At 36.6% G+C, this 1107828-nt stretch overlaps 37 protein-coding genes, 4 long non-coding RNA genes and 3 other non-coding genes across 119 annotated transcripts in view; 14 read left to right on the top strand and 30 right to left on the bottom strand.

The window, feature by feature from the left end:
- LOC110830763 (uncharacterized) overlaps window positions 1-13496 on the top strand; it is a 19422-nt gene extending 5926 nt beyond the window's left edge. The window contains exons 1-4 of one of the 3 annotated variants that reach the window (XM_022066036.2): window positions 6035-6203; window positions 9904-10279; window positions 11987-12119; window positions 12503-13496. In XM_022066036.2, the coding sequence (XP_021921728.2) occupies window positions 9904-10279; window positions 11987-12119; window positions 12503-12902 (909 nt within the window). In that variant the 5' untranslated portion in view covers window positions 6035-6203 and the 3' untranslated portion in view covers window positions 12903-13496. Of the gene's footprint in view, window positions 1-6034; window positions 6204-8072; window positions 8247-9903; window positions 10280-11986; window positions 12120-12502 lie in introns of those variants that run through there. The other 2 variants (XM_087349617.1, XM_087349618.1) reach the window with 2 other exon arrangements.
- A 1864-nt stretch (window positions 13497-15360) lies between these two features.
- On the bottom strand, window positions 15361-15657 carry LOC147873736 (signal recognition particle RNA). Its single transcript, XR_015535409.1, has one exon.
- A 4616-nt stretch (window positions 15658-20273) lies between these two features.
- Window positions 20274-21771, bottom strand: LOC110828663 (cuticle protein 19). The gene is made up of 3 exons (XM_022061586.2): window positions 21674-21771; window positions 21126-21242; window positions 20274-20609 (listed from the first exon to the last, which is right to left on the bottom strand). The coding sequence occupies exons 1-3, from the start codon at window positions 21686-21688 to the stop codon at window positions 20364-20366; spliced, it is 378 nt and encodes a 125-aa protein (XP_021917278.1). The 5' UTR covers window positions 21689-21771; the 3' UTR covers window positions 20274-20363.
- Window positions 21772-27319: 5548 nt separating this feature from the next.
- LOC110828678 (cuticle protein 19) lies at window positions 27320-31775 on the bottom strand. Of its 2 annotated transcripts, none has more exons than XM_087349620.1 (3): window positions 31622-31775; window positions 29913-30083; window positions 27320-27808 (listed from the first exon to the last, which is right to left on the bottom strand). In XM_087349620.1, exons 1-3 carry the CDS (start codon window positions 31634-31636, stop codon window positions 27587-27589), a joined length of 408 nt encoding a protein of 135 aa, XP_087205746.1. In that variant the 5' UTR covers window positions 31637-31775; the 3' UTR covers window positions 27320-27586. The 2 variants fall into 2 exon arrangements, with proteins under 2 accessions (XP_087205746.1, XP_021917300.1); XM_022061608.2 differs by having other exon boundaries at window positions 27320-27811; window positions 31622-31767.
- A 3546-nt stretch (window positions 31776-35321) lies between these two features.
- Window positions 35322-42300, bottom strand: LOC110828672 (cuticle protein 7). The gene is made up of 4 exons (XM_022061598.2): window positions 42163-42300; window positions 38805-38888; window positions 37797-38085; window positions 35322-36428 (listed from the first exon to the last, which is right to left on the bottom strand). The coding sequence occupies exons 1-4, from the start codon at window positions 42175-42177 to the stop codon at window positions 36277-36279; spliced, it is 540 nt and encodes a 179-aa protein (XP_021917290.1). The 5' UTR covers window positions 42178-42300; the 3' UTR covers window positions 35322-36276.
- A 5613-nt stretch (window positions 42301-47913) lies between these two features.
- LOC147873735 (larval cuticle protein A3A-like) lies at window positions 47914-50865 on the bottom strand. Its single transcript, XM_022061599.2, has 3 exons — window positions 50730-50865; window positions 48574-48810; window positions 47914-48342 (listed from the first exon to the last, which is right to left on the bottom strand). Exons 1-3 carry the CDS (start codon window positions 50742-50744, stop codon window positions 48094-48096), a joined length of 501 nt encoding a protein of 166 aa, XP_021917291.1. The 5' UTR covers window positions 50745-50865; the 3' UTR covers window positions 47914-48093.
- A 12348-nt stretch (window positions 50866-63213) lies between these two features.
- LOC110828677 (uncharacterized) lies at window positions 63214-68463 on the bottom strand. Of its 2 annotated transcripts, none has more exons than XM_022061606.2 (4): window positions 68364-68463; window positions 65915-66118; window positions 65093-65342; window positions 63214-63992 (listed from the first exon to the last, which is right to left on the bottom strand). In XM_022061606.2, the coding sequence occupies exons 1-3, from the start codon at window positions 68376-68378 to the stop codon at window positions 65106-65108; spliced, it is 456 nt and encodes a 151-aa protein (XP_021917298.1). In that variant the 5' UTR covers window positions 68379-68463; the 3' UTR covers window positions 63214-63992; window positions 65093-65105. The 2 variants fall into 2 exon arrangements, with proteins under 2 accessions (XP_021917298.1, XP_021917299.1); XM_022061607.2 differs by having other exon boundaries at window positions 65100-65342.
- An 8330-nt stretch (window positions 68464-76793) lies between these two features.
- Window positions 76794-87698, bottom strand: LOC110828673 (larval cuticle protein 16/17). The gene is made up of 4 exons (XM_022061602.2): window positions 87627-87698; window positions 82880-82981; window positions 81423-81595; window positions 76794-77059 (listed from the first exon to the last, which is right to left on the bottom strand). The coding sequence occupies exons 1-4, from the start codon at window positions 87645-87647 to the stop codon at window positions 76855-76857; spliced, it is 501 nt and encodes a 166-aa protein (XP_021917294.1). The 5' UTR covers window positions 87648-87698; the 3' UTR covers window positions 76794-76854.
- A 2823-nt stretch (window positions 87699-90521) lies between these two features.
- LOC147873734 (uncharacterized) lies at window positions 90522-150630 on the top strand. Its single transcript, XR_015535312.1, has 3 exons — window positions 90522-90606; window positions 123082-123185; window positions 149756-150630. It is a non-coding gene; the product is annotated as an uncharacterized LOC147873734 (long non-coding RNA).
- On the bottom strand, window positions 115471-124445 carry LOC110828675 (cuticle protein 19-like). Its single transcript, XM_022061604.2, has 3 exons — window positions 124353-124445; window positions 119682-119828; window positions 115471-115950 (listed from the first exon to the last, which is right to left on the bottom strand). The coding sequence occupies exons 1-3, from the start codon at window positions 124365-124367 to the stop codon at window positions 115618-115620; spliced, it is 495 nt and encodes a 164-aa protein (XP_021917296.2). The 5' UTR covers window positions 124368-124445; the 3' UTR covers window positions 115471-115617.
- LOC110828669 (uncharacterized) lies at window positions 141242-144141 on the bottom strand. The gene is made up of 3 exons (XM_022061594.2): window positions 144048-144141; window positions 143253-143456; window positions 141242-142207 (listed from the first exon to the last, which is right to left on the bottom strand). Exons 1-3 carry the CDS (start codon window positions 144060-144062, stop codon window positions 141797-141799), a joined length of 630 nt encoding a protein of 209 aa, XP_021917286.2. The 5' UTR covers window positions 144063-144141; the 3' UTR covers window positions 141242-141796.
- An 11731-nt stretch (window positions 150631-162361) lies between the features above and the next one.
- LOC110828674 (cuticle protein 19) lies at window positions 162362-168592 on the bottom strand. Its single transcript, XM_022061603.2, has 3 exons — window positions 168499-168592; window positions 163966-164136; window positions 162362-163106 (listed from the first exon to the last, which is right to left on the bottom strand). Exons 1-3 carry the CDS (start codon window positions 168511-168513, stop codon window positions 162795-162797), a joined length of 498 nt encoding a protein of 165 aa, XP_021917295.2. The 5' UTR covers window positions 168514-168592; the 3' UTR covers window positions 162362-162794.
- Window positions 168593-172142: 3550 nt separating this feature from the next.
- LOC110828668 (uncharacterized) lies at window positions 172143-175999 on the bottom strand. The gene is made up of 3 exons (XM_022061592.2): window positions 175896-175999; window positions 174206-174442; window positions 172143-173182 (listed from the first exon to the last, which is right to left on the bottom strand). The coding sequence occupies exons 1-3, from the start codon at window positions 175908-175910 to the stop codon at window positions 172778-172780; spliced, it is 657 nt and encodes a 218-aa protein (XP_021917284.1). The 5' UTR covers window positions 175911-175999; the 3' UTR covers window positions 172143-172777.
- A 10748-nt stretch (window positions 176000-186747) lies between these two features.
- LOC110828676 (cuticle protein 7) lies at window positions 186748-198286 on the bottom strand. Its single transcript, XM_022061605.2, has 3 exons — window positions 198189-198286; window positions 190362-190502; window positions 186748-188881 (listed from the first exon to the last, which is right to left on the bottom strand). Exons 1-3 carry the CDS (start codon window positions 198201-198203, stop codon window positions 188546-188548), a joined length of 492 nt encoding a protein of 163 aa, XP_021917297.1. The 5' UTR covers window positions 198204-198286; the 3' UTR covers window positions 186748-188545.
- Window positions 198287-224101: 25815 nt separating this feature from the next.
- Window positions 224102-230187, bottom strand: LOC147873733 (ribosomal protein S6 kinase alpha-3-like). The gene is made up of 6 exons (XM_087349796.1): window positions 230130-230187; window positions 228443-228583; window positions 228037-228152; window positions 226297-226374; window positions 224883-224983; window positions 224102-224231 (listed from the first exon to the last, which is right to left on the bottom strand). Exons 1-6 carry the CDS (start codon window positions 230185-230187, stop codon window positions 224102-224104), a joined length of 624 nt encoding a protein of 207 aa, XP_087205922.1.
- Window positions 230188-234064: 3877 nt separating this feature from the next.
- Window positions 234065-239351, bottom strand: LOC110828670 (uncharacterized). The gene is made up of 3 exons (XM_022061596.2): window positions 239271-239351; window positions 236321-236407; window positions 234065-235230 (listed from the first exon to the last, which is right to left on the bottom strand). The coding sequence occupies exons 1-3, from the start codon at window positions 239283-239285 to the stop codon at window positions 234772-234774; spliced, it is 561 nt and encodes a 186-aa protein (XP_021917288.1). The 5' UTR covers window positions 239286-239351; the 3' UTR covers window positions 234065-234771.
- A 9572-nt stretch (window positions 239352-248923) lies between these two features.
- LOC110828664 (uncharacterized) lies at window positions 248924-258424 on the bottom strand. 2 transcript variants are annotated; one of them, XM_022061587.1, is made up of 5 exons: window positions 258280-258424; window positions 252882-253771; window positions 252644-252752; window positions 250417-250506; window positions 248924-249709 (listed from the first exon to the last, which is right to left on the bottom strand). In XM_022061587.1, the coding sequence occupies exons 1-5, from the start codon at window positions 258301-258303 to the stop codon at window positions 249572-249574; spliced, it is 1251 nt and encodes a 416-aa protein (XP_021917279.1). In that variant the 5' UTR covers window positions 258304-258424; the 3' UTR covers window positions 248924-249571. The 2 variants fall into 2 exon arrangements, with proteins under 2 accessions (XP_021917279.1, XP_021917280.1); XM_022061588.2 differs by having other exon boundaries at window positions 252882-253641; window positions 258280-258417.
- Window positions 258425-261999: 3575 nt separating this feature from the next.
- Window positions 262000-267316, bottom strand: LOC110828666 (uncharacterized). The gene is made up of 3 exons (XM_022061589.2): window positions 267253-267316; window positions 264954-265040; window positions 262000-264498 (listed from the first exon to the last, which is right to left on the bottom strand). Exons 1-3 carry the CDS (start codon window positions 267265-267267, stop codon window positions 263557-263559), a joined length of 1044 nt encoding a protein of 347 aa, XP_021917281.1. The 5' UTR covers window positions 267268-267316; the 3' UTR covers window positions 262000-263556.
- A 1882-nt stretch (window positions 267317-269198) lies between these two features.
- On the bottom strand, window positions 269199-274754 carry LOC110828679 (cuticle protein 19-like). The gene is made up of 3 exons (XM_022061610.2): window positions 274708-274754; window positions 272580-272702; window positions 269199-271026 (listed from the first exon to the last, which is right to left on the bottom strand). The coding sequence occupies exons 1-3, from the start codon at window positions 274720-274722 to the stop codon at window positions 270799-270801; spliced, it is 366 nt and encodes a 121-aa protein (XP_021917302.1). The 5' UTR covers window positions 274723-274754; the 3' UTR covers window positions 269199-270798.
- A 3177-nt stretch (window positions 274755-277931) lies between these two features.
- LOC110828671 (larval cuticle protein A2B) lies at window positions 277932-285600 on the bottom strand. Its single transcript, XM_022061597.2, has 3 exons — window positions 285503-285600; window positions 282386-282568; window positions 277932-279323 (listed from the first exon to the last, which is right to left on the bottom strand). Exons 1-3 carry the CDS (start codon window positions 285515-285517, stop codon window positions 278967-278969), a joined length of 555 nt encoding a protein of 184 aa, XP_021917289.1. The 5' UTR covers window positions 285518-285600; the 3' UTR covers window positions 277932-278966.
- An 8864-nt stretch (window positions 285601-294464) lies between these two features.
- On the top strand, window positions 294465-304014 carry LOC110828662 (NAD(P)H oxidoreductase RTN4IP1, mitochondrial). 6 transcript variants are annotated; one of them, XR_015535380.1, is made up of 7 exons: window positions 294496-294901; window positions 295718-295944; window positions 297218-297415; window positions 299282-299394; window positions 300039-300327; window positions 300916-303016; window positions 303319-304014. XR_015535380.1 is itself a non-coding variant. In XM_022061584.2 (7 exons), exons 1-7 carry the CDS (start codon window positions 294634-294636, stop codon window positions 301983-301985), a joined length of 1119 nt encoding a protein of 372 aa, XP_021917276.1. In that variant the 5' UTR covers window positions 294496-294633; the 3' UTR covers window positions 301986-303237. The 6 variants fall into 6 exon arrangements, 3 of the variants coding, with proteins under 3 accessions (XP_021917277.1, XP_021917276.1, XP_021917274.1); XR_015535379.1 differs by lacking the exon at window positions 303319-304014 and having other exon boundaries at window positions 300916-301116; window positions 301983-303237; XR_002542743.2 differs by lacking the exon at window positions 303319-304014 and having other exon boundaries at window positions 300916-302171; window positions 302822-303237.
- Window positions 304015-305867: 1853 nt separating this feature from the next.
- TrpRS-m (Tryptophanyl-tRNA synthetase, mitochondrial) lies at window positions 305868-317225 on the top strand. Of its 4 annotated transcripts, none has more exons than XM_087349882.1 (7): window positions 305868-306262; window positions 306596-306757; window positions 308448-308546; window positions 309055-309218; window positions 310112-310233; window positions 313274-313393; window positions 314639-317225. In XM_087349882.1, exons 1-7 carry the CDS (start codon window positions 306170-306172, stop codon window positions 314728-314730), a joined length of 852 nt encoding a protein of 283 aa, XP_087206008.1. In that variant the 5' UTR covers window positions 305868-306169; the 3' UTR covers window positions 314731-317225. The 4 variants fall into 4 exon arrangements, with proteins under 4 accessions (XP_087206008.1, XP_021917232.1, XP_021917231.1 ...); XM_022061540.2 differs by having other exon boundaries at window positions 305874-305979; window positions 313274-313544; XM_022061539.2 differs by having other exon boundaries at window positions 305874-306262; window positions 313274-313544.
- Window positions 317226-317699: 474 nt separating this feature from the next.
- On the bottom strand, window positions 317700-319668 carry ATPsyndelta (ATP synthase, delta subunit). Of its 2 annotated transcripts, none has more exons than XM_022061545.2 (3): window positions 319537-319668; window positions 319182-319312; window positions 317700-318183 (listed from the first exon to the last, which is right to left on the bottom strand). In XM_022061545.2, the coding sequence occupies exons 2-3, from the start codon at window positions 319302-319304 to the stop codon at window positions 317818-317820; spliced, it is 489 nt and encodes a 162-aa protein (XP_021917237.2). In that variant the 5' UTR covers window positions 319305-319312; window positions 319537-319668; the 3' UTR covers window positions 317700-317817. The 2 variants fall into 2 exon arrangements, with proteins under 2 accessions (XP_021917237.2, XP_087206021.1); XM_087349895.1 differs by having other exon boundaries at window positions 319526-319636.
- A 161-nt stretch (window positions 319669-319829) lies between these two features.
- Window positions 319830-364261, top strand: LOC110828661 (uncharacterized). 3 transcript variants are annotated; one of them, XR_002542741.2, is made up of 5 exons: window positions 319830-319969; window positions 333155-337720; window positions 354022-354158; window positions 359960-360074; window positions 364122-364261. It is a non-coding gene; the product is annotated as an uncharacterized LOC110828661 (long non-coding RNA). The 3 variants fall into 3 exon arrangements; XR_002542742.2 differs by having other exon boundaries at window positions 359960-360067; window positions 364122-364260; XR_015535382.1 differs by lacking the exon at window positions 359960-360074 and having other exon boundaries at window positions 364122-364257.
- Zasp67 (Z band alternatively spliced PDZ-motif protein 67) lies at window positions 320667-333275 on the bottom strand. 2 transcript variants are annotated; one of them, XM_022061537.2, is made up of 10 exons: window positions 333138-333275; window positions 332257-332408; window positions 332085-332118; window positions 330351-330606; window positions 328285-328477; window positions 326522-327102; window positions 325362-325633; window positions 323534-323712; window positions 322805-322958; window positions 320667-322704 (listed from the first exon to the last, which is right to left on the bottom strand). In XM_022061537.2, exons 1-10 carry the CDS (start codon window positions 333255-333257, stop codon window positions 322690-322692), a joined length of 1956 nt encoding a protein of 651 aa, XP_021917229.1. In that variant the 5' UTR covers window positions 333258-333275; the 3' UTR covers window positions 320667-322689. The 2 variants fall into 2 exon arrangements, with proteins under 2 accessions (XP_021917229.1, XP_021917230.1); XM_022061538.2 differs by having other exon boundaries at window positions 323534-323706.
- Window positions 340789-349451, bottom strand: LOC110828655 (A disintegrin and metalloproteinase with thrombospondin motifs 12). 5 transcript variants are annotated; one of them, XM_022061548.2, is made up of 3 exons: window positions 349260-349451; window positions 346036-346204; window positions 340789-344023 (listed from the first exon to the last, which is right to left on the bottom strand). In XM_022061548.2, the coding sequence occupies exon 3, from the start codon at window positions 343928-343930 to the stop codon at window positions 341084-341086; it is 2847 nt and encodes a 948-aa protein (XP_021917240.1). In that variant the 5' UTR covers window positions 343931-344023; window positions 346036-346204; window positions 349260-349451; the 3' UTR covers window positions 340789-341083. The 5 variants fall into 5 exon arrangements, with proteins under 5 accessions (XP_021917240.1, XP_021917244.1, XP_021917239.1 ...); XM_022061552.2 differs by lacking the exon at window positions 346036-346204; XM_022061547.2 differs by lacking the exons at window positions 346036-346204; window positions 349260-349451 and adding an exon at window positions 344744-344826.
- LOC110828658 (vesicular glutamate transporter 2) lies at window positions 350717-365348 on the bottom strand. 2 transcript variants are annotated; one of them, XM_022061577.2, is made up of 10 exons: window positions 365214-365348; window positions 364099-364255; window positions 363759-363992; window positions 362993-363167; window positions 361336-361472; window positions 359332-359455; window positions 357970-358103; window positions 356980-357122; window positions 354659-354779; window positions 350717-354206 (listed from the first exon to the last, which is right to left on the bottom strand). In XM_022061577.2, the coding sequence occupies exons 1-10, from the start codon at window positions 365312-365314 to the stop codon at window positions 354012-354014; spliced, it is 1521 nt and encodes a 506-aa protein (XP_021917269.1). In that variant the 5' UTR covers window positions 365315-365348; the 3' UTR covers window positions 350717-354011. The 2 variants fall into 2 exon arrangements, with proteins under 2 accessions (XP_021917269.1, XP_021917270.1); XM_022061578.2 differs by having other exon boundaries at window positions 361339-361472.
- Window positions 365349-369052: 3704 nt separating this feature from the next.
- Zasp52 (Z band alternatively spliced PDZ-motif protein 52) lies at window positions 369053-482336 on the top strand. 22 transcript variants are annotated; one of them, XM_022061561.2, is made up of 16 exons: window positions 369053-369193; window positions 411563-411714; window positions 432993-433167; window positions 437333-437469; window positions 439037-439137; window positions 446387-446570; window positions 449420-449608; window positions 451205-451397; window positions 455414-455461; window positions 458177-458255; window positions 461719-461757; window positions 468516-468666; window positions 473731-473917; window positions 475135-475255; window positions 476429-476544; window positions 480206-482336. In XM_022061561.2, the coding sequence occupies exons 1-16, from the start codon at window positions 369089-369091 to the stop codon at window positions 480281-480283; spliced, it is 2055 nt and encodes a 684-aa protein (XP_021917253.1). In that variant the 5' UTR covers window positions 369053-369088; the 3' UTR covers window positions 480284-482336. The 22 variants fall into 22 exon arrangements, with proteins under 22 accessions (XP_021917253.1, XP_021917252.1, XP_087205994.1 ...); XM_022061560.2 differs by having other exon boundaries at window positions 468504-468666; XM_087349868.1 differs by having other exon boundaries at window positions 465552-468666.
- LOC110828660 (uncharacterized) lies at window positions 369061-393246 on the top strand. 5 transcript variants are annotated; one of them, XM_022061580.2, is made up of 3 exons: window positions 387329-387713; window positions 388733-388757; window positions 390112-393246. In XM_022061580.2, the coding sequence occupies exon 3, from the start codon at window positions 390565-390567 to the stop codon at window positions 392272-392274; it is 1710 nt and encodes a 569-aa protein (XP_021917272.2). In that variant the 5' UTR covers window positions 387329-387713; window positions 388733-388757; window positions 390112-390564; the 3' UTR covers window positions 392275-393246. The 5 variants fall into 5 exon arrangements, with proteins under 5 accessions (XP_087206004.1, XP_087206005.1, XP_087206006.1 ...); XM_087349878.1 differs by lacking the exons at window positions 387329-387713; window positions 388733-388757 and adding an exon at window positions 369061-369193; XM_087349879.1 differs by lacking the exons at window positions 387329-387713; window positions 388733-388757 and adding an exon at window positions 380020-380931.
- LOC147873732 (uncharacterized) lies at window positions 474026-480208 on the bottom strand. Its single transcript, XR_015535383.1, has 2 exons — window positions 479845-480208; window positions 474026-476768 (listed from the first exon to the last, which is right to left on the bottom strand). It is a non-coding gene; the product is annotated as an uncharacterized LOC147873732 (long non-coding RNA).
- A 728-nt stretch (window positions 482337-483064) lies between the features above and the next one.
- On the top strand, window positions 483065-990952 carry Atg10 (Autophagy-related 10). 20 transcript variants are annotated; one of them, XM_087349890.1, is made up of 9 exons: window positions 483065-483886; window positions 495507-496743; window positions 586819-586945; window positions 644733-644798; window positions 728454-728506; window positions 826785-826861; window positions 882798-882833; window positions 967934-968134; window positions 968309-968885. In XM_087349890.1, the coding sequence occupies exons 6-9, from the start codon at window positions 826834-826836 to the stop codon at window positions 968455-968457; spliced, it is 414 nt and encodes a 137-aa protein (XP_087206016.1). In that variant the 5' UTR covers window positions 483065-483886; window positions 495507-496743; window positions 586819-586945; window positions 644733-644798; window positions 728454-728506; window positions 826785-826833; the 3' UTR covers window positions 968458-968885. The 20 variants fall into 20 exon arrangements, with proteins under 20 accessions (XP_087206016.1, XP_087206015.1, XP_087206018.1 ...); XM_087349889.1 differs by lacking the exon at window positions 826785-826861 and adding an exon at window positions 681436-681541; XM_087349892.1 differs by lacking the exon at window positions 967934-968134.
- On the bottom strand, window positions 485330-498770 carry GC (gamma-glutamyl carboxylase). 2 transcript variants are annotated; one of them, XM_022061612.2, is made up of 11 exons: window positions 498620-498770; window positions 495252-495524; window positions 494676-494831; window positions 494033-494198; window positions 493446-493631; window positions 492750-492913; window positions 491332-491493; window positions 490709-490845; window positions 489476-489607; window positions 487761-488112; window positions 485330-487544 (listed from the first exon to the last, which is right to left on the bottom strand). In XM_022061612.2, exons 2-11 carry the CDS (start codon window positions 495508-495510, stop codon window positions 487108-487110), a joined length of 2151 nt encoding a protein of 716 aa, XP_021917304.1. In that variant the 5' UTR covers window positions 495511-495524; window positions 498620-498770; the 3' UTR covers window positions 485330-487107. The 2 variants fall into 2 exon arrangements, with proteins under 2 accessions (XP_021917304.1, XP_021917303.1); XM_022061611.2 differs by lacking the exon at window positions 498620-498770 and adding an exon at window positions 496689-496752.
- On the bottom strand, window positions 512012-721427 carry vn (membrane-bound neuregulin protein vein). 8 transcript variants are annotated; one of them, XM_022061615.2, is made up of 8 exons: window positions 719812-721426; window positions 572570-572732; window positions 559277-559416; window positions 549882-549987; window positions 542412-542470; window positions 536998-537080; window positions 528796-528978; window positions 520818-520895 (listed from the first exon to the last, which is right to left on the bottom strand). In XM_022061615.2, the coding sequence occupies exons 1-6, from the start codon at window positions 720416-720418 to the stop codon at window positions 537022-537024; spliced, it is 1134 nt and encodes a 377-aa protein (XP_021917307.1). In that variant the 5' UTR covers window positions 720419-721426; the 3' UTR covers window positions 520818-520895; window positions 528796-528978; window positions 536998-537021. The 8 variants fall into 8 exon arrangements, with proteins under 8 accessions (XP_021917305.1, XP_021917309.1, XP_021917308.1 ...); XM_022061613.2 differs by lacking the exons at window positions 528796-528978; window positions 536998-537080 and adding an exon at window positions 512012-519351 and having other exon boundaries at window positions 520678-520895; window positions 719812-721427; XM_022061617.2 differs by lacking the exon at window positions 528796-528978 and having other exon boundaries at window positions 520753-520895.
- Window positions 685369-689638, top strand: LOC147873731 (uncharacterized). Its single transcript, XR_015535384.1, has 3 exons — window positions 685369-685838; window positions 686909-687139; window positions 688861-689638. It is a non-coding gene; the product is annotated as an uncharacterized LOC147873731 (long non-coding RNA).
- Window positions 825710-825791, top strand: TRNAS-UGA (transfer RNA serine (anticodon UGA)). Its single transcript has one exon. It is a non-coding gene; the product is annotated as a tRNA-Ser (tRNA).
- LOC110828720 (uncharacterized) lies at window positions 884795-908985 on the bottom strand. The gene is made up of 4 exons (XM_022061692.2): window positions 908845-908985; window positions 887977-888125; window positions 887343-887456; window positions 884795-886086 (listed from the first exon to the last, which is right to left on the bottom strand). The coding sequence occupies exons 1-4, from the start codon at window positions 908932-908934 to the stop codon at window positions 886032-886034; spliced, it is 408 nt and encodes a 135-aa protein (XP_021917384.1). The 5' UTR covers window positions 908935-908985; the 3' UTR covers window positions 884795-886031.
- LOC110828721 (uncharacterized) lies at window positions 922833-934723 on the bottom strand. The gene is made up of 2 exons (XM_022061694.2): window positions 934450-934723; window positions 922833-927461 (listed from the first exon to the last, which is right to left on the bottom strand). The coding sequence occupies exon 2, from the start codon at window positions 927440-927442 to the stop codon at window positions 925535-925537; it is 1908 nt and encodes a 635-aa protein (XP_021917386.2). The 5' UTR covers window positions 927443-927461; window positions 934450-934723; the 3' UTR covers window positions 922833-925534.
- On the bottom strand, window positions 987110-994118 carry LOC110828727 (SH3 domain binding glutamate rich protein Sh3beta). Its single transcript, XM_022061703.2, has 5 exons — window positions 993851-994118; window positions 992377-992559; window positions 991127-991288; window positions 990946-991025; window positions 987110-990566 (listed from the first exon to the last, which is right to left on the bottom strand). The coding sequence occupies exons 1-4, from the start codon at window positions 993893-993895 to the stop codon at window positions 990951-990953; spliced, it is 465 nt and encodes a 154-aa protein (XP_021917395.1). The 5' UTR covers window positions 993896-994118; the 3' UTR covers window positions 987110-990566; window positions 990946-990950.
- A 260-nt stretch (window positions 994119-994378) lies between these two features.
- Rrp1 (Recombination repair protein 1) lies at window positions 994379-1005359 on the top strand. The gene is made up of 7 exons (XM_022061698.2): window positions 994379-994622; window positions 994815-995372; window positions 997649-997775; window positions 1000250-1000393; window positions 1001614-1001757; window positions 1002038-1002218; window positions 1003275-1005359. The coding sequence occupies exons 1-7, from the start codon at window positions 994584-994586 to the stop codon at window positions 1003390-1003392; spliced, it is 1311 nt and encodes a 436-aa protein (XP_021917390.1). The 5' UTR covers window positions 994379-994583; the 3' UTR covers window positions 1003393-1005359.
- A 1155-nt stretch (window positions 1005360-1006514) lies between these two features.
- Bet3 (blocked early in transport 3) lies at window positions 1006515-1008846 on the bottom strand. Its single transcript, XM_022061701.2, has 4 exons — window positions 1008638-1008846; window positions 1007728-1007922; window positions 1007103-1007285; window positions 1006515-1006720 (listed from the first exon to the last, which is right to left on the bottom strand). Exons 1-4 carry the CDS (start codon window positions 1008674-1008676, stop codon window positions 1006601-1006603), a joined length of 537 nt encoding a protein of 178 aa, XP_021917393.1. The 5' UTR covers window positions 1008677-1008846; the 3' UTR covers window positions 1006515-1006600.
- Window positions 1008847-1008904: 58 nt separating this feature from the next.
- Window positions 1008905-1010959, top strand: Uba4 (Ubiquitin-like activating enzyme 4). Its single transcript, XM_022061700.2, has one exon. The coding sequence runs from the start codon at window positions 1009204-1009206 to the stop codon at window positions 1010518-1010520; it is 1317 nt and encodes a 438-aa protein (XP_021917392.1). The 5' UTR covers window positions 1008905-1009203; the 3' UTR covers window positions 1010521-1010959.
- Window positions 1010960-1018929: 7970 nt separating this feature from the next.
- LOC110828722 (uncharacterized) lies at window positions 1018930-1039876 on the bottom strand. Of its 2 annotated transcripts, XM_022061695.2 has the most exons (11): window positions 1039616-1039876; window positions 1033897-1034196; window positions 1026500-1026650; window positions 1025591-1025662; window positions 1024826-1024897; window positions 1024095-1024166; window positions 1023117-1023310; window positions 1021840-1022033; window positions 1020578-1020837; window positions 1019964-1020089; window positions 1018930-1019157 (listed from the first exon to the last, which is right to left on the bottom strand). In XM_022061695.2, the coding sequence occupies exons 2-11, from the start codon at window positions 1034180-1034182 to the stop codon at window positions 1018995-1018997; spliced, it is 1590 nt and encodes a 529-aa protein (XP_021917387.1). In that variant the 5' UTR covers window positions 1034183-1034196; window positions 1039616-1039876; the 3' UTR covers window positions 1018930-1018994. The 2 variants fall into 2 exon arrangements, with proteins under 2 accessions (XP_021917387.1, XP_021917389.1); XM_022061697.2 differs by lacking the exons at window positions 1033897-1034196; window positions 1039616-1039876 and adding an exon at window positions 1026997-1027030.
- Window positions 1030538-1030627, top strand: TRNAI-UAU (transfer RNA isoleucine (anticodon UAU)). Its single transcript is given in 2 exon segments — window positions 1030538-1030575; window positions 1030592-1030627. It is a non-coding gene; the product is annotated as a tRNA-Ile (tRNA).
- A 10172-nt stretch (window positions 1039877-1050048) lies between the features above and the next one.
- LOC110828724 (neuropeptide SIFamide receptor) lies at window positions 1050049-1099072 on the top strand. The gene is made up of 5 exons (XM_022061699.2): window positions 1050049-1050701; window positions 1050932-1051112; window positions 1074776-1075101; window positions 1090631-1090884; window positions 1091703-1099072. The coding sequence occupies exons 2-5, from the start codon at window positions 1051096-1051098 to the stop codon at window positions 1092486-1092488; spliced, it is 1383 nt and encodes a 460-aa protein (XP_021917391.1). The 5' UTR covers window positions 1050049-1050701; window positions 1050932-1051095; the 3' UTR covers window positions 1092489-1099072.
- Window positions 1099073-1107828: the final 8756 nt, after the last annotated feature.

Here is a 1107828-nt window from a genome sequence, read left to right as displayed (position 1 = left end):
CTGGGACCTTAGGACTTGAGGAAATTTGTGTTTTAATATGTACCAGAGGAAAAACTAAATGTTGACACCTGTACAGATATAATCACGTTTAAAATGTTTTTAGATCGGTTTCAGTGAAGTAACCTAGCATATACCGTGTAGTAACTTGTAGTTTTTCATTCCCTGGGGTGATATCGTGCAAGCCTAAAATTTGACCGGTTTTAATGGTGTATTTTTCAGTGGATTGTATGAACTGTAATTTTAATACGCATTACTTTTTATGGCTGATTTGTTATAAAATAAAACGACTTATAAAATGCACAAATTTTGTACCCCTTAAATAGGATATATCCGATCACGTATACATTTTAATGAACAATAAATATCCTTATCAGTTGGGATGAGTACTGACTGATATTGGGATGGATTACGAGCTTCCCAAGTGTGTTGCTTACTTCACGATTAATGTCACTTAAAACATAATTTAAACCTTTTTATTCGTTATCTGCCCCAAATCAAGATTACATTCCATTTTGTATGTGTATAAATAAGTAAAAAGTAGTTTATTTTGAAAATATTTAAGTAGACATATGAGGTAGGCTAACTAAGAACATACTGAAACTTTCTTGCCAAAAGTATTTTCCTTTGTTGAGGGACATTTTTATGAAACAGGGGTCAGGGGAGGTATTAGGCACTGTTACCAATATTTTGCCTACCTATGTGTCGATGGTGCCCATTAAGAAACATCAAATATGTAATAGAGTGTTCCGCTCGTGAGCTGATAAACTCAAATTTAGAAAACACGACGTGTCTGATCTCATTAACATCTTCAGAAAAATTAAGGTTTATTTTTCTGTACGTAAAGCTTCACGCTTTTATCCACTTATTCAGATTTCACTGTCCTATTTAAACATAGAATATTTTAAAACGTTATAGTAATGGAACTGATGGTAGGGGTATTACATTAATTAGCCAATTTTTTCTGTAGAATGTCGATCACATGCTTAATTTCCATGTTGGCAGCACAGATCAGTTATAGTCAATGGCCAAAATTTTGGGGCCGTGGTTGTCCTCCCGGAGTAAAAAATGATATTATGCTTCCGAAGCTAACGAAATGCATAACATGAATCACATTGCACCGTTTTGCAAATGATCACAATAAACAGCAACATTGTGTCATCGGCTTATGTGTCACAGGGTCAGTAGCTAAGCAATTTTCCAATTAATATTTGTCTTAACTTTATTTCGTTTAGAATGTGTGGATCACGGTTTGCCTAATGCGTCGTATGTTGATTGTTTATTATTGTCTTTTTTGTACAAATTAGCCGATTTACATTAAATTAATTATGATTGTAACGCCATTTGTCCATAAGATCTTTGCATGAAATATAAGAAATTAATGAAACGTATAAAAGTACTCCCTGAATTTCAATAAAACTTGATATTTGCAACTTTACTTGACGTGCTGGACGAGTACCGTATCTGCATTCTACACTTACATTTCATACTACTGGCGACACTAGGGACACGTGAAGATGGCAAATTATAAAATTTATGATTATGAAATTTTCTCTATTCCTCTATTCAAAAATAAAATGGTCCTACTTCGTATTCAGGAGATTCCTGGTTGAAATTATCTGCCCAGAGACGGGCTGTTCTCATTAATTTCTTGTGGGTTTTTTAACTCTCTGATTGCAAATGCTGGGATAGTACCTTAAATTAGGCCACGAATGCATCCTTCTACGGTCTTTTAATTTTATTGTTCATTAATAATCTCATCATTCAACGCTATATATAATCTAGGATATTTATAGGAAGTTAAATAACCGATAAATAAATAAAAGTCTCTGTTTTCTCTTTAGATCACTGTTCTTCTCAGCACTTATTTCAAACACAATCTTTACCTCAAGTTTCATTTTACTTATAGAATACTTTTTCGAATTGTTTTCCTGACAAGTGTAACGCTCGCCAAATCTTCGGACACGTGTAAATAAGCAGCGTGGATCAAGCCAGGTAATAAATATGTTATTTACCTTCGTATTCGCATTCAGAAGGAACGTTCCCAAATCTCTTAGGGGAAATCTGAAGAAATAGTTTAAAATTCATCATAGTCACTGACAAAACATGATTCATAATCATTCTGTCATTCTCTTCAAACGATTCGTAATACCGACACGTGACGTGGTACCTTATCGAACACGGAGTGCCAAGGATGGGTGCAGCTCTAACGTCAATTACAGCTTTTTCCTTAAGTCGAAAATAATTCTACGTAGCTCTACAACCTAGCGCGGGGTTCGGCAAGTGTCGATAGGAGATTCTAATGTTGCCTGCACTGTTTACTGTTGCGTTTTATTCTGGTGATTTAAGATATGAAGTTAATAAGAATTTCCATTTTCAGTATCTTAAAAACAGACATGTATAGTCATTAGGTATTCCTAGTGGTTCCATCTGAATTGGCTCTGGTACAAACCATATTTTTACCAAAGTCTGGTTCCAGAACATTTCGCTCTGCTCAGAAAACTGTACAATGGACGATGGACAATGTCCAGAAATCCACTCATACACATCGTAATGTGAATGTTATGTCTTCTGGTGTTGATTAGATGTTTAAAGACGTGGTTATTAGTCTCATTTCAAATAGTGACACGCACCAAACCCAGCTCACTGTTGGAGCGATAATTCGGAAGGAATTTGGTTCGAATCTATGCCGTGTTAGCTGCTGTACCCACTGAGATTTTTTTATGATATTTATTTCTGTCCCGGCGAATGCTCAAACGTATTGGACTACCACGTACCTTCAAATACATACCCACTGTACCTCCTTATTCGATCTAACTTCACGACCGAGTGGTTGGCATTCTTACTTCGTACATTATTCGGGACATATCTTACTCAAATCTCTCGCCGGAGACCTGCTACCCTGACTGGGGTTTACGTGTCTTTCCTTAGTCCTTCCAGGCAATTTATGGGTTAATAGACCTGCCCGTACTTTAAAGAATGACACTACAACTTCATTCCACATCCTTCCCAATTCGTTACTCATTAATCGCCTGACAACTTCTTTAAATAATCTAACTAGATGGCTTACCAAACCCGAAGGTTCATCGCCGAACTAACCAAAGCCCTCCACCGGACCCTGTCCTGGGCCAACAACGTTAAATAAACTACAAATAAATAATCAAGCAGTAGGATTTGAGGTTTTCACTGCGGTGAGTCTGAAGATGGCTGTCTTCTGGGTTGATGCACCGACCTTGCTGCCTCGATCATCAGGGCGATCAGTAAACTTCTACCAGACTACACGGCGCAACAACCCAGAAGACAGCCATCTTCAAATAATCAAACAAATCATCATTCGGCACTACTTATAGTCCCCATAGTTGATATATCATTATTGAATATTCAAAACATGCAGTGGGATACTAAGTGTTTATAAATGAACTTCCGTATTGTTTTTGCAAACGAATTTGCGCAGTAGCAATTTATCCTGCACGAAATCCTACTCGATAGCGAGCTACAGTTAATGAGACAAATTTGATACCCGTTAGTCGAGTTAACAGTAATTTGCAGGATGTATGTAATGCTGATATTGGATACTTACACTTACGAGAACAATGCCTTTTTCTTAGAGCCCACTACCCCACTCCAATTTTCTAAGAACTCATGCCAAGAAATTGTAACCAACACCATGCAGCAGAGTCCTTGAAAAGTACGGAAAAGATAATGTGATGGATTTTCTTTTTTCTGCCGTAGATGCAAAAGAAGTATAGACATATAGATTAAAACGAAAAATCTATTGTCTATATTTATTTATAAATTCAGCCAGGAATACAAAGAAACCACAGCACTTCACCATCACAAAATCCAGCTGTCAATCCTGTTTAAAGAAATAATCGCTATTTACTTTGAGAATCACACGAAACCCATAACTAGGCTATGTAATATGGTCAGAATGATAATTTGTTGATTATTAAAATTGGTTGTGGTACTACATTTAATTATTACTGAGCTTTTACGTGTTGATATTGAAGCTTGTTTGCTTCAATATAGGCTGTAGATGTACTTCTGTTTTTATTCGGTATCATATTGCTACAATAACTCTCAAAATTAAATTTCAATCTAAAGCTTTCACGGCGACTAACTGCTATCCCCAGAAGATTTTATTAATGAAGGTACTTCTGTTTTTAAAAGACTCGCAGCTTACATCTGGAAGTATTTTTTTAAGGTGTTACGGATGTAAGGAAATGCACTCAATTTCTTGTATCGCTGCTTGCGAACGTTCTAATATGTAGTAGTACAATGGATGGATCTATAACTTCCTGATGTAGGCTAGTTCAACTGAAATTCCAATGCCCGTGGCATCACTTCCAGGATTTTCTGTTGGAATGAAACGCGAGGCAGTTCAAACCAGTTAAACCTAACATAATTTCAGTTATTCTTGTCATTTTATAGCCTATATTTCATTGTCTTCCAAGTTTACGTTTCTATTAATTAACCCTAACGAAATGTAGGCTATTTATTTCGTATTTTATCATTATGTAAAATTTCCTAGTGTACGAGGTGCGATCGGAAAGTCTCCAGACTGCGCCTATAAAAACCCGTACACTTATCTCAGGTATCAAATTCATCCATCACCCTCGAAGTAGTTCCCCTGGGAGTGAACACAACGATCCCAGCGCCGCTGCCAAGCCTGGAAGCATCCCTGGAAATCTTTCTTTGTCAGCCTGTCAAGCACCATCTGCGATTCTGCCAGAATCTCTTCTATCGTCTCAAATCTCCTTCCCTTTAGCTGAATATTCATCTTTGGGAAGAGGAAGAAGTCACACGGAGCTAAATCCGGCGATCCGGCAAGATCTTTGAGCTCCTGACAAACGAGAAGTCGATTCTGCTTCTGGTCCTCAGACAGGAGCCTTGGCACAAACTTGGCTGCGATGCGTCGCATGTGGAGTTCTTCCTTTAGAATCAGCTGGCAGGTCCTATAGCCTATCCCAACAATGTCGCACAAGTCGTTGATGGTACGACGTCGATCTTCGTGAATGGTCTGCCGAATCTTCGTAAGATGGTCGTCCAGAACGCTCGTCATCATCGACAGAGGTTCGGCCATTTTTAAAACGTGAATGCCACACAAAAGTTTGTGCACGACCCATTGCGGACTCCCCAAATGTTTGTTTTAGCATTTAATAGGTTTCCGTAGCCCTTTTAGCGAGTCTTTGGCAAAATTTGATGCACACGCCATTCCGAAATCGCAGGAGGGTCGGTGTAATGCACTACCAAAACGCCCGTAACTAAGAAAGAAATGCTAATTCGATGATGCCGGCTGGCACATTGATTCACTATGAATGTAGGCCGCACCTCCTAGCGGCAGAAGCTCGTACTACATCCGGTTCGCCCTCTATTGACACAGTCTTAAAACTTTCCGATCGCACCTCGTATCTTGGTCTTTCAATCACCAGTAATTATACACTTTTTTTCTTTTCCCCCAGTTTATTTGTCGTAGGACTAAATACTCGCTCCAGCATTCTCTTCAAACGTCCTTCCTGCTACGGAGAATTAAGTTTCAATTAATAATGGACTGTACCATTTATGTCAACAGCATTGTTGGTTTGTGAATCTGAGTGAAAAATATTTTTTAGTTAATGTTTCAAGAAACAAATTTAAATTTTAGATATGTCTGCGCCACGTATTTGAAGTTTCACACATCTTCAAACAAGTTATTGTATTTTCTGCCTTTAATAAATGAACAGGTGGTCCGAACAACCGGGGTTTGATTCCCATGAGGTCAGTTTCTGTTCCTCAACATCAAGACCATTCCATGACAACCTAATTTAAGATCTATTTCAACATTATCCTCCCAAATGTATTATACGTAGATATTCCATTTAATTAAATTAATATATCGATAACTATTTAGGACTCAGCACCTATCCGGGTCTTTGAGTTATGTTTGAGAGAAATATTCAGGAACAGACTGTGTGGAAAATAAAACGTAGGTCAGGTGGCTGTGTGCTGTGTGTGTCCTGGGACTAATACTACCCTCCCCATGCCTCCCGCCACGTCCTAGACTTTTCTGTAATCCACCGCGAGGTCTGCTACACATCAGTTTCCATCTCGTCACCATCTAATGAAGCATCGAAACAATTAATTAGGCCAACATACGATGATGATGTTCTACGAAACTTCGTTTCGCATTTCACGGAATAAGTTCTAACAATAGACCGTCACTACAGGTAAGCTTTAACATTAATGATTGCCATAAATTTCAGATTTAAAACAGTAAATGAAAGTCTTCGTGTGCAAATTTTCAGTTGCATTATAATACTGATTAGAGGCATGTGTTACGTTGCAGATAATAGATGCCTGTTTAATTGTCATAAAGTTAATTTAATTTATTTTCATGTTGCAACGATTTCAAAACTGGAGAATTCGGGTTTTTTTTATAAATTTGTAACAACGAAACGAAAAATTTTGTTTTACTGATCATCGTCATCGTTGATGTAGACTCATTTCACAGTATGTGATTCATAAAAAATAAATGTAAGCTTATAGTTTGTTATTTTGAACGAAAATTAAGATAGTAGTAGAATATAGAAATGTGTGAGCGCTCGTGGGATGATATAGTGCGTCTTTTGACTAGGTGTTTGGCTGCCTTCCTAAAATTAAGAGGTATTAATTTTATATATAATTAACTTAATATTAATGTTAGAGATATCTGAAGCATGGGGTATAACAGTACTATGCCCCAACAGTACTTTAATAACGTAATGGTGAAGTCGCCCAACCAGTTTAGCTTCGCGTTGTTTTTAATTAATAAGTCATGAGACATTTTAGAAGTTATAACAAAATATTAAACAGTACACGCTACACAAAATATACTGTGAGTTCAATAAAATTATTCATATTCTCGTTGTCAAAATTGTGGATAAAAAAGGCTCAGAAATTTTGTATGTACTTATATATTGGTAAAGTAATTAACTGTTTTGGTGCCCCTCTTTCATACAAAATATATGCCTCCGTATCTAATGAGTCTTTGTAATTTCAAAACTGAGCTCACAATTATGACAGTTTATCATTCTAGTAAGATTTTGTTTATTTATTTGTGTCAAATGGCAGGTAAATAAAATTTCATCTTTGACCGTTTTTTGCCAAGTTTGTAGACCATTTTGCCGTCAGAGACGTTGCCCAGGGTGCACCACAAGGAGGTAGGTCTACTTTGCACCCATGATGTTCGAAAATTCTCAGTTCTCCTAATTTTCACCAATAATCAGCAGCTTTCTTTTTATTGATCGAAGTAACAGAAATTAAAGTCACCGTTTTCGTGTCACATATTAACATTTGTACCTATAATGAAGTTTTAATTTTGTTATATTTTGGAAGAATTCAAGATTATTATTTAATATTTAGCCTACATTTCGTTTTAAACATATGACAAGGAGGTTTAGGTCAAAAATGTCTGCCTTCTGCCATGATCTTCCTGAAGGTGAAGGCGGTAAGCAAATCAGAATTGTCGACCTGTTTCGATTAAACTGGGCAACATCCCAGAAGACAGTCATAGTCGCCGCCGAAAGAATCTAAAATCTCACCACGTACCCTGCATCTAGATAAATAAACACATTTAAATTACCTTCATGCAGAATATTTGATTAGTTCGTCGCCATTAATACCACAGCTCACTATATAATACGATCATGAATCAGTTTCGTCTAGCATTCTCACAACCGACTTTCCTATTTATTTATTAATATTTGTGAGAAGTGGTCGTGATCTAATTTAGGTTAAGCCTATCTTGTTTAAAACATAAAACGTTGTATATTTGGTTGTTTGGTTTTGAACTTTGGATTCCTTCAATGGGCCTTCTAGCGAACTGTATGACTAACATAACTAAAATGCGATCTCAAATATAGCACTAAAGTAGGAACTGTGTTGGTAATAAAATCTTGTCCTTTTCATAACAATAATGTATAGTCAGAAACTGAGTATCTCAGTGTTGAAAAATTCCGTTGTAATACTACTCAAACGTACAACCCAAGTTATGTAGGTTAATTCTTCGAATGTTGGTAATCCCTTTTGTGTTTCATACTATTGTCGTGCACAAGTCAGTCCAGTACAGGATTTAGGTTTGTGAGGTTCAGTTCTATTGTCTAAGCATTATAATTCATCGTATACTTCGCATTATTTTATAGTTAAGCCACATGTCTAATATAGGCTTATTATCAATCACCAAGGAAGAACTTGCAGTTTTGCTTGATGAATTGTTTAGCCGTCAGTATCTGGTAAGATAATACTGTGTTTAAATATAGACTACTCAAGAAATTCTTCAAGCTTTGTTTATTTTAATGTACTTAGCTAATAATTCTTTTTCCAATGCATATTGAGTCAAATGAGAATGAAAAATAAGCACGAAGCGGATGTGACTATATCGAATTCACCTGAAGAAACAAGGAAAACTACGAAAATTTTAGTCATCGTAGTCGGTGATTCGACCAGATTAAAACCGGGTGCTTCCGCATTCAAATCCAGGATGCTGTCTTTACTGGAATCTGCTCGGTATTTATAAATACGTAAAGTAAAAGAAGGAGACTTCACAGCAATGGAGACGAAGGGGATGGGCGACAGCCCAGGGTCTCGCGTCTCTGACACCTTTACTGTCAAGTAACGAAATTGCATTTTCTCGTTATATTGTTGCCATAGTTTGCCATGTGTACGTACTTCTATCTGAGACCGACAGCAATGGAGAAGGAATTGAGAAAGTTTTCAATAAAAACGTGTGGAGAGTAAACCACAATTTGTAAATGTCTTCCATAAAATGCCATTGTTGACGGTAGATTGATCACATACTGTGTGTTCACATTACCACTCTTTATCTTAATGGTCCTGAGCATTGTTGGCAACATACTTCTCAGTGTGTAACCGATGACGATAAAGATCTACCTCCGAACAACAATGACACAGGAGCGACTGACAGGATTGGTCATTCTATCAATAAAGATTGATGTAGCTTCAGTGCTGAATTATTAAAAAATATTGGTTTCATTCAATTACAGAAACGTATAGAAATATATTTTTAGAGTAAATAACTATCAATATATTATTTCTCAAAAATAGGTCGTTATAAACGCAATTAGTTCATAAAATACTACACTTCTGCCCGAATTAGTCTACAATTTTATAAAAAAATACCAGTATGTTTTAATTCACATTTAAATTAAATAAAGGTCATAAATATTTATGTGATCTCTGCCCAGATATGCTCGTGCTATTTTCAGGCGTGTTCAGAGGCAATAAAGTACAGAAGATGTGGTGTAGCCTGTGTTATGTCACGCGTCACCTCTCGTTGTTAGGCCTACAAGGAATTCATGCCATTGTCAGGAGGTTGAGATATCGTTTGTAGTATCTGGGCTGTGACAATTCGTCGTCATCAGGTTTAATGACTACTGATTCGATACAATTTCCCTACCAACATACCACTGAACCTTTCTTGTAGGAGGCAATGCACCAATCGTGGTTGATTTGTATTAGGCGATTTGTTATTTTTATTAAGTATTCGTTCCAGATTAAATATTTAATTCAGGCGGTTACCAGTTGTCATCATGCAGGATGTTAATGTATATTTATGACACGCTTGCCGCGAAAATACATAGGCTGACCGCATGTCGCCCACGAATTGAAAACCCCTAAGCCGCGTGATTAGCGCCTAACAAGCACGGTTGCCTACGTGTAAGGAATAGCCCTCACCTATTTTGTCTATCAGCTAGTTTATTTGCATTCGCCTGGAAGTATTTTGGAAAACCAAAAAGAAATATCATGTCTGCTTTAAAGCACCATTTTGATGTCATTCTCAAACCGCGCTTTTACTTCCAGATGTGCAGAACAGGTTTGTTTAGTTAGGTGTTCGACAGTGTGATATCGTTTGCAAACGCCTGTCTTCAGATGGACGTGATAGGATTGTCGGGTGATGATCACCAGTCAAGTCTCCAAGAAATCGCGGCAGACGCCGTAGGAGATGCCAGCAACGAGTCCCCACCTTCCGCTGACAGCAGCGTCTTTGTAATGCGTCGAGAGGCTTCTACCCGTCTCCAAGCGGCCATCGAGTTCTCTGCGTCCTGCAGCGACGCAAGCAATGGTTATGAGTTTCAGCCTCTGCAAGCAGTCAGAGGCCGAAACGACGGAGCCGAACGAATCATAGTTCCGCAAGAAGTGAGAGCGGTGACGACGGAACGCAACGCATCTCTGGAGAGCCATCTGGTCACCATTCAGACGTTACCCAATACCGCGTGGAGAATGGCTTCTACTCAACTTGAACGAGGTTGTGTTCTTCTCAAATTGGTTTTAACCGGTGGCAAAATGGGATATTTTTCAAAAGTGATGGCCAAATCCCTAAGGGGGAGGGGGGAAATCCGTGATGCACAAGTCACAACATGTCACACAAGTGCAACAAATGCAACGCAGTTAATATCAAAAGTCAGCACACATGCAACTGTTAACATCCCAAGACTGGCTAACGCGAAAGCTTGGAATGTTATGCAGTCCCTCCTTCCCTCAAGTCTAGTGTAGGGCGTCTCTTCCTGCGCAAACATTCGACGAGTTGAAGCCTCAACTACCTGACAAACAATACATTTCATCTTATCGGTTTTGCTGTATTCAAGTGTGTGAAGTATCACGAAAGCAAGACATTATTTTTCGTTTTTCAAAGTGTTTGCTCGATTAACAGGCAGGATTTGAGGTTTTCACAACGGCGAGTACGAAGATGACTGTCTTCTGGTTTGTAGCGTCTGGTAGAAGACCAACAAGGTTAACATGAATATTTCGTCCCCGGCTTTAACGTGATTTACGTTTTGGCGAAGAACTTGATTAACCATGATAATGATAAGCAATTTAGGCGTTCTTTACTTGAAGTAACCAACAAGTTGGTGTAGAGAAACGTTCTGGAAGGTAACCGACTACGATTAAACTATCGGCCGGTTTTTCGGTTACCTGCGTGTTTTTCTTCTTGTATGTCAGTGTTTCTTTCGGCGAATGAGGATTAATAGGTAGATCTACAATAAGGGTGGCTGGCTCCTTCCAAATCCTTAACTCAAGTTATTATAAACTCGTGTAAGATTTGAGGTTTTCACAGCGGTGAGTATGAAGATTCCTGTCTTCTGGGTTGTTGCGTCGTGTAGTCTGGTCGATGTTAACCAACGTTTCAGAGGTCATACTGCCTCCGTCATCAGGGCGATGAAGATTTCTGTCTTCTGGGTTGTTGCGCTGTGTAGTCTGGTCGATGTTAACCAACGTTTCAGAGGTCATAATGATAAACTCGTGTTTATGTCTTCGTATCAAGACTGGTTGCTGGCCCATCCACTTAGCTTCCTATTCTATAGATAGCGGGTGCCTCTCCATGGGGGTAAAGGGGCGAGGGAGTGAAGCTAACCAGTCGCCTCTGTCTAGTGACGAGGTCAAAGAAGAGTGGAGTTACACCTCCTATATCCTCTTGGTCTACGTCTTCATTACATAGTGCTTAATATGAATCAGGGGCGACATAATCGACTCATACTGGAAAATCTGTAGAGCTTAAAGTTGAGTTTATATAACCTGGGAGTTAACCAGATTTACGTGTCGCGGCGTAATGCGTTAGTTAGACATTCTGTGTGCATTTTGAATAAGTAAAATTAATTGCGGGTGCACAATAGGCCTATTTATTTTTTTTCGCTTGTTTTGATCCTTGGACCGTTTATCACATACTGCTAATTTTATGTACCTATAGGAAATACTAAGCAGGAATAGTAAATATGCCACAAATACTTTTGATCATTTTAATATTGTTCTCACATGCCCTAGGTTTTTCCAGTGATTGTATTCCACGAGATTCCAAAGTTTTGTATGTTACGCATTTATTGCATTCCAGTCCTAGCTAATAAGCATTATAGTTTTATGGCATTTTATTGCAACAAGATTTGATTAATAATTTTCAGGACTCTCGTTATAAAATAAAATATCATAATCATGTTTAGACGTGTGTTCGTATCCGCAGACTACAAGAAATCTGCGTGCGATCGCGAGCGAACGAGAATGCGAGACATGAATCGAGCATTCGACCAACTGAGAGAGAAATTGCCATTATGCAAGCCTCCGGGGAAGAAACTGTCAAAGATCGAGTCCCTTAGGTGAGGAAATATTAAATCCAGAAAAGTAGGTGATTGCAAGAACAGCACAAGTTTACATGAGCAATTCATAATTTATTTTACATGGCAACATAACGATTACAATGTTTGTGTTAGAGGGTAACTAGAACTGTGATTAATTATAATCTATTTGAAATAAATGTTATGCATCATCAAGACTTTCAGTTTTATTTTAATGACATCTAATCCAGAGGTGTCACTGTCTTATTGCAGGGGGCAAATCTCAATTTTAAACCATCCGTTAATTCGTTACATTTAAAGTATTTCTAATTTCATCTAAGTATGTTTACGCCTACGATAAATCATAAAACTGCACTAAGCAAGACCACCGCTCCATTGTGGAATTCAATTTTGTTTATCTGCAGACTGGCTATCCGGTACATCCGTCATTTACAGACCCTGCTGGAGATAGGTCCCGACCTGACTGTAGATACATGCAGTACCCGATTCTCCGCCCAACAGCACAGTGTAATCACATGGCCAGATATGACTCGGGACCCGTATTACTACCCTAATCACATCGAGTCTCTGCCCTCAACGTACCAGCTGCAGGGCAGTGTCGTGTACCCAGGATCCAGTGATTACAGCATCATGCCCACGACATCTCCGCATCCACAGTACGGCTTGACGGTAGTTGATAATCAACAGGAAGACCTGACAGCTTCAGGGTTCAAGGAAGAACTACCAGCAATGTACTGGCATGCAGACTCTTCGGAAGCAATATATTCTCCTTGCATGACACCAGAGTACCAGCTGCAATATTAATTAACATTGCAGATTTTTGTCGTACGTTAGAATAATTCACAGATGTATTTTCAAATTTAATCTTGTACCAAAGATAACGTGATCACAGTTTGCTTGGTATTGTAAGTGTCCATTGGCATAATTCTGGTAGCTGTTTACCTAACAGGACATTAAAGGCCTAAGCCTCTCCAATCGACGTTAATGTAACGTCATATTGGTATAGTAGTTACATCTTTAATGCCTGTGTAATTATCTTTGAATCACGTTGTAGTAGAGAGATGTTTCGGGCTCCTTTTATCAATAAAGATGACTCAGGAACGTTCTTTCAAACTTAATTGAAATATTTTTTGCATTTAAGCAAGTCCTTTGAAAACCTGCGATGTTAAATATATGGTGATAATGTACGTTCAAAGACCAACAATATAATTGACGGCATGCACATAGTTTAGACTACGTCGTTAAACATTAGATAGATTGCAGAAATGTTTTATCCAAAAGTAGTAGATTTACTCTGTTACTTTATTTGAATAACCCAGATGAATAGTTAGAATAAACATGAAATTTGCCTAAAGTGTAAAAAAAAAGTTTTAATAAACCTGCAATCATTTAAAAACTGCTGCTGTAGTTTTTATTCATGTTTGATATGGACAACGTAAATTATATTAATAGGCCTAATATTAGATTTCATAGATGACAGTCATGTGAAGGTGGTCCATTTATAGATCATTAATTTAGCAGAAGTTTACTTTGTGATTAACAATGGATTGCCGTCTCATTGGCAGCGCGGTCACTGGGACCGTGGGTTTGAAACCCACTCAAGCCATGGATGTTTGTCCGCGTGTCCTGTGTACAGGTAGAGGCCTTGCGACGGGCCGATCCCCCGTCCAAGGAGTCCTACCGAATGTCTATAGACCAAGGCAACGAAAAGTTGGGACCCGCAGTGCTTAGGCACTTGAAGAACGGGTCGTCAAAGTAAGTAAGTAACACTGGATTATGAAAGTAATTTTGCGAAAGATTTAGGGAAGTTTTTCGCCAGTCATTCTTTCTGTCCATGTCAATATAAATGACAGATTTGCATTAAATTAAGCCTGAAACAAAAATTCTTTAGTCAAAAATAGGCGTAGGGTCTATTTTGATTCAGATAACGGCCACTGCGGACCCCTTGTACTGTACCAGTTTCCAGTTATTAATACTGAATTTTTACTCGTCATATCCGGTTAAAGCCTAACAGCTTGATTCAAGTTACGTCACAAAGCAGCAAGAATAAAATTGAACACCAAATTTCATACCCATGAAAAGTAAATACACTTACAGCGTTGTGCATTGTAATCTTTACTTTTATAGTAAGAGATGGGAAGTACTTGCCATAAACTATTTTCTGTCATTAACTGAAGAATCAAATAGCAGATTTTTGTCAAGTTGCTGTTTCCTTTGCTTAAAATCAGGTAAAGTGTTGAATAGATATCTTAATCGCTCCCGGTTAACTATTTGGCACAATAGGCGGTCTACTAGGGCTGCACAATTGGAGGTCGACAAAAACTAGATGAAAAAAAGAAAGAAATGACGTAAATAGAATATAATTAGTGTCTCAAAACATAATTACGTGTGTGTTTACGTTCACAGCTTTGGAATATGCCTCCAACAGTACTTCGTGTCGTATACAAATGATCGATGTGTGTGTGCGTGTAGTGACGTCTACAATGTGGCCATTCGTGGTGGGGCTGTAGGGAGGTCCGGCAAGACTGGAGATCCCCTTGCGTCCCGATTGTGTGTCTTCTTCAGGGTTGCGCAACCTGTGTGCTACGAGTATGTTCACACGTTATAGACAGACAAAAGGCTATATCGTATCCTTGGAAACTGGAGTTCGTAATACACCACACACACACTGGTTCATCATAAATACTTTAATTCAGCATGTGATGTTTTTTCATGACTGCACTTTTACAGGCAAGGATTCATATGTTGATGTATATTCAGGACATGTACTTTCATACCCTATCATCATGACGAGAAATTTTATGCTGTGCCGTCATGTGCCTTTGACAAATTAGGATGCCGCAGATGAGAAAAGGTTGCGGAACTCTGGTAAACTTGAATATTTTGTTCTAAGAGGGATGAAGTGACAGGAAGCCGGAGTTAGTTTCAATATTAGGGCGATAAAATAAGGAAGATGAGGTGGACGGGGCATGCAGAGAGCGTGGGTGAAGTGAGAAATGCGTCCTTCTCATTCTAAATATGTCTTGACTAGCTCTCAGCTACTAGCTTCTAAAGAAGGAATCTACTGCATGGAGTTGAATTCTAGTGCGAAGAGCATATACAAAAATTTTGGTTGTGTTTTTGTTTTTTTAGAAAAAAACTGATATTCCTCTCATCACGTGTGGTCTGATCGAATCGTAGAATATGAGGTTAAATAAGAGTTGTGTTGCATTATGTAACACAACTTTGCATCTTGGGGGAAAAAAAAGATAAATAAGCGAAAAAAGATGTGGTCTGACTTTATTGGTCGGGCTACTACACAGCTCCCACTCCCAGGCGCGATCCCACTACTGCTCCACACGGGGACTTCTGGCTGCTGAGTTTCCCCTCTGGCCCGGTCCGCCCCTCCTTAGCCAACCTGGCCACCCCAAGCTCCCCCAGAGTGCCCATATTGATGCCCAGCTTAGTGCGGACGCCTAGTCAACGTGGGACACAGTGCACCAGAACTCCCGACCTCAAATCATCCTCAACACCTAGCCTCCAAGTAGCTGGATTACAGGAGTACGCCACCACTCCCAGCGACAAAACAACGATTTAAATCTATATGTTATGATGTTCACGCGCGAAGTTTGTGACGGTGCCTAAGAGATGGCGCTGGCTGCTGCTTCCCAATATTCACAGTTCGGTACGCCTACACGCATTGTAGAAGTGGCCAGAGCTCGAATTGATTTGACGAATTCAATGTAAGTCCACATGGTGTCACAAACCAAAAACACAATGACACTCTTTTGCAATAATAACAAAAATAATAACACTTAAATGATTTCCTACTAACCTCATGTTGATGGCCAATAAACCTTCTTTCTGTCACAAGACTAGGAGTTCTCACATCACAATGTAAGATAATTCCATCATGACTTCCTGATGACAGAATATCACTGTTCCAAGCAAGTGCCAACTGCTAACAGATTTCCCTACAAATGCAAAACACCAGGTCATTATTGTGACCAATAATTAAAGCAAGTCCTAAATTATATCAGAGGTGATGATGGGTTATCTGTTCGGTTAACATTTCCTGGTCAGCATATGCATATCCTTACATTTTATCTACAACTGTTGCAAAATATGGCCACAATATTTCATTTATACAAAATCATGACACTCCAAATGATTCCTCAGTAACATGACGTGAAGTGCTGTACGTCCATCACAATTTTGTGAATTCATATCATATCCCATACTTATAAGAGTTTCTATTGCTTCTTTTGAGCATGACCAGTGGAGAGGTATGCCACCAAATTTCATATTCTGAAAAATGTGGGTATAAATATTACTTTAAATCTGATGAGCCTTACAGGCTTCCACCTCATTAAATATTAACCATATTGAAAAATATTCCAAATAAATTATAAACCTACACTGCATTTTATGTCATGCAAATTTTTTTTAGATGACCCAATTTTGAGTAGTCTGCTGACAAACTTTGATTTGACCTTCAACATACAGTTCTCTTCAAACCTCTGTACCTTTACTAATTTGTCCCCACCCTCCCATCAAACAACCCAATCAGTTAACTGATCTTTTCCAAAGTTCAAAAATCTGGCAAAACAGCAGCATCACAGTAAATGTAACTTGTAAACCATCCCATAATTGTGAATCAGTTTGACTTGTAATTGAAAACTACAAAGTCTGAGGTTTTCATACCTGTGAGAATACTGCTGTTCTTCCAAGATGTGTCACTGTATAATCCTTGAGAGAAAGGACGATCACAATTAAGTGGACATTCAGAAAATTAAAAAAGAAGTTTTGGCACTGTCACAACATGAACAATTTGCTATATATATACAGAATGCTAACAGATGTTATTATGATTTATTGAAACAATTTTAAATCATGACTCGTCACAAGTGAAACAAAAATTAGACTATATACAACACTGGCAAAACCAATCCTGACGCATGGAAGTGAGACGTGGGTAGTAACACAATCCGATATATCCTGACTGTGTGCATTTGAAAAAAAAAATAGGAAATATATGGCCCAGTAAAAGAGGAAGGAGAGTGGCGATGATGAACATATAATATAGAATTGTACCAGCTCTACAGATCACCTGATATCATTGCAACAATTAAAACATGTCCAAAGGATGAACGCTGATGAAAGTCTTAAAAGAATTATGGACTGTAAACCTGAAGGAAAAAGGAATGTTGGATGACCCAATCTAAGATGGATGGACGAGGTGCTAGAAGATGTAAAGAAAACAGGAGTTAAGAATCGGTGGACAGTAGCCAAAAACAGGTATGCTTGGAAGAAAGTTCTTTGGGAAGCCGAGGCCCGCGTCGGGCTATAGAGCTGCTGCTAATGATATTGAAAAGAGAAGATGCATTTGTTTGTGTGAACAGAATATGCAGACCAGTAATGTTTTGTTAACAAACAAAGAAGTAATAATCAGAGAGCAAGGCAGACAGGTTTCCTGTTGTTGCTTGATTGCATCTTTGTCGCATATCAAGGAAGGTGTACCATCGCAGATTCAGTTTATGTTGCAAATCTCATTCTGGCCTTTAGCAAGAGTAACATCATGTCACGCTTCTAGAAGGATGTTAAAGGATGTTGGGTAGATTATCGTGTTTCTTCTATTAAGGGGCAGTGTTGTAATTTTGATATTGCGGGAAATGAATGAGTTATGTTGAAACAAAATTGTCAGATTTTAGAATAGAATATTGCAAGTTAAACGGGCAGGCACCGCTTCTCCTTTACACCAATTTATTTTCCAGACATGCCAAGGCGATTACCTCTTTGTGATGTTGCTGGAGGCACTGCTGTTAAGTATTGGTTACACTACACACTAGTGGCACTGGCATGGCTTGGAGCTGTGCCACTTACAGCATGCTGGATTTACAGATGTCTTTTACAGGCTCTATTGACTCGGTAGGTACCATATACTTCATAGTGTGGTGACTACACATTTCGGCTACTTTAGCACATAACTGCATGAAGTAGGATTAGAGGTTTTCACAGCTGCAAGTCTGAAGATGTCTGTCTTCAACTGCATGTTTTACAGCGTCAAGAGTGTCACAGACCTACCATAAACTAACATAGAGCCACTTACTACATTCCTGCATGTTGTCTTCTAATGCCAAATACAAAATTCATGATTGCAGAGGAAGCACAAACACATCATCTTGTAAATTAAATTAAAATAACTAACCTTTCACAAATCTACCTGTCAATAAATTTTTATTTGTCATAGAACTATAAAAATATCCATTTATGACAACTTTAAATGGAGACGTGTTATTTCGTTTTTTTATTTACAAATGCTTTGTGGACCATTATGGTATCTGACACAAATATTAAGTTGGTTATAAATAGCAGATTCAGCATAATGACCTATTTTAATGAGATTTTATGTGTTTGTTTTTTATCATGGTAATTCCCCTCTGTGCATAAGATTTATTTGAAAGTAATTGCTATTTTGAATTTCTGAATGGCTTTAGAAATACATTTTTATGTATTTTTAAATACAAAATATTGGCAGTTAAATTTTAATCATTTATTTAGTGTTACTGATAAATTTCATAAATAAAATATTTGCATAGTAAAGTGCAAATTGTAAAAAAGTTGACAATATTGTAATCCAGTTATATGTCTGTATGTTCTTCTTCTACTATGGCTCTCCGGTCCGTATTCGGTCCATGGCCTCCTCAATTCTCCTCTTCCATTCGGTCCTCTGTTAGGTCCGTCTGTCCGAGGTTTAGGTTTCGAAACATCTTTCTTTTTACGGTGCAAGGTTGTTAGCCTTGCGACCAACCCCCAACCTGTAGAATCTGAAATTCAGTTTAACACAACTTCGACATGTGTGTGATGTCCTTAGAATGTTCTTTATGACTTCTGCAGGGTTTTATAGAAACAGTTGTGGTTGCTAGAAGAAACAGATGGAAAAATATGGTGATATTCATGTGTAGGCTGTTCCCACAAATTCTAAATGTTAATCGCTATAAGTTTTACCTTGTCACATGTTATTAAATAAAGTCAGTTCATCATTTTAATAAACTTTCAGCTTGAAAAGGCCTAACTTGAAATGGCGCCACAGTTAAGAACAAAGTTAAAGTGTAGATCATAACTGCATATTAATAATACACATTAAAATACATATTTCTGTGATTAAAGCATTGTATCACAATGTTTATAAGTTATTTGAGGCCTTAATTTTCATTACAAATTCTTATAAGAGATGAAAGTTGTAAATTACATATAAACAATTACTTTTACTGTTTTCATTTTATTTTATGGAATTTCTGAGTCAGGACACTCCATGCGTAACCGATAATGATGTTGGAAACAGTCACGTTTGTATGTAAGATGCTTTACCACCTTATGGCAATCTCTACGGGGACTTCGACAAAAAAGAATACGTGATGATCAGTTCAGCGCTTTTATAACCAAACTTTGCAACAATACACCAATTACCTTCATCATGTCCGTCCTTCTGCTAGCAAGTTACAGTTCAAGAATCTCTGAATAAATTTCATGAAATTTGATATTGGGTTTTATTAAAATTTGTCGATACATTTTAATTCAGTTATGGTCAGAAACAGGGACTGCAAATTTACAAATATGTGAGGAATTTCCTCCTTTGGGAAACACCAGGTCACCCTGATGCTTGTGGTTGCAGTGGGGAATCCGCACGGAGAAAACTGCAGCCAGCTACAGAGTCACGTAGGCACCCTCCGTGATGACGCCATCACCCAGCCAGACGGCCCGTTGATGAAAAGGTTATTGACCTCAGTACAACATATCAGTTACTGGTGTCATCAGCAAAATTCAAGGCCAGATTATTGCTAAGACGCCAGAATTTTTAAACTGTGCATAGGCCTACATTTCTCAATTTGTGTTATCTTATAACCAGCCATTTGAACTGAAACTGCGTGCTCTTTCATTGACTACCGAATCGGAAAGAGAAGTCAGTTGCAGGCCTGCTTGGTTCAAGGCGTTTGATAAACAAATTTAGTCAAGATACCATTTGGGAAATTTAAGTGTGAAAGGATTAGGGCGTGGACTGGAGTATTCTAGCTCAGGTTAGGGACTTGTGGTTGGTTCTTACGAAGACCGTAATGAATCTTCTAATTCCACAAACGAAAAGGATGTTTTTATCAACTGAGAAACTATTAGTTTCTCAAGAAGGAGTCGACAATATTGAGTTACTTCGTCTTTATTTAACCAAAAAGTATGTATAAATATTAATAAATAATATGTAAAGTGGAATTGGTCTGACTGTCAAGTGGATCAGTACGGAGCTTTGGCACCATGGTAGGTTATCTCGGGCTTGGTGTGACCTCCGGCCTTCTTGACCACCGCGATAAAGCCGTTGAGCTTGTCGGCAGTGTATTCTACGACGCGGGTGGAACCGTCAGATTCCTTGAGGCTGTATGACCCCTTCACCGCGTCACCGTCTCTTGTTTCCCATTGGTTCTTTACATCGCCGCTATGAGGATCATAGACGCTGTACTCGAACTTGTACTGGGGGTAGGCCTGTAACAGACACGTGCGTCGCATGAGAAGACACTGGTTCGTATCCATGACATCGTCGTAACATCATAGGACTTTCAACTTGCTCATAATGTTCATGTCTAGGGTATCTTGCTAGAAAGGCGTATCAGCGTTAAAGCACGGCCGGGGCGTGATGCTGACCACCTACCCCATCTAGTTCCGATGTTAAGAATGAGTAGCAGTTATACCACCTCTTCCGTCAAGCGTATGTATGGCGTATAGTGGGACAGTTTTACTTTACTAACAAAGTTCATCTCATAACACCTCAAAAGTAAGTTCCTATCTCAAAATACAACGCTTATAAATGAGATCAGTTGGTTAATGCAGTTTAAGGAAATAATCACTGAGTAAAACGCAGAGTTCCTGGGTGTTAAAGTAGATGGTATTTTTGTTGTTTTTAAAGAGCCGTAAGGTATTTCAGTAACAAATTAAAAAAATAGGAAAATTATTATTCACATAACAAAAATATTCTTAAACTGTTATATTGTCATCACTTACGTTCTTATCATCCTCCTTTTCACCTGCAGATAGATGTTCGTATTCTTCATGCCCGTAATATCCAGGGTATGCATTGACAGTAGCGACGAAGGCTACGATGATGCATACAACAACAATCTGCAACAGTGCAGAACTCATTCACAGTCTGCTTCTTTGTATCTCACTTTCTGAATTTCTTAGTTTCACTGTCTGTCTGCAGACACGTTTCCATTGACAAATTTTTGACTTAGTATTGTACAGAAAAGACGTCGAAGCCGAGCTAAATGAAACTCTTGTATGAGTAGTCGATGTAGCCTACGTACGAAAGTTTACAGACGTTTCAGAGCTGCATGCTGCCTCCATCAACAGAACGATAAGGCTTCAAGCATATCTGAAACTTCTGTAACCGCCATGTTTCTACACATAGTGGGGCTGCGTTTATAAATATATAATTTTTTTCCAAAATTTAGATTTGTACTCCTGAAGTTATCATGTGGACACTTGAATAAATGGAAACTGTTGTTAACTAAGTATGTCGAGCGATGTATACAATTATTTCAAGAACATACCTGAAGGCCTTGCATTGTTAGATGAGTTGGTTTTGTGTTGGAGACGCTGAGGACCGAATGATATTGTTTACACAGATACACCTCCTTTTATACACTGAACTAATTTTAATTGTGGCGATACACCGTGACGATGGAGCTTGGCACAGATATTTGTGAAAACACCAGCGTACCCCACAACGCCCAGTATCTTCCCTGACGAGCCATAGTCACGCAGAACAGGAAACCATATAGGAATTCAGGAAACAGGATACTGTAGACAGAAATGTTTGATCTAATGGTCAGTACTGTGTGCTTACCGGAGCGCGATTGTAATTAAAAGTGTTATTACGTAACTGTATAGTAATAATAGGTAACATTATGTAACTAAGTAACCCCTTGAAGCATATTCTGTCTTGAGAATCTTACAGTCAGTCAGCTGGTCAAGGAATTCCGAGCTCTTATGGAACCCGATTCATTACCGTGACAAGAAAGCCCGACACCCCGTTACTGTTATGAATCACACGAAACCAGCCTACATTCTCCAACGCAGTTAGCATAACTATTTTAATATTATACTCCCATCTACTCCTAGATCATCGTAGTGACTTCTTTCATGAAGGAATTTCAATCAATACTTTATACTCGCTTCTCAACACACCTGTTCACTGCATGTCCCATCCACCCATCATCCTTCATATTATCATTCCGATTTATAGTGAAGAGTGCAAATTATGAATCTCTTCATTGTGCAGTTTTCTGTGGCCTTTTGTTATTTATCTGTCTTTCGTACAAATACACACTTGAACAAAACAAAAACCTGTATAAAAGCTTTAATACTAAGTTTATACCGACATCAAGGGATGACTATAAGTCATGTTGTGTATACATATTTTTGGGCCCATCAGTATTCTTCTCAGCACTCTTCCCTTATCTTGAGATTTAAGTTTACATCCATACAAAAATATGCAGGTAAAATACTGATTTCCTATATTTTAATATTTAAGTTGTTAGATGACAGAAGACATAAGGTTCCGAACTGCATTCCCACAATTAAACCCTTTCTTAATATATATCCAGTTTTCTCTGTGTTTACTTCTAGACCAGTTCCTTTACTAGCATATAATATAGCTTCTTTATGATATATATGTATTCGCTCAAAAAGTACCATTAGCACAGACCAGAAGCTGATGTGTCCCATTCATTACACCCCTTCTTTGTTTCTTGGATATTCTTTTTGGTTTAGTCTAAAGCGAAGTTGAAAACCAATGATGATAAATCATCTGCTTGTTTGAGGAAATTCTGAGTAGGCAATGCATTGGACAAATGCTTCATTAAGTTAATCGGTTTTCATAAAACTGCATTTCCTTTCACTTTTTAACATTTCTGACAATGGGATGCGTCTAACATTTAATGGTGTCTAAGATCGATATAGCGTCGTTTCTCGTGACAACCTGTTTCTAAATCAAGATGCGTCTTGCAGTCGATGGCGTCTTAAAATTCGAAACGATATTTTTGTTCCTACTGCACGATAATTAACTTTGTCCTACAGATATCCCATGCTTTTGTTTCTAAATGTTTTATTCGTGTGGCGTGTTACAATTTCGATGTTATCTCCATAATTTGGTTTGGACTCTTTCACGACACGATGTTTTCCAGGAACGCAACTACTGCGTCATAGGAGAAACGGCTGTATACTTAATTGTCTTGTGTCTATCAAGACTTGGTCTACCTGTTTTTGTGTCTTTTCATCACGCTTAGTCATGTAGCTATTTTCCAACGTTTCGGAGGAACCGCTTGCTTCTACCTTCAACGCATCTACTCTAAAAATGGAGACAGTATGTTCATCCGAAACGTCAGTATCCACCTACAACATTACAGTGTGTTGTTTTCTAAAAGATCGTAATCGATTTCTCAGTTACTGTTCTGAGCAAGTTTCTTTTTTATAAGTTCACTTCTACAGAACGTTCAGAAAGTTGAGAACACAGTTTCTAAAAACATGTTAGAACTAAAACGTGTTTACATTTAGGCACAACACCATTTTGCATTTAACGTAATGTCAACAATGACCAACTATATCGTATATATGCGCTACCAACGTAGACAAAAAATAACCACGCTGCCAGTCTCCGTGTATTGTAGTCTTACAACTATGTATTTACTGTTTTGTAACTTTTTGAACACTCTGTATAGATAGAACATAAACGTAGATTTGAAGCAGTTCTTGAGGTACGTAGTTGCATTGAGAAATATTTTTCATCCATGACATTAGAATCCCTGAATATAATGGATTCACCTTCAGGTACACATAGATCTGGATTATTGTGATCTGTAATATGTGAGACTTGCTGTAGCTGTGGTCAAAGAAAACATCCGAAAGGAAGAGTAAATTTTACAGCCGACAGGAGGACCCCTACCATGACATTACCGCGGTTTTCTTCAGTGTTTGCGTGTAAATTCCGTGTTACTATTTTAGAAAGAAATTATAGATGTACGAAGAATGTAAGACTCCTCATTTTTAAATCTGCCTCTCGAGGCCAGCGTGAACATTACGTTAGAAATTGCGTTATGTACTGATACGATTCTGTGCATTATTTACTTTAGTAGATTATGACAGGTTTAAATTTGTCAGGTGTAACTACAAGGTTTTACAAACAATAACCATGATTTTAATTGCTGTAAACATTATTTCATATAGAATTTTTATTACAGATCAAAACTCACAGTTGTAAAGCTAGTCACACTAACATAGAACATAGGCCTACACCTATAAATTATTCATTCTTGTATTTCGTTAAAAAAATTCTTCATTTTAGAAACGTTTCAAATACAAGTTATAGAATATGTTGTGATATTCTTTACGTTTGATTATCCGGTATTGACAGAGTTTGTTTTAACTTCATGTAAACCAGAGGTCATACTGGACCTCCAAAACCCACAGCATAGTTACGTGGACAACTGATTTAGGTTCGGTGACAGCAATTTTAAGATCAGGCGGGTATAGCCTTCCCATTATGTGTTTATTTTATTCACTTTCTGCTTAGGGTAACTAAAAGAATAATATTTTCCAATTTTCATAATTTAAGTAACCTAACGCAGTTAACAACCTTTGTGATGTACTCTATTTCAAACTGAATATTAATGACTTCCTAGCGAGACCGCAACATTCATCAGCGCTTTATCATTTTAAATACCACACGTTCATGCGTTTGCTGTTTGCGTTATTTTGTGCACAGTACGAACTTACAGACCGTGGCTCAGATCTGTCGTGGGGAACGTAGCTTAGATATTCAAGTGTCATAAATTATGTTCATGAGATAGTTTCAGATAATGATAGAAGAATGTTGCTGCCTTCCCCCCAAATATTTTACGTTTAACAGACTGTTATAATGTTTACTATTATTTAGGGATGAAGATTTAAAGAGAATTAAATAATTTAAACACATATTTAACCAAATTTCAGGTGCATAATGATAACGTTCGATAATAATAATTAAACTCTTGCCCATTGGTGTTTAGCGTTTAGTTAAATTAACTCCATTAAGAACAAATTAGGGACAGTCTAATACTATTTTCTTCTGAATACAGTATTTCATGCAATTAATTTATTTTATTGTCTTTGTTTTGTCTTTTCCCATCAATCTATAAATGTAAATATTAAAACTTACGTAAATACAATCTCCTTCTTGCATGTGGTATTGCATGGCTGTGAAACAGTCAATCATCTGTAAGGGAATAATCTCATTAATTAATGTTTCTCGACTATTTTTATACAGCCATCATCTTTAATATCCGTGTTCAATGCCCAACTCATTTTATTCCTTATCTGATCACTGTATTGTCAGTGTGATCACATTTTTTGATTTGATGAAGAGTATAAATTATGAAAATCTTTACTACGCATCGCAATTTCTTTCTTCTAACTTTCTTCCGACAACAATAGAAGTAGAATATTGTTATTAGTTACGCACTGCAAGAATTCTCACCCGTTTGCACGCAGTGCCTATTGTCTATTGCGTATGGCGGAGTCTGCCTTTGGCGGGAATCTGTAGTTAGGTTGTCGGTTTTGCAACGGTGCGCTTGGAAAGAATCTTGCTTTAGTCGACATGAAGAAGTTTTCACATTTAATTTATAAAGTTTGTACTCTAAATGCCATTTGCAAAGACAAGACTGCAGTAAATTGTATTACTGTTCAACAAAAGAAAACCACTCTTTTCAACTATTACGGGTCATACTATGCGAATATATTAGTATTAACCCAATTCTTTCTGAGATGCTGGTCAGGACTTGGACTTTTTTAGCAGTAATTTTGAATACAACGCAAAGATAAAACTGTATTTTAGATAGAAGTGAAGCCAGTGTTATTAAAAGGTTGAATATTTCTGTCTGCTGATAAAGAGTGCGTACTCCTGTATACGACATGTAAGAATATGCACATATATTTTTACTGTTATTTATTTAAAACAATTATTTTTTAGCGAAGATGAGTAACTTCTGGGTTGTCGCGCCGTGTAATCTGGTAGATCACCAAAGTTTCAGAGGTCCTTGCTGCCTCTATCAACATCGCCCTGATAATGGAGGCAGCATGGACCACTGAAATGTTGGCAAACTTCTGTCAGGCTACAAACCGCTACAACCCAAGAAACAACTGTTTACGTACTCATCGCCGTGAAAACCTTAAATCCTACTAGGGCTTCTTCAATTTTGACAGACTGTGCCGTAGCTCAGGCGGCTAGACGCTGTCTTCTCACTGGTGACATCCGGGTTCAGTCTCGGGCAACTGCAGGTGAGGTTTAGGGTGGAGAAGATATTCTCGAAGTCCTTCAGTTCCTACTGTAATCACCATTCCTCCATTGTTCCATATTCAGACGTCGCCGACGTGTGATAACCCTGACCAAGCAGCATATTCCCACACCCTCGGTCATAATTTAGGGGCTTCATTTGGCTGGTGTCTGAGTAAAGTTAATTACTTTTAATAGTAAAATCCGTTTTTAACCAGTCAGGATTTTGTTAAGTGAAATCCGCATTAATGTAGCCTGTTTGGTCTAGCGGTCAGAACACTAGCCTTGTAAGCCTGGGGTCTCGGGTTCGATTCCCGGCGGTGCTCGAATTTATAACTTGTGTTGGGCAAGGCCGTGGTCTAGGCAACACGGAGTTTTCCTCCGGGGGCTTCCCCGATTTCTCCGTGGCATCCCAAAAATTACTCCACTCACACACAGAAGAAGGCAATGGCAAACCACTTCTGATCATCTGCCAAGAATGTATATATGTATGAGCAGGTCCCTGACAACCTGAAGAGGATGGGAGGATCCTGTTCATAATATATGGACCTGTCGTCAGACAGAACACTAATAATAAAAGTTTAATATTATCCTTCAGCTTTTGATTACATGCGTAACTCACCATAAACCATTGTGTTTACCACGATAGTAATATGTGAAATGTTTACATGTTTGGAAATATTTTTTGATTTCAAATTCTTTGGGGTTAGGTAAAATATACGCGAAATGAATTTGTTATTGTTTTAAAATTTTATATCACAAGTTTAGGGTATTTTATAACAACGCGTGTAAGTTTAATGCATACAATATTTTTAACTAACTTATAAAAAAACAATAATATTCACACTCACGCAACATCAACCACCAAATGCTTAACTGAAATTACAAATGAACTCTAACAATAAAATGTTTAATTGCAATGATGTGTACAGGATGGAGACGAAACATTCTTTAAACACAACAAAAACAATTAACAGCTTAACGTATAAGAATGAAACACACGTAAGTTGAGTGGAACATAACTAATATTTGTAAAAAAAATATGTATTTGTTTCTGATTTAAATCTGTCTATTCTTTCATTTCTGCTACTGTTTTAACGTCAATTTTCCGCCATCTGGTATTTCGACTAGAGGCAGGGATTGACGGCTTCCTAGTTCATGTCTTCTGCGGATGTCTAGCATGACCTGTCCTCTTCACCACAGCGTTAAAGCCGCTGTGTTTGTCAGCTGTGTAGTCCACTGTGCGGACAGAGCCATCTGCTTCCAACAAACTGTACGATCCCTTCACTACGTCGCCATCTCTCGTCTCCCATTGGTTCTTGACATCACCTGTGTGTGGGTCGTGGACTGCGTAATTGAAATTGTACTTTGGATGAGCCTGCTGTAAGCACAACAGAACACGTGTTACATGTAGTTATTTTCAGAGGAAATACAAGTGTTGAGTGAGGAATTTGTTGTTCAACGCTGCAATGAAGATAAAAGAATTGGTGTTGTATTGGAGGAATGTGAATTGAGTGGTTATATAGTAACGTTGGAAGAAGTGCATTTGCTTTATGCAACAAAACTAAGCACGCAGAAGTTCCCGATTAAGATCTAAATTTGACATTTGCTTGTCTGTACAGGAAATTCTTATGTAATCGTAATTATTAGGGTGGAGAGAAACGGAACAGTTCAAGAGACGGTGCTTAAAATTCAGGAAAGATAAATCCAAATTATAACATCAGTTTAGAGAAGGCGTAAGATGTTTGAGCAATAAGAAGAATACTTGGACCTGCTATGAAATAATTAATACGATGTTAAAAGTTGTGCATTACGTAATTTTGTAATTTGTTCTTGTTACCAAATGTAGATAGCTGTCTTTTGGATTTTAGCGCCGTGTAGATTCACTAAATTTTACCAACGTTGATAAACTTGTGCCAGTCTACACGGTGCTGTGAACACCTCAAATCCTGCTTTATCACTGAGTCAAGGATCATGAGATGGCCGGGGCATGTAGGACGCTTAGGATAAATTATAAATTCATACAGAATTTTTGTCGGAAATACAGACAGAATTGATTATGTGGTATCTACAACTGAGCGTAGATGGGATAATAATATTAAAAAGCATCTTCAATAAATAGCGTGTGAATGTCTGGTCTGTATTCATGGGGTTCAGGATAGGGAAAAGTTGGCAGGCTTTTGTGAACACCGTGAAGAACATGGAAATGGGAGGTTCTTGACTAGCTCAACAACCATTAGCTTCTGAAGAAAGACGATGATTTTATCCAATGCATACGGACTGTATGCGCTGTCATTTACAATAAAATACGCATTTAATTTATGATCCGCATGAAAAAATCTGCGCATGGAGGATTCCAGTCAACGAAGCATCGTTTTTAACATAAAATCAAGCTGATTTACAATGTATAGAGAGCTCATTGTTTTATTAATACACCACCGTCATAGACCTTCAGATTTAGTTTAATAAATACACAACTAATTTTGAGTGCTGTTTTGTTCCTTAATTCTTCGTGATCCGTTGGAATTATGAAAACCTTCTTAATATTATTTGACACACTGCATCAGTTATGTGGGCGTTGGCGAGACTAGCCTAAAATGACACACCTGTGCTGTTGATTGATTTTAAACCTTGAGTCTTTAGGTTGATCATGTTGGTACTTTCCTGTAGTCAAAGATGGCGTGTTTATAGTGAGCGGCTTTGAAGCTTTGTGTGAGAAAGTATGTTTTGTGGCTTTTCTCTGATGGTTTTACAGTCACAGTTTATTAACAGTGTCAGCCTAAGATCTATAATAAGGTTAAGGACAAAGATATCCAGTGAAGATTTTGAAAGTAAGTAATTATTAGATATAATTTTTGGATCTTGTTTCTTGTGTTTGTAGAATGTGTTTGGAAACGAACTGTAGCCAACTTAGGTTCAAATAAGTTTATGTGTGAACTCTGTACACAGACCTAATAGCAGAGATTACTTTACTTTGTTAGTCGTTATATTTACCTGCTAATGCTCGAAATATATTTTTAAGCATTGTTATAATGAAGTTAAATTTAATATATTTTAAACTTGAGTATTTGAATGTGGTTTTATTTTGTAATTAATAGGACGATGCTGCTTTTACTGTGTTACAGTATTCTGTTTTTTGTTTAGCCCCTTTGTGCTTATTATGTTATAAATAACGACAAAATCACATTTGTTATCTTTCTTGGTAAACAATAATAGATCATGAGAAGAATGTAATTTTATCCACGGAATTGGTGAAAAATGTCAAATTGTGGGCAGTTGAAAATATCTATTTATTAAATGCCCACAGGAAAACTAGTTGCACAATACAAATATTTCTTCAAAACTCCAGAAATCACAGAAAACTTTCATTTATTTAGAATTCAATGCCAATGTGCTAAACCGGTGTACATTTATAGTATTTCACTTAAGGCCATCTCTTCAAATCACACCCAAAAAGGACTATATTGCCTCAGAAAACTCACGTGATGGTCGACTACTTGTCTGAGAAGTTTATGTTCATGGTTGTCAACATGGCCACCACCAGCACCACCGTAGCCACCATTGTCTCCCCCATAACCACCATAATCGCTAAGAAATGGATAGGGCTGGACTCTGGCAAGAACTGCAGCCAACATTGCAAAGACAGCTGCACCCTGCAGCAAGAAATATGGTGATAAGAAATTTTAATACTAAAGGCTGAACTTGACAATCAGAGAAATGTACATGGAATTTAAAATTAAATTCAAGGATTGAGGTATATATCCCGGTTAGTAATTATGACAATATATAACATTATAAAACATAGTTTATTGAAATCACCACAAAAACTTGTAAAAACAGTTAAATAAACCTATCCTGGCATATCTGTCTGTCTTTACAACAATATAAGTTTTAGAATACCATTGAAAAATCTTAATTAAATATAATTTTTAACTAGAAAACAGTATGGAAGGCGTTACGATGAAGTATAGTTTCTTAACAACTACCCACTTACTATAAAAGTTATAATTCCAGTTACATGAAATGTTATAAACCCCTTATATGGAGGAACTATGTTTCTTCGAAGGCTTAAAACATAAAAATAAGCTACTGGACTGGGCAACAGACAATTTTATCTCTGTTTTATACACGTATAAAATAATTTAAAGAATTTTAACGTAGGCTGTAGCAACTATTTATAAATGTAACAATAGTTCTGTTCTAACATCGGGTCTGTGATGATAAACGTATAAGTTGTAAACATTTTGGGTATAGTCAATGAGATGAAATTTTGTAAATTGTTTTGTGGCGGGTGTTAACAAAGATTTGATATTTTCTCTTAGTTTCAACACATATCTGTCCGCAAGTTACAGCGCCCAAACTACGTGACCGATTTAGTTGAAATTTGGTACGGCAGAACTGTGTTCATTCTCGTTGATACATGTTGTTCTAAATTCAGTTAAGTTTAATTTATTGGATTGAAGGAATCTTAGGTGTAACGAACTCCGCATATTTTACAACTGTTCTAGAAAATTTCTAATTAAGTCGATAAAATCTAAAGTAGTAGCCAAGTTCAAAACACACATTTATTGAAAAGTATAACAAAGCAGCATTCAGAAATGAAAATTGAGCAATGTCATATAATGAACAGATAAATATATTCACATGTTTATTAATTAAAAATGCGATTTAAAGTAGTGCGATTTTAAATATGATCTTTTATCGAGGTTATAATAACTGTGTTGCGTTCCACTGAAGTACATATAGACCAACATAGTAGGCCATGACAGAAGTACGTGTACAAAGTAGGCCATGAAAGAATGATCATCAACCAACATTTGCATATTATATAGCCAGATCTATGTATCGAAGTTACGAACTCTTTACATTATGAGTTATTATTTGTACCGCGATACACGAGATTTATATTGCACAATAGTCATGTATATGTGGCATTAATTTTAATTCAATTTAATGATACTTTTAATTAATGATCCACGTTTATAAATATAATCCTTGCATAGGTTGTGGTGAAACTTTATAGTCATTGCATCCGAATGCTTTGTGTGAGTGCAGACATCTGCAAACTTCGCTTTGAAGATGGATACAGCAAACTATGGAAATATAGCCTAATTTACGAAGTGTTATTACCCAGAAACTGGATCCATAATAATATATTTTGGTTTCTGCACCTCTTCGTATGCACACTTACCTGTAATTTAAACATAATTTCCTTGTGTGAGACGAGTCTGCACGGTGTCGTGTGTTATATGTTGCCTTTGCTGGTTCTAATGATGGTGCTTTAGACACACGGGTATCTTATATACTGCAACTTATCTGCAGTTACGCGCATTGCCATCTGCACGCAACGAAATAAAGTGCACTACAGTTACGCTACGAAACAGAGGATATTCACACTTCTCCAAGCATCACTGCATACGTTTAGAGAAAAGTTCTCTTAATATTTCATACATTCAGCAGGGTATCAGCTGCTAGAGCTATGGCGTCTTACCGTGGGGACCCGGATTTAATCCCAGGATACTTCAAGTAATATTTGTAGTTGACGATGTGGAACTGGACCAGATTTTTTCCTGGTTCTTTAGTTTATCTTGCTAATCATCATTAAATCATTGCTCCATTGTCATCTGTCTTTGCCCCACGAGGTGTGTGATAGACCTGACCAGTCCTAAGGGCTACATCTCTGATTCGACACTTTGATATGAATATCGTTCTTTGTAAGTCTAACAGCCCATGAACGCATGGCTTGTCGAAGCCTTTAAATTCCAGTGGCATTCACACTGACATGCAGATTAGGCATATAGCCAACCAAAGGGTAAATTTACATATTACGTGTATTAATTTCACATATACTTGCCGGTTTTTGTGGCCAGTTCTACTTTATATTAACTTCATGCCAGTAATATCTATTTACAGAATATTACGTATGCGTTTCTACATGCGTTGTGCGTAAATACCTATCCACTTCTTCGGAGTATGCTTATGTTAGGAACGCATACGTATGCAGTGTTACGTTTCAAACCGTTAAACAGTAGTATAGGATAATTTACATCACAGTTACTTTTATAAACGTGAAAAAGTTAGAATCTTCTTTCACCAAGAGCTCGTGTAGCGACAGACTTTCATGGTATTCTTCAGAACCTTCTAGCGAACGTCTTCAAATAATTTCCACGATATCCTTTTCTGCATAGTTTCCGACTCTGTACTCACGATTTTATTGTAATTAATCAATTTGTACAGAAACCTTAAACAAAGAGGCCTTTTGGAATAGGTAGTTTCAGACGGGAGGATGACGTTAAAATGTCTTTTAAAGAGATAGTGTAGTAGTATGTTGGATGGATTCATCTGCCTCGGAATAGGGACCAGTGGCGAAATCTGACTGAAACTTTGGGTTTCATAAAAGGAATTTCTTGACTAGGTGAGCACCTATTAACTTCTCTAGAAAGATCCTGTTTCAGGAACTTAATTCTGAATGTTAATATAGCGTCTTTAAGTAACCCTAGAACAAGTAAGTATATTATATGAATAGATTTAGTTTAATTTGCCGAATTTGCGCTCATTCGTTTGTTTACTTTACGATGCTTTTAAACTGAAACGTTTTCAGAAATGTCAAAAGTAAAATAAAATAATCATTGTCACAGAGTTTTAGTCATTGCTTGTGTAATTAACGAAAAGTATTTAAATAACTGTACGAATCGACAGTAATAACCGGTCTGAAGGTCTACGTTTTGGATCTTAAGAAGACAGATAACATAACACTATTATATTTATGTGAGATTTCAGTATCCGGCTGCGACGAATATGAAGATGACTGTCTTTTGGGCAAGCACCTCTGAAACATTCGGCCAGTTTATACAAAACTACAAGGCGCAACACTACAGAAGGCAGTTACCTTCAAAATTATTTTATTTTGGGTTTCTTTTCTTAGTATCAAACATAGGTCAAGCATTGTAAACAAGTTACAGGCAACTCTCGGTTTACGAACGAATCCCGTTCCAAGACGTTGTTCGTTACGATCATCTTGCATTCCTGAGCTTTTACGATACGTATCGTAACGTTAGAAGAAATTTTAAAGCATTAAAACCATGTACTAAACATCGAATGGTCTATACAATACGTTTTATTATAATGTTATGCGAGAAAACAATCTACGCGGCGTGGCATGTAAACCAACGGTTTTTACTGGCTAGATTCGTTTTATTAACCAAGAAGAGTTCAGTATAATTATCATACAATAATTTTCTGATAATTATTGTAATAAATACATTTTAAAAAAGTTTATTTATTTATATCTTCAATTATGTTCACTACACGTTTGGCATTTCGTTTTTTAAGGAACTCTATCTATTGGGGACTTTACGAAATTTTAAAAATCGAACGTTCGTAAACCGAGAGTTGCCTGGGTTGAATTTCGTTTTATGAACGGCTTCTGCGGTAGTCACAAGATCAACTCCATGAGCATTTTAGAACGAAAAATGGAAACAAAATCATATAAAGCGCTTTATGTTCGCTCTTAACACTCGGTGGATTCGTACGAAAACTCGACCATATTACGAGAAAGTTAAATTGTTGTTCCATGAAAACGTATTTAACTTTGTGGCTTCACTGCTCGTTGTAAAGTGTAACATTAGTTTAGAAAGTGTTACAAGGGTAGAAGGACTTTCTCCATAACCGGCCGGCCGTCTGCTGCTTGGTAGGCTTCACTTGTTTCCGTTGTTATAATCTTATGCAAAATTTATTCCATTAGTACAGGTAAAAACTCGGTGGATCAGAGACCTTCCGGAGATGCTGATGGTCTCTTAGCTGGTAAAAGACTTTCCATCTTTTATGGAGTCCGAATGTCATTACTGCGCTTAAAAGATCCCACCATTACTAGAAAATTCCCGCATCATTTCATTCAATTAATAAATTGTCAGCTTGGCGCCATTAATTTGCAGGCTACCTGCTTTGTGTTTATGTATGTATGTATGTATGTATGTATGTATGTATGTATGTATGTATGTATGTATGTATGTATGTATGTATGTATGTATGTATGTATGTATGTATGTATGTATGTATGTATGTATGTATGTATGTATGTATGTATGTATGTATGTATGTATGTATGTATGTATGTATGTATGTACGTATGTATGTATGTATGTACGTATGTACGTATGTATGTATGTATGTATGTATGTATGTATGTATATATATATATATATATGTGTGTGTGTGTGTGTGTGTGTATGTATGTATGTATATATATATATATATATATATACGCACTTTTAATTTCGCAGGTCAGCAAGACGTATGCTACAAAGCTGATGAAACATCTAGTGATTTCTTTCAAGCAAGCTCGCCTACTTCGATAGACTCATATTCTAGCGAGAAATTCAAATTTATTACTCTGACTCAACCACCACAAACCAAAACTTTTAACTAACTACCCATGTGGTGTAATTTCTTTTTTGAACAATTCATATTTAATCTACGAGGAAAATTACAAATAAACATTATATTGTAGAATCGGAGTCACATCGCGTATGAAGCCCGAGCTGTTTTATGATTAAGGAATTCACTTAATTTCAATCGACTTTCAGTAATTATTCGAAATTAATTATAGAGCTGAGAGACTTTACTGAGAATAAAGCTGACCGATTTGGTTCCAAATTGTGTTGGCTTCAAGGAAGGTAAGGTATTCAGATACTTTATTTCATGGACATGAAGATTATGTATTATCTTGATTTTTGTTAAACCACGACGTTTCGGAGATTGTAAACTCAGATAATAACCTATTCTTTTAAACCCAATTTATAGAGTTAGTCTCTATCTCCAGGGAAAAATCGATACGAATGGATAATGTCCAGGAATTTCGTTGTCTTAACAACAAAAAATCGTCACAAAACTCCAGATTTTATTTACTTTATTTATGCTTAATAAATTACCAGGCCATGTCAAAAAATTGATTTATGCACTCTGACAAATTGCCTAATTTTATTAACGTCAATCATAAAATTTGTTCTTATGTTTAATACCAGAAAGCAGTGAACTTCTGGTTGTTAAACATAGAACAATTTTAATTTCGAGATATTTAGCAGTTTATTGATGAAACTATAATTACGTTTCAGATTGATCTTTTATGAAGTCCTATAAATGAATGATTAATGATTTTAATAATAATTATACATTAATATTTTGCTCATATTAAGTTTTCTTTGTCCGTCCGTCTGTTCGTCTTATAAAACTTTATAGTGGCTGAAGAGATTTTCGTGAAACTTATTATGCATTTTTGTCATTGGAGGCTTGCCCAAACTCGTAATTTTTAATTTAGTCCATTGGATAATAACAAATCTGACGTATTTTCGAAGTCGTGAGATGAGAGGACAATTCTCCTCGATGACGTCATGGTATGGTTGCTGTAATTACGTTGATTACTATTGTTACCTTTGTTACTATGGTTTCAATGTTTACCAAGGTTACCAAATGAAGGGAAAATAAAGCAAACAGCGTAAGAAATTTACAGTGCTGTAGTCTTTCTGTTTCTGTGATGAGCAATGCTCTTACAGTCTTTTGTTGGCAAAGTCAGACCGCTGCCATTGGGCCATTTGTAGTCACTCTATTCCTGCACTTTGCTGATTAGTTTGCAATGCGATAAATAACTATAGTCCGTGTCTTTAGTTGCAGTTTGTTAACAGCGATCGCCCAGAATCGTTTGGCTAATTTTATTTAATTCAGATCACACTTTACTCTTAGATTTTATGGTCTCTTCTTTAGACATGCTGAACTACAATCATATTAACAGTATGAGAGATTGTGGACTTCAAATCGTTTGAGTGCGTGACTGTGGAACGTGTGTGTGTATCAGTAATATCCGTAGTTGGAATAATGTCCGCTATGCGCACCACCGACAGAGTCCACATACCCCGTGTCATATGCATCGTAGTCAGGGACGAGGTGTGCCGCGGTGTGAGTTGGGTACGTCTCGTACTGAGCATAGTGCTGCTTCGTCACGGCTGAAACAAAAACCCACAACAGTCACACTCGTAATTCAGTAGGCTGTATACAGAGTTGTCCCAAAAAGATGTTTCACAAGTTCAATGAATGAAATAAACACATTTTGAAAATCCAAACCATTAGATACGACAGTATTGGCATTTGGTGAATTAGCGAAGTTAAAGGTGGTCATTTTGAACACCTACAGTGTAGGCAGAGGTGACAGCGATGGGCAACTGACTGACAAGGTTAATATTCCGTATTATAATGTGTATATGTAATTTTGGGGCAGTACTTGTAAAATGTATCGGGCTGTAACGAGGAGCCACTGTTGCAAGCAGAAATAATATAGAAATTAATTAATTTAGTGAGAGTCTACTTATCATTGCTCGCCCAGTTCAAACACTGCCATTGCACATTATTGAGTATGAAACATGTATAGGCTAATTAAAATATATTGGATTTAAATATATCAATTTTCGAGAAAAAATTTAAATAGACCTTAATTGTTGGTATTGAATGAAGGATCAATCTGCAGTGCCTTTTTCATGTCTGGTGGGATTGATACAAATTTTTCTGGTATAAAAAACGCGAATTTTGTTAAACCGTCGTAGGAAATTTGATGACGAACTCCCGCGTCAGACATGCTGTTACTTTAGGTTCAAATACCAAAGCAAGTCAGTCAGTTTCTGAAGGGGAAATTGTGTCCCTCTAAAAGTACAGCAAAAGCAAATATTGAGAATAAATATCAGACTCCTCACTGAATATACAGGGTGATTAAATAAAGGTGGACGAGATCAGCAGGGCATGTAGTACGCATGGGGTATCAGAAATACAAGTTTTTCGTCGACATTATGAAAGGAAGGAACAAATTCCAAAAAGACATCGCAGATGAGAGGTAAATATTGAAACGGATGTTGAAGATACTGGTTGTTAGATTCTGCAATGAACTGAACGGGGTTTCATAAAAGTCGAGGGATTTCTCGGACGGCTGAGCGTCTATCAGCTTCTCAACAAGGACTGTGCTTCGTGTAGTGAGAGTGTAAACAACATTAAACTATAATGTATTCTTCTCGGGTGGTTTAATGGAGGAAACACAAATGTTTCGAGAACCACACTTGTTCGTATCCTCAGGGTACTGACGTTGTAGAAGATCCCGTCAGAGCATGGACGATATCTCCTACAATTTTAGTACCCTGAGGACGAGAAGGAAGATTGTTCTCGAAACGTTGGTGTTTTCTCCATTAAACCCCCTTACACTGCTGGTAGTCAGAATTAGTTATACTTAGTCGCCGTGTAAGCTTTAATTTTGCTATGACGTAGCCGAAGAACGAATATATCGCCACCTGAAACCAAAAGACGCAGCTGAACCGTAAATTCCAACTCACCGATGGGAGCTGCGATCGGTGCTGGGGCGTACGCTACTTGTGCAACTACTGGCACTGCTACTGGCTTCACAACGGGTGCGGCATGAACTCCAGGCCCGCTCTTGCTTACCACAGCATTGAAGCCGTTCACCGGGTCCGCGGTATAGTCCACTGTACGGATGCTGCCATCTGGCTCCACCAGGCTATACTGTCCCTTGACTACATCTCCTTCTCGTTGCTCAGATTGCTGCTTGATGTCGCCTGTGTGCTGGTCGTTTACTCCGTAGTTGAACGCGTAACGCGGAGACGACTGCAATCGGGAATTAGTTAGTGTCGAGTTGGTGCACTCGTATGTCAATGACGTAATAAATGCAGTGGTAACTTGTGTACTACCAGTTTCGTAGAATTAGTTGGAACTTTACTAGTAGAATTCATTTCTCATGCACTTCGTTATTGGAACAATTTCAGATTGCCTTACTGAACGAAATTTACCAAAATGATTTTCGTAACCAAGTTAAATGTGTTTCTGTGGAGGTAGGAACCGAATATTTAAATATTTGAATATGTTCGTGTTATCAGCAAACATAACTGAGGTGCTGAGGCCTGTCAAATCACCATTGGATTTCTTCGATTATCGTGCAACACCTATTTCAAAATCGCTTCATTTCTACAGAGACCTTCAAATTACTTAAATTTCCAAATAATTTCCACAATCAATTATAGATTCGATTCAGTTTTATAATGTACACATGTAGGCAAAATTAATCAATCTGAATTTTTCACTACTGCAGTCGTTCAGTATAGACACTTCAGTTACGTTGTCATTCAGTAAAGGACCAAAAGTAAACTCAGCAATAAATTGTGAACAGATTTAAATACCGAGAATGTTTGGTAGTATAGTATGATTTTCAATAATCCGCATTTTAAATCAAAGTCCCTTGTTAAAATACGAACGACTTGTAATAGGTCCCACTTGTTTATAATAGATCCGTGGTTCTCAACTGAGTGTGGGGCTTGTAAGATACTTACATAGTAATCGATAGCATGTGCTGGAACATATCCTGGCGTCACAAGAACCATCCTAGAAATGATGGATGCAGCCAGAAGAACTGTCTGCAAAACAATCAAGTATTTGACTGTAATCCACACGTTAAAGAAGGAAATTTTCCCAAACGTCTGTAAGTAACTTACACTACGCCATCGACATATATGAATGAGTGTAATAACTTGGTCGGTGACTCACGTAAGAACAGTAATTGTACACGTGTATTTTTAATTTTCCTAAATGTTCTTCTTTAATGAATCTCTTACAGCCTAATTGTAACTATGCCTATGTTCCGCCTGCATAAAAGACTTGTAACTCTCCATTTTGCCCACATATCTCATTCACGGGTTTCGTACTGTTCTCAGAATAATCGTAAATTATTTCCTTAAGCGGCATGGAGACGTATTTTCTAGGCGGTACGGACTGAATTCTCTGAATATTATTTGTATGAAATTCGGCGTCAACGGTTTATACGACGGCAATTAAATTAAATTAAGAGTGGCTTCACCACCTTGATATAAATAGACTCTCCCAAAGTCCTCCGTGATAGTCGAGTTAAGCTATCCTGGTTGATAGGCCGCCGCTCACGCGAGTTGCGCAGAAGCTGCACATAGAACGTGTCTTCATTTCAGAACACTGCTTCGGATCGAAATCGTTGCCTTCTGTTCGTGAAAGTAAGACAATAGTACACCAAATGATATAAAAGTTTTGGAATACGAGAGTGTTTGCGTGTTAATGCAGCGTTTTCAATGGAACACGTTGTATTTCTCACACCATTTCACTCTTCTCACGCATTACGCAACGTCTATAAACTTCTCAGCGACATGTAATACCCCGTGGGAATAGTATTCATTACCCTGGATAGGCTTATTTTATAAGGTTGTATTTATTTTGAAATATAATAAAATTATACTTAACTATGAATGACAAAATTTCAATACGTGGACATTGGAGAGAGGATTTAGAGTTTGTAAAAATGGAATGACTACAATGTGTCTCTTGTGTCTGTTATTAATGTGTTACAAAGGTTTCGGACTACGTTATATACCAGATTGTAATTGATTTGTGTTTGGAAAAGGGCTTACACAACAAAGAAATCGGGTATCTTAGTCAAAGGCTGTTATATTAAGTATTCGTAATTAGTTTGTGGGAAACTTCTTCCGTCTGTGTCAGTAGCGGTCTTGTATCTTGTGACGCCTTGTGGATTTGTAGGTGGATGCTAACGTATCGGAGAAATACACTAACTCCTTCAGCCCTGAAAGTGGAAATAGTATCCTCCTCCGAAACGTTGGTACCCACGTACAAGTCCACAAGGCGCTACAACTGGGAACACCATTAACATCTTTACCTCCGTGAAAAACCAGACTCATCCCGTTTGTTTCTAAATGCATTGGACCCTAAGGAATCCATGTTTACTTTTAAAAAAGTCTGCAGCGCGAAAAAATGTTACCCTTCTAATTTTGATGTTTATGTATATAACAGATATGAAGCCAAAAGCATGAAAGGAATTATTTTGCTTATTGTTTTAATTTTTGTGGAACTTTTCTTTCTGTAAGCAGGCTTGCAAAGAGTTCCAGCTCTTTTCGAATGAAAAACTAATTTCAGGATTATTTCCCTGTAAAGAAAGGCATACTACTTGAATACTCCAAGCGTTTTATCCATTTCCAACTGTTCTTCATTGTCCTAGTAACGAAGTCTAATGAAAACATCTTTTCAAAATCGAGAAGCTTCGAGACATACAAAATATTAACAAATTACATGCCTACATTGACATTCTATCATTCCCTTTATATTCTTAGCCCTTGATCAATTACTTTAGGCCCGAGACGTTTTTGTGTAGAACGGGGCATTATTTCAGAAGAAAAATACTACCAACGAACCAACAAAAAATTGTAACCGAGGGCGTATTTCTGCCCAAGCGCAAGACATCGTCCGTTGCTAGGTTGCACTATACCTGCATACGAAACTCATTACTGAAAATGGTAAACAGAGCCTTAAATTAAAACGGGGGTGTGCTTACACTAACGAGAATTTTGTCGTGGCGGAAGGCCTTGACTATTCTTAAAAGGGGCTGTACCCCATGAGACAATTTGTCCTTTGTGAGAAGGATTTTAATCGGATGGCTTTCTGGTATTTACGCCCAGAAGTGGTAGGATCGCTGTAGCAGAAGGTCTCCATGATTAAGGAAAGCGGACCGTGCCCCTTTTGACTTATACCCTGGCATTTGCCTTACAACTGAGAAAAACACGGGACACCTCAGCCAGAAGTTAGACCACTCGTTGCGTGGACTTGGACGTCTTTTTAAACAGCCTCGGCTTGCCTGCCCCTCGGTTGCCCGTGGGTAACCTCAGTCGGTCCTAGGTCGCCCAAATGCCTTCTTAGCCGCTGAGCTAAGGAGGTTTCCCGCAACAGCTAACTTTGAAAAAACGCGGAAGAAAATACTTTGTCGTTGCTTCTGTATTTATGGGCTATTTCATTGTTTCTGTGTGGTTTCACTTCACCTTCACTCCAAGACTAGCCAAATACCGGGTCACAGATGAAGCCCCTGACTTAGTATCCAAGGTTTAATAATGTGCTACGTTATCAGAGATATAACACACATTCATTTCACGCACGTAGTTACCAGAAAATGACTTTTCTTAATTTCAAAGTAAAGCCGATGATACTCCTGTTAGGGCAATGCATCCAAAGATTCTTAAAACACATGCAAACGTAAATAAACTCAGTAAGTTTATTCTTGCGCCTTAGTCGTGTTATATTCAACAGTTGTGTACATTTTAAAATGTCTCATATAACATTTTTGACACTAAAAGCTGTATAATATAGGCCTATATGTGCTGAATCTATTTAGGTACCAAATTTTGTCATATTAATTTTCAATAAAACTGCTTCATTTAATTTATTTATATTTAAGAATGGCATTTGTTGACTGTTTAAACCGGTCTTAATGACTTGGTCAATAAATAATGCAGATAGTGGTGTATTATGACAGCACAAGGTGAATAATTCAACGTAGTTTTTATTACAATTCCCGCAGTAGACGACACGGATTTCCCTACAAGTAAATTTCATGTTCTAACCAAAAGGCCAAAAATTAATCACAAAATGGCTTTATTTTGTATCTGCATTACATTAGTAAATCCTTTACATTCTGTCATGGTTTCGTATCTAATTTTAATTATAAGATGAGTTTCTCTTATATTTTATGACACCAGTTGTTATCATTATAATATGTGTTCTGATTGTCGTGTTACAATCCGAATTTTCCACAACGTAGTTTTCAGTACAAAAGGCTCTTAGCCAGCGATATCACTTAACACTGAATTCACCACACTCCCTTACCTGTAGAATATACATGATCACTTTACACTGTCTCTTGGTATCCTCAAGCACGCTTTGGTAATAATGCGAATAATTAGCATCCTTACTACGTATTTATACGTCCTAGTAGCGAAATGTGAGAAGAATGAGTTCTTCCGTTCTCTGACTGAAACCAAGGTTAAGTGAGGTTAGGCTAAGATTGCATTGTTCTCTGCGAAAGATTACACGTACGTAGCAGATGTAGGCCTTATACGTTTTTTATTCTTGCTACTTCTTTCATTTCTTTTAATTCTGTCTCTCCCATCGACCGCCGCAGGGGTGTCCATCCAGAGAAACTCTGGTCGTATAGCCAGTAAAAGGCGTTCTTGAATGTGTCCATGTAAATGGTATCAACAGTTTAAGGACTTTGGTTATTTACAAGAATTGCCCATGTAACTTCCGAAAGTTTTAATTTTCTGATGAGGTAATATTTTTTCCTAAAGTACAGAAAAATACATCGTTAATCTGCGTAGTCACATGGAGTTAACAGGGATGGAATGTTCCGTGTAGCACGCACAGGAAACAAAGCAAATGTATGAAACTTTAGTTTGTAAACTTTAAAGGAAGAGACCACTTAGAAAATTTAGGAGTAGATTGAAGGATAATATTAAAATGGTCTTGAAATATAGTGTGGGGTTATGTAGATTATATTCAGCAGACTTAGAATTGGACTTACTCAGTTACGGGCTGCTGTGAACACGGAAATAAACCAATTGATTAGATGAACGCGTACTGTCAGATTATCAAGGAGCATTCTGCTCCATGATGAAGGCCTTTATCTTTGATTTTACGCAGTTTGATTTGAGATACATGCTTATGACGTGCGTTCAACTTTAACGGTACCTGTTTTAAGATTCTTATTTATTTTGTTTTACCCCATTCTGGCGTCTTGGAAATGTTTTTGACTCATTTTCTTATAGCTTTGTATATACTGGTCCTCGAAACTATAACATTTTGAATCATATCTAAGTGTAAATAACAGATTACAGACTACAATAACTTCCAGTGTGATTTTCTCCTTTTTGAGTACCAAAATTTTCTCGTCGTCATATTTTGGTTACTCCTTGTCTGTCGCAACACTTTATATTTCTTATACTTCAGTGTCTTCACTTTACCTGTTTCATTATAGAATTTTTTTATCGCACTATGTACTAACACACTTGGCCTATTCTTCATCCACTCTTTGGCTTTCGTCTTTATTCTGGTCACCTTGTTTTACTATCCTAGCCCGCGGCCGACACAGTTCTCAGTATGCGTAATAAAACAAAACAATGTCGGATTGCGTATCTAAAATTTTCGCAGAACAGAAATGTGTTTCGACACTTAAGAAATATTATGTGTAACCATAACTGATTACGTATTTGAGTTTCCATGGGCTTCGTATCTGAATGCTATGGATATTAAATTTTTATATTCACTGTGTACCAATAATTTTCTTGTAAGAATATGCTGAAAACATTGTAAGGAGAGTTGCGATTATGGTTGACAATTTCCGAAAATGTAAAAATGGTCTCGATATTTCTATTCTGCTTCGCCGAAATTTTGGCACACAAAGAAACCGAAAAGATCAACATCTACATTAACATAGCCGCGAAAACCTTACATTCTTTTGTAAAGTGTATTTTTCTCTATGATGTTCATAAGTGCATTCTTAAACAGATTAAAACGTTCTGTATTTGCCGTTTGACGAAAAGTAACGTATTTAGTTTTAAAAAGATCCTAAAATAACTAAAGAACTAGTCACATCGGTATATAATCCTCTGTTACAATTTGTAAGCCTACATTATATACTTGCAACAACATTGTTTGCGTTCGAAATTAATCGATTTTGACTTAAATTTAGATTACAAATTCGTTAGATACAGATTAACAGGAAGGTTTATCATATCGAAAGTCTGTACAGCAACATTAAACTCGTAGTATTTGAGGTTTCCATGGCGGTGAGTCGGGGTTGTTAAGCCGTGTAGTCTGGTAGGAGTTTACCGATGTTTCAAAGGTCCTTGCTGCCTCCATCATCAGGGCGCCCTGATGATGGAGGCAGCAAGGAGTTCTGAAAAGTTGGTAAATTTCTACCAGACTACACGGCGCAGCAACCCAGATGACAGCCATCTTGAGCACTAAACTCGACTCGATATAACATTATGTAATTCCTCCTTGAGAAGTTGATAGTTGTTCTCACCCAGTAAAGAAATTTCCCACCTTCTACAGAACCATGAGTTTTATTAATCTTTTCAAAAGAATCCGCTTCTGGTTTTATCATATGTTCACATCCTGTTTCTTCTTAATACATTTTAATATTATCGTCATATCTAAGATTATATATCACAAGTAATAAGTTTCGTTCTCCTTTTTTTGACAAACATTTATTCGCTTTTCCGATCTCTCCCATGCATTATGCCTCTGTGATTGCTTTTCCAAGTAAACCAGAAACTTGTAAGCTATCTTATGTTTCTAGTTTTACACTAGCTAGCTGATAGCCAAACCAGCAGGTTTTATACAATGCATGTTAATGCCATAGATCCTATTCAAGGCAATAGTTATTGTTACATAATTTAATTACGCTGTTTCAACTGCAGAAATTACTTGAGAATGAGTTCGGAAGTTGATGATCGGCGAATATATTTGGAGATCTTAGACTTCGTGCTAAATAAGCAATGAAGTCTTCTCGGGAGATCAGAATGGAGTTGTGATCCAACGTTTGGGCACTGTTTCCTCCTCCATCATCAGTGTTGGTACAAATACGCGTACATCTGTGTAATCATAAAATCAACCCTATTGCTGGACGAGAGGCAAAAACCCTCTTACAGACGAATGAGATAGTGAGAAGACATAAAAGCTTTCATTCTCCGTGAAATCTTGCAATCTTACACGAGGATACAACACCGCTAAAAGAGAATGAAGAAATTGACGGAAATTCCCTGCCAGGATTTCGAATAGGATAGATAAATTTAATAGTACCTGCTATATGTAGGGATGTGTTATCGCTCAGAAGACATGCTCTCCTTATCGGATTTTACTTAATTGTTCAACTTCAGCTCTAACACTGCAAGTAATGATGTAGAGTTTGGTACAGCCGTTCGAAAATTAAGTGACTGCTATTATAGTTAATTGGTCAGCATTCCTGTCTCTTGTAATGGTTGGTCATGGGCCCTGAAACCGGCTATCTTGTTGAGTTTTTTCATGAATTATCTCAGTTCTGTTTGCAAATACCAGGGCAATATGCTTGTAATATTTCACGCAAAAGCGACATGAGTCCTGGACACATGTTATTTTACTACTGGGTTTTAATTAGGTTTTGACCATGAAGGACCCACTGAAGCCCACGGCAAGTTATGTGTGCCACTGCATACGTGGATAAGACATGTTACCATAAAAGTCATTCATCTTTCTTCAGTATTCTGAGGGTGCTTTTAAATAGCATAATTCCAATAGTAAGTGTAGCTTATTACACGAAACGCAAAAGATGTTGGTAAGAAACAAATACATCAATGAATTAGATACTTGCACAAATATTCTTGGAAATTAATAAATCAAGGATTTTTTTAAAGTTTCGTTGGAAGTGATTTTCGTGGATTTGAGTAATTTTGTGAACTTAATGATTAAGTTGAAAGTGTCTTTGAATACGCCAAAATTATGCCAATAAAATTTAACCACTGCTATGTTTTCAAAGTAAACCTAAACATATTCCCTCTTACGACATTTCAGTTACAACCAGTGTTATTTTTCCCATGATGATTTTCTCACGACTTCCCCGTTCACGAATTATTATATAGAACGTGATAAAATTCTCAAATTCTTTGTATGTGTGTTCATACGAACGGAAATAACAACATCCCGAGTCACATACGTACCACAACGTATGTAATTCGAGTTGCTTGTGTTGGGAAGGCATTGAGACAATGCACGTTTTGACAGGATTCATTAAAGTTATGTTAAGTTCTCAGATTGCGCGAGTGACATCCACCAACACTGTGTGAACTCATCAATGTATGTAATTCCCAGAAAAATTAATCATCCCCCCACCGCATGAAATTAGCTCTGTGCATGCGTAAAAAATTGAATCCAACAGAGAAGTCGACTTAAAAATAAACAAATGTGTGCCGGACATGTAAGTCTACAGATCTAAATTTAAATAATTTATTAAAGCGATGTTCCATGCCAAGGTTTTGTGGTATGAAGAAATTTAAAAAAAAAATCCGTTCTGTAAATTATACAACATTATTTTATAACAAAAGTTAAATAAAATAAAAGATGGGTGAAGCATATAACACACATGGCAGATATATTAAAACCAAACAAAATTTAAACTTAAAGGCTGATAAGAGATTTATTCGATTTATATGAGAGGATATTATTAAATTTGGTGTAGAAACAGATCTTTATTTTGACTAAATTCAATTAGCACAAGATTTGACTATTCTCGGGTTGTTGTGAGCCACGATAATAAACATTCAGAGGAAAGACAGAGACCATGAAATGTGGGGAACCAGCTGGCAGACCAAGATATTAGAATTCCACGAGGGTTAAGAAATTTGGTTGGGATTATGAAGGAGGTAAAATTTGGCAAAACCACCGGAAGTCGTGAAATACGAATTACTTCTTACAAACATTAATTATCGTACATTCACTTATAATATCAGGTTGTGCCTTTTTTAACACAAAGGCAAACGCTACATAAATGTCAAGGTAGTAACCAAACGCGTCATTAACTGCTGTTTTTTGTAGTTTTGTAGGCTTACGTTTCATCACCTTACAACATAAGTAACCCCGTAAACATTTTAAAGTTCTATTTTTGTATTATACGTTTATTGCGTCACGTGTAAAAAGTCTTGAGCCACTTCCAGGATAGCGAATTGTATTCTGTCTCACGTGTACTTAATTCAATCAACTTTTATGAATTATACGTAATAAGTCGTAAGTAACAGGCAACTGGAAACTCTCTCAAGTGAATCGTAGACCTCTGTTGCGTTATAATACTACTTTCACTGAGGGGACATTGTATATGTGTGATCTTGTGTCTGAAGGAAGTGACATAACATAATTCAAAAACGTCACCCCACACTTCTCGTTGACCGTTCCAAAGCAAGTTAATGTTTTACGTGAACCAATCTCTGCTTCTTCATCTAGGTCTACCCGATGTGTATTTCTTATTCATTGTTATGGTGAGAGTGATTCTACGTCTCCAAGGAACTGCTGCGGCTAACGGGCCCAAAGTAATCATAGTAACGAATTTCGCAGCCTTGTCACGTAACAATCAAGTTTGTTGCGTTGTTGTATTTCTACAAGCTGTTATAAATAAGGAATATACAGAGTGTCCCATAAGTGCTAAAACAACCTCCATCACTATGAATATGCATTGTATGCCAGTTATCGGAACAGGTCACAAGTTTAGTGCTGTCCAAATAAGTTTACTTGGCATCTACAGTCCACAGTAGTAATTTCGGTTCGTCACGGATTGGTTTATGCAACGGGAAGGCAAATCAGGTAGTCGCCGTTCATAACATCTTCTGCGCGGAAGTGCTGAGTCCACTGTTATACTTAAACACTGCTCATATTGTGCACGCATCAGAGAAACGTTTTGCCGGTAGTACTACACAGAGAATGCGTAGATCGTACCGCACTAAGCATCTTTCATCTCCATTCTGTGAGACGCTAAGACAAATGAGTGTCTAATTAGCTTTGAAATGGAATAGCGTTGCTGGTGTAAATGTCTCAAGAAATGAGAGATAGTCATTAATAAAAAACGATTTTTATTGCATAAAATATTGCACTATACAGGATATTTAAATTATGATAATAATATATAATAAGTTTGCGATGATTTCAAGATTGGTTGTTATAAAGCGATAGTGGGCATGTTATGTTGGGCGCGTTGCTGTCATAAATGCGGTGGTTGCTTGTCATGTGACCCGCTTATTTGCCATGGTAGCCGAGGTGAGCCACTGCAGGGGATGGGTGGATGGCATGACCATGCTTGGAGACAACGGCGTTGAAACCATTGACTGCGTCAGCGGTGTAGTCCACAACGCGCAGAGTGCCGTCGGGTTCCACCAGGCTGTATTGTCCCTTAACGAGGTCTCCGTCACGATGCTCGGCCTGGGACTTGACATCACCGGTCAAACCGTCGGCAACTCCGTAGTTGTATGAGTATTTGGGGTAAGCCTGAAAGAATCCATATGGATTATTATTGACATCTGACCATCTAACTTCTGAGATTGGAACAGTCATGAAGTAAATTCCGCTACTTGTATTTGTAAGAATGGTGGCATTCAGAGCCAAACAGTTGACTGCGTATTGAACCGAATTCCCTGGAATCATAACGGACGCAAGATATTGCCCCGTCTTCTGCGCATAATCTGTTGCGCAGGGGCCAGCCCTCTGTGCTACACTTACATAATAGTCCACAGCGGCATGAGGAGCTGCAACTGCTACGGCGTGAGGAGCGGCGATAGCGGGGGCCACAGCTGCCACGGGGGCGACACCGTAGCCCAGTCCCGCATGACCCAGTCCCAAACCCGCATGACCCAGTCCAAGAGCATCATGACCCAGTCCAGCAATGCCGTAACCGCCGTATCCGGCGATCACACTGGCTTCAGCTACGGCAAAAGCCACGCACACGACGGCGACAATCTGTAACATAACCGTGGAACTCAAATATGGGACGATAACTTAAAAATGGATGTGGGGATGTGGAATGCATTCACATGGATTAGTATTGGGTCTGGTGGCTAGGTCTTTTGACACAGTAATTAACTTTCGGATTCCATTAGGGTATGAAGATTTCTGTCTTCTGGGTTGTTGCGCCGTGTAGTATGGTAGATCTAAACATCTACCATACTACACGGCGCTGTGAAAACCTCAAATCATCCATTTGGATAATTTCTTCAACCGAATTAATACGTGAGAGTTCTCCCAGTCCTCAGTATTAATCGAAGTAAATTCTCAGCTGCTTTACATTTGCGGGCCTGCTTAATTCATAGGTGCTGTAAAGTATAGCAGCAAAGGTGTGAGTAGGAAGATAGTATAAATGCACAATCAAACCTCAGTATATGGAATTAAAAGTAAGTGGGTCCTCGAGAATAAAAGGTAGGAGTGGAGACAGTAGCCGAAGTGAGTTATTTCAAGAAATATTAAAGACGTTATGAAAGTGAATGAAACAAGTATGAAAATACTAAGTTGGAATTAAATGTAAATGCATCGAATAGGCAAACAGAGTACGTACTATTAAATGCATTGAAAAGGGTTCCAGAAAGATTTAGCTATAAGAGCATTTCCTAACTACGACTATGAAAGAAATTTCGAGACATGTTTGCGAATTATGTATCGAGTATCTGACTTCATTTATGAGGAATATGAAGTGATAGTTTCAGATTTTAACTTCCCAGACTTTACCCCTAAGATTTCTGAAATTATTGTTGCATTAGTTCGTAATGAACGTTGAAACGCATAGAAGGACTTCAACAGAACAACGGACCCCGACAGTGGATTGAGCCACGAATTTCATATGAACAGACCATACGTCTAGAAAATTTATGGCTTTTGTAAGAAATAGTCAATGAATTCTTGCGGAGTTAAATTTAAAATATCCTGATGGTTACAGAACATTGCTTTCAGCGTTATCATTTAATTATGTCACTCTACAATCAGTAATTAATCTACATCCTTCATACAATGTTGTACAATTTTTTATCTGTAAGAGATTTTCACATATATCAGTGTGTACATATTAGTTATGTTGCCCTCATGGTGTTCTCTGCGGTTAGCCGTTCAAAATCCACGTTTGACAAATGACAGTAACAATTTCGGCGTGATTTTGAACATCGTTAATCATTTCGCATTTTACCTCATCCAACCCCCGCTCTCGTTATCCACTTTTAAACAAAATATTGGATAGATGACGTGTTTCGTGATACTATTTAAAATAAAGGGAACACAAAAGAAATCTCTACTTTTAATTATTGTTGGTTTAAATAGGTTTCCAGTTGCAATGATGGGATGTGAATGTCTTCTGTTACTCCATCCCTCTTATAACCAAACATTTGTTTTAGCGCCCTTTTCTTGATGGGGTAAAAATAAGTAGTATGGATGGGAGAGTCACGAAGAAATCTGATCCGCAAATTTGATATTTATGTACTTCGTTTTGAATCCTAACCGTAATAGCAATTGCCTGCATTTTGCAATAAAATTATAACTGCTTAAATTAACGGTCGGACCGAGTAGTTCAGGACTCAGAATTGTGGAAGTTTATCCCAGCTCCCCTATGGCGTGATGCTTAGACGCAAACATAATTTTGAATTTATATCTAGTACAATTAGCAACGAAAATTATAATATTGACTTTAAGTCTTGTAAGTATAAATGTGGATAGCAAGATATAGTAGGCAAAGGCTTCCTGATCACGTATTTTCTATCGCATTTTGATAAGGTCTTATCGAGATTATAACTCGATGTTATGATTGAGTTAAACCGTACCAGGCATTTCTACAAAAATGAATTTTTTTCTTCTCTGAATTATTTATAATTTAAACCTGTTAATTGACTGAAGCTTACCTGACTGAAAGCCATTGTTTCTTGGTTTGTGGGTGCTTGTTACAGGTGCTGTGATCTGCTGTGGACTGATGCTGAAATGCAAAACGGTCCACGCCTTTTATATACCTCTACACACCCCACCGTAAAGTTTTCAAGGTCTAGATCTGACCTTAACTTATGATCCAATAATACCTAAGCCGATTGAATATAATTCCTTCCTTAGCAATGGCGGAAAAATGTTTCTGAAGTTGAAAACCAGAACAATGTGCCTGAAGGTATCCAAAAAGTCGATGTAAAAAACTAAGAGGAAATCATAATACAAAAAAAGTATGCCCAGAATCTTGACTTTCATTCCTGTGTGTTACAAGGATAATAGTAAGTGACCACAGTCAGATACAATAATAAGACAAATATTACCGTCGCTGTAATGTAAAAGTGAACTATAAGAAAATCACTTTCACTAAGGAAGACTATAAAATGGTGTTACCTTGAAAACAAGGCGTGTTACACCGTTTGCAGCGCGGGTTAAAACATACTTCCCCGTACAGTAAGAACTTCATGGTTGACTCTACGAATCGTGTCAATGCGTAACATGTACTGTTCATTCAGCTCTATGAATTATGAGAGACCTTGAAACCGCAACCAGGCACACGGATCTGCTGTGACACTCCGTTACTGCGCCCATCACAGGGAGTTCTGTGGAGCTGGATATTTTGAAACTGGCGGTCGTAAAAGTATCCAAGAAATTCCGCTACTTATATGGAACATAAAAGTTTATTATCGTGTTTGGAAGAACCCGCTACTGGACCCTGCCCCGTGTTAGAAAAAATTATTTCTACCCTCTAAAACTAAATCCCTGTAAAATTATTTTATAATATTACCTTTCCATCTACACCTAGGTCTTCTATGTTGCCTCTTCTGTTTGAAGTTAAACAACAATAATTTTGTACAGCTTTCTCATCTGCTATTCGCTCTACATGCACCAAACGCATATTTATCTTTGATTTGGTCGCCATGATGATAATTGTTATAAGGGGTAGACATGACGCAATAATAAAGACCTTAAACGGCTGAATTAAGCAGTAAGAAACTCTCATTGTTTCACTGAAGTATCCTCAGGTCATGAAACTGCGACCAGGTCGTAAATTTCCTGCGGTGTGCCTAAGTTAGCTTGAGGACAGCTTAAAGTTCTCGGTCACAACCGTGTTGCTATGCTTAACTTTATTTCGCCACTGAACACTGTCGTAAATCGTATCTTTTGTGAATAAGTTGCTTTGAAGTGCTAAGGATTTAATAAATTATATAATATTTAGGGATAAATATAGATTCGTCTCGTTACATATCGAAATACTGTAACATTCTTTGCACAGTATTTATTTTAAGACATTAAATTTGTTTTAACAGTTATATCAAGATTAAACAACCAAGGAGTTAGTAATAGGATTATGTAACGATATGTAATGTAGAGTTGTTTTCATCACGAAATATTGTAATTTTAGAGTAATCAACATGCATGTGGGACGTGAGAAATGTGTACAAAGTTATAGTCGGGAAAATATTACTTATGAGATCTAGATATAGATGGGAGTGTAATATTAAAATATTTATTAAAACAAGGCAGGAGGATGTTAACTACATTCAACGGTTAAGTTGCATTAGCGGGCATCTGTAAAAATTAAAGTTTGATTAACTAAATGTCTATGTGCTCTGAAAAGGTTTCTGACCCGTTATGTTAGTTATTATAATTATAAGTTCGGAATTTTGCTGTTAACTTGTTTACTTGTGTTAAAGTGAGTTTCTATGTGCATTTAAATCCCTGTAGAGTGTCTTGAAATCGCTGATTACGTTTGTCTGTCTGTGCATGAAACAAATCGGATATGTCTGTATGAATTTTTATGAAGTTTTTTTGTGTTGGAGAGTTTTAGTACAATTTGTCAACAATAACGGGTACTTAACATGATTATCTACTTTGCATATTTGCTGTAGTGGTTGAGTCTAGAATCTCCGCGTGTTTTAGTTACCACGGCATGACCAAGACCGCGAGTTATGGCATTAAGAGTTTCCTTGAGCTTTAAACATACAATATAATTTCTTCGACATCGATTATTTGACGCCATTATATGTAAGACGCATTCCGATTTCAGAAAATTTGAAATTTGAAAAAGTTCGTCTTAAAATTAATACTCTATTATATAACTTGTTATTAGTAATTGTCACAAAGTGTAGGCCTATGTATTGAAAGAATTAAATTGGTCCTCATTTGATATCCGGCTCGCTGACTCTGAAATGTTCAAAGAAAAATGTCATGCCTCAGCAATGTTTAATTTCTCAGTTTACCTTGAATGGTTTTCATTCCAATCACAAAACTCACATATGCAATACCAATTACATATCACGGACATGCCTTCACGTATGGAACTGTGACAACAGCTTTCAAGGGAACACATTTTCTGTCGAGACATACGAAGTTCTTGAACTCTTATGACGTTAGCACCGAGTAACACAGTGGACTTCCGCTTAACGGCAGAAATGATTGTCGGGCGGTAACTAAAAAGGTGATTAATCTGGAGTTACATTATTCGCTTGGAGAAAGCATCTAAATAAAATGTAGTGAACGATGTCCGTCACGCCTGTGTGTGTTATTATAGCAATTACCATGGTAACGATGCTAAATGGTTTTAGATCTTATGAGATGTTGATTATAGGACGATATGTGTCTGTTTTACCGTAATCCTCTTAAGATATTATAAGCCTTTTGATTTTAATCACTGGACGTTTATAAGTTCATTCAGAGACTAGAACGGAAATGTACAGATATTCAAGCTTTTTGCATTTTATTGTTAATATTGTTATAAAGAAGTTGTGTTTTTGATTTTCATTATGAGAATATTAATAATTTGCATTTTGAAGGATAAGTAACTTTAATTTCTCTTATGTCAAGAGTAATCCTTAAAGATGGTAAATATAACTTTTAAACTTACTCTTATAAATGTCTCTATCGCGTGAATATGTAATTACTTTTTTAAGTTTGCCGTTATATAATACATTTCAAAATTTAACAAATTTAGGGTTTAGCTAAACTCAGGATGAAGATTATTTATATTAATGCAGAAGGAATGGGAAAAATACTGACGAATATCTTTGAAACTAATTCCTGTTTACGATACCGTAAAGACAAATACTCCTAAGTTTAGGGATATTCAACGATACATATTTGATGATGTACAATAACATTTCGGGTAAGCAACAGTTGTAAGAAATGTAAGCATTTGTCGAACTTCCCCTGCGGGCACTCTGCTTGTTCTGAAATATTACTATTTAGACAAGCCTCGCTTTCAAGGGGTTAATAAGATCTAAATTCTTCCATGTTGACTCTAACTTTTTGTACCTTTCCGTATTTTATAGAATTTGAGGTTCTCACAGCGAGGAGTTTGAAGATGACTGTCTTCTGGGTTGTAGCGCATTGTAGTCTGGTAGAAGGACGATGTCCTGACGATGGATGCGGCAAGGACCTCTGAATCATCAGTAAACTTCTACCTGACTACACGGCGCAACAACCCAGAAGACAGCCATCTTATTTCCCGTGTTTTATCTGATTCACTAGCTCTCAAAATGTTCTGATTAATAGAGTGGGACATCATTATATTTTTTCCGAATGAACAATATAATTATAAATAATGCACGAATGCAAACATTATCTGAGGTAGTTGATTAAACTGATCTGTCTCAGGAAAGAGGCTGGTGGCGGGGCCTATTGAACGCTGTAATGAACGTTTGTATTCCATGAAAGGTGGTTAATATCTTGACTAACTGAGTGTCATGTTATCTTTTCAAGAAGGGCTCTACTCATTAGAATAGAAGCATTTTTAAATGAACGAAATGCGAACAATAGGTTTCGATGTTAATACAATACTCCAGGAACATGATTGTTACCTTCACCTCTTAGGAGCCGGTGATGTATGGCTCTCCACTCGAGAGAGCAAGCCAGATAGCTGGAAGCAATTACGTTCGATATAGAAGCTTGAGGTTGGACGCACACCGGGTGGTTGAAACAAGACACGCTCAGACCATAGTCACAAAAGAACACTAATTAGTCAGTCGCGAACAAGATATCTCAGGAGGATGTTAGTGTTACCGTGCACTTATGATTTGATGGTGGTTTTGTGAACAAGACACCGTTAGTGGAAGTGTTTTATTGGTTAATCCTTTCTTTTAGGGTAGGAACGATAAAGTACCACAGAAAATGTAATTATTTGATTGCATGAACTTCGGTAGTTTCATTCGAATGTTACCGGATATTTTTGAAAGGGCAAATGCTAGGTCGAGTGACCCCAAAGACTTTTAAGTATACAGAAAAATAAGCTTGTCTTTTAAAAAGCGATTAAAAGAAGAAAAAAGTACAATTCATAAAAGCAAACAATTGCTCTGTAATTATTACTATTTGATAACAAGGGATTCAATCGGATTGCATTAAAACGTGACGTCACATTAAAAAATTGGTTTTGATAGGAAATCATTAATGAATTCTTGGGATGATTATAGTAAACTCTGGTGGCCAATAAATTTTCAGATTTTTATAAAACCCGAAGTTTCATTAGCGTGTCACCGCCCCCCATTACAAGTTGGATGAATCAAACTCCGGATTTTCTAATAAGAGTTTAATACTTCACCTTTTACGCCAATGTCTTTCAAGTGGGCATTTCCTTCTGACTTTTGAATAAAAATATTACATGCCTTTATCGTCTCTCAATTCGCCACGTGTCCCGTCCCTTTCATGTTTCTTGATATGTTCATCCTAAATATATTTTGTAAGGTTTAAAAATTATGGAGCTCGTCATTATGAAGTTTCCTCCAGTCTGCTCAGAACCCAATTCTCAACACGCCCAAACTTGACAAAAAACTTCTCCTGTCTAACCTCTGATTTTTACCCTGTAAACGATAATGTAACCTAAAGTGACTGAAAGTGTCTAAGGCTTTCTTGTCTTGACTGAGCGGTGTGCGTCCAGTCTAAGGAAAGTGAAACGGTACAATGCACATGTGACCTCCAAGCGTTACGACAATCATGAAGCAAGCGAATTATCCAGAACAAACAGTTGCGCAATGCAGCCAGTGATCATGACTGTCATGAATTTCTGACCGCAGAAGTTACCATATGTTGGTCGCACTTACCAGAGTGTACTTAAGATGGAATATAATCAAGGGGATTTAATATCGATACAAACATTTGTGTTTAGAAAATATGAATTTGTGGTGAAATTGTTTCTCAGGTCGTTTATAAATGACGTTCCGTTTGCTGAGATGTGGCGCTGGTGTGACAGAAAGCAACGTATAGTCACCCTGTCAAAGTGACCGTCCGCCATAGCGGAAGTCTTGGGCGGTCACTTGTATAGGCAGAGGTCTCCCTGTGGAGCGCCCAAAACATTTTGAAGTGAAACAGGCCAGCGGGCCTAATCTTTTTACAGAAATATAATAAGGTTTGAGTTTCCTTACTAAGAAGGAGCTCAAATATCCAAGATGAACGCAAACAAAATCTAAGGCACCATAACATTAAATCTGACTTGTTTTTCAGATTAATAATAATTTTGTCGTACAAAAATTATTCCTTCATTGGGCCCATTTTAAGAAAATGGCCTTGCAGTGACTCATAAATGTTAAATAAATTCAATACATTATTTTCGTTAGGCCTATATATCATAAACGATCAGAAGATGTCGTGTTTATTTTGACCGTTACCATTTAGAATAAGACGCCATGACTACTTCTGAAGATGGAAGACACATATTCCTTCGAAACGCTTATAACTTCGTAATCGTAATTGTCAATAGTAAGTTATTATTTATGATATTAATGACAAGCATGTCAGTGTTTACCGATTATTTCTACACGCAGCTGTGATTAATATCGTTTTGTATAGGAAGTGTGTTAATTTACCGACTGAGGTATGTAAGTCACGAACTCAAAGATCTGTCGCTCTCGTACTGTCTGTTGGAGAGAGTTGTGTAAAAATGTCGTCCTTCTGCCCTAAGAACAAAGGGTCAGAGCTCCCGGGTCTGTACGCATGGCTGGTTGACTTGCCAAGGCTGAGACATGCCGCTTCCAGGACGGAAACATCACCTGGATTTGAAGCTGTGACCTTCGAGATATCCGCTAGGTGAAAAGCAAAGTTGTAACCTGCTCGGAGGCGACAGTTTGCAAACTATTGTGCTGTACATTAGTAATAAGTGTGTACTTAATTATTTATCTATTTATATTATTTTTGTTTATTTAACGACGCTATCAGTAGCTTAGTGTATATGGCATAGGAAGATATATAGCTTACAAAATATTTTGGAACATCTATGTTGGTTGATGATCATTTTCACTATTTGCTTTGCATTTATTTTTGTACTTTGTTAAATTTAGCAACTATAAGGGATGACTGTAATTTTTATATACTTCTTTGTTGCATTTTTAATATATTTGTGTTTTAAGTACTGCCTTAGATTTTTCCTTCATTCTTTATGGGTAATTTTCTAGTTATTGGAATACTACGCGTTAAAGGTGTTTGAAAATAGGATTCCGAGGAGAAAATTTGGACGAAAGGGAGATAAATATGTTGAAGGTAAGAGACTTATTGGAAGACCTAAGGACAGATGGAATAATAATATTAAAACAGATTTTGTAGAAGTAATAGGCTATATAAAGTGTGGATTGGATTTTTGGACACCGCGTGGGGTCCGTTGACGGTATAATAAGAACACAGATAACATAAGAAGCGGAAATTTCTAGCTGAACGATTATTAGCTTTTATAGTAGTACCTGTTTGATGGAGAAAAAAGTCAGGTACTTATTAAATGTTAACAGGTTGAGTGTGTTATTTAATTCAAGACATTAAATTTAATAGAGTGGAATTTCTTTGACCCGTGTTTCTGTCATGTTTATACTGTCAAAGAAAATACGCTTCTTAACTTTCTCTTTCATTATGTTAAAAGAATTTTTATTGTTTATTATAACGTTTGACCTTAGTATATTACAAAAAAATGTCATTCTCATATTGTTAAGTATCATTGATCTACGATTATTTTCCAGTTCTCTGGTAACACCTACTGACTCTATTAAATATATAAGAATATTTATTGACTATTGGGTTCCTCGAGCATGTTGACTACGTGTTTTCACAGCGTATAAAGTTGTTGGATCTTGTTCGCACTTTAACCTTTTCATTCTTTTGGAATTCTATTACGACTACTGACGCCAACAAACTGGAACGTATCCAGCAGAAATTTGTATCCCTTTGCTATAATCGTTTTATCCCCGTGAAAATGTTAACGATTTACAGTTGTTAAAACCAAAAACCTTATATACAAGAGGAGGTATTGCATTGATGGTCTGTCCCTTGTCCAAGCTTACCGTGGTTTTAAATACTGGCCTTCCCTTCTGGAAGCTGCTGGTCTTCGAATTCCTACTCGGTATTTGAGAGACTTCTCTATGTTCAGTTACAGTCAATCAAATCAAAACAATCCACTTCCTAGATGCGCATTAGCTGCTAACGTTGTCTGCAGGGACTTTAATATATTTGAAACAAAATTCGTTTTCCTTAATCACATATTGCATTAACTGTGTTGATATCCATGTGTTAGATATTAATTACATTCAGTACAAAATTATATAAAATGTTTTCCTTTCTCTTCTCCTCTATTCACCTTGTTATAATTCTAATTATATAAATTCTCTGATTCATTACCTTGTTTGTTTGATTTTTTCTCCTTGTATCCTAATTGATTTCATTTAATTTAACCACTATTATGCAGATATAGATAGCAAGTTGTCTATGTATACTAATTTTCTCTTCATTCATATAGTATCGCGATAAACTGTTGTTATTCTCTCGTGCTTCATTTGTAGTTGGCCTTCTGGTTGCTATGCCCGTAATAAGAATTTGAATTGAATAACCCAGTTACAGCAATGCCAATAGTTGCAAGGAAACTAGGGACATCTGCGTGTCCCTGATGGTCTGGACACAGTCGGTTGATATGCATTCACTGCTTTGAAATTCCTCGAAAAGAAATTCAAGCTCTGAACAAGTAGCCCTGTCACATATTTCAAACACAATTCCTATCATTAGTGAAAGCAGCATGGAAGGAATTCTGTTCCACTTTCTTGTTTCTTCATTTGACTGCGTAAATTGCGTAAGATAAGTCAAATTATCTCAGAGTAATTTTGACGACGAATGTTAAATCAGAATAGTATTAAAGGAAGATGTAATGGCATATTTTAAAGTTAATATTCAGGTATCCTAAAAGAAACTAGATATGTATGTGAATAAATAATGAAATCGTGTATCTCCCGAATAAGAAGAAGTTTATGAACTTCTCAACTGTTTTTCGTCTGTTACTTTAAGTACACATATTTTTGTTTTATTCACATTTATTTAGGACTTATAGTCTTATCTATATTTGATTGGCATTTCAAAGCTCTAAACTATAAGATTTCACCAGAATTTTAAAGTTTATTGCAGAGTTTTGACACTAACCGCCAGGATTTAATAAAATCTATTTGTCTATTTCTAAATATGGCGCGTTGCATTCAATATTAATGTTTCTCTGGACTTTATCATCCAGAGACTAAGATCTGCCCCTTATATTGGACCCAACATAATAGGTTGTTTCACCTGAGGACGAGAGCAGATTCAACTACCGAAACGTAGTGGCTTTGTTTTTAGAATATTGAACAAAGTAAAAAAAGCAGTAATACCGAATTTAGTATCGAAATTAATACATCCCATGAAATATACGCCTACTTCTGCAAGTAAGGAAATTGTCTCCCCTAGTAAAGTTTGAAGTGAATAAGTTAATGCAGTAGAACTTTGTTCGTGACACACGCTGTCCTTAGATTAGTCGTAGCATCGGCCTTAATGACGTTAGATTTGTCGCAGATCGTCTGTATCTACAGGCAGACGCCCGAAAATATCTTTGGTACTGGCCACAAACGTTTATTTTTCATTATAATCTCCTCCATGTATATTAATTTTATCTTAACATTTGACCATAAACGATCTCTGCAGTTGACAAAACGTTGCTTAATAGCCTACGAAACAAATTTCTAGTATTACATCCACTGTTATGGAATAAAATGTTCTTGACTTTAGATGCGTGACTGGATTTTTGCCGCAGATGCATGTCTAACACATTTTTTTAGCTTCTGTAGCTGTGGTGAGATTTCGATGCATCTTCTTTAATGTTACGCGGTGTAGTCCTTGTAGTCCAGTAGAATATTGCCGACGTTTTAGATGAGTTTGTGCCTCCGTAATCAGGGCATTAATGATGGAGGGAACAAGGACGTCGGTAACTTCTAGCAGACTACACGGCGCAACATTCCAAAAGACAATTATCTTTTGTAATTGTGGTTGATGCTTCTGCCCTACGCACAGCTGTAGTTCAAATTAAACCGTTGTTAACCTACCATACCCCATGCTGCAAGCAGAGACGTGAAATTGTATTAAGTTCTGTAAATTCGGTAAAAAGTGCATGCAGTTGCTCGTTAAAACATAGCTTCATAAATTCATGTTTATAACACGCATTTCAGCTTGTATGATAATTGTCTATTAAATACCTCATTCTATTGAAAAAAGACGTTAAGAAAATATTTGCCTTTTAAGGAAGTCTAATCGTCTTCAGTATTTTCAAGAGACCGCCACTGTATCCCAGATAAAGCCAGTCCACATCTTCAAAACGTATTGTTTCAGACACATTTTAATATAATTATACCATCTTCTCCTGTATATTAAAATGTTCAAGGTTTACTAGACTTTGTATACTCGTATCACCTCTCCTATGCTTACTATATGCTCTGCCCATCTCATCCTCTTTGATTTGAAACTGAATTTAAGAAATGGGATTCAGTTGCAATTTCGTTTTCTGAATGCAAGTAAACAAACTTTGCGGTCGTTTTAACATCACGAAAATGACGTTTTGTTCCCATTTATTTATCCGAATCTTGTGTAAAACGCTACATTATTACCGCAAAGAGTGTCGAAATAAACACAAAACAATGATGGTGCAAAATCAAGAACTAAACATTATATTCCTGAAGTAGAATAATTATAATTAACGTGATAAGGAGTCATAATAGCAATAGAATTGTTGGGACAGAAAGAGAGCAAGATTTCTCTCACACATGTTGGTGTTTTGAAATAGTGAAATCTCACATCAGATGAAAACAATGGACCTTCTGCATAGTTACATACAAAGTTTTAACAGAGAAAGCCGAACTATTGACCGAAGTTCCTGGGAAACACGCTTCCGGTAGAAATAATTCTTTTCATTCCACTTTCCCTTTTCGTATCGACGTCAAAATAGCATGTCATAATTAGTCGGCGCGTTGTCATTATTAAAACAATTATCACAACTTTACTGCTTTCTCAGGAGAATCATCTTGAGCCGATGGTCACGCACGCAGTTGATGTTCTTTAGACGCACTCAGAATGGGAAATGCCGAACGAAAGACTCCAATTGTGAGGGACAGCCCTAAATGGAAAAATAATATTCGGAAATTTGATCTTAAAGAAACGACCGGGTTCGGGGGTAAGGATTCGATTGGGTCAGGATGCAGTCCAGTGGTGAGATGTTGTACACACAGTAATGAATCCTTGATTTCCGTAAAGGTGTAGCTAAGCGACTGTCAGCTTAAAAGTAGAACTATTCAGGTTATTTTTAAGATCTTATAAATCTATTGTTTTACAGGATTAATCTTATTTTTCTAGCTGATCGGAAACTGCCGTGGGTTTTATATACTGTTCTCCTGTTCCATATTTTACATTTTACAATCCTTTATTTCAACAGTTGCATGAGAAAACTTAAACCACTGTTGTCTTATAGAATGTAAATATGAATATAATCTCAGGAAAAATATTCGCAATTTTACTTGTGGATATGACAATTCTTCTGCCCTGGGTAGGTCTAGAAGTGGGGTTCTCAACCCGCGGCCCACAGTTTTGATTCGTGTGCCCCGAGCATACTTATTGTAACATTGTGTGGCTGTTTAGGATAAAAATAGTTACATGATATCAGAAAGCGCGCTTTGTTAACGTCGGTATTTGACAAAACCTATCGCTGTGAGCATCTGTTCAGTTTAATGAAGAAGTCAAATCAAGAACTAAGATACGTTTTACGAGCGAAAACTTGGATTGACGAAACGCAACGGGTCAGTATGACCTAACTCCTTGACTGTTTGATGATGATGATGAAATAGCAACAACAGAAATTAAATCTGATAATAGAAGATTAATTATTCAAAAACAGTGTGTCAAATATCTAACTAATGACGTAGTTTGTAAAGAAAATTGTTGCGTAATATGTGAACTATTTAGAGTATGTATAAGTCAACAGCTTTTTTAATAAACTGTAGCGGTGTTTGTAAGAGTTCCCGTTTATGAATTCTCGGCCAGCGAATCGCTAACTTACGGTGAACATGGCCATAGGTCTGGGACATTTTGATCTTAGAATTTTAAGCGACGCTTTAATGAGTGAAACTGCACGTACAGCCATACTTATTTTACGACATTTATTTCTTTCTCGTGACTTATTTTTATCATTACTGCCCGAAAAGTAAAAAAAAAAGTCATTTTATTTTCAGGAAATTATGACTGCTAATTTTCCAAAAGAAATATGTCAAGTAGGCTGTGAGAGTCGTAACATGTAAATCTAACTTGTAATACGCTGTTTTAAGAATCTGATATTACTGATACTGTCCGTGACTAACCCATTTGACACATATCGATGATGATGATGGTGGTGATTATGGTCATATATCTCGACATTTTTCGATTTTCTTTTAATAGGCAGTTTTACAAAATAAAGTTATTGCTTTTAAAACGATATTAGGAAGAAAAAAGTTATGAAATGAGTTATTTAATCGCACTCCAGGCCAAAATAAGGGTTTACGAGAACACAAGTAGTGGTGACAATAAAGACATTGAAGATTTCTGATTGCTGTTTGTCAAATTTTCATATACAGAGCATTTATTATTGTGGTGTTTTGAATTGTAACGTCGTGTATTCTTGTAGGTTGTTATAAAAGTTTCGGAGTAAACGTATCTAGAAACCCTAATATATAAGTTAAACATTATCCCTTAAAACTTTCAGTATTTTAAGTGCAGCTGAAACACGTAGGTATATGAAGTACCACTCGTATTGAAGTTAAAAACGGAAGGCACACATATGAATATGTTCTGCAATTCTGAGGTGATAATGATGACAGGTAACATTTAGGAAGTGAATGTGTACCAGGCTCGCAGAATAAAGTTCGTTAGACGTTATTGCATCTTATGAAAACGTTGCAAAAAGCAAAATATAACAAAGATAGTTTATTAGTTGTTTTCACATATGTGAATATTCGTTTGGAATCACATGAAGACAAAACTTAAAACATTTAATTTTATAAATATACTTATTTTAGTAAACAAAGAAGATAAATTGAGAAGTGGATTAATAATAAACAGACCTACACAATTCAGTAACAATGCAAAGTTGATAAACATTATTTATTAACGTTATTAAATACATTTGATTTATTTAAGACTAGAGAAATGCGAAATATAAAACATTACAAATAACAATTATGAACTAAAGTCATAAATTCATTAGTACATTTCAGCCATCTTAATTATTTTCTTGCGAAATTAAAGAATACTTTTGCTTTTATTTATTTTCGATAAGTTTGAAATCTTCCTTGAATGTATATAAAATGGCTAAAGTGGTTATATAATTGGGACAATCAAGTTCCAAAAGCGTTAATATTAGAAGAGTTTGGTGTTTGTAAGTTGGGTATCTTGAGACATTTACACATCAAATTCTGAAATAAATAATACGAATATTAGAAGGGCTAGTTGTTTGTTTGTTTGTTAGTGACACAGCTCGCTCACGGAATCGGTAGCGATACTTTGGGTTTAAAAGTTACGAAAATTGTGGACGGTACTCAAAATTAAGGCCAGTATGAAACAAGCCATTGCTACACGTTTATACTTACAAGATGTCAAATTTACATAAATCCATGTTACGGTTATTACCAGCCTCGTACCCTTAGAAAGATGTTTAATTTATGTATCTTCACGGTTGTCGCTACTTCACCAGAGAAAATTTTTACAGAGTGTCAAATATTCAACTAAATTCAGTTGTTGTTACGTCATCTCGTACTTTAGGATGTCGCTAACTCATTTGTTTGCCAAACCCGGAACTGAATCAACGAAACGGTGCATCTTCTCCTGAGTGATCCCTGACCGTCACCTGTGCCACCAGTCCAAATATTCTGCGAATGGAAATTTCAGGATATTATTTAGAATAATAATTGTATCATACTGTGCAAGGCAAAAGTTTCCATGTGAACTGTTTATAAATAAATGAGACTTCTGTGAATTAAATTATTTACGGCAATAAACGTCCGAAGTGACATCTTCTTTGTTGTGACATTTTGTATATTTAAATATGCATGAATTGTTCAATTCTTGAACACCTTAAACAAAGCAACTAAGTGCAACTTAGTTTTTTTCCAGAAGCTTGTAATTGCTCATTTAGTCAAGAAGTATCCTCCCGCGCCCTTTATTGAATCCGAAATTTAATTTCAAACTTTACAAGAGCCTGAGGCAGTTGAATCCAGTTAACAGTCTCGCACACTGTTTTATATAGATTTTATTATTACACTTCAAAATATGTAAGTTACCCAGTGTTTGATTTCCTTTAGATTATCCGACTTAAATTTTATATGTATTTCCTCACCTGTCTCATGCGTCCTACATGTCTTTATACACATGATTTTATTTCCTGAATAATGTCGAGCAATAGAAGTTATGAATATTTTCTCCACTTTTTCAGCATTTATATGCAGGCCTTATGATCTGTTCTAATTCAGAATGACTTTCAAAATTATCTATCCTTTTAGATATTTGTACGAATTCTTATACAGCGCAACACTGAAAGACACTGACGGGATTAGAAACCACGGTCTGAGTGTACAAACGGTCATACCTTAGACTTACGGGCATTGTTACTAGTATGAAATTTATCATTATACATTATTCCCAGTCGTCCTGTTACTTCCACCATCTTTGATAAAATACTCTCAGCACCGTGATCTCAAATATGTACTTCCCTTACGACAGAGACCAAATAAGAGGTAAAATTATAATTTTGTGCATTTTATATATCAGACGAAACGACAATGCATTCTGAACTAGTACTATCCGAGTATGGTTAGTATGATCTCAAAAACTCCGCGGATGTAACTTTGATTTATTACAGTATATAGAGTTTTAAGTCACACAAATTTTTTTCTAGAATTTATTTGTATTCATATTATAATTTTGATTCACATGAAGTTTTAACAAATACAAATCTTCGTTTAAAACTTACTCATTACTTTGCTTTAGAAATGTCCGTATCCGTGTCCGCCAGTATGTACGCTGTGGCCAGACTTCGTGACCACAGCGTTGAAGCCATTGTGTTTATCTGCGGTGTAGTCCACTGTGCGGACAGAGCCATCTGGTTCGACGAGACTGTACTGTCCCTTGACGACGTCTCCGTCGCGCTCCTCTTGTTGACTTTTGATGTCCCCAGTGTGGTAGTCGTTAACAGAGTACTTGAAACTATACTTCGGGTGATCCTACCACACAAAAGGCATTTACAGAAACTTAACAACCATTAACACGTTGAGTGTCATCACAGCGTGATACGTCTTCAGGTTGTGGCTGGAGGAGACGGTCTCTAATTGTGGAGGGTAGCTGCTAATTTACTGAAGAAGCACTCGCGGACAGTCGACATTAGGCGTCGCCCAGATTTGGACATGGGCGAGATACTTTATACATTACAGGGTTAACTAGGATGTTACGAAATAGAACATAGGTTCTCCTCAGACATGGATGGCTTTCTTGGAACAAATCAAAATTTTTAAGCTTATCATTATAACTTTTCCCCAACCTCGTGTTACTTTCTAACTTTTATGTTAAAATAATATCTTTATCATTCTATTTCTTCCTTTATTGTAAAGTGCAAATGTTCTCGCATCAGTAATTACAAAACTCTACTTAATTGTGAACTGTTAATTTCTTGAAGGAAACTTCTTGTAAACTGTTACTTTACCTGTTGATTTAGAGGACGTCTGGCTCGTTCCTATAAACTTTCCCACATGTACAGATAATGATTCATCTCGAAATAAAATAAAATCAATAAACTTACGTAATATTCGACGTCATGTTCCGTTTCGCCTCCGTGTCCGCTGTAGTCGACAACTGCGTGACCTTCAAGGCCACCTGCCCCTTCCAGCGCCAGTCCATGGCCTTCCAATGACAGTCCGTGACCTTCTATGACCCCCTCCTCGTAACCTGGATACGGGTAGGCGCAAACTGCCGCCAGACCCACCAGGAGAACGACGCAGGCTGTCTGCAAGGGCGGAAAAGCAATCAAACACGGCACCAAAACTGAAAGTTTGTCTGCTTTGATAAATGTGGAAAAACAGTTGGTAGAACTGAGGCAGGGCCATTAAGTGTCATAACGGGATGTAATGAAGGTTAATTAAAACCTGTTCAAGTTTTACGGTTAATACACAGAATTCATACCCTCTGGTTGGACACCATGATAGTTTATTTAGTGTTACATGTTAAGTGACGTTGGTCCTGGGGGTCGAACAGTTGTGTTAGCTGTATTCGCTCGGCTAATACTTTAAAAAGCGAAAAATTAAACAAGTTGTAAGTGTCGCAGTGGTACTCCATATATTAGAACACAGCGTAACCGATCAGAAAATTTTCTTTCCGCCACTTCTAATCAGTCAGGCTTTGTTAAGTGACTAGCTGAAGCTCTCTCTCTCCTCGAATAAGACGTAAGATTTTCTTTTATTTTTCGAAGTGTTAGCTGCGCTAATACAATTAACATGGACGCTTAACACCTGGGTTGATGCAGTTCCAAACAGGGATCACAAATTAGAAGAGAGAGAACTTCGTTCACCAGCACCTATCGTAAAAACCTGATTGTCCCATAGTTGGACAAGAAATCATTTATCTTATAAGGAACTCAATGCTTCATTACCGTGTTCACAAAATCCCTTAACTGGATACTGTTTTGAGCCACATAGTTCCTGTCCACATAAATACATTTTAATATTATCCTCCTATCAATTCTCCGTTTCAGAAGTGGTCTCTTTCCATCAGATTCTCTGACTAAACTGTTCTGTGCATTTTCAATCTGTCGAATGCTGCAAGTCCCGCCAGTTTCATCCACATTTGCAGGATTTTTCCCCGAAACGAGTGATTATAATACACCGTAGTTTTCATGCCATTTGTTCATCTTTAATTATAGTTCGATATTTTACAATATAATTTTTATCTTGGAAGAGTACATTTCTTCATCTGAAAGCCCAAAAAGGGCAGACGAGCGCTTCAAGTAAAGTTCGTCGTCAAAGTCGGAAAGGCACACAATTTCAAAACTTGTTAAGAAATTTGGCAGGATTAAATAAGTTTTGGACGATTACTCTCGAAGTGGCAGGTCTTTAACAACAATATTTGTAAACTTTGTAATATAAATTGCTTGAGATGCTGATTTTAATGAGATTTTTATGCCTAATCATTTAAATGAAAAAGCATTAAAATCGGTAAATTGGACAATTGGACCATTCTGTATGTGATCATCGCATTACTGTTTGTTGAAGACTAAATTAACCCGTCTCCTCATTATATAATTTTGTCTATTCCCCGTCAATTATTCGCTCTTATTATACTCAGCACTTCCGTTGGCATGATAAAACCGAGTTTTACGCCAATACGAAACAACAGAATAAGTTCTACGCTTTAGATATGAAGCCGAAAGATAAAAGAAAGCGACTAAAGGGAATGATGGGTAGCATTCCCAGCGCAAACAGAAGGGATCGTTTTTGGAAGATTTGTGCACACCGTGGCATGATTTAATTTGTTTTCACATATAAAAATCTGTATGCAGCTATTTGTTTAAATTTTATAAACATATCTTATAAAATCTGGGAGTACAAAATTCCTTTATGCTTTGTCAACAACATAACGATAATTTCCATTATTTAACTTGTACTGCTACTTGTTTTTGGGATGCCGGTGTGCAGAAATGTCATTAAAATACGAAATCAGATAAATTACATAAATTTATTTGATACCACAAACCAGTAAAATATATTGAAACTAATTGTCGAAATTATTCACTTTATAAGCTTTGGAGATACGAATCGATATGAAGTTGTGTATCGATTCTGAGTCCATAAATAGTTTTATCTGAGATTTTTAATTACTAACATCAAAATTAAAGCCAGACTTATATAATATTATTGCCCTTACTTGGATTATATATTTTTTACTAAAATATTTATAACATTGCACGCTGTACTATTAATTAAAACTCTTAGTTTAAAATAATTCACTCCTAACCAGTGCTTACTACGCTTATTTGCATTACACAACTGTCACGTTTAACATACAATTCTGTATTTTTAATTAACAAGTGAATCGTCTATATTTTTACACTCCTTTAACGAACGAAATTATTTTTTCTTTCTTTTAGAATAGAATCTAAATTTTGTTCTTTCGACGTTATGCGATATACAAATATTCTTAACCATGGATGTTAACTATAATTCTGACAATTTAAAAATCTCTGTAAGAGGACTTACCTTCAGATGAGTCATTTCTTGATTCGTAAAGTGTCCTGCTTCGATATCAGAAATAAAAGCAAGCGAACTGATATTTCGGTCCGTTCTACTTTCTTTATATATACTAGGCCGAGTAATATGGACAAGGAAGGGGGGGAGGGTCTCTGATGTTCTGTTGGTCTTCTTCTCGCCGTTTCCAACGGAAGCGTATCAATTGTTAGTGAGAGTGGATTCTTTGTGTTAGAAAGTGGCCATAATATGTGTTTTGTCACGTTTCAGGAAAGAACAGCCAGAAATATTACAATAATATTACAAAATATTATTTAAACACAAATTATCATTACAAAACATATATCCAATGCGTTCATTACAAAAACTTTGACGATTTATTTCAGATTGATTGTGTGTTCTTATTATTCCAGTATGATATATTGGTAAAAGTACGAACTTGGGGCTTTACGTTTTGAGAATAATACGAGCCAGTTTATATCTGCATTCAACCATTAATCTGTAAAAATATCATAATTTAAATCTATTTGTTCGTACCAAAATAAAATTAATTTTGTTTCCTATTTTATTCGTTGTCATGGAAATATAATGCGGCATGAAGCTGTTTGTTAAAAAGGTTCGATAAAAATTCGCAACAACGATTTCGACGAGAGCCTATTCAACGGGAAACTTTATCTCGCAAGGCAATTAGTCCATAGATAAAACAATGGCGTGGAGAATGGTCTGTGACAAATAAGAAACCACCTGGCCGTCCTCGGTCTGTTCTTAAGCCTAAGAACATTCCTTGAATGTTGGAATCTTTGCAACACATCCATTTTATATCTTTAGGAATGTCTGACAGAAGTGTAACTTGAACTTGCAACATTACAAGTGTCAGATTGTGCAACAGCTCAATGCAGGTGACAAGGAAATTAGTTTACAATGTTGTCATCAACACATGGAATTTTTAACTGGCAATCCAAACCTACTTCTGTTAATGACTGATGAGGAACATTTAAACTTCAATGGAACTGTTAATCAACAAAATTTTAGACACTGCTGTGCTCATAACCCTCATGGACTTCATTACTTCACTACTTAAAAGTGGCAATGTTATGTAGGATATCAGCTGTAGGAATCATTGGATCTTATATCTTTAAAAATCATTATGGATAAACTGTAACATTTACGCTACAAAAACATTTATTACACCACGCTTAGAAATGTTACAAGGGCATGAACATGTGTAGTTTCAGCAAGTTGGTGTTACCGCTCACACAGCAAGAATTTCAATGGCTGTACTTTGTTTATTGTTTCCGCAACGACTGATTTATCGTTATGGTGATGTGCTCTGGCCTTCTCGCTCGTCAGACCTCTCTATTTTTTTCTCCTTTGGCGATACGAAAGAGGCAATGTGCTCGGCAGCCCACCAGAGAACTTGAATGAGCTTAAAACAATAATCCGAGATGAAATGGATAACATACGATTTAGAAAGTGTCAAGTAGCTTCTCCGTGTACACTAACATATTCAACGTAATGGTTCTCACTCAAGACTTAATTTTCTAAAAGTGAAACAGTGAAATAAAATGTCATTAACATATGAGAAAGGAATGTTGTTGTTTTGTTAAATAATGTAATTTGTTCGTTTTAAAAAAAACGTTGTCACTTTGAAATAGATTAATTATTTCTGCCGTAAATTGTATTATTCATTTAGGTCTATATTAACTAAAAATTCATAACAACGATTATTCAAATTACATGTAACAGACTAATTAGGATATTTAAGGGTGGATGTTGTATTATTTGGTGAAGCTTAATAATTATGAAGGTACTCATTAAGAATCAATTGAATAAAAATTTTCTTGGATATTATCCATCGTCTAGTAAATATAAAACGTAAAACGACGTTTCGGAGATGGGACTCTATCTCCGTCTTCAGGTTCCGGAAATAGGGATTAGCTCTATCTAGTGGGCCCAACTGTGTAGGAACCTGAAGACGGAGATAGAGTCCCATCTCCGAAACGTCGTTTTACGTTTTATATTTACTAGACGATGGATAATATCCAAGAAAATTTTTATTCAATTGGCTCTTCACCATCGTCAAGAAGTTTTAGATTTGATATACTCATTAAGAAGTTTTCTTCAGCATTTTCTTGGAATCTCCCTCATTAATTTAAATATTCCTGGCTCTTTTCTCTCGAAAATCCTTAGCCTCTACTCTTCCCTTAATATGGCACATTTTTTCACTCATACAAAGTAAAAACTAAAATTAATTTATTTGTTTATTTCAGCAGGATTTGGGGTTCTCATGTCATTGATTGTGATGATGGATGTCTTGTTGGTTGCTGTGCCGAGTAATCTTGTAGAAGTTTACCGGATTTTCAGAGTTACTTGCTGCCCTCAGCATTAGTGTGATTGCCCATGATGGTTATTTACTGCCCTGATGATTGAGGCAGCAAATACCACTGAAATGCCAGTAAACTTTTATCTTATTACAAGGCGATACAATCCTGAAGTCATAATATTATTTTAATATTTCCTTTCGCAGGTAGCAGGCAGTGAGACAGAAGATTCTTATCTGAATGAATCGTTCCCCGAATTTTATGTCAGCTTCTTCTTAAACGTAAATTTATTTGTATTATACTGTCCTACAGTAATACTAGACATAAATTATATTATTATTAATGTTTTTCGTATTGTTATAAATAATTGGATTGTTTTCGTATTTGCTACGTCCTAAGTTATTTGATATTGCTAAGAATACTTTGACGGATGAAAGAGATTTAGGAGGAACTGTTTGTAGCCCATCTTAACTGCCGAATTTATTATGTCGAATTGGTCAGCTGTACTTTCTTTCGCTAATTCCGCTGAGTCATATTCATCAGTGAGCTCCCTCACTGAGGCACAAATTATACGACCGCAAAGAGCTGTTATTTTAATGAAACAGTTTAATTGAATCTCGTCTTCAACCTCACGTGTAAGAAATGATTTATGTGAAGTAAAGAATAACATTCTTTGCCATATCAGTGTAGCAGTGAACAATGAGAAAAAAATAACATCTCACACATCACATTTGTTCTTTCGCTTGTGTGGGGGATTCAGTTCGTTGGTTTAGCACTTCACGAGCAAAAGCTAACACTACATTGTTTTCGTTCGAGGCACATGTGATTTTATCTTCAGGTTTAGCTACTCATTACGTTAGGTTTCTTTATCTAAACACTTGAAATACGCAAGTGAAAATTTAGTTGCTAACGTCCTTTGCGGATATAAAATAGTCTCGAAGCTGCGTGCTCAGTTCCTTCGCTGTCTTCACTTCCATCCTCAACGTGCTTGGCCAGGAAGTAACGATACTGACCCGGCGCAATTTGAAGTAGTTCTCAACATCACATGAACACTAGATCATGGCTTACAGGATCGTTTGCGTGAAACATGCAACAGAAGTTGAAATTTGAGGTTAGAGTGATGGGGTATAAGAGTGCTGATCGCAACACGAACGATGGTGGCTGTTTTGAACGTTTCTATGAATCTATTATCACGTGATCTCGTGATCCAATCAGCTTCAGTCACTTCCTGTACGTCTCCTCGGGTAGTAGTGTTGTTTGTTGTTTTGTGTTTACTTAAGGAAAACTCAGTGGAATTAGGCATTAAATACGGCGATTTAACTCGTGAAGATTAACTTCGCATGCACCAGATTCGACACAGGCAGGACAGAAAGCTGGTATAGTGTACGATACAAGCATTGAAATTGTGCGAAAAACTAATAAGAGAAAAAATACTAATTTATAGCAAAAAATTAAGGATAAATATTCCATACAGCCATCTCACCATCACTTTGCAGTTACTCTGTGTTAATAATACGGACTATGTCTAATCCTATCGAACCTAACCTAACCTCATTTATCCTAACTTAACTTAAACTGATCATTGTTTCGAACAGAAAATGTTACTAAGAACAGGCCCAGACTTGTTAAGCCTGCTTTAAAACCATTGTCGGCATTGTATGCAATGCGTAAGAAAACTCTGAAACATAAAATTTCCATACTTACCTTTCGGTTTTTTGGCATTATTCCAAGGAATTTTGTACAGTACCGGATTTGGTACCTTCTCTGACACATATAAAACATGTTACATTATTTAAGAAATATTTCACATTCTGTCCATATGGTTCTATTCCATTACACTCACTTTTATTTGACTTCCAATGAGAGGTCTTCAGACTTTGGTCGGGGATTTCAATGTAAATGGGATAAATGGAAAGTTGACGGAGAATAAAGAAACACCTGTCTCACCTTTCCGATTTCTGTTCCTTATTCAGCCTATAAGTTTGGCTCGCATGAGGTGTAATATTACCAACTACACGTCAGAGCGAGCCGCAGGGCCTGAAATTCCATGGTGTTCTAGTCTGACGCAGATTGGACTTCCATACACTTTGTCGGCCTAGTACTGACAGCTGTCCTCTAAACCAGTGGTATTCAAAAAGGCGATTAAATCCACGATAATGACCCACGTTTTAAATACAAGGTGTACACATGAAATGTGCACCATTTTAGTGCAAAATTTGTCATAAACCGAAGGGCAGAAGAATTAAACCAAATCACATTTGAGTTGATATTCCGATAAAGTTTATAATTAATGCGACTCAAGTTTCCACCTGAAGCGCTACACTCACAGTCGTTAAAATGACGTCGTAAGTAGAATAACTCATGTATGTTTTTGAATAAGAGGGCCCTGACGAAATATTGTTCCGACACAGAGCGCACCCATATTTTGACAACGAAGTGACGGACTTCATAAATCACACTTTTACAGAGTAACGAATTAACAGGGCTTATCACCTGACCGCCTTGTTCGCCTGACCTTATTTCCCTGATTTTTCTTTTGGGGGTACATCAAAAATGCTCTATGTACGTGCCACCATTAAACGTGTGTAAAATATAGGTCACAAAACGTAATTGTCACTCCCTCAGACGTGTTTAGTTTCTGTTAATATGCGTTTTAGTTCATGAACAGTATTACAATAAAATGGTACACATTTCACATGTACGTTCTTTGTTTCATGACGCGAAGTTGGTATAGTCAACTATGAAAATGCGCAAATAACACGTTTTTACATTGCCTTGAGATACTCATGCTTTACTTCACAGGCACCCCAAAAGGGGTATGTGACCCCAGGGCGAGGCAGTCCATGCGGGGTCCCTCCTTTAAATGTGTAGGCGAACAAGGTACTTGCTTCTTCCGTCATCATCGCCCTGAAGTCCCGAAACATCGTGTGTATCATTTATGTCTCTGATAGAAGGCAGTTCCAAACATAATACAGGCGTGATGTATCAATCATTGTCACATAAGCTTAGAGAACTGTGTGTAAATATTATTGCAATTAACAAAATGCAGTAGCGTTCATTAATATTTAGAAACGAAACGTGAACTGTCCCGCCCTTTGGAACTTTCTATGCGTCTCTCGTTTTGTTTGGAGACTGTGGCCTTTTGGCTGTGGTAACCTTGGAAACATTACCACTTGATACAAGAAAAAACACACTCGACCAGCGACTGGTTGGTTTACGTAGGATTTCACAAACTAACAAGGAACTATGAGCTTGACTTATTTTTACTAAAGGATCATTAGGAAATTTTTTCTTCCGAGTTTAGTTTATTACAGTAGTCAATTTAATTTGACTTCGTTTTCAGTAAGTTGATACTGAGAACCATAAAGAAAGGTTTGATCCTTGAAGTCAGTCACACGTGTTACTAACATTCAGCTCATTCTTGTAACTTTATTTCTACAGTTGTACTTATCAAAGGTGATTGGTTTTAAATGGTTATGGCAGGTAATTGAGAATAACCAGTTAAATAACTCCATGGCACATTTTCCTGAGAAATTTATAGTTATCAAGAAGCTGAACATATTCTCCACCTTTTATATAACTTACTTGACAACGTCATGTCCTGATTCTTTAATTTTATTCGAATTAATTATGTTACACTTCGTGTTGACACTAAGCACATGTCAAGTATTAACTACGAAACAGCAAAAAACTACTGAAACAAGATCTGAAGTTTGTACCTTCGTAGGAAGTTAGACGTATCCATTATGCATTGAACCGATTCATTGAATGAAATGTAGCATTAGTTTTGTTAAGACCGATGAGTCCGTTATCAATAATTTTTTTTTAATTTCTTTCCCATTTGAAACGCGAATTTGGTTCGGAAACAAAGTTTTAGTTACTCATAAGTTTTATGTGGATAAACATTTGACCCGCTTGAAGACGTGTTTTTTTATAACAAATAATACATATATGAAACTATATGTTTCCATATATAATCAAGGCCGTGGTTTAGACAACACGGAGTTTTCCTCCGGGGGCTTCCCCGGTTTCTCCGTGGCATCCCAACAATTACTCCATTCACACACAGAAGAAGGCAATGGCAAACCACTTCTGGATCATCTGCCAAGAACGTATATGAACAGGTCCCAATCCGAGAAAAGGATGGAAGGATCCTGTTCATATGGACCTGTCGTCAGACAGAACACTACAAATAAAATAAAAAAATATAATCAGTGTGTCCGTATCTAATAAGCAGAAATTAGTGAGAATTTTCCGGTTTGCCGTTTCGTATCTAACGAAGCTAGACAATTGAGGTTCTACCGTAAAGTATTGGTTTACTCATCGGTGACTTCAAATCAGATTCGTGATAAACTAAGTGACACTGAAGTAGGTTTCTTTTTTTGAAAATTCTGGTTTTACGCTACTAATCATCACTCCATTAGTCCATACTCATCTATCACCACCCTATGAGACGTGCGATAGCCCTGATTAAGCAGCACAGCGTTCATTGCGTGTCATTCGTAAAATATTGCCTACACATTAGATTTCGGTGAGGAAAATTTCGAGGGATGAAGACTATCACTTCAGGCTTGAAGATAGAGACAACTTGTTTCTCCGAAACGTTGGCATCTGGATGTATTATTTGAATGGTTTATAAATTATATTGTGTTATATATTCCTAATACACAATAATAAATATGATATTAAAAATAAATTAATATAAATATATAATTTTCTTATAACAAATGTAACTGCAGTGTTAAAAGTATATATTATTACAGCATCTTGCAATGAATCGAATAAAAAATAACAGCTTTTAGGCTGAAGAGATTGCGATAATTTATTTGTAATTTTTATCATAAATTACGTAGAATAAGACATTTCATGACATACTGAAGTATGGCTTAAGGAGGAAAAGTCTGGCAAATGTTTCAGTTTAAAATATCCATATTGTATGGAAGTATATTAAAATAAATTTAAATTTTAAATAAAAGCTACTCTTCGCTCATACTTTACGAATGTTTTAAATATAGCGGAACCCGGGGTACACATTTTAATGTAAGAAACGCGAGTACACGGAGGACATTTTAAAAATAAAATGAGGGAATTTCAATGTTTGGTTTGCTTCAACACATGGTAAAGCAACAGGCAAAGTTTTCAGTAAGCAGATTTTTTATAACTGAAATTAAATACGTTTTGTTGGTAGGATTAACGGATAATTAATAATAGGCACTGACTGTTGAGAGTAAGGTTTTTAAAAATGAACAAATGAACTACATTCGGCTTTAGGTTTGCGTTCCGCCGGGCAGTAAGTGGTTTTATGGCTCATCGACTCTTTGATTTATTCGTGTCTGCCATCTGTAAAACTTCAAAATATACAAGGCGTGTGTCACAATATAAACCTAAAATGTGGTAAAATTATAATTTCTTTCCACAGGAAATACGGATTTTTATAGAATTCCTTTTAGAAGTTTTTATAGAAACCTTGTAATGAATAATTATAGTTAGCAGTGATGAAATTTTCCTTTTAAAGTGCCTTTCACTTCTTTATTACCTTCGAAACTTGTTTTAGACCTTATAGGAAATTGGAAGTCTTTTTTTTATTTTAGTTTTTCAAAACGGCTTGACGCTGGAAGATGTGAAGAAACAAAAGTTAAACAACGTGAAATTGTTAACTTATTTCTGCGTAAGGCAAACTTTTACTGTCACTTTGTACATTTACATACTGGGTTTTCGGATCACTGACGAATTATCTGACATTGCGATTTCATATAAATATCGTGATTATTACGGTTATCATATCAAAGAAAATAATATAGGCTAGGCATGTAGCGCGCATATATGAGGTTGAGAACTACATAGATCATTGTATTCTTAAAACCCGGAAAAAAGAGTGCTTTCGGGACTTCCATTCGTAGCTGCAAAGGTGATACTAAAATTGATCTTAAATAGTGTATGATACTGAAGACTGGATTCATGTTGCTCAAGATATAAGGAAACGGGTTATTGTGGATACAGTGAGAAAACTTTTGGATCTATAGAAGACTGTATTCTGAGTTAGTTGAGTAAGTGTTAGCCTTTGAAGAGTAAATCTCCTTCATTGAGTTAGCATGAAGATAACAAAAAATACTCCACAAAGTGAATAATGGCAAACAAATAATTTATTACTTGAATATTCCTGAATAAGTTGAGAGACAGTGCTAATTTTTATAAATATAGTTCTGATTATTTGTTAGAAAATAAAATTTTGAATTTGGTTTGTCTTTTACTGCAACATATGGCGTCTCCAATACTTGTCCTCTTGGCACGGAGTTATAGGAATGTGGGTAAGTAATTTTCGCCTGTGATCTACTGCCCACAGTACCAGCAGATCCAAACCGCTTCTTGGTAGTCTGCATTGTGGCCCTGTTAACACAAGATTAAACCGTATTAAAATTGCCGTAAATAACAATAAAAATATACTAGAATGTACACAGTGAGGTGAGTATCCAAAACTTAGACAGGCACCTTTATAGATAAATACAATGTGCATATAGTTCAACAAGCATATAAAACCATAGGCATACCATTAATTTCGAAGGCACCACGTATGGTTACAATAGAGGTAAAAAATTTCGTCTTTACTGAATTTATAGGTAAATTTTAATGGATTTCTACTTTGTCCAATAAATACAGTTTCTGGCCACCACTGTTGTAAAACTATAAAGTGCAATGTGGGATTAAGAATTTCTTGACGTGGCTTCGAAGTTCACGCTTTGTTTGTTTGTTGTCCGGTGTTGCAGTCGTTATAAAGAAAATGCCATCTCCTGAGCAAAGCGTGCAGATTATTTTGTCGTAGGCGGAAACAAAGTCATTTTGCTATGCAAAGGAACTATCGAAGAATTTACGGACGCGTTGCGCCAGATACAAAAGAAAACCATCAAGATCAGTTTTGACAAGATTTTGGCGACAGGGAATGTTGACAAACAATATGGAAGTGCACGTGAGTGCGTCCGACGAGAAAGTCGAACTAGTCCACCATGCGTTCCAGAGAAGCTCGTCTAAATCCATCCGCCAAGCGTCCAAGGAAGTCCAGGTACCAAGTACGACGTTGTACAGAGTTTTGTGCAATAGGCTACAACTGTTTGGTTACAACGTGCAGATTGTCCAGGAACTGAAACCAGATGATATGCTACATCGACGGAACTTTACTACTGATATATCGATATGAGTCCTGGCTTCCTTCCAATGAGGCTACGATTTACATGTCAGGAGAACCCAGTCAGCCAAACGCATGCATATTGGGTTTGAAAAATCCTAATGTCTACCGAGAGTTGTTACGAGGTAGTCCTACAGACAAGGTTTGGTGTGGTGTAATAAACGACCATTTGTCTTCGCTGAGGCCTGCAATAATCGGCGACGTTATTCTGTAAACCTCAAACAATTCGTGTTCAGCAAGAATCGGACTCAGAGCAGAATGTCATGACCGCTATTGCGTTCGCCGAGTGTTTAATGTCACTCCTGTGGATTTCTTTTTATGGGTATACCTCAAGGAGCTATTGCATGCCAGCCATGTCCGTGACCTCCAGCGTTACGAACCCGTATCAGTGATGTGATTGCCACAGTCACTCGGGATGTGTTTGTTAAAACATTACAATAAATGGAGTACAAACTTTGCATCTATTAAACTGTTTCGCCTGTCTTTGTCTTAAACAAAAATATATCTTTTTAGTTTTTTTTTCTAATGTCATAAAATTTTGGTTTTTCAACTGCTGTAATTTGCTTTGATCTGAAATGATGGTAGATTGGTAGGGAAATTTTGTTTTACAAACGTAATGAAGATAAAAGTACACGAGTAATTGTTATTAACCCCTCTTGTTAAAAAGAGGGGCTTCACCCTTCCACTGAGGGTCTCCGATCTTCAACAGATTGTAACACTCACAAGAGTATATATACAAACTGCCCTGAAAAATACGGTCGTTCATTCAATTGGGCGATTTCACTTTGAGAGCTGGCGAGAAGGAACTCACATTAGCCATTATTTAACAGAATATATTTATTTTCATTATTTTTAATTGGGAATAGCATACTCTTAAAAAGTACTTCTTTTAAAATTATTGTTGTCTGCAGGCTAAAATCTGTTATAGTACAGTTGGTTAAAAAGTTATGCGATAACTCTTTATGTATCGTCACAAGGCCATTTCTTAAACGTTTTGTGATCATGAGCGATATTTCAGTTTGTCGAGTAGAACATCAAACAACGAACTAGCTGTGGCTTGGAGAGCGGGTATCTATTCCAGGCAAAGGCAGAAATCATTCTCTTAGCCACCGTATCCAGGCCAGCTTTAGAGTTCACCCGTTATCCCATACATGGGTTTGTGTGCTGTTTTCTCGGGGTAAAGCAACCCGAGCGTGAAACAACTCGTTTCCATATACGTTTTAAGGTTAAGAATACGCAGACCTATACCGTCACTCCGCTATAAGACTGTACTTAATTAAAAAACTTACAACCTTAGCTTTGTATCTTATATGAGTCTATTTATAGAGAAATTGCCTGTATTATTGAGTTTTAAAATCTGTACTGAAGTTACGATTGAGGTTCAAAAATATGTGACTAATGTTGGCTTTGTAATTCACGTGTAGAACTTTCATTGTGAAGAAAAATTTGCTACAGATCTGTCTTCGTATCAGAATCCGTAGTGGAAATAATTTGCGTAAGGGTCACGTTGCATGTGGAAGTAATGTTACACAGTTACATTCGTCGCTTTCTAAACAGTCATCTGGAACATTTCCCGAACTCTCCTCGTCATGAACGTTCCAAATAACAGCTTTTGTATCTCTTGATCAAAAGAAACTTATTTTCTTGATATGTATTTAATATGTCTATCCTATGTAAACATCATGTTCTGGATCTCAATTTTCTTTTTAGGTTGAGTCAGCAAATAACAAAGCAACTTATATCAGTAAATTTGCTCAATATTTGTTACTTTTATATAATACTAATTAGCCATCATATAAAAATGGCAACAACAATGTTACAAAGTTATTGACACAAACATTTGTTGTTTGTTCTTTTGAACCTAGGTGGGGAGCTTATCCACGTTTGGCCCTTGTAAATTGTGTTTAATTAATTTCAGACTGTCTGTATGCGTGCGGTTAAAGTGAATATCGCTTCTTGATGATGTTATTTGTGTTCGAATTTTGGTGAATCCATCTTGTCTCCGACCGCTTATCCATCAAGTTGCTTAGTCACTTAATCTATTGTCGCATTTTGGCTGTATGTAAGGAAACACTGATAATAATATGGGGTATTAGGCGATAATATATTTATTTTGTACCATCTGGTCGGAGCCGAGCCCTGGTAACATTATGAACAAGTTGCCTCTGATAGGGACCTGTTCCTTGTTTCCTAGGCAAATGATTCATAAGTGGTTTGCCGTTGCCTTCTTCTGTGTGCTTAGGCGATAATATACAGAAATCTTAGGTAAAGATGTTTAAAGAGAGGGAATTAGATTTAACTAGCCTGGGATCGTATCACATGATAGATTTTTGTATTACTCGTCTTAAATCTTCGCGTTGTGCTACTGGAGAGGAGAATTAAGTTGAAGATTTCTGTCTTCTAGGTTGTTGCGCTGTGTAGTCTAGTCGATGATAACCAACGTTTCAGAGGTCATACTGCCTCCGTCATCAGGACGATGAATTCATCACCCTGATGATGGAGGCAGTATGGCCTCTGAAACGTTGGTTATCATCGACCATACTACACAGCGCAACAACCTAGAAGACAGAAATCTTCATACTCACCGCTGTGAAAACCTCAAATCTTACGAGAATTAAGTTGTTAGTGATATGATAATAGGCTGTACGGAAAAAATATTACTGTCTGAACATAGGCTATATTGGATAATTTAGACTAAATTTCGTGCAAGCCGATTAACTAGTAAGTGCGTTATTCCAGTGTTCATAAGTTTCTAGGTTCTATCCTAATCATTTATTGCCTAGTGGTACATATATGTACCACCTTCTTCAACAGTCGGTAACTTTTCACTTCATATTAACGAGTTGCATGTTTCTATGATTATTTCCTTAAACAATATTAATCAATTAGGCTTTGTAACGGAGAAGTGTTGTGTTATCTTTCAGGTATGGTCTGAATTCTTACATTTTTATTTAGACGAACTTCAGCTTCAAGGGGTTAAGAAAAATCCACCCATGTCGCTCTAAAACGGAAGTAAAACCAACTAGTGGAATTCTGTGTATGTTAAATGTATCCCGGAGTAATAAGCAAATGCACAACATAAAACTAGTTTCTTGTATCACGAACCATACATTGCCACAAGCCTTCGGGGAATCAAAGACTGTGGCGTTAATTAAAGCTGAAACAAATGTAGATTCGAGATATTAAATTTTAGACGTTTCGAAAGTTATTTAAGAATATGTACAAATTGCATAGGTTAATTAAGACAGAATGAGGACTGGCATTGATGGTGGTTGCCCATTTAAGATTAGGCCTAATTATTTCTCATTGGTTTGGATGAGCTGACCAGAATTAACAGTTCTAAGATAGCTGCCTTGTGAGTTGTAGGGCCGCGCAGTCTACACGGCGCTACAACCCAGAAGACATCCATCTCCGTATTCACCGTCGTGAAAACCTCAAATCCTACCACGAAAATTCTGCCAGTATTTCCATTGTGCTGGACAATATTTGAACCAGATACCTCTCAAAAACAAGTGAGACGTGTATGAGCTTCCTTGCAAACTCTGTCTTCAATCAGACACTCATACCAACCTGTAACCCATACTGTCGGCAATGTAGCGCACTATCCTCACGTTACCATCCGGCTCAATTACACCATAGCTTCCGGTCACTGTACCATTGGGGTGGCGCTCTTCCTGACGGAACTGTGTGTTTCCGCTGGCAGGGTCTTCCACGTCATACCCAAAAGCGTACGTGCCAGGTCCCTAAGAGAAAAATTGAGAATCAGAATGCTTCGTTGTTTTGTATTTGTACGTCATGGTATTACAAACTGTAGAGTGGATTACATAAACCTACGAGTGATAACTGACAGAATACATTACGAGAAGCTTTGTGTTGTATTGATAGTGCGGTTTACCACGTGAAGGCAGCCAGAAGACAGTCCAAACAATTTTTAAAACATTCAATCTGAACTTCAAAGTAAACTAAACACGTTTCTTTGAGATTTCAGGTCGTATATCTTCACAACGCGTCTCCATTACAGAGATCAAGTTGTTAATGTGTTGTATGGATATAATCCCTATTTACAGTGTGAATCATACGAAGCACATAAATACAGAGGTTCTTAAATATTCTAGCAGGGAGTATATACAGTGACCAACCAAAACATTATAAAATCTCACTATTAATACAAATTTTAATTTAATATCCAGCAATATTGATTATATATTAGCTTCTTAACTAACGATGTGGTTGACTATAAAATCGTATTCTTGCACATATCAGCTTGTGACTTTCCACCACAGAATTTTGCCTCTTGTTTTTTGGGTTCCAAAAACTTAGTTTCTGGCCCTAAAGGAAGGACATAGGTTATATTTGAAAATTGAACTGCTGAGGAGAATGTTTAGACCTAAAAGAACGGAAGTAATACTGCGTTGCTCAAAAGCTGATCTATGAGAAGATTTACAGTTTAAAATCTTCAAAAAATACTCAGGATATTTAATAAATGAAGATAGGCAGAACACGTAGCAGGAATTGATCAGATGAGAAACGCGCACATAATTTTAGTATTAGAAACCGAACTTAAGAGGAGACACGGGAAGGTAAGAATAAGAATAAAATAGGATATGAACGTGGGTAAAAGATTACATTAAAATGTAACTAAAAATAAGTTGACAGTTTCGACTGAATTTATTTCGCTCAGGGTAAATATTTGGTTCTTTTGAACACTATAATAGACTTTGTGTCCCATAAAAAGCGTGAAATGTTTTGAGTGACTATTACCTTTTCAAGTTTCATGGATCCAACGTTCAGTGAAGGGGTTTCTCTAATGCCGATGACTTTTTCCACAGCTACGTATTTTTGTGGAGTCTTGAATTTTTAATCATTCGTCAAGAATTATTTCTAATCAGCTGTAAAGAGTTGGTTACTGAATATGATTATTGATACCAACCAAAGTCATTGTTAAACATATAATATCTTTATAATTTTGTTTAAAAGTGGAAGTCACACCAAATTCAATTAAATTTTATTTTTTACAAAGCCCTTACTTGGTGATTCGTTTCATGATAACTCTCCCATTCCGCTTCAGAAAGTCTGCCGATAGATGGCGCACTCTCAGTAGTTGCCAACACCAACAGCACTGCTGACATCTGGTAGAGAAATCATAAACATCCAAGTTTAACTCAACACGAATGGCTTATAATGTTGAAGATATTACCAGAACTAATTCAATTTTATTTTTGGTTTATTTATATTTTTGTGTAAAGTATCAAATAACAGGAATATTAATGAAGTTGAATATTTATGTAAAGAAACTATTATGATCTGATTTGCGTAGAGGTACTCTGGAATACAACGTAAAACCTCAATCAGAACAGCTGGACTCAAGGCAAAATTTGAACCAGAGTCCTGTCGAATACGAAGCAGGAGAGCCCTAGTATTTTAAAACCAACAATAAATTCGATGAATTACGTTGGCTTTCTGTTTAGTTTCATAAAATTCATTTTGATAGTGTATGAAATGTGGTCTCCATGTCAACAAATTCGAGTATGCTAAATACTGACGGTTTTAGTTAACTGTGAAACTGTGTAACAGATGACATCCACGAGCACTTACATTCCTTCTACTAATAAAAGAAACTGTAAGTTTCTATGCGTCACACAGCTACAGCGTCCGACTTAAAGAACACAACACATTTTCAACTTTTGCGCACTCAAGGTCATGCGACTTCTTACAGTGATAACGCTGTATCAGTTAGTGTCGAATTTAATTATGTTAATCAACTTCTTTAGGTTATACCCGAAACTAGTGGATCGGAAATTTAGTGTATATAGCGTGTAAGTTTTGGAATATGTCAGTCATAATTTCACATCAAAATTAATTAAAATTGCCAGGTACAGCACATACAAAAGTTACTGTGAAAGACAAATGGTTTCGTGTGATTTGAGGTATTCACAGCGGTGAGTATGAAGATTTCTGTCTTCTGGGTTGTTGCGCCGTGTAGTGTGGTAGATGTTAACCAACGTTTCAGAGGTCATACTGCCTCCGTCATCAGGGCGATGATCTTCACAAATAGTTTCACTGACATAAAAACAGCAGTCATTACTTGAAAAGGCTTTTATTCTTTATGTACAGGAGCTTATGAAAAGAAATAAGAAGGATGATTGTATTAATATAATTTTCTGGGCCACTGCACTCAGAAAAGAAACATTATCCACAATACGACTATGATTGTATGACTACAATGGTTCATCTGCAGAGAAAGGCAATGAAGGTCAGAGTAGCCATCCATCCTAAATTTTCTTAAGGTTTCTTCGTCTTTTTAATGGCCCGCAATCTGTTCACAAACTTGTGTCGTTGAAAAAAGACAAAGTAAGATATCTTACATAAACACCTTTGTGCAAGAACGATCTAAGAGTTTATTTAATCTATTCACTTTTGGAAGATCTGTTCAGAAATACACTTTTGCCTGTGATTTATTTATTTGTACGGCACTTTCAATAGTACAGATTATATAGAGTAGAATAATGGGACGATTAGTGAATAAACGATGTAGAATAAAGCTGTTCTGGAATAATTTAAAGTGCCATTACGGTATTTAAGTTTATGGACTGAGGAAAATTACAGGAACATACGAGTCTCCCGTCCACACAATACGAAACAGGAGTGTTAAAGTCAGGGGACAGAGTCCGTCTTGGGAATCTAACAGTCGCTTACGTATTCAAGAAATCCTCCTATTCCTTTAAGCCAATATGTTAATTACTGGTACTGCATTTACAAGTGCGCGCCATTGACCCATATCATGAACCAGATGAATCCAATTAGCATCCTACCATGATGTTCCCTGAAGTATAGAGCTGGTACAGGGACTAATAATAGTATTTTTAATTCATTAAAATTTTTTCTCTGCGCAATATATTCTTGCGACACAATATATCACAAACATAAAATTAAGTTCCAAATTCTCTCCGTGGACATTTGAACTTCTAGCAGTAGAAAACAATTAATTTTATTTATGTAATTTATGAATTTGCATCTGTTAAACAAAATAAAATAAGAAACATAAAACTTGAAATTGTTTGCGAAAAAACTCTAATTAGTTGTATTTTTGGTTCTGCCTTTAAAAATTAAATAAACACAAGTTTTGGGCGAGAGACCAAATACAAACATATGAAGTGTTTTTGCTACATATCCATCCTTAAAAGACAGCGTAGAAACTATTTAGGTGTATATAAACATACTTTCCTCAGACTAAACAGTTTGTGAATAGCGAATTAAGTTGTGTCGTTTCATTTATTTTTATTATTTATATTAAATATATATCTGATCGTCCAAATTCAAGTACCTGGGAAAGGATGATTTTCAGGTTACTGAGTGAAAGTCTATGCTGGTATAAGCCAGTCACAGTATTCTAATGCAGCTAGTAATTCTTTCTTAAAGGTGGAAATTCAGTACATATTACCTTGGCGCACATCCAACATGAGCAGGGCCTGGAAGATGGTCGTAAAGACACGTGTAAGTATGAGACACTTAAGAAAACTGAGTCGACCTCGCCTGTTATTTGCAAGTACAAGTATTGACAGTAAAACTGACAAACTCCATGAAACGGAGATCTTCTTGAGAAGCTAATACTCGATCAACTGTGTGATCTAAAGCTTTCACGGCGATTAAATATAATAAATTATTATCCGGCTACCTGGGTACATCGTCCTCAGGTTACCAGGATTTTCTAACCAGAATTTTGTATGAATTGTCTTTCAGGCTGTCCATGCGTGTTACATAAAACCCATCTCATCCTACTTAATTTTATCTCGTGTAAAATAGCGAAATTTCTTTTAATACTACACAACTATTTTTCAGCAACGTACGTGAACAAATAGTACCCAATGGGGGTATTGACACAAAGTTGAGAGTTTCTCTGAAATGTTTCCTGACATTTAAACAAGCTCCTATGGCATTGGACAACATAATACTGAAACCTACTGTGACTAATCGGTTTATATTTAGCTTCCATCGTATTATCAGTTTACACACAATAAATAACCTTAATCTATTTCATGTCAGTTATTTAGTTGTCAATTATATGATCAATATTAGCAACTCTGATGATGTCACAAGACTGTGAGAAATGTACATGTAGAAAATCAAACTTTAGTCACGAAAGTAGATCATAAGAATTGTATCTGAAATGAAATGTAACGCCCGTAGCTTGACATAGGAAAATATTGGCTTGAAATAAGTAACATATGACGGTTATTTGTTCTTATTGTTGTGTGTACACTAAGAATAATATAGAATGTAAGATTTGAGGTTTTGACAGCGGTGAGTATGAAGATTTCCGTCTTCTGGGTTGTTGCACTGTGTAGTCTGGTCGATGTTAACCAACGTTTCAGAGGTCATACTGCCTCCGTCATCAGGACGATGAATACCCATCGTCCTGATGACGGAGGCAGTATGACCTCTGAAACGTTGGTTAACATCAACCACACTACACAGCGCAACAACCCAGAAGAGAGAAATCTACAATAATATAGAAGCTTAATTTAATCCACAACTTGACCCTGAAGTACAAATTTGACATTCTATATTTTAGTTATTTCTTTATAGATGGATTACGTACTGATATAAATGAATTGCGAACAAATTATAGGTTACTTCGAAGTTTATGCAACATACTATAGTATCATCCAGCAACTTATAAAATATTGGGATATATTCGATAAGATTTCCTGTACAGACATCTTGTTACAAGAGTTATACGTGTTCAGATTGCTCCCAGAGGGCACCAGTTATTCCAGTTCTGGTAATAGCTACTTTAATTAGCCACAGGCCCTAAACCATTTTCCTCTTAACTGTCTTAGTCCTGTATAATTGCTATTTACACCTCACGGGCATTCATCTACGATGTTCAGGTTTTGTACCAGCTTATGAAAAACGATATTATTAAGTGTACTTCTGGAAGGAGCAACTTAGGGCCTAAGGGAAATACATCTTGTATCTTCTTAAATGAAACAAAGAAAATCTTTGCACAGAATATTTTAAAATCCAGGTTCGAACTCTGACGCTTAGTAATAAGTATCAGGTATTGTAGGTTATGCAAATCAACACTTTGTCGAAACGTTATAAAACTGTACACTAGTAAAGTTAACCAGAAAGCCGTTTAATCAGACAAGTCTTGTAATTTGGCGGCAGAGAGGAACTACGAATGCATGAAATCATAAATCGAGTATGTAAAATCTAGCAAGTGAATTAATTCAATTCTGTTCCAACATTTAATAAAAATATTAATATAATATAATTTCCAAAATTTTGGTCTTGTAAAGATTCTTTTAACGTTGTTAATTTTACAGTTATTTTTTAAATATTTAGTTCAAGTTTAAGTGTACAGATTAATATTTATAGTGCGGGATTTTATAATTGTAATATTTACATTTCTCTGACGAACATATGTTTTCAATGACGTGATAATAAGGAGAATACCGAATTTTTTAATATTTTAAAAAGCTTTTTAGTACATAAAATGGTATGGATTTTAAATTTTTCATAACCATTGGCGTAAAATATTAACTAAGACATTTTTCCCTCTAATATCGACAAGGATTTCTAAAACGATGTAAAATTGTACGTTATTCGCTTGGTCTAATATTAATAAATCGCTTTGAATGTTTCCATTTCGTTATGTACGTGTTGAACATACAGTCTTCGTTCATATATCCTTATAACGTTTTTACAGAATTTCTGGAATTCTTAATGGAATTCATTATTAACAATCACACAGAACATAAACAATGTTACCTGCAGAAGCCTGCGTGCCATCGTGACGTCAACAATGTGTTGCAGTGCAGTAGTAGAACTGTTTGTTGGATCGACCGCTCGCACACGATAGTTATATACAGGCCATGGGCTCCTCCTCCCACATGGGCTGGATGCGGGCTCTGAGAGGGGCCTGTCCCATCGGAATATAGTGGCAATCATCCTAACCTGGAAACTCGTCTTAACGATTGGGAATAGTTATATTTTTATTTTGACGCTGTGTGGTAGCGTAAAGTGTCAGTAACTTTTCAAAGGAATATCAAACCTTGTTTAGGATGAAAATTAATCTAAAACGTTGGTAACCATCTCAAAGAGCACAAGGCTTTACAACGTAGACTATTACATTCGATGTGCAAACACGAAATCTAACCTGACATTATAAATTTTGCACGTACGAGGAGTGACAAACCTATTTCTAACACAATTTTTGTATATTTACAAATACCGCTTGGTGTGGAGATAGCAAGATTGTATCTTCTAAAGGAAAATGAGTTGTTCGTCTTTTCTGGATAATATGTCTGTCAACGAACTTTTTATCGTTTTCTCCAGAGCAAATTCTGTCGTATTTTTCTTTATTTTTTGTGATCGTTTACGTATTTATGATTAAGCCTGATTGACTTTTGCATAAAACATAAACATATCATCATTTTCAGCAATATTAGCAAAAAGAATCATGAAGACTTGGCTTAAATTTCCTGATTAATACCTTCTATCAGAATACACGGCGCAACAACGCAGAAAACAGCCTTCTACACAGTCGTCGCTGCGAAAATCTCAAACCTCACTTAACACTATCACTTATAAGAATTTTTCATTAAGAATTTATCAATCAATTATATATAATGATATAAATAATATTTACTAAATTAAAATCCTTGATGAATAAACAACTTTGAGATATTGCGTTTCGGTATAAATTGTGTTGAGGCTTACAGTATTGTATACAACAGAAATTCGTTCTCAGATTACGCACAACATGGCTGTACAGACTAACAAATGAATAGATGTGTAACATAGTATTGTCGCTTCGGGACGGAGTGTGACGGTTAAAATACGGGGCCATCTGTAGCTGACGTTCTCATAGTCGAGTGAAACACGCTCAGTGTGAGGAGGGAAGGCAGAGTACTTCAGCCTGGCGGTGTTTTCCTGTGTTCAGCTACGCCCCTTACGTTGAAGGATCTTCCAACGCAGCGGTCAGCCACGTTTAGGACCGTGAGATTAATTCGCAAACCTGCACGCTTAAATACGACAGTGCTTGTGTATATTCTTTGTATCACAAACTTAATAATGCCTGCGTGTCCATGGTACGTCACAATGTCCTCTCAACTATCACCATTGATAGAATCTTGGTTATTAGTAGCAGCAGGGTCAGACGTTTTAGTAGTTAGAGATTAGAGGGTCGTCAGCACTACATAACTAACTAACTAGATGGCTTACGGAACCCGAAGGTTCATCACCGAATTAACCAAAGCCCTCCACCGGACCCTGTCCTGGGCCAAAAAAATCCAGTCTCCTTCGACTCCTATCTCCCATAGATCCCGCCTGACATTAACCTCCCATCTACGTCTAGGTCTCCCCAGCGGTCTCTTCCCCTCAGGCTTCCCAACCAATATCTGGTGCACACCTCTTGTCCCATCCATGCGCGCTACATGCCCCGCCAATCTCATTCTTCTCCACTTAATCACCCTGACAATACTGGGCGAGGAAACAGATTTTTAAGATCATCATTATGCAGTTTTCTCCATGTCCCATCGTCTTCCCTCTTAGGCCCAAATATCCTCCTCAACACCCTATTCTCAAACACCTGCAATCTGTGTTTCTCCCTCTGAGTGAGAGACCATGTTTCGCTCCCGTACAAAACAACAGGTAAAATCATTGTTAATGTTTCAAGTGTATTTTAGCATCATGATGTGTTTCGTCTCAAGGTCATCACGAGGTAGTGCGACACGTATGAAATGGCATTCTTGCTTTTGAACTATTATAAGCTCTTAAACAAAACCATTAGCATTCATCCAGTTCAGTACTGGTATCATAATGATGACATTCAGTTATGAACATATGGATCAGTTAAAATATTATTATTGCTAAAATTAAAATTCGTCTTGATTACGGAGGCAGTAAGCAAGTCTGAAACGTCGGTAAATTTCTACCAGACTAAATGGGTTAACATCCCAGAAGTCAGTAATGTTCATATTCACAAACGAGTGAACTTGGAATCACACCAAGATTTAAACTACCATTTGTTTGACAAAGGTGCACGATCTTCAGGGATTTCTAAATTACATTTTTGTATAATTCATATTTGTCAAACATGTCTTGTATCTTGAAATTAATTTTAAGTAATTAATAATATTAATACAGAAGACTGAATTGGTTTGAGTCGTGGAGAACTGAAAATTAAAGTTCTTAATAACGGAGCTTATAGTTAAGATGCGTCATGTTTGTGTTTACAATTCATATATATATTTATTCTTCAAGTCTATACACACACCATTTTAAATATTGATGTTAAAAATTAAAATTGATATAATTGATAATTGAGGAAACGATGAATAGCGCAGAATATTTATATCAATTTTAATTTTTAACATCAATATTTAAAATGGTTTGTGTATAGACTTGAAGAATAAATATATATATGAACGGAGCTTATATAAACTTATAATTTCAGTGTCTAATATTATTTTGCACATGATAAGCTGACAGCCCCTTAATATGACGGATGGAACAGTCTATTTGACTCTTAAAAGCTAGACGTACTGCGGACAGGTGTAGCCTATAGACTCACCCTCACACAGCCATTTCCCCCTCCAGAGCCAACCCTCGCTACCTTATCATATCAAGCAGAAGCTTGTAACTGATTAGTTCAGAGGATACATTCGAAGTAGCGTGACGTGTTCTTTGTTTTTCTTTATCTTTGGAACTAAAGTGTTGTAATCATGAAGGGGACCCTTTAACGTTGGTACGTAATGTTGAAACAGTAATATTAAATGCTAACACATGTGTTTAAGCTGTATAAATTATGATACATCTTCAGATAACCCGACACCTAACCTCGATATATTAGGCTACAATTTATGCGATTCTGCTCTGACGGATAAACAGCGTTTCAATGCGTCTTTGAACAAACTGTGCTTCATTTTCTCAGTAATGAAGCACTAACATTTTATAAGACTCGCTTAACACTTCACAACATATTAATAATATATGCTACTTCCGGGGTAGATATTTCATCGACAGGGCTCCATTTTGAAGTCGGGCTTGGCGTATGTTTTGCACAAAGTGGAACATGTAGGAATTTACAGAGATTTGGCTGAAAGTTTTGTTTTAACAGCTTCAACTTTTGTTAGTTTTGTAAAACTTAGCCGAATTGAAGAACTTTATATTTATTGTATTAATTATAAGTAGTTTTATTCCAGAAAATATTATTTTACAACAGTTAGATTGTAGGCTACACTTCCACAGGTTTCCTTGCATTACGTTACGTTAATGTTTTGCATGCATTATTCTGCCTTTACATTAATCATATTTGCAATAGAATTTAAGTTCTCTGTGTTTCTAACAGCGGCAAAGCGACATTGCACTTTACGAAAATAATAAGGGATGATTAAACTAGAGATTAAAATTTAAAAAAAAACTACGATGCTGTCTTCTCTTTTGTATGCGAGTGATGACATAGATTAAGAGTTTGGAAACAGGATGCTGAGGGAAATATTTGGACCTAAACGAGAGAGACAAAATAACAGGAGGATGGAAATAGCTGCATAATGAAGTCATTCATAATTTGTAACGTTCACCATCTGTTATTAATGTGCAGTAGCGAATACACCGGGCTGGCTGGTTAAGTGGTGCCCTGTCAGAACACTAAAATTGGAGGAGTATGAAAGAATTATTTACTATACTATTCAACAGCGACATAAAAGTAGTAATAAGTTCCCACAATAGGGTGTTTGTCAACGGCAAAAAACCTATGGCAGGCAAAAACAAATAATTTAATTAAATTAAATTCTTTACTTTAATGTGCCGACTCAACAACTACAAGAATCATATTTACAGAGTCAGAATAAATAATAATAATAACAACATTAGAAATTTTTGTTGTTGTTGGGTGGGGATTAATAATATTAAATTTCCGCAAAACCCGGATTTACATTTTCTGTACATTTTACAGGATATCAAGTGGTTTCTGAAGGAACATTAGACAAAATAAAGTGCTTGGAACTTCTACACGTGAGAACCGAAATAATTATCAACGAAAGACGTGGGCATGTTTAATTATAATTATCATTTTTAATTGTCTTACGTCTAAGAATTTAAATCGGTGTATGTAGTTGCATCTATGTGTCATTCATGCCCCATTTGATTTGACTGTCGTGGTATTGCTTCCGACTGGCTATCTGTGTGTATCCATCCGCGGTTCTGAGCTCGTGTGACGGAGCTTCTATTCTGTGTCAGTGCCAATGACATTGAAGTACGTCTTTTCCTCGCAGTAAAAAATAAAATGCGGTAACTTACTCATATACCAGTTAAATCGAACCACCGTGATTTTCCAACGTAGAGTAATACGTTTTAACTGAAAGCTATTCGTTATCGGGAACATATTTCTCAACGTGACAGAACTAGAGCATCGTAATCGGGAATTCCGGATTTTAAGTTTAGGTCCAGAGACCGTCTATCTTGACTGAGGTTTCTCGATGTTTCCTTGAGTTTCCTCCAGGCAGATACTGGGACAGTGCCTCAAATTCGAACAGGACAGCTTCGTTCCTTTTCAATTCACTATTAATTCACTAGTAAATAATTAGTTTTTAAACGAGGGGAAATCTAAAGTAGTACTTAAAAATAGAAATATATTTGCATTGATAAACCTAACACAGAAGCAATTAAAATTGAAATCATTACATATCTCTCTTTATTAAATAATACCATATTATCTAATACAGCGCAAATAGTGATTTTAAAAAATGAACATTAACGAACTGGTGTGTGTGTATCTTATAAAACGAAACTATATATTTTGTGCTATTGACAGCGTCGTCAAACACGTATAAATTGGCTTAAATTAAATACGCCAGAATTTGACGAAAATCCCTTATTAACTATATTGGAAAAACTAAACTTTTACAAAGATTTGTACCATTATATTTAAGTTGTAATCTTCTCCCATTCATTTTGCGCGTTTTCAACTTTGTTTTGGTAAATTGATTTCAGCTGACCATGGTATGTGTGCTTGTGGAAATGGGAAAGAAACGAAATTTCTTGCAACAGTGTCACGCAGTTAAAATTCTGTTTTATGTGGTGGCAGGTGCCCCAGTGGGCAGAAACTGGTCATTCGACCCACACTGGGGAAGCATGCCTGCAGAAGTTACGAAACAGGGTAAATGTAAATGAACTCAAGTCATAAAATAATCCTACGAGTTAACTTTTATAGGCCCATGTTCCGCAAATTTCTGCATTCGAAAAGAAAATATTAGCGCCTGCTTTTAACTTTTATAAGATGATTCAGGAGTATATGGATCGTCATGGATAAATGTATCAAGTTATTTTTTATAAACGTATTCTACAGGTGTTAACAAAGTTTCTGTACAGTAGAAAACACTGTTTCTGTTGACTGGAAAAAAACTATGTTTTAAACACAACACTATTTTGAATTTTTACTGTCAACAGCAAACAACTGTCATAAAGCCAGTCTACGAACCCAGGAAAATAATAACACATCTTTTATATATATATTTATATAAAATTGAATTAGTTTAGTAACATCGACATTAGTTAAATTGTTGGTACGTCATTGTAATAAATTGTACACTATTGGATAGGGCCCACTAGAATATTTTGCATCAAAGCCCGTAACTGCCAAATTTCTCATCTGAGGTTGTCAGTGGAAACCAATGTTTCTTTGAACTGATATAAGTTCCATATTTCCTCAAGAATGATAGTTTATGAATTCTGAGACACGAGTTTGTGTTTTACTTCTCTCAAAATTTCGAGGCCCGAAGTCCTTCTTAAGACGGAATGTTTAATACTTTGTTTCTTTGCGTCATTTAATTATGGTCGGTCCATCGAATGGCGCATTCAGCATCGTATACCTTGTACTGATGCATAGGATTAGCGTGTTCACTATAAAGCGAAGGATAACAATTTTAAGGACTAGAATATCTTTAAAGACTTTACAGAATACAACAAAAAACAACCTATAATCACCTTGACCGCGCCAGATCAAGGAGGTGTTCACAATTCCTGTTTTGATCAATCCGCCTTGGGCTTTCTTTACTGTGGGTGTAAAATTACAAGGTTTGAAGTGTTTTTTTTAAAGTGGGTGGGTCTTTATAGTTTCTTGGTCGAGTTTATTCTGTTTTAGTATACGACGTTTTCAAACACGGATCAGTTTATATTTTGATCTCAAATTGTAGGATTAACAGGAATTCATAAAGATGGTTTTTAATGTAATGTCAGACAAAAGGCAATGAACTGATGGTTTTCAGCTTTACAGCGTCTGTTTCACAGTAATCTGTTTTTATAGTGAATGGCGACTAATAAATATATTCAGAACCAGGTTACATTCTTGCTACATGCCCCGCCCCTGTCATCCTCTTCGGTTTAATTGCCCCGATAACATCCGGTGAGTACAATTACGAAGCTAGTCATTATGTAGTTTTTCAAGCACGTGTAAGTCCTGTGTCAAAAGTAAAATGTTTTCTTCAACACCCCGGTGTCCATTATTCGTAAATTAAGACGAAAGAAAATAATTAAAAATTTCGTGTTTATAAGAGTGAATAATAATTCAACAATGCTTTGCTAGAAGAGGTGTTATATCGACCTTCTAGAAAAAGCAAGTATCGTGTCATGACTCCTTATAACACTATTGCACTCCATAATTTTTAATTCCTGGAATTTTCATTACAGTGCATGGCAACGACGCTAGAAATGATTGAAGAGTTGATAATTTTTTTGGAATTGCACATTATTGCAAAAAATATATCATAAAAATGTTGTATTCATAATAAAATTAACAACAGAATTTAAGAAATACCCTCGGGTTACAAGTCGTGTCAGGTGGTTGAACGGTGAACAAACCATGTCTTCTGCCAACTTCATACATTACAATTTAAGAAGTTTACTGGTTATTTACATTGCAAAATTTTACATCTTTTCAGCTTCTCTCAAAGTAATTCTTAGGTTTGTTTTGTTTGAGTTCGATGCCGTCTCATTTCGTTTCATTGACATGAAAATCTTTCTTTAATATGGTGTTCAATGATTGCCCTGTACGACGGAAATAATAACATAAAACTTTTTTAATACAACAATTAATTTATACAGTTCCGGTCACAGTGGCCGCGTGGTCTGAGGCGTGGGCCTTGTACCGCTTCGTCACTGGGACCGTGGGTTCGAATCCCACTCAAGCCATGGATGTTTTTCTGTGTTGTGCTGTCCTGTGTACAGGTAGAGGCCTCGCGTCGGGCCGATCCCTCGTCCAAGGAGTCCTACCGAATGTCTATAGATCACGGAACCTCCAAAAAGAGAACAAGAAGCAGACCCTGCCAAAGCGGGACAAATGCTAAAGGAAAGGAAGAAAGAAGAATTCAGTTACACAATGACAAAAATTCTGTTCATTATATATAAATATAATTCTGGCGGATACATCGGGGGAAAATCCACTAGGGAGACATCATGGTCAATGGGAGAACAATATTAAAAATGATTTTAAAAATATCATCGAATGTTTAGAGTAGATTCATATATTTTTGTGTAGGCATTTTTGAACAGCTTTTGTGAAATGTGTAATGAGCATTGGGTTCGTAAAATTCGAGAATTTTCGTGACTAACTTGGTGAGTATTAGTTTGTTGCTGTTCCATGCCGTGTCACAAAATCTTCTGAGATCCCAACAGCAAAACACAAGCGCAGTTCTATTAAAATTACTTCGCTGATTCTCAACACGTTTCGACCTTTTCCACACGGCTGTTGGATTACGCCCAGTATTTAATGAGCAGGTATTTTCTTCAGATGTAGGCAATCGCTTTAAAACAATTCCATTGTTCTGTATTGTTTTAATTTGCTTATGAAGCAATGTTGTTTCATTAAAATACTTAATCTTTTATAGTTCAACTAATCTGTCTGTAATCAAGTTTAATTTCCGGTATGTAATAAACTATGAAAGAACAAGTAAGTTTAGGGGCATTTTGACATTAATGTTCATTACACTTTGTATCGATAATCATCACCAGAGTTTTTCTTTCAAAGAGGCCGGACGTGGAATAGTGTGTTTTTCGAGGTATTGATGTTTCAAATTATCACTGTGGCGAGTATGAAGATGGCTGTATTTTGGGTTATTGTGCAGTGTAGTCTGGTAGAAGCTGCCTCTATTATCGCTCTGATGATGGCGGCACTAAGCACCTTCAAGCAACAAACCAACCATAAAGCTAACAAAAGGTGGAGTCCTGCACAAACGCAAGACTTCGTCCCATGCTAGGTTACACCATTCCTGCGTAAGAAAGGCCTTGCTGCAAATGGTAAACAGAGCCTTACAACTAAAATTGGGTTTTGCTTACGTTAACGGGGGTTTTGTCGTGGCGGAAAGCCTTTGACTTTTCAAACTATGGGCTATTACTGCTGGTGGTAGGTTATCCTGCCAGGCGACTTGTCCTTGAAGAAACGACAAGCACCTCTGAGACATCGGTAAACATGTACCAAATAAAACCTCGGCCATCTCAAATTCTTCGCTAGAATTTTCTGGCTCAGGGTAGGGCACAATGGCAGAAATTTATGAAACTGTAATGGTATTTCGAATTCTGTTAAAATGCGGAGAATGTACACAGCAGTTGAGTGACAAGGCTACTTCATCTTCTTGTTACTTGCGGTTTATTTAACTATGCTGTCAATAGCTAACACTATACTGTCTAATGAGAAATAATTAATGTGGATACTGTTGAAGGATGCGGTCACTCGTGATTCAAGGTATTATCGTCTAATTTGTCAAGAGGACTCAGATTTAACCCAGGACCACCGGAATACGAAGAATTGATGCTAGACGCTCAACCACGTTCTTCAGCCTGTCAGTAATCCAAAGGTAGAGTTCAAATAACAAGACGTTAAACTTTACGCTTAGGGTAACAATTCTGGAGCTCTTGTAAGGCTTTGACCCTTGGGTTTTATGGATGTCCCCGTGACATCAGATTTTTCTGAGGTCAATAACATGTGCGTGGGAGGCATGCCTCGCTTGGTGACGTAATCACTGTGATTTCCGTATCCTTAGGTAACCATTAAAACCAAGCAAAATATGTAAAGGTGTCGTTGAAAATGACCTGTATAAATCAAAATTAAAATAATTCAGTAGTTTTTTTTTCGAAAATTTTCCAGTATAAAATTTTAATCACGATTATTTCATACGTACGAGCAGACGGAAGGCGGGATTTTAAATAGTTTAGTGGATGGTTAAGAACGCGGCTAGAGTGACGAACAACACGTTTCACCGACCAAACGGTTCTGAACCTTTTGGTGCTCGTGGTAAACTAGAATTAGAATAGAGAACTAAAACTTTTAATAATAGACTTATATTGGCAAGTAAAATCATTTATTGTATAAAAACATAAAATTATCGCAAAACAAAACAATGACAAAGTTACTAAAAGATACTCAATTACAGATAATATGATTTTTAGAATAATTTGAATTTTTAATCTGTGTAATGAATTTTATACTTTTCTTCTATTTTAAGCCTCACGACGCACTTGTAAAAAGCTCGCGGCACACCGGTTAAGAACCGTTGCTCTAACCTTAGCTGAACATTGTCTTTTTATCCACGTGCCAGCTGGTTTCACAAATTCTCTCTTACCCCAACCACGAATTATATTTGTGTGCACTTGTGATCGGGGCAGACAGAAGTTTTAGTGGTTTTGCTCAGCGACTCTAAGAAAAAGACGATAGGTTCCCGATAAGTCCCCAATATGGATCGTCGTTGTGGTAGTGAACTGTTTGGTTCGGGTTTGTCACAGTATCACTTTTTCATGTGCATTGTTGTTTATATGTCCGTTCCTTTAGTAAAATATCGTCTTTGTATGTGTGTGTGTGTGCACATATTTACATACTTGTTTATGTATTTCCTGTATGCATAAGGAAGTGGTAGAAGGCTAGTGTATTGAATTATGAGGAAAATTATAATTTGTACTTCCCAATTAATATTATAACGGCAAGAAAATCAAAGTGGGTGTCATAGGCGAGGCTTGCTGCACGGGTGGTAGGGTGAGAAATGCTTACAAAACATAGTCGACATTGCCACCACCATCATCGCCCTAATGATGGAGGCAGCAAGGTCCGCTGAAACGTCGGTAAACTTCTACCAGACTACACGGCGCAACAACCCAGAAGACAGTAATCTTCAGAGAAATATAACCCAAATTTGTTATAAATTGTATGTTTTGAGTTAAATATTCTAGTATGCTATACGCATGCATCGGTTCACTCTTGGGTTGTTTAAACTAAATTTTGCTTCTGTTTGATGTTTCCTCTTTCTTCCATGTTTTCTGCTTTATTCTAATGCACGTAATAGCTGAAATATTCAGCTTGATACGAGAAGAATGTTCGTGCATGACTGAGTACGATGAACTTGAGGTCACTAGCGCAGTGTAATGGATAACTACACTACAAAAACAATAATTTCATAAATACTGAAAGTTTTACAAAACTGTGGAAACATATTGCAATTAATCATACTTGTGCAGTTTTCGTAAGAGATGTTTTCTCAGATTGCAAAATAATTGTAGTTTACCTTTGAAGTAGGTCCAACTAAGCATTTATTAGTGATTATATCGTGCATTTGAGACAGTGTCAGTGGCATGTGGCACGTATGGATGGGACAAGAGGTGTGTACCGGGTACTGGTTGGGAAACCTGAAGGGAAGAGACCCCTGGGGAGACCTAGACGTAGATGGGAGGATAATGTCAGGCGGGATCTATGGGAGATAGGAGTTGAAGGCGACTGGTTTTTGTTGGCCGAGGACAGGATCCGGTGGAGGGCTTTGGTTAATTCGGTGATGAACCTTCGGGTTCGGTAAGCCATCTAGTCAGTTAGTCAGTTAGTTAGCTAGTCAGTCACGAAATGTATACAGTAACCACTTCAAATAAGTTTACTATGATTCCATTAAGCACGACCACCTTTCATGAATCATTGTCGATAACCATTGTTTTAACATAACAACGGTGGTTAAATAAACATTTTTAAATGCGAAATTTGATAATTTCACAGCAATGACTGTTATTTTCTGAATTTTGATCTGCTACCCTGAAAATCAAGGCGTTGTTTTCTTCCGAAATATTTGCATCCACCTACAGGAATACGGCACGTCATAACAAGATAATCCTCGTTTCTTATCCAAAAATCTGTGGTACTAATGCATAACGGGCTTTATTTCATTAAAATGGCGTTTGATTTATTCCCTTCTTGCCGAGTATGAAAAATAATTTGTGAAACGTAACACGGAGTAGCGTTTATTTCGTGGTTTGGTTATTTATGTTGTGGTCTTGGTAGGCGGCAGCACTTGCTACTAACGAGGGTGATGGCGGTTTTGAGGAGGCGGGCTGAAATAGAATTGAATCGTGTAACATCTTAACTGAATGTTTCCTCCTCCGTGCGCTCATCTTGTCCGTTGTAAAATTCTACAGAAAATTGTTCCAGTCGCCATTCTAAGATAAATAACAGTGTGACTACGACTTCATTAATGAGAATTCTTATCTGATAGATATATACTACTGCTACTCTAATAAATTGTGTACTCACACAGTGAAATTGTTTCAAAATGCTTAACATATTTATCCATAATAAGGCAGATTATTTTCCGACTGAGAACACATTTTATAAATTCGTTCTTTTCACGTTTTGATAAACCATAAAGCTTTGTGGTTAGTTTGTTTCAGATAAGAATCCGTTCTTGTGAATCTAGTCACACCAAAAAAATTACATTTCACAAAATACAGATTTATTTTCCATTCTTATCTTGAGACTTGCTCCATAAATAGTTCAGAGTTAGTATTCTGTTTAGGAAACGTACTGTTATTTTGAAAACTGACCATTCCCTTCGTGTTATAGAGTCTCTCTTTTGATACCTACTTTAACTAGTTCAGTCTACTTCATTCCTTCACATCCGAGTTCAGTCAGATTCATTTCTTTCTCCCGAATGGTCTAATGCTTGAGGTTCTGAGACCGAAATATTGCATGCGTCCTCATGACGTAGGACGTCTTTTCACTTGAGCTTATTAAAACTATAGAGGAGTAGCGTGAAACAGAATATTTCCACCTTCCAAACAGAGACGCAATTATGGGTCCAACGTGAATCTCATCTGCCAACCGCATGTCTCGTCTGCAAAGACAGCTATCATATTCTGCATTATTACAGCTGATGTTTGTACAACATTATATATCCGATGTTATTTATTTTAATAATATATGTGTTATTGTCTTTAGTAATATGAACCATAAATTTGATATTTTATTGATCTGACATAAATAAATCCCTGTTTTTACGCTTCAAGGCTATAGACCAAGACTGTGTTTTGCAAACTGTCTTTATTCTAAAAATCTGCTCTGTTGTACATTAAATCTGGTCTCTGGACCAAATTCAAGAACATAGACTGAGGATGCTAAGGTGAATATATAGAAATATGAGAGGTAAATAAGGAGATTAGTGGAATTTACATGAAGAGCAGCTTCATACAATGTGGATCAGTTGTTTATTAGATATTAATAGGGTGATTATTGAGAATGTAATTAAATAGATGGGCACTCACTATGCATTGGAAGTCGATTGTCGGTCACCTAGGCAAAAGTATCCCGCGTTTTATAGAACCCGAGAGCTCACTAAAGACCACAATCCTAAGCCACACGGTTCTATTGTTTTCCCCTAAAATCGATTCTAACACTATTCTCCCATCTATCTTTTGGTTTTCTCAGTGATCTCTTCCCTTCAGGCTTTATCACTAAGCTTTGGTACCCATTATTCTTTGTTTTATGCCGCCGATCTCATTATCCTCGATTTGTTTATCTTAATAAGATCTTGTGAATTACATAAATTATGAGGCCTCTCATTATGCAGTTCTTTTACTCAAATTATACAATGGACAAGACAGAGATATAGAAAGGATAAAAATGTTTGAGATTTGCGTGACAAATTTATAAATGCGTGTGACACGTAGTGACTGTGTTTTTATTTACAACGAAGTGTTAGTTTTAAAGGAAATCTATTTAAATTTGAAAACTTTCAAATCTTTTAAGACTACTTTAAAGGCGTGTACAGGAGACCCTCGATACACCTTGTGGTTAAGTACCAGGAAAGTCTAACTTATATCGAAACGACGAATATGTGGAGTTATTTCTCTTGGAGAGATACGGGACTTAAGATAATCCGAACTATGTAACACTTTATTTAAACCTATTTAATTGACATATCTAAGCATTATTTTTTAAATAAAGCATATATTACACATTTTTAATAGAAAGACACGCAGTTGTTGTATTTTTAAAACACTTTACCGTAACTAGGGTTTATACAAAAACCGACTTTTGAAAAAGCCGGTTTTTAAGCCCGGTTTTTAAAAACCGACAAACCCTAACCCTAACTCTACAATTGAGGCACTTCACTTCATCTTAATGCCACGAAGCCCTGGTGAGTTATGTGGGATGCTTGGGTTCATTTTTAAAGAAATAGAATGTAGTCACCTGTCTCGATCAGATTCTTAAGTCTTTCCGGATGCGTGCGTATTGCCTTTTTCTCGACACTGGATGTCTGTTTCTACACTCACGCGTTTTTAAAACACGCATTTTGTCAGGAGTCGGTGAAGGCGTTCATGGGTAATCTTGATTGTTTTCTCTTTCTCACCTCCTTCAGGTCCTAGTGCCTAAGTGCTGGTCGGCATGTTATGTCACGAAGGGACTCTATCAGCGAAGTAGCAACCATTCCATTTGTTACAGGATTTAAGGTTCTGTTGACGGTGAATATGAAGATGGCTGTCGTTTGGGTTGTAGTGCTGTGTAATCTGGTAGAAGTTTACTAATGTTTCTGAGGTCCTTTCTTCCTCTATCATTAGGACGATTCTTCGCCCTGATGATGGACTACATGCCGCTACAACCAAACGTTAGCCATCTTTATCCCATTTCTTGTTTTTTTCTTGTATCACTTATTTATGGTGTATTTTTTACTTCAGAATATTTAAAACGTACTTATTTTAAATGTGTCCAGTGTTCTTAAAGATCGCTGGAGTTTAGTCCCAAACAAAGTTCAATATCAACATCCCATTAACATTTCAAAACACGTTCTAACACATCCAGTTTAAATTCTATAGTAATATTATTGCGCTCCATTTTATGTTAACCTCCTGCACTGATCTCATTGTCGAAAGGTTACACAAAGGATCTCTACAACAATACTAACACAGCTTACGTCTGGGACAGAGAATAATCAGATAGGATGCTGCGAAGAGATGTTAAGATGACCCAAAACCAAATTACAAATCTTCCATTTTCTAATCCAAAATAAAATAATTCGAAACCAACGCAAAGTAAATTTTTGCGTTTGGTTTCGCACGAATATCCTTTCTTTATAACTTAGACCCTTTTTACTGGGAATCAAACAACACATGTTTTTTATGATGAAGCCATGTCGTGATCAAAGAAGAGCCAGTGGAGTGCGTGTTGGTCTGAAGGGACAATACAGACAGCTTTTTACTCGACCGGTGTAGTTACACCCAGTGACCTGACTTCTTCTTTCATGATGACCTTAGAAGCAAGTCCGTTGCTACGTAGGAGTGTTGAGAGGCAATTCTTTTTACACCTTTCATGTTATCTGGTTAGCCTACGCGCTTTGGAACTTCAGCTGTTGACACATTTGTTAAGATCCATTTTAATTTTGTTACTCTGTTCATAGTACGCCTAGGTCTTGCAAGCTGGTATCTTTCATTCAGTGTCTCTATTAAAAATGTTGCATAGATTGTTCATATCTCATGCGTGATAGACACATTTTCGTCTTTGATTTAATTAGGTATACTAATAACATTTGGTGGAGTAACATTTATGAAACTTTCCTCCTTTATTTTTTTTCAACCTGCTGTTACTTCCTTCTTCTAGACACAAATATTCTCCTCGTCTTCCTGTTCTCAAACATCATCATTCTATTTTCTTAACAGATCGTGTTCTATAACCATACAAAGCAACAGATATTTTTTTCGTAAATTTTAACCTTTACGTTTCTACAAAGCGGATATAAAGACAGAGGATTCAAAATTATATGATACCAGTCATTATTCGAATTTGATTTGCACCTTTTCCAAATACTTAAACTCTACTTTTGGATAATCCTATTTGTTATATACAGAATTCTGTGACATCAGATTACTGATTATATTTCTTGTTGTCTGTGTACTGGGACGTATAATAATTGCCTATACAGTACTGTTTCAGCATTTAATTTTGAATATTTCTGTCCTTAAATAATTATTTTATAATGGGGCCATATTCCAGTATATTTTCTATCCCTAAAGTTGGTTCTTGTTGAATATTACAGGTTTCCTGGAATTTTCCAGAGTAATCTGTGAATTAAACTAATGCTACTGTCCCCCGAGTTTTTCTCACAAATTCAATTCCATTTAAATTGAAAACATTTCCGAAGTTCCATTATAATTAAGTACAAGAGCTTGTATCATTCGTAATTAAGGCTTGTAACACTCGTGTTGTTAAAGAATTTTCGTACAAGTGCACTGAATTTTCTGAATCTAACGTAATAGTTTTATTTATATCTGCTAAAATTTCATGTTCTTATTGCCTTGTCGCATTTTGCGCTGTGTAGTGTAATACTGACCGACGTTTCAGATAGCTTACTATTTACATTGCCCTGATGATGGAGGCAGCAAGATCCCTGAAACATCGGTAAGGAATGGGGCCACATTTCACGAGACAGCCATATTTATTGATACAAATTTCTTATAAATTTCGTCTGTGGAATGTTTGTGCTAGGCGATTGAAAAGTCACACAAGACATATTAAAATATTTATCGGTAGATGAAATTCAGTACAATTCGATTAGGTTAATAAAAACAATATTTATGTGAGTGTATTAAAGAGCCCGCGTAGTTCACGTTATGTGGTAACTTGCTAGCAGCAACACACCAGTTTTATTCAAATAGTCGAAGTGCAAGGAAAATATCCGACATCTCGTTCTTATTTCGCATGCCAGAACGAGTTCGGGGGTGCTTTCCTCGATTCTCCTGTGCCATATGAATCGACAGTATCTCGTCCAATGAATCGTTTCCGTGACACAGGAACTCACATCGAGTTGCATTAGACATGAGGAAAAATAATGGATGTTTATATCACTGAATGCTGTTCGCATATAAATACGTAATATAACAGTCTTTTTATTTCAGTTTGTGTGAACACTGGAGGATTCTGTAGAATTATTTATGCCTTACTTTTGAATGTATTTCATTTAGTTTGCCCAACAGTGTATAGAATGCAGCACTGTACATTCACTGTCAGCCAAGCCAGGATTTTGTTTAAGCCTTTGAGGTAGGTTTTTAAACCTACACATTTGTGTTGTTGGTCGACTAATTGTAAGGTGTTGCTGAGAATGCAGCTTCCTGCAGTTCCACATGGTCCAGAGGACTACCATGGTAATCTTTTTATACATACACTCCTCAAAGTCTATCTTTGAGCAGGGTACATTTTTACAGAAGAAGAGCAACTGATGTATGAACGGAAGCTATCACAGCAAATATAGAAATTATTTTCGGGCTCTCAGTCGTGCAAGCCAGTGGTATTCAACCTTTTTTGTTTGCGTACCCCCAGATATAATTTCTCTTCAACTTTGTACCCCCAAAGTTGTTGGTGTATAATTCAAGTTATACATAGTATATAATCTATATCTAAAATAAATTAAATAAATTACATTACTGATTATTCAGTGTTTATCATAAAATAATATATTTTTTTTAAATTTCACGTACCCCCTAAGTTGTCTTCGCTTACCCCCGGGGATACGCGTACCCCAGGTTGAATACCACTGGTGTAAAGTACCAATATTAAGCCAACTTACACGGCTGGTAGCCCGGGAAGAATTTATTATAATAGCAGCTCAGTTATTCAACATATATCCCGCCGTTTTTAAGACTCTAATATTCATTACATCGTACAGCACAACTTTAGTCCCTGTTCTAAGCCAGATTAATCCAGTCATTATCGTCACATTATTTGTGTATGTATGATACATTTTAATGTTTTTCATACATTCATGTTTGTCTCTGATCTCTTCCGTTCAGGATTTCCGATTGAAATTCTGTACTTAGCTCTTATTTATCTCAGGTGTACTATATCCCTAATATTATTTGCTGAAAAGTACAAATTTTGGTCACCGTTGAATACATTTCTCCAGCCATTTATGGCTTCATCCCATTAGGTCCAAACATTCTCTCAGACAGTCTCAACCATAGTGAGTTTACAGGTTCTCACGGAGGCAAGTATAACAATGAAATTTTAGGTTCTGGCAGCTACGAGTTTGAAAAGGATAGCCTTCTGGTACACTTCACCCTGATAATGGAAACCTTGAAATTTTGCGGGTTTACACGGCGAGATATCTTCGAGAATTAAGATGACTGTTTTTTGTTGGATGCGCGGTCCTGTAGTCTCGTAAAAACTGACTTGACATTACAAAGGTAGGAACTGCCTCCATCATCAGACTGGTAGGCAAAGCACCTCCGAAACGTCCGTCAATTTATACCACAAGACAATCGAGAAAAGTCACTTCACTCTATCAGTGAACTTTCCAGAAATTGAGAAACTGAGTTTTACACCCATACACTTCCAAGGACGGCTTCTTTCGCCCCCAGGTTGAAAATGGAGGGAAAGGCCTCCAGGTACATTGTTTGGGAATATATTTAATGAGCAGTCGCGCACAGCCGACAGTGGGCGGATCTCCACTTGAACGTAATTATGAAGTCGGTGGTGTTAATACGTGTTTTTAAATGCAGGATGCAACCAACAACACGGCTTTTACTAGGCGTTTGAAGAGTGTCGCATGCAATTAGTGTTGGAAACTCTGGGACAGCAGAGCAGTTAATCATTATCTCCGTCCGTAAATAACTTTCACGTTTATGTAGTGTAATGATTTATCCTGTCAATGTGTGTTATTAAACTGTGATTTATGATTGCCATCAAGTTTCTCATATTTGATACGGCAAGACACGTATGTTTATTTCCAGTAATAAGAAGAAAGTGGCTTATGTCTGTCCGTGTTTAACAACTTGAGATCCGCTAAATAGATTTCTGTAAAATTTGATATTGAGGACTTTCACTAAGTTTGTAGATACATTACATTGTTATTTAAAATAGGACTAGAATGACAGACCCTTAACATGAAGACCTAAATGAGTTTCTGCTCTTTAATATTTACTGGAACAAAACATGATCCGAACAAAAGTGTAGAGAGAAATTAAACACATAATTTATGCCCAGTACAGTTTTCTTTGGGATTAATTTTAGAGTTTTAGATCGAAACACATGGAATTTTAATGCTCTGTCATCTGATGGACTCATTCTAAGCTTCCTGTAAGAGAGTGTCCACGAACTGAAAATAAGGAGTCTATTTTAGAGTGAATGCGCAGAAATTTTACGTAGTGCGTACAATTAAAACCTGCTTATTTAAAGATTAACAGTGTCAATAGGGAACGGTTTAATATGGCCATCATCAAATTGCAGCATGTAAGAAGGACCCTAACTTTAAAACTAAGGACTTGCGGAAGAATAATAAACTTTTATCAATTGTAAACAGTTTAATGAAACTTCTGGTTTGTGACAGGCAGCTCGTTTCTTTCACATCTGTGCATTGTTAGCTTCTCAAGAACTATTCTGTTCACTGAATTTGGCTTAGTTACTATTGGTTGTTGAGTTGGGATGTTGAAATAAAGAACTGAATTGTCAATAATAAATCAACCTTATTATTATAATTTATAGCCCGTGAAAATGTTTACCTAGACTGATTTTCTTTTCTGGACTTTGTTTCCGGATTATGTTTATTTTATACTCCAGTAGAATATATTTGGTTTAGAACTATATACAGAGATCTGTGGCCGCCTAACACCAGGTTTTCACGGCCACAGTCCTTACATACGTAGCACTATTCGCACTACTGCTTACTACAACTTTTCCCAAATGCTACTCTACATGACTATTCTTTAATCCCTAATACTATTTACATAACTCTTTCTTATTGCTCTCGTGCCTTCTATCCCAGTGGCAGTTCTAAATTCCTAATTTTGACCTGCCTTTTACATCTTACTTTGTACAGAAATTTCCCTACATTCCTGACCTCCGTGTCATTCGTAGTGCTTAAAATTTTCTTGAAGGCCAACTCTTCACCAACGGTGAACCACTTGTTCCTCAGGAGCCGTTCCCTCCACCTCCCGGTTTCCGTACACTTTAATAGTATGTGAATCTCGCTTTCTGTCGCCCCACATAAAGGGCATATTTTCCCTCTCAGCTTCCAAATACCAGCTCTGAACCATGCCCATCCCTCCCTCTCCGCCCTTGTACAGCAACCAATGTAACCCTGTCTACCCCACCCCGATTTCATCTCCCCGTACAACGCCAATGATCTCTTTTCTCTAATTTTAGCAAAAACGTTCTGTCGTTCTATGGCGTTGCACCTCTCCTTTAAAATTTCACACGTCCTGCCCACACTTCTTCCTTGCGGATCCTGCCAAATATACCCCAACCCTAATTTATCTAATTCCTCTTTTAATTATTTGTAGATGTACAACTCACAACTGAAGTTTGTTCGTCTAATATGGAATCACCTTGTATACAGAACTGTAGACTGTACTGCATCATGACTTATAGTAACATTAGTTGCATGTAGAATGAAGTGAAACTGAGGAAATTACATAATGTGGAACTTGTACAGTCCTGCAAGCATTTTATGAGTGTTTATCTAAGAAGTTAATATAACCTATGTGTGTAGTAGTTCCAGACCCGGAGGAGAAATCATAAACTTAAACAAAAATTTCCTAGGAAAATGTTTTGGAAAGACGGATAAGTTTGTTGAAATATAGTCTGCAGATGTTGATTAGAATAAACCGATTCAAAATATTTCTTGGGCGGATTTGTGTATTGATACGTTAACATGCAATTTATAACACTAGAGTTAGTTGCTCGGACTTTTAGTTTAGTGGTAACTACACATACCACCTGCTTTAATAATCGGTACCTCTGATTTTTTTATTTATGGATTTCGTGTGATTCTCAGTGTAAACAGGGACTATTTCTTAAACCTCAGAAATCAGTTGATTTTTGTAATGGTGAAGTGCTGTGTTTATTTCGCGTTTGGACAGAATTTTTAAAAATTATTTGGACGTATTTCGGCTTCAAATATATATAACGCGTGGTGATGGAATGTAATATTATGAGATGGTGAGAAATGTGGGCCAATGCAGTCGTCATATTTTTCATTGTTATTTTTGAGTACATATTTAGGTTAAAATCCACAAAGGAACTTAAGCAAGATGTATGCTGCCCGTGGTAACATACAAACCAGGGACATTCCGAATGCAGGACTGCTGGTAACATTGCCGTCACGTGTAGGGGCACAACGCATAATTGCATTTTTTGTGTCAGCTGTACGTGGTAGCTGTTATTAATATAAACACGCGAAAGCTAGTCACGTGATTTGCAACTGGTAGTGTAGACTTTATGTAATGTCAACTATAATTGGTGAAAAGTACACGGGTCGAGATCTAAGCACTGTAAAGCTTGAACCTCTTACCTGAAACTTATATCAGTCACTGTAACTTGCAGCCATTTATTCTTATCGTGATTGAACATCTGTACTTTCATTTATTTCTGAGTCCAGGGAGCTACACAGCATGCAGGAGTTTGTGGGGAGAGTGATAGCTCCTACGTGTTCTTTACCTCGATACTAGTTGGGGGTTAATGGTCAGCGTTATCGCCCGGCACTCGCTTTACCCGCGAGGATAGGACTCTGGCCCCCAGAGTCGGGGGACGGAGATTATTTTCTTCTGGCAGGACTCCAACTCCTGTTATCCAGTCCATATATTCAGACATTACACTGATTGAGTTACGTTGGCTCATATGGAGCAAAGTCCTTCAAAATTTAATAATCGTTTAGACAGTCAGTAAATTCTCCGTATTTTAAGACACCCGCATCTTTATCACCGTTTATACGAGAACCCGCCACTGAACTATTTTCTGAGTCAGATGAATCCAGCCCAAAACTTTGCCACCATATTTTAATGATCCATTTTAAAATTATCCTTCCACCTTCGCCTAGACTTTTCGAGCTATTTTCCTTTCAGTCCCTTGCTACAGTTTTTACAAAATGATATTCTAAGTTCCAAATCACATGTACGAGGTGCGATCGGAAAGTTTAAAGACTGTGTCAATAGAGGGCGAACAGGATGTAGTACGAGATTCTGCCGCTAGGGGGTGCGGCCTACATTCATAGTGAATCAGTGTGCCAGCCGGCATCATCGAATTAGCATTTGTTTCTTAGTTACGGGCGTTTTGGTAGTGCATTACACCGACCCTCCTGAGATTTCGAAATGGCGGATTTTCATGAACAAAGAGTGTGCATCAAATTTTGCCAAAACGGCTACGGAAACCTATGAAATGCTAAAGCAAGCATTTGGGGAGTCCGCAATGGGTCGTGCACAAACTTTTGTGTGGCATTCACGTTTTAAAAATGGCCGAACTTCTGTCGATGATGACGAGCGTTCTGGACGACCATCTTCGAGCACAACGCCCGAAAATGTTACGAAGATTCGGCAGGCCATTCACGAAGATCGACGTCGTACCATCAACGACTTGTGCGACATTGTTGGAATAGGCTATGGGACCTGTCAGCTGATTCTAAAGGAAGAACTCCACATGCGACGCATCATGACAACGCGCCAGCGCACACCGCCCTAAAAGTTCGGCAGTTTTTGGCCTCAAACACCATGGCCGTCATCCCGCACCCTCCTTAGCTCCGTGTGACTTTTTCCTCTTCCCAAAGATAAAAATTCAGCTAAAGGGAAGGAGATTTGAGACGATAGAAGAGATTCAGGCAGAATCGCAGAAGGTGCTTGACAGGCTGACAAAGAAAGATTTCCAGGGATGCTTCCAGGCTTGGGAGCGGCGCTGGGATCGTTGTGTTCACTCCCAGGGGAACTACTTCGAGGGTGATGGATGAATTTAATACCTGAGATAAGTGTACGGATTTTTATACGCGCAGTCTAGAAACCTTTCGATCGCACCTCGTACTCCTTCAGTTGACCAATAATTGCTAATTTTATTCAAAGTGTCACTGTACTGGTTAGAATATTTAGTTTGTATTATGATAGTCAGAAGTTTGAATTCAATTTTTAATAGTCTACTTACTTGCATTTGCAGTATTTGAATTATGGGATTTAGATTATGTTCGTTATACAAATTTAAATTCTTCCTGCGGTTTGTTTCCCATAACAGAAAATTATTTCCAAATTCATAATATACAATAAAATTCGTATGATGTATTTTTCACTTTGAGTTTAATTATTCTGGTCGAATTTTTCCACCATCGTGGAATCTTGAACACAAGCCTCATTTAAAGCAGACTAGCGTTTGACGTGAGCTATTTGCTACCTCTAATTCTGATTCAAACTAGTCACTACAAGGAACGTGCTGCCCTCTTTATTGCAACGTCACAAAACATTCCAGCTACATTCCATCCAAGGTGAGTGGTTATGTAGCTGGAAGTTGAACTATTCATATAACAGAACGTGTTGGTATCCGACCGCGTTATTCAGTTTACAGTGAGAGTCATTAGCGCCCTCACAGGCTAGACAACCAATGGTCTTTGTCGGAATATCTGACTAATTACGTAACTAATTCCACAGAACAGCATTCTTCTCGAGCAGCTAACAGTACCCTCAGCTTGTCAGGATAATCTCCAATGTTTACTCAACCAAAAGTTTTGTTACCATCTACACAAGAGCCCGCCATCGGTCCTTGTCGTCAGCCAGATAAATTCCATCTACAACCTTCAACTTTTATTAACATTTTTTTCCCATCTGTATCGATACTTCCAAACCTCTTTGTTATTCACAGTGGTATTTATTCATCAGGCTATCAAACTGTAATTTTATATAAATTTATGATGTCCCCCGTGCGTGCTAAATAAATCACCCATCTATTTTACTAGGTTTAAGATTAATAATCCTAATACAATTTGGCGAAGAACACAGTTTGTGAAGATCCTTATAATGTAATCCTTTTTTAAACCTCCTGTAATTTCCTCACTCTTAGGCCCAAGTATTCTCCTAAGCTCAGTCTGGCATTCCTTTAATAATGAGAGACAAAGTTTTAAACCCCGCACAGAGAAGTAAATACGAAAAACTTAAATTGTATATCATTTATATATCTAGGATATTTTTAATATTTTAATTTAGTTCTATTGTATATTATTTATAAATTATCTCAGTAAGCTGTATTAAGTTTATAGGAGAAAGTGTGGAAAACAAGATTACTTTTAAGGAACATAAAAAGAAGTTCTTTAAGTTTAGCCGTGTTGCAATTAATTTTCATACACTAATTATGTATTTAATAATAATTTTACTTTATTTTGTAATTTATTTATAGTTACTTAACTACACTTTCGGTACCTTAGACTATGCTATTATACCATTGAACGAGCAATAAATTAGTAATTAGTTGCAAGTATGAGTGACTCGTGACAGGCCATGTAGTGAAATTGTGTTAGTAGTCCGTTGAGAAACAGAAGACAATGTCACAACACGATTATTTGTTCTGCATTCCTTTCTTTAATGAGAATTAACTGCAGACTGCGGTGTACCCTACTTTTCTCAAGTCACACACCATGCATTTGTAATACAGAGGACTTGACTTACTAATACAATGCGCGAAGTTACCATTCTGAAATTATATAAGAGAAATAAAGCCAGAAAGTGAAAATAACAACCGTTTAACAGAGGAAGAGAGTAAAAATACAGGGTGAGTCATTATTGCCCTTTATAATTTTAACGACAGAAATAAAAAATGCAAATATACTTTTGTCCGATAATGTCTCATTTTCGAGATAATCCACTTTAAATTTATGAGTAGCACGTACTTAGAGATTCTCGGATTGAGATATCTTGGTCGATATCAATATGGTATTTGTCTTTGTTGATAGTGTTGTAATCAACTGTAGTTTGTTATGATTTTGGAAATGCTGAGAGGTTACTCAGCTACGAGGAAAGAAGGAAATACGTAGGATCCGATGTAATTTGTGCCTTAGTTTGGATATGGAAGTGAGGGAACGTGGTTCCATCTGACAGCGTACAAAACGATCTATTCAGACGATGAATATGCAAATTTTTATTTTATATTTGGCAAAGAGCGGAAATTCAGATGTGGCACAAGGGTTGTGTGCTAATACGTTCCCAACCACCATTTTGAACATTTACTCTGAAGTAGTTCATTTGCACTTATTTAGATTCATTTAACAAATAAATAATATATCGCTTCATTTCTTACCAGTGTTGTTAAAATGTCAAAGGCCTCTGCTACAAAATAGAAATGTTACATTGGTACACGGCTCAAGAACAGAGTTATACTTCTGTAGAAGTAATTAAAACTAATTCAGTTTACAGAGACACAACGGTGGTTATGTCGGAATAAGTTTGTTCGTACAAGTGATTGCCTCTTTAATAACCTTGTTTACGGAACAAATCTACATGAAGGGTGGACATGTTTACGAAATATTGGCGATCTGTACGGTTCAAGGAATGTCAAAAACGTAATCAAATTTAAATGGCTGCAATTAAAATATAGACGTTTCCTGACAAACATTTGTACTTGTTTATGGGGATATAACATAACCTGGAATGGAAGACAATAATTGTATTACTCTGTTTATATCCCGATTAATTTGTAAAACTGAGGATGCAATACCGTCCACGTGACAAATATCTCTTTTTGTTTCTTCACATTATGACTAATTTTAAGTAAGAAAACATAAAGTTAATATTCGTCAAGATAGACGAAAAATTTTCCGTGTTTTATTAAACCCTACGGTTAATTATTGTGATCAGAACAGCCAGACACTAGTCCATGTGCTCAGAAATTCACCTTACGTCACAACCTCTCAGAGAACGTCTTCACGATGCATTTTAATATTATTCTTCTCTCATCTGAGCAAGGTCTTCCAATTCAAAATTTCTCAACCTATGGTACGCGTACCACTGGTGGTACGCGAGCCAATGTTGAGTGGTATGTGAACTAAGTAAGAAAATCAAAAGTTAATATTAACATAAATAACAGTTTTCCCTGAACACATTTGGTCAGTGGTACATTTAATGTGTTAGATTAAAATTAATGGTACGCCAGCGAAAATGGTTGAGAACCCCTGTTAAAAGTGATATCTTCACATTCTCTGACTAATTTTTATTATACATTTATCATTTCTACATGCCTTCCCTTCTATTTCTTGTTGATTTAATCGCGGTAATGATATCTGATGTGTAAAAATTACTCATTATGGATCTTTCTGTGGTTGTCTGTTATTTTTTCCTTCCTAATTCTAATTATTGTAAGTTTATGGATCAGAAATTAACATAGACACTGCCGTAATTTTTTGCTTACTAATGACCAAGTATTTATCTCAAATTCAGAAAAAGATTTACGAATAACAGGTCATGAGCTGAATAACTTAATAAATAAATACGGGATGATGATCTCGATAGAAAAGACTAAGACAATGGCATTCTGTGGCCGAAAACCAACAAGAAGTAAATTGGCAATAGATAACAAAATTATTGAACAAATACATACTTTTCTTACCTGAGTTGTTCCTTAACATATGAAGCAGAAAAATACATAGATATTAAATCTTCATAATTTATAGAAGTTACTGGCCTTATCAACATGTGTTTTAAACCATCAAAAGTCCAAAAGCAAACTATAATAAAAAGTTATAATACTTTGGCACTACCAACAATTTTATATGGAAGTGAAAACTGGACATTTACAAATAAGGACACAAAAAATTACAGCTGCCGAGATGAAATTTATGAGACGCACTACAAAGTACACTTGGATGGACTATAAAAGAAATCACGACCTTAAGAGTTAAAAACGAAACCCGTTTTAGACAAAGTTTTGAAATATAAACACAGTTGGCTTCAACATGTTAGCATAATGCAGAGAGACAGACTTCCTACATTATTAAAAAAATACACACCACGTGGACGTAGAAAACCTGGAAGACAGCAGAAGAGACTTTTTAGGCTACGAGTGGATCAATATGACCTAACGCCTTGACTGTTTGATGATGATGATGATGATGATGAAAGCGTGGTATGGTATTTTGTGTACACATTGTTACAAGTGTGTGTGTGTGTGTGTGTGTGTGTGTGTGTGTAAAATAGTGATTGACCAAGTTCTCAGTAATGGCGCTAGATGGCAGAATGTTCTATTTTAGGAATACTAACACCATTTGGTAAAATTTTAGACGCACTTCTAAAATTCTAAAGGACAAAATGAACTAGCGGGTAAATATTTTTTAAAAAGTAAACAAGGAATGAAGATATGAAATAAATTATTACCCGTTACATTTCAACCACTATTTTAAATTGTTTAGATTGCATTTATACGAGTTATAAGATAAGACGAGAAGAATGAGATGGGCGAGGCATGTGGCACGTATGGATGGGACAAGAGGTGTGCACCGGGTATTGGTTGGGAAGCCTGAGGGGAAGAGACCGCTGGGGAGACCTAGATGTAGATGGGAGGATAATGTCAGGCGGGCTCTATGGGAGATAGGAGTTGAAGGAGACAGGGTCCGGTGGAGGGCTTTGGTTAATTCGGTGATGAACCTTCGGGTTTGGTAAGCCATCTAGTTAGTTAGTTAGTTAGTTGGTTTACAAGTCATGAGATAAAAGAGATTAAGCTAGATTCAGTGCTTTCACGGCTATAAGTATGAAGATGCCTATCTTCTGGGACGTACTACCTTCTAGTCTGGTATGTACTTACAGATGTTTTGGAGGAACGTAACTAGTTTCAATATCAGGGGCATTAACCTTCTCTATAACGTCGGTCAGTATCTGCCAGACTACCCGCTGCTATATTTCAGAAGACATCAACTTCACGATAATAAAGTTGCCAGCTGTGACTAAGCTTGTACACTGCATTCATCTGTTAATTATAGTACGAGATATCGATAATGCGCCGTTTTTTATTTTTAATTATCGATTAACATGCCTCAAAATCTAACTCTATAATATTCTTGGTATTCGTTATAGCCTGTTTTAATTGTAATAACACTTATTTCCATGCTGAAGGTCCAGAGTTACAGTTAATTGCTACCGTCGGTTAATTAACTGTCATAGTTTTATGGCTAGTATAATTAAAAACATGTAAATTATACAGTGTTGTATAATTCTGAAGATCGCTTGTGTATACACTATGTTTATTTAGCTGGTTGTTGTGTTGGTATTTGTTCACTTTTACGTAGTATATGAATAATTGTCAAATTTTGATTAGATTGATTATTTGGGCTCCTCTTAGAGGAATACAGATGATGAGTGATTTGAGGTTTTCACAGCGGTGAGTATTCGATTTCTGTCTTCTGGGTTGTTGCGCTATATAGTCTGGTCGATGAATTCATCGCCCTGATGACGGAGGCAGCATGACCTCTGAAACGTTGGTAAACCTCTACCAGACTACACAGCGCAACAACGCAGAAGACAGAAATCGAATACAGATGAATTTGCGTGAATGGGAGAGGATATTAGCCCTCAGTGGATAAATAAATTGAAATAGTTCACTCAAACGAAGCATTTATTTACAACAGATACAATACAAAACAAGCAGCTCTATCAAGAGGATAAACATAAAATGAAACTTGATGGGTATTTACTAGTGAAGGTGCTTTGAGCTAAACACTGACCTAACAAGGTAAAGCAGGAACTAGTGGTAGCTGTATCTAGGAACTGAGTGGGTGTATAGGGGGGCCGCGTGGGAGTACGTGATAACTGGGGCTGCCGCCACGACCTTTTTGACGGGGACAACGACTTTCTTCAAGATTGGCGCTGGATGAGTGGCATGTCCAGACTTCTCGACGATGGCGTTGAACCCGGTGTGTTTGTCAGCTGTGTAGTGAACTGTGCGGATTGTGCCGTCAGGTTCAACCAACTTGTAGTAACCTTCGACTCTGTCGCCGTTTCGCTTCTCAGCCTGCTCTTTGATGTCACCAGTGTGTTCATCCTTGACTCCGTACTTGAACTCGTACTGGGCAGGAGCCTGAAATATATCAAATGAAAATTATGGTGAAGAAAAAGGTTTATTACTACAGATGAAAAATGCGTACAGAAATTTTGGGCGGAAGCCTGAAGAACGTTGGTCAGTTGGATAGTCTAGGGGTAACGAGAGAAAATAGAGTAGAGGAATTTGGACTGAATTCAGCTGACTCAGGACAGGGACAAGTGGTGAGATTTTGTGTAAGACAGTAATGAATATTCGTGTTTCGTAATACGAGAGAATTATCTTGATTGCTTGTGGACTCTCAAGATGGACTCTTGACCACGTGCTTACTTATATGAATGTTGTGTGTATATTTTATTTACATTTTAAGTTGTGGATTCTAAAATTGTTACTTGGATTCTGAAATGTATAAGCATGTAATATTGCCAGTAACAAAATATTTGATGTGTTATTTACTTCAGTCGACTAGGTTTGACTGTAACATGTGCGTATATGAATCACTAACAAATTACTAATCTCTTGGTGTCATTTGTTTACTAACACTGTCTTATTACATGTGTTATGTATGTATATTCTGTGATATTTATGTTGCAGGAAAATTCTAGCATTATTAATACCAACGATTTTTTTACGGATTTTTTATATTACCTCCTATGGTATTTGTTACGATGATTACACTAATACAGTCATTCTATCAGTTAACATGACTACCTAACAAACATGAAGACGTCCCTGGGGCAACGCCCAGCTTCACCTACCATTGACGACCCAGTTCTCCAATAATTCATCCAATTAGTTGGCTTAAGTTACTTCTACCTCTGTTCGTAGTTTAGATTTTATAATTTTGAATTTACATGTTACCTAAATTACAAATATTAGTCCGTCCTTGAACATATTTTAATGTTATCATTTCAGCTTTATCTCCGTACTTACAGCGGTAGTTAACCAAGAGGTTTCCCACCAAAAATTTGCGAGTTTCTCGATTTCATTAATCCGAGTTGTGTGTATCCTTCTAGCACTGAATTGAGAACTGGTTAAGAAAATGTTAAACTTCCAACAAATATTGTAGACACCATGGACGCCTATCACTACCCAACACGTGCACAGAGTAATACAACATACACAAAAGGCTAACACCCCATCTCTCGAGCAGGATTCGAACACACAACCGTATTGTTCCATCGTTTCGAAATCGTACTTGCGTTAGATGTGTAATCCCTGAAATCCGAACAGAACTAAAGTGATATTAGTTAATTAATCGGGAAATATTAACTGAATATTGTAATTGGATGAAGTTCGTTGCTTCGTTTATGTCCATTAATAATATAATTTAATCGGCTTCCATTGGTAAGGGGAAAATGCAAGCTTGTAAAATCTTTGAGCTGTATCTGTGAAACAAGTTGCTGTTTATAATTCGACAATTACAAACAATGCTTTCGAAACTTTGAGGTTGAGTCCCATACATTTATCTGTACTTCAGTAGTAATGTTTCCCCCAAAATAAAATAACGATACTGCTGTTTATGCCTGTAACAATATACGAATAATAATAATAATAAATTTTCTAAATATTTTCTGCTTGGCCAACATCCCGGCCGAGCACAACATCAGGTATCTTCAGAAAACTGCCATTTTATCATTTTCATACATCATTCCAAAGACACTGTCGTAAAATATACAGTCATCCCTCACAATAAAACTATACAGGGTGTTTCAAAAGGTTAGGGCCAAACTGAAGGAGCGTATAGAGAGAACAACTTTCGAATAGGAATCCATGTCCTCCGAAATTATCCTGAGCCAGTCGAGGCCATTGAAGGTAGGGAAGTCTGATAACATACCGCTAAAATAATTTGGTTTGTAAGATTGCTAATGTAATCCTTGTGCATTAATAAAAAACAAAATCAGGCTAGTAGGACAATAGGAAAGTACGATTATTTCAGCGGTATGTTATCAAACTTCCCTACCCTCAATGGCCTCGACTGACTCAGGATAACTTCGGAGGACATGGATTCCTATTCGAAAGTTGTTCTCTCTGAGTCCCTCTATACGCTCCTCCAGTTTGGCCCTAACCTTTTGAATCACTCTGTATAATACATGTAAGACATATTAAAAACAAAATGTATTTCGGAAATAGCTGCTGCACTATGTACCTCAGGGGCAAGATTTGTCTCGGGTGCATAGAAGTAAATACCCTATAAAGTGGTGAATAGATGGGATAAAAATAGTAATAATATCTCACAAATAAACAATCTCAAGGAATAAAAAAATATTCACTAGTTTCCGATCATTTACACGTGAGCCTCGCAACCCAACCCATGAGCTAAATTACTTGTTATTGTAAAATAAAGATAAACTTCACGTTCCGGCTGACTTACTCTCTGTAATCGATCTACTAGTGCTCGTTGGATTTGAGGCTATGTGGGCCCCAGGTCCGGTCTGGATGCTGTGGTGACGAAAAAATCCATGTCTTTGCCGGAATTAAACCCCGTTCTTCCATCCCTAGTCACGTACTGAGTCAATTCGGGTACGCAGAATTTATTTCTTGAGCCCGTTCAATAAAAAGTGCGTAGATTAATTTCTCTATGACAACATGAAAATTGCTTCCAAACCTTTAGTTCGGTCTTTCTGCTCTGGTATTTAATTCGTTTGACAAAAACTTATTGTTTAGAGGATCCTAACACAGTTTTAGATAATGTTAATTGACTTTGTGTTTATTCTATGTATATGAAACTGTTTACTGTGTGAAATACGTAAAATATATTTTGACGTTACTCAACCTGTGAATTTTAGAGGAACGTATTCATGAAAGAAAAGTTACATTTCACTAATTAAACCAAGTATTTAATTTTAAAAATTATAAATTATGTGTCCATAATGACGTAAAATTCTTGGGTAAACTATATAGAGAGATGTAGGATTTGAGGTTTTCACAGCGGTGAGTATGAAGATTTCCGTCTTCTGGGTTGTTGCACTGTGTAGTCTGGTCGATGTTAACCAACGTTTCAGAGGTTATACTGCCTCCGTCATCAGGACGATGAATACCCATCGTCCTGATGACGGAGGCAGTATGACCTCTGAAACGTTGGTTAACATCGACCAGACTACACAGTGCAACAACCCAGAAGACGGGAATCTTTATATAGAGAGATGCTACTTGGCTCATGGGCCAAGTGTGTTTGGCTTGTGCGGAGTTGTTAATTTGATCAAACGCTCGTTGTTTGGAATTTTGTATTGATTGTAGTTTTTAATATGTTGCAACTTATTATCGTGGTGATTAGTACGATCTCTTGTCTGTGCTCGGGAATAAATTGTTACTTAACTTAAGTTGAGATCTTTTGTAAGTTAAATTTGTTACACATAACAAGAAATTCCCACCGTCACAACGTCCCTAATTGTTGAGTTATGAACTATTTCCTACTGTCTTCAAATCTAACCTACATACACGTTTCATGCAACCGTAATTTTCTTTACGTTCTACATAAAAATGTACCTTAAGAAGCTGCAGTTTACATCATTTCCCGATTCTCTATCAAGTGGCGCTAGTTTCGTTTCCACCTCACAAGTTTGTACGTCCCTCGTGTTGTTATTACCGACCGTAGGTAATTAAAAAGTTTAAATTTGGAGTTGTTGTCAATGGCATAATTCTCACCCCAAATTTTGTCTTTAGTGGCTCACGAATTAAAATAGGCTCGGTGTCTGCCAATATTCGCATTCATTAATGCAAATCTTGCGAGAACGTACAGTTGTTGCATGTCGAACTGGAGCACTTACATAGTGTTCGATCTCGACGGCTCCATGGTGAGCGATGGCCAATGCGGGTGCAGGAGCTACCGCCACCTTAACCGGTGCGTAGTGGTCGTATATTGAGATTGGTGTGGCAAGCGTAGAGGCCGTCAGGGTTGCCAACAAAGTAACGATCTGGAAAAAAATATCGGTTAGCTTACTCACACTGCGATAAACTTATTTTAATGCAAACACTACCCACGTTGCAACATTGAAACACTGCCTTTGATTTGGAGGAGATAAAATAACACGTTTATGTGTTTCTTCTAATCCATTTAGCGCGTAAATCAAGAAAAAATGAAGTGAACGGTGTTCATGACTTTCACACAAAAGCAATGTTCCCAGCAATGGCCAACTCTTTTTTGCGGCCCTCAGAAAACAAAGAGTCTGATATTTGACGCACTGTATAGACTGTAACACAGGCGTTGTATAATTTGAGTAGAACACAAGAATTTCTAAAGCCTCTTGTTATTCTTCTGCAAGCAGTTATTTTAATTAAATTAATATCAAAGCTTGTACGATATTAGTGAGTTTAGAAATATTCGTTTCAAATGAGTGATTCTAATTCCCCTTGACAGTCTCCCGCTCTCACGAAACGAGTATACGAACCAGAGGAACAATGATTGCTACCTTCAGACTGTTTTTAAGGCATCGAACAGAATACATTCCGGTTTTATTAACAATTCATAACCTTCTTTGAACAAAATTTACTCCAAGGAGCGGAGTTATTATTGAAAAGCTAGTAGTCATAACAGTAAATAAATCTCCTATTTGTAAAATTTACTGTGACCTCCTGTTACTTCTAATATGTTAGGTCCAAATATCCTTATAACCAATTATTCTTAAGCATTTTCAGTATATCTTGTTTCTTCGGAGTTTAAACCCCATACAAAGAAAAATGTTAATTTTGAACATGACGCTGAATAAGATAGGTAGGTAACTGATATACTCCTACATCTGAACAACTTATGAAAGGCTAATATCTTACCAATGGATCAATGTCAGTAATTAATTTAGTACGACCGTGTATTAATTGTTCATTCCAATTAATTTTACTGGTATAATAACCCACATTATGATGATAGCTGTCTTCTGGGTTGTTGTGCTGTGTAGTCTGGTAGAAGTTTACCGACGTCGGTAAACTTCTACCAGACTACACAGCACAACAAGCCGTCTTCAGACTCACCGCCGTGAAAACACCAAGTCAAACCCACATTATGTCCCTCACAAATTAACAGGTAATGGACCGAGCAACTTCGTGTAGCGTATTCTCTTGAATTGTACTTTGGAACTCCACGATTCGAATTGCCTTGTTGGTTTTTGAAAGGGATCACTGGTCCAGGGTGTTTTGGACGAACACATAATAGTATTTTTACGCATTTCAAGACCGACTCCTTCAAAATCGTTACTTACCGGTTTTGATCATCTTACCTTTTCATTCAATCTTTAAATAGGAATAAGTAATTCCACAAATAGATTCAATTCAAAGGATTAACAAGCACTCTGCCTGACTGAAACATATGTACTGTTGTACCTTTGCTTATTTGTGCACGATAACCGAGCAGATTAGCTGGAAGATAACATGTCTGAATTCTATCTCCAGTAAAGTATCTCACATCAAAATTAATTTATGAATGATAAATTAGTTCGGTTTCTAAAAACCAAATATTTCAATTACTCCTCAGGTAACACGTTAACAAAATAAATACTATTGATTTTTAATTTATATATACATTTATAACTACAAAATTATTTATATAATTTTACTAACTTGTATTTTAGTTAGTTAAACACGAAATAAATAGAAATATACGACCAATTGAATAATATTATTATTCACTTTTTTAAATGACTTGCTTTATCAACTCATTAAACTATTTGTTTCGGTTTATATATGTCTAGATATAATCCGATAGGTCTGAAACACTGTGTGATAAATGATGCTAATTTAGCAAAATTTAAATACCAAATCATAAACAGTAAAAGTATATTTTGAAATGCAATTTTCTATAAATTCTGCTTTCATTAGTCACGTGTTATTTTAAATATTCTCGTAAGAGGGCAGTGGCCGTCAGATGCGAAGGAAAACCAGCTTCGGTCTTGTGGTCGTGAACCTGCATTACTAATGAGGTTCCGCGTTGCTACGAGGCTGCTTTCAATGTATATACTTATCAAGAAGCAATAATTATAATTATTATGGTTTTACTCTTTAATAGCTTGTCTAAGTATGTACTATTACAGACCATTATTTTTAGAAAACATGCCGTTATTTCTCACACATTTATTGTGCATTTATTTCAGTATTTATTTTAAATTCTTTTGTGATCAAAGGCGTATGTTTACGGCATCCAAGAGATGAAACCACAATCATGTGCTGTAAATTGCAATAACTTGGTACTGTCATTACGTACTTCAGAATTTTATCCTGGAATTTGGCTGGAGGGACTGAGGAAATACATATATAATTTGAACTAAAACGAGCTGGTCTTCCAAACCGATATTCGAACTTCATAGCTTCCTGTTTGAAGTCGATAGCTTTGCTTTTGATTCACAGTAGCTTACTCTTATGTTCTTTTTTAATTTCTCTGATTTTAACTACATTGTTGTTATGGAGACTGTCTGTTGAAGAATTATATGCATTGTGTACTCTGTTGCTGCTGAAAACCGAAATACTGCTTACAGAGTTTTAATTTGTTTATTTATTAATAGGTTTGAATATTTTTACACATACATTGTAGATACAATTTAGGTGTAACGTAACTGAACATAATCTTATTAAATTTAGTTTATCTCTCCGTTTTAACAGAAATATATCTCACAAAATTTTACAAAACGTTATCAGATTATTTTTATATTCTTTCGGAAATAAATATCTGCCATGAATGAATTTATAAAAAAATTCTTTTTTGGACGCAGTTTGTAGTTCATGGTGATCATGAATATAAAAATATAAAATATTTTGGCTTGTAAGACTTTTTGCGCTTTTATTTATCTGATCATTGAATATTGATGTTGAGATTTAATGATTTGCATGTCTTTTAAGTGTCTTCGGCGTGTAACTTTTGCTACCTTCTCGTTGTAATTTCTAATCTAAGTTACTTTATTTAGAATACTTGAAATCCGAAAATAGTTGAATTTCCTAATTTGCTGTGCGAATATTTTCGTCTCAAAAAGGACTTTAAATATCAGAAATTTTATTTTCACTCATTTGTAACGTTAAAAATCGCAACGATTATCTCTCCCTGAAATCAGACTTACGTGAAGGGAAAAATCTTGCCTAACTTCCAAATATTAATTACATTCAGTTTCTTAAAATCATTTTCTCTACATTAATCGTTACAGTGAACAATAGCATGATAGAAATATTTTTGTGTTTACGATTTTTTAGACAAGAAACGTCAGCTGCTGTGGAGAATCTGAAGTAGTTACTCCATCATATTCCGAAAGAAGAAAGAAAAAGCATGTAAACGCCCAGGTCTTCGAGACTACAAGGTAGGATAATGGTTGCACGATAATAAGTATTGCTGTAGAAGTAGTTAGAAATTAATTGAAGGAATTCAGAAGATTTATGGTCTTAGCAAGTGGCTACACGTCGAGAACAGAATTTATATTTTCCAACGTTACAAATATTTCTATCGCTTTGAAGGGCGAATGTAGAATTAAATTTCATGTTATTTAAATTTTGCTTCTCTTGTGTCTACAAATTGGTAAGCCGAAGTGTATTAAATGGAGCCTCAATGAGTCCACCAATTGCAGTCGTATTTGAGCCACAAATTATGGAAATTAATAGAGTGGAATATCTTACTAAAATGCATTTCTATTCATAAAATACGTGCACTAGCTTCTGGCCATAGGAATTTTACTGACATCATGAATTTTGCAGTATTTGTGCGGTATGAAGTTAGGTCAATGCATGGCTAAAATACTTACTTCGTGTATATTTTATATTTTTTGGTTTAGTGTATTTATTAAATAAAATCGATCAGGGTTGATTGAATGTTGCTGTTTTATTTAGGAAATTCTATCCGGAATGTTATGTACAGAAAAATCAGATATGAAATATTTGTCATAATGTAAATGTATTTTTCGAACTGACTAATAAAATTATTATTATCTGCCTTCATACAAGAATTCAGTACTACAAGGTTTGATATTTCGTTACAAATCTGTCCTTATTTTACTAGCGTCCGACGTCGATTGTTTACGCAACAAAACCTGTAATTATCATGTGTTGTGTGATATTGATTGTATTTAAATCATAACATGACGCTCCAATGTAATCTGATGTATTTACGGACATTTAATTTGTTTACGAAGTTGAAGATTTCTAACGATGGAATGAAAGGTGCTGTAATTTCTTTGCTGTATCTATAATTTAGGTGTTTAAAGAAAACAAGAATTTTCGGAAGTTGCTTGATCAGGAACCCCAGTAGATTAGGCTTTTGTATCCCTGTTACCTGAAGATGGAAGTATAAATAACTTCCGAAACGTTGTGCTTTTCAAAACACCGAAATATACGAAATTATATATTTTTATTTAAAAATTTACTATTTTTAATTTAGATCAGTAAATAAATTTTCATTTCTGGTCCATTGAACCTCCATCCTCGTGTTACTTATGGGTGTAATAAGTTAAATTGCTTGTTAAATATGCACTTACTGTGAAAGTAAACATTTTCTCTGTTGTCAGCTGAAGACAAGTCTTGACCACTCTGTTACTCAGTTGTGAATGCTCTGTTGAAGGGACCCGATTTATATATATATACTGTGACTCTTATCGGCTAGTAAAAGGTTGACCAAATGAAACCCCTCACCTCTCTTGTGTGACACTGCTTTATTTTATTCGCAGTTTTTTCTCGTACAAATCAATACTTTGGTTACATAAATCCACTTAACGACATGTCCCCACCTTATTACGCTAGGTTAATCCATAGACAAGTGCGTACAGTAAATAAAACATTAAGTCTTAATGGATAAAATAGGAGAAAGACGGATTTCAATATTATAGGTCAGTTAAATGTAATATATTTTCTTCAGGCCTGACTTTTACTTTATGCCATTAACTGTTGTTGGGGTGATAGTGTTTCATGTAAAATGGTTGTATGTATTACTATGAGGAACGTAGTGGGGCGAGAGCTATCACAGTATTTAAAATGTGGGGCTCTGTTAATCGTAATGTGGCATTGATTTTTATTATTCAAATGCAGGTCTATAGACTTTCCCTTTCTCTTTCGACGCTTACGAGACATGAATTCAGCCACACGTCGCCCTCAGGGTATATTTGTGGCAAATTAGTTTGTGTTCTCACAGATGTCGCCCCTTGTAGACAGAAAAAAATAGAAGAATCACTTCAATTCGCTGCTGATTGGCTGAATGGTACTTGGTGTGGAATCTATATCACATTTTTGGTCACGTTTTTGAATTGACATATAAATAAACTTACTTATAAATTATGTAAGGATATAAGGAATACCTCAGCTTGAACATGCTATTCGGTGTTTATGTTATATAAGTAAATTACATTAACGTAGTTTAACTTTACCTATCTTTGCCCTACCTTGAAATATGTGAACTTGTGTTGCAATAATTGGTTAAAACTTCAGTACGCCTGTCAATGATACATTATAATAACGTTTTATAAATTTTGTTAGAAACTTAGCCAGTCACATGTTTTTTAAATTTTCGGACGCTATCGAATTACGTTCACATACACGTAATTAACAAGCCACGGTGGTCTAGCGGTTAGAACGCTGGCCTTGTAATCCTGGGGTCTCGGGTTCGATTCCCGGCGGTGCCCGAATTTATAACTTGTGTTGGGCAAGGCCGTGGTCTAGGCAACACGGAGTTTTCCTCCGGGGGCTTCCCTGGTTTCTCCGTGGCATCCCAACAATTACTCCATTCACACACAGAAGAAGGCATCTGCCAAGAACGTATATGAACAGGTCCCAGTCCGAGAAAAGGATGGAAGGATCCTGTTCATATGGACCTGTCGCCAGACAGAACACTAAAAAAAAAAACAAAAAAAAAACACGTAATTATATTTGTCAATCTACAAATATTTTTATTTTAGAAAAAGCAGTGTATAAAACCAAGAATGGAAACTATTGTGCAATTTGTGTTGAAGGTGTACACGGAAACACGTGCCCTAAGAGAGTCCACATAAAGTACCAGTTGGAGGGAAGCACCATTTTAAAGTGGTGCTATTGTGTACATGAAAATTGGTACAGTTACCTAACGAGGTTGCAAGAAGGTTGGCATTGGACAATAGAAGCAGGAATGTGGAAAGAAAATTACATGGCAAGGAACCACACTGCCTAGGACTTGGGTGAATATTTGACGAGAAATGTCCTGCGAAAAAAAAGAAAAAAAGAAATTGTCATTGTCGATTTTATGCTGTCGTGACTTCAGAATTTAACAGACCCTGAGGAAATCTAGATTTACGAATTCCACGAAACAGAAGACTCGAACAGTTTGTGCAACGTAGGAAGGGTTTAATAAGCTTAAACGTTGAAAAGAAGAAGACTCCTATTTTAACACTCGCATTTTGAATGATAAGAGGCAGGAATCCTCGGCGTGCAGAGGGGAGATGAATGTCTTGATTCATGATTTTCGAAAAACCTGCGCATATTTTGAATGCCTGTGTCCAACTGTTTAATTAAGCGTTTTTAACCAACTCCTATTCAGGTGTTTTGAACTCTGACAGTTACATTTTTGTTTGACGTCGAAAATTTTACAAGCCTTTATTGGAATTCGAAAAAAAAGCTTCTATAAAGAAATTTATATTGTGTGTGTGTGCGCGCTCGTTCTTCTGAGAATTAAGTGTAAGTTGTTAAATTGTGTTCACGGAAAAAGGATCTATCTCACAGATACTGAAAATACATGATTATGTTGCCCCTCCGGGTTATGATGGCATGTGGACACCGACATAACGGATAAAATAATATGTGTACTGTATATACAGCACCCAGAAGGAAAACATCGTCTTTACCGCCGTGAGAAAATCTCGTACTATGCATCACGCTTTCATACAAAATTAAGTCGCGACTCTGATCTAAGGAAGGATTCTTCTCAATACGACAGAGGTGCAGTGATGATTTATTTCAATAAGTTCTTCAGTAACATGTCATTGGATGATCGTATTTTACCCCTTTCGATGCTGGTAGGAGATAATGTAACTAGGAATGTTTACATTATCCCCTAAAAAAAATATTGCACTCCACTTCATGTGGTAGTTATTCAAAAATTACTGCTTTTTCAGTAGTTAAAATTGTAAAGTTAATTTCACCCATTTAATTTCACTGACAATTTGCATTTTTCTCCCCTTGTTATGACACCGTTAAAACACTCGTGCAGAGATTATTCGTCTCGGTTCAAACAACTTTCAGTTCTTTTCAGTAGTGAAGTTACTAAGGCATTGGAATTAAAACCATTTCGATAGTTTTTTTTTTTTTACATTCTCCGAATGTCTTGTTAGATAATAAGCAAACATCAGACAACATATTTTTGAAACACGTTCCGGTAATCAATAGCCAATTAGAAAATTAACGTCCGTGTTAATTTAAACACGACCAGAAACAAATATTATAGCGTGCAATAGACCGTAACGAAGAACAATTCCAGCAAGAATGATTACTGAATGAAAATGAATGGTGGATGTGAGTATTATTAATACACATTTTATTGCTGTGTTACGTACGTGAAGAACAAAAGGTTATGAAATTATAAATCAGTTGTATTCTATAACACAGACATTATAAAATAATTGTATTTCACTCATAAGCCGGTATAAATAGACATGCACGTTGGTATTCTGTAAAGGAGCTTATTTGAGCTTTCCATTTACACAGTAATTAATTCAATTGTTTATTTTAATTACGTAAATTACTGAAGCAGATAGACCATTTTGGAGAGTAGACTAGACCCGCCAACATTGACGTAAATGGAACTCCTTGATGCAATTTATTAAGTATTATGATTCCAAATTTCATTGAAAGTCAAAATTTATTATATATTTTTTTCTATAAAACACCAATCAATAAGAATCTAGAATTTTAGTACCCAGAAAAACCTATAATGATGTGATCTACGTCACTCTGATAATTCCAGCCTCTGCTGACTGATTACACAAGAACAATAAATATAAATTAGGGTGCAACAAGGAAATTTCATTCTGCCTTCGAAGTTACTTACGTTCTAATATTTTACCCAACTTCTTATGAAATAGCCGAAACAACTTATCTTCTCTCTTCCATTTAATAATATTTCTAACCAGAAAACAGCTTGTTTCTACTCTAGGTCAAACTTCTTATGCGTCCAGGTACGTACCCATTATACCAACACTTGTAAAGAAATCTCAAGGATCCAACCGAATGTTATTTGAATCAAACATGTTTAAATGTAGCCTTCGTATCTATTAGTTTGATCACTTAAAGAGAACTACCTGACGATGATTTTATAAAGTCTAAACACAATGGATTTTAATAAACATTGAAAATACAACCTCAAAACGTGTGTAGATGGACTGTCAACCTAGCGCTTATGAAAGAATACATTAGTTACATCTGTTTACTACGCGTGCACACGCCTTCAGCTGTCAGTTATCAGTCAGTAGTTTAAAAACTCCAAACATTTTTTTGTAAATATTACGTTTATAAAGGTCGTAACAGTTTATTGGAGGACTCCATACCCTGCGGATTTAATTTTCCTTTAATCGACGGACTTAAAATATTTGGCGTAAATTACAAATTATGGAACTTCTTAACACTTTTTATTCATTGTCGATTGTGGTCTCCTTGGTTGTGACACTGTTTATTTTTGTAGATGATTACCAAAATTCCGGAGGAATTAACAGTCTTTTGTCCATCTTTTATTCTCTTCAGCACCCAGGCCTCTTGACATCACTATATAAAATCACATATACAAACTTTTACACTTTAAAACAACGATATCGTACCAGATGCGTTTCAACCTCGTGAGGTCATCATCAGTGGTATATTAAAATCAGTCCATTAAATTCATATAATTCAGGGGTTCTCAACCTTTTTCGCTGGCGTACCACTAATTCTAATTTAACACATTAAATGTACCACTAATCAAATGCGTTCAGGCAAAACTTATTTATGTTAATATTATCTTTTGATTTTCTTACTTAGTTCACGTACCACTCAACATTGGCTCCCGTACCACCAGTGGTACGCATACCATAGGTTGAGAAATGCTGATATAGTTCATACGACAACGTGTTGTTACAAAGCACTGTGTTCCTTTATGTCAGGTTTTTAAACCACACTTTAAGTATTACCAACGAACATGTAATGATCCACGACGGTCCGGGTTCAGACGGCGCACGGTGGACAACAACGTAAGTCAGCGTGATCCAACTGGCGGCCTGCGGGCCGGATCCGGTCCGCGAAAGTATTATGGATTTGTTACTAGTTAGAACAAACACATTTTCTTCGAAGTTGATAAAAGAACATTCTGCTCAGTGTTCTCACTAAAACCATTGACATTAAAAGCATAATATGTACGTACTACTGGTACAAATTAATATTGTATCAAATACAAGCTGTTAAAGTAGCGGAGATCAAATAATTTGTGTAAGTTTTCAAGGTAAATATTATGAGAGATAAGAGCTGTTGTAAGAACAAATTTAAAATAATATACACCTCTAAATAAGTTTTGTGCACGTTTAAATAAAATTTATATTTCAGCATATGCAATGGTAATTTGTCATTTCTGAATAAGTATTATTGAAGATAACGACAATGCAAAAATAGTGACAGTAGGGTTTCTTGGCCCTTGGGTCCAACAGGAAAAATATTCTGGCCCGGGCGAGGAAAAAAGTTGGACCACTCTGTCGTAAGACACAAGAGAGACTTCGGTCATTGGACATAGAGCTCCAACACAAGAACACATCCACCTCGAATAGAACGACTCGACCCAGCACATGTGGGTGACTCAATTGGGCAATACACCAGTTTGTGTGCAGCATAAACCATAAAATGTGATATTACAAAAGTGTGGGTCTATAAATATGACAGTGTCACAGTGTCATTTTGACAACACTTTGTTATATAAGCTATATGAATTTAATTTAATATGTTAATGGACTGATTTTAATATGCCACTGATGATGACCTCGTAAGGTTAAAACGCGTCTGGCATGATATAGTTGTGTTTAAAGTGTAAAAGGTTTGTTTATATATGTGATTTTGTGTAGTGATTCGATACTAAACGTTATGCAAGGTTTTAAAATCTCTTGGCATTGTCACTTTATATATGACTTTTTTTGCTGAGACTAAATGTGTTAAATTTTTCTCGGTCGGCCACGGCATCAATTCAGAGCAGTAGTCTAATCTCTCAGGGAATGGTGACGTCATAAGCATTGGACGTTTAACTTTTGATCCGAGCTGGCGCCTCTGGCCGCTGAAGAATTGCTTCGCCCCCAGTTTATATTCTTGTAAGGTAGGTAGCCACGGTGGTCTAGCGGTTAGAACTCTGGCCTTGTAATCCTGGGTTCGATTCCCGGCGGTGCCCGAATTTATAACTTGTGTTGGGCAAGGCCGTGGTCTAGGCAACACGGAGTTTTCCTCCGGGGGCTTCCCCGGTTTCTCCGTGGCATCCCAACAATTACTCCATTCACACACACAGAAGAAGGCAATGGCAAACCACTTCTGGATCATCTGGCAAGAACGTATATGAACAGGTCCCAGTCCGAGAAAAGGATGGAAGAATCCTGTTCATATGGACCTGTCGTCAGACAGAACACTAAATAAATAAATGAAAAGGTAGGAGGACAAGGTCCAACACTGTTGAATATAACAGGTTGAATTAAATTACAATTTTTGTTTTTTTATAATAGAACTGAACACGTGTAGGGTACGGAATATGTTTCTAAATGTAATAAGGATATAGTTTAAAAGTAAAGAACTCACAAATAGATTAAATTAACAGGATGCATGCTCGTAAGAAGCGGTTTAATGGGCAAGTAGCGGAAAAAATTACTTTCTGATTTTCGGTACCCTCCTTTCAATTAGCTTTTATTTCTTCCTATTTATGCCTTCAGGAAAGCTGATTTCGGGTGCCGTAGCACATATTTTTTCGTACAGTTACTTTGGTGCTGTCATGACGTAATTGTGACATGTGGATCTACTTGTCAGACATTTTTCATCATTCAATAGCTTCATTACTGGGGAAAGCCTTAAATTCGTTGCGTAACTGGTTCATTTGCTTTGATGCCGTGTATTTAGATGAAGCAGTGCGGCGCCGTTCATTTAGCGAACACACTTGTACGAACACATGTATTTCTGTCACGTTTCACGTCCATCCACGTGAGGAGCATAATATTTAATTTCTTGTGATACTTCACGAAATTATTTTTCTTTTAGTGTAATTGTTAGAAGTGTTTTCGCAGTGCGCATTATTCAAAATTATATATATATATATACATATATATATATATATATATATATATATATATATATATATATATATGCATTACAGACTAATTAATGAATGTTTTTGCAACTGATGATGACCTCTTAAGGTCGAAACGCGTTTGGCACAATGTGTTATTTAATGTGTAAACAGTTTTGTTTGCATGCATGATTTTTATACATCAATACACTGCACGGTATGAAAAGTTATAAGATAAGGCAGGTCGGTCAAAGAAGGTTAGTCTTTGTTCCTGGGAAGTGGTCGTGTACTGAGACAGAGTCAGCCTGAGAGATGTTGTATGTATGTCTTCATATCATGATTTGAGACCTTTAGGGATCTCTCATTAAGAAAATTGACACTTCGACTGAAACTCAAAATTTTTCCCTTCCTAGTAAGAGACAAATTCGTTTGTGTTATAACTTCTTGTTTATTCAGTAACATTAAACGAACATTTGACTGTCGTTTTAGCTCAATTCGTAATATTTTTTCTATAAAATATATGGCATTTCAAATACTTCTGAGGCTGTTAATTATACTTTGAAGCATACATTTATTCATAAAAATATACAAATTTGAAGAAATACAGATTTTTTTTTCATATTCTAATTACTACTGAGGAATCTGATACATAAGTTCCCTAAAAAATCTAGGATTATAAAGTATGAAAATACAACGTTATACATAAAAAATATGGTTGTTTCTGATATTCAGTTTACGTGGCAGTGAACCTCCATAGCCATGTCCTGGAGCGTCGCTGTAGTCTGCGGCAAGAGGCCCGTAGGCTTCGGTGGGTGACCCTGCATAATAATCAGATAAGCTTGTAGCAGTCGCGTACGAACTCCTTGGAGTAATTCTTCGAGGGTAAGAAGGAGCGTAGTTGGGGTGGTCGGAGCGTGGGAAAGCGGGTGCCATTTGGGGGTATCCGGGAAGACTCTGGGCCTGAGTGATAGTGAGTGGATGTCTGGCGTCTCCTGACCAAGTGACTACAGCGTTAAATCCGTTCAGATCATCAGCGGTATACTCCACTGTCCGGGTGGTGCCGTCAGGTTCAACCACACTGTAGTGTCCGTCAACTCTGTCGCCATTTCGTCTTTCAGCTTGTTCTTTGATGTCGTTGGTTTGTGCATCATTAACATCGTAATTAAACTCGTAGTTAGGTGAAACCTGAAAATCATAATACATATTTATTGAAATAAAATACCCTTAACTTGAAAAAACAGTGCTAATTTAGCAATTCTTGTTGTTCTTCTATAAATTTCAAGGGAGACAGTGGCTTACAGAATACTTATGCTTCTTGGAATTTATAAGTAGGCGTAGAGCCAGAAAGCAATTTAAGAGACAGACTGCTATTTGATAAATTTAGAGAAATTATTCTGTTGAATATGTCGAGAACGCACCTGAATTGAAAATCTCCATAATCAAAATTTTGAATTGATTGTGTGTTTATGCAAGACATTACAAGAAAATAAAAGCATGTGATTTAATATAAACAGAATTTCCCAAAAAATGCATATATATTATAATGCTGAATATTGTGTGTATACATCTTTTTTGGGACAATTTTATGTTCTTCGTTTATGCAGAAAGGAAAGATACAATAAAATATCTTGGTATCTAATGCAATCACAGTTAGTTTTTCATTAATTCTGTGTTATTTTGGAATTATGTTTTAATATTAGAGCTCTTTTCTTCTGTACATTACCCTTTCCTTGCAGCACTGGACTTAAAATCACTTTGCAATTTTATAATTGCAATGTGTTGAAGAAAAAATTATTTCACTTAAATGTTTTCTCGTACACCTAAAGTTTGTGGACTCTGTATTATAAGGATATGAACTTAATTTTTTCCTCCATCATGAGTCTTTGGTGGTTTTATGATCGTAAGCTGTCTTTATTTCAGAGTTGTCCACGGAAATATGTTTTCAGAATAGCACGTTGTTAACTTGATGTCATACAAAAGGTTTGGTATCTGAGGCTAAATAATACAACTTTTTCTTACTCACATAATTATCAGTAGTTTCATAGCGATGACGTTCAGACCCATGACTGTAACCCACATGTGGAGGATGAGTGTAGTCGAGGTTTGTTGCATCGTCAGGAGCATATTCCATATTCGAAGGACGAGGATAGCCTAGACTTGGCGTAAGAGCGTAATCAAGATTTTGGGCGTGAAGTACACGTCCTTGAACAGAGTTTCCGTATGAGGACATGTAGCGAGGTACTGCTGCTGTACTCGCCACCAGGACTGCCAACACCATGACCTAAGGACACAACGTTAACTGTTTATACTTATAAATACACAACCACTAATGTTTCTACCATTTAAAAGGCAACTCAATTTTGATTCACTAATATTGAAACAAAACATTTTCTACGGTCTTGCATAATTTTTAGTAACGCTAGTGTCGAGAAGAATGAGATGGGCGTGACGTGTAGCGCGCATGGACGGGACAAGAGGTGTGCACCAGGTATTGGTTGGGAAGCCTGAGAGGAAGAGACCGCTGGGGAGACCTAGACGTAGATGGGAGGATAATCTCAGGCGAGATCTATGGGAGATAGGAATCGAAGGAGACTGGATTTTGTTGGTCCAGCACAGGGTCCGGTGGAGGGCTTTGGTTAATTCGGTGATGAATATTCGGGTTCGGTAAACCATCTACCTAGTTAGTTAGTTAGTTAGTTAGCGCTAGTGTCACTCTCACAAGTTCGAGCGTCGGCCATGTTGCTGTTCCCCACAGTAGGAAATTTAAAAAAGTGTTGTGTTAGGCTGGCTTCCAGTGTGGCATTACCTTTTCAATACGTTGCTTAAAAATTCGTAGGCTAGCTCAGAGAATGACTTACAGATATGATGATATCGTAAATCTACTTTATCTCCTTAATAAGGGAAAGTAAGCTGAGCGTGTTACTCTGATATGTGCTCTAACATTGTGGTTGCCGTGTGTTTCAAGTTGACTTGATTCGTAAGTGCTTGCTTTATATAATTTGTGGAAGTGTTTGTGTGACGCGGATTACTATGTGATTTATTAAGGGGGATTGTGGGTTGTAATACTGAGAAATAAAATAGTTTACTAAAAAAGATGTGTACACAATTCTAACGTAATGTGTGTGTGTAAAGCTTTTTGGGGCAGACTGTAGCATTTTATTTGTGGTGAAGCAACAGGCAATATTGAATAAGGATATTTATTACAAAAGCAAAACACTTCCTTCATGTGGGATGAAAGTGATAGTTTAAAACGTTTACAAAAAAATTAAAGTTTTCTAAACTTAATTTTTGGATATGAAATTGTAACGAAAATATTAACGTTATTATACATTACTGTTATATTGAGTAAAATAGACGTTTCTTTCTAGGATTTTACATTCTTGCACTGTATTAGATTTTGTTAACGTTAACAGTTAAATATGGACCAGTGTGATGTACATATTGCCTTGTTCTCACAGTCCTCCTGTGAGAAACTTTGAATTCCACCTTAAGATAGATCACCAATAAAAAGTATACGTGATTATAATGAAATTGCCCTTTTTTTGAAATCTCTAACATCAGAGTGTTGAGAAACAGAACCGTATGTACATGTCATTGTGTGTGTGTTGGGTTTGTATATCCACCAGAGTTTTTTTACAGTAAGTTCGTATCTTATTACGATAATTGTTCCATAGAAATGTTTTTAAATCCTTTTTCTCAAAGTCAGAAAACGTGTTCAAGTAGGATTTGAGGTTTTCACGCCGGTGAGTATGAAGATGTTTGTCTTCTGGGTTATAGCGACGTGTAGTCTGGTAGAAGTTTCGCAACATTTTAGAAATCCCTGCTGCCTCCATTATCGCGGATCTTCCTGATGATGGAGGCAGCAAGGACCTCTGAAACGTCAGTAAATTTCTACTTGACTACAAGGCGTAGCAATCCAGAAGACAGCCATCTTAAAACGTGTTTGCTGGATCAAAGTCTCTAACCTTTATATGAACCATTGTTCCTTACTGAATCGAAGAGCTTGTTTCACAGTGCTGGTTTCTTTGTGATGATGGACCAGTCTTCCTTTCCTTATATATACAACTAATCTCTCGAGTTTATCTGCAAAACTTACACCACACCTTGTTTCTTGTTGGCATGATAGGCATTAATTCTACATTCCAATTCTCATGCACTTTCTGATAATAGGGAAGCGAAACCATCTGAGCACAAACAAATATGTGATTAACAGCAGTTTTATCTCCCACGACATCACAGTTATGATGCAATTCAAAGTAGTGTGATAAGGAACTGAAAGGAATGTTAGGACACCTTCAAATTTGGTTGAAGAAAATATGAGAGAGACAAAATAAGGAAAATAACACGATCTTTCATGTGGAAAACAATAATCAGGAGTAAAGTAGACGGTATGGAAGTTAGATTGCATAATTCGCAGAAGGACGATGGAACACTTTCGTGTAGAAGCTCGAATTATAAAAAGGCTAAATTGGGGTAAAACAACTTTCCTGGCTAAACATTTATATTTTTGACTTATTAATTGAGTTTAAATGACCCTCTTATAATTGTCGTTATAGTTTACCATTCTTAGAATATAGTTTATTGTTTACTGCAAGTAACAGTTTAGCGGCTAGGCTTTCTGGGAAACAACCGGGGTTCGATTCCCGAGAGGATCAAAGATTTTTATCTTCGTCGCCGCGTCTTTAGTGGCTCTGGGACCCACCCAGCTTCCTGTCCCTGTGGGTAAAGTGGCCGAAACATGAACCTGACCACTCACCTACATATAATGGTGAGGTTAATAATGCATGGATATTTACCTATGCCATCACAAACTCGTGTTAATTAAGCACAATGGCATCTTTGCCTTCAGAAATAACATAAATTCGAGTTCACTAATCTCTTGAATACGTAGATTTAAATGGAAACAACTTTGAATTAGAAGGTTATTTCATCATTTTTTTTGGTAGATTAAGACTCACAGAGTATGGAAAAAGTGCTTTTGAATGTTATTCAATACAGTTCTAGACGATTTAATTACAAAACTGAAAACACATAAGAGAGCCATGGCATTAAATTTGTAAGCTCTTGACCACTGGGATCATAGGTTCGAATGTTGTTTAAGGCATGGATTTATGCACGCGTCTTTTTTTCTGTATTGTGCAGATTGAGGCCTTGCGACGGGCCGACGTCCGAGTCCTATTAACTTTTTAAATAGTTTCAAGCAGCACAGTAGTTTTTTAGAATCTGATAGTCGCTCAGCTAGTCTAGATACTTTTTGGCTTCTATTTAAACCTAAGGTTCATTGCCAAGAGTAGCCACCGGTCCCTATCGCGAGCCGTATTAATCCAGTCCACACCTTCTCATCCTATTATCCTTCCATCTATGCCTTGGTCTTCTGAGTAGTTTTTCTCTTTAGGCAATGCAACCAAAATTGTGTACACATATTTATCTCCCCCATTCTCCCCCATTCTCCTCCATTTTCATCTTTATTGATTTCTTCGTGTTCATATTTAGCTAAAATTACATGTTATAAAATTCCTCAATATTTGTTTTCTGTCTCTTATCTTGGGACCAAATCTCCTCAACGCTTTTTTCTCTGACATCTTTATAATTCGAGAATTAATTAACAATCCAATCTAAACCGTAAATCCCAACAGAGAATATGAGTCCGATTGTCTTGCAATTTTACATCAAATATTTTCACGTAATTCCCCGCCTATATTTATACATTCCATTAAGTAGTTGATATTCTTTGTTGTATTGAGGATATGTGGGGCCGAAGGATTTCAGGTACGACACCTAAGGTTCTGCCATCAGCGTAAGTTAGTACAAGAATAGATAATCAACGAAATGTGGGAGTAAGAACAAATTAAAGCTAAAACGTCCAAAACACTCTATTTGAAAATGATTGGCTTCAACAAATACGGGCTGCAAAATGAATAGGAAACTAAGCCAAATTCTGCTTTGTTTATTATAGTGATGGTGGTGATGACATTACGAATCTGCTTGCGAAGTAGTTTAAACAAAGAAAACAGTTCTAATTTATTTTTATAATTGAAATATCTCCAGATGGTGACAAAGTTAACAATGATGTAAGTAATATTATTTTAAACTTACGTCAGTCGCAAGAAAATAAGCATGGAAATCCGTGAGCTAAGTGATCAAGCATTGAATTTTTATTAATTTACACTTCGTAAACCGTTTGGTCCTACGGAAACTTTTACCTAATCAGAAACATTGTTGTTTTCGCTTATGGAGACGAAGATTATGCAAATAGCAGCATGAGATTTCAGGTTCTTACAGCGGCGAATATGAAGATTACTTGTGAATTGTTGCGCCGTTTAGTCTGGTAAAAGTTTCAGAGTTGCTTGCCACTTCCATCAACATCCATTGCCATGACGGAGGCAGCTTGCTCCTATTCAGTGTCTACCAGAATACACGACACAGTGACCCCGAAGACAGCCATCTCCCTTTTAGCAGTAATCCGGAATCACGAAAAATACCGCAATAGAAAACCTATAATATTTACGATGAAACGACGAGCCGATAAATGAAATAAGTTACACCGGTAGGTGTTATATATGAGTTTTGTTAGTGATTGACTGATGTATCGCTCAGTATAGATACTATAATACGGGCTGGATGACCGCGGTTCGATTCCCGGCAAGGTTAAGATACTTTGGTCTGATCTATCGCGTTCAGACCGGCTCTGGGACCCACCCAGCCTCCTTTTAAATTTCTAACGGAGCTGTTTCCCTGGGGGTAGAGCGAACAAGACGGGGATCTGGTGACTCACTTTCAACCTGTATTAATGTGAAAAATGTGTACAACTACACTCTCATTCCCCCCATACAGACATACATAATGTGATGCCTAACCCTTTAAAACTTGGAGTTAACTTTTGTACCCCCTCCAAGATCATTGACTCTACATTTTGCCCCAAAATTTCCTTCATAGGTTTATTATGATTATCTGAATAACGGCCATTATTTCCCTAAGAAGGATCAATCAGCTGGTGTTTGTGGGGACGCATTTTACTTGAGGTAGGAATTAAATTTTTAAGTAATATTTCATTAGGTTTTAGATTGAAATTTTTAATAAGTGCCAGGGACTACTTCAGATGTAATATATGTTGTGTATTTTAACTTTGGTATAGTTATCTCCATATGGGAAAGCGACAAAGATTTGCAAGGTTTGACGTTTTCACAGCGGTGAGTATGAAGATTTCTGCCTAAACATTCATAAAAGAATTGTATATGTTAAGCCAACAAGGCAGTGGAGTAGTGGCGTTTTGGTTTATAAAACTCCGTCTTTCAGAGCTGTCGATTTTTGTCTGACAGGCGACCGCTTACTGTACGCAAGACCTCTGCGTGACCAGGTGTCTTGCGTTGCTGCTACGAACAGGAAGTGGCACGAACGTACCCTGTTCGTTACGTGACGTTACGTAATTGTGCTAATTGTAATTTACAATCGTCAGAAACCTTTAGAAATTATCTGTGTAGGGGTTTTATAACTAACCTAGTTCGCCACCACCTTCTATCCCTCTATAGAAACTTCTCGCATAGGTTCGCATTAAGCTTCACGTAATTTGTCGATACTGCGTACGTTACGGTAATTTTCTCAGTAACTCTATGGATTGGAGTCTTTCTTCAGGAAGTGATAGCCACTCGTCTAGTCAATAAATTCCTCCAAATTCGTTGGATGTTCTTCACACTCTAGTGTGAGCGACGGTCATCTTATGAGCCTCCCATATTTGTCTACCTTGTTTTCCTACGAGGTAGGCAACTCGAATGGCCATTGTGTTTTTTTTATTATTTCTATTCCTATTGTTATCGTAATTCCATTCCTGTCATTGTTATTGCTTACTCCCCTTAGATCCCCCCCCCCTCCGGGACCAAGCCCTTGCCGAGGTGTACACCTCTTTAATTCTATCATCTTACGTTCATTCGTTCAGATGTCAGTAGGACCTAGACTGCTCCCGAGGGGCTTCACCACCCACGGTGCTAGGCCATTTCCGGGGATTTCACCGCCTGGGGACACACCCCAAGTTATGCCTCCACGTCTAGTTCAGTCCTGGATGTTTTATTTAACCATTGAGGCTTTACCATCCAAGCCCTTCTCGAAGATACTTACTTCGTTAGGGCCTAACCAACAGGGTTTTTGTATCTAGTCAACCAGGACTTTAGAAATTCATTTTGTGTTCTTGCAGGCCTTCGTCACTTTGGTGCTTTGCCCTCAGAAGGCATTACGCCTTAGTCTCTTTAAGCTCTGAAGAAGGAAAATGAAACCCTGGTTCTTACGTACAAATTCATATGACGTTACTACTGAGAATACCAAAGATCGACATTTTCCACTGTCATGAGAACCTCAGATTTCACGCATGGTGATAATTCAGAAGACAATCTTCATGATCGTTGCCATGAGAATATAAAATCTCACGTACCCAATTTCTAATTACTACCTTGTATTTAATTCCAAACAAATGATTTTCTCAGGTACTTCAGTGGTTTAGTAGTTCAGTTTATTTCAGTAGCTGGTCATCTACGTTAAGAATAATTTACGCACTTTTCTTGATTGATAACGGTGAATATCTTCAGAAAACTTACTTAGCTACACGCAGACACAGTACACACGTCTTGTAGATTGTAGTCACTTCATAGCTTCTCAGTATCCATCCATCTTGTGCTACGTCACGATAGTGTTCGACCCCTCCACGCTTTTGTATCAAGATCTCGAACAGTGTAGCATCTGTTTCTTTCTGTGTTTGCCTAGCATCTACGTCTCCCAGAAAGGATAAGTGATACTGAAAATGAAATTGGAATCGTAAAAGTTCTGAAGAGATTTAATAATATTACAATAATAATACTCGTAGAATTATTTATCAAACTTTAGGTCCTTATTCGCTGTTAACCTCGGAAGGCATTCACCGTATACAGAACACATGTCTCTGTTCCGGTGTTAAAACAGGATCGCATTAATGCAAAGAGTTTCGGATATATGTGAGTCATCGAAAGGATACATATTTCTTGTTACGTATTAGTTTTCCAAAAAATAATTCGATTGACTATATCGGAAATCTGAAAGGTACTGCCAATTGTTAAGTTTAGAAATAACACACCCTTTTAATGTTAATTTAAAATTCCAAGTAATTACTGAATATAATCAAACTGTTTCCTGTTTATCTTGATAGTTACTTGAATTAGGTTGATAGTCATGCATTTGTTTACGTTCTGTAACTATGTTCTACTTATCCAGATTGCACTTTCACTGAAATTGAATGAATTCAACTCCATATTGCAATGTACCGTTATAATTTTTTAAGTGTTATTTTAACATAAAATAAATAAGCAATCATTTTATTCCTGCTATAATAAAGTACATTAAAGAAATATAAATTAGAAAATTTGTCAGAGTAAGACGGAATGTATGCGTTAAGAGAGCTATAATAATTTTAAAAAAATCATCCTTTCCATTTTGGTCCTAAACAGTTGAATAAACCAAGACCTCAAAAGATAATTAACCATGAGACTTATTGGCATTATTTATTTATAAGATTTTATGTGTCACTGGTTTTTATTATGCGTAGAGTTCACCAGTATTGTCAGGGTGATTAAGTCGAGAAGAATGAGATGGGCGGGGAATGTAGCTCACATGGATGGAACAAGAACTTGGGAAGCCTGAGGGGAAGAGACCGCTGGGGAGACCTAGACGTAGATGGAAGGATAATCTCAGGCGGGATCTATGGGGGATAGGAGTTGAAGGAGACTGGATTTTGTTGCCCCAGGACAGGGTCCGGTGGAGGGCTTTGGTTAATTCGGTGATGAACCTTTGGGTTCGGTAAGCCATCTAGTTAGTTAGAGTTACTTTGTAAATGATGAGTAGAAAGCTTTAGTTGTGACATTTTTATGGACTTTATTGGGACTTCGTTGAGGAAAGAGGTGAGAACAGTGCGGATTTCTGTTGCAGTAATCGATCAAAATAAGCATTTCGTTGAGTATCAGGTGATTACGAACCAGTCAGTAGCTGTAGCTTCTACGCACCAGAACTGATCCGAGAAGTGCTTCATTAGTCAGTGAATCGTGTTTCTGTAAATCTGTGATCAGGTCTAAGGAACAAAGTTTCTCGATCAAGTGCTGTGATTTCAACCCACACAGATCATTGTCCCTGATGACTTGTATTTAATGCTTTATTACAAAATTCGGCACTGGCTTCTTCAGTGTAGGAATCGAAATAAGTTACACTGAAATACTGAAAAAAGTTTAAACATTTTTACTTTGTGAACAGCTTTAGCAGGTATAAGAAAAGCCGACAAGAACACTAAACTTCTAAGTAAAGAGTGCCTTAATATGTAGGCTGACTTCAAAAGATAAATGTTAAAGTGACACTACAGTAATGTGTTAGAAGTCGTGGCCGAGTTAATTAAAGTAATTTGGTGTTATGAGTACATGAATAGTTACAGTATTTTTTTGAAACATTTATTAACATATAGGCAAATGTTTACATCAAAAATAGTGTATCAACAATAGCATACACATAAATAACATTAATAACATGACAGATAAAATATATATGATATATTACAAAATGCAAATGACACAGAGCAGTGAAGTGGAAAGCAGTACAAAATTAATGTAAGATGATGTAGCCGGCTAAGGCAGTGCTGATCGTTAAAAATGCAGATGGTTCTGTAAATATGGCCAGGGTGTTCACCTAGTGGTAGCTTCCAGATTCTTGACCCAAACTGCCACTAATACTGCTGTAGCTGGTAGCAGAACCTACTACGGAGTGGCTGGGAGCTAGAGATGCTAGGGGAGAATGTGAGTATGAGATTACAGGGGCCGAATGGGCGTAGGAGATGAGTGGAGCCGATACCACCTTATGCACAGGCAAGGCTACTTTGACGGGAGCGGTTGGGTGAGACGCGTGTCCGGACTTGGTGACTACAGCGTTGAACCCGGTGTGTTTGTCAGCTGTGTAGTGGACCGTGCGAGTGGTGCCATCAGGTTCAACGAGGCTGTAGTATCCCTCAACTTTGTCTCCAACTCGCTTCTCGGCCTGTTCCTTGATGTCGTGCGTGTGTTCGTCTTTAACACCATATTTAAATTCGTAGTTGGCTGGAGCCTGCAGATAAATACAAAATTTGATTGATGGTTTGTTCAAAGTCAGTGACATGCGTGCATTTATTAACTTTAATAAATTTATGAGAACAATTTATTTGGTAAAACGAAAAAAAGTAAAATATTCATGTACCTGACACCAGAAATAAAAAAACATCTTTCTGTGTTTCGTTCAACGTATTGCCTCAAAACGTGTGTGCTTAATTATATCTTGTTAATTTATTGTTTTAAGAAAAGTTTTGTGACATTAATGGGACATATAACGCAGTGATGAAAATATAATTATGGATGGCGAATTAGAAAGAACGTAAAAGGACGATATCTGGCCTATTATGTGGTACTGTATCGATATTTTCTCGGAGAGACTTGAAGGAACTCGTAAGGATCTTCAGCCAAATCTGCATGGGAGATAAGTTTCATAAGCTGCTGTTTATCTTTCGTGTGCGAAACAGACGTACTAACTACGATATAGCGACATTCATTCCTCAGTTTTAAAAATATATTTTACATTCCGTGATCATTTTCTTGCATGTAATTATCGCCTGCATTTATAAATATTATTTCTTGGTACTTTGCTTATTGTTTAACAACGCTGTTGCATGTTACAAAGTTGTGTAAAATGGAAAGGAAGTTGTAATTACATATCGATCAGAGATTTTGAACCGATAATATTTGTGGTACGGGTTGAAGGTACCGACTATAAATTGACAAAATTCTTTCAGAAAAGCTGTGTGGATGTGACTTGGCTGTCCCATTCAGCGTCGAACAGGATTCTTTCAGAATCCGAAAGACGATCATTCTACAAATAACTGTTTAGTAGAAACTGTTATTGTTATTATTTAAAGTAATACTCGTTCTTACGAAGAGAAATCCTTAACGTAGACCTTATTTATATTTCGTGAATGCACTATTGTGTTTGTTTAAACGTGATATATTTTATTCGAACTGAAGGTGAAATTTACGGAATTATTTCACTCCGGCTTTAAAATAAGTGAGTGTTTGAGGAATGGCGGTGGAACAGTGTGTCACTATACACTTTATACACTCACATAATGCTCGACTTCGGGAACGCTGTGAAGTTGAACAGGTGCGTGAGAGATGGCTACTGGTGCGTGAGCGATGGCTATTGGAGCGTGTGCTAAAGATAAAGAACCGTGAGATTCCAAGGGCCCAGATAAATATGTTGAGTAAGACTGTGACTCGCCCACCGGCGCGGCGAACGTGGCCGTAGCTAGGATGGCGAACACCGCTACCTGCAATGCATAGGCAACAATAATATTATTTGTAGTAACAAAATATTTTACTTCACAGTAGTATCGCACATATATAGTATAATAAGCATATTTGAAATCTTTGAGTTGTGAACATATACTGGAAGAAAGTCTGCAACGATTATACACGTAATTTGTATTTATTTTTATATACCCACTGACTTGGGTCGAACATTCATCATGTAATTGGATACTATTACGAACTACGGATTGAAGTGAAACTGATTTGTGATTTTCGTTTTTATAACTGGCCTAACATTTATACAAATTGATATACTGATCATCTTAAATAATTATAGAAACATAATATGATATACGTATGATTTTGTGTAAAGCACTTTTTCATCATACGCCATTTTCAGTTGTGCTATAAAGTATAACTTTTTTACAAATACCTATGTTGTAATAAAACAGTAATTTGTAAAAAATAAGAGCAAGTAAAGTAGTTAAATTTCACATCACAAAATAGACGAAGAATAATTTATAAATTATTTTTCCGGTGGATGCTTGAAGAATGTTTTCTTTTATAGAAACCCACAAAAATGTTATCAGGTTCAAGCTGTTAATTCATACCTTAATAAGAACCATGATTTTGTTGTGATGTCGTGTGGTCTGTTTGATGTAATGCTTAAACGTAGCACGCGTTCCCTTTTATATGCTTCTCAGTGGGAGGATCCATCAGTAACTGGACACACCTTTCAGTCACTCCGAAACACAGTCCTCCTTTCACCTACCGAAATACTACAGCGACATGAGAGCCAAGTTTCGTTTCAGTGTCCCTAACGATGTAGTTTTGTTGTTACATTTCACTATCATAAGAAGTAGCCTACTATCTTTTCTTATGTCATGTAGCCATTAGAAGTAGCACATGTAAGAAATTAGAATGGCCAGGTGTCCTGTAGGACGGAGACTTTGGCTGATCTTTTTGTTACGTTTATGTAAATTATTATTGCGTGAATAACTGATATATTAGTGCCCTAGAATTTTGTCTCCAAAGCTAATATCCACAATCACGAACAGTTACATACTTTCAATTTATTTTGTCTCTCCTCTTTTGTATTTTACTTTATTGTGTGAGTACATTGTTTAGTATTTAAACACTCTTTTCAGACCTCTTTTTTCATCGTTATTTTAACATTGCATCCTTCGTCCACTCTTGCTCACCTCATGTCTCTTCTTCGACATTTCCATCTCCTCCTTCCTCTTCTTGTACGAGTATTTACTCAGATCGTTTATGTGTATAATTTGATTGAAATAGTTACATGAATTTCTCTTGACTCGAGTGTGATATTAAATTCCATGATGATGGATTCCAACTAGTGTATCTTCAATATCATAGGAAGAAAATATTACTCCTAATCCCAAAATTTTTACCTGTACTCGAAACCATAACAGTTCCTGGGTTTGTAACCTTTACTCCTGTCACTCCCCGACGAAACAGACAATCTTTTTCTATGTTCCCTTCTTCTATCGTGCTCAGTTACTGGGCTATAATAATTGTATTTACCGGGACTGGAATCCAGGACAGAACTATTGCGGTCATGACTTTCGTACCATAATATCCTCTTTGAAGAATAACAACATTGGTTTTGGTGTCGTGCTCAGTTTCCGAGCTATAGGAACAGCCTTCATCGGATCTCTAACTCAGGCACGGTTTCCCGTAGTTTTGAGCTTTTATCATTTATTCCTGGTCTCAAGAAATAAACGTACGAAGTTTGGTGCATGTCGGAATATCCGTTCCCGAATTGGAATTGTACTTATTTACATACATACATACATACATACATACATACATACATACATACATACATACATACATACATACATACATACATACATACATACATACATACATACATACATACATACATACATACATACATACATACATACATACATACATACATACATACATACATACATACATACATACATACATACATACATACATACATACATACATACATACATACATACATACATACATACATACATACATACATACATACATACATACATACATACATACATACATACATACATACATACATACATACATACATACATACATACATACATACATACATACATACATACATACATACATACATACATACATACATACATACATACATACATACATACATACATACATACATACATACATACATACATACATACATACATACATACATACATACATACATACATACATACATACATACATACATACATACATACATACATACATACATACATACATACATACATACATACATACATACATACATACATACATACATACATACATACATACATACATACATACATACATACATACATACATACATACATACATACATGCATGCATGCATACATACATACATACATGCATACATACATGCATGCATGCATGCATGCACGCACACGCGCTTATGTGCATAGCTAGAAATACACAATTTCACTTTTCTGGCAGATATAAAAGCATTGAATTAGTCTTATACAATTAAAAATTCCAACTCTTGCTCAACAGCTTAACTCATCTTGCTTGACTCAACAACTAAATCAGTGTTTAGAATTTTGAGACGCATCCAGTGCAGTGCGAGGCATTTACCTGCAAATGTAATAAAGAATTTAGATAAAAAAAATTGTAAAATTATAATGGCACTTAACTGATGTCTGCATAACTGTAATTACGTATCAGGCAGTCCGTATTGCTTTAACGGCGTCAAATTAAATACTAAATAAATTATGTTATATATTTAACTAAAAGGCATTGTCGCTACCACGCTTTATTTCCTATGATCTTTATTAATACTGTTAATTTCGAAGCAGACTCTTATGCATATTTCAGTTTATTGTCATTTACATGGTTCAGTATATGTGCTATTATTGTGAAGAATACAAACTACAGACTTCTTATTATCTAGTCGCTAACAATTTTAATATTATCATATCACACCCTATACTGCTTATTTACCAGCGTGTTAGTATCCACCTCCGTGGCGACCTAAACTTCCTCATTCCACCTCCTTCGAAGTGGCCGAGTAACATCCCGAATTAAATACGTCTTTCACAATGATACTAAAAAGAAGAGAAAATTAACCAGAACAGAACAAGAACCTTGCAATTCTCTGAAATTCTCTAACGGGTTAGGACGGTCTCAAACACAACACGACAACTAATCAGACGTATGTTAACCAATACTTACTTTCATTACGACAACAGTCTAATTACTTTCCTATTATATACTACATTATCGGCTCCGTGTTCACCTATCTATTCATTCTTCAATGGTAATTTCCTGTTAGCATAAGTGAGCATCTGTTTAATTTAATCATTTTCATTATCATCCTCTTTATTTCATCGTGCAAATTATATATTCAGCATTTTTTCTTTATTTAATATTTGTTGTGTTATTTTATAATTTACCTGATGAAACTTGGCAGATTTATACCAACTTAAATAAGGACACTATTATTTTATGTTTATTATTTTATAGCCCTGTATTATCTGTTATTACTATTAATTTGGAGTAGCTTAGCATAATATGTACATGGATATCTATAAGGTAGTTCAAATTTCGAATACATTGAACCGTCTTGAGGGGTGTTCTACCCCTCATTTAAGAGCCAACTCCGTTCTACTATGTGTTTTGCCATCTGACTTATGAAAACTGTGAAATTACGCTATCTAATATATCATTTACGGGAGTTAACTATTACAAATCTGTTTTTCTCTTTAAATTAAAGTATATTGTTCAGTAAACCCCGAAGAAGCGAACGGACTGTTGTTATGTTTTAGCGTCTAGAGCACACTGAATTTATCCTGATGTATATGTGATATTTGTCCCAAAGGTTAAGTTAGCTACTTTAAAGTAACGTTATATAATCCACAATGGAAATTTTATGAGTCCAAGGGTGGAAAATTAGTGTCTGCAGATACTGAATTGGAACAAGGACTGTATACAAAATGAGAAAACTTCAATAGAATTTGAACAATATATCTGTTGCCCGTTCTAAAGTCTAAAAATAGCTTTTTTGACGTCGTAAGTTATAAGAACTTTACAGGGAAACTGGGTAATTTGGTTTTTGGGATTAAATAATCTGAAGGTCGCGTAAAAAATAAATACCGCTAAAAGAGTTAATTTGACAAACAGGCCTTTTATAACAGCTAAAAATTACAATCAGTGAAAAGGTATAATTTCCTGTATATCCCAACAAAAAATATACAGCCCTTTCTCATGGAAAGAAAATAAAACATTACACATTCTTTATCTACATCAACTGCCAAAATTTATAAAATTTTAACAAGTTTACCTGAATAGTAGCTTAAGCTTTATTGATAAATATGGGTGAGTAATCACCAGTGACCTGTCTCGAAGTTCCATATGGAATATTCTTTTAGAAGTACCGAATAAATGCGAAATCTTGTCAGACTAACCGGTTCCTGCCGGAATCAACAAAAAGTTTGTTCTTAGCACAAGCGTCTAACTCTCGAATATACCGACTGGTATTTCTCAATCTCTTCTTGCTGAGTCATGAAATTGATGTTATTGTATAGTTCTTGCCATTTATATTTAGTATGCGTAAAGGCTTCACGTATTGCTAATGCTTTCCAACCATTCAGAATAAATGTTCGTACGTCATACCAAACAATTAAACGGTACAGAGTATAGAAATGTAACTTATATATCTTAGTTGTGCTATAGGCCTCCCTTAATATACTTCATCATTGCTAATTTGTATAAGATAAGAAATAATATTATTGAAGAATGAAACTTATATGCTTGTGTGCTGATAAAACTGGGTGATCAAAAGATCCATTTGAAAGCACTTGTAAAATATTTATTTGCATTTCTTTCTCAATGTATGAGTAATATACAGTCTAGTGACTTTAAACAGACATAAGAACGTTTATTAACAGAATATGTTGATGAACTATAAATTAATTATATTACATGCGACCAAAAATATTAATATGGGTGAAGAAATTTTCGGAGACAAGTGTGAAATCAGTGTTATAATTCCATGAAGATTAATATGGCGACTGGATATGACCCAAACTTCGACTATGGCTGAAATACTGCAGCAGGCATTTCAGTTATTGATAACCATTAGAGGCAAGTCCTAAACTGCTGCTGAGGATATTTTAGCTCGTGACAGAACAATCATGGGATGAGATCGGAACGTAAGAATATGTCTTCTGAGGCGCTACCGTCGCGTGGGAGGTGACGGCAGTGTCCACGGCCTTGACGGAAGGAGCAGAATGTGCCGAGTGTCCGGATCTGGTCACCTGAGCCTGGAACCCGGTGTGTTTGTCAGCGCTGTAGTGGACTGTACGAGGGGTGCCGTCTGGTTCCAACAGGGTGTAGTAGACGGTACGAGGGGTGCCGTCTGGTTCCAACAGGGTATAGGGGACGGTACGAGGGGTGCCGTCTGGTTCCAACAGGGTGTAGTATCCGGTGACTTTATCGCCTTCACGTTTCTCAGCCTGTTCCTTGATGTCGTGTGTGTGTTCGTCCTTCACTCCGTATTTGAACTCGTAACGGGCAGAAGCCTACAAGAATTGGAATGATTATTTCTTGAGATCAGAAAAATCTAGTAAGGTCAGAACTCGGAAAATTTGTTCTGCGTTCGAGTCCCAGTGAGTGTGGAAACTGAAGAAGGTAGATTACTAGTAGATAATCTCTCACTCAAATTTACCCCCTAAGGTGAAGATAGCATGGGGTTATGGCTCCACTTCACCGTACCTCATCACGTGGTAATTAATTAAGCAGAGAAGTAGTTAATATTAATGAGTCTGCATTCGGTATAAGCACAGTGCCATTAGCAGTAACACCAAATTAATACATTTTAACATTTATCTTCAACAATCTTCATACGTATCTGATACGGACATTTAATCTTTGATTTATAGTAGCGACTCACAACGTGAAGTACTGAAAACGTGTACAGCATGTTTACTTACATATTCTCTATTTATGAAGTCTCGTGTAGTGCGAAACAAGTGTTGGTGTATGAGAAATGGTCAAAGGCGCATTTGACAGAGTTAGAGGTGCCGGTGAATGTGATAGCCCAGACAAGAATGAAGAGTACGACTGAGCTTGTGGCAACGTCGAAGCGTGGACAGAAGTGGCCACGAAGGAGACCACTATTATCTGTATGAAAAAAATCACACACTGTATTTAATATTAAGGATGTAAGTGGAATTTTCAAGATGATAGATGTATTCTCGGTTGTTGATCCACATAATCTGGTAGAAATATACTGGTGTTTCAGAGATGTTGTCTGCCTTCATCATAAGAGCGATGTGGAGGAATCAAGTACTTCTGTAACGTCGGTAAACCACTAGACTACAATGCTCAACAACCCGGAAGACAAGTTTTCCTTCTACTGGCCGCTGCGAAAACCTGAAATATCTCTTAGTTGAACTGACGGTTGATTTATTATTATTTGAAACACAAATTAATTGTCGGTCGTATACTTAAAATGGAAAGCAGTACCTAATGTAAAGTTATAATCTGCGACGGCTATTCTGACGATACGTTGTGATCTTTCCATTATGCGTATTCATTGCGTCATGCGTCATTTACCTTGCTTCCTAGTCTTAGCGGTGTACTCGTCAAATAGCTCCACACTGAACTGGCGGGAAGTTTACGTAATACTACGTAAACCTTAAGCTCATCTTGGCAACTGTTGGTGCTAGAGCTGCACTGATGTAAGGAATCACACGACCTTATGTGCTACACTACCATAAGTTTACCTGTATAACAGCTAAGTCCGTATCTCAGCTCTCGTATTTAGTTACACGTTATAAAATATTCCTGATGACTTATTTATGAAAGATTCAATTTTATCGCGGTGGTGAGGATGATTTGGTGGGGGGGGGGGGGGGTTAACGCCTTGTAGACTCGTCGGTAGATGCCAGAGTATAGAAGAAATACTGCCTCCAATTTTACCCCTACTTTTTTTCCGAAACTTTGGCATGTACCGATAAGTCTACACGGTGCCAAAACCGTACTACCCCCCAAACAAACAATATAATTATTGCTGAGAGTTCGCCTTAAAATAGTGAATTAGCGAATGAGAAGTGACAACTGTATTATGTAATAAAATGAAAAAGAAATATATCATATGAAATGTTTAAACTAGAATTTTTAATCGGTGTGTTTGGATGTATAAAACGAGCCGATAAAATTTTCTACACTAAAAAGTGGAAATACATAACTTATAAATTTAGAGCAATAATCACGTGAATTAGTCTAACGAATTTATTGTTTGTAGAAAGATTTTGTATTCCAAGATTAATAAATTAATGGCACAGGGTTATTAGTCTTAGCAGTTGAGCGACTGAAGAAAATAATCATCAAAAAGTTAGTCGTTTATTTATCTTATAGAGTAATCGATTCTGACAACTCTTCCTTATGCTGATTAGATGTAAATTATATTAATTACTCTTATTTCAGCAATATCTCATCACAATTTTTATGGTTTATGCTTTAGAATACTTCGTACTCTTGTGATAATGTTGAAACAATTGAATATCATTTTATTTAAACATGGTGGTTTATAATTAACTTAAAACATTTTTAGTCATAATTTTGAAGTATTTTAAGTGCCGTTCTTAAAATACAGGCATTGCATGGAGACTCCAAAACACTCCAAAGTGTGCTCAACATTAATACATGATTTGATGCTTTCGGAGCGTGAGCAAATTGGTCTAATTTTCTAGATATTTCGTTCCAGACGCCACAGATAATATTAACATTGACATCAAACATAATTACACAGTGTTCCGGTATGAAGTAACATATAACGTCAACAAACATGCAAAGTTCCGAAACGTCATGTATAACATATATCTAAGACTGGACATTGTTGAACGTTGCGTTGTTATAAATATAACAGTATGAAATATTAGTTTCTCAGTTATGAATTTCTTCTGTAATTTAATTAAAATAAGATGTTTAACTTCGGGCACACATCACAGAATATTTCGACACAGACGATACCTGTAGGATGTTCCATGCAGAAATCGGCAACCTACTTAATTCTAGAAATTAGTTGCTATAACCTCCACTACGACAATTCTTGGCTAAGACATCTGATCAAACCCATGCCTTCAGAAACTCCTTGTTGCCTTCTCTGAGGTTTGTGTATTGAAGGCTGAATTGTGTCTAATGATTAGCCATTCCCGTTGTTTCTTTGTATACGAGTTTCATAGTCAGAGGCGGACAAATCCATTTTAAGGATCAGGATATATTTCGTGTTCCTTTCACATGTAACGAAACAAGGAATAAATTTTTCGTCATTCTACTGTGATGTAACACAAGTGTATTTAGTGTTTTATAAATCATGCGTAGGTTTCAGCGGAACAGAGATATTTCGACTTTCTTTATAATCTTTAGTCGGTCTCGATATGTGAACACTTCCTCGTTTTAGGTCATTGAGTTAGAACACGTGCTTGTCACAGTATGACTGATGAGGAAGTGAAGTTAACTATAAGTTATTCGCGCAAATACTTAAGCTATACAGCATCACAACTATTGCCACGATACACTTACGGGTCATATATATATATATATATATATATATATTTGTGATTCTTCCCTTCTGTTTCTGTGATAATTTTTTTTCTGTTTCCTTGTCTCCTGGAATTATCTTAGGTTATTTACGTACATCACCTTGCTTCTTCTTCTTTAATTTTGTTTACAATTATTTTTCCTCCCCCATATTCACATTCTTTCCAATTTTTCCACCGTAATTAATTATTCCCTAAACCTTATATTCATAGTGCTATTTCAGGTCCTCACGGATAAGAGTATGATGTATTTAGGGTTGTAGCACTGTGTAGTCTGGTAGAAGCATAATGGTACCAAACATTCTCGGAATTTAATCGTAATTATTTCTTGAGTTCTACTTTGACATTTTACTGACATTCTTAACAATTATGTTAACTTTTCAAAAAAAAAAAGCTAATATAAGAACAGTTGTTTTTACCCTAAATGTACTATAGGATACGAATACAGAAACATGCTGTTGGTTCTGTTATTTTAGTGAGTGTCTGCTACGATAAATGGACCTGAATAGCCAATTAATTACATAAACGATCCGGTCAGACGACATGCCAAAATGGAGAACCACACCTCGAACTGGTTCAGAGATTTTTCTGTATAGATGTCCTTTCACACCGGACGATTTGTCTCGCATTGATGTTACCATGTTAATGAATAGTATAGATTTATACAGAACGTGCAGAAAATATTCCTTGAAGGCTGTACTAATCAGATAAATAAATACAATATATATACTTTAAGGAGTGCTAGATACACTAGATGCATAACAGATATTCCACGTCATATACTCGTATTCACATTTGTATTATATCAGAAACATAATTTATGTTATCATAATATGTAATTTTATTAACCTGTTTCTTCTTATCCGCGTTAAACTTTGGCTCTCGGGTAAAGTGAAGAAAATGCCGTAAACGTGTCTGCGGACAGGTTGTTGAGAATATTTGTCTCTAAGATGCTGATGCTAATTCTAAGAAAATCAAATGGGTGATGCATGTAGTACGTGTGGGAGATATTAGGAATGAATACACAAGTTTGTTTCAAAACTCAGATGGTGAATGACCATGGCCAGGGTTTATTTGATCAGGACGTGGACCAATGCTTAGCTCTTGTGCAGACGGTACTAAACTTAGGTTTTATAACGGGAGGGTGGTGTTATATTTCTTGATTACCTGAGCGACTGTTAGATTTTCAGCGACGAATTTACTCCATAGAGACTATTCGAATTATTGGGTTCACTACTACAGTTTGAATATGTTAATCTTATTGCCCGAAACTATATTTCTGATCGTGCATAATGTACCTTTAAAAGATTTCAAACTTTATGCCGATAAGAAAAATGGTAACTTTGACTTTAACTTTCTGTCAGTTCTCGTCAATTTATGCCATGATCCATGTATCTGTCTGTAAGCAATTCGTTTAATACTGAGTATTAAATTAATAGTCCCTGAAGATTGATTTTGTATTTATGAAATGATTTTATTTAGAAAAGAACAGATTAATTTCTTGTCTAGTTTTTTGAATATTAACGTTTAACCGTTGTGGTTGTGTATATATCCAGGGGCAGCTAGAATGGTGGTCAGAAGTGTGGCGAATGCATATTGCCTTTCCAAAAAATAGTCAATAAATCACAGGACCCTCGGAATATGCAGATTAGGATGTAGTGGTGGATGGATCTAGCTGATCTTGTGTTTATATAATACTTTTTGATGCTGAAATCACTAGGAAGGAGAAACTAACTCCATGGAGGAGATTCCTTATTGAAACGCTTACTGTCACACTGTTTATCATGATATTTTCCTTCTATAATTGATCCCGAAATTTCAGTAACTTCTTCACAAGATTCAGGCACTGAACTCACTTCTGAGTCGCATAAATACATTCCACACCCTCAAATTACATTCCTGTAAGATCTGATATAATATTATCATCTCATCTGCGCAATTGTCTTCCAAGTTACGTATTCCATTCAAGAATTTCAGCTAAAATTGTAGCCCGTACGTACCTCACATGCATGCTACATGCCTCGCCTGTCTCATTCTACACACTTAACTTTCCTTAAAAGTTGTTGATTAAGATTATACATTATGGATTTCCTCATTATTTGTTTTTTCCCTTTATTAGTGTAAAATGTTGCCATAAAGTATATCAGAACAAATAATTCTGATTTCGTTGTACAAAATGCGCAAAATAAACTGTTAAACTTTAAATTGACATGGTAGTAATTAAGGAAGTATAACATTCCCCCATTTTAGAGATAAATTATGAACAGGAGTCTCCTTTTAATAACTACCTTCATATTAAATTACTCGCATAGACTGTTTAAAATTCATCTCACTCTAATAGTTGATATTATTTAAAGCATGAAGTACCTTCTTCTGTAAAAATATGTCCACAGATTTGTTTCGGATTATATAAATTATGTTATCCTGGACTTATAAACTTATAAATTTAAAAGTTAATTTATTTTACGCAGAAATATTGTATTCCCGTTGCTTCTTTCATCCTTGGTGGTTATAATATTCAAATATGGGTAAAGTATCGAATGTTCTGTGTGTAAGCCAATTGGTTAGATGTTGAACACGCCTAGTTTTAACCAATTCCAGTTAAAGAACACATCCTGCTCTGCAGCCTCTTACTTGCCCATTAAGCACCACAGTTGAATTATTGGTGGTAGTAAGGACAAACACCGCAGTCACACGCCACTGGCTGTGTCGCTGAATCAATGTCGGGAAAGGAAAGGCCTTCAACATCTTTCTAAGTGGCATGTTAACTTCAAGTTTACGTTCATTACATAACATTGCCAGTAACCGAAGTAGAATCTTGTGCTACTTTCACAGAACTTTAGGCCTAATGAAAGAGTTTTATCCTGTCCAAGCTTTGAGCTTTCAATGGAATGTAGACTGTTTCTGCACTGTAATGGGTTATTGTTATGGACATAAATGGTGTAGACTATGAAGTGCTTAACACTGTATTGTATAAGACTTTTTTTAAATTGCTAGTAATACTTTAACCTATGAAGCTAGTAAACTAATGGAACATTTCTAGCCTTTTATGGAATCCCAAAGGTTTATTACCGTGCAATTAGAGCTTGATACTGGATTACAAAGCCACCTAAATCCATTTTACATCCTCACACCCTATTTGTTTAAATTAAAATTTAATACAATACTCCGAACATTCTCCAAGTTTCCCAAATATTTTCTTACCTTCAGTTTTTTATACTTTTGTACATATTTCTCAGCCTCCCCATGCGTGATGCATGGCCTACCCGTCCTTTCCTCCTTAAGCATATCACCCTTATATTATTTGGTGAGGAGATAGGCAGTGTGTAGTATTCTACAACCTCCTCTTCTTGCCATGGAAGAATAACGTGTTTTAGTGAACTCTTCATTCAACGTTAGTTCCAGTTAGGAAATATGTTGGAAAGTACTGGAACGTGTAGGACCCAACTTAGTAGAGCTACGTTTGTTGTTTTGGAAATATGACCATAAATCTCGCTGTTATTATATTCATGCCATAAATGCTCATCAAGTAGACATGTTTATCATATTTTGTAGTTTTTGTCAGTTGTTTCCGAAAAAAATTAAAGTTTGATTAAACTGGGGATTGCTAAGGGTCCAGTGTTAACAAACTAGCGTTTTCTGTTTTTGTATTGTGAAGTCGTTTTGTTTACAGCGGCGTTATATTTCCAAATACGAATAATGGAACCTTAACAAAAACATTTACCAAAGAAAGTTTGCGTTTAGCAAGTATATTGGCCGAAGGACGTTTCTGTGTCCTGATAATGGCGCATTTACGTTAAAACTTGTTGTGAATACGATCACATTTATGTATTTATAGGATATAATGTGTTGATGGAAAATATAGCATAGTTAACATTCTCTATATCTCATATATTCTTATAAAATCAGAATTTGTAGTTGGTGTAATGGTAACAAATTTGTTAGTTGTGTTGGAAAGAAAATCATTCTCTGCCCTGAGGAAAATAATATATAATTGAGTATATGTTTATCTGATATTTTACATGGTTGGCATTTGCTTCGAATCACGAATGGCAGTTGTAATTCCTTAGAAATACTTCTCAGTACAAATGATAGATATTTCCGTGCAAACACGTATAATTTCGATATGTTCTTCAGTCTTACATTTTGAAACACAACTTCAGCCAACAGGCATTATCAGTAACCTCCAGATGTGTTTTGTGTAATTCTAATACGTCAGTTATTATTTACGCTTTATCCACTCAATTCTGGTGTCAGAATCAGGCTATTCCTTAACTCTCCGGTTCCTACAACCCTAGCGCTTTCAACTCGTACGGCTTATTCATCGCTCTGATAATAGAGGCAGCAAGACCTCTGAATCGTCGGTAAACTTCTACCAGACTACACTGCGCAACGATCCACAAGATAGCTATCTTAAAATTTATTAGTTATTTGCAAATTTTGTGACAGTGCTAGATTTATTATTCGAATAATATGTTGTACATTGTTCGTTATAACATACACAGTGATTCGAAAGTTGGCTGTACATCCATCTTCATCCGATTGATTTTTATGATACATTAGCAGATTTTCAATTTGTTATTAGTGGCTAGTAAGGCAACCAAAATTGTTTTTATAATTTCCCAGGTTTGAGGGCGTGATTGATGATGCTCCGAAATCCACAAGATTACCTCAGTATAAACTAACTAACTAACTAACTAGATGGCTTACCGAACCCGAAGGTTCATCACCGAATTAACCAAAGCCCTCTACCGGACCCTGTCCTGGGCCAACAAAATCCAGTCTCCTTCAACTCCTATCTCCCATAGATTCCGCCTAACATTAACGTGTAACTATTCACAAGTTAATGTTTGATCCGTTAACATTTACCAGTATGTACTTAATTATACAAGTATATCTCTCGTCTTTAAAGTTAAACCATAATAAGAAGGATTTCAGGTTATGATAAGGGACTCATTGTGTGAATTAAACTCAGTCCAAAACGCTAACCTAGCGATAACACGCAAACTCGACAATAATGCGTTAACTCACTAACAGCACGTTAACTTAGGGATTCGTAGTTATACGAGGTACGATCGGAAAGTTTCTAGACTGTGTCAATAGAGGGCGAACCGGATGTAGTACAAGCTTCTGCCGCTAGGGGGTGCGGCCTATATTCATAGTGAAACAGTGTGCCAGCCGGCATCATCGAATTAACATTTGTTTCTTAGTTACGGGCGTTTTGGTAGTGCATTACACCGACCCTCCTGCGATTTCGGAATGGCGTGTGCATCAAATTTTGCCAAAGACTCGCCAAAACGGCTACGGAAACCTATGAAATGCTAAAGCAAGCATTTGGGGAGTCCGCAATGGGTCGTGCACAAACTTTTGTGTGGCATTCACGTTTTAAAAATGGCCGAACCTCTGTCGATGATGACGAGCGTTCTGGACGACCATCTTCGAACACAACGCCCGAAAATGTTACGAAGATTCGGCAGGCCATTCACGAAGATCGACGTCGTACCATCAACGACTTGTGCGACATTGTTGGGATAGGCTATGGGACCTGTCAGCTGATTCTAAAGGAAGAACTCCACATGCGACGCATCATGATAACGCGCCAGCGCACACCGCCCTCAAAGTTCGGCAGTTTTTGGCCTCAAACACCATGGCCGTCATCCCGCACCCTCCTTAGCTCCGTGTGACTTCTTCCTCTTCCCAAAGATGAAAATTCAGCTAAAGGGAAGGAGATTTGAGACGATAGAAGAGGTTCAGGCAGAATCGCAGATGGTGCTTGACAGGCTGACAAATAAAGATTTCCAGGGATGCTTCCAGGCTTGGCAGCAGCACTGGGATCGTTGTGTTCACTCCCAGGGGAACTACTTCGAGGGTGATGGATGAATTTAATACCTGAGATTAGTGTACGGGTTTTTATAGGCGCAGTCTAGAAACTTTCCGATCGCACCTCGTAACTAGTCAGATTTATTTTTACGAGGTTAGCCATTCGAATCCATGGCAAAACTACTACAGTACATATCCTTTATGATTACGATCTGAGGTTATCACGGCGCCAAATACGAAAAATTGTGTTTTGGGGTTGTAGTGCCGCGTAGTCTTTTAGAAGTTCTATTAGACCACATGGCACTGAAATCCAGAAAACATCCTTCTTCAGAATTGTTAATGATTTTCTACATTTCGTCGGACTACCGTCACTTCTACTTGTTTGCCCTTAAGGTTCTTAAAGATATTGTGTATTTTATGTGACTGAAATCTTTAAAGGAGATACTGAATTATTCAGTAACCTTGAAATCACTTGAGTTCTGTGTTTGTTTGAACGCAGTTACATTTCCAAACAAATTGCACAACTCCAGCAAAATGACACTTCTCGGAATGAATTACACACGTGATGGGTTTCTTAAGGGAGAAGCTAATAATCCGTTACTAGGAATAATAACTGAGATTACAATCTTTAAATGTGCATAATCGTTGGCTATTATTTGTAATCTTCAGATGATAGTTATATGTATTTGCAGATTATTATAAGTAATAGTCAATCCCAATTTTTCTATAACACATATTTCAAAACACTAACGTAATCCCCCTCTCAAAAAATCAAACAATATTACTACAAAACCTGGCATATATACAGATTATATTTATTCTGGTATAATTTATATGAAAGTTTGAATATATCACACATTAAGACAAACACATGTACTTTTGAATATTAAAACACCCGACGAATAAATACTTGCCTTGAGAAATTCCATTGCCGTGTTTGATATAGACCGTTGGATTGGTTGTAATTACCCAATAATTAAGTTCATATTTATATGTTTTTAAACACCTATTTTCACCTGTACATTAACTATCTTTTTGGATAGATGGAGTACTAGAACTATCTAGAATATCTTTGATCAATATAACTCTGTAGAATATTTAATCTACTGCGTAAAAAAATGAGAAAAGCATGTAACGAAAGTAGACCAGAACTCTCTTTTCGCGTTTGGTCTGGTCCAAGTTCAAATATGTGATATAACACACATTAAAGAGAAAGGAGCTGTTTTTAACGCCTACATATCACGATCAGCGTCATATTCATCATGCATCTGTCTGAATGTTTTTCCTGTTTGTGGAACGACTAATCGATAACATTTGTGTTGTTGTGTGTTCAGTAGGCTAAATCCTGGCAGTAATCTGTTCGCGCTGATAGAATATTAGCCCATGCCAGGTTTTGTGGCCTTATTAATTCTTTAAAACAAAACAAAACATTCACGCAACATTCCATAACTCATAACAATGCTTACTCATTTTGTCCCCAAAAGCACTCGTTCAATTTTACGTACACTGTACAATATTATCGATCCTTGAGATCGACTTCAAATAGGCGCCATATTATAATGGTAACTGTCTATTGACGGTTGATGTTAAAAGAAGACTACGGAAATAAAACTGCAGATCAGGCAGTGATTAATGAACCGTTTCCTTTATTGGTATTTTCTAATTTCTTGCTCATAAAACTAACTCTATGGAACGGACTTCTTATTAATAAGTTTATCGTCGCTCAGATGGTCAAGAAATTTCTGGTCATATAATAAATCTGAAGGTTCATTATTGCGTTCGCAACAGAATGCTAGTGTTTTATCTTGAATCACATTAATTCAGTAGTGTTCACATAACGTTAAGATCCATTTTAATATTATCCCCCACACGTATCTTTGTCTTTCAATGAGTCTCTTTCCATCAGGTTTTGAGTAATATTTTTCAGTAATGTTTCACATCGTTCGTTCATGCTAATTTCTCCGTCCATCCAGACCTTTTTAATTTAATGACCACAGCGAAAATGGTGATGTGTAAAAATTATGAATTATCTCATAATGCAGTTTTCTTCCTTTCTTATTTCCAAGTATACACTTCAGAAAGTTACCTTTTATTGAAAATGTACAATATTCAAACAGAAGGAAGGCATGTTACCTGTCATATGCACCATCTCCTACTCATGTTCTGTAATCTTTGGAGAATGATTTATTTCTTTATCTCTCAAGAATATTTGTTTTCCTGCTTAGTTATATAATTTGATTTTCACTTTTGCTATGTCCGGAGATAGAGATTTTTCTATCGATTGGGTCCAACAGAGTAGGTTTTACCTGAAGACGGAGATAGACTCCAATCTTCGAAACGTTGTGATTTATTGGTTTTGTTTAGTCTTGGACTATGTATAATGTCCACAAAACAGTTTGCTTCAACAAAGCTCGTTAAAAATAAGACTTTTTTACCTAAAAATTTCTCTCTGCTTCCTAGTCAACAGTTGTTTTAATAATATATGTAGAGCATCTCTTAATTTATATCAGTAATTGTAGTTTATTTCTGTGTATCCACTATTTTATATTGTAAGTAGCTAATTTATTTCGAATGTTGATGTGAGTCACTAAAATAGCGGATCGTAGATTGTTGAAGTAGTGTTCTAGTCATGAAACATAATATAATGTAGATTTGAGTTTCTTTTATTTTTACCTAAAAACTTGATTCCCAGATGCACTTTTGGGTGTGTGAAGATTATTCTTAATGCAGCGCTCCATAACAGAATTTATCGAAATGGTTAGGGAACGTAGTACTAATGGCGGATGAGAAATTCGTAAGAAGTCTTTGGTTAGAAGTCTTGAAGGAAACAAACTACTCAGATTACTTAGGTGTCAATAGGAGCATAATATTAAAATGGATCTTAAAAATATAGGGTTGGACTGCATATTGTGTTCTTCATGTTCAGGTTTTGGTGTGAGGTGGGCTGTTGTGAACATGGCAATGGACTTTCTGGTTTTACAAAAGGCGAGAACATTTTTGAAGGACTGTTCTACGTGGAGGTATTTAGTTTGGTGGTCTATAGTAAAGTCTGTAAGAAATGCTCTTGTTTTACGTTCCAAGAAACATTTTGAAAATCTCCAAAAATTCTATGCTATCATGTTAATTTTTAGTTTTATAGCCTCAGCGTTACATTAAAAGTTTTCCATAGGTTTATCAGTAAAACAGACACTTTGTATTTCTCAGTAGTTTCTACGCCCAGTCGATGCCATTAGCACTCTACATCCTTCGTCAGGGTAGACTAGTTTTGTCGTTATAATCCATTATAATAGTATGTCACACTATTTTGTTGTAAAATGAAATATGGTTTGTGATTAACTAAGTGAGTATTATGCGTGACTAACCATGTTCTCTGTAGCAGGTGTTCTATTTTCCAAGTTCTACTACCATTAGAAAGCTTTCAGAAATGTTAAAGGATGAAAAGGTATAGTTAGTTAAAGGAAAGGCATAAAGGTTTAAAATGCGAATGAAATTGTTCTCCGTTTAATTTAAATTCGTCTTTTGTACTAGTAACACTATTAAATCGTTAAACCGCAGATGGTGGAGGCAGCAAGGATCTTTGTAGCATTGGTAAACTTCAACTAGACTACACGGCGCTACAACCTAGATGACAGCCATCTTCGGACTTTCTGCCGTGAAAATCTTAAAATCTTACAAAGTAAGGTAGCTTTGAGATTTCCCACCTAATAATTAATTTAGCCGTCACAGTGGCCGCGTGGTCCGAGGCGTGGTCCTTCTGCCGCTTGGTCACTGAGACCGTGGGTTCGAATCCAACTCAAACCATGTATGTTTATCCGCGTTTTTGTGTGTTGTGCTCTCCTGTGTACAGGTAGAGGCCTTGCGACGGGCCGATCCCTCGTCCAAGGAGTCCTACCGGTCAAGCCAACGAAAAGTTGAGACCCGCAGTGCTCAGGAACTTGAAGAACGGGTCGTATAAAATAGAATAAATAAATAAATAATTTAGCAGGTTAAACGTGTGCTCTTCCTCATTTAAAGTACCCTCACTTTTTATCCGATTTTGACTACGAGTGTGTCAACAAATTTTAGTAAACCTTGGTATCAGGTTTAGTAAAATTCCGTACTCGCCTTATTTGTGAAGTATAAAACAATATGGAGGAACACTTATTCTTAAGCTTGATTTATAACGACTATTGGGGACTGTTAAATTTAATAAAAATTAGGATATTGATTTTTATCCGAGTTTACATTCCAGCGTAGCACCTTATAAAACAGTTATATCTGTTCGCCTATCTATACGAACGAAACAAATTGTTTTAAAATGTAATATAATTATGTTGAAGTGCTATTATATTTCATAATTTAATTAACAACTTCATTAAAATACTCGTAGCTTATACAATATTAATATGAAACCTATGAAATAATTTACTTCTCTACTGTAGAAGTGGATCTGATTTTATTAAATTAAATGCAGTAGGTAATAATAAATGACAAAGTAATTAATATAAAGTGGATATCAATATATTTACTGACAATAAAATTGGTACAGTAGTATTATAAATAATAACTTATAGCTACTCATATTTTTATGAAAATATTCTGTGCACATAATTCAAATCAATCTATTAAAACTGTTTCCGTTGAAGACAGTTTCTCTTTCCATCCACTAGATTGTACTGTACTCGTGAATGTACAAAATGCAGAGAATGGGTGATGAAAGTCAGAAGGCATTATTCCAGCTTAATATTTGTTAACAGACATAAATAGATGACATGAGCATGGCCAGGTACGTTTTTTTTTTCTAACAGTAGAAACAATCTGGAAATACAAATTTTTGCGATCGATCGTACATTAACTAAAATATATCACATTTGCGAACACACATAGTCCTATTTCTAGAGCTTGACCAGCAGTCGAACCTTAAATATGACGCGGATCTTAATGGTAGGCCCCCAGCCCACTACTGTAGCTCAGAGTAGGTGCTGAGTGGGTGTATGTGAGGATAGGAGCAGCTACCACTTTCTGGATTGGTGCAGGTGGTGGATGAGCAGCGTGACCGGACTTCACGACTTGCGCGTTGAACCCGGTGTGTTTGTCAGCGGCGTAGTGGACGGTACGAGTGGTGCCGTCAGCTTCAAGTAACTTGTAGTAACCTTCAACTTTGTCCCCAATACGTCTCTCGGCCTGCTCCTTGATGTCATGAGTGTGTTCGTCATTGACACCATATTTGAATTCGTACTGAGGGGGAGCCTGAAAAAGTAAGAAACTTACGAAGATGTGATATTTTCTAATTGGGAAAAGGTACAGTGAAGTGCTTCTGTGCAATGAAGTGTCATGTGCGGAATATAAATAAGCCTCAGTGTGTATTCTTAGGTATCAGCAGTATGAGATTGTAAGTACTTCGACAAAGTGACTAATGTTGATAATAGTCGTTGAATAGGAGCCATTGCATGCTCCTTCTGGATTAAATAAAAGTGAAAGTACCATGACCCGTCTGGTGTCTGTACGTGGTTCTGATTACGAATAACATTTTTTTAAATTTCAGTTCACCTTTTTGTTCAAAGAATCGGATGTGAGGTGTGATAATTTTTAGGCGAAATTTGTATAATTATATTTAAGATTTGTAAATAAATACAAAATTTTAGTAGGAGAACTTGAAAGAAAGAGAATTCTTAGGATGCCAAGGTATAGATAGGAATCTAATGTTAAAATCAGGTGCCATTTTGAGCTGTGTTAAAGCGACTTAGGATAAGGTCCATTGACAGGCTGTTTTTAACACGGTATCGAATATTCAAATTACATAAAGGCTGGAGGTTTATTGATGAGCTGATCGATTATCACAACCTTGAGAAGGTCTTTGATGGAGTTAGGTAATACTAACATGGTACTTTATATATGACTGTAATATGGTTTTTGAAGCTAAGGTGTGAGAATATGGACCGAGTTCATCTGGTTCGAAATGAGGAAAGATGGCGGGCTCTTGTGAGCATGGTAATGAAATTTGGGTTCTGTGAAAATAGGTAATTTTTTGAGTGATTAACTGACTATTAGTATCACAATAAGGATTCCATGAAATTAGATTTCTCTTAGAACTTTTCGATTTACGTACGTAATGTTCGGCTTCTATTGGAGCATGGGCGTAAGTGATCACAGGTTCTTGTGCGTAGGTCAGTATAGGTGCATGAGAGATCGCATGCCCAGAACTGGATTGGATGTACGACTGACTCTCGTAGACTGGGGAAGCCAGCGTGGTCACCGCCAGAGCTACGATAACTGCGATCTGCAACAAAAATAGAGACCTGACATTAGCAGTGTTCTTCCTTCCACTGGGTATGGTCGTCATTTTAAATCCATTTTCTTGCTTAAGATGGCTGTCGATTGTGTTGTTCCGCCGTGTAATCTGGTATAAGTTTACAGACAATTCAGAGGTGTTTGCTGCTACGAAAAATCGCCCTGTCGATGGAGGTAGCAAGCACATCAGAAACGTAGGTTATCTACTACTAGACTATTCGGTCCAACGACCTAGAAGACAGTCAGATCTAAATAGTCGCCGCCCTGAGAAATTGATGTCTTACTACAGGTTCTTGTTCATTTATCGAAATTTTTACCAACTTCAGGATGAACAGCTATATCACTACACATCCATTCGCCTGTTAATGTATGTCATAAATAGTTAAACTAACTGTGATAGTTGTGTAACGAAGAGAATATGCAGAGCATAGATCGACATTTTCAGCTTTCTATAAAGGATAATAATAAAGTGAAAAAAATGAAGAACAAACAAATAAACTTTATTTAAAAAAATATATAATTTTATTATAGATACGGCCTGTTAACCCTTCAAGCCGCAGTGATAGTTGTATGTACTATTCAGTTTAACATTCACCAATTCAGTTTTGCCCACAGAATTTTATTTATGGATTTTGTATGATTCTCAGAAGAAACAATTATAATCGTTTTAAAAGAATGAACCAATTAACGAGCACTTTTATCTATTTATAAAATGTATTTTAAATATTATCTAGATTAAAATTTGTGTTTCAGACGCTTATTTTTTATTTATGTATTCTGGGTTCATGGAACGATCATTTCACCATACGTCATATCAATTAGCGTCGGAATAGAGGGTAATTAGTGAATTATAAATGTGAAGAAAGTGACTTATCTAATGCCCCGATAGTTTCTTAGAGGAAACCATGAAAACCATTAAGATCATAAGTCAGAGCAGCCGATCACGTGGCTTGAACCACGACATCTGCTGTTGCACTCGTCCGCGATATCCTATCTCATAAAGTATCACATTATTAGTTATGATTCATTCACACGATATTCATAAAGTGAGCGCATTTAGGGATGATCATGTCTGCCGTTTTCGTCTATCTGCCCACATGATTCAACTCGGGATCCACTGAACAGATACGGATAAAATTTAGTGTGGACATTATGCCATTGGGGACTAACCTGAAATCGAATTTTCCAATTTTCTACAATCGATAATACAAACATGGTTGGCGAACGAATTTGTGAGGTGGGATTGACACTAGTGCCACTTGCAATAGGGCTATACATTTGTGTATGGTTATAGATATTCGGGTGCGGTCACTGTGGCCGCGTGGTCACTAAGACCGTGTGTTCTAATCCCACTCAAGGCATTGATGTTTGTCCGCGTCTTTCTGTGTTGTGCTGTCCTGTGTACAGATAGAGGCCTTGCGACGGGCTGATCACTCGTCCAAAGCTTCCTACCAACTGTCTAATAGATCAAAGCCAACGAAAGTTGGGACCCGCAGATTCTCAAGGCACTTAAAAACTCGTCGTCTAAGTATCCAAAGTAAGTAAGCAAGTATAGATATTCGGAAAATACTAACCTTATTTGTAAAAAATTGTTGTATAATGTGGAATAACAACATAACTGCTGCATGAAAAAAAAAGTATTTCACTTTATCAAGATTAAATTCTATCACCCCCTGCTTGCGAATCTAGAGTGTTACGAGAGAGATTGAGGGAATTATGACGTTTTTATCGATTTGCGGTTCTTAAAGAAGACTTTTAAGAATAAGTAATCTACACAGTTTGAAACTAAAATTGTCTAAGTAATATTTTATTACAAATTCAGAAGTTGCAAAGAACGCGTTTATGTATTCCATACATGCACCTTTGAGGACTTGACGACTTGCTCAGTATTTATGGCGCAGAAGGCGCTGATAAACGACTGGAGAAATATAACACAAACTGGCTCAGTTTTCATTTGTACAGAAAATGTCAGGGAACTTTGAAGTAAACGGATGAAACAGCTTTCGATTAAGGTATTGTCTGCACTAGTGGAACTATAATCGAAGTTGAAGCTGTACTGTAATAAGACTATAAATCTTATGGACGTGTTCGGTTTTCATAAGAGATAAAAGTGTCGTGTAAAGTTGATAAATGTTGCAATTAGTATTGTAGACAGCAACAACTATAGTTGATTTATGGTAAAACTTGTCTTCAGTATTTGTTGGTGAATAAATTAAGTTAAAGACGTACCGGCAAGTAACATTGACAGCAGAACTGTCTCATTTTGTAAATCGCTCAACCAAACAAACATTTTTGGTTTGGTAATTCTGTATGTAACCTGTATTGAACACTGAACGTTCCGACGTAGGATGCAGAATTTTTGCTTCCTACTTTGGAATACCGTGTTTGAATATTAGTCCTGAGACTAACTATATTTTCATATTTCCTAGCCTTAAAATAGACCACGGTCGCTTACCGAACTTACCAATTGATGATGGCTATCTTCTGGGTTGTTACTTTGTGTAGTCTGTTAGAAGTTAACCGACGTTTCCCTGATGATGGAATCAGCAAGGACCTCATAAATGTTGGTAAATTTCTACCAGACTACGCAAAGCAACAACACATTAGACAGCCATCCACGGACTCAGCGCCGTGAAAAACTCAGTTCTACTTACCTACTTGTCTATTACAATTATTGTTGTATTATATTATTCATGAAGATAACAAAGCATCTTTAAATTAACGGTGTAAATAATTACATGTAAGTCTATGAGAGAACATAGCAGTTGTATAAAATTGGTGGATGTCACTTAAAAAACTATTCTGTCCGGACAATAAATAATATATCTTATTCTGAAGCTAATCATAACATGAGATTTCAATTTACATAAATGATAAAGGAAGAGAAATTTTAACCAATTTGTAGGTTTTCTCTCGTACCTATTAGAAACTCGAATCTAATCTAAGTGAATTATATCACATGGCCCAAAGAGACGTCGCTTAAAAGCGCTCGTGGAAATAGATTAAGTCCTGTTTATTTTGCGATTTCGTACAGCCGCATTTTAAGGGAATCCCCAGTTCTCGTTCCTATAAATAATATGATAATCTAATTTCATTACCCCATTGTTTTGTATCTATGTGAATATTTATTATAAGTTATATCCCTATTAGTTGTAGGTACGTAATTGTTACAATACGATCGGAATGGAAAAATCAAGTACTGGAAATGTGCTTTATTTTGTAGGTACTCTTGTCTAAATGTGTTCTGTGTGTTATATAAATCGAGTGGTTTACAGCTCAAACACGGGAATTTAAAAAAATATGTTAAATGGCGCACAATCAAAGATTCTGTCATCCTAGTGATTTTGGCGAAATTACTTGCTTTTGTAAAAACATTGCTTGTGAAATGTTATGTATTTTTATACGACCCATTCTTCAGCGCCCTGAGCATCTGCAGGTCCCAATTTTTCGTTAGCTTTGAACTATTAGACAGTTAGTAGGACTCCTTGGACGAGTGATCAGCTCGTCATAGGGCCTCTACCTGTACACAGGACAGCATAACACAGAAAGACGTGGACAAACATCCATGCCTTGAGTGGGATTCGAACCCACGGTCCCAGTGACCAAGCGGAACAAGACTCACGCCTCAGACTACGTGGCCTCTGTGACGGCGATAATAAGTTATGTATATTATGAATCAGACCAAACACCGCAGCCTAACTTCTAGTATATACCTGCTTCGTGTTCGGAAGGTCCGGGGTTCAGGTCGCCTAGCCTAGGATGTGTTGTAATCCCCCCCCCCTCCCCCGACACTGCAGGTAAAACCTTGTGCAGTACCCTATATTCCACTTCGTTATTCATTAATCGTTGAAATTGCATAGTTTCATATACTGATAACGCCAATAAATAAATTAGAAATAAATAAATGCACTGTTGAAATATAACAACGTTTATTGACGGAATTTCATTCAGGTGAATATTTCACGAATCCGCTGTCCCAAAAATAGACTCGTAAATAAAAAAGGCCTTAAAATGAGACAATCTAAATAAAAATAAAAACGAAGTTAGCCTAACTAGAATGTAGGGCCGAGTAGTGTGGTACAAGTATACCGACGTTTCAGAAGTGCTTACAAATACCTTTATCAAGGCGATTAGACTAAAAGGCTCAATAATTATTTAGGGGTAGGCAGGCGAACGGACAGACGGACGTAAAAGTAATTAATAAGTATTCGCTCTTCCCATAAGATATTTAAAGTGAACTGCTGATAGATGCATTCTCTTTCTCGAATCAGACTACATTCAAAAAACGGCGTATATGCACTTCAAAATTATGTCTCTGAAATATTTCTTCTCGAACAACACTGATACTTGCCTTTACACACATCATTGCTCTCTCCACTGCAAACGTCAGAAGCTGTTGCGGTTTTAATACTGTATTGAAATAATGCAGTATTTATATATTATTGGAAATGCTGTTATTTAATTATGAACAGACAGCCACGCCCCCTGCGCCATGTCCCGTTCAGCTGTTTTCTTGGTTGCCCTATGAGATTAATTATTTAAGTTTGTTAACCGACCAATAATGTTGGTTGTTTCCTCAAACCAACTAAGCGGTAGTGCACTTAAAACCGGATTATTGGCCCTGGAGACATAAAATGTTGTCAGACAACTTGAAGTACAAGCAACGCACGTAGCAAACCGACTGTTAGAACATAACATGTTAGTTGATTTGCATGGTTGATTATTATGGACTCTTTAATCACATTAAAGAGCAGTAAATTAATATTAAAATGTTGTTTTTAATTTTAAGATATTACGTTTCTTTGATTATATGTTTATTTGCATATTTTGATTCAGTTAACTATATAAAATTGTAAATTGTTTCGAATATTTTTTTTTTGTATTCATGGGTGTTATTCTATATTAATTTCACTTTGCAGTTATTCAAGTAAGAACGTATGAGTACAATCAGTCAAGGTATTTAAGCGGTAACGCTGTAGACTGATATTGTTTAATTGGCTATTTTTAAAAGCTTTTCCGTTGTTCTTATAGTTTCTCCAAATTTGCAAGACCCCGTTTTCAAATCATTACTAATTTACCTTTAACGATCGTTTGTGGCTATACGCTTAAAATATCATCTTTAAATAACAGAAATCAATCATGTACTAACGCATGCTGGTAATAGAGGTGTTATTTGTTATACACGCTTTAGATATTCGCGTTCTCGCATATCCACTATCCATTATCATAGGGAGCATTAATATCCTATCCACGGCAAAATGTTAGTATGTTATGTGCATTAAACTTTCTCCAGCCTTCTCGGGGAATGTAATGCAGATTATGAGTTTAATAATATAAAAGCATCGTTAAATAAATTACAAATAAAATTCTCCATTATTTATTTCCAACCCCTTTCATAGCTCAGTGCCGTTGACACTTAACACCCTTCCTTTCCATCGAAGCCCTCGTCATTTTACATGCAACATGTTATTGTAAAATAGGTATTGAATTTCAGTTCTCATCATAAAAAAATTGTTGCATTGATAATATTGTGATCTCTATCTTACCGAAGTTCGTGATACCACGGAATTTAATTACAAATTACGTTTTCTTTTTTGTCCTTGTAGAAAACTACCGCCATCTGGCCTCATTAATGAGAAATGTGTATCAGCCGTGTCATATGTTGAGTTATTGGCCGAAGAGTTTTCTGCGAGGTCCGAGCCGATTTCGTGTATGAGAACAAGAAAACATTCCCTGAATGCTTTTCGTTCTTTTCCTGTAATTTTAAGCAAATAGTATGATTATTATCAAGTTCCTGCTGCACGATTCTTATGCAGCTTCCCCTATTTAAATTTAACAGAATTACCCATTTACTGTGGAAGCTAAAGGATTACTTATCGTTTAAAATTATCATTTGATCATACAGTAATAAAAAATTCAAAATTCCGCCTTTTGTCTCAAGTCTGTACTCCTTACCACCTCAACGTCTTTACTTTTTTACCCTTATCAGAAAGACGAGCGGGCAAAGTCTGAGAACCTTCTGACAAAATAATTCTATTTTAATCTCTCTCACTTCTCTTCCATAATTTTCTCTTTACTCCTTCTCTTCTATTATACTTTCTATCTCTTTTACTCTGTCTCTCTTCATTGAAGGCATCGAAGCAAATGTGCATACTGCAGATGTAACACCCACTTCAGCAAATTAAAAGCATTTAATTATTTTCATAGAATAGAGCCCCTTTTTAGAAGTTAATACAATCAGCATTTTATGAAGCATGAATTTTCATTACTATGTTCACAAAAGCTCGCCCGTGTGGGCGTGGGGCTAAAAAATCTCTACCATAAAAATAACTTATTACGAAGTGGTACATAGGGCCTCGGATTGGGATGGATTTTTTGTGCACAGGATAGGGACCAGTAGCGGGCTTTTGAGAACACGGTAATGAAACCTTTGGTTCCAAAAAATGTTGGGACTTTCTTAAGTGGCTGAGCGACTCAGGAAGGACTCGGGTCCATAGAGTAAATAAGTAAGTATGCGTGATTAAGTAGGTTGGTGGACTTTGAATTTTCTTATTTTCTCGTTCGTTTGGTTTGTTTTCAGAGAATCTCACATAACAGAGACACCAAACATTTTATATTCCAAATCTCAATTCATTTTCCATTGCGTGCGTCCTTTGGAATATCCAACGATGTGCTGAGGCCCTGTGTAACATTTCGTGATACGCGGTTTTATTACGGTGAAGAGTTGCTTGTAGGATCACCCCTTTTCGACTGTTCACGACTGCTTATTTATTACATTTCCAACTGTCTTCCACATCTGGAAGCCTTACACCCGCCGTGACAAAGAATTCTCTAAAAAAAGGACCAGAAATGGGACTTGAAGCTCTACTGTGCGGACTTGCAATTAGATACCAACGTTTCCGAAGAACGTACTACCATTATCTCTAGGGCTCAAAATGTAGGTAATATATTAAACCGACGTCTTGGTATATATTTAAAAGGAATTCGGATATTAATATCGACAAGTCAAAATTGCATTTACGAAGAAATAAGAGCAGATTTAATTCTGGGCATACTCGCTACGATATAGCTCAGGACCTTTGTGTCCTCCCGTCTGCTGTCAGAACAATAAAAATTAAAGAGACCTGTAATTTTACCTGTTATTTTGTAAGCTTGTCTGTCACGTTAGGAACGAACGCAGATTGAGGACGTTTCTAAATAGAGTGTTGAGAATATTTGGACGTAAGAGGCATTAAGTGATAGAAGACTGAAGAAAGTTGCACAATGAAGAGATCCATAATTTTTACTCTATATACACATATGCATGTGTATATAATTAGGATGATAACATCAAAAGAGAGTAGATTGGTTGGGCTTGTAGTACGTATGAGGAAGATGATAAATTGGAGAACTTAAAGGGCTCGGACTCGAAGACATGACTTAAATGATGAGATAATATTAAAATGTAACTTAGAGAAATAGATGGTTTTATTCTGCTTGAGGATAAGGACTGGTGGTTTTATCTTTTTTTAAACAAGAAAATGATTCTTAGGTTATAAAGCGGGGAATTTCTTAAACGTCCTGCTTCTCAAAGATTCTGCTTCATGGAATTATTTAGTTCAAGTATTTGTTGTTTAGGAATGTATTAACTTAAACAGTTAATTTTAAAACAGACATCTCAGTTCAGTATCTCATGATGAATTATAGTTTTATATCGAAGTTGCTGGTTGTTCCCGGGCGTTTGTGCTTATAATAGGTTTTACACACTGACACACACAACTTCGTCCCTGACTCGCATATTATATGTCTAAATTTAAGCATGTCTTGTATATTGTTTCAGTATATCATTAGATAACGCGAGGCATATACAGAATGTCACAAAAAATACACTTGTTAAAATACGGTATATTAACTTTGTGTACACAACTTTTCGAGACTCCTGTATGAACACATCTTATATGTTTCAGTATTTTAGTTGGATTGTGGTCTCATTTGGGTGAAAATGACCTAAGACGATCTGGTAATATTATTTTATTTATAACACCATCAATATAACAGTGGCATAAGTAACAAAACTGCAAGTTTATATGAAAAATACATTACTCATGCTATTAACTATTTTTCACAAATCATGATGTGTTATAAAATTTAACATGCACGTGGAAAATTAAAGGTTTTGTGAAATCAGGATGCATTCAAGGGATTGTATGTAACATGTGTGGGAATTTTAAGTGTATAAAGAGAAAGTTGAGCTGTGTATTTCATATTAAGTTGAAGCGTTTGAATGAATACAGTCAGAGTGGTGATGTTTAATTAAGACCCATGCTATGAAGTTCCGAGGAGTAGAGATTAAGTTCCACTCATTAACCTCGGCAGTGGATGAAGATCTTCCCCCCACCCCGAAAGAATCCAGTACCAAGTAGACAGGAAACTGCAACCTACAACCAATATGGATTCGGTGCCGAAGAGAAGAGTATATTCTTGCTTCTGCCGAGAATTGATCCCCGCTTATCCAGCCCATAGCCAGTGACACGTAGAAATTTCCAGGATTATAGAATAATAATTTGTCATTGAAATACGTATGTATATGAAATTCAAAATGCTTGTGAAATTATTTCCGATGCAGTTATCATGACCTGATAATGTTGAAGTTAATGATACCCGCCATAACCGTGTCCCAGACTGGGTCCATGTCCTAGTCCGCCTGCAGAATATCCGTGTCCCAGTGCGTTACTGTAGCTCACCGCGGGAGCTACGTGGGAGTAGCTGGGGACCGCAGGATACGTGACGAGAGGGGTTGCTTTTGGGTAGCTGAGACCAACTGCTGCTGCGTTCACTGCCGTGGCTGGATGAACTTCGTGTCCGGACTTGCTGACAACAGCGTTGAATCCGTTGTGATCGTCAGCGGTGTAGTGTACAGTTCGGGTGGTGCCATCAGGTTCAACAAGGCTGTAGTAACCATCAACTTTGTCTCCAACTCGCTTCTCGGCCTGTTCCTTAATGTCGTGGGTATGGCCATCTTTAACTCCGTAACTGAACTCGTAATTAGCCGGAGCCTGGATAAAATATTCACAACTTAATATTTGTAGCCATTTTCCCTTCATGAGAAAGAGAGGTTTGTAGGATCGTTTGTCATGATCATTTTACATGAAATGTTTTGTTCATTAATTGAATGTTTTGTGGAATATGTGGTCGTTATTTTACCTCTTTGATATCAGAAGTTTTAAACTGAAGTGACGATTTGTTAAAAAGCTTCGTGAAACTGCATGTGTATGAGTAATCATTAACATTTTTGAAATCTTTTAATAACAATGTTCTTTAAGTTTTTGATCTTATATGTAAGTGATGAACACCGGATAAGATGACAAATTCATGCGATAGTTTTAAGTTAATCCGTATAATAAGTTTACCTTCAACCATTTTATTCTTTACACTAAGCTGGAAAAGTTGTAAGATACATATGCATTATAACTTTTTCAATTAAAGCACAAACAATTTTGTGTTTTATCATATGAAAATATCTAAACTTTTGAGAAGGATTTATCACACATACATACACACATATATTTCTAATTATTATTTTAAAAATTTCCACAATTCCTTCTAATTATTGGGGTCAGAATAATCAGTTTAGACGATATACTGGAGATTTTACTTCATCTGTAATTGGTGTTTGTTTAGCTGGGACGTTTTATTAAGATAGATCATTTGATGCATGTTCTAAAGGTTAGTATTGTCTTTATAAGAAATAGATTTATACGTGTTTTCCTGGAAGGAAATTCATACTGCGTTCTTCCTTAAAGTGTTTATATTTTTACTTTATTATATATTTACCAAATAATGGTAGCAGACATCACTAATAGAAATAATGTTGATACATTTGTAACTTCATATATCACGTAATATTCTGAATACGTGAAGTAAAAATTTTAACCAGTATGATGACAGTGGGGACAACATTAATACTAGTTATCACCTATTTTAAATTTGATGCACTTTTATGACAATTCTAGACCTCCCTTATGCATCAAAACAGCAATTTAATGGCTACCTGAGAACCGTTCGTTAAAGCAACTCACGTGATGTTCCAGTTCCACGGGAGCATGTGCAATTGCAGGGGCATGAGAATAGCTCAACGTAGGGGCATGAGAATAGCTCAACGTAGGGGCATGAGAATAGCTCACTGTAGGGGCATGAGAATAGCTCACTGTAGGGGCATGAGCTATTGCAGCCACAGGACCATAGTGACCATAGGAATTAATCTCGTAGCCAGGAGCTGCATAGCTGACTGCTAGCAGAGCGATGAATATCACAACCTGAAACGATAGCACGTTCGATTAATGAGAAAATTTATATGAATTTGTAGAAATGGTGTTTGGTAACTGGAAGCTTATGTTGTGTAATGCTGGTAAAGTTGATGTCTCGCCGCCGTCAGAACCTAAAATCTCGCCATATATGTTCTGTCATAAATATGTAGTAGCCTCCTACATCGTGCTATAAGAAACTAATGACGAAATAATGTGTGAAATAAAGTATATGAGTTTTATTGCGGTTAAATCAGTGTAATAATTTATTGTGTCCGTTAGTTCAACGGAGATAGATATTTTGGATTTAAACTCGAAATTCGACGAAAATTTTATTACAAACAAGGGGGAATAGTTGTGTATAAATGTAGATTTCAGATTTTTTCAAAGGCATTCTGTGTTAAAGTAACAGTAAACGTTTTTTATACAACAGGTAATGGCCGTTCTTTTTAGCGTATATAATTTTATAGACGTGAATAGACTTACATATTTCTTGTTTATAATTTTAAATTAGGCCGCGTATCAAAAAATTTATGAATACCCATTTATTGCAAAATGGCTGATTGCAAGTTTCCTTTATTTGTTTAAAGTAGCATTAACTAACTCCATGGAACAGAGTTCTTCTTGAGAAGCTAATAGTACATTAAGCTAGTCAAGAAATTCCACTAATTTTATGGATCCCGATTGTTTATTACCGTGTTCAGAAAAGCCCTCATTCGATTCATATAACGGGCGAGATGAATCGTATCTACTCCCTCCAACCACATTTACCCAAGATCCATCTTAATATTATCCTCCGCTTACACCTATTTCTTCCAAATTGTCTCTTCCATTCAGGATTTGTAGCCAAAATGTTGTATTCATATTACGTCTTCCCATGCGTGCTACATGCCACCCTCGTACAAATTATGGAACTTCTGAAAATAGTCATTAGTAAATAATGTTCTATACACTTACGTATAATTTCAGATTTATCTTATTACACTGAAAAGTCAATGCCAAATTGCAACAGAACAATTTAAGATCTTCCTACATTTCTTTTAAGTAATTTAAATTAAGCTGCCAATAAGTTAGCTTTACGTACTCGTAATACTTCTGCCTCTTTCTGTTTTAGACATGGTAAGAGCAAATATAATTTTATGACACGAACATAAATTATTTTAACAAAGACTCTGCCTTAAATTGGATCATTTCTTATAAAATTTAAACGTGTTAAAAATGTTGCTTTTTGTATCGGTTAATTTAATAGTACATATAATCGTACGAAACTCCCATTTATTTAAATATAGAAAACATATTTAATTTATGTAATTTAAGTATGGATTTGTAATATAAATAGCTTGGTATAAACTTTTATATGAGCTCCTAAACAAATATATTTATGCTACATGTGGACTCGAAATGCAATATAAATAAAGTAGACTTGTTCTCTACAATTGTAATCCTATTTGTTTTGCTGCTGTACCTTCATGAATGCCATCTGGTGGAGATGTAAACTGTAACGAGCACTGCTGTTCAATGATGTCTACTGCAGTTGTGATGTCTTTTATATGGACTGAATCAATGTGAATTATAGGTAAGAGGTGGTCACGCCCTGCCTTTTATTTGCATGTATCTCGTTCGTACCCTCACCCCCCCGCCCTCGGACTGTTGGATTTTCGTGAAACGGGATATATAACCTTATACGCTGTGAAACACGCGATCATTCGAGCGAAACAATGTTACTATTGTGTAGTAGCTTGATTGAGACAGACATTTCACTTGTCTCTGTAAACTACAATGAAAGAATGAATGAATTATAAAAGTTATCCTGAAAGTTAAAAATTAATACAAATCAGTGGGGAAACGTTTATCGAAATAAAAGATCATTGTTTCTCCCTCCCCCTTTCGTCATATCCGTTTGATGTGACCAATACAGTAATGCATAAAGCTGGCCGTTTAGCCACTATTATTTCGTAAGCGAGATGACGTATATTTTACCTGTTTTTAAAATATGAATTTAATTTAAAAATAAGAATTCAGAAATGTATCTTGCAGTGCATTAATTTCATGGGTCACTTTAAGAGATTTAAATGCGCTGTTTACATTGTATATGGGTTTTTCAAAGTTTTGTTTTGTAGATTAATATACGCGTTGTTACAGTTATTAAATAGGAGTTTTATTAAAGATGCCTGATATAAGACATAAGAAGTTTAATTAAATACATTTATTTTAAGAAAACCTTGGTCGATAAACCGGCAATTGGCTAGTAAAAGAGTTCTGTTCCTTAACTAAGCACCATGCCGGTGAGGTTTCACTTTCTCATGACGGCGAAACTTCTGAGTTGTTGCGACCTGACTATGGAAGCATTAAATTCCTCTGTAACGTCGGTATGCTTCTACCAGATTACACGGCGCAACTACCCAGAAGACAGCCATCATTAAGCACCGTACCATGCATGCTTATGAAGTGCTGGCCGTTTTACTCCTAACGAAAATACCCCGGAGCGCATTGGATAGGAGGCTGTGTTTCCCCCAGATCTGATTCGGTCTGAAGGAAGTACCTGATAGCATATAAAAAGTTTAAATTATTCAGTCTAAATTTATGTTGATTTGTCGATGTGCTACACAGCTGTTACTCTGAACATTGTGGGTTGTGTGATATATTCTCTGATTTGGCTCCATTCCCGCATCAGGTGACACATTAACAGACCGCTTCGCACTCAGTAATACCCGTTGAACACAACGCCCGGGCATGTTTATCACGCAAGCCCTAGAAAGTTTTAATCAGGGCTGTGCAGTCGGTACTAAAATCTCCGACTCCGACCCCGACTCATTCATAAAAGTTCAATATGTATTAATAAGGGTAAACCTACTAAAATGGTAAATGGTACCACAAGATATTTCATCACCACCACGTTAATCATCAGCCTACTGTTTAGACTTATAACCTATATTTAAATACACGTCTCATGGTTATTGCAGAAATCGGTTGATTTGTAGACAGTTTGTGTTCTTAAGGTACGGAAGCCAAAGTTACAAGACATTATTCCCACATCATGTGGCTCAACGCGTCGTTGAATCTCCCTGAGCGTGAGGCTGACAGCGGCTCACACGGTATAGAAATTGTTCTTAGGATTTTATATCGAGGCCGGAGACGGTACATTTTTACAGACTCCGACTCCACAGCCCTGGTTTTAATGTTTACTTTCCTTGTCGAGAACAACGCTGTTTACTTGTATTCCCCACACGTCATTCTTCCGGCAGACATAATGCGAGTTACTTTTTATCAGTGTTTCGTGTAGGTGATTTAGTTTACTTCCATTTCGTTGGGTTTGGTTTGGTTTAGTTGCGTTCCTTTTAGTTGGATTGGATTCAGTTAGGTTTAGCTCGGTTCCATTTAATGTGGTTAGTAACCAATATCAAATAATTCCCCAGTGTTGTCAGATAATTACGATGAGACTTGTCGGTTCAAGTAAATTATATTTTATAAAACATTTTTGTTAGTTTATTTATATTTGATATTTGACATACAGTCGTCACAGTGGCCGAGCGGTCTGAGGCGTGGCCCTTGTGTCGCTTGGTCACTAGAAACGTGGGTTTGAATTTCACTAAAGGCATAGATGTTTGTCAGCGTCTCTCTGTGTTGTGCTGTCCTGTGTACAGGTAGAAGCCTTGCGACGGGCTGGTCACTCGTCCAAGGAGTCCTATCAACTGTCTAATAGATCAAAGCCAACGAAAAGTTGGGACCCGCAGATACTCAAGGCACTGAAGAACGGGTCGTATAAAATAAGAATAAAAAATAATTTGACATACGAATATGAATCATTGACACGCAAATAGTTTTTTAACAAATTACAAGACGTAATGGAAATATAAAAGTACATTGTAACTGTTCAATTTTCTGTAACTTGTGTTCTATTTACATAAGTAGATGTATTTCCATGTATCAAGCACACAGCTCCAGTTCCATTTATTGATTTTATCTTCATACACATAACCGAGTAACTGCAAAGTTAAGAGTTCAAAATTCAGTCATAACACCGATACATACAAATAGGAAGTCAGAATCCTTAGTTAATTATTCTGTTAATTAATTCCTTTTTTTACTACGTAACACGTATGGAATGCAATGATAGGAACATATATGAATTATGAATTAAAATTGCTTTTGAAAGAACTCGTAGATTTATATAGTGATGTTCACCAAAGAAAACCTGTATCCAAGCCAAGATTCGTACTCCGGACCTCGGACCTCCGGAGTACCAATCAAAGCACATCTAAGATCGCTGGCTTCAAGGTTATAGAGCCATGTAGTCTGGTACGCGTTTGCCTACGTTTCAGAAATCCTTACTGCCTCCATCATCAGGGAGATGTGTCACACATCGTCCTGACTTCTGAAACATCGGTGAACTTCTACCAGACTACATGGCGCTACAACCCAGAAGACAACCATCTTCGGAATGACAACCGTGAAAACTTCAAATCCTACGAAACATGCCAGTTAGATATTCGACCACAAGTTTCGGTAAAAGTTTGGTTGTATATTTTCTATGATTTCGGAAAACGCCATTGAAAGACAAGGAACAGCTGTTTGGCCCTTTTAATATATTTCAGACACAATATTTGACTTACTGTATCAATTGAAGAACCACTAGCTTATACACACTTGAAGGGAAAGTTTCGCTTTAGATATTCGGCCCTAAACGGCACGTTAATATCGCAATGAACTCTAAATAAGTTGTCAAGTAGTGGACGGAATTTGTCTGGCCAGAATAGGGTCTATTGGCATACTTTTATGAACACGGTAATGAACCTTCGGGTCGCATAAATAGCGGAGAATTTCTTAAAAAGTTGAGCGACTGTCGACTTCTCTAAAAGTATTCTATTACATGAAGTTAGAAAGTGTATTTGTTGGTTGTTACTGCAACAGACTTGTCGTGTGGAATAACTTCAACTAGCTGTTGGTAAAAACTGGCAAAAAATAAATAGAAGTAAGTACGCTAATTAAACAAACCATGGAGAAAAAGATTGTTTCAGTTAGTTGAATCAAATTTTTCACAAAGTTTCTTATGAAATCCCTCCTCCTGTATCCAAATCCTGTTAGGCCTGTAGGTTGTTCAATTCCGTACAGTTTGTATACTCGATAACAAAAGACATTTTCTCTTATATAACAAGGGTGCGGTCGGTCGAGTCATGTCGGTTGCAGTGTCCGACATAAAAAATCATTATTAAACAGTCAGTAAATGCTCTTTCACAAAAATGAGTTTGTACTTTTGACGAAGCACCCAGCTGGCTTGTGAATTACATTTTATCCCTTGTATACCCAGAGATTAATGCAGCAGGCCTAATAAAGTTAATAGCACAAACGGTGAAGAGTCTGGTTTTAGATGCTTCTGCGCATGTGACATAAAGTGTCCTCGAGAGCCAGTTAGTTTCACAGGGTCGGTGTATAAAGTATTCCGCTACTTCAAGAGCTACTCTCCTTCGTCCTGTGGCTAGCACATAGATCACAAAATGAACATCGATACTTCCCGTTCTAGTAAACCTTCCTATACAGAAGACCGAGGTTCCAGTTTTTTTGCTGGAAGACGAGCTGTTTTTTATTGCCCCAGGAAAATGCGTTGTTCCAGGATAATGTCTGATTATTCTATTCCAAGAAGCAACGGTCTCTCACCTCCTGTCATACTCTTAAATCGACAATTTATTTACTACTGGAACATGACAATTAACAGCGTGTCATCAAATAAGCCAGAAGTTAAGAAGTTATTTGAGCAAAACCGTTGGATTTTAGATTCTGAAGCCGGCGAGTTTGAAAAGGGCGGTTGTCTGGGATGTTGTTCCGTGTAGTCTGGTAGAAGTTACCGACGTTTCAGGGATGCTTACTGCCTCCAACACTACACACTGCAGCGTCACAAATGCACAGTCAACTTCTCTTTAAACTGATATTTTTCCTCACCAATTTCTAAACCACTTAGTTGAAATCTATACAAACCAATAATTTATCCAGTGTTTTGCATGGATGTGAAAAGTGGTTACTTACTTTTTGGGAACAAATTATATAAAAATAAAATTTAAGCTAGATTGAAAAATGTACTCAAGGGAATATTTTGACCTAAGAAAAATAAAATAAATTATGAATTATAAATGTAATCTTAAAACCTTGGATACCGTGTAGTGTATTAGAATATAAAACATGCATACAAATAAAAACTGTTTACACTTTGAAGGAAACTAACGCCAAACCCGTTTTGACCTCAAGAGATCATCATCAGTCGAAAAAACAAGTTACTTCAAATAATACCAATCAAAAGTTTATGATTTTTAACAGAGCATAAAAGTATGTACTTTACTAAACCATATTTATGTAACACCTCAATGGACGCTGATTACACATGAGTTGTTGTGTGTCGAGGAACTTCATAATTTATACAGATGACCTTGATTTGTTACGATACGGTATTTAAATCTGATAAGCTGAGATAAAAGACACAAGAATATCATAGAAAGTTTTGGTGGTTCTAGAATTGCTACTTTGATGTACAAGATGGAGACAGGATAAAAGTAAGGTGAGCGGACGTAATTCAGAATTCGTGTCCTACTAGGAATGTCAGTAATGATAGTAAATTATTTAAATGTTTACTTGGTTAATTTTTACCTAAGATTAGTGGCTGCATTTACCCTTATATATTTTTAAATAAATCAAAGATGTGAAACCATGTAATTATATTTAATCCAAATTATGAAATAGAGGAACAAAAGATAAATTTGTATAAGCACACTTAACGATTGGACGAAAATATACTTTTACATTTTTTACGTATTTTTACATTGCAAACCAGAAGGACAGACAATACGAGATTGAAAGATATATTTAGTTGAATACTGAACAGTACAGATGGCTTAATCTTTTATAAAGAAAAATAAGAATGTAATTTATCTATAATTAAAATACTCTTTTTATCTCCAGTCAGAATTATAAACAGTCAGACAACAATCTTTCGTGTCGTTTCCATATTAATGACAGATGCGTTCACTCAGTAAAGTAAAAACTGAACAGCCTACTTTAAAGATCACAGTCACCGAAGGAAGGAGGTCACTGGACCACTCAGTACTGCATCATTTGCTTTAACGGTACCATTCAATTTCCACCTCACCTCAATAAGTCTGTCTCGTCAGATCAGTGTTAAATAACAAGTAGTTTGTGTGTGTGTGTACATTCTGAAGCAGTAGAAAGAGAAAGTATACTTCCTTTTTTTCTTGTTTATAAAAAGAGAATTTGAGTACATGCTATTAACTTCCAGATCCTAGCTACTTACTACACGGTCGCATTCTTTCCAAGCCACGTTTTAAAAGACTGACAGCCTATCACATAACGCAAATAGACTTACTGACCACACGCTGTTATCTTAATCCTTTGAATCATGAAGTTAGTTTATATAGTACTTAAGAATCGAGTTCCTGCCTCAAAGAAAACTATGCGTTTCCATTTAAAATATGAGTTGGTTAATGTGGTTTAGGGAAAATGCTATTTACTTTAAGAATCATACGAATCACGTAAATAAATTCTTTGGGGATAATACAGAGTTACTGAATATTGAAATAGGTGGTAAATATAGTTACAGCTGGGCTTTAAAGTATTATTGTTGATAAATCAGAGTGAAAGGCAACAAATTTTTAATCAGTTAAATGATTACATAATTTAAAATCAACGCACATTAACACATTTTATTCCCGCAGTTATCAAACCTAACGATGATATAATATTATCATGTTTTAAGAGCTGACATTTTCCATGGATACAATAAAATTTTGTTTTTCTTTTAATTTAACAGTCATCTAATCATTTGTTGGTAATGATGCCGCACTAAGTACAGCGACATGGCCATATACCCACACACTAAGTACCTGTCTGTTTAATGGAGGAAAGCAACGGTCGTTCAGGTAGTCAAGAATTTTCCCATTTTTAATGAGACCCGAAGGTCAATAAATGTGTTTAGTGAAGCACACCACTGAATTTCTGCATCCCACAGACAAACACCATTTTTCATATTCATTTTAATATTATCCTTTGGTACCAATATTCTATGCAGTGCCCTGTTTTAAATATCCGTGGTGTTTTTTTTTCTTTTCTGTGTGTAAGACATTAAATTTTACAAACATACAACATAACCTCTGAAAGTATGGCCATTGTCTTTAAGAATCGTATGGAAACTTCAGAAGATGTTATGTATGCTATTCGCTCTAGAACCGATAACCTTCCTCCTAGCACAACCGGTCCCATTAGTGTGAATTACAAGGTCAGCCAAGTACACAAGACTGGTAAACCTGTCAAGCATCCGTTTCTGTACATCCGCTAGATCTAGTTTTAAAGAAATCAACTTGTCTGTTACAGTCAGTAGGCCCACGTAGTCGGAAATTATTGTGATTTTTATTGAGTAATCGAAACCGGACGCTGAAACTGGACTTATAGCCGCAGAGTAGAATCTGCTTGAGAAGCTGATCGTCTCCCAGTTAGACAGTGAATTTCTCTGACGTTGATGGAAACTGATAATCCATTGCCTTATTTACAGGAAGCCGCCCCCTGAACTTGGAGAATTGTACTCCGCACCAAGTTACTATTATATAATATTATTAAGGTTATCAGACAAACGAACTCAGATATGGAAGAAATTGGAAATTCATGCAATTTTTAGTAGGAGAACCTAACAAGAAGACATTAAATAGGAATATAATATTCAATTCAATTCAATTCAATTAATTTATTTACGTGTTTGCCAACAGCAAGAAACCAATAACAGGCAAACACTGATAATACATACAATAATAATGAAATAATAATGAAAAATAGTACACAAACAGATTAACTAAATTTATACATGTACAGTATTAAATATAACAGCCAAATACAGGCAAGCCCAAAATAGAAACAATATTAACACAAAGCAAAATAAATGAAATATAAATAAAAACAAATAATCCACCTAGGGAACACTAATATAATTGTAAAACGTTAAAGAAATATAAAAAACAGATAACGAAGCTAGATCATCTACCAAGACAACCTATCTAGATCATTTCCCTTATTGAGAACGTGCCCTCAAGGGAGACAATGTTTATGCCAAATACGTCCAAAGATTTACATATCTTAATGAAATGGGTTAAGTATAGATGGCGAACTCTTGTGAACATAACGAGTATTCGGTTTCCGTAAAAGGAATGAAGATTTTGAATATTTAAGCTACTGTTAGCTTCTTAAGATTGAATTTTTCTTCGTGGAGTTAGACCGCGTACGTGGATGGGTGAGTGGTTGTATGGATGGATTGGTTCCATATGAGTGGGTGTATTGGAATGATGGTTTGTAGTTGAATAGGTTTATATGTAGGTGTAAGGTATTTAATTCCCGAAAAATGAACTTTGTCTAGCAGCTCGCGTTGGATATTATAAATTGGTAAGGAAATGATAGGTTAATTTTACATAGAAATGAAACTTGCGTTCAGGTAATACTTGTATCTTATAAAAACGGAAGCAGTAATAATTAAATTTCTTAAAATTTTATCACATTTAAAAATCCATCGACTTCGACCTCACGCTACCACCAGACCACCGAGGGCAACGTCTGTATAATCCAGCTGTGCAAAAATCTATCTGAGATTAATAATATTTAAAATATTTATTAAAATTATACACACCTATCGAGCAAATAATCCAAAAATTTGAAATTGGTAATTCAACACAATCGCCAATAACATTCAGAGACGAAAAAAGTTACTTTTAAATAGACACCAAATAATGATGAGTTGATAAGACGGTTTAAAAGTCTATGAATTCGAAGAGACTACAATGTGAAAAGGGAAAAGATTGTTATTACACCAGCTAATTGTTTTAAAGTTATTTTTATCACAATTAATTTCACCCACACTTTTCCATAATTTCACATTCTTCCTGTATAACACTCTAATTTGCCATAATCTTCGTGTAATTTTCCATAATGTTTTTTTCTTAAAAATGAATCTGCGATCTCTCCTACCCTGTTTGAATTTCCTTCCGTTTATATATTGCCAGAATCTTGTACAAAGTGTCCCGTATATTTCCTGTTCCCAGCGTAACTTATATTATTTTATGGCATTGCAAGGTTATGGCCGAGACATCATTACAAAGCAGAAATAAGCGTATGCTTGCTGATTCATCCTGATTTTTTCCTCACATTTCGCTTTCACTCTTGTTACTAACCTTTTTTCCTCGAACGTATAAACAGGTTTGTCATTGCCCCTGGCAATTTCCTCTGTTATAATACCGCAACAAGATGTGTAGAACTGATTTAGGTTACGTTTTGATTCGTTCAAGAGGACTCGTGGTTATTCTCGTGATATAACTTAGTATCTAGGGACACTTGCCATGCTGTCTTCAGTAAAGTTACAGTAACTTGCGGTGAAAGTAGGTTTTAATATTTTATATTTTTCGGTTTGTAAAATAAATTCTATCTTTGCACTACCACTGAAACAAGAATATAATTTGCAGTAACTTCTGCACTATAGCAGTTAATTTATATAAACCTTTAAGATGACTTACCTTATTATTTAGTGTGCTTTATTACACCACAAGAATTCAGTGAAATAATGTTGTAGAATTCATTAGGTATGTTTCACAAAATACATTATCCAATTCTTTCTTGTTCTTCACACTCGTCTTCAAAATGTACAAAAATGTAATAAACTCGTTGATTGAATGGAATTAGTCATTTCATTGTCTTATAGCATGTTTCTATAATCTGACGAAACAAAATTCACTAATAAAGTTGAATTTTCCTCTCAGTTCCCGATCACTAGTAGGAATTGTTATGAAAAAGGTCAGTTGATTTCACTATTTCTATCGATACTTGACTGGTATCGTAAACGCCATATATCGCTTGGCGGTGAGTCATGTAGTACAAGCCAAGAGCCAGGAATCGACACTTGCGTTAACTTTATCAGTAGACGCAGTGTATAAAAATACATGATGAAATAATGTTTATTGAGTGGACAGTATGTGTTTATGAAGATGGCTGTCTTCTGGGCTGGAGCGCTGTGTAGTGCCGTAGAAGTTTACGGCCAGTTCTGAGGTCACTGCTGCCTCTATCAACAGGGCGATAAGAAGCCGCGTATGTTGAGTACCTGTATGGAACCGTACATTTTCTTTATTCCTTATCTGATTTTTAATATTAATAATACAATATCATTCTTATCATTCACGCAATTGGATCATTCCAAGAAAATCATTATATCAGTAATGGGCAATTGTGTTATATTATAAACAAATTAAATTTAAATTCGTGTTATACTGAACGTACAGAATCGTTAAAAATTTAGATGAAATAATGTGTGATTTTTGTTAGTTTCGTGTGAAATAAAGTACGTTGTCGTATTGTGAGTTTGAACAGAAGCATGCGGTCTGGATCAGGCAAGGCTCGATACATTGGAACACTAATGGTTCAGGCCTGGGACAGATGTATCTAAACAAAAATATGTAAATCCAAGACCACAGCTAACTACAGAGACAGGTTTAAGTGTCTAATATGTATAGATTATATATTTTTAAGTACAGGGGTAGTATTTAGCGAAGAAAGGTCTCTTTGTTGCTTATGAAAGTTTAAATTTAAGATGGCTGTCTTCTGGGTTGTTGCGCCATGTAGTGTGGTAGAAGTTTACCGACGTTTTGGAGGCCATTGCTGCCTCTATATCAGGTCGATGAGTGCCCTGTCATGAAAAACACTTCTTACTGATTATTTTGAGAGATTCCACAGAATATAAAGTGTCTTTTATTTCTCAGGGGATTGGTTATGCTGAGGTATGACATAGTATGAGGGGCGTTATGTTCTTTGAGTCAGGAGTTACTATTTTATGATGTAATTAAACAAAATGAGTAACACCTTTAACGGCATTGAAAAGGAAAGGCACTGATATAAATGTAATGACTGATAAACTCAAATCAATATTAGTGTTATATGGCAGGGGCAGAATTTAATTTGCTCACTGTGACCTGCCAATCAAGGATAAATAGGCTAGAAGCTGTTCTGGCCGCTCTGGTACATGTCTGTCTCTTCTGTATGTTCAGGGCAGGGCTTGTGCAGGGTCAATAGAGCTGTGGACTTTTAGGCAGAGGGGTAATGGGTTGAAATGGTCAGAGGAGGAACATTCCTTCTTGCTTCCTTCCATTTGATTGAGTGGGCCGCATACTGGGCTCTCCCAACAAGGTCATCGGCCGTAAACGGTGGAGGTTACTATAAATTCAAATTACCACTAACGACTAAAGAACACGCGGTTGGGAAAGATTATTCCATAAATCATTGACAATTTGGCATTACATTTTACAAGTTACAGTAATATAACATACTGAAGTTGATATTTTTTTATTTACAAATAAAATGTGTGCAGTCATAAACAATAATTACCTAGTATTACTGAGTCCCATATAAAAATACAAAAAGTGCATCTCTTACGTATTACCCACAAATCATATAACAAGCGATACCAATAATAAGTCTATGGAATTTAAAATGTATTAAAGATCTGATATTACGCTAATTTAGCCAACAAATTTACAGACAGAATTGTTATTATTGAATTTCTAATAGTGGAAATGAAATGGCTTTTATATTAGCGATACCTACAGTAAGAGAATCTGTTTCTTGATCTTAGAAATATGCATTTTCAGATTTTCTATATTTTTTCACAACATTAAGCTCTAATTTATACATACTTTTAATGGTTTATGTGAAAATAGCTTTGGTGATCTATTAAATCGTCAATAACACGTCCTATTATTATGATATACATATCTACAGTATTAACTACGATTTTAAAAAAATAACTGAAGCTTTGGAAGTTTGCTAGTTGCATTAAACGAAGTTAAACGTGAGAATATGAACACCTGGAATATGATCACAGTAGGAGTGCCAATAGAGAAATTCAGTCGCATGACTAGACTGGAACTCTTTAAAAGTTTGTTCCAAAGTCGTATTTTACGAATATGAACCAATACACTTGCTCGTCTAATGAAATTTCTTGTTACGGAATAGCCTGTCATTACTTTGTCTGTTGTGAACCTCTACGTTCTTTCGTCTGGTATCAAGAATATTTAAAACAATGCAGACAAATTAAATTGCTACAAAATTATGCTACATTTGTTCATACATAAGCATTATGTTAACGATGACATTATATGCTACATATAATAAGCTTAAATTTTCTATAGACATTAAACCGAATCGAAATTTTTTAAATTGTTCCTTCTTTAAATTTAATAATATAATAATTAGTCATCAATTCTAGGATTGGTTTGCAGCCCCAATTACGGGGCTGTTACTTGCGAAGATACCACGGTGGTTTCGCCTTGCCTTCCGTGGCCAGTCTTTATCCATCAGACTGGAAGAGAAAGGACGCGGACAAACATCCATGCCTTGAGTGGGACTCGAACCCACGGTCCCAGCGGCCAGGCGCACGAGGTCCATGCCTCAGACTGCGTGACCACTGTAAATTTGACAGCTATTAAAATTAAGTTTTGCTCTCTTGTGACTGACTTTGTGATAGATATCAGAAAGAAATTTTACTTATGGTTTATAAATTATTTACCAAAATGACGTATCTCATTGACATGTCGTTTTACTTGTTGGGTTTTAGTTCCGATCCTGCAAAGAACGTAGTGATACAGTTATCTTGAAAGTTTCTTAAATATTTAACAAATTTGTCATATGCTATTTAAAGGAATGTATAATCTTTGTGTAAATTTAATTTTGGAGTGGTAATAATACACCTTAAGTTTTTTTTTTTCGTTTTGTTATTCGAATTTTCCATATCGTAAAATTTAAGGAGAATTAAGTTCAGTAAGACGAAAGTAAATTATTATTTGGCCGTTTGGCTTTCGAAGTAATAAATGTCATCTTGATAAATATGTCACCAGTTAACATAATCATAAATCTATTTGAATCAAACTCGTAAAGAGACGTGTGTTAACATGAAAGGCAATTCCTTACATAGACTATTACAGCCAGCTCTCTCAGTTCCTTAAAGTGAGTAAACATTTCTTTCCAGAACACCTGATTCTAGAGGTAAAGTGGTTGACAGTACGAATACAACGTGGTATGCTTTGTGCTGTGCGATCATTGATGGAAATCAAATCCGCCGAGCTGGACGTCGTGTCCCCCGAAGCTAACAGGCACATGCTCCTGAACGAGAGGCTGGTGGGCGTAGACTACAGGAGCCGCTACTTTCTTCGGGGCTGAAGCTGGATGAGTCGCGTGGCCGGACTTAATAACCTCTGCGTTGAATCCATTATGTTTATCGGAAGTGTACTTGACGGTACGGGTGGTTCCGTCGGGCTCCACTAGACTATATTGACCCTTAACGACATCTCCGTCTCGCTGCTCTGACTGCTCTTTGATGTCACCTGTGTGCTGGTCGTTCACTCCGTATTTGAACTCGTATTTGGGGTGAGCCTGTTAACCACGAAATGCGTTTGATTAAAACATGCTAATCTGTTAACGCATCGGTATTCTTAAAACAAGTTCTAGCAAATAAAATCACTATTTCAGTAACGATTATGTCAGTTTTGTAATTTTACTCTTTAAAAAATTGATTAATAGCGGTCTTGGGCGTGGACCTTAATTGCTCAGACACTGGGATGTTTCGAATTCCACTTAAGGATGTTTTCCTCTTATGTCTGTGTTGCGCTGTATTGTATAGGTAGAGGCCTTGTGACGGGCTAATCGCTCGTCCAAGGAGTTCTACTGTCTAAATGACAAGAAGGGACAACTCAAGGTCTTTAAAGGTCTGTAGAGTTGAAAAGGTAGCAAACACGTTTCGGACTATTAGCTCATCTATAGTGCTTACTCACACAGATCATATTAATTTATCAGCTAATTACTGTGCAGTATGTTTAAGCACTACGTGGTATAAAACTCGTATGTAAAAGTTGGATGATATTTCTTGATCATTTAACATTTTATCATAAATCTTTTGACAGTAAAGATTGCTGTGTTCTGTAGCACAGTTTAGTCCAATAGACATTGCCCGACGTTTCAGTTTGCTAGAGTATTAATTCTGCTCACATCGTCTGCTTAACCGTGTTTTCTTTTCTGGTAGGGGCGATAGATAGTTGCGGGCAGACACAGTTATTATTATGGATTTTTTACAGAAATATACATTAGATTGTGTTCATAGTGAACTAGCAGGATCCCTACAGAACACCAGGGTTCCGCGTTTTCACTGGCATATTCTGTTATATTAAATTGCTGAAAATTAATTAACATCTACAAAAACAGCGTAAGGAGTACAAATAAATGTTATGACAAATTACAAAGTCAGTTTTCAAACGTGGCCACAATGGTTGATTCACTATGTCAATGTTATGTTTGACATTTTCCTGTATATCAGGTATACAGGGTGTTTCTGGAAAACACAGCATAAATTTAGAGACGTGATGCGTGCACAGAAACAGGATTATACCTCGAAAACGAAGTGTCCGTGGACCCACTTTTACGTATACATTTGTTATTGTTTTCGTGCGCACAGCACAACTCTGAAATGATCAGAAATACCTTGTATTTTTTATAAGACGTTATGGGTGATGAATTTACTCCGGGCTAGGTTTATTGGTAGTCATACAGACGGATATTGAATTAAAACATGTTATTATTTTGTTCTAAGATTAGTGCCTAGTGTTCGCATTGACTTTGGAACTTCAGAGCTATTCATTAGAATGTTAATGTGCCAATAGTGGTGTACTAGCCTTGTACTTAAAGGGTCCCTGACTTGAACCCAATCTAAATCAATATTCTTAAAGCATGAAATTAAATATATGTCCGTATAACATCAACATGATAAACAAAGCAGAGAAACTCTATAAACGTCTGCTTATCTTGAAGTATAGTAATTTAGAGCAACAAATGAAGCAGTGAGTTTCCGCTGCCAACTTACGTATTTTTCCACTACGAGCTGTTTCGCCAAGGGGGCGCCATGTTGATACTGAACTGGAGCTGGTGCGTAGTGGGAAAAATCTTCGTATTCGATTGGGTATGCTAAGACGACAGCAGCCAGACTAGCTAGTCCAAACACGACCTGAAATTCATCATGCGCCAAACAGCAAACACGCATAAGTCTTCAGCATATGCACAATTTGTAAACTTGTATGGAGTTAGTAATTAGTACTGGTTAACATCTACAAGACAACCAGAGTATATTATTTGTTGGATTTATGTTTAGACAGAAAACTGTCATCTATAGGCCACTAAGTAGCCTACTATGTGTCATTTTAGTCAATAGTTCCTTTTATGTATAAAAAAGTTACATTTTTGAAAATGATCCATGTCTTCCAGTGTAATTGGCATTCTTAATTAATTATTTATGATCACTAAACTTCACCATTCCAACACGCGTTCATGGTGTAGTGTTCGGTTAGGAACCAGTAGTAGCAGTAATATTACTGTCTTCATATGAAGAACTTACTACTTATGTACAGATAGTATGTTAAATTCGTCTCATAATTCAAAATAGCGCACCTTGGTCATGATTTTAATTGTCACACGCCTATAACTAAAATTACATACAAAAGTTTGAAGGTTTTCCATATCACTGCCTCCAATGTCATTAAGTTCGTAAGAAAGTTCTTGAAAGTGTACCAGTCAGAAGTCGAAAGGGATTACAGACAGACAGATAGCACTATGACCTCAGGAATACAAAGTTGGCTAGAAACAGTCTGCCCGGTCTTGAATCTAATCACTTGATTTGAGGTTAATAATAAGTGGAGCTACCCTCCGCTCCCGTACACGTCTTAATGGCGTGGTACCAAATTTAACTGTTACTGGCCGGAACATATCGTGTGTGAGAAAGTACAGGCTTTGTCACATTCAGTAATTTGACACGTGTGTTTATACAATCTACTAGTAACTTTCTAGCAATCGTCTTTCTATTTGTCTTGGTTTTATGGTTTGTATTTCACAGTTGGAAGACAGAATTTCTAACTTCACGCCTGTAGTTTGCGCTGGATGTTCATATTTCCATGTTTCCCTCAAACTGTCAGAATCCATTTCCACCAATTTTGTAATAACTGTTGCAGTTCTAATACATTGAATGAAACGTTATATTGTACTCCAAATGTTATTAGGTCGATGAAACCAATGAGAATGATGTGGGAGGGTTTCTCCGAGAACTGCGAAACTTATACAAAATTTAACCAAGAATTATGAAGGCACATGGTAAACCTAGACGTAGATGGGAGACCTACTACAATGGATTTTAAATTTTACGTAGGTGTGGACAAGATCATCTGGCTCAGGAGTGAGTCCAGAAACGGGCGCATTTGAATATGGTAATTAACCTTCCGGTTCCATAAAAGACAGATAATATTTTTAAGCAGTTGAGCGCGTATCAGGTGGGACCACGTTAGCATGCTACATGTCTTTGTGATCGTCGTATTTGTTTCTAATCCACGAAAGCAATGTCAGCGTACGCTATAAGAACGATCGAATAATGTACATGAATTTTCTTTTTAAAAGGACTCACTTCCCTTTTTTATAAATATTTGTACAAAACTACCTTTAATAGCTAACATTTCAAACAGGCAACTGCCTTCTTATATTCGACTTTAATCTGCAATTGTCAAATAAACTTTCAGTAGAAGGCTGTAAAGTATTTCAGTAATTTGACCTGAAAGGTCACTCACTACTGAAATACTGGCTTCACACTGATAAATGGTCCTGAAATATTTCGATATTATTTTATTTGTAGGTTCATTATAACATCATTATTACAATATAGTTCCAAATACACAATTGTTCAAAACATATTTGTTAATGTTTTAATATTATGTTGATAATGCTACACAGCATACAGAGAAAAGCAGAAGTAGGGTAGGTGCAAAGTGTTTGTACCTAAATACGCCATAATTTGAGGTGCGTTACCACCGATTACCTGAACAGTAAAATTGCTTTTTGTGTGTGACATATTTTAGCGTAACAGAATGAATGCCACAAAATGTTGGTTCTAGAGCCATGAAAATAAGAAAATGGGATATTTTGTTTAAGATGATGGTAATATCACAGCAGTGTTCTGTAAAGGGTAGATTGACACGTACTGCTGTAGTTGAGGGGAATTTTTGGTTCTTTGAAGCCCCAGTAATGCAAACAGCAACACACGTAAGAGCTATGTTGATACAGTTGACAGGATGGACAAGAGGTCTGGCGTAAATCGCAGAACTTCAAGCAAAAAAGGTTTTTATTTAAAGATTGCTCTCTTCTTGGTTGTTGCGCACGATGAATTCATCGCCCTGATGACGGAGGCAGTATGACCTCTGAAATGGTGGTGGGCATCTAACAGACTACAAGGCGCAACAACCCAGAAGACAGCAATCTTCATACTCATCGCCCTGATGACGGAGGCAGTATGACCTCTGAAACGTTGGTGGGCATCTAACAGACTACAAGGCGCAACAACCCAGAAAACAGCAATCTTTAGACTCACCGCTTTGAAAACCTCAAATCTTATGGCTTTTATTTGATTGTCGTAAGTTATTTTATAATGCAGAAGCTTTATAAAGTAAAATGACCCTCTTGTAATTTAGGAAACAATTTGTTCGTGACCTTTTCCATGTGGAGGAAGAAAGGGCTATAAATGGAAAATAAATAAGAAATCAAGATAGTACAAAATCGTCCCAGTTGTCCCGTCTGGAAAAAGATCAACGTAACACTAAGTAACACTGTTTTGGAGTACGGTGTATTAGACTGTCTATTTTTACGTGTTTGAAACTGTAACAAGCAAAACTGACCCTCAAATTGTAGGGTGTATTATGGGGGAGAAGAATTGGTTGAACCAATATTTGTGTGCGTGTTTTGCAGGAACAAGGAATTCTATAGTTTTCATAAAATAAAAGAAACGTTTACACAATTTGCTTATATTTAAAGATAAGTACAATAACAATATCGCAATAATTTTTAAAATATAAATGATATCAGGAAATATAAATATGTGTGTTTTTCCTTCTAATTAAAAGTAATTTTGCAGAGCGATAGCTTGTGTACGGCTCTAAGCGGTAAAGTAAACTGTTCTGAACAATGTGTAAATTATTTCATTGTTGTATGTTGGTTTTTAAGAAAGATACATTGTTTTCTCGAAGAAAATGCATAGCGTAGCGTAACTGTGCGATTTAAATCGGGCTAGCAGTGGAAGCGGGAATTTTGAAGCCTTCTACTTTAAAGGCTAAATTGTAACACTTTTTTTAAACGACTCTCTTACGAGTTATATCTATTTAATTTGTTTAAATAAGAGTTTTCTGAAGGAGATTTCCTGGGGAAAACTACTTACTGATGAGTTACGTTACTTGTAATTTTAATTAATTATTATCAGGCATTAGAGAGATGATAAATACGCCCGTTTCGGTAGTTAAACGCGGAGGGAATAGACTATTTGAAAGTCTACTAGTAGATGCTGCTTATATGCACCCTTAAATAAATTAAGAGTGTATGGAATGGATTAATTTGGCTTGATATAAGATCTGATGGCTGGTTCTAATAAACACTGTAACGGACATTCGTTTTTGTGAAAGGCAATGAATATTTTGAATATGTTATCTATCGCCAGCTTCTTCAGAGTGACTACTCCACAGTTAATTTCCCTTCTTTCTTCAGTGCTATGTTTTCAAATGCATTGGATCTTCTAATGCCCCACAGCGGGAAAGTACAAATGTTGTATAATACATGACGATGTATTTGTCATGTCAGCCGACCATTGTAACACGCGTATGTGAAAGTTGTCAAAGGGCAGACACGTACTAAAAGTACTCTTGAGGCTTACCCCATTGTGTGCATTGCTGTTCTAAATGAACCATTCAGTTTCTGTCGTTAAGTAGTTTTGTCTTACGCACGAAGTCTAAGCTATTTATTTACTTTACACGAACTTCCGACTAGCTCACCAAAAGAGGCATTCGCGTTACTGAAAAAAAGAGATGTTTTAAGTTAATAAGACTCTAAGCACACACAATATTCAGATGTATTATGCTTTGCTTGGTACAGTTGCTTAGGTTGAGAGTTTCTGTGAAATGCATACGAAAGCAGTTAGCTTTAAGAATCAGTAAATAACATATGGAGACATATACACAAGAAGGAAATTTGTAGTGGGCATCTTCACCAGTCGTTATTAGGGTGTTTAAATAATGGACGATGACATGGCGGGGTATGTAGCACGCCTGGGAAAGATAAGTTCGTCAAGTTTTTTTTTTGGGGGGGGGAGGAGTTAATATCTAAACGGAAGACCCTACTTGAGAGATGTAAATGTTTAAGATGATTGTGCCCTGACGATGGAGGCAGCAAGGACCTCTGAAACATCGGTAAACTTCTATCAGCCTACACGGCGCAAGAACTCAGACTCACTGACGCGAAAACCTCAAATCCTACGATGTAAATGTTGAAGTAATATTAAGATACATCTAAAAGAATTATAGTGTGGGCCTCCATTTTCAGGGTAGATGCAAACAAGAAGTGGAACCGTACCATCGAAAGTGTGGATGAATTAGGTCAAAAATGGCAACAAGATAGCTAAGTAACATGGCAAGGATGGGAAAGTCCTTTCCGGGCTACTGGATATGGGAAACAAAAATTCCATAAAGTTCATAGAAAAAATGCCCTTTTAGGGCTACAAAACGAAAGGGCCTAATAAGGGTCGAACCGATGAAGATTTATTCTATGCGAAGTACGATTAGCTTAGAGATTTGTCACATTCTCGACTTGGTCCCTGCGCGATGCACTTAGCTAATATTTGGTTTTATAATATTATTACTAGGTACTAGTAGCTAAATAGCTAAAATTCTTCATATTATTGGACAATTATAAAGTACTTAGACGTTTAAAATCATCTAAATCTGTCGGACTTGATGACATTCCTAGCTTTGGTATAAAGAGTTGTTCTGAGGTCCTTGTTCCTCTGTTTCTTAAACGTTTCTTTAATCTTAAGTTTAACACAACGTTATTTTCCTTCTGTATGGAAACAGGCAGCAGTACTTCATGTTTTTAAAAAAGGTAAATCTGACTCTGTTAGTAACTATCGACCCATTTCTATACTTAATACTTTTTCTAAATTATTTGAACTTGTTATTCATGGTTATGCCTCACATTACGTAAAGTCTAAATTAAATCATTGTCAGCACGGTTTTATAAAATCTAAATCCACCGTAACCAATCTGACAACTTATCTGAACTTTATTGCCCCATTAATTTTCTCCCAGGGTCAAGCTGTTGCTGTTTATTTTGTTCTTAGAAGTGCTTTTGACCTAGTCCCTCATACCCTTATACTCCAAATGATCGGCACTTTTGGAATTCCTAGTGATTATGTAAACTGGTTTTGCAGTTATTTAAACAGCAGACAATCTCAGGTTTATGTTTGTGGAAAACTTTCATCTCATTTTATAATGTTCTCTGGCGTTCCACAGGGATCTGTTTGGGGCCTCGGCTTTCCATCCTATTCGTTGATGACTTATGCAATGTAATTAATCGCACTAGGTGTCTTACATTCGCTGATGATATCAAAATTTTTCGCTCCATTGAATCTCCTAACGAATACATTCAACTTGAAACTAACATTGACTCTGTACAAGGTTGGTGCACTGCTAGCTTCATGAACTTCAACACTCGTAAAACTAGAGTAATTTCCTTCTCAAGAAAAACCAGTGCTTTGATCTACCATTATAAACTTTGTCAAGCACCGACTCTGTTAAAGTCCTGGGGATATTTATTGACTAAACTTGATTCCACAACCATGATTACTACGTGTTTTCTACCTTTAACGCAGATAGATCAAAGTTCGAGTACGCTTTAGTCGTTTGGAATTCTATTACGAGTATTGATGGCAATAAACTGTGAAGTATGCAGCAGACGTTTATAGTCCTTTACTATAATAATTTCCTGTCCCTTGTGTATTACAGATATTTTAACGATTTACAGTAGTTAAAACCGAAAACCTTATATATAAGAGGAGGTATTGCATTGATGGTCTGTCCCTTGTCCAAGCTTACCGTGGTTTTAAATACTGGCCTTCCCTTCTGGAAGCTGCTGGTCTTCGAATTCCTACTCGGTATTTGAGAGACTTCTCTATGTTCAGTTACAGTCAAACAATTCAAAACAGTCCACTTCCTAGATGCGCATTAGCTGCTAACGTTGTCTGCAGGGACTTCAATATATTTGAAACAAAAATCTTTTTCCTTAATCACATATTGCATTAACTGTGTTGATATCCATGTGTTAGATGTTAATTACATTCAATATACGAGCATAAATATTATTTCTTGTTCTCTCATCCACTACTCACCATTGTAATTATGAAAATTATCTGATCTACTACCTTGTATGTTTTTAAAAAAAAATTCTTATTTTAATCTAATTAACTTCATTTAGTTGAACTTTTATTACGAAGGTATTTATGTAATCAGTAGCAAGTTTTCTTTATGTATAAATCCCCTCCACACTCATGTAATTTTTTTAAGTCTGTTTTTGTTACCTTTCTGTACTTGTTATTGTGTTCTTTTGTTTTTCTCTTGTGCTGTACCTGTAATTGGCCTTCTGGCGCACTAATAATAAAGAACTGATTTTAGTTATCACTAATTTAAAGACAGTTTGTAGATACCTTTAACACCGAGAAGATAAATTACTCTTAAAGTCTTCTGACAACGAAGTAACAATTTTAAATCTTAATTGAAGTTCATTACTGTATATGCTTTAATAATGTCCTGCGCATAGTTTCGTCAGTACAATTATTATTCTTAATTTGCATAGCGTTAAAGTTAGAGATTCCAACTGTTTGTAGTGAACATGCCACATAAGTCAGTAGAACATAATAGAAAGCTGTTACCATGCTAATGTTTCTTATATAATTTCTTTCCTGCCTTTATAATGATATGAACATGAAAGTCTTGAATTTTCCAGAACGTAAGGCATGTATTTCTCCAGTTACAGTGCCAGTACGCGCCATGTTTCACCACAAAATCTTCGCGGCCTCCGAACTGATGTATCGATAATTGAAGTAAATTCACCGCAGTGACAAGTGTCTGAAGCAACGCTGTATAAAACTGGCAAAGATATTTAATTAAACTCTCACGTCTTCAAATAATGGGGGATTATAGTTTATTGACTTCAGATGTTTAGGCCTAAGTGTGTATAAAATTTTCCCTTACAGCTTACTCTCCGTAAGATTCACTTTTCTGAACACTTCTCCATTCCTATAATGTATTCAGCAAGTACCTCTCAGTTTTCAAACATAACAGTAAAGGTAACCGTAACGGTTTCTTGTTTCGTTTTGGTATGTGCACCAACACGATTCTTTTAAAGTAATCATAGTTTCCCACCCATAACACACCGCCATGCTAGATTAAAAACATCAACACACAAATCCATAAAACGTTCAAAGTAATTTACTCTAAATATTTTCAGAGAATAAATCCATCTTAGAATTTTTCTGCTAAACTGTCTTTATGAACTGTTAATATTACTAGTAACATAAGTGGTCTTACGTCACGGATATACATGAAATGGATCGCTGTTGGTTACATAAGCAACAATTCGTCTCTATAACAAATTAAAACTAACTAACAAAATCTCACTTCGTCCGTTGCTGATTTTGTAACAATGGTACCCTTCAATAAACTCTTGGTGTTCTCAGTCTATCACTGATGTAATTCCGTTAGTTTCTGTGAGGTCTGAAGCACTCGTAGAACCACAGCGTCACCCCCGGAGAAACTGCCAAGTCAGTGTAATGTTTACATACCTTTGTGAAAGCCATTCTTGCCCGAAAACGCTGGGAGTTTTGTGTGTGTGGACGATCAGTGATGATCCGACATGCGAGCTTACCTCTTTTATACTCTCGCTTGCAGATACCCAGTAAAAGTTAGGTAATCTCATGGTGGGAGCAGACGCTGAGCCTTGCGTGAGAACGAGTAGTGGTGGAGGCAGTCATCTGTTTTAATTTCTTTTTTGTTGCGTTTTTATTTCACTCTCCCTTAAACTATATTCTTTGCTAATGTTGAGCCACCTCTGAATATATGTTACCAAATACAACAGCCACAGAAGTTCAGGGGTACACGGGTGACCCTCGACATACGTGATTTTGTTATGTCTTTTATAGTATCATGAGAAGCATTAATTTCCTAACCATGGCCAGATTTAAAAGCCTGTTATCTGCGTCTAACCTTCTCCAGTCCTATCAGGAATTGTGATGTAGTTGATAAGTTTAACATCAAAATAGTGATTGTAATAAGTTGCGATTTTAAGAGTTTTCACAGGAACGCAAACCTCGTTTATGAAGATTTATCTGCATAATTTTTTTTCTTACATTGTGTTGTTTCATAACTATGTAAGTCTGATACAGAAATTTGCCACTTAGCATCAGAATAAATAGTTATACCGTAACTGATATATTATAATGCGACAACTTGTTTATTTGTCATTAGTCTTCCGACTGGTTTGACGCGGTCCTCCATTTTCGCCTATCTTGCGCCAATCTCTTCATTTCCACATATTTTTTGCAGCCCACATCCTGAAACATCTGCGTCACATGTTCCAATCTTTGTCTCCCCCTACAATTTTTCCCTTCAACTGTTCCTTCCATTACCAAATTAACCAATCCTGGGTGCCTCAGAATGTGTACCACCGTCCTCTCTTTTTCTCTCGTAAGATTTGTCCATAGACTTCTTCCTTCGCCTATCTAGTGCATCTTCATGTCTAGATGCATAACTGTGTGTTCGCTTTATTCCATGTTTTGTTCTACTTGTGTATAATAAACCCTGCGATTAACCGATCCTTTGACCAACGAACCCTGTGAAATATCTAAAGGATTCTCTATTTCAGAATTATTTAAGAATCGCAGTTCGAGGACCAAATTCGTGATGCAGAAGAAAAATGACTCATTCTTTATTAAAGAAATTGTAATAAATATTTCCTGGGGCTCAGAAATTAATCACGATTGAAGAACAACTCAGAGGCCAAAATTGTTTCTCTGGGCGGGTAGACAATATGAACTAAGGTAGTAAACCCGAGAACTATCCTGGGATAAAATCTCTGTAAAGACGTTGGGTTTAGGAACAAAATAAAAATATTTTATATGATATTCGGCGGTACTTATTGAATGATGAAGACAGTGGTATATTTTTCGGTCAGTAAAAATTAATAAGAAACTCAAGCATTTGTCAACGGTTCAAATCTGTCATTTGGTATCCCAGGTACATACAAGTTCACTGGATAAATTTCTAGTATCGTGCCGTAAGAATACCTTTTGCCTTCAAACATTGTCATCATTATCACTCATTAGGAACCAGTTTACAAGGCAGCTTAACAGTTAAAAATACACTTAACTTAAAAATATTAATAACAAGAAACGTGCTTCAGTGGCATTATTAAACTAACTTTACTTGTTATCAAATCAAAGGAAATGAGATGGATGTAGTATGCAGCATGTATAGGAGAGACGGCAAATGCATACAAAAAGTTTGTCGTAAAAAATTAATGGTATAGACAACAGGAGAGACCTACATGTATGTAGATGAAATGGAAGTATTAAAATTATTTTAGGGAATTCTGTTGTGGCGGTGTCTACTGGACTTATCTGACTCAGGATAATGCCCAGTTTTGGGATTTTGTGAAAATGGTAATGAACAGGCGGGTTCTTCATACAAGGCATTGAATTTCTTGACATGTTTTCCGACTGTCAGATTTTCAAGAAGCATTTTGCCCTGTGGAGTTATCTCCTACTCAACTGACAATTCATTGAGATTGACTTCCGATTAACAAAATATAGTCCTAGCATATGACTACAAAACCTGTGGAAAGATTCTACAAATGTCTCGGTAATATTAAACATCGTGTCACTTATGTATGACACTACCACAACGCAAGTGGGGTTAGAGTAGCCCTGTGTCATACACGGTTACACTTTTTCATTAACTGTCTTCTAGAGCAGTGGTTTTCAACCTTTTTTGTTCGCGTACCCCCAGATATAATTTCTCTTCAACTTTGTACCCCCAAAGATGTTGGTGTATAATTCAAGTTATACATAGTATATAATCTACATCTAAAATAAATTAAATAAATTACATTACTGATTATTCAGTGTTTATCATAAAATAATATATTTTTTTAAATTTCACGTACCCCCTAAGATGTTTTCGAATACCCCCGGGGGTACGCGTACCCCAGGTTGAATACCACTGTTATAGAGAACATGTTAACGTGGAAAGTACCAAAATCTCTTTAAATACAGTATTTTTATCAGAGAAATTGTGGAAGTAGGACTGCTTTCTCGTCACAGCGTTGCCTAACAAGAGAAGATCCATTTATGAACAAAACACTTAGTAGGTTATTTAACGTGTTTATTTTTACTTATCTCGACGCTCAACTATGAGCGAAACACGTAAGATACACAGTTTATAATTCGGATATATTTATCAGTTTTATAATATTTGGACGTCAGATCATAAAGTTTGTCCGAAGAAAATGAGCGTTACATTCCCTTTAAGACAATTTTAATACTTTATTTATCTTCGACCTGTTTGTGTAAATTAAAAGTGCTGTCTTTTGGTCAGAGGTATTTCAAATGGCTAACAAAAATCATAGATCAATAGATTTGGGCTATTCCAAAAATACTTCGACTGCATTAATCAGGAGGATGGTACTCGCTGCCTCATCACTAGGGCGATGTATCAGAATTCACGGTTCAACAACCCAGAAGACAATCTGCTTGGAATACAGTCAGATTTTATTATAAAAACTGATAACTTTGTCTTCTGTTTTGTATGGGTGTGAAACTTGGTCTCTCACATTAAGAGAACAGCACAGATGAGGAAGTTCGATTACTGGATGCAGAAGGTAATGTTTTCATACAAGAGATGAAGAGATAAGGGATACGTAATTTGTACGTTTACGAAATATTACTGACTATTTGGTAGATGGAGCATGAAGCGCACATGGGAGGTATGAAATGCGTATAAAATTTTAGTTAAAAGTCTGTGGGAAAGATAACATTCAGAATACTGTTTTTTGATGGGAGGATAATATTAAAATAGATCTTAGGGAAATAGGGATGAAGATATGAATTAGATTTACCTGATTCAGGATAGGAACTTCTGGTGGGCTGTTGTGAACACGATAATGAACCATCACGTTTTATAAAGGGTTGGGAATTTCTTGAATAGCTGAGTGTAATATTTGTTTCTTAGTATTCAGCTTGCATTGCCCCATAGAGTTAATTAGTAACAGTTGAATAATCTCGAAGTAACCTTCTTGGGATTTTAACTTTCTTTTTAAAGTTTTGTTATATAATTTTTGTAGGTTATCTTTGTGTTTTAGATTAAGGTGTTATTTTAACGAAACTAATGATATGTGCAGTTAACTTTTGGCTGCCCTAAGGCCGAAAGGGGACCCTGAGCATTGAGATCCATGCACGGCTTCATCTGTTTGTTCCATAATAATTAGTACAGTGCCTGGTGCTTTCCAGTTGGCTTCCCGTTATCGTTTAACGAACACAAGTGTAACGATGTTTTGAAGGATGTGTGGAAAAATGTATAGACCTATACGGAGAAAATTTTTTCTCTTTTAACTTAATTCAAATTAGTAGGGCCCCCGTAATGAAACTGATTTTTTTATTTAATAAAGAAATTTATAATGTTTTTTGGAATGGTACTTAAATTATGCTTCTCGCATAGTTCTCTACTTCATGCAGTTGGTTTATGCGCAAGTTGATCTCCTGATAACTTGTACGTATTTTATTTCCTTAATTCAGATTATCATGAAATAATCTCACGCCCGTAACAAGTGACAGTCTTTCCTGCAGCGGTGTTGATAGAGAGCGCTTTCTCTTTCTTTTATTATGGATGTAGTAGTTCATCGAGAGACCACACTTGGCGTTGCTTCCTCGTGGTCCTGTCAGCAAGCAATTAACAATTTATTACGCCATAGTTGTATAATAACCATGTAATGATGTACCCAGCTGATAATTCTATTGCCCAGAGCGACATTTCCAGGGCTGACAACAGAAATGTTATAACTTGGCTCAGTTCCCAGAATATATTTGTAATGAATAACGTTTCCATTAAAAGCAGTTTAATTTATATTCTTATACTAATAATGTTGCGGTGAAATGGGTGATACACCTAGCAGAGGACAGATGAGAAAGTCTTGCCAATTTTTTTAGAATTTTAGTGGAAAAACTAGTAGCCAGTTCTTGTAAAGACTGTAATAAATCGTGGGTTTTCATAACAGGCAGGGAACAACTTGGCCAGCTAGGCAACTGTCAGTTTCACCCAACAAGGACAGTGTTCCATAGAGTTTGTTTTACCGCGGTTTCAAGTAGGTGTTGTGCTAACTAAATTATTACTTTACCAGTCTTACGTTGTTTTAGACTAATTAACCTCTTTCTTAATTATAAAAACCAAATATACACACCTGAGGATACATATAGTTCATTTATTAGGCATGTAACAGGCAGTAATTGGTGAGAAGTCCAGAGGTGTGATCCCTGAGTAATGCACAAGTCATGTTGTCGAAACACCCTTCTCGGTACGAGTTGGGAATACAAAATAAACGCAGATGTTGGACGCAAGGAAAATTCTTGCGTTTGCTGCATTGCAGGTGTCGAATTCTTTCGCTGGAAGTTACAGAATCTTACTGGAACTTAGTTTTTTAAAACGCATGAAGAAGAATATCTAAATTAACTCCATGGGACAGAGTCCATCTTGAGAAACTAATAAGTAGTACGCTGAGCTAGCCAATAAATTATTCTTGTCTTATGTAACCCGAAGGTTCATACCTTATTTAAAAGGGCCCTCCATCTTTCCTTATCCTGGGCCACTTTAACTCAGTTTATATTATCAATTTTTATTTCCCTATGGTCCAGCTTCGTATTATCCTCCTATCCACTCCTAGTTCTTTTGAGTGCTATCAACACATCACGATTTCCAGCTAAACGTTTTTACGTATTTCATATATCCCAGTGCACGCTACATGTCCAGTCCATGCTCCTTTATTTTAACATCATAATAAAATGGATGGGACAAGAGGTGTGCACCGGGTATTGGTTGGGAAGCCTGAGGGGAAGAGACCGCTGGGAGACCTAGACGTAGATGGGAGGATAATGTCAGGCGGGCTCTATGGGAGATAGGAGTCGAAGGAGACTGGATTTTGCTGACCCAGGACAGGGTCCGGTAGAGGGCTTTGGTTATTTCGGTGATGGACCTTCGGGTTCGGTAAGCCATCTAGTTAGTTAGTTAATAAAATTTAGCTAAAGCACGTGTTATGGAGTGCCTGACTGTCCAGTTCTTTCCAATCTGTTGTTTCTTCTTCCTTCTTAGGCTCAATATCCTCATGTACACCCTGTTCTCAAACATCCTCCTCTTAACGCGAGAGTCCAAGTCTAACACCCATACAAAACAACAGGTAAAATTAGAGTTTTATATATAAAATTATTAATCGTTATTTTTTGCATAGGACAGTCGAAGACAGGAGTCTCTGAATTGCATGGTAGCAAATATTCCCCGAATTTAGTTTGTTCTTAGCTTCTCGTTGAATGAAATTTTGATTTGTTACCGTCTTTTCCAATACAAGAAACTTGCCACATTTTTATGGGTGTAACTTTCGTTATGTACTGATGATTTTGTCATCCAGTCTGGTACAGGACATAAAAACACAGTTTTTTGCATTCAATTTTAGACAGCCTCTACTTGAGCTCTTGTGTTTTCCGTTATGATATTAATGTCTTTACCCAATAAAATATAATCATCCAAAACATGCCTGTTTAGTATTCTTTGCACGGACGAAATAAGATATTTAAGTTTACTACGCCTTAATTATACGTCAGCCATACATCAGCCGCTGTGACTTTCTACCATTTATTTCAGAATATTCTGTCTGCCGTCTGGTGTCTAGACGAAATCGGAAACAGTTGGTGACAGGACACAAATTGTGTCCACGTTTGTTTTTTGTACATCAGTATTCTGAATTATTAAAGCTGTTCAGAAGACTTTGGTCACTAAATAAAGTGAACGTAAATTTCTATGTTAAATTTTGTCTTTCTGTACCTACTGTTTCATTTGTTTTGCGAAGGGAATAGACGGCCTAGACATTATGTATGTGTTACAAACGCTTCAGTAAATCTAATGTACACTAAATACAATATTTATCGACATTTCAAGGCACAGATGAACATGGATGAACTACTAGTCGATTCAGAATTGTATTACTGCTTGCAGTTTGAAATATGTTACAGATTATCAGTTGTATTTACTTTCTTATTGGGAAGAATTTATTACTCAGATTCAAGTCTAGTTCGCTTTAAATTTATCAGTCACGACTTGAAAGATTTTTACGTTAGCAATATTTTCAGTTGTTACCTTACAAAAGTCTCATGCAGAAATTATACATGCGTTTACGATCGATTCCCATACCATAATTCAAAAGGCTCGCTAGTTTTCGCGAAATCTAAATATAGGTTCATGGAACTACCACTTTGTTTCACATTGTACAAAAACGTGATAGTAATTGCCTATTTGCCTACGATCTGTTGCATAAATCATTTCAAGGTCGTACATTAAGTGGTGTTAACGTTTTTCCCATCGCACAAATCACGCGACCACCATGTTATTATTGCAGATTGTAGGAAATTAAAACGTTGTAGTTTGAAGTGGCTTCTAATAGCATAATGGAGAATTTAATCGGAATCGGTCTCACAGATCTGGAGTTGAAACATTCCCGCATGTGATAGGTACAGAATTCATATATTTCAGTCTTAAAATTAGAAGGGAAGAGATCAATTTGAGGGTAAAGGAGTAAATGGCAGGATAAAATTAAAATATATCAATAACTTAGCGTGAGGGTATGGGCCATATGTGTTTCAGGATAGATACCACTGGCCTGTTCTTGTGATTCTGGTAATTAGCATTTGGGTCCCATAAAGAGTAGGAAACTTTCTTGACAAGTTAAAAGACTCTGCTCCATATAATCAAAAGTGCAGAAGGAAATTTAATGAGCCCACGAAATATTTCTGTGAATTATACAGAAATTTATAAGTACCTATGTTTGTGGTACACTGATGTCAATTTTGTTTCAGTTTAGGACTTTATTTGTTGCTTGTTCAGGAACTGAAATTCCGTGCGTTTCGGAATGGTCGCGTCTAAATGTTATCTAAAACTGAATGCAGCCTTGGAAGAATTTTTGCTTCTGAACCGCTATTGTATTGATACATTCTGCATTTCTAGTGCCCACCATTTCAAAATGGCTGTCTACTGGATTGTATCTCCTTGTAGTCTGGTAGACGTTCATCGCCCTGTTGATAGAGGCAGGGAGTACCTCTGAAAAATTGGTAAATTTCTGCCAGGCTACAAGGAGATACAATCCGGAAGACAGCCATCTTCTACCCGCCGTTGTGAGAGCCTAAAACTTTGTATTACCATTTCAGATTCAGAGCTACAATTGAAATTATTCGTCAGTTACGAGCCGCGTGTCCAAATTGATAACCGTTTTTATTTTATAATTTTAAAAAAGTTAAACATTGTTCAAGCCAAATTTGAATCTATTTCTTTGTTGTTGTCACCTCACAAGTTGCGTGGCATTTTGGTTGACTGAAAGATAAAAGTTTAAAAATTGAAATACATTTGTTGGCATCATGTTCATAGAAATTAAAAAGAAATCAGGTCATTCGGTGTCTATAATGTTTAATATTGTTTAATTAGAGGACAGACACATGATTCTGATGGAAGTTCCTATGCAGGATTAATTTTGTTGCCTGAAATTTTGTATCGGATGGAATGAGAAATGGCTTTATTGACCAGGAAACAATCGGAGAGAGACAGACAGAAGTTGTTTTGCGTGGACCATTCTCACAATAAAATCAGTAGTACTCTTGAAATCCCAATATACTGTAAACAGAGTCGCTTTATCCGGCATCTACCACCAATTGGAACTCAAAGAACATACTCAACACTTTCTTTCAGCTATTTCTTTTCGCATCACTGCCCGACACAAGTTATTAGCACGCACACACAACTGCTGTTCCATAGAAGAAGTTTCTCTCTATGCCATGGTCTGATGCCACTGTCTCTAGTGACGTATTTAGGACTTCCCGTGATGAAATTTGGACCCGTGACAGGCACTCCTGTCTGAAGCTCTTCGTAGTTTCTTCAGTCGCTCCAAGCAAATCCCAGGATAGTACCTTCTATCTCTTCCTTCCAAACTATTTATTATTCACTATTCATCTCATCATTCTTCGCTACATAATCTGAGCTACTTCCAGCACCGTTAAATGAATAATAAATGATGATGATGATAATAATAAGGGGAAAGTAAAACCAAAAGTAATTCCGATTTTTAGGAGTAACTGGAACTGTATCTAAGTCACTCAAAAAATATTTGGCCAACATCCCGGGCGAACACGACATTGGGTAACTTCAGAAAACCGCCATTCTAGGAACATCATACATCATTCGAAAGACGCTCATGTAAAATATATAATGTCTCACACGAAATCTGTTTAATGTATATGTAACACGTATTACAAAAATAATATATTTCAGAAATAGCTGCTGCACTATGTACTTCAGGGGCAAGATTTGTCTCGGGTACTTAGAAGTAAATACCCTGTAAAATGGTGAATAGATGGAATAATAATAATCATCATCATCATACAGACAAATGTTTGTTATATTTTTCCTTGTTTAAAATATTTGACAAATCGCTCCTGTAATGTCCACTACAGTTAACGTGGATGGAAACAACAAAGCTAAAGATTATATTCTGTTCCGAGGCAAAATGTTGAACTGTTTGCTTTCCATAGAAGCGATACACCTGTTGCCTGATTGCGTCTTCTGTCATACGATCCAGTGGCAGCCGACACGTGAGATGTTAGTATCGAAATCCTCAGAGCCCTGACTCAAAGACACGTGCAATTTGTCGTCTGATTTTTCTGGCTACGAACAGCTTTTATGTGAGTGTTCAGCTCTTTTGTGTTCTTCTTTGTGTGGGATATAATTTAAATAGACATTGTAAGTTGTAATTCGTGAACTACATGCAGCTTTCATTGCTGCATAGACAGCCAGGGGCTCCGATGAAGCTGAGGTCTTAGTTTCAACTTTTGAGCACAAATGGTTACTTAAAGATTTCTGTCTTCTGGGTTGTTGCGCTGTGTCATCAAGGCGATGATGACGGAGGCAGTATGACCTCAGAAACGTTGGTTAGCAACGGCCATACTACACTGCGCAACAACCCAGAAGACAGAAATCTTCATACTCACAGCTGTGAAAACCTCAAATCTTACAAATGGTTACTTATATTTATCACCTGTTTTAACGTTCAGTGTATTTATGGGTTTCGTATTATTCAGAGAACAAAGAGTGGTTATTTTATTAAACAGCATTAACGAGTTGTTCTTTGTATTGTTGACAGGTTTGCGATATAACAGAATTTTTAAATAATTTCTTAGACTCCCTTCGAATCCAAAGGATCAAGTAACCACAGATTCTAAAAGTCATAATATTTGTTCTTTTGATGTACAATTAGGGTGATCAAATCGAGTGTGTGAGATGGACGAGAATGTAACCAGCATGGGGAGAAAGAGATTTGCACTTTATATTATAGTGGAGAAATATATGGAAAGAAAGCTTTTTGGAGTCATAGAGTCCTAGATGAGAGGTTACTATTCGCTATAATCTTAAAGCCGTGATTGATGTGTTAGACTGAGCACAGTGGAGGTCTTTTGTGAACACGCTAAGGAATGAATACGACTGTTTCTGGGATGTTTTGCCGTGCAGTCTCGTGATGATGAAGACAATAAACGCCTCTGAAATATTGACAGACTTCTACTAGACTACACGCCCCAGTATCACATGAGACATTTCCTATTTCGCAGCAGTGAGAACCTGAAATTTCACACACTAATGAAACTTTTTGTTTTATAAAAATCAGTGAATTTCTTTGTCAAATGAGCGATTATCGGATTCTTATGAAGCTCTTTGACTTGTTTACGCTAATGTTACAGCATTTGCATGGAGAGGCTTACGAAAATTATGATAAATATGAATCAGGACAGGACGGAAAAGTGGACCAGGTTATGTTACTCGAACCAGCTAGATGGGGAAAAATAGAAATATATTCGAAACTGCATTTCTATAAATAAATTTTATCTTAAATGTTAAAATTCAGCAACTTAGAAGTTGGTGGGTCATACGGAACGGTCACACACTTGTCAAGATAGACATTAGAATTCCGCCCTAAAAGAATAAATCAATTGGTAAATAGAGTTAGAGATGGTCAGAACAAATGTTGGAGCAGAAACATGATTAAACCTGCTCTTTAACAGTTTGCTACTGCTACTGTTGTTAGTGTTATAATTGTTAAATTTTCAACTAACATAATTATTCAGACATTGCGCTTCTGACTACGTGGGTAATTAATGTTCAATAATAATATTTTCAGTTAATAAAAGACTTCATCGTCTGCAAGTCAGCGAATATTGCAGTATGTTTTCACCGAAATGTTAATGGCTTTGTGAACATGTGCGGTTAAGGAAGGAAGTTTTCTCTTGGATGTGCCTAATTGGCCGCTAAGTGACAAGCAACATTATTGTGATTTATGCACTCATGTAAACAATCCTTTTCTACTCAGAAAACTTTTACTTTGCACATTTCTTCTAGAATATTAAGTAACAATATATCTTAATGCATCCCAGACATATGTATATATGTGGATAGGGTTTATACAAAAACCGACTTTTGAAAAAACCGGTTTTCGAATTTTTACAAAAAAACTAAATATAATTAAAACAGTAAAACAATATTTATACTTATTTTAAAATTATTCAGTTTATTTAATACTTATGGAATTACAAAAATATAACAAAGTAAAATACACTTCATACAAAACCAAATAAAAGAAAACTAAAAAAAAAATCCGTACAAAATATAAATTATAAATTTTTATTTCATTTAGTATTTTTCATCAGGAAATATGATTTCAAAAAACATAAAATGTCCACTGAACGATTACTCAATCTTGTTCTTATTCTAGATACAAAATTGCCTGAAATAGAAAATACTCTCTCACTGGCTACTGAACTTGGTTTTATCGTTTTCAGGGCATCAAATAATAAATCTAAATTCCTTGTTATTTTATTGGTTGCCTCAAATACTGAAAATTCGGCCTTCAGTGTCTTCGGATTTGATATTATTTCTTCAGGTTCCTCAAGAAACCTATGAGTTGATTTGTCCATGGCTTTTTTTAGAGCATTGCCCTGATTAATAGTTTCTCCGATATATTCATCATCGCAATCTGTTTCCATACAAGAATTTGGATATATTCTAGACAATATTTTTCCAGATACCTTAATAATATCGAGTTTTGAAGCTAGTGGAAATACACTAGATATCTTTGTTGAAATGTTTTGTGGATTTTACAAATATAGCAAAAGGGTTACCAATCCAACTTGTATTCCTTCTTGAATTCATACTTCTAAATCATTTAATAATTTGGAACTAATTTCAGCCTGACTCATGAAGATTAGTTTTACTACAATACGCTTGTGCCCGAGGCGATTTCAGGTTAAAATTTTAACGTTTTTGATTAATTAATTTTTACATATTAATTCTAGTATCTAAAACCGGTTTTTTTAAATTTTCAAAACCGGTTTTCGAATTTTACAAATTTATCCAAACAAAAACCCGGTTTTTAAAAACCGACAAACCCTATATGTGGATGAATGCGTACAAACACATACATGTAGGCCTACACATGCAAGTAAGAAACATATTAAATTCGTATTTCATCAAACATAAGGGTTTAGCTGGAAAGGTTTTCTAATAATGTTTTAAAACGCGTACGAATAATATTGCTGCATTTTTGAAGCAAGATGCCGTATGTCTTTGGCTTGCTGGTTGTATTGCAGCTTGCCAAAGCTCTGTTGATTGGTTAGCACTAACAAGCGATGGAAAGAGACTGTAGTCATGCAACCTGATAGGAAAAACTGCTCGATCTCTCCGTGTGTGTGCATGCATGCATTCTTAATGGTGGTTTAGTAAGGAACAGGAAAGACACTGGGTTATTTGTAATTCCGTAAAGTGGTTACAGTCGAACTACCAACACACACACACAAAAATCACTAATTTGTATTTTCTGTCGTAGATGGGCACAAGGTCCTGCGTTATAAGCAGCTCTGTTTCCAGAATGGAAAAACAAGTTCCTCGTGTACAGTAATCGGAACAAAACCACGCGTTTTACCAACGTTACTAGCTTGCTTAATACGTAAACCAAACACATTATTGAGGAAAACCCGTTAAAGTCAGTAGTATCTCAGTATTTTCTTGGAAGTACTGAGGAAAACAATGAAATACCGCAATCAGAATAACATCTATTCTGGTTGACTTTAAAATGTGTGTCCAACACGTATAACATTCAGATATTTTGCTGGTATTTTAGTGTGTTCGGTAGGATTACTGTTATGTAAAACTAGCAAACCATTAGCTTAGATTTAAAGCTTTGTATTATTTGTAGGTTATATTCTTGGAGAAATCCTGGACCATGTGTGTTTGACTGGGTTATGTAAGGAAGTAGTTCCACACTTATAAAGCCGATACTGAAACAATGAACCACAAGATTCTTACACCGCCTTTCACGCAGTATAAATATTGCATCACTTACAACAGCAAGGAGTATAAAACCAGGCAGTTTTGTGCGTAGCGAAGAGGTCGCCAGATGTTTAATTACGTAATATTGAGCAACAGGAAATTTCACTCTGCATAAATATTGATAATAACACGCTCCATGACGTAGAATCCTTTTTAAGAAACTAACAGCCATTCAATTACTCAAGAAATTTCAAGCCTTTTATGGAGCCCAAGGGTTCATTACCATCTGCTCAAGATCCTGAGTCAAATGAATTAGTACATATTATCATCAAATTCAGATACATTTTAATATTATCATGTCATCTACAATTTGATGTTCCAAATTGTATTTTCTTGTCAGATGTTCCAACTAAATATTTGTTTTTATATTCAAATAATTATTTTAAATACATTCCTTTGTATATACGATCTTAAAATTACAAACCTCAAAATACTATCACTTTTAGGCGTGGTTTAGAAGTAGTGTACGTACAATTATTTGCTACGCCACCACGTCCAAACCCTGCCTCAATTTTATTGGATAGCTGAAATAAATCAGTAGGAATGCAGTGCTAACTACTCAAGTTATATCTGTTGTAGAGTTTACGGATGCGAGTAACTTTATATCCACTGCCTATTCGTCTTAATGTCGTGCTGCACAGAACCATTTTTATAACATTCCTGTGGTACGTTTACTTATCATCTTTGAGAGCCACAACACATTTTTAATTAACTATTTAAAGCTCGGTAATAAGTACGTAACATATTTTAACACTCAGAAATATTGAATTTTGCCAGTAGAGTACATTTATGAGTTTCGTGTGATTCTCAGAATAATAGCACTCGTTTTATATAAAATCTTCAACAAATGTATCGTTTTAATGGAGACGCGAAGTCTTTCTTTAAGGAAGGATTGTAAATGTTATTAGATGCTTCGGACGATTAACAGCTGACCGTTCTGTATAACCTATAATATATATGTTGGGTGGAAATGTAAATTCTCTCGAAGTTTTTCTTTATCTGAGATGTAGTTTTAACTATAGGTCCAGTTGAGAATAGACGTTTTTATTGGAATAAAATTACATGCTGCTTCCCATCTGTCTACATGGCTTTACAACCCAGTGTAGTAAATAACTATCACATGATGAAGGGATTATATCGTTTTTCAAGTGCGCTACAGAAGAACAGATGTTACGCTACGGAACAGATGGGTAACTAGGAAAGGAAATTCGACGTAAATTTCGTTCTGCACGACAAATGCATTCCACCAAAGTATCTGCATAGAATACGCTGGCTGACATGAAACATCATATGTACTATTCAGGTCGAAATTTACTTCCTGAAACATGGATTTTGTACCTGTTAACTATGACATCTGTTTAGGAAGTGCTTATGCACACAGCTGACTTCATAATCTCTAACGGAAGAGAAAGCGCATGACATTTTGTGATGATGCTCCTTACATACGTCCTCGAAACGTCGGAAGTGATTTCAACTGTAAGGACACATCATAGGAGATAAAATTGTGATCTCATATGACCATATGGCTCAGTACCCCATCAATGAACTGTAGGCATGAATTAATAGTGTCTTGCTGTCAAAAGATCAAAAATCATCTTCCATGGAAGTACTTACATTGGACACAAAATAACTCCCAAGGTTGAACGACTTCACAGCAAGAAGGGAAGGTAAGATGAATTGTGTAAGGGGCAGAAATAAGGCAAATATTCTGAGGATGTGTAGTGTAAACGAAAACATTTCTTTCCCTAATTAATGTAGGCGAAATTGGCGACATTTTGATACACTGACTTTAACACCACGCTACACTACATTGTGAACCAACGTAACTATAAAATATTAGCAATGAAGAAACGCGCAATAACTAGCACGCGCTACTTCTACAGCTTAAATGAAATAATTTCATGTCCGATAGTACAAGTTGGCGTGAGATGTCGCTTCGCGGTGGACTCATCCCTCCCGCGGGTGTGTTTTTGACGGTCAATAAAGCTCGAATTTGAGTTGCGTAAGGACATAACCTAATTAGAAATAAACAAGTCAGGAATTAAAAAAGAATTGGAAAGCAACAAATAAGATGTGGAACAACCAACAGTGAAACGAATTATCACAACGACGTACTCGGCGGAACTGATAACAAAATAATAATTAAATTTACGAAATAACAGGCCACGATAAGAGAAGAAAACACGTATCAAAGCGAACGCACCAAGAACAAAGGTAAATCGAATGCATTTTTACTGATGTTAATAAATGTAATTTTAAATTTATTCATAACAGAAGTAAATATATATTTATTTAAAATATTAATGAATGACTGTAAAATATGGATCAATTTATATATATATATATAAACTATGCACATAACAGTGGCGATCTTACGATAAACAATGGGAAATCTTTTTAAAAAGCACGAAAAGTGATCTGCAAAGAATATGCTGCACTAAATTATATTACTCTTTGACGAAAAGATTAATTCCTGTAACATAATCTGGTCATACGCTTATATTAAATACTGAATCTTTGACAGTAGAACCGAAATGTTAAACGCCGTTACTGACAAAGCCCGGGGTTGTTGATCTAGAGCCTTCAACCTTTTATCAGCAGTCTCATTCGCTGCGATCCATGTTGTTATATAACGTCTGTACAAGATTACCAGTTTCGAAGGGGGATGGGGGGGGGCTCGAAAATATTTACGGAATAATACGTTGTACTTTAGTATGTATGTTGAGGTCATAGTAACGTCACTATTACGGTGGGCATTGTCTATCAGAAACTACTCTACCTTTATTGTACAACGTAATTTCAAGGCTAGTCCCTCTGCCAGATGCGTTTCTGCTGCCAATGCAGTCTGTAGGAGCATCGACTTCTTTAACAAAGATCCTGTTTTGCTTGCTGATGTCAGTCAGCTTTTTAAACAATAATAATTATTTTTTATTGTTATTTAGTATAACATTTTATTTTGTATGTTATATATGTTTTGTTTAAAATTGAACTGATTTTAATTTAATTATTATTTTACTTAGGCATATTATTTAGCTCATTTACTTGTTAATTATATTGCAATAAATTAATTTACTTTTATTATTTTTTGTATGGTTGTTAGTGCTTGGCTGTTATTGGCCTTTTTGGTTGATGTCAAGCACTTATATAAATGAATTGTCAGTTGTCTGAATTATATTCCATATATCTAACGTTTCCGCAGTGGGCTGTACTTTTGTCTTCAGGTGACTGGTTGTCATTACACCGAGAATAATGAATTTTTGGGCCAGGTGATTTAATGGAGAAAACACCAGCGTTTCGAGAATAATTTTCGTCCTTGTCCTCAGGGTACTGAGTTGAAGTGTGTACGATCTGAGTCTATTTCCATGCCACCTGTCCATAGTGATTTTGGCTCAGTTCGTCATGGATTGGTTTGCAGATCAGGTAACATTCTTCACGGCGGTGTTGGCTTCGTTATTACAAGCTCACGATGCGCAGTAGAACTGAGCAGAGCATGCGCAGATCGTGTCATACTGACCTCCGTCTCTTCCCCTTTTCTTGAAGACGCCAAGTTAAATGATGTGGACAGTACACAGTACAGATTCTTGGAGTAGGTTACGTACAAATAATCTAGTTCGTGAGCCGTCGTGACAGAATGATTTATTTATTGCCACTAAATATAACATAGCCAGTTCATTGCTATCGGAAAACTTTATTTGCAAATTTATTGGATCGAACTTTAGCCTGTAACAGGCGTCACTTACTCGACACACTACACAGCACAGATGCTTTTTTCCAGATTTTCTTTTGTAACACAGTTTCTGCCTGCCTGATTCAACCGCTCTGTGATCGACACTTAGACTTCATATCTGTTTCAGCTATCCAACCTGAATTAATTGCATGAAGCAGAATCGAATGGTCACTCAGGAAGTCAGGAAATTCTTCGCCGTTTATTTAGCTCCAAGTATCATTACCGTGTTCACAGCAGCTTGTCACTGGAATTTATCCTGAGCCAGTTTATTTCAATCCACATCACACGAGTGTTATTGACGTAAATCCTAATACTATCTGAACTTGTCTGTCCCATGTGATCTCTTACATTCTGGTTTTATGACTAAAATTGGGTATTAATTTATAATAAATTAACATATTTAAAAAAATGTACAGACTAAGACGGTGTTGATATAAATATCGTCTACTGAATTTAGAAACTTCTTTTTTAATGTGATTGTGAGCCCTGTCTCAGGGAATTTGAAACAAATACAGTATCAAATGATATCACTAGAAGTAAGAGAGCGAAATATGTCCATAATAAAGAAACTGATTTGAAATTACAAGAAATTCTAAAAACTTATGTTACCTCCTGCCACGTATCCGTGCAATTAAAGCATGTACCATATTAAACATGTGGATAAGTGGTTTAGTTCACAGATCACGAACATACACAGTATTTATTACTTTGTAGTAATTAGTTAGGTGAGTTTTTAAACTTCGCGTATAAATATAGCCTACGTGGTACTTCGTTAAAATATCTCAACCATAATCAAACAAGGAAGTGTCTCCTGTCGTCTGGTTTCCTTCCAATGCTAGACAGACTTTTGTAGCTAGCTTCCTTAAACGTCTTACTTGATTTACACTACTATATAAAGCCAAGAATAGGATTTTTTAAGCCTTGATGTTATGAAATTGTTAGTTTCTTAAATGAAAGTTAGAAAGTGAATGGAACGTGCTATAACAGACTATTGTTGAAGTATTAGTAGTCATTGTTTCCACAGGAATGTGTAATTACACTTCGGGGTAACTGTAAATTTACCGCATTGGAAAAATCATTTATTTCATGGTGTCAGGAAAAGGTATGTGTGTTTACATCATTAACGCCATTTAGCAGAGTCGTCCTTGAGATGCTAACACTTGCAAAGAAATTCCCCGTCTTCTGAACCCAAAGATTCATCACAGTAGACACAACAATCCGTTACTGGTCCCTGAGTGAGTCGATGATGCAGCAATTTAAAAGTTCATAAGTTATTTCAAGGTGATGGCTTGTAGATCTGCATTTGCAGTCAGCATTTACATTTCTCATGGCTTGACGAAAAAAGTATAATACGTAAAATAGCAAGATTTTCAGTGAGCTTGGAAACCACTGTGTTACAGTCATCGAGTTAATCTATCATTATACACTGTTGTACTCCATTGTCGTATCATCATCAAGTTCAATGAGAAGTAATACTTTCAGTGTTTATGTACTGTACATACAATTCTTATTCTCAGTGTTGCATACATACTTACCGTTTCCTCCACTCATGTCCTGATGAACTGTACACACATGCCACATGTGCACGATATAAACAAAACCACAATAAAAATTTGGTCTTTCAAGTAATTCAGAACATACTGAAAAACTTATTGCAATATTTGGGTGTCTTACTTTGAATTATATAGACTTGTTTTAGGTTATATAACTCAACATTTTTCGGTTCTTGTATTTTGTCTCCACTCAGTTTTACAGATGATGTGCCAATTATTGTGTTATTAATTATCTGTAGCGTACATAAAACGTTCTATAAGTTCCATGGCAGATAGACATTTTAAAGTACATTACTAACAAACTTGAATTGGGCAATTAGTGTGAAACGCCGATCAATAAGCTTATGAAATCAGACACGAGGCTTACGACACCAAAGAATTTCGCTCACACATTAATCAAATAAAAGCTTTCTTGGAAGTTGTGCAGTTTGGCTCCCACACGCAAAATATTTCCAGAATACCTGCCTACATATTCAGTAACAAGCAATGCACTAAGGACTTGTCAGAAATTCACATCAAATCAAAACTCAAGTTTCTTTTAAATTTTCAGAAACTATCAGAAAAAAACACATTCCGTCCGCTCCAAGCATAACCTTTACTCACAATATTTTACATCAGTCAATTCCCATAATCAACTTCTTGGATGCTGGCGAAATCTATCGAAGGTAGTGAATACTTCGTAACAAAAACTCGATTCGTAAAATATATTGTATTGAATGCGGTTAGATTGCGCAACTGCCCGTCCTCAAGTCACCTGTCAGTAAAGAAAATGTTTCCATTGGTCCCAGAAGGGCCCTGATAAGGGCTGTTTCCCACACCCATTCTCACTTTACATGTCCTTTCACCCTCCATATGCTATGGATGTGGTATGCCCCCTCGTGCACCTTTATCACAGGTCCAGCCAATGTTCTGCCTTGATTGACTGTTTCCTCAATCGTAAAACCACTCCTCACGCTTGGCTTACTCATCATCCTGATTGCAAAGGAAACGATCACCTCTGAAACACTGGTAATCTTCTACCAGACTACATGTTTGTTGCTACATCGTAGAAGGCAGTCGTCTTCGTACACACTCCCATGAACTTGACATCTTACTGAATAGCAACCGGCCCCTCAGTTATTCCAATCATGACTCTACCTACGCCCCTACAGCAAAACAAGGATCTAGATTGTCTTCATTATTTTTGTATAAAATCTGTGTGGCTGCACTTCTTCACAAGACTGTACACTTTTGTCATCGTATGAATAATTTCTTTTAAGTTGTCTGCCTTGTCCACCTTCTGTGTTATCTTCAACAGTGTCTTGCTATATGAAGATCTCGTAGGACAATCCTTCTTAGATAATATTGTGGACTCTTCTGACTTGCTATTATGCTTTCTGTTTTGTGACATTCTGATAGAATATTCCATCTTAAATGCACAATCTGATGTAGACGCCGATAGAGCTGGGCTATGTGATGCTGACTTAACCCCAGGAGCAGGACTGTCACTCAACTTCCTTCTCTTCTTCTTTGGTAACTGGGGCATCTGGTGATAAGGAAACAAATGTCACTTCTTACAATAGTTTTATCAAAACCTTTATCCTTCTTAATAATTATGACTTTCAAAGAAGAAAATGGAAGCAAAACGGACAAACAAACAGAACACGTAGGTCAATTAAACTGTTTTTATTCCCTGATTACACTTATTTCATGAACCTCTTCTACCCTGCTTAAGAGATTTAGTTGATTATTTAATCCATAAACACTAACTCATGTACCATAATATATATAGCCAATGAAAGAGGCTGCACACATCATGGGCATTAAAATACTTTAGTTATGGGTTAAATTCCCATCAATGCATTGATGTATGTTCACATTTTCTGTGAAGTCTTTTACCCATGTACATAGAAATTTCTGGCAGGTTAATATTCCCTAATAATAGTTTCTATAGTCAGAAAGAATATACGATACATCGCTAATCGGTTACATCTTTGTTTAGTGGCACAAATTTGAAATATGAACTATCATATACTCATGAAATTCTGCTAGTGATCCAGAATACTGTTAATTGTATTTGGAAAAACTGCCATAGCAGATAAAAGCCTCTATATGTATCATTACATGTAATGTGTTTCTGGAACTGTAAGATGCATGCATAATTTTCCACGAAAATAGTCTTACGCTTTGGAAAATACATTATGCACTGGATTTAACCGCTACGTAATATTTCTGTTTTAACTTGCTTATTTTAATTACACGTTTCAAATCATTACTGCAACATGCCGTGTTTTTATTGTCGTAAAGATGGCAGACTCCTCACAGAAATGTAGTGGCTAACAGGTCATCTGTCCAATCAAAATCATATACAAGTAAATATAAAGCAGTGGTGCAGTGCTACAGACAGGGAGGGAGAGAGAAAATAAACTTTTGAGAATCTGAGATCAGCCTGTCCCAGTGTCGCTTTGCCCACCAGTCCTACATTAGCTGCCTTGGGTGTAACCATGAGCCGCCAGAGTAAGAAGATGGTGGTACCTAAATGTTGAATTTATGGCATGAACCAACATGCTACACAAATCTGTCAAACACACACAGATCAATACAGTTTTGCATGATATAATAATGTCAGTTCTAGGTGGGCAAACATCACACATGTGTCTGCAGTTTTCAACTGTTAATCTATCATTAATGCAATATAATTTCATTTATTGCTGTATACGACTATGACGAGGGACTTGCAGATGTGTAAAATAAATGATTAGTTCATCTTGTGTATGTTTCAAGGTTGACAAAATATCATCATTTGTTCTGTGAGATGTAACTTAAAAGCACTAATTCCAATATTTGTCTTTGACAGACACAACTTCTGAGAAATTAATACAGCTCAAATACTATAACTTACTGTGCTTGGGCACTCCTTTGAGATTTTGCTTGCAGAATTTCCATTACAAACTTTTGCCGGAAACACATATGAATATCACAGAAATATCAATATTACAGAAGTCATAAGTAAATGAAGATGTACTACTATGGTTTTATATGATAAAAGAATTATATGTTGTTGAAAGACTGTGGTAGAATTGAGAACTTAAGAATATGCACCATATGACTGGAAAATAGCAGTAATGAAATCTGTCTTCAAATATGGGAACAGAAATGAGAATAAAAATGGCAAAGGAACGAGTATCCTGAGTTCAGCCTGTAAGATCCATGATAAGTTAATGACTAGGCACATGATTACTACAGGTTAAGTATAACGCATTATCATATTTGTGTTGCATCTTTCAGTTTTACTCTGTAAATGTATAACATTGTCACAAAAAGCAAGCAATTTAATCATTTCAGTACAGATTATCACACGTAAATATGAATTGATTTTGTCTACTTTTAATCTTAGAACACTTTATTCCAGACGACGGCATCTCGATGCGTTATTTCTTGTTAATGTCTTTAAGGGCAAAATAAATTGCAATTCCATTATGGACGCTGCTGGTTTACGTGTGCCGGCGAGGCAAATAAGAGAATTTTCTACTTTTAGTGTGAGCAGTGCACTACGACATAGTCCTTCAGTCAGGTGCGTCATCGCTGCAAATGACGCTTGTAAATCTTTGGACGTATTTAGCATAAACATCGTCTCCCTTGAGGGCACGTTCTCAATAAAGGAAATTATCTAGGTAGGTTGTCTTAATAGATGATTTAGCTTGGTTATTTGTTTCTTCCATTTCTTTAGTGTTTTACATTTTTATTAGTGTTTACCTAGGTGGATTATTTGCTTTTATTTATATTTCTTCATTTATTTTGCTTTGTGTTAATATTGTTTCTATTTTGGGCTTGCCTGTATTTGGCTGTTATATTTAATACTGTACATGTATAAGTTTAACAATTATTTATTTTTTATTTTAATCCGTCTGATCACAATATTTAAAATTTCTTATAATTAAGATAATAAAATATCATTCATGTTCCATATCGATTGATCGATTTACATTTCGGAACATTTACACAACATGTTTCGGTTTTTATAAAACCATCATCAGGTGTAAAATATATCTAAGAACTTAAAACTCAATTATGATTTCTGTAGTTTTCTTTGACGCAATTACACTATCTTAATTATAAGTTTAGTTAATCTGTTTGTTTACTATTTTTCATTATTATTGTATGTATTATCAGTGTTTGCCTGTTATTGGCTTCTTGCTGTTGGCAAACACTTAAATAAATTAAGTGAATTGAATTGAATTATGCATCCTTTCAGTAACATCCTTTGATCAGTGGTAATATATTCTCAAGACCGTCATAACAAGTAAACATTTCCAAGACCTCAGGTCAGCTTCTTTCAATGAAATCCCAGGCTAGAAGCAAGCTTTTTCCTTAGTCATAAAATACATTTTTCAGGAGTTAACAACCACCGGGTTGTTGTTATTATCGTGGAACACTCGCACCACTATAACCATCATATTCTTAATACCTGCCATTCACGCACATAAACCTCCATGAGTATGGCAGAGGGAAAATTTCATCTTACTGCACGCACAACATCAAATACTAGTTAAGGCCTAAAGCAAACACGAAATCCATAATTGCTGTAACACCTTCAAGGCTGTAGAGTTACCAGCTTCCAACACCTTTTCCAATGGCAGAACCACAAGAGATAAACCTGATCTTATATACTACATACTAAACTGAAAGACAAGTAGTAATTGCTCTGACCTTGAAAGTAGGGTCATGCTTCTGTGATGGGGTGACTTCTGGCTGAAGGGGAACAGCCACGCCCGACTGGTCCCCATTGGTGTTTAAAACGACCTTTTCAACCGGATGTGGTCGTTTCCGGCAGACCGGCGTGTATGGTGGATGTATGGCTTTTTTTGCTATGTCTGTCCAATTTATGTCCTGCCAGATAAAGCACAAAAATTAATGGTATGGCCCAGTAAGTCTGACACGGCAGAAGCGAGAACAACTCAGTTTAAAAGACGCTTCAATTGTGGAAGAAATACAAGGATTTTGAAATTATGTATCGTGCATGGTCTGTTCTTTAGGTTATGCAACAATGCTGCATTTACTGGGGCGGAACTTTAAGGAGAATTTATCCTACCACAAGTTTTTAATAAGTTCTTACGAAATTTAAGGCACGACAGGATTTGACAATATATTATGTATATTTTCCTAACACTATTCTTTTTATGGTATTACATAATTCCTTCGTGTACACGAAGGAAAGCTAACTGGCTGGGACATATTATGAGAAGGAATGGATTAATGAGTGATATCACCGAAGGCCAGGTTGAAGGAAAGAGAGGACTAGAAAGAAGATTGATACAGCTAACCGACGACCTTAAACAAGGAAAGAAGATGACGTTCCAGGAATTAAAGCAAGAAGCCGAGAATAGGGACAACTGGAGAGCTCTTTTTGGGCAGAGCAATGGACCTGTCGTAAGACAGAACACTTAATAATAATAACATAATTCCTGACAGTGTTATGACATTTCTCAACACACAGGTTGCTCTGTTGGGGATGTAAATTACACTTTTCACTTACTGAATTTTTAAGAGAAGAAATCTAGAACAGTGTAAAAGCCTCAAAACGTGATTTTTTTTAGTACATTAAACAGAAAACGCCCAGTTCAGGCCTAAAACATCAACAAATACTCTAATATGAAAACAGATATGGGGAAGAACTCACTTTAAAGAAAGGATGCTTCTTGATCTCCATAGCACCTTCTTTCCCGCTACCCAACCGTTTCTCGGGATCTTTCTCTAACAATCAGCTCATAAGATCTGCCGATTCTGATGAAAACTGTGGATACATTTTCGGTTCCCGAGTGAGAATTCGCCTGTGAAAGAAAAGTTCATTCTTGTATTTGGGTCCTTCTATGACAAGTCAATGAATGATGTGGACAACTGTCACAGAATTAAATTACACCTGTCACGCACGAAATCAGACGTGTGCGTGTGTGCAATCATGTATGCATGCGATTTCATTATATTGCAGAAAACACCTGTGTCAGAAATAACCGTGTCTCTTAAATATCATCTATAAGCAAATGTGTGTCCTTAATGAAGAATACGTAATTTCAATCCAGGTATATTGATACAATAATTTGCAATAATATTTCACATCTGTACGTTTGACCTGTTTTATCAGTTGATGCATTGTAAGCTTAACGCTGTCATCTTCAATTCAGCAGCAGTCTTCTTTCTGAGGCCAAAACAAGTTTGAATTCTGCACGGACTTTATGTTTCTATGCTGTCTACTATTCCACCTGCTTGTCTGTTCTCATGGTTTGTTGCAAAGAAGTGCAGTCAGAAAAGAGACCAAAATCTTATGCATGACAAAAGTTTAAAAATCTTTTGTTTCTTCTAGAACTGAGATGCATTGCCATCACTCAACTATGTACCATCTCTTAGGCTAGAAAGTTCAGTACATAAATATTGAACTAATGTCCTTTGAAATGCATAAAATGATAATGTATTATGATAAAGGCAACCACCAATTACTTGTTGTATATATACACAGAAGAACATTGTGTTGATATTAGATACAAATAAGGGAAGGATTTAGAATTGTATAATTGTTTGCACAATGAGAACATCTTTGTGGCATTCTCCGAGAAGCCTACCAGAATTATGTATTTTGACTCTTTCAAATTTTTGGCCACTTGTTTGAGAGTATAATTGTGACAAATCAATTCAGGTATCTTAGACACAAGATTTTCAGTGAGCTCATCAGACTGCTGTGCCCTGTACACTATTTGTACTCTACTGTCATAGGATCAAGTTCATTGTGAAGTAATACGCCTAGTGTTTATGCACCAGGACACGAAGTACACACACCATATGTACAATTCCCATTCTCAGCGTTAGACACATATTCTCATCATTTCCTCCACTCATGAACCTCTGGCATCAACATTTCATGTTCTGATGTACTGTACACATGACATGTATATCACGAGGTTGCAAAACATAAACTGTTTCTGCTCTTGTACTTTGTTTCCACTCAATTTCACAGACAGGGTGTCAAGTACTGTGTTATTGTTGATCTATAGTAAACACACAAGATGTCCGATAAGCTCCAATTCATTTACAGGAAACAGTGGAGAGATTTAAATTATACTTTCTTCTTCTTCTCCTTCTTCTGTCACTACAGCCCTTTATGAGTCTTGGCCTCCTAAATAACCCTCCTCCATTCATCTCTTTCTTGTGATTTCATCCACCAGGCCTTAATTTTTAAGGGTTTAATATCGTTTAGTATGCAGTCTAACTAACTAACTAACTAACTAGATGGCTTACCAAACCTGAAGGTTCATCACCGAATTAAACAAAGCCCTCCACCAGACCCTGTCCTGGGCCGACATAATCCAGTCTCCTTCGATTCCTATCTCTCATAGATCCCGCCTAACATTATCCTCCCATCTACGTCTAGGTCTCCCCAGCGGTCTCTTCAGTCTAGCCACCTTAATTTAGGTCTCCACCTTTTGCTATTGCCCACAGGCTGACTGAAGGTTATTTTCTTGCAAGGTAGATTTTCTTCCACTCTGGCTATATGTCATAGCCATCTTAATCTTGAAAAGTTGATTATTTTAACTATATCAGGTTCCTTATATAGACTGTATATTTCATTGTTATTCCTTATTTTCCAGACACCATTTTCACATACTGGACCAAATGTCTTTCTTAAAATTTTTCATTTCAAATATTCTATGTCTTTCCTCTAGCTCTCACTTCCTTATTAATTTTTAATACGTTTTACACTTAGTGTCTTTCCTTAGCAGTTCTGACTGCATTGGATATCTAAGCCGGTACTTGCATCTGTTAACAGTCTAGAGATATGTGACATCATAAATCTCAATTTCCGGCTAGCTTCAAAATCCATGAAATCGTACGGTATGTTTGACCTAAAATATGCAATCAAACTGGCTCCAAATAACAAATAAGGCTAATGTGCCCTAGAAGTACAATTTGAAGGTGTAAGCATGTAGAGACAACACACAGCAGAGTTTAGAGTTATGGCACGCAGAACGTGGGAGACAGATTACGTAGTGGCTGTTTCTGTGCAATGCACTGTTATCAGTATATAAGTGTACCTTCAAAGCCACTACACAGACGCTCATTCTAACTCTAAGACGACTACAATTTTGCAGACAAATTAGTAATTTAGTACAGCATCAGGTGACACTGAGTGGCACACATGTTTGTTGAACTGAGGTGGGATGACTCATTTGCCACTAGAAACATACATATTAAACATTCATTCACAATTAGTTTATAACTCCTTTAAAACTTCTTACAAAATGCGTCATCAGTGTCTAATTTTCACATATATATCCAAAGTAAGTTTTACAAGCGTTAGCACAAACTACCTTGCTTAAGAGTTGTGGTTATGACAGTGTTCTATTTCATTTCCTAAGGCTAATTCTCCACATGTTACAAATGTATGTATGTAATTCACTGGCATTAAACAGGGAGTCATGCATTAGTCACAGACTAATATGTGCATAACTTCATTCAAAGGTACATAAAGCTCACACGGAAGACAAAGTACTTACTCGTATAGACAATCCTTGCATATTTCTCCACGTTTTTGAAAGGGTGTCAACCCCACTATCATATTATACGCCAATATACCAAAGCTCCACCAGTCAACAGCCTGCAACAATCCAATTCAGTGATTACAGCAACAATCTGTCACTTCAATTTCTTCAATCCCCCACAGTTATTCACAAAGGGTCTCCGGTAACAGAAAATTTTAGTTATGAACAAACTGTGTTGTTCATTTCTTGTGTACAGGTTTACAGAAGGTCTTTCTAAAACAAAGCTCCAGTTTTAATTGCTCATAATTATCAAACTACATATCAAACATTACTGCATCTGGTGTGTCAGTAGTCTTTTGAGAATGTGCTGCACCCGGCAAAAATATCATGATGCAGCAGTGATAAAGATGGCACACACAACAGAAGAGCTTGTTGTTAGTGAAAAGGTTTTACCAGATTGCTAGCCTTATCATGGTTCAGCACGAGTTTTGAGTAAAATATGATTGCACAAGGGGACAAAAGTGGTCCCCAACATTTTTGTGCCCACGGGCACATTTGAGAGTTTATGAGATCGTGGCGGGCACCAACCAATTAACAAAGCCAAATTCTTTTCTCTGGACAAATAAGATATGGACACCAAATAATACACAAAACAACACGACGTTTAATGATACAAGAAACCACGCAATCAAAAATACGTAGTTTTATAAGTACAATTATTATTACTCAAGTGGGAAGTTAGTGTGATGTTTGGCGCTGCATTTCATCGGCGAATTTTTCAAATTTGGGAGTGTAGGATGATGTTGCTGCTGACAAACAATCGTCAAGATGGGCGTCAGTAAGTCAAGATCTGTGCTTTGATTTTAGGATGTTCATGGTTGAACGGCCTTCATTATTCAGCATAACCTCTTTCCATATCAACGCTGGTACCCAAAAAAAGCCTTGGCGGGCGCCATGGCGCCCGCGGGCACCGCGTTGGGGACCACTGGATTACATAGTACAATTTTCAAACAACTGGGAGAGAGATTCACAATATGAATTATATTGTCGGTAAAGGAAGCTGAGTTTGTCTGACCACCAGAAAACATTCGTGTTCAGCAAATGTTGGTGTAGATTCCCCAAAAATCTGTAAAATGTCTTTCTCAATAATTAATATTGCAAGTACGAACAACAAACAGGATACTGAAGGAGATGTGGAACTGTTCCGGCACAGAATGCGGCAAGCAGGTGACTGCAGCACATTCTACTGAGAGGTACTGCCTCCTGCTAAGATACTGCCTAAAGTACAAACTCCATGCAGTTTTCATTTGTGGCTTCAAATCCCTCAGATTACTACACTGTGATGCCTTACTTGGATGCATACTGCTGGTTCAGTTATGAGAAAGAATTAAAACAATAAATTTGCACTGTTAAAGTATAAGATACTTACCATGTTGTGACCTTCACGTTTGATCATTTCAGGTGCCATATACTCTGCAGTCCCACGGAATGAGTGTGTACGTTTCTTCTGCCGATAGAGATAACATAGCAAATGAGTGACAGAAATTTGAGACACAAAGTAACTAGTAATTCTGCTCTTAGAAACAAAACCTTGAACATGGCTAATACCAAAGACCATCACTGGACACAGTCCTGAGCCAGTTGCGTTTATCCCTTAACCTCACAACCCACTTTTCTATGATCCCTCCCTTCGCACCTTCTCAATTATCTTATAAAGTGGCATTTTGCAACGCGTATTCCCACCAATGTTCTGTGGCGTATCTTCTGTCCTTACATGTGAGCAATCTCATTTTTCACTACCCTAACAATATTCAATGAGCTGAATGAACCACAACCCCTTAAACACTGGTACAAAACAAAGGGTTTTAATATGTGTGGTCTAATTTCAGGCACCTAAAACCTATCCACTCTTTACAGTTCCAGGACTGTGACTTCTCTATCTCTCTCTCTCTCTCTAAAAAGAACGAAAGAAAGAACTGCCTGAGAGAAAGTGGGCGACACAGCTCCTAAATCTCCAGGCTACATATTCCTCTAGGTAAAAGTGCCAACTGAAAAAGTGGATATTAAACTTACCTCTTCATGTGGTTGGAACTGCTTACATGACCCAAAGTCTGCAAGGCCGATATGACCGACAGAATCGAGCAGGATGTTATTCGGCTTTATGTCAGATGCGCGATTCCCATCTGAAAGAAACAAAATAAATTCCTTGCACTGTGGTCATGAAAGATGAGACATGCTTTTTGTTTTTCCATCTTACTGTGGCAGTGAGATACACATCCACTAATTTGCTTTTCTGCTGTCCTATGATTGCTATTGATTACATTAATTAGAATTTTAACCATTAAGCAGGCAACTATGACAAAACAAAAATAAAAAATCTAAAATTGTATTTAAGGAACACAATCAACCAAGTTCACTTCCTGTTAGCTGCCATTTCCAGTGTGATGTAGAAATGGAAGCTCTCATACAACTTAAAGTTGGACACCACCCAGAAGAGACTTATATTAATTACTCTCCCCTATAATTTTAATCTTGCAACATGTTTTTGTTTTGGCAATGGACTCCCTAACATCCATCCCCAGATAGATACTGGTGGTACTAATATTTTGAATGCCAATGGCATCAGTAGTATACAGTTAGTTCAACAGTACATAATTACATATTTCCTTTCACATTCATTATTAAATATAATAGCTGTATACTGTAAATAATTAGGCAAGTTACTAAAGAAAGTAAAGATAGGAATAGCGAAATAGATTGACAAGATTTCAAATCTGTACACTATGAAATGACAATGTAGGTCCGCATTGTGATGATGATGATGATGTAGTTGGCAGAGGGAACGTACGGCTTAAAGTGGGTTCTAAAGCACAGTAGGGAGCCAAGCACAAAGCCTCAGTTTCATTAGTGTTGAGAGAAAGAAGGAGAAAAATACACATGGATACATTCACAGCATCTGGTTGGTCTCAAACCCAAGGCCCACAAGGGACCCCTAGACCACTAAGTCCAAAAGCAAACATTTAGAAATATTTCTACATGTAGTGAAGAAATAAAATACTGAGAAAACTGACAAATTCAGTAGCCACAGAGTTAATCAGGAAAAGAACTTTTTCGTTTGTACCCCTTCATCATGCAATTTATCCAAGGGGTTCACTCTGACAGTGCTTACCTCATGCAGACTCTCGATGGCCAGAAGAATTTCCGCAAGGTAAAATCGAGCACTTCGCTCTGAAAGATTCTTTCTCTTTGTTAGGAGTTTCAACATATCTCTGCCTTTCGCGTAATCTGCAACAATAACATGGCTTTGTTAATGCTATTACAGGACATTGAATACTAGTGTTATACATTCATTTTTACAACAATGCTGTTGCAAAGTAAAGCTCTGCAGAGGACTGCAAACTGACAGATAGATTAGCAACATGCAACAGATTATTCCCCCAGCCAGGGTGGTCCTTGCACATGGAGTTGAATGCTACAACAAACATACGTATTGTGTACTCACCCATCACCAAGTTCACGTGACTTTCCGACCAGAACACTTAATGAAATCCGATCAAAAATGTGGCACCAAGCACTTTTTGACCTATTTGAGTCTCCGTTATAACACTGTTCAATCTCCTTGTACCCGACACCGGACGTATCAATTCGTTTCATAACATATATTTTGCGATCATCAGATCCACCCCTCTTACAGACAAGGAACAGTTCCCCATATCCTGCAACAGAAACACAGTTATGTATCATCTTGGTATCTGTTCAACAACAGATTGGAAAAAACTTTTGAAGAAGGCCAGGGCCCACACAGGGCTGTAGATCCAATGATGATGGTGATGATGATATGTTCATCAAAGGGTTCTTATATTTGTAAACTCTTGCTTCATAAAGGAGTGAACTGTACACATACTTTCTGTGTAAAATATATGAGTAAAGCATTCCCACTATACGCCATGTAAGCGCTTGTGAGGGAGAGGTGGTATTAGGTCCTATTCATTCTTGACCTTGGCACTAGATGGGGGTGAGTGGTCAGCATCATGCCTCAGCCACAGTTTACCCCTGGGAAAGAACCCCGGTACCCATTCGATAGGAGGCTGGGTGGGCCCCAGAAACGGTCTGGACGCAGAGGCTAGAGGAAAAATCCTCTGGCCCCGTCGGGGATCGAACCCCGGTCGCCCAGTCCGTAGCCATCCCTACTATGTTTCAAAACATAAACATTTCTCATAAGCATACACCCTTGATGCAAATCAGTTTTTGCAGGACTTCAATGGGTAGTGCTCACACAGTATTCAACTACAAAAGAATTGTGTTCAGCACAGTGACGTCTATACTATTTTTACCTATAATAATTCAGTGGCTGATATAGTAAACAAGAAAATGCACTTTGTACATAACATCTCTGACTCAAGAGTCATCAATGGGTATCATTGGATGCTTTAGTATACTGTTATCACCAGGGCTGTGGAGTCGGAGTCGGTAAAAATGTACTGACTCTGACATCGACATAAAATCTTAAGAATACTTTCGCTACCGTGTGGGCCACCGGCGGCCTCATGCTTAGGGAGACTCAACGACGCGTTCAGCCACATGGTGTGGGAATAATGCCTTGTAACTTTGGCTCCAGTACCTTAAGAACACAAACTGTCTGCAAATCAACCGGTTTCTGCATTAACCATTAGACGTATATTTAAATACTGGGATACTGGGAATGACCCGTCCTTCAAGTGCCTGAGCACTGCGGGTCCCAACTTTTCGTTGGCTTGATCTATAGACATTCGATAGGACTCCTTGGACGAGGGATCGACCCGTCGCAAAGGCCTCTACCTGTACACAGGACAGCACAACACAGAAAAACGCGGACTAACATCCATTGCTTGAGTGGGATTCGAACCCACGGTCCCAGCGACCAAGCGGCACAAGGCCCACGCCTCAGACCGCGCGGCCACTGCAGACCCCGTATATTTAAATATAAGTTATAAGTCTAAAAACTAATCTGATGATTAACGTGGTGGTAGTAGTAGGTTTACCATTATTAATACATATTGAGCTTTTATGAAGCAGGCGGATTCAGAGACGGAGTCGGAGTCAGTCTGCTTAAGAACTGTGTTAGTGACTATGTCCTTAAATAAATGCATCCATGACAACAGTAAAGAGCATCAGTGTGGTTCATGCATTTGTTTCATAAGGGTTCATAGAGTCAGGTCCACGTTTTATTAGCAGAGAAATGAGAAGATAATTAGCTGATTATTAAAAGGAAGTTGTACTTACCAACTTTTCCTAGAGAGCCTCCCATCTTGAAGTCTTTTAGGGTGACACATTTGGGCATTTCTTCTTCGTCTGTAACAAAATATCATATGTGCAGACATTGCATAAAGCACCATTATTTTACACACATTATTAAAATAATGTTACTTTGTTTGACGACCCAAGACAACACCCTGATTAGATTGGGTATATATATATAAAGCATGTTCAATCGCATTACAAATTTCCAAGCAGAACCAGTTCTTGGTAGTTATAATGTATAACTCACGTTTAACAAAACTTTTTATAAATGACTACACCAGTTCCCAGAATATTGCAGTATTATGCCACGTATCTATGCATCGGGTCTTCACACAGCTGTGTGTACAATCTATTCTCTCAACCCATAAGTTGAGTTTCATTATCACTGACGTGATGCCAATGAATTTATTCTTCTCTAATTGACTATTTAATATTATTTCGTTATTTTGCACGTTCCAAGACTGATAATTTTCATAGTATAAACTAACAAGAACCTAGTCACTATACTCCACGTTTTCTTAAAACTCAAACACTGACACGAAATTAAAAAGCAAATAAGGCATTTGGCAATAAAACAAATGCATTACCACCACTAGAGGTATTTCTGATATTATCACACTTTCTCGATGAGAATGTCATTTTATCTTTAAACTTTCCTCTTCTGCTCTATTAGTTTTCAACTTGAATACGGACATAAACCAAGCAACGACTGGGGCCAGTTGCCTTTACAATTCCTCAATCAGGTGATTGTCAGTAATTCAAACAATATCCGGAATAAAAATTGTTCATAAATTCTAGTTAATGACCTAGAAAGAAACTGTTGTGGTTACAGCAGCAAAGAAAGTCAGATTATAAAATTTGCAACTGCGACGTAATGGCAGTCCTGTTAACACCACAGCCAATTTCGTAGAGCAGAATACTTCATAACAACTGATAACGAATTAGAATTTCCTCCTTATTGACCGGGTGCAAATATATTCAAAACAGCCCAGAACTGGATGTTATCTAAAGTCCATTGAATACAGTCCACATTATTCCGTCTACTTCCTTAAAGTTCCTTCTTAATATTGTCCTATATTAATATTGGTGTCTTCACAATTCTTCCCTTCAGGATTTCAGAGTTGCACTTCATTTGTATTTCCGATTTCCCCAATACGTGTCACATGGTGCGGTATAATACGAAATAGAATTCACTGTTGACAATGAAACCTTTAATATAATTTTGTTATATTACACTCTACAGACCCAGATAATTTTTGATGGCAAAGAAGACGAGAAGTGACACAGTTCGTAGTAACTCGAATACCGACACGAAATTATAATCCTTAAAGCACACTCAAAAATAAAGATGGAAATAAAATGAGAATATCACCGCAACTTAAGCTACTTCCCATGTTGCCTTTACTACTTACCATAAATAAAAGATGGCTGTCTTCTTGTTTATAGCGCCGTGTGTTCTGGTAGACGTTTGCTAGCGTTTCAGAGGTCCTTGCTGCCTCCGTCATCAAGTGTCATCGCCCTGATGATGGAGGCAGCAGGAACCCCTGAAACGGTAAACGTCGACCAGAATACACGGCGCTACAAATCAGAAGACAGCCATCTTCATACTCTCAGCTGTGAGAACTTCAGGTCCTACGTGAACTTAAACAAGATGAACGCGACTGTCTTGGTTTTCTCGTTAATTACGTATCATGTGGTTCTGTTTTGTTCAATTTGGCGCCATTCTACGTTTTTCTCAACTTTGTCATGGCTTTCAACGATCTGAACATTTGTGTATCAGAACCTGTATCGACACACATCACGCAGGTTTTATAAATCAGTGGGGTATTTGTCTTGTGTTTACAGTTTTATACATTATCTGTAGTTTTAAACATTTTATAAGTTCAGTTACAAAACGTCATCTGACCAGGAAAGTTTTATATTCTTAACTGCATGTGATTTACTTATAGTTAAATCGCTGCAAAGAAAACACTTAGGTGGTGCCATCTTGAATTGTTAAGAAGAAGAGAGACACATGAAGCCTATTTATTTAGTTTTCTGTCTGACGACAGGTCCATATGAACAGGATCCTTCCATCCTTTTCTCGGACTGGGACCTGTTCATATACGTTCTTGGCAGATGATCCAGAAGTGGTTTGCCATTGCCTTCTTCTGTGTGTGAATGGAGTAATTGTTGGGATGCCACGGAGGAAAACTTCGTGTTGCCTAGACCACGGCCTTGCCCAACACAAGTTATAAATTCGGGCACCGCCGGGAATCGAACCCGAGACCCCCAGGATTACAAGGCCAGCGTTCAATCCGCTAGACCACCGTCGCTAATACATGAAGCCTACAATATGTTAATCTCACGAAAATTAATATGACGTTCTAGTTACTACGATTATTGATTATTTTTTATTCGCAGTTTTGTGACACCTAAAATAAATTTCACAACTATTTATGTACATAAATATTTTGAGATATCTAAATAATACACTAGTAGGAAAAGCAACCTTATTTGCGTGATCAGTACAGAAAACCTGATGGGAATATATAATTCGTAACACATTAAAGAATTAGGTTACAAAGATGTGACATAGTCTAGGGACCAGTACGGGCTTTTATGACTACGACAATGAACTCCCGGTTTCCGTAAAAGATGGAGAAATTCTTGACTATATATGCGACTGTTAATTTTTTTTCAAAAATACTGATCAACAGAGTTTTTATATTCTTTAAGCGTCTTTGTTTGTTGCGATTTAAAGAAAAAAGACAAATACCGTTTGAAAGTTCTAATAATCTGTACATTAATCCATGGGGTCACGTGGCAAAAGTACGAGTTTCATTATTTACGTAACATTATTATTCATTTAAACGTACACAACATATATTCATTATGTTTTTGTGTCTTCTGGTGTCTGGTGTACTTTATTGCAAGTAAAACTGTCCATTAATGTTGGATGACCGGCAGCATATGTTATGAAACCAGTTCTAAAAAGTAGTCGTAAAAATTGTACAGGAGAGATATTAATTGCTAATAAGAGTTGCTACTCTGACAGCTACTCCCATTTCTCTTAACTGAAAATACTTCATGTGTATGTCAGCAATTGTCGATTTACTTCTATGGACCAGATCTGCTCTGTTTTATTCCTCGTTCAGGCTGGCGGTGTAGTTGGGATTCATAAGTGTAAATTAATTACGTTGAGATATATGCCGTTGTAAAGATTCAGATACAGTAAATCCTCTTCCAACGCGATTTTGTACAACGCGGATTCGATTTAACGTGAAAGTAATTTGCCTTACGCGGAAAATTTGATTAAACGCGGTCTACCAAAAAGGTTGTAGTATCATGCGAAAATTAAAGTTAGGATAGAAAATGTGGTTTGTCATTTAAAATGATATTTTTCTCTGCTTTTACAGGGGTTATGAAAATATGATTACAGTGACGCTCGGTAATAATCCCTCCATTTCAATAAAATACGTTGAATTTCTTGATCAGCTGAACTACTCGTACTTTTTGAGGTAGGATTTGCTTCATTATGTAATTAGTTAAAGCAGAGTAGCTTTATAACGATTTTTATAATATTTTAAGATCCATTCTGAAGTCATTATATAAAATATATTGACAATCACTCACGCATACACAAGAATCAAAGTGTATAAACCACGTTATGTTCACTAAATCAATAAATTAATTTTATTTATTTATACTTTATTTCACGACGGTAGTGTTGGATGAGATACGATGACAGTGAGTAATGAATCGGGAAGGATGTGAAAGAAAGCGGTCGTAGCCTAATTTAAGATACTCTTCGGAGGGACTGGGAAAAATCATAAAAGAACCTCAGTTAGTTTAGCCAGTCTTCGGGTCGAGATTTCAACCCGTGACCACCCAAATACGAAGCAGGAGAGCTAAGTACTCAGGTACGACAAGTAAAATACGTAACTTGAAATGTTTATTTACAAATGCAATATACACAATACACAATGAATAAAGCTTCAGATAAGTAGAAAGTTGAGGTAATATTTACAACGATCGTGAGATATGTAGCGATTATTGTGTTATGATTTGGTGAGACTCGTGATGATTATGGTACATCTTATGTGGCTGTAAATGGCGAAGTTACACTTATACAAGAGGTTACATTTGTTCATGAATTTTCATACTCAACAGGTCATTTCTTAAAATCTTTTGAATGCCAATTCGCAACAGTGCGAAGGCTTTGTAATTTTTATATTGTGGTTTATGAAGTATGAAGGCGTATGTGGGAGTAGAGGTATGTTTCCATGCATTCCTAACGTTGATACCGAATAAAGGTGAACCTGGTAGGAATCTATGTAGGCCCAACGGCGGTCTGCATGCCGGAAATAGAACCACGATTGTCCAGCTTGAGAAACTTAATTTCTGACTGACTTATAGTGGCTCATTTTTGTATTGTGACCTTTGCTATGTATGGCCAGAAATAGAGGGCGGTAAAATATTCCCTTCAAACAAAAATACCAAGGAATATGTAAAATATTTTGAGAGGAAGATATGATAATTTTTCAGATTATATATAGGCTGTAAATTATGTGAACTATAATTCTATTCGAATGCCAGTATCATGAATTTGATGACTGATGATGTAAATGTTATTGCTGCAGTCTTACTGTTGATGCCCGTACTTTTCTGATCCACCTCCAATGATAAAGCTACTGTAACTTCCAGGACTTCCGTCAGACAGAGATGAATGTTCGTTAGAATAAATTTGAGCAGGTACCTCATAATGGGAAGCTTCTTGCGAAAAACTTTGCTGAAGATCTGGCTCATAGGATTGGTACTTGACAGGGTAGACGACCTTCTTCACTGGGTACACCAGTTTCTTGACAGGAGCAATAACCTTCTTGATGGGCCGAGGGTGAGTGGCGTGTCCGGACTTCTCGACCTGAGCGATGAATCCGGTGTGTTTGTCGGCCGTGTACTTGACAGTGCGGACTGTGCCGTCTGGTTCAACCAACTTGTAGTAACCCTCCACCTTGTCGCCGTCTCGCTTCTCGTACTGTTCCTTGATGTCGTGTGTGTGCTCGTCTTTCACGCCATATTTGAACTCGTAACGAGCTGGTTCCTACGCATTAAGGCAAACTCACTTATAGTAGCTATCATCAAATGGCATGCTTTAAGGCCACCCCCATTACAGCGTGGTTCTAAGTCAACAGTGTAGCGTTATGAACGTTACTGCGCAGCGAGTTATGAGCTGTCGTAACTCGCCTGAGCTCCGCTATTTGTGTTGTAACGTTGCACGATTTTCCTCTGACATTAAAGCATTCAGTTCGTTAAAGACTACTGTAGTTGCTGTTTCTCTGATGGTCCGAAATTTAAAGACGTTTTGTGCAGGCACAAACCTTGACTGGACTCTTTGGGACGACGTAAATTTGTTGTTATTTTCTGAAAATCAAGTCAGCGTATATGCAAACAACATACCTACTTGGGGACTAAGTTTCTCATGGCGGTGAAGATGTTTGTGTTCTTATAGGTTACAACGCTGTCAAATTTTGTAGCTGGTTATAGACGTTTCGAATCGTTTCTCCCAAAATATTATTAGCCTGAAGGGAACCGAACTGAGGTATCTTACATGAGCAAGTGTTACTCGCAGTGGCACATGGTTAAACAACGAATTGTATTCCAAACAACTTCGACGATTAGGAAAATGTGGATTATGTTAACGTTACAAAAGTAAACTCAGTTAAATTTAGTTTCCTTTTCATATTTTATTTTCTTACATGTTCAGGACATGCAGTGCTGCATAACTTTCTCTTCGGAGCTGGAACAGTCTTGCCACTGCATCAAAATATCTTCACACTGAACTGAGTAGATTAGCTCAGCGGCAATTAAAGGTAAATCAGTGCAATTATTATCAGATAAGCTGACATTCTGCTTTAGTGTTTCAGTATTTTCTTCGACCTCGCTAGGCGAACACAAGGAAGACGACTTCAAACTGTCAGAAATTGTGCCTGGGTGCTCAGTTCTTAGTTATTACCGTCAACCAGTTAGCAAGCCATGTCATAATTTTCAATAAAGTTCCGCTGTGACTGATAGGAAATGTGGAACGTCGATATCTTTGTATGAAATGTTTGGACATAATTAATGTGTGTTAAACGGACGAGCAGAATCATTTAGGGGGAGCGCTGCTTTAGATTTACAGGTTGTGTACTCACGTAATGCTGCTCCTCCACTTGATGGTGCTGCTCATACACTGGCACGGCGATTGTAGAAACTACCAGCATGGCAGCCAGACATACGACCTGACAGCAGAAGTACAAACTGCGATCACTCATCTACATTTCCTTAAGTTCTTCCATACACGTTAAGCTGGATTCTTTAACGATTTTTCGTAGCAAGTGTGGGCATTAATGATCTTTTGTGATTACTATTACTAAGTTTAGTAAAATATTTCATTTCGTGATTACAGCACAAGGAAAGGATATAAGGAAAGACATTCGAGCAGTGTGACATACAGCCAGTTTCTGCGTGGGTGTTAAGTATAAGATACTGGAATGACCATATCAGTAGAATATATCCACAAAGAATCTGCAAAATTGTAAGGGGCATGTCGCCACAAGGAAAAAGAACGTAGGAAGACCCGCGAAGAGGTGGAAGGATTCTCTTTGACCTGAAAGAACAGGCAATTAGCCTATTATAACAGAAATATGATGAAAAAGGTGTTGTTTGCCATTTAAAACGCAACCCAACAACAGTTTCGTTCTGGGGAAAAAAATGAAATCTGATGCAAGTCACCCGCGTGACTCCACCAACCTCTAGAGTCAAGGTCACCCTGGATGCTACGCATCTGCTCACGTGAGAACACGGAAAAGCTGTGTTTACGATATGAATCTAAGTACGATACCAGGGTGTATTCGGTATCAATATATAAAAATACTGTTAGTAATCTGGTACAAATGTAGTGTAATTCTATCGAAGTATTCACCGTGAGTCTATGAAGGTACATGATAAATTCTAGGCAAGATTTTACCGTATGTGAGGAGATATTGCTGAAAATCTATCTTGCCGGAATATGCCCTGTATGAATGTAGCGAGGCAGGCTAATTGATATAATTCATACATGATGGCCGGGTAGCAATTTGTCGTAACTGAGGTTTCTACGGTCCTCTATTTGAATTCGTGGTGCAGTGGTTGCAGCCAGCGCCATCTGTTCTTCAAGTGACACGTGACTAACTCTTAGCTGTGTGGTTGAGTTTCCGTTCATCTGCTTCTCTGTATCTTTTGTACGTTACGTTATCGGTATTCTTTGGCATTACTGTTCCTTTTGAACGTTTTGCTCGAGAACTAGACCAGTTGACCAATTTTTAACACTCTTGTTACGTATTCGTGTGTCCTAAATGGAAAGTCTGGTTGATTTTCTGAGTTGCTTCAAGCAAATGTTTAGTTGGTATCATAAAATGGGTCACGTCAGTTTCCTCTCACATGTATCTTAATTCGTAATTCAGGTAAATATTTCAGTCAACTTTACATAAAGTATATAACTGATGAAGTTACACTTTTTACGTCAAGAAATTTCGTATCCATTTGGTTCCAGTTTAACTAAATTCCCGATAGCAGAACTAGGAAGTTTTAATACCTCAAATGCCGAAGCACGACATCAGACACAATCGTGAGCCAGTTCAATCCTTTTGAGATCACAAACTTCCGTAGTAATTTTGTCTACATATTTTCTTCTCTGTCCTTAAAATTACCGTTTCTCAAGAGATTTTCTTTAAAACTTCTGTATGTTTTCTTATTATCTTTGCTACTTTACTAGCCCATTGCAAACTTTGCTGTCCTAAGGGAAGATTAAAACGAGCTCGTATGTGACGCAGAAGCGTGATCATCTTACACCATGCACGTGAATTAACTTGAGACCAGTTGTCATGATGTGTGTGATGTAACAAGTAAGACGCGAAGTAGAACCGTCATAACAGCTTTTGTAATTGAGGTCACGCGTTCAGTTGAAGTTCTTGATTCTCCGGAAACGTTCTTGCTATGATACACGATTTACTTCAATACATGCCCAATTATTTACTTCGTTGATACTTCATATATTATACATTTCTTTACGTGACTACTTTTACAAGTTTAAGAAAACAGGTTTATAACAATAACTGGATTTAAATTTATTGTAATATTGGAAAGTTTTATGTAAATTAGTAAAACCATTGTAATCTTAATTTAGATCGGACAGTTTCAACGACCACTTTACATAAGAGCACGAGTACTTTTTTTAATTTATCTCAGAACGTGCGTTCAAAGTTGCATAAACTTACTGATAAAACATGTAAAACATGGTACATATTTAAAGATGGCTGATTTATGGGTCATTGTGCTATGTAGTCTGGTAGAAGATTACCGACGTTTCAGAGGCCCTTGCTGCGTCTATCATCAGTGCGATGAGGCAGCAAAGACCTCTAAAACGTCGATAAAATTTTACCAGACTACACGGCACGACAGCCAAGAAGACGGCCATCTTGAATTCTAGAAGTTACATGTTTTCATTTTATCTTATTTTGGTAAACATTTACTACATTATAAAGTAATTAAAATGTGTCTTTGTGGCCGAAGTTGACGTCATGTGCATTTGGTTCTGATTTAATCATAAGTTTGGCGACACCTAATTTTTTCTAACACGAAGCCAACATATGCAGACCCCTGTCTAAATCACTCAGGCTTTTGTTAAAAATATCTGAAATGGATCACTTCATCCCACTTATTTCCAAATATTTTCAGATTTTTTTCAAATACTTGTAACCTTTTCAAGTCTATGTGTTCCACCTGATTTAACAATCTTTTTGTTACCTTCTGTAACAGTGAGTGAATCTGCATTTTGTGATCTTGAATTTTGTATGATGCTCGCTGTAAACAGGGATTATTTCCGTAAAAATGTACAACTTAATTTTTGTAATAGAAGCTGTGTTTTTCTAAGTACGGTCTGAATTATTAAACAATACTTAGCCAAACTTGGGCTTCACATGGTTAATTTGTTATTTGTTAAAGTTCCTGTACTTCATATCCATCTCAACCTGACACTAAATGACTTCTGCTCTTGATACAACGTGGTTAAATTACTTTTTAAATGTGCGGCATGAGATAAATGGCAGTACGGAGCTGTCTTACCTCAAAATTGACCATGTTTTATGACGTCACTAGTTTGTTGGTCTTTACCCAATATCTTGTAACGATACTCTGAAGTACACGTAGGTTCTGGTTGAATGGTTCAAGCTGTGAAGTCCTTATATACGTATACCGATCACTAATGGTGTAACAGGTGAAACAAACCCACGGGGCAAGCCTTCGTTAAGCCCGTATGGCTACTTAATAATTTGCACTGTTTTGTCCCCACATCACAGAAACCTTTCCTTTTTTAATCCTCAAGCTGAGTAACGTCTACATTACTTCCGGCTAATTCCATTCACTTACTCCCGTCTCTCCTTTGAAAAGAAATCAATTATATCCCATTCACGATTCTAGTTAAAATATTAATTTCTTCAACAATCACTTACTGTCCTTTTGATTTATAGCAGTAAACTTGTTTAAGATGTAAATAGTAGGTGGATCTATGTGTTATTGTCAACTTGTCTTCATGTAAGCAGCCACCCCACGCATGAACACGTACTAGCTTTATGTAACATGACAGTAGGTCTAGGGCAGTGCCCTTTTTTGTGTGTGACTGTACTTTCTCTTTCTGGTAAAATCAGTGTAAAGATGACTCGAGGCACCAGCCTTTTTATTCGCAGATTAAATGCTTTCTTACTTTATAGGCGGTTACATAAAGTTTCTGCGTCGCCATACGAATTAAGCACATCACATGTTTTGGTACTTATACGTGTTGGTCTTCGTATGTAATACAATTATATAAAGCTTGTAGGGTACATATAACATTTTCTCCCCTGCGAAAAGTCTTATTTCAAAAAAGACTTTCGACTTCTCCATACAGAAAAATCTTATTTTTTACTTAACGTTTCGAATGTACCACCAAAGTATAATTACTGGTGTGATTTGATGACAAATATTTAATCGTACTGTACAATAATCTTCATTTTATTGTAATGATTCTTATTCCAGGTCACTTTCCATTGTTCGTAAGAACATACTTCTTCACAATCAGAGCACAAAAATGCCACTATGACAGCGTGAAAATTTGTAACACGTGCCACCGAAGTACAGAATTCCTTGGATTTGCGTGCTACTTAGCGTGAAAATACGTAACAACACGTGGCTTAAGAATTACAGCTGCCTGCAATTTATTAACATCTAGAGACTGATATACGAAATTCCTTCACGATTCGTTTTAACTCGGTTGAACAAAATGGGATGGAAAGAATGTATTGTCCCGATTTAACTTAGGGTTAATATTTTAGCAAAAAGAACTCCATATATCTTGGGATAGTGTGGAAAGCGGGGAGCCAAACCAAAAACCTCTATTCTGCTTATTCAGTTACGTCATGATGCAAAAATCAAATAATCAAAGACACGTTTTCTAGATTTAGTTATTTCGATAAATAATACAAAGTGATAGAAGAGTTACACCTCCTATTTCTGACACATGTTCTGTATCTAAAGAAAAATTACACCAACGTCAGAAAAAAATAGTGTCCCGGTGAGACTGTCACTGAACGGGACACATCAGCTATTGGTATATGCTAATGATGTACATCGATTGGGGATAACATAATTACCATAAAGAAAAACACAGAGACTCTAATTGATGCTAGTAAGTACGTTGGTCAAGAAGAAGACACAGAGAAAACTAAGTAAATGTTGACATCTCGTCACCAGAATGCAGGGCAAAATCTAACATAAACACAGCTAATGGATCCTTTGAAAACGTGGCAAAGTTCACATATCTGAGAACTGTAACAAATCAAAATTGCATTCATGGAGAAATTAAGAGCAGTTTAAATATGGGTTTTGCTTGCTACCATTCAGTGCAGAAACTTTTGTCTTTTCGTCTGCTGTCTAAAACCACAAAGATTAAAATATACAAAACTATAAATTTTTTCTCTCTGGTTTTGTATGAGTGTGAAAATTGGTCTCTGACACTTAGGAAGGAACGTAGACTGAGGGCGTTTGAGAAGGTGCAGAGGAGAATATTTGTGCCCAAGAGAGATGAATTACTAGGAGGCATTCTTCCACTTCGACTGTTGAAAGACAATTGACGGACTGGCGCGAGCAGGTTATTACATGATGCGACCTGCGTGGGCTCTTGTATAGTCACAGCGAAAGTTTTTGCTTATTAACTAATTTCAGTGCAATTAAGTTACAACTGTTAATAAATAGTTTAATTAGTGGTGCGTGACTTATAAGACCCAAAGATGACGCTGATAAAACTAAAACTGTTGTCCATAACAAACATTCTTAAAAGAAAGTGATTAAATTTACTTTCGGTGAAATTTCTTTGTATGTCTACTAAAGCTGATAAATTATGTTAGTGCTTATTTAAGCACCGTTTAATTAACAATTTATTTTTAGATCACAGTGATATATTCAATGTACAAAGTTCTTTATTATTTATTAGCTCTGCATTTTCCCCACAGAGTTCATTTTCTGATATTTAGTTCTGAGAGTAAACAGCAGTTATTTCCATAAAGAGCATTAACCAGCTAATAGTTTTAATGGAGACGTGTTGTGTTTTGTGGTAGACGATACATAGATGAGCGTCGTCTGCAAATGGTTTAAAAGGTATCCCATTCTAAGCACTACGCGTGTGGGGAAGTTAAGGTATAGCTCATTCTTAAATACATTAAACCTCGGCTTTATATGGATGTAAGTGGTCAACTACGCGCTCCGGCATACCACTCGTGGAAAGAACAAATTTGTATTGAATACAGTTTTAGCTTCACATTTACAGCGCATAACTTCGTAGTAACCAAACTTTTATGTCTTATTTCAAGAAAGATTACAGGCTGGTGAATGGAGAAAATAATATATATATACATACACCAACTTTATACGGTGCTTTATATATTCTAAGAGTCCTTGTACCCATGTATGTTAACAGAGATTTAAAATAACACATTTTTAATTTTAATGCAGGCACCTCCTTCAATATCGGATTGAAATTTGACGTTATTTTGCGGAATTTATTCATTTTATTAGTTCAAAAACAAAGCAGCGTAACCAATACTTACGTTTAGTTACTTCGTAGTACCTAAGAGGGAGGAAGTAACAGGAGATTCAAGAAAATTACACAGTATTTAACTTTGGCGTCGATAGTTTCGTGTAGTCTGGTGGAGGTCTATCAACGTTTAAGAGGTTCTTGCTAATTCCATCACCAGGTCAATGGCTACAACCCAGATTACAGCCATTTTCACAAACCCCAAATCCTACTTTAGCTTTATAATTTATATACTTCGACAAACTTTATTTGGCAGTTATGCTCATAAGAGAAACAAAAACTACAGACAGAACTTGGTCCGAATACTTGAAATTAAAAAAACTACTTGGGGTACCTAAGCATTGATAGGAGACATGATAAAATGAATCTTAAAAAAGTAAAATATCTTGTATGAGGACATTGAATAGAGTCATCTGGTTAGTAAAGGAACAAGTTGAGGGTTCTTGTGAACCTTCGGCTTCTATAAAAGGCGAGGAATTTGTCGACCAGCTGAGCGATGTTTAGCTTCTGAAAATTTATTGTGCTCCATGTAGTTTGACGTGTACAAATTTCACTCTGAAAATAGCATAATTTCTGTTTAGAAACTCATTATGAACACGATTATAAAATAATACATATTTTGCCCTAAGATCACGTAATAACATTCTCTTACGTGATTATGTATTAGAATGTGATTTTAGCGCCTTTTCGTGTCAACCCGTTACACGTTACCACAGTAGGTCCTAAGCAAGTAACTTAACTACAAGAAGTGTGCACTTGTAGCATTATATAATACTTTTGCTTTGTAATGCACCTAGGTTTTGAGTGAAGGAAAATAATTCTATTGGGCTGTGCAATACAATATTCAACAGGTAAATAGTAAGTAATATGTCAAAAATGCTAGAGAGATAATAAAACATTTTTGCCTAATCACTTAGGAATTTTTACCCCTTTTATAAATAGAACAAAATGGATGCAAGAGGTTCATGTATTGTTTGCCGCTATGTAATGGTTGTACAAGAGACCAAGACATAAAGTGACCTTATTTAATACGTACGTAGTAAAAATTAAAATTTGTTGTGTAGACCGAAAAATTACTTTTATGGAGGTCTCCATGAGGCAGAGTTGTTACTGAGTCGGTGTTATGGAACGCAAAAGGGCGAATAAACTTACTGTAATAAAATCAATATCAAATATTTATCAGAAGTTTCAGAAGTAATTCTGAAAATGTAAGTTCTTAAACATTTTATAGAATTCCTGGGATTGAACTGGTGAGTCCTTGGCAAGATGTCTGCTGATGAGAGTACAGCACAGCACAGAAATATACGAAAACACACCCATGCCCAAAGCCAGTACAGAATTTTTAATATTTGTTGTGTTCTTAATGGTCGTTACGCCGTGTAAGTTAATTTTTAAGAAAGTTTTATTTACAGGAATTCTGTTAGCCAACAGTTGGCTGATGTGTGTGATTGTGACAGTACTGACGTCATGGTTTTGTAATGTGACCCTGACCATGCAGAAATACCTAGCTGTTGTAAAATATTGGCAACTTTGACTGGAGCAACTCTGGTTAAAGTTGTATCGCTTGTAGCCACTGAATGTGATGTTGCAACCATTTTGTCACTTCATTCATAAACAGGATTTAGAAGCGAGTATAATCAATTGAGGCACATTATCTTAATGGAAGCTAATGTGCTGACTATTCAGGAATTATTTACATTGCGGCAAAATGTTAGATTTGAATCATATAAGCATAACTTACTTTATTTCGGAGAAATGTATTGTTATTTATGTCTGTGTATCATAATTTAAGAGAATGTGTTACTGCATAGGTTACGAAAACAGAAGTAAAATCCGCTCCAACATATTTATACTTGACAGATAAATGTTCTTTTTTTTTCGTGAGTTGTAATGAGAATATATATAAAAAGAGCAGGGTAAATTAGGAAGGATAGTAATATTTTAATAATGGCTCTAAAATCCACGAGCCCGATTTCTGTATCCACAGAGAAGTTGTGGCAGATTTAAGAAACTTTATGTTCTCTTCTACGTCCTCTTGAGAAATTGCAGTGATCGAATAAAATAGGTGGAACACCGTTCAATTGCAATGAAGCTATAAACCACCAGCAACAGTCACAGATCTACCTGGTTTCGTGTTAGAAACTAAAGGGTTAAACCAAACATTCCTAACGGAATGTCAGTGACCTCATGTGTCTTACTGTGCAATTAGTCACTTTTAAAATCACTAAGATACGATGGTTGCCATGGTTCGCAGGGTTATCTTGATTAAAGATCTAAGGTCAGATAGTACGCATTGCGCCATATTGGTTATGCTGTGCTACATAATCATTCAGATGTTCAAATTTACATCGCAGTTGTTAATTTCGCTGGCTTCTCACCTCGTAGTCATGGGTTTAGCACCATGACAGTCGATGTGGGACCTAAATGGACCGCGTGCTACTGGATCAAACCTACCTGTCAATATTTTACCGATTTTTTTTCATTCCCATGTATCATCATCAGAGGCTGGAACAATCAGCCCAATTTAGCCTTCAGCACCAAAGTAATCTTACTTCACTACACTTTTATTATTATTCCATATATTCTCTATTTTACAGGATATTTACTTCCATGTACCCGAGACAAACCTTGTCCCTAAGGTACAGTGCAGCAGCTGTTTCCGCGTCTTTTCCAGCGTCTTTCGAATGATGTATGAAGATCCCAAAATGGCGGTCTTCTGCAGTTCCCTGATATCATGTTCGTCCGGGATGTTGGCCAAATATTTTCTGAGTGACCTGGAGACAGTTCCTGTTGCTCCTATAATTATTGGGATTACCTTTGTTTGCACTATCCACATTCTTTGTATTTCAATGAGAAGGTCCTTGTATTTCAAGATCTTCTCAGCTTCCTTCTTAATCACATTCCTGTCAGTCGGTATTGCTATGTCAATCAAGAGGCAAGTTCCGTTTTTGTTTCGGATTATAATATCTGGTTTATTATTTGGGATGGTTCTATCTGTTCTGACTTTTTGGTTCCATTAAGAGTTATTTGGCTATCTTGACTTGTCTCAACTGTCTTCGGGATGTGTTCATACCAATGTTTGTTTTCTAGCTTTACCCCAGCTTTCCTGCATATGTTAAAATGTCGTTTCATCAAATTGCTGACATAATCTGCATTTGCTGTCTGTACCTGTTTTAATATTTTGGCTGCATAATACTTATTGTTTAGCTCTTGGTCTTGTGCTATTATAATTTGACTTTAAGTTTTCCCTTCCAGATCTTCTTTTGTAAGCTACAAAAATTTGTCTTCTTATTATATTATTATTATCATCATCATCCTCTGTAAGTTATTATCTGTTTATGGATTCTTTACATTGTTGCCACAGTCAATTTATACACGCTAATTTCCATCGATTTTCAAGGGTTCGTTTTGTTTCTGAACTACATGTTTCGACTAAAAATGGTCATCATCAGGTTAATGTGTAGTTTGGTAGTGATTGCAAAATGAGCACTTACGAAACAGAGAGAATTGGTGTGCGTGAAAAGTAGGAATGTACAAAAATTATATCCCACTTTCGTTCCTTCAGGAAACCATTGTACCTGCTTCAAATTTTTTGACCATTTTCCAATTTTAACGATACTTGGTATCAGATTTGATGAATTGAAATCTGAAAGTAAGCACACGGGACTTGAGGTAATTGGTAAGAAAAATTAATAGAATGTTCTGTGTGTGAGTCACGAACTGTCTACCGTAGTTTCCGGGTGGGTTAGATTGCGCTGGTTTCCTTGGAAAGAATGCCAGCCGGGAACGAGGTGTGTTATGTAACCTGACTGGGTTATCTAGCCACTGCGTCCTGTTACTTCAAGCAAGTTACGCCCGTCCTCTGCCTACTACTATATACAGATTCAAACATTTGCATGTTACTTTATTTGCACATGCAGTTTGTCACGCAATACATACTGGACACAGACGTTTATGACAACTGCAGAATCACATCCAATAAAACTAAGTACAACTGAAGTAATTATGGCAGTAACAACTTTTGCCATCAACAGTATCCAGGTCACAAACAAACTTGTGTTTTAAATTACCAGTTTTATTACAGATGACATATTACTTAAAGTCTTTTATGAACTGATGCATAATATATGTTACTTTTGTTAATGTATGGCTACAGACTAACCAGTGACGTTGAAATAATTCATTAAATTAAACTTGTAACTTATCCGAATGCTCGAAAAAGTGCATTCCGTTCCAGAATACAAATTCACCACATGCGGGTTTTTTTCGACGTTCAAATACAGGTATTACATCGGCCTTGTCACGCAAAATAAATTTACGAATTTTGAAAATTAAAAAATCTTTTAAATTTTCAAAATTTGAAGACACCCACAACTTTAGAGTTCCACACTTTTTCTAAATTTAAGAATGAAGAAGAAAAACTTTATAATTCGCACATTCAAAATCCAGCATTTAGACATTTGTGTTAAAACATTTATCCTAACCTAAACTTCCTTAATCGAAACTGAACAAACCTAATATAATATGACTTAACCTACCCTAACGTACCTGACTTAACCAAACATAACCGAAACTAACATGTCATCGCAACCTAACCCATCCCAATAGAAATAGTCTTAACTTTCACGAACACACCGGTTGATTCCCAAAACACCAGAACGAACCACGATGGTAACTATTGCAAACAAACAAATTCCCGCTGTGGCCACCAGCTCGCAGCACCTCAGTATCAACCTTAAGACTGTACCCTTCCGTCAATTTGTATCACTAGTGGCCCAATTCCGCCCAGTGGTCCTCGGGTTTAATCGACTGGACGGACATACAGAAACTACCATCTCATAATTGCTTTCCTGATATGCACTTTGTGCAAAGAACACATAATAACCAACCTCATGAAAAATAAACAGTCGCTATATTTTTTCCCTCGTCATTGACAATCCGTGCAGAAGTCTGGAACATTAGCAACAAAATAAATAGATAATTATTTTACTGCATATAACGGTTTTTCGGCATATAAAAGCAATGCAAGGATTCAGTTTTGCACGATATGCGCATACAGATAAAATTAATGCACGCATTGAGTTTATCCCATACGAGGACGTACATTTAATAGTTGGTATCAGCTGTGGTGGTGTTACTGACTAAAGAATTTGTGTTGTTTTTATGAACGTTGGTATCACCGCTATTGTGGTGGTATCACTATCGTAAGGGTTGGTGTCGACATATGTTATGAATACTTTTAGTAGCTAACTCGATTGTGTTGCAAAGTTTGAAAGTCGTGTTTTCTTTTACGACATATTTATTAACTTGATCGGATTGTGATAAGGAGGTAACAAGAAAAGAAAATGTCTCTCTAAGTGCAACGTACATCTTGAACGTGATCAGAAATCCATACAGGCACTAGAACATTACTGGATGGAATGTTTGGAATCAGTTTCCTTTTCTGCCATTTCGATTAACATAATTTCATATCCAAATATTAGTCGCCATTATTACAACCTTATTTGAAAATCAGAAATGGTTTTGGATTGTGAAGGCTTATGGCTAGTTGCTCTTTCAACGCAGTAGCAGTAGTTTCTGTCGTTATTGTGTTTGGTCTGAAATGAGTGGCTGTTCATGTAGTATTTGAGGTTCTCACTGCAGTTGGTATTAAGGTAGTTGTGTTCTGGAGTGTATTCTGGTAGAAGTTAACCAACTTTTCAGATGTATTTTCTGCCTCTGTTCACACCACATGGGGTTACAACCAGCAGACAGCCATCATCAGTGGCTTTGATCTCATCTGTTTAAATAATGGAATATGTTTGTTTCTGTATTTGCTGATATTTCATAGATTGTTTAGCCTCATCTCATAAATATTTCTAATCTCAGTAAGCATAGCAAGAAGATTTCCGTCTTCTGGGTTGTTGCGCCGTGTAGTCTGGTCGATGCTAACCATCGTATCGACCAGACTACACGGCGCAACAACCCAGAAGACGGAAATCTTCATACTCACCGCTGTGAAAACCTCAAATCTTACAACCATAGCAAATCTTCAGAACTTTCAAACTGTATCCTAGTTTTCAGAATAGAGTGGAAGGATCTTAAAAACTATGTATATTATGTGGAATTCGTTAATTGTTTGTATAATAACACATTTATGAAGTATTCAGTTCCACAAAAAAAATATCCAGAGCAGAGAATGGTTTCCCATCCTTATTCTGGCTAGCTTCTTCTTTTAGAATATGTTTCAATTTATTAAATGTAATTACTGTAGCTGTACATTTGTTCCTGAGTATGTTTCAGAACAACTTAACTTTATATATCTGTACATTATGCACATAGTTTGTCTGCTGTAGCTATGTAATACTTTATTTTTCCCTTATTTTCTTAGCCCTTACTACTCTTAATTCAAGCTGTGATCACAATTATTTTTTTGGTTAAGTACAGTTCAGATTTGAGCTCTTTAGCTCTATAGGATAAGGTACAGTGGGAGAGGAGCTAGAATACGGGAAAATGACAGAATGAATTAACAGGATATTATTTTGCTGTTGTACTCATCTATTAAATGGCTGTCTGCAGTAACTAAAAGATTGTTAGTTACATTCCTGTCTTGTGATACCTGACAAAAATTAAAGGAACTCGGTATGTAGATTTTTCAAACAAAGCAAAGACAAACTTGGCAAATGCTTTTATTCTGAACAGCAAACACAGTTTTTCTAGGTAAACAAATGAGGCGGCAAAGACCCGCAACTGGGTTGTAGATCCAAGGAACAACAACAACAGCCATCTTCTGAGTTGCAATGCCATGTGGTCTGGTTGAAGATTACCAGCGTTTTCGGGGTCCTTGCCACCTACATCTTCAGGGTCATAATCGCCCTGATTGTTTACATTATCAGGGCAGTTATCACCGTGATGATGGAGGCAGCAAGACTTGTGTAACATTAGTAAACTTTTACCAGACCACATGACACTACAACCCAGAAGACTGCCATCTTTATGAGAAGCTAATAGTCTATAATGAATTCTTTTCAAGTTACCAGCCTTGTCTGATAGTTTAAAGGTAAAAACATCAATGTTTTGAGGACCGTCCTCGTCCTCAGGGTACTAAAGTGCCATCTTGGTCCTCGTCCTCAAGGTATTTCCATACCTTGAGTACAGGGATGTAGATGGTTCTAGAAACGGTATCTTCGCCTTTTAACCACCTGGCATGGCTGGTAGCCCAAGTAGAATTCAAGCTAATGTTGAAGAATTTTTTAACCCTAGCCAAAAGCAATTGTTACAAAACAAAGAGTTTAAAAGCATTGTTTATATATTTTTGCATTTATGTAACATGATCGCGGTTTAGATGATCAGCGAATTTTACTTTTTTAGACTTGTCTGTTATGGCCTCTGCTGCATTCTCTTTTTTAATTTTCGTAGCTGTACCTCCCCTCAGTGGGCTAGGATGCTCTCCAACCATCTGTTTTTAAAAAGGGAAATACAAACAATAAGTTTCAGTTCATTCTTCTTGCAGCATCATGCAAAAAAGCAAACACTGACCTAAAGTAAATTCCCCCCTCAACCTTTATGATGAATATCAGGTACGTTCAATTAAATCTTCTCCGGAAATCAGCCGCGTCAACTGGTTACCGTAGTAAACCGACGTTTCGGGAACCAACTCTGTCCCCATCATCAGGGTTCTGATGTGACATCAGAACCCTGATGATGAGGACAAAGTTTGTTCCCGAAACGTCGGTTTATTATGGTAACCGGTTGACGCAGCTGATTGCCTGAAAAGATTTTATTAATTTTACTCGCCGCGAAAGTCTTAAATCCTATATCAATTAATTTGTTTTTAAATAAGTTGAGTATTTTTGTGTTATTTTTTGTAACCCAAATTTAAAATCACAAAATATTAAAACATTCTAAATTTTTGTTTAAAGATGCCAACAGTTGATTAAGATTGAAAATATTGGTACATTGTTTGTCATCACTCTTATCTGATGAATCAAATAGTGAATTTTAAAAGGAAGATTACAGTTATGGGACCTGGCTCCGGATAATTAAATTTTAGGTTTTTTCTGAGCTTAGGGATATATACAGGTAATTTATTTGCCAGTTGAATGACGTGCTAACTGCTAAAGAAAGGCCTAGTACCATAGATTCGATTAATTAAATCGTTGGTACCTCTGCATAAGTTTTCACACGTTTTTTCAGAATAGGTTTTGTATATGATCTTGAAGCATAGGCAGCACTTGTTTCTGTAGTCTCGAAAATCTGTAACAAAACAAAAATAATTTCAATCCATCATGACTTCAATTTGTTTAAAAGTGTATGAGATGTATCTCCTGCAGTGGTGTTAAATGGGACATAGTCAGTCATGAGAAATGTAAAGACAGAAATAGCTCTGGGGTCAGTCTTATTATGACCTCTAACAAATTAATCACAAATTCACTACCCATCAGTATTTCTTATTGCTGTTAATATAAGCCTTGTTATAGAAAACATGATTCAAGAATTTGTTTCAGTTTCATCTTTTGTGAGGCAATTTCAAGTCAGAACCATAGTTTGGATTCTCAATGTTTATATAGTTATTAGTATGTTAAGTTCAAGAATAATTGGTATATAAATAAGCTGTCATATTGAACAAGTTCTTACACTTTGCAAATGACTTTATAACATATTTCAGATGTCTACCATCAGCATAGATACTTATTTTGATATTAAATGTGCAATCCCTTATGAGCTTGAATATAACCATTCTTCCATCATGCATAATTTTATAAAGCTGTTTCTTATTTTTATTTGTACCCTCAGTTTCATATGACCCTACATATGTAAATTTATAAGGTTGAGGTCTGTTCACCCTTATGGTCAAGTCTTCAGTTCCCTATGGCCAATGCAATTATTAAGTTACTGATATTTAAGTAACTGCGTCACTTGTCATTTGAAATATGGAAGCGTCCCATCATGCTGTAGGAATATACGTAACTACATTCTAAAAAGTGGGGCAAATCATTCCGCAGAAGTAAGTCAAAATTGACGTATAAGATAGGTTATGGTTATTGTTCTTATTGAACTGGAGAATCTGGAAAACTGACAAACTTTGACTCTAGAACTAAAATTTAAATCCACTTCGCCATATTCCAACGTAATGCAAATGATCGGTTCGCCAAATCAAAACATGTCACAACTTACTGTCAGGCAACTAAGAACATTTTACAGCTTCAAGCCCTGTAACAGTAACTGCATATTTTAGAAGCATATGTTTATTAAGAATCTAATAAATTTAGATTATGAAGATTGGAACTGATTCAGAACAGAATTGAATTGTAGGATTTTCTGAGCATAGAGATTAAATTCATGATTTTGGACTGGTTTATTAATAATAATATATTTGGTTTAGAACTATATACAGAGATCTGTGGCCGCCTAACAACAGGTTTTCACGGCCACAGTCCTTACATACGTAGCACTATTCGCACTACTGCTTACTACAACTATTCACTAATGCTACTCTACATGACTATTCCTTAATCCCTAATACTATTTACATAACTCTTTCTTATTGTGCCTTCTACCCCAGTGGCAGTTCTAAATTCCTAATTTTGACCTGTCTTTTACATCTTACCTTGTACAGAAATTTCCCTACATCCCTGACCTCCGTGTCATTCGTAGTGCTTAAAATTTTCTTGAAGGCCAACTCTTCACCAACGGTGAACCACTTGTTCCTCAGGAGCTATTCCCTTCACCTCCCGGTTTCCGTACACTTTAATAGTATGTGAATCTCGCTTTCTGTCGCCCCACATAAAGGGCATATTTTTCCATCTATGCCCCCCCTCATCCCTCTCAGCTTCCAAATGCCCGCTCTGAACCATGCCCATCCCTCCCTCTCCACCCTCGTACAACAACCAGTGTAACCCTGTCTACCCCACCCTGATTTCATCTCCCCGTACAACGCCAAAGATCTCTTTTCTCTAATTTTAGCAAAAACAATTCATGATTTAGTAAATAGATGTTATGTCACTTAGTTGGTTAAATTGCTAAGTGATTAAGAAAGGTGTTGTGCCATGGATTTGGGTAATTAACTGTTTACTACCTCAGTATTTTCGGTCTCTTATTGTTGAATCTCTGAAGATTCTTCTATAACTGCTAATCTGCAGACATCAGTTTTAAGGATTTTTTTCATTTATAGATTGGGGCTTACTGAGCTTAGCTTTCAACTTGTCATGATAATCTTCAACATCATTAAAGATTATCATGACAAGTTGAAAGCTAAGCTCAGTAAGCTCCAATCTATAACTGCTAATCTGCAGACATCAGTTTTAAGGATTTTTTTCATTTATAGATTGGGGCTTACTGAGCTTAGCTTAGCTTTCAACTTGTCATGATAATCTTCAACATCATTTAGTACCTTGGTATTTTCTGTCTCCTCGCATTGATTCAGAGAAGATTCTTCTACTGTTGCTAATCCGCAGGTAACAGTTTTCTCTTCAGTGGAAACTGCTGGCATCATATCTGAGCTATAAGAAAACCACATAACACAGATTTATAATTAGGTAATTTTATTGTAAGAAGCACGAGATTACATTTTGAAATCAAATGGAATTGTATAATATTGAAACAGATTTAATAGGGGAAAAAATAATTACCTCTGAAGATGTTTTCTGTTTTCTGCTTCACTTTCCATCTTGATTTTATCAAAGTTATCTTTGACTGTTGACTGAAGGTGAAAACTTGGCTGTGAGTTAAAATTCTTTAATTTGGTAAGTTCTTCAATGTCACTGAGTAATTTTAAAACTGTCTCTCTTTCAGCATTAAGTTCTGTGGTGAGATTAGAAATTTCTTCATCTTTTTCTCGTATTTCTGCTTCAAGTGTTGCATTATAAGCAAGTAAGTTTTGTGATAAATTATTTTCATGTTTCAGCTCTGCCGTCATTTCCAGTTTCTGTGCTTCAGCATCTTGTATACATTGAATCAGTGTGTTCTGAATAGATTGATAGCAGGCCTTCATTTTTAACTTTTCCCCATTATGCCATTGACACTGTTGTTTTAGAATACTACGTTTCCATTTTTCTGCAGTTAAGTCTGCTTCGTAAAATTCTGCAGAACTTTTCAGTTCTGCATAAAGCATATCATTTTCCGTATGGAGTTTGGCAATTGTGTTCTGGTCCTCCTGATTTACTCGTCTCAGTTCTTCATAGTTCCGTTTCAATTCCTCCTCTGAATGTACATTCAAATCCGTTTCTGATTCTTTTATTTTCTGTTCAGATCTTGTACTGCAGTTATTTATTCTCTCAGTAAATTTGACTGTAAGCTCATCCATTTGTGACTGTAGCATTTCTAACTGTTTTCTGAGCATAGTAGCCAGTTTATACGTTCCAAGGATATTCTCTTGTTCATGGTCTGCAACTGAAATTTCTGGTAAGTCTCGATTCTCTTTCTGCAGGTCTGTGTTTTTAATTGATTTTTCTAATTTTTGACTCATTTCAGTTTGAGGAAGTGAACTCACTTGTTCAATTATACTTTCGGACTGATTTGACTGAAAAAGAAAATTATGCATTAGTAATATTATAAAATTATATAACAAGAAGTTCTGGAAGAAAACGTAAGAAGCCTGTATTCCCTTGGTTGTCTGTGACGCTAAAAAGAACTATAATAAATAAACAGTTACAATGTTAAATGATCTATTTGTGTGCATCATTTCAATTAGAGCAAATTCTTACTATTTTAAACTTGTCAGATATAATCGCACACTGCTGCATTATTTGTAATCCCTGACATGCAAACCGTACTGTAAGCTGAATATGTATGTATGTTAATGATTTGTCTATATACAAAATTTCAAATTCCTTGCTTCAGCACTTCATTACTTATCACCATCAAACTGGAAGCTAAATGACAATTTCAGGCCGTTTTCATGTTATTTACATTCTACAAAAGATTACCTCAAGAAAACTTGCTTTTTTGCTCAAAGATCTAATGACACAAATTTTCAGAAAACTAGCAGTCAAGCTGCAGTAAGTGTTATGCACACCTCAGAAGTTTGCATGAATATTGTGTTTGTCGGTAGAGACATTTATTCGTAAAAGTTTGATAAAAATCTTTCCATTGATTCGAACGTTCCTGGAGAAATGGCTGACACACAAATGTGTGCCACATTTTACAAAAAAGTGTTGGATTAGATATACACAGAATTTTCATACGTTTTCTTGCACCTTGGCATTCTAAATGCTCTTAGATATAAAAATACCGTACATATATCAACATGATTTTTGGTATAACCAAATTAACAATTTAAAGCCTTTGGTGCGTATAATGAATCCAACAGAACAGCATTTTAAGTGTCAATTCTTATTATTTAAATCTCAGTTATTCCATGTGTGAGTCTATTATGCCCGCTGACCTCAGGTCTGTATTTATGGTCGTGCCAGACCCGATTTAACACATAACCGCTTCCTATCAAATCATAAATGTGACTACGCAGTCATTAACTGGAGTAGAGAGGCCAGCTCTACGTTTTAGACGATTATTAAACCCTTGTACAAATAAACTCAGGAGAATGGTTAGGCCCCACAATAGAGAAATCTCAGTGCCTGTGCGGTAATCGAACCCCATCCGACCACTCCTTAGTCCATTGAGTGCGAGACGACGAGTTATAGCTGGAACAGTCTGTCTCATTGTGCTAAGGGCGATGTGATTTGTGTAACAAACTCGACCGATTGCACCCTACATGACGTAATGTCTTATGTAATTTGCTATACTGATATTTATTTCAATTTAACATGCGCATGTTGATTGAAAGGATGTTTATGAAACGGTGCAATTTGAAGAGTGTGTTTTCGTTTATGCAGTCTTTCCACCATTGTTAGTGTGCAATAAACACGGAATTCCGATAGTAAGTATTAAAGCCTACGTACAGTTTTGTAGTCGTACAAATCTTGTGCTGTCAGTTTTACATTTAGATAGTTTAATTCAATTCTATAATGCAATTTAAGGATGTTGTTATGGGTTGTGACATCATGTCAACTTGTAGGTAGGCACCAACCTTTCAGAGGAACATATTGTCTCCATCTTCAGGGTCAGCATTTTCAGATGGTCTGATCGGATATGTTATTGTGGACTATGTTGTCTGGTGGTAAAATATTGACTTCATTACAGGGCATATCTGAATCAGTTTAAGGGATAGACGAAAATGATGACCAGGTCGTGGCGTTCCTTGTCAATGTATTGGCAAATGAATGCTCATTACACAGGTATGTGTTGATAAATTTATATATTTTATTTCACAACGAAAAAATACGCTGGACCTAACGTCTTTGTCAAGTGGATAGCTCTCCTGCTTCGTATTTGGGTAGTCCCGGGTTTAAATCTCGGCCCGGAGACCGGCTATCTGACTGGGGTTTTAATGGTTTTTCTCATTCCCTCCGGGCATGTGCCGGGATAGTACCTTAAATCAGGCCACGACCGCTTCCTTCGCATCCTTTCCATAATTCACTATCATAGTCTCATTCGAAGCTACATGGTCTGAGCCAGCGACTGAAAAAGCGTCCTTAAATAAATTATAAATAAATACACTGGCGTTTGTTTCGATCCACTAAACACTCATATTTCTGGTACACAACTTAACGGAGTGTCGTAATTATTGTCACGAAGCACTGTCACCTCGTTGTCAGATTACTGTTCGCATGTTTAATCCCGTTACGGTGCTATCAGAAACTGCCACTCCGATCTGCCCGTGGTTTTACGGAACTAAACTTATTGCCGCTGGTCATTAATTTTGTAATATCGATTGTTGTGATGATAATGCTACCCGCCCCATTTCATTGCTACAAAGCAAGAATCTTAATCTGTCCTCTGTCTGGACTCGAACTGGCTACACACAGTACAGTCCTCCTCGCGTATTAACATAAAAATGGGCCTACCGGCGACAACACCACTAACCCGATTAAAGTTTTAACAATTCTACGTGCATTATGATTTAATCGAGCAACATCGTGATTTAAACCCATTAAAATAACTGCCCGTTGCTTCAATATACACTGCTGTTCACTTTATTTTACATAGACTAGAGCAGAACGCTCCCTTCGGAGCTCCTTTCGTCTATCAGTTTCTTTTCGGAGCTCCTTATCTGTTTATTCGGCATACCAACACAACAATGCCGAGTAAACAAATATATAAGGTGACATTGTTTGATGACGTAATTGCTTGGCTACAAATTGACGACGACGACAAATCACAAATTTTTATAGTAGAAATACTGTAATTTTCATGTACTAGTAACAATTACATTTTTAAAGCAATAATTTATTTCTTATAGTGTCAATCCTTCAAATTCCTAACTATTAATTCATATTAGTGTTATATAAAATAAATAAATCTACGCACTACATAAATCATTTATTCCAATGTTGCTCGGAAACACTGATGAACGTCCCATTTAGTTGATGATACAACAGGACACGTTTCCCACAAGCATTTGCATATGTCCGATAGTAGCTGTTATGTGATATTGTAGTCTGTGTTCCACAAATAAATTGCCTAAAGATACCTATAATTTAAAGTTTCAAGGACGCATTCTCATTTGTTAGTTCGTTTCACAGAGCGCTTGTTACAGGGAAACAAGAAACTTTCATATAAAGTTGACTCAGTGAACTCGAGGTTGCTTTTACTTACTGTTGATTAATATAACGAATATTTTTAATTTTCCTTTTAAAATTATTAGTGTATTTAAAAACTCTCTCAGAACTATGTATTATAGGCCTATAGCGTCGAATGCTTAAGATACCGATAATTGAAGTTCCTCCACACTCCGGATATTAATCCCATAGAAAATCTCTGGTGACTTTTGGGGAGAAAAATAATTAGGAAATACAAATGTTTGTAAATACACGTGGTCGGTGAAAATTTGAAGAAGGAATATGATAAAATAGGCCAAGAAGTGGCTAGCAACCTTGTGAATTCCAATAAACAAACTAACTAACTCCCTGGTAGCAGAACCCTCAGGTTCAACACAACAAATCTAGAAGTCTTATTGTCTATATGCCAATAAAACTTAAGGCCAAGTACTAAATTTGTTTATTTTCAAGAAAATTTAATAATTTTGTTGTAATTTGTATATTTATGAGTACTTTTTGGACTTGAATGTAATGTTTTTCATCCGGCTTTTTCTTGTGAGGTTTGCCAGTAATGTGTTATGTCCCCTGAGTAGGTTAAGGGCCTATTGCAGGGTAAGTCCGGTGGTGGGGCTGCCACCTTTATGCCTCTGGACTTGCATGTTTTCTGTAGGGGTATGCTCCCTTATCCGATGGCTTCCAGTTTTAAGGCGCTGGAAGTTCGCCTGCACCCTTTCCCGTCTGCTACTGTGTTAAACACTGCATTGCCCAGGGGTCACGACGTGGATGTGGGAGTAGGACTTGTCAACAAAGCATAATAAACAATGTGTTTAAACCGCAGAAAACTTTAAAGAAAATCAGATTAAAATTATACAACTCTAGCTCTCCCTACTCTTTTATACGGCAGTGAAAATTGGACAATCAGAGCAGCAGAAGTGAAATACATGATAAAAACAGCAGGTTACAATTGGATGGATTACAAAACTAATACAGAAATTGTAGAGGACTTGAAAATAGTTCCAGAATTAGAAAAAATAGAAAATTATAAAACAAAATATTTTGAACATGTAGACAGAATGGCAAGAAACAGGTTGTCCAAAATTTTAAGAAATTATGTACCAAAAGGAAGAAGAAGTCGAGGAAGACATCTGAAGAGGCTTTTGGAAAAGTGAAACCGTAACAGGCCAACAAATGGCCTAACTCCATGAAAGCTTCATGATGACGATGTAACGTTTTTTTTTAATTTTATTTATGACAAGTTACGATATTTTTGACGTTTTATTTACTCTTCGCCAGTAAATGTTTTTTATAGATGCATCCTTAATTTAAATTTTGTCGATGCAATAAAAAGGAACAACCTAAAAATATGTTGTGTGAATACATTTTACCCACTGTTTATATATCACTCACTGAACGCAAGATTGATTTTACTTACTGTTGTGGATTGCGACATTTCCATATATAAACCCTGATCCCTTAGTTTCGACGTGGCAGAAGGTTCAGTTTCTGTTGTGCTTTGACGACGATCCGAACTCTGGAAGCTTCCAAACGTTGAATACTTGATCGGGCAGTTTATTACGTTACTATAGATACGCAAACAATGAGTCTGATGACATTAGACTTTATGTTGCTAGGCAATGTGTCGACGTCAACAAATACCAATAAAATATAACAATAAAACAAATTCACAACTGGCAAAGAAGCTTTAACAAAGTTGATGTATCAAGAAATGTAAAGATTTCGAATTACTTTTCTCAATATGTGCCCCGTTTATTAGCCATCTGAAGCCGAAGATCGTCTAAATATTATCTGAGAATTCAATCCGTACCGCAAGGAAAACACTACACTCAATCGGTTAATGCCGTTTAAGAAAATGATCTCTGTTTACCCTGAGAATCATACGAAACCCACAAATACATAATGAAGGGTTATTAATCGTAAAAGCAGGTGGTACACATACCACGACTCTTAAGGTTCTATCCGTTTCATCAAGATTTTCGGCTACTAAACATTCCTTGTCGTTTTAAGCATTCGAATTTATAATTGTTTACTGGAATATTCAATTGCAATCAATTTTTGCCGTAAATAACAAAAGTCAGTCATTTACGGCAGTAATTGATTGCAATTGACTATTCCAGTAAACAATTAGAAATTCGAATTTGGACCTAAGAGAGAAGACGATGGGGCATGGAGAAAACTGCATAATGATGAGCTTAAAAATCTGTGCTCCTCCCCCAGTATTGTCAGGGTGATTAAGTCGAGAAGAATGATGGACTGGGCATGTAGCACGCATTGATGGGACAAGAGGTGTGTACCAGATATTGGTTGGGAAACCTGAAGGGAAGAGACCGCTGGGGAGACCTAGACGTAGATAGGAGGATAATCTCAGACGGGATCTGTGGGGGATAGGAGTTGAAGGAGACTGGATTTTGTTGGCCCAGGACAGATCGTTGGAGGGATTTGGTTAATTCGGTGATGAAAATTCGGGTTCGGTAAGCCATCTAGTTAGTTAGTTAGTTAGTTAGGCAATGCGTCGCTGATTGTTCGGTTTATCCATCAGAGAGTGAAGTTACGTAAGAGTGTTTACGTTGTTAAGCGATACGTCACAGTTTTGTTGATGTTTACCCAATTTATATTAAGATTTTTTTGCTTCTTGCATCTTCATCAACTCCTGTTGATTATTGCGTTCCGTTTAAAATTACACTCATATATATTATTTTTGTTTCCTAATGTATGATACATGATTTCAGTGTGTTCCTATTGTTGGTAAAATTAAAAACAATTTTTCTATCACCCATAGATTTGTAAAAATTAAAAAACGTTTTAATTACGGGTAATTATGGCTAGTGTTTAAAGAATTGTTTTGTTCATTCCTGCCTGTCCTATTTGGCTTTTTTATTTAACTGTACGTCATTAAAGAATAACATATAACTTAGAAGTTATATGTTTTATCTGCAAGTCAGAGTTTGCTGCAGAAGAATACAAATATTTCGATCTTTCGTTACCGGCAAAAATATTTTGGTAAAAGTTTTGATTCAGCGGGTGATTTGATATACTGTAGAGACATTCGTTGATTCGTTGAAGCATAGTCTAAAATCAGTTCCTTACACTGACAACAAACATTCCTTCATACCAATTACGTAGTGCACGTGAAGGAAAGTTACAAAAACTTGAAAAACCTGCTTGTCAAAATTAACTACGAGCATTGTGTTGGAACGTATATGGTGACTTGAGAATTATGGTGTTCTTGTTAGGCATGAAATTAGGATACACTTAGTACAGTTGCTTTATTTGAAAATGGGATAGCCTAGCCAAGGACAAGCAGTATTCGGTGAAACATTTGAAAAAACTTCAGAAACTGGCCCCAGGTGAAAATGTTGTTCAGAATCCCTTAGTTGATGTTTTGAATGTATTTTTACCCCCACTCCATATAAAACTTGGTTTAGTCAAAAATGTTGGTAAAGCTATGAAGAAGGATGGCCCTGCTTTTTATATCTGCAGCAGAAATTCCCCCCAATTCAGTGAGGCAAAGATAAAAAAAGGAATATTTGTTGACCCAAAAATAAGGAAACTTGCAAAAGATTCTGTTTTGAATAAAGTTTAACTAGCAGCTTTGACATCATTCAAAGATGTATACAGCAATTTCTTGGGAAACAATAAAGCAGATAGCTACCAGAAAGTCGTGGAGACTCTTCCAGTTATATGAAGCAATGGAGTTGCAACGTGTCACTAAAAATTCACTTCGACATTTTAATTTTTTCCCCACAAAATTTCGGTGTAGTTAGTGATGAAACTAACAGTTTATTTTGTACTTTGCCTAGGTATTTTATAAAATGCCTCAGATTCTTTAGGAAAAGTATATAACAAAGAAGTTTCTATAATACGATTTGTACAGTTTTATTTTATCATTTATATTTGCAAAAATTTAATATAAAACATTTTTTTAATTCTCAAAACTTTTGTTATGTTCAGCTTCAGTAGCTTGATGTTTTCTCGACTGTCTTGACAGCTTACCCAATCGACTTTGATTGATTTTAATTTACACAACCAAACAATATTAACATATGGGCGACAATGAATTCTTTGCACGCGTCGCAGACATGGCCAAGAGGAAGAGTCCATTATTTTGTGCGAGTAGGTGAAGTCGGTTGTTGTTCAGTCCGTCTCATAGTTCCAACATTGAATCCAGCATCCTATAGACCGCCAAGGCATTCTATACATTGCCGGATTTCATAAATTGCCTGTAACATATACATGGGAATTAAAGGGTTCAGTATTTTTTCTTACATCTTCATGACTTCCATAATGTGCCATTACTCACAGATCCTACGACCAGTGACAGAATGAAGTAATGAGGAAAGTAGTGGGTGGACATTGAGGTGTTGCGATCTGGTGGCCATAGGAGGAATTTGTTTCTTGGTAATAGTTAACGTGGTTAACCATTGACGACTACGATTATGCGTTCTTTGAATGTTTACCGTGGATTGTATTGATTGATGCAAGCGGCAATCAGCCGAAGTATTCGTGTTTTTGTTGGTGCAGTTTTGTTTAGAAGAGGTTAGGTAGGACACGCTAGTTTCGGTTATGTAGGTAAAGTCGAGTCCGTTACGTGAAGTTGAGACATTTTATATATAAATATATATATATATATATTTATATATATTTATTTAATCAAACACAAACATGACGCATATAAGATACAAATTGAGACATTTTAGTTTGTTAGATTTGTTTACTTACAGTTAAGGAAGTTTAGGATATGATAGATGTTTAAATATGGCTTTTGAATGTGAGAATCATAATTTTTTTAATTTTGGATTTTGAAATTTCGATTTTTTTGAAAATTTAGAAAATGTAGAAATTTTTAAACTTTTAAATTTATTTCGCCGTACAAGGTAGATGCATAACCTTTAAATGCACGTTGCGAAGAACGAATGTGTGTATATTTCGATATGGAAACCGAATACCACAGACCACCATATGAATAATATGTACACATGCACCACCAGTGTTAGTATATAAAAAATGGATCGAATACAATGTGAAAATATAAAATACTGGCATTGATAAAGGACAGTAATCCGTCAAGAACCCTCTGTGTTGTTCACGCGTACTCGACACAGCATAATTAATGGGCATTCCAAAATTCAACACAAACTCTTAACACATTTATTTGTATCAAACGTTATTAAAATATTATACATTTTCGAAAACATGATTAACAAATACAGCCTCATCCAGAAGTTTCCGATGAAAGCGAATTAGAATATTCTCCAGAAGGAAAATGTTTCATGCCCCTTCAGCCATGTTGATGAGATATAAGGTTTATTAGTAATTCCAAGCTTGAGAAAGGTTACTGTGGCTTTATACAATAACCAACAGTGACATTACATCTAGAATGAAAGAATCCATTAATTACATTATTGTTCATGATCCCATTAAGTAATATGAAATTGTATTTGTTACCCTTGTGTGGCATGTTGCATAGCTCTGTTCAGAAGTTAATAGTCGTTTATCTAGTCGACAAATTACCCGCCTTATAAGGAACCCGAAAGTCCGTTGCATGTTTCTTCTGTCTATTACATCCTGTTCCATCTACACTCAGACAATGTAGATGTTTCTTCTCTTCAGATTTTCCTACTAAACTTCTGTTTTAATTTCTTTTCTTTTCCATGCTCCGCTAAGATTAATTTCTAATTTAATATTCTTGATAACTTTAGGTGACAAATACAAATTGATGCTTCTTATTGAGTAGTTTTGTGCACGTTCTTATCACGTGCTCAATTATTACCAGTTACTGTCCTCCTGTTCTCGAACACCCTGGAACTATTTGGTTTTTAGGGAGCCATTATCAAACATTTTATTCCTTACGGTGGGACCCAGTTTCCCCTCGCATACGAAAGAGGTAAAATTATAGGTCCCTCTTTCTTAGTTGCAACATAGATTTTTGGTGGAAACAGAAAAGTTTCATAGCCCAATGGAAGCATCTATATACCCCGAATTAAATCTATTTTCAAGTTATTTGTGAATGTAAATTTGATTTGTTACTGGGTCTGTGTATGCTAGTTAGACAGGCCCCTGCAGCAAAAAATAAGTTTGGTTTTGAAGACATTGGGCAAATATCGTACGTAAATTTTGAATCTCGTAGAAGTAATGCGTTGAGGCGTGGACTTGATTGAGATTGGTTCAGGACAGTGTCCATGCGTGACCCTTTTTTTAACAGTAACAAAATTTGGCTTTGCATAAACAAGGAGATATTTCTTGGCAGGCAAATTATTATTTTATCGTGGACTTTGTTCCCGTGTTTTTATTTTATAAATATGTGTGTTACTTAAGAATACAGTAAGATTTAAAGACAATATTTGCGATATATGTCACTGAACTAATTTGGAAACACGTTTCTTTAAAGGAATGTTTGCCTTACCAACGAATTTCAAGGAATACATTCGTTCCGTACAACAAAGAATCAGCTTATAGCAATAAAGCAAGAGGTTTGCCTTATAAGAGTTGCATTTTAACACATAGTGTGTAGTTTGACACTCGGGGCTGCAGTCGAAATATGAAACAGATCCCCAAGTATCATAACTTTATTACTGGTGTAAGTACCGAGACGTTTGATTTTTTTAATCTGCTGCAAATGATTATCCCACGTATCACAGAATTGCACCAAAAGTACCAACATACTTAGTTTCCGATTTATTGGCATTATCAATCAGAGTTCTTCAACTATAACTTGAACGTTACACTTGCATTTTCCCTTCGAGACTAACACATTCTTTACACTTTCATTCGTTTCTTCTTTTAGCTTATGCTTGCCTAACCCGTCGTCTTCGGTTTCCATTCCCTCTTTTGTCTCTGTTTCTTCAATTGTACTATCTTCTTCCTTCTTAACATACCCATTCGTTTCATCTCTTATATCATGTTCTACAAACTCGTCGTCTGCAGTTTCCATTTCTTCTTTCGCCTCTCTTTCATCAATTGTATATTCTTCCTCCTTTCGTCCTCCTTCGTCTTCTCCGTTTCCCTTTCTGTCATCGGTGTTCTCTTTCTCTTCCGTCGTTTCGTGTCTTTCACGCTTGGGGTCATATTTACTACGTTGCATATACTTCTTCATTTGAGGATAAAGGTAATGTCTTATTCTTCCGTCTCTGTCGAGTACCAGATATTGACCTTCTGTAGGCATCCTTAAGGCGTTACTTAAGCTGACCTCTATTTCAGATTCCGACGTCTTCTCTGTTACTGTCCATTTAACTTTCGCTTCCTCTTCTGCTACGTCTTCTTCAGCATACCTTGTGTCATCCGTCCCATCATCTAGTACTTTCGTTTCTTCAAGCTTCTTTACTCCAACCTCACCCACTTTCTGTCCTGTCTCCTCGTATCCATCAATCGCTCGTCCTTCTGCTATCGTTTCCTTCACCTCTACTTCTCCATTATCACTGTTCCCTTCCTCCTCGTCCGCTTCCATCTCCTCCACGACTTCTTCCTGTTCTGGATGCTTCGTGACAGGGATAGGGTGATCCTCGTTCTTGTCTGCATAACGGTGAAGGTGCACAACTGCGTCTATTTTGAGTACGATGTGCTCTTCTTGTTGTAGCTGGTTCTCGATGCCCAGGTCGCCTTCCACACCGTGTCTCAACTTATCAGACGGATGCGCCTACAAATATAAAAAACGTTACTTAAGATCAGCAACACAGCATTTGTTTGGCGTATTGATATTGTCGTTTATTTTAATAACAAAACTTCCTTCCTCTAGCCCTATATAAATCTCTGCAGCTTCCAGTATCGTCACTTTATCCCATGAAGGCGGTGTGTATTTTTATTTCTGAAACATTGGCATCTACCTTCGTGGCTACACTGTGCCAAGTCCTAGATGATAATCATCGTCCTACCTAACCTGAATATGTGAAATCTTACGTAAGAACTCATCTTAAGGAGTTTTATTATGTACATGCTGTTGCTAGTCTGGTTATTATCTGAATGGACTCATGTTATAACATGGCAATGCATTGGGGTTGGTACAGAACCTCAGTACTTTTGACTACGTACAAGGGGATGTAGTCTTTGTCACAACTACAATAATATACAGGAACGGTAAGAGGCCATACTTACAAAAACTTTCTCCTCGCTGTGTTCATCTGCTCGCAGAAAATCCTGTGCAGTGGTTGACAGGAATAATATGGCGAGGATAGAGGTCAACTGCGCAGAAACGAAATATATGACAGATAAAACGTGTACATTTTAAATATCATATAATTAAGTTGATTATATTTTGTTTAACACTACTTTCAAAAGTAGTAACCTAAAATGTTAACATACCTTGCAGACCTATTTAAGCGTTATTTCATGTAACTATAAACATAACCTCTTTCTGTTAATGAGGCAATAAAACATTAATTGAGCACATAATGCAACAAACTATTTGACATTACAAGAACTTGTAGGAAAACTAGTAATTTACTTGACGGAATTACTTGTAATTTTCTTCTCCCGAAATATTTCACAGGCTCCTTGAATGATGCTCTTGTTCCAGTGAAATCAGGAAATACTCATAGAATTTTGATTTTGAACGAGGTTTCTTGAAAGACGAGAATCGAATGATTCTATTATAAAGAACCTTAAGACATAAGAAAGGCGTATGAGATTTTGGTTCAGAAACGCCTTAGAATGCAATTATTTGGTAGATCGTCCGGGATATTTTCAGTGGTCGTTGACGTATTCCGCTTTCAAATGGTCGATATTCTAGAAGTTGCTCTGTATGTGTACACACTCACATACACTTATTACATTCCATGGATCCACATATGACACGGCAATAGGATTCGGAATAAAGAAGTCATAAAACAATTCTTTTAATATGATACTAAGCTAATATATTTCCGATTGGGTCCAGGCAGATTCCTAAAATGTATTCATTTGTTCTGCAGTCTAATAATCTCAGCAAATCCATCCCTGCTGTATTTCGTCCTGCTAAATCCCTCTGATTCATTGACCAGATTTCGTAGTTATTGAAAAGCTTAGGTTTAAAATAAAATGTTATGCCAATGTAATTGATTGTTTATCGGATGGTTCCGAAGTTAGGTGGAACATGCTTTCAGTTAGATCTATGTTTCATGTCAGCAACACTGACACACTCAAATAAGTTTATTTTGTCTATTTTTTCTCTATAATAAAGTATGGAATAATTATGGAGGTAATTCATCTAACAGAAAAACGAGTTTAACTTTACAAAATAGATTTTTTATAATAATAGATGGTGTCAAACCTAGAAATTCACGTTAAGGAACTTCACTGTGAATAACCTAGAACATTTTCAGATAAATTCCGCTGTACACACTCTTAAGACGAGGAATAAATATCAGCTTCATAGACCAATTGCCAATCTCTCATACTTTCAGATATGTAGTGTCTATACTCACACCAAAAATTTCAGCAGTTTACCATCTAGTCTTACGAAAGAAGTCACAATTTGAAGTAACATAAAAGATACTTAAGTCACACTTGTTTTATTCTGTTTATAAATTCCGAGTACTTGAAGGTGGCAATGTTTTTAAAGGTTTTCTTGCCTTTATATAGTATAAATGGGTAGTATAATTTATTTTCTGTAAACGAGTGGATTTCTTTGAAACGCTTTATTACTTTGTCTGAAATCTTTGTTTATTCTATGTAAAAATTTTATAATAGTTTTAATTGCTCTTGTTTATATATATTGTATTCTTATGACTTATTCCACATATTGTTTCTGACTAACGTATGGACCCAAGGAATGTAATACGCGTGAGTAATTATGAAAATAAACTTTCAGAAATTAGAGACGAATACAAAGATTTGAGTGAGAGGCATGGAAGTGTACATAAAATTTCATGGTATTAAGACGAGCCTTAAGAAAATACACCATATATATATATTATATGGATGTGCAGTAGACTGTGTGTTTTTAACTACCGGAATAAAATACTCCAAATTATGGTCTCGTTCTGTTTGCATTTCCTCGCCGTATTCAGAAAACCGAAAATCATTAACACAATTTTCTTTACCAGAATGGATTGGGCGTACGAGTTTTGTATCAATTTGTCACTTTGCGTGAGTCTGTAATATTGATTGGTTATAATCGTCTTTCGGGTCATTTTAAAGTTAACACCCAAAGACATGTAACATTAAGGCATATTAGACTATGCAACGCCCCCGACATTGTCCACACACTTGATAAAAATACTACAGACCTTCTGTGAAAGAAAATTTGTTCTGTCTGCTCGTGATATACGAAAACATTCCAAGAATATGTTTTAAGGACAAATATATTTCTCTATATTGATAGTGAAATTGTAAAATTGTAAAAAATGACGTTTCAATATTATATGAACTTTGTTACCAAGAAATGTAATATGTTCCACATAAACACACCACTTACTTTAAGAAGAGCCATTGCACTGCTAGTGATGATCTGGTAGCAGTAGAACTGAGAGACTATGACTCTATGTACATACTTTTTGGGTTGTGGTTGAATGGTTGATTGTCAAAGAATTTAAATTGTGGAGAATTGTCATTCATACGAGGTTCCGTTCACTTTAATTTCAAAGAGCAGGGAACTTGCAGGGAAACTAATTGGCAGCTAGGGAAATTTTCCCTTAATATGTGGACACCAAAAAGTTAAATATCGTGTTTATATTAGTACATCCTTTTAAATATTTAAATGCAATGCACACTCCTACAGTTTTTGTCATTAAGATTCATCTTAATATTGTCATAAAATATTCAAAATTGCTTCCATTCGGAATAATATGAATTATGATACTTCTGATAATATAATCATAAACATCGATCAAGCGCACATGCATACACCTGGGAAGTAAAATTTTCTAATTAATCATGACTCAGATTCTCTTAATTTTCCATATTTGGCCCACACATTTTATTCTTCTCCTACCATCTCAATTTCTACTTCGTGAACGAAGGAATTTTTAAATTCACAACTTGATTAATGTTACTTCTATGAAATTTTTAAAACTTTTACAAATTCTACGTTCATTTGTTACGGTTTAGTGGTTACCACTAATTGCTTTTTTTTTTCAGGAAGAGTCGGTTTGAAAGGTCAGTCCAGAGACCGCCTCTCTTGATACGGGCATTTATATTTTTTCTCTCTCAAGGCGTACTTTGGGATTGCCTTATATTTTGCCATGGCCACTTCCTTCCTCATTTTTATAATTCTTTATTCGCAGATTATGAACCCCCTCAGTACGTAATATCCAATAACATATTCTGCAGATTAAGCATTATTAAATACGCCAAGAGTTGTTTAGACATTTAAAATCATGTCTTGAAACAGGCAAGTGAAATATGTGTTAGAGGAATTTCAAAATTTTATAGCCCTGATACTAAACTTATAATCCACGTGGATTATTTGTGATGTTTACAACTCGGCCCTCGAGATAGCCGTGTACCAAAAGGAATTGATCATTTCATGCGTCACACTGATTTTTCGAAGTCAGGACGCTACTCCGACCATTTTAAAAGCATACATTTTGTAAATCTGACGTAATTCACTGAAATCACATATTTAAGTATACAAAACCTATTTAATGTTTTATTTATAAGAAATCTGAATTTGTGTTCTATCAGGCAACAACTTTCACGAGTATACATCAATATGCAGACACAAAAATTCTCACTCATAATACATATAGACGTAGACTGTCTTTTCCTTTGCCATCTTTGATTTTACAATAGATACTTTGACAAAGGTACTTTGTGCACACAGACCTATACATGTGGTAAAAGTCTTGTAACCGGCGAGTTGCCGTGTTCAGTGCGTCAAAGTGGGTTCTACCAAGCACGTGTATTTATTTCAGTGTGTTGTTATTACTTATCGAAAGTGTATTATAAAATACTTTTATATAGGACTACCGTAATATGATAAATAATTGGTTTGGTTTTATTCCCGTCAAAATTATATTGCTACATTTATTTCACGGCTTTAAATAGCACGGCTCAGAATTTGTAATATTAAATTAAATAAAGTTATTCTAATACGTAGCGTTTTGTGAATACATCACTGACGTAGAAACATCAAATTTTACCAAGTAACTATGGTATTTCGTGAATAGCTAAGCGGAGAGCAATTTTCAGGAATGACTCAGGTCCATGGAGTTCGTTCATATTATAAGTTCATTATCTTGTGGGTTAAGGACGGTGTATAAGGAATAGTGACCTTGAAAGGCCAGCTGCTTCATGCTGTAGAATATATAATGGTCAGACTGGGTCCGAAGTGGTCTCCCGAAAGCAAGTGTGGCGCATAACATGAAATTATGTACTCCGTAGGTTCAGTTTATCAAGGATAACAAAATGGGTTAATAATAATTTATGTATAATTACTTTAAAATATATTTGTAACATTTAAAGTACAAAAAAATTAATAAATCGTTACAGAGACTTGACAAAGATTCAGTAATGAACAACAGTTATTATAAATATTTCACTGTGATGATACGATGAGAATGGTAATTGTCGCGATGATTGTAATGATGGTAATGATGACTAAAGTTATTTTTATGAGTATGATTTTGGAGTATTACGTTAAGACGCTACTACGGTGTAGTGAAGATAAAAATGACGATGAAATGCCGGTGATAATGATGATACAGTTTGTGGAAGTCGATTTTTTGATGACTGATGATCATTGTTTCAGTAACAGGAGAGTTCAAATGACTGGTAAAAATTTATGAATCAAGTGATGTTTTGCAGTAAACTGCCTTTGATGATGATGGTTATGATAATATAAAATCATTTAAACTTAAATAAATAACGCCAATTATATTTTTGTCATGAAATATGGATATGATAATAACTCATTGCAAACCATGCAGTGATTTTGATCTTACTTTAATCAGGGAAAAACGTGTGATATTAAACATCAGATAATGGCGAATAAATGAATTAAATGTGAAGTAAGAAAATGGCAAAGAAAATATAAATAGTCTTAGATCTCTTTTCATAGTTCGGTAATGGTATACGAAGATCAGTTTTGTGACGTGCGTGATATATGATAATATGATACTGGAATGATGTAGATAATGACGATAACTTTTACATGATGTCTGATGACAATTTGCAGATGTGGTAATTATTATAATGGTGAAATGATTTCATCTCATACGTTATTATCCAGAAATACATAACTTTGAATATCAACATGATTACGTAAACTCTACAAAAAAAATTGACAGTTTAAACGGACATACACAGCGGTGTAAAATGAGAGTAAACATGCGAGTAACATTAACAAGTCCAATGAAATAAATTATATTATATAAATATTATATCTTAATAACACGAACGGTGTATAATCACATTGAATACAGATGCGCTGCAAGTCCATTGCCCTGTGACTGTAGTGAAGTTTCATTAATACAATTTTAGGTCTAGTGAGATATTATGAAATTAACATTCGTTTCAGTGTGTAGTTCAGTTTTTATATCGAGAATTCTTTTAATATGCAGTCGTAAAAGAGTATTTCAGAATAATTACAGTGTATTATTTTTTATATACTGATCTCTTAATTTTTTAACTTATGATATCACTTCTTACAGAACGCGCGACTTTAATAAACAAATGCAGTTTTTAATTTAATACCTAATTAATTCAAAATAACTTATTCTCTGAAGAGAAACGCAGACTAGAATTCACTTCAGTTGTAAATATATCATTGTACCTAAATGCCTTCTTTGAAGGAAAGTATTTTGTAAGTACAACTTGTAGTTCAGAGTGCTTGACTAAAGCCTATCTTTTCAAACATAATACAGGTACGTACCTAATTGTAAACGCATATAACAAAAGTAATTTTCCAAAGACCTCAACCTGTCGCACAGGGGGAACGTGACTTATAGCTGTTCTAATATTCATTTTGGATTCCTGCATCGTCAACATTACGTCTCCTTTTTAGTCAGTCAATGGAGAAATGTTAATGGTGGTATTGAACAGGATGAATGGCGTGTCCGGATCTCACGACCTGAGCGTGGAACCCGGTGTGTTTGTCAGCTGTGTAGTGGACGGTACGAGTGGTGCCGTCTGGTTCAACCAACTTGTAATAGCCTTCGACTTTGTCGCCGTCACGTTTCTCGGCCTGCTCCTTGATGTCGTGTGTGTGTTCGTCCTTCACCCCGTATTTGAACTCGTACTTTGGGTGCGCCTGTAAATACACCGACTTAGTAGATTTTAAATGAGAGCGTATTTCATTAGTCTTCTAAACTATAAAAGTAGATTATAAGGTACCAGCAGTGCCCGCATTGTTATGACAGGGAAACATGCTTACATTGTTTGATATTATTTATTGGCCTAAAACTTTACATAGGCCTGATCATCCGGTATATATCTTTGAATACCATAGGACAAAATCATACCTGAACCCGACATTTTCACCAGGACTCAAACCCAGTATGGTTTTTTCTGGGTTATGGCCTTTGTGTTCTTTATTTCCTCGCCAAAACAAACAACTTTGGTCTTGGCTCAGTTCTTCTGTTGTACTTATTTTTCAGACCACAGGAAATGCCCTCACCGACAATCGAACTCTGGACAATATTTCTGAAGATTTGACCTCTTATGTTCTCTTACAGATCTCAGGGAATAAGGGTGTTAAATTTAGTGAAAATCGGTACATCCCTTCTCGAATAAACATATGATCACAGCTATTTTGTTGCTGATTAATAGTTTAAACTTTAATGCACAAACGGTCTACTTCGTGTTTACAATACTTACCGCCATGTGGCGCCAATGCAGCGTGCCTAAATACTAGATAAAGTGTGTGATATCACATACTTCAGTGAGATTCCAAGTTCTCACAGCGGAGAGTATGAAGATGGTTGTTGCGTTGTGTAGTATGGTAGACGTTTGCCGACGTCTGATAAGTACCTGTTGCCACTATCATCTGGGCAATTGGAGGCATCAAGCACCTCTGAAACGTCTATAAACTAATAACAGGCAGCACTGTGCAACGAGCCAGAAGGCAGCCAGTTGGACCTAAAAGTGACCTTGTTCATAGACTTCATTTAGGAACAATATAGAAGATCAATCAAAGTCATATGTGAACAGGCGATGTACATTCTGCAAGTACCCTTCTGTATTGCTTAAGAGGTATTCGACTGCGCACTTTTAACAGCGCGGAATGGTAATATGATTTCTGAATTTTTAATTGCAAATCTTTCGGAGGGTAGCAATCGTGGCCTATTTTAAGTTATTGCCCCAGACGTTTCCCGGGAAATCCGAAAATATCAGGACTTTTTTAATAGTTAATACAAGTTTCTCGGTAAAACAAGATACACCAGTACGGAAGCCACAAATTGTAATTTATGCGTATGACTGCTGAAAAAAGGGCCGTTTGAATTCAGCTGGAGATCATTTTCTTTCTTTGCCATTCATTCTTTCTTCATCTCCTTCTCTTCTTTCTCTCGCATTTCTTTCTGATCAGTTTCGACTTAAGGAGTCATGGGTTACTTTAAAGTTTTTACCATTTATATGTATTTCTAATAGCTGTCTTAAAGTAGCGACATTTGTAACATGGAATACATGCAAATTGGTGGTCATTAGTAAGTATTTTTACAACTATGTTAGCACAACCAAGCACATTTTACGGACAGAATAAAACTGGGTTTTATACAATTCATATTATAGGGCTAGTAGCATAGCGATTTATCACGTAAAATGAATAATCGACTGTCAGAACATTTCTCTCGAGATTAAACTTACGTGGTGATGTTCTTCGATTTCAAGCTCGTGATGATCCTGCAAATGAATTGGAGCGTAATGTGGAAGCTCCTGGTGATGCTGTGTTAGAGCAATCGCCAACAACATGGCGAATATTATCGTCACCTATTTAATAAAACAATTAACATATTATCATGACAAGTTTTCCTTCTCTGTGTTTGTAATATGAAGACAAAGTTGACTTGTCGGGCCAAGATGACTTATTTTCCTCCAGGAAAATCTTGAAACGTTACAACACGAATAGCTGAGCCCAGGCAAGTGAAGACAGTTTATAACTCGCAGCGTAGCAAAGCTTATAACGCTGTACTTTTGAGTTTGAGCTACGGGCTAAGAGGATCGAAGTCCTTCCGTGGCCTTGATGCATGCGATTAGCTTAAGTGTGCTATAGTACACATTATAAACAGTTTTACAGTTTTTACTCTTTATAAATATTATGTTGATTTATCTTAAGTGGGGTGTGAGGACGTTGAATGGATTAATCTGGCTCAGGAAATATATCAGTGACGGACTTATGTAAATACGGTAATGAACGCCCTAGGTCGGTGAAAGGATGAAAATTTATTGTCCGAACGACCGTCAATTACTAGGCTTTAAGGGCTTTTTAACGAGTTCCGGGATTACACAGGAACACTGCATCGAAACCTGCCAAAATTATTGTATTCGAAGTATTAACATGTTGTGTAAGAATAGTATGGGATAGTTTTTTGTATCCTTGCATCTGTATCGAAGCATTATCTACTTATTTTCTTCATGAAATGTTAAAATATTTGAACACAAGAACATTATAAACATAAATTAATATAATTTTCTTTCGTCGACTGATTAAAAACGCTTTCCATTTAAATATATTATTCAATTTTGGCCTGTATAATAAAACAAGCAATATTTTCCTTAAGCGCCACAAGACAGAGAAGTTAAAGTGAAAAGGAGTTTACTTAGGAGGTGGAAAAGGAAAGTAAGAATCTAATAACATTACTTTGAAATTATTGTGTATATTCAATGGATAGTTCCTTACCTACTAGTGTATTTGAAGTCTGGTACGAATTAATTCAAGTATATTTCGTACAGGTAGTGCCAGGAACTTTCCAGAATATTTGTTTGTTTTGACGCTATATGATATAATCAAATACAAGTTCCTTATTTCGAAGCGTCAGTGCAGTATAGTCCCGATTATCCGAACTCAACGTGACCGAACGACTGTCGGATAATCGAAAATATCGGATAATAAATACGGAAGACTAATAAAATGTCTTGGTTAAACATCAATTCAGTAATTAACACAATTTACGATATTATTAAATTACGAATAAAATACATCACGGCATCAAATTAAATAATCTCACAAATAAAATAGTATATAACTTAATATAAATTTTTTAAATGAAAGAATTTGTATTTTTAATAAAGTATTAATGGATATTTGCATCTGAGCCTCCTTCCTTTTCCTTGCGTCAATATCACGCAAGCGCCAAAACAGTAGAACGTCTGTAGCAGCTGAGAACATAAAATGTAGAAGGTACGTGGTGGGGGAATGTGACTCATTCTGCTACTGTCCACAGACCAGGAGAAAAGCCCTTCTGGGGGAAGACGTTTCTGGTGCGGTGCGGGGGGGAATGTTACTTATCAGCTGGACTAGAGGGCTGCTATTGGTGGGAAGTGTGATACGTCAGAGTTTTACGCTACTACACACAGACTGAAAACATCAAGCAGTTAAGAGTAGCGTGTAGTGAGTCCAACTCTAATGTGTTCTGTGGGTGTTGTGATAATATTATATATTAAATCACTGTGCCGCTGTGAGGTAAACTTAAAGCTGTACCCATTTGAACACATAAAAGCATGTCGTCTGTTGTTCGTTCAGTGGTGGTGGAACGAATGCTTTTAGGATGGATCGTCACTCACCGCGAAATCTTGCGCATGCGCGTATATCGAATTCCTAGCAGGGATTTTCTCCTGATCTGTGGACTGTACATGCTTCGTCCTCTGTCGGATAAAACGGAATTTGAGATAACCTGTGGTAGAATAATCGGTACTCTGTTGTATATAGTAATGGATCAGTTGTTACACAGATTTTATTTTAAATATTTCTAGACAGTAATTAATAATAACTCACCTTGAGAGTAGCCATGTTACCAAAACCAACAGAGACGAGTAATAACACTGCACTAGACTGAATGATTACTAGAGCAGATACTTTCGCTTTTATATGGCCGCGTTGCGTGAGAGGCAGACATATAGGTCTTGTTTAGATTGTCACCGACAGCCGCATTTTTACATTTTACTCGCTTCGTTTCCGCCATTCATTAACACCTTTCGTTTGGTTTTCACCTAAAATACGACTCATTAAAAGTGTTGTACACAGTGTAAGGCGTAACAATGTAAAATATGTGTAATCTGATATCTACATCAGGAATAATGTAAGATAACATAAGACAATTTATAATACAGCGTCACACTTTCTTCCCTGTTTTTACATTTTAATCGTTCTGTTCTAATAATTCTTAAGAAGCTGATTACTGTTTAGTTTTTGCATATGAATTTGATATGAAGTTGTTGAAAATTCTTGCTGAACAGAAAAGGGCGGAACATCGCCATGGAGTTATCACTGCTGTTATATATTCGAAGGGGGGGGTCATGGGTTTACATCTCAGCCTGAAGTCCGAATCAGTGAGGTGATGAGAGATTTTGTTCAGATAAAATACTTTAAATTAAACCATGATCGTTTCCTTTGATTTTAATTCTAATTGATTATTTACTAATATCTATATAATTCGATGTTTTGTAATCGGTCAAATTGAAAAGTGTCATTATTAAATAAACTAAGAATAAAATAAATAAAAAGAGAAAATAAATTGAACAAATGGCGAGTTACAGATCTCGGATAATTCATTCGCATAAGTTAAACGTTGCAAAATCGTAAATAAGTACGCCATTGTTCATTGTCTCACGTTTTCTGTCTCAGTACTAGCAAGAACATTGTTGTTCTCTTAATTTTTATGAAATTTATTTACGTTTATTAATGTTGATACTAGGTACTGGAATTTTCAAGCATTCTCGCGTCTTTTATTTCTTATTCTTAGGTCCAAATTATAACTTAGTTGTTAATTGATGATTTCATTCCATGTTATATTGTATGAATATTCCCTTTTCATTACTAATAGTGTTTCTTTACATGTTACATATTAAACAGTGATTACAGTTGGTTTACTTATCGCTGAAATGTATTGAAGATATTGGTCTCGCTGTGTAAAATACTACCGCACATTTCGGTTGAGAGGTCAGGGGTATTTTGGAGGTCCCTAGTTAGAACGTTGGCATAGATTCCGATTATATTTTACTATGTTTAAAGTATGTTTCTTCAATTTCTCCTTATAGATGTCGGAAATATTACATTGAAATAGGTCAGCCTACCATTTCTCTTCATCATTTAAAATTATGCTTCAGATCTTAAGCCGCCCAACCTGTTAAATTCATGTAACTACGCTAAATAATTTGAAATAAATGTGATAAACTCGTGCGATTTGTCTTTGCGTATAAGCATTGATATTTTTAACATATAATTACGGCCCTTACGAGGTGCGATCGGAAAGTTTCCAGACTGTGTCAATAGAGGGCGAACCGAATATAGTACGAGCTTCTGCCGCTAAGGGGTGCGGCCTACATTCATAGTGAATCAGTGTGTCATGAACAAATCAAATTTTGCCAAAGACTCGCCAAAACGGGTACGGAAACCTATGAAATGCTAAAGCAAGCATTTGGGAAGTCCGCAATAGGTCGTGCACAAACTTTTGTGTGGCATTCACGTTTTAAAAATGGCCGAACCTCTGTCGATGATGACGAGCGTTCTGGACGACCATCTTCGAGCACAACGCCCGAAAATGTTACGAAGATTCGGCAGGCCATTCACGAAGATCGACGTCGTACCATCAACGACTTGTGCGACATTGTTGGGATAGGCTATGGGACCTGTCAGCTGATTCTAAAGGAAGAACTCCACATGCGACGCATCGCAGCCAAGTTTGTGCCAAGGCTCCTGTCTGAGGACCAGAAGCAGAATCGACTTCTCGTTTGTCAGGAGCTCAAAGATCTTGCCGGATCGCCGGATTTAGCTCCGTGTGACTTCTTCCTCTTCCCAAAGATGAAAATCCAGCTAAAGGAAAGGAGATTTGAGACGATAGAAGAGATTCAGGCAGAATCGCAGATGGTGCTTGACAGGCTGACAAAGAAAGATTTCCAGGGATGCTTCCAGGCTTGGCAGCGGCGCTGGGATCGTTGTGTTCACTCCCAGGGGAACTACTTCGAGGGTGATGGATGAATTTAAAACCTGAGATAAGTTTACGGGTTTGTATAGGCGCAGTCTAGAAACTTTCCGATCGCACCTCGTATATAATCTTTTCGTTACCTGCATTATACAGAACCAGTTTAATATTTATTTGAGATCACAGAGACCTAGAAGTTTTCAGTAATAACGCTACATATCACAATATTACATTTTACGATTGCTGCTACCTTTAGACGGCTTTTAGAAGCACACATGTTGTAATACAGTGAAGCAGTACTTAAAACTGCTGATATATCTCAATGTTGTAACTCTTAGGTAGAAAGGATGGGAAAGGAATACGAGGGATAACGTGATAAATGTACGAAAGGAAATATGAATAGGCGGAAAGAGAAAAGAGAAGAAGATACGAAAGAAATAATATCCCTTTGAATTTGAGGGCCTTTACATTAGTTACTGATATGCGTAGTTCACACAGAAACGCGCCTATTAAAGGCTATCGACTTTTCTTACATGGGGATTACGTAGGCGGAGCGTGAATCTGAATTAGGTATAGTGTCGATGTCTACGTCAAACTTTATTTCAGCTCCTCTATAAATCGTTATGTTACTATCTTTATTTGAACACTGGAACATAATTATCTTTTCTTATACGAGGAGAATTGGAAGAAACGTGTGTTGTTATGTTTGCTCCGAAATTAGTATATTACGACTACCAATTATGAAGCTGTTCATTCTGCCCACAGGTTGCAATAGGCGCATTCAGCATTTCATGAAACAGAGACCTGAATCAGTTAATTCCAACTCACACACTACATCGTATTTTGCCGACGTAAATAGTAATATTACCTTCCTTCTCGGTCTTCTATATTTCAATTTTGTAAGATTTTTCACGCCGAAGTTCTGATTGAATTTTTCATTTCTTCTCGTCGTTCATTTCAATGTAACCGCCTTTATTCGAGTATCCTAACAATACAAGTTACATATATGAATCATTGTGTTCCTCGCTATATGATAGTCTTACTTCATGTAGTAAATGTGAAGAAAGTTTACACAGTCTGGTATTGGATATATTTATTATCAAAATACGTATTTGACGTTTAATCTTAATTGTAACACAATATTACTAACAATATGTAATTTCCCATCAAGATTTGTTATGTATTTTTATATGTGAATCGTAATTCTTATTGGCTCTTAGAAGACTAAGGCAAAATAAGTAATTACGACTTTGAATGAAGGTGCTTTTTATGAGGATAGATAGAAGAAATGTGTTCAACAATATGAATACGATAACAATACATTCCTATAATGATAATAAAGTATGAAAAACTAATACATATTTTACTTTCACGCTTATGATAAAGTAACTGTAATGTAAAATTGTAATAGAACATTATGATACCACGTTATGATAAACACTTAAACGTGATTTGAAGTCGGTGATATTCGTTGAGTAAAGCCAAATCTATCTGATAATGTACACTTGCCGTGACTACCCATTTAATCAAATAATATCAGTTTCTTTTAGATCCGTTCACTTCAAGGTAAATAATGGTTACGTCATAATACCAGAAGCTGACACCAAAACATTCCTCGCAAATAATGTAACATTGACATACATGACGCATTATAGTGTTAATTAGTAGCGAAATCTATAGTGATTAAATAATACGTTATGCTCTGCCAGATTACAGGAATGCAGTAGTTTCTTTTACTTCAGTGTATTAATTTCTTACTTATACTAAGAATCAAGAATAATTCTTATTTGCTTAAGTATAAATTCTTCAAGCTTATACAGTAACTAATGTTATTTTATAGTCCATACGTCGCGCGTTAAATGATAACCAGTCCAGCCTTTAAAGAGTCGAAGGTTTAAGTAGTCACAGAGTTAATTCATATATGTTTTGTTTAGTTTTGTAATAGCCATCGAAAAATAAGACAAATTATGCTTGTAAGTGCTGTAGTGAGATGTCATTTAGCCATAATGAAGCTTATTTTAATCTGAAGTCACACTAAAATGGATGCCCTGTTAGCAAAGCAAATTTTGGATCACGTAGCAATTTGTGTTAATTTGCTGGTTTCATCATTCTGTTAGTGGTAAGCAAATTCTGGCTGATGATCGTAACCGGCCAGACTAAACGCTGGAGCTTCGTGGGAGATTATCGGCTCTTGCGCGTATGAGATCACGGGAGCAGCCACAACTCTGGGAACAGGACCTGCCACCCTAACGGGAGCTGCTGGGTGAACAGCCTGTCCGGACTTTGTGACTACAGCGTTGAACCCAGTGTTGTGATCGGCGGTGTACTTGACGGTACGAGTGGTTCCATCGGGTTCAACCAGGCTGTAGTAACCTTCGACTTTGTCTCCAACTCGCTTCTCAGCTTGTTCTTTGATGTCATTGGTATGTGTGTCTTTAACCCCGTACTTAAATTCGTATTGTGGTGGTGCCTGAAACATATGTTGAACACAATTACAATCCAAGTAAAGAAGATTAGCTTCTTGTTGGAATCATTCTTCTCATCTGTAGTAACCTACGAGGAAGTTGGCTTTAGATGAATGTCATGAAACCAATAATGTTTTGGGACATTATTTATGTTTTATGTGAGTTATGCTTTGTTTTAAATGGCTCAGACTCTTTAAACAGACTATTGCATACTGTAAACGAGTGATTATTTATAAAAATGATCAACTTCTTCATATATGCACGTTCGAAGTTACTTCATATGAATATTTCAGCTACGGGAGTATTTATTATTTGTGATAGAAACGCATTTAAATTTGTTTTTAACTTACTGTCTTTAAATAATTAAATGCTCACCGTATTTATCATATAATGATTTTACAAGATGCACATAAGTAGACGTTGATATAAATTTTATAATGGTCTTTCTACTGTATTAACACGGCTTATACATCTTCTGTTTTTGGTACTAATGAACCATTCGGTACAAGAGCAACTCTGATAAAATCAACACGATCATCTGCCATTACTAAAACGTTGATAGCATCCTCAATATGGCCATGCGGTTTTTGTTGCCAGTCCTTGTAGGGACTGGAACAGATTGTGCATAATAATCGATAATATAGCCTATGTAATTACTGCTTATAATGGTAGCAGTGCAAGAACGGACAGTTGTCCTCTTGAGGCAGCTTTAAAAAAAAGATCTAGATATTGGATTTTACTTCCACAAAGTTCTGCACGTGACGATCTCCTTATTTGTGAAATCCAAATAAGTTACTTTTTAATATAAATTACGAAAGAAAATTGTCAATTTCGGGCTATTAATATATATATATATATATATATATACATAAAATGTTTCATTGGTCATTTTGAACACCTATACTAGCTTTGATAATTCATAGTTACAGTGCTGACATATGTAACAGTTTAGTTTATAAAAATATCTTTCATTCACTGAAAGCTCGTATACACCTTTTGGGACTCTTCTACATATACGAGGTGCGATCGGAAAGTTTAAAGACTGTGTCAATAGCGGGCGAACCGGATGTAGTACGAGTTCTGCCTTTAGGGGGTGCGGCCTACATTCATAGTAAATCAGTGTGCCAGCCGGCATTATCGAATTAGCATTTGTTTCTTAGTTACGGGCGTTTTGGTAGTGCATTACACCGACCCTCCTGCGATTTCGGAATGGCGGATTTTCATGAACAAATCAAATTTTGCCAAAGACTCGCCAAAACGGCTACGGAAACCTATGAAATGCTAAAGCAAGCATTTGGTGAGATCGCAATGGGTCGTGCACAAACTTTTATGTGGCATTCACGTTTTAAAAATGGCCGAACCTGATACCTGAGATAAGTGTACGGGTTTTTATAGGCGCAGTCTAGAAACTTTCCGATCGCACCTCGTACATACGATATAATACTTCCAGCAGAGGGGTTCAAATGTGTCTTATCTAAAACCGTTTGTTCTTGTGTGACATTTAAAAGACTCCCACTGAAATGTCTACCGGCATGGAGCTGGTTTATTAGATCACATGAAATGTTGAAAATAACTGTCAAGTACAGTAATATATTGTGCATAAATAAGTCAATTGTAAATATTAAAAAATCACTCGAATTAAGTGCACGTTATTTGTTACTCGTTCAAACATGCATACTTTAGAAAGTACTCTAATTGCCTCGTGGTTATTTTACGTAAGTATTAGATAACTTCACTTACGTTTGTCTTTAGAAAAAGCCTAGTCAAATTGACAGTCGCTTTAGGAAATAAAATCTTACATGTAATCGAAAGACAGTCTCCAACATCTAGAGACAGAACTTTCATAAATGTGATTGGTACTGTAAATACCTTATGTTGTCTGTATAAAATCAGGTAGCTTATGAATAATAATATCATCATTAACTGACTCCATAGAACATACTTCTTGTTCAGAACCTAAGAGTGAGCAGGTTATCAAGATATCCCCTTCCGTTTACACAACTCGAAAGTGCTCACCACTGATCCCAAAACTGAGTCACTACACACTCGAAAATCCTATTTCTCTAGGATCCATTTTAATATTATACTGTCATCTATAACTATATAGCCCAAGTGGTCTCGCACTAAACCCCTTTTACCATACCAATTTTTCATCTCTTCCACATGCCCGTCCTCTTATCTCTGATCTGATAACCTTAACAGTTTACAAACCATGAAGCCCATTACGCAGTATCTTCGTCCTCATTAAAAGTAGCGCCTTCATCTTGCTTTCGTAAAGCTTTTTATAGTTCACACATTTCCTTGCCAAATTTCTGTAATTCTCTTCTCTGACATGTCTTGTCCATCTTACCCTTATTCTTTGATCAACCTAATAATAGCTGACGATAAGTTTAAATTATTAAGCTTCTCATATGTAATTTCATCTTGGGTGCAGATATTAGTCCCTTTACCCTGTTCTCTGTCTGTACATTACAGACAACTCTCGGTTTACGAACGACGTTGTTCGTTATGATCATCTTGCATTCCTGAGCTTTTACGATACGTATCGTAACGTTAGCAGAAATTTTAAAGCATTAAAACTATGTACTAAACATCGCATGGTCTACACAATACGTTTTATTACAATGTACTATGCGTTATGGTTTATCGTATACGATACGTAACGTACGCCACGCGGCGTGGCATGTAAACCAACGTTTTTTACTGGATAAATTAGTTTTATTAACCAAGAAGAGTTCAGTATAATTATCATATAATAATTTTCTGATAATTATTGTAATAAATAATTTTCTAAAACTTTATTTATTTAAATCTTACAATTATGTTGAATATACGTTTAACACTTCGTTTTATAAGGGACTCTATCTATTGGCGACTTTAAGAAATTTTGAATGAATTCGTTATAGCGAATGTTCGTATATCGAAAGTTCATAAACCGAGAGTTACCTGTAATTGCATTACAATCTAAAACCTTTTGTTGAATTTTTTGTTTCAAACAACACAACTTCCCATTCGTAACCACTGTTTTCTTTTCGCAACGGCTTTTAGTACTGTGAATAATACTCACTTCGGGTTCCAATCCTCTGATTAAAGGTGCGTGAGCAATGGCGACTGGTGCATGCGAAATTTCCAGGGCTGGTGCGTGTGAGTAAGAAATGGGAGCTACGGCTAAGTGGCCGTAGCTTTCCTCGATGCTTGACACTGGTACGGTCTGCACAGCAATTGCCAGCGCGCCAAGAAATGTAAACACCTGAATCAACAGTTCAAAGTAAAATCTCGTCCCTTAATCTGTATTATTATTTCTTACGCTATCTTATAGTATATATGTCCGTGACCATGATCAGACTTGTTCCCCTGAGATTCTGTAGTAGTTGTAATTTTTTATGCCAATGTGTAGTGTATCTATACATGAGCTTGGGTCAAAACATGTCCCCTAGGTTCCATTATTTTTATTATTAATATATTTTTTTAATAACAGGTCAGTATTACTCCTTAACTACTAGATTATTATGGTAATTCTCGCTTTAACACTGGCTGCTCGTACGCACATTTTTTTTCTTTAGTAACTTCACAGAAGAATCATAGGCCCACATCTTATAATATTCCAATATTATCATATTTATCACAATTACAGTCTCCTCTTCCCATTGGAAATAATTGCTTTACTTTCTAGAAGAAAAAGAACGAATTCTCAAGCGTTTCAGACGTACTAATTAAGATAATTGTTTATAATTTTTATTAATAAATTTCCCGTCAAGGTTGAAGGGAAAATCTAAAACAGTAAACACAATCATGCATATTATCCTATACGGTCAAAACTCCCTTAACAGCATTACCATGGCAACAGTTGTAGCATATACATTCATAAATATTGTCCCAAATTCTGGAGCTTAGAAGAAGTCAACCACATTCACCCCTTCGTATCATTTCGGGGCACGCCTGATTAAAAATTAAAACTTTTTTGAAACTTGACGTCACTTTATATTATACAATCTTAACAAAGCAAACGTAGGATGTAGAAGGTGTGGACTGCATAAATGTTTGGAACTGTTATGAAAACAGTAATGAATCTTAAGATGGCTGTCGTCTGGGTTGTTGCGCCATGTAATCTGGTAGAAGTTTACTAACACGGCGCAACAACCCAGAAGATACCCATTTTCATACTCACCGCCGTGGTAACCTAAAATCCTACATAGTAATGAATCTTAATAAGTATTCTGCTCTATGCAGTGGATTTTTGATACTGAGTTAACAACGGATAATAAAAGGGGGGTTAATTTCTTCGCTGACATTAATTTTTGAGTAATGTAGTTTAGCACAGTTAGGCGATTAGTTGCCGGCTTCAGACTGCGGAGGCCCGAGGTTGCTCTCAGGGAAGTCAATGTAGGATTTGTGGTGGACAAAATGGCACTGTTTTTCTGAATTCCTGTTTTCTTCCGCTAATTGTCATTTCTTCATTGATCCATATTCATCACCGTCTCACTTGAATTTACCCGTGATTGAACCCTGGTCTCCGCTGTGAGAAGTCAACTTCAAATTACCGTTCGTCTACTCACACAGTAGGCCTGTCGCAATTATGAGATTTTATGTGTAGTGTCGTTGAGTGCTACTTGCATATCACTTCAGAAATAATCAAGTAAGTATTCAAAGAAAAATAGTTTAGAGAAGCATTCGAAGTATATTCAACTCAGTGTTATCTTAATTGCGAACATGTAACGCTTCTGAACGTGAAAGAAAATTAAACAATCAAGATTCTTCTATCAACTTCTTAAAAATTACTCGCAGATGCAGTAAAATTGTACGAAACGTTTTCTGTTATTTTACTATTGAATCCCCAGTGAAAATGTTTTTAAATGAGATCTCACGGTTGTGATGGTGTCATTGTTAGTTTTGTGAATCGTAACGCTGTGTTGACTTATAGGCAGATACCGACGTTATGGCGAAACATTGCATTGAAGTTGTTTTCAGTCCGGAAGATGGAGACAGTATGTTTTCTCAAAACCTTATCTGCATACAATTTTACACAGCGTTACAGCCCAGAACACCGATATCGATGTGTCATTATAGTAATTACGTTAATATACAGACTTCGTTTATTATAATCCATGACGAGTCAGTCAGTAGTGACTTTTGCGTGCAAGACAGGTGTTCGATTCCATGCAAGGGCAGGGTATTTTCCGTTGATCGCTTGAGTCTTGGTCAGTTTTATTTCAAATACAAAAGTGAATATTTTTATTAGAGATAAAGCAGCCAGACCGTGAATCTGACCACATACGTCTATGAAAATATAAAGATAAAATATTCCTGTGTTTAATTAAACACTGTTAAGAAAACGTATGGCACAATTATGGTATAGTACTATGTTTTTTTGATCATGGCATTACATGAAGGCGAGTGATCAGCTTTATTCTAAAATTGCTTTGCCCCTGGCAGCCATTAGACAAGAATCTCAGTGGGTATCCGTTGTCAGCCAGTATCTTAGTCACTGGGTCATTGATATCTGGGCATCGTCTCCATAATACGTATTACCTTCGAATAAGCAGCGATTATGTCCTACTGGACCCCTTTATGTTTCCCAACAAAACTTTGTAAAGCATCGCATAAATATTTGCTTCTCACTATACAATTTTCTCCAGCATCACATAATTCCTCTTTTCGGCCCAGATATTCTCGTCAGCATCCTCTGTCTGTGTTCTTTCTCCAAGAGGGGTATAATTACCTTTGTCTTTCGTAGTACATTATCGTATATTTCAGTGCTATCTAGATTATTAGGCTAAATTAATCTCTCAAAACCGAGCCTCCTTTAAATAGTAATTCATAATTCAGTCCGTACCGCGAAGAAAACACAGTACTTCACCATTACAAAGATAAAAGGAAAGAGTCCATGTTCACGTCGAGAATCATACAAAATATATCTAGAATGTAGTGTTAGTGACTGTTAAAGGAGGTGGTACATATAGTTACCACTCATCTTTAACGGATTAATAAATAAAACTAACCATTACACCACACGTTTACGTGTAACATTCTTTATGTTCGTCGCGCCATCTTACGGTATCTCAAACGGGTAACAAAACAAAACACACTCTACATCTTCCGTTCCGTAACTAACTTTTGTGATACTCGTAGAATGAGAATAAAACTAATTTACTAATTCCCTGGAGGACAGTAATCTGTCCCTTACCTTAGACAAAGGCATGACGACTCCTAAGGTTCTGTTGCGATCTGAACAGTTGAGATGTCCTGTTGGGAGTGACACAAGAAGCAGAGATATATCCTTATATACAGCCCAAGCAACAAGTTTGCAACTTCTTTGGTGTGCATCATGGTTAAACGAAGACACGCCTCCTAGCGTTTATTTGTTAGTAGACTGCCATATTTCTTGTGTTCCTTCCCCCCCTCACAAATATCTTCTCCTTAATTATCTTGTTACATGAGACAATCGTACGTAGCCCACATATATTTCACTAGACGCATTAAAAGAAACATGTAATATTATCATAAAAGATATGTATATGTTTCTGAACTACATTCCAATAGGGTGTTGTTTCCTTCCTGTTGTGAGTCGGTTTGTCTGGCCGACTCATCTCTTGCATCATCCGGAGTGTAATACCTCTGTAAAGAATGCGGGACACTTAGAGGTGGGGGAAGACACAGAAGTTGCAGGTAGAAATCGCATATCACGTTTCAAACAGCCTATCTCAAAGAACGTGGCTTCTCGCATTAAACCCACCGAATGAAAATATAGATCACTTTCCCTTTCAACTTGCATTGGAAACACATGTGATATGTGGACAGCAAGAAGAAACATGTAATTGTTTTGACTCCAAAAGTAACATTCTTACCTACTTTGTAAGACATTCGGTTATGCAATTGACTGTACCATTATGAAACAAAAGATCCCTCCGTCATAAGCAATGGATGCGTTGTAAATACCGGACCTAGCTTGAGGAATTCAAATAAATGTAATGTATTGTAACTTATTACAAAGAAATTAAATGTTAAGGGGTGTAGAAGGCCAGATCGTTTAGACACGACTTTCTCTGTTATTCATTAATTATTTGCAGTTTTGTTAAGTTTAAATGCATTAAATACCGCGTGTTCTGTTACCCGAACGAAATGATATGGAATGAAGGCGTTTGTAAACAGGATGTTTGAGTGACAGTACGTTGGAGAAAAGTACGTAATAAGGAACTTCATAATTTATACTTTTAAACATATGTTAGGAAGATGAAATGAACGAGTATGTTATGAACAGATGAGGCGCACATGAGAGGTGAAAAATTTATTCAAAATACGAAAAGAATACAGCTTAAAAGGTCAAAGTCAAAACAGAAAGATGGTATTGAATCGGGTCTTAAAAACGTAGGGTGTGAGAGAGAGCACCGGATTAAACAAGCTCGGGCTACGGTCCAGTGGCTGACTGTTGTGAACACTTCAATTAATCTTCGAATTACATAACGGGTTGGAAATTTTTTGACTACCTGACAGCGAAATGAGTTTATCAATCAAACGTTAATTTAATATCTTTACAGATTAGACAGTATTTCTGTATGTTTTGAGTCATGTTGCTTGTTACGCTATCTGTTTCTATGCCGACCAACATTCTCTTGTCTCGTCTTTCCACAAGTAGAGGCAACTTCCGAAACGACATATATATATAAAATAAGTTTTACCTCAAGCAATAGTTACTGTCAAACATGACGTTGATAAAGAATGCTTTATTTCAAACGCAACGCTAACTAGAACAGTATTTATAAGCTTTGGTTACAAGTTTAACAAGACAACTTGTTTTCCTTACTTTTGTTTGTTAAGAAATTACAGAATAGCTTTGCAACAGATGCTGAAAATGTGCACTAACTTTTCGAAGACAGGCATCTACCCTTTTTAGTGCATTTTGTGCGAATTGTTTAAGTGTTTCTGCTTTGATTATGGTAAAGTTATCTTTCTTTTTGTGTTTCCGTTCCCCTAAGCTTCGTGGATTATTCGGTAAAACTCTATTTTTGAGTAATCCTCACAAAAAAAGTAGTCTCACGGATTGAGGTCAGGAGATTGTGGTGGCCACAGGCCACATTGAACAATGCTGTTATCAAAGTACTTTTACAGCACAGCTTTTACGCAAATTGTGTGACCAGCGGCCTAGCAACAAGTGACCTTCACTATAGTGTCACGGACGAAGTTAGGAGAGTGTTTTTTTTCAGGGAGGTGAACCGACTTCTGAAAAATTGTTTTGCCGTACTGAGAGATTGTTGTTGGGTTTTATTTTAAATGGTACGTCCTATTTAATCACCTAAGCTTATCTCTTCTTGTCTCCTGCTTCTGTCAGCGTCTCTTATACTTCGTCGTATCTCGATGAATACGCGTTGTAACCGAAGTCATAAACATCAAAGAAATAAATGTGTTATGACTTGAACATATTTCTTGTACTGTACTAAAACTTATTTTAGGAAACCTGCGTAACATTGAATCTGAAAGAGCGTCGTTAAATATCCTAATAATAAATCAGTCAGTATGAAGTTACTAACATTTCGTGGGGCAGAAAGCTTCTTGAGAAACTAATAGTTGTTCATCTAGTTAAGAATGTTCTTACATTCCATGTGACTCGAAGGTTCATCGCGGTATTCACAAAAGTTTGTCTTTGGTCCCTATTCTGAGCCATATGAATCGAGTTCGCTCCTTCACACTCTTTTTTTTTTTGATTCTGTTGTCAATATAGAGAATAACAAACATTCTTTCAGGAAACAATGGTAATGTCTTATGTCTGCTGGAACGTTTAGTTAGCATCAAAATATATATTATCCAAGATAGATATTAGAACGGAGAATCATGAAATGGTAACCCACGATGAAAAAGGAGGTTTTCTAATAACTTGTAATAGTAAGTGTCGGTTTAATCCGTCTCTTATTTCGGTATAGGTGAAAACTCCTCAACCACGCAGGTTTCAGTTTGATATATTGAGGAAACGGATGTAAATTGTCTTTAAATTTGACGGAACTATGAAACATAAACATTTTTTTTCAACATAATTGTAGTCTTCATCTACAAAATGTTTAAATAATGCCCTCTTATACCATCTCTGAAAGTTCATGTCAGAAACAGAAATGACTTTATTACTAACAATTAAGTGATGCTGGTAGCACGTGGTAGAAAAATTTTCAGTGTTTACAGTAAGGCTTTAACTCAAAACTTCATTATAAATTACTTTTTATATAAGGTCTCTGACGACGGTGCGTTATAATCTGCATTTCAGTAAAATTACGTTTCGAAAATTGAATCTTTTTCCATCTTCAGGTAAGAGGGGAGGACATAAAACCACTTCTAGGTCCAAAATATCACTTTTACAGAACAGAATCCATTATGGATTGTAACTTGAACGAGCTAGTTTGCAAGCAAATTTCATTTTGACACCATCATACATTGTCTATGCCTGTATAAAATCTGAACTTCATGTTCTTAAGAGGCAGCGAATTTCCTACAGGCTGAGCCAATATCGATATCTCAATAAATTCTCTGCCATATGCTATTAGTAACCGCAGAGTCCTATAATAATAGAATAATAATGGAACATGTTATAATTGTACTTAAGTTACATTCACAAAAGCCAGGAGAGTAAAAGGGAAATTAATCACGTTGTGTCGATTCTGGTGCCCTCTTTAAATGTTTTTCCATCTCTGAAACTGTAAATATTTTCTTTTATGAAAGGAGTTCGTATCAGACCGGCTGTTACTTAATCCAGTCGTGACGAGACATGTTCGCTGCCCGCTGGCGCACTCTGATAGTTGATCACGACACACCTGCGACCTCTGCACGGAACAAAAGTAAAACAAAACACGTACACTCTGACGGTAATACCGTTACTTCGTTACTTCCACCGTTGAATTCTTTACCAAGTTTAGATTAAATTTCGTAGATCGTTAAACGATGCTGTTTCAACTGAAGAGTCGAATGATATGAGAAATTATTGACGAATGTTTAGTCACTAGGGATTTGAAATAAAAAGGTTGTGGTCTAGTTTAAGGTATGGTCCCGCCATTTTATTAGATACACTAAATCAAACCATGGAGAATTAGTCGAAACATTTTAACAAGATACTAACCAAGTACAGTTCTTTCTTGGAGCTAGGCTACACCACAGTGCTTGAAATTTACGTATATTTATTTATGTCTCACTTAATGGCATTATCAATAGCTCATTTTATATAGCCACGAATGATATTAAAATTGATAAATGCACGCCCGTATAGTGAGATTAAAATTTCCGTAATCAGTTGGGATTATATTTGAAAACCTGAACAAAATGCTGATTATATCTTAAACATGAAGAGACTGGAAACTTTTGACCGAAGGACTCCCACATCCTCAACCAGGACTCATTTATGGGTCTGGTCAGGAGTGGATCGTTCATCAAATTCTAGTTAGCAGTGTTAGCCTGGCTAACATCGTGAAAGTGACAGTCGCGGAACTTTCATGTTAACCAGCTAACACAGCGAACATGAACGCTGTGTCTCTGAAGTTGGTTATTTAGAATATTTCTAAGCGTTCTTCACGCTCCAACGTGAATGAAGAACATCTTATGGGCACATCCATATGTCATTTTGTTTGTCTATCGCAAAGATGTGGTCCAGGAGTTTGCATTGTTGTACATCCATGACCTTGGGTCCCATTCATGCAAGAATTACCCAAGGCGCAATAGTGCCACAAAGACCTGCATGGTATGGTGTGAAATGTCAGTGTACTCCAAAGAGGACACCTTTCCAATCTCGTTTTTACTTAGTAGTAACTATTTACGTGACCGAATGACACTGACGAGTAGTTTGCTCTACTGCTTCGTATTCGAAAGGTCCCGGATTAAAATCTCGGTCCGGAGACCAGTTATTATGATTGAGGTTTTCCTCAGTCCCTCTAGGAAAACGATAGATTAATACGTAAAAATATCATGACTGCCATTTTATGTTCTATCCAATTCATTGTTCGTTAATTGACCTATAAATGAATGTTTTGCTATTTGGCCTGATAGCATCGTTAAATTAATATGTAAACAAAACTTGTTTATTCTGAGAAAGGTCCAAGTGCATTGCCGTATAATGCGTTCAAACCGCTCTTAAGGCCGAGTCATTGCTGAAAGTAAACCGATGGCCTGGTACGGATATTGAAGTAAACTTCTAGAGAGTTCTTACGGATTTGCTACTAGTTGGTTGTAATCATTCTTTAGAATCAGGTTTTGCACAAAATAACGAAGGAAGAGGAATGTTGGTGTCCCGTTACATAATTCTAGCGTAATATCAATTATCACAGACCTTTATTACAACTTTACCAGCCTTATACTTTCAGTTCGCTTATGAGCAGACATGCGACACTGCTCGGCTCCTTAAAGCATTGTCACGTGTGCTTCTCTGCGACCGACCCAGTTTTCAAGACGTGTTGCGAATCCCGAGACACTAACGGAAACAAGTGACGGGCCACTTTAACTGCAAGGCGGTGTGATGTACGTACATTACGTAAGTGTTTTCACCGTGCTGTTGTCGGTAGATCTCGAAGATTATTTTGAAAATTAAGCCTCCAAGGAGCAGAATACTTCTTGATAGGCTAATAGTAGCTCAGCTGGTCAACAAATTCGTCGCTTTATAGAACCCGATGGCTTGTATACGATCCAGCTACTGGATCCTGTCCTTAGATAAATCTGGTTCATAAACCATCACCTCCACCCTGCCCACTTTTTGACATCAATTTTAGATTGTCTCCGAGTGGTTCCAGTGGTATAATGTTGATGTATTCCTTTGGTGGTTTGGCCCTGTTGTGTAGACAGTCACTTTTTGCTTGTAAAGTCCATCATCTTTTAAAGCAGTATCCCATTAATGTGCCATTGTTAAATAATCAGGGAAATTACAACATGAAAATTCATTGAGACAGGCACAGAGCTCTCTGTTGGTGAACGGTAATACTATTAACCTAAAACATCGAATGAGCTATCGATACGACGTCGAACGACTACCGCGTTTTCGGCAAAGATGGGTGATGACAACTAAATATTGTCCGTAGATTACTTAAAACCGCTGAATCAACTGCAAAGCCATGCATCGCCAAATGTTATTAGAAGGTTATGTATGATGACAAGGAAAACATTGGGACGGAAATGATCGTGGACTAATTTAATGTACTACCCGGACATTTGTATGGTTGTACTGAAGACACGCGATTAACGTTTCGGTAGAAGAGCTAGTAGGATTTGAGGTTCTCACGGCGGTTGGTACGAAGATAGGTACGTATCTTCGCAGTACGCATTTACTGCCATGCATACTGCGTGCCAAGTTCATAGCAACCCTCTGAACTAATTAATCTGGCCATTAATAATAAAGACTACAGAGTTTAATCCTGGAATTCACAGGTGCCGATATATAATTTATTCCATTTCTTTGGTCTACAAGCGCCTTTAGTTTCTGGTGTCAGAATTTTGTAACAACTAAAAAAATGTTATAAATTAATTAATATTCAGTAGAACGGAAAGAATTCAGTACGATTTAAGGTTCTCATCACCCTGATGATGGAAGCGGCAATGACCTCTGTAAAGTTGGCTGACTAATATCAGACTACGTAGCGCTGTAACTCGATGGACAGCCATCATAGGATAAATGGTCTTCGGACCAACATTCAAATTTCGAATATTAGTAATTATAGGTATTTAGTTGCATGTCGTTAAGTTATTATTAGTTTTAATGCTGTTAATTGAGATTTTTTTACATTTATTTCTCCAACTCGCGCGTCTAGTATTTATTTATAGTTTCAAACCTTCAGACGCATAGAACTTACAGGAAAGTATGCGTAAGTTAATGCACCATCCCTTTTTGAAAGACTTTCTCGCACCCGCCACACAAGAAACTGCTCCAATTAAGAAACACGAGAATAATGTCCATCTGGTTGCTCTAGACCCAGATTTCTCCAACTTCCTGAACTCTCATCTGTTATGTAACAAATAAAACAAATTCTGATACCTTTCACTATCTGTACACTCTTTTTAAAGGGAAATACTAGTAAAGTAGTTGCACGCCTTCTTTAGAAAACGGGGGAAAAGTACTTATATTTAACTGCACACCATCTGACCTCACAGACCACCTAATACAGGAACGGAAAATAATGTTTTAGTTGAGGCCGATTGAGCTCAGGCTACTTTGAAGTAAGAACTTCATTAGAAGAGTTCTTTAATTAAGAAAATATGTATTTACAATAAGGATGCTTTATATATATAACCAAATGCGTACAATTTTATTATTACAATCGAAGAAACCGCGATAAATGTGGTATTTCAATTACGCGTACATTTTTAGCTCTGGCATGACTTGTATTAATACTACCACGTGCCACCTTCGAAAATTTTTTTCTAGAGGTCTTCAAATATTTATACCATGTATTTGAAGCAATAACAGAGTATGTGCATTAGACTATGCAGTTTTCTAAGAAGTGCCTCACTTTCTGAAATCATACTAGAATAACTTATTTTTGGATTAGAAATATCACATATATAAGTTTTCTGTAATCCATTACTGACGGATATTACGAAATATTAAGATGTTGAAGATTTTTTAGTGATAAACTTCGAATGTATAAAGATTCATCGAAAACGTAGTCGCGCACGAATTTTAAAATATGTAGAGCATAGTGCGAGGTGTCTGCTTTCTGGTACAGACAACTCTCGGTATACGAAAGAGTTCCGTTCGAAGACGTTGTTCGTTATGCGTTTTTGTTCGTTATGTGTACGTATCTTACATTCCTGAGCTTTTACGATACGTATCGTATACGTTAGCAGCCATTTTAAAGCATTAAAACCATGCACTAAACATCGAATGGTCTATACCAGTGGTTTCAACCTGGAGTACGCGGACCCGCGGGGGTACGCGAAGACATCTTAGGGGGTACGTGAAATTTAAAAAAATATATTATTTTATGATAAACACTGAATAATCATTAATGTAATTTATTTAATTTATTTTAGATGTAGATTATATACTGTGTATAACTTGAATTATACACCAACAACTTTGGGGTACAAAGTTGGAAGAGAAATTATATCTGGGGGTAAAAGTAAAGTTTGTCCCACTATACGCCATGTAGGCGTTTGGGGTGAGTGGCGGTATAGCTCCTCTCTTCCTTGACCTCGGCACTAGATGGGGGTGAGTGGTCAGCATCACGCCCCGGCCGGCTTTACCACCAGTACCCATTGTAGAGGAGGCTGGGTGGGCCCCAGAGCAGGTCTGGACGCAGAGGCTAGAGGAAAAATCCTCTGCCCCCGTCGGGGATCGAACCCCGGTCGTCCAGCCCGTAGCTAGTCACTATACCGACTGAACAAAAAAGGTTGAATATCACTGGTCTATACAATACGTTACATTATAATGTATATATACGGTTTATCAGTACCAGCACTACTATTTCGCTTTGGAACCATGACCGCTTAAATTTTTAAAAATATATTTTTAAGTCACCAAATGCAGAACTACAATTGACCGTCTAAGATAACCTTGACAAAGCAAGTGATGATCCTATTATATTATAATAGGGGGAATCACCGATTTCTTTTCCACGAGAAAACTTTCTACGCGGCTTGGCATGTAAACCAACGTTTGTTTACTGGCTAGATTAATTTTAATATCCAAGAACAGTTCAGTAATAATTTTCCGATAATTATTGTAATAAATACATTTTTAAAAGTTTATTGATTTAAATCTTACAATTATGTTCACTACACGTTTGGCATTTCGTTTTATGAGGAACTCTATCTATTGGCGACTTTAAGAATTTTTTTATGAATTGTGACGTTCGTTACAGCGAATGTTCGTAAAGTGAGCGTTTGTAAACCGAGAGTTATGGCGCGGCAGTTCACTTATTTTAGTTCATGTCTCTGCCAACACAGGGCGAAGCAGGTCACCTAGCTTCCAGTACTCGATGTTCCTATCCGGGTTATAGGATACCGAAGGAGGTAAACGGGTCAGAAAATTTTAGCGGGCCCATTAGTTAATACCTTTCCAACAGATGGCGCGGCAATTCACTTGTCTTTACATTAGTTCATTCCTTCACCAATACATGGCGCGGCAGTAAACTTATGCTCTTGCCAATACGTATATTGCAGGATGTTGGTATTATCTGTGGCAGGAAGGGTCTGTCACAGTTAATAAAGGTAATTTATCTCTGATGCCTGCGGTAAGAGAATGTGCTGTAATGGAGGATGGCTGTTTGATGGTATTATGGTTTTCTGTCGATAGCATTTGAGAATTTGTGTTTAATGTAATTGTCATTTTCGAATGTTGCAAAATATACTACAACCATCATGCATAAGCAGAAATTTTTGTCTCCATTCTTCAAAATAGATAGTATTAGCTGGTTTCTTTCGAAAAATAGAGGTTATTCAATGGCTCCTGAAGTTTCTAAGGAATATAACAGATCGAAAATGCTGGCATGGCAAATACACTGTTATGGAGGATTGGAAGAATTAAAACTGTCAAAAACAGTTCGAGTACCCTATATTAAAGGGCCAAATGATGTTATGATTCAGATATCTGCGTCATCGGTAAACCCCATTGATGTATTAATGATGGGTAAGAGAAAGTGATATTTGAGCATTTCAATTTTAAATATGGTATTTGGTTTCACTAGTCACCCCTTACTGATTTTTGCACCCTTATAATTGAGGTTCTTTAGATAGCAGGGTCTTATTCTTCTGCAACACAATTGTAAATATATTGTAGTACGTGTTTTAGATACACATTCCAAAAACAGAACACTTTCCAAGTTTGATCATGTGACATACTAAAATCGGTGAGCACAAAACATTTTAAATCATGTCAAAACTAGACAAATTGTCATTCTATCTTGATATGCATTTTATATTTCTGTTGGATTTTCAGTTTGCTTCATGTCATGTAGTTGGATAAGGCATAATGTCACCCTTTGCTGACCTCCATCTCACTACATTTTAGTGGCCCTAAAACCAGCCCATCACTCAAAAGTCGCCTAATTTTGCATCAGTTTTATATTGTCCTATCTATGTCATTAATAATAAAATGTGCTAAGATGCACCAAGATACCTTAATTTTTTATATCACAGTTCTTTGAAGAATCCAGTATCAGAGCAACCTTCTCTTCTCTTCTCTCTTCTTTGAAAGTCTTACTAAATTTAATGAATGGACTTTTCATACTGGAACTTCAAATATGGTTTTAATTGACACTGATAGATAGGACACTCTATATTATAGTTCTCTTTGTTCTTTCATAGTCTTGTCTGTGAATATTGTTTTATTTGAGTAACTGTTTCTTATTTTATGATTGTGGTGAATGTGTTGCATGTCTCACATTTTTATTGAGTGTAACATTTTGAAAATTAATAAATATTTAAACATGTTTTCATATTTCAGGTGGCTATGGGTCAGTGTTCCTAAATAAAGCAAGACAAGTTGAAGCTTGTAGTTTCTCTGAAATATTAGAATTTCCATTAGTTCTTGGACGAGATTTTGCAGGAAGGGTTGTCGCCAAGGGGTTAGGAGTTGGACATGATGTTAGTATTGGAGATGAAGTTTGGGGAGCTCTTCCTCCACATCAGCAAGGCTGTCATGCAGAGTTTGTGAGAGTTAATAAGTCTTTGGTAAGTGAGCATACTAATTTCATCATATGTTTAAAAGACAAGGTTGAACATGATGTTAGAGCAGTCTGTTAACAAAGTCTGGATTGCAGAGACCCTGAGAAAACACAACTGTTTCTTTACATAATAAATATACAGATTAATTTTAAAATTGTATAGTTTAAGGTCCTGATGAACATTACCATTAGTACTAAGAATATGTTATTTGCTTGGAAAAATAATGCCACTGTTTGTTGATTGTACACAAATAAGATACTGTTTACATCTAAGCTGGAGAGTTGTCTATTTGGGTCATCTTGATTAGCTAGCACATGTATGGTTTTCAACCCCAAATGCAGAAACACACAACAGACCTTACAATTTAAGGCTTTGGAGTCGGTGCACAAAACCTCCGACTCCTCAGTTTTTAAATCTCTGACTCCTTCATAAAAGCTCAGTATGTATTAATAATGGTAAACCTACTAAAATGGTAAATGGTACCATAAGACATTTCATCATCACCATGTGAATCATCGCCTACTTTTTAGACTTATAACCTATATTTAAGTATAAGTCTAATGGTTATTGCGGAAATCGGTTGATTTGTTGACAGTTTGTATTCTTAAGGTACCAGAGCCAAAGTTACAAAGCATTATTCCCACACCATGTGGCTCAACACGTCATTGAATCTCCCTAAACATGAGGCCACTGGCGGCTCTTACTGTAGCAAAAGTGTTAAAATAGTATTTTTTTAAGATTTTATATTGAGGTCGGAGTCAGTACATCTTTACCGACTCCGACTTCACAGCCCTGGTTAACCTTCCTTATGGTGGGGAAGGTATTATCAAGGATACAGGATAGGGTAAAGTTAATTTCTATTGAGTAAAATGTCAAAATTCTACAGTGATATAAAAAGTGTGTATTGTGGAGACTTTATAGATGGGATATTTTACTTTATTCTTGACATAGTACTGCAAGAAACCGACTTTAGTTGACTTATGTCAACACTATTTTGGATTTTGTTTTAAAAAATTAAATTGACATGATACATGTGCATTTGAATCAGCTTTGTGGAGGAATACTCTGTAGCTTCAAAACTGAATTTTATCACTGCTTGTGTGTTTTTTAATATAGAGTTCATCTTAATTCACTTTAATTGTTCTAACCAATTTCATGGTGCATATACTCATGTCCTAAGTTACAGGTTATGAAGGTTTGCATAATTAACCAAGTGGTCTCATAAATGATATTTTGGTGTTTGATGACCAATGTGTGAAGTTCATTTTGCTTTTTTTAGGTACATAGGAAACCTCGCACTCTGTCTCTGTTGGAATCAGCCTCTATTCCATATGCTGCCATGACTGCATGGTCAGCTTTGAAGGTGACTGGTGGTTTATGTTTGAGTCCTCCTAAAGGAAAGAGAGTCCTGATTCTTGGTGGTTCTGGAGGAGTTGGTACAGCAGCACTCCAGTTGCTGAAAGCTTGGGGAGCTCAAGTAAGTACTGTTAATAAGTGATGTGATGATTTTTCACTGCTTTTGTATGACATGTCTGTACACCAACATGATGAACCAGCTTTTTAATTGTTCTTATGCTCTCTTACTTATGGTTTACGACTCAGTATCTTTGGTTTAATGACAGTGAGGGTGGTGGGATAGCTCAGTCAGTATAGTGACTGACTGTAGCCTCTGCATCCAGACCGGCACCCAGCCTCCTGTTCAGTAGGTACTAGGGTCCTTTCCCAGGGATAGAGCATGGTCAAGGGCATGATGCTGACCACTTGCCACTATCAAATGCCAAGGTTAAGAATGAGTAATAGCTATACTTCCTCCTTCTCCCCTCCGAGTGCCACAATGCATGTAGCTGGACAGCTTTACTTTTAATGACAGCAAAAGGTAGGTCAATCTCCAGAAATGTTGCACATATCAAATATAGTGTTTTGTTTTCTGGAGGTTGATCTACTTGTCATTGTCTTTCAGCCCAAAGTTTTCTTTTATGCAGTTTATTTTAACTTCTTATGGCAATTACCAGAATCAAACCTGAGACCCTATTGGTAGTAGGTTTATGTACCTGCAGTTATACAAAAAATTAACCTAGTTTAAATGAAAAAATATTTGCTTACAAAAGACTGTATGCATCTTTTAAGCCACTAAACTCTAGAAATTTTGGAATGAAAGGTGTATTTATGAAAACAAAATTTAGATTAACCCTAAAATAATTTTTTTATTCTTTAAAAGTCATACATCCATACAAAAACCTTTTTTGAATTTAAAATACATAGTACTTTGTTACATGTGACCACCAAAATATTGCTGCCCTTGTATGCCAGCAAGAATATTTATCAGTCTCTGGAGTATTTGTAAGTTTAGTTTTATATGGTAATTCTCAAAACATGGACACACATGTAATCCATTCTCACAGTGCACACCTGCAAACAATTTGTGTAACCTTTCTTTGACCAGAAAACATGACAATGTAGCTTTTTTGCTTTGTCATACTTACCGAACCCAAAGATTCATCACCAAATTAACCAAAGCCCTCCGCCGGATCCTGTCCTGAGCCGACATAATCCAGTCTCCTTCATCTCCTATCTCCCATAGATCCTGCCTGACATTATCCCCCCATCTACGTCTAGGTCTCCCCAGCGGCCTCTTTCCCTCAGGCTTCCCAACCAATACCAGTGCAAACCTTTTGCCCCACCCATGCGTGCTACATGCCCCGCCCATCTCATTCTTCTCGACTTAATCACCTTGGGGAAGGAGTACAGATTTTTAAGCTCATCATTATGCAATTTTCTCCATACCCTATCATCTTCTCTCCTAGGCCCAAATATCCTCCTCAACACCCTATTATCAAACACCTGCCCTTTAATAATCTCTAGACTTTCATTTCATGGCTAAATTGTTTTCTGATAATACAAGTATATTGCAGTGTAGTGTTGATTCAATTAAAGTGTTTTAGGTTTGTACAGGTGTGATCACAACCCTGTGGAGCATCTTTTAAAATCGCTTCATCACGAATGATGTGGCTCAGTAACAGACAAACCCGTTTCCATTAAATTTGATTTTGGAGAACTTTACAAAGACGTGTCAAGTGATGTGAATTTTTTCTTAGATCAGACGGTTTTAACCAACATTTACCTTGGTTAATATAGCTTCATTGCCATGGTTACCAGGAGAGGGGATATCCTCCATGATGATGTAATCACATAGGCTGATACCTTGACCGTGTGAAGGTCATTGACCTCAGACAGGTCTCATGTAACTGGTGCCCTTCACAAAGGTCAAGGGTGAAATTCTGGCAAACATATTGAAGTTATTATGCTGTGCACGCATTTCCTACCTTGTGTTATTTTATATTAGGTTGTCACAACATGTCGTGCTGATGCAGTTCCTCTGTTGGAATCATTTGGAGCTGACTGTGTTATTGATTATACACACACTGATGCAGAGAAGCAGATCAGGGAAGAGGGCAAGTAAGTGTCACATTTGTGCATTTTGAATATCACAAATTATTGTAATGCGTTCCAGGTTTTTATCCAAGTGATTTGAGTCTTCCCTGTCAGTATTATTCCACCACTGCTCCATATTCATTAAGTGAGTTATTCTGACATTATTAAAAGATTGTGGAAAGACCTATTCTGCCTCTGTCAATGGCACTTTGTGACAAATGATTCTAATGGACAGTCAAGAGATGGCATTAGTTTTGAATTTGTAAAGGGAATGTAAGGGCACCATCACAGTGGCCACGTGGTCTGAGGTGTGGACCTTGTGCCGCCTGGTCACTGGGACCGTGGGTTCAAATCCCACTCGAGGCATGGATGTTTGTCCACGTCTTTCTGTGTTATGCTGTCCTGTGTACAGTTAGAGGCCTTGTGATGGTCTGATCACTTGTCCAAGGAGTCCTACTAACTGTCTAATAGTTCAAAGCTAACGAAAAATTGGGACCTGCAGATGCTCAGGGCGCTGAAGAATGGGTCGCCTAAGTATCCTAAGTAAGTATGTAAGGGCAGGTTTATTTGCCTGTTAGACTAGTCTAGCATGCATTTCTGTGGAATGATAGGATTTATTTTGTATTGATGTATCTTTGTGATGTAAGTATTTTTTTTCTTTTCTGTAGGTATAACATTATCTTGGATGCTGCAGGGTTGGGAGCAGATGCTGGTCCAAAGTATGCAGACTGTCTAAAGGACATAAACATTTCAAAATTCATAACATTGAGATCTCCACTGCTACGAAATGTTGATGATTATGGCGTGGTAGCTGGTACGATGAAGAATATAGCAGACTTGTTTGTCACAAATGTGAAAACAGGTATCATGAGTAAAAGTAGTACTGTTCGATGGGGATTTTTTCTTCCATTATCAGATGCAATCAGAGAAATTACTACATTAGTGGAAGAAGGCAAGGTAAGTCTATTTAGTTTGTTTATTACTATACAGAGAACAAGAATATATGGACATTGGATAAAGAGCAAGGAAGAAGTCACATTTCACATTCCTTACTGACGAGTAGATAAACCAGGATAGATCAGTCAATAAACTGACGAGCTTTTGACCGTATGGATTCTGTTAATTAATAAGAATGAAATAAATGATATGCTCAGTGCATGAATTTATTGATAAATAATTGTTGTGTGAAGAAAGTAACTACTGAACTTTCAGATAGATCCACAACATGATGCAGAAATAAAAGCTGATGCTAGGATAGTACCTTGAAATAGGCCATGACCATTTTTTCTCCAGTCTTTTCACATTCATCAAATATAATCATACCCTCACATCATTCAGTGCTAAGTAACTGCTGCTGTGCATACAGCATCGTTTAATAACCTATGATTAATACATCCAATGACATAAGTTTTGCAGATATCTTCATAGTGAGTTTTTTTTGAGACATTGCTTTATGCCGAAGTAGACGTGCAGTAGACCATGCACATTTACCAGCCACGTTAGTTTTGATGACTACTTATAAGTTCTTATGTTTCTGTTTTCCAGATGTGCCCAGCTATTGAAAAGGTATTCCCATTCTCAGATTTGCCAAAGTCATATGAAAGAATAAAAGCTGGTCATTTAAGAGGCAAAATAGTTATCAACATGAACGAGGAATAAAATATGTGAATACTTGATGTGATAAATACAAATATTTATACCGCTAGTTTGTATATGTATTTTAAGAAGTTTTTGTTTGAAAGAAATGTTTCCTTGCAAAATCATATTTGTACTATGTGAAGTATGTATATACACAAACACAGTGTTCAATGATAAATTGGAATGCAACTGCTACTTCCCAGCTCCTGGTAAGAACAGCATGACTCACTGCCAAGTGCTACAAGAGTCCCTGTGACAGCTGCATTCTGGTTTATGAATGAACACTGTCATTCTCTCTCTGTTATCCATTCAGCATAAAATGTGAAGATGGTTCAGGACACATATTTTTGTAAGCGAGGAAGAAACCAAATAATAAAAATGAGGCTGCATTTAATTAAAATTAACCGTTAAGCCATGATACATGACCGGTAAAGATTAAATAATTCACTAGATAATCAGTAAGTTAATCATTTAATAAAGAAACATGGCATTTTGTTACAAACTTTTCATCCAGATTCTGAAGATAGAAAATCATATTTGACTTGAAACTTTCACGGTGACTAAATGCGATAAAATCTTGTCGGGCAACTAGCCATGTCCATATGTAGCCGTAGCCTGACTCTGTATTGACACAGCTAGTCCGAGAAGATTTTTATCACATATAAAATCATGTTTTTGAATTAATCAAGATGGGCACTAATGGGCATGAGTTGATGACACTGCGACATGTTAAAAATGTAGAATTGTAGGAAGTGTACAAAGCTCATCACTATCAAGAAACATATGTACTATCCTCACCAAAGTTTTGAGTTTCAAAGACCAATTTCATAAGACTCTCTCCGGACTGCATAATTGGCAGAGAAAGTTGACAAAAGAATTAGTCAGTTCATCAGGCCAACTACAAAAACTATAAGTGTCTAATTTATGAACATTTGTATATATGAACAATGCTATTATCTGCCTTAACATTTCAGTAATCAGAATATCAGCACGTATAAATGACTCAATGCTCTCAGGAACTGCTTGCAGCATTGGGGAATCTGCAGCCTACACATCAGAGGTAGAAACCAGTTGGTGGTTTTGTATTCTCTAGGAACGTCTCTTCTGACAAAGAAAACTGCCTGAATATGTGATTTAGCCTGCTGTTTTCTACTTCCATTAAGGTACTCTGTGTGATTCTCTGACTAGACAGTGCACTGTCTTCTTCCTTCTACCCTGTAGTGCAGAAATATTTTCTTGTACTGACATTTCTGGTTCAAGGAGCAGCCTGTTTTCATCTAACATCATAAAATTAAGAAAACCTTATTTTTTAAATATCTGAATAACAGTGGTATTCAGTTAGTAGTTATATCAATAATATCGGCTTTTATCTACTCTTTTTTATCAGCCTTGTTCATAAATCTAAACGTTTTGACACGTGAGCGCTATAAAGTAGAAGCTGAATGTTGTGTAAGAATCATTGTTCAGTCATGTAGAGACAATTCTTCTCTGCTAAAGACCTGGTTTGCTGATTGTGCAGCATCTTTTAGTTGGGAAAGTGTATTCGTGAAAGTACTTGTGATTTTATATCATTATTAGTCGTTATGTACAGAGCTTATAATTATTTATTCTGCTATTATTCTTCGCTAGAAGGTTATGATATATCCTAAAAACTGATATTTTACATATATATATATATATATTTGTTAACCCTTTATAAAGCCTGGTGGTAGTTGTATGTATCACCTGCTTTCAGAAACAGTAACTCAGCATTTTGCCTATGCACTGGTGTTTTTTTAATGAATGTACTTTTTGTTTGCCTGTATTTTTACAGTATTGTACGGCTAGGTTTATAGGGACCGGACAGTGACTAGCCCTCTCCACTCAATTGGCACATTCATCGCCCTGATGACGGAGGCAGTATGACCTCTGAAACGTTGGTAAACATCTACCATACTACATGGCGCAACAACTCAGAAGACAAATCTTTAATTTACTCTATGATTGGCTGAATCAACCCATATTAGTGGTAAATGACTAGAGTACTTACACTAAGTTTTCTGTATGAAATTCTGTGATATAGTGAGTAATTGTTGAAGTGACATAGATATTTTATTGTGAAGGTAAACTAATTTAGAAACAAAACAATATAAATTTTATGACAAGTTGTCTTGTTATGGAGGTATAGTTGAATGTATCTGGTGTAGAATATATGAGTGAATGGAAATACATTGACCTAAGTGGAGGGGAGACAGCTGTTTTTCATCTGACATGCATGGCATACTGCCTAATCCATGAACGTTAATTATGGTACACTTTTATATTTTGTAGTTGCATGCTGAAGATGGTCACCTGTTAGATGATGATGACAGTTCCTGGTATTGTTGACCTTATGACGCATCTCAGGGAAAAATGTTGCGCCAATCTATCAAGGGTTCAGGGTCCAGTGGGCCTACATTTTCATGCTTTGAATAAACTTAGATGTTAAGCATTGAAGATAGTTTACTGAAAGAGGGAGTTCAATCAGGATACCTTTAGTTACACCTTCCTTCATCTAAATTAATATTCATCTTGCTGTAAATTTTAATATGAAGTAGTTTTCATTTTATAAACAACAGGATGTCGGGAAGAGAAGATCTGCACGATTGTATGGCACTGTGTACATTACTTTGACAATGAAAAATTCACAGAAAAGAAACTTGTTTTTCACTCACTCATTGAGAATGTATACTGAATAGATGTTGCCTAATATGTGGGTCAGTGTGAAGGCTCGTCCAAAGAGCCTGATGCAACATTTTTCATTGAATGTGTGTAATATTTCACAAGTTTCTATCTAGATCTGTAGTGGGTAGAAGTCCCAAATCTTTTCTGTGTATAACTAATTGCTCATTAACCTGAATGTTATTGGAATTTAAATGGTGCACAGGTTTCTCAAAAATAAAAATAAATGTAGAAGAAAAACGATTTTATTTTATATGTATGAATGGTAATTTTTCATAAACTGCAAATCAGCTGCTGTGTTTGCCATGTATGTATTATTTTTCCTCCTATCTATGCCTAAATCTTATGGAATTGTGTCTTCCATTCAGACTTTTAAACCCAAATTTTGTATGCATTTGTCATGTCTTTGTAAAAAGTACATTCCTCATATTCTGTTTTCTCTAGGATTTTATCACTGCAAAGTGTAGCATTGCTGCTGTATATATGGAGACTGGGAAGTCACCAGCTGCTTCAAAATTAATGGAAGAAAATTCCAGAATAATTAACTTCTCAACAAAACTGTAATCTGATTCTTTGAGGTTTGGTTCATCAGTTTTTAGTCGCAAGTTTTAGTGAGGGTGGGAACTAGCTCAGAAAGTATACACGATTAATATGATTAAAGAATGGCTCCAAGAAAAAGATAATAGCGTATTTCGAAAAGGAGATTACAGGAACAAAGTTCACAACCGAAAAACTGTACCGGATTTGAATGTGAAGATGGTTTCTGGGAGTAGAATAGAAACGTGGAAACTTTAGCACAACTGGTGAACGGCGCAAAGACCTGAAATTGTTTTGGCAAGAAAATTTTTCCCCAAACGTGCAATGGGACAAGACTTGTATCTATATTTAAGGAAGAACGTAATATAAGTCACGATTTTAACGTGGTATGCAAAAGATTAAACTGTATTCATTCTTAAAATGTCTTGAATGCTGTTTAACTGTCATTTGAGTTTAAACTTTTAGTTTTCCGTGTAACTAGTTTCGCTATAATAATCAGTAACACTCGATGGCATTCTATGATAGGAAGTGGACTAATGATAATAAACTGAAGGAAGACATCCTTAATAAAATCATGTTAGCAAACTGTGCATATTATGCACATATTAAACTTTTTAGATCTAAACTTATGTCAAGAAAAACAAAAATGAAAATGTATAAAAAACTAATAAGACCTATCTTGAGATATGGGTCAGAAACTTGGACAATGACTGCTGATGAAATGAATGCCCTTGGAATATTTGAAAGAAAAATTATTATGAAAATTTATGGCCCCATAAAGGAAAGAGAAAACTGAAGAACAATGAATAAGGAGATAGAGGATATATTAGAAGGTGAAGATATTGTAAAAGTTGGAAAATCTTTCAGACTGAGATGGTATGGACACATTGTAAGAATGGAGAAGGAATTAATGCCAAAAAATATAATGATAACTAATATGGAAGGAGAGGCAGTCCACATAAAAGGTGGGAAGATGAAATAGGTGATTTGAAAATTATGGGAATTAAAAATGGCACTCTGTAATTAAGGATTGGGCCAGGAGAGGAATTGTGCAGGAAGCCAAAGTTCACAGTGGACTGTAGAGATTAATAATAATAATAACTCATAAAATATGTAGTCATCTCTAACAATAAAACTATATAATACATGTAGCACATATTAAAAACAAAATGTATTTCAGAAATAGCTGCTGCACTATGTACCTTAGGGACAAGGTCTGTCTCGGGTACATGGAAGTAAATACCCTACAAAGTCATGAATAGATGGGAGGAGGAGAATAATAGTAATAATAATAATAATAATAATTTATTTTGTGGAGGTATGTTTTTCAGTTATATGTGGCTTGCTCAAAAATTGGTGCTGTAAGTCTTGCACATACTTGAGCCCACATAAAATACACCAAACTCTGTTCATAAATAAATTCATTCACGTAATCATTAAAAGATCGTAAATATAAAATCTTATTGAAACATACTTGTCTTGTGTTCATAACTTGGGGAGGAAGATCGGACCAAGCTGCTGTTCATATTCATCAGAAAGAATGGGTAAAATCCTGACGAAAATTTTGAAACCAATTACTGTACAAATGTCCATGTAAGGTGTCTTTTCTGGGTTGTACACGGCGCTATAACCCAGAAGACAACCATCTTCGTACTCACCGCCCCGAGAACCTCAGGTCATACAAATGTTCTCAGATTCTTTTAGACTCTAGGGGGAAGAAGACTGTTAAGAAATGTAAGTCTTTGTTGAATTTCCCATCAGTAAAACTGCTGGCATTGTGCAGACACAAATATGGCAAACAAAGTACGAACACATTAAAGGAAGGTTGGACAAGTTTGCTTAAACCTGGGAAACGATGTTGCCAACTTAAAGTTACGGGTTATAACAATATGAATAAACTGTAATAAGCCACAGAAACAGAAGGATGAAGATAGTGTATGTAATTGGCACAAGTGCAAAAATATTAAATATCTGTTCATCCCGTTTTGTAAGTCAGATTAGAAAAAATCATACTGAGGTAAGTTTTTATTCATATATGTATTTTGTCTTCCTTAACCAAAAAAATCATAACAGTTTTACAGGTATAAATTGCATGGTACAAATAGCAGATTAGGAATGTTGATAAATATATGCCTTTCTAAAGCTCATTCATTTTAGTACAATCCAAAATTATGTATATAAGATTTAGTGAACATCAGCAATAGAAACGGAAATTAAATGGATAAATGTTTTACTTGTGAAGTACGATTTTCAACATTTTTGTGTCTTCATCCTAATGTATTCATTAGGTTACGAGAGAAGTAGAAAACTGATTATAAACAAGTATAATGGGCTTTGTTTTAAATTACAGATATACAAATGGCCTCAGCGTGTGTTTTCTGGTATCCAACCGACAGGTTCGATGCATTTAGGAAATTATTTTGGTGCTGTTCAAAGGTGGGTTGAGATGCAGAATGCTGGAGAAGATGTGATTTATAGTATTGCAGATTTACATTCAATTACACTTCCCCAAGTAAGTAATAACTTCAACATTCAAACATAGAGAATGGATATTGCATGATTTTTGGACTGTATGTTGTTACCTGTTGGGGAGTTCTTTGCGTTGAAGTTTATAAATGTTATAAAATGTATTGTGCTGGGAAAACTAAAGCATTTTCCATTGATGAGACCTGTTCCTCAATCAAAGTTTAACTTTCTGGCTACAGTTCTTAACCTTTTGATGATTAACTTTTAAAAGGAACCTTACTGTGTATTTAGAGGGTATTTGAATATTTAGACCCTAGAAATGCATTCATTTTCTTAAACTGTTGTAAAATCAAACAGAGCAGAATTTTACAATTGAACAAGGTACTTGTCACAGCAAAATCTCATGTCATAATGATGTTTTAAAGAACCTTGAGTTGGCAAAACAAAACTTAAGATGCACAAAAGATATAAGCTGCCACTCCAATTGGTAAAGTGAAATCCTTTTAGAAGCATAAAATCAAAGGTTACAGTTGAGAACAGATAACCATTCACATACCAACATGAAGCTCTTTGTTTTGTTAACAAGGATTTATCATTACCTCAAACAAAAATTTATGGCAACAGACTCAGAAGTTGAAGAAGCTTGTAGACAGTCCTTTACTTTTGACTATTAGTTATATACTAATAAATCAAAAAAATAATGCTTCAGATAGGCATATAAATATACTGCCTATCAAGCTATGTCATTAACAATAATGGCATAAAAGGTTTTTTTTATGAAATGGACCTTTCTGTGTCATATGAGAGAAAATGTCATTTTTATAACAGTCCCTCAGTTGTGTTGAGTACCAGCTGCTACTTCACAGTGATGTGAGATCGTCATTACTCAGGGAGCTTACGAGTGGTTTGGGGGTGCGTGTGACAAGTAGGATTGGAGGTGGAGAATCACTGCCTGTGTAAGTTGTTGAGGTGGGATATTTGGTATGATCAAGATAGTGAATTGTATTGAAGGCATATGATATCATGATAAATTCTGTTGAAGATTTCCGTCTTCTGGGTTGTTGCGCTGTGTAGTCTGGTCGATGTTAACCAACGTTTCAATCGCCAATGATGACGGAGGCAGTATGACCTCTGAAACGTTGGTTAACATCAACCAGACTACACAGCGCAACAACCCAGAAGACGGAAATCTTCATACTCACCGCTGTGAGAACCTCAAGTCTTACATAAATTCTGTTTCCTGTTCTATGTATTTTTAGTATCAGTTGCACACACTTTGTTCACTTACACTAACTCACTTGACCCTATATCTTTGTTACTATTAAGCCTTGGATTTATATAGTAAATACCAAGAGGAAAGAAGAATCAAATTGTACCTGTATTACAGTTTGCAGGTCATCGCATATTTAAGATGTGAAATTTTCTACATGAGCATGGAAAATACATTCAAAATAAATTCTAAATAGCAAAGTTCGAAAGAAAGATAAATTCTCCTCAGTGGGCTGTTACTAATGGTAATCCTGACTCATAATTGTCTTGAGGCTTGGGTATGTCTACTCATTTAACTTTTCTCCCACCTAAATAGACCTATAGATCAAATGACACCATCCATAATCATCTCTTGTTCCATGTATTAGCCTTCAGGCATACAGATTATTTAGTTCTGTATCAGCATGACTGATCAGGCATATTTGATTAATGTATGAATGATTTTGAGATATGAAATATTCTTTTAGGATCCAAAGCAACTTCACTCAGACATTCTGAAGATGGCAGCAACATTATTGGCTTGTGGTATAGACCCAGACAAGAGTATACTTTTCCAGCAATCGAGAGTGAGTATTACCTGTTTGTATACCAATATAAATTTTTAAATTTGTAAATATAATTGGGCTTTATCTGCCCTAATACATTTTTGCCATTGCAGAGGTGTTTTAGTGAAATCTATTGTTGGAACAAGTAAGGCATGTTCATGAGATGTGATCATCTTCTAACATTTGCATGCATCAACTCATGAATGGTGTCCCAGTTTTAATTAAATATGATATTGGAGAATTTTATTAAAAATTATCATATTATTTAAATTGTTAATTTGATTGGGCATTTCAGTGACCACTTTACTCAAGAGTAAGAAATGCATTTTAAGAGATGTATTACATCCCAGTGTTTTGTCATCTTGAGAAGCATGCTAATTTTGAATAGTTGAGTATAGTATTGTAGAGGAACCTGTTGCCTCCATATTCAAGTGAGAGGTTTTTCTGAAATACTGGTAACCACATACAAGATTACACAGACTCATAATCCAGAACACCACAGTCCTACATGTTAGTTTTTCATTTTCAGGTACCTGAACATACTCAGTTGTGCTGGACACTTGGATGCCTCACTACAATGCCAAGGCTTGCACACATACCAACATACAAAGAAAAATCTGCATCTTTGAAGGAAATTCCTTTAGGGTTATATGTGTACCCTGTTCTGCAGGCTGCTGATATATTACTTTATAGGTTAGTATTTCATGTTTCATATAGGATGAGTTAAGTTTTATATGTTTTAGGTTTGAATTTTGCTGAAGTTTTATAATTTTAATTTGGTCATAAACTTCAGCAGCATAGCTTGTGTGCCAGTGTAGATATGAGATAGCTGTTCCATTGTGTAATAATCTCAAAATAATGTGTCACATCTGTGATCACAGTTACTTATAAAAGAACTTCCAGATAAAGGTGTATGTGAATAATGACAAGGAAATTTTCCAAAAGGAGTATCTTTCAGAGATCACTCTTTTCATGTTGCAAGAAGCAGCTCATATTATTACTAGGAATGAAAGAAATTAGGGATAATAATTGTAGCTACAAAATTCTAACTGCTTTGTATTAACCCTTTGATGCCAAATATCATCAGAATTGTATTTAAAAATTCAGTCTGTCCCTGAAATAAACCACAGAATGTCTCCATTACAAAGATTTAAGTGATTGATGCTGTTTGGAGGAATAATTGGTATTTACTCTTAGAGTCATACAAAACCCACACACTGTGTGGAAAAAATACATAGTTACTGATCGTAAAAGGAGGTGGTATGTATAGTTATAGCTGGACTTTAATGGCTTAACTTCAGATGGCACGTGCAGGGCAAAATTTAAACCTGAGTTAGTTTAGGAAAACAAGGTTATTTTTTAAATTGTAAGAATGTTTTGAATTTACACATTTTGTATGGTAAAACTGTATCACAATGTGCGTGCGTGCATGTGTATGAGTGTCTGAAAGTGGGTTAAGGCCTTAAAAATTGCAAAATATTCATTTTCATGTATAACCATAAACCGACAGATGTATGTCCATTATATTTTACTGTCATGGATAACATCATTCTCATATTATTTTAAATTGTAACTTCTTTCCTCAGAGCAACCCATATTCCGGTAGGAGAAGACCAGGTGCACAATTTACAATTGGTGCAGCATTTAGCCAAAATTTTTAATAATCGTTATGGACACACCTTCCCCATACCAAAAGCAGTTATTGAAGGTAAAATTACTGTATTTAACCATACATGCTACAAGTATATTTCTCAAATTCTGTATTTTGAAATCAAAACTAATTTGAAAGTTTATTATATAATTAATTTATTTTTCAAACCTGCCTTTGTAAGATGATGGACTCTGTTTCCAGAGATAAGCTGAGCAAAATAATTTTCCATGTATTACCTGGAAATTGTTTCAGTATTAGCAGGCTCAGTTGTTGTTGGTAATCTATTCTCCATTTTCACAAAGATGTATTGTTCATCCTAGCAGAATAAAACCAAACTGTTAAGTTTATGATTGTTTATGGTTCCACTTCAAACATGTTTCAGATGAACTGAGTGGACATACATTATGCAGTTCATAGCTCTGGAAATTTGTCTTCCCTGTTTGTAATCTTTAACACATTCATAAGTATTTTGTGAGGCTATAATTTAATATACATACACAAAATTACTAATGCTGAAGTATGTACTGTCCACAGACCAGGAGAAAAGCCCTGTGGGGGGAAGTCGTTTCTGGTGGGGTGCAGGGGGAATATTTACTGCCAGGTGGACTAGAGGGCTGCTATTGGTGGGAAGTGTGACATGCCAGAGAGTTATGCTACTACAGACAGACTGAAAACAACAAGCAGTTGAGATTAGTGTGTATTGAGTGCGTCTGTACTGTGTTCTGTGGATGTTGTGATAATATTCTATATTCAATCACAGGTGATTTAAAGATATCGAGTGTACGTACACAGGGGAAATCTATTCACAGGGAAGCGCGGGAAGTAATATCCAGCGTAGTGAAGCTGTGTGATGAGGAAGCAAATCAGAAAAAGCTAAAATTTCCCTTGACCCGTGCAACAGACAGGGCAGCCAGATACGCGGATGTGTCTAAGCCTTTAATTAAGAAGGTAAGGCGAGAGTCAAAAGATAGAGACGAGAAGGGCACACTGTCACCTTTATACATGCCAGGGAAACACCGGCAAAGACCTACTGATAGGAATGTCACCATTGACTCCTTTGACATGTCAGTGATAAGGCGGACTGTGCAAGAATTTTACGCAATACAGAAGAAAGTACCAAGCTGCCCATAATTAAACAAAAAATTGACTTTCCATGGGGTGTTGATTCTCTACAGAATATTTTACATAACTTAGGGTTTAAGTGGAAGAAGTGTCTTAGTAAGCTCAAGATCTTGATTGAAAGGCCAGACATAGTAAACTGGTGAGGGAGATATTTAGTGAATATTAAGTCGCTTCGCAATAAAGGAAGACAAATATTCTACCTAGATTAATGCTGGGTAGACAGCAATTTAACTTTCAAAAAGTGCTGGCAAAGTGCAGAAGTTAAAGGGGTATGTTCTGATGGAAATGCTGGAAAAAGACTGATTATGGTTCACACTGGATCGCGTGCTGGTTTCCTTCAAGGTGCGGGACTGCTATATAAAGCTGGCTTGGCAAGTGGCTACTACCACGGTCAGATGAACAGTACAAATTTTGAAAAGTGAGTTGGAGAGAAAATGTTACAGAATTTGCCTCCCAGTTCAGTGGTAGTACTTGATAACGCTCCATACCACAGTGTTCAAGCATCTAAAGCCCTGCCGAAATATTTGGTTAAATCTGAAATGATATCGTGGTTACAGCGGCACAAAGTTTTCTGTGATCCAGCTATGAGAAAAGGCCAACTGTATTACCTAATAATTTTCGAAATTGATAAGTTACTAAATGCCCATGGTCACATTGTAGTTAGGTTGCCTCAATATATGTGTGACCTTATCCCAATAGAACTAGCCTGGTCTAAGGTGAAAAACTACGTTCGTGAGAACAACGTAACAGGGGATCTGTCTTTGAAGCGGCTGCTGGATTTAACAACAGAAGGGATGGCAACTGTGTCTGCAAAGGATTGGGAAGGATACTGCCAACATGAGGAACAACTGGAACAACAATACTGGGAATGGGACGGGGTTGTTGCTGACGTGATCAACTCAATAATTATTGCCAATCCAAATGACAGCGGCAATGATGAAGAGACTTCTTGTGAACATGCTGAGTCTGAAGAAGCAACTGACTTTTCTGACTCAGAGCTCGCTCGGCCACTGTGAGGTAATCTTAAAGCTATACTCATTAGAACTTATGAAAGCCTGTGTAAGACTTGAGGTTCTCACAGCGGTGAGTATGAAGATATCCGTCTTCTGGGTTGTTGCGCTGTGTAGTCTGGTCGATGTTAACCAACGTTTCAGAGGTCATACTGCCTCCGTCATCAGGGCGATGAATATGACTGAGGCAGTATGACCTCTGAAATGTTGGTTAACATCGACCAGACTACACAGTGCAACAACCCAGAAGACAGAAATCTTCATCGCCCTGATGACGGAGGCAGTATGACCTCTGAAATGTTGGTTAACATCGACCAGACTACACAGCGCAACAACCCAGAAGACAGAAATCTTCATCGCCCTGATGACGGAGGCAGTATGACCTCTGAAATGTTGGTTAACATCGACCAGACTACACAGCGCAACAACCCAGAAGACGGATATCTATGAAAGCCTATTGTCTGTTGTTCCTTCAGTGGTTGTGGAACGAATGCTTTTAGGTTGGCTAGTAGCAACTCGTGACTCACCGCGAAATCTTGCGCATGTGCGTATATCGCATTCCTAGCAGGGCTTTTCTCATGGTCTGTGGACTGTAAGTTTTTAATATTGATATCACAGAAGCAAAGCAAAGTTTTCTCTGTTACAAGCCACAGAGTTACCAGGGGGGAGTAAAAGAGCTTCTACTTGTTCTTCCCCTTGGCACTGGAGGAAGGGGGGATGGGTGGTCAGCATCACACCTCGGCCACACTTTACTCCTAGGGAAAAGACCCTTCTTACCCAATTGATAGGAGACTGGGTGGACTCAGATCGAGTCTGGACACAGAACCTAGAAGAAAGTCTGTTACCGCTGCCAAAGATCAAACTGTGGTCATCCAGTCCATAGTCAGTCACTATGCTTGCCGAGCTACCCCAACTCATTACACAGGCAGTTGTAATTAATTTGCTAATTTTGTGTTTGATTTTAGATTCTTCCATTAGTAGATTGAAGAGTTTGCGTGATCCATCTAAAAAAATGTCAAAATCTGATCAAGATCCCAGAAGTCGCGTAGAAGTTACAGACACACCCGAAGACATACTAGAAAAGTGTAAGAAAGCTTTGACAGATTTCACTTCTGAAGTTACATTTGATCCAGAGAATCGTCCTGGTGTTTCCAACCTAATAACAATCCATTCTCTGTTTACTGGCCTGCAGCCAGCAGAGATCTGTGAACAGAATGTATGCCTGGATACTGGCAGGTAAAATTCTTGTGATACTTATTCAGTTATACATAATAGCAACACTCACTGATTTCTTGTATTCTAGAAGGGCCCATCTTCATGGGTTGATGTAAACTTCATGAAGCTGATGAATCGATCACCTAATCAGGAAGTTCCATGCCTCTTATGGAATCCTCATTACTGTGTTTAAACTGCCCACCACTTGGCATTATCTTATGCCAGATGAATGCAGTCCACATCTTCAAAGATTCCTTCACAATGTATTTTTAAGATATATTTTCATATTCTCCTGTCTGTGTAAGGATATCTCCCAAGTTGTCTTCTCCCTACAAGTAAAATTTTATATGTATTTCTTGCCTTCCCCATGCATGCTTTATACCCTATCCATCTCCTTAATTTGATTACCATATTTATATTTGGTGGAGAGTAAAATTTTGAAGCTCCTTGTTATTCCATTTTTCTTCAACTTTCAGTTCTTCTCTCTTAAAGTGGATCCTTTGTTACCATTGCATGGCACATCCTTAGGTTTCAGATACAGGAGACAGTTTCCAAATATGAAAATCATCACAAGTATAGAATGTCCCATAATTATCCCCCTAAAATGAATTGATTTTTCTCTCTGGAGGTCATGTTAAAGACACTGTTTACAGCCAGTGGCTCTACTCACTGTATGAACTCATTTTGACTGCATTTTCCCGAATTACCGCAGACATACTTATAAACACAAGATTGTTGGCCACTATGACCTCTGCCATCTCTGCAATGGTGAAAATGTACAGAAGTAACAAAACCTCACCATCCTTTGATTGTCTTTTTGTGTTTTTTTGTTTTTCCCCATCTGCATGTATAGTCATTTTTCTGCAGTACATTTTTTTTTTTTGGTTGAATAATTATGGAACACTGTCCATATCAACCAAAGAGTCACAGAAAGAGTGGGCACAATATGTGTGGGTAAAGGATGGTACATTAAGATTCTCATAAATACAGAAATACTGTACTCTTTCTGGTGTGCATAGTAATGAATGAATATCTTATAATCTTAAAACCTTGTAAAATATTCTCTTACCAAAGAATGAGTTACATAAAAGTACATAGTCTGTTTCTATTTACAGATACAAGCTTGTCGTGGCTGAAGTTATTCAAGAAAAACTGGCACCTCTTCGACAGAGAGTTCAAGAATATATGTCAGAACCACAATATATAGAACAAGTTTTACAGAAAGGATCAGAAAAAGCATCAGTAATAGCAAAACAAACATGGAAAGATGTCAAAACAAGAGTAGGACTTGGAATTATTGAGGATGCATACAGTAGTCATCAGTTGTCAAAGAAAGGGGTACAGTGAATTTGAATATAAAATTTGGTGGTCCAGTGCACAGAACTTGTAAAATTAAAGCCTTCCATTTGAATTCAGGCTAGCAGGCTACTAGTGCAAGTCACCTTCATGTGCCTCATTTTTCCACTCAGAAACATGTCTGTATATTTTCACATCAGGTCTTTTCTTTTCTATGCTTTACCTTATATCTTCATATGCTATTACTTTGGTTTCACCTTACACTCTCACCATATGTTATTTATAGTAAATGTGCTGTACTGTTGTGGTACTAAGTGTTTGTCAAGGCATTAAGCAAGAAATTAAAACACTCGGCTAGACGTAACAGTTTAACACTGTTTTAGAGTATGAAATTAAAAATTGCTGTTACTTAGGATGATTGTTCTGCAGCTGCCAAAAAACAAATGTGATGGAGCCTTGATTCTTGACATTGCTACATTTGTCAAGTAAGAGATCTGGTAGGTGAGGAACACAGCATATGCCACTCACTCACTCTATGGTGCGGGAAATTCTTTGAAAAGTCGTCTGTATACTCGGCTTGTCAGAGAATAGCCCACTTTCTTTATGGAACCTGAATGTTCATCACCATGTTCACAAAAGCCCGCCACCAGACTCTGTCCTGAGCTAGCTGCATCCAGTTTGCTCTATCAATGTCTCCCTAAGGTCCATCCTAATGTTATCCTCCCACATATGCCCAACTCTTCCCAACGGTCTCCTCCATTGAGGCCATCCAACCAATACCTTGTAAACACCCCTCCAAGGGAACTGTATGTCCCACCCACCTCAATTTAATCACCTCAAAAATATCAGGTGAGCTCATCATTAAGCAATTTTCTCCATGATCCATCTCCCTCCCTTTTAGGTCCATATGTATTTCTCAACACTCTGTTCCCAAAGACCCTCAACATGTTCCTCCCTACAAGTGAAAGACCACGTTTCGCATCAATACATCACAACTGGCAAAATTACACCACTGTATGTATATATATATATATATATATATATATATATATATACATATATATGAGATGGGAGGACAAGATTTTGAACTGAATGGTAGCAAGCATTCCTTGAATTTGATCTGCTCTTGATTTTGTAATGAATTGTTAGTGTTATCCCCAAGTTCTTAAATTTTGTCACATTTTCAAATGGTTCATTAGCTGTCCTTATATTCTGGTTATGTCATGAATTCTGGTGCCAAGACATGATCATATATTTTGTCTTTTCTGGATTCATTTCTAGACCAACATCCCTACTAGCCCTTAAGTGTTTTTCTGTTTTCGCTTTTATGGTATTTCTGTTATTTCCCAACATATTAATATCAGCATAGACAAATAGCTGGTTTGTCCCATTCAGTTTCAAACTGCCCTGATTTTTTTGGGCTTTCCTGATGGCTTAGCGGTGACTGAGCATGCTTGTTTCAGGCCATTCTGAATAGGAAATGTATTGGACATATGTTTACCTACATGAATTTTGCTAGAGGTTTCACTTAAGCACATTCTAATTAGCCTGACTAGCTTCTTAGGTACACTGAATTTATATGGAAAATTTTGTAGGCAGATGATAAGAGGAAGATTCCTTGATAATTATTATAGTCAGCCTTATCACCCTTCATATGAATGCCATCACTTGGAATTCCAGTCCATAGTTGGTAACATGTCGCACACTGATAGAGACATGTCGTGACATGGTTTCAGCAGCTTCTGCCATTGTGATTTTTCATACTCACTGGCATGATAAACTCAAATCCTTTTTCTAGCATGATACTAATGCTAAATTCCATGCATTTTGCAAGTTTTCTGCATGCAACAGAATAAATTTTAGATTCATCAGGAAATATTTCTTAGTAAACTTGTCCAGTTATTGTCAAAATATGCTTGGTTATTGTTGTATTTATTCCCTGTGAATTTGGCCAAAAGAAGCTTGAATTTACCAAGTGACACTATTTGATTGAACTGTGTAAGATAGGAATGATTTTAGCAAAAAATAGTTCAGAAAGTGATGAAGAAACTGTATTTTTAGGAAATATTGCAGGAGCAAGTGGAACAACTGCCACAGGTGGTGCATGTGATTTACAAAGTAATTCAGTGTGTGACAATGTATTTTTTTATGATAATGCATAGTGTATTAGAAATGGACACTAAACAAACAGATTTCCACCAAAGTATGAAGAGGGAATAGAAAGAAATACATAAAAACTTTCTTGATGAGATGTATGAATTCATTGCGCAACAAATAGATGTCTACTGTAACAAATAATTAATGAAAAACATTGCTGAATGCAATGAAAATGAGTCACAGACAAGGAAGAAATAAAACTTTTCTTTGTAGTATTATTGCTGCAAGACATTGTGCATAAACTTGAAATCAGCAGTTATTTTTTTAAGATTGTTTGCTATGCCAATTTTTTATGATGACAAGGGATTTTATTCTCAGTCTCCTAATTTTCAGTTCTGAGACTTAACAACAAATCTAGAGAAACACAAGCTACTAGAATTGTTAAATGAATACAAATTTACCCTGCATATTTTTAAGGTAAGTAAAATATATTATATTTAAAATGCAACATTTATGTTGTGGCAACCAACAGAATATAAATCCCAGGACTTAAGAGGGAGTGTCTGAATCAGTTAAAAAGCATATTCATCCATGTAAAATGAAAATACATGGCTGACAAGTAGGAAAATTATTTCAATACATTGTACTTCTTGGTAAACCCACATTTGTTCAGAAGTCTATGTAGTATTGCTGAAAAATTACTTTGCTAAAAAACAAAACCCTAATTTAATGACCACTTAAGGGAAGATAAAGGAAATGTGTCTTTTTACTGAAAACAGTGGATGCTATTACGAATTTATTGAAAACAAAATACAACTAAATATATATACACAATAGTTTGATGAATTTTTTGCTTTTAATCTGTGGCAGTTTATCTTGATAATTTTTCTAGTAACTACTTTTATTCGGCAGCTTTAACAAGGGCTTCTCCCACTTCAACAGAAATTGCAGCCTCTGCCTTTGCTACATCAGTTGATGCAGATGCCAGATCACTCTGTGCCTTACTCAGAACTTCTCGTGCAGCTGCAGCATCCAACTGTTGTACTAGGCATGCTTCCTCTGCAAGCACTTGTACCGAAGAGTCATCATTAATGCTGACAGTTCCACTTGATACAAAGATCTTGTTGGTTTTGCCATCATTTTCAAAGACAGTCACAATTCCAGGCTTCAGAACTGCAAGAGTGGGTACGTGTTTTGGTAAGATGCCGAAGGTACCGCTGAAAGACGGTACATCAACTTGTTTAACATCTGCATTGTCATAGAATACCTGTAACAATTTCAATTTTAGTATAGAAATTTTAAATAAAATTACATTATGAATGGAACTCAATTCAAAGTTCATGCTTAGTAATTTATTTTCTTGAAAGCAAAATTGTGAGTATTTAGGATTTGAGGTTCTCAAGGAGCTAAGTATGAAGATGTCTGTCTTCTGGGTTGTTGGGCCATGTAGTCTGGTAGAAGATTACCAATGTTTCAGAGGTCCTCGCTGCATCCAACATCAGGGTGATCTGATGATGGACGCAGCAAGGACCTCTGAAACAGTGCTAGAACCCAGAAGACAGCAATTTTCATTTAAATAAAATTGCTATATGAAAATTTCATATGAACAGAGAAGAGGAGGAAGATGATCTGGAAACCTAACTGAAGGAGACCATGAAGACTGCATAATAGTTGGCAAGGATCTAAAAAGTGCACGGAATGACTACAGATAAAAGGTAATGTCCCTGGTGCTTAAGTATCATGAAGACGTGGGGTAATGGAGACATCGCTCCAGTTTTCTTAACATCAACACTAGATGTATGTGACCAGTCAGCTTCATGCTCCAGCCACTTTAATGTTGGGGAAAGAATGTCTGGTAACCATACAATGAGGCTTAATAACCTAATTTGTATTGGTGTAAACCACACTCCATAAACAGAATTGATTTCCATTGACTGGCTTCTGAACCATCTGATTAATGACATTCTTGGCAGTACTCGACTTTAACACCACAATATAAAAAGAAGTTAAAAATTAAGAAATTCACAGCATTGTCCTTTATTAATCAGCCAGGTGCTGCCATGTTTGATTCCAATTTTAGCCTACAAGCTATTTCAACTTGCTAAATACATCAGGTTGCCATGTAATGCATGAATGTGAATGTGCCACCACTTCCTAATTTAGCTACAATAAATGACACAATTATACGTAATTAATACACGCCATAAAAACTGAAGCAACGTTTATGTTCATGGTAACTTGAAATTCTCTGTTAACAATGCACACCTGATTACCAGCAGCAAGAGTAAAAGGCATGTCAGCATATCCCCGGGCAAAGAGAGATGTAGAGACTTGCTTCCTGGTCAGGAAATGCAATGCTGGTCCTACTGTTCGTGCAATCGCTGCCATTTCTGTACCTAAAGAAACGTTAATTTTATATAAATAGGAACTTCATCTTAGGTATAATATCATTAACAACATAATTAATTCCCTTCATATCGTCCAAAAGTATACGTTATATGTTAAAACAATTAGTAAGAAAGATACATCCCTGTTACTCCAAATAAATAAAATATCAAACGCAGAAGCAAATACTAAACTTCTGCCGAATAAAAACTCCAAATACCTACATCAGACTTACCGTCTCTGCAAAAGATGACCGAGATGAAAGCAATGTCACCAACGTATGCTCCTGAAACTTCCAGCCAATAAAGAAATTTCTCTGGATTCCGTAATTTTAAAGATATAGGTATAACGTCACTGTCATCTGCAATGTGTGGGGACGAAATAATGGCTCTTGATTACCGATACATACTCATAAAAACATTTTTGTCCATAACTTTTCTCTACTATGTGACAAGTGCTGCGTTATAAGAATATGCTAGGGAAGCAAAGGTTACATACCTGCCCTGCGCACGGTACATACAAAAAGAAATGTCAGAAGAGGAAGGTTGTATGTGGTCAGCAATGTATTCGAAAGCGAGAGAATGCTAAGGTTGGCAATTTGCTGAAGAGGGAAGATGTTCAAGTCTAGTGTTTCTAGATAATTGAAATGTACCATACTAACCACTTCCGTAAGTCAATTTCAGTATCGCGTAATGCAATAAAAAGTAATTTATACAGTAACCCGTCAGTTTAGTTTTTATTACACCTCACCTCTCATTGGATATTTTAAGGATCCTCTGAAGCAGAAGCTCACTTAAATAACCTACAAACGATATCAGAATGTACTGTTGACATCTCGTTATATTGCTGTACAGCCTATTCCAGGAGTTCTTAAAATTTGAGTGGGGATATAGTATGGTTGCACTAGTACAAAATAGGATGATTACACTTTAACTACCAGCCCTCTTCTATTTGAGTGCAGTCTTGAGTGATTTGCTATAAGGAAGTAAGAATGGGTACCTGACATAAACCTTTCTAAACTCAAGTATATACTTATATATTTCTGTTTCCATTGTGTTTGCTATTGTAACAAATAGAGGTGGTTTCTGAAAGACAGAAGCAAGTACTATACTCTATGAACATAAAATATGGCTTTGTAGTGCTCTCTAAGGGAAATATTTTAGAAACAGGAAATGAAAAATTTGTGATGTCATGTTTGGCTAACATATGTTAGGCTGAATGTGCCCTCATAAACTGGAAAACATTAATGAAGATCTATTATTATCAAGTAATATGTTACCATCATTGTATTGAAATGTGCAGATATTTACACATGTAACCATCCCATATGCCACCACTGATAATAGGTTTCCAAGTAAAGCACAATTTGGTTTTGTACACTTTTTGTATTTTGACTTACATTTCTATAAACCAGTAACATTAAAATTAACCAGTAACAGTATGTGGATTATTTTTGAAATTAATGTAGATTTCTAAAGTAAGGTCTAGTGTACATGGTATTAGAAGATACTACAAAATATTTCATCTACAACATTGGCACTGCCTTTTCCCTTCTGAACTATCCTAGCATTCTACCAAAGTTGTAATTTGTTTCAGTTTTAATAAGGTAGTGGCACAATCCATAATTATCAGAAAATACATTTGAGAAGTACACATTCATTGTATGTATTAAATGAAGGGAATTCTTGAGAGAATAATTAATTTTGGTACATTTTAAGCATCAGAGAAATATTCAAGTTTATCACAATTTTATGTTTTGTCCTTCATGTTTATTTAATTGAGATCTCTACACAGAGGATATGCCCACTTCACAGTGGGATGTCCTCCATGTAAGCCACACTTTATTTTTAAAGTCTAAGATAAGTACATCATGAAATTCTCCATATTTAAGGTATGAAGTAAAGACAGTTATATTACTGGATCACAAAACTTTTCATTTAGTGACATAATGAAATACTTAGTTTAGTACATCACTGCATAGGTTTGTTTTGACCTTTCCTGAAAAGTGATATTTAGTGACTTAACTGTCTTTTCTTTAACAATTTATAATTTATAGTCTGATCATTCAGAAACTAAACTGGTTTAATCCAGTATGTAATGGAACTGAATGCCTCAGACTTGCCATCATACATTTTCAAAATTGTATCAGTTAAACATTAGTACCAACTTTGTACAATTTGAGTTTTTTATGGTGGTGAGTCTGGAGATGGCTGTCTTCTGGGTTGTTGGACTATGTAGTCTGGTAGAATCACCCTGATGATGGAAGTGGCAAGGACCTCTGAAATGTTGGTAAACTTCTACTAGTCTACATGTTGCAACAACCCAGAGGACAGCCATCTTCAGTGTCAAATTTATCTATGACCTCTTACACGTGTCTAAAGTATTGCAGAACTATCAAATATTAAATTGGGTAGTACTGTAAAACAGACTGAATATAAGCAATAAATTTAAAGTTCATAGAGCTTCAAAGTCACATTTATTGTGGACTACCAAAACGGTTGTACCTCTGGATATGTCTGTAATATTTAATGTGACTCCAGAAAACTGGTTTATTGTGCCATTAATTACTTTCCCCAGATCCAATTTCTCACAAATCTAGTACAGAGGCAAATATCTTTATTACTTGTAATTATCACACATTATAATAGCAGTTACGTTGTTCCTGGCAATAGTGAGGTCACTTAAGATTTAAATCATGCAGTTAAGTGTAACATTGCTGACTTGACCTTGTATTTTTTTTTTTTTTTTGTATATGTATAATTTTGTCTTCCCAAGACCAAGTTTCTTAAATTTACCACTACTTGAGGTTGAGGATGGTGTATGAATAGTGGTGAATAAATTCACAGATGCATGCTTTACACCCTGATAAAGTATGTGCTGTGGCCCAAAAACTTGTATGTATGTTCCAATGACAAGGCCAGCAAAATGTGCAATTTCAAATATAAACACAGTGCTTAGACTTTCATGAGTCAGCATGCATATCAAGTAAAGGCATTTTAAGAGTGCCGTGTAATTTTTTATTTATTTATCTGTAAGATATAGCATGAGATCATTTTGTCTATAAATGATTAAAGTTTGATGATAATCATTGTAGCAATTTTGATGCTATTTTAGTTTTATGCTTTGTTCTTCATGTAGGATAGTCACATATTTAAGGTTAGATTGATATTTGTAAGATTTTTGTGTTAGATGTGCCCTCAAAGACACCAACAATTCATAAATTCACTCTCTTTCCATTTTAACCTGAGGGTACACAAATTTTTGTTTAAGTCCCATGATTTTTCATTTTTAAGGATCTTTCTCTATACCATGTACATGAGGAAATTAAAAATGATTCTGCCATTGATACCTACCTATTATTAATACATATTCTTCTTTTGTTCACCATTTAGTTTTCACCATTCTGAAAAGACAATTCAGAAAGATTTACCATTTTTATTATCATTACTGGACTTGTATAATAATTGTATATCTCATAATTCTTTCACTTGGCAGGTACATGCCTGTAATAGTTGTTTATAGTCCTCCAAGGCTGGTATCTTGTATGGTCGACCTTCAAAAGCACCAGGATGTCTCTTATCTGTTTCATGAATCATACGATACACACTTGATGATTTCAAGTGGTCATAGCTCCGGTGATATTTTTGGAAATTTACCCTGGAATAGAATTATACAGTAGCAATAAGACATTTCATGAAGTTGCAAGAAGCAACAGATGTGGAACTTGTACTGTATCCTATTTATTACTATTAGTGGTTCTTTACAGGTCACATTATAGACAGTTTTTTCATGTGCTTCAAAAAAGTGACAACGAAATTCAGAATCAGAGCTAAAGAAAACTGGTATGAGTAATAATCATAAAATTATGATTTCTGAGTTTGAAGCTTTTGCTGTGGCTAAACTTGATAAAATCACTTATCTGAGGCAACAAGCAATATCAATTCTGGACAGAAATCCACTGTTTCGGAGACCATCTCTGCCTCCATCATCAGGGGAATGATCATTTTATCAAAATATTTTTTTGTACAGATATGAGATTCACATCCATACAGCTGTTCATTTTACAATCTGTTTTGAAAAGTCATTGTAGTTTGCTGGTATAACAGAATTTTGTGACTAACCTGTCAACTGCAGGATGGGCAGAAATTCTAGTAATACATCTCACAGGATGTTTTAATGATTGTAAGTGCCGAATTGCTTCACAGAATGAATAATGTACACAGTTTACTTACCCTAATGCTGTACCTTTAATTACTTCAGCATTTCCACTCAGTGTTTCTGCAATGAAATCGTCGTCATAAGCCTCTTCGGGATTCATCTGAAATTTTATTCTCCCTGGTAGCACAATTGGCCTAGGATGTGGCGTAAGTGGGAATAAGGGCTTATTCTTCTTAGGCCTCTCCCTCTGCCACTTAAAATAAAAATATCCATAACACTCACTTAAATAGAGGGGAATAGACCTGTGCTTATTTTTGGGATTCAGATTTCCAGCTTTGAGTATTTGTGAAAATTATTTAAGGCATAGAGACTCAGATTTATTAAAATCCTTAGCTATCTGAAAATATGATTGTGATTTGCCTCTGTATGATGCAGATAGGCCATCTTTAAGATGTAGGAGAATATATACATATTGTGTACTATGTATATAATACATAGGTGAAACATATGGGTGAGATTTCACATTCTTGGTGGGAAGTATGAAAATGGCTGTCTTCTGGACTGTTGCGCCTTGTAGTCTGGTAGAATTTTCAGAGGCGCTTGCTGCCTTCATCATTATCACCCTTATGATGGAGGCAGCAAGGACCTCTGAAACATCAGTAACTTCTGCCAGACTACATGGCTCAACGACCCAGAGGAACGTAATCTTCAAGTGAAACTTTTTGATTCATATTTATGTTTTGTTGAGAGGTTAACACTTTTTCCTATATTTTAATGCTTTATAGATCCATCTGCTTTTACATTTCTATCTTTACATGTTGGTCACAGAGTCTGAGTTTCATATGGTTTTCAAGCTAAAGAGCAATATTTTTCCTGAAAGTCATTAGAATACATTTGTAGTGATAATGTTATGTTTTCTTGAAGGTGAGAACCAAATCTTTAAACATTATTAAGATGAGTTTTGTCCCTAAAAATACTTTGCTAATCTAGTTTTCAGTTTTGATTTCATAGTTGAAGTTTTGCAATTTTGTGCTGTTTGGAATTATTTGCACAGAGGTTTTGTCACTTTACTAAATTGTCTGTATCTGAATTAATTGGCATGCTTGAATGAGAGACAGAATACATGTCTTGTCCTTTAAAGAGTTAATGAGAAGTTGAGTTGTGGAATTTTGATAGTTCAGGGAGTTGGGGTTAATTTTGAAGGGTAGTTATACATATTATTGTACAAAGTGTAATGAAAAATGGAACAGAATATATACATCTGATTATATTCTGTAGGTTTTATTAGGAACATTTTTCAGTGTGGTTAAACAAAAACAAATTTTTTTGACTTTATGTAGTTTGAATAGCTTTGTAGAAATAGATTTGTAACAGAACCTAACAGAAGAGGTCCCTAATACTAATTTATTTTTCTAATTTGGAATAAATATATTAAGTACACTATGAAAGGAAATTTATGACTAGTAACATATTCAGGTCTCCTGTTTCTGACAGATTTTGCCAGAAGTGCATTATGGAGCCTTTTCTACAAGTTTTAATTTATTTTGTAATATTTGTCTTTATTGCCCAAGTGTAAAAGTATAATTCATTTCTGATTTGTATGTAAGAATAAAATCTGGAAAGGATTTTAGAACATATGTAAGAGTATCACAGATGTAACTCGTGTACATTGCATGTTCACTATTGTTTACACATCAAGGAATCAATTAGACAGAAACTTTAATTAGTCTAGCTTTTAGTAATGGCATTCTTATAACCCAGTCCCAGTTCAGTCAGTAAGCTGTTGCTGTGAAAGTGAGATACATTTTGAGAAGGTCAGGAATTTTTCACAAAATTTAAAGCAGTTCATTTTTACAGATTATTTTAAAACTAATTAATTATACAGTTGATAATGCCTCTCACCTTAATATCACGTTTATGTTCCTCTTTTGAAGTTTCTTCATTAGTTTCATTTTGTGGCTGTGTGTCTGGGTTTTCTGTCATGCTAGCTAACTTGTCAGTTTCTCCTTCAATGTCTTGGTCAACATCTACGTTCTGATTTGTGTCTGCTACTTTCTGTCCTTCTTCGGCAATTTCTTTTTCTTCACCACCATCTTGTAATTCTTCACCACTGTCTTGTAATTCTTGTTGTTCATCTTTATTTTCTGATTTTTTATCCGTTTCTGCAGCACCTTCTGAAATGTTATTTTACTGTTATAATTATATTGCATACAGTTGAATTATGCGATAAAGTTGAGGTGTCTCATATTATCTCAGTCACCGTACCAATCAAGATATAATATTAAATTCTGGTGAGCGAGTTTTATAATTTACATGGATTTTTAACAAACCTGGATGTTAACACGTCACTTTCATAATTAAGCTTGTAAATGTAAAATATGCAATATTTTACTGCATATTTTGTCAGTTTAATGTTACAATATTAATTTTACCAGTGTCCAGTTCACAGAACTGCTACACACACATATGAGTGTAAAATTAGGAATGTCAATAAATTTATAAACATGATACCAAGAGAAAGAACGATGTCTGTACTGATTCAGCATATTGATATATTGTGTAATTTCTTGGTAGCAATGTTTGTGTTTGTTTGAAAGTACTGGAAAATGAAAATGATCCATTGCAGAGAGTTTAGTGAGAGATTTTATTTAGTTATTTGAAGAAGGATATGTATGATTAACCCAGGGTTCAACAAATCCTGAGTGCCTGATAGCCACCAATGAATTTTGTTGTGGCACCCAGTGTTTTCAAGACTTATTACGTTTAGTTTATATATGTTTTTTCTCTTTTGAAATCCTGTCTCAACCGTTATTGTATCATACGGCTGCTCATTTCTGGCAGCACATAATCTGGACAACAGAATCTTTGTTTTATGATCAATTGCTATCATGTGTGTTTTGTGAATGATTTGTAGACATTTCATTTACAGTGTCACAAGGTACATCATGTTTGGCATGTGTGCTGTCTGTAGAAATTGCATTGCATAGGTTACATGACTCATGTCCACATTTGTTACACCATTTATAAAAGTTATGTGATGATTCCTCATGTATGTTACATACCTTCTTTCCCAGCTTCTGTTTCTTCCTCTGCTGGTTCAGGGTTTACTTCAGCCAGTTTCTGTTGCATAATGTTTGTTATCTGCTGCTGAATGATTGAAAGCTGTTGCTGCATTACTGCTGGCAACTGCAGTAATGCAGTCAATTGGCTTTGAATATCCAGCAGTTTATTGTCGTTTATTTCATCAGGTTCTTCGGCTTGCGGTTGTTCTACAGTATCATTATTAATTTCGTTTTCCTCTTCTTTTTCCTTTGGTAGCTCAGTTCCTTCTAGTTGTTCCTTCTCAGTTAACTGAGTGTCTTCTACTTCCTGTTCTGTTTTTGGTTGATCACTTTCTGTTGTTTGTTCTTCATTTTGACTTATTTCTTGATTTGGTGTTTCCTCTGTTTGTGCCTCTGGCTGTTTAGGTAGTGCTTGGGATTGTTTGGGCCTTTCTTTTGGTTTTACCTTTGGCCGGTTTGGCACCTGTAAAAAAGTAGTTAGCTTCTTCTTTTCAAGCTCACTTTCCTCTTCTTTCAACACTTGTAAAACTTGTGACTTTTCAATAACATCATTCCTTGGTTCCAGTTTGTCAAAATCCACTCTGAAAAGACATACTGATTGGTTCTTATGCCATATAAAGATGATTTATCAACTGCTAAGGTTAGAATATGATGAATGGTAAACCAGCACTAATAGAGAAGGTGTTTCACTACGATATTTTTAATTCTTAAAATACATAACAGGTTTAATTTTGTAGAATGTTTCAGTCTTGCATGGTGGTTCATTGCTAATGTAGATTCTGTACCTCTCTTTTGTTTTCTGTATAAACTATTCATTCACATTCTTTATCTCAGATTTATCTCCCACTTTTACTTTCACTTTTTCCAGCTACAAGTTAAAATATTTCATTTGTATAAGCTGCCATTGGCTGAAACATAATTACAATTAATAAAAAAACTACATGAGATTTTAGAAACCAAAACTAAAGCTGTGGGAATATAGGGTAAACACTGTTGAAGAATTAAAATAGGAAAAAATTACATGTTTAGGTAACACAATAAATTGAATAATGAGAAACCGTTGAAACGCAAAATCATATTGTTCATATTTTAGAAATGACACATGAGCTTTGAGAAAGAAAGATGAGAGAGGAATAGAAACTGCACACTTGGGATTTCTTAGAGTAAAGTTAAGTGGCTGATTACACAATTAAGAAATCTGTATTAGTAGTGAAATGTGGGTTGTGAGAAAGGATTACAAAAGATAAATGAAACTGCATATGTAAGACTTCTTAGGTCATTATGTGAAGTGATCATCTGCAAGAAGATCATTCTGATAATGCAGGCATTGACCTCTGAAACACTGGTAAACTTTTACCAGACTACGTGTTATTACAACCTAGAAGACAGGCATCTTCAAACTCATCGCTGTGAGAACCTAAAATCCTCTCAGATAAAAATGAAATAGACCACTTTAACTTGTGAATCTCAGAATGAGCTTCATGCAACTCATCCTTGCAGAAAAGGAAGTTGTAAGAAAATAAATACTTCTTTACCTACCCATCTTTTGTAATTTTGTAGTAAAATGTTCATGCACCTGACAGGCAGTATTTTATCTACTGGAGAATTATAACACTACATTCATTGCTACACATTAGAGTTTGCATATCTGTTCTGGAAAACATGTGATTGTTGAGTAAGTAAAAATAATTTCTACCTCAATTATGCTGTATGCAGTCTCTTGTTGGGTTAATTTGCATTGAGAGAGAAAGAATGGAACTTACCCAATAGTTGTTCCTGTCAAAACCTCAGCGGGACCCACCATTATGTCAACAATTTCCTCTTCTGTTAGTTCTTTTTTCACTTTCTCAGATATTGTTTCTTCTGTCTGCACTTTTACTTCGTGTTCTAGGGATTGTGACTGTGATTCATTTCCTGCTTGTTCTGGCATGACGACTGTATCATTTTCTTCAGCAGCTACTCAAAGCAAGGAAAATTTATTGGCATGATATTTAAACAAAGTGCAGGTGACTCATGTAGGAGTTGTGTTGCTACGAATCACTGTATATGAAAGCATGTAACATGGTAAATGTAGAAGTTCCCATGATTATCTGAGTGATGCACCATGAGAAGCTTTAATTTGTAGTCCATGGAGTCAAAATGGTGGGGTGAGTCAGTGAAATTGCACACACAACTCAATGGGCCTGCATGGCAACTAACATGGCCACAGATAAGATATTTCTGTTCATTTCAGTACTGAAATAAAACTTCAAATGTACAAAATTGTGGACAGTGGAAGTGCATATAACAAGAGTCACATCATACTAATGTTTGTATGAACAGGGGGAACATTTTCATGAGTAATATTGCATTGAGTAAAAGGCAATTCTGACAGACATAATAATTTTATGAAATTTGCTTATGTATGTCTGCTATACCTAAACAGTTTCCCCTATCATGCATTACCCCAGCTATTTTGAGGAAATTTTGCACTAGTATTTTCAGATGATTTCTAATCCGAGCATGTGACTGCGTTCTTCTTTATTTCCTATCGCTCTTTTCCAGAGCATAGGGCCTCCTTTTGGAGGTTCCCTAGCCATCCAGTAGTGAATCAGGAGAGATTTGGCTGAGAAATGGCCACTGAATTTTGCTTATGAAACATCTCACATTATGCTCATAAGGTTCTTTTAGATGCCGTAAATCGACGACATAGGACTGCCAACTTTACTTCCCCTCCGAAGAAAGTTGTGCTATGGATTTTTATCACATGTGACTGTGTTACTGTTCATATATCTGCAGACAAAATGAATGTTGTATAGTTATATATATGGAGTAGATTTCTCTATATAAGTTTGTGGTATTTTCCCCTAGTTTTATAAAACATAATTTACAAGTTGTTTTTACAGTAGCTATAATTTTATCATAACGACAAACAGTTGTCCTGTTTTACACTCACTCTTCCTTAGTTTATGCAAAAAGAAAGAAAGACTTGCTCCAAATAAGAATTACTGTTGAGTCAATATTTTTTCAATAACTTTAATAATATGATCAATGATCATGTCATGTCATATTGATAATGAGTAGTATGAAATTTATATGTGTAATGATTTACCTTAAGGGTACATTAATTTGCTAAAAGTATATTTTGAGTGTAGTGTTATTTTATATGTTGTTAAAGACTTCTTAATGTTATGTATATGATTAAGTCTGTAAGAGAATATTTTGTTATTGGGTTATGTTCTGTAAGTTTGTTTACACACTGAGTGACTGTAGTGGTACAACTGCTTTGAACCAACCAGTCACTGACCAAAAGTTACACAGCCATAGTCGGTTTCAAAGTGGATGTAAAAGAAGCAACTACATTGCTGAGATCATTGTCTTGCAAAAAGGTGAAAATAACTTTGTGAGTGCATCCTATATTAATCATTTTAATATGAAGTTCATCTATATAATGTTAAAAATTGAGAATTGAGTCTCTCCTAATTCACTTCTGGATGTCTGTAGCTGAAAAATCAGGATTGAGTAGAAATTGTGCAGAGGCAGTGGGCTTGTCCCTCACTACTCATAAATGCTCACTTCAAAGACAAAGAAACCTCTCACATGGGAGGAGGCTAAGGGTCGGCTTTGGGCTGATGCACCATAGAGTCAGTCAGTGGATGTGCTGTATATAAATAAACATGTTTAGGTGTGTTAGGAATAATCAGATTTGTAGACTGTTGTTTGTAATATATGTGAGGCATGTAAAGTACTGATACATGAAAAACACACTGCCATCTATCAGCCTGTGAATCAGAAATTGCTGAGAATCACTGTCTTTATATAATTTTATCACAGTGCTTTTTATACAAACCTGACTTAGATAATACTGGTGTTGCAGCTTCTTCATTTTGAGTTTGGGCATCTATAGTTAATTCAAGTTGTTGGCTTGGCTGATCATTCAATTCATGAATTACATCTTCAGAACACGTCACATCTTCATGTTCATCTAGTGGACCAAAAATGCTTTCAAATAGACTAGGTTCTGAAGATGGAAGTGGTTTGGTGTTAGAGGTGCCTTGTGATTCTTCTTTGTTAATTTCACTTCCCTCTGTTGCTGTAGGTTCAAGCTTAAAAAATAAAGAATGGTACACAATAGTATGATTCATTGTTTGAAGTTGTAATAAATATGTTTATTTTTTAAGACAGTGTAATTTGTAGTTGAACATTGACTTGAAACAAATAGTATTATGAATTTGATCTGATTTGCTGATTCTGTTTTCAAATTAATGAGTAGAAATAATTTTTTATATGTGCTACTTAATATGCTGATAATGTTAATGTTCTTCCTAAATTTAAGAACATGTGGCAAAAGTAACTTGTCAGTACTGCTGTACAATTCTCATATAATAGATGTCATATACAGCTGACTCACTGTACACACTTTTGTTTTCTGTGTTTTTTGCCTATCTTTGGTTTTATTTCAGTACTGTGAGCAGCATCTGTATCCTAACCATGGCCATGGTAGAAGTTGCTGTGCAGGTCAGCTGAGTTTCGCACACAGTTCACTGACTTGCCCCACCATTTGACTCCATGATGTATTACTCAGAAAATCCATAGGCATGTTATCTTTCTGGTTTTGCACATTTTGAATATGTGCAGCAATTTGCAGAAACACGACTTCAGTAGATGGCTGTCTTCTGGGTTGTTGCGACATGTAGTCTGGTAGAAGTTTATCAGTATTTCAGAGTTGCTTGCTGCCTCCTTTAACAGGGCTCATCACCTGATCAGTCTCATTGTCCTGATGAAGGAGGCAGCAAGGACTGCTGAAACGTTGGTAAACTTCTACCAGACTACACAACGCAATAACTCAGAAGATAGCCATCTTCAGACTTATTGCCTTGAAAACCTACACAACTTTGATGTACAAGAGTCACCCATATGTTTGTATTTGAATTTTGTCATTAGTTTTTCCACAGGGAAAATCTTGTATTAAAATGGTTTTTGTAATTGGACAGATGCACTAGGTACTGGTAATTGTGTTTAAGAATATATTATATAAAGAGCATTAAAAGTCTGCTCACTTGTGCAGATCATTTTGTGTACAACAGCAATATTGTATGCTGCACTGCACACAATTTTACCCATAACACATGCTTCAGAGAAGATTTTATATATAAAAGACATTCCAATTGTTTGGAACAGGACCAAAAATGAATGGATAGAATGTGTTTTGAAATATTTTGTGAAAGAGTCATACAGTTTGTTTATATTACCTAGAATGCCTGATGCTTTGTGTGTTATTTAAATTTTTGATAAAATATTTTATTAGCCTTTACTATTTACAAAAACCAGAAAAAATTATTGTCTCTAATGTGAAACAATGGTTTAGGTGGATTAGTAACTAACTACTAACACTGTAGTAGCAAAACCAAAGGGTTCAAAACTGTTATTACAAGAGACCACTAATTTACATGTTCTTCAGCTTCTCACAACCAATTTCCCTAAGATAGTCTTGATCAGATGTGTGATGTTTCATTTTTTATGGGTACTATTATAAGCCTGACAGTTGTGTTGGATGTTGAGTGTCAAAGAAATCAATACTCACAGCAGCTAAAGTTGGTGGCAAAACCAGACTACCTCTGGAAAATTAATACAGAAGAAAATTAATTAAACAGAAAGTGATGAAACCTCAGATTGTTTAACTTGTTGTGTCACATTTTTTTAAAAACAATTAAAACAAATCAAAAGTTAATAGAGTTCCAGTGCTCAGGTCTTACCTTACAATGACAAGTTCGATAAAATTACCCGCTTCCGCAAGAAATTTTGAATACTCGTGGTGTGTCATGAATGAAAGCGGTTGTCCATTGGCCTGTAGTAACATGTCCCCCACTTTCAAACCTGCTAGCTCTGCCAGACTGCTTGCTGTTACCTAAATGCAAGTATTAAAAGTACTTGTCATTGACATTGTGCATTTCAGGATTCCAAAGGATTACAGTTGTATGTTTTATTGCTGTTAGTGTTGCCAGTAGATATGTCTCAATACAAATATCATGTCAAGTTGCATTGATTTATCAGTTTCCTCAGGAAACCAAAGTATTTGCATGATTATCATTTTATTTTAATCTGACTAGAAATTTTACTGCAATGAAAGTACGTAATTTTTAAACAGCTGAGTGACTATTAGCTTCTCAAGAAAGTCTGGTGCATGGAGTTTGTTGTAGTGACAACAGAAAGTGCATATTCATGAACTTGTATCAATCTGTTGTGATCCTCCTCTAAATGACACTGCATAATTTGGTTGATGTATTTTAAAAACTCATGATCAAGTTCCTTTGGCTGTTCTCAGGAGTCAGACTCTTTATTATGACTTGGGTTCAGTGTCACAATAATATTATATTAGATTAGGCCAGACATGAAAATTAAATAAATTGTACACTTTTTTCTGCTTTTAATGGACCATTTTGGTATAGAATTAATTTAGGTGTTTTAAAACACAGAAATGAACTTTATATATTTATTAATTTGTCTGAACATATCCTAGTCTTCTACAAAAAAAGTAAGGTTACAAGACCGAAGTTGTAACTATAACAACATATCATATTATCATATACATGAGTAAGTCATTTTTCATTTTTATATGATACTGATAAGACTGTACCTTTATCACTGTTACAGGTGTCCCAAAGTCCAGTCCTCCGGTAACACGAAATCCCCAAGGCTGGTCATCTGTCTTGGAGAGTTTAATTTCTTCAGCCATATCACCAATATTTGTGAGCATCTTGAATCACTTTTTACCCTAAAGAATCCACACATTACTTCGTTAATTACACAGCATTCCTATTTCAACATTCTATGGATAGTATGTATGAAAAATACATATTCAGCATACTTATTTGAGTTGCTTTTCACCTCTTCTCCAAACAGAAGGTCCTTCAAAATAAAGAGAGGACACAAAAACAAGCTGAAGCAATGAAGTAGAAATAAATATAGAGCTTTAGACAGCTGACAATCCAGGGGCTGCACTTGGTCTTGACAAAGTTCATACTCTATAATAGTGACACCTGACATTGAGTGGAAACCTTTGGGCACAGTGCCATATATGTCTGGATGTTGATGTATGTGCACATGGTATTTGTTAGTGACAAGAATTTATTGGCACCTCTTCGAATATGCAGAGGTAGAGAATTGAATGCTAGTCATAAAACACATTTAATTGATACTCTGACATGTAACTGCCAGTAACTCCATGATGCAAAGTCCTTGTTAAGCTTCTAACCTCTCAGCTAGTCATGAAATTGATTGCCTTTTATAGAATCCAAAGGTTTATTTCTATGTTCATAAATGTCTGTCACTAGAACCTGTATTAAGCCAGATAAATCTAGTTCATACCCTCATATCTTATTACTTAAGGTGCATTATAATGTTTTCCTTTCAAAAGTGGTCTCATTCTTTCAGGATTTGAGACATGAATGTGTTATGTATTTCTCTTCCCTCCTAAGTATGCTACATGCCTCACCCATCTCATCTTCCTCTGATGAACCTGATATTTTGTGACAAATACAAATTATGAATGTTAAAATTATACAATTTTCTACTCCTTGTTAATTTAATCAAAGTATTCTTGTTGGTATCATGTTCACAAATATGCTCAATCCATGTACTTACCTTAGGGTGGCAGACCATGTTTCACACACACATAAATCATCAGGTAAGGTTATAAAAGGCAGATGTGAAGTTATCCACGACATTTAACTAAACACCATGTCATGCAGAAATATGGATGAATGCAATTAGAGGTCCATGCATTTTTAACCTTGATACTAGCCGGGATAGCTCAGTCAGTATAGTGATTAGCTATGGGCTGGACGACCGGGGTTTGATCCCCGACGGGGGCAGAGGATTTTTCCTCTAGCCTCTGCATCCAGGCCGGCTCTGGGGCCCACCCAGCCTCCTCTACAATGGATACTGGGGGTAAAGCCGGCCGGGGCGTGATGCCGACCACTCACCCACATCTAGTGCCGAGGTCAAGAAAGAGAGGAGCTATACCTCCACTCACCCCAAGCGCCTTTACGGCACGTAGCGGGACAAACGTTTTACTAGATGGATGGCTGCTTTACCTCCAAGCAAATAATTCTTTTACCCTCTTTTTCACAACAACCATACGATGTACTCCATTCATTTTTGAATTGGAGTTCAAGGTGCCTCTACTAAGGATATTAAGATTAAATGGATTTAAAGGGTTTTTGGCTTTTTGTAGATTTTAAAGTGAGAAATATAAAAATATAAGTTTTTCTAATTATCATAAAGACATTGAAGTTTGTTATAACAATTATAACTAGGCCTAACATGAAATAGTAGTACTAAATAATAAATATTGCTGTATCTATTTAATAAAAAAATATACATTATCAGATTGGTTTCTTCATGTGAAGTTCCACAACTGTTGATGAAGCATCATCATGTCTGCAGGAAGCACAATGTTACAGTTACCCACAAAGTGAATGCAAGCGTAGAAACTAAATGTTTATTTTATAAAATGAAATGAAGCAAGCATACATTAAAATAACACAGCAGTCTTGACTAAAAGGCTAACTCATCCAAACAGCCCCATACATCTCAACATACAATGGCAGTTTACTGTCAAAATGATGTATATACAAAAAATGGGTAAGTAAAGTAAAGTTTGTCCCACTACACGCCATGCAGGCGCTTGGGGGGAGTGGAGGTATAGCTCCTCTCTTCCTTGACCTCAGCACTAGATGGGGTGAGTGGTCAGCATCACGCCCCGGCCGGCTTTACCCCCGGGAAAGGACCCCGGTACCCATTGTAGAGGAGGCTGGGTGGGCCCCAGAGCCGGTCTGGACGCAGAGGCTAGAGGAAAAATCCTCTGCCCCCGTCGGGGATCGAACCCCGGCCGTCCAGCCCGTAGCTAGTCACTATACTGACTGAGCTATCCCGGCTCATACAAAAAATGGGTAACAGTTATAATAATTCATCTATTTCTTGGAAGAATTATTCATGACTGATTGTTTTGTGTCAAAATCACTGTCCCTTAGAACCAGTGAATAGCCATAATACAGATAATATTCTTTTCTCTGCTCATACAGCTATACATATGTACCCTACTGAAACTTCAACACAGTTTGTTTATACTTTAATCTCATTACTTGTTTATAAATGACAGCATATTCTTTGGTTACATGGAACTTCAGATTTTTCAGAACAGTTGTATGTTTTATGTTATCATTATCAGTATCAGTATTTGTATTATCATTAGCAGTGTATTATCAATATCAATATAATTGGTATGTTGGACCATTAGTCACATAGCAATAAAATAAAATAAAATAATTATTAGTATTTTCTAAGTGAGTGTCTTCTTCATGAAAAATTATAAGTAATTTTAGCAATAGTGCACATTTCTTGCGGGAAGCCAAGGCAAAACTTAAAGGGCTGTAGTGCTACAGGAAGAAGGAGCGTATTTCTTGGCACTATTATATCCATGTATTAATATATACATATATAAAATACATACCATTTTCTTTACACAGTACTGTTTTCAAAGTTAGTGGTGTGTGCGTGATGCAATGAAAGTTCGTATCCTAAAAAGATAATTAAATCGGTGGCCAGATTCAAATAATGAAAGCCAATATAACCAAATTCTTCACACAGCTAACTATGAAATAGTTTGCAACAGATAATGCTGATTCAAATAAAACTAACCCCTCATCAAGGCCATTTAAATACTAGATGTTAAGCCATGGTGCATTATTATTTTTTAAATGCTACAGCATTTTCTTTGCAGTGATGTACCAAAACTCAAATGTCTTAACTACTCTATGTAAATTTTGTCATGTAGTTTGGTTATGTCATTGTACGACTGTATTGAATCTTCTGCCAGAGAGAGGGCACTTCACAGAGACAGATTGTTTTTTTCCTACTTCCATAAGAAATACATATTACACTGAAAACATGTTCAAATTAAAAGTGGTTGAGTTAATTGAGATCAGTAATTTATAGTGTACCAGTTGTTGGTACTGTGAACCATTTTTAAGAAATGTGGCAAGTTCCATTTGAGCTTCATATGAGGTTATGTTTATATTGGACCATTGTGGGTCAAAATGAAATCTGTCCAACAGCTTTGAATGTAGATCTTCAATATAAAATTTCATCATCGGGTAAGTGCTTTTTAAATGAACATTTTCAGCAAGTTATTAATGTGTGAAATGTAAAAATTGAAAAGAAGTGTTGTGTTACATGGTGGCACTTTATTCTATGGGCATTCTTTATACAATTAACAAATTTCTCACAGGCCAGAAACTGAATTGATGATCTTCTGCTTAACATAGCATATCATTACAGTTGTTATGAAAGATAAAGATAGGTCTTTCTCAACAGATTAAAGCTTGTACATAAATTGCTTACCGAAGAATGAGACATTCCTTCACTTAAGTTAATATCACTGTGCATCTTTTCCCAGTCTCTTGATACTCTTTTTTAGGTCAAAATATTTTCAACAATTTGTTCTCAAAGGCCATCACTTGTAGTGGAAGTCCAAGTTTAACGTCTATACAAAACAACAAGTAAAGTATATTTTTGTGTATTTTAATTGCCTTTTATGGGAGACTGGAAGACTTAACTCAAACATTGTCCAAATTTAATATGCTTTTAACCCTTTGTGAAACTATGGGGAATGGTAGGTGCTACAATGATTTGGATTGACTTTTATCCAGCCAGATCTGGTACGTATTTTTCTCAGTGCCTTTCTATTATTTCAACTTCAACAAAATCCGAACGTTGTGAATTGTGAGTCCTTATCATCATCATCATCATGAACATTCCATTGTGCATTTTTATGAAGTCCTAATTCTGCCAGTGCCAACCATTTGTGTATCTGAGGATTCTGGCTTTGTTAGTCTCTTCTGTATTTCTTTTCTACCGGAGGCATTACTTTGATGTAAATGTTTTGTGCGGTTCGGGGTAATTAAGCGCATTTCCGTCATGAATGTTAATTTTGTAAAAATTATTATCCCCAAGTAGCATGGTTACTAGGTAACTTATCGAGAATATGTTGGTAGCGCTGCAGTGTTTGGCAATGTGAAGATTTTACACTGAGCATGGCAGTCAGCGCAAAGCCATGTAGGTATGTAGTTATGCAGGTGGCGCTATATCTAAAAGGATGTACATGCTGTGCTGTGGAACTGAGGAGGTTGACATCTGAGTTCATTATGCGAGATTAAGGTTAGTTTTCTTACTTTATTTAGAAGACATGTAAGTTTAGTGTGCTTTAATTTCTTCGCTGTCTGTTGCAGGTGGTGTTATTATTTGAACCTGTATGCTCTGCCATGTCTAGAAACTTTTAAGAAATTACAAGGAATAGTTTTAACATAACTACCGTATATTTAATGATTTATTGTGATAAGCAAGTGCATTATTTGGCTGACGAGTTTCGCTGGCCTTTGAGCCGCTACAAAATACATTTGGAGACTACTATAACAGAAATAAAATAATGTGACTGCTTTTAGGGTGCAAATTCGTTTTGTTTCAGAGTAAGGCTAGATTAAGTTCCTTGCAGGCTATGTGTATTCTTGCATCAGAGTGCTTTTAAATATTCATATTCATCTGTTGATTGCAGTATGAGACGTTCAGGCGCTTAAGAATGTCAAAATGTAAATAATTTCAGTCCTGAAAGAATTAAGTTCACAGAAACAGAAGAACAGAAGTGTCACTTTCGAAAATACAAAGACAATCGGTTCTTCGACTCAAGAAGTATAATGTAATTCAGAAATTAAGGACATTACCTGACGAACAGTTTCGTAATATTTACACGTCACCTGATATTATTAGGTTGGTTAAATAAAGGTATGTGCGAGGGTCTGGGATGGGGAAGAAAGAAATGCCTACAGAATTAGGTGGAGAAAACTCTTGAAACGCCTCAACAGATTAGTTTATAAAGTTCTTGGAAATTTTGATTTCGAGGAAATTTGTTTGGAAAGAAAAAATGTCATTTAAAATTATTTGTTACAAAATATAACAACTAATTAAGTTTTTAAACAAATACGATGACATTAAGAGAATCATGAGACGTAAACACCTGTATTAACCGCTCCATAGCTCAAGGAGTGGTCTGAGATCTGGGTTCGCGCCCAGATCAGTGAATGTGCGATTTGTGGTGGATAAAATGGCACGGGGGCAAGTGTTTTTCCAAGTTCTTCGGTTTTCCCCTATCAGTACCATTCCTCCGTTACTCCATATCCACTCATATACAATCGCGTGGCTAACAGATTGACCCATTAACTGCCCAATTCCACAGAGACGGTCTCGTCACATCGCAAAAGAAAAAAACACGTGTATTATCAAACACGTGCAGCAGAAAGAAAGTAACCCTCCATGTAACAAAGGTGTGTTTCGAGACAGCAAGATTTCGTGAAACAGTTTATAAAAATAAGTTATATGTAGTGCAGATGTTGATATATGTATATATGTTATAGTAGAAGTTAATAATCAGTTACTGCGAATACTAACCGGGCATTATACAAGATCCCCGGCAAAATTTTGTTTGAAATTTATAGGCTTGCATGATTTTCGGTTAAAAACATGCCAATTAATAAAAAAATATTTTAACATATATATTTCACACTGGTTTTTTTTTTATTTATTTACACGATGGGGTAAGAGAATGTACAGATGCAGCATTAACACCATAACAAATAATAGAACGGACAAGGAGAAATCTTAGCGGCTCTTCAGTATTCGCTGACCATAAGGGAACCTACGAAAATATGAAACGAGTTAGAATTTACTCGGTAGGTTTACTGGAAAACTTTAATATGTGGTTGAAAAACACGGGCATGTGCAGAAGACGCACGATTTGACAATAAGCGAGGGACATGGGTCATGTATTTCTCTTTTCATGTTCATAGACACTATTTTATGAACAATTTTACAGCCATGTTACATGATCATGGCCTTAATAGCAGATGGCGAACTACATTATAGAAGCTGTGAACATAACTTACCCTTTGTTTACGTTGTATATACACATTTTTCTTCTTCCCGCAAGTTAGTGATGTCGATTACAGTACAAGAACTTTTTTGGTAAGGAAATTCCCTTTTTCAAGGGACGGGACTTGTGAGTCCATTACTTGAGCTGGAATTATCGCATAAAAACTGAGCTTATGCATAATTAAACGTTTATTTAATGACGTAGTATGAACTACTGAGAAATAACAGAAAGTCATAATTGTCGATCTCCAGTGGAAGTTAATTAGTTGATACAAAAAATATTAAAATTATGACCGTGGAGTCTAAACCTCAGTCCGGGTGTGGTTATTTTTATCGGTTTTGAGGTAAGGGGGCGAGTTCCTAAGATATCCAATCGGACTTGAACTGGAGACCGTAGCGCCACTGACGACTAAACAAAAGTGTGAAAATTTTTGTTTGTAAGGAGTTCTTTACAGAGAGATAATGGCATTTTGAAAATCTGATACTTTAGAATCTTATATTCAACGGTGCATCATGCTTTACACTTTAATTTCGTTTGTCTAGTTTAAATGTATCCGACGCTTCGATAAATACTGGAGCGAAATCACTTTATACATTCGATCGTGTATTGTTACCTAGCAACGAATCAGCGGTGGAGATATCTTAAGGACAATCGTCCAGTGTGCCTATAGACCTCTTCAGCCATTAAACTTATTACGAGGTAAAAACACGAGTCTGAAGGTACCTCGCGATGGCTTCACAGTCTGTAAATTGGTATTTTGGACTTTGTCTATCGTCTGTATTTCAATAAATTCACAACGTTTCGGAAGCTAAATCTTCTTCCATCTTCAGGTAAAATGGTAAGGACAGAAACTCCACCTATTGGGCCCACTGATTGAGCCAGCCTCAGACCTGGACAGCTTCACCATAGAAGTGTTCGTAGCAAGAAACTTTGCCCAGAAAATAATATTTTATGTTGTGGTTTGGTACCGGCCGTATCGAATTTTATCGATGTCATCTCATCTCTCTCTTTCGTTTCGCAGTTGTTTCTTTATGTTGTTTTATTTGTATTTACTTTCCATTTCTACTTACATTTCGCAATTTGTTAATGATAATTACAACTGATGACTTTGGAGTTTGTCATAGACGGGTCAGATGTCCATCTGTATACATCCATTGATAGTCGTCCACCGAGTCTGCCCTTCCCATTCTAACTGATAACGGAAGAAAATCCGGCTTCTGAAATATTTTAATTTTATTTAAATATAGACTAACTACCTAACTAGATGGCTTAGGTTGAATTTAGACAGAGTACAAAAGACTACTTTTACAGAGGTAAAAAGTATTTTAATAATTTCACAGAGTTTATGAACAGTCTTGTTTGTACACATTTATTGCACTTTTTGCAATATTTTATTTCTTTCTATCTCCCTTTGTCCCTCCTTTATCTGCTGTTGTGCTTTGGTTCCCTTGGTCTCCCAATGCTTAACTCGCCTCGTCCGAGAAAATCATTTCGTTCTTTGTTTTCTGATTGGGCACCTCGAATATATGGAAACGCTTCGGAGGGGCTTTATCTACCACAATTGAACGCGTTCCCAACCCTTTGTGATTGGTCTTGTGCTACGCTTTCCTCGGAAACCTGATCTCGTCGTTCCCGCACGGTTTGAAGCTGTTGCATAAGACCGCGTGCTGTGGCTTCTTTCCCTTGCAGTTCCTATCATCTGTTCTTGTCTCCTCGTTTTTAATTGGCGATTCCTGAATACATTCAACCCCCCGGATCCTATATCCGGTTTTGAACACGCATCCGTTACACTTTCCCCATTGACCGGGTTTCCAACGCGCCTTGCATGGTTCCTGGTTGCAAGGGCGGTTTGTTACCTTCGGTTTGTCAGCCGACGGGCAAAATGAATCACTGACTACTCCGTCTCGTTTCTCGACGCACTTGGGTTCAGACTCCTGTGTCCCACCCCCACATCGCCTGTTGCACTCGCCCCATTCCACGAACTCCCAGTGGTATTTGGGCTCATAGGTTTCTTTCTGTCCACTGTTAGGCATTGCGTATTTGTAAGTGATGCCAGGATTTGCGTCGCCGAAGAAGCATCCATACAGAAGAATCTGGTTTGTTGTTGGACCATCGATGACAATCTTCTCTTGGTCTGCCTTTGGGTGGAAATAATAGCCGACTGTTCCAGAGAGATGAAGTTCCTTGTCGCTCTCCTCGCTGTAGTCTCCATTCAGGTAAAACGTTTTATCATCCTCTGCCTTCAGGGCTAGCGTGTTGGTACTTGGGTTTAGCTCCTCGATTGATATCCTCATGCTACCGGCAGGAATGGTTGCTATCTTCACATATCCTCTTCCGGTGTCCTTGAATGTATCTTCCACAATTGTGCACTCCTTGCCTTCACCGTTGCACACCCCGCACTGGTCTTCAACGGCGTCCGACCCTAGAATCCAGTTACATCCAACAACTTGACACGTGCCCGCTGTACACAGGTCCTTGGTTCCTGGTCTGCAGGGAGTTCCATCTTTTACTCTTGGTGACATCGACTTGATAATTCCGTCTTCGTTTATACACAACAAATTACACACTTCTTTTGGCTCAATCTTTAAAAACGGGGTCCAATGATGCACCGTATCGTCATGTTGGCTGCACTGCTCTTCTCGGAAGGTAGCGTCTTTGGGGTCGCACGGACTTGTATTGCAGACGCGGTATTTCTTACGCGCTCCCAGGCAGTACCTGCCGTGGTTTTGGGGTGCAGGATTGTTGCAGTCTCGTTCGCTAAAGCTGACGCCTCCTCCACAGGTTCGGGAGCAGTCGGACCACGATGTCCACGCACCCCATTCTCCGTTCCTAGCCTGGGGTCTCAGCCCATATGGCACGCACTTCCTGTTATAGCACCATTTGTTGGCAGCACATCTGGTTCCATCAGCAGGTGGCTGCATGTGTGACCCACATTTTTTGGGTGTATGCTCACAGTATAGAGCTTCGCAGTTGGCTTCAGGACCCATGTCACAGGACACTGTGTCCGGAATCTTGAAGTCCTGAGCGCATTGAAAGTTAGCGTCGTACATAGCTCCAGGAGGCATGTCCGGTAAATTGAAGTTGTATTCTTGCGGTTCGTCCAAAAGGCAGTCTCCGAGTCCGTTGTCGAGAAACTCCTGCATGAACTTCTTGCTGCATGTTGACCAATTTGCAGTCGCCATTTGAACATATGGTGACATGACGTGGGCGTTGACCTTGTCTGCCATGGGCTCGCATTCTGAATCGATCTTGTCGTCGTGCCCACAGCCCATTACGTGCCCGACCTCGTGGGTTACAGTGATTCCCAGTGCCAATCCAGTATCTTCGCAGATAGCGCACGACATTTTGGGATTGCAGGCTTGTGCCAAGTAAGCGAGCCCCAGGAGACCGCACTCGGTCACGTTATCAGAGCAGATATCGTACCTCGTGAGCAGAACAGCAATATCGTGATGGTTGGGATGCGTTACGTCTTGTGGGTTTACCGATGCTTGCCACTCGCAAAAGCTTTTAAGCGTCTTTTCAGCATCTCGGTTGATGTAGAGGTCTTTTTCTTCCTCCTGCTTGTACAAGTAGATGATACGCACTACTACAATGTCCATAAGGTTTCCGGAACTGGCATCGTGATAGAAGTCAGACGCCATGTTCATTACAGTCAGGATGTAGGTCTCGACGTCGATGTTCTTATGGTAGTACAGAAACGACTTATCGGCCACCACAAGCAGCTTCAAGTAGCGGTGTTTGCTATCAGTGGTCGACCTCGCGGTCCGAACCCATCTGTGCTCCAACTTAAGGCGGTCTCGCCATCCGTCCTCCCAGCCGCCAGTGCCACAGGTTTTGTGTTCGCTTACAGATCTCTTATGCACTATGTGTACTTGCAGGCCATCCTCCTCCCGCTGGTGACCTTTCATGGGCTCGATGAAGTAATGACCTTCGTTCGTCTTAATGTAGCCAGACATTCCGTCGCAGACCGAGAGTACTACACGAGAGTTGTTCTGACCTTTTACGCGGCCGACGTAATGACACTGAGTTCTGTTCGCTGGTCTTATCTTTACTTTATTGACGTCTACGCTAGCGCCAGGACCCCGTTCTTCTATCATCATTCCTGGTGATATGAAGTCATAGTTAGGCCAGAGTTCTACGAGTTGTTCCTTGCCGTAAATTGCAAGGCCGTAATGCACTTTTTCGGATTCGTCCGGAAGATCTCGTTTTTTTCGCCTGCTCGTATCTCGTTCGTAGAAGTGCGGAATGGAGTAGGACAAGAACTCGCCGTCCTTATTTATCTTCCTCGGTGCCAGAAATTTATGGTCTTCTATATGCCTTGTGTATCGTCCTTCAGTGTCTGTGTTTATCCATCTGTGGTCCTTCGCGCCGAAACATTCGACGTTTTGCATCAAAAGCAGAAATATACCCAGAAAAGGTGCAAACTTCATGTTCCCTTTATTCATTATTCCTGCTCTGTCTTGTTGTTAATCAAAGGCTTGAAGAATTTTCTTTCACTCTTTTTTACTTGTTGCGTTCTCCGCTGCTTGTAAACTCTCCTGCAAAAACCACATTTATATTATTAATGGGGATGAGGTACCGAAACTAATTTGATAAGATGGTGGCCGTCTACACATTATCCTGGAGACACCACGGAACCATCATATAGAAAATTAAAAAGTTTCGTCAGTGAGATTGCTGATTTGAAATTTTATTTTCCTATATCTAAGCAGAAAGTTTTTGACACCGTTACAACCACAGTCTGTCATTGAACATGATACCGATTCACTTCCATCCACATTCCACATTTACCATCTGCTTGCATCAAAATGTTGTTCTGCCATTTGACTCCTGCGTCTTGTAAACCGAGGACATCATGCCAGAACGACATATTCGCGTGCATGTAGTTGACTGTCAGACATCAGTTACTCCAACTGTCCTCCTTACCTGACGTGACAGCCTTGGTACAATTCGTGTTCTTGAAATTACATTTCTCGAAAAGCATAATGTATAACTTACATTAAGCTTCAGACAAAAACCTATTTTTTGCTTTCTTCCGAAATAAGCAAACAATCTTAATATAAGATGGCCGTCTTGTGGGTTGCTGAGCTGTGTAGTCTGGCAGAAGTTTACAGACGACTCATCATCCTGATGATGGAGGCAGCAAGGACCTCTGAAAAGTCGGTAAACTTCTACTTCTTGATTCCTTTGTTTTTTTGCGAAAGTCTTTTCGGCTGTTGTCATGTAAGATACTAATTTATTATGTGTAGAACAGTTACCTTTGAATAGAAATATTCTCGGTGTAGAAAAATTGGCTATTTGTCACCCAGTTTAAATGAAGATGAAATAAACTACAACGAAGTCTAAACATTGTTACCATGGTTATCACAATGTTTATTCGTTTAACTGTATTCATTGTTGCAGCTGGAGTTATAGGTCTGCCATTGGCCACCAGAGTGTGACACCTCACTGTCCTAGTCTCATCTTGCAATTTTTCCCATTCGCGATTGTTTTTGATCGTACGTTAGTCGAAAGTACGATTTTGAGTTAATCGTACGGATACACCAGGCTGTTAAGCGTTGAGAGAGAAAATAAAGACAAATTGTTGATGAAAATACATGAGAAAGGACGAATGAAGTAAGTGAGCAGTTTAGGATTCACATAACAAGGAACTTGGTGGTTTGTACGGTGTAATCTAGTACAGGTTATGCATGTAGCTAGGTTAGTGGAAACGAGGGATGCATATAGAATTTTGGTGGCGAAATCTGTTGGAGTTGCCGAGTAGGCGATGAGATGAAAACATTAAAACTTATCGCCGTAACTGTAAGAAGTAGACGCAACTGGCTGTGGAATTAACGGCGTTTAAACTAAGTATTACATTCCAAGAGTGTTTTTGATGTAAATACGTCTATATTTTCGGGTCAGTGTCATTCGGCAAAAAGTGAAACGAAAAAGTGTAACTGCATTGTTATGTTACCTTGGAAACGTCAATTCTTTATTTGGCGTTATTGTTACCTAGGATACGTTACTTAGCATTGTGTTACATTACTTTCGTTATTCTGGAAAGAGCTCAGCTGTGAATCGCTTGTAGAAGAATTGCGTCGTGGAGTAGATAATTTTGTGCTGGTAAAAACTTATCTTATATAAGAATTATTAAGTAATCTATTGTTGCGTTTGCGTGTTGCGTCATACTATGTACAATATGGATGACATTGATGCTAAAAGACTCCATAAAGCAGAATATATGAGACAGTACAGAAAACGTAAAGAAATAGAAGTATTAACTAATGAACCTAAAGTGCGTAGAAAAAACCTATCGTTTCTAAAGTCCATACCTAATTCTGTACACTACTGGGCTCAGAGGAAGCGAGAAGTATTTGCCATGATAAGGCAATTGGGAAAACCTACCATGTTTTTAACAATGAGCGCAAATGAAATTCGCTGGCCCAGATTGCTAAATGCGCTGCATCGCTTAAAACATGGTACAGATGTAAAAGAGCCTATGACAGAATTGTCATATGTACAAAGAACTACCTTGGTAAACGAGGATTCAGTAACGTGCGTTGCTTACTTCAATAAGTTGATTGAGGTAATTATGCATGTATTGCAGTTGAAAAAGAATAGTCCGTTTGGTAAATATTGCATCGTGGATTACTTCAAGAGAATTGAGTTCCAACATAGAGGGAGTCCACATGCACACATCTTGATGTGGTTGGACAATGATCCGAGGGAACAAATTCCTGAAAAAATGCCACAAACCATTTCGTTAATAGATGAGTTATGTTCTGTTAGTGAAGAATCATTATCCACATACAACAATCAAGTGCATAGTCACACGTTCACATGTTATAAAAAGTGATAGGGGAACCACGGTTCCGGAGAATTTGACGTAAATACGTCTATACGGAAAGGAATTTTATATATTGGCTTTATTCTAAATATTTCCTTTATACGAGGTGCGATCAGAAAGTCTCCAGACTGCGCGTATAAAAACCCGTACACTTATCTCGGGTATTAAATTCATCCATCACCCTCGAAGTAGTTCCCCTGGGAGTGAACACAACGATCCCAGCGCCGCTGCCAAGCCTGGAAGCATCCCTGGAAATCTTTCTTTGTCAGCCTGTCAAACACCATCTGCGATTCTGCCTGAATCTCTTCTATCGTCTCAAATCTCCTTCCCTTTAGCTGAATTTTCATCTTTGGGAAGAGGAAGAAGTCACACGGAGCTTAGAAAGGAAGTTGGGGTCGGTTCTTGCAAGATCTTTGAGCTCCTGACAAACGAGAAGTCGATTCTGCTTCTGGTCCTCAGACAGGATGCGTCGCATGTGGAGTACTTTAGAATCAGCTGACAGGTCCCATAGCCTATCCCAACAATGTCGCACAAGTCGTTGATGGTACGACGTCGATCTTCGTGAATGGCCTGCCGAATCTTCGTAACATTTTCGGGCGTTGTGCTCGAAGATGGTCGTCCAGAACGCTCGTCATCATCGACAGAGGTTCGGCCATTTTTAAAACGTGAATGCCACACAAAAGTTTGTGCACGACCCATTGCGGACTCCCCAAATGCTTGCTTTAGCATTTCATAGGTTTCCGTAACCGTTTTGGCGAGTCTTTGGCAAAATTTGATTTGTTCATGAAAATCCGCCATTCCGAAATCGCAGGAGGGTCGGTATAATGCACTACCAAAACGCCCGTAACTAAGAAACAAATGCTAATTCGATGATGCCGGCTGGCACACTGATTCACTATGAATGTAGGCCGCACCCCCTAGCGGCAGAAGCTCGTACTACATCCGGTTCGCCCTCTATTGACACAGTCTTGAAACTTTCCGATCGCACCTCGTACATGCTGAGTACAAGACATAGCAACGGATACAATGATAACTGATACCGATATCCTGGCGCTAACCGAAACGTGGATGCACAACAATGAAACTGTATATTTGGAAGGTTATAAATGCATCACGCAATTTATGCGAGACGAACAAAGAGCAGGCGGAGTGGCTATCTACGAGAAACGGAGCAACTACCATGGATACCCCACATCTGTTGATGAAGCTACCTAAAGAAGATGGAGCAGATTACAGAATAGCTGCAGCTGAAAAGAGAGGAGATATCTGTGCGGCAGACTGTATGGTCAATGGTGAAAAAGTTTTAATTGTAACTCTGTATATTTGTAACCATAGACTTATTGATGATTGTAAGAGATTTATTTTGAGTCATTTGAGAAATTATACAAAGATGTTTTCAGCTATGGCCACTGAAGATCCTAATACAATGCCGATAATATTGACAGGAGATTTTAACATTGATTTAAAGAAGGAGGAAAATCAAAGCTTTGTTACATTTATGGCTTAACGTTGATGTCAAATCCCCAATGTAGTACTACTAGATCAAAATCTTGTATAGATATGGCGTTTGCACGAAATGTTGATACTCTAAAGTGTACAAATTTTATAACACTAGGGCAGAGCGCTCCTTTCGGAGCTCCTCGGGGGAGTTGGTCAAGGGGAGGGGAGGGGAGGGGGTTGGTTGGTTGCGTTTTAAATTCTTACGTAACAAACTAAACTATCCCCCCGAATGGAGGGTTAAAAAACTAGACCAACTTCAAAACTCAAATCTTCAGTGAGAAAATAAACTAACCCCCTCGAATGGAGGGTTAAAACACTTGACCAACCCCACCACTTCGGGTTGTTGGTTGTGTTTTAATGATCTTAAGTAACACACTAACCTAACCCGCTGTCTCTATCTGATATTTTACTTCTTTACGTCGCTGTTCAGAGGCCAACTGTTCTTGGTCAGTCAACTTTCTACTACCAAACCCACCCTTGCAAATCTTCGTCTGCTTTCTTCCCCTTCTCTTCTTGTTGAATACATTTTTCTACGTTTATCAATGTAAGTCTTAAATCGCTTTGCTTCATTTGTTAAATAGTTCTGATGTTTTAGTTCTTTACGTCGTTGTTCAGAGGCCAACTGTTCTTTCTCAGTCAACTATCTTCGTCCAACACCACCCTTTGCAAATCTTCGTTTGTTTTTATTTAGCTCTTCTGTTTTTCTTCAATACTTCTGATGTGTTAGTACTTTACGTCGCTCTGCAGAGGCCAACTGTTCCTGATCAGTCATTTATCTACGTCCAACCCCACCGTTTGCAAATCTTCGTTTGTTTTTCTTTTGCTCTTCTGTTTTTATTGAATACTTCTGATGTTTTAGTTCTTTACTTCGCCGTTCAGATGCCAACTGTTCTTGGTCAGTCAACTATCTACGTCCAACCCCACCCTTTGCAAATCTTCGTTTGTTTTCCTTTAGCTCTTCTGTTTTTTTTTTTGAATACTTCTGATGTTTTAGTTCTTTACTTCGCCGTTCAGATGCCAACTGTTCTTGGTCAGTCAACTATCTACGTCCAACCCCACCCTTTGCAAATCTTCGTTTGTTTTCCTTTAGCTCTTCTGTTTTTTTTTTGAATACTTCTGATGTTTTAGTTCTTTACTTCGCCGTTCAGATGCCAACTGTTCTTGGTCAGTCAACTATCTACGTCCAACCCCACCCTTTGCAAATATTCGTTTCTTTTTCTTTTGCTCTTCTGTTTTTCTTGAATATTTCTGATGTTTCAGTTCTTTACGTCGCTGTTCAGAGGCCAACTGTTCTTGTTCAGTTAACTTTTTACGTCCAGCCCCACCCTAGCAAATCTTCGTCTTAATATCGATCAAAAGTCAGTTTTCATAATACTTTCGTAATCATAAAGTCAGTTTTCATAATACTTTCTTAATCGTAAATTATCGAATGAGTATCAGTTTACCTTGTTGGAGTTGTTAGATTTGGTACTTCAAATAGTTGATAACGTCTTCTTTCACTTTCCTGATGTTTTAGGCCAACTGTCAGTCAATATTCAAGAATGCGACGTGTTGCTTCTGGAGCAGAGATCATGCGACTGGCTTGATAGTTTTTGTTGTGAAGCATTATTTGTTTACTCGGCATTGTTGTGTTGTACTCGGCATTGTTGTGGAACACAACAATGCCGAGTAAAAACAAATATAATTTGACATTGTTGATGACGTCATTTTTTGACGACAACGAGGAATCACAAATTTTTATAATAGATAGAATATTTCACCTACCACAGACCCATCTTAAGCGTAACTAATTCAGGTTAAATAAGCAATGTCTTAATCAAACTTATCTCAATTGTAAAGCATGTATAAAAGAAATATTTACAATAAAGCCAATATATAAACTTCCTTTCCGTATAGACGTATTTACGTCAAATTCTCCGGAACCGTGGTTCCACTATCACCTTTTTTAATTAAAATCATGTTCCTTCCCTGCCGTAATGAGAGATGGGTCGAAATGAATGCATATAGGGCTGATCATGTCTGTCTGTCCACATGATTCAACTCAAGAACCACTGGACTGATTTTGATTAAATTTCGTGTGGATGTTATGCCATTGGGGACTACCTTGAAATTGTATTTTTAAATTTCCTGCAGACACTAATACTAACACAGTGTACAAACACACGTATGAGGTGCGATCAACACTAGCATCACTTTAACGAGGGATATAACAATGATGTAAGGTTATAGATTTTTTGGAAAATACAGTATTTTGGTACAGTCATTCTTTGTATAGTGTAAAACTAAATGGTGACTGCATGAAAGAAAGTATTTTGTCTTGACCAGGATTCGATTCTGCAACGCAATGCATGTTAGTCCTGTACGCTACCACTTTATGGCATATTGGTATTGATTTACGTTACTTAAAAAGACTTTAAGATCACATGGTTTGTATAGTTAGAAACTAAAGTTGTCTATGATGACTGGCATAATCTTTTATTAATAATTCAGAATTTGCAAAGAACGTGTGTATTCTGGTACAAATTGTACCTTCCTGGCCCATTTATATTATTACAGTATATTATTTAGTTCTGCTATGTAGGCATAGCAAGAGAAAGTTAGGGACCATGAAAGTAATTGTTTAATTTTTGTCCCTGAGTCTGAACTGCCTTCTTCAATTCCACTCAGAAGATGAGAGACAAAATTTGCTATTATAATTTTGTTCAACAAATCACATTGCCTCATTTATGTGAAAAGATAATTGGCAAAAGAAAGAGTATTCATTGGTGCATTATTAAAATTTATAGAGGTTTAAGTTCAACTCTCAGTACACAGAATTGCATCTGGCTAACAATGGGTTTTCATTGTCCACAGATCTGATGTAACAATTCTTACAAATATAATCCTACTTTACCATTCTCCATTTCCATTTATATATTATTGATTTTATTCTCCCATTTACATACAATTTTATACATGTATTTTCAAGAGACAAGAATAATGAAAAATGTACTGACATAAGAATAAATAAAAGACATCACTTCATTTATGTGTTTAATCTTTTACTAAACTCAGACTGCAGAAATGAGTTGAATGGGCGATAGGGATGATGCCATTAAAGGCTTCCATTCCTCTAAAGCACTGGCTGCATTTGTGTGAAGAGAATCATTAAATGGCTGCTGGGGCGTACAGGAGACTGTTCCGTAGGTGTCTGGGTAATGACTGAGCGGATATGTGGAGTGGTCAATCAGATGAGACTTCTTTCTGCAGTCTTAGTATAGCTTATTACAAGAATCCAAAATCCATATGCATTATGAGAGTACATTATAATATGTTGTAATCTTTAAAATGTATATTTTCTGAAACGGATGTTATTCTTGTTTGGATAATTGGATGCAACATATAATATTGATATGAGGAACTGTTGCGTTTTAAAAGAGGCATTCCACCAATTCTGATGTTAAGAAAATATTCCTCAGAATGTTCTGTCAAAATATGGATCATATCTACAAAAAAAGAAGACAATTTAAAGATATACTGAATGTTAAAACACATTAAAAGTATATAAAGACTATATTAGCTGTTATCACAGTTTAGCGAAGGGATTACTTGCTGCCTCACAACCATAAATAAATACATGCATTCGTCTCATAAAATCCATGAATTTGCTTTTTGTTGTCAAGCTACGTACAAACATTATCACAAATTTTCTTTGGAACATTCCCACTCTTTCATGTTTGTCATTATCACACAGTTTTTCATCATGTAACCCACATGATTACATTACACTCCACCCCAGTTCATACCCCTGTTGTACTAGCAGCATTCAGTGAACTTTGGAATCGTTTAATTTTTTGTATTTTTTGTTCCCCCCCCAAAAAAAAAAAGAAAGAAAGAAAGATAAGTGATGTTAGCAATTCAAATGGGAGTGTAAGAGTCTGAAGAGAGAAAGTATAACCTATAATTCATAAAAAGTGCACATAATCGTATTTATTAGAGCCTATGACATTATTTCCAGTCATCTGTTGTATGTATCCCTTGCAAATATGGAAGTATGCCTATTCACATATGTGTAAATTTATATTAAATGTTACACTGACACGTAAAAAGTATGGACTAATTATGTTCTTTTGCAGCAAGCAAATACAATTAAATAATCACATAAATAGGAGACAGGGATCCCAGAATGCACATTTCAGAGAAACTTTATTACAGGGTATCTCAGAAGGATTTTATATAAACAGAAGTGAATGATATCCATTTACTAATACACTTTTTTGTTGGTACATAATAACATTGTAAAGAATTATTCAGGAAATTTAACACACCATAAATGTGAGTCATCATTTTGAATGTTTATTACTTGAAACATTTTATAGCCTATGGAAGATTCCTCTGACACCAACTATCCAGTCTTAAAGCTGTACAAGGCTGAGAATGTAGACTATGTTTCTCAAAACATTGGTATCTACATACAAGTCTACATGTCAAAATCAAAAAGTTTGTCATCGCTGTGAGAACCTTATAACAGATATTAAATCGTGACTTGTTTAGAGACTTAATGTGCATTTAATTACAATTTCACATTTTATGCTTGAATAAAGGAAAAGTACCACTGTCCCTATATCAAGACACCAGGCCTTAAAATATGCTTATTATCATCAAAAATTTGTTGCTGTTAAATACATATCTTGCCACCAACCCTACAAATTGCTTCATAACGTTTACACATTAGATTTAACTGCAAACTATTAGCAAAGTTACAAGATTATCTCATTGCTTGAATTAAACAGTTAAGTAAACTTTTTATTAGGTTTCTTCACTGAATAAACAGCAGAACAAAATTTGGTCAATAAAAATAACTGAAAAGTTTTAACTACAAAATCATGTTTTAGTCAGGTCTGTTGCACAAATGATTCTTTATATCAACTTTGTGCAGCATGAACAAAGCAGCAAATCATTAGCATGCTAAATTCCAGTTTTGAACACAGTGGAAATTGGGAACAAACGTCTGTAATGCCATTGGATAAAATAAAGCTGTCTCACTATATGCTATGTAGGCGCTTAGGAGGGAGTGGAGGTATAGCTTACTCAGTCTTGACCTCAGCACCAGATGGGGGTAAGTGGTCAGCATCATACCCCGGGCGTGCTTTACCCCCAGGAAAGGAGCCCGGTACCCATTGGATAGGAGGCTGGGTGGGCCCCAGAGCCGGTCTGGACGCAGAGGCTGGAGGAAAAATCCTCTGCCCCCGTCGGGGATCAAACCCCAGTCGCCCAGTCCGTAGCTAGTCACCATACTGACTGAACTACGCCGGCTCACTAATGCCATTGGATAACAGAGTAAAACACTTGTTTGCTTGATACTTCTAACTATTCCATTATAAGTATCATATTTCCCTAGGCTATCTGGGACCCCAAATTTCGTAAGACATTTAACAATAATTCTTAGATTTAAAACGACATAAATAACATTTCATAGTGTTTGTAGTAGAGTTTCAATTGTGTGGGTATAAACCAGCAAGGAATCAAAACTTAAAGCATTTTTGCATTCTGAATAATATAAAGTGATTATACATCTACATATCAAACTAAAGTAATAGGGTATCTGATTTCAGTCTATAAAAATTAGATTTTTTCTCTCAACTTAAATATTCATATACAGATTAAATATGAAAGTTAAAAACCTCTCAGTTTATCCTAAGTCAGGACAAAATTTAAAGTAATGAATGCCTTACCAGTCAAAAGCTAGGCCATTGTGAAGTGACTGTGACTGCATGGCATACCACCATTATAAGTACTTAAATAGAAATAAAATTTATATAATTGAGACTCTACTGCTCATATTTATAAAAAGATGTAATGACACTGATGAATAGAGGAAATTTTACATTTTATTGTACAGTAGAGTCCCAGTTAAACAGGACCGAATGATGGCCATACAATTGAAAATGTCGGATATCACGTGACTAATAAAAAGGACGAGGGTAAATATCAGCTCATTTTATGATATTAAATTATGAAGAAAACACAATATGGCATCAAATGAAAAAATCTCACAAACAAAAATAGTATTTAACATAATGTAAATTTGTATATGAATGAGTTTATATTTTAAGAAATTAGTAATGGGTATTTGCATGGACTGAATGTCGCATAATTGGGACTCTGCTGTATCTGAGATCAAATTCCAGGAAAGAGAAAGTTAAGGTAATTTAATTTTATTCGCAGGAGCCAGTTCCATATGGCATATCTTCTGTAGAAGCATAGGATTGGTCATCTCTGCACAGAGCATATGAATCTGGAATGTCCGCCCACTTTTGTCTCTCTCCGGACGCAAATAAACCATAGAACAATGCTCCAGCCAGGTAAACACCACCTGCTATGTAAAATACTGCTTGCCACTCTTCTGGAGTCTGTCAACACATTGCATTTTTAAATTAGTATTATTTATTATTATTGTTGTTGTTGTTGATGATAATGTCATCAATTTGTAGAGGGGGTGAGACTTCCTGTATTGAACAACAGGTCAACTTAACACATCATTAACAATTTTAAGCTGAAGCTCATATAAATAATATTTAAAAGTTCAGTCTGTACCACAAAGAAAACACAACACTTCTGTTAAGAAGATCAAATGGTTAATGCTGTTTAAGGAAATAATCCCTGTCTATAGCGAGTTGCATATGAAACCAATAAATATTCTTGAGGGCAAAATGCAGTAATTATTGATTGTGAAGGCATGTGGTACACACTGAGTGGCATAAGATGGCAACTCTCAAAATAACTTTTGTGTATAGTAAGAAGTGCATTGCATAATCTGGATTTTAAGTGATCTTAAGAGAGAGACTAGGAACTCCACACTAACCTTATCTTGCACAAGATGGCCTGTAAGTAGAGGACTGAATATGCCTGGTAAAGTTGCCACAGTATTAGACAAGCCCATGAGAATGCTGGCAAATTGGGGTGCAATGTCCAAATGGTTTACACTAGAATATCAAGACACAACATGAAAAGCAACCAGAAATGGTTTCTCAACATTTTTGGATCAAAGACCCAAAGTAAAATACTTAAGAAAATAATTTTTAATGGAGTTATTTTAATTTGCTGTCTGCCACACAGAAAGGCAGCAAAACTTAACCTACTAAAATATTTTAATACAATTTACGTGATATGACAGACGGACATTTCAACAATTTATTGGCATACATCAACTGACAAAATACTAAAATGTGCTATTATTTTGTCCGTTTGTATTGTGTAGTGAAATTCCGATTTTAGGTTTCTCATTGTAGGTTTTTGCCACATTTTGTGTTCAATTTTTGTGATCCCGGCTGTATTTCCACGTTTGTAATACATTATTTCCCCTGGTTTAATGTTTCAAAACCTGAGGTATTGCTCCTATTTAGAGAATGAAATTTAGGTCTGCACATAGAATCTGGACCCCAGTTCACTGCACAATTTTTCATCATCGCCAACAAATTTGAAGCTGCAAGAAACATGTTAAGTTTCTCCCTCCTTGCTGATTGTTAAAGTCACTTCCTCCCCTGCCACCATCATGCAGTAAAGCCATACAGTTTGATGAGGATTTCTTTTGTGAGCTGTGTAATATATCTCCCATTTAAGGTTTTTCTAAATTTAAGGTATGGACTGCTTGTACCCCAGGCAAATCTTAAATAGGGGTTTCACTATATATTATTTGATGTGATGTAGGAGACTTCAGGTCACTATCCTCAATAATAACAGAGTACTGAGAGAGGCAGTGCAGTGTCATTATGCAAATTCATGAATCTAGCTTCTGTTTTTTGGGGCTTTTCTGTCAGATCCCATTTCACAAATGCTTCAGAACATCAAAATAAGACTCCAGAAATTTGAGGATGGTGGTGAAGATGTTGTTTGGGATCTTCCAGGTTGTGATGCCATGTGGTGTCACAGCGCAGACGATCACAATTGACAAAAAAGAGTAACTGAGTGTCTGTCACTAACAGTTTTGTCATGAACTTTAACAATTGTTACTTGAGTGTGATGCTGATGTACAGCAAGGCCTTGGATCATGTTTGATTCAAATCCTATGAATTTTAAATATTTTAGTGCAGCTGGAAATTTCTTCTCCAAATGCAAATTTAAACACTTCATACATTTCTGTGGCCATCCTTCTAGTTCACACAGAATTTTATCCACATGCATTTTTCTGTAATGTTAGACATTTCTCAGTGTGACCACAGTTGTGAACATACGTACACAAAACAATGTTTTAGATCATGTGAAGCTTTCATGGTGGCAATTGTTAATAAAAATCCTCTCAGGCTATGAGCCATGTCAAGGAAATCTCTGTCCTCATTATCAATTCTAGTCATAACTGTGCGCTCAGACCGATGGATCTGAGCATGAGCCAATGGGCAGAGTAAACCATTTGCTCTGTTAGGGCCTGCCTTTGGATTGGTGGATATCTAGATTGTTTGATTAAGATGATTACTGGATCCCAAGCTCGACTAAGAGTGAAGCCTCCTGCCCTGTTAAAGTTTCTTGGGTGAAGCTATATCTCAATAGCCTATGCAGTCCATACATTCTATGGCCTTATCACGAACCAAGATGGTGGTGAAGTCGATGTTGTGCCATTTCAAACTTACGCTCTGCCACTGTGGATTTCTCTGGCTGGCCTAAGTGTATATGACTCTTGTGTTCCATACATCTGGATTAAATTGATCTGTCCATCTGGCCAATGTCAACTTTGCCACACTCACATGGCATACGGTATATACCCGTAACCTTCAGGCTTAATTTGTTCCTGACTGGTCTCAGCATATGGATATTTTTCTTCATCGGGACGTGGATGGTTCTGATATTGTTTGGAAAGGAGTCTGCCAATTTTGTAGGAGACCGCTTGTTGGAATGGTATCGTATATATGCCCACCAGTTTCTCTTTCTTTATCTGAGGTCTCTGTCTCAGATATAGGGCACAATATTTTAACTCACAGCTGATACACAGCAGCAACTTCTCTGTAGCTGTGGTGAAGTCAGAAGCAGTTTTTAAAAACATCTGAATGTAATTGTCAATGTAAATTATTTGTGTAATTGGAATACATTGAAATCAGTTGAAGAATTTTATGAGCATCCCAATTATGTGGAAGGAGGGGAGGCACAACAATAAAGGAGAATCATGTGTACACCCAAACTATAGAACTGTACCTGAAGCCAGCCCAGGCAAAACCTCCAAATCCTACAGCAGCAGTCAGGCTTGCCACAACAGCACTAGGAGTTGTAGAATGTGCAACTGCTAGCAGAAACAGTGTTTGGCACACAAATGCTCCACAGTTGCAAAGTTTCCGCACCTAGTGTTAGTATAGAAAGAGAAATATGTTATCTTATATGATCATTAATATGTAACTTTTAAAGGCAGAATTAATACTAACTTCTCAGAATAAGTGTGCTTTAAGTGTCTTGTATCCAATGAATTGTCTTCACACACCACAGACACATTACTTACATAAAAGCTGACACAAACCTGGCTATTATGCACATTTTACATGATTACTTACACATGTTTCTGTACACATCAATGCACATTTATTACAATGAAAAAGTTTTAAAATGAAACATGTTTTATGTCAAATACACTTTATCCATTAACCTTTTTTATGGTTTTCAAGGTAATTAAACAAAGGGTGTTCTTATGCTGTCACCTTATAATTCATTATATATGCATACATTTCCCATTTGTTTATTTTTCTACTATTAACCTTTATCGCCCGTGTGTCATGGATGGTGCATGATCCTGAAAGCTGTGCCTGGCCATGCATTACAGTATTATACCATTAATCTGTTAACTCATGAGTTGAAGTCCAGATGGCAGTCTTGTGGTATGAGTGGTTAGGGTTTATAAACTCTATTACTGTATGATTAAGGGTAAGACTAATAGCACAAAGTAACAATAAAACAAAATGTCATACAGTGACCAAAGTGTTCTTTCACATGCAGTGTGATTTTATAATTCACTTTTCTTACAATGAAGATGGCCATAAGCTCCTCAAAAAGGAAGTATTAATAACAATTACAGGATTTGTTTATTTCAAGCTAACATTTCACATCTCTTATTGTTTTTCAAGGTCAGAAGCTTCATAAAACAATCTTTGTCCTTTTCTGTCCACAACACATACATAAATATGAATTTCCCAGTACCTGTGTTGTTGTGAGGTTTCCCTGTGACCTCAGCCAGTCAGCTAAGAAACCACCAGATTGTACTGTCACACCCATCACTAAGTAAGGCAGAGCAGCAAGTAGGCCTGCATCTTTCAGATCAAACTTTAAGACATCTGGCACAAAGGAATTCAAAATATTTACCCTCTTATATAAAATACAGAGTATAATTATCTGTTCACAAGGAACACCCAACCAACAACCTCTATCACAAACTGGTTATTATTAAAACAGGTTAGAACAGATTATAAACCAGACACGTTGAAGCCTAAAAAGGCATTGTCAGTGATCAGTGTGTTCTACATAATTTCAACAGGTTCTAAACAAATTTTTTTGTGGTTTGGCTAAGTAGTAAAATTAACCAATTACAATATAAAAATTATTCAGAGTAATTTAGTTTAATTTTAAAGGAGGAAAATTGAGTGGAAAGTTAATTTGAATAGCACTAGAATTTACATCATTAATGACCAAAAACAAAAGAATATATTTTGAGAAGCAAAATATAAGATAACAGAAGATATCAGATCGACAACTACAAAATCCTTTTTTCTTTCTTTTTCATTCTTTCTTTGTTATTTGGCGATACTGTCAATAACTTTGAATATATATATCACTGACAGATAGGATAATGCATTTTAAAGGACATGGAAGAAAACAGATTTGTCCTTATTTAAGGTACCATCCCACCATTTTTCCTGAAGAGCAGAGGAAAACCATAAAAAATCAGAGTCAGGATAGCCAGTCTCCGGGCTAAGATGTGAACCGGTCAGAGCTAATCACATAACCATGTCACTGAATCTGAATTGTATATTTTATTGCCCCATTCTCAGAAGCATGGTCTGATAAATCAGAGGAATCCATATCGATTTCCAACGAACTATTCATCCTGGAGGTGTGATGGAGTTCATTCACAGTGCATTATTAATGTAGAAATCCAGGATAATGAGTGATGATAAATTAATAGAAATTAATTTCTAATCAATAGAAACATACTACTGAAAACTTTTACCATATGATACAGTAATTTTACTTGAGCAACTATATATTTCTTTAAGAAGTCTTGTATATCACATACTTAAATTATATAAACTGTACGAATAAATTTTCTGCTAGGGTATGTACAAGTTGGTAAATGTATATTAAATAAAGAGGAAGTTTTTCCTAGGTCTTTAATGGTTACTTGGAAGATAACGTGTCATCTATTTTACAGAACTGTCATTCAGATCACAAAATTTTAACATGAAAATATGTACCCCGCCTAAGTCTCCCAGTAATGATTATATTATATGAAGTTTTACTGTATAAAGAATTTAATTCAGTATTAAATAACATGAAAAATCTCACCTTTCATGAATGTTGGTAATTCTGTAAGTAGAGTGTAGAAACCCCAGTTTTCACTGAAATGTGCAATCATGATGGCCCAAACAGGCAATGAAGTTAGGAACCTTTTCCAAGGAGGTTCCACATTCTGTGACAACAAAGAAAGCCAAATAAAAAATTAATAATTTCTCATGATAAAGGTTATCATAGGGTATTTAAACCCCCCAAACTAAGGGCTAGCTGGTTACAGTGGCCGCATGGTCTGAGGCGTGGATCTCGTGCGCTTGGACACTGACCGTGGGTTCGAATCTCACTCAAGGCATGAATGTTTGTCCGCGTCTTTCTGTGTTGTGCTGTCCTACGGCAGGCTGATCACTCATCCAAGGAGTCCTACCAAACGTCTAAATACACATAGAAGTGATAAGGGTATAAACAGAAAGAGAGAAACTAAGGGCTGCTAATCAGTTCTAATTAATAATGTACATCTGCTTGAATTCACTCTGTTTCATTTCTGCAGTAGGCAGAATTTTCTGTCGCTGTATTTCTTATAGTAAGGTTTAATATCTGGAAGTTACACTGTACTTCTGCAGTTGACAATACAGAGAAAGAAAGAAATATAATACATTATTCTATATATTTTTGTTATTTACAGCTTTGGGCTGTGCCATTGCTCAGGTAGTTAGCTGCTGGCTTTTCACGTCGGAGACCCAGGTTTGACCCCAGCTGACTTCAAATAATAGATGAAGTGGCACTGGAACAGGTCTTTGGTGATGGTTCTTTATTACTACTGTCTTTTTTTAAAAGTCATAGAAATTTTAAAACGTTACTGTGTTTTGAAGGACAGATCTTCCTTCGTATTCAGATAAAAGGGGTTGGATCCACTATTTTAACATTATTTACACTTTTTAAAGAAGACAATTGATAAAGTACAAAACAAAGAAAATAGTAAGACTTTCTTTGTGGTAGCTTTTAGTTCTAATGATATAACCCTTATCAAGCATTCATACAGCATCATTTTCATTTTTTCTCTAATTAAACTACATTAATACTTAGCAGAAAAGAACAACTGTTGTACTGATTTTGACAAATAGAATCATGTTACTTGCACTACTTATTGGAAATATTGTGCAATTAAACATGAAAACACTGTCACATGGCTCAGATTGCCTTCTGTGGTTTACCTTTGCCAAATAAAATTCCAACTACCAATATACATATTTATTTTGGGAAACACTAAAGATACCAAGAAATTCTATTGTACAGCATGCACCCAGATTGTTAAAGCCAGAATCACAGAGAGAAGGTGCATATGCTCATCACGAAGGTAAAGGTCCCTGCTGCTTGACTGGGTATCATGGCATGCAGATGTAAAGAGAAATGGAGCTATAGTTCCACACATATATTAACCTCATTTGCTTTACCCCAGAGGAAAGAAACGCGGTACCACCCATTGGATAGTGAACTGAGTGGTCCCCACAGTTGCCATGGACATTGAGAAAACTCCTTCCCTCCTGGGAATCAAAACTATCTACCCAGCCTGTAGCCTAGTCATTACACTGACATCTGTTCTGGCTCGCCACAAATAGTATTTGTAGAGCAGTCGATACACAAACAAGGGGAAAAAATATTTCAGTAATGTTTTTGTATTTTGGGGGTTTAATTTGTAATTCAGTCCTTCAGAGAGAGAAACTGTACTAACTCTTTGAAGTCAAAGTTTGTCTAAATAATATTTAAGAATTCAGTCCGTACCGCAAAGGAAATACAACACTTTACCATTAAAACAATCAACTGGCTTACGCTGTTTTTTTTAAAATAATTACTGTTTACATCAAGAATCACATGAAACCAATAAATACAAAATGCATAGTTTCTGTTTGGAAATATAGGTGGTACATATAGTCCCCATTAGGCTTTAAAGAGTTAATTAAATATAACCTGAAGATCATATGCCACAGTTATCATTCAGTAGCCACTATGAATGACGTTAGTTCATACACAAACACCTTAGAATTACAAATGATACATTACCACCTTGATATGGTTGGCTGATGGACCAATAGATGATCTTATGTATTCTAATTCTGCATCTGTGATTCTCCGATCAGCTTGTGGTGTTTCAGCAACCATGTACCACCACAATGCACACCATATCAATGCCAATATTCCTGTAACAATATTTTATGTATTCAGTTTTTAAACTCTTGTTGTGAACATAATAATGAACTTTTGGGCTCCATTAAATGCAGTCATTTTCTTGACTAGTTGAGTAATTCTTTCCTTTGACAGAAAGACTCTACCACATGGGGTTAGTTTCATTTTTTTAGCTTTAAAATAACACTCTAGGTATTACTTTACCCCATGTTAAGTAAATTCCATGTCATCGCAGTGTGACACATCTAGGGTTGTGGTTGGAGTAGACAAGATTCAGATATGGAGGGAAACTTCAAATTTTGGGCAGCTGACAGTGATCCCTCGGTTTTTAAGATTCGGGGGGGGGGGGGGGGGGGGGAGACTAAAACATTCTTACCACAAAAAAGAAAAAACAAACTTTACAAAATGTTATATATGGCTTTGAAGCAGACTGTTGTGAACACAGTAATGTATTTTTGGGCTCCATATGAGGTGGGGAATTTCTTGGCCAGTTGAATGAATATTAGTTTTTCGAGGACTCTGCTCCATGGAGTTGCCTGTTTCCTTATCCCCAGTCTCGGGGGAGAAGAAATTTTCTCATGAGCTTTTGACCAGTGTATGGGACCGGTGCCAACCCAGCATCATGAGGAAATTGGGGAGCTACAATGAGTAGCATAATCCGGTCATGAAAGCTAGCAGTGGCTGGGGGTTCGTCGTGCTGACCACACATCACCCTATATCTGGTTGGATGATTGTTCACCTCTGCTTAGGCATGTGAACGTGAGGCCAGCAGTCAAACTAGTCGGCTTTGGCTCTCTGGAGCTGTTACGCCACAGATTTAATTTTAGTACCATCGTATGGTCAGTAATATAAATGTCAAAAATGTCATTTAACAATAAATTATATTACTTTAAATTTAATGGGCATTAGAAAGCCATATTTTATTTGGACAGTTTTTATCACAGTTTGCCTTCATGTGCAGTACAGGTATAATATTGATGAAAGACTCTCGGGTTACAAGCTGCGTCAGGTGGCTGAATGGTGAATAAACCATATCTTCTGCCTACGTTATTCACCATTCAGCCACCTGACGTGGCTTGTAGCCTGAGAGTCTTTCATCACCTTCAGTCGCCGCGAAAGCTTCACTTTTATACACAGGTTGAATATGTTTCTTTGACTCCACTATGGCTTCTGAGTCATTTTCATACATTGATATGGAGGAAGTATCACTACAAAAATTTTAATTGATTTTGCTTTAATTTCATTTTATAAATACTGGATCTGAGCTTGTCCATACAGCTGTGAATTACAAAAGCAGTCAGATAATCACCAAAGTTCAGTCTGAGCTACTGAAAAAGTGTCATTAAATACACTATAAATATATATAACATCACAATTCAGCCTTGTTTTCTTTAAGTACTCTTAGTTGGTTTACTTAGGTAGAAATTATCATCACCACTTGTTACTAAGCCAAACTAGTCTGCCTCTAATCTGTCAAACTTCTCTTACTGGGTCTGCCTATAACATGACTTTTAAAGCAATTGTTTTGACATACCAAATAAGTAGAAAATATACGGCCATCCCACATATTCAGCTAACATCCCTGACAGTGGAAGAGAGATGACAGTTCCAAAGTAACTTCCTGAGAAAGCTATAGTGGCAAGGCGACTTCTCTCTAGGGGTGGAGCCCAGTGACTCCACACAGCATGTATAGATGGATAGGTTACTCCCTGGAAACAAATTTTGTCTGCAACACTTTCTAATCGCATGAATAAAATATCTTAAAGGAATTAATTTTGGCCCTTAAAAAAGTGGCTGATTTGTTCTGAAATAATCTCATTAAATTTTATTATGAAATTCTAGTATTACATTCATCAGCATTTATCATTGTACCATAAATTTTTTTCCTGGGTCCAAATTCAGGACTTCATGTAGTCCAAACTGCCTAATAGGGACCAAAATTAAACTGCATCAGTACACTGTAATGAAACCTATTGGAATTAAGTACAATGAATTCGTTTTGGTCAGACTGGAGTTCATGTGTCCCGATAAATGGTTACAGTTAGCACCCCTCTTTAAATTTTAAACTCAAATCAAAGACAACAGAATTTTAAATATGCACATACCTACTGTTTACTATTGAAATATATTTTTGTTTTGTTTTTAAACTATCAGATTACTTACTTTGCAAGTGAAAGTAACTATTTCTTTATACTCTTAAATATGCCCTATGTGAAGATTGTTACTCTTTTTTATCGTATATTCAATAACTTAAGTTACACTATACATTTTAATTACTGTATGGTGTATCTCTTACATACCTCAAACAAACCCTCAACCACTCGTCCTAGAACCAGGAGATACAGATTTGTAGAGGCAAGAGCTGGTGTTAGAAGAGATACAAGTGCAGTCACACCTACACCAATTCCAAACAGTTTCTTTCCACCAATTTGAGTAGCATACCATCCTCCTGGTATCTGTGTCACAATATACCCAAAGAAGAAAGAACTCAGAACAAGTCCTTGCACCTCTGAACTCCATGGATAATCTTGTTTCTGCAAAGGAACACCATCTTACATGTACGTCTTCAGATATTACATTGCTTTAAGCTTAGCCAAGTACAATGATATGAAAGGAAATAGATACATAAAATGTACTTACAAATTGTTCTGTTCCATTTTCAGTGTATGAATAATTGCTTGTCATCGCAACTATAGCAACACTCAGATTTACTCTCAGGGAATAGACGTTGCAGAAACCTAAGAATGCCATAATCGCAACCACATACCGCCGCGGAATTGAAAAGTGCCATTTTGAACTGTGGAGAAAATAACCTCATTTTTAATATTGATATGCATCCTTCTTAAAAGATGTATATAAACAAATGAGAAATTTCTACCGAAGGCTGTGGCTAGATTCTGTGACCATTTACTCATATGAGAGAGAACTATGATTTCTATTATACAGAAATCGTCAAAATTGTTACTAGCAATTAAGACACTTGTGCCATCAGCAATTATTATGGGTTTTGATAAGTTATTTATTGTTGGAGGAAGGTAATTTATGTATACAGTGGATTCCACTTAATTAGGACGCATTGGGACTTGAACACTTTGGCCCAATTATGCGAAGTTCCACGTAAAAAATTAAAATGGTTTGTTCTTCAAGATTTGTCCCAAATAAATGGTTGCCCCGATTAACCGATGGCCCAATTAACTGGAATCTACTGTATTATGAAAAGTAAAGGTCCTAGAATTGACCCCTTCCTGTTTTATTGTTCCCCAGTTTGAGAAAAATTCTGAATGTCATTAGGAGATTTTATTTTAATCTTGTATTCTTGTTTGATAGGATCTGAACCATTTTGCAGCTGTTGCTTGGATGCTACAAAAATGTAATTCAGTTTAAAAATTTTTATAACTTGCACATTCAAAAGCTTTTGCTAAATCACATAATATTCTTCCAGCATGCATTTTCTGGTTAAAAGATTTTAACACAATGTCTGTTAGTTTGAATGCTGTGTCTTCAGTCAATATACCTTTCTAGAAACCAAATTATTCTGGGGCCAATATGTTTTCAGTATGCATATGATGGTTTAACCTATTGTAAATAACCTCATGTGTTTTAGAAAAAGTAGTTAATACTGAAATTGTTTGGTAGGCATGAAGAAACATATTTCTTAAATTGTAGTGGTAATATTTTTGTATGTTTTCTATCATCAAGGCCATGCTATTTTATGTCATATAATACTGCAAATAGTGAGATAATATTTGCATTACCTTGTTCCTTCTGGAATTTCAGGTAAATCCTGGTTGAAAGAGAGTTGTGATTTTATAGCTGTTTTCTCTGTTGGACTTCTAGAGGGCCCTGAAAGCTCCATAGATCTTCTTACTGAAGAAGCAGCTTTAGTGATTACAGTGTACAATATATATGCCTGTAACAATGATTATAGATACACAGTATAATTATAAAAATGTCTGAAATAGTAATGTATTGTGTAATGTAAGTCATTAATTTTGATCGGTAAAATAACCATCACTTTTCTAGTGCAGGTGATGATGCATGTTTTATCACTGCACATTCCCTCTGCTTCTTAAATAGCAGAATTTTCATCTACATACGTAAATAAAAGAAAAAAATAGCCTCTTCAAATTTTTGAGTGTTTATAGTTATTGTGACTGAGGAAAGTTACACAAAGAAGCATGTAATCCGGAGAGCCAGTTAAGCATCGGTCAGAGAGGCATCTGCTATATTTATTAACTTAAATGCACATGTTGATCTTTGTAATGTGTATTAACATCTCGTGATTTATACAATACTCCATAATCTTATACTCTTAAAAATCTTGTTTCAGATACTTTATTTTAAACAGCTGCTATCTGGTTTTTAAATTTTCTTTCAATACATGATACCTAATATTATTAAGTGTTTCCTCACTTTTTTCATGAAATGTTAATTACAAGGGTATTTCCTCATTTGTTTTTAACATACTTCCTGACACTTATATTATCCAGAACATTCATATATATATATAAACACACACACACACACACAGTGAATTATCTAGACAGTGCAGTCATGAAGTGAACTTATGCATTATGGGTCAGACACATTTTACAGTAGAAGAATCTTATTCCTCCACTGACTGCTCTCACAGATTCAATGTTTTCTATCCTATTTTGAAACCTAATGCCCTACATATTTGTGTCCTAATACCAAAGCAATGTCATGGATACAGTGCAAGGACAAAAGGCTACTCCACAACTATGATTGGCCACTGTCAGCACTGGTCTTCTTATAGTAACACCATTTGGACTTGTAGATAAAAATCAGCTCTGAAGATGAAAGCAGTTTGTTTATCCAAAACATTGGTATTTGCCTACAAGTCCACATTGTGTTACTACCCAGAAGACGAACATCCAAATTTTCATCACTGTGAAAACCTCAAATCTCATTTAGCCCTTTGGTTATTCAGATGTAGTTGGATAACGTAGAATTCAACCTTACAGAACCAGAATGGATGTTTCAATGCATAATCATAAGACATCATTTCTACAGCATGTCACAAACAGCAAGTACATGAGCATCACTTGGACTAAAGCACATCAAAAGAGCCTCAGATAAGCTATTTCATAATTCTTCACTTACTGTAAGATGTGTTGCTGAAACTCAGATACATTTTGCTTGTTTAACATGATCCCTTTGCTTGCATCCCAGCAATGTGTCCCATATGGTTGTGTGACACCTGTTGTTGGCATTGTCTCCCCACACCTCACTCTGCTAGGTCTTGCCTGGCAGTAGTCAATACTTCAGAGACTTTTACACCAACCTCAACAAATGAAAATTCCTAAATAGACCCCAAAGTCAGACATATGTATAGGATGTATGTGAAATACTGTCAGGAAATTTCATATTTGTAAATTAATACATGGCTACTGTTATATTCACTTGAAACAGTTGTGATGAAAAATCAGGGGTATCCATCAGATAACTTACATGAAGAAAAATCGTACTAAAATATGTTACATTTCAGCTTTACTTGTAGAATAAATGAGGTTTGGCATTGTATAAAGTATAATTTTTTTGACTGGGTCATGAAAAGTTAAATTAAATATTTTTATGTGGCATTGTCTTCAGTGTCAAGGATTCTGACTTGACTCTGGGCTCAAAGTTTTCATATTTATACAATTTCGGCTTTCAGTCCATCTCTTTACTGGTGTTTTAAAATGCCTTATCCTATTAGGGTTGCATATTATTTCTTGTACATATCTTTAATCTTCCATTCTTTATGTGTGATCAGTTCATTTGTGCTTTACATCTTTTATTTTCTTACTCAGGTCAAATTGTGTACTTTTTCTTCCGGATGTTTGTTTTGTCTACCAACATGAAACATACATATTAAAATACCTGTATAAGTTGAAACAAAGGTAGGTTTAAAAATGTAAGTGCGTCTGTAAGTTGGTTAAGTATTCTGAATTCACATATTTTTTTTCTCATCTTCCCCATTCATATTACATGGCCTACTTGTTATACCCTAATGATAAGGTAAACATTATGACACTCATAATCTTCTCAATTATTATGATATGGAATCTTTCTTATTTACAAATTTTTCCCAGTACCTTGCTCTGAAATACCCCCACGTCTGTGTTCTTCCATCTGAATGCTAGACAAAGATTCACATTAACACAAGTCAAATTTCTTTGTATTTAGTAAACTTAAAAGGACTGCATACTCATAAAAAAGAAAGGAGTTTGTGTTTTGTATTAAAATGTTCTGTAAATTGCTTTTCTAATACCAGCTTGTCAAAATTAAATTCAGATTCTCTGGTGGCTGATCTATATATGGGCCTACAACATAATAAACTGGGTTGAGAAGTGAATTTTTGTGCTGAAAAGACACATTTGAAGTACTAGAAAGGTAAAAATGTGATATATTCCATTAACACAACTCTGAAAACTTACAAACCGTATCACCCAACTTGGACATCATTTTGATCTGGGTGATATGTATTGGTCTAAGAGAGAGAACTTACGGGAAGTAGAAGAAAGTAGTTTAATGAGGAGCTCATAATTTGTATTCTGAATATTATTAGGATGATCCTGAAGGAGCTGAAATAGGCAGGCTTGTAGCATATAATGGATAGATGGGAAATACATACAAAATTATAATAGGATGATATGAAGAGAAGTGACCACTTTGAAGACGATATAGATGAGGGACGATATTAATATGCTTCTTAAAGAAACTGTGGTTGTTGACTGGATTAATTTTTCTTGGATGTGCACCAGTGACTGGCTTTAGCAATCTTGGTAATGGACCTTCTGGTTTCATAAATGGCAGGGAGTTTCTTGACCATGTCATGGTCCGTTAGCTTCTAAAAATTGCTCTATCCCAGTGAGTTGGTTCTTAATTTAACATTTGATAATATCCACATATTTAATTACAAAGAATTCATGTACACTAGTAATTTTTTGAAGTGTTGTGCGGCAGAAAGTGTAAAATATAAATATTCTTACTTTGAACAGCTATTCTGGGACTGTGTAAAATGATCTAAATACGTAGGCAATTGAAAATGTGAAATTTACAGTAGTGTTTAATGTGAGTTAAAATGTGTTTTGGAAATGAAAATAAACATATCTATTTGTGTATGGTACCATATACTATTAAATTAATAGTGACAATGTTGGGATAATAAGCTTATGTTGGCAACACTCGTAGTAGAATATAGTCGATATATCGTATGAATACAATGTCCAAACTGTTAATTCTTTTTGAAGCTGATACAACCCTTTAAAAGACAACAGGCAGTGGAACGACGCGTTAGACAATTAACTATTTGTGTCAAATGAATATAACTCCGGGAGAAGTTTCGCATAACATCCAATTCTTATTTTAACACACGAAGAAATGACGATGCTTCCGCACACCGATAATACTGTAGCACATGGTTATTACGTCATGACAGAGGCGCATGCGCACAGCAGCTCCGGATTCAAAATAGCAGACGACGTTCTATTCATGTACTGTCTTCAATTTTAGACCGCGGGAGTTGTGTTTCGTCGCTCTAGTAGTTAACTTCGATTTCGATACTAGAAAAAATTGATTGCATAAGTTGCTGATATATAATTAGTGTTTGAATTCTATTTAAAGTATGGCGCAATTAATTAGCGTTAAATTATCTCGATTCGACGCTTCTCCGTGGGGGTTTCGTCTGCAAGGAGGCAAGGATTTCGGAGCTCCCTTGCTTATACAGAAGGTAAGGCCTAGATTCGTCATGTATTATTATTGTACCAGCCTGTCTCAGTTGTTATTTTTAACACCCTACGATCGAATTCTGATGTGCGGCGATGTATTGCTGCACGATCAAATATTTCCGTGCCCCATTGTACTGTTGTCACTGTTCCATACAGACAGTTTCTACTAAGAACTAAATTACGTTCACTCCGATACAAGCCGAGTACCGGGTCAGAGATGAAGCCACAAATTTATGACCGAGGTCTGCTTGGGCAGGCAATCACACGCATTTTTATTTATTTTAAAGTACTGTTACACATGAGTCAAGATTAGAATAAATAGGAGCGTTTCGGTGTTATTTAAAAAGATATTAGCTTAGCCTCCGTTTGTCAGCTTTTTATTTTAATGGATCTTGAGAACTTTTCAGTAAAAAATACAGGGAAAGAACCGTAATTTTGTAAATTTTTGATTAATCAAATGAGTCTAAAATGGAATCACAGGGGGCCTAACTATTTTTTTCATTTTCCCTTTTATCAAAAACTCGATTTAAAAATGTTGCACAGTAGGCATTCTGTTCTGTGTGCGTACTTATGATTTAAATTCGTGCTTTATGTGGGCAGTACCGTGTTACAAAATGGAAAATATTCTAAATTTTCTTTCGTTTCTAAATTTTTCTGTGGTACTTTTTCTTCTAACACCAGTAAAATTTTTTACATTAATTCTGAGATAATTTCCATGAATGAAATGCAGGGCCAATAGTTTTACTTTTTTCCCCATTGAACTACTTTTGACTAATTAACTGAACGTTGCTTTTTGTGCTCTATTCTTGAGAACAGAGAATTCGTGCTATAAATACACAGTTCCATTTTACGCTCGTTTCACTGTACTTGAAGTGCTTATTTAATTTACGCAGTTTTCAAAGGAACACACCAACGCTAAAAATAACAACAGTACCGTAGCAATTATTAATTAGTACGTGTATCAAACTGGAAACAGCACGAAGTTAGGTAGGATGGTTAATTTTAACTACTAGGGCAGAACGCTCCTTTCGGAGCTCCTCGGAGGGGTTGGTCAAGTTTTTAAAAAGCAACGAACCCTTTCGGGGGGGGGGGGGTGGTTGCGTTTTAAAATCTTGTGTAAGAAACTAAACTAAACCCCCTCGAATGGAGGGTTAAAATACTTGACCAACCCCCTTTTTCGGGGTGCTTGATCAAGTGTTTAAAAAGCAACCAACCCCCTTTCGGGGGGGTTGGTTGCGTTTTAAAATCTTGAGTAAGACACTAAACTCGGCATTGTTGTGTTGTACTCGGCATTGTTGTGTTGTACTCGACATTGTTGTGTTGTACTCGGCATTGTCGTGTTCCACAACAATGCCGAGTTTGTTTATACTCGGCATTGTTGATGACGTAATTTATTGACGACAACGAGGAATCACAAATTTTTATAATACTAGGGCAGAACGCTCCTTTCGGAGTTCCTCGGAGGGGCTGGTCAAGTTTTTAAAAAGCAACCAACCCCTTCGGGGGGGTTGGTTGCGTTTTAAAATCTTGTGTAAGAAACTAAATTAAACCCCCCGAATGGAGGGTTAAAACACTTGACCAACCCCTCCTTCGGGGGGGGGGGGGGTTGGTTGCGTTTTAAAATCTTAAGTAAGACATTAAACTCGGCGACATTAAACTTGACGACAAATTGGTTGACGACAACGGGGAATCACAAATTTTTTTATAGTAAAGAGAAGAAGATAGATTGTTGTGTTGTACTCGGCATTGTTGTGGAACACAACAATGCCGAGTATAAACAAACATAAGTTGACATTGTTGATGACTTCATTTTTTGACGACAACGGGGAATCACAAATTTTTATAGTAGATACGAGGAATCAGAAATTTTTATAGTAAGATAACACTGCATTTTAACTTGCGCGGAAAAAGAAAAGCTTGCAGAATAAAATATGTATAACTTATTTATATCATCCTCAGACTACTGTAATATTGGTTTATTTTTAATTTAACATTCCAAAGATTTGTTATGAATCATAATGATGTTTGGGTAGTGGTAAAATGGTAATGTCGAGGACAATGTTTGTCTGGCTGGGCGATGGGGTAGCATGTACGGTCTTAGAGGTCCTTGTAACCACAGCACCGTAATAAATCGGTGGTGGACAACATATATTCTTATCAGCAATCTTATCTTCCAGGTAGGTGCTAATGTTGGTAATGGGCGTGTGTGTGATGAAACATGTCTGAAGTTGACGGAAGGAACATTTAACTGTCTCCAGTCAGAAAAGGTCTACGGGTGTAAGTCGGGGCACCAACAGTGTGACCATAAAACAAGTTACGGTTTTTGGTTCGTGGAAACGTTTATTACGTATCGTATTACACGATAAGGGAAGTCTGTAAATCATTTGAAAAGGCGGTAAACTTTAAATATCTTGAAACCAAAACAACAAATCAGAATACCATTCACACGATGCTAAGAAACAGAGAGCAAATTCAATTTGGAGAATGATTGCTTTCATGTAGTTCAGAATCTTTTTGCCTTCCCGTCTGTACTATATAGAGGCTGAAGATGATTGGGGCATAAATCGCCTCTGAAACGTCGGCAAACTTCTGCCACACTTCACGGCGACAAGACTGACATCTTCATAATAGCCGCCATGAGAACCTGAAATCTCGCCATATTATTGTACCTGTTTAGTATGGCTGATGGTGAAATACAATTTGAGGGTGTTTAAAAACAGTGGGTTGAAGGGAATATTTGGATTCAAAAGAGTGGAAATGACAGAAGATCGCAGAAAATTTCGTAATGTGCTTCATAATTTCTCTTTATATAATACTATTAGTGTGATCAAATCAAGGACGTTGAGATGGGCGGAGCATGTTGCACGCAAGGAGATGAGATTAATGCATACAAGATTGACGTTAAAATGGATCTTACACAAATACAAAATTGACGACGTGGACTGGATTCATCTGGCTCAGGACAGGAACCTGTGGTGGACTGTTATGAACATGGTAATGAACCAATGGGTTCCATAAAAGGTGGGAAATTTCTTGTCTAGTTGAGCAACTGCTTATCAAGAAGGACTCTGCTCCATTGAGTTAATTAGTTGTTCTGTGAGATCACCATTGTGATAATTTGTAAATTAACATTTTTATCTTACGTCTGAATCAGCCGAGGCATGTTGAGTAAGTCTGACTCTCAAAACACTCGATATTTTTTCCAATTAGACAGTCTGCTGCATGTCTGCTAATGGATTACGTCAAGACAAGGCTTAAAACTTACCCTTCATTTTGTGAGAGTTGACAGATGTCACAAAATACTATTTTAGAGAGAAGGAGAGTCCTTTCTTACGTAAAAAGTGAAGTTTTAAAACAAATTAAACTGTCAAATTTGTTTCGAGGCATACTGTAAAATCCTGGCCTATTGTTTATGTATTTTTGTGAATTTTAGATTGTATACCAAAAGTATTCTGTCCATCTGTTCAGCGTCATATCAGAAAATCGTATCATGAAAGGAAGTCTGTACGTGTTTTTGGCTTTGATGCAAAAGGAAGATGTCCTGTATGCACTGGTTAGAAGGCTGTGGTCTCCATGGCCATTATGGTCATGATAATTGGGCTTTAACATAAAATTGCATCTGTATATATCTTCACAATTTCTTCCGCCAAGATAACATTAATATGGCTTGTGTCGGGTCAGATACCCGTACGAAGACCACTCAAATCGTGTCGTAATCTGCTCGCGCCAGTCCGTCATTTGTCTTTCAGCAGTCGAAGTGCGAGGATGTCTTTTTCACAAGCGCAACGAGTGTCCATTGTCGAACACTGCCCATCATCTCGTTCTTACTTAACTTGATAGAATGAGCTTAAAGACACATTCTCCGATTTTTCTGTGCCAAAACAAATCGACAGTATCACATCTTTTGAATAAAAATTTCCTTGGATATTATCCATCGTCTAGTAAAATATAAAGTATAAAACGTAAAGCGACGTTTCGGAGATGGGACTCTATCTCCGTCTTCAGGTTCCTACACAGTTGGGCCCACTAGATAGAGCTAATCCCTATCTCCGGTCCGGAATAAGTTGCGTGTCTTTTCGAACACTCTGTATAACCTTTAACGTAGACATACGTATGTGTTTACAAAACTGAGAAAGTCCATCTTTTTTCTGATCTCGATTTCAGTCGATTGTAACATGAAGATGGTTATCTTCTTGGTCGCTGTGCAGTGTACTTTGGTACTGCTGCCTTCATCATCGGGATGATCATGTGTACATCCGACTATGACAAATGCCGAACATGATATTGGAATAATGAATGAACTATTATCACAAAACCGTAAATAATTTTCAGTCCATGGCCCTGTTGTACGGTGAATAACTCTTCCAGATGGGCGTGGTTTCGACATTGCTGTGCTGTTGCTTTGTCTCATTTCCTGGTCTTGGAAAACAAAAACAAATTTAAAGCAAATTTTCTTGCTGTCTCTGATCCATGAGGCAATGATTAAAGAACAGTGGTACTTTGATTGACTCTGTACAAAGGCTGTTTAATGGAATACAAATTATCATTCCGTATTGCTTGTGATTATTATATGATGTGATATAAATTCTTATTTCTAACTACAGCATACGTGATGACTGTGTAATATGAAATTAGACCTGCGTAAAATTTTAAGTGAAACTATTGATTTTATTTACTCTTAATGGACATATTAGGTATGTGGCTTTCATTCTGCTGTACTGCAGGGTAAAAATGGTCAATACAGGAATTTGAAAATTCTTTTGTTTATCATATCATGCTGGTCAGTATTCAATGTTACGTGAAAACCAAACTTTCTGAACGTTTAATGTCCGTTTGCCACAGGATTACATATGAGGATAAATCATTGAAACTTCTTATAAATTTACAAAAATTATACGAACTTATTATCGCGAACAGGTTCATATAAAGCTATATAACTTGACGTTTTTCTTTCAAAAATGTTCTAATTTTATCTATTTATTTTAGATATTCATTTAACGTTTTAGAGCTCGGTAGTGAACTATACAATTTGCCCACAGAGAGCATTTAAAAATAAATAGAAAGCTATCAGATGTTTAATAACTTTGTACTTTATTACCCCTCTCAACTAACAGACGAGGTTCGTTCATTTACAAGACACAAATATTGAATTATTCTCAGTCTACTAATCAATAAATTCAGATTCTAAAACGAAAGTATGTGAAAACACTATTTTTTATATCATAATGCTTTTACTTATTCAACTTCGCCTTTGATTTAAAATGTGTCCTTCCTTTTTGGAAACGGTCTTCTGGAGCCCTTAATTCATTTTTCAGAAATTTTTCTAAGTTCAAATTAAAAATTTGCCATTTTGCTAGATGTGCATCAGTTGCTGATTTTGTTTGGTGGAACTTTGATGTATTTAAAAAAGCATAATGTCTCTGTCACATTATTTTAAATTAGTGTGGTATTTTCCGACTTATTAATTTTGTTCTTTATAAATAAACGTTATTTTTCTTACTCACCTCTTACTCCTAACTTTGGCTAGAATTGTTATCATTCATAAGATAGAAATTGCCCTGATTTAGTATCTTGTTTGTTTCTTCTCTCTCTCTCTCTCTCTCTCTCTCTCTCTCAACTCGTATTTACTTTGTTATTGGCCTTTGGGCTGTTTAGTTAGTACGTAAATAAATAAGGAACTTAATTAAATTAAATTATTATCTTAAGTGGTAAGCTGGTTTATCATACTTCGTATTACCTTCCACTGACGTCATTGCTATTTCGTCGTTCAATAAACTCAGAACCACGAGCCCAGATGTGTCAGTGAAAGGACGTGCCAATGTTTGCTTATCCAGTGACGCATCATTCATATAAATCGAACTATTGCATGATCAGCAATCGATTTTGAAGCGTCATTCTCTCAGGAAAGTGATAACAGAAGTATCGATAAGATAGGTAGAACAGAATTATCAGTTCATGCCATTACTATGACGAAAAACCAGTTTTTAAAGTACAGAATCAGATTGATATACATAGCTTTGTTACAAATTGATTTGTATAAGAAACATTTAACAGTTTAAGGAACTAAGAATTAAATTAGACTGAGCCTTATAGTAGACTGCTTTAATTGGATTGCGACGTGTTCTTTAAGTACTAAGCATACTGAAGGGAAATCATTTTAAGTTATTTTTTAATTAGAGTTTCCACAATTGAAGCTTACATAATAGTAAGAAAGAATTTTCAAAAAGTACGTTTTTAAATTGTGAAGTTCTAATAAAATCGCCAACAAATCAATTTGTCGATGTAAATATAGTTCGTATTGTACCACGTAGTTCGAGAATTTATACACGTAATTGCGAATAGACAGTATCCTTTTATCTGGCCAGCATAAGTAAAATTTTACGCTTTTAACACATTATTTAATTCACGACTAAATCTGTTTGATACGTAATGTACGTATTAAGATATTTTATGTTTTTAAGATGTAAATATTTGTAATTAATCATTACACTAGTCCCGATTTTGACTTTAATTTCTTACTACTGCTAGAAATAACTAACATAATAAGTAAGCCCCGGGGTACTTGCAGTTTGTCCGTGACTGCTCTAAACCAATCACAGCGAAGAAAATTTTGACTTTGCCGTTATAGATTTACCTACAACTCCATGTTATTCTCCCGTCTCTGGCCAAAATACAGACTGAAATAAAGCTGTCATTATCTTTCGAAACAATTGCAAAACATGTTTATTATATTTTATTTGAAAGTGAAAAGTAAGCTTAGAATAAATGTCAAATTTATTGAGTGTCTTATTGCTATAAATTTCAATTGTTTAGTAACTGTCAGTGAGATTGATAAGAAAAACTGTTTGTTATTCTTTTACGGTTAGGGGGTAAGAAATTTACAATTATCTCTACCTAACCTACCTGCATCTCCAATGCTGGTTTTGAAGAAATTTCCTTCTTTAAGAAAACGTTTAATCCAGTGCTTTTACCAGAATATGCGCCTGAACCTTCTTAGATTTTAGATTTCGGAGGAACGTACCGTCTTTATCTTCGGGATAGTCAGAATATAGCCTAAAAGACGCAACTGACAAACGACACTTGATACTTGTAATTTCTGCATCATTTATGGTCTTTCGCTGCTTTTCCATGCCGCTATGAGATTGTAACGGAAAAATTAAACATTTAGACATACAAGAACAAATCGTTTGATGCCAGAATTCCAATTCAGTATTTTTCAATATTGAAGCAGAACAACTTTCGGTGTTGAATTGTGAGAACTACGTATGTAGGAAGCCAAAAAGCATACATTCTTTCATCACGGAAAAGTAGCTCGTGGTTTTATTGTTTGTTAAAGGAATTGTTTAAACTGTTGCACAATTAATGTGGTTCGCTATTGTTTGAATACAAGTGCAGGCAGACTTCATTTAACTCTTACTTGTTATCGTGTGGGACGGCGTGTTCTCTGCGGGAAGACAATAAAGCTTATATTGAAGGTCAAAGTAGTCATGCACATAGCAGCGTTTATCGGTCTGATAACGTCACTACACTCTTAGCGATGCAGTGACTGTAATTCGCACATTTTATTCCTTTGTGTACGTGTTCTATGAAGAAAGCAAACATATCTTTGGTGTACGATCGTGAAGAAGTCGCTATTGAGTGGTCAGATACCATGCTACGTATTTGGAACGTCACCTGTTTAAACGTCGGCCCGGGCACCAAATACCGTCAGAGGGTTACGTCAGCTCTCCTCGGCATAAACTATTATTTTACATTGCATTAAGTTACACATTTGAAAAATTTTAAAATAGGCTACAAACTCTTCATTTTCATCCTGAAACCATCCTAACATTCCAGGTTAAATGTAGGCAGTTAGAAAGCATTTTCTAAACAAGATAGGAAAGATGTACTCTTTTGAGTACATTGAAATTTCGAAGGTGTTTTGGCGACGTCAGCAGGGAATTCAAGACAATAAATGCAACAATTATATCAAAGGCAAAACTGGTATTAAATCAGTTTACATTGTTGCAACAATGAGCCGGGATAGCTCAGTCAGTATAGTGACTAGCTACGGGCTGGACGACCGGGGTTCGATCTCTGACGGGGGCAGAGGATTTTTCCTCTAGCCTCTGCGTCCAGACCGGCTCTGGAGCCCACCCAGCCTCCTCTACAATGGGTACCGGGGGTAAAGCCGGCCGGGGCGTGATGCTGACCACTCGCCCCCATCTAGTGCCGAGGTCAAGGAAGAGATGAGCTATACCTCCTCTCCCCCAAGTGCCTACATGGTGTATAGTGGGACAAACTTTACTTTTACATTGTTGCAACGATGTGCTCCAAGGTCATTTTTGTAACAGTGTGATCAAATACGCGACAAACAGACAGACAGACAGACAGACATGGGATCATAAGCTAAAGGTTACGCACGGTTAAGATTCACGGATTATTTGGTAAATATGTTTCGGTCCTGTTTTAAGCACTGTAGGTTCGTGGTTCGATCCCTTAGCTGCATTTATTTCGTCTCAACCCTCACCAAGCTGTTATATGTTCTGCGGACTGCATCCTTGCCGGGGGCAACTTGCTGAATCATCAAGCCGCGTCTGGAAGGCCCCAGTCGAGTATGACAGAAAATTTAGACGTTTTAGCTGTCTCCAAGAGCGACAGTTTTCGAATTAGGGCCAATTGAACAGCAACGGACGGCCTAAAGACTGTTGCCAACTTCTGACATCCTCCCCTGTCGGGTAAAATCATGGCCATGAATCTGAAGTTTCTTCAGTGGTTTTGAGTTTTAAAAGAACCGCTGAAGATGAAGTAAATATTTTACTTGTTTTATTCGAGAGCATATTAATTAAATAAGTAAATTTAGACCTCTATATGGACAAAATATTGGTGTTCGTACTTTACGGCTATGTCAAATACAACTCTGCGTTTGAATTAACTAAAACCATGTGCAGCTTTTAACGTTCGGCCATTGCCATCGACTAATAAATGTATTCTGTACGATTTTTCGAGGTAAATTGTGATTTTTCAATCAGTGATCGGTTGTGCAACTTAAATCGCCGACAAAGTTACGCACAGGAAGTGTACGAAACAAAATTTTGTAACTACGCACGTAAAATTTTGTCGGAATAATATTCAGAATCGATTACAGGACGCAAAATATGTATATCCAAGCCTGGGCTACGTCACAGTAAGAGGGATTGTGGAAGATGGAATGAGCAAGGTGGGAGTAAAGCCACTTCCCCTCTCCCCTCATACCGCGGCTTGTCGGTCTAAATGTGTGTATTTGTAACAGTCAACGAAACTCGAAGATGCATTGCTACAAGTGTAACTCTTAAGCTAGCACAAATTAATTATCTTGTACGCGATGAAACGGAAATTTGTCAAATGTCTACATTGTTTGCCGAACCTCACAGTAGAGTAGTTGGGTTGGCTCTTTGTTCTTCGTATTAAAGATGACCCTGGTTCGAATTTCTTTCCAGTAACTGAGTTTCTCAGTGAAATCATTAGTCTCTCAGCTACTCAAAGAACTCCACGCCTTTTATGGAACCAAAATTTTATCATCTTGTTCACAAGATCCCGCCACCGGACCTCATACTGAGCCAGATGTATACGTTCCACAGTATTGATTACTATTTCTATAAAATCCACTTTAATATTATTATCTTTTTTCGCCAGTTTTCCAAACGGCCCCAATCCTTCAACTTTCTGATTCTGTATGAGTTTCTCAATACAAGTAATTGGAGTTGTAATGCAACTAAATGCTTCACATAGATGCTTCTTTCTGTTGGGAAGGTGTGGTTGGGACCCACGTCACTTCCGGTCTCGTTGATGTATGTAATGTTTCATAATGGATAATAGGAGCACTGTTAAATTGTCGAGTTGAGGAATGTGCTGTGAAATCAAGATGTCGGGAAGTACGCTGATATCTTGGCCAGTTTGTTAAATGAATGAAAGATGCTCTTATGTACGATGAACATGTTCCAGAACCCCTTTAAATGTCGAAACGCCGGCGAAGCACGTTTATTTTATTTATTTTATTTAGTGTTCTATCTGACGACAGGTCCATATGAACAGGAACCTTCCATCCTTTTCTCGGACTGGGACCTGTTCATATACGTTCTTGGCAGATGATCCAGAAGTGGTTTGCCATTACCTTCTTCTGTGTGTGAATGGAGTAATTGTTGGGATGCCACGGAGGAAAACTCCGTGTTGCCTAGACCACGGCCTTGCCCAACACAAGTTATAAATTCGGGCACCGCCGGGAATCGAACCCGAGACCCCAGAAAGTGGTTGGATATATGAGTTAACTCGAGTCCAAAATGCATCATGTAATTTATTATTATTTTATTACCAACATAAACATCACAATAGTTTTTTCAGCTTGGTATTTTACGTAATTATTGATTTAATCTTAACTCGTTTATATTTTGGAACACTTTATTCCGGACCACGAGATCTCGATGTTTTATTTCTTATTAATGTTGTCAGTGACGAAATAATTTGCAGTTCCATCATGGACGTTGTCGGAATTTATGTGCGCACAAGGCAAATGAAAAGATTTTCTACTTTCAATGTGATCACTGCGTCAAAACACAGTCCTTCACCTAGGTGTGTCATTGCTGCAAATGATAATTGCAGATATCTGGACATTTTTGGCAAAAAACATCCGTCTTTTCTGAGGACACCTGGATACGATAAGATGTGTAGATTGATTATTTGTATTATCTTGGTTTTTCACGTTTAATTGCTTTATGTATTTTATCTTAACGTGCTGTATAAGTAATTGGCTTCTGTAGTTGCTGAATCAGCATGTTAAAAATAAATTGAATTGATTCTTAGATAATATTGTATTGGTAGTAAATTCTGTTAATACTAAGATAATTTTAAGACAGGACAATGTGTCCTACTTGTATTTCTAAATCCATTTACGCGCCTCAAAAGTATGTGGTTTCAGAAGTAAATTAATTCACTACGTTCTTGTACGATCTTTAAACGATATTCACGAAATGTCTGTCCGTCCGCAAGATTAAACTCCAGAACGGCTTTACTGATTTCGATTAAAATTGATGTAACATCTTGCCATTAGCGATTACCCTAAAATCACGTGTTTAAATTATCTACAATCGGTAATATCAATATGGCGGACGAAGAAACTTTTGAGGCTGGGTCGACACTAGCGCTACATGTAATGTGTGATAAAAGATTTTCGAAAAATACAGAACTTTGATACAGGAATTCTCTGTTTAACGTAAGATAAAGACATGGCGGTTGCATTGCAAACAAGTATTCTGCTCTTCATATCTAATGTTAGAACTAGCAATGTTACAAGCATTATGAGTAACGACAGAAATTTGAACCTTATATGTGGTGAAACAGCCAATGCGTTTAATACCGTGGGATCAGCATCGGCCCCTTTTGCCCATGGTTATTGTTACAATTGGTGGGACATCTGTCCCATGCAGAAGGGAAATGTGTCCAAATGCCATGGGGCATCGTAGGATCAATGCTAACGAACAAAATCTTGTATACCAGTCCAGAACCCCTTAACTGTTTGAATTCAAATTTGAACTGGCCAGCCAATCATGTGTGGAGGGTCCCACACTAGCGAGATATCTGGAAAGTAGGTCAAGGACATTTGCAGTACGCCAGTGGAGGCAGTCGACAGCGGGCCTTCAGCCTTTAAACCAAACAATCGCATCCAGTAACCGTTGTCTCTGTTGAGGGAATTGTGTATCAGAGGATCTAATTTTGAAGAGCAAAGGTATATTGTGTTCTTTAATTTGTTGTTTCTTTGGATTTATATAAACAAATTACCACGTCAACCCTGAGGTGATCCTTGTTCCCCACTGACTCTAGTTCGGGATATAACTCTCTCTTGCCGAAGGAGCAAAGGGGGAGGGCAGTGAGAGAGTATAGTTACAATTGCATGGTGAGATTTGAGGTTTTTATGGCGACGAGTATGAATATGGGTGTCATATGGGTTGGTAGAAGTTTATCGACGTTTCAGAGGTGCTTGCAACTTCCATAATCATTATTATCATCATCAGTAATTGTAGTAATATTCTGGTATTGGATAGTGTAACGCCGCTGATAGAACCTTCTATTAGACTTTTCTGATCAAGATCCGGTTCATTTCTCCTAAGTATATTTCTATAAGAAGTTATACTCCGAAATCAGGTTTGTATTGACAAGTAAACAGTGTACCTAACCTTGATATACTTGTATTTAAATCTTGTTTTCCGTTCAAGACGGCGTATTTTTTAGATCTGTGTAATTGAAACAGGCTTGCCACTACACGCATAACCAAGAGCACAGTAGTGAAATATAGCACAGTCGTTGTTGCTGTTTTTATCACAGATGCATCGTTGTTATGCTAAACTAAGCAGAAAGCTAATGGCTACTGTAATTGAATCTCTGAAACTTGGTGCTATGTGGTACGTATCTGTTTGTTTCTCCTTTCTGCAAACAACACGTAGAATTTCTCTGAGAACATAAATGGAATTACCTTATTTCCTAGATATTAAGACACTATCGATTGCAAGATTTGATTTAGTAATGGATTTTCAGACGAAATTACGTTTATTGCAATAGGCACTGAATATTCAGACATGAAACTTCTTTGAATTAATACTTTCAGAATCATCTTTGTTGTTATCTTTGTGTTCACTGCCCCATAACTAGTGCTGTGGGCATGGTTTTTCACGTGCTTTAGCTTACAATATAATTTCTCGACATCGATTCGTAGACAACATCAAATGTAAGATGCACTCCAAATTCAGAAATGTTAAAATGCGGAAAAGTGCGTCTTAAATCGAGAAAATTCGGTGTGATTTATTAATATATTTCCATTGATCAAGAAGATAAGTGCGTGTGGAATGTAGCGATCATGAAGAAATGCGTTTAAAATTTTGATTGGGAAGCCTGAAGGGAAGAAACCATTCTGAAAACCTAAGCGTAAATTGGATGATAATATTCGAATGGGTCTTAAGGAAAATTACCGGAGTTGTGACTGGATTCTGGGACAGGACAGGGACCAGTGGCTGGCTGTAGTGAGTACAGTAATGAACTTATGGATTCCAAGAAACACGGGGAAATTCTTTGATTACCTGATCGACTGTCAGATTCCTAAGTATAATTCATTTAATATTTCCATTTAAAAATAAGAAGCCGCGTAGAATACTTGGACCTAAGAGATGAAATTGTACATCTAGGTAAGCTATAAAAAATCCTAAAAGTTATTAACGCAGTAATTTTTTTACAGGTTTAAGTTACAAATATAGCGACGGTGCAAAATATTGGAGTTATATTTAACAAATTTTACACAGACAGAATTTGTACGTAACTAACGGTGTATTCCGAAATAATTAATAATAATGAGGATGATAATATTAGAAACAATTTTAATAGTTTTACAACTGCAAATACTAAAGGATCTGATTCAGTTCTGCTTAATGTTTTGACTAGCTCAGAACGATAACCGATGAGCTAAATTGTATTTTCTAGTTGGATTTTAAATCTACATTACATAACGTGGCATTAACGACTTAAGATTTGTAGAACTGGTGATCTGTGCAATACGAAAGCAGGCTCTGTGAGTTCTGACCGAAATTAAACATTTTATCTTTTATTCTCTTACTTCACATTGAAATTCAAAAAGGATAAAGCACGTGTTTGTTGGGCTTCTTTACATGTAACGGAATTTTGTAAGAATGTGGTTCAATCCATTCACTCTTTCCACTTTCGAAGCATGACATCAGAATCGTTGTAAAGTGTATTTTTTTATTACAACACATTCAGTTACGCTACTGCATTGGAATGTGACCGACCTGTCATCATGACGTCATTTACAAGAGTTTGACCATTAGCTTCGCAAGTGCCAGTGATGATACGACCTTCATACCCACCCCAGTTACAAATTTACTGTTCGACATTTTGGATAAATAAATACAATGAGTCTCAGATCTAAAAGTTCGTGACGATGGTGAGTTATTTAAATAAAAAGTTCCTTGGATATTTTCCATCGTATAAAATAATAAAATACACAATAAAATTATCTCCGGAGATAAGGATTGGCTCTATCTATTGGGCCCAACAGAGTGGGTACCTGAAGACGGAGATAGAGCCCCATCTCCGAAACGTCGTTTCAATTTTATTGTGTATTTTATTAATTTAGATGATGGAAAATATCCAAGGAACTTTTTATTTAAATACAATGAGAATGGGAGAGAATTTTTACAAAAAGCCAACATTTTTGCATTCGTCTGTCTTGATTTTTTGCTAGTCATGGACGATCCTTCATAATACAGGGTGATTTAAAACTCTGGTGCAATAATTAAGAAGGCTGTTGGGGAGATAATTTGGTACAGAGAAACTATTTTTTTTTAGATTCTTCGCTATTTGAGAGTGACAGACAGTTGAAACACAGTTATCAGACTCGCACAGCAACATCAGTGACATCACCACACGAAAATATCAGTACTCAAAAAGAAGTTATCTAAAATGATTACTGAAGGATGCTACAAAGGGCAGAATTTTTCCCCTTTTTGAAAACAAAGAAATCAACTGACACATTAAATATAATTCTTTAAATTTTGTAAAGATTTATTATCACATTAATTAAAGCGAAATTATCCAAAGAAGTAACTCTGAAACGATAGTTAATCTGAAAAAAAACTTCTAAATACTCCAGATCTCACTAACCTCTTCCTTAATTATTGTACTAAAATTTTGAATCACTCTGTATATATTTCTAATGTTATCGGTCTCTCTGTGAAGGCGATGTCCGTATGTTTCTTTTCAACGTCTGGTACATTCTGACCCGTAGTCGCAGAATTCAGTGACCCAACGTTCTGGTCTGATGACAGAGTGACTAAACACGCTACATTATTTTACTTCATTGAACTTTGCGCAAGCTTCGGTTGGTTTCCGTTGTCTGAACTCTGCCACATAATTAACGGATATACGTGACCATGTACTTAAAAACAATCCACAAATTACGATGACGTATTTATTCCTTAAAAAATATGTTGTGAAAACTTTGGATTGCATGTGACAAACATCTGTCTAGGAGACAAAGTGCACATGTTCTTGGCATAAATTCTGACACTCATTGCTACGTATTAAAACTAATGAGTGTTAGCTAGCTGTAACGTTAAAAACTTGTCTTTTTATGAAGGTACAAGGTTTAAATCTCGACTCTTCTACAAGCTGTTTTGACAGACTGATCGTGGTTTTATCTCACTATCGCCAGACAAAACGCTGAGGTAGGCGTTGTAAATGTTGCCATCGGTGGACTAGTGGTTAGCGTGCTCGCCACTGGACCCAAGTTTCGCGGGTTCAAACCAGGCCGAGGTCGATGGATTATTAAAAATCCGAAGCATACAGCTCTTCATTCGGCGTGGAAGTAAAGCTTTACAGCATGTAAAAGAACCTTACGAGCATGAACGAGGTGTTTCGTAAACAAAATTCAGCGGGCATTTCTCACCCATGTGTCTCCTGATTCTGTACTAGATGGCTCTAGCATAAGGGTTCTCACCCTTTTTCGCTGGCGTAACACATATTCTGATTTAACACATTAATGTACCACTATCCAAATGCGTTCAGGGAAAACTTATTTATGTTAATAATATCTTTTTATTTTCTTACTTAGTTCGCGTACCACCAGCGGTACGTGTACCATAGGTTGAGAAACGCTGCTCTAGCAGACAAATCTGGATTGAGTAGAAATTGTGCAGAGGCAGTGGGCTGGTCACTCACTGCTCATAAATGCACATTTCAAAAAGACTAGGAAACCTCCGAAAAGGAGTTTTCATGAATTTTGTACTTTCAGTGCGATTTGTAAAGATAATGCTGCAATGACTTTTTTGACAAAGAAGTTGTTTATTGTGGTCAACTTTTCAGGTCATGTGAGCTGGTTTTATGATTGTTATAAAATTGTTTTAAGGAGTTTTTGAGTGTAGTAGTCGCAGTTTGCGATGTTAACCCTGTGAAAGAAGCCTTGTGTCTCTTTATGGACTGATTCCCCAGTCCAAAAATTCCACCGCGTTTCTTTAACACTAATTGACTAAAAATTAACGGCGAGTCTAAACTGGTTGGTGTCTAATGCGTGTCTACTCATATGAGCGGAAATAATTAGACGGCAAGCTCAGTCATTGCGTGCTCGTATCGGATGGAATGATAGCTCAGCCGAAGTTACGCTGGTGGCTGGCTGGTAGTTGGATAATGGGACAGAAACTACAGAACAAATGTTATGATTGTTCATTTGCAGAAAGTACAATTTCAAAACTTTGGTTAGGACATGCAAAATACTTTGTCGTGATTCTGCTTTCTGTTTTTCCTGTGTTATAATCAACCACTCTACCACGGATGATCTGTGTTTTGGTTAAAAGGATGTTATAAATGTCTCGCTCATATTATGTACTATGGGTGGCCTAAGTACTGACTCCAACTTCCTCAGAAAATGGGCAGGTCGTGTTCTGTGGTCCTCTTGTTTTATCTCCAAAATTACATGTCGAATATAGAAATTTATATTGAAGTTCTGTCCGAACAGTTGGGTAAAACTTATTTATGTTAATAGTCTAAACCCGTATTTTATATGAAGCTCAACTTATGGGTCTTCTTGATTTAATTCAAGACAATGATCGTGTAAAATACAAATCTGTATGAGTAGATGACATAAAACATTGACCTTATTGAGATCTGTAACTGAAACTCATAGCATATTTTGAAGGGATGAATATTCAGCGAAGTATAAGGAAATTAATTCTGTGATGCGATGTTATAAATGTTGTGTGGTTAAACAAATAGGCTATGAAGGTGAGCTGAAAATCAATACCACCTAATTTATTTTCCATAACGGGCAAAGATATTTCGTTGAAAATTTGGCTAGGGACCCACTGGCGCGACTAGCCGCGCGCGACAACACTCGACACGCCGCACGCGGCTAGTCGCGCCAGTGGGTCCCTAGCCTACTGTCGCCAATGTACGTCCACTACTGTTTCAGTTTCTCAGTCAGCATTCGGAGAATTCTCCGCGCGTAAAATTTTCGGTATCCGAAGATCAGCAATTATAGCCCTCATTCGATCACGTGAGACGACAATTGCCTGTATGAGATGGTCGTGGCATGCAACACTCATGTGACATGAGAAATGCAAGCAAAATTTTAGTATCGAAGCCTTTGACCTCCTGTATGATGTCGCAACCCAGAGCACAATGCAAAGTCAGAGATGAATGATTGCGTTTGTTTCTTTGCCTGAACTCTGGTTATAATCGACTGTCAAATTGGCCAACCCTGTTTTGGACTTCCGCTGTGTGTGTTTCTAGTTCGCGTGAAAGATGAGAAAACATTTCCTCATTTTTATGTTAGAGGCCTATCATCACCTCCCATCTTCACGTAACGGACTACAGTAATTTGTAACGTACGCCGTTCCGGAACAAGATGACAGGTAGTACGCTGAAGACAATGAAATAAAGTGACACAGTTTTAGAAGCGGCATGATTCACACGTACCCTACCCACTTTCCGAAAAGTAACCAGTCCATTATTCTGATACCGATAATCCAGCAAATGTTTGTGAGTGTGCTTAAAATTTATAAATTGATTTCTTCACGCAGTTGGGAATACCGTTTCATAACCCCATTCTCACTGACAGAGAAAACAAATGTTAATTGTTGGGCATTATCTTGACTCTGCTTCACGAAAGGCTATTAAGGACGCTGGTCTAGAAGTAAACGCAGAGAAAGCTAAGCATATGATTATGTCTCCTCACCAGAATCATAATTTAAAGTAAGCTAATGCAAGATGTTCCAAAGACGCAACGCTGCACTGCTTTTACGCAACTGGTGTGAGAGGCAGGCTAGTAACAATGGTGACCTTGACTCAAGTGTAACGGGGGAGTTTGTTACACAGGATTGGAATTGCCTCTGATATAATTTTTGTACCTATGGACGTGATTGTTGTTTTGTTGTGTATGAAATGCTACATTCTTCGAAAATGTGACAGTCCAAATATCCGCGATCGACGGCAGGAAATCGGAATTACATTCACAAGCTGAAGAGCAGATTAAGTTCTGGGAATACTTGCTAGCATGAAGTTCAGAAACTTTTTCTGCTGTATACTGTCTAGAAATGAAAAAAAAAATATAATATTAAGTACTATAATTGTACCTCTTGTTTCATGTGCATATGAAATTTAGTGTCTCACAGAAGCGATAACGGGTTGCTTCCTGGATTGTTTGGAATTGAGGGATGACTTTGGGAACACAAATATAAAATGTCGTAGGTGGGAAAAATAGGCATGCTCTCATCTGCTGTTAACAAATGTATAGATCTTTTTGTTTTAAATCTTGCGTTATTAGGTTGGTTATGTTGGTACTTTACTCCGGAGAAAGATGGCGAGTTTGAACGGCGGTGTTGTGAAGGTTTGTTTGCAGAAGTGTATTTTCTGGTGTTTCTCTGAAGATTTTACAGTCACCTTTTATCAACATTATCAGTCTGAGATCTGTGTTTTGTTTATTGAAGACAATATGTAACGAAGGCTTTGAAAGTAAGTCACAATTAATGCTAATTGCATGGAGCAGTGTTTCTTGTAGTTTAGGTTAGTGTTTGAAAGTCAAGTGCAGCCAACTTTGGATTCAATGATATGACATGTTCGTGTGCTTGAGTGAACTCTCTACGCGGACCCAATAGCGCAGATTATTTTACTTTTCAGTCGATATGTTCACTTTATAATGCTCAGTCTAATGCTTTCTAACTATGTTATGAAGAAGTTAAGTTTGAACTTGATTGTGTGAATACCTTTTTTTTACTTGTTAATAAGGTGTTACTTTTACTCTTATATTGCTTTGTTTTATCTTTAGCTGTTTTGAGCGTAATATGTTGTTAGTCATGATAAAATTACATGCTATGTAATCTATTGGTAAAGGTAACAGCAGTTTATTAGAAAAATGTAAGTATGTCTTTTTACCCAGGGGCTTGAACAAAAACTGTAGACAATTCAACAATATTTATCAGTTGGTGGTCTTATTCCAACAAGAAGTGAAATTCTTACGAGTATTTTCAAGCACAGAATGCGGAGGCGTGGTGTGTTTATGATAAAATGATAGTATATTTAATCCATAATTATTTGCAAGTTATTTATAAATCGGCAAATGTCATTATTTACTCAGATAATCGGAGACAATTAAAAGTGAGCATCCGAAAAACTTTATTTTTCACTGGTCGGCGTCAAATAAGCTGTCGACCTGTTCTGTAAAATTTTAAAATGGTCCTCCCATTGTCGTCTTGGATGTCCGTGACACTTTTTTCCCATCCATTTAGGCCGACATTAATGGAGCAGACTGTTGATTTCCAGGCATTCTTTGCAAATGTTCTGGTCGTTTATTTTGATAGCTTTTATTAAAATCTTAATATATTATTCCCAGTTGTTCCCAAAAAAATTCTTCGCCTTTATGTTCCCTCATTTCGTATCCTGCAACTGTTTCATTATTTTTTCGTTCGTTAATGTCCAACATTTCAATCTATAAGCATTGCTATTATTGTGAATATTATAATTATCTGTTTCAGGAACTGTATCTTCTTCCATATTCAGGTATACAAGGGGAAGGAGTGAGGAAAGGTTCTTACTCAGTCACTGGTCCAGTGATCGAGACGATAATAGTTCGTGTCACATCACTGTGGCAAACCTTGTAGATTTATTTAAATTCCTATTAAATCATAGGGATTAATGTTATCGTGAATTTGAATGTGGAGACTGGAGACAGTAGAATTGCGTTGCTTTTGTTTGTATTTGAATTGATTTATTGAAGGCGGCTGTTAGTAACTTAGGCTATGTGCATAGCATCAAATAATACGATTATTAGTGAATAATGAGGTTGAAATAATATGGAAATAACCGATTGTGATCTAATTTAAGGTCCTGCCTTTGAATTTGATAATAGGGACGGAGGAAAACCATGAAATCTTTCGGTTAGGATGACTGGTTTACGGGCCGAATTTTGAACTCTCTATCTCCCGAATATGAAGCAGCAGTCCTAACCACAGGCTTCGTAGCGTTATTGCTTTTAATTATTATTATTATTGTCGTTGTATAAACTCCGCGGTAAATCAGGATACTGGCTAAGATGTGATTGGATTACAAGGAATGTTTCTCCCGTGGAGAGGTTTAGAGCATCGTAGATACCCATATTTGTAATACTAGGTCTCATTCTTAAAGTATAGCTTTCAAACATGTCAGCAGGCAGTGCATGATGGACAACGCTTTTCCGAACAGTGCGTCATATTGCTGTGTACACTATGTCAGGATAATCCGTTGGGAGTTGTCTGACGTCACTGTCATGTAGTCCAAGGTTAGTCGGTCACCACTTCCTAGAAGGCAGGTGATTAAACAACAGCAGACCATATGACGGTAATAAAAATGATCCCTGAACAGTAAGAAACCGTGAAACAGACGCATTTATTGCTTAAGAACTTTCCTACTATATTTTAAAAGCCAGGTCTAGCTATTTACCGGTACGTGGAGACAAACTGGCATATTAAATTTCCATTTGGAAAGAGAAAGCTTGTCGAAGCAGCGATTTAAAATGGAACGTGTGTATGAAATTTCAGGTTCTCACGGCTACGAGTATGAATTAGGAAATGAGTTAGCTTCTAACTACATTTGATTTAAAATAATTCAGTAAGTAAATTATATGTGTCCCACATTGTTTTTTAGCATAAATAATTATAATATCTAAAGAGAAGAATTTAAATTACACCTCAGAAAAAGTAATTAATTTAAAATCTTGGCTGAGCTCTGTGCAAACCAATGGTACTCATTATGACCACCACCTAACTCTGGAAGGCTAACAGAAGGTGGTACTCGTTGATAGGTGTCATATAACTATAATTTGGTAGCCACAGGAGATGTTCCTTTGACAAGCTGTTGATACTGTCCTTCTTTGTAGGTGTGTTCTGATATGTTGGATGTGGTACTACATATTCAAGCCCATTGTATTTGGAGAAGCATGAGGAATATTGTCAAGGACTAAAGGGTATCAGGTTAATGCACAGTGGCAGAGAGTTTGGTGTTAAATGCAGTCAAAGCAACAGTATTCATAGTAAGGTACACTGTGGTCAAAAACTGTACCAGTGTAGTGGTCATGACAGTAATCGATCAACCAGCATGAACTATGTTAAACAAATTAATTTAAGCATTAAATGTGATATGTGTCTCATGCACAAATTCTGGTTCCTCCAAATATATTAGAAACAAGTTATGTAAGTGTCATGTTTGTGGTTGGAAGTTTACATTTCAGAGCAGTCTTGTTGTACATATGATGACACATGTGAGAGAAAAATGACATGAATGTGAAAATTGTGGTTGTAAGTTAGCTGGAAGACGTAATCTGTAGGCACACATGAGAAGTCACATGGATGTCAAACCATATGAATGTGAGGATGGTGGTTACAAGTGTTCTAAAATGTCTAATTTGATTAAACACATAGGAATTCACTCTGCAGATAAAATATATAAATGTAAGGAATGTGGTCTTACATATCTTGACAAATCTGAATTAATTACACATGCGAAGGCTTGCTCGACAGAGAAGCCATTGGGAAGTGAGGAGCATTGTTATAAGTTTGTTCCATCAACTTTAAATAAATACGAAATAAGAAATCCCACGGGAGAGGTGCCCTATGAAAGTGAGGAGTGTGGTCACAAGTTTGCTCAAAGATCTGATTTAAATACACATCTGAGAACTCACACGGGAGAGAAGCCGTTTGAATGTAAGGAGTGTGGTCACAAGTTTGCTCAAAGATCTGATTTAAATACACATCTGAGAACTCACACGGGAGAGAAGCCGTTTGAATGTAAGGAATGTGGTCACAAGTTTGCTCAAAGATCTGATTTAAATACACATCTGAGAACTCACACGGGAGAGAAGCCGTTTGAATGTAAGGAGTGTGGTCATAAGTTTGCTCGAAGATCTGTTTTAAAGCAGCATATAAGAACTCACACGGGAGAGAAGCCGTTTGAATGTAAGGAGTGTGGTCACAAGTTTGCTCGAAGATCTGTTTTAAAGCAGCATATAAGAACTCACACGGGAGAGAAGCCGTTTGAATGTAAGGAATGTGGTCACAAGTTTGCTCAAAGATCTGATTTAAATACACATCTGAGAACTCACACGGGAGAGAAGCCGTTTGAATGTAAGGAGTGTGGTCACAAGTTTGCTCAAAGATCTGATTTAAATACACATATGAGAACTCACACAGGAGAGAAGCCGTTTGAATGTAAGGAGTGTGGTCACAAGTTTGCTCGAAGATCTGTTTTAAAGCAGCATATAAGAACTCACACGGGAGAGAAGCCGTTTGAATGTAAGGAATGTGGTCACAAGTTTGCTCAAAGATCTGATTTAAATACACATCTGAGAACTCACACGGGAGAGAAGCCGTTTGAATGTAAGGAGTGTGGTCACAAGTTTGCTCAAAGATCTGATTTAAATATACACATGAGAACTCACACAGGAGAGAAGCCGTTTGAATGTAAGGAGTGTGGTCACAAGTTTGCTCAAAGATCTGTTTTAAAGCAGCATATAAGAACTCACACGGGAGAGAAGCCGTTTGAATGTAAGGAATGTGGTCACAAGTTTGCTCAAAGATCTGATTTAAATATACATCTGAGAACTCACACGGGAGAGAAGCCGTTTGAATGTAAGGAGTGTGATCACAAGTTTGCTCAAAGATCTGTTTTAAAGCAGCATATAAGAGCTCACACGGGAGAGAAGCCGTTTGAATGTAAGGAGTGTGGTCACAAGTTTGCTAGAAAATATGCTTTGAAGTTACATATGAGAACTCACACGGGAGAGAAGCCGTTTGAATGTGAGGAGTGTGGTCACAGGTTTAGTATAAAATCTGTTTTCAATATACATATGAGAACTCACACAGGAGAGAAGCCGTTTGAATGTAAGGAGTGTGGTCACAAGTTTGCACAAAGATCTGATTTAAATACACATCTGAGAACTCACACGGGAGAGAAGCCGTTTGAATGTAAGGAGTGTGGTCACAAGTTTGCTAGAAAAGATAATTTTAAGTTACATATGAGAACTCATGGGAGAGAAGCCGTTTGAATGCGAGGAGTGTGGTCACAAGTTTGTTCGAAGATTTGGTTTAAAGAAGCATATAGGAACTCACGGGAGAGAAGCCGTTTGAATGTAAGGAGTGTTGTCACAAGTTTGTTAAAAAGTCTATTTTAAATGCACATATGACAATCCACACTTGAGCGAAGCCATATGAATGTGAGGAGTGTGGTCACAAGTTTTCTCGAACATGTGATTTGAAATCTCACTTGAGAACTCACAAGGGAGAGAAGCCGTATGAATGTGAGGCGTGCGGTGACAAGTTTGCTCCAAGATCAGTTTTAATACACACATGGCATCACGCACAAGAAGATATATGAATAGAAGAATAATTATCGTAATTTCGTTCAGATATCTGTTATGAATACACAGTATAATAATGTTTATGGGAAAAAAGATTGTGTGAGAAGCATTATAACAAGTGCTTGCATATTGAATCGAATATGCCACAAAGAAATCACACCAAGATTGAAGTTAATAACTGACACAAAATCATCATCCACTTGGAACAATATAAGTGCTGCATAATCTGAAGAAAATTTAAAAGTTGTTGATTATGATTGTGTGTATATTGATGTTACTGTTTGTACAATTCTTTGTCATGATTGTTTACTCATCACTAGAAATCTTTGAAATTTAGAAATTTATTTATTACTTTATATCCATTCTTCTCATTGGTTATTTTTGTTATAAGTGAAGAAAATTGGGGTTTCAGGAACTGTAACTGTAATGCTCAATATAACATATGAATGAAATAGTAGTGTGTGCCTCATTTGATAAAAATTAACATTTGTTCAAGACATATTCCCAGAAGTTTATGCATCTGATACACATAAGAATTATGTGATAAAACAGCTAGTGCTCTCTTGCTTTTCCATTTGTATACAGCATTGCTTTTGTGATACCAATGAAAAATTAGTCCTGTTAGCGGAGCTCTGCCGGACCCGGTCTTTGAAGAGATACCGGGTCATACAGAAACTGAATCGTGCAGAGACCAAGTCCGGCAGAGACGGATCCATCAGAGATAGAGTACGGCAGAGACCGAGTCCGGCAGAAGCCCGGTGAGGCAGAGACGGTGTGGCAGGGATAGTGTGGGGAGAATTTTGAAAAAAAATTCAAAATTTTAAAAAAATAAAAAATGCTGGAAACTATCTAGAAAGCGTACAAAACAAAACATTTTCAAAATATTTGATTTTTTTCAATATTCTCCCTGCCACACCCGGTCTATGCCTCACCCGGTCTCTGCCGGAATCGATCTCTGCCTCACCCGAGCTCTACCGGACCCAGTGTTTGCACAGACTGCCCATCAGATATCGGGCCATACAGAGACAGATTGTGCAGAGACCCTACCGGAACCGATCTCTGACGAACGCGGTCTTTGCAGAGACAGGGTCATAGAGACCGGATTACTCAGAGGCGGGGTATGGCAGAGACCGTTTTGGCACGGATCGGGTGGGGAGAATTTTGAAAAAAAAATCAAATTTTTCGAAATTTTCAAAAAATCAAAAAATGCTGGGAATTGTCCAAAAAGCGCACAAAACAAAAAATCTTCCAAATATTTTTAAAAATTTTGAAGTTGAAATTTTTCAAATTTGTTTGGTTTTATGCGCTTTTTGGTCAATTTGCAACATTTTTTTAAAATTTGAATTTATTTTTCAAAATTCTCCCCAATCATTCCCTGCCAGAACCGGTGTCTGCCGATCCGGTCTTTGCTGAATCCTCTCCCTGACAAACCGGACTTGGTCTCTGCACGATCCGGTCTCTATATGACCCGTTCTTTGACGTCTCTGCAAAGAAAGACTGAAGCAGAGACCGAGTCCGGCAGAGACCAGGTGAGTCAGACACTGAGTCCGGCAGAGACCGAGTATAGCAGACACCGGTTCTGGTAGGCATCAGGTAGGGAGAATTTTGAATTTTTTTAAACATTTTCGAAAAATCAAAAAAGGCTTCAAGTTGTCTAAAAAGCGCACAAGACCAAAAGAATTTGAAATATTTTGAAAATTTTGCAGTTGAAATTTTTCAATTTTTTTTAGTTTGTGCCCTTTATGGACAATTTTCGGCATTTTTTAATTCTTTGAAAAATTCGAATCTTTTTTCAAAATTCTTTCCAACGGATCCCTGCCAGAACCGATGTCTGCCGATCCGGTCTCTGAAGGAGGCGGGCTCTGCCGGACTCGGTTTCTGCACGATTCGGTCTCTGTATGACGCGATCTCTACAGGCCGTCTCTGCAAAGAAAGAGTGAGGCAGAGACCGAGTCCAACAGAGCACGAGTGAGGCAGAGACCAGGTGGGCACAAACCGAGTCCGGCAGAGAACGTGTGAGGCACAAACCGATTCACGCGGGGACCGAGTGTGGCTGATACCGAATGTGACAGACTATTTCTTGTAGGGATCGGGTAGGGAAAATTTTAAAGAAATTTGAAATTTTTCAAAATTTTCAAAAAATCAAAGAATGCTACGAATTGTCTAACATGCGAACAAAACCAAAAATTTTCCAAATTTTGTGAAAATATTTGGAGGATGGAATTTTCCAATTTTTATGTGCTTTTTCGACAATTTCCAGAATTTCTGATTTTTTGTCAGTTTTGTAAAATTTGATTTTTTTTTTTTTTTTTTTCAAAATTATTCCTACACGACCCATGCCTGAACCGGTCTCTGCCGGACCCGGTCTATTCCGTACCTTGTCTCTGACGCACACGGTCTCTGTATGACACGGTCTCTACGGGCCGTCTCTGCAAAGACCACGTGATGTAGAGACCGGGTGGGTTACAGACCGAGTCCGGAAGAGAACATGTGGGCCAGAGACCGAGTCCTGCAAGGACAGGGAGAGGCGCAGATAATTCAGGCGGAGAACGAGCCTGGCAGATACCATATGTGGCAGAAACTATTTCTGGTAGGGATCGAGTAGGGTCAATTTTGAAAAAAAAAAATGAATTTTTCAAAACTTTCGAAAAATAAAAAAATGCTGCAAATTAACTAAAAAGCGCACAAAACGCAAAATTTTCGAAATATTTGAAAAAATTTAAGATGAAATTTGTCAATTTTTTGGTTTTGTGCGCTTTTTGGACAATTTCCAGCATTTTTTGATTTTTTGTAAATGTTTAAAAATTTGAAAAAAATTCTCAAAATTCTCCCCACCCGTACCCTACCGGAACTGGTCTCTGCTGGACCTGGTATCTACCGTTCCTTGACTCTGAAGCACATGATCTCTGCACGATACGGTAACTGTATGTCGCGGTCTCTGCGGGCCGTCTCTGCAAAGACCGGGTGAGGCAGGGACCGAGTCCGACAGAGCCCGTGTGTGGCAGAGAACAGGGGACGATGTCTTACGCTTGCGCAGGACTCCGACCTTAGCTTTTTGGTTGGTTGGTTGGTTGGGGGCATAGATCGAGTCCAGCAGAGAACGTGTGGTCCAGAGACCGAGTCCTGCAGAGACCGAATATGGCAGAGACTATTTCGGGGAGGGAAAATGTTGAAAGCAATTTGAAATTTTTCAAAATTTTCGAAAAATCAAAAGATGCTGCAAATTGACTAAAAAGCACACAAAACACAAATTTTCGAAATATTTGAAAATTTTTTGAAGATGATTTTTTTCAAATTTTATGCTAGGACACAACGTTTGTTAAAACTGTAAAACGATCTGTTTCATTTTGGCCTCTTCATTTCTGGGTTGAGACGCCATATCGTCTTGTAGGTGATTACCAACGTTTTGGAGGAACGGATCGCACCCATTTTCTTGGTATAAGTCACAAGTTTGAATATCACAATCAAGATTTTCACTACAGTGAAGAACTCACATCTTCCAAGCATTTTAATTATTTAAGTGAGTTTATTTTAACAATAGCCCGGGCGAAGAATGGTACTTCAGCCAATTATTTATAAAAGTTGTAAAATATATTGATACTCTTCCATCGGAATTTAGGGTGTAATTAGCTTGTTGAAGGAGCTCTTGGGTCAGGAAAGAGGCACTTATAAATGTACACGCGGAAGCAGGAAAAATTTCACCTTGCCCTTATGAACAAAATGTCCAGTTGGTGACGTCAGAGCTCACTAGACCTTGCAGAGTGCCCGATAGGTCGCCATGCTGATATAATACTTTTAAGGTCGTCAGGTGGAACCATTAACACGGCCTCTGCGTTCCATGTCCCGTCCGCACGCTGATTTAGTGAAAAATACCAACGTTTCACACATGAGAGTCGGGTTGACCGTGTAACAAAACGAGACGACTTATGTTTGTACAATATAACGCGATTTACAGACCGGGAAATTTTCGTTTTAACCTAAGTCCCCGCTAGAGCACGCCTCAATTAATTCTCTAAAAACTCGGAGTTGGATCATGATGGTTTTTATCTGATACGTTCTGCTGTGTTCTCGATATCTCGTTTGCTGTGTCGGTAATGTGTTAGCCGGGCTAACGGCTGAAATTACGTATACCAATCACGGCGTACTAATTTTATATTTCTGTTTTAGAGCTCTCGTTTAGTTACGTGATCAAAATCCTTTTACCAAGATTCCCACTGATGAATTTTGCTGAGGCTGGTAGACTTCCCATGATGAAATGTAATTTTCAATTTGGATTTTAGAGCTCCCACCATGTTCACTTTCTGGCAGGTGGACAGAAAATCTTCCACAAAAGACGTTCTGTTCCCGGGGCTACCCATACTTGGAACGAACGTTTGTGTGTTTTGTTCGACCCGCGTACATTTTTGTAATATTGTCGTTCCGTATGATGAAAAATGGTTAGGTAAAGTTGGTAAAACAAAACATTTGTCGTCAAAGTCAGTATTTAGCAGAACTAGAACACGTGTTGCAGATAACACAGAGGTATACGTACTATGCAGCATGTAAAGTGTGTGTTAGAAGTTACGTTATCTACGTGGACTAATTATATTTGATCAACTGTGTCGCAACTTGCATGATAGCTCAGTCTGACCAACTGTACAACAGTTCAACATCTGCAAGGAAACAGCTCGTATTAAAACAAAGTTATGTCGAAGCGTTACAAACGTGGAAAAGTTGCATTAATATGTCTTACTGTGACATACCACAGTTTCAAGGTGGGGTTAAAGGTCATACTTTTTATTATTTTGTATTGCTGTTTGTTTTGCATAGTGCGTCTCATTCTTACTGGTATGCAAATCAATTTATGCTACATAAATGGTTACAGTCGATCATACTTACCTTGAATATCAACGCATTTGGAAATTCTGTGGGATTAATAATATTTATTATATGAAAAATATTCGTACATGCTGAGAATCACCATATTCAAGGACGCCTGTTCTGGCCTCGTCGAGTTGTAGCTCTAGCGTTAATATTCAATAGAAAAACATGTGGAAGGATACACAATAATTGGAGGAAGAGGTAAAACCAGGAACTGATATGATGATGCAGGAGTTCGAATCCCGGGAAGAATATTCCTTATTGCTACTGTCTATGTATAGCCATCGGAACTGCTCTGGGTTCACTCTGACGATTGTTCAGCGAAAACAGAGAATGAAATTGGCTTCAACTGGCAGGTTAGCGTAGCGCTGTGAGTCCGGAAGGTACCAAATTCGAATCTTGACCTGGTTATCAAAACACATGAGGCTTTTAGATAAGTCTCTTAATTTTTCTCAGATCTGGGATCATATTTGGTCCCCTCTTATCGATTATCAGGCTGCAGGGATATGGAAACGTGAAATTTGTACTAAATTGAGGCTACTAAACGTTTTTTTAACAAAAATCAATTTTTAAGTTTTAATTTCTGTTGCGATTTTCCAGTGCATTTGTCCAATGTTTATCATTAAGACGCTTTCTAGGTATTGACTAGAAGTCCCTCATTAAGCTTTTACTGTCATATACTGATGCCATCAACAAAAATGACGATGAGAGCAAGATATATTGGCGGGCCTCGGGTTGTGAATTTCTGTTTAAATGAATCTCGTCTCTCTGTCCAGCCGGTTAGAATGATGTTTCATTTGCTTCACGGTCTTACGTTCTTGGCACATTTAATTCCAGTCGTAATTATCCAGAAGCTTCTACATTTCTTAGAACATTGGAGTAGCGATAAACAATTTATATTCATCTCAACCCGAATGTGAACATTTGAATTTCAAAGACAGCAGTTAAATTTATATGCCAACCTAAAACTGTCAGATCTTGTTTTTTGTTTATGAACCTACAGCAGAAATAAATTAAGCTTAATTTGCTTCCCCTGTCTGTCGTAGTGGGAATGGAGGGGCATAATAAGACCGAACTGTACAAAAAAAATGTGCTTTTTTGTTTTGTGCGTGTTTGTAAGGGTAAATAAAACAAACGAAAGTAAGACCCGTTTGAACTCAGAATTGGGTCAAAATTCTCGTCGATTTATCTGCTTTTCAAAATACATACGGCCTACGTTAAAAATAATTTAACCTATCGCTTTACCTGTAGTCTCCTGTTCCGAGGTTTTAACATAAACTACAAATGTTTGACGACAAAGCGATAAGGAAATATTCTGGTCTGTGATGAAATAGTTAGTGAAAATGGTGTTGGGCTTTGTCTGTTATTAGTCAGAAGAAGAAAAAAAACATAATACGAAGTCGTCGGCACGGTCAAGTCGTTAACCGTTTTGTAAAGAGCATTTATTGATAAATCTGAACGTACGTGTCACTTCCCGGCTCCAGGTTGGAACTGCATGACTCACCGCCATACACTTCGTGGATTTCCCGATACGAGTCAAGCATCACTTCATAAAAAAATTAAAAATAAAAACTTACATGCAATGACAGTTCTTGCTTGGAGCCGGTAAGTGACATTGTGTTCAGCTTTTATCAGTGAACAACAAATGTACTTCAGACTATGTTCAACATACCAGTAATATTTAAGAATATAACTGTCTTCTGTGTTGTAGCGCCGTGTAGTCTGGTATAACTTTATTAAGAGGTCCTTGCGGATCGCCCTGATGATAAGGCTGCAAGGACCTAACATGCTACACGGTGCTACGACCCAGAAGACATCCATCTTCGTACTTTCCACTGTGAGAACCTCGAATCCGTCCTACTTCGAAATATTTTAATAATTAAGTAGATGCCAATTTACTTAGCCCATATGCTATGTGGTTTATTTAACTACCATGCTAGTAGCTCAGACTACATACAGTCGAAAAATAGAATTATTTATGAATCATGATTTGGAAAGGATATGGAAGGAAACGGTTTTGGCTTAATTTAAATTCTTACTTTGGCATTTGTCTGGAGACACTGAGGAAAATCTGTCAGCGTAGCCGGTCTCTGGGTCGAGTTCTGAAGCCAAGACCTTGCTAATATGAAACAGGAGTACTAACCATATCACAGTCCTTCTTGTAAAGCTAATAATGGCTCAGCTGTTTAAGATATTTACCACTGATTATGGAAACAGAAGGTTCGTTACCACGTTGAAAAGGCCACAGAGGCTAGACGTAACATCTCTAGTCACCCCGACACTATTTTGACCACAGCAAAGTCTGGAAATGCATTTGAAGTTAAGTGTTACGTAAAAAACCATCATTCAGAATGTCCTTCTCTTAAAGTTGTTACTGCTACTACTGTTATCTGCATTTTCAGCCAACGTATCTAAAAATATGCATGTATTATATTTCATAAATCTCCTGTTTCAACTGGTACCCTTATATGGAATTTTTGTTTTGAAATCATCCAGTGACTCACTTCTCGGTTTCTGCGCTGAGTTTCGTAGCTTGTAATTTCAAGTTTTATAATAATAATATTTATTATGAGCGTCCATGTTATTTGTGATTAACTGTTTGAAGCCGAAGCTCGTGTAAATAATATTTAAGAATTCGGTCCGTACCACACTTCACCATTAGAAAGATCATCTTGTTTATGTTTTTTGAGGAAATAATTATTTTTTACACTGAGAAACTTTCAGAACAACAAGTTTAAGATTTTCGACTTATTGTCCTTTTGTTTTTATCATCATTTGGTAAAGAGTGAAAATTATTAAGTTTGTCATCCTGATATTTCCTCAGCTGTTATTCCCAGAAATTTTAATCTTCCTGTTCTCAAACAGAACAAGAGTTATAACTATGGTTTTGTATATTTTAATCTTTATTTATTAAGCGTCCTATGTTTTGACGTTAAGTATCTTAAGCATTCGATAAAGCACCGTTAAATGAGCCAGTAAACAAGACACACAACAAAAGAACTTAATCAATTTCTTCAGAAACGCTGCATGTGGCCTGAAAACTTTTGTTTTCACACCCCTGATTCATCGGTTTGAGACCACAGCTGGACCACCACAATTTCTGTTGCCTCATTCATTGATGCAGTGAATTAAAAGTCCAGAGTTACCACCTTCGTAAGTTACCGCAGCGGTTGGCACTGGTATGTATTATTTTTGGCAACTTGAAATATAAACTTTCATAATGTCGTTATTTTCAAGTATCTCAGACACTTCTAAAGGGTTTTGACGACGGTAGGTTACACTTAAAATTATTCATTGTCAGGACTTTTTCCATAGTTTGTTCTTTAAAATCACGACGTTTCGGAGGCTGGTTCTGTCTCCGTCTTCAGGTGAGAGGTACCTACTCTATTGGGTCCCTTGGATAGAGCTAGACAGGACCGGCCTCCGAAACGTCGTAATTTTAAAGAACAAACTATGGAAAAAGTCCTGACAATGAATAATTTTAAGTATCTCAGACAGCATAAAAGATTTAAACATAAGCACATTCATGTACGAGTTAATGTGTCTGATAACTGAATCTTTTTCTTTTGTAAAATTATGCCTATATAACTTCTAATGATATGGATAGAAAACCGTGAATGGTAAATCAGATAGGCTTACTAAAACAAAGAAACAATTTACGATAACCGATATTTCAGTAGAGATTCGAACAAGATACTAAAAGAATACAAGTACAAAGGGAGCATCGTGTGATAAGTAAGATGATAGTGAAATTTATGATTTGTACCTGAGATCATTTGCATGAAAGAAGTCTCGAATTTGTAAATTAATCTAAATGTTCTGTATTTTTTGGGACTGTATGTATACAGTGTCGTTTTAATGTATTAAGACGTGTGCTGAACCCGGTTAGCACCTGGTTGGCCAAATCGGTAACTAAAAATGTGTCTAAATAATGTGACACACAGCAACAACTAATAAATTATAATACCTTTCTTCCATTTCTTATAAGTAAGCTTATAACAAACTAACTGCTGACAATTGAACTTGTAGTTTAAATTGTGGCAGCAGATTTTTGCACAAAGTAGTTACCTGTTTATCATCTACACTATGGCTCCCCCAAAATATGCCCCCCCCCCACGAAGCCATGGAGTCCGTCTCGCGGACGAGAGAATGCATTTTGTGGTATTCGAAATACCGATCTTCCATTTTTCATTATTATTTTCAGGAGGCCTGTATTTTAAACGATTAACAATTCAATGTCTGGGGCTCAGTTAGAAAAATACAATATAGCCTATAATAGTTGACAAAACATATCTCATTAAATGTATTTTATATTCAACTGTAGTCTTATTTCTTAATGTAAATCTGTGTGCATCAATGAAATGCTACAATTTCTTTGTTTCTTTTGCTGTTTTGTTGCTCGATTTTATGTTTAGTTAATTGTATTACATTAAACTGGAATGCAGTATTGAATATTTTTCACTTTGTGACGTAGTTGTTGTCCACTTTTGTTTGGTTACGGTTCATGTCCGATGAAAAGAAATAAAAATGATATCGGACATATCAGCCTTGATTGTCCGTCCCGCAAAAAAAATTATTGAATTTATTGTGAACAGTTTAGAAACCCCTGTTTGACACTGGTAAGAACTTCCACCACTGCTAATATTACATGTTGAATGTACGAATCGCCATTTTAAATAGCTTAGCTAAGTTTTAAATTTAATTATACATTGATGGCGTCGTGCATTGAAATAATCTTTAGTTTTTACTTCGTATCTTGTAGTTTTCGATTTACTTAAAGTTTCAGAGTTGGCACCCCTTGATCTGGTTGCTAGTAGCGTCACGGCATCATACACCCACTCACAGCCAGCTTGTGTTTCAGAACGACGCATAAATTAGTCCAATCACCTGACAGTCCACTGCTTCGCACTCAGTATAGGACTTTCTTATTTAAAGTATTAAGCCATCTTCAGTACACAATAAAATTGTCGAATTTTATTGAGGTGTTTACATATTAGGAAACTTTAAAATCATACTATTTACATGATTAGATGTATCAGTAAATTAAATCAAGGAAAGTTAGATGGTTGAAACATATAGCACGTGTGGACCAGATTAATGATGCTTACGAAACTATCAAACCCTCGATGTAACAGACAACATGGGAGACCTAGGCGTGGAAGGAATATTAATAATTTAAAAGATCTTAGAGACAAAGTTGAATAAACTGATTTCATTTAAAATATAATGTCCAGATATTATGGTTAATGAAATTGCGGTGTTTATAAAAGCAGGGATTTTCTTGACCAGCTGAGCAGCTATAAGCTTATAAAGAAAGGCTTTTAGTCAACAAATTAGTTAATGTTGAGATGTCACAAAACATAATATGATGATGGCAAAATAAGACTAACATTATTTTGGAATTTTTGAGGAGTTTGTAGAAGAATAAATGTCTATATAAAGTAACTTAGTTCCATCAGTGTGAAAGATTAATTTTAATTCCATCTGAGGTTTTATCGTAACATTTCTTCGATGTTATAATAGGCGTAGAATTGTATGTCCTTCGAGCAAAGTTGTTCTGGGAGATTACACACGAAGTTAGAACAATTATAAGAGGTTTTATGAGTTCTGGTTCTAATTATTCGTAACTATATACGCTTAAGTTAAGATTAATTAACGCATGCATTTATTGGTGCTCCAAGAACATAGAGGGTGTCGTGCGACATTGGCGAAAGGCAAGAATATTGATTACTATCTTAGCTGCACTGGCCCGAGTACTTACTGAAAACAAAGCCTTGAGTGGCTGAAACATAAGTTTATTTGACAACGTGTGTAAACTAGTTAGATCGGTAAATAAAAGTTGAGATAAATTGTTAATCGAAAATAACTGGGAGACAATTTCAGCTGCTGGGATGAACCCTAGAAAACCCGTCAAGATAGGATGGGGTTAACGGAAGCCACAAGTCTCTACACGTGTGTGTATATGTCTCACAAAAAAGTAATCATGTTCAAATAGAAATTTTAAGATATGTCAAAGCACTTTATTTTGCCTGTGTTCGGTTTTTTGTCACCAAAATTGTAGAATTTCTTGCCTGACAGCTATTTTGTTTCTGGTTTAAAATCACGAACATCGATCCCTTGTATTTTCCATTTCTCTGTGCATACCGGAGTCATATTCATCAAATTTTCACCCTGAATAAATAATATATTTGAAAAAAATGAAACACTTTTGCTTTAAAAGCAATTTAAATGTGATTTTCTTACATTAAATAAAATACCTAATATCTCTTCTTTATATCTTAACTGTGCAAGATTTTTAAAAAAAAATGTCGGTTCAGTTTGAGGATACAATATTCAGAATTACTCATAAATATTTTTATGCAATTCTGACCAGTAGTGTGTGAGAAAAATAAAAATATGTGTAAAAAATATACTTTGCGGAAAAATTAATTTAAGAAATATGTACCTACTGAGTGTTTTCGGGTGCATGAAGTTTAAATGCCTATAATTTTTTAAATAACTAAAATTTTAATATTAATTAACTTGCGTGTTATTTATTGATTCACTTACTGTCAAAGTAACCAAAAAAAGCCAGAACCCAGTCCTATGTTAAAATCCCCCACCCTTGCTGGGATGAACGGTGGAAAACGTCGAGAGAGTTTAAACGTTTCCGGACTTTAACACAGGAGCCCTGAGTGCTTTAAGGGCTATTTACCGGAACCGCTACTCCAAGGAAGAAGATAAGCTGTCTTAATTACTCATTGCCAAAGGAATGCTGTTTACCCTCCTAGTACAGGGTACAGAACTGGAAGAAGTCCAAAGAAAGCCTGTAGCCCAATTCTCCTCTAATATAAATGCCTCCATTCACACAGTGTTTTTAGCCTGGCTACCGCGTATCATATCACATTCACGCAATGATAATTGCCATGTAATTTGATGGAACGGTGATCTGACTGTGATTTTGCATGTTATAATACATTGTTAACTCTGTTGGCGGTCGTTTGGTGTAGGTTAGGAAAAAATGTAGGCTCGCTGTATCTTTCAGTATGAATGTATAAGTGTAACTTTGGAACCACCACTGTATCTAACAGAACACTTTAGAAGCTAAATAAATTCAGCCTGTTAACTCGCCGCCTTTCGTCTTGTTATGGTAGCCGAAAGTTCATCACCGTGTTGACAACAGCCCTCACTGGCCCTTATTTTGAGGCAAATGAATCCAGTCCACACCCTTCTATCGTATTTTCTTATAAATTTTTATATTATCCTCCTATTTATATCTATGTCTTCCAAATGGCATCTTTCTTTCAGGTTTATCTAGTAACATTTTTAAAGTAACATGTTGTAGCATGCGTGCTGCATGTATCACCACATCTTTTATTTGATCTCTATTATATTTGAAGAAGAGTACAAATTGTGAAGATTATTATAATTACTTGATGAAAAGCACGTGGTTTTAAAGTATTCTTCTGTCCTCACACCTAAAAGACAACTTATTGTTTTACATAGGCAAATTCTCGTTGCAACCTGCTGGTCCACTGCGTGCATTCTGTAAAGAAAATTAAAGTGGAAAATATTTGACTGTACTAATAGTTTTACCCGTTGATCGTCCTGGAAATGATTTTAGCACTATTAATAGGATGTATTTTAAAACATATATATTTGGTGTATTTGGTTGATTATGCTATATGAAAAATATTTATAAATTCACATTTAAAAAAATTATTTTGAAATACAAAAATTGAAGTGATATAAAAAATAGATTACAATGATTTCTTTTGGAAATAAATATTGTTTTTCTTTCATAATATTAATAAAATATGTGATGTACTTTCTTTCTATTGAACGTCATGGACTAACATTTAAATATTTAACACTTAGAATAAAGCAGGCCTATGCATTTAAAATAGGCTTGTCCATTTAAAATGCAAACTCTGGCTTGCGAGAATAAGCAGATTATTTTTTTTCCAACGTTTCGACAATTACTTCACATAAAAGTATGAATTTTAAAATAAGTAATTTCTGTTTCCTTGCATAAGCCGAATTTCGCTACTCACATTCAGCTCCCGCAGTTTTGTAATGTGTAACCGTTGTCAAAGCAAATTACCTGACATCACCGACTTGTAGTGACGTAGTTAATTACTTTTCGAGACTTGGCTTTGTTTGCGCTGTAAGGAATTTGCGTTACGCAGTACATTACATTGTAAGCCTCTCATACAAACTCGTTAAAGATTACACGCATGCAAGTAGCAATTTTTAAAATAGTAGCGTAGTATGACCCTTAAAAATTGATAGGAGTTAAAAACCGCTTTTGTATTAAACATTCATCATTTTATTTGAGTATTAAATTTACAAATCACATTGAAAGTATAAAATTTCTTTATGAAGAATATTTTATGTGAATACGAGTACGTCTTCATGGCAGATTTCTGCCAGACGCACGGACACAAAACCGTTCCGCCTGCTTCCAGACTCCCTTCAAACGCAGACTCCGCCAGACGCCACCAGTGACATTTCTTGCTACTAGAGTTGCCACTGTCAGAATTTTTCCGCATCGCACCAACAGCGTACTCGTACAGTGAGGCATGACGGACATTGGTTATATTAGGATTGGATGTTTTCCTGGCTGTTACTAACACACATTATTAACCACGAAATAAGTTAAAAAGAAGTTTAAAAGACGCCACAACATTTTCAAATTACAGGGCCGCAAAGCTAACAGTCGAATAATAGATATTACTACACTGTGTCAATAGTATGCAGCAAGAAACAGTTAAGTGCTCTGTAGGTCTAGAGCAGTGGTATTCAACCTTTTTCGTTCACGTGCCCCCAGATATAATTTCTCTTCAACTTTGTACCCCCAAAGTTGTTGGTGTATAATTAAAGTTATACATAGTATATAATCTACGTCTAAAATAAATTAAATAAATTATATTACTGATTATTCAGTATTTATCATAAAATAATATATATATATTTTTTTTTAAATTTCAAGTACCCCTTAAGATGTCTTCGCGTACCCCCGGGGGTACGCGTAGCCCAGTTTGAATACCACTGGTCTAGAGTAAGTGACATTTTTGCTAGGAAGATTCACAACAAATTGGTTTAAATAGATGCGAGATACATTTGAGAAGCATTTCAATATGTCACGTGTTTTATAATTCAGATATAGATTTACATTAAATCGTTTGTTTATAAAATGTGTGTTTTAGATTAAAGTTATTTTTACACGATTATGTGATAATAATTCAATTAACTGAATTTGTAGGGTGACCCCGTCTTTTTAAAATACAACTAGTTTATAAATTATTCCTAAGAGATTTAGTTTAGATGTTTAATGTTAAATTGGTACAGTTATTTTGCCATATATTTACGTTTTTCAATCGGTGTCCACACATGCTTTCCGTATACTAAGATCAGATTGTTTAAAAAATACGACAAATGTTGACGTGAATTCAGAGAACATGCCATTCAAGATAAAGAAGTCAGTGACCTCTCAATACCATTCTTTAATATTTCCCTGTGATGTAGGAAGTACGTTTATTTTTCGCTTCGCTCATGGCAAAGTTCTCTCAGTGGGAATGTGTTTTCCTGTCCGGGGGAGATCATGGTTTCATTGATGACGTAACTTGGCTATCCTTTTATGGGGCCACGGGCGTCGTTCCAGGGAAAACCTCCCGCGTCCCGAGCGTCCAGGAATAGCGCATGTTCAGTGCGCGAACGTTTGGGTTGTCGGATCTGTCTCACGCGTTACCATGCCACAAAACATAAGCAGGAATAATATTTTAAGGGTATCGGTGGCAATTACAGCCGGTCTTGCAGTTCTCTGCTAAGAGTCTCGTATTTCACGATGACGTCAACATGACGTTCGTGAAAATTGTTGCTTGTAGGCGTCGATATTTTCAATCGTATTCGAAGGCAAGAGTCGATAACGATCACGTAAGAGGGAGGGTGTGGGAGTTGAGAAACATCTTGACAATGTCGGACCGGGAGTTTAGAGGAAAGTTGACTTTGTTAACAAAATGGCTGTCTTCTGGGTTGTAGCGCGACGAGAAAACCAAGGCTTACTCATCTCCATGATGATGGAGGCAGCAAGGACCTCTGAAAAGTTACTAAATTTCTACAAGACTACACGACACTTCTACCCAGAAGACAGCAATCTTCGTGCTAACCGCCGTGATAACCTCAATTCTTTTTTTTAACAAGAAATTTTTGTAAACGGATCACCTTTACGTGTTTATTTTTAAATGTCTCTTGTTTCATTAACGAAAACAGCTACCGAACAATATGTCACAGTACGAAATTATAAACATGGGGGCTGTACAAATTTTTAATTTGTCAGTGATCCCTGTCTAATGCCCAGTCGCCTATGACCATTAACGATATCACTCTAAAAACACAGGAATATGAACGGTTGATTTTATGTACTTAGGTAACTTGAAGATTAATTACTTGTGTAAATCGTAAACATGTATTCTGTTAATAGGGCTGATATAACAATATAAACCAATAAATTATGCTGAAATTTAGAATAAACGCTAAAATTAATGCACAAATGAGATTTTAAATGTTAAACACGTGCATTCACAGCAGCATTTATAGATATAGAGGTATGAGTCACAGCGTTATCGGATAAAAATAAATAACCCAAATATTAAACAATCCTGCCTCGTTATTGGAGGGTCAAATGCAGTTGATATCTGAAATTAATTTTATCTCAAAAAATTGAAACTGACATAATTTTTCCACTGATCAGTATTTTTAAGCCTGTCTTATCTTTGTTTTTAAATTGCCGTACGTGACGAATATCCATAGAGTGAGGCGAAGTGAAGTTGATGTAGACATGAAAGGTCGATGCTTTGTCGCCCATGTGGCTTTGTCGATACTGCTGTCAGGAATGAAAAGTATTATCAGTCAAACGAGCTGTTTGTATTTGTATATTAAAACAGGTGTTACAAATGTTTTGTTTGAACACGCGCGAAGTCGTGGCGCGCTGTAAGATGGATTATTTCTCAAGCTGTTGACACTAGCGTAGCGTTCTGCATGATAACGGCACTGGATGATGTGAGAATTTATTACGCTTCTTTTCCGCCATTTGTTCAGTCCCTGTTTTGTTCCCAGACAAAAGTATAAATTAATAACTTAATAGATTAGATAACAATTTATGTGCATGATTTCTATTAGTAAAAATTCTGACTGCGTTAAGTTTGTCAATTATAAACATCGGCTTTGTTTTGACGCCATGTTTATAATTTGGACATATAAACAGTGATTTATACAGAATCTGTCCGTATATTTATGATATACCTCCACATCAAATATGCATGTCTGGTTATTAGTGAATCATTACTAATCGTCGTCAAATTCAGATTTGGAGCGATAGTTACTTTGGCATTATGTGTTTCACTAAAAGATCTCGCACAAAATAACATTTTAGTACATTCATTAATTTCTGTTAGTGGCCACTTTGTAGTTTAGCAGTGATAACTTTTAAACATACACACGAATTTTTATGAAAAGGTATGAATATATTGCCACTAGATATTGCCCAACATTTGTACTTCTAACTTCAAACCACTAACAATATCAACATGACGGTCAGACGAATTTCAGAACTTGGAGGAACATTAGTGCTACGAACCAGAAATTATGTATGGTAATACATTTTCGAAAAAAAATATGCAACTTATTTCGAAGACAAAATTCTTATTTGGTTGATGAATGCAGCAGGGACCTCTGAAACGTCGGTAAACTTATATTAGAATATACGGCACTAAATTACAGTAAACCCGCCGTCCCGAAAACCTCAAAATTCACATATATTTTCTTAATTGTAACTGGGTAAGATTTTAATTAAGGACATTCCAATTCTATTAAAAATACGGTCTGTATTTGTTTAGACATTTCAGAATGTACGAATGATAAGATGGTGAAGTTGGTAAAACGTTTAGGCAAAATTTAGTGCTTATATTGAATAAAGTTGTTCGTTTTGGTTAATTTTAGCAAAATTTGGAGCCTGGTGTGTTGGCCTCTGTCATCAAGGTCATCCATAATGACTGCTAGTTGCTACATGCGTCTGCCATGGTTATAGCTGCATATTCTGGCATTCGCCCTGTTTATTGGTTTGTTATAAAATGAAAATTTTCCGTTTGAGAAACAAGAACCTATACCTCGTGTTCTCAATACGTGGCCCGTGGGCCGCATGCAGCCCTCCGATATGTGTTGTGCAGCCCTCGTACACTTTTGAAGATACCGAGTCACGTGTTTGATGAAAAACTGTCACCTGCTATCAGAAAGTACACTTTGTTAATTCTGTCAGATTTTGGCAGTAATCCATCGCTATAATCAATTAAGAACGTAAAGTAACTAGGATGTGTGTTATTAATTAACGTCTCTTGGCATGCATGTGTATCGGAGAACGTATTTTCAGTAGTAAGTTAGTAACATTTTTAATAAATTGTATGAATTATCGTCTTTTGTTAAACCTGCCGTCTGTGACTAGATAAAAAAGGGTGAATGTGGCTCCAGGTATGAAAACATTACGAACGCCAGGCGTGTAACAAGTTGTGTTCCTAAAATTTTGGGCCCTTAAAGGAATTTTATTTTGGAGTTCATCATAATAGAAGGATGAATTGTGTATTTAAGGTATTATATAATGAGTGACTTTGTGGTTTGAACCTGTGAAGGTCATCTATCATTTTTGTAGGTTAAGTTAACCCAATGCTTACTCAACGCGTAACACCATTAAGACGTTTGGGGAGTGGAGGTACGGCCCCACGCATTCTCATCCTTGGCACTAAATGGAGTCAACTGGTTTACCATAATTTATTTCAAAGATACAGAATTTTAGGTAATTTTAAATTAACGTATGAAGGAAAGTGTCCAAGGAAATGCGTCGGTTTAATGACGCACTTTTGTCAGAAACCTTTAGACAAACATATTAATTTGTTTATAATAGTAATTTCGTAACGTTGTTAACAAATTGCCATGAAGTTTAAGTTTCAAATCAGATTGTTATCATTTATAACACAAAGACACGCGATGAAAGATGAGAAATATTATTAGCATGATAGAGGGTTCAAGTGGTGTAAAAAACGTTCATTGTGGCCCTCTGTCTGCAAAGCATTGACAAGCTCTGAATTAGATGCGTTCTGTCCTCTTATCATTCAAGCCCTGAGCACACAACTGTTCGGACTGGGATATTTAAGAAGAAGAGGTGGAAAGTGATAAAATGAGAGGAGGACTGGAAAATATGAGAAACAGAATTGGGATAATAATAGCAAGATTCAGGATTATTAAATAGCGAAGAGATCCAATAGAAAAATACAATTATTTCCGAAGATATTTGTCTTCTGGGTTGAGGCGCCATGTAGTCTGGTAGAAGTTTACCGACGTTTCAGAGGTCGTTGCTACCAGACCGCACGACACAACAACCCGGAAGACAACCATCTTCAAAATCACCGCCGTGTAAACCTTATATCCTAAAATTATATCCATCGTTTACATTACTGTGTTGCTCAAGACAGCAGCACAGCATGAAAATGTGAATCTTTCCTAAAATGTTGGGTTTGAAAGGCTTATGCAGTTCATAGAGCGTGATATGTAAATCAAGAAATAAACCACCATAAACCAGATTTTATCTTGCCATGTGAGGACTGAGCTAATATTTAACGTTTCTGATACATATTTTTAAATGGTTGTGTACGTAGTAAACAACAAAGTTTAAAGTACCGTCAACACAACTATTTATTATATTTAAGACATGATAATCGATCATTGACACTTTCTGTCTTCGCGTCATCAGGTGTGTTGTGAATATTAAACACCAAACACCAGTCACTAAAACGCACAGGTTCGTAGACTGTTCCCTGAGTTGATGGACAGTTTCAGAAACTTCGGATATTAACTCTTTTCTCACATGGCTGACCGCCCATTGAAACCTTGGTAACCGCCTACACGGACACACGACGTCATAACCCAGAATATCACAACTGATATTTCATCAACGCCGTGAGGGCCTCAAATATTACATAAACTTCATTCAGTAGCAGTAAAACCTTCAAATCTTGTACATTGTTTATCTTATGTAATATTTTGCTCTTTCTAAGAATCATGTTGCATTGTATGGTGTTTGCTTCAGGTGAATGGCGGAAGCCTTGCGGAAAAGGCAGGTCTGCAAGCAGGAGATGCTGTCATCAGAGTCAATGACGCAGAGCTTTTTCACCTTCGTCATAAGGAAGCACAAGACTACATTGTTAGGGCTGGCAACAACTTCGAATTGACTGTGCAGAGGTAAGCATTGTTATTAATATTACTTACTTGGATTCTTGGACGACCCGTTCTTCAAGTGCCTGAGCACTGCGGGTCCCAACTTATCGTTAGTTTGATCTAATAGACAGTTGGTAGGACTCCTTGGACGAGGGATCGGCCCGTCGCAAGGCCTCTACCTGTACATAGGACAGAACAACACAGAAAAACGCGGACAAACATCCATGGCTTAAGTGGGATTCGAATTCACGGTCCCAGTGACAAGCCCACGCCTCAGACCGTGGTTATTAATATTATTCATTCGAAAAGAATTTTAGAAAATATTCAGTCATAAACATGACTTTCTCTGTCAAGGCCACTCGATTAATTCCGTTCTTCAGTCTGTAAAGCATCTAGGGTAAAGAAAAGACAACAGATGTTAATTGGATGTTCTTTATATTGGGGTTGCCCATAAAATACAAATTTAGGGGTCGATGTGTAGGACAGGCAGTGAACTTGGCCGGACAATAAAAGTTTTGTTCCACACTATCACACCAACGCGCAGATTCATAAATCCCTAATTAAACAGTACAGTTAGTGTTGAACAAATTCATGATTACCAACACTTTACAGCTGTGAAATGTAATTAAACTGATAAGGGTTACCAATTAAGTGTCGGATTAGTGTAAAGTGGGCTCACTGTGTGAATTACCTTATTTCATCGATTTTAAGATATTATCGATCGACTGTAAGACGCGCCCTTGATTTAGCGATAGGTTTTCAGGACGCAATATCGATTAGTAGACACCATAAAAGGCGAATAATTCCTTAAGAAGTTGAGGAACAGAGTTTCTGTAGACTGACCTTCGTTCATGATGTTAGGTATGACTGAAGATGGATGTCGCCATGCTGTGCTGTGTCAAGCAGAAACCCAGATCTTTGTAGTGACCGCCGTGAGAACCTTAACTTTGACCTGGTAATGGATGAATACAAATTTGAATATCGCGATTGTTTGTATCATTCAAAGTGTAAAGTGAATAGACGTTTAACAGTCAAGTTATGTTTGGAAGTCTACCCACATGTTTTATCTCTCAAACCTGATAACGTTTATCGATTACATTTGGTACTAGAAATTTACATTAACAAGTGCTTTGGGGGAAATGCCATTTTGGTGCCATATTCTACAAAATACTTAAATTGCTGTTTGCCAGTAAAAGAAAGTTAACCGTCTAAAAAACGAGATGGTACTTTGATTTGGTGTAAAGATAATATAATACTAGGGGTATTCCATGAGAGACGTGGCGGAAGATGGTGAATGTAGGATTTGAGGTTTTCACGGCGATGATTCCGAAGATGTCTTCTGGTATGTTGCCCAAGGCCGTGGTCTAGGCAACACGGAGTTTTCCTCCGGGAGCTTCCCCGTTTTCTCCGTGGCATCCCAACAATTACTCCATTTACACACAGAAGAAGGCAATGGCAAACCACTTCTGGATCATCTGCCAAGAACGTATATGAACAGGTCCCAGTCCGAGAAAAGGATGGAAGGATCCTGTTCATATGGACCTGTCGGCAGACAGAACACTACAAATAAAATTAAAAAAATGTTGCGCCGTGTAGTCTGGTAGAAGTTTACCGACGTTTCAGAGGTCCTTACTGCCTCCATCATCAGGGCGACGAACATATCAGATAATATAAGGCAGAGAGAAATGCAACCGTGCATATTTTATCCCTACTAGTGGTGCCTTATGTATAGGCTGTGTAATTTTTATTTATAATTTATTTAACGACGCTTTGAGTACTTAGACTATATAGCGTCGTATGAGAGACTATGACAGCGAGTAATTAATTGTAAGGAAGCGGTCGTGTCCTCATTTAAGTTGATTGTCCTGTCTGTTGCCTGGAGGAACTGAGGAAAACCATGAAACACTTAACCGGACTGAGATTTGAAACCGGGACCTCCCGAATATGAAGCAGAGGTTGCTAACCACATGCCAGCCTCCTTTATCCTGGGTAATGGTGCTTATACAAGCAAATATTAGATTAGATTTGTGTACTGAAATGTTGAATAATAAACAACGCATTTAAAAGATCTTTGTACTCACAAATAGAATACTAACTCCATAGATCAAAGTTCTTTTTGATGAACGAAAAGTGGGCTGAGATAGTTAATAAATTTCTGTTTATTTTTTATAAAACCGAAAGATTAATTATCGTGTCATGAGCCAGATAAATCCAATCCACATCCTCACGCCCCACTTCCCTAAGATCCATTTCAATATCTGACTTTTGAGGTTTACTCGGCGGTGAAATGTATATTGTGGCCTTAATGGTTGTGACGTCTTGTCGTCTTATTGGTGGTTACAACGCTGCAGAGGTACCTGCCTATTTGAATACACGCACCAGAATCCAAAAGACCACAATCCTCATTTTAATATTGTTCTTTCAACTACGTGTAGGTCTTTCCAGTGACCTTTTCTCTTTATGTTTCCCGACTAAAGTTTTGTATGCGCTTCTCATTTGAATATACGTATATTCTTGACCACACAGACCTAGTTTGACCCAACTCTTTGTAGGTTAAAGCTGAGTAAATTCTCTTGTGGTCTGAAGATGAAGTCTTCGTTCTGTCCGACAAAGGAATGAGCTATTCGTAGATAACTTATCTGTATCATTTTCCGACGTACGTGTCCACTGCTTCGTGATGCCCTGTGGACACGTATTTCCGTCATGAATAACCTTACGTATGATACACGTTTATTAAACATTTTCAAAAGATTTTCTTTTTAATGCGCATGGTCTGACGCGAGTCCATGTTTTCTGAAAAAAGCAAAACAACGTAATAAAATAAACCGATTCTCTTGTCTTGCAAGAAACATACTCGTATATCATCAAGATTAATTCAGAATAAATATGTTTGAACAATTTATACGAAGAATTAAAAACTAATTAAATTCTAAAGGATTTTGACGATGGTGTATTACACTTAAAATTATTGTTTGTCTGGACTTTTAAATTAAAAACTACTTTGGTTATTAAAACTGTTTTTAGTTAATATTCACGTTAACTGTCAAAAGAGACACGTTTCGGTTTTAATTATATATGTAGGAGGCCGTAAATGTGGCGGCATATCAGAACGAGGAGAATACAGTGAACATACAAACGGCCAAACAAATTGAACGTTGTGTGGACTTCAGCCCTGATTATGCAGGCTGGCTCTCTGAAATCTTTATCTACCTACAAATCCTCACGGCGTTATAACCTGTAAGACCAACATCGATAAATCGTACTTAAATTTGAGGAATATTTATTATTATACATTGTAGAAGTTTACAGACGTTTCAGAGGTACTTGCTAGCCCCATTATCAGGGTCTGATGATGGAACTTCTGAAATGCTGAGAGGATCTTTTCACTATAAATTAATCTGGCAACGTTTTTGCATGATTTAACGCTGAATGCGTTTTGTTTTCCGACCTTAAAATGTGTGTTACATCAGGATGATTCACTGAGAAGATTTAGAAGTGTTTACTTTTATCGAGGTTGACTTAACGGCTCAGAAGGTTAATCAGTTTGTATTCTGGGGTTTTAAATAGATAAACGGTGTAACAGATAAGAGGATTAAGTAAAAAATTAAATTCCGAAATTTTTCTTATTCAGGGGATCAAGAAAACCCCGTCTTTTGTAAGATCTGAGGTTCTCACGGTGGTGAAGATGATGTTCTGATTTGTGACGCTGTCACTAAGAACAGTACTTTCTATTCAGTGACATAATGAAATTCTGATGACGAAGGCACTAAGCTGCTCTGAAATTTAGGTCAATGTCTACCAGACTACAGGGTGTAGCATCCCAGAACACTCGTCTTCATTATCATTAGGATCCAGAAATATCACGTCTAAAATTTTGTTAGTCTCTTGGAATGGGGTGCTAGTAACTTAAACCTCTCTTTCATAACGCCACAGAAAATTTTTGAGGGGTTCTGTCAGTCACAGAGAAATAGCATAATGTTCACATCTTTGTCTTGTTCGAAACTTTTTTGCTCCGATAAATATTTAGCTAGTGGCACGGAAACACATGTAGGTCTTTATTAAAAGTGTTCTTTGTTGTTGTTGTTGTTGTTGTCTGATTTTAAATTAAACTGCATTGTGCCAACCAATTTTAATAAAATTCTCCAATACCTGTTTTTATGAAAATCCGTTGAACGGATTTCAAGTTGTCCCTTGTGGACACAGGAACGGACATGTCAAAGCTAATAGGCGTGTTCATGGACCTCCATTATGAACGTGCCAATAATTATAAATTTTTCAATTATTGTATTACGTTAACACATTTTATCCTTGTCAAGTATCCGATGTTAATTAAAGTTATTCGTCAGATGTTAACAGATTTCCTGTCGTTGATGGTACCACTATCTTTTAACTTCGCACTGGTGCCATGTTGGTTGTGTTCGCTGAAGGAAACAGTAATTGAGTGGAATAATATATTTTGTTGCTTTAATTGGATGCTATGAAAATCGGCCAGTTTATACAAAATACATTCTTACAACTGTCGTTTCTTTACGAAATACGTAAAGTAGGGCGAAAATTAATTTTAGTCATCAGATTAATTTTTGATGCCTGTTGCATGTTGTATTTGCGGAATTTGACTGGCAAAAGCAGTGGGTTTTTTTTGAGACATTGTATGGCCATGTGTGCACTCTTTCTACTAGCCTTAGGCGAATGCCTCGCCTGTATATATCAAACACCAGTCAAGCTGGAGCTATTTTAATTACTGACTGTCTTTTAAAATAGCATAGAAACGCATGTTAAACTCGCGGCCCGCGGGTCTAATGCTGTCCTTTTTGTTGTTTTATACGGCTCGATTCAGTTTTTAATTATACACGATGTGCGGCCCAAAATGTTCTAGTTTTAATACATTGTAAGTTTGAAGTGTATGTCAAATAACTATTTGTGGATGCTGTTTTATGTATGGTGTTACATAAAAGTCGATAAAGGGTTTATATTTAATCGATATGAACCAACATAAATTTTAGTGTAGATCCGCAATACAAAATATAATGTTGGTTTATACCGATTAAATATATCGAAGCGGACTTTATCGACTTTCTCAGTCTTATCTAAAATGAACATTAACGGTTATAGATCGTGTAAAGGGAAGGAAGTGATGGTAAGTCTAGAAATTCCCCATCTTTTATGAAACTAAACCGAAGATGCATTATCTCGTTCTCAACATTACAGTACCAGTATTTAAAATTACCTTTTCTAGACTTTGCCATCGTCTAAATTATAAAATTATCAGACTACAACTAGGCCCATATCTGAGGCAAGCTCAACCAGATAGATATATATTCTACCCTCTTTCACCCTTTATTACCTGAAGACGGAAGTAGAATACAGTTTTCTAATGTATTAGTTTTATAATTTTGACGATGGACGAAGTCAAAAAAGAAGAGTTTTACGTATAGCGCACCATCGTCAGACTTCGATTACAACTCCAAACCCGGATTCTTGTGTAATATTTTGTGATATTTTCACCCATATTCTACAGGACCATGCCACGACAGATTATTGTATATATTTGCAGCTAACCTCAGTATTTCCAGTTCATATTTCTATCAGGAACCCGACAGAATGCCTTTCCTCGTTGGCAAGGAACAGACATAGCATGATTTGTGTCCGCTATTTGTGTATAATTCATCACACTAAATCGAATAAATCTAATTGCACTTCTCATAATCAGATTTTGGAAGTACAGTTCACAGATCAGGAGAAAATCCCTGCTAGGAATTCGATATACGCGCATGCGCAAGATTTCGCGGTGAGTGACGACCCATCCTAAAAGCATCCGTTCCACAACCACTGAACGAACAACAGACGACAGGCTTTCATGTGTTCAAATGGGTACAGCTTTAAGTTTACCTCACAGTGGCACAGTGATTTAATGTATAATATTAGAGTTGGACTCACTACACGCTACTCTTAAGTGCTTGATGTTTTCAGTCTGTGTAGTAGCGTAAAACTCTGACGTATCACACTTCCCACCAATAGCAGCCCTCTAGTCCAGCTGATAAGTAACATTCCCCCCCGCACCGCACCAGAAACGACTTCCCCCCGCAGGGTTTTTCTCGTCATCTGTGGACAGTACACAGTTGCAGTATTAATATGTATATATAACTGTTATGTTCGTAACGTTAAACAAAGAGGCAGGGAGGGGTTTCCGGAAAGAAAAATGACATAGTCCAAATTTTCTTTCCAGCATCTGAATTAATTAAATATTTTTGATATTATTTTGAGTCAATGCATTTACATGTGTTGCAACTTACAACTGTAGTGACTCCTAGGTAGTTAAATTTTACAGAAATAATAAAAAATGACCCTCAGGCCTTTGGATATTTTTTGTCAGAATCGCGTGTATTTCGCCACCAAATTTGTTCTAGAGTAATGGGATTCTTGTTAGAATTATATTACCCCATATTAGTGCTGGTTTTAACATGTAAGATCGCATCACTAGCAAATATACTTTGCATTTTGATCTAATATAGCTTTTTTTTAAAAATTATTACTGTCTTGTTGTTACGATGATAACTGATATAAATATTTCTCACGTTCCTGTCAGACGTAAGTTTCATTCGAGACATGGTAGTCGTGGATTTCATAAATCACATGTTAACTGTTTTGGAGAATGTAAGTAACGAGGACATAGAAGGAAAGTAGTGCGGGTCCAGAGGAGTAAAAGTGGCTTAACTCTCATTACTCTCAATAGGTATACACCGTAATCAGTCTTCCGCAATGGAAACCAATGTTACGCACTTCTATGATTTTATATTCTAATGAACGTAAAATTAAGCCGGCCGAAAGTTCAGTGTATTTAATTTCTTGAAACGCCTTAATCATAAAGAGAATACAAATTTAGTATCGTCTTGTCTCAGAAGTCTGTTACTAGGTTCTTGTGGATTCTCTGAAATGTATACACAGTTATTAAAACCATGTACATATTAGAGTGAGTTTTTTGACATATCTTAAACAGACTTCGTGAAAAGGGGTTGTGTGTGAGTGCAGTCTCTTGCATGTGGGAGGACTTCACGCATAGATCACAACCGTTCTTCAGAAGCCGCTAGGATCCTCAGCTAGTCAAGAAATTCTTTTAACAAAACTTACTTATTTTAGCAGGATTTTGGGTTCTTGGAAAATGGCTGTCTTCTGGGTTGCAGCGCCTCGTAGTTTGATAAAAGTTTTAGCAACGTTTCAGGGCTCGTAGCCCTGATAATGGAGGCAGCAAGGACTTCTGAAACGTTGGTAAACTTCTACCAGACTACTAGGCGTTGCAACCCAAAAGACAGCCATCTCCTCACGTACGCTGTTTCTTGACTGATTACTATCCAAAATGATATGATATCTAAGGTCCTACAGATAATAAAATATGCTGCTTCAATTTTATAATTTTTAGTATTTTAAAATATATAATAAGCAAGTGTTGGATGGTGATTATTTATCCATACCCTAATATTTACATCTTATATTCAAGACAAAGGAAAGTCCCATTTCGCTTAGTGTGCAGTATGTAAAAGGCGTGGTTTATGACTAATGTGAGGTTGAAATGTTTTAACTCTACCACGTACGTGACTCAAGAAAGGACATTTACAATCAGCGTCACTTTCAATGCAAATCAAACCCACATGCGGAATGGTATGACAAACGATGCGCGTGACGTCATTTTCCGGGACCGTCGAGACTCTAATTAGAAACAAACGCAGTTAACATAGTCCTCCTTTGGAAACTGATAGTCACGTAGCTTGTCAAAAATTTCCCCGCCATTTAGGGGACCCGAAGTGACCATTACTGTGTTCACACTAGCAAATATTAGCCAAAGTCCTGTGCAATATTCCGTAACATGCTGGTTATTTACGCCCAGGAATTGTCACTAAGTTGGAGGACCTCCCCCTGTCGACTGTCCACGACTGTTTATTCAACACATTATCAGCTATCCTTCAAATCTGGAAGTGTCTCCATCGACAACTTGATAATTATAATTCACAAGGCCTTGATTGCTATAATTTTGCCTGCTGAGGTTTTAATTTCTAACGGCGGTGGATTGTTACACCGTGTGGACTTCTAAGTAGGTATTAACGTTTCGGATGAATTTACTACCTTCATATGCAGGGGTGATACCTACGTATAAATCCACATGGCATTGTAGCCCAGAAGACCAACAGCTACAACTTTATCTGTTGTTTTGTATGGGTGTGAAACTTAAGTCTCACATTTTTATGACCTAAAATGTTCATACCGTGTAAATTGGTTAAAACTCGTGAATTTTAATCGGTTGACACGGCATAGGAAAGAGACCTCACAATACATAGACCAGTTGTTCCTATTCACTGCTGTAATATCAATATTTTGACATGAGGAAACGAGTCATTAATCAGCTCTATCAAATATTTTGCTGAAATCGAAGTAGAACACTGCGAATCAGAGTTACAACCTTGTTTTACTCATCCAAATTTAAAGTAATTCGACGTCTCTGCTAGTTTGTTTTTGTATCCTCTGAACAAGACGATTTTGATCCAGAGCTTTGCTACACAGCTGAAAACCCTATTAATAGTAGCCAGCGTTGCCAAATCCATTACAGTCTCGTTGCTGTTAGTATTGAAGTTGAATTTGGTTTACTAATCGAGTTTGCAACACTGCAGTGTGCTTCCTCTGAAATACGCTATGTTTTATATGTTCTACGGTAGTCTGAAGTGTGAGAAACATTTACATTTGTACCTTTTTCCTCCAATCGTCAGGTGAAGTGGATAGAGGCATGCCGAACTATTAAAAAAATGGACACCTAGACATAAATAGGAGGATAATATTAAATTGGATTTTAAATGAATCGTGTGTGAAATTGTAGACTGTATTCATGTTGCTGAGGCTATAAACACGTTTATTAGCATTTGGCTTCATGAGGTTTTGAATAGGACTGCTCCGTGGAGTTAATTAATATAACTCTCTTAAATGTCGTTAAGATCTTGTTCCCTAAAATAAAACCACAGTGAACTAGTTTAAACAGTTTACCACAGTTAATGTAGATTACTAGATAGGAATATGAAATGTGGTGTGGTAAATGAGATTCTAGATTTTGTGTTTTGAAAATTATCAAAAAAATCACGCTAAAGTTGAGGTTACATTTTAAATAGAAACAGAATCGATTCCTTTTAATTCGACTACAACTCGATTTGGCAGTTTTCATTTCTTATTCCATCACTGGGCCGTGCTATATTAAACCACAGTTCCTGTAATTTCTCCCCCATCCTAAACATGTCACAGTAAACATACAAAGGCAAAGGAAATGTTTTCTTACTTCAGAAGCATTGTTGGCAACACTTAATAATGGCTGCCAAGATGGTTTTCTTTACCTTGAATACTTTTAATACTGTATCACATTTGATTGAATGCATCAAAGAATAACAATGATGATTTAACTTCTGTGGTCACAGGGCATGAAAACTAAGGTAGTTACCAATAATGGCTGTCGTTGTGCACAAGAGGATTGCTATTAATAAGTGGAAAGATTCAGAGAGCGCGTTGTGGGCGGTCATCGACTACAACATGCGACAAGGTGAAGTTTCTGATGGCTCAGGTTATCCGTGAAATGACGAAACTGTATCTGAGTTGAACATCGACCTTGGAGCTAAGTAACAGTTGAAAGAATTGCTAAAGAATGACCGGAAACATTTATTGTGATAGAATTGATGAACTTTGGTCTGTTGAGTCAGATGCATTTTAAAGCATTGCTGTTACGTAGAGAAAGAACATTTGTCCATCTATTACGTTTATTTTTGTAGAGCTTATAATAGAGTTTCATCCATTAAATATGCAACAAAAGCGGATTAATACTATAGTCACAAAACCTGTAGCAATACGAAACTTATTAAAGGATGGTACTTTGGCTTGTTCGATTAGGAATTCGTCTGAAATATTAAAAACTGCTGTGTTATGAAAAAGAGGGTTTAAGTCACTGTATATACAATTTTTGGTCATTCATGCGGTATCATACGTGATTCAGTATTTCATTATGCCACTGGAGATAAAGACTGTCGCTCTAGTGACAGAACTCGGTTATTCTGATGAGGATTTTACGATGCACTTTTTTATTTTTGACCAGTTTCTCTCTCTCTCTCTCTCTCTCTCTCTCTCTTTTAATACCAGACTAGTATGCCTAATGTAAGCTGAATTAGATTCCACAGACGAGGCCAAGGGAAACAGGTCTTTAAAAATAACAAATTAGTGAATCTTATACAGGTGTGGAACATTTATACTATATATTAGATTATATATTATATTAGACGTGTTAGTACGACTAAATTTAAAAAGAAAACGTTTTCTGTGGCACTTCATACTTTGGAAAATAGTAGAACCGACCAGATAAAATATATCATCAGATATCTTCGTTTACACAGATATTGCTAGCCAGCTAGTTTAAGCCTTTGATCAACTTTTTTTATTTTTCGGATTTTCCAAATTATCAACGGGGCTAACATGGTTAACATGGACGCTTCGTCGCTGACTATACGTTTCAATCCCCGAATGCCCAGAATAAAATAAAGAATGCTAACAACAAACTACTGCTTTGCGTTTTTTCTGACTATACGTATTAATGCAGGTCTAAAGTTATAGGCGTTGCTCTGAATGTATTATTAGTGTCGAGAATACAAACGAGTTGTGTCAAACGTAGCACGAAATTTACATAATTAAAATCTGTCCTTGGAATTCCTAGAGCGCAGACTTTTCGCGTGCCCCAAATAGTTGTCGCTGTTGACTAATTAAACCGCCCAACAAATAGCAACTCTCCACGGAAGTAATCTGAAATGTCACAACAATGCAATAAACACAGATCGTCTGTTCGAATAGTCTCAAAACGAAATTCAATGCAAACATGCTCTGATGCATTTTAATGCTTGCGCGGGTTATTCCAATGTTCACAAATGTGGCTCGAGCTGTAAGATATAATGACTGTTATTTATTTGCGATTTTACGAAGTCTCTGCCGGTGAATCCAAATGTAATGCAAAAAAATGTACCATAATCATTGCCGTCTAAATTATTTTCGTATTAACATTTATGGCATTCTTAAATTTAATTTAAACACGACTAAAGCCGCCGTGAGAACCTCAAAACTCACTTGAGCAAGACTGTATATATTTGTAGTTGAAAAAGCATTGTTAAACAACTTATGGTTGATCTGCCAGCCAGGTTGCTTACTCCCAAATATTACAGGAGTTAACGTAGATCCACAACACAAATATTTGTGTTAGACCTTTATTAATGGATATAAATTATTATTATTATTGAATTGAATTATTATTAACAATAACAACAAAATGCACTTCAGTTCTAGGGGACCATAATTAGCGTCAAAAACAATATTGACTTTGATTCGAGAAGAAAAAGTGAACTTCCCTATTTTAAGTGTTTGTCAATATGTAAACATAGCATAAAATAAATATTTATTTTTTATTCAATGTAAATATTGTGTAAATGACACTGATTGATCCCTGGGGCTGAAATGCGTCCGTTATTGTATATGTAGTGATAAAAGTTGTTGTAATACACAAACATTTATATATAAACAAATAGTATGGTATTAAATGATACAAAATCATATATCTGTAGGACTGGCAGCAAATTTCTGGCTCTTGTACTGTTTTTTCATACAATGTATTTTTATCATGAAAATATAAACAATTGGGCTTCACATTTTAACGTATGGAGTTCACTTTTGAACCCTTGTGTCCGAAAAAGTGATCAGCTTTGGGATTTGTGCATTTTCGGAACAAATATTCTAGTCATCCATTTTGCGCGCAAAATGCAATTTCGAAATATACCTGGAAGCCAAGTGTGTGTGTATGTGTGGGCCTATTACTTGGCAGTCGTTAATGCATCAAGCGATTGTTGTGTGGTCAGTGTATGTGTTTGCTTTGGAGCCTTATTTCGGTAAGAGCTATAAATCACGTCTTCTCAAATACTGCAGCCTCACCTTTGTGTTGGCGTTTAAAGCTTAATGTTATAATTAAACTGTACTGGAGCTATAGTAAACCAGTATGGTTCTTATAAAAATGAAGTTTTCCTTTGAATTTTCGGCTAAAGGAAAAGTTATTTATTTTTAATTTTACATACTTGAATGAAATACGATGTTTGCGATTTCACAGATATTATATCAGGTCTGCGTCGTGAAATTAGATCTGTTCATTTAGAAGTGAAACGGAAATTTGCTCTTAATAGAGAAATTATGTAGTTTCTTTAATGTAGGGTGAAAACGAATGTAATATTATCTCTAACAGACGAACATTGTCGAAGGCGAAAACAGAATGAAAAAATATATTACAGAAAATAGCGTGCTTGAATATTTTTTCCTGTTTGTATGAATTTGTTAGGTTATGTGCTTTCTCTATCTGAGAAGGAATATCGATATCACATATAAACTCCATAGTCGATAAAGGAGACTTCTTGACACTCTGTACCACATTTTATGCTTTTCCGGCTTGAACGGATACCTAACAGTCTTAAAAGACACTTTTGTTTAGATTGCTTACGGATGTGGTTCAAGCTTCCTGACGGAAACCAACTACAGAGCAGATAAAGTATCTCAGGATGTGGACGCGAAGTACAGCTAAGTTTGGTACCTTGTTTATAATGTGCATTTTCTAGTTAATAAACGCAAAGCAAAAACTGTCCCTGGTGCTTAACTAATTAGAAATGCAGATGTGTTGTTGATTCTTAAAGAAGCTGTTATTTCAGGGTAGGCCTATATCCCAAAATTAGCGTAGAGGGACTAAGGGACTTCGAGGTAGCCGGCTCTCGGACCTGGTATCTCCCGATACGAAAGTCTAAAGCTAGACAGTCGATCTCGACGATTGATTTTACAAGAAAGACAGAAGTGAGCGTTACCTGTCGTTTAGTTCAGCCTCTAAAGCAGTGCTTCCCAAACCTGGGTAAATTACCCAAAAATGGGTAAAAGTGGTTTTTCTTTGGGAGGAAAGAAGATGAAGTTTCAGGAGTTAAAACGACAAGCTGAGAATAGGGAAAACTGGAGAGCTCTTTTTGGGCAGAGCAATGGACCTGTCGTCAGACAGAACACTGAATAATAATAACGACACACCCGTTTCTGTGTGACTTGACTGAAATCCCCGATGGTGATAATGGTTTTGCAGAACAAGCAGTCAGCGAAAAATGTTATTTGAAGAAAAAAAGGACCATTTGGAGTCTTTCTGGTTAACAATTCACGATGAATATCCTGTGGTAGCTGGGGAGGCCGTGATGCAATTATTGCAGTTTCCGAGCACCTGCATGTGCGAAGTAGGATTTTCCACTCTTGCCTTCATAAAGACCGCAAAACGAAACTGTTTACTGAACCCCGAATACGATTTGAGATGTACTCTGTCTCCAATTGCTGCAAATTTTGCGGAACTAGTAAATAAGATGGATCAGTGGCTTTGTACTCATTAGCTGGGACCTGCGTGATGAAATATTCATGGTGAATAATTACCAAATTTTTTGTGGTCGCTAAAATGTTTAGAGATGTTTAAAATATGTTTTCTGTGCAGTTTGTGTTTTACCGACATTGGGTAAAAAGGACTTTCTGATAAGCGGTTTTGGGTAATGAAGGAAAAAATTTGGGAAGCAGTGGCCTAAATGATCGTTGATTGACCAAGTCTTTGTTTATTTAACGACGCTGTTTGGATCATGTAGCGTCGAATGGTGGGATCGTCTCCGAATGTTAAGTTTTTAATTAGGCGTACTGTTTCTGTGTTTGCCTGAACAGAATGAGGAAAAGCCTATCTCCGCGTCGAGATATGAACCCTAGGCTAACCACATGACCACGATGTGTGGTGAAAACAAAGAAATAACGGTTTAATGCTGTATGAAGTTATGATACGAGGATGACAATGAATGATCTGTGAGTGTTTTAGGAAGAAAAATTGTTTTAAATCAGCATCTGTGAGTAGAACAATTCAGGAAAACGATAAACATCTGTGACGATAGACGGTTTTGTTCGGAACTCCATTTAACTACCTCACGAGTATGAATCAAGTGTGACCCACTGAACTAGAGCAGTGTCTGAACAGAGAACAGACAGGATGTCGATCCCTGGACCTTCCGTACGTGACAAATCCACACAGACCATACTTTAAAGCTGAACAGAAACGAATTACTTCTTTGTAATGTACAACGTCGTATTTCGGGTATGAGCGTCGAATGTTGTAAAGTATTCAACGTTTTGGCAAACTTTGCAGTATCTATCTTCAGACTGTGTATGTAATGGTTGGCACACTGAAGATGTGAAGATGGCTACTGTAATTTATGTCGAAACTGATACTTTTCAACATTCGATGATGCTTATTCCCGAAAGCCGACGTACGTTGAACTCCAGCTGCGAAAATCGTAGGCCGTAGAAAGTTTTCCGGTATATTTTCCAGCTTTTCCGAACGACACGTTGTAAGGAATAGTACCCTTTTATGAAATCACGAAACGTTCAGTGGATTGAAGCGCTTCTGAACACAATAATATCGATTCTATGGTAGAATGAATTGGATATTATGAACATGCTACCTGTTTATCTCCACATATAGTTGCTATTACAAGAATATGCACTTCGAAGTGTGCGCGTTATGTGCAATTGGACCATGTCCAAGGTTGGAATTAAACAACTATTTTATTTCCTGTCAGATGGATGCAACATGGGCACATATGCATTCTAGTTTACATGCAACAGTAAACTAGTTACGTGTGACGCCAACACGCTCGTTAATAGCCCCACACGTTTCTGTGCTGTTGAATTTATTTGCAAAATATTTAATTATGCTATAATACTCACTGGCGTCGTTCAAAATTTCTAACGGGGATACAACGGAAATAAGAATAATTGAGGTTTTTGAGAACAGATCCCAGAAGAGAATATTCAGATCAATAAGAGAGGACTTAAAAGTATGAGGGGCTTTGCACTCATCTTCGTGATGCTAGAGGCAGTACAAACTTACGAAACGTCGATAAATTTCTACCAGACAACCAATAAGATTCATCGTCTTAAGAACCCGATATTTTACTTAATAAACCTCTATGCGGAGACCAATCTTCGCGACATTAGGAGATTTAATGCCCTTCGAATCCAAAAACCAAACAACTTTGTTCACTAATCACGCTGATGGTGGAGGCAGCACGTATCTCCGAAACGTCGATAAACTTCTACCAGACTACAGGGCGCAACAACCCAGAAGACTTCCATCTTCAATATTAAGGTGATCAGATCAAAGATGAGGTGGGTGGGGCATATATTATGCAAGGAAGAGGTACGAATAGCATGCAGGAATTTGGTTGGTAAACCAGAAGGAAAAACACAGCTCCAGAGTCCGAGGCACAATACAGGTTGCTTCAAAAGCCCCTATATAACTGTATGAATACAAATATACGAGGTGCGATCGGAAAGTTTCAAGACTGTGTCAATAGCGGGCGAACCGGATGTAGTACGAGCTTCTGCCTTTAGGGGGTGCGGCCTACATTCATAGTGAATCAGTGTGCCAGCCGGCATCATCGAATTAGCATTTGTTTCTTAGTTACGGGCGTTTTAGTAGTGCATTATACCGACCCTCCTGCGATTTCGGAATGGCGTGTGCATCAAATTTTGCCAAAGACTCGCCAAAACGGCTACGGAAACCTATGAAATGCTAAAGCAAGCATTTGGAGAGTCCGCAATGGGTCGTGCACAAACTTTTGTGTGGCATTCACGTTTGATAAATGGCCGAACCTCTGTTGATGATGACGAGCGTTCTGGACGACCATCTTCGAGCACAACGCCTGAAAATGTTACGAAGATTCGGCAGGCCATTCACGAAGATCGACGTCGTACCATCAACGACTTGTGCGACATTATTGGGATAGGCTATGGGACCTGTCAGCTGATTCTAAAGGAAGAACTCCACATGCGACGCATTATGACAACGCGCCAGCGCACACCGCCCTCAAAGTTCGGCAGTTTTTGGCCTCAAACACCATGGCCGTCATCCCGCACCCTCCTTATTCGCCGGATTTAGCTCCGTGTGACTTCTTCCTCTTCCCAAAGATGAAAATTCAGCTAAAGGGAAGGAGATTTGAGACGATAGAAGAGATTCAGACAGAATCGCAGATGGTGCTTGGCAGGCTGACAAAGAAAGATTTCCAGGGATGCTTCCAGGCTTGGCAGCGGCGCTGGGATCGTTGTGTTCACTCCCAGGGGAACTACTTCGAGGGTGATGGATGAATTTAATACCTGAGATAAGTGTACGGGTTTTTATAGGCGCAGTCTATAAACTTTCCGATCGCACCTCGTATGTATATCTTATGGTGACTTTCCTTAGGTTTCAAGGCAGTTGAAGGAAAGTAGTGATCAAGGTCATACAGTCAGAAGATACGATAACGCGTCAACTGACTCAGGATTAAGGATCAGTGACGAACTTTTGGTTCTATAAAAGTCGGGAAATTTCTTGACAGAATGAAAGACTATCAGCTTTTGAAGAAGGTGTTAATTAGTTCGCCGGAATGACAGAACAAAAACTTGAAAATTTAAAGGTTATGTAAGAACAGGAATTAGACAAATCTTTATCGACCAAGAAGTCGATAGTGTTGGAAGGTCACATGGTCTTATATTTAATTTAAACCCTGGCTCGTATTCAACGTTTCAGACCAAGAATTGAATTTTACGTCAAGGTTATTCTACCTAAACAAATTTACTTTCAAACTGGTGTGATGGCTGTAACAATAAATCACTCCGAGAAGGTAACATACACATCTCTCCTTTCTTTGTTTATCTCTGACGTCCGTGTAAAAGCCGCTTCTGTGGGACTTCCATCCTTTGCTTCAATATCTACAGACTAAATCATAACTTCTTCTCAATACGTTCGTTGTACGAATCGCCAGATTAATACAGCCTCCTAACACTAAAGGAGAAGCTTATCTGAATAACATTTAAGAGTTTAGTCCGTACCACAAAGAAAACAGAACAGCGTTTTGATCACGAAGATTAGCTGCTTAATGCTGATGAAGGAAACCTTCCTTGTTTACGCTGAGTATCATATACTGCCCATGAGTTACTGATTATCTGAGCAGTTGGTTTAAATGTCACTGGTCCGTTAAGGAAGCCAGCAATTAATTTCAGTTATGCCGTGGGCAACCAGGACGGTTTATCCTGCAAATTTAAGGTAACTTTGTCAAAATTTGGTCGTCGAATTAAGTAAATGTAGTTTAAGTTACACCTCCATCAACTGAATTTCGAAGAGGCTGGTTTTCCTACGAGGTCAAAGTGTAGTGGCATATTCTGAATACTGGAGACGCATAATTTGTACTTTTCAACGTATTAGGGTTTTGCTAGAATAATGAAGTCTAGGAGATAGGGTATATGGCTAAGATAGAGACAAAGAATACATACACAATTTTTGCGAGGAAACCTATGCGAAAATGGCCGAGGAGAAGTTCGAAGGACAACGATAAGATTGATCTCATTTGGAAAGGTTGTGAGGATGGTATGTGGATGGAACTGGTTTAGGATTGTGCCCATTGGTGGAATACGGTATCAGCGATGCTACAATTTCGGGCTTTTCAACCACAGTGATAAATTTCATTTTAATTTTATGATATGCTTACCATAATACTTTTCTCATTCCGTGAATTAAAGCCGTCTGAAATATCACGTCGTTTGATGTCAGTGGTACAGGTTAGTCCCTGTACTGGGTTGATGTGTCCCAAAAACTGTAAGTGTTGGAAAGACTTAGTTGAAATCTCCGACGAAAATGTGAGACCATCTGAATTAGGAAACGAAGATAAGTGTAGAAATATCAATATGTTTCTGTGATGTAATGTGTAAGCGGTTCTGACTCCCACATTGTTCAAATTAAGTCCTTTTTGCACTCCATGAGAAACTGATGACCATTCAGTCATTCAAGAAATTTTTCAGTTTCCATGGAACTGGAAGGTTTGTTGCTACAAGCCTGCCAGTGGGCCCTATCCTGAATTCTTAAACTCCATTCCGCGTTCTCAGATTCTGTTTCAGTAGCACCAATTTCAGTATTATCTGCCATTTTGTTCTTACAAAACGTAAGTGTAAGTCATATATACGTACCCACGAATTTAAGTATATCTCGTATGACGCGTATAACCATTTGTCATATTACAGATGAAATTCGTCTGCAGTGTTTGCCAATAGCACGACGTTGCACAGGGGTTTCATACACCTAAGATATGATAGGGCATCAGAAAGTGATGATTTGAAAGTAAAAACCGAAATTCTCGAAGAAAACCTTGTCTAACGCCTTTGGCCATCATGAATCCCATAAGCCACTGCGGTTCAGAAACGGTGCACATGTTGGGTGTGAGTTGGGCGTTTAACTACCTGAGCTATTTATAAAAGTCTCAAAACATTTATATTGTTCCCGGACCAATAGTTCCTTATATAAAACCAATCTTTATCGAAACTGATGTTTGGTACCGGGTTTCTTTCTACAGTTCTTGAGAATTCTTGTAGAATGCATTGAAGTCACGACCGTTTCTTAATTATTCCTTTGCATTTCATTATTTATGGCGAGGCTTTTACATCATTCGGCGGTAAATAATATCTGTAATGCCTATTGCATTATTAAAAAAATCTTCCCAAGTTTTAATTTATAAGCGAAGTGAAATAAGTTTGTTTTCAAGTTTTCGCGGCGCCGAAGACGAAGATGGCTGTCTTAAGGGATGTTGCGCCGTGTAGTCTGATAGAAGTTTACCGACGTTTCAGAGGTACTTGCGTCTTCCATTAACCTGATGATGGAGGCAGCAAACACATCTGAAACGTCGGTAAACTGCTGCCAGGCAACCGGTGCAACGACCCAGAAGGCGACCATCTTCAAAGTGAAATTTAAGCGTCGTACTGTCTCTTACATATCAGGAATATTTAAAATATAATGGTATCGTTCTTTTCCAAGGTCTACAATGCTTTCATGACGTGATACTGGGACATAGGAGCTCGGTTAATGTTTTGTCCGCTCTCGATTAGCTATTCGTGAACTGTAACTCCGAAGAATCCATGGGGTAACTAGCCTGAAAGTGGCTCCATCGTGGTGTGCCGTGAAGTGTTTTAACTTAGGGACATGTCTGGCCCGGGAAGAAGTGATGGACGCATTCGACTTGGTCTGTCTGATAGTAATTGGTTTCATCTTTCGTACTGTGAAATACGGTTCATCGCGTAGTCACAGCTTACATTCGAAATATTTGGGTTTGCTCCAACATTCCACTCCCTTCCACTGGATGGCACTGCTTGCCGGCAGCAGATATAGGTTATCTATGCACACGGCACTACCGTCAGCTATCCTGTCAAAAAAACATCTGCTCTCTGTGGGGTTACACAGGACGAGACCAGAGCAACGAGGTCAAACCATTTTGTTTATAAAAGGACGGACAGTCTGGTGACCTTGGGTTATTGCCGTTTTTGTCAAGCTAGAATACCGGAAGAAACAGCGCAAGGGGAATTGTGTTATGGAGTTCTTTTTAAGTTAGTTAAATCTAATCGAATGGCCAACTATGACTACAAGCAATGAACTGAACGAAAACTGTTCGATATCGGTCTTCTGGGCTGTATTGCCGTGTGGATTTGTAGGGAGATACCAACGTTTCAGAGTAACATACTGCACGCACGTCCGAGGCTCAAGTGTTGATGCATGATTTTACCTGCACATCAATAAGTTTCCACTTCTCACCGAAGCGCCATTGTAGCCGTGAACATTTTAAATTTCATTCTTAAGCCGTGTCTTTTAAGGCATTCTAATGACGTCACCGTTAAGCCGTGACCCATAACACTCGTTAGAGGCTGAAGGTTATGGAAGTCCTACCCAATTTTGTGAATGCAATTACCGATTCACAGCTTTCTACAGTCCACGACTGTAATCTTCAGACTTGCGGAAAGAGGAATTGGGGTGAAGGAGGAAGGATGAAAGGTAGCGTCTGTCTTTAACTCTACGGACTTCCTGCATTCCTTGCAAGTCTCAAGATTACAGTCGTTGACTGTAGGTAGGTTCAAATTGATACCGTCAGACGACGTCTAACATGGACGACACATTGGGATCACAGATAATACACTCAGGAACGACTGTTAAGATAGGGTGAGGTTAACCTCCTTCTCCTACAACCACTGACCAGATGTTTCTTCACTTCATTGTCAAAATAAGTCTGTTGTCTTTGTATTTTATCTAGAGAAACTAAACCGAACGTCGTAGTCAAGTGGTCAACATTCCTATTCCATATTCGGGAGGTGCCGGGTTGAAATGTCGGCCCGGATTCTGGCTATCCTGACTGGGGTTTTTCGTGGTTTTCCTCAGTTCCTTCAAGCCGTTTTTTACCATAAATAAGGCCACGACCGCTTCTTTTCACATCCTTTCCAATTCATTATTCACTATCATCCTGTCATTTGACGCAAAATAATCAACTGAAAAAGCGCCATTAAATACACTATAAATAAACCACTCAGAAGGTACCTTAAAAGTATCGTCTTTGGTAGTAGCATGGGTGGAAAATGGCTGTGGTGTAAATGTTTTAATAAATAAGCAGGATTTAAGGCTCTCACGGCGGTGAGTACAAAGATGAATCAACTGGGTTGTAGTACTGTGATGATGGAGGCAGCAGGGGCCTCTGAAACGTTGGTAAACTTCTGTAAGACTACACAGCCCTTCAACCCAGATGACTGCCATCTTGGTTTATAGTGTTTCGGTGGATAGTGTGAATCTATTAGGAAAGAAAATGAAGTATTGGTGTTGAAAAGATTAAATATTAAATGGCAATATTGTGGCAGTTGATTATTATTACCTAACCAGCAACTGAATTGTAGATTTGATAAAATATTTTATGAAGTGCACACAATTCTATTAAATAATTTTGTGTGCTGAGAAATAGCAATCTGAAGACAGTTCAAACATTTGAGACAATATTGGAAAGGAGACAAAGACTTATATTATCTAATTCAAGTACTTCCTGCTACCACCTGGCAACATTTAAGGGAATGTCATCATTATTTCTTTCCAAACTTACTGTTTATACCAAAGGAAGGTCTACGGGAAGAAAAGCATTATGTACGCTTTTTTAATTTGTGTTGTCATGGTCAGTTATGATGTCATGTGGTCTTGTAGGTGATGATTAATGTTTTTGAGGAAGCTTTCAGCTCCATTGCCTACCTTGAAATTGGAGAAGACAGATTCCTCCAGAATGTAGGTAACCACTTACAAGACTACATAGCAACATAATCACTAACTATAGTCCTGCATACAGTACTGACTTGTGTCACTGTTGTGCTTCTAGGGGTGGCAGCACATGGAAGCCGCAAGTGACGCCTGTAGGTCCAGCACCAGTTAATTTCACCCCTGCTTCAAATATTCAGCCTGTTACCAAAACATCACTAGCTGCCAAGAAGCAGGATGGGCCGCATATTGGCGGTGGACACAACTTTGCACCTAAACCGTATGGAGGACCACAAGTGAGTTATGTAATGGGTTGATGTATAACCCACTGCAGTAATACTTACCCCACAACTTCATAGAAATATTTCAGTCTGTGTTAAGTATAATTACCTTGTGACAGGAAATAACTGAACCGTATAAATTTGAAGGGGTCAAGTGTCCAGGGACCATAGTTTTAGGTTAGATGCACTTGCTGGCTCTTGTATCACGGAAAATTATGTTGGGCGGTGTATGACACTGAAAACATTCTATTCTCTGAAGCAGTTGATGGATGACATTGGGTCTATTATTTTTTTTATTTAATATGAAATTTTCTTTAACTTCCCATATTTCATAGTTTTGGCATAAAGGCAGGTTCCTATGTTTTTGTCTCAACATTTTGTAATAACAAACATAGGTTGGGGGTGTTTCAGAATAGGGTGCCTAGGAGAACGTTTGGACTTAAGAGGGGTGAAGTACAAACTGGAGAAAATTTCGTAATTTCTACCCTTCATAAAATATTAGTACGACTAGCCTAGCGTGCGACCTGTCAAAGTTAAGAGGAATGAACCTTTCTAAATTGAACAGTAATACAGTTTTTTGTCTTTACAAACTGCATTGAAAGTGCACAATTTATAAAATTTATTTTTTAAAATAAATTAAATATAAAAACATCTTCACATTGACTGAAGCCAGATTTCTGCCAATTACATTAATATAAAATTGACCAGCTGATGACAAATATCAAATTCCTGCCAGATGCAGTCTCCACCAGACATCACCATAGGCACTGCCACAGCTTTGTTTGCATTTTGTGCTACCAGAGTCACCACTGTCAGAACTTAATTCCAATTTTTTTCTGTAATACATGATTATTGCCTTCATCCATTGTACGAGGAGTAGATGATTAGCTCAGATAGAATCAGAAGACAGGACAAATATTATGTATGGAGATAGGAAATGTACAGGCCTACAAACTTCTAGTCTGAAAACTTGGTTTGAAGAGACGTTTTAGGAAGTCATAAAGAAACAGGTTTTTAGGATGTGCACTGAACTCACCTCGCTTATTTATGACGACCTGAATCCATGTCATCAATGGTCATATTGCACATGTAAGTATAATAATGAAGTTTATCTTAGGGAACAACATTTTGTTGGACTGAAATGGTGTAGGATAAATTCAGTTTATGATGGGTGGTAAGCCGTTGTGTTAAATTATATTGGGACTCGTGTTGCCAAGTTGGTCAGCATGGTCATTTGGCACATCACCACTGAATTTTTACTGCACAAAACAATTATCTGTAACTTCCTAGGAGAGGTCCAGTGCCAACTTGTGTTGCAATCTTGTGTGTCTTTGTAGACTGTCAGATGTCCTCTGTCAGATGATGTACTCGCACTTCAACACATTAGAACACTTCAGATATCAGCTCAGATTACTTGGCATCAACCTGTTGTAAATTAGTTGTTACTTCCATTTTGTTCCAATCGAAAGGTTAATTTTGTCTGACGAATCACAACACTGCAGTTCATCTCGTGGCTGTCACTGCCATTTCCTTTACATATCTGCTCCAGCTTGGCTGTCTTCACATTTGTCTTGAAGATGGAGACAGTAAGTTTTTTGGCATATTATTATGGACACATGGTAACATATTTATTTACTTATTTGCCTCCAGCAGGCAGTAGCTCTTTAGTTACAGGAAGTTTACACAGTGAAACACAAAACATGCATACTCTTCAAAAGAAAAAGAAAAAAGAAGAATTTCATCTCAATACAAGACATATAAAACAGTGTAAGAATGCTATTTCTGTATATTAAGTAATAACAACATATGAACTATGCAAGCTGTTTAGTTATTACAAAAAGAATGGTATCTAACTTTGTCATAAACATCAATTATTCAACACTTACCTTAGTTTTGAAACCACACTGTCTACAGATTTATTTTGTATTATCATTTTGTTTTGCTTTCTGACTTGACTCTTTGCCAGAAATAAAGTTATCTCTATTCTTGAGAAATGTTTCACCAACGATTACCTGCAAGTGATTATCTTTGGTTTTTCTTTTTTAATTTATTATTTAGTGTTACTCAGGTCTTGTCTTAATTTATTACCTTTACATGAAAGATTCAGGACTTTTTAAGTGTTTGAGAACATTCAAGAAGTCCCTAGGTTCTAACAGTTTTAAAATATATAAGAATTCTGAGAGTATAACACGTTCAAGCATTTCATGTTTTTCTATGTCAGTCTGACATCGTAACTTTCAGATTATGTATGAATTTAGGTTGTGTGTTCAGTTCATGGTGTGTGTTAACAGTTTCGTTGACTGGGAATGAGATTTAAACTTCCTAGGGTTCACTGTGAATTGGTACCATTGGACACTAGACATAGTGTATAAAAGTGCTAAAACAATGTTCCAATATATTGCACAATAGGTGAAAAGTTGTTGTCTTTTGAAATGATCATGTGTGTTTTCCAGCAAAGAACTTCATTTTGTTTTTCAAGTTTTGTTCAACTTCTGCTGTTTAACAACAATTAACAATTTTTCCTTTAAAAATGTCTTTTAAAAGAATTGAGCCTTCTGGTCTAGATTTCTGTGGTGTTTGGGAGTATCAGTGAGTGAAATGTATTGCACCATCTATCAATAGTTAAAGATATTTATTTTTAACTTTGAAATCACAGAAAGTATGCGATGCAATGTAAATTGACTAACAGAACGTTTAAATAAATTAATACTAGCATGGAAATAGTTGAGGGTTGGAATCATTTACATTGAGTTTGAAAACTTTGTAGTGACTTATTACAATGTACATTCAGTGTAAATATGAGCTGTGCATTCTTATGAATGGATAAAAAGTTACTGGATTTCTTTCAAAATGAAAATTTTTCTTCCATTACAATGTGGTACATTATTATACGCCACAGATGTCATTCATGGTATAGAACTACCATGAACATGTTTAAAATCTCATTGATTAGGATATTATGTATAGTGTTCTGTGTTTGTGTTACATGTCTGTATTTTTAAATGTCTGGATTATTTTAAAGTCTGAGGTAATATTATGACAAATACCAGTAGACAAATGGTTTTCCAGAACATATTGTCCACATATATATAGCTGTAAATTCATAAAACTGATGCCCCTTACAGTGCTTTTCGGATTGTGTGGTGTTGTCATTTTGAAGTGGTTCATCGTGAGAATTTAATAGAGAAGTTTGTTTTGAATGACCTCACTTTCAAGCATAGGTTGTAGGATCTTGCTGCTATATTAGAAAACACAACAGTGAGATTCTAAAACCTAGACTTCAGTTACATGAATGTTTCAATAGGTCATGTCCATATTTAGTACATATAAATATTTATATCTTCATGGGTTTCCTTTGAATTTAAATTTAATAGTTAAAAGAATAAAAGAGCTTTTCTCAGAAAGATTTTTTGTACTACATGATGGTAATCTTAAAAATAAATTGCCCTAGCACTTTATTACTATTCTTTAATTAAAATAGCCTCATTCAGTATTGGGCTCTAATTCTGCATAGATTACATAATCATCATCTTCATTCACCCTTGAATATTTTCTCTGTCGTGAATCTTCACTTTGTAAAACCATTTCCACTGTCTTGTCTTTCAACAATCTTACTCTTGTATCTGTTTCCAGCTTTTTTTTTATCCTTTATGTATTCCCTTGTTTTCACAACTTGCCTCTTTGTTTTTTGTATCTAAAATTGTTCTTGGTATGCTGCCATTTTCAGTCTGCATAACTTTGACTATTTACACTAATCTCAGCTTGTGCAATACTTTGTCTGAAGATCATACTTCAGTTTTCTCTTTTGATGCCTTATATTTTGTTGTATTTGAGTTACTCGAAAGCATCATTTTCCAAAATAATAGTTGTATCACATCCAGAAATTTTTAGTTTTCTCAGTATGTGTAATGGGTAAGGGAAACTAAGTAGGATTTGAGGTTTTCACGGTGATTAGTCTAAAGATGGCTGTCTTCTGGGTTGTTGCACTGTGTGGTCTGGTAGAAGTTTACCGACATTCAGAGGTCCTTGCTGTGATGATGGCATCGCCCTGATGATGGAGGTAGCAGGGACCTCTGAAATGCCAGTAAACTCCTACCAGACTACATGGTTATATGTTTCGGAAATGTTAAATCTATGCAACAGTTTCATTATTGTAATGAATACCTATCTTTTGTTCCAGGTTAATGGAATAAGTGATCCCACAGTCAAGTCAATAGTCAACAAACAGTATAATACACCAGTTGGTATCTACAGTGAAGAAACCATAGCAGAAACTTTGTCAGCTCAAGCTGAAGTTCTTGCTGGAGGAGTATTGGGGTGAGCAACATCTGTGTGTGTTAAAAGTATTTCTCTTCACTGATATATTACTTTTAGAGTAGTTTCTGATCTTCAAAGTTAGACAGCTATACCAATAATACGTCTAAAATTTTGTCTTTTTGCAGAATGTCCTAGGAGGAAGTGGCCAAGTTTTGGAAGGTGAATTTAATTTAAACTGTTCTATCACCATGTGTTGCATACATGAAACTTACCATATATTCAAGTTAAATAATAATGTTAATTGGTAGAAGAGTTATTGCACAGCTGTTGTTAAATCTTCATTTAGTGTTCAGACTAGTAATTTGTTATATTATGAATACATTAACCCTTTAAAGCTGAGCAGTAAACTATATGTACCATCTACTTTAACAGTCGTTAAGTCTTTAATTTTGTGTTTATTGGTTTTCTATGATTTTCAGTGTAGAATCAATTGATTTTAGTAACAGAGAAGTTTTGTTTATGGTACAGGCTCAATTCTTTAGTGTGAGATGTGTTGATTATATTCTAGGTTTTGGTGCCTTGCAGATTGTCAGTGGTTGTTAACGTTTTTGAGAAACATACTGTCTCCATCTTCAGAGCTGAAGTGGTGATGCTTCACAAAATACAAGTTACTATACCTGATGTGCCTAAACCATTCACTAAAACTTTTAATTGTTCTTATAATCACTTGTGATATGACAATCTCAGTAACATGAATACCATCAGTAAGATCAGAATTCTCTTAGTGCCATGGATGCATTAGCGCTTGCATAAATTTAATTATCCACAACTCCATAATAATGGTCTTAACAGCTCATTCAACAAATTATTATTATATTGTAGTCTTTTGTGTTTTGCTATGTAGCCTTCCGGTTTTACCTCAGTGTTTCAGAGGAATATCTACACGATTGAAGTCATTTGATTAAATACTTCCCAAATTTTGACCATTTCCTCGCAGGACATTCATTATGTTATAAAATGCTGCATCAAGATATTACAGATATCTACAAACTGAAAAATATTTATATTGCCATCTGAAATCACAGAACTATGTTTTGATGATGAGTCAGGGTAGCTTAGTTAGTGTAGGGTCTGACTATGGACTAGATGCCTGGGATTTGATCCCCAACAGGGTAAAGGATTTATCGTCTATCCTCAGCGTTTACACTGACTGTGGGGTCCACCCAGCCTCATATCCAGTGGGCACCAGGGGTCCTTTGCATGGGGCTGGGGCATGGTTCTGACCATTAACCCCATCTAGTGTCAAGGTCAATAATGAGTAGTAGCTATACATACTTTATTCCCAAGTGCCACCACAGAATATAGCGAGAGAGATTTATTTTTATATGTTATTTTGTATTCAGTTCTGTTGTAAATTTGATGTGGTTAAATACTTATACAAACAGCTAAAGTTGTACAAGTTATAATACTTTAATTTTTCATTAAACATTCTGTGAGCATAAGTGGTTGTAAAACCAGAACTATACAAATTATGATTGTATAGTTGAATAATATGTGTGAATGAATATAATTTGCATTTTAATTTTAATTATGTTAATTACTGATTATTAGTGTAATGCATTTGTAGAGTGAATTTCAAGAAAAATGAAAGAATCTACAATGCTGCCAATAGTGAAGTACTCAAAATGGTTCAAGAGATTGACAGTGAGCCAAGAGAACTAGAACCAGGTAAGAAAGAAAACACTTTTTTTTGTGCATCGTATGTAACTTGTAAGAGATGTGGATGGCTAAGACATCACAAAATTCCAGTTTTATCATTCTGAATTATTGTTATTATTAGTTGTGAAAAGCCAGTGTCTTATGTAGTCCAGTTACTGCATATCTTTATTCTCTGCTAACGGAGTAGCTTCAGATTGACATAAATATTTGTTAAATGTATTGTAGTTCAGTTGGGCGACAAGAAAAATGTTTCTTGATATTTCATAGTAGTGATTTGATGATAATGAATAGCTGATCATTAAGCATAATAATTCCTGCTTTACTGTTTGTGGCATCCAATTATAATGACTTTACAGGTAGTATGTAGTGAAGATAATCAATTGGATTCCATTTCTTGGAAAGGATGCAGTGATTTTTATATGCCAGTTTTTTTCTCTACAAATAGTCAACTGAAACTTACAATCAAGTGTTTAGCATGCTTCATATTTAGGAGGTCCTAGGTTATCTTGGCCCAGAGACTGACAAGCCAGAATTTGTGGTTTTATTCAGTCCCTTCAGGAAAATGTCAGGATGGTATCTTAATCTGGGCCGTGACCACTGTTTTTTTAAATCATTTTGAATTTATCATTCGTTAATAATACTGTCATTCAACATTATATAGTGTGAGCTGCAGAGATAAATGTTAAATAAACTACAAATAAGTTAAATATATCGATGTATGTAAGTATGAATTCAAATTTCTAGCGGTTGTTATGATTTGTAAGTAGGATACTTACAGCAAAGCATTTTAATAATGATGTCATTCAAATTCTTTTGTTTTAGATAAATGTATACCTTTTTATGTCTTTTATATTTGTTTGTCTGTTATGGAAATTGGAGTTACATTTTTATTTTCATTAGGTATGATCAAATTAAATTACCTTTGTCTGTCCAATTCTAGCTTTATAAACAAAGGCTTTTCACAAATCTCTGAATCTGCCTTGTCGATTGTGATAATGATATGAGAAGATATTCCTATACACCAGTTCCTGTTTCTGTTTACAAAAAGCTAACTTCAAATTGTTTCATAATTCGGAGTTCTAATCGAAAGACTAGCACAAAATGTAAATATTACTTTATTTTTGGTTGCCATCACTTTTATATCAGTTATCAGCTCTTAGCTTTAATGCTGTTTGAAATGTTTGCCAAATGAGAATAGAGAACATTTATGCATTAAGTTCATGTTAGTCATGGCGAGGCATCTAAATGAAAATATTTGTTGATGAAAAAGTTTCAGTTATATTCTTTAAGATTACTATCATTCATCACTTATTGTGACAGATATGAGAATGAAAATATGTTTTATTTATGGTATATATTTCTGCATTTGAAAGTCTAGGTATTATAAATCCTGTGCTTATTGAAACTGCCATAGATTATCATTTGTCATTATTCCATATGTCTGTACCACAAGGCATTTTATTGGTAAGTGCTTTGATTGTCCTTGCGTCTACCTCATTTTGTATTGTTATTGTTACAGTTGAATGTATCTTAAAAGGTTGAAATTTTAATATGACTTGTACATCTGTTCTCTTAGTCTGGAAATGTTCACACACATCATGCAACTCTTCTTTATTATCTATTATCAGTACGTGTTACTGTCGTAAAGAATTCACTTGAATTAACTTACATATTTTTAATGTGTCATTGTTCAAAAGTATGGTGTGGGAAATGATGATATCTCACAAAAGACAAATTTTGAATGAGGAGCAGGCTTAAAGTCACTGTCAGTTTTTAGTTGACTTTATCTTTGCCGCTGCTGACAAATAACCATCTCTTTACAGTTTTCAGGTATTTATAATAAAGTTGAATTACCATGTCTAACGACTAATCAGTGAGGCTGTCCAAGACCACTTAAAGTTTTCAAGGCATTTCTTTGGTTGTCCTGCGAAAGAAGCAGGAAAATTAAAGGCTAGAATTTACTCTTTGAAATTTTGGTAGTTTGGATATACTTTACCGGCATGTAACACTTTTTGTACTTTTTGAACTGTCGCATATTTTCACTAGCCAGCTTTTGGTGTTATTAGGGTTCAAAATTTGTAGAGTCTGAAGTAATAAAATACAGTAACAAAATATTCTTCCATCAGTTAGCTAGTGTTTTATTTAGATCCCCTTAATAAACACTTCACTGGATTAAGCAGTATGCAGATTTATGAGGCATAGGCTAGTGTATTTGTGTTTAAAAATGTACCAAAAATGAATAACTTCCTTATATGTTTTTGGTGTAATTGATGGCTGAGGCATGCGCCAGTCACATGTACTGTGACTTTGAAGGAAGTAAATGCAGATTGTTTTGTTAAATATATTTGCATACAAAGAATCAATTATGAATTGACAACAACTACACTATATGGAAATATTAGTTTGTGCATTTTCCTGCGTAAATCCATGCCTTTCTTCTTCATCATTAAACAAGGTTACAACAATCTTAAAACTTTGCATACCGTGTAGTTTATTAGAATATAAAATAAGTAAACAAACAACTATTAACACTATAAAAAAAGACACTACTGCCATACGCGTTTTAACCTCAAGAGGTCATCATCAGGGAAATTAATTAATTTAATCAAATGGTTTAAACTGGATTTAGAAAATAATTAATGAATAAGGTATTTAACAAAAAGTATTTCAAGTGATACTGCACTAGATGTTGTTATTCACAGGAGTTGAACTCTGCACTTAGCTATTGATCCGATGGTCCAGTGGCCGTAGCTGGTCTGCGGCAAGCTGTGGTTGCGTCGTCCATACCTGTGAACCTACGATTCTGGAGTTTACAGGTACGGGCGACGCAACCACAGCTCGCCGCAGACCAGCTACGGCCATCGGATCAATAGCTAAGTGCAGAGTTCAACTCCTGTGAATAACAACATCTAGTGCAGTATTGCTTGAAATACTTTTTGTTAAATACCCTATTCATTATTTATTTTTTAAATCCAGTTTAAACCATTTGATTAAATTAATTAATTTCCCGGATGATGACCTCTTGCGGTTGAAACGCGTATGGCAATAGTGTCTTTTTTTTATAGTGTTAATAGTTGTTTGTTTCCTTATTTTATAAGGTTACAACACTTTGCAAAGAACAAATGAAAACTTGTGACAATGCATTTCAGCTGCTGATGCTTCTGTCATGTGGCTCTTGAATGAGCTGAAGGTCATCAGCAGACCTTTGTGCTGATAGTTTACAAAAAGCAGGACATAAACTTGGCCTCTGATTCTAATGAAAAACAATAGTAATTTTTGTTCCTTAACTACATTTTAATTTCGAAGAGGTACTTTGCACTGTTTCCCATCTTGTTTCATCATGACTGATTTGATGCATTACTGAGATGTGGTCCTCAGCGGAAAATAAATAATACTATAGAAGCAGGAACTATACATTAAATGTTGAGATTATTATAACAACATAGAGTGTCAATGAAAAGAAAACTTTATATCTGTAGAGTACCTATATAATTTTAATGAATAATGACAAAAATTAAACTTAATAAGTTGTTGGGCTTCACAGCCCCACCTGAAGGGTACCATACATTTCTCGTGATGCCAAGAGCACATCGAAGGAACCCAGCTAGTCTTACAGAATCACCAGTTCGTAGTCCTGTGTCTCCATCTGTTGGTCTCTTATGCCTGAAGTTCCTCTTTTCTGAGGATGAGGAACATAATGGCTATTGCTTCAGTTGGTCTGTGGAAATGTTTTTAGTTTCTCAATTTGTTTTCTCCCCAGGCATGTTTCTAGCATTATCCCCCACTTGTAGCAGACATGAATACCAAATGAGGCTGCTTTCATGTACCATGTCACCTTACTTTATGATTTTTGGAATTATTTTTGGAGCTGAATATGATGTCATTATTTATTGCATGTTGAGTTTTTCATTTTGTAAATGTAGGTTCAACACACTTCATAATTTTTTCCATAAATTCAAATCGGCTGGCCTTTTTACGGATACAGAGAAAATTCATTGAGTGTCATAACTTGCTCATGTGGGCAGTTTGATGTTCCTGTATTTTATACAGTGTGGGTAGTATAATATGTAACCTTTGCCTCTTAATTTCATTGCTCCTGACACCACCAGGTAATCAGTTTAAATGCTCCTTAAGTAATCATGTTTCAGCGTGTTTGAATGATATAGAACATTTCAATTTAGTATGTTTTGCTTGATTTGGTGCAGATAAGAGTCAAACTTACCAAACTATAAAGAACTTTTGTATTAAAAAATGGTTTATCTGTTCGTGGTTTTAAGACTGTTTTTTGAAATAAATAATTTATATAGTAATAGGGTATAAACTCACTGTTTGTCAGTTACAAATAACTATGTCACTTGTAGAAGGAATTGTAGGTTGTCTTTTGAGGATTAATTTCTTATCTATATTTCTCTGTTTCAATTTATACTCATAAATAGGCCCATATGGAATACTTGCTTGTGAATAAAAATCTTCTGTGTTATGAAGAAGGTTAATCAAATGTAATAGGTATTTTATTTATATATTTTAAAGGCCCAACAAACCAGTATTTTACTTCAACTATGTAGGTAACAATTACAGCCAGAATACAAAACTATATTATATTTTAAAGAAGGTGAAATTTGGATTACAGGACATGATGCTTAGGGTTTTACAGTATAAATACATGGTTGTGCCCTTACAACTTAAAGAAAATTATCCACTTCTTATGTGTATCTGTTATCTCACTTCACTGATTTCTCTTTATTCTGTTGTGTCCCTCTTAAGGTCTGATGAGGCTGCATGCCCCTTCCAGTGCAGTGAATGTTTATTGTGATGGTTGTTTCCACAGTAAAACTGTAACACATTTTGAAAGTGATAATGCCCGTATTGGCCTTGCTATGATGGTCATTCATAAAGAAATGTATTGTTTGCATGATGAGTGATGAACAATTTCTATTGTGTGAATAGATGAATGAGTTAAACTGTGGTTTTGTGTGAAGGACCTTCCCTATCATTAGTTTGAGTTTGAAGTCATGGTATTATAATATTTTACCTTCCCATTTTATCTTCTTCAGACATTTTTGATGGTTTTAACTTTAAAGGCTAGCTATATTATTAAATTCATCTAAGTCTTCTGTCCAAAATTTATAATTTATGAATGGTACAGTGTATTTTTCATTAGTCATCATGCAGTTGACTGAAGAAAAATACATTGTAGAACTAAATGTTGGAAAAAAATTAATTATTGGTCTGTGTTGTTTTTGTATGAATAGATAATTATTTGTTACAAAGACATTTTAAGGTAATGTGATGAGTTGTAGTCTGCTCACAAGAATAGGCATGTATGAATGTGTTTACTTTGTTCCACAGATGTAGTCTACATTGCACAGTGATAATTACAATCCTTAGGCAGGATTCTCACTGAAACACCTAGCAACAAATAACAGATGATTAGTGATAAGTGATATGCAATTTCTTATTTCCTGTATATTCATACAATAACAATCAGATTTCTATTTTGTGTCAGTGCATGGTGATCATTGAATACTGCATATTCTATAATTTGCACAAACTTAATATTTATTTTTTTATATATGTTTGTCTTTTAAAGGTTTTAACTAATTGACATTGCAACTTAGAGGATATTACAAATATTTATTTCTTTGACCTGATGATGGAAATATAATTTCCGAAACATGTCGTCTTAAGTGAAGACCATTAAGTAACATAAACTAATTGCATCAGACTGTGTTATATTCGAATAGTTTTTACATTTGTGAAGTGCAACATGACACAACATTACTATCATATTAATATTTCATTGTTCTTCATTAGTTATAATCACTGTCTGCTATGATGTGCTACTCGCAAGATGTTTCAGTGGATGATGAATAAGCTACTGTGAACACTATGAATATACTGCCCACCCACAATGAGGTGTGATATCTATTACATGGTGATATAGTAAAAATGTTGCTTTTTACACTTATTTTCATTGTGTCACTAAGCAATGATTTTAAAAACAATATTCCTACCATTCTTGTGTGAACTGTTTGCAGTGAAATGCACATTATTCCTATGATCAAATTCAGTTACCTATCATTCATTGCTTGACGTGGGTTGCTTCAGTGAGAATCGTGCCTTAAAGTCATACTGACTTGTGATATAAATTACTGCAACAACATTCTCTGTGTTGTACGTAAATTTTAAGAGGAGAAAGGTAACGTCATAAGACTGAATGTTGGATGACCTAAGTCAATTGTATGAACGGAGAAGTTGGTTTTAATCTTTTCCTGTATGACTCCATCTAGAACCTTCAGTAGGTGGCTCAGTAGCATCTCCTCCAGCGACTGGGTTGCGACATGTTTCCACACCTGAGACCAAGCCCACTCCTACAACTCCCCACGACGACCCCTTGAAGGTTCTGCCCCCTGGACAGAACATTTGTGCTGACTGTGAACGTTTGATTGTGTAAGTAAATTAATGTTCTATGTGTTCTACACAGGAATTAACATTAACCATACTTTCCTTTTCAGAATGACTGTCCATTAAGTAACTCAGCTCTTAGTAAAAGTATTTCTCTAGTTATTATATTTGACTCTCCAAAACATTTGTTTGAATAAAATTTCAGTCCACTGACATTATACGCATACATCCATCCTGTGTTAATAACGTTAATATATGCGATTTGTAATCAAAATTCTTCCTAATCAAAAAAGAATTTACCAAAAAAATGTTTTGGAACATGAGAAAGGGTTATTTTTTAATCTCCTGAGTATAAAATATGTGATTAACCTTTATCATACTGGAATAGTGGATTTAAGTCTCCATGCTACTGGGCTGTTGGTGATTTATGGTTGATCAGTTTGCTAGTGTGATGTATATCCAGCTGGGCTGTGCATAAGCTACATTCCACGGACGATAAAGGTTAAATATTCCATTATGAACAGTGAATAATAAATATTTCCAGAATCTAATCATACAATATGATTTAATGCTTTGCATTTCTCTTTCGTATGCCATTGTTCTTCAGGTACCTTACAGTACTAGGGGCAGACATTAATTAATGGACAGTAATTTCACACATATAAAGAAGATGCTGAAACACGTGTTCCTGCAGTTGGCTTGACTCTCATCTTTAATTTTGTCTTTTATTTATGTTAATTTTCATGGAATTTATAATCTGGTATAACTGCATCTTTGGTTCTCTGATTTTCTCTCCCTTCCAACATCTTCAATTGCATAACTATCTGGGCTTTTTGTAATCAAAACAAAACAGCTCTGTCATCCAGTACATCATATTTCGCCACCTCCAGTCATGCTGTGGGTGGGCGAGCCACCTCCCCCTGCCCCTTAACACCTCTGGCTCAACAGTTGCCAGCACCATCTGCTCCTAGCAGCTATCTACCAACAAATGTCCCATTGGACATACCCAAATGTTCGGATTGCGAACGAGCGATTGTGTAAGTAACTTGGTGTATTCATTTACTCGTGGAGGATTGGTGCATCTTGTTCTTCTAGCATGTGCCAGCAATTTTAGCTTGAATCTGTCAGTTTTTGAAATTCTCTCAAGTATGACCTTCTGACTACAACAGATGACACTTATTTGTTGATTCTGCTATAAGTATGTTAGGGTGTATTTGAGCAGAAACAGTGAGTAAGCTTATAATTCTGACAATACATTCAATATGAATGAAGGAAAATTTGATAGAATTTTTAAAAGTGACACACACTCTCCATATTTTGTTTTCAACATTGAAGTCCTTATCCACTTTCTTTCTCACAAGCATGATACAATTTTAATTGTGCAAATTATCATCATTTTTCAACACTGGTAACCTCCTTATGAACTCATTTTATGCTGTTCAACATGCAGTATTTTAATAATAATATTATGGAGTCTGTATTTTATATTTCATTAAAAGGCAACTAACTCTTCTTAGGCAGAAATATTGCATATCAGAAATTGTATCTCTTAAATTTTAGTATTCCCTCAAGCTGTGTTTTGTTACAATTGTTACTGTTTTGAGGTCACCTGGTTTATTGTTTTATACTGAAATATATTAGACTAGTGGCATTATATGTATCTGTTTTGCTACATCTGCTGTTTGTTATTGGCCTATGAATGATTCACTTGTGTTTTCAGAAGATCTTCACAGTTATATGCATTTTTATCTTTTAGCATTATGTGTGTACAGGAATGTCTTCACTTCATGTCTGTTCTTTCAATATGAATTCTGACATCAAATTATCACTTTTAAGCTTTGTTTCTACGTCACTACATCAAACTCATTGTGTGTGTGCAGAAAAGTGTTCTTCAGATTCCTTCACTGTAATCAGTATGTAATCACATTCGTCTTCAGTGTTCTGTATCTTGTCTTGTCTTAGAAGGTTCACTTTGTTGTAGCTGTCGCATTTCTTGCAGTTTCAATAGAGCTGTAGTTCTTACCACAAAGCATGGCCCCTTGCATTTCAGAATACATTTATTTCAGACAGTCTCTTGAAGTTTGTATATTTACTGTTCTGAGTTCTTAGCTTCTGTTAGCACATTTTTGCATGTGTACACTGAAAACTTTTTTTGGGTGTTTTTGATTTTTTTACCTTCATATTTGAATATGAAAGGTACTTTTAATTTTTTTAGTGTTGTTTTGTAAAGTTAAGACACCTGATGGTAGATCCCTCTATATTTTTATAATTATGTTCAGTGATAACTTTTAAAGGTAGTTTTTTTAAAAAATGTGTATTTTTATATCAGAATTTGAAATTTAAAATTACGTTTTTAAGCTCCATAATTATTGTATTACTATTACTGGTATGTTACATTTCTTCTTTTCTTGTTTGCTGATAGAACTCTGAAAAATGGATTTGAATTTCCACATTACCAGTTTTCTGTATTGAGTGCTTATAACTGAAGTTTGTATTCCCTATCACTTTAAAATTAAATGACTGTCATTACTAAGGTGCTGGTTTTTATAGTAATACTGATATTGTGATATTGAATATTTCAGTAGTGTGTTTCTGAAAATAAAAATATTATATGAGTGTCATTCATAAATGATTGGGATTTGCCTAGAATACAGGCTGTTAGATGACAGTTGCATAATCACACTCCACATACTCCCTACTGAGGCAAATTCCCCATTGTCATTGGATGCTGCAAACAGCTTTTTGGAATAGTACATGCCAACTTGCAGACACTGATATTTATTTGCCATACTGGTAACAAGAGATGAGTTATAGTTTCATTACCATGCAGTGTAAGCATGACAGAGGTCCTTGGCTCAAGGATTTTTGGACAGCTTCCTCTACTGGCAAGCAGATGGCCACAGTCTTCTTGGACATGGAGGGCTTCCTGATGGTAGAGTGGTTTCCCTGTGGAAAAATGGTAAAAGCATTGTTTACTGTGGCATTCTCGCAAGTCTTTGTACAAAAAATCCAAAATGTAGTATCCTGTGTGTGGCTTCCGTTTCTTTAACATTGATGACTAGCAGAGCGATGCCAACCACAATGTCTGTGAGTTGATGTGTACTATCCTGAAAGACTGTTACATCCATCAGGAAATTACCAGAAAGATGGCATCAGTGCATTGTTCTCAGTGAGGAGCATGTGCAGTATGCTAAAATGTGATTGTATGGCTGTCATTGTCTCTCACCCTGCATTCCAGGTGATTCCCAATCATTTATGAATTACCTGCTCTTATATTTCTCATTGTTATTGAAATTTAAGAATGAAATGTGTACACAATAAGGATTTTGTGTGATTGTGTTTACATGTGAATTACATAGTGTCTGACTTGATGGAAATATGTTTGTGGATTTACCATACATCACAAATTATTTGAAGTTGCATAAAATTTGATCTTTTAAAGTTCTGCAAGCTTTATTCAAAATTTGGTAATTAAGTATTCCTAAGCTTTTATTCAGGTGTTCACATTTCTTATTTGGTGGATGATCAGACATAAACATTAAATTTAGAGAAATAATTGTAAAACACAATGTAATGTGCTGCGTGTTATACCAACAATAGAATGGTGTTCGCAGTATTACAGACTATTTTCAGTCCCTACCGATGTCCACCATGCAATTGAAAGGCATTTTACTTTCAACTCTAGTAAAATGAGTATGTTGGTGTCCAGCGTTTTAAGAGTATTATCATATTTCAGTGATTTCGCTGGTTAAAGGCTAGAAAGACATGGTTCAGAAACTATTAAAAGGCAAATCAGGAAGGTGTTCATGAAGCCAGCATGTTAGTTACCCCTCATTCCTGCAATTTTATTCACTGTTTGAATACGTCCTTCCTGTGTGATCTGCAGTGGTGTGTTTGTACGTATCAAGGACAAGAACCTGCATGTAGAATGTTTCAAATGCGCAACGTGTGGAACATCTCTCAAGAATGTCGGGTACTACAATATAAACAACAAATTGTATTGTGACATCCATGCCAAGCTGGTGGCTAGACAAAATCCCCCAGCACCAAACCTAGAACCAGTCACCGTTCCACCGTAAGTACATCGTGAAGTGGTTAGCCTTTTCATTTCTACTAATTCTATAATTAATGCACAGGATTGGACAATAAATTGTTACAATTTTTACATAAAATATTTTTAGGTAATTTATGTACAGTGTTACAGCTGTGCACCTACTGTCCTCTATCAGACAGCGTGTTACACCCGCAGTGTACATAACAAGTTCTGCCTGAAAGAGACAAGCCGTAACAATTTATCACCAAACTTTGTATATTAATTCTGAATGCTTTGTAAGTATGGTAGCACGTAGTTGTGAAGTATGTTTAATGGGTCACTAAATATCACTATTAGCTGTTACAAAGTTTTAACAACAATTTTATATGCGAATGTAATACAAAGTTAGTTTGTGGCCCTAATCTGTTCAGCTGTGAATTTTTTAGACTTTATTTGCAGAAACTAAAATAAAATTAACATACAGTGTTGAGGTCTCATCTCAGTACATATTTAATTTACAAATTTAGTGAATTGATTTTTATAAAATTTAGTTTAGGGGTATATATTGTAAGTGAAATTAATTTTGCTTATTATATATCTAATAGAACCTATATATTTTATAAAACTTGAATTGTATTTATCAAAATCTGAAACATTTGTTGATATGGTGAATGCCTACAGATTTTTTTTTTGACAGTATGATCAGTGCTTGTATACTGATTAGTTTCTCAATAACAGACATCTGTCCGCAATACATGGACACTAGGCAATGAGCTATGCAAAGAATGCATTTGGGAAATATTTGTACACCAGTGAATTACATTTACAGTATCTTTTTTAAGCATTTTTATATCCTGTACAGTTTCAAAACTAATTTCACAGAAGATTTCTGTCTTCTGGGTTGTTGCGCCGTGTAGTCTGGTCGATGTTAACCAACGTTTCAGAGGTATATTCATCGCCTTGATGACGGAGGCAGTATGATCTCTGAAACGTTGGTTAACATCGACCAGACTACATGGCGCAACAACCCAGAAGACAGAAATCTTCATGCTCACTGCTCTGAAAACCTCAAATCTTACATAATATCACAGAACTTTGTAGTATTGTTTTTTATCCATTATTTATACGTCGTGCAATATACTGTTGCAAATTTAGTGAATTTTGCTTGGGTATTCTATCTTAAATTAACTCTTTCTTGTGATTTTTCATTGGATGAAATTTGGAGTATGTACTATATCGAAACAGAACATAAACAAAACATACTATATTTAATAATTAAATATTTGTATTGTATGAAAGAAAGTATTTCTACAGTAGGTTTAAGAATTAAAAACTTATAATGTGTCATAATAGAAGACATAATGTACATCTGTATCTATGAATTCTATAAATATTTTCTGATAAATAATAATCAGTTTAAAATTAAAATGGTGATTGTTAAATGTTTCCTGCTTTACATGTTTTTGTTATACATGGTGATTCACAGGAACCCAACCTCTGTGGATGAGTCATCTGTATATAGTATGTTATTAAACAGAATTTACTGGCCAGCTACTGGGTTCTCACACTGTCACACCATTTCTGACACACATTATCGTAACTTGTTTCGCAAGTTCTGACACACCTGTTATGTTACAGCGGTAGCCGGGTGCCGGCCGGTACTATCTCTGCTGCACTCGCAAAGGTACCAGCTAGCCCAGCATCTAACTTCGCTCCAGCACCAGTTCGAGTTGCTACAGCGCCTACTTACGCTCCAGCAGCAGCACCTGCTCCTGCAAGTCCTGGAAACCTTTCCCCCCAGCCAGGAACTCTTGGCCCTCTGCCCTTCCATGTAAGTACTAATTTAATTTTGATTATCATCAGAGTGAACTAACCAAGTGGCATCAGATGTGTTATGGTACTCTGGATACATCTTCACTGCTGTAGCACAAAAACAAATAAGAGTTTCAGTGAATTCCATCCATATTTTTGTTCCTTATTGTTGTCGTGTAGAATCTTAGTTATAGGCAGGAAAATTTCCCAATTTGAAGTTTGGTTATTGTACTTGTTACTGCAATGTAGCAGTAAGAAATTGTGTGATATTGTAAAAAATTATAATGTTGTTGAGGCTTGAAATTAATACAAATCTGTGCGCGGCATATATGATGGTGCCTTTTCCCAAGTAAATTTTATTAAAACTTTATTAAACATAATAGAATATTCAAATATCATTTTTCAGAAACTCGTTAATGAATTGATGATATATGACAATTAGTATATTGATGAATTTTCAGTATATTTCTTATTGGAGATGTGATTCTAAATTTAAATTTAGGAGTCTAACTGCAAACTATATGAATATTTCTTTTGCTTTATACTTAATGTTGACTTAAAATACATTCTCTTAAAATCTTAATGTGCTCACTAGCAGACATAAAAACAGACTTATGCCACTTCTGTCAAACTATATTCTATTTATTTACAAACTGTTAAATTAATGCTGTCTTATCTTACTGTGTTTTATTATGGGTCATAAACTTTACTAATATGAAGAGGTGGCTTCTGATGTATGCAGCAGGGATGAACAATATTCTATGTTATTGTTCATAAAACACAAGGAGGTTGTGACTTGCAATTTTGTTGGCTGTGACACCATATAGTCCTGTAGGTGGTTGTTGGTGTTTCAGATAAACGTATTGTTTCCAGCTTGAATGTAGGTTCTGTTTTTGGGGAAAGAAGGTGGATGTGATATGTTCCTCCAAAACATTGGTAACCACATGCAAGACTATATATTAGCCCAGAAGACATAATCCAATTATAAAAGCAGTTGGTGGACCTCATGTGATACAAAAGTGCCAGATATTGGTTTGAATGTAATATTCTGTTCCCATCTGTCTGAAAATTATCAAAATCTTCCTGTATAGCAAACAGGTGGGAATGTTCCATGCAGATAATTTTCTGTACTTCCTAACTCAGAAGCCACCTCTGATTGTGTGTGTTTCACATTTACAGTTTATCTGTCTCACCTAAAACCTGTATAATCCTTTACAAATCTGTTTAGCTCTTTGAATATTTTTTGTGTTCATTTGTATTCCATTTTTCTCCCTGTTAAAACTTAATGTTTTTCAGCCGGTTCACCAGCAAAGAATATCAGAAAATAATTTTGTAACAGAGAATAATATGAAAAATATTATTACGGCCCTTCCTGCATTACACATTGATGATTCCGATTCAGAGAAAAATCTTCCTGTACCAGTAACCACTAGACCAAATAAGGTATTGAATTCAGATACAATCTGATATGCCCGCTTTGGTGTTGGAATTCTTCCTTCTTTTTGCATATGTTAGGAAGGGCTACCACAAAGTGTCAAGTGGTTGAGGTCTAACTTTCAGCAATATGAGTCAGTTGACATCGTAATTTTGTGCTGTAATGGAATTAACAATGTTTTTGTTTTTTTTCCTGTTGGAAATTAATGTGGGTTTTCTTAACATTTCTACCACGCATCGTGTAAAGTAAAATTATTGTAATTATTAAAACACTTCTTAAATCTGATTTAGTAATAAAAATACAGTGGTAGTCTTTTCTACTTTCTGTGTAATGGTTTTGGGCGTAAAGATATATCTTGCTTCGAAATATAGTTATATTATGCTAGTTTTTTTTTTTTTTATTGCAAAGAACTATGTTACATGACTTTTAAATTTGTTTCAACATGCACTAATATGTTTTGCCTTTGATATATATGGTGAACAGAAATGTATTTGATGAATCCTAGAAACAGATTGACAATCTTGTCTTTTTACAAAGCATACATAATTATACTTGTCGCCCTTGGTGGACTAGTGGTTATCAAGCTCGCCACTGGACCCAAGGTTTGTGGGTTCAAACCCAGCGGCCAAGGTCGATGGATTTTTAAGGGTGATATAAATCCGTAGCACAACTTCTTTTGGTGGGGAGTAAAGCCAGCGGTCCCATGTCTTAGATTTGTGGCAAGTAAATAAACCTTACAAGCATGAACGAGATGTTTTGTAAGCATAATTCAGCAGCCATTTCTCACCCAAGTCTCTCCTGATTCACTACTATATGGCACTAGCAGTCAAATCAGGATTGAGTAGAAATTGTGCAGAGTCAGTGGGCTGGTCACTCGCACACTTCAAAGGATGTGAAACCTCCGAAAAGGAGGCAGCAAAGACCCACAACTGGGTTATAGAGCCAAGAAACAACAGCAACATAATTATGCTCATGATAAAAATATGAAATTTGTTCTTTACTTTAGAATTGTCCAAAATAAGTACATACAAGATTTGCTACAGCGCATATTCCTACATGATGATGATTCAGCTAATGCATTACCTTCTCATTCAAGGTATTCACATTGTATGTTGTGGTGCAATAATCATGATTTGTTTATATTTGGAAACAAAGCTGCTTGATCCACGATGCTAAGTATTTTACTAGGACTTGTATGGTTTTCCTTAGTTTGTCATGGCAGATATTGGGATAGTACTTTAAATTGGTGACACTTTAGGAAACTTTGCCATATGCTGCATAAAAATCTTCGTCATGGACACATTTAATTTGTACATGACATTGTGAATGCAATATTTTAGAATATAAAAGGAAATGTAATTATTAGACACACAAAAAATTATTTAGGTAGTGAATTTATTCATGGTGTGCAGAGAAAGAAAACAACAATGTAGAAAAGAAATTTACTTTTTTTGGATTTCTTGTATGATTTATGTAAATAGCTAGTGACTGCAGTTAAGAATTTTTACTTGAATTATGTCACAGTTTTTAATTTATACATATTTTATTCCAATTAAAATACATTATCACCTTACCATTCCCATAAGTGTGCTTATTCCCTGGATAATTCAGGTATGAAATATTAATTACACTTCAACAAAAATCAATATGAATATTCCTTTCTAAGACTGAAAAACATTTTTCTTTGATGAAAAGTTTATTGAATAGTGCAATGTTCTGTTGCTTCATTAATTACTATAATGAAATTGTAAATGCATGGGACCTGGAAGAAATTATTTATGTGTTTCCAGTGCAATATAGAAAGGAAAGATTACAAAAATCCTAATAAAAGTGTCTGTCTGGCAGGACTTAGGAAACACTAAGTGTGGTTTGCCTGATGTGAAAGTGTATTTGAAAACAAGTCACTATCTTGATATGGAAGGTATGTCCATATCTGCTTAAGCTCTCTAAAGCTAAATAATTTAACAATAAAGCAAGGGTCTGTATGGATTACTGAGTTTTTGGACTTTGTCTATTATCTGGTATTATAAAAAACACAAAGTTTTAAAAAACTGGGTCTGTTTTATAGGGGCATCTACTGAGTTGTGTCTGTGTGAATCACTGGACATCCAAAGTCAGAAAAACTATATGTGTATAAGCACCTGAACTCAGGTTTTGTCAATGGGAAATAATAGGAAAATTTTACAATGGAAATTGTGAAAATGCTTTGTGAAGATCAGGACTTCAGGCAAAAATGGAAGTGGAAATTAAAATTCATTAAACCAAACCCAAACCAACCCAATCCAGGAGTCCTTGTTCAGAATAAATTCAAAATATTACCTGATATACCACATGCGTCTACTGCTAATGCCATCTGTGGCCCAAGAATTGAGCTCCAAATCAAAGTCATAGAGATACTCAGAAGACTCTAACAAATCATATGGCAGAAATTTCCAGATGGACCTAGCTGAATAGGTGCTACTTTTCCCTATACCTGAGGACAAAACATTGTTTGTTTTCTGGAATGCCAGATGATGATCAAAGTCCAAAATTTCAGTAATTCAGATTGTAACACACCTTCATCAGAACCCTTTAGAATCGAAGGGTCTGTGTATTTGCAGGCTCCGAGGGGTGGCACGACACACGTCAGTGCTCCTCGCCCAGTTCAGGTAGAAGAAATGCAGAATGAGAATTTGCTATGTGTATTCAATGCTTTTACTAACCTGGACTTTATTTATTAAATATGCGATAGTGTGGTTTCTAATATATAACTTGCTTAATAAATTCATTGGTGTTGGTAAAATAAGCCACTGCTTTACAGTCCAGTCTGTTACTGTAGAGGTTTTTTAAGTGTGGTTTGTTTTAGTGTTCACTGTTGTGTAAATGTTGCCTCTGGCCCATTTTGTCATGTCACTGTGAGTATTAATTGAATTAAAAATGTTGAAATTATGGTTATCATTCAGTTATTATTTACATGGGTTACTATTAATCGATTAGTTCACTGTTAAATCTGTGAAGTAAATTGTTACTAACAAAATAATTTGTCATAACAAATATATTAATGAATTTGTAATTTGAAATCTGAATCAGTGAAATATGTCTAGCCTTATTAAGCCAAAAATGCAACATATTACACTTGTTTCTATCATTATTTAATGAGAAATGAAGTTGAGGAATACATCAAAGACAGCCATCTTTCTACTCACAGCCATGTGAACCCCAAATACTACCTGCTGAAGACTTATTGTCACCCAGATTTTTAGGACATGGATTACAGATGCCTAAAAGTTTTATTTGATGGTGCTAGATGGAAACACATTCTATTCTGAAGAAATGCTACCATTAGACAGCCTTTGGGGGAGTGACAAAAATGTTGAAATGACAGAAGTGTGAAAGGACTGTGGGAAAAAGGAGGGAAGAATGTGTAGGGGTACAAATGATAAGAGATAAGAAGAATTGGTATACAGGATTAAGATAAAAAAAATCATTCCCTGTTGAATTCAAATAGGTCTTTTTGACTAGTAGTAAATAAATGCAGTGCAATAAAGGCACTAAATATGTATAATATTGTGAATTAAATTTGGCATTGTAATAATTGGTGATTAATGACTTCATTAACTGGACTGATGAATAATTGCAACCATAATTTTAAAGATTTTATGTGCATTATAGTGCTTTAGTTTATTGAGAAGTAAATGTCATGATTTTCACTCTCTGTAAGTCATAAGAGATGCATAGAAAACAATATGCCAATGCCAGGGAGTGGCAAATGCTCAGGTCTGCTGCCAGACCATTGAAGCTGGAGGAATCTGAAAGACATTTTTCACTATGTAACTCAGGAAGAACAGTAATAACAACCACCACTGAAGCATTGTGGTGAGATTGTTCTGTAGTAGCATTGACTGTGTCAATTCTGACATTTTGTGTATAAAATGGCAAGAAACTTGGAGCTGTAATGAGTGTTCAAATCCAGTAATACTTGGCAGACCATTTTTGTATCATAATATATCTGGTTGAAATGCAAGAAATTTATTCAGTTTTAAATAATCAGAATTCATTTCTTGGTATGGACTTTTTTTTTAAAGCTAAGTCGCAGGCTACGGACTGGATGACCGGGGTTCGATCCCTGACGGGGGCAGAGGATTTTTCCTCTAGCCTCTGTGTCCAGACCGGTTCTGGGGCCCACCCAGCCTCAGCCTCCTATCCAATGGGTACTGTGGTCCTTTCCTGGGGGTAAAACGTGGCTGGGGCATGATGCTCACCACTCACCCCCATCTAGTGCCGAGGTCAAGAATGAGTAGGAGCTATACTACCTCTCCCCCACTTTTAGTATGTTCAGAAATGTTCATCATCATTTGAATCTCTATCCTCCTGTAGGATCTAAACAAATAAAAGTTTCAATTGGAAGAATAACAAACCTGGCAAGGAATAAGTACTTCTGCTAGTCTTTTTAAAACATTGATGCAATGTAATTAGTTTCAGGTTTAAGCATTCTGTGTTGTCACTGGTGTTGAAATGGTAACCCATAACAGCATTTTGACTGGTTTGTGGGATACTTCCCATTATATGAAGCACAGTGTAGTTGGTCTGTAACATTAGTATGTGTTGTCTGTATCCATGCAGCCATGAACAATTTTACATTCCACTCAATAATTGCAAGCTGAAAATTAACATTTTTACTGTAACTGGAAATATTTTTTTTATACAACATTAATACCGACATTTTAGCTTCAGCCATAAAATTGTACATTATGGATATGCTTGCATGCATCATTTAAATTTATGAACACTAATGGGTAATGTCTGTTTAAGTTTTAAGCTCCTAAATATTCTTGTCCTTATGTTTTCATGGCTGGAGTTCAGTGTATAACTTCAGATTTTGGATATGAGCCAATTTGAATGTTGAGAGTTATTCAAAGTTTAGCAGTGTAATGGCCATCTTCAAGGGGAGTATGTAATAGTTTGGCATTTTTGGAAGCCTTGTATAGGGCAGGCAATTGGTGATGAGTTGGATTTGATGGTGCTGATTGGTGAAATGGGAAAAGGGCAAGTAGTCATGGAAAAGAGGTGCCTGTCCAATATAAGGTCGCAAGAAACCCATCCACTACGCAGTTTCCTGAAGATCTGAAACATTGAGTATTTCTCAACTTTCAACATGGCTCATCCCTGAAAGCCAAATTTATGCTCTCATAAATATTTCTTGTCATCTCTGATAGATTTTTGTAAGAAACTAAGAGTAATTATCTGATGTACAATACATTTCAAAACAAGTCAATTACTAAGTCCTTAGAGATTTTTAGTGACAAATTCTTTATAAAATTGGTGCTTTAAATATTGTGATGAGTAATAAAACAAATATTTTAATACTTCTTTATTTATAACAGGCTCCATCAAATTTGGCTGGACCAAAACCATTCAGTACTCCGTCTGCTCCAATAACTAGTCCAGCACGCCCTGCTCCTGGTAAGTTTGCATTAACATTTATGCTATTTAAAAGAATGTGGTGTTTGTCTTAGCATGAATTATATCTGCGTATTCAGATCTTAAACATATACTATGACATTGCATTTAATTTTTTATCCACTTTTATAAAAGTACTGCATAATATTACTTTATATTAGTAATGAATGATTATCAAAGCAGACATACAGCTGTATATCCTTAGCAGTATTAGCAGTATTATTTCTTTATGTTATACGTGGAAAGAATTAAATGTGGGATTTTGTTAAATTACTTATCTAGTAAGATAATTATTTATAGTCATACATTTTATTTTAACTTTATGTATGAACTTGTAACATATTTCCAATCGTTGTTGTGTATAAGCTATGCATATACCATATTTGTTAAATATACTAATGGCTTTATATGCAGTCAGTATATCATAAAGACAGAAACAAATCATGAGGTCAAGATTCTTTTATTAATAATGTAGTCTGATGTGTATTGGGGTGGGAAAGATCAGGGAAAATATGAAGTAGACTGACCAACAGAATATGAACAAAATTACATGAACAAAATATAAACAATAAATATTTTGTGAATATACACAAACAGGTTGAGTTTAACAAAAACAAAATATTTATTATTTGTCTATGTGGATTTGTTCTTGGAAAGCAACTTACCTGTATGGCTTTTTTGTTTTAATACAGTATAAAAAATCTACTCTTCTTGGAGAGCAGTCTAAATAAATTAAAATTATTCTGAAGTTGTAAAACTGGAGTAAATTTGGAATTCCAACACATGTTTCCTCCAGGAATATTTTAGTTTTCAGTTTCTTAGCCCACATGCAGCTTGGAATTATAGTTGCAGAGATCTACAGCACTATTCAACAAGCCTGTCCTTTCATTTGTCAGAATTCTGCTTTTTCTTCTCATTTCCTTAATCTGGTCATTGTCATTGGTAGTATAGAATTCTTTGGTCCTGTGCAGTTCAAATCAGTTTGACCATGTTTGTTGTAATCAGTATGGAAATATGTTTAATCCTTTTTTAAATATACAGAATCCTGGTTTATGCTGAGTCACTATCACATCCTTGGGCTGAAAGTTGTAAGAATTACAGTCCTGTCTATGTGTATTTCACATAGAATTTCCAATATATTGGTGGTTTAATAAATTTGTTTATCCCATCTGGTTACTATACCAGGAGTGGTACTAGCTAGTATGAGGTAAGCATAATCAGTTGATAAATGATGAAAGACTCCTGGATTACAAGCCGCGTCAGGTGGCTGAACGGTGATTTTATTATCAAAATAATACATATTATTGGTTAATGTACATTTAAATTTTATGACTTGACACAATCTTCGACTTACATCCTGTTGAACCACCTCCATTTTCCTCCTCTTGGAATTAATTCCTGTGTTCTACTTGTATATGAGTTGAAAAAATGAGAATTATTTTATAAAATATTAAATAAGAATTATTACAACATTTTCATTTAAATGGCAAAATTAATTTTATAGTCTGACCTCAGAGACATACAGCCATATTACTAAATAAGTAAAAATGTTAAAGTGTAATTAAAATGAGTCAAACAAGGACTCTGTGTGAAGTTCTTGAAGGTATAAAGTAATATAATAATAACAATTTGAACCTATATTTAATGACATGGTAATGGTATAGTGTACATAGAAAGTCCAAGATAGGCAGGAGGGTTTGCAATTGAATGGGTCACATCAGCTATTGGCATATGCTGATGATGTTAATTTATTGGGGGATGATATGAATACAATAAAGAAGAACACAAAGTTTTACTAGAGGCTAGGAGACAGGTGGGACAGAAGTAAATTCAGGAAAAACTAAGTACATGTTAGTATCTCGTCATCAGAAGACAGGCAGGCAAAATTATCTTAGGGTAGCTAATAAGTCCTTTGAAAGGGTTACAAAGTTGAAATATCTGGGAACAACAATAACAAATCAAAATGACACTCATGAGGACGTTAGGAGGAGATTAAATTCTGGAAATGCTTGCTATTTTGTCTTCGCGTCTGATTTCTAAGAACCTGAAAATTAAAGTGTACAAAACAATAATCTTTCCTGTTGTTTTGTATGGGTGCGAAACATGGTCACTCACTCAGAGGGAGGAACACAGATTGCAGGTGTTTGAGAACAGGGTGTTGAGGAGGATATTTGGGCCTAAGAGGGAAGACAATGGGGCGTGGAGAAAACTGCATAATGATGAGCTTAAAAATCTGTACTCCTCCCCCAGTAATGCCAGGGTGATTTAAGTCGAGAAGAATGAGATGGGCTGGGCATGTAGCGCGCATGGATGGGACAAGAGTGTGTGCACCGGGTACTGGTTGGGAAACCTGAAGGGAAGAGACCGCTGGGGAGACTTAGACGTAGATGGGAGGATAATCTCAGGCGGGATCTATGGGAGATAGGAGTTGAAGGAAACTGGATTTTGTTGGCCCAGGACAGGGTCCGGGGGAGGGATTTGGTTAATTCGGTGATGAACCTTCGGGTTCGGTAAGCCATCTAGTTAGTTAGTTAGTTAGTTAGTACATAAAAATACAAATAGTATGCGCTTTGAATTATGAAGAAAGAAGTCTAATGAATTATGCTACATATTTTGAATGTCAGAACAGAACACACATCTTTCAGATACCATCAGCATCTGACATCACTGCTTTGCCCATCAGTGAAGCAGCCTTAATGGACTTAGTTAATAAATTGACAAATTTTGATTCCCTCTTGTGTTAATTTAAATTGATAGTTGTTGCTTTATTTGATGTTTATGCACGTTTTAGTTATATTAAGAGAAAATTATGTATAAACTATAGAATAGGTAGTTATATTTAATGTCCTTACACTGACTTTGATTATATCTGTTAGTGGCAGTGTAAGTAAATATCTCAGTTATATTGTACTGTAAGTTTAGTTCATTTTTATTAACAGCATGGATTTATTTGCATTTGTGTTACATCATCTCCCAATCTTTTTATAGTATTAGACTACGGTCAGACAAATGTGAAATCTTATGGCATTGCTTGTTTAATGCAATAAACTTTGTTGCATTTCTTATAAGAGAAGTTTTAGTCCATTACCAGTTCTTATTCTTGTGTGCCCTTAAATTTGAAGATCTTGCATGCCTATATTTTTAAATTTTGCTGAATATACTTATGATTTTAATTATTAATATATTTACATTTTTCTGTTGTATTCAATAGCTTTGCCTTTTATAGAAGTTCAGTCTTAATAGTAACCCTGTTAATCTCAGATGCAGATACTACATGATAAAAACAGCTTGAAATTTACTCTCTTCGATTTCACATTTGTGTAGCTGTTTCCTCTTACTTTTATTCTAACACTCATTATGTCTTACATTGCCATTGACAATTGTAAGTAGTTGTAAGTTTTCAAAGATTTGAATTTAATATTTTGGTATTTAAGATACAATTTTTGAAACAATTTTAACTGTCCAGGTTATTTCTCAACACTGAGGCCAATAACCAACATTAAAGGTAAAACAATGACAATACAATAATTTTGTGTCCTGTTGCACCAGAATTCAATTTCAGTCACAGGTGCACGAAGTTAATTAATATTGTGTTGCTTTACAAATTGGCAGCTCACAAATTGCACCGCCGGTTTTATTGTGGTATAGTTTCTTGAGCATGACTGTAGCTGTCAAGTAATATTGGATTTCATAACTTTTGAGAGCTGATTTTGGAACCCTCATGCACCTTACTGTATTATAAATATTATCATCTTCATATGATCACAACATTATTTTATTGGTGATAATTATGAAGTAAAGTATTGAGTTGTTTTATGAAGTAGGTTTATGATTTTTGTAGATTCTGTTTTCTTTAATATATTTTATAATATAATGAATCTTCTCAGAATGCAAATCACGCATCTGTAAATATCAGATTTTTGATGCTCTTGGAATAATTTTCTTTAGTTATTACTCTATCATTGTTATTTGAGAGTAACAGAATTGTCGCTTTGGGTGCTTTGAGTTAATGTAAATAAATTTCAACCCTAAAACTTCTTGACGATGGTGAAGAGTCAATTGAATAAAATTTTTGGATATTATCCATCGTCTAGTAAATATAGGGATTAGCTCTATCTAGTGGGCCCAACTGTGTAGGAACCTGAAGACGGAGATAGAGTCCCATCTCCGAAACGTCGTTTTACGTTTTATATTTACTAGACGATGGATAATATCCAAAAAATTTATTCAATTGAATTTCAACCCTGCTAAGTGTCAGTAGATTTGAATGAATGGTTTTATAGGCAACTGATTTCAGAATTAGAAAACAACTGGTATAAAGCACAGCATAAACAGTAAATAATTATATTTAGCTGCACTGTCAATAATTCTCTGTCACACTGGCTAACTTTGCCTTTCTTTGAAAGATTTACATTTGTTTCAACAGATTAAGAATTGTAAAATAATTAGAATTTTGTCCTACCATGACCTCTGTCTCACAGACCAAACTGTTAGTAATTATTGATTGATTACAACTGGAAGCTGTACAGAAATGTGAGGTAACAATATTTTCAAGCTGGCGGTATTTGCAGATAGTTTCTGCTCTTCCCCTTTCACAGATGCCTTGATCCAATTTTTCCCAAGTCTGTTTATCTGAAAATACTATTGTAATTGGTAAACAAGAAAGATGGGGTTATTAGGTAAAGGGTGGGAAGCAACAGATTAAAGAATTGTGGTAAGGCATTTACAGAATATACAGATGTAAAATATAATAAAAAAGAAGTTGATATTTTCATTTACACTTTAATGATCTTTGACAAGACAGGAGAATCAACCTTTTAAAAAAACGTGGTATCAACAAGAATTTCAGATACTGTTATTCAGTTGCATGCAACATTTCTACAATATTTCAATATGTATTGATTGCTTCACAAAAAAAAAACAAAAGGAATATGGGTTGGGTGTCAATTTCTGTTTATTTGTTCTGCATACTTGAATGATGGAAATAATTTATTTTATATAGCCTAATAATATTCCATGTGAAGTTAAATGTGACAGGGTTTGCTGTACAAAATGGTGTCCCTACTTAAACCTGGCCTGTGCTTTCTAAGCTGTCATTAGCCTAATAGCAGAGTAGTGCTTTTTAAGCCAAATAAATAAGCAACTGAATTACAATAAACCATAACAAATGGCTTGAATAAAATTGTATTCAGAAAATGAGAAAATTTCCATCCTGATTTGTTGAACAGTAATTATTACTACATTATGCTTGACAAGTGTGTCCATTAGGAATTATTAAAGTTAGGTTTTTAAAAGTAACTTAAGTTTGTATGTAAGATTCTTTGACATGTATTGACGATATGTCATGGCTTATGCATGGTCTAGCTGGCTGTGTGTCGAACCATATACCATTAAACCATTAACCCCAGAGTTAATGTCTGGTCAGCCACTTGATAGATTTGGAGTTGAAATCCTCTGTTCCCATATGTTTAGGTAAAAAATGAAACATATTGAACTGTCTATGGCCAGAGAATTATCTCAAACATTTGATATCTTGGTATGTTGGCCAGCAGTTTGAAATCTGCGCCATTTCTTGGTCGTGTGCAATATTTAAGGGGGTTAAATACCTCAGAGAATAAGATTTATGACAGAAGTATGTTTTAAATGTATTTGTGTACATGAATTTTATTCTGGCCATTCTGTAATTCTCACCTCTGATAATAATGTTGGAACCAAAAAATTGGTCATGAATCTCTCTGGAGCATCCAGTGCAAAGTTTTATATATTTTCTAATCTACAGATACTTAGTGCAAATTTTTAAAATAAGAATATCTATAAGCCTAGTGCCTGTGGTCTAAAATTTTTGCATGTTGTTAGATCTTTGAAAATATGCAAGTCTTGTTAAAGTTGTTGTTTTTGTTTTTTAATTAGAAAAAAACTTGTATGGCAGCATTTTGAATCCTTGAAGTTGTATTTTTATGAAGAAAGTCCTTCAAATTTCGGTCCCACTTGATACATATAAAGTTATGAAAATTTGTTTTAAAACTCAGTTGTACTATTTACAAGAAAAGTTTTCTTTGAATTTTAACCAGAAATACTATTTAAAGCACTTAATTCCTTTATGGATAATAAAGAACTGACTTGCTGATACTTGCATGAGCTACTACAAACACCCAAGTAACAATTTTCCTTCCCTGTATAATTTCAAGTTAATTTTACATAGAACATTTCAAAGTAAATTATCTTATGTTTAGTAAGAAGTACTGAACAGTATTAGTGTAGGATAATGCTTTTAACATAAACATTTGGAATTTAAAACATGAAATGGTAGTCCATTATTTCTGTATCCTGTTACAATTTTTCTTTCTTTTCAGCCTTCAAATCTTTCAATCCTGTACCCAAACCTTTTTCCATTTCTTATTAATTAGGAGGTAGAAAACAAAAGCAGCTCTCAAAAGTTAATAGCTTAATTACTTCCTAATTTGCTTTATTAATTGGGCTAATATTTGTAGTCTGCCTTAATGCATCTTGTGCTGTATTTCGGAGGAAATACATGAATGTGGAAAATGTGACCAAATAGTGAGAGACGTAACTTACAAGCATTCAAGAATTTCTGCATTGGTGTTGGGCAGGTTAGAACATGCATTTGTCATTTAGATCAGCAACCATTGGTGGTTATCAATGATTGAATGATCTACAGTTATATTTTTCTATAGAAATACTTGTAATTAAGTTACTTTTAATTGTAGGATAAAATATAAAACAGAATACTCATTAACACACATGTGGTACTTTAAAAGCATACATTATACAGAAATGCTTCATTGCTTTTTGTTGTAATAAGTAGTGCATTTTAAATGGTGACACTGTAGACTATTTTAGATACTTCAGTTATATCTATGTAGGTTCTAATTTTTTAATTCTTCGCTTTTACTAATTGTGCTATGCTTATCTGCATAATGTAACTTCCTTTTTTCTTTTTCTCTTTTTTATTTTTTTCCATAACTTTCCAATACTTCTTAACAATGAATCCATGCCATTATCTCAATATAATATCATATTGATGTCCAATAATGTGAATTGTATTACTAATATACCTCTTTGTGTCTCAATATTTTAATATGCTGTGATTATTAATCAACTTACCTTTTATAATTGGTTGGGTAACAATTGGAAAACTGTGTCTTTAACAATCTGGGGGCTTGTGCCATTTTGTGGTTCTTTGCATATCTGTGTGTATGAAATGCTTTATGGTCGCTTTGTTTTTAATTTCTTATGTTGGTAACAATTAACTGTAATAATTTCTGCTATTAAACTTAGCTGGTAGTAAATTTGTGTGGCCCCCCTCACGATCAGAAGAACAAGCGTCCTCTCCCACTGCAACTCCTCTGTATATCCCACCAAATCCTCACCAGCAAACCGTTGGTTCATTAACACCAACTAGCAAGCCAGCTCCCAGGCTTCCCACTGCTTCTGTCGAATCTGCATCTGCAGTACAAGACCGTGCAGCTGCCTGTCCATCACCTTTGATATCAGCACTTACAATTGCTCCAGAATGTCCTTACTCCCCATTTCCTGGTTCTGCTGAACCTCCTCCTATTGCACCTTCACATTTCCAAGCAATTCAGAATGCACCTACCCAGAAAACTGCTCCTTTCCCGCAACCTTTTTCTGTCTATCTGGCCAAACATCAAACTCCTCTAAGAGCAGTTTTGAGTCCAACACCCCTGCAGCAAGGACACTCACAACCACTTGATGAACATCCTCTCAATCTTGAAGCAAATGCCATTTCAACTGAAGTCTCCCAGGCTGAGGACTTGACAGCTGTCCAAAATGCAGGACTTCATAAGAAGTTCTCTTTATGTTCTCAAGAAGTATTTGCAATTAATGCAGATAAACCTGCGCCCAAGTACCAGACACTGTCAGAAACTCTTGAAACCCAGATGTTGGTGTCATCTCTGACTCCTGACGCAGTGCAGCGTCCTGAATCTCCAGTTCCAATGGAAGGCAGTAAAACTAACACTATTCAAGACGCATGTTTACTCACAGAACAAGAAACCTCGAAGCAGGTTAATTCTACTTTTGAACTAGATGAGCAAGTTAAGACAGTTGCTAATGAAACTGCAGTACCTAAGGCACCCAATCCTGTGACTGAATCAGTCCCTCCTCCAGCTGAAAGGAAACCCTCTGTCCCTTCAAAAAGTAGATCTGGTTCTCTTGCTGAGGGAGCTGGGCCAATCAGAATTACAAGCATTGAAGCAGAACAGGTTTCATCTACATCTCAGTCACAGTCTGTTAACATTACTGAACAGTCATTTTTATCTCAGCAGAATCTGGTAGAGGTTTCAAAGTTAAAATCATCCAGTGAAGTTACTGTAGAAACACAGTCACAGTTTGTGTCGACATTAACATCTGATTCAGAAAGACCATACTCTCCTTTTCCGACTTCAACAGTTCCTCCGAAGTCTGAGATTATTTCAAAATCAGAACAAAAAGTATTCGCTCAGTCACAGACTGTTTCTTCACAATCTGTTAGCGGATTTGTCCCTGTGTCAAGGGAGCAAGAATATTCTGCATCACAGTTTCAACAGCAGACACGTCAAATTTCATCGCAGCAGTCTTCTGTCGTATCAGAATCCGTTCTTCCGCTTCAAACCTTTGCAGATACTCGGCCTACCAGTCAAACATTTCCTTCCTCAGCACAAGATCATGAAACTGCCAAAACATCACCTGTGCTATCAGCACTTTCAACTATTCCTACCCCAGCCTTAAAGTCTGCTACTGAAGCTGTTGTACCCATTGAAGTTCATTCTGCCCCTGTGAGCATTCCATCTGATACCAAACCTGTGGCTCCAGCACTTCAGCCAGTCATTGCTCAGGCTCTGCTAAATCATGAAGCTGCATGTCCTTCACCCCTGTTGTCGGCACTTACAGTGGCCCCAGATCATCCCTATTCTCCATTACCATCTGTTACCAAAGCCATGGTATATGTTCCACTACAATCAGTACCAGTCAGTACACAGACTGTAAAACCCGTATCCCCTGCTGCATTTCCATTTGGTGTACAAGCTCCATTGGCTCGAGGTGCTGCTTACCCATCTGTTATAAAACCAGCCTCATTGCCAACCAGCACACAGGCTGCATTGAATCGTGAAGCTGCTTGCCCTTCACCTTTGATATCAGCACTTACTATTGCCCCTGAACGACCATATTCCCCTCTCCCCACTGCAGCATGTCCTTCAGGCATTTTACCAGTACAGACACCATCAATACCTGCCGCTGAACAACCACTGAGAGACGAAACACAACAACCCCTTCTTTCTGCACCCCCTTACAAAATTTCAGGAACCACTAGACCTGAACCTGTATCTACAAAAATTACTCCAAAACGACCTGTTTCATCTGGACCATTGCCCGTGATTGGGGCTTTTAGACCTATTATACCAACAACTGAGTTTAAGCCCATTACATCTGAATTAGTGTCTGGCAAGGAATTACCTTTCCATCCAGTTTCCGATGACCTGAGGGCTGAATTTGCAGTATCTCCAGCTTCCAGACCAAAGACTCCAATACAGAGAGTTTCAACACCTACTTCTCGTAGCCAAAGTGGAACCCCATTGCAGCAACAAAAGTATACAACAACAGGTTTACAGAAACCAACCATAATTCCAGTTTATCAGCAACAGATGGGGGAATTTCCAGGACAGAGACCTCGATCTGCTACCCCAACCTGTCCCATGACTGTACCTCGGACTCAAACACCTCAGCTTAAACTGGCCAGTACTGAAGTCTCGTATACTCCACAAAAACCATCAGCATCATTCCAACGCCAGCCTCCTCCACAGAAACCTTATGCATCCTACCAGCCTGCTGTACCTGCTGCAAGTGTACTGCCTCAGTCACAAACTCAGCAACCTATCATACCTTTCCCTAACATCCCTCTTGCAGAATACTATAAAACAGAATCCCTGGGCACATCTTTGAGACCTACCACATTTTCTTCAGCCCAACCATTCCCTTCTGCACAGCAACAACAATTGGGCCCTTCCTCTCTGTCAGCCCCACAGCTTGAACCACCAGGCCCTATCTTTAAAACTTCTCCTCTTGCAGCCCCTCAGTCAACAGCTCTTGTTAAGTCATCCCCCCTTGCACCACCATGGTCTGAACCTTCTGTCAGTGCCCCAGAGCCTATAATTCCCAAAGCTGTCCCTGTTTCGGCCACTCAGCCAATTTCTGTAGCTAAAACCCCTTCAGCTCCAAGTTCTTCATCAGTCCCAAATGCAGGTGGTGGCGGTATCGGTGCTCTCGGTGGGACCCAGAAGGGTGCGAGCTTTGCTGGTTCATCAGCCCCTCGTAGGGGAAGGGGAGTGCTGACACAACAGAGTTCAGTTGGGGTCAGGATAGCCTTATGTGCCCGCTGCAGTTCACAGATCAGGTATTTCAGTTGGAAAGCAATGTTGCCTGTTTGTGTTGTGACCATGATTGCTGCATGTCACATTGGGTTTGTTGTCAAATTATTGTGAACAGAAGTATTACATGTTCAAGTGTAGAAGTACAATTATATTTCAGTATTAGTGATCATATATAATGGGTGAGTCCCGCGCAGCCTGAGGCATCATGCTTCGGACCGGTGATACGGAATGCGCGCTGGTTCGAGTCTCCGGGAAAGAAATTTCTCATGATATTTTCGACCGTGTATGGGACCGGTCCCAACCCAGCATCGTGAGGAAATTGGGGATCTACAATGGGTAGCGTAATCCGGTCATGAAAACTAGCAATGGCTGGGGGTTTGTCGTGCTGACCACACGTCACCCTATATGTGGTTGGATGATCATTCACCTCTGCTTAGGCATGTGAACGTGAGGCTAGCAGCCAGCTAGTCGACTTTGGCTCTCAGAGGGCTGTTACGCCACGGATTATTATTATATAATGGGTGAAATTTCCTGTAATAAAATTCTTTCTTTGTATATGTATTTTCAGTTTTCGTGGCTTGTTGTTACCTAGATGTTACATGAATCCTTATAAAAGAATTTTCCAGTACTGTTCTGACTATAATTACAGTGTAAGGAAATACAGCACACCCTCGTTGTTTACAGGGATTATGTTCTTGAAAATCACGACGAACAACAAATTCATGGTGCATGAAAGTCAAACCTCATGGGGGAAATGTTAGGGGAACATAATATATGTGAAACATGATACTTTACATGTATAATTAATGTTAAATAAACATGAGAACATTGATGTTGGTGTTTATTGAGATGATGTTGGCATTGCTGGCCGAAAGTTGTCAGGATTATTGAACACATGGCCAATGATCAGTTCCAAAAACTGAGAAAGGTACAGTCAAATTACACTCTGTGTTGCGTGATATCTGTGTTGCTACTGAGAAAGGTGGGCAGATGCGGGCTGTTGTATATTACTCCATACCACTCGCCCACACAAGAGTGACCATAAAAGAGCATTGGGCTTATGCTGTGATGCACAAATATTACCACAGTAATAATTAAATTATTTTTCTGTGAATAAGCAGTCTGCAGTGGTCAAACCCATGAACATGGAGGGTCTGTTGTACATCAAAATACAAATGTTTTTTCAAGAAAAATACTTTGTAATTACTAGGAAAATATATTTATTAATATACTACATGGCACAAAGATATTAAAATGATAACTGCTTGTACATGTATTATAATTGTATGTCTTTTGTCTGTTTGAAAGAGACATTCTTTCAGTAAAAAAACACGAACAGTGATAAATGAGTAACTCACACTTAACATTTGATATTATGTTAGATTGAAAGAAAATTAGATTTTTGATAATTACAGAAGTGTGGCATTTAGAAATTGAATTAGGTATATACTATTCTGTAACTTAAATATTTCACATGAGTGATATGATATTTCAGTTTGAAAGTATAGTTTCACTTACGTTTAAGAATGTAAATCGATCCTGCCACTCTGGTTTTTGTTAAGATCTCCCTTTTTTTAATCTTCTTGGTTAGATTATGTTGTCAAATGTAATGCTCTAATTTTACATAATTTGACATAATGTTTTTGCTTGGTGATACCTTGTCTTGTCTTTGTCTACACCACTGATGTAATTACTCTGTTTATAAATGCAATGATTTGGTTGAGGTAATTTTACTTTTATTTTCATAGCTTTGCTTATTGCCTGCTTTGACGCTGCATGAAATTTCTCATTTGGTGTGGAATGCATCATTATTAACTGCAGACAGTGCAGCATGTAAGCTGCAAGTGTACTTTAGTTCAGTGATAAAGAATAGTTTTTTAACTGTGTTTTACATAACAAGAAGAATCAAAGATATTTCAATTTTTTTCTTAAAACATCAGTCCTAATACTGAATGGTTACAGTGTTGGTATGTGATCCTTTCTTTATATATATATGTATGTATGAACACATGTCTGCAAATATGTATATGTGAATATGCCTAAATTTTCTGACTTAAGTGCTGAAGGGATTTTGATTAAATTTTGGTATGAACGTTTTGCCATTGCAGAGGTCATCTGAATTTCATTCATTTTAATTTCCTACATTTTGTAGTAACAGCATGATAGGTGCAGTTTTGTGCCGTGGGAGAAGAACTAGTGTCTCTTAATATAGGATCCTGAAATTGTGTATGGTGATATATTTAAAAAAAATTGAACTTTTGTGGATGTATCATTTTGCAGACTTTAGAACAACATGGCAGTTGCATAAACTTATACATATTTTGATTATAATTTGATGGTAATAGGTAATTAACTACTAGATATAGGCATTTGGAATTTGGTATGAAGATAGATCAGAATAATACCTTTAATAAACTGTGAAATATTTCTTGTAAGGTAAGAATTAAGAACGTGGCAAACGTAGATTTTTTAGTTTATGTGTAACACATGTAATGTAGACAATATTTGGAACATATTTCAAATTTCAAGTCATGAAAAATTTAACTTGACCAGTATTCTACTTTTTGATCATTTGTACACGAGTCCAGCATACTAGAGCATGAGATGATTACATTTTTGAAATGTTTTCGTCCAATTTAGATAACAAATATTGTTTTATGAATAATTTGTGTCTAAAATTAATAATTTACAAGAAATGTTGATATATATTTTGGATGTACTGAGTAGTTTGTGATGTATAAACATAAAGTAAAGAAACACTGTCTGTTTGCACAACATTTCTGATAAACAAACTAAACAGTAGAGCAGAAAGAAAATTCATATAAAAACATACATTTACATATATATAGTAATGAGAGTTATTCAGAACATCTAGGAGAATTTATAATGTCCAAGGTGTTCGACACATTGTAACTACATTTTGTGACATGGGTTGCAACTTTTTAATCTTGTTTTATTCTGTGAGTCATCAGTCAGCATGGACATAACAATTTTATTTTTTGCTGAGTAACAGTTGTGTTGATTTGTACAATTTTGAAACATTGGTTACCTTGGCATCTCCTTTAGACATAACATGTCCATCTAGTGCAGTATGAAGACAATGTCTTGTGGGTTGTTGCATTGCGTAGTTTGGTAGAAGTGTACCGATTCGTCAGTGGTTTTTATCTAGACACAGATGTTTGTATTGTGAGTTCTACTAATGCATTGTGAAGCAGCATGATGACTGAGTGTTGTGTTTTAACTTGTTCTTATGTGTTGAATGTTAACAGAAGCTTTAGTGCAGACAATCAGAGAATCAATTGAGAATGATGTTTTTCCCATGTGCGTCAAGTGCGACAAACAGATAAGAAGGTAAATTGGTTTATCGTGTGGAGCTTGAGATTAAGATATAAAATGAATTAAATATTGTCACAGTAACAATAAGAATTCTAATTTCTATTTAATCACATAAGTGTTTTAGCCATCCACCAGGGGTTACATATTAAAGTAGTTTTCCCAGTTTTGCCTTCTTAATTTAGAAATTACTGTTTTATGAGAAATGCATACAGAATTTTGGTTAGTAGACCTGAAACAAAGAGAGAATTTGGGGGATCTAGGTGTAGATACAGTGATTGAGTTTAAGCAACTGGGTATGGGGATATGAACTGGATTCATCTGGCTCAGGATAGGGTCTTCTTGTGTGTGAGATAATGATCCTGAGGTTCAAAGATAGATGTCTTCGTCTTGTAGCACCATGTAGAATGGTAGAAGTTTATTGGCTCTTCAGAGGTATGTGCTCCACACCCAACTTCATATTTGCCGCCATGAGAACCTCAGATCCAATCTGAAGGTTCTGTAAAAGGATGGGAATGTGCAAGCAACAAAGTGACTATTACCTTCTGAAGAATGGCTTTACTTTGTGGAATTGGGGTTTATTTAATTTTATTTTGTTTTAATCTTATTTTGTAGTACTTTTTATTCATTGAAAAATTTAAGTTTTGTTAATTAAATTACACTTGTTCTCCTTCCATCAGTATATTGGTTATTCTGGTAATAAACCCTTTCAAGCCGAAACTCAAATATATAATATGTAAAGATTAAATATGTAGGATTTGAGGTTTTCATGACGGTGAGTCTGAAGATTGCTGTCTTCTGGGTTGTTGTGCCGTGTAGTCTGGTAGATGTTTGCCAACGTTTCAGAGGTCCTTGCCCTGATGATGGAGGCAGCAAGGACCTCTGAAACGTCGGTATACATCTACCAGACTACATGGTGCATCATCCCAGAAGATACCAATCAAAAGATTAGATTTCTGCTGCAAAGAAAATAATGCTTTTCCATTACAAAGATGAATTGGTTAATGCTCTTTAGGAAAATAAATTTAAAAAAACACTACATGGGCTAAATGCAAAGTTACTGATTGTTAAATCAGGTGGTGGATATAATAACTGCAAGGCTTTCGAGGGTTGTTATTTTCTTTCACATGTACTCTAATTTTACACCGTGTTCGGAATATTTTAACACAGATATTGGTAATTCTGTGTTTTACTACAATCTGAGAAATACATAAGAAACTTTGTTGTTATACTGCTGTGATATCAAGATGGCAAATTAAGAAGGTAAAGTATTTAGATTCTTATAAAATGTGTGGCTTTTCTGGTAACTACTATTAATAGAACTACTCAGGTGAGCAGCCATGTCAATTCAGAGCAGAAGACCATTGTTTCAGATACTTTCTCTACCTCCATCCTCACAGAATGATCTGATAATGCTCTTCTGCACCAAATTGACATGACTGGTCACAAGATTTTAAATTACTAAAAAACCGTAGCAAATGTAACTCAGTTTTAATAGTTGACTAGATACTATAGTTTTGGGCCTCAACTGACCAATATAATTAAACTCTAATGTAAAATAACATTAAAAAGGGAGACATTAAAGGATCTGTTGCACAAATTATTTTAATGTTTCTTTTCAGGCAATTAAACAAATTTCTTGGTTCTAAAATTGAACAATCTCCTACATCTTCCACAGAAAAATGATAAAAGAGTATACAGTCATTTTGAGTACAGTAAGTTGATCCATAATAAAGTAACTGAACTTCTTACAGGGGCCCATTCATTACTGCACTGGGTAAGAACTGGTGCCCAGACCATTTTGTGTGCGTAAACGCCCAGTGTCATCGCCCGCTGGCAGACATTGGCTTTGTGGAGGAGAAAGGAGAATTATACTGTGAATACTGCTTTGAGAAGTACTTGGCCCCATCATGTGACAAGTGTAGCACCAAAGTTAAAGGAGTAAGTTAATAATGACTTTTTTGTTACATTGTCAGTTTTTCCTTATTTTAATGGTCACAGATAATTGGACACAAATTCAAGATTTTTTTGTGTGCACAAATAAAGAAGCACTTTTGTTTTCTATTTACTTTTTCTGACAAATTGTTGAATATAAACACAGAATGATGAATAGATACAAGTTTGGAACTTAATAGCCCACATTTTTATATGAAATAATGAAAAGAAATAAACATTCTTTATAATAAATCCTGACTGTTGTACTTACACACAGAAAACATAAATAACTACCAAGTAAGCTACTATAGACTCTACAGCAGTGGTCCCCAACCTTTTTGTGCCTATGGGCACATTTGAGAGTTTATGAGATCGTGGCGGGCACCAACCAATTAACAAAGCCAAATTTTCTTTTCTCTGGACAAATAAGATATGGACACCAAATAATACACAAAACAACATGACGTTTAATGATACAAGAAACCACGCAATCAAAAATACGTAGTTTTGTAAGTACAATTATTATTACTCTAGTGGGAAGTTAGTGTGATGTTTGGCGCTGCATTTCATCAGCCAGTTTTTCAAATTTGGGAGTGTAGAATGATGTTGCTGCTCGCAAACAATCGTCAAGATGGGCGTCAGTGAGTCAAGATCTGTGCTTTGATTTTATGATGTTCATGGTTGAACGGCCTTCATTATTCAGTATAACCTCTTTCCGTAACAACGCGGGCACCCAAAAAAAGCCATGGCGCCCACAGGCACTGCGTTTGGGACCACTACTCTACAGTGTAAATATGGGTGTGGTTAAAAATTGACATTAGTCATCCTGTTATAACACATCCAACAGTTAAAACTGATAAAATAAGTAATTGTTATTCAGTTACCCTTACTGACTACATCTTGCTGCATAAGAAAAGTCCACCTTGCCATGTATCACATTCAGATACTGCTAAACCTGGAGTTAAACTCTAGCTGGCATGATAACAGATACAATGTTTGTATATATGATAAGTAATTAATGAACTTTCTTATTATTTTAGTTATGATTAGCCATACTGGGTTCCTGTCAACAGGAACCCAGTGACCTTCCATACTAGGAGGCCACAAGTTGAGAATATCAGATTGAAACAGTATGATGGGTTGATGGGAGTAGTTATAAAATCAAAATTATATTTCATTTACCTACGGTTGGTTTCAAAATATATTATGAATTATTTTTGCAGGATTGCTTGAATGCAATTGGCAAGCATTTCCATCCCGAATGCTTCTTGTGTGCTTACTGTGGCAAGCTGTTCGGAAACAACCCATTCTTCTTGGAAGATGGTCTGCCATATTGTGAAACAGGTAAGTAAAGTACTTTTAATCATTTATTTATTTTAGTAGATGTAAGATAACTGGCATAAATTATGTAAACACTGTCCAATTGGGTTTCATTTCTTTTGACTTTATACTGTCATAAATTACTGTATAACTGGCCATTGGATATCTTCTCAAGTTATGATAAATATAATGTTATAATGAGTATACTTTTAAGTGCTTGGTGTGCATGAATGTAACTGGAAACATTTTTCTTTCTTTTTAATTTGGACAAAATCAGTGACATTTTCATGCACTGACTAAACACGTGCACTATATCGACCTTTGTGAACCAAAGGAACTATAAAACAATAGCATTTGTAGACACATACCCTAAACTGCACATGCTATTTCTACAGCCAAAACACAATAATTTCACATATGATTGAAAACAAGTATGGAGATATTTCTCACATGTGTTTGTTTCACACTGCTCTGCTGTTTACAGTATCATTTGTTTATTTGTTTTGTTATTATTTTATAATAGTTCTATTGTTATAAAGTTTACATCAAATCAGAACAAGCATGACATTTCTTGGTATGAGAGTAATGCAGCATGTCACTTTTTAGGCTGCGTACTGCACAGATATTTACTCTGTTAGACAGTATTTGTGTCGCCCTCGGAGGGGAAGTAAAGCCGGTGGTCCCATATTGTAGATTTACGGCATGTAAAAGAAACTTACAAGCATGAAATGAGGTGTTTTGTAAGCAAAATTCAGCAGCCATTTCTTACCCATCTCTTTCCTCATTCACTACTAGATGGCTCTGGCAGTCAAATCAGGATTGAGTAGAAATTGTGCAGAGGCAGTGGGCTTGTCACTCGCACACTTCAAAGACTATGAAACCTCCCTCATGGGAGGAGGCCAAGGCTCGGCTTGGGTCGTTGTGCCACAGATAGATAAATATACAGTATTGTGGAAAGCTTACCAATTTTTAGAGAATAATTAGTTTGAAATGATGACGACAACAACAACATTACTTATTAAGTGAAAGTACTTTACAGTTGTGACTGCCCATGTGTTGAATGGATATCCACTCAACTTACAACACATGTACCAAGAGAACAATAATGCTTCATTAATACATGAATGAAATGTAAATGATATCTTCATGGGTGAATTTGCACATTATTGTCCTCAATATTTTCTTTTCTCTTTTTAGATTGGAATGAGCTTTTCACCACTAAATGCTTTGCTTGTGGTTTCCCTATTGAGGCTGGCGATCGCTGGGTAGAAGCTCTCAGCAACAATTATCATAGCCAGTGCTTCAACTGTACCGTAAGTTTCTGATTTGTTTATTGTTGTCCACAGCATCCAAAGAGATAATTTGTTTAGCCAACAACACACAAACATATAATTGCATTAATTGTTCATAATTAATGTCACTAATGATGACCGTTGAGCTTAAAAGTTCTGTGTGTCAAATATCTACACTTGTGTCTATAAAAAACATAAATTTTAATCTGAAATGTTTCGTCGCTCTTCTCTGTATAACTTGCCATCTGTGTCAAAACATAAAAATATATATACTGATATACAGAAGCAGATACTTCACCATTTTAATATTTTATAGACAAGTAGTAGTTGCACACTGTAAGTGTACCTGTCATGTTAATCATAACATATCAAGTCTTTGCTGCTGCATATCCTAGGAAAGGTCACTTGTATTCTGTTCATCCCATGGACCATATCTTACCTGTACATATATCCTCATTAATCCTGTGACATTGAAGATTTTTAATTACAGGCATACCTCGGAGACATTGCGGGTTCGGTTCCAGACCACCGCAATAAAGCGAAAATCTCAATAAAGCAAGTCACACAATTTTTTTGGTTTCCCAGTGCATATAAAAGTTATGTTTACACTATACTGTAGTCTATTAACTCAATTCAATTAATTTATTTACGTGTTTGCCAACAGCAAGAAGCCAATAACAGGCAAACACTGATAATACATACAATAATAGTGAAATAACAGATATAATAATAATGAAACAGTTTGAAATATTGCGAGAATTACCAAAATGTGACACAGAGACACGAAGTGAGCACATGCTGTTGGAAAAATGGTGCTGATAGAGTTGCTCGATGCAGGGTTGCTGCCAAAAACCTTCAATTTGTAAAAAATGCAATATCTGCAAACCACAATAAAATGGGATCATCCGTCAGTATGATTGGATGCAACGTTCTGGTGACAGACTTATGTCAGAAAAATTTAACATATTGAAGTTAGGTTTTAATACCATCAGTGTTTGAAAGGCATGGCAGATATAAATACGTAAGACTGGAGTATTTGTTTTGTGGTGTATAGTGGTACATCGTACAAGCACCTCTTTATAAAGATACAAAACATCAGACTCTTATGAAATTTATCTAGAGGTATGTTAAATTTATGTTGCTTATGTTTTTTAAATTAAATTTTTAGAAGGTTTATATTTGTCACCCAGAAACTTATAAACCCCTTCAGTGTTACTTGTGATTACAGATAATTTCCAGCCTTTCTAGAAAGAAGTGCTATATTCATGAAACGTAAAATTCTTGATGAGAGAGAAAATGTTGTCATCAATGTGGCAGTTAATCTTTTACCATTTTTAATGTCTTTTACTTGTTCAGAATACTTTTAAAATATATTGATATTACAACATTGGAAGAGGATTAGTTAACATCTATCATGCACTGAAATCAAAGAATTCTCAGATTTGTTTCTGATGGTATTTTGTTGGTCTTTATTTCCACTTAAAGGATTAGGCTTATGGCCTTTTTAGATTCAGACTGTCTATAATTTGTTTGGTCACCCAAGATCTCATCATCCACTTTGTTTGTATGGAAGAGATTGTTTCATAATTCTTTTGTATTGTATCCAGATGTTTAGCCTGTCATTTCCTGTAAACTGATATTGTTCTATAAGTGATAATGTTTGAAATTCATTCCAGATTTCTTTAATTTTTTTAAGACATGTCACTTCAGTTTCTTGTATTGCATTTAGATTTTGTTTCTGTAGCCTCCAGGCTTCACTATCATACAAGAATGTACAAAATGCCATTACTTTGTAAAACATCAATTTGGTTAGTAGAATTTGAGGTTCTTGCAGCAGTGAGTACGAAGATAGCTGTCTTATGGGTTGTAGCGCTGTGTAGTCTGGCAGAAGTTTACCAATGTTACAGAGGTCCTTGAATTCTGCTATAGGTTTCATTTAAACACATTTTAATTAGCCTGACTAGCTTCTTAGGTAAACCACATTCAAGAAAAATGTTATAAAGAGCTTCTCTTTTAACTGAGTCATAGGCTTTCTTGAAGTCAATAAATAATTGATGTACTGTGCCATTATACTCCCATTTTTTCTCTAATATCTGGTGAATGTAGAAAATTTAATAAGTTGTAGATCTGTTATGACGGAACCCACACTGATGATCCTCAGTTACTTAATTGACATACGGCGTCATCCTCACCAGAACAATGTTTCCAGGAAAATGTTGGATAACATTTTGTAGGCAGATGATAAGAGGAAGATTCCTGAATAATTATTACAGTCAGCCTTATCACCCTATTAATGAATTGTTAGAATAATAGATTCCTTCCACTCTGTAGCATTTCCTCCTTGCTCCATACAGGGGAAATAAGTTTGTATATCTCAGAATGCAACGTTTTGCCTCCTGCTTTGATATATTTTACTGGAATGTGATCAGTACCCAGGGATTTATTCTTTTTTAACTTCTCAATAGTAGTCTCTGCTTCAACAAGGCTAGTTTCTGCCACTAATGGCTCAGTCGCATGTATATCTATCTGCATGTCTTGAACCGCATGAACATTGAACACCTGGTTAAAGAAATTTTTCCACATTTTCAATACCCTGTGGGGATCTGCGAGCAAGTAACCTTTCTCATCTTTGATAATATGAACAGACGCTGGTAACCTTTCTTAAATTAATTTGTGCCTCTGTATAAATCTGTAGTATTTTTGTTTCTATAATTAGTTTAAAGTTCATTAATATTGTATATATTTTACAGCTTGTATTCAGTATGATTATACCCCTATAATTCTTGCAACAATTTTCACCTTTTTACTTCTATATAGATATAATTGGACTTCCATCCAGCTGTTGGGTATTTTATGGCATTTCAAACATGTGTTTAACAATTCTAAGAAACAAAATTTCCTCCATATTTTGGCATTTCTAATTTTACCTGATCAATTCCTGACCCTTTTGCAGTTAGTTGGCCCATTTGTATGAAATCATAAAATTTTCAAACAACAACACTATCAGAGTATAAAGTGAAGCTTTTGTGGCGACTGAAGTTGATGAAAGACTCTCGGGTTACAAGCCACGTCAGGTGGCTGAATGGTAAATAAACCATATCTTCTGCTATAACTTTGTGGCCTGTGAGTCAATAAGAATGGGCAAATGTGGCCCCAAGTCTCAAAATGGTTGTGAACCCCAGCTGTAAAATATTGTTTATATTTATAGCTGGCAGAGAATTCAAATGAGGGTGTATGCCTTCAATACTTATTTCAGGAAGATACAGCCAGTATTTTGATAGTATATATAGAGTTGCCTAAGCCTACACCAAATAAACTTACCCTTTATTGCTTCAACTTATTTTGACTGTTCAAATGGCACAGAGAGTAAGTTTTGACATTTTATGGCAGTGAAAGAAATCACACACGTTTCTCATTCTTCCTCTATCTGTAAACAGGTAAATTCGTTAATCCACCTTCATAACCGTAATGAATCAGGTTAATACAAATTTGCGTTTGCCATTTCAGAGTGAAATGCAAAGTTAACCAAATCTAAAACAATATAATATTAATCTGACTCCCTTTTCTTTAATTTCTTAAAATTGAAATTTAATAAGCAATCGCGTCATTTTTCTCTAGTTTACAAATTGTCACACAAATATGTATGTTTTAAGTTTGGTAACCATGTGTGTTTTTTATGCAGAATTGCAAGAAGAACTTAGAAGGCCAGAGCTTCTATGCCAAAGGAGGACGCCCTTTCTGCAAGGCCCATGCTCGTTAAGAGCGCAACACTAGCAATTTGATGTCACTTGTGACACATTGGTTGATGCACTTGTAGTTTGAGCTACTGTCAGTGATTATGAATAACAAATTTATTTTTCGTCCATTGTTGAACTCGCCCAGATTTCTCAGTCTGTCAGTCAGTAGAAAGGCTATTAATTGGAATGCTCATCAAGACAAAACTGAAGTTTCAGAACCCTGATTGGAGTTTTAATGCAAGCCTTTCTAGATACAGAACATGTTAGAATTTATGCGTATTTACCCTAGCACTTTAGCCAAAGCAAGTAGAGTCCTCTGACCTGAACTTCAGTCATCTGAGTTTGTAGTATAAACTGTCTACATTTACCATATTCCTCGTCTTTCATATTCCTTTCGGAAAGATTATGCTTATCGGAATGTAATATAATGTAGTATATTTCTAATAATTTTTCAAACAAAAAATTGAGTATTTATACTTGAAAATGTATTATATTAAATTTTGTGATTAGCAGTGCCTTCATTAAATTCGGTATATGAAAACAGTACAGCTGTTAGTAGATTTTCCAGTAGTGATGTAATAAGACAAAGGTACGGTCAATGTTAATGTTCCACATAATAAACAGTATCCTGTGAAACAAGAGTTTTAAATTTAAACTTGCTTTTTATGAGATAAATCTGTCACATACACAAAAATTAGAGAAATTTCTGTATTCAGCTTGTTTCTTGTTGAATGACTGGAAGTTGACATTGGTTTAGAACATCAATACTATACTGAAGTTACAAACACTGTTATCCCACTGCCGCATGATGTTAGCGCTCAAGCTAATTATATAGTTGTGTATACATGCCAAGAAAATAATATAATAATGAAATGACTGGACTTCAGCAGTTTTTCTGGGAGGATTGTATTGATGATCATTGTTACAATGGTTATCAGTTACAAATTGGTAACAGATTGGAAAGGATATTGTTTCATCTGTTTTATGTTACTGTGTTGTAGTATATGCTTTTGGAAACTGATGAAACATAAACTTTCAGTCAAATATGATTAGAATTTGATGTAGGTAATTTCTATATTCAAAACAGCCAAGAAACTTACTCTTCATAATAAAACACATTGATCAGTTTCATAAATCATAGTCTATAATACAAATAGCATAATATGTTGAATAATTCTATCAAGATCTTTGGAGTGATTGTAAATGTCAATAGCAGACTTAATTTTTTCTGATACATTGTTTTATTGTTAACCTTTATCCCAATTAACATGAGTTATTTAAGTTGCCAAACTCTGTTTACTGCAGGTAAGTTCTTTTCCCTGATGGTAATGTAGTTTGAAATATTTACATATTGATCTTCTGTAAATGTTTTTTATGTACATGGTTCAATACATATGGATTGTTAGCTGTTTACCAGTCTTTTAAACTATCTTAAGATTTATTAATTATTTTAATGTTTACTGTGAATTGTAACTATTAGATATATGTAACATAATAAGATATTATAGATCCTTCTTGCTTTGAAACAGCTTTGCATTATAATTTTTCTGCTTCTTGGTACATTAACAATGAAGATATTGGAATATATTATTCAAGATGTACTGTTTCATTATATAAGTGTTTTATTTTGGATACCTTATTATATTCATTATTCAAAATTGGCTTCAATGTGGACTTGATATGTCTTCAAATGATAAATTAGTCCTTTACAATTAATAATATTGTGAACAATACTACCACGGTCTTTCTGTAATTTTATTATTGTTTCAGCACTTGCCCAACCTGTTAATTTCTTGCATATCATATACAGTGTTAACTTAATGTACTTACAAACTTATTTTGTTCATGAATGAAAATTTGAGAGCCTTAAGGTATAATCTTTGTAAATACTATGAGTATATATTACCTTCATAATCCTTTCATAAAAGCATGCAACAACTGTTGGCAACACAGCAGAAACTGTGGTTAAAACATGTTGAAAAGGAGAAAGTTGCGTGTGCCACTTCTATTGTATATTTATTGTGATGCCTGATGTAAATGAATAAATGAAGGTTTGCAAACTTTCTAAACAAATAATTATGACAGTCAAATTATTAAAATATTTTCTAAGCCACAGCTTCTTTTTAGGTTTGTAAAGACATGAGTGCAGTAATGAGTTTTTGGGATTGAACTGCACCTTGGAAGAGGCATATTGCCTTTATTTGGTGTATGGTAAATGAAGATGACAGTAGCCACATTGACCCTATGAGCCACAGCAGGATCTGGCTCCTAGCCTCCAGTTTATTGGCTGACAGCAGAATATCCTTTACATTACTTTACTACCATGTTAAAATTTGACTTAGGTTACAAATACAGGTAGCCCTCAATTTACGCCCGGGATGCGTTCCTGGACGAACCGGCGTAAATTGAAACTTTTTTATAATGTAAATCAATGGGAAGTCAATGATATGCGTTCCCAGCACCCAAACATTGACGAGTAAAATAATGGCATTACATTTAAAGCTCTGAAATAACGTAAATAAAATAAAGGGAATTTAAAAAAAATATATCTTATACACTTACAATCGGCAATTCGTTGGTTCCCGCGACTGACTGTGATTCTTTCATGTGATTGATGTGTACAGTCATCTCTGCAGACCTATAGAAAATTGCGTAGTAAAAATAATCCCGGTACCTCCACTGAGATTAAATTAGTCCTTTGAAAGTTTAAAGTGCCAGGAATGAATTTGCATAAGAGCAAACTCGCATATGCAAAAGTTTGCATTTAATAACTTTTTTCCATTCATCGATCTCATTGAGGAAAATTCCCGTGAATGAAACATACGTATTTACAGAGATGACTGTAATTAAAATTTTTATTAAAAATCAGCGATGTAAGAATTAGAATATAGTATAAGAATCAGTACGAGATACATTGTATAACGTAAAATAATATCAAAATATATATTTTTCACTTTTTGACTAGCTGGTTTCAAAATCGGCGTTATTCTGAAACGACGCAAATCTAGGGTTACCGTGATGAATGCCGTATCATATCGTGTTTCATTGAACATAAGTTGGACAATGCTGCTTTAATGTGTGCTTTCAAATGACAGTTTCTTTGCTATATGCTTTCTGCCCAGAATGCACAAGCTCATTCTTAGAATCTTTATAATAGTGGCATCATGTGTAAGGCAAGATCACCAGAATTAACAACCTCTTCATAATACAGGCAAGTGCTGTAATTTTTTGTTTTTAATGCCTAAAACTTTGCCTGATCACATAATATTTGATAATCTGTAAAATATAAATTCAGGTTCCATTTTAATAAAAATTCCTGTTATCAGCAGTCGTCATTCTAAAAGCTATTTCCAATATTTTGGCAGAGAGTATAGTTGAATGTACATGGATAAATTTTCCGAATGCTTTCAGGTGCACAGATGAGGTATATACAAGAAAGCATCCCATAATGGATCACAGGGTAGTTTGCTGTATGCTCTAAATTCAAACTTATATGAGCTAATAATTCTAGTCTTGTGGTGTATGCAGCCATAGTATCTGCTCATCTTACCAAGAAATTGTCTCCATAGCTGATTTGTTAAGGAAAGCACAGAGAATGTGAGATGCAGTTTACTCCAAGCTGAAAGGTCTGTGACGGTACTCAATTTATTATTATACCATTATTGTGTTTGACATTTTCTATTGTCAGTTTTAGAAGACAGTGGTTGTATCTTAATATAAGGTATCCCAGCATTTGCCTTGTGGGACTGAGGAGAATTCACAAGAAACCAGATGGTTGACATTTGAACCATTTTCCTGATAAATAAATAAATCTGTAGACTGTAGTCACAGTGTTCAGCGTTGTCATACTGATTAATTTATTTTTTCCCAGGCAGACTTCACTCATAATGGAAACCTCATTTTATTTGTATTCTTTCAGTTTTTATTCACATTTACCATTCATGTAGGTTGACATGCATTTCAGTCTCACTGGACCAACATCAGTGTTTGAAATTATTAATCCAAAAACATTACTTTCTTTTTCATTGATGTCACTCTTTTCACAACCTTAATTTGATGGTCAATTTTATTCAAACTGCATATTTTAAGAAGTTAAAATGTTTAAAAATACTTTTGAAATCTAACTGCATTATACAGTTTTCTATGATATTTGATAATTGAGTCTGTTCAGTTACAGAGTTTGTTGCTTCCCTTTGGAATGGTGGTGTTGCCAACTTCCTTGAAGATCATGTAGCAAATATGTTGTGTATTGATGTTCCTTCATTTCATCTGTGTTTGATATTCTTAGTGGCTTTGCTGGATTGCGATGTTGCACTTGAAATAACAAACATAAGTGATGAGAGAGATTAAAGAAAATTTGTGAGGTGAATAGAAGTCACATCCATGTCATGTACCTGTACATAGTGAAATTTGCACAAAAACTGTGGTAAGCATACATTTTAAAAACAATTTTAAATGTTTTAAATTTTCTATATAAAGAGATTTAAAACAAACATTAAATTGAGGTTATGAAACTGTGTGTATAATGAGTAAGCTTAATGAAAGGGAACCAAATGTTTTAGGATTATTAATTTGAGACACTGATTATTGGTGGCCCAATGAAAATGAAATATGTGTCTAAATGATGAAAAATGTGAATAAATATTGTTGGTAAAGAATAAAAATAAAATAATTAAAAGCTGTACTGTATGAGGGGACATCAGATGAAAATAAGTTGGTATTGAACCTGGGACCTTTTGATTACTAGACAGATATGCTAACTGGGCTAGGTTTAAGGGTTACATGCTAGCCCAGCAGTACTCCACAGGTCTCGTATTTGATTGCCGCTAATTTTGAAATTAAATATCTCGAGATCTGAAGATAAGAGGACAACCAACTTCCTCAGACTATGGATTGTGTCCAATATAATAATCATACAACATGTATATACCCCTAGAGAGAGCTTCCAAGGATGGAAGCTATGAATAATAACAAAGTCCATGTGTGTTGGTGTATCTGTATGGGCACAAAGGTAATTACAAGGAAGGAGATATGACAGTAGAGGAAAATCACATAGACTAGAAAACCCATCACCGCTTCATATACTACATTCAGTTTACTATGATACATTCATGTTATAAAATGTTACAGTTAAATATGAACAGTTTGCAGTCCATGGTATAGTGATAGTAAATAAGGCTTGGTCAAAGATTAGTGTATACATTGGCACTCAATTTATGACATGATTCAACTTCATAGGAGCTTGGATAATTCAGTAAAATAATTGACTATAGACTGGACAGCCAGAGTTAAATCTCTGGCAGGGGTAAAGGATTTTTCTTCTGGTCTCTGCATCCAGCTTGGCTCTGGGGCCCACTCCCTTTAGGTAAAGCATGGTCAAGGCATGACCATTCACCCCCATCTAGTGCCAAGGTCAAGAATGAATAGGAGCTATGCCTCATTTCTCCACGAGCAGCTTCACTTTCCTCAAACTTCATAGAACAGGTTCTTTGAGAACCTATTAGCCATACAGCTACTCATAGATTTCCCGCTTTTTATGGAACTGTATTTTTCATTACCATGTTCGCAAGAGTCTGTCACTGGTCCCTATCTTTAACCTTGTGAATTGTGTTCATTCTGTTGTACCCTACGTCTTTAAGTCAATTTTAATTCTATCCTCATGTATGCCTAGGTTTACCAAGTGGTCTCTTCCATTCAGGCTTTCAAACAAATATTCTGTATGCATTTCTCATCTCTTCTGTGCACACCACATTATCTGCCCAACTTATCACCCTTGATTTGATCAACCTAATATTTAGTGAAGAGTGCAAATTATGAAATCCCTCATTCTACACTTTTATTTAGCCTCCTTTTACTTCCTCTCTTGTATGTAATATTTCTTCAGCAGCACCCTGTTATTGAACACCCTCAAAGTGTTCTTTACTTAATGTGAGAACTCAAATTTCACATTCATAGGATACTGACAAAAAATATACAGTAGTTTCTCAACACTCAGTCTCAAATTATATACTGTTTATCCATACCTGTTCTTTGCATTTTTTATCTCTGATTGCTCAATGTTGCAGAAAAGCTTAATTTATTATATAGATATGCAAGTAATACATTTTTCTTAATACCAAGTTCATTGTATAATAAATTTTAACAACTCATATTTCAAATGAAAATACAGTTATTCATATTTTTCCAGGATTTTTTTAAATGCAAGTAGCTTTAAAAATCTTGAAGCATTCCTTACTTCCTTACTTCTAAGATTAATGAAATAAAAAGATAACTATGAATTCCTATGGACCATTTTCTTCTCATTATTTAATAGTCAACTTTTATTGTTTCCTCCTTTCCAAATTTTATCCATTTGATTAAGACGTGTGGGAGATAGAACATGGGCAAATAATGTTGATGATGTTTGGTACCATCCTTCTGCCAGTACCTCCGAGACCTGACCCCTTGCCCTTGTTGAGTTTAACTCATAAGGGAAAATGTTGTAATTTCTGGTCAATATTGATGTATTCCTTTGTACAACTCTTCAAAAAATCTAAACATCTGTATTTCAAGTTAACATCAACAAATAGCTTAAAAATCTTAAAGCTGAACGTTCAAACAACCGTCCTGCTTATCACATACATTTGACGAATGAATGCAAACGATAACACAAACATCATGAAGACAGCATCACTACAACTCAAATGTCCTGTGTAATAATGGTAGCAGAACAACACAAGATTTTAAATTCTCATCTGCCTTTTATCTATTAAATTTATGTATTTTATCTTAGTGTTCTTTCTAAAGCAGCTTTTGCTTCAAATCTTCATAAACTGTTTTACAAACTTCATTAAATTAAATAAATACATCATTGTACTATTCGAACTCTCTTTATCATTGGGACAGAATACAGTATATTGAGAATTGCGTTGACGACTAGTCCAATTGCTCTTGCCATGTTTTTCAATCGAATCACTAACTTGTTCAACAGTCTATTATTCTTCTTACCAACTTCCGTGGTCTGGGGATTTTCAGTGTCATTTTCCTCTTGCAGTTGTTTTGTGTGATTGACGTAGGAATACATGTAACAAGCTGGAGTTTTAGATACTGTGTGAACCCTGTGAAATACTTTGGCTGGAATACCAACAGATTCATCCTTTGTAATTCTATGCCTTGATATACTTAGTCTTTTCTTTCTTCTTGGTTTAACAGTGTAATTATCTATTTCAACAACTACATCACCTTCTAAAACTGTCAGCGTTATATTAGTAAGATCTTCACTTATGTAGTTTTCAAGTGTCAGATCTGAAACATGGAGAAAATGAATACTAATAGCTAGAATTTTAAAGTACTACTCATTGTAATAAACACACACTATATGTATTTATCTGCCTTTTTTAAGTTCACAAGGAAATAATTCTTATAAAAAAATTTTACCTAACAAATGTCTTTCAAGGACCACATCCCTGTCACGAAACACGAAGTTAACGTATTAATATTCAGTCAGTAAAATTCACTCACCTGGAAAGTCAGCTACAAATATCACATCACTGTACTCCGACCACGAATAAACTTCCTTCTCTAGTGTTGTAATCTTTTCTCGCCAAGAGCTAAATTCAGTCAGCAATGGCATCACCCATGACACTTCCTTAATTGGTGACCACTCAGCAGTCAATAAATCAACTCTGGGATCATACATGCGCTGCTGGAAACGACCATTTAATGAGCACCACACATCAACATGGATTGAGATGTTGCTACTAAGTCTATATTTATTTGTGCTTGCTCCTTTAAGTAAGTTTCTTCTGAGGCATTGAGTATACTGGATTACCATATCTGCGTGCTTCTCCCATCGATTTGACTGGACCCATGCCTGCAAAGATATGCCTTCTTAGTAACAGCCTACGTTACTGAATATCATAGATTTCTTCTCTGAAACTGAATTGATTTTATTTATTTCTTGTGTCATTTCCTTATCTGTTTTCTTACAGATCCCCAGAACCTTTTGCTTTTAATCTGCAATATATAGCATGTGCCATAGTTTAGTGATGATTTTCAGTGATTAAATAATCAATTCAGATAAGAAATGTATTTAAATGCAGTATTATGTCACTTCCATAAAAGGTATGCAATTTGCTGTGATACCATTTTTTAAGATTATTCTGCAAAACGGTCATCACATGGCCATTATTGTCAAAAAAGGCTTGACAACACATGTGCTTTTTCCAATAACAAACAGCAACTTTTGCAATGTGCAATAGCCTTTCATGAGTTTTGATGTGACCAATATCTTGTATTTTGCTTGTTACGTAGCCTGGCAAATGGATTATATATTTATAAGATTTGAGGTTTTCACAGCGGTGAGTATGAAGATTTCTGTCTTCTGGGTTGTTGTGCTGTGTAGTCTGGTCGATGTTAACCAATGTTTCAGAGGTCATACCTCCGTCATCAGGGTAAATATCATCAACCTGATGACGGAGGCAGTATGACCTCTGAGACGTTGGTTAACATCGACCAGACTACACAGCGCAACAACCCAGAAGACAGAAATCTTCATATAAAACATTGTTTAACTGCCAAACAAGTTGAATTTTGTACATATGGAAGTTCAGGTCTTGATACAGTATTTGGCTCACTATTATGTAAAAAATGTTACATGCTATTGCATGACAGTGAGAGGAACACTTTGGGCTAAGCAGAACTGCATTACTCACATTTTTCTGGATTTAAAAATTGTTTGTTGTTTACCACTGGGTTTATTGCTCTTTACAAAATCATTTCTGTAAATCATTGCACCCAACTTAAAATGATGGTATAAGATGGTACTGTACGCTCTCTTACAATTCAGAAATGTTGCCCAAATATCTGTTGTCTTCACAACACACTTGCTTTTGAAAAACAATCTTACAACAAACGTTATAGATCATTGGTCCATGGCAACTAAATGGCATGATGCACTCTTTCCAGTATGCACAGAGGTTATACCACCACCACCACATAAACCATGGAAAACAGTCCATGAAAACTACCAATGAACTAGTTCAAACACTACTGTATATGATTAATATATAATTTCATGAAGTTAGAAGTGAATCATAATTTAATCTGCTGTATGTCTAATTAGATAATGGCAAAATTGAAACATATTTCTGGTGGTTACAAAATGATGAACCGTTACTAAAAACTACTGTAATGGCCGAATGTATAAAGCAGCATTTATCCACTGATATAGTTACCTCTGGATCTATGAAATGTTCGTGCCTTGTTTCGTGATCCACAACTCTGACAACTGCCAGCACGGTATCCCATGTGTGAACCATCATGTCCCAGGAATATCCATACAGACCGCTAGTCCAGTTGTTGTATCCCTGTCATGAATAATAGCCGTTATGTAAAGCATTATGACAGCACTCATGAAGTCAGGCTGTGTATTCAGTAACCTTGCTCAGTACATGAGCTTATACAACCAGTTACTCTGAAATACATGTCTGTTTATGCACGTTTGTCTATAAGGAATAAATTATATTTTGTTCCTCCTAAAACATGTCCCATGTTAGCATCTAGAAGTCATTATGAATATTTCTGTCTTCTGGATTTTTGTTCTGTGTAGTCTGGTAGAAGTTTACTGACGTTTCAGATGTCCTTGCTTTCTCCATCATCAGGGTGATATTGATGGAGGCGGCAAGGACCTCTGAAACATCGGACAACTTCTACCAGATTACACGGTGCAACAACCTAGAAGACAGCCATTTTCAACAAATTCTCTGGTACATACTTTACTATGAGCTAGCTTAATCCATTCTGCTTGAGCAACACATATTTCCATGTTTTTTGGTACATGCAGAATAAATATTATTGTCTGCTTCTGGAAGCCAAACCTAAGACATTGACAATGAACAGTTTACTTTCATATACCATACGCCTATCATTAAAATGTTGTCAGTAAAAAGTAAGCCATTTGTATATTCAGAATTATTTCCTTCAAAGTCTATTTTAATATTAAACTATTATCCTTAGATGTTGTAATAGGTACATTATTCACTCTTAGTTGTATTGTCTGTCTGGATAAATGTGACTCAGGTTAAGGGCTAGTGGTTGGCTGTTGTGAACCGATAATGAACCTTTGCATTCTTTAAATGGCAGAGTTTCTTGACTAGCTGAGCAACTATTGGCTTTCAGGAGGGACTTTACTCCATGCAAGTAGCCAATTTATTTACTGTTTCTGTAAATAATCACTCATGTTATTAAGATCAAAATCTGTCATCTTTATATGAGTATTGTAACAATTCTTTTCTCTACAGCAACATATTAAATTAAGTTGTCATTTAAACAAATTCCCTTAATCAACAATGTTTAGTTTAGGCCAAGAGGTACAGTGTATTTAAATCTCTAGCTACTGTGACCATTTTCTTTCATATTTAACAACAGACCTCACTTAAAGATGATTAGGATTTATGATACCATGATACCTTGGTAATGAAGTGAGAGTATGGTAGAAAAGCTTGCAGGCCAATATGGCTGATGAGCAGGAACGCAACCAGGTTGTGCTTCCAGCCAATTTGTAATGTTTGGGTAGGAACTTCTTTAAATTTCTTAACCATTTGTTCTGTAATAGAAATAACAATATACAGAATAATTCCAGATGACTGTCTTCTGAGATCTTGCACTGTGTATCCTTGTGGAAACTGACTCCATCAGGGTGAAGGGTGAAATATAGGTCAATTTGTATGATGCTACTTTACACAGTCCCAGTTGTCTTCATACTTTCTGCCATAAGAACGTGAAATGTCAACGAGAATAATGCTAGCTAGTGAGGGAGTATTAGGAGTAAAGGAAATTTAGAGTAGGTGTTGAGTTCATGTGTCTCTCGTTAAGACCGAGCAGACCGTGAAATTTAACATTTAAAATCTGCGAATATCTCACTTATGTTGGAAAGGTTTCTGTGATGAAAAAAATTTTTATTAGCAGCAGCACTATTTGTTTCTTTGTTAAGTTTATGAACACTTCCAAAATAAAAAGCTGAAGAAGGAAGTCAGTATCAAATTTTAGCAGATACTTAGTATGAAATGTGTTCATTTCATTTTAAACTTACCAGTTGTACTACCCTCTGTAGGCAGTGGTGGAGTACATTTCTTATCTTGATTAGTATCCTTAACACTTGATCGTGATAGTGAGAATATTTTGAGTATTTTACGTGGCCAGTTTGTATCACAGAATATTGGCATTGTTACCAAGCAAACATAAGGGAACATTCCTGTAAACAAATAACATATACTTAAAAATTTTAACGTTTTATTTTTTATGAATAGTACATACGATTATGCATCTGAAACAAGAGGTCTGTAATTAGTTTTGGGACATCCAAAGGTTTGAAAAATCTTAAGAGAGAATAACAGTTTTTGAGATGAATATTTACAAGTATGATTATTAGAACTGTCATGAAGTGTGAACTTATCTTTACTGAATTTAATTTGGACAGATGAATAACATAAGAAACAAACTGATAAATGCCTTGTCATGTACTGCAAATGATTCTTGGACTAGGATACAAAAAGATAGATAAACTTTGCTCCTGATTAACTAATTACAGGTGATTGACAAACTCAGTTACACAAGATGACTGTCTTGTGGGTTGTAGCACTGTGTAGTCTGGTAGATGTGTTACCTCTATCATCAGGATCAGAGTGATGAGTAACTTACTCATTGCCCTGATGATGGTGGCAGCAAGGCCCTCTGAAACGCTGGTAAACTTCTTCCGGATTACATGGTGCTACAACCCAAAAGACAGAAAGAAATCTTCATACTCACCGCTGTGAAAACCTCAAATCATACTTTTTTAATTAATGTTGTATATATATGCAAATAGATAAAAATTAACTAGTATGTGAAGGTGTTAATGCCACAGCATAGACGTGCTGATTTAAATATAAAGCATGAGAACTTCATTAAATTTGTCATAAATAAATGTTTAACTTTTATTGCCCATGCATCATGGCTTGGGTGTGTTGCAGCTAACTACAAACTGCACTAGCATACCATCAAACCATTGACTGCCACAGTCTGTCCAGCAGCCCTAAAGTATGGAGTTTAAATTCCCTGTTCTTTGCATTTTAAGAATAATCACCATCTTATTAAACCTTGAGCTTAGTGGCATTAATAATCCCTGTCCAGAGCTTGATGAATTATTTTCTGCTGGGAATTTAATTTTGTCAGATTAAAGCAATAAAATCACAAGCTTTTAAAATTACCATGATGCTTTAATTTCAGTTTTAAGAGAAGAATAATTTTAAAGCCCATTTCCTACAACAAACCTCCTCCAGGTTTATCAGGGAATGTGTTACAGATGATAAGCTTAGCATCAGAGAATTCTGGCACCAGTTTAATATCAAAATGGTATTTGTTATATGTTTCCTGTTGTATCTGTATAGCCACTTCACTGTCTGCCTTGATGTTTATGTTAATTCATTGATATCTTTTCTAAATTGTAAATTAATAACTTATGCTACTCACCAATGGTAAATAGTTGTGAATTCATGGCATGAAACAAACCTAAAACACATAAAGCATATGGTCGTGTTTTGTTGTAAAGCAGGAAAAATCCAATACTGAAGTCAAGAGCAAAGCCATTTAAGTGAATTATCCAAAAATCCACCTGTTCTGATGTCAGTATAATTCTACAAAATGGAAAAATGTAAATAAAATGTTAGAAGTTATTCCAAGCATAATATTTAATAAATTATTATTTATCAGCATAGACTTGTAATGTCGTATTGTGAACCCGTTCTGTTATCTGTATTTAAACGGGTGCGTTGATAAAAATGTAATATTTTATTTTTCAGGAGAATAATTTAAGGAATTACCACAAACAGAGGTCAGAGAATGAAGCCCAAAATTAGTCAGATTTTTAAATCATATTACAGTAAGGAATTTTGTAAAGTCAGATTTGGAGGTGGAAAGTGTCAATGTTAGGTCTACATGAAAGTGTGTTATTTTCAGGGTACCTGAGGAATTTTGAGGAATCCTGTCTTATGGTACCATGAACATAACCACTAGTTATTAGTTAGGTAAGAGGCTATGTTGTCAGGGTATAACTGCATGATTTATAATCATATATAAGTATTTAAGAGTGATGGTAACAAATCAAAATTGCATCCAAAAGAACTGACCGCTGAATGTACAGATGGCATTATTTAATGGGTTACTTACTGAAATGGCTCAAATATCCAGTGATTACCGAGGTTTCGCATTGAATATCCTTGCAGCCAGTCTTTATCCAGCTTTTTCAATCCAGCAAAGAAATATAATACGAAAATCTGAAATCGTAGAATAAAGTAATTCCATAGCGGTACAGAGCTATTTCTTTTTACCTTCCCAATAAGAATATCAAGGGACCTGAAAATACATAATGAGAAACATAGCATATCATTGTCCAATACATCCACATTTCTTTAGTTAATTGAAACATTTTGTCACCCAAATCAAAGTGGGTGAACTGCGTGAACAGCTGATACAATGAAATCCTTTTTCTCTCAGTAATTACATACATCAATCAGCTGTGTATTAATGACATTCACCAAATTATAAAAATGTTTAGTTCAAAACTACATTTTATCTCTGAACATAAATACATACACACTTTACCATTTGAACTAAATTTCTAAGACCATTTATTTTTCCTGTTGAATTTTTGTAATGCATAAAATATTTGTCCACTCAACGAAACTGTTTCATTCACAACAGTGAAAGGGTTCATGAATTCTCATACATGCGTGAGGTAGGATGCAATTACTTACCCATATCGATTAGCTTGTGAGCCTAATAGCAATATCGATAATACTCCATATAAGTATGAATGGTTATTCCAGGATGATTTGTCCAATAAAAAGACATACCAGTAAGGAATTACAAATGCAAGGCAGCTTACATGGTAAAATAGTCCAAGCATGATGCCAAATGCTCCTACAAAGAAAATATACACTGCTATTAAACATTTGTTCAGCGTCTCTAATTATAAATTGTAAATATTACTGTCACTCTGTGAGATTTCAGGTTCTTATGGCAGCAAGTAAGATGATAATTTCTGGATTGTTGTGCTGTGTAGTCTTGTACCTATGTTTCAGAGGTACTTGCTGCTTTGTCCTGATGATGGAGGCAGCAAGCACTTCTGAAACATCATAAAACTAATATCAGACTACATGGCACAACAACCCAGAAGACAGTCATCTTCATACCGTCACTTTGAATGAAAGACTGTAGTGAGAAAGGCAACACTGTAATTAAAATAGAATTATGTTTTACATTCTATATGGTATAAGAATTTATTACAGTACTATCATCAAATTTTCATAATTTCTATATTTTAAATTACATTGCTATCAAAGGAATTCAGAGTAGAACATTCACGTGGAAGATGCTATTTAATATGACAAACGATACCTATCCACATTACGAGGTACACAATACACATCCACTGCAGGGGCAGAGGCTGAAGAAAATCAAACAAAGGAAATCGACACTCATCTGGATCTCCCCAGTTGATGTCTGCATCTGCCAAGCCTCTCTCTTCTGGAACATCTAAAATCATCATGAAACCTGAAAATGATACAAGAAAGACTTACAGGTTTTAAATAACACCAGAAGGAAGTTTTGATATATCATAATGAATGTACTGCCATCAGCATACTAAATTGCAGTGGAAATGTGCTTTTGATGAATGCACATTGCTCAACAGATCAACTGCTATAAAAATGAGTGCGTTAACTTTTCCAGCTGTTTGTACTTTGATATTTTTTACATTCACTGATTTTGTCATTTAATGACTCTGATTAATGTAAGTTGTTCAGATAATCTTTCTAGACTATAAAGTTATTTTTCTGTTTTATACCAGCAATATTGTTTACAGATTTCTTCTATCTGATTTTATTTTGTGGAATTTAACTAATACTTCAGAAATTACAGACATTCTTAGGGCTCTGTGAATAATCATCACTAATAACATTGTGTCATACATACCAAACATTATTCTTATTAAACCAAGAGATGCAGGATCCATTGGTCTGTACATAAATTGCACAAAACTCTCCCAGTTCTTTATATCAGCCAAGGAAAATTCAAATTCTTCTTTAAAATCATAACGTTTCATTATTTTTGCTTCGTCATTGTAGGTTTCCATATCACTTCTTGACTTAGAACTTTGTAAGTCATAATTCTCTTGCTCTTGACAAATGACAAGTTTTGGATTAGTTTTTGTTCTTTTTTTTCTTGCAGACATTATAAATTTACCACCTGGAAGATATGATTTACTGAAGATATAATCACATGAAACAATCCAAATATCCATTGCTGAACAAATTCTTATACTTAAAGAAGGCAGTACTATGTAAATAAAAGAACAAGGCCTTGTGGTGGGCTGATCACTCATCCAAGGAGTTCTACCAGATGTTTAAATAGATCAAGAAACCTTCGAAAGGAGGCACCTATGCTCCTCATAGGAGCGAAAAGGGTATAAAGAAGAAGAAAGCAAGAACAGAGTTTTCATTACCAACTTTACTGAAGACTACATAAAATTTGGACTGCATCATCTTTTTTCAGGGGTTACTGTATCATGGTTATAATCCCAAATTTTATGTGCCTGGTTGTACTAACTCCGCAGGTATCATAAAGAAATCTGAGAAATATCATACGATTGGCATAGTATTATTTCCTAATTAAGAAATTAGTTAAGCAAGTTATAAAAATACTCAAAATGCTGTATTAGTTGATTCTAATGCTGCTCTTAAAACTTGATAAAGGAAAGATCAGACGTAGCATACTTAATAAATTTCCCCTTATGTACCACACCATGAAACATAGGATGCAATGAGTTAAAATTCTTGCATTCTATACTTCAGAAATGTATGGAGATGAGTAGTTAGCTTCATGCTCCGGCCGGTTTTACTCGGAGAAAGGCTTCTGTTTTCCATTGGATCAAAGACTGGCTGGGCTCTGGTCCATGCCAGGTCAGCTCATAACGCATATAAAATCGTAATAGCTTCTTCCCGATACAGAAGATAAATGATGGTGGAATTGCTGACAAGGTTATAACCTTCATACCAAGTTGGACAGTTCGTTCAAAATACATTGCGGTAAGAAATGCGGTTTGTATCTGCATATGTAGGCCCAGGAGTGTTCTTGTATTTCATAAATTCAATTTTCATATGCATGAGCGTTGTAGTTGAGCCACTACACCCTAAGAGACTGCTCACAAAAGGAAAGTGTCAAATAGGTTCCAGGCTAAAATATACCCATTTACACTGAGGAACATGTCTTCCTGCAGCCAGAGCCCTGCCTGGCTTTTACGTTGTTGACAGCACATGCAGATCTACAGGTGGGTGGGAAGTATGTAGGCATTGAGAAATGGTTATAACCTCTATATTTCCGATGTATAGCGATTATTTAATGCATACTTACGTCCCACCCACCCTGTAGATGTCCGCACGGAACTCTGCACAGTCGTCATGTTAAGGTAAGCACAAAGTACTGAGGAGAATTTGAGGAAGTATCAGATAGTGGAGAGTCACATTATGAAAGTTTCATAATTTGACTATTCATTAACATATAATTAGGTTGATTAAATCAAGGATGGCGAAATGGGCGGGACATGTGCACGCTAGAGAAAGATCAGACGTGCACAAAATTTTAATCGAGAAATCTAAAGGAAAATGCCCTCTGTTATCGGTAGTAGTAACTGGTTTAACTTACCAAAATTCTAGTTAACCTTTTTGTTGTGGTTTTATGAGAGTATGTTGTACGTGCTTACATAGTATTTTTGTTGTGTTCCTAGATACATGGGGCAATTTCAGTCAGTGCATGATTGTTTATATTCTATTGCTTTCACAAATTTATTGTTTGAATAGCAAGGACTGTTTGGTAATTTCCATCGCTGGAATATTTTCCTCTGTGAACATGGTAATTTACTTAACCTAGGAATTTCATAAAAGCTGGAACTTTTTGGCCAGCTGAGGAACTCCATGGAGCTTGCTAGGATAATTTCTCAGTTTTTAATTTCCAAATATCCTGTTTTATTTTTGGCAAGTTAAATAAAAGGACTGGCGAGTCTTGGTTTTTTTATTACGATATTCCAGCTTCATACAATGTAGCGTACAACGATTGGATTTATCAATTGACTGGAGGTCAAAATGTGTTTCATTCAGTGTTATAGACATGAGCGAGATCATGACTTCATCTTTATCATATTTAGTTCATACAATGTGTAAATTTGGAGACGAGACTATACAAATATTAAAGTAAGTTTCGTGATTGGGGTTTTTATTTACGAAAAAATGTCAGTTTGCGGAATGTTGAGCATTTAGCCAACCTTGTGTTTTAACTGTATCGGAAATGGTATTTGGAAGAAATGTTATGAATACTCGCTTGCAAATAGCCAAAGTCAGCAAATTCTTATGCGTCACATATAGCTGTTACAAAAGTGGTAAGAAAAGTCACAAGAACATTCGCTATTAAAACTATGGTTGCATACGGCGAAGTACGTCATTGGCAACTTCAATGTTGGCATTAGTGATTGGGTAGCATAGTCGTGTCGTGATCCTTGCATGTAAACAGGTTTTAAGATGGCTGCTTGATACAAGTGTTATGAATTCATTGAGGAAGTGATTAAAAGTAAGTGGTTATGTAGATTATAGAAATTTAGAGTTAAAAGTGGAATTAAAAATACGATATCTGTGCACCAGCACATGGTAATTCATATAAGTAGTAGCAACTTGAAGATTTGCATCGCTACATACAGGTTAAGTGGTGGATTTGGCTGTTTCTGCTGCCATCTTCGGACCAAGTGCAGAACTGCATGAGTATATTTAAGGTCAACATCTGAGATGACAGCTGTCATTTACAGGTTTTAAATGCCGTTCTTAACCTTACTTAACCTTGAATTACATTCGTGATAATTTTGTACTTGTGTATTTGTAATTGATGTTATACATTCTGGAGATAGCTGGCCCACAGTAATGTGCAGTTCATATCAAAATTACATCTTTGGTTAATGGGTATCCGTTTAAGGAAAACATACATATATGTATATATAATGGTGAATCCTGGTCTAGAAGCCAGGTCGTGCGGAAATGAAATATTATTAAATCCCATGAGCAATCGCACCATATTGCTTAGGTATTTCAGTATTATATTAATAGTAATAAACACAGCAACAGTAGAATATGCCATGTTTTGCTATAGTAAACCATGTTTTATGTTCCTCGAGTTGTAGTGGTCTGGCTGTGCACTAACATATATACGTATTTATATGAAGAATTTCAGTAAGAAATAATTCTGAAACTGCTCATTACATCGTTTGGAATATTATGCACTCAACATTTATAAGTACTTACAATATCCTGTGTCCTATAAGAAGCGTTGTGAGGCAGTGTGTGTATGTGATGATACTGTGGCTAAGAAGACGAAGCTACCTACTCATAGCCATAGCAACCAACATGTGGCTGTCTGATGTCTGCTCTTAGGGCGCCACAGGAATAAAGATATGTCAAAAAAACCATCTAGAATAATCGATAGCAGGGAGAAGTGCTGCCATGGTAACCGTGACGTCACGGCGAAGCTATACTTGGAAGACCATGTCAGTTACTTCTTGAATGGTGGTCAGAGCAGTCATGTATGTTTCCACAGTCTGCTTTCTTAATTCTAACGTAGTTTGAGAAGTTATTAAATAAGAACAGGTTCTCGAGCAGAATTGAATGGTCTAGCGTTTGTAACAATGACTGGAGCTTAATCCAAACGCCTTCCAATCCAAGTCGACTAGATTTAATGTATTTAATGTAATTTTTTGAGGGGTATTTGTGGGAGTTTCTTCATACCGGCAAGCTAGTAATAGATCATTTTTATCATTTGTGCGTAGGACCAAAGCACGTAAATGTAGAGACGATCCCAAACTTTCAGGTCGTGCTGTTGGTCTTTTTTCTTCACGCATGCGTGGGATCGGAATGGCCCATTTTTGACAAATGTGCTGTGTGACAATGTATTTTCAGCCATTTTGGCATTCACGCATATGACGTCATATACCGTTAAACCTTTCGCAGAATTCTGTTTTATTTGCGCTTACTGGATTAATTTAAAACCGAACGTAATGTAAAATGAAGTCAAGAAAAGAAAGCTAAACGTATTGTAACATAATGTAAACAAATCCAACTCAACATAATCCAATGCAATCTAACTGTGCCTAAACACAAAAATATTTGTCATTTATTATAAATAGTAGTTTTAGTAGAATAGATGAAAGATAATGATAAATACATCACACTGGAACCAAGGCATCTTTTTATCTCACGTTTGTTCTGTTTGCAATAAGCCGATGGAGCTTAATGTAAGAACGAATGGTAAATACATCTCTCCCAGTTGTTTGTTCAGTTTAAGAAGTTTGCTGTTGAATTAGATTCTTCGTGCATATGCAGTCTGCAAGATTTCAAATTAATTTTCCTGCTTGTTTGAGATAAAAGTGCGTCCTAATGTCAACAATATTCGTGATAAAGCTCTGTCTGACTGCAGTGTTTGTACGGAAAATAACGTATGCCTCCTAGAATAGTCTACGTACCATGACTTTTCGCAGATTGTTCAATATATTGTCGCTAGATGGCAGGATAGTGTCATCATATGAATATTTATAATGGTAGGTCAGATGGGCCTTGTCTTGAGTAAGACGTCACCATCTTTGTCAAGGTCGTTTACCGATCTAATTTTGTTTTTAGGATAAGGAGTATTTCTTGTTAATGGAAGCATCCAGGAAGTTTCAAAACGGATCTTCGACACTGCTGAAAAAGGGTCTATGTGATTTTAACAGTGAAGTACTTTGACCTTGCTTCCACAGTGTGCATTAAACTCTTAACAAAAACAGAAAAAAGTGTTAAGGCGACTACTGATCAAGACATTTAAGTGTCTGAGTGACGCCAAATTCAAGGCCCTATGAAATATAAAAAGCAATTTGAACTCCGGGTAATAGATTCAGAACACATCACACACACCATACGCTCTTTTCGCGTTGCACGCACACAGCTTTTGGATTTCTCGTTTAAAATTAAATTTGCATGAAATGAAGACAGTTAACAGCACAAATTAAGAATCTAGGCTCATTGTTATGAATAGCTGTACACCCGCTTCATGTTCAGATATCAACAAGTAAAATGCATCCTACTCTGCATTTATGTGGGATATTGCTCTAAGTGTCCTGTTTTTCCCCAGTCTTAACTGTGGTCGGGGCGAGTCTGTGCGATCGAGATACGTTAGAAGTACAAGGCAGGGGGATCAGATAAGGTAGCAAATAAGGAATCCTGTACTGTCCATACTATAAACATTATTTCAAAGCGTAAATACTTGTAGCTCCTCAGTTACATTTACTGTGTTGATAATGTCTTTGGTTTGCATAGTATATACGTGTGGTTTTCTTCTGTTCGCAAGCTAGTGACGTAGGAAAACTTACAGATTCTCCCGGACTACAGCACAGTCTAATTTCTGCATCATTCGACATTTGTTGATGCTTTGTCTAAAGAGTGGTATGGGAAGGAATCGTACGTGAACCTTACTTAAATCGTTCGACTGCTTGTGGGTAGTAAATATTTCTATAGGATTAGATCTCTGTTACGAATTCCTTGATTACGATGTCATCAGACACGAGTGAAAAGTACTTTAAAATCTTAACATTCATGGAAGCCTGCAATATGCAGTAGGAATTTTTTGTTAAATCTACAAGAAATGTGGAAATTCCGTGCGAAGCAGACCTTTGTCTTCCGTTGGTTTGCGCATCGTGGTTTTTTTATTCGTGGAAGAATCATCGTGGTAATATCTGTGCTCTTTCGTGGTCTGCCTTGCGCAGGCGCGCGGAGTAATACACAACAGCCTTCATCTGCCAGTCTGTCACAGTAGTAACGTAGATATATCGTGCCACACTGAGTGTATTTCGACTGTATTTTTCGCAGTTTTTAGAGTAGATTGTTGCTCTTGTGTTCAATGACCCTGACAACTTGGACTGAAATGGTGAACTGTAGACATTTGGGTAATATTTACTTTTTTAAAAAATATATATAGGAAGACTAGTTGATATGTAACAACATTTTTTCTTGCTCAGAACTTTGCAGAACATGCAGTCATGCATTCAGAAAACATTGATAATGTGTTAAGCCGATTTATATTTATACTATTTAATTTTAGACTGGTTTACCCTAGCGCAGGGACAAATATTTACCTCTTTGGTGTATCAGCACATCCTTAAAAGAAAACAGGTTACTGAAACAAATTTATTATTGTACATAGTGTACGTTTTAATTGCCCACTGTTGTCACTAGATTTAAAAACATATTATATTTCTCTCTGGGGATGTCTCAAGGATAAATTATTCAACACAGCATGCAATAAAGCAAGATTTGTTTTAATATCCACAGAGATCTTGCAAGATATTCGTCGACACTTCATGTTACAGGAAGGAGGACAAATCGAACACGTTTCACATTGAGGACTGCATTTCTTATGTGTAAAATTGTTTTAAATGTAAAAATAATTAGGTTTGTACAATTTTTTTTTAATTCGGTGACGAAATCAGATGTTTCGATGAATAAATTCACCTGTAACTAAGCTGATACTGAATGTAGAGTAGGATAAAAAATACCTTCACTTCCCCGGATACTTATCTACCTTTATAAAATCCATTAATGGTCTTCTATGAAGATCTTGTGCCGCAACAAAAGAGATAATTTTAAGCCATCGTTACTACGAGAAGCAGTAAAGGTTGCAATTTTATGCAAAATGGCGGAAATTAATCTATAAATTTCGGATGATCGAAGGTAAAGCATGTTATGTGAATTCTCTGGCGTTGGTATAAGTTCATTCAGCGATGTGTTTTGAGATCCAGTATATCGCATTGGCTAAAAATTGTATTTGCTCTTATGGTTTATGGTTTAAAAGGGCCTATAGGGCATTTTTATCTTCCTGTCCAGGTACAATGCGATTTATTTTCTTTCTTTCAGTCACCACTGTATGTCTGATCATTTAAGACTATGTTTTCTCACTAAATGTTGACCGATTTTTTTGTTATAGCATCCTGTCGTGTGTTGACCAATCAAATAATAATGCAATGGGTCCCTCAACACAACTATTCTTAGATTTTACTCAGTCATTAATCATACCGCAACGTGTTTTGATGACAGTGGGATAATTTTTATCTAGTATAATTAACAAATGTTGAGGGATCCATTGTATTTCTCTTAGTTGATGGATTTGTTTGCCTACATTATTATGCTGTTAGTAGGCCTTTTTTGTTTTTGTGCTAGAAAATTGCATTCACGTGTCGTATGTTTTGTTGTTTATTGTCGACTGTTGCATTTTTTAAGCGTGTTAGAAGTTACTGTTGAATTTTTAACTATATTTAGGGGCAGTTGGCGCTTATAATTTCGTCTTGAATGGTGAATATGAACCCTAATTTTGTCCATATATTGCACCTTTTTCAATCCGTGTATTTGATTATTTCTTATCGATATGATTTTGCTAAAGTAGGTAATGGCATTTTCCATGGAGTGTTTTATTTTCAGTGTTTTCACTTTGTCTTTACTTTACCTCAATTAACTTACACACTGTTGAGCACAGTCGTACTGGTGTTGTTGATACAGCCTCTGTCTACTCTACTTATTATTTTATGAAACTTATTTTTCTGAAACTTCACACGAAAAAATATCCCCTTAGATATTATATTTGTATTTAATACGTATTTCTGAAATTCCTTTTTATCCTCATTTTCTTGGAAGTGAGAATCTTTCTAAGGATGCGTGAACATTATGAATTACATATAAATTATTAATATTATTGTTTCATTATGATAATTATCACCTCCATCATATATACCGTATTTCCTTGATTTTAGGAAGCACTTTTTTCACATTTTAAATTTTCTGAAATCGGGGTGCGTCTTACATTCGATGGCGTCTAAGAATCGATATAGCGTCTGTTCTCCTGAAGTCCTGTTATAAAATTAAGGTCGCGTCTAAAATCGAAGCGCCCTAAAATCGAGGAGATCCGGTATTTTAAATTTGTCTACATGTCCCTTTGAAACCACTTACATGAATCGTACTAGCACTTTGTAACCGGTCTCCTCTTTGCCCCCCCGAAGTATTGAATAATGGATTCGTTTCCGCACATCGGAATAGTGTACTTGTTGGTAACTCCAAAATGACAAAGCTGCAGTCAGCCCTCATGAAATTGTTCCTCTTACTTGTATCATCACTGTTACTTCTGGAATATCACATCGTGGGCCAGTTTTGTGTGTAATGTTAGCAGTTTATATTTACGGTTTTCTGGTTAAAAATTTGTTTCATGTTTCCACATATTGTGATGATGTTATGTGGGCAGTAAAATTCTTCTTCCCGTATTTTTTGCAATAACAGTGTCTGCTGTGTGTTTGGTTTAGTCATAGTTGTTATTTCCCTCTTTTATTACATATTTTGTCATTTATTTTGAAGTAATTGTTTTGGTGGAAGCTGTCAATTTTGACCGATAATTCAATGACGTGTTCTATGAAAATTACTTGAAAGTCAGAATAGACAAGGAACGCTGTGTGGACTCGTAGGTAGTTTCATTTTTTAACGTTTCGGAGGATTATACCGGCTCCATTTACAGGGCTGATTTTTAATCACCTTAAACTGAAGGCGGTCACGACGCAGTGCGGTGCTTTCTTAGAAAATTCCCAGGCCTGTTTGAAATCGTCATCACATGAACATGCTTATACTTTACTCTTTTGTTGTTGGTGACTACTTTTTGGGGTTGATTGCGCGGAGGATAGCAATTCCTTAACATTTAAACCTTCGCAGACGTGTTGACTACACTCCACGCCTTGCCAACGAGAAGCTATTTGCTAGCCAAAAATTCTGTTACTCTCTCTTGTTGGGTCTGAGTCATAACCTGGCCACCTGGGAACCAGAACCATTCCAAAACAAATTCATGATTCCACTGTCTGGGACTTTGTACCAGCTCATAAACAATACTGAGTTCCGATGCTATATTTTAAATGTTCTTCGCCCCCTGTTACTACTGTACTTCCATATATCCATAGATATAATTATTCCGATTTGAAATTCGTAAAGCCAGAATTGAAGCCCAGGATAATCTTCAGAACTGGTTCACTGCATGCCACTTACATTCCTCAAAACACATCTGTTTCACCAAAGAATTTTCTTTAAGGGTATGAAGTTGAGGTTATCAAGGCGTTGAAGATGTTAGTTGTGGTCTTTATGGGCTGTGACGTCATGGTGTCTTGTAGATGTCACTGAAGTTTTAGACGAATATATCGCTTTTATTTTCACTGTGGTACTAGGACTATTATATGGACGTCACACAAGCCATTCTGTCTTACGGAACATTTTAAACCGGACATTTTGTTTTCCGTCACAGGGCGTGATAGAAAGAGTCTAGCATGCGTAAATAGCGCATATTCGTAAAGTTGCTTTCACAGGTTATATGAAGTGGCGGACATGCCTTAACATTGGGTGGAGGCGGTAGACACTCCTTGAAAATTCTGTGAACTTCTACCGGACTACAAGACACCATCTTCACACTAGCCGCCGTGAGAACCTCAAATCTCACAAATTTATGTATGTTTACTAATTCTGTTGGAAAATATTCCTAGACAATATATTTCAAAGCGTACGGAAAACAAGCTCATTTGTTTTTATGCGCTCCAGTCCACCACTTTTCTTCACGTATTTTTATTCGAAGTGTGATCGAATCGAATCATAAATTGGACTTATGCTGACATACATTTTCATGGTTTTCTTCAGGTTCTGTCCGTGAACGCTGGTGTAATAACTGTAAAACTTCCCTAATAGCACTGCTCATCAGACGCGTATAAGAATTAATTATCAGCTCTCAGAAAAAGCACGATGTAAATTTTAAAGCGAAAGATAATCAGAGAGTGAATTATGAAGAGATTTGTAGAGGAAACGTGACGGATTCTTGAAAAAAAAATGATTTATTAGCTTAGTTTGCCACAGTTGATTATTCATACATGAAGCATACTGAATTATACCTTAAATATCTTCCTTTTTAAGCTAATCGAATCGTTAAAAACTACTCATGAGAACGTCTATTATATTTGGGTATTTGCTGGAAATTTGTAATAAAATATTAATTTTTACGTTGACGGTCATTTAGATGGATCTGCCAGTAAAAGGATCCCTCGATATCCATCGGATAGTGCGATGAGTTGGTCCCAAAGCCGGTCTGGACGTAGAGGCTAGAAGAACAATACTTTGCCCCTGACGGGGATCGAACTCCGATACAATCTAATGCAGAAGTGAATTTAATTCTTACATTTATCCTTACATTAAGTTATTTGAACTGCATTTATTGGACCAAGAACTGCAACAGTTTGATGTGAATGAGTGTGACAGAGGTGGCTTTGAAGTTGGAATTTTATGAACTGAAATATCATCTGACTCTCTCATCAGTATTATTCTCAATCCTTCATTGAATAAATCACTTTCCTCCCACCCCAGTCATATTCGTAGTGAATGCTATGAACAGCATAATTATTTATCGTATTTATGGGGGGTGGGGGGGGGTTACCGCGAGATATCTTCTTGTATACATTATTCTAACTGCTTGATTTTAGAATTATCTTGTTGGCAGTGGTAGAACTCTCATGCCTGTCTTTCTTAGACGTGATTCACCGTTTCCAGATATACATCGTTAAAATTTTATCGAAGAAATCTTGTAATAAAATGTCTGGATACGTTTAAATAAGACGTGCAGTTTGTGCACGGTTTGATCCTACCGTATTCAAAGCCCTTAATTTATTCTTAGTTTATTGCCACATTTACTGAAGGTAAAAGTTATTCCTGGATTTTGGCACAACTGAAAGTATGCGGATTCCTAACTTTAGAATCAGACTGATTTGAAAGATGCCCTGCATGCTGCGGCCGTCTTTTCACTCGGCGATGATCTTTTTAAACCTTTGGAACTGGATTAGCGATAAAGTTCTCGCCAAAATTTTCCCATTACTTTCTTCTGTCAGGTTGTAATTTTTTAGCAATACTAAATGTACTGTGAGTGGGGTACAAGTGGATGCCCGAACATAACTTATGCAAACGAAGGTAAATTGCTCTTTAGAAGTTTTGATAAAGTGACATTTGTTACATAAATTAAAGATCTTTTCATGTACTTTGCATATTATCTTCATGTAGCACGATTTTACTGTTTTTTAGATATACAAATTTATTTATTCCATACTTCTTATGGACTATATAAAATCGATATATGCGATGTGCATAGTTCTGTATTAAAACAAAATCTATTTGTGAGTCTCACATCTTGTTTAGTTTGTAGTTGGGTTCTTTGTATGAAAATTTGTATTATCAGATTATCATATAATTCAACTTTCCAAACTTCTAGGCTCAGACCCCCTTGTGCTGTACATATTAAAAAGTACAGTTTGAAAACGTGTGTATTTAAGATAAAAATTAATCTTTTAATTATAACTATTATTATAATTATCTTTCTCCTTAATATTGTGTGAGGCTCATATCTGCAGATTTATAAATTAGTAATTATGTAAAAATTACGATAAATTTATGTACTGAATTATTCCGAAGCGTAGAAGAAAGTCGATTGCCACATACATTAGACTTCAGCCGCTTTAAGAATATACAAATTGTCCAAAAAATATGTATACGGTGGACGTTGCTTATCGTTGTCAACTGTGCCACGAAACTAACGGTGGTAATTTTGAACACATAAACTAGATTCACTAATTCACTAAGTGATATTGCTGCAGTGGTTTAGTTTATTAAAATGTCTTTATTTCATTATACCGAATGTGTGTATACATTTTTTGGGATATTATGTATTTTTAAAACAGAAAATCTTGATTCTATCTTAATACATCAAATGTACATAAGATTTTACTGTTCAAAAGGTAGCAGCCACCATTGATCAGCGGATAAAGAACGGTTTTTGAATATCGATGTCTATTTTCAGTATCGATTTGTAGAGGAAATGAGTCTGAATATTCAATTTCATGACTATTTTATACAGTGTAGATTTTGGCCCCTTCCCAGCTGGAAATGTAACGAGTCCAGGTTCAGATAAATATATCAATTGCTCTGTTCATTTATGTTCCATCATCTTTGTATCTTGTAAAAAAGAACACGTTCATCCTTTAGCGTTTTCATTCGTAAAGAATTTTAACGTGTTCCCTTGTGAGTCAGACGGCAAGTAGAATTTCTGTCGCACTTTATTTCTTGAAAACATTTTTTAGTAACTTGAAGTTGAAGTTTTGTAGGTGTAAAGAATTTAGCAGAATTTGAATAGAGGAACATTTCTTGGCTACAATGTTTGGATACATGACCACACCGACTGTACAGTCAAGCCCACGAGAAAAATATATTGGAAAATATAATGTAGCAACAAGTGTGCCCTCAATTAAATAAATTTTAAATGAAGAAACGCTGTGCTTCGGTTGAATTCACAATTAAAATATAATTAGTATGAAAATGTGTTAATACATATAATTTGAATATTTAAGAGGAAAATAAATTATTTCTAATAATATGTATATTTCTGTGATCTTTGATTTCTAATCTCAGAGAATTGGGCGTAACCCACTTCTACGTTAAGCAAGTGAAGAAATTCGCTAATATACACGCATATGGGTTTAAAACTTGGCAAATATAGGTGAGGATTTTTTTGATGTGCGAAATTTTATTGCCTTTATCATTCGTTAAGTGTAGAACTTTTTACTTCAAGTACTGTACGCTCAAGATGAAGATAATTAAATATTATAGAGTGATTTCATACAGCTGAATATTATTGTTGTTATATTCAAGGACTATGTAAAATTATTTTGGCTTGTTAAATACGTAGTCGAGGTTTCCATAAAATAGTGCCTATGAATTCCGTTAATGTTTTCAAATACGCGTCTTATTTCTCGGAGACATTTGGTTAAATTTTAACTTAATTTACGAACACAGAATTAGGTTATAGGACACACTTCACTCATCTGTGACTTCATTTATTTACTGGGGATACTGGGAACGACCCGTTCTTCAAGTGCCTGAGCAATGCGGGTCCCAACTTTTCGTTGGCTCTATCTGTAGACATTCGGTAGGACTCCTTGGACGAGGGTTCGGCCCGTCGCAAGGCCTACCTGTACACAGGACAGCACAACACAGAAAAACGCGGACAAACATCCATGGCTTGAGTGGGATTCGAACCCACGGTCCCAGCGACCAAGCGGCACAAGGCCCACGCCTCAGACCGCGCGGCCACTGCGGACCCCCATTTATTCGATTAAATTATTTGTTTCATTAGCAGACCAATAGAAAGGAAGTTGATTTTAAAGAGCAAAGTTCTGAAGTAAGAAATAACGCGTTCTTTCATGTATTTTTCTCGCTTGAACGTCAAGTGGTTATCACACCTGCCACATTTTTGAGAGGTTTCATGTTCAAGTCTTCGGTCAGAGATAATCTGTTGGTACTGAACTCAGTCTGGATTTTCCTCAGTGGCTTCAACTGAATTTCGAATCAGTATGAGAAGGAGGTGGAATTGGAGCCAGAAGAAGAAGTAGAGGAGGTCGACAAAGTTCCAGAGATACTGAAGAGCGAGGTAGAGAGGGCCATAAAGGATATGAGAAGAAGAAAAGCTATGGGAGATGATGAAATCCCATCGGACTTATTGAAAGAACTGGAGAGAAAGGAGTGAAGGTTCTTACTAGACTCGCTAACAAGATATACACCTCCGGTGAGTGGCCCAAGACTTTCTGGAAGTAACAATGATTCCATTACAGAAGAAAAAGAATTTTAAGAAGTGCGGCGATTACAGGACCATCAGCCTAAATTCACATGCGGCGAAGATAATGACTAGAATACTGACTAAAAGACTAGAAAAGAAGATAGAGGAAGTGATGGGAGACGACCAATTTGGATTCAGGAGAGGAAGAGGAACCAGAGATGCCATCGGAGTTATGAGAATAATTTCAGAGAGAGTTCTCGATGTCAAGGGAGAAGTATGTGCCTGCTTCATCGACTGGAAGAAGGCTTTCGATCGAGTAAAATGGAAGAAATTAATGAGGATCCTACAGAGAATTGGAATTGATTGGAGAGATAGAAGACTAATCAAAAACCTGTACATGCAGCAAAAAGTCAAAGTGAGACTGGACTCAGGAGACACCAACAGCGTTGAGATAGGTAGAGGTGTAAGACAGGGATGCTGCTTATCACGAATTCGTTTTAACCTGTACGGGGAATGGCTTGCCAAGGAAGCTCTGGAGGGAACAGGAGACTTTAAAATTGGAGGAAGAGTGATAAAGGCTGTAAAGTATGCAGACGACTTAGTAGTATTGGCGAAGGAAGAGGAGGAATTACAGAACATGATGGACAAGTTAGTGGAAACAGGTAGAGAGTATGGAATGGAAATCAACATTGAAAAATCAAAGGTAATGAGGATAGCACCGAGAGCAGAACCATTGAACGTTGTAATTGGAAACCAACAGCTGGAGAATGTGGAGCATTTCAAGTACTTGGGAAGCATAGTCACGACGGACGCCCTATGCACCAAGGAAGTAAAAGCAAGGATAGCCATGGCCAAGGCAGCTTTCGTCAAGAAGAGGATACTTCTCACTAGCAAGTTGGGCTTGGAGATGAAGAAGAAATTAGTGAAGTGTTACGTATGGAGTGTCGCGCTGTATGGAGCAGAGACTTGGACACTCAGGAAGAAGGAACAGAAATACCTGGAGAGTTTTGAAATGTGGTGTTGGAGAAGAATAGAGAAGATCAGGTGGACGGATCGAGTGACCAACGAAGAAGTATTGAGGAGAGTCAACGAGCAAAGAAACATTCTGCAGGCGATTACACGAAGGAAAGCTTACTGGCTGGGACATATTATGAGAAGGAATGGATTACTGAGTGATATCACCGAAGTCCAGGTTGAAGGAAAGAGAGGACTAGGAAGAAGATTGATACAGCTAACCGACGACCTTAAACAAGGAAAGAAGATGACGTTCCAGGAATTAAAGCGAGAAGCCGAGAATAGGGACAACTGGAGAGCTCTGTTTGGGCAGAGCAATGGGCCTGTCGTAAGACAGAACACTTAATAATAATAAATAACCTTTAAATTAGGCTACTACCATTCCCTCATCCTTATACATCCATTGGAATTAATTATAGACTAAGTACCCTATCATTTTACGTAGTACATGTAATCTGTGCCATTGAAAGCGACGTTAAGAACAAGAAAGAAAGAAGAATAAGAAGAAAAAGTAAAAATCTTCCTTTTTCGGGTTGTTGCACAGATAAATCAAAGTCGAATGAATAGTTGTATTTTTATAGGAGAGGATTCATTTTTCTGCACTGTATTGTTTCGGTTCTTTGTGGTACTCATATGCTCCATTATTATAAAATAATAGCTTCATTTGACGAAATTTATGTGAATGTAACTTGTGCAATTCAAATGTAATATTTACAGTCAAAACGAAAACACGGAATTGTATTACTGTTGGTGTTCTTTGCTGTAACGCAGTTTGGGTTTGTCAACGTTTCGAAAAAAACATACTCCTTCCACCTTAAACCCTGAAGAAGGAGGCAGTATTTTCCTCTGAAACGTTGGTATATGACTTCTTCAACGAGGAGATAAACTTAAATCTCTAATGAAATAATGTTTTCTGGCTGATGATGTACGCAGGAAAAGGATTAGTGTTTTGATCTTTTGTGTTTTGACACCGTGTAGTCTTGTAATTGATTACCGACGTTTCGGAGTAATGTATCGCCTCCGTGTTCATCCGCAACGTTATTAATCACATACAAAGTCACTCAGTGTCACAACCCAAAAGACTTAACTGATTGTAATCGCCTTGAAGACATCATTTCACAGTTGTTTGTAAAAAGAATATACTTAAATAAAAAAATTGTGTGTCTGATTACTTCAAAGTGTTGGGAAGGAAACGCTTGTTGCTACAAGCACGTTTGTGTGCAAGAACCATCCAACTGAAGATGATTTTGTGATTAAGTTTCGAAAGAGGCGTCTGTTGCTAACAGACAGGCAAAGCTGAAGGCTGTAGTTGTCGATTTCTGTCGGGAGACGTCACTCGTCGGCTTGAAGGAGTCGTTCAAGACATTTTATCGAAGATGGCTGTCTTCTGGGTTGTTAAACCGTGTAGTATGGTAGAAGTTTCCTGACGTTTCAGAGGATCTTGCTGCCTACATTATCACGCTGATGGTGGAGGCAGTAAGCACCCCCGAAATGTCGTTAAACGCCTACCTCTGGTGGTTGAGACATTAAGATCGTCTGAAACGTCGCTAAATTTATACCAGACTGCACTGATGAAGTGGGCAGTAAGCTCCTCTGAAACGTCGGTAAACTTATACCAGACCAAACTGATGATGGAGGCAGCAAGTTCCTCTGAAACGTCCGTAAATTTGTAAAAAATACACAGCGCTACAATCCAGAAGACAGCAACACACAGATTCCTCAAATACTCAAACGTTTCAAAGAAAATTAATGATATATTTCTTTTTCAGTCGCGAATATGGAGGGACAACCGTGTTTTGAACATCGTTTTGCTTTCTTAAATATCTCTCAAAATTATACTCATGCTTGTTTATACAATTTTATTTTCTTACACTTCTGTCTTACTTTTTGCTAAGGTAGGTAAATGGATGGGTTCTTAGCAATTTCACAACAGCAAACAACAAAATGAAGTCTACCTGCATGCAGGCCATTCTAAACGTACCGAACAACATACAGAATGTGGAATGTTATTTATTAAGGAAACAGTGCGATGAATTGTACAGTAACTGATGTAATTACGTCAGTGCATCTCAGACGGTGGGGCTGGTGTTTGTTTTGTTTCGACTCCCCTTCAGGGCCTGAATTGTGCCTAAGTGAAGTACAAAGAAAGAGGAGTCTTCCATCTTGAACATTACACGTGATAATATTGAGTTCACCTCGCCGATTAAGAGGCATTGATGTAATTACTTGTACTTGTAAACATTGCCAGTAAGCATTTGAACCCATTATTTGAACATTTTATACGGAATTGCATTAAAGCATGCTGTTTAGTGATACAAGGCCAGTTTTATCCATAATTACCTTTTAACTAGGTCTAGCGATATTTCGGCTCTTCTATCATAATAGATACTATTAACTCTCCATTTGAAACATATAATTCTTATTAATCCAGAAAATTCAGTAAATTTAACTTCAAAATATACACCATTGAACAAATGACATTTAGAACATCAATCCAGTATTTACATCCGGTTATTATAGTGATAGGTCTATTACTATTAAATATAACCTCTCTGTTCGTTACTTGTATTATGCAATTGCATGAAAGTTTGGTAGCATGATTTATCGCAAGTCCAGACCTTTCATATTTCTGTTTTCGATGTGACATTAACACATCGTTCGTTAAATTATTTTGTGTTTCACATTTTCAATTACACTGAGTGGGAAGAAATGTGTCTTCTTTTTCCAGAAGGAAGCCAGCTTCATAGAGTTGTCGACTGTAGTATTTATGATGGAAAGCTCAGTATAATTTTATCATATAAATAATAATACCATTTTATATAAAATAGCACCCATACAAATGTTTAGTGAAACACATAATTTTAGCATGATTATATTTATAATACTAAAATGAATTGTAAGTTTATTAGTACTGCCTTAATTAAAAACTCTTTTTTCCACCTCGAAAATTCCACCATGTAATTATAACTTAAAGTAGAAATTAATTTTACAGTAGGCTTAATTTACGTTAACTCAGTTATCTTACGAATTTGTTTTGGCTATTTACTGGCTTCCCAGAAAGATGTTTGTTATATAAATATTTACGAACTCGTTTGGTGCCAACTCAGAAGCCATGTTTTTCAAAAGAAACTCGACAAAGTTGTATTTATAAAACATAATTGGTAGATGCAAAAAACTGAATAATTAATATCAAAGGGTAGTTTCCGAGGGCTATATATATAATTGGGAACTTCCTTAGAATGTAAATCTTTAATAGGGGTGCAATTTGTGGTTTTGGATGCTTCCACCATTTTATTTCTTATTTTTATTTTGAATTTGAATTGCGCGAAGTTCAAATATAAGCGGCTTATTAACTGAAGTCTAATTTGAGCATACTTTATATATGTATGATTTCTTAACATATTAATGTGAAATGTTTCCCTACAATATATACAGTTACATTGCGTATAGCTTGTTTTCCAAGGACTCTAGTTTATCATGAGACCGATGACCTTGAAATCTGAGTTCGGCAAGCTAACGTTATGTAAGATAAATTCTGATTACCTTTTTTTGGGGAATTGGCTGAAGACGAAAAAACATCGGAAAATTTCATGCTAGGCCTTGCCACAGCCCACACAGTTAATAAAAATTGGAATACGTTAGCTGAAGTTTTTGGTGAGCGATTGATAAGTGAAAGACTGTGATTTTCCCTATCACCCGAAATAAGATCATTGTGACTTAGATTTATGGGGCACATTCAAATATAAAGTTTATGTTAATAATTTCTATTCACTACGAGAACAGAAAGAAAGTACTAGGCAAAACATTTCCGTTATTGCAAGACAACTTTGCCGTGTGTTTAGAGGCTTTTTTTAGATACATGATGCATGCATAGAAACCGGCATTTCGAGACTCTCCTTTGAACTAACGTAGGTCGTAATGTACGGGAAAAACGGGCGGCGAATTATCGGCTTCTCCTGCTCCTCTACGCAGGAAACCTGCTGTAACATCGTACGGGACCCGGACTCATGATAAATTAGACAAGCTGTAAATACGTATTTAGGATTGAATTGTAATACATAAATGTTCCAGTTTGCATAGAGTTATGTCATACGTGGTTTAGGAGCCCTGGTGAGAATATAATATTTTTAACAAATCTTAACATTTCTGATGTGATGAAAGCGTCAAAGAAACTATTGCCATTGGACGAAAAGACCTCAGTGATCTAACACGTACGTCCATTATCAAATATTAAATAAGAGTAAATACATGTTCATAATTTAATGTATGCAAAATGTTGCACAACATAAATATATCAAATAATTGATTTCAAATGGTTAAAAACGTGTGAGTCATTTTGTCCAGCTCATAATGATAATCGTCAAATATAATTCGGTACAAAATTTTAATTGACACTGAAATAGTAATTAAGGGTTCAGTATTATTCTCTTGATAATTAATACAAATAATTATTTATGAGAGCTGTATATTTGAAAATATTTAAATCAGAACTTCCAATATAACGACAAAAATATTTAAAGGTCTGGATATTTTAACTGGTGACGCAAGAGTGAGATTCTATCGATGTTATACTCAAAGCACATCACAACATACTTCATTATTTACAAATGCGATTCAGATGTATATAAACTAGATAACTTTTTAAATACAAATATCTGTTTCTTGGCACTATTATTTCCTTAGCTTCTTGAAGCATTTGTGTACATTTACAATAATTTCTGCAACATAATAGATTTTACAATATAAAACGAGATTTTATGACGTAATATTTACATATTCTGCTATATTTTTTTTATTTCCATATTTAACTTGATTCGTTAGTTGAGTACTGAAATGTATTTTACTTTGTCTTGAAATATATACGGTTGTTATGAAATGTTTAATTCACAGTTCATGCAGCTACCTTTACATATGTAGCTCAATAACGTAACACTCAGTAGAACTGTGATTAACTGTACAAAGAAAAAAAGACGAGGAACTAGTGTACGATTAAATAGTGTTTCATACTAAAAGCGTTTAAATACACAAAACAAAGAACACTATGCCCTCAGGTTCCTTCCTGAATTTATTCGGTCAATTTCTGAAACTCGTTTGCAATTCAGGCTTTCTTGGAAACAAATTGATGCGAAAATACGTTGATGCCATTGAATGATATACTTTTGATGCAATTAATTCCACGTTTTAATTATATTTCCACAAAACTTATTTTAATTTTTGCAGAATATTGTTTTTATATTTCGGTGTAATGTCCTAAGAAAGTCTGAAATTTGCAAATTAGCGTTTAGATGTTATCGCGTGTTGTTTAATATTTATACTGTCTTCTTATTTGAGCCCTTGAATGTAAAAACGGGTTGCTCACTTTCTACGAAATGTGATATTGTAATTAAGTCTTCTTCAATACTTCTACTAGGCCCGATCAATAGCGCACATGGTTCTTATCGTAAGATTGCTTTACATATTACACTTTCTAATTAGCCTATTTTTATTTGGAAGCCTAGACTATGAATGCGTTAACTCTTAATTTATTAGGCTGCCACATGTATTAATAGAATATTAATTACTTTCGTTAACATGTACTTGTACCTCTATCTTACGCTAATGAATAAATTGTAATTATTAATTACTAACCATAAGTGACTAGCTGCTGTCTGTGCACGAGTGTACGGATATATTCGATCGTACTACTGGGATCTATTTGACCCCTCAAAATCCAGTGGCATTTACGTATACCGCCTAGTCTAATAATCGTTTATGCTGCATTTTGCCTACGTAGTGAGAGTAAACAGCCATTATTTCTCGTGTCATATTTTTAAGGATTAATGTATTTTATGTGAGTTACGAATTGAATTTTTTAAATAATATTTAGACGAGCTTTGGCTTCAAAGGTAAGATTAACTGCATGAAAACGCAATATTTTGTGAGGTATAAATAAAAGTTATAATAAAACTGTTACTTGGTATGTGGTTATATTGATTGTCCAACATACTTATGAGATAAGGATTAAATAATTATGGCGCACGTTAATTATCGCTGGACGTCTATAGATATAATATATACATTTCTAGTTAGGGACAGACAAATTCCTGTATGAAGTGAATTTAAATTCATACTTTTTGGAACAGAGGTCTTCTAGATACGTTTTTTCTCAAATTTGTTTAGTCCCGCGGACCCCCTCCAAAATATTATCCCTTAAATTTTAATTAAGCAGAATATAGACTAATGCTTAGATAGAAGGTATAATTTTTTCGCCATGTTTTTATCCCAACGTGAAAGTGAGAGTTGTGATGAATACAAGCTGAAAACGTTCAGCGATGCAACATTAAAAAATCGAGTAGGATCAACTCGTGGACACCCCAGGTGTTTGAGAAACATTTTTCTAGCACATCACGACAGTTTACCATAGTCATTATTTGCATTTATGGAATATTTTGTGTGTTATTTCCTTACATTATCTATATTTTTATTGAATAGAATTGTTTAATTATTGCATTCAACTCGTGATACACTTTGACGATCCATTTAGGAAATATGAAGCAAATTACGACAATTTAAAATGATGTTTCTGTGTAATATTCCATCTTAAATCATCTCTATTTCGTTTCATTTCATTTCTGACGAGCTTCTGTAGCGACGTAGTTGTAACAGTGGAAAACCTTCTTACACCATATTCTGAATTTATTGGATCTGTTCTGTAATTCCATGCTTTTGTATGAACGTTGTAATCGTTATTATGCGTTCTGTTCACGATGTGCACAAAATGAACACACAAAGGGCTGATCGTATTTGCCTGTCTTCAAATTAGAACCCGAAGGCCGATTGACGGATTTTGTTAAAATTTGGAATGGACGCTATGCAATTGGAAGCTGTCCCAAACTCGTATTTTTTAATTTCCTGCAATCTGTAATAAAAAATGGTGTAAGCACGAACTTATGAGGTGGGAACGACATTAGTGACACTCAGTATAGATTTCTGGTATGATGTATGGTAACAGATATTCGAAAAAAAAACTTTTATTACGAAATTTATTTGCATTGAAAAAATATTTCTGAAATATTCAGTTGTAGTACACAATATATTTAGTCTGGCCTGCGTTTTGTATGAGAGCTTATATTTGTTGCATTTACATAACTCTGAAACTGCCAATAGTAAGGAAATTACGGAATGTTTTGTTTTAGCTGAGCACAATTTTATTCCAACTACTTCTTTTGTCTAAATTATTGAATTTACAGAATTTGAAGAACGATGCCCAATGCATACAATTTGTTTTGTTTACGTAAGCTACTACTTTGGATGCTGTAAGGCTGATAGAATACTAATCTAAACAGGTGCTGAAATGTGTAGTTTATATTTTTAAAATAGGGTGTTTCATAAAACTCACAAATTTAATGGCTGCTTGATCGCTGGAAGTATTTTCGTGAGAGAATTTATTATTACTATTATTAATCTAAGTTATTATTATTATTGTTTCGAATATTAGTTGCTGGTGAAAAATAAGCCATGGTTTCGAAGCTATTGACCGTCATACAGGCGTTTTTAAATTCAAGGCTCAAATAAAATCTGAACTACTTATCGGCGGGTGACTTACATAGTTTATAAAGTTAAAACATCTAACAAAAGTACAGGGCTACTGTACTAAGAAGAGTTTCAAAACATTTCGAAATTATCTACCACATGAAATAACTGAGATTTCTGTCCCTTATAACACAACTTGTTACATGTATACGTTGTGTAAACTATCACATTTTCTCTCTTATATTATTTGCAAATGGATGTTGACTTCATGAAGATTAATTGTTCTGTGTTTAACTCCCCAACACCAATTCCCTATACGTGTTTCAGAATAAAAAAAGAATTGTTTTATTGTGTTTTGGGTGTTGAAAGGCAGAACAGAAGACAATTTTATATGTTATTTGAAACAAGTTAAGAATAGTATTGTTAACAATATCCTTTCATTTACATCACATAAAATAAAGACGCTTCTTCATAAATTATTAATATTAGTCTTTGGTATGATTTTTATTTTTATTATTTTTTTGTTTCCGTGGACTTAGAATAACGATACTATTTCGATTCACACTAAAATTGATAATCTATATGAACTGTTAAATATTATTACAGGCATTTAGTTTTGCTCCCAAGCACAGTAAAAGCACGTCCTGTAAGCATCCCCTGAGAACTCGTTCAAAGCAATTTTTACTTGTTTTGATTTCAATCATATAACTTTTCTTCCTTTGCTTTTGAGTGTATAGAATTGACACACTGTTCCGTTCTAGTTCTTCTTAATCTTCATCACCACGTTATAGAACTCTGTCTTGTCTACATGCGGCACTTGGGAAGCATTTGACTGTGCAAAACACTCTTATGGACCGCAATGAAAGTACGAATGGTCGTTAATACGGAGTGTCTCAGAAACGTCACCTGAACTTTGTACAAAGTACATAGCCAAGTAGAACTTAATCTACAACAATATTAATAATGTCCCAAGCTTTCGATAATAACCTCACTTCATGTCACACAAATATATATATATTTTTTATAATTGAATACATAAGTTTGGTTACGTTTCTGGGACACATGTATATACGATTTTTATTACGGCTGTAAACGTGTCTCATATTCGGTGACACAAACAATAATTCTAAATTTCCTCGAAGGATCTACACTGACCAGGAATATGTTACACTGCTTACACGACTACAGACATTTTTTATTGACATTATATGAAGTTTTAGGCTTGAATCGTTCAATGTGGTGGCCGGTTATAATACCGTAAGGGCGTTATGTTAGGATGCCGATAAATGAAATTCCTGTTAGAAAATGAATTAAGTGTATTGTTGAAGGAAACAAGATTCTAACTCCTGCATCTAACTCGGGGCTATTTAAATTGATACTAAAATACTTTTAGTGAGGGGGTGGAGTCAAGTAAGAACATTGAGTTACGGCAGACATGTTTAAAATAGATCAGTCTTAATCCTTCATTAACACAAACATTACTCGTGTTAGTTGGTAATGTTACACTCGTAAGGATAAATACAAAATTATAAACAAAAGTCTCATGTAGGAGTCGTTTTGCATAGTTAATCTCTCCCCTATGGCTGCTATAATAATTTAGATAAATTACGTAAAGCGATTATTTAAAAAGAAGCAATTATTCACAACCCATTCAAAGTGTTCTATGCGGTTTACATAATATTCTATTTCGTTCTGATTACTTGGCGACCGTAGACTCGTCCCCATCAAGGGCAGATGACTCGGTAGCTGGCTGGTGAGCCTCGCAGATTTGATGACATTGTAGCTTCAGACCTAGGCCTCGTTTCGTTCTCTGGATCCATTACTGAAACACACGTTACATGGCGTCAATTTCATGGCACTACAGAATAGGATTCGTCTTGTACGTACTCTGGAATTATCTCATTATCGAACCGTCGTCTGGAACGGGTATATTCAGTTAACCTGAATCTTACAATTTACGTATCTGTATATAATATAGTCTGTGTAATATAATTACTGTGTTTGAGAATTTGTATTTAATTGCTAAAATTCACGAACAGTAGAAGGAATTAATACTCGAAATCGGCTTGAATAACGGGCCTGGCGTCGGAATTGCGTGCGATAATTTTGACTAACAAACCAAGTAACTAAGTTTGGCACTCGCTCAGCCACCCTGTATTGTATGCAACCGGAGGTTCATCACAATTATTATTCTTAAGAGCTCACCTCTGGACCGTGATGCAGGCCACACCCTCAGGCCCTACTTCTATCAGGTCTATTTTAATGTATTTTTATCGTTAAAGTTATAAGAAATGGTTGTCATAAGAAATAAAGTAAATTTAGTTATCATATTAATACATATGAAGCGTGTAAGAAATAGGCTATTTCACGACTCGGAAGTGAGTTTTGTTTTGTTTAGGGTCGTTCCTTATATGTTTAATTGTATTGAGTTATTCATTTCGCAGAGTCCGTAACTGGATTTTGTATTCAGTGAGCTTGGAAGAAGTCTCAGTCAAAACATTCTCCCAAATATTATTGTTTGTTACATACAGTAGTGTACACATTTAAGCTCAAAACCGCACGTGGTCCTCGTATTTGTCGGAAATTTTGCATTTATATTTCAATTTACATATATTTTTTTAAGAAGAAAGATTTTGATTGACAATATTATCTGCGCTGTGCAGGTAATATGGCCAAAATTATACCTTTCAGAAACTAATTATTTTTCTGGGAGTAATGTTATAAGACAGATATCATAAGGTTTTATAATATACCTAAATTACTCCTGTATCGCGATTTTTTCAAAACATTTTTATTATGATAAAAACAACAGAAGTTTAGTCTGGCCATATTTTCTTCAATTACCCTTTGCAATTCAGGCACACCGGGCTAATGAAGGTAAAGCTCCTCGTAGTCTAGATCACTTCAATATATCTGCAAGTAATTCACTTCCGGAAAAATAGGACCTTTTATTTTGGAGGCTGGATGACCCCTACAGTGTGTCTAAATAACCAGGCAAAGATAAAAACTCATGCCCCTACTGCTAATTGAATTCTGGCCAAATTCATTACTTCCACTTACACAACATGAATGTAGCTTTGAGGTTATCACGGCCTCGAGTGATGGGTTTCTTTGTATGGGTATCGAAATAAAATTTTATGAGGCTTACCTGTTAATAAAATTCGGCACTGCGGTATCTCCGGGTTGAGGACTAGGTAAACCAACTAAATTCTCTTCGCCACGTGTCCCTAAGAGGCCTCTGCGCCGCCATCCATGCAGTAGTGTGACGAACATCCACCAGGGGTGCGGCGGGTCTGGGGGCACACAGTCCACCATGATGGCGGGCTCTGTACTCCATGTTCCTGCTGCTGCAATTTCTTCTACGCTCTGATGCGAAATGTGACATTAGGGACACCGCATATGCTTAAAATTTTGTCATGTTTTGTTATTCTAAGTTTTATAGTCCTTATAGTATATGATGCAATACATGCTTGTTTTCAATACTTCTAGTACTTTCTATGTATAAATAGTATGCTGTACAGTTCAATTTTTTAGACGTGGCCGCTGATCTGCGCGTGAGGGGAAGTGAGGAGAAGATTAGTGGGAGTACATGCCTTTTTAATTTCCAACTTCTCTTACTAGACTCGTCCAAATTTACAGCGCGTAACGTCTAAGAAATTGAGCTGTAAGTGTGTATATGTTATCTGTAACAGACAGGGTAATGAGCGTGTGTATGCAGAAGCCTCCATTCACAGTTTAGTGGTTTAGTATATACCGGTTCTTCGTACCTGACACTTGTCTGTTACTTTTAAGTGGCCTTTGTGTGTCGGCTGCGCTATAACGCTGGTCAAGTCTCTTCACAGAAACATACCGTTCAGTTGTGTGCGTCATTAACTGATTGCTGAGAGCGAGGTGATACTACCAAACGTGAAAACGTAGGTTGTTATGCCGCCTGTAAAAAGTATATGTATATCGAACACATTTTAAGGGGAAATAATTAATTTACATTCAGAAAACTCATGAAACAGGTCGAAAAGACCTGGGTAAAAAAAACATATGTTTTCGTATTGAAATATTAATATTTTCCACCAGGTCTGTAGCTACTTTGCCACTACATCTCGTCTTGTTACCGAAATTGGACCTCGTTGTTTTACTTTTCTCACGCTATTATTTTTTTTACCTCCTGTCTTGAACCGGACAAAGGCCATAAAAAAGTAACAGATCAATGTTTGGCTCATACAATAAAATTGGCTTTCGGTATCTCCCGATCACCACCCCATCACGCAGTGTCTTATCCCTACAGTTCGAAAAATCGGGGTGTACTCATGCCAGGCAGCTGTACTGATGCCGGTAATTTAAACCGTCTATCAAGATAGTATATAATCATATCAATACCGCTTAAGGAACTACCAGTAGAATTTATGACTATATTTCCCATACGATATTCTGTTAAAAGGCGAATTTTTAAAACAAATTTCTTTCCATGTAACTCAGTTCAGTCGCAAAACTTGAACAAAATATGTAATCGGTAGGCTTTTCAGAATGAACACGGCTCTGACAAACTTAAATTTATTCGTTACAGTCCAAACATGCCAGACGTTTTAATGGGAGTTTTAGATAATGTATATTAGGTAGCACCTTAGTTTGGAGTTGAGTGATAAACGATTATCATCACTACCATTACCATCTAGCAGTCAAGGAGTTACTTAGGCCACTTATGATCGTTCCGACCTCATTCACATGAAAAATCTCGTTTAAAAATCGTAATTGTTTTCTCATTACATGTGATTAGAAACTTTTAGGTAATTAAAAAATCTGTCTCATTGCTTTCTGTAACGTTGAATCAAATTAGTTTATAAACTTGGTCCATTATAGACTCCGGTTTTGGTTCTTTCACATCTGGTGCAACTGTAGGCGTGTATTAAAACACTCGCATTATAACTTGTACGTTTTGTTCTTTTTGTCACTTGTTGAGCCTCGAGTGGTGTCTACATTCAACTTTTCCTCAGTCTCTCCGGGAAAATGCCGATATACTATAAAAGTAAGATTTGAGGTTTTCACAGCGGTGAGTATGAAGATTTCTTTCTGTCTTCTGGGTTGTTGCGCTGTGTAGTCTGGTAGATGTTTACCAACGTTTCAGAGGTCATACTGCCTCTGCCTCTGAAACGATGGTAAACATCGACCAGACTACACGGCGCAACAACCCAGAAGACAGAAATCTTCATACTCTGATGACGGAGGCAGTATGACCTCTGAAACGTTGGTTAACATCGACCAGACTACACAGCGCAACAACCTAGAAGACAGAAATCTTCATACTCATCGCCCTGATGACGGAGGCAGTATGACCTCAGAACGTTGGTAAATATCGACCAGACTACGCAGCGCAACAACCCAGAAGACAGAAATCTTCATACTCATCGCCCTGATGACGGAGGCAGTATGACCTCTGAAACGTTGGTAAACATCGACCAGACTACACAGCGCAACAACCCAGAAGACAGAAATCTTCATACTCACTGCCCTGATGACAGAGGCAGTATGACCTCTGAAACGTTGGTTAACATCGACCAGACTACACAGCGCAACAACCCAGAAGACAGAAATTTTCATACTCACCGCCCTGATGACGGAGGCAGTATGACCTCTGAAACGTTGGTTAACATCGACCAGACAACACAGCGCAACAATCCAGAAGACAAAAATCTTCATACTCATCGCCCTGAGGACGGAGGCAGTATGACCTCCGAAACGTTGGTAAACATCGACCAGACTACACAGCGCAACAACCCAGAAGACAGAAATCTTCATACTCACCGCCCTGATGACGGAGGCAGTATGACCTCTGAAACGTTGGTTAACATCGACCAGACTACACAGCGGAACAACCCAGAAGACAGAAATCTTCATACTCACCGCCCTGATGACGGAGGCAGTATGACCTCTGAAACGTTGGTTAACATCGACCAGACAACACAGCGCAACAATCCAGAAGACAAAAATCTTCATACTCATCGCCCTGATGACGGAGGCAGTATGACCTCCGAAACGTTGGTAAACATCGACCAGACTACACAGCGCAACAACCCAGAAGACAGAAATCTTCATACTCACCGCCCTGATGACGGAGGCAGTATGACCTGTGAAACGTTGGTTAACATCTACCAGACTACACAGCGGAACAACCCAGAAGACAGAAATCTTCATACTCACCGCCCTGATGACGGAGGCAGTATGACCTCTGAAACGTTGGTTAACATCGACCAGACAACACAGCGCAACAATCCAGAAGACAGAAATCTTCATACTCTGATGACGGAGGCAGTATGACCTCTGAAACGTTAGTAAACATCTACCAGACTACACAGCGCAACAACCCAGAAGACAGAAATCTTCATACTCATCGCCCTGATGACAGAGGCAATATGACCTCTGAAGCGTTGGTTAACATCGACCAGACTACACGGCGTAACAACCCAGAAGACAGAAATCTTTATATTTATCGCCCTGATGAAGGAGGCAGTATGACCTCTGAAACGTTGGTTAACATCGACCAGACAACACAGCGCAACAATCCAGAAGACAGAAATCTTCATACTCATCGCCCTGATTACGGAGGCAGTATGACCTCCGAAACGTTGGTAAACATCGACCAGACTACACAGCGCAACAACCCAGAAGACAGAAATCTTCATACTCATCGCCCTGATGACGGAGGCAATATGACATCTGAAACGTTGGTTAACATCGACCAGACAACACAGCGCAACAACCCAGAAGACAGAAATATTCATACCCATCGCCCTGATGACGGAGGCAAGTATGACCTCTGAAACGTTGGTTAACATCTACCAGACTACACAGCGCAACAACCCAGAAGACAGAAATCTTCATAGTCATCGCCCTGATGACGGAGGCAATATGACCTCTGAAACGTTGGTTAACATCGACCAGACTACACGGCGTAACAACCCAGAAGACAGAAATCTTTATACTTATCGCCCTGATGAAGGAGGCAGTATGACCTCTGAAACGTTGGTTAACATCGACCAGACTACACAGCGCAACAACCCAGAAGACAGAAATCTTCATACTCTGATGACGGAGGCAGTATGACCTCTGAAACGTTGGTTAACATCGACCAGACTACACAGCGCAACAACACAGAAGACAGAAATCTTCATACTCTGATGATGGAGGCAGTATGACCTCTGAAACGTTGGTTAACATCGACCAGACTACACAGCGCAACAACCCAGAAGACAGAAATCTTCATACTCTGATGACGGAGGCAGTATGACCTCTGAAACGTTGGTTAACATCGACAGACTACACCGCGCAACAACCCAGAAGACAGAAATCTTCATACTATAAAAGTGAGCACAACCGCTTGTGTCAACATCCTTCTAAATTCATCACTTGTTATCATATGTTATTCGGCGCTATTTAATCAGAGCAATTGAAATGCCTTTACATAAACAAATAAAAAACGATCATCCCATTCGCTATTTAAGCTTTGCTGTTGAAAGGGTGGTCTGAAAAACGTGCATACAAAACTCACGAGTCTTTATTACAGAAGAATTACTACGCATATTTTCGTATTTCAGTTATTTAAAGACGACAGGAATCCCTCACTCAGTTGGTGATGAGGCTGTGGGTTGGAGAACCAGGGTTCATTTCCTGGCAGGGCAAGAGATTTTTCATCTGCCTCGTCCATATCTGTTCTGGGGCCCACCCAGCCTTTAATCCAGTGTACAACGGAAACATTTTCTCCGGGGGTAAACCGTTGGGGGCATAAGTTACCAATCACTTGGAGTACCTCCACACCCCACATGCCTTTGTGTGTTGCGTAGTTAAACCTCAGGGACAAATTTGTATTTCACCTCTTTGAAGAAAAACATGGCCCTAGAGCTCTTTTTATACGTTTCTGGGAAAATCACATTAGTGGGTTCTATTTGTGGTTTATTTAACAACACTGACAGTAGCTCACAGTATCTAGCATCGAATGATAGGAAGACTAATGAATAATGAATAATAAAGGATTTGTAAGGAAGCAGTCATGGCATAATAATTTGAGGTACAATTGAGTATTGAACCCAGGATATCCCAAATACGAAGTATAAGTCCTAACCACTCTAAAGCGACGTTCTGTGTTGGGTATTTTTTTTAATTATGGTGTAAAATTAAAGGCTGAAGTTAAGGATAAAATTATATCAATGACTATTTATTTATGTAGACTTCGTAAATTTCAAACGCAGTTCTAACCTGACTAGGATAATTAGTAGCAGAGCATGTTAGCAATTCGTAATATAAAATAAAATTGAGACAAATGTTTCGTGAATTTTTATTCTTCGCAATGACAGTTACTGGAGGGTTATTTCTGTGGAGGAAAAACATTTTTCTTGCGTTGCTCTCATAAGCTGCGGACTCGATATTAAATTGAATCTGAATCTTTCAGAAAATATTTGCTCCGACTGTCAACAACCCCCCCCCCCCCCCCCCCCCCCGTAAAATGAAAACTGAAGGTCTTTACAGTTTTAGTGAGTCGTTTCCTGCTCTTGATCAGTTGTCTCCCTCGCGTTATATAATTTATTATGAAGTATTTTAATATGCTTCCCTATTTGTGCATTGTAATAGAGGTCTCTTCCCATCAGGTTGCACTACTGAGATTTTGTGCGCAATTTTCGTCTCTCTTCGTACTACATGCCTCGCTCATCTCGCTCTTTTTTGATATGGTCGCCCTATTATATTTGTGTAAGAACACAAGTTATTAAAGTTATCAATATCCTATTGTTAATTAAGTCTCGCCTCCCATTTCTTAATTTCTTTCCTGTGCTGGAATAATTTATAACATTACATTTATATCCATGGTATCAATTTTATGTGACATGTAGGAATTGAGAAGTTAGTATTCATATTACACAATCAACAACGTAAAATATACAAAATCAATTACAGAAGCTATTGCACACTTTCAATGCAAATACTATTTTTTGGTTAGGGTTTGTACTGTGTCGGAATAAAATATTGGATAATATTTTTCCAAAAAATAAAATATTATCCAAGTTTTTATTTCGACAAAATACTTAATTGTAATTAGACGACCTTGTCATTAGCTCAGGCTACATAGCGTTTAAAATGAATAATGAATTGGAGAGAATATGGACGGAAGCGGTCGTGACCTAATTTAAGGTACGATTTCGGCATTTTTGTGGAGGGACTGAGTAAAAATATGAAAGCTCAGTCAAGGTAGCCGGCCTCCGGGCCGAGTATTGACTACGGGATCTCCTGTGTACGAAGCAGGAGTGGTACGTACGGTAAACTGTTCTTCTGATGTTTTCAAAATATTTACGTTTAGGCCTAGAAGAAATTTACAAAACATAAAACACTAAATATGAATAGCTGTCTTGTATCTGACACTTACTATCGATGTCTTCATTTAGGTTAAAAATTCCATATTTGTTTTAGCAGATAAGTAACTTGTGAAAAAATTGCAAATGGCAGTAAAATTAATTTTTTGATAAATGTAAAATTAAAACGTGAAGGCATGCCTGGTGCTTCTCAAACTACCGTGTCAACTAGAGTATGGGGGAGTGGAAATATACCTCCACGCATTCTTAACCGCGACGTTATGCCGAGGTGAATGGTTAGACTCACGCTTCGGCCGTGTTTTGCCCAAGGATGGAACATTGATGCAAGTTCAATTGTGGGCGGGCTGGGTTCCAGAGGAGTTATGGGATCCCCGTAACCTAGCCACTAAACGAGGTGTCCCGGTTGTATGCATTTTATGATATGAAGCGAAACATAATTAAACGTATTTTATGCTGCATTTATCATAAGAATGCATGCTTTCCACTGGTGAGCTTTGATCCCTTGTACATTATTTGAATACAATGTTAATTCTCTTGGCAATTCGGAAATAAGACACTAATTTCAAAGTTAATTTTCTCAATTCTTTCTTTATCTTTAGTGACCCATTTACTCATCCGGAAGCAGATGTTAGGTTAATCCCATAACTACTTCCTGTTGCACAATAAATCTCGGCGGACTGCTAATGAAGTAAAATTATTTCGCACGTAGTGCTACATGTAAGTTACTATACTTGAAACGGGTGATAGTGCAGGGTGACCACTAAATAAATTTAGACTTTCGAAATGATACAGAAAATAAACGCGGCGTACTCACCATTCATTAGAAAAACTTTCGAAGTTTTATTTCAAATCACGCGGGTGATTGTTGTTGTTGCGCGCCTCCGCTAGATGCCACTAGTTTTGAAAATGGCTACCACACAACAGAGCAGTTGTCGTGTTCTGTAGTTTGCGAAGAAAGAGTTTGTAACAACTGTGCAACGTGGAGTTCGGACACAAGTTTCACGATTTCTGATTGAACCACCCAGCCTAGTATCAACGTATGCACGCTGCAGTATTTGCCAGAGTTGAAGCAGCGAATCACAACTGCTATAGCTTCAATCGCTAGGGACACTCAGCACCAAGTTAAGGGACGAGTTGGATTATCGTCTCGACATCTGCCGTGTTACTGGCGGAGCACGCATATCGAGTCTCGGTGAGGTATGTACAGAACTTTGAAAGTTTTCTATCGATTGGTGTGAAGTTCTGAGTAAACTGCATTTTTTTGGCATAATTTAGAAAGTTCTTTCGTGCTCATGCAATTATACAGCTTTGTTGTAGGTTTCGCGGTTTGTAACAATTTTGGACAGCCGTTTGTTTATGCCATTACATTTCCGAAAAAGAATACATAGAATTATTTCATACTTCACATTTAATTTTAAAATTCCTGTTACTCATAATCGAATATGCATTCTAAGCTTGTGACAGTCAATGACCGTTTTATATTAAGTTTAGGCGTAGCAAAATAAATGTTAAGTGAATTGAATATGGCAATCACATTTGACATTTGTTGAGTATTTCTATAAAAATATGCGGTACACTGGACACTGATTATTACGATCGGTAGATTCATCGCCACAGACTTTATGAAAATCACTTACTGTTAGTGGTGAGTAAAAGACGCCTAGACCCATGTACCCCGTTGTGCATTATCGACTACATTAATAAGATATCTGTAGTAGTCGTCACAAAATTACATGATTCAAGGTGACAGCAAATTCGTACAATCTTGAGAAATGAACAGCAGAACCCAGTCCCCATAGTGTAGCTAAGGTAGAAACGCTGTGCTGGTGTGTAAGGGGGGAGGGAGGGAGGTTGAAGTTGTCCGTGACCTTGAAGCATGCAGTTTGGTGGCGGCCATTATAATATAGAAATCTCACCTCTTTAAAATCATTTAAGACGTTCCAGTTTGTTGAAAGAAATGGGAAAAAAAATAAGGAAGGATAATAAGGTATTGTACCAGAAAATGGTACAGACATGCAAGAAAATAAAGTTTGAATTTTGATAGATGGAAGAGAAAAGTGATGTGTTAGGGAGGGGTTAGTTGTACAGTTCTCCAGTAGCTGCAAAACAATTAGCAAAGAATGTGTGTTAGTAAAGCATGTGATGAAATAGATGAAATTGACGTTAGCTAAGTAAATTAGTAAGTCAGTTGCATTAACTGCATTTAACATGTACAGAGATCCTAGTCAGTGTTTATTAAATATTCATCCTCATAACTAATCATCTTTTTGCGGGGCCATCACGGTGCAACAGAATAAAAACGAAATCTGAGTTTTGTAAAGAATTGCTTATTTACTAAAGGACACTTTGTGTGTGGTAGAGTTGATAATATAATAATGATACTATCAATCTCTGCATCTGAATTGGACTTTGTTTTTTATATAATGTAGAAGAATCGACACTACTTAATCAGATTCAGTTCAAACAGAAACACGTCATATAATTTCCATGACTTTCGTACGTGTTTAAGTAAGACGTGTAATTCTGTCAAAAAACCTAATTTCCAAAGTTCTTTTCAAAATTTATTTGTTTCTGGTGCAGGGTTACTGAAAAATACGTTTTTCGCAGAAGCGTTTTAATAACCGAACAATTGAATGTAGAGAGGTCTTTCTTCATTTGACTTAAGTCAGCTGTATCCTTATGTACCATTATCTCGTGGTATACAGTATCATAAACACTGACCCGCTGACTCATGTATCTGTCTTTTTTAGCCATAGTTCCCACCATATCACCTGCATTTCTCATACGGATACGTTTACAGCCGGCGTCTTCAAATTGCTGAGAGTTTTATGAGGTTTTAAGTCTTAGACAGAGTGTTCTGTTTAAAATGCAACACAACAGTCACTTAAAATTAAATCGGAAGCAGGTCCACTTCCGTGTAATTAAATTATTCTCCTAACCTCACATGATACCCGAATCAAGGTCACTTTTGTTACCTGACCACTGCTTACGAGCATCGTGAGTCATCCTCGAACATTACGTCTCGTCTAACTCGTCTGGTGCTGTTTATGAAGCAGTAAGCAATGCGTATCATGACAGGGAAGTATCGACTGAGACAGCAATACATCGACTGTTGACAAAATTTCGGGTCTACTGTTGTAAGTGCTTATTGAGGGACAAAGCATCTGAAATTAAGGTCGTATCGCATTCAAACATCGAATCAACTGGAACGGGATAGGCTGAAAAACTAAGTATTGCTGCTGGATTTGCAATTTTTCTGTGGTAGTTAGGGTTGCGTTTTAAATAGAACACACTGTATTTTGTACCTTGACGCTGGCATTCATGTATAAGAATACGTTAATTGACCGAGACTACTTGTATTAGGTGGAAATTGTCATTCAAGTTATGTGTTGAACCCCGGAACCTCTTACCGTCTGTGATCTAAATTTATCTGATGAACTTTCGAAGGGATATACGTATTCATTATGCATAATATACAATATAATATACAATCGTCGTCCGTATGTCTTTGTCATTTATTTTGCTTCTCGACTTGACTTTTGAGGTCCAAGATGTTTTATGACGATGGCTGTCTTGTGGGATTTTGCACGCCGTTTAGTCTGGTGGAAGTTTACCGACGTTTCAGAGGTGCTTGGTGCCTCCATTATCAGGGCTTCTATAGTTATCGCCCTGATGATGGAGGCAGTATGCACCTCTGAAATGTTGATAAATATGTACCTGATTACACGGCACAACAATCCAGAAGACAGAAATCTTCATACTCACCGCTGTATAAACCTCAAATTCACGAAGTTTCTTTTGTTTAAACAAATGCATAGCACTGCCGATACTCCTGTCTTTCCGTGTACACCAAAGTCACTTAAGTCACTTCTGATAGAGCTACCTACGATTAAGAGGTTTCAGGTTGTCAAAAAGGGATGATACTTTTACAGATCATAAAATTCATAAGGTATTACTGATGTTAAACTTAGGCTATTTTCTCTTGCTTCACGTTCGAGAAAGATTTACCATTTAACGTAGACTTATTACTTGATTTACCTAATCAAAATTATTAAAAATACACGATTTTTTTTAAATGAGCACCCACTGAATGCTACTTAGACGAGGGTGGGGTTGATGGTCTTGAATGAGAACAGTAAACAATGCGTATAACTTCGGGTTCTCATTTAAAAATCATCCTGTATGTATATAATATAAATGCGAATATTTAACTCAAAGCCTTGATTATGCCATACAACTTAATTGTATATATACTATTATATTACATTACATTACATATATTATCCAAATAGTGAACTGTTTAGATTTAAATCGAGATCGTAGATCGAACCACGAACTTTTGCTTTCAGTGTTGATACCTTACCATTTGGGCCGCATTGGCAGATACAAATTTACGATCTCTGCGCTTATTTATAGATGCACAGGTATTTAAATAACGCGTACGAAGTTCTGTCGAACCATGACAGTTAATTAATTGGAAATATCTGCCATTTTATTCTATAGTAATGCACTAGCAGAGCACCCGCAATATTAGTGTGTGGAAATTAGTTTGATCAATTTAACCAGGACTCGAACGCGGGAGTTTTCTCTTCGTCGAAGCAAACATATTTTAGTCTCGGCGCCCCTGATCTGTCCTGCTTTGTATTCGAGCTACAGAACTTACCATTACCGGAATTCTAATTTAGGATATGTTTTCGTAGTTTTGACCTTTATGAACTATTTTCGTGTTTTCAAGGCATAAGCATATCAAGTTTGGGGCAAATTGGCGGATCACTTCTCGAGTTATAAGCGAACATACATGCACACAATATGTTTCGTATAGAAGTTGATACAGAATACTGTAGGAAGCGCTAGTGTCGTATTTTCTTCTAGCGTTTTCTTCGGATTTGTAGGTTTTGCTCAATCTTGTGACTCATCTCGGAATTTTAAGTCGAAATTGTTTTATTTGCATTGTGGGAGGGGCTTTCAGTGTGAGCCTTCATTTCTGTAACCACTGGAATCAGCTTTATTTTTCTTGCAGGCCTATGCATATTTAAATTTCGGTTTTGAATTTTAAAAAATGTTGGTAATATGTTAATTCAGTTATTATCGTAACATATTTGTTCATTATGGAATTTACGAAAGCAAAAACTACTGGCCCCTGCCTTGAGCCGGTTGAATTAATTTCACATTCTCACCAATTTTAAGTTGCCTTTTAATATTATCTTGAAATTTATGCTTACGTTTCCCAAATTGTTTTTACCATGTATTGTACTAGAGTGTTTAATATTTCACGTTTCTCCCATTTCGTCCTCGTTTATTTCGTAGGAAAATATACACAGGAGGTCCCCTTTATGCGAGCTTTCGTTATCCGTTTACCCGCATGTACGAGGTGCGATCGGAAAGTCTATGACTGCGCCTATAAAAACCCGTACACTTATCTCAGGTATTAAATTCATCCATCACCCTCGAAGTAGTTCCCCTGGGATTGAACACAACGATCCCAGCGCCGCTGCCAAGCCTGGAAGCATCCCTGGAAATCTTTCTTTGTCAGCCTGTCAAGCACCATCTGCGATTCTGCCTGAATCTCTTCTCTCGTCTCAAATCTCCTTCCCTTTAGCTGAATTTTCATCTTTGGGAAGAGCAAACCTTAGAAAGGAAGATGGGGTCGGTTCTTGCAAGATCTTTGAGCTCCTGACAAACGAGAAGTCGATTCTGCTTCTGGTCCTCAGACAGGAGCCTTGGCACAAACTTGGCTGCGATGCGTCGCATGTGGAGTTCTTCCTTTAGAATCAGCTGACAGGTCCCATAGCCTATCCCAACAATGTCGCACAAGTCGTTGATGGTACGACGTCGATCTTCGTGAATGGCCTGCCGAATCTTCGTAACATTTTCGGGCGTTGTGCTCGAAGATGGTCGTCCAGAACGCTCGTCATCATCGACAGAGGTTCGGCCATTTTTAAAACGTGAATGCCACACAAAAGTTTGTGCACGACCCATTGCGGACTCCCCAAATGCTTGCTTTAGCATTTCATAGGTTTCCGTAACCGTTTTGGCGAGTCTTTGGCAAAATTTGATTTGTTCATGAAAATCCGCCATTCCGAAATCGCAGGAGGGTCGGTGTAATGCACTACCAAAACGCCCGTAACTAAGAAACAAATGCTAATTCGATGATGCCGGCTAGCACACTGATTCACTATGAATGTAGGCCGCACCCCCTAGCGGCAGAAGCTCGTACTACACCCGGTTCGCCCTCTATTGAGACAGTCTTGAAACTTTCCGATCGCACCTCGTATGCTAGTAAAGGAACTGTAAGTACAACTTCCCCGTACTTCCGAGGAATACATACGTGGATCACGAAAGAAAATAGCTTCTATCTCGCGCGCATCTACCATTTTCTCCATCTCGTTATTGTTTTTGAATATTTCTTGCTAGAAATAAAAATAAAATATTGTGCAGAGGGTAATCTTGATTTTAGGATTATTTTGATTTTGGATAATGCCAGTGATCACGTGCTTGACTATGCGAGTTTATCTGAGAACGTAAACATAGTATATATACCACCAAGAATAATATAAATAATGCCAGCGATAAACCAGTTTGTGATTAGATTAACGAGGACCTCGTGTGTATAAAACTAGCAATCTTAACTAACCAAACAAATTTTTGGAAATTGTAAACCTTATTTTTTTACCATATTCCAACCTTGCCTAAAGTCGAAATATGAGTTCAGTGTAATTTGCATTAGTCTGAGTTTTCTGTTTACTTTTCCAATCGCACGTCTTTCGCATTATACATTTCCTGGGACCACAGGAAGGAAACTTGTTTGTAGTATCTGCAGACAAGTACAGTAAATCCTCGATTTAACCCTTTGAAGCCTAATGTTACATATCTGCCCGTCTGTTTGACAGTCTATGAGCCTGTACTTTATAGGTATCAGTGTAAACAGCGATTATTTCGTTAAACAGCGTTAACAAATTTATCCTCGTAATGGAAAAATGTGTTTTGTTTTTGGAACGGACTGAACTATTAAATAATAACAGAGTGTTCACAGTGCCACTGTGGAAAGATTCTTGAAATATCTTTTCTTGCCCAAAAGCTTATCATACGCCTCATCATCTGGCACGCAAACGTATCGTTGAATATAATAGAAAAGTAGTATCTCTAAATCCAAAAACACTTCTCGTTACATTATTACATATAGCATGTAATTTAAAAGATATTCGCCAGGACTTTATCCATTCTTTCACTGAATATATGCCTACTCGTGTCTGCTACTGCAATGAGTCAGAGAATGATAACACGAAAATCCTCAGGAAAGAGGGCCAACCCAAAGACTTCTCTTATCTAAACAACTCTATATTTAATGCCGCACTGCACGCGATTTGCTGCGGTGTTGAGGAGAGAGTGGGAAGAAGTTGCTGAAGAAACAGGAAAGAATGTTGAGTTGAAATTTTATTAAATAGCGTCCATATTATCAAGTTCGTTTGCATAAAATTTACATATATTCCGAATTAGTTACATTTATACTGTATTGTGGCGTTGCAGAATATATTCCGGCAAAAGATAATCATTTTGCCATGGCATAGATCCCACACTGTTAAAATAATTCAGAAATCTTTCCCTGACAGTCTGGGCATGAGATGAGCAGCGATGCTGTGCTGGTCGAGAACGAATTTGCTCTGTCTCGCTACTTAAGTAACTTGAGTCAGGTCCCTCATGTTCCAGAACAAGATTATGAAGAATACATATAGCTTTCACAATTGAAGTTGCATTATGTTCATCTGTCTCAATACATTTAAGGAAAATTCGCTATTTAGTACACATTATTCCAAAAGCACATTCTACACTTCTTCGAGCCCTAGACAACCGGTAATTAAAGACACGTTTCTTGTTAAAGTTTGTTGCTGAGTATGGTCTCATTAAATACCCTTCCTGCTTGCACGCCACCCACGAGGTGCAGTGCGGACAGTCAACCGCATCCCACTACCCACGAACCTCTAAGCAAAACGCGTGCAGTGTGACCTTACCCTATCTCTGTACCATATCATACTTGTTCGATACACTGTTTTTATACACTTAACAAGGTTAGGATAGCCTGCCATAGTTGACCACGGCACAAGTTTGCACGCGTTTTGCACAGGTTAAGTTGGGTTGGATTAGGTTAGCTTAGGTTTGGTTTGGTTTGATTATATTTGGTATCTTAAAGATTATCCATGTCGGCGTCGTGACATTTGACTAGAGTTGTATGGTTTCCGAGGTTCATATGTGCTATACGCGGTCTGACGTTCGTCATTGGTTAGTCAGAATCGCGTCGCATAACTTTCCGAATATTCTATTGGCTTCAGTTACATCTCAGATTAATCGTTGAGGCGATAAATTTTTCTTTGTTTTCCCAACGTCGTGTCCGATGGCATTCCAGGTTAATTTGTGCCAAATATGGGGTCTTATAGGGGCGTCATGACGTTCATCGCCGGTTTCAAACTTTGTGTCCAATACCTTTCCCAGGTTCATCTGTCCCCAACTTGGAGTCCTGTGGTGACGTCACTGCGATTGGTGTGATGCTCGCTTCGGCTTTCAATCGCATCTGTAACTTCATCTACGGTAAATGTGGCGTTTCTTGAAGGCGTCGCAATGATAGGCGGTACAAGGCGTCGGTTATCGTACTTCATATCCATTGACGTCCTTTCGTGCATGTGCGCAAAAATTTTCTTATAGAGGCGTCGCAACGTCTTGTCCAATGGCATCCCTGAATCACATGTGTGCGGGCATTTGCTTCATAATAGAAGCCGTCATGTTGGAAAATAACTGATTATAGTAATTACAAGTAAAAGACTACTCGTCTACCTTGACTTTCTACCAGTTTCCCTTAATTTTTAATTCGTCGTCCTTAATCTTTCATTTACACATCACCGACGAGCAATGCGTCCGTTAAGCCGTTTTTACGTCCAGTGTTCGATCGTGTTATTTAAATATCTAGATTAGTGTTACTCACCTCCACCTGGTGCCGAGGCCAAGAAAGAGTGGAGCTATACCTTCACACCACCTTGCGTTTTCATGGCGTGGTGCGTCATAATTACCAGAGAAAAAATCTGTCTTTATACACGTCAGTGTTTTAAGAATGCCAAAATGTAATTAATGTACAAACAATACATACTCTCTGGGCAAAATGTCTCGGAGCTGTATTGTAAATATTATAGGTTTCGTTATAAATAATATTAATGATTAGAACTGAACTAAAATAAATTTTCTACATTTTTTTACACTATGTCTAATCTATGGTTTTTAAATTTATCAAACAAATTGATGATCAAGAGCAGTTGATATGATTTATGTTTTTTTCACTGTGTTAGTAAATACCTGCATTAATGCAGTCTTCATAACTGAATTTAATTCATGTGAATGATTTTAATATTTATACTGCAGGGTCCATTTCATATACCTTTAAACCATGACCTTGATCGGTTCTGTTTAGCATTTTTACGTGTTAGGTTTTTAGTAGACTCGACTTACCTCAAAATATCAGTTTGTAGAAGATGTGTTTGCCAGTAACATTAATGATTAGCATGAATAGTGATTAATATTAACACCTTTCACCAGATAGTTGGAAAGTAATAAGGTAAAAGGATATTACAGGATCATGAAAAAAAAATGCGATTTCTTTATGAGACATGAGTCTATCGAAGTATACACACAATCGACACTTTAAGCATTCGTTTTCCACATATTTTCTTCGAAGGATATTTTCAAACACTGTGAAAGGTGGCTAGGATTTAACGATGTTTTTGACAGAATATTTAATAAAAGTCGCAAGATTAGTTTATAACTTTTGAATTCTGTGTAGATTATTTGTCGTGTTTTAAGGCTAAAATATCCCTATAGAGTTTTTCGTTTTTTCTAAAAACGTGGAATGCTTAAGCCTCTATTGCACAGTAATGGCTCAAAGGAATTAATTTTATATGGAAGCAAGGTTAATGCAGGTAAGGGAATCCCCGTTTATCATACTTTCGATATGATTTGTTTGAATTTTAAAATAAAAAATACCCTTAATGTCATGTAACATATTACTACTTTACACAAAATTTTTAAACATTAACTTTTATTAAGGTAGAATGCGATTTAATGACAAACATACGTACTCTCTCGCTAGCTCGGATTTTTTCTTAGTGAAAAGGCAGCATCCTTGTACTGGCGTCTAGTGCCCACGAACCCTTGCGTACATCTGCGATAAATAACAGCAATCACAAATTCGTACATTACAAAATGGCGGCTTATAGACATAGTGAAATGGCCGTAACGTATACTACGCTGAAGTTCCTGAAACAAGGAAATACGAGTTACGTTACGTTACGTTAACCAGCGTTACAACAGGTACATAACGAAAATATGTTGGCTGCAAAAGTACTAATTAATTTAAGATTAAGAACATAATTTTACACAGAAAAGAAAATTTGTAATAAAATTGTATGCAACAATATTTTTCGAGCACAGTATATGATTCTCTTCTTTCAAGGAGTCAACATTATAATAACCTACTTAGGCTAATGTTTTATAATAAAGCTCTAGACGGTTTTGTATGTTCGTGGTCATTATGACGATTTATTGTGAAAATGGAGATGTTATCATTTTTTATTCTTTAAAGTCGAAGGGCTTCTTATCGAGGGATGTGAAGGGCCGTGACTCCCGGACAAATAGCTTCAGACAATCAAGTAAAAACAAATGTGTGATTATAATCCTCAAATTACACTTCGTGGTGGTCACTAACTTCATAAATCAAGGTCTTTGATGAGAAACGTATAGTCGCTCAGCAAGTCAAGAACTTTCCCGTCTTTTATGCAACCCTATATGCATTGCTGTATTCATCAGTGCCCGCCACGTGTCCATATCATGAGCCAGATGAATCCAGTCCACACATCCCAGCCTATTTCTCTAAAATTAATTTTGATATTATCGTCCCATCTACATGAAGATCTACCGAATGTTCTCTTCCCATCAGTCTTTTCAGTGTACAATTCTTGAGTTACATTCTCTGATAATTAACAAAAAATATTTTTTGGCATTTGCACCGGGAAGCCAAATTTGAGAAACTTAAATTTTATTTTAAAATCGTACTATTTACATATCTGTTCCAGAATATGGGACAAATATTTAGTATAGATTTTGAACATGTAAACTTCTACGTTTGCTGTAAGTCGCAAATGTGGAAAGTTTCATGTCCGTGTAGGTTATGACAAACTCTGTGATGAAGGACTTGTCTTTAACCCTGTCAATTGGTATTTATTTAGCTGGGACACTAATTCCTTGCTTTTACTCAATCGTTTCATACTGAGTTCTTAAAAGCTCTCTCCTTGGGGTTTCCCCTTTTCTAAAAAGCTTACGTAATTGTTACTCCCATGATTTGGTTTAAAAATTAATTTGGTGGCGGCTACTGTAACAAGAAGTGAGCTATTGAGTGACTGGAGAAAATGGAACGTCGTTAATATCAAGAGAATCGTTTCTCTCATCGGTCGGTTTAGATCACAATATATAACAACCCTGAAACACACCCCTGCCATTCCCACAATCTGTGTAGAACACTCCGGAAAATAAATGTATCATATTTGTTAGTTTGTTACAGTAGTTTGGATAATTGTCTCTGTAACAATTTGAATCACTAAGTTCATTTAAACAATATTTAAAATTTCAGTTCGTACTTCAAAGAAAACAACTGCTCTCCATTACAAAGATCAAAATGTTCATGCTGTTTACGAACGTAATCGCTGTTTATTCAAAAAGTCGTATGAAACCCACATCTACAAAATATAGTATTACTGAATGTTAAAGCACATGATTATATATATATATATATATATATATATATATAAACCACTGTGCTTTAAAGGGAGATATACGTAACTAAATTTACATTTATATTGGAACAGGGCAAGGGTGATTGAAATATGTTTGACGGTTTTTGGCATTAGTATTATTATTATTATTGGTTGTGACACCTTGGTGCGGAAGCCAAGACCCGATCTGGGTTGTAGTGCACGTGATGATGGTTGTGACACCTTGGTAGTTGTCGGAAGCCATTTTTAAAATCGAAGACCGGGAAGCACCAGTGGGCTGACTCCTAACTTTGGAAAATCTTGATTCATGAAGAAAATATTTGCCGTCCTCTGTATTCACGTACAGACGGGGTAAGCCACACGAAGTTTCTTCTTTTCAAATCTGTTTTCTTTGAAGATCTTATAAATTGGAATTATAGCCGCCATGTTTAACTTTATCTTACGTTCTCTCTTTTCTTAATAAAATTTGGGTTAACCCACTGTTGCTCCCAGGTCTAAAATCTTACGTTTCATGGTGTTCAAAAGAATAAATTAATTTTGCTACAAGTCTACACCTTGACGACATCATATTGGATATATGACAACCAAAATATCATAATATCACCGGATTTAAAATTATTTAAAATATTTATAATAAGTAATAGACTGATTCCTTATTAGTGCTATTTTGCTCAGAATATTAAAATTGAAGTTCTGTAACAGTTGTAGGACTTATATCTTAACCATTAATCTTTTAACCCTTCAAATAGTGCGGTACAAGAATCAGGAACCTGCAAACTGAAGTATCCCCTTGATAATTTTAGAAATCGATACATGTAATTTTAATTCGATCTCACTTCGGATTTTGTAAAATAAGGTGCACACAATATGTCGAATAGCTGGACGAAGAGGTTTAATATACGCGTAGAGGAGCTAAGGAAATATAAGAAATGTGAAATCAGTGTGCTTAGATCCACGGTATCTTGAATTTGAGGAAAAATCCTTATTCTCTATGGAAAACGTTCTGTACTCCATGGACTGTAAAAAGGTCTAACTATATACCTGCGTAAGTTGGTGTTACATAATTGGCGTGTGGTTATTTCATTACAGAACACCAACTATCCTGTGATATAATTCGATACAGTGCGTTTCGTTGACATAGTTACACGCAACTGTCACTTCCAGGCTCCCGGTAGGAACTGCATGACTCACCGCCAAGCGCTAAAAGACTTTTCCGATACGAGCCAAGTATTTTTCTATAAGAACAGTAAATTAACTTTTCGGTGCTGTAAATGATGTCCCTGTACGGCCACACACCAAATTCGCCATTTTTTCGCTTTTCCTGCTAATGATTTCGAGTTGCCGGTCTCTTGTGCAAGGCGTCTCAGTCACCTGACCTTATTAACAAGTTTATGGATGCCTTTTGTGGTTGGAATTGTCATCCCGGGAAATTTACTACGAAATATTCCGCGACAACATAAAGCTTAACCACATCTAACATATGATTCCTACAGAAAAATATTCTCTTCAACAGTATTTCGAATCATAACCAGTACTTAACAGCTGCACTGTTGTGTGAATAATTTTAGCTGCAGTTGCTCTTAGCGCTGAGCTGTGAGTCATGCATTTCTTGCATGTAGCTGGGATGTGACAGTTATGTACGCAGTCTTATTGTTTAGAAGCTACAGAATACACTTTTGCAGTCCTGATAGGAACATTTCATTTAAACTAATTATAAAATATTCAGGCCTTATAATTTCTTATGTGAATTTGTTTCGATAGGCATATAAATATAAAGTTATATTAAGTTTATTAATAAATTGATAGCACAAATATAATTGTGTTAGTGTTACATACAACAGTAACAGTGAGACAAACGAAAATTTTAAGGCTGTTGTGTTAAAAAGCTTAATAACATTAACCATGCGCTATTTTGATGCTAGGCAGAAGACCAACTACTCAAAACAAAACATTGCAGCACTAATGAGCTAGATGAGCATAAGCTAAGCTAAGGTGGGGAAACCATTCTGTTCACATTGTTTAAATTTAATTAATAACAGTTTTAATTAAAATAAATTCAATGTATATTTTGTATTATGTTATATTTTACTTTTATGGTTAATCTACTATGGAAAATATTAAGATTGAAATGCTTAGAAGAAAAAGTTTAGTTTGTTGAAACCGAAAACATTATTTTATTCCAATACATAGCAAAAAGAAGAATTAATTAAGCTGATAATGTTAGCACATAAAATATATATTCACACAATTGCTTAAGTAATGAAGATTAATTTGTATTGTATAAAACTAAATTAAAATCTGTTTCTATAAGAATTGAGTCCTTCTAGTGCCCCAACACAGCCTCTCTAGATTTCATATGGTAAATTTTAATAATTTCTAGATTTTATTTTATTTTATTGGGTTCGAAATGGAAGTTGTTTAGTTAATGAAAGGGATTTTATTCTGACAAACTTGTTAATAAGGAATTTTTACAGGATGGGAAACTGCCCTTTACCAAATTGGAAAATAAATGAGACTGTACAAATTAGAATAAGCAGCAGCAAGCTGTATTTTATATAAATAAAAGGAAGTATGTTTTGTACAAAATAAATTATTATAAATAATTTTATGCATTTTTACACTGTCCCGAGTAATGTGTCAACCTTCTCACAACAAATGTAGGACCTGCCACATATTTAAAAATATAATTATATATTAATATAATATGTATGTAATTATATTAATATATATTATTATATTTACACTTTTCACATACACAGGCTAGGGTTGTTTTTTTTACACATATTTCTACGAGGAACACAAAACTAAGATGTACATTTAGTATGCTACAGTTTAATTTACTGGAAAAAATAGATTATTATTGATGTTAGAGGAAAATATAGTTTTTATATAGCCACATAACAACTTGCTACTGTAGTTCTCACTTTAATCAATATATTATAAACAATTTTGGTCAGTCACAAATAGATAATAGTAGGAAAATATTTGGAAAGATATCTAAGAAAAGAGAAATTTGTAAGTCATCAAAACAAATATAGTTTACTGTAAAAATAAATGCATTTGGTAAATTGTAACTACACGTTTCTTCCTGTTATGTGGATTCTGTTTTATTCTTCAGAAATAATCTTTCATTTTACGTACCTATCGATAAACCCTGGAGCGAGGACATGTTCTAAGCTGACCGGTGTTGTCATCTTATCTTGGTCTTCCCGTAGAACTCCATCAATCGTCATTGCACTGCCTTTACTTTCGAACATAGTCCATTATTTCATTTATTTTTGTTTCGATCTCAGTAGATATTCATGGCATCCTTCATTTATTACTCAATATCCACGTTCGTTTTACAAACAGTTCTTTTCGTGTTTTTTTAACCTGATCGCGCTCGAACAAGGATCATCATCCACTATATATTTTTTTGCATCATCCTAATTTGTTGTGAGTTGGATGGAAGTATAAGTTTTCGTCATTAATAATTAACAATAAATAAATTATTTATATAAAAGCTAAAGGCTCAACTGGATAATTGTTTTAATATAAAAACAATCAGTAGCAACAGTGAGTTATGAGAGTAACTTCAGGAAAACAAAATGGCGACAAGACATCTGTGTCGCGAGTATTTTTAAATAATCTTTGGTTTTTGTTCAGATTTCATCAGATTTGTATACTTTAGCAATAAAACGAGGATAAAAAGCCTACTACGTTACAAAACTTAGGCCTATACATACTCCCACGGTTGGAGACGTCTTTATTCTCACAGCGCTGGCCCTTGTAACCGTCCGCGCATCTGAAAAAGAAAAAGAAATCACAGAAAGAAATACAATCCACAGACCAGGAGAAAAGCCCTGCTAGGAATTCGATATACGAGCATGCGCAAGATTTCGCGGTTCCACGAACAACAGACGACAGGCTTTCATGTGTTCTGATGGGTACAGCTTTAAGATTACCTCACAGTGGCACTGGGATTTAATCTAGAATATTATCGCAGCACCCACACAACACATTAGAGTTGGACTCACTACACGCTACTCTTAACTGCTTGATGATTTCAGACTGTGTGCAGTAGAGTAAAACTGTGACGTATCACACTTCCCACCAATAGCAGCCTTCTAGTCCACCTGATAAGAAACACGGTTTGAAAGTAAATGATTTCTGAGATTTTAACGCCGTGTAGTTTGGTAGAAATTTACCGACGTTTCATAGGCGACGAGCCCTAATGATAGAGACAATCAGAACCCCTGATACGATGGCAGTTTTCTACGGAAGTCGTCTTCATACTAGCTTTTAGAAACTAAAAATCTCCATCTCGACATAGTTTATGTTTTCTAACTACCAGTGAAATGGGAGTTTCGAAATTACAGAAAGTTTAATGAAGATTTCTGTCTTCTGGATTGTTGCGCCGTGTAGTCTTACAGTTTAGCAACGTTTTAGAGGTGCTTCCTGTTACCATCATCAGGACGATGGGTTGCAGTTCTCGCTCTGATGATGGTAACAGCAATCACCTCTGAAACGTGAGTAAACCGATTCCGTTTTACGTATGTCCTCCGAATATGTTTATTCCTGATAGGTAATTATTTTATGTGCGAGACCTATGTGTACAATTGTAAATTCAGGATACATAATAGAATTTTCATAATGACGTTATCATTTGTGGTCTGCTTTCAATTTGAGGTTACTTTTGTATGTCACCCTGTTTTTTTTTACATAAGAGGGAAACGTAGTAAAGTGTCCTCTGACACACAGCCGTGTCAGTATTGAATGAATTTCCAACGTTTCAAAGACTTTCTATACTTCCATCATCAGGGACTGGTGTAATGGGTGATCAGGTGTTCGAAAATCAGTCCCTAATGATGGATGTAGAGAAAGTCTTTGAAACGTTGGAAACGCGTTCTACAATGACGCGGGTCATCTGTCGAGATTTAATGGCATTTAACAGCCTTGAAAACTTTTAGTTTTGAAATATTTCATTTTACAGAACAGAGATATATTAATCTATAAAAATTATACTAAGATGTGCCAAGTAATTGGCTGTTGAAACTATATCGTTCGAATGCATTGAGATATCCTGAGTTTTCGTGGTTTTCTTCAGTGTGCCCGATGAATGCGTAGGTTTCAAAAAATTCTTTGTCATTACCTTCTGTGCATTTTTCCCTATAGATTTATTTTAACATCGCTAAGCTACGTTATATCTGCAGTATTTGCAACGTTGTTAAAAACTAACGAAGCCCTAATGCTTCTACCTCACTGTGATAACTGTTACTTTACGAAGGTTGTAATTAATTAATTTCATGGAGCAGAATTCTTCTTGGAAAGCTAGCAGCTTGCAGCTTCGCTGTCAAGTTTCCCGCCTTTTATGGAACCCATAGATAATAACGGTATTTACAAGACCTCGGCACACAATTCTGACCTGAGCTACATGAATCCAATCCATAACCTCATATTCTATTTCTTTTAAGATTCAGTTTATTACTTAAGATTTGGGGTTTTCATGACTGTGAAGACGTTGTGGGTTCTATCAGCATGTGAATTTGTATCATCATTTTATCATCATCATCATTGTGCCTGTACCTACGTTTTTCAAGTGATTCACAAAGGGCGTTGTATATAGGAAGGAATACATAACACCTATTCTGGTTTCTTATTGGTACAGTATTTGCTGTAGATATCCTAATTAATTTCAACGACGTCGGTAAATGCGACAATTATACGATGCCGTGTATGTCCTTTGACAATTTAAAATTTGTGCCATTTGCAAAGAATTGTGGTGGAACCCTGACAGTAGACCTATGGCTTTGGGATTTTTGCAACTTTTGGTCATTTTGGATGGAAATATTTCGTATTTGTTGCCGATCTGCGAACCATTATAATTATATACATGCTGTTTGGTGTTGGAAGACACGTTTACAAATTTTGTATAAAAGTTTTTTTGCTATAAAGAGGCCAAAAGTTTCGATGTTATATTTAAAAAAATCCATCAAAATACCATCCCTCCTTCATTTTACGATGTAATCGATTAACGATATTTCGATATACGATCCGCGATAAATTTTCGATTTATGTTATATTTGTAATATACGGCCCACAATTTCGGCCAATCGTAGCGCCCCTAGGTGGACTCAGCAATCCTCAGTCAATCAGAGACCCCTTTTATGAGCGTTTGCAACTCATCTCGCATGCATTTCAGTTCCTGATATGCGTTGTTTGTGGAAACAGCAATATTCGATTAACGATAATTCACTTAACGACGATTTTCTTGAAACCAATTATTATCATTAACTCAGAGACCACTGTCATTTAATTTGTTCGATAGAATATTTTGTCATGTTATCGACCACTAAAGCTAATTTGGAACACTCGAGAACATCACGTGGCCCGCGAATTTGATAATACCTATCCTTGTTTAAACGATATTTACTATAATAACTGCCACAAAAGTTAATGCTTTAAGGTCTCGGAAGGACCTGGAGCCCCCCCCCCCCCCCTTCCTGCTGTGCTGATATAAGTCAACAGTATGGCGTTACTAGCTTTGCTACGCTGCGAGTTCTTGACTATTGTCACTCGCATGGTCTCTGCTGTTCTTGATTCATCGTTGTATGATTTTGCAGTGACCCTGAAATGTGACATTTGGTGACGAATACTATAAGCATGAAATATTTACGTAAAGCGATGTAATGGATTCAGTCTGAATAAGACATTCCAAATGTCCATATGTTGAATGGAGAAAGGAGTGATTTTCCAAGACACGACGAAAATACAAACACTGTAAGCCTACAGCGGGCGAAAGGTTACAAGTCTGTCACCCACGCAGCAGACATGGAGACATAGGAAGCCATTTCTCGCTATGTAACATAGGAATATGTAGGTCCTTACCGGGTGCCAATTGACGTTTCGATAAAGGGCTTAGGAGACGATTATTAAAGAAATTTTAGTTACCGGTCACTACTGAAGGTTGCTTTAACAATTTTATTTTAGTTTAACGTTACTTTTAATTGTTACGGTTGTGTTTAAATATCATAGTATGATTTTTCGTTCTGAATATTATTTAAATATTTTGTTCTGTTCCTTCATGTGGTGAAATGTTCCTTTTGTGCGTTCGACGTTTCGATTGATCGCCAGCACACATGGTCCCTTTCACGACCGATAATCGTCAATTCACTTTATTCTGATAGAAAAACTGTGATAACTGACTATGTACGTTTGACTCCAAGGGTGATATATTGACCCTTATGTCGCTTTTAGACAAAGCGTCAGGTTCTATGTGCGATTTCATGTCATATATTCATTTCTTTTTATTTGATTTTAAATATTTTTTTATGAAAACCAAAACTGTTCCGAGAAGTACATCTGTTAAATAACAGAATTACAACCATGACACATAGACATAAACAGAAATATATTTTAATAAAACGGAACTTGTTTGGGATAGCTGTATTTAACATATTATTTGTGTTGAAAGATTTATGCATCAATCCATCAATATCTAGTAAATCGTACGACCACACAGAGTTTACCACATTCCTGTGATTAAATTAAATCCGAAGATAATTGGAGAGAATTTCTCTCTCATGGACACCGGCGTCTGAATCCAAACATTTGCGCATGCGCATTGCTCTGTGTGCACGGTCATAAGCATGGGTGTTCCAGTACCCTAATTATAGTACAGGTTGCAACAGACCTGTATATATACAAAAAGGTAATAACTTCCTTGTTCTGGCCGGGTAGGATTTAAAGTTCAGACTATGGGCTAATGGTTATAGTATTGTGCCACGTGGTGTAGACGTTCTTTCTGGTCATGATTAGTTATCAACGATTATGGACGTATATGTTGCGTGGATTTATGACACAGTATCAGTTTATTAACTACGAATCCCACATTAATTACCCTGAAATTTGACCCGAAGGCTACCTAAAACTTAGCTCTCCTGTTTCTTAATCTGCAGGAGCCGGGTTCAAATCTCTGTTCGAAACCTCACTTTTCTGACTGGTGTCATGGTTGTTCTCAGTCCTTCCAGGAGAATGTTAGGCAACGATCCTTTTCTTTCATTAGTCATCCTACCATTCGATAAAACGTGAACACAAATACAGAAGCATGTTGATACATAAAATAAACTGCACTTGTCATAATGTAAAATACATAATCCTTGTACTTAGATCATGATATTTGGTCAGAGTATTTTTTTGACAAGGTAACAGTCTATCAACTTGTCAAAAAATTACCGCCCCTTGTTTGAACCTAAAGGTTTATTAACGTGTTCACAGGAGCTCATCAATAGTCCAAAGTGATATTTTCTCTACGTTATGGATTAAAATTTTTCATGTACTTTGAGACATTCTGAGTATAAAACACGTAAAATTGAGCTTAGTTGTGAAAGTTTGTGAAGCAAACTGTTTTCTGGACATTACATCATCCAAGATTAAATGAAATCAATAAAAACACGACGTTTCGGTAAAACCTACTCTGTTGGGCACAATCGATTGAGCGAATACCTATATCCGGAATATCATCTCCGAAACGTCGTGGTTATATTGATTTTATTTAATCTTGGACGATGGATAATGTCCAGAAAACGGTTTGCTTCAACGTAAAATTGAATAAGGAAATATTTTTTAATTTCTAAGTAAGCAAATATATTTTATAATTTGTTGTTAAAAGTTTTGAATATTTGACGACTTTTCTGTATCCACAAATGAAATTTAAAGCAGATTCCCTATCGATTTTGTGGGGGGAAAAAAGCAAGAATCGGAGATCCTGTTGGGATTGGAGGCTATATTTTGCTCAAGGAGTTGAATTTGTTTAAGATTTGAAACGAAGTTTGTTTAGCTTTTCTGACAACGCGTCACGACGTGTGTGGTTCTGTTTTTATTCTTGGAATTGAAATCAATGTCGTCCAGTGACCGGATTTTCGAATCTGTTGAATTTCCCATAGTTCATTGCAGTGATTCAGACACGTGTTTCGAACGTATTTTTCCTTTGCAGTATCAGTGACAGCTCGCTTTATTTGCGCAGTATCAAGTTATGTGTTTCCAAAGCCTTAGGCAGACTATACCGTAGTTTTTATGTAGTCACGTTTGAAAGTTTTGTTGAGATTTTAGGGTTCTCACGGCGGTATGAAGATGCCTGTCTTCTTGAAACTTGGTTGTTTGCAGAATGTAAAATTATATATTCTATTCAGTTTTTTCTGAATGAACTTTCTTGCGTGCTACGCGAAACGACAACGTACAACGAAACCGCGTATAACAAGAGTTACCCGTAAGCTTCTTTGCGTTCTTAATTACTGGCTGGCGAGTATCGGACGCTTAAATATACCTTACGTATTCTCTGAGATTTATCATTACCCATTCGTTTTAATCTTGTCTCTTTGAATTCGATTCTAAATAAATTCAGGTGTTGATACAAGAGGGTAAAATCACCGAATAAACTGAAAATATTCTATCGATTGACACCATCATTTTGGACAGCTCTCGTCCAGATGAACATTAAACATCACATAAGATATGGGATGCTAATTAAGGCCTTGTATGATCTGGACGCTAGAAAGAGTCAACATCATTGAAACAATAGCTCACATCTGTTTCTGTCCTGAGTTAATGCAGTTCATATTGCGACTGTTATGCCAAGAAATTTTTCAGTTTGTACTTGTGGAAAATCATTTTTATGGCATAATAAATGTGGGCTGAAATTTCAGACGCCTTTCGGAGGTATTTACATAAATAAGGAAAATTTAAGCAGGGTTTAATTTCAAACAATTTATAAATTAGAAGTTATTAGCTAATTGGCATTTAATTTTACATGATTATTTAAGCCCTACTCAAGCTTTGTTAATTACACAACCCAGAAAGATGTGTCTCAAATGATATATAAGTAACATATGCCATAGAATAACTTATCTCTGTTCATTAGAAATTAAATTTGTAATAATATCTGTCAATATTGTATTGTATCGAAATCCTTTTGTCCACAACGGATATTCCACACTGACGAAGACATGAGTATGTAAATGCGAATCGTGTAGGTTTCCCGGTTCAAAAGCAGCACGAATTTATTCAAATGAACGTCTTTGTTTTTATAATCTAAGATTGAAAATAAACGTTGCTATGAACATCATAATGAATTGTGAATATAATTTGCTTGACTTTCTTTAATAAACTTACACTGCTATTTTAACTTCATATTTACAGCATGGCATATGCTGCTAACTCTTTCGCAGAGGTTGAAAATCGCTTACGAAGTCAGACATTACGTCTAGTTGCTGTGGGTCAGGACATATTTAGAACTGAAGGTTTTCTGAAGTTTATTCAAACGAATTCTGACAAATCTGTATGAATTGTAAACAAATGTATGGAGAAACTGTAATATATTTGCGGTATGGGTGTAGCAGACTATGTTTGGCGTCATAACCATGCCTTTATACCAGACCCAAAAATCTTAATAACCAGATCTACAATTCAGTTCAAAAACATTCTCTCTCTAAACATGCTATAACATCCGGTTGAAGTGGACATCACATTTACTTCTATATTCCATACGGATGCAATTTGATTTTTACATATCGATATATAGCAGGTTGTTATCGGTAAAGGATTGTTTTACTGGAATTTATTAAACTTAACTGCTCTGAAATAGTGTTAAACTTCGTATAAGCTTGTAAAAACTATGTACTGAAGTACATCCATTGAGTTTATATGTATTATACATGATGACGTCTCATAAGCGTCAGATATATGGTCTGGACTGGTAGTGTTTGGTTCCCAACTGGGCTGCAGGGACTTCCTTTTTAGATCTGCGTTCAGAACTCTGGAAATTTCCGCCGTGTGTTTTTCACTGAAGCGTGATGCTGACCACTCACCTCCAGAAACTTCCGAATATAAGAACCGCCCTCAGGACAGTTTTAGAATTAGTTCCGGATGTACCTATTCTCATTACTTATATTGCCATCCCCAGTTTTATGTAAGATGAAGTTTGCTGTCTTCTGGGTTGTTGCGCCGTGTAGTCTGGTAGATGTTTACCGACGTTTCAGAGGTCCTTGCTGCCTTCATCATCAGAGCTCAACAACCCAGAAGACAATAATCTTCAGATTTACCGTCGTGAAAACCTCAAATCCTACATGATGTAGGATGCTCAGATCTGCTCTGTATCAACTTGCTGTCTGCTATATTAGGTATGAGGTCCCTGTTTGAACCTCGGTTTGGATACTTACTGACAGACTAGCTCTCCCACGGTCTCGTAATAGAAGCACGTGCCCCCGTTCAGGCAAAATGTCTCTACTGGACACGGCATTCCGTACAGTGGCCATAACGTTGTCGCTGCAAAGACAAACGATTTATTATATCAGTGTTTCTGGAACTTCCTCTCGCCCGTCTGACTACAGTGGGCGAGTGAAAGAAAATTCTTAATATCTAAACAACAAATGAGAGTGTGGGGACTGTCGATAACACCAGATATTAAGACACACATACCAGGAACTTCACGTGTTGTTGTTCATGACAGATTACTATCTTTTAGTAAATTTTACTGCGTTTTAATGAAACCAGAAGATTTATTGCCGTCTTCACAACAGCCCTCCACTGGTCTCTTCTCTAAGCTAGATAAATTCAGTCAACGTGTTCTCAACATTTATCCCAAAGATACATTTTAATATTATCCTAATACCTACGCTTTCTTCTATTGAAGAATGGAAGGATTGTGATGATGATGTTCGTCGATTAAGCTACGCTCTGCGACTTGCAAACATTGGGCTTCTCTGCAGAAACTGCTTATATCATACTTTACTGGATGGCCAGCGAACTAACTTTTAATTACATTCAAAGGTCCGTGGAGAGCCTTGTCACTGGTATGCATACGTATTGTATCTATCGTAGTTTTTCTCAGTCCCTCCAGACATTGTGGTGCAGTAGCGTACTGCAGGCCACTACTCGAAGTTACATAACGTATAACATTGAGATAGCGTGTTTAAATAACCAAGGAATTGTTCCATAAATCATCCTCTCATATTTTCATCTCCCCATAAATCTCAGAACTAAGAAATTTAATTATATAGTAGATGTACCGGGTTTGAATACCAACCAGAAACCGGATACTCTGATTGAGATTTTCGTGATTTTCCTCAGTCCAACTAGGAAAACATCTAGATAGTGATTTGATTTAAAATACATTAAAACAGCCTTTTTATAATCGAAATTCACCATTTCTTTCCATCCTACTACATCTCATTCGACTTTACTTGATATCATCAGTTGGATACAGCATCGTAAAATAAGTATATGAACAAAAATGGCCGTATTACAGGTTTCTACATCAGTGACGTGTAACTGGTGGGGGATGGCATACTCTTATCCCATTTTCTTGTATTAACATAGGCTCCTGTACGTGTTCATTAACTTTCTGCGTTGACTGTCTGTCTGTCTATATCGAATATAAAAACTGGCCTAACTAAGTTGGCACCGATGTCAGACTGCCTGCCTGTTTTCTTGCTTGGTTTATTTTGGACACCGCACAGTCTCATTCGTTCGTCTGTACGCCACACACATGTCCGGATACCTCAGGGTGACGCGTGCTTTCTTGCTGAACACTTACGGTATCGATACTCTCGAAGTTGCCACTGTTGTAATGAATAATACCGTAAGCGCTTCGATTTTGGAGCAAAGACCATTAATTTTTATGTAAATTAACTTGTGCATTATTCAATTCTTTCAATTCAATTCTTTATTATAACCAACTTATAACGGAATAACCTGATAAATTTTAAATTTATGACTGATTTATGTTTATGCATAATGAGTATTTCATACTACAAATGACATTTGTTTAAGTAGGTATTTAAGATTAAAATGACAAGTCACAAATATATTATTGCCTATTTTGTTGCAGATCAGTAAATAGCGCGTTATTAAAGCATTCGTATATTTTTGTCGACTGCCGGACTCAATTCTTTCAGAGTTGTTCAAGAATATTTTTTCTGTAACAGGTTTTCAGGAATCGTCTAAGGATCAAATTTATATGAACGTAAAACATTGTTATCCCATATGACGATTTTACGTTAAATGTTTGTCTTTTTCCGTTCCATTCATGCGTTAAACCGTATCATTTTATTAGAGGGGTCTTCACACGAACGTCCATCTTTCATTACAGAGACCAGAAGGATTTTTTTTTTTGGCAAAGAGAGTTTTATTTTTAATGCATATTCCATTTGAAACAGGTTTGGGAGTAGTAATAATTTTTAAAACCTGGCTTTCTAATATAATAAGACAATAATACGACAAACACAACCATACGATGTTTTATCCACAATAATCAGAATCTAATCAACATTCAATGTCCATAAGTAACTCCACTGAACACAGTTCTTGAGGAAATTATTTCCGGCAATAATTTCCTCGCATTTTATGGAACACGAAGATTTCTTTACCGTGATCACAATAGTCAACCACTGGTCTTTCAGGAGCCAGTTGGCGGCAGTCCACAATATCATACTGTTTCTTTTAGATTAATTTTAATATTATCCTTTTATCTATACCTTCGTTGGTGATGTTTTTCTTCTCTTCACGTTTTCCGACTAAAATTTGGTATGAATTTGACATATCATCTTGTAATCTACATGTCTTTCCCATCCCGGTTTCCTTGATTTGATCACTTTAATTATATTTTAATACGTAGTACAAATTAACGTCATTCCTCGTTCAAGGAATTCTACCCTGACTAAGGATTAATATTTTGGCTTTTATGGTTTGTAGGAGTCCTGGCACTCTATGTCATGAAAACTCAAGGCAGTGGACGCACGGAAAACTCATTTTATATTTTAAAAAGTATTAAACTGGGAACCGCTTGACTCTCTTTACATCGAAAGAAACTTGTGACAATAAAAAATGTCGCGTACACACACTAAAAGGAACTATAGATCGTGGTTATTGTTAGTCGGAAGAAGGAGGCAATTTTGCAAATTATTTGTATTCAGAAATAGTAGCCTAAGGCCGAAAGTTCCTTAAGAGAATTACCATTAGATAATATAAAATATTATATAATAAGTAACTGTTTTTTTATTATTTTGTAGTCCTAATGCACACGTACCCATATAAATGCAGTAATTAATTACTATTTGTCCCTTATGACGTTACCATGCCGACATCATTATTTGCACTATATTTAATATTAAAGATAAGTAATGGTATTAATATGGACCGGGATAGCTCAGTCATATAGTGACTAGCTACGGGCTGGACGGCCGGGGTTCGATCCCCGACGGGGGCAGAGGATTTTTCCTCCAGCCTCTGCGTCCAGACCGGCTCTGGGGCCCACCCAGCCTCCTCTACAATGGGTACCGGGGTCCTTTCCCGGGGGTAGAGCCGGCCGGGGCGTGATGGCACGTAGCGGGACAAACTTTACTTTAATGGTATTAATATTTGTTATGGTTTTTCGAGACAATCGGCCGAAACAAAAAATTGTTCACCCATCCATGGCCTAACGCAGTGCTTCCCAAACCTGGGTAAATTACCCAAAAATGGGTAAAAGTGGTTTTTCTTTGGGAGGAAAGAAGATGAAGTTTCAGGAGTTAAAACGAGAAGCTGAGAATAGGGAAAACTGGAGAGCTCTTTTTGGGCAGAGCAATGGACCTGTCGTCAGACAGAACACTGAATAATAATAACGACACACCCGTTTCTGTGTGACTTGACTGAAATCCCCGATGGTGTTAATGGTTTTGCAGAATAAATGATGGAGCTTAGCAGTCATTGCAAAATGTTATTTGAAGGGAAAAAAGGGCCATTTGGAGTCTTTCTGGTTAACAATTCACGATGAATGTCCTGTGGTAGCTGGGGAGGCCGTGATGCAATTATTGCAGTTTCCGAGCACCTGCATGTGCGAAGTAGGATTTTCCACTCTTGCCTTCATAAAGACCGCAAAACGAAATTGTTTGCTGAACCCCGAATACGATGTGAGGTGTACTCTGTCTCCAATTGCTGCCAATTTTGCGGAACTAGTAAATAAGATGGAGCAGTGGCTTTGTACTCATTAGCTGGGACCTGCGTGATGAAATATTCATGGTGAATAATTACCAAATTTTTTGTGGCTGCTAAAATGTTTAGAGATGTTTAAAATATGTTTTCTGTGCAGTTTGTGTTTTACCGACATTGGGTAAAAAGGACTTTCTGATAAGCGGTTTTGGGTAATGAAGGGAAAAGTTTGGGAAGCAGTGGCCTAACGTGTTCTGTACTTCTATATAAAGCAGCAAAGCCAATATTTTGGTGCATTATATCGTGTTATAATCTTTCATTAAATGTATAAAAGTAATGGTTCGAATTTGTGTGTGCTGCATTGTTAGCTTTTTCAATAAAAATGAGTTTTACGTATTAATTTAGATTTTACCGTCATTTTTGACGGGAAATTTACCAGTTATAGGGTAATAGAAAAATCACGCAACCCATATCAAAGTATTTATTAATAGTTGTAATTTAACACAGTTTTAATGGATTAATAATGAGAACGCAATATCGCTGTGGTTATACTAGGGCCCACACGGGTCAACGCCATGTTGTAATCTGCGCGCGCCAGTCATTCAGTTGTCTTTACACAATCGAAGTGCAAGGATTTCTTTATCACATGTTTAACGAATATTCATTGTAGAACGCTGTTTTGTTCTTGTCAGAATAAGTTGAGGGATACGTTTGCCGATTATCGTGGGCCAAATAAATCGATATATCTCGTTTGGTGAACCGTTTCCCTGACGCAGGAAGTGTGAAGGACAGAACGTTTCCGGTCGACCTTTACAAACGTAGCCACAGAATATACATAAAAGTAAAGTCACGTATTACGTCACAGCCTTCTTTTGTTGTCCCAACCGTGATTGGGCTCATGTATACCCCATATGTAGAATAAATAGTCTAGTTTCAGAAAATGGTTGGTTTTTATAAAATGATATCCCTTCCTTTCGACAAATATTAGAGAAAAAGTGGGAGTATAATGGATCAATGCACTAACTATTTGTGGACTTTGGGAAGGCATGTGGCTCAGTTAGAAGAGAGGTACTGTATGACATTTTGATTGAGTTTGGAATACCAAAGATCGGGATATATAAAATTAATTTTGCCTGTTGTCTTGTACTGGGATACTGGGAACGACCCGTTCTTCAAGTGCCTCAGCACTGAGGGTCCCAACGTTTCGTTGTCTCTGATCTATAGACATTCGGTAGGACTCCTTGGACGAGGGATCGGCCCTTCGCAAGGCCTCTACCTGTACACAGGACAGCACAACACAGAAAAACGCGGACAAACATCCATGGCTTGAGTGGGATTCGAACCCACGGTCCCAGCGACCACGCGGCAGAAGGCCCGCGCCTCAGACCGCGCGGCCACTGCGGGCGGGCCCCCTGTTGTCTTGTATGGTTGTGAAACATGGTCTCTTACCTTGAACGAAGAACGTAGATAACGAGTGTTTGAAAACATGGTGCTTAGGAAGATATTTGGATTTATGAAGGATGAAATTAGTGGGGAATTTAGAATATTACATAACGAGGAGCTGTTTGAATTGTACGGGTCAACTAGCACAGTGAGGATAGCGAAATGTAGGAGGCTGCGATGGGCTGGACATATAACACGCATGGGGCAGGTAAGGGGTGCATACAGAATTCTGATGGGGACTCCTTCTGGAAAACGAACAGTGGTCAGACCAAGAAGGAGATGGGAGGATAATGTGAAGATGGATCTTAGGGAGGGGACTGTGAGGATGGTAAATGGATGGAGTTGGCTCAGGATCGTGTCCCGTGGCGGGCTTTGGCTTTGTCGGTTTTGGACCTGCGGGTTCTGCTACCACGGAGTTGCGTTAAATATTCCCTGTTTAGATTGTTTATAGTTTCGTGACATGTTCGTGGTGACATTAATATTTACGTCACTGACAACCGAAGAATTAATGAAATTTTACGTTCTCATGGCGGTTGCCTTCTAGGTTGTGATGCCAGGTGGTTACAAGGGTATCGGAGTAAAATATTGCCTTGATATTCTACCCTGAAGATGCCGTTTATGTTGTTAAGTACCCATAAGATTGGACGGAATTATTACCCAGATGGCTGTAGTTATGTTTGTAAAACACGTGGCCAGATTAAAGTTTGCAAAAACATTCTTTCCTTGTTCGACTTTGTATGCAAGAATAAAATGAAACGGAATTATCGGTTTACAGTAACATATTTGTAACCGTTAAAAGCATACAGAAACGAATGGATTTGTACGATTTTTAGTAACTATCACAACAGAAATCAAACTAAATAAGTAATGTATATAATAGCCACTGAGTTGAAATGCATTTGGCATGGCAGAGCAAATAAATAGTCTATAATAGTTGTAAATGTAATTGGTTAATGAAACTTTTGTAACTACTACACGAAAGTTTTTAACAGAAACTCTTCCTTAAATATTATTCTCGCGTCTGTCTTATATATACAACTATTTCACGAAGTTTATTCATTTTGAATCAAGTGTACTAGCCGTGAAGTGAATTCGGAAAACTCAGAGCACATCAGCAGTAACCTACTTTTCGACCGCCCTGTGATGGAGATTACTAGTGTTGAACGCTAGAGCGCAGGCAAGTCGGAACGGACAGAGAATCTGGTTTATTTTGCTAGCCCCTTGGTTGCCATGATAATGTTTAGTTAAGCTTCTACATCAGATGCACGCACGCTTCGGCCCTGCGATGTCTCTGTTCACTAGCTCACAATAACACCGTCTGTGTTTCCATTGCAAAGTAGAACAGAAAATACTGTGATCATCGATATTCTGTTTCGAGAATTTGTCGATAGGTGGTTATTAGGCATCTCATAGTCCGATGTGTTTTTGTCTGGATTGCTGAAGGAATTATGAGAAAGGAAGGAATATTTGCTCTCATTAGGTTAAGAATATTTTATCGTAATGCATCTTATATAAAACCCTAACCATCTCCATGTAGCAGCCAAACTTGAGGAACTAACAGTGGCTTAGCTGGGCAAGAAATTACCCACGTATCTTCTTACGTAAACCCTAATGAGTTAAATGTTTTGAACTATAATTTTCTTTGTTTTAATGTTCGTGGAAATTGGATTGCCATCTTAAGGGAAGAAATAAACTATGGATGTTTGATATCAAGTGTATTTGGGCCTACGAAACAGGAAGTTGAATAAAATTCCATAACGACATTTATAATTCGTCTTCATCAGATGCATGTAGGATGGCAAAACAAGAAGGAATGAGATTTACGGGGTATGTAGCACACATGGAAGATATAAATGCATTCAAAATGTTTGTCGGGAAATTTGAAAAGGATAGAAGAGACTTTAAGGGAACTCAAGTGGCTTTGTGAACTGGTGGCGAGCTCTTTTGAACACGATGATAAATATTGGGGATCAATAAAGGAGGGAAGTTTCTCGACTGACTCAGCGATTGTCAATTTTTCAAGATGTTGGTTAATGTATTTGTTTCTTAGTAATCTTAAAACATGGAACGTTTAGATTTAAGTTGCACTATGTAGGAGAACTTACATCGTTATTAATATGACGAATAAACCTAAATATTGTTTAAAAATCCAGTTCGTACAACAAAGAAACCACATCTCCCCATTACACCGATTTGATTGGTAATACTGCTTATTCAAATAAGCATTGTTTATTCTGTGAATCATAGGAAAGAAAACTATAACATTACGTATAGTTACCATTGGTCTTTAAATGGTAAAGAAACCCCTGTCACAGCGACATTAAAAAAACGTCGCCTGTTTGGGAACCACTGGCATTTTAGAAGTGTTTTTCCGTTTGTGGTCGTCTTTTCTTTTATGAACTGTTGGGATCTAATTAAAAGCAGCTATTTAAATAAATTTAGTAAATAGCTGTGCAGTGTCATTATTTTAGGGCGCCACACATTTTAATCTTGTACCTACAAATAAATGTTATTCACGTTTTATAAGCTATTTTGAAATTATTTATTAGTTGTATGGGTGGGCCACCTTTGGGCACTTGGGCCTCAAAGGTGGTGTAATATTTTCAGTTTTGGTTCTATAATATTTTCACAGTTCTATATGTTCCTCTACTATCACCCGTCTAAGGCAGTTGTGTGCAAATATAAGAATTATAGCTGCAGCGCACAAAATTTAATAAAAGCCAAATTCTTAAGTGACCCAATTTTTGGGCCGGTACCTCACGAACTCACGCGGATGGATACATATTATATTAAGACGGGACACAAAAGCATGAACAGAAGTCTAACTAACTAGATGGCTTAAGGAACCCGACCCGCCTGACTCTTTGACATCAGCTGACTGGTTACTGTTAGGCTCTTCCTTAGCGGTCATTTTCTATAAATCCAGTGGTTTCTACTCTCACGGCTTACTCATTGCTCTGATGATGGATACAGCATGGACCTCTGAAATGTCGGTAAATTTCTACCATACTACACAGAAGACAGCCATTTTCAGTCATATGTTAATGGAATTAGCAGAACAGTAATGTATAGGTCTAATCTGTATTCAGACCTGTAGATTTAAATTTACACTCTGTCTAATCCGTTCGTATAAAATGGGATGAGGTCAGTAGCTACAAGGATGTAGTTAGTGATGGGCTGGTGTATATAATATTAGATCTATACGTGTGTGGTAGCATAATATTAGGCTATATATTAATGAAATAGGGTTAATTTGTCTGGCTTATGAAAAGGTTCAGTGGCTTTTTTTTTCGGAACCTTAAGGTTATAAAAAGGCGGTGAATGATTTGCTGTACCATTTGTTTCTAAAGGAGGATTCTGTTTTACGGAGTTGTTATGAAAATATGCTAGTTCCTTCAAGATTTATGCAGGCACGTAGAAAGCATCGCATTACCGAATTCGATTTTCGATTATAGATTCGAATGTTTGCGACTTTCAACTAAAGAAACAAAAATAGATACTTATATGATATATGGTGTTCTTAGTTTTTGGTTGTTCGCCCATGAGACAATAGAAAAATCTATTACATCGCAACGTGTTTTGAAGGATTTTTTAAAAACCGCAGGCCACCAGTTTAGTCGCCAGTAGACATTACGCTGTACGTATTACTCGTATTTCTAGAAGTTGACGACATTGTCTGACGTCATGACACATAATAAGCAGGGCCGGAGAGAGAGTGTTAACCCAGCTAACATTTATAAAAACGCAAATAAAAGTTGTTGTCTTACTTTGATAGATCATTGGTACTCGGTTCATTGAAACATATCCGTCAATATACAGTAGTGTGCAAAAATTATGTTAACATTGATAGGGTAGTTTATGTACTATTGTAATTTTTTCAGATTAGTATTTCTCGTTACAGTAATGTCTGATAGATAAACGCTAGAAGAAAGAATTTTTAATGTCGTGACCTGTACCTTCAGAATTTTGCATCTTGTTAGGACAAACGTTTTAGTGCATATAGAGAATAGTAGGGGAATTATGAGACTTGTTTTTGATGAATTGTGAATTTATAACTGTTGATAATAAATGTGTTCTCCCATAAAGTGTTAAAATGTTTAACGTAATTTTGGCACACGCTGAATAGTGCCCAAAATAATGTAACGTCTGGCACTGGTCAATATGGCTGGGTATATTTAGTAATAAGTACTTTGAATGGACTTACTGTTTTCTGGCCTTGTGTCTGAAATGACTGTGACTCTCGCTGTCATGTTAGCGATGACTCCAATGACACTCTTTGCTTCGCATCTATACAGACCTGCGTCCTCAGGTCTCACCTTTGGAATCAGAAGTGTGGACCGCCTCCTGGAAAAAAAATATTAGCGGTCATTATTAATTTAATTCATGCACATGCCCTCCTATCGTACAAATCGAACACCACGTTATTAATATCGATTAACATTTGGTTGATTCCGTTGACAAGTTACAGCGAGGCAGCCCGAACTACGAAACAGAGCAAACACAGGAGGAAATGAACTATGAAAAAAGTTTTGGTACAAACGAGTCGGCAAGTTTCAATGATTTGACTCTTGTTAATTAATGAAATTTATGTCATAGTACAAAATAAGTTTCAATGTGGATTTTGTTGCGTTCGCAACAAACTTAGCAGAAATTCGATTAATAGTTCGCCGTATGTACCTATCCCATGTGACAGTGACGCTCAACGGATTTTATTGAAATTTTACCAAAATTTGTTTACACATTCCAGTTTTAATTAAAATCTATAAATTGGTCTAAAATGAACACTTTACTTCAGAATTAACATGTTTCTGTACGTATATCGACAGTAACTCGCTAAATATTTATCGGAGAGAAAAATGTTTCGGACAAGAATTGTAGAACAGGAGAATATTTCGATAATTACCAAACCGGCCAACATTTCAGACGCTGAAAGATATGTCAGATGGACGAGTATTCTGATTTCCTGAAAGGAATTCTCGTTGTGATTACGTGTAAGGAGTAATTTTATAACGAATGGGGATATAACCATATAAAGCTTTAATTTTTTCTGAATTTTGTAGTTGAATGTTCTTTCCTACAGGGCACGTTATGACAAAAACCCTGCGACTTAGAAGCGAACATTTCGCTATCTTGCTGTGTGCATAATTTCGATGCGAATTTTACCCGTTTTAACCCTTTGTATCCCAGTGGCATTATTAACGTTGCAATGGGGATGAGACTTTGTCCCTTTGGAAGTGAGGTCTCTTACGGGACCTTTGCCCATCCACCGGATGATAGATAGGTGTATATGGTGGAATGATACTGACAGGGTAAGACCGAAGGACTCTGAGAGAAATCTGTCCCAGCGCCATTTCCACGTGGACTAACCTGGGCGTAACTTGCGTCCCCATGGCAAGAAAGTTGCAACTATTCGCCCCAATCATGGCACGGTCGAGACTAGTGGCTCTCCAGACCTGCGTACCATCCGCTTTAACAATCCATAAGTCTGCATTTTGTCCACGGAGTTAGGTTTTTGCATGGGTTAAGTCATATTTTCAGAGAAAACGTATTTCCCTGAACAGCGCTAAGCAATTGATCTTTTAATGGAGACGTGTTTTCTTTCAGATATGGGCTCAATCTTTAAATGTTGTTTTAAAGAACTTTGGCTACAGGAGGTTAAAAACAATGTTAGTTCTTCAAGCGTTACGTATTAACTTTCTAGCATTTTATGTTCGTGTAAACTCATAATCGCAATATTTAAAATGAGTATAACCCAGAAACCGTAAAAGATCTTCGTCTTTAACACCTTGTGGTATAAGAAGATGATTTGGCGATGTACATATCGATACGTTCCAAAAAAATATGCATCATTATATCGAGCTCACTGGTACAATAACTTACCGATAGAAGAATTTCAATCTGGATTCGTCCAGCCAGGGAACTCACTAAGGCAAGTGTCACATGGAACTCACCAGGAACTCAACCTACAAATGAAGAGAGAACACTCACCAGGATATGGAATTCACTCATCAGAGCAGGAGATCTGTTTTCTTACAGACAAGGAACTCACCAAGAGAATAAAGTATACGAAACTCACCCCCACTAACGGACAAGGAACTAGTCAAATTTAATGACATACAGTTTTAGCATTAATAAGTGAAGATATGTTACTTCCTTGTCCGTATCCTGTGACCGGAATTTCGAAGTTCCTTGTCAGATTCTGAATAGTTTGTCTTGGTGAATTCCATGTTTTAGTGACACCTGTACCCGAAGATTTCCTGTGGATGAACTCTGTAACCTGGTGAGGTTTCCTTATTTGAAGGCGATTCTCCTAGGATATCCCAAGGGTCTGGCGTGAATTTTGAACTCTGTATGGTGAGTTCCCTGTCTGAGAAAATATTAAAATCAAGATCTGTGATTTAAATTTCCTGCAACGCATATTCACAGTGTCAAATGTTCTGCAGCTTGTATCAGTTATTTCAAAATATATTACTAACAAATCCAATTTGGTTGCCGAGGGACAAGGAACAATAAATTCATAAATTCATTGCGAAGGATGAGAGCTCGGATGACAGTTCACTCCAGAACACAGTGCATCTTGAGAAGCTAATAGCCACTCAGTCAAGAAATTCCGTCTTTTATAGAATCCAAAGATTTATTACGATGAGGACTACCGCCTTACTGATGGAGGCTGTAAGCATCTCCGAAACGTCGGATAATATGTATGAGACCAAAATCTTAGATGGAAGACGTGTTCGTACTTATCGCCTTGTAATCCAGAAACCTCATTCTTTAATGTTTACGGAAACCCTCCGATAGATTCTGCCCTGAGCCAGATTAATCCGGTCTACAGCACTACTTATAAGATTAGACGGTGTCACAAACCAGGTGATCACAATCCGAGTTTTCAGTGCCGTTAAAATTTATTCTAAAGGTTGTCAGTTTTTTCAAAGACATTATAAAGGGGAAGCCGGAGCATGTTGCAACAAATGTTTGATTCGATTTTGTGTCAGCAGGTTTTAGTGATAAAACTACGTAAAACTCATTATACCGTTGCAGACATATACGAAAAATAGGGACTGTTATATTATAATAGGTTCCAGTTAGTAACATTACAAAGAGCATATAACCGTTGCTAACCGCATCGATATTGGGACGATTTGCAACACTTAATATTTCGCTTTCTGGTAATCAAATTTGCAGTTTATTTTGATTAAGAGAAACAGGACACTTAAAACAAGTTTTGAGGTCTGTACAAGAATTAAGGTCCTTGATCTGCGAGAACGTAAAAATGTTGAGCTGTAATATCGACGGTAAAATAATTACAACTTCTATGAGACAGGTTCTACGGCACGCTCTTTCCCCAAATTGCTAGCTTGATCTATTCCTCGCTCTACGCACACACGCAGAGGACGAAGGGTTGAGGATCCACATGTCGCAACACGTGCACCGGGTAATTACCACTTTGCTACAGCCAAAACTGCGAGTTTTCTACCAGGTCGGCCAGGGTGTTCTGTTGTTCGAGAAGGCCCTCGTTCAAATCACATCCCAGAGCCCGGCTTTCATATTCAACTTTAACGTGTTTTAAAGTGTTTCATTTATAAAAAAATCTTTGTCATTCAACAATTTATTGTGTACGCTTTGTTCAAATTTAATTTCTTTACTCCGAATTTTGGTGTGTGGAATTGTGAGTATTTGTATTCTTCGTGTGTTGATAATCTTGTCTTAATTTGTCTTTGCATAACTTATTATTGTTTTAATACTTTTGTAAATTGTCGATACTCTGATTTCGCCATCTTCGGTTCCACCCACGAATATTGCTGAGTCAGGGAGATGAACTATTCATACTTTGGACTGGGTGTTTTTTCCGCTCACTGGCAGATAGCGGTACTCGCTGTCTAGCTTGGCCAACTTACGCCATCGGAAATAGCAAGTTAGTTTTCACTATTAAGGTCAGCGTCTCAGCTTACTTCCCAGTCTGCAACGTTTTTTCGCAATCGGTAACAAGCGAGCTTCATATTCTACTTGATTTGATACCTTACTGAGCTGGAAAGATATATTCACGTTTACCAGTGTGTTGTTATTTACTGGTGTGGCGCCGCGTAGCGACTTATTGATACACTAAACGGATGACAATCAGCGCTATAAAATATCGCATATGTTCGCTTGGCAATTAGACAGAAATACAAGAATGGGGACTACTAAACGAAATTATTTTATATTTTTGAAGTAAACGAGCATACTTCTTTTACTGTATAAACTGTAATGTCAGCTGTGTAGGACCTATTTGTATGAGAACGCTTCCAGGAACATGAAAGTCTGTTCATAATGCGTATATTAATCTGTAAGTAGTTTGAAAGCTTTGTTCAGTATTTTGTAAACTTCATCTCCTTCCTGCTGTTTGGAATGGTCGTCCAACTTCTTTTGCCTATTATCTGTACTCTTCACGTGTTCAGAGTTTATTTAGTTCGGTTCTTTGTTGAGACACGGCTGAGAAATTATTTCTACCTGCAGTTAAAATATACCAGCTTCCGTGTCAGTTTAACAAGTTTTATGCGAAGTTTTTCAAATGTTTATATTTGTTGAAGTTCATGAAAACACGCAGAGGGCGTCTTTGAAACAGGATCCTTATTTACAGAAACGCGTAGGATACGTAAATGTGGAAACTATCAAGTAATGGTGGTTTAATGTATGATAGAATATCCTAATAGCGTGTGTAGTTTGAATATCTTGTACGAATTAATAACATGCTTTCTTATAAATGTGATTATGTTAAATATTGCTACTTCTGTAAGTGATAAGGACCTGCATATTTAAAAACGTGATCTTGGCAATGGTTAAATGTAATAAGATGATTTGGTTTGCTAACTTTGTTTTTCTATGGGTGTTAAACTTGGTCTGTCATATTATGGAGAAAATATTGCCAGGTTTTTAAAACATGTATTGAGAAAATTTGACTCCAAGAGGGAGGCTGTTGAAAACTGCACAATGACAGGCTTATCTTGTTTTCCCTATTTTTCAGGAAATATTATTACGATTATTAAGTCAAGGAGATTGAAATGGGCGGGATATGTAGCACGCATGGGAAAGATAAGATCTACATACACTTTTGATCGAAAAATCTCAGTAGAATAGAAAAATTGTCAGACGGAATAATTAAATGAATTTTAAAGAAATAGGCTCTGAGGATGTAAACTGGCTTTCTGTAACTCGCAATAGGAGAAGTGGCTTGTTCTTTTGATAACAGAAATATCCTTTCAGTTCCATGAAAAAGGCAGGTAATTTATTGGCCAACCGAAGGATTATTAGCTTTTCAAGGACTCCGCGCCGTACAGTTAGTCCTGGGGATTAGTCTATGTCCAGACTAAACTTCAGGATTTTGTGTTGTTAAATTGATCTGCCTTTGGCCCGATTGAACATTTTCGCTAAACCGCTGTTTTCCATCCAGCCTTTATCACGGTGGCAATGGCTACCAGAGAGCTGCACTGATCACATTATCTGGTTCACGTCGATTACGTGACTAGTTACTTAGGCAAGGAAGTCATTTTACTTCATCTTTATGATTACGATTATAATTTCTGTACTAGTGGCATCAGTCGGCAACTATTCTTTATTTCCGAATAACCAGCCGACCATCTGTGGGTTTCCATTTTTATCCCAAAAATTTCACCTGTAACATAAAAAGCTTTAAGAGAAACACAATAAAAAATCTGTGGGTTGTGACAGTTGTTAGCCAGAATATGAGATAGTGGTTTTTGCTGTCAGTATTTATAATCATAAAGTAGATAGTATCTTAACAGCTTAACAACGTGACGACAGTTTTATAAGAATTTACGGATAGCACACACGTTCATAAATACTATCCCATACGACCGAAAGTCACTTAGCAGCATTACAATGACAACAGCTTTGATAAAATATAACACAGTCATACATATTATTCCATCATTGTATTATTCGTAAATTGACCACAAACAATGACTGGAAAGTCTAAAATACAAAACACATATCCTATGAGACCCAAAATCCTTCAACAGAATTCCCATGGCAACGGTTATAACAGTACAACATTCATAGATATTGTCACATATGGTACAAAAATCCCTTACCAACTAACTAAGTTGCCCAGCAATATTTACCTGTTACGTAGATGTAGTGTTTTGCGGTGATAATATGTTTAATTTGTGTTTCTCATATCATTGCTTAAGAAAAAAGACTTTTGTGTGACATGTAAAACGTGAATTATCTCACCAATACTGTCATTTTTCTCTAACCTCGGAACGGGAGTGTGGAGATAGCATAAGATGAAATAGCTATGAGATAAGTGGTCATACATAACCTTAGAATTGAGTCAGAGATTGGCAGTGGTCAGGTCTGTCCTTGCGATGTGCCAAACAAGTTCTATTACTAACTATTCCAATATTGCTCTTCGTTCAAGCTGTATCTTCGCTGTTTCTCCACACGATGATTATAAAGGCAGCTATAAATTAATAGTTAGAGTTCGTAAGAAATATTTTCTTGAACGTTTTGTGTTCAGACTTGCAGCCATAAGTACATAAATATTAAATCCGCGCAGAAGATGCCCTTACAAAGCTTTTAAATACAGGGACTGTTATATGGTCCCTACGAAAAGGAAATAAAAATTTGAGTGGAGAAAATTAATGTGGAGATTCGTAATTTTGTATTCTTTACAATGAAAAAGATAAATATACAAAAATTTTAGAATTGTAGTCGAGTCATTTGAAGGGAGATCACTTGAGAGACGTAGGCATGGACGGAAGAATGATGGGTTATAAAATGTGGTGGTTTTATTACAACTGGTTCAGTATGGAGTGAGTGTAGTAGGCGATTGTTTTCTGAACACGGAAATGAAGTTTCGGGTTTTATAAAAGGTGTGTAATTTATTGACTGGGTGACTGCCATCTGCTTACGGATTCAGTTACTATTAGATGATAAGAAATTTAAACGATCGATGTATCTAGTACATGTTATATCCGTAATCTTCACAAGTAAACAGAACCGTTTACATCTTATCCGTATTTACAATCCACAAAATGGCTGTATAATCAATTGTTACTTAGGAACTGCGACGTTCGACATGATAATAAAGGTTACTAGTATTCGTCCTACTTTTATGGATCTCGGAGATTAATTACAGTCAATTTTAAAGTTCATTATTGAACTATAACCTACGTCGGTTCAGTATTCATAACCCGTTTATCTAAGATGTATTGTAATATTATTTTCATCTCTACATCAAATGCGCTAATTAGTAGAACTGTCTTCTCTCGAGTCTTTAAAACTAAATTTTATATTCATTTTCTGTTGTCGTCTGAACATAGATAGAGAAAGAAAAGATAGAAATGAAGGCGAGACGAGAAATATAAGTATTGGAGGGGAGAATAGAACAAAGAATTTATTATTTGCCTCGAAACTGAATTCTGCAGTGAAAATGCACTGGAGATTAATGGCTACAAAGAACTGCCTCAAATATTTATTTGTTCAGTGCAGAAAGTGTGTATTGACAAATGGGACCACATATTACGGAATTTAACTTAAACAAATGTTGGAAAATAGATTTGATGCGGAAATTACATTTGAGACATGGACCATTTCTCTATTTTGGGTTAGAAGCAATATATTATTGATGTTGATCTTGTTTGTAGAATGACTTACAGTCATGAAAGTTTTTTTAACGATATATCTATTTTCGTAACGTGTAATCCGCGTATGAAAACGAATGTAAAATTAAATTTATCATGTTATTCAATGTTTCGTAGAAGCTTTCTTGTTTCTGTTTTCAGTTGACGTACACCTGCTGTTGTGAACTTGTGTAAATATTACAATTATGTGAATCTCGTTGTGCGAAAAAGAATTGGCATATCAGTTTCGGAGTACAGGACTCTGCGTGTCCTTCATGTTCTGGAAATGTATAGATCAAGTCTCAATCAGGATTATTGTTCTCTATCAGCGTGTAACGGTACCTTTTATTAAAATAAGTCACTTTCGGCCCTTAGTACTTCTCTTCCTCTGTGATTAATAGACGTCACTGACAGATTTTCCATAAAAGAATGTTTTGATGAAAATTTAAATATTTATTTAGAGGTACTTGATCATTGAAATAAATTTTGGCATTCAAGTAAAAGTATAAATTTCACAATTTTTTTTTGTTTTATGTCGATATTAGTTCCGTTGTAGGTCGACTTACGTTCAAACTGTAATTCGCCTGTTACAATGAGCGCTACGACGTATCCTGTTTAACTGTGGTTGGATATTCCTATGCGTTTTATTTTAAATATGTACCGACGTCGCTTTGAATTCACACAAACGTAACTTTCCACATAGTATGAAATACTAGGGTCGGGTGAACGGGCAGGCCACTCAGTCGACTTTACTGTTCTCATCGACGCATTCGGTAAACTAGCATTCTGTGACTGCCTTACAACAAAAGTATATCGAAATGTGGGGTTCGTCAACTTGCTGAAAGTGACGCTGGGATGTCCATCAGGCTATGAGAAAGCATAAATTTCTATTTACAAGTGTTCCTTTGATTTATCTGCGAAGTAAAACAGACATATCACATCTGTTCTTGTAAGTTATTCACCTCAAGGATATTGGTTCCACTTCTTTCGTTGCGTGGTCTAGAATCCCAAATTCCAGAGTTAAGTTGATTCCCGTTTACAATTCCTACATTTATTCATCAGAAAATACGACGTTGATCAGCTGACAGAACCGTCGACTTGATCATTGTAACAATAGCTCTTGAAGTACAAACAGAAGGTCCTCATTATGCAGTTTTTTTATAGTCTCCTCTTATTTTTCCTCAGACACTGTGCAAGATAAAATTTCACACCCATACCAGTAAAAGGTATAATTATAGTTCTTGTTTTAATATTTATGTCTCAACGTATCTGACCGGGGCACGAAGGATTCCAAATCCAATGGTAGAAAGCGTGTCCAGAAAACTCAGCAAATTTTGAACAGATTTTAAAATTAGATATGTACGTGATTTGAGTGTTTCACAGCCTTTAAATGTACTGTGATGTTACTAACGCTAAACTTCACAACGCAGAAGACTACGTTTCAAAACTGCCAAATTTATTTCGACACCATATAAAAATTGTAATTTCCCTGCGCTGTGATTCCGACAAATAACTTCCTTCATTCTATTATTTGAACAAATTGCACACAACCAGAGACATTTTCGATGGTTTCTTGATTGTATGAGGTCGGATTGTTGGACCGGAAGTGATTTCCGGTAACATAATATGGAGGGTCAGTATGTGTTGAGCTTATAGCTGAGTACATCTAAGATATACGATCGGGTTTTGTGTTATTTTAAGCTGAGAAGTTGGCAGGTAACACCTGTGACGTTAATCGCCTTCACTTTCTGTAGGTTATTTCAATAAGGAAGCGTCTTTGTATGTGGTAACTATTGTTTCTTGTCTGCTGTTGCAATGGATGTGTGGATGATGGCAAGATAACGAAATTAATGCAGATGATTTCTCAGATATGACAACACGTTACAGCGGGATTCATTTCCGTGTTTGAAGTTACGAACATTAAAAGAGTTCATCATTATAATTCATTATACAAGTAATGCATATATATATAGGGTGAGTAAAAGGTACATTTGGAAAATTTAAGGGCATGTTCTGGGAAGTAAACCAATAAAAATGTTTTTATGAACATGGTGTCGGAAATACTTTCTTACCTAGATATTATAAATTAATGCAGAACACACATTCCTGTTACAAAGTGTTTATTACGATGTATCTAATTCGCGATTTTACAAGAGGTGTTCAAAATCCGACCCCTCGACCTTCACACATGCCCGAGTTTGACGAACAGTGGACTGAAGAACATGCTCGAACACACCAGGGCTTGTTCTAACCTTCTTACAAGCAACCCACACACGTTGCCATAGCTCATGTTACGTGTTAATCGGCGTTGTATGCACCATGGACTTCAACTGGCCCCACAGGTAACGGTCCAAGGGGTTAAGACCCGGAGATAGCTCGGTCGCCATGCCACAGGGCCTCCTCGTCTAATCCACCGTCGTGGGTAATATTCATCCATGTAACCTTTGACTACACGGCTGAAGTGAGCCACCGGAGCACATTAGTCCGCCGATATCAAGCGGTACGTCTTCGAGAAGAAACGGCAAATCATTGTCCAGGAATCGCAGATAAAACTCTCCTGTAAGGCGTGCTGAAAGCATGAGGACAATTCCCATCCACTCCTTCTCTGAAAACTTACTTTGAAAGTGCGATTCCCTGGCCGCATGTGGATTTCGTGTAGCTCACACGTGTTCGTTGTGATAATTAAATACACCGTCTCTCGTAAACATTGCTTCGTCTGTGAATAGCACGCAAACGTTGAACATAGGATCCCTCGCGTGCTGGCCCAAGAAACACTGACAGAATTGTTGACGAGCAGGGCGAGGAGACAGGAAAATTATTGTACTGGATGACAGTGGAAAGCAAGTAGCCCGTTCTTTGCGCAAAATTCGTGACACGGTAGATTCCGAGGTGTGAATCCCAGCAGCAATCCGGCGAGTAACTGGAACGTGGACCTACTTCGACTGTGTCTAACACATCTTCCTCCAAAACTATCGACCGCGGTCGATCTGCGACAGTGATACTGTTTCGCGGGCACTATGATTTTCAGCAATAAATGTAGGTTCCGATGGCAAGCGTCTGTTAGGATATTTTTATGTATAACGGCGACGCGCAGTACTTACGTCGCATAACATTTCACCGTATGTCAGATGGATGTCGCTCAATTCGACTGCATACCGATTAATACAAATTCTTATATGTTCTAGCAGACTACAGTGCTTGTGTACTAAATCATACACTTTTATTTACTGAAACACGGATAGATTTGTAACCACAATATAGTGAAGTTGGGGTTCGCAGTGGCCGCGTGGTCTGAGGCGTGGGCCTTGTGCCGCTTGGTCGCGGGGACTGTGGGTTCGAGTCCCACTCAAGCCTTGGATGTTTGTCCGCGTCTTTCTGTGTTGTGCTGTCCTGTGTATAGGTAGAGGCCTTGCGACGGGCCGATCCCTCGTCCACGGAGTCCTACCGAATGTCTATAGATCAAGCCAACTAAAAAAAGTTGGGAACTGGAAAATGTATAAATATTGTTAAACCGGAAAAAGAAGAAGAATATAGTGAAGTTGTACTGCCAACACTCATAACCGGTTATCTGTTGCCCGAATTATTCGATGAGTACTTGACAGTACAGAGTAGTGGCATCAGAAGAGCAACGCAGTGATATTTAGGTAAGAAAGCATTTCCGACCCCATGTTCATAGGAATTCTTTTGTTTAGGGTCCGAGAACATGACGCTAAATTTTCCAAAAAATATTCTTATTTGTACATCGTATTTATGTGCGTGGTATAACTTTAGCAAGGAAAATAGGTCTATTGCCTTTTATAAATCATAATGCTTTTGCCAACAAACTGGCATTAAAAATTTTGCAACATGCTAAAGTTTATGTAAATCAGTAATTGCAAAGGGTAGATAATATTGTTCAAATTAGGGAAAAATAAATTTATTATTCTGTGTAAAGCATTTAAAGTCAGAATAGCATACTTTTCGCTTATCTATTTTATGATAGTGTTATATTTGTTATTGTTGTTCTTCTTATTATTATTATTTCTAATAAATGAATTGAATGGAATTGAATTATACCGGTTCATTCCAAGTAAATGTTTCTTCATAGTATATTTTTCTTAGTATTTTTGTAATATTTGTGACTATATTGTGAGTCTGTGATGTTTTAATAGTGATTCCCTGTTTAATCTCAATTAAATAAGATCCATAATTCAAACTGCATAAAATGTTTTGAATAAAATAAAAAGTAGGACATAACAAAATAACTGTTCACGTTATGAATTACTGTAATATTCTTAATTAGCATACTCGATTTCATAAAAAAGGAGCTTATTTCGTTCATGTTATCGAAAGAAAGTAAACACTTGTCCAATGTAATTTGTAGATAGACAAAATATTTATTCATGTTTCCTGCGCTGTTTCACGGCCTATTCATAGAGACACCTTAATTTTATTATTGTGCCATGTTAACGGGATCCATCCTTGATGTTCATCTAAAATTTTATTTGGGCACAATAATTCATTTGATAAAACTGATATACGTTACGTCACGTCACGGTGTATGAAGTTGATGTTTCCTAAATGGGTAGTACAGTCGTTAGCACGACCCAAACCTGGTGACATGCAACGCTGATACTCTATTTTCAGACCTTCTCCTATTTGAACTGAATGAGCAAGTCAGCCAGATGGCGGTGTAACTTCTTCTAGCCGCTTAGCTCATCCGTTTATCTGCCCACTCCTGAGTCACTGACTGTCGGCACTCCTCAATGTCACCACTTTCGGTCATTTATTTATATTGTTCAACAGCGCACTCATCGTTTCCAGCCAGTAATATATTTCAAAAGGCGCTTCGCATCTTGAATCATACCTCAAAATCGTCTTAAAGTTTGGATATTTTGAACACCACGCCGTTTACAAACTAAATGAAGTAGTAATTAGACCCTAAGTGATTGTCTTGTTAATAGACCAGTATCGTTTTATTACAAATAATTAATTATACGGCCTATCACAATGCCTTCCGTACTTTTTAATGTTTAAATTATGAATCTCCTTGTGCAGTTTTATATATTTTTCTGTTACTTCCTGTTACGTAGGTAAAATATTTTCATCAGCAGTCTGTTGTAGACGCCCTTAATCTAAGTTAACCTTTCGGATAAGAGATCAAGTTCATATCCATATAAAACAACGGATAATAGTTGTGTGGCAAACATGGACTTCTTATTCTGCCTATTATATTTATGAATAATTAAATAATATTGTTATAATTTCTATCAACACGGAAAATAATTTATATGTAGCATTAGACAGTTGATATTTAATCATTATCAGTAATATATTACTATCGGTCATCGGTCAATAGTACAGAGTCAAACCTTGTCCTTAACACTCATTTCATAGTAGCTTCTAGAAAATTCATTTCAAATTAATGAATTGCTACGTCAGGATCTTAATCAAGATGTCTACTGTTCCCACACGTTTTTTTGGTCCCAAGCTTGAATGTTACAAGAAAGTTATTGTCATTATTTCTCGATGCGAAAAAATGTTTACGAAAAATGTGTATAGTTTTCTTTGTTTTCGCTTTGATTTTGTTTGCTATTCTTTGTATTTATTTTCTCTTCTTGTGTTCACTCTGTAATTGGCTCCTGTAGCTGTCGAGTTACCACTTTAAAAAATGAACTGAATTATTATTTTAAAATGACTGCCTTCTGCGTTATTACGCCGTGTAGTTTGGCAAAAGTTTACCAACGTTTCGTAGGTCGTTGCTGCCTCCATCATCAGGGCGATAAGTGACTTCTACCAGACTATACGGTGCTACATACCAGAAGACAGCCATCTCCGTACTCATCGCCGATTATCGATACGAAATATTGATAAAGAAGTCTCCTAACCTTACTTACTTTTTTGTATGTATCCTAATTTTTCTGGAAGGCAGTACCCGGACGCCGTCTTTGTACCACTGTATTACAGGGAGCGGGTTCCCCTTGACTCGACATACGCGATTCAGCTTCTCTTTCGGTTTCAGCGAAATGTCGTGAAGTCCGGTGATAGATGGTGGTCGCACTGCAACACAAACATTCTTATCAGCGAGTACACGACATATTATATATAGTCTCTGTCCAAGTATCTACCATGCACAATTCACACTGAAAACTTCAACGTCACTGAATTATTTACATGTGAAGAAAAACTGGAGATGGCAAAAATTGCAATTGGAAGAGAAAACGGAATAAATGAAGGTGAAAACAAAATTATAGAAATAAATGAACAGCTGGACAAAGAAATTGGGTGGGAAGAAGATGAGATGATATGATGGTGCTCGAAACAATTAGAGGAGATGAAGATGAATATAAAAAGGAAGGAAAAGGAAGGAATAATTTTATAGACTGCATAGAAACATTATCACAAGACTTATGATAGCGTAAAAAGTGATGTTGCAGTCTAATTACAAAAGTGATTTATATATGCCTTACATTTGTGTCAAAGTCCAGATTATCGTAGTCTATCCGACCTGACACAAGATGGCCGACCTTAGGCACTATTTGCAGTTAAGAATGAAGCATATGCATAGAAGACTAAGAAGAGGGATAAATGACGAAAAGGTTGAGCGTAAGCAGAAAAGGAAGACTTGATTATGCAGAAGAAAATATTTCTTATTATTTTTTTATTTTCACTTCCGTTTTATCGATACCTTCACCTCACAATCGACTGTTATTGACTTAGTCGATCAGTATTCATTTTCTATCAGTAATCAATAAATTGTTTGATGACCGAAAGAAGACATTGGAAGGAAGCAATGAGTATGACAATGAACCGAACTGTAGACATGTTCTGTCAATGTCGACAGAGACCACTGAGCTAAGGTCGCTTCGCCTTATAGGAACAGTGCGGGTCACCGAAACGTCTGTAGTGCCGCTCCCGTGTATACGGTCTCATCACCCGGAACAAACAAAATGTACAGATATGTCATCTTAAAACCGCATTCGACTTGAGCACACATAAAGAAATTCTGTATTTTGCTTACGTTGTTTGTAAATTGGTTTGATGTGATATTTGTTTAAACGACATTAACGAACTGATATTTGAAATTGTTACTCGTTGTTTACTTTCAGGTAGGGACCGGATTTTTAGATAGTATTTAGATGATACATCATCGTGAAAGATATATAACTAATCTGTGAAATTGTTCTTTTGACATTTTAGTATCATCTAAATTATAAAACAATTAAACTACGTTTTTAAATCTGGATTGTGCTTCAGTCTTCATGTAGGAAGGTCGGGGGGTGGGGGACAGAAAGCCCATATTTTGGGCTCCGTGGTTTAGTTAACCACATACCAATTTGAGATGAAAGACAGAATTGTCAATGTGAAATAAAATTATTTTATAGTATTTTTCCGTTTGTTCTCCGTTACCATTAAACATGCACTTTTTAAACATTCAGTATTCGAAGACACGTTATATCCGAACATACCAATCGAAGTTGAGAACAATGTCAGTTAGATATGATATGAGGTTTTCACGGCGGTGAATACGAAGATGGCTGTCTGGATTACAGTGTAATCTGGTGGAAGTCTAGCAGAAGACAACCATTTTAATGTCAGATAAATGTATGGTCAGTAAAAAGTCTGTTAAATATTAAGTGGAACACATTTCTCTAACCTGTACCTGGCTGTTTTGACTTGAGAACCCTCTGGCGGCAAAACCAGTTAGTCCCATGTGTGGCGCAGGTGATGGTCGAACGCGTTTATACTACAACGTGAGGCGCGCTCTTCTGTAAATATTTACATTTAGAAGAGACCCAGAGCTTATACCCACAATCCCACACGCTTTGCATGGATATATACAGATTGACTACTATATTGGCTGCCGAAAACAAGACTCGTTCACACAGTGTAATAAAACAAGTTAAAATTGGGTCAGATAAGAACAGAAATACTTGCAAATTTTATTATATTTTTTATATCTTGCGGTAACAATTTGTATCAGTACGATAAGTGTGTATGTTACAACGTGTATTATTACTGCCAATGTAGATAAATGTTTCTTTTAGATAATTTATATATTATTTTGGTTACGTTAATTTCATTACATCGGATATTCGTGAATGTCGACATATTAGGAAATTTATATGTAAACCTAAAACACTGAATCTGAAACTAAAATAAGCCCAGATTGACTTATATACCTCTAGGATTCGGTATCAAAGGCGCCATTTAAAAATTCGTTTACAAGAACTTGAGACTGAAATTAAGTTAACGTTTGTTTCTGCTTACAGATACGATCCAAAATCTCGATTTTCATTATTTATTTTCTGTAATGCAATTATTATTTCCAAGCTGCGATTAATAGTGAAAATTCCAGCACCTCGCTGTCTTTGTACACTAAGTTTAATGGCGGAACTTTCTTTCTCAGCCACTTCTTTGGGCAGAAAGGTACAGCGATGTTGCCACGTTGATATGACGGCGAGGGGAAGCTGTGTTTCTGGAATGGGCGTAAGCGTTCGTGACACGTCAACTTGACAACGTCGCTTTTTTACTGTTGGTAATATAAAGAGTGTAGCACATTGATGGCTTGTCATAGGTAAGGAAATTTTAACACGAAGTTGAAAACGTAAGATTTGCAACAACTTTTACCTCTTTACTTTATTCCGTATATATTTTTTTCAAATAACCGAATGGCATGCACTTATGGGACACTCCATATAGTCCATTGAAAATCAGCAATTGTTCTACAAAACATTATTTGCTACATTACTGTGGGCTGTGTGTGAACGCTTCCTTGGGGGACGCATACGTAGATAAGATAATTATGTCTTTAAGACGCTGATTTGCACCTGTTATTGGGAAAGGTTTCCAATTCCATATTCTCAGTTCTCAAAAGCGTTCTCAAAGATCGATACTACGAGAAAAATTTCGTTACGTGGTCTTTTTTGTGGGGACGAGCTGTTATGTCTCCGCCCAACGTCCAAGTCCGTGGACTACCATTTGTTGGCTTTCTGTTACTGTTTATTGAATATATTATCAGCTCCATTTCAAATCTGGAGTTCTTCTAATACCTAGAGACGCGTCAGACCGTAGGACAAGAGATCTTTAAGATTGTTATAACTTGTACTTTACCTGACATAAGTAGCGCCTGTGATTTGTTTGTTAGGCTATAATCACAACAACTGTGTCGGATAAGTGGCCGAGCAGGACCGGCGAAACTGTTTTAATGTTCACATCGTGTCCCGTGACATTTGTTTCACTGGAAATGAGCAACCTGAAATGTGTAAAAATAAATCTGAACGTCTGGTCTTTTTCTTAAACTCACCATTAAGGCACGGTCTTTAAAGGAGATATATTAATACTGCTTACTTTGCTTTATCATTTATTTAAAGATGTTGTCATTAGTGCAGACTATACAGCCTTGAATGGTAAGTGAATAATGAATTGGAAAGGATGTGGAAGGAACCGTTCGCGGCCTTTTTAAGGTAGTATCTTGAGATTTAGAAGGAAGTAGTGAATAATAACACAGGATGATGCAGAAGACTGCAAAATAAGGAACTTTATATCGTGTGCTTTTACTAATGTCATGATTAGGGCAATAGATGAAGGAGGATGAGATGAATTGGACATTTAGTACGCATATCGCCCTGATGACGGAGGTAGTATGACCTCTCAAACGTTGGTTAATATCGACCAGACTACACAGCGCAACAACCCAGAAGACAGAAATCTTCTAAAAAACAGAAGTTTCTACAGAATTTTAGTGAGAAATCTTGAAATTGTATAGATATACTAGGTCTGATTTGGAGGATAATATTAATTATGATCTGGATGACGTATTAAAGATAGGATTCAGTAGCGGGCTGTTGTGAACACGGTAATGAACATTCAGGTTCCATAAAATGCAGGCAACTTTCTTCCTGAAGAATGACCCTTAGATTTAAAATTAGAAATTCGAAGATGACTGTCTTCTGGGTTGTAGCAACGTGTCGTCTGGTAGAAATTTATTAACTTTTCAGAGGTCTTTGCTGTCTCCATCATCAGGTAAATCATCGCCCTGATGAAGGCATGGAGACAGCCATCTTTGTACACACCGCCATGAGAACCTCAAATCCTACTAATAAATTGGTACTCATGGATTTAGGCATTGGTGAAACCGATTTTTAATTTTTAATTTCTTCGACTGTAGTCCAATGAAAATAACACAAGGACGTCATATTTGTTCAGGTGAGCCTTAAACGAAAATTTAATCAAATAGTCGGTTTTCTTATTTTTTTGCGTGTTAAACGAACTTGTTGAAAATTATTGTCTTTTTTATGTTGCGCCATACAGTCCTGTAGAAATTTACCGACGTTTCAGAGGTACTTGCTGTCTCCATCTTCATACTCGCCGCCGTGAGAACCTCAAATGTCACAAGATATTAGTTGTTTGAAAAGCGTATTTGGTTTCTCTTCTTAGCATTAATAATAATGACAAATATTGTTATTTAATGTGTATTAGCATCTTATCTTATTTCATATGCCAGGGAAGTAGAAACATAGATACATTATATGATCTACAGATAGACCTACCACTTATCAACCTTATACTTTTATGAATCTACTTATAAAAATAATTACTCTTCGATTACTGAATTTCTTCACCAGAAGTGCCATCTTGTATGTTTATCGACAGATCAATAGCTACGGAACATATAATGAAGGAAACATGTTAAAAATCAAGATGGCGGAGACGCGTACCTCTGAGAATAATTTGGACACTCTGTATTGCCATTATTTTATGGTGAAAATGTTACGGAGAAGTGACGTTGCATGTAAGCGTGATGTGAATTTATATTCAGTTTGAAGTATTTAACAGAAATATACTTCGCAAGTTCTTCTCGGAATCCGTTGTTTTTCCACCTTCTTCAACTTCTGTTGCGTATTTCACAACGAAGTACGTGTTACCCTCAGTTGAAAGCAAACATCACCATGCAACAGTTTATGTTTGCTGCTCTGGGTTTCAGTTGAACTTTTAAAGAGGAATTTAGACGTAGAAACTTTTCAGTACCACACGCATGGAATTCCCACGTGATATTCATGGCCACTGATATTCAGTCAGTTGATTGTGGAAAAATATTTTTTGTGTTTCATATAAACGTTTATGTCAGAGCTGCATTGTAAGAACATTTAAGCATCATTTAACAGTATGATATTTATCCGAGTGCTTAGATTTACGAACTGAAAAAAGAGAGCTGTGTTGATGTGTAGGAACATATGGGACCACCTTGCTACCAAGTTTATACCATTTCGGAGTTTATTAGCCTCAAGGCATGGCAACTCATTATCTTACGAAATAAAATCTCTTTGAAAAACAGATAAAGAATTCAAGTCTTTTTGAATTCAACAAGAATAATATGCATTCGTTTTGCAGATGGGTAGGTGACGGGCATAAAGTTATACTACGTCTACATCAGTTACCTGGACAAGGCCCAAGTATTGACGAGAAAGGGCCTATTTAGTGCACTGAGAATCTGGCGAAAAAGGCTTTATGACAGGTGGGAGTACAATTTACATTATTTTTGTTAAACCGCAGCCTATTTGAACTATATAAAACTAATCTACTCGATGTTTTGACTTTAAAGATTATAGGGACTTCATGGTGTAGTTAACAGAGCTATTTAAAGTTATTAAGTTATGATTGTACAATGAGTGAAAGGTGAGTTTAGGGTTGGGGCCAATTTAACCAATTGAGACAAACTACTGTCTAAATGCCATTAAATAATTCGGTTCCTGCTTTCAAGAAAACACAAACTTTGGTGATTTAGTGAAGCTTAGTAAACTTTTAGCTGTTTATTCTAAGAACAAAATTAAAGCCATTTGTGCGCGGTTTGTCAAGTTAACTCAATTTGTATACGTAGTTACTACTGTAAAGGCTTAAAGAATTTTTCTGTAATTTGAATGGAAGGACTCATAAACCCGTTATGGTTCCTCCAGATCAAAACCCAAGATATCCCGAATATAAAGCAGGAGTCATTCGCTGCTATTGACATATTTCATAAATCATACAGGCTTTAACCTACACCACATTATGTGTTTGTTTCACCGACATGTCTAGTTCCTCCACAGCTTCGTTTGTGCTGTTCTTTTTATCTTGAATACAAGCTTGGCTTTAGACAAGGGCCTTTATGTTGCGAATCCTACGCAATATGTCCAACTTTTGTTCTTGCATGTGTTTAAATTACAAGCTTGACGTTATCTCCTGTCTTTGGAGTCGAATGTGAAAAACGAGGGAATATTGCTGAGTGCAGGGCTAAAGTTATTAGTTTATGATTTCTGCAGCGTCTCTCTTCAGATGGAAGCATTTAAAGGAAAGCAAGCGTCTTAAACTGTTCCCGGAACTAAATTTTAGTGCAATCGTATAAGTTAACAAAAGACTTGTTATACGATCACATATTTCGTAAGAAACACCAGTAAAGTACTTCACATGTATTTTGACTTTCCAAATAAAGCGACTCGGAATTTTGATTAAATTGATGTTTTCTTGCATGCGTTAAGAAACGTATCTTTCTCACTTCATCACAGACATTAAGCAAGCAGTTGGACGCATGATATGTGCAAATAACTTATAATAACTACGTTTAAAATTCATAAAGTACACGCATGTTCGGATTTCAGGTGAATTTTACCAAATTAAAAAATAGAATCGCTAACTTTGTATCCCTCCGCGTGTTTAATAGTCGCTTTGAGTGCGAATTGATTTATAGAAATGTTATAAATCACGTTTTACTGAGTTCTAATCTTAAAATGGTATTTTTGTATCGCAGTTCGTAATACACGAAAGTGTGGTCAGAAACATCGTCTTATACTTTTCCCCGTTATTAATTTAACTCAAACAGAAACAGGTAATTTATTTCAACTTTGTCCTATATTTTACGTAATTATTTCTCAACATTTCACGTTTTTTGCCCACACACTTCTTACAATCGCTAAGGTAATTTCATGATTCAATCACGATACAACGGCGTCTTGTTGACGAAACCGCGTCTTTACCGATGCGTCGATTCAACGTCTGACAAGAATCAACGTCCTCTCAGATTTTCCTTAAGCTCCGGGAAGAGACGGAAGTCAGCTGGAGTGAAGTATGGACTGTATTTTGGGTGGTCTAAGAGAACGAAACGTAGGCACTGAATCTCCGGTCGTTTCTGCGCTCATGGAGTAAAGTTATTACACTTTTCTGTAGTTCGGAAACTATGCACGATAAAAGAATGGCGCCATGACCATAGTTGTCTTTTTCGACAATGATATTACATGAACAACGACCACAAACACAAGAAGTCTCCTTGGTTCGAGTCCTGATGAATATATCGGGTTTAGGAGTAATACTGTTTTTTACTATGGTATTCATAGATGCTTATCGAATAATAAAATCTGTGGTATATTTCCGGGTGATAACTAAGACGTATTTTACGTATTTGTCGAATTTTCCATCAGTACAACTTTGGAAACTCGGCTAGTAATATAGTAAAAATCTCCTATTTTGCGATCACGTGAATTAATCTCTGGCATTGAGGCGAATTGTCTACCATCCAAAACTTATGTACGTTTAACGCACGCACAGATTTGTGGTATGTTTACCTACCATGTTTTACCGAAGGACAGACTCTGAGAGGTTAGTAAGAAATGGAGAAGATTGGGGGAGCTAAGATGTATTTTTAAAACTGTTTCTTCGTGATGCTTACCTTCACCCTCGGTCTTACGTCTAGCCGGAGAGACGGCTGTCAAAGCTTCAGGTGCATCGCGTCGACCTTATAATACGCCACAAAGAAGCCCCGTTGCTATGGCGGCCTTAAAATAATTTTGTAGGGAAAAAACTAAACCCTACCAGTTTACTTCTGAATACTCACAAATTGTGCTTTATTTTTGTTTTCCGAGCTTGGCCTAGCCAGTTCTTTAAAGAGACGCTATCATAGTATTGTGTGGTTCATTCTTTGAATATGGTTATTCTAGTTAGATCTATAATTTTATGTTGGTTTTTCTGTATTTAATTTCTTAATTATATATTAAATTCCATTATAGATCAAACAAATGCAGCCTAAGATGGTTGTCTTTTAGATTGTGGCTTAGTCTATTCTGGTAGAAGCTTAGCAACGTTTCAGTGATCCTTGATGCCTCCATCATCAGGGCGATAAGTATGTAATTTGCTTTCCGCGTTGTTTTAATTTCTGGTACCGTGATTATACTCTCGTCTCGTTTTATGCCTGAAGTAATTTTGAATCGCTCCAAGACGGGTTTACAACCTTTTACCGACCGAGGACTAAATTCATACTGTAATGTCGATTCGCTACCTACTTGGTTACAATTGAGGACGATTTATTGGATCTTAATGACTGTATATTAAATTGTTATTTATTAATTAACAAATAGGAACCGCTTTTTAATTTTATTTAACATAATCTTAAATTATTTATATATTCGGCACTTTTTCTTTGAGTAGGGTTAAAACAATCTCTCTTGTTGGGATTCAAAACGTTATAATTGAGGACAGTTTAGTGGAACGTCGTAGAAGGTTATTAAAATTTCTAATAAACTAACAGGTTTACAAATTATTCAATAATTTTATTCGAAAAATCAGACTTTAGTAATATATATTGTACGGTTCTCATGCATCCTTGTCCGTCATAAACGCAAGTCCTGATCGTAGATTTAACGTTATACATTAAGCTGAAGTGTTGCTAAGTGCAGTGTCAAATATTGACATTAACAAAACATTTATTTATAAAAGGGAAATATATTTCACCGTAGAAATTTATACAGTAAGCATATTATAAAGATTACATGTGTTGTACAACAGATATCGGAGGGCCGTATGCGACGCGCGGTCTACTGGTCGATAACCACCTTGCTAAAGAATTGTAAACTCTAATATGTATTTGTTTCTGTCATTAATTAACTATCTAGTTATTTGACCCTTTTGTTATGTGAATTGAAAGTGCCGTTAAATGAGCTATAAATAAATAAATTACTTTTTGGAGATTCTCTCCAGTTCTTCAGTTTGTTAGGTTGGCATTATAGGGACATTTGTTTTTTTTGATTTCATTTTCGAGGTGGATTGAAACATGGTTTATTAGAAGATTCATTTGTTATACTATGGTCTAAACCGAGTGTACATTAAATCTATATTTGACTCTGTCTCCACTTGTTAATACATCTGCTCGTCCATCCACATATATACACTCGCGCACAGGGAACTGGATTTTACCATGACGCTCCCATTTCACCTTCCTTTTATAAATCATTTTTCGTCTGTTATTGCTGCGTTCCAGTCTTTTGTTCACTCTGCGAAGTTATGAGTGAATTTGAATTTGCAGAATATAAAATCATAAAATCGAGAAACCAATCCAATTCAAACACGATTGTCATTGTTTAGTGATGTAATCACATTGTTTCATAGTAACAAACACAAAGTGAATTTTAATTAAACGTTGACTTATGTATCTAAAATGTGACATTGTTTATTATATGTCATAATTTACTATACACAACGCAACATTTTAGTACCGGCGAAACCTTTAAATTTTTGTTTTAAAATGTTTTCATATTGAATTTATTGGTCGTCTTCACACAGGTAGATTTTGGGATCTCCTGGTTTTCATTATATATTAAATAGAACAAGGAGACAAAATTCCTTGCATACCTGTCTAGTTTTTCTTATTTTTAGAGTGGACAAACATAGGTTTGCTACCTTATAAAAAGAAACCTGAGCTTAAAAGGGCAAATAAATAAGAAAACTTAAACGTGTTTTCTTCTTAATGATATGGCAAAACATGGTAAATTCCTGTCTTTTTATTTTTTTGCATGAATAACTTAAAAGGTTGTTGTATTTAGAACCTTGAATGAAATTTCTGCTGTGTAACTGAAATTCTTAAATATTTAAAACCAACGAAGTACGAGATGGATTCTCTAGTTAACTAATGACTATGAATGTTATTCTTAATTTGTTTCATAAATATGTTTTCGAAGGAGATTACTATTTTATGGAAATGCAACCTGTGTGTGTGAGTTTGTATATCCTCCGAATAAAGAAATGTCCGACTTTTTAGAAATTGTGCAAAAAAAATAATGTTTTTGATTTATTCATGGAACCATGTTTTTCATATTTATAACAGTTGTCTTCAATGGAATATATAGTAACAGCTTTAGTATGGCGACATTTTGAGTCACATTATTCCCTTATTTCGTATCGCTCATTCTACTTGTTGCTGCTAAATCGTAAATGTGTCTGGTCGCTAAGTAACAAGATTTATTATAATACGTAAAGAAATGTGTATGTCGTTTAATGTAAACTGTGTGTGGTTCTATTTTTTTGTGTTTAGAAAATGATTTTAATGATAAGGGCGACACAGTATATTTCTTTCACTCTCTTTTATATATCATTTAAGAGCTGTTCTGTTAATATTCTGTTATTATTAAGATTGTTTACGTAATTTATTCCACGTACAATATTAATATGAACGTAAGTTTCAAACTTATTAAAGATGTGTTATAAAAATAAAAAACTTAGTTATTTTAAATAGTATATTTTTAAGATTCTTCCTTGTTAATAAAGGGTAATTATCTTCATTGACCCTGTAAATATTCATCAAATATAAGATAAAAGTTGTAACAAATATAACATTTGTGGCCCACTGCCTTCATTGGTATGTCTCCCGCAATAAATTTTAAACCAGTAGACGGATTTTCATGAAACTGGTTATGAACTTCATACCATTACAGTCCACCGCTCGTGTATGTTCTTTAATTTATCAGTAACATATTGATTATTCCAAATATGTTTTTCTGCGTGTGGAGTTAACCTTCATATAAGAATTTTGGGTAAAATGATGTCTTGAGTCGATTACTGTTATACTCCTTAATGATTACTAGAGTCAGTTTCATCGACATCTGAATTATAATATAAAAATTCCGGACGCACGTAGTTTAGCCCCAAATCACGAGCCGTACTTTTTGGCAGTGATTCAACGGAAGGTCTGGTGATGGAATCAATCCGTCATGTGACCGGGTTCGCTCTGATATTCTTGTAATTGGACTGGTTCATGTTGGCGGCTGTAAGGGTCAACTGGCGGAACAGATGTCTTGATGCAGAAGTAGGTCACACTTCATCATCACACACTTCTTCAGACACAGGCTGATAATTACGTATTGCAGCATTTCGTCATGTCTTTTATTTTCTTATAGAGCTTTGGTTGTGGTACGGACTGAATTATTTAATTTTATTTAGACGATTTTTGGCATACTAAAGTGTTAATACTGAAGTCACTTAAGTGCTGGAACAATTAAAAATTTTATAAACCGATAAATGGATTCGATATCGATATGAAATTTAATATCGATTGTCATATCTAATATTAACTTGAAAATCTGGTTTCTGTGCATGTTCTGTTGAATTTATTTACAAAAACGTCAGTGAACTAGACAGAGCGCGTCCAGTATCGTAGAAGGAGGGGGAAAAGGACGAGTGTCGTCGACTGCGAACGTACGTAAGTAGGCGATTTGGCTCGGCGCGTACCTCGGTCTGGCTGTGGACCTGGAGGTTGAGGACCTAGAAGTCCCATACATGGGTCACGAAACTTAACAGTCCCTGAACGACTGTTTCAATAAACATACAATTAAATATACTGTAATTTTGAATTTTATCAACAAACAATGTGAAGTCGAGGAGAAATATGTGCTGAGTGTAAAATTTCGGCTTTCGGAGATTATCGACATCGAATATTAAATATTAACTACCGTTTTACATACTGAGGTTGAATATCTACCGAAAATTTGGATGATTTTCACTTGGTTTTATTCCTTATTATTTATTTTTCTGATAAACTGCAAATGTTTAACAAATTGACCGGACAAATCTAACCCACGTTGTTATTCTCGGTTGCGACACTATCTGGAATCCTAGGTAGGTACCAACGTTTCGAAAGAAAATACTGTCTCCATCTTCAGGGCCACATAGCGTCACAACCATTATGGACATCTTTACTGACGTTAGCATCTCAAATCCGAAATGAGACTGGTCACTGACATAAGCTGAGACTAGAGCATTAATCATTTTCATATTTCCTTGTAAATATATTTAGGTTTGTGGTATGATAAATTGATTTGCTGTTGTGAACTTTACTTTTATGATTCCGTATTTTGAAATCCTGACACTAAGCAATCCGTGTTATATTATTGCTGTTTATAAAAACGACATAGTCCACAATTTATATAAAAACTATGATCGATGTGGAATTGTTATTCTGACAAAAGTTTTTCATGGTTTGTATCAGTCTCTCCTGGCTTATACTGGGCTTCATGTACGCATCTGTTACATTGATATGATACCTGTAGGTAAATACCACCCTACGATTGGTTGGTTGTTTGGTATAATAATTAAATGGATTTCTGATTAAAAGCTCCTTGTTTTGCGGCGTCAGAGAACACGCAGAAGTGAATATGTTTATAGAATATATCCCATGTGATTTATATGGTCTACGTGTATTTTTGGATCATCCTCACAGCTGTGAAAACCCCATGTTGCGTTTAGATTACTTTGGTCACCCCTGTTTCAAGTTATCAAATAGTGTAGTAAGTCAGTGGCGTGAATACGCTACTGGTAGTGTGTAATTCGACTGGCTGGCCGCTTGTAGCCATACTGTCTGGTCTTGAGAAATATTCTTTAGAACAGTTAAAAGCTGGTTACTTATTGCATGCCCGCCTTAAGCGATATTTTTCTCCCCTCCCACTGGTCCCCCCTCTGTTACCCCTCTTCTACCAACACTCCCCTCACTGCTCTAATTCCCCTAACGTACTACGTTATAACTTACTTGGCCTACTCCATCCAAAGCGGACTTAAATGTCCAGCTTTTCATTTCACGATTAGTGTTCAATAGGACAGCAGATCTAGTGTAATTTTCCCCACAGAAGGGGCTTTATTTCAGACTTGACGACAAAAGAGGAACGTACGTCTATTTGTGATTTAATATGAGCAATGATCCTGTGAACATATTTGTATGATGTATTTGCTGCCATCAGGTTTATGACTAATCTCCCTGATGATGGAGGTAGTAAGCACATCTGAAACGTAAACGTCTACCAGACTGCACCACGCAGAAACCTGAAAGACATTCTTCATACTCCCCGCCATGAGAACCTGATATTTCACATAATTATATAAGACTAGGTATGAAGGTGGTACTACTGGAGTCTTGTCGAAATCGTGTTTATTGAATTTTTAATTTCCATGCACGGAAACCTTGAGAAAGTACACTTTTTATTCTCGTACGAAGGACAAATCGTCTTAGGTACTGTTGTACCTAAAGTGCAGTGTTTAGACTACCCGTCGCACAGGTATGTCACAAGAGTTGCCGTACTGAAACTCTAGACGAAGTAACAGACATGGATTCCTTGTTCGATAATTACAAATCGAAATTACAACGAATGACCGTCAGTATTTCCCCCGAGTGTATCTCGACAGAAATATAACTTTGTACAGCCCACAAAAAATATCTAGCAAAACTTCATGGTAACTTTGGTGTAATGAATTACATGTATGTTATCTTATATAACTATGTTTTAACGATGATCTATTTAAAAAATGACAAATATGTTTCGGCGCTGGCGACCATCATCAGGCGTTTCAAATAGTGTATATTGGAGGCCTTCAACCTTTCTGGTACCGCAGAACTCCCCTCCCCCTCAAATCCAAAAATATCTCATACATTTTGATTGAACATGATATTGATTAACCAAAATATAAATAGAATAATTCATGTTTTCTGCTGCAATGTAACAGTAAAAACTTACAGCAACACAGCATGAATATAAAATAAAGGTCAGAATCTGCTCAGATCTCGGATACGTTAAGTTCATCTTGTGGACCTCCGGTTGAAAAACTCTAACCTATATGTCATATAGTCATTATGTAATTATGTTATCTAGACTGTGCCACGAATATAAACTGTCGGTGAATGTATGAAAGTAAAATACAGTTGAGTAGTCAAAAGTTAATAAAATATTTGAAAGTTCCTTTCCTATTCTTAAATGGTACATACGTGACTTTTTGAATGTCATATTCGACTTGTAATATAATTTAACTTGATTATTGCTTTGTGAAATAGTTTTGGTAATGTCTTCTGCATCTATTCCAGACAAACAGCTATAGTGCAACTGTCAGTTCCCGGCTTCTGGCCTGAACTGCATGACTCACCACCACCCGGCGCTAACAGCGACTGCCGCTAAAATTATTCACACAACAGAGCAGCTGTGTAATATCGTGTAAGTACTGCTTATTGTTGTGCGTAGATATGATTTGATGTATTGTTGAACAGCGTGCTTTTCTGTATGAATCGTTTGTTGAATGCTGTCATAAATTTCCCAGAATAACAATTTTAAGCACAATAGGCATCCATAAACTTCGTCGGGTATACTGTCATTTCTAGACAAGAATCCTGCTAGATAACACTGTATGCTTATTGAAGAAGAACTAGGCGATGTAGGGACTAGGTTAGAACACACCATAGAAATCACTGAGACGCCAAATTGTAAATGGCTGCCGAAGTCCCCGACTGGGATTCTCCACGCGGAAAATCCCCAATCTTTGATCTTTTACAATCCCTGGGTACTTTCGGGCTCCATATTCCGTATTCTGCCACTTCGTACGCAGAAACGTCAAGTGATTGGTATTTGCCCAGTTGATATGGCCGAGACAAATGTTCTTAAAATTCCCAAATATCAGATTTAATGCAAATCATTTCGGTCGTTCTAGATTTGTTATATGCGTACAGACGGACGAACGGACGGACGGACGGACAGACAGACAGACAGATATTATTAGGTACTCCGCTTGTTTTCAAACTGACTAAAAATTGTGATGAATGCAGATGTTTACCATTAGTTTTAGGAATGTAGCCCAGAATAATCTGAAGTTTTTAAAAATTTTAGTTTGACAATCAGTGAAGCGTGTTTCAATATCTCGACATTTAATTCATCTTTTAATTACGTTTTCATAACCTGAAAAGATTTTAGTATACATTATTTTTAAGATACATTTTAATATTATTTTCCCATCAATGCCTTGGTCTTGCAAGTGGTCTCTCTCCTTCAGGTTTTGCAACTAAAATTGTGTTTTTATTTATTTATCTCGGATGCCTGTACCAGAAATTATTAAGTCAAAGAGAGTGTTCAGAGGAGCCATTAACCCTGGGTATGCATGTGATATTTCTTAGCCACAGTGTGGTTCAGGCTAGGGTGTTCTGGTGGGAATTTTTTGTATTGTTTTGTTTTTGTTTTCGACAATCATCTGCCCCTGGACATCATTACACTGTCGTATTACACAAGCAAATTCCCCACTGCGCAATTAGCATTCTTTCTTTTCGGCAGTGTTTTTATGACGTTATAATCATCCGAATAAAATGTAATTTTTTATCTGTAACAGATAATTCGACCCATGTCTTCGAATAGAAGTGGCGTAAGTCCGGTTTTTGATAAAATTAAAGTTCCCAAATACTACAGAAACAATACTTAACTGGTACCCGGAAAAACTTAAGTTGTACGTACCTAATAAGTTAACCAGGTAACAAAATAAAGTGACCAAGCAGCCCTCGAACAGATCAAGACTAACTCTTTGGTAAAAGACTCCGAAAGTAGATCGTGGCTGACTTTATGCACTTCGTGGACGGCGAAACCATGATAACTAGTGACAACTGTTGAGGTAACTGTCTTCTGGGTTATTGCTCCATGTCGTCTGGTAGAAGTTGACCGACGTTTCAAAGATGTATCCTACTTCCATCATCAGGGCGGTAAACATATCAGACACGACTTAACATCCCAGAAGGCAGTAATATTTATACTGGAAGCCGTGATAACCTTACATGTGACCTACTAACGTTCGTTTCTAATTTAATACACAATGTCTTCTCCACTCCCCCCCTCCTACTGTCTTGGGCCCAAAAGCCATTGTTTCCAGAGCGAAACTGAGGATTCACGTTTTTTCTAGTGGATATGCATGGAGCTATACCTCCACTTCCCTATACTCCGTTCCCCGGTATTTAGATACAGGGACATGTGTATAATATTAAAAAAAAATAGTTTAAACCCCCAAATATTCCAAATATTGGATTCCATTGTACTGTTTATATATGACTTAATAACTGCACCATTAGATAAACTTTGATGTTCAATTGTTTCACATCGTTTGCGAAGGCATTTTGTAAAATAGTGCTATTAGTGTAGTACACTTACAGCATTACCATTGCGAGAAGCACAAGTACAGAACAAAGCCGTTATGTCTCTATTTTCTCTGTTTAAAAGGACGTCGTTTCAATATATAGAACGTCTTGTTGGTGATTAATTATGAATGATAAGACACAAAACGGTCATCGTCCGAGTTTTGCAGGGAAGGTCTGAGTAAAACCTTTAAAACCTTCAAAACAGGTAGACCGTCCCCCGTGCCTAGAATAAAAGCATTTACCTTAGACATAGGATGCATATGTCATCGGGTACTTTCGTTTCTATCAATATATAGAACTCGATATATTAATAATTCTAATATCCTCCTATCTAAACCCCAGTGTTCTAAATGGTTTCTGACTTTCAGATGTTCCAATTAAAATATATTTATTGTTTCGTCATATACTCCACGCATCTAGCATACCCGTCCATTTGATCATCCTTGATTTCAACATTTTGGTACAAATTATGAAGATCTTCATTATGCTACTTTCTCCAGCGTCGCTTTACTTCCTCAGGTCCACTTGCTCTGCCCAACACCTGTTGTCAGTTTTCCCCAACCTGCTTTATTCCCTTAATGTAAGACACTAAGTTTCACACCAAAACAATGCAAATGTTAAAATTACATTTTTGTATATATTAATCTTTGTTACGTTTTTAATCGTAGATACGAAGACATTTTTTTAAGAAAATTGTAGCAGGCATTCTCATACATTAATCCCCTCTTAATATCATCATAAATTAATCTTTGAGCCTATAGGGTCATTCTCTAATTCACTCGGTTCCAACTCGTTGAAGCAGATCACTAGATTATTAACCTTACAAATTAATGCATAGAGAACGGGGTTATGAAGTTGTTCGCAGGCAAAAATTATATAATATACTATGTAGCACAGTATGGGAGGTCTTAAATAGCTCTAAGGAAGGAAAAGAGATAGATAAAAAGTAGGTAGAGATGGAGGGATGAGAAAGACTTTAATCATAAGGATAGAATAATCGTATTACCATTTCGATTACGACGAGACCGCCTTGCAGAATACGCAGGCTAGAAAGAATAATTGTATAGGGTTATTTCAATATTAGGTAAACCATAAACTATAATATTCAATACATTTTGCCCCGAGGGGATACAAAATGAGTAACGCAAAACATTTTCTGCACTGGTGACTTCTTTCTATGACTTGTGAACACTTCATTGTTAATTTCTTGCATTTGCTTATTGCTACATATATTATTTGTATAAATAATATGAAAAGCAAGAAATTCTAGCAGGAACCAAGTTACTCAGAATTACAAACCAAAAGTACCTAATACATTTTATTCCTCTATCATGTAATGTAGTCGGGGCGAATATGTGCGTTCGAGATCCGTTAAAAGTAAGGAGCTAAGGGGATCAGGGTATCAGATAAGGAAGCATGTTCTGTCCGTACCAAAAACATTAGTTACCAGTGGCAGAATTTTGTTTCTCGCTGCCTCAGTCCCTGTGTTGGTAATTTCTTTCGTTTACTTAGTATATGCGTCCGTTTAACTTCTATCCGCAAGCTAGTGACGAAAGCGAAACGCACAGATTCACCCCAACTACAGTAAATATGTCGCGGTGGTTCATTTACAGTTGATAAAACGAAAGTCAAGAGTTTATACGGTTTTTACGTTTGATATACAGTATTTTTAAATGGCACAGTCAGTTGATACGGAACAGCGAACAGGATGCTTTTCAACATCGTCACTGATTTGTAGCAGCTGATTTGAAGAACTCTACGAAATAAAAAGTTAAACCATCCGAATTTCCCCACTGCGGTTTCCTTTAATATACTGCACTAAAATAATTAATAGCATATTTTAATGTGAAGATCTTATTAAATTGCAGCCGAAAATAAGTTACCCAATTCGGATTCAAAATGGTAAAATTATTTATCTCCTGTAACATATTTTTATTGAAAATATTTGCCGTCTTTCCACTTCAAGAGAGACCCATATGAGTTCGTAATTTAAATTTCACAATTACTATTTTAACGCCCATAACAACAAAATTTTAACTCGGCATTAAATACGTTTATATTCAACACAATAATCGCTTGACTTTAATTATGCGATTATATATGCTGTCAAAACAGTGCCACCATTTTGATGGTGATAAAACTTGTAAATACCTATTAATTATTAAGAATTAGGTCACTGTACTGGTTACGCAGGGACGAACTGGCGGTATACGCAACGCTTTATGCATTAAAACTTATTTGGTACCGTAGAAACCAACAAACAGGTTTAAATAATGCACCTAGAAAGAAGGATTTAGTTATGTCTAGTTCGTCTAATTCATATCCTTAAATCGCAATACAAAATAGAAAAATCAGACGGTTCTCGAATTAAAGATGGCTGTCTTCTGGGTTGTTGCGCCGTATAGTCTGCTAGAAATTTACATAATATATTGTTCAGACGTCATATTGGGTATTTAACGACACTTTTAGCTGCAGACGGCATAAGAATAAAATGGGAAGAATGAAGAAACCAGAAACCTTAATTTAAATTTTAATGCTTATTTAAACGAAACCAGATAGCGTCACAATTAAAATTATTAGATAATTAATAATATATAAAGATAGTAAAATTATGTTAACACGGTCGTTAAAATTCTCCGATATATAAATAAAAATTTAAAACGTCCCAAATATTAATTTTCATAAACATAATTTCAGCAGAGTTGTCAATGCGCCTATGAATGAAACCCCTGTCCGAAGAAACAGATATATAATAACAGCACTTACACATTTAAAGAGGGGCACATTCTAAATGTTTTTATACCTTTAACACTGCAACATGGCCGCTAGTGAAATAATTATACCTCCAAGGTTGCATTCCACTCGCGCAGACGTCGGGCAAAAATCTTCCCTTACTAGAGTAATTAGGAAGCAGGGTTATAAAAAATAAATAAGAGTAAATACAGAACAAAAGAAGACAAAAAGGATCATCATAAAAAAGGAAGAAAATACCTGACTAAACTTTGCTTCGGTACATATATATATATATATATATATATATATATATATATACCGTCCTGATTATGTTTTATGTTACTCGGGCTATAAATCATGTTAAAAGGTTGGGGGCAGTCCAGAGCTCAGTACAGTTGTAGATTACGTCTTAAGCCCCGAAGTGGTATATTGCTGTCCGAATTTGGGCATGGGGGCCGGAATATGAACTGAAGAGGAGTTTTACAAAAATTGACTCTTTCACATAATTGATATATTATTCCACTCTTCAGAACTGTGACGCCATATTTGAACCTACACAGAGACAACACTGAAGTTATATCGTGTAACAGATGTAATATGAGTGTATCGTGATAATAATCATTCTGGGATTTTATTATAGCGGTGCTGGAGTCCTCTTGTTCTTGTAGTTGACCGCCAGATATCTTAATTTAAATTTAATAGTTAAAAAAGTACACGTACCGAAACACATATACTGCCGCGTTTGCCACGATTTTACTTTTGAGCTTTTTAAATGGGCGGGTAATTCTCATCTGGGGATTCCCAACACGGAATTTCCTATGAGAGAGTTTCCAAATGATTCCCCACCCAGTCATCTCCGATTCCTATAAAATGCCGCTAACTGTTGTCCGATGTTAACCAGAATTTGATTGTGCTGCATAATGGGGGAGATGAAAAATGTATACAAAATTTTTGTTGGGGATCCTGAGGGGAAGAGAACAACGTTAATTCATGGCTGAATGCCTTGGAGAATAGACCTCCCAAGGCACATGCCTTGCTCAATATAAACTTAAAACTAACCCAAATTTAACACTTCGCAACCTAACCCAACATAACTTGACAAGGGCCTAACCTAACCTCGTCTAACCTAACATAACCTAACCTAAATTAACCTAATCTAACGTAACATAACAAGAATCCCGCTGTTGGAAATATTAAGATATTCCCTAGAAATCAAATGCAAGGAAGTTTGTACTGTCTCTAAACAATTATTACCTTTAAATATATTTGCAGTTGATGTTATTACATGTAAAGTAACAAACGTCCACTTATTTAATTCGTGGATTTGCCACTGATTATAGAACTAAATCCCGTTGTGTTCGATGCTAACTATACTGGTATGGTTTAGACCAGGGGTGGCCAACCCGCGGCCCGCGGGCCGCATGTGGCCCGCCTTGAACATTTTTCCGGCCCGCGAGATTCATCACACTTTTACAAAATATATTTATTTTATCATTATTATTATATTATCTATGTTTACATGTAAGAATAATAGTAAACACAATAATAATAACTCATTATGTTTCAATTTTTCACTCCAAAAAAATGTCTATAGTGTATCTAAATCTAATATGGGGATATATAATTTTATATGTGGCCCGCGGAGTTATGATGCATTTCCAAAGTGGCCCGAAAGATCATTTGGGTTGGCCACCCCTGGTTTAGACAGTGTAATGCCAGAATCGCACGTGTTTACAGCCTTGCTTCTAGCCTTGCCGTCTGATTTTGGTTTATGCCCATATTTGCCGGTATATCTCAGCACTGTATATTTTTGAGCTTGTCGGTAACAGATATATGTTTTGTGTGCCTCTTGTCATCGCACGCAGATGGTACCAGTTGCCTACTTTCGTAAAATTTACAACAGCTTTGGTTCTGATATTTCAACCCCTTCCCATGAACTTAGATCCACTGATGTAGCGATAATATAGAGCTTTCGTAACGTTTATAAGAGTGGCATAAATTGAAAAATTGTATTTGATGACGGTTAACGAAATATAGACACGATATTGATTATGTTTATCATAATATATTACCAGTCAATTAAACGACAAATGTGCCAGATAATAGGAACATATTTTCTCGCAAAGTGGCAGATAATTTATTTCATAATGGGCTTAATCATAATATATTTAAAAGACAAAATGATTCAGAAAATTGTGTATCGATTTAAGATTTAACAAAAATGGGGAATATCTATTGAAGAGAGTTGGCAGTAATGAGAATAGCTGAATGTAATTTACAATCATAATATATGTATAAACTTAAGACTTGAAAGACTTCTGCCTTCGTTGTCTTGTTCATAAGAATGTTTATTTTATTTTAGATTTGAAATACTAAATAAAAAATAGAATGTAAATCAGTTCGTCTTTTACAACAGTTTCACTTTTCAGCCAACAAGCAGGTCATTTAAAATGTGATAGTTATTGGATTAACGCTAATGATTAATCTGTAGATCCATTAATCGTTTTCCAAACGTCATCACAAAATTAACAAAACTACAAACAAAGAAATTTAAGACTCATTTGGTGAACATTATGCTGGGCGTTATCTATTGTTTGATGTATATTTGATGTAAACATTTCGGGGGTCCGTTTTATTTCCGTCTTAGGGTAATTAGTTTTCATTAAGCTGACAGATTAATTTAGTATATAATTAAAATAACCAAAATCTAAGATAGTATAACTATTTAACAGTCTCTGAGGTTTTCGATAAAGTCGCCTGGAGATTCCGAAACATCGAGTATATCTTAAGTATACTATTTTTCGGACGGTTGACAGGGCTTAACGTAATTTTTATACAATGAACCAATCTTTATCAAAAACGTTTAGAGAATAATTTGATGTCACTAACTTCTTAAATTCTGAGATAAAATAATTGAGTTTGATAATGAATACCAATTAACGACATTAGACTTTAATTTTTAGTGTATCTAGGTTACGTGATTGTTCTTGGAGTTCTGTACATATAATCCTGTGATCTCACATCGATACTATGAAAATAATTAAAGAATTCCTGCACCAAATAATCTTTGAGGTTCCCTGAGATTTTACATTTAACAGAACTAATACAACGACGTATATTTAGCTCTGGAATGCAATTTGGAATGTCTAGTTTATTTGTACATCAGTTTGACTGGAAACCGACTTTGCACATGGTTACAGACTTGGTAGGTCACATGCACTGCCGAGACCTTGTAATCGTTCAAAAACTCTCGCTCCGATGACTCGATATCGCTCTAGCTTCGTAGCAACATGGCACAGAGTAAAAACATTGTAGTAAATAGAATTGAGAAATGGGAGTGTTATTGTCTGTACCCCCTCTCCAAAATTATGACGACGTACCTCTCACACATTTCACGTCATTTTGAAATTTTCCTTATACTGTAAATTTCCTTTCATTAATTTTCAGAAATAAGTCATTTTGGTCCACTTTTAGTTCATTTACTGAAAAATGCTATCACAGATGAATTCAAAATTTAAATAAAAATACTTTCTGAATGTAATTCTTTCTCAGTCCAATTGAAACGTGAGCCACTACATCTAACAGCATTTCTCTGCAGAAATATGATTTTTGAAACATTTGTCTGTGTCGTAGGTATTTGAGTAGATGGATATAAAATTTTATTGATGATTTAGGCTCCAAACAAAGTGACAGTTCTAAATGACTACGTTAGTTCATATTTAAATACCAATCAATTCGCTTGTGACTTGACTTTCACCCCAAGCAATTAACATGTCGGGGGTATTTTGAGAACAGGGTTTTGAGAATATTTGGATGTTGGTGAGAGAATTATAAAGAGGGTGGACAGAATTATATAATAATCTTCTTAATCCTTAATCAGCGTAAAATATTATTGGAGCTGTGAAGTAAAGGATGCCGATTTAAGTGGGAAATGTAATACGAAAGAGATAAATGAAAGAATTAAGTCGTGAATCCTGAAAGGAAGGAGCGAATTGGGAGAAAATTAAACGTGGATAATAAAAAAGTAGAATGTTAGTAAGTGGACTGAAGTCATGTAGCTCAGAATGTACTTTAGTGACTGCCTGTAACACGGTGATGAATTTTCAGCCTCTGTAATGGCGGGAAATGTTTTTACCAGCTGTACCAACGCATTGCCAAGAAAGAATTCTCCATGTTGTTGCTTTTTGTACAACATTTACTCAAATTCCGTGCATCACTTGTGTAATTTCTTGTATGTTGTCGCGAACTTATTAAAAGGCAGGTGCTTCTAAAAATAATTGTACATAAATTGTTCACTTCGTGAAGATCTGCTAATATTTAAATATTCCATGGCTCTACAGTCCTTCAAGGGCCTTGGCCTCCTCACGTATGGGAGGTTTCTTTCTCTGTTTAGACATTTTGTAGAACTCCTTGGATGAGCGATCAACCCATCGTAAGGCCTCTGCCTGTACACAGGGCAACACAACACAGAAAGACGCGGACAGACATCCATATCTTGGGTGGGATTCGAACCAGTGTCCAAGAGATCAAGGCCCACGCCCCAGTCCGCGCGGTTACACTGACTGGCTAAAATTTAAATACCAGTAGGTAATCGTTTAATAAAGAATGGAAATTTAATTAAACTGTATAACTTTAATTTGGATTAGCCGTAAATAAAAGTAATGATAATGTTCAGCCCTGAACATGGAACTGTTTGATTATCAGAAACTCTGGTGTCTACCTACAAGTCTACACGGATTTACAACCCAGAAGGCCAACATCGACATTTTAACTGCCGCGGTAACCTCAAATATCAAGAAGTAATATCAGTTGTACGTGACGGCTAATATTACAAATAATATATATGTACGATACTTTAGGGAGACTTGGGATAGTTTTGTCACCTAAGTACGCATGGCTGTTGAAGGGTAAAATATACCAACTCAAATATTAAATTAAAGTAGGGCACGTTCAGATGTCCGATTACAATAGAAATTCTTAGGCTACCAACAGTGGGTTCGAAGTAGTTGGATTTGGCAAGTTTCTGTGGTTTTAAAGGTGCAATAGATTTTTAATAAGCCTTCTCTCAAATAAACAAGACATGTGATAAAACGCTGCAAATAATGCTTTCAAAAAAATTAAAAACGTATTATATTATCATCATATTTATTACTAGCATATTTATTTATATTTTATAAATATCGATGTTAATCTCGATAGTGGATGGTGTTAGTTTGTTCTTTGATGTGCCAGTTCGATTTTCACTATTGTAGTGAGTTACAGAATTTATCATTAATTTTCCCGAGCCAATTCATCGACGCACAATCGATCTGGAACAAACTTATAAATACGACATGTACAAACTTAGTACCTACAAACTGCTGCTTTAAAATACTCTGTATTATTTGGAATGAGAGTGTACTCGAATAAAAAGCGCAGAGGTGTGATGTTGTGATATGTAATGCCTTCAGGTAGTGAAATTCTTGGCATGCCGTAACTCCGGTCCACAACAGCTGACCATCGTAGGACCACACGCAACAGCCCGCCATCTCCTGTCTGCTTCTGCCTTTCTTACTCGCCTCAACACTTCCTTTGCCTTCCGTCCAGCTTAAAACACTCGCCTCTCACGTTTTCATGAGTTTACTCGCAGACTCGCATTCCTTGACTAAATTCTTAGCCTCGTTTATTCTTCGTCTGGAGATGTTTATCCTCAGTTCATGATTCACACTTTTAGTTATGCCAAGACGTTATTACACACGCGCTTTTGAAACTGCCACTTTTGATTCTGCGTTGGATTTAGCAATTCTCATTTCACATACCCTAATTATGTGTCTCACACATTAATATTTATTCAAATTAGATTTTCTTGTTGAAAAGTATTTGTTTAGAGCATTCTAACGTCTATGAACTCGTTCAATGAGTCCTACAAATGTCTATAGATCAAGCCAACGAAAAAGTTGGGACCCGCAGTGCTCAGGCACTTGAAGAACGGGTCGTCTCTAAATGAAATAAACGTACTTATTACAATCTGCAATATTATTTATCCTTCGTGATCAAAATTAGACGACTCACTTTTGCACACGCACGCGTAGACTTGTTTTTCAAATGCATTTAAATTTAATTCTATCACACGCTGATAGTTGATTAGCATGTTGTTCCCTTCTCACGTAGTTACTCGTTGGAAATCCCATCCACGAAAACATATCCTAAGCTTACCTGTAATTTCCGCCTCCCCTCTAGTACACTCAAACGGGTATTTAACGCGTTCGAAAGCCACGCTAATGTCACTTAAACGTGATCAGTTCTCGCTTTTAAATTAACCATTCTCACTCGCAAGTACACTCAATTATCTGTCTAGTCGCCTTCATTGAAACATACTTAAACCGTCCATTCTTACATATTACATGCGTTGAAACTTAATCGTTCTCAACTTTATTAGTCTCATGTACCAAAAATAATAACATACTCGTATTGTTTTCTTCAGGTACGCTAATTAATATTAATTACAGATAAGAAACGCACAGTAGAATCCTTAAATACTGCGTTATTGAACTTTCTATCACAGTTAATATGTCTGAAGCCATAAGTTACGAGTTCACTTGTTAGCTTTGTTCCAAGTAATTTCTTACGAAATTCGCCATAATTTTTCCTAATGTTTTTTGTTTCCTTTCATTTAATTAAAGATGGCGACCAGATAATGAAGTGTTTATGAAGGGTGAATCTAACTATACCGTATGATATTTGTGCAAGATATTTGATTATATTTTAATAATTTGAAGTCGAAGGTCGTTTAAATAATATTTAATAATTCATTCTGCAACTCAAATGCAACAAAATCCTTCTCAGTTACAAAGATCAACTGGTTAATGCTGTTTAAAGAAATAAACCCTGTTTACACTGATAATCGTATTGAACATTCAAATTAAAACTGAAGGATTACTATTAAATATATGTTACGTGCAATTAACATTGTGAATTATAGTTTTAGGCCGTCTTCAGGCCTACCGCCGTGAAAACCTCAAATCCCGACTAGTTATCTCGTTACCAGAAAACACGTTTTGTAAATGTATTTGGCAGTAACTTTATCTATAAGCAACAGTTTAACCATTTTGAAAATTTGCACCTAGCATGTGTCGTACCGATGTACACTTGGAAGAAATGCATGCGAATCAAAAATGTAAAGAAATATATATTTGCTGCTATTAATACATTACTGAAACCAAAGCAATGTCATACATGTGACTAATGACTGGTATTGTTAAGGAAGATTATTATTTATAATAAATAATAAGTCGATACCTTTTAGTAAACTGCAGTGAAGTTTTAATAAATTTTCTTATTTATTTATTTATCTTGTGACCTGCGAGTTGTAAGCAAGGATGTATGTAGCTGTAGGTCTGTAAAAGTTTGGAAACCCCTGGTATGTGACTGTATTCAGAGTAAAAGCTTATTCGTTTTCATTAATTCACAGGTTGGTCCATCTCAAAGCAATATTCCAACGCAAGTAGGCTTTTCGGAGTCAATTTCTCCTCAGATTTTCGCAACACCTTCTAGGATATTACCTTAAACTAGTCCTATGTCCTTCAATATCCTTTTCAATTCATCATTGACATTTACTGTTCTTTCAGATTGAATGTAACCAAGCGTATGGAGGAACGTCGTTAAATAACGCGACAGTGGGCAAAATGATTCTTTTGATTGAATCTTATCACAAGGGATTTTATTATTTTGAACGAATATAAATCAGAAGGGATGATGCAAAACTAAAAATTCGTTCGTCTTAAGACAGAACAGGAATATGGTAACTGACCACTGTCACGAAGACACAAGTGGAGGGCGAGCACCGAAGTATACACACAGTAACTAGGAGAAATAAATAATCCAGTAGAAAAATAGCAGAAAAAGAAGATAACTACAAAACAACGGAATGATGGTCACTCATTACTGCTGAACGGTGCAGTAAGCATTATTATTGCAATGACGTCACGCGCACAAGAAACACATGAAGGCAGCGAAGGCGAAATGAAGCTTTTAATCAAACGCGATTCAGTGGCGGCCCCAGCTAGGCGTGTCATAAATGAGAACTACGTGGACAGCGCAGTAAGCATTATTTTTGCAATGACGTCACTTGAAAGAGGCGGAAATCTAATAAAGCGAAAACAACTTCTTTATTGTCATCCGACTGCTTTAAATGCACTGTAAGGTTATGAGGTTCAGTCTTTGCGCCTTATGTTCATAACGAATTGACTTTCCACGACCTTTACTGAGAAATGTTCTGAAATGGTAATCAAAATTAGATACTTACGTTTCCTAATGTTTTATCACTTCGTAGACCCTCCAGACAAATGCCAGGAAATTAATTTAAATTTGGCATCGTTAAATAAACTATAAATAAATAAATAAATACTTCGTAGACTTACTACCGAACGTATGCGTCATTCTTATGGATTTTTTTAAAACCAGTAAATTATTACTAAATTCTTGTGAATATATTATTCAGTGTGATGAAGAATAGTTTTTAAACAATACAATTTTAGTCCTTCAACAGACATAAAAATTACTTCATTGAAACAAATGAACACTGAATAATTCTTACTGATCATTTAGGTTCTAAAAACGAAATAATATGATTTAACTCGTATATTATATTGTTTAACGTAATGGTGTCGCATAGTAATCGCTTCATGCATTAAAATTATGTTGTTGGCTAGTAACGAAACAGCTGTGGACATACTTTACGATTACAAAGCGATGAAACATCAGTAGGCAGAGATCGCTTTATGCATTGTAAGCGTTGTGTTGGATCAACTACGCCACAGAGAGCAGAAGGGAGGCTAAGAGGGCAGTAGGAGTTCATGTAATGGATTCGAATAGCGTTGTAAATCTAAAAATATTCAAAGTTTCTGTAACTAAGGTAGGTGGGTTATTCGCGGTTTAAAATGTGTGCAGACACGGCGACATCCTCACCAAGAGGTCCTGATTCGGTGGTGGCAGGGTTGTAATGGCTTACGAGTTTCTCATAAGGCCCCAGTTTTGCCAACCGCAGTGTTTTGTTAGGTACGTCCCCCCCCCCCCCAACCGTCTTTGGTGATGGATTGCTTCTTTTGCGGCTGTCCATTCGCCTGGACATTTACTGTAACCTGCCACTTAGTTACTTACTTTCTCACTGAAGTTATGCAACCCGAATACTCATCATCACTATAAAAAGTATCGCCATTAGACCTTATCCTGATTAAGTTTAACCCAAGGCATATAATCACACTCATTTCCTTACGGCCGCTTTTAATAATACCTTTCAGTCAATATACTTGTCTTTGGCGTCGAGATTTTTGCAGGAGCTTTCCTGGGCGATATTTTGTCTGCATTTCTTCTTCCATGTAGGGTGTTCGTCGTGTCGTAATTTTCTTGGTTTAATTACTTTAAAATATTTGTTTAAGAGGGACTGCAAGATGACAACTGTACGGCTAGGGTTCTTCTCCCGGCATGAGTTAAAATTCTTCTGTTTACTTCTACATCAACAGAGCCTTTCGGATTCATGTAATTAAACCCAGGAGCGATAGCTAACCAGCCTTTTGTCTGTTACCGGAATTCTGTTTTTTTTTTTACCACGCCTGTGCAATATTCTTAGATACAGAGAGACTTGTTGACAAGGGCGAAGACAGAATATTCGAGCGAGTTACTGGATCAAGTGGTCTCACGAGTCGAGTAGACGCAACACTGATTTAACTCCCTATTTTTGTTTGTTTGTCATCCGTCTTCCGACTGGTTTGACGCGGTCCTCCATTTTCGCCTATCTTGCGCCAATCTCTTCATTTCCACATATTTTTTACAGCCCAAATCCTCAAAAATCTGCGTCACATGTTCAAATCTTTGTCTCCCCCTACAATTCCTCCCTTCAACTGTTCCTTCCATTACCAAATTAACCAATCCTGGGTGCCTCAGAATGTGTCCCACCATCCTCTCTCTTCTTCTCGTAAGATTTGTCCATAGACTTCTTCCTTCGCCTATCCTGTCTAAGACCAGCTCATTTCGTACTTTATCAGTCCACTTAATTTTCAACATTTCAAATGTTTCTACCCTTTTTCTTTCTGGCTTTCCCACTGATCACGTTTCGCTTCCTTAGAGCGCTGTGCTCCAAACATATAACTTCAGAAAGATCTTTCTTAATTCCAGGTCAATGTTTGACACTCGCTACTGTAACTCTTATTCATATCAAATCCGTGTTAAGAAGACTTAAGGATCACAGATAGGATTCTTCTTTCTCATTGTCTTAAAGGGAACGTAAGTAAAAAAATATAATCCAATCTTACTATAATTTTCACCAAGTCGGTTGCATGTATCATATTTTTACACGTAATTGTGGTGTTTATGAGCACATTTATTCCAACTGATACAACTGTCCCGATCAAATCAGAGTGACATGTTCTCTGGTATAACATGTCCCATTTGGAGGAATCGAGCGTCATAGCCGAGTGGTTAGGATCTCGGTTTCAGATCTTAGCCTGGAGACGGGATTTCTTACTTTTTCGTGGTTTTCCTCAGTTATGCCAGTTTGATATCGGGATAGTACATTAAATTAAACCATGACTGCAGTCTTCATAAATCATTTTATCATTCGTCGCAAAATACTGATTTTAAATCTGTGCTGTAATTTCTTCATAGAATGACCTTTTTTATATTCGTGAGTTTTCAGTTGAAGTCCCCAAAGATTGTGTATCACTTTTTCACTTATGTCAGTTTATTCGAACTTCAACGCGATTACACTGTCAGTGACAGACAACATGGCGGAATACAATGTGACGATGACTGAGAACGATGGAATGTTATCACAACCTTAGACGCGTATATATGAACATTTTACTTGAAGAATTCTTCATCATCTGGGAGTTCAATACTTTTATGGGAAAATTAGCTCTTGGGTTTTCCACTAAAGCGGCACAGACAAGGAACGCTCCTGCTGTGTCGATAATGCTAATAAATTTTGTACACATATATTTTTTATTTTAGTGCATTATTGGGATAGTGCATGTTTACGTAAATTTGCTGCTTGTGTTTCGAAGGGCATGGCATTGTAAATGAAGATGGCCAGCACATGATTCTTCCGCCTGAAATAGAAGACTTAATAAGGTCGGGTTTGGCGTGGCCAGCTGCTAAGATGAACGTTAGAAGCTGGTTTACGTTATCGCTTTACCTGGTCTGCGTGGGGCTACTGGAGACCTCTGTTCTCCTTCTCTCTCTACCTCAACCCTTTAATAACACGGTAAAAACATGACCGTCCACAGACAAAAAACCTGACACTCTTGTTTTACATGTCGACGAATCTATTTGGCTGTAAGTATAGGCTGCTCTCATGTACTGTAATCCTACCGCGAGAAGGGTCATTGTATTATAATTTGTTAATCATTTGTGCAGCAATAATGGAGAATATGTTCATTGCTATGGGTAACTTAATGATGTTGAAGAACCATGTCAGGATTTTTTCTTTAAATTTAAGTTGGTTTTGATAGTTAGGGTAAATTAAAAAGTCGAGATTTAACAAATTGTAGAAGATCTCAGGATGTCGAATCTATACGAAATATCAAGAATTATGCAACTTACTGATTTGTTCCTACTGGTATCATAATGGGTGAGCTTTGTGTACTTGGAAGCTTAAATAACGATTATACAGAAATAAAACAAATATTGAAATCAACTTAAATACTTAATTAAGGACAGTACAAAAATGGAGGATTCATGCAGGACCACACACAAGATGGCAGAATTCACACTATAGAAAGAACAAAGACATTTTTCACTAGCGACAACTCGATTCCTGCGTATTTAATGCATTTACCTACAAAATCTGCGGGCCTTTTGGATGTTGCTCCCACCTCATAAATTCGCACTAGCACCACCTTAATATACCTTTGGGTTTCACAAAAGATGGGAAATTTCTTATCATGCTAAGAGATTATTAACTTTTCATTTTAAGGCGAATCCATCGAACTATAGCTTTGTGGTCAATACAGCTATATTTTTTATGAAGTGTGATATCTTTAACGTTGATTGAGTTTTGTCAAGAACACATCTGTAGGGTGAATAGATTAACATTAAGACACATATAGAGTTTAAAAAAGAGCAAAGAAATCTTTCGGCTCCTTTATGTACACGAAACTGGAGAACATTTTCAGCTTTTATTCTATTGACTGGGTCTGTGGTTCTTACAAAACGGAGAACACACAATGATTCCTTGTTACCGGTTTTGTATGGGAGGCATTTGGGACGACTGCGTTGCTGCTCTGTCTTTGATATTGTTCTACATTCTGTGGCCTTGTACCTTTAAATAAGTCACCCCACTCCCTCCTAATCCTGAGAAGTTCGCCATACCAACATCTCATATATAACTCAAAGCAGAACAATTCAAGTACTTTAAAAACAAAGAGATTCCTTCCCACATCCCACCACCAGCAGCAAATGGCTCTCTGTTCGTCGGAGTCTTGTTTTATAAATGAAAACCGTTAATGTGTGAAGCTATCTTTAGGATTTTACCTTCTGTTTCACGGTGTGTTCGTTTTGTCAGTTCAGTTCTATATTCACGAATAGAATTTCTTCAAATAGCTTGTAGTTGCTCAGCTCTCAAGAAATTATCTGTCATTTATGAAGGCCAAAGGTTCGTCGCGTGTTGGTAAGAGACCGCCACGGGTTCCTATGCTGAACCATTTGACCAGTTCATATAATCATGGCTCTAATATCACCCGTCTATCACTGAAATAAAATCCAGTACAAAACTGGTTAATTCAGTAAAGTTTTCTATTTGTTCGAATAATGTATGGTATAATTCTTACATTTAGTGTGAAGAAGGCTGTACTTGTTTTAATTTTACTAATCCAAGTACTTGTCGATATCGGTTTAGAGATTTGAAAGAACCATTCATGAACGCCTTAATATACTATATACTTCGCAAGACAGATATGGTCTGCCGGTTGCATATGTTTGAGGAGCATGGTAAGTCGTTTAGAACGACTGAACTGTAATGTATCTGCCGTAAAATGGTATCCTACCAGGACCATAAACAAATTCCACGAAGTAGAGTACTTCTTAATAAGCTTATAGTCGTTATGCTGTTCTGTAAACTCCCTGAATATTATCCTATCATCTCCCCTTTCGTTGCTTATCTTTTTTTGTTAAAATTTTATATGAATTTATCATCTGTCTCACTCGAAAAATTAGTCATGTTGAATGATTTTATAAGCCTGTATTAACAATTAAAGGACATAGCGTTATTTTCGTAGGACTATATTATTCTTTCAGTATTGATGTTTCCATTCATACCCATGTAAAAACTCTTGCATTTACCCTTCCTCATGTCAGAAGTTGATCAAGAGTGGAAAGTTACACTTAGGGGTTTACCAGTATTTTATACGATCAGCCATGTTTAAAACAGTAAATCGATTAAATTCTATTTGAAGTTCATTAATAAAATAGTGGCAGTAGTCGACTGATACGAACCAAAATTAAAATTCTTGGTGTGGAGTTTCAATAACATTTAAAAAATATACTGAAATAACCCACTAATCTGTTAACAGTGCTACAAACGTACTAAGATAAAAGGTTAGCTCAGTCTGTTTTGGACCGGATGTCCGGGATTTGATCCTCCGGAGGGGCAAAACATTTTCCAGACCAACTCTGGAACCCACCTAGGCTCCTATCAAGTGGGTACGTGACGCTGACCACCTACCTCATCTAGTGCTGAGATCTAGAACGAGTTGGAGCTCTACGCGCTCTCCCCTCAAGCGCCTCCATGGCGTGTAGCGGGGCAGTTTTACTTTTTAGTATCTTAGTATTACAGACACGTTCAAATTAACTAATTTTCTACAACGAAATAATTAGTGAAATATTTTGACACTGTTTTAACTTGAGTAATCATTGAATATCAGATTTAATTTATGTTGTTCCGATTCAAACGAATTTCTGAATGTGTTCAGCAGAAAGACGCGTCATAGTTTTTGAGTTGATGTTGTTCATTAAGCTGAACGGTTGCTCACAGCGATACTTACTGCCAAATATTGTCGATATTAACAAGACTCTTTTCATAAAAGGGAACCTTTATTTTTGTCAGTGTGATACATTACAATAATTTTATGAGGGCCGCACAGAACACTTTGTAGGCTGCAGGTTGAGAACTACTGTCCTTTACCATTTGCTAACTTCACAGTTAAGCCTTTTTTGATATTACTAACTGCGAAGAGAACCCAAGATACGTTAACATGAGATGTGCGTTAAAGCTGTAGTCCAGACGTTTAGAAAAAAAGGCGTTTATTTTATTTCAAACAGTTCAGCAAAGTCTCGTTTATGTGATCGCCATGTTAGTTATTTTAAACACGTATAAAGTGTTTGTAGGGAAGTTTGTGAAATGCCATACAAATTCCACGCGCCGAGCCACAGAGATCTATAAGCATTTAAGCGTTCACGGATTATACCCTCTGGCCTTTTCCGATTAAAAATTTCTCCTAAAACAATCAGTTCTTTGGAGAATTTGTATGATACCTTAATCTCGGAATCTCCATGTACAAAATACCCTACCTAATAACTATGCCACAGAGTGAGAATAATTGTTGACTGTGCTGTTAGCACTGCACGGCACGGCCTATCCATTATGCACTGTCGTTCGCTGAGTTTTCTGATCCTAGCGGCACAGTCGCCAAGTATCCTCACTGTACAAAGACCCGGACCTGCATCAATGCTCCAAAGAGGACTCGAACACACGAATCCAGTACTCGAGTGATCCATCACCATTGGTCGATCAATTATTTTTTTTAAAATTTATAGACAAATTCGCAAGAGATATTCTGCAGATATAACTGATTTTTCGTAAAATTAATAGTCAGGTCGGACACCAGAAAAAATGTAAATATATTATTTTGATTCGACGGTTATAATCTGCAAATTATTTTCACAGTAATTTCATACAAAGACAAATAAGATCCTTTGGGAATTCAGAAGGGTTACTTTTTATCAGAGTGTAATCTCTTACGTGATATTTTCATCAGGCTTTGAACTATTGATAACAACTCATACAGGTGTTAGGAACTAGGTGTTTACGTCATAGGAGAAGCAAATCAAACTGACATTCGGTCTGGCTTCGATCGATTCGATGTCACTAGTTAAGCAAATCAAAAATGTTGCCCAATGATGTAATTTAAACAGAAAACATGGTTATCTGCTGAACGTGTTATCCGCACAACTCAATACAAACTACAAGTCAAAAATGTTGATATTTCTTACGAATAAAGACAAACCTAAAAAATACGCCATTGAAAACAGGAAATGAATCTTTAAAATTATAGAGGCTTTGTTGACGTGGTATATAGCTTATCTTAACTCTGTATATTACCAAAAACTGCATATTTTTAAAATATTTACATTAACACTTAAATTTTATGCAAATGCAGATCTTAAATATTATGTTAAATTTAGTGCCCAACGCTTGTGGGAGACATTTAAAAATTACCAAAAAATTGTATATTTTCTAATGATTTAAAATTGTTATTTATTATGGCACGTAAAAATTTGTTCCAACTTTATTAATACTATAAACAGACTGAATTTACACGTAAAATCAGAATTCATAATACCCTCTCGTTACAGACTAGTGTATAATTTTCATAATATTTCAAGTATTTTCATGTAGGGGTGTGTAACATTCTTTCAGCTTGTGCTGTGCCAAGTGCTGAGATTGGTACATACGAATCCCATTTCTGAATTATTTCGTAAAACAGTAACCCACTTAAGAAGGCCTGATCCTCTGTTCGTGGCAGGGACATGGAACTCTGAAACACTGCCAGGCTGCATACAAGTCCCCTCGCTTCGTTCCAGTACATAAGTTCCTGTCATGGCTGCCCCAGAAAAATAAAAGAAACACGATTGACGTAAGGAAATTGGGGAGCATTACAAATGCATACAGACGTTTAGTCTGAAAACTTGATGATTTTAGAGATCAAGGCGTAGGTATGTGGAAAATATTGGGTTCTATAAGAGCCGAAAATTTCTTGACGGCTTGACTTTTATATTCTGAAGAAGTTAATGATAGAAAAAAAACATGCTAAAATTATCGACATGACTTTAGTTACTTTTCCGCAATTAAGTTAACAGCGCATCTGAATTTTATATCCCTTATGTATTCAGGTGAGATATTATTGTGCTTAAACCTAAGAACATATATTTAAGATGTTAGTCCATGTTTCTTAATGCACTCCATGGAGCTAATAATTAAACTTCTCGATAAATTTCTCTTCTTTTATGGAATCATTACCATCATCACAAGATCCCGCCACAGAACCAAACTCAGTGTCAGATGAATCCAGTCCACACCCTCACATCCTGTTTATTTAAGATATATTTTAATATTATCATCCCATTTATGATTAGGTTTTAAAGACGCAATAAAAAGTCCAGGATAGTCATAAGAATGTCAATACAAAGATGACTGCATTCAGGGATGTTACAACGTGTAGTTTCAGAGGTGCTTGCTGCCTCCATCATCAGGGCGATGAGTACTCATCTACCAGACTACACGAAGCAAAAATATCACAAGACATTTATCTCCATACTCATCGCCGTGATAACCTGAAATCTCAGATGCTTTTGATACGTTTTAAAACACTAACCATAACGTAAACTTAACGGATTTGCGTTTTGATCCCCCCCCCCCCCCAATGTTTATTTCCGTGTTTCGTATGATTTTATCTTTCAGATTTAACAGCGATAGATTCTCTGGATTTAACGGTATTAACAGCATTAATGGTAATACGAGTTTTCTTTCTTTGATGCAGAGACAGGAGGGAAATAAGTTAATGTTAATGAATATTATGAATAATTTGTATCAAACTGGAAATAGTTGCGGAGGAGCAGAAGTGAAGTCTCGGTTGTCAAGGAAGGTGACGGAACAACGCTTACTTTAAACAATTTGCCGCCATAGGCTATTTCAAGGCGACCTTCAACTCTTTTGAGCGACGCTACTGTCACGTGGGAGATGATGGATTTCATATCTCAAAGAGTTTTAACAGCCTTTGAGTCTTCATAACCCTATTGGCGCCTGGAGATTCAAATTACATTCAGCTGTAAATTCTATATATTTTCTGTCATTTCACTGTTAATTCTAGAGAGGTTTCTTAACTAACTCCAAGAAGCAGAGTTCTAAAGAAGCTAGGAGTTGCTTAATATCAAGATATGCCCTGTATTATATTGAACCCGAAATATTTCTGCCAAATTTATAGCAGACCGCCACGGGTCCCTAGGTCATATTGAACCAGATGAATAGAATCCTCGCCCTCATGTGCTATGTATTTAAGATCTGTTTCAATACGTATACCTCTCGTAATACACGGTTTCACTATCCGCGGTTTTATTTCAGTATCATTAGTTTCAATATCTTATCCGTGGCAACAGTAGAAGCTGTCACGTAGGTCCACTGACTTCCGCGAACAGTTTCACAGACTTCTTCCACCGTTTTGACTCCAGGGAAAACATATTAAGGCCTGTCATGGTGTATCACTCAGAAAGTCCACAGGGTTTCATTTGCTTCCCGTTTTAGATTTCCGATATTCTTGGCGATTAGCAAGAATCCAACCCTCGCGTATAATGTGAGTCGCGTGCTGTCCTCTGATATACGTCTACTTGGTCCAAATTATCACTTTAAATCATGTTCTTCAACTAAACGTTTGTATGTATTTCTCACATATGTACTGCATGCCAGGCCTAGCTGTGTCATAAAATGTATAATAGCCAGTCCGAATAATGCTTAAATGCAAGTAATCTGGGTTTTTTTTTTTAAATTTTCAACACGTAATTAACAGTTAAAAACTAGGAATCTCAACTATTTAATGCACGCAGGACATGAAAATCAACTTGTAAATGTTGCATGAAACATGGTTTGTGTTATTTCTTCAATTTTGACGTAAATACGTCTATATTTTAGGGTCAGTGTCATTCGGCAAAAAGTGAAAAGAAAAACTGTAACTGCATTGTTATGTTACCTTGGAAACGTCAATTGTTTACTCGGCATTATTGTTACCTAGGAAACGTCATCTGTTTACTTAGCATTGTTGTTATCTAGGAAACGTCATCTGTTTACTCGGCATTGTTGTTACCTATAAAACATTTCATTACATTACCTTACCTTACATTACCTTACCTTACCTTACCTTACCTTACCTTACCTTACCTTACCTTACCTTACCTTACCTTACATTACATTTCATTACTTTACATTACATTCAGCTACCACAGACCCATCTTAAGCGTAACTAATTCAAGTTAAATAAGCAAAGTCTTAATCAAACTTTACTCAATTGTAAAGCATGTATAAAGGAAATATTTAGAATAAAGCCAATATATAAACTTCCTTTCCGTATAGATGTATTTACGTCAAATTCTCCGGAACCGTGGTTCCACTATCACTTTTTACTGTTTAAATCTTTGGCATGTCCCAATTTGAAGTCTTTCTAGACACTTCGTTAAAGACGCCTTGGAGTGGGGATTCGTTAGGCCTCTTTAACTACACAATGCAGCACAACGCAGAAAAACGAGTGCGCTAACTATGCCTCAAGTGAGATTTGAACTTGCGATCATATTGTGTGATTTGTGATTGCAAAGGTTTGCACGTGTTAATATTCGAGTAATAAAAACGTCACACAGAAAAGTAGACCACCAGAATGTCAAAAGGCTCAAACGTTGACCTTGCATGTAATATGCAACTGGACCTTTGACGCGGTCAGAACTAAACTAATTTTAAAACGACTCCATAAAACGATCTGTATGCGTAAACCTCCATATTGAATTTGGTTTAAATTGATAACGTAATTTGAGCCCTGTCACTTTCGGGTAGACAGACTGACAATGAAACTGAGAGATTTTAGTATTTTTCCTCACTCCTATAAAATTTCGATATGATATTTTATATTAGACCACTTCTCATATAATTTCTAGTTCATTGTTAATTAAACACTCGATCGTTGAAAGCCCTATAGTTTGAGTGGAAACGGCGTCGAAACCACAAATAAATAATAGGCTAGTGTTATATTTTACACATCTATAGTCGCAACATGAACAATATGAACGCAGGATGTGTGATGAGTGTAATAATGTACAGCAGTGATTTTGTGAATATGGGAATGGACATTGGGGTTCGAAGCAGAGGTGGGATTTTTCTTTGTAAATGGAGTGACAATTATCTCAGCAAGATTATTCTCCACGAAATTAGTTATCTGAAATATGATGCAAGAATTGCTACATTTTTGGAAACTAAGAGGGTTTTTGAACTCCTTTTTTCTCGAAAATCACCTGTCAACAGATGAAGTTAGAATCCATTATCGCGGTTCAGTGGTTATCACTCCTGCTTCATGCTAGAAGACCCTGATTTCATATCACTACCCGAAGACAGGATGTTCTGATCCAGAATTTACTGAATACTTCCAAGCAAAATCCAGGATAATTCCATAAATCAGTCACGATTACTGTTACACCCTTCTCAAATTCATTACGACATCTATTCATTCCTATAATTCATGTTAAATAATCAGCACAACTAAAAGTGTTGTTAGCTTTTGGTGTCTCGCGGACGGGGGTGTGACAATGGCTGTCTACCGGGATGTAGCGCACTGATGGTGGAGGCAGCAAGTACCTCTGAAACGTCGGTAAACTTCTACCAGACTACATGGCGCAACAACTCAGAACTTCGTCAGCTGAAAGCGTCGTTAAATAGCCAAGAGTATAACTGAGAAGGAAAGCTGTGTGGATGCAAGTGTGTTAATCAGTTCGTAGTAGACAGATTAGAAGCTGATTGATTAGCCCGTGATTTGGATCGGATGTCTTGACATGAAACATTTCTTTTACTGTGATAAACAGTTTATTCCGTGAATAGGGACACTGATTACTGCAACCATTATTATGCACTTCCAGCTTTTAATTTGTTGTCGGCCTTTGGAACATTACAAGTGTTTTGTTAGTTCTGGGTTAGAATTCTGTCAAAAGACAGTTATTTCGAGGGTATTCATGTTGTCTTATTATTCCCTAGAAATAATACTTGGGAGAAACATTAAAATAATCCACTTCAGCACCGTATCCAATCGTAACCTTCCTGAAATACCTTCTTCAGTCGATACGGTGTGGATCAGATCTACCTGGCTCAAGATAGGGACCGCTGGTGGACTCTTATAAATCCGGTAATGAACCAGCGGGTTACGTAATGGAGAACGGGGAATTAAATCGGGCTTTGAGCCACGTAATTGACACAGCATTGTTAATGTTAAAAGCGTTTAGAAGGCTTTGAAAATCGTGGAAACTAGTCCGTTGCCGAGGTTATAACCAGGGACCTCTAGGTACGGTAAGTTATTTTCCGGTAGAGACGTAAAGATGTTTGTTTTATCTACGTTTCAGAACTGATATCTTTATAAGAGTTTAAGAGGGTCTCAGTACGAAGATGATTACTTATTTCCATCTGAGTGCCAAGCTAAACCGCGAGTCTTAACTACATTAATCCAGAATTGTTTTCTAAGGTAGACGTAATGAAAATATACAGCTGTCAGAAAATACAGAGGTAAGGCTCCACTTTTTCTAGACCTCGACATTACATTTAGAGAAATAATTCTTGATTCCCACTGAAGACGAGGCCCGGGGGCTGGGCATGGAAGTGGTTGCGGAGAGGGGAGTCCTTGGTCCTGAGTGAAATCGAACCCCAGACGTCCAGCCCATAACAAATCTCTTTACGGAGTGAGCTGAACGCGGGGCTCGACGTGGAGGCCCTCCTAATGAGGCAGACACGCTAAGTATGAGGACCACCGCGCTAGCGGGCGAGTAGTCGGGCGGGAGGTCCCTGGCTCGAAGCGGTTTCCTTTCGCTGGACCACACAAGTGGACACACACAGTCCTTGCAACCGGCTCCCAACGAAGCCATGCACTGGTAGAACGAGCGGACAGTAAGGGCTAACTAAACCCTGCCTTTAACGGCAATCCGTATTGGATTTTGCTCCTACTTGAATGCAAATGACCCGTCGTTTTCCGCGTTTACGTATATCCGATATTTTAAGTGTCGTGAGTAACATCAGTAGTTTAAGATGGCTGTCTTTTTGGTTGTAGTGTCGTGTAGTCTGGTAGACGTATACCAAAGTTTCAGAAGTCCTTGCTGCCTCCATAATCAGGGCGATTAGGTCAGCAAGTACATCTGTAGCTTTGGTAAACTTCTACTAAACCACGCGGCGGTGCAACCAAGAAGACAGCTATCTTCTTATCCACCGCAGTGAGAACCTCAAGTCAGACATCAGTAGTCTATTCGCGGCCAAATTTTAAAGCCTCTGACCTGCGTCGAACCTCCTCCTCTCTTATCGTTGAATGTTATGCTGATGATAAGTTTAGCATCAAATAATTCTGGCGCCAGATTAATTTCGAAATTGTGAATTGTGAAACTTCTCCCGTTATACGCGATTCGCAGTAATGCAGTCCCCGCGTATAACGAATGTCAGCTCCACTTATGACCGTCTTCAAACTCCTTAAGTTATGTAAGAAACAACATTATCAATAACCAAGTGATATGTAAATTGTTGATTCATGTAGCCTGGCCGTGCGAACTTCTGGTAACACGATATGCGTAGAGGAATTTGACGGTGATACTTCCTGGGCAATTGGAAGACCGAAGCATAGATGGAGGGCAACTTCATCTGTGTTCTATTTAACGGCGTTTGGTGTTAGCATGATTGATGAATAAAGAAATTTTAAGGATGTGGAAGGAAATTTCCGAGGCCTAATTTAAAGTATTATCTCTGGATTTTTGTGGATGATATGGACAAAACCACAAGGAAAGTAAATTTTTGCAAAGTTAGGGAATTCTAAATAATATGGATGTTGCGAGATTAAAGTTTCTCACGACGGTTAGTATGAAGATGGCTGTCTTCTGGGTTGTTGCCGACGTTTCTAAGGTACCTGCTGCCTCCATCATCGCCATGACAGTCATCTTCAATATCATTATATTCTGGGTTGTAACGCCGTGTGGACTTGTAGGTAGGTACCAGCGGTTTGGAGGAACACGTGCACGTATTATGTCACTCCGAAAAAGGTACTTTGCGTTACAACCCACAAGATCAACATCGACTTTTTAACCGCTCTGAGAACGTCGAATTTCCTTATGAACATTGTATGAAACCAAACTTATATCACAGAAAGCCGTGAATCGAATTATGTTATACTTTAGTCATCCCTTAACTTCTGCATGCCTTTGGAATATGAATAGTGATCATAATATAAGAAGACTAAAGCGACACAGAAGATGAAATTCATGAGTGACAGTTTATTGGAGTAAAGAAGAAATGATACCTGTTGAGGAAAAGCACATATACGTACGTAGATCAAATCGAAACAAATCTGATACGGTAAACACAGGTTTGGTTTCATCATATTAGAAAGATGAAAGGCACGTTTACCAAAATCATCTTCCTGGCAAGGACCCTCAGAAGTTGAAGAGTTTGAGGACGATTAAAGAGGTTACCAGATGGTCGTTTATTGACTGAACTTCGTGACTGACCCGCGGAAGAAGTCTAGCAAAATGCTACTCGATACATCGGTTCATTGTAGTGAACATTTCGGAAGGTAAATTAACATAATCAGATGCATATATGTTCATTACTTATTTATTACCCATATCCTTTTGTAATAGTAAATTAAGTAATCACACATTAGCCTGGTTATAAAAAGTTGTCAGTGGAACCACGGTTCCGGAGAATTTGACGTAAATACGTCTATACGGAAAGGAAGTTTATATATTGGCTTTATTCTAAATATTTCCTTTATACATGCTTTAAAATTGAGATAAGTTTGATTAAGACATTGATTATTCAACTTCAATTAGTTACGCTTAAAATGGGTCTGTGGTAGCTGAATGTAATGTAATGTAAGGTAAGGTAAGGTAATGTTTTAGAGGTAACAATAATGCCGAGTAAACATTGTTACACTTTTTTGCCGAATGACCCTTCCTTATAGACGTATTTACGTCAAAAATCAATGGAAGGAGATCACACTGGAGACCAATACGCACAGAAGTAGCTAATATAAAATTCTACCCCGTAGACGGAAGCGATACTTCCCCGAAACCTACTTAAATATTTACCGAAAGTATAATTTTATTTCGACCGGAGACTGGCTTTCCTGACTGGGTTTTTTTCGTTAGTATTCCGTATTCCTTAGTTCAACCCTTGATGTGGAGGCAGCATGTTCATGGGCGACGGTATATAAACACAAGACTACGGCATAAGAACCCAGAAGACAATCCAGATCTGCACCGCTGTGATCCCCCCCCCCCCCCGAAGAAACGGAGTCAGGGCTGGCATTGAAACATTATTTAAGCCAAAGCAGAGAGAAATACGACACACGAGTGATGATTTTGTTAAGGATAAATACTGAGTGACATTTGAACCTATTTGTAATAGTAAGACAATAGCATTTTTGTATATGTTGAAAATTATAAACATGACGATGGCAAATATGTTTTGAGGTTCCGTCTGAAAATGTTATTTGATATATAGGCCGTAGTATCAGTAAATTAACGCCTATAATTATTTATTTGTTTGGTTTCAGTGGCCTTGACCACAAAAGCGGAAAATATCGGAACATTTATCTTCTTTTATTTCTTTATATGATTAATTAGTATTTATTCTCCTCCCCGTTTCTTTCTAACATTATCTCTTTCTTTCTTTCTCTCATTCTGTTTCCTTATTTCGTACCATTTTTCTTCCCTTATTTAATTTTATTCTCTTATTTTCTGGTTTATTTCTTCCTATGACACTTATTATCGGTTTATTTCTTTTCAATTTCGTAACCAGAAGACATATGTCTATTGTGAAGTAATTAAACAATGACAAGTCACAAGTCACAACAAACAGCTTCCGAAGCTGAAAGTCAATCATAATGAAGCACTTGGCATGGAGAATATAATATCGTTAGTGTCAGAACTAATTCTTCTTGTGCCTGATAACATTATGGACTCCCATACCTGGAAATCGAATTTCTCGTCCAGCACTGCGTTTTATGACAACATAAAGCGATGATACGCCCAGCGTGTTGGTGGATTCAAACACACTCATGAGAGCTGCTATGATTTCTAACTAAATCGCTGTTTATGTCAGTTGCGTGGTGGAATTTCGTACCGTTAAGTTGGTTGTAATTTTGTCGTGTGGGTTGCCGATTCACAAGGTAAGTCCTGTTTATGGCCACTTTTGGTGCGCCAGGACATGGTGTGAATGGAAATTATCACGTGGGGGGTTTGTAGAATTCTCGTGTTACTGAAATTCGCCGAAACTAACACGGAAGCTGTGGCGCCTTTAAAATAAACTTCGATCAGGCTATTGCAAATATAAAATACTTGGGAACGGTAGTAACAAATCGGAACTATATTCCAAATTAAATTAAGGGTAGATAAAATGCTTACCGTCAATCACTTAATATACCTTTGTCTGCCCGTTCCTTACAGAAAAGATAATATTAATTATCCCCATATATTGGGGCCCTTCTTGAGAAACTAATACTATATTCAGATAGTCAAATTCCCCGTCTTTTATAAAACCTGATGGTTCATTACCGTGTTTACAAAATTCGCCACTGGTTATTATCCCCAGCCACCTTAATCCAATCCAGTTTCTCAAACACTGTTACCCTAAGATCCGTTATAATATTATCCCCTATCTACGCCCAGGTCTTTCGAGTGGTCTCTACCCTCCAACGAAATTTGTGTATTTCTCATCTCCCGCATGCGCGCTACATGTCTCGCCCATCTCATCCGCCTTGATTTGACTCATTCTAATAATATTTAGCGATTACCTGTTGTTTTGTATGGGTGGTAATTGGGTCTCTTACTTGAAGGAAAGATCGAGGGGACTTGAGAACAGGGTGCTGACGACATTGTGGACCGAACATACTTGATGTAAGAGGAGGCTTAAAATAAACTGTATAATGAGAAACTCCACAATTTGTATTGTTTACCACATATCATTTGTGTGGAAATACGAGGGATACAGCTCGAATCACGCAGAGAAGAAATTCATACGAAGTTTTAGTTGGAAGAAAAACAACTTACTTGTGATTTATTTCAGTGACTGTATCAGTCAGTAACTTAAACTTTTTCGTCGATTCATTAATTAATGATGAATTGGAAAGGATATGGAAGGAAGCGGTCATGGCTTAATTTAAAATAGGCTTACCTTCCCGGAATGTAACTTTTGGGACTGAGGAAAAACTTGAGAAACCTCAGTGACTCTTACAGGTTACTTTCATTTGCCAACAAAGCTTGCTAATTTACTATGTTCGTAATATGATTCATGGAAGTTGTCACTTGAATGAAAGTTATCAGGCGGACACGCGGCCATGATTAACCCATAGGCCCTCAGTTTATAAAATGATTACAGGGAGTATAATTTAAAACACAACCCAGCAACAGTGACGTACTGTAGTATCAGAATTAAATCATAAGCAGGTCCAACCTCTTTGTGACATTCGACTCGATGTAAACCTTGTTGCTAGGCCGCTGCGCAAAAGGTGTGCAAGTGCGAACATAGTGTATTCAAGAGCACAGCGTTTATTTTCGAACATAACTTCACATTATTCAAGTATTTAGCAGTGCCTAACCTAACAAGGAAGTACCGATTAAGACAACATTAAACAGACTCGTAACAATGTAGGATTTGAGGTTTTCACGGCGGTAGGTCTGAAGATCGCTGTCTTCTGGGTTGTTGCGCCGTGTAATCTGGTAGAAGATTGCCGACGTTTCAGAGGTCCTTGCTGATGATGGAGGCAGCAAGGACCTCTGAAACCCAGTAGACAGCCATCTTCAGACTGGTAACAATATTTCGGAAGACAGAGTTTGCGACAGGAGACATGTAAGGCTTCGGATAATGTTAACATGTAAGAGGGATAAATGTTTACATACTAATGGGGCTATGAACCACACGACGAAGTAACTGCTTTACTGCAAGAGTAATTTGGTGAGCGTATTGTTGGGCGTGACCTTTGGCTACCGCGATATCTTGACCTTACCCGCTAGACTTCCTTATGGGTTTCTCAGAGAAAGAGTTTGAGTGATTCACGAAACTTGGAGGAATTGAAACAATACTGAACAGGCTGTTGGCAACACTTCGTAAAATAGCAGGAAACACACTAACTAAAATGGTGGGTGGACAATGTGGTTGACATTTTGAGCATACAACTCACTTCTTTTATTATACTGATGTAACAAAAGCTTACAAACACTGTTACAGCAAGGGTTTCATTTTAAATGGAACAATGTCTAGATAGTATTAGTAATAGTACTAGCAGCACTAACAATAGTCCTGATTTCCCATTTGTTGAATATAAGTATCCTAAGTTAGTGGTGAAAGACCTATTATATTTATGTAATGTACAGAAGAATTCTTTTATCATTCTGTTGAATGTACATGTTCTTTATTAACTTTAGATGTCTAACGCTGCTATGGAGGTTATGTAGTATTGATATTATCATCGTTAACATAATTATTTACAATAAAATAGACATCTTCGGCACAAAGGTTGTAAGTAGGTTATTTCGCTCGCTGACAACACCAATATGTAACGACTGTTTATTTGCTGTGTATCTATTCTTTTCCCTGGACACTTTATTTCTTATTTCGTACATTTAGTCGATGTTCGGTTATGTTTTATCTTCTTTTCACTGCTTGTCTGTAATGGGCTTTCTTGCAGTAACAAATGGTTAAATGAATTTAATAACTTGATGGAGAAGAGTCTTTATTGAAAAGCTAATAATTGTTCATAAAAGCCTAAGAAGACGATGAGATTATAATACTAGAGTATATTTTAGATAAATTAACTGTGTATTAAATTTGCGTAGTTTAGAATCAGAACCAGTGGGGCTATTTGTCCTAACACCTCCAAATATTTGCGTTAAATTATAACTACGTATCTACAAAAACACTTGCTACCATATGAAGCCCAATCAAAATTAAGTTAAACATTAGCCATCTAAATTTAAAAAAACAATATATTTCGTGTATAAAGACGAGTATTGCTTGGCCGTGTCACAGGAATTAAACCTTATCTGTCGTCTTTCGCGATTTCGTACTGAATGTTTGGCTTTGCAGAAATATATATTGTCAGTTACCATTGAAATATGCAAAAAAAGTGCATTACTCTTATTATGCACTCTTAGCGCAATGTGCATGTAATAGGGCTGATCATGTCTGTCTGTCCGTACGTCCACTTCATCTCGAGAACCGCCGAATGGATTTTGTTGAAATTTATCATGGACGTTATGTCATTAGGGAATATTCTAAAATCGTACTTTTCAATTTTCTACAATCGTAAATACCAACATGGCAGAAGAACAAACTTGTGAGGTGGGATCGACACTAGCGCCACTTGCAACGGCCGTACGACAATGTATAGTTATATATTATCCGTAAATGCGAAACTTTGTAAAGCAACAACATGTCGGCTGCTTGAAATAAAATGATTGAATTCATCAGGATTCGATCTATGACCACTTGCATACGTGTGGTTATTGATTTACATCACTTAATATAGTTTAAAACCACGTGCTTTGTATAATTTGAAACTGAAGATGTCTTAGTAAGGTAATTGACTTAATCTTTTATTAACAATATAGAATGTGTGCGTTCCTATATGGATTACATTTTTCGGTTTTGTCTTCAATATCTCGGTGTGAACCAGTTAAATATGGCGATAAGGGTTTCGAGCGTGTCGTGGTTGCTGAGCAACGCGTTTCGATGTATCCATGTACAGACTATAAACATGGCTGGCAGGCCGTCTGTGTTTTGATGGTCGCGCCACTGCGCACTGTATAGCATAGGGTGAGTTACGTCTGCCGCTTGTAACTCATCATTTGTTTTTTTTATATTACGACTTTTTGACATTTTGCCAACCCAGTTAGTCGGTTCATTGCTCTCCTACTCACCCTACCGCCGTTTCTCTTTCTAGATTCTCCGTCCATCTTATGTCACACAATTCCCGCTTCGAGACACTGTTCACGTCCATTCAAACAAATCTGTAACAACTTTTTTATAATTTCCCATAAACTTTCTCTTCATATTACTACTTTTTATAAGGCGGCATACTTCAGTGAGTGACTTTAGGACAGACATTTTGGATTCGTTTCCCTACTTGTCACCGACCCCCCATCTTATGAATATCATGGACATTTTCCCCGATGATAAGGTTGGAGGAGGTTTAACTGTTTAAATAAGTGGGTTTTTTGTGGCGTGATGCTTTATCACCGTCAACGCTACCTTATCCTTAAAGATTTATTTTGAGGTACGGTCACATTTCTTCATGGGCCTTATTTTTCTTGTACCGTCCTTTATCACATACTGTATGTGAACAACCTCGTTCGTAATGTAAGCGGCCAGAGTATTCGCTCCGTTCCATTCGCAATGCGCATGCGCCATCGAAGTTTTCTTGTGTAATGCCATACGCATCATGTGCAACGACGAACAAATAAGCGCAGTCATAAATCGAAACGCGCAGTATTTGTGACTTTTACACAGCAAAGGTTCCTAGTACGTCGAAGTTTTTCTTATTACAGAGATATGTTAAATGTTAACCTAGAACCTAGAACTTGACACACATGTTAACACAACGAAACTGAAGCTACTAGTAGATTCGATATGACGTAATAAAAGCTTTATCTGAATTGATACTTCTAGACTTGTGTTCCAGCTTTCCGTCTCCTTCTTGTGCTTTCTTTCCGCTGTTCTCTCAATCATCGAGAGGTTAGATAAGTGGTAGTGAGTCTTGCTTGTTTAAACACAGTTACAGGAGGATTTCTGTCTTCTGGGTTGTTGCGTTGTGTAGTCTGGTAGAATCGCCCTGATGACGGAGGCAGTATGACCTCTGAAACGTTGGTAAACATCGACCAGACTACACGGCGCAACAACCCAGAAGACAGAAATCTTCATACTCATCGCTGTGAAAACCTCAAATCATACAGTTACAGGAGCTTCTTTAAAATTGCGATCGAACCCCAAATCCGGCTGCAGCACGCTTGATTCTGACCAGGAAGTTGGAAGGAGTTTGTTTACTTTCAATTCAGGAACACTGTAATAAAGAAATCTGCATTTCATGGCATAAAATATACAAACTATTAGTCAGCGCAAGTGTTATGCAAATACGATACAAAATACACGTGTTTAAGCTGAATACAGTTATCAACAACACAGCGGGAGCAACATTTTGCATAAAAATGGAATGCAATAACTTGGACAAAGGCCTGCGGGCGTACAGGCAGAAAACTGCAAATCGGAGTAATTCAAGACTAAGTGATTAAAACTACGACATTGAAGATATGCCTTGCTGTAGCTCAGGTGGTAAGGCGCTGGCTTTTCGCTGCGACCCCCAGGTTAAATCACTGGTGACTTCAGTTTGAGATTTATAGCACTGGAGTAGGTTTTTCTCAGAGTTCTTCATATTCCTCCACCTAATAATCATTCAACCTCAGCTACTCATCTATCACCTCCCCTCGAGTGCGCGATAGCTCTGACCAAGCAGCACGTTATCATACCCTTATCACTAACTTAGGTGTTTCATCTCTAATGTCACTTGGCTGACTTCTGAATAGAGTACTTTTTAATATATAATGAAGACATTTACCTCAGATATTTTCTGGGAATGAAGGATTTGAGGTTTTGCCTCATGATGGGGGTAGCAAGAACCTCTGATACTTGGTAAACTTCAATCGGACTACACGGCGAAATAACCCAGAAGGCGTTTTTTTATCAAGTATTCTGAGGTTTGAGTCTTAGTGCAGAGACTACCACAAATGGACCAAACGTTTTCGTAGTAAATCAGTCTCTCCTACCCATCATTCGTATTGTACGTTCAAATAAGCCATTGACTCTTCTTCTCACAAAGTTTCCGATTCATGATGTTTTTCTGTCTCCCGTCAGATGTTTCTTTACTGATCGAACTGAGAAAACGTCTTTAAATATAACAAGAAAACGAAGCATTTATCTCAGATCTTAGCAAAAAACTTATGCAGCTTCTCTTTCAGTCACGTACCATCGCTCATTTTCCTAGCCAAAATATTCTTTCCTTGCCGACATCAGTGATCCCATGGGACAGGAGGGTTAGTATTTTTCCAGGTGGCCCTCCAAGAGTCTCCGTCCTTCACGTGACGATTGTGTTTCTGCTTCTTGGCACCAGAGCAGCTGTTCTGCTGCTTGTTGATTGAAAAGAGACGTGTGTATGTGCAGATACGAGAGCCATCACCGTCACCAGCAGATGGCAGGCACGTCGAATGTGTGTCTATGCCCCCACCAGAACGATCTCTCGCCCACCGAAGTCTACGTTTTAACAAGCTAAGTCCACGAAAAAGCGGCGTTGGTGATAGGCACTGGATGTGACTGCAGAATTACAACTTCGACACTTTCCTTGTTCATTCTGTTCGAAGCCAGGATAATCCTCTTTTACTGACACAGAACGCAGCAAATCTGTTCATAATATAACACTACTGAACCTTACAATAAGCCATTTTTATCTCACAAAACTCCACGCAGTCTGTTAGCTAGAAGATGGTTGTCTCATGGGTTGTAGCGTGTGTAGTCTGGTAGAAGTTTACCAACGTTTCAGAGGTCCTTGCTGCCGCCATCATCAGGGACTCATTGAAGATAGAGGCAGCAAGGACCTCTGAAACGTTGGTAAAGTTCCACCGGATTAAAAATATCTACAACCAAGAAGACGACTAAATTCGTACTCACCGCCGTGAGAACCTCAACTCCTGTTAGCTTGAAGTCTGTTTCAGTATTATCTTGCATCTCTTACTTGGTCTTTCAAGAGGCAGGAACACAGATTGAATACGTGTTTGATCCTTCTATCCCAGTCATCAGTAGAGAGATGTTACACTCCATAAAATCATGGATCTCACCTCGGAAGTTTCCATGTTTTTGACCGTTTATTTCCCCTCCCCCCTTTCTGTGATTTACGGGGATTTGTTCAGGGTTAAGACGATGTTCGTGATGAAAATGTTTTTGACATTGTGGGTACATACTGTCTCTTTCTCACGATAGGAGAACATGTGACGGCCCTGTGGTCAGACATAACCAATACAGGGGGTGGAATGTAATGTGATACAGAGCAAAGAAATTACTGCCATCTATACAGCGAAAATTTAATCTTTTGACACCAAATGCAGACGTTCCTTTATACCAGTGGTTTCAACCTGGGGTACGCGTACCCCCGGGGGTACGCGAAGACATCTTAGGGGGTACGTGAAATTTAAAAAATATTTACATATTTTATGATAAACATTGAATAATCAGTAATGTAATTTATTTAATTTATTTTAGATGTAGATTATATACTATGTATAACTTGAATTATACACCAACAACTTTGGGGGTACAAAGTTGAAGAGAAATTATATCTGGGGGTACGCGAACAAAAAGGTTGAATACCACTGTTTTATACTATTACAAGAATCAGTTAATATAATTTCACAAAATATTGTGAGAAAGAATTTTTATTTTTATACGTATGAAGTCAAAATGTAGCTATTCACTCATTATACAGGCCGATACATGTAGATTCGTTGATTAACTAAAGCAGTGTCGATTACAAAAGTTGTTTCACAGCACGGGTCTTGTTTAAGGACGATGGAATTTTCATAACGTTGAGAATTCTGTCAGCATAACGCGTGACCTTGATCGTTCGGATTATTCGCATGAAGCTTCTGGAAACATTCGTGACAACCAAAAGTTAATACGTGGTGTGGATCGAGAAACGTATTGGAATGTTGCCGAAAGAAACATATGAGTTCGTGTACCTGAATTTCCTCGAATCATTTCGTCTACATAACTGGATAAATCGCAGGTTTAGTTATCTAATAAAAGGACGCGAAACCGAACTTTTTTGATACTTTGGCCCTCATGATCTCCGAACTTCATTAATGATTTTGAAAGGAACTGCGCGCATGGATATTGTCATTCTGTTTACTCAAACAGCAATTTGACAACAGCCATGTTGGGTCTTAGACTACAAGGGTGCCGTACCAAAACTACTGCTACATACATGTGGAAGTGTGGACCTAGCATTAATCTTCAGGAATACAAAATTAAAACATGAATCCTCGTTTGCTTATAAAATAATTCAATTTTAAACAGAAAGTTAAATTATGAATGTTCTTATCGAATGGAATGTGAACGTTATAATGAATTGCGATGGATGTTTGAATATGAGTAAAGAGTTCCCGAATCATCGAGACGTTCCATAAGACACAGAAAGGCTTCAGAACACAGTTGCCATTGGGCTGTGTTCTTCAATAGCATAATGATAAGGTGGCCTTTGTCACTGCGTTATAACAAATCTTTAAACATATTATTTGCTACGAGAAATGACACGGCGCTTGTCGGACGTTTCGGTTGCACTGTGGATAAACAAAATTTGAAGCAAAATGTTATATTTAGTTTATTACTTCTGTTCCCACATACTTTCACTTTGATACATTACCAAATAATTTATTGGCCGATATATTTTCACCATTCATACACATTCATGGTTTTTTCGTTAATTTATTCCAGTTCATTATTTTTGCTGGTTTTTAGAACGATATAAACGTTATTCTAAGTAGTATTTTTAATTCTTGTTGCTTGATCCGAAAACTATTAAATCATCCGTTCTACTCTTCAAAACGATTAAGAGTTGAAAATAATGTTAAAAAATACTTGTAAGTTTGTGAAACAAGATGGTGAGAAAATTGTATGACTCTGAGAACGATTGATTATATTATTAAATTACGTTACTTCACACCGAGAAATTACTACAAGTAAACATATATTGTTAGGGTAATCAAATCTAAGAGGCTGTAATTAGTTTGGCATGTGGTTAAAGGAAACGAGAAATATACACAAAAGGTTTGTGAGGAAACCTGTTTTAAAACATTCGCTTTTAAGACCACGAAGGAGATGTGAGAATAACATGGAATGCCAACAAGAAGGTTCTGATAATGGGTCACTGTGGAATTAATTCCGGATCGTGGTCACTGCGTATCTTTATTGGCGGTGGTGGACACTTCTGCTAGTTGTTTCCATACCTAATGTTTTAATACAGGATCTTCGTACCACAGGTGTCCAGGGGAAATATCACAGATTGGAAGAAGCATTTATATGGATATGAATGTCTTCTGGAATGTTACACCGAGTCATCTCGTAGATATTTACCGACGTTTCACAGGTGTTTAGGACCTTAATCGCCATTATGATGGAGGCAGTAAGGACATCTGAAACGTCGGTTAGTCAACTTCTATGATACTACACGGCGCAACTTTCCAGAAGACATTCATTGTCATAATCACAATCGTTAGTAGAGGTCGCGCGAGAAGTGCTGGCCCTTGCGCAAAGGACTGATTTTGGTCGTATGAGATGGACTCGTCCGGCACACGCGCTGGAGGGGTGTCAGCTTCAGTGGTGAGGCTGTGGGGCCCCCCAACTACTACTGAACTCCCCTCTCTCGGCTTAAACATCGCGCATTTAGGTACCACGACTACTCGCGCGACCTATATCTGAAATCGTACTAGATGTTTCTTTGTTATCCATCCAGAAAAATGTTAGATGTTTAAAACAGGGCAGCGCTGGTTGCTTAGCATATTATATTTCAGAATAACCGTATATCATGACGTTATGTAACATACAATATGAAGAAATTATTCTTTAACAACACAAAAATAAGAATAAATTACGAGGGCGTTTCAAAAAGTAACAGCAAATTAAGTATTTTGAGATTTTATTTATTTATTTATTTAGTGTTCTGTCTGACGACAGGTCCATATGAACAGGATCCTTCCATCCTTTTCTCGGACTGGGACCTGTTCATATACGTTCTTGGCAGATGATCCAGAAGTGGTTTTCCATTGCCTTCTTCTGTGTGTGAATGGAGTAATTGTTGGGATGTCACGGAGAAACCGGGGAAGTCCACGGAGGAAAACTCCGTGTTGCCTAGACCACGGCCTTGCCCAACACAAGTTATAAATTCGGGTACCGCCGGGTATCGAACCCGAGACCCCAGGATTACTAGACCACCGTGGCTCTCATAATTTAATTAGAGATACAAATGATGTGTAATTTTTCTACATAATCACTCTCCTTTTCAATAAACTTCTCACACCGTTGCACCAACTTCTTTATTCCATCAGAAAAAAATGTTTTTGGTTGTGTCTTCAGCCAGGAATGCACCGCTTCTTTGACCTCGTCATCATTCCCAAATCAACGCATCCTTCAGGGGTCCAAACACATGATAATCAGAGGGAGGAAGGTGAGGGCTGTATGGGGGATGCTGTAAGATCTGAAATCTCAATCTCCGAATGGTGTGAGGGCGTGCGTTATCATGGTCATCGTGGATTGATGTTCGCCCATTTTTAAAAGCCAACCACTCGTACACTCTTCTCTCGCCAATGCAGCATTCTTCTATGAATTTCACGAGGTTTCACACCCTCCGACCACAAAAATCTGATGACTGCTCGCTGCTCCTCTACGGTGCAAACAACTAAGGGCGCCGCCATTTCGTTTATGCATCCCTTCCAATTAAGTACGCCACGCCATTTATTGGGCAGTGTCAAATCCTTCTCTAAGAATGTATCTTCCCTGTGCGGGAGTTTGAAATGCCTGGGGCATTCGTTTCGTGAAATATTGTCAATTTGCTGTTACTTTTTGAAACGCCCTCGTAATATTATCAGTTTGAGTCAACTGATTTTTACCCCGGCTTAATTTTTGTATTACATGTTCTCGATTAATTATCTGCGTTGTTTTTGTTTATTTTTATTAGAGAACATTATTAAGATAATAGCATTATTACATGCCATAAAATATGCAGAAAAATATAATCTTATGATGATCCTAACTTTCTTGTCACTTATCATCTTTTTCTAATGTAATGAATTACTCCTTGCAGAAAGGAAGTGAATTATAGAACACAATTCAGAGTTTAGCTGGTGACGGTGACATATTTGTTTAACCGCATCTCTAATCCTGACAGAGAACGTAAACTATATTCCTTCTTGTAGTAGTTAAAATAGGATAATAAATCGTGGTAGAAATGGGTTAAGTCAATGACATCGTGGAAGAAAGCAAACATAAAGTTGAGAGAAATACTTTTATGAAAAATAATAAGATTGATCGTGGGCCAAGTGTTGGGATCATCACCTTCTTTATACACCCAGCGGTGTAAATTTATCATATTGCAAAAAGATATAATTATAACAGAGCGAACTGTCTTGGGTTTGAATCTTACTGCTGCCCATTCTAGACGGAGTGACTTTTCAAACCGTCATGATTGCCGGATATTTTGATAATACAAAAACCACAGATGACGAAACACGTACGCCTTCTTGGAATTCAGTAATAAAACGTCATAATCTCACCTTGTGGTTTGAAGTATAATAAAAACACTTACAAATATACTCCAAAATCATAACACTGAAAGTTATTTTCACTTCATACGAACTACACTATTTTCGTAGAATTTCAGGTTATGGCGGCGGTGTATACGAACATGGCTGTCTTCTGGATTGTAAGGCCGTGTAGTCTATAGACGTTTACCAACGTTTCAGAGGTTCTTGCTGCCTCCATGCTTCCATCATCAGAGCGATAAACTCATCGCTGTGATAAAAAGTTTGTAAATTGCTACCAGACTACAATCCAGAAGGCAGCCATCTTAATATCACATTCCTTTTCACATTTATGTTTTGTCTAATCTGTGACGTGACGAAAACTTGTTAGGTCTAGATTAGCAAAGATGGTGTCAGAATTAATGTAACAAAATAATTTTCAATCATTTAGCCAGAACCTTGTTGACTAGTTGAATTCAGTATGTACGAACGTTCAGATGTTTTGACAATACGATATCCATTATCAGGGTAGTGGGCGTGGATAATAAAATTAATTATTTTTATTTAGTGTTCTGTCTGACGACAGGTCCATATGAACAGGATCCTTCCATCCTTTTCTCGGACTGGGACCTGTTCATATACGTTCTTGGCAGATGATCCAGAAGTGGTTTGCCATTGCCTTCTTCTGTGTGTGAATGGAGTAATTGTTGGGATGCCACGGAGAAACCGGGGAAGCCCCCGGAGGAAAACTCCGCGTTGCCTAGACCACGGCCTTGGCCAACAAAAGTTATAAATTCGGGCACCGCCGGGAATCGAACCCGAGACCCCAGGATTACAAAGGCCTGCGTTCTAACCGCTAGACCACCGTTGGAATTAATTATTTGTACAAAAATATTGAACATTCGCTTCATAAAATTACAGCAAAACAAACGTTTCTGTTTGGATCTGAAGCACAGATCTAGCAAAATACGAAAAGAAATAGTTTGGGATTTCAAAAAATGAAGTTTATTAAGAACATTTCTGGGATTTTAAGAAAGGGTCTTATTAGAAATTAGATTAGATAGATTAGCTTATAATCCAGACATATAAACTACAATTGATACACGATCTGTTAAGAATGGGTAACACAAGACTTCCCAACACATTATAGACCGAAAGATAAGAGAGATGTGGGAAGACCAGAAAAGAGATGATCATACCAGCTGATTCAGTATTTATTTCGGCATGAAACATCTTTTTATTTAAAATGGAGTCAGCCTGGAGATGAGGGGTGTCTGTTGCGAATAATCAACCGCGAACAGCCGAGAACGGGTGGTCCTACAGCTTGTGGGTTGGACGGGGTTTTAAAATTCCCTCGCCGTCAGAACTACCATGTTACATTGGGGTCTTGTAATTCATGGCCCTTTGAAAATACAGTAATGAACCCCCTGCTTCTAAAACAGATAGATTAATTTTTTGCTGTGTGACTTGTTTGCAATCCACGTCTCTTGCATTACCTTTGTGTTCTACAGAGAAAATTTTTCGTTTTTTAAAATATATTTATTCTTTGTGTATTTAAAATGATTTCATTTGGTCATATTATTTAGAGTCAAATGATAGGGAGGTTATTGAATTGGAATTGTTGTTGAAGGGTCTGAGGAAAGTCGCGAAAACCCTCAGTCACGATTGTCGGTCTCCGGATAACGTTTCGAACCCAGGGACTTCTGCATTCGGAGCAAAAATGCTAACCACTCATCGCCGACGTTCGCAACCTCGTTGTAGCTTATACAATGGGTGAAAAACTATTCATACGCTAGATTATGTTTTCAAACTGTATCAAAGATTTGCCATTGTTCCCTTTCGTATAAATAAGAATGAGCTAGTGCAATCATAATGTTTTTATGTGGGTCGAAAAAAGTAAAGAATTCTCTCTTATTTACAAAAATCTTATCTTTTCCGTTATTTAAACAGGGTTTAAGTTATCGTAAAATTGGAACTCTCCTCAATTTATCATTTGCTACCGTTTAGTGCGAAATTAAAAATATTAAGACAATGAATGGGATCGAAAATAAAAAGAAATCTAGTCGACCCAGACTGCTGTCTACAAGAGATTGCCCTGAATCTTAAACAAGTTTCTAGAAACCCCAAAGCAAGTGCTCGAAAACTGGGCAGAAGACCTCGCTACAGCAACTGGTAAACACGTCAGCCGTCAGAATATTCGAAATCGCCTCCATGAAAATGTTTGCAAAAGAAAGAACCCTTTAACAATGAACGAAGCACGAACACGCCTGTCGATTTCTGGAATAAAACAATTATTCTCTGGTGGTCCTAAGTACGTTTGGCGAAATCCAAAAACAGAACTGGATCCAAAAAATGTTACACCAACAGTCAAACATGGACGAGGGCACGCATTGGTTTAGGGCTGTATAAGCCTCTCGGGTGTGGGGGAACTTGCAATATAACTTGTTGAAAATATTATAGTCGCTAAAGGATGTGTGGACGTATTGCGTGGTATTTTAAAGAACAGTTTAATGGAAACTCCTCCACATTCTATGGATATTAATCCAATAGAAAATGTCTAGTAACTTTTGGAAACGAAGAGTTAAAAAATTCAAATGTTCGTCATTACAAATGCTCGGTTAAAACTTGAAGAAGGAATGTGATAAAATAGTCCAATAAGACTTCAGGCAATAATTGATTCTAAATTTGTATATTATCAAGGATATTTAATATTTTTTTGTAATTTCTGCATGTATGAATACTTTTTGGACTTGAATATACTGTTCCTTAATTTTATTTATATGACAAGGTTTTTTAACGTTATATTTACTCTACACCAGTAAATGTTTTTTGATAAATACAACATTTATATAAATTTGTCCGATACAATAAAAAGGGACAAGCATGAACATCTTTTTTGCCCGCTGTATTTATTTTACGTAATAACTGAATTGAGAAATTGATCCCCTGAGTGTGTGCAACGGTCTGTATGAATGAGACCTCATAAGCACAGAGGTGACGCAACTCTGTGTCCACCTGCTGTAAGCCTAACCCCTCCCACAAGAAGTCTGGCAGTCTAATCGGCTGTCTGTCTGTCTGTCTGTGTTGTTTGGGCTAGCATCCAGCAACACCAATCCTCCTCGCCCGAGCAGTTGGTTACACTGGGCTAGACGTCTGACTCATCAAGAGCAGTCTGGGCCAAGGAACAGCCCAGTACAACGACCAGTTTATTCTGCGCAATAAATTGGTATTTAACAACAAAAACCATATTTTTTTCAACTAGTGTTTTCGGTTATACCTAATTAACTTCATGGAGCAGAGCCCTTTCGGAAAAGCTACCACTTTCTGAGCTAGTCTAGAAATCCAATCCGTTTTTTTTATAAAATTGGAAGATTTATTATTAAGGTGTCCACAAGAGACCGCCACTATACTCTGTAGAGGATTAGTTCAGTCCATTCCCCACCCTCATATCATATTTTTAAATTTGTTTTAATATTAACCTCCCTTACGCCTGGGTCTCGCAAATATTCTCTTCCTTTCAAGGTTTTCTGACGAAAGTTTACTATGCATTTTTCAATACGCCATCTTGTACACTTGCTTCGCCCAAGTTTTCCTTGATTTTATCATCGTAATGACATTGTGTGATTTCATAGTGTTATTACGTTTTAAAATCCAAATATTCATAAAATAAGCATTAAAAGCGATTATTAAGAATTTGACAGGAGACTATCATGGTTATTTCAAGGACAGGCTGAGGAAAACCTCAGGATAATCATCGGGCCAGAGATTCAAATGCGATACCCATCGAGTGGATCGATACATCTGTACTAATTTGTGTAGTTGAGGTACTTTTGGACTAATTTGCGATGACGTAATTTTCAAATCTGTTACGATGGAAATAAAAAAATCGAGAGTTTGGACAGATGTCAACCAAAATAAAATAAGTATGTTAGATGGTGCGTTTTGTATTTAAATCAGTTTCGATAAATTTCGACCATCCTGACCGAAGTGTTCGCGGTTAATCTCAGTCACACAGATAGATGGTGGAGTTGTACCTTAAAGTAGGCTAATGCCACTTCTTAAACATCATTTACTAAACATCATTTGAGCTCTAGTTGAGAAAATGTCGCTGAATAAAATCAAGAATGAATCCGCTATCTTTGTCGTTGATTTTAAATCCGATATTACCAATGTTTCTCATAAACACTGGAATTATAAAAGCAACTTTTCTGTTGTGTTCTTTTTTCGGATGTGATCTCAACAAATTGTAAGACAATGGTTATGGAACAAACTTCTCCTTGTCATGTGTATAGCAACGAAGGTCATGTACTAGTCATACACACGTATAATATTACAGGCAAGCCCATGAAAGTTGCACGAAACGCTTCGACAGGAATAATTCAGATCGAAAAACTCTTTCAATACCTGACTCGTCTACTACAAACTTTTCCGATCACTGTATGCAGTATAACTTGCTTGTTTGCGTTAACAAAATCTTTGCGGGTTACATCTTAAAAAGTTTCTACGCTTCATGAGTTATTTTGGTTTTGTCATATATTAAAGTTGCCCTCAGTGTAACAGAAGACTATTTATCATGGCAAAAATAGTTGTCAAAGAATCATTTATGAAATAGGTGTATGTATTGCGCAATTTTCACGAATGGAAACTAATTTTTAAGTAAATACTTATTTAATTGATAAGTTAAAAAGAATAAAACAAAGTGTGACAAATAACAATACTTTTATGTTCGATGTGATCTTCATTTCCAGGTCAGATATAATTCAGCCGTTGTCGTATTCGGTTTAATGTATATTATTCATCACGTAAAAACCAGTGATTTGTACTTAGACGTCGCAGAAAATTGTGGCGACCTTACTCAGAATATTTTCGAACACGTATGGGTAAAGGAACATCGATATATTGGCCTTTACGTTCACCCGACCTCTTTCAAATAGATGTTTGAAAAGTAGGAAGATTTTATAAAAAAGGTTTTGTTTTGCGTATAAATTTCTTACGGAACCTTATTTCTCCTCTTGAATATTATAATATCGGTATTAAGCGAAGTTTGGAAGTGATGTCAGACAAAGTTAACGAACTGTAATTATGTAGTCTGCTGACGAAAATGTTGCACAAAGCCAAGTAAATCTTGTACACAATATCTCATTGTCTAAGTTTAAATTTATTAACATATTCTAAACAAACTCTAAGCGAATCGTGAAGTTTATACCTAAATTTTCTGACGTAGGTCTATACGCCCAACTAACTTTTGAACTTTTGAATTTTGAAATTGAACCGATAATATTTCATGCACATACACGGGCGGAGGTGATTAATGGTCGTGAAAGACTGCTCTGTTATTGATCGAAATATTATATCACTAAACATAGGCCAGGCCTGTGTAATCAATCACAGGAATTTAAGGTTATGGAACGGAAGTGACATCGCAATATTCAGATAATAAAGAACTAAATCACTGGTTAGCCCTTTAAAGCGCAATGATAACGAGATGCTTCAACAGTCAAAATCTCTTAATTTATTGTCTATTAGTTTTGTATGATTTTCCCTGCAAATAGCAATTATGTCCTTAAACAGTGTTAATCAGTTGATCTTTGTAATGTTGATGTATTGTGTTTTATTTTCGGTACGAACTGAATTATTAATGTTATTTAGACAGATTTAGACAAAGGGATAACTAATTATATAAAAGTATCTTGATGCGATTAATATAAAACTCGCCATTATAACCTAACTCTGAGGTATTAACTACTATAATTTCGATCTGTGTACCTCAATTAGCCCCTTTTATGGTAGACATAACATTAAAATGTTTCTGGCTTTACTTCAACGTATTATCATTGTCTTTCTTAAAAATCTTGTATTCTCTAAGCTGGTCAATAAATTTCCCTCTGTTTATAGAACCTAAAGTTTCATGACTGTTTTTACAAAAGCTCGCTACTTGTCCATATCATCAACCGAAAGAATCAAGTTCACACACATATAACCTTTTAATTAAGATCTATTTTAATATTATCCTCCCATTTGTGTTTAGGTCTCATCCACTTTGATTTGTTATCACTAATAATATAAAAAGAAAATTTAAAAAAATTCTAACTTTTTTCCTATATCCTCTTGTTACTTCCTCCCTCTTGGGTCGAACATTCTATGCCCTCTCCTTAAATTTGTGGTTTGATTACTTTATTTTTTACGATTATAGATAGCAAATGGGAAGACAACTGAAAGTCAGTTATCTAGCAGTTCGTAAAACCTATATTCCTTATCTTCAGAATATTAACAAATTTACATTAAACGTTTGAAGTGGTGGTTCAACTTTAATGTCCTTGTCAGTGTCGCTTTTTTAGAACACGTCGCTAGCTAATGAACCATTGGACCATTTGAAACTTTGTATGAAGACAGATTGTAAATAGATGGGCGAACAGACTGGCAAATATGCAGTGTCACAGTTGCGGACAGAAATGTTAATTTACTGTTAAAATAAATACTAGGAATTTTGTGTTCGAAAAATCATTTTTAAGTAATGCAAATTTTAACCCAGTAATGCAATATCATTTATGCGCAGATAGTCACCCGATCCAATCCTTGTAAATTCAGAAATTTGGATTTTCTGCATTTGTAAATATGTCAAGATTATTATTATTCCTTATATTCCCCATTTTACAGGGTATCTACTTCTATGTAGCTGGACAAACCTTGCCCCTGAGGCACATAGTGCAGCAGCTATTTCTGAAATACATTTTGTTTTTTTGTAATACGTGTTACATACATTAAACAGATTTCACTTGAGGAATTATTATATATTGTATATGAGTGTCTTTCAAATGATGTATGATGTTCCTAGAGTGACGGTTTTCTGAGGTTCCTTAATGTCGTGTTCGCCCGGGATGTTGGCCAAATATGTTTTAGTGACTTGGATAAAGTTCCAGTTGCTCCTATAATTAATGGAATTACTTTTGGTTTTGCTTTCTACATTCGTTGTATCTCAAGATCCTCCCCGTTTCCGTTTTAATTATATTTCTATCGATTGGTGGTATTATTATTATTATTATTATTATTATTATTATTACAGTCTTTATTGATGTATTTATTTGTTAGTATTATTTTCATTTAGGAAATGATTTATTATTATTTATTTAATTAAAACTTTCGAACATAACCTCAAATATTTAAACATTAACCATGTTTGTAATTGTTGAATTATACATTATATTTCGTGTATAATTTATAGGCGTGTTTATGGTGTGTATTCATACCACATTTCAAATGTATGTCTCCAGTGGTTGATTAGTTAGCAACATCAGACCGAAAGATAAAACGACCCGCCATGTTGTACTTAAAAACAAACTTTAACAAAATTGCACATTATTCGAATATGTATTACAATACATCATTTTAGAGCTCTATATTAAGTGTCGCTAGTGTCGCTCCCACCTTATAAATTCACTTTGTTGTTATTACCGACTTCGGATAGTGTGGACTGCCACATATAAAACCTTATAAGCACGAAGTTCATTTAAATAACATTTAACATTTAATTCCTATCCCAAGGAAAACACTACGTGACTGTATTACAAAGATTGATCATTGCTGAAATAATCGTTATTTATTCTGAGAATCAGATGAAACTCATAAATATACTCTGTGGGCAAATTTCAGAGTAATTGAATGTTAAAACAGGTGGTGGAGATATTTACCATTGTGCTTTATATGGTAAGAGGGCAACGCTTTGAGGCGTTTCTGCACACTGCTGCAGTCTAACGAGCGTAAATTATCCATTGCTGTTTTGCAGTCCGTTTCGTGTTTGTAGGCCAGCTGAACGGATGTAAGATGATCATGTTAACAGTGAAATTGATTTTAGAAACGTGTGGAGACTGCAGATAAATTCTTGGAATACGCCGTACATAACCAAACACATAAATTTAAACAGATTACACGGAATAAAGGAGAATTATCATTTTCTAAAGTATTACTGTATTTTCATTTGTATGTATGCTGATAGTATTACAGAGACCAGTGGAGGGCAGTTGTAAAAATTATAATGTAACTTCGGATTACATTAAAGGCTGGAAAGTTCTTGACTTGCTGAATGACAGTTGGCTTTTCAAGGACTGTTACATTCTACCTAAGTATTCATTTGTAGAACTATTTTTATGTGTATCTACGTAGAATCACTCGTCTAAGTACGTTTCAGACGAATTTTTCGGATTTAACAAAGATAAAAAATTTCTGCTACTAAATTAAAACGCTACGAACACAACATATCATGTTATATATTTCTGAAATTGTACAATTTAATCCGCGAAGCGCAGTCTTTTTGAAAAATTTCGTCTGTACTCGCCAAGTTAGTCAAGAAATTCCCTACATTTTATGAAACCCGAATGATCATTACTATGAAGATGACTGTCTTCTGGAATTTTACCCCATGTGGTCTGGTAGAAATTTACCGACGTTTCAGATATGAGTGCGGCCTCTATTATTACCGTCCTGATAATGGGGGCAGCTAGAATATCTGAAACGTCGACAAACTTGTACCAGACAAAACGGCGTATTCTGTCATCGACCTGATGATGGTGGCAGCTAGCACCTCTAAATATACTATATAAACCTCTGTGACACTATACGTCATATCATCTCAGAAGACATTTATATTCGCCGCTGTGAGATATTGAAATCTCATCAATCATTACTGTGGTCGGATCATGCCTGAGCCATTTGAAACTAGACCACTCATTTTAATATTGTTCCGTAAGGACGTTTTACATTTTGATATAAGCTTATATTTGGTGAATTTTTTCATATTTTGTACCAATTTCTGGGCAAGTACTGGGTAGCCTGAAAAGGATCCCTTGATTGCATCCGGCCTGACTAGAACATCGCCGTAAGAATGTATTTCGCAACTTTGTATGAGAAATGTCGCCTTCGTTAAGTGCCATCTCCGGTTTACGGTCGCACTACACTCATTAGCTCATGTTTATTCATTCTTATTCAATGTCACATTCCTTTTCTCCATTACTGAGATCATCTCGAATACTTAGGCAAATGTGAACTGTTGAGAAGTGAGAGTGTGTCACAAAGGCACTAACTAGCCGAAGTAATTCTACAGAAAACATGCGTTTAAAACCCAGAGCCTTCACAACACAACTGTGTCTGTAATTTGCATAATCGTATGTAAAATTGACCTTGTACTTAATCCCTGTGCAATAAAGTTGGGTAACTGTCGCAGAAATATGTCTAAATATTATTTTTATCTATTTCTGAATGTTTATGACTTAAATGTGTCAGAATTAGTTATTATTTCTTGGGATTTAATCCATCGTCTGTTTCCTTAAAACGCACCGTTTCACAAAGTAGTTTTATTTTAATCCAGTGATGAAATGGACGTTTCTGATTGGATTCCTATAGGACTGTTGACGGTCACAGAACCAGTTTATGAAAAATTGCGTTTTAAGAAAACCAAGGCTATGCGTAGTAAAAAAAAAATTAACTGAATTTCTTAATCTCGACATTGAATGGGGTTTAGCAGTTAATTTGAGATTATGATCTTCTCAGGGTCCACATTATGACTCTCGTACGTGCTTTGTGGTAAACTGAAGTGGTCATTGCGATAATAACACTTGTTTCAGGGACTGTTAATATTACTCCCATGTAACACATAATAATCGCACAGACATCAAGCAATTTTCCGCCTTTTATGGAACACAAAGGTTTATTACTGTGCTCACAAGAGTCTGCCAATGTTTCCTATCTTGAGCCAATTGACTCCAGTCTACAACCTCTCACCTTATTTCTCTTAAAATTTGTGCTCTGCGACAATTGTTCTTAGGGTCATCAAAAGAAACATGAAATTAAAGGGGATAAAGGATAGGGAAGTCGGAAAAATGCATAAAAATCTTTAGCCTGAAAATCTTAAGGGGTCATAGTACCATGCCATCGCCCTGATGGTGGAGGCAGCAAGGACCTCTGAAACATCGGTAAACTTCTACCAGACTACACGTCACAAAAAGCCAGAAGACTACCATCTTCGGACTCGCCGTCTTGAAAACCTCGAATCATGCGTATTATATTTGCTTTCGCACTGATCCTCGATTTCCCTAGCTTTAATTTCAAAACATGAAAGTGATCTGAGGGAAATGAACATGGGGTCAAAAAAAGAACCCGTTAATGGCCCGAGTAACGACAGGGTAACCCCCCTTCCCAGAAAATGTTTTAGCTATGCCAATTTTCTGCTGGAAACTGTCCATTGTTAGGTTTATTTCTTGTACACAACGTTCCGGAACTGAGATTTGTTATCATTATACTGACAGTTTTATAATCTTTCATTCCAAACACTGTAGTAGATGTATCTCCCGAAACGTCGTTCAGGATATCAATAATTTAAACTGCGGGGTCGACGTTTGCGGTCTAGTGGCTTTTAGTCGGGACGTCCCTGGTTTAAATTCAGTTCCGCCATACTGATTTTTCAAGGTTTTCCTCAATTCCTCCAAGAAATTCCTGGGATAGTAGGACATTAGGTCACTCACTACCTCTTCCTTCCACATCTTTTCCGATTAATTATTTATTAATGATACCATAATTGACGCTACATGCTCTGAGCTACTGACAGCGTCGTTAAATAAACTGTAAATAAAATAAATTACTGGCAGAATCTAAATCATAATTATGTTATGTTATTAATGAATCTAATACCACTGGAGGAGGTGTTTTGATGGCTGATCAGAAACTACGGGCGTATTTAGTACATTTTCAAGCTAGAATACCTAAATAAAGTATGTTAAAAAATAATAAATTTTTGTATTAATATCTTGTTGTCTTGTTTCATAGTACGTGATTACTGTAATATGAGATAAAAAAGTCGTCATCATTGAATAGCAGTACTTGGAACTAAAGGTTATGTAAAATGAAAAAGTTGGCGTACAAAATTGTTGCCATAATCAAACCTATGGTCGTTTGTATTGATAAAAAAGACGCTGCCAGTACAAACTTAAGCACCCAGACGCCACAGATTATAATATTTTCCTTGTTTCTCAAATTACGGAAGGAATACTGGTGACGTTTACACCACTATATTCCCCCCTTACTCTTAAAATGGGCGGTACCTAAACCGACAGGCCCATATGACGAGTTCGTTTGTGTTCAACCACGCCGCCAGCCTAGAAAATATATACACCGCCATTTTACAACGTATAGCTGAAGTATTTGCATATTTTAACTGTCTGATTAAGAGGTAAACAATTTAGAGAATGGTAGAAACAAGCACATAAATTATGTAACTTTAATGCGTTAATTCCAGGAACTTTGGCATAAACGTTACGATTTAACAAAAACACAACGAAATGCATTTGATTACTGTAAAGCGCGTTTAATATCGCTATTAACACGAGAACCAGAATTGTATGTGGGATGCGAAACGCATAATAATAAAGTGACGATGTAGTGTGACAGGTGTCGGATGTGTGTTTATGGGTAGGGTCTCCCTCGACATGACGCAAATAATCATGGAAGTAATATCTTATTAAGATTGCGTATGCAGGGAAATCATGAATGACACCGAGATAGAAATCCGTGTGATGAAATGGACTGTTGATCATCGGACATACGAGGACAAATTCCTGTCATGGGTATTTTATATCAATGAACACGTACGATTGCGTCAAGATGTCTGAATTGAATATACCAAGTCGAGTTGAAACGGTCAAAGGGTGCCTCCAGTGTCTTGCAACATATCACAAGCTTTTACATCGTTCTTCTTTAGACAGCCGTTCGCAGTCCTGTAGATAATTACCACAGCTTACTTAAGTCTCTTATTCATTATTGTAAACATTATTGGCGATTCTGTAGATTGGTACCAGAGCTTTACTAAGTGATTCAGGAACTTTCAAATAACTAGAGCAGGGCGCTCCTTTCGGAGCTCCTACGGGGGGGTTGGTCAAGTTTGTAAAACGCAACCAACCTTGGTTAGTCCCAAAGGGGAGTTAGTTTAGTGTCTCATCCAAGTGTTTTAACCCCTGAGTTAGAAACTAAACTAACCCCCCCGAATGGGGGGTTTACACACTTGACCAAACCACCGAAGGGGTTTGGTTGCGTTTTAAAGTCTTGAGTAAGACACTAAACTAACCCCCGTGTATAAACAAATATAAGGTGATATTGTTGATGACGTCATTTTTTGAGAACGATGGCTAATCCTTTCGGAGCGCTTCTTGTAATCTGATATTTTACTTCTTTACGTCGCTGATCAGAGGCCAACAGTTCTTGGTCAGTCAACTTTCTACGTCCAAACCCACCCTTGCAAGTCTTCCTTTTTTCTAATATGTTTTCTGTTGAAGAGTTCTGATGTTTTAGTTCTTTACGTCGCTGTTCAGTGGCCATCTGTTCTTGGTCAGTCAACTTTCTACGTCCAGCAACACCATTGCTAATCTTCGTCTGTTTTTTCTTATTCTTTTTTTCTCTTCTGTTCTTGTTGTATACGTTTTTCTATGTTTATCAATGTAACTCTCCCTTCGTTTTTCTTTATTTATTAAATAGGTCTGATGTCTTAGTTCTTTACATCGATGTTCAGAAGCCACCTGTTTTTGGTCAGACAACTTTCTACGTCCAACCCCACCCTTGCAAGTCTTCGTTTGTTTTCTTCTGCTCTTCTCTTCTTGTTGAATAAGTTTTTCTGCGTTTATCAATGCAAATCTCCCTTCGCTTTTCTTTACTTGTTAAGTAGGTCTGATATTTTAATTTTTTACGTCGCTGTTCAGAGGCCCACAGTTCTTGGTCAGTCAACTTTCTGCGTCCAATCCCACCCTTACAAAGCTTCGTCTGCTTTTTTCCCCTTCTGTTCTTATTGAATACGTTTTTCTACGTTTATCGATGTAATTCTTCTTTCGCTTTTCTTTATTTCTTAAATATGTCAGATACAGTACAGAGGACAACTTTTCTAGGTCAGTCAGACGTTTTAAAATCTTGAGTAAGACTCTAAACTAAGTCCCCCGAATGAGGGTTAAACACTTGAACAACCCACGTTTTGGGGAGGGTTGGTTGCGTTTTAAAATCTTGATTAAGGCACTAAAGTAACCCCCTTCGGGGGGTTAGTTTAGTTTCTTTTTGGTTGAATATTATTATTAGTATCAGATTACCTTTTTGGTGTTGGCAACGTCTTCTTTCACTTTCCTTCATTTCTTAAATAGTTTTATGTCGCTGTTCGGAGGCGATGTGCTGCTTCTGGAGCAGTGATAATGCGACTGGCTTGATAGTTTTTGATTTCTTTGTTGTGAAGCGTTATTTGTTTCCTCGGCATTGTTGTGTTCCACAACAATGCCGATTTTGTTTATAGTTGACATTGTTGATGACGTAATTTATTGACGACAACGACTAATCACAAATTTTTATAAGGAGATAACCAGAGCTTCCATAAGTCAGTTATTTACGATCCTGCAGATAATTTCCAAAGCTTGCTTAAGTCAGCTGCTCAGGATACTTTAGATTATTACTAGAGCTTTATTAAGTAAGCTCTGGTAATGATCTACCAGAGCTTCCATAAGTCAGTTATTTACGATCTTGCAGATAATTGCCAAAGCTTGCTTAAGTCAGCTGCTCAGGATACTTTAGATTATTACTAAAGCTTTATTAAGTAAGCTCTGGTAATGATCTACCAGAGCTTCCATAAGTCAGTTAATTACGATCCTGCAGATAATTTCCAAAGCTTGCTTAAGTCAGCTGCTCACGATACTTTAGATTATTACTAGAGCTTTATTAAGTAAGCTCTATTAATGATCTACCAGAGCTTCTATAAGTCAGTTATTTACGATCTTGCAGATAATTGCCAAAGCTTGCTTAAGTCAGCTGCTCAGGATACTTTAGATTATTACTAAAGCTTTATTAAGTAAGCTCTGGTAATGATCTACCAGAGCTTCCATAAGTCAGTTATTTACGATCCTGCAGATAATTTCCAAAGCTTGCTTAAGTCAGCTGTTCACGATCCTTTGGTTTATACCAGAGTTTATTAAGTAATTAGGAACCTATAGGAACCAGAGCTTTCGAAAGTTAGTTATTCACGATTTTGCAGATTATTACTAAAACTTTCTTTGGCCAGTTACAGTTGCCTGATTACTTTTTAGTCAGCAGAACTGAGAGGAAGAGACCACTTGGGAAATGTACGGATACGTGGGAGATAACATTAGAATGGTGTTTAGAAAAATGGGCTTCTAGAGGTTAGGATCGATTCGCATGGCTCAGGCTAGTAATGGGTGGCGGTCTCTTGCGAATGTGGAAATTAACCTTAGGATTCCATAAAAACACGGGGAATTCCGTGAAAAGCTAACTGATTAATCACTTTCATTAACGACTCTGCATTATGGAATTATTTGATTATACAGTATCTGAAGCTTGAAAGTCCATATTATTCAGTGTTAGCCGTGAAGCCCTTGCTAATTTTGTATGCAAGAATGGAGGGCAACCAATTTATGATATCAGAGCTATGTAAGTTGAAGGCTGTTTAGAACTTCAGGACAAGAACTTTGAGGTCACTGTATGTTAAGTGCCATTGGGAAAGAAATATAAAGTGATCTGAGTAACTCAGCCTTGTGAATGAATTAAATATGCTGACAGGATCAGATGTAGAAACTATTATTCCTACCATCACAAATCTGGCCTTACCCTACGAAACTTCATCTAGCTGACTTCTTCTTTAGAAACTTATATTTACTCAGCTTGTCAAGAAGTTACCCACTGTCTTTGGAACCTGATGTTTTATTACCATGTTAGATAAACACGTCACTTGGACCCTATCTTAAGCCAGATTAATACAATCCACACCCTTACGCGTAATAGCTTTAAGAAATGTTTCAATATTTTCTCCTATCTACACTTTTGTCTAACAAATGTTTTCCTCCTTTCAGATTTTCAGACGAAAATCCTGTATTTGTTTCGGCCACCCTCACTGATGTTTCCGTGGTTTTCCTCAATTGTGTGGGAAATACCAGAATATATTTCAAAAAGAGAACGGCTCCCCGAATCCAATAATTGGACCTAGCAATGTCCTTCAGTTAATGTGTTCATAACCTTTATGTTCCAACCCTAGACGTCCATCCAACGAAAGTTTCTTTTGATACAAATGTCACCTATTTTTTTCTGAGTAACCTATGAATAGGGTAGACCTGTCTAAGTTTTCTGCATTGCACGAATTTCTTATTTATTTTCGAATTTGATTAATCATGTGATACGAAAAAAATTCGCGTTATATCGATACGCTGAATACATATCGCTATTCAGTATATTTCCCCGATATTTCATATCGATTTTTCGATATCGACTGATATCCCTAATAAAACTGAATAATAACTTTTTAATACCACGTTTTATTAAAATAGTTGGCTGGAGTTAAGTAAACTGTCGACATTTCTTGAGAAATGTTATTCAAGTCACACCTTATTCTATTTGTAAGCAGGAAAGTTCCGTCGTGGAATGTAAGAGGCAGGTCCCAGCACTTGCCTTGCACTACACATTCTGCCAGCAATGCTTCTGAAACGGACAGGTGTGCCTCGTAACATATGCGAAATCATTTCGCGTTACAGACTTCTCTACGTTTTCAAACATTTTCACACACCTAAACCAATTCATTTTGTTCATTCTAAAACGAACACCAACCCATGACATTAGGATGGCCATCTAATATATTGTTACGCCGTATAGTCTGGTAGACATTTGACGACATTTCAGATATGCTTTCTGCACGGCGGAACAACACAGAAGACAGTCATTTTTATACTCACCGCCGTGATAACCTGAAATCTTAACCCATGACATTTCGTCCGTGTGAACCAAGTGACAGATGTGTATAACAGTATATATAAAACAGACTCGCGACCTGCCTGCGTACATTTTTTATAATGTTGTATCACCATGTATGATAACAAATATTTATCTGAAATCAGAAAACACATTTTTATGTCTTCAATATTTTACAGCACGAGCATGAGATGAACGTCAATTCGAGGATTAGAGCACATTTTACTGATAAACACATGCTTATTGTAACGAAGGATATTCTTAAATAGAACTACTGCAATACTATACCTAATTTATTAGTATCTGTAATACATTTTAGTGGTATTTCGATAATTTGTCTTCATTTTTAACTTTGCCAATCTATAAGGAAGTGTAATATGACCCAGGTATGAGAAACTCTGTGATCCCCTGCTTTAGGCGTAATGTACGCTTGGAAAATACAACACTAAAGGTATTTTTCCACCAGTTACTCTGTTTTTGATGGAGAACCTTTGAAAGAGCTGGTTGCATGGTAGAGTAGGGGAGACAAATTTTCCATTACTCTGAAGGTCACGATGTTAGTGGGAGAATGTAAAACACACATGTAATTGGGAGGAAGAAAGACTAGGAAACAATACAACTGTAAATGCATGAGAGAGCGAGGCTTACGAAGGACAAATCACATGAGAAGTTTCCAGCGTCTGACCCCGATATAAGCAAATGTATTTTAAAGTCCTTTATGAAGCCCTGCTTTTTTATCGATATACAGATATCGAAAGTTTATTATATGACCGATTGTTGTAAGTCATTTCAAAAATCTTACTCTTCGCAAAGTTATTTACTCGGAGTACAACAGTAGCTTGTTAAAAAGAGAATATCAGTTCACAAGTAGCTGATATCAGTGTGCAGATATAACGTTATAACAAGATGCATGTCGCTGGTTTACACAGCTGGATAGGGCGAGGGTCAAATTAATTCTGATGACTGCCGTACACTCCATGACAAAACACATTTGACTTTAACTCCACGCAGCAGAGCCACTCAGCTGAATAATAAGTTACCAACCTTTATGGAATCCAAAAGTTCATTACCGTATTAACAAAATCCCTATCCCAAAACACTCATATTTTATCTTAGATTGATCTGAATATTTGTTTCCTTCTATGCCCGTGTCGGGTATCCCAACTAAAAGCTTGTATGCACTTCTCATAGTCTCATGCGTGCTACATTCCCCACCCATCTAAGAGGTGTTGTACATGTCAGTTTTTTAACTAAACTAATTCTGCTGTAATGCAAACCGAAGTTTCAACACCAAAGGTTCGGTACTGTTAAAACCAAATCCAGCATTTTCTTTCACAGTCACAACATAATTTGAATGCATCTTTGTGCTGTCTGTCTGTCTGAGTGACTCGTCTTTTTCACCAAATTTCATGATCTGTTTCACAGAAAATATTACAATATCAATTCATAATCACAGATTTTAATATTTTCTATTTCAACTTCCAATTGTCATAATGACGCCTAGCGGAGTGAGCCCTGTTTCGTCACAGAATGGCGCGTTCTTAGTTTGAGGTTAGAGCAGACCTCCCCCAAACATAGAGGGTAGTTGGGAACATATTAAATTAACAGCTGTGGACGGCAGATAAGGGGTGGTCCTCCTGTTTGGGGGCGTCCGGCGGGGGACTAAGAATTTCCCACAACAAAGTACTGGCATGTTATGAAATGTTACGCAGGGCCGTGGATTTCCACGGATTCTCTTTGAAGATTAAAATACACGAAATTATGATTTTGCCTCTTGTTTTATATGGCGTAAAACCTATTTATCACGTTAAGGAAAGAATAAAGATTTATGGTGTCTTTGTTAACAGGATACTAAGGGGGAAATTTGTACCTAATTGGGATGAAATTACGAGAGGATACGTATATTTAAATAATGACGAGCTTACATAGTTTGTACACTAAATCAAATTGTTAATAGAATGTCTTTTGTTTTGTTTCAGGTCTAAGTGCTGATGGAAAGACATCAGATAATATATCGATCGTATATCATCAGAGCTCAACACCAGGTCAGTAGTATATTCACTAATTTTTTAAATATTGGTAGACCTGATTTATTCTCATTGTAAACATAAGGATGTTTAAAGTATCTCACTTGTTTATAAATGTCAGCAGTCGCATTTAAACGCTCCATATTTATATTAACTTCAATGTATGACACGTCCGTCTGTCGTAAGCAACATTTAAAATCTATTATTTCGTTCACCTGCCAACAGTACGTCTTTCAAACCGTCCAATTTAACCACGGGCTATTCAAATTTATATTTTATAATCGTTATTCAACGACATAAATATATAGAGCAGGCCTAAAATATTATTCATTGAATAAAAATGTCTCATCGTATACAATATTATTAAATTACATAAAATACTGTATTTCCTCGATTTTAAGACACTTTTTCACGTTTTAAAATGTCTTAAATCGAGGTGCGTTTTACATTTTATTGCGTCTATGAATCGATATTGTGTCTTTATTCTGAAAATCTATTACTAAATCAAGGGTGCTTCTAATAATTATTAGAAGCACCCTTGATTTAGTAATAGGTTTCAGGATTATAATCGATGGCGTTTTAAAATGTTGGAAATACGGTATATGTGTTATTGAGGTCGGACACTATTGTTTCAAACATTTTTGTTATAGTCAATATCTATCCAGATATAAGGAAGGATAATTATTTACTGCATACTTTGTGATGTCTATAGTGTACTTGGCTTTGGAACAATGGATGTACGTCTCCAACAAAGTATTTGTATCTGCTATAAACATATACCAAATCGAAAGATATACACAAAATCGTAAAGATTGTAGAGAATGTTCTTGAGAAATGTGTAACAAACTGGAATTAGCTTTTCCTGTTGTTCACAAATGAGAAAGGTAATGTATCTGTGTAGTAAACCAAATTTGGCAAGCTGTCATTTAAATACTGAAGGATAACATTAGAAATTCAAATTTTTTCAATGAGATTATGAATTAAGAAATCCATACAACTTTAACTCTTAGATATCTCCCGTAAATATGTGATTATAATTCATATTTATTAACCTTTAGATCAAACCTAATAACTTAAAGTATTACAGTTTGCAAATACGCAATAAGTTGTTTACAAAATCTAGGTTTCTTCGTTTACGTCTCCAATATATCTGCTGTTCACAGTAGGCCCTACCAGATGAAAACGTTCAATTATTTATATTACAACTTTGACATCAAATTATTAGAATTACCACAAACACCTTGTCTGTTATTTTCCGCCGTGATGCCGTGTGATGATCGTTGTATGCATTTAACTTATGCCAGGCAACGGAACATGTAGCTTACAGTTGTGATTTTATGGCAAATTCGGCTGAAGTGAAATGATTTTGTAACTACGAGGGTCGCTCATTAAGTAATGCCCCACATTTTTTTCCTCAGAACATATTTATTCAAGATGGCTCAAATTTAGTGACAATATAAATCAATGTTTCCTTTACACATACTATTTTTCCACATAGTCCCCATCAACTTGTACGGTTTTACGCCAGCGTGGAACAAGTGCATGCATGCCTTGCCGGTACCAGCTCTTGTCCTGTGCACGTAGCCATGTCCTCACTGCTTGAATAACGCTCTCGTCATCTTCAAACCTTGTTCCGCGGATAGCATCTTTAAGTGGCCCAAAGAGATGGAGTCGGAGGGTGGATGGGGCAGCACCGTTCAACCAAATTTGATGATTTCTTCCCGGGTTCTCGGACTTGTGTGAGGGCGTGCATTGTCATGCAGGAGCAAAATTTCTGCTGGATGCTTGTGAGGCCGAACTCGTCGGAAACGCTTCTTGAGGGTTTCCAGGGTCATAATGTACGCGTCTGAATTGATGGTCGCACCTCTTGGCATCACATCCACAAGAATGACCCCATCACTGTCCCAAAAGACAGTCATCATGACTTTTCCGGCGGAGGGAGTTGACTTGAATTTCTTCTTTCTCGGTGATAGAGGATGATGCCACTCCATTGACTGCCTTTTTGTCTCCGGCTCAAAGTGGTGTATCCAGGTTTCGTCACCTGTAATGATCCGGGACAGAAAGATCTCTCCCTCAGCATCAAAACGCTCCAACAATTCAGAAGAAATCGTTTTCCTTTGAATCCTTGTGGTCTGCTGTGAGACTTCGTGGAACCCATCTTGCGCACACCTTCGAATATGCAAGAGCCCGGATAATTGCAATCACACTTCCATTGCTGACTGAAAGCTGTTGGGCCAATTGTCGAGTTGTGATGCGCCGATCCTCACGAATAATGGCATCCGCGCGGTTCAACATGTCTGGAGTGGTGGCTGTGGCAGGACGCCCAGAGCGCGGCAGATCACGGAGCTCGGTTTCTTCACTTCCTGAAGCTTTAACTCTCTTAGCCCAGCGACCAACGGTGCTCCTATCGACTGCACAGCTTCCATACACAGCACACAAACGTTTATGAATGTTCACCACCGTTTCTTTTTCAGCAACAAAGAATTCAATTACAGCTCGTTGTTTGTAACGAGAGTCGTTCACAGACGCCATTTTAACAGTTCACTACAGCTCCGCTATCGGTTGGAATCATTTGAAACTCCGTACACGAACGCGGGAAACATTAAATCTCAAGCATGTAAAAGTGCACTTTTCTATCTTCATTATTGGCTGAGAAAAAAAATGTGGGGCATTACTTAATGAGCGACCCTCGTATATATGATACCATGTAGTTATTTTTGTTCACAGTGGTTAACCATATAATTTCCAATTCATTCTTTACTGATCATCATATATAGAGTGTTCCAAAAATTATACAAATATTGAATTAATGAAATAAATACAGTTTAATAAACTAAACCATTATATACGTCAGCATTGGCCCTTCGCGAATTAGATAATCTAATGTAAGTGTACACATCTTTCTGGGACACTCTGTAGTTCGAGTTACTTACTGCGTCGTTAAATTAATAACAGGGAATAAAAAAAGGAATATTACCTTAGGTGTAGATATAAATTTAAATTTTGCGCTGTCGAAATTTGTGTAATTTTATGCTTCAAATATGTCTCATGAAAATATTGTAGGGTTAATTTCAATTAAAACATCTATCAGTTAATCTTTTGTTTCCTGCTACTCGTTGAATAAGATAATGTTAACTTTCTGAAGCCAAAGCTTGTTTGAATATTGTTTAAGAATTCAGTCCCTACCGAAAAGAAAACGCTACACTCCACCATTACAAATATTAACTTATTAATGCTTTTGAATAAAAAAATCTCAGCTTACGGCGAGAATCATACGAAAAACATAAATAAAAAAATCAGAGTTTCTGATATTTAAAGCAGATGGTACGTATATTTACCACTGGGGTTTAAAGAGTAAATATTCTTGTTTTTTCTCGAGTTAATTAGTTACCGCACAGCCACTTACGACCATATATTTGCGTTAGCCTTATAAGTCGAGATGTTATTGGCTTAGGGCTTGTCCTTACAAATGTGAGAAAAATTTGATTATATGCAAATTGGATAATTTCTTCAAAACCTGATTAGTGGCACATACAATCTCGGCATCGTCATACCTTAAAATTCTGTTACCTTAAGCAACCAGTGTTGGCTAATAATAATCCTTCGTAATAGATTTTGTTAGTATTGGAACATAATCTAAATTCGGATTCATGACTGAATTGATACAACCTTCAAATAGTGAACAGTCATTGGATATAAATGCGGTAATAACAGCTTCCAAGAAATTACACTTCATAGATGTAATTTATAATTAAACGTGTGTTTTTATACTCTATGAAACTTAATTAAATATGCAAAGACATTTAAAACCGACACCTGCAAATTAGTGCATATGCTTTCCCGCAATGTACTAATGTCGAAGTAATTGCCGATACGTCACGGCGTAAGTCTGCAGTCTCAGAGTGAACTCATTAAGATTATCCGTTCCCCACTTAGGCTGCTCACAAAATAAATCCTTTTGAAATATATTATTTCCTATCTATACAGCTTTAATAAGCTCTTATTAATTTATTTAGTTGTGTGAATATTAAATTAATCTTTAACGATCAACGCTGGATAGTTTGAGCTGTTAATAATCTCGTTAAATAAATCAAAAATAAATGCTGTACTCTTAATATAATAGCTAATGTCCGTCACTCTTGTCTGGACGAGTGCTATTAGGAAAAAATCTTCAAATTGAGTTCTGACTATGGTGACTCTGGTAGCAAGAAATTAAAATTGTGGCGCTTGTGTTGGTGCATGGTGGAGTGTGCGTTTGTCGGGAGTTTTTTTGCGATCGGCGGGAATCTTTAATGAAGATATTTAAACATTTAATTTGGTTTAAAAATATTTGTTTAAGTTTTTTACTGCATGAAATTTGCAAAGATAATGGTACATTAAATTATATTATTTTTCAATACAAAAAATGTCTTATTCACGTTAACTTTTACAGGATTTATTCATCTTTGATAAACATTCTTCGTAAATCTGTAGAGAATTTTACACAGTAACAGGAGTGATTAGTTTCTTGGCACGTGAACAATAGTCTACTACAAGACACTAACACTGAACTGTTGTAACTTATTATTATATTGGGGTTACAAAAAGGAAATAATTCAAAATCACTCAACATTTCCGTTATTTATTTCTGTGGCGCCACACAACGAAAAATGTTGTAAATGGTTTTGTGCATTAAAACGTACATGTTTGCCTGAGATGAATGTCTTTGGACACATCACTTTATGCATTGGTGCAACTTAAATGGTTTTCTAGCAACTTTTATAGAGACAGGACTTAAGAAACAGTGATTTACTATTACCGATAGTGGTACGCGAATTGTTCTAAAGGACGCAGGCCAGGAAAATCTGATCATTCGTCCATCTTGTATGTATAATCTGATTTCATGAAACCAGATATAAAGTTATCAAGTTTACATATTTTAGACGGTTTAATACACCCCGGGATCTTCATAGAATATGTCGTTGTTGATTTATGGTTTATCTCAAGTTCTGGACTTGCCCTGATGATGGAGGCAGCAAGAATCTTTAAAATGTCTGTAAATTTGTACCTTACTATACGGTGTAACAACCCAGAAGACACCCATCTTCAAGAATTGCGTAGTTACGTTCAGTAGCTAGTTAGAAGTGCGGTAGAGAACTGTGAATCTAGTGTGTGAATTGTGCTTTCTTTGTATTCTTCCGCCCAGTCCCATTGTGTAATATTCTGACCTTAATTGAGTTGCCATGATGATAATTACCTTACGAGTTACACGTCATGGGGTCCATCATGTGACCTTGAGATACGACTCGTCGACCGTAACCATTGTTCGAGCTAGGTCTTTGCAGCACGGCTGAGTGTTGGGTTCGTGGAACCGTATCACGGATACGAAATCGTAAACCGAATTATTTCCAGTATAGAGTCATCTTTACTTTTCTGTGGATGTCAAAACATGTGGTCTGGATTGTAACGCCGTTTAGATTTGTAAGTAATTTCGGATACCAGATCTTTAGTCCTGACGATGGAGACTGTTGGTACACTCTATGCAACCCAGAAGATCAACTTTGACATCTTAACCGCAGTGAGAACCCCTTAGAGCTCACGTGAATTACGAATATTTGAAAACAAAGTGCTCACTAAAATATTTTTACATTGTATATTAATGGGACGATTAAAACAGGTCATCTGATATTTTTTGGATAGCGAAATTTAATAGATTAAGACAGACTTTAAATATGGGTTTCATTCGGTTCTCACTGTAAAAGGGACAATTTCCATAAACACCATTAACCAATTGATCTTTGTAATTGTGAAGTATTGTGTTTTGTTTGGGTTACAGACTGAATTTTTAAATATTATTTAAATTATCTTCGGCTTTAAAGTGTTACTAACCTTGAATATTATGGGCCATCTGGTCTACGTTATATTTTTATGACCTTCACGTAAATAGTTGTTGCATAAGGCAAGGGGGGGGAATGAAAGATTTACCAATAAGAATGATACAGAATCTAATACAAAAGCTAGCCGGCTTACATGCGGCATATTATGAAAATATAGTGAAATTTTTATGCCGCGAAAGACTGGGAATTTTTTGACTAGATGAGCGACTGTTAGCTTCTGAAGAAGAAATGTACTCGATTGGTTTCGTTTCGTTAGGTGGCGTACCAGCTATGTTTTTTCTTAAGCAGATTTTGCACGGTACAGTTGACATTTTAATTAAGAATTAAAATGTGTACTAGGGGCTTTACCGCGCATGTACTCTTAATATTCTAGTACTTTATTGGAGATGCTTATGATAATGTTCTAGATTTATAAAATCTTTACATCCGCAGAAACGTAATCAGTAAACCATATTCAGTATTCTAGGATTTTGAGAACAAACTCATGGGATAATCAGAACCTAGTCTATGATTTGAAGTCTGTAACTCCCGAATGTAAAGTATGACTTAGTGGCCATCATGCGCTTAAACTGTTACGAAAAATGTGGGTTTTATAAGAACGTAAACAACATGATTTTTCTGTGGAATCATTTGGACTTGAGGATATGTCGAAGCGAAAGATTCATAACGTTACATGTCAACAATAAGCGATATATCTTCCAAGTGAAGTTTTCTTATATTATAAATGTCCCTGTTTGCTCTTTCTAAGTTCTTAGTTTCTTATATATTTTTTTGTAACTTTTCTTTTTGAACTTGGTTCATCGGTTCGCTCAGTGTTGCGGAAGATTGATCCGAATTCTGTCTATACCAAAAGTTTCTTTCTTTACGAGAAATTGCAGCAAACCTATTTTCGTCCTCCATTCTTTTACAGATGGAATCATAAATAAAACAGTGACTCCTAACTTAATATTTTCGGTTTAACTTCCGTAAAAGTTTCGATTACTTTCTGTTTTAATATATCTTTCTAAAACGTATGTTTATATTTCTTGAACTCCCAGTGGTAATTGTATGTACTACCTAATTTAACAATCATCAACGCTGCATTTCGTGTTTGTGTTATGTATTATTCTCAGTGTACACATCAACTATTTCCTTAAACGGCATTAACAGTTAATCTTTGTAATAGTAAAGTGTGATTTCTTTGTGATACGGACTGAATTCTTAAAATGTAGACGAGTTTCGTCTTCAAGGGGTTAAATAATGTGTATAAGTTTTGGGAATTTTTTCTCAGTTATTAATTACTCGTAAACGCTTAACACACTTATAATTAATGTATATTATGATGAATACGGACGTAAATAAGCCGACACTGATCATCTATTGAGATTATTGAATACAAATCTAAGATAAATAACTAATGTGTAAATTTAAATGTTGTGAACATGTAAGTAGTGGTATTAATGTACGAGGGTCGCTCATTAAGTAATGCCCCACATTTTTTTCCTCAGAACATATTTATTCAAGATGGCTCAAATTTAGTGACAATATAAATCAATGTTTCCTTTACACATACTATTTTTCCACATAGTCCCCATCAACTTGTACGGTTTTACGCCAGCGTGGAACAAGTGCATGCATGCCTTGCCGGTACCAGCTCTTGTCCTGTGCACGTAGCCATGTCCTCACTGCTTGAATCACGCTCTCGTCATCTTCAAATCTTGTTCCGCGGATAGCATCTTTAAGTGGCCCAAAGAGATGGAAGTCGGAGGGTGGATGGGGCAGCACCGTCCAACCCAATTTGGTGATTTCTTCCCGGGTTCTCAGACTTGTGTGAGGGCGTGCATTGTCGTGCAGGAGCAAAATTTCTGCTGGATGCTTGTGAGGCCGAACTCGTCGAAAACGCTTCTTGAGGGTTTTCAGGGTCCTGATGTACGCGTCTGAATTGATGGTCGCACCTCTTGGCATCACATCCACAAGAATGACCCCATCACTGTCCCAAAAGACAGTCATCATGACTTTTCCGGCGGAGGGAGTTGTCTTGAATTTCTTCTTTCTCGGTGATTGAGGATGATGCCACTCCATTGACTGCCTTTTTGTCTCTGGCTCAAAGTGGTGTATCCAGGTTTCGTCACCTGTAATGATCCGGGACAGAAAGACCTCTCCCTCAGCATCAAAACGCTCCAACAATTCAGAAGAAATCGTTTTCCTTTGAATCCTGTGGTCTGCTGTGAGACTTCGTGGAACCCATCTTGCGCACACCTTCGAATATGCGAGAGCCTGGATAATTGCAATCACACTTCCATTGCTGACTGAAAGCTGTTGGGCCAATTGTCGAGTTGTGATGCGCCGATCCTCACGAATAATGGCATCCGCGCGGTTCAACATGTCTGGAGTGGTGGCTGTGGCAGGACGCCCAGAGCGCGGCAGATCACGGAGCTCGGTTTCTTCACTTCCTGAAGCTTTAACTCTCTTAGCCCAGCGACCAACGGTGCTCCTATCGACTGCACAGCTTCGATACACAGCACACAAACGTTTATGAATGTTCACCACCGTTTCTTTTTCAGCAACAAGGAATTCAATTACAGCTCGTTGCTTGTAACGAGAGTCGTTCACAGACGCCATTTTAACAGTTCACTACAGCTCCGCTATCGGTTGGAATCATTTGAAACTCCGTACACGAACGCGGGAAACATCAAATCTCAAGCATGTAAAAGTACACTTTTCTATCTTCATTATTGGCTGAGAAAAAAAATGTGGGGCATTACTTAATGAGCGACCCTCGTATTAATTGTTTTGAACCTTGTAAAGTTTAAAAATTAAAATTACTGATTTGTCAAAACGGGATAACGATACGAATGGGGTCGTATGATCGAATCGTCTTTCAGTCTTTTTGTCTATTATGCACCCATAATGTTATTTTACACAAAACAAAGGATTATTTACCATAGTTTTGTATTTTTCTAAAATCTTTCAACAAACATCATTGCAAAGTGGTGCTTATGACGATCCCACCTCAGATGTTTTTTCGCCCGCCATTACTGATTTAGGAAATTATAAAGTACGATTTTTACGATTATTACCAGTAATGTAACCGCCATACCAAATGTAATCCAAATCCGCCCAGCGGTTCTCAAATTGTATCAGGGAGACGGACAGATACATCCATACCTGCATGCATTCATTTCGACAATACAGTCTGGACTGCTAGTGTCCCCTTCCGAGTGGTGATCAAATGAAATAAATTAAAACTGATATTGAAAGATTACTATAAATAAAGCAGTGATATATATCGCAAATCAAAAGAAAAATACAGGAAAATTATTCTTTGTAACAGTAAGCCAGTGTCTTTGTTAAACAAATTCCCACAAAGTTTCAGTAGAGTGTTCTAATTTATAACCTTATGGCCCGTGAGTCACCAAATAATTGTGAATGTTGTCGAAGGATTGGAAAAAGGTATATAAACTTTGCTCTAAACAATAATTTTTAGACATGATAGTTACAGATACGTAGTGGTCGCGCGAGTACTCGTGGCACCTAAATGCGCGATGTGTAAGCCGAGAGAGGGGAGTTCAGTAGTAGAGGGGGTCGCACAGCCTCAGCTGCGGTGACGCACCGATCTAAACACAGCTAGAGCTACAAACCAACTGAAGCTGACACCCCTCTAGCGCGAGCTTCGGACGGGTCCATCTCATACGACCAAAATCAGTCCTTTGCGCAAGTGCCAGCACTTCTCGCGCGACCTCTACTGAATATCGCAAACACGACTATTTTCTGCCTACTTTGATTTCAGTTTTATTTATGTTCTGTCTAAACTTCGAAACCAATCAAATGCTGGATCAGAGATGAAAACCCTAAATTAGGATTGAGGGTATGGTAATTTGCTGAGTAGGATTTGAGTTTTTCAGGGCGGTGAGTCTGAAGATGTCTGTCTTCTGGGTTGTAGCGCCGTGTAACTGGTAGAAGTTTACCGTTTCAGACACGGCGCAACAGCTCAGTAGACAACCATCATGGTAATGTGCTGTTTGATCATGGCTATCGCACGCCTTCTGTCGCTATTAAGTTACTATAACATCCATTATCCTTCAAGCTTTTCCATTCATGGAAATCTACGTAAGGATTATGAGTAAATCATGCTTGTAAAAATTCTCCAGGTCCTTTGTAATAAATCTCCATAACATACGAATATATCCAGAGCTTCGGGTCGGCGAGTGATATGGATGTAAGGCCTCTATTCTCAGACTTCGTAATTAGACAATTTTGATGTGGAACATCTGGTTGTCACTAGTGACCTAAGACACAAGTGTGGCCCGAGAACAGCTGTTCAATATATGAAGCCTTCTTATTTCATTCACAGTTGCGTCTGTTAAAAGAAGAATCCTTTTGGTTTCACGTAGAATCTTTCGAATCTTTTCGTAGTTTGTACTAATCACATCTTTAATTGTGTTTCATACTAGACATCCAGAGTTCGTTTCTCTGTAGGGGCGCTGGAACTTTTTCGTTTGATTGATTGATTCTGTGACCCATTTAGTCTGCTACCCATTTAATTAATGCCCGTAACGGACGCAGAATTTGTTGACTAGGTGAACGACTATTAGCTTTTTAACAAGGACGCTGCGCCATTCTATTAGTTGTGTTTTATTTGATTTGGTTTGTACATGGATGTCTGAATGTTGTTTCTAGTACATGTTATGCTTACCTGGTAATTGGCAAAAGGAAGTTATTTAACTGCGTGCCATTCTTGTCATTGTATGTGTCATTTTTTATTACATCGTCAATTTATAGACTGCATTGGAATTGGTGTTGCATTACCTTGACTTACAGTTATACATTTGTAATGTCTGTTTCTTCTACTTATTATTTGTCATTGTTTGGATTTCCAAATGTGATCTATGTATTTCCCTTACCAAATCTTGAATAAAATCCCTCTGAAAGAAAGTATTCCATATTTAATTTCGACATATTTTATCGAAGGCTTTCTCGTAATCAATTAATCTCAATAAAGTGTGTTTGTTTTATAATTAATTTATCAGTGGCTTATGTACAATTTATGTAATGTATTCCAAGTTTAATTTCAACATATTTTTTTTCGAATGTTTTCTTGTAACCAATTAATCTGTTTGTTTTAAAATTAATTTATTAGTGGCAAGTGTAAAATTTATGGAATGTATTCCATATTTAATTTCAACATATTTTATCGAAGGATTTCTCGTAATCAATTAATCTCAATAAAATATGTTTGTTTTAAATTAATTTATCAGTGGCAAATGTAAAATTGATGGAATGTAGTACATATTTAATTTCTACATTTTTTATCGAAGGCTTTCTCGTAATCAATAAATCTCAATAAAGTGTGTTTGTTTTAAAATTAACTTAGCAGTGGCAAATGTAAAATTTTTACAGATCAGATGCCAAACGAGTGACTAAATAGTGTACATTTTGCCTGGTATAAATTGGTGGATTATTGACAGTCCCAAAGAAGTGCTATCATTTAACATACGTTTGCTACGTAACAGATTTCAGAATCATCGCAGAGTTAAGTTTTTCGTCATCGAAGGGAATTAGAGCATATGCAGAATTTTATTTACGTATATGTGCGTGCGTTTGCAATATCTTCAGACTAGATTTCTTGGCAAACAAGCCGTCCCTTTTCACATGGTAATAGATTTATTTCTTTGTAAAATATTCTATCTCTTTTTATCTGTTTTCTACTTATCTCTTCTGAAACATCAGACCTGCCGTCCACGTATCTCCACGCACGCGCATGCGTACAAGAATTTCCGTCTCATCCCCCGACGTCTTTCAGCGTTCCTGAAGTTTTCGACGTTTTGAAAGTCTGACACTTGTTTTTTTATGCTGAATCCTGTACTTATGATTGTACGCCAGTATACACCAATGACGTCAGTTTATCCAACTCAGCTATAAATTTGATGCAGTGATTTCTTTTGAGGGATTTCCTATGCAAACACGCTTTATTTTAATTCTGTTTCCGTGTTACTTCTTTTGAAAATTCATTTGTTCTACTTCGCACTGAAGATTGCTGTGGTATTTGTGATTTATTTAACGAGGCTTAGGTAGCTCAGATTATTCATCGTTGAATGGTAAGATGATTAATAAGTGGGAAAGGATTTGGAAGGAAGCAATAGTGTCCTAATTTAAGAAAATATTCCTGCGTGGAGGGACTGAGTAAATACACGGAAAAATTTAGCCATTACCGGTGCTACATGCTGATCTATTGTTCTTGTTATTTTAACAACGTACATTCGATGTGGAGCATCATTGTGGAATAATATTGAATCGTAATTGTTATCTGTCTGATATGTTTCGATTTTACATATTTGTGTATCTGATTAAAGACGGATCACGTCTTATGCTGACATATTAAATTTACCTGAAGTTTCTTGCACTTAGCCATAGAATATAATTTTTGAACATCGATTCTTAGACGCTGTCAAATGTAAGACGCGCCACGATTTGAGAAATTTTAAAATATGAGAAATGTGCGTCTTAACTCGAGAATATACGTTAATATCTAGAATTTTGTGGGGATAGCAATCTGAATAGCGACGTTTTTAATAGTTATAAACCAGTACGCAAACCTTAAGATGTTAGCCGGCAGAGAATAAACACTGTTGAAAAAGAGAATCCTGCTGATGAAGGCGGGGAAAAATATGACATGAGAGAGGGAGAAAGTTGCAGAGGATGACGAAGAAAAACAAATTCAGCAAAATTACTTTGTATGTTGAAGGCAGACGTTGGTTTTCCATTTTCAGCGGGAAGTAGAATGAATTCCCCTCAAAATGCGAGAAGAAATAAAGTGTAGGGTGTTGAATCCGCATCGAGCAGACGGAATCGATAAATCGTCTCGGTGATTGTTGTGAGTGGCGTCAGAACTCTTCCTTCGGCAAGACGAAGTACCATTCTTGTTCTCGTCATTTCGACGGCTTCGGAAGATTAATGGCTGCTTATTGTCTGCATATGATAAGTTCCTATCCTGTAATATAAGCTCTGTTTATATGAAGAGAGGGCGGTAACCTCTCTTTTTTACAATATGACGTATAGTGAAACTCACAGTTAAGGAACAAATGTAATAACACAGTAATGTCCCTACGGTAATTTAATTAATATTTAGAGTTTAGTAATTTGTCCTGTAACGAACATAGAAACGGTTTGATAAAGATCGGATTTGACTAGTGGTCTCTATAGAGTGAGTAGATCTACCTTACAAGATGACCCAGCTGTAAGCCACAACTAGCTGGCTAACAACGCTGACTGACTAATCATGAATTTTATCTGATCGGTTCTATTGTATTTCAGTGCATGAAATGCCACTCACACGGAAGTTAATACAGAATATACTGGATACTGGGAACGACCCGTTCTTCAAGCGCCTGAGCACTGCGTAATACAAAATATTGTATTTTAAAGTGTTAGCCGGACTAAAATGGTTAACGTGGTTAACATGAACCGCCCCTCCTCGAATATTCTGGTGACCCAGAACACATGCTTGCTACTGTATTTTTCGCAAATGGATACCAGAATGTCGAATAGGACTTGCTGTATATTGGCCTTAATTAGTGCAAGCACCAATCAGATTTCATGACATAATGTACGTATTAATTACCGGTGTAACTAATGCTATTTTATATATTTTGAGAAAATTGTGTTGAAGTATCACGTATGAAATAAGAACCAACTCCAAAGATGAGCATTATCCTTCAGAAGCTAATAGTAGCTTACCCTCTCAATAAATGACCCTCATTACCGTGTTCACAAGATTGGGCCGCTGGTTACTATCCTGAGCCAGATAAATCCATATTTTATACCGGATGTTAAAAAAAATTTATACAGTAGAAACACCATGCATAAAGGGGTGTTAAACTTAAAACTGCCTTTCCTTTAGTCACACAATTTTACAACTGACATTGTCAACAGTAAACAGTTGTCGTAAATTCGTATTACCAACCGAGACAAAAATGTTTCCTATCTCGTCATGTTGTGGACTTACAGCTACGTGACTTAAAAGAGAATTTTAGAACATTCTATATATTTAAAATTATCTTTAAATCTCTTATTAGGCTTTCCAGGTTTGTCTCTTACCTTAATAAAATTTATCACTTTTCGCATGCGTGCCCGCCCATCTAATAAGATCATAATAAGGTATAGTTCCCTCTGTACATAATTAATCCTCGACCCAGTGAGGGAGTGATCGGTCATAATCAGTTCCCGGCTGCTTGTTGGAACTGAAGACTCAGAGACTTCTGGTGCTGTTGCGGATGATGTGACGATAGAAAAACTCCACTCCCATCCAGGAACGAAATGGTACGTCAGAAAACGTTAATCATCATCCTGACGTAAGATGGGGCTTGCTTTGTCACATGAATACACGATATAGATCCGAAACGAACCAGCACAAATAAGGCATTGCCGATATTAACTTGTGATGACCTATCCATGTTTGTATATATAAGGACTCGAGTACATACAGTGTGATGCAGGAGAATATATAATGCAAGGGGTACTGATCGTAAAATTTCCAACAGAGAAGAACATGGGTCGGTTAATGACGTACAGTACAGTACCATTATTTACGATCTTCCGCCTGACCGTTGAATCATAAGAAAATTAAGGTAGTCTGTTTTTTTTTATTTATTATGCTTATCCAGTGTAATTTTATTTTCAATGCACTGTGTACTGACTAAAAATTACCTGGGATAACCACAGAGCAGACAAGCCGACTTCAGTACTTAACAATGGCATTAGAACTTTATCTTTTCGCCAGCACTTCATGAAGTTCCTAGAATTTATCGAATCCCTACAAATGGGTAGTTGTAAAAATGGCCGGAGCTTGAAACCACTGTTTACTTCCATGTAATGTCGGTTTGCAAGTGTCGAATTTCTATCTGCATGCACGTATCACAAGGCGTTACTCGTGAATTGATTTTAACTGAACTTTATACTGGAAAATGTAACAAAAATTGTATCATACAATCCAAATTCAAGCTTATTTTAAACCGTGTGGCTTATATAGGTGGGAAAGAACAGATTTTATACATTTTGTGAAGATGTGACATGATTTCTTAAGCTCGTGTCTATCAAATTACTATTCTGACACATACTGAAGAGACCCACGTGTGTACCTGGGTGAAGGTTATTAAGTTTAGTAAGGAAATAATGTTTGTTATCCTAAAAGGTCTGATCTCACGGCCTGCGGGTCGTATTCCACCCCTCCATGTGTTTTATGCGGTCTACGTACGATTTTTATAATACTTTGTCACTCTCCATGATGAAAAATATGTACATTATATCAGAAAATACGTATTGTGAATGTGTTGAGTATCTGGCAACACCTATGACTGTGAGCAACTGAATTATAAACGTCAGATCAAGAACTAGGACTTTATTAATGAACACTTGGGAGGGGTTCGTGATAATCGCAGCAACAGATACTGAACCCGGTATTGTAGGATTAATATCTCATTTGCTGTTGTTTGTGAAGAATTTATGAGTGCGTATCCTGACAAGGATGTACTGAATTAGGACACAATACACAGATTGGTAATTCAGTTTTGGGTGGATGACTGTCTTCGAAAAGGCGGCGGACGATTTTAAGTTTTTCCTAACAAATAAAAGCTAAAATTTAATTCGTTTGTCTCGGTATATTTCTCTTACGAACTCTTAAAAGTACTATTTAGTTAAATAAAACTTCATGTATACTGATAATTTAAACGCATATATTTATAGTAATACTGTGTCCATATATTTAAATGTTGCATGTTTAAAAAATTTGTTGTCAGTTATAGATATTTTAACGGTGTTGTATATATAATTGCACGCGAGTGTACTTTTGCAGGGATGTGGTGTGTAGGCCGTGAAGGTCAGGTGGGATCGACCTTGCTTTATATTGTTATGTCTTGATATGAAAGTATGTAACACGCCCTCTGACCTCAGAGAACATCACCATGTCGTACATCAGAGAAGAATCAGAACATGTCTCACACTACTGACTAAGCATATGAAATCACTCCACTAATATTTATCTCACAGACTCCGACAGAACCTTAGCTATAAGCTGAGACAGGGCGCGGCTACGCCATATTGAAATATTGTTCATAACCACCATTGAATTTTCATGATAAGAACTATAAACGTGTTATATTCTTTGCTTAATCCTCATGATGTTGTTCTGTGTCTTGGTGCTGTGTAGACTCGGAGGTATCCGTATTCAGCCCTGAAGATGGTGATAGTATGTTTCTCCGAAACGTCGGCATCTACAAACGAATATACACGCTCCATCGATTCCAATCTCCCAAGGTCCATTTTAACGTTATCCTCCCACCTAAGCCTTGGTCTTCCCAGGGGTCTCCTCCCTTCAGGCCTACCAACCAATACCTTGTAAACACTCTCTCCTCTCCCATGCATGCCGCATGTCCCGCCCATCCCATCTTTCTGGATTTAATCACCCTAACAATATTAGGTGAGGAGTACAGGCCGTGAAGCTCATTATTATGCCATGTAGTGTGGTAGAAGTTTACCGACGTTTCGGAGGTCCAAGTTGCCTCCATCGCCCTGATGATGGAGGCAGCAGACTACATGGCGCAACAACCCAGAAGACAGCCATCTTCGAAAGGATCTTTATTATTATCCTAAATTTAACACGGTCACTTAGGTTCGAACCCAGGACAGTTTTCGAGCTTGTTACCTTATTTCTTGTGATCTCACTTCCGGAACAATTTTTTTCTGTCTTTGCGCCGTTCCTTTGTCGTGCTTAGTTTTCGCCCTCACCGGAAGTCGAACTCAGGACATGCTTCCAGAGGTTTTGCCGTATGTGTACTGTTTTCGTAGTCTCTAGGAATCTACTGGCAGAAGATGTTCAATCTCCACAAATAAGCAACCCGAAAAAGATCGGCAAAGTGTTCTCTGTGCTTCCAAACTGTGAGGCCTTACAGAAGTGGCTTGTTCTTGGTTTATTTAACGATGGTTTCACTTGCTTACGTTAAATGCATCGAATAATAACATAACTGGCAAATAATAAATAAGAAACTGTGTCATTTGAATAAAAATATTTCTTCGATATTATCCATCGTCTAGTAAAATATAAAACATAAAACGACGTTTCGGAGATGGGACTCTATCTCCGTCTTCAGGTTCCTACACAGTTGGACCAACTAGATAGAGCTAATCCCTATCTCCGGACAAATATCCAAGGGAATTTTTATTCAAATGACTCTTCACCATCGTCAAGAAGTTTTAGATTTGAAGAAACTGTGTGTAAAGAAACGATTGTGGCCAAATTTAACATACTTCACGGGTATTTGCCTTGAGGTCTGAGGAAAACTACGAAGAATTTTAGTCATCATATTTCGTATCCAGTCTGAGATTAGAACTCAGTACCTTTCGAATATGAATATATCGTGCGAAGGAAAAATAAAAGATAGAATTCTGTTAGAAATTACTGTTTTATAAACAGTAATTTCTAACAGAATTCTATTGATACTTTGTAATACAACTTAACCATTTCTTGCTGTAATTAATTGTATTCGCTGTTCAGTACATTGGACGTTTCTAACAGTATTTTTTTATTATTATACATAAACAGATCATTCTACACGAGACCGTTGTGTTCTGGGAAAAAATATCTAGTCGTTGAGAGCGAAATAATCTGGTATAGAATTAATAGCGTTTTCTCATGTTGGCAACTAGCCGTATGTTGAAATATTAAGAATATGTCCGCCTAACATCGTAATTTCTAAACATTATACCCTATTTACCCTCTATTGAGCACAAGTATTATCTAATACTTGTGAGAGTTCACTCAGGACGGAGTGTAACAGCTGACTGAAGTCTCTTGAGGACACTTAACTACTTCTTGAAGGTCTTCTTCCAGTTACCTTGGCGCATAACACTCGCTCATAAGCCGTGTCATCAGAGGATTAAGAAGGAAGTTTTTTTTAGAGTTATCGTATGTAGGATTCCAGTGCAATGTTTTCGCTTTAGTTAAAATGCTTTCTATCCGAGACACAAACTGTGTAAGAGTCTTAATCAAATTCTTTGAAGACTCAATTTGTGAGAACTTTTTAATGCAATACGTTTCCTGTTGCAAGACGTTATATAATAAATGCGGATATATTTCTTAATTTAAAAGTATTAGAACATACACAGCTAATTAACATGTAAACTAAGTCCTGTATCTTGAATAAGACATAAGTGACCATGGCATAAAGTGAAGTTGTTTAGAACAAGTTAGTAAGTGCACGCATAGAGGAATAATATTGATAATTGTTCGTTGGCCATAATTTCCTCACGTGTAGATTCCCCGGTTGGGGATTCCCCCAGTCACGTCGGAGCACAAAACGCGTGAAAGTCTTCATTAATGTCCATTATTTTTGTACATGTTTCAACAGATTGGAATATTTCGACAAATTTTGTTAAACCTCACTAATATAAAATTTAATGAAATTCTGTTCAGGTGTTCTGGAAATGTTTCATTATACCACACGGAACAACCGAGCGATTTTGAAACGGATGCCAAAAACACTTCATAAGGGAACGTGTTTGTGTAGGCCTGCTTAAGTATAATACAATGAAGACAAATGATACAACAGACGAATAAATGTTCTTCCTAGGTAGTGGATGAATTTATATGATCATCTTCACGCTCTGACCACTTTACCCCCATTTTATGAGATGCAGTTTGGCCTTGGATCATTTCTGGGCAGAATTATTGGTTCCCAAATACTGATTAAATCGAAAATATTTTTGGCAAGTTTCATATGACTTTGTCTCGTGTCTTATTGGGTTTAAAATAATTAATATAAATATACGTGGAGTAGACGTGATAATTTATGACACGCTATACTCATTGTTGACTGGAAAGTGGCTTAAATTTTTGGATATCTTAAAAACTAGGAACATAATTTTGTGTCCCTGTACGACCAGATAGGAGTTACCGTAATCAAGGCTAATTCTTCATGTTATTTGCAAGAGAATGAATACCAGCTGTGAGATGTGATTCAAGGCTGTTACTTAGATTATAAAAATTAATGATTGAATCCTTGTTCAATCATTGCAGAAGGCCAAGATGTGATGAGATTATAAATTAATGTTACGGAATATTTGTATCCGTATGATTAATAAAGATGGAAAACTAATTACATGGTGGAACATAGAGACGTAAATCGTATCTTAACTGTTTTCCAAAAGTTACAACTGGTGATGTTAAATTTTAAGCGTCAACATAAACGCTTCAAATTCGCAAAAAAAAAAAGTAAAACAAAACTTTCCCGCTACACGCCATAAAGTCGCTTGCGGGGAGAGAAGGTATAGCTCCTACTCGTTCTTGACATCGACACTAGATGGCGTGAGTGGTCAGCGTCACGTTTCAGCCTCGCTTTACCCCCGGTACCTATTGGATAGGAGGCTTGGTGGGCCCTAGATCTAGTATGTCTACAGAGGCTAAAGGAAAACAAATTATTTTCCCCTGCCGGGGTTCGAACCCCGGTCGGTGGACAGCTAAATATAAAATTAAAATTTCTTTGAGGCGTTAAACTATGGCCCCTTCGTGTCTACTTTTCTAGCGTTCTCTTTGACAATTGTCAAAGAGAACGCTAGATTGCAATCTAACAGAGTCCGCCACTGTTCCCTGTTCTGAGACTAATTAATTTAGTCCACATCTCTTACCTGATTTATCTTTTATCAATTTCAATATAATTTGTGTACCTTTAACTAGATTGTCCAAGTGGTCTCTTTATCGATTAACATTTTTTACCCACTTCTCATCACTCCCAGGCGTGCTGTATGCTCCCCCCCCCCCCGTCTTATATAATCCTAATAATATTTGGAAATGACTATAAATTTTGGGCGTAGCGTTGATGTTAACCATGTTAGCTCGGCTAACACTTCTGAAAGCGAAAAATAAAAAGTATTATTTTCATTGTTCTGTTTCCTTCCATACACTGCAACACAGCAGAACCGAACAGATAAAATGCTTCGTTAGCCAGCTGCAGCCAATCAGCTGGACGCTTTCTGTCTAAAATGGCTGGCTAGATCTAGCTAACGATGTGTTTTATCTGATCGGTTCTGCTGTGTGGAAGGAAACAGAACAAAATAAGACACTTTATTTTTCTTTGTTCAAAGTGTTAGCCTGGCTAACACGGTTAACATGAATGCTCCGCGCCTGAATGACCTGAGTGTATTTAATTTTCACTATTTTAAATAAAGACTGGAAGACAATGAACTCTAACCTTAGTGACAGCATTGTCTGAACATATTATGTTTTTAATTTCGTTGTAAACGTAATTTGTTTGTTACTGTCCTTAGGCGTTTTAACGCTCAACATCAGGCAGTCCTAATGCCATCTGTTGTGAAGTGCGTTAATTATGTGTTGTAATGCAGATGTATTATATTTTATTGCATGAAATGGAATGTAAAACTTGCAGCGTATAGTGAACTGGATACATTCCTAGATAATTTTTATTTTATTATTTCTCTGCTTATACTTACGTGCCTCTTTAGCGTTCATTTTTAAATTTAAGTTTGTGGAAACGGAATTTTAGACTTAAAAACCCTTTGAAATGCGTTTTACTTTTGTTCCAACGCCTTTCATTTTAAAGATACTCAAATAGGATTAGAGAGTCGAACCGGGTCCCTTTTCGCGGAATTTCACGAATTTTTACGTTTTATAGCACAAATAATTTTTTTCGTCTGTTATTTTATGGCACTACAATAATTGTGAAGTTATTAAAAATCTAAAGAAAAATATTTCATAACTTATTTTATCATATTACTTTATCATACTTTAAATACTGTACAAATCTTTGAAACGTTTGTGGTTAAATTAGTGAACTGCAGATTTTTGATCCGCCGTTTTAACATAAAAACTAAAACTTCATATTGCACTCTTGCTATTATTTTCCATTTTCAGATCATTAATTTACATTTTACACCTTGCGAGACTAAGACGTAAACTGGCCGATAATATTAAAAGAATGTTTGGAAAATAAGGTGTGCATTTGTGGACTAAATTCAATTTGTTCAGAGTAAATTATGGAGGCCTCGTTAACACTGTGATAAAATAAATACAATAGTGAATAAATAAAACCTGCGCCAATCAATTTTACTGGATCAAACACAGAAAACTTATCAAACCTCTAAAGCCCGGTGGTAATTATGTTACAGCCACTAAAGTCTCATTTTGTATTCATGGGTTTCCTAGTGTAAACAGCGATTATCTCCTTAAACAGCGTTACCCAGCTCATGTTTTAATAGTGAAGTTTAGTTTTCTTTGCGGTACGGACTGCAATGTAAAATATTAGACGAGCTTCGGCTTTAAAGGGACTGAGGAAGATCGCGAAAAATACAGCCAGAATTTCCGTCTTAAAACTAGGAAACAATGACCACTTATTATTGGTCATGAACCCCCACCCTTTTTTTTTTAAGTAGACACCGTGAGTCTGTGCTGGTATGTACCTACGTTCCTTACGTCATGAACGCCAGAGCTAGGCATCGAAAATCAAGAATACGTTCGCTGAGGATTCTGTCTGTGTGGTGCCAAAAATAGCCCGGTTTGTCTCGCTGGCTGTCTGCGACCTGACACCGTCTCTCCGTCTGAGAGAGCTGTTAGACTGCGCCTATGCGTTGCGTGTTAATCTTTACGCGGGCATCTCACAGAGAAGTACTCTGAAGTAGGCCACGCGCTTCTGGAGCAGACTTGGCTAGTTAGACATTCAGATGACAAGGAGAAATGTAACACGCAGATTAACTTACATACGATTTTATGAACACATTAAAGAATTAGTGGCTACTTGGTTTAAATCTCGGTCATCAAAGTTGGTTTTGGAATTCGCCGTTGTCATTCACTTCGGGAACCGGGTAACTCTTGGTCCGTGCAGTGACTGACTACAATCTCGAATGCCGTAGCTCGATTCCAGGCAGGGGCAAAAGTTTCCTCTCTTGGCATCCGCGTCCAGAGCGGCTCCGGGGTAAATCCACCCTTCTATGTATAATATTATTATTATTGGGGTTTAAGCAGCCGGAGCATGAAACTGACCACTCAAAAGAATTTAGTGCCGTAACCAAGAAAGAGTAATAATTACTAGGAGAAATTTTACCTTAGTTTACCTTGTACTTAAAAATTCTTCTCCACAAACGACTTTTAATGCTCAGATCTCACTTAGGTTTCGTGACAACTGCATTTGTGTCACGTGACGTGTTCCACCAATAAGTTACTTTTTCTCAACTTCGCAGTTCGAGCGACCCAATGTTGGGTTAGCTCTAGACCGCTTGCCTTGCGTCAGAAAATAGACTGACTATAGGCTTTTCCTGTTTTCCCTGCCCTTCCAAGCGAATTCTGAGATATTACCGACAAAATGGTCTCGAACATTTCCTTTCACGCCCCTCAGATAGCTCATAATTTTCCACAGAGCAAAATCTGAAGTCCTACATGCACAACTTTTTCGTCACGCAAACCTCAAGTATCATTGTTTTGTAGTTAATACTTTTTAAATAAAGTATGTCACTTCTGTATTTAAAGACTTTTAAGGAAAAATATAAAAATATCTAACTTAAGATTAATTTTGTGACTTCCAATCTTCGACAAGGACGTGATGGTGATAGGGTGAAGCATTTATGAATTAGTGAAGATTCGATAGGAACCGGTCGTTACGAAATGAAAACAATTATCCAGGGATCTAAATTAATAATTTGAGATCAATTCTAAAATGATCTGATTAACGTATATTTCATTCAATCCCGTTATTTTCGGATTCTCATTTATTAAAATAAGGATCATTTCCACCATATATTCATTATCAGATCGAGAAACATTTCCATCGGTTCATACGAATCACGGAAGTATACTCTACTCTTTTATTTACTTGTTTAATTACATATTTATTTAGTAATTTACGTGTATCGAGAAAGCTGAGTCATTAAATTACACTTTCTTTCAGCTACAGACTTTGTGTTCGAATTTCGACTTGGTCAGGGTTTTTATTTTTTTTTGCTAAACTTTTCTGACACGTTTAGAAGGCCCACCCAGTCACCTAATCGACGAGATTCTGGGATTCTTTCCCCTGGATACGAATGGAAATAGCGTTTAGTTTATCACTCAACGTCTTTTGGTACAGATGTTAAGAACTCGTATCTCTTTACCAATAATACCATATACTTTCAAAGGCGTATAGACTGTATTTTGCCATGTTGCTTCCTCTGAGTCTGGTTGGAGACGTCCCAACTGTAAACCGATACCATAGTATCGTGCTAACTGTATGGAATGCTGGGAAAATGCTAGGTATATAACACCTGTCTCTTGCTATTCTTCATTCGAGTAGCGTGCTGCCCTCGAACTGAAAGTGTCGAGATTGTACTTAATAATAACATCTCATCTTAGATGCTTGTGACAAGTGGCAGTGAACTTAACACTCAAGTTTCGTGACAGAAGTCACTTCCTGCCTCGATTATATCTCTTTATCAATTTCCGTGTTTGCGTACGTCTTCCTTCTTCCCCCTTTGTCTGCTTCTGTTTTCCCCCTTCCTTCACAGAGTGCAGTAGCGATCTCTTCCGAATTTAACTCTGTCCGCGAGCGTATTCTTTGTGGAGATATAAACATATTTTCCATATCATAAATGTATTGAGGTTTTAAATAAGCTTTTTTTTATTAAATGTTATAAGGTAGACAAATAATAGCATAAATAACTGTATTTTATTTATGTTTTGGTTGAACTGTTTCTACATGAGCCCCATTTTATTACTGGTCACACACGCTACATCAAATTCAGCTGTTTTCTTGTGCGCTTTGACGTAATAGGTACTGCATCTGTCTTTTAATTTCTGTACTATAGTAACTTTTGACAAGTATCCATTATATTTCGCACTCCCCCCCCCCCCCTCTCCAGTACATGTAATGGCGTATTGAGATCAAGTGAACGGGAAGTGTAAAAATAGGTCCGCAATCTATCAGTATACTTACAAAAATGCGGCAAATTGCTGCTAAGTTAGTTTCTGTACAACGTTTATGAAATGTGTGAGTGCCATCTTGCTGGAATATGGTGTTACAACGCCCCAAAACTTTAAACTCATTTATGTTTCGTGCTATAAACGAGACTTATATGTAAAAAAAATACACATGAAATAAATAAACACATTCTACTATTCGTATGTCAAAATTTGTTTTCTTGGCCTGTCTCATGGTTTTCAAATAAATGTTTATACTTTCAATTGCCGGCATACTTTAGTGGAAACTCTATATTTTACTGTCGTGGAAGTGTCCTTGTTACAAGAGCAGTCTGTACTCCATCAGCTAACACATCATTTTGTCGCGCTGAGTTTCCCCCCAAAAGTATGAGAAAAAAGAGTCTGATGGGATGGGGTGTGTAACCGCCTTCACTGTGCATCTCTAGACGCAAAAGTAGTTCAGCTTTGCTGACATGTTGCATGCAGTAGGCTTTATGTACACAACTGTGAAATATCTTTCGTCTTGAAATTACATCCCACAGTTCCATATGGAAGCAACATTTAAAATTGAAAGTCATTATCTAAGTAGTAAGTATATTTTACGTAGCTATTACCACATGAGTCCACAAAACTTACTTCGAGAAAACTAAAACAAACCTAATAGGAAACGCATTATATATTTTTCGCTGAATTTATTTTTCCCCACCAATAATTGGCAAGTATCTAGTTTTTTGATTCAGGTCCACTGACATTCTTTGGATCTTGAATTTATAAGTTATTTTTATACTTGTTTTGTTTTTGCAAGTACCCACAATATTGAAGGAACATTACATGACTCATGTGGTTTGTGTCTTTTTCACTGCTAGGGAGACCGCTTTAAGTCGTCGTGGGTTTTAGTGTTTTCAGTATGGTCGAAACCAAAACCTAACAGAATATTAACATAAGTCCAGGAAACATGTCATTTTTATGGGAACCAGAAGATAGATAAGACTGCCCACGCGCAGTGAAGTATTGGACTGATGTGGTTCAGTAAAGATGACGCATTTGTCCCTGGTGATTGCCATGGTAGCATTAGCTGATTATAATACGTCACAATACATCTTATGACATTACAGCACCCAAATTTGATCCATATAATGTTCATAATTACAGGTAGCTTAATTTTTAAGACGTATTAATGAATGACGTTAATATTTTAATGGCGAATTAAAATATCCAGAAGTCAGTACAAGTAACTGAAATGTGAAATGCATCTGTAATGCAGTGAGAAATGTAAAATGTTTTTAGGTTTTAGCCTCTGGAGTTCAGTGTGTAATTTCGGCTCTCCGGGATGAGAGTTTAGAATTATCCGTTTCGGCAAACATTCTAGTTGCCATGTTTAGAAGGAATGTGTAATTGTTGGGCGTTTATGGAAACTTTATGGTAGGAAGTAAGAAGATTATTGGATTTGACGGTGGTAATTGGTTATGGAACAGCGGGTTGCTAACCAATGGGAAAAGAGCAATGTGTCTGAGGAAAAGAGGTAATAAAAATCCTTTCCCGATTAACATGGTGACCAAATCTTATTTCGTCACCTCTTTTCTTATCCACGTGTCTCTTAAAAAACAGAACACGTAACAAAATAATGCACACAGGCCGCATAAGAATGCGACCCTCGGGCCGCGTGTTGTAAATTATTAGACGTCGAATTAATTTTATATTGTTATCTTTCTCACATAAACTAAGACATACCTTGTTAAAATTATCTTATTTTTTATAATTATGAGGCCTGAATTTAATTTAATTTTTATAATCATGAGAACTTTTCCATTTGAGGGTCGTATCCAAAAGCTGTATAAATACTGTGCATAGGAAAATGTTTCGTGCTTCTTTGTGGCATTGTCTTTCCATGAGAAATAATATGGATGTTCCTTGTTTCTTTCTATATTTCCTTCCTGTCTTTCGTGTGAAGAGTGAAACACGGAACAGAAGCTATTTTCGTGTTATTATAAAAATATTAATTGTCATGTCCAAACTTTTGTTTGCATGCTGTGTACTTTCATTCCAAAAATGAATTTTAAATTTATGTCAAAATACGAGGCATTAACCAAATATATGTATTGAAAGATAATGTTATGACCTCTTATGGTACACCGGTAACTATGTGTATTTATGAAATTTGTTTAGATCTCGCAATTATCTACTATTTCGATGTTGAATTGTGGTATATTATGGGACGAAACAATTACAAGGAAAATTAAACATATTATTTGCAAGACAGTAATAAAAATGCATTACGATTGAGAAGTATGAAATTTAAGAACAAAACATTGATGGCATAGGGATTGAATTTTTATATTAGAATATGAAGAAGAAAAACTATTTAACCACGTTTTTAGAAAATAGATTGGCTTACAAAATTGTGTTTTAGATTATATATAGATAAAACAATGTTGTATAGACACATACAAAAATGGCCGACAGCGGATGGACAAAATAAGCTGTCGAGTTTGTGCCATCAGGATGGAAAACAGACAAAAATCGAGAGTTCTTGGAAAGAGGGAATCTATGATGTTAATGGCAGAGATAAAAATGGATGGAATACCATTATCGAAAGATTTCAAGCGACCATACTAAATCGATACGTAACCTGCATATTTATTTTTAAATGCTAACATTATTAATGTTAGCATTTGGTTCAAGTGTAATTTTTGTATGCACGAACCTAATTCTGTGAGTTTTGCTTTCATTATGAACCACATCGTACTCTGAGATTTCCTTAAGAGTCCTTAACACATTCCTTAGACAACCTTGTACCCTCTCAACCGGACGACACGTATTGTTGGTATCTGCAAAGATTCATCTCGCATCCACTAGCTAATTGTTTTCCGTTTTGGGTTAAAATGACCAAAACTGTGAGGTTAGAGTTTATAAGGTCGATGTTAATGAGGGTTTTGTTGTTTTTGATTTTTATGACATGTAGAATCGTATATAGATGCCAGCTTAAGAAAACAGACGAATCTACACGGCGCTGAAACCCAGGACAAAAAAGATCATGATATTAAGATTTTATACGTAGTTGTCTCCATGGAACAGAGTCCTTCTTAAGAAGATAATCTCACATAGTCAAGAATATCACTGTCATTTATGTAACCTGACAGTTCATTACCGTTCATGCTACGCACGCTGACCATCTCATCCTATATTCACCGTTCGTGGAGACCACTAGATAAATTTCGTTGTGTAAATTTATCAATTTTCTAATTTCTTTGCACTTATGTCCAAAGTATTTTACTCAGAAGTCTTCTCTAAAACCCACATTCTTTGTTTTTACCAGACAAATAAGGAGAACAGGTAGAAACGCTATATTTACAGCTTTCTTTACGATCATGTAATTAAGCTATATTCTTAACCACTTTGTTATAACAAATAAGTAACCATAAATTGGCCTACAAAGCAGCCGAAACAATTTAAGTACGCCAGAAATCATTTTGCAATGTAGAATGTCATTTAAAGGTGATGTTCGCTGTGGGCGCGTAACTATGAAAGCGGTCTTCAGGATATTAAGATCTTTTAGCATCCTTCCAGTAGTGCAAGGTCGTATTCTTCAACCTTTTTTGACGCCGCTGAACTCCCCTCCCCTCCCCTTTCAATATTTCTGCTACCCCTACCGTGGACCCTCTCACAAAATTAACACATTTTGATTAAACGAAATATACACTAACTATAATAATGACGGAAGGAATATTTTCTTCGTCATTTTTGCTACTTCAACGTGGAAGTAAAAAAAGCTTACAACTTGCAGCATTACACCATCAAAAGATAAAAGAATTAACTCACGGTTCGCTCCGATACAACTTGCGGATCCCGGGTTGAAAATCTGTGGTGTAAAACCTGTCCTTCAGAACATGTGTGATTTCTTTCCAACCGATCCCATAGATTTTGTCACTCTGGGATCGTAAAAAAATTCAACCCGTCATCCCAAGGGTTGGTCGCACTGTGTGATACCAGTTGAACCCTTTAACCGTATGGACGGAAACCGTGGCTCACGATGAAGGACCTGCTAGTGCGTTTTGACGCCAACGGACGCAAGGAAACTAACAATTCTTCCCGGCGTAGTAAATGGCGTGCATGTGTGCTAATAGAAATTCTGCCATCTTTGCACGTGATAAAATTGTAGGATTTGAGATTCTCACGACGATAAGTCCGAAGATGGCTGTCTTCTGGGTTGAAGCGCCGTGTAGTCTGGTAGAAGTTTACCGACGTTTCAGAGGTCCTTACCATCACCCTGATGATGGAGGCAGCAAGGACTTCTTAAACGTTGGTAAACGTCTACCAGGCTACACGGCGCTTCAACCCAGAAGACAGCCATCTTCATGACATAAAATTATATATCTTGTTTGCTGTATAATTTTACCTGAGGAATTTTGGTCTATGTTGACATGGCCCAATTGACAGTTCGCTTTAGGCGTATATATGTTAGATTTAATGACGTGTTCAGAAGATAATATTAAAATAAATCTTAGGGAAATTTTTCGAAGGATGTGAATTGGGTCCATCTGCCTGATGACAAGGGCCGGTGGCGTGGTATTGTGGAAATGGTAATGAGCCTCCGGGTTCCATAAAATTCAGGGGATTTCTTGGCTAGCTGAGAGTAATGTCTGCTCCAAAGACCCTGTTAATGGCATCAACGAATGGGAATCTATATTCTGAACTTTAAAAAATTATTCTGAGCTTTTCTTTGAGAATAGAATAGTCATAGGAGATGGGTCAAGATTTACAAGTATACAACACGTTTAATTGCGTATTTGAAGTGATTTTATCGGGAGGACATTTTGTTCTTAAACAGGCTGTACAGCTTGCTGGTACTTCTGAACCGCGTGACATCTGTTTCTGAAGTTACAGCGATGTTGGCCACCCACATTACCAGGATGGCAACTTTATGTACAAAAATTACGGTAATTCCACAAGAGGAAGGACGAGAGATGCTTGACCTATTTCCTTGTATGGCGTTTGATAACTCGTCCTTTTTTCGTTTTATTTCCTAGCATGTTGCAACTTCTCGGCTGTGAAGTAGCGTGTATCGTTTGTTTGTTCACGGATCTGCTGTAGAAAGTTAATTAATATCATCCTCCTTTATGCAATGAAATGTCTCTAAGAAAGTGTTCTGTGTGTTTCTTCTAAAATGTTTCTTTCCGATTAATGGCTTAAATATTTACAGAATCCTATGTTTTAAATTGTATCTTGTTTCATATAATATTTTAAATGTTTCTCTCTCATTAACAAATTGTATTCCTTTTACTGTCCATCGTTTGACGACTGAACAATTGTTACAGTTGTGCAAAAAAAAATATGTTATCAAGAAATAAGATTTGGGAATGGCAGTAATGATAATAAATGTCATTCTTGAAGGAATTACGAGCAGACTAAATTTAATTAATTCTTTATACCACGCAGATGAAACTAATACTTGATTTCCCTGTGTCCTGTTTGATACGTAAACATTTAAATATACAGAAATGCATTCTACATGTTTTGTATGAGTGTGAAGACCGGTCTCCCATGTTAAAGTAAAGACATTAATTTGTGTCTATCATGAAAAATGCCAAAGAGCATATAAGAAATGTACAATTGTAATTATAGGAGGATAATATTAAAAAGGACCTTACAAATACTGCATGAGGACTGGTTTTACCTGGTTCAGGATTAGTGTGCATTCGTGGACTCTTGTAAACATGATTCCATAAAAGTCGTGGAATTTCTTGACTACCCGAGTTATCAGAAAACAATAAATGTATATATATATATATATATATATATATATATATATATATACCCTTTTATTGTGTGTGCACGTGACAAATAAAATATAAACTTTGTCAAGTTTTAATATTATGATTTTCTTCGTTCTAAGAAAATTTGTAATCTGTAGTTACCATATTTAGTCAGGATACAGAAAATGACACAGAACATACATAAGAAACTAATGGGCAACATTTAAACACTTCACGTATAGTAAATTACGTCACATAATCGCTGATAGTTTTGGTAAATCAAGAAATAAATTGATAACCTAACTGTAACGTGTGTGGAACACCAGAACATGGCGTTGGTGCGAAGATTCTGGTTAGATTTTGGTCTGATGCCAGTAACTAATGAAATGATTGAATTAGGCGCGTAAAATATTATATACTGACTCACCATATGGGATTATATTTTGTATCAAACATTTCTTTGCATGGCACGGTTCCGTATTAATTAAAGTAGTATACTAAGTCACTAAATTGATAATTTATAGTTTTTGTTATCTTCGCCGTATCGATTATTGATACATTTTAAAGCAACGTAGGCATTATGAGTTGAAATTAATGCTTGGAGATATTTTTTTTAGAAATTATACTACATTTGTGCATTGTAAAAAAAAACCTTAATGCGATTAATTAAGCGTTTGCAGATGTCAATAGAACGATACACTTTGAATGTTCTGCAGTTGTAGGAACATAGAATTCAAGCTAGCAGAATCCTTGCAGTCTATAAGAAACGTCAGTTTTAAAATAACCGATTTGTTTATTATTTCATAGCAGAGAGGTGTAGCAAGCCAAGCATCAAGCAAAGTGAACACTTGTTTCTCCCGCAGCGGCACAGAAGCTGCCCGGCTTTTTCCGACTTTTAGGGAACCATTGAAATACCATGAGAAGAAATTACGACGTTTTAACGTACAAAATTATGCCTGCACATTCCCATTGCGGTATATATAGATATGAAACATTTTCAGAAATTAATGCCAGTATTTAAAACCTAAACGTTTATTGAATTAAATCAGACAAAACAAAAGAATATGATACACACGTATACCTTCAGCTCAGGATAATATATTTCATATTTTACGTATAGTTATTCTTAGTTGGCGTAACTCTCAAAACCAGGACTTTGCTTCAGAAAACATCGAATAGAAGATGAAAAAGAGGGAGATACATTGAGTAGCTGAATTAAAGTCACACAAACAAAATTATGAAATCATGCAACCCATTGCTGACCCATATTCTATTTATCAACTCTTTTTTATATTTAAATAAGACATGTCTACCGCATTCAGCGTTGCATGCACTAACACAGAAGGGTCGTTACGTAAGAACGAGATGCCAGGTAGTTTTCGACGATGAAAATTCGTTGCACTTGTGAAAAGGACATCCTTACACTTGGATTGTTGAAAGACAATTGACGAACTAGCGCGTCCATCTGTCCATTCATTCATGGATCTATCTTTATTTCATCCATACGTCTGACTGTCAATCCATGCATCGATTAATTAATTCGTACGTGAATTTATCCAAACGTAATTCCGTATTCATCCATCGAGTTATTTATTTGTTTTAAAAATGTGAGATTTTTGTCTGACGGTTACTGCACTAACATATGTAACTCGAGTAAGGGACGTGTTACTTTACCGTAGTAAAAATCTCAGCACAAAAGGCGAAGACTATTTAGACAATTCGACTGAATTCGCAGTAATTTGGAGATGTACACTTTTTCTCTTGCGCGGTTGATGGTCTTCTGATCCGTCCTTGGACTTCTCAGAGAACCGCACACATGAATAGCAATAGCCAAGCAAGTCAGGGAGGAATAAAACAATAGAAGATCAATAGCCGCACGCCTCCTCGGCTGCAACATTGTCCTCAGCCCGCGCAATGTAACCTTATTAGCGTTGTGTCGTGTCCTCTGGTATCAGCGTTGGTTGAGACTCGCGCAACGAATACTGTTGTCCCGGGCAAAGCTGGTTCTGCAGACAACTAGCAGTGAGATTCTTGCTAACACGTGCCCCACAAGAATGAAATAAAGAAGTTTTCATAGACTGATATTAAAATTTGTAGCAGAAACAAGAGAATATATGGTAAGCTAAGATCAAAATGTTTTTAACAGTGCAGATCGAAATTCTGCTCGTGAAGAAATAAGATAAGGTCTATTTTTGGGAATGTTTGTCACTGTTCAGTTCAGATTTCAGTATTGTACGTGTTGTTTTGTATGAGTGTAAAATATTGTGTCTCGTATTAAGGACTAAGGGATTTTAATCCAAGAACAGGGTTCTGAGAGCAGTACTTGAACGTAAGTGGGAATAATTAAGAGGAGGCTGGAGTAAGTTGGATTGTGAGGATCTCCATAACTTTTGTGATTCACCTAATTATACTTGAGTGATAATGTAGGATAGGCGGGAAATGCAGAATGAACTTGCAAGATGGAAAATTATATAAAAAAAATATTTTGAAAACGTAAACCAGGGATTGGATGAGAAGATCATACTAAATTAGATACAAAATGTTTTGAGACTGTGGACGAAGATGAATTGGTTTATACTAACAGAAACCGTAGGTCATTCTGTACCTGTAAGAATATTGTTCCTTCGGAATAGAAAATTGTACCAATGATGGATTTTTGTAGCGTCAATCCAGATTATATCTAAGTGTGTCAGGATTATTTGAGACATTGCTATTTTGTAAGGACAAGCAGTGTTGTGCTCCATTTTATTCTAATTAGAAATCTGCAGGATGGAAGAGTTTTGACGTTGTGATGGGAAGGCTAATCGTCAAGGAGCCCTAACGAATGTCTGAGTCAAAGTTCAGCAACCCATGAAACTTATACCACGGAGTGACAAGCCACTCTCATCGAATGAAAAATATAGAATAAAAAAGATACTATGTATTTTTGCCCTTATAAGTGTCTATTTTAATAATTAAAAAGTGTGACTTTTAATTTTCGTCTACTAGGGATTTCGATCGAAAAAGCCTGGATGTTTCTCTTCCATTTAACCCCATCCAAAACCGGACACATTTTACAAATGATTATGAAATATTTGTCGATGATGAGTGTATGGATTCATAGGTAGGAAGATAATCTTGTAGTACTCTAGGTAATAATAAGAAACTATTTGTACTTATAAAACGCATCTAAGAAACATTCTACCGTCATGGTCGAGTACTTAACACTCCTGCTTTTATTCGGGAGTTCCCGGGTTCAAATCACGGCCCAGAGACAGGCTACCCGGACTGGTATTTTTCATGCTTTTTCCTGTCTGTCTAGGCAAATTCCGGGAAAGTACGTAAGTTAGGCCACGACCACTTCCTTCCACAACCTTTCTAATTTATTATTCACTGTCATCCTCTAATTAGTCTGAGCTACTGTAAAAACGTCATTAAGTAGACTATACAGAGACTAGCTCTATCTAAGGGACCCAACAGAGTAGGTACCTCTCACCTGAAGACGGAGACAGAACCAGCCTCCGAAACGTCGTGGATTTAAATATCAGACGATGGAAAAAGTCCTGACAATGAATAATTTTAAGTGTAAACTACCGTTGTCAAAACCCTTTAGAATTGAATTATAAATAAATAAATAAGAGCCATGCTGAATTTCATATTTTAAGCGAATCTGTAACTTCGTTTAACTTGGAGTACGTGGTTAGGGAGCAGAGAATTTACTCAGCTCTTTGTAGAACACAATGACCGTTGTTATGAGCGGGTTTTTGTAGTTTTTCACATAATTTATTTGTCTTGAGACAATGAGGACGATGAATTTTAAAGCAGCAGAAGCAAATCTGCTTCTGTTCACATACATTTTCCATAGGCTTATAATGGAAGCGTACAACAATAAACGTTTTTCTACAGAGTTTGCTAAAATATTTATCTCATTATGAACGCTCTCCATTAAACTAAACAATACGTTTATTTTTAGATATTTAGATTATGAAATGCTGTTGATATTTCTGTGCGGAATAAAGGCAGGCCGTGGTTTATTACAGCAATTTGCTCAATTGACTGCACACTTACGAGCAGCAAGTGGACGACTAAAAGATAAATGAAAAGTTGAGTGAACTTTCTCATTTTCCTCCGTTTCTCCTCATTCTTTCTCTTTCTGGACTTATGTTCGCTCTATTCTTTGTTTGCTTATTTCGTTTTGCACTACTTTATCATAATATTTTCTTTATCAGCTAGTATTATTCTTATTTCTTTCATTATATAACCCTGAAAAGTAATGATAATATATTTCTTAGCATTGATCATCGTCTAGCAGTAAATATGTTAGTCTACTTAGTAACCCGTTCCAGTAGCGAATTGGATAGTTAATATGAATTAAACATGTAATCATTTTTAGATTCGGTGTCATTTAACGGAAACATAGTCGCAAGTATGCAGTTAATAAATACAACCTGTTTTATATAATCACACATAATTTATTGTTGTATAAAATAATTTTTGTAAACCTGCAGAAACTGAGACAACGAAGTTGCCCAATCCAAATTTTGATTCAAGGACACAAACGCTTTTAATACATCTAACGTAGACTTTCAACGAAGTCATTATAAGAATAATCTATTTGACCGATACAAACCTTATTTGACGACGTTGTCTTATACGCAAATATGATGGAATATAGAATTATTTAGATAATGAACAGGGACAGACATTATTAAACAGCCACGTGGTTTCTGGGCCTCGCTTCGCACATGAGTTAGGCTGGGTATATGGTCTCTAGTTTTTAAAACAACCCAAAATAACATTTAGATTACTAAAATTATATTTTAACTAATTTTACAACAGTTAAATTCAAGAATGACCTTGGAAATAAGCATTTTGGGGGACGCGACGTGAAAACGTTTCGGAAGAAATTTGACTTTGAATTTACACAGTTCACCTCCATTGTTCTACAATTCCGACAGCACGAAAATTTCGCCTACCGCGTGAGCGTTCATCTTTTATTATATAAATGTGTTGCTAGGTCATGCAGAATAGCAACAGAAATTATTTTGTCAACTTATTTTTTAAAAGAAATGATTCTAACATGTTCTCAGCTTTGATTAAGCAACGGATAAGTACTTATAAGTAGCCATTTTATGTTATATGACTCGAAAGTTATGTGCAAACCAAACTAATCTCGTACACATTTGGAAAAGAAAAGCTGATATAAATTTACAGTATTATTGCACATAAAGGGTACGAAACTTGAATATAAGTGTAAAATTCAAAAAGGTTTAGTGTATAAGGAGCTAATTTTGCATAAAAACTCATAGTTAATGCAATAAAACTTAGATTATTGCTAACACGTGGAGCATACAGCCTGTATTTCTTAAGATGACTGTCAAAGCCGGGAATTTAAAGTATTTAAATGTATGTAGACCATGAATATTTTGTTCTCCGGTATCCTGTTCGAAAGTTGAAGAATTGAAGCACATATTGCAATACGAATTAACAAAGAACTGGAGAGAAATTACACTGCAAAAACAGCATACATTTTTTATATCATTATAGGCATACAGAGCTTAGCGCGGGGTAAACATAAAAATTGGTATAAAATTGGGGAATATGTCATAAAACTCAAAGAAAAATATGGGCGGGAACTTTAAAATGTCAGGTGGAATGTATATCATAATCAGAGATAATTAACAGAAATTAAACTAAAGATAGTGGACCAAGTGTACAATGAATGGGATTCTGTTTACTTACAGTTAAAGGTTAGGATAGAAATGTAAAATGCAGACAACTAATTTTAGGTTGGATTTTAAAGTTAATGTGAAATGTTAAGACATTTATGACAGTCTGTATGCTAGGGGTATAGATTAATGAACTTCTTAGAAAAGTACAATAAGTTAAGAAATATGTACAGAAGACGTGTAGACTGTGGAAAAAAGGACTAGTGAGGCATTCTCCAACCTCTGAAACTTTTATATGACAGACTGATTAAACACAGCAAATCATTATTATTATTATTAATAATAATTTTAAAGGAGGACACTTTCAGAATATTTGAGAACAGTGCTAAAAGGAATATTTTAACCTAAAACGGAGTGACAGGATAAAACTGTGTGTTGAAGACCTCCATGATTTTCACTCTTTACAAAATATTATGAGGGTCATGAAAACAAGGATGATGATGGGTTGAGGGTGTAGCGCGCATACGAACGGTGAAATGCACATTTGTCGAAACACAAATGTAGTTTCCTTTAAATATTCCATTTTGTTAATAAACATTCTGTCATGGTTTTCTTGTTACAGATTGAATAGATCGTGACTTACGTTATGGTATTATAACACTGTTTACTTGGAGTGACTAAAGAAAGTTGCGAAACATTACCGGACCGAAATTGGATCCCAGGATCTTCCGAATTGCACTTTAACTTTAAGGACTGAATACCATGAAAAGTCTTATCATACGAATTGGTTTCTAATTGTATTCAGATCGGAGACTTCCTGATTGAGTCACACAACAAATAGGAAGATGACTTAAATCCTACTTAACAAATTGGTAGTTATCCTAGAGCTTAATTACCGAATCATGAAGGCGTAGACCTGTGGGATTTTGGTGAAGAACTCTACGCATTGATCATCTTAGACACCTGATGGAGATCTGTAGTTAGCTTTACCCTTCCCGTGGAAAGAAGTCGGTAGCCATTGCGAAGGGTATTGGCGAACCTTTTACCCTGTTCAGACTTGTCACATAATAGCACCCCATTCGGAAATCGAACGTCGGTTGTCCAGAAAATTGGCAGTCGCTGTTCATAAACAGGGCTGAGTGATAAGTATTATTATGTATTTTTTGAATGATGTGCATGAGATGAATGCATATTGGGTTAATCATGGCTGCTGCCCGTCCACGTGCTTCAACTCGAGAACCGTATTTTGATGAAATTATTTGCTTTGACGTTATGCCATAGGATTCTAGCCTAAAATCATACGTTTCAATGTCCTACGAACTTGGCGTACGAACTAACTTTTGACGTGGGATAGCACTATTTACAACAGCGACATGCAATGATGTATGATATATATATATATATATATATATAAATTGTAATTCTCTCTTTTGTTGTTTTGATAAGCAGATAAGCAGGCAAGAGGTTATGTTGAAGAGATACGCTTAAGTTTTACGTCACTTACCGTCAATTGCTACGCTTATGCTAACGGTAATGATGATAACGCATACATAATGTAAGTACGGTGTGGTATATTTTATTTATTTTTGCCAGGATCATTCACAATTCAGAATTTGCAAAGAACGTACGTTGTGTAGTCCCGTACGTATTGCACCTTTCCAATTCTATTTCAATTTTAAACGCCACAGAAATCATATGTTGTAAGGGGCGGTAGCCACTTATGCACGTAAGTGGTAATTAAGTTAAAGAATTCCATGGCATATGTTGTGTTAATGTATTGGATGTTCTTGTGATGTAATTTAAACCATATTCTAGCGCAGAGAGTTTAAGAAACAGCTGCCCTTCTACAGTTGTAAAACTTGGCAGTTAAGGCAGGAATAAGTATGTAGGCTACTGCAGGTGGATGGAAATCCTAGTAGCAATTTTATAACATTTTAAATGATTGTTCTGCTAATGACTGCAATTACTGCATGTAAAATGTCAAAGTCATCCTTAGAAAGCTATAAAATAAGTTTTCCCTAACAGCGTCTTCCAAACATTAATATCGTAGCGTAATTAAATGTTTAGTGTGTCGCAAGGCGTGATTCGTTTCTGAGATTAATAGTTTTATTTTCATTCATTGACTTGATAAAATTTACGTTACCCTGAGCACCAGATGAAATTATTCGTTAGCCAGCTTTATCCAGCCATGAGTTGTTAGCCAGCCAGTTGAGGCTTACTCTCACCGTGAACATTCTGCTGCGTGTCAGTGTGTGGGGTACCACTGAACCACGAAAGAAAGGCGTACGACTATTTTCGCTTTTAAAAGTGTTAGAGTGGCTAACACGGTTGACATGGTAACACAAATGCGCTGCCCTGTCATAATTATACATGGATCGAGTATGACGCTGGATACTGTCATGATTATACAAAAATGGTTAATAAGATTAAATTAATATAGCTACTTTTGATAGGTTATTAATATTTAAGCTACTTAAGGCTAGGGACCCACTGGCGCGACTAGCCGCGCGCGACAACACTCGACACGCCGCACGCGGCTAGTCGCGCCAGTGGGTCCCTAGCCTAAGGGCGGCCGCACACCAACTGCGTCAAGACAAGCATCAAGACATGAGACAAAAGACGCAGTCTTGCTTCATTTGTGATTCAGACTCGAGTCCGCACACCGAAGTAGCACGTGTCTGCTTCTTATCACATCTTCTCTAGTTGATGACATGACGTCGTCCAGTTTTATGTGTGAGTGAGAGCAGACTTGTACGAAACGAGCTTAAGCTCAATGTGTATAATAGTTAATTCAGTCATTAGCTCATTAAAATAAAATTAATCAGTGCACTTACCATCTACGTTTACTTCTTTTGAAACTGCATGCCAAGCTTTATCAACCTCCTCCTTGTTTGAGTGGCCCGAGGACGAATAATCCTATATTACCGGGAATTTCTCAACCGTCTGCACTATTTTAATATTTGTTTACTCATCACTCATGTCGATAACGTACACTGGTGCTGTTACTTGAGTACTGATGTCTCAGTCTTGACGCACAGAAAAGGAACATGCCCGAGTCTTGCTGCACGTATCTGCAGCATGAAGCTGACGTCAGCATCATGACTCAGACCGGTGTGCGGCGGTTTTCATAATCTCATTCGTTTTAACTGTGCTCCTTTCTTTGCGTCATGTCGCAGACGTCGTGTCTTGACTGTTACATGTCTTGACGCATGACGGTGTGCGGCCTACCTAAGATGTTTTACCTTATCCGACCTGTTTACATATGTGTAGTGAGCGATTTTGATTATTTGAGGTAAAGCTGACTATGTAAACCTGTTTGTAAAATTTGTTAGTGTTAATATTTTGGATTTGTTTTGCTTCCTCACTGCCGGTATGAACATCATCAGTACGTCATTTATTTACGTCCCTAGGAGAGTAGTAACAACACTGTTTCATATACTTGGTATTCCTTATATTTGTCCATCAAAATATAAACATAATGTTAGACATTAATTACTGAATTTATGTAGTGGACGTGCTGATATTTTTCGTGCAAATTTACCTTGTGAATTTCTTTTAGATTGCATGGTTCTGAGTTTGTTTTACAACTGTGAATCAACTTCAGAGGTTCTGTGATCTCGTTCCAGGTCTGATATGGTTGTAAGTGGCAAGTATGTAGGGATTTGGAAAGAGACAGTTGTGGCACAATGTAAGATACTGTCTCGGTAGTGTCATGCGGAAAACCACGAAAACTCCTGAGAAAGGACAGCTGGAAATGCAGTTTAGATTTGAATTCGGCACGTCTAGGTTATAAGCCTATACGAATTTGTTCCGTAATTTGATTTTATCTTTAATTGTTTGCAATATCGCAGCTATGAAGTTGATGGCACACAGAATAATTGCGTCGTTTCTTTTGTTACAATTGACATTAGAAGTGTTCTTTCAACCAGCTAATAATATTTAAATTGATGACAACATCGTTATTATGTCATACTGTTCTAGCTAAGTGTCTGAAATTGAACGTTGCATCTCCATATCATATGACACGCATTGTATTTTTAGGCCAGTAATAATTTTTCTCCAAATATTACAAGGACGATCAAATCAAGGATTATGACAATGGTGTGGGCGTGTAGTACGCATAGAACCTGCGAAAATACATTAAAAATGTCGGTTGCAACACGTTGAGACAAAGACCCATAAGAATGGAAGGGAAGATAATATTGAAATGGATATGAATTTTATTGATCTGGTTTATGACGGGGTCAGGTGGTTGGCTCTTGTTATCACGGTAATGAACTTACGGTTTCTTATTAATGTGAGATGAATGTGTGTTTTTGATCGCAGTAAATAATAAAGATTTTGGCCGTGAGGTGTCTGTCTGTCCGTAGGCAAAGTACTTAATCAGAAACAGGTAAATCATTTTACTATTGAACAACCCTCAGTATGAGAAAGATGTATCAACTGATCCATGGGCTATTTAATGATGACTCATTTTAAAATCTGTCTGTCTCTCGGCTTACTTTTCCCTTTATCTGTCTGGATGTTGCTATGTGACTATGTACTATGTAATGCATAAAGCGATCTAAGAACATCTAGGCAGGTTTGTACATTTTAATACATAAAAATTTGTCTTTTTATTTATGAGCCTTGTTTCAAAACGGTGTTGCTGTTGTGAATGTTGAAAAAAACATGTCAGTTTTGATTTTAATATCCTCCGTTTAATGATAACTGAGAATGATTCAGTGTTTGTTTATTGCAGAACATGAAATGTGTCTGTTAACATTATAATCCTGTTATTGTTTTTTTATTTATTGAAGATGCATGTTGAGAATCAATCTAATATACACATAGTTACAATTATTAACTACGAAATGACATAACAAAGAGCCGGTGTAGCTCAGTCGGTATAGTGACTGGCTACGGACCGGACGACCGGGGTTCGATCCCCGACGGGGGCAGAAGATTTTTTTTTTTTTTTTCCCTCTAGCCTCTGCGTCCAGACCGGCTCTGGGGCCCACCCAACTTCCTATCCAATGGGTACCGGGGTCCTTTCCCGGGGGTAAAGCACGGCCGGGGCGTGATGCTGACCACTGACCCATCTGGTGCTGAGATCAAGAATGAGTAGGAGCTATACGTCCTCTCCCCTACATGGCGTTAGTGGGACGGCTATACTGTACTTAACTGACAACAAATAATTCAAATTTTATTCAGTAATTTATTTTAAGGAAGGAAGAAATGGTGATTTTTGTAGTGTTCATATAAATACATGTACCTGTATTCATTGTACAAATTATACCATTATTAGAACAGAAATATTGTCCATGTGTGTAGTTTCAAATTCGCGTGTGTTGAAATCACAACCGTAACGTTCAATCAATGACTTACATAACGTTTGTACTGATTCAGCATCTGCTAGTCTTATACCATACAAGGAAAGAGAACTGGGAACTTCAAGCATCTACCGTTGACACATTACATAACAAGCAATTGGAATGCGGTATTCTTCGTTCGATGCGGCAAGCTACTGAGAGTTCATATAAACGACCTCTTTCATGATTATACCACAATCTTCAGGTATCTTCACCCCGTTCGTCCAACTCTGCAGTTTAAAGTAAACAAGACTTAGACGAATACTCAGCGCAGGAAATGTGACCCGTCTAACAAACAGAATCAGTCCTCGCTTTGTGATATTCGCTCATATGAACTTTATAATAGGGCGCAAACCATCCGCTCGGCTCGCCATCCGAACGCGAGCTGGCTCATCCGAAAAGTTCCGAACAAAATCGAACACGTGTTATCGAAAAGGACGCAACTTCTCTCATTGTGTGAGGGAAATTTATGAGTTAGTATGTTTAGCGCTCTGCTCTGGGGTGAGTCTAGTGAAATAATTTGCTGTTTGTAATATTTGTTTATATTTTATATTACATCATAATGTTGTTTTATGATTGCAATAGGTCTTAAACCAGTAGGATATGAGGGTCTGTTTATCTGACTACGTAAGGGAACCCAGTTGTAGGCTCTTGTGCACACTGTAATAAACATTATGATTCCACAAAAACTAAGGAAAATCTTGACAAACTGAGACTGTTTCTCAAACAGCAGTCTACTAAATGAAATTAATCAAATTAGAGCTGACGCTGCAGTTTGGAAGTGATCGAGGTATTTTGTTGTAAGGCCGGTGGGACAGTGGAGGGTGTCAGAGGTCAGTATTGGCCTTTTAACATTGAGAAGAGCTAATAAAAACTTCAGATGACCTCGAGTGGTACTAAATCCGGGTCTCTCGGATGCAGGACATTGCGTACCGAGCGATGCGTCCTCTGACACACAAATCCAATTGTAAACTTATATTGTGGCGGCTCTGTAGTGTGGCAGGTCCATGCGTTGTTGCTGTACACTAGCTCAGCGGAGAAACCTTCTGGCTTGCGTTCAGGTGATATGTACTCGAATCTGGAAATAAATTCGGCTATGCTAGCAGGATTTTACTTTATTCCTCACTTCCTGTAGGAACGTTTTGAAATTTTGTTTCAGATAAACCACCTGCATTTTCACTTCACTTGTTAACTTATTAGGAACATTAATAAAAGCGTATACGATTTAGTAAAAACTGAATTGTAAAACCAAATCAGTAATCCATGATGACTTAGTTTCGTTCGGGTATGGTTCCCAAATTTTGTGGTCAGCTGATGCTTGTACCGGACTAGACAACACAAAATTAAAAATAAGATTTAAATTTAATTCGTTTCGAAGTAATGACTTGTGAACCGAGAAGTTAAATACCAGAAGTACTTTGTATAAGGAAACGCGTAGCATTTAAACAGAACAATCTATAAAGCCTGCGATAAAAGCAACGCACTGTTTACTGTTGTTTGTGAAGTAAATTCTGGTTTTATTCCTTATTTATTATCATTTAAGACCTAATCGTCTTTTTGGTAAATGATAGTATGAAGGCTCTACATGTCTCTACAATCCTGAATGATGGCTACACAGGCTGGGATTTGTAGGATTTGAGGTTTTCACGACGGTGAGTAAGAAGAGTGTTGTCTTCTGACTTCATCGCCCTGATGATGGAGGCAGCAAGGACCTCTAAAACGTCAGTAAACTTCTACCAGACTACACGGCGCAACAACCCAGAAGAAAGCAATCTTCAATCTGGGAAACCATCACATAAGCTGTACGTAGAAACGAAATGACGAAAGAATAATAATAATAATAATAATAATAATAATAAACTGTATCTAACCAACAAATTATAAATCTGCTTTAAAATAATTCATGGAAAACGTACTGACTTCTATAATTCTCATATTGGAACTGCGATGACTAATAATACCCCACGTGTACACCGTGCCCCGCTGTCTACCGGACGTTTAGAACGTCATTACATTCTCGGAGGCGGTTTCTTTCGTTGGGGCAGAAATGACGGGTTGAACGTGAAGCTGATAACTCACCCCCAATGCAGACTTTTAAGATTGTGCAATTTCGCCCCATCGCCCTCAAAAGGTAACATTATACTTTCCTTCACATGAATAACTTATCCTTTCGCATTGAATAGATCACACAGAGCTTCTGTATATCGTAACTGTACATTTAAGAAATCAGAAAATACACTTTTAGTCTAATTTAATATTTATTTGATACCTGTTGTTAAATTACAGAAATAAAATTGAATAACCATATTTGTGTAAACATAACATCATTACAAATTCTAAAGCAAATCTGAATTACCCATTTAGCGGTGTTATGGAATCGTTACACATGACCGGTTTACACTGAACTCCACAGCCGAGACCTTAGCATTGTACTTTGTATTGTGGGGGGTCACGGCTTCAAATCCCGGTCCGAAGACAAGCTAGCCTTCTCTGTAGTTCGTTATTTATTAATTGTCTGGTTATTCAGTGCTGTAAAGGTGAAATTTCGGGTTCTTGCGACAGCGAATATGAAGATGGCTCTCTTCTGGGATGTTGCGCCGTGTAGTCAGGTAGAATATTATCGACGTTTCAGAGGTGCTTGCTGCCTTTATTGTTTGGGCGATGATGAACTTATTTCCTTGATGATAGAAGCAGTAAACACCTTTAAAATGTCGGTAATGTTCTAGACTGTATGGCGCAACCCAGAAACTGTAAACTTCACAGCTGTATAATCTAAGCTGCTGGCAGCGTCCTTAAATAAACTACAGACAAATAGAACTTTGACCGATCCGCGAAATTTCTAATAATGTTTCAAATATATGGTTCCCATAAAAAAAACAAAGTGTCTCCATTGTAAAAATCAATTGGAGTGTTCTGTGACTCATTGTCTGTGCCTTGGTAGCGTTTAAGATGGTTTGTAATCGAAAAAGTAGTTTAAACAAAGTTCAATTCTCGACCCTATCGGAGCTGCAGCCATTTTAAACTGCGTGACGGAGTCTTTTGGGAGCTGACGAGCGTAAAATTTTCTGGAGTTGATGTTACCGCATTTAATTCGTTCATTTGTTTCGCCTTTTCCTCGTGTTTTCTGTTAATGTAATACTAAGAGTCAGCCAATGTAAACGTTCCAGACAGAAGCAATGACCTCTTTTACAAGTGCAGAATACACAAATATTCTTTTTATTTATGGCCACTGTAATATAAATTAAATTGCTGCAGTAGAAAAACACCAGCAGTGATTTACTAATCGCGTGATGCTGTATCCTATTTAAGGTGCTTAAGTGGGATTCAGGGGTGGATATTCCCAAATCTACGACTAAAAATCCAGTAGGTCTGTAAAAACTTGAAGAAACTGTGATTCATGTAGTAGAATGCTGTCCATCTGCTAATAGCCAGATGACAACCGGTCCCTTTTGACTTTATCGAATGAAGGTATGGACTATTTTACATAAACATGATTTTTATCAAAACAAATCTTTTTTTTCAGCTGACAAATACGGCGTTTAACCACTGGCGTATTGTTATTAGCACCTTTTCACGTGGATTTCGTGCACCGATGAAACTACATTTGCCACTGACTTCAAACATAATTACGAGCAGTTCACATTTTTGCTGGTTTTAGAACAATCGTTATACGCATTTCGACATTCACTTTTCCTGAACGTATAGCGTAGTGTTCTTACGAATGAACTTGTCAGGCTGTTTAACGTCGGACCAATACGAAATGCAGTGATTACTGGACGATGTACCTCTAGAGATCACTCAGCGAATGTGTCTACATGTATTTGGTGTGGTGTGGTGGGGGCTAGACTCATGTGTTTCGCGACAGGTGTCCATCTTGTCAACATAATAATGAAACCTGATTTAATTAAAAGCGGAATTCTATTGACAAGTTAGTTTTTTCGTTACTACCGCTATCTAAAACGCTTGTAACGCCATATCTCATCATTCAACAGAATTTTTTTTCAACTGTTTTAGCGTCTCGACTTTATTCCGAGAAACCTTCATTCACGCAAGTTTTTTCACGCGATGTGACAGTTGCTGTAATTTTTTGTCTGCAAGCAAAGTTAAATATAGTGCTGGTAGAACAATTAATTCCATTAATGACATGTTTAAAAGACAGAATTCAATGGTTCAGTTACAGGAATGTCAAACTTCTTTTGGGAAAAGTCCGAAACATATTTTGACCACGGAAGTTAGGTCAGACTGCACATTGTGAGATTTGAAGTTCTCACGGTGTCGAGTCTGAAGATGGCTGTCTTCTGGGATGTTGCGCCGTGTAGTCTGGTAGAAGTTTACTGACTTTTCACAGGACCTTGTTGCCTCCATCATCAGAGCAATCGCCCTGGTGACGAAGACTACACAAAGCAGCAAGCAACTTCCGTAAACTTCTACCAGACTGCACGGTGCAACATCCCAGAAGACAGCCATCTTCGTATTGTACTTGAAATACGTCTCACTGAACAAATTAGTTCCGCTCTGTTGTTTTATTTTTGTGTACATTTTACCTTTCTTTCGTATCGTCTTAAAATAGTGTGTCATCCTTAACATCTGATATATGAAATATATGCTATCAATACAAGTCAGAATATCATATTTATATGTTATGGTGCAATGGTTGGATAAAAACCGCACGTTTCATCTTCGTTACTAGGACAGGAGGTTTCAACGGAGGTTTATAATTCTTCCTCTTAATATTTTCAGTCGAATGCTGGGATAGTATCTCAAAATATATCAAAACCAATTCCTCGTACACTCTTTCTATTCTATAATTTCTAATGATTCTTCCATATTATTTTCACAATTATATTGAATAAACAGACGTGGACAGTCGACAAGGGGGTATCCTCAAGCTTGGGGGCTAACAACTTAGTGTAAGAAATCGTTATATTACTAAATTTTGCACGGGGCATGAAGGAAAGAGACATATTGGAAGACTTGACGTAGACGGGGGGGATAATTTTGAAGTGAGTCTTAAAGAAATATGCTGGGATATGTTGAACTGATATTTATCTGCTTAAGGTGAGAGTCCAGTGACGGACTGTTGTAACGAGAATTGAACCCATGATCACCCGAATACAAAAGAGTGATTATAATCACTCTACCGGCAAACTATGTTCCTTCCGCAAACATAACACACTATAGTAGCACCGCGTAATAGAAAATCCGGCGTCCATCTGCGTCCCTTTAATTTGGGGCACACGCGAGGACCGTGGTACTGATCCAAGTTCATAATGTGTCTAAATTATCCACTGCAACATTACTGGCTCAAAGTTAATTGCCCTGCTAATATTAACTGTCTATACTCTGTGCGCGACAGTTTACAATACCAATAATGACGTCACATATTCACAGTGACGTAGTTTGAGCAAGTCTTAAAATATATTGGAACGAAGTCCGAAAAGTTTTCTATTTTGAAAGTCACATTATATTTGTGCGTCGCTTGACGTACTTCTTTTGTTACATAACTAAAGAAGACAATGCAGTGTTCGTTCAGCGTTCTCATGTTATAGTAGTAGCACGTGTTCGTAAAATATTGAATAAAAACATAAATTTTAAGTAGGATCTGAGGTCCTGACAGTGGTGTGTCCGAAAATGGCTGTCTTCTCGGTTGTAGCACCGTGTAGTCTGGTAGAAATTTACCAACGTTTCAGAGGTCCTTCCTGCCTCCATCATCAGGGCGATCAGTAACTTATCACCCTGATGATGGAGGATGCATTACACTCACAGTTCAAATAGGCCCGTGTATAAACGAATGTTTTTTTTTTGGGGGGGGGGGGGAAGCAAACTAGGTTTGTCAAGCATTCAGAAAATACTGCCCTTGCGGCAAAAATATAGTCTAAATAATATTTAAGAACTCAGTTCGTACCTTAAAGAGAACACAACACTTTGCCGTTACAAAGATGAATTGGTTAATGCTGTTTAAGGAATAAAAAACTATTTACTTAGATAAATATATGAAATAAAAAAATACACTCTGTTAGTAAAATATGGAGTTACTTATTGTTAAATTAGGTGGAATATATGGTTACCACCAGGGTTTAAACGGTTAAACGTTCAGCCTTTACGTAAACATTCTGAAACAGGTCTGTCAATTACAATCAACCCGAGGCGGTAGATTTGTAAATGGATATGCAAAACGTAATGTAAACTTCAGTGTAGAGACATCGCTTTTGTACAAACCAAAGATCTTGTAATGACTGTGACGTCATCATTTTATTCGTATTCAGATAAGTTGAGTCGAGTTTGTTTTGAGAAACTACACCGCACTTTTTGAGTTCCGGGTACCACTCTGGCACTTTTTTTAATTAAATTGACTTCAAAAATTGGTGTAAGGTGAAAATATAAGATACGAAATACATCTCTGTAAAAACATACAAATTATGTGGAATAAATGTCAGACAGAACTTTGTTTAATTTTCGACATATTTCATTTGGAAGGATCAGTGTGCAATTTTGTGAGCTGTTTATCGTTTATTTCTGTATTTAAAAGTGTAAAACTGTCATTGCGTTACATCGTGAGCTGTCTCATTTTATGATTCCAGGGCATTTATTTCAACCTGGAACTATGTGCTACAACGACACTTTCATTTACACACGTCTGAAGTTAGACAATACGAGGTGCGATCGGAAAGTTTCAAGACTGTGTCAATAGAGGGCGAACCGGATGTAGTACGAGCTTCTGCCTTTAGGGGGTGCGACCTACATTCATAGTGAATCAGTGTGCCAGCCGGCATCATCGAATTAGCATTTGTTTCTTAGTTACGGGCGTTTTGGTAGTGCATTACACCGACCCTCCTGCGATTTCGGAATGGCGTGTGCATCAAATTTTGCCAAAGACTCGCCAAAACGGCTACGGAAACCTATGAAATGCTAAAGCAAGCATTTGGGGAGTCCGCAATGGGTCGTGCACAAACTTTTGTGTGGCATTCACGTTTTAAAAATGGCCGAACCTCTGTCGATGATGACGAGCGTTCTGGACGACCATCTTCGAGCACAACGCCCGAAAATGTTACGAAGATTCGGCAGGCCATTCACGAAGATCGACGTCGTACCATCAACGACTTGTGCGACATTGTTGGGATAGGCTATGGGACCTGTCAGCTGATTCTAAAGGAAGAACTCCACATGCGACGCATCGCAGCCAAGTTTGTGCCAAGGCTCCTGTCTGAGGACCAGAAGCAGAATCGACTTCTCGTTTGTCAGGAGCTCAAAGATCTTGCAAGAACCGACCCCAACTTCCTTTCTAAGGTTTCCTCTTCCCAAAGATGAAAATTCAGCTAAAGGGAAGGAGATTTGAGACGATAGAAGATAGAAGATATTCAGGCAGAATCGCAGATGGTGCTTGACAGGCTGACAAAGAAAGATTTCCAGGGATGCTTCCAGGCTTGGCAGCGGCGCTGGGATCGTTGTGTTTACTCCCAGGGGAACTACTTCGAGGGTGATGGATGAATTTAATACCTGAGATAAGTGTACGGGTTTTTATAGGCGCAGTCTAGAAACTTTCCGATCGCACCTCGTATGTCGTTCACTGTTTCTAACCACGTGTTCACTCGTTACAAAAACAGCGTTGATTATTTATAGCCACACACAATTCGTAACAACACGATAACGCTGATTGTAAATGTAACATGAGGTGTTGCATTAAAGAGACGCTATTAATTTTAGGGCAGGGATTCTAGAATTTAAAAAGAGGAACACAGTAAACTGTTATTAAATCAAAGCGTGTTCCAGCACACAGCAATAAATACCGTATTCATTTATTTCTTAATACGCACTTAACGTAGCGGCCGATGGTTATAACTCCTGATTCATATTAGAGAAATACTGGGTTCAAATATCGTCTGTGACACCGGTTATTCTAAGGTTCATCTTTAATTCCTTCCAGACCCAGTGTTGTAGTAATGAATTTAATTAAGACACGACCACTTTCGTCAACATAATTTTTAGTTCATTATTTATTATCTTATCACTTTGTGAGACGTGGAAAAAAACTAGTCTTAACACTGGTAGAAGAAATGCAATCGAGGCTGTGGTGGTGCCTATGGTGGGGTCTGGCGGTCGGTTTTGTGTGTGTGTGTGTGCTTTAAGAATGAATCCTGCTTCAGTCGCCATGACGATGTTTACAGAATTAATAAACTGTGTAAAGAAATTATATCAATTTTGTATTTTTAATGCGATTTGAAAAGATAATGGTTCAAATAAACTGTACTACTCTTAAACACAGAAAGGATTAATTTCTGTCTTATTTGACGTGTAACATTACGCTAGCAGATAAATAAATTGAAATTTCAAAGATGAAACGTAACTGTATTTTAGTTCGGTGTGTTTCGTAAAATTAGAAACCAAAAATCAAATTTTGTACTAGTCCCGATTTGCGCCAGGGGAAACAAAAGGTTATATGCTTGTCAAATGGGCCGTACCTTTGATTTACACTACACAGAAAACATTTATATATCATAGATTCTAAGACATGCTGTTCGAATCATAATAAATCACTCACAAAATTTTATCACATTTAGTTATTTGCACGTGTGACTGAACAAAAATCATTTAAGACACAACGTGGCTGTGTAGTGGATCTCATTCGTGCTAAATGTTCTGTACGATCCGGGTTCATAACCTGATAGTCTGACAAGTTTCATAGTTTTCCTCATTTCTTCCCAAGAAAAAAGTAAACAACTTCCTTACACTATTTATAATCATCCTTTTAGTAGTTGTTATAAAACCTACACAGTTGATACGTTAATTACAGTACGAAACTACAATTTCTTCATGAGAACTTCTCTTAGATCGTTGTTGCACCAATGCATAGTGCGTTATCTTCTAAGGGCAAACTCATCCTTATTTGGAAATGTTATATTCGCAGAGGCATTTATAAATATTATTTCAAGAGTCAGTAGATGTAAATAAATTCAGTACGCACGTAACTGTAATAATTATTGCGTAAGGAAAATCCCAGTAACTCCTATGATAACAGATGCATTACCGAAGCGTTAGTCTGATGACGACATTACAGTTAATTATATCGAAATTCCTCTGCGTTAGTTATTTTTGTACACACAAACACATCTGTATAGCAGTTATACAAACATCTGTTTCGTTGTCAAAGGAAAAGATTTCCTTTTTCAGAATTGTATTAGTACGTTCAGGAAGATGGAGGGCTTCATAAATTGTATTATGTACTAAATATCATTATTATGATCAAATTAAGTAGTATGTGATGAGAGGGACAAGTAGAACGCATGGATAATATGCTAACTGCTTACGACATCGAAGTTTGAAGGTTTCTGACGATGGTGTGACACGCTGTCTAAAATTGTTTTTTGTATTCATCGTGTTTTTAAATACTACGGATATTTGGAATGTTAGTTCTGCTTCCGTTTTCAGAGATGAATGCAGGACATGTCTAATCTGTTGGGCACACTGATCGATCTATTCGTTAATAGATATTAAATATTTTCTTCTGTTCACTGTCACTTCCTCACGCAAGAGTTTTGCCTCTGTCAGCCAAGTACATTCTGTAAATAAACTGATATATTCACTTAATCGTACTTAAAAGTAACTATGTTTTTGGTGATATTCTTTTGTTTATAATTTTTGTTCAGTTCAGGATAATTAAGTAATTTCTATTATAATTAGTTTATTGTTATTTTAATTTTTTTTGCTGTATCCTTAATTGCCCGTACAGCTGTTGATGCAGCACACTATCACAGAGAATTTAATTTAATTAAATTATTGTTGTCCTCCTATTAACGTCCATGACAGCTGAATAAAGCCCATGATGGCCACTGTTTAATTCGTGGATTCATAAGCGATGTGTTTTCAAGAAAATTTCTTACGGTGCTATGAAATTATTGATTCTAGTTATATAATGACGTTCTTGCAACTACACAGGTTATAGAGCGTGTAATACGATCGGATTGAGTCTGTGACGTGTTAATGATAAGGTGTAGGAATTCGTTAAAGGACATGTGGACCATTTGAATGTATAATGTTAGGCTTAGCGATTCTGTCCGGGTAGCTAAGTCTGAAACGAAATATACGGAAAGATATAACCTTTATTGAATTATGTAGCTGAGATTTAGGTGAGTTCGCATCCCGAGGAGTGCAAATTAAAATGGTTTCGTCTTTCCGAGTCGTTTCTGAGAAGAAATACAATTATTGGAAGTAAAGTGGTGCTTTAAAGTCTTAAAATTGTAAGTCGATAAGTGTGGAGAAGAACAGAGATAGTCGACCCCGGGATCTGAAACAATCGACCTTCCAAATGCGAGTCAGACATGACAACTCACAGAAGTTTTTTTTTGTAATGTTGCCGACTGCAATCAAATCACGTGCGACACGGCGCAACTGCAGCTGTGGTGTGCAGTATCGGTCATAGGCAGGTTTGTCTAGCCCAAACACTATATATGGTCTCCGCTGCGACACGCCATACAGCGCACGCGACGAACGGCCTGCCATCTGCAGAAACATCCTTAAACAGAGCTGGCGCGTCTGCACCAGACTCCATTTGTTGTGCATATTATATCAACTACAGAGGTTATGAAACTTCAGATGGGTACGAGTGATTGGGGCAGGATGCTCCTATTCGAATAAAGATAGCGTGTTTTTGGTGGTGGCGAGAGTGAAAGACTATTTGATTATGCTGTGGGCTTTCAAATTGTACTGATACTTGGAATGTGGCCTACGTGAAGATGGAGGCGATAATTACTTCCGAAACGTTGATAACCACCTGCAGTGTCATAACCCAGTTGACCACAATATACATTTTCATTGCTGTGACAATCTCATATCTCATTGGTTTTGGGTTATTTGAAAAAGATTTTCAATCTGTGCGCCACTTTTCTGAGCACGACACATCGAACGAAGATGACACCCGCTAGGAGTTCAAATGAGCCGTTCCATACGATGTTCGGGGGAGGGGGGAGTAATTTAACATTGCCCTATCATTCAACACTTTTTGACGTAGAAATTTGATTCCGAAATTGAACAGTACATTTGATTTTAATGACAAACAGTTAAAGTCAGCCAAAGACAATTTATAATAATTTCTTACATAATCCAATTTATCCCACATTAGGAACATGTGGACATTTCCCCGTTTTTCGGTGTTTAGAACTCGTAACTGTTAATGTTGTAAATTATATCGTCGGTTTAGGTTAGAACAAATTAATATTTCCTCTTATTTTATTCATTCTGTGAATTTTCTTACAAGAATCCTCTCCTAATTAGCCCCCTTCCACACAAAGAGTAGAACAGTGAAGTAGGTTAACACAGCAAATGCATTCCTAGAAAAATCGTGAAGGGGTCTTTTGTGTACATCAGCAATTAAGTAATGAGTGTAAGGAAAACATAAGTATGCCCCTGCTTTTATAGGAACTTCACGCAATTAATTAAGTTCATACTAAAACATGTTTCTTATATGTTGTTGTCAGGTTACGTACATAAAACTATATCCTAGTTCCGTAGTAACAAGGTAGCGTAAAGCAAAGACTGCCGAGCTGTAAAACGTAATTATCTTTAACAATTATTTTTCTTCGCTGTAATGTAAGGTTTTCGTACTTTTATTCTGTACTTACAGGATACATAATATGCGCTTGAAACCAGTATTTCATTAGTTTAAATTGGTCTAATGTTTTTAGAGAAATTCCATTTTTAACTAGATGCAGTTTAACTGCATTCATATCAAAGTAAAATATAAATGTATTCACATTAACCAGCATCAGTTCAATTTATTTTGTCAAGACTGAAAGCCGTCATCTTATTATAACCAAACACTTGCAGATAGAAAAATGGTTTTACTTGCAGAGAAAAGTTTAGTGCATAAATAGGATCTTTTATTTCTCTTTTTAAAATATACTATCGTACTACAAGCATATGGAAAAAGAGATAGCCTGCAAAACGCTGTACATATTTTGATTGACGCAGTTATAATGTCCGAAGAAAATAATTTTACTATTTCAATATTATTAAGATTTCAATCAGCGTTTCTGAATATTGTGGTTTCAGCTTTAATTTTATCTGAAACTATGTGTAGATTTAATCCTGCATTGTATAAACAAGTTACTCATACAAAGACATTTTAATTCTAAACCAATTTTGTATTTTCCCGTGTTTGGTAATGTATGAAATGTCTCGCATACATCGGGACAAGGCTTCAGATACCACTGAGGGTAAATCTAGCCGTGTTGTCAGAACAAGTGGTCTTAATGCACTTGTAGGAATATACTACGTTATTCAAGCTTAGGAATGAAACATTTTAGCATAATGGAAACGGTTTAACTAAATTAACTAAGCTAATTAATTTATGGCTACATCATACATATATTTGCAATTTAATTTTTTTTATTAATACCGATGACTACGTCATAAACAATGCATGGAAGCTGAATGTTCAGATTTTAATAGATTAAATTTCTAACGCACTTTTACTTAAATATAGAAGAAACTAATTAAAGGGCGGAAGTAACGAAAAAAGAAAGGAAAAAGAGAAAACATTAAAGGAGTAAAAAAGGAAGACATACATATTTGCTTTCGTATAACACACCTGTGCATAATGTGAAAGAATAATATAGACTGTAAAAACTTAAAACTGTTTTTTATGGAACCTCTTTCCTAACGCAGCATATGTAAATTTACGTACGCATAATTCTTTAGACTCTTAGGATTAAGACCAATCGTAATTGGCCTTTTCCGCCCAAATTGATACTTTGTAATTAAGTTCTAGTTAGAGTCTGGAATCCAAATTCTCCGCAGTCGAGTGGTTAGGATACCTGTTTCATATTCGGAAGGCCCTGGGTTATAATCTACACCAGAAGGCCGGCTATGCAGAATTTATCGTGGTCTTCCTCAGTCCACAAAAATCCCGGTACAGTACCTTAAATTAAGCCATGATCGCTTCCTTTCGTATACTTCCTAGTTCATTATTCATTCGATGATATATAACCCTATCTACTAACAGTGTCGTTAAATTAATCACAAATAAATTCAATATTATCAAAATCGACGAATGGTGGAGGCAAAATTAAACATGGAATCATTTGAAAAGCGTTGTTATTTCTTTTTATCATTTAAAAAGTGTGTGTAAAAGACCGTTGTGTTTAGCTGCTCGATAAACATGGCATGTTGCGTCCGAGCCAAGAACCTTACAGAAGGTAAAAGCTCTTCGCTTCATAGGTTTCTTTTTTCTTGTCAATAAAATATTAAGTATACTAGAACTCGGGAAGCTGTAATTGCTACAAAGTTTGTAACTGACGTGGGTACAACAGTCAAGTAGCTGGTCACACTGATGCAGTGTGAATGAGTAGTTCTGTCGTTCCTGTATTAATAGAATGAAGGACCAGTTTCAAGGTAGTATGATGGACTGACTACAGTACCTCCCCCCCCTCCCGTCTCTCTCTGTGACTCAAGTTACACTATATCGTAAATAGTATCTGTAACTCCACCATATGGAAGACAGTGAACAGATTCAAACAAGAAGACGTGCTACATAATAAAATTCTTTCAAACATGAATCCCACAGCTGTTAGATGAATTAAAAAATACGTGTTACTGAATTCATACCAAGGACTTCCGTCAGGAAAGAAGGCTCTATTTCCTACGCATGTGTTTCCAATTTTGTGGACCGAAAAGTTGGGCTTTACGTTCACGCAAAGTGTAACAGTATTGTTTAAATACGAAATAATAAAATAAGAGCGATTTTACAACAGTCAAACACTGCAATAAGGCCGCTCTTGTGATATGGTCTAATAATAATCATCATGATAATGCCTGGGCTTGGCCTGTTTCGGTCTCAACATTCGCGCCATCCAGCATTCTTTTTTTTTTATTTCCTGCCTAATTAGTTCATCCGTTATCCGCTAGACAGCACCTAGTACATAGAAGTTGTCATGGTGGATATACTGTTAGCGTGTAATACATGATTGTAAAGTGTATTAGTTTCAGCACAGTTTTTATCAGACACTGATCTTCAAGGTAAGCTACAAACAGTTATATCGTTGTTGTTGCTTTAATATAAACAACTGTAATAGATTTAAGTAGTGAGTTTAAAGTTCGTGCAAATATGTTACCTCTTGCCATCACAACGTAGGATAATATCGTATTGTAATGTGACAAAGTTTCGTTCAGGAAGAAGTTAAAACCAGTTTGAATTCAGTGAATACTACCACCAGATTAAAAATAATTAATCTTCCCCTCTCAAATCTGAAATAGTAAAGATTAAATTGTATAAAACTAAAGTTTGACCTGATGTTTTGTGGGGGTGAAACATGACCTTTCGTTATACGGTAAAGATATAAGTTGAGATCATTTGCGAACAAAAATTCTGACTAATATTTATACATAAACGAGAGGAACCAACAGGAAGGCAGGAAATATTCCAAAATAGAATTTAGTGATTGTCTTTTGTGACGGCGTTAACGAAGTCTGTTGTACATTGGACTGAATTTCTTTGTCAAGTGAACGACAAATGACTTTTCAAGTACTCTTCTGGGCGGAGTCAGTACTATATCAAGTATAACTAACGCGTGTGTTAAGGTCAACAAAATAATCGAGATAAGTGGTCAACCCATGGGGTAGCTATAATGGCTCTCACTTATTATCGCCTTCCCTGTGAGGGGGGCAAAATATTATAATATTTAAACAATATTATTTGTTTTTACTGGAAATTATTTTCAAGTCATAAATGAAATTTAATTATGTATTGTTGAATACACTGTTATTATGAAGACATTATATAAAGTAAGTTAGTGACTGTCAAAATGTGGTATGCCTGAATTAGAAGAAACACTTGAATATTGAATTGAAGTACATTTTAAACAGTTGTTTCTGAAGGGGGTACTCGTGTGAAATTTTGGTCAACATTTTCAAAGAAGTGTCGTATCTGGGGGTATGACAAGTCTGGATAGCAGATACTCCATTTGACTTTGACTTGAGGCAGGCAAGGCCATGGTAGAGGGTCATTGTGTCTGAATATGGCCTGCAATTACGTTTTGAATGGTATTGCCACGGTTAGCGATTGGCGTTTCGTCTGTACATCGGCAGGAATATGGGGCCTGCTAAAGAACAGTAATTCCGCAATTCAAGTTTACAATGTATCCACCTTCATCTGGGAGGAATATAATATTATTTTAATAAAAAAATATTTTGAGGTTTCAGAATTATGAAACAATGTCTTACTTCTAGCGTAAGTTCTCTGTGGCTATTTTTCTGCGCTCTAAATTTCTTGTTGCGGTTATAGTATTACTGTTTATATTTTTATTATCTCTTATTTTTTGACAGGTTTTTACCTGGTACTAACATTTGTAATTGATGGTGTTGTCTCAGTAACTGTTACCTTTAGCAACAGATTGCTATCATTGTCTTTGCAATTATTACTTCTGTGTTACTTTTTTAGTAGAAGTGTTTGTTGTTTTTATTGTTGTGGTGGTGGTAGTAGTGGAATAGTGGTAATAGTAACAACTACACAGCTGATTCTATTACATATGTGTAAACATGCAATAAATTACAAAATTAACCTGTAAGAAACGCGGTTTTTAAGGCACTACATTTATCGGCCACTAACATCAGCTGTTGTAAGCTGAATGCATTACGAAATACATGGATCCCACTGGTGAAATATAGATCGATTATAAAGCATATGGAACGCTGACAGATACTTGTTATCCTTGACTATCAGCTTAATCATACGATGCCAGATGCAAAAATGACAAAATAACCACGAAACCGTTGATTGTTTTCAATATGGGTCAGTTAAAATTCAATTCAATTCTTTATTATTTGTGTGCTGTATCAACAGCCTGATGGCCAATTACAGATACAACACACAAAAATAATCTCCGCTCACACCATGTTACAATGTTAGCACCAACAAGGCTAGATTTTGAATGTAACACGTCATGAGCAGTTTCCACTAAGAGATACGTAGGCGTGGGTATGAGGATAATATTAAAATTGTTTAAAATAAATACGGGGTGAGGTCTGAGTTCGGGATATTGCATTTCGTAATTTAGATGATGAACCTTCTGGTTTTTTGGCTCAGCTCAGCTGTCTACTGTTCAGAGAAAGGCATATTCCACGCAGTGGTTCAGTAAGTTTGACAGTGATTTGCGCTCATATCTGAACCGATTTACTGGAACTACTACGTTAAGACGTCATCCTAATTCGTGGGTATGTAATTCTATAATTTTCCACTTCATTCAAGTTTACAGTAATACAAATTTGTATCATATTTGTCTGAAATTTTTTTTAGAAAAATCTTCACCGTTAAAAAGAGAGTTAGTTTGGGTGTATACCGTAATTAGGGCTAATAAAATAGACAATAAACACATATTTAAGTTAAGATCGTGACCAAGTGAGTAACAAACGGGAAATTGGTTACTTCGTGGTAAAATGTGTAACATAATTATAAAATATAGACAACTAATCTTGGGTTAGAATTTTATGAAATGTAAAGAAATTTGTTATACTAGAGGTTATATGTAAACGTTAACGATATTATATATAAGTAGAATAATTAAGGAATACAAAAGGATACAATGCACAATGTGGGGGGGGGGAGATGAGGAGACCAGAGACCCACCCTCTGAACCTTGTGTGTGACAAGAAAGAGTAAATACAGAATATCATGCAAATATGCGCCGTTAAGCATAGAGAACATTTAGGCTCACCGATGCACAGCTAAATGTGAACTTAGGGATTAGCGATTACGTAGTTAAGCGTAGTAAAAAATAGAATTGTAGCAGATACCGAAATTCCGATTCGTTGCTAGGTTTCAAGTCCTCACAGCGACGAATATAAAGGAGGCTGTCTTCTGGGTTGTTGCGCCGTGTGTTATGGTAGAAGTTTACCGATGATGGAGGCAAAAGACACCTCTGAAACGTCGGTAAACGTCTGTCATAATTTTGGGCGCAACGTCCAAGATTACAGAAATCTTATGGTTAATTGTATTTGTATGCTTTTAAGAAGTACACCTCTTCTGAGATTAAGAGAACGATAATCCTGTATTTGATTCTGCAGTGTAGAATCCTGGTGTGATCACTAATTATTTTTGTTTCATTGCCATAAATTTTACACCCCATAAGTTCCACTTATTGTTTCAAAAACAGTGTAAGAAGTGGAACTTAACAAATATATGGCGTGTAAAATTCACGGTAATGTACATGAAAATAATCCTGCAACTAGTTCTGCTGTTGATGATGATAGACATCATAGACAGAAAAATTCTAACTATTGCTAGTAAGCAATAAACATTTGCCTGTATTCTACATGTAACAAATCAGCTGTAATTATTCTTTGCTAATATAAATCCAATCAAATGTTTTTTTCCTTCTATCCTGCATTTTTCCCGTCTTCCTTCCGTCTCGTTCATCCGTCCTTTCATTTTTCTTTTACTGGTTCGCACACTGTTGTGAAGAGGTCAAAACAATTTTCATTCTTTTAACCAAAGCGTTCTTATCAAGACAAACGGGTACGCTCAGTTTGACAAAAATTAGTCAGAAAGGGTTGAAAATTCTAATACAAACGTTATATTGTATCACTGTAAAGCTGTCCCACTATACGCCATGTATGCACTTGAAGGGGGTCATTCTTAACCTCGGCACCAGATGGGGGTGAGTGGTCAGCATCACGCCCCTGCCGCGCTTTACCCCCGGGAAAGGACCCCGGTACCCATTGGATAGGAGGCTGGGTGAGCCCCAGGACCAGTCTGGACGCAGAGGTTACAGGAGAAATCCTCTGCCCCCGTCGGGGATCGAACCCCGGTCATCCAGTCCGGAGCCAGGACCTATACTGACTGAGCTACGTCGGCTCATTGTAGTACTGTGTCTTGCTTATGTAAAGCAGTCCATACTAGGGATTATCATTTGTCTGCATAACCATTTTTATGTAATTTGATTTAATCTTATTCTGACGGGGTGTTCATATTTAACCTATTTCACATACAGTTTCGCAGAAGAGACACAATCCAAATTATGCATTATAAATGCATTAGTTTCATAATGTCCATAATCACATTATTATCAAAACTTATGATATTACTAATGTTATATTGTTATTAAAAGACATGATTTAATTATATGGAAATTAAAATTTTGTTGTTTCCAGTAGGATCCATCATCGGAATTAAATCTTGATTTGTATTACGTAGTTAGTTTGTAGTTAAACTGTGTGTCAAAAAAAGCCTGAAGACAGCCTTTTGCATCAAAACGTGTTACAATAAACTAGATTAAAAATAAAAACAATTTTGTATAAAAATAAATATTGACCTCATAGTATTTACTACTGCTATACCATTGTTCTCGAACACATTTACTACATGGATTGACTGTCTACGTGAACTTAGAATCATGAACTTACAGACTTGTAATTCTCAAGATTTACATCACTCCCACACAGACTTGAGTTTGTTCATTGCGTTCAGATAAGTCCACATATACTGTTGCCTTAAGATAGCATTAACAATTTAAATCTAGAGGTGATAACACAGTAAACACTACAGACTTGTTACACTGTGCTCACATTTCTTAACGCCATTACGTAGTTTACATTCAACTGGAGCGAATGAGTAAAACCAGGGGAGTTATCAGCCCAAGAGAGCTGCAGAATTAAGTTCAGAATAGCTCGATCATGTCGGCCACAAGTTGAAAGCGCGGGGAAATTACCGACCTCGTGAACGTGTTGAAACTCGTCGTTTGCCTCGTGCCTGCTGAAGATTTAATCTGCAGTTTAGTTTGTGACTATCGGCCGATGACAACTGAACGATGCAGTTCATTTACAACATGAGCAAAGTTATTATCTACAACCGTTGAATCCAATCAAACATACAACCAATTCTATGACGAAATTTCCTTCCTGACAAGATAACAGTCTCTTAGTCAAGAAATTTCTAGAACTCATCCCGATCATCATCACGTGTTATGTAATTTTTCCTGCTTTGTTGTTTCCTGCATCTGGGACCTAAATATTCCCACTTTAAGTTCTCACATTTGTGCAGAACGATTAAAATTATATTTACGTATTTGGAAAAACGTTATTTAATATGCTGTAATCTACAAATATTCTGACACATAGACGCTTACAGATACGCGTCTGTAAATTGTCAGTTTCTGTCACAAACTTCCTCGCAAGAGCACAATTTCCCACGGATATTATTTGACGTTGTCTCCGCACAGCGCTGTGTTAGACTTCCCTAAGTCTTCCTCGCCTGCCGTGGCGAAGTTAAGAAGCAAAATTAAACACTTTAGCAAGAAGACGGGCGGGAGGCAGTCTACGATTGTTCCAAGGATCCACAGTTCTATTTCTGAAGCTACGAGTTAGCTTCATCTTGTCTAACCTCAATCTTCAGAAGATGAAACTGCTGTTCCACCCTCACTGTACTGGCCTCCATCTTAGTAGCATCGTCTTAACGGCGAGGTTAATTAGTTAATATATAAGCGATAGTTTAGTGTACTATAAAGCAGACTTTACAAAATACAAAGATCTTGATAAACAAAATAATTTTACATTTTATTTTATAGGCTTGTAGGATAAAATGTTCTGTTACCGTGATTGAACATCAAAACTACAAGGAAATACATGTAATAATAGTTAAATTGATGAAATTTGTTTTATCATTTACGGAAAAGACTTTGTAGCCCGTTGTAATTTAGAATTAATTATGAATTTAAGAATCCGTTTAGACATTATTTAGGACTTCTAGTGTCAGGCTGCAGTGGGATTCGAACCCATAGTCCCGTGGTTATATCGCTTAAATACGAGTTCTAACCAGCGCAGTCACTATATTGTAAGTAAGAAATTTATGATAGGTCTGTTAAATATCGATGAACTTGAAGATTTATACAGGTCACGTATTTTTAGATTGGTAAGCTATAGTAGGAGGCTAACACGGGCTGGAAAACTGACGTGGATGGCAGATGAAAGAAATGCAAAGAGAATCTTACTGAGAAACGTTATTGGAAAATATCCACTTTTAAGATTGAGGGACAGAAGAAAATACCACGAAGTCGAGTCTAAGATATGTAGGTTGTGAGGGATTGATGGTGGATGGCACTAAATTTCAGTCTTGTCCATTGGCGAGTCTCGTATTTGGTTTCGTTGAAACTTCACTGTATTAGTCTGCCTGTAAACCGGCGGTAATAAACGGTCTTAATAACTACTTAAGACGCTGGCTGAAATTTCAGGTTCTTACGGTGGCGAATATAAAAATGATTTTCTTCTGGGATGTAGTGCCGCGTAGTCTGTTACTCACCGACGTTTCAGATGAACTTGCGTTGCCTTCTCATCACCCTGATGATGGAGGCAGAAAGTACTTCTCAAGTGTCTATCGAACTACATGGCGTAATAACTCACCCCGAAATTTCGGATGTAACATATTAACATAAATTTTCTTCCAACCTTTCATTCTGATAAAATCTCTTGGAGCTCAAAGAAGTTATCACATTGAAGATGAAGATCTTCCAAATATTATGTAAGAATTCGGTCATTTTCCCCTGTTCACACTGAGAATCACATGAAATGTGAGCGTTACTGGTTGCAAAGGCAGGTGGTACACATAGTTACCACTGGGCTGTAGAGGGTTAAATAAGCTCTGCGCTACCGAAGTACACATATAAGTCTATGTGCATAGAAGATAACATAACATTAATATATTTGTAGGAGTTTTTGCGTTTATAGATTTTGCAAACCTGAAAATAAGGATTCAAATAGAGTTTTACAGGGCATGGTAATTATGTGTACCATCTACCTCAACATTCAGCAACACTACAGTTTGCCCTCAGAGTGTGTTTATGAATGTTGTATAATTCTCAAAATAGTTTTCCCTCAACAGAATTGGTGTTTGTAGATTTCAGGATAATATCAAATCATATAATAAAGTATAAAGGTATGCTCTGTATGCAATAGTCTCTGGAAAAGATTCTGTGATTGCTTGATGTGAACACAAAAAGGAAATTTCAGGTTCAATAAAATTTGGGGAATATCTTGATTAAATAAGTGACTATGAGTTTCTTGAGAACGGCTTTCTCCATTGAGTTGGGTTTTCTGAAAGGGGTCTGATGGATTCAAAACTGATCAGTGTGTTAATATAGAGTTATAATGCTGCATGCGACCCGCGGGCCATTGTTTGATATGTCACCTGTGATAGTAGTGAATTGAGTGAAACGCTGTTTAATAATACAGTAAATTAAAAATAATATTTGTCGGTCTCAATTCCCACAGATCTTAAGACTCGCGGTAACGAGGAACAAACTTCATGTAATAGATACCTTACGAAGCTGATAATCGCTCAGCTGGTCAATAACGCCCCCATATTTTATAAAACCAAAAGGTTTTCTACTGTGCTCACAAGATCCAGCCACTGTCCCCTGTCCTAAGCCAGATTAATCTACTCGACACACTCTCACCTTAATTCCGTACGATCCATTTTAATATTATCTTCTTATCTGTGCTTAGATGTTCTGAATGGTAATTTAACATGTATTGCGCTGAATCTAGAACGAGCTCAGTTCGACTTTATCCTACCCATGTGAGTATAGTAAATTCAAACAGTAAATATATTTAGACAGGGGCCTCAACATTTTAATTGCCGTAAAAGTCTTTGTGTTCTTTTTTTTCTTTTTTCTTTTTTCTTTTGCAATTACAACACTTTGTATACTCTATATTAAAAAATTAAAACTTTACAATTGTACTATAATTTCCTGAATATCACTGCGGGCTGCTTTTGTTTGAAATTCTTAATTTAGATAATGGATTATCTTTCTGTCTATTCCTGAGCTTTTATGTTATGTTCGACGCCTCTCTGTAAGACGATCCAGCCTATAATTCTATTACAATTTAATACATTTCACTGTTTAGATTTAATTCTTAGACGAACATGTTACAGTGTCTTTACCAGGAAACCCGCGATCAAGAATGTCAGTATTAACTCTTTGATGCTCTTTCTAAGTATTTACATTAATAAACTGTTTTCTTACTAAAAATAAAACTGTGCTATGAATTATTCATTTGTATGGGAATGCCCAGAAATATAGTTGTACTTATGTCATCAATCGATGAAGGATTAAAGGTTGGATAATGTAGGTATGCAGAATTTACTGAAGACACATAATTCAACGCCACTGAATGTAGTCCTAAAACGTCGCAAACACGATAGCTAACTTTGAATTAAATCGGAAAAGTAATTCCTATTGTGGATTTGTATTTTGATGGTGAAGTTATTTACTGGTCACTCGACTCTGGATTTTTGTGTCCAGTTTATAGTCTTTCCATCCAGTTTTTTTTTCTTTTTAGATCTGTTATATCAGCGGCACGGATCAAACAGCAGACGTAGGTAAGAAACTGCTACTCTAACTGCATCTGTAATGGCTCGTGCAGACTTTACAAAGCGGGATAGACATGTACCATTCTGAATTTCATTTCGAGAAGCAGTTTTCGGAATTCTGGGTGACGTCCAAGAATATTAACCTGCTAATCACAATAGATGTACCTTTATTTTCAAATGTAAAAGTAACAGTTAAACAATTACTTTAATATAGGTTCTTGAATTGTTATCTCAGTGGATGGAATATGAAGAGAAACACGGTTCTCTGTTCTCTTCGCTGTCCAAAGGTATTTTAATAGTTTATTTAATATGCTTGTAATTTATCATATACGAAATTTAAGCAAGAATATGAGCAGTCCTAATTTTATTATTAAACGACAGGCCTATATTAGGTGTTGCCTTAAAATATTGGGTTTCATTATTATTTAACCCACTGAAACCCAGTGATGTCTGTATATTTGTATTTTTCCCACAGAGCGAGAAATTTTGGTTTCAAAATAATCTCTGGTTAAACGAGATTATACATCCTTAAACAGTTTTAACCAGTTGGTCTTTGTAATGAAGACCCTTTGGTTTTTTTTTGTGAGTTGTGAATTGGATTTTCGTGTATTTACACGAGATTTGGCTTCGAGTTATTAAGTAAACAGAAGAATGGGGCACAGATGAATCATTTATACCAATTTCGTGGAGTGTACTGTGACGCAGTTTAGAATCTCTTACTTTCCCGTGTGCTAAAGATGGAAATATTCGTTTAAAACATAAAAAATATATAATTTTACTTTTTTATGGGTGTAAAGCGATCTCGGACACAAAAGTAAATGCTCATAGTCAAGAGTGTTTCAGAACAGGTTTCTAAAGAGAATATTTGGTAACAAGGCTGAAGGAAGTTACATAATGAGGTGTTTCATAACTTGTAGGTGTACTTTTCAATAAAGATTATTACGGTGATCAAATCAAGGATAATGAGATGGGTGGGTCACGTAGCATGCATAGAGTCATAGACGGTGAAAACATTTGTTACAGAGATATTTTGTACGAACATTTCACTACCGGTATCATAGAAGGCGGGAAATTTATTAGCTGAGTAGAATGTTGGTTCATCAGTAAGTGCTTTGCTGTCAGAAGTTAGTTATACCTAATATAATCATTGTTCATAAGGCATTTAGATAAGAAATAAGTGTAAATATCTCTTCGCGTTTTGACGAATATTTGGTAGATCGTATTCTTTTTATTATTATTTTTCAGTATACATACCCAAAGGCATTTTTCTTGAAGACTTTAATCGAAATAGTTGAAAAGGTCTTAAGGCTATATTATAATACCCGAAACGTCGACAGTACAACGTACATCCATCAAACACTAGACTATATTTAACGAAATCCTATGAACAGCTATTTATAATAATAATAATAATAATAATAATCTCTAGCAATAAAATTATATAATACATGTAGCACGTGTTAAAAACAATATGTATTCCGGAAATAGCTGCTTCACTATGTACGTTAGGGACAAGGTCTGTCTCGGGTACATGGAAGTACATACCCTATAATTTGGTGAATAGATGGGATAATAATAATAATAAATTTAGTCAATTCTAAAAGTTTGTGACGATGGTGCGTTTTTAAAATAAACAAGTTTTGTGGATATTTTCCATCGCCTAATAAAATTCCCCGACGTCTCGGAGATAGCGTCCCATCTCCGAAAAGTAGTGGAATTTTATGATTTTATTAGACGATGGAAAATATCCAGAAAACTTTTTACTTTATAATAAATTTAGTTGTACTTCCCGTGAGACCCTATCCCATTTAAGTTTAGCACAAGCAAACATGAAATCATACTTGAATGAAGTGATACCTTGTAATACAGACTTAAATTTATGCAGTACCGACTGGACATTAAGGTTCGTGTCACAAAACATGAAAATGAAGCTATACGTACTCCGTTTGCACCGTAAACCTGCCATCCAACCACACATACGGTCGTCACTGAGGGAGGTTACAGGCTTCAGTTATGTTATGTTCAGGTACTGAAATAACATGCGTGATAGGAGAGGCCATTTTGTATTCTATAAGCGTAAAGAACACCCATGCCTTGCATGTATGTAAGCCATGAGCATGTCTCCTAAGCTAGAAGGGCGACAAAACTGTGTGACATACAGAAAAAGTCTGCTAGGTTGCCAGACTGCTAAGTCATCAAATAAGTGGCCAAGTTACACAAGTTCGTAACTTCATGAAGTAGAGTTCTTCTTAAAAAGCTAGTAGTCGTTCAGCTGGTCAAGAAATAAGTCCATATCCTCACACAGGGTTTCTACATCTCTAAATTAATCTCTTTTCTTTCAACTTTCTGACTAAATTATTGTGTCCACTCCTTATCTTTCATGCATGCTACATTCCCCGCCTATCTTATCCTCATTGATTTTATCAGTCTTAAAATATCTGGTAAGGCGTACAAATTATTGAGTCCCTTACTGCGCGGTTATAGTGTAGTTTAAGCTTCACGCTTTTACGTATCAAGGCAGGTAATGTGGGATAGGATGTCTCCACATTGAATTTGGGTAGCGATGCTTAGACTGAGATTAAAGCAGAATCACGTGATCAGAAAGTTGAACGTAACTGTCACTTCCCGGGTCTTTGCTGGAACTGCATGGCTCACCGCCAAGCGCTAAGGGGTTTTTCCGATACGAGTCAAATATCTCTCTATAAAAAATAAAATTAACTAACCTGTTGTGTGTCAGGAAGTAACAGTTGTGTTAAACTGTATCAGTGAACACACTGTATAAAAGAAATTTATATATAATGACGGGATTCATTCATAAAAAATTACAGAGTTGACTACAAAAGCCATGTTCTTCGAATGTCAACTCAAGAACCACATTTCAATTTATGTATTACCAGCTGAACGGACGATGGTCTTTGGGGGAGATCCTACAAATCTGGAACTTTGTAGGACATAACATCGAAGGTTCGCTCCGCCGCCAAGAACATTTAGTACGTAATTTGTGGGTACATGTATAATTGAACTCCGTAACAAATTTCAATTGCCTAGCTCCAACGGTTCGTTGGTTATCGCCATCAAACCAAAGGCTAAATATGTACTTATTCAGCCTCCATGTTGTTCTTTTACCTTATACCAAAGAAGATTGTCTTCATAAAAGTTTGGACATCCTTCTAATATTCCCTGTCGTATATCTTTCCAGGATTCAATGAATCTTTACTGACTGGCGCTAGTGTCGCTCCCACCTCACAATTTCGCGTGTCCGATATGTTGATGTCACCCACCGCATGAATCTAAACGTTACGTTATTGGGGTGGTTTAACATGGCATAATGTCTATACCAAATTTCATCAAAATCCGTCCATCGATCCTCGATTTGAAACATGCGGACAGACATACCGACGGACACATCAGCCTTATATGCTTTCATTTCGTGCACACCGTGTAAAGAACGCCATTTAAGTTAATGTTACAGTTGTCACTGAGCGTGTGCATGTCATGAAAACGTAGAGGGGTCGTGGAGATAAAGTTCCGTATATTCCAGACCACGGAACCAGGTGGAGGTGACTGATCGATTTTACGGTCTGCCCGATGAACTTCCACGGAAATAATTACCGGTACCGGTTGAATATGTGGGCCACACAACCGGTGTGGATATTTCGTGTACATATTTTTTATTTATATAATTCTCCAATGATTAAAACATTAATTTATCTAGGCTAGGGTGGTACAACTTTCGGTTCCCTCGGGCCAAAAATAGATTCCTGTCGGAACCAAGGGTCAATAAATCCCTCATGACTAACTAACTAGATGGCTTACCGAACGCGAAGGTTCATCACCGGATTAACCAAAGCCCTCCACCGGACCCTGTCCTGGGGCAACAAAATCCAGTCTCCTTCAACTCCTATCTCCCATAGATCCCGCCTGACATTATCCTCCCATCTACGTCTAGGTCTCCCCAGCGGTCTCTTCCCTTCAGGTTTCCCAACCAGTACCCGGTGCACACCTCTTGTCCCATCCATGCGCGCTACATGCCCAGCCCATCTCATTCTTCTCGACTTAATCACCCTGACAATACTGGGGGAGGAGTACAGATTTTTAAGCTCACCATTATGCAGTTTTCTCTATGCTCCATCGTCTTCTCTCCTGGGCCCAAATATCCTCCTCAACAGCCTATTCTCAAACACCTGCAATCTGTGTTCCTCCCTCTGAGTGAGTGACCATGTTTCGCACCCATACAAAACAACAGGAAAGATTATTGTTTTGTACACTTTAATTTTCAGGTTCTTAGAAATCAGACGCGAAGACAAAATAGCAAGCATTTCCAGAATTTAATCTCCTCCTAACGTCCTCATGAGTGTCATTTTGATTTGTTATTGTTGTTCCCAGATATTTGAACTTTGTAACGCTTTCAAAGGACTTATTAGCTACCCTAAGATAATTTTGCCCGCCTGTCTTCTGATGACGAGATACTAACATGTACTTAGTTTTTCCTGAATTTACTTCTGTCCCACCTGTCTCCTAGCCTCTAGTAAAACTTTGTGTTCTTCTTTATTGTATTCATATCATCCCCCAATAAATTAACATCATCAGCATATGCCAATAGCTGATGTGTCCCATTCAATTGCAAACCCTCCTGCCTATCTTGGACTTTCCTGATGGCATATTCTAGCGCAAAGTTAAAGAGCAAGGGAGACAAAGCATCTCCTTCTTTTAGACCTTTCCTGATGAAGAATGTCTCATATACATATTTACCTACTCGAATTTTGCTACATAAATCCCTCATGACATCTTTTAAAACTAATATCCAATTACCATATTGTATGATAAAATATACATTTTTTAAATGTGAAAAAATTGCTGTTTAAATATATTCCTGCAACAGCTTGTAACTGACACAATTTTTAGGTGGAAAACTTAACATTTACGGTAGGGTTTAATGTCAATAACATGAGCGTCACATGTACGTAAAGCAGCAGACGAGTTAAGCTTCGTGGGGTTTTTTTGGTATCCTTTAGATCAGTGGTATTCAACCTTTTTGTTCGCGTACCCCCAGATATAATTTCTCTTCAACTTTGTACCCCCAAAGTTGTTGGTGTATAATTCAAGTTACACATAGTATATAAGCTACATCTAAAATAAATTAATTAAATTACATTACTGATTATTCAGTGTTTATCATAAAATAATATATATATTTTTTTAAATTTCACGTACCCCCTAAGATGTCTTCTCGTACCCCCGGGGGTACGCATACTCCAGGTTGACGACCACTGCTTTAGAGCAAAGAAAGTATATCAACTTCTAGAAACTAGTAACAATTTTGTAACATTGGTTAAAAGTGGTCTCGGGCCGGATGTGGCCCTCTGGCTGCTAGTTGTATTATGGCTGATCTAGAGTGTATAATTCATAGACTGACCTGGATATAATCAACTATTCTTGGGTCATGAAAGTGATGTTCATTTGTGGCTTATAACTTAACAGTGGGAAAGGTTCTGAAAACATACTTTTACTTACCTGTGGCCAGAAATCATGAAAGTTGACAAGCAACTAGTTTTGTCTAATTAATCCTGAAACTAATAGTTTCACAGTTTGTAACGTCGAGTGAAATTAGAGGAAAACTATGGAAATATGAGGATATGGAGGGAGAAAGGAACTTCATATAGATCAAGACAACGAATATTCATGCACGGTGAAATACGCAGATTTCAAACAAAAATAAATTATGCAGGAGCGACTACCCAAAATTATATCCACTTTACAATGAGAGTCAGTATACGTATCAAAATATTATCTATGTAATAAGGGAATGTTGGTAGCTTGGTTGGCTGGTTATAATTTGTTGTTAAGGGATTTTGAACCTAATGGGATAATATTCATGAATGTGAGTGTTCTTATAACCTAGATATAAGATCATATTTCAGATTACACTTTATTAAATTGTCTAACGTATTATCTTAAGGTGGGTAATGATTTAAGGTTTTTTCTTTATAAACAGCGTGACTTAATTTTTATTTTTGTGTGTAGCTTTCTGGAAACAGTCCTCTGAAACAAAAGACAGGTCACTCATCCATGTGCATAAACTTCTGTACAACGTAGAAAAACAGGTGTTACGTGTTAACGCTCGGTAGCTTTCTTAATTAAGCAAAAATAAATGATGATTTTAATTCTTATATACTGCTCTGTTACACTTTCCGATAAGAATGTGTTTTAAACACTGCTTAAAATTTTCTGTTCATTCTTGATGGGTAGTTAGTACTTTATAAATAATTCTCAGGTTATAATAAGGATTCTAGGAACAACTTGTTACGCAATCGGCTTTGTAGTTTGAACTGAATTTCCATCATTTCGGGGAATAACGCTGCCTCGATCATAAAAGATTTTTGTAAGACGTTATTAAGACGGTAAACTTATGTATTCATCGGTGGATTCAGTCGTCGTGAAATTTCAAAATATTATGACTTCTTTTCTTCAGACGATTCAGTCACTATCACATAGACAGCGGGAACACTAAATTATTATCTTATTCTTCCTCGTGTGACTCAACAACCCTGGCGGCCTTTGGCCTCCTCCCATGTGGGAGGTTGCTTGATCTATTTAGACATTTCGGTAGGTCTCCTTGGGCCAGTGATGAGCCCATCGCAAGGTCTCTACTTGTCCACACCAGGACAGCACAGCACAGAAAGACGCGGACAAACATTTGAGTGGGATTCGAACCCACTGTCCAGTGTCCCAAGTCCATGATGCTCACGCTTCAGACCGTCTATACTATTAATTATAAATTTCAATGCAAAATTTCCTGCCATAATTTGTAACATATAACCTGAAAAGTTTTACAACTTTCATGTCTCGGTATTACATAAGTAACACTTAACATACGAAAGAAGTTTTATATAGAATTTTTAGGTATGTCTATGATCTATCACCGTAACAAATTCCACTCATCATTTATCGTCAGCAAACCAACACCAACCGCTGCCATTCTCGTTTTAAAATCTGGTTCATTGAAAACTTTATCTTAACAGTACGATTTCTTTTTATCAGACATGACTATATCCTCGGTCACTACTATATTGAAAGTTCGCACTACCACCATGTTGGTGTTATTGATGTAAGGGAATTAAAAATGATAATGGTCAAGGTGACTTTTAAGTGACATATTTGTTTCATGAAAATTATCAATTGCTTCTAAAGCTTCACGGACGGAGGAACATCTGGACATCATGCAACAAACTTGTATTTCTTTATAAAATAACGAACATATATTGAAAATATCAAATCTGTTCATTAAGCTTTAATGAAGAATGTGCCGCGCATGTTAAACTAGGACTGGAAACTTAGCAACAAGCAGTCTCCTGCTGCTGACTGGTGTCAATTTGTCACGCTACTTTTAAATGTCGTTCAGTAATGGGGAAGTCGATTTATTTTATCGACATAACGTCGTTAAATTCAATCGCGAATTTCGTGATCGAGTTATGCAGTTTCACTAATTATTGACATGAATTATGCTTCTAATAAATAGACGGCCATTTTGTAAATTGCCTTTGGAATAGGAGACATTCAAACCAGTGTGTGCAATTTATTGAAATATTAGTATTTTACAGTAGAACGGTTACAAAAATGACGCGAATATTTTTAACAAAGTCACTTCTAAGTAGGATCTGAGCTTTTGACGGCGGTGGGTTTCAGCGCCGTGTAGTCTCATAAAAGTGTAAATAATTTCAGAGGTCCATGCTGCCTCAATCATCGCCGTGATGAAGGCGGCAAGAACCTTTTAAATATTAGTATACTTCAATCAGACTACACGTCGTTACAACCCAGACAATTTCAACTTCAGAGATACTTCTGGATAAATTTTATTGCACGGTAGCCTATCTATTCCCTGCCCAAACCACAATTAAGAAATAGTTAACGCGGCTGATAGAACGAGAAGATTTTATTCGCAATTAAGAGATTTAGGACGCTTGTATATAATACAGTGTTAATAATCAGTGGGAATTTGTTCTTCTCTTCTTATTACAGTAGTTCATTAAAATATTCTGCATATTTTGTCTTCATTCGAAATCAGGCAAATTACTTTCCTATTTGTGACAGAAATGTTTCTTGGATAAAGAAGTCAAGTACGTTACAAAATCATACGAAGCGAAAAATATTTAGGCGGGCTGTGTTTGACTTCGGGCTTATGATTTTTGCTGTATATTTACATAATACATTAAAATATATTGCATCATTGGGATTGGAAATAAATGTAATGTTCTTTAAATTCGGGCGTAATATGTATGTAAGTAAAACCACTTTTACTCTGAGATAAGAGATGAAGCACTTATCTTAGTGCCGAAGTTATGATAATGTGGCTATGGTAAAATGGTGATTAGTATTAGGGGAAAATCGAAGAACTCGGAGAGAAACGTGCTCTAGTGTCACTTTGTCCAAGAAAAATCTCACGTATTAATTTCTAGCAGAAACGGGTTACCCAGAAACCCTAACAAAATTTCATGTTTTGGCAGGACTGTAAATAATTAAATTCATACAGCAACGTAAAGTAAAGTAAAGTTTGTCCCACTATACGCCATGTAGGCGTTTGGGGTGAGTGGAGGTATAGCTCCTCTCTTCCTTGACCTCGGCACTAGATGCCGGCTTTACCCCGTAAAGGACCCCGGTACCCATTGTAGAGGAGGCTGGGTGGGCCCCAGAGCCGGTCTGGACGCAGAGGCTAGAGGAAAAATCCTCTGCCCCCGTCGGGGATCGAACCCCGGTCATCCAGCCCGTAGCTAGTCACTATACTGACTGAGCTATCCCGGCTCATTCATACAGCAACGTGGAAGTTGAAAATACTATAAACTTGAACACTTTAATGGCACTTTTGATGTCAAAATGACCTCTACAGGTTTTCTATGTGTGACTACAAGATCGTATTTATTTGGAGATGTCCGTATAGTATCTTAGAATTTTCATCACCCTGATGATGGATGCAGTAAGTACCTTTGAAACATTGGTAAAATATTAAGCTTGTACCAGACTACACGAAGCTACAACCTAGAAGGTAACATTCGTCAAACTAAACGGTTTGAGTTAAACTGCCCTTTAAAATACTTGTTAGTTTACACCACTGGAATAATTCGTTTGTATAGGCAATGAATTGTGCTATTTGTTGTAAAATTGCTGCTAAATCGTTACAGATTTTGAGTTTGCTGGAAATGATCACATTCCTAAATATAGTATTGTTTTCTTCCATGAATTATTCAGTAGAGATTCACGTTCCTAAATACATTAGGGGGTATGTCATAGTCTCATTTTGAATTCTACTCAGTTTGCGACCTTCCTACCTTACCTCAATTTTCTGAATAACATAGATTATGTATGCCGCATTGGCAAACCACAAACCGAAGGGGCGGGGAAACGGGGAGAGGAGAGACTGGGAGGCCCATAAGCAGATCCCTGTATAATATTAAAATGTATTTTAAAAACAGTCTGGGCTGGATTCAAGCAAGAATTAACTGTCATTTGTCTGCGGCGTGTAGTCTGGTATACGTTTGATAGGTGCTTGCTTCCTTCATCGTCAGAGTTCATCGCCCTCATGATGGAGGCAGCAGGGACCTCTAAAATGAATTCCGTCAGTTCAATACAGGGGCCATTAATGATTTTTCTTAAATACGGAAATAAATCTTCGGGAAAATTCGAGGCATTTATTGAGAGGCTAAGCCACTATCAGGTTCCGCTGTGGGACTTTTAAGTCAGTATGTTGTGTATACATCTCAATATTAAAATATTTAGGATTTTTGCCGTTGAGGTCCAATACAAACTTCCCTCTATGTTATGTGTTATTTCGATAAGGTAATTCTAATGTAACACAAGTCGACAGCCTTGTCTTCAGAAGACGACTAGCATGGTTATTGTAAACTACCATACCGTACCACACATTCTGTGTTTGCCAGAGATCCAAATGACACAATCGTTTGGATGAATCTCATGGCGTAGTTAATTGCTGGTAGAAGAATTAAATGACATCAGTCTCCTAACTTGACCGTCCGTCATAAGACTGGGTTATAACCTTGGCTCACTTGCAATGAGAATGTCTCTTCTGCTTTGTAATACGGACCACACACCCCTGAAACATTTCGCTGCCACCATGTGACAACTATAAGGAGAATCTAAATAACGCTCGTTTAAATATGCTGTTTCAACTACCTATACCAGGGGTGGGGAACCTTTTCATGTTGGAAGTCCGCATTAATTTGGCTGTAATCAAATTAGGCCCGCATTCAAGAAACTTCAATTAGATATACTTAAAAATGTACATTATTTTGTAGAAATCTAACAACTATTTACTTAATAATTTAAAAAAATGAAAACTATTTGTTAATTTTAAAGTTAACTAATCTTTTAATGACTTTGTTGTGTCTGCTTTTCGTTGGAAAGCATTTGAATATTTGATTGTAGCATGTATTAATAAAAATAAAAGGATTTGTTCTGTAAAATTTGGATTCAGTCAAAAGGCCGCACTTAAGGACCTAGAAGGCCACAGGTTCCCTACCCCTATACCATTTACTCTGAACATATGTAGGAAGTAACATATAATGAGTATTAACATATTTGCAACAATTTACTTTCTCTAGAGCAGCAAAAAATAAGCAAATTAAATATATTGTCTGATATAGGTCACAAGTGCAGATGAAATTGATGAATGTGCAATCGACAGTGCTGTAAGTCCTCGTTACCACAAGAGATACATTATCAGTGCTTAGTAATTAATATTTTATGCCCGTCTTACAGTTAACTTCAGAAACTGTGTTTCGTAATATTTTAAATTCTAAAAGCCTTAAGTAAAACATTAATAAAGACAGTGTGTACGCGTAGTGGCGAATTAGTGTACAGACCGTAGGATTTTGTATTGTGTGTTAATAATAGGAATATTGTTTTGTCATTTAATCGCGTGAATTAATGGGGGAGTTACTAGGGGCTGTATTACAGTTACGAATAGAAAATAATAGGAATTCGATGCTTTTATCAAGATCGAACTGTAAAATTCACCCATTCCTAACACGTGTTCTATTTGTCAAAAAATAAATTACATTGAAATCAGAAAACAAGAAAGAAAAATGACGTTTGAGTTCGGACTCTCCAACGCGTTCAGCGATGATGCATTCACCCCTATCCCGTGTTTGATTCAACCCCGTTAAGGACTCAGTGTCACGGTTTCGCCAGACGAGATTTTGGCGTTTGACACAGAAAAATCTGGAAATGTATCCCAATTGACATTCCGGAAAGTTCAGTAAGAACGAGATGCCAGTTAGTGTTCGACGATGAACACTCGTTGCACTTGTAAAAAAGAAATCCTTGCACTTGTACTGTTAAAAGACAATTTACGGACTTTCGCGTGCAGGTTACAAATCACGTGACCTACGTGTGCTCTTCCAATCCAATTCTCTTGAATTGCAACCATCAATAAATACCTTAATATGACTTGCGTGATAATTTTGATCACTCTGTATAATTACTAAATATCCAGAATAAAATATTCAAAGATTATTTTCTTAGTTTATTTCTATAGTGGTGACGAATGTTGAGATGGCTGTCTTACGTAATCTGGAGCTGTGATATTGACCGAAATTTCAGGGACGCTTACTGCGTCTAGCGTCACGGCGATAAATCCCCCCTGATGATGGAGGCAATAAAATTTTATGAAACGTCGGTTAATATCAGGCTACACTGCGCAATATCAGAAAATACAGCCGTCTTCTTATTTCCATGATCTTGTACAACTCTGCGCCAATAAAAATCACACAACTAAACTAAGAACAAGAGTAAATTGTTTGTCAACAATTCAACATAATATTCAGGTATTATAAATTTGAAATCCAATAAAAATATTTTTTGTTCTGTGTGTGCTTTGAACAATGTGACAGTTTCATACAAAGAATCAAGAATCTTTGATAATATGTTTGAGATTGCGGAATATTTTATTACGGAAGTGTATTCTGTTCATTTCAATGTTTTCCGGATTTTTTATCACGGCAGCAATTGATTGAAATGTGACAGAAGACAGAGGCTAAAGCAGTGAAAGGAGAGAGTGAGAAATTACTCAGTACTCTTACGTCATATGAATGAATTAGTGTCTGTACTTACCACAGTTCTGGCAGAGAATGTCCTTGACGGCTTTGACAGTCTTCTCGTTTCTTTTGACAGGTTCTCCACGGGCTTTGAAAATATGCTGTTCAATTTTATCAACAAACACAATGTACTTCCCTCCACGTTTTATATTCGCTCTCATAACACTATTCTTATCTCCTTCGTCATTACATTTCTGAAAATTATTATTACTTGCTGTTGCCTTTTCAGCAAACTGTAGCCTCACTGGACTTCGTAAAAACCTGGGGTCCAAACCCTTGTGGACCTTCTGTACAACAAATGTCACGTTGTACACACCGTCCCGGACTGGACTCCTGGATCTAGCTTTCCCCTCAAACACAGTTTGGGCTAAGTACGTTTTGACCCCAACATCTTCTTCAGGACATGACTTAGAAACTCCACCACTTCCAGATCTTATTCCTCCGGAAGGCGTCGCTCTGCCGAATGGGGCAGCGGTAACGAACACACTGTTATCAGTGCAAGACCCTGATAAAACTACCAATATAAATACAATCACTAGGAACACCACTTTGTCACACAAGGACCGCCAACTACGAGTCCTACTCCACGTGGTCACGTGAAGAAACCTTGTCGGCATATCCATCAGCTGTTCTGTAATACTATTTCCTTCTGTTAGTCTTTACCTTCTGTGAAGTCCGGTTGTGGGAGAGGCCCTGCTTAATCCAAATTTCTTCTGGGATGTTTACAGAACAGGAGAGTCGGGTTTAGTACAGTCGGCGAATAAGAAAACGTGATAACGAACATGCTGTTGATGGATAGTAACGGGGTGAGCATAGTTGATCCGGACGGTCGAGCTGGGGTTACTGCTCTGACTTTGGTCATGGTGCCTAATCTGGTTGTATGAGACATGGTGCTTCACGTTCGATATTTTTAAAGGAATAATTGTTTCCTCTCTCCTCTGGTACCGAGTTTGTCCCAATTTTTAAGGAATATTTCGAAAGAAAGAGGTTATTAATTCGGAGCCTATTTTTTCACTTCCTAACATATCCTTGATTCTTCTGGTTCGATATTTCGATGGAACACGCCTCCCTTTCTTTATAAGATGTCTAGTAACGAACACAAACCACGCCCCCTTCTGTAGCACGTTGCAGACACTCACAAGAACATATGTGGCGACATTTTAAATTAATGGAAACCCACACTTAAATAAAACACACTTTTACTTTAAATTTCACTTCGTGTCGAAGAAATCGTTGGTTCTTATTTGGTTTCACAATTCCTCGAGTTCAGATTTTTTTTTTAAAATCGCGATGTATCCATTAGTTAATTTTATTTTATTTAATAATTGGCGAGTGTTCTTTGCATGTGCCGTGGTGTCCCCTTGGAAAACAGCTCGTGTTGGCCGCCTTCTACCCACTGTCTTGCCGCCAGATACCGTATTTTCATACACAGCTACTCCTGCCTTGTTTTACCACCATCACCATTGCAGCAGCAGCTACTGTCGGAGCACGAGAAGATCCCGAACAAAAGCCACACAGCGCCCCGCCACCGCTCGTGTCTCTGTCTTCGTCAGCAGTAGTACTACTGCGAACAGAGGACTGCTCGGTCGCAGGGTAGGAACCGCGTACTATTACAGAGACGGTTTAGGAGCCGAAGAAAGGAGGAGGGGCTCCTCATCCTCCCCTCCATCAGGACTAGTTCGTGCTTGCGTTACTGTGAGCTTTAGCGCGCTGTACTCCCCTCACCGCAGTGGCCTTCCCCACCTCCGCTAAACAACATTTCCCCTCCCTCATCTTCATCTCTATTCTATCTCTTCCATTTCTTCGTCTTGTTCGGAAAGCCGATGTTGGACGATGTATGTCGAGCAGTAGACGATGAGTCACTAATGATTCCTTCTACTGCACTGGTTATCTGTCGGCCGCCCGGACTCAATGATATAGGAGTGACGAGGCATGCATAGTTAAATTACATTATTATGACCCGCGCATAATTACGCTTTATTTCTTAACGATTTGCAACTAAAGATAATGAGAGGACGATAAATGCCATAGATTTAAGAATACAAAGTTGAAGGGCAGAGAGAAACCGCTTACAATATACAGGAAGGAGAATAATATTAAAACTGGGTTTAAAAAATCAAATATGAATTGTAAGTCGGTCGGATTCATAAGCTCTTCTTAGCACGGTAATTAAAGTTCTGGTTTCATAAAAGGCAGGGTATTTATTGATTAACTGAGCGACTATCAGCTTCTTAAAGAGTGTGATGTATGGAGTCATGTTGCGAAATTTAACGCCCTAAAGTGTGTCCTTTTGATTTCATGGTTGAGCTGAACGCAAGAAAATTCTAATTACATTAACCGATTAAATTGCTGATTACTCCATGATTTGTAAACGAGTAGGTCTAATCGTTTCACAATTCTGAGCTTAATACTTTTGTAAGGTACATTATGTTCTATGAGAATTTCGGAACTTTTGTCGAGAACCTCGTAATAATGCAAGAATACCACTGTAATGTGATACGTCCCAAAATTCCAGAAAAAACATATAAACAATAACAATAACAAATGTGACTGGTTAGTATACTTTTACTGACGTCACCATGTATCCAGAAGGTCCTGTGATTGACAAGAGTTTCATGGTTTTCTTCTATCCTTGAGAAAATCCTGCATTGATACCTAAATTCTGTTTTGCATGTGCGTGTTTTAATCCATAACAGACATAAAAATTACATTCCACTGTAGTGAATACATTCCTTGAACTCTTCCCCAAAAATTACAATTAATAATAATAGTAACAACAATAATTATTATAAGGTGGTGCCGATAATTATTTGTGCAACTGAAAGCTTATCACAGTCATTTAGGAAATATGTTGGAACACATTCTTCGTATTCAAATAACATCACGTATGTTGACGGAAGTGTTAACTTAGCACTTGTCTGATATAAAATATATTTTCCAGAAATCATGACGCATTGAGTCCGGAGATAAGATTTTACTCTGGCTAATGGGCATATAAGCTGTTCGCACTATTCTGAGTGATATACTTTTGTTTTTCCCCCCACTCAGTGATTCCAGCCAAGTGCCTTCAAAGCTGTTTAATTCTCAAGCCCTTTAAATTCACTATATACAGTAGTCGTTCACTTCTTCAGTTGATGCAGCGAAATTAGCGGGAACACTTGAAGAGGTCTAGTGCCCGATGTCCGTTCCTTGAGCCAGCGACTACCGCGGCCGACAGCGTACGTAGAGATCCTTTCAGACCAACGCCTCAGATACGGATTCGCCTGCCGTGAAATGGGATTCATCACAAGTTGAGCGTAAGATAGTAAGCTACTAAGGCCTTCACTATTGGCCCACTACGTCAAAATACTGGACGCCATTATTTTCATGGTGTCGAATCCCCACAAGTCAGTGTAAAATTAGATAACTCTCCTAGCCGAGAATGAACAAACTCTAGTCGGTACGTATTCGCTTGTCGGCTGGACTATCTCCACACATTGTGCGCTCCTTTCTGTAAGATATCTGGAAGTTATGAAGCTGCCCCACTATATAATTTTTCTATCCTCCTGCCATTTAATTTCTCTTAGGTCCAGATATTTTTTTTTCATCACTGATTGCCCCATCTAAGTGGTTGGCAGTTGTGATTCGTATTCGGGAGGCCCCTGGTTTAAACTCTGCCAGAAGACCGGCTATATTGACCGAGATTCCTCGTTATTTTCCTCAGTTACTCCATTAAAATTTCCGGGAGAGTACCTTAAATTAGTCCACGACCACTTTCTTTTACATCCTTTACAATTAATTGCTGGCTACTCATCCAGACATACGTCGCTATAGTATTTGTGGTATTGAAAACTTTGTTAAATGAATATTGTAAATCAAATTCTACTCAGTACGTTGATCTGAAACAAATAACGAAATATGTTTAATTATAAGACATGGACTGATTGTTATTATTTTTTAACATTCACGAGAAGGATAATTACGTACAGAGGTCGGAACAGGTGTACAAATTGCCGTCGGACAGAATAACACGATTTGTTATTTGGTATGAATTCTTGATGTGGAATCAGAATATCCTATAATGTTTCAATTGCATTACTCCCATCCGTACTGATCCTTTTTAAGAAACACGATCTTAGAAAACGATGTTGCTCTCTGAAAGTCGCAGAAACCTCAAAAGACCTCACACGACACATAGCTGTTGTAGTCCATCTATTTATAGGAGTTGACAGACTCGTGTTCATTAGCTTTCGATGTGGGTGAATCGATTCAAACCTCGATCGCCAGATATGGTTTGATGACACCAAAGACTAATCAAGAAACCTTGTGGGGGTATCTGAGAACCACGGTTGCCATGTCGGTGTGAATTTCGTAAAACTCACTCACTGTTTGATTTCATCCATTCTCTATGTTCGTTAGGTCCGGTTCTTATTTACCACTTCGTTTCCAAGTAGTTTCAATCTTTGTAAATTCTAATTCGTAATTGTCGTTGACACTCTGTGGGCAATGCAACTATTTCACACAGGTTTTTCGTCTGTTTTTTTAAATGTATTCGAGACAATAAAATTAACTCTTGAGAAGCTAACTCTTTCTCAACTAGCCAAGATTTTTCCCAAATTCACGTCCTTTGAGGTAACCCGCCATTGGGCCTTATCCCGAGACACGTGAATCCTTTTAATATTCTCCCACACTTTTTCCTTAAAATTAAATTTAATATTATCCTGTTATCAGCATCTGCATCTTTAGAATCTCTCATTTTCTCAAAAATTTGGCTTAATACGGTGACCACAAGTGTCTACCACTTGTGCCCACGTCAGTTCTGTATACATCTCCACACCTTAATTCATTATAATGTGTAGATTATAAAGTATTAATTTATTTACTTTTAAGTTTACTACAAAACCCAATTTATGTTATTGTCCTGGCGACTATTTTAATGCTGAAAGTTTTTTAAAATTGTTTCTAGGTGATTTTTGTAATAGTACGACATGGTTTCCGGTTATATTTTGAAGAATATTCATGTAAGCCTACTTAAGGGACCGTGTTATACGTAGCTTAGGCGGTTAGTTACAGGTTCATCACCGCGGAGGCCCGGGCAGTCCATATGAGATTTATGATGGACAAAATGGTACTAGGACAGGTTTCTCTCCACGCCGTTTGGATTTCCACTGGCATTATCATTCCACCGCTGTTACTTACTTGCCCATGGGGTGGACAAAGGGCCTGTTAACGGCCCAGTTCTATATCGGAACAATAAAGGAATCTTCTTAGACTGTATTTATATTTATTTACCGTTGTCGCGACCGACCGGTTAGGACGCCCATTTTCAATTTGGACGGCCTAGGATTCAAATCTGCTGTCCTGCCTAAGGATTTTTGTGGTTTTCCTCAGTACACCTAGGAACATTTCGGCTTGTCTTAAATCAGGCTATGATCACGTGCGTTTTGTTCTTTCCTAATTATTATCCATGAACCCTTTAGTCCAATGGGACGTTTTGTTTACGTGCGATAAGAATATATATATATTTTTATTGTTATTGTGAGTAGTTATTTCTCTCTGACAGATATTAAACACACTCTAGATATAGGATTTGAGGTTTTAACAGCGGTGAGTCTGAAGATTGCTGTATTCTGGGTTGTTGCGCTGCGTAGTCTGGTAGATGTCCACCAACGTTTCAGAGTTCCATCAACAGGGCCTTATGATGGAGGTAGCATGGACCCACCCAACCCAGAATACAGCAATCTTCATACTGTAGATAAATTAATGTAGGTCTAATTTAATTGTGTCAGTTAAATTACTTAAATTTCACCAATTATTGTTAAAGGATTCTTGACTGCCCGAATAACACATCGGTAGCCGTATTGCAAGTTGCTTTTGTTTGCTGGGTGATGGAAGCAGGTAAACTTCTACCACTATAAGGTACATTCCAGTAGACAGTCGATTTCATACTCGCCGATATTTTAACCTAATATCGCAACAAATTTATTTAAATATTTTTATTTTTTCATTTGTTTAATTTGTTAATTGTCTTTAATAACCATTGTCGTTAAGTCGAAATGAAACCAATCAATTATCCATTTGATTATATCCGTTTATAGCAGGGAATTTATCTGTTGGTAAAAGATAAATGTAGGTGAATCGGGAAAGAAGCGGTAGATAGACTGACTAGCTTAGACGTACGAGGTGCGATCGAAAGGTTTCCAGACTGCGCGTATAAAGACCCGTACACTTATCTCAGGTATTAAATTCATCCATCACCCTCGAAGTAGTTCCCATGGGAGTGAACACAACGATCCCAGCGCCGCTGCCAAGCCTGGAAGCATCCCTGGAAATCTTTCTTTGTCAGCCTGTCAAGCACCATCTGCGATTCTGCCTGAATATCTTCTATCTTCTATCGTCTCAAATCTCCTTCCCTTTAGCTGAATTTTCATCTTTGGGAAGAGGAAGAAGTCACACGGAGCTTAGAAAGGTAGTTGGGGTCGGTTCATGCAAGATCTTTGAGCTCCTGCAAACGAGAAGTCGATTCTGCTTCTGGTCCTCAGACAGGAGCCTTGGCACAAACTTGGCTGCGATGCGTCGCATGTGGAGTTCTTCCTTTAGAATCAGCTGACAGGTCCCATAGCCTATCCCAACAATGTCGCAAAAGTCGTTGATGGTAAGACGTCGATCTTCGTGAATGGCCTGCCGAATCTTCGTAACATTTTCGGGCGTTGTGCTCGAAGATGGTCGTCCAGAACGCTCGTCATTATCGACAGAGGTTCGGCCATTTTTAAGACGTGAATGCCACATAAAAGTTTGTGCACGACCCATTGCGGACTCCCCAGATGCTTGCTTTAGCATTTCATAGGTTTCCGTAGCCGTTTTGGCGAGTCTTTGGCAAAATTTGATGCACACGCCATTCCGAAATCGCAGGAGGGTCGGTGTAATGCACTACTAAAACGCCCGTAACTAAGAAACCAATGCTAATTCGATGATGCCGGCTGGCACACTGATTTACTATGAATGTAGGCCGCACCCCCTAGCGGCAGACGCTCGTACTACATCCGGTTCGCCCTCTATTGACACAGTCTAGAAACTTTCCGATCGCACCTCGTATGTCAGGTATAGACTGGGTAAACTGACTTCTTGTGGTCATGGGTCTCTTGGTTACTGCAGTCCTCGTGTTTCGGGACGTTCAGCGAATCTCAGTGTTATGAAACCAGTCTTCAACCGAGATCCTACTTGAATTTATGTTAATAGCATAAGCCGCTCTGTGTTTGCTTCCTTCACGTTTGATTTGCAATGAAATGGCATCCGAAACGCCAGAATTAACGTACTGACGTCACTAACATTCCTCAAGTAATAGATGTTTCTTTTATGGGCTAAAAGTGTACACGCCTACGTACATTTGGAAAATATAGCAATGCGATTTGCTATGTAAACTATATCATGCAGCGAATAAAATCTTTTATAGTACACGTGGCAGATTCCTTTCTGGGACAGAATTAAATACATCAACACATATTCAACTCATATAAAAAATAGTTTGAATTTTATTCACATGACATACTCTTTCTGACAGTTTTTTTTCTAATTTTATAATGGATTTTGAAAGAACAGACGTCCAGATTAATTTATGTAGTTTCTTATTGTGCCCCACCTTATTTTTTAATAAGAAACTTTTTCACTATAATTATTCCTATTGGTTTGATTTATACTTCGTTTCTTAACCTGAGATAACAATATTAAACGTGTTTAAGAACAAGGTGCCGAAGAGAATGTTTGAACAGGAAACTACATAATCTTTTTTATTCATAAAATATAACTAGGATGATCAAATCTGGGAGTCTGAAAAAGTCTGAGCATCTACCATGCATCGAATCAATAAAATTTGCAAATTTATTTCTTGGAGAAGCTGAAATGGCGAGGCCACTTGCAAGACGTGTGAATGGGACGATAACATTAATATTATGTAAAGAAATAGGGTTTATGTGGATTGAGATTACCTGACTGTTGATAAGGACCAATATCTGGTTCTTGTGAACACGGTAATGAGCCTTAAGATTTTATAAAAGGCGAGGAATTTGTTGACTAGCTAAGCGAGTGTTAGCTTTTCCGGAAGGACTGTGCAACATACAGTGAATTATACTGATTTTGATAAATCTCGATATGAAGATCGTGTCAGTGGGTGTCAGATCAATTTCCAAACTTCTTTTTAAATCGATTATTCCATTATTGGAATACTGATACAAAAATTGGATTGAATGTTGAATTAGGTGGTACATAGAGCAACCATTTTGCTTCAGAGAGTGAAAATGTAGGTGTTTCTTAAAATTTCCATATATCTGACGTGGCAGCAAATTGAAATCTGCAAGGCTGGTGTCGACTTTGTCAACAGTTTATCATTCTGCCTGTCCGAATTCACCAGGGTTCCGCCATCTAGTTATGTAACCAAATTGTATGCTTCAAGGTCACATCAAAATTGTACAACGTTGAAACACGAACTGCGGAGCCCTTGCGAGTGAAGACGGCTCAGATCTCGCAGCGTAGCTAAGGTATCGATGCTCTGCTGGTGACAGAACCACTCGGTAAGGGAATTGAAGTTCTTACGTTCCCTTGAAGCACGCAATTTGGCGACGGATACGAAATCAGACATGCTTATGTCTATTTAGTGGTTTAATATTTTTTTCTTTTTTGCAGGGTGAAGTCTAAGAAGAACGAGAACGTTTTGCTCATCGTTTTGGGAAGAGGGGGTAAGTCCACATTTCAGAAAATAGTAACATGTATTAAGTTATTGGTAATTAATTTGTAAGAAAGTCAATTTATATAATATTTTATCCGATGCTTGATATTTGAAGTTACAGTTTTATTATTAAAAGGTTACAAAATGCGACTTTTAAAAAATCTACTGTAACTTTTCGGAGCCTGGCTTTTCGTCCATATCAGTAATGTCCGTGCATGTACGATTGCCCGAGAGGCTCACCTACGCAAGCGCGGCGTTTTCCTACGAGACAAACATGCGCAAGCGCTAGAAAGGAAGTCAAGGTCACCCAATGTATTATACCAGTCTCGTCTTTCGAGTTCCTGTTTACCGTCAAAGCGACACACAAGGCGTGGCATATGACATGTACTATATACATCACTCGACCATGGGTTTGCTCGTGTATAAGATTCAATTTAATTGAAAAGGTTTACGTAAGGCAACCCGGAATAGTTTATAACGTTCAGAAAATGCTTGATAGAAAGTATCTCGGTGCTGTCGCGCAAAAGAAAATTGAGGATGACCTTGAAAAGAGGAAAATGATATATTGGGCACAAACATTTATTCACATAATTTTAAATTTTGCGATATCCTACAACACAAGGCGGGTCAGATATAAATTCTTTTCTTGCTGCGGTGACATCTAACCATCCGGCTGTCGTATCGATCGCTCCAGGAAATAAATGCATAGATCTAAGAAGATACTTATTTTTTAGCTTACTCTACACAGAGCTTACAAGCAGGACGACCGAGTTTCGATTCCCGGAAGGGGTAAAAGATTTTTCTGTTAGCTACTACGTCGAGTTGGGTGGGGGCGATTTCTCAGGGGCAAAGCGGTCGGAATGTCAAGCTACCGCTCATCTCCACCTAATAACTTCACTCCCCCATATATTTTCGTTTTGTGGCGCTAAAAAGGACTTGATCAGTGCCTAGTCCGAACCTCGCTTTAGCCCCAGTACCAATTAGATAGTCGCTGGGTGGGCGTCAGATATGGTATGGACACAGAGGCCAAAGAAATGCCTTTGTCCCTGCCGGGGATCGAACCACGGCGGTCTAGTCCGTAGTCATACACTGATTGAGCTACCAGGAGCTTGACGAATAGTGAACAAGAGGTAATAAAAGGAAACTTTTAAAGTGAAAAAAATCTTAATTGACTTAAGTAATTACGTAATATTTGCGATGTAACGTGTTTATTTACACTGGCCCTTGTTCTGTAACTCGCAAATATCACTATAAAGCCACTGGCGCCCGCTTTTATAACATTCCTCCTGCGTTCCTACTATAACCCAGCAACTTCGCTGTACACAGTTTTTTAGCAATTCATTCCCTGTCTTTTTCCGTATCATACTGGGTTTTTCTTCACAGTGGTATGTCGTATGTGACCATCTGGCTTATCCGAAAGGTCAAATTGTGACATTCGTAGCCTTGTGTCTTAATTTACTGGTGTATAGAATTTTTTTTGTCAAAAGTCATGGTTCGTCTTTTTATGTTTTAAAATTGTATCTTGTTCAGTGTATCTTACTGCAATATGAATTGAGTGACAGAAGAAAGGGTTACTTGTTTTCGTTTGGGTGGCCCAGAATTAAGGGGGTATTTCAAGGTCAGCGTAATATTGGATAAATGAAATGAGTTATTTGTTACTATCGTGAAACATTTTAATTTAATTTAACTCTTTGCAACAAATTGTACAATTTCACATTTTTTATATCTTTTACATTTGCCGTGATATTTAAGGAACAGCTAACAAACCCCACTTTAACCCGCTGACTATAACTGTCTCTTAAATTATTGTTACTGTTTTATCTGCACAGTTAAAGCTATTTCAAATAGTTAATCCGCATTCCGTTATTTTCTCTCTTAACCTTCAATGTCTTCTTCTGCTGTGAACGGTCATTTATTTTTATCGTTCTGTTATTTTGCCTTTAGTTACTTTCTTACACTATAAAAGTGGTGTAGTTTTTCTGAAAGTACACTGTCATATATTTATGCATTTTTATAAATTAAACATAAACACATTCACTCATGCATGCACACATATTATGTATATATATATATATATATATATATATATATATGTATATACTTAGAATACATCAATAAATAAATATATTCTATGTACTAGCAGTGACCATTGAAATTCAGTGGTAGTCCGAATTATATATGCTTATTAGACACCGTTAAAATCTTACAGTTGATAAATGGAGCTCTTCACATCGTGGGAAATTTTATTCATACCATTTGTCTACCTCGCATTAAACCCCTTGTACACCCCTGAACCCAATTTTCAAAATAGTTAAAATGTAATTACATTTCCGCGGCTGCCTTTGCAAGATGAACATTCCATATTATTTGTATAATATTTTTGATGTACCTGTACCGAATTTTCGAAATAGAAAAAAAATAATCGATAGTCTTCCCAGTATTGTCTCTCCACGAGAAATATCGTAATGTTTACCATTTTTCACATGACGCGCAGTTGGTAAAACCGCATCATTGCATAATTTCTTGACACCCACGTGCCCAATTTAAAAAAAAATCTTTTACAGAATTGTGTGTCCAAAAGAAACATGTTTATAACTAACAATTTTTTTTCTGCGACGCAAATGTTGTATATGTTTTCACACCCCGTGACAAATTTTATAAATAAAACTCGATCATTTTTTCCGATGATGTTTTACCAAGAAGAACAATTTATCTGACATCATTATTCTCTACGACGGTTCGATTGGGGGGTGAATCAGGGTTGGACTGACGTACAATTGGCTGTTTGCCTATGTAGGCCCATATATATTCACACATGCACATGTAGACACACAGATGTGAAACCAAAAATCGTTGTGTGCTCAACCACTTCGCTACTCCACGTATACGTCGAATGATGGAGTGCTTATACCCATAGAAGCATGTAAAATAAACTTCATGCAACAGTGTCTTATTTGAAAAACTGATAATCCCTCAGTTGGTGTAGAACTGCCGCGTTTTATGGAACACGGAAGTTTATAAAATTATTCACAAGACTTGCCATTAACCCATTTGCTGATCCAGATGAATCCGGTTCATACGCTTACTTCTTATATTTAATTAATTTATATTTTATTATTTATCGAGACTTTATCTCAGGCTGTATAACATCGAATGGTAGGATCATTGATGAAAACTGAATTGGAATGGATATGGAAGGAAGCGGTTGTGCCATAATATAAGGTAAAACGCCGATATTTGCCACAAGGGACTGAGGAAAACCATGATGAAATGTTATTTAGTTTCTGGTTCTACGCAGATACACTGGTGTTAATAACTGAACGTAACAGCAAAACTAATAAAAAAAATAATTATGTATAAACGAACTTGGCCGAAAATTCGAGGTCAGTCGTTTCTAAATAAATTCCAATACTTTACCGTTAGAATCTTGCTGTTTCATTTAATTAATCACGTACGTCACCTCTGTGTTTAGCTATATAATTAAAAAATATACTAAGCTTTTTTCAAAGGCGTGTTCTCATAAATTTATCACATCATCACTTGGATACGTCATGGCATTACAGTGACGGAACACCTGTACTATGGAATTATGAAATACCAATTCATTATTCTTTATTTTTAACCATATAAAGACCAGTGGTAAGTTTTTGTACCACTTGTATTCAATGAAAGAAATCTGTAATTTGCGTTTTGCCCATATAGTTTTTTTCCCTTGCTTTCGTATGATTCTCATAATAAAAAGCCTCTGTTTCCCTAAACAGCATTAACCAGTTGATCCTTGTAATGGAAACTTGTGTTTTCTTTGGGGTACGTTCTAAATTACTTTCAAAAGTTGTCTTGTACTTCTCTTTATTTAAAAATAATTTTTCGTTTAGGAAAATTTATCTTTGTTAAAGACGTAATCTTAGTAAGAATTATTAGAATTTGTTTACACTAATGCACACGCGCGTTTACATATAGAACCGAATTCCAAGGGTATTTATTATGTTGCAACGTCTAACGGGACATTTCTCGGAAAGAACCAGTTTCCGATAAATATATCGCTTCCTCTAGTCTGGTTTAGTTTCACTGGCGATCGTACTTCTGTGTCACTATTCTAAACAGGTCAATATAAAAATTGCTGAATTTGGAAAACGACAAATTCCGACTTGGTTTCAGCAATAAGAGCATTTTTATGTATATCAAGTCTAAAAGTTCGTGACGATGATGAGTTATTTGAATAAAAATTTCCTTGGATATTTTTCATCGTCTAGTAAAATAATAAAATAGTAAACATTGTTTAGGAGATATGGATTAGCTCTATCTATTGGGCCCAACATAGTAGGTATCTGAGAGACGGAGATAGAGCCCCATCTCCGAAACGTCGTCTACTATTTCATAGGTCCAGAGATAGGGATTAGCTCTATCTATTTGGCCCAACAGAGTAGGTACCTGAAGACGGAGATAGATCCCCATCTCCGAAACGTCGTTTTTTATTTTATTATTTTACTAGACGATGTAAAATATTCAAGGAAATTTTTATTCAAGCATTTTTATGACTTTATAGTACATACTAATGTTTTCTTCCTACACACCTTAACCCTTTAAAACAAAGTGGTAACTATAAGGACCACCTGTTTCAGCAACTCTTCGTTTCGTATTTATGGATGTCGTATGCTTCTCAGTGTAAGTACGGATTGTAAACTTAAACAGCATCTTGGTAAAGGTGAAGTGTTGTGTTTTATTTGCGGTACTGACTGAAGTTACTGAATATTAATTAGACTATCATCGGTTTCAAGGGTTAAAACTTACATGTCCACTGGTAACTATATATATTACCTGCGGTACCAATAAATCTGCTGTGAAAAGCTGATATGTTCATTTTGCCAGTTTTCGATTAAGGGTTGTAATAAACGTCTTTTGGTATTCCCTACCAAGCAAAATATTACATATGTGAACGAAAACATTATAAAGCCATATTATCAACGAAAATTTTAACCGGATAATCGAAAAATATAATTTTATATTAGCTGTATGCATAACTTCTAAAATGGTTTGCTGTAAAAGTGTATTACATCCATTGTTTTCCGCCACAGAAATAAAACACATTTTTGTCCACGTAGGGTATTTGTGGGTTTCATACAATTCTCAGAATAAACACAGATCATTTATTTAACAGTATTAACGCGTTTGTATTTGTTGTGTGACGTATTGTATTTCCTTTGCGCTAAGAAGTGAATTGTGTAAGATGAGCTAGAAAGGACGAGCGGGTGGAGCCTGGGAACCTTATATTAAAAGTATGCTGTATCTCAGCACAGAAACAGCGTATTTCACTTCATCACCATAATATTCCTTTTTTATCCTCCACTTTTGCTATCCTTAGTAACTATTTCTCTCTGAACGGGTGAAATTATTATATTTTCATAAAAATGGGTTAGTTTAGGTTATGCAACTCGGGGTCACGTCTTCATTATCCGGTATGTGCCTATTACAATGGTAAGTGGAGATTTTAAAATACGAATGGCTGAGCTCTGTAATGTTTATCTTCAAATGAAGCATTTATCGTAGTTGACTTGTTTAACTCCATGTAACAGACATAATAATAAGCTGATAGTCCCTGAGTTAGTCAAATTCCTCGCCTTTCATGGTTCAAGGTCATTACTGTGTTTACATGACCCTTCCCCTGGACCCTATACTCAGAGAGAGAATCGAATCCACGCCCACAATTTTTAATATTTATTATAATTGCAGTTCTACTCTGCCGCCTACCCCAGGGTCTAACATGTTGGCTTTTGAATGTTTCCCGCCGAAAATATAGTATTCAATTCTTGTGTCTTGATTGAACAATATAGCAGAATTGTTGATGTATTTTAGGCAAATTAGCCTGGGGGGAGAATAGACCGCTGGGGAGACCTAGACGTAGATGGGAGGATAATGTCAGGCGGGATCAATGGGAGATAGGAGTTGAAGGAGACTGGATTTTGTTGGCCCAGGACAGGGTCCGGTGGAGGGCTTTGGTTAATTCGGTGATGAACCTTCGGGTTCGGTAAGCCATCTAGTTAGTTAGTTAGTTAGTTAGTTAGTATCTCAGGGAATTATATGAGCATCTTACAGTCTTTAGTGGTAGAATGGCACGATAGTTTACATGTCTTTCTTCGCTTTTGTTGCAAGCGCATGTCTTCAAAACGCTTCCGTGACCTACCAACTAAAACAAGGTCAGATTCTCACATGAGAGCACGTATGTTTAAGGAGCAATTAATTGCTTGTACTGAGGGGCCATCTTGCTGTGTGGGGGGCGGAACGTGACGCCAGGAAGCATAAGTTACTTGTCTTTACCCAAGCGAAGGTGTGAATGATACAAGCCACTGGCTAACTACGACTTGACGGGCGATCAAAAGCCGTTTTATAAAGTGAGCGTAGTTTAGATGATACTGAAATAGAAGTGAACTATCTTTAATTATAACTACAAGTTATTGTTGTTTTATGGGTTTTGACATTGTGTAGTCCGGTTTATAATGGCTATCAACTTGTTATTAGTGATAATCACCAGAAGATGGTAGTAGATGTAATTACCGAAACATAAAGTGTCTAGACTTTTACAAATATCTGAGGCACTTAACAATATTCAGCGTAATATTGCTGTAGTGTATTTGTACTTAAGATTTATACGTCTGGGTTTTTTTTTGGACTTTGTCCACCGTATGGTGTTATAAAATTACACAACGTTTGAGGAGTGGACCTGCCCTCGTCTTCAAGTGTGATGAAGAGGAATGGCATTAACTCTGTGGGGTCCGTTAAAATAATCTAATCTCAATCACTGGTCCAGTCAGTGACTGATAAAATGAGGTAGAAAGAAATAATCGTATTTTCTCCTTCATCACACCAGAAGACGAAAACATATCAGTCCCCGAGATGATATGCAATTTTATAACATCAGACGATGGGCAAAGTCCAGAAACCCAATATTCTACATTGTGTTACAAAATTTGTCCGGTTTATATTTCTCTATTCAATCAGCTACTTTGAGGTTTCTGTGCGTTTCGCAGTCCTTACAGCACTATTCTGGTATAGCACCTTCAAATATGCAACGACAGCCATCTTTAAGAAAAGTGTTTGCCGCGTTCACCAATCGCATCAGATGTAGGTCTGTAGTAGTTGAAGGCATCGAGAAGTAAGTCGCTTGGCGCTGTTTAACGTCTTAGAACAAGCTAAATGGCAGAAACTGATCAAGATGGTGGCGTTGATTATTATGATTATGAGTGGGTGTGTGGAGGGAGTGTAAAGCAGAGTTTAGAAGGCGCATACAAAACGAAAACAAACGAGTTCTAAGAAACAAAACATGTCTCGAGCAGCGGACCTACGCTATTTATAGCCGAAAACCTCACGTGTTAAAATGTCTGATTAAAAACTTAAGGCAGAATTATATCGCCAATGCAAAAGAAATATAACCCACACCAAAAACATGAGTCTTCGTTGTTTATTCTTTGATGATGATGATGATGTGTGTTTTGTCACCGTGTAGACTCGTCGGTAGATGCCAACTTTTCGGACAAACATACTGTCGCGATCTTCAGGGTTGAAATGGCGATGTTGATACGGCGCGAAAACATAGAAGTACATTATACATACCGTGAAAACCTCAAATCTGACATTTTTAGTTTTTGTTGTCCCGATTTTGTGAAAAAGATTCTTAAAATAAATCCAATTTAAGTTAAGAGCTTTATGTCATGGCCAAAATTCCGTGGTTCTTAGGTGTTAAATAATGATCAATTCATTGTATCAGAGCAATTTTCGGATTACTGAAACAGAAAGTTTGTTATACCAACTCTAATGACGATGTTAAGAATGCGTGGAAGTATATCTCCACGCCTGCATACTTCATGAAATGGTGGTTTTTAAAACAAATTACTTCATCCTTGTGTCATGTGACATGGAACTGGAAAATTGTGGGAAAGGATAAGGAAGGGAACTGGCCTAGTTTAAGGTACAATCCGAAACTTAAAACTTTGGATAGACTTAGGAAGAAATAAGATGCGAAACATGGTCTCTCACTCAGAGGGAGGAACACAGATTGCAGGTGTTTGAGAATTGGGTGTTGAGGAGGATATTTGGGCCTAGGAGAGAAGACGATGGGGATGGAGAAAACTGCATAATGATGAGCTTAAAAATCTGTACTCCTCCCCAATATTGCCAGGGTGATTAAGTGGAGAAGAATGAGATTGGCGGGGCATGTAGCGCGCATGGATGGGACAAGAGGTGTGCGCCAGGTATTGGTCGGGAAGCCTGAGGGGAAGAGACCGCTGGGGAGACCTAGACGTAGATGGGAGGATAATGTCAGGTGGGATCAATGGGAGATAGGAATCGAAGGAGACTGGATTTTGTTGGCCCAGGACAGGGTCCGGTGGAGAGATTTGGTTAATTCGGTGATGAACCTTCTGGTTCGGTAAGCCATCTAGTTAGTTAGTTAGTTAGTTAGGAAGAAATCCTCGTTGTTGTAGCCTACTTCCAGATTGAGATATGAAAATTAGGACCACCCAATTACGAAATTAGTATGATAATCACATGTCTGCAGCATTCAGTACCAAGTGTTGGTGGTCGTCAGAGTCTGGCAAGGGAATCCCTCTTATTTCTTATGTGGTGGCGTCACGGTTCTCCGTGTTGAACCAAAAGTCTACACTTGCTAAAACCAGTCTAATGTATACATCAGGAGCTTAACTGTTTATTGTTTCTACAGTGTTACATTTTCCATAGTAAGTCAGGCCTGGATGCTGTGGTTAGAACAGACTGCGTGTTGACTGAAGAGCATTGCGCAAATGTGTAACGTTCTCGTTCCTCGTAGTTAGGTTATTATATCGTTTCTTACTAAGACCCAATTTGTGTACCTAGAAATTGTTGCTAAGATGGCGGAAATGTTCTAGAAACTTGACAAAAACCTCTGGTTTATACAATTACAACTGAGAATCAATGGCTAAGGCGGTTAGTCACCGGTTTATCACGGCGTAGGCAAGGGTTCGTGTCTAGGTTAGTCCATGTGATATATGTGGCAGTTGGACAGGGTTTTTTTCCTACTCTTTGGTTTTCCCCTGTCATTATAATTTCGCCGCTGTTTAGTATCTATATTCCGTATACATGTGTCATCTGAAAATGGACATTGGACCCGTTAGCTACCGCAGTTCATCAAAGACAATTCCTCAGCCTTTCGTGATAATACAAAGGAACTGGGTTGTTTGAATAATCAGAGCTGCACTAAGAAGCCTTCAGAAAATATATTTTGATATTAATGTTGTTGCTGTTGAATTCAGTATTTTAATATATTACGACTAACAAATTCAACATTTTTTCCTACATATTTTGGCCACTTTGAACCACCTTCAAGATATGTAATCATATTACGTATTGAAATTATTACAAATTACCTACATATGTAGACTACACACCACATGTGCACCTGGTAACAATAAACATTATTTAAATGTAGGTTTAATATTTTTTTTGACTAAATCTATAGAGCTCAGTCTTTGTTGAGACGCTGATAGTCGCTCATGCAGTGAATAAATTCACCGTCTTCTACAGAACCTGAAGATTCATTACCTTATTCAACATAGCTTGACACTGGACACTATTCTTAGGTACGTGAATTAGTGTACACTCTGACAACTTATTTACTTTAAATTTGTTTTAATATTGGTCACCTACCTCAGTCCACGTGTTTTAAGGGTTTTACTTTCTTTACAAAAATATTTTGTACATGTTTATCTTCTTGTTCTTTTATTACCGTGATATAACATGAAAACCATTACCGATGTAAACTGATTCTATCAGATATTTCATAATGTTTCGGCCATAAAATGCTTACCTTGTGAAGTTTTCCGTTTCTTTGTGTATTTAAATTAAAATGTTTATTTAAACTGCTAGCCCTAATTAGTGACATGCTACATTTTTAATATAAGAGTGACAATTTGCCTCTACCAGGAATTTAATTGGTAATCGAAACTAAACAGCTGTCTCTCGCAACAGCGATATCTCTTGTTTTCCATTTGTAATCAGTTTTACGAACCACTGCATTTGATTTTATGTATTCGCTGTTCTTAATCAGTGTAAACAAGGGACAAATAACCAGTTTCTACATTAACAGATTACTGTAGTTGTTGTCTGTCTCGTCAACGTCTTAACACTGATAATTTTGCTGTTTTAATGATGTTATTTGACTTATTTGTAAACAATTTAAATGACCAAATTATAACGTTTCGTTTTCCAGAAGATCAAATCATACACAAATGGAAGTTTTGTGCAGAGGAATTTAGAGATGACAGCATTTAGTGTATGAAGATTGTTATGGACGCTGTTGGTTTACGTGTGCCGGCGAGGCAAATAAGAGAATTTTCTACTTTTAGTGTGAGCAGTGCACTAAGACATAGTCCATCAGCCAGGTGCGTCATCGCTGCAAATGACGTATGTAAATTTTTGGACGTATTTGGCATAAACATTGTCTCCCTTGAGCGCACGTTCTCAACAAGGGAAATGATCTAGATAGGTTGTCTTGTAGATGGTCTAGCTTCGTTATCTGTCTTTTTATATTCGTTAAAGTTTTACAATTATATTAGTGTTCCCTAGGTGGATTATTTGTTTTTATTTATATTTCTTCATTTATTTTGCTTTGTGTTAATATTGTTTCTATTTTGGGCTTGCCTTTATTTGGCTGTTATATTTAATACTGTACATGTATAAGTTTACTTAATCTGTTTGTGTAATATTATTCATTATTATTTCACTATTATTGTACGTATTATCAGTGTTTGCCTGTTATTGGCTTCTTGATGTTGGCAAACACGTAAATAAATTAATTGAATTGAATTATTAAATTTTAATAATGGTTTATTTATTATTTGATGGCACTGTTAGTAGCGCAAACTATATTGTCGAATTATATTAAAATTAATGAGAAATTAATTATAAAGGATGTGGAAATAAGCGATCGTGGCCTAATTTGAGGTTTTATTCCGACATCTTATAGGGACTGGTTCATACCACGAAGACCCTCAGTCACGATAGCTGGTTCTGGATTTGAATCCAGGAGCTACCGAATACTAGAAGTCATGGACTTTCGGTGTCGCTAATGGTAGTGATTCGGTCTCAGAATCAACATGATGGTGCAGTGTTTTGTTTTCTTACTTCGCATTAAATATTCACACAGATGGAGTAGTTCCGGTTTTGATAAATTGTTCCGTACGAATGCCATTATAGTACCGTACTTTATTCTATATCACGCCCAATGTCTTCAAACGTACTAGAATGAAATGAGCCCCAGAGCACTTTACGTAGTGGGTAGCATTATCTAAATGACAGTTTAACGCTTTGTGCGCTAGGTGGCAACGCTGTCCTAAGCGCATGCGCACACATATACCACTTCAATCAACGTGAAACTTATAATAATTTTACAGAAAAAGTACATTTGTGGTGATTGCTAAATGGTGTTTTGTTTAACTTCGAATGTCGTACCAAACTAGTGGCTAAAATTTCCCGTATTGAAGGCAGTTCGATTGCTCATATAATGATTCCACCTCTGGGAGCAATGTAACAATATTTCGTTCTACTGTTTGTTACAGATTTCTAACACCAGACCGGCGTACATTACGTAAAAAAAATATAGAATCCTTTGCAGATTATTTTATGTTAAAATGACTCTGCTTTTACACTTTTTACTATTGTTAATCAAACACGGGAATTTGGCTGTTATAAGCTCGTAAAATTATTAATATTTTGTTGTTCTAGTTTATATTAAATTGACGGATCATATATTTCATATGTTTTCACTTTTATGATTTCAATAGCTTTACCGCAAATTTTGAAAACAAAATCGATTCATCATCAGATTATCATCAGGGTCATGAGTGGATGTATTCTGAATTGTTCTACCGTGTAGTCTGATAGACGATTAACTACGTTTCAGATGTGATTTCTGCCTCCGTCATCAGAGGTGTGAATATTGAGGTAGCAGGCAGCTTTAAAGCGTTGGTAATCTTCTACCAGACTGCTCGGTGTAACAACCAATACCTCATTCTTTCGCATTGATAACGAGAAAGCTCATAAATAATGATTTGCAAAAAATTACGTGTTTTACATATCTACAGATTAATATCCGCTTAACTACGTTATTCATAGGAACCCAGCCTCAAAATTATTTTCACACGAAAACTGTTCAGTGTCTCTTCACACCCGAATCATAAAACTTAATTGCTGGAGGAATGGGTTAACCATGCATTAGCTTTGTTTAGACAAGTCTGCGAGCCCGGTGGCCAGCCCCGCTGAGTGGTTTACCTTTTAGTCAGCCGCTTATGTTAAAACATGAACGCATTTCGGACTGGGGTCTAGTTCGTTACCCAGGGCGGAACGTTTAACTGTTTGAATCTGCGATCGAGACGCCTTTATCGAGATGGCTTTCCGTACTAATAGAAATCAGACACTAGGATTATGTAGACAAATATATAATTACCCGTTAATAATTACGGGTAAAAACATGTTCTTATCGAAACTTCTATTAAAGTAGCATATAAAAAGTAGAATCATTACTTATTATTGCTTAAATAAAGAATAAAATACGACTTAATGGAGACAAACAGTAATTTTGAAAAATGATCAACCAGTCAACTCTTGTCTGTTACATTCACACACTCATGCACGTATATTTGGTGAGCTTTTGAAATTCTTAAGGTGGTGAGTATAAAGATGATTTGTTTTCTGGTTCCTTGCGCCCTGTAGCCTGGTGTAAGTTCACCAACGTTTCAAATATGTTTGCTGCCTCCATTAGAAGGGCTTACGAAACAAGATGTTAATAAGTGCATATCGTAATAGATAAACAAAAACGAAAGCTAACTCTAACTGCACGGAGCAGAATCATTCTTGAAAAGCTGATAGTCATTAAACAAATACCCTCTTATGTTATATTTAAGTCCACGTTCACAAGAGGACTCACCACTTCAATTGTAATATTTTGTAACAACCTGTATTTTACTGTGAGGAATTGTTAGCATTCCACCAAAACCCCAACTGCAGGACTACCCCTTGTTGACTGTCCGCTGATGCTTTTTATACATATTCGCAGCTCCCACTCTTCATATATTGGTGTTTTTTCCTCCGTCTGCGACCTGAAGACGCGCCATGCTTTAATGAAAATTGGCCTACTTAGAATGATTCTGTTATGGGGCTTTAAGGTAGTGGAATGAAGGTACGATTGGTTGCACATGTAGCTTTGGTGTAATATAGAAGGAACACTTGCAGGCATTTGATAAGGAAACACTTGGAAAGGGTCATTTGGAGGAGTAAAAATATGATGGGTAGGAGAAAAATGTATAATATAAAAATATACCGGGATTCGGTCTCGTATTTCGTAGACGTTGGGTTTTAATGTCACGGACACTGACCATACTTTCACAGACTTTTGTTTTTATCCTAAAATTCTAGGAGCGCTGGTCTATTTCAAAATAGGCCAGTACTGCTTCCTTTCACACACTTCATAGTTCATGTGACCATTTGTTGTTTACAGGAAGATGTTCCTGATATTGATTGGAATGAACTGCAGATAAATCGCGTTAATCCTTGAGCTTTGGTATTACGAAATTTAAAGATCTCTACTGGAAATTTTAAAAAAATATATATTTTCTTCCATTTCATACATTTGTGTTCGCATGTTCATCGTCTCTGAAGTACTGGAAATTTGAAATAATTACCTAATGAGGATCTTCATAATTGTGTACCCTCAACCAACGCTGAAGTTGATCATCTTCTGGGATGTTGCGCCTTGTAGTCGGTTAGAAGTTCACAAACGTTTCACTGGTCCTTGCTACCGCCATCATCAGGTCGTCTGTCATCATCGCCCTGATGATGAAGGCAGTATACACCTCTGAAACGTCAGTAGACTTCTACCAGACTACACAGCGCAACATTATAGAGGACAGTCATTTTTATTTGCCGCCGTGGAGACCTGAAAGGAGAATCAGATTCAGGGTATATCACGGAAACACTGAATTTATTATAAGTGCACGCATATTGCTGAATTTTTAATATATTTGACTATTTTTTGTTTTCCTAGATGATGAGTCAGTCCTTTCAGAATTTCTTCGTTCTAGTTGATCCAAAGTTAATGAAAGGAGACACTCATTTTTTTATGACGTCACTGTAAAGCACTTGCTTTCACGACAGCGTTCATAACGAAACTGAAGTTGTATGGAGCCGTTGGGTTTAGTTTCGTGTTTCGGCAGTTACGCAGGAATCGTTTTGTGTGACCTCAAGTCGAAAACAACGGCATATTTCTATGAAACATTTTCTAGTTTTCTGAAACAGATTTTACGCGACTGGTTTCCTCTTTGTATGACCTAATTTAGGCAGTAACATACCAGCCTACGCGAACTTTTCATTCAGAAGAGCGTGTTGCCATGCCACCGCTGCATTTTGATTAACCAGACATTAGATCTCTCACATGCAAGACAACTACTGACGTCTGATGGGATATACTTGGATATGTGGCGTGTTTTCAAATTTCTTATTAAAATAGAATTCTTCAACAATTTAACCAGACGTAGAATAACATGAATACTGTATATAACTTGTCAGGGTAATTATCATCTGTCGTCGGAATGACGTAGCTTATTAGGAACGGGGAAACTTAAATAAATTGAAGTTAATTTATACTTCTAGTGGGGGTACATAAGGTCAAATGGGACAAGAACAGCATTGAATCTGCAGATTGAATAAAATGTCTGGACCTAAGAGAGAACATGTAATGGTAGGATTCAGAAAATGTGATAAATTTTACTCTTCGTCAAATATTATAAACTGTGAAGATGTATAGGGGTAAGAAGTGTAGCTTCACGCATTCTTAATATCGACACTAGATGGAAGTGAATGATTGACTTTACCTGACGTCCACTTTTTCCGGAGAAATTACTCATGGTATATGTTGAATGGGCCCTATAAATGGTTTGTATTGGACACAGTAATTAAGATAAAATATTTTTCCACTCCTGGGGTAAAAATCTTGCTCGTCCACCGTGTAGCATAGTGGCTGCCTTTAGATTAAGCCGAGTAAAATGTAATGAATTATAAATAATTTATTTTATAAAGTGTTTTGTATGTTAAAAATTATATATATGGCGTAAATGCAAGCTAAGTTGATAGTATCATTTCCATGATAAATATTCGAAAATCATGTATTTGCATGCATGTAAAATATATGTAACGTACCGAATTCACACTGCGGATTATATTCTACTTTGAATTTCTGCTGATTCTCTTAAATAATATAAACCATACTTAAACGACGATGTTATGTTAAATAACACTTTGATGTATTGTTTGTAATTATACGTTGTATATTAGATTAATCTTTTACATGAACCCTTAACAAAATTCGCCCTGCGATCTGAGGCGTGGGCCTTGTTCACTTGGACACTGGGACTGTGGGTTCGAATCCCGCTCAAGCAATGCATGTTTGTCCGCGTTTTTCTTTGTTGTTCTGTCCTGTGTACAGGTAGAAGCCTTGCGACGGGCCGATCCCTCGTCCAAGGAGTCCTACCAAATGTCGATACGGATCCACCATTTAAGAAGTAATTCTAAATTGGACCAGGCCGCATGGGCCTATTCCGTATGAGTATTAAGAAGAAGGTTGCAGTTTTAATAAGACAGGAAGCTAACAGATTATGAATAAATCATATGTTTAAGAGATATACTTATGTTTCTTCATCGTGTGTAATCTATTGACATGTTTATGTGCATCGATATTGGTGGTAACATCTGCGTATGATACGGTGTTTTTTTTTTCATTTTAGCTAGAAGTATACAAAATTTAAAATTTAAATGTACTGTTCGCATTTCAGTTCGCATTACACTTTTACATACAGTCTTATTTCCCGTTATATCTTTTGCTTACATAATGTGCTATTTACCAGTGGATTTGGTGTAATGTTTTCATATTAAACCTTTATTGTTTTTGAAAATTAATATTTTAAATTGTACTCGTCTGTATGTTTTGTACTTTATGACTTAATCCACATGTTATAGTCAGTCGAGTATGTATGTACGTTTGAGGGTTCTGCTCCCCCCCCCCCCCAAAAAAAAAACACTTGAATATTCTAGTTCGCTGTACGAACGTAGAGATTTAATTAGCATTGCAGACAGGCGACAACGTGGATTATTGCAAACTGTAAACTGTGCGAACATGGCGGGCACTTTTAACAGCAGCTGTAGTTAACGATTCGTATGATAGATGTGGCCTACATGGATAGTGACACAGTAGGAGGGGTGGTGGGTTTATGACGTGGAAAATATTAAATTATTAGCATTTTATTCAACAGTCCACGTCTGGGTACAGTTATGCACGAATTTTTAAGCCTGATCATTATATCCAGACTTTACGTAGATTTTGTCATAACTTCGGGTTTCTGCTTCGATTTATAGTAATGTTAACAACCGATCATCACAAATCGTCAGTAATAATATAAATTCGTTTCTTGCCACCATGGGTACGTCCTTACAACTGCCATGGAGAACGTATCCAGTCAGCTGCAGGTAATGAACAGGTAAACAGTCGACAAAGAGTGGTCCTCGAACATCGGGTTTAGGTGAGTGATTAACAAAAGTTTGTTTTACGAAATGTTACACGGGGTATCGGACTAGACTAGTTTAGCGACCAATAGTTTCTTAAGAAAGACTGTTTCATGGAGTTAGTTAAATGTTTGAGTGGTTTGTTTGTTAATAAAATGTTTCATCTAATCAAGTTTAATTTTACAGAATTGCTATTTCTTTTGTTTAATTTAAACCGTAGTTTTGAATATCACACGTATAACTCTAATGCTTTAAATTCATCCGCATAAAAGTAAGAGAATGAATTTGACTTATGGTTTGTCCGATTTATATATTAATTACCATAATATAGGCTTATTTTATATGTCGTAACATTTTACAAATGAAGTGTACTTCTTTATATAGGATCTGTGTGTAACTTCAGTTCTGGATGATCTACATCAAGAGAATAAATGTCAAAAATATGCAATATAAATTGGAAGTCAAACTGCTAATTTTGAGGTATGATGTTAACAAAACTCTCGTATTATCCCAGTCAGAAGCATTTCGTTTACTGATAACACAAATGAATAGACTGCATTTCTTCGTATTCGAAATAAACCGGGTTCACTTACTGACCCTGACATCGAATATCCCTAAGTTTGGTGACTTTATTTAGTTACTTCAGGGCGATGATGAAGGTAGCAAGTACTTGTAAATCTCTTGCAAGCTTCTACCAGACTACACGGCGCTAAAACCCAGATGATAATCTTCAGCGATAATAGTAGTTGGTTGAGGGTACAGAATTACGAAGATCCTCATTATGTAATTATCTCCATGCTCCAGTCACTTCAGACACGATGAACATGCAACCTTTATTGCCTGAAAACTTATCGTAGGCCTTATCATTCGATATTTATCGTTGAATATTATATAAAAATATTATTCCTAAACTCAGCGCCTTTACCGAGCCACAAACTGAGGACATTTTTCGGGTTTGTGAGCCTTTATATTGTATTATTTTTCCGAATCAAACAGATTTGTTCTAATTCCCTTCTTCTATCATGCTTAGTTTCCCAGCAAAGAATCCACCCTCAACGGGGCTCGCACTCAGGACAGTTTCAGAGTTTGACCTTTCTGAAGTATCTTCCTGGTTTCAAGGCACAATCGAACTAGATTTGGTGTGAAGTGGTTTGCCCATTTTCGAGCTATAAGCGAATACACATAGAAGCATGTCCACAATGTATCCAGATGATGACCATCGCTTCATTGCAAATATGTTTAATTTTGTAAAAGCTGTAGCAGTTATCATTCTTAGGTCTTGCAGAAACTTGTTCGATTTTTACCACAGTGGCCTCGCGGTCTGTAATGCGCAACATCTTCGTCAGCTTCAGCTCTGGAAACGCTGGAAATCCCTCAGGGAGGATGTTGTAAGTCCAAGTTCTTTCTTTTGTTGTCCTATGTGGGTAAAGGCCTTGGTGGACCTACTACTCGTCCAAGGCCTCCTGTCGAACGTTTATAATAGATTTATACTTCCAGAATTCATTGTGATTCAAATCAGGCTAAAAATAATTAGGATTTGAAGTTCTCGCGGCTGTGAGTACGAAGATGGGTGTCTTCTGGGTTATCTGGTAGACGTTTTACGTTTCAGGGATCCTTGCAGCCTCTGTTATCATGCCCTGATGATGGACGCAGCAAGGACCTCTGAAACGTTGGTAAACTTCTACCAGGCTACACGGCGCTGCAACCCAGAAGACAATCTATCTTACGCTCTTCAATGTAATCCGTAGTCACCTAAGAAGCAATATTTAGTTTGTATGTGATACATCCAGAAACACTACGGTTAGAATTGTTATTTGAGTTAGGAGTCCGTCCGGTTAGTTAGTTAGTTAGTTATTTGAGTTAAGAGACGTTAATAAAAATTTGGTGAAGACTTATGGGACAGATTGCTCAGAATCATTCTATAGTTTTGTAGCTTCTTTTACGTATAATACATGTAAGATAAATTTTCTTGTAACAATTGCGTTATATTTCTTAAAACAAATCAATTCTCTGTCTTGATTACGTCCTACGATCCAGCCAAGAAGTCGGCTCCAAGCATAACAAATCCTATCCTATCATTACCACATAGCTGTTACAGCTCACAGCAGTAACTAAAGTGTATGTTTTTTAAATGTGTAGTAGCTTGTTACTGACCGCGGCGACCCTGACTCTACGACCCATAATATGGGCTGAGTGTATGTTTTCTAACCATTGACGCTAACCGCCCAAATTATAGGGAATGAGTCAAGCTCCCTTATTTTCGGCAGCGGTATTTCAAACATTAAAAACCTGAGTTGGTACTGCCCCTAATACGTTATAACAAGTTAACAAGACAAGGGAATGTTAGGTATTCCACTCGGCCTGCTTTACTGAGTACAGTCATGTTCAAAAGAATGCTTTCGCTGTATACAGAAAGCGTCTAATAACGTCTTAACAAGACAAGGTAAATACTTCTGTACTACCATAAGAGCAAAAATTAACATGTTATTAGGTGTTATTCTTGTACTGACATGTTCAAAATAGTTGTTCTGCATACTAACAAGGCATTAACAGATTATACGTGGAATTTAATGTGGAAAGAAGCCGAAGATGACTGTCTCTTCCGGGCTGTAACACCGTGTAGTCTGGTAGAAGTTTACCAGCGTTTCAAAGGTCCTTGTTGTCTCCATCATCACAGTGACAGCCATCTTGATACCACCGTGAAAACCTCAAATCCTACTTACATTAAGCATGCTTTCTGCTCCAAAATCATGTTCTTTAGGATCTGATACGTTATTATAATGAAGTAACATTGTGGTAGCAGAACCCAAAGATTCATGGACATAACACCAGAACCCGCCATTGACACGATACGTTCACCTGTCATCCTCGGGTTTTCTTTGCGTGGTCATAACCCGATGACTAGAATCAACATCTTCACCACCGTGAGGACCTCATCTGATATCTTAATGTTATCGCACCATATCTTTAACATGTGTTCCGGTGGTCTGATGATTAGCGTAATAGCCTGGTATTCTCAAGGTCCTGGATTCGATTACTACTGTCGCAATTAATCTTCTAATAAAAATATATATTAAAAATATGCCATAATGACAACCAGTTGCCTGAAGACCGTAGTAAAACCAATTTTGGAACGTCATATACTGTAGAGTCCCAATTTTTTCATTTCATGTCCCATTAAATTTTCTTCGTAATTTAATAAAATCGTGAATTGAGTTGATATTTATCGTATTATTTTTTTTTATTATTTTGTATATCTGAAATTTTAGATTATCCGACCGTCCTTCGGTCCCGTTTAGGCCAGATAATCGATACTCTACTGTGTAATAAACATTCTTCAGACAATGGCCAGCATAATATCAATAGTCTTACAGCCAACGTGTGTTATTATAGCCATTAAGACAAAATTTTCTATTTAAATTAGGCCCCCTTTGTGTTATTTATAGTACAGTTAGTTTCGGAATTCAAAAAAGGGGCACTCAGTGGATAAATTTAAAGGAACATAGTATAGTTTTCCTTTACGTAGATGAAAAGTAAAGTCCTAAGTGTGTTTGAAATTCATTACGAAGTTTATGCTTTGTTAAGACACCATGTTACTCAAGAGAGCTATTTAATATATTTGGTTCGGAATAACAGACCAGATGCGCACTTGTGTTAAAGACAGAAACGTAGCGATGTAGTGACTAGGAGTAATACAGATGTAGGAACGAAATACGATGACACAACGAAACAAGATTATATGATCTGTGTGTTCCGTAACGCGATGTCTCATCCGTCGCAATTTACATCTCTTGAAATGTGAGACCAAGAATAAGACTTTTAATATTCGCGAGTGAAACCCAGTGGGGTAAATAGACTTCTGTGGGGTAAAAACTGTAAAGACTGACTCCTAAAGTACAATATTTTGTGGTGTTAAAGTGATCGCTATTTAAAAAAATATATTATGAAGTTGTTAAATTTCTGTGGAACTCAAAAACGGATACGAGTTACATGGAGAATCCCCTTTTGGTTTTTTCATTTACCTGTCTTGAACGATATGAACATGGAGGCGGTGCGAATTTTGGAAGTGAGAACAACAGTAATGCCACTTTATGAATAATAAACCTTCGCAAGTGGAATAAGTTATGTATTTTTAAAAAAGATAGTAACACTTTCTTTTTATGAAGAGATTTTACCTTTTAATTTGTGGCTTAACATTTTTCGTATTTTGATTTGTTCTTCTGTGGCGAATGGAATTGATTTCGTACGTTGCCGAATTTATTTCTCTGTCAATGTAAAGGCAAAGAAAACATATATCTCGTGTTCGTAACCTGTAGGGCCATCCTTATCAGACTGTCTATGAATGCTAATAACATAAGTACAGCTGTACCTACTCGATGTCTGGAAGCTCTCTTCTGCCGCCAGAGTGAGGCTTTGCCACGTTGCTGTTAGATATTATTATACTTTCATGAATATATATTTTGTGAAATTTTGATACAGTTACATTTCTGTAGGCCTATTATCCTAGTAACAGTCTTATGCGTGCCGAATACATGGAGTCTTAGTTAGTCCGATACGTCGGAATCCTCATTGATAGTCCGCGATGTACATGAACAATGATCTCGAGACGTTGATTGTTGCTCAGCTAGTCAAGACACTCCCCCGTCTTATATAAATCACAAAGTTTAAAAAAAGTCCACTATTGGTTTCTATCCGGAATCACATAAATTCTGTTCACACCCTTTTACCTTAATCTTTAAGACATTTTAATATTATCTTCCCGTCGTCGCTTTGGTCTTCTAAGTGTCGTGTTTTATTCTGATATTCCGCCAAAATTCATATTTGAATAATACTGCGCAATGCAGGTATTTAGGAGCAGTTTCTGTTTTTCAGGTGAGTGTAAATAAAATGAATTCTCTTACATGAATTTGGGAATGCCACAAATTTTGTGTGTTTATCCACAATCGATCACTCTCTTCAGTATCTTTCATTTTGCTTTGTCTGTAAGCACTTCACTGTGAACACTAACTGTGGCTATCTAAACCTGCAACTTACTTGTGAACCGAGTTTCCATTGTTTAAACTGTTAGTGTCTACGACAGTAGCGACACTAGCACGTAAGTAAACAGTTGAGTGTAAAACACATTAAAATCGAAACTAATTACAAATCGTTTATAAGCCATTCTTTGGTTACGAATTATCACGTATGTTACGCTAGAAGTAGGTAACCGCCATTGAAGGTACACAGCGCCACAACCGGGCATATGGTGAACGTAAGTACGCAAAAGTAGAAAAACGAAACGCACAGCGTTTCCAGATCATATCTGTGAACTCATTTCAAACTGACATCCAAAGTTTTTATCCTTTATCGTGACGTTTACATTTTGTTTGACCTGAATTTCTGAACTAATAAGTTGCGAAAGAAAATTTTTATTGATAAAGTTATGGCATATTTTAAACTGATAGATTAGAAATCACCAAATAACACGTTTCGGATATTTTGTACACCGTTCAAAACTTGTAACATTTGTATGAATAGAAATTAACTGCCTGGTAGTTCCCGTTTGTCCTTCTATGCTGCCAAATTCGAATTATACTTGCTAATACACTTCTTATGGCTTCCACTGAACCTGACCTACAAAGACAACTGGCATTCTGTGTCAAGTCTGGTGTATATTTTGTGTTCCGTAAATCGTTCCAAAGAATCCGTCTAAGTCTGATACCCTTTGTAACGTTCTTTGTCGTCTGTCCGCGGTTTCTTACTTAATATAGTTTTAACTACATTCCATATGCTGACACAGCCTGGTTCTATAAAATGCAAAGAATTTCCTGACGAACTGAACGACTGTTAGCTTTCCAATGAGAAGTTCCGCGAACTTTTTTGGTAAACACACAAAATTGCTTAACGGATATGTGACATACATTTTCATGCGGTAAATATAGGACACACAACTGTTGAGTTAAGATGTGATGAGATCTGATCCCAGATTGAAATTTTTATGTTTCTTGTCCATTGATATCATTTAAAATGTGTACCGTGCAGGTCATGTTTTTAAATATTACGTTTCCGATTACAGAAATGCAAGAGAAGATTCTTGTTTTTGTCACCCAACCTGCTACCCAGTTTGTTAGATTGTAAAACTTCCATGTATATGTAGCATAAGGCAATTTCAATTATGTTTCACTGAGGGTACACGTTCCATAGTTTCCTAACCTAGCAGTCTGCAACTGATTGAGTACTTTTACGGGCCCTGTGCTGGAGCGGTTTCGTTCGTACCACGTGGACAGGTGTTGGCACTTAATTTAAATTTTATAAGTAAAAAAGGAAAATCCTATGACTAGCTTAATTTATGGGCTGACAGATTTCGCAGCTTCCAAGACGCAGTTATTCTTTACAGCAGCAAAAGGAACATACACAAGTCTTTGACTTCGGTTACATTTTGCAAATAAATCAAAAGCTCTGAAACTTTCGCGGTATTTTTATGAAATGAGTTCTACTTTTGCCTCCATCAATCTCCGTTACTTACAAAATAGTTGTTTAATCTTATTTTCGAGTTCTCTAATTTTTTTCTCTTTTTCAAGGGGACGTTTTCAAAGAGGTTTCCGCACCAAAACTCTTTATGTTATGTTTATATTAGATCGTTAAATAATATTCGATAAATATACTCTTTTGAATACACTGACATTTAAGAAGTTTTCTTCATGTCTTATAATTCGTTGTTGCTGTAATGCAATCCTAGGTCATTGTTGGTTATTGTTGATTCGTACGTTATTCTTATATTAATGCGGTCCGGTGTTATTGTTGCCCAATAGTGGGAGCCCTTGAGTCATATTGTTGAACAGTGTTGTGTTGCGAAACGCGCAACGGACAGACATACATAAGAACAAGGTTATAAGGTGTTCTTCGCTCACGCCAGAGCGTCGAGAACACCTTAAAACATCGCCGTAATATTAAGATAATGCTGTGTATTTACATGTCTTTTGCTATACGTTTCTCAAGGTCTCCTGCCCCTTAATAGACACACAACAGCTTTGCCTATCTTCATGTTGAGTTATTGGATAGACCACCCGCCTTCATACCTATCGATGATAAAGCTGGGAACTTCTGCCTTGTAATTTAGGACATTTACCGCAAGCCGTTCCGTCTGGCATGCACCCATTGAACTGACCACATGGTCAGCGAGGTGAAGAAGCCGCAAGGACTACGCGGTAAAATCCGGTTGCAGCAAAACCTAAGGGCAGTCGTGATGTTCAAAATTAGTTGTCGGGGAGTTGACGTCAAACACGGCATTTTCATGTTAATCGCGATTTACTAATTGGCCTGAAAATAAACACGGATAAAATTATCTGTTTGAACTTGACAAGAAACTAAAATTACTAGCACTGTCGTAATAACTATAGGCGTATGTGATAAATCATTTTAGAATGTTGTAGAATTTAAATATATGGCAAAACGGTCTAGTTATACTTCTACTAAATTGGTTACGAGCTCGACAAATGGGTTTTGATTCCTGGAAGAGGTGGAAAGTTCTTTTGCCGGAGGTCTTTTCCCCGGAGGTAAATGGCGGCCGGTGGCATGACGCAGACCATTAACTTTCTTCCATTGCCAAAATCATAATGTAGGCTGTTTCAATTAATGAGAATTTTAACTCTTGAAGTAAAAGGCATGCGCACTAAAGTAGTTGATACAGCGTTGCTATGAGCTGTCTTGTTCTTTGTGATTGGTGAATTTCCTTAGAATCATATGAGGAAAAAATTAAACGAAAATTACATCGGACTACGTTAAACGATGCCATTAAAACTTTCAAGTAGATACAAATGTTTCAGAGTAACATACTATCTCCATCGTCTGGGTTGAAGTTCAGAATGATGATGATGGAGGCAGCAAGCACCTCTGAGATTCCTACAAAACTACACTGGGCAACATCCCTGAAGACGGAAATTTTCTTTTAAAAATCGTTTGTTGTCCTCTTATCTAGGGCGTGTTAATATCGGAAGCGGTGTTGATAATGTTCATCTGTTCTTGTTTGCATTCAGAATTTTTTCTCCTATGATAACAGCAGAATCAGTATCAAATGTGATTTAAACTAGCGTAGTGTGACCCGTCAAAGTTGACGGGAATGTACCCTTCTTTGTTGAACAGTAATAAAATTTACTGCAGTATCATCTTTCGTATTTCGCTGAAGGATAGAAAATTTATAAATGTCTTTTTTTATAAAGTAAATTAAATGTGAGAACGTCTTCACTAAACCTGAAGCCAGTTTCCTGCCAAACGCATCAACACAGCCAATGGCCTGACTCCAGACTCCCATTATAGGCGCTTTACATTTGTTGCTACCAGAGTCGCCACCGTCATAACTTAATTTCAGTTTGTTCCACTAGGGGCTCACTCGTAGTCAAGCGTGATGGACATTGGAATTAGAAGTAGCCGCACTGTGACGTATGAAACTAAGAATATTAAGTTCTGATATATTTCTTATTGATTGATTTTATGTGCACAGCTGTACTACCCAGCACTGGCTTAATTTTCCTCACTTTTGAGACTTTAGAAGATGCTGATAACTAAATGGACCAGAGACCTGCTTGAGAAGCTAATAGTCACTTAGCTGGTTGAGAAATTCTCCTTGCCTTATATGGAATCCAAAGGTTTATTGTTGTGTCTATAACAGCCCGCCACTGGTCCCTGTCCTTAGTCAGATAAATCCAATCCACATCTCCACACCCTGTTTCTTACAATATTTTCCTTTTATCTGATCCAATCTTAGATTATCAAAGAAGTCTCCACAAATTTTGTATTCCGACCAAAACTTTATATGAATTTCTTATATCTCACACTTGTTTGAATGTCCACATAATACTGTTTTCTCCGTATTTCTGTCACTTTTCTTTAAGTTCAAATTCTTTTTCAACACTTTGTTCTCGTTATCCTTAAATCTGTGTCTTTGGTCCTTCGTTTGGCGTGGCAGAACAACAAGTAAAATTACAATTCAGATTGCGAATTTCCGGTTTACACTTAATTTAATCTTTATATTTTAAAGTAGGAGAGGGCAATACAATGGATACTTAACTGAATGGTAACAAGCATCAACCTAGTTCATAATGCTTTACTTATCTTCGTGAATGATATTTTTATTCTTTACTGTCATCAAAATATTTTAATTTTGTCACAATTTCGTAACAGTTATAATATCGTATATCGTTAATAGTAACACGCCATCGGTTGTAAGACGGAGGACGCAGCCTTAATTTACGCTTTGTCGATTCTTGGGCGCCATTAAATGTACGACGCACCCCGATTCAAGAAATTTTTAAATGCGAAAAAAATTGTGTCTTAAAATGGAGAAAATACGGTGATAATAGACCTTAGAAAATGACATTGTAAAATTTTTTATGACGAAAGACTTGTTCTTCGATTACGATTAGCCTTGGACGCAAAGTCTTGTTTATATTCATCATCCCAAAGAAACAAATTAGTGAACTTTAGTTTTTGTACCCTCCTCATGTCTTCGTGGAAGGGCTGAGGAGAAGAACTGAAAATTCCGATCGTGGTAGCCAGCCGCAATATTCAATCGAAGCCGTCACTGTAAAGTAAGGCACACAATAGCACAAACGACAAAGCGCTCTCTGCGGTTCTGACTCGTAACAGGTCTGACCTCGTCACATCCAGCCGTGCAGGATTTAATATGCACCTACCGTACTAATAGGTTCAATGGATTGTAGTGGAATTATTCCTTTATCCTCATCCACATACAGAATGTAAAAAAAATCTTTTAACTGCTTTCTTTCCTATTGCTAAATTGCTTTCGAATCATGGCTTCTGCCGATGAACGTACCAGTGAACTGATTTAATTAAAATTAAACATGAACTTGCAAGAAATTATGGACCTATTTTTAAGGATTATTTTTAACAGCGGTTTCTATAAGAATGCCTACTGCATCTGGATTAATGATACGTGAATTTATACCTCCACTTCTCCATACATCTTCATTACCTAACCCATTAAAGCCCGACTATATGTATCAATTAATTTAACAATATGTAACTCTGCATTTTATTGGGATAAGCAATGTTTATTTTCTTAAACAGGGATTATCAATTGGTCACTGTAATGGAGACGCTGTGCGTTTTCTTTGTGGTAAGAACTGATTATTCGAATAACATTTCGATAAGCTAACGAGTGTCCTTATATTTTATGTCTTATAATGTTATAAAGGCGCTATGCATCCTCAGGTTGTAGATATGTAACGTAGTCGCGATTATATTGAATAATTATTCATGGAAAGCTGAAATATTTTGTTTTTGAGTTTGTATGTTGGTTATGTTGGATATAGAGCTAAGAAACCCTTATCATAAGTCTAGCGTGTAAGAACTGTTATGAAGGACATCTCTTGTGTGGTCCAAAGGCGGGTTGTTGCGAACGCAGTGATGAATTGTCTCCATGATTCCAGTGTCATGAAAGTTTTCCTACTATATGAAGATAGCTTAATGCCCGTAGAAATCGGAGCCTTGCCAGTAATCTCTTTAGAAAGTTCATCAGTATCTACCGGACTACACGACACAATATTCCAGAAGACAGCCATTTTAATATTCGCCTCCGTGAGAACTTGAGAATCTTATAAAGCACAAATAGACAACATACATACTAAAAATATCTGAGGACTTTTCTGTGTCATAAAATGTGACGAGGATAAACATTTAAGAAACAAGAAAGCAAACAGAAATTGAATAAAAATGTTACCGAAGAGAACAGGATACAATGCATAATTCAGTGATAAATAAATAAGTGAAAAAAACAAACAATATAATTAATTTGAAACCAGGGTTTCCAACTCGTTAACGAAAGAGACACATTTCTTTGGCTTACAAAATTACGAAATAAAAGGGATATATTTATTTTGCAAGATCATCACTGACTAGAATACCGAATGCTCTGGTACAAAGTTCTTCAAAAATGTAAATGACAGTAAATGTTAAATTTCCCGGAAATTTGTTGAGATGGTATAACATTTAATTGCAGGTTGCTGGCTGTAGCTAAGGAAGAGTATTCACGAAACGTCGCGATAGGGTGCTCACACAACTAAATTTTAATAACTGTAAACGAAGAGGAAAATTTTAAAAGAGCAAATGGTACGAATATATACGAATGTCAGATCAGACATGCCAGAATAAATTATATCAGACAGAATCACACCACACTCTTCAACAAACCGGACATCACACTTCGACACAGAAAAGGAACATTATAATAGGAATAATATTAAAATTGGTGTCAAAGAAGTGGGTAATGGATTAACCTGGCTGAGGGTATAAACCAGTGACAGACTTTTTTTGCGAACACGATAATGAAGTTTAGAGTTCTGTAATAGTAAGCTGTTAATTTGTTGAATAGCTGAGCCACCGTCAGCTTCTGACGGACTTTGCGTCATTTATTCAGTTATGTAACAACCCTCAGGATGTGTGAGTTGCGCACGAGCGCATCACGACTTTAAATTTTTGTTGTTATAGTGTCTGCGTGACTCGGCCCATGTCTGTCCTCTGACGTGTGAGTAGACTAGCACGCAGCGCTCGCTAGGCCGAGTGAACTGTCTTTGTTAACAAGATTTGAGCACTGCTACACGCTTGACCGTACGGAAGTCGTATTGTGTGGTCCCCCACATTTCGTTCCAGTTATCCTGCGGGGCGAATTATAAAAGAAAATAAAGAAGTTTATCAACATCTACGTTTTTACACGCCTAGTTGAATCACGATTGAGATATACAGGGCGTTCTAAAATATATGCCACGATTTTATGAGATGTTCTCTGAACTTAAACAGTGGCAAATGTCTTTGCTGGCACTGGTCTTTGGACACGTCATTTTTGTGTTACGGTCGGTTTGAAAATAGAGGCACTTTGTGGTGTTTATGGGGTCATATTAAATGTATTCTCTATTATACGTCATTTAATCATGCAGCAGAACTGAAAAAGAGGTTTGACGTCAACTCGAGTTAATTCGTAACACACCTGAATTTTTTTAATGTTGAGATAGTCATTTATAAGACCCGTAGCTCACAGGGTAGCATTACAAGGACAAACGTTTGAGCATTTCTTGTAATTTGTTGTCAGAATAATGACCTGAAACTTTGTAATTGAAGATTTGTAAATAAACATTTTATTGCTGATAGGTTTACATATTTTATTACTATTCTTTCAAAATCAAATGTACAATAACTCGAAGACGAAGCGTCCAAGGACTTACGATTACACTGATTTATTTATTTGTTTTGTAGATATAACGTGCTTTAAAGTGGTGCCATGTATTTCAGAAACTTCCTGTGGAATACTGGCAATATAATACTTAATTTGTCGGATTACGCTAACTTTTCTCAGTGTGGTAACTGGACATTTGGTTTCTGTGAATACCATTCGTGTTTCTTATCCGACTTTAAAGTCTAAACACGGATACGTACTGTTCTGAATTACCTCTGTGATATTTTGTTAAAAATAATTATTCCAAAATGATAACTTTACATGAGGCCATTTTTAGAATTATAGTGCCTGCTTCCATTCTGAAATTATCGGGCACAAACCATTACATTATAATTTGATCATCCTTATAATGTTTGGTGAGGAGTAGAAATTTTAAAACTGTTTCTTGGGCAGTTTCATCCCTCTTAGTACACTTTTGTCACATTCGTAAAATAATCAAACTGAACAAACTGACAATTATTTTCTTGAAAGCTTGTACTTCCTTCTTTTTTGTATGCGCCACGCTCCACCGCCTTCTAGTTCCACAGACCGTCGATCTGTGCTTCACTAATTACTTTATAGACATTTATGCGGACCAGCTGGCATTAGGTCAATGAGATTAACGCAGATGAGGCGTTTCGGACGCAGGGCTATGAGGTGGTTCTGCATCGCCGACCATACAATGGTTCATTGTAGGGTTTGGCAAAATATTCGAGTTCAGGGTTTCCGTGTCTGCGTTTGGTTTCGTTTGGTTATGAATGAAGTCATGGAAAATTTAGCCTTCGCTAGACAGCAATTCATATAAAGTCAAAAACAGAGATTTCAGATTTATTCTTACCGTCAAACGAACGTCAGCTGAAAAATCTGTATGCACGATATATAATTGTTGTGGCGACTGTGATCACCGGACTTCACGCACGAGAATTTATAAGACTGAGACAACTGATATGTTGTCAGTTACTGCTCATAACACTCGACTAAATTGAGGAGAATAATATATAATTCCGTTGTGTTTATTATTGTAATATATCGAAAATTGGAATAAGATTCGCCAAAAGCATTTTTGTCAACCATACCTTTTATTCATTAAAACGCTTAATACTGTGATGTCCGAGCAAAGTGACAGATTAAGATGGCTGTCTTCTGGATTGTTGTCCTATCTGATAAACTGTTTTCTAAGTTTTAGAGCTCTCTGTTACCTCAATCATCGTTCTGATGGAGGAGGCAATAAGTACCTCTGAAACGTCGGAAATTAGTACCATATTACACCGCGCAACATCATAGCAAACAGCCAAGTTCATACTATCCGCCATGAGAACCTGAAATTTAGACTGGAATTTATTCCATAGTTACTTAAGTTTATGTGTGTTGTTTCGAACGTAAAATTGAAATAGTTGTGAAGACGGCTGTCTTATGAGATGTAGCAATATATAGGTTGGTAATACTGAGCGACGTTTCAGAGTAGCTTACTGACAACGTACAGGTAAATATTTATCTCATGAATTTCCCATTCAGAGTGGTCTGAAACAAGAATATTCTGTTTATCAATTGTACTTTAGAATACGCCATTACGAATGCCCATAAAAATCGAGAGGAAATGTAGCACATAATGTTTATTGTCGATTCGTATGATATTTTTATTATTCGACAATAATTTTAATGCCATAAAGAAAAACCAGGGAAAAGTGAGGATAAGATGAAGTTTCGTCATGAAAATGTAAAAGAATGTCGTATCTAAAAAAAGTAATAATTCATTCGAAAATGCAGCAAAGTTTAAACAGATTTCGGAATGAATAACAAATATAAATAATATTTACAAAAAAATTAAGTAGAAATTAAATTTATAGGAGGTTTACTACCATTCGATTTAGATTTTTTATCTCCTCCCTTCTTTTAAGAACGTAACTATTTATTGCGGATTGTTTGAGAATTGTAGCTGAGACGTTTTGAAACTGAGAGGAAAATCAGAAAGGTAGGAAAAATGCCAAGAATTTTAGGTTATTTAAATCAGGAGCGATAGCATGGGTGAGACGTGTAGAATATTGAGAAATGCAAACAAAAAAAAAATTATCGGGAATTTTGTAGGAAAAAATTACTACTGCATATGTTGAATGATAATGATGATTTTTTTTACCAGCTGACTGACAATCAGTTTATTTTTTACGAGTTTAGTCATTTCCCTGTGAAACAACTTGTTTGTAAGGCCGTAATTTAACGAAAGGGTAATATTAAAATTATCTTTTTGAATTCAGCTTGGTGTATTGTTAAGTAAGGACAGGGTGGACTTAGTGTTATTAGTGTTAACGTTAGCAATGTTTAATCCTTCGCTTATATCAGAGCCTTATCGGGTTTTTACCGATACCAATCATGACCCATTTTATTTTAGGCGTAATCGAATTTTAATAATCTCAGAGTCTGTGTGACGTCGTTTGTCGTACATTGGACCGAATCCAACAGACAGTTTTTTTTATTAATTCATTTCAGCAGATGATAAACCAATGTTTATTCCTCGTTTTCTTCAGCTTGAAGCATTATTCTCTGATACTTTTCCCCTTTTCCTGTATCACTGCATCACTTCTTTCGTTTGCAGATTAAAACTACCACGAATCGTCCTTATAGTCTGTGTTCATATTCGCCAATTATGCTGCAAACGTTCTAATTTCTTGAAGATTTCTGTCTTCTGGGTTGTTTCGCTGTGTAGTCTGGTAGATGTTTACTTTTCAGAGGTCATACTGCTTCCGTCGGTAAACATCGACCAGACTACACAGCGCAACAACCCATAAGACAGAAATCTTCATACTCACCGCTGTGAAAACCACAAATCATACATTCTAATTTCTTGTTTAATTGCGTACGTATATTCCTTTAATTCCAAGAGGGTAAACACAGCAACAGATCTCAGGATCCTCACTTTAGTTTACTGCATTATATATATATATATATTGATTAAGTTATGTTTGTTAAAAGAAGAGCTTGCGTAGATCATGATACTAGCAACCCAAGATGTTCCTGAGTATGTGTGCTGTTCCTAGCTGGCCGTATTTTGGTTTCCCACTCTAGAGAGTCTTCCAAATGCTTGTGGAGTTATGATAAGCGCCAGTAATAATCGGTATCACCATCGGTCGGTAGGCTTTGTAATTTAAAAGTTGTTCTATTACTTACCTCACTTAAATTCAGTTTCTTAGAGTATAAATGTTGATTAATAAACATTTTTATTGTATAATTATTATTATTATTGGAAGAGACCGCTGGAGAGACCTAGATGTAGATGGGAGGATAATATCAAGTGGGATCTATGGGAGATAGGATTTCGAGGCGATAGATTTTGTTGACCAAGGACAGGGACTGGTGGAGGGCTTTGATTAATTCGGTGATGGACCTTCGAGTTCCCTAAGCCATCTAGTTGGCTTTATTGAATTGTGATTTAACTTTCAGTTGTTTAAATTTTAGAATTGTATTCCAGACCACGTCATCTGGATGTTTTATTTCTTATTAATGTTTTCAGGGGTAAAATTAATTTCAATTTCAAAATGGACACGGTTGGTATTCCTGCTCCTATGCATACAAGGTAAATAAGAACATTTTTGGTTCTCTTCGTCAGCTAGGTGCGCCATTGCTACAAATCATATTTGTAGATTTTGGGGTGTTTTTTGGCAAAAGACTATTGTCTCCTTTGAGGACGCGTTTCCGAGACGTGAGAATTTTTAGTTTTATTATATTTACGAGTATTCAGTTTTGTTTTGTTTTTGTTCTTTTGTTTTTCTTGTTTTCTCTTCCTTGTATTTATTTTGTTTTATTTTGCTAACTGTGTTATTCGCTCCTGTAGCTGTTGAGTTAGCGCTTTAAAATATGGAACTTAATTGAAGTGAATCATATCGAACGACCGTTTTCTGGGTTTTTTCATCACTTCAATTCAATCAGTTGGCATAGAAATGTCAATTAGTAAACATTTGCAATTTCTGTATTACTATCCTGAACTAAATATGATTACGTTTCTTTAAATCAAAGGTATGCATTGAAAGATTTGTAGCCAATGTGTGGCAGACAGCAGGCAAAATGCCTGAGGAGACGCCGCGCTGTGCTGCTGTGTTCATTTTGCCACTAGTTGATTGATGGGGCGACTACTCAGCTCACTACATGCTGAATTGAAAATCCAAGGTTCATTTACCCGGCAAGACCTATTGAACTCTCCCAGTGTTCAACCAGATGTGTATTGTACGAAACAAGATCACGAATGAAAATTCTTAGAAATCATACCTGCGGTAAGAAATGTTTCCAGGGCAAATCGTACGGCGTGATTCTCCCATGTTACTCTGGGACTGATACGTCATCATGAAACACTGTCCAAAGGCTCATCATCGCGTACACAAAACGCCGTTACTGGACTATATCCTAGGGCAGTTTAATCGTGTTTACATCTTCATAACCAGATCCATTCTGGTATTGTATTGTATTGTATTGTGTTGTATTTTACTCGAAATCAGGGGTACACAAACATTTCACTGTTTCGTAAAGACTTTTGTCGGGCCACAGGGTTATAAATGACACAGTTTATTGAAAAGTCATATTTGTTTATAAATAATACCGCCATATTTGGCCAACTGTTGTAAAGAGGTTGACATACTACGCAACAATTTTTTTAATAAAATCAGTCATTAATGAGATATTTGTTACTGCTTCTTTGTTAACGATCGTTAAGTATTAAGATTTAAGATTTTAATTAAGCTGTGCAGATACAGTGATAATTATTTTACCATACTGACATCATTAACCCTTTGAGGCCTGAAGTTTAATTAACTTCTTTCCTAAAATAAATCACAATTAATCTCTATCAGTAGCATGATTTTCTTAGTGTTTAAAGAAATAATCGCAGTTAATTCTGAATCACAAAACCCATATATATATATATATATATATATATATATATATATATATATATACACACACAATCCACAATTAGTGGACGCATGATCATTTAATGCACAAATGTACCTTTTGTCGTTGACAGTGTGTGATTTCCGATGTTAGAAAACTATTTTACATTATGCAGGGCGACGTTTTTGGTCCAAAAGTTAATGGGCTACTAGAACACTAAACAACCTTTCAAAAAATCGAAATTCATGGCAATGCGCAGTTTCGATGTCTATGGCAATTATACTAGTATCTCACGATATAAATAGATTCATCTGAACCGATCGTAACCAATTTCAAGATATCGTCTTGTATGAATTTGCTATATTCATCTTTGACGTCAAAATGTTTTGTGTAAGGAAGAGGGCTGTCTTCTGGGTTGATGCGCTATGTAGTCTGGTAGAAGTTTACCGACGTTTCAGAGGCGCTTGCCTCCATTTTTAAGGTGACATTGCAACTTTAGTAAGCTTTAGAAAGATAGGACAACAATCCAGTCGACAACCATCTTACTCGTCGACGTGAGAACCTGAAATCTCACTATTTTGTGTTTTCGTGTAATTTATTGTATTTTATCTCGTATTAATGATTAAGAAGGTGTAATACCAGTTACAGAAACGAACAGACAGCCACTATGTAGTAGTGCAACTTCTTGTTCTTGTGGTCCTGGGTTTGAATCCCTGTCACAGTACTTGTTATCCCGACTACGGGTTTTAATTGCCCTTTTTCAGCCCCCCACCCCACGTAAATTCAGAGGTGTCATATTTTAAGTTTTTAAGTCAGTGAGGATGGTGATATTTTTCTGGTTTTTGGCGGCGTGTAGACTCATAGATAGAGGCCGACGTTTCGGAGTAACACAAACCTTATCTACGGCCATGAAGATGTACTTTCTCCAAAACGTTGTTCTTTGCCGATTAATTTAACACAGATCATCATCATCATCATCATCATCATCTCCATGGTTTAGCCTATTAAAACCTGTTCCGTCTCGGAGGAATTTTCTTTTCGAGTAAATAGGATACAGTACTGTGCAATTAAAATGTGTCATTCCGACGTTTTTGTGGGCGGTCTTTGCCTCGTTTGCATTTAGGTTTGTATTTATACATTTTTTGTTTAATTCTATTGGCCTCCATTCTCTCTAATGCATTAACCAATTCCTTTGATGTTCGCATATTTTATCCAGCAAGTTAAAAGTTCCTGGTTCGCGTCTAATATCATCATTTCTTATATGATCTGTTCTTTTGTATCCTGCAGTTGATCTTACACAATTTCATCTCTGCTACTTCTATTCATTGCTTTTGTCAGCATCGTCAGATGTTGCCTTAGTATATACCACGACGGCTTCATTACAGTTAACCCCTACTTTGTAACCACCCAGTAGTTCGGAGCTTTGTAACTTACAATTGAGGTATAAGCCAGAGACCGTCTTCTAGAGGCAGCTATTGTTTAAGTGTCTTAGCAGTTAAGCGAAGATCGATCTTTGTGTAGATTTCCGATGCGTCTCTGCTGTCACTGCTTGATCCAGACTCCCGCCAATGTTGGCTTCGGACCAAGTCTGGTGTTAGGGGATTGGGTACCAACAATAGCTAACAGCGCGAATGCCTGGCGTTGTGGGTGAAAATGAAGTTATCCTGAGCGTACCATTGTTCGAATTTGTTTATAGGGACACTGTTTAGTCTAAAGTAGAGTTTGTTGCGGACTCAACAAAGTTTAAGCGCATTAATTTCATTATATTATACTTTATTCATTGATCTCTTTTTATTTGTTTTTTAGCTTTCCATGGAAGTTCTCTCCCTCTTTATTTCTTACTACATTTCTATATTTTTTTTTCCTGTCTCGTACTTTTACTTTAATTTCTATTTCTGTCATTGTCTTGCTTTATTCCTTCTCTAATTATTACCACTGGATGAAATTTGCAGTGAAATTTTGAGAAGAAGACAAAAATTTAATGTGTAATAATAAAAAAATAGTACAAGGAACAAAATTTATTTTCAATCGTATTTTATATTCTATGCTTCTGTAGTCTATTTAAAAAAGTGGCAGTATATGACGCTCGTTTCACTGATATTCTCTTGTTATTTTTTTCTGAGACGTGCTGATGATGTATTTTGTACAATAAGATACTTACCTGCTTACCATGTTTTCACAGCTGGTTTGGTACCTTGAACCATCCACAAGAACATTTTAAACAACTCACTCCATGAAACTACGCATATTTCTTCGTTCTTATATTCTCCTTCATAGATTGTTCCGGTATGCATTCCTTGGTCTCCAATTAAATTTACCCCCCCCCCCCCCTTCTGCTTTTAAAAAAAGCTACCTTTCCTGAGGGCGCAAACCAGAAAGGAAGGCAAATTGGGTTGTTAGCCAGAGGCAGATTTTGATCACTGGTCTGAGAAAGACGGGGGTGCATTGCCGTGTGTCCATGGCTACTGCATGTGCAAAGGAATTGTAAATATCTGTGAATACATAATTCGACGTGCAGTATTTTAACAAATACAGCTTATTTATTTTTGTATTCCCTCAGTAAATATGTGCGCTATTTTAGAATATCATGTGAACTTTTAGAGATAGACTTTAATCAATTCATAATAAATTGATTTGCTGATGAAATAGCATAAGGATACGAAGACGTATGGGGAAATAGGTGCATAACTCCACGCATTTTTAAACTCTACACCAGATTAAGTGAGTAATAAATTTTTTTTAGCGGTTGGATTACATCAATTTGGCCCTAAAACATAGCTGGACATGCTGACAAAGACAATTCCCTCTGCCGGGAATCGAAATCATGTCATCTAGCCTGTAATCCTTTGTAACACACGCATGGATTAACCTGAATGGAAGATACGACTTTTAATATCTAGATGTATATGTGTGGATAATATTAAAGTTGATCTGGAATAAATAATTTGGGTATGTGTGGTTTTTTTTTTTTGACAGGGATGAGTGCCGGGCTGTTGTGAACACGATAATGAACCTTTGGATTCCGGAAAATGTAGAGAATTCTTTGACTAGCTGAGCATACTATCAGCTTCTGCTCCATGAAGTTAATCGATTGATTCATTGGTTAGTTAGTTAATTGGTTTGGCTGTTAGTTGATCATACCATAAAACTTGTTTCTACACTTTAAATGATAAATATTTTGTGTTCCTATTTCACAGGGTATTTAATTACCATTATGTGCTGTGTAAACATTTTTATTGCATTCCAAAGCACACATCCCCCCCCCCCCAAGCTACACTTGTGTAGCTTAATTTATTTCTTGCCGATTTCCCCCCTTCGCCCCTCCGCCATCTTGCTTTCTTTATCCTGTGACGTTTCGGTTGCCTCTTTAGGAGTATAACTCGAATACCTGGTGAACAGAACACTCAATACATCGGAACACACACGTGGAGAATCCTGCCTACATTAAGTCGTCGGAGCTTTGAGGGGAATTGGGGGAGGGGAGAGAAGCTAGCCTGCAACAGGCAATGTAAGAATTTTCTCGCGCGCCGTCTAACTATGCCCGTAGAATCGCGTATCCCAACATTTCCTCTTTTATTTCAGACACGCCGCCCACTGACCGCAGGGGTTTCGTAGTCTCTTTTGAAGCATAGCTTCCAACAAATATCCCGACCATTGATCCGTCTTTTTCTTTCCGCTTAACGCCATGAAAGTAGACTGACAGCTTAAGTATCAACGCAGAACTAAGAGTTTTTTTGTTAATATACGAGTAGTTACTGTAGTGCTGCAAAGTTATTTAATGACCCTGTCAATAGATCAGACTCTACAACGTCAAATGGTAGGATTATTAATGAATAATGTATTCGAAATTATACCCAATGAAACAGTTCGTGGCCTAATTTGAAGTACTTTTCCGGCATTTGTCTGGAGGGACTGAGGAAAACCAGTAAGCCCCCTGTAAGTCTCGGTCGAGATGCTAACCGAGGCTCTTACCGAATAGGTAGAGTGGTAACCATTGAGTTTCTACGTTTGGTATGTTTGAATATGTTGGATGGTTAAGATGAAAAAAGTGCATGCAGAATTTTGGGAGGGAAACCTAATGTAAGATGTCGCTTTATAAAACCGACGTCGAAATACCAATTACTGTATAATGTAGTGTATTGCTCAGTTAGGCAAATCATATGAGCTTTTTGAACATTTATGTCTTCTGGGTTGTTACGCCGTGTAGTCTGGTCAATGTTAACCAACGTTTCAGAGGTCATACTGCCTCCGTCATCAGGGCGATGAGTATGAAGATTTCTGTCTTCTGGGTTGTTGCGCTGTGTAGTCTGGTCAATGTTAACCAACGTTTCAGAGGTCATACTGCCTCCGTCATCAGGGCGATGAGTATGAAGATTTCTGTCTTCTGGGTTGTTGCGCTGTGTAGTCTGGTCAATGTTAACCAACGTTTCAGAGGTCATACTGCCTCCGTCATCAGGGCGATGAATTCAGTTTACGTAATAGGATAATCGATAATCTCTAGTAGGTTCGAGATCGTTTAATCCGCGTAAAACAATATTAGTTATCTATTGCTTGCTATAAACGTTTTATCTTTATAGGAAAACATCCTTATCTTATGCTGTTTTAACGTGTTACTTTCCATTTACTGGTTCACCTCTAATGAATGCTATGTTTACTCATGTTTCCTGGACGGAATAGCGATTTGCCACGGCCTATAGCTGTTTCTCAAACTGTGTCTGTAAGCTATTTGTTTTACCCCCCAATTATCACTCTTCCCTTCTGTTTCCACGTTCTTGTCCAATAAAAACTCACCCCTATTCATCTTTATCGTTAAGTATTACATCAAGTGTGTAACAGCGTGAATCCGTAGACAGACTAACCCTAAATGGAAGTTTTGAGTGATCAATGAAATGAAATACATGTGTTTTGATACTATAGTAACATTTTTTGCGGTAGATATCGTTTATCGTATTGCGAACGTGATGTTTTCTTTGAGGTGCGGGCTGAATAAATTTTATTTAGACGAACGTACTTCATTAACGTTTGCAATAGACAGAATGTTGCTAAATAACCTAGGAAAATGTCCATTGATGACTGTATTCTCTTAATCTTGATATCTAATTGAAATAGGAATTGTCAACCGTTTGCGGAAAGCAATATGATCTCGAAATGCTTTTTTGGGGTGCCCGATAGAATTTTAGAATATTAAAAAACTGATTTGCAAATGTGGAAATTTTTAATTTTCAGATTATCTCTCACACTGTCGATAGTTTCATAAACACAATCATAATCTAATTATTTAAATTCTCATATTTTTTATTGATTATTCTAAATTATAAACTCTTACTAATTACCTCTCTCCAAAAAATATTGTCTTTCTCTGCTTTAGAATCATCACTCCTGTACCTCAAATAACCAATGCAGTTGATAGAGTGTTGTTATACAACTTCAGAAACTGTTCTTTACTGTTTCGAGTCCCTGTTTTTAATCTTGCCTCAGGATTTTTCGAATAGCCTCGCATCAAAATACCACCAGTTTCAATATCGAACGTAAAGAAACAGGAACATACGCAGAGCAACCAAGAAAAAACATGTCTCTGTTGGCCTTCTCCCTCGCTGTCTTTAATGTCGACAACAAAACATCGTACTTGGCGCGGGGGATTAACACAAACGACGCAGTCTTTATGAATACACACACACTAAGCTGTGAACCCTAAGATTGGTGCTGTAGAGATCCTTCATCTGGATTTCTCTTTGTTTATTTTACTAAAACTGTATTCTTGAAATGAATAAATGGTGTACAACATAGTCATGTGTTCCCCATCGCCCATAAAGTACTGCAGTGCCTTTAAAATATATTTCTAAATGAACCTTCCAGACTGCGTCGTTTTGTGTACGATACGATCACTGACCTCTTGTGATCAAATGTAATTTGCCTCGAGGTAAATTACGTTGGCGGCCTCTTGTGATAAGGGTAATAAATCTTTGGGTTTTATAAACGACTGCTAATTTCTTGTCTAAATGAAGAAATGTCAGATTTTCAAAAAGGACTCTGTTTTATGTAGTTAGTAATTGCAATAAATTAATAATTCAATTCAATTAATTTATTTAAATACTTGACAACAGCCAGTTAAGGCCAATAACGGTCAAGCACTGAACAACATTACAGGATGAAATATAATACAATGACTACATTCATTCCAATAATAATAAAAGTAAAACATTACAAATACAAAATCAAACAAATGAAACTCTTCCGTAATTCTCTAAGATCGTTGGGCAAGGGTGGGTGGTAAACGCGATCCTTAATGTATCCCCAAAGGAAAAAAATCTGCTGGTGTGAGATCCGGTGAACGAGGTGGCCAAGCGATTGGACCTGCTCGCCTAATCCACCGACTTGGGAAGTGAAGATCCAAACATGCTCTGACATCTGTATGGAAGTGAGGAGGTGCACCATCTTGCTGAAATCGAGTTGCATTCTTCTTTTGTTCGAACTAGAACACACATTGTGCTCTTTCCTCGCCACTATAAGTCTCCATTTTGTTTTCCACAATTCACAACCGCTCTCAGCGGCAATGTGAATAACTACAACAAACAAACGAAACTTTAGGTTACGCTCTACAGATATCTGCTGACATCAGCACGTTTTGGCTGCAGGTAATACGGTTACAGTTCTCCAAAATTATGCAGCTACTTTTGACTTGCCCTGTATAATTCAATTCATTAATACTAAAAGAACAGTAAACAATAAAAAACTAGAAAATAATAATAATACTTATTTAAATTACTGTCACTAATATTGACACGAATAAAAAATGCAATCTAGAAGTAGGATTACATTTCATGTATACCTATTAACGTTTCTATTACACTAGTCAACAATGTTTCGGTAACATGGATGAAATATGTGTTTCATATTGTATTGTTTTGCGCAAAATTCAAATATGGCCTTGAAAATTTTCCATCACGTAACATTTATGTGTTATTTTATCTTAACGTCTACCAAATGAGTGAATGTCTTGATTCCACGGGGATATTTTTTTGCAGGTTGGCTACACTGCCAGTCTCCCATAACCTCACTTTAAGTGTGAGTTTTGACGTTTAAGCACATGCTATTGTGATAACTTTAACTTCCTTATGAAAGAAATAGGGGTCATTTATGTTCCAAAAGAATGGCGACTATTTATAGATTCGTCAAAGTTCAGCTTGAAGGCCGTGCTGTTACACAATGGGAATTTAAAAGCTTCCGTTCCAGTAGCACATTCTGTAGGCCTAAAAGAATCCTATGAAAATATTTAAAGAATCATCCAAAGTGTGAAGTACGAGGAACACAAGTGGCAGCTATGCGCTGATTTTAAAGTAATAGCGTTGTTACTCGGTCTCCAAGGGGGATTCACTAAATACTTCTGTTTCCTCTGTATGTGGGACAGTACAGCAAACAGAGAGGCACTATGAAACGAAAGACTGGCCGGGAAGAAATTAATTCATTCCGGGAAAAAGTAATATCAAGTTCAAGCCTTTGGTTGACCCACAAAATGTTCTCTTACCACCACTTCATATTAAAATAGGACATATCAAAGATTTTGTTAAAGGAATGGACAAGGAAGGAGAAGGATTCAAATATCTGAGGGGAATTTTTCCGAATCTTAGTGACGTCATGTTGAAAGAAGGAATTTTTGTCGGGCCTCAGATCAGAAAACTGTTGGACGATGGAAATTTTGAAGCCAGACTTTCTGCTAAAGAACTCGCAGCGTGGAAATATTTTGTATCTGTGGTGAAAGGTTTCCTTGGAAAGCGAAAGGAAGAAAACTACCAGAGCTTTGTAAATAAACCCATAAAAATGACATTAGTAATAGGCTAAACTTTGTACTGCATACGGAAACGAGAAAAACTAAAGTTATCGTATCAAAAAGTCTTACGTGTTATGTGTTTTTCAAGGTCATATTTGAAATCAGCGCCCCAAAATGAGTAAAGAACACTGAAAATTGTTCATGTTATCGGAAAAAGTGAAAAATTGTTGCTCTGTGTTATCATATACGTGTGAAATATTTCAGAATACTTTGCATTATTAAAGGTAAGGTACCGTACCTGGTTTTTGCATAAAGTATATAGGAATTATATAAAATGACAAAAGAAAGTGTGGATTTTCTTAGAAGGGTGTGATTTCAAAGATTGCCCATTCTTTCTGTACATTGCCAAATATGATGTGTTAAACGCCGGTTTAAAATGTAGGTTAGGTTAGTTTAGGTTAGGTTAGGTTCGTCCTATTAGCAGTTTACCAAAATCTCTCTTACATTCCACAGGATAAACACCTATTATTTACATACAAACCTAGGAAAATTGAAAACGATACAATGTAATTTTGTTCGATACAGACTTCCAAAAGTTAGCATTGCATAAAGTGGCTATTAATTACCGAGGACGTCATTTTTGTATGCAATATCTCTCTGTATTTTTCTTCTCAGCGTGCATTCCACCTTTGTAGAAGTCTGGTGGTTCAACACTTCGCTATAGAAAGATTGAGATGGCATTGTTTTAGTGGGGCTCTCACGTGTGTGTGGTCTGCCATTACTACAGAGAACAAACATGTCAGACACCTATTTTGAGGGCCACTTCTCTTATTTAAACTGTTCCACACGTCTTAGAACGATACTGTCTTCATTCTGCTGTTGCTTCGCAGTACGTTATGTTGATGCCAGCGACTGTTTTCCCTTCTGAAGCCAAGAATTCAATTATCGGCCTTTGCTTTGACGTAATGTCAAGTTGCTTCTCCATTTGTCCCGAAGCTATAGGGCAGCCATGTGTCGGATTATTCTATGACTCTGGAGCACGTGCTAATTGTCTTGGAAGTTGACGATGTAGTGCTTATATGCACTTACGGCGGGCACTGGAGAAAACGTATCGATATGGCTTTCTAACTGACCATGATGATAATAACAATAATAATAATTCAATTTTTATTATTAGTCAGCTGTTTCGGCAACCAGAAGACCAATTACAGACACAGCACAAGAGAGAAACATAAAAATAAATACAGAATATTAACAAAAAAGAGATTGTGTAAAATTACATGATTCTAGAGGACATTTATACGTAAAGGCAAATTTATACTGAATGATAACAACAATAACAATACTTTATTGTAACGTGTTAACTCAATAGCTACAGGATCTCATTAAAGTAGCAGCACAGGAATATAAAACAATTAAAAAGTATAGAAAACAGTGAAAAACAATAACAAGGAAAAACAAACTAAATACATTAATTAATTAAGACACTTTCTAATATAGAGGAGGTGTCCTCAAAGTAGACAGTTTTTACCAGAAATGTCAAAAAGAACTTGCATATATAATTTGCAGCAATGACATAGCTGAATGAATGTGTCTTAATGGAAATTAAAACATTTTATTATTTGTCTTGTAGGCACCAATAGTACCCACGATGGAATGACACTTTATTTTGTACTTGGAAATATTAATAAGAAATAAAACATTTAGATGTCATCTGAAATAGTTTTATAAAATATAAACTATTCAAAATTAAACCACAATTTCTCTAATTCCTGCTTTTTATTCGGAAGTTCATGGGTTCATATTTCGTTTCGGAGATGGTTTTCCTCAGTCGCACCAGGCAAAGGCATACCGCATCCTTTTAAATTTATTTCTGAATAGTGAACATATTATTCGATGCTACATAGCTTAAGAAACTGTAAGCTTCGCTACGTCTAGACCGGCTTTGACGTCCACCCGACCTAAATCCATTTTACCCACTGCTGTTTCTCCGGGGTTAAAGCAGTATGAAGTTGACCACTCATTTTCCTCTTTTGCTGATGTAAATAATGTATGGAGATATGCCACTATTTATCCTCACGTCTGAACGATTCATGTTGAAATGAAGGTACTAATTTCATAAGTTTGTTAGTCGTACTATTGTAATTTCTCGGAATATTGGATTGTAATGTTGCGGCAAGACATTGTTTGTTTATACATAAACTTTTTTTGAAACTGTATGTTGATAGCCATTTTGAAACCCACATGGTTGGTAATTTCCAAAAATACCCTTGAGTCATATGGTCTCGGGCGTTAATCAAATAGGTATCCTGAAGTCATTGCTTCATTTTAAGTCTGAGGTGACTTCTATATAAATTTGTGGAGCGGAGTTCCTCTTTAAAGCTAATAGTAACCTAGTTAGATAAGAAGTCTTTGCATTATATTATCCCTCAGGTTCTCAAAATCCAGTTCAAACCCACTTTTTATCTATTTAAAATAAATTTTAAAATTATAATCTCGTCTATATACACCAGTAGACTGGTATATGGAATAATCAAACAAGAAGACCAGTAGTGAAAGTTAAATCTCGAAGGACGATATTTTAAACCGTGTGAAATCCATGGAGTACACTTATCTTCTTTACTTCATCTCAACACGTAATGTCTTATTCATTTAATTTGGTGTACCTATACGCTATCAGAATTAGGTATTTGTGTAAAATTATTTTAGCATCTTTAACTCTAATGTGCTGGTTTGTTTCTCTAATTATTTACACATTTTATGACATATATATATATATATATATATATATATATTAGTTGATTTAGTTCCCAAGATAATCGATTTTCAAAATTATACTACTCCCACATGCAAGTATACGCACTGAAATTGTTCAGGCAAGGATTTAATCTATCAGTATTCTCCTTTGAAGCTTTTAATATTGAATCTTTCATCCGGATTCTCAGAAGCCGCCTTTGGTCACTGATTAAAGGAAACACTTACGTAGTCTTTGAAGAGCTCCAGATTAAACATCCAAGTGTTAGACTCGAATGCTTAGTTACAAAATGTAAAACAGGAATCACTAACTCTTTCCACATCTCCTGCGGGTAGGCGAAGAGATTTTGATACAAGTTTAGTTCCAAATATTTACACCTTACAGCGAAATAACTCAACTAAAATTGTATACAAATTAAATGCTTTGCCGTGTATTTTATATACAGAACCGAACGTCAACGTAGAATGGTGGTCATCATTGCTACTTAGAATTCTGGTTGTCTCTGGTTCAAATCTCGACCCGGAAGTAGGATATTCTGACTGACGGATCTCACTTGATGCAAATTTGGGGATACTAGCTTAAATTGGCCCACTTTCCACATCCTTTACAATTCATTAATTTGTATAAATGATTATTCATGATTTATATCACTGTATAGTCTGGGGTTCTGACAATATCGTTAAATAAACCGCAAATAAATAAACTAATGTAATTTCTACCTGCTATAAAATTCTTCTTAATTTGGTACCGCTGTACACTTGTACTATCGTCAAGTCTTATAATGTCGGTTGTAAACGAAGACTCTTTGTGAACAGTAAACTTTAGACAGACATACAATTGTAATCGTTTGGAGTTCAAAATAATTCTATGCATGTAACAAGCAAGTATTGTCACTCCCAACACCTTAAAAGCACACAACGACTTCTGTTTTACTCCTTGTTTTTATAATCTCGAAAAGTCTAGCATGGTCAATCCGAGATATCGACTTTTATATCTTTTGTCCATGTAAAAATTGTATAAATATAGCGAACCGTGTATCTGTGAATTAACGAAGTATTAACTAAATGGGTTACTGTCACAATCCGTTTACTCTCTTTGCAGACTGATTCTTCAATATTTGTCAGTATCCTTGTGAACACAGAGAATTTCTTAGACAAATGAAATGTGGAATACATTCTAAAATAACTAAAACAATTTTAGGAGCAGAGTGTCTAGGATAATTATGTGTTATATAATTCAGTTGTAAATAAATATCGATCATGGTTCAGTTATCTTTGAGCACTGATGGTAATTGTACTTAATCATTATTCCATAAAATGTAATCAGTTATTGCTGTTGAAATATAAAACGTCTTGAAAACAAAGTATCGTATTAGTTTTTAATGTAACAATATATGTAGTGCATATATTTAGAATTTATGTTGTTGATCTGTGATATGAAACTTGGTTTATCATGCGATAATTCGAGGTTCTCAAGGCGACTAGTATGAAGATGGCGGTCTTCTGGGATATTTTCCCATGTAATCTCGTAGAAGTTTTCCGACGTTTGAGAGGTGAATACATCCTCAGGGAGTTTTGATGATGGACCGATGTTACTTCTGAAACGTCGGTCAACTTCTACGATACTGAGCAATATCCAGGAAGGCTGTCGTCTTTGTCTGTCCGTCAATGAGAAACTTTGAATGATGCTGTTTCAGAAAAGGGTACTCAAAAAATTTAAAGGAAATTTATAAAAATTATGCTCTTTACGGAATGTTATTAAGACAATCAAATTCATGCTGTTTTGATAGGCTGCTCATGTGTAATTTATGGGAGAGACAAGAAATGCGTTGAAAATTCTATTTGGAAAACTAGAAGAAATAAGGTAATTTAGAAAACCTGAGCACTTATAGTAGGATAATGCTAAAACCGATCTTAAAATAATAGGTGTAAGTCTTTGAATTGGAATCGTCTGAATCCGGATAGCGACGTTTGGAAGGCTCATTCAAATGCGAATATCTGCTCTTCGGGCAGGACTAAAGATCACGGAGTTAATTAATAAAGAATAATAGTTAAATATACTTGTTTATGTATTGATTTATAAGCCATTGGGAAAGTTAAAAGATTCCTGTCTTCTGGGTTGTTGCGCCGTGTAGTCTGGTGACAGCCATCTTCAGACTCACCGCCGTGAAAACCTCAAATAATACATTGGGAGAGTTCGTCGCAGTCCAAAGATTATCATTCGTACTCTGGAGGTGCCAGGTGCAAATCTCTGCGTGAGTAAGTTTCTTGTAATTCTCAGTTTCTTCAGATAAACACTGGGGTAGTACCTCAAATATTTCCACGTTCTGTGCGTCCACATCTTTTGAAATTCATCACTACTGTTTTGAAGTCACCTACCCTAGACTGTTGAGATAAGAAGAAGGAAAAGAAGGAGAATTCAATCAACAGCAATAGAGATAATTACGGAGTCATCTCGAAAGCAGGTGAATCATTAAGAAAAATTACATAAATGTACAAGGCCGAAGAAGGAAAATGAATTGGCGACAGATTACCTGAAATATCAGTCGAGCTGTTGACTTACATCGTTGCCCTCGGTGGACTAGTTGTTAGCGTGCCGAGTACCGAGGTCGAATTTTCAAGGGTGATAAAAATACGTAGCACAACTTTCTTCGTATATTTACTGCGTTTAAAATAACCTTACGAGCATGAATTAGATGTTTCGTAAGCAAAATTCAGCGGCCATTTCTCACCAATGTCTCTCCTGATACTCTAATAGATGGTTCTAGCAGACAAAATCAGGAGACAACTGAGGGTTTAGTAGAAATTGTGCAGAGGCAGTGGGCTTGTCACTCACTACTCGCAGATGAACACTTCAAAGACTAAGAAATCTCGGAAAGCAGGCGGCCAAGACCCACACTGGGTTTTAGTGCCATTGGATGGATGTTGCCTTACAGCAACTAAAAAAAATGAAGACCACAAAAATAATAAACGTGTTACAGACAAAGGTTAAAATATAGCGTTGTGAAGAATATCTCAGAAAACCTACCAAAGTACGGACATAAATTAACACGTCTCTACGTTCCTGAGATTGAATACAGCGAAGTGCCTTAGGCGAATTAGTTTTATAATAAATAACGTTTCTGGTCCGTATCTGAGCCAGATGAATCCAGCCCTACTTCCCTAAGATCATTTTAATATTATCTTTTCCAGTTCTCCAGCTTTCTGTCACATACTCTGTGGGAGAAATGTAGAATTATTGATTGTTAAAGCAAGTTATAATCCCCCTTTGAAGGAGTAATTTAGTGCGGATTTTAACTTGATAGATATGATAATGGTGACTTGGAATTTGTTGCAACTTGTTTATAAAATCAACCTTTTTAAACCTTGTACGTAATTATATGTTATGAATGTGGATACAAGAGTTTTAAACGACTTTAAAACTCTGTTTTCATTCGTTATTTGGCTAGCAATTCGAATGACCTTGAACCGATTGGGAGAGGTCAGATATTTGTTACGCTAAAAATTTGAATTGCAAATTTTCAGTCTAACTGTTGCTAAAGAAAAGCCGCTCACAGACCGGCTGCTTCTGGTTACCTCGGCAACAGAACGTGTCTGTCTGTCTGTCTGTCTGTCTGTCTGTCTGCTCTTGTTTTATTTTAATTCAACTGGTTGCTTTACTACGAATAAAATTCCAACATGTTTCTTTAGGGTGGGTCGGGCCCCCCAAAGGTAATGCTAACAATTTTGCAGTCCATCCTAAACTTGGAACGTTGTGTGCATTGAATAATATATAAAATTAAACCAGAAGAAACGACATTCCTGCATCTTATATCGTTTTATATACACGCATTCTAACTTCAAATAGAGTTATACCAGCTTTATGAATATCATTACATGAAGTTTCGAAAGAGTCCACTTTGGAAATCAGTAGAGTGTAAAATGAATTCATGTTTCTTAGGCTTTAGTACACTGGCGGGCTGTTGTGAACAAGGTAATGAACCTTAGTTTTCCACTGAACCTGGGGAATTTCTTCTCTATCTCAGCGATCATCTCTCTCAAAGAACGACCATGTTCAATAAATTTCTCGTACCTCTCTTATAGAATTTCAAATTCACTTTTGAATATGTGTTTATGTAACACATATCGGTCTTTATTTATTTTTGTATGTGAAGAAATAGATTAGATTGCTATTAAAGAATATTTTAATTTTTAATATCTATGGATATTTACATGTAAAGCCTTTTGGAAGAGATGTTTTTATACGTCTGTTGTTTAATTAATTTTCAGAGTAATTATGACACTATTTGGCAGTTAAATTGCATTCCAAAAATCGTAATTAACTCGTTTTTCATTTAATTTAACGTGACTTTAAAGTATTGTAGTAGAAATTCTTTACAGCATTTAAAGTGCGTTAATTGTAATGGTGCCAATTACGTAGGAATGGTTCGGCAATGCTGTTCATTCTTCGCGAATCAACGTGACAGCTGGGTTCGTGTGGGATTAAGATTGCTCTTCTTCCTGTATGTAGTGTGAAACCTACTTTTGTTTCTTAAATTGTAGGCATTGCGATGCAATCAAGACGTGAAAAATGCCTTAAAACCACGCGTTTTAAAGCAGATGTAAATTATACATCCGCTTTAATTAGTATTCCAGTAGGTTGTACATTCCGTAAATGGACTAAGAAAGATTATGAACGTCTTGAAATAATAATTTATAAAAAGTAAAATACACTTAGATGGTCGTTAACTCATTGTTATACCAAATTCTTTATTAAAGCCCTAAAAATCGTTTAGAGTTTCGTGACTAATCCTGCTTTTTCAACTATCAAACTCAAATATCCAGGAACACTATAATTAACAAGATAAACAAAGAGAAAAAGATGGCTGTCTTCTGGGTTGTTGCGCCGTGTAGTCTGGTAAAAGTTTACCGACGTTTCAGAGGTCCTTGCTGCCTCCATCATTATGGTGTTCATCGCCATCTATGTCTCACCGCCATGAAAACTTAAAATCTTACTAAAATAAAGATAAATTAGTAATATGATTTCTTAAATGTTTTATCGATATTAGGGTGAGAATAGGAAACAGTGGCGTATAAAATACCTTGTAATGTTTCACATGAATAATATATGGTTAATGCCAGTCGGTGTCACGTAGACTTGACTTGAGCAAAAATCCTGTGATCAAATGTCCCGGTAGAGTGGTTATTATTCCAATTTTGTATTCGGGAGATCTCAGGTTGTAATCTCGGCTCGTGTCGCCTGTCTTGACTGAAGGTTTTCTTGGTTTTCTCCAGTCCCTACAGGCAAAACCTTCAATTAGTCTATGACTGCTTTCTTCCGTAACCTTTTCAAATCGTTAATTAAGCGTTGTTACATAAAACTCAAAAACAAGTAGAAATCTTCTGAAACTTCCCTTAAATATAATTTTCTTCCATAAAAACGAATCGTGGCGGATGGATATTTCTGTGAGGATTACGAAGTCCAACCTCTTTATTTATGTTTTTCATATCTGTACCTAATATCTGCTACTGAATTCATATTCTTGAGTAGAATGTAGCTATCTTTCTTCGAATAAAATAACTACCCTAGGAGTATACGCTTGTATCACATTTCCAAATAAATAATTTATGTTTTGAAATTTTGTTTATATATTCGTTACCGATGAACAAGAAGCAGTCTTAGTTACTATTCCATGTTAATAAATACTTCCTGTATCATTATTATTTCATAGATCCTTTATCGATTATTGTACCGTCGTATATAAACAACAATTTCATTTCAGTCTATGATGACTCGTATCGATATATCGAAGTATACTATGCCGTCTTCTCTTTACATGACTTCATCTCGGTCTGTGTACAAGGAAGGACATTAGATGTTGATCGGACGGTACAGCATCAATAGCTTTTGTTTGTATTGTGTCTCTGCCTTTTTGTAAGCATGTTCTTTTAAAGGACACAAACGCACCGCTTTTGGTCTCTACCCGACATAATATACTCTCTACAGGCAATGATAAAAGAGTCTCGTGTACTTACGGCAGTTACGTATGTCGCACGCGACAAGGTAACTGCGATTATATGGGGTTAAACACGGTTAAGCGGAATAAGTTATAACACAAGTGAGAATCGAGTGGATTGGATTCTTTGTTGTAGAGGTCAGCAAACGTAATTTCGAAGCATTTGTTTAATAATCCAAAGTAAGGGATCATTAGCGAGAAATTTAACGAGATGTGTTTACTTAGTTGTTTGTTATGAAACCATAATTCGAGATTGATCATAACATACGTTCGGCTTACAACAAATTTTAGGACAATTATTGTGTATATCTTGTCAATCAACATGTAACTCAAAAATCACCTTATTCTTAACAATATTTTTATTTTTTAGTTATGTTTTGATTTATGGAAAGTACATTGTAGTCGAAGAAAAGAAACATCAGAATGCTTTCTTAAAATTTCAGGTCTGTTTGTTACTATTAAGTTATACTTAGATATAAGTTGATATATTTCATATATTAAATGCTAAATAGTAATTTCAACGTTCCGTTAGATTATATATGAAGTCTGTGTTGTCCCGGATTATTGCCTTTTCATATCTCGAATCTCATTGGCCAAATTCGCTTAGCCTGGTCCATCTCATAATCCAATACATTATCCACTTCCCAACAATTTCACATGATGTGGATAATATTTTTCTCCGAAACGTTAATATCTACCTACATGGACAAGTCGCGTTACACGACAGAAGACAAATGTCGACAAATTCATTGCCGCGAGAATCTCAGATCTCATACGGCATTACTTTTATTTCATACTGTTATTTAAGTTCATTTTTATCCGAGTTACTCAATTTTTTTTCTACAGATCCGTTGGTTTTCCCCCCGAAATTATCAGGTAATAATCGTCCCAAATGCCTTGACAAGCGTTTCCATCAGTAACAGCAATGCATAGCGCACCACTTCTTAAAGTCCAGAAGAGAATTGGACCTTCCCCAAAACGCGCTATTCAGAACTCAAAAATTACAACAAAATTCCGTTATTGAAGACTACACAAACATTTGTAGATGAATTTCAGCGACATAATGAAATTATAACCCTCTCATGGTTTTAAAATATTACTTTGTCCCCTTAATTTCTTAAATTTGATCTCAACTGAATCACACAATTTTTTATTCTGTCCACTGGTGGTTCTGCGATGTTTTCCTTTTTGAAATTTCTATACCATTTTCAACTGGTGTATAACCAACGTAATTAAAAAAAACCGTACTTCTATAACGTGAACGTAGGCTGGCACCACAGATTTATTGTAAAACCGAACATAACTGTTTAATGGTTAGCCTTCATATATTTAAATTCGAACGTAGCACGTAAATGATTGGCATCCCTGCTTTGTATTCGGTACGTCCAGGATTTGAATCACGATTTAGAAATTGACTATACAGACGATGTTTTTATTTGATTTTCTCTGCCCTTTTAGGTAAGTGGAAACATTCAAGAAAGGCAGCAACTGGTTGCTTCAATATCTTTACTAGTTCATCATTCAGAATTCTTCTCCTATTCCTCCTATTCAGTTATATAAAATAACAAAAGTAAATCAGTTAAATAATACTTTATAGTACATTAAATCTGCGATTCATACCGCATGGTCTGAAATACTTGGTACATCAAAACATTAAGATCTGGCTCTAATCACAGTGGTGAGAGCTTTGTACTGCATAGTACTTCAAATTATTTAATACATCTATTATAAATTATTTTAGTATTTACTTATTAAAGGTATTTAACACGAAGCATGCATGTATAGGTGCATAAAATATGTATATTTATTAATTTTTGTTTAAAATATATTTTTTAACATCAGACTCAAGAGACGAAATGATATTTAACGTTTATTTTTATTGTTAACAAGCTGTTTGTGCAGTTTTTGTCTAGCCGGATAAGAACCTTCAGAAAAAGACTGTTAACACATTTTTCAACTTTGAAGGCTTGGTAATGTTCTGAAATGTGTGACGGGTGATAATCAAGGAGGCAGTGTGTTTAAATTAGAGTTTTTTCTTTGCTTTCTCTGCCGTGTTTTATTTCATTTCCCATGTATTTAACTTAAAAGCGGGCTGGTGAAAGTTTTGGAAAGACATTATTTAGTGGAACTGATAGCAGCATTACCCAGGAGGTGGGGACAATAAGCCACTAATTTTAATATTTAAAATATTTCGTGTAAAATTAAAATAAAGTTAATGAAGCGCCGTGAATGTAATACCATAAAAATGTATTTATATCTGAAACAGATGAACGTAAAAAATTGTGATGTGTCAATTTCAAGAAAGGCATTTGGAAAGTGTCTGTATTCCACTGGAGTATCCATTCCATTCCTGTATGCCACTGAAATTAATTGCGGGCAATTTTGTTATCTGATGACTAGAATACAAATACGTACCAAGTTGAATGTTATTTGTCAACTTGATAATTATAACTTTGATGTTTTTGTCCGTCTGATAATAGAAACTGCTTCATTTTGTGTAAAATAATTATTTATTTCAACGCGTTGACATACTTCGATATCTGTCAGACGTCGCAAGACGACTTTTGAGACTTCACTAAACGAACACTGAAATTGCTAATTTAATGCTGCTGTTAGTTGTAATCCTGCACGAATACGGCCTAAAATTTAAATAATTAAACAAAAACAATATAAAATGCGACGAGAAAAAGCAAATTACATTAATTGAGGAATTGATACAGTTCTGCAGCCATACTATAACTTATTTTCAGAAACGAAGAAAACCAAACAGACATCTATTCTAGCGTTTTTAAAGCAGTAAATTTTCTTTCTTTTTCTTAAACATTATACAATTTTCAATACGTAAATTTCATAAAATAAAACATTTTTCAATTATTTTGTGTTGATTACTGAAAATCTTGGAACGGAACCTAATGTATTTATTCCTTCAGCCAGGTGTGTCATTGCTGCTAATTATGTTTGTACATTCTTGGACAGTTTTGGTATAATCAATGTTTCTCTTGATTACACTTTTTCTATAAGGGATAATACCTAGAGTGGATCTTATTGGTTACTTTTGTACTGTAAATTTGCTTTTTATGTTATCTATTTAAGTTTTTAATGTCTTTTTTTTTCTTCCTTTTTCTGTGTTGTCTTTGTACGAGGGTCGCTCATTAAGTAATGCCCCACATTTTTTTTCTCAGCCAATAATGAAGATAGAAAAGTGTACTTTTACATGCTTGAGATTTGATGTTTCCCGCGTTCGTGTACGGAGTTTCAAATGATTCCAACCGATAGCGGAGCTGTAGTGAACTGTTAAAATGGCGTCTGTGAACGACTCTCGTTACAAGCAACGAGCTGTAATTGAATTCCTTGTTGCTGAAAAAGAAACGGTGGTGAACATTCATAAACGTTTGTGTGCTGTGTATGGAAGCTGTGCAGTCGATAGGAGCACCGTTGGTCGCTGGGCTAAGAGAGTTAAAGCTTCAGGAAGTGAAGAAACCGAGCTCCGTGATCTGCCGCGCTCTGGGCGTCCTGCCACAGCCACCACTCCAGACATGTTGAACCGCGCGGATGCCATTATTCGTGAGGATCGGCGCATCACAACTCGACAATTGGCCCAACAGCTTTCAGTTAGCAATGGAAGTGTGATTGCAATTATCCAGGCTCTCGCATATTCGAAGATGTGCGCAAGATGGGTTCCACGAAGTCTCACAGCAGACCACAAGATTCAAAGGAAAACGATTTCTTCTGAATTGTTGGAGCGTTTTGATGCTGAGGGAGAGGTCTTTCTGTCCCGGATCATTACAGGTGACGAAACCTGGATACACCACTTTGAGCCAGAGACAAAAAGGCAGTCAATGGAGTGGCATCATCCTCAATCACCGAGAAAGAAGAAATTCAAGACAACTCCCTCCGCCGGAAAAGTCATGATGACTGTCTTTTGGGACAGTGATGGGGTCATTCTTGTGGATGTGATGCCAAGAGGTGCGACCATCAATTCAGACGCGTACATCAGGACCCTGAAAACCCTCAAGAAGCGTTTTCGACGAGTTCGGCCTCACAAGCATCCAGCAGAAATTTTGCTCCTGCACGACAATGCACGCCCTCACACAAGTCTGAGAACCCGGGAAGAAATCACCAAATTGGGTTGGACGGTGCTACCCCATCCACCCTACAGTCCAGATCTGGCACCCTCCGACTTCCATCTCTTTGGGCCACTTAAAGATGCTATCCGCGGAACAAGATTTGAAGATGACGAGAGCGTGATTCAAGCAGTGAGGACATGGCTACGTGCACAGGACAAGAGCTGGTACCGGCAAGGCATGCATGCACTTGTTCCACGCTGGCGTAAAACCGTACAAGTTGATGGGGACTATGTGGAAAAATAGTATGTGTAAAGGAAACATTGATTTATATTGTCACTAAATTTGAGCCATCTTGAATAAATATGTTCTGAGGAAAAAAATGTGGGGCATTACTTAATGAGCGACCCTCGTATATTGTTTGTTTGTTTGTGTTGCCCTGTCATTGGCTATAGCAGCTGTGGGTTAGTACATTAAATAAAGAATTTAATTATTATTATTATTATTATTATTCAAAATTCTTCATTTTGACTATATATTATGGTATTTAATCTTTAAGTCTTTTCTAGTTTTTTTATTGTTTATTGTTCTTTTAGTATTAATGAATTGAATTATTATATTACTTAGGCATATTAATTAGCCCATTTTCTTTTGAATTATCCCTCAATAAAGGATTGGAATTTAATTATTATTATTATTACTAATATGATACACTTTTATATTTAGTTTCACTTGTTTGATTTTGTATTTGCAATGTTTTACTTTTATTATTATTGAAATGAATGTAATCATTGTATTATATTTTATCCTGTAATGTTGTTCAGTGCTTGACTGTTATTGGCCTTACCTGGCTGTTGTCAAGCACTTAAATAAATTAATTGAATTGAATTGAATTGAATTATATTTTTGCTTCATTTTACGCCGGAAATCTCAGGAACCTAGCCCCGGCGTAAACCGAGTCCTACCTGTGTTTTCTTTGTTTGATGACATTGTTTTATCGTTCGAACGAAAAGTGACTTTCTATTTGTCTTTGGTGAGCAATATGTTTCTCTGTGGACAAGTTATTTTAAAAATGTTGTATCATGTTAAATTAATCGAGATAATTTCCTCTAAGAATTCAGTGAAGTGGTACCGCCGTCACTATTAAATTCTCTGGTACGTGACAGAAACACGACTTGTTTTGCATTGTTTCGTACGATATGGAACGAAAAAGTTTGTTAAGTAATTATACTGTGGGGGGTTCCAAATGTATTTCATTCCTGTGTTACTAACAGGACAGTTTCTTAAACTCCGTACCCTTTTCTACAGTCCAAATACTTTGATTGGAATGATGCTTTTAAGATGCCGAAGAAGGATAATTTATTTGAAAGAAAAGTTGCCCGTTCAGTTAGGTTATATTTTGAAGTAGGATTAATGTATGACTTGTCCTGACAACTTCAATAATTTAGTATCGTAAGTTTAGTGTGATAACAACTTGATAACATGTTTACAGAAACGACTTATTGTCAACACTATTTAAGTAATTTGTATTTAAAAATGCTAAGACCTATCTATAGGTTACACATATCATTTAGGAAAAAGAACATGTCTATAATGGTACGTGATTGTATGTTGACTTGTAAAACGAAAATTAAATGAAGCCCAAATATTTCTTGCTGACAAAAACTTTATGTTGGTCTCGGAACAGATAGTCGGCTGAAATTTGTTGAATTCCTGCACAGCAATGCGTCTCTTACCGCTGTAGACCTTGAAAGAAGATTTAAGCACTGGCTTTTTTATATTAAATTATATCAAGTTCTTAAGCAGATTGCGTTAAAATACGTGTTGTGAAAGTGACTAGATAATTGTAAGCCGGGAATGACAGAAATATCTAAAGTAGTATTTAAAAATATTTTTATTAAAAATTGTAATAAAATCATTACTTATTTTCGTTCAATTAAGCGTCAACACTTAAAATATTTGTTTTCCTGCTTTGTGTAGAAGAGCATGTAAACAGAAGTTCGTGGATAAGATAGTTTATTCTTTTGTTTCAGAGCATTTTTCTGTAGTGCAGCATATGGAAATTAAAATTAAGCAGTGTTGTGCAACAGAAAAAATTAAATCATTTAGTATCTTTACTTAATATAATTCAATTCATTTCATTTATTAAAGTGTTTGCCAAAGCGAGGAGCCAATGACAGGGAAACACAAAAATAATATACATAATTAAAATTATAATAATCACCAGACCCTTTCCTGTACAGAGAAAGTGTCTTCGAGGGAGACACGGACTTCGCTGAACATGTCCAAAAATCTGCATACGTCATTTGCAGCACTGGCGCACCTAGCGGAAGGACTATGTGTCATCATTCTGCTCACACTAAAAGTAGAAAAATCTCTTATTTGCCTTGAGGGCACACGAACACCAACAGTGTCCATGATTGAATGGCAGTTTATTTTGCTCTTAAAAGAATTGATAAGAAATAAGGCATCGAGATGTCGTCTAAAACAAAGCGCTTTATTATAATAATAATAATAATAATAATAATTCAGTTAATTTATTAGAATGCTTGGCAACAGCCAAAGGAGGCCAATAATAGCCAAGCACTAACAATAAATATAACAATAGAAAAAAACAATGAACTAAATATATAAATGTACAATATAATAGTATATCAATTCATTAATTTATTAAAAAATAATTAACAATAAATGAGCTACATAATATGCCTAAAAGTGAAACATCAAAATACAAAAAAAAATAAACTACTTATATAAATGTACAAATAATTCAACTCATTTATTGCTAATAATAATATACTGTAGTCTCTAATATAATCTTGTGGTTATGTAAGGTTGCTGTATTGTATAGAAGTACATTGTACATAATAGGCCATAAATGAATGATTACGTAGTCATAAATATGAATTTATAACAATAAATAATCACCAGGAACATAAATAACACAATTAAAAGCAATGAATCTCAGTTATATTAGAGAAACTTTGTTGAGACTACATGTTCGCTAATCGCCTCAAGAATGCGCGTCGAAATCGTAACAAAGAAGTAGGTAATAAATTTCTCGAAAATGTGTATAAGTTCAAGTAGACAGAATTAATCAATATTGCATTTACAAAGAAATTTAGAGCAGATTGAATTCGGGAAATTCTTGCTGCAATGTAGTTCAGGATAACTTGTGTCCCCGTCCGCTGTATGTGAAAATTTAAATATACAAATATTTAATTTTATCTGTTGGCTTTTTGGATGTGAAACATGGTTTGTCGCGTGAAGGGAAGAACACAGATTGATGGTGTTTCCGAAAAGGCGATTAGAATATTTGGATGTAAGTTGGATGAAGTGACAGGAGGCTGTAGAACATTTCAAAAGGAGGAGAGTCATAATTTTTTCACTTCACCAAATATTTGGGGTTAGATAGATGAGGACTGTACCACGCTGTGACATAGTGCAGAAATATCATAAATTATTTCGAAGTGTTATTGGAATTTTGTTATAGAAAAAGTAACAGTTGTATTAGTAAAATTTTGTTTATAATGTGCATACAGGGCACTAACTCATATTTTGAAGAATCCTGTGGCTGATTTTTAACGCAGCATAACGGCTTATCACGATTGTAATGTAGATTACTTAACTCTGTTCGTGTAATCTTTTTAACATTGCCCAAACATTTCAGTGTTTTTTTACCAGTTATGAGTTTCAGTCGCTCACTCGTGAGCTGAGACTTTATGTTCTTAAGTCTAGGAGAATTAAAATCGCGATCTTGTGGGTTATTTGCGCCGTGTAGTCTGGTACATATCGACCGATAAATGTACCTCCAACATCATCGAAGTAACTCGCCCTTAAACGTTGGCCAGTATCAACCCGACTTCAAGATGCAACACGAAAGAAGACATGTATCTTGTGTCCACTCGCTATTTACATTTTATGACGTTTATTAAAGATATTATAGAAGAATAATGTAATGAGTGTATAATTACAAAGACCAAGTAAGAATTAATTGAAGATGTACGTATGGGCAAGATCTACAATGTATTTTTAAAAATGAGAGATAGACGGTGCTAATTTATCAACTACTGATAATAGTACTTAAGTAGGTATAATACGTTCTTACGGTTGTGTATCGCTTAGTCGATAAAAAATCGTGTTAGTCGTGGAAGAGAGCTTAACGTTTCGGAGACGGTATCTTCTCCATCATCAGGGAAATGATCGTGTCCACAACTGACACAGTTTGTTGCCCGAGAAAATTTTATTTAAGTTCAGTCGTTGTTTAAATTTTTTAGTCTTATAGAATTACTCTTCACGTTTTGTATGACTGTCAAATAAGTCTTCAAATTGATATGGTAATGATGCGTGATTGTGTGTACGGAGAGTCAGATAGAAATTGTACTAATTTTGTTGTTTTTTCTTCATTTGGGCTGTAGAATCGTGATTTAATACAGAATTAGTTTAATGATGGAACCTACATGGTATCCCTTACTTTACTGAGGAGCGCGGTATTCTGTGTTGAGACTGTCGACATCATCAAACAGGTTCTATACTTCCCTAGTTTAGATAACCCAGCGGCATGACGGATGACCATAGCTTCAATCTATAATGACCACTACGCAATGTTCAAGCAACAAGGGATGTCTGTAATGAGCGAAATCCGTCAGCTATACAAAAACACATACCTTTACCTTCAAACAAAGATTTATAGTCTTTTTTATCTATAGATTTCCTCTTTGGATGTTTTTAGAATGTTACATCCTCTTTTTCATGCCTTTACTTTAAAGCTATATTTTATTCTTATTCGATTCGATTGTTTATTCCATGGTAGTTGTTTTCTGATTCTGGGCAGGCCCTACGTAATGTTTCGCTGGTATGTATAACCTTTTAAAGAGTTGAATCTTAACACACGCTCATGGTACACAAACCTACGCGGTTTCTACTGTCACACAGCGGAAAATGCTTGTAGGTGAACGACAGACAGCCATCAGATATTAGGAATTCAGTGAATAATATAAGGAAATGTGCTAATTTAGTCTTCTGTGAAATTAGGAAGCTGGAAATATAATTTCCTAACTGGAATCTTACAATCCCTCTGTTACAGTTAATTGTTTAGATCTGATGTTTGTTTTTAAGGCTGTTAACACAGCTGTTCCACGCATTTCAAGCTCGAAGCTTTACTATTATATTTTAGGTTACGCGTGATACTTAACAATGACGTATTCAGCATTTAATTTTCATAAAGAAAATGTCAGGTCATTGCCCGTCCGTCTGTTTTACGTTTTGGAGAAAGTAACAGAATGAAGGAGCCGCTATTGTTACGCTATGCGTACGTTTCCTAACTTGTCCCTTGTGTAATAATCAGAGTTCAGATTATATACGTGTTTTCAGACTGGAAGATGTTAGTACCTTTTGATGTATTTATTGTTAAGTTTTATAAAATACTTCTCCGTGAATAATTGTTCCTGTTGGCCGATAGAGCGCGTCATGTCTTGACACTGTACGGTTTATGCACATGCGCACTCTCTGTGACGACCTCGCTCAAGTACAATAGGAAAATTTAAATTTTGAACTGTTATTCCTTTATAAGATTAAAATTCGTGGAGCTTTGCCCCCACCAATCATTTAGGATATCGCATGGTATTTAGGCAAAGGGAATGTTTAAACTTCTATCTTCAACAATTTTGACACTCATTCCTTTTAATCTTCTGAATTATTCCACAGATTCTAATGAAATTTGTTATGGGCGTTATTACATTTAGATGGGACTCCAGTTTTGAACTTTTTACTTCCATAATAATAATAATAATACTGACGCACGAACTTCTGAGGTTGTATTAACATTAGTCATTTTGTACAGTGTCTTGGCAATGTGTGGTAGTAGGTCTTCGAGACATGTGTTTCTTTAGTCAAATAACTTTTAAATAATGTAGAGCAACATATCAATCGCACAGAATTTTTATTCTTGGTAGCGATAACTAGTCAAATATCGGGCGACATAATGCGTCTTTTATGAAGACAGATCACAGTTGTATCTACAAAAGGCTTGTGATTTAACAGTCACAGACTTTGAAATTATATCTCACAGGTTCGTTTATGAATGTCTTTGGCGATGTTGTTAAATTATAATGTATTTATTTTGAACTTTATGCATTATTTGTTAAAATTTTTAAAATACCTCAAAATCAGAGTATTTCAAATTAATCCTCCTTCGTTACCTGTTGTTGACGGAGACGCGAATTTTGTTGAAGCCAGTAGCCAGAAACAGTTGGTCGGTTCTGCATTTCACTTGCAATAAGATTCGTCCATGGTTTAGCTCATTCCCTCTGGAATACAGACGTACTTGCAGGCCTGTGTATTAATGTCAAATAACAGGATACATTTGAAGACTGCAATCCTATTGACACAATATAAATGCCTGTCAACATGAGAGATATTTGAGGTTCTAATGGTGGCTAATATGGATATTTCTGTCTTCCGGGCTGTTCCGAGCGTTGATCATGATTATGATGCAGATAATAAGCACCACTGAAACGTCAGTAAACGTCTACGAGACTACATGGCGCAACACCCTAGAAGACTGTGATTATTCAGTTTTAAAGACAAATTCAAACACGAAGTACACCGAAAGTTGCCACCGATTAGATCCAACCCTGGTTGTTCGTATTTGAAAGGGCCTGAGTTGAGATGTCCGCCTGAAAATCGGCTATGGACTTTTATGTTTCTCTTAGGTATATCCAGGCAACATTTTAAATTACGAATTTCTTCAAAATAACAATAGGAACATTTTACTGACAGCCCATGCAGAAATTATCGCCTGCGTTTACGTATGTATGTATTTATGTATGTGTGTATGTATTTATCTATTTATGTATCTTTGTGTGCTCGGGTATCTAGTTTAAATAAAAGGGCCAGTATAGTTTAAGCATCTCTTGAATACTTCAGAATATATAAATGTCAGAATGATACTTTCGGCCTTGTAAAACACTTGTAACCTGTACTTCGACTCTTGAGTCTACCCATCCCTGGGAAATAAGCTTCAAATGGCCCTCAACCAGTTCAGTTTATATTCTTTTCATATTGGTGGTAAATATCCAATGTTCATGTTACAGCATCGTTAAATAAGGCAGTAAATAATGCAGACATTCTAAATTTTCGACAAGTCAGGTCTTTTTAGGGATTGGTTATCTTCTGTATTGATATGGGTTTGTAATTATATTCTTATGTCCTTTTTATCGCTCTAAAGCAAGATGACAGTTCATTACTGCATGTATGTGACGTTATCTTCAGATTTTTAATGATTGCGGGATCTGGGAATATGTCTGTGTTAGTTACAGCCTTACCTACCTCCTGTAAAAGCACTGAAGTGGCAGTGTTGGGCGGAATTTATCGAAATTTTTCACGAGTATTGGGATAAATGTGATGGTAAATCAATAGTGATGTTAGTTTTTGGTTCCCATGGTTTCATGTGTAACAGAAAAAATTCAGGTTAAAATTCCGTTTAGAAAGAAATAAATCTTTATGATGTCTGACATAGCTTGAGGCATATCTGTATACACCACAATTCTTGAAAGAACACACAATAAAGTTTGCTGAGTTTTACGATAGTTTTATCGTTTTGCGATTCAGTTGGAATTTTATTTTATATAAATCTATGCTCTTGGCAATCAAACGGAAGTCCTGTCGAATGAAGACAGTATTTTGACCATTAGTTTTTATATCTTTGGTTTGTGATGGAAGAACATGCCGTTACCACAATGGCAGGACCTTCTTTCAGGCGCCATGGTCTGAAAATGGACTTACGAAGACGTCTCTGTCCGATTTGTGCGCTGTTGGTTTTGCTCCTATCTGTTGAACGTAACATTATAACATTCCTCAAACACACACATCATACACGTACATTACTTTAAATTGTGGTTTATAGGTTCTAGGCCGTGTACCAAAGTTTCGTCGGCATATGCTTTGTTTATCCTCAGGGTTGAAGAACGGAAGCTGCCTGGCTCGATTATCCACCTGCCTCTGTCTGTGACCTCTCCATGAACTACATTATTGTCGTGTGTTGACAATGCAACACAGATTACTCAATCAATTTTCGTGGTAGTGGCGAAGAGAGGAATTATATTTCCTGGTTAGATTAAAACGTCGAGAACCATTGTTTAAAAGTACAATATTATTGGTGCACGTGGGTAATTGTTCTTCTATTTTAATATAATATTAAACTGGAGTAAATTCGTATGTCTGTAGGTCTCCATTTTTATCCGTAATAAAACAATAAACTTAAGCAGTGACAATAAGAGCTCTCAAGAACTGCAAAGACTAAAAATAAATTATTAGTCATGACAGTTGTTGATAACGCGTAGGAGACAGTGGTTTCGCTGTCAGTTATGCATACCAGATGGCCAATATTATATTATTAAAAAAATTCCTTGAAACGTCTTTGGTAAATTATTAGCAAAACACTGACATACAAGAAAAGTGTTGTAGTATAAAGCTTCAGTGGCATATCTAAGCACACACAGGTCGTAATTGGTTCGGTATTTTTCTAAACTCAACTTGACCGACATTACTTTCCAGAGGGACAAAGTCAGAGGTGGCATTTGATGTCATATATTCGAAAAACGTACTTGGTCTATTCCGCGAGAGACCTAGAAACGTAAACATGAGAATATTACATAATGATGAGCTGTATAAATTGTGCACATCACAAAATAATATTAGGACGATCGGATGTTGGAGGAGATGATTCTGGCATGTACTACACATCAGAGAGATGATAAATGCACAGAAAACCTGAAAGGAATAAATCACTTGTAAGACATGTTCTTAGATGATATGATAATATTAAATTGGATCATAAACGAATGGAATCGAAGGACTGTATTCAAGTGGCTCAGTATAGTGACCAGTGGCGGGCTCTCGTGATGACGGTAATGAATTTTTGGAACACATTGTTGCAACAGTGTCCTAAATTCGTGCTGTTGCAACAATGATCTTGGGTACCATATTTGCCGTCACGATGTATGCATTTTTTGTTCCCTTGGTCACATTTAGGATGCTGATAATTGCGATGTGGTGTAAAGAACGCCTGTGGAATTGTAGCTGTACACTAAAGAGTACACCCTTCCAGTCTTAGGCGAGATTTCAGGTTCTTACTCGACGTGTGTGAAGATGGTTCTGTTGTGGGATGTTGCGCCGTCTAAACTGATAAATGTCTACCGACGTTTCAGATGTACTTGCTGCCTTTTGCTATACTTGCTGTCCGGTTAACGTTTTAAGTTCTTATAGAGAATTAATTTGAGACACGAGTACACTAGGCACATTTACTACGATGTGATTTCAAATCACTTGTCAAACTTTTAGACAGATCATGTAATTGTGATAGAAGGTTATGTGTTCCCAGTAAACATTCATCTTGCATCAACATTTCATGTTATTAAAGCCATCGTGTAGTTTTTGTTGTCGTTGGCATGAGTGAAATTATTCAGCGTACAGTGTAGACTTTTAGCTTTTACATACGATAATGGAAGGCGGAATGGCGTCTTTCTCTTTTCACCCAGACATGTAATATTTTGACCCAGTCCGCCTGTCTCGTATATTGCGTCTGTCTGTCTGTCTGTCTGTCTTACATAAATCCGAATGCGGCACTTCATAATCTGGCACGCTTCAGAACTACATTGTGTTTGAAGATGGCTGTCTTCTAGGTTGTGGTACCGTGTAGTCTGGTAGAAGTTTGCCGACGTTTCAGAGGTCCTTGCTGCCTCCATGATGAGGGCAATGACATGGCACTCCAACCCATATGACAATCATTTTCGGACTCAGTGCCGTGAAAAGCTTAAATCCTATTTGATGTTGCGTTTCTTTATTGTTATCATCATATTTTTCTGTATTCTGACTAGTATATTCGGAGTCCTGGTGTGGTAGGTGAAAGTGGCAGTGAATGAATATGAAAGTAATCACGAAACACGCCATGATGCTGTACCACAGAAGCGAAAATCTATGTTTCTCTTTCCAGTTTTAAAAAATACTATAATATGTTGTAGGTCATTGGTGACGGTGTAAAGGCTTCTTTGCCTACCACCTGTCTTTTTGTTACTATCTTCGTATTTTGCCCACGTAACGTATTTATGAAATACTTCCTGTTCCAAAAACACAGCTTGATACAATTAGCGGCCCACTGGCCACATCCAACCCAAGACCACTCGTAACCAGAGCTATATAATTATTTATAAATTGTCACTAGTTTATAGAAGCTTATTTATTTTAAAGGATTTTTAGAAAAAATCACGAACCTTAACTCGTCTGCTGCTTTACGTACATGTGGCGCTCATGTTATTGACATTAAACCCTACCGTAAATGTTAAGTTTTCCACCTAAAAATTGTGTCAGATACGAGCTGTTGCAGGAACACATTTAAAATAATATGCTAGTCTGTAGTATTTTTTGCACATAATGCTGTAATTTTTCATTTGTGTATAATTATTGTTAATTGTAACTAAAATTTGCTATTAGGTTTCAAAAATAGTCTGACAAACCTATTCGTGGCCCGAGGGAAATTTGGTCCCTTCTGGTCTAGATCTATGAGCCACATTTTTAAAGTGCTCTGTAGAAAATTTATTATTGGTTTTAACATGCTCACCAAGAACTCTGTCTTTCATTTGCGTCTGTTAAGATGATGTGGAAGGTATTCAATTTCCATTAGGGTAATTTCATAATTATACAGTTATACACGATGTAATTCCTAACCTTTAGCCTTTGTCAGCTGAAAGTGGAAGTATGAAAGTGGCCGTAATCTGAAATGTTACACCATATATTATTGTAGATATTGACAGACATTTCAGGGAAACGTTCTGCCTTCATAATCAGGGTCAATGTCTATCAGACTGCATAGTGCAACATCCCAGAAGACAGCCATTTTCATACCCATCCTCATCAGATCCTCAAATATCACGAAAGTGGACTTAGTTACATAATTGTAGAATATTTTTCGAATGTTAAAATATTTCCACCATTGTAGTGTTTCTTCTTTAAAGCATTTTGATAAATATGTTTTGTGAATTTCTCATATCATCACTCGCACCGTGATGGATCGGCAAACTCTCCATCATACCAGTAAAACAGGTAGCCTAACTAAACAAAACCACTCAGTCTTACTGTCTGCCTTGATCTGGTTACCAAATCGTGTTCGTTTAACTTATTAGCCAGATTTAAATACACATTAAATATAGTTTCAAGAGTGGATATTTTTTAAAATATTTTGAATAAATTTTTAGTTTCACTTGAAAATGGATTATACCATACGTAATCATCACATATTCCTGAAATATAGGTCATTCTTAAGAAGCTGATAGTCGCTCACTTAGTCAAGACGTTCTCATGTTGTGGAACATGACCTTATTCCGAGCCAGTTGAGTCCAATTCGCACCCTCTTTAACTTCAATTAGAAGTAATCCATGTCTAATTCTTCCAAGCTATCTCTTCCTTACAGGGATTCCGACTAATACTTTGTAGGCATTTTTCAACTCTTATATGCGTGTTATATGTCCCGCCCATTTCATGCTATTTTATTTGATAACCCAAATAATATTTGGTAAAAGTACAATTTACGAAGCTCCACACTAAACAGATACTTGATATGTCTTTCTTTTAAAACATCTCATCAGTACTATATGTTTAGACACCTTCAATTAATATTTTCGCCTTTAAATTAAAAAAAACAGATAAATAATTTGTTTCGTTTTTATTATTGGAGGCGGGAATACAAAATATTCCGAGCTAAATTGTTGCAAATATTACCCTAATTTGATATCATCTTAATTTATTTCTTTAATATAAATATTTGTTGCGCCCGGTCCCAAATATGAACTATGAAATATTTAAACACTTTCGAAGGAATGTTTTTTTCTGAAGTCTGGTCACGATCAATGAACATACTTTTAATTTTTCTTCTTTTACTTGTAGACTACTACATTCTTATTGTATCTAATTGAGGTTATTTTTTGTGTGTGTGTGATTTATATTTCGTTCAATTAATTGTAGATTGTAACTCACATCAACTTGGATCTGGACACATTAAACATACTTAAATATCTGCAAATTTGCTATTTTCACATTATATTTTGATTATGTCAAACGAGTACTGCCGTGTCTGAATGTTATTCATTTTAAGACTCACTCTCTTAAGACCCTAAATATATGTTAGTACTTGTATCAGCTGAAGCGGTGATCCTCTTAGTTCGACAACTTTGAGGGCACTTATGCGCGTAAGGGTTGTCTGAGTCACCCGCCGCTACCGGAGGCTATGTTCAGCACTGAAGTCGGAGGCTGCCTCGAATAAGGTATCAAAGTCAACGCAACGATTAGTGTCTAACAGTATTCGGCTACACTGACTGAGGTTTTCCGTGTTTGTAATCGGTTGAAAGACTTATCAGGATATAATTCAAAAGAGGCATGGACCTTCCTCCTAGGCCTTCACTCAAAATGTCCCCCCCCCCAAAAAAAAAAGTTACAGGGGCCTTGACTTAAAAAGGTCTGATGTGAAGAAACTCAGTGATGTAGAAGTTAAGAGAAATTACCGGGTGGAAATCTCCAATAGATTTGTTGCTTTAGAGCAGTGGTAATCAACCTGGGGTACGCGCACCCTCGGGGGTACGCGAAGACATCTTAGGGGGTACGTGAAATTTAAAAAATACATATTATTTTATGATAAACACTGAATAATCAGTAATGTAATTTATTTAATTTATTTTATATGTAAATTATGTACTATGTATAACTTGAATTATACACCAACAACTTTGGAGGTACATAGTTGGAAGAGAAATTATATCTGGGGGTACGCGAACAAAAAATGGTTGAATACCACTGCTTTAGAGAACTGGATATTAATCGCGCTTGGGAAGTATTAAGGAGACTGTCAAGACGTCAGCGAAGGAAAATCTAGGCCTGTCCCGCTTAAAAATTTACTATACGCAATGAAGTCCTTGAAAAATACGCTCTTGAAGACATTTTTTTATTTATTTAGTGATTTGATATCAAAGTAAAAAATGTCTGGGCTTGCATTTCAAATTGCATCTTCTCACATGTTAAACTTATAAATAATCGCATATAAATCAATTGCGATGAATAATTTATTTTTATTATCTATCATTATTATCATTAAATGTGGCAGATACTTTTCTATGACCAGTGTATCTGTGTCAGAGTGTATCCTTATTAAAAATACTCTTACTTTCCTCTTATAAATAGGATTATATGTAGTTTATTCGAGCAGGCCTTGTTGTTAACCCTTTGAAGCAGATTGGCAACTATATGTAACACATGCAGTAACATTTAATAACTCTACATTTTACACACAGAGTGTATTTATGGATTTCGTACGATTCTGAGAATAAATAGCGATTATTTCCTTAGTCAGAATTAGGCTAATCATTTGACCTTTGTAATGGAGATGTGTTTCCTTTGAGGTGAATTTTCACGATTCAGAGGTAAAATGTGGAAACTTTCAACGAAATTCCAGAAGGCCTATATATAGACGATATGGAAATCATTGAGTGTAAATTAAATTTATTGCAAGGAAACAAAACATTCTACAGGGACTATTTAATCACTAATAAGAGCTTGATAGAATTATTTGCATTCTTTAAAGTACATGTACGTAATTTAACCAACTGTCTCAGGTTCACATACTGTGACGCTGATTATGATTTGCGAACAGGTAACGGTTCGCGGGCCATCCATTGACAAACACGCTTTATGAGGTTATGAATCTAACATTTGAAGGTACCATAGCTGAGTTATCTGAAGTGTATAGTATGTGTTTTAGTACAGTGGTTAAAATTTCGATTAAGGTAGGAATATGAGATATTTTTATCAGTCTCCAAAATTAATTGTCCCCACCCACTGAAATAAAGCAGTCGGCACCGTCTGATGCTAGAGTGAGATTGATTTTAAGTTGTGGCGTCAAACTTGGGGCACGCAGTCATGCGCTACAGACGGATTTGTGGCGAGATCAAGTATCATCTTAATCTGTGATCTGAGAGATCGAGTAGACCTATCGAAACGAGGTTTTTTGTCATTTTATTTAGACCCTCCGTTAATGGAGCAGAATTTTTAGAAGCTGATGGTTTCTCACTCTGTCAACAAATCTACTCTTCTCTAAAACCTGAAGGTTTATTACCATTTCCACAAGAGTCCGCCCCTCTCTGAGTGAGATAAAGCCACTACGTTTTTCGCAATTTCCTTTTTTCTATCCGATGCCGGTTTTAAGTTGTCTCGGCAATTAATTCGCGAGCAGACCAGTATCGTGTGACAAGTTCTGTAGTTTAGCAATTTCCTTACATGCGTGTTTTAATTTTATCCTACCATCTATTCGTAATCTCATACATAGTACTGTCTGTCTGAGCGGAGAATTGTCTCGACCTTCCCCATCTGCGCAAACGCACAACCGTGCTAATACGCGGTATGGAACTGTGCTTTCTAGAAGCTTTCAAGCTTTCTAGAACTTTGTCTCATTCTTGTTTTGTGTGTTGTTGCATTTAATGTTTTTTTTTCTAAAATTTATTTGTCATGTCACTAGTAACATAGCCATATTATCATATATCTTTTAGATTTCTCTAATAGTGGGAACATTTTTATTAAGATGCAGGATGTCCAGAAGAACATTCAACATGACGTCACGGCTTCAAGGTAGACTAATTCTTTGCTCAGATGGACAGTACCTTTCGTTCAAGATTTCTATCTAAACATTTAAGTGAATTTTGCTTATCTGTAAGTGTTACATGTCACATCTATCTCAGTATCCTTATCTTACCACCCTAGTATATATCGAAGCGTAGAGATTGTATAGTTACTCAATCCACAATTCTCATATGCCTTCTTTACTTCCTCTGTCTTCAGCCAATTGTGTCTACTTTATGCCGCGGTGAAAATAAAGACTCGCTAATACAATATACAATATTGCATGTAATGAATTTTCAAAGAGACTACGAATAGGACTTTCATATAGTATATCCGATTATATTTGACCACGCCTTAAGCTGGGTACAGAACAATGTTTGCGAACAAAGTTATTTAACGTTGTTTGCGAACGATGTATCTGAACTGATGACGAATTTTCAATGTTTAGAGCAAAACTTGTTTTCAGAAACGTTTAGTCTGTCAAACATTTAATTGGGCAAGCACTTCATTTGATTTTATAATCGATTTACATGGCATCCCATAAATATTTCTGCAACATATATCCTTAAATTTTACATTTAGTCGTTTAATGACACTATATGCATGTCTGAATGAACCAATGAATAGGATATATAATTGAAATATTAATTAAGTAACCACGCCTATGTTTCTTAACTGATGACTAAAACTACGATAGATAAAACAAATAACAACATATTAATACATAACTTTTATTTATTAGCTCCATATCGAATTTATTTTAAATTTTTATTTTTGTTTTGAAAATAAACCACGCAGGTGGTAAATAGACTAACACTATTCACTTTAAAGTTGATTGCTCTGCTAGATATGTCCCGCTATACGCCATGTAGGCGCTTGGGGGGGATAGAATTTAAATCTTCACTCAACCTCGGTACTAGATGGGGGTGAGTGGTTAGTTTCAAGCCCCAGCCGCACTTTACCCCCGGGAAAGGACCCCGGTACCCATTAGATAGGCTGGGTGTTCCCAGATTTATTTGAAAATTATGACAATTATACCCATGAAAATAACTTCCAGTGGGTAAGACAACGAAAATAAAGTATGTATCTTCTTCCATTTTTCAATTTTCAATGGCCCTTTGACATACTTTCAGATACAAAATAGTTTTGTAAGTACGCACTTATTTGAAGTTATCACATACGTTTATGTGAATAGATATGTCACTCAACATACGACATTAAAGTAGTAGCAGTCGTCTTGGAGACAGCCATTACCTACCCGAACTACCAATTTTTATATCAGTTTGTATTTTCTTCACTTGGGCTTAACAGAATGTGAGGCATCCTTTTCTCCTGACTCCATATAAGTGCAATAACCCAAGCTAAGCAAGCAGCAAGCAGGCGCCGCTGTGGTTTATGGGTATTTCCACTGTAGCAGGGATAATGCCCCTGCGTGAAACGACGTCTGGACAGACGCTCTTCTTCCATATGACGGCGCCGAGCGTCCAGACGACTTGAACAACAGCGTTACGATGGCGCTAGTAAGGTTTATACACTTTGCGCTTAACAGCGACCCTCATATACACATATTTTCTTTTTTTCTCTATTTCATCTGTTTCCTCGCTGTTATTGTAGCAGTGCAAAGGGAATATGTCAATTTTTTTAAGATATAGTAGTAAAGGACGAGGGATGCTTATAGACTATTTTGCATTTTACCACATCTTCATGTACTTTAAGACGCTTTATCAACTGTGCTGCTTGTGTCGTGACGATTGTAAGATTCTGTGTTAGCGAAAAACGAGTTTTGTCAGAAATTTGTCAAATAACTTTAATATTATTAAAGAGGTCAAACAATGTCGAACCGTGCATGCTAACCGTGTTAGCCCGACTAATAATTAACAGAAACGGAAATAAACTGTACCCTGTTTACTTTTGTGTTTACTGGTGATGAGATGGAATCCATCGTTAGCCAGAAAGGCCTTTGCCGCGAGCGAGATTCTCAACTTGCTGGCTAACAGCGACTAGTTGGATAGAGCTGGCTGATTGTAACGAAGACAGTCTGAGGATTCCCCACTAGACCGCGCTCAGAATCACATGTGAACTATCTGTTATTTTATTGGATTTTAATCAGGATCGTAGTATGCTCACAAATCTTAGTAAAAGTCTCCAGTATCAAGTTTAATTATAATTTATTCAGTCGTTTTTGAAATTTTACATGCGGACAAACAGAGAAACAAGACGAAATTATTATCGGATCTTTGCAAAATCGTATTGCGGACTCGCCTAAAAATGATGATCTCCGGTTAATTATCAGTGGCAATTAAATTGGTATGAAATAAATCGTTGATACTTTCTTACAGGCATACCACAAAATGTGCCTATAAAATATGGAGTAAAAAGTGATTAAAGCTATCGGACTATGCTCCATCTAGGCGCTTCGGGGGAGAGGAGTTATAGCTCCTACTCATTCTTGACCTGGGCACTAGATGGAGGCGAGTGGTCAGCATCACTTCCCGGAAAGGATCGCGGTACCCATTGGATAGGAAGTTGGGTGGGCCCCAGAACCGGTCTGGACGCGGAGGCTAGAGGAAGAATCCTCTCCCTCCGTCGGGGATCGAACCCCAGTCGTCCAGCCCGTAGCTAGTCACTATACTGACTGTGCTTTCGGGTTCTTGTATAAGACAAGCAGACATATATTATTTCTCGAAGGTTCGACAGATTGCAGATATAAATCATGCTTATTATCAATATTTGTAGCAACCTTCATGTCGTGTTAACCTATTTCGTCTCTCTTGTAGGGAACAGATATTGAGAAATTCGATAATCGCACAATTTTCTCGTCGGTTATGGGAAAATAAGGTAAGGCCACGATTGAAAAGACAGTAAAATAATGTTATTAATTAAATGCCTATAAGATTCGGTGTATATGTGTTTGACTGGGAGGCTCATCTACGCAACCGCTAGACGTCCTATTTTAGCTTGCGCATGCGCCGAGGTTACGTCTCTGCCCTGCAATATTGCAATCTTGATTTATATTACAGCAGAGCTATGACTACACATGTCGGTTATGATCTCATGTATTTTGATGCCGTGTAGCCTTGTAGGTGAATACAAATGCTTCGAATGAACGGCTTCACAGCCTATGATATTACAATCGACAACTTCACTGCTATAAAAATCTTAAATCTTGAGAATGCTTTAATTAAGCGGTATCTAACCTATACACGTTCAGATTTTTAATTTAGTAATTTGATTAAATTGTTTGTGTTGGAAAATTAAAATTTTCTCTGTGAAGAAAGTGGCTTATGATGCTAATAACTGTTGAATGTTAAAACTTCTAGGAAATGTTCTTTTGGTTTCAGCACGTTAGGGTATTTTATTATCAGAGGAATCGAGACATTTTGTAGTGTTTGTTTATTTCAGAGACCAGTGGGTCTGTAATAAGAATCAGTCGACTGCAAACTCTTCCACATATAAATTCTGATTTTTTTTCAGAACGAATACAACAATTTTTTCATGCTTTATTAAGTTTTATTTGCAAGACATTTTTATCAAAGTTTTTGTGCAAATGTGATTTCAGTCAAACAAATTCCATTATTACTCAAAGTCGTCTTTCAAAATACACATTATATATATTTTATGGAACTGCGTAAGGATACTACTGAGCTCAGTTTCCATAGAAACGGTGCTTCCCGCCAGCAAGATACTGATTGAAGAAATCATTAACAAATAGTACATACAGTTAAACAGAAAGACAAATACAACCACCACCTCTGTATTCTTGTCAGTAATTACCATTACTTACACTTTCTGTCTTCTTGAGAATAATAGTTCAAATACTTCCTGCTCGATTAGTCTATTGTTTTTTAAAATAAGGAAGCTTTCAAGTTTGAAACCATTTGACCGAATTTGATGAAATTATTTATGACATTTTTACAATCACCCCAACGTTGTAATTTTAGCTTTCTGCAGTCGGAAGTAACAAAGCGACGGACAATTTCCAAAAACAGCATTGTCCAACATCTTCGTAATAGTGAATACTGATTGAATTTTTAAATCTTATTTATACGAACTACGGTGTAGGCCACTAATTTCCTTAAATGTTTAAATTCTTATTTTAACGTGCATTAAACAGAAAACAAAAACTCGCCTGTAATAATTAAAAACCTACGTCTTTATTTTCATTCTTCACTAACAGAAGGACGAGTGGGCATTGCCTGGGAACCTTCTAACAGTAATATGCTCTTTCTATGCCTATAAATAAAGTTTCTCTTACTTCTCCTCCATAATTTTTATATTTTGATAATCTATAGTAACTTTATGGTAACTTGTGAATTTCTCCAGGAGTCTTTCTGTTTATTTGTCTCTGTCCAGGCTGTCCGTATGAAATGCCATACAAACTCTGACTTATGCAGTGTAAGCATTTTTGAACATCGCTGTCATCCGGTTTGTTGCGCCGTGTAGTCTGGTACAAGTTTACCAACGTTTCAGAGATGCTTGCTTCCTCCATCATCAGGACCCTAGGCACCTATTTTTTGGAATCAGAGGCTTTATTCCGTCTTTCCCCCCCTTCCACTTCGATCGCCGTGGGGACGTTTAGGTACATACTAACGTTTAACAGGAACATACTGCCTCCATCTTCAGGCGTTTATAAAATGTGTATCTGCGAGACATTGGTATGTACCTACAAATCCACACGGTGTTACAAAACATCAGAACCGACATAAATATTTTTCCCAGCTGTGAGAACATAAAATCACACGCAACTTTATAATTTCTTGGAGGAGATAATTTGTAAATGATATAGAGGACAATCGCAGTGTTATAAAACTGAATAATTAGTGTTTCATAAATATGTACTATTCACCTAGTATTAATGATAAATTGGCATTGATAAGGCACATGGCATGGGACAGATGAGAAATGCTTCCAAACTTTTGGTTGGAAACTCCGAATGGAAGAGAACACTTGCAAGATTTAGGCGCCGGAGGGATGATAATATTAAAATGGGTCTTAAATAAATACGATGTGCGGATTGGATTAATCTGTCTTAGGATACGAACCAGTTATTTGCTGTTGTAAACACTAACTCCGAGTTTTATAAAATGCAGTTGATTTCTTGAGTAGGGTTTTAGCATCTCGAGGACACCACTCGATCGAGTTAACTCGGTTGTCTGTTTCTGTATTCAGATGTGAAGGGCTTAATAATGTTCTCATAACTGTGTGTCGACTGGTGTGGGATAAATTCCTGTGTGGTAGGAATATTCAGTCCCATTCTCCTAAGTAAACCAGCCGAAATAACAGGCATCACTTTTTACCGCGTTTTGAATTCTATGAGCGTGTGAACTTTCCATCACACGCTGAAGCCCTTAGCCTAGCTTCTCATGTTTACCACCTATTAACCATGAGACTTTCAGAAATGTCGGTGGGCATAAGAATGTAAAAGCTAAGACTAATCCTTTGGTAGAATACTCCAGCATGTCTTTACACTTCTGAAAAATCTCTTTCATCAGTAAATATTAGCTCCCAGCCTCTGTGACTGTGGGTTCACAGCCAAAGTCCATACACAACTTCTCAGTCTATTGTGTATCTGATGTACAGTGGGTCTGTATTATAGGCTATAGTCTGTTGTCCTCAGTCACAATGGACTGCTTCTTAAGGTTGAAACTGGCTTCTATTCCAGTGGAATTGGGAGGTAGAGATTCGTAATAAATAGAGGTAAAATCTTATTTCAAAAACTGTGCAGGAACTGCAATAACACATATTGACAGGGAAAAGCATGTTTCGAGCCAATGTGGCAATCGCCAGGTTCAATTCCCTGCTTATATTTTATTGCATAAAGGACTTCCCCGATGTCCATAAATAATAATAAAGTCATATAGGTACTTGTGGGTTATCGGGACACATCGCTTTAAAAATAGGTTAGGTTAGGTTAGGTTATGTTATGTTAATTGTGGATAAATGACATATACTTGAGAGTTAATATATTTTATTTCAATAAATGACAACTAACCTAACCTAACTTACCCTATTTTTAAAGCGATGTGTCCCGATAACCCACAAGTACCGTCATATATTAAGAAATAGCTGTCTTCTGGGTTGTTGCGCCATGTAGTCTGGTAGACGTTTACCAGACTACACGGCGCAACAACCCAGAAGACAGCCATCTTCAGACTCACTGCCGTGAAAACCTGAAATCCTGCATTATATATTAAACGTTTTTAAAGTTAATTAAGTTAGTTAAAAGTTAAAATGCCAAAAAAAAGGTTTAACCTGTTTTTAGCACAGCCTGGTGAGAACCGCTGTATTTGCTCTGAGTTGTATGTGTTGTGGTGCGTCGTCTTTTAAATGAAGTTCTGACGGTTGCGACTCTGGTAGTAAGAAATGTAAACAGTTCTATAGCGGGGCCTGGCTGAGTTTGGTATTCGCTGGCTTCCGGTGCGTTTGGAATTTAATCCAGTTTTAAAAAGTTGACAGTGGAACCACGGTTCCGGAGAATTTGACGTAAATACGTCTATACGGAAAGGAAGTTTATATATTGGCTTTATTCTAAATGTTTCCTTTATACATGCTTTACAATTGAGATAAGTTTGATTAAGACATTGCTTAATCAACTTGAATTAGTTACGCTTAAGATGGGTCTGTGGTAGCTGAGTGTAATGTAATGTAAGGTAAGGTAAGGTAATGTAAGGTAATGTAATGTGTTATAGGTAACAACAATGCCGAGTAAACAGACGACGTTTCCTAGGTAACAAGAATGCTTGAATGCTTAACTTGAATTAGTTACGCTTAAGATGGGTCTGTGGTAGATGAATGTAATGTAAAGTAATGTATTTTAATTTAATGTAACGTTTCCTAGGTAACAACAATGCTAAGTAAACAGATGACGTTTCCTAGGTAACAACAATGCCGAGTAAACACATCGTTCCCTAGGTAACCAGGTTACACTTTTTCGTTTCCCTTTTTCGTTCCACTTTTTTGCCGAATGACCCTTCCATATAGACGTATTTACGTCAAACATATATTTTATGAATTGTGTACTTTTGATGCGATTTGTAAATATGATGTTGCAGTAAATTGTATCACTGTTCAGCACAAAGATGTTTATTCGTCAGCTTTGACGGTTTATAAGCTGCGCTGTAATCTATAACGAAGAACAAGACGAAAAATATAGAAAAAATAAAGAAAAAGGGATAATAATTAATACCAATAAACCAGTGTTAAATAGATGAACTCGTGTTGTAGTGTGAAGTGAGTTGAAATGTATAAAAGTCAATGCAAAGGATGAAGGTATAGTTAGCAGGGTGGATTTTAATTTCAGCAGAATCTACATGGAAGGCCTGTTCATTCATTTCCGAATCGCGTCAATACGGAACGTTCAGTGTTTGAGAATATAATATACGAGGTGCGATCGGAAAGTTTCAAGACTGTGTCAATAGAGGGCGAACCGGATGTAGTACGAGCTTCTGCCGCTAGGGGGTGCGGCCTACATTCATAATGAATCAGTGTGCCAGCCGGCATTATCGAATTAGCATTTGTTTCTTAGTTACGGGCGTTTTGGTAGTGCATTACACCGACCTTTCTGCGATTTCGGAATGGCGGATTTTCATGAACAAATCAAATTTTGCCAAAGACTCGCCAAAACGGCTACGGAAACCTATGAAATGCTAAAGCAAGCATTTGGGGAGTCCGCAATGGGTCGTGCACAAACCTTTGTGTGGCATTCAAGTTTTAAAAATGGCCGAACCTCTGTCGATGATGACGAGCGTTCTGGACGACCATCTTCGAGCACAACGCCCGAAAATGTTACGAAGATTCGGCAGGCCATTCACGAAGATCGACGTCGTACTATCAACGACTTGTGCGACATTGTTGGGATAGGCTATGGGACCTGTCAGCTGATTCTAAAGGAAGAACTCCACATGCGACGCATCGCAGCCAAGTTTGTGCCAAGGCTCCTGTCTGAGGACCAGAAGCAGAATCGACTTCTCGTTTGTCAGGAGCTCAAAGATCTTGCAAGAACCGACTCCAACTTCCTTTCTAAGCTCCGTGTGACTTCTTCCTCTTCCCAAAGATGAAAATTCAGCTAAAGGGAAGGAGATTTGAGACGATAGAAGAGATTCAGGCAGAATCGCAGATGGTGCTTGACAGGCTGACAAAGAAAGATTTCCAGGGATGCTTCCAGGCTTGGAAGCGGCGCTGGGATCGTTGTGTTCACTCCCAGGGGAACTACTTCGAGGGTGATGGATGAATTTAATACCTGAGATAAGTGTACGGGTCTTTATAGGCGCAGTCTTGAAACTTTCCGATCGCACCTCGTACATATAGCCGGGCTAACGTCTTCCGTGTGGTTTCTGTCCGTTACGTGCTTAAAATGCGTCGCGTTCACTAACCGCATTCATCAGTGCTGGCCCAATTGAATGTAAACAAATGCCCATGCTCTGTGGATTGCAGTGATATTACTTCTCAGCTGAAGCACATGGGTCATCTGTGATTGAACATTTTGTGGTGCTCATTAAATTAAATCTGAGATATTCTGAAACACTAGAAAATTACCCTTCAAAAATGATTGGATACCTAAAGTAACACATCACTTCAAATACGAATTTTATTTAAAAGTCTAACGAAGAAGCATATAAAAGTTGAAATAATTACTTATTTATTCTTGGTTTAAGAATTTAATACTATTTAATGTAGTTTATATAGTGATTTTTTAAAAAAAATAAATAAAATGCTATACATTGATCACTTTTTAATACAAAATCAGACTTCATCCATCAACAGTCTGTCTCCTATAAACAAATACGTTAGTGGAGAAGAAAGAAGACGTTGTTTAAGGCGCATCTTCATATATTTAAATTAAAATTATATAAAGGCAGCCTACATCAGATTGAAATTCGCTCTCTTATTTTGATAAGAGTATACACCGAACAAATCTTACGCTAAAGAGATACGCATATGTTTCTACATTATCTGCAGTGTAATAGTGATGTTAAAAAATTATCACCCACAAAAAATGTCTATTAAAAATATAATTATTGGAATATATTAGCGCATTTGTTTTGTCACTGTTTTATGAATATATTTGTATATATACCAGTTCCACATATTCTCAACCTGTGGCCCGCCAGAATATTTTGATCGGCCCTAGAACATGTTTGTGGTATTGTACCATCCTGTGTGATGAACAAATAATTACTACATGCATTAAGACAAGGCAATATAAATAATACATTAACAACTTTATTACAGAAAAATTGTATGTTGAAGCACTGTTGGTGATAGTAGGATAGTAGAGTTTTCATGAATTAACATGAAGCTGTGATAAATTATTTTCATTTGTCATTTATAGGACTGCGAGCCGGCAGTCTTGAATTAAAGATGTCAGTAGCGACGATCTTAAAGACTGAGAACCCTCGGTTTAGAGCAGCGTTTCCCAGCCACAGTTCTGGTAAAACATCGTTAGGGTTTCCTCCAGAAATCGTGGAATAAATAAATAAATAAATAAATAATTTGAAATTCCGCGAAATTTTCAAAAAAATCACAACAATCCCAAGTGTCACACTGAAAGTAAACCTTATGTTGACTGGATGCGAAATTTATTTTGAAATTTAAGTAAACTTTATTTTGACCTTATATTTTTTAAATAAAATTTCTTGACAGTAATTTAGCAGTAATTGAACTTCGCTCCCCCGCTATCAACTTTTTCTGACTTCTAGCCGTTTTCATACGTAGGGGTTCCACGGGATATGGATTTTCTTGGGGGGGGGGGGGGGAGTCCTTCAGGGAAAAGAGGTTAGGAAATACTGATTTAGAGTCTGCTGTTCTTCATCCAGTAGCAAAGCGATCACACAAAATTAAACAAGAATAACCTCTAATTTTCATGATCTACAAGCACACAACCTCCAACAGAGAGTAACACGATAAAAATGTGTAATGCAAGCGTAAATCGTCTGTGAGATGTAAGGTTCTCGCGGTGACGAATGTGAAGATGGCTGTCTTCTGGGATGTACAGACAGACATTTCAGACGAACTTATTTCCTTCATCATACACCGTGATGATGGAGTCAGTAAACTCTTCTGAAACATCAGTCAGTATCTACCACACGTGGTGTATCCCAAAAGACAAGTCATCTTGCACGTCGTTTTATCTGAATTATTGTTAAGGCTGCCGGTAAACGGGTAGAAAATGTATAAATGGACCTTAAGATAAGATCTTATCTGTGTAGCAACCAATGTTGGTTATTAACTTTGTTATTTCGTGAGCATTTGCTGTTAATGGATGTTCAGGGCTATGGATGATATTTATAACTCTGTGTGTTTACTAATCTACAATTTTTCCTTCGTTCTTGACGAGCAATTTATTAGTCATTTACAATTTAAAATTTATATTTTGAAAAAATTGACATGTCTTAATACGTGTTTATACGTGGCACGTGTTCGTTAAACCTGGGACATGCTTGAACTCAGATAATTACTGTATTCTGTTGCATAGTGTCACCACTGTCAAGGTCAAGGTGATGAACCCGTAGGATGGGCGGACGTTTCTCCGTGCATTATGCCTAAGTAAGACATACCTCAACCTCACAGGACAAACCAAGTGGGTGTAACAAGTGGGTGAGGAAGGCTTTCAGTCTGTTCTCCGCAACCCCAGCTCAGTTTGCGAGAATGTGAAGACAGGAATGTTAACGGGATTGTTTTTTTAACATGGTTCCATGGAGCTGGTGGGTTATGCAGACATTCTTAGGGGTGAAATTTCGACTCTATCAAGGTTTTTAGTGGCTTTTCTTGGCCATAGAGAAAATTTTGAGTCGATATCAAAATTCGACGTTGCATTGCGTGTCTCTCATACGGCCTTGCCAGTGTTAACACCAAATTCCTATCCTAAAATGGCCCTCCATATCAACATTAAAATTTCACCATACACCGCCTTCCCAAGGTTAATATCAAAATTCAAAATTGTGTACGAATGCAGTAAGACCCTGATGAACTTATCTTCTTGCTGAACTTTTTATCTATTTATCCTTTCACTTCTGAACTCTTTATCCTCTCGAAGTCTGCCTTTACCAGAAGGACAATTGGGCACTACCTGGGGACGTTCAGAGCCGTAAATTTAAGTTCTGTGTCCCTCCGCGTTAAATGTAGTCCCACATGTTTCCCTCTTCTGCTTATTCGGGCCAAAAAGATTAAGTACAGGGGTAGTTTTATCTTTATTTTTAACCTCATAAATCATACGTCTTACAGTTATAATTATATGGAGTTGAATATTTAATTGTTTTAAATGAACGTGTATTTAATGTGTTGTGCCTCGGGACCTTACGATGTACAAGTTTAAAAGCATACTTCTCACTATACTAAATAACTTCTCTGATATTTGCGAAGACACGAAACTGAAGCCACCGGCTTTACAACAGAGTATTAAAATCCCCTAACCGCGTCACACATTTTAGTTCCATCCCTACTAATCCCTTAAAAATAAAATACCGCTCACGGCTGAATACCTGTGAATGACATTACATTTATGGCTTAAAGATTGAAGGTGCGTTGGGTATTGTGAGAAGGTGAGAAACTGTGAATAGGTTTATTGAACTATTTCTTTAAATTCTATACAGTCCACGGGGTTGGACAAGTTAAACTTATTCCCTTGCTTTAGTACAGTTCAATTTTTTAGACGTGGCCGCTGATCAGCGCGTGAGGAGAAGTGAGGAGAGGAGAAGTGGCAGTTGAAATCCTACTTGCAGTCTGTTAGTTAAGTAGTCAAGTTGCAGCTGAACTAATTCACATGACCGCCTTAATTCCTGACTTCTGTTTCTGGACTAGGTCCTTTGAAAGTGATGAAGTGTTTATTAATGTCACATTTTAGCTATACTCTTCATCAAGTATCATTAGGATGATCAAATAAAATACGATAAGATGGTCAGCGAATGCAGCATGCATGGGAGGGGCGAACAGGTTTACTACAAATTTGAAGCTTCTATTTTATTTTTTTTGTAATAACTGTTTCTATTTTAATGACACCAAGTGTCAGGCATATATAATGACTTCTTAAATACGTAGCTTTATAATCAGTGTGCACCTTTAAATGCGAAAATGTATTCCTTATTGAAATTAATCACAAACAGTAACACTTCGCGTGTTATTCCAAGCGCAGAAGTTGTCACCCCTGTCATATTTACTCCACGCCTCTAGTCGCAATGAACGAATTTTTAAAGAATGTTCGACTGTCACAAAGTAATATACAGTGGGAAAGTTTTCTTGAGACAGTCAATTGTATTTCATGCTTCGGTGCCAGCATTTATTGCAGTCAGAAGAATCAAAGACTCGCTTTATGATACCCTAAAACTATTTCTCACACATTTTAAAACTTTACACCGAGAATATGAAATTTCTATTATAATTTATACTCAGAAAGATTCACGTTCGCGAAACATTTTAAGACACGAAGATGCCTGTCTTCTTGGTTTGTAGCGCCGTGTAATCTGGTTAAAGTTTACCAATGTTACAGAGGTCCTTTCTGCCTCTATTATCAGGGCGATGAACCCTGTTCTTGTCGCCCTGATGATGGAGGCAACAAGGACGTGTCTCACAAGTCTATAGTTTTATGTGTATCCTTCTAATGACTTTATGTATATATTCATTCTTGGATTCAAATGTTGAATTGGATGGGAATATGGCCATGAATGAAGTGTAGGTTAAAGTGTTGTAAGGAGACGCCGTTGGTTTATTTCAAGGTACTATCACGGAATCAGTGTGGAGAGACTGAGGATAATTATGAAAAATGTCAGGATAACAGATAACTCGACGGAGTTTCGAACCAAGACTTCCTCGAAATGCACTACCGCTTTATTAACCTGCTCAGTGATCTGACATATGTATAGCGGCTTTCCACAATTCTTATATTGATGATTGGTGTTGTTTAATGCGGGATTTGAGATATAATGCATAAAGCGTTTCTGATGATTCATTTCATGTTGTTTACCATTGGTTTCTCACCTTTGTTAGATATTTCGTTGATATTATAGTTCACGCCTTACGTATTTAGTGACGAATGGAATGATGCTTAAATTATGTTTTTTATTTATTGTTTAATGAAGCTGTATCAACTGCAGTAGTTTAGTAGTGCAGGAAGCGACCGGAAGGTCTGAAAATAAGTGGGAAACCTCCCAGAATAGTTGGTTTCAACCGGGGTTCGAACGGGCGTTCTTCCTAATGCTGGTTCATCATCATCAAACAGTCAAGGAGTTAGGTCATATTGACCCGTTGAAGCCTCGGAGTCTAAGTCTCTTCTGCGGTCTTCCAGGGTTTCTACGTCCACATGGTGTACATTTTTTTTAATAATTTGGGAACTCCGTCTCTGCATTATGCTAACATGTTGAAGCCAATTGTGTTTATATTTCAAAATTTTGTCTAAAATAAGTTTCGTTTTTAACTCTTTAAGTATGTCTTCATTTCTTTTATAGTATTTTCAAGTGTACTTTGCAGTGCGTTTCATAAATTTTAAAACGCTTAACCGTATCCTACGTGGACAGTTTTAATTATGTTAATATTCTGTATATGTTTGCTGACTTGGGGAATAACTGTAAGACAGATGTAACTCCTCTACAACTTTCATTTCTGTGTTTATATTATTTACTGATACAAAAACAACAAAAAACGTTCACCCACACTAAAGTCATATTGAGCATGATGTACATATACAGAACAACATCGAATATGTTATTAAAATGGAATAAAATCTGGAAAAGAACATCGTTTAATATCTGATAAACATCTGATAAAAATGTACGCTAAAATAATATATAGAAAGTGTATTTAAGAAATTGTATTTAAGTTATTATTGATTTGAATTTTTTATATAATTATATACACCTGAAGATAGTTCTTTTAGGAACTGAAACATGTGAAAATTGATGGTCTAATGTCAATCGAATATTTCGATAAAAAACATCATTTAATATTTTAAATATTTTAAATGTTAATTATTGTAATATTTTAATATTTAATAAGAATTTATTGTGATTAGACGGACAAGATTTAAATAATATATATTTAAATAACTGTAAGAAAATAAAGCGATTTCTTTAGGAATCCAAGCAATTTTTGAGTGGTGTTTACGCTCTAGCTCGTGCGAAGAACAACGTATGGGCCTAATCATGTCTGTCTGCCCGTCCGATTCTCGTGTTTCTCCTAGGAACTAGGCAACCCATTGCTCAACGTTATGAAATTTAAATTTTTATTTTGTTATAATTTATTTTTCCTCTGTATCTTTTATCGTAAATTTTGCGTATATTTTTTTTACTACTGTTCTTGGTTACGTCGTGTTTCTCTTTCGTCTTTTGATACAGACCCTCTAGGCGAACAATCTGAAGGCATTTCGCGCATAGCCTGATGGGTGGGACAATCCCGTCTCTGCCCCGTGTCCCTCACGGGACTTGAAGGCGGTGACGAAGACTGGCTGTCTCTGTAAGGTCGTGAGGTGAACGTTCGGCATTGTTGGAACGACTCCCCACAGCGACCCGCCCTAACCAGATCATCCTGTACGACGTGAATGTCAGAATTTGTTGTCAAGAAAGTACCTTAAAACTATTCTTACTCTGACTCGACGCTGTTCGTCTTGGTTTGACTTGATTTCTTCCTGATTTATAACCTCTTCATCTAATTTAAAATGTTATGGAAATAGATCTTTGCCCTCATTTTGTGTGATTCTGAAACACGGTCTCTTAATCTAATAATATAAACATCAAACTTCGTAGAGCTTGAAAAAGGGTAACAGACAAAGTGTGTGGCCTTATTGTCACACGTCCAAACATTTTCTCTGTCACAGACTAATGTAGAAAATCGCATTATTACTAGATAAAGGCCAGTACAAATCAACGGGAACATGAAAAAATCGTAAGTTAAAGCTTCTTATGGAGGTCCAGAGAGGGCTATTCTTTGTTTAAAAATATTAGTATGATTCGTAATGAAGTCATTTAGATGAAGGAGTGAATTTATATCTGCTTAATTCACATTTAGGCAGCAGCGTTGGTTTATAATTGCTTATGAATTAATTAATGATGTGACCTGTTTCAGTTAACACATTCTTAGAGTCGTCACAGTGTTTAACTTTAAATACGTAAATGTACTGGAAAGATGAAAGACATTTCCCATTGGAGTTTTAAATTATATATAATATATTCCTGTTTATTTATCGAGGTGATTAATGACGCAGGATTTGAGGTTATCACGGCGGTGAGTCTGAAGATGGCTGTCATCTGGGTTGTTGTGTCATGTAGTCTCGTAGAAGTTTACCGACGTTTCAGAGGTCCTTGCTGCCTCCATCATCAGGGCAATAAATGTGATGGAGGCAGGAAGGACTTCTACCATACTACACGGCGCGACAACCCAGAAGACAGCCATCTTGTGATTAATGACATTACATAATCTACAGGCCTACACCACAGTCAATCCTGTTTTATTTGGTTGAACGCGCTAACTTGATATTTTTATATGACGTGTTGGGTGGAATTTGAAAAATATGTATCAATCTTAATGGAGAAGTGTGCTGAATCAGTATTAAGCCTATATATCGCTATCGTGTTGCGTTTATATCACATAATTACTTGCGTTTGCAGGATGGTTTCAGATTATAGCACTCTGGCAAGATTTCACTGCTCTAAAGGGTTTTGACGATGGTAGTTTACACTTAAAATTATTCATTGTCAGGACTTTTTCCATCTTTTTTCTTTAAAATCACGACTTTTCGGAGACAACCAGCCTCCGAAACGTCGTGCTTGTAAAGAATAGACGATGGAAAAAGTCCTGACAATGAATAATTTTAAGATTTCACTGACTATGTAGACATGTTCCAGTTTCCCATTTTGGAAAAGGAATAATCTTTGTACGAGGTGCGATCGGAAGGTTTCCAGACTGCGCGTATAAAAACCCGTACACTTATCTCAGGTATTAAAAGCGGCCGTCAAAGTGGCGCAACCACAACTGGCTGCTGCATCATGACAACGCGCCAGCGCACACCGCCCTCAATGTTCGGCAGTTTTTGGCCTCAAACACCATGGCCGTCATCCCGCACCCTCCTTATTCGCCGGATTTAGCTCCGTGTGACTTCTTCCTCTTCCCAAAGATGAAAATTCAGCTAAAGGGAAGGAGATTTGAGACGATAGAAGAGATTCAGGCAGAATCGCAGATGGTGCTTGACAGGCTGACAAAGAAAGATTTCCAGGGATGCTTCCAGGCTTGGCAGCGGCGTTGGGATCGTTGTGTTTACTCCCAGGGGAACTACTTCGTGGGTGATGGATGAATTTAATACCCGAGATAAGTGTACGGGTTTTTATAGGCGCAGTCTTGAAACTTTCCGATCGCACCTCGTATCTTTATTATCTCATTCATATTCCGAAAATTACGCTTTATATGCTCATGTCAAAATATCATCAGTCGTCACCGAATAGAAACAAAACACTGCTCACTCTATCGTAAATAACCTCTGTATCTTCAAATGTTAAACGTCATCCATTGTTTTGTCAAATATTTCGGTTGCCATAAAATTATAAAACAACAAATTGCGAATATTGAATTCTGCTTCCGTCTTCAGGTACAAAAGGGTTCATAATTTTATAATTTTAGACTATGGACGAAATGCAAAAGAGGAATTTTACATATTATAAAGCACCATTGTCAGAAACCTTCAGACTCCGAATATAATTATTATTTTTCATGCCTCAGAGTGATTTATACAACTGTTTTTCAAATGGTAATGTATTGTACGTAAATCAAGATACCTGAGTTTAAATCTCAAAATGATTATGTGAATAGATCTAATTTTACAATTTCGAGACACGTGATCAAGTCTTTTACACGGAAAAAAACAATTGGCATGTTTTGATCCTTTCTGAGTTGAGTTTTATGACCTAATTCTGTCAACTGGTTTCCACCTTTAAGGTTCTGACCAAAATGATATGTGTATTTCTTATCTTTACCATGCATGCTACATTCTCCCACCCTGATAATATGTGATAGAGTATAAATTATAAATTTTCTCATTCCATCTTCCCACGTATGCTGAAATAAAACATCTTTGTTCTATCGGAAACAATTATTGTCCCCAAAGAAGTGCGCATACCTTCCGCTCGAGCAATCGATGTGTTCTCTGGTATTGCAGTAGAACTAGAGTACCGTCACTACGAACGCAGTCGAACATTACCGACGTCCGACGATCGCATAATCTTTTGCGCATGTCTGTTGCTGAGTCATGATCCCCTATGGCAGTACAGCAACAACATAGCGTATACAGGGAAGACAGTGTTTGTGATTATTTGTACAAGTGTTTTTGGAGAATAGCCATCATTACTACCTTGAACCATCGCAACCATAGGGTTGAACTCAGCAGTGTATGCTGTACGCTTCGCAATGACCTGACAGAGCTAGAACATGTCCCAGTTTCCTCTAACAAGGTTAGACGTCGCAGATAATAAACAGCTTTTTACAGCGCTGCTGCTACTTCACACTTAAGCGGAGCCAGCTGTCTATTTACAGGTAGGTTTTGCGTCCATTTGTATTTGATAGTGTAACTGAAACTGTCGGGTTCTTTTTAAAACAGAAATTTAGCTCAATATAAAGAAATATGTCTATTATTTTAATCGAATATGTACAGTCCACAGACCAGGAGAAAATCCCTGCTAGGAATTCGATATACGCGCATGCGCAAGATTTCGCGGTGAGTGACGACCCATCCTAAAAGCATGCGTTCCACAACCACTGAACGAGCAACAGACGACAGGCTTTCATGTGTTCTAATGGATACAGCTTTAAGATTACCTCATAATGGCACAGTGAATATTATCACAACACCCACAGAACACATTAGAGGTGCACTCATCACGCCATACTCTTTAACTGCTTGATGTTTTCAGTCTGTGTGTAGTAGCGTAAAACTCTGACGTATCACACTTCCCACCAATAGCAGCCCTCTAGTCCAGTGGTATTCAACCTCGGGTACGCGTACCCCGGGGGTACGCGAAGACAGCTTAGGGGGTTCGTGAAATTTAAAAAAAATATATATTATTTTATGATAAACACTTAGTAATCAATAATGTAATTTATTTAATTTATTTTAGATGTAGATTATATACTACGTATAACTTGAATTATACACCAACAACTTTGGGGGTACAAAGTTGGAAGAGAAATTATATCTGGTGGTATGCGAACAAAAAAGGTTGAATACCACTGCTCTAGTCCACTTGATAGTAAACATCCCCCCTGCACTGCCCCAGAAACGACTTCCCCTCGCAGGGCTTCTCACCTGGTCTGTGGACGGTAGACGTCTTGGCATTAATGATACTTCATTCGTTACTTCTTTGCTATTTTAAATATTGAGTTCTGTGTGGGGGGTTTATAAAAACATCTATTTAGACATAGTATTAAAATGATATATCACATTGTAACTTATTGTCACGGACAGAAAATAAAGAATTTTAAAAAACTTGGCAAAAATTGTCTTGCAGTTTCCAATGGGTTTAATTCAGCAAGCCTCATTGATGGTTCAGACTTAACGCAAAGCACTGGACGTAAAACTGGTAAATGGTGATTTTCTCGAACGAAACTTCTTGTCATTCTTTGCCTAAGCGCCATTTATCCTTATGTTCACATGATTTTGATTTTTATCCGAATCACTAAGGGACTTGAGCTTCCCCTGAACATCGCATGCAACATTCGTTAGACGCTCAAAATGTATGAAGTCACCCCTATTTAATCTTTGTATATACATATAACGTCAAAATTCACCTATTTCCCGAAAATGTATGCGTTGTTCAAAAGGCTAGTAAGTCTACCGACAGACAACGGAGTTAGCCATGTCTGCCAGTTGTGTTTACAGTAGCTCCCAGACGCCTTGCGGGCTGCGGTCCCTAGTTTCCAGGCCACAATTGATTCGGCACGGTCAGGTAAAGATTCGTAGCGGCCGGTGCTGCGGCAGCTGTTTAAAAAACATTGACTGTTGTGGTTCGACCGTTCTAATTATTTATTGATCCTTATTATGAATAACTCTGTTGTATCTCCTTGACGCACAACCATCATTATTACCGCCACTCTTATTGTGAGATCTTGGTGTCATGCGTATCTCGAACTGTGGAGATAACGGAAAGGTTTTTTTTTTTAAATGTATGTTGATGCGCGCGCATTACCGCTCCCGTTACCCTGCTCGCCGCGTGCTGACAGCTCGAAGACGTCTGGTGACTACTGTCTTACAGGTGTTTCAGAAAATTCCAGCTGCTTTTTCTTTCTGGGTTTACGTTTGAACTTTAAGAAGCTCATCTTGGTCTGTCACTGAAGAACGGATTGCTTTAAGGAAGTTGTATTAATCTAACTTAGAGAAAAAAGGCAGGAGAAAATTGTGTAATGAAGAGCTTATAATTTCTACTCTTTGATATATATAATTGGTATAATATACCAGTATTTCTTCAGACACTAATGATCACTAAATTACTCAAGAAATTCCTCACCTTTGTGGTACTCAGAGATTAATGACAGTGTTTACAATATCCCACCGCTGGTCCACATCGTGTGCCAGATAAAATTATCCCAAACCCACATATACCATATTTAGGATTCATTTTTGTATCGCCCATCTATGTTTCCTACTTTTGCATTTTATAATACAATTCTGTGCGTATTTTTTTTTAAAATTTTAATACATACTAGATGTACCGCCAAATTCCTCCATAATATCATGGATATTTAATGTTCTCACTCCGGTAAAGATGTCAGTTTTGGTCTTCTCGGCTGTTAAGCCTTCGGAGCAACATACTGTCGCCACCTTCATATTTTGTGATCACTTCAGTAATATGACTTCAGAGCCAAATTAGAAGCACACAAATTAATTAGCGATGTTGGTACTTAATGCCTTGAGGGTTTGATAGTGCAGGTTATGTAAATGTTTTCATTACTGTGGCATTGTTTACATTCCTCATCCACGTTTCAGTAGAAATCTCGTCGGAGAACTTCGAAAATTCTGGTTATGCCAGCCATTTTCGTTACCAGAACTTAAATTAATTACACGTACCCAACACGACAGTAGGGCGATGTTATTAAGGATGTTGTTTTTTTAAAGAAAGACACAGAACTAACATGATATTTGTAGTTTTACAACGGTGACAGTTCAAAATGTCTTCTCGGTTGTGAAGCGGTCACCGACCAAGACCACACGACGCTGCTGTCCCCCCCCCCCCTCCTTAAAAAAAAACCACAACCTGAACTATTTATTAGGTAATGTAACTTTTGGTTATATGCAAATGAAGATGTAATAAGCTGAATTTTCTTTTCCAGGATGATTCGGAAAGTAGCAGCTGCAGTTTGCCAACGGTGTAACCCAGAGATGAACTGAAAATAATTACGTGACCTCAAGCCATCTTTCTGTGGACTAAACTAAAAGTTACTGGACTACATTTATGTTATTTTATAGAATGTCATAACGAAAGTTTATCCTGTTGGATAAATTGTGGAAGCTGCCAGTGGTGAAAACCTTTGTGTGATTGCAACAGCGAGGTCCTTGAAGCTGTGAGCTTCCTTGGCCATTTTTATAAATGCACAGATAAAACAACTTAAATTAACCCGGCATAGATTGGGATCGTTCTTTCATGGCAGGGACTGTGTCTTTGCAGGAATTTCACCGTTGTATAACACAGCTTCTAACAATATCTGATAGATTGGCTGATGGATGGACAATTCTTAACAAGGAAACCCCAGAAAAAACATATTTAATGAAGAAAATAATTGTCCCTGATACAGATAATAAACTAGATGTTGACGCAACAGTTCTGCCCTTGGAGGAACATCTAGACGACGTTTTGAAAGACGAAAATGCGATTGCTGAACAAAAAATTGGAACGCTCACATGGGAGTACCACGTGTTGTATAGTCATAGTTATTCTGTACCGACGCTGTATTTCAACGCGTGGACAATTGACGGACGGCTGTTGAGTCTGGAGGACATGTGGCGCCACGTGAACGCAAAATTCCAAGATATTATGAAGGAGGACGGATGGAGCGTTCTCACTCAACAGGAACATCCTGTGCTGAGGAGGCCGTTCTACCTGTTACACCCTTGTCGTACTGCCGAGTTCCTGGATTGTTTTCAAGGCAAGAGTTCCAACATTGTGATAACGTGGCTAAGCTCAGTGGGTCCTGTAGTTGGACTGACACTTTCCGCCCAGTATGGGCAAACTGTATCAACTGAATGAACATGTTCATAGTGCAGGGAAGACTTATTTCGTAAGTTTATATGTAATTGAAATAATAAATGAGATATTATTAAAACAGAGAGTTTGTTACATCCTAGGGAGCTTAGGTTGGTTAAGTTTCTAAATATTTTATTAGAACCAATGTTGTGCCAGTAAAGTTAGTAGGACTAACTAACTAACTAACTAGATGGCTGACGGAACCCGAAGGTTCATCACCGAATTAACCAAACCGTTCCACCGGACCCTGTCCTGGGCCAACAAAATCCAGTCTCCTTCAACTCCTATCTCCCATACATCCCGCCTGACATTTTCCTCTCACCTACGTCTAGGTCTCCCCAGCGGTCTTCCCGACCAATACCTGGTGAACACATCTTGCCCCATCCATGCGCCCTATATGCCCCGCCAAAACTTAGTAGGGCAGAATCGATAATTACCTTGCGTTCACACAATGTGGAATTGGAGGACGAAACAGGAGTTCAAAACAAGGAAATAAGTTTTTTAAAATTTGTGAAAGTTTAAAGAACAATACGTAAAGGAAGGAAACACAACCATCTTGTCTACAACGAGCTTAGCAGACATACTCAGCCAACCCCTAATATTGTAAAGCTAAATGTATACGAGAATTTGATATTTTGCGCAAACTGGCACTTAGTCAGAAAGGCTTAATTTTCTTTAAGTATCTAGTAAGGACATGCGTTCAACATGCCAAAAATATTATAAGAAATAGTAATTTAGTGGGTTTGACATTCACCGAGCTTCAGAATATCACTGAAGTGAATAGGACGGCGACTTAATGTAGCGTGCTTTATTGGTTGATAATAGGCTTACAAAATGTGTACACACATAAATTGGCTTAACGTACAAAATCTAAGTTCATGTTCGCTCACCTCGGATATTTAAATCAAGGTATTGGATTACGGGTGCATAAAACAAACACAGCTATTTCTGAAATTACACCAGAATTAGCCAGGACTAACCGAGAATTATCGGGTCATATGTACTCCATACAAGGTCCTATCTCTCTTATACCCTTGATACCAGCGTAAGATAAGATAAAAGGTAAATATATTTTACACTCTGTTATGGTTATTGGTAATTATATTATGTTCGCATATGTAAGGAGGGAATTTTTATTGTTTGTAATATCAATGTTTACCTCCTTCCAGTCCGTATTATATGCATGATGCGCAGTTAAGGGAAGTCAAAATCACGATCAAAGGACAGGAGGTCGAACCTCGTCCTCGACTATACTTGGTGGTACTCCCAAGTATTGTATTTGTGCTACGACCTGTTCTGCATCTTTGGCTTGTACCTATGAAAGATCTATGGAATGTAAATAAATTCTATTCTATTCTATTCAGTACACTAGGACTTTGTACCACCGCCCTCAGTCCAACCGATTTATAACTTCGGCGACAAAACAAATTAGTGAAACAGCGGAAGGATACATCATGCATAGCCTTATCAACTACTTTGACTATTGTTTCGGGATATTCATTGAATTCCGTACAAAATATTTCTTATTATACCACTGAAAACTTTTTCGGGTTGCTTGATACGTTAATCGCATAGTTCAAGTGGTTCCATTTTAATTAACTGTTTCTGTGGTTGTATAATTTGATGTTGATACTTTTGTTATTGTTCACTGTTTACGTAACTTGTTATCAGTGACGCCCTGTGATGTTTATTTTTCGATTATGAATCTATTTAGCAGCTGAAGCAATCATAGATAATAAACCTTGGCGGCTGCATCTACAGTAGAGTCTGTTGGACAGTAAAGATTATATTGTACGCTTTTAACTAACTAACTAGATGGCTTACGGAACGCGAAGGTTCATTACCAAAGCCCTTCACCGGACACTGAGATATATCCTTTTAATCTTCAGACTTGTATGAAGGAAGGAGAGTCAATACTTGGGAGAACAACACATATACAGGCTGTCACAAAAAGATCTATTCGGATAATACGGAGAAAAAATTGTTATCTATTTCCGTGTGTTATGTTTAAGGTCTACACTTAAAAGATGTCACCGCAATATCTTTTCCCATGATTCAGAGAACGCAAAATGGCAGAGGTTTAGTTTGTTAAAATGTCCTTAATTCTTTCATTGAATGTATATATGTTACCGGCAATGTATAGAATGCCTAATGTCAGTAGGCAAAGTATGGAATAAATCGTAATGCTAATATTGTTTGGTTGTGTAAATTACAATTAATAAAAGTCGATTGGGTAAGCGGTCAGGATGGAGGTTGTGCAAAATACTCGCGAAAACACCGAGCTACTGAATCTGAACGTAGCAAAAATTTTGAGAATAAAAAAATATTGTTTTATATAGTAACCTAACCTAACCTAACAAAAGTTTTGCCAATTAAAAAGTGATAGTGGAACCACGGTTCCGGAGAATTTGACGTAAATACGTCTATACGGTAAGGAATTTTATATATTGGCTTTATTGATTAAAGTTTGAGTAAGACATTACTGCCTACCTTGAATTACGAGGTGCGATCGGAAAGTTTCTAGACTGTGTCAATAGAGGGCGAACCGGATGTAGTACGAGCTTCTGCTGCTAGGGGGTGCGGCCTACATTCATAGTGAATCAGTGTGCCAGCCGGAATCATCGAATTAGCATTTGTTTCTTAGTTACGGGCGTTTTGGTAGTGCATTACACCGACCCTCCTGCGATTTCGGAATGGCGTGTGCATCAAATTTTGCCAAAGACTCGCCAAAACGGCTACGGAAACCTATGAAATGCTAAAGCAACCATTTGGGGAGTCCGCAATGGGTCGTGCACAAACTTTTGTGTGGCATTCACGTCTTAAAAATGGCCGAACCTCTGTCGATGATGACGAGCGTTCTGGACGACCATCTTCGAGCACAACGCCCGAAAATATTACAAAGATTCGGCAGGCCATTCACGAAGATGGATGTCGTACCATCAACGACTTGTGCGACATTGTTGGGATAGGCTATGGGACCTGTCAGCTGATTCTAAAGGAAGAACTCCACATGCGACGCATCGCAGCCAAGTTTGTGCCAAGGCTCCTGTCTGAGGACCAGAAGCAGAATCGACTTCTCGTTTGTCAGGAGCTCAAATATCTTGCAAGAACCGACCCCAACTTCCTTTCTAAGGTTATCACAGGTGATGAAAGCTGGGTTTACGGGTACGATCCGGAAACGAAGCAGCAATCTTCACAATGGAAGAGCCCATCGTCACCACGACCGAAGAAGGCAAGACAGGTCAAGAGCAATGTGAAGTCAATGCTGATCTGTTTTTTCGACCAGGAGCGGATCGTCCATAGGGAGTTTCTTCCTGCAGGTCAGACGGTCAATGCTGAATTTTACTGTGGGGTTCTGAGGCGGTTGCGTGAAGATGTGAGACGGAAGCGGCCGGCAAAGTGGCGCAACCACAACTGGCTGCTGCATCATGACAACGCGCCAGCGCACACCGCCCTCAAAGTTCGGCAGTTTTTGGCCTCAAACACCATGGCCGTCATCCCGCACCCTCCTTAGCTCCGTGTGACTTCTTCCTCTTCCCAAAGATGAAAATTCAGCTAAAGGGAAGGAGATTTGAGACGATAGAAGAGATTCAGGCAGAATCGCAGATGGTGCTTGACAGGCTGACAAAGAAAGATTTCCAGGGATGCTTCCAGGCTTGGCAGCGGCGCTGGGATCGTTGTGTTCACTCCCATGGGAACTACTTCGAGGGTGATGGATGAATTTAATACCTGAGATAAGTGTATGGGTTTTTATACGCGCAGTCTTGAAACTTTTCGATCGCACCTCGTAGTTACGCTTAAGATGGGTCTGTGGTAGGTGAAATATGTTATAAAATTTGTACACTTTAGAGTATCAACATTTCGTGCAAACGCCATATCTATACAAGATTTTGATCTAGTAGTACTACATTGGGGATTTGACATCAACGTTAAGCCATAAATGTGACAAAGCTTTGATTTTCCTTCTTCTTTAAATCAATGTTAAAATCTCCTGTCAATATTATCGGCATTGTATTAGGATCTTCAGTGGCCATAACTGAAAACATCTTTGTATAATTTCTCAAATGACTCAAAATAAATCTCTTACAATCGTCAATAGGTGTGTGGTTACAAATATACAGGGTTACAATTAAAACTTTTTCACCATTGACCATACAGTCTGCCGCACAAATATCACCTCTCTTTTCAGCTGCAGCTATTCTGTAATCTGCTCCATCTTCTTTAGGTATCTTCATCAACAGATGTGGGGTAGCCATGGTAGTTGCTCCATGTTACTCGTAGATAGCCACTTCGCCTGCTCTTTGTTCCTCTCGCATAAATTGCTTATGAAAATATTCTGTTGCATTGTCATACCTTGGTTGTGCGATTCTTGTAGGAACACTTGTATTTGCTAATGATGTGGAAGCATTAACTTGCACTAATTGCTTCTTGCGATTTCTACATTCCCTTATACGTTCAGCATTAGTTTTTGGTATTTTTGGAAACTTTAGGTTCATTATTTAATACTTCTATTTCTTTACGTTTTCTGTACTATCTCATATATTCTGCATTACGGACTCTTTTAGCTTCAATGTCATCCATCTCTACATAGTGTGACGCAACAAACTAACGCAACAACGGATTACTTAATAATTCTTATATAAGATAAGTAGAGCCACGGTGGTCTAGCAGTTAGAACGCTGGCCTTGTAATCCTGGGGGTCTCGGGTTCGATTCCCTGCGGTGCCCGAATTTATAACTTGTGTTGGGCAAGGCCGTGGTCTAGGCAACACGGAGTTTTCCTCCGGGGGCTTCCCCGGTTTCTCCGTGGCATCCCAACAATTACTCCATTCACACACAGAAGAAGGCAATGGCAAACCACTTCTGGATCATCTGCCAAGAACGTATATAAACAGGTCCCAATCCGAGAAAAGGATGGAAGGATCCTGTTCATATGGACCTGTCGTCAGACAGAACACTAAATAAATAATATAAGATAAATACTTGTGATATTCTAAAAAGTTTTTACCAGCACAAAATTATCTACTCCACGACGCACTTCTTCTACAAGCGATTCACAGCTCAGCTCTTTCCGCAATAACGAAAGCGAATTGTTGACGGCAGTAATGTAACACAACAATGTCGATTAAACAGATGACGTTTCCTAGGTAACATAACAATGCAGTTACACTTTTTCGTTTCCCTTTTTCCTAACACTTTTTTGCCGAATGACCGTTCCTTATAGACATATTTACGTCAAAAATTGTTTAATATTAAGTTTTTGCAAATATAAAAGATAAAATAAAACTATATAAATAGTATTATAGAAAATTCTTTGTTCTTTGCCTATAGAATCTGAGGCATTTTATAAAATTCCTAGGTATTCTATTCTATAGAATACCTAGGCAAAGTATAAAATAAACTGTTAGTTTCATACATAGCCTAAAAGTTTTAATCATTTTATAAAATGCATGGGCATTCCATAGAATACCTGAATTTCATACTTTGCCTGCTGACTTCAGGCATTATATACATTGTCTAGGTATGCTATACATTGCCGGATTTTATAGTTTCCCGGTAACACATACATCTTTTTGTGGCATTCCGTGTGGGTAGATACATAGAACGATTTTTAAATAAACTACTTGTTCGCTGACGAGAAGCCTTTGGGTTCCGTAAAGGGTAGGATTTATTTGATCAGCATTGTGACGGTGTTTCGTGGAGAATCTGGACTAACTGGACAATGTATCCCGTCATTATTGTTTATACTTCCGTGTAAACGCGAAGAAACAACTTTAAAATAGATGGCTAAATTGTATGACGATTTTAACAAGTTAAAATAAGCACAGAATTCTTTAAAACTCAAATGCAGTCTTTACATAATTCAGTATTTTTTTTTAGATATTTTCCTTCTGGCTAATAGGAAATTATATTGCAGAAATTTAGTATGCATACACATAAATTTCCTTTTCGTCGATAAGAAATTTACGATAAATGTGTCAAGGACAAAACATTGCTGTAAGACAAACCGCAGAACACAATGTGCCAACATCCTGAGACAGATTTGTGTATTGTCTTTTCGTGAACTGCACAGAAAAATATAAATGGTGTGACTGATTGTTTGTTACAACAATTTAGACAAGATGGGGGTCATATATTTGTTACATTTGGTACTAAAATACTTCTTTTTTTCCATACTGAATCTCTGAAACTACTATCAGCTGTTAATTAAACTTATCTCTTGTGTTCAGTCGTACGAAAGTACGAGATGCTTACGCGCAGTTCACACCGAAGAAACTATACTTTATTCCATTATAGTTGAGAGGAGAGGCAAACAGTCCCCTCCCTTTTCGCCTGTCGTTCGCGTGGTTGGTGACTCTGTACTACCTGTTCTTAAAACACTCACAGTGGAACTTTTTTGTGTGTACTTAATCACAACTGTATAAACACAACTCCTAGCATAAGAATTAACAGTTATAATAATGTGTTACACAACACGTGTTCTGATTGATTAAAACCAATGTACAAGCAACGGTGAGTATCAGATCCTGCTGTCGGAAACATAAAGAATGTACATACATGTCTTTTTTCACGAACTAATAACTTCTGACGCAAGATTATGAATCCAGTTCACATTGCCATAGCCTATCCATTAATATCCAATTCAACAAGGTCTGTCCTCTAATGTTTACGTAGTTATTAGAAATAGTCTCTTCCCTTGCAGGTTTTGTGATTAAAATTTTGTACGCATCTTATATCTCCTTTGCGTGCTATGTGCCTCGCCAATTTTTATTTGGTTTCATCACCTTAATAATATTAAATGAATAGTAATTGTTGTGGATCTATTCTTCAGTCTTGTACATCCTTATACTCCCTTCTAGGTCCAAAACTTCTTCTCGCCACTCTGTGTTCAAAACCCCCAGTTTTATTTCCAACAGGCTGGGAGACCTTGACATCCACACGAAAAGAAGTAAAATTATAGTTAAATATGTCTTCGCATGTTTACATACGAAGCATAAAGAGAGCAGATTCTAAACTTTATGTGCTTGCAAAAATGTTAATGATTTCGCATACGAAATAAATATTAAATATATTCATATAATACACGTTTGAACCTTATAGTGTGGAGCTGCGGTGTCCGAGTGGTTAAGGAGTTGGACTTGAAATCCAATGGGTTCTACCCGCGCAGGTTCGAATCCTGTCCGCAGCGATAACTTTTTTAATTTTGCTTACAAACTACCTTACAATTATTTTATCTGTATATAAAATTAAATTTCTATCTACGATCCATTTTAACAACGGAACTATCTTATATTCACTTTAATTTCATCTTCCCATGCTTCCTACTCGTCTTTCGAAATTGACGTTTTAAAAAATGTTTACCACATCAAAATTTTGTATTACCCTTGTCTTCCAAATTCTGTCCACATGCCCAGTCCATCCATCGTTTCTTCCTAAATTTCACTAAACTAGAAATAATGTATCAATTTTGTTATCATTGAATCCTTCGTAATATAACTATCCAAAATTTTCATATTCATATATTTATTGTATTTCCGTGAGTGCATTGTTTTCAAACGTTTGTGCGCCTAGTTTATTCCTCAGAGTAAAATACCATTTTACAATCTGAGACACACAAATGGAAAAATTAAAACTACCCATTGTTCGATAGCTCACAGGATAATAAAAGTATTCGAAATTAATATGTTTTATTCTCCCAACTTCATCATGAACCTCATATTTTCTGTGCCATTTTACGGTCTCGAAGATTTGGAATTGAAAACTTGTAGTGGTTTTATATAATTCCAATTTATTCATAATTTTAGTGTGTTAATCCCACGTAATTGACAGACCACAGCAAGTGTTCAGTTGAAATATTATTTATTGCAAGATAAAGATATTCTTCTAGATACGCGAATCCCTAAGTATACTCACGTTAATGTCCTCCACTTTAAATTTGAATCTGTTGGAAATTTTGTGTCATCTAGCGTTAATCGTAGAAACAAAAATGAAAATCAGACCTAGTAGGGAAATTTAATGTGCGTCCATCATGTTAGATCTATTTCGCATTTGCAGTATTGCCAGCACTTGTTAGTGGGTCCAAGTGAATTGTGGGTATACACTGGGGCTAAAATTGTCAGCGGTGAGAACAGGTTGGTGCAGTGTTTGTGTGTATTTAATATCAGTTTTTGTGTATTTTAAGTGTTGTGAAGTTCAAGAAACCAGCAATTATTACTTCAGAGTGTGGAATAATGTTCTGGAATGGCCTCAGCTACACAGGTTAGTACACAACCAACGTAAACTTGTCCTTGTGTTTGAGATTCACATCGTGAAGCATGGTGGTCGCAACGCTACACTGTTGACTTAGAGCCACGGTGAAGGGGAAGGGAAGTGAAGTCCTACAGTTGCCTTCAAGAATCTGATTTGGTGACAGGTGCTACAACGATGTAAAAGTAATTTAAAAAATGGCCGTATCAGTTGGTTAAATATTACTGACATTGCAAGGACCGTCTGTTTTCTCGTTATCAGGGCTGTTATGTGACTGTGCATCCACATGTATATACCTCCCCAAAGCCCGTGTTCGAAACTGGAGCGATCTGGGCTTACACAGCCTTGATGATTGAAACAGAAAAGCTCCCCGAAGCATCGGAGATTTTTAACAAATTAACAAGGCAGATAGCCCAAGAATATGTTATTGATACTAGTCGCTGTAAAAGCTTTATATAAAAAATAATTACAGCTTATTCTGAGAATAATATACGAAATATTTAAATATATATTTCGTGCAGAATTAAGAGTTACTGAATGTTAAAGTTGATGGTACATATAATTACAGTTCGGCCTTCTATATATCCAAAAATTTCAAACAAATCCATTATTTAGATCAAAATGTATATAAATTTGAAAAAGGAGTTCATTTTGAGGCATGAGAAATTCAAATTTCCTCCGCCATGAGGAGTAATTTTTATTCATAAGTACAGTGCCATTTAAGGATAAATAAATGTTATATATTTAGGTAATTATTTCTAGTTATTTACTGTTTATTGTTCTACATGATGGATACTGTAATATTTCCACGTTACGAATTATCGGTATAATCATGTTTAACGTTAGTTTGTAGGGAATTTGGGTAGCTTAAAAAATTAATTTTGGTATTTTAAGATAATTCATTTTAGACAGTGTTATGTGTGAAATAAGATACTGATAAAATAGCAATAAAGGGTGAGAAGAAACGACAAGCGAGATATGGAATAAAGGGACAGAAACAAAGGTATTAAAGGGATAAATGCAAGGAATAGAGAGGATGAATAATTAAGATACTAAAGAAGTAATTTCCCGTTGAATTTCAACGGATTTATACTAATAAACTTATAGAGCGCTCATTTGAGTGTACGACGTGATAGGCCTATTTACCGCTCCCTAACGTATAATTAACTATTTTCAAAGACTAATTATGGCCAGTCAGTCAGTAATAAGAATTTAAGAGGTAACATATCAACCATTTTGTCTCCTCCCAAATTAAATTGAGTGTATTGTGGATTCTAGCGCCGCGCCGTCAGGTGGAATTTTACCGACGTTTCAGAGGTGCTTGCTGCCTCTGTCATCAAGGCGCCCTGATGATGGAGGTAGCAAGGAACTCTGAAACGTCGGAAAAATCTACCAGTTTACACGACGCTACGACCCCAGAACACACCTAAAATCCTACTTTCTATCACCTCCCAGTTTTCAATAGTGTACGATTTTTAACAGAGCGTAGACGGTATTTTTGAAATTTTTATTTGACTTGTATAAAACGAAATGGTAGAAATGTAAGACTAAATATTTTTAATTAGCCACAATTGCATTCCGGGCAGATACAGCTTTTCAAACGTGTTTGTTTTTAAAGTAGAGAGAAAATATGTTTTTAATTATGCTAAATAAATTTTCATCGTTTAGTCTAGTCTCCAAGTTAAGATTTATTTGGTAGTAAGAAAAAGATTTATAATTTGTGTATTGTTCATTCCATTACAACATTACTGAGTCATTTAAGAATGTCCGACATCTAAACTGTTTACTGCACTTTTACATCGCAATATTCAGTGTAAGAGCAAACAACTTTATTATGTCCTGTGTAATGCAGACATCACATAACTTCGTGCGACAGGAGTAAGCATGTTTCTGTACTCAACGAAAGGTCTCAAATGTCTGCCAGGCTGTTTATAGTTAATTGTATTTGATATTTAATGCGCTGTATGAATTGGACAAGATATTGCTGAGGTAAAATGACTTTATTATTAAGGGTAATGACTTCATAATGTCGTTGTACCCATTTGACAGTCTGTTTTAGGATTAGTAGAAAAATTTTCCTAATATTTTGTTACATTGTATGTTGAGTTATGTGTCTTCAGATGTTTGATTGTAATATGTTTTACAAATGATAGTTATGATGACTGTTTATGATATTCTGTGTTATGACGCCGATAAATCTAGAATGTGGAGGTAGTAGGCTCCACCGAAACGTTAGAAACGACAGGTTACACATAATCACATCAAATGACCACAATTAAAAATTTCACTGCCTTTAAAATTTCCAACAGCGTGTTAAAAAATTACCTGCCAGACTTTTGTCATGTCACAAATTGGTCTTACATGTTACGTAATGTATTATCGCATATGACAGTTGTGTTTTGTACATGAGTGTTACCGAGAAATATATATATATATACGTATGTACTTCGTAAATTTCTTCCCATATTTAATCTTTAGTATTAGAACATTTTTTTTGCGAATAAGCGAATTTTTTACCACAGTGAAGTATTAGACACTATAAATGAACATCCGTGTGTGGGTTATACTACGCGGACGAAAACACAAAATGTGCACTGTTCGTGTTAAACTTTTCTGTTTTCCCCTTGCTTTAAAGGAGTTACCGACCTCTTAACCTCACAGTCTCATAATCCTCACATCCTGAAAATCTTATACAAATTATGTAACATGCCATCATGCATACATTTTTATTGCAGATGTCCATGTGGGACATTATGACGTCTCTTAGATTTTAATACCACATGCGATAATTGTTATACATTTAAGTCAACGTATTTAGAAGGGGTAATATCTTAATTATAGATGTTGCCCCATTTAACTTGGAACTTGCCACGATCGAGTGCCGCTACAGCAGCAAGCGGACTGCTGTAAAATGAGTCAGTTACAGAGCAGAAAAACCGGTCACATATTACTTGATGGGCGCTGAGTTACGTGGGGCAACCGGCGAATAATTCCTTTGAAAACACAGTGCTGTTTAAGAGGGGGCAGTGGACAAGAGCAGTCTGAGAAAAGCTGTTGGTAGAAATGTCATTGTGGCTTATGATTAGTCTGAAACGTATTTTTTATTCTCAGGTCTCAACGACCATTTTGTAAATGCTATTTCAGGTGGCTTAAATAATGACTTTTAAAAAAATAATGGTAAAATGAACGTATTTAAATAAAACTCGAAACCGAATAAATGTTTTTGTATATAAACAAGGATACAGTTTTATTCATATCCGTTTAGTCGTTTATTTTTAGAATTTATGTTAAAAAGTCATTTTTGCACGAATCTGTATGTGCTTATATACGTTTTGTCCAAGTGCATACATTTCGTCTGAAACATTTTGGAAAATTACAAGTAATTAAGCGGTGATTCATGCAGGTTGTTTTGGACTTCTTTAAGTAACGTGGCAAACAGCTAAAATGTATTATTTTTATTCTACTTAAATTTATTGCTCTCAAAAATTAGCCCATTGGAAGGCCTCTACCTACAAAGGATAGCACAACATCGAGGAGAATGGCATGAAACAAACAAAGACAAAGAATTTGTAAGACATTTTATGAACAAGCTTAAAGAACATTTTGAATCACATTTAAGTTTAAATTTTGGGTTCTCTTAACTCCTACTTGAAAATTATATGCTCCTAGCTGATTTCCCGCAGTAACAGTGTTACTGCGGCCATATTTGATAAATTCCTACATTTATTCCCAATAGGTATTGTTCGAAAGCTGACCATAGGCCTCATTCTTCTGTATGATTGTTGAATATTACAGAAATGATCTTCCATAAACTTAATATCTTTACCGAAAATTCAGCCCCGAACAGTTTTTGTGACCTTATTTCAGTAATCTTCATGCTGAATCAACCAATTGGGTCCTTTGAAATGTTTTTCTAGCATCTTTTGATTCCAAAGCTACATACCGGGATTCTAACCCAGGACAGTTTTTCGGAGTTTCGACCTCCCTGAAATCTCTTCCTGATTTTAAGGAATAATCGTGCCAAATTTGATATAAATCAGTATACCTATTTTCTAGCTATAAATGAACACACATAATTTGAGTTTTATATACACGAAGATTAGAAAACCACGAGTTCTTTTCTTTGCTCCTCGCCTTGAGCAGATGATGATAAAAAAATATTGTTTCTGAAGTGTCAAGCTTTCTTAAGACGGAGTATATCCCGAATAATTATTCAGTCTCGAGACAAATCGTTTATTTGAGCAAAAATAAAAATGGACAGAATTGTTTTCGTTTGTTTACGTCTGTCCTTCCTTTTAAAACAGAGGCATGCCCGCGTTTTAAAGTTAGTGGATGTAACTTGGAACATAATTCTACGAATATACACTGCAGGTCTTTCAAAGAATTACACTTTGTGAGAAGATTAATAAACATTGGTTTTAAAATTGTATTTTCAGAGAATGTTTCCCAACCAATTCAGGCCTGTTCCTAACGAACCCATGAAGACTATTCAAGCCTCGAACCATGTTCAAGATGCTTACAAACTGTACAGATTAGTTCGAGAACATTTTTTACTAACACGAAAGTCTTTGTTTCCTGTCATGTGACATTAAGTTTGTGGAATCCCTTGAATGCACAGAATTTTTGTATAATTTCTTAAGTAATTAATCTACATTAGTAAACCGTGGATTAACAGGCTCCATCGGGCAGCGTCTGGAGACGCTTGTAGTTATATAACTATTCAGGAAATGACTCACTTTTGCGGAACGCGAAAGATCTAGTGATCTCACCACTGGTCCCTATCCTGAGCCAGTTGAATCCAGTCCATATCGTCACAACTTCCTTCTTGAAAATTAATTTTAATGTAGCCCAAAGATTTGAGTTAAGAATTTTTATTTTAGGTTTTCGACTAACATTTTATCGGTGCTTGCGTCCCTTATATTCGGGCTTTTGTATGAATTTTTATATCTTCCATTTGTTCCACCTGCCCCAACAGTCCACTTGTATATTATTTAATCATATTATAATGTGAATTTTAGTACGTAGTTCCAAAGCTCCTAAAATTCATGAGATTCCTTAAGAACATTACCATTTATGTACCAGCATAAAATCACGCCTGTAAAGTAGGCTATAACGTTTAATTAGTGAGTGGGTTTAGTACAGTTCTATGCTGCTGTTTTGTTCTGTCTTGTTCCGCTGTTATGTTTTGATTGTCACAGCTTCTATTAATCCAGTTAAATTTTATGTCTGCAATAGTCTGTAAACCGGGTGCGAATTAAGGTTATAGACAAGACTTATGACGTATGTGAAGAACATTAAAAGCTTCATAACGCGTTTATGTGTTAGTTGTTTTTTTTATTTCTTGCAGAATGTGTCTGTAACTTCTGAACAAAGAGCCAGTCTTCGGACTACCATATGTTTAAATTCTGGGATCCCATAGCAGTGTTAATAACATTGTACAGAATATTTTATACCTGAAGATAGATGTGCTCTGGGTTGTTGCGCCGTGTAGTCTGGTAGACGTCTGCTAATATTTTAGAGGTTCTTGCTACTTCCATCATTAGGGCGATCACCCTGTAACGTCGGTAAACTTCTACCAGTCTTCCCGGCATAACAACCGAGAAGACAGCCATCTTAAACTTGCCACCGTGAGAACCTCAAATTTCGCATCTTTACGCCTGATTTCCAATGTTTATAGCCGGAAATTATGTTCGATTGTGTCGCCTGATAGCATCATAATCAACGGTATTGCTACTCTCTTTGACGTCGTAATATCAATTAAATTCCTCACTTTTTGATATTATCATAATGCTTCTACTAGGGTTTATAGTATTATGATAATATTAAATTTGATATTTCAAATAGGAAGTGAGTGGGCGGACTGGATTGAGCTGGTTCAGGATAATATAAATTGACTGATTTTGTGCACATAGTAATGAGCATTAAGATTCAGTAAAATAAAAAAATTTTGACCATCTGAACAACTATCGACTGCCCAAGAAGAACTTGTATTATGCACTTGGTGTCCGCCACGGTGATCTAGCGTCTTGTAATACTGGGGTCTCGGGTTCGATTCCTGGCGGTGCTCAGATTTACAACTTATGTTGGGCAAGGCCGTGGTCCAGGCATCACGGAGTTTTCGTCCGGGATTTCCCTGGTTTCTCCGTGGCATCGCAACAATTATTCCACTTTCATCATTTCGCAAAAAGGGGGTCACAGCAGGAACGTTAAATGTCGCGATCCCGGTCGAACCCATGTACTGATGGGTCGTGAATCCTGCTAACCACCAATGCTGAATGGTGTGTAATGATATGAAAAAATGCACTTGGTTAATTAATTAACATAACAAATTATCATGTATTTTCTGCATTTTATTGCAGTATAAAACGTAATGTTATATTTCAATTGTCGTATTGACTAAACGAAGAACCTCAGATGACCGCTAAGATAAATCACGAGCCAGGAACAAAGCGTTGAGCGAGAAAACACTAACAATTTATACACAATCGGCTGTGGTGTGGATTCATCTTCTGAGAATGATCATAAAAGTACCTTTAGAACTCTGGAGTGCGCCACACCGCTATGAACGTATTTAAACGCTTATTTTTTTTTAAAGATGTGTGTTGTAATAACAGTGGCGTTTTCTGGGCGTGACGGAATGCTAAGCTTGTATACGAGCAGCGTTTCATTACAACTCTACCAGTTTAAAGTTATCGTCATTATGTTATATATTTAGTTATTTTGTCTTCTTTTCTGATTAAACTAGCTCTGGTATCAAAAGCTGTTCCGCTACACGCCTTGGAGGCGCTTGCGGGGAGAGCTTATATGGCTGTAGGTGAGTGGCCAGCGTTACTCGCGTTCATGAGAATCCGTCAGTGGGAATTTTTTGAGCCAGACCAATTCAGTCCAGAAACTTGTAGGGCGTTTCTTTATCTTGTCATTCACTTCAAGGTCTCCTTAGTGATGTTTTCTTCAGGTTCTGACGAAAACGACGTAAGAGTTTCTGATTAAATATCGTAGTGACAATGTTACCAGAAAAGTCTGTCTGAAAAGGTAATTTATTATCACAAACCTATAGAGTATAAAAGTGTAGAATTTTTTTAAGCATTACTGAATTTATGGTTTGTAGATGTAAAACTCGACAGACATCATGTGAGTGATGGGTTCCACACTTTTTCCGCTTCATCCTCAGTGAAGAAGTCTCCAAATCTTTGAGTGTAAGGCTGGAATGCCCCCAGAGTTATTCTGGATGCGGTACTTAAGAAGAAACTTAGTCCCTGCCGCGTATCGAACACCAGTCCTTTACTCCGTAGCTGCCTAGAGAGGTTTTCATTTATCTTAGAGCGATGTATCGCCCGCCATTGGTGTCTGGAGTGAATGAGGGAGCTGTTAAACGTAATTTGTCACACTGGTATTTTCAAAATCTCATGTGCGGTCCCTGCTACTGATCTATGACTGAAGCCAAACGATTAACTTCGCCCAACTTGCTTGCATTTCTTGTGGAGAATCCTTCAGTTGAATATATGTCCAGACAACTCCTCACAAAGCCTTTATTTTAAGGTAGGTCACGACGGATTTCTGTCGGAGAACATGTAACTTCTAGCAGACATGCTCTGCAAGCAATCTTGGTACATAAACGAGCAAAAATAATTATTTTAACCCTCTTTAGCGTAGTGGTTACTATATGTTCCACTGTCTTTAACAATCAGTTAGTTATTGTAATGACTCCCGGCGGGAAATACAATAGGTGAGAAGTTTTTGTTGCTTTTATGGAAAGAAACCTTGCTTGTCTTTGGTAGAGGCCTTACGATGGGCTGATCACTCGTCCAAGGAGTCCCTACCAAATGTCTAAAAATAGAGGAGGCCCCAGTGCTCCACGTAGGAGATAAAATGGTATACATTATGATGAATTCCGTGTTGAAATGTGTCATCGGGTGTTTTTGTTCCAAAATAGGCATTCCCATACTTGAGACGCCATTTTGACAACTGTGAGTGTTTCACGTGAAAATATGTGGAAACTCAAATGTCACCAATTATAAAAGATAATATAACCATCTCAAATGCCTCTCGGTTTATGATCAGTGTTAAAGTAAAATGGTATGCATTTCATTTGTACACTCTGTGTTGTATTTGAATTGGCCTCCTATCTTATGAAGATGTTTCAACAAGGAATTAACTTCTTTTATGGGATCTGAGTTAATCACTAATATCCGATGATCGCAGGACAACACACAAAAATCCGATCGAAGCCGACGCACGTAATAGGAATCGAAGCCTTGAATTCGGTATGTAGGTTCAGTTGCATTTATTATATTATAAGTACCATGGCTGTCCAGTTGGAAGAAGTACTTGAATGTTAGTGTTGTTTTACGTTTTATATTCTTGTCTCTCTAATATTAAGCATTTCTTTTGCATAATGAGTTTTATATTCATGAGCGAATAATAATAGCCCCATCTGGTGACAATGTAGCACAATGTATTAGACACTTTCTACTTTAATTGAATAATAAATATAATCTAAATTGGGCAAGTCATGAGTTTAATTGTGGCTGTGGTAAGAAAATGCACACCTGTCTTTACGTTCACATGGTAAATGTTTATTTTTATGTAACTGATTTTTATAAGAGTGTAAGTTATATCTTGTGAAGCTGTGTAACCACGTAAACATTGGTTCGTGTCTCTGTATCACATAAACTACAGAAGGAATGTAACACACTTGCAATCAAAACTGTTTCTAACTCAACTGAGACATAGTTCTTCAGAAGCTAATAGCCGCTCAGTTAGTCAATAAATTTCACTATTTTTATGAAGCCCGAATGTTCATCACCATATTCACAAAAGCTCGCCACTGGTCACATTCCTGAACCTATTGAATCTAATCCATGTATTCACACCGTACATTTTTTAAAAAAATATATTAGCCTCCCATTTATACATTTTCTACTATTTTCAAGGTGTCTATTCTCTTCAGAATTTCAAATTCTAATTTTGTTAGCAATTTTTCATTTTCCCCATGCGTGCTACATACACCGCCCATCTCATCTTCTTTAATTTGATCAACCTAATTATGTTTTGTGAAGAGGATAAATTATGAAGCTCATCACTTTGAAACTTTTCCAACTTCCTGTTAATTCCTCCTGCAAGGTGTATGGGTCTCAGTGGTTAAAATATCTGCAAAGAGTATAAAATATTACAAAAAGGCTCCATATGATTTTCAATTACATGTTATAAATGTATATCTTTTATGTTAATCTCGATGTGACATGGGGTACTGGTTGTTTTGAACCCCGTTGTAAATATATCTCCGGTAGAATAACGTAAAATGCTTGATAATTGAATTTTTGCAATTGCGTCTGTGGTTAGAACACTTTCGCCATCTAGTATGTAGCGCACGAACTTCCTGTGACATTCCAGCAACCACAAGATTCTATTATCCATGCCTACTAGCCGTTTCTAACCATCTTCACATGTGTTCCGCAACCTAAATTCGCTTGTAAAACATCTTTGTATAGTCTACGATTCAGTCAGTATTCATTAACAACGCCTGCTTTTTTTTGCCGAGGATTTGTTCTGTGCTAGGAATATTTTGGAGACATTCAGTTACGTTATCAAGCAAACTGGAATCAAGCAGCAGTTTTAATCAAATTTCTGTCTGTATACTCCTAACCTACCGCTCCATAAATCTTACAGGATGATATTATAGTTAATTTTGCAGAAAATCTTTGTTTTATATTTTCTGTAATTTAGGAAACTGGTTTAAAAGGTTTTGAGCTCGAAATTTTCAATAATACTTTTAGATGTCTGATAGATTAGAATTTAACTACTTTATGTATCAACTGAAGCTGTTATTCAGGGTCAAATTAAGAGAATGACTGTGTTTGTGAATTTAAGACGATTATTAATTTGGCGGTCGTGGCCTACTTTATGGTACTCTTCCACTGCATTTGCCTCGAGGTACTGAGTAAAATCACGTCATTTTTTATATTCGATGGCGCTTTGTGTCTTTGTAAAATTACAACAGTACATTCTTATCGCCTGTAATTTTTCCAGCCTTTGCCTTTCCATGTTCTAAGAAGCTACTGGTCGCTCTGCTGGTCAAGATATTTCCAACCTTTTATCTTTAACCCGAAGGTTTCTTACCGTATTTATAGGCATTTTAACTGTATCATATTCTGAACCAGATTAGTCCACTCTAAAATCGTATAACCCATTTTAATATTGTGGTCTTACCAGTGGGTTTCTAAAATGGTCTGTTTTCTTACCCTTTTATCAGATTTGAATTTTACACAAACGGTACAAGAGAATTCCACCGTGGAAATGATAGTTCCCGTGACAGAACAACGGAACAAAAAAACTTTGGTATGAATTTACCTAAAATTTAACGTGCATTCGTTAAATTCAACCAGGAAGTCATTAAGTAGTGCTGTGTGAGGCTTTATATACTAATTTAAAACACATTACACTACACGAGTACATGAGACTTTTAGCGACTGAATAACGAAAAGTAATTTGTCAAACCGTAGTTGCCAATTTTACTCCCGTGAATCTAACCAAGAGCTAAGAATTTATTACTTAAATTGACCCAGCACTCCTTTTACATGAACGACACCTTGTTTTTTTATAATTTTATGTAGATTCATATCTTAAACACTTGTGATTTCGGTCAGTAATTAGCTACAGAGTGGACGACCGTGGTTAGATTCCTGGCTGAGACTGGATTCTTTCGCTACAAGTCCGGGGAAGGTCTCATATTTATAGTCTACCAGGTTTCTTTCTCCGTGGGCAGAGGTTAAAGCATGAGAATGACCATTTATTTCCGTGGAATACCAAAGTTAATAATCCGTGGAGCTTTACCTCCAGTCTTAACCCTTTGAAGACGAAGCTCGTCTAAATATTATTTAATAAATCAGTCCGTACCGCGAAGAAAACACAACTGGTTGACGCTGTTTAAGGAAATAATCTCTGTTTACACTGAGAACAATACGAAACCCATACATACAAAACGCAGAGTTATTAACTGTGTGAAGCAGGTGGTACATATAGTTACCACTGGGTCTTAAAGAGCTCATAAAGTGGTGTGTAGGCACAAGAGACATTTTATACGTATTATTTTTAGTCGCCTGGACATGGTTTAGTATGAACACCCACTTTCTGGATTTTTATCACGTCTTTTGTTGATTTATGAAGATTAGAGAAATGGTGATTCTTATCTCTGTTAAAAGTAGTCTCAAAATTTCCCTGGTATGAGGACATTTTGGGAATGTAGCGGTAAAACTCCTTGCAACAGTTGCATATTCTATTAGTGCCAAGCTCATAATTTCTCACAGACTGCAAATTTCTAAGAGTTACGCGCTGTATAATATACGTGATTTTTTAAAAAAATATTCTCACTTATTTTACATCCACAATTCGTATTTTCATTAAAATGTCCGCAAGAAAGTGGAAGCTGGCAAATTATAACACAGACTTCTTCAGCCTTAGGAATTATAGTTGTTGGCCGAGAATATTAACATATCCTCAATATAATCCAATTATACCTCTTCATAAACTTGGGATATCCTGAATTTAGACTACTGAAGATATATGAAAATATTCTATCAGTATTACACTACATAAAATATATTTTTATCACGAAGAGTACACGGCGAAATATCCCAGAAAATTGTCATGATAATTGAGGCAAAAATAATCTCTGAAACGTCGGTCAAAATCAACATGACTGGACGGTCCATTATACCACAAGACTTTCAATTCTATGCTAGCAGCCGTAACAACCAGAAATAACAACTTTTTAATGTACATTCTTTATTTAATGTCGCACATTGGCCTCATATGGTAAAAGCGGGTAAGAGGACACGTTTAGCAGTAGTACGCAGTGGCGTTATTCAGCTGTTTGCTTCTGTGGGAGCAGAATTTGAAGTGTCTTCGTCATTATTGAGTACCAATATGTCGTAACGAGCTGTTTATGTGGGATGAAAGAATCTAGTAATGACGAGCTTAAAAATCTGTACTCCCCCAGTATTGTCAGGGTGATTAAGTCGAGAAGAATGAGATGGACTGGGCATGTAGCGCGCATGGATGGGACAAGAGGTGTGCACCAGATATTGGTTGGGAAGCCTGAGGGGAAGAGACCGCTGGAGATACCTAGACGTAGATGGGAGGATAATCTCAGGCGGGATCTATGGGGGATAGGAGTCGAAGGAGACTGGGTTTTGTTGGCCCAGGACAGGGTCCGATGGAGGGCTTTGTTTAATTTGGTAATGAACCTTAGGGTTCGGTAAGCCATCAAGTTAGTTAGTTAGTTAGTTAGAAAGTATCTAGAGATTTTATACATCTTCGTAAGAAGCCTTATTAAGTGGATTAAAACTGCAGACGCAACAAAGGTTATGTGAAACTGAAGGTAAAATGTTGTAGATAAGGGCATATGAGTCGAGCTTCTGTCTAAGTAGTTTTTGCGGGCTGATGTTGATTTTGTGACTCAACTCAGTAACGGAGAACTGTACGCATATTAATTACGCGATTAGTCTTTTTATAATTACTGGATAGAGCAAAATAACGAAAAAAACTTGTTTGAGCAGAAGGTTAAGGAACAAAGTAGATGAGTTTAAGAAGGACAAAGTAACTTAAGTTACCAAATTTCTACACATCTGAACTCGGCTCCATCTGAGGTGGAAATATTGATTATCTCATTGTAAACTCAAGATTAACCATCAAATATAAAACTTTTACAGAAATTAAACCTGAAATAAAGCATGTAACCGCATTGTGGGTGGGATGATATTAAAATGGGTGTTAAGTAATAATCTGTGAAGGTTTCAAGCGGTGGACATTTCAGAATGTCGACAAACGCAGTGCTTTTATAGGCACGATAGTGAACCTCTGGGTTCCGTAAAATTCGAATAACAATTGTCATTTTGTGAAAAATTATCTGTTGTATAGTGATTTTATGCATTTTGTTTGTTATTGTAATGACGTTTTACTTCTAATTAAGATTTACAATTGAAAAGAAATCCTCCACCAAATAAAACTTCCATTTAAACGTGGAATCTAAAGAGAAAGATGTTGAACTACGCATTTCACAACTGGTACGTAACAAGGCGGTTAGCTGTATCCCGTAACATTGGTTTATTCAAGTTTCTTGCTGTATCAAGTAATTCAATTTTCATAGCACATGAGAGACAATGGTACAAGTGTGATGTAACAAAAAAGGAACTTCTTCGAAAAGCGAGCTCGGCTGTGTGTGTGTGTGTGTGAGGTCCTATCAGACTCTAGTAATTTCTCAGAATGAGAAAGCCAACCTCAAGTGGGTTAAGGCATGTAGACAGGGCGGTGAGTGACCTGGGAGGTGTGCAATTCAGCTCAGGGCGAAGTCGCCTGATTGTGGTTCATGTCTGGTGATGGCGTCCAATGCTTCGGGCTTGTCATTCATCTAATAAAGAGGAGACGTGTGCATACGCTTTATAAATTAGTCCCGTTTGATTTTCCCATACCTCATTCAGCCACTTTAGACAGATTTCTAATAATTTAAAGCTGTTTACACGAGATACCATATTTAACAGAGCAAGAAATTGTTTTTCGACGCATTTTGTTAAATATTTACATAAAAAACAGTTTCAATCAAAAGTTGTAAATATTAATAAGATTTATACCTTGTATTGAAAACATAACTCATAAAATAATGACACGAACATTATTATTAAATATAAGGTATAAAAATTAAGTAAAACACGAATTATTAAAAGCAGCTACGTCTTGCTTTAACCCGTGTAAAATGCTATTACCATTATTTATTCCCACTATTATTTTAAGAATGGAGATTGCAGTATTAATTTTTTAGTGATATTTAGGTTATGAAATCGTTACAGTGATGTTTGTTTTTACATTAAAAGAATGTCATAGAATAATTATCAGGTTTTGTTGATTTACGAAAATGTTAGCTTAATGATTTTATTAGCGTACGACATTAATTTATTTCAGATTATTACAGACCTATATTAAGTCAGTTTTCTTACTGACTCTCCAATGTAGCTTCTGAAATCCGATAACATTTTAAGAATTCGTCTAGGACATTATTGCAGGTTGTGCTAAAAATGCAACTTACCTTCAGTGATAACTTGAAATAAAATGCTCTAGAAAATTAAAATGTCTCACGCACAGCTGTTAAAGCAATTTCGTGCATTGATATCAAATTTTGTGTAAGTATTTCTTACAGAATAAATTCATCTAAGATGTGGGTCGAACGTTTTCTTTGATAATCGAATATGCTTTTGGCTCGTTGTTGTTAGTAGCTTGATTCCGTCGATTAATGCGTTTGCTACCAGATGTCGCGAAATTTAGCTCCCTCCCGCACAAGTTTTGTGCAAAACCAAATCTCAGAAAAATTTATTCTTCGTATAATAAACCACATACGACTGGCAGTTAAAGAAAGCACTTAGTTAGGTGGAGAAAAATAATTAGAAAATTCACCCCTTTGACAAGTTGTTGTTCAAACATTAATTAATTAATTTATTGGGAACACATGACTACAAATTGTCCTTGATTGACTATGTTTTTAAGAGTGAATACTATACAGAGTGATTCAAAAGGTTAGGGACAAACTGAAGTAGCGTATAGAGGGACTCAGAGGGAACAACTTTCGAATAGGAATCCATGTCCTCCGAAGTTATCCTGAGTCAGTCGAGGCCATTGAGGGTAGGGAAGTTTGATAACATACCGCTGAAATAATCGTACTTTCCTATTGTCCTACTAGCCTGATTTTGTTTTTTATTAATGCACAAGGATTACATTAGCAATCTTACAAACCAAATTATTTTAGCGGTATGTTATCAGACTTCCCTACCTTCAATGGCCTCGACTGGCTCAGGATAATTTCGGAGGACATGGATTCCTATTCGAAAGTTGTTCTCTCTATACGCTCCTCCAGTTTGGCCCTAACCTTTTGAATCATCCTGTATATAAACATCGAAAAGATTGATTAGGAAGGAAGGCCGAGCCGACGGTCGAATGTGGCCTTCAACGTTGAGGAGGAGGTTTTGACTGCTCGGGTTGCTAGTTCTGTTTGCTTAAGCGTGGTTCACGTCACGGGCCGTGGTCAGCACCGGACGAAGCCTGGGTTCTGGTCACTAGTCTGCCAGTCGTAAGCGCGACTACCACGAGGCCATGCGACTGGAGGCTGGTGGACTTTCGTATATTTTTCCCCACCATACTGACATTTATTCTACGTCCTTTAGTTATACATAGTTAGTTATTATTTTAATATTTTCCGTCAAATCACAATTTTTAATAGGATAATAAAATATAAAATATTTAAAATATCATTTCACGTTCCACATCGAATAATCGATTTACAAATTGGAACGTTGGTAAAAGACGTTCCAATTTGTAAATCGATCATTCGATGCGGAACGTGAAATGATATTTTAAATATTTTATATTTTATTATCTTATTAAAATTGTGATTTGACGGAAAATATTAAAATATTAACCTATAATTCACAATATGACGCAAATATACTACTTTATAGTTAGTTATATTTAGTTTAGTTATATTTTACAAACAAAATGGAGCTGTATAGTATCTAACATCCTTACTGTGACCTTAGTGTTCTATGTTAGTTATTCAAAGTGTGAGAAAAGCAATTCATCTCGTAAGAGAACACTAATATGTCACAGAAAAGGGGGGGGGGGTAGATCTGTGACTGTTATTTCGTAGTTCTTTGAATGTTTCCTTTTACCTTGTGTTTCCATTTTTAAACCAAGGTCCCTTCCAATAAGAGGTTAATTTACTGTAACTGCCTGGATGTGGAATGTCAATATCTTCAACAGTGACCCCAAGTAAAACCCCAATTCTCTCCCCTAGTACCTTTAGTCTTATGTCTCCTCAGCATATATTATTTATTATGCAGAATTTTTGATGTACGGTATTCTTATAAGCGAATATTTTTCTTGATTCTATAGACTGGAAATAAAAATGATGTGGCGTTGTATCGGACTCGATTGTAATGCTTAAGGGTACAGTTGCGTTTCGATGGTAAGTGCAATGCGACGGTGGCGGTATATAGAGGGGCGAAGTACTGTAGAAAACTGGTATTTGTCTGAAGGGAATGAGAAAAACGCGTATCACCAGTCACGTTAGCTGGTTTTCAGGCAGAAATTTGAGTGTTGTTATTGTTGAAAATAAGGAATTGAAAGGTGTGAATCCGAGGTTCTCTGCATTGACATAGCTTTTCATTGCTATTTATACATAAAAGTAAAGTAAAGTAAAGTTTGTCCCACTATACGCCATGTAGGCGTTTGGGGTGAGTGGAGATATAGCTCCTCTCTTCCTTGACCTCGGCACTAGATGGGGGTGAGTGGTCAGCATCACGCCCCGGCCGGCTTTACCCCCGGGAAAGGACCCCGGTACCCATTGTAGAGGAGGCTGGGTGGGCCCCAGAGCCAGTCTGGACGCAGAGGCTAGAGGAAAAATCCTCTGCCCCCGTCGGGGATCGAACCCCGGCCGCCCAGCCCGTAGCTAGGCTATTTATACATAGTTTCATGAAAATATTTTAATTTATTCAAATTTTATTGAGGTGGGACACGCATTCATACGAACCACATACACAATATTCATGGAAACTCGGTCTTTCTTACGAATTAATTTAAGCGAGCTAAATATGTGCTTAACCCATTTTTCAATATCTGCTTGAAAACCAATTGGCGTTAATGTTATTTAGTGGAATACGTTTAAAAGTTTAGGTGGAACATAATTTTAGTGTTCATTGTGCATGTCCAAATGCAAATTAACAGACAATTCGTGGGTTCTAGAGCCGTGTTGTCTTGTAGATGTTACCTCACATTTCAGACACGCTTTCTGAAGGACTTAACGGCGCTCCAACCCAGAAGACAGTAATCTTCATTTTCGTCGCCGTGAGAACCTCAAATCCTACATAATTCCTGGTAAGGTTCGTAGATATTAAACGAGCTGAAATTCCATTTCGTAGGCAGACTCAAATCGTTTAGCTATTCTTTGGAATTTATTTTCCAGTGTTGGAATAATGCAAATTTCCTTTCACGTAAAGGCCATTTTAGAAATGGTTTCGATCTCTGTCGATAGATGGCAGACATGGAACGTGTTTGAGCAGTGCTCATATGTACTCTGTAGCAGTTATTTCGTACTACAAAAGATGACAGCATCAGCTAGAAAATGAATTATTTTTAGCGGGAATTACAAGGCCTCCTCATAAATACGTGTTGTGTGGTGTCGGATACATTTTGTGGGTGTTGATGGCGATTTGTTTTTTGATGAGAAGGCTGTCAGATTCATTTTCTTATGGACAAGGCCGTAAGTAAATTCTGTTTGTCTTTATTTATGTTGGTATGCCTTAACTTCTGTTATGTTTACCAAAATGTGGTAACGTATAAACCTATATTATATCTTGATAATCAAACGTACAAATTTCTGATTTAGTATACAGTTTCAGTCCTTGTGGGCTCGACATTCTGAAGACCGTGGCTTCAAATCAAAGACAGGGTTTTATTACTATAATTCTGAATGTGCTGGAAATTGTTATTAGGACTAGTGTACACTGTCGTGTTCTCCATATGACATTTCTAACATCCATAACATTCATACTCAATAAAATTAGTAGTGTATATATCATAATTAAATAGCATTATAGCAGTGTTGGAATTATACTGCCGGAGGGAAGGGATGGGAAAAGTCAAAGAAAAACCTGTCCAGCGCCTTGGTTCTCTTTGATCCTGACACCGCCATTACATAACCCACTACGCGTGAGTTAGCGAAGCCGGTTGTTAGTTGTGAATGTGACCACTGGATGGCATAAGAAACCTTGCACCTAAGTCCTGTATTAATGTACGCTTGCTTCAAAAGATGTTTCTACATCACCAGATAGCATTTTTAATCATTCAGTATCGTGAACAAAGATTGAAAGTTTTATTGAAGAATCCCAGAGAATGATATGTTTTCTGAGGAGAAGGGGCTAGAAGTAAATTCAGAAAAAAACTAAGTACGTGTAGAATCCCGTCAGCAGACAGGCGGGCAAAATCACATTAATCACAATAATCACATGGCTAAGAAATCCTTTAAAAGTGTAACAAAGTTCAAATATTTGGGAACAACAATAACACATCAAAATGATATTTATGAGGAAGTTAGGAGGAGATTAAATTCCGGAAATGCTTGCTACTTCTCAGTTCAAAATATGTTGTCTTCCCGTCTGATTTCTAAGAACCCGAAAATTAAAGTATACAAAACAATAATCTTGCCTGTTGTTTTGTATGGGTGCGAAACATGGTTTCTCACTCAGAGGGAGGAACACAGATTGCAGATGTTTGAGAACAGGGTGTTGAGGAGGATATTTGGGCCTAGGAGAGAAGACGATGGGGCATGGAGAAAACTGCATAATGATGAGCTTAAAAATCTGTACTCCTCCTCCAATATTATCAGGGTGATTAAGTCGAGAAGAATGAGATGGGCTGGGCATGTAGCGCTTATGGATGGGACAAGAGGTGTGTACCTGGTACTGGTTGGGAAACCTGAAGGGAAGAGCCCGCTGGTGAGACCTAGACGTAGATGGGAGGATAATCTCAGGCGGGATCTATCTTAGATAGGAGTCGATGGAAACTGGATTTTGTTGGCCCAGGACAGGGTCCGGTGGAGGGCTTTGGTTAATTCGGTGATGAACCTTCGGGTTCAGTAAGCCATTTAGTTAGTTTCTGAAGGGAAATATAGAGGTCTTGCGAAGCTTCTTCATAAATGCTTAATAACTTGTCAAACTGCCAACGTATATAGAACGTCTTGGTTATTTACTGTGCTCACTATAGCCCGCCACTAGTCCGGAGACAAATGAATGCAATTTATCTAGTGACACTACGTATGTTACTGTTTTGAAAGTGGAGTTCTGTTGTTGATGGAATTGCATTCGAACTCGTTTCTTAGACTTATTTAAAGACGGATTGTGAACTCCGTTAAGTTACAAAACGTCGTATGGCATGAACGGTTGGTTATTAGGGAAATATATTGAATGAAGCCCTCGTAAATTGGTCTTTAGTCTTCTTTGAACATTTTCCTGCATGTACTAAATAAAACCATCCACTCTTCGACCAGGTGTTTTCGAGTTCAATTTCGAATTAAAAACTTCTCAAATGCAAATCAAATGTGTTAATCACTTTGCGCAATCTTCTCTACGATTTTAACTTGTAAACTCAATGGAACACGTCTTGTTAAAATTTAAATGAAATACAGTTAGCCTATTTATATCAGCAAAGAAAATAAAATATTTCGACAATAGTTTTATAAGTAATGATTCAAATAGGTGGCTGTCTTCTGGGTTGTTGTTCCGTGTAGTCTGGTAAAAGTTTACCGACGTTTCAGTGGTCCTAGATGCCTCCATCATCAGGGCGATGAATGCCCATCTTCAGACTCACCGCCGTGAAAACCTCAGATCCTACTAAAAGTCAAATAGGTTGTGTTATGCATATTTAGTAATAATACAAATTAACTATTTAAATAATTATGGGATCTAATTTTAACATAAAGAATTCCTGTGAGGATTATTTATATTGAGAGAGATTTCAGGTTCTGACGGTGGCATGTATGAAAATGGCTGTCTTCTGAGATTTTATAGTCTGGTAAACGTTTATCGACGTTACAGAGGCGTTTGCTACCTCCATCTACAGGGCAAAGAGTGAGCAGCTTGCGAGATTTTGGGTTTGAAATACGTGGATCAGTCGGCCGGACCAGTGGGGAAGAGGCAGCCATCTTTATGTTAATTTTCCACGTCGAGTCGCTTAGTTCAGTAGTACAGATGATCAAGGAACTTCTACTTGCTAAGGCGAGATACATCTTTAAAGTTTTGTTTGTATAATGGTGGGAATATGAAGTCAGGTGTGACCATATTTATTGCTGTTATAAATTATCATTATTGGCGTAGAATTTAAGTGATTCTCCGTGGCTTGAAGCGTGTGCCAGGCTTGAATTCATGTAACCCCCATTTCAATACATTCAAATTTTACTCGATTATGTAAATTTTGGGCAAACAGTGTAGTCCTAAGGGAAGAGAGGTATAAAAACAGGAAGAGGAAATAGGCTATGGAATAAAGAATGTCTTTATGTTCAGTCGTTGAAAATGTGTGTTTTACTGACAAACTTTTCATGGCGCCAGTTCTGTCGTCTTTCGTAAATTTAAAACTCTTTCTGCATTTTTTTGGAATTGTTTTAAAAGCAGACCCAGAAAATAAGATGTAAGAGATAAATTATAATGGAAAAATTGTGGTAGAAAAGTAATGAAAAATGGATATTAAACAGAAGGATCAGTTTCTGTTAATGCGAATTGGTTGAAGAGACGAAAGGAATAATGCAAAATACTTTTGTGGTTGGAATGATGGTGTCAGAGAACATCTGAATGATCCGGTTATAAACACAGAATGTTTCTTCATGGCTCAGAGGCCTTCTTAAAGAGTGTATATTTGCTCAACTAGTCAAGAAATTACTTTCATTTTATGTAATCCAAAGCTTCATTGCCTTGTCACTGATTTATATATTGAGTCAACTTAATCCAGCCCACATCCTCACATCCTATTTATTTAAGATTAATTTTTATATTACCCTCCTCCAGTTTCTCCTACCGTCAGAATTTTGGACTAAAATATTGTATGCACGTTTGATATATTCTTTCTTGCTATAAGCCCCGCCTATCTCATACTGAAAGTGTAATATTTTGTGAAAAGTAGGCTTGAAATTTATTACGATTCTCGTTATGTAGTGTCTTTGAGTTTTTGTCAATTACTTCATCTTAGATCAGGATATGCTTAGCAACAATTCTCAAACTCTTTCAATCTGTGTTCTTCTGTTATGCTTAGAGACTGTTTCGTACTATAGAACACGACTGTTAAACTTATATATGATTTATTATATTTTAATTTTTATGTTTGTCAGTAGGGAATGGAAAGTGGAATTTTCTTAATTCCATTTTCAAAATTTAATATTCTTTTAACTTCTTAGATAATATAATTTTGGTTTCCTACTGTATGTCTCAAATACGCCACAGACTACACGACGTAACAAAACAGAAGACAGTCATCTTCATTTTCGTAGACTTAAAACCTGAAATCTCACTGTTTATATCTATTCTTAACATTTTTAAATCCGTACCCACTATATGGGAGGCTGGGCGAATCCCAGAACTGATTTGGGCTCAAAGGCAAAAGAAAAATATTCTTCTCATGGTAATCGATTATCGATCGTTCGTACCGTAGCCAGTCACTATATCGACCGTGACACACAAAAATGACTTTCTGTGGCGTTGAAAGCACCGTATGCCTGAAAATTAGACGGATTGAAGCAGTAAAACCATAACTGGTAAAACTTTCCAGCATATTAGTAGTTGTTATTAACTCCAGTGCATTTATGTAGTTGGTATACATTTCGTCAAAAAAAGAACTTTCATCCCATACAGTTCCTTTGGGATTCATACAAATTTTGTATATATATATATATATATCGGGTTTTTTTATTCACATGTAGACAATAATTCTAGTTTTCATTGGCGTCATAAAGCAATGAACCATCATAAACTTAAACAATCCTAGATGTAATATGAGGAAAGCGAGACTTAGTAATTATTATGTTTTTCATTGTCTAGGGTTGATGCTGGAAACAGCGAAGGAGTTTAATGCTTGATACAATAAATACATTTTCGTCTTATCCGTTCCCTGCAGACATATTGCAGAACGTTCGCATTTGTTCACATTAAGACGAGATTGAATTGAAGTCGGAAGAATCTGTTAAAAATTGTTTTGTTGCCACGTGTTATTTTTTCTGTCGAAATACCTTTATCCGGGAAAATTTTTGTGAATAATAAGCATCAAAATCACTTGGCTTTTTAGTTATACTCTAAGGAATATACCCAGAAGGTTTATGATAGTCCGTGCTGCAACTGGGTGATCTATAAATCAGTATTTATCTATACATTTAACATAAGATCTTAAAAGCATATACGAATTACCATATCTGTAAAATATTATCCTTGGTCGCAATATAATTGTTTTTGTTTCACCAAAATACAAATTTAAAAATTTTATATTTGTAAACGAATTTTATAATACAAAATTTCAAGCTCTTACACAGATTTAAATCATCAAAAACGCATTGATTGAGTGACTGGATCTTGGTTTATAAAATCTAGCCGAGTGCCCTTAGTGTTACTGCCGAAAAATTCGACAAATGATTACATTTTTTATCAATCTTTATTGTCCGAAAGCTTTCCATAGGTGTGATCATTCGTTACATATCTTTGAATATCATACGAAAAACTAATATTATTATCCCTAACATTTTCACCGGAACTGGAACCAATGACAGGTTTTAGGTTTGTCACCCTAGTTCCTGTAATCGCCTCACTGAAACAAACAAATTTGTTTTTTGGGGCCGTTCTTATATCGTACTTAGTTTCTGAGTTACAGAAACAGCCTTCACCGGGACTCGAACTCAGGGCACTTTCAGAGTTTGACCTTCCTGTGCTCTGTTTCTGGTTTCGTATATTTTAACGTACTATCATTGAATTTACGTGGGGGGTCTGAGGAAAACTATAGGAAATATCACTAAGAATAGCCGCCCTTCTGGCCATTAATAAAACACTGGACTTCAAGAATGCAAAGCAGGAATGCTCGTATCACGGCGTGAAGAAAGATAATTAGAAATTTTGGTGAATTCGTTCTTAAGTCTGGTAGTTGAATCAGGGAAGGGACTATTGAAAGGCGCATACATAACAGAATAGAGAGAGAATTCCGTCGGAACAAGAAGTTGGTAACATAAGTATTTAAAGTACCGGTATGGATTTTTGGATCAAATAAACGAAACTTAAGATTGTTTTCTTGTTATATGCGTCAGAAATTGGCCCTTCGCCGTGAGAGAGGAATACAGACTGAAAGTGTTCGCAAACGGGATGCTGAGGGAAGTATTTGGACCTAGGGGAGAGGAAGAAATAGGATGATGGAGAAAATTACATAATGGTCTTTAACCAAAAATTGTATGTTGATATATGGACAGGGAACGTAGCATGCATACGAGAAATGTGCATGCAACATTTTTAATTTATAATTGTTTAATTTTAACCGTCTAATCACAATAAAATATTTTATTAAATATTAAAATATTATTACTACAATTAACATTTAATATTTAAAATATATTAAAATATTAAAATGATGCTCTTTCTATCGAAATGTTCGATTTACAATTAGAGCATCATCTTTTTCACGACATGTTTCGGTTTTCAATGAACCATCTTCAGGTGTATAATCGATATAAATTCAAATGTAATATTCTAAATGCAATCCTTCGTCAGATGTCCATTAAATATTAGTTATCCTCTTCTAGATCAATTGTACTTTGTTATCACATTCAATGTTGTTTCGTAAATGTATGTCGCGTATAGCGTGATCTTGCGTGGGTTAAATGTTTGTGGTGGTTTTTTATAATCGGTCAGATATGAAGAGTGGATGAGGTCCGTCTAGAAGTAATGTTATGTTCCAACATACCACCACAAACATTTCACCCACGCAAGATCACGCTATACGCGACATACATTTACGAAACAACATTGAATGTGATAACAAAGTACAATTGATCTAGAAGAGGATAACTGATATTTAATGGACATCTGACGAAGGATTGCATTTAGAATATTACATTTGCATTTATATCGATTATACACCTGAAGATGGTTCATTGAAAACCGAAACATGTCGTGAAAAAGATGATGCTCTAATTGTAAATCGAACATTTCGATAGAAAGAGCATCATTTTAATATTTTAAATATTAAATGTTAATTGTAGTAATAATATTTTAATATTTTAATATTTAATAAAATATTTTATTGTGATTAGACGGTTAAAATTAAACAATTATAATCATCACAATATGACGCAACCTTATCATCTCATTTTTAATTTAAAAATCTGTTGGAGAGACAAAGATGTAATTAGGATGCCGGTATTACAATGGATATTGAGTGGATCCAGATGGCTCAGAACTGGGCTCAGTGGCCAGCTTTTATGAAATCTTCGGGTTTAATAAAAGATGGGTGATTCTTGATCAGTTATGATTGTACCATTTTCTTAAGAGTGAAGATGGATGTCTTCTGGTTTGTTGCGCCGTGTAGTCTGGTAGATGTTTACCGACGTTTCAGAGGTCCTTGCTGCCTCCAATATCACAGCGACGAGTAACATTACTAACCGCCTTCAAAACCTTAAATCCACCTTAAGAATGATTCTCCTTCATGGAGTTAGGCGAAAAAAGTTACAAGAAACGTTTTATCGGTGTAATTTCACATTTTAATATTACAGTTATTACATTAGTATATACATTAATGAAATGGAAGTGTTACTTAAGTTTAAGGTAAATTTTGACGGTCCTGTTTTCTGGTATAAACAGAAAACGTTTGAGTTCGTGTTTATCGCTTATCTTGCTGGAAGACTTAATAAGACGATACAAGACCCAGTTCTGGTTATATGTCAAGATACAGGCTTTTATCTGCTTTGAGACTGTAGGCGCTGTAATATTCTCAAGACGTGACGTCATCTGCTTCTCTTCAGCTACTTACATATTCTAAACTTGTGCATCTTAATCTGGGAGTCTTGCATTTCCCCAAGTATTCTGCGACTGTTCTATTCCTGACAGAGATATCATCTTTGTAACTAATTTACCTGACGTCTCTACAATAATGACTTTCTACTGTATACGTATATGGCTGTCTTCTGGGTTGTAGCACTTGTAGTATGGTAGAAGTTTACCGTTTCGGAGGTCCTAGCTGCCTCCATCATCAGGGCGATCATCCAGGCCTATCGCCCTGATGATGGAGGCAGCAAGGACCTCTGAACCGGCCATCTTCAGAGTCACCGCCGGGAACATTTAAAATCCTAAGATAGTGTAATTGCGTCATATTGTGAATATTAAAACAATTATTTATTTTAATCCGTCTGATCACAATATTTAAAATTTCTTATAATTAAGATAATAAAATATCATTCATGTTCCATATCGATTGTAAATGTTCCGAAATGTTCCGAAATGTAAATCGATCAATCGATATGGAACATGAATGATATTTTATTATCTTAATTATAAGAAATTTTAAATATTGTGATCAGACGGATTAAAATAAATAATTGTTTAAAATCCTATTAACTAGATGCGTGTTATTTGGGGTCACGTTGAAGCTATTATTTGAATCATTATCATTTAGTTAGGGTGACTTGATTAAAGTTTCAATTTACTAAGAGTCCACTACATGTTTCGACCTTAATTGGTCTTCTTCATGTGGTTCTGTTTAAGGGTCCAAAATAATAAATTTGACTACGAACCTGTCTACATATTTTCTGTTGTTGACTTCACCACTCAATGGGCTGTCTTAAGCAACTTACCTACTTTAGTAAAGTGAACTATGTGGGTGTAGTTACCAGTGGAAAGGTTTAGTTGAACTGAAGGGGTTGGTTAATGTTGTGGGGTAGATCAGGGTGGATGGGTTCGTGGGGTGGGTAGGACGGTAGTGATGGTGGATGAACAGAACGGTCTTAAGGTGTTGTTGACGTTTTTCAGGATTTCAAAAATGTGGTTGTTGATATTCGGTTTTTTTAGTTAAAATGAACACATTTTTAACGCTGTTATATATGCGGAATGTTGATTCTTATTAAGCATTGAATCTATAATCTATAATTGATATGTACACGTACTGACAAGCAGAGTTTAACACACAGCAGGATACATTCCATAAAACTCATTATCCTTTCTTTCGTGTTATATGCATGTCCATGATATAACTGTATCACATGACGGCCTGCTGTAATGCAAAGATTACGAACCATGAGCTACTTATTTCACGCTAATATTCTAACCATAACCAGTTTTATATATATATATATTTGAATCTCCTGCGCACGTAGGTTCGTCATTCGTTTGCGTCCAGAAGTCTGGAGTACGTTTTAGAAGATCGATATTTCAAAACTCCGATGGCATAAGAACTTTCTCGATTTTTTCCTTTGCTCATAACCTAAAATAGTTAAATTCTCATCCCTCTGCCTTCTCTATTTATTAAAGCTTTACGCTGTCTTCAGAATTCCTTTACTTGAAGGACGAGTGGGCACTGCCTGGGAACCTTCACAATTGTTTGTTGATATTTTATGTTCACACAGCGGCGAGTAATAAGCTAAGAAACAGCTTTTTTACTGATTTACAGGCGGTTATGACGTCGATTTGGAACAATCGACTTGTGAGTGATCGAATCTGTATTCCATGACCTCCAGCCATTACAGAACGAAATCGGTAGCTACCGTCTCTCTTCTCACGTTTGGCTCGCACACCTTCTTAAGGAAACAGTTTAATTACAAATCTTATTCTAGTTTTAGTTAATTAGCGTTATAAGACATGGCTCCTCATAACTTGATTTGCATACTGGAATCGTAAAGACTGCGACGTTGCAGAGGAAGTTTATAATTGTTTCCTGCTATTATACTTAGTATTTAAACGTTATCTTTGTAAGGGTTAGGGGAAGAATGGAGTTTTGGGGGGTGGGGGAATTTGATGCCACGTACAATGTTTCAAGAATTGTCTTTTGTATGCATTGCGCATGGGTACAAAGTTTGCCGTATTTCATACAGCCAACCGTAAGGACTTGAACATACCCTCTGCTTGCTATGCCAATGTGCCTCGATGTTATATTTCTGAAGGAGAATTTGAATTACAAAGTGGCGTAACTCTAAAGGAACCAAGGGACACGATGTTTATTTGATTTTCTTCTAACCCGGTGATAATATTAAGTACTGAAATTACTCTTGAGGAATTATTTCTGATACTGTTTCCATACAGGACATATACAATAAATGTGAGTGACTTGTAAGTTATAAATATTTTAAAGCATCAATTCGGATGTCATGCGTAAATAGACGTTGAAACTGGAAAGTTTATGCAAAAACTTTCCTATTCTCTGCTTGGTTCAGTGTAGGTGGGATTTATAAAACAGAATAGCTTAGTGAGGAAATATGGTATCTGTAACACAAGAATTGTTGTCAATGTTCAAATCTAGTAGCGACTTACAAACAACACAAGGCATTGTAGCTTCATTTTGAATTACAGAAGGAGGAATTTATTTAGTAAAACGGTGGTTTCATTCTTAAAGCAGTTTAATGGGTTTTTTCGAGTGAGAATTCTTATCTGGCTTCCCTGTTGTCTGCAGATAATAAGAGTATTTGCGCAATTGTAATAACAAAGCTAACATACAGTTCACAGAGAAGAAGCCAGTAATTCTAAATGACTTTACAAACTTCTGTCGCGTCTCAGATTTTACAAACGGGAAATCTGTTTCATTCTAAGCACAGAAGTAACAACGCAGTTTAAACAGGGGGTGACCAAAATTATTGTCATGCTCGTGTCTGGTACAAGACGTCAGCGTAATTGTGAACACGTTCTTTAACCGTTTGAAGACGAAGCTTATCTAAATATTTAAAAATTGAGTCCGTACTGCAAAGAAAACAATACTTAACCATTACACGGATCAAGTAGTTAATGTTGTTTGAGGAAATAATCGCTGTTTACAGTGATAATCATACAAAACATAAACACAAAATGAATAGAAACTTAAAGTGTTAAGAAGAGTACATTGAAAGTTTGTTTATATTTAACACGTCAGAGGTTATTGAAATTAATTGCAAACGTAGTTAAATAGAATAGAATAGGCGTTCTTTTCTATCTTGTTACACTGAAGATTTATCTCCATATCTGTGCTTCTGAAGTCTAGAACTAGAAAATGCGATAATTTTTATTCGTTATTTGCATGAAGTGCATACGGAGAACGTTTTATTGGCTTAGCGAGTCTATCCAGTCAATTTAACTCGAGAACCACTGGAAGGATTTGGACGAAATTTGTTATTCCGCAGGATCTAAAAATTGCCCTATTGAATATCCTACGAGCTGTGACAACAAAATGACGGATGAGGGAAGTCGTGAGGTGAACACTGAGGTGTTGTTATCTGGTAGCCAAAGTGGGTGGCGGATTTAATAACGCTAAATGCATGTTGCATGAGGATATTGTGTTTTCTGTTACGGTATAAAAGTCCCAAGCTTGTTTATTTTGGGACACGTCCCTAAATCCAATTTTAGAGCAGGCCAACGTTCGTAAACCTACTTGTTTCTTGTTTTTCTTTCTGGAAATCTTAAACAAAAGCGGAATTTAATTCATATTTAATTTACTTTCAACTTAAATAGCGTGTATTAAATTCCGTATGCACAGCCATTGCTAAGTATATTAATATTTAATTGTTTAAATTTTTGCCTCTTATTACGTGTTTTTGTATGAGTGTTATATTCGATCTTAAATGAAATATTTATTCGGACAGAGGAGTAACAAAATAACAGCATGATCGAGTTACATCACACGGAGTTTTATATTTTTTATTGATCACTAAGTACTATTAGGGCGAGACATGTAACACGGATAGGAGTGATAAATTTCTGTTAAATTTCAGTCTGTAAATTTAAGGGAAGAGTTCTTGGTTTCTGCTGGACGGGAGGCAGAATTTATTCCATTCCAGGCTGGACGTAGTAGCCAAAAATCATCACAATCCTTTAATCGGTGAACGACCGATCTACGATGAGAAGTAAACTGTCGTTTCGGTCCGTACAGAGCGTGTATGTTCGTACGGAGAAATATGTAATGTATAATGAAGCGCGGGATTATGAAAATAGACAATGTGTTGTGTAGGTTTTGAGGCGTTGTATTATGCTTAATTGTGTTTGGTGTTTTCCTGTTGTGTTGTTTCTTACTGTACTGTGTTGTGATCTTTTATGCTGTTATTTTTGCTGTGTTTATGCTGAGTCGCGTTGTGTTGTGTTGCATTATGTTGTTATGTCTTGTCTTCTGATTTATTGTTATTTTGTATCGTGTTGTGTTGTGTTCTCGTGTGCTGTTTTGTGCTCTGTTATAATGCCCCATGATATCATGTTTTGTGCATCCCTTGTTTAAAGAACACACTAGCAGAAAATATGCAAGTTGCTTTCAACTTTTACAGCAGTGGAGGAGACCTGGAGATCTTCTTACCGTCAGTTACCCCCTTCTTCCGTCCGTCAGCTCGACTTTCGTTCTTGTGCAGAAATTATTAGACTTCTTTCATGTCATTATGGTGATGAGAGAAAGTCTTGTAGTTATTTAAGTGGAACTTCAATCCAAGAATTAACTCAAATGTACAAAATAAAACTATAACCACGAAGTGATGATGTTTTTCGCTGTCTTATGTGTATTCGGGCGGATGTATTTGCTTGTCATATGATTTGTCATTACTAGGGTTCGGATGTTCATGACATGTCATATTTTTATTGGGGCTTCTATTTTCATTCTAAACTGAAATTAAACACTAATTGGGTTATTCTAATCACAATTAGACTGTATTAATTTTGCATATAAATGCATATTTAGGTCATTTTTATGTTTTCGGTCATATTTGTAGTTAAATACATATTTTGGTTATATTTTGGGTATAAAATTCTTACTTGTAACTACATTTCTCAGGCATTTACAGTCAATCCTTCAGTTAGTTAAGATGCCGAAAGTGAAGTGTTCTGAAAGTGCGAAGTTAAGAGGTTTAGTTAAAGATTTTGGCGAGGAATATTTTAGTTATGATGGAACAATTCTGTTCGGTAAACTTTGTGAAGTTAAAGTTACAGCTGGTAAGCGATTTAATGTGCAACAACATTGTGATACAGCAAAACATAAAAGTAATTTGAGCCGACAAACCAGTCATCAAAGCAAGCAACGACTTCACCATTAAACAAAACATCGGAATTTTCAAAGGACGTGTGTGAAATGATGGCGTCTGTCAACTGAACAAAGTGAACAATGAGCAGTTCAAAACTTTCTTAAAGAAATATTCTACTCAGTTAACTCCAGACGAATCAACACTGCGAAAAAAGCTATGTACCTGCCTGTTATGAAGATGTTCTAAAAAGAATTACATGTACTGTGGGCGACAATAAGATTTGGGTTTCGATACAGTCTGCGGTAGGTATGTAGAAAATGTCGCTATTGGCATGCTCTATGCTGACCGCCCTGGTGACTTATTTCTTCTTGATACAGTAAACCACTCCTTTATCGCTCTACTTCCCGATAGCGCAATGAAACGTTTGTGATGTCGAAAGCAGCTTCTCAACTCACAAGACCATATTGTGCGATAATCTCAGAAGATTTTCATTTGAGACCTTGAAAAAGCACATCGTTACATATTGTAATGCTGCCAAGAATTTTGTTTATTTATTTATTTGTAATTAATGAATTTGAAATACATGAAAGGCTCTTTCTTAAAATTTATCATATTTTTATAGGAGCACATATTCTCAACATGCGATGCTGATCCAAAACGTGGCATTTACAACTTAAAGCGACTGAGGTTTTTGATTAAAATTGCTAGGAAATCAAGTAATGTAATAGTTGTACATGAATATGCAAATGAATACATGATTGAAATATAAAACTTTTTTTAAATTTTAGCGAATATTTTTTTATAATTAATTAGGTCACATTTTTCCTCTTTTGGGTCATATTTAGCTATTTTTTGGGGCATATTTGCATGTATATTTCTTGGTTTTTTAAGTCATGAACATCCAAACCCTAGTCATTACTAACTCAAGAAAGGATTTTATATCTTAATGTCGTCCAATTACCATTATCACCTATTACTGTGTGTGCGATTATTTTATGGTACTGCTGTTTCAACTGATTAATTTATACGGTGTCGAAAATGTTATAATAGAATGATTAATAATGATTAATCTGGAAGAACGCTAGATTAAGCAACTGTGGAGTATTTTAAGACACTGTCCCTTCCCTCATTTTACATGTTCCTGCATGGAATTTGAAACGCATACCACCCGTAAAGTGGAATTGCCCCTCACCAGCTTTGTAAGTGATATTATATTTAATATTACTTTTGATAATGCTGTGTATTGTGGTCGACTATTTAGCTGTGTTATCTCTCTGCCCATATATCTGACCTATGACGTCGAAATTAATTTTAATCTTATATGATTTAGATTTACTCAAATTCCAAAACATTTTTCAGAAATTGAAATATGTGACAGACATACGTGGATTTGCAATACAACACCATAACATTGTTCCTTGTTCGTTGACAATTATTTAAGGTCTGGCATTAAGTGATAAAACTTTATAATACTTTCAGCTCGAATTACTCCATCTTCATTGTATCGAAAACGAAAAACTTTAGATTGTGGCCTTCTGAATAATTGCGGCGTGTAGTTTTCTGTTAATTTACAAGGCTCCGGAGGATCATACTGCCTCCATTTTCAGACGATACGTTTATAATCGCCTTTATCCTCCTATCGACACCTAGGTCTTCCATGTGGACTCCTAACTTCATGTTTTTTTTCTACCAACACTTTAAATGCATTTATAGTTTATCACATACGTGCTACGTGTCTTGCCTATATAAACGTCCTTTATTTGAGCACTGTAATAATATTTTAGGGATAGTATAAATTATAAAATTATGTACTTTTACACACAACGGAAATTAAAATGTCGACATTTCTCAAAAACTTGATTTTAAACATTCAGAAAAAGAGCCCAGTAGTCGAAGACCCTTTAATTTTATATTCCTTATTTATCAAAAAACACAGCAGATATGAAATTAAGGCCTATATTAATTTGCGAACACGACGAATAAATCAGGATCTGCTGACGTCAGTTGTCGAAATAAGAAATAATTATTCCATTCAATTACTTGGAGTCTCAGCTGTTTAGCTCTGCATTTTAACGACTGAATCAGATATTAGATTAAGATCCAAGTAACTGAAGTGTAATTGCGGTAAAAATCTAATATTATTTCTCGCCTGCTATGTGATATAGCTTTATTAATGTAGTACTCCCTGCTGCAAATAAAGCAGAAAGGAGTAATATGCGAATCCTTGATTCGAATCAATCAATCTGGATAGCAGAAGACAGCGTTTAAACAGGCTGTCACAGCTAATGAGATCATTATAAACTGGAGCGTAGTAAAACAGTAAAACTCAACCGAATTATTTAATTTGTGGGAAAAGATGAGAACAGTGAATTTTGTCTGATAATTTTCCATTGTTTTGCTTCTTACTACAAAATGAACGTCAGCATTGATACATCTGCTTAATGGTTTTCGATAAAATTTGGTACTGTAATCTGGTGTAATAATTAAGTTTAATGACTGAAGCAAAGTCTTCAGGGGATGATGTGACATCAGGCTGAAGAAAACTGAATAATGTGGAGCTTTATATTGTGTAGTATTTTACAGAATTATTAGGATAATTAATTGAAGGAAGATGGGATGGGCAGAACATGCAACACGCGCGAAAGTGATAAGAAATGCATACACAGTTTTAGTCGCAAAACTTGAAGGACAGATCAGCAAAACCTGGGTGTAGATGGGAGGATAATATTAAAATGTAGGGTATGGACTAGATTTCAGTGACTCATATAAGGTACAGTGGAGGGCTCTTGTGTCTACGGTAATAAATTTTGGGGTTTCGGAATTTTTTGATTTGCTAAAAGATTATTAACTTTTGAAAAAGGATTCAGATACGTTGAGTTAATCATACGTCATGATATTTCAGATTTTTACTGTGATCAAAATGAGGTTTATGGTCTTTCATATTCAGGTTAGATCTTTTCTACCCTAAAGATGTAATCAATATGTTCCTCCAACCACCTACAAGATTACATTACGACACGACCCAGAAGACATTTCTCATATATACGGATACCGGCTATCCAGACTAAGAATTTCGTTGTTTTACTCAGTTCTCCATGCAAATATCTTAAATTAATTATGTCAGTAACACAAATTCATCATTCATTGATTCCTCCACTTGACGCTACACAGTCTGAGCTGTTGAACCATAAATAAATAAATTCAGATCAAAAAGATGCTGGATATTTATGTTTAGAAACGATTTATTTTTAAACAAAAAATAACGTGGTGCATATAAAATTATTTTATCATAATTTGTCGTTTAATTTTTCTGGTGCATGCCATGACACACATAATTTATTAATACAAACGAGATAACTGTCTAGATGTGCCATAAACATTAACTAATGCCATCAGTACGAATATATAATTTAATTATATTTTATATGTAGGTATTTTTAATGATATGTCTTATACTAAATAGAATACAGATGTTGGTTTATCATTCCTTATACAGTATAATGGTCAGAAGTTGATTGCAACACAGGTATGAATAGTGCCTAAGATTCTGGTGACTCATAAAGGTCTATTAAGTTACAAAGCTGGCAGAGTGTGGTTTATAAAAGCTATTAGTTGAAGAGACGTGGGTTGCAACTAAGAGGATTTATGATACACGGAGATCTGAGACTCGCGGTTCCACAAGTGTCCTCAACTTGCTACTTTCTCGGAAGAGATTGTCTATAAATCGGCTCTAATACTTCGATTCCGTCAAAATTCTTATTAGAAGCTCTTCACTAGAAGCTCCTAACGGAAGGAATTGGATAATGCTATTTATTATTATTTTTACTAGATAACAGTGAGCTCTGATTTAATAATTGTAATTATAATTGCGTGTGTATTAAATATGGCTGTCTTGTGGGTTGTTACGCAGTGTAGTCTGGTAGAAGCTTACCGACGTTTCGGTTGTAGTTGTTGTCCCTATGATCAAGGTGATGATGGAGGCAGCAAAGACCTCTGAAACGTTGGTAAACCTACAGGGCTCTACAACCCAGAAGACAGCCATCTTCGTACTCACTGCCATGAGAACATGAAATTTGATTATATGTATGTTAGATTAAATTTTTAAATTTATCTTTAACAGACTACACAAAAAATGTTAAATGACAGGACATCATGACCTCGTAACTGACACGTTAAAGTTAGTGTGGTGCAAGAAACAAACACTAAATTATTAATTTAATTATATTCAGTTTCTAAAAACGAAAGGATGCGAATTCACAAATATTTTCTGTCATGCTATTAATTGCTTAAATGCCTTAAGAGCTATATAGTCTCCTAATATATTGTTTCTTAACCGGTGGGCCGCAAGTTTTCAGGAGATCTCCTGTGAATTTTTATAATTAATTTTATTTTCCCACGCTGTAGTTATAAAAAGGCAATTTCTTGTCTTTCGTGATTAGAATTTGCAAAAACACACAGACACGGGTTCTTGATCGATAATTGTGTCCAACATTGTTATGTTTTGTTTTCATATGCCTTCAGTCTTAAAGGGAAATATGTACATGTGTATGAAGATATATTTATGACCATGTACAGTTTCGTACCCCCTTTTTGTGAGGCGAAATTTTGTGATGTGTCGGAATGCGTGTTTGACAAATTAGGGTGTGTCGCGGGTCAAATGTCGCGGACCACTTTTATAGTATCTTCCGGACAGGAAGGAAGCAGGGAAGATAAGTGTCTTCCTGTAATTGTTGTGGTGTGTTCACTGGCTGATGTATCACTTTAAGGGTTCTAAAATACTAAATACAAATCCTACAATAATTACGGAATATTAATAATAACTAGGCCTATATTTGAAATATCACGAAACAATCTAGTCGCAACTTTTAGAATAACATATTTTTAGTTGTTCTGTTCTTTCGTATCTAAAAGCATTTTTCTTTACTTTCTATTTTTATTATATATATTTCCCCTCAGCGTACGTATAACAGGATCCCATCCCAACAATATCGCTACTAGCGCCCCGAGGTGACAGGATAATGAACTAGAAGATTGAGGTCGAAAGGGGACGAAACAGTTGAGAATCAATTCGGTTGAAAGCGCCTCTAGCGGCCAAAGCAGTTTTGCAGTTATGGAGGTGGATGTGGCTATTCCTTCCTCCTCCTCCCCCCCCTCCAACCTCCCACTCTTTCTGTAATAAACCTACGTGTTGTTTTTCTCAGGGATTCTTTGTAACCTTTTTTCGAGTTTTGCCCCTTCTAATATATTTTTCAGGCATTCCTGTATATCTTATGTTGACCTGTGCTGCAGTACTCATACTTAGAATTACATTTAATCAGTTTAAGAATGTTATGGTGGCTTATATAAACGTGATTAAGGATATAATAGTAATTTTGTAGAAATAGTTCTAATGAATAAACCAATGAATATCTTTTGGTGTTATCACCTACACGTTTATAATTTTTGTTCAAAATTCGACCACAGGTCACATCTCACTGTACTTTAACTGATTTTAATTGATTGTGTTCATTTTTAATGTCCCTTATATCTCGTACATGTCCCGCTGATTTCTTGCCCTTAATTTGATGAGCCTAATGTAATATGATGACGAGCACAAATTGTAAAACACCTTGTTATATAATTTATTCTATTATTCTGTTATTTATACTTTTATGTACAAACATTGATATAATTAAAATGAGTTATATGATTTAAAATAAGTTAAACGTATATTTATCTATTTCTCATTGATTGTGAGACTTCTAACATTACTCTGTGGTTACACTTAATTGTTGTAGGTATACTTTTCTGAGCGTAATATAGCACTTTTAATCACACGAAAAGAGACTTGTGTGCAGTTTGGGATCCGATAACAGATCAATCCACTTACCATCCTCATAATCCACCTACTTAAGGTCCATATTAATATTGTCTTTCCATCTCCGTTTTGCGCTTTCACACGGAAATTTCCTAGAGTTTTCCCCTTCCCCAAATTCTGCATATATTATTTATCTTTGCCATCCTAGCCACATTCCCAGCCCATCGTAGTCTATTAGGTTTCATTACCCTAGGATACCTGTATAAATCACGAATTTTCTAGTGGAATTTTAAATTACTCGCTCAGTTGATTCCTTCTTGGATACAAATACTTTTAAAATAATTGTACTTATATTCTTCAATTAAATTATGAAAGTATGTTTTACACTGATAAAAATAAATTTTAATGTTATTTTATATGCTGGTGTTTAGCGTTTTGGGGAAAGGGGAATACGTTTCCGAACTGCGTAATATTAATAAGTATTTCTAGAATTTATTATATTCTATTCTCATCATGAACGTAATTTCTGTTTTTCTATGATATTCATACTACATACGTCTACCTAAATTTTGAAACAAATTACGTGTAATTATGTCTTTGGTAGTGGTAGTGATGTAAAATTAATTATGAACTGATTTCCTTTGGTGCAGGGTGTTAATATCTACTGCATCGTCTTCTCTGGGTTTCTTTTCAGTAGAAACTCCGAAAGACTTTCTTAACTCACCTTCTCCCAGCTCTGAGTATTCCTCGTATTTCCCCCCTGGTTATATGCAGTCCATATTGTATCCTGTGGCGAGGTCTGCGTCTGAATAGGATAGTCCATATTTTGGAAACCCATGTTCTCTAAAACACACGTTTGCATTGTATAAATAATGAGGGTCAGTTTCTTGGCAGAATGCCGCATCCTTTCCGCTTCGCCCTCTTATGGCCTTTAGCCTTGGTCCATATAGACAGTGTGTCTAGAACCTGCTGGTCCGTTCTTGGCTCAGTGCCTTGTTCTACAGGGTTAAATCCGTCCCAAGTTTCTTTGCAGCACTGTCTGAAGACAAAAAAATACTTGGCTTGTGTTTCTTTTCTGTTAACTGTGCATGAAAGAAATTAAATTTTAATCATTTTCTGCTAACGTGGTCAGAAAGTGATTTACGCAGACATTATTTACTTATCTTGTCAGTTCGTGGCAATATTAATGACTTATTAAAGAAGTAAATCTGTCCCGCCACACGCCATATAGGCGCTTGAGGGGAGGGAAGTTACAGTTCTACTCATTCTTAATCTCGACTCTAGATTGGGTGAGTGGTCAGCTTAGCTCCCGGTAAATGACCCTGGTACCCATTTGACAGGAGGCTGGATGGATTACAGAGCCGTTCTGGATGCAGAGGCTAGAGGAAACATCCTTTGCGCTTGTTGAGGATCGAACCAAGGCCGTCCAGTCCGTAATTAGTCACTATACTGAGCTTCCCTGGCTCACGTTAATTACTGGTATGTTCATGAATGTACCACAGACTTTATCGCATCGCTGACAACTCACACTTACGGGTCATATTTGTTGGTAAACATGGTACATAAAACTAGAAATGTTGTCATCATCACCTTCCGATATTACTTTTACATCTCCGCAGACCTCTTATCTGACTAACGATTTATTTAGTATTTATTATTAATTTCGTGCAAGTGCTGGGATAGTTAATTAAATAGGCCACTATTACTTATTTAGTATTCCTAAAGACGCGTGTTCTAAACATTTAAAGCTCTAAATTTAAACATATTTATTAAGAACAGTCTATGAGTGATTAATTTAGAATATTAATCATTTTAAAGCGGCTAAAATTTCAAACCTACAGGCTATATACATTGTTTGTAATTTTTATGGGTATATATCTAATTTTTGCATTATGTTAAGTTTAACGAAATAAATTACGAAACAAATTGAAATTTCATAATAATGTTGTTAATTGTAAATTTTTATTAAATCCCTAATATATTTTTATATTATGTAAATTCTGAAGCAATAAGTGTGATGGGTATGAAGGTTCTATCTGAGTGTCAGTATCACCTTCATAAATGTACCCTGATATTACAAACAAGTCCCTACCGATCGAGTCATGGTAGTATAAACGTTGCATTTGTGATGGAGAAATATTATTAAACTCTTGACTTGTTTAAGTGTTTGATTTGTTTAATGTGTTGACAGTCATAGATAAGCATTTCGTTATGTTACTCAAGAATTTAATCTCGTAGTGAGTGAAGAAACTGTAATATATTTTTATGCACAGTAATTAAAATGGATTAATTATTTTAATTATTATGAAGTTGAATGTCTTCTAGGATATTGCGTCATGTATTATCGTAAGAATTGACCGGCATTTTTGATGTGCTTAATATTTCCCTCAGGCGCAGAAACCGTCTTTGAAACGTCTTTCAGTTCCTAGCAGACTACACGGCGTAATATACCGAAGACAAGTTATCTTCATACACTCGGTCATGTGAACCTGAAATCTTTAATTTTAATGTTTAAAACTTAAATTTCTGATGACAGTGACTAGATGTGTCTGTCTTATTTTGTATGTGTACGGAACTCCAACACGTAACAAGTAATTAAAATGCAAAGTATGTTGTTAGGCTTATGGTAATACTGCCCTCAATGAAAGGAGAGCTTACAGACTGTAATACATTTACAAAACCGTAGGCGATCAACTGAATTGATACGTAATGACATTACACAGGATATAATAATTTGTAGAACATCATTTATGTAGCGTAGCATGAATTTGGTGGAAATATCCCTTTGTACAAATAATTTTCACCTGCATAAAATAGTAGATGTGACATCTTAAATATTATCTATAACTATTGTGGCATAACTGTAATCTGTCATTTGTTGGGATTAAAATAGGAGAATATATTATGTATGTTTAATCATATTGTTTATGTGTTCCGCCGAATTTAATATGAAATTGTAAATTTTTGTGAACATTATTAAGAAAGAGAATATCTAATTGGTTAGTGGTAATTTTTTAAAATCACTATTAGACTGCATACAATGTAAAAACCTTAAGAATATCTCACAACATAAAATTAATTAATTTTGTTATTCACAAAACAAGCTAGCGAATTTCAATCTAATATATAATTCTGTTTATTAGGAAATTATTGACAGCAGTATAGATTTAGAGGTCCTTGATTTTTTATTATAACTTATCAATAAATACAATCTATAGCCTGCGATATATTTTGAAATACATGTGTTGGTTATTTGGTGATAATTTTGTAAAACCACTATTTACGAATATCGTGAATATGGTAACTACGATACCAGTTCTGTAATATGCCTATGTGTGCTATTAGGTGTTATCAGGTTTCGTAATTAAACTGTATCTTTAAGTAATACTTTATAATTTCCATCAATAGTGATGCGTAAGTTTTCAGGATCACAAAATATCATGGGTACTACACCATTTTACAAATTGTCCCACAACCAATCTGTTAGTCACATCTGTTGTGGAAGCAACGTTACAGCCATATAGCGTATGTTCTGTAAATATGTTTAATAATTGGTGTCCACGGATACGCGTTTTAAAGACATTTCTTCCTGATTAAATTTAACAGCTTACATAATAGTCAAATCGCTGGCTGCATGAAGGACGTTCGTTTCATTTGCATAAAGGAGCATCCATCTTGTAAATGATGTTTTTTAAATCTCACAATATGGCTGGTACACATTATTTGTTGACTTTTTGGAACGTGTTTTAATATTTAGCTGATTGTATGACCGGCAAAGAGGGATATATAGCATGATTATAAAACCAGAAATTCATACTAAATTTTGATCGAAAACCTTGAAGGAAGAGACTTTGGAAGACCTAGCTGTAGATGGGTGCAACTGTTAAAATTGATCTTAGAGAAATAGAAAATGATAATGTGGGCAGAATTGGGTCCGGTGTCCTACTCTTAAAACAGTGGATAAATAGGCCTGTATTCGAATAAATACTTACTGTGGTTATCAGGGGACAAAATATGGCTCCTCTTTTCTTCAAGTCTTGCTATAAATTCTTTTTTGTTCAGTTTGTGCTATATAATCTCAACCCCAAAACATTGGTTTCTAACCCGCTGTCTTTCTCTGTAATTGCAACCCTGCGTTAACACGGGAATCTACAACTAAAACGTTTACTTTGCCAATTTCATTGTAATCTAATACCAAAACCCTTTTGCATGTCATTTTGGCTACCATTTTCCTATCTTCTTCCTGACACATGCCTCAGAGCTATTCTGTGTTCCCACACCAAGGAATATCGTATCGGGAATACGCGGTGTACAAAGAATTTGTCTCTCTCTGCAGACAATTCTGAAACGTTTAGAAGGGTGCTAGATCGACACTGGAAAATAAATCGAGCTATTTCTACAGCACCGTGGCACTAAAATATCATAGACTTATACTGAGTTTACTAGCACACCACTAACATGAGGAGGTTTAAATGTAAATAATCGGTGCTTGCCCTATGTAATAGTTTTTGGATGTTAGAATCGTAACAACAAAGCATCTTGGCGCACTGTTCTGCGCTGCTGAATCCAATCTGTACCTTCACAACACATTGTGTTCTATTATTTTATATATGATCATTGTACACTTCCTTACGTGTTTAAAAATATTATTGCATGCACTGATGTATGTTTACAATTACTTTTGAACGAATTTATCATTAACTAATTGTAATGGTTTTTTAAGATGGTATATTGAAATTAATGTTACGGAGTTTCTGGATTTTATCCGTTGTCAAAATTTTAGGTAATTTTTTTCTAACGTATCAACCTGAGTTGGTACTTTCTAGTTTTTCCCCTGAAGATGGAAACATATCCAGTTTTCGAAACGTTATTCTGTTCAGATTATTGGACGGTAGAGAAAGTACAGGTACTTAGGAGGACGAATAGACCATTAAGAACGAAAGTCGATATGAGTCAAATATCGTAAGAGGTTAGTAGAAACTCGTACATTTTCATTATTTTGCTGTTCGAAGTTCAAATACGAAGAGGGAACTATGAGACGAGAACAAATTTAAGAGTTGTTTAAAGAATTGTCAAATTTTGTGCGTATATGGATATAACAAAGTATTTTAAATCATAACCGGCCACCTTATCTGATTACAAGCTTAAACTTAAATCATGTAAATTTTATTGAAACATATTTACACTTTATTTTATTGAAATATTAAACAGCTGCATTTGAAATATAAAATATTTTAAAATCAATATGTTTTGGGTCACACATCTTATGTAATTCGAGACCCGAGTCAGGCAGGAAAAATACATCGTGTGACCTCGCGAATCGCTGGCTTTTAATGCAAAAATAAGAACTACACGCAACATTTTCGTAAGAAAACATGGATGGAGGAAACCACATGAAATACTTAGGTGTAGATGGGAGGACAATTTTAATCTGATTGGGCCTATTAAAGAATTGGTTTATGAGGGTGTGAACTAGATTTGTCTCAGTATGAGAACCAGTAAGTCACGGGTTTTGTGAACACGGAAATGGATTTAAAGTTTTATAAAAGACGAGGAATATTTGAGCAGCTGAACGACTACTAGATTTTAAAGGAGCACTTTTTTCCATGGAATTAGATGATATGTAACTCAATCATTTGCGATTTATGACTGACTGTATTTTCTAACAGGGACATTAAAAGATATTACGATGTCAATAGACAATATAGACAATAATATGATTAATTGTCATTATATTTCTGAACTACGCCCGTTGGTTGAAATATATTTTAATACAATGCTAATAACGTTAAAGATTTTTAGTGCGCCAATATCTGTGAAAGATGTGTACAACTTTGAAATAACATAATAGTTTATTGATAGGGTTTGCAAAAGGCTCTGTAACTTATAGGACACCAAGATTGTAGTTATGTATTTATGTATCAGGATATGACGTCAATTTCGATGCAATGTTTTGCCAAATATAACAATAAAATAATATTAGTGGTAGTGGAACCCTTGAAAAGATATCGGGTATATGTTTCGAATTGGGAGGGATGGTAGGGGAATTCACGGGGCGGATTCCCGCGTCAATTTTAATGCAGTGTTTTGTATGCATCATTGATTCCCTGATTTAGTTAGGCTGTGGCAGCCAGCCCTTATCGCATATTCTGGTCATAAAATACTAACGCACACGTTAATATGGAAATAATGCAAGAAAAATAAGGGTGTTTTTGTGGTGAACAAATGGAAGGGGTGGTGACTAGATCTTGAGGTGGTATTTCTCATGCTACCGTTTACAATTTACCTAGCATTCCATGTTCCAAATCGTAAGGTCGTTTTTCATCTTTTAAGTGGTTCCGAAGAATCCATCCAAGCCACATTTCTAACATGTCAGGTTTTTTACTTTGATGTTTTATTAGCACCCCGCCCAACTCCCAAACTGGTGGACCACCCCTTGTCAGTAGGTCTCAACTGGTTATTCAGTATTTTAGCAAGCTACCCTCTACATCTGTAGTCTTAGACCTGAGAACACTCCGTGCCATGATAATCTGACGCAATTATAACACTAAGGTACCTTTAATAACAGCCCTTTAGCACAAATAATCCCCACTGTCTTTTTGCAGATCTGTGCTATAATTTTTATAGCCTACTAATTTAACGAGTACATTAATCTACGCAAGAGAGATTAGAAAGATTTCTATACTAAAAACGTGAACCAATACATCCTGAGCTGTATGTACTGCACATGCTCTTTAGTGCTTCTATCTGTTGTAGGCATAGGCAAACTGCTGATACATCTTCAGAACTTTCTAGGAGGGTTATGGTCGAAGAGGACGAACATTTTTTGTATATCTTGAAGTTTTATCTTGAAAGTGATTTTGGCAACAATGAAAAATATTACTTTTATAATCATGATCCGTCATTTGTAATTCGTTTGTAATTTTAACAACGAGAATATTTAGACGAGTTTAACATAGCTGTCGCCTTCGGATAATACACCAAAGACCATCAACCATTTACGACCAAATTTTTGTTCTCAGAGGATGTAAAACCTGATAAAATTCCGTAAATACGACAATTTGGTGCCACAGTAACTAACTGTGACCAGCGATACGGAATGCACGCTGGTTCGAGTCTCGGGGAAGAAGAAATTTTCTCATGAGCTTTCGACCAGTGTATGGGACCGGTGCCAATCCAGCATCGTGAAGAAATTGGGTAGCTACAATAAGTAGCGTAATCCGGTCAGGAAAACTAGCAATGGCTGGGGGTTCGTCGGGCTGACCACACGTCACCGTGTATCTGGTTGGATGATCGTTCACCTCTGCTTAGGTATGTGAACGTGAGGCCAGCAGCCAGCTAGTCGGCTTTGGCTCTCAGAGGGCTGTACGCCACGGATTTAATTTAATTTTGTAACTAACTGTAAGTTTACAAATAGATGAAAAAATGATGGAGTAAGTAGTGTTACTGATAATGTATGTTCACGGTAGTATTCGACTAAAATATCTTTTGAGGCTAAATATCCGATTCATCAGCGTGCCCGGGACAACTCAAAAGTTGGGATGGATTGAATGAGCGTGGCATAGAAAGGATGGGTTCAATAATGGTGTATGTCAAAGCCGAAACCGTTCTACTTTATAGAAATGAGGAAATATACGGAAAGCCGGATCAAATTCATTAAAAAGCATTGTGATTTCGTGTAAAAGAATATGTTTGGCTGCTGTGTGGTTGTTATGTTAACTTGAAAGAGTGGGACAATGTTCTGTATGAATGAAAATACTGTAAACATATTTACAGTCCCGTTTTATAGTTATATTTTGTGACTTTAAAAGTATAAGCATTAAACTGGCAAAATGAAACCAATAAACGATTTCTTATTCATTCTTATGGACTGCATTCCAACTACAACGTTTGCTACAGAGAAAGTCTAAGTTCAACAAATCACATTATAGGTGAAGAAATAATTCTTATCGTGCGAATAAGAAATTTCTACATTATTCCTTTGTTAATTATCTTGAAATTTGATTCCACCTCATAGAACGCGGGAAATTGGAAAAGTGTTGCGGAGTCTGGGGTCTTTCTTATATTCCACTGCTTTTTGTTTCCGCCTCTAACGACATCAGATATTGAGAAGACGAACAAAGAAAAATATATATAAAAAAGAATTTGTCGTTTCTTGCGTTATAAGTGACACGGTTCTCGGTTATGTTTTATGAGTTGATAACTGGTTTCAGATCGTAGGAAGTTAAAAATATGCGTGCAGACTTAAAAAAATGGGGAAGTTAGATCTATAAATTATCCATGAAACCAACATGTTAGAAAGAGTCAACTTTGTTTTGCGTTCTGTTATTTGAAAGAAAGATATTGAAGCCAATGTTCTTTGTAGAGAGAGATACAGTTTGCGTGTTTTCGTATGATAAATGAATAGTTTATTTTGACTTGCAGTGTGTCACTTTTGATAAAAACGTTTCTTGACTTTATAGTTTACAATTTTGTAACAACACGCGGTGTGTTTTCTGAAATATATTAGAAAAGTTTCTATAGGGATTTTATTTCAGTTTATCTTTTACAATGTTCGTTTGTTCATAATCCACAAAGGGATACTAACAATGAGTATTTTAATACACATGTCAGAAACATATTTTTATATGTGTAAGAAACTAAAATCTTAATACAATAAAATTTATATAGGAAGCGAGTCCTTTACTGGGTCTTGTTCTTGCTTGATTTCTGTAGTACTTATAAGATCATTAATGTTTAGATATATATATATATATATATATATATATATATATATCGAAAATAGAGTACTGTATCGATAATAGAACACACATTATTATAGCCATGACAACGTTGAACGTCTTGGGAAATACAGTAAAATTGAAGATTATATTTAAGAAATATTTAAAAGTAGATCATATTTAGGGAATGCTTCCATTATTATTTTTTATTTTCATGTTGCCTGTATAGAGACGTTAATTCTAAAGGTTAAATTATAATTTACCATTTGTTTTGTATAATTTAAATTTGTTTTTGTCATTAATATTGAAGGAAATGTCTACACTGAGAATGTTTAAGAAATGTGGGTGCTGAGGATAGTATTTGGGCCCAATAGACACGCAATAAAACAGTCATGAATAGTATTTCATAAAGAAGTGTTTATTAATTGTACTCTTTACCATACAGTCTGTTACATATAAAACTTCGGCTTTCGGGGATCATGCGTGTTGAATATTGAAATGTAAAATTGGTACTACGCATTTCTATCAAAACCCAGAATAGGACATTCGTATATACCATCATCAAGATCCTTTATAGCATGGTAGCTCAGTATGTAAAGTGAAGAGTTGCGAACAAATGACCCAGGTTCGATTCCCGGTATGAACGTCAGGAGTATTATTTCGCCACCACGTCCACAACAAAATTACACGTGGAATGCGTACCGTGTGACTCTACTTCTAGGAACAAAAGTGGGCTTTTATTTTTAAGTGTTGTCGTAGTTAGAAATGAGTGGATCCTTACCTCATCGCCTCAAGTACTTTCGTGACAAGAAAACTCATCATAGTTGGGATTTGTGTAGCACTCGGCAGTGTTAAATATAGAATGTTCTAAAAATATATATATATTCAATGAATGTAATATATTCATTTTAATAAACTAAACCAATACATACGTTAACATTGACGCTTAGGAAATTAGAAAATATATTTTAGGTGTTAAAAATTACCACTGTTAGCTTCGTGGCACAGTTGATAACAGTGAGTAACAGACTGACAAGCGGCCGGTAAAATTTCTGTTGTGTATAAATCTTTTTGGGGCATCGTGTAATTCCAACTTCGGAGAAAAGTGACATTTCAGGTTCTCACGGAGGCGAGGATGAAGACAACTGTTTCTTGTATGTTGCGCCTCGTAGTAGTGTAGAAATTGACCGACGTTTTAGGGTACTTTCTGCCTGTATCATCAGGGCGATGATCTCTCTAATGAGACAATAAGAACCTCTGAAAAGTCTGTAAACTTCAGCTCCTTAACTCTTGAGAACCGGAAGTATATTAATATACCATTTCTCTCTCAAAATAATTCAATTAATAACGCCCTGAAGTTTGACGTAAGTTTCGAAAAACTCACTGTCTATGTATGGAATTATATATATGCATATGCACACTACACATACACGTCTGTATCAGGTGTGTCTGGAATAATTATAATGCGGCCATTATTAATTATTCAGAACACATTCTTACACGATGTGTACCATTTAAAATTCAAACAACAACCATCAGATATCACAAGTAGGTTCAATGTTGTGTAACAGAATCCCCCAACCGCCCCGTGCCATTATAGTCAAGGTCATGCTAGTTGCTAGGCCGCTGTTAACGTCTGTTGCGCAGGGACATGTTGGTACGAACATGTATTCACTAAAACGACTTGTACTCATTCACGAACTTTATTTCTCATCGAAATCACTTGCTACTATGGGTGAAGCATTTAGAAATTCGTATCATGGCAGGGAAGTACCGAATAAGACAACAATACACCGACTGGTAACAAAATTTCGGGACAGAAGATGTGTTTATCGAAAGACAAAACAGCTGAAAAGGTAGTACGTAGTAGTTAGTATTGCATTTTAAATGGAACACTCTTTATAACATATGCATAAGTACATAAACTGAACCATTAAAGCAAAGAATCTTCCTATATGACCGTGAGCTACAATTATGAGATATATCGAGAGTATCGCACTCCCATCAAATTCAGCCTGTTCATTTCAATTCAATCACTTTCAGTATAACAGGTATACAGAACAGCCAATAAGCTGTGAAATGATTAGGCGCATACTATATTGAATGGGGAGCGCATCTGTGATTGATTTCAAACCAGGTTTTCATCAAATTTTGCATCATTAATTGGTATTTAAAAGCCGAATGCATAAATTAGTAGACTCTACCACGCCCATCTATCGCTTACAATGTGCGATTAGATTGAAGCCGGCTTTCAATTTGCAATACGAAATGAGGAATTATGAATTTGTTCACGTTTCAGAGATGCGTGCCTCAAATATAACTGGATATTACTAATAGATAAATAAGGGTGAAAAGACATATTTCGTTTTTAATAAATTCAAGAATTTTAAATACGGTCTTCTATTTCTCCTATTTACGAGGTTTTGACCTCGAATATAACCTTGCAGTTCGGCAACCCTAAATGAGGAATATCATGGTCTTTCTCCCCCCAGGAAGATAATGTGCGTTATAAAGCCCGCGGAAGCTTCGTTTTACATAATTTTAAATTGACAAATTTTTCATTTTATGTTACGTAATTGTACGTTTGATAAATTGCCATTAATGAACCAAATATATTTTTTAAATTTATATAAAACTTACTAAAAACTTTAATATCTTGGAATTTAATTGTATTATGTTTCGGGGAAAATTCCTGAAGTTGACTCTTTTCTGGGATTTTGCATACTGCAGTCTGATATAGATTGACCGACGTTTCGGATATGTTTACTGCATTATCCTGATGATGGAGACATTAGGCATCTCTGAAACTTCGGTCAATTTCTATGAGATTACACCCTCAACATTCTAGATAAGCCTTTATACTCTCCGCCGTGATAACCTGAAATATCACTGGGAAAGATTTTGTTTCGTAATATTATATTTCATTAAATTTTTATAAATATATTCGAATTTACCAATTCCAGAATCACAATTTATTACAACTGAAATTTTGTTACCCTTAATCCGTTCAAATAATATTTTATCACTGAAATCTGCGAAGTATTTAGAAAAATAAATAGTAGGAAATTAATGTAATAAATTCTTGTTGTTTGCAGTGGAATGTCCTCCCAGTGGAATATATTTTTTTAAAGTAATAATGTTGCTACAAAGCGCAATACGAAACCACAGGTCCATTACTTGTTCGCTGTTTCTCTGATTTACTCTTAGTGACATATAGCACTCAATGTCCATAAGCAACAGAGTGTTATCGCAAGATTAGATAATTTCAGTAAATCATTTTTATTCCTAGTCTCAGTAATGCATAGACATTGAATGTCCCTAGCGCTACATTCAGCGTGCATAAGGGATAGATCGTTATCAAATAGATGAAGTGATAAACACGCTCCATCACTTTTATAAACTTATCTTTTTTAACTGCCGTCACTGCTTTTTACATATAAGCGATTAATTTTTACTGTCGATGAGGTTTTAATTGTATAAATCGGTGCAATAATGTAATATGTTACAAATATTAAATAGTTTTATAAAACATTATTTTACAGGCGAAATATTTTCGTGAAGATTAAGTTATATTTTGAATGAAAGAATTGTCGAGTAACGCCACAGAGTTTTTTTGACAAGCTAATAGTCTCTCAGCTGGTCAGTAGTTCCCCTGACATTTTAATGAACCCTGAATTTCACTACCGTGTTCACAAAAGCGCGCAACTGGTCCCTGTTCTCAGCCAGATGAATAAAATTCACACTGTCCTACCCTACTTCCATTCTGATTCCATCCTTATACGTACGTCCTTCATGAGTTCTACATATCTGTCTATCGCAGGCCTTGATTTAATCATTCTGATATCATTTGGTGAAGAATACAAATATGGAGCTTCTCATGATACAACATTCTCCAGTCTCTTGTCATTTCACCCCGCAAAGATCCATATATTCTCCTCAAAACCCTGTTATTATATATCCCCATCCTGTGTGCTTCCTTTAATGTGTGACCGAGTTTCACACTCAAAGAATCCACAGGCAAAGTATGTTTATTTTTCTTTTATTTTGATATTTCGTTTCCAGAGAGCGGTCGGGAACAGAAATAATTCATAACTGGCAGCAAACAGTGTTAAAAATGTACTGTCCGCTTCTGTTAGGTCTGATGTTGAATGTATTTTTTATAACCCCTTCCCCCCCCCCCCCCACGAACTATATGCATTTGATCCTATGGTCTTCTTTTTCTTACGTACCGAATCAAAACATGTGGGCAGGAATAGGAAATAACCGATGGATTTTGAAGTTTTCAGTTTTACGTTCTGGCCTTTTTAACCTAGGGAAAGAGATCGTTACATCCATTAGACGACTGGGTGGTCCTCTTGCCGGTCTCATCGTCGTGGTAAAGGAACATTCTTATCGAGAATGAAGTCTTAGTTGTGGTCTGTAAATTTGTTGGCTGAGCTATCACAATTTTTAAGCTTTCAGCCTTTTAAAATAATATCTTTCATTTCCGTTAAATTCTTCTTCCAATTTAAAAAAAGAATTGTTTCCAGTTTTGTAATGCGTCATCATGGCGTGTTCTTAATTTATTAGTTTTGTGTCTGATCCACCTTTCTTCACACAGAAGTATCTTGTTTAAACAAAACTAAATGTTTCGGCTAATACATAGACAACATCAGGTCTACACACAGAACACGGTCCTACACGTTCAGCTACAATTCCAACGATCAATAAGACAGAATGCAGGTAAGGCGTATCATAATTATAAATAAACTTAGATATAAAAAATACAGTAATATATTTATAATATCGTATAACACATAATTTATTGATATAGAAACATGTCGAGACACCAAGAGAACAGGACAAATACATAAAAAATCATTGGAGGGAATCAATCTTTATTTACATATGGAATGCGTGAGAACGTTTATTTTAAATATTTTTATTTTTGAATTTTAACAATATATTTTAGCAGGAAGACATTTCAGGTTTCCCCCGTAAACAACGCTCTATGTGCACTTTTGTAGCGGAACTTTTTTGACTTTTGTCCTCAATCATTTGCTACAAAGCATTATTATAAGGTCAGTTACAGATTTGGTGTGTGGTTAGAATAATTATATGTAATTGACATTTATAAGTTTCTTCCCTTTAATAATGTTGTATATCAAGAGATGGAACGCAAAAGTCTGAAAAAGTTTCACCAAAGAAATGCCATACAGCGTTATTCTAAAGTAAACCTCATTTATATTGTAAATAAATACGTTCCGATAATGGCTGTATAGTAACCGAAACATGTAGTCTATGTCTAAACGACAACAATAAAACAGATTATTTACAACAGTGAAGAATGTCTGTGGATCAGATACAAAACCAGAAGTAGAGAAGTGAGGGTCCCAAATTGTGGGTTGTAATAACATGAACTTGTAGGTAAGCATCTCTGAAACGTCGATAAATTACCAGACTACACGAAACATCAGTCCAGAAGGCAGCCTTCTTCAAATGGAGGTAAACGTCGGTGTCTACATTTAAGTCCACGCCGCGTTACAACCCAGAAGATCAAAGTCGACTATTTGAGATAATCATTTCGTGTCTTTGACGCACTGTACTGAAATCGCTTTACCACTCCGGGCAGACAACCAGAGCAGTTGCATTGTGTGAAATATAAGAGAGAAAGTTGAATGAATGTTAATACCTTGTTGCACAAAAGTGAACAATTAATTTTGTTCATTTCCCGCCCATGGCAAGCAGTCCGTTACATAGGAGTAATGTCTATCGTATCGGAATGGTTTCAATTGTTTCGTGACGTGAACAAAAAATCGATAGGGCGTATCGTATCGCATTGCTGTAAAACCTATTCATCAATAAATTATGGCGTTTTTAGACGAGTCAAAATGTGTGGACAGAAAGGGATGGAGAATGTTTTATTGCTCAGCAAAAATGCTAAATCGTTAAAAAATTTGAAGTGATGATGATATTGGTCAGTGATTTTGTTTATACATAATTCAAAATCCATAATACACAGTGGTTAGTTTGTTTGCGGTAGTGGAATAACAGTTTAAAAAGTGTAGACTGTTACTATTTTATTATCATAGTTTACTTTCGTCATCATTGTTATATTCTTCACGAATAAGCAGTGTCCACAACGGTGTTCGCCTAAAATGTGTATCTTATTCTTATAATGAATTTGGATTAAAACTGACTTATAGTTTCTTTAATATCCTCTAATGGGTTGCAAGTAGTCTGTCTATTGTTCTTCATCCTTCTAACCTAACCTAACCATATGATGTGAAGCTTTCAAGGCGTTCACGCTACGAGCCACAGTCAACAACAGACTTGAAAATGAGGACAGAAATGGTCCTCGAAACGTCGGCGATTAATCAACATCTAACACGGCTGATAGCCTGAGAAGACTTTATTAATAATCTAACCAGTTTCCTAAAGTATAAAGTTGGTATAAAAGACGTTAAGTTGTACACCTTATTTTAAACTTGATTGTAAAATTATGCTGTATATTATGCCTTCAACTGTCATAGATTAAATCAGTGGTCAGTAAACATTTCATTATACAGAGGGCCGTAGAAAACATTAATAATGGTGATTGTTTGCTCTTACGTATAGATAATACATAAGCCTATATATTCATATCCATTTTCTTTTCACCAGCAGGACATTTATGCCCGTCTCTCATTGGCTATTTCGCAAATTACGTGACGGGGCGCATGAAGACGTTGCGACGGCCACATGCGTCCCACGGGCCCCATCTTGCAGACACCAGAATTAGATTTTGTGGTATTTTCAGATTAAAAATTAATACTGAATGTGTGGATGCATAAGATATAAGCTAACACTACTTTAAAATGAGACCGGCACAGAAACCAGTATTTTTATTGCGCGTGTTTTATAGAATTATACGTACATATATAGAAATGAAAGCCACGGTGGTCTAGCGGTTAGAACGCTGGCCTTGTAATCCTGGGGTCTCGGGTTCGATTCCCGGCGGTGCCCGAATTTATAACTTGTGTTGGGCAAGGCCGTGGTCTAGGCAACACGGAGTTTTCCCAGTGACATCCCAACAATTACTCCATTCACACACAGAAGAAGGCAATGGCAAACCACTTCTGGATCATCTGCCAAGAACTTATATGAACAGATCCCAGTCCGAGAAAAGGATGGAAGGATCCTGTTCATATGGACCTGTCGTCAGACAGAACACTTAAAAAAAATGTAGAAATGGATCTTGAATATAGTCTGAATTCCTATGCTTACTTGAGGACTCTTGCGAGCATGATAACAAATGTCTGAGATAAATAAAAGCGGGAAATTTCTTGATTGGCTGACGGGTTATCGCTGAAGTAACCACAGTGCTCGATAGAGTTCGTAATTGCACTTGGCTACCTTAAATCTATTATTTTACAAGCGTTTCTGAGAAGCGGTTGATGTATTGTAAGTAAATCTTCCATTGGTTGGCTGTCTTCTGGGATATGGCTCTGTGTAATCTTGTAGAAGTTTACCAACATTTTAGAGGTCCTTGCTTAGCCTTGTTAGACCTGTGAAACGTTGGTAAACTTTTATCAGACTCTGTAAGATTTGAGGTTTTCACGGCGGTGAGTCTGAAGATTGCTGTCTTCTGAGTTGTTGCGACGTGTAGTCTGGTAGAAATTTACCGACGGTTTAGAGGTCCTTGCTGCCTCCATCATTAGCCTGATGATGGTAGTAGCAACAAGCCAGTAGACAACCATCTTCTATCAGAGAACACGGCGCTATAACCCTGAAGACAGCCATCTTCGGACTCATCGCCGTGATAACCTCAGTTCCTATAGAATCTTCTCTTGTGTACCTAATAGTTACTCTTTTACCCTTCAAAACCTAATTGTAACTATTTGTCCCCACATGCTTCAAACAGTCACTAATATTTCGTATGTATTTATTGGTTTTTTACTTTTGTCACGTTAAACTTGGATTATTTCCTTAAACAGAATTATTCAGTTAAGTGATGGTGAAGAGTAGTGTTTTCTTTGCGATACTGATTTTTAAAATATTATTTAATCGAGTTTCAAAGGTTTAATTCTGCATATTTAACAGTTCGTTAATATTTTTTATTCAAATGCAAATTATGTGGTAGTTTTCTTAGCGTATTAATGGATCCCAAGTTTTAAGAACATTATTCAGTTGATATAGCGATAATTGTTTATTTTATCCTGCGAAGTGGGACTCCTAAGTGAGCTCTCTCATTTTTGTACGTGTGTTATATCAAGGAACTTTAGAATTAGAGTTTAGCTAGATTTTTGTCGGAGTCATAGCTTAAGGAAGAGATGGGCATTTCTAAATCGCGAATCTTTCAATTCTCCTTACTAGATTCTATCAAGAACCTAGATGTAGACATGGAAACTTTTAAATATTAAGAAATAAAGTTGAAGGACATAATTTAAAAAAAATATATTGACAAAAGCTTGTTGACAGACAGCGTTGTTTGTTCAAAGTTTGCACTAAGAATGATTATTTACAGCCAGCGGATACCATATATATAACTGTCAGAAAATATTGTTTTGGCGTTATAAAAGGAGAAAGTTATATCATCGCTGACAGAAAACTCTTTATGTGCTATGTTCTATGCGACAGTGCCGTAGTAATTAACTTTAACAAGTTGGCTGCATTGGTTGGCATGCGCAGGATCGTACGATATTTAAGCGGGGGTTGGGAGTGATGTTGTGGTGGTGGATAAGCTGACATGCTAATGGCGTTTTACTTCGTGGGTAAGAATTGATATTTTTATACCCCTTTAATTAAAAGAAAACTAAACAGGACCTAATGCATCAGTTGCTAACGAAGTTTTTTTTAAAATATTTGAGACATGTTTCTCTGGCAATTAATTAAAAACTAGAGCTATCTTTTCATCGTCTAACATACCGTCAAATTATTTAAAATAACTTAGGTTGTATCTATTGTTTAATATGTTTGTTAGTAATATTCTGAAACATGGAACATTTTGAAACATAGAATCAAGAACATAACTTAAAAATTCCGTCAATTTAACAAATGACGTAAATTACCCCATTTCTTGTTAACATTTTGATTTTTGCAGGGTTTTTAATATTTAAAATAAATCAACTATATAGAAGTGTTTTTGAAGGGGTAGTTAACATTTAAACATATAGAAACGTATTTTATATAATTCTAAATGGTGAAAGGATAAATTAAAACCTGTAAAAATTATAAGTAGATAACAGTAAATACAGATTCGTAAATTTTGGTTTTGAAAAAATGTTAGTGTCAAGGGTTTCGTGAGAATCGAAATTTATGTAGTTGGGCCCCGAATATATGCATGCATGAAGCTGGTATGTAAAATTACATGTTAATTCTGTAAGAATGGTCCTTGAAATGTCTGTTATTATAAAAATGTGTCTACGAAATGCTTCTTTCAGAACTTTGTCACAGTTTTTCGTCGAAAGCATCGTCGATCCAAATTGGCCTTGTAACTGAGAATTCTAACATCCTTTTACAAACACTGCTCTTCAGTCTTCTAGTTTCGTGTTGATTTCAAGTGGAACGTTTCTCTAGTCTGTCTGTCTGTCTCTCCTAGTGGAGCTAGTTCCATTTCCCAGATTAAATTTTTGATGTATCGTTTTGTGAGATGTCACATATGCCTTCGAGGTTTTGGGCTTAACCTCCCGCCGCACTAACACCCCTCCTCCCATGCTTTTAGCCTCACACTTCCTTCCCCAAACAAAGCTTAGCAAAAAGGCAGTAACGATAAATTTGGTTACTATGAATCTACTTTAGAAAGGGTGAGTAAGACAACCCAATCTGCTAATAGGTGTACTTTTCAATGGAGATGGAGCCTCTAAGTGTTCTCAACACTTCGCTTACTGAATCAAGTTATGAATGGAAGCTCTCCGCTTTTATTTTCTCGTATTCTTTTCTCGTGCCATGCAGGGATATCCAGTTTCTGTTCACATAACTCAAGCTTTATATCTTATGGATGCATTTATGTGCATAGTCTATTTACAATTCATGTGTTCTTTATGTAATTTTTTTCATCGTCAAGGAGTTTTTAAAAGACGTTTCGGAAATGTTTCCACTTCTGTATTCAAGTGAAAGGAGTCAAATGTCTATTTTGTATCGTCCCAACTGTTCGAGGTAGTCCCTGCTGTCAATCAATGTCCTTTTAAACTCGACCAGGGGGCAGAAATATTAGACCTGTGTCCTACTTAAACACAAAACCTTCCTCATTCAATGAAAAGTCATTATATTTTTTCTTCCTTTGAGATAACGGAAAAAGTCAGTGAATCAATGTTTATCAACATGTATTTGTTAAATGCAGCTGTCTAAAATATTGATAGTCGTGGTTTCCTTTTCGATTATCGATCCTCTAAGACATGGGTTTTTAACTTTGTCAAGATCGTGGTTCAAATTCACTTTCTTGTCGATTCGCGGGCCGCACGTTTGTAAACTAGGACAACTTATGAGAACTTCATTGCATTTTATTAAAATGTTGCTAGCACACTAATAGGTTTGCAAATTATCCAGTAATTTTCTTTTAACAATTAGTCTTTAGTGATATATTTGACATTGTTCGTATTCATCCCTGTAAGTGTCCATCAGAAATACAAGTTCTGGTTGTATATTTCATGTTCTACATTAAGCTGCAGTCTACAGTTGCTCACAGCTAAACGCAGTGACAATATTAACGACATTAACAAAACAATTATTTATAGCAGAGAAAGATTTTTTTGTCTTACAAACTGGCACGGTAAGAACACTATAAATATTACACGGGCGGTGTATTAAAAATTCTAGCTCTAAGAGAATTAATTCCGTGTTGGAACTTGTAACGTTGTGTGTCGAAAATTAATAACCACGCCACGCAGAGGTATAACTCCACTAATTCTTGACGTCGCCACTAGGTAGCGTGAGTGATCAGCTTCAAGTCCCGGCCTCTGAGAAATAGAACAGGTCTGAAAACAGTGATCTTATTAATGAAACGGTAATGATGTCTGATGAATTTCTTGTAGAGGTTTGAAACTAACATTTCTAGACACAGGCTGTAGACCTACTGTTGAATGTAAGTTGTTTGTAAATACAGTCAAGAATTATGGGAAAATTCTAAAGCAATAAACACATACATGCTCATATTTGTTATCACATCAGGTCAAAAATTCCTTAACAGCATTACAGACCCTAACACATACAGGGAAAATACTGATTTTAAAAAATTACCACCAACAATCCAGTATTTGTCTATATATATATATATATATATATATATATATATATATATATAATATATATAAATGACTTTTAATGAGGTACTTTGGCAGTAAGATACTGGGATACTGGGAATGACCCGTTCTTCAAGTGCCTGAGCACTGCAGGTCCCAACTTTTTCGTTAGCTTTGATCTAATAGACAGTTGGTAGGACTCCTTGGACGAGGGATTGGCCCGTCGCAAGGCCTCTACCTGTACACAGGACAGCACAACACAGAAAAACGCGGACAAACATCCATGGCTTCAGTGGGATTCGAACCTACGGTCCCAGCGACCAAGCGGCACAAAGCCCACGCCGCTGACCGCGAGGCCACTGCGATACCTACTTTGGCAGTAAGAATACATTTAATATAACTAATTCTACGTGAACCACAGAAGCTAGATCTGTATCAGGTTTATGAACTCTACGCAAATAATGGAGTGTAATGGAGTATAAAAGGCATAATTTCTTTCTTCCAGGTTTTGGTATTCTGTTCCCATTGGCAATAATCAAGGGTGAGTAAATATGTTTTCTTCTAAAATTAATTTTTGATCTCATTATTGTGTAAAACGTTTGAAAGATTTAACTTAATGTGGCAAAATTGTTAAAGATAAATTAATGTTACGTACGTATAAATATTAATTAATGTTGTATTAAAAATATTTGTTAATACGTCAAAGATATAAATTACTACTCAAACTAATAACGTTTTATCAAATTTTCGTAAACACTTTTTATATCACATCTTAAATTGACATTTCAGAAAGGTTCGTATTCTGCACTATGAAAACTATTGTAATGTGGACCATTTTTAGTCTGCTGATTTTTCGTTCAAAAAAAAAGTTTTGATGTATCCCTACTTTAAAAGCTGCTACTATTTTCTTACTTAGAAACACCTTTTCTTATCAGGATAAAATAACTAGTATTGAAAGTAACTACTTTGTTGAAGAAAAATAACTTTTCTCTGAGAACAGCCAAGTGTAGGTCGGAAATGAAGCCCCTAACGCAGGCCCGAGGTATGATAATGTGCTGCTTGGTCAGGGTTATCGCACATTTCATGGGGCGGTGATAGATGAATATGTAGCAGTGCTAGAATGATAATTAGGAGGGGAAAACTGAAGAAGCCAGAGAAATCTGCTCTATTAACACTTAGTCCAACACGAATTTCATTTAATGTTAACCGGAATTGAATATTTTCTTTGAAGATTTCTGTCTTCTGGGTTGTTGCGCTGTGTAGTCTAGTCGATGTTTAACAACGTTTCAGAGGTCATACTGCCTCCGTCATCAGAGTATGAAGATTTCCGTCTTCTGGGTTGTTGCGCTGTGTAGTCTGGTCGATGTTTACCAACGTTTCAGAGGTCATACAGCCTCCGTCATCAGGGCGATGAGTATGAAGATTTCTGTCTTCTGGGTTGTTGCGCCGTGTAGTCTGGTCGATGTTTACCAACGTTTCAGAGGTCATACAGCCTCCGTCATCAGGGCGATGAGTATGAAGATTTCTGTCTTCTGGGTTGTTGCGCTGTGTAGTCTGGTCGATGTTAACCAACGTTTCAGAGGTCATACTGCCTCCGTCATCAGAATATGAAGATTTCTGTCTTCTGGGTTGTTGCGCTGTGTAGTCTGGTCGATGTTAACCAACGTTTCAGAGGTCATACTGCCTCCGTCATCAGAATATGAAGATTTCTGTCTTCTGGGTTGTTGCGCCGTGTAGTCTGGTCGATGTTTACCAACGTTTCAGAGGTCATACAGCCTCCGTCATCAGGGCGATGAGTATGAAGATTTCTGTCTTCTGGGTTGTTGCGCCGTGTAGTCTGGTCGATGTTAACCAACGTTTCAGAGGTCATACTGCCTCCGTCATCAGAATATGAAGATTTCTGTCTTCTGGGTTGTTGCGCTGTGTAGTCTGGTTTATGTTAACCAACGTTTCAGAGGTCATACTGCCTCCGTCATCAGCGCAACAACCCAGAAGACAGAAATCTTCATACTCACCGCTGTGAAAACCTCAAGTCTTACATTCTATATTATTCTTTCTTTGCCATTAGAAGCCAACTTCTAACCGCCTAAGTTATGGTATTACCTGTTTTTGTTCTACTGCTGTTTTCTGAATTCTATAATTTAATTAATCTATTGAGTTTGTTTCTCCTTGATTCCTCATCATATAAAATAGCAACTGTTATTTGATTAAGTAAGCCTGGAAACTTGTAATCCGTATACACACACACGAGTTCCCTGCAAATTCTGAATTAGTAATAGAAGATTACGTCAGTTATCTCACTTCAACTTTAGTTTTAAACTATACAAATCACGAGGCCTTAAGTATTTTAAGTACTGTAAAGTAATAGTAATACGTCATAATGTGCCTTTGATATTTGATAGCATATTAGACTAATATGCATGGGGTGGTAGGATTGATTTCCGGTCAAGTTGAAGAACTTTCTTTTATGTAGCCGCCATGTTATTTTACATTACTATAATATTATTATGTAAAAGATTTTATTTTTGTAATTCTATAACCATACATCATTACAGTCATTAACTTCACGGGTGTAGTATTATTATTTAATTAAATTACATTGTTTGTAATTGACTGCGTAGTTTCAAACTTTACATAGATTTTTACGAAACTTCAAGTTTTAATTTAATAAACTCTGAAATGACCTATATGTTACTTTGTTCCGTATTTCTCCATAAGCGTTATAGCTATACGGATTACTTTGTACAAGTAGGTTAATTGAGATGTGTATGGACGAGGTATATAGTAGAGTTCGTATAGGTAAACTTCTGTCGGATCCCTTCCCAGTGCACAGTCATAAAAAAAGTCAGAGGAAATCAGGAAGGACTCGAATTGAATGGTTTGCATCAGGTACTTGCCTATGCTGATGCTGTCAATTTGGTGAAGGATGGTGTGGGTACCAGAAACAAGAATGCAGAAACGTTCCTACAGGATAGCAAAGAAATAGGCCTGGAAGTAAATGTATACAAACCTAAATATATGGGCGCAATACGAGATCAATATCAGAAACAATGGCGGAACATAATTATAAGTAAAATGTCATTTGAAAATGTTTACAAATTTAAGTAACTGGGAACAACAATAACAAATAGAAATGAGGTCCATAATGAAATTAAGAGTAGAATTTATTCGGGAAACGCTTGTTTTTATCCAATTCAAAAACTGTTATCATCTCATTTACTATCCAAAACACTGAAGATCAGGATATATAAAACAATAATTTTTCTTGTTGTGTAGTATGCCTCTGAAACATGGTCTCTGACTATGAAGGAAGAAGGTAGATTACAAGTGTTTGAAAACTAGGTGGTCAGAAGGATATTTGGACCTAGGAATGATGAAGTAACTGGTGAAATTAGACTATTGCATAACAAGAAACAGCGTGAATTATACAGGTCGCCTAGCATAGTGAGGATAGTGAAATTTAGGAGGCTAAGATGGACTGGATATGTAGCACGCGTGGGGAGGCAAGGGGTTAATACAGAATTCTGGTGGGGAATACTTCTGGAAAACGACCACTGGGCAGACCAAGGAGATGGGAGGATATCAAGAAGGATCTTAGGGAAGTGGGCTGTGAGGATGGAGTTGGATCAGGATCGTGTCCGGTGGTGGACTTTGGTGTTGTCGGTGTTGGTATTCCGGGTTCTACTACCAGGGAGTTGATACGCGGTTAAATGCACATAACTTCGATGATGGATTTATGCTACTTTGCTCCAAGTCTTCCATTGTCTGTTCTCGATTCTAAGGGCAGCTTCACACTGAAAAAAAATGGCCAATTTAAAAAATAGTTGCGAGTAAGTCACGAGAAACATCAGTAAAATATTTTTTAACGTTTTTAACAAAAAATGCATTGAACCTTAGACATGGCCTTATTGGAGATGTTTAAGTCTTTTACTTTATTTTGTGAGAATACGCATTTCTAAGAAGGAGCATCTGGTGATTGGATAACATTTAATAATCAGAGAATTTATAATTTTTTTGATTGGGTGACACCAGCATGGGTAATTTACACACATGGTTACCAAAAGAGTTTTCAAGGTCACTTCTACAAAATGCTTGTTATTGTCGTCAGATTTAAATAAAAATTGTAATGAATTTTGTTAAATGTCAGTAACATTTCTTAGTATCATATATGAATATACGTTCAGCAGTTTTGCAGTTACAGTCCTAAACGCGGACAAACATGGCGAAGCTGTGGGATCATTGTTTTGAAAATAGTCGCGAAAACATAATAAATATGTAAAGGTGACGTTGTGTATACACAAGTATATGAAGTTCAATATAAATCCAAACACTGGATCCTGTATTTTTATTCGGGATACAAACATGGACACTTGTCACAATAATCCTGAATCACCTTATGACACAACAAAAGTAAAATATAAAATATTCCAGTTGATTACTGACTGTGAAAGTGTAGTATGGAACATGCCCTTTCTATGAATATTTTCTGTAACATTAAGAGCAAAGTATTCGAGAAATTAATAGTCTCTCAGCTAGGAATAAATTCAAAGTCAAAGGTCTATTATCGTATTCACAAGACCCTACTGTTGTCCTTTGTCTTGACCTAGATTTAAAACAGATGTTTGAATTAAAGTTTTAAGTGCAGAAAGGATGGGATTCCTATTGGGAAAAAACTGCAAAAAAACATGTTTACAAATTTAAATTAAATTTTATGTCTCCTAACTTCCTCATGACATGTGTTACTAAACAAGAGCTTTAATGATACTATCCCGTCACACATTACAAAGATATTGTTAAAGATTTGAAACCAAAAGAGCATTGGAACTACATCATTCTAACAGTGAAATCCCTAAATCCGAACAAATATGCAAATATTTTCTTTTAATAGTGGAATCTCCTCGTTGTCGCTTGGAACCTCAACATGTCTTGGCCCATTTCCACTCCAACAATCAAAATAATGACCCAAGCCACGAAATTAATTTGCCGATACATCGGGCAACTGTTTGCATTGGAGAATTAAATTCTGTGTTATCGTTTTTCAGCAACTTACTCGTAATCATAGACGTTCTGCGTGCTGAAAAGGTTGTATATTTCATCATCCGGCTCATAGGCTCTGTTCAAGAAGATCTGTTGACTGCTCCTAACAATGCTTTCAGCATTCTCCCTGGAATCACAAGTTTGTTACTGCATCATTAATATCATTTTCTTAATACAGCTACTGATTATCTCTTTTAAGAAGCGTAATATAGGCGTTATAGTTTTTGCATTGCAAGGTGACACAACGTAATAATTATATCTTGTTTAATTATTTCTAAAACAGTTAAAGTTTGAGGAAGATGTGTTTCAGTTTTACACGAATTTTGTTCCAAATATTTTTTAGCTGCAATAAACATGAACCAAATTAAGACTGAGGCAAGAGCAGGTCTTCATTTAAAGTGTTTTTTAATGATTTTAACCAAATCTGAAATGTGTGTATATTTTAGTAAAACTCCCCAATATTAAATTTAACAAAAATTCATTAAGTAGTTCTCGAGTTCTACATGCGGATAGACGGACTGGCATTTAGATATGGCGAAGTTAATGAAACTTTCTGTTAAGTATGCTTCAGTATTAACGACAATGGTGTTTTCGTCTACTTGATACTTCGCCCTTTCTATTACGGTAATAATAGTAATGATTCTTACCTGTTTATCCGCCATGCAAGGACGAGAATTAAGATAAAGACCAGCAGGATGGCAAAACAAAGGATCGCGGTAATAATGAACAGCACACTGCTCAGATCCTCAATTTCAAACTTCAAATTGGCGATGTCCGTTTTATCAAATGTGAAGTTCTGAAGGCACAAACAACATTTGTAGAAGCTCCCGCACATGGTTATCATACGAGGTTTATGATTTTTTAAACTATCTCTTTGGAACATATCCCTTCTTGAACAATACTGGAAATGTGTACGCTTTGGAGTACATTAACATTCCAAAGGCGTTCTTCATACTACTTAGATCGTAGTTGAACTGACATGAACCAAGGTCTTAGGTTTTAGGTCATGGAAGTTGAATCCCGTTTAAGAACAGTGACCCTTGCTTAAGCAGGTTCAAAAGCCCCACAACAAGTTCTCCATCCCCCTCAGGTCCAGATATTCTCATCACACTGTTCTTAAATACGCTAAATCAGTGTTTTTCCATTAACATGAAAGATCAAGTTTCACGCCCATACAAAACAGCAGGTAAAATTATAGTTGTTTACATGTTAATTTCTTGTACAAGTTATAGATTCCCGGCGGTGCCCGAATTTATAACTTGTGTTGGGCAAGGCCGTGGTTTAGGCAACACGGAGTTTTCCTCCAGGGGCTTCCCCGGTTTCTCCGTGGCATCCCAACAATTACTCCATTCACACACAGAAGAAGGCAATGGCAAACCACTTCTGGATCATCTGCCAAGAACGTATATGAACAGGTCCCAGTCCGAGAAAAGGATGGAAGGATCCTGTTCATTTGGACCTGTCGTCAGACAGAACACTAAATAATAATAATAATAATATAATAATAATAACCAGTTTTGGAGACATTTCTGAACAGGTGATAGCAAGGATTTTCCGAGATTGGTATTTTGTTTATTTTTTGTGAATGCAAATAACGAATTTGGGCATATTTTCAAGGCTACATTAGTATTATGTAAGACTATGTCCTGCGTTGTGGCAGCGAAATTTAAACGTATACTTAGTTTCTCCTTCTGGACAAACCCTGTTACTAGCTTCTGAATAAGCTAATATGTCCCATTCAGTTCCAAGCCTCCTTGTTTTCTTATGCATTTCTAAAAAAAAAATTATAGCAAAGTTGAATAGTTACAACAATAGGTACCTTTATGCTTGAATTCAAAATAAATAGGAAATATGTGAGAATTCTTTGCATACGGTATGCCGATTTAATTTTAGGTTTGTTTAAAAACATTTTAATTGGCCCAAATGGCTTTATAATCATAACAAAGTCAATCATAATCTTTTATAATACTTCCCTTTTAACTGAATTAACCATTTAAACCCAAGAGGGAGCAATATATTCCACTTGCTTTAAGAATCGTTAACGTTACGATCTCGACAGGTTTGTTGATTTTTTGTCTTTAAGCAAATGTTGAGATGGTTCCCAATTTCCATGTAGGCACTGCACGTTTCTCAGCAGCCCTCCCAATTTCAATTAATCCAATTTTTACCCCCTTGCTGAGTCTACTAAATTACTTAACCTTCCAAATTATAATTACATTTATGTTTCGCTAATCATAACTCCGTATTTACTCTTATTCTATCCTTATCAGAAGGACGAGTGTGCATTGCCTGGGAACCATCTGACAGTATGATGCTCTTTCTACCTCACATTTTCCTCCATTTGCTTCCTTTATAACTCTTCCGATTTATTGGGCTTTAAGGGATTATAGGCTTTTTGACGTAGAATATTATACCTGATACATAAAACTGTTACATTGTATTACAATTTTATCTCAAGTATACGACGAAGATAGCTTCTTTCCGTGTATTTTTTCAGCATTATGTTACCTGACATGTCTTAGCATATAAGTCAAAATGTAACATTTAAGATTCTCATTTATTTAGTATTATAGTTTCCACTTTCTTATTTTATACTTAAAAATAATCATATTTGTATTGAATGTACTACAGACCCTTCGTTGACTTTTCGTTCATAATTTTTCATAAACTAGATTTTTACAGACACCGATAAATACGAATATTCTGCCTATGAAAACAATGTCTGATGCTAAAATTCAGTTCATATTATTTATGTATACGTCTTCTTTGCATACATCCTCTATCTCTGTTGGCTTGAAGTTCTCGTCGTCACGGTTTTGAGGAATCCCCTTACTAAGGGGGGGTTAGAATTTTGTACTGCTATGCGCATAAGCATAAGCAGGATGATTAATGACGCTGAGACGACATATTTATGCAAATATGGTTATGTTACGCCTAATTTGAGCAGTCTTCCTCTTCCCAACTTATTCTTCATATCCCCTTCTATTCTTCTTTTCCTGTAGAGATTTTACCCAACCAAAGGCAAAACCTTGGGATATCCATATTAATGTGAACCATATTTTATCTTATTTAATTCATATGGAAATGATATTGAATTAGTCAAAACAGGAGACAGAACGGAGAGTCCGTTATCTCAGAGCAGAGAACGGAGTTGTGTGTTCATAAGTTCAAACGATGTTGCAAAGAACAGACATAACATTGTTAATTTTAATTTATGAGACAAAAGCCGACTGATTCAACTACAATTGATATTAAGTAAGCGAAATTTTTGAAGCAGAGTACTTATTGAGAATCTGATAGTAGCTCAGATTTAGAAATCGAAATGTTGATTACGGTGAACACAAGAATGCACCACAGTCCAGAATCGCATAAATGTAATTTATATATTTTTTAATATTATCCCCCGATCTACGACTTAGTGTAACGGGTCCATTTGAGTAGGAAGCTTTGTATTCTGATACCTGTTGACGAAGACACAGCTTACGAAACGTCTGTTTTGAAAAAAGACGAACAATGTCCAAAGAGTAATAACCTCTTATGGTCTTCTCGCACAGCTAGTTACCAAGTTTCTCACCCATATAAAACAACGGACATTCAAGATTCAAACTATTATTATTAACCTGTGTTTTGGTGTGTTATCAGTAATCAGATCAGCTGGTTCGATGTTTGTAACTGGTATTTACGTTATTTTAATCTATGCTGCCACATCTTCACTATTTTAAATTCCCTATAATTGAAAACACTAACATGGCATCTGTGCGCACTTCTACGTTCAGTGCATCTCAGTCTAGCAGTATTTAGTGAGGTTTAAGGTTCTAACGACGGCGAATATGAAGACCACTGTCTTCTACGAAGTTGCGCCATGTTGGCCCGTAGAAATTGGCGGACGTTTCGGCGATGTTTACTACCTCTGTCATAAAAGTTTTAACGGTGACAGGTTTTTAAGTAATATTCATCATTTGTCAAGGCGATATCAGTATAACTTAAGAAAAACATGGCAATTGTATTTATTTTATTACGTGATTGTGTCCATCTTTTAGTAGTTACAGTATAAAAAATCAATTTAGAGAATCATGCATTTTGTCTAAAATATTTACTTTCGTAACGAAATATAATCCCAAATTAAAAAGCTATGATTATGTTTGATTATGTTACAGCATTGAATGTTACAGATGTTTTCGTCATCGAATTTTGAAGGATGTATTCGTGGTCTGTTTGAAGGTCACGGGACTTTTCAGTCAGGATAAATTGTGTTTTAAGTTTTAAACTTTCAAACTGACTAGAAATGATCGAACCTTCTCCAAAAGTGTCCAACGTTTCTGATATTACACTGTATAGATCAAAATGGTCATGACCCCTTGTGATCGCCTAACATAAGTTATGATTGCTTTTAACGTGACCGGGATTCGAACAGGATCCCTCCTCCCCTCGAAAACGAGTCTTAAACTTTGCCACAACACAATTCCTCCCAGTTATACTGAAGTCAAGGGTCACGTATGATGAATCTTACGGTTACGGTGTCAAGAATGTGACTTGTTTCAGAGAGATTAATAATGGCATCATTCATGTATTCTCAAAGCGCATCTGGATGCATGCGACTTGAACCTCGCTCTGCCCCCGCACCCCATAAAACGAACCCCCTCACTTCCTTTCCGTACAACTAATTTGTTGATCGTCATAACCTCATTACGTTTCAACTGTGTTCCGGCTTTTTGTATGGCCGGAGTGAGTGGAGCAAAACGTCACACTTGGCCGATGTGCTGTTAGGGGGTGGCAGCAGAATAGTGTAGTTTAGTTCTGGTGTTATATTTGTAGGGGTTGAATAGAATCTTCTTCAAGAGTACATAACTACTATGACCATTACATATGTATTTTTAAATGCCTTTCTTTTTAACCAGCTGTTGTTTCTACCCCTTAAATCGCAATAGTAAACTACATGTCTCACCTTCTTCAACAATAAACAAATCTGCATTTTTGTTACGTATGATTCTTAGTGTAAAATATTATTATTTCTCTGCATACCGTTAGAAAACATCTTTGTAATGGTTAAGCGTGTTACGGATTTAATAATTGAATATTATTTAGGAGAACGTCGGCCTTAAAGGGTTAAAAGAATTGCCAGGGTGTCCTAACACTCAGATAATCACCGAGGGTGACCCCTAAGGACAATGACCCCACTCCAGCAGGATAATCATATTAATATAAACGGATAAACAATATGTTTTATCATGCAAGGTCACCATGCATAAATTGCCATTAATGTTTTACATTATATTTATAGAGAGTCCATTTTATATATATATAATAGTCCCATAAAGTGGTCTGCGGTGTCTCGTCGTTTTTCACAGTTCCTTAGTCAAAAGATTGAAATAGTAGTGTCCGTTCACCGCCACAGTGGTTTAGCGGTCAGAACGCTGGGGTTGTAATCCTGGGGTCCCGGGTTCATAACTTGTGTTGGGCACAGAGTTTTCCTCCGGGGCTTCCCCGGTTTCTCCGTGGCATCCCAACAATTACTCTATTTTCATCATCATTAGATACTAAGCACACAGAAGAAGGCAACGGCAAACCACTTATGGATCATTTGCCTAGGAAACATATGAACAGGTCCCTATCAGAGGGAACTTGTTCATAAAGTCACCAGGGGTCCTTTCAGACCCTTATATTCGTTAAATTATCATACTACCATAAGGACACTAGGTAACTACAGTATTTGCAAAAGAATGGTTAAACGGACCAACAATCTGCCAGTGAACATAGCCTGTAGGTCTATAAATATTCAATCATCCACGTATTTTGTATGATTGATTAGTATTTTGCAGTCTGAAGCTCAAATACTCCCCCGAAATTGTTTCATAACATTGTCATTAACAGGGTTTGTATATGCATATTATCCTTGAACCTTGCCTTACTTACTGGCAAGACTGAGAAAATAAAAGGAAATCCTGACAATCTAACCGGTTCTCAGGAAGGGATTCAAACCTGATACCTCCTCAATAAATATTATAATTTTATTAATTAGCCAGTTTTATCACTACATTTAGCTGGATAATAATGACTTATTTAAAACGCAATTAAGTATGTTCTTAATCATTATATGTCTCGTGAAGATGGAAAAATGATAAATTCATGAAAGTTTGAGAGTTACTGTGTGCCACACCGAAAGCACGTGATTTCATTACGGTGTGGTTTAGTGTAAGATGGGAATATGTGGCCATACGACATTAAAGAAATGCCTCGGGTTAAGAACAGGAAAATCTGTTTTTCAGTTATGAAACGCGCAATGTTCCAGAGTTTTCTGTACTTTAAATTCATTCCATCAATTTACAATGTTTAACATGCGTTCCTATTTGCGATTTAAATTCGAAACAGGAGTGATCAGGATGAAATAATTTAAACTGATCTTAAGGAAGTGGGATGTAAAGAATGTAGGCTGAATTCGCCCGGCTCAATGTCCAGTATTCGGCTCTTGGGAACACAGTTGATAAACTTCAGATTCTAAAAATGGTGTCGATTTTCTTGATCCGCTTAGAGACTAAGGAAGAGAACTCGACTCGGTGGAATTTTAATTTAAAATACTGCAAATATCCTAGTCGTAAATAAAACGCACTGTTATTTAATCCTTTAGAGAACAATAGAAAATATATATGTGTCACTTGCTTCAATAATCTATAACTCCTAGGAATCCATGTCCTCCGAAGTTATCCTGAGTCAGTCGAGGCCATTGAAGGTAGGGAAGTCTGATAACATATCGCTGAAATAATTTGGTTTGTAAGATTGTTAATGTGATCCTTGGACGTTAATAAAAAAAACAAAAATAAGCTAGTAGGAAAACAGCAAAGTACGATTTATATATATATATCGGCTTCGTGTGGTTCTCAATACAAACAGCGATTATTTTCTTAAACAGAATTAACAAGTTTACCTTCGTGATGGTGGCTAAAATTTTAAATATTTTATCTTGGCCTTATCTTTCGCTTCAAAGGGATAATTTGGTTATCTTACTTTTAGGTTTTATAACTTGATATGAAATATGTAATTTGTCGCGAAACTTGTTCTGTCATCTATTTGGAACGCAAAGCACGGTAATAGTTCTATAACGTTGGTAGGACTGCAGCATCCCTTCTCCTCTGGACCAAAAACTCCGCCCCTCATACAAATTCTCCCTACCCTCGTATCATCTCTCTCATTCCGCTAAAAACATCCTCTGTATTCCGGGTAACCTTTTCACTCGTTCCAGCCCCGGAAAACACATGCTAGCGTGAGCAGCGGTTTTATTCATGTCATTCCGTAGGAAGGGGCCCAGTGGGGGGGGGGGGGGGAGGATGTTGAGAGACTTCAACAATGGAAATGTCATCGGAATAATACCGATGACAAAATTACGGAACTGTCTTCGCATGTGCAGATACTGCCAACCTATCCTCATCACTGTTTGTATTTACAACTCTGGAGTTTGAACCAACAGAAAATCATTTTTGAGAATGTTGTAAACGCACAGCTAGTAAAATAATTCCCCGTTTTCTTTGAAAGTCTTAGCTTTATTGCCGTATCAACATAAGCCCGCCACTGGGCCTTATCATAAGCCAAATTAATCCAATCGACATCACTTTCTTTAATATCAATTTTATTACGAACATCTACGCATATTTTTTCAACATAATCTCTTTCCTCAAGGTCTCTCAGCTAAAACTTTGTACTCATTCTTACCTTTCTCACGCGTGCTACATACCCCACCCATTTCATTCTTCTCGATTTTATCAGCGTATTAAAAATAAATAATGTTTAAATCTTTACTGAAGCGAACAGTCTCTCTCTCTCTCTCTCTCTCTCTCTCTCTCTGACACACAGACACAAAGTTTTTTTGTTGTAATCCATATTTTGTTGTGAATTACAGTTTTTGAGATACATGTTTCAGTTCGCATTTAAATCAGTTCGCTTTCTTTTTCGTGATTAGATAAACAAAAACAGTTACATTGTATAAATTTCATGTAGAAAACGTGTGCAATTGATGTAATTCTCATTGTTTAGTTACGTCATGATAATCATTGTATAAATTAGATGTAAGTAGGAAAGATGTATTTTCGACATTAAAATCAATTTTACCAGTTAGAAGGTATTAATATTTTATCTTTAATATTCTTCCTTTGGTCTGACTTTATTGTATAATTTTATCTGTAGCTCTTTGTTGTAACTGAAAATTTGATATTATATCGAAAAGGCTTATGTGTTGTTGTGGTCAAGACTGGAAACCGTTCTTAAGACTTTTTTACAGGGGCTAAGGCTTAATTACGTAATAATGCTTGTATACTTACTGTTTTTGTATTGCGTAATGAACCTCTCTTCATCGAAGACCATAATAGATTTATATTACAACCCAAAAATAAAATAGAGCAAATATTTCAAACTCCATAAATTACATTCCGTTTCTGTAACTAGTTGAAGCCTGATTAGTGTGAGGGAAATGATTGCGTTTAAATATGGAAATCTGGAGAAATCTTACATGAAAATTGTGGTCGATGTTATGTTATTAATTATGGCAGTTGGAATAGGTGATTAAGGGAATAATGTTGGAATTTATCGAGAGACGCCAAAGAAACTTGAGATTTAAGGCGGTATTTCCAAATCCAAAGCCTCACTAATGGTTGCCCGAGAATCTCTTAAGCCAGTAGCTTGTATGATTGTCTGTCATCATATGAGAGCAGAAAGACCTTCCTCTCGTCCAATTTTACACATTTAGATGTCAGATATGACGTATAGGGAACCATGCTGCATCTGACGTCATCAATTTCGTATCTACGCTTCACAACCCCGTGGTTTATCTGTTCGCTGCTAAGCATTGGTCTGGTTACAGAAATGTTTTCTCCGACTGAGGCAGCCTAAAACGGATAATTAAAATTTATCGCTTCCTGGTGCTATCGGCTCCAAATGGGTGGGAGGGAAATATTATAAGGGTTTGGGGTAGTATGGAAAAGGCCAATTCACTTAATTGAAATCTCTGAGAAGCGTGCGAGTGTGCTGAGAGGGGAAGATGGTTTTATCTGCGTTGATACGTACCCCATCACTGTTGTCATAAAGGACGTTTCGACAGTGTTGCCACCACTAAGACGTTTTTCCTCAGATTCGTACTTGGACTAAACTCATATTGTAAAAATTTTGGTCTTATAAATGAGATATTCTACATCGGAAACATTCCAGTTTTATTTATAACTTACTGAGGTGAATTAACGTTTCCCACATAACTTATGTAATCTATGGAACAGACGCTGTTGGTGATACGCTGGAATTTATTTGCATAACATTTAAAGTAGTCGTGATTTTAATGCATTTGATTTCACTAAATTTACGAAACAGTCCAGTTCAAAATTTATTTTAAAATAAGAACCATATATTTGCTAAGCCAACTGTACCCCGTGAAAGAATCAGTGTAATGATGAAAATTCGGCAATAATTCTGATAACTATTAGCAAAGTGTATGACCCGTAAAATTTGATGGGAATTAAATATTTTTGTGCTGAACAGGAATACAATTTATTGCAGCTTTAGCTTCGCGAAACCTGGCTTTGTTTCCGTTTCGTGAGCGCCAGACTCCGTTGCTAGAAGAAATCAAAACAACCGCTCCTGGAAACAGACTCCTTCAGACCCCACCATAGACCCCACCACAACTTCGCGTACTTTTATCGATTCCAGTGTCAGAACTTAAATTCGACATGGTGCATTTGATTTAATTTTGGAGTTACGTGTTTTGGAACAAGTTTAAAGAACAGGTAGTGGTAAAGATAGGCTAATACAATCCGGCATGGAATAAGTATCCCACACAAAATATGTGTCGTTCTGTGTTTTCTTTCAATTTACTTAAACGCAAATTACGATACATAACAAAAAAAATTATTTTAGCTTTCTTAGTTTTGAAATATCCAGAAATTTATTTATGATGAAAGTCAAGTTTGGAAATCAGAAGTCATTAATTAATATCGAAGGCAAGAGTAGCTATTTTATATATCTGCAAACTCATATTTATGTTTGTTAAAAATACATATTTTAAGCATTTAATTTATCAGACACGATTATAATAAAGTTTATAAGTTGAATATCGAGCCGTTGATTCTTGTTTCTTACTCTAAGTTATAAACACAATTTAATAAATATTATTATCCTTTCACGTACCGTTAATTTTTCTTTTGGACGTTTTAAAATAAGAGAATATTTATCCTTGACTTATTTTATAATTTATTAATCGTGAGCATAGTTTAAAAGTAAATATATCATTACGACTCAGAAAATTTTAAATGGAAAATATTTTAACCTTTATAAGCTATACTTATGACAGAATTTAATCGAATATAAACAACTGGAATTTATATCATATCAGAGCGTAATGGTAACGACATATACCACCTGTTGTAGCAATCAATAATTCTGTGTTTGGTCCCCAAAAGCGTGTTTGTCGGCTTCATAAGATTCTCATTGTAAACAACGATTACTTCCCTAAAAGGCGTGAATTAATTGATATTTTAGTGGTTATGGATTGTACTTCTTCAAGGCACGGACTGAATATTTAAATATTATTAAGATAAGCTTCAGACTCCTAAGGGTTGATAACTTAAATATGTAAATTAGTGGTAGGCTACTTATTAATTTCTGCTTATGTTTTAGATATAATTTGAATGTTTGTTACGTTAAGTTTAATTTGCTCTAATTTAATATTAATGGACAAATTTATCTAATATCCACACAACTGAGTCACCTAACTTTCTTGTTGTGGCCATATTCGAAATATCAGAAGTGTGTCGGTAATAATTATCGATTTTCATCACTGGATTCGCAGATTAGCTTCATATTCGTTCCTTCATTATCAAATGTTTCTTTTCTAACTTATAATTTTTCAACACAACGAAAATCGCAACCGAGTGGTTAGCACTCCTTCAAACTTAGCAGTTCCTGGGCTCAAATTTTGACCCAGATAACGATTATTATGATTGAAGGTCGTGGTTTTCTCAGACATATTCCAAGATACTACCTGAAAATATGCAGTGGCCGATTTCCTTTAATATTTGTTTCAATTAATTATTTGTTAACCATCCGACATCAAACTTTATTAGTCTCAACTACTGAGAGCGTCTTCTGTTTTGTCCTGGATTTTATTTCGTGAATGGTAGACGTGGGAGTTAAACCCATAACCCTCTGTTGAAATACAACTCTGTGGCTACAGAACTATGTAGGGATAGAGAAAAAAGCCTTTATGTTGAAGTTTGATTACCTGAAGTTTTTAATGATGTCCTTAGCATCTGTGTAGAATTGCTAATTTACGATTTTCTGTCACAATGGAACGAAAACCAGGAAAAGGATAAATTAGAAAATATTTTGTATGAAACATTCTCTGTCTCTGTCTTTACAAATGTAACAATTATACAACTTATTAACGGCCATTCAACTACAAACAACAGAGGCATCCCATTGTTGTGAGAAGGGTTAGATTGTATTCTGCGCCACCTACAATTGATTATAATAAAACTTCCGAGTTGGTCTCAGTTGTTGTAGCGTATATATGGAGAACTCGTAACTTCCGGTTTCCATCCGCACACAGTAAGTCAAAACACGGGCTTTATTTACAGCTGGAACAGGAAAGGTTCGTCATTTATTTTGAACTTCCCTCAGTATCCAGCCAGTTAATTATGTGTACGTTGGCAGCCATGATTTTAAATTAAATATAACGGAAAACATGTCGGTATTTTATAATTCTATATGTATGTATGGAAGTTATACAATTGTTTCGTCAGTGCGGTGCCATATTGGAACATGACGTATGCAAAGTGATGATAATTTGATCAATTTATTAGACAACGCTATACGTTAGATAAATACGAAAGAAAAGCTTAATATATTTTTATTTATGTAGTTAAATATGGCGGTGGCATAGGTTATTAATTAAATGAAATCTAAATGTAATGGAATATTCCTAAGCATCATAAAACAGTTGATCTTTGTAATTGTCACGCGTTGTTCTCTTTTAGGTAAGAACTGAATTTTTAAATACTGTTTAGATTAATTTCTGGGTTCAAAGATTTAACTAATTGTGTAACGTAATCCATTTTTACGAAATTTTGAAATTATTTTATCTTTATTCTGCAACGTAATTTGTACTACATACCTAAAGCCTGTTTTTGTCAGTGGTGAAAACATTATAGAGCTTAAAAACTTCGAAGTGTAAATAATGATCCCTTAGAACCGGATGGTAAAGGACCAATAATTTATTATTGGTATATGATTCTGCCTTACATTGCAACGTTTTGAGGGATCAGAACATATTTTACTGGCCTCTAAGAAGCTGTGATTGACTTGTTGAAAATTTGATTTCTGGATACACATAAAATTTGTTTGCTGTCATACGTCAGATGTCAAGTAACATTACAGCTCCTGTTTGTGGCAGAATCTCGAGAAAAGCAAAAAGACGATAATGCAACGTTTCGCTTTATTAGAACAAAAACAGATATATCACAGAATAGCAACGTAGTGTCTGATATAAAGAGAATATATGAATAAAACATGGCGGAGGAAATAGAAAACATGAAAACAGACGCCACAAAAGAAAATGAATTCCATTTTAACTCATTATTATAATAAAGTCTGGTAAAAGGAATGGACATCTGACGGTTTTCTTGGATTGCAGTAATACATTTCGCTAGTCTTTGCACATATGTCGAGGGTTTCTACAGCTTCACTGAGATGGCAGCACAATCTGAATTGTAACAAGAAGGATATAAAAGAAAAATAAACATTTTGTCAGGAATAATGAATGATGTACAGTGTAGCTTTGTTTCATATTTAGAAAAAATGTTTCAGTTCACAGAAACAGGATAATACAACACAAAAATTAAAATTAGATGTTAAAGAATATTACTGGGTAATGATGGGATGGCGAACACGTGTGTTGGAAGTAGAAACAATATTGTTAATTATTTTAATAGAATGGATGTATATATCTAACAAGAACAAAACTTATGTATAAATTACAGTAATAAAATTGTTGTTTCTTTAGAGGAATGAAAATAATTAGTATCAGTATAATAAAGTATTATAATAATAAGGAATATTGTAATTTTTAAGACAATATGTAATAATGAGATTTCGGGTTTTCACGGCGGTTAATATGAGGTGACAGCCTTCTGGTATATTGCACCTTGTAGTCTCATTGAATTTTTCAGAGCGCTTCCTGCCTCCGTCATCAGAACTTATCGACCTCCGAAACGTCGGTTAACTTTTATGAGACTACAAGACCCAACATACCAGAAGTCTTGTAATCTTCAGTCGGGAATAGCATTTTATTTAAAATACACTTAAATTGTTTAGATAATAATTTAAAATATGGGTACCTGTTTATCCTCAAAATGGAGGCACTATATTATATTTAATTGTAAGATTTTTTTTCAAAATTACCTTTCTGAAACTCAAAATAATTTTTAATGTAAAATATAAGGAGTTTTAAATAATATCATTATCACCTCTACGTGATTTTATTCTGTTTCCACAAATAAGGCTCTGGCGACCGAGTCATGACATTATGATCGCTACATCTGCGCGCAGAATAACAGAGATTGTACAATCAGTTAAATAACTGTACGCGGGTTGGGCGTCCACTCTTCGATTTCCAGCAGTGACATCTTTCATAACCGCCTGTGACCACTTCAGCTTCTCGTCCAGTTTATACCACGGGCTTTATCAGCGGGCTAAACCGGCCGGAGCGTGAGTCTAACCTCTATAATTTAACCATAAAGCTGGTATCTTCCGATGTTCGCAACAGGATTGATATTCACTACAGATCGGAGATATTTAGTTGTATATTAAGCTCGAAAGATGTTTTTTGAGGAATCGATCCAGAAACAGATCAGTTTCCCACGATGTCTGAGTATCGATCATGAAATGTGTTGTGCAACACCCTGCAGGCGACGAGAGGGCTTTCTGTGGTCCAATCCGAGCATAAGGCTGGAAGCAACTGATTGAGGCGTCTCATGCCTTAGTCATGATTCGTGTTCGCCCAAGACTGATGCATAAAAGAAACGCCATTTCGAAAAATGAGGGGGAAGGGGGAAGAACTGAGGGGTCTGTGCTGGGTTGGACAAGTGGATAAGGAAGGGTGCATTAGGGTGGACGCATAAATAGAACTTATATCTCACCGAAAAGAAAGTCTGCAAAACTCATAAGAATATTAGGAACTTTAAAAAGGTATTGGAGCGTTGCTAAGTTCTAGTGTCTGAGTAAGGGTTTCTGGGGACTTCTTCTGGAAATGTTGAGGTCAAAACCATGATGTATTGAGGTTCAATACGACGACGTATGACCAGGAATTGAAATAGAATTATCTGCTGCCTGCTGCCTCTGCTTCTACCAATAATTTTAATCGGGCGTTTAATTATAATCTTCGTAATGCATTAATAGTTTAATAATGTTTTCTGTAGATGGCGTGCACCACGAAACCTTCAACAGAAACGGTAGAAGATGATTTGGAAACGCTGTTGTGAAATTACGTAAATTTTTCGTATTTGGAAGCAACCCTAATGGGAAATTTGTTAATGAGGTTCTGTTGTTGGTGAATTAGCTCCAAATTGTTTCTTCAGCTCTGAATATAATATAATAATTTTTATGGTTGTTTTAGAATTATGTATCTCTTATCTTCTTTTAGTTATTAGATTTCTTCTTCCTTGTAAAATAAAATAATTTGACATCAGTTTGAAATTCGATAATTAGTTCATTTCGATAACGTCTTAAAGGGGTATTAAAGGGATGCGTTTTGTTTGAACCTAGACGCTCTAATGAAACTTGTAGATAATGTTAAGACTGAATTTCAATATTTTTAATCGTGTTCCAATATTTAATGCTGCCTTTACTTATCAGATTTTGCTCTGTCTTTACACTTCGCTGGAGACAGGCTTTTAATTTCGATTCTTTCGATGTTAATACTATGTCAACTTCGATGAAAATGTGCGTGTGAATGTGTTTAAAGGCGCCTCATCTTCGATTGCTATTTGAGATAAATATTCTTAAAGGCAAATGAAACCAGTCGGCATCACAGAAACCTGTATGGTTGACTCGCATTCAGATCTGCACAAGTCAGGACACCAAACTACAAATCATCAATTCTACGTCACGTAGAACACCCATTACCACAGAAATATTTCCAAATAAAATGTTTTGCTTATATGAATTGTACTGATTCATCTATACCTCTTCCATTTTTTTCATATATAGTGGTTTAGACACTGTGTCCCCGTGACCCGTTCTGATTCAAAATCAATTTTCGAAAATGTGATTCCCTTTAGACATGTTGTGAAACCGGCAAGAGGTTCGGCCAATCGCAAACCCTCACGACACAACGCAGAAAATTTCAGATAATCCCTCAGGGGGGTTCGAACTCCTTATCCCAATATTCGAGATGTGTAAGACCATACTTTATTAGGTTTTTAAAATTAATAATCAGTTACTTAATTGCATTACCGTATTATTGTGCTCAAGACCACAAGCCCTAACCTATCATTGTGCAAAGTCAGGTAGAGTGTTGTACCATAACACAGAGAAAGTTCTTAAATACAGTGTAGCGCAAAATTATTGAATATTTAGAAACGATTTTACAGATGAACAGCTAAAATGATTTAAACGAAATTCATATGTGATACATAGAATATATCTGAGTTTGTATGAAAAATGGTTACTCATTTCGGAGTTTTTTTACATTCGCCGAGCCTTTCATATTTACTGTTGTCTTTACGTTTTTTTTGTTTGTTTTTTTTCCTCCAACTGGAATAATGAGCTGATAAATTAGTACCTTACGCTGATGATGGCTACTGTCAGAATACAGAAGCAATGAGCGGGCCTGATATATCATGGGCCTCGCTAAAGAATTTTCTTGTTTCTGATCAGTAATACAGCACCGGAGTTACAATTATGAGAGACATTATGAACAAAGACAATTCTAGAAAATGTTTACAGCAATATGATGATCTGTTTTTGCGTTATTTGAGTGGATTATTTTATCTTAATCCGTTGGATATTACTACACTTACATTTACTTCAGTATGGGTCTATAGTGCAGTTAAAAATAACTGTGAATTGATATTTATATAAATTTGTGATAAATTCATATGCATAATTTTTACTAATACAAATTTCTACTGTGCTAAATATATTGCATACAACCTCACAGTTTCACACTGTCGACGTTTCTGTGATTGGTAGCACGTGAAAGCAGCAGTGGCGTTCTACGCGGCTGCTATACGTTTGTATTATCGAGGGTATGAAATTAAAAGTTACGAAAATTGGATGTCATCTACTAGCAAAACGTTAAAAACGTGTTTCTTAAAAATGTCTCTTGGTTTAAAACTGATTAGGAAGGACAGAAAACGAATATTATCACAAGTATATCTCTCCAATTTCTTTTCTTCTTGTAGGGCGAATGGATGGATCATTTTTTACGAATGGGTAGCAAAGAAATATGTACAAAATTTGGGCTGGAATTTCTGAAGGCATCGAACCATTTAGAAGTTATAGGCGGGGGGGCGGGTTATTTTGTGAACATGTTATCACACTTTGGGATTTATTAAAGATAGAAATTTCTTGACTAGTTGAGCGAATATTAGCTTTTCAATGAGGAATCTCTTCCACGGAGTCAAGCTAAGACAATTTTTTTCTTTTTTGTATATGTTGCCTGTTATGTTAATTTTCAAAATTTTCCTACTTCCCACAGTAGTTTTACCTTTCTTTAAAGTTTATAGATGTATATTCTGTAACCAGTGGACCCTACATTTTATTTTTCACCCTGTTTGCAATAGTCAAACCAATCTTTGTCTGTTTAATTTCGAAACCGATTCAGTCTGTTCAAGCACATCAGTCCCAGTTTATTAAAATTGCGTGCTATTTCGTAGTTACTTTTGGCTTCTTTAGTTATTATTAAAGAACCATTTATGTATCATTTTATCTTGTCTATTAAACAATTTGTTTAAATATTGCAACATTCTCAATATAACTAATTTTCGTGGTGTCTGTTAAAATTTACGTCAAAATTATATGGAAAAATGCAAGTGAATGTTATTGTGAGAGTATTAAATATTACATCTAATGTTTAATATGATAAGCTTCAAACATTGTGTCTGTGTCGTTAAATAACATATGAATTAATCAATCCACAAAGAATACTTAAACTATTTTACATTATTTTTTGAATAACTTAATTTACGTTCAGTTATGATGAAGTTAATTCATTACTGTGTTCCCTAAGTTGACCCATATACAAAGTGGTCTTTGTTGAGTGTAGTTTGTATTTATGTAAATGAATCAATTAGTTACAGCTAGTTCGAATGTCAGAATAGGGGCTGACGTAGTCAGATAGCATATAGAAAGCAGCAGTGGGGTTGCAGAAAGATGGGGTTCTATTATTTAATTCTCGTACTGCTTTTGGATTAAATGTGATGTCCTTGTTAGGGGTAGCTGCCAAGTCTACTCTCACACAGTTCTGACAAAACTTTGCGTTCTGAAGAGGGGTGAAGTGGAAACCCCCCCCCCCCGCACTTTACTGCCACTGTTTTATTTATATACACCACATATATTCCTGCATTAGTTCCATGGTGTTTCAGAAAGACACAAGGTCATCACATACATGTATTTGTGTATGTCTGTGTGTCCATTGTTAAACCTTCCTATCTTCGGCTCACTTTAACGAAACATTATAGCAGCCGCCACCAAATTGCATGCTTTAAGGTCACAGTAAAACTGTAAAACGTAGCAACACAAACAATAAAGCACGGGCTAATGAAGAAAGCTCAGAATTCGGAGTGTAGCAAAGCTACCAGCGCTGTACTGGTGACTAAACCCGCGTGGTAAGGGGAATGAAGTCCTTTCATGGCCCTGAAGAATGCGATTTGGTAACGGGTACTTCAAATGTGGTCATTGGGTTACCACGGAAAATGTGTTTTGAGAAATTATTTTTTACAACGAAATTATTCTGAGTATGAAGTATAATTCTGAATTTATTTAGAGTTCTAAAGATCCCGATTGAATATAGTCTTTATTTAAAGTTCTTAGATTTTGGAAATCACGTTTTTGTGGTCGCTCAGATAGTATCTTAAAAATGCCAAATTTCTCTAATAATTTCTGGTAATAATTATTTATATCACCCTCGTGTTCACTGTGTACGTATATACATGTGTATGTAAATACCCCTCATGACCGATTGGTTAGCACTATGATTTCATATTCGGGAGGCTCAGGTTTCAAATTTCGGCACAGATACTGTATATCCTGACAGATTTTTGCTGTTTTCCTCAGTCCATCCAGACAAATGTCGGAATAAGAACTCAGAATTAAGCAGTATTTCGAATTTAGTTTTCATAAATTATCCCCTCATTTTATTCTATGTAAGTTAATGAGATCTAAATTTGTATACGTCAGGATAGAAAGAGTACTTTATGTGCGTATTTTGAATTAATTCTGTAAATCACATGTTTCCTACAGCTGATAACGTTTCCTGTTATCCTATATTTTTGATTACGTATAAACGAGGAACCTCATTTTATACAACCTTAAATCAATTTGAATTCTTCTGTTGTAGCTCTGAAGTCTTCATATAGCCTGAGCTAATAAGCCAAATAAGCCAAAAAAATAAGTTAATGAACACTATACACGATGTTGTTAACAAATCGTCGTTATGAAATAAAACTAGCCACAGAATCATGCTACTTGATATAGAACACTAATTCGTATTTAACGTTTACTTCATGATACTGGTCTGTAGTATCAGATTCATTTATCAGAAGACGTCGAAAAACATGAAATTATCAGTATTTATTACGAATTATTGCATTATTATACACACCGCATGAACAAAAACTAACATGTTGAACATATAAGCAACATTCTACTGTTAAACTTCTGTCAATTTATAACTGACTGCGGAGGGGAGCTACATCTCAACAACAGCCAGTAATTTGAAGATTTCTGTCTTCTGGGTTGTTGCCCTGATGACGGAGGCAGTATGACCTCTGAAACGTTGGTTAACATCGACCAGACTACACAGCGCAACAACTCAGAAGACGGAAATCTTCATACTCACCGCTGTGAAAACCTCAAATCTTACAGCCACTGATTTATTGGATTTTGCAACATCAGTATTGCAAGTGACTTGAATCATCATCTCAGACGAAGTTTGTGAATTGTGATGTTTCTGTATGTTCACATTTTAACGCTTTAGAATTGCATTGTGCCCTGGATGCGACCCACTATCAAGGTATCTTCCGTCTGGAACGAATTTAGTTGCACAAGCTTCGTTTGTCACGTGATGCGTAATGCGCACGCGCGCGATCAGTTCGTCACGACATGCATCGTTCCAGTGGAGCACGCTTGGCGTTTAGATACGGTGTACGCTATTTAAAACCACCACAATAGGTGGTCTCTGTACAGATTATCTTTTGTAATGCTTTATGTCATTATTATGGCACGCGTATGAGAAATATGTTGTGAAAGATGTTACGCTTATGTTGTATAATTTAGTTTTCATGTCTAGTTGACTTGTAATCCTATCAATTTATCTTAATACGAATTGGAACGGTGACAGCCTTCACTAATCGATTTCTCAATTCTTTTCTTACGTAGTCGATCATTCTTTTCCGTTACTCGCATTATATCTTAGACTACCCCACACCCAATTCTAAGAGAATGAATAGATTATGTTTTATGACAAGGATGCATGTGAAGTGAAATATCTATTATTCCGTCTAACACACATGCGATTTTGTTTAACGACGTTCTCTCAACTGTATATAAGTTATAGAATCCTCGCCAATTTTAAGGAATTTTCGGGTAAAACGAAGAGTTGAATTCTCTCCTTTTGTTTCTAAGCATCACACCATGGGGCGTACGGAGGAGTGGAGGTAAAGCTCCATGTATTGTTAGTTTCAGTATTAAGTAGAGGTAGTGAGTAGGTACACGCTCCGGCTGTCTTATGTCCAAAATGATATGGACGTGGTTGCGAAGAAAATAAATCTTGTCACTGACATAAATCGAATATAGTAATATAGGAATATTTACTGAAGGCTACAGATTTTAAAGCCCCAAAATGTACAATTTATCTGTTCTAAAACCCCTTATCTGTGTTCTTTTTCTTGGGGTAACAGAACAAGTTTCCTATCCATAGAAATAATAATTATAATAATTACAATAATAAACGACATTTTAAAATTACAAATACAGTTTGTACTTGGATAGAACCACTACTCACTGATGCATATATATCATGGATGAAAGAAAGGCACACTTAGAAAATTTATGTTTTAATGAATAATTTACGTCCATATGTGCTCTTTCAGGAATTAACTCAAAATAATACAAACAATATCAATCTGGATTATAGAGTCGTAAACTTCGGCATTAGTAGCTAGTGTGGCATATAAATGGTCAGGTCTGACATCATTGCTAATTTTGTGGTAACAGTTCACAAAACAAACTTAACCTTTAAGGCTTATTTTTATATATAAGAACGATATTATTTTTTTGCTGTATTCGGTACTTTCGCTGGACATGTAGCACGCGTGGGGGAAGCAAGGGGTGCATACAGGATTTCGGTAGGGAATCCCTCTGGAAAACGACCACTGAGCAGACCAAAAAGTAGATGAGAGGACAAGATGGATCTTAGGGAGTTGGGCTGTGAGGATGGAGTTGGCTCAGGATCGTGGTAGGTGGAGGGATTTGGTGTTGTCGGTGTTGAACCTGCGGGTTCTGCTACCAGGGAATTAGTTAGGTGGTCGGTATTTTCAGAATATGTAACATGAACATAAAAATACTTACAGTTGATTTATGTTTATAACAAAGAATGAGAATTGAAACAAACATCTTAGCGTCTTCAACTCACCGTCAATGTAAATACGCAGTATCTCCACGTATCACTAGAAAGCAACTGAGTGAGATGATTGAGATGTGGCGCACTCATGTGCAAAATACACAAGTTATCAGCATAATCGACATTGGGTTATATTTAATACAGGGTCTTAGTACCCGCTGGCACCCTAATGCTGAAACAACTGAGGAGCGATTATATATCTAAATAGAGGAAATTGACGCACGGTTTGACTGATGATTGAAAAAATCAGCCGTCGCCAAAATTTCATGCTCTAAGATCACAGTAACATCGAACAACGTTGCAATATAAACAGCAGAAGCCCAATGAGTAAAGACGGCTCAGAACGCGCACCGTAGCGAATCTAGCAACATTGTTCTGTTAATTTAGTGCCGCGCGGTCAGGGGGAGTGACCTTGAAACATTTCACTGTTTGTTGACTGCTACTAATAGTTACCACTTCGAAATGTCTTTGGTGATATATAAAATTATATTATATTTACTGTGATAACAAAAGAAAATGTAACATTTCTGATTCAGTGTGCGGTGTATTTTTTCTCACTGTGCACGTAACAGAATAGATGGTTGTAGATGTACAATGTGACCTCAAACTATCTATTAAAATATTTCCTTGTGTAGTTTCTCACCTTCAGTACGTCGTTAAAATTTCCAGCTACATACTGCACACAATTCTCGGTGGAAATTTCGTCGTAGCAGATCACAAACTGTTTGCTCATCTTGCACGGTATGAAGTCAGACACAACGCGCTGAATATCAACGAATATAGGCTATATGTACGTCGTGTTACGTCACTGACAATGTTAATTTCTCCTTGTTCCACTGGTCCCAGCATGAGAGGTCAAGAGAGAAAGGTTAAATTGGTGGCAAATGGTTCGACCTCTGTGGGAGACATTGGTAATTTCTTCGTTTTTCATTCTTAGAAATTGTGTCGTCTGGAATAAATTGAATAATCAGTATATTTATGTTTAAAAGTCATTCTCGTTGTGTATTTCTTCATGTTTGTATGCTTTAGCAGTGACCGATATTTTATGACAGCAGAACAGGTGTGACTAGAAGCTAAATTTATTCTAATTTATAGATAACACCGCATACTTTGTTCCCTTTAGTTCTAAAATGAGACTTACATAATATACTGTACAGAGAATGAGTCGACTTACCTCAGTCAATATAGAGGCTTGACGATTGGGGTTTGATCCTCGCCATAGGTGATTATTTTTCTTCTAACCTATGCGTCTGGGGCCCACACAGTCTAATACCGGGGTGTTTTTTCAGGGGTAAAGTCCGCCGGGGCGTGCTGCTGACCACTCACCCCATCTAGTATTGAGGTACAGAATGAGTAGGAGCCATATCTCCTCTCCCCCGGATCGCCTATATGGCGCATAGCTTTACATAAAAAGATAAATAATACATGCATGTCAATACAACACGTATAAAGTAATCTAAGAATATGCTTTGTTATATCAACTAATAATAGTGCCTTAAACATAGATTATCCGACACTTTGACGAGTTTTAAGACATAAATATAGATTTTCATAACTTCAAGTATTGGACAAGAATTAAGTTTTGGTCATTTCACTGGAATATTTGTTATATGCATTACAAATTTTAAGCAGTGGCAGTTTTTTTTAACATTAGTGTTCTTGGGATGTGTGAATAGTAGCTACAAATTACGATACACTTCATCTTGCAAGTATTCTCCATTCTCCTTTTACTTCACACTTCTTAATCTACAACTCTCTGTTTTTAAATATCGTCAATCTGTGTTTGTTATCTGCATGATACATGTTACATTTTACGCCCATATAAAATAACAGGCAGAATTTTAGTATTGCACATTTTAATATTTAGACAGGACACAAATTATTACTGGCGATGCGAACAGTAGGAATCATTTTCCGATTTTAGCTGATTTTATTTCTTATCATAACATTAATACAGACCTGGAACACTTCGATATGCATTTTAAAATAAATCAATAATTGGTGTGATATTCTTACTCAGTCATAATCTTCTACACCATTGGACCGGCCAATGTCCCTTATTGTCCGACGGGTTTCCTTATCTCAAACCAATTTAACGCCCTGATGATGGAGGCTTAAACCGCCTCCGAAAAACGTATGTAAACTTCTACTACACTTCACGGCCATACAACTTAGAAGGCAGCCATCATCATGTCATTAGTTTATCAATCTACCATTTTTCACGAATATCGAGATCACAATATATCGATACGTATTTGTAAATGGATATCAAAGTGAATGCTTGAGAACTCGAATCAAGTTTGAAAAGAGTGACAGCAGTAGTCTGATGGGGAGGGATTTAGAAGGCCGTGACTTTTGGCTGGGGAAATTGGTTCTAGAGGTGCAGCAGTGAAAGAAGACATCATCCCAGAATTTATGGCCATCTGGTTCATCACCCCCCCCCCCCCCCAACGTTCAGGATATTTCTCACATTAAAACCGATTAAGTTTTCGTCATTATTTGCTTCCTTTTCTCCACACTTCTTTTCTTTCATACTTCTCCTTCATTCCGTTTTATTAACCCAGTTTCATTACACTGACTATGAAATGCATTGCGAGACACGAATTGTTAGTAATTATGGTTTAATTTTAAGTTGTTTAGATTTTAGAATAATTCATTCCAGATGACATTTTTATGTTTTATTACTTGTTTGTGTTTTAAAGAGCGAAATAAATTGTCATTCCATCAGGTACGTTGTTGGTATTCGTGTACCAACAAGGCAAATAAGAGAATTTTCTAATTTCAGCGTCGTCAGTGCGTTTTTAAGGTTAGGAACGTCCTTGTTGCAAATGACGTATGTAGATTTTTGAACATTTCTTGGCAAAACATTGTTGTTGTTTTTTCAGGACATTTACTCGTACGAGGAGGTATTTAGATTAATTATGGCTTTTTATGTTTAGTTTTGTTTTTATTTTTCTTGTTCTTTGTGTAATTTTTATTTGTTTTATCTTTGTGTTTACTCTGAAATTGGCCCCTGTGGTTGTTGAGTTAGCACACTAAAGCAAAGAGTTGAATATAACTAAAAGTCGTCTTATGATATCACAGCTTACAGGAGAGTAGAATTTTTAATAATGTTAAGCATTCATATAATTTTAATTCTTTATATTGACATTGTTGCTGCTAGGTTGTTATGAATAATAAGGATCCGAAAGTTTTCTCCACACATTAGCGTGGTTACTTCAGGAGTAGTGTGGCAGTAACTTTTAAACTGTTTATTCTTATCGTTTCTCTTTCTGAATTCTTCTTGCTTCTCTGTCCACGCTGCCTCCTCCATTTTATAATACCAGTCAAATGCACAAGATAAAATGGCCGTCTGTTACAGTTCGCCATTTCGTTCCCCCCCCCCCCTCCCAACTCTCTCTCTCTTTTCTGACATTCTGCTCTTATCTGTTGGAAAACGCAGCCCATATTGGCCCCTAGAGCTTCTTTTACAACTTTTTTCTTTACATGAAGAAGGGGATTTCACATATTTCATTTCGAGTGTTGCTGCGTTCCTTTTCCTTCGCTCTGTGACATCAAGTCATCCAGAGGAATGATATTTATTAAAACAGAAGTTAGCTCTAATATTAACTACTATTAGTGATGAAGATTTCCGTCTTCTGGGTTGTTGCGCTGTGTAGTCTGGTAGATATTTACCAACGTTTCAGAGGTCATACTGCCTCCGTCAGCTTTAAATCATACATACTATTTGTGATGTTTATACTTTTGTTTTCGTGGTTAGTATCAATTTCTTACTTCTATTGAAGATAAAAAGATGAATAGATATGGTAATTTGTGATTTTCTTCTGTTGACCAACACTGATTTTCGCATTACGTAACATCGTCCTGATGATGGAAACAGAAAACACCTCCGAAACAACGTTAAATCTTGACTAAAATGCCGTAGTTAAAACTTCGTGTAATTTATGACGAATGCTTTGTTTGGTGGAACTAAAGGAATATGTAGCTATAGGATTAAATAATATTGAAATGTTATTGTAAAATAAAATATCCTGGACAGCAGATGAGGACGATGCGAAACATCATATACATTTATAACTGCCGCTAATAGTTATAGTAATTTGGGAAATATATTACATTAACAAAGTACAGAAAAATGATGGTACAGATTTATAAATAAAATTAAAATTACTACGAATATAATTCAGATATTGTTATGGGAAACATTACATACAAGGTATGTTAGGAAGGACACGCGCTTACGATCAAAGTATCGTGTATAATAACAATGAAACGGTAAAGTCTGACAGTTCAATTAAGGAACTAATTCGATGTTTAGAGTCCTTCTTCAGAACCTAAGAGCACGCTAAGTTACTCAAGAAATTCCTTAAATGTTTCGCTATCATGTTGTCAGGAGTCTGCTACCGGCCACTATCTTGATCCAAATGAATCTAATTTACACCCTCAAACCGTATTTCCTGAAGACACATTTTAATATTATCCTCATATTTATTCCTTTGTGCCCTGAGTGATGTCTTCTCTTCAGACTTCTGTACCAAAATTTTGCTTGCATCTCTACCATGCACGTTACATTCGCCATCAATATTTTTCAATAATCACGATATTCGAAAAATATAATTCGAGGAAAGTTAGATTTTATGTATGTAATATATTATATTTAAATATATGTGGAAACGAAAATAGGTGATAATGTAACTAACTGTAATATCAGTAACTTTGGAAATCCAACATTTCTTTTAACATTAATTTTCTCAACGGGTTTAACTACTATGTTATTATTTTATTTTATTTTTTTAAACGAAATGTTTGCACACAAATTTTCTTATTTTTCATATCAATATTTTATTCCCTGTACGTTTATTTTGGTCTCACCAGATTTTTATTATTACTCAAGAAACATGTAATTGGTTTAGTACAGTAAAAATAAAAAAATAAATATTTATTGGTGTCCAGAACTTGGTATTACAGTTCTTAACACTAAAGTAAAGATTCGTTTTGGAACATATTGTACGTGACCCAGAACTCTAAACTATGGAAATAATACGAAGAAGTGCACTGCTTAGTTTAACTGTCTGGCTCGGTGTGGTGTCGTCGTAGGCATTTTGCTAATTCCTTTGTTTTTACGAGTCATCAACTGGTTTACATATGGAAATGAACTTTTCTCCACTCTAGTGCTACAAATGTCACTTCGTTCCATTTCACATGGCCTCGTTACCATACAATCTGGGACTTAAATGGCATGTAATAAGTGATGAAGTAACCCAGAAATCTGCAAAGACCAACATTTATTCTACGTCAGAAGCGCCTGAAAATTTCAGTTACAAATATTGTCTTTCCTCACGCTCTCTTCCTGTATCATGAAGAGACAAATGACTTCTACTGACATTACGTCCCTTTTTTCTTATGCTAACCGACGGACGAGATCAGTTGATGTTTGGATTGTTTGTTTGTGTTTGTTTCTTTGTTTGTTGTATATCTATTATAACGTTTCAACCTGCAGAATGGTGCATGTAAATTGAATCGGTCATTTTGCACAACCACGCGGATCGAAGAATAATTTTAAATAACAGAAATCAAAACAGCAAAGACGCTAGCAAACACGTTATTATTTTAACTTTGATTTATTTTTCCCCAATACTAATAGGCACTAGTATTAAATCATATTTCACTAACATCTTTTTTTATGTAGAATTATAATTCAATGTCGTATATGGACTCATGTTGTCCTGAATCATTATATATATATAATGTTAGAACACGAAGAACTTCCAATAAATTTGTCTGTTTTGTATCATCCTTATTGAGACGCATATATACGTTCACGTGGTCAAGATACGTATTATCGTCTGTTATTCAGAGCGAATGTTCATTGCCATGTTCACAAGAGCTCGTAATATAATCTGAGTCCGAAATTGTTGTAATATTTTTAACATTATAGTATGGACATTAAATACTTAAGCCTATAATGTTTTCGGTGTGTAAAGTCATTGAAATGAAGGTGAGAAAAAAATGATAATACTAAAATTGTTTTATAGAACTCTAGGTTTATTGTTTATTGGCATTCACACTGTGTCATGGTAGCACAAAACACACGTTAATAGCGGAATTTTATTTTACGAATCCCAGCTTGATACAGTGGCTTATGTCCCCCCCACACCCCTCCGTTCACCTTGAGACATTGGATTAACTTTGACCTGACTTGCATTTTATCTCTAAATATGTACACAAGATTGTTGCACGTTTTAGGACATTTAGAAAGTATAATACAAGATGCGTTTTAATTCCCACTTTCAACGGAATCGAGCTAGAGTTAAACACTTTCGACCTGATATGGAAAATAATTGAGATTATACTGAGTAAGCTGTTGCGAACAACAGAAAAGCAGTGTTCCTCGATATTGTAATTTGTTACATAATTATTCAAAGGGCCTGAGACTTGGGCTGATACATTGGCTTAACCAAATTAATGTAAAATGAAATAATGGAACTATAGAAAATATGATATAACCAACACGTATACATTATTTTAGTGTGAAGACTTAAAGGGAAGAGACAGCTTGAGATACGTCTTAGGGCACCGAGGAATATATGGTATAATATTAAAATGAATATTAGGCAGGTAGTGTGTGAGGGTGTATTGGATTATTATGGTTCAGAATAGGGATCTATGGCTGATTCTTCTGAACACAGTAATCCAACCTCGATTTATATGAAGTTAAAACTGAATTTCGTAACCAGTAAAGCGATTGTCGGATTCTCAGAATGGTCTTTCTGTATGCATCTATTTATTGTAAAAGAACCTTTAAATGTTGTGTTTCATTAGGCTTTTACTTGTATAATTTAAAAGCAACAGTAAATATTAGATGAATTATCAACCTTTCTTTGAAACTTTATCAATGAGTAACACCCATACGTCGCATGTGAACTGTCAGGATGTAATAACAAATGGGGTAGTAACATAGCTGAGGCGGTGAAACATAGGCTTCTAAGAAATTATATTTAAGTTTATATAATTTTATACACCTGAAGATGGTTCTTTTAGAACTGAAACATGTCGTGTAAAAAAGTGATGATCTAATGTAAATCGAACATTTCGATAGAGAACATCATTTAATATATTTTAAATATTTAAATGTTAATTATGGTAATATTTTAATATTTAATAGGAATTTTATTGTGATTAGACTGACTAGATTTAAACAAATATAGGCTTCTAAGACTATGGCTGTCTTCTGGGTTGTTGCGCCGTGTAGTATGGTAGAAGTTTACCGGCGTTTCAGTTGTCCTTGCTTCCTCTACCACCAGAGTAATCGCCCTGATGATGGAGGCAGCGCGTCACACTATCTAACCGTAATTTGTCTTGACTAACCTTCGCTTGGAAGTTGGCGTGATTCAGAGAGTAAAACAGTAAAAACTTAGATTTCGCACAAATTTCATTTTTCAAGGTCACGGCAACATTGGTCAAAGTTGCAACACTAACAGCGGAGTTCAGAACTTGCAATGTATCGAAACGACGATGTTACTTAAGTGAAGTTTGACTGTGACCTTGAAGTTTTCAATTTTGTTACGGCTACAATAGAATTGTTTAGAATATAGGTTTGGGTTTGGAAATAGAATAACTCATGTATTCTACAAAGCCATTTACACCTCAATTCAGAGTAGAGAAATGTTTGCTTCTAGAAATCTCTTTCAAAGTCTGTGGGAAGACATGATGAAATTATATTCTGTAATAAAATATATTTAATACAGAAAGTTTTGTTAATGAAGAAACATGTCTTTAAGAGGCTTTGTCATTTGTTAAGGATGCCAAATTTAGTTGCGTTTCAGTATAATTCTGAAAGTGAAAACCTGGATGCACTTTTTATTCACATCTTATAACAGACATTTCAAGACACTATCAAAAACCTGTTCGTTGATCTTCAAGAAATTTTAAAATAATTCTGACTCAGTGGGCAGGTACAGGGTTCATTACATATTCTTTTTATTCAAAAATTGATAGGAGATCAATACCATGTAAGACTTGAGGTTCTCACAGCGGTGAATATGAAGATTTCTGTCTTCTGGGTTATTGCGCTGTGTAGTCTGGTCGATGTTAACCAACGTTTCAGAGGTCATACTGCCTCCGTCATCAGGGCGATGAATATGCCAAAAGGGTGTGAGGAGTTGGATTTTATAGGCAGGGACGTGAAAGGTGTAGCCTGCCCCGAGCCAATGGGAGCAGGTATGGGAGTGGACCAATGGTAGCACGTGGGCGAGGGTGGGAGAGGGAGAGAAAGTAGAGAGAGAAAGGTGAGTGTAGTTGTATGGATAAAGGCCCTGAAAGGGGCCGAGTTACTGGTCTGGTTGGTTCTGGCGGCGCACTCTTGCTCGTTCTCGGAGTCCTCGGAGTGTGTGGATCAGAGGCTTCCAGGACCGGCTCAGGTGAAGTCCATCTTCCTTGTTAAAGTTATCAGGATGAAGTTCGATCTCGATGGCTTCCCTGATTAACCGGTCCATGTAGCCGGTTTTTGAGGAGAGGATAGAAGTGTCCTCTAGCTGTATCTTGTGCTCCAAGTTGAAGCGGTGTTCAGCAACCGCAGATTTCTCGGGCTGCCCGAGCCGGATGTGGCGTTCGTGCTCCTTGATCCTGGCCTCAACGGAACGGCCTGTCTGGCCGATGTAGACTTTTCCGCACTCGCAGGGAACTCTGTATACGCCAGGCGTCTTCAGTCCTAGGTCGTCCTTTACCGGCCGGAGAAAACTGGGAATTTTCTTTGGCGGAAGACCAACAGACTTGATGTCGTGCCTGGCCAGCAACCTGCTTATGCGGTTGAAGGTCGTCCCGACGTAGGGCAGGAAGGCAACCGAGGCTGGTTTTTCAGTAGGCGGTGGCAGCCTCGCAGGCGGATTGAGAGCTTTCTGAATCTGACGGTTGCTGTACCCGTTTTTCCTGAAGGTGGTGGTGAGTGCCTCCAGTTCACTCTGTAGGCTGTCGTGGTCGCAAAGGGCTTTAGCCCTGTGTACCAGGGTCGAGAGCACGGCCTGTTTGTTGGACGGGTGGTGATGGGAATTGGAGTTGAGGTAAAGGTCGGTATGGGTTGGTTTCCGGTACACCTTGTGGCCTAATGAGCCGTCAGGTTTCCGGTGAATGTCTATGTCGAGGAATGGGAGATGGCCGTCCTTTTCAGTCTCCATGGTGAACTGGATGCTCTCGTGAATGCTGTTGAGGTGGCTGAGGAACTCCGCGAGCTTGTCAGGGCCGTGGGGCCAGATGACAAACGTGTCGTCTACGTAACGGAACCAGCAGAGGGGCTTGAAGGTCGCCCCGTCCACCGCCATTTCTTCAAAGTTCTCCATGTAGAAATTGGCGATGACAGGTGATAGTGGGGAACCCATAGCCACCCCGTCGGTCTGTTCGTAGAACCGGCCGCCGAACTTGAAATATGAAGAGGTGAGTACCAGGTGGAACAGCCTCAAGACGTCGCCATCGAAGTGCCGTTCCAGGAGACGTAGGGCATCACCAACGGGTACCATGGTGAAGAGGGACACGACATCGAAACTAACCATGATGTCCCCAGGACCCACGCGGAGCGACTTGATAGTATTGATGAATTCGGTGGAGTTCTTCACGTGACGTGGAGAGTGCCCCACCAATCCACCGAGTAGTCCCGCGAGATATTGGGCGAGCCGGTAGGTTGGAGCGCCGATGGTGCTTACGATGGGCCTGAGGGGAGCTCCTTCCTTATGGATCTTGGGTAGCCCATACAGTCTAGGGGGCCTCGAACCCTGGGGCCGTAGCTTTTGGATGACCTCCTCTGGAAATGAACACTTCTTGAGAAGGAGGTTGGTCTTCCTTTCAACGGCTTCCGTAGGGTCCTTAGACAGTAGCCTGTACGTAGGGGCTTCCAGAAGGGCTCGGATCTTCCCGTTGTAGTCGTCAGTGCTGAGGACAACCGTCGCGCTACCCTTGTCTGCCGGGAGGACCGTGAGGTCCGCGTTATTCCGCAGTGCTCGGAGAGCTCTCCTTTCAGCTCCGGACAGATTGTCTTTCGGCTTCTTGGAGGCTCTCAGGATCCGCACGGTTTCTTGCCGGACCTCCTCGGCTGCTTCCACAGGTAGGGAGCGAACAGCTCTCTCAACACCGCTCAGGAAATCCTCGATGGGCAGCACTGTAGGTGCTACCGCATAGTTCAAGCCCTTGCCCAGGGCAGCGTAGGCAGCATCCTCCAGTGGCCTTCCGCTCAGGTTAACCACAGTTTTCTTCGTGTCGGTCCGCGGGCCTGCATGCTGAGCTCCATGCAGTCGCTGGAACTTCTGGCACTGCCTGGCTTTGTCGTCAGCCGCAGTCCGTGAAGCCCTCTCGAACGTGATGCGGTCGATGAGGTCCCAGTCCGCGGTGGACAGCTCCGCAGCGAGGCGGAGGTGCATGCCCAACAGGTCCCGGGAGATCGCATCTAACTCGCGCCTCGTGTGGTGCACGCGCTCCCGTAATAGGCAGAAGCTCGTCCTTCGATAGATCCTCTTGGCGGCCTCGGAATGGATGTTGTGGTGGAACTGAAGGAAATGCGGGACCGTCCCTTGGTCCCTGCATCGGAGTAGGAAGGAAAGGGAGCAGAGACGTTTGGCTTTCTTGATCCGAAGAGCCTCGAACCTCCGGATGAAGCGATGAGTATCCTCCCCATAGAGGTTTACTATGTAAGACTTGAGGTTCTCACAGCGGTGAATATGAAGATTTCTGTCTTCTGGGTTATTGCGCTGTGTAGTCTGGTCGATGTTAACCAACGTTTCAGAGGTCATACTGCCTCCGTCATCAGGGCGATGAATATGCCAAAAGGGTGTGAGGAGTTGGATTTTATAGGCAGGGACGTGAAAGGTGTAGCCTGCCCCGAGCCAATGGGAGCAGGTATGGGAGTGGACCAATGGTAGCACGTGGGCGAGGGTGGGAGAGGGAGAGAAAGTAGAGAGAGAAAGGTGAGTGTAGTTGTATGGATAAAGGCCCTGAAAGGGGCCGAGTTACTGGTCTGGTTGGTTCTGGCGGCGCACTCTTGCTCGTTCTCGGAGTCCTCGGAGTGTGTGGATCAGAGGCTTCCAGGACCGGCTCAGGTGAAGTCCATCTTCCTTGTTAAAGTTATCAGGATGAAGTTCGATCTCGATGGCTTCCCTGATTAACCGGTCCATGTAGCCGGTTTTTGAGGAGAGGATAGAAGTGTCCTCTAGCTGTATCTTGTGCTCCAAGTTGAAGCGGTGTTCAGCAACCGCAGATTTCTCGGGCTGCCCGAGCCGGATGTGGCGTTCGTGCTCCTTGATCCTGGCCTCAACGGAACGGCCTGTCTGGCCGATGTAGACTTTTCCGCACTCGCAGGGAACTCTGTATACGCCAGGCGTCTTCAGTCCTAGGTCGTCCTTTACCGGCCGGAGAAAACTGGGAATTTTCTTTGGCGGAAGACCAACAGACTTGATGTCGTGCCTGGCCAGCAACCTGCTTATGCGGTTGAAGGTCGTCCCGACGTAGGGCAGGAAGGCAACCGAGGCTGGTTTTTCAGTAGGCGGTGGCAGCCTCGCAGGCGGATTGAGAGCTTTCTGAATCTGACGGTTGCTGTACCCGTTTTTCCTGAAGGTGGTGGTGAGTGCCTCCAGTTCACTCTGTAGGCTGTCGTGGTCGCAAAGGGCTTTAGCCCTGTGTACCAGGGTCGAGAGCACGGCCTGTTTGTTGGACGGGTGGTGATGGGAATTGGAGTTGAGGTAAAGGTCGGTATGGGTTGGTTTCCGGTACACCTTGTGGCCTAATGAGCCGTCAGGTTTCCGGTGAATGTCTATGTCGAGGAATGGGAGATGGCCGTCCTTTTCAGTCTCCATGGTGAACTGGATGCTCTCGTGAATGCTGTTGAGGTGGCTGAGGAACTCCGCGAGCTTGTCAGGGCCGTGGGGCCAGATGACAAACGTGTCGTCTACGTAACGGAACCAGCAGAGGGGCTTGAAGGTCGCCCCGTCCACCGCCATTTCTTCAAAGTTCTCCATGTAGAAATTGGCGATGACAGGTGATAGTGGGGAACCCATAGCCACCCCGTCGGTCTGTTCGTAGAACCGGCCGCCGAACTTGAAATATGAAGAGGTGAGTACCAGGTGGAACAGCCTCAAGACGTCGCCATCGAAGTGCCGTTCCAGGAGACGTAGGGCATCACCAACGGGTACCATGGTGAAGAGGGACACGACATCGAAACTAACCATGATGTCCCCAGGACCCACGCGGAGCGACTTGATAGTATTGATGAATTCGGTGGAGTTCTTCACGTGACGTGGAGAGTGCCCCACCAATCCACCGAGTAGTCCCGCGAGATATTGGGCGAGCCGGTAGGTTGGAGCGCCGATGGTGCTTACGATGGGCCTGAGGGGAGCTCCTTCCTTATGGATCTTGGGTAGCCCATACAGTCTAGGGGGCCTCGAACCCTGGGGCCGTAGCTTTTGGATGACCTCCTCTGGAAATGAACACTTCTTGAGAAGGAGGTTGGTCTTCCTTTCAACGGCTTCCGTAGGGTCCTTAGACAGTAGCCTGTACGTAGGGGCTTCCAGAAGGGCTCGGATCTTCCCGTTGTAGTCGTCAGTGCTGAGGACAACCGTCGCGCTACCCTTGTCTGCCGGGAGGACCGTGAGGTCCGCGTTATTCCGCAGTGCTCGGAGAGCTCTCCTTTCAGCTCCGGACAGATTGTCTTTCGGCTTCTTGGAGGCTCTCAGGATCCGCACGGTTTCTTGCCGGACCTCCTCGGCTGCTTCCACAGGTAGGGAGCGAACAGCTCTCTCAACACCGCTCAGGAAATCCTCGATGGGCAGCACTGTAGGTGCTACCGCATAGTTCAAGCCCTTGCCCAGGGCAGCGTAGGCAGCATCCTCCAGTGGCCTTCCGCTCAGGTTAACCACAGTTTTCTTCGTGTCGGTCCGCGGGCCTGCATGCTGAGCTCCATGCAGTCGCTGGAACTTCTGGCACTGCCTGGCTTTGTCGTCAGCCGCAGTCCGTGAAGCCCTCTCGAACGTGATGCGGTCGATGAGGTCCCAGTCCGCGGTGGACAGCTCCGCAGCGAGGCGGAGGTGCATGCCCAACAGGTCCCGGGAGATCGCATCTAACTCGCGCCTCGTGTGGTGCACGCGCTCCCGTAATAGGCAGAAGCTCGTCCTTCGATAGATCCTCTTGGCGGCCTCGGAATGGATGTTGTGGTGGAACTGAAGGAAATGCGGGACCGTCCCTTGGTCCCTGCATCGGAGTAGGAAGGAAAGGGAGCAGAGACGTTTGGCTTTCTTGATCCGAAGAGCCTCGAACCTCCGGATGAAGCGATGAGTATCCTCCCCATAGAGGTTTACTATGTAAGACTTGAGGTTCTCACAGCGGTGAATATGACACGTTTGTCATCTGGCCCCACGGCCCTGACAAGCTCGCGGAGTTCCTCAGCCACCTCAACAGCATTCACGAGAGCATCCAGTTCACCATGGAGACTGAAAAGGACGGCCATCTCCCATTCCTCGACATAGACATTCACCGGAAACCTGACGGCTCATTAGGCCACAAGGTGTACCGGAAACCAACCCATACCGACCTTTACCTCAACTCCAATTCCCATCACCACCCGTCCAACAAACAGGCCGTGCTCTCGACCCTGGTACACAGGGCTAAAGCCCTTTGCGACCACGACAGCCTACAGAGTGAACTGGAGGCACTCACCACCACCTTCAGGAAAAACGGGTACAGCAACCGTCAGATTCAGAAAGCTCTCAATCCGCCTGCGAGGCTGCCACCGCCTACTGAAAAACCAGCCTCGGTTGCCTTCCTGCCCTACGTCGGGACGACCTTCAACCGCATAAGCAGGTTGCTGGCCAGGCACGACATCAAGTCTGTTGGTCTTCCGCCAAAGAAAATTCCCAGTTTTCTCCGGCCGGTAAAGGACGACCTAGGACTGAAGACGCCTGGCGTATACAGAGTTCCCTGCGAGTGCGGAAAAGTCTACATCGGCCAGACAGGCCGTTCCGTTGAGGCCAGGATCAAGGAGCACGAACGCCACATCCGGCTCGGGCAGCCCGAGAAATCTGCGGTTGCTGAACACCGCTTCAACTTGGAGCACAAGATACAGCTAGAGGACACTTCTATCCTCTCCTCAAAAACCGGCTACATGGACCGGTTAATCAGGGAAGCCATCGAGATCGAACTTCATCCTGATAACTTTAACAAGGAAGATGGACTTCACCTGAGCCGGTCCTGGAAGCCTCTGATCCACACACTCCGAGGACTCCGAGAACGAGCAAGAGTGCGCCGCCAGAACCAACCAGACCAGTAACTCGGCCCCTTTCAGGGCCTTTATCCATACAACTACACTCACCTTTCTCTCTCTACTTTCTCTCCCTCTCCCACCCTCGCCCACGTGCTACCATTGGTCCACTCCCATACCTGCTCCCATTGGCTCGGGGCAGGCTACACCTTTCACGTCCCTGCCTATAAAATCCAACTCCTCACACCCTTTTGGCATATTCATCGCCCTGATGACGGAGGCAGTATGACCTCTGAAACGTTGGTTAACATCGACCAGACTACACAGCGCAATAACCCAGAAGACAGAAATCTTCAGATCAATACCATATTAAGTGTTTGTTAACAATGAGTTATATTTCCATGGTGCGGTTTATTTTAGCGCACACTTTATTAAAATAACAACGTTAATTTACATAAACTTTATTTTTACGGGATTTATAATTTAATTCGTACGGTATAACTATTTTAACAGTGTCAATGAACTCTAAATTTAAATATTCAGTTTTGCAAAAATCACTTTGTATGAATAATTTAATGATATCAGGTTCTATAATACATCTTACAATGCAGGTTGGCTTATCTTTTCCAGCATAACACAGGCACAACTTTATCGTAAAACATCGAAGAAAATTCAAGGAAAGCGAAATCAAGGATACTCCCTAAGGAATAGAATAATTAACAGATAATTATGACACTTATGTACATACAGACAATTTTCTACACATTTTACATTGGTATTACAACATAATTAATTCATACATTTAAATACATTTTCTTAATTTTCACACTTTCTGCATACAATTTTCTGCTTTCGACTGTACGTCTGATAATCGACCTATAACACAGTTAACTATACATCTGGGAACAATCGGGATTATTCGGGTGTTATCGCACCTTTTCGGTCCATTTAATTTAACAGTTTTCGAACACACAGATTAAATAAGGGTTTGTATGTGAGAATAGCTGTAGGGAGATTGGATATAAAGGGTTGATTGAAGCTAGGGTGGCGATGAAGGGTGAAAAGCGACGGAAGGATGTGGTTTGCAATGTTCTAATTACCACTTCGTCATTTTATTTATAAATTACTTATAACAACACAAAGTTCACGATATTGTTTGTGGGGTTATAGATGATAAAACATCTTCAAGGTGAAGATGGCGTATCCGAAATGTTGGCACTACAGCCAACATTTACACAGTATCAGAGTCTTATTCGTCGGCAGTAGAGCCAACATGAAGAATATTAGAAGCCATAAATATAATACGTATTAGCAGAGAACCGCCATGTTGGCCTGAAATCTTCGTTCTGTGTGTTGTCTGAGTGAATTTTATAACTTTAATTTTGAGCTTGTAAAATACCACTCTAGTTTCCTCTAGCGTTGTTTCCAGTAAGAAATTAGATGAAGGTGTTTGTTGGCCTCTTATAATTCTTTAAACCGTCGACCCAGCCTGGATAAAATCATTTGGATTTTACTTAGTATCCCTCAGTATTAAATTCAAACGGTAATTTCGCAATAAGACTTCGTCTCACTGGAAATTAATTTACTCGATTGATTACAGTAATTAACCCAATACGTTCATCAAAGGAAGGTGGGGTAAACGTGATAGATTAATTAGTCCTTTACAAGAATTAATTATTTCTATAATGAACGTGATTATATTTCTGGCATTGTATTTTGTACAGTCTGTCCTACTAATTTATTTCTATGAATATTGCTGAAGTTTGGACTGAAGTATATGTGACAAAATGGGAAATCATACGATCGTATTTTATATATTTAGTCACGACCGAATCCATACGTACTTTAAAACTGCAAATTGTTTAACAAATTTTACGCGATATTATACTCTCCAGTTGAAACAGCGTTGTTAAACAATCAAAGAGTATATTTAGTTTGTTAATCATTTACCTGATAGGTGTGGCTTGTAGTTCTTGCAACATTTGTATTGTCTCAGATCTGCGATTATCTAAAATCCGACTTTGACCTGGAAGTGATTTTTCTCAGATTCTGACCTCTGAACGATTTGGCCCTTTTAATTTTTCAGTTTGGAATTGCACTGACCTGATGAATTATATGAAAAGGAACATGGAAGTCCTGGGGGGCTGATAAAGGTTTACTTTTCCTAACAATTGTTTTTTTACTTAATTAAGAAACATTTTCAAGTACGTAAATAATTCCAAAACGCTGTTGATATGGTGGGCTAGGCTATTCTTTTTTACACGACTTAAAGTTTTGGAAGAGACAATGTACAAACCTGAAGGAAGGACCATAGATTGGATTATAATATTAAAAAAAATCAATTACAACATGAAGTTGTAAACTGTATTAATTTGGCTCAGCATTTATAAGTAATGAGTACCTTTGAGCACGGTAATGAACTTTAGGCTTCCACAAAAAGGTATTTTTGACATCTTTTGCCTGGTAGTCAGTTTAATTTCACTGATGATTTTGTTCGATAAAAGTATTACGAATATCATAAAGAAATGTCGAGTTTTAAAGTGTGAAAGTAGATTTGATGAATTCATGATTTTTGACATTGCAGTTCTACAATACCAATTTTAACTTCTATGAGGTTGAAATTCTATGGTAACAATTTTAAAGCAATTAAAGTTATGCATAAGCTTGGTTTAAGATGTTATCACTTTAACTTATTTGGGAAGTTTCCTTAAGATATTTTATTAGCGTAACATTTCGTCACTTGAAATGTAAACTAACCCCCTGACCTTCCATTTTCTGTCAGATTGCCATTCCATGAAGGATATGGACACAAATCGTCCAGGGCAATGGCGCTATCTTCAAAGTGTTTTTTGTCGGCAGTAGAGTGTGTTTATGAGTTGACTTTAAAGTAGAACAATCTACTGTCTGATTTTTCTTGTAGACTTATGAAACATCCGTTTATGTCATTTGGTATCAGGTTTTTAACGCAAATGTCTGTTCCAATTATTTTCATTTGTCACTGATTTTGTTGACGGTAATTCCCCAGTATATAATCCTGCTGATTCATAGACGTTCCGAACAATTTTCTCGTTTGTTGCTGATGACGTCTTATCAGTGGTCGCTGTCATTTAGCTGTCGCATTGTGACCTGCTACTATCAACGCAGATGTCATTCTTCGCCTTCCTGCAGGTTCCACTCCGGCGTCGCTCCTCTGAACATCCTCAGTCTCATCTATCATGTCTCCCTCCTTGTCCTGGTGCGCCGTCATGTGCCTCGTGAGATGATGCCTCTCTCTAAAACTCTCGCTGCATACTGGACACTTTAATTTATCCTGTTCCCGTCGTCTTCTCATCATGTCGTTGTTGATATGATCGCCTTTATGGTGCGACCTCATGTGATACACTAAGTCTGATGTCATACGGAAGCTAATATTGCACTTTGCGCATACGTTCTGCGCAGGTAGTGATAGAGCAGCGAATGATGGCGGTAGCAGTGATGCTGAAACAACTGCGGCTGCTGCCGCCGCTGCGGGGTTTGTCGCTGCTGTCAGAAGGCTTGGTGGAGGTGCGCGTGTGACTAGAAGTTCGGCTGCTGTCGAAGAGAAATTTGCAGCGAATGGATATGCAGCTGCGGCCAGAGTTGAGTAAGCTGCCACGGACTCTGGGTGGTGATAGAGCATGCCGGTGGGTCGTAACTTGGATCCGGTGTTGGGGAACCCAGACAATAGTTCCTTATCATTGGTACTGTAGAGATGATGATGGTTGGTAGCTGTTATCGATGCCTTCATAAGATAACTATCGATGTCGTTTCGGAAATTTCCATTGCTGGAACCCACAGCAACTCCACTGCTACACAGTCCGTTACTGGTTTTGATATGTTTCGTGCTGTTATTCTCTTGGAGTAGAAATGCTGCTGATGAGTACGATGTTAGTGTCTTTCCTCCTGAGGGAGATGAACCGGTGAGAGAGTTAGGTGAGAGGTGCTGATTGGGATTTAATAATGGCATAGTACTTTGAAATTGTTTGGGGGTTGGATGTATGAAGTGTGGAGGGAGAGGGGATGTTGGATCAGGCCCTAGTGTTGGAGGACTCATACTCCCTTGATACGTGACATGATCTGGTGAAAGGCCTTCGGATATGGGGGACACTGAAGAAGGAGACGTTGGTAATGGCATATTTAAAAGGTTACTAGGATCAAATTTTGAAGATGTAACTTTAGTAAACGCACTCCTGATCATTAACCCTGTCGACGTGTTACTTGCAGAATTTATATCTTGATTTCTATGGCTTTTACTGGGCGTTTCTAGAATATCGTCATGGTGGAAACTGGATCTTGTACTGCTCATGTTGATAAGGTTCAAGTCTTGATTTTTGCTCCCGCTAAAATGACTTTTATTAACTCTGTCAACGAGATCCTCATGATTATAAATCGTCTTTGGAACTAAGAGACCTGAATGCTCGAACAAACCAACCTTACTTTGGTGTGTACTTATCATAAGTCTCTGATTGTGTTGTCTTGGGATAACTTCAATTCCACCAGATATTTGACTGCTGTTTCTCACTGGGGAATCAGTTATGTCTCCTAACAGCGCATGCTCCGAATACGTTCTTGGTATTGTAGATTCTGTGATGCCACCTAGCAATGGATTGTGGCTGTTGAATACAATGTCATGTGGGGATACCGATGAACGCGGCGATGTCTTGTGCGTTACTATCGGTGACGTACGGTTCATCAGACTGCTTGTAGTCACTAGTCTGAGTTGCTTCTCCTGCTGTAACTGCTTTTTGGTCAAATTATCATCTGGAGCCATGAGAAATGCAACGTCAAAACTTCTCTTGGTAATTCGAGGGGGGATTGTGGTCGTTGTGGTGGGCAGGTTGGGAGAGTATGAGGGTGTGAAAGGTGGTGCTGGCGAGCGGTTATTGTCCGGAGACGCGGAACTTCTCGTCGTTGTGGTAGAACTGCTACTGCTGTTTATGGCCGTGCTGGGTTCAACACGTACGCACTGCTGCGTGTTAATATCCATAGTCATTCTGATGGGCACCGCAGTACTGAAAAATGAACGTCCGATGTTAATCAAACAAGTTACAGGAAATTGCGGGGGGGGGGGGGGGGTGTCACCGTCGTGAATATTTGATAATTTAGTCTCGCATCATACAAAGTCTTACAAGATCTTAATATTGAAGAAAGCTGTTGTTTTGTATTAATGTTTTCGGCTTAATGTCGTTATTATGTCTGTACATAGAACAAATAATTTAGCTTTTATTTATAGAAACACTGTAATTTTACTTGTTCTTTGTGCGGGAATAAAGTTTGTTTTGTCACGTGGAGAATTTATAATGATGTTATCTGAGTATGTGGCGATCAATTATTGAGAAATAGAAGTGGGCCAAATTTTATAATTTGTACTTTTTACAGATATCTCAGAAGATTTTCGTCCCACCTCAGAAATTCGAGCATCGGTCTCGCTGGCATTACGTCTGCGAGAAAGTAACAGTATGAATTTGTATTAAACTGAAATGTTCGAACTTCCATACCAAATTTAATAACGTCTATACCAAATTTGATAAATATCCGTTTAGCCGTTCTTCATTTATATGGTAGAACGAATAGTTCGTATGATTAGAGCGATTTATGCTAATGAAGGATGCGACAGACAGACTTACAGAACGTACCCATATAGTGTTCTTCGATTTCAATAAAGCGTAAAGAGCACTAAATAATGATGTATAAACAGCCACTTCTCTTACATGTTACTTTTTGAATATTAATTCTGATCTCCGATTTAGAAATGTAAAATTTCCTGAAATTTTGAATTGTGAGAAGAAACGGTGAAAAGTAAGCGTTTGATTTTCTGCAAAATATGATTCGTTTAAAAAATGCATAGTTTCGATACTAGATTGTTTTTGGATGTGGATAAAAATATGTTTCATAACATTCATTATCTGCATGACAGTTGCAGATTTGGAATCACACAGTGACAAATTATCTACTATCTTAATGGCCGACCGTTGCACAGAAACACCTTCCAAGAACTCGATTGAATGGAATCGCAAACTTGGGTGTAAATAGAATAAATGTAATATAAATAATTTTTGCCATTCTACTAACGTGAAAATAAATATAATCCTCAATCGTACTTATTTTATTTTTCAGTGATAAAATCAGCGGGTTTCTAACCTCTCGTCTTTTCTTGCCCTAAATGATTACGGGCCGTAGATATTAGAAGCCATGTCGAATATACTTTGATATTCTATGGAGCGAAAATTCATGAGATAACAATTAGGCCGATCTGCATTATAATTCTTCGTGTAACTCAAATCGACTGATGTTTATCGATACAGAATTCGCCTATACACTATTTAAATTTGAAAGAATTTCTAATAAATATATAAACATAATCATGAATTATATAGGCCCAGTACAATGAGATGGGCGAGGCATGTGGCAAGAATGGAATATATGAGAAATGCATACAAAATTCTAGATGAGAGTCATTAGGGCAAGTCAGCACTTGGAAGATCTAGAAGTACGAGGTGCGATCGGAAAGTTTCAAGACTGTGTCAATAGAGGGCGAACCGGGTGTAGTACGAGCTTCTAACGCTAGGGGGTGCGGCCTACATTCATAGTGAATCAGTGTGCCAGCCGGCATCATCGAATTAGCATTTGTTTCTTAGTTACGGGCGTTTTGGTAGTGCATTACACCGACCCTCCTGCGATTTCGGAATGGCGTGTGCATGAAATTTTGCCAAAGACTCGCCAAAACGGCTACGGAAACCTATGAAATGCTAAAGCAAGCATTTGGGGAGTCCGCAATGGGTCGTGCACAAACTTTTGTGTGGCATTCACGTTTTAAAAATGGCCGAACCTCTGTCGATGATGACGAGCGTTCTGGACGACCATCTTCGAGCACAACGCCCGAAAATGTTACGAAGATTCGGCAGGCCATTCACGAAGATCGACGTCGTACCATCAACGACTTGTGCGACATTGTTGGGATAGGCTATGGGACCTGTCAGCTGATTCTAAAGGAAGAACTCCACATGCGACGCATCGCAGCCAAGTTTGTGCCAAGGCTCCTGTCTGAGAACCAGAAGCAGAATCGACTTGACTTCTCGTTTGTCAGGAGCTCAAAGATCTTGCAAGAACCGACCCCAACTTCCTTTCTAAGCTCCGTGTGACTTCTTCCTCTTCCCAAAGATGAAAATTCAGCTAAAACAAAGGAGATTTGAGACGATAGAAGAGATTCAGGCAGAATCGCAGATGGTGCTTGACAGGCTGACAAAGAAAGATTTCCAGGGATGCTTCCAGGCTTGGCAGCGGCGCTGGGATCGTTGTGTTCACTCCCAGGGAAACTACTTCGAGGGTGATGGATGAATTTAATACCTGAGATAATGATAGGCGCAGTCTTGAAACTTTCCGATCGCACCTCATAGGTGGTAGGATGAAATTAAATGGATTTTAAATATGTACGATGGGAGAGTACAAAGTGGATTTAGGATCGTGACCAGTGGTGTAACCTTGTGGAGGATTCTGAAAAAAATAGAGAATTCTTGAATAGATGATGAACTATTAGCTTTTCAAGGACAGGGGTTCAGTCCGCGGCAAGGCCTTTGTCCACACAACAATAACAAAAAAAAATCGGAAATGAGCCCGTCCTTAGACTGGGATAAAAACCCACGACTCCCGTGTTCGAGGGACAAGACCCACGACACTGTGATCGACTAGGGACATAATTACAATTTTATTTATTTTAATTTAATAAGTTTCCTGAAATTAATTTTGGATATCTGCAGTTAAATTTACTTTATTATGACTCCAGATTCGCCTAATTGCCACTGTCGTGTGTTACTTGCATTTAATATGATTTATACTCATTTAGCATCAAAAAATGATATATTAGAATAATTAGTTCTGTTATTATTCAATTTTATACCGTAAATAAAACTCTTCTCTTCCTTTATTAGTCGAAACTTCTGTAGCAATTTTTATTTTTAGAACTGCCATTACAATTTTAAAAGTAACAGTATTCTAAACGTACCTCACTTCCTCTTAATTTAACTGAAATTTTTATTCCAGTCCGACGATCTGGAAGACATTAATGCTATCTCCCTTATCTGAGCTGTTGAAACAATCTTTGTAACCAAACCGGAAAATTTTAGTAATAAATTAAGTGAATCGTGGAACGCTGTAAGTGAAGTCTGAGTTTATAATTTTTTTACGTCAGTCACATCTTTTCTGTTACAGTAATACGTACGTACCGAATGGATACTTACATAAAGTATTAAATAGTTAGATCTCAAGTACGTATGTTATAAACAAACTGAACAGTACACATTTATAATTATTTTATCTTTCCTCTCTCTTGCTTCTTGCCTTTTTTCTGGTTTTATTTTATTTTATTTTTTGTTTCCAGTCCCCTGTTCCTTTCCCATTTGCGATGTTCTATTTCAGATAAATTTCCGGAAAACTCGGTATGAAACTGCATTATATGAAGTGAAATAAATAGTCCTACATAATAATTAAAGTCGTTGTGTTCAAGCAAATAGTTTCCTTTGCAATCTTCCATTCTCTTTTATTTTCTTCGTTAATCACCTTCTCTTATTACATGTAATTTATGTTATTCTAGAAGGTCAACCAAACAGCTTAGTTTAACCAAAAAACAAGAGGTTTTGGAATGATATGTGTAACTACGAAGAACGTGGACCAAACTGGCTCCACTTTGCGGCCTAGTATCGTCTTAGTTTCGTTAGTTTATTATTGCTTTATTCTAATTTATTTAACCAGGCTTTATCAAATGTAAGGGTTGGCTAGCTGCAGATAGCGGTCATGAAATATTTTAATACAGGCCTACTGTCGTATTATTTCTCGAAGATACTGAGGAAGGACATGAAGAAATCTGGTAGAATTCAAAATTTGGATCTAAAATCGAATTTGGGACCTCGCTGAATAGGGACCATACCTATTAATCATATAATCGTGATGTTTTATGTTCTTGTTTTGTTTTTACACTAACCTGCATAAACGACATACCTTACGTAGCGTTTAGTTACATGATATGAGAAATGTGATACGGACGATTGTTGAAGGACGAAGTTTTATAAAGTTTTAAGGGTTTGATATGCAATCTCAGGTCTAGACGATTCGTAAAATATTTTTTTCAGTGGTATTCATTATTATACTGTAATTAGGTACAAAGCACTCAAAAATTCTGCGTACTAGAATTAAATCTTTCGCCATGTAAGTTTCCTTCTGCCATCTCGTGAACAGTTGACTGATTTGCGCAAAATTTGGTATGGACATAGTGACAATGAAGATCGCCAGTACGTTTTTACTTGTAAATTTATTATAATCAGTAGCACCGACATGACGGATTCACGAAAATCTGAGGTGGGCGCAACACCAGCAACAGAATGGCTAAGATTTTGTTAAAAGATTTATATTTTTGTAGAATTTAAAACAGCGAAATGAATAAAGGACGGAATTTACTCATCACACTGATGATAGAGGCAGCAAGGACCTATGAAACTTTGGTAAACTTCTACCAGACTACACGGCGCTATAAACCAGAATACAGCCATCTCAGGATCGAAATGTTAATTTAACTTTGTTTTGTAGTAACTACTAAGTGATCATCGAGGGAAATATATGTAAAATATGAATATATATTGTAAATATTTCAAGCACCGAGACAATGCGATATTTCAGGTTATATATGAAAGAATTAAAGGAAACAAAGTCTTTACACCTAGTTATGAAGTAAGTTCCTCGCAATACGAAACCTATTTTTTATTTTAACGTGCTGACTCATCAGCTACAGGAACCAATGACGGAGTCAGCGGTAAGAAGATTAAATAAAAAAGAGAAGAGAAAAAAAGTTAAAAGAAAAATCGATCAATACTGGTACATATAATCAATCTAATCACTTTGTTGTATCGAGAAAGTGTGCTCAAAAAAGACAAAGTTTTGCCAAAAATGTCCACAAATCTGCATTTAATTTGGAGCAGTAACGTACGTAGCTGAAAATGTCTTAAGTCCCTCCTCACGCTGAAAGTAGACAATTCTCTAATTTCACTTTTAAGCACACGAATACTAACACTGACCATGATAAAATGTCAGTTTATTTTTAATTGAAGACATTAATAAGAAATAAATAGCTCAAAATAAAGTCATAATTTCGCGACATATTAAACTAAAATAAAATACTAATGACATTAAGCTGAAACTTGCAAACAACGAAAGTATCCCGACACGAGAACGATTCAATCTCATGACGATATACCTACGCTAAACCACGAGTGAATTAATATTTTATAGCTTGATTATAAACTTGAATTGACTGAATATATCTCAAACGATACAAGATTTGTTGGACTAGAAATTTGTGCGATAAGAAAGTCGGCTTTATTTATTCTTCCCATAACTTTTTGTTTTAGTTCGTTAAGTACCTGTTGTATCGATGGATTAATTTATGTTATCAGATGAAACCACACCACAAAGAAACACCCAAAAATCCTGTCACACGCTGGGTAAAATTTTTGTTTAGTATTAAACGTAAGGAAAATTAAGATGGCCTTATAATGTCTTCTCACCTTCAATCTGTGTTAATTATTTCGGGTGAGAGACGAAGTTTGAACCCATACAAAACAACGTGTACATACGAAGTTTTATAGACGTAAATTATTTATGTTTCTCTAATGGAGATTTTAAGATAAGAATTTTGAACTGAATGGTAGCAAGCTTCCCCCTAAATTAATCTTCTCTTAATTTCTTCGTGAATTTAAATTTTTGTCAATTTTCAAAACATGTTAAACGATGACGATTAGTTACATATTTTACCTGAGAAAATGTTCCAGTTTTAATTACATATTCTCATTCAAAAAATTGACACTCTAGGTAAATAAGAGAATTTAATGTATTGACTTCATACCGATAAACGTAGCTTGTAAAGTAAGATTTATTGCTTTTATAAAGGCATAAATATATGTTGTAGTCTTCTAGATTGTATCACTGTATTCTAGTGTGCATATTAGCCGACGTTTCTGAGGGTCATGCTGCCTCTATCTTCATTCATGAACGTATCAAAATAATTCAGAATATGATTTATTTTAACGTGTAATATTTAGATATATTGCCACTAAAACTATCATTTATTACATCTAATTATAGTTTCATAGATCCTAATACAAAATTTCCCAAAAATAATAATTTCATTGCAGTAAAAATTATGTGTGTTTTTGTATAAATCTCTAGCGTACCGGATAAGGATGATCGGTCTTTACGTCAAAACGACTAAAGGAGACCAAATTTGTGACGTGCGGCATAAATTTGACGAGAGTAAATTTAATGCTAAAGTGTTATAGGTCCTTCCCACCATTTTTGAAACTGTTAAACACAAATAGCCGTTAATGAATTTGTAACAGTTATGACTCCAGCACTTAACATATTTATAGTGTAAATTAACCGTCAAACTTTACGGTAACCAAACACTTAGAAATGTATTTTACAGCTTTTCTAGCTTATGCTGTAGGAATACCATTTCCCCATATCCAGGTATGCAATATCAAGGAAAATGTTTAATTATTATAAAAGTTAACATTTTAACTACAAATCAACTTGGTGGTTTCATGGTATTTTTATAAGCCGGAGGCTGGTTTTTTATAGACCCATTTCATATCCTAACCTATCAATTATTCTTCATCATCCTACATTATCATTTTCAGTTGAAACAGCCTCTTAAAGTGATCTAAGAACTAGTGTTTCTTTGACAGGCAAGGTAAAATACATGTGGGATTTAAATGAACCATTTGAAATTGAAGTTCTTCTATAAAGAATTCAGTCCGTACCTCATAGTAAACACAAACAGCATTACCAATTTTATTCCTGTAATGGTGAACTGTTAAGTTTATAATCTCTGTTTTTAGTGCCAATCATATGAAACCCATAAATTAAAAATTAAGTCTTATTGGTTTTTAAAGCAAGTGGGATATGTATTAATAGGTGACACTTAGTGTTTGACGTGTGACTGTGTTAGTTTACCTTAGATTTGTGTGGATGAACTCTGCCAGTACCAGGATTCTGACCCCGTTTCTTCTGTTTTGTGTACCTTGAACGTCATATGACTTCAGTCTGCTAGAAGTCAGCGCACTTCACACGAAGTCAGTCCAGTAGAGAACTTCGCACCTGACCAATTATCCTGTCCACTTCCTTTGCGACATAATTCACCTCACTACACTCGGTGCAGAGTTGGATGCCACGTGCAGACAACTTCGCTGTGCATCGCTGCAGGTCACTGCAACCCTCTTCTAGATCAAAGAAATGCATCAACTGTTCTCTTTTCTAAAGCTTATATCCAATATGATACACCATTCCATCTAAGCAGCTTGTATGAGGGCGGAGATTTTGGTCCATCGACCAATGGATGCTGTGATAATGGGAGGAGTTTGTAGATGAGGCGTCGACCAATGGGATGTAGGCATCGGGACGGCAGTGTTGTTTAACGGAGAATGTGGGGGGAGGCTGGATCACAAACCCAGACATCAGCGTCTTAAAGTTATTTTATATCGGTGGGTTGGACTTTCTTATACAACTTTCACTTGTGGATTCTTTGTACAGCTTCAAACATTTACGACGCCTGACGAAACCTGGTAACAGTTTTGAAATGTCCTACGTCCATTTAAATCGTCTGTCTTCGAGAAAATTCGAGGGAAATTGAGTTTACAGTTTATATTACAAGAAGAGTCTTTTGCTTTTACATTGAGTGTACCAGTCTTCACGGGAACTATGATAGCATCTTTAGTTCTAATTAAATGTTGATGTTATTTTTCTATGACTAGAAATAATAAATTGATATATTAACCCTTTGAAGCCGAAGATCGTCTGAATATTATTTATGAATTCAGTCCGTACCGCGATGAAAACACTACACCTCACCATTACGAAAATCAGCTGGTTAACCCTTTGAAGCCGAAGCTCGTCTTCATAATATTTACGAATCCAGACCGTACCGCGAAGAAAACAGTTCACTTAACCATTAGAAGTCGAATCAGGCGGTACCACATAAGATTTAACAAAAGAACATCCCGGTCAAAGCCTTAATTGACTAATTTATTATTGTAAAGTATTGATTAAATTAATGTTGGTGCATCATGTTGGGAGCTGAGCTTTCTGGTTTCCCTATAAGCTTACAGGGTGACGTTTCCAACCACAGGATTTGTCATGGTACTACTTATAAACTGATTTTTTAGAAAACTAGGCCTGAATTTAGTGTGACTGATTATTATCTCGGTGTTATTTACAGGGTCATTATCTTAACGAATACCGAACGTTACGGATCATATTTAATTGCTATAACAGTTGATATATATATAAATACCGTATGTATATTTTATCACATTAAGGCAGCTTATGTTACCTTTTTAATAAAATTAGCCTAGTCGTGTAACCTTTCATGTCCTGTGGATATTTTTACGAGATCTTACAAATCAACTTCCTTCCTGCACTATTTATTTTTCTACAGCAGATGCTTTTTAGTCGCCATCTCCAGTGTTAAAGAGATTATTCCACAATTGAGGTCGGAACGGGCCGAAAATTTTCCTAACTCCTTCGCTGCTAGGTTATGATATTGTCAACTCATAGGGATTAATCATAATAGTCAGCTTGCTCATGTGTACGTACAATCATTCCTGGAAAGCTGATAGTTACTCAGCTAGTTAAGGAAAATATCTGTTCATGCAACCCAAAGATTCATCACTGCGTTCACAGGGGCGTACCATTGGTCTCTGTCCTGATCCAAACGAATCCTTAGGCCTACACCCTGTTTCTTTAAGATCAATTTTAATATTATTCCACCTTCTACGTCTAGATTTCCGAGTGATCTTTTTCTTTAACTCCTTCAGATTATAATGTGGGAATTTTTGGTCTCCCTATGCGAGCTGTACGTACCGCCCATCTTTAATAGACTTTTATCGCTGTAATGATATTTGATGAAGGGCACAAATTATGAAAATGTTCAACACGTAATTTTATTTAACCCTGTTTCACTTCATCTTTCTGGAGTCGAAATATTGGCCTCAGCATCTGCTGTCAGGTGTCCTCAATATTTTATTAATTTCCGGTGAGAGGTCATGTTTCACAACCACATAAAGAAATGTAAGTTTATAATTGAGTATATTGTAATCTCAGAAAGAGATGAGAAGATGATATATCATGAACTGAGTGACAGTAAGAATTTTCTAAATATTATGTAGCTAATACTGGGTATGATTTAACTAGTGCACCAATGTTGACGAATTGGGATTTTGATAAAATTCTAGGATGTTTGATCATCTTAGTGTAATCTGATGACCTAGTGGGTAACATGTAGAGTTAAACAGGGCCTTTGTTTCAGTACAAGAATTCTCAACTTTAAGATGTTCGATGCTTTGCATACATATACTGTTTTTAATGTTGGACTTGATAAATGATACAACATATTGTTTCAGACTTGGAAAACCTCTGCCCCATCCAAGAGATGAGGAACTCAAATAATTTACTTTTAAAAGATCATTCTATCAGTGAAACTACATTTCAACATTAATCTTGTAAGCAATCCATAAAGAGAATGCAGTCTTACATGTAGAAAGCCTTAAGTATAAAAAAATATAAAAGTGTTAAGTGCATCTTTTCAGAAAGATTTCGAATAACGATTAATATAAATTATATATTAAAGTAGAAGAAAATATAACTTTAAAGTTGCGTTGTGTGGTGTTTTTTAAAAGCAAAGCATTTATTTTATTTTTCGTGTTTTGTTTTGTAAAGCTGGTTGATACGTCTACCCTTAATTCGTTGTCCTGATTGCTTGATACCCGCAAGGGAGCGATCACTGGGCCAGGAACGAATGGGGACGGAAGAAATGGCAAATTGATGAGGGGTGATGGATGACGGATGATTCTCAGGGGGGAAAGGGTCGGAACTGATTTTTGGTTGAATCTTGAGCTCTAAATATTCCCATGCAAAACAAGACGGATATTAAATAGTGATATATTACAGACAGGCGTGTTGCCTGTTTCGATTCGTTGTGTATAGTTTTTTAAGTGTGTAACCTTACGGTGAGCCTGTTAAAGTAGCTCAGTCAGTCAGTTTGTAGGTCTGTTTGCTCATACGTAACATAATTTTATAAAATTTCGCACATGCGATTACTAGGGAAAATGTTGTTGCGTTATTTCGATTTCAAATTACATTTGACAGTTTTAACTAAATCGTTGTTTTGTACCTGAACAGAATTACGTATGAAACTTTGTGTTTTTGTAGACGTTGCAACTTCATTTTTATTATAAATTCTATTTATCATGGTGTCAGACCACGACTATTTTACTGAACGTCCTAGTTTGTCCGTCCCGATTTATTATAATAGAGGGTCAAAAGTTTAGTTCCACGTTCTAGAAATCTATAGGCAATAACAGAGCTAGATTTGTTACAGTATTAATGCATTTCCTAACTTGTTGAGGTCAAGTATATCAGGCCGGGGAACGAGATATACTTTTGGACTATGAAATAGGAAAGAAAGTTATCTTCAGTGTTCACATTTCACGCCACCATTATTACCGCATACTGGGTTCAGTTACATAACGGAAAAATGAACGCATTTAGAATGTCACTTTTTCGATTTCAGCAACCTGTACTCTGATATAGGACCGACGTTTCGTTGTCTGCTTCGGACAACAAACACAGCGAATCTAGTTTCTTTCACATATAGGTACCCCGTTGTTCTTCTGGATTCATATAAGGGATAACATGTTAAATTTTATCTTATACATACAAACAAACACGTGTGCAGGTGTGAATTTTATTTCTGGTTTTGTATGGTGTAAGAGTGTGCCTTAATGCAGAGTATGCAGAAAATACTCATTGGCGTTACTTTACGTGTTACAACGCATTAACTCCCGCATAAAAATCAGTACGTTAACAATTTAGTGTTTTGTTTATATTCTCATTTCTTGCCAACGTCTGCAACACAGATTAAGGGTGTCTGAGAAGAATGTGTTTGAGAATATTTGGGCCCTAAAAACAGTAATAAAAATGAAGCTTAAAGATTTTACTGTGAGAAGTTTCATAATTTGTACAATTCACAGAATTGTTAGGGTCATCACATTAAACACGATGAGATGGCCTGGGAATGTAGCATGCATGGAGGAATGAGAAAAACATTCACAGTTTTAACCCAAAATCCTGAAGGAAGGAGATCACTTGGAACCCGATCATAAGAATATAATTTTAATAAAGTGGATCTTAAAAAAATCGGTTGGGGGAGTGTTCTTCGTTTAGTCTGATAAAATCTTAACGTTTCTTAGGTGCTTTCTACCTCCATATTTGGGTATTTACTCATCGCTCTTATGATGGAGGCTTTAAGGACCTAAGAATCGTCGGTAAACTTCTACCAGACTACACGGCGCTACAACCCAGAAAACAGCCATCTTCAGACTCACCGCCGTGAAAACCTCAAATGTCATTTGGTTTGAAATAGCTCATCTAGGCCAGCGACCGGTTTTTAACATATACGTAATTGGCCTTCACTTTTCGTAAAGACGGGAAATTTCTAGTCTACCACCTTCTCTATACAGCATGCTCTATGCAGTTAGTGCAATGAATTTTATTTCGTGTAAGTAACATCATATAAACAGAAATGTAAAGTGGTATTAATTTCAGATTACTGTAAAAGGTAAAAATGATATCAATACAAAACTAAATTACGTATTGCATGTTTGGGAAGTTTTATGATAGATTAATTAAATGATCTGATCAAAGAGCGAATTATATTATAATCAAACATTCTTAGCTCTGCGTTTTGACGTCACAAGAGATTACTGTTTACATTTATCAAAATATCACAACATCCTCTAACATGCACGAATAAACTAGTGAAAAACGATTTAGAACTATGTTCTATAACTGTCGGATCTGCACTGAACACGCCTTATTGCTCTTTAAGAAAATAATTTCACCCTGTAATGTTTTGACAATCCAGCTCTGTAAACGTTCTCTGGAATTGTTACAGACTGCTATGAACTCTCTTATATGTGCTTAGAAATAATAATATCTACAAAGACAAGAATATCTTAATTTGATTTGAAGAATACTTCGTGTTTTTGTAAACCCCGATCCTTTTATCGTGTATAAACATTTAATTTCGTTGTTTTATTTATATATCTATTGTTGTATTCTAGTTTGTATTTTTTGAATATAAGACGAGAAAACATTTAAGTCTGTAGTTGTAAAATTTGACAATAAATTTGATATTTGTTTCTATTTGAAAAAAATACGCTATCACTTAAAATAAAAGACTAGTATTTCACTAAGGCTTTTAAACACTTATTGTTAAATTCTTACTGGCAAACTGAGAATAAAATTTTGTTTACTAATAAAATAAAATATTTTGAAACTCTTAACTTATATGAATGTTGTATGATAATCCCGAGCCCACATTTGGTTCTTATAAATGTAAACATTTCATTATGTTATCTTCTATTGATATTTCTAATGAAAGTACGTGCTTCGATACTTTCAGTCTATCTTGTAAACATAAATCTTGATGACAAGTCAAAATAATTTAGTGTCTTAGCATTGGTATCTGTAAAATGAAGCGCATTTACATAACATGTAAAAATCCATTTCCGATCTCAAATAAAACACAACGCGTCTTCATTGAAAATATCTACTGATTTATAGTGTTTGTTGAAATAATCGTTTTAGCCAATGTCTATGCCCAGACCTCCCGATTACTAAGCAGGAATGTTAAATACTCGGCTCCAACATCGTTAATGTCATAGTTATAACTTAATCCAAATCTAACTGACATCTGCCATCTTGGATATTCTCTGATCAATGGCAAATAATGCACAAGACGAAAGACATCGCAGCAAATATTTCACTGTCTTTACATCACACTGAATCACCAGATCACTGGCCGCAGATGTGAAGGAAATTGAGTCTAATCTCTCTTGGGAATATCGATGTATCGTAGTTAGAACCACATCTCGATAGTAATTGATTGTTTAGTTTCCTACTTTTCATTTGTTTTCTCGCACTGCTGCCAAACCAATAGGGAATTCACAACAAATTGTACCAGCTGGATGGGATTTTGTGTAACAAAACCAAGTAGCTTAAGCTATGTGGCCTCCCATTTTACAGCGAACAAAAGGAATTGATTTTTTTATATATCAGTCAAGTGACTGTTTTGTGTTATTTTTCATGGACTTTAGTGATAAAACAGGATTCTTAAAAGGTACAGTTGTTAAAATTATTAGACGAAATATTTTAAATTATACAATGTCTGATTTAAATGTATCGGAACCACCAACTATCCAACAAGTCAATTACAAAATATAGAAAATAAGATTTATTTACATTTTGGTTGTATAAGGTTCAAAACCTGGCATGAAAACCGGCCCTTTTGAGGCACTTGTAGCTTTTAGCTTTCCGGTAGCCGAACCTAGGAAAAGTAAATCAACATAGGTCACGTTTGCTCTTATCCACCCCCTATCAGTCATCGCTGTATAACTTACTTAGTTAATAAAACGTTTTTATTTAAACCAAGAAGAGAAAATTTAAAATTGGCATCAATCTACCAATATCTAGACGTTTCATAATAATCACTGAAACGAATTCCATTGAGCAGTCTTACTACATTCACTTAACTGTTTGAAAACTGTCTAGTTTTTATGACACTCGATTGTTTATCATTGTGTTCACAAGAGACCGCCATTGGAACCTCTTCATAGTTGTTTCATTTCAACTGACATTATTAAACTATGTTTAAGGTATAGTTTTTAATATTATCCTCCTGTCAATATGTAGATATAACGCCTGTTCTTAACAGTTCAGTTTTTCTGACTGTAGTTTTATATCAACTTCCGGTCTTCCATACGTTCTGCACGTTAATTCTACTCTGTCATTTATTTGTTCGTGGTAATAATAATTGTTAAAGAAAAATTATGAAACTCCAAATTCTGGAATTTTCTCCAGTTTTTTATATCTCTTCATAGGTTCAAGTATTCTCTTCAGATTGTATCGTTGCCTCCATCATCAGGGCGATGATGGAGGCAGCAAGCACTTCTGAAACGTCGGTTAACTTCAACTAGGCTACACGACGGAACAACACATAAACCATCTTCATATTTGTCGCCGTGAGAACCTGAAATATCACATAGACATTTCTCATTTTCATAGAATCATTTTGAATATATTTCCTTTGAAACTTTTTCTCTTCAACAGTTCAAAATAAATTGGAAAGTTCAGAAAGAATAATGCACCATTACAATAGATAGTAATCGAAGAAGAATATAATACGGAGAACGTCATTCTTTTGTTACTTTACCAAGACATCTTGGATTCTTCAACCCTTACGATGTTACATGTTCTATGCCTTTATCAGTTTCCACTGACATTTCTTCAGTCATATCGGATCTCTGCGTATTCCACTAATGTGGATTCTCGCCATCCGGGTACGTCCCTGTTTGTATCAGAAATTGTTATTGCTGTTGGTGTTTTATGATCCCTCCCCCTCTACATATGAGAGTGAAGTGCCATAAAAATATATTGCTTATAGCTCTGCCCATAAGATGATTATCTCGTATCACCCTTCGCATTTTTGTCCACAAACAAGTATTGTATTATATTTCATTAGATAATTTTACTTTATCACTGTTAGTGTTCACTGAAGTGATAAATTTACATAAGTAAGGCTACTTAAGAAAATTGTATACAAAATACAAATTAAAGTTTGTCAGAAATGTAATAACGTTTTACTAATAATAATAGACTAAAGTTTAGATGAATATGGGTTGAGAAAGGCCTTCTCGCCCTGATGATGGAGGCAGTACACACCTCTGAAACGTCCGTCAACTTCTATGAGACTACATGGAGCAGTATCATATTTTTATAATCGCTTTGGTGATAACTTGAAATCTCACTAAGTATATGATATTCTTTGTGGGTCGTATGATAAGGGTAGTATTGTTAGAAGAGTGAAATTTGAAAATGGGTTAAAGTTTGAGAAACCAGGAATAAACGCATAGTGTAGATGGGGAAACCTATGGGTAAAGTTTTCTTGGGTGATGTAGAAGGAGGTTGCTGTTAAGATGGTTCTTGGACGTATGTCTTTCTGTTGTGAGGACTTAAGGTGGATGAAACACGTTAAGAATCTTGTCTAGCGAGTTATAGTTTCAGAGATGTTGAAATGTTACGTTCTGTATATCCAATTATCTAGTTTGGCAGTAAAAAACTAGTGGTAAGCAGTCGTCATTTCAAAACTGGGTGTGGCAGTTCTTATAGTAGGTAGATTCTTATTTCTCGCAGGATTATAAATTATTCGTGAAATAAAATATGAAAAGAGTTCACCTATTTTATGCACGACTGTACATTCAGTTTTCTCACGGAAAACATGAGAGTAAAGAATTCCTGGCCTTGATTTTTCTATTTTCTCTTTTTCAAACAAAAAAATTTCATTCTTTTCATTACACGTTATTTAGGAGGGACCTAACTGCCATCCAAGTACCAAATTATGCAAATTACCACGCATCTACCACCCAGCAATACAAAAATACGGATTCTCTCTACAACGTCTTTCCGGACACACATTCTTTTGTGTGCCTTTGCATTTTTTAAAACAAAAAAAGTAGTCAGCGTATTTTTCGAGCGCAGAGTAGCAAGGGAAGGAAGTCCAAAAAAGAATCTGTGGTTCTAAATTTGAATATGATTGCATAATATACCCCCACCCACCCCACCCTTCTCCTGGAACTGCCGGGCGCGAGCAGCTATAAAAGGCCTACCAGACGACACAATTCACTTTGTCTTGACTTCATACGGAAACTCTGATATATTCACTTTTTTAAATCCCTGTAATATAAAACAAAATTTGGAAGTCGAATATTTTACATTGAATACGAGAAAATTCAGTAACAGCATCAGGTTATGGGATTAAAAATGTCAACAGTAATGCTCAGTGTGTTGTTTATATACTACAATATGAACTTTGATTTATTTATCTCTTAAGCTACCTCAAACTTCACGAAATGAGACAGTTATAATAACTGCAAAATATATCTTAAAAGTCTGAGGTAATTACACAAACGAACTTTCATAATTTGTACATTTGTACATTTCACAACTTATTATCAGATTTTGGGAGATGGGATTGACAAGCCAAATAGTACGAATAGGGCGAAAAGACATCCCTATAGCATTTCAGACGGAAAATCTAAGGTAAATAGACCATTTGAAACACCTAGAAGCACGTAAAGGTAACATTAAGATGTATCTTAAAGAAATATTGTGACAAATTGAAAAAATATATATAAAAACTTTAACAAGCAGGCCACTTTTCATGGAAAGTGAATGTGATTTTAATAAAGATTCATGCAGGGAACGTAAATATTTTGAATTGGATTTCGCTTTGGAATGTATTTCAAGGGCCACTTTGCTGGCTCTGTTTCATTGCATGAAGCCTCCCACCACTCGAAGTCCTTAGCTCTAAACACGGTTCCCGTGTTAAAATGACACGCGTTTGGCCCCATGTGACTCCGTGTTGACACGCATGAGGATACATTTCCCGACACGCGCCGCGTCGCGTGCCATCTATTAGCGTCGCCACGCACCACATAACAATAACCCACCACATATAGGTTATGTAACACTTTGCGCGATACCCCCCCCCCCCTCACGTGTTGGTAGTGCGTCGTGAGAAATCTGGATTTAGTTTTCTCGCCTCGCTCTGAACAATAACAATTTTTTTTGTTTCTTTACTGACGAATCTTAACTATGAGGTGTTAAATAACAATAACTATCTTTATCCAGGAGAATCCATCTTCGGTAACTGATGGTCGCTTACCTAGTCAAGAAATTCTGTACCCTTTATGGAAACTACTATCAGATAGCCTGCTGAATCCAATCCACATTCATAAACCCAACTTTTTTAATAAATTTTAAAATTAATCTTCTGTGTGCTAACGCAAGAAGGCAGACACCTTCTTGAGAATTTCCATCATTTATCTGGACGGGAAATCACCGCCATTTTTGAACCAATGTTTAAATTATCATGTTCGCAACATCTTACCACTGAGATAATTTCCTGCGCCATTTGAATCCAATTCACACTCTGTAAAATAACACTGTGCCTTTAAAAATAAATAAATAAAAAATAATAATAGAACAAATCTGTTTATACGTGTTTTAACGTCATATTTATTTTTAAAAATATTTGAGACAAGCATGTAGGCTAGAGAGCTCATTCCATCGCCACAGCATAAAGGTAAATCGACCGAAGATCGATTCTCGAAAGAGGCTTGCTTATCACCACATCCATAGCAAACCGGTGGGAACCAGGGAGTTCTTTCTTTCTTTCGCTCTGGTAAATGCGGCCAGATCATGAACCTAGAAAAGCTGTATGAGATTTGCGGTGCTTGTGGCGATGAAAATGTAGATAACGGTCTTCTGGGTTATGACGCTATGCAATAGTGAAGGTTGTTACCGCGGTTTCTGAAAAACATGTCGCTTTTTTCTACCCTGAACATTGATATGTAACGTTCCTCAAATGTTCTGATGAACAGCTACGAAGCTACTTAGCGTAATAAATCTCGGAACTAGGATCCACGTGTTATGGATTGACATAAATTCGTTATGTAGCTAATTTTATAAGATAAAATATTAAGGCCACAGATATTGAAGTCATTTTTATATTAACTGTCCTCTTTTTATGTTTCGAAGCAACGAGAAACATTCATACAATAAGTTTTCAATTTTTAATGACCAAAAGCATGAAATGTTTTTTACCGTGAATTCTTTGAACACTAGGTGTACGCGAACCCCAAGTTGCGTTTCGTATCTCTGGTATGTTATGTCTTTTGGTCTGTCTCGTTTACAAAGCAGAAAGTCGCGGTCTGTAAGCCATATTTAAGTCCATATTGCCACCCCCTGACAGACCCTTTAGGCTACTCAGCCCCTGTGGAATACTTGGTGATTGGAGTCTCCCTGTGCCCCCCCCCCCCGGGCCTCCTGTTCACAATCCCTTGTTATACGTCCCATATTGTGCATTGTGGAGCGAACTGTCTCCAGCAACCAAAGTTTCGTGCAGTGATCATGAAACATATGGCCAAAGTCTGAGTTCGTAAGGTTTCAAAACCCCTATTGTGTTGCCAACTCATTGTCATTGACGACAGGTATAAACCCAATACAAAGTGGGAACAGGTCTGTGAGTGAATATATAACTTAAACCAAGAAGTCTGCTGTCACCGTATGAAAATGTTTACTTGTTTGGATCCAAATGAAAAGCTGCTAACATTCTTCTCATAAAAACCATTCCAGTGTGTGCACAAATGCATTAAAGATGCTTTTCACTATAATTTAGTTACATATTATTCTTATTATTATTGTTGATGTTGTGTTCCTATCTTGTGCTGTATCTGTAATTGGCCTTCTGCCTGCTGATACAGCACAATAATAATAATAAAGAATTTAATTGAAATTAATTATTATTATGATTATTATTAGCGATGTAGTTACAGTTTTACCAGCCAGTTATGTTCTGTATCGGTGGCTGTGTACAGTGTTATTCAGAATGTTCAGGCGACGAAAATAACATGTTTGCGTATAGATTTTGTAAATAGCGTGATTATAAACATCAACACAATGTTTTTTATCAGTTTTGAGTGGAAATGAGTTTTATAGTTTGGCAAATAGTGTTTTATTTATAGTTGTATTCCATATTATGTACCATACGTTTCAATCGACTAAAGTTCTGTATCTTTGATAAATATTTTTAATAAGGATTTTAAACTTTATATTACATTTCAAACGTACTGCGAAGAAAGGACACATTTTATAGTGTATTATAAACATTTTAAAGTGGTTTTCACAAAGTAATCTTTACTTCATAAGGTATACGAATATAATTCCATATATGGAACTTTCTTGGCAGATGATCCAGAAGTGGTTTGCCATTGCCATCTTCCGTGTGTGAATGGAGTAATTGTTGGGATGCCACGGAGAAACCGGGGAAGCCCCCGGAGGAAAACTCCGTGTTGCCTAGACCACGGCCTTACCCAACACAAGTTATAAATTCGGGCACCGCCGGGAATCGAACCCGAGATCCCAGGATTACAAGGCCAGCGTTCTAACCGCTAGACCACCGTGGCTATGCGTCCTGATATACGCAGGTTTTATCATGTATACCTGTTCTAGTGTCATGTAGGCAGGTAATTAGATGAAATGATAGTTTACGATGTCTTCTCTGACCGAAGTCCGTGAAACACAGTGACATTATTTGAAGCACAAGAGATATGCAATTGCTGACGAACACATGGTGATGTGGGGTGAAAACTACCCTCACATACGGTTTAGCTGGTGCACAACTGAACAGATGGACTCGGTTTTTGGGGAGTGGTTCAGAATGAGGGAGAATCGCTCTTCAGAACTCGCCTCATTCAAATCTCATGAGCTGTGTTGGGTGGGGGTCCCATCTTTTGCTTTGACCCGCTTCAACAACCCTCCTTTTCTATTTCCAATTAAAGTCCAATGTATTAACCATATGCGTGTTGTAACCACACAAACAGGTGTCTCAAATAGGCTGAAATGTACCATACTGAAAGCAAACAACGTCAGTGTATGTCAAACCTAGGAAAAACTATCCTCTGTTTGTCTTTGTTATTTTATTAACAAACTACATTGATCAGAATCTTCGTTGAAAAGTAGGAAGTCGCTAAGATACCTAAGAAATTCCACGGCTGTTGTGGCTGTAGTAAGATTTTAGATTATCACGGTGACGATAATGAAGATGTCTTCTGGGCTGTTGTGCCCTGTAGTCTGGTAGACGTTTACCGACGTCTTAGAGTCCTTGCTGCCTTCTTCGTTAGGACAACTACCATTTTCTTACCGCCGTGAGAACCACAAATCGTACTGAAGACGTCGATGAATGTCTTCTGAGGTGTTTGCGCCGTTTAATCTCGATTTTCAGACATCCCTGCTGCCGCTATAGCCATAGGAATGACTTATTATCCTAGATGAGTTTCGATTCCCATCAGAGTAGGATTTTTCTCTTTGCTACAATGTCCAAGCTGGCTCTGGGGCTCACACAGTTTCCTACCTAGTCTTTTCGTGGGGGTGAAGTGGCCGGGGAGTGAATTTAACCGTTCCAGTGTTCTGTGTTTAGTTGAGAACTGAAGACAACTCTGCCTTTTACCTTTACGATGTAAATGAATCGCAAATCGCAGCCAGGAAGTGGTCCTTCCGATGTAGTCTGAACATCACAACATTTGGAGCTCTGTAGATGGTCGTCGGGAGGTCAGGGTTGGGGTGGGGTGGGGGGTGCCCCGCTGTTAGTGATGCAGCTACCCTAATCCCATCTGGACCCGATCAGCTGGCGGATCATTCTGTATCCCTGAACATCAGGTTCATTCAGCAGGTCTTTTAAATAAGCGACTCGCCAATCCACACAACACATGGAAGCTGCCATATTGGATGACGTGGTGGAGTGCTTATCCGTAAGTAGCTTCTAGTACAGTTACCCCCAGGAAAAATATACTAAGCATTTCTATAAAAGAATACATGTATTTTAAATTTAAATTTTTAGTCAATGCTATACCTTGAGATAACAGCATACATCTCTCTGTTTCAGTTATATTTGTTTTATATGAACCCTGTTTATAGTCCTATTCCATTTATCCATCTTACTCTTGGTCTTCCCCTCTGTCTCCTTCCTGATACACACTCCAGCACGTGCTTGGGCCATCCGTTGTCTAGAATTTTTTGAATGCAAATGGTTACCACTGAATTACATTTTGAATTTGCGCCGTGGTGCAAAAACAGGTCTCATATCGAAATAAAGGTATACAGCCGAAATAAAAAAATATACAGTTTGTAAGTCATAAGTTATCTTCTTGGTTTACCTGATGATAAATATCCAAATTTAATAAAAGGCATTTCTTTATTTAAGCTGCATATTAACTAGTTAGTACAAACAACACAGCTCTACAAGTCCCCCTTCCCCGCCATCATGCATCTTACCCCATGGCTTCACCACAATGCTGGATGATGTACACAATTTGTCAAAAAAGGCTTCAGTGTTTACAGTAAAGTTTATGCGTCATGTATGTATTATTGAAACAGTTGATTTTTACGGTAATTAATCACTTAAAGCCCAGTGGTAACCATATGTACCACCTTCTTTAACAGTCAGCAATTTATAATTTTGTATTTATAGGTTTTTGTGATTATTACTGTAAAAAGGGACTCTTTCCTCAAATATTAACAAGTTTATTTATATAATGTTGCATTTTTTATCAGTACTCCTGATTTAAATTAGCCTAAATTGCCCTTTTAATATGGAGGCTACTAAATTACTCGTCTTTTCAAATAACTTCTTCTTCTTTAATTAAAAGGACAAGGTTTCATTTATTACTTGTCGCCCTAACGACTTCAGTCTCACTCTGTCCTTATCGAAGGACAAGCGGGTATTGCCTGGGAACCTTCTAGCAGTAAGATGCTTATCCCCTCCTAGCAATAATATGCCAATTCCTTCCACATTTTTGTCTTTGCTTCTACTCTTCTGATATCCTTCCAAATCCTGTCTCTTTGGCTTCAGAGTTAATTACGCACTTTATTAATTAAATCACCTGAAGTTTTTATTAATTTACCAATTATTAGGTGACATAACAGCGCTAAGCATGCTGTACCCAATACAGGAACCTTCTTTCTGTATCAAAATAGTCTAGTGACAGTTATGATTATTTAAGTACGATTTTTTTCAACGAAGCTGTTAGTAGAGGTCGCGCGAGTAGTCGTGGCACCTAAATGCGAGATATGTGAGTCGAGAGAGGGGAGTTCAGTAGTAGAGGGGTCCGCACAGCCTCAGCTAGAGGCACAAACCAACTGAAGCTGACACCCCTCTAGCGCGTGCTTCGGACGGGTCCATCTCATACGACCGATATCAGTCCTTTGCGCAAGGGCCAGCACTTCTCGCTCGGCCTCTAGTTTAAATTATATAACGTGAAATGAGGGAATAATTAGCGACTAATAATTTGGGGAAGAAATGTGAAAGGAAACGCTTGTTGACTAGTTTAAGGTATTTTCTTAGAATTTACCTGAAGGGTATAAGGGAAATCATGAAAAATCTCAGCCAGGATAACCGGTATCCTGGCCAGAGATTAAAATCCGAGAGATTGTGAATATGGAGTATCTTTAAATAGACCGTGAAAGAATAAATAAAGATAAGTTTTCGTCATGGGATATTTTAAAAAGATATTCGTCTGTTGAATAACGTTGCCAGATGTAGAGTAAGCAACCTGTGGGCAAAGTATACCAGCCCCTATTCATACCATTTGTGTAGTTCATTAATTCGATATTTCAAATGTTGAAAAAGAGGATAAGGAAACACATTGTGCAAATAATACAGGGTTAACACAAACACAATCCATTATAGTTTACAGGCAGTCAGTAAAAATTAAGATTTCCCCATTTTAAAATCTGTAACATTTTACGTTAATAAAGAATGAGATTTGTGCTAATTATGTTTTTTCAAGAATATGACAGGTTAAATACCCGTAAAATAATTTAATTAAAATATTCGTGTTTGGAAACATCCACTATTTCTGTGTACCTCGTTACAGCCATTCATTTTTATCTGACTGAGCGACAGATGGCCAGTTGTCATGGTACATGGGGGATGCTGACAATGGCGAAGTCCTCTTGGTGCTGAAGAACCCAGTACCACCCTCCCCAACATCCCTCTGGATTTAACTAGGGCACTGGCTGCGAACATTAGTGCAGTGTTGTCCAACACTTGCAGACATTTTCAGGCCTTTTAAGTCGCTCTATGAATTTTCATCTAGGTTCACAAGAATTCGCTACTGGAATCTGAGCCAGATGAATCCAATTCGCACAATTACACACTATTTCTTTAAGACCAGTTTTAATATTTCGCAGTCTTTTATGCTCTTAAATGGGTTGTGTCTCTATTAAATTACGTTAAATTAAGAAACAGGTTTAAGAATATGACCTGGTTTCTTCGGGATCAGGGTAGAGTGCATAACGATCCTTTGTGAGCACGGTAATGAAAATTCGTGTTTCATAAAGCTGAGTACAGACCAAGAGCTCACAATATTTATCAGATTATTCACGTTGAAATGGAATATGTTTTGCGAATATTTGTTGGTCAGTAACAGAAGGGTGATGTTAAAATCGATGTGTTTGCTTACTACATATTGTTACAAAAATGTAAAATAAATTTTATATATAACTAATAAGTAAAGATAATAATATCTTGTTAATTGTTTTACGTAGCTCTGATTTTCAGTTAAGAAATAGTTCTTCCGTTAAATATTTTAATTATCCTCGTATAGAAAATGGAGTAAGTCGTACAAAGAGCAGATATTTGTTATATTTGACACGACGATATGAGTTTACTGGAATATTTGTGGAATGTCGTGTTAAAATATTATAAGAAATCGAACCGTTTGAGTAACTAAATGGTTCTTAAAATAAGTTTTGGTCTGGCCATCGAATGTTCGTCAAGCATTGTTCGCAAATACTGTCCAGTAACTTCGTTCAGGAACATTGTTCGCTGACATTGTTTACCTTGGTATATTCCCGGTTAAAGCGATGCGCAAATTTCCTGACCAGCTGAGTTACTATCAGCTTCTGAAGAATAATTCTGCTCCTTGTAGTTTACTTATATATGATTTTTACTCTTTAATTCATTGACGACATGCGTAGAATTAACATCACATTCCTTTTAGCAATACTGGAGTCCATGTTGGTATTTAGCTCAGTGGACGAACTTCACAATAATTTTTAACCCGTGGATTTGCTTAACTAACCACTAAACAAGGAATTGTTAAGTGTGAAGAAAGAAACACGTAGCCCAAGTGCTCAACATTGAGTCAGTGAAGTGTGCATATTGGAGATATATACGACTGCGGGCTGCGGGGTGGAGTGCGGAAGCAGCAGGCAGCGCACCGCGGTAGCGAATGAGTGAACTAAAGTACAGTTATCGCCTATAAACCATTCAATTTTATTACTTACTTAACGGGTGATCAGTAACGTTAATACGGAATAAATTTCCGACGTTTCAGATTGTTTCTACCTCAAACATCGGGGACTTTTTCATTAGAGACTCCAGCTTATGATAAGTAGCTCTTGAGTGTTTGTTAAAGAAAACTGTGAAGTTTTAAACCATCCAGCGTACACACGTACATTCGTTCTGAACTATTAATAAATGATTACGTTAATTATTTTACTTAGACAACTTTAGTTTATAATTCAAATCACGTGAGTTTGAAGCTAGTAAATCGATAATAATATCATATGGCGCCTTAGGTCCGTGGTACCATACGCGGAGGTCCCGGGATAGAATTCTCGTTAAGACATAATTTTTTCTTCCTTCATGCAACCTCCATGTTGTTATTTTACGTTATAAAATGAATAATTTTAGTAAAGTTTTCTATTTTCCAAAAATCTATTACCATATGATTCTGTTGCAAGTGCTACCACCTCACAAGTTCGTTCGTCCACCATGTTGTTGTTATATATTGTATTCATGAAGATAACTAAATAATTGTTACAGTAACTGACTTTCTAGGAACACTCGAGAACATTTGTTTGCGTTATGGTTGCGTTTTAATGATTCAGACCTTTTGAAGTATAATGTTAATATTCTGTGGCGTGCTGTATGCCGATTTAGCTTGAAGTTCAACATATCTACATAAATTAGCACATCCTCTGTAGCTGTTCTCCTTGTTCGCCTGGTTATCTCACTATCACGAGTCCCACAAATCTTCTTAAATCACCAGAAGCAGCTCCTACCTCATATATTAGCGAAACGCTGTACAACGTGTCACGTGATCACTTCGCCACAGCAACTTGCTTCCTTCTTTCCACCAAAAGAAAGTGCGAAGGAGTTAAAACAATTTCATCAACCACGAAAAAGAATGACGTAACACAATTGTATCGATTTTCATTCTAAAGATATCGATTCTGACGTTCTGACGTACTAATTATTTTAATATTTAATCAACGTCACTTTAGCATAACGTATACAGGACAGGTACTGTTTCTTAAACTGTGATCTACATGTTTCGACTTGGAACTAGTCATCATCAGGTTGGTTATTTGTATCAGAGTAACTTGACATCAGATACAAGTAATTGTAATTGATGTTTAATGTTCAATATAATCGTTGAAATATATAATATAACTGTTGTAGTTAGTATATAAAATCTAAGGCAGTGTGTTTGGTTTCCTGGTGACGTATGGAGCTTTGAACTTTAAACATCAATTACTTATTTGTGTTAGCTTCACAGTGACTTGGGTACAAATAATAAAGAAGATGATAATATTTCCTTACTGAAATATGTGGTTCAGGAAAAGACATAGTGGACACTTGATAAAAAGTGTAAGAAGTGAGACAACCAATAAACGGTGTATGAAAGTTACGGATAAAAATACGTAAGTGATTTAGTTACTTACAGATGTGTAGACATAAATATGAGGATGATATTAAACATTCTGTTACAAATTCTGTAATTTTATTGTTAATAAATACACTTGAAATGTAAACTTATGGTTATTTGTAAGATTTTATTTTCTTGGCAGCGAATATGAAGATGGCTGTCTTCTGGGTTGTAGCTCCATGTAGTCTTGTAGAAATTTACCGACGTTTTAGAGGTGCTTGATGCCTCTATCACCAGTGCGATGGATGTCTAAAATGTCGGTGAACTTCTACCAGACTACACAGCGCTACAACCCAGAATACATCCCACCTTCTTCTGGTAGTTTCCTCTTGTTTTATTAAGCCTACTTATATGTGTTGTTGTATGAAGTCACCTTCTAGCACGTGACGTCAGACCACGCAGTATCCTATTAATGAAATGAGTGATTGTGCATTGCGATTATTAGTGGAAGCGATTGAGACGGGGGAGAAGCCCCCCTGGTACGTAGACCTACGTACTTTACTTCTCCAAATATCAGGGGTTTTAAAAGTATGGCACGGTATGTGATGATTTCAATATTTCGCCCTGTTTCAACCGAAGGTGTTCGTCCAGTGGTTAGCATTTATGATTCATATTCAGAGGGTTCTGTGTTCAAAACTGAACCTAGAGTATGGCTATGTGGATGACGTTTTCGTGCTTGTTTGAAGAGCCTTCATGAAATTTTAGGATAGTTCTAAACATTAGGGCACGAAGGTTTCTCTTAGTACAATTCTGAAATTGTTAACCTCTGCTTGTGACAGTATCTCCTTACATACTGTAAATTTCCAATTCATATTTTACTAATCAGTCTATCATTTGACGATATGTAACTTATACAGTCGTCATTAAATAAGTTATGAATAAAGTAAAGAAACAGCTGAACTGATCTACTGTAAGGTAATAAAATAATAATTTAGTTATTCAATTCAATTCAATTAGTATTTAAATAACAATTCCAATATGATATAAACACACATAAAATTTGGAATACGAAATTAAGACAAGAACAAATTAAGGGAGTGCATAAAAATGTTAATGACAAGCAGTTTACTTTTAAAATCAGTCTCATTTGCACTCAGGACTGAGGGAAACATTAAAGGTGATAACAGATCTCAGAAAGATACGAATAGTGGTACTTTTGTAACCTGGTGTTACTTATTGCAAAGAACTGTTAAGGTAAATTCGTATTTTGACATGGGGGTGGACATCGGAAGAAAGGCTGAGATGTTTCGACTTTCAAAAAGATGCTATTCTGAGCTTCCCTGCAAAACCACCTTAAATACGGAAAATATATTCGACACAGAGATTCGATGTAGGGAACTTCCTTAAAAGTGAAAATGACTTATTGGCGTAATAATATAATTCCTTTTCTAGGTTCCGTACTTTGACAAAAATAGTAACATTTTGCTACATTCTTTTAAAATGATATGCTTTATCTTTGAATTAACTCCATATTTATATACAGGTTTAAAATCACGAAGAAATTAAAAATGTATTAAATTTGGAAAACGCTACCATTTAGTTAAGAATATTTACCTTCCTTCTACCGAAAAATTATAATACATATCATGACCAGGTGGAAAGAGACCATTTGGAAAACCTAGACGTAGATGGGATGATTTTATTAAAGTACGGTGTAAAAGTTTGAGATGTGTTCAAATGGTTGAGGATAAAGCCCATTTGTAAGTTCTTCTAAAAATATTAATGCACCTTTGTGGAGTTTATTTATTAGCAAAGTGATTATCAGTTTCTCAAGATTGACTGTTGTCTGTATAGTTCGTTTATTACAAAGCTTATAAATGTCTCGTTTTATATTAGGAGGTTGGATTCAGTTGTTCTACTCAACGCTGTATGATTTTACAGCAGGATGAAAGACGTCATAACGAGATTTGACATTTTGGTAAATACGAAACTAGTCTAAGTTCTATGACACTGTAAGGAGCCTGGCTTTAGCTTTGCTATTTCTGACAACTCTTCTCAGTCTTACGCGGTTCACCATCATATCCTGCTTAAGTGAGCATAAGAAATGGAAAAGGAGTTTATAAATTTAAGGGACTGTATAAAAACCTTTTCCACTACATTTTACACATTTCATCTTCTTTTCTGCATTCTCGTTTAGAAAAAAAAACTTCCCACAGCGCAAGAACGTCTCCGTGCTAATATTTGTCATCGTCTTGTCTTCTTAATACTACGTAAATCTCGCCCAGTTTAATCTAATTTTGCTGATTATATTATTTTGATTAGGCGGTGTATCTGCTTGAACCATCTATAACTTTAAAGTATGTTCCAAGAAAAATGTAGGTAATGGTTGTATGTTGAGTGGAAAAGTGTCGTAGATCACTAATATTTGTTCTTCTCGTACACTGATGAAATACTTACGCTGAAATAATAGATCCAATTATATACGTGGTAGGATTTAAGGATTTGTTGGGAAAATATCACAAGACTTCTGATATTGCAAGCGATCATAAGAAAACAGAAAGAAGCCATGACAAGCAATCACACTCAGCGGAAAATTTAAACCGTGTGCGTCTAATTTGTATTTGCACAATTTTGTAATATTGCCCTTATCTTACTAAAGTACTCGAACTGATTATGAAATGAAATATATTGGCAAGATTCCATGTGACGAGGACAGGATCAAGAAATAATTGGAGGATGGAGAAAATTACATAGTTAGGAACTTTACAATTTTTAATCTTGTTAAACATTATTAGGATGATGAAATGAAGAACAGTATGATAAATGGGTTTTTAACACACATGGAAGAGATGAGATATCAATAAATAGTTCTAATCGTAATACCCGAAGATTAGAAACACGTAGAAAATCTAGACGGAAATGAGAAGATAATATTAAAATGAAAATATTAACTTTTTTGACTGGATCATGTGACTCAGAATATTTACCAATGATTGGCTGTTGTTAAAATGGTAATGATCCTCTGGGTTGAAGAAAAGGCAGGGAATTTCTTGACTGACTGAGTAAATAACAGTTTCTCAAGAAGGCTTCTTGTCTTTGGAATGAGTTAACAACTTTATGTAAGTTCCTGTCTTTCATATTTCTGTCGAATGTCTGAAAATTGGTTTAATGCAGTAAGGAGAAGTGTTTTAACTTGCGTCTCTCCTTCGCATTATCTTTGGCATTGTTCTCTGCCTCTGTTCATTCTGAATCAGCGTCTACATTAATACCACTTGGTCCAATAACTTCCTGTGCTCTCTTAATTAAGTTAATGAGCTTGAAACACAGATTGTGCTTCTGGCACCAAGCGATAGTAATCAGATTCAAGATATTTCAATTTAGCTCATAAATAATGAGAAACAGAGGCAGAAGGGACATATTTAGTACTAAGATGTAAGTTTTGCATTTAACCCTTTGGAGCCGAAGCTCGTCTATATAATATTTGAGAAATCAGTCCGTACCGCAAAGGAATCAAAAATTTACCACTAAAAGTTAAGTTAGCTGATCATGTTCTTTGAAATAATCTTTGTTTATTCTGAAAATCTCATGAACACAGTAAATATACTATGTAGATAAAATTAATTTATAGATTGTTAAATAAAGTGGTGCATATAATTACCAATGGAATTTAAGGGATTAACCACAGGAGTACTTTTATCGTATATGCAATGTAGTTAATTTTAAATAACGATAAGTTTGTGTATACTTTTCCGTTGATTCTTCAGTATGAATAATTAAATTTGTTTTCATATCTCATGACTTAAGTTATTTCATATATTCTTTCTCACGTACGATATTATGGCAATTTTAATTCACCACCATAGACTTGTGTCATATTATTTAGTGTATGATAGTCGAAATGTCTGTATTTCCTCTGATTTCTCGCATACATCTAGTATGGATTAAATTTAGGTGCATCTTATACCATATTGTTTAGACAGAAAGACGTTTCATCTTTCAGCAACTTTATTAATATTAAGAGAAGAATGTAAATATATAAGTTCTTATTTATGTAATATCCTTTATTTTGGCTTGTTTTATGTTTCTTATTATTATTCTGTTTTGATAAAGGTCTACTTGCAATTTGCCAGTAGCAGGGAAAAGTGGTATAAATCAAAAAATTACAACCGTGATAAAATTGCTGTTTTGGGATTATATTTATTTTACCTATATTTTAACGAAATTAAAATTTGTCTTAAGCTCGTATCTAAAAATTTGGAAATTTTCAAAGTATTCAGTTGATCTGATTCTTGAGAATTTCCAAAAAATTGTTTTACATTTTAATAACTTTTAGGACTTGATAGTCCTTTACTCTGGCATCGGCGAATTTATGTTACTCTTGTAGTTGATGAAGTGTTGTTAAATAGCGAATGACCGACCCCTTCTGTTTTGCGGGAATTTGATTTTAGGATGTTGAAAAGAATGACGGACAACCGAAACTTTCCCGAAATTATAACTGTCAGTGATGGAGCAGAGGATATAGCCTATATCAGAAGGGCTTGGGGCATATGGTACCGTTCCCATAGACACCATTATAAACTAAGCCATACTGTTTCACGCTGTATTTTGACACATATTAGCTTAATCTCTTATGCTTCTGTGATTTTAATGCAGCTTCACGATGAGACGAGAGACAGCAGGTGCAGATAGAATCAGTAATTTCCAATCCTACCCATTCAATCCGATATTTTAAAATAAAAACAAATATGTTCCGAAATCTGATGAACGTATAAATGGTATAAATTATGAACTCTATGCGATCTAAAATTGTGTTTTGGACGATGACAGATGTCACCATGGTGAAATATCGATTTATTATTGCGGTCAATGTCATTCATGTCATCTGTTACCTTGTCTTCACAATTGTTCTTTCCGATAGGGCCTTTTTATGCTTATTACTTATTTTTTTCACGGCGTGCTTGAGATGAACGCGAATAGGACTTTCTCGCTGCATCATTCAACTCTAGAACCGATGGACGAATTTGGATGAAATTTGGTTTAGACGTTATGCTATTGGAGCATCTCGTAAAACTTTACTTTGTAATTTCCTGCAATTGGAAGTACCGACATGGAGTACGAACAAATTTATGAGGTAGGATCGACACCAGCGCCACTTGCAATACGGTCATTTAATGATGTATGGTTAGTGTAGATTTTCGGAAACAAAATTAAGATACAGTAATCCTTTATAACGTAAAGCCATACAGTTACATGCCAATGTAGGCACTTAGATGAGAAGAGGCATAACTCCTACTCATTCTTGACCTCGGCACCAGATAGGGGTGAGTGGTCAGCGTCACACCCCGGCCGCGCTTTACCCCCGGGAAAGGACCCCGGTACCCATTGAATAGGAGGCTGGGTGGGCCCCAGAGCCGGTCTGGACGCAGAGGCTAGAGGAAAAGTCCTCTGCCCACGTCGGGGATCGAACTCCGATAGCCTAACCCGTAGCCAGTCACTATATTAATTCGCTTTATGACGTATTGGTATTCATTTACATTTCTTAAAGAAGATAAATAATACCACATATGTTTATTTTTATTTTTTTAGTGTTCTGTCTGATGACAGGTCCATATGAACAGGATCCTTCCATCCTTTTCTCGGACTGGGACCTGTTCATATACGTTCTTGGCAGATGATCCAGAAGTGGTTTGCCATTGCCTTCTTCTGTGTGCGAATGGAGTAATTGTTGGGATGCCACGGAGAAACCGGGGATGCCCCCGGAGGAAAACTCCGTGTTGCCTAGACCACGGCCTTGCCCAACACAAGTTATAAATTCGGGCACCGCCGGGAATCGAACCCGAGACCCCAGGATTACAAGGCCAGCGTTCTAACCGCTAGACCACCACATATGTATAGGAAACTAAATTAAACTAAGATAAACTGAAAGTTGTCCGAGTAAAATAACTAAGGCATTTGTTTGTTTTAAAAACTTATTGGTCAAAAGAAAATTCAGAATATCTCGTAGGCTGCATGCTACCTTTCTTCTGAAGTACATTGATACAAAGTTTCCTCTAGTCTCATTTTAAAGTGACTAGTTTTCATTGTAATGACAGTTATTGCATTGTTTTTTCTTAAGTATTTATATTATTTTATGTTATTCACTTTCGTAATTAAATTTAATTCTTTTCAATTCAACAGAAATATAAGTCAAATTCAGTTCAAATCCAATTCAACTAAATTTCAGTTTATTTTAATCTAAGGTCAGGGGCGTCAGTATTAACGATTCTAATCTGTAATTCAGAATGTCTTGAGTAATCATAACCGACAATTCTCATTTTATAATTTGAAAGAATTTGCTGATATAATAACAACCAGAGATCTGATGGCGTGTGTAGGGCAGACTTCTAGAACTTCGAATATGCTATTGGTAGAATAAATTAATCGTTCTGACAAATCTTCAGAGAACCAATTTGATTGTGTAATAACAATTTCCTGACTTTGGCAGTTGATACAGCGTTGTTAAAAATTAGGACATGATTTAATCATGCTTCCTCAACGATTTTTTACGTTAGTTGTCATTAAAATATTAATAGAAAATTGTTATTCCGTACAAAAATTGAAAGGGTTTTTAAAGCTGTACATATTTTATTCTCTAGTTTAACATGTGACGTAATTTAGTTATTTAATCTTTTCCTTCTTGTCTGTACTACATAATTCAAGCGTAATCTATGCTGTAGCGCTGTTGACTGACACTTCGGTCTTATCAGCTCTGCTAATATATAACATTGTACGTCAACTTCACCTGATAATCGTAAGCTTATGTGCTTTCTCTGCCATTAATAAGTCCCTCTTCCTTGTGGTAACGAACCGGTTATAATCAAGAGAACATGGCGTTGTCATCACTGGCTTCGTATAATAATTATTAATCGTCCTGCTGATAGCAATCTCCATCTGAATTCAAACCCCCTTTTCAACATGCGCAAATGTCCGGAGGAGAATCGCTAGCCTGAAATATGAGCAGCTTAACTTGGGACGCCACCACTTGAGGGCAACACTGAGCTTTGTTCACCGCTAAAGAGTTTGTTGTTTCTAATAAGATTCAAACAAGAAGAAATACGTTTTCTTGATTGTGCACACGATATTTAATATATATTCTCTTCCGTTTTAAGTATTTTATTCGTATATGCTAAAAAAGGACGTCTTGTGATAGTTCGTATCTGTCTCTGGACATGTAACTACCACATTCCATGATATTCTGTAGGCCGAGGGTAAAATTATGGATCAGCTGACTTGAATGAAGTTTATCCTGGTTTTTCTCATTTCCTCAGAGGAAAATTCTTGTAGGTGCATTAATTAAGTCTTCCCATTTTATAATTTTATTCAAATTTGGTCAGATATCAGGAAACATACGTGGCTGACATAGCATCGTTATTGAACTGATAAACAAATAAACTCGGCTGTCAGTAAGTCTGTAAGTCTGCGTTATAAAAATTCATGACTTGTCTGATGGAATTCGGTGAAATTTGGTATGGGCTTTCTTTGTTAAAATTATATTGTGAATTCTATTTCGTTTCTTATAACTCGCTTTAGATAATAAATCACAAACATTGAATTTAATTATTCTGTTTGAAATGACGTTTTTAATAATAAATATAAAATTACTTAGTTACATTTGTATCAATTCGGACAGGTCTTTATGTCTTTATAACTAACTACACGGAACAGATTCCTTCTTGAGTGAATCTAACAGTCGTTTAACTAGTCCAGACGTCCCTCGCCTTTGGGGAAATCCGTACTACATTACAACGTTCATACGGGCCACTGGATCTCATAGAGGGCCTGATCAATCAACATGAGTCCAAAAATTGCTTTAAATCTAGAGAATTATACCTGTATCATAAAATTAGATATTTGTCAGTTATTCTTGGAGGAAAATAAACCAAGCTTAAATTAAAGAGTGTTTGTTAGCATTTATTATTATTATTTTAGCCCTTCGATTAAATACAGTCCTTCTGCTAGATGTGCATTAGATATTAATGTTGTCTGCAGGGACTTGGACACATTCGAGATGAAAATTGTTACACTTCATCACATTTTATAACAGTCTACTTTCCTTAATTTATTTAAAGTATTATTACAAATAGATTAACATATTTAATAGCAATTTCCTTTATGTATTAGTGGCCTCCGTACTGATGTATTTTTATATTCTGTTTGTTTTTGCCTTTCTATATTTATTATTGTGTTCTTCTCTTGTGCTTTGCCTGTAATTGGCCTTCTGGCTGTTGATACAGCACAATAATTGAATTATTATTTTAGTTTTATTGAAAGTGAATTTTATCGGCGTATGGAGTTTTGCGTAAGGCTTATTCAATTGGATTCACTGGTAAAAGTATGAAAAAGGCAATCATGTGAGTGAGTAGCTAGGAAACACAGAGGACGCTGTATTGGTAGGGCCACGAGTTGAAAGTCTGAACCTATTGACGTGCATTGCTCCCCAACACTCGTCCTGTTATGAAGAATGTGTCTGGCTTTGTCGCATCCATCTTTTTTTTATCCTCCTTCTAGAAATTTTGACAAAACGTTATGTCGATGATCTGCAGGAGGCGTGTTTTAGTTCTTTTATAACATTAGTCAATATTGAAGTAATCAAAATATCATTTGTATCAACTGACAATATTGGATTTATAGTTAATTTTCTCGTATCAGCTCAGTTACATCCTGTGCTGTAATTTCATTATAATTATAATTATGACCTAGTGACGAGAAAAAACATGTATGAAAATAAAGTGTCAATTTGTTTTATTGCCTGGTTTTCACTTAATTAATTTAACAAAGATCTATTTATTAGACAGAAGTTATGTGAAGTGTTTTAAGGTTTTGCCTTGTAAGTTTAAGGGACGGAAACAACCAAATTTTTTCACTATTATCTGAAAATCGTCTTGCATTATAATAAAGACAGTCCTCATTTACCGCATTTAACATTACGTTACCGAATATTAAAGATTGCCAGTGTTTAAAGTTTAAATAGGTCTGTTTAATAAGTGCGATAAGACAGAACTTCTTATTGCACTTTTGCCCATAACTGATGCAAGTAATGCTCATTAATTATCATTGATTAAAATGACAATAGGAAAACTAAATTGAGAGTGTGTAACTACGATTGTACCACGTAATATTACACCATATAATAAAAAATACATTATTTATTTATCGGCCGCATTCTATTATACTACACAAGGAAATATTCAATACACAATATCAGTTCAGATTAATAATCCAAACATTAATTCCATAACATAAAATATAGTTATTTCATTTTACTTTATTGTATATCCTTATTTTACCCGTATTGTAGTGAATATTTTAAGCTATACATCTCAACTGTATTTTAAATAATTCTTAATTACGTGACACGAAACTCGGTGACACCGCAACATTAACATAATTAAAAACAGCGATATTTAATTAAAAAGAACATTGTTATTTTACTTCATTTAGAAATATTTTAATCTACAAAATTAAACTGTCTAGGTAATTTTAATTATAAAACACTATATATCTTATTTAAATCAAAACGTACTTTAGGTGTAATTTCTATAGACCTTGATGATGGATTTATATGATCGGAACTTGATCTTTGGAATATACTTATTGTTAATGAATCAAATAATTTATTTTGAGTTTTCTATAGGCATTTTGTAATCGTACTATTTTGTTGCTTTAGAATGTTGGACGTTGTCTCTTCACAGAGCTATCCCCGCCCAAATTACAACTTCACACCCCTGTCGTGACAAAATTTCGCATCTTGGGATGCAAGTGGAGTTCCGGCACTAAACCTGTTTAGTAATTCCAGCAGGGTTTCTCCTGGACAAGCAAGTGAACAGCGGACAATCTGAGCTGGAAATGTTGGTCCTTCTTAATACGGTTTCTTCCCTAGTCCTCGAGTCAATCACGTAATTGTCGAAGTGATTTCCACTCATTCAGCAATCCACCACATTGCACGTTGCCTGAATATGGTTTGCCTCTTCTACGTCTTCTTTTCGCACAAGTTTATTGCTCGTGTAATAATCTGATTTATTAAATGGGTGTTAATTATACACATAGTCAATTCCAAGTAAATTCTCCGAAAGATATTCACATTATAGGTCTAAAAGTTTATATAACTAATGTGCTTGTTTATCATAACCCCATTCGATTTAATTTTAAATTTTATATTAATTTTAATTGTAAGCTTGTAGATGACCAATGTCGAAAAATGTTGGCACTAGTAAACTGATTGCTTTAACATGTTAATCGTGATGTGATGAATGTAATATTGTTGTAATATGCAAATATTATATTTCTGTACTTTCTCTTATGTGGTGATAAACTCAAGGAAGGTGCGAGGAATTACATGTAGGAAGCATGGAAGATATTATAAATAAATTAATAATTTTAGTACAAAAATCGAAAGGCAGTAAATAGCGGGACAATTTTAAATATGTGTTAAAGAAAATACAGCGTTATGAAGATTTTGGTATAAGTTAATTGTGAATAATAAGCAAAAATGGGGGTGAAACTAAAATAGCTGTGGCCAGTTTTAAGGTATCCAGGAACTTTACTGAAGAAAAACGTGGCAGTGGTAGAAAGTTTTTCGTTAAGAATCGAACAGGAAACCTTTTGTAACATATTTCCACCAAGATAACTAGGTTGTTAAATGACGTTTTAGGCTAGAAGACAAGCATGATGTATTTCTTAAGAAATTCAACTAATCCATTATAGATTGTTGTAATCTCACTTCCGATTATATTGGATCTAAAGTTAGGGATTTTCATTTATTTTTCTGAGACATGTCAGTATGAAATAATGTATCTCCGAGAGTTTGTGATATATTTTTACTCTCTTCCTCTTCTTCTTTAGAGATAGAAGTGATCTATATGGATTTTCTCTCATACAGCAGACGTTGTTAAGTTGGAACCAGATCTGAGAGAAGTGTCTGGTCTGTATGGTCTGTACCACCTCCCCCCTCACACACAGCTTCTGCAAGATAACGCCATATTGACTCCAACACGAAAAGTCTGTGAGCCATATATTATAAGTAATAACCGCCTACGAAAGCGATGGATTAAATAAAAAAATAATAAAGTAGGTAATCAAAGAATGGTAAAAACAGATAAGGACGATCCAATTTTCTTTCTGTGGCTTCTTCCAACTACACGTATTTCCACGTTAGACTGAAACTTCGCTACTGACTTCAAGGATTCCGTTGGAATCGATCTCAGAAATCACCGGGCAGATTAGGTTTTATACGATCACATCTTAACTAGTTCACCCCGTGGTAAATATACCACCTTCTTCAACAATTAATAATTTTGTTTTTCGCCCACAGTGTGTATTTATTGGCTGTATATGATTCTTAGTGCAAACAGCGATCATTTCCTTAAGCACAGTTCATCAGTTGATCTTCATAATTGTGAAGTGTTGAGTTTTCGGTACGGACTTATTTCTTAAATAGTATTTAGATGACATTCGGATTCAAAGGGTTAATGAATAACTTTACTATAAAAACATTTATCCTGTCACTACATTGAAGTCGCTATGAAATTTGTGTCTGTAAAATAGACACAGTCATAGATGATAATATAATATTAAAATGAATCTTAAGAGACATAGGGTCTGAGGATGTAAACTGAATTTCTCTGTCTCAGGACAGAAACGAAGGGTGAGCTGTTTATCTATTCAGCCTTTTATTTGACTATTACAACTTTTTAAGATATATGACGCTGATGATAGGGTGATAATGAAGCAGTCGTGGTTTAATTGAAGGTACTATACCGGAATTTTCACGGAGGAACTGAGGAAACCCACAAGAACCTCTTTTAGGATAGCCTGTGTATGGAGTGAGGTTTAAACCCAGGATATAAAGCAGAAATGTTAATCACTCGACGGCAACTTTCCTTGGCGGTCTCTCGTGATCATTGCAATGTACATTCGGATTCCATAAGAGGCTTGTAAGTGGGTGGAAATTGCCTTAGTCTTCTTCTGCCAATGCGCCCTTCTTTAATGTCTGTTGTCAGTCTAACATGTAACAAGGTATAGTTTTATAACCATAACTCCGGGTCCCATAACACCCCCGACCCATATTCTCTAAAATGGTCGTCCTCCACCACTTCTTTATAGACTGCTATTCTGCGAAATTGCCCCTTCACCCCCTACTACCAACCTCTCGCAATAAAACTTGAAGACTAGAATCTGTGAGGAGGGTAGTGTGTGGGAAAGATTATTATTATGATTATTCTTCAGACGCCGCAATTTCATTCGCAAGTGTTTTTTTTTATTCTTTTGTAAGAAAAGATTTCTTTCCGTTATTACACCATTGGCGTGAGCAGCGACCATAGGGAAGTTTCTACAAATCATTTCAAAATTTCGCACATTGACTTCGGTATTTGCGTGTCTGTAATTGACAGGGGTGAATTGGTTGACGTCACTGACTTCTCTCGACTTATTCTCTCGAACAGAAACTCTTAATGTGATGCTGTATTCATTGTTGAATTCATATGGCCTATTAGAAATTTGAAATCATGTGGGGTGTGTAATTCAATTGTGTTCAATATACGATAATATTTTCATTAAATTGACTTTCTGTTGTAGGTATAGAAATTGATAAATTTTTGATTTTGAATATGTATGTAATATGTAAACCCTCTGTGGTAGCCGTCACCAAATTACTTATTTAAAGGCATTAGGAGGACTTCACCCCTCTTACTTCTCAGTCAGTGAGCTACCCTGCGAGATTTAAGCTGTCTTCACTCGCCTGGGTTCCCACTTTTTGCTGCAACATTGTACGATTTTTATGTGACCTTGAAACATGCAACTAGTTGACGGCCACTTTTGTAACTAAAATTGTTATAACAGGTTAAAAGTTAAAAACCGTTAAAATCATACGCCACTGTTGGAAATGATACTGAGCTAGTTACGTCACCTCTATCACCAAGATCCATCGTCCAGACCAAACTTTTTGTACGTATTCCTTGTATCCCACATCAGGTTTCAAGCAGTAAGGTTAATTTTTTAAGATTAAAAGTTTTAAATTATAATTTAACATCAGCCCTGGTGCTGCAACTTCTCTGCCACTGCTGTGTAGAGTCTAGCCTATACATAGAGTTGAAGGCGTTTCCTCCTGTCGTGTTAAACGTAAAAAAGATAGTGTATATTGTTCTTAGACTCGAATTATGGAATTCGAAATAAAGTATTCTAAAATGAATAGTAGAAAGCGTTTCTCGATTTTAAAATCTTGGAGAATATAATTTTGATTTCTTATCGTCGTTTCCAAACTTTGGAACTACTCTACGTTTTTAAACGGATTTATTAGATAATTTTATATAATATTCTCCTGTGTAATCTGGTTATGAGACCTAAAAATATTGTACGTCGTTTCATCTGTATTATAGATCCGGACCACCTGCATTATTAGCGTCTAATACTTTGGATTGCTCCTTGTGTTTGTGTCCTTAGGGTTAATGCAGATAAGAAGCCGATGTGTTCCATTCAAATCCAGCTTCCAGATTTCTTAGTTCTTTACTAATGGTGCCTTATAAAACAAAGTTAAAGCAATGACAGTAAATTATCTCCTTTCCGAATTATAGGCTTTCTAATTTATTTATTTATTTATTGTTTGTTTAATGACACTGGCAGTAGCTGAAACTAATTATACAATATTTACATACGCTTTCTTGAAATCTGTAAATTGTAGATGTACGATCCTAAGCGATATTAGGACTGATTGGATCATAAGGTTCCAACACATGATGATTATGAATACTGCCCCATTGTACCCTTTCTCTTATCCATCATCGTCATGTCTCAGTCCTATTGGTCCATCATGCTATTTTATATGGTCTCCCAAAAATTCCTTTGTTCAGTATGTGACATATACAGAATATCTGATCATCATTTGATCTGGTACATAGAAATCACACAGAAGATTTACACTAAATTTTTCCACATATTGAGTATACTTTCATAGAATAATGTTGCATAAAATTTGGTATGAAATCCATGTTACTGATAACCTACGAAAATGTCTACGGTTAGTTGTATTATATTTTTTATGATCAAGCAATCTGTACTTATTCCAAATAGAATATTAATTGATCTAAAAATAAATATTTTGCGTCCTAATTGGGCGAGATATGCTTGAATTTGGCAATACCTAGAGCTATAAACATAATTCGTTATTATTTCACGCAATATAAATTTCCTTCAGAATCAGCATTAGTTTAATTCTGTGTCTGAAACATTATTTTTATTTAATTTTCTTGCATATGACGTATCAAAATCGTTGCTATTTGGATTTCTTAATCGAAACAAAAGTTCTTCGATGGTATTAAAATTGGCCTACATGTTTGTTCTGAATAAACCTCACTTCAGACACCACGGCCACATTGATATACCTTCCTACTTTTATTTTATATAAAGCTTTTTACATCACAGTATTGAACCTTAAGATTCAATATTTTTTGTCACTCAGAAAGCCATCATGTTGAGTTCATTGGTGAAATAACGAGATCATCTGTCTGAGTGACCCTCCACATAGGGATGGCCGGTCACATGTCCGTCCGTCCGTCACACAGCCCCAACTTAATTTACTCCACTCGAACCCCTTGTAGAAAACATCGCGTCTTGGGACATGCATCAGCTCTGTTCTTCTGTCTGGATTTTCGACTGGCCGGCAGATAATACTTTTAATATGGGACATTCTATATGATTATGTTCAGTTCATGAGTCGTCAGATGTTTATGAACGTGACTCGTTTACTAAGACATGATTATGTTGGAAATATGAATGTGAAGTAATTAGTTAAAGAATGGTGAGAAGTTTATAACAGTGGGTAATTTATATTTTTGTCTCTTTCTGTGTTTTATTTAGCTCAGGCTTTATGACTTTTAATTATAGTATGATTAATTAATAATGATTTGTAATTGATGGCAAAGAAGTGATAGTAGCATAATTTAAGGCACTGTTCTAGCATTTGCCTAGTGATATTTCAGTAATCAAGGTATAGGTAAAGCCATCCCGCTGCGCGCCATGTAGGCGCTCAGGGGTGAGGAGGTATAACTCCTACTCATTCTTGACCTTGGCACTAGATGGGGTGAGTGACCAGCTTCACGCCCCGACCGCGTTTTACCCCCGGGAAAGGTTCACCGGTGTCCATTGGACAGGAGGCTGGGTGGATACCAGAGAAGGTCTCGACGCAGAAGATAATCCTCTGCCCTTTCGAGGATCGAACCCCGATCGTTCAGCCCGTAGGCAGTCACTTCGTGATCAAGACCTATTGTCAATGGAAAGTAAGCCCTATTGCTCTACTGAGCGTCTTATCCTTGCGGGAAACCTGTTGAAATCTTTCAGTCTGTTTCCAAGCATGGAGCAAGTCGAGAATGGCCGAACAGAAATTAATTATATTTAATTTCGTGGAGTTTTACTAAAATTTGTCGATATATTTCTGTTTTGATTAAATTCAGGGACATCGCAGGAGGCCGTACATGCGTTGTTGATCTCCCGAGTGACTGAGTTGGAAACTTCGCATCCAGGGAAATTTCCGCGTTGGACACCTCCAGCCAGAATTCACCGGTCATTCATAAATGTTAAATGTCAAATATGGACCAGATAGCCGAAATTGTGACATTCGTTCGTTTGTTAACCCTACCTTAAGGTTTATGAACTGATAATCTGACACCAGTCACTTTTTAATTTTTTACGTTAACTTTTCTACAAATTAATATATATATATATATATATTGTTATTATTTTATAGTTTGTTTCATGTTCATTTAACACCACATTCAAATATTGTTTATCGCAAATTCCTACTGTCCCTCTCCTCTGAACTGTCAAAGCTAAACATATGAAGTATATAGAGTAAGGAAGTTGGTGGGTATAAATAAAACACAGAGCATCACGCGAAATAAATTTTCTTTAGACATGATGAGAAATGGCTGCATCGCTTTTTTTTTGTAACATTTCCGGGGCCCTCAGGGGCAATGGTAACAACGTTAAGGCTGGGTTATCGAGACTGAAGACAGTTGACACTCGCTACACGACGAGCAGAGAGCTTTAGTAACTGCAGACAACATGTCTCATGTATCTGACTCTTCTCTTGGATTTCGTCCATCGTTCTAGGTTTTCTTTTAAAGTAAGACTGTTTAAGAAATTGGCTGTATTTCTTTCATCAGGCGAAGAATCATACTTTTCTGGCCCTCTTGGTAAAAATAATCGCCCATCCTGGACCTAAAGACACCAGGATTCAATTTCCGGTAATATCAAGGATTCAGTTCGACGTAAGGTCCTTCTTTGGGGTTCACCCAGTCTTAACCCCCGGGTCACGGCGGAGGGGAAGGAGGGCAAAAATTTCTTTGCTGACGGATAAAGCTGGATCGAGTAGCTGACCAGTCGTCTTAATCTAAAATCAGATTAAGATTTTGTGGTGCTGTATCTCCATTTCTTCTCGTGAGTATTTACTCAAAGTCCTTAATCGTAAGGATAGGTTTGTATTTTACGTTTGTTTTCCAAGTTTGACCATTATGATCAAGGTTTAATTTGAAAAAAATATTTTTAATGGAGTTAGTGGGTTATACTCCTGGTTCAACGATATGGTCCCCACAGCGGTACCACAGAATAATCTAAACCCCATTTTCCAAGCCCGTGGTTGTAGTGGTATGGGGTATTAGCCGGCAGAATTAATTCCCCGCAGGACCGCAGCTGTGTGTATGTTGTTATGTAAAGTGTAAACCTCGTGATATGCTCTACTGTGGCGTGTAATTGAAATTCAGTGACCTTTGACGCTTAACTGAAGGCAAGAGAGATTTCTAGACAGAATTCCTACATTGTAAGGAGCGCTTAAAAATCAAAGACGGGGTTGATATTTAGTAACAAACTTTATTCATAGGTACTACACTCTTACTTCTTTCCAACAGAAAATTTATTTTTGTATTTGTCACTTATGTTTATTTACTGTTCAATTATGGTCTATATTATATTTTATTGTTTATAAATACATAAATTGTATTCATAGCAGAATACTCCTTGGAATGTTGGAAGTCACTCAACGAATCAAGAAATTTCTCTTATATTGAACACGGGGGTTTGTTACTCTATTCATAGAATCCTCTCCTGAGCCACATTAACCCAGTTCATTACTTAACGCCATATTTTCCTAAGATACATTTTAATATTATCTTCCTTCTAAGCGTAAGTCTCCTAAATGTCCTCTTCCATTGAGATTCATTTACTGAATTTTTTTATATGTCTCTCTCCTCGGTGTGTGCCCTGCTTATATCATCATACTTCATTTGTTTACAGTAATTAGTATTTTTGTTTAGCTACATCGTGTTTTTGATTTATTTGCATCTTTATATTCTAATATGAAGGTATACTTAATATCACATTTGTACGCATATATAAATTAAAATATGAACAAGGTCTCGAAAAGTATTCCTTACGATAAGAAATTCGAAATTGCTTTCGATTTCGTGGAGTTTGATAAAAAAAAGTGAACGTGCATGAATCAAAAGTGACAATTTTTCAGTTGCCGCCCTGTTATGTGTTCATGTTTTAATCGTTCTTCCATAGCTAACGTTCACCATCAAATAAATACTTACAGTTGTAATATCGTCGTTAATAACAAAACAATAAAAATATATTTAACGAAAAATTAAAACGTTATTAATTTTAAGAAAACGTGCATGTGAAAATGTCGTCAGAAAGTGGACAAAGTTTTACTGAACACACCTGTTATAATTTAAAACTTTATAATATGTGAGTCATCGTATTAAGTTGGTTACTAATAACATTTAGTACTTTTTCCCCAGGTCCAAGCTTGGTAGATGAATCTGCTATTCTCACAAGCGATATTAAATACTGTTTTCATTTATAATTAAATTTTGTAAGTTCATTACATGGCTCACTACTTCTTTCGCAAGAAGGAAAACATGAGCTGAAATGTGGGGAAGTGGAAAATGAGAATAATGTGTGGTTAGGTGTTCATTTGTTACCTAGGTAGCATATCGATTTCATTTGTTTCCTACAGATGGCAGCTTTGTGTCTGTGATTTGTTATTGACTCAGATTCCTGTATTAAATCCGAAGTGAGGTTATGAATGACTTAAATAATGATTCAGTTTCATTATTGTTTCTGTTTGGCGTGTAAGGCAGTAAACTCCTCTTAAACGTCGGTCAATATCTATCAGAATACACGGCGCAACTTCAAAAAATACCATCATCTTCAGTTTTGCTTTTACTTTTAACAACACTAGATATTGATGCTTATATGTATAAATGTAACTCTGCCAATGGTGAAAGTACATTTTGTAGCGTGGGGTATTTGATGTGAGCCTGAGGTTCAACGCAGATCAGTTATCCCTCGCAAGGGACAAGTGGTATTGTTTACTTCATTCACGGCAAATACCATACAGTGTAATACCACGGTCCACTCGACCGCCATGCTAAGTCTACTTGACACAAAGCGGATTTGTGAGGAAAATAGAAGAAGCCTGTTGTGTTTTATATAAAAAAGAGACAGCAACTGTTTTACGTTGCTTTTTTTATTACATTACAGAATCTTACATATGAACACTGTACTGAACAGTATCTCTTGCCATGCGTAATAAATCCAAATCCGATGACGTTCTTAGTAGAACCGTCTCTTTTTATTATGGGGCCACTGTTATCTTTTTAAGTGTGAAATTAATGTATAATTGGACTAATATAATCGTCTTTAGTTCCTGAGCTTCAGTGTTCGCGTATTGTGTCATGAAATAGGCTATTTTTGTTCATTCTTCCTTTACGCTTTGTGGAATTATTATCGTTCATTCTTTTAAGAATCAGTTAAGCTGTAGGATTTCCGAAAAGGTGTGTCGATTACAGGCTAATGCTAGAAATTCAGAGACTAGCAATGTTTTTTTAAATACAGCATGTGTAATAATATATTTCACTACTAAAATATTTTTAGTCATGTATCTTACTATTAATCCTTTAAAGATCAGTGGTAAATATACGTAACACATGCTTTAAAAATCAGTTACTTGTGTGTATGAGTTTTGTATGCTTATAAGTGTAAACACGGATTAATTACTTAAACAGAATTAACAGGATTATCTTTGTAATGGTAAGGTGTTGTGTTTTCTTTGAGGTATGGACTGAATTGTGAAATATTATTTAGACGATCTTTGGCTTCAAACGGTTAAATAGAAGTGGTACTTGGGACTGGGAGACTGAAACATTTGAAGAACAGAACGAGGTAAATGGTAACTCAAGGTCTTTTTGTATAACGAGAGTTTTGAGAAAAGGGTGCGTGTTATAATATTTGAACTTAAGAGGGATAGATTAACTGCAGACCAAAGGAAAAGAGGAACTTCATAATTTGTATTATTCTGCATATATTTTTAGTATAATCAAATGAAGAAGGATGAAAATAGGCGGGACATATAGCAAGCACAGAAGATGAGAATTCCATACACAATATTAATTGGAAAACGTTTAGGAAAATTTTTTTAGAGACCTAAGCGTAGATGGGAGAATACTATTAAAATTAACCTTAGGGAAATGATGTAATAGTCGTGGTCTGGATTGTTCTCGTCACGATAATATCCAGTATTGGGCTTTTGTGATTAGGATTATGAACTTTCGAGTTACATAAAATTCAGGTCATTTCTTTATTTCATAAAAGACAATTTCTCGAGGACTCTACTCTAAGAGGTTATTATATAACCGGTAAATAAATAATAAATAATTGTGATTAAACATGTAAATGGAAAAAAAACATTGATTAAAGATGGCTGTCTTCTGGGTTGTAGCGCCGTGTAGTCTGGTAGAAGTTTACCAACGTTTCAAAGGTCCTTGCTGCCTCCATCATCAGGGCGATAAGTAAAAGGCTTCTAATCTCCGAAAGCAGCTAAGAATAACCTCCCTGTAGAGGTTTACTAAGTGAGATTTGTGGTTCTCATTGTGACGAGTATGAAGATGGTTGTCTTATTGGATATTGTGCCGTGTAGTCTGGTAGAATTTTACAGAAATTTCGGAGGCGCTTACTGTATCCATAATCAACTCGATAAAACATCGGTAAAATTCTACCAGACTACACGGCAAATTTTCCAATAAGACAACCATCTTCATATTCGTCGCCATGATAATCTGAAATCTCATATGTGGATAGATATCAATACACTACACACTATAGCTTGTTTAAAGAATGAGCGGTAGTGTATTGTTGCTGGAAGCCACATTGTTCTGCAGAGTCGGAGAAAAAAGATAGTACGTTTCCCATGTGCAAACAAACGAAGAAAAAAACTGAAACAAAAAGTATTGAATGTCGGAATGAAATTGATAAGTTATTCAGCTCGCCAGATAGACGCTGTGACAGGCTTCATAACTCTGGTTGCTGCATCAGGAGTTGGACGCTAGGCGTCGAGTGTCGCCTCCCGCTGTTTATGTCACAGGAGATATTCCACGCCATTGGGCACGAAACCGCAAAATTCACAGTCGATGGAATGTTAAAAGTAGAATCCGGCACGAGTGAATACCCTGGCAGAATGTTGAAAGTGTTCACAAGGATTCAAAAGGAAAGTTTCTGCTCTAGCCGAATTTGATTATCTCATTGGATGTAGGTCAGTTATTTGTATACGAAAAATGCACGTTGTCTTTTATAAATATATGTTTGTGTAAAACAGCGTTATATCCCAGGAACACAAATCATTCATTCGGTAACACAACATTGAATATAATTTTCAGATATATTAATGCAGAAATAAGTATAAAGCTTTATTTTTCTGGTAACTCTCATTTAAGAATACATATTTACCATATTGAAAACAAATATAAACTGTTATGCGAGTTTCTGTAAAAATTTTGCAATATTATTTTTTGCGATAATTTGTGAATGTTGTTCTGTGTCTGTGCAATTAAAAATGATTAAAATGGGATCAGAGATGCTGTAAAATTCACTTCAGTTTTCACTTTTTAATAATTGTAGGTCTACATTTTTACAAAGTTAATAGGGGGTCTGGTCATTAATTACAAAAATGGTGTATGTTAAAGTATAAACCTATAGTTCCTATGGATAAATTAAGGAACCTAGAACATTCGAGTAAAATTTGTCCTGAAAGAGAATCGAAGACCATCTCGTCAGATAACTGATATCTTCTTACGTCCAGTAACACGCGGCAGAAATAGTAATGATTTAACTTTGTACAATATCATCTTCTGATGACCATACCGTCTCATGCGTATTTTTATGTGGGTTTTAGGACTTAATATTACGTTCTGTTGAATGTCTAAACAATAATAATACATTTTGTATAAGAAATAAGAATTTTCCTTTGATATTCCGATGGAAATTGCCCTACTAACAATTTTATAAATAATGATAATAAATATTATATATTGTGTCACCGTTTTGCTTATATTATTACAAAACCATATAAATATAAAATTTAGTATTCCGTCACATACATCAATTCATTTGGTGATATTTGAGTTTTTTAAGGCGTCGAGTATGAAGATGGATGCCATCTGGGTTGTTGCGCCGTGTAGTCTGGTAGAAGTTTACCGACGTTTCAGAGGTGTTTACTACCGCCATCAACAGGCCGATGAGGAGATAATGAGACTACGAATAAAGTATTGAAACCAAAGTATCAATAATTATGTTCGCGCAAAATTCAGGTGACTCATGTCCAGGTCAGTCCATGTGGGATTTATTTTGGACAACGTGACACTAGGACAGGTTTACCTGTGAGTCCTTCGGTCTTCTCCTGTTATTATAAATCTACCGTTGGTCCTTATTCAATGATTTATCACCTGGGGGCTCGTTAGTAGCCCAATTACAAACAGACATCCCTTCTCAACAATAAAAATACATTCACTAATTTTGAATTAAATATGACACAGACTTGTGAAATGTATTTTTACGTGTGTAGGATTTGAGGTTTTCATGGCGGTGAGTCTGAAGATTACTGTCTTCTGGGTTGTTGCGCCGTGTAGTCTGGTAGATGTCCACCAACGTTTCAGAGGACCACTCGTATGGCTTATTCATCCCCCTGATGATGGAGGCAGCAAGGACCTCTGAAAAGTTGGTGGACATGTACAAACGTAACAACCCAGAAGACAACAATCTCCATTTTTACGTGTCTCTGTAGAGACCAGTAACAATGTTTATGGTATAAGGGAACAGTGATTTTAAATTTGCTCGTAATGCTTTGCTGTGTGCCAAGTTTTAGAGGATTTGAGTATACCACTTGCCTTGTGTAACAAGCTCCGCTGTGGCAGAGGGACGATACTTATCAGTCATTTAGACAAACCTCGCTCCTACCCTTCCCCGAACAGAAATATTCAATGTGCCCAGTTTTGAAACAATACGTCACTTCTAGCGCGTTACGCCAACTCTGTATCACCAGGACAGCGACCGACCTGCAACTCCCTCAGCTACAGGGCGCCAAGTAATTCATTAATCGATTCATTCATCAAAGATGAATGTCTTCTGGGTATTGCATCGTGTAGTCTGGTAGACGGTCGCCCTGATGATGGAGGCACTAAAAACCTATGAAGCGTCGGTAAACTTCTACCAGACTACACGATGCAATACCCAGAAGACAGTCATCTTAATACCCACTGCCTTGTAAACCTAAAATCTTACATATTTATTCATTATTTACCAAATGTTCAGTTATCTTCTTCGATAAATTAATCGTCTTCAAGGCATGAAGTTAGTTTTGATTGTATAAAATTACATAACAAGTAATTCCAGATTTGATCTTCTAGACTGTGACACCAGGCAGCTATAGATGTTTCTGAGGAGACTGCTGTTTCCATTTTTAGAGCATACTATTGTTTAACCGAAAGGTTATCAGTAAACTTTCAACGTTGCTTAAACTTCAAAGTTAAAAAAAATATTCATTTGTACGCCTACACATCTGCTTAAATCAGTCTAATTGGGTAACTAAATAAAATGGAGATTGGCCAGACACGTAGCATACAAATGCAACACGCAAATCTGTAAATTCTAATTAGATAATAAGGAGTCGTTAGTAAGTTACTATTTGTTTGGTATTATTGTGGATATTAAACAGTGATAACTGAGACGTTTTGGACATGTAGCACGTACTTGGAAACATATATATGGATGCCTGGGAGTGTTTCTTAAAATCAAACCTTGCTGGCACAGAACTTTCGTGTTCCGTAACAAGAGAAATTTCTTCAACACCGCAAAGCGCTGTGACACTTTATGAATGAAGGAAATAGAGTTTGTATTTTGCTACACTGCGAGTTCTGAGCTCTCGTCACTCGCCTGGGCTCCAATGTTTGTGTTGTAACATTCTACAATTTTTCTGCGACAGTTAAGAAATTTTGTGACGGCTACTGTAACTAAAATCATAATTCTTGTTATTTTTTAGATAATACAAAAAATAGGGTCACTTTTATCCACTGCGTTATTCAACTTCCTTATCGTAACTTACTTTTTCTGGGTCCATCACACACATCTTTCGTTCTTGTGTCCTAGTAATATATATTCTTCCTTTATACTTGACTTTTACTGTTATTAAATTGTCGATGATCGGTTCTGAAAGCTTGATTGGGTTTCTCTGAAGAAGAGAATAGGTTTCCGCGCCAAAGTAAGGTGTTGAGACGTGAAGCCGACCGGATGTAACATCATCATTCGATTTTCTCGTCTCCCCATCATTCAAGAGCCGAGCGTGGGTCTTCTAGCAGATACTTCCTTCAACTTATTGTGTCTCAATCATGCTATGAACTCAGCCTTTCAGAGTACCTCTTTGAAGTAACTACCGTCCATAATCGTTTGATCGAGAAAGAGGAAAAAAAGATAACGGTGGAAAAGAATAAGAAGGAAATGTGTATTTTAAAACGTTAGGAAATGTACGCGCACTTGTGATGCGTTCGTCAAAATTTCAACTTTGACATTTGGAAATATTACCAGTGACGTCAGATTTGTCTGGGGGCAAGGATCTTTGCATGGGTTTTCTGTCGTATGTCTAACCGAGTTCTGACGTAAATAAAGAGGATAAGCCACACGGTTGCACTGCGGATTGAATTTTCCAAGCGGGGAGTCCCCGGTAAACAAGGCAACATGGTGATTCTCCAGTCAAAACATTTCTCGCCCAGAAACAGTTGTCCGTCTTCATGCACAGCACTGTAGTTGTCCAATTTACAAAAAATATTGGAATATTAGTAAAAATTGTTAATACCACATTTCATGGAAATCCGTTTAAAACATTCTCAATCTTAATGTGGACAGACCGACAGGCAGGCGTATATGCAATTCCAATGGGCGAAATTTTTCAAATTTCAGTTGCCTACGTGTCTGAAAAAGAGATACGTCCTAAATACAGAGGTTTTTATGGAAACAGGTTATAAGTATTTTTTATTATCCCCCAAATATTATCTAGAGCTTACTTCCATTTAACCAGACTAAATTAATTCCAAGAGTTATTTAATGCGCAGCTTATATTTTCCATCTGAAAACAATAATTTTAATAATATTAATAATGTATGTCATTTATTCAGGTACTTTACGACTACCAGACAAGGTCGATTATACATTTATAATGGCATAAAAGATCAAGAAATTGCATTTACAATACAAAAGACGCAGGGTCCAAATGACAATTTAAAAGAAAGTAATTATATAAATTGTCCGTAATCTAAACATAATGCGTGTTAAAATTATGATATCCTAGCAAATAGCACTTAGTGAATGACCTTGAAATTTTGATTTGCAATAAATGTATTCTAGTCTGCAATTATCTAAATAAGTAAAATAACTATCTTACGGGTTAATCTGAACGATTATCAACAAGGCTGTTTTTCCTAGTAACAACAGATTCCATAACAATTTATTCATGAAGAGAGCATATATGTGCCGGTCTACAACTTACTTCTACCATTACCAACTCTTAGATAAGATTACTAACACCAGAAGCTAAAAGGATTCCTTCGACTATTCAGATAACGTGACACCCCCCGATTTTCCTAAAGAGGCTTACACCAGAACAGGTAATTATTTACAGTGAACCTTGTCTTTATTAATAATTTTGGGGGTATACAGGGGGCAGATATGAGCCGGGATAGCTCAGTCAGTATAGTGACTAGCTACGGGCTGGACGACAGGGGTTCGATCCCCGACGGGGGCATAGGATTTTTCCTCTGGCCTCTGCGTCCAGACCGGCTCTGGGGCCCACCCAGCCTCCTCTACAATGGGTACCGGGGTCCTTTCCCGGGGGTAAAGCCGGCCGGGGCGTGATGCTGACCACTCACCCCCATCTAGTGCCGAGGTCAAGGAAGGGAGGAGCTATACCTCCTCTCACCCCAAGCGCCTACATGGCGCATAGCGGGACAAACTTTACTTTTACTTTACAGGGGGCAGATAAGAAGTTCGTACAAAATTTTGATTGAGAAACCTGAAGAGAATAAACAACTCGGAGGACCAGAAAATAGATGGAAGAATAATATTCTGATATTCGGTTTTAGATTGAATTTACCTGACTCATGATGGGGTCTCGTAGTGGGCTGTTGTGAGCACGTTAATGAACTGTTTCAATTAAATATTGATAATTTCTTGACGTAATATTATTTTCTGAAGAAAGGTTTTTACGGCTGGTAAACGGGGTACTTTATTCTGGATAGCGACTAGGCTAAAGGACTTATCTTCACCAACATATATATATATCTGCTTCGGGGTCTATTTAGCCTCGTGTCTAAAAGGTACTGACTTCTTTCCCAAGGGGCAATGCGGCCGTGACGTCAAGCTCTGTACTCACCTTTGTGCCGAGTTTAAGATTACGTGGTTTTATACATCCACTCCTTCATACGTATTCATGATGAAGTGCTTAATTATTAACACAGTTGATTTTTATGTATCGTGTCAGTTTGACTTTTGTATTCCGATAAGTTCCTACACACAACCACACATACATACATAAAAATTTGTACTTTCGTATGAAACATCCAATATATTATATTTACAGTTTGAATCAGGAATTTATTCAAAATTATCAATTTTAGTCTCAAGTCGATAATTTCTCCAACATGCTGTTCTGCTTGTCATCTCATCGCCATCGTAAAGTTTCTTTGTTCCTTTTTCTCACAGTTCCCTCACCGCCTTCTATAAATGTTCCCTGTAGGTCGACCACTTGAGGGTAACATTATGGTAACATCATAGCAGTCAGCTCGCATCCCCACAGGTCGTCAGGGGGTTGATTTTCCACCAGGTTACGGAGAAAAAGAGGGCATCAGGAGTAAGAATAATTGATTACCTATCACTAGAACCGCATTTTACACAGTCAGTAAGTTCAAGTGGCTTCTTTTAGTCAAAGGAAAAGGACGAATTCGTTATGATAAAACCTTAAGGAAATGTACCAGAACATCACAGGGGTAGCTACCGGGTCACTGGAGGCTCAATTTACAATTCGTAGAGAAGACAAAAGGTCGATATCAACAGAAATAAAAACGCGATCAAACGATACGTATCGATAGTCTTTACCAAGTGCATAGTGATTTTGCATCCTTCATCTAGCCACATAAATCCACATTCAAGGAAGACATATATATTATCAGTACATTATAACAATAGGGAAATAGGAGAAATTACTTGTCTTCTGGGATGCTGCGCCGTGTAGTCTGGTTTCCGAAACGTCGGTTAATTTCTAAAAGATTACACCAAGCAAGAGCCCAAAATCTTACAAAATAATTTATTCTACAAATTCATAATGGTAAATCCTACCCAATTACTTCAGACGAATGTAATATAAGATATTGCGCTCACGTCTAAAGAGACATAAGTAAGTGACCGTATATTTGAAAATTCAGGAAATTTGGCATCGATCTGAGTCCTATGGAAATACGGGAAAAGGATAAATGTGTACTTTTACATAAGTGCATCTCAGATAATGCAAGGGGAATGTTGCACATCTTGTATTAGTTAAATGTTGCTTGAAAATATAGGGATAAGAGAAAATTAAATTTTGTAAATATTAAATTAGCGAACAAAATTTAAGATAAAATGTAAAAACAGACAATTTTAAGTTGTATGTACTTATGTTAAAACAACTGTTTATTTTTTTATCATCACATTCGTTTCAGATACCAGACTACAAATTCAGCGGCACTAAATATTATGGAAAGACTTAGTATTGATAAATGACAGTCAGTGAAACGTACCTGCAAGACATGATTAATACCAACATTTAATAAAAACAAAATTTAATACTAGTAGCCATATCTTGGAAGTACCATAGGCCTGTCTGAGCAATCATAATACCCACTGTATACATATTTGTGGGTACAAAAAGAAGAACAAACAATAAAATATGTAAAACATTCGTTCCCTCAGCTCGCGAAGCAGAACCGAAATGTATGAGATATGTCTGTGTGTGATTGCATGCGACTGTGTCAGTGGTATATCACTGGATCGTGTCCACCCTTCGTCTCCCTCGGCACCCTCACTAGATATCACTGTACGTATATGTGATGTCGGTATGGACCAATCCTCCCTCGGCCGCTACCAAACTGATTTCTCGAGTGACAAATCACCCAACACTGCTACATTATAAGGGTGCCATAATCTGTCACATAGAAACCTAGTAGCGCCTGTCATGGAACAGTTTTTATACAGAGTGTTCTGTAAATCCAACCCGATTGTATTTTTTTTAATTTATAACAAACCGTTCGGTGCAACAAAGTCGTATATATGTTGAGAATATTGTGATTCATTGGTTGGCAACCCTGGGAAGTCCTAATGTCCATCCTTGGCCCGGTTGTTCGCTATTTTCGTCCGAAGTTCCTCTAGTAAGAATTACTAGGTTTCAAACCCACGACTATTTACATACGCTTCCCGGCCCACATTGTTTTCCCACTGGACGCGGTATGAACTATTTCAAGATAAACAAAAATTGCAAAATACAGCCCATTTCAGGGTACGGAACTCACAATTGTTTGTGTTACGTAAATCATGAAAACGAATGTGTCATCTACTGGTATTGAGAATTATGCCTGCGGTAGTTTTAAAATATTTTAGATAGGTAACTTCGAAGTTGAAAAGTCAGACCAAGAATATGTTGTGGTGGCTGTGAGGTTACATTTTCGGACTTAATTGAATCGACGCGAACAGTTTGCTAAAAAGATTACTTGGATCTTAGAGGGATGAAATGACAGAAGGCTGTAGAAAAATGCAAAATGAGGAGCTTCATGTTTTATACTCTTCAGCTGGTAGTACTGTGTTAATGAAATCCAGAAAGATAAAATAAACGGAGAATTAAATATATGAAAAATACGTGTACAGATTTAGTCTGAAATGGTTAAGGGACGTTACCACTTCAGATAATCAACGTGGAAGGTAGGATAATATCAATTTGGTTCTTAAATGAATAGGCTATGAGAATGCGGATTGGATTTGTCTGGCTCAGGACAGGAAAAAGTTACGAGTCGTTATAAACACTGTAATGAACCTTGGCAGGATATTTCATGAATGGCTGGGCGACTGTCAAATTCAGAAGAATTATTCTTCTCCATGGAGGTAGAGAGGTTAAGATTTGATAAAAACTAACTCCATGGAGCATAGCCGTTCTTGAGACGATGATAGTACGCTGAATCAGTCAAGAAATTTTTCGATTTTTATAGAACACGAATGTTCATTACCCTTTCCGCAAAATCCCGGCAAGAGGCCTTATCTTGATTCACATAAATGTAATGCACACCCTCTAACACTATTTCTCTTAGATTCATTTTAATATTATCCTCCCAACTACGCCTAGATATTTCGAGTTGTCTCTTCATTTCAGGCTTTCCAATCAAATTTTTTGTATGCGTTTTATCTCCCCGCATGCGCGCTACCTGCCCCACCAATCTCATACTCTTGAGCATCGTAATATGTTGTGATATATTAACCTTATTTTTGTGCATTTTTTGAAGCCTCTTGTCTCAGTACCCTGTTCTCAAACTCCCTTAATCTGTGTTATTCCCTGAACGTAATAAACTAGGTTTTACAGCCATACAAAACATGTAAAATTATATTTTTGTATATTTAAATATATATGGTTTTATATAACAGACCGGAAGACAAAATATTCTGAACTGCGTGGTAGAAAACATTCCCTGAATTTAGTTTAATCTTAATTTTAATAACTGTGTCAATAATATTAAACGTTCCTGTACTTCACATGACACAATATTCCAACCAATAAAGACGTTATGAATCTTACATGAGGCAATGGCCGCGTAGCTCCACCCGATTACTGAATATCTTAGTGATAAGTATCGAAAGCATGTCGAGAATTTTGGCAGCCTCGAGTTGTGTTACCAGGAACACTAGCTTCACTCCGCATGTGAACCCACGTCACGTATCAGAACAGCGAATTTAAAGGGTTTATGTGGAGATGTATGTGAGGGTCCCCAAAAAAGAAGTGATTCGGTAGAATTCCGTAAGTTTTACTCGCCCCCGTGTCTACGAAGTCCCAAAGTGATGGTTTATCGGCGCAGCTCGGCATTAGGGCTACGGGTAAGTGTGCTGGAAAGGGCAAGATTATTCCTGAAGCGAAAACAAAGTCTCGAGAGCTTTAGTTGGCTGACTTGATTAAATCTTCAGATTCAGAGTACAGAAGTTCTTTGCGTTCCGCGTCATAGAGTCTCCCTCTACAAGTACAGATTCACGCTGTGTTAACGTCGCCGTATACAGAAGCGAACTTATACATCCGAAAGGGTTTTCCTAGCAAACAGATTAGTGTCCTACAAACAACACACCTCTGACGTACTCCTGATTCTCTGGGTAATGTCCCTTGCATTTAAAATAACTCCACAGAGGAGACGCATACTTTAAAAGCTATAGTAGCTCAGTTTTACAAAAAATCCCCGTTATTTATCAACCCGTTTCTATCATCAACTAAATTAATTCAATCCATAGCCTTATAGCACATTTACTTTTGATTCATTTTAATATTATCCTTCCATTTATGCCTAGGTTTTCCGAATGGTTTATTCCCTTCAGGTTTTCCAACCAAAATGTTTATACATTTATCATTTTTGTCATGTGTGCTACATGCCTAGCCCATCTCATCGTTTCGCCTAATACTTTTTAGTTAGTGTGTTTCATTTAGAAGATGCTTGTACTCCAGACTCTCAAAATAAAGCACCGTGTAAACACAGTAATAGGAGAAGCTTGATCCAAAATTATTTTTTTCGCAGTAACCCGGAATATTGTTGTTCCAAATGACAATGGCTGCACATAACGGTATGGTAAACCCGGACCCTTAATTTGTAACAAATACGTTTAATATTTCACCTTCCTTTACATAAGAAGGCAAATAATTAATAATAAGAATCACAAGTTCTTAAGAATTAAGTATTCAATTTCATCTCTTAAGGAAATAAGAAGATGCTGTTTCATGTCAATGTTACCTCACGTGGTGAACTCGTCTTTAGAAACGAGGCTCTGGAAAGTTGCGTGTTGTGTGACAGAAATAAACTATCAAACTAATTCCAGTTTAACCGAATCATTAACGCCACTAAAATTGTCTGAACCTTTTGTGGATTACCGGTAATTGTATGTATCACTTACTTTAACTTTCAGTATTTCGACATTTCGCCCACACTTGTCTTTTATGGGGTTCATTTGTTCCTAAAAATAGCAATATCCTTTCTAAAAATCATTAAATTACTGCAGTTTGTTAACGGTTATGGGATGTGATTTTGGAGGTAGCTTAATATTGTATTTACGGGTTTATATGATTCTCAGTGTAAAGAGGGTTTATTTAATTAAACACCATTAACCAGTTTATCTTTGTAGTGGTAAGTGTTATGTTTTCTTTGAGGTACGCATTGAATTAAATATTAATTAAAAGTAAAGCTGTCCCACTATACGTCATGCTTGGGGGTTGAGGTACTAATGTAAGCTTCAAAGGATTTATTTTGATTTGTTTAATACATTGACAGTCTCCAATTATCAGTGTATTATTTTGCTCTCTCTCATTTCGTCCAGAACCTAGATTACAACACAAATAAGCCAACTTATCACAAAGTCTTATTTATTCGTTGCATTTCCCATATCCTGTCCACCATTCTCAGCGACCTGATACGATGAAACGCATCTGGACAAAGAGCAATTCTTGTCAGTTATATAAATTTTGACATTGTAGTTTCAAAATGGAGTGTATTTGCACTCCAATTTTTCTCCCCATATGGGAGACTGCCCATTTGTATTGGAACTAATTCGTAAAAGTGCTTTGTCTTGTACGTGTTTTTTCCCCAGTATACCACGAAGTGTGCTTTCAGCTTCTGCCTCGAAATATGGAGAGATTTTTCTCAGCTCTGTTTCATACAGCAATGTAATGAATTGACGCGACGGATTTCTATTTGGTCATATTGTCACTAATAGCAACTAAATTTATGCCTTTAATGTCGAGTATTAGACTACGAGGTGCGATCGAAAAGTTTCAAGACTGCGCCTATAAAAACCCGTACACTTATCTCAGGTATTAAATTCATCCATCACCCTCGAAGTAGTTCCCCTGGGAGTGAACACAACGATCCCAGCGCCGCTGCCAAGCCTGGAAGCATCCCTGGAAATCTTTCTTTTTCAGCCTGTCAAGCACCATCTGCGATTCTGCCTGAATCTCTTCTATCGTCTCAAATCTCCTTCCCTTTAGCTGAATTTTCATCTTTGGGAAGAGGAAGAAGTCACACGGAGCTAAGGAGGGTGCGGGATGACGGCCATGGTGTTTGAGGCCAAAAACTGCCGAACTTTGAGGGCGGTGTGCGCTGGCGCGTTGTCATGATGCGTCGCATGTGGATTTCTTCCTTTAGAATCAGCTGACAGGTCCCATAGCCTATCCCAACAATGTCGCACAAGTCGTTGATGGTACGACGTCGATCTTCGTGAATGGCCTGCCGAATCTTCGTAACATTTTCGGGCGTTGTGCTCGAAGATGGTCGTCCAGAACGCTCGTCATCATCGACGGAGGTTCGGCCATTTTTAAAACGTGAATGCCACACAAAAGTTTGTGCACGACCCATTGCGGACTCCCCAAATGCTTGCCTTAGCATTTCATAGGTTTCCGTAGCCGTTTTGGCGAGTCTTTGGCAAAATTTGATTTGTTCATGAAAATCCGCCATTCCGAAATCGCAGGAGGGTCGGTGTAATGCACTACCAAAACGCCCGTAACTAAGAAACAAATGCTAATTCGATGATGCCGGCTGGCACACCGATTCACTATGAATGTAGGCCGCACCCCCTAGCGGCAGAAGCTCGTACTACATCCGGTTCGCCCTCTATTGACACAAGTCTCTAAACTTTCCGATCGAACCTCGTATATCAAGAGATATCAGTAAATATCAACAATATATCGATACGAAATTATCGATTTTTGTGTTTACAATCGTATCTTCCTCCCCCTTGCACGAAATGTAAGAAGTACAAATCTCACATTACATGAAGATGACTGTCTTTTGGGATGTAGCGTAGTCTGTCACCACCTCGACCTTCTGTAACCGTGGCAAACTATTGCCAGATTAACTACACGGATCAACAAGCCAGAAGACAGCCAAATACGGACTCACCGCCCTCCGAACTTCAAATCTCGCATGACTGATGAAGATTGGATTGTTTCATAGAATTGCGTGAATACTCAAGAAGGATTTTCCTATGCCAGTAACATTTACAACAATAAAGGTTACATATAAGTTGAGTTTTATGGCTGTGTTCATGAAATAATAACACATGCTTGTTTATTCAACTTAATGTCTGATATTCATATTCACGTTATGTTACCACCTATTCATAAGTCTCTTTCATAATATCATGTCTGGCAGTGAATTTCTTATTACCTACTATTATTAAAATTACAAGCTCGGAAAGTTTATTCAGTATTGGAATACACATAACATCCTCATACGTTTTTTACTAAATGCATTTAGAGGTATTACATCAGCCTCGTTTGATATTTTTCACTTCGGCCACCAGATCGCAGCATCTCATTGTCTGCCTCACGAATTTCCTCATCCGTCATTTTGTTAACAGCTGTAGTAGGCAATTCAAAATAAGTTTCTGAGGTCGCGCAGAATAGCACAACCTCGACATTAACTTTCATCCAAATCCGTCCAGTGGTTCTCGAGCTGAATCGACTGGGCACCCGGACGGACAGACAAGACCAGACCAATACCTCCTCGCCATACACTTCATGCAAAGAACGAATAAAAAATATGAATTGGGAACTGGCAATTTGTCCTCAGAGCTGGTGGGACAGAGACAGACCTAATCATTGCATGGAGATCTCTAGTTACTTGACTTTGACGCCAAACTTAATTGAAATCCAGTCCTTAAAATCAAATATCATATATCGGTACTTTAGACGTGTGCATGATAAAGAATTACAGAACAATTTTACCAGGAACGTAGCAGTCAAGTAAGGAAAAGATAGAATTTTGTCAGATTTTTTTTCCTATAATTTCTACGGTCTCCATTCTTGGCCAGTGTTGTTGCTTCTTACCTGATTACATTATTTTAAATCTCACGTAAGTGTGAATCAGATAGTTTGTCCTTGAACGGTTGGCAGGTGTTAAGGGCAGATGCTGCTATTTCCAAAACTTGCCACCCTAGGGAAGTTTGTAGTAAAAGTAACAAAAAGATTTGTAAAAATTAAAGCATTTTAACTGGACGCTGGTGTCTGAGGACAGCTACAATATTTTTAGCTTGGAGACAGAAAAGTCCTGATAACTCATTGGGGTCAAGGTCACAGATTCAGATTTGTGCCATTACTATAAATGATACTTGACTAGAGTAGTTAGAAACAAATCATATAACAATCACGAATTCATTCCAGTACATAAGTGCAATCTCTCAGTGAATGTTTATGCAATTTAATATCTTATTTTTTAACTGGCCATTAAATTCAATGTCTTCAATTTACAAAGCTTGAAACAGAAAATTGTGTTACTAGCATGGGAACTTTAAAAATTTTGGTACTACAAATTCTACCTAGGGATTACGCTGATGCTGAAAATAAGAACATCAGGAAGACGTGCAGTGCACAAAAGACAAAAAAATCCGTCGAAACCCAATTTTAGGAACAGGATATTGGAAATGGACAGAAATCCATGAGTCAGTTCATGTTCCTAGACAAAACAACAGCTTTCAAACACATTGTAGTTGATATAATGCAATTACATACTTTGCTAACAAAATATTGATTTACTTAAAATGATTTTGTCTTAAAAAAAATACAATTAACTTTTAATCTAAATATGTAAGCTCATATAAATAAATCTACACAATCAAAGCAAAAAATTAACACACTTTATTTATAAGTATCAAAGAAAAGAATTTAGAAATGAATAAAAAGGACACATTTTAAAAAAATCCATTCTAAAACAAAAATTACTGTCATCTCATAAAAGGGAGAAATGACATGGACACGAGCAGATATTTAATTAGTTTCATACAAATTATAAACCATTTCACCAACGCTTACTTCATCTTTACAAACCACGCAGATCTTCCATTCAGCGTGCGTTTGTTACACAGAATCTGCCGATTCCATCTCAGCGATACGCGGGAAAAATAAAATGAAAAATACTATACAATATTATAGAAATGTACTGTAAAGCTATTGTAACAATGTATGTAAAACATTGTTTTTTTAATATAAGGTACACTCAACCAATAAATTCATAAACAGTAGGATTTCCACTTTTGAGCAATCTGTTAGGCAAATCACAAAACACTAATTTTAAATTCTGACGCAAATGCTGTTGGTAACAGCCATCAGCAACCAATGATTCAGAGGGACAAAAAAAAGTACATGGAGATATACGATCAATAGCTTTCCTGGCGACTAAATTCAGTGAAGTCTTCACAGAAAATCAGGTGGTCATAAAAAACATATTTTGAGAGCCATCTCTATCACTGCACGTAAAGACTTCGTTGAAGTACGTGGAGAAACGGCAAACAACACCAGTACTGCGGTCTGCAAAGTGCATTATTCTTCTAAAACACAAACTACGAATGAATGTAAATATAACCTTTCAAAAATATATTTCTTTTTTGCAACACTCATTTGTCATTAAAAACAAATAATGATCTGTACATTACACAGTAAAATGTAATGTCTGTTACAATTGAAGATGGTGCACAGTATACTGTCCATATTCTTACAATAACAATGAAAAATGTATCTGAAAACATTTTATAGTTTCTGCAGGGACCCAGCAACATCTAAATTTAGTGCAGTTTTCGTCTTGCATTTTAGGATTATGACTCCAAAACGAAGTTGATATTCAATAAACTCTTCTCAGGCAACTGGTTAAAAGAATAAATTGACATTTTAGGAACCATCTCTGTCCCCATCATCAGGGTTCTGTTATCAGAAATGGTCCCTGATACATCTGTTTCTTCCTTTAACCGATTGACGCGGCTGATAACCCGAGAAGTTTTTATTGAGTTATGTCGCCACGAAAGCCTCAAACCATATAAAAGTTGATAGTCATTAAAACATCCTTCATCCAGTATTACAGCTTCTTAATAACAAACAGTGATGATATAATACAAATATCTGACATTACACATGACTGGCTAAATATGAACCATTAAAGTGCAATTTGAGCCTTTGCTTGAGTTACATTTTAAAGCCACTGCCACATGTACAACAATTAGAATTCATTTTAGGATTGTAGCTAATAGTCAAATATACACATTATCATGATTAAACATAGTTTACATGAAATTCATTATTATCTAGTCATAAGTTCATATTCTAACGCAATTTTATTGAAAAATTTAAAAGCAACGAAGTTTAAATCAGATACTTTTTAGCACCTTTTCGCATAATGTAGAACAGAAACCCCACATTCCCTGAAACATTAACAGTCTGTTCATTTAAATATATGATTCCACTGGGAGAGAGGGAAAAAAAACAGCTCCACATAGTTTACTTAAGAAATGAAAAGTGATCATCAGCGCAAATGTGCAGTCAGAGGTCTTCCAACTCCTATTCTCACATGCCGTTTATAATAATTTATCACCTTATGTCCAGTTATCAGTCAACTATAATCCGGTTAAAAATAATTCAGATGCTATATGACGGCTTGGTCAGATATGACAAAAAAGTGATATATCAGCAGACAAGAATAACATTTTAATTAGCACCAGAACCAATCAATACTATAAGCATACTCTTATCATGTACTTGGAGCACTAGGTACCATAGAACCTTCTATCATAACATGCAAGAGAAATTAAACCATAGTACACAATGCTTTTAAAGGCTGTTTTGGTAGTAAACACAATATGTTGACTTCACATGCTGTAATACGGTAAACATTTATAATTTCTATAACAAAAACAAATATTTTGCTTCTTACTTTCATATGCTACAAATGAAATGAGTTTACAAAGTGAGCCACATTATCGTGCCTTGCTGCCACCTTGAAATGATTTATTAGTCACATCTCATCTTTCTAGTTTGGTTTCTGCTTCTTTATGCCCCCCCCCCCCCCCCCATAAGTGGCTTCACTCTGGTTCAAACTCTCCTACTGTCAATGTGATGTGCTCTTGTGGAGTTACGTTTATGCTGTAGCATCTTAAATTCCCTTCATTTAATCTTTTAGTGGCTCGCCTTTATTTGTGTGTCTATTTTTATTTTTGGAACAGCCAAGATTTGAAGAGATGTGAAAATTTACGTCCTTACCTCAGGCATATAAGTCTGAAACTGTGTAACTCCAAAGATGCACTGTAATTATTTTATGCTTTATGTTACTACTGAGTACTTAGTTGAAACACTCTGTGATGGTTGATTAATGACTCAATAATGAAGATGTAAATAATAATATTGTGTAAGTGTCAAAAAGTTTAAAAGCCACTGAAGTAATATATATTTTTTTGTTGCTGTTTTAACTGTTATGAGCAAGTATTCCACAAAGTGAAAAACAGCAGACAAATTATTATACTTCGAGTACAGAGATGTTAATTTTGTATTAATAAACAAAATTAATAAGATACTTCATAATACAGACAGAAAGCTCAATTAAGAAAGGATACATACACCATAATATACAAAGAATGTTCCTTTGCATGCAAATGATGTATGCAAAGTAACAAATTTTATTAACCAGAACTAGTCTTCACCACAACCCTTTGTTTCAATGTAATAACCGATCTATGAAAGTCATGTACACATCGATGAATGATTATGACATTCAGTATACCATTTCAAATGCTTAAAAAATGTCATTCTGAAGTTACATAACTTCGTACATACTTGGTAAATACACAGAATGTCCCCAAAAAGATGTATACACAGATATATATTCCATATTATAATGTGTATAAATCTGTTTGTGACACCTGTAGTTACAATGAACTGTACCTATACATATACATTTGAGGCTTTTTAGATCTCAGACTTGTGGTTGTGTTAAAAAAGGATATCACATTAAAATATAAATGAAATTTAAGTTTTCATTGATCATGTTATCTGTATTAAATTTTAATATTTTTTTATCATCAGTTATTACATTTTTGACACGCAAAATATCATTTTAATGTCCTTGGACAAGGTGATCATGCGTATCACCACAAGAGGCTTTGATCTGTAGGTACAAAAAACAGGCAATACCAAAAACAACCAAAATAAACACCAGAATAGGCCAGATGCACATGGGAAGATGCATTTGCCCAAGAAGATGGCAGTAACACGGTGGTTGCGCATAGCACTTGTTCTGGAAAATGTTTCCACTGCAAATGAAAAACACAAAATTAACGATGCTCATAATCCTTACTGCCTAGGGACTGGGATACTGGGAACGACCCGTTCTTCAAGTGCCTGAGCAATGCGGGTCCCAACTTTTCGTTGGCTCGATCTGTAGACATTCGATAGGACTCCTTGGACGAGGGATCGGCCCGTCGCAAGGCCTCTACCTGTACACAGGACAGAACAACACAGAAAAACACGGACAAATATCCATGGCTTAAGTGGGATTCGACCCCACAGTCCCAGCGACCAAGCGGCACAAGGCCCACGCCTCAGACCGCGCGGCCACTGCAGACCCCCTACTGCCTAGGTAACATACAAAATATCATATAACCGTAATAAAGAAATTAAGTGAATAATTACCACTCTTATTCTTCCCCGGTAGCTTCCTCTTCAGTCTTTGATTCTTCTACTACCACTTCCTTCTCTTTCTCAGCTGAATTCTGTTACAATGGTTAATTTACATTTAGTTAAATACAGAACTACATACATTTAAGTAACTCAAAATAAATAATTTAAAAGAAGCAAGATTACCAACACTCACCTCCCTACTGGAAGAAATTCCGTTTAATTCTCCATTTTCAACAGGGGCCTTACTATCTGCTGTTGTTCCCAATGTTATTTCAGCTGTTGAAACACTTGCTGAGAGTTTCAGGAATTTATCCAGTTCATCAATTTCATTTGCTAAATCAAATTCTTCATAATCCTGTTCGACCAATTAAAATAATTGTAATCGTATAAATGTTGAGGATACAGTCATTTATATCAAGGCTGCCAAAACAATATTTTTAACAATTAACCACTAATCCACAGATTATTTAATGAATCAATCATATAACAAAAACATTACTTTTCGAGGAAAACAGTAATTTTTCAAAACATGAATAATTTGTAAACTACATCAAATAGTATTAAGGTTATTATGAGATGGGTGGTAGATGTAGCATATACTGGAGACAAAAAATGCATATAAAATTTCAGTTGGAATTCTGAAGGAAATATAACGCTTCAAAGACTTTATTTTGAAAGGAAAGATATTAAAATGGATATGTGAGAAACAGGGTGTGAAGGTATGACTGGTTTCATCTGGTTCAAGATAGGGACTACTGAACATAGTTATGAACTTCAACGTTCCATAAAAAATTGCAAATTTTTCAACAATCTGAATGAGTCTTGTTGTCACAATTCTAAATTTTTAAGCTGGAATATCTGTACCGTGAAGACATAGGTGATATATTCCTCTGAAATGTTGGTAATCACCTTCGAAACTACATGGCATCATAATCCAGAAGCCATTATTTACCGCTGTGAGAATGTGAAACCTCAGAAACACAATTTTTGACCACTTATAATAAACAAACAGCCTGGATAGCTGTCAGTATAGTGACTAGCAACGGGCTGAACGGCCGGGGTTCGATCCCGAACAGGGGCAGAGGATTTTTCCTCTAGCCTCTGCATCCAGACCGGCTCTGGGGCCCACCCAGCCTCCTCTACAATCTAGAGCCGAGGTCAAGAAAGAGAGGAGTTATACCTCACCCAAGCGCCTGTATGGTACGTAGCGGGACAAACTTTACTTTACTTTACTTTATAATAAACAAAGAAACAGATCCATTAACAATGAGACAATATAGTTTAACCATCACACCTGAGCAGTGGTATAAAGAAATAGAAGTAAATATATTGATATAAATAAATAAATGTGCACAATAAAATTTTCTCAGGTGATCAGCCCCATTATCAGGGTTCTGAACCATTTAACTAAAGAAATGCTGTGTATACGAATGTTAAACGTACCCCACAGTATTCCTCTCCATTAAATATCTGTGGTGGCAAAGGATGTTTTGCTTCCTTCGCATTGCTATTTTGCTGCATAAATTCTTTCTCATTTTCTTTGCCAGGTTCTGTAATGTCAACTGCAACATATTCAATGTTCTTGCTGTCTAATATCATGAGTACTCTCTGCTGGTGTTTCTTCACCTGTGGAAAAATTAAGATAAATCCTAAATGCCATCACACATATAAAAATAGTAATGTTAATGATTTTAAACATTCTAAATTTTTTAGTTATTTAAGAATACTGCAACAACTGCAGAGGTTATGTTGAACACATTCATTCAGAATGACAGATTCCTATTTCATGTAACTGTCCATTTTGCAACTATTTGAAATGTGTGAAAATGACAATACTTTCTCTTATTGTATGTATGGTGCCGTGGTGTAACAATACAAGTCCACATTTTGTTTAAGGTGAGTCTGTATAATAAAAGTTATTACTTCCCATGCTGTTCTGCATTGTAAGCACTGCAAGTAAACAATGAAAGTAAAAGTGACTTTCACTGTAATTAGTTACAGATCTGAACAATAAGAACCTGGAAGTGCAGACAGAATGATCTTAACGAACCTTTTTCTAAATTACTAACTTCATCCACTTACATCAGGTCTCAAGAAATAGACCTGTAATCTCCTATACACATAAAATTTCTGTTGCCTATAACTTTTCAATCTGCTCTGATGAATATATAAGTTTAAGACTAAAATCTAAAAATATCATCCTATTTTCACATGTCTCCCAAGTGGTTTCTTCTCTTTAGGTTTTCTGATTCAAATTTTGTGTGTATTTCTAATCAGTTCCATGCATGCGTTTTGTCTTACCCATTACACCCTTCTTGATTTGATCATCTTAATAACACATAGTGAAGAGAACAGGTTTTCTAGTGCAAATGAAATCTATATACAGTAGTCATATTTGACAATTATTTAATGCATAACTTAATTAATATTGAACACCACTGTGATAATTAACACTGGCAAACAAGAAAATAGATATATAACTGTCATAACAATGTAATTTATATTTGTATTAGAAACAAGTATTGTATTTGTGCTATGACATTTCTACAACCTTGGCTTGGGCCCATGAAGGATCTATGGAATGTAAATAAATTCTATTCTATTCATAATAAATAGGCTGGTTCATAATTTATGAACATTTTAAGAAAAAATGTGGAAGATGGGTAGGTGCTTTTGGTAGTCATAAAAAAGGAAATGTTCCTTATGTGTCCCATGATCAACAAACTATTTCATACAATTACAGCACTCTACACAGTTATGAAACTAGCTGTACTCCACACAGAAACAAAATCTATTCGTAAATTTGTGACTCAGCTGTTGCCCTACCCATCACACATTTTCATGTTAATGACAACTGATTTTGCGATGCATGTTACATTTATCAATAATTCATACAAGTGTATATTATAGTTCTCACCTCCTTATTTCCAGAAATGCCTGAAATATATATTTTGACAACCATGGTGTATACCTGTGTGTTGCCTATAAAGTATATGGATCAGTAACTCGGTACTACTTCTTCTATAACTAACTGACCGAACCCGACTAACGTAGCTGAGATAGCTATACTTTTTTATCTTTAGTCTTGTTTCTTTCCCCCTTTTTTTAGTTATATCAGTTCCACTTTCTCCTGGTGCGTTCAGATGTTTCACGTAGCGATTTTAACCGCTATGCTAGCCGCTTGGCAGAGAAGACCTTTTATATGGCGTCACAAGCCATCAGACCAGCATCAAAATGTGTTTTTTTAAACCGTTACCCTATTCATTAAACTATAAACTTTTTCTATACTTCCATAAATTTTGAATGAATTTGTACATCGTGTATTTAATAAATTGTGAAAATTGTTGAGTACTGGGCTCACAAATGATGCCAACAATTGAAAAATAAAATACCTTTACTTTTGTGCCTTGCACATGGCTGTTTTTCGCGCGAAAGTGTTGAAGTTGGTGTTCGGTCATAAAATAAAATTGAGAAATCTTGCAAAGCACGAGGTGTTCAGTGATGGTGACTTATTTAGGAACATTATATCCGTAAAAGTATATTATAACTACATTAACCGGTTATCTTACAGAAATTTCACTACATTTTTTTACTGTGATAAAATATCTTTCACGTACACAGATTCATTTACAAGAGGTTTGTGGTACATAATGCCACCGAAAGGGAAACGAAATGGTGGTGCTACGAAGGTAATGCATTGGCTTGGAAATTAAAGGAGTGATAACTGCTCCCTCTAGAAGTTATAATTCGATGTGTAACTGTAAATTGAGTATTTTATCCGTAGACGCGATCTAATTCGTGTACACATGCATCTTCCAAGCTAAATCAGTTTCGCATTGAATAATAATGGAGACTTGTAATTGCACCTTCTTCTGTTTCAGGCATCCTCAGGGGATGGTAAAAGAAAAAACAAAGGTGTACCTGTAAGAAATGAAGGCAAAAGTTCTGATGAAAATGAAACTGAAGAATTAAAAGCTCCAAGCCGTCAAAGTAAGAGAAATATAAATAAAGTTGTAACTTACAAAGATGAAGATCTGTCAGATGATGATGTACGTCCAGAAGGAGGAGTAAAGCTTAGTAAGAAAGAAAAGCACGATGAAGATTCAGACATATCAGATGATAACGAAGTCACATCTGGAGGTGAATTCGTAGCAAAAGTAAAGAATCCGTCTGGTAGCAAGAAATGGTCCAGCAACCAAGACAGTGAAGATATACATGATACTGATGAAAGTATTTCAGAAGATGAATCAGAATCAAAAACGAAGAAAGATAAACCACCTCCAGCTAAGAAACCTAGGGTTTACAAACCACTTTTAAATAAGACACACAGTGATTATGAATCTCTTGACTTTTCTAATGATAAGACAACTTCTGATGGTGAACGTTGGAACTTGAAGATTTCTTCTTGGAATGTTGGTGGTCTAAAAGCATGGGTTAAGGTGAGAGTTTTAAATAAGTTTTCAGTAGGAATAACATTAATTCTTGTAAGGTAGACATATCATAGTAGAAAAGAATCAAAAAATAGTAGAGGTCTTAAGGATCCAACAAAATTGAAAAACTATAATTTATTGGGTAGATCGATAGTATATTTTTACTTTATTTATAATGGAAAAGGAATACTTTATGTTATGGAGTGTGTCATGTATTAAAAGAGCCATGAAATTCCTACATTTGAGTTGAAGATGACTGTCTTCTGGGTTGTTGGGCAGTGTTGTCTGGTAGAAGTTTACTGACATTTCAGAGGTGCTTGGTGCCCCCATCATCATCATCATCATCAACAACATCCCAGAAGACAGCCTTCTTCATACTTGCCAGTTTGAGTACCTGACATTTCACTTTGTGTTATTTATTTACCAGGTTACCTTATCACAGTTTTCTTTGATTTAACCAAAAATGATGTGTTATACTAGATAAATAATGAAAGGCTATTTAGCAGTAGCATGTTTCTGCTGCAATAACTGTAAATACATGGTAAGAGTTGATTTTTATCATTGTTGTGCGATATCTGAGGCCTGCAGCATATTAAGTGGGTAGTCTGCATATTCATCCTTTTCCACGCCTTGGACATCAATTTAATTTTATTACTGTACTTACATGTTCATTTAAAAAAGCCTATTTGTTCTTAGAGTAACAGTGTGTTTTATTTCTAAAATTTTAAAGTAACTTTGATGCTTTTATAGCGTCACTGATTAACACTACAAGCATAACACTGAGTGTGTAACTGTTTATTTACATTGGAATTTATAATTTACTGTGAGTCACTGTATTATTTGAATCCTAATTTTGACTTCTCATTAACAGATACCAGCTCTGCTTCATGATTTTATTTCTGGTTTGCTTGCTTACTACAACTATTAGGTACATTTCATCTGTTTCCTGCCACCAACAGCCAAGTTATGTCCCTTGCTTACACATAGCTAATTGACAACTGATACTCATAACATAATTTCAAACCTACATGGTAAAATTGCCAACACTGAACTGATTTCCAGAAAAGAAATGTATATAAAATATTAGCATCTCGTTTGGTGTTGAAAAGTGTTTGATGCGTTGATTTCTTAGCCCTCGTTTCTATGGCTTGGTCTAGTTTTCTTTTCCATCTTCTGAAATGTTTCCATATTCAATAGGTGAGTGTAAGATTTGAGGTTTTCACAGTGGTGAGTCTGAAGATTGCTGTCTTCTGGGTTGTTGCACCAGTAAACTTCTACCAGATTACACGGCGCTACAACACAGAACATGGCGATCTTTAGGTGAGTGTAAGTTGTCCAAATGTTAAGTGGGGAAATTAGACAATCATTGAGAGGGGTCACTTGTGTTTTGAAAGACTGTTGAGAGGAATACTCTTTTTTTGACGTAAATACGTCTATAAGGAAGGGTCATTCGGCAAAAAAGTGTAACAATGGTTACCTAGGCAACTAACTAACTTTACATTACATTACATTCATCTACCACAGACCCATCTTAAGCGTAACTAATTCAAGTTAAGCATTCAAGCATTTTGTTACCTAGGAAACGTCATCTGTTTACTCGGTATTGTTGTTACCTATAAAACATTACATTACTTTACTTTATATTACATTCAGCTACCACAGACCCATCTTAAGCATAACTAATTCAAGTTAAATAACCAATGTCTTAATCAAACTTATCTCGGTTGTAAAGCATGTATAAAGGAAATATTTAGAATAAAGCCAATATATAAACTTCCTTTCTGTATAGACGTATTTACATCAAATTCTCCGGAACCATGGTTCCACTGACAACTTTTTGTGGTTGGAAACCTGCAACATTTTAATAATATCTTTATAGTTATAATCGTTTTAATGGATTTTTAAGAAATGGATATTCAATTTAATTAGGCAACTGTTTTTCAGTGTTAAACACTTTTATGAAAATAATTTTTCTAGTCTCTACTCAGTGGCTTGGTGTCCAGACTGTGCCCACAGTTTCATAAACATAGTGTAAGATTCTTTGGTGACATGGAATTTATAGAACTTCTAATAGGTGACTACATAAGCAATACCAGTATCAGTAATTTCATGTAGAAAGGCCAGTAGAACTACAAAAAGATCAATACCTGGCCCTAGTATCCAGTCAAGGACCTTTTAAATGAACATAATGTACATTATTATGGATTTAATTTTTTTATTGTTTTTATTTTAAATTGCTTGTGTATTGCAGTCAGTCATATATTATACGCTTTTTTCCCCACCAGAAAAATGGTATTGATTTCTTAAAACATGAAAATCCAGATGTATTTTGCCTGCAAGAAACTAAATGTTCAGAGAGCAAACTCCCTCCAGAAGTGAAGGTGGGCGGCTATCACACATATTGGCTTTCAGGTAAAGTTTTAATCCTTTACAGTGCTGAACAGCTTCAGTATAATATAGTGTAAGAGAGAGAGGTTTGATAACACAGTCTTAGTTTGTTATGTTCAAACCCAGTTTTACTATATTGGTATGTATGTGTTACCATCATAATTTTCGTTTATAAATTTATCATAACTAACTAGATGGCTTACCGAACCCGAAGGTTCATCACCGAATTAACCAAAGCCCTCCACCCGACCCTGTCCTGGGCCAACAAAATCCAGTCTACTTCAACTATCTCCCATAGATCCTGCCTGACATTATCCTCTCATCTATGTCGAGGTCTCCCCAGCAGTGTCTTCCCCTCAGGCTTCCCAACCAATACCTGGTGCACACCTCTTGTCCCATCCATGCGCGCTACATGCCCCACCCGTCTCATTCTTCTCGACAATGCTGGGGGAGGAGTACAGATTTTGAAGCTCATCGTGCAGTTTTCTCCATGTCCCATCGTCTTCTCTCCTAGGCCAAAATATCCTCCCCAACACCCTATTCTCAAAAACCTGCAATCTGTGTTCCTCCCTCTGAGTGAGAGACCATGTTTTGCACCCATACAAAACAACAGGCAAAATTATTGTTTTGTATACTTTAATTTTCAGGTTCTTAGAAATCAGACGGGAAGACAAAATATTAATCACTGTATCATTTGTAACTTTTTAAATTCTCTCTCCTGCAAGTCTTAGTGATGGGATATGACAATCTTTACCATTAATGATTATGGTTGTATTATGGCGGCTTTTATTTTTTGGCCACAAGGTTTGTTGAAGAGGAATTGGAACAGTGAAATGAGCAAATTATACTTAATTTTTGTGTTACAGCATATTAAAGTAAATAAGTTAGTATCAGTAAATATGTTTTACTTGGGTTAAATGTGCATTCCCAAAGTGAGGTTAAAGTGATGATACATGGAGTAACATTTATGAGGAACTTAAGCAGCATGAATAATTGAACATTGTTGCAAAGTGGTTAGCACTCCTGTTTCATATTCAGGAGGTCCTGGGTTCAAATCTTAGCCTGGAGACTGGCTGTCTTGAATAAGATTGTTGTTTTCCTCAATCCCTGCAGGCAGATGTCAATACAGCACATTTGTATAAAAGTTATAGGAAGATTAAACTCAGATTCAGTTTAGAATTTTTTTTTATCTTGTGTTATCTGAATGTTCTGTGAGAGTAGTGTATTATTATTATATTTTATTTGGGCATTATTTAGTGTCTCATGAAATTACCATGTATGTAAACAATTTAAAACTTCTAAAATGTAACGTGTTTCTGAAACTGGTTCTGTCTTCATCTTCACATGAGAAAATTACTTACTTTGTGGAGCCTCTTGGGTAGAACTAATCTTGATCAGTGGTCAAGTGAGACAGAGAGTCTCCAAAACCATACATTTTAGTTCAAATTTGTTTATATTTTTAATTTAAAATAACAGGAAATAAATGATATACAAATATAATATAATAATATCTCTCTAGTATTTAAAGGCATTTAGTTTAAATTATAAATTTTACCTGTTGTTTTGTATGCATATGAAACTTGTTTCCTTATTGTAGAGGAAGAACATGAATTGAAGGTATCTGAGGAGAATATTTGGACCTAAGACACTGAAAGCAACATGAGGTTGGGAAGCATACATTATAAGCAGCTCTGCATCACTAATTTGTACTCTTCACCTAATATTTAGGTGATGGAATAAAAGAACATGAGCTGAAATGGACATGTAGCATGCATGGAAGCAATGAGAAGTGCTTATGGATTTAATATGAAAATCTGGATAGAAGATACCATTTTAGAGACCTAGATGTAGATGTGAGGACAATATTATGATTAATTTTAAAGAAATAGGGTTTTGGAATGTGGACTAAATACAGTTGATTGGGGACGGTTAATGGTTGGCTCTTTTATAATTGGTAATGAACCTTTCGATTCAGTAAAGGGTAATAAATTTATTGACGGGCTGTCAGGATGGACTGCTCAGTGAAGTCAGTCATTTGTGTAGTACAGCCTTTTCTCCTGGAAAACACCATGTTATGGAAAAATCTTGTTAAAGAAACTGCTGGTTCGTTTGGAATTAAGGGGTAAGGGATAAAGTTCAGATTGTAATTTTTCTATATTTGTTAGTCATGTTATTAATTTGAATGCATTACTTTTGCATAGTGTGTTTATGATAATTTTAATTGTAAAACAATGAAAAATTAGTCGTTTACCTTTCTGAATTTGCTTTATTTCTATCGTTTTATTTACATGTACCTGCATTACAGAAACTGGTTTCTCTTATAAATTAGTTGCGTTATAGTCAATTCGCATTGTGAAAACATGTTATAGGTGAAATGACTATTGTAAATAATGTATATTTTAATGTATGTTTATACCAATAGAATTTAACATCAATAGAGTTTTTGTTGTGAAACTGATTTACAAGTTATTAAAAATATGTATGTTTACACACTGTAGGAGAAAAGGATGGTTATGCTGGTGTGGGTCTTTACACCAAGAAAGAACCAATCAAAGTAACCTATGGTCTGGGGAAAAAAGAATTTGACACTGAGGGCCGTGTCATTACCGCAGAGTATGAAAACTTCTATTTGGTTGCTGCATGTGAGTATGTATTTGTTATTTTATGTACTTTTTTTGACAAGTACACGTAAAGATGGCTCTGCATTAGAAATACTTGATGACAGGACAGTGTATGTAAAGGTACGTGTTTTTGTCTTGGCAACAGTGATGATATCTCATTGAAGTTTATGTTGAGGCAGCCAAACATGGGTTTGATCTTGGCTGTTTGATTTTTAGACATTGCATCCAGTATAAGTACAGGGAGTATTTATGCTTTTTTTGTTATGTCAAACCCAAAATCAGATTTTGGAGGCTTGATTGGTGAATTTCAATGTTTGGGCAATGCCCCTTGTTGGTAATGGGGTTCGAATTTTGTCATAAGTCACATCCAAGTTGCAAAAGTGGAGATTTAGTTCTTTATCCTACTTTCTAGATACATAATGGAGAATTTTACAAAAGTCAATTGGTGAAATCACCCCTTGTCTCTCTTGATGATGAAATAGGTTAAACACGTGGGTTGACTGTGACCCAGATGTTAATTTGATAATACTAGATTCTAAAGAAATTGCTGCAATTTGTACAACAATTTAAGGTAAAAGTAGAAGTTGATCCTTAGCTACGCAAGTGATGCTGTTGTATCTAGGAATAGAAGAACAGCTCCGTGCATTTATAATCTTGGTACTAGGTGGAGGTGAGCAATTCACTTCATGACCTGACCACTCTGAGGAGGGAAAACTGATACCAATTGGCTAGGAGGCTGGGTGTTCCCTAGAGTAGATGTTGTGGCATACAGAAAAGTCCTGCCCTATCAAGGATGAAACAAGAATTTAAATTCCAGAAAATAATTGGCAAGAAACTCAAATGAATTAATTTATTATTAACATGTTTAATAGTTTCCTGCATTTAGTGTAAATTGTGCATTAAGACATAATCCTTCATCTAGGTGCATTATTGCTGCAAATGACTTGCAGATTTGTGGCAAAAACATTGTCTCCTTTGAGGACACTTTCTCCATATATGAAAATGTTTAGATTAATTATATGTGCAAGTATTTAGTTAAGTTTGTTTTCACTTGTTTTAGATTCGTTTTCTGTTTTTTGTATTTATTTTGTATTCTTGTGTTGACTCTGTAATTTGTTTCCATAGCTGTTGGGTTAGCACATTAAAATTAAAAAATTAAATTTTTATAAGAATATGCATGTAGAGGGTGATATTGTGTGACAATCACAGCAGTAATTATAGTGTATGATTTTGCTCTGCAGATGTTCCTAATGCTGGCCGAGGACTTGTAACCTTACCCAAAAGAATGAAATGGGATCCAGATCTTCGTACGTATGTTAAAGAGTTGGATGCGAAGAAACCTGTAATTTTGTGTGGGGATATGAATGTTTCACACCACCCTATTGGTACGTAAAGTTCCCTTAATTTTCGCCCTTTCCTGGTGACATGCCATAATTGTTTTTGTTCTTTCAGTTCAGTCTGCAATAATTTATTTGCTTTTACTATCAGTGTTGTTTTGGAAAATTAAATTTGCAGATGCAAGTGACAAAGTTTGTTCTAGCTTGCAAATTTTATGCAGTATGTATGTGATATTTATGAGAATTGTTTTACTTATAAAGTATTTTTTGCATACTTAAGTGTATAACAATTAAAATAGAATTTTAATATCCAGAATGTTGTGTTCAGATCTTGCAAATCCAAAAACAAATACAAAAAATGCGGGCTTCACTCAAGAGGAACGAGATGGATTGACAGCATTGCTTGAAGAAGGTTTTGTTGATTCGTTCAGGCACTTGTACCCAGAGAAGACAGGAGCGTACACTTACTGGACATACATGGGTAATGCTCGTTCTAGAAATACAGGATGGTAAGTTTCAGGTGGAATATTTGTGTGGCTTCCTCATACAAATTAATTATAGTAATTTTGTCATTGAGAAAACCAGTTGAATTTTAATGTAATGATAAATGGTAATACTAGTGGTGATAGTGCTATCAAAAATGCTTCAAAGATGGCTTTTCTTGGTTGACCAAGGTTTCATTGAATGGTATGAAGATGGTGTATGGTGGGTGATTCTTATATGTGTAAGAAATGACTACAGAAACATTTTCCAGAGTAAGTTATAGTGTTTGCCATTTCAAACCATTTTCTTGTGAATTTTGTACAGTAGGCAAATTGTGTATTTAAGTATAGTTTGTGCATTATTTTGTACATTTTAGTGCAGATTTTCATAAATATATAAATATTTTTGCAATAGATTTTTATCTTAAGGTTGTATGAAGTTAAAGTATCAAAGTATGATACCATTCTTGTTGAGAGGAATAAAAAAAGTAAAGCTGTCCCACTATGCGCCATGTAGGCGCTTGGGGGGGGGGGGGGGGGAGGTATAACTCCTACTCATTCTTGACCTCGGCGTTAGATGAGGGTGAGTGGTCCAGTTCATAGCCAGTCACTATATTGACTGAGTTACGCCGGCTCATCTTGTTGAGAGGAATTCAGTTATCAGAAAAGAGTGGCATATACTTCTGTATGTTTTTATATAGTGTGACTGCAGCAGTTCTAAAGTATCGGTGCAGATATTAAAATACCACCGCAAGTAATGCAGTATGAATCAACAACTTCGGTGCTGCAGGAAACAGACAAATGTGCAGGATTATAAATGATTTGTGAATAAAATGGTCCCATAATTGTCCATTCTTATCACTGTGATTTCAAGTGGTTCTTAAGTTTAAGGTCATTTTAGATTTAAATAAATGTAACTGTTAGGTGAGTATTGGCTTGTTGTTCGTACTAATGTTTGTCACTTGAAGTGATGTGCTACTACTGACTGACCACTTCTGTTGCTGTTACTGTGTTGTTTGTTTGAGTTACACACCTTTTTTTAAATTGTCAAATTGCTTGTACTGACAGTGGTTTTATTTTCAGGCGGTTGGATTACTTCATCTTGTCACAGAAATTAATACCAAATTTATGTGACAATGTAATTCGAAGTGAAGTTTATGGAAGTGACCATTGTCCCATCACACTCCTTATCAACATATAAAGTTATCTGTTTGCAGAATCATGTGCATTCCTCTCAAACTTCTTTTATGTCTTTTTTCATTTATGTGTAAATCTTATTGAGGAAGCAACCAGTAATTCAAAAGAGGTGCAGGTTTTAATAAACTGTAATACAGGGAGATACTGAAGAGAGAAAGTCATCAGAAATTAGACAAGTATGAATTGTTTTGTGGGTTAGATCCTGGTGGCAAAATGCTATCACATTTTTTCATCCAAGATCCTCCCAGTACTGTATATTGCATTGGAAACTTTTTAATCAAACAGTAAATAAGGGCAGTCTTAATTCTTTGAAGGGAACTTTTTTAACCCTTCATGCCGGTTGCCCAAGAGCAGCTAGAATGCTCCTTACCAGCAGTATCCCGAGTACGTACTTGCCGTTTGCTTTGCTAGGTTGACATCCAGTCCTTGTCTAAAGTTTATCTCTGTTAGAAAGACAATGAAATGTGGTACTTTGTGGTGGGAATATTAATTATTCTGAAGTACATAACCAACAACTAATTCTGTTTTGTTAATAAGTGTGGTGGCAACAAAATGCCTCTATGACTCTGTAAGAGGGGCTTACTCTTTATTTTCATACTGCCTCAATTCTGTTTCATGATTGCTCAAGAAGATGACTATCTGTGGGATATTGAACAATGTAGTCTCATAAAGGTTTACTGATGCTTCAGAGGTAGCTTATTGCTTGTTATTTGGGTGATGAGTCATGGTGGATGGAGTAAGCACTTCTGAAATGTTGGTCAGTTTTTGCCTGACTGGATGGTGCAATATTCCAGAAGACAGTCATCTTCATATTCACCGCCATGAGCACCAGAAATCTCGCACGTGATTGTTAAAGAATGAAAATGTTTATTTGGGCATACAGCCACTTAAGTTGCCTCATTTTGTTGTAATTGTTCCCATTAAAATTACGTGCACAAACGTAAACTGTGCATGAATATGCAGGCATTCATATGATGACAGGAGCAGCATTCTGTATCATACCAGTATTTACAATTGTAAGCAGTAAATAAGAAAACATGACCCAAATAGGATTTGATCATATAACATCTGCAAACAAACAGAAAACGCTAACTCTTAAGTTAAACTTCATTGGTAAGTTATAAACTTACTTTGTAAGTACGACACTAACACAAGATTTGTATGATTAGAAATCTGTGCTATACGAAAGTAGGCTGTATGAGATCTACTTGGAATTCCTTTATCCATTGGTACATTCTTGGACGGTTGCTTTCAATTACAAATTTGATGTCTTTTGGGAGGAAAACTGCTGTAAGAGGAACAAGGATTTTTTTTCAGTTGAGTACTCGTTTCATACACTAATTTGTATTGAATAAGAGGGTAAAGTGAATATCTGTTGAATAACTTCTGTAGAAAAGTGTGTTGTAGTACACAAATAATTGACTTTTTAATGGTATGGTATCAACTGTTGATAATAGCATCAGTTAATGGATGCGGTGAGAAACGTTATGATATCAAAGTTAAGAAATTGTAGTCTGAAGAATTGATCACGGAGAAGAAATTTACAAGATGCTTGTCATGGTATCCCAGTCCTTGTCTGAATTTCTTTGATGTGTGTGGCATAAATGGGAACTTAATCAAGTTCATGTTTAGAACCCTTACCTACACTTTCCAGCACGGAGTATAGTATTCTATATCTTGAACTGTGTAGTCTTGAAGGTGATTTCTTCAAAATGCAAGACCACATGGCAACACAATTCACATTTTCAGTGCCACAAAAATCTCACATCTTATATACATTTTATTATTTTGTATTGGTTTTTTTAATGACACTTTCAGTAGCGAGGAATATATAGTATCACCGTACATGTTAAATGACTGGCTACCAACAGAACTTGGCTGTAAAGTTAATTACAGTTTGTAATTATATTAAAGCATTCAAACAGTGTATTGTATTGTAGCTGTTAGTATAATAAATCTACTGTTCTTTCATTTTTATAATTGTGTACTAGACTGTTACCACAACATAAGTCATGCAAAAAATATCTCTTACATCTTTTCCCACTTGAGCCTAAGTTAAAAAGTTCCAAGGAAAATGTTTAGTAATTATGAAAGTATGGTACCACTTGGTAATAGAATTGGGGGAAATTATACAAGAAAATAACTTATTCCTTCATCTAATGTTGTTAAGGTGGTTAAATCAAGAAGGGCCAGGCAAGAGAGTTAGCATGTGTAAGAGAAACTGAGAAATTTGTTCAGTTTTGATAGGAAAATCTGCTGGGAAACAAAATTAGGAGGTTTATAATTTTTACTTTTCACTGGTGTGATTAATTCAAGAAAGTAGATTGGATGAAACAAGAACTGCAGACAATGCTTTTTAAAAGAATGTCTTAAGGGAAGAGATCTTGTGGGAGATATAAGTATGTGGTATGTTGAGTGGTGATATTAAAATGAACACCAAAGGACTAGGTTTTGAAGATCTGAGCTGACAGGATAGGGATGGACCAATGGTACCTTGCTTCACAGTTCAGGAAGCAAGTTTTGCTTGTCTTAGGAGCAGCCTCCATAGATACAGAGGATGAAAATGAAGTGTTGCAGCTTAAATAGTACTGCTGTGGCATTCACTTAAAAGGAACTTAAAAAATTGACAGATTCTATATTTGGATTTTATGTAAATGTTTTACTTTATTACAGTAAAGTCACAAAAACAAAAGCAAATTTTGTGCGCATGAATGCTGGTGGCATCTTTCTAAATATATTTTATATGAAATAATCTTGTCAAAATTTCCAATATGGCAAGCTTCCAGTTTATATTTTGTAACAGTTAAAATTAAGCATCAGATTGTGTTTTAGTGACAAAACGGGCTGAGAATGACTTGCAAGTTCCTAACAGCTGTATATTACAGAACTACAGTGTATTGAATATGTGCCAGTCCTGAATGGTGAGATGTTCCAGTATTAAGAGGAAGGCAGTTATGGTCCATTTGATGGTACCATCTCAAAGTTTGACTAGGGAAATAAAGAAAGCAACTCACTCCTGAATAGCCATTAGCATTGAGATAAGTATAGATAACCATGAACTGAATATAAAAATTTAATTTTACTGCCTTTGCATTGGTATGGGAGGATTAAGTAAAGCTATTCATGTTCACATAATATGAATATAATATATATGTTTTTTTAATACAATACAGTGAATAATACAATAATTAAATGGAATGCAATGTTTTGGTTTAGTCTTCTCCAGCTGGAATAGCATCCTCCAATCTTTTGATGAATTTTATTCGTAGTTCTGTTACATTGTCCCCCTTAAGCTGATCCTGTACAAACCACGATGTTACTTCCATTTGAACCTGGAAATACCAAGATGATGAAACATTATATACTAGATGCATTCAGCCTCAGATTTAACTTTTATTTCAACAAGTTTTGTGATGAGAAGAAGAAAAATTATAAAAGGATGCATAATTGAAGTATAGTAAATGGCCAATCTGTCAGCTGAAATTATATTGGATGTATCAGTATAGAAACAGAATGGGGGTTTTAAGATTTCTTTCTTTGTGCAACATTACTATGGCCATCTTCCTTTGAAGTGAATGTACATGAATCACTGCTGCTTGGACTGACAAGTAACTCTGAGCTTTCCTGTCACTTAGTTTAGTAGACAAAATCAGCCACGACTGCTATATTTACACATAGATTAAAATTTTATTTTATATATATGTACTTCAGTACCATCTCACATGCTCCTCTTATGACTCCTGTTAAGACATTCGCATATTTCAGGTTTAGGCAATGGTCAGGAAGTTCAACAAACTCTGTTAAGGGGTTCGTCTCAAAATGAAGAGAAAATTCATCACCAGCAGGACTCCAATTTGTTATTGAAGGAGTCACACCAAGAAATAATCGGAAACCCATCTGGAACAAAAGAAGTTTTTTATGTGTGACTGTATTCTGGTCCTGGAACAGTTCTGCCGGCAATTTTTCAAGGTCACAAAAATAATACTTCCTCTTAGACTGTTAAATTATTTAGTATCAAATAAGATAAAAGAATGACTATGTTCAATGAGGTTGTTGTTTATTTCAGGCAATAATCTAGCATTCGCCTGGAAGGACTGAAGAAAAACAAAATATCCCAATCAGGATAGCCAATACTCCACATAACAACTGAGTACCTTAGTACTGAAAAATTTGAGTTGGTTATTTAATAATGGTAATGTATCGGAGATTATGTGGTGACGAAATAAAGTACATTCAACATCATATAGGAATAGGGGATTTAAATCCTTTATTATGGTGCTGAAGGCATTAAGTCTGGTCTTAATGGTATGTTAATGCAATGCAAATTATCTTATTTTACCTGGATTTTATCAGCAGTATCTCTGAAATCATAACATCGCCCAGAACTGGTTCGTGCTAAGAAGTCCTCTATTAATCTTATGCCAATATTGTATCCCATTCTTTCAAGTTGTTTGTTAACATCATCCACATTTTCATAGTCTTTCAAAAGTTGTGAAACTAGAGCACCATACGTAAGAGTGAATAACTCTGAATTCTGGAAAAAAAATTAGCATGAAGAATTAATTATAAAGTATTGGTTGACTTCACACAGTTTGCATTTTGTGTTATCACTGAGGACTTTATGGTGACTTTGAATGTGACTAGTCACCTGGCAGTGCAATACTAGTTATATCATTTAAATTTCAGATGAGACTGCTGAAATGATACTACTTCAAAAACTGACATGACGTGTATTTATTTCTTCTTGAAATATTTACTTACATACCTTTTTTTAAGGTTGAACTGCAGAATACAGCTCAGAGCCCAGCAACTAACCTCATAACAAAAAAGGGGGGCACTGTGGGAACTGAAATTGTGGCCATTAAACCGAAATGTAAGGAACACTGGGAGATCTTGGTGTCGATTGAAGGATAATATTTATGTGTATCAGAAATACGGTGTGAGGATGTGGACTGGATTCAAATTACTCTATGTACGGTCTAGTGGCAAGTTTTTTTAAGCACGGTAACAAACCTTAGGAATACATAAGGTACGATGCGAATGTTTTTATTAGCTATAGACTTCTCAAGGATGGTAGTGATACCTGTACTTAATCAGACCCCTAACAACTATAAATTAACGTACATACCTAACCTAAACATATTGAAAACAATGACTTGTAACGTCATACTATTAGCGATGCTTTACGATGTTTTACCTATTGATGACGCTGACAGTAATTCATAAATAAAGAATACAATTATACTTACAACTTTTTTCGAATCCAATCGTGTCCCTTGCCTAGACATTTTACATATGCTGTTTGTCAAGGATTACCAATATCTATACACCAATACCTGTCAATAGCTCAGATAGTTTAACAGTTAATTGGTTGAAGGAATGTTTTGTCTTCTGACGTGCATTTTCTAAATAAACCTGTACGGAGTAACGGGTTGTTGAGAAACAGATAATACTGAGAATGGTTTTAATCTATTTTGTATTCTATTGTTGGCAGCATTAGTAGATAGATTTCGAGGTTGATGTTGCGTTGTAGTTGGTGTTTGTTTTAGTTATAAAAAAAGTCGGGAGCCAGATTTATGACGGAAAATTATTTTCATGTTGCTCCTTTAATCTCCTTGGATACAGAAGTGTCTAATAAAGATTCCAGCGCTGATAGAAGCATCATACGTAATACTGTTTTTAATATGATGTTGGAATCTTAGAAACTTCTGTATAGGGATCCGCGGTGTAGTTGCTTGTATCAATTTGACCGCATCTGCTTGCATTTAAGGTAAGATTGTGGTTGGTACTTGTATTTGGTAGGCCCTGGTTCACAATGGAAACCGCCGAGTCGCTCTTGGAGGAGATAGTGGATTTAAAGAAGAAATTAACACAGAAGGAAGCTATGTTGAGGAAGCATCTGAATCAGAAGTATGAAGAAACTGAAAGTGGACCTGAAAAATTAACAAATATAGAAATTGACAAATACAGTAGGCAGATCATCATGCCAGAAATTGGAATGAAAGGTCAGCAGACCTTAAAAAAATCATCAGTGTTGATTGTTGGAGCTGGGGGACTGGGTTGTCCATCTGCCTTATACTTGACAGGAGCAGGAATAGGTCGTATTGGAATAGTTGACTATGATAAGGTAAAACTGAACAACTTGCATCGCCAGTTGCTTCATCCTGAAACAAGTGCAGGCCAACCCAAGGTATTTTCTGCAGTTGAATCTCTAAATAGACTGAACAGTTTTGTACAGATTATACCATATGACATGAAAATGGATAGGTCCAATGCATTGAACACAGTAAGAAAATATGATGTAGTGATAGATGCAACAGATAATGTGGCAACTAGGTACCTACTCAATGATGCATGTGTTCTGACTAGTCGCCCTCTTGTATCTGGAAGTGCTCTTAAGCTGGAAGGCCAACTCTCAGTGTACAATTACAGTAATGGACCATGCTATCGTTGCTTATTTCCTGTTCCTCCACCACCTGAAACTGTCACAAATTGTGGGGATGGAGGAGTATTAGGAGCTGTTCCAGGTGTTATAGGAGTACTGCAGGCTCTTGAGACTGTGAAGATATTGTTGGGTCACAAAGGAGTTCTATCTAAGAGACTGTTGTTATTTGATGGTTCTGATTGCTCATTTCGAAATGTTTGTCTCCGTGACAGGATTCCATCCTGTTGTGTCTGTGGTAATCAGCCCTCTGTTACAGCCCTGGTGGATTATGAGCACTTCTGTGGCGCCATGGCTAATGACAAACACACTAAAATTCATCTTCTTGATGATACAGACAGGATTCAAGCAGAGGTGTATCATGGTCTATGCACTCAACCACACATTCTGATTGATGTACGATCACCTTTGGAGTTTGAAATTTGCCACCTACCAAAGTCACTGAATGTGCCATTGAAAGACTTGGTATTAGAACAAGTTATACAGCAGTTGAAAGAATCCATTGCAGAGAAGTGCTCTAGTGATAATGACTTCCCAGTATTTGTAGTCTGTCGTCGTGGCAATGACTCCCAGAAGGGGGTTTTGGCACTCCGTAAAGCATTGCATGGTCTTCGTGTTTCTGTGAGAGATATTATTGGTGGTCTTCACAGCTGGGCTAAGGATGTAGACCCTTCCTTTCCTGTTTACTGACATGTATTTTATGTTTGACTGATGGGTGTTGCCTTGAATTAATTTAGAAAATTTATTGTAAAAGTTGGGCCGATCCCACATCCAAGGAGTTCTACCGAATGTCTATAGATCAGAGCCAACGAAAAGTCGGGACCCGCAGTTCTCAGCCACTTGAAGAACAGGTCGTCAAAGTATCAAAATAAAGTATTGCAAAAGTTAGAATGTTTAAAAAGAAAGGAATAAATATAACAGTGAGTATTTAATGTACTAACTTAAATTAATTGTTGCTAAAACCCAAAGCTTACAATAATAGGATGTTATCACTATCCATTGGAATCCATTTTTAAAAATAGTTGATGTGTACTGTATTAAATTTAGTATAAAATCCTTTCTGTTAGTAGTAAATCTTTAAAAAGTGCAAGTAGTTTATGGCTGTGAATAAACTTATGTATTTGATGCATTTGCATGTTTTTCTTTCATTTTTGTGGATTATCTGGAATTTTGATTATTCTGGAAAATATATTTTCCAACCAACCTGGATAATCAGGAGTCTGCTGTATGTTGAATGTCAGTCATTCCATCCAATAGTAGAGTGGAGTAAGGATGTCTTAATAGAATATTTTACCTTGATAATGGTTGCAAGACTTTCCTGATGTTTGCTTAAATTCAGTGAAATGTTTCAAGTTTGTTTTGGAAGTAGCATTCTCATGTATGGCCATGTAATTCACCACCTAGTTCATATCATTAGTTAATACATTCCTTTAATATTGTATGCTGTTCAGTATTATACGTTGCACAATGTACTGTTTTAGTATATAGTTTTCAGTATGTTTGCTTTCTTTGTGTGCATTTAACTTAAAATGTTAATTTATGTTTTGTGATGGGACACCATACAAGTGAGATGTACTATAAATCCTTCCAGTTACTGATAGACATAAGTGCATCATTAATTCCATGCACTGGTTTGCCCATTCATGTATATCAGACAAGATTTTGATACTCAAGTTTGCACAAACTTGTAACCAAGTCATGCCACAGGTAATGTAGTTACATATGAATTCTTTGTATGGGGTCACATTTGAATGAAAGTATTTGTTGGCTTTGTTTTTCTGAGTGGCACAATAAACACCATTCTTTGAAATAAGTGAAAGATATATACTTTATTGTCCATGTCATTTTACTTGGTGACTGTACTTCATAGTAGTGATTCTGGTCAAAAGTATCCTGTTGGTGGCTCATTGTTACACATGCACACTGTTCATATTGTGCATACAAAGGAGAAATGGTATTTTGGATAGTACTGCTAAACATGTGGTAGTTCATACAAACTTGTAGAAGTATGGTGGGAGGGTCTGGACTGTATTTATCTGGCTCAGAATAGGGAATGGTAGTTCTACTTTACCAGGAGTGTGATCGTTGCGCCTCCTTACAACAGTAAGCAACATTTTTCGCCCCACAAATGAGCCACTTCATGCTACTCCTGTAAGTAACCTACTTACAGAGCTCGTCATATGATTGATTACCCGGGCAAACTCATTGAGGAGGCCGTGGACCGGAGAGCCATAGAAGAAACTCATCGAGAGCATGAAATATTTTATCCTTGCATCTTTAAATGATTCTGGTGTACCTTCTTTTGGGCGAGAGAAAAGCACAGTAGCAAATTTTTAGCAAAGAAGAACTGAGGCGAACCTGGATTGCTGTCTGTGCATGAGCAATACATTTTCTAAAGAAAACGTTAGGCCCAATTTGTGAGCTTCTGTGGTTGTTTATAAGTAGATAAATAGGATATCTGTGGTGTGCGTTGTAATCTGTGGTCAAGGATGGAATTCAGGGTTTTGAATTTTTACGTAGATGAGTCCGTTTAGTGTGGTTTATTCACTCTGTAAACTTTCCGCATCATTTCCCCTTTGTAAGTACTCCCTGTTTGCAAATATTAGAAATGTGTTTTTTGTGTAGTATATTAAGTTACGAATGCATAGTTCGCAAGTTTTGGGGATTAGAATTGGAGAACAAGATATTGTAACAGGCATGTAAGATCCATAGATAACTTTGTACCAATGTATAAATATGCTAGTTAATTCGGTTATTTTGTATTTAACGACGGCAATCTTTAATGTGTAGTTATCAAAAGTATTTTCAAAAGCAGGTAGTAGTAAGTGGTGCCTCAGATTTAACGTTAGGAAAGTCTCTTTGTTTACATGTGTTCCTTGTCTCATTAGCATGGTGTATATGGTTATAGAGGTTTGACATTCCCACAGGAGTGCAGATGTTGATTGTGCCATTCTAAGTTTTGATGCCATGTAGTCGTATAGGTGACTATCAGCGTTTCGGAGGAACATTAATTACCGAGAAGACTACATGGAGTCACAACCTAGAGTAGAAAGTAGATTAATTTAGTGTGATTTTGTGTTGTAGACATATGTGGAGACAGGTTTTATCTTATTGCTTGCAACAAAAATAATTTCATCTCACTTAATAAATAGCATAATGTTATAATGACTGTACTTTTATAGAATGCAGTTGTAATTTTTTTTGAGTTAATTAACATTTTTACCTTACTTGGATCATTGTTAATCATAGTCAGTGCTGTGCTTTAACAAAAATTATGCTTACACTGCTATTTTCTTGATTTTGACCTTGTCCTGTACTAAAGAACAGTTGATGGTGTTGAGAATTTTTGTAGTTGCGTGCATATCCCATTTTATCTGACTGAAAGTTGTCATTGTTCATCAGGAAGTTTTACATTTATTTTTAAACTTTTCTGTTCCTTTGTCTCCAGTTTGAAATTGCTATCAAGATGGAGATAAAAGATGAATTTACAGATGAAGAAAGGGGTGGAATTTGGCAATTTCTTTCCTGTTTGATCCAGGATGTCAGTTGTTTTAAAGAAGAAGTAGCAGACGAAATTACTGTTAAAGAGGATGGAGTGTATCCAGAAGTTGATGAAGAAAGCAATGCACATAACCCTTATGAGGCATTTCATTTTGTGAATGCCACAGTTGGTGTCTGGCCTGTTAAACTGGATATGACAGAGGACTTAGTGTGGCAACACATATGTTAAAAAATTGGGACAGATCAGGTAAGTTTATGCATCATCTTTTATTTGGAATATTATTTGGGATGATTGGTTCTACAGGTTCAAGATTATAAACAAGTTTGTAAAGTATACAGTATATAAAAAATAAATGTACATGCATAAAATGTACATGTCAAATCCTAATGTATGAAGCAAATTTTAATACAGTATTTACAAGGAAAATTTATGTAATTGTTTTTTTTTTTTTAAAAAAAAAACATGCTGAAGTTGAATTAAATCTACCATCACAGTTCCTTTAATTTTATTGGTCATTGTGGTGGCCAAAATACTTTGTTAGGTTAAGTAATTCATCTTGAGTGATCATTGGTATGTGAATTATTACATTTTTATGGTATCCATGTTTATGCAGATGTAAAACTTTGCCTCTCATAGCAAGGGAAAAAATTGCTTAATGAGGAGATCCATAATTGTACTGTTGTTGCAGTTATCAGATTAAGATTGGGGCAGGATGTTGGGCATATAACATAAATCTGGTATTTAAGAAAAGTATACAGAATTTTAGTTTGAGTACCTAAAAGGAAGTGGTCTAGGCATAGATGGGATGATAATATTAAAATGGATCTAAAATAAATGGTATATGGTAAGTAATTTATTATAAGATGCAAAACTATCATGGCAGCTGGATGTAATGAAGTCTTCTTGTGCAAGGAGTTACTTAGTAATATTATCGGAGACAGTCTCTGCCTCCATTAGCAGGCGTTGATGTAATACTGGACAAGGTGGTTGTGCCATATTTGAATGCAAATCAAATGCTACACCCCTTTGTTCATCTCTGTGAACTGTAGATGATATCTACATACCACATACATACCATACATATCAGCTTCGGTGATACCACAATACTGGCTTGAATGGTAGTTTATGTGGATCATAAAGTGATAGGGGCCATGTTGGTCCAGTTGCATATTTGCAACTTCAACAGAGACACAGGATTCACTCTGAGTCGGTCCTGGAACTTAGCTGTGAATGTATTTTAGTGATACAGGGGAATCAAGAAATAACCATTAATTGAAAGCACATTTGATGGTAAATAGCTGTAACCCCTCATCAATCCCTGTACTGGTGTATGCTAATTCTATACTTTTAGGAAACCCAAATTTATGTGCTAGGTCATATGGGTTTTTGTATTAGCCACTTATTGTCCTGCTTTCTCTTTTGTTAGTTTATGATTCCTTTGTATTTCCTTTATATTCAGAACTATTGTAAGCTTGGGATCCACTGTGGACAGCCAATGCTAAGTGATGTAGCCATACTTCAAGTACCTGGAACACAGAGGTTTTAGGAATTTCCAGACTTGGAAATTCCCTGGTACACAAATTACCTGCTCTTAGCCTAGTTAATGACTAGAATACTGACTAAAAGACTAGAAAAGAAGATAGAGGAAGTGATGGGAAACGACCAATTTGGATTCAGGAGAGGAAGAGGAACCAGAGATGCCATCGGAGTTATGAGAATAATTTCAGAGAGAGTGCTCGATGTCAAGGAAGAAGTATGTGCCTGCTTCATCGACTGGAAGAAGGCTTTCGATCGAGTAAAATGGAAGAAATTAATGAGGATCCTACAGAGAATTGGAATTGATTGGAGAGATAGAAGACTAATCAAAAACCTGTACATGCAGCAAAAAGTCAAAGTGAGACTGGACTCAGGAGACACCAACAGCGTTGAGATAGGTAGAGGTGTAAGACAGGGATGCTGCTTATCACCAATTCTTTTTAACCTGTACGGGGAATGGCTTGCCAAGGAAGCTCTGGAGGGAACAGGAGACTTCAAAATTGGAGGAAGAGTAATAAAGACTGTAAAGTATGCAGACGACTTAGTAGTATTGGCGAAGGAAGAGGAGGAATTACAGAACATGATGGACAAGTTAGTGGAAACAGGTAGAGAGTATGGAATGGAAATCAACATTGAAAAATCAAAGGTAATGAGGATAGCACCGAGAGCAGAACCATTGAACGTTGTAATTGGAAACCAACAGCTGGAGAATGTGGAGCATTTCAAGTACTTGGGAAGCATAGTCACGACGGACGCCCTATGCACCAAGGAAGTAAAAGCAAGGATAGCCATGGCCAAGGCAGCTTTCGTCAAGAAGAGGATACTTCTCACTAGCAAGTTGGGCTTGGAGATGAAGAAGAAACTAGTGAAGTGTTACGTATGGAGTGTCGCGCTGTATGGAGCAGAGACTTGGACACTCAGGAAGAAGGAACAGAAATACCTGGAGAGTTTTGAAATGTGGTGTTGGAGAAGAATAGAGAAGATCAGGTGGACGGATCGAGTGACCAACGAAGAAGTATTGAGGAGAGTCAACGAGCAAAGAAACATTCTGCAGGCGATTACACGAAGGAAAGCTAACTGGCTGGGACATATTATGAGAAGGAATGGGTTACTGAGTGATATCATTGAAGGCCAGGTTGAAGGAAAGAGAGGACTAGGAAGAAGACTGATACAGCTAACTGACGACCTTAAACAAGGAAAGAAGATGACGTTCCAGGAATTAAAGCAAGAAGCCGAGAATAGGGACAACTGGAGAGCTCTTTTTGGGCAGAGCAATGGACCTGTCGTAAGACAGAACACTTAATAATAATAATAAGCCTAGTTAGTGAGGCCCTTTTGGAAGTAAAAGTGTGAGAGGAGCTCCCTGAAGATTGGTGGGAAAAGGGAGGTCCTTCAAACAGAACCTGCACCCGCACCAATGGGACTTGATGTTACATTTCCTTTTGGGCAAAGCTGGGAATTTTGGTTGCTTGCTAAGGGTGCTTATGGTATAAAAAGGGGTTATTTCGCTGGCAGAGAGTCATTCAGGAGAATCATTCAAGAGAGAGTCCTTCAGCATTCAAGATTATTTAGTCATTCAAGATCATTCAGCATTCAAGATTGTTCATACATTAAAAGTTACAGTATTAAGAAAGGAGGTAATTGTGAAGTCAGTGTGTGGTTGTGAGTTGTGAGGATTGTAAAATCTACAAAGTGTAAAACATCAAGGATCATGCAGGTGATTAATAAATAGTGTGTTACTTCCAAACAATCCGTGTTTTCAATCTGGTTGTTACGAACTGGCCGTGACACCGAATGAGAGTGAGTCGATGCATACCGACTAGCTGAGCTGAGCAACGAACCCTGAGAGATCCCAACAATCCCAACCAACATCATCATAGTAGAGCTCCTTGCGATCAGCAAGGAAGGAAGAGAGCGGTTACATAGCGTCTCAGATGAGCTCTTGACTCCATCCTCTGTGAAGGAGTACTGTCACATCACTGGGCACAATTGTGAGAGGTAACAGTGAACAGTTATGTCACTCATCCAATCAATCCCTGAAGATGGAAGTAGAAAAAAATACTGAAAACAGAAGCTTATTCCATGATTATACAGCTGATTGATAAGACTTCATTGTGATTTTGTTTATATATTTTTAATAGTGACAGCAAAATAAAAATGGTCTACCATTGGTCTGCATTAACTTGCTCATTGTGTACAGAGCATGTGAGTATTTAAGTAGAATAAGAGATGACTGCATGTAGACCGTTGCTTGAAGTAGCTTTCTCAGTTGGCTGGCACTGATCAAATTTATATTTCTTTAGGGCCTCTGGTGCAAAATCCGCCAAATACTTTTGGAGTTGAAAGATATGACAGACATATGTGCAAATAAGGTGTTCATGTTGTGTGCTCAACAAATGCCCAAGAATGAATTTAAAAACATAGCATGACATTCTATATTTTTCAGTTTGAGGTCATGTGTTCAGCATAAAAGAAAACTGACTTCAGAAATGTGTGAAAAACCTGTAGATCATCAGAAGAGAGAGTTGAATCAAAATAATATTACTGGTAGTTGTCGTCATATAGATGTGCGTGAAGAGGTGCCCGCTTGTGTCAGGAAGGGTGTAAAAGTGGTAAAAGTACATAGATGTGAGTTGTGTAAAAGAACATTTACATATCCATCTGATCTATATGCGCATACCAGAATTTTTCATAGTAAACGCAAGTTCTTACATTCTGAAGTAAAGGCAAAGTATGTGAGTCAATCAGGAAAAGTATATGAGTGTAAGTTGTGCAACACGCAGATTTACAGATACAAGAATTTCAGGCAACATGATTTGCCTTCGTTTGATACTGAATGGAAGGATTTTTACTTTTTATGATTCAATTCCTAATTTTGTGTGTGCAAACATGTGCTACCAATGGAGACTGTAGTTGAGTTAATGATATTTTGATTTATTTGCTAACTTTAATTTTAGTTCGTATATTTTACTTCTGTGTGATATTGGATAGAAGTTGGTGCGAGACAACGTATATTATGTGTAACTACTGTATGCAACATAATTTATCCTTTTAATACTGTAAAGAACTCAGTATAAATTTGAAATTTCAGGGAGTCCGGTATAGTATAATGTCTCAGATTACAAATTTCTTGTGTTTTGTGTGGGAGAATATGCATGTACAATTCTAACGACGTGAAGTTTGTAGATGGACAGCTTCAGTCTGTGGTACAAAGGCCCAGGAGTTCTGGTTGATTAGAAGCTAAAATTATGTTATAAAATTGGAAATGTTTTTGATTATTCAAAATATAAAATATAACCAAGTTTTCAGATATTCCTTCCTCAGTAGTTGATTGCTTCATATTAAACCAAAAATTTTACAAATGTTTTTATTATTTTTGAGAGGTAATTTTGCAAATTTATTGTAGTTGACTTCTCACAGTTTTTTCACATTATGCAAGTGTACATTGCTCATTTGTTGTTTAATGATGGTCAAAGCCACTGGTGTGTTGTCATATTAGGATTTAAAGTTGATCGTGGAAGTGTGGCATGGCTGTTCAATCCATGAATATGTCAACCTTCTGCGATATTGCCCCACATTTTTATTGAAATCTTATAAACTTTTCATGTTGTATTAACAAAATTCAGATTCTGGCATTTCAAACTGTTTACTTCCTAATTCTCTCCCTTATTTTCTCTCAGTACGACTCAAACATTTTAAACCCATTGTTTTTTTACCAATAATTTTTCATGAGATGAATATATGTATGTGATGCGTTATATAAAATTCTATATATTTCTGATTTGTTGCTACCCAAAATGGGATATAAATATGGTCATGATACAAAGACTAACTAAATATTGCTGCTTCTTGCTTAGGATGTGCTAGGTTCAAATCTCAGCCCAGGGGTTGGCTGATGTAACTAAAATTTATGATGGTTTTCCTGAATTCCTTCAGGAAAATGCTGGTATAATATTGTAAAATAGGCCACAACGCTTTACCTTATTCTTTCGCATTCATCCTATCATTTGACACTTATAATCTGAGCTACTAAAGCATTGTTAAATAAACCACAAATAATATACAAGATGTTCTAAGGCTTCATTATCACTTACTAATATTACATGTTGTTTACATATATGTGTGCTCACTTTATGGGTAAACGTGGAGCTAAGTTCATCATACTCGCCCATTGTCCTGTGCAGAGATCATCAAACACCATGTCTTCAATGCGCTGTCCACCAAGATCTCCTGGCCCATGGCATGTAGGGGTTGAGTCCCAGACTTTATGTTTGTTTTCACGTAACCACCTGAAAAGAAGTGTAGAATTTTGGTGTTACTTTCCTGTTTTACCATCAAAAGGTCTTCTAAACAGGTCCGTAACGTAGCCTAACCGTATTCTGGAGATTCTGTGCTCAGCATGATGTGTGCTTCTAGAAAATGAGTGAGAGAAATTTGCAGCTATTTACTGTTATGCATTTCATTGTTTGCTACTTCTGTAAGCAGCACATTCAGCCTCTTTTACCCTAAATTTCTTCAGAGGGTATGTGGGTTACTCATGTCATGTATTATTTTTCTCCTGTCTTCTATCAGGAAAGCCTTTTGAGGGTAAATTTTACATGGATGCATATTTTGACTTCCAAAACGTTACAAATGTGTTGTTTTTTGGGGGGTGGGTATTACCAGACTTATTTTATAATTTATTTTCTCAATGGCTTCTCTGCCTGCAAACAGTAATGTATGGAAAGAGATGCAAAACACATTTTGATAGCAAAACTTGATGGGAGGATAATATTAAAATGGTTCTTAAAGAAATCGGGTCAGGGTGTGAACTGGATTCATCAGGCTCAAGATAGGGACCATTGACAGGCTCTTGTGAATACTTTCAATGGACCCTTTGTTTTCATAAAAGGCATTAAGTTTCTTGACCAGCTGAGCAACTGTTAGGTTTTCAAGAAGGTCTCAGTTCCTTGAAAATGTGTATGTACGTAATTTTATGTATTCTGTTTCCACGTTAGTTTTCCACAGGTTCTTCTTCAGTCATCTTCTAGGAAACTAGAGGCTTTACGTTACCGTGGTAAATAATCTATGAGTAATGTGATATAAATACACCTACATTGAAAGGTAGAGGGCAGAGCAGTCACAGTTCCATGGATTTTTTCCTAGTTTCATTGTCCTGAGTTTGGGAATAAAATCCAATGATCCAGCTGGAATAAACTGCAGTTTGTTGCTGTCGATATGCCTAAAAGCAAAACACATTAACTATCAGTAAATGATTGTTGTCATAGGTCAATAGATTATGCTACTAAGATTCTTCAGTAGACCTATTGAAAGAATTTTCTGTGTGTTTGTCATTTTAATATAAATTATTTGACTATCTATGAAAGTTCTGTTATGTCACTTTATTGTGTGTGTAACCTCCAGTGGCATTAATAACTTTGAACGTCATGAGTTTTTTATATTATATAATTCCTTTGGCCTCAATCTTAGAAACACTTGTGGCTCATGCTTATCATTTTATGTGAAAATTTTCCCACAGTTAAAGATTCTTTCACCTGAAGGATATGAGATGATGCATTGCAGGCGATTTTCATTATAGGTGCTTTTCTTGTAAGCACTTGGACCTAAACTTCACCATTTGACGTGAATTGTGCATTTAGGCTCTGCTCCAGTGGGTAGACTTATAGATGTAATTAACTGAAATTCTAATGTGGTTTAAGTGAAACTTACAATTTTATGAGATCTGGCACATGAGAAAAGATGAAGGCTCCAATACGTTTTAGTAAATTGTTGTTGATCAGGAGTGAGGAAAGGTTGCTCAAACCTTCCAGTGTTTTTGAGTTCAGTCTTTCTAAATTATTGTTGAAGAGGAATAGTTTTTTAAGCATTTTCATGTGAAGGAACATCCCATCTGGTAGTTTCTCCAGGTAGTTTTGACCGAGATGCAACTCTTCCAGTTCACCGAGGTTCGAGAATTCTTGCCCGCCAAGCTGTAGATGGGAGAAGTTGTTATAATAAATAACTTTAATTTGAAACATATACTTGTGATAGCAAATAATCTCTGCACTTGTTACATCAGATCTAACTAGCACCCAAACTTACCTACTTGCAAAACTTAATAGTTTTCAATTTTCAAAATGTTATATAAAATCACATTTACTCTTAAGTCTATTTACTGTATTCACAAGAGCCCTCCACTACTCCATACCCTGAGCCAAGTTTAGTCTACACCCTCACAGCGTTTTTCTCTCAGATCCATTTTAATATTTTAAGTGAGCAGTTCTCTTCAGACTCTCAACCAAAATTTTGTACGCATTTCTTATCCCCCCCCCCATGCATGTTAAGAACATGCCTTGCAGACATAAAGGGACTTGGAAGGTTATGGTGGAGGTGGAGAATGTTAAACTGAATTTCTAGTTGAATATGTTGTGATGATGAATACTGGATTAAAGTCACTGAGGACAGGATGCAATGGCAGGTTTTTATGATAATGCACATTGACTTAATGGGTTTCTTCGTAATGTATATTGATTTCACTGGCTTGATTTTGAAAGGATGTTGCTGTAACCCAATTTTATGATATGGTCCCTCTTGAATATGATATATTGGTGTTTCAATTTTATCACGAATAGTTATTATGGACTTTGTGCATGTTTGCAGAGTGACGACTTACTTTAAAAATATATCTGTATATTCACAGTCCATACAATATCAGCAGTACTTAAGTAACTATGACATTATCATCATAATCTGTCATTTTTATTTGACACTAGACTCCATTTGGTAATTTTATTTCAAGTACTTTCAGTTTGTCTAATATCTCTTTTCCTGGCCTGTGAATCTGGACATTCACATTCCCTCTAGTGTTCAGGTGGGAAAAAAATTGTCACCGTTGTGGTAAGTTATACTGGTCATCATCTGCAAGATTTCTTAGTGATATGAAGTGGTCCAGCTATCCTAGAACTATTAATTTAGATGATGAGAACGTATACCAAAGATATCCAATTGTTTGTTAGGTCCAAGTGCTTGAGATGTTTTAGATTGCTGAAGAGATTTGGGGGAATCGAAGAAAGGTGATTCTTTTGTAAGGACAGCTGCTCCAAAGCCTCGAGATCACTCAGCACTTCTTCAGGCAGCTGCTGTATTAAATTGTTGTGCATCTGCAAGCGTCTCAGTGAATTCAGACCTGTAACGGAATTATTTAATCTCATTGCAAGTTCATTATTCATCATCCTCTCATTTTATGCTATTTAGTCTGAGCCACTGACAAAATCATTAAGTGAACTCTTAATAAGTAATGTGCCACCTGAGTTTAACAGCATGTTTAAGAACTTACTTTGTGATTAAAAAATAATGTAGTAACACGTTAAATTACTTTAATCATTATCGTCATCAAACAGTCATGGAGTTGGGTCATATTAACCCATTCTGGCCTCATAGTTTAAAAGTCTCTTCTGGGGTAAATTACTTTAATGTAGCTATAAATGCATCTTTAACGGTGATGTGTGGTTCCAAGTTTTCCAAAGAGATGCGTACATGGAACTTAAAGGTCGCGCAAGTAGTGGTGGCACCTAAATGCACGATGTGTAAGTTGAGAGAGGGGAGTTCAGTAGTAGTCCGGGTCGCACAGCCTCAGCTGCGGTGACGCACCGATCTAAACACAGCAAGAGCTACAAACCAACTGAAGCAGACACCCCTCTAGCGCGTGCTTCAGACGGGTCCATCTCATATGACCAAAATCAGTCCCTTGCGCAAGTGCCAGCACTTTTTGTGCTACCTACACTATTAATAATGAATCTATATACTCTCAAGAACATAAATAAGCAGCATATGAATAACATTCCTGAAAAACAAATCATCTGTGCATATACTTATTTTGTAGTAATACACCATAAATAAAACAATTTATAAGGATATAACTGCTTGAAAATATTGCGTTGCAATTATGCTACTTTTGTGTTACGGTTATTTTGTGATGCTTTATAAGAGGATTTGTAGTGTCAACTGAGATACACTAGGATAGTAATGAATTGTGATTGGGAGGAAGACTTAGCATATTTTAAGACGTTCTTCTAGAGGGCCTGAGGAAAATGTCATCAAGGACAGTCAGAGTATAGCTGGGATTTAAATTATCTATGTCATAAATGCATTTTGCACATACTGCTGTGTAGCTAATCTACATGTCAACGTATTTGAGAAGTCTTAGCATTTTCCGACATGCTAGATATTTTCAGTAGAAGAATGCATTATGGGTGATAAGTAGGCCTACCTTTAAACGTCTCAGGTTGAATATCGGTTAGTATGTTGCTGGAGAGATCTAGTTCCTCCAAGTGAACTAAATCTTGAAATATTTGCCCTGGTAGATCATTGAGGGAATTGCTTGATAGATGGATCACAGTCAGCTTCCTGTTGCCTTGAAACAGTTCCTGAGGCATATGTCGTACAGAGTTCATTGACAGGTCACTGAGATAGAAAAGTTTTATTAACAACAAGAATGATGACAAAGACAGCTGTGATGATAATAATATTAATATAGAATAAAATAGTAAAAGAACAAGAGATCTTTTTTATACTTCTGCATAAGGTTTTAAGTCATGAGCTTGTTAATTGTCAGGAAATTCTGTTGCAGTAACTATGAGATGTCTCAGTGGCTGTGCAGGTTTACAACATGTTGTAGATTGGCTGTTATGAATCAAAAACAGTTTACATAATGAAATAGTAGGATCTGTTTTTAATGTTCAGGAAGTTTCAATAAGATACTTCGTTCTTAAATCAATAACTAATTTTACTGGTGGTTTAGTTGAAAATACACTTGACTTATGAAATAAAGACTGATTTGGCCAAAATTAGTCTTGGTTTTGGGAAAAGAACTGTTTGGTTTATATACTTCAATATTATAATTGAGACTTTATAATATCTCTGAATCCCTCTCATGTGAACTGGCAGAGATTTGATGTGTGTACTGGCATAGACTCCTTGCTACCTGCAGTTAGTAATTATTTAAAAGTGTCCAGTCCGTTGGATCAGATCTTTGACCTTGTTTCAAATATACAGTCTGTTTTATTCAGTCCAACATGAATTCTCATATATAACATTGATTTATAATGTACCTAACCACTTTGTTCATGTTTGCATTTATCTTCTTTGATGACAACAGTGAACTGTTGTAGTTTGGCATTTGAAATTTAGAATACTAGTTCTCATAATTTTATTGGAAAAAAATAAGATTTTCAAAACGTGTACTTACAGAGTTTCCAAGTTGATCAACTTCAGAAATAATTTTTGAGGAATCTCAACCAAACGATTTCTTTGTAGTCGCCTGCAAACAGCATAACAAACCTCTTTTGTGACTGTGTTTTATTTTGTTTCTGTTTCTTTTAAAGTTAGTAGAAAATTTTGTGTTACTGAATATGTTGATTGATTCCTATTGGTGATGGTCATTACAAATTGTAATGGTATATTCAATCAAAATAGTGAAATTTTAGTTTTAGACTTGATTCTTCCAGTGAAAATAAATTACGAAAATGTACAATAAATCCGAAATTTGGATTTTGATGTACAGTCACCCTTTCATGTTTTGAGTTCTGAGCTATACATAACCAAGAATTTGCTTGGAAGGTTTCCCATAGTGCAATTCTACAGATGAGCTACATGGCCGAAAATTATTAATTTTTAATTCTTGCCAGCCTCTATAAATTTATATTACAGTATTTTCAGTATTATTTCATTTTAGTATCATGAATTTCTTAGTTATAGGCGTATGAAATATGATACAGTAATAACATTTGAAAATGCCTAACACGCTTTGTATGGGCTATTAAATAAAAATGGCAAAATATTTACTGTTGTCACAGAAGCAATTAGATTTATGTTGGGTCTGAACTAGATTGTAGATATTCAGTTACCCAGACTGAAATACTTTTGCCACATTATAAATAATTGGTTTAGAGTCTAGTAAACAATAATGTTGTCACTCACAAGTGCAGAAGACTGTCCAAAGAATTAAAAAGTGATTCAGGTAAGTAATCGATTTGGTTGTCAAACAGGTCTCTGGAACAGACAAATACAAGTAAGAATATTTAATTCATCTGTGATTTGTATTGCTGTAGGGTTTTTTTTCCTTTTCAAAATATGAACATGCCCTTTTTGTGGGGTGAAGCTATTTAACCCTCTGGTAGCAAAACTTGAAGATTCGGTGCTGCTAACATCATGGTCTACAGTTGAGGGTGGTCCTGAGGTTGTTTGAGCAACCTCATGTGCTCATGACCTATGTCCTCTTTCTCTTAACTTTTAATCAGTCGCACATTGCAGTTTCCCTGCAGTCCAGCTGGCCGTGCGTTGAAAACAAGTTTGTTGCCATTAAATTTGAGAGTTAAAGTACAGTCAGCAGTTCCCCTATTCCTGTATGATAACAGGTAAAATTGTTTATTTCGTTAATTGATTGTTTTCATGTCATTTCAAGGTCACTTGTAATTATGTATTCTAAGTAAATCCCCATGTTGATACAGCTTAGCCATTTCTATTTCCAAACAAAAAACCTTGTTAACAAATTGGCAATGCATCCCAGTGGGTCTTTGACAGATTTTTGTTAACAGGAAACAAAATTCATTGAGTTAACATTTATTATTTCAAAACCTAATTTAATGTTTTCCATGTTAGGTAATGCTCAGTATCAACATTGGAAAAAAATTTGCACCAGAAGTAATAATATTCTTGTGAATTTATGGCAGACTTATTACTTACAGTTCAGAAAGTAACGTAAGACCTTGAAATGTGTTCTTGTGAAGAGTGGTTAAGAAATTAATCCCCAGGTCTCTGTAATGAAATAACAAAGCAATAAAAATTAGAATATGGAAATGGTATTGTAGCCTATATATATATATATATAGTTACGTAGCTAGTCACTTTCCGTGAAGGTCCATTACCTGTTCATGAGAGCGTACCTTGACCCCCTATTCTTGCCAAATGATTCCAGTCACTTTCTCGCAACCTATATTCTTGAGATGCATTTCTGCTCTCACATTCTTTCCTGGGTCTCTTTTCTTCAGGTTTTCTAACAAATTCTGTATGTATTTCTTAACTCTTACATGCGCTGCATGCCCTTCCCACAATATTATTCTTCACAAGGTTGGACTGAATCTTCAAGAAAGCATTATGAATGCATGGATGTGTGATCCATATGGACACCTTTTTGTTTTTAAGAAACTAGGAATTCAAAACTATTTATTTATTTAAATTAAAATTCTCCTTATTTAGTGTACGGTATATTTTCTACCATGTACTGTTATTCAATTTACATTTATTTGAAATATAAATAAGTGTATTGTGTCTGCCAACATGGTGAGAGAATATCGTACGTGGTTATGGGATGACATATTTCTTAGCAAAATACACCTTCATTTCCCTCCTACATTCAGATGTCAGAAATGGCCATATCAAGCCTGAAAATAGTAATGATTTATCATGAATTTATATGAGTTAGCCATCAGAAAGTAAGATTATTAGAGAACAAAATGAGCCGTAAATAAATGCAGATGCTGCAACTTTTACAGCAATCATGATTGAAGTGTGTTAACAGATAAAATAAGTTTGAAATATAGTGTGTTAATAAGTACTCCCAAGGGACTGCTAGAGATCTCCCAAATTACTCACATAACTTGGACATCATTTGGCACCACTTGATCAGTTGGAAGTTCTCCTAGCTCATGGCGCCAACAACTTAAGGTCATGGTCTCTGGGAGACAATGGCAATTACCCTCACAGCAGTGGATCCACCGCTCGTCTGTATCCATAATAGGCCAAACTGCAACATGAAATCCATTAAACAGCATACTGCGTTAATTATAGTCCATTTTAAGAATGACAACTGTAAACTTAAGCTTTGTCTTGTAGTTTGTATTGTGTAACATCAACTTTATTATAATTATTGCTGATGCAAAACAAGTAAATAATGCCATGTTTCGGTCTGTATAGGTCATCTTCATGTATCATGGAACTCAAATTATTATAACATGTTATGTTTGTATGGTATGATAGTCAGTGTTGAGAGGTGCTGTAGTAGATGCTATATTAAAGTAGAAAAGAATAAAGACATTCGAGGGCCACTCTAAAAGTAATGCCCTCATTTTTTAAAAAATTGTTTTTATTACACAGGGCTTCTTTTTTCATAGTTTATAGATTTTGTCTTCCCGCTTCTGTTCCTGCTTAGTTCATCCACTTCCCGCTAGTGGCGTTGGTATATCATACGTTAAAAATGGCGGCAGCACTTGAAATCCGTCAGAAGCAACGTGCTATAAATGAATTCTTCGTGTGTGAGAACGAGACTGTGGGAAACATCCTCAAGCGATCGCGGAAAAGTGAACATGCCGATATACACGACTTACCGCGCAGTGCCGGGGGAAAGCAGGTCTCTGAGTTTTACAAGGTGAAAAAAATCAGTTGAGAGTGGAGGTGATTATGTGGAAAAATAGGTTTTCCTCCTAAGGGATGAACCTAAAAAATGAATTAATAGTAATGCTATAGATTTCTTAAAAAAATGGGCATTACTTTTGGTGTGACCCAGGTATTAGAACAAATTAAAATACACTAGGCACAAAATATACAATGTAAAGTTGTAAAACAGCTATAAGCATAATTTGAGATATGAATGTACTTTATGCCCGTGCTTTTTCTAATTTTGTACTATTCGGAAGCATTTATACATAGTTTAATAACAGTGCTTATACCCATGCTACCATTATTGCTGTTAGCAGCTGCATTTGCACAGAGACAGTCTGTCCCCATCTCAACGAAAATAATAACTCCATTTGACAAATCACTTTATAGAAATTTTGGTTGTTGATTCACTTGTATTTTTGAAAAAGTGACAATTTTTTATATATTGGCTATGGCATTGCTTAGTGTGTGTATTTCATGGGTGCTTGTAACTTCTGCACAGTGTGTCCCACCTAATTCTGTGACATCAAATATCTCATTTTAACGTATAGAAAAGATTTTCAAATGAAATGCATACAGTGTATAACGTTAATCGATATACAATATTAATTATGGAAATATCGTTATGAATTTATCAAGGTTGCTTTCTATTTTTAAATGGAACTCTATATTATAAACTGTAATTAAAGCCAGATCTGAGACGAGTTCATACAACAAATTAATTGTTGATGAACCGTTACAGAGATGTCACCACTCAAGAGTATGAGAGAGAAATGAATCAATATTGTACGTTTATATACGCCCATGTGACTGTTTATCAACACAGAGGACACCGTAGATCAAGTACACTCTTTCCTTTAATTGATTAAAATACTATTGACGCAGGGTTTCAGCTCCGTCCCTTCTTATCGCTGTATTTATTTTAAATTACATTCGGCTTTCTTCTTCGTTGGCAGTAAATAATAGCAGTTCGTACTTTCACCGTATAGAAAATGTCATCTGTAATCTAACCATATTTTTCGGATGGGTTTATGTCTCACAAAATACAGCGTAATAGATTTTTAAAACGTGTGGAATATATAGTTACCACTGGGCTTTAAAGAGTTAAATTCAAAGATTTCTTACCACTATGATGTTCGAATTTTTATCATTTTGTCTTCTTGGTTTTATGTTCCTGTCTATGTAGGCCCTTCGCCCGGCGTGGGAGCCTAAACGAAGAAACGTTGAGGGTGACGATGGAAAGAATTTGACGCAGGTCTAACAGGTGAAGCAGAGGACAGAGACAATTGTATAATAAGGTACTACATCATTTGTATACTCTACAAAATATTATTAAGAAGATTAATTCAAAGAGAATATAATGGATAGGATGTGTAGCATGAATAGGAGAGTTAAAAATGAAAATGAAAATGTTTAGCATGAAAGCGTGAAGGGCAAAGAACACTTGGGGAACTTAGATCTAGATGGGAGAATAATATTAAAATGTATTTTATAGCAGTAGGATGGGATCCAAATACGAGATGCGATCGGAAAGTTTCCAGACTGCGCCTATAAAAACCCGTACACTTATCTCAGGTATTAAATTCATCCATCACCCTCGACGTAGTTCCCCTGGGAGTGAACACGACGATCCCAGCGCCGCTGCCAAGCCTGGAAGCATCCCTGGAAATCTTTCTTTGTCAGCCTGTCAAGCACCATCTGCGATTCTGCCTGAATCTCTTCTATCGTCTCAAATCTCCTTCCCTTTAGCTGAATTTTCATCTTTGGGAAGAGGAAGAAGTCACACGGAGCTAAGGAGGGTGCGGGATGACGGCCATGGTGTTTGAGGCCAAAAACTGCCGAACTTTGAGGGCGGTGTGCGCTGGCGCGTTGTCATGATGTGTCGCATGTGGAGTTCTTCCTTTAGAATCAGCTGACAGGTCCCATAGCCTATCCCAACAATGTCGCACAAGTCGTTGATGGTACGACGTCGATCTTCGTGAATGGCCTGCCGAATCTTCGTAACATTTTCGGGCGTTGTGCTCGAAGATGGACGTCCAGAACGCTCGTCATCATCGACAGAGGTTCGGCCATTTTTAAAACGTGAATACCACACAAAAGTTTGTGACGACCCATTGCGGACTCCCCAAATGCTTGCTTTAGAATTTCATAGGTTTCCGTAGCCGTTTTGGCGAGTCTTTGGCAAAATTTGATGCACACTCTTTGTTCATGAAAATCCGCCATTCCGAAATCGCAGGAGGGTCGGTGTAATGCACTACCAAAACGCCCGTAACTAAGAAACAAATGCTAATTCGATGATGCCGGCTGGCAAACTGATTCACTATGAATGTAGGCCGCACCCCTTAGCGGCAGAAGCTCGTACTACATCCGGTTCGCCCTCTATTGACACAGTCTTGAAACTTTCCGATCGCACCTCGTAGGATCTAGTGTCGGATTCTCTGAGCACGACAATGGACCTTAGGGTTTATAAAATGCAGGAAGAGTCTTTCACATGTGACCGGACACTAACTTCTTAAGAACGTATCAGATTCGCAGTGATTATCGAACGATCGTCTGATTAAAAAGCTGACGAAGCCAATAAGAATATATTTTCTTGTTTGGGAAACAAGACGGAAGTAATATTTGTCAACCACGAAAATGTATCTGTAGAAGTCTGTGTGGGTTTCCATAGACGAGAAACTGGTCATTGTATCTTTTGTGGAGAAAATGTCACTACGGAGATACGGTTTAAATTAGTTTCAAATTTAATTTAAGCTTTCATATGAATCGTTTGATGTTTTGACAGTTACGAATAAGCAATACAGTTGAATCGACCATAAAACCCGCAAGCAATCACTGAAACAATATTTGCATTGAAACCAAAAGTAACGTTGAGTTATGCGGTGTGCCGCACTAGCAGGCTGTTGTCATTACATTCAGGCCTACCAACTTACCAGGACAACTGTCAGATCTGACAAACAAATAACGGGGCAAAAACTGGAAACACTGATTTGTTGGTGTTTGTTGTTAGGATTCAGTTTTAATTTTTGTTGAAGTGTGTTTTATTAGTGTTTGTTGTGATAAGTAAAAAAGTAAAGCTGTCCCACTGTACGCCATATAGGCGCTTGGGGGGAGAGGTAGTATAGCTCCTACTCATTATTGACGTGGGCAGGAGGAAGTAAACATTGAAGCCTCCAATTGAAAAGTTGAGATGGCATTGTGAAGTCACGTGAAAAGGCTGAAGGTTTCGAGAAACTACGAAAGCAGCTCTCGCCCTCCCCAGTGGCGCAATTGGTTAGCGCACGGTACTTATACGACAGTGTCCGAGCTATGCCGGGGTTGTGAGTTCGAGCCTCACCTGGGGAATAATTTTTTGTGAATTTCTTGCTACTTTTAGATATCTTGATATTAAAATTACAAATGTATTCGGGTCTTAAACTTATCGTTTAATGTTTTATTTAAAAAAATTTAAAGATTTTACTAAATAGTGTGGCTATGAAATCGAGTAGGCATGAAGTGTGCTTAGGGAAAATGAGATAGTGTACAACCAAGGAGTACATAAGAAGATAATATTAAAATGCATTTTAAAGAAATTTACTTGAATCATTTAACACGCGGCTGGACACGACATGACAGGACTCTAATGAACGCTAATATATCTTCGGATTCCATAAAGGACGTGGATTTTTTGAGTAAGTTAACGACTGTTGGTTTCTCAAGAAGTACTTTCTTCTCTGGAGTTATATAGTTATGTTTGATACAAAATAATATTATTGCTATTGTCCAAATTATATATTTGCTTCGGTTTGATGACGATTAAGGCACCTGGATGTATGAAATGTAGGTTGGTGAGGGCATATTACAGCCTTTACAAATTGTACATGACAGCTATATTTGGGCACATATTTAGACTAATTCCAAATACATTTATGCGTACATTTAATGCAGCTAGCTCAATTAGGTAGTGAATTAGTAGCTTGGGATGTATATTACCGTTTGCTGAATGAGTTTGCTCAATTCCCGGCGTTATGATGGTGTCATCTTACGTGCAGTCAGGAACTTGATAACACTGGATAAGGTAAATGGACGTAGTGTATCCATATGGCTTCTGAAGTAGGTAGTAAAAAATGTACTTTTATTAGCCTGCTTTCCTTATCAGCGTTTTTTGCATAAAATGAATGCATGCTGGGGTCTCTTGCTGTCCGACCGCGTCAGAATCGATGGACGATTTTGATTAAATTTTTATATTGATGTAATTCCTTTATAGATTAATCACACTCATAATTTTCTACCATCGGCAATAATCGATCCACGAACTTGTGAGGTGAGAGCGATTCCAGCGACACTTATTAAAATGCCCTGAATTATTTTACTGTAGCACGTCTTCGAAGAATGTGCACGTTTTGGTGAAATAATTAATTTAATTGCACGTGAAACAAGATGGTGACAGTACGAATCTATACTTTGGTTTCGGTTCCACAACAGTCAGAGTTTAACCAACTAGCTTTTACTACAATTTTTCAGTAAAACATAACTTGTATACTAGACAAACGCGTTTTGACCTTAAATAGATCATAATCAGCGTCCTATTCTAATGCACATGTCATAACAGTGTAAAATATATAACTGGTCAATCTTTTTCCTTTATAATGTTTGCCATGATTAATAAAAGTTACAGTTGTTAAAATATGTAAAGAAATAGAATATTTTGATATTTATAAATTTGTAGTAATTTCATGTTCGGGACTTTTATTAAAATTAGTCGACACATAGACACTTTATAAGAAGACCTACATGAGTTTCTATGATGGGGAATCCCACAGTGAGTCCCCAGCAACATAGGCACCCACGCTTAGTATAACCGTTCTGGAGATTTCGTCAGCATTTGACCTCTGCAAATGGCGGCAGTGACGTCACAATCGGGAATTACAAGTTATTACTTGGAATGACTGTATGTTTAGTTGATGGTATTATACTGGTATTTGCCTGGAGGGCCTGAGGTAAACCGCAATAGGCCTCAAGGTGGCCAGTCTCTGGGATCATATTTGAAACCTGGACCTCCCGAATACAAATCAGAAATGCTAACCATTCGACCGCGACGTTTAATAAACAATTTTTCTTTACGTGGAATGTGACAAATGGTCTTTCGCCATGTTCTGTTCTGCTCATTCAGAGAGCAGGGTTTTGTTCGTATAGAAACGAACATACGTGAGGTCTGAAACAATACGTAACTCGTTTTGAACTTGTATGAAATCAAAGCCCGGCCTTGCTAATTAACGACCACACTTCAAAAGAACACATAAGCGTATACCAGTGTATAAATTCTATAAATGCTTTGTGCAAACTGAACAGTGAATTCGGAAGAGGCAAATAGGCTTCGTTTACTGTTTTAGAAACATAAATAGCACTAAAATAGCACATGCTTTGCTTTAAATTAGAATACTCGGTCGTCATAACGCAATATAATTGGACAATGTACCGAAGGCCGGGAATTAACTGAAATTCGTGTGTAAATGAGTACAAACACAAAATGGCCGTTTTAACAATGTATTATTATTGTTCGTTTGTAATACATTTCTACGTTTTACGACTGTCTTTAGCTTATTAGTGGATTAAACTGCATTTTAATTATACTTTGCCTTCCGTGTAGTTTAAGACGGAGGAAATATTTTTTTGGAAAGAATTGCACAGAGAGGTTAGGACTCTTCGATACATGTTATTACGGTGATCAAACAGAGGAAGGTTAGATGGACGGGGCATGTAGCACGCATGCAGGAGACAGGAAATGTGTACAGAATTTTAGTGTGGATATATGAAAGGAAGAGAGTATTTGATAGACTTAAGAGTAGATGGAATGCTAATAAGATTGTTTGTAGAGAAATTGAATGTGGTGGTGTGGGCTGGATTAATCTGGCTCAGAATGGGGACCAGTGACGAACTCTTGTGAACAATAGGGTTCCAGGTTCCATAAAAGGTGGGGAAATTCTTGACTAGCTGAGTCACTGTTAGCTTTTTAAGAAGGACTTTGTTACATGGAGTTTATTTTAGAATTGTTAGTTAAGAATGGGAAATTTAAAACGCATTTTTTATACCTCTTGGAAAGCAGTATCTTGTTAAGTTGATGACTAGTTCATGGTTTATTTAACGACGCTGTATTAATTAAAGTAGTTATGATGGATGTAACGAGATGACTGTGTACAGTGAAGTAGAAAATGTCGTAATGGAAATGTCCCTGATATTGTTTGAAGACGACTTATCATACAATTGTTTAGGATCGCGGTACCATAATTTACTTTAACAGATTACAAAAGTCCCTGAAAACGTGAGTTAGGGTATTTCTGCTCTTTGACCAAGGTTCGAATCCAGTACTTCCTGAATCAAAGTCAGGCTTGTTCGTAGTCGAAGTTAGGTAAGAAGGTTTTCTGAAAACGGATGTTATGGGAACAAATTGTGATGGATTTAAGTGGGCTAAATTGACTTAGGATTGGGGAAAGTTGCATTGAACATCTCAATTTTATAACCAAATAGTTAAAATTTCAAACTGTGCTCGGAAGGACAATGAACCGTCACTTGGTTTTTCTAAATTTCAAAATATTAACAAACAAACAACAGATACGAACAATTTTGCAACATACCTGGCTGTTCGACGGATCTCACACGCCGTTCCAGTTTGGCAAATCGAATTTCCAATGATTCATCCTGGTTTGCTGCTTCATTAGCACTGGAATGCTTCGCAATGTCGTTCTTCATCTCTTGAAGGGCGTCACAAGCGCTCATGTGGCAGATTCCGGAACAAGGAAAACATTGTACGACAAGGATTAGGAACGCAACAGCGTAATGCATACTCCTGGACATTGTAGATTCGCTTGTCTTGTGTTGCTGACTGTTGCTAACTCTGCTTAAATTCCTTTCCATACTCATTTTTGTTCTGAAATCTGAGGGAATGGACCATTTATAACTAAAGTAGCTCTTGGAGCACAGTCCTGGTTGAGAACCTCAGATGGTTACAAGACTTTTTCATGGAAATAAAATGTGCAACCTTTCCTTGGTCCCTGTCTGATCCAAATCGATGCAATCCACAACAACAGTTAAGATTATAGTATTGTAAATTTTAATCTTCGCATTTTTAGATAGCAGACAGGAAGTCGAAAGATTCTGAAGCGCATGGCAGCAAGAATTCTTAGAACTTTAATATGCTGTTAATTTTGTCGTGAATGCGAATTTGATTTGTCGCCGCAGTTCCAAATATTTGATCTCTGCCACATTTGAGACAGATTTATTACCTAGCGTTATAGCAAAATGTTATCCTGTGTTTTGGCCATGTATCTCGGTGTCTTGGTTTAAGACTGGTACGTGGAATCTGACACGGATGAAGAAAGTATTTGAGAAATGAAAATGTTCTCTGTGTAGCGAGGATGAAGATGCTGTAGTTATATTATTAAAATATTACGAAACGAAGAAGTTGAGAGAGAAATTTTTTAACATAAAACGACTCATGCTTAAGGAAGGGATATTTTACAAGATAATAGAACACTTATTTTTCAGTGTTCTGTCTTACGACAGGTCCATTGCTCTGCCCAAAAAGAGCTCTCCAGTTTTCCCTATTAATAGAACACTATTACGATATAATATAAATACGAAATATAGAACTTTACTTATATAAAATCAAACACAAATGGGAGAATAAAATCAGGAATTTATCAATGATGATTGGAGGTTTTCATGGCGGTGAGGCACTCGTCGCCCTGATGATGAGACATCAAGGATTTTTTAAACGTCGGTAAATTTGTACCGGGCTACAAGGCACTATCCCCAGAAGACAGCCATCTTCAGGAATTTATCATCTAATTTTTGGGAGGGGGCAGTAGAACTGTAATGATAATACAGAAAATATACGACAGGAAATAGGACTATCAGATATATTTATATTGGAGCTGTAAACCGCAGACACCTGGTGTAAGCGGGTGCAGACTCTACAATACATATTTTAATATTTTAAAATAATATGACACAGCATTAATATTTTTGAAGAAACAGGCTTTTACATCACACCAGAGAGTCCATTGAACAGAACGCGTGCAGTGGTACATCCGATCGTATTTACTGCCTTATATTCCTTGTGACCATCTTGAACTGTCAGTTCGCCTTCTTCCAGTAGACTTGCCTAGCGTAATCCGAAGCATGGCTCTGCCGATGCCATCTTGCGCTGACTCTCTGGTATCAGTCAAAGAATGTCTGTCGTACCCTGGCCGTCGAGAGGAGTAAGCAACTAGCAACTTTCGCTCTCTAATTTAAATTTTTTAACACTACTTTCAGGAAGAACGTGAGAAAAAATCTTAGTTTAACAATCAAACGTAAATAAATCTTAGGAATTTTGTGGGTTGTCACGCCATTAAATTATTTCTTTTTCTATTATCTATCCTTACACTTAGATAATGAAAGAAGTGTTCCTCAGCGGCAAAAAAATCTCACCTTTGTTGCTGGGGTCGTAATGTGCCGATCCCTGCTTTAGACAAAACAGACCTGCTGTTTCGGACATGGACTAAAATACGTCAATTTTGATGTCAGGTAGATTTAAACACATTTTGACTAATTGCAATCTATGTGTGTTTCATATCATATGTCAGCCCGTTAATTAATTTTATTGATTTTGATAGGGCATTAAGTCTGCGAGGTTGGGCTTTTACGAGGCCCGGGAAAATGTACGGTGTTTTGTATTTTAGTAAATGAAAATTTGAATACAGTTCAGTTCAATTCTTATAGCTATCACAAATAAGTACAATGCGTTCACAGATAAAAGTCAAATGCAACTGTCACTTCCTGGCTTACAGTTGGAACTACATGACTCACCGCCAAGAGCTACAAGGTTTTCCCGTTCGAGTCAAGTGTCGCTCCATAAAAACTTTGAAATCAACTAAACCTTTCTGAGAAGTTCGGCCTAAAGTTGTAATTAATGTAATGGAGGAAGGCCTTCTTCAGGACCGTTAGTCACTGAGGTCAATAAATTTCCAGCCATCTGCGAAACCCCAATGTTCATTACCTTGTTCACATCTGTTCTGTATTCAGTGAGACGAGTTTAGTTATCCTGTAACGTTTCTTACTACCGCGATGTTTTATGTCATGGAATGTTTAACCACTTGCACAAATCCAAAGCTCGAGAACCACCCCTTTTCGGCTGGCCGTTATTGATTATTCAGTGTCTTTAGGCTGCACACGTTTTATTAATTTATACATTCAGTTTTGTTTTGCAGGATTTATTGTTTAATGAAGGATAAGAAGAAAGAGAATGGCCTATTGTCCATTGTTGATTTATTCATAATAATACTATGGAAAATTACAAGTAATATACTTAGTTTTTTAAAAGGGCTGATGATTCAACAGGCTCTGAGCTGCTTCTCACTAAAGCGTTGTTTACATTTCGAAGTCAGACGAAGTTCCATTACGATATTACGTCGTATAATTTATAATGGATTCTTTCGTAAACTGCGGGTCTGTGCTCTTGTCCTTATGTTTTCGCGGCTTTTACTTCAATTTTCAGGGGTGAGCCTTGTCAAATGTTGAATATTATCCGACGTTTTGATAAACATTGCATTTGCCATCTTTATTGTAAATGTGTAGCGATTGGGACATCTACTTCATGCCCAATATAAGACTTACAAAATTCGGTCAACCACTACACATTTACCCTGTTTACAATTTGCCCGGATAGACCGAAAAGTGTTACGTGTCTCCGAAACGTCTGTGATCACCAAAGAACCACAATCAGTATTTCTACGGACTTGAAAGGTTCAGGCATAATTTAGACAACTTTTATTCGATTTAAGAACTGAAGTCGGCCGGAGGCGTCCTTCGTGATTAAAAATTTCAGTCCCTGTTTGTTCGAAAAAAACAGGCCTGTGGTTCCAAGTCTATTGATTGCAAAGTTAGTCCACAAATACATTAAACTGAAATTCAATACACGTGTTTGCAGAAATAAATAAAATTTATGAACAGGAGTTTGGAGACAATTAAGAGCGAACGTTGAAGTGTATAAACAAGTGACAATCTCAAAGTTTAACAGTGTAATCTAAGTTAACCAGAGTAATAAATTGCCTAAGTTGAACAGAATAAACCCAATGCTTAAATGGAACAGTGTAGTAAATTGTCTAAGTTAAACAGTTTTCTGAGTTGGGAGTCATAAATCGACGACTCGCCGGGCTGTTGCAACCCTTTAGCTCATTATCCCATTCCCAAAATTTATTTAACAATATTTTTTTGCAAATAAAACGTTGACCACCACTATTTGAATTTCAATAACCGATGTGAGATGAAAATCCCAAAAGATTTTTTTTGATTTTATTTAACGAATACTCAGCTTCCGTCTTCGCTTTGCTGAGAGCTTAGTTCAATCCCAGGACAGTAGATGCGTAAATTACAACAGGACAATTTTCAGAGGGGAGAAACAGTCATATTCATACTCGTCGCTATGAGAACCTCAAATCTTACAATTAATTATTGCTCTTTTCTCATTGTGAGGTGTGCGTTAGGCGTGACCTGCCAGCATAATTTTTGTCCTCATTTAAAGTTCCTACTTTCCCCAACACTTGCCTTTTGGTTTTAATGAATTGAACATCAACAGACAAAAACTAGTGCTGCTCGTAATTAAAGATGTTTAGCACGAATACTGTGGAATATTTTAAGGGATTATTTATTGACCTCAAGTGAGATTCATGATGGACAGTTTTCTCCTCGCTAGTTATCATTACGCCATTGCTCCATAATAATCTATCACCGCCCCACTAGATGTGCGATATACCTGACCAAGCAGCACATTATCATACCTCGGTCCTGCGTTAGGGGCTTCGTTTCTGACCTGACCCTTGGCTGGTCACAGACAAAAGGTACTTGTCTAAAATTCTCCTATAAATCCATTTATCTTACGAATTGACTAACCGACTGAGTAACCAACCAAGAATAAAACAACTAATTAACACTGTGTTAGCAGAAACCGATGTTTAACACTACTAACAAAATCGAACTCACTAAAAACAATTTTAATGTTGCCCTCAAATCTCCTCAGTTTTGAAATTGTACGTTTTCCAAGAGGTTTCCCAACCAAAATTCTGAGTTAATTTCTGATCCTTATAATCACCTGCATGACGCATAGTGATCTTCCAGAATTTAGCATCTGTTCCGAAAATAATGCTAATATAGTGATATAAGGTGAGATTTCAGGTTCTGACGGCGACGAGTTTGAGGATGGCGGTCTACTAGGAGGCTTTGCCGCGTAGTCTGGTACATATTTACCGACACTACAGGGGTCCTTACTGCCTCCATTGTCAAGGCGAAAAGTACTTCTAAAACATCGGCCAATATCTAACAAACTACACGGCGAAGCCTCTTAGTAGACAGTCATCTTCCAGGTCTGTAACTTTGGTCTATTCTAAAAGCGGTTTACGATAAAAGTCTATTTGGTGTTATTCAAAACTCGGTATTGTGATAATTATATTCACATTGGCAAGAAAGTAACTGTAAAGAGCATACTGTCCGTTGGAATTCGAAAGTGGTAGTCGAGTCTCCTGGCAAAAAATCAATCGAACTGTAAGGATCCTCACAAGCGCTGGACATACGTCCAATAAATATTCATTTGCAATAGCGACAGCTCTCTCTGCCTTAAAATTTTCATGAATTCAAATTTTATATCGTAGTAATCTCTAGTTAATTTAAATAATCCTCGTTTATTGTGTTCATTGTAGCAGGGACACGTGTGTAAAAAGGGCTACTCAATAATTCGGAAACTAATTTTATTTAAATCCTTTAATGCATTGAAGCTTACACGCTGCTTAGAAGATATCGTAAATCTTTATACATCAGTCTTCTGGGTTGTTGCGCCGTGTAGAGGCAGAAGTTTACCGACGTTTCAGAGGTCCTTACTGCCTTAATCATTCCTTGATTATGGAGATAAGTACCTCTGAAACGTCGGTGATGTAGCAGACTGCACGGCGCAACAACCCTGAAGACAGTCATCTTCATAATTGCTGCCGTAAGAACATGAAATATCACCCAATATTGGCCTACTGTAAGGTTTTATCTTGAATAACTGAGGATATTCACGAATATTTTAAAGTTGTATTGAAAATGGGTAATTTCCAAGTACAAGTCAGGGGCTGGTAAACCTTTTTTTTTTTTGACTTGACAATTTTAATCTCGCAACATCGGTACTTGGTAACCTGGGTAAAGTTTAATAGCAGGGACTGTAACATTTTTATGCTGTTAATGATTTATGAAACCTTACAGCTAAACATTTTTTTTACTCGTTTAAACATAGAAAGCGTAGTAAAAATTCTTAAGCTATTTTCAGACGTATTTACTTACTACTTTATTTATTGATCGCGCACCACAATATCGCCATCTGAAAGCAGACGCTGAAATCTGTGTAGATTTATCCGAGCCTGTGTCTGAAGAAGGTTTAAAATTCACTCAAGTGTTTGCAAGGAACTGTTCACACTGGTATAACTTCTGCACCATGAAACACACAAAACTTCAGCGTCCTACAAATATATAAGCTTGTAAACAGGACTTATCGAAAATGTGACTGTAAATTCTGACCTAAACTGCAACCTCATCTCCACGAAGAATAAGAAGAGGGAGGCAGGTTGTGATTAACGGCTTCCTCATTAACTGTTATGATGCAATGTATGTACAGGATGTGTACTGCCCACCGCGAATTATACTTCGTATTACTTAGCGGGTTACCGGTCGGTTATTCGCGATTTGAACACTCTCTATATTATCAATAGTGATAATTATGGAGATGTATGATTTGAGGTTTTCACAGTGATGAGTATGAAGATTTCTGTCTTCTGGGTTGTTGCGCTGTGTAATCTGGTCGATGTTTACCAACGTTTCAGAGGTGATACTGCCTCCGTCATCAGGGCGATTCTTAGTATGAATATTTCTGACTTCTGGGTTGTTGCGCTGTGTAGTCTGGTCGATATTAACCAACGTTTCAGAGGTCATGCTGCCTCCATCATCAGGGCGATAACTATGAAGATTTCTGTCTTCTGGGTTGTTGCGCTGTGTAGTCTGGTCGATGTTTACCAACGTTTCAGAGGTCATACTGCCTCCGTCATCAGGGCGACGGAGGCAGTATGACCTCTGAAACGTTGGTAAACATCGACCAGGCTACACAGCGCAACAACCCAAAAGACAGAAATCTTTAATTATGGAGATGTTGCTATGTTGACATTACAGTGAAAAATTAATGTTTTTCCAGAGTTCTATGTAGTGCCTGTCCAAAGCAAAATGTAGATCACACTCCACACCCTGAAACCTGATTTCCTAAAGGTCATTTTTAATATTGTCCTCCCATCTTCGCCTAGGTTTAATAGAATGGTATCTTCCCTTCAGGCTGAAGATCGCCCTGATGACGGAGGCAGTATGACCTCTGAAACGTTGGTTAACATCGACCAGACTACACAGCGCAACAACCCATAAGACAGAAATCTTCATACTCACTGCTGTGAAAACCTCAAATCTTCCCTTGAAGCTCTTTATCAAAATTTTATATGTATTTGTAATCTTCCAACTGCGTGTTACGTGCCCCACAAATCTCATATTTTTTGAAGATTGGTGTCTTCTGGGTTGTTGCGCCGTGTAGTCTGGTAGATGTCCACTGACGTTTCAGAGGTCACGCTGCCTCCATCATCGCCTTGATGAACACAAACTTTTCTGAAGTACACAGTAGCAGTTATTTTATAAACTTGTGTCCGTGGTGAAGAAGTGTAACATGTAACTTAATAATAAAGAATTATGGAACATCCTGTGAAGAAGTATTCGCATGAGCGAACTAACGAACTTGAAGATGAAGTAGCGGGACTCGTCTTTGAGAGTCCACTGAAGTGTGCTCTGCTTTGAAAACGAAGCCGGATATTCTATGCAAATTCTAATTCTATAATAGTCAGGTTTAACGGAGTATCAGTGTTGATTTTGTTGTTTCTAGTCATTATAAAACGTGAAAAGTTTGTGGGCTAGCTACTTAGATTCAATTAAGAACAAGCTATAAGATAAGATTCCCGGAATGTGCCGATGGGATGTTCCATAACGTAGCTTGTATATCTGTAGGTCCGATGTTGATACAATTCTGTTCATTATATGTTAGCGTTTAAAATAAATAAGAAAGTAAACATCAGGTTGATTCTTACGTCTTACATTCTGTATTTCGTTTCTTTTGATAACTTAAATCGGAATAGAAACAACGAAAAATGTAAGATTTATTGTTTGAAGTTGCTAAATATAGAATTTTATAAAAGTAATTTCTTCTGGAACAGTCGTGGTTCCATGGAACGGACAGACCTGAGTTTCGCATAAGGCGTTCATAAGATGACTTGCCGTAACTTTTTTTTTTAGTGTTCTGTCTGACGACAGGTCCATATGAACAGGATCCTTCCATCCTTTTCTCGGACTGGGACCCTTTCATATACGTTCTTGGCAGATGATCCAGCAGTGTTTTGCCATTGCCTTCTTCTGTGTGTGAATGGAGTAATTGTTGGGATGCCACGGAGGAACCGGGGAAGCCCCCGGAGGAAAACTCCGTGTTGCCTAGACCACGGCCTTGCCCAACACAAGTTATAAATTCAGGCACCGCCGGGAATCGAACCCGAGACCCCAGGATTACAAGGCCAGCGTAACATACCGTAACATAATAGAGGTCAAGTAATAACTAACTCCGTGGCGCCGAATCCATCCTACGCTTGTCTATGCAAGAAATTTACCGCATTTTATAAGGATATATTATCGTGTTCACAAGAATTTGTCATAAGCCAGACAAGTCCACCTTAAGGTTTTAAGATTAATTTTAACATTATCCTCCAACATACGTTTTGGTATTCCAAGTGGTATCTGTCCTCAAGATTCTATATGCATTTAACATCTTCCATACGCGTTAGATGTCTGAAATATCTCATCTCTTTGATTTAATAATCCAATGATATGTAGTTAAGGGTAAAATAATGAAGTTTCTAATTATGTAATTTTCTATAAACCTTGATATTGCTGACAGCTTTTTAAGTCCAAATATTCACCTCAATGCTTTATTTTTAAAAAAAATCTCATAGAAATTCAAATGTAACGTATAACACACGGATATACGATTTATACATCAGAATCTGAAAATGTTACATCAGAGTGTCATGCCAGTTCTGACAACTTATTCGTTCATATTTCCCGCTAAGTTTTCATCTGGTACTCCTACTCCATACACATTAGGATCAAGAATTTCTTAACAATAATGTAGTCTACGCGTATAAAAATTGTCAGAGAAGTTTTCTACAGTAATAGCAATATTAAAAACTCTCAGACTTCACTGAATGATAAAGGCAAAAAATTTATAAAGGTGGTATAAAGAATTTATTGTAAAATGTGTTTATGATAAATGAAACTTCCCCTCATGTCAGGAATTTTAGTATAAAACACGAGAGAAACGAACAGAAAATAAATATAAGTAATAGTAAATACATTTTGGCTATTGGTAATTTTTTCCATTTTGGTCACCAGATTCTATCCAAACAAATGTAAGCTGTACCTCTTCAGAACAAGTTCCTTTTTTTATTCATTTGGGTAAGGTTGTATTTCCATCACCTGCGCAACTATTTAAGTACAAACAGCTAACAGTTCTCTGACGTAAGTTAACACTGAAATGTTTTGCTGTCATAAATAGAAATATGTCCATACTATGATTTATCTGTAGTCTGTGGCTCTTATTGAAATATAACCGACTACAAAATAGCAGGCACACCTTCATTAAAATTATATTGTCTCGCGTTAAACGGAATCAGAACGCAGTGTTATTATGGCAGATATTTATTTGCAAGTGTTTAAGCATTGTGTTTTCTCAGTCAACATTTTTAAAGTACTCTGTATTATTTTTATCATTCGTTTTATGACAGAAATTATGTGGCCCTGCGATTTCATTAGCCCTACTACCACTGCTTCTGCCAGAGTCACTTATCGGCTGGCGGTTTGAATTACCATAATTTCAGCTACGACACACACTTGGACGTTTCGGTATTATTTCAAATGTGAATGTGATTATTCATGTAACAGTAGCGTCTTATGATGGATCATTTAAAACATGTAAACTTGAAGTCTTTTTGTTTACCAACCCTTCAAAGGGCAAATAATATCGAAGAAATAGCAATAATTAGGTTCCTGCTAAAAACGCATTCCTTTTAAAAAGTTGTCTTTTAATAATGCTTATAGTAAGTTTTACTGCGTATTGTAAGATCTCAACTAAACCTATGAAACGCCAGTGTTACAGACGTTTAAAGCAGGCGGTACACATAATTACCACTGCCCTTATAAAGGGGTAAACAGTGGTATTATGCGAGAAAGAATTTTTAATGAACCGTTAAAGAATTTACATTTCTTGTGAAGATTCTGTCTCATCAAAAATGTCATTGTATATTTATTATTTAACTCTCCTCATTCTGATTGCTTGCAGTATTTAATAGGAATTGTGTGTGAAAGTGTTGGCCTGTATATAACAAACCATGCGAGATTCAACATCTGTCTATTATCGTACAAATGAAAGGCGATGAAAAAGTAATGAAAGACATCCAGCTTCAATTGTATAAAATAGGGGTAGCTACTGGTAGGTATAAGGAAATAAAAGAGAAACATACAAAGAGGGAGAACGTGATTTCTAGAAGGAATCGCTGGAAATATTTTAACTGATGGAAAGAGCTAGAAGCGTAAGATATAAACTCAAGACTGGTACGTACAACATTTTAATATAGAAAGGATGCTAAAGAACATTTTAAAACTGGAACGAAGACAATTGTCACTGAAATATTTTAAATGAAGCGATGTCGCCAGACTAGGAGATGTGACGATCGGGCCTGATTAAAGTGAAGATAGAAGGTCCAACCCTTGAGGCGTCAAGTTGAAGACTAAAGTTCTGAAAGTTCATGGCAGACTTTGTCTCAGAACTAAGAAACTTTTCTTGATGTCGTGGCAATGGTTCGTCCTCCAATGCTGACCTTCCTTTGGGAAGGAAACCACCATTAATGTTAAAATAAAAAATGTAATAACAATTTTGTTAGTGTGATAACAATTCACCGAAGATGGTAGCAATAAAACTCCCGAAACGTCGTGTATTATAAATTCCTCGCGTGTTGGACAATGCTACTAACCTAACCTTACACGGGATACTGTTTATGTTTAAGAGACTGTGTTATGCATGGCTGACCATGTTCACAGTAATGACGCTAGATGGCATAATGCACAAATGCTGCTACCATTATACAGCTTTTGGACGTACTTAAAATATTGATGACGAGAAATTGAAATTTCCGTATTGGTGATTTTTTTAGTTCTGATTTAAAAAGGGAGGGAAAGGTATGTGATGATATTCACAAACTACCTTGTACTGTGTCTGAAGATTGTACACCAGACACAACTCAGAATCCCTGGAAACAAAGTTAGAGGTATTCATACATAGTGAAACCTAAGAGTAGTAAATACTGAAAATATTTCCATTTTGCTCTGATGATGAAGGCAGCAAGGACCTCTGAAACGTCATTAAACTTTACCAGACTACACGGCGGAACAAGCCAGAAGACAGCCATCTTCAAACACCCCGCCGTGAAAACCTCAAATCCTACTTGTTGTTTCTAGTTTAATTTATTGCCAATAATGAAGTAAGAAATAATTTTTTTTAATTAATTTAACAACAAAAATACATTTACATTACAAAAGATTTATGTCTGGTGTGAAACATAGAAATTCACGTAGAAGCCTGTATAGGATATTATAGATATTCGCTCTTCCATGTGGATACATGTTCTTATTAATTAACTTTACTGAGTCAAAAATATTTTCAAACTAATTCAGCTATATGCAGTGTCAACAGACGAAATAAAAATCAGCTTCAAAGACCAAATTGCCAGCCTCTTATTTTTTTTTTCAAAATAGTGCATATTGTCCTAACAGAATATTCAACAGTCTATCATTAAGTAATATGGGTAAAAGGGCACAATTTAAAGTAACAGTAAAGGGTAAGAAGGGCTTATGTAAAACGTAATTCCTATTGACTTAACACATTACTGAACGCTAAAAATAACGTTGATTTACGAAGATAAAATTCAGTAGCATCACTTACATTTATACGATGTAGAACGCTGAAGATGGCTGAATTTTAAGTTGTTGCGCCGTGCAGTTTTGTAAAAGTTTACCGACGTTTCAGAGGTGCTTGCTGCTTCCGACTCATCGCCCTAATGATGGAAACAACTAAACCGCCATTAGCTTAAACTGAACTACGATGAATCCAATGACAAATTACCGAAGTTCTAAACTTTGTCCACAGGCTGGAAAGACATGTATGTGCAACTTTGTGGGGATGACTGTACAAAATTTATTTGTTTAAATACGTCGATAATGGTCGAATTTGGTATTTTGTTCTCATATCAGGGATCGGTTTTGCTCTCTAGGTATTAATATCTAATGTAAGTGCTTGAAACTTTAAGGAAAAAGTTCTAATGCCGCAGAAACTTTTAGGTGCCATGCCATCGTGATTTTACTCTGTAATTCATCTAATATTTGCTGGCATTATAATATGGCTGGAAGACGTGAAGGTTTCTTTGCGAAGAATATAAACTTCAAAGTCGGTATGTTAGGACGCGACGCTATAAATTCACACTTGACATAGTTTTAGACAGCTGGATTCTACACGAAAAGAAAGTTGGTCTAAAGGAACACGTCACCAAAGTACAGCAGCAACTTTGAGAATCGGATCATAACACAATTCACGTATTTATGTCACGTAGTTTGAAGACAGAGGCATCGTACAGTCTGCAGAAATGAAGTGTTTGGAACATGTAGTTCGAGTGTAATAATAATGTTCAAAGAAGCGCGCTAAAGTCTCTGAGACTTATCAGTACATCAGTTCTTACTTATTTTCTGGAGATACCGGATTCAAATCTCGCGCTGGGTCCCTCGTCTTCTGACGAAGGGATTTCGTGGTGTTCTTTATCATATTCATGGGCATGGCAAACTCTTTCCGAATACTTCCCCCCACTCAATTTGTCCTATCTTTACATCTTATTCGACGTTAATTTATCAGCCCCTGTAATTTAATTAAGGCCTGAATTGATTAATCGACCTAAATATATATTTTCATAAAGAAAGTCTCTTAAAGTGATATACTCAAACCATAATAGTTCCTTTATGTGTTCAGTGTTTAAATACATTCATTTAAATCTGCGCTGTGACCACAGAATGCGCCTACTTTTTAGAAATATTCTTAGAATAAACAGGGATTATTTTCTAAACAGCGTTAGTCAACTCGTCTTTACAGTGGAGACGCGTCGTATTCTCTTTGATGCAGATACAGAATTTTAAACATTATATAGGTACAGTTCATACTTCATACTTAAAATACTGCTTTTACTTTTAACTCTCAAGATGCAGGCAGTATGTTCCTGCGAAACGTTGATATGTATCCACAAGTCTACACGGCGTTATAGCTTAGAAGACCAACAAAGATATCTTAACTGCAGTTAAAACATTTATCTCGCATAGCTTTGATGTTATTTTAGATTCATACAAAAGTTTAATATGTTAGATCTGAGGTTTTTACAGCGGTGAGTATGAAGATTTCAGATTCATCGCCCTGATGATGGAGGCAGTATGACCCCTGAAACGTTGGTAAACATCGACCAGACTACACGGCACAACAACCCAGAAGATAGAAATCTAAAAAACTTTAATAATTACAGGTTGTGTAGGAAAGAAACAAAGACAGTTAATTACGTATGGCGTTTACAAGAAGCCGCTATTCAACAAACGACATCGAATACAAATATCTGGGGCCCATAATCGGCTGAAACATTTTTGACCCTCTATACCATTACCAGTTTCTGAAAAAATAATCTGCTTCATCAGATAAGTGTACTGATGAATGTTGTTGACAATAATTATTTCTTGCCTCGCGGTGCGTAAGATTGAAAATTCGTTTAAAAGCAGAAGTCTTAATCAGCAACCACGGCCTGTTTCTGCTGTTCGTTACTTAATTTGCTTTAAAAATCTTGAAGTATTAGTTGCAGTTTTTATTTTCGTTCTGTACGTAATATTTCGCCTTCTATGTCATCTCTTCGTTCAGAATTTTTTCTTCGAGTACCTATAAATAACATTCTTACTTGTTTTTCTTCGACCATCCGCTGAATTCTCTTGACTAAATTTTTGTTTTATCCGTTTTGTAGTTCTGTGTTGTGCCTAAGTAAATAATTCTTTCTTTGCATTTCTATTTCCTAAAGTTTCTTGGTCGGCAAGTAGCAGCTTTCATTTCCGCAAAATAATATTGTTTTATTGAACTTTTTCCTGTAATTAATATTTTAACATATTGAACATGATTTTACCAAATTTCAATTATTTCCTTCTTATTGAAATACTTGTGTAAATTTTGTGTTTGAAAGACTCTAAAATGTATGATCGAGGTTTTATGTTACTTTTGATGTGTTACACATTACACAAACGTTTTTAATATTAATTTATGTTAAATAATTAGTGTTATTTAAATATGTATAATTCTTGTACGTTATATATATACAGCACTGCTACATATACCAGTCTGTTAATAATACGGTGAAAGTTTCTCTTTGTTCTGAAAGCCAAATTAAATCCTAAAATACACTCTGCGTATGAAAATTACATTGTATCGCATTAAAATGATAAAGCACTCTGTTTATCTGCTGTTAATGCTACCTCGTAAATTGGTTAAACACCAAGCCATGAAAAAGTATGGGGGTAATGGTGGCATTGCTCCTAGAATTCTTAGGTTTGATATTAGATGGAGGCGAGTGGTCAGCTTCAAATTTCCTCCGCCTTAACCAGCAGTCTTTTCTGGGATTAGAACTATGGTCGACTAGCCTATAGCCAGTCATTATAGGCCACTTGGTGAGGTATTTTGGTTTATCGAATTTGTCGTGGATGGTTACCTCGGTAGAAATTTAGTATAAATTGTCTGTTAGAAATCCGTGCCTCTCGTTTTGTTATAAACGAACGAGATTCAAAATGGATTTGTAATAAATGCAACCCATATTATTTCTCTTTGAGATATGGCAACCATGTGGAAGAAACAGTTTATTTTGAAACAAGTCTGTGTTCCCTTTTTTTAACGCTGTTAAAGAAAGTTTTATATTCTTTTTTCGTTTTGAATAATACATCAGCTGAAGAAAATTAATGTTGAATTTGTAGAGCATAGAACGTGTTACTAGAAACTTGGGTAGAGAAACAAGATATGCTCACTTTCATGTATTCTGAATTATGGATTCCATTATCCTCATAAATAAATTAAACTAAAACGAGTTTATTTGAGCTCATGCTTGATAAAAACATGTATAACGAAAACCTGAGTCAATAAGGAATATTATGTGAAATATCTTTCGCTTCATTTGTCAGATTTACATTGAAATGTTTAATTTACAGCAAAGTTCATCTCATGTTATCTACCTCGGTCTCCGATGAAAAATAGGGTTGTCCAGAATAGAGTCGTTACCCATTGAAGTAATTTCAATGTAAACATTTTGTGAGACTTAGGATTCTTCTCAGTTTTGGATTTCCGCTAAATAAACTTAGAGTAACAATCTAATGTGTGTAGTTTATAATGTGCTGGTAGTCCCCGATCTAACAAACATTTGCGTTCCTGGAGACAGTTCATAAAGCGAGTCGCAATTTTCCATAAGCGCAATGTTACAATTTGGTGTTACGTTCCAGAATGACCGAGAAATGACCAAAAACTTATAAATCAGTATTTTTATTGCCTAAAACAAAACGTACAAGCAACGGAAACAGATAATGCACGCGTTATAAAAATACAGAAAAATAATGTCAAATTGGCCAACTGACTTGTGTACATTTCACGGTTTAACTGACTGACTAGGCTTCCTTTGTTTACGTTTTCTTTATCAGTGTTCGGTTTAGTTCGGAAGATTTCGGGTAAACGAGTTCGCTTTCGGATGGCGAACCAAGCAGACGGTACCCGCTTCATTATAATACGTCTGTGAGGGAATTTTCATAACGCGGATCTTCGTAAAGCGAGGACTGAACTTATCCACGAATAACAACGGAAAATGCAGTGAAATTTTTATTGTACTACCACAGATTTTTCTCACAGGATCCGGGGAAAAGTATTAGAAACATTTAGGCTGTGTAGGGCCAGCGGAATTTCTAATTTGCTACTTCCCGAATGCAAGAGCATCGGGCTGGTGTTGTACCAAGTGTACACAGCGGATGAAAAATGAGGTATGTCTCAGCAGAGACGCACTGGGTTCAATGTCAAAGCCCCCCATGAAATGAAATGGAGAAGTTCATTGTCTATTGACGAATTTGAGTTTAGAAGTGAAAGTCCTGCGATTGAAAGAACATATTTATGCTACCTTCTTGACTAACTCCGTGGAGAATCGATAATCGTTCATGTGGCCAAGAAATCTATCGTCCAAAACGTCGTTTTTAAAGAATTTATAATGCCAAAAAAGAAATGTTTTATTTGTTTCCTTGAAACTTACACTCTATTTTGAGTAAAATATAATGCATACGTACTTATTTTTGGAACGCTTCCTGGAAAACGACAGCTTGGAAGACGAAGAATAAGATGGTAGAACAACACTAAGATAGAAGAAAGAGAGGCAACTGGATGGAACTGCTTCAGGATAATTTCCAACGGGGGACTTAGGTATTCGTTGTGTTGAATCGTACGTTACTTTGGATATATATTAATTATTTACCAACAAGACTGCTGTTTGCAAACAATGACGTCATAAATCATTAACTCTGCGTCAGTGACCTATTAAATACAGCCGCAAATATTATATGAGTAAGACCGATTATTGTTTTGGTGGTCAAATCAAGGAGGATTAGATGGACTGGGCATGTAGTACGCATTGGAGCGAACAGAAATGCTTGCAAAAATTCAACCACAGTACATAAAGGGAATAAACCACTTTGAAGATGAAGTGTACAATACATGGGAGGTTAATATTAAAGTTGATATTAAATAGTTAAATTCTCAAAAAAAAGTCTGTGTTACGTTGAGTCTTACCTATTTGTATATGCGAATTTAAATCGTATTGCGGTGTTGCCTGCGAGGGCAGGGGCAATTCCGTCGACAGCGTTTGTATTGGACAGTGAAACTTGTTGAACCGAGTGTGCAAAAAGGTTTGTCGAGGGGAAAGGAGGGGTAGTGTCGCGTAGACGCACGGAGTGTATTCCGTCCGTCCGTCCCTTCGAACGGGGGTGTCCCTTCAGTCGAATGGATCCTCTTGAAGGCAATAGTTGGTCGAATGACGCGATCTCCTTTTCAGGAAGGAAGATTTCGGACGCATTAACCTGCCGAGTTTTAATCACACTAGTACCTTTTTATATTTAATTTAATTCATGTTTGAGTAACGAAAATAATTATTTAAACGTAATAAAATGTTAGACTAATTTAGTTGTAAGTTGAACATATCGTAGATTAAATTTATTTTTGGTGTTTGCATTACACGGTAATTTTAAATGCATAATAACCTGTGTTATTAATATTTGTAGGTGTATTTGATTTCGTATTTACTTTAGGAAGAGTTTAAGATAACTTTAACACTTAGGGAATGTTTAAAAATGTGACATTTTCTATAATCTGTGCATTTTGTGATTCAGATACGTTGCACTTGAGTTATTTAGTTAAAAAGTTTCAATATCACTGAGAATATGCATAATTATACGTCGATAATTTAATGAACTTGGTTCGTACACCTTATATGTGTTTATGATTCACTGAAATGTGAAGTGGGTATCAGAATCTAGTGACTTCTACAGGCAACATGGATACTTCAAACGAGTAAGTACTTTTTATGGTTGTGAATCATCTTCGTGACTTGATGTATTTAAGCTGTAAAATTCATGTTTTCAAGCATATTGGCTGTTCTGTATGATGTTGGTCAGTGTTTAATCGCTGTGTCAGAGGGTCATATCAAATCGGTCAAAACAATTCAGTCCATTTATTGTAAACAGTCACTGCTGGTGTGAAAATAATAAAAAAGAAACTATAAATTTTGATCGGATGTGGGATAAGGTAAACGTTTGTTTAAATTTCGTTTTCGTTTTAGTTCATTAAACCTCTTATTCGTAAATTAATATAAATATGGTTTTTCTTAATCCCGTTATTAAAAATATTTCAACTCTAGTCACGAACCTTATTGATACACTACGTTATGTAATTTGTGACCTGCATGTGTTTTTATATCGAGCTGTAACAAAACTTGATAAAGTTCTATTAGCGTTTATAGGAAATCAACACACACGTTTGGTGAATTTTCCCAATACGATTTTGGTATATGAACTGAAAACATAATGGGGAGGTCGTATTTAAGTGTTAGTCCGGATCTAGTATTTGATTTTCCAGGCTACTTGCGAACTTATATATTTAGTATAAAACATCGAATAACTAACGAAATTCATGGAGAAGACTCTATTCAAGATATCCCAAGTTTTTTTTATGGAATTTGAAGATTGATTGCTATGCCTATCCGGAGCTAGATGAACCTAGTCCACACTCTCAAAACCACGATTTATTATTCATTTTAATATTATTCTCTCATGTACCTATACATCTTGCAGCTCTCCGACGTGACTAAGTCGTCTGACTAAAATTTTGTATATATTTCGCATTTTCCTTTCGTATGACATTACACAAAACGCAGTTTTTACGGTGAGGAATTAACCCCCTCCACGACCCTGAAGCTGGAGTGCCTGCCCTTAGCTTTCCGTGATGTTTATGTAATATGTTTTTAAGGTCTGCAACGAGTCATTGTTTTATGCTGCCGCGTTAGGACCCCTTGTCGTATGTCCTAAGTGTGTAAATGAATTTTTAGAAATTGTGCTTTTAGTCAAAAGTATTTTAAATTGAAGCTACTGTAATTAATAAGATGCATATTGACATTTACACTGGTTGTAATTTAGACACGTTACAGCCCAGAATAAATGGATTTCAGCTAAACTTTGTACGCGGCACGTGTTCATAATTTTGGCCAAATTTTAACGCGCTATTAGAGGTGCGACCCTAGAAACCGAATATCAGCCGGTTTGCTCGTTACACTGTGTACATTATTTTCTCATTTCTGTCAACACAATTCAGGATCAGACATTTAAAGAAGCCACAATCTCGGTCTGTATATCTACTAGCCTGATAATTTTCTAGGTTTTCCTCAGTCCCTCTAGGCAGAAGTCGGGATAGTGTCTTAAATTAGGCCAACAATTACTTCAACATTGTTTTTAATTCATTATTCTTCTTATCATTCGACGCTATGACAGACTGGCCAACTAAACCACAAATAAATAAATAAAATTCTCTGCTCCGCCGAGTTACTTACCGATTTAACGTCCGGTAGACTTCATTCGGTGGGCAATCAACCCATCAAAAGGACTTTACGTACAAAGGACAACATAAGAGAAGAATATTACGTATGCCAAAAAGGAAATATATAGATAAATAGAAGTTGTTAGCGAGATTAGATCGAGAACTTGTCCGGTTGGTGCTAGACTACAAAGACGCTTTGTAGGCCAGAAGGAACTTGCAGTTATTGGTCAAATAGGAATTAGACGATGCTTCGTAAAATGGACTTCTTTCAACCTCACTTATATACCAAATACTGAAGAGGTTGGTAGTCAGAATTTAATTGGTTTGCATCTTGCCCGCGGCACAGACTTATGATTTTACTCAGTCATTTCAGGTAATTGAGGACTGCTTCCTCTCGAATCCTTCCAGATTCACTGTCATTCATTCCCATCACATTCGTGATTAGCGTCTTATGTAACCAGAGCACCAACAATTGTGGACGAATTGTTTAAGTCCAGTTTAGGATCTCCAGACTGATTCTATTTGTAATTAATCCTCAAATATTTCTTATGAATCTGATGGGACTCCTTGGATGGCCAATCTCAATGTCTCTACCCATGTCCATACCGCCCACTGGGCTCGAACTCATGATCCCTGGGTGCTTGGAGTCCCAGGCCGTATGCTTTTCCGCGGTAATCTCATTTGAACATAACTTTCATACAAAAACTACACTGAAATACGACGTTTAATCCACTGAGAACGATGTAGTTGTGTGGCGGAGAGTTGAAAGAGGTATGAAGTGCTTTACACTTTATTAAAGTCAGCTTTGCCTCCAATTAAACATAACTGATGCAGAAACCCATTGCGTATACTGCCACTTTTATTCATACATTTTTCTCTTTAATCTCAAAAGGATGCTTTCAGTCATGTGAATTACAGCTTTTTAAACATTTTTTCGAAGCACTCATTAATTAGACTCGCTTTGTACGTATCTACGAATAAAATATCTTAATAACGAATTCTCACAAAATTTAGTATGGACGTTATAACATTTGATGTTACTTATTTTCTACATTTCTTAATATTATTATGCGATTTGGTATGGACCTTATGCTGTCTTGAGGTGGGAAGTGACGCTCAGAGATCATGATTTTAACTTCTTATGACGCCAAATGTCAAATGATGACTGTCATTGGATGACTTACGTATATTTAATTTATTAATGTTTTTTATTATTCCCGGCATTTTGAAACAGTTTTGATCTTGTTGAATCTTCACAGTAAAATTTATTTACTCTGGTATCAGTGAGATGCATTTAAATCCATTTAAATAAATCGCACACTACATTTAAAGTTCTATAATAAGATTTTAAAAATATAATTAATATAATATAAATTAAACAGCGCAATATATTCAGAAAAGTTGTATTATGTTCGAATGTATCCAATTGAAGAAGGTGATATATTTCTCATCTTTTGAATGGAATTGAACTATTACAGACCAACCCGCTCTTTTAAATCTAAATAATGTGTATCTGAGATCTGCCATTTTATTGTCTCCTTCAATCACTGCTTCCCCTCCCCCCCCTATTCGTCGTTCACAGAAATAACCCAATCTGTTAAATGCATTGTTACCCTGGCAACCCTTATAATTCCAATGACAGTTATCGACTGAAGGCAAATCAGTCAGTATCTAGTTGAATATTCATGAATTCATATGAAATATTGAACATTCATGTACAGTAGACATTTTGTAATTTGGACCTTTAATTGCCTGACAGACTCCATTCTCTGCACTGTTTAGCAATGATTTTAGTAAAAGATGCGAATGTTATCACCTGAAAATAAATCATATTTTTACGGAGACGAACAATTCAATTTTGAATATGCTGGATCATTGTCCCCGGACACGTAATTCCGTGGAGAACAGCCCTTTTGCGAAGCTATTAGTCGCTCAGCTGGTTAAGAAATTCTCCGCGTTTTTATGGGACTCGGGTGTTTTATCACTGGTCCCTATTTTTTTTAGCTAGGTGAATCCGTCTAATTGAACTTGATTTTGCAACTGTTTATAGTCGGGGGACATGATGATTAGTGATCTGAGCGAACACCAAAAAGCCTTCAATACCAGATGGCAAATAACTTTTAAAACAAATCCTTCGGAACACTTAAAGCCATATGTCATATTCGTCATGTATTTAAACGAAATCATTACGCATCAGGTTTTATACCGTTGTAACCGACGGCACGATATTTTTTTCACATTTTCCGAATATTGATTGCACAAAGCAACTATTCATGTTTAGGAAGAGACAAAATGGAATTTGGTCCCGTTTTCCTCTTAGGTTAAGAGTTTCTGTACCTTCATTGAGAGATCGAAAAGAGGTTCAACAAATATTTGCCTGTAAATACAATCTCATAAAATGTTCTTTCACATAATTTTTATAAAAGGCAAGTACAAGGTGATTCAGAAGTCCCTGCGCGCACATACGCCCTTGACGTACACACGTAGATTCAGAAAACTTCTATTTCGCTATTTCTGTGTATTTACCTGCATAATAAACACGTGTTCCACCAAGAACAGTTGTGCCTCAAGTGACAGCCATTTTCAAAACACCTGCGACCGTCCAAAGAGCTCACACTGAACAGCAAAGATGTTTCAAGAAAAACAGTCGTTAAGGTCTTTGAGTCAAGTGACGCGCAGGTCATTTGCGTCATATAGGGCGTGTGTAAGCACAGTGGCTTATGAATCTCTTCTCACTTCAAGCGTCTGTTGTTACAGGTGCACAGGATTTTTGAATCACTCTGTAGAAGGAATATTGTGTTTGAAATATTACGAAATAACAGTTTAATCGTAAGTTTTATGCAAATATATGTCACGTAATCTGCCCCTGCAGCCACATAATTTATATTTCTTTCTTCCTTCGCTCTTTGTGTGTTCATTTTGTTTTATTTGTTCCTTTTTCTTTGTAAAGTGATTTCATTTGAACTCGAGTCTAAGGAAAACTTTAAAGAATGGTGGATCCTTAGGTACAACATTGAGTTCCTGATTTAAGAGTCTTCACCACCAATGAGGATATCTAATTTTTGCGCTTGCAAAGAAAATTTTCTTAAATACTCCTATTGGCTTCCCCGTCCGTCTGTCCGCACGTGATTAGAGAACCACTCATCGCATGTCATGAAATTTTGATAGATTTAAATTTTTGATGAAATCCGGAAACAGTAACGGGCATTTTACACGAAGACCTAAATTGGTTTCTGATCTCATCTCGAGCGTATCGATAATTATTTATCGGAGGGAAAGAATTTCCAGCAACAGTGTTGATAAAAATTTAACATTTTACTTACAATAAATCTTTTTAGCTGGGAAGCGGGAAACAAGAACTTCACATAATTTTGTTGAGGAAATTTCTTGGAAAACGCCGATGTCAGACAACGAGGACAGGGAAGACAACTTAAGTTCTACATAATTAGGATGTGAGGTTGGATGTATTTAAGAAGTCCAATCGTAGGTTTTGACATTGGCGGCTTTCAACTTAACACAATATTGGAGGCGTACTTCAGTTGCCATTGGCATACGAATACAACGCTACAATTTTGTCGTGTCGTTCCAAATGACATCTGCAGTACAACATTTTCAACCGCGTCTTCGGATCTTTACTGAGCCTTTGCGGGTTGTATTTGGTTGTGACAGGGGATCGGATTTTTGACGATAATTGTTGTGTGCATAAACGGTTCAGTAAACAAACGAAATCGGACAGCAAGAACCAGCAACAAAAATAGATTTTTTTATATTAGTTACAAAATTCGAAACTGTAAATGACATGTTGTCTAGTTACGATCGTAGAAAAAGGATGTGTGTATGTTAGCGTGTGTGTTCGTTCGTATGTGAAGCAAAAGAAATATAAAATGCTGACAACTTATCTGTTAGTCTCTGTTCAGACGATCGCACATTCGGACACGATCCGTTATGATGTCTGCCTTCGCCCTGATGATGGAGGCATTAAGCACTTCTGAAATGTTGACTAATTACTATAAGACTGCGCTGTACATTATTTCAAAAGACTCATTTTTATTTACACTGTTGTATAAAATGGTTTTTTCACAAAACTTGGCCAACTTAATCAAAATGTGAAAGATATTCATAGACGATGTAATGTTCACTTCAGAGTGTGTTATTTAATCTCAACCGAAATCAGAGACGCGATTGAGTCTTTACGCCGGCCAGACCACGTGCTCTAATCCATAGCATGAAATTCTTCTCTCCTGTTGCAAAATTTTATTTTTCCTTCTTTCTACTCCCTGTGGTCTTTTGGCGCTGGGAAATACAAGACCACGAAAAAATAAGATAGAGGTAAATATATGATGTAAGGAAAGAAGAAAGATAAAATAATGATAACTATATTAAATGGAGAAAGAAATAAACGGGAGAGGATAATGAATAGGAGTAAGATGGGAAGACAGGAATACCTCGTAGATATTGCGGGTTCGGTTCCAGACCACCGCAATAAAGCGAGTCACATTTTTTGGTTTCCTAGTGCATATAAAATTTATGTTTACACTATATTGTAGTCTATTAAATGTGCGATAGCATTATGTCTAAAAGAACAATGCGAGAATTACCAAAATGTGACACAGAGACACGACGTGAGCACGTGCTGTTGGAAAAATGGCGCCGATAGACTTGCTTGACGCAGGGTTGCCACAAACCTTCAGTTTGTAAAAAACGCAATATCTGCGAAGCGCAATAAAACGAGGTATTCCTATATATAAAATAGAAAGACTAGAGGAAATTGAAGGCAGTATAAAGGAAGAAAGAGAAAGAAGAAGCAACCGAATCGTAAGTTAAGACATCAAGAAATACAGATACAGGTGTGTTTATTAACCAAGGCACTCGTTGTCATTACCTGATTAATTAGACGTCTGAATAACTTTATTTTGTCAAAACTTCTGGTAAAGGAAATGAGTTTATGTAATTAAGAATGACGGGAGGAATTGTGCAATTTGATACCTGTAATATTCAGTAACCCGGGGGGGGGGGGGGCAGTGTCGGCGTCTCTGAACAGACGAGCTCGGCTTCTTGCAGCCTCCAGTTTGTAGGCTGATAGGAAAATGCTATTACAGGGCTTCATTCTGTACGGTCTTAGCGTTATTGAGTACTGTAATTTGTATTTGTATGAATTAGGGCGGTCCTCAGAATTCATCGTTTGGTTAACTCACGCAGCTTTAAGCACGCAATATTTAATTATCGTTGGAAAACATTAGGGACCTTTGGCATCGATTTAATCTAATTAATACGCTATTTAAAAAGACCTTTCTTATTTTAAGTAAAACAAATCTGATCTTTGTGACAAAGATCTGTTTTCAGTAGTGTTTAAAGAAATAATGCCTTGATGATGGAGGCATTACGTGCCTCTGAAACGTCGATAAATTTCTCCCGGATTACACGGGGCATAACTCATAACACAGCCCCCTAATAATCGTTGAGCTAATCAAAATATTACTTTCCTTTTATTGTACCCAGAAGGTTTATTATGATGTTCACAAGAGCCCGCCGCTGACCCCTGTCTTATCCCTATCCCTTGCCACATGAGTCTAGATTCATTTTAATATTATCCCACCACGTCTGAATCTCACAAGTTATCTCTTGTCTTAATTTTTCTTGGAATATTATGTGCATTTCTTCCGTGCGTGCTACATGTAGTGACCACCCTAATCTCAGATCATACATCTGTCTCCTTTGTTTAATTATCCTGACAATATTTGTTGGAGGAAACAAATTATTAATTTTTTATTGTGCGGTTATTTCTTCTGGACTCCTCTGTGTGCTTAAAATGTTGTTCTCTGCATTATAAATTATTTGGGACAACAATTTAATAATTCCGCCACTGGCAACGGAAACCGAATTAGCTAGTAGAAAATTTAATCCATTAATAAGCGTCCGTTTTTCAAATCACAGTACCAAACCCGAGGCCGCTTTTATATAGGACAATATCGTGTTGGATTTCTAGAGCGTCTGCTATGTCCCTGCTTTGAATACGTATCACAGTTAACGGAGTGTCAAGTCGGAAGCGCTACCCGTCACTGGCAGTTACTGTCCGTCCAGCTGCCATTCCTCCTGCAAATCTTCCATCGACTGTAATTAGCTGCAGCCAGCCAGGCACTAAATTACAGTCGGCTGTTCACAGACAGGGGCAAGTATAACTGTTGTCTGCACATTCTCTGGTATACGAAATTCCCGTTGATATCAACGGTGAGTATAAAATACGAGACGTATTACAGACACCTGATGTATCCGTTAAGAAATGTTCCAATCTCATGATTACTTTAATAATTTAATAATTTACGTTCAAACAGATGGCTTAGAATTGTCAGAATAGTAACATTGAGTGGCCACGATATGTTAAAGATTGGAAAAAGAAGAAATGCATTCCGAGTTTTTTAGGGGAAGTTTTTGAAACGTCCATTTATAAAACTTAGGATATGGAACTGTAACGTAAATGTGGAACTTGTTAAGATAATTTTGTGAAGATTGAAGCGTAGCTCAGGACACTATTTGACGCTACTAGGGCGTTCATAGAACGCATGAGTGTACGCCATTTCGCTGGACGATACTCATCTGTCTGTACTTTCGTACGGAATGATTCCCTTGTGGATTATTGGATATTAATTAAATATGGTATTTGGAGTGTTTACTGAACTACATCCATAACATTCAATTATATAATACAAATGAGGCAACGTGGACTATACATTGCTTCACAAGATAAGCTAAATGATTTTCAACGATACTTAAAAAATACTTAGCATGGTTTATAGTTGTGATCTGTTATACCGCTTGGTAATCTTGTAAGTGGTTATGAACGTTTTTGAGGAATTTATCGCCCCAAGTTTCAGGGTACTTGTTTCTACCGTGGATATGAAGGTAATAAGTTTCTCTGAAGCCGTCTACCATCTACAAGACCACACGGCGTCATAACCCAGAAGACAACAATGCAAGTGTTCACCGCTGTAAAAAACCCTCAAATATCATATATAGCCGTTTACGAGGTACGCGTTTTATGTCCTGTTGTGTCTTGTTCTTGTAGTGCTATGTACGAGGGTCGCTCATTAAGTAATGCCCCACATTTTTTTCCTCAGAACATATTTATTCAAGATGGCTCAAATTTAGTGACAATATAAATCAATGTTTCCTTTACACATACTATTTTTTCACATAGTCCCCATCAACTTGTACGGTTTTACGCCAGCGTGGAACAAGTGCATGCATGCCTTGCCGGTACCAGCTCTTGTCCTGTGCACGTAGCCATGTCCTCACTGCTTGAATCACGCTCTCGTCATCTTCAAATCTTGTTCCGCGGATAGCATCTTTAAGTGGCCCAAAGAGATGGAAGTCGGAGGGTGCCAGATCTGGACTGTAGGGTGGATGGGGTAGCACCGTCCAACCCAATTTGGTGATTTCTTCCCGGGTTCTCAGACTTGTGTGAGGGCGTGCATTGTCGTGCAGGAGCAAAATTTCTGCTGGATGCTTGTGAGGCCGAACTCGTCGAAAACGCTTCTTGAGGGTTTTCAGGGTCCTGATGTACGCGTCTGAATTGATGGTCGCACCTCTTGGCATCACATCCACAAGAATGACCCCATCACTGTCCCAAAAGACAGTCATCATGACTTTTCCGGCGGAGGGAGTTGTCTTGAATTTCTTCTTTCTCGGTGATTGAGGATGATGCCACTCCATTGACTGCCTTTTTGTCTCTGGCTCAAAGTGGTGTATCCAGGTTTCGTCACCTGTAATGATCCGGGACAGAAAGACCTCTCCCTCAGCATCAAAACGCTCCAACAATTCAGAAGAAATCGTTTTCCTTTGAATCCTGTGGTCTGCTGTGAGACTTCGTGGAACCCATCTTGCGCACACCTTCGAATATGCGAGAGCCTGGATAATTGCAATCACACTTCCATTGCTAACTGAAAGCTGTTGGGCCAATTGTCGAGTTGTGATGCGCCGATCCTCACGAATAATGGCATCCGCGCGGTTCAACATGTCTGGAGTGGTGGCTGTGGCAGGACGCCCAGAGCGCGGCAGATCACGGAGCTCGGTTTCTTCACTTCCTGAAGCTTTAACTCTCTTAGCCCAGCGACCAACGGTGCTCCTATCGACTGCACAGCTTCCATACACAGCACACAAACGTTTATGAATGTTCACCACCGTTTCTTTTTCAGCAACAAGGAATTCAATTACAGCTCGTTGCTTGTAACGAGAGTCGTTCACAGACGCCATTTTAACAGTTCACTACAGCTCCGCTATCGGTTGGAATCATTTGAAACTCCGTACACGAACGCGGGAAACATCAAATCTCAAGCATGTAAAAGTACACTTTTCTATCTTCATTATTGGCTGAGAAAAAAAATGTGGGGCATTACTTAATGAGCGACCCTCGTACTTCAGCAAACTTGATGACTAAGCATTCCAGACAGTAATCCATTGCCTTCAATTATTTTCGCTGTGGCAGTGATGTAATGCATAATTATGTATCGGTCTTAATGTAATTAAAATATAACGAACGATGTGTTTCTACGTGATGTTACAAATACTTGGGGGCTCATTTTCGTGAGATGTTTATGAACATGGTAATTAATTTTCAGATATATTGCTGAATGATCTAAAATACGTAGCGTTGCTGTAGTGTAGATTAAAATCGGCGTCCATCGAGGGATGTCCTAAAGTTATTGAAAAAAACAAAGGCCTGTATCACCAAGACGAAGATTTATACAGAGTGGTGGATGAGTCACATAGTACATATTGAAGTATTTATTGATGGTTGCAATTAAATGCAATTCGAGTGGATTGATAAACACACAATATCGCTCTGACTATACAAAGCCCTCGCAGGTCACGTGATGTTTTAACCTGCTACAGCCAGTCCGTCAGTTGTCTTTCAGCAGTCGAAGTGCGAGGATGTCTTTTTGACAGGTGCAACGAGTGCCCATTGTCGAACACTGACTAGCATCGCGTTCTTACTTGCAGAATAAATTTGGACATTTTCCGATTCTGTTGTGCCAAACATTGGAAGAATTTCAACAAAATACTGAGTTGTGCAATTTAAACATCACAGCAGAAATTCTTCCCCGGCTTGCACCAGACACGAGGAAAATATTAAATGCATGCATCGCTGAACAAGGTTCACACTTAAACACTTAATATAACATTCTTTTTTGCTTTCTGATTTCACTGTAATTAATTTTTTGTTTAAAAACAGAATATGTCGCGTGTGGGTTGCGTGACTTTTCTATCACTCTGTATATACAAATGGTTTCTCCTTCACGCTCGAAGTAACTGAATACTTTATATACAAACTGTCTGAAGCTGACTGACTGACGAGAACATGTGATAGTGGATGCGCAGAAGCGTCTGAAACTCAGACGTCGTCGTCCGTTTCGCTCATTTTAATACAGTTTAACCCCATGGTGACCTTTTGAGGTTTGTCTGAAGCGCCCTGAAGGTAAAAAACGTTTAGTTTGTTGATAGAGATTTGAGAAAATTAATTAGAAAGACATTTTCTGGTCGGACATTATATCAGTAGCAAACGATAAAATTATGCGTTATAAAGTAAATGTAAACAAATGATATAGTAATTTAGGGAGATCTCGACATCTGGGAGATCTCGACACTTTTAACAAATTTCACTCTAGCGACAGCTGCACTGTAGTGGCAAAGACTGTAATTGTACAGAAGATAGCCTACCATACTGCGATCAACGTGCAACTTCAAAGGAGTCTGTTTTTGCAAGTCTCAACCTCGTACGGAACCCTCAAAGACGACCAGGTGAGTTTTACATACCCTAAATAGCACATGCTATAATAATTACATTCCAGATAATGATAATTACACTGGATGCACATGGCATTTATGGATTAATAGTTATTGTGGTGACAACTCGCACTTTCTAAAGGACAGCCATGCTATGTGAACTGACAAAAACTTCAACTGTGACCAGTGGTGACATGTGTATTGTAATCGTGTAAGTCAGGGAGGTTTCGACACAGTGTACTGGGGAGAACTCGACATGTTGAGTTCTCCCTAATATATCTTTTTCTGGTTATGAACCTTATGATACGGTGTTCACTTGGCATGGGATAAGTCAGCAACAGTTGGTAATTTGACTAGTGGGGTTCGAAAATGTGGAATCTACCCATACAACCCTGGCGTACTGGCAGATGATGTCTTCGAGTATGAGCTTGTGCCAGCTCTGAATGGTGGAGATCCTGTTCGTCTTGACTCTCCTGCACCCTCATCAACGTCTACGTCCTTTGAAGAATTGTCACCAGTTCCAGTGGTAAAATCCCGAAGTGACTCCTCTATTCGCAAAGGAAGGAGGAAACAGGAATCGGCTGTTGTAACATCAGCAGCCTTCAGGGCAAAACTGAGAGAGAGCAGACAGAAAAGTGAAAAGCCAAACAGGCGTATTGAAATGAAGACAATTATTAGCCGCCATTCAAAGCGACGGCTCGGGACGGATGTTCCCAGCTCCTCAGGTAACATCAACCGTGTTGAAAATTACTGTGGTGTGTGCAGTGCCTACTATTACGATGACAAAGCTGGCGAACAATGGGTTAAATGTCTCGGCGACTGTGGAAGATGGTTTCATGAAACTTGCGTGGAAAATGGAGCAGATAATCAGTTCACATGTAACGCCTGTTTTTAATTTTGCATATTTACTGTTTATTGACATTATTTTATGAATTCAAGTTGTTTCTGTTCAGTAGTTACAGTCTCCTAATATTTCCCATGCACATGTCGAAATCTCCCCAAACACAGGGAGAAGTCGACATTTTGCTTCCATTTCTTTTTTTGTTAATTGCACTGTTTCCCTTAAACTTACCTGCTTTATTATTGTAGTACAAATAAAACATACCTCCTTGGATAATATACGAAAATTTCTGTTTTTAATTTTCAAAAAATATTCCTGAAACCTAGAGTTCTTTCTTAAGGTGTCGAGATATCCCTAAATTACGCAGGATGAAGGTTCATAATATAAAATAAAAACGTGAAATATAATCGTGTTCGTGTAGAAACATATACGACGAAGCTTAAAGATTATGCAACACTGATAATGCTTGAAAATCAGCAAGGATAGGATGTATAAAAATAAGTATTCCTTGACGTGCCATGTAGGAAATAACAAACGATGCAAAAATAACAGATGAAAAACATGAAGAAAAGTAATTGAAATTAGAAGATTTCCGTCTTCTGGTTTGTTGCGCTGTGTAGTATGATCGATGTTTATCAACGTTTCAGAGGTCATACTGCCTCCGTCATCAGGGCGATGAATATGCCAATTGGGTGGATAGGGCTAGGTTTATAGGAGCCGGACCGTGAATGGAGTAACCTGCCCCGAGCCAATGGGAGCAGGTGTCAAATCAGGCGTGGATGTGGAATTGAAATTACGAAATGAATGGGAAACTTAAAAAGAATTATCGAAACCTTTGTACCATAACTACAAGTATTATGACTAAATTCGTTACCGTCGTACGTTCTACATGTCCCATGCATCTTATCCTTATATTTTCTGCCGTAATGACACTAGCGAAGTGTCTTCAGTAATCAGTAATCGCCCAGCTGTTCAAACCATTTCTTACCTTCTTTTTTGTGAACAAATTCTCATTAACTTTTTTAATTAAGCACACCAATGGTCCGTATCCTTAGCCAGATGAATCGAGTTCACACCTTCCAATACTATTCTTTACGATCCATTTTAATATTATTCTTCAGTCTACATCTGTCCCTCGAAATTGATATCTTCTCTTCATGTTTTTCTACTAAGATATTGTAAGCTGCATCTAATCTATTCCATGCGTGCTACATGTCTCGCCCATTTAATCCTCTTTGTTTTTCTGCTGTAAATAATAAATCATAGGAAATTAAGGGTCAGATAGATCTCCTCTTTACCACCGCGGCTGGGGCGTGAACCGAAGTGATATATTTCTTGTGCCAGCGGCTTACATCTGAATCATCTAGGATACCATAAAATGGCTTTATTGAGTGCAATACACAGTTCTTATGACATATTCTCTCATTGACTCAAAATTCATAAACTGTTTGAGGCCCCAGTCTTCACACCAAATTTTCTATTCACCCGGTCAGTACATGAATCAAAACATTCAGACCATCCAGACCATCCCAAATTCCTGTCTCTTTTTTTAAACCACTGCCATGTTTTATTATCCTTAATTTAAATGTCATTCCTGTGATATCCATTAACTACAGTCGTATTTAATTTGGAACGGTTTTTATAAGTTGGCAAACCTGTCACATGCAGCATAATGCACTGTGATTATAAAGTTTAAAGGTAAAATAACTTAGACAGTAACTTTTGTGGCATCTGATTCATAAATTATTAGTCACTTCCACTTAGTTGCAGCTGCTAGTCGCATTTAGATTTTCTTTTAAAATGGAGACGTTCATATTCCATACTGAAACGCAATTCATCAAAGGGAGATTCAGGTTTAAACAAGTAGTGACAGAAAGAACTTCGTTATATAATTTAGTAGAATCGTACGCAATGAAAATGAATCTCCTTTACTAAGACGAAACGACACTGCTAATGCTTCAAATGAACCGAATATCCCGATCAATTACTTTTCACTTAGGAGCCAAGACTGAAGAAATCGCTGTCAGACTTCTCTAACAAAATGAATTCTGATTAATTGTATTTTATATTTTAAAGTCGGAAATATACAGTGGGAAGAAGGACCCTCGAAGTACAAATAGGTCAGTCTTGATGACACTTATAACTCGTACTGAAAGGTTTTAGAACTTGTAAGATTTGAGGTTTCAACAGATGTGAGTATGAAGCTTTCTCTTATTCTGGGTCGTTACGCTGTGTAGTCTGGTCGATGTTAACCAACGTTTCAGAGGTCATACTGCCTCCATCACCAGGCAGTATGACCTCTGAAACGTTAGTAACCATCGGCCAGACTACACAGCGCAACAACCCAGAAGACAGAAATCTTCATACTCATCGCCCTGATGACGGAGGCAGTATGACCTCTGAAACGTTGGTAACCATCGACCAGACTACACAGCGCAACAACCCAGAAGACAGAACGCTTCGTTTTAGAACTTAACGAGGACTTTTTTTTCTGCTGAACTATTGTTATTAATGATCGTGTCACATACTGTGTTAAAATCCTTGCAGATATTTACAAACATGGAATTCTGGATATTAAAATGGCTGTCTTCTGGGTTGTGACGTGTGGTCTGGTAGAAGTTTACCAACGTTTCAGACGTAACTGCTGCCCCCATCAAATACCTCTGAAACGTCGGTAAACTTTCAGACCGCACGGTACAACAACCCAAAATACATTTCCGTACCTGGCGCCTTGAGAAATTGAAATCTTACAAATTGTTTGTGTATTACCAAAGATTGTACAAGATAAAGCATTTAAAAACATTGGAAATTGTGGGTAAAATAGTGTAATACGTTAAATAAAGAATACTTGAATTCAACAAAAATGTATGTGAATAATGGATATATATGTGGGTTATAGGTAATGTTATTAAATACTTCATTAAACAAAATTAGACTGTAAAAATACACAGTACGCTTTTTAAGCGCGCTCGACAAAAGGAATTATAAATGATGTACTAATATCAATGCGCTTCATATTACTTGAATACTTGATGTTATAGTTTTTGTTGCACAAACAGAACCATACTTTACTACACTTGATCATTTTTAAAATCAGTAGAAGTAAAGCTGTTTCCTAAACTGAATAATTATAGCCACGCCAAAAACTTCGGTAATATGAAACGGCCAGTAACGTCATAAACAACTATTAACTGTTTTTGCAATACTTATTCATATTGGTGAAAAATGTTTACTACTACAGATTTATCCGTCATTTTTGACAGGGAATTACTTGTAATACGAGTACGTATATTATATGGGTTGGCGTTCTATTTAGTGGCGTGAGAAGCTGAAGAATTGCCCGCCCTCTGTAGACTCGAAGGCTTAATATTGCGTTCACAAGAGTCGAACACTGTACCCTGATCTGGGCCATTTCGCGTTCTCGCAACATATTGCCTTTTGTGACTACACAAAACATTAAATTATTAATGGCCGCCATATTAGAAGTTCGCTGTCCACCGGATGACGAACTCCTTTATTTACACTAACAACTACATACAATATTTCAAGAACGAACTTGCGAGAATGTGCCTTTGTTTCTTGTGCGTCCTTTGTGCTATGAAGCTATTTCGAAGAAGCAAAATTTTCACACAAGATCACAAAGCGTTTGTCATAGACGACATGCTTGTCTTGTTAATGTGTCATTACTCTTTGCAGCAAAATACTCTCACAAGCACTGTTATGAAACTATTGTAGTTATCCAACTTTGACGTCACTTTATTTTGTTTAATTATTAAGCATAGTTTTTAGGCAAAATTCTTGTTTAAAAACGTGAAGGTAGAGACTAATGGTGGGTCTTGTGAACGCGGAAATTAATCAACGGGCTTTTCTAAAATTATATGAATGTCTTTTACTAACAGGTTCTTGAAGAAAAATCTTCTTTATAGAATTAGACGCTGCAAATCGTTCTTCAGACTTCTAATTTGTGTAGCTTTGCAGTGTTTTATATTTTACGGTACTGGACTAAAATCTTAGTTTAGAAGGTTTCAGTCCACCTTCAAATCGACGTGAACCTAACCCAAAATTACCCCAAATATTTTTCCCCTCCGAATAATTTTGTCATTTTGAGTGGACTCGACTGAATATCTGGTCTTCACACCTTTGCATGAGATGTGACGTAATTTTCATACTATCAAAGACGAGGTTATTTGGTATTAGCATAACATTTAAGCAATCAAAATACCTAAATTTTAACTGATCTGTCGAAATTTGAGCCTAGGTCTAACGTCACTAACTTAATGATTATCCCCTGAGTACAGAAAGTTGGCTGTTTTAGACATTTTCTTTCTAGTGTGGAAAAACTATTACATTGTAGAATTACTAATACAAATTATGTACTTAATTTGTTTACTCACTGGAGCATAATCGCCTTGATTAACTGACAGTCGCTCAAGGAATTTCGCTTTTTTTATGGAACCCTAAAGTTAATTGCCGTGTTCACAAGAGCCCGCCACTTGTCTGTATCCTGTAGAAGATGAACAAATCCACACCCTCCAAAAATATTTTCCTAAGAACCATTTTAATATTATCCTCTGATCTACGCATTTATTTTCGATGTGGTTCCTTTCCTTCAGGCTTTACGTCATAAGCTTTGTATAAATGTCTCATTTTATCATCTCTACTGCAGTTTAAGCCGCGTCTTTAATTTGATCACGTTAATAGCATATGATGAAGAGTACACATTTTGAAACATCTCATTATGAAGTTTCTCCAGCCTCTTGTCACTTTGCCCCTCTTAGAAACTAATGAATTAATTAATCCACTCATTTGGTTAAAATACCGGGTGTCCGTGTAGCGCTACTTTGGCCACGGAACTGATTACTTGAGTCTGATGGTTAAAAGATAGGTACAGTAGAATCCCGATTATCTTACCCTTGTTATCTAACGTTCCGTTTTATCCGACGCGCCGTTAGTCATAGTGATGGATGAATTTGCTTACGTTGAACGAGCAAAAATGGGAGGTGACCGCTACAGACTATTTAGGCACTGGCGTGACCTTGACGCAAAGAAGAGGAAGGAGGCTCAAATTCAAATACCCATTATTAATTTATTTACATATTTATAAATATTTATTGTTATAAATTCTTTGTTTGTGAGATATTTTATTTGGTGTCGTATTTTCTTCGTAATTTAATATCGTAAATTGAGTTGTAAATTTATTTGATTTTACCCCCGTATTTCTCATTGGTCTTCCGCTTTATCCGACCGTCTTTCGGTCCCGTGTAACCTGTCCGGTCACTTCAGTTGTAGCACCCAAATACCTTTTCATGTCATTGGGTTTTTGCGGCTGGAGGTCGGTGTGTAACGTCGGCTTTCAGGTGTAAACCGCGCTAAATATTGAGTATTAACAGACGTTTCCGCAAACATCACTACACATTTACTTTGAACATTGGTTAATACTCAAAATTTGACTCGGCTCAAACTCGAAAGCCGAAGTTACTCATGTGCTTTTATGGGTATCGTGTAAAACTCAAAACCAATACATTTATTGTTATATACGAGACAGGCGGAAAGTTTATAAGGAATTTTCATTATTTATCGATGCCTTCTTTAGCTGTGAGACATTACAAAAGTAATTTTATCCAGCTCGGGTGGAACAAGGGTGAATATGTAGAGGGATTGTTTCTTGAGAAGACTGCTTAATATGAAATGTAGAACGAGTTTTCAAAACTACTTATCAAGTTTAAACCGTTGATGCAGTATAAAAATGTCTCGCTTTTTCATCCTTCTTAACATAAAATATTTTCCTCTTCATTTTGATTTTAATACACTTTTGTTTCTCCCTAAAATTTGAAAACATTCGGGATATTTCTTGTCAGGTGGCTACTTTCCGTTAGATCCACGCTGTTGTTTAAAATTTTCGGACAGCAAGACATTTGCTACCTCGACGCCTCTGTGGTATTAGCTTTTATTTTGGTTGCTGTTACTCTGTGATGGAGGTTTCCCAATTTGATATCACTGAATAGTGAATGTTGACGACTCTCGGATTTTATAATAATTCTTGTGTCGGTTCAGGACCCAGATGCAATGTTCCTCATGCTTCTTAAAATAATATTGAATCTACACTTCTGTGAGCGTCCACAGTTTCCACAGGGCAGGACGAAATGTTTGTGTACTATCTATATATAAAGGAAACACTTCCATTCATTGTAAAATAAGTAGTTTGCTATAATTTTTTTTTTGAACGAAGTAGAAAGTAACCTCTAGGTGAAGCGTGGCAGGGCACTACAGCGAGTTCTATTTTACAAGCTCGGACGCTTGTACAGTCAAACAGGGCCGACCCGCAACACAGTTTGCTTCACGTTTGCGCTGTCTAAAAAACTCAACATAGGACAAAGCTATAAATACTGGCAAGGTACTAGCACACATATGTAAACTTAACCTTAAGTTTAAATTCTTTCACCATGGAGTAGATATCTTCTTGAGAAACTGGTAGTTTCTCAACAATTTGAGAAATTTTCCGCCAAATATGAATTCCGAAGTTTAATTTCCGTGTTCACGAGATACCACCATTAGTCACTATTCTGACTCAGATGAACTCATTTTACACTATAAAGCCCTAGGAATACCCATTTTAATATTTCCCTTCCATCTACGTCTTGGTGTACAAAGTGGTAACCTCTCTTTATTTTGTTACCTGTTATGTCCTTGTCACATTCCTACCATCCTTAATTCTTAAATTAGGTCCTTTTAATTTTATGAAACCGAAATTAGTTCGCCACTCATACGACGGTGAATATCAACCAAGGAATTTAGTTCCATTGTATGTCGCATCTGAATTCGAGAGATAAATCATTTGTTTAGATGGACCAAAGTTACCTTGTACAATAGCCATGTAACCCACAAGTCACAATTTAAGATTTTTTAAACAATACGTACAAATAAAATTGCCATTACGTTGCTGTTCGACGAACAACTATATTATTTTTAAAGAGGATGTGTTATCAGACCGACTATAGGGAAAATATTTGGTGATTAGACCGCGGCACGGCCTTTCCGCTATGCGCAAACTCTGCATTAGTTGCCGAATTTTTTAATCGGTCAGCTGCGGTGGTAGAACGTAGAATTAGCGTAAAGTGAACTTTACATACCTGCGTTACAGGAGATGCTACAAATGTTTTCCATTATCTCGGGTACATGAATGTACAAGACGTTTATTATCTGCTCAGGTAGATACTCCTTTGTGTTCACGTGGCTATTTATTTAAAACCAAGACGAATGAAATATAAATAACATTTTTTTCAATGTTTCAAATTAACGTTGCGTGTTTTTTTCCCATTTTTATATGTCAATTTTTTGAGCACGAGAACTCATGACATCGTTATCATGCTGAAAGAAATTTTGAACTCATGTAGGGCGATGAAATTCTGCATTCACCATGGGAGATTCGCGATTAGTTTGTAGAATCGAGTGAATTTATACGAGCTCTGTGGTCGATCTCTACAGGCGACTGTAACATAATCGGTTCCAGCAGGTTGAACTACTTTTAAATGTTTGTACCGTGTAATTAACCTTCTCCCAGCATCGACAATGAAATTGCATAAGCCTCCTAATATGGACATGAATAAGCTCAATGTAATTACCAATTTGTTGCTACGAGGTCAGGTTTCAAGATAATTTCAAAAAGAAAAACTGTTATATGCCAGTGTATGTTGCGTCTCTTATTAATGACTTACCAAATGGGCCTCTTTGAAGTTTATTCCGTTTATTTCAGTACAGTATAATCAAATTAATAATTTACGGAGAACTTTTGAAATTTTAATTTGGGAGAAACACATAGCAAACAATCATATTGCTTATAAGAAGGGAAGGTACATTATATTTTTCGTCAGACTACAGGACAAAGCCATTGTATGAAAGTAGCTAATATATCCTTTCAAAATATGGCAAAGTAAAAATATCTGTGAATAACGTTAACAAACCAGAATTGAATGCAAGAGGGAGTTAAGAGCAGACTATATCTTGCTACAACGAAGTTCAGAAATTCGTGTTACTTATATATACTCTTAAAGATAAAAACATTTAAAAACTATAAATTTACGTAATGTTTTTTGTGGGTGTGAAATCTGGTCTGTCACTTTGAAGGAAGAAAAGAGATTCAGGGAGTTTCAGAAGAGGTTGCGTAGGAAACTTTTTGGGCCTAAGAGGGTTGACGTAACAGCAGGATGGATAAAATCGAAAATGAGCTTCATACTTTGTAATCTTCATTAAATATTAGGAAGAGCGATTCAAGGAGTAAGAGATGGGCTGAACATGTCGCGTGCGTGAGGGAGATAGAAAATACATACAAAATTTTAATTTGAAATTCTTTAGGTATGAGCACTCAGAATATATAGACGTAAATGATGGATAATATTAAAATGGTTACTAGGGATATAGGATTCAGTGGATTGGATTCATCTGGCTTAGGATAGATTCTTGTGGCGTCTGTAGTGAACACGGTAATGGACCTTCGGGTTTCATAAAAGGTGATGAATTTATTGACTAGTTGAATGTCTATCTGGTTCTCAATTACTATGATCCACGGAGTTTGGTTAGAAGACAAGAAACCACGTTGAAATCCTGTACCTAGGTGCGAGCTAAATATGAAAATCGATCTTAAGTAATGTAAGAACTTGGTCTATGTCGTTCAGAATGGAGTTTATTAGTGACTTTTTATTATATTACTCAACGTAAGGCTATTAATTGTTGAGATCAAACAAATAATATTTTCCTTTTAACTTACAAAATTATAATTTGAGGTTATCTTTGAAATAGGCAAATAGTATGAAGATGAATGTCTATTAGAATGCTGTACCAGTAGTAGTCTGGTAGATATTGACCGAAGTGTCAGATTTGCTTACCGCCTTTGCCGCTAGCCGAATAGTTTCCACAAGACGATAATAAATAGTAACCTTAGATTATTTCATGAAACGAATTAGTTACTGCATTGCTAAGCTCTGAAGGTGTTTAAAAGTGGGACAACATTTGAAGCGTGTAACTTTAAATACGTTTCTTATAAGGTAAAATACTAAAACTATGTTATTTGACGGTAAATATAGATAACTAATCCATTCCAAAACGCTTTGTTGTTACCAGGAAATATACAGAAATGCCAAGTGTAAATTGTCTTATTTAAATTATATTTAAAGTAATCTCATGGAAATATATGCCCTGTATTGCCCTGTGTCTAGAGGCCTTATTTCATCCTGTAATTTCTTCTGCCTCATATTCAGCCTAAGAAGTGACCTGAGAACCAGTTCCCCCAATACCACTGCAGACGATAGACGATAGAACGTGTTCTACACTGTTTATCTCCATCGCAGTCGATTGCTTACCGTGAACTAAGTCAATTTGTTGCGCTCTACACTTGGTTCGATTGCAGGAGGGAAGCCATCAGAGTGGTGCATTGCCGGTCTAATTAATTGTGTTGGCCATTTGATTATCAGAACGTACCTTCACCGTTGATACGTTCATAAAGACAAATGAAACCCTTGCAGTTGCTTAGTATCACCAAACGAAATGAACAGGTAAACGGGTCGTGAAACATTGTAACCCACAATACGAACAATTAATTGTAAAGTTCCTTATGAAATTGGAGTGTGTTGGGAACTATTGCATTAATTTATTACTTAATTAATGTACTATATGAGATTTGATATTCTCAAGATCAAGACATCATTGTTGGTCTTCTGTGTTATTACGCCGCGTAGAATAGTAGTGCTGAAGATAGAGACAGCATGTTCCTCCGAAGTGAATCCAGAAGGCGTTAAATCCATAAGATCAACATCGACGTTTTGACTGCCTTAAATATATCAAATATCATATAACGCACTAAGTAATCAAATGTATGTAACAGTCTCTTTTCGAAGCTGATAGTTGCTCATCTAGTCAAGAATCTCCCACTTTTTATGAAATCTGAATATTTAATATCGTCTTTACAAGAGCCCACCGCCAGTTTGTGCTCAGTCAGAAGATTCCGTTTATATACAGAGTATACACAAAAGAATGGTGCGGTTTCAAAAGTTAATAAACAATTTATTTCTCACCTTACACGGGCACAACATACACCGTCAGCGGCGTCAACTGTCCAAGTTTCTCATGCGTTAATTACAATCCTTCAATGTGTGCACCCTGGATCACACGACACACATCCACACGGTAATCAAACTCATCCCAGACTCGGTGTAGCATGTCAGCTGTAATGGCCTGCAGTGCATGCGTTATCCGATCACGAAGTTCATGGATGGACGTGGGCAATGGTGGTACATAAACGCTGTCTTTAACGAACCCCCAAAGAAAGAAATCGCACGGTGTAAGATCTGGCGAACGGGGTGGCCAAGGGAGAAGGTTGTCGTCTCCATTTGCAGCAGCACGTCCGATCCAGCGCTGTGGAAAAACACTCGTACAGTCCTGTGAAAATTGGGGGGGGGGGGAGCTCCGTCCAGTTGTAGAATGTAATCGTCATAATTGGTATTCAGTTGGGGTAACAACCAGCTTTCCAACTTTTGAAACCGCACCTTTCTTTTGTGTATACTCTGTATGTTAATATATTGTTCTTCATCGTTGTCACATGACGTCACAACCTACAAGGACGTCCAGGTGTTTACCAATCTTTATTAGAGGCACACTGCTGAATTGGATAATAAAATATAATATAATGTATAATAATAATAATAATGCGAACATCAGGAAACCTCAGAAAACTGCCATTTTAGGATTTTCATACATCATTCGAAAGACGCTGTCGTAAAATATATATTCATCCCTCACAATGAAACTATTTAATGCATGTAACACATTATAAACAAAATGTATTTCGGAAATAGCTGCTGCACTATGTACCTCAGGGGTAAGGTTTGTCTCGGGTACATGAAAGTAAATATCCTGTAAAATGGTGAATATATGGAATAATAATGATTATTATCCTTTTACACAGCTTGCTTATTCCAGTATCTTGTTTACCACTTTTCCACTGCATGTTTCATAGACCATCTTCAGGTGGTATACAAGGGCTTGTGTAAATTGTATTTAAATGTATCAAACAAGTACTTACTGGAAATTATATTTTTAACTATAGACTAATGTTAGCACAATAACACCTTGTATTATTCTTATTGTGTTTCTTATTATTGATTTATTTCTTCTAATTCTATTGTCTTCCTTCATTTATAAATTTCCTCTTTGTATTTTTACATTTCTTTCGATTTTTTTATGTTTTCTTCTTTATTTCCTTTCTTCTTGTTACGTACTGATTCTGCTTCAGACACTTCACGTCTGTTAGATGAAATCTTACGTTAATTTTGTCGGATTTCAACTTCTCACGGTGGTGAATCCGAAGACGGCTGTGTTGAGTTACAACTCCGTGTAGTCTGGTAGACGTTTAACGACGTTTCAGAGGTCCTTGTTGCCTCCATCATCACTTTAGGCCTGTGTTTTATATTTCCATGATGACATGCCTATTTAATTACGATTTCATTCGACTTCGCTGATCTCTTTGTCACAGATGCCATCCCAACAGAAGCTTCTGCGATTGGTGGCCGAATATGACGTCAGCAGAGGTCTACAACGTCAGTCGTATTGGCCCCACAACAGTGACCTACGTCGTGTATAAGTTCCGTCACCCTCTATCGGTCACTGTTTTCTTCTGTGTCGCCTACGCCCTGGTGTTTGCTGTCGGCGTTGTTGGAAACTGCTTCGTCGTAGGAGTCGTGTATCGCAGTCCCAGGATGAGGTCGCCGACGAACCTGTTCATCGCAAATCTCGCCTGCGCTGATCTTCTGGTCAATGTGCTGTGTTTGCCGTTTACCCTGGTGGGGAACATCATGTCAGGTGAGTGGTTTATTCTTGTTGATTGAAATATACTTGTTAGTGTTATTTTATTAAAGCTTGACCTCTATTTACGAACGTAAAAATTCGATGAAAACTGTTCGATCGCCCTGATAATGGAGGCAGCACGGACCTCTGAAACATCGGTAAACGTCTACCAGACTACACGGCGCAACAACCCAGAAGACAGAAATCTTCAGACTCACCGTCGTGAAAATCTCAAATATACATTCTCAGGATTGTATTAATTCGGGTCTTCATTGTTACTTAAAAAAAGTAAAATAAGGAAAACATTCGGGGAACAGGGGAACCGTATCCACTTTCAGACCAAGGTGAAAGAGACGGGGAGCGTGGTGATATCTGGCGCATATGTCGATCTCACCGAGGCATCCGTCCCGCAGCACAAGGTACGTTTTTGTGGCTGACTGATGGGCCAAGATCATCTTTGATGATGGTTGTTCTGCTTGTGAGAAATTTCGTTGCTGCTGGTCTTTTGTCACGTTCGTTCAATCGATCGCTTGAAATGCTGTGAGAAATGAGGTTTATTTGGGCCTAATTTTAAGGAATTCCTCACAGAATCTGCGTAACTATCTGTGTGTCTGTGTGTGTGTGGTATGACCTCACAAATTGGTAGCACAGACCGTTTCTCTGCAGGGAAGGCTTTGCTACATTTGTGTCTCATTCAATAATGACCTCCCTTTGCTTCTCCGTGCACTTGAAGTAAAACTCATCTCTCTAACGATGATCCTCTCAGTCTCTGAAGTAAATCTTCTCAAATTATCGCCCGGCTAGAGTTTGTTACTTACCGTTAGAACATTAACATCTTCTGGAACTAGTGTAAAACACTATCGAAATCAAATTCTGTTACTGTTATGTAAGACTTACCATTCCCCTGATTAACCGCGATTCTGTAGGACAAGAAACTAAACATCGTATAGTTTATACTTACGTTCTGACTTAAGAGTGTCTCAAGAAGAGCATTATGAACACACTTAGAAACATATTCCTTGTTCAGTTGTCCAACCAGTCAAGAAATTCCCCATTTTCTTCATTGAATAATATTTTTATTTTTATTGTAGGCGTATGATAGATAATCTACTAGCTATATTCTATAAATCTAAATATCTTACCGATCTTTATTTAATATAATTACAAGCATTGCTTAGTAACGAGCCATTAGCAACACACTGTTTGTTATTAGTTTAATTTTCTTAAAATGATAATATATTTCAGAATAATGTCTTACGACTTTAATAAAATAATTATAATTTTTATAAATATTTTATCTAAAGGCTTTTCTTTTAATATCTGGGCGAGTTATTAACAGCCGGAAAATTATGGTCCCCTATATTTAATTTAGTCAAAGGCTAATAAATCCTCGCACCAAGGAATTTTTCATGTTACGAAATGTTTCAAACATGGACGTATTCTTACGCATGTTCTGAATAATGTAAAATAATAGACTGGACATGTAGAATGCACGATGAGCTGATACATAATTTATTCTTGTCATATTTTACTTGTATGTCATAGTACATCATTTGCTAACGTTGTGAAACATTAACATTTTTTATAAAATCTTTAAACCGTAATGACGAATTTGTTCAATCCGATATTCGTATTAAGTTGTCCTAGGCAAGACTTATTAGCTTCCGTTACTTAGAAAACTATATAAGTCATGCATATCATTGGTCGAATTATTTACCATTGAGAATGAATAATATTAAGATAAGTCTTAAAGATAAAATTGGGTTGAAACGCGATGTCTCTTCTATTAACTTCTCAATTTGCTAACTTTAAAGAAAGACGCAAGTAAATTAAGTAACTGGCACAGCGGAAACGAGGAAATAACGATCCGCCATTAACAGTAATAAGCAAGCTTAAAGTGGTAACTCATCACCATACAAATTGCCAGAATGAATATTAATACAGTAACCAAAGATCTTGAAGATGCAAACACTAGGACTTAAAGATAAAACGTTTTGACGGCTTCAGATTCATGTTTGGGTGTATAAGATTGGATTCAGTATCGGAACACTAGCTCTCAGACATCATATTTAGATACAAATTAACGTAAATCATCTGTAATTCGGTGCCTTACTGGTGTTTGTGCCACAGACGTAATGATTATGCTACTGAACTCGGTTTAAGAGCCTCGTTTGTGAAACTAGGGATGCAGAAAATAAAAGTGAGGTCGGAACTTAGCAGAAAGTTATTTATATTTGTATGTACGAGGCGCGTCCCAAAAGTAAGTTTCCCTGGGGCCGTTTACAGAAACAAAACACAATTTCATGGAAATATTTATTGCAACAGATACAGCAAGTGTCCAGCTATTTTTCAACATATTCGCCACCGGAATTGAGACATTTGTCATACCGTGGGACCAACTTTTGAATACCTGTGTCGTAGAAGTCTGCCGCCTGGGATTGGAACCACTGTGTGACAACCATCTCCGCCTCTCTGTAATTCTCAAAACGCTGACGCTGACCGGACAGGAATTTCTTGAGGTGTAGGAAAAGATGGAAATCACTGGGAGCGAGGTCCGGGCTGTAGGGTGAATGATTAAACACCTCCCAGCTGAACTCCTGCAGGAGACTCGCTGTCCGTCGAGCCGTGTGCGGCCTAGCGTTATCACTGACCGCACTTCACAGTCGGCGGGAGCTGGAATAAGAACCTCCATCTTCAACAGCTGCAACGATGCTACTGTGAGAACGCGGGAAGTACCGTTAGTGCATGCGCCATGCTACGTCATTGCTCTATCACGTACGCACAGTCGCTTCGCGCAATATAAGGTTTGCTAGCTGTGGGACGAGTGGGAAACTTACTTTTGGGACGCGCCTCGTATTGCGGTCATACTGATTAAATCTCAAGTATTTGAAAGTAAATAGTACTTTTCAACTCAGAGCCTTCTATTTTTAAAGATTTCATAAAAATACAAAGTATGTAATAAAATAAAGGTGTACTTTTACCTGTGCAATTTCGGCGTTCGGGGATGAACCGCGTTGAATAATTGATAACGTTTCGGCAAACGTTGCAATTGCCATCTTCAGGGGAGTATGTAATAGTAGGGAATTTTTGGGAGTCTTATATAGGTCAGGCAGTAGGTGGCGTGTTTTATTTGATGGTGTTGATTGGTGGAACAGATAGACGGGCTTGAAATTCAGTTTCTGAGGAGAATGTGTTAATTTCAATTTTAATAGAAATGAACGATTTAAAGAGAGAACAGAAAAACTTTATGTAGATGGGGTGGAAATATTAAAATTAATATGAAAGAAATAGGATGTGAGACTATGGGCTGGATTTTTTCGTCTCTGGATTTGGACAAGTGGTAAGCTGTAATAACGTATTGAGATTTGAAGTTTTCACGGCGGTGAGTCTGAAGATGGCTGACTTCTGGGTTGTTCCACTGTGTAGTCTGGTATAAATTTAACGATGACTTCGATGTACTTGCTGTCTTCAACATCAGGGTAATGAGTGGAGGCAGCAAACACCTCTGAAACGTCGTTAACCTTATACCAGACTACACAGTGAAACAACCCAGAAGTCAGCAATCTTCATGGTAATGTATCTTGTAGTTCCATAGAATGCTGTTAATTTCTAGACTTTCTAAGAGACTGCTAACTTCTCAAGATGGATTCTGCTCCATGTAGTCAGTCACAATGGTAGCTGAGGAGTATGAAATCACGTGTAGTTCATTTATTCATCCGCGCAGATCTCCGTCTCTTCGTGTCTGCATAACGGAGCAGCTAGTGACTCTCGTTCTGTCTGGTAGGGCGTTAAAAAAATTCAACTGGGCATTGAGACATGAAATGTAAATTTGAAACGTATCATGCGATCGTATTTTCTCTCCAGTGAGGTATTATATCAAATATCTTAAAACCTTGCCTACCGTGCAATGTTGAATATTTATATAAAATATATAAAATCATGCATACAATCAAAATTGTTAACACTTTGAAAAAACACTTAGTGCCAAACGCGTTTCGACCTCAAGAGGTCATCATCAGTGGCAATAACATTAATCCATTAGTCTGTCTATTGAATCATACAATTTTAATGCATACGAACTTATGTTCACCTATGTGCCAGTCCGGGTCCGTGGTTCAATTCCCGAACGGACTGAAACTTGAGATGAGGGGTAAACCAGGCTTTGGCATATTAATCTGGTTTATACAACGAAGGAGTTGTGATTATATGATACTTGGTACACCTCACTTCATCAAAATTTAAGTGATTTTATTAATTTTTGGCTTTGTCCAATGTATCACATTGGGAAAGAGAGTGGCGTGTGAAAGTCTCTTCCCCCGACATTCGGTTTAGTGACCGTTGGTTTGGGGCGCCCTAGTATGTGTGGAGTGACGATTGCCAGATGACCGCTGCTCCACTACGACTCGGACCAATGGAATTTGAATGTGGCTGTTCGGCACGTTTCCGACGTCATAAGTGACTTTTTGGGGGGCGAATCGGATTGTCGTATTCAATTCAAAATTCAAGAACAGTTACGTTGTGGGAATATAAAAAGCGAGATTGCGTTGGTACTCGCTCTCTGAAAGTTCGGTTCTTCAAGGCAAGCAGACAGTTTCTGCTCGTTTCATCAAAATTTCAAGTACAAACTACAACAGTTTGTTTCTTCAAGGCAAACAGACAGTTTCTGCTTGATTCTTACAATCAATGTTGTATTTATATACAACAGCCGAATTATCGCGCTGCCCTACAATCAGAATAACGTATTGTACTACAGTGTCTCGAAAGGAAATAAAAGGTGAAACATCTCCAAGGTGACTTCGGTGTGGTCTGCAGTTGATCATCCCCACAGATTTCATGTCCTTGGCGCACGGCCGCTCCAACTATCACAGTCCTTGTATATTCCCTGAGAGTCGGAGAATCGTGCTTTCCGACAGATTCCTACATCAATTATCCCTTGTATCCTTCCGCATTATCCGAAGTTATATCAAGCTGTAACCGCGAGAAAACCGGGCACGCTACTGGGCTTGATCCCGTGGAAACCAGAGTGAGAAGAAAACAGTCTGCGGAAGGGCGGTTGCACCTAGGATACATAAATGTTCGTAAATGGTATAATATTAAAATGGTTGTTACAGGTATTAGGCGTGAAAGATGTTTCCTAATAACAAGGAGAAAGAATAAAAATAAATATTAGTATTATTTTTTTAACTTATGTTTTTCCGCTTTATTTGAGATACAGGTGTCTAAATTGTCGTGCTATTTGAACCCCGGGTAATTATTGAAACTCGTTAAAAAATCTTGCGTACTACAAAACGGTCGCACAATATTCAGTATTTTTTTTCATCCATAAGTTTGTTTGTGTGTTATAAATAAATAGTTAACACGACTTTCAGGTCGTCTTATAATTTATGAACACCCGTCATTATTTGATTTTAATTCTCCTTTCTTCCATTCTTAGTCTTTTTATTCCTTCATTCTCTACATATTCTTTTTATTTAACACTTTCCTCCTCACCAGTTATTATTAAAACAATTTTCTAAACGTATGTAATTTCGTTTAACAGTCTTCTAAGGCTTTTGCCCGTAACCACCAATAACATTGGCTTCCGGTGAAAGTTTGTCCAGTAAGCAATCAATAGGCAGTGTCCAAACGTCTTTTGCACTCTGCTGGTACCCGATAAGGCTTCAAGGTTTCTGCTACTTTTATCCTTAGGTTTACAGGAAATCGATTTGATGATATGAAATATGTTGGTTTCTGCAACCGAAGTCGACTGCTTTTCTTGTCGATGGTCGATTCGTATAAAATAATTACTAGATAAATATTTGTTCCTATTCATATTAACACGTAGGAAGTTATAAACGTTGTCGAAAATGCGTTCAGTTTCCGTCGTATGACTAGTATCCTGTCGTAAGTAGCGATTAATCTATTACAATATAATTTCTGTGCAACATTTGGTTAAATGAATTAAAAATGATTTATCCCTGCCACATTGAGTCACGCAGTTAGCGTGATTATCCAAGATCAATTTAATTGAACTCCCAGCTACAAATCGTATTCCGAGAGGTTTCACACTGGAATATACAAGATTTTTAACAACATTTGATTGAGACGATTCTGTGTCAATTCTAGGGGTATTATGCAACAGGTGTAATTAACATACTTACTCCACCGAGCAAGTAGTTCTTTGGAAGCTTATAGCCACTCAGCTCGTCACAAAATTTACCTATATTTTATAGAAATTAATGTTTAATTACCGTGTATTTATCAGAGACCGCCACTGAACGCTATCATTCGCCAGATCAATTCACTCCACACTTTCACACCCTATTTCTTAAAGATCCATTTTAATATTATCTGGAGAAGTAATGCAGTTTCTGACGAGCAAAATTATTTAGTTAAGGTCATAAATGAACAATGCTTTTGCTGACTTCAATAAGCAGACAAATTTGTAAGAAGCTGGTAGTTACACTGTCGAGTTTCGCAACCCTTTAAATCAGTGGTATTCAACCTTTTTTGGTTCGCGTACCCCCAGATATAATTTCTCTTCATCTTTGTACCCCTAAAGATGTTGGTGTATAATTCAAGTTATACATAATATATAATCTACATCTAAAATAAATTAAATTAACTACAATACTGATTAATCATAAAAAATATATTTTTTTTTAAATTTCACGTACCCTCCTAAGATATCTTCGCGTACCCCTGGTTGAAACCACTTCTTTATATAATTGGAGTCGTCATTGGACAACTGAATTTAGTCCAAAGTATCCCACTTTATATCTCTAAGATCCATTTTAATATTGTATCCCCATAATAAATTTCGTATTAAGTATTGCCATTACAAGTTTATATGGTAATTACATTTTGGTATTTATGGACCCAGTGTGACCACTTCATACGGAACGTTGTCATTTGTTATCAAGTTGGTCAAACTGTATGATCTGAAGTATTTGAAACAAAGTGTCAAATATTTTGAGAAAAACAGTACACCGATATCAGATTGTTAGAACTCGATAGATATCGTATTCAGAAGGCCCCAATTACAAATATTGGTCTGGAAATCAGCTGTTCTGGTCAGGATGTTTACCGCTTTCTTTAAACTTTGCTGCCAGTCCCATATTTTCTTTTGTTACCTATAAGCAATTTTATGTTGGGAAATGTAAAGAGTTTCCTGGAAAATTATAAAGAATATAGATTGAACTGTATATAAATTAAATTTCCTTTGAAAAATGTCATCTGCTTAGCAGTAAAGACAAAGAAAGGGGATTTTTTTGAAGAAAATGAAAATTAGTTTTAAAATATAATCTTCTGTTGTTATCAAATTGTGGAATGAAGTTTTAAACAAATTCCCTTTAATAAAAGAGAGTCTAAATGTATAGTTCACATTGCTATACATGTATTTCTAATTTTTTTCCCAAGATGGCAGTCTTCTGGGTTGTAGCGCCGTGTTATCTAGTAGAAACCCAGAAGACAGCCATCTTGGAACTTACCGCCGTGAAAACATCAAATCTTACCCTTTTTTTCGATTTCACATCATTGGCCTTTAATTTTATCTGAAACAGATGATAACAGAAGAAGTAACATTTTATTCTTTTCTAATTGTTTCATGTGTTGTGTGATTGGTTTAAATCTTACATAATTTCCCTGAAACAAATTTAACTCCTTTATTACATTTAACTCCACTGTTTACATTTTAGTTTCTATTGATCCTCCTCAGGTGTTCTTCGACGTAATATTTAGATCTAGAATTAATATTATACAGCGTGTTCCATAAGTCCAGACGTATGAGAAATCTGTTATTTTGGAATAATATAGAAAAATGTAAAACGTGAAAAGTTGTCGCAAATCACGTGTTTCTGATTTCAAATGTTGAATTTGTTTTACCAAGAACGAGCCATTACGGCACTAAATTTTTTCCACAATCAATTATAAAAAGTTATGGAAATTTTGTCACCCTGACATGACATATCGATAGTGTTTATGTTTTGTAACACTATCATGTAACTGAAAATCGGTGATTCTTGAACGGAACTTAATAACGTTCTGTTTCAGACATGACAAAGCCTGTTCACAAGCCAAATAAACTTGCCAAATGTCATGATTACGTAATGTAACTTAGCGAACCGAGATGCTGATAAAGAATCATAAAAGATAATTAAATGTTCTGGTTGAAAGTACTAATTTGAGTTATACTGCTGTTTAGTAAATTGTAGTTCCCATTTTTCTGGAGAATTACTAACAAATTTCCAAAAAAGTTTCGAGATCACGTTTTTTGGCGGAAACACTGAAGACGAGTGTCAACACTAAACACGACAATTCTGCTGGAAAACTGATAAGAGAACTCTCCCTTTCTAAAGTGGGTGGTGCATGTAGAATAAATTAATCTCTATTTACATTTATACATTTCTTTTGAGATGACTGCTGTTTAACTAAAACATTTAGGGGTATTATTTATCTATTTTAGTGACTTGTTGACACCACAGTCCTACCAACTCACTGCTCAATAGTCAAATTTAACTAAACCACAAAATTAAAACACATACCGTGATACGAAATTGTAGGTCCAGGAGCTTTAACCCTAATTATCCTTACCTTATGAAGAGCCCTTATAGGTTAATCACCTGTTGTAAACGGTGCGAAAAGTGAGCATCGTGTTAGAAACTTGACATGTTTCCATTGAGTGAGCCACTGCTCTATGCATTTTCAGCTGTCAACCCCAAGAAGTTAGCTCTTCGTTCTTGTAATTCATCTCCCGTCACCATTTCCAGTTTCTTGTCTTCCTCTGGCACCGTAACATTACAGTAATCGGCGGAGATGTTTCAAGTAAGGCCTCTGCATCTTCAGTTACTCATCACTGGTAATTAAATTTAAGTATAAAAGCCCTTAGCACTTGCCACTTACTGGTGACATGTATCCTCATTGAATGCCGACGGCTGTAGCAGGCTTTTAGTGTAAGCACTAAGTTAAGGATAAGTCAGATGTAGTTTCAACAAGCATATCGATTATCTCGAAAGATGTGCGCTTTCTATTGATATTACGTGCTGGAAGCTGGCAACTTTAATATTACGATTGATTCTTGCAGTTTCGAAAGTGATTTTACGACAGACACTGGTAGCAAAACCCAAAATTTTCCATTTTAATATTATCCTCTGTCTCCTTGCCTTATGTGGTCGTTATTGTTTATGATTAAAACTAGCAGAGTTACCATAATGTTACTTTGGGGATATTCGACAAAGTATTATATTTCTTGCCGATCTTTATCGCTCGAAACCTTATCTTAGATCTGATAATTCGCCCGCCACTGAACCGTAGTACAAGGAAAGAATACATCTGTGGCTTGATGGTAAAAGGGGCAAATACCATTTTGCAATGTAAGGTTTCAACAGCGAAAACATTGCTTAAAATACAGTCCAGTTTTATGTTTCAAAAAGTCTGCTAACTCATGACTGGCTTGACTAATGTTATGAAATCAACGCCATGATATTTTTTTTAGAATCGTAGGAGAAATGTAATTACCTAAGAAATATAATTTTATATTAGCCCTTATAGCACCACGTCACATAATAATGACAAATTTATAATTGCGCGTTAAACTTCTTACAGTTGTAACAAATCTCATCTTGTTTCTACACGAAATCTTCGCCTAAACAGTGTTAAATTTGCATTAAAATTTAATCTAGTATTTCCTGCAATTTCAACGAAGAGCTTAGCTCAGCGGTGATCTGTCTTATGACTTCGAATGTGTCCACCTCGTAAGCTCCTTTGTGATTACTCCAATTGCCCGCTACTAGCTCCTTCAGCTGAATTATGACAGAATCCCCCACATCACTCGTTCGCGTTCCAACGTAATAAATGCTTTTTATGTCAGTTACGAATCGCACATAAACGCGAATGAAAACTATGACAGTTGTTTCTTTGTCTTTGTTCGTCTTTTATGTCTGCAACTGCAATTTATGGCGGACAGGTTAACACGACATCCCAGTTATAAAGGGCAAAATGACAACAAAGTATAAAATTGATGTCTTTTATATACAGAATTCATTCGTACTGCAGAAATAGCGAATTTCATGTTTTATTTTATCCGCCACATGACACTGTAATACAAAAATAAGATTTTTATGCATTCTGTGTCGTGAAGGATCGAATGTTGTTTGATAACAATTATAAAATGTACACGTATCTCATAATATAATGTAGTAAAGCTTATGGTGATGTAGATCAGTGGTTATCATCCTGGGGTACGCGTACCCCCGGGGGTACGCGAAGACATCTTAGGGGATACGTGAAATTTAAAAAAAAAATGTTATTTTATGATAAATACTGAATAATCAGTAATGTAATTTATTTAATTTATTTTAGATGTAGATTATATCCTATGTAATATAACTTGAATTATACACCAACAACTTTGGGGGTACAAAGTTGAAGAGAAATTATATCTGGGGGTACGCGAACAAAAAAGGTTGAATACCACTGATATATAGATTATTGAGTTCAAATTTATATTTGTATCTAGTTTTCATACGAAAACCATTGGTAGCTTAACTTTTATATTTAAACGTCTGCACTAACATGTTTTACTAAGGTTGTGAGTATTAATAGTTTTATCCGTTTAAGGTACACAGTTTTATAACAATATGAAGTGTTTAACTTTTTTATTTTGCCAAATAAAAGACACTGCTTTGTTGTACGGTATCAAGAATCACACAGTTTCTATAATCTTGCTGTGTAAGCTCTGAAAACGGTATAAGCCTGCCTAAGCTGATCTTCGTAACCTCGTCTCTCGCGTGTCGGATTATGTCGCATTTTCAGGTCCCGGCCCGCTGAAAAGTTCAGTTCTGGGAAACTGAATGAGAGAAAGAAACCCTTACAGAGAGGATTAAAATGGCTGATGATAGCTTTGATGATGAAGAGTACGAAGTGTTAAGAATTCTTACAACAGGCCGCCCGTAATTCTAAACCAAAATTTTATTTCTCTCTTACTTATTAACTGAAAACTATCCATTGCGTGAGAGTAGCTAATAAATCCTTTAAAATTGTGAGATGTATAATAGTATTAAATAGTTAATTTATATTATTACAGAATTTAATGGTAAAAAAAAGTAAAGTTTGTCCCACTATACGCTATGTAGGCGTTTGGGGGGAGTGGAGGTATAGCTTCTCTCTTCCTTGACCTCGGCACTAGATGGGGGTGAGTGGTCAGCATCACGCCCCGGCCGGCTTTACCCCCGGGAAAGAACCCTGGTACCCATTGTAGAGGAGGCTGGGTGGGCCCCAGAGCCGATCTGGACGCAGAGGCTAGAGGAAAAATCCTCTGCCCCCGTCGGGGATCGAACCCCGGTCGTCCAGCCCGTAGCTAGTCACTATACTGACTGAGCTATCCCGGTTCATTTTACAGAGTAGTGGTCATACACACGGGCTTTGGTAAGGATTTTTTATTTACATCATAGAAAATAATAAAACTGCCATGGTGCAGACGTTTGTACTAACCCAAGTTGCCTCGCGTTGCATCCACACATATAAATATTATGTCCTTCTGGGTTTTTGTTGCAGTTTAGAGAAACATGCCGTCTTCATCTTCAGGGCTGAAGTGACAATGCTGAGAAATGGAGGGAGTTATATGGGGTTGGAGGAAGGGAGGTCAGGGACACAATAAACATTAGGTTTAATTTTAAGTTTTGGATTTATCCTGAGCGGGTAATACTTGCGTGGGTGGGGAGTATGGTGTCTATCTGATTGGTTGCTAATGTCAAGCAGATGACGTCATTATAGCGTTGCCGTTATAGCCGGGAATCATGGGTAATGTCATCACAGACGGCCATCTCTCCACCTCGAAATTTCGAGTATCTATCAAATTGGTATTAACGATTAAAGAAATTAAGACGTAAAAAGCTTGTAGTTACCTCCAGTGGCATGACGTCCACACCAAAATTTATGAAAATCTTTTCAGTTATTTTGGAATCATGAGTAAAGTTTCCTTTCTCGTCTTTATAAGTCTTCATTAAGAGTTCATCCTACTATTTGACACTACATAATTTATTGAGCTGGATAAGCTTAGTAAAATAAACGGAGACTCGGTCAAATATTTAGTTTGCTCACAGTCATTAAAATGGACGGCATCGTAACCCAGGTGTTGAGCCGTCGCTCCGTGTTCAAATAGCGGAGATTTGCTTGTTAACTGCTCCATAGGAATTAAGAGCGCGTTGTGTTAGTACATTTAGTTGCGTTCTTGAAAGTAGGCTGCTTTTATGAGCTTTAAACCGTCACCAGTTCATGTTGTTTAAAATACTGTAGATGCATGTTCCAACGTTATTATCTTATTTTCAAGCTGTGCAGAAACACGTCTAATACGTTACCTAATTTTGTAGATTTACACTGTAACATAGGAGTAGGTTTAAATAGTAATGTGAATCCATATGTAAATGCAAAGTCTGTTTCGCATTAGGATATCCGTAGATTAGGGACGTGTTTGGGGGCTCAGTTCGAGTCAAAAGATGTAATAAACATGTTTCTGAAAGTCAGTCGTTAGAGGTTGTGGACATTTTAGAAAGATCGCTGACAGATATTCCTCTACACGAAAGGCGAGAACTGTGACTGCAAGATGGCGTAATCCTTTATTTGGTAGGCGCATAACCGCGTTTCTTAGTCAACATTTTTAAAAAAACGTTGTGTATTTGCTGCAAAATCCATTTACTTCGACACTTTTTTAAACTGCTGTATTTGGGTATATATGAAGTACCTGGTAAATGTAGTGAAGTCGAGCCCTATTATCAAATTCCATTTCTTTAAGATATTCTTTAATATTACCCTCCATTTATTCCTGTCTTTCGAGTGGTTTCTTGCTTCAGGGTTTCCAATCAATATATTGTAGATATTTCTCATCTTTCTTGCACGCTACATGTTTTACCCATCTCATCAAGATGCACTAAAATAGAAACTTGTTACTGGTTTTATTCTTAGAAAAAGCTTTATATGTGGGTGTGTAGGACCTTGCTAGTGAGTGGGTTTATACGTTACACGCTTCGCTTGCTAATGATTCCATGTTGGATGAAAGCATTAAAATTTCATCACGTATGATTCATGGCTAATTTACATAAATGAAATGCACCAGGTTTAAATCCCTGATTTGCATAACCACAGTTCAGAACGAAATACCGCTACACTGTGACAGAGTCTTAGATTTCTGCAAGATACATCGGATTTGGAATCAGCGTCTGTGACTGGTGATAGCGGTGTCAAAGTTCACGTTGAACCCCGACAGCGCCCTCCCCCCGCACCCCTCTCAACCCCTAAATGACTGCTAGTGCTGCCGTCTGTTTGATGTGAACTGTAACTGCGGTTTGAACACAGAGTACAGCAAGCAATTGCATATGTTAAACCTGAGCTGACACAAAGGAACATTGTAATTTGGCTCTCTGTCCAAACAAGAACAAGCTGTCCATGGTAACAAGGTGCTGGTTACATTCACGCCGAATTTAATTTGAGTACATTCTTGTCACAATAGCAATATTTAACTATGCAGACATTTAGATTGGAATTCATCTAATCAGTAGACGTTCAGTGTTAGTTTCGCGTGAGTACTGAAGTTAACCTTCAAATGCAATAATAGGCAGAGAAAACCGAATATTAGCTTCATATTTTGGACATCCCGTGTTTAAATCTCTGCCCAGAGATCGACTAACGTCACTGATGTTTTCATGGTTTTCCTCAGTTCACGCAAATTCCTGAAAGTGCCTTAAATTAGGCCACGACTGCTCCCTTCCACATCCTTTACAATTTATTATTTATTATAATCCTCTTATTCGACGCTATGAAATCTGAGCTGCGGTTGGCGTCGTTAAATAAACTACAAACAAATTAATGGTGAGATTAATGGTTTCCATACAAGGACTCTGATGCACGGATATAGTTGGTAATTATGTTTATAAATTTAATTTATGAATAATATAAAATGATTTATAATTTGTTTCCTTTGTAATATATTAGAGTGATCAAATTAATACGATGAGACTGGACAGGACTTTATTGATACATGGGAAGAATAATAAATACATAAAAACTTTTGGACACAAATTTTGAACGAACAAGAACACTATTTGGGGGGGATAGACATAAACTAGAATAATAATATTAAAATTGATGTTAAAAAATATGGATTGGATTCACATGACCCTGGATGGTGACCAGATTCGGATTTTTGTGAACATGGTAATAAATATTCGGGTACCTGGAATATTTTTGACTTCCTACGCGACTGTATATTTACTGTCATTGTTGGTTTTCTGTGCAGTACCGCCGTGTGGACATGAAGGTAAAAATATCGTGGTTTCCGAGGAACATATTGTCTATATTTTAATCATGCTAACAAAAACAATTGAAAGACGCGATGGAACCCAAATATGAAATTTGTGTCCACCAAACACCACGTTTTTGGTTCAGCCAGTAAAGCCGCGTGTAGCATTCTTTTCGTAGAATATTTAATAATCTGTTTCTGTTGATTGTTTGCTTTGTTTCGTGCAATAAAATAGTCGATTTATATCTTTTAATTAATTTTCATATCGTTTGGGAATTTAACTCCAAATTATAACATTTGGACTTATAGGTAATAGAGATTCGCTTTGCGAATTGTCCCCAGGAACGGAAATATTCCTAAGAGTGAGGACTGCCCGTTTAATTTATTTGTTTGTAACAAACAGTAATGGAAGATGAAGATGTCTGTATTCTGGTTTGTAGCACCGTGTAGTCTAGTAGACGTTTATCGACGTTTCAAAGGTACTTGCTGCCCCGGTTACTTGTTATAAAGTAAATACATTGATTTTGCAATAAAATCACGTGTTATTAATTTACATTTAATAGTTTATATTTTTATTTTACTTTTAAAGCTTAAGACCCATTTATTTTGTCATATATTTTAAAAACACTTGTTATTTGCAATTTTTATCATGCATATGTTACGAGTCCCGCACATCCTTTTGTGACATAGATGTTACTTCTCGATGATATTACTCATGTACTGGACCACATTTGGCATTTTCAATTTATTTTATAAGCTGTTTCATACATCTGTGGTTATGTGGTTTCGATATATTGTTATTTTATGCTTTTTTTACCTTTGCGTAGCTCTGTGTCTAAATTTCAGAGCGAGTAATTAGAAGTCAATCAACCACATAGACCACTTCATGACATTCATATTACAGTGGGTTGACAAAAACGTCTAAATTTTTGACCTGTTGTGGATGTCTTGCGTACCACAAATAATTACTATGCATGATTTGAGGTTTTCACAGCGGTGAGTATGAAGATTTCTGTCTTCTGGGTTGCTGCGCCGTGTAGTATGGTAGATGTTTACCAACGTTTCGGGGGTCTTACTGCCTCCATCATCAGGGCGATGGTAAACGACTATTGACTCAGCGATGAATCATCGCCCTGATGATGGCGGCAGCAAAGACATCTGAAACGTTGGTTTACTTCTACCCGCCGCTACAACCCATGAGACACCAATATTCAGATTTTTGAATAGATTCGAAGAAACCCCAACATCATCACACTGGTGTTATGTTCGCAGCCTGGATTATGGGCTGGGTCATCTGCAAGACTGTACCCTACCTGCAGGGGGTGTCGGTCAGCGCGTCCATCAACACCCTGGTCGCTATTTCCGTTGAACGCTGCCTCGCCATTTGCTACCCACTTAAGTGGCAAATGACGTCACGAGCCTGTCGGGTCGTGGTTATCATCATCTGGACGTTTTCCCTTACCATCACGTTACCCTGGGCTATCTTCTTCGGATTGAAACCTCTCGAAGAAGGGAGTGATGTGCTGGTAAGATCGGACATCCTGTCCTTGAAGAAAGTCATTGTAAATTCTTCCTACCTGTCGCCACCATTCTAGCCGTCACTAAGTTGCATGCTTCAAGGCCACGGAAGTATTTAAACCCCTCGCCTTTCGCGCAACTCGAAATTAACAGTACAACGTTGCTACTTTGTTGCAATTGGTAATAAATAATAAAAATAAATAGGTAAATATCAACGTTTCGGAGATACATATTATCCCGTACTTCAGGGTAGAAGTTTAACCCTGATGATGTTTCTACTAGACGCTGGTTTCTACCTACGAGTCTATACGGCGTCACGACCAAGAAAAACATCGATTACTTCATGATATCTGGCTGGAAGGATAAGAGAAACGTACCAAATGCGCATAAGCATATATTTGGTTTCTGAGTTAAGATTCAAGCACGATGCCTGCAAATATAATGGTACCTTCTAGATCAGTGGTATTCAACCTGGGGTACGCGAAGACATCTTAAGGGGTACGTGAAATTTAAAAAAAAGTATTATTTTATAAGCACTGAATAATCAGGGCCAGATTGAATACATTATTTTGGATGTAATTTATTTAATTTATTTTAGATGTAGATTATATACTATGTATAATTTGAATTATACACCAACAACTTTGGGGGTACGAAGTTGAAGAGAAATTATATCTGGGGGTACGCGAACAAAAAAGGTTGAATACCACTGTTCTAGATAAGCCACACAACCATTTCGGTTTTAAATTTCTTTCCATCTGTTACTTATTATAATCTGAACATTATCCATTAAATAAGCTTCATGGTATATTTTGTGTACTCCCAGATCTGCACCGAGTCCTGGCCGAGCCCACACAGTGGGAACATCTATTTTGTTGTGGCCCACCTCGTGATGTGCTACCTCTTCCCGTTGACCCTCATCTCGTTGTGCTACTTACTCATCTGGCGACGAGTGTGTAGAAGAACCCTACCCGGGGAGCCACATTCTCACGGTGGAGTCGTGGACCTCATGATCCACCGCTCCAAAGTCAAAGTCATCAAGATGTTACTTGTCGTTGTCATATCTTTCGCCTTGTCATGGTTACCTTTGTACGTCCTTTTCACCAGGGTCAAATTTGGAGGACCTTTCTCTTCTGAAACTGAAGAAGCTACGATACATTCTTTGCTCCCAGTAGCACAATGGCTTGGAGCTTCAAATTCATGTGTTAATCCGATCTTATATGCTTTTTTCAACAGAAAATTTCGTATCGGCTTTAAAGAAATTATAACTAGTCGTTCCTGTTGCTCAACACTTAGGTACAACAACGAATTTCGTGCAAGTGTGAATAGTAGTTTCAGTTGCAGAACGAATACAAAGAATGGGAGTGTTTTGATGACCAGAATGACCATCACAAAATCTAAGGGTGGGAAAAGTGTAAGACGTACGAGGGCTGGCAGTTTGCATCGTCATAATTCGGCGTCAGCGGCTGCAGTTCAAAGAATTAACAAGAACAATGAGCAGTTCAGAAAAAGTTACTCTAGAACCTGTAGAAATTCTATTTCAGAAGCTGGTGAAAATCATCGTATCATTAAATCATCTTCCGGATCTCATTTGAACGCAACATCTGTTTGAATTCGTTCTGTAACGACTTGACTGACATCGGAACTCAATTCGAGATATTTGTTGTTGTTATTTTTGCCGATTTGAGATTTAAATATTTATTGAATAACGTCACTAATTATGAGTTAGAATAACGGCGTCTGTCTGTACTCGTACGTGAACCTAATTACTGTTGACTGCAGATGGCACATCACATCACTGGTCAGGTAAGAAACATCAGTCTGTGTAAAATCATCGTGTGTAAAATTGTTCTTTTAGAGATTTTATCCATCGTCCAAACTATAACGTAAGAAAATTATTTTATAATTTAGAACCATTGAGAAGGATTTCACAGATTAAAACCTATATCACATTCGGCACTGTCGAATGTCTGAGGCATATAACCTTTATATCTCTGTATCAAGTTTACCTCGTACAATGGACAGAGCTCGGCATAATATTGACAGAACGAATAAAATATTAACAAAAACATTTAGAAAATTATTTGAGCAAAGACGCATTATCTGATGAAGCAATATTCTACATGCCAGGTAAAAGTAAAGTAAAGTAAAGTTTGTCCCACTATACGCCATGTAGGCACTTGGGGGGGAGGAGGTATAGCTCCTCTCTTTCTTGACCCCGGCACTAGATGGGGGTGAGTGGTCAGCATCACGCCCCGGCCGGCTTTACTCCCGGGAAAGGACCCTGGTATCCATTGTAGAGGAGGCTGGCTGGTCCCCAGAGCCGGTCTGGACGCAGAGGCCAGAGGAAAAATCCTCTGCCCCCGTCGGGGATCGAACCCCGGTCGTCATATAACTGTCGAATCTTGGGCTCTAATCGAACTATCTTTTACGTAGAGTATTAAAAAGATACGACAAAGGAAAACGTGTTATGCTTACGTACAGCACTGGAATGATACTTTCATTTTGTTCTCAGACGAATCAATACTCAACATATTTAACATGTTTTTATTTGGATATTGTACAAAATAATTCTTCTCCACAGTCGTAAACAAATATGGAACACCGTCATATTCCAGTGATTTTGTCTGGAAGTAACTGAATGGTCAGTTTCAGAATGAGTGGACAGGTGGTGGAGGACATATTTTGTCAACTTTCGAATTCACACGTTACATGTATGAAAAGTTAAAAATGGAACTGTATCGGAATAATACTTGTTTATTATATCTTTTACTACATTCAATAAATAATTACTTTAAAATTAGTTATTTTTCGGTGGAAATTGCATATTAATATAAAGTAAAACAATGTATATGAAGTCGGGAAAATGTTTATGTAGCATGTAATAGTTATGTGAAATGTTTCTTGTGGAGTGCTTTTAGAAAATAAGAAGAGAACTTAGTGGAATGTTTTGTATCAGGGCGACAGGAAATCAGTTACACGGAGACTAAAGAATACGATGTTTGGCACGTGAGAGTCGACTCGTAATTTGAACTGTGCTGTCTTTAAGTAAACTTTGTTAAAAAAAAATCTGTAACAAGTGAAGGGCTGTCTACAAGAACATTTCCAGGAAAAGTTTTTGAGTGAAGTTTGAACTGCACGTGCCGAGTTGAGCGAATTGATTCGTGTACATTTATTTATTATTAAGAAAATTAAATTTTATTAAGAACTTGTCATTATTGGAACAAATTTGTAATTTCAGGCGTAGTAATGTCATTTTAGATTTGGGGTTTCAACTGACTAGAATTTGTTCTAACTTTACTTCACACAGCCAGACAACAGAACAAAATCATTATGTAAGGTATCTTCTAAAATACTTTCAAAATGTAACAAAATTAATATATATGGATACTAATATAATTTTTAGGTGACTCGTAATTCTGAAACATTTCTCATTTTTTCACCAACATTGTCCTAAAAGAACAATCTCTTGCCACAATAATGTGTCTGTCAAATTTATTGGGATGTGTATTGACGTTCTACAGACAGACGGACAAGATAACCCTTACAAATGTAGCAGGCCTATACATATGTATATTTGTATGTGTTCATCGAGGTTAAAGCGTTCATGTTAACCGTGTTATCCCGGCTAACATTTTGAAAAACGGAACATAAATAGTCTTTTGTTTTTCCCGTGGTTCAGTGGTATTTCATACACTGGGACACTGGTAATGGATCAGATAAGAAATGTCGTTAGCCAGCTAGTGCGCCTCGAGCGTAAACCTCAACTGGCTGGCTGACTAACAGCGTGTAGGGAAGTAAAGATTTTCTAACACAACTTCCGGTATGTAAGAAATATACCTACACGTCTGAAACACTGCTTAAAAATTGGGCTTAGTTCCTGGTAATTTATAAGTAACTGCAAAAGAAATCTGTTAGTTTCCACCACGAATATGATGGATAATTTCCATTGTCTAAGTTATGTTTGATATCGGATATTATTATTATCGTGCCGATGTTAAGAATGAATAGGAGCTCTCCCCCCCAAGCGCCTACATGGCGTGCAGTGGGACAGATTTAATTCTGCTTTTTATTATAACAATTTCTTGTTTTAATTAAACGATGAGCAACCATTTATTTGATTTCCACGATGTTTTGGGATTTGTCTCAATTCTGATCTTCAACTGATTGGCTGGAAAACCAAAAAAATCATTATTTTGTTATGATTATTATCTTTATCACTATTGTTTTATTTTAAGATTAGAGGCGATACTTTGGATAAATCCCCATCTAGTGCCGGGGTCAAGAATGAGTTGGAGCTATACCTCCACTCACCCCAAACGCCTACATGGCGTGTAGTGGGACAAACTTTACTTTACTTTTACACCATAGCCACAAATACAATTACTAACAGTCTCATAGTAAGTCAAATACAACTAAGACAATGGAGAATCCCTTTTTGATATCGGTATATTTTTCAGTCATGTGTCACCAAAACTTTATCCAGTAATTATATCACTTATCTGCAGTCTACCAGACTCGAGTGTTTTATTTATGTTCAGAAGTATCCATATGAAGCGCTTTGGACACGACGCTAGTACCTTTAATCTAACATCTGACACAGATTCTATTATCTCACTTCTACTTACCTGTTTCAGTGTTCTGCTTTTAAATTTATTTCACTTGAAATATTAAAGTAGTGAGTGGACAACGTATTGATCTTTTGGACTGAACTTTTGCTTCACTCAGTGGTAGTCACAATGTAATTATTAACTTAATTATCTCGAGAAGAAAAAATAAAAGTTTCACTAATTTTCCATTATTCATTCATGCACAATCACTAACCCATTTCTTATATAGGCTATCAGCCGATTAGGATTGCCATTTTACTTACAAATAGTAAAATGGCAGTCCTAATCGGCTGATGCATCAAAATGTCGTATTTAATCAACATATTTTCTCCATTTTATATCATATACAGAGTGATTAAAAGTCTCTGAGCATCTGTAGGACACTGGGGAGTGATTGAACTGTGGCTGTATCGATGTGGAACACGTGACGTGTATTACCTTCATCAGTTGAGCCTTGGATGCGCGAATGTTACATTGATGGCGTCATTTGTGGAAGAAGTGTGTTGGTGTAGAGGTGAATAGACACAAGAGGACGATATTATCCGCGGCTACGTCAGACATAAAGGTGTTACAACTGTATGTAAGTTTATAAGAACCATATTTGTACTTTCCACTTGTACATGTACTTTTGAATAATCGTGTTTATTTGAAGTGTGAAGTTTTAAAACTTGATCAGTACACATACAGTTGCAGTGTAAAAACATTTGACGGCTGTGCCGTTAGGACTAGGAAACTATAACCGAGAGTAATCGCGCGGTAAGGCCGTGTCGTGCAGTCCCGAACTGCCGGCACAGCCGCCAAATGACTGTGATTGTGTTATGGGAAGGCAAATTGATTATGAACAATAGAACAAATAAAAGGCAAGAGATTTTGTGAATGTGGAGGCAAACTCGACCCGTAGATAAACCCTAGTGGAAGGAGGGAGTAGTCGTAGTAGAAGGGGATATGTATGGTTATTGTTCGCAAATTGGCCCGGTAATATTTACTTCATGTTGTGGTCTCGTTTTCCACGCGATTTCATAATATTGGAGAGTTTGCTCTTAGTACATAATGGAAGTCGACATCTGAAGGCGACAACCACTAATTGGTAATTATTTGTGGAGCGCAGAGCTGAGGGAAGGGTCTGAATATTGAGAAGTGTCGTAAATAAACCGCACATTAGATTAATCAGCCACACTATTTTGTCGTCTTCTTTCAGAAAATCCAATTTTACTGCACGAGGTAATTTTTGTTCGGTTTCTGCAGTACCTGAATACCAATTTGACTACTACTAATACGACGGATTCGTTTCGGCTGATTGGAATAGCCTAACGTATAATATGTATATTGATTTTAAACTCGCATTGTAAATTAACTGAATTTTATCGTATCGTAGGGTGACACTTTGTTCCGATTTACGTCATTCCTAGTAATGGCGGGGGATTGAAATATATGTAGTGGAAGCGGTCGTGGTCTATTTCTGGCAATTTAATTTTCTGGAAAGACAACGAAAATAAAATTAAACAGAAGATATCACAGGCCAATGTTCGGACTAAGTATTATTAAGATCAGTGGATTATTAACCTTACTAAGTAAATAAATTCTCTTTAAACTGTAAGTCGTTGAATATCTCTTCAAGAGATTTCTGATTGACAGACTAATTCATTACTAAACTGATAAAGGGTTTTGTCGACCCAAGCGCTCATCAAAGTAACTAAATAAAAACAAATTTTAAACAATTGACTCGTCAAACGTGGTAAAAGTCTCTCCTACACAAATGCTATACAATAAAGGTAAGCCGCCTTGAATGACTTTTGGACTAAAGCAGATAATTGCATCCCTTCCTATACAGATTTGAAGATTGTACTATTACTTGTAGAGAGGAATGTTTATAGTTTGTTTAACGATGCTTTTAGCCTATATAGCATCGCAAGATTGATGAATAATGAATGAGACAAGATATAGAAGGAAGAAATAGTCAGCTTTGGCCTGATAGAATTTATAAAACGACGGAATTCTCAGTATAGCTGGTGTCCGGGTCGAGATTTGAACCCGGTAATTTCCGAATACGAAACAGTACTAATCGATGTTCTTTCCTCTTTTCCTCCTTTCTTTCTTTTTGCCTGTGGCTCTGTATCCTTGGAGGTTTCCACACACATTTTTCGCTTTCAAGTGTGCTAACATGGTAACATAACACAAAGTTGGAACTTACTGCTTCCATGATTAGATCACCCTTATAATGGAGGCAGTATGTTCCTGTGAAATGTCAGATTAAACGATGCAACATCCAAGAAGACAGCCATTTTCATACTTGTCTCCGTGAGAAACTGGAATCTCATTTTATGACATTTTCATTTTGAACACTGAAAATAGAGATCACGAAATGCTCCTCAAATCTGAAATTATAATTATTTTTCAAGTTGCTACATCAAAATTTACCATCTTACAGTGGAGGCCACTAAATTGCTTAATTTTACAAATTATAATTTCAACATTCATTATAATTTAATCAAAATTTATCAGTTTGTTGTCAATTTCTCTCTTATACTAGCCTTGTCAGAACGGCGAGCGGGCATTGCCTGGGAACCTTCTAACTATAAGATACTTTTTCCTACTTCCCCGCTGAAGTAACTGTCTCTCACTTATCCCTCACAATTTTATATTTTTTCTATTCTTTTGGTATCCTTCCTAATTCTCCCTCAACTTTCTTATCAGCGGGTTAACATAATTTGTCTACTGTGAATAAAGAATAACTATTTGTCAGCTTTCTTAAATAGGTTGTACGTAGTTCTATCTTTTTCTCTAACCATTCTTACGCCTTAGACTTATGAGCAATTGCTATTTGCATTTAGATTCCTCTTACAGCTATTTAAGGATTGTCATAACAATGATAATAATATAATAATAATTGTCTTGTCAGTTTGAGTGCATCTTAGTATGTAATAACACTTCAATATAAATCTCACCCGCAAGAAAATATATAAATGGCACTGCAGTTTTTGTGACGTCTTAAAATACACACGTAAACATAAAATTACGTTCACAAAAATATTTTAATATTGTCAAATTTTAATTATAATTTGAATCACTGTTTTTAATACTCAATATAAATTACAGTTACTCTCACTTCTCTGTAGTTTAAAGTTTATCGTGTTAATAGTGTAGAAGTAACGATAATTGTGTTATGTGATAATACGAACAAATGTGTGCCAATTAGTGTAGTCAATTGTGAAATGCAATTCTTTTGCAACACAAACATGCGTCATTATAATCCATCTCTAGATAAATATTTTTATAACAAAGAGCTGAAATATTTTTGATTGTTATGGTAAGTTGACTTATGTAATATGTGCCAAAGCTATAAAATGTAATATATACATTTATTTTTAAATGTACACAATATTAAGCACCTCTTAGTTGCCTGCAAAATAATATTCATGATGCTATTAAATACCGGGCCTATATTTCATTATTGTTACAGTGTTGAAAGTTACACAAATATAAGTGTTGTATATTTATGTAATACATATGTATAGCGATGTTCAGCATGTTTTGTAAATGTAACAGAATAGCTATCCCTTCGTTGAAAATAAATGTTTACATATCCTGTTGTGTTGCCTCTTCGCCAGCCATACTTGAGTTCAATCTAAGAGACTCACTTCAACCTGGGACGCGAGTGTCCGGGTGGTTTCCTAATGAAGATTGCTTTGTTGTGGGTTGTGCGGATTATTTTTGTAAGACGTTTACCGACGTTACAGATGAACGTCTGAAACGTCTGTAAACTTCTACACTTCTTCCAGACTACACGGCGCAACCCATAAGACATCCATCTTCGGACTCGCCTCCTTGAGAACCTGAAGTGTCACGTTCCTTAATAAAATCAAAGAAGCCTTTTTTGCGAAATATGAAGAAGCTGGGAACTGAAAAATTTTACTCTAAAACACTTGAAGAGATTTTAATAAAATGTGTGTTCCCTACTTCGTATAAACGATGTTAGACGTTATAAAAGTTATAATTGTAAAAGTCAATCGTTTTATGACACTGCAAGGGAGGATAATATTAAAAAATATGTCAACGAAACGGAGTTGGGAGTGTGCTCTAGATTAATTTGGTTCATGACAACTGTTACATCCATGCTTTCTGCTGGAATTGCATGACTCACTGCCAAGCTCTACAAGAATTTGCCGATACGAGTTACCTATTGCTCCGTAAGTACGAGGCTCGTCCACAAAGTAAGTTTCCCTGGGGCCGTTTACAGAAACAAAACACAATTTCATGGAAATATTTATTGCAACAGATACAGCAAGTGTCCAGCTATTTTTCAACATATTCGCCACCGGAATTGAGACATTTGTCATACCGTGGGACCAACTTTTGAATACCTGTGTCGTAGAAGTCTGCCGCCTGGGATTGGAACCACTGTGTGACAACCATCTCCGCCTCTCTGTCATTCTCAAAACGCTGACGCTGACCGGACAGGAATTTCTTGAGGTGTAGGAAAAGATGGAAATCACTGGGAGCGAGGTCCGGGCTGTAGGGTGGATGATTAAACACCTCCCAGCTGAACTCCTGCAGGAGACTTGCTGTCCGTCGAGCCGTGTGCGGCCTAGCGTTATCACTGACCGCACTTCACAGTCGGCGGGAGCTGGAACAAGAACCTCCATCTTCAACAGCTGTAACGATGCTAATGTGAGAACGCGGGAAGTACCGTTACTGCATGCGCCATGCTACGTCATTGCTCTATCACGTACGCACAGTCGCTTCGCGCAATATAAGGTTTGCTAGCTGTGGGACGAGTGGGAAACTTACTTTGTGGACGCTCCTCGTACAATAAAATAAACTTGCTTAAATGGCAGTTCCAGCCGGGATCTGGAATGTTACAATTGCGTTCAACTTTAATAGTGAACGCGCTGTAGAAGACGACTTTAACTGGCTGAGAGATATGTCAACTTCTAGACTCAGTAAGTTAGTTACTGGTAAAACATGTATCGGTTTTGTTGTTAAACAGGTACCACAGTAACAAGGAAGAACCTTAATAAAATCTTGGGGCAGCATCCGTCCAAGTGACTCGGCTGTTGGCCTCAGAAGGTTTTAAATCTTCACATCATAAAAGAATTAACAAATCGGAGTCGAAAATAAGAAGTCAAAGTTGTACCTGAAATTAATTTCTAATATACATATTTATAAATAGATTTATAAATACATGAAATGAGAAAGTTGTAATGAAAAATGAATATGATAATTTACGAGTCAAGGTTCAGTGTTGCCACTTGTGCACCTCAGATATGTTGGTTGTAACCGGAAGTGAATGGGGCGAGAAAGTTATCTTTGGCATCATGGCGTCTTAATTCGCAGGTGATTTGTAGGATTACTACTGCCGTAGGTCTGTCACAGTAAGTTTGTGTTTTATTGAAAGTGACGTTTGTTGGATTAGGTCGGTCATTAAATTTACGATTTATCTACACAAAAGGAATTTTAAACGAGATTTCTTATTTATTTTATTATTTATCATTAACTGCAAATGGGTTTGTACCCGGTGGCAGCGGTATTTTTCTCTAAAATGAATATATTTTTTCAAAACACGCCAAGCACATTACGCAGAACTTCCATCTCATTGGTCAAGTTCCGATAGAACAAACAATTTTTCTGTCCGCCGGCCATTACGCTTAAGCTGCCTTTAATTTGCATAACTCTGAGTGTCTGACGTACTTCATTCTGTTCAAGTAGGTCGCCACTTGTCTCGGTAATTATCTGTTAATCCATTTACAAAATAAACACTTACCCATTTCGGTTTATCTTTGTTAATAGTCTTATATATAACACATTGCCAGTTTCTGTTATAAAATAAGTTTATAAGTCAGTCGCTTGAATAGAAACTCATTGTTTCTTCATTTTGGTTCTAATAATTTTGATATTTCCAAAAAAAGGATGGAATTATGTTTGGATTTCTGTGGTTTGTATATAAAAAGATTAACTTTTTCCAACATTCAACCCTAGGGTAGCACAGTGACGTCGTTTGAAGCACAGTTCCGACCGAGACACTCCAGGCCAGAGGCCAAAGGCCAGACCCACAGTGGGACAGTGGCGCCACGGAAAGCCACGGCAACCATTTAAATTGAGAGTGAGTGGACTTTGTGGAACCTGATTAAACAGAGATAGATTTTATATTACCTTACCTACTTAATACCGATTCTCTTCTCCCTTACGGTGTCAACGTTTCGCAGAGAGCTCGAAATGCTCTCGATCAGCCTTAGTTCACTTTTAATCAGATTTATCTCGAGTGTGCTGGGGATTGGCTTCAATGGTGGAAGGGCTGTCTCCTATCTGCCCCACGTAGCAGGAAGCTTAGTTGGACAGCTTCTTCTCATGCTGAGTTTTACGGGGAGAGTTGAGACTTCTCTCCCTAACCCTTCTCCTTTCTCATCCGGGCTTGGGACCGGCCATGGCGGAATTATAGTAACTGTAAGTATAATTATTGTTATTTTGACTAACTAACTAACTAACTAGATGGCTTACCGAACCCGAAGGTTCATCACCGAATTAAACAAAGCCCTCCACCGGTCCCTGTCCTGGGCCAACAAAATCCAGTCTCCTTCGACTCCTATCTCCCGTAGATCCCGCCTGAGATTATCATCCCATCTACGTCTAGGTCTCCCCAGCGGTCTCTTACCCTCAGGCTTCCCAACCAGTACCCGGTGCACACCTCTTGTCCCATCCATGCGCGCTACATGCCCAGCCCATCTCATTCTTCTCGATTTAATTACCCTGACAATGCTGGAGGAGGAGTACAGATTTTTAAGCTCATCATTATGCAGTTTTCTCCACGCCCCATCGTCTTCCCTCTTAGGCCCAAATATCCTCCTCAACACCCGATTCTCAAACACCTGCAATCTGTGTTCCTCCCTCTGAGTGAGAGACCATGTTTCGCACCCATACAAAACAACAGGAAAGATTATTGTTCTGTATACTTTAATTTTCAGGTTCTTAGAAATCAGACGGGAAGACAAAATATTTTTAACTGAGAAGTAGCAAGCATTTCCAGAATCTAGTCTCCTCCTAACAGTTTGATTTGTTATTGTTGTTCCCAGATATTTGAACTTTTACTTCAACATATGCACGAAACAATTACATTGTCATTAATATATAAAATCATGCAGAGAAACAAGTGTTTACACTTGTCTTTTCAAAATGTAAAAAGTTCTTTTTGTATGCATGATTTTATATATCAATACACTTTACGGTAGGCAAGGTTTTAAGAGTCAGTGAATGATAATGATGATTGTAACAGCAACAACAACGTAAATAAATACAGTAGATTCCGGTTAATTAGTCCAAATGGTTATCCGGGCAGCCGTTTATTTGGGACAAATCTTAAAGAACAGACCTTTTTATCTCTTTACGTGAAATTTCTCATAATTGGAGTAGTCGCTCAATTGGGTCAAAGTGTTCCAAGTCCAGATGTGTCCCAATTAACCAGAATCCACTGTGTTATGCTGGACACTGGCTATCATTTGACTCATACGTATTTGTTTCGACATTTAGGGCGATGACTGCTCCCCCCTTCAGGGTAACTGTTATCATTTTACTGTTTGTTTAAATTTTTATTTTGAGACCGTTTACGACTGTGGATTTCAAACTTTTTAATGCAAAGCTAGTCCTTAAAATAAAGAATAATTCAATACCGTCGCCACTTTAACGTTTAATAGTAATAAAAAAGTTGGAGAGAGATAATAATTGCATTATGATCACAATGGACACGATCAGAGACTGGGTCATAGATCTATAGATGATTTGATAGTGATAAGAACACGAAAGAGACGCACACTATGATAATGGTTGAAATTAATTTTCATTGTGTGAGTTGTAACTGTGCGACTGTTATGGTAGTAGCAATAGTAGCATAGTCCTTCAGCCAGGTGCGTCATCGCTGCAAATGACGTATGTAAATCTTTGGACGTATTTAGCACAAACATTGTCTCCCTTGAGCGAACGTTCTCAACAAGGGAAATGATCTAGCTTGGTTATCTGTCTTTTTATATTTTTTAAAGTTTTACAATTATATTAGTGTTCCCTACGTGGATTATTTTGTTTTTATTTATATTCCTTCATTTTTTGCTCTGTGTTAATATTGTTTCTATTTTGGGTTTGCCTGTACTTGGCAGTTATATTTAATACTGTATATTTATAAGTTTAGTTAATCCGTTTGTGTAAGATTTTTAATTTTTATTTCACTATTATTGTATATATTATCAGTGTTTGCCTGTTATTGGCTTCTTGCTGTTGGCAAACACGTAAATAAATTAATTGAATTGAATTGAATTGAATTGAATTGAATAACTGGTGTATTGTGCTATCTAGTGAGGAGATTTCAAAGTAATATCGATTTTATTTTGTGGTACTACTATAGTGTACCGTCAGATGGCTATAGTGTCGTCCAGTTTTTGCTGCCTCTGGTGTCTGGTGGAGAAACCAGCATTCAGTGAGGCTTAAGATAAGAAGGTGAAGATGTCTGCCCTCTGGATCATAACAAGGAGACGTGTAGGATTTGTTCCACTCGTTCATTGTGTGAAGGTGAGTGGTCAGCGTCACGCCCAGTTTGATTTTTCTTCTGGACAGATTCCGAGTACCCATTGGGTGTGTTCTAGACCCTGTAGCAAAGAAAATAAACTCTTACTCTGAGTTTTTATAATTATTACTTTATATAATACTGTTAAGCGAATTTATGGTCAGTACATTAAGGATGCAGAGAATTTGTATACGTTAATTAAAATATTGTGGTCTTATACATTGTGACGTAAGGGCGTTTTGCATTGTGAAAGTTTTTAAATTTTATTTCACAGCAAGGAGACAGAGCCTGATGCATTTAATTAGCCTTAACGTTTCACCTTATTCTTTTATGCGACATTTAATCCTATTATTTTACAAGGCTCTCTATATTCAGTATCATAAAAAAGTGTATACCAACAGCAAATTGTCGCAAATCAACATTTTTGATTAGGCTACTGAGTAAGTTTTCTTCATTTACAGCGCAGGTACTGTTTTATATGGAATTTCTAACAAAATAGAATAGAAATATCCATCTGAATTGACACGAAACGCCATGATACCTTTTCAAAATTTAATTGAATTCTGCAGGTTTACTGTATAAGGGTTGGTAGGCGTGCTGCGTTTAGAAATCCAACACACTTCGTTAATTCCGTTACTCACTTCGCTTTTATTTACAGCTTCGTGTATCAAAGTGTCACAGCAGTAACAAGGCAATTAGAATTTGAACAACGCTATTCGGTTTCCGTCACCCCCATCCAAAGTTAATTATATGAAAACAACCATCAATGCTTATCAAAACCGCCTGTTTCTAATTTACTTAAAACTGTTCCTGAAGCATTTCACTTTAGGTCCTACTACATTTAAACATTTTAAAAAGTATTTACTTTAACCTCCGGTAAGTCTGCTGTTATTTACAGAGTGTATTAATGGTTTCCATATGGCTCTCAAGATAAATAGAAAATATTTTCGAGAAAAGGATTGACCAGCTAATTTTTGAGACGCGTTATGATTTGTTCAAGGCAAGAACTAAAATTTTAAATACTGCTCAGATGAACTTCGTGCTTCAAGGCGTTAAGCGTTACATTATTTCTAATTCTGTTTCATATATTTTCCATTATGTCGGTTCTCTACACATGTACACTATTTGTGTTAGTGGTAAAACTTCTGAATGGCAAATCGGAAAAAAAACATCGTAAGACCTCTATAGTCACAGAACGCATGAAGTTTCAGGATACAGCAGAATTCGAACCCGTGGTTTAACTATTCGAGGGCCCTTGCAACCATCATTCATCATACCACGTCACTCACAACGTGAATGCAGTCATAAGAAGACTTCTCGTAGGGACAAAGAGTGACAAAAGTATTGCAACAAAAGAGTAGGTTCGTGTTTCAATTTTATCACCGTTTGTCACTAATATTATAATAAACAAACTAATAATTCTGTGAAGATTTCCGTCTTCTGGGTTGTTGCGCTGTGTAGTCTGGTCGATGTTTACCAACGTTTCAGAGGTCATACTGCCTGGTCACGGAGGCAGTATGACCTCTGAAACGTTGGTAAACATCGACCAGACTACACAACGCAACAACCCAGAAGACGGAAATCTTCATACACACCGCCCTGATGATGGAGGCAGTATGACCTCTGAAACGTTGGTTAACATCGACCAGACTACACAGCGCAACAACCCAGAAGACGGAAATCTTCATACTCACCGCCCTGATGACGGAGGCAGTATGACCTCTGAAACGTTGGTTAACATCGACCAGACTACACAGCGCAACAACCCAGAAGACGGAAATCTTCATACTCACCGCCCTGATGATGGAGGCAGTATGACCTCTGAAACGTTGGTTAACATCGACCAGACTACACAGCGCAACAACCCAGAAGACGGAAATCTTCATACTCATCGCCCTGATGATGGAGGCAGTATGACCTCTGAAACGTTGGTTAACATCGACCAGACTACACAGCGCAACAACCCAGAAGACGGAAATCTTCATACTCATCGCCCTGATGATGGAGGCAGTATGACCTCTGAAACGTTGGTTAACATCGACCAGACTACACAGCGCAACAACCCAGAAGACGGAAATCTTCGTACTCACCGCTGTGAGAACCTTAAGTCTTACAAAATAATTCTGTCATTATAATTACGATCAGTTAACCAAAAATAGGAGTCTTGTGTATAAGAGAATAAGTCAGACAATGGACAGTGTCCGACCGAATAATGTTTTGACCATTACTACAAACGTTTAAAATATCGTATAAAATTAATCCGGACAAAAATACGCGGTTAAGGTTTGAACTGTCTCAGGATCGTGCTAGGTTACAGTGCAAGTTGCTGGCTGTGCTCAACTACACGAAAGCAAAGCGTCCGATGTTTTGTGGAATACTTCTCCGCCAACCCACAAAGCGGTTTCAGAATCCGTCATTGAGGATTGAATTAATCTGGACATTATCGCCACGTAACGGAATCTGCCTTAATGGTGTAGGGGTGATGTATTATGCAATTTATAACCTGATTATATTAGAATACTCTGAAGATAACCACTGCGTCGAAACATGTAGCTCTGAGTAAGCTTATACAAAAAACAGTTTTGTATGTAACATATCGTGTTCCTGCACAACGGGGTGCTACAACACGGGTTAATTTTTCAAGGTTTTCCTCAGTTTCTTCAGGAGAATTTGTCGGCAGTACAGTGAGATTATTTGGCGGCTGTGCTGGCAGTACGGTCTTTCTGACATGCTCTATTACTGCGTCGGTTGCCGAGTTTTGAAGCCCTAGCGGCACAGCCGTCAAATTTTCTCATTGTTACTTTCAGAATTCACCATTCATTATCATATGATCCGACTTTACATTGCTACTACAGTTTAGAAAGAGTTATTAAATAATCTAAGAATAATAAATAAATATAAATCATTAAATATCTTTATTAGAGCTTTAATGACACCAGAATTAAGTCTCTGGGTTCAAAACCTACTGTTTCTTATAATTTTAATAGTTACTGTTATTGTTGTGATGGGGTGAGGTTATGTCTTTACGGACGCTAACGGTCTCTTTGTACTGCCCACAGATGACACACAAGTCAACATGAAGCAGCAGTGGAATGATATTGACAGGGCAGAATCAAAAGTCTCGGAGAAAAACCTGTCACAGCTCCACTCGGCACGCCACATGGACGACCGTGGTTTCCACGAGGTCTAATTTCCGTCAAAAGTGTTATTAATATGATTTATCTAACGCAATTAAGTTTAAGTAAATTATACTAATATGGATGAATGTTGCCCTGTTGTTTCGAGTATCTGGTGTGGAATGCTGTGTGAAAATGTACAGAACACTGTTTTCTTCATTTAAATGCTTTTTTTTTTGGATATTGGCAATTTGAAACGTTTGCTATTATGTTTCGAGGGTAATAAAATATGAATTCTTCTTATGATCTAGAAGCATGCTTTAACAATTTGTACAGTTGAAAATGGTACCCTAAGAATGTAGTAGAAGGAGCTGATAAACAGAGTTATTATCATTTAAAATATTTCCATTCTGTAGGAAGATTTCTTGCAGTGTTTAGGTAAGTATAAGGTTTATGTTAGAACGCTGTCGAAGGAAGAATTCTTAGCCTTCTTAAGGTGCTTTCTTTACATTTTAATCGCTTTACCAAGACAAAACCCAGGAAAACCCTTTTCGGATTGCCCATCTGTTGACCAAACTTAGAACCAAAAGTTTCTGGGATTCAATACACAACCATTTGCAAGACAACAGTATATTTACAACAAAGAATGTAGAAAGATAAGCTTAATATAATTAAATGTGT

Source organism: Zootermopsis nevadensis, unplaced genomic scaffold (assembly GCF_977971745.1).
Source record: "Zootermopsis nevadensis isolate Lab colony 2312 unplaced genomic scaffold, Znev_1.0 Znev_ptg000016l, whole genome shotgun sequence".
Lineage (NCBI taxonomy): Eukaryota > Metazoa > Arthropoda > Insecta > Blattodea > Termopsidae > Zootermopsis > Zootermopsis nevadensis.
This window is presented reverse-complemented; position numbering and strand designations above follow the sequence as displayed.

Coding starts and splice junctions, on each gene's coding strand:
- GC (XM_022061611.2), bottom strand. CDS start 496,737: ATGACGACTGTGCAGAGTTCCGTGCGGACATCTACAGGGTGGGTGGGA. Junction 490,846..491,331: donor TACAGAGGGTAGTACAACTG/GTAAGTTTAAAA, acceptor TTTCTATTACAG/AACAAATGGTTAAGAAATTT. Junction 488,113..489,475: donor AACATTTCATAGATCCAGAG/GTAACTATATCA, acceptor ATATCTTTGCAG/GCATGGGTCCAGTCAAATCG.
- LOC110828655 (XM_022061548.2), bottom strand. CDS start 343,930: ATGAATAAAGGGAACATGAAGTTTGCACCTTTTCTGGGTATATTTCTG.
- Zasp67 (XM_022061537.2), bottom strand. CDS start 333,257: ATGCTCACAAATATTGGTGATATGGCTGAAGAAATTAAACTCTCCAAG. Junction 332,409..333,137: donor CACCTGTAACAGTGATAAAG/GTACAGTCTTAT, acceptor ACTTGCATTTAG/GTAACAGCAAGCAGTCTGGC. Junction 325,634..326,521: donor AACAGAAGCTGGGAAAGAAG/GTATGTAACATA, acceptor ATAACATTTCAG/AAGGTGCTGCAGAAACGGAT.
- LOC110828679 (XM_022061610.2), bottom strand. Junction 271,027..272,579: donor AAATCGAAGAACATCACCAC/GTAAGTTTAATC, acceptor GTGTATTTACAG/GCGCACCCAAAGTACGAGTT.
- LOC110828660 (XM_087349878.1), top strand. CDS start 390,565: ATGAGAAGTCACATGGATGTCAAACCATATGAATGTGAGGATGGTGGT.
- LOC110828678 (XM_022061608.2), bottom strand. Junction 27,812..29,912: donor GACAAGTAGTCGACCATCAC/GTGAGTTTTCTG, acceptor TTGTGCTTACAG/CAGGCTCATCCAAAGTACAA.
- LOC110828663 (XM_022061586.2), bottom strand. Junction 20,610..21,125: donor AAAAGGAGGATGATAAGAAC/GTAAGTGATGAC, acceptor TGTCTGTTACAG/GCCTACCCCCAGTACAAGTT.
- LOC110828727 (XM_022061703.2), bottom strand. CDS start 993,895: ATGGTTGTCAAAATATATATTTCAGGCATTTCTGGAAATAAGGAG. Junction 992,560..993,850: donor GCATTTCTGGAAATAAGGAG/GTGAGAACTATA, acceptor ATTTTTCCACAG/GTGAAGAAACACCAGCAGAG. Junction 991,026..991,126: donor GAATTTCTTCCAGTAGGGAG/GTGAGTGTTGGT, acceptor CCATTGTAACAG/AATTCAGCTGAGAAAGAGAA.
- LOC110828724 (XM_022061699.2), top strand. Junction 1,075,102..1,090,630: donor GGTGGGGAACATCATGTCAG/GTGAGTGGTTTA, acceptor TTATGTTCGCAG/CCTGGATTATGGGCTGGGTC. Junction 1,090,885..1,091,702: donor AAGAAGGGAGTGATGTGCTG/GTAAGATCGGAC, acceptor GTGTACTCCCAG/ATCTGCACCGAGTCCTGGCC.
- LOC110828666 (XM_022061589.2), bottom strand. Junction 264,499..264,953: donor ACAGCGAGGAGAAAGTTTTT/GTAAGTATGGCC, acceptor TTATATTTGTAG/GCGCATCCGTCTGATAAGTT.
- Rrp1 (XM_022061698.2), top strand. CDS start 994,584: ATGCCACCGAAAGGGAAACGAAATGGTGGTGCTACGAAG. Junction 995,373..997,648: donor GTCTAAAAGCATGGGTTAAG/GTGAGAGTTTTA, acceptor TTTCCCCACCAG/AAAAATGGTATTGATTTCTT. Junction 1,001,758..1,002,037: donor TGTTTCACACCACCCTATTG/GTACGTAAAGTT, acceptor TGTTGTGTTCAG/ATCTTGCAAATCCAAAAACA.
- LOC110828677 (XM_022061606.2), bottom strand. Junction 65,343..65,914: donor AACATGACGTCGAATATTAC/GTAAGTTTATTG, acceptor TTTGTGTGGTAG/GATCACCCGAAGTATAGTTT.
- Zasp52 (XM_087349865.1), top strand. CDS start 369,089: ATGGCGCAATTAATTAGCGTTAAATTATCTCGATTCGACGCTTCTCCG. Junction 446,571..449,419: donor GATTGCGAACGAGCGATTGT/GTAAGTAACTTG, acceptor TGTGATCTGCAG/TGGTGTGTTTGTACGTATCA. Junction 451,398..452,674: donor TTGGCCCTCTGCCCTTCCAT/GTAAGTACTAAT, acceptor AATGTTTTTCAG/CCGGTTCACCAGCAAAGAAT.
- LOC110828669 (XM_022061594.2), bottom strand. Junction 142,208..143,252: donor TTCCCGAAGTCGAGCATTAT/GTGAGTGTATAA, acceptor ATTTATCTGCAG/GCTCCAGCCAACTACGAATT.
- LOC147873733 (XM_087349796.1), bottom strand. CDS start 230,187: ATGCCCAAATGTGTCACCCTAAAAGACTTCAAGATGGGAGGCTCTCTA. Junction 228,153..228,442: donor AGACTCAAATAGGTCAAAAA/GTGCTTGGTGCC, acceptor TTATTGTTGCAG/ATTACGCGAAAGGCAGAGAT. Junction 224,232..224,882: donor TGCAAGGATTGTCTATACGA/GTAAGTACTTTG, acceptor TGCATATTTTAG/GTCAAACATACCGTACGATT.
- Bet3 (XM_022061701.2), bottom strand. CDS start 1,008,676: ATGTCTAGGCAAGGGACACGATTGGATTCGAAAAAAGTT. Junction 1,007,923..1,008,637: donor GATTGGATTCGAAAAAAGTT/GTAAGTATAATT, acceptor TTTTTTTTCCAG/AATTCAGAGTTATTCACTCT. Junction 1,007,286..1,007,727: donor ATACTGCTGATAAAATCCAG/GTAAAATAAGAT, acceptor CTTTTGTTCCAG/ATGGGTTTCCGATTATTTCT.
- ATPsyndelta (XM_022061545.2), bottom strand. CDS start 319,304: ATGGCAGCGATTGCACGAACAGTAGGACCAGCATTGCATTTCCTGACC. Junction 318,184..319,181: donor CTCTTGCTGCTGGTAATCAG/GTGTGCATTGTT, acceptor AAATTGTTACAG/GTATTCTATGACAATGCAGA.
- LOC110828722 (XM_022061695.2), bottom strand. CDS start 1,034,182: ATGAGTATGGAAAGGAATTTAAGCAGAGTTAGCAACAGTCAGCAACAC. Junction 1,020,838..1,021,839: donor CAAACAATTGGATATCTTTG/GTATACGTTCTC, acceptor TCCCATCTACAG/CTTGGCGGGCAAGAATTCTC. Junction 1,020,090..1,020,577: donor GTGCCAGATCTCATAAAATT/GTAAGTTTCACT, acceptor TTTTGCTTTTAG/GCATATCGACAGCAACAAAC.
- LOC110828674 (XM_022061603.2), bottom strand. Junction 163,107..163,965: donor CAATAGAAGCCGAACATTAC/GTACGTAAATCG, acceptor TTACTTTTTCAG/GCTCCCCCTCAGTACGAATT.
- LOC110828664 (XM_022061587.1), bottom strand. CDS start 258,303: ATGGAAATGTCGCAATCCACAACA. Junction 253,772..258,279: donor AAATGTCGCAATCCACAACA/GTAAGTAAAATC, acceptor TTTCTTTTTCAG/TCAAATCAGTCCGAAAGTAT. Junction 250,507..252,643: donor AGGAGACAGAAAATACCAAG/GTACTAAATGAT, acceptor GTTTTGTTACAG/ATTTTCGAGACTACAGAAAC.
- LOC110828662 (XM_022061582.2), top strand. CDS start 294,634: ATGCATAAGCAGAAATTTTTGTCTCCATTCTTCAAAATAGATAGTATT. Junction 294,902..295,717: donor CATTGATGTATTAATGATGG/GTAAGAGAAAGT, acceptor TTCATATTTCAG/GTGGCTATGGGTCAGTGTTC. Junction 295,945..297,217: donor TGAGAGTTAATAAGTCTTTG/GTAAGTGAGCAT, acceptor TGCTTTTTTTAG/GTACATAGGAAACCTCGCAC.
- vn (XM_022061613.2), bottom strand. CDS start 720,418: ATGGATATGCCGACAAGGTTTCTTCACGTGACCACGTGGAGTAGGACT. Junction 572,733..719,811: donor CATTCTCTGCCAGAACTGTG/GTAAGTACAGAC, acceptor TTTGTGTTGCAG/TGCGACCACCATCTATCACC. Junction 549,988..559,276: donor AGACACAAGGCCAGAAAACA/GTAAGTCCATTC, acceptor TTGTCTTTGCAG/CGACAACGTTATGGCCACTG.
- LOC110828668 (XM_022061592.2), bottom strand. Junction 173,183..174,205: donor CCGTGGAACTGGAACATCAC/GTGAGTTGCTTT, acceptor TATTTTATCCAG/GCTCCGGCTAATTACGAGTT.
- LOC110828675 (XM_022061604.2), bottom strand. Junction 115,951..119,681: donor CCGTCGAGATCGAACACTAT/GTAAGTGCTCCA, acceptor GATATATTTCAG/GCTCCTGCCCAGTACGAGTT.
- Atg10 (XM_087349883.1), top strand. CDS start 818,004: ATGGCAGGGACTGTGTCTTTGCAGGAATTTCACCGTTGTATAACACAG.
- LOC110828671 (XM_022061597.2), bottom strand. Junction 279,324..282,385: donor TCAGAGGATTGGAACCCGAA/GTGAGTATTATT, acceptor CATATGTTTCAG/GCACCACCACAATACGAATT.
- LOC110828673 (XM_022061602.2), bottom strand. CDS start 87,647: ATGGCACGCAGGCTTCTGCAG. Junction 82,982..87,626: donor TGGCACGCAGGCTTCTGCAG/GTAACATTGTTT, acceptor TTTCTCTACCAG/ATGTCAGCAGTGCTGTTGGT. Junction 81,596..82,879: donor ATCATGAAACGAATCACCAA/GTAAGGGCTTTG, acceptor TTTTTCTCTTAG/GGACCTGGCACGTACGCTTT.
- LOC110828720 (XM_022061692.2), bottom strand. CDS start 908,934: ATGAGCAAACAGTTTGTGATCTGCTACGACGAAATTTCCACCGAGAAT. Junction 888,126..908,844: donor ATTTTAACGACGTACTGAAG/GTGAGAAACTAC, acceptor TTGTGCCTTCAG/AACTTCACATTTGATAAAAC. Junction 887,457..887,976: donor CTTGCATGGCGGATAAACAG/GTAAGAATCATT, acceptor TTGTGATTCCAG/GGAGAATGCTGAAAGCATTG.
- TrpRS-m (XM_022061539.2), top strand. CDS start 306,170: ATGAAGATAGTGTATGTAATTGGCACAAGTGCAAAAATATTAAATATC. Junction 306,758..308,447: donor ATTCAATTACACTTCCCCAA/GTAAGTAATAAC, acceptor ATATTCTTTTAG/GATCCAAAGCAACTTCACTC. Junction 308,547..309,054: donor TACTTTTCCAGCAATCGAGA/GTGAGTATTACC, acceptor TTTCATTTTCAG/GTACCTGAACATACTCAGTT.
- LOC147873735 (XM_022061599.2), bottom strand. Junction 48,343..48,573: donor ATGCCGCTGTGGACTATTAT/GTAAGTGTAGCA, acceptor GGATTCTTTCAG/GCTTACCCCAAATACTCATA.
- LOC110828658 (XM_022061577.2), bottom strand. CDS start 365,314: ATGGAGCTTTCAGGGCCCTCTAGAAGTCCAACAGAGAAAACAGCTATA. Junction 364,256..365,213: donor GAAATTCCAGAAGGAACAAG/GTAATGCAAATA, acceptor TTTTCTCCACAG/TTCAAAATGGCACTTTTCAA. Junction 357,123..357,969: donor GAAACCTCACAACAACACAG/GTACTGGGAAAT, acceptor TACTAACACTAG/GTGCGGAAACTTTGCAACTG.
- LOC110828670 (XM_022061596.2), bottom strand. Junction 235,231..236,320: donor AAGTGGAGGAGCAGCATTAC/GTGAGTACACAA, acceptor CTTAATGCGTAG/GAACCAGCTCGTTACGAGTT.
- LOC110828721 (XM_022061694.2), bottom strand. CDS start 927,442: ATGACTATGGATATTAACACGCAGCAGTGCGTACGTGTTGAACCCAGC.
- LOC110828676 (XM_022061605.2), bottom strand. Junction 188,882..190,361: donor AGCTCGTAGTGGAAAAATAC/GTAAGTTGGCAG, acceptor CGTGGTTAACAG/GCTCACCCCAAATACGAGTT.
- Uba4 (XM_022061700.2), top strand. CDS start 1,009,204: ATGGAAACCGCCGAGTCGCTCTTGGAGGAGATAGTGGATTTAAAGAAG.
- LOC110828672 (XM_022061598.2), bottom strand. Junction 38,086..38,804: donor CACATGCTATCGATTACTAT/GTAAGTATCTTA, acceptor TCCCGATTGCAG/TCGTCTCCGCGTTACGCGTT. Junction 36,429..37,796: donor ACCGATCGCAGCTCCCATCG/GTGAGTTGGAAT, acceptor TTTTTGTTTCAG/CCGTGACGAAGCAGCACTAT.